The sequence below is a fragment of the Anomaloglossus baeobatrachus genome, chromosome 7, assembly GCF_048569485.1.
Source record: "Anomaloglossus baeobatrachus isolate aAnoBae1 chromosome 7, aAnoBae1.hap1, whole genome shotgun sequence".
NCBI classification, from domain to species: Eukaryota; Metazoa; Chordata; class Amphibia; order Anura; family Aromobatidae; genus Anomaloglossus; species Anomaloglossus baeobatrachus.
In genome coordinates this window covers 55,612,485-56,522,693 of record NC_134359.1, presented here as the reverse complement: position 1 = coordinate 56,522,693, position 910,209 = coordinate 55,612,485, and the positions used below count along the sequence as shown (strand labels likewise).

The 910,209-nt window shown below is 46.4% G+C and overlaps 4 protein-coding genes across 5 annotated transcripts in view; all 4 read right to left on the bottom strand.

Annotated features, from left to right (window-relative positions):
* ERICH2 (glutamate rich 2) overlaps window positions 1–10,481 on the bottom strand; it is a 27,831-nt gene extending 17,350 nt beyond the window's left edge. For both annotated transcript variants that reach the window (XM_075318860.1, XM_075318861.1), the window contains exons 1-2: window positions 10,310–10,481; window positions 245–287 (exon numbers count right to left, since the gene is read on the bottom strand). In XM_075318860.1, coding sequence (XP_075174975.1) covers window positions 245–287; window positions 10,310–10,317 — 51 coding nt within the window. In that variant the 5' untranslated portion in view covers window positions 10,318–10,481. The remainder of the gene's footprint in view (window positions 1–244; window positions 288–10,309) is intronic.
* A 45,669-nt stretch (window positions 10,482–56,150) lies between these two features.
* Window positions 56,151–60,623, bottom strand: SP5 (Sp5 transcription factor). The gene is made up of 2 exons (XM_075318859.1): window positions 60,121–60,623; window positions 56,151–58,174 (listed from the first exon to the last, which is right to left on the bottom strand). The coding sequence occupies exons 1-2, from the start codon at window positions 60,169–60,171 to the stop codon at window positions 57,101–57,103; spliced, it is 1,125 nt and encodes a 374-aa protein (XP_075174974.1). The 5' UTR covers window positions 60,172–60,623; the 3' UTR covers window positions 56,151–57,100.
* Window positions 60,624–98,605: 37,982 nt separating this feature from the next.
* MYO3B (myosin IIIB) lies at window positions 98,606–642,640 on the bottom strand. Its single transcript, XM_075319688.1, is given in 36 exon segments — window positions 98,606–99,766; window positions 172,682–172,846; window positions 179,332–179,378; window positions 186,132–186,238; window positions 205,969–206,062; window positions 213,429–213,492; window positions 225,935–226,049; window positions 243,956–244,036; window positions 261,760–261,922; window positions 271,452–271,563; window positions 287,975–288,180; window positions 291,207–291,284; window positions 292,325–292,331; window positions 298,765–298,828; window positions 316,642–316,650; window positions 322,753–322,897; window positions 323,479–323,567; window positions 324,745–324,898; window positions 327,880–328,017; window positions 328,260–328,474; window positions 339,314–339,440; window positions 342,221–342,335; window positions 342,453–342,551; window positions 352,622–352,824; window positions 358,952–359,035; window positions 363,828–363,932; window positions 366,999–367,115; window positions 376,226–376,322; window positions 424,870–425,025; window positions 454,864–454,929; window positions 563,987–564,132; window positions 585,416–585,492; window positions 594,983–595,082; window positions 600,286–600,390; window positions 635,034–635,168; window positions 642,494–642,640. Coding segments are annotated over 35 exon segments (3,897 nt in total). The 3' UTR covers window positions 98,606–99,766; window positions 172,682–172,716.
* Window positions 642,641–699,418: 56,778 nt separating this feature from the next.
* Window positions 699,419–910,209, bottom strand: part of UBR3 (ubiquitin protein ligase E3 component n-recognin 3) — a gene marked incomplete at its 5' end in the record, with an annotated part of 224,320 nt that continues 13,529 nt past the window's right edge. The window contains 31 exons of the mRNA XM_075319687.1: window positions 699,419–700,407; window positions 700,559–700,698; window positions 702,947–703,156; window positions 703,385–703,564; window positions 704,888–705,013; window positions 705,132–705,239; window positions 713,288–713,412; window positions 740,014–740,114; window positions 750,835–750,940; window positions 762,599–762,684; window positions 769,245–769,381; window positions 784,680–784,892; window positions 785,519–785,629; window positions 794,962–795,095; window positions 796,072–796,221; window positions 814,900–814,988; window positions 829,841–830,304; window positions 841,571–841,603; window positions 844,128–844,298; window positions 844,660–844,764; window positions 844,895–845,036; window positions 848,340–848,436; window positions 867,069–867,210; window positions 869,905–869,990; window positions 871,446–871,579; window positions 877,892–877,944; window positions 878,034–878,162; window positions 886,051–886,140; window positions 906,347–906,412; window positions 907,615–907,701; window positions 909,047–909,180. Of these exons, the coding sequence (XP_075175802.1) occupies window positions 700,290–700,407; window positions 700,559–700,698; window positions 702,947–703,156; window positions 703,385–703,564; window positions 704,888–705,013; window positions 705,132–705,239; window positions 713,288–713,412; window positions 740,014–740,114; window positions 750,835–750,940; window positions 762,599–762,684; window positions 769,245–769,381; window positions 784,680–784,892; window positions 785,519–785,629; window positions 794,962–795,095; window positions 796,072–796,221; window positions 814,900–814,988; window positions 829,841–830,304; window positions 841,571–841,603; window positions 844,128–844,298; window positions 844,660–844,764; window positions 844,895–845,036; window positions 848,340–848,436; window positions 867,069–867,210; window positions 869,905–869,990; window positions 871,446–871,579; window positions 877,892–877,944; window positions 878,034–878,162; window positions 886,051–886,140; window positions 906,347–906,412; window positions 907,615–907,701; window positions 909,047–909,180 (4,067 nt within the window). The remainder of the gene's footprint in view (window positions 700,408–700,558; window positions 700,699–702,946; window positions 703,157–703,384; window positions 703,565–704,887; window positions 705,014–705,131; window positions 705,240–713,287; window positions 713,413–740,013; window positions 740,115–750,834; window positions 750,941–762,598; window positions 762,685–769,244; window positions 769,382–784,679; window positions 784,893–785,518; window positions 785,630–794,961; window positions 795,096–796,071; window positions 796,222–814,899; window positions 814,989–829,840; window positions 830,305–841,570; window positions 841,604–844,127; window positions 844,299–844,659; window positions 844,765–844,894; window positions 845,037–848,339; window positions 848,437–867,068; window positions 867,211–869,904; window positions 869,991–871,445; window positions 871,580–877,891; window positions 877,945–878,033; window positions 878,163–886,050; window positions 886,141–906,346; window positions 906,413–907,614; window positions 907,702–909,046; window positions 909,181–910,209) is intronic.

Genomic DNA, 910,209 nt, shown 5'->3' with positions numbered 1-910,209 from the left:
TATATACATCGGGTGAACTAAGTATTGAACGCGTCACCAATTTCCTAAGTAAATATATTTCTAAAGCTGCTATTGACATGAATTTCTCAGCAGATGTTGGTAACAATTTATCGAATTCACACAGGCAAAGAAATCAAACTATAGAAATGTAATAAGAAATTGACACTTGTGCGTGGCGAAAAAAAACAGTTTAAGATATTAAAATAATCAGAGAATGCATTTCTACAGGAAGGAAGCTTCTCACCTTGCCCAAATTGACTTTGGAAGAGACTCCGCAGGCTTCAGTCCTAAGAAAAAAAAACCACATAAGAGTAATATTTATTTTCTCTTCTACTCCTAGTAACTGCATTTTCTTGGCTAGTTATGTTGCACTTCTGGGGGAGCTATGCTTCTGATATTCAAGGCCATCGGATGATTGATTGCAATCACTGTCTTTTGCAACATTTCTTTGAAAAAAAAAAAAAAAAAAAAAAAGAAAAAAAAGTCATATATATATCATATTTTCTACAAACATTTATTATCTTGCTGCCGTTTTTAAACAGGTGTATTTAGTGGTATATTGTGTATTTAGGTGTATTTTTCTTACCATAGAGAAATCTATAAGTAAAACACAAAAAGACACCTAAAGCATTTTGCATTTGAAGACAAGCATCAACAATTACAAAGAAAAAATAGCCTAAAGCCTAGGTCACACGTAGTGACGCAGCACCGATCACGACGACGATCTGACCTCATCAAGATTGCTGCTGCGTCGTTACATGGTCGCTGGTGAGCTGTCAAACAGGCAGATCTCACCAGCAACCCCTAGCCAGCAGCGACGCGTGGAAGCGATGCTGCACTTGGGTAACTAAGGTAAATATCGGGTAACCAAGCAAAGTGCTTCGCTTGGTTACCCGATATTTACCTTGGTTACCAGCACACACCGCTTAGCGCTGGCTCCCTGCACTCGTAGCCAGAGTACACATCGGGTTAATAAGCAAACCGGTTTGCTTATATTTTATCTTGACTACGTGTGCAGGGAGTCGGCTTCTAGAAACTGTGGACGCTGGTAACCAAGCTTGCTTGGTTACCCGATATTTACCTTGGTTACCAGCGTCCGCAGAAGCCGGCTCCCTGCACATTCAGTTCGTTGCCCTCTCTCGCTGTCACACACAGAGATGTGTGCTTCACAGCGGGAGAGCAACGACCCCAAAAAAAAAAAAAAAAAAAAAAAAAATGGTCCAGGACATTCAGCAACAACCAGCGACCTCACAGCAGGGGCCAGGTTGTTGCTGGATGTCACACACCGCGACATCGCTAGCAAGGTCGCTGCTACGTCACAGATAATGGTGACTTAGCAGCGATGTTGTTGCGGTCGTTGTGTGTGACATGACCATAAGGCCATGTGCGCACTAGAAAGTGTCTTTTTCTTAAGGAAAAACCGGACCCTCTAAAAGAATCTTGCTGTAAAGAAAAAAGGCAACGAAATCCGCATGCAGTTTTACTGTGGTTTGGTGCAGTTTTGCCGCCATTTTTACGCTGGTTGGTCCCTGCGGATTTTTACCATTATCTATAGCAAACACTGCAGGTACCTGCGGAAAAGAAGTGACATGCTCATTAATTCCGCAGCGGAAAATCCGCAGGTATAAGCCAGAAAACAAACAAACAAAAACGCAGTGTGCACACAGCATTTTTTTAAAACCCATAGGTTTTGCTGGGAATGAACACAGCAATGTTAGACACATTTTCTGCAGCAAAGCAAATTTATTTATTTTTTTTGTAGCCAGCATTCCTTTTCATGCACACATGATTGAACAAACAGCACACTTGGGCCCAACCCATCAAGCAATTTGCGCAATAAGGGCTCATGCGCACGCAACTGCTGAATATTCTGCAGCGATTTGACAGCCTATGTGCGCTTCAAATAGCTTTAGAAACACTGCATAATGGATAAAGTATTTTTGTTAAAAAAAGCCGATTTCATGCGCTCTGGCTGCTGCCCCCCACCATAGACAGAGCGGGAGCTGCATCCATAGCACACGGAATAATTGACATGCTCATTTTATGAACGCACGGATTTGGGTCAAAATTTTAGCACCCAAATCGCTGCGTTCATAAAAGCATCGTACGCACGTATCATGCACAATCTTCGAGATTGTGCAGGGACGCAGGACGCATGCAATTACGCAACGTGCGCATGAGCCCTAATTCTGGCATAAAATCCACTTTAAATGTGGCAAAATTTTGGCACTTTTCAAATTGCAAAAAATACACACAAGTAAAAAAAAAAAAAAAAAAAAATTTGCAGTTGTCCCCATACATCATTGTACAAAAATATGCATCATAAGTGCAAGCCTCTTAGGCTACTTTCACACATCCGGTTTTTGCTCTGCGGCACAATACGGCGCTCTGCAGAAAAACCACAACCGTTTTTTTTGCCGCCGGTTGCATTTTTTTTTGCATAGACTTACATTAGTGCCGTATTTGTGCCGCATGGGCGTGCGTTCGGTCCGTTTTTTGCCGCATGCGGCAGATTTAGCCGATGCCGCGGCCGGATGGAACGTTGCCTGCAACGTTTTTTGCTCCGGCAAAAAAAAAAACAAAAAGACGCATAGCGCCGCATCCGGCCGCTGCGGCGCATTTTTCAATGCATGCCTATGGACGCCGGATGCGGCGCGATGCGGAAAAAAACGCATCTGGCCGCCGCATGCCGTTTCTTCCACTGCGCATGCTCAATAGCATGCCGCAACCGGAAAAAAAAACGGACCGGCCGCATGTAAAAACTTATGCAAAGGATGCGGTGTTTTCGCCGCATCCGTTGCATAGGTTTCACAGCCGGATTGAGCCCACGGCTCAAACCGGATGTATGAAAGTAGCCTTAGGCTACGTTCCCGCAATTTTGTGTGCGTTTAAACATACGTTTTTATCCTGTTTTTGACGCTGTGGCTTTTGTCTCTATTTTTGTGTCATACTTTAAGGCTATGTTTACATGTGGCATCTTTTTGCCAGTGCATCAAAATGCAGCAAAAACACACTGCGGCAAAACGCAACAAAAAAAAAAAAAATTTGCCTTACGCGTTTTTAAGTCAAATCTATTGACTGGAAGGGCTCCAAAACGCTGGAAAAAATGCAAAAAGAATTGACATGCTGCATCTCCAAAAACACAGCCAAGATGCAGCCAACAATAAATGCCCAGTGTGGACGGCAAAATAGAAATCTCAGACTTTGATGGAGGAAGGAAATGCATGCATCTTAAGGCTATGTGCCCATGCTGCGGAAAATGCGCGGATTTTGCGGCGGATTTCTCGCGGAAAAGCCGCGGATTTTCCAGAAATCTGCAGCACAGCTACTCCCCAGCCATTTCTATGGTATTTGGGAAATGCTGTGCCCACGCTGCGGATTTTTCCGCAACGGAAATTGTGCGGATTTTCGTGCGGAAAAATCTGCAGCATGTCAATTATTGTTGCGGATTTTCGTTGCGGATTTTGCCTATTCAACTGAGGAAAAAAAAAAAAAAAAAAAATATTGCAAAATCCGCACCTAAGAAAAGGTGCGGATTCCGGGGGAAAGCTGCGGATTTTGATGCAGAAAAATCCGCAGATACAGAGTCCCGTGGGCACATAGCCTTAGGATGTCAAAAACGCACCAAGTTGCATGAAAAGATGCCCTGTGTGAGCTTAGGCTACGTTCACACTTCCGTTGTTTTGCTTCCGTCGCATTGAGGAATTACTGTATCCTGCAAAATATTTTGCAGGAATCAGTTTTTCCCCCATAGACTTCTATGAGCGACTGATGGACCTGCGTTGCATTCGCCGCGTGATGGATCAGTCGTTTACTGATTGACAGTCTGGTGGGAGCAACACTGAATGTAACGTTTTTTGGAGCGGCAAAAAAAAAACCAAAAAAAAAAAAAAAGCATGTTTGGCACACCCATCGGCTTGTCCCAAAAACAACGGATCACGACGGATCCGTCAAAAAAAATGGACGCACAGCGGATATAATGGACGCGACAGATCAGTTTCTTCACAGGATTCCTGTGAACAGAATCCTGTGAAATAAGGCTAAGTTCACACATCCTGTGTTTTGCATCAGTCACAATCCGTAGCCTTGAGGAATTACGGAATCCTGCAAAATATTTTGCAGGAATCCTGTATTTCCCCATAGACTTCTATTAGTGACGGATTGCGACTGATGACCCTGCGTTGCATCCGCTGCGTCGCGGTCCGTCGTTTTTGACTGACCGCCGAGCGGGGAGCAACGCAGAATGTAACGTTTTTTCGGGCCGTCAAAATTAACGCGCCGCGCAGGAATCCGTCGCCATCCGTCAAGCTTGTAATGCATGTCTATGGTGCTGGATTCCGTCGTAATCCGTCTTACAACGGAATCCAGCGCAGGATTCCGTCATGCTCTACTGAGCATGCCCAGCATGCTTGGCACGCCCACTGGGCTGTCCCAAACACAGACGGATCATGACTGATCCGTCAAAAAACGGACGCACAGCGGATGTAACGGACGCAACTGATCCGTTTTTTCACAGGATTCCTGTGAAAGGAATCCTGTGAAAAACACATCAGTTGCATCAGTTGACATCTTGAAAATGACTGATCCGTTGCTGACGGACCTGACGGATTGAAAACACAGGATGTGTGAACTTAGCCTTACACATCATTGCGTCAGTTGACATAAAAAAAACCCCCACAATTTTAGAAATAAAGAAAACAGAAATATTGATTAAAATTATAGCGGTAACATACTATTTATTGCTAAAATAGCAATAAATTATTATTTTTAAATTTAATATTGTCGGACTATATGTGTGTAAAGGGACATATGAAATCATTATTTTACTGTCCAAAACGCATGTTTTCTGCACATGAAAAGCAGGTAAAACGCTGGAATTTGAAGGATTCTTGTTTTTTGCCATTTCTCATTGACTTCAATGTTAGCAAAACGCAGCCAAAATGGCAAAAACAATTGACATGCTGCTTCTTTGAACGCATGGTTTTTGCCACAAAATATGCAAATTCAAAGATGCGTTTAGAAACGCAAAGTGGGGTCGGGAAAAAAAAAAACAAAAAAAAAAAAAAAAAAAAACACATTTGCGATTGATTTTGATGGGAAATGAAAACGCAAGCATTTTGGTAGGAAAAAGGTGCTTCTGAAAACAGACCCAAAAAGCACCTGAAACGCAGGTGGAAACGCAAAGTGGGGTCTTTCGCCTAAATCCCATCCAGTTTACTAAAACTGTAGAGGCGCTGCGTTTTTGACGAGATGAAAATAAACAGCATCAAACACTCACTAAAAACTCATCGGGGCACAAGCATTAGTTACACCTAACTCCAGCGCTGCCTTCCTTAAGACTCATACAAAACAAGGCTTATATGGAATGTGTCCATTTTATTTTTCAAACATGTATTAGTGTATAAATGTTTTTTTTTTTTTTTCCTTAATGCTATTTTTTTGTGTGGAGTGTAAGTGTTAGAACACTACATGGACATACCACAAATACAGCATCTCCAGGCCAAAGTAGACTATGGCCGTAACTGTGAACTGGGCACTTCCCTGTAGGTTTAGCTCGCCAACATTTTAATGAAGCGTAGTGCTTGGGCACTAGCTACAATTTCCCTTGATCAACTGGAATGATCGATCTGAACCGAGTAGCCATGTTATTGCAGCTGCTCTACCCAGAACACGGAAATAACTAGTGATGAGTGAGTACTATCATGCTTGGGTGCTCACTACTAGTTAAGAGCAGTTGGATGCTCAGATAGGCCCTGTGCGCCCTAGACGTTTTTAGCGGCGTTTTTTACCATGTTTTGTGCCGAAAACGCTGTGACATTGCTTCCCCAGCAAAGTCTATGGGTTTTCAGAAGTGCTGTCTGCACACAGCGTTTTTTTGTAGCTGCGATTTTGTGGTGAACACCAAAACGCAGCATGGTAATTATTTTTGCGTTTTTCACCGCGTTTTCCACCCATTGAGTTCAGCGAGATGTTCAAACACGCAAATTGCAGATATAGCTGCGCTTCTATGACTAAAAACGCAGCTATAAACGCATGGGGTGAGTACTAGAATGACAAGTACAGGAAGAGGATTCCTTCTGTTGGTAAACACAGAAGCATGAATCCCCCCCGGTACTGTCACCGCTGCGTCCACCTCCAGTCCTGTGCCATGTCCGCTCCCGTGCGGCGCCATGTACGGACGGGAGATGGAAGCGGCTACGAAATCAAAAGTGAACAGTAGGGAAAAAAAAAAAAAAAAAAAAAGTCATACTCACCTGTTTGCAGACTCCCGGTGCCATGTCCGCTCCCAGCTCCTCTCCCGGTGCCGCCACCCCCGCTCCAGCTGGGTGCAGACTCCTGAGCATGTCCGATAGCTGCAGGACCTGGAGCTGATCACCTGATGCGATCACCTGACGGAATCAGCTAACAGTGACAGCGGTGAGGCCGGCTTTTTACTACCCGGCCGGCTAAACTATCAGCTGATGCCCTCAGGAGACTTCATCAGACGATTACCGGCAGCTCCTGTAGCGATCAGACAGGAGTCAGCACAGACGTGTGTATTTTTTTTTTTTTTCTTCACTGATGTATCAGCTGATTGTATAAACGGCTTTTATACAATCAGCTGCTGTGTCATGTGATTCAGGTCTTTGAACCTGACACATCATCTGATCTGAGCCTTCCAGCAAACCGATCAGATGATATTGGATCCGGATTGGACGGCGTGGGACCCTTGACCCAGGATTACTGCGAAAGGGGAGGGGATCTTTATTTCAATAAAGATGGAGTCACTAATTGTGTTGTGTTTTATTTCTAATAAAAATATTTTTCTGTGTGTTGTATTTTTTTTTTTTTTATATCTTTACTAGAAATTCATGGTGGCCATGTCTAATATTGGCGTGACACCATGAATTTCGGGCTTAGGGCCAGCTGATAATATACAGTCAGCCCTAACACCATTATTACCCAGCAAGCCACCCGTCACCAGGGCAGCTGGAAGAGTTGGATACAGCGCCAGAAGATGGCGCTTCTATGAAAGTGCAATTTTCCGAGGTGGCCACAGACTGCAATTCGTATTGGGGGTGCCCAGAAAGCATGGGCATCCTGCGCTGTGGTTTCCAATCCCCAGCTGCCTAACGTACCTGGCTGGACACACGTCATTTTTTTTTTTAAATTATTTCATGAAATTAAAAAAAAAAAAAAAAAAAAAAGGGGCTTCCCTATATATTTTTTTTCCAGCTGGGTACAAATAGGCAGCTGGGGGTTGGGGGCAGCCCGTACCTGCCTGCTGTACCTGGCTATCATACAAAAATATGGCAAAGCCCACGTCATTTTTTGGAGGGCAAAAAACTCCTGCCTACAGTCCTGGATGGAGGATGCTGAGCCTTGTAGTTCTGCAGCTGTCTGCTCTCCTGCATACATTAGTGGACAATGATGAACATATTGAAGAAGGAAATGACATCAGACCTTTTTTTTTTTTTCAACAATCTTTAATAGCATTGTTCACTGAAAAAAAACGCATAAAAAAAGCAGTGAGGAAAAACGCAGCCAAAAAACGCATCGTGTTTTTACTGCGGGTGTGCTTTTTGTGCGTTTTTTTGCGGACAAACGCACAAAAAACGCAGCGTGACAAAACGCCTAGTGCGCACATAGCCATAGGCATTTTTCCGGAAGATTTCCCAGAAAAATGCTAGAGTTCCCCACTTCTATAAAGGCCGATTTACATGCAGCGACATCGCTACCGAGATATCGCTGGGGTCATAGAATTCGTGACGCACATCAGGCCTCGTTAGCGACGTCGTTGCCTGACACCTACGAGCGACCGCTAACGATCAAAAATACTCACCTAATCGTTGATACGTCGTTCCTTTCCCAAATATCGTTGCTGGACGCAGATTGTTCCTGCAACAATATCAGATTGTTCCTGAGGCAGCACACATAGTCGTTCCAGGGTGTCACACGTAGCGAACAACAGCGTTCCTGCGTCCTCCGGCGAGGTGGGCGTGTCGTTAATGCAGCTGGTCTTCGCCCCTCCGCTTCTATTGGACGCCTGCCGTGTGATGTCACTGTGATGGCGCATGAACTGCCCCCTTAAAAAAAAAAAAAAAAAAAAGGAGGTTGTTTGCCACACACAGCGACGTCGCTAGGAAGGCAAGTATGTGTGACGCATACCGGCGATATTGTTTGCCACGGGCAGCGATTTGCCCGTGACGCACAAACGACAGGGGGACGGGTGCTTTCGCTAGCGATGTCGCTGCGTGTAAAGCAGCCTTAATACTTGAGTACTTGCATCAAGCCCATCCAAGCATCAAACTGCTCTTAGGCTATGTGCGCACGTGTGCGCTCTGCACCGCACCGAAAATGTGCGCTTCAGAGCGCAGCTGAAAAGCTGCGTTCTGAAGCGCATGGTATCGGCAGATTCGTGCGCTCTGCCTGCTGCCTCTCCCTAGACAGCATGCAGAACGCACGAAAGAAGTGACATGTCACATCTTAGAACGCAGCGATTCGGCAAGCAGCCGAATCGCTGCGTTCTAACATGCCACGTGCGCACGGCTCCTGCACAATCTCCATAGATTGTGCAGGGGACGCAAGACGCATGCAGTTACGCTGCGGTGCAGAACGCAGCGTAACTGCATGTAATACGCACACGTGCGCACATACCCTTAATGAGTACCGAGCATACAAGCATGGTAGTGCTCGCTCATCACTAGTTATGAGTACCGGGCACCTATGCATGGTAGTGCACACATCACTAGTTACAAGTACAGAGCACCCAAGTATGGTAGTACTTGCTCATCAGTACCGTAGTTATGAGTTCGTAGAACCCGAGCATGATAGTGCCCGCTCATCACTAGTTACGAGTACTGAGCACCCGAGCATGGTAGTGGCTGCTCATCACTAGTGATAACCAGTGCACAGAGAACTAGGCATCAGGGCTAAATCAGTAAAATGTATTCACTGGTGTGGAGCAGCCGCAATAACATGACTACTCAGCAAAGATCACTGCAAATAATGATGGTGAGCACAGGTCTGGTCACTGAGGCAGCAGCAGTGACTTCATCCTATGGTGGCACAATGTATACAATGATTTGGGAAAATAAATGCGCCAAAGAAACAAAAAAAAAAAAAACCATACACAGCAATAACAAATCACAATCTGTATTGTGTTTCATATTTCACTAACTCAAAACATCTAGCCACTAAGTTTTTGGCTAAAAACACATTTACTATTGGAAAAAATAAAAAAAAAAAAATTAAAAGAAAAAAAAACAGTAGAGTAAAACAAAAAAACAAACAGTACAAAGCACAAAAAAAAAAAAAAGGGGGTCACAGATTCACATCCTCATTTTTTCACTGAAGATAATAAATAATAAATAAAATGTTTTTATATATATATATATATATATATATATATATATATATATATATATATATATATATATATATATATATATATATATACCATTCATTGCTGATGTACATCAGCTACAAGATACAGGTAGGCTATTCATTACAAGTGCTGTGAGATACTGCAACTTTATTTTTTGTTTTTTTTTTGTCGCTACACATGATAGTTGCTAAATAATGTGAATATGCTAAGGCTATGTGCGCACATTGCTTTTTTACCTGCTTTTCCAACTGCAGCGTTTTCATGCCAAAAATGCTTGCGTTCTGCTTTTTCAAGCAAAGTCAATGGGACATTGAGCTTTCTTGTGCGCACTTTGCTGTTCAAAACGCTGCATTTAATTTGCATAAATTTGGGCAAAAACTCAACTTTTTAAAGCCAAAAGCATTGTCCTTTCTGCCAGAGGATGCTTTTTGAACTGCAACTAGCTCGATGCAAAGTGCGCACATAGCCAAATAATGTATTCTCTGCAGGTCCTACTGAGCAAAAAAAAAAAAAAAAAAAAAAAAACCACACACACACCACACACCCCACAAAACCCTGTATACTAAATTATAAAAAAATAAAAATGCATTAGAAAAAAAAAAAAACACTATACAAAAAAAAATAACTCTCTCCATCCCAAAAATAAATACACCTGTCTCCAAAACTACTGGCACCAGTTTTGCATATATCTGGCGCTATATGCATGGTGTTTGTGTATAAATGTACATATACATACATACATACATACACATACACATAATGTGCAATTTATTTATCCCAAACCTAAAAACTTACTACAAATTGGAAGAAGCTTCATGTTTTCACAGACATTCCTGCCCTCCCTGTTTTCCAGGCCAGCAGAGCCATGTGCCTCCATACCAGCTCGTGTAATGTGACGACAGGCTGCTCTCGCTCCTATGGAGAGGTCAGTGTTGTCATTACCTGTTCATTCTTTGATTTCACAGGTGACCCCGACAGCTGGCTGCAGGTTACCGGCAGGAATCCCGGCTGTGGACGCACCGCCTGCATCAGACCTCCCGGAACGGAGCAGATTTGTGGAAATGGAGATTCGTTTCCTTGGTTACGGACGCCCAGTGGGGGTGTGGGTTGCAGAGAAATCCACCCGGTCAGGAACAGAGACTGTGGTGACACAGTTCCACCATCTCTTTGGCGCCACCTTTTGGAGAGCGCTGGTCATTGTCATTGTTTATGTGCTGTGAATATGGTGAAGGCATATTCTGTTTATTGAATATTGTTAAATATTAAAAACCTTAACTACTATGATTGCTGTATATCATTATCAAACAGCAGCTGAAGCAGCAGCAGCCCATTGGAGGCACCTGAGTCTGTCAGCTACTGTAAGGCCTCATTCACATTTATAGTTGTGTGCAGACTGTTTTTTGGCTCATGTCAGGTTTTACTATCAGTGTTTCATCATGTAAAAACAATCCTAGGTTCTCCTATCGGTCATACAGTAATAAATGGCGAGCATGTGCTTTCTGCAACTCGGTCCACAAATAAATGTACCGCCCCGTGCCAGCAGCCGAGCCGCTCGGATCCGGAACCGCGGTGGCTCGAGGGGTCTCCGGACCCGGGGGTTCACACGGACACTCAAAGTTAAGAAGGGGGGGTATATACAGGGGAGTTAGAAGTTCATGGCACCACCCATGGTGCGTGGTAATGTGGGAGACCACCGCTGCTGTTGGGGAGCCCAGTGGCGATGGTATAGCAGCAGGATGTTTAATCCCTCCGTGGGTAGGGGGTTTGTGCCCCGGGGCCTGTTGGGTGTTGGTGACAGGGTGACGTTGGGAAGAGGAGGGGGCTCTTTCAGCGTACTCACTCAGTCCAAGAATACTGACACCGACAGCTTGTAAACCAGAATTCTGAGCACCGCTGCAGCAGGGAGGGAGCACGCATGGATCCGTGCCTTTGGTGTTGCTTGTTAGCCTGGGACCATTTCCGTGGCACCTTCTCTCTATTGGACCCTATAATATGGAACTATTCGGGTCCCGCTGACCCGTATGGCTAACGAAGTGAGCTTGCTCCCAGGCTTCATGCGTGGCATTTTCTTGGACTGTTTTGTGGAAAAGCCCTATCCCTTCGTTGCGCTAGTACCCCGATTTTGAAGCGGGTTGGGGATGAATCTTGAAGTCTTCACCCCCGTCGGATAAATTACCAGGACGCGTGAAGCTACTTCCCGGCCTAGGGTCCACGTACCCCGTCATGCCCTGGCCCCTGCCCGGAGATGGCTCAAGGCCGCCGGCTGCCCTCCTCGGCAGTTCGTGCCCCTTGACACGATCCCCTGCGACCGGGGTTCAGCTCCTACCAGGCCCAGACCAACGTCTGCCACCTAGTACACAAGGAGCCCTGCTCCTGAACTGTGACCTCTCTCCTTGAGAGTCACTGCTCAACTCTTTTCCACTCTGTCACTTTCCCCTACCAACCCCCCATATGGGCGGCCCTATTCCCTTCAGGCCCCCCAATGGTGTGTCTGGTGGGTAAGGTGCAAAGTTTTCCTAGGATTTTGACTGGCTAAGCTGTTAGCAACACCAAAGGACCGGGATCCGTAACCAAGGAGGATGCGGATACTGTGCAGAAGGGCAGATTGCACAATACCCTGTGACAACCTGATAGGCCAGGGCATCTTGTAAACACCTCAGACACATGAACAGCTCCATAGACTATAGTGATCGCCAATGTATGCCAATATAGGCAGCTGTAATGTGGCCCTGTCAGTGGTCACCTAGCAGCTCTAAAAATGGCTACCGCAGACAGGCTTAATGTCACGGGCGGAGGAGGGGACGCCGCGCTCTCCCCCTGCTCGGGTCCGGCTGCCGCTGCTGCTGCGGCCTCTGCTGCTCGGTGGCTCGAGTGATGGGCCGGATCCCGGGGAACTCGAGCGGCGCTCCGCGCCCATGAGTGAAAAGGGGTTTGGTTTTGGGAATTGTTTATTGTCCGTGACGCCACCCACGGTTGTGGTGATTGTGTGGACACCACCGCTGCTCAGTATGGGGATCCAGGGAGTGGTGGTATGGAGCAGCTAGATGTTGGCCCTCCCCTCCGTGGGTAGGGGGGTTTGGTGGTCCCGGGGCCCGATGATAGAGAGTTAGGATGGTTGACAGCCGCTCTCTCCCACCCAAGTAACCTGGCCCTGATGCTGCCCCTAAGAAACAGGCAGCACCCCTTGACCCCAGTCCTGAACCAAGTTACGCGAGCGGGATCTGTCCTTCCCCTCCAGAGGGTAGCCACCGATTCCTGTGGTGGCTGGGCCCCAGCCTACTCCACTGCGGGCCCTCCCTCCAACCTGCCTCTCCGGAGGCGGTAACGGTAACAGCTACAACAAACATATTTACATTCCACTTAACGTTTGTGGTTGCCCTGCAAGTTCTCGGGCCTGTTCATAGAGAGTTCCCTATGCAACTTTTCAATTGGTCCCCACGGGGACAACGGTGCCGGCAACGGCCGGTTCAATCACGGTTGCAGACAATCAGGTTACTGTTCGGTAATCATTTTCATTTTTATCTTTCAAACTTTTTTAAACCTTAAACACACAGGTGGTCCCAACGGGGACAACTTTTAGGCGGAGGACCGCCGGCTTAACAGTCCATCCTCAATCGCAGGGCTCTAGTGCCACCTTGACATGGTGCACCGCTGTGGACCCCGATGGTAGCTCGCTGCGGGTGATCTTCCTCCATATTCATGCGGGCATGCACATCCGCTCTACACCCCTCTCGGGCATCGATCTCTCTGCGCAGCTGCCGTTGCCGCCGCTCCCAGTCTGGAGCACTTTCTGCTTGCTCCGGTTCAGCGTGTGCGGGGGACGGACCCAGCCAGAGTCCCTCCGTGTCGGCTACGACCGGCACCTTCAGCAATGAGGGACCCCGCTGTGACATGGCCTTCTCTGCCTCCTGGCAGCTGCATCCCCGCCGTGCATCTTTGCTGACGGCCTCAGCCTTCGGCTTCTTCCATGGAAGCGGATCAGGGCGGTCACGAGCTTCTGCTGCAGGTCGGTCCGCCGGGGCGGATTGGCAGGGTACCGCTACCGGTGGTGGTGGTAGCGGGCCTAGTGGCGGGGCAGCAGCAGCCAACACGGGTAGCGGGGGAGGTAGCAGGGCGAGCGGGTATGGACCGGGTCCCTCAGCCGCGATGACTGACCCACTAGGGGTACAGGGGCGTGGGTCACTTACCCTCCCTTCCAAGACTCCCTCCACCTCGCGTCTCCGTATGGCCGCCACCACTTCCGCCATGTCGGCCTCCCACTCCTCCAGGAGGAGCTGCATGCGGACCTGCAGACGGCTGCTTAGCTGGACGGTCCGGACTTCCACCCACGCTGCGGGGCCAGGCGCGGGGACAACGGTGTTGTCGGTTGGACTCAGCATCTTTAGCAGCGGCCTCTTCCAGGAACCAGTCAATGGCCGCAGGGTCCTGGCATCCCTGCTTCTATAGCCGCGCTCACATGCGACCAGTCGCCATTTCGTCCCCCTTAGCCTTTTTCCGGCTCCTCCTCTATCGGGGTGGGGTTTTGGCCTTCGCGCCTCCACTATTCGAGAAGACGCTCGAGCGGGAACTTTTCGCGCCAAAGATGGCGGTTTCTGGAATTTTCTGGCCGGACACCTCCGGCGGTAACAAGGCGCACCTCTACCAGACGGCAGAGCGGTAAGATCCTGTTCGTGACGCCAAGTTGTCGCGGGCGGAGGAGGGGACGCCGCGCTCTCCCCCTGCTCGGGTCCGGCTGCTGCTGCAGCCTCTGCTGCTCGGTGGCTTGAGCGATGGGCCGGATCCCGGGGAACTCGAGCGGCGCTCCTCGCCCGTGAGTGAATAGGGGTTTGGTTTTGGGAATTGTTTATTGTCCGTGACGCCACCCACGGTTGTGGTGATTGTGTGGACACCACCGCTGCTTGGTATGGGGATCCCGGGAGTGGTGGTATGGAGCAGCTAGATGTTGGCCCTCCCCTCCGTGGGTAGGGGGGTCTGGTGGTCCCGGGGCCCGATGATAGAGAGTTAGGATGGTTGACAGGCGGGTTATGGGGCCTGTTGGGGTGCAGGGACGCAGGGGCAGCGCTGTGCCGCACAGCACGGAGGTACTCACTCAACCCAAGGATGATGACACCGTTCACGGTAAACAAGCGGCTGGTTGGACGGGTCCCTCGGACGGCTGCGGTGTTGATGTTCCCTGCAAGTTAGTGGTGACTGTCTTTTCCCTGCACCTAAATACGGTTGTTGGTAGCGATGGATTCCCACCGGTAACCCGCTCCCCAGCTTGGATATGAGCCGGAGGAGCCCTCTCTTGTGCCCACAGGTGCTGGCCCTGAGGTACTGGTGCCTTGGCGGTGGCGGTGTCCCTCTCTCACGGTTGGACCTTTGCCTTCAATCGGGACTTTGCTGTTTAGAGACCCAGGAGGTCCCCTTCACTGACGGATTTGGCAAATTCACGGCGACTCCAAGCCTTGCCGGGATCCGAAAGGCCCCTGCCAATGGTGCTGGCTTCTCTTTGTGTACCGGTCCGGTACCGCCGGGCCACCACCCGTCCACGGTCCTTACGGTAGACTCCAATAGGCCACTCCTGCAGACGGTCACCGCCGTCTGCCAACCTTGCTGTCTCAGTCCGGGGCACACACCCGGACCAACTTCAGGCTTTCCAAACTGTCACTTTCTCTGTCACTACTCTCACTGTCCTCCTTCTCCTTCCTCTCACTTTGAACTCCCAAACTGAACTGAACTGCCTGGTTTTCCCGCCTCCAGGACTGTGAACTCCTCGGTGGGCGGAGCCAACCGCCTGGCCCACCCCCTGGTGTGGACATCAGCCCCTGGAGGAGGGCAACAAGGATTTGTGTTTTGACCTTGGTGTGCCTGCAGGGAATGTGGGGTGTGTGGTGGTGTCATGACCTGTGACCCCTGGCTTGCCCAGGGCGTCACATTCCCCCTTAGCAAAACGCAGACCGTCCTCGGGCTGCCCGTCCAACACCGGTTTTATTTTCCTTTTTTTTTTTTTTCTGAAAAGATAAAACGGTAACACATACAAGCATATTAACATCATCCCACAGCGGGAGGTACTTTGCTTAAACGTTACGGTAACATTTTTAACGGTTGCGGCTGCCGCTCTCTCCCACCCAAGTAACCTGGCCCTGATGCTGCCCCTAAGAAACAGGCAGCACCCCTTGACCCCAGTCCTGAACCAAGTTACCCGAGCGGGATCTGTCCTTCCCCTCCAGAGGGTAGCCACCGGTTCCTGTGGTGGCTGGGCCCCAGCCTACTCCACTGCGGGCCCTCCCTCCAACCTGCCTCTCCGGAGGTGGTAACGGTAACAGCTACAACAAACATATTTACATTCCACTTAACGTTTGTGGTTGCCCTGCAAGTTCTCGGGCCTGTTCATAGAGAGTTCCCTATGCAACTTTTCAATTGGTCCCCACGGAGACAACGGTGCCGGCAACGGCCGGTTCAATCACAGTTGCAGACAATCAGGTTACTGCTCGGTAATCATTTTCATTTTTATCTTTCAAACTTTTTTAAACCTTAAACACACAGGTGGTCCCAACGGGGACAACTTTTAGGCGGAGGACCGCCGGCTTAACAGTCCATCCTCAATCGCAGGGCTCTAGTGCCACCTTGACATGGTGCACCGCTGTGGACCCCGATGGTAGCTCGCTGCGGGTGATCTTCCTCCATATTCATGCGGGCATGCACATCCGCTCTACACCCCTCTCGGGCATCGATCTCTCTGCGCAGCTGCCGTTGCCGCCGCTCCCAGTCTGGAGCACTTTCTGCTTGCTCCGGTTCAGCGTGTGCGGGGGACGGACCCAGCCAGAGTCCCTCCGTGTCGGCTACGACCGGCACCTTCAGCAATGAGGGACCCCGCTGTGACATGGCCTGCTCTGCCTCCTGGCAGCTGCATCCCCGCCGTGCCTCCGGTGCATCTTTGCTGACGGCCTCAGCCTTCGGCTTCTTCCATGGAAGCGGATCAGGGCGGTCACGAGCTTCTGCTGCAGGTCGGTCCGCCGGGGCGGATTGGCAGGGTACCGCTACCGGTGGTGGTGGTAGCGGGCCTAGTGGCGGGGCAGCAGCAGCCAACACGGGTAGCGGGGGAGGTAGCAGGGCGAGCGGGTATGGACCGGGTCCCTCAGCCGCGATGACTGACCCACTAGGGGTACAGGGGCGTGGGTCACTTACCCTCCCTTCCAAGACTCCCTCCACCTCGCGTCTCCGTATGGCCGCCACCACTTCCGCCATGTCGGCCTCCCACTCCTCCAGGAGGAGCTGCATGCGGACCTGCAGACAGCTGCTTAGCTGGACGGTCCGGACTTCCACCCACGCTGCGGGGCCAGGCGCGGGGACAACGGTGTTGTCGGTTGGACTCAGCATCTTTAGCAGCGGCCTCTTCCAGGAACCAGTCAATGGCCGCAGGGTCCTGGCATCCCTGCTTATATAGCCGCGCTCACATGCGACCAGTCGCCATTTCGTCCCCCTTAGCCTTTTTCCGGCTCCTCCTCTATCGGGGTGGGGTTTTGGCCTTCGCGCCTCCACTACTCGAGAAGACGCTCGAGCGGGAACTTTTCGCGCCAAAGATGGCGATTTCTGGAATTTTCTGGCCGGACACCTCCGGCGGTAACAAGGCGCACCTCTACCAGACGGCAGAGCGGTAAGATCCTGTTCGTGACGCCAAGTTGTCGCGGGCGGAGGAGGGGACGCCGCGCTCTCCCCCTGCTCGGGTCCGGCTGCCGCTGCTGCTGCGGCCTCTGCTGCTCGGTGGCTTGAGCGATGGGCCGGATCCCGGGGAACTCGAGCCTTGCTCCTCGCCCGTGAGTGAATAGGGGTTTGGTTTTGGGAATTGTTTATTGTCCGTGACGCCACCCACGGTTGTGGTGATTGTGTGGACACCACCGCTGCTTGGTATGGGGATCCCGGGAGTGGTGGTATGGAGCAGCTAGATGTTGGCCCTCCCCTCCGTGGGTAGGGGGGTCTGGTGGTCCCGGGGCCCGATGATAGAGAGTTAGGATGGTTGACAGGCGGGTTATGGGGCCTGTTGGGGTGCAGGGACGCAGGGGCAGCGCTGTGCCGCACAGCACGGAGGTACTCACTCAACCCAAGGATGATGACACCGTTCACGGTAAACAAGCGGCTGGTTGGACGGGTCCCTCGGACGGCTGCGGTGTTGATGTTCCCTGCAAGTTAGTGGTGACTGTCTTTTCCCTGCACCTAAATACGGTTGTTGGTAGCGATGGATTCCCACCGGTAACCCGCTCCCCAGCTTGGATATGAGCCGGAGGAGCCCTCTCTTGTGCCCACAGGTGCTGGCCCTGAGGTACTGGTGCCTTGGCGGTGGCGGTGTCCCTCTCTCACGGTTGGACCTTTGCCTTCAATCGGGACTTTGCTGTTTAGAGACCCAGGAGGTCCCCTTCACTGACGGATTTGGCAAATTCACGGCGACTCCAAGCCTTGCCGGGATCCGAAAGGCCCCTGCCAATGGTGCTGGCTTCTCTTTGTGTACCGGTCCGGTACCGCCGGGCCACCACCCGTCCACGGTCCTTACGGTAGACTCCAATAGGCCACTCCTGCAGACGGTCACCGCCGTCTGCCAACCTTGCTGTCTCAGTCCGGGGCACACACCCGGACCAACTTCAGGCTTTCCAAACTGTCACTTTCTCTGTCACTACTCTCACTGTCCTCCTTCTCCTTCCTCTCACTTTGAACTCCCAAACTGAACTGAACTGCCTAGTTTTCCCGCCTCCAGGACTGTGAACTCCTCGGTGGGCGGAGCCAACCGCCTGGCCCACCCCCTGGTGTGGACATCAGCCCCTGGAGGAGGGCAACAAGGATTTGTGTTTTGACCTTGGTGTGCCTGCAGGGAATGTGGGGTGTGTGGTGGTGTCATGACCTGTGACCCCTGGCTTGCCAAGGGCGTCACATTCCCCCTTAGCAAAACGCAGACCGTCCTCGGGCTGCCCGTCCAACACCGGTTTTATTTTCCTTTTTTTTTTTTTCTGAAAAGATAAAACGGTAACACATACAAGCATATTAACATCATCCCACAGCGGGAGGCACTTTGCTTAAACGTTACGGTAACATTTTTAACGGTTGCGGCTGCCGCTCTCTCCCACCCAAGTAACCTGGCCCTGATGCTGCCCCTAAGAAACAGGCAGCACCCCTTGACCCCAGTCCTGAACCAAGTTACCCGAGCGGGATCTGTCCTTCCCCTCCAGAGGGTAGCCACCGGTTCCTGTGGTGGCTGGGCCCCAGCCTACTCCACTGCGGGCCCTCCCTCCAACCTGCCTCTCCGGAGGTGGTAACGGTAACAGCTACAACAAACATATTTACATTCCACTTAACGTTTGTGGTTGCCCTGCAAGTTCTCGGGCCTGTTCATAGAGAGTTCCCTATGCAACTTTTCAATTGGTCCCCACGGGGACAATGGTGCCGGCAACGGCCGGTTCAATCACGGTTGCAGACAATCAGGTTACTGTTCGGTAATCATTTTCATTTTTATCTTTCAAACTTTTTTAAACCTTAAACACACAGGTGGTCCCAACGGGGACAACTTTTAGGCGGAGGACCGCCGGCTTAACAGTCCATCCTCAATCGCAGGGCTCTAGTGCCACCTTCACATGGTGCACCGCTGTGGACCCCGATGGTAGCTCGCTGCGGGTGATCTTCCTCCATATTCATGCGGGCATGCACATCCGCTCTACACCCCTCTCGGGCATCGATCTCTCTGCGCAGCTGCCGTTGCCGCCGCTCCCAGTCTGGAGCACTTTCTGCTTGCTCCGGTTCAGCGTGTGCGGGGGACGGACCCAGCCAGAGTCCCTCCGTGTCGGCTACGACCGGCACCTTCAGCAATGAGGGACCCCGCTGTGACATGGCCTGCTCTGCCTCCTGGCAGCTGCATCCCTGCCGTGCCTCCGGTGCATCTTTGCTGACGGCCTCAGCCTTCGGCTTCTTCCATGGAAGCGGATCAGGGCGGTCACGAGCTTCTGCTGCAGGTCGGTCCCCCGGGGCGGATTGGCAGGGTACCGCTACCGGTGGTGGTGGTAGCGGGCCTAGTGGCGGGGCAGCAGCAGCCAACATGGGTAGCGGGGGAGGTAGCAGGGCGAGCGGGTATGGACCGGGTCCCTCAGCCGCGATGACCGACCCACTAGGGGTACAGGGGCGTGGGTCACTTACCCTCCCTTCCAAGACTCCCTCCACCTCGTGTCTCCGTATGGCCGCCACCACTTCCGCCATGTCGGCCTCCCACTCCTCCAGGAGGAGCTGCATGCGGACCTGCAGACGGCTGCTTAGCTGGACGGTCCGGACTTCCACCCACGCTGCGGGGCCAGGCGCGGGGACCACGGTGTTGTCGGTTGGACTCAGCATCTTTAGCAGCGGCCTCTTCCAGGAACCAGTCAATGGCCGCAGGGTCCTGGCATCCCTGCTTCTATAGCCGCGCTCACATGCGACCAGTCGCCATTTCGTCCCCCTTAGCCTTTTTCCGGCTCCTCCTCTATCGGGGTGGGGTTTTGGCCTTCGCGCCTCCATTACTCGAGAAGACGCTCGAGCGGGAACTTTTCGCGCCAAAGATGGCGGTTTCTGGAATTTTCTGGCCGGACACCTCCGGCGGTAACAAGGCGCACCTCTACCAGACGGCAGAGCGGTAAGATCCTGTTCGTGACGCCAAGTTGTCGCGGGCGGAGGAGGGGACGCCGCGCTCTCCCCCTGCTCGGGTTCGGCTGCCGCTGCGGCCTCTGCTGCTCGGTGGGTTGAGCGATGGGCCCGATCCCGGGGAACTCGAGCGGCGCTCCTCGCCCGTGAGTGAATAGGGGTTTGGTTTTGGGAATTGTTTATTGTCCGTGACGCCACCCACGGTTGTGGTGATTGTGTGGACACCACCGCTGCTCGGTATGGGGATCCCGGGAGTAGTGGTATGGAGCAGCTAGATGTTGGCCCTCCCCTCCGTGGGTAGGGGGGTTTGGTGGTCCCGGGGTCCGATGATAGAGAGTTAGGATGGTTGACAGGCGGGTTATGGGGCCTGTTGGGGTGCAGGGACGCAGGGGCAGCGCTGTGCCGCACAGCACGGAGGTACTCACTCAGCCCAAGGATGATGACACCGTTTACGGTAAACAAGCGGCTGGTTGGACGGGTACCTCGGACGGCTGCGGTGTTGATGTTCCCTGCAAGTTAGTGGTGACTGTCTTTTCCCTGCACCTAAATACGGTTGTTGGTAGCGATGGATTCCCACCGGTAACCCGCTCCCCAGCTTGGATATGAGCCGGAGGAGCCCTCTCTTGTGCCCACAGGTGCTGGCCCTGAGGTACTGGTGCCTTGGCGGTGGCGGTGTCCCTCTCTCACGGTTGGACCTTTGCCTTCAATCGGGACTTTGCTGTTTAGAGACCCAGGAGGTCCCCTTCACTGACGGATTTGGCAAATTCACGGCGACTCCAAGCCTTGCCGGGATCCGAAAGGCCCCTGCCAATGGTGCTGGCTTCTCTTTGTGTACCGGTCCGGTACCGCCGGGCCACCACCCGTCCACGGTCCTTACGGTAGACTCCAATAGGCCACTCCTGCAGACGGTCACCGCCGTCTGCCAACCTTGCTGTCTCAGTCCGGGGCACACACCCGGACCAACTTCAGGCTTTCCAAACTGTCACTTTCTCTGTCACTACTCTCACTGTCCTCCTTCTCCTTCCTCTCACTTTGAACTCCCAAACTGAACTGAACTGCCTGGTTTTCCCGCCTCCAGGACTGTGAACTCCTCGGTGGGCGGAGCCAACCGCCTGGCCCACCCCCTGGTGTGGACATCAGCCCCTGGAGGAGGGCAACAAGGATTTGTGTTTTGACCTTGGTGTGCCTGCAGGGAATGTGGGGTGTGTGGTGGTGTCATGACCTGTGACCCCTGGCTTGCCCAGGGCGTCACATTCCCCCTTAGCAAAACGCAGACCGTCCTCGGGCTGCCCGTCCAACACCGGTTTTATTTTCCTTTTTTTTTTTTTTTCTGAAAAGATAAAACGGTAACACATACAAGCATATTAACATCATCCCACAGCGGGAGGCACTTTGCTTAAACGTTACGGTAACATTTTTAACGGTTGCGGCTGCCGCTCTCTCCCACCCAAGTAACCTGGCCCTGATGCTGCCCCTAAGAAACAGGCAGCACTCCTTGACCCCAGTCCTGAACTAAGTTACCTGAGCGGGATCTGTCCTTCCCCTCCAGAGGGTAGCCACCGATTCCTGTGGTGGCTGGGCCCCAGCCTACTCCACTGCGGGCCCTCCCTCCAACCTGCCTCTCCGGAGGCGGTAACGGTAACAGCTACAACAAACATATTTACATTCCACTTAACGTTTGTGGTTGCCCTGCAAGTTCTCGGGCCTGTTCATAGAGAGTTCCCTATGCAACTTTTCAATTGGTCCCCACGGGGACAACGGTGCCGGCAACGGCCGGTTCAATCACGGTTGCAGACAATCAGGTTACTGTTCGGTAATCATTTTCATTTTTATCTTTCAAACTTTTTTAAACCTTAAACACACAGGTGGTCCCAACGGGGACAACTTTTAGGCGGAGGACCGCCGGCTTAACAGTCCATCCTCAATCGCAGGGCTCTAGTGCCACCTTCACATGGTGCACCGCTGTGGACCCCGATGGTAGCTCGCTGCGGGTGATCTTCCTCCATATTCATGCGAGCATGCACATCCGCTCTACACCCCTCTCGGGCATCGATCTCTCTGCGCAGCTGCCGTTGCCGCCGCTCCCAGTCTGGAGCACTTTCTGCTTGCTCCGGTTCAGCGTGTGCGGGGGACGGACCCAGCCAGAGTCCCTCCGTGTCGGCTACAACCGGCACCTTCAGCAATGAGGGACCCCGCTGTGACATGGCCTGCTCTGCCTCCTGGCAGCTGCATCCCCGCCGTGCCTCCGGTGCATCTTTGCTGACGGCCTCAGCCTTCGGCTTCTTCCATGGAAGCGGATTAGGGCGGTCACGAGCTTCTGCTGCAGGTCGGTCCGCCGGGGTGGATTGGCAGGGTACCGCTACCGGTGGTGGTGGTAGCGGGCCTAGTGGCGGGGCAGCAGCAGCCAACACGGGTAGCGGGGGAGGTAGCAGGGCGAGCGGGTATGGACCGGGTCCCTCAGCCGCGATGACCGACCCACTAGGGGTACAGGGGCGTGGGTCACTTACCCTCCCTTCCAAGACTCCCTCCACCTCGCGTCTCCGTATGGCCGCCACCAGTTCCGCCATGTCGGCCTCCCACTCCTCCAGGAGGAGCTGCATGCGGACCTGCAGACGGCTGCTTAGCTGGATGGTCCGGACTTCCACCCACGCTGCAGGGCCAGGCGCGGGGACCACGGTGTTGTCGGTTGGACTCAGCATCTTTAGCAGCGGCCTCTTCCAGGAACCAGTCAATGGCCGCAGGGTCCTGGCGTCCCTGCTTCTATAGCCGCGCTCACATGCGACCAGTCGCCATTTCGTCCCCCTTAGCCTTTTTCCGGCTCCTCCTCTATCGGGGCAGGGTTTTGGCCTTCGCGCCTCCACTACTCGAGAAGACGCTCGAGCTTTTCGCGCCAAAGATGGCGGTTTCTGGAATTTTCTGGCCGGACACCTCCGGCGGTAACAAGGCGTACCTCTACCAGACGGCAGAGCGGTAAGATCCTGTTCGTGACGCCAATTTGTCGCGGGCGGAGGAGGGGACGCCGCGCTCTCCCCCTGCTCGGGTCCGGCTGCCGCTGCTGCTGCGGCCTCTGCTGCTCGGTGGCTCAAGCGATGGGCCGGATCCCGGGGAACTCGAGCGGCGCTCCTCGCCCGTGAGTGAAAAGGGGTTTGGTTTTGGGAATTGTTTATTGTCCGTGACGCCACCCACGGTTGTGGTGATTGTGTGGACACCACCGCTGCTTGGTATGGGGATCCCGGGAGTGGTGGTATGGAGCAGCTAGATGTTGGCCCTCCCCTCCGTGGGTAGGGGGGTTTGGTGGTCCCGGGGCCCGATGATAGAGAGTTAGGATGGTTGACAGGCGGGTTATGGGGCCTGTTGGGGTGCAGGGACGCAGGGGCAGCGCTGTGCCGCACAGCACGGAGGTACTCACTCAGCCCAAGGATGATGACACCGTTCACGGTAAACAAGCGGCTGGTTGGATGGGTCCCTCGGACGGCTGCGGTGTTGATGTTCCCTGCAAGTTAGCGGTGACTGTCTTTTCCCTGCACCTAAATACGGTTGTTGGTAGCGATGGATTCCCACCGGTAACCCGCTCCCCAGCTTGGATATGAGCCGGAGGAGCCCTCTCTTGTGCCCGCAAGCGCTGGCCCTGAGGTACTGGTGCCTTGGCGGTGGCGGTGTCCCTCTCTCACGGTTGGACCTTTGCCTTCAATCGGGACTTTGCTGTTTAGAGACCCAGGAGGTCCCCTTCACTGACAGATTTGGCAAATTCACGGCGACTCCAAGCCTTGCCGGGATCCGAAAGGCCCCTGCCAATGGTGCTGGCTTCTCTTTGTGTACCGGTCCGGTACCGCCAGGCCACCACCCGTCCACGGTCCTTACGGTAGACTCCAATAGGCCACTCCTGCAGACGGTCACCGCCGTCTGCTAACCTTGCTGTCTCAGTCCGGGGCACACACCCGGACCAACTTCAGGCTTTCCAAACTGTCACTTTCTCTGTCACTACTCTCACTGTCCTCCTTCTTCTTCCTCTCACTTTGAACTCCCAAACTGAACTGAACTGCCTGGTTTTCCCGCCTCCAGGACTGTGAACTCCTCGGTGGGCGGAGCCAACCGCCTGGCCCACCCCCTGGTGTGGACATCAGCCCCTGGAGGAGGGCAACAAGGATTTGTGTTTTGACCTTGGTGTGCCTGCAGGGAATGTGGGGTGTGTGGTGGTGTCATGACCTGTGACCCCTGGCTTGCCCAGGGCGTCACATTAACACAAGCCACTCTGTTTATCAGGTCCCAGGGGTTGTCCTCACCTTCACCCTTTCACACATGTACAAGGATCTGGGCTTATATAGGGGCCCGTGGGCTGGGGCCACAACATCAGATACTGGCCAAGGTGCAGGCTGTCCGGAGTCATTAGGTACAGGGTTGTCAATTTGACTTCTTATTTTTTTGGACATCTTCTCAAAAAATCACACAGAAGATATTTTGTATGGACACATTGGAAAACCATAATGATTTTAAGTGATAAATGTCTACAGCCCATAAATCCTAAATAAAGACATTAGCTGCATTCACTGTAAAAGGAAGCTAAATACAGTCATAAAAATCTACAAGTCGCTAAAAAAAAAAATCACAGACATCAATTTATTACTATTATTATTATTATTATTATTATTATTTTTACAGATCGGATAAAAGTCTCCTATTTTTAGGGATTATCATGAAATTTCTGGATGTTTGGCAATCTTGGTCAGGTAGCCGGGTCACAACCAGGAGGACAGAGAAGGTGCAAAATCAGAAAATGCAAGAGAAGTCAGTAAACGGGCCAAGCTCAACACAAAACAAATACACAGGAGCTGAGCACGGGCCTGAGGAGAACAAGGCTATTTCTGGCAGCTTCCAGTAACATGCTTGGAGCTTCAGTAGGGTGTGGTGCTTTCCATTTGGCCAAAGTGGAGAGCTGATTACTCCAGCTGGATAGCACACACAGCCATTCTACCAGACTGGACGATATTACAGATCCCAGTCACCCTAATCTAAGTGGCTGGACAGAGTCTGATCTGCTCAGAGCCTCTGGTTTTGACATCTCCATCATCAGTGCCACCTACTGAATGGCGGCACCTGGTGACAGAAGCAGATGTCACAGGAGCAAACCCCAGAGAGGATTTGACCACCATGTTCCCACATAAAATAAAATTTAAAAAAGAATGGAAAAAAAGAAAGTAGCCATACTGCTCAATAACTGGTCACAATATTAATGCACTGCAGACCCCGTCAATAAAAGGCAGAGACAAAAATATCAGCCAAATCCTCTTGTAGTTTTTCATCTTTTGCAGGGTGTACGTTATTGGGGTACCTGTCCCTGTGGGGTGCAAGCCGTTATCAGATAGTTTATCTCCAGAACAAACAAAAAGATAGGGCATGTTGAAATACACTATGCCTGACCCCTTCCCACCACCCCTGATATCAGCCACCAAGGTGAGAGTTGAGACACCTCCAGCAGCTTTGCCCAACATTTAGCTAATATGTCTATTTATTCTATTATATTGAAATCAGTTATTCATCATGTGCAAATGGATGTGTGGCGCCCTGGACAAGCCAGGACGTCACAGGTACTGCAACAACACACCCCACACCCCGGTTAGGAACATCTAAGTCAGACACAAATCCTTGTTGCCTCCCTCCAGGGGCTGATGTCCACACCAGGTGGGGCGGAGCCAGGCGGTTGGCTCCCCCCACCGAGGAGTTCACAGTCCTGGAGGCGGGAAAAGGAAGGCAGTTGAGTGTAGAGCGAGAGTGAGGGAAGTAGTAGTGGAGGAACTGACTGGCCGTGTCCGGGTACGTGGCCCGGGCACAGAAACAGCAAGGTTGGCAGACGGTGGTGACCGTCTGCAGGAGAGGCCGATTGACGCACAACCGTAAGGACCGGGGACGGGCGGTGGCCCGCCGGTACCGGATCGGGGAGCGAAAAGAAGCCAGCACCATCCGGCAGGGCCTACGGACCCCGACCAGGCTAGGAGATAAAGCTACCGCCAGAGCTAGAGCTCCCAGGGCCAGAGCCTGCGGGCAAAAAGGAGCTCCCTTAGCCAACATACCGCGGGGGAGCGGGTTACCGGTGGGAAGCCATCGGGGCCGAGAACATAACACCGGTGCAGGGAGAGACAGTTACCGCCAGCCTACAGTGACCGTCGCAGCCGTCTGTGGGACTCGTCCATCCAGCCGTTTGTTTTACCAGAGACTCCGTGTGCGTTACTGGCTGAGTAAGTACCACCATGCCGTCTGGCACTGCGCTGCCCCGCGACCCTGCACCTGGCCAAGCCCTGCAATCCACCAAATAGACAAGAACTACGGGCCCCGGGACTGCCAAAATCCCCCTACCCACGGAGGGGAGAGAAACATCCCAGCTGCTCCCTGTCATCGCTCCCGGGATCCCCGTACAGAGCAGCGATGGTGTCCCAACCTCACCACACACCGTGGGTGGCGTCACAAACCGACATCCCAAGCACCAACAAAACTCCCCTTTCACTCACGGGCGAGGAGCGCCGCTCGAGTCCCTGGATCCGGCCCACCACTCGAGCCACCGAGCAGCAGCAGCGCCGGACCCGAGCGTGGTGAGCGCAGCGCCCTATCCGCCCGCGACAGATGTAAAGTCTGAGCCCCCTTATGTTATTTACCACTCACTGATCTTAAGGGGTTTCTCATGAAACAGAAGTGTGTCCAGCAATCAGATGGTTTCCCAGGTCCAGATTCTTTAACTTCTAGCACTGAAGTAGAGAAAGCCGCATCTCGACATCATTTTCAAATAAACGTCTGACCTTAAAATTGGACAAGCTGTGTAAGCTAAAATGGTTGTTGCTCTTACAGAACGATTCTATTTGGGATGACAGGAGGAGGACTAATTTGTGCCCCTTATGTGACATTGATATGTCCTATGAAGATATATGAACGGACTTGTGTCAGTGAGACAAACCCTTTAAGTGAGTTACAAAAAAATGTATTTTAATGCAATATTTATTGCCAAAACAATACAGACAGATGAAGAGAGACCTGTGAATCCAGAACCTCAGGCGCGGAGAAGCTGCCGGGGAGCTGCCCATCTGACTAGTGTACAAAGCGGCTCCCGTCCGACTAGTCTACAGAGCGGCTCCCGTCCGACTAGTCTACAGCACGGCTCCTGTCTGATTTAGTCTACAGCACGGCTCAGTCCCCAACGGCTATTAAAATATGTCTTCTATAAAACGCCGCAGCATTTTAGAATCAAACCTGTCTGAAATCGTTCAGAGAGCGCCTGATACATGCTGTCTGAAGATCGGCGGCATGTGTCAGCTATCAGGTTCCCTTTAATACTATATTGGTCTTCTAATAAGGGCCAAAGGGACCTTTTGGACTTCCCTAAGCATTAGTTTAGGAACAAAGTGTAACTGCAGCCCCCACTATAGTGATTGCATTAATTGGAAACGATCCTTGGTGCCACCAAGTAGCAGCATCGCTGCACAGTTTGGCTGTCAGTAATCTTCCGTGTATGACCAGATAACTTCATGGCTTGTCCTTTGCCAAGAAAAGTGGGTCCTAGTCTGCTCAGTCCGATCCCTTTTTATATGTGTATTTAAAAATGAAGAACTGGGAAATCATTGTGGGCACTTATCCTTGTATAATATGGTGTATTGTTGGATATTAAAATGAAATTACGTTTCAGGAGTCTTTGTTGCATCGCCTACGGTATTCGCCTTGGGTCATTTCATATAACAGTTTTGCTTAAAACTTATGGCAAGATCTAAAAGACAATGATGTTACAGCTGTAAACTAGAAGGGAAGATTTGGTTCCTAATTACAATACATATTGTGTACACATAAAGAACTCCCTGCAGCTTTTCTGCTCTTCGGACTATTTCATCTTATTGCATTCAGTAAAAAAAAGAAGTGATAATAGGGAATGATATAATTGAGAGGAGATTAGTGTTTTTGTATAATTTATAACTTGTCATGTGAACTCTGCATCCAGAACGCTAATAACACTGATCCTGGGAACACACCTTAAAAAGGGTTTTCCCCACAAACAAAGTTCATTTTAATCAATAGATCTTAGAGTAATAATAATTTCCACAATTGGATGTGTTTAAATAAAAGGTTCCTGTGGTGAGATAATCTTATATATGTGTCCCTGCTGTGTACTGTGTAATGGCCGTGTCTGACTGTACACAGACATGGTCTGATCATACCAAAGCTTCTGGGCCGGGGAGGATGCAAAAAAGTATTACAGCACAGGATCGTAAATTATTCTTTCTTTGAAGTAAAACATTACTTAAAAGCTGGCAGGGAAAAGCTTTACTAACAAAAATCCTTTTACGAAAAACATTCCTTTAATTATTTACATGAAAAAACAATAAACCACAAAACAAACTGAAAACAACAATGAAATCTCAAAATTGTCATGGAGAGACAGACTTAAGGTCCCTTTACACACTGCAACATTGCTAGTGATATCGCTGTAACGTCACCGGTTTTGTGACGTGATAGCCCCCTCGCCAGCGACATTGCAGTGTGTGACACGCATCAGTGACCTGCCCCCGCTGTGAGGTCGCTGATCGCTACAAGTCGTTCAGGACCATTCTTTGGTCCTTTGTTGCCCGCTGCGCAGCATGTATCGGTGTGTTTGACACCGTTACAACAACATCGTTAGCAACCCACCCCATAGGCGTGCTAGCGGTCCCTTTCCAGCGAGGTCGTTTTGCATGTCCGTATCGCTGCTGTGTCGTTGGCCAGGTCTGCCTCTTTGACAGCTCACCAGCGACTGTTAGTGACTTTCCAGCGATCCCGGCCAGGTCGAGATCGCTGGTGGGATCGCTAGAAAGTCTCAGTTTGTAAAGGGGCCTTTAACCTAGTGCACAGATAAGGGAAGAGAGATAATCATGCCCTAAAATAAATCCTCCTTCCTGTACACTACCTAGCAGATGAGGTCGGCACCCTATAGAGTCGATATGGCGCCTCCACTCCTCGTTGACTCTCTCTAACTACCCCTGACTCGCCCTACTTCAATTGAAAAAGTGCTTGTGCCTAATTTAAAGTGCAAATAGTGCCCAAACAAACAGGGCAAACAAAAGTCAGGGGGGCTACTTATCGTTTAGATATGCAGAATCAAGCCTCAAGCAGCGAAATGCTTTACCTCACAGAAAGAATCAGCTGTGATCCCGTGCTGTGCTATCTGTATACTCTTTTGTTTCCTCTCCGGCCCAGGAGCTGTGATATGATCAGACCATGTTCCTCTACAGTCAGACACGGCCATTACACAGTACATTGCAGGGGCACATATATAAGATTATCTCAGCACAGGAACATTATTTTTAACTCACATCCAATTGTAGAAATAATTATTATTCTGAGATGTACTGATTAAAATTGAATTTGTTCATGGGAAAACCCCTTTAATGAGGTCATAAATTCAAAAGGTACTTCAACAAAGTGTTAGTGTAATGCCGGCGTCACACGGTATGATATATCAGGCGATATGTCGTCGGGGTCAAGTCGGTAGTGACGCACATCCGGCATTGTCTGATATATCGTAGCGTGTGACAGCGGTGAACGAGCAGAGATACTCACCTTCTCGTTCATCGTTGACACATCGCTCACTTTTAAAAAATCGTCCGTCAGGTTGTTCATCGTTCTCGTGGCAGCACACATCGCTACTTGTGACACCACGGGAACGACGAACGGCAGCTTACCTGCGTCCCGCCGGCAATGCGGAAGGAAGGAGGTGGGCGGGATGTTTACGTCCCGCTCATCTCTTCCCCTCCGGTTCTATTGGACGGCCGCCGTGTGACGTCGCTGTGACGCCGAACGTCCCTCCCCCTTCAGGAAGAGGATGTTCGCCGCCCACAGCGAGGTCGCCCGGGAGGTAAGTACGTGTGATGGGGGGTTAACGACTTTGTGCGCCACGGGCGACTAATTGCCCGTGACGCACAAACGACGGGGGCGGGTACGATCGCTCGTGCAATCACACGATAGATCGTACCGCGTGAAGCCCGCATAAGGGTGTGCAAATTTATACAACCACATTAATTTAGTAATTTCTTTTCCATTCCCAAATTTTGAAGCTTATTTTTCTTTTGAATGGTACAGAATATGGAAGACATTAAAGGTGGAAAAACTTCCAAAATGACTCTTCTTGATTCTTATTTTTTGAAAGAACTGCAGTATCTCTGCCTCAATGGAAGAAACCGACCCAGCATTATTTATTGAAAAAACTGCACCTGGCAGGCCTGGATACAAAATTCAATTTATTTATTTATTTATTTATTTATTTTAAATGTATTATGTTCTGGGCACCCCATTTTAGCTATCTTTCTCATTTTTTTAAAATTGAATTTAATTGTATCTGCATCTGGAGTGCGTTTCTCTGGTAGCACCCCGTGCAGGATTCTCTATAGTACAGAGTTAAAAAGGAAAAAATTGTTGTAACTTGGCAAATAAAAACTCTTACTTCTAGTATTGTATTTTGCTTTAACAAAATTCTCATTGTTTGAGATTTGTTGGGCTGGGTGAAGAGTGCCGGTAGAATACTGCATAGGATTGGGTCCCTAGATGACAAGCAGGTGGATATGGAAGGGGAGAGTGAGTTGGCACACTAAAGGCTGCTTTACACCAGACAATCTATCGTGCGATAGATCGTCGGGGTCACGTTTTTTGTGACGCACATCCGGCATCGATGGCGATGCCGGCCTGTGTGACACCTCCTAGCGACGCAGTATCGCTCACAAATCGTGAGTCGTGTACTGCTCGCTCGGATCCATAATATCGTTTAATTTAGTTGTTCATCGTTTCCGGGGTAGCACACGTCGCTCCGTGTGACACCCCGGGAACGATGAACAGCAGCTCACCTGCGTCACGCGGCCGCCGCCGGCTATGTGAAGGAAGGAGGTGGGCGGGATGTTTACATCCCGCTCATCTCCGCCCCTCCGCTTCTATTGGCCGGCGGCCGTGTGACGTCGCTGTGACGCCGAACGTCCCTCCCACTCCAGGAAGTGGACGTTCGCCGCCCACAGCGAGGTCGCATGAGAGGTAAGTATGTGTGACGGGGGTTACTGACTTTGTGCGCCACGGGCAGCGATTTACCCGTGACGCAAAAAGGACGGGGGCGGGTACGATCGATTGTGAAATTGCACAATCGGTCGTACCGTGTAAAGCCCCCTTGAGGCTGACAGTAACCGTGAAAATGACGATACTGTCCATTATGAGAAACTGTCCCAGAGTGATACCGAAAGTGAACCAGTGTGTCTGAATAAGCAAGCAGCCCCAGCCGTGTTCACTGTAGTCCCTTTGTGAGACATATTATTAAGGTTGCTGTGGGTCCGATGTATGCTTTGAGTGCATGGTCACTTTTTAGTTATATCATGTAACAATGACTTTCTTTTTATCTCTGTCACTGGCGTGTCATGGGTGACAGACAGTCATATGGGTTCTGGCAATAGAAGGTCACAGCGTTTGACTGTGCAAAATGTTCGATGACTTTCCATTGTTCCTGCTGTCAGTATTCATTGGCATGAGTAGCTTTTCTGCTGGATTCATCTCTCCTCCTTTTGGACCCAGCAGGAGCTCGCCTCTCCTAGGTTTAAATACTCCTTTTTCCCCTGGACTGGTGCTGGTCATAGTATTCATTTCATTCTAGCTCTGGTTGCAAGCAGGTGGCTTGTATTCATCTGTGGTATTGTTGCTGAACTCCTGCCTGTGTTATCTGTATATAACTAGTTCATGCGTTTCCCCGTGTGTCCTCCTTGTGTCTTCCTTTAGCATTTAGTGGGGTTGACAAAGAGCTCTTCCACTCATTCCCTATTTAGGGTCCAGCAATAGGGATACCTAGGGTTGGGTATCCGGCTGGCCGCATAGGTGCAAAATCTATCTAGGGTGGTGAGGGACCCCAGGGACCAGCAGTAGGTTTGGTCAGGGGTCACCATCTCCCACTTCCCTAGACGCAGGGGTCCCTTTCCCTTTCCTTTCGCTGCTCGCTTGGTACTTCCCAATACCTAGCGTGACAATCTCATATTATATAAGATTCTTCTAAGGTTTATATCACACCTTGGCTGTTCTGGACATCACGGTTTGTACTTAGTAAAGGCCGCTTTACACGCTGCGACATTGCTAAAGTGATGTCGTTGGGGTCACGGATTTTGTGACGCACATCCGGCCGCGTTAGCAATGTCGTTGCGTGTGACACCTATGAGCGATTTTGCATCGTCGCAAAAGCGTGCAAAATCGCTCATCGGTGACATGGGGGTCCATTCTCGATTATCGTTGCTGTTGCAGGACGCAGGTTGTTCGTCGTTCCTGCGGCATCACACATCGCTATGTGTGACACCACAAGAACGAGGAATCTCTCCTTACCTGCCGCCGGCCGCAATGCGGAAGGAAGGAGGTGGGCGGGATGTTACGTCCCGCTCATCTCGGCCCCTCCGCTTCTATTGTGCGGCCGCTTAATGACGTCGCTGTGACACCGAACGAACCGTCCCCTTAGAAAAGAGGCGGTTCGCCGGTCACAGCGACGTCGCTAGGCAGGTAAGTCCGTGTGACGGGTCTGAGCGATGTTGTGTGCCACGAGCATCGATTTGCCCGTGTCGCACAACCGATGGGGGCGGGAACGCACGCTAGTGATATCGGTACCGATATCGCAGCGTGTAAAGCGGCCTTAAGTCAGATGTGGAACCACCTTACATCTGTATTTTAATGTACAGTAAATCCGACTAAGAATCCAACTTTCCGGAAACACAAGTGAATTAATAATTTACAGTGACTCTGCAGTGCGGTATGTGTAGCAATAAAATTTATTTACATTACAATTGGATTTATATTTTTGTCCAATGACACACATACCATCTGCAGAAAACAAATATAGACTATAAAGCTGATCTCATTAAAAGCAGATTTCTATCTGGTAACATTTGTCTTTGAAGAAATCGCAAAACATCACAATGTTCCAATCAGCCGCTGATTTACAAAGTAATCTTTAAAATTGAGATAGCTTCCTTATCCAGGCATACATCTGAGCGATCTGTAATCCATGTGGGCAAAAGATATCAAATAAAGTCTTCTTAATGAATTCCCTAAAACATGCAACTTTTATGGCATTTCAAATCAGTGCAGCAGTGAACCATTTCATTGCCACATGGAGATTATGCTATATGCTTTATGATGTACCACTTCAAAGAACATTCCCTCATTTATGCAATAATAGCCAGAATGACGCCTTATTCTGCGCTCCAATATCCAGATCCAGACAGGACAATGGTTGTCCTTCCAAACACTAGAATGCAGACGTATAATCTAATCTCAGTTTAGTAAATGAAGTTCTCCTATATAACAGGGCTTGGGGTGTTGGGGATAACATATTTCTGTTGGCAGAAGTATTTATAAAGAATCTATTAACTTAAATGCGAGTTTACTAAATCCAGATGCTGTGAGCTCCACATAGTGGCAGCTGGAGGAAGCCAGAATTGTATTATTTGGAGAGAATGTTTTTTGTTTTTTGAATTTTTGATGCATTCTCTGTATATGTTATGCGGTCCGTAGAAAGAAGGTCTATATATTTAGAAGGGCTCTTCTAGGGAATCTGAAACTAGATTTTTGCTACTTCATCTGAGAGCATAATGTGGGGAAAGAGATGCCGATTCCAAAGATGTATCTGTTACGATTCCTCTGTGCAGAGCATCTTGACTTGGAAATGCTCTGCTGCTATTTCCTGAATTACCTAGGTAGTAGCAGTTTGATTGAAAGCACTGGATTCCATGTTGCTGCTGATTTCTCAGGTCTTCTATCTCCCTGATTATTGCTCAGGTTTCTTTACTGAGCATGCTCACCCAGAACATCGCCAGTTGTATTTTCTGGTTCTGCAGTTGTGCTGTTGGTTTGTGTCTCTGTTCTGATCTTTGTTCTCTGACCCCAGACTGTTATTTGACTCCTCTTAACCGCTTCCCTGTTCCTGTTGTGACCTCCTGCCTGTTTGACCTCGGATCGCTATCTGACTATGTCTCTGCTTTATCCCTGAACTTATTATGTGCTCTCCTTTCTGACCCTCGGATATTGCCCTGACTATGCCTCTGCTTTTTCCTTGTGTTCATACGTGTCCTCCTGTTAACAGACCCTGGCTTTCCTGAGTACACTCCTACCCACACCTCCTGTTAGTGTGGCTAGCATCACAGTATCACTTAATTTACTGGGTACAGCAGTTGTGACTAAGGATGAGCAAACCTGAATGGTAAAATTCTGGATTTGTACTGGACACCGGGTGTCCGAGGCTCAAACTTGAACACGGACTTTTAAAAAAAAAGTCTGTGTCCGAGTTCGGGTGTGTTCGGATGCTAACAAAGTTTATTGAAAGGCTGTTGAATGGGTCTCCTGCCTATTTTTGACAATCAGAGCAGGTAAAGCAGACAGCTGGGGGCTAGAATTATTAGACTTTGAAGGCCCATGGTTATTTGGCTCTTCTCAGCCTCATAACCTGCAGTTGCCACAGAAGTTCTGCATTCATTAGATGCACCAATTCTGGCACTTTGCCAGGCTCTTCCTGAGTGTGCTGGTGCAGTGGCATTTAGGATAATACTTTTGGGGTTCAATATATTTGAGGTTCATGTCGGCTGTGAATTGACAGCTGGCATCAAGCCTAGGGGTTAATAATGGATAGATGTCTATCAGACACCCCCATTAGTAAACCAGAAAGTGTAGAGTTAAAAAACCCACACACAGAGTAAAAAACTAGTTTATTTGAATAAACATTCCCCAACATTCCCTCATTCACCAATTTAATAATTAAAAATAATTAATTGAAGTTTCAACGTAATCCAATGGTGTAACTTCTCACGACGTCCATCGATTCCTTATGAGCTTCGTTCTGAGAACAGTCTCAGAATGAGGTTTCATAGGTCCCTGCCGGTCAGTGGCAGATAAGGGATTTGTCATGAGCATGAGAAATTCCTGGCTGCTGCTGACCAGCGGTGACCTATGGAGCTTCTTTCTAAGAAAGTTCTCACAACAAAGTGCCATAAGAATCGATGAGCATTGTCGTACATTACATTGGATTACGTCAAAACTTCGAGGATTTATTTTTAATTACTAAATTGGTGTATGAGGGAGTGCGGGAGAGTCTTTATTCCCCAATTTGATTTCTACGGAATGTCTAGGATTTTTTTAAATTACTAAATTGGTCAACGAGGGAGTGTCGGGGAATTTCATTCAAATGAACCATTTTTTTTCCTGTGTGTGTTTTTTAACACTTAGTGCTGGAGAGGAAAAGCGGACTTAGTGCCGCGCTGCCGCAGAATAAAGTTATTGTTGATTATTAATAATTTTCTTTTATTTCATAGGTCTACACTTTTGGGGCTCAAGTCCCCTTCCTCAGGACCAAAAGGAGGAATTAACAGTGATTTAACTCTACACTTTCTGGGTTAGTAATGGGGGTGTCTGAGAGATGCCTACCCTTTACTAACCCCTGAGCTTGATGCCAGTTGACAATTCACAGCTGACATCAACCCCAAAAGTATTACTCCGATTACCACCACACCACAATAAGGAAGAGCCGGGAAAAGCATCAGAATTGGCGTATCTAATGGATGTGCCACTTCTGGAGCGACTGTCGACTGCTATTTTTAGTCCGGGAAGGGCCAAATAACCATGGCCCTTCCCAGCCTGATAATACCAGGTTGGTTATCACAAATAGAGTGGAACCCACAACATTTTTGTAAATTATTTAAATAATTTATAAAAAAAAAGAACAATTTGGGATACCCTCTATTTTTGATAACCAGCCAAGGTAAAAGAGAATATTGAGGGTTGCAGCTTGCAGTTGTCTGCTTTACCAGTGCTTGTTATCAAAAATAGGGGGAACTCCATATCACTTTTTTTAAATTTGTTCCAAATCCATATTTGTTTGCAGGGCAATTTCCCCCAATTTTCTTCCATCTGCAGCTCCTTAACCCTTACTACAACATTGTACAGCACAAAAGTTCAAATCTTTTTTGACTTATATGAGGTTTTAGGTCCAAAAAGTTGATCAAGACGTTCTCAGCATCATATCTAGAGTTGTCTTTTCAAAATAGATGTATGAGTGCTGCCAGCATTACTGCAGAGGTTAAAGGGATAGGGGTCAGCCTGCCAGTGTTCAGACCATACATTTCACACTGCATCAAATTGGTCTGCATGGCTGTCATCCCAGAAGGAAGCTTCCTCTAAAGATCATGCCCAAGGAAGCCTGAAAACTGTTTGCTGAAGACAAGCAGACTAAGGATATGGATTACTGGAACCAGAGCCTGTGGTCTCATGAGAGCAAGATAAAATTCTTTGGTTCAGATGATGTCAAGCATGTGTGGTGGCAACCAGGTGAGGAGGGCAAAGACAAGTGTGTCCTGCCTACAGTAAGGCATGGTGATGGGAGTCTCATATTTTAGGGCTACATGAGTGCTGCTGACTGTGAGTAGCTACAGTTCATTGAGGAAACTATGAATACTAACATATACTATGACATACTGAAGCAGAGCATGATCGCCTCCCTCAAGAAACTGGGTGGCAGGGCAGTATTTCAACATGATAATGATACCAAACACACCTTCAAGATGACCACTGCCTTGCTAAAGAAAACTGAGGGTAAAGGTGCTGGACTGGCCAAGCATCTCCAGACCTAAACCCTATTGAGCATCTGTGAGACCTCCTCAAATGGAAGGTGGAGGAGCGCAAGATCCCTAACATCCAACAGTGCCGTGATGTCGTCATGGAGTATGGAAGAGGATCCAGTGTCTCCTGTAAAGCTCTAGTGAACTGCATGCCCAGGAGAGGTAAAGCAGGGCTTGCAAATAGTGGTGGCCACACAAAATATTGACATTTTGGGCACAATTTGGCAATTTTAACTTAGGAGTGTACTCCCTTTTGTTACCAGCAGTTCAGACATTAATGGCTGTGTAAGTTAGTTAGAGGCCACACCAAATTTACACTGTTATACAAACTGTACACTGACTACTGTACATTGCATCAATGTGTCAAAACTTTAGTGTTGTCCCATGAAAAGATATAATAAAATACTTACATAAATGTGAGGGGTGTACTCACTTTTATGGTATACTACTGTACATATGTGCCGCCCCTAAGCAGGCGAACTGCTCGGATCCAGGACTGCTGTGGCTCGAGGGTCCCTGGACCCGGTGCTTAGTGGCCACTTGATGAAGGGGATATTTACAGGGGGTTAGTTCGTGACGCCACCTGCGGGTTGCAGTAAGAAGGGAGTACCGCTGCTGCCGAGGGAAGTACCGGGGCAGATGATGTGGGGGCAGTTAGGTGACAGTTCCCTACGCAGGTAGGGAGGCCCCGAGACTCTGCAGGGTTGGTGGATGGTGCTGTGCAGGCTTGCTGGGCAGGCAGGATGCAGGGAGGGGGCAGTGTACTCACTCAGGTTGTTGTGATGTTAGATACAGCCAATGAAGCAGACTTACACATTGTAGTAAACCAAAGTCTCTGGGTACCACTGCAACTGCGTGGAGCCCGTCCGTGTGTCCGCTCCCACCGGTATCACTTTAATGGTCCGGAGCCTGCCTCCTTGCACAATTTTTAGGTGTTCTTGTGACCCTTTGGCCTGAAGCTGTCAAGTTCCCGCTCCCTATGTTTAGGGGAGCTATGCTCTCGATGGCTGGCACTTGGGTTCTCAGTAGGTCGCATAAGCTGGAAAATCCTATCCCCCTCGTTGTGCTGATGCCTTCGATCTCTGAGCTCTTGGGGAAGTTCATAAAGAGACTATCCTCCACAGGTTAATTATCAAGGCGCTTGAAGCTTTTCCCTGATCTAGGGTCCTGCACCCCGCCGTGCTCGGTACTGGTCCGGTTACTGGACTTTCCGGTGCCGATCATTCTCCAAAACGAAGACAGGGCACTTCTTTCCAATACCCTGCAACCGGGTCTCCAACTCCTCTGGTCCTGGACTACTGTCTGCGACCCAACCTAGGTCACTCCAGGGAGCTACAACTCCCCAGCTCCTCCCTCTTTGAGGGCTACTACTGTTCTGACTAAGTCCCTCCCACCAGTCTGCCTGACCCCTAGGCGGATGGCCCTTTTCCAGCTAGACCAACCAACTTGTGTGGTGTGGTTGAGATTTGTGGTGCTGATAGGAGTGATACCGGTTTTCAGGAACCTGGAACCATGTGGGGTAGGTTCTGCTTCATAGAAAGAGAGGTTGCAGTCCCCTGTGATACCCTGATATAGTCAGGGGCGTTACACATACATCAGTACAATTTAAGTATTATGAGCACAAACCTATATGAAAGAGTCTTTTTCTGCTGGAAAGGCGTCAGCCCCAACACGCGTTTCATCGCTGAACCTTTGTCTGGGGGATCTTTTGGGTTTGTGCTAACAATACTTACCCTTAACTGATGTATATATATTCACTAGTTCATTATCTACTTACACTGAACAAAAATATAACCACAACACTTTTGTTTTTGCTCCCATTTTTCATGACTTGAACTCTAAGATCTAAGACATTTTTTATGTAAACAAAAAGCCTTTAGTCTATCAAATATTGTTCACAAATTTGTCTAAATCTTTGTAGTGAGCATTTCTTCTTTCATGAGCTAATCCATCCACCTCACGAGGGCGGCATATTAGGATGCTGATTAGACAGCATGATTATTGCACAGGTGTGCCTAAGGCTATGTGCCCACGCTGCGGAAAATGCGCGGATTTTGCCGCGGATTTATCGCGGAAAAGCCGCGGATTTCCCGAAAATCTGCAGCTCAGGCACTTCCCAGCCATTTCTATGGCATTTTGGAAATGCTGTGCCCACGCTGCGGATTTTTCCGCAGCGGATTTCGTGCGGATTTTGATCCGGAAAAATCTGCAACATGTCAATTATTGTTGCGGATTTTCATCCGGATTTTGGCTTTAAAATTGTGAAAAGAAAAAAAAAAAATCCGCACCAAAATCCGCATCTTTGAAAAGGTGCGGATTTTGCGGGAAAGCTGCGGAATTTGATGCAGAAAAATCTGCAGCTACATTCTCTCGTGGACACATAGCCTTAGGCTGGCCAGCATGTTTATTGCAGAGGTGTGTCTTAAGCTATCCACAATAAAAGGCCAATCTAAAATGTGCAGTTTATGACAGAGCACAATGCCACAAATATCACAAGTGTTTAGGGAGTGTGCTATAGGCATAGTGACTGCAGGAATGTCCTCCAGAGATGTTGCTTGTGAATTGAATGTTCATTTTTCTACCATAAGCCATCTCTAAAGCAGTTTAAGAGAATTTGGCAGTATAGCTAACCGGCTAAACAACCGCAGACCACTTGTAACCACAGCATCCCTGGACCTCAACATCCAGCATCTTCACCTCCAAGATCGTCTGAGACCGGCCACCCGGACATCTGCTGCAACAATCAGTTTGCATATTCAAAGAGTTTCTGCACAAACTATCAGAAACCATCTCTGGAAGCTCCTCATCTGCGGCTCGTTGTCCCCATAGTGTCGCGGGCGGGGAGGACGCCGCTGCGCTCGCTAGAGTTCGGGTCCGGCGCTGCTGCGATGGCTGCTCGGTGGCTCGAGCGGTGGGCCAGATCCGGGGACTCAAGCAGCGCTCCTCGCCCGTGAGTGAAAGGGGGTAATTTGGTTTGGGGATTTGGTCCGTGACGCCACCCACGGGTTGTGGTGAGGTTGGGCACCACCGCTGCTGGTGACGGGGATCCCAGGAGCGATGGTAGGGAGCAGCTGGGATGTTGTTTCCCCCCTCCGTGGGTAGGGGTTGGTGGTCCTGGGGCCCGGTGAGGTGACGGGGAGGCAGGGTTGGCAAGGTGCAGGGTCGCCTGGACTGCGCAGTGCGGTGCCGGATGGCACGGTTGTACTCACTCAGCCACAAATGTACACAAAGTCTCTGGTAAACCAAACGGCTGGATGGACGGATCCCGCAGCCGGCTGCTGTGACTTCTCCCGGACGGTTGGTGGTGGCTGTCTTTCCCTGCACCTTTGTGTATGTTCGGTCCCGATGGATTCCCACCGGTAACCCGCTCCCCAGCGTGTATATGTGCCGGAGGAGCCCTTTTGCCCGCCAGCTCTGGCCCTTGGAACTCTAGCTGTGGCGGTAGCTGTATTTCCTTTTGCTGATCGGACGGTTGCCTTCAATCGGGTCTTGGCTGTTAGGAAACCCCTGGGGTTCCGGTCACTGACTGATTTGACCTCTAATGGCGACTCCAAGCCTGGTCGGGGTCCGCAGGCCCTGCCTGTGTGTGCTGGCTTCACTTCGCTCCCCGGTTCGGTACCGGCGGGCCACCGCCCGTGCCTGGTCCTACGGTTCCGCGTTGATTCGCCTCTCCTGCAGATGGCCACCACCGTCTGCCAACCTTGCTCTTAGTGCCCGGGCCACACACCCGGACACCGTCAGTTTGCTCCTCACTTCTACTCTACTCCTCACTCCTTCACCTTCCTAACTGCTCTGACTTCCTTTCCCGCCTCCAGGACTGTGAACTCCTCAGTGGGTGGGGCCAACCGCCTGGCTCCACCCCACCTGGTGTGGACATCAGCCCCTGGAAGGAGGCAACAAGGATTTTGTGTCTGGCTGATGTGCCTGTCTCAGGGTGGGGGTGTGTGTTGTAGTACCTGTGACGACCTGGCTAGTCCAGGGCGCCACAATAGGAGTCTCCATCTGACTGCATTTTATTGCCGTAACCAACTTGAGTGGGCAAATGCTCACATTCAATGGCATCTGACACATTGAAGAAGTGTTCTCTTCATGAATGAATTCCAGTTTTTGTTGGCAGACTGTGGGTGAGCGGTTTGCTGATATCAACATTGTGAAACGAGTGGTCCATGGTGGCAGTGGGGTTATGGTATGGGCAGGTGTTTGTTATGGACAGTGAAGACAGGTGCAATTTATTGTTGCCATTTTAAATAGAACGAGATACCGTGACGAGATCCTGAGGCCCATTATTGTGTCTCATCCACCACCATCACCTCATGTTGCAGTATAATAATATGTACCGTCCCGGGGCTCGGCCGGCTGCCGAGCCACTCGGATCCGTGCTCGTTAGTGGGTGGCTCAAGCTCTTCACGGACCCGGGGATCACGTCGCTCTGAAAGGGGGTTGGTGCTATGCGTAGGGACTTCGATGGGGAGGTCCACGGCCGGAGCCGCGGTTGTTTGCAGGGGAGATTTGAGTTCGTGACGCCACCCATGGGTTGTGGTGAATGGATGGACACCACCGCTGCCGTTGACTAGGCTCCCGGGGACGGTGTTGCGCAGCTTGGTTTTGACCCCTCCGTGGGTAGGGGGATGATGGTCCCGGGGGCCCGAGGGAGGTAATGAGGCGGGGGAATGGATGGTACTGACGTGTCGGTGCGGTGCGGCACAGTGCACAGACCGAAGGCACTGTTGTACTCACTATTACAAACACGCTGGAGTCTCTGGTAAACCAAACAAGATGGTGAATGGTGCCCGCAGCCGGCTGCAGTTTTCCCCTTAAGGCTATGTGCGCACTAGAAATGTGAAGTTTCTCAAGAAACTTTCTTGAGAAACTTCTGGGAGTGAAAGATTTCCGGACCTCCGGAAAAAATCCGCACCAAATCCGCATGCGGATTTGACGCAGATTTGCCGCGGATTTGCCGCGGAATTGCCGCGATTTTCCCGCGGGTGGTTCCCTGCGGATTTTTGCAGGCTGTACTGCAGAAATCCGCAGGGTACCTGCGGAAATAATGGACATGTTCATTTTCTCAAGAAAGTTTCTCGAGAAATTCTTCTTGCGGAAATTTCTTGAGAAAAATCCGCACCAGTGCGCACAGCTATTTTTTTTTTTCATAGAAATTGCTGGGAAATGTCTGCACAAAGATTGCAGACATTTCTCAAGAAATTTCCGCGGCAAATCCGCGGGTAAATCCGCGGGTAAAAAGCTCTAGTGCGCACATAGCCTAACAGGTTGGTGGTTTCCGCCTTTTTCCTGCACCTTACTTATGTAGAAAACGTCGACTCCTATGCCTGAGCAAAGGTAGTCCGCTCCCTGGCTTGGTATGTGCCGGGAGAGCCCTTTTTGCCCGCAGATGCTGGCCCCTCGGGTGTCTATGCCTGGGCGGTGGCGTTACCCTAATGGTTGGGCTGTTGTCTTCAGTCGGGTCTTAGGTGGGATAGGTCCTAAAGTCCAGTCCTCAATCAGTTGATTTGACTCAGCCCAGTTGTTTCTGGGCCTCGTACTGGGTCTGAGTACCCCTCCTGGTGCTCCGGTTTCTAATCGGTTCCCCGGTTCGGTACCGGCGGGCCACCGCCCGTCCCCGGTCCCTACGGTTCCACCGGCTGTAATCCCAGCTCCTGCAGGTGGCCACCACCATCTGCCTTCTTGCCAGAGGTGACTGGGCTCCAACCCAGACACCGGGTGTAGACTATGGCAGACCTAGGCACAGGTCTGCCCTTGAACTTCACTCCACTCCACTCCACTGTCAAGCTAGTCTCGTGTTTTTCCCGCCTCGGGGCCTGTGAACTCCTCGGTGGGCGGAGCCAACCACCTGGCTCCGTTCCCCTGGTGTGAACATCAAACCCGGAGAGAGGTGACAAGGTTTTGTAGTTTGGCTGCTGTCACCTTACTAAGAAGGGGGGGGGGGGGCGTGTGTGTGTATGGAACTACCTGTGACAACCTGGCTAGTCCAGGGCGTCACTAATACATGGCCCCAGTTTGCAAGGATCTGTACACAATTCCTGGAAGCTGAAAACATCCCAGTTCCCGCATGGCAGCATACTCACTGGACATGTCACCCATTGAGCATGTTTGCGATGCTCTGGATCAGTGTATATGTGGTACCCCTGAGGCTTCCGACGCCACAGAGATATTGCACCTCAGCCAGAGGTGTGATGTCCCATCCTGGGTAAGAATGGGGTCATATGCCGGTCCACAGACTAAAACTTGCACACACCAATTGGTAGACATACACTGGGTCAGGGATAGTGGCAGCCACCCCCATAGAGGTATTCATGGGGCCGTAAGTCCCATTTTTGGTCCCAATAGTGAGGGTCCTAGTCAGTGGGTCTGTGGGAGGAGTCAGAAAGTGTGAGTAGAAAGGGAACCAGGAAGTTCAAGTTCAGACAGTCTGAGAGAGGGAGGAGGAGAGGGAGGTAGTTACCTCAGGAGAGTGAAGGAGAGAAAGTGACAGCAAGAAGTTCCTGGTGGAGATCCTGGGGTCTAGTTAGGCCCAGGTGACACCCAAAGAAGGCAAGAAAGGATTCCAGGGCATATTGGCTCGTGGCCTGTTCCACAGGAAGATCGGGTGGAGGGATCTGGCTGCATTCGGGGACGGTCCGCAGACAGAGGGAAGAAAGACATTTCCTCATAAAGTAACACCGAAGGCCCAGGCTGGTTGCAAGCGCCCAGGGCCACCACCTGCCACAGTCCCCCTGGGAAGAGGGCAAGAAACCAGTGAGGCAAGCCCCTTGTTCAGGTACTGTGGTGGAGGCCAAGACCAGTTCATCTAATAGAATCAAGGCTGAGAAGACAGTCAGGGAAAGAGACACAGTGAGGGGTGCACCGGCATTGGCTCCTGAACTACCTGGGATCAGCGGAGGTCCCTGACAGTGGATCCTGGCACGCCGTGGGCAACCGGTCCATGGCTGAATCGAACTGAACAGTGAGTAAAACATTTGACCTGCAAGCCCTGTGTCGTCTGTTCCTTTCACTGCCCTGTCGGGCATTATTACTGCCCTGTCGGCGATTATTTACTCAGCGAGGCTCCATTATTTACTTAGCGAGGCTCCATTATTTACTCAGCGAGCCGCCATTATTTACTCAGCGAGGCGCCATTATTTACTCAGCGAGGCGCCATTATTTACTTAGTAAGGCTCTATTATTTACTCAGCGAGCTCCATTATTTACTCAGCGAGCTCCATTATTTACTCAGCGAGCAAGGTTCCGGGAGGGGGGGGGGGAGGTTCACTACTGGCACTATTAATGGTGACATTATGGCTGCCGTCATAGGGACAGTCAAAATACTTCTGTTGTACTGTATAAGTGCACAAGACAATAATTAAAATAATACTGCTCCCCATATACAAATATACTGCTCCTATGTACAAGAATATATCTACCATAATACTGCCCCTATGTACAAGAATATAACTACTATAATACTGCTCCTATGTACAAGAATATAACCACTATAATACTGCCCTTATGTACAAGAATGTAACTACTATAATACTGTCCCTATGTACAAGAATATAACTACTATAATACTGCTCCTATGTACAAGCAGGTAACTGCTATAATACTGCTCCTATGTACAAGAATATAACTACTATATTACTGCCCCTATGTACAAAAATATAACTGCTATAATACTGCTCCTATGTACAAGCACGTAACTGCTATAATACTGCTCCTATGTACAAGAATATAACTACTATATTACTGCCCCTATGCACAAGAATATAACTACTATAATACTGCCCCTAGGTACAAGAATATAACTACTATAATACTGCTCCTATGTACAAGAATATAACTACTATAATACTGCCCTTATGTACAAGAATGTAACTACTATAATACTGTCCCTATGTACAAGAATATAACTACTATAATACTGCTCCTATGTACAAGCAGGTAACTGCTATAATACTGCTCCTATGTACAAGAATATAACTACTATATTACTGCCCCTATGTACAAAAATATAACTGCTATAATACTGCTCCTATGTACAAGCACGTAACTGCTATAATACTGCTCCTATGTACAAGAATATAACTACTATATTACTGCCCCTATGCACAAGAATATAACTACTATAATACTTCTCTTATGTACAAGCATATAACTGCTATAATACTGCTCCTATGTACAAAAATATAACTGCTATAATACTGCTCCTATGTACAAGAATATAACTACTATATTACTGCCCCTATGTACAAAAATATAACTACTATAATACTGCTCCTATGTACAAGCAGGTAACTGCTATAATACTGCTCCTATGTACAAGAATATAACTACTATATTACTGCCCCTATGTACAAAAATATAACTGCTATAATACTGCTCATATGTACAAGCAGGTAACTGCTATAATACTGCTCCTATGTACAAGAATATAACTACTATATTACTACCCCTATGCACAAGAATATAACTACTATAATACTTCTCCTATGTACAAGCAGGTAACTGCTATAATACTGCTCCTATGTACAAGAATATAACTGCTATAATACTGCTCCTATGTACAAGAATATAACTACTATAATACTGCTCCTATGTACAAGAATATAACTACTATAATACTGCCCCCTATGTACAAGAATATAACTACTATAATACTGCCCCTATCTATAAGAATATACAGTGGCATGTAAAAGTTTGGACACCCAGGTTAAAATTATTATTGAGAACAGTTAAACAAGTTGAAGATGAAATGATCTCTAAAAGGCATACACACTATATAAGTTATAAGCTATATAAGAATATACAGTGGCATGTAAAAGTTTGGAAAATTATTGAATGTTCTCAGTGAGAGGAACAAAATTATAATCTTGTGATACCTTTTATCACAAGATAATATCATCTTCTAAAGTTTGGAAAAAACACATCCCCAATACATCTGTTTAACGGAACCTGTCACCAGTTTTGGGCCTTCTAAACTAAAGCTATCACCTTAAAGGGAACCTGTCATCAGAAATTTAGCTATAAAGCTAAAAGTTCCCCCCTCTGCAGCTCCTGGGCTGCATTCTAGGAAGCTTCCTATAGTTTTTGTGGCCCCTTTTATTCCAAAATAAATACTTTACAAACTTGTACCTTTTCTTATGCAAATTTCTTAAACCTTCCATGGGGGCGGGCTGCCTGATGTACGTTGCTGTCCTCCTGCCGATCTACGCCGCCCCCGAACGCTGAATTTCAAACGTCAGGACGCCGCCCCTGGGTGCCCGTGGTCCCGCGCATGCGCTGTGCTACTGTAGCGGTGCCGTGCACTGTGTGCACGTGTGACCGCTAGTGACACTTTGCGCGGGCACGAGGTTATGGGCGGCGCTGTGAGTGTCATCAGCAAGTGCCGCCCATAACCTCGTGACCGCACTGTTCCCTCTTCCTCCAGCGTTCTGCGCAAACGCTTGCTGGCCAGATGACCGGACGTCACCTCCTTCCCATCCTGCTCAGCAGCAGGAAATAGATGGGAGGAGCGGACGGAGCAGTCGGTGCCCGCGCAAAAGCGTCACCAGCGGTCACACGTGCACGCAGTGCACGGCACCGCTACAGTAGCACAGCGCATGCGCGGGACCACGGGCGCCCAGGGGCGGCGTCCTGAGGTTTGAAATTCAGCGTTCGGGGGTGGCGTAAATCGTCAGGAGGACAGCAACGTACATCAGGCAGCCCGCCCCCATGGAAGATTTAAGAAATTTGCATACGAAAAGGTACAAGTTTGTAAAGTATTTATTTTGGAATAAAAGGGGCCACAAAAACTATAGGAAGCTTCCTAGAATGCAGCCCAGGAGCTGCAGAGGGGGAAACTTTTAGCTTTATAGCTAAATTTCTGATGACAGGTTCACTTTAAGCAGCGCCTGTGCTGCATTCTATAAAGGTGCACGTTACCCCCTGACCCCCTCTGTAGACCCCACAAATACCTTTATAAAATCTCCCGCCATGTATGTAAATTGTCCGGTCCGATGGGTGCCCTAATTTGTGCCTCCTGTCCCTCTTTTCGCCGTCTTCCTCTGCTGATTGACGTGGAGGACGATCCACGCAGGCGGGCAAACTCTCGTACCTGGGTAGCCATATTCCCGGCTTGCGGAGGTGCACTTCGCTCTGCACTATTGCGGGCAGAGCCAAAAACATAGGTTCGCCTGCGCAAACCGGCTAGTTCCCTGCACAGACACAAGATTTTGCACTGTGATGTGAATGAAGCAGGTGACGTCATAAACATTGCCGGGCAAAATCTCGCGCTTGCGCAGAAAACTTGCCAGTTTGTGCAGGTACACCTATTTTTTTGGCACAGGCGCTGCTTAAGGTGCTAGTTTTTGTTTAGAAGGCCAAAAATTAGGGACAGGTTCCCTTTCATGATAAAGTGGCCCACTCTATTTAAAGTACGTTACCTCTATAGAAGAGCGTAAAAACCATAGAAAAAACCTCAGTCAGTATGTAATGATTTTTGGAGGTATCTCAGAACTGGCAATATAAAGGTAAAATAGGGATCATAGTTGCAGTGATTTTTATAGACTTTGACTGTGGTGCTCTTAGAGGAGGACACCGTGTCTCCGCAGCCAAAAATGGCAGATAACAGAAAACAATGTTTAAAAGGGAACCTGTCAAGTGTAAAATGCCCCCAGAAGCACAAGCAAGTCTGGGTGCATATTTCTAATTCCTGCCTAACCGTCCCTGTATCTAGTAGCATAAACAGATTTTTAGAAAAGTATTTCTAAAGATCGTTTATTATATGCTAATGAGGCCAGGGCCTAGTCCCAAGGGCGTGCCTTCCCTTGGCTAGTCGGCCCTCTTAGCATGTTAGTACACCAACAGGGGCGTTCTAATGAATTTGCAGCTTCGCCGCACATACCTCACTCTTCATGGCGGCCGGTGGAGGATGGATGCGCACTGTGCATGATCTGGAGTCCCCGGGACTTCCAATCATGTACACTAAATTGATGCTGGGTGTAAGCTTCCCGGCTTCAGTGAGGTATAGTCCGCATGACCGGAGGTCCCGGGGACTCTGGATCATGCGCAGTGCGCATCCATCCTCTGCAAGCCGCCATCAACACTGAGTTATGTGCGGCGTCGCTGCATATTCATTAGCATATTAGTACACCCACAGGGCGGGCCAACATGCTAAGCGGGCCAACTAGCCAAGGGAACAAACACCCTTGGGACTAGTCCATGGCCTCATTAGTATATGAGAAACGATCTTTAGAAATACTTTTTCTAAAGATCTTTTTATCTATGCTAGTGTATACAGGGACAGTTAGGCAGGGATTAGCAATATGCACCCAGAACTGCTCGTGGGTCAGGGTGCATAGTGCACCTGACAGGTTCCCTTTAAGTTTTATCTATGATGATCCTGGAGATTCATTGTATGGCAGGGCCCTGATTAATAAGGTCGAAATGTAAATATAATTCACTGAAGGTGAAAGGAACAATCTCATTTACTGTATAAATTGTCAATGTTCACAAATTATTTTAGCCTAATAGTTTTACAAAAAAAAGAGTGCAAAATGCAAGACGTGAAAAGGCATGCTGCAACATCTCCATACAGGAAGGAAGGTAAGATATGTTTATAAATAGCTTACAAAGTGTAACTTATAATAACTCGCAAAAGTTCTCATTAATTTTAATAACAGAGGTCATCAAAGTCAATGAGATATTGTAACTCTACTATAACCAAAAAGTTTGTGGGATTACAGTTCACTCGGATTATCCATTAACCCCTCACATGTCAGATACACACAGTGCAGGTTTTAGGTTCTCTTCACATCTGCTTTATATTTTCTTTGTCAAGATTCCAGAAATAGCACCATTTGCTAATTGGACTTTAATTTAAATGGATTTCCCAAGCTAATTTCTGCAGTTCCTCTATCAAACTGCAGATCTCTGGATCCTGACAGTGTGCAAAATGCATTCCGAACAGATAAGCCCTCTTCACCAGTAAGAGCCTGTAAGTGCTTTTAGAAATTATCAGATTTGGGGAAACTTTGAACCTGAACAACCAGTTACAAATAAGCATTCTGTTTCCTGAGTGTCACCTCAAGTGGCCCTTTACGTGTGAGGCTTTATCACATAATTTTCCACCAGCTGGAATGTGGCAGATTTACTGTTTCTTCTTTTCAGACTTCTCTGGACCACTGAAGGATTGGAAATTTGGACATCTACATCAATATGCACACTGTTGGGATTTTGCTCAAGTGGTTATTACTTGAGCACACATATGAGAATTGTATACTTGCAATCAAATGCCACTAGCTTTTCATCCCATTTTCACAACAGAACATTGAGAAAAATTTCTAATCGGCACATGACCAACAATAGGCATATTGGAGGTCACATGGCAAGTACTCAAGGAGGTAAGAGAGTGGAATCCTAACAGTGTGCGTATTGTACACTGTCATGTGGCAGTGAACTAAAGTGTGATGAGGGCTCTGCAGAAATTTAGGTTTAGATTAGCGCTGCGCTACAGTTTGTCTCCTGTCCTGGAGAGACAATTTGAATATTCCCCAGAGGGGCGTGGCAGCTATAAGTCCCCTTACTTTACTGGCAGCCAGACTGGCTTGCAAAGTCTCCTTAAGGAGAATAGTGTTCCCCCATGGTCCCCACAAAGCTTCTCATGAGCCAGATCAGACACCCCATACTTTGCACTGACAAGGGGCAAGCACCCCGAAACACCGTGTCTGCAAATTGGGATTCTGATCTGGCATATATATCCTAGGTCATATGCAAAGGATTGTTAAAAATCCACATTTGACTTTTAGGATCGCTTCTTCCAATAGGTGGCGCTGCACTAGAGTTTCTCTCCTTTGCTGGAGAGACAATTTGGTTTAGATTAGAAAATCTTTAACCAAGAACATCTTTAGGCTGGTTTTGTGACAGTATTTTTTAACGATACAGACAAATTGACCCAAAAGAACAGTATCAGTCTCTTTATACTTTTTTCCTTTCTTTAGAGCTGCTAGTGACTGCAGCTCAAAAAGCTACACCATAAGGTGTCACAAAACTTGCAGGTGTCATTCCAGCATTATGGCTCTGGTATGAATGCATGTTCTTTGTACAGAACCTATAGGCAACACAAGGAGTGAAAACAGAAACTAGAAAATCTTTCCTCCTGTATCAAGATCTATATAAGACTAAAGGCCGCTTTACACTCTGCGACATCACTAGCATCGGCTAGCGATGTCGCGTGTGATAGTACCCGGCCCCATCGGTGGCACGATATGTGGTGATCGCTGCCGTAGTGAACATTATCGCTACGGCAGCATCACACGCACTTACCTGCTCTGCGACGTCGCTGTGACCGGCGAACCGCCTCCTTTCTGAGGGGGCGGTTCATTCAGCGTCACAGCAGCGTCACTGAACCACCGCCCAATAGAAAAGGAGGGGAGGAGATGAGCGGCCGGAACATGCCACCCACCTCCTTCCTTCCTCCTTTCCGGTGGACGCAGGTAAGGAGATGTTCCTCGTTCCTGCGGTGTCACACATAGCGGTGTGCTGCCGAAGAAATGACAAACAACATCATTACTGCAGCAGCAGCAGCAATATTCGAGAATAGGGGGGCATGTCACCGATGAGCGATTTTGAACGTTTTTGCGACGATTTCAAAATTGCTCATCGGTGTCACACACAACGACATCGCTAACGAGGCCGGATGTGCGTCACAAATTCTGTGACCCCAACGAGAGTGCTTTAGCGATGTCGCAGCGTGTAAAGCCACCTTAAGTTCACGTGTCCAGTAATCATCTGTTAGGCTATGCTTCCTTTCTGCACATAAAAAAAAAAAGTATGTTTTGGCAGGAAAAACACATTTTTTTAATGTGTTTTCACATTTTTCATGCTTCTTTTTGTGCTTTTTTTTCAGTCATGGTAATCGCGGGGGTTCAGCCGCTGCACCCGTGTCCCTGGCTGATTTTACAACCATAACCCAACTCTCACTGCCCAGAGCGGTCCTTGCACCGCTCCCGGCCGTTTAAGCCCCCCCAAATTCTGCGATCAATGCGATGGCAGTATTCAGGAGGCAGGGATAGGAATTACTTACCCAATCGGGTCCCTGGAATGCAATCACAGGGAACCAATCCTTGCTATGGTATCCTTTGGTCCATCCATGATGACCCTGGGTTACTAAGCTACAGAAAGCCTCACACACCATGCTGTAGGCACGGTGTGTGAGGCAAAGTGCTGCGATATAATCAACTGTAGTGATAAAGCATTGCAGAGGATTAGAGAAATGCAGAAACAATTCACATGCTGCTTGTTTTTTCAGCAACAAAAACTGCAAGGAAAAAAGAAGCAAAGTGTGCACAGCAAGTCATGATTCTCAGATTGTGCTTTTTCTTTTTTTTTGGGATGCTTTTTCCTCCCTTTTATTGATTAAAATAAACAAGGAAAAATGCATAAAAAAACGCCACGTTTTCACATAGCCTTAAGCGGGCTTTACACGCTGCGATATCGGTCCAGAGATCGCCAGCGTGGGTACCCGCCCCCATCTGTTGTGCGACACGGGCAAATCGCTGCCCGTGCCACACAACATCGCCCAGACCCGTCACACATACTTACCTGCCCGGCGATGTCGCTGTGACCGGCGAACCGCCTCCTTTCTAAGGGGGCGGTCCGTGCGGCGTTACAGCGACGTCACTGAGCGGCCGCCCAATAGCAGCGGAGGGGCGGAGCTGAGCGGGACGTAACATCCCGCCCATCTCCTTCCTTCCGCATAGCGGCCGTGAGGCAGGTAAGGGGAGCTTCCTCGTTCCTGCGGCGTCACACGGAGCGATGTGTGCTGCCGCAAGAACGAGGAACAACCTCGTTACCGCTGCAGTAACGATTTTTGAGAATGGAACCCCATGTCACCGATGAGCGATTTTGCACGTTTTTGCAACGATGCAAAATCGCTCATCGGTGTCACACGCAACGGCATCACTAATGCGGCCGGATGTGAGTCACCAATTCCGTGACCCCAACGAGTTCGCATTAGCGATGTCGTAGCGTGTAAAGCCCCCTTTAGGACAGATCTAGCAGCAATCAGTTGGCAGACAACTATTTTGTTCACTTTTAAATCATTGATTTCAGCTGGATCCATTTTATTTTTTACCATTGGAATCTATGAAAAACGCATTTTTCGAATGTATTTTTTGATTACTGGATCAGTTTCAAAATGAAGATAGATAGCAATCCATTAACTAAACTGTTTTTCATAGACTCCAATGTTAAACAAAAAAGATACAAGTGAAATCAACTATTTAAAAGCGGTAAAAAAAAAGATGTGTCTGTACAACTTTTTGCCAACGAATTGCTGCTGGATCCATTCTAATGGATCATTACTAGGGATTATCGAATACCTCAAATATTCGGCTTTGCGAATATTTACCGAATAGGTCGCCGCTATTCGACTATTCGAGAATATTCGATGCGCAATGTAAGTCTATGGGAAACCCGAATAACAACTATTCGCAACTATTCGAGCTTCCCATAGACTTACATTGCACATCGAATATTCACATAGTGGTGACCTATTCGTTGGATATTTGCGAAGCCGAATATTTGAGGTATTCAATCATCCCTAATCATTACTGGACCTGTGAACTTAGGAACTTAGACTAAGGCTACCGTCTCACTAAATGACGTACCAGCGATTCCGACCACGACATGACCTGGTCAGGATCGCTGGTGCATCGCTACATGGTCACTGGTGAGCTGTCAAATCAGGCAGATCTCACCAGCGACCAGCCACCAGCGACTCGTGGAAATGATGCTGCACTTGGTAACCAAGGTAAATATCAGGTAACTAAGCATAATACTTTGCTTGGTTACCCGATATTTACCCTGGTTACCAGCGCACACCGCTTAGCGCTGGCTCCCTGCACTCGTAGCCAGGGTACACATTGTGTTACTAAGCATAGGGCTTTGCTTAGTTACCCGATGTGGACTCTGGATACGTGTGCAGGGAGCCAGCACTGGCAGCCTGAGAGCGGTGTACGCTAATAACCAAGGTAAATATTGGGTAACCAAGCAAAGCGCTTTGCTTAGTTACCCGATGTGTGTCTTGGTTACCAGCGTCCGCAGCTTCCAGACACTGGCTCCCTGCACATTCAGATCGTTGCTCTCTCGCTGTCAAACACAGCGATGTGTGCTTCACAGCGGGAGAACAACGAGCAAAAAATGAAGAAGCACTATGTGTAACAAGCAGCGATTTCACAGCAGGGGCCAGATCGCTGCTCAGTGTCACACACAGCGAGATCGCTAATGAGGTCACTGGTACGTCACAAAACCTGTGACTCAGCAGCGATCTCGCTATGTGAGAAGTACCCCTAAATCTGTTCTGTGTGGACGTGATCTAATAGGATTACTGGAAGAGGAGGTATGAGACGCTCATCTAGTTTGTCTTCACACTTGACTGTTAGTGGTCAATGACTTCCGACAGGGACCATCTTGCATGTGGCAGCCTCTCACAGATCAAGAAAAGAAAGATGGAGCATGTTTAAATTTCATTGCCTAATACTTTTGCATTCAATGGAACTAAGTCACTACTACAGGAGTCTGACATTTGCACTACTCACAGCAAGATAGGGTTATTTGGCTTATGGGAGATATTTCAAGATGCTCCTAAAATGCCCTCTAACTTTTCAGGTGAATGTAATGGGACCTTATCTGGTCAATGTTTCAGTACTTTTAGCACAACTTTTATTTCTCTAACAAGGAGCTTAACACAAGAAGTCCAAGAAATTTTGAGATCCCCCCTGAAGTCCCGAAAGAGGGTCAAATGACATACAATAAACTGAATAGAACTAACTAGAAACTAAATGGCTAAACTTAATGGAAAACAACAACCTCCTGTCGTGCGACAGTAATGGCCTTAATTACAGAACAAAAGACGGTGATTATAGGAAGTTAGCTAAAATCTCTCAGGTCATTCCACCCGTCTCTGGGTTCCAAAGGTAGAAATGTTAAATGACCCCTCTCTGGGACTTTTAGTGTTAATGGCAAAATTCACAACAGGTGTTTGATCCATGAATTGCCCAATAAATTTCAGGGCTCAATTAAAATTGGTAATAAACAGTCCTCCTCATTATGCTGTTCATATTTTGACATCATGAGACCAAGACAATAACGTAACAATTGATCAGCCATTTCGAGACTTCAAGCACAGAGAGACTGGAAGAGTCACAGAAAGGCAGAGAAGTGGACGTCCTTTGGCCACATACCACACTGATGTCCACTTCATTGTGAACAATAATCTTCGGAACCAATGCCAGACAACTCCAGGCACATTTAAGGGAGGTGAGAGGCTTCCAAGTGTCACATCAGATCATACAGAACCGTTTACATCAGCATGGTCTGCATGCTAGACGTCATTGAAGGGTAACTGACCACACTACCAAGCACAGGTGTAATCGTCTTGCTGGACGAGATACCAGTGGCCTCAGTGCTGTTCACTGATGAAAGTGGATTCATGCTGAGCAGAAATGATGGCAAGGAGAGCATTATGCATCAGCCACTGTTGTCTCCAGCTGAGACTTTGGTGGTGGTGGTGGTGTGAGCTGGTACGCCTAGTCAATGCAGAATGGCCTTACACTTTGTGAATGGTACAGTGACAAGCCCCTATTACTGGAATAACATCATTAATCCAGTCATTGTGCCTCTACATGAGCAACTCAGCCCTAATTTCATCTTCATGGATGACAATGCTTCAGCTCATCATTAGGGAACGGCTGCTGGAGCACCTCAAATGCCATGGCTTGAACTTTCTCCAGACTTAAATCCCATAGAAAACCTATGAGATCAGCTGAGTTGCCATGTAGAGGCCGTAACTTTGTACCCCAGAACCTCAATGACCTGAGAGTCACCATTCAAGAAGAATGGGATGCCATGTATCAGCAGACAATAACTCCTCCTGTGAGCAGCATCAAACATTGCTGTGAAGCTGTAATTAATGTACAAGGCCACATACGTTATTGAGACATTGATATTTTTTGGAGGGTATATCCACCACTGTTGTTGGATTTTGTTTCAATATATTGTTTGAGATGAGGAAATCACCATTGCTGCTTCTACTTAAATACCCTACTATCATGACAACATACCACTGTCGCGTGAACTTTTTACGTTTTCCATAAAGTTTCACCCGAAAGCCAAATATCCCTAACTTTTTGGGAGTAGTGTATTTGTTTCCTTCTCCCTCATTAAAGGCTCATGCATGCGTAGCTGAACTAAGCGTGGATAGTTCAGAAGGAGTTGATGACTATTTGTCCTAGAGCTATTAAAGCAAAAAAAACCCTAACTAATGCTTTGAGGGAAAGAAAGTTAAATGAAATACCATGTTTTTCAGTATGAAAACCCTGCCAACCAGCCCCCTTCATATCTCAACTTCTTGGATGCCTCTCTTAGGCCCCTTTCACACGTCAGTGATTCTGGGACGTTTGTGCTTTTTTTTTTTAAACGTACCAGAATCACTGACATACGCAGACCCATTATAATGAATGGGTCTGCTCACACGTCAGTGATTTTTCACTGCACGTGTCTCCGTGCGGCGTACCAGTGTGTGCGTGATTGCCGCACGGAGACATGTCCATTTTTTTCTGGCATGACTGATGTTCCACGGACCACGCAGTGGTGTGGTCCGTGAAACACGTGCCAGAAAAAAAACGTGCTTTTAAAATAAAAATTTTAACTCACCCAGCGTCCAGCGATGTCCTCTGCAGCCCGTTCTCCCTGCTCCTTCTGTGCCGGCTGATTACTGTCGCGCATATTCATTATGCGCGACACAGCCGACCCGGAAGCAGCTGCTGCGGGGGTCACCGCCGGCCGGATGCTGCGTCGCGGGAGGATTCAGCACCACGGACAGCGGGAGCAGGTGAGTGAATCTCTAAGTGCAATCACGGGCCACGGAGAACGGAGCCCGGATTGCACTTAGACAACCCACGTATGCCATGATTTTCGGCACACGCAGGGACATGTGCGTGTTTTACACGCCAGTGAAAAACGTCTGTTTTTCACTGACGTGTGAAACGGGCCTTAGGCTGTGTGCACAAGAAGGTGCCATTTTCTTAAGAAAAAAAACGGACCCTCTGAAAGAATCCCACACCCGTGGTAAAAACCGCGATAAAACTGCGCCCGCATTTTTGCCGCGATTTACAGCAGTTTTGCCGTAACTTGGTCCCCAAAGTTTTTACCATTATCTATGGCAAAAACCACAGGTACCAGCGGAAAAGAAGTGACATGCTCATTAATTCCACAGCGGAAAATACGCAGGTATAATAAAAAAAAAACAAAAAAAAAAAAACTTTGCTGGGGAATGACTGCAGCAATGTTAGACACATTTTCTGCAGCAAATCCGTGGCAAAATCCGCAGCGTGTGCACAGGGCCTAAAGCAGTGTTCACTGAACTAGCTTACACTATAGCCGGCCAAGAAACTCACATAAATAAGGCAAGATTGTAATTATACTTAACAAAATGTGAACTGTATGTCTTTACTATAGCCCGTAAAAAAGATGCTTTTGGGGTATGTTCACACAAGGGGTTTTTTTTTTTTTTTTTTTTTAATGCCACCTGTGAACATGCCTGAAACTATTTTAGTATGAACAGTGCCTAAAAGATACCAGATATTGCCTTTTGTACTTTTTTCTTAAAAGTGCAACAAAAACTAAACTAAACAAAACAAAGATATTCTAAAGTTTCAAGCCTTAGAAGAAATAAATGCTTACACTTCAACTGTACAGGCACGCACATACCTGGGCAAAACAACAAAAGAAAAAAAAAAAAAACTACATAAATTAACATTGTACATAGCTGCAAGAAGCTAATGGCACAATTACAATAATAGAAGATATATTGCTATAGAGGAGTTGTTATCCGCTGGACCATTTTCTCGTGAACGCCATGGAAGATATATATCAATAACACAGTATATGGCATATAAAACACTTAGTAATTACGGAATAGGGTGCATCCAAAAGAATAAAAGCGGAGCTATAATTCAGAAATATAAAAAAAAAAAAAAAAAAAAGTTTCCCAGATATGTGGCACATAAATTGAAATTTAGACAGAGACAATTTGGCAACGATTCCGGAACAATACACTTCATTGTTTATTTCAAAGAAACTTTTTTTTTTTTTTTTTTTATAACTCCCATTTACAAAATCAATAATGCACGCTGCAACGGAAGAAGAGAAGTGAAGAAGTTTTACAAGCACATTAAATACTCTGCAGGGAAAAAAAAAAAAAAAAAATAATGAAGGTTTCAGAGTAAAGTTGTCATTGATTACACCAAGTTTAATTACACTTTGAAAGAAATCTACAAATCCTCAGGTCCTGAAAAATATCCATATGTTAAAATCAAAAATGGAAGATTCGGTTCAAGTTAAAATCCGACTAGTAGTGTGCATTGATACAATTCGGGTCTATCCACAATCCAGTTATCAATATTCAAGTATATTGCACTATAGAAAATCCATGAAGCCTCCTCTAGTGGTCCCTGCTTTGCTCCTGTTTGACTATCCGTTCCACCCCTTTGATCTTCTTATTTTGATGCGTTTTTACATGTTTGGCCAGATGATCGCTTCTCATGAATCTTTTTCCACATTCCGAACAGACAAACCTCTTTTCACCGGTATGAGTCCGCAAGTGCCTTTGTAGCTCATCAGATCTTGTGAAACTTTTGCCGCAGAACAACCAGTTGCAAATAAAGGGTCTCTCCCCCGAGTGCCACCTTAAGTGGGCCTTAAGATGCGAGGTTTTACCATATACTTTCCCACAACCTTGGATGTGACAGATGTGCTGTTTCTTCTTTCCAGGCTCATCTGGACCACTGGAGGATTGGCAGTTTGGACATCTGCACCTTCGGCATCTTCTGGCAGTAGCCAATGGAGATTTGGTCTGCAGAAGAGCGGCAATTTGAGTCTGGTATTGTGCAAAGTCTGAATGTCCTAGAACTAAACCTCTCTGGATGGGAAACTGGTGATGAGCATGAGGAATATGAGACGGGTGAGGGACTGCAGTAGTCTGTTGAATGCTCCACCATGGGATGTCTTCTGCTGCATTGGGGGAGAGTTGCCTTGGTTGCTGATGTATCAGATTTGCATGACCTGGTACAAATCCGTGAATTGCAGAAGCGATAGGTGCTGCAGGAGGATAAGGAATGGAAGGTACATAGGTTGATTGGCAATTGGATGTCTGAAAAGCAGCCATGGGGGAAGGTAGCATTTTCACTGGGGAAAATTCATAAGGGTAGGAGGGGTCAGCAGGGGGTGTAAGGGGCAGTTCGTGAGTAACAAATGTAGACTGTAGGTGAGATTGGAGTTGATTTTTGGAGGCAGAAAGTCCAAGGCTATTATGTGCCTGAATGGCAGCTGGAGAGTGGGAAGACATGTCACTAGTCCACGGGTGGAAAATCCTTGAGGGAGATGCAATGGTTGGATCATAAGGAACCTGAATAAAGTCCGCACCACTTCCTGGTTGACCTATTCTGCTACACGTTGCCGCCAGTAGAGCCAATGGGGAATGTTTAAGGATATCTGGAGAGGCGCTGGGTGTCCTGTCCTGTAATGGAAAACAGCGTTAATGTTACATATAAAATATTGATTACCGATAGATAAAACACATGCAGATGGATAGAAGCTAAACTGACTCATGTCTCATTCACCTGTACTGTCAAATCCTTACACCGTGACCTTTTGCTTTACAAATATGAGTCCATAGTCTCAAATTAATAATTGTATCAGCCTAAACTTCAGTAATTACTATTAAAACAATATTTGAGCAGCTCAGCATGACTTGAGACATGGGATAGGTGAGAAGTAAAGAAGGTACCAAAAAAAAAAACTTTTCAAATTAAGACCCCCCCCCCCCCCAACTTCAAACATTTTTAATGTAGAAATCATTGGAGTATTATATTTTCTATTAATACTCCTGATAAATGTCATTTTAAGACACTAAGTATTGTTTTCAGGGCTTGTAGCAGATGTAAATTCAGGCACTATCTGTATTATTAGATATTAATAATTACAGAATATATAGATTGCATTATTGAATATGACATCTTCATTGATAGACAATTCTATATATTGAAAACATTCTAATACTAGTTATCAAGAGTCAATATCAGAGCATACATCTTCACTTCTCCAGATCAACTGTTATGCAACTTTTATTCCTTAAAAATCTGTAAATAACTACAAGTAATCATGTGAAGAATACAAAATCAGTCATAACTGGGCAGAAGACAGCATTTTTGATTACCTGTAACAGTTTTGATGATAACTTTCTCCTGCCCCATCCTCTGCCCCATCCTCTGCCTGTATTTATCCACTATCCTATGATTGTTGTACGTATACCCTCTTTCACTTGTAAAGCGCCATGGAATAAATGGCGCTATAATAATAAATAATAATAATAATAATAATAATAATAATAATAATCCTGCTCTAAGTCCAATATTAAATGTCTTTTTACTTCCTACATCATCTGTAGTCCATCAGCATAAGCATTGAAGAATCACCTATTTTTTAATCTAATCATCAATTTAACGATAGAAGCTTTATTTCACATCCAATGCATAATATTGATATTTTAACTATATCTGTATCGTAAATATTTATCATTATTATGATACTAGTGAATCTACCAGAGCCCTGCTCTTCTCAAATGTCACCCATTACTTAACTGAAAGTTAAGAAAACAAAAAAAAAAAAAAAAAGTTATGAAAAACTTACCTATCACTATATATTGTTCTAAAATAGATAACAGTATACTGTGCTTTAAAACACTACATTACATTTAATAACTTTATGCAATCATTTATATATTAGATAATTGGAAATTTAGGTTTTTTTTGCATATATTAGATAATTGGAAATCTGTGGGTTTTTTTGCTTATATTAGATAATTGGGATTTTGTTTTTTTTTTGCTTATAAAAAATCTGGGTATTTTATTTTTTTTTGCATATATTAGATAATTGGAAATCTGGGTATTTTCTATTTTTTTTTGCTTATATTAGCTAATAAGTATGGGTAGTTTTTTTTCCCTCTTTTGCATATACATTAGATAATAAATGGAAATCTGGGTATTTTTTTTTGCTTATATTAGCTAATAAATCTGGGTAGTTTTTTTTCTTTTTTGCATATATTAGATAATTGGAAATCTGGGTATTTTTTATTTATGTTTGCTTATATTCGATAATAAATCTGGGTAGTTTTTTTTTCCTTTTTTGCATATATTAGATAATTAGAAATCTGGGCAGTTTTTTTTTTTGCAAACATTCACCAACCTCACTACCTGTACTCTGTGTAAACTAAACTTTGTTTGAGAAAAGTAAAAAAAAAAAGTTTATAAAGAATATTTAAATCAGATTTGGAACTATAGAAGAATTAGAAAATGTAGTCAAAGTCCTATGTAGGTTCCTATAAGTAACAGCTGATTTAGCATTTGCTACAACCTGTTGTTCACTAAGTGGCCTCACTACCTGTGAAGGTGAAATCCCACTGACCTGTAGGAATGCCTGGAGCGAGTCGTTCCTTAGTACAGCTACTGCAGCCATGGTGTTGCTCCTGCAGGTGGGCACCGTGATGGGCAGCACACTGGGGAAGATGCATGGAGGAAACCCCTTCACTCAGTGACTTGCCACCCAGTGAGTGCCAGGTTGGGTGTTTGGTACTTGGTGGTTGCAGGTTGATGCTCCTCCTGCCTCCCCTCCTTTCCAGCAGCCTCTTGACTGACTGCAGTGGGAGCACCTCCAAGAATTTGATAAGGACTTTGCTGGGCTGCCAGCCAGTCACAGCCCTGGCTCTGTCCCTTTGAAGTTCCCAGCTGCCCAATCATCAAAGCACAGCAGCTCTTTCACAAGAGAAAGCAAATCCTTTGAATGTACAAAAGCTCCCACCGAGTGTTTGTTGGTCTGGATAAAAGAACTGATTATTACAGGGGGTGGAAAGGGAGGTGATAAAGGCGGGACAATTAATGAACTAATCACTATGTGGGAAATGTATATACACAAATAATTGGATTTTCTTGATCAAAGAGACCCTCAGCTCCTGAAGACCCTGCACTGCTTGTCCACAAGCCTGGAGCCCCCTCCTCTGCTCTTTTTGTAATTAAGGATTTGTAGCAAAGAGACAATCTCCCTTTGTTATTTGAGGATGGTTTTTATACCCACTTGGGTAAATTTGGATGATAATACTAGTACTCATTACTCAAGTTTCTTATTTCTTTAAGTATTGTTACGAGGGTGCGGAGAACATCCTGGGAATGACTACAGGTTGGGATTGCAGCGCGATCAGATGAATGGATCAGATGTAGCAGTATCGGAATGTTCATCTGTAAAGACTCTCTTCGGACATTCTATTCGTCTGTTCCGTTTGCGTCAGTTATGCAAATGCAAGCAGAGATAACTAGTGTTGATCGAGTAGATGACTATTCGTACTCGCTATCCTGTTAGCGAGTACTGTCAGCTACTTCCATATTCATTACGAGTAGCGGGCGCAATGTAAGTCAATGGGAAATACTCGCTAAGTAGCGAGTAACCCGAAAGCCGTACTATTTGCTACTCGCACAAATTTGCGTCAGCTATGCACATACAAGCAAAGATAACTAATGTTGAGCAAGTAGTTCACAAGTTATACTCGCTATGCTGTTCGTGAGTACTGTCCGCTACTTGCATATTCGTTACGAGTAGCGGGCGCAATGTAAGTCAAGTTGAAATACTCGCTAAGTAGCGAGTAATCTGAAAGCCGTACTATTCACTACTCGCACGAAAAGTACGGCTTTCGGGTTACTTGCTACTTAGCGAGTATTTCCCATTGACTTACATTGCGCCCGCTACTCATAACGAATGTGTGAGGAGCGGACAGTAGTCGCTAACAGCATAGCGAGTATGAATAGTCAACTACTTGCTCAACACTAGAGATAACCCATTCGTTATAATGGGGTCTGTGCTGTGCTGGTTTTAAAAGGAAAAAAAAAATAAGAAAATGCTGCAAATGAACTTTTCCGTTGTAAAAAATGTAACCTTGGCGGATCCTATAATCAACAATGGAGAAAGTCTGCTCCTATTTGCATAACTATTATAGTGGATCAAGTTTTTTTTATATTCCTAACTTGGAACAAACAATGTTTGAACAGACAGACATGTGAACAGGGCTTTAGGCTATGTGCGCACTAGAAAGTGACTATTTCTTAAAAAAAAAATGGACCCTCTTAAAGAATCCCTCACCCAAGGTAAAAAACCGCATCAAAACCGCAGCGAAATCCTCATGCGGTTTTACCGTGGTTAGCTGCAGATTTACTGTGGATTTTCCGCAGGTTGGTCTCTGCAGATTTTTACCATTATCTATGGCAAATCCGCAGGTACCTGCAGAAAATAAGTGACATGCACATTAATTCCGCAGCAGAAAATCCGCGGGTATAAAAAAATGCATTGTGCGCACAGCATTTTTTAAAACCCATAGGATTTGCTGGGGAATGACTGCAGCAATGTTAGACACATTTTTTGCAGCAAATCCGCGGCAAATCTGCGGCAAATCTGCGGCAAAATCCACGGTAAATCTGCAGCGTGCGCACAGGGCTTTAGGAGGCTTTCCAACAAAGTTTATCTGTAGGAAAGGCTTGCCAACTATTAGTTATGAGTGAGCACTAACCACACTTTTTGCGAAAAATCTTCCAGTCAGTGGTCTGTGTGGAGATATATAGAGCTTATCAAGCAGAGAACTGGTCGAGATCTGCAGCAGATAAAACACTGATTTTATCAAGTCTGCGTCAGCTAGTAACGCAAATGACATACCGTATTTTTTGGATTGTGAAGAAAAATAAAAGAGGGAGATGGTGGAAAATTAGGGTGAGTCTTATAATCCAAATATAGCTTAATGCAGGGGGGGATGCAAGGGCGGTGGAGTGGGATCACAGGAAGCTGGCGGCGGCACAAGTGGAGTGATGTTGCAGCCCTGGGCTGGGAGTGTTACGAACCGGCGCCGCCATAGCCGCAAGCAGCCTGCTGCGGTTCCTGTTGCGCCCAGGCGCCGGCTGCCGTTCTTGGCCGTGCCTCGGGTCGTCCAGTTGGCTGTTCCTTCCACCACGTCTAAGTGTGGAGATGCGGCTAGTGCGCATGCGTGCGCCGATTTACCCCAGCCAGAGTTTAAGCCCGGTGTTTTGCCTAGTGAGCATGCTCAGCCTGATTGTGTTATGTCTGAGACTAAGTCCTCAGTTCAGGCTACTGAGCATGCTCCCACAATTAACCCTAACAGCCTCTTTGCACAGGTACTTGGACTTCGTGCTGTGTCTAAGTTCTGGGATGTGCCTACTGAGCATGCTCAAACTGATAGTCTGCTTTCTGAGCCTGTTGCTCAGGCTACTGGGCATGCTCAGCCACAGGCTAGGTCCGGTAAGGACCTCACTGAGCATGTCCGTGAGGTGGCAGGCCCTGATAGGGCAGAGGGTGTCAGGTGTCCTAATGACGTGGCAACTCCGGACTGGCTCGCAGAGGCCCGCCCCTATGATCTGGCACCTCAATATTGGTCGTCAGACGATGACTGGTGAAGTGTTTGGGGCGTGGCTGCCATGAGGTCATCAATGACGTGGCGGTTCCGGATAGGTCGTATGTGACGTCACTGATGACATGGCACTCTGCTATTGGACCTTGGTGGTTCCACCCTGGGTTTGGGGCGGACCCAGGTTATAAAAGGGGCTGGAGACAACATGGAGGTGCGCAGTCTTCACTTTTGCTCAGTCAGAGCACACCTCCATGTTAGAGCCTCATTGCGGCATAAGCCTATGTTGGGAAGCGGTAGGTAGGGTTAGGCGAACGGTGCCTGTCACGCCAAGATTCGTGGCTCGGCACATCAGGGTCAGGCGCCGTGCTTCCCTTCTGCCGTTCCAGTCTTGCTATAGCAGCCCAGTGGCGTTAACTGGGCTACGGCTGCTGTGCTTCCTGTCCGATTGTGCCCCCTACGCACACGGACAATGCACCTGCTGCGCCACCTGTCCGATTGTGCCCCCTACGCACACTGACAACGCACCTGCTGCGCCACCTGTCCGATTGTGCCTCCTATGCACACGGACAACGCACCTGCTGCGCCACCTGTCCGGTTGTGCCCCCTACGCGCACGGACAGCGTACCCCAGGACCCCTGTGGAGTTAACAGGGTGTTCCTTATCCTCCTCGGCTTCCCGGTCAACGCTACTGGTGTACCCATCTGGCCTGACGTGTTCTACACACACGTGGCCAGTCGAGAGGGTGCCAGAAACGCTAATCGGAGGACCGCTCGGCCTGACATGTCCTACACACGTGGCCGACGGGGCGCTTTCGTGGCGGTCTTCCGGTCAACGCTACCTGGTTACCACCCGGCCTGACGTGTTTCCTGCACACGTGGTTGGTGTAGCGCTAGGTGCACCAAAACGCTAATCGGGTTGTCGTCCGGTCTGACGTGTCCCAACACACGTGACCGCTTCCCAGAGTTCCTGGGTTATCTCAGAGCCATCCAGCTCTATAGTCTCCGCCTAACCCTCAGGTGCCAGCAGCTCCTTTGTCATCTGGAGCACGGTGGGCCCCGACTGGCGATTAGGATATATACCCCCTGGTCCTAATCTGCCGGTCCCCCCGTAACAGGGAGGAGGGGGTGTCGTGGCAGTGTGAGGCAGCTGCCATTGTTCTCTCAGCATTGGGCATGATAGACCTCAGGAAAATGGCGCTGGATGCAGCACACACGCAGATCGAGAGAGCCAAGATCTAGATTTGCGCATGCGCTGCCTCTAGAGCCATTTTCCTGAAGTCCAGTGAGTCCGCTGACAGGAGATCAATGGCACCTGCCTGGCACCGTCGCAATAACCCCTCCTCCCAACCCAGGACCCACAGCATCACTTCACTCATGCCGCCATCTGCTTCCTGTATACTCGCTCCACCGACTCCCCCACAACCCCCAGTAACCTACATTCAGATTATAAAACGGACCATAAGACTACAAGACGGATCCACATTTTAACTTTAAAAACTCTTTATTCCTACTTTCCTCTTCTAAAATAGAGGTGCGTCTTATATAAAAAAAAAATGCAATATCTGAACTCAGAGTCTCTGCCCCTACATCGTGGCTGTTTATACATGGGGTAGCAAAAATTGGTGACAGATTACCTTTAAGATTAACTAATTGCTATTGATACACTGTAAGGCCGAAATTCTCGCAGTGCACTCGGACCCATGTTAATCAATGAGGCAGCTCCCATCTGCTATTTTTTTCTCAGTCCAAATCGGACTGAGAAAAAAATCGCAGCATGCTGCATTTTGGTGAGTTTCTCGCACGAGTCTCTTCAATGGAAGTCTATGGGTGTGTGATAAAAAACGGATGTCACACGGACGGCACACACACCATCCTAGTGACATGCGTTTTTCTAAATACATTTATCGCATGTTTCAGAAAACACTCGAAACGAGTGAGGTCTGTCAATGTCGGTCAATCTCTATCTCTGTCAGTTGGTCTCTACCTCTCGGTCTCTCCCTCTCGGTCTCTATTCTCTCTCTGTCGGTCGGTCTCTCTCTCTGTCTCTATCTCTCTCTGTCCATGTCGGTCACACCCTCCCACGACCCTCTCTCATACTCACCGATCCACGATCACCGGCGCGGCGCTGCACGGCGTTCACACTGTGGCGGCTTCTCCTCTTTTGAAAAAGCCGGCCGCTCATTATTCCATCACGTATTCATTACTTTCCCCACCCACCGGTGCCTATGATTGGTTGCAGTCAGACACGCCCCCACGATTAGTGACAGCTGTCTCTCTGCAACCAATTACAGCAGCCGGTGGGCAGGTCTACATCGTGCAGTAAAAATAAATAAATAAATAAAAAAAAACGGCGTGCAGTCCCCCCCAATTTTGATACCAGCCAGGGTAAAGCTGTACCGCCCCGCGGGCTTGGCTGTGATCGCCGAGTAGCTCGGATCCATGCTTGTACTGCGGGTGGTGGCTCGAGCCTCTCACGGACCCGGGGGTCACGTCGCTCTGCAAGGGAGTTGGCGCTACACGCGGGGACTTGGGTGAGGAGTTCCACGGGCGGGGCCACGGTTGTTTGGTTTGGATTGTAAGTTCGTGACACCACCCACGGGTTGTGGTGAATAGATGGACACCACTGCTGCCGTTAACTAGGCCTCCCGGGGACGGTGTTGCGCAGCTTTGTGTTGACCCCTCTGTGGGTAGGGGAATGATGGTCCCGGGGGAGGTGCTGAGGCGGGGGAGCGGGTGGTGCGTGCTGGACGCTGGTACGGTTCAGCGCGGCCCGAAGGCCCTGGTGTACTCACTCTGACACAACACACTGGAGTCTCTGGTAAACCAAACGGAGTGATGAACGGGGCCCGCAGCCGGCTGCAGCTTCTCCCGGTATAGGTTGGTGGTTTCCGCCTTTCTCCTGCACCTCTATGTGTAAATGTTTGACTCCTATGCCTAGACACCGGTAGTCCGCTCCCCGACTTGTATATGCCGTAGGAGCCTGTTTGCCCGCAGACGCTGACTGTTTGGGTCTCTATGCCTTGGCGGTGGCTTTACCTTGTATGGTTGGGCTGTTGTCTTCTAACGGGGCTTGTGTGGGATAGGTCCTAAAGTCCAATCCGCAATCAGTTGATTTGACTTGGCCCTGTCGGTTCGGGGCTTTGTCTGGGTCTGAGTACCCCTCCTGGTGCTCTGGTTTCCAATCGATTTCCCTGTTTGGTACTGGCGGGCCACCGCCCGACCCCGGTCCCTACGGTTCCACTGGCTGGAATCCCAGCTCCTGCAGGTGGCCACCACCATCTGCCTCCTTGCCAATGGTGACTGGGCTCTGACCCAGCCACCAGGTAGTCTCTTGGCAGGCCTGGACACAGGACAGCCCGTGAACGTGACTGCTCTCCACCTCCTCTAGACTACTCTCCCTGTACTTGACTCTTTCTTCTCTGTGTTTTCCCGCCTCCAGGCATGTGAACTCCTTGGTGGGCGGAGCCAACTGCCTGGCTCCACCCCCCTGGTGTGGACATCAAACCCGGAGGGTGGTGACAAGGTTTTTAGTTTGACTGATGTCCCCTAATCGTGAGGGGGTGTGGTGTTGTGTGTGACTACCTGGGACGACTTGACTAGTCCAGGGCGTCACATTCCCCCTTGGTTTAATGCAGACCATCCGCGGGCTGCCCATCCATCACCGGTTTATTTTTTTGCTTCTGAAAAATAGAAAACGGGAACATGATACAAGCATACTAACATTTGTACAAACTTTCAACATTTTTAGCTTTTTGGATCTTCCCTTACGGGAGGCACATACTTGAACGTTATGAATGTCAAACACTTTTATTAACACGGGAACCGGGTCCTCCAGTCACCCACCCAAACAACCTAGCCTTGATGCTGCCCCTAAGAAGTGGGCAGCACCCCTTTTCCCCAGTCCAGGAACGGGCCCAGGTATGTTTAATGGAACGGGTGCAGGTTTCACAGTTCTTTCAGAGGCCCCACGTCCAGGGGGATGGCCACCGGTTGTAGTGGTGGCGGGCCTCAGCCAACAGCTTCCCGCAGGCCCATCCTCCAGTCTGCCTCTCCGGAGGTGGTGAAACCGGACGGCCGGTTAAGGGAAGGGTTATTTACATGCCCAATAGTTTTTGGGTGGCCTGCCAGTTCTCGGCCTTGTCTTTTGTAAAAACAGGGGCAACAAAAAGTCCCAACAGGGACGGGCAGTAGGGTCCCAACGGGGACTGTGTCACTTTGGCAGCCGGGTTCCGCTGCCTTACTTTAGATCATCCTCTTCATACTCTTCCTCCACCGTGACTTCAGAGCTGTACAGTGGGGGAGGGGACTGGGAGCACACCGGACTCTCATGGCGTGCCATTCTCTGAACACTGAGGGCAAACCAGCCCCTCTCCCCACAATGGCGGGTGTAGCTAACCAGCTCTCCGGGAATCAGGTCCCGGTCCGGGTGACCCATAGGCAGGTGCGGGTACACATCCCGACGGGATACGAATACCTCAGCCTCCAGTCCGGGCTCGTAGACAAATCCCCATCCACGGTCGGGGTCAAATCGCTGGACTTGGCCTTCGTACCTCGGGCCCCGCACCCGGTAAGTGGCACTCCTCAAGTTCTCCTTTTCTCTGATGGTACTGCTCTCCACCTCCTCTAGACTACTCTCCCTGTACTTGACTCTTTCTTCTCTGTGTTTTCCCGCCTCTAGGCCTGTGAACTCCTCGGTGGGCAGAGCCAACCGCCTGGCTCTGCCCCTCCTGGTGTGGACATCAAACCCGGAGGGTGGTGACAAGGTTTTTAGTTTGACTGATGTCACCTAATCGGGAGGGGGTGTGGTGTTGTGTGTGACTACCTGGGACGACCTGACTAGTCCAGGGCGTCACAAAGTCATACGGCTGGAGGCTGGTATTGTTAGGATGGGGAGCCCCACGTTATGGGGAGCCCCCCAGCCTAACAATATCAGCCAGCAGCCGCCCGGAATTGCCTCATCCATTAGATGCGACAGTCACGAGACTATACCCGGCTCATCCCTAATTGCCCTGGTGCGGTGGCAATCGAGGTAATAAGGAGTTAATGGCAGCAGCCCATAGTTGCCACTAAATCCTAGATTAATCATGGCAGGCGTCTCCCCGAGATACCTGCCATGATTAACCTGTAAGTTAAAGGAAATAAATACAAACACCCAAAAATCCTTTATTTGAAATAAATGACCAAAAAAACCCAACCTCATTCACCACTTTATTAAAGTCCCCAAATACCCCTCCAGGTCCGATGCAATCCACAGAGGTCCCACGATGCTTTCAGCTCTGCTACATCGGAAGCTGACAGAGAGCGGCACAGACCAGACCGCTCTATGTGAGCTCCCCGCAGCAACTGAAATGAGTCGCGCTATCAGCGATGACGTCACTCAGGTTACCCGCGGCCACAGATCTCAGGTGGAGGACTTCAGCTGTGGCTGTGGATAATCTCAGTGACGACACCGCTGATCACGTAGATCACTTCTGTCACTCAGGGGAAAATCAGGCCACAACACACAGAGAGAGCCGCAGGATGACAATGAAGTCGGGTGAAGTTCATCTTCAGTGTCTGCTGTCAGAGACCATGTAGCAGAGCTGAATGGCAGATGACATAGCTGCTGAGAATAAAAACGGATCAAACACGGATTGCACACGGACAACAATCAAGAGAAAAATCACAGAATCGCATTACAGTTGCATTGCACACTGATCAACACTCGGACAGAGCTCATGCTACTTTCTAGCATGAGACTCGGCCTGATTTTACACTTGCAAGTGTGATTCCAGCCTAACAGCTACAAAGTTATACAGGCTTGTCAGGCAATGAGTTCCTAGCTACCAGTCTTGAAATTTTAAAGCACCCCCTCCAGTGCATTTTTTTCTTTTATTTCAGCACTGGAGTCGATCTTTAAGAGTACGGTTCCATTTGCGTACAGCTTCCTATGTGAGAGCATCGGAAGCGATATACTAATGACCCTCTGCTGCGAGCGTCAGTCGAGGGTCATGCGACTGTGATGCGATCTTGCAATCGGATCACAGCTGCGGAGAAGGAGGGAGCACTTTCTCCCATCTCTTCTGCTGTCTGTCTCTGCATATATCGCACTGCAGTCGGATGACATGCGAGTGCAGTGTGATGTTTCACACGCTCCCATAGACTTGTATGGGGGTGCATGAGCCGAGTCTCGCTGTCAAACGCAGCATGCTGCGATTTATTCCGCATGCCACTGTGGCATGAGAAATCAATCGCAGATGGACACTACCCATAGTCTTGCATTGGTGTGAGTGCAATCCGATGTTTTATCGGCTTGCACTCGCACATGAAAATCGCATGTGGAACCGAACCCTAAACCCAAGCCCCCTACCCTATACTCACCTTCTGGCATCTTTATCTTTATCCAGCCACACTTCGGTTAAGGCCCCGTCACACTAAGCAACATCGCTAGCAACATCGCTGCTAACGAACAACTTTTGTGACGTTGCTAGCGATGTTGCTGTGTGTGACATCCAGCAACAACCTGGCCCCTGCTGTGAGGTCGTTGGTTGTTGCTGAATGTCCTGGGCCATTTTTTAGTTGTTGCTGTCCCGCTGTGAAGCACAGATCGCTGTGTGTGACAGCGACAGAGCAACAACTAAATGTGCAGGAGCCGGCTTCTGCAGAGGCTGGTAACCAATGTAAACATCGGGTAACCAAGAAGCCCTGTCCTTGGTTACCCGATATTTACCTTCGATACCAGCCTCCGCCGCTCTCACTGTCAGTGCCGGCTCCTGCTCTGTGCACATGTAGCTGCAGGACACATCAGGTTAATTAACCCGATGTGTGCTGTAGCTAGGAAAGCAAGGAGCCAGCGCTAAGCATTGTGCGCTGCTCCCTGCTCTGTGCACATGTAGCTGCAGCATACATCAGGTAATTAACCCCATGTGTGCTGTAAGTAGGAGAGCAAGGAGCCAGCGCTCAGTGTGCGCTGCTCCCTGCTCTGTGCACATTTAGCTGCAGCATACATCGGGTAATTAACCCGATGTGTGCTGTAGCTAGGAGAGCAAGGAGCCAGCGCTCAGTGTGCGCTGCTCCCTGCACGTGTAGCTGGTCACTGGTTGCTGGTGAGCTCACCAGCAACTCGTGTAGTGACGCTCCAGCGATCCCTGCCAGGTCAGGTTGCTGGTGGGATCGCTGGAGCGTCGCAGTGTGACATCTCACCAGCAACCTCCTAGCAACTTACCAGCGATCCCTATCGTTGTTGGGATCGCTGGTAAGTTGCTTAGTGTGACGGTACCTTTAGTCTCCTGTGATTTGTGATCTGTTGGTAGCTTCAGTGTTTCATGGAGCGCGTTGAAGGTCACAGCTCAGTACAAGTCTATGGGAGCCTCCTTCTGGCTCTCATAGAAAAGCATTGGGAGATTTTGGTGCGACTTCTGACTTTCGGACAGGCAGAAGTTACAGGCACAAGATGACACCGTGGGACCGGTAAAAAGGTCAGTAAAAGGTGAAACTGCCAGAAGATGGTTATGACAAAGCATAGGGTGGGTTTAGATTTAAAGCACCACTCCAGTGCTGGAAAGCTCAAAAAAATACTGGTGTGGTGCTTTAAAGAGGCTTGCTAGTACTCAAAATCATTAAAAGGGGTTGGCTCATGGAAAACAGCTGTAGCCATTGTTGATCACTATGTACAACCTGGTTTCCAGCCCTCAGTCAGAGACAATGAGGTGATACTATGAAGCAGTGGTCACACATTCATTCAAGCTCTGTGTGTTTGGGACGCGGTCAGTCCCATAAATATTAAATGGCGCAACATTGCAGCAGTTGTCCAGTCACATGATATTGATGACTAAAATCCATGTTGGTACCTGCTCTCCACTTTTGTCACCAGGAAACGCCATGCAGTCATTGCAGGTAACGCAAAGCAACAACTAGCCAGTCCTGTTTATTTCTCTGGGACTTGTGATACCATCCAGGAAGGGAAAGTGGGGTTTAGTTTCCATGTTTAGTATTAAATCTCTGATCTGAGCCCTGGATGAGGCTGCTCACTATATAAACTCCTGAATACCTGTCACCCACTACCAGTTATACATTCTGCTTTTCCTGGTACACACCCTTTTTTCTGCTCCTGTGTTCTAATAATTACTTATGTTTCAGACCTCAGCTCATTTTCTGACTATTCTACGTCAAGATTTTGTTCCTTATCTGTACCTCCTGGTTCTGACCATTCCTAGAAGCCTGCTCCACTAACCGGCAGCTACTCTGTGGACTCAACCCAAGGCCCCTGTTTAAATTAATTTTCCTGAACAGATCTTAAAGGTGAAGGGCAAGGTTCCCTTTGGGACCTGATAGATGGGGTAGTTCGCACAAAGCCTGTCCAAGGAATCCCTATTTCCAGCTTCATTTAGAGCTTCCAGATGACCATAAACAGAGATACTTTACAATGTCCTATTGTCATTAATGATGAGCGAGATTTCCCATGCTCGGGTGCTCAATACTTGTAACCAGCATTTGATGCTCGGATGGTCGCGACTCAAGTATCCGAGTATAATGAATGTCAATAGGGAACCTCTTCCGGAAAAATGCTAGAGTCCCCCATTGACTTCCATTATGCTCGGGGATTTGGGTCGTGCCCAACAGAGTATCCAACTGTACTTATCGAGCACCCAAGAATGGTAATGCTCACTCATCACTAATTGTCTTCAATATTGCAATTAGTGAGGGTACTACACCAAGCACATCCACCGATGATCTGTTAGGCTAGTATCACACTTGCGCTATTTTGACGCAAACGGAATCCGTCACTAATGTAGTACAGTTCATTTATTTACAGTGGAAGCGCGTTACTATGGCGCGTGAGTGTGTCATGCAGTACCGCTTGTGTCCACATGATGTCGCGCTTCCACTGTAAATAAATGAACTGTGCTACATTAGTGACGGATTCCGTTTGCGTCAAAATAGCGCAAGTGTGAGTGGGTCCTTATGAACTTGATACCCCTTTCCATTATCTATTCATAATGTCTTTAAAGGGAAGCACTCATCAGAAATTGCCCTATTTAATTCAGGTTTTTGCATTAAATGTTTCTTAATTTTACGATTTTTCATCATATCAATTAAAAAATAGAAACCTTGTAATTTACACACTGGCTAATGGGGCTGTTTTGGATTAACTTTTTGCTGTCTCAGAAAATCGACACGTACAACAAAAATAATGAACAGACTGACCATATCTTTTGTATTGAAGAATCTAATGAGTGTGTGCAAAGGTCAATGTGAAGAGAGGTGGAGCAGCGTCAGGTGCTGCCATATTGCACCCCATATTGTGATTAGTGGATCTTGTTTTATCAGCTATGTATAGAGATGTTGCCGGTTATGGAAATCCTGGCTGTGGTGATAACAAAACTGCTGAAAACTCTTCATGAAAGGGCAAGAAGTACGAGTCTAAAAATACCCTAGTGGCTCCTTTGAAATTTGCAAGATTAAGAGTTTTGTTTTAAATAAAGATTGTGAGAAAAAAAACAAAAAAAATTCCTGAAAAAATGTTTAAAACATAGTAACATAAAAACCTAATTTAAATAGTTGTGTTTATAGCAGCTGTAGGTTCATTAAAGTTGTGTGCCAGTTAGGCTGGGGCCACACGGGGATTACTGCGATCCCCTCGCATGACACTTGGTCTCATGCTGGCAGCACAGCAGAGCCGAGTGTCAAGCGAGTGTCCCTGCGACTGAGGTCCGATCGTGCGAGCGGACCTCAGCTGCGGGGGGGCGGGTCGGCGCTGAGGAGGGGTGGGACAGTGCTGAGGTGGGGCGGGCCAGCGCTGAGGAGGGGCGAGTCGGCACTGAGGAGGGGTGGGCCGGAGCTGCAGACAGGAGGGAGGGATTTATCTCCCTCTCTCCTGCGTAGCGGGCTATTGCCATTCTCGCACTGCGCTCACGGTACATCGGTGTACCGTGAGTGCAGTGCGATTTTTCTCTCGCCCCATAGACTTGAATGGGTGCGAGAGAAGCTAGGATCGCATTACAGTCGCAGCATGCTGCGATTGTTTTCTTGGTCCGATTACGGCTGAGAAAATAATCGCTCATGTGTGCTGACACATAGGCTAATATTGGTCTGAGTGGTATGCGATATTTTTTTTATCGGACCCCATCACACCGATTTTCATGCCGTGTGGCTTTACGCCTTAAAGAGAAGCTGAGTACTACCACTATAGTAGCTATAACATGGACCAAATAATGGTTGGTTGAGGCACCTGGGCTAAACATTTGGTGGGAATCCCCTTTCCAGTTACATTGTAATTTGTAACATTGGAAAATTAGATAAAATTGTTGATAGGAGCAAGTGCCAGCACCGCAGGAATGGCACTACCATGGGAGGCAAGTATAAGATTTTTTATTTTAAGAAGTGAAACATATGGAATAGGAAGGGGTTGTCCAATAGGCATGGCTGAGTTGTTGACGTGAATGGAGCGATCTCCAATGTTGATAGAGGTGGCTTTGCTTCTGGAGCATGGGTGGAGTGCAGGGACATTGTCGGGTCTGCTCCAGCGATCTTGCCCGCTTCAGTGCTGCACTTTCAATCTGTATAGCAAACAACTTGCAAGCATGTGCTGCTTGTCTGAGAGAGTTGGTCCATAACCTTGGTGTAATGGCCACACCGGCATCCCCACATTGTTCTGCCCCCCTCCCCCGGCAGGGACGTTAGGCCCCTCACCTATCTGTCCCTCCTGTAGTTGCCGCTCCGTTCCTGTCCCGTGCTGCGGTCTCCTCGAGGCTGTGTACTCATAGCAGGCTTCCTAGTTCTGCCCTAGGGATTCACGAGCGGCCAAGCCTCGTTTCTTAAAAGGGCCAGCATACCCTTAACCCAGGAGTGCATCTCAGGTCAGGTGAGAGGCTGCAGCTATTTAAGGCACTTTCTCCCTTCAGAAAGTGCCTGGGCAACCAGTCTAAGGCTATGTCCGCACTTTGCGTCGTAATGGCAGAAATTGATTTTGCCTAAAGTTGCTTTTGACCACAAAATAGCGCTAAAAACGCATGCGTATTTACCGCGTTTTAGGTGCGTTTTTAGCGCTTTTTACATGCTTTTCAATTGCGTTTTGACAGATGCGTTTTGAACATAAAGACACTGATAAATAAAGATTAAATAGTCAAACATAATGAAAAAATAGAAAAAAAAGGAGCACATATATAATTTATGAAAAAATAAAGAAAATTGTTATATTTCATATACTTATAGCGGTTTTATACTATTAAGCAGTAAAATAGCAATAACTTAATATTTTTCATAAATTTTATTGTCGGACTGTGTGTGTGTGTAAAGGGACATATCAAATCTTTATTTTGATGTCCAAAACGCATGTTTTCTGCACCAAAAAAGCATGTAAAACGCTGGAATTTGGATGTTTGTTGCTTTTTGCTACTTCTCATTGATTTCAATGTTCCCAAAACGCTGCAGAAATGGCTAAAACAATTGACATGCTGCTTCTTTGAACGCATGGTTTTTGCCACAAATTATGCAAATTAAACGCAGCGTTTTGAAACGCAAAGTGGGGACAGGAATTCTTCCTTTTCCATAGACTATTATGGAAAAGCAAAACGCATGCCTTTTGGCATGAAAACGCTGCAGTTCAAAATGCTGCGGAAATGCAGGTGAAAACACAAAGTGCGGACACAGCCTAATAAATTGCTAGTTCTCAGGTCCCCTAGCACTGTGCTGCTGTTGTATTGTGCTAGTTCCGCTGCTATCATATGTTTATATTTCAGAGTACTGCTGCTGTGCTGTTATCCCTAACCTGTCGCTGCTGCTGCAAGCCACCACACCGAATGCCAACCATGATATCCACTGCCACAAAGTATCATCACCAGCTGCTGCTGCCGTATCCATCCATCCTGGTTGGAACCTCGACAGCTGCTGCTGTTGTTGTCTATCCCAGAGACTATCGCTCCCATATCCCTGGGGCCAGTCACTGCAGCACCAGTCTTCCCGAGTGGCACCCGCTCTCCCACCTGCAGCATAACACCCTCACTATTAGGAGCTTTGGAGAAAACCAGGTGTGATTTCTCAGTCAAGCCCCTCTGGGTTTTCTGTGTGCTGTGGCCCAGTGGGTTCGCTAAAGCCACTGCTTGCCCGGTGAGCATAACACTTGGCCATGAGCTGTACGAGGAATTGATTCTTTAAGAGCGAAGTAGCAAAGTTCCTTCTTTTAACAAGTACTTTTCAATTTGACTCATTTTATAAGATAAGACCCCTTTTAGCTTGCTGTGTAGGATGAGGCTAGCACAGGACAGATACATTATGCATCAATTTAAAATTTTCCCCTTTGTTAATGTCGCGGGCGGAGGAGGGGACGCCACGCTCTCCCACTGCTGCTCGGGTCCGGCTGCCGCGGCTGCTGCGGCCTGCTGCTGCTCGGTGGCTCGAGCGATGGGCCGGATCCCGGGGACTCTAGCGGCGCTCCTCGCCCTTGAGTGAAAGGGGATTTTTGGATGTGGGGGTTGGTTATTGTCCGTGATGCCACCCACGGTTGTGGTGATTTGTTGACACCACCGCTGCTCTGTATGGGGATCCCGGGAAGGATGGTATGGAGCAGCCAGTTGTTGTGTTGCCCCTCCGTGGGTAGGGGTTGGTGATCCCAGGGCCCAGTGATTAGGTGGGTGATGCAGGGCTTGGTGGGCGCAGGGACACGGGGGCAGCGCTGTGCCTTGCGGCACTGTGGTACTCACTCAGCCTGAGACGTTGACACAGTTTTCGGTAAAACACACGGCTGGAAAGACGGTTCCAACGGACGGCTGCACTTGCTTTCCCCAGTAGGTGACAGTGACGGTCCCTCTGTCCTGCACCTAAGTTGATGATGGTTGCGATGGGTTCCCACCGGTAACCCGCTCCCCGGCTTGGATATGGGCCGGAGGAGCCCTACTTTGCCCGCAGGCGCTGGCCCTGAGAAACTGGTGCCCTGGCGGTGGCGGTGTCTCTCCGTAACGGTCGGACTGTTGCCTTCAATTGGGACTTGGTTGTTTGGAGACAGACGTCCCCTTCACTGACGGATTTGGCAAATTATGGCGACTCCTAGCCTTGCCGGGATCCGAAAGGCCCCTGCCCTGGTGCTGACTGTTCTTCGTATACTGCTCCAGACCACCGGGCCACTACCCGTCCGCGGTCCTTCCAGCAACCTCCGAGCAGTCACCCCTGCGGACTATCACCGCCGTCTGCTGACCTTGCTGTCACTGTCCGGGCACACAGCCGGACCAACTTCAGGCTTTACTACTGTCACTTCAGCTTCTCTCTTTAGCTCCACTACTACTTCCTTCTACTTTACTTCACTTCCCTCACTCGACTCTACTGTTTACTCCTTCACCTCCCTAACTGAACTGCTCCTCAGACTCTAGTCTGGCTTCAACTTCCACTCCTTCCACTTCCTCCTCCAAACTCTATCTGCCTGGTTCTTCCCGCCTCCAGGGCTGTGTACTCCTCAGTGGGCGGAGACAACTGCCTGACCCACCCCCTGGTGTGAACATCAGCCCCTGGAGGAAGGCAACAAGGATTTTGGTAGCTTGGGTGTTCCTAACTGGGGTGTAGGGTGTGGTGGTGTTATGACCTGTGACCCCTGGCTTGCCCAGGGCGTCACATTCCCCCTTAGCAAAATGCAGACCGTCCGCGGGCTGCCCGTCCAACACCGGTTTTATTTTCTGAAAAATATGTAAAAGGTAAACGGTAACATATAAATCATAACATCATCCCACAACGGGAGGCACATTTCTTAAACGTTGCAAAACAGTTTACGGTTACGGTCTCCGCTCTCTCCCACCCAAGCAACCTGGCCCTGATGCTGCCCCTAAAACCCAGGCAGCACCCCTTGACCCAAGTCCAGCACAAGTTACCCGAGCGGGATCTGTCCTTCCCCTCCAGAGGGTAGCCACCGGTTCCTGTGGTGGCTGGGCCCCAGCCTGCTCTGCTGAGGGCCCTCCCTCCAACCTGCCTCTCCGGAGGCGGCAATTGCGGAAACGGTAACGGTAAAACAACTTATTTACAAGCCACTAACGTCTGTGGTTGCCCTGCAAGTTCACGGGCTTGTCCATGGAAAGTCCTCCATGCAACTTTTTCAAATGGTCCCCACGGGGACAACGGTGCCGGCAACGGCCGGTTTCCTAATCACGGTAAATCAGGTGACTCCATCAGTTGATCACTTTCATTTGCAAACTTTTTCAAACAAACAACTCAGTGGTGGTCCCAACGGGGACTGGACAACGGTGCTCCGCTGCCCTTACTCCTGATATCCGGCTTCATCCGAGGGAGGGGGTGCAGAACTCACTCGGCTCTCCTGGCTGCCCCTCAGTTTTGCATCTAGGGCGAACCACCCCCTCTCTCCACAGTGCCGGGTATACTGTACAATGTCACCCGGCATCAGATTACGGCCGGGGTGCTCCTCGGGCAGGTGGGCATTCACATCTCGCCGGGCTACAAACACTTCGGCCTCCAGGCCCGGTTCATATATAAACCCATAGCCCCGGCGGACATCAAACCGCCTCACCTGTCCTACATACAGCGGTCCCCAGACACGGAATGTCGCCTGGCGGAGGTTCTGCTTCTCCCGGATTGCACGAGCCACCAATTCCGCTTTCTTCTTTTCTCTTTCACCGATCTCCAGGCCCAGCGGTACCGGCTCCCTGTCCCAATACGGCGCTGCTGCGAGCTCCGGCGCACGGTTCGGGAACCGCGGGACATTCTGGACGTTGCCCACTGTCAGAGATCTGGGCGACAAGTCCCGCGGCGTCTTGGCCTTAGGCGCCGCCTTGCAGCGACAACCCGGCGTTACCTCAGCCGAGGTGTGGGGGATGGGCACAGGGGCTTTCCGCAGCTGGGCCTCCGGCTCGGAACGGTCCATCTGCTCCGGCTCGGGGATTTTCTCTGGAGACGCCTCCGGTGCGGTTTTCGGAGCCTTCCAAGGCAGCACCTCGGTCGACTACGGGCTCCGGCTGCAGGTCGGCCCACCTGGGCGGGCATGCTGGGTAGTGCTACCGGTTGCGGTGGTAGCAGGCCTAGTGGCGGGGTCACAGCTTCCGAGACGGGTAGCGAGGGAGGCAGCGGGGGGAGAGGGCTTGGACCGGGTCCCGCAGCCGCGATGACCGGCCCTTCCAGGGCATCGGGGCGTGGGTCACTCACCCTCCCTTCCTCCGCCTCCTCCTCGCGTCTCCGCACGGCTGCTATAACATCCGCCATGTCGGTCTCCCACTCCTCCATGAGGAGCTGCATCCTGACCTGCAGCCGTTGGTAGAGCTGCGCGGTCTGGATCTCCACCCACGCCGCGGTTCCAGGCGCGGGGGCTATGGTGTCGCGGGACGGCATCCACATGCTGCTGGCGGCTTTTCCCAGGAACAAGATGTCTGCAGAGTCCTGGCGTCCCTGCTTTTATAGCTGCTCTCACATGCAGCCAGCCGCCATCGCGTCCCCCTTAGCTTCTTTTCGGCCCCTCCTCTATCGGGGCGGGGTTTTGGCCTTCGCGCCTCTGCTACTCGAGAAGACGCTCGAACGGGAACTTTTCGCGCCAAAGATGGCGACTTCTGAAAATTTTCAGCCGGATACCTCCGGCAGTTACAAGGCGCACCTCTACCCAACGGCAGAGCGGTAAGATCCTGTTCGTGACGCCAAGTTGTCGCGGGCGGAGGAGGGGACGCCGCGCTCTCCCACTGCTGCTCGGGTCCGGCTGCCGCGGCTGCTGCGGCCTGCTGCTGCTCGGTGGCTCGAGCGATGGGCCGGATCCCGGGGACTCTAGCGGCGCTCCTCGCCCGTGAGTGAAAGGGGATTTTTGGATGTGGGGGTTGGTTATTGTCCGTGACGCCACCCACGGTTGTGATTTGTTGACACCACCGCTGCTCTGTATGGGGATCCCGGGAAGGATGGTGTGGAGCAGCCAGTTGTTGTGTTGCCCCTCCGTGGGTAGGGGTTGGTGATCCCGGGGCCCAGTGATTAGGTGGGTGATGCAGGGCTTGGTGGGCGCAGGGACACGGGGGCAGCGCTGTGCCTTGCGGCACTGTGGTACTCACTCAGCCTGAGACGTTGACACAGTTTTCGGTAAAACACACGGCTGGAAAGACGGTTCCCACGGACGGCTGCACTTGCTTTCCCCAGTAGGTGACGGTGACGGTCCCTCTGTCCTGCACCTAAGTTGATGATGGTTGCGATGGGTTCCCACCGGTAACCCGCTCCCCGGCTTGGATATGGGCCGGAGGAGCCCTACTTTGCCCGCAGGCGCTGGCCCTGAGAAACTGGTGCCCTGGCGGTGGCGGTGTCTCTCTGTAACGGTCGGACTGTTGCCTTCAATCGGGACTTGGTTGTTTGGAGACAGACGTCCCCTTCACTGACGGATTTGGCAAATTATGGCGACTCCTAGCCTTGCCGGGATCCAAAAGGCCCCTGCCCTGGTGCTGACTGTTCTTCGTATATTGCTCCAGACCGCCGGGTCACTACTCGTCCGCGGTCCTTCCAGCAACCTCCGAGCAGTCACCTCTGCGGACTATCACCGCCGTCTGCTGACCTTGCTGTCACTGTCCGGGCACACAGCCGGACCAACTTCAGGCTTTACTACTGTCACTTCAGCTTCTCTCTTTAGCTCCACTACTACTTCCTTCTACTTTACTTCACTTCCCTCACTCGACTCTACTGTTTACTCCTTCACCTCCCTAACTGAACTGCTCCTCAGACTCTAGTCTGGCTTCAACTTCCACTCCTTCCACTTCCTCCTCCAAACTCTATCTGCCTGGTTCTTCCCGCCTCCAGGGCTGTGTACTCCTCGGTGGGCGGAGCCAACCGCCTGGCCCACCCCCTGGTGTGAACATCAGCCCCTGGAGGAAGGGAACAAGGATTTTGGTAGCTTGGGTGTTCCTAACTGGGGTGTAGGGTGTGGTGGTGTTATGACCTGTGACCCCTGGCTTGCCCAGGGCGTCACATTAACATCCTGATGTATCTTAGATCCGAATGGCAATAGTTAATATAATGTTAGATGCAGGTTTTGCACATTCATAAGTTTTTGGTTTTTTTCCCTTTTTTTTTTTTTTTGTTTTTTGAAGGTAATACAGTATAATGGTAGCTGTTCAGTGTTTAGTTTGCCAAGAGTTAGATCTTAATCTGGCTACCCCACGGTATAACAATACCGGACCACTTAAAAACTCACTGGAGACACAAACTGAGTTAGGTCGGCTTATTTGAAGGTATGAACGTGCCAAGTCACCTCCTACGGATCCATCATGAGCTCGAGGAAGGAAAATACTGCATTTCTTGTTTTCGCATTCCTAGCATTACTTGCTGGACCATAGTAATAGTTCTCTTAGGAATATATTAATATTTATTAGGGATATGTTCTATCAGTATTTTGATCGTTTCAGCCAAGTAACAGGCATATATTACCATCATTATGTTTGCTGTTTTGCACTGAGACTTCCCAACTTCTCCATAGTGAGATATAATTGATCACATTTGGGCAGTATTCATTAAAAGGGTTGTCTACTACTAGGATTTTTGGATTCCACCTGTTTCCCCCCCCAGGTAAAACAAAGCCTATTCTCACCTCCCATACAAGTGCCCTTCCTGCGGTATACGGGATCGTGGTGCCAGTGCTCATATGGAGTCTGCCTGCACAAAATAACTGCACAAACCAAGCACAGGCGCTTCGGTACTCCGTTGGTGTGGCCAAGCAGTTCTGTGCACCTTCCCACCCTATGGTGTAGTGTCGGGAGAAGGTGGCCACAAGGGTGTCAAATCAACACAAAACTTGGTCCCCTCCTCACTGGTGCTTTTATTGGAATATGACAGGGACACAAACTAGACGGTTAATGTAGCGAAAGGCTGCTTTGACATCTAGGTAGGTGTCACAGATTCCTAACACAGAGTGCAGCAGTAGAGATGAGTTCTTCATCAGCTGATGCACTATGCATAGGTAGCAACCAAGATAAAATTTTCAGTACAATAAAGTGAAGTTAAGAAGCGGCTGATCAAATATTCTTTATTGCTGTGCTCTGCATAGACAGGAATGCAGATCCATTCAAAGTATTTACATTCGGCAACTGCAGTAATAACCAAGAACTGATCCTTGGGGTGCCGGATGTCAGACCCCCGCCCCATCTATTTGATATTGAGTAATTGCTCCATAGATAGGTTAGTAATATGGTGCGACTGAACAACCCCTACATATTTTTACATAGTTGTTCTAACCCTAGCAAGGGTTAAGGTTAGGACTGGGGTTAAAGGGGTTTTCCAGTTTAAAAACCTGTCTACTTTGTAAAAAAAATAAAAATTCATAAACGACAGCCAATCTGTGCTTTACCGTATACGGGCCGCGTGTCATCCGTGTGCCTTTCGTTTATTTTGCGGACCACAAAACACGGAAGCAGCTAGATAGATAAATAGATGGATAGCTAGATATAGATAGATAGAGGGATAGATAGATAGATAAAGAGACAGAGAGAGGGATAAATAGAGGAATGAATGAATAGAGGGATAGATAGATAGATAATAGATGAGAAAGACATTTAATGTCCCACTCCCCAGCATTTTGTAATCTTGCACCCTTTAGTGCCTTTCATGTGCCACTAAAGGGTGCATAGCCTTCCTTGTATTTAGCCAATAAATAAATAATTTAAAAAACAAGACGTGGGGTCCCCCCTATTTTTTGTAGCCAGCTAGGGTAAAGCAGACGGCTACAGCCTGAAGACCACAGCTGGCAGCTTCACCTTTGGCTGGTAATCCAAAACAGAGGACACCCCATGCTATTTTAAATTAAATAAATAATTTAAAACAAAAAACGTGGGGTCCCCCCCAAAATGGATCACCAGCCAAGGTAAAGCGGACAGCTGTGGTCTGATATTCTCAGATTAGGGAGGTACGCGGTTCTTGAACCCTCCCTAGCCTAGGAATAGCAGACCACAGCAGCCCCATCCATTAGATGCGCCAATCCTGGTGCTTTTTCCCAGCTCATCCTGATGCCCTGGTGCGGTGGCAAACGGGGTAATATATGGGGTTGATGCCAGATGTGTAATGTCATCTGGCATCATGCCTTGAGGTTAGTGATGTCAAGGCATCTATCAGATACCCAACATTACAAACCAGTCAGTAACAAAAAAAAAATAGACAAATTTTTATTTGAAAAAAAAAAAAAAACTCCTCAACACATTCCCTCTTTCACCAATTTATTGAAAAGAAAAACAAATCTGGGTCCGGCGTAATCCAATAACAGGATCCCACAACGATCAATACTCACTGACCCAGTCAATGAAGAACAGAATGTTCCCCATTGACTGGGAGAGCAATGTACTAACATCATGAAGTCAGCCCAGGTCACTGCAGGGCATGACCAGCGCTGACTTCAGGAGGTTAGCGAGGTATATTACCTGCTGTGATGGAAGCCTCTGCACTCCTGACGTCAGCGCTGGTCACTGACTTCTATGCCCACCGCATTCTCAGATCACCTCTCGCGAGCGGCCCGTGACTTCACCGGTAGTCACAGTCTTGGGACGCCCGAGAGAGCTGACGTGAGAATGCGGCTGTCAGTGACGAGCACTGACGTTAGGAGTGCAGGACTTCATCACAGCAGGTAATGAACTTTACTAACCTCCTGACAGCAACGCTCATCATCCCCGCGGCTGCTCGCACTGAAGTGTGGGCATATTATGACACTGCAGTGCGGGCATATGCTGACAATGCAGTGCGCGCAGCCGTGAGGCTGGCGCGGCAGCGGGACACGGACTGCATGAGCACCCGACGGAGGTCACACGGAAGTGCTTCCGTGCGGCTTCCCGGAATTTGGCGCATCCATTGACTTGTATTAAGTCACGGTCCGTTATTATGGAACAGAATAGGACATGTTACATAATAATGGAACGGACATACGGCATCCGATGGTTTTTTTTGCAGCATCGGATGCACACGGAAGTGCTTCCATGTGCCATCCGATCCTACACAAAATACATTGAAAAGATGGTTGTCCGTGAGTCCGCAAAAAAACAGGAACTGACCAGGACAAACACAACAGTCATGTGAATGAGCCCTAAGACGAAACTTCTATACCGCACATCATGATGTTCACTACCTGTGATGATATTTTATTTGCTTTTTCCCCCCTTAGCGGCATTTGTGCCAATGCGCCAACAAGGTATTTTGTTTTGCAGAAATTACACTCATTAGATTTTTTTTGTTTTGCTCAATATTCTCCGCAACAGAACAGCCCATCATTCACCACCATTCGTTCCATGATCACAGTTATCCCCCCTTTTTTCTCTACTGCCTGGTTGTGGGAACATGCTTTTTATGCATTGCTTCTACAAACTTCTAATAATAAGCAGGTGCCTAATAAAATACCTAGAAGATGATATATGTTTCCAAAACACGCAGATGTAGGAAGTAGCTAAGAAGTTGATGATGGCTGAAGGATGATGGAAATACCATCTCCAACATCACTGGTAACTAGAGATGAGAGGAGCTGTGGAAGTTCGGTTCAGCCGAACTTTAGATAAAATTCAGTTTGAGACTCGGACTTGACCTGAACCTCAACGGAAGTCACTAATTGGGCAGTTCGGGTCTCCGGCCACATGCAGCCAGCCATAAAACAGATCACTTCTGGGGGGTGAGTGGACAGGGTCTTTCTCTCCCTCTTTCTTTCTCTCCTCCCTTCTCTTTCTTTCTCTCTCTTTCTCTGTATTTCCCTCTTTCTTTCTCTCTCCCTCTTTTTCTCTTTCTTTCTGTCTCTCTCTTTCCCTCTTTCTTTCTTTCTCTTTCTCTCTCTCTTTCCTTCTCTTTCTCTCTCTCCTTCTCTTCTCTCTCTCTCCTTCTTTCTCTCTCTCGTTCTCTCTCTCTCTCTTTCTTGTAGTCTCTCTCTCGTTCTCTCTTTCTCATTCTCTCTTTTGCTCTCTGTCTTTTGTTCTCTCTTTCTCTCTCTCTTTCTCTCTCGTTCTCATTCTCTCTCTCTCGTTCTCTCTTTCTCGTTCTCTCTTTCTCATTCTCTCTTTTGCTCTCTGTCTTTCGTTCTCTCTTTCTCTCTCTCTTTCTCTCTCGTTCTCATTCTCTCTCTCTTTCTCTCTCTCTCTCATTCTCTCTCTTTTTCTCTCTCTCTCGTTCTCTTTCTCTCTCTTTTTCTCTCTCTCTCGTTCTCTCTTTCTCTCTCTCTCTCTCTTTCTCTCTCTCTTTCTCTCTCTCTCTCTCTCGTTCTCTCTTTCTCTCTCTCTCTCTTTCTCTCTCTCTTTCTCTCTCTCTCTCTCGTTCTCTCTGGTTCTCTCTTTCTCTCTCTATTTCTCGTTACCCCTAGTGTGAGCCGATCAAACATTGCAAGCGGCATGCACTGAGCAGAGCACCGAAATGCTCAAGCCAGTGTTGCTCATACGTAAAGCACCTGAACTTTGCTTTTTTTTGGTAAAGTCTGTGTTCGGTAAGAACACCAAACACCACATTTCAGGTTCGCTCATCTCTGCTGGTAACACTTCTGCTATCCTCTAACCTTCTGTTTACAGCCAGAAAGATCTCACATTTTTCACAACAAACAAGGAAGAAATACACAGGTATATTTAATTTAATTATTTATTTATTGTAATGACAGGAAAAAAAGCAAATGATTAAAAAAGCACATTTAAAAATGAGAAAAAAATGAGATGAAATGAACGCTTTAAGTAAATATCTAGAAATTCAGTAACAAAAAATCAGTGCTAAAATGTAAATTTCATGAATTGTAAACATTTTTACAAAATACAATTAATTCTTGTTATGTTAAACTATTTTGGCCACAGAAACCAAAAGATAGAAGAAAATACCGTTAGGCCACATTCACACATTGAGTATTTGGGGAGTTTTATTTTACTTAAGGCCAGAATCACACTTGCTAGTGCCTCGCGTGTAACTCGCACGAGTCTCTCATGGCAGAACCCGGCTTGGCCGCACACTCCCCTGACAGGAGCGGGTCGGTTGCATGTATCTATATGCAGCTCAGACACTCCTGTATGCATAGTGTGCGGCCATGCCGGGTTCTGCCGTGAGAGACTCGTGCGAGTTACACGCGAGGCACTAGCAAGTGTGATTCTGGCCTAAGTATTTGTAGCCAAAACCAGGAGTGGAGCAATCAGAGGAAAAGCATAAAGGCCCCGTTACACGCAACGACATATCTAACGATATATCGCCGGGGTCACGGATTCCGTGACGCACATCCGGCATCGTTAGCGACGTCGTTGCGTGTGACACCAACGAGAGACCGTTAACGAGGGAAAATACTCACCAAATCGTCAATCGTTGACACGTCATTCATTTTAAAAAAAACGTTAATTGTTGAGGACGCAGGTTGTTCGTTGTTCCCGAGGCAGCACACATCGCTACGTGTGACACCTCGGGAACGACGAACTACAGCTTACCTGCGGCCGCCAGCAATGAGGAAGGAAGGAGGTGGGCGGGTTGTTACAGACGCTCATCTCCGCTCCTATTGGGCGGCCGCTTAGTGACGCCGCACGAACCGCCCCCTTAGAAAGGAGGCGGTTCGCCGGCCACAGCGACGTTGCTGGGCAGGTAAGTCCGTGTGATGGCTCCTAACGATATTGTGTGCCACGGGCAGCGATTTGCCCGTGATGCACAAACGACGGGGGCGGGTGCTTTCGCTAGCGATATCACTGCGTGTAAAGCCCCCTTAAGACCGAAGTCATACTTGCGAGTGACTCGGTGAGGCTCGCATCAGTATCACCCGGCACGGCCGCACACTCTCCGGACAGGAGTGTGTCCGCTGCATAGAAATACAGTATATGCAGCCGAGCCGCTCCTGTCAAGAGAGTGTGCGGCCGTGCCGGGTGATGCCGATGTGAGACTCGCGCAAATCACTTGCAAGTATGAAGTTGGCCTAATAGAAACACGGACACCACTTCTGTATTTATCACCCACTCCTGGTTTTGGTTACAAATACGGAGGTAAAGGAGTCACCAAATACTAGGTGTGTGCACGTGGCATTAAGCTAATAAAAATGTTGAAGTGAATGATGTTTTAGCACATTTATACAGTTCCCAAATTTCAACCAAAGTCAGAGCATCGCAGAGTTTAACAGCAAATAACTACTTTCAAGTGGATTATCCTGAAATCTTTACCATCAATGTCCACTCTTACCAATTTTTACTTTTAAATCTACATGGGTTTAAGGCTATGTTCGCACGTTGCGTTTTTTACCGCGTTTCTGCAGCGTTTTTAGCAGCAGCGTTTTTGCGCTAAAACGCATGCGTTTTTAGCGCTTAAAAATGGTCAAAAGCCATTTGGTCAAAAACCAAGGGAAATAAAACGTGCAGAATAAACTGCAGGTACTCAGACGCAACGTGCGCACATAGCCTAAGGCTGTGTTCAAACGTTGTGGGCGTGGCGCATCTTTCTTTGCCACAATTGTAGCAAAAATGCATATTCTTTTCCACAATTATCTAAAAACTCATTGCAAAAAAAATGCAGTTATACCAAAGACCACAGCAAAGGAAAAAAACCCACACAATGCCCAAAATGTGTGTGAACACAGCTCAAATCTTTATGCTAAATTACTACATTTTCATAGTGCTTGAAACTTTTTTTTTTTTTATAAAAAAAAAAGATCCAAATCTGCATCGATAGTTAAATAATATTTTGTCTGTCTATTTCAGTATAGGAGGGACCTTAGGAGCATAGCGCATACTATTTATACAGTAACCTTTTAAGAATTAAGCCTGGCTATACAGGACCTGTCAAAAGTAACCCATTTTTGTTTGTTTTATTCCTATATTGCCTCTGAGTATACCTTCTCCCCCCCCCCCCCATTTTGGGGCACATTTGTTCTTGATTAGCTTTATTTTTGGGGCAATGCAAAAAAAAAATAAAAAATAAATAAATAAAACAAAACCTCTGCAATTCCACAATTGTTCTTCGCATTTTTTTTTTAATTAATATGCAATAATAACTTTTGTATGAATGTATGGATATTAAACATGTAAAGTGTTTTGTTTTTTTTCCGTACGCACAATGACCACGTATTTTATGAAAACAAAATTCAAAAGTTAATTTTGTTTGGCTGCATCCTGAAAGCCATACATTTTTCATTTTTCCTCTGATGTAGTTATATGATGGCTCCCATTAGATGTGGAGAAAAGATTAGGAAAGAGTTCTTTACGGTTAAGGGCTCCGCCACACATCCGTGAAACACGTGCGTGTTTGGTCCGTTTCCGTGTATACTCGAGACACGGCCAAACGTGCACCAATGTTACTATATCTCAGCGGTTACAAATGCGTTTTTGGTTATGTCCGTTAGTCCGTCTCCGTGATGCGTTTTGTGGGCCGTGTCTCACGCCAGCATGTCCGTTTTATTCACGCAACACGCAGCACGGACCCAATGAAAGTCAATGGGTCTGTGCGCACGTCCGAGTGACACGGACGCATCTCTGTTTGTTCCCTGTATGTTTTGTGTTTTTTTCATGTGATGTCAGTCTTTTTTCTTTTTATGTTTCGTTCTCTCCCTCAGTCCGTCGGTCGGTCTCTATGTCTGTCTGTCCCTCTAGCTGTCTGTTGGTCAGTTCCCCCCCCTATCTCATACTTACCGCTCCCCGATCTCCTGCGCGGCGCTGCACTGCTATTATAAAAACTCCGGCGGCTTTTCCTCTTTTGAAAAAGCCGGCCGCCCATTAATCAATCTCGTATTCCCTGCTTTCCCCGCCCACCGGCGCCTGTGATTGGTTGCAGTCACACACGCCCACCACGCTGAGTGACAGCTGTCTAACTGTACCCAATCACAGCAGCCGGTGGGCGTGTCTATACTGTGCAGTGAAATAAATAAATAAATAAATAAAAAAAACGGCGTGCGGTCCCCCCCAATTTTAATACCAGCCAGATAAAGCCATACGGCTGAAGGCTGGTATTCTCAGGATGGGGAGCTCCACATTATGGGGAGCCCCCCACCCTAACAATATCAGTCAGCAGCCGCCCAGAATTGCCGCATACATTATATGCGACAGTTCTGGGGCTGTACCCGGCTCTTCCCGATTTACCCTGGTGCGTTGGCAAATCGGGGTAATAAGGAGTTATTGGCAGCCCATAGCTGCCAATAAGTCCTAGATTAATCATGTCAGGCGTCTATGAGACACCTTCCATGATTAATCTGTAAGTGACAGTAAAAAAAACACACACACACGAAAAATCCTTTATTAGAAATAAAAAAACAAACAAATGCCCTCATTACCAATTTATTAACCCCGACAAACCCTCCTTGTCCGGCGTAATCCACGGACTCCAGCGTCGCATCCAGCTCTGCTGCATGGAGATGACAGGAGCAGCAGAAGACACCGCCGCTCCGGTCACCTCCACGCAGCTAATGAGATGAGTAGCGCGATCAGCTGCTGTCAGTCAGGTAACTCGCGGCCACCGCTGGATCCAGCGGTGGCCGCGGGTAACCTCAGTGACAGCAGCTGATCGCGCTACTCATCTCATTAGCTGCGTGGAGGTGACCGGAGCGGCGGTGTCTTCTGCTGCTCCTGTTATCTCCATGCAGCAGAGCTGGATGCGACGCTGGAGTCCGTGGATTACGCCGGACAAGGAGGGTTTGTCGGGGTTAATAAATTGGTAATGAGGGAATTTGTTTGTTTTTTTATTTCTAATAAAGGATTTTTCGTGTGTGTGTGTTTATTTACTGTAACTTACAGATTAATCATGGAGGGTGTCTCATAGACGCCTGACATGATTAATCTAGGACTTATTGGCAGCTATGGGCTGCCAATAACTCCTTATTACCCCGATTTGCCAACGCACCAGGGTAAATCGGGAAGAGCCGGGTACAGCCCCAGAACTGTCGCATATAATGTATGCGGCAATTCTGGGCGGCTGCTGACTGATATTGTTAGGGTGGGGGGCTCCCCATAACGTGGAGCTCCCCATCCTGAGAATACCAGCCTTCAGCCGTATGGCTTTATCTGGCTGGTATTAAAATTGGGGGGGACCGCACGCCGTTTTTTTTATTTATTTATTTATTTATTTCACTGCACAGTATAGACACGCCCACCGGCTGCTGTGATTGGGTACAGTTAGACAGCTGTCACTCAGCGTGGTGGGCGTGTGTGACTGCAACCAATCACAGGCGCCGGTGGGCGGGGAAAGCAGGGAATACGAGATTGATTAATGGGCGGCCGGCTTTTTCAAATTAGAAAAAGCCGCCGAAGCAGTGTGAACGCCGTGCAGCGCCGGTGATCGGGGAACGGTGAGTATGAGAGAGGGGGGGACACTTCAGTCACTCGGGGGATTAGCGGTCACCGGTGAATCCTTCACAGGTGACCGCTAATCAGTACACGGCACACAGACAGAGCCGCAGCATGAGAATGAAGTCGGGTGAAGTTCACCAGAGTTCATTCTCATCCCGCTACTCTGTCTTCCGACATGTAGTAACCACATTTTGCATCACACACGTACATTTCACACGGACAACACATACACATGTCAGTTATTTCACTCACGCACACACGGACATTCCACACGCACATACGGCTAGCATACGGGATAAACACGCAGGCCACACATACCATAAAAACGGACATAAAAAACGGAAAACGGACCCGAAAAACGGCCCGTTTTACACGGACGTGGTTTTCACGGATGTGTGGCGGAGCCCTCAAGAAGTGAGACTGTGGAATGTCCTACTGCGAGAGGTAGTAATGGCAGATACTTTAACAGCTTTTATAAAAAAAGCTGGAAGCTTTTCTCACAACAAATTATATTATGGGTTACAAATAATCTAATGATAGAGATTATATAAATGGTGAAAGGTTGAGCTTTGATTGATCTGTCTTTTCATCCTATGTAAGGCGTGATCTCATTCATTTAAAGGGAACCTGTCACCAGATTTGTCCCCTATATTGTCAGGGCCAGGCGGTCGGGCAGACCCAGGAGGTGGATCCACTGGGCCGAACTCTAAGATGGTGGTAAGGAGTCCGGTAGCTGAAGCACTATGGGCAGTAGAACAGTCCGTGCCAGTGAGTGTAACGAAGAAGTCCCTGGGACCACGGAGTCACAGATGGTAGTCCGGGTGACGTAGCTCAGGTTCGGAAGCCGAGGTGATGTCAGGCGGGGTCCGGAACCTTTGGAGCGAGATGACGGGTCACCGCAGGGATCCGAGATGGTACGGACTGTCAGATGGCAGACGGACAGCGTGCGGGGTTCGGGATTCAGCAGGACCGGATGGCGAGGCAGGATCAGCTCTAGAAGAGAGATACGTGAGTATGGCACGAAGACACAAGGAGACCTGACTCCTAGCTTGGAAAACACGAAGATCAGGCCCCGCCCTCTTGGACAATACACCCCTTTATACCCTGTACCTGTTTAGCCTCATTTCCTGTTAATGGACGCTGGCCTTTTAAGAAAGGGTCAGTGACCGCGCGCGCGCCCTAATGCGCATGCGCGCAGCCCGGGTGCCAGAAGCCAGGGAAGGAGGCTGAGAAGAGGACGCAGGGGAGCCGGCCAGGGCCTGGGAAGCCGTCGGGCGGCGCGATCGGAGACCAGGGGGCCTGGGAAGAACGGGCAGCGGAGCCAAGGACCCGGGGAGCGTGGCAGGTGAGCCGGGGAGCGGGGCTGAGGACCCGGGGAGCGGAGGAGAGGACCCGGGGAGGGGAGCCAAGGACCCGGGGAGCGTGACAGTACCCCCCCCCCACGCCCCCCTCCCCGCAACCGGGACATGAAGGCACGGATCAGAGGAGTGCCCACGTTCTCCCTGGGCTCCCAGGACCTATCCTCAGGACCATACCCCTCCCAGTCCACCAGGAAGAACTGTCGACCTCGTACGGTCTTCATGGCCACGACATCCCTTACCGCATAGATGTCGTCATCGGCAATAGGTGGAGGAGCCGGACTGGCAGCAGCGGAGAAGGGACCAAGGACAACCGGCTTGAGCAGGGAGACGTGGAATGAGTTGGGTATCCTCATCGTGGCCGGGAGCTGTAGCTTGTAGGAGACCTCATTGATCTTGCAGAGGACCTTAAACGGCCCGATGTAGCGAGGGCCCAGCTTGTAGGAAGGTATCTTCAATCGGATGTACTGGGAAGCAAGCCAGACCAGGTCACCAGGAGAGAAACACGGAGGGTCCAGACGCCTCTTGTCAGCGTGTTTCTTCATCCGCTGGGAAGCGCGTCCAAGGGACGCCTTGACAGAGTCCCAAATGGTAGCGAAGTCACGGGCTACAGTATCAGCCGCAGGGACATCCGAAGAAGGGGATATAGGCAATGGAACGGAGGGCTGAAGTCCGTAAACGACATGGAAGGGAGATTTGGAGGACGACTCACTGATGTGGTGGTTATGTGAGAATTCAGCCCAAGGCAGAAGCGTGGACCAGTCGTCGTGATGGGCGTTGACATAGTGACGTAAGAAGGATGTCAAGATTTGATTGACCCTCTCCACTTGGCCATTAGACTGAGGATGGTATGCGGAAGAAAAGTCCAGAGTTACTCCCAGATGTTTGCAGAGCGCCCTCCAGAAGCGGGAGGTAAACTGAGTTCCTCTGTCGGACACGATGTGGGATGGAAAGCTATGCAAGCGGAAGATGTGATGTATATAGGCTTCCGCGAGTTCCTGAGCAGAGGGCAGTCCAGCCATGGGGATGAAGTGAGCCATTTTGGAGAACCGGTCCACCACGACCCATATGACTGTGTGTCCAGAGGATAATGGCAAGTCCGTAATAAAATCCATCGCTATGTGTTGCCACGGAACTGAGGGTATAGGCAGAGGCAGAAGACGGCCATAGGGCAGGTGTTTGGGCGTCTTGTTTCTGGCACAAAAGGAGCAGGCAGAGACAAAAGCAGCGACGTCCGTGCGAAGGGATGGCCACCAGTAATGGCGTACAATCGCACCCCATGTTCTCTTCTGGCCTGCATGACCGGCTGTTTTTGAGGCATGACCCCAGTGTAACACTTTTTGCCTGTCAGTCTCAGAGACATAGGTCTTTCCGGGCGGTATCTGGGCCAGGGTGACAGGGGCCACCGAAATGATCTTGCTAGGAGAGATGATGGGTTGGGTAGTCTCTTCCTCCTGCTCCATGGGCATGAAAGACCTAGACAAGGCATCAGCGCGTACATTCTTGTCCGCGGGTCGGAAATGGAGCTGGAAGTCAAACCTGGCAAAGAATAGGGACCACCTGGCTTGCCGTGGGTTCAGTCGCTGAGCGGACCGCAGGTATTCCAGGTTCTTGTGGTCCGTGTAGATAATCACGGGGTACACTGCTCCTTCCAGGAGGTAGCGCCACTCCTCCAGAGCCAGTTTGACCGCCAATAGTTCTCGGTCACCGATGGTGTAATTACGTTCAGGCGCTGAGAAGCTCTTGGAGAAGAAACCGCACGTCACCATCTTGCCGGAGGAGGACTTCTGCATGAGCACTGCTCCGGCTCCCGAGGAGGAGGCATCCACCTCCAAGGTGAACTGGCGGTTTAACTCCGGACGGTGGAGTACAGGAGCGGAGGCAAATGCTCGCTTCAGTGAGCAAAACGCGGCGTCGGCCGCAGGTGACCAGTCCTTTGAATTAGCCTCCTTTTTGGTCAAAGCGGAGAGAGGAGCAGTCAGGGCAGAGAAGTGAGGGATAAACTGGCGGTAGTAGTTGGCGAATCCCAGGAACCGTTGGATTGCCTTCAGTCCAGAAGGGGGAGGCCAGTTGAGTATGGAGGAGACCTTCTTTGGATCCATCTGCAGTCCAGTGCCCGAGATGATGTATCCCAGGAAAGGGAGAGAGGACTGCTCAAAGACACACTTCTCATATTTGGCGTAGAGACGATTCTCTCTCAGTCTTTGTAGAACCAGCTGTACGTTCTCTCTGTGGGTCTGGAGGTCCGGAGAGAAGATAAGGATGTCATCCAGATAAACTACTACACAGATGTAGAGGAGGTCCCGGAATATGTCGTTCACCAATTCTTGGAAGACTGCTGGTGCGTTACACAGGCCGAAGGGCATCACGCAGTATTCATAATGCCCATCGCGAGTATTAAACGCGGTCTTCCATTCGTCCCCAGAGCGGATACGAACTAGGTTGTAGGCACCCCGAAGATCCAGCTTGGTGAACACACGGGCTCCTCTGAGCCGGTCGAACAATTCGGGGATGAGCGGCAGAGGGTACTTGTTCTTTACGGTGATCTGATTCAGACCCCGGTAGTCGATGCATGGGCGTAGGTCACCCTCTTTCTTCTTAACGAAGAAGAAGCCTGCTCCCGCAGGCGAGGACGATCTCCGGATGAATCCCTTTGCCAGGCTTTCTGTGATGTAGGTAGACATGGCCCTGGTTTCGGCTGGAGACAACGGATATATCCGTCCTCGAGGCGGTGTTGTTCCTGGGAGCAGGTCGATGGCACAATCGTAGGGACGGTGTGGCGGAAGTACCTCAGACTCCTTCTTGTCAAAAACGTCTGCGAAGGACCAATAGGCCGAAGGCAGTTCCGGTAGGTTCTCTGGAACCGGAGGTCGTCGGATGGGTTGTATGGACTTCAGACACTTCTCATGACAAGCAGGACCCCATCGGGTGATTTCGCCAGTACCCCAGCTGACTGATGGTTCGTGTGTCCGCAACCAGGGAAGTCCCAGCAGGATTTGATGGGACATGTGTGGAAGGACGTAGAGAGCGATGTTCTCGGTGTGCAGGGCACCGATACGCAGTTCGACCGGACTGGTGACCCAGGAGATGGTATCAGAGAGGGGTCTCCCATCCACAGAGGCAATCACTAGGGGCTTCTCGAGTGGAGTAACAGGCAGCTGGTACTTGTCCACCGTGGCCTGCTGGATGAAATTGCCTGCTGCCCCGGAATCGAGGTATGCCTCAGCCGTGAAGCGCGTCTCTCCCGTTGACACTTGCACAGTCCACATAACCGGGTCTGAGAGAGTCCCAGCACCTAGGGTGGCCTCTCCTACCAACTCTAGGCTTTGGAGTTTCCCGGCCTTTCCGGACAGGAGCGTAGGAGGTGTGTGTCCTCTCCGCAGTAAAAGCAGAGACCCTTGGCGAGCCGCTCTGCTCGACGTTGTTCAGACTGTCGTACTCGGTCGATCTGCATGGGCTCGTGGACGGGAATCCCAGCTGTTGATGACTGAGATACGGAGGGCTTCTGTGGAGGAGAGGAATGCCGTACCGGACGTCTCTCACGAGACAGCTCTTTGGAGCGCTCCTGAAAACGAATGTCCACTCGAGTTGCTAGGGCAATCAGGGCATCTAGGGTGGAGGGCACGTCACGACCCGCCAACTCATCTTTGATGCGACTCGAGAGTCCTTCCCAGAAGGCGGCTGTTAGGGCCTCATTATTCCACCCGAGTTCTGAAGCCAAAGTGCGGAAACGGATGGCGTATTGGCCCACCGTCAGTGTTCCTTGACGTAAGCGGAGGAGGGATGAAGCAGACGCAGAGGCGCGTCCCGGCTCGTCAAAGGTGCTGCGAAAGGCCTGCAGGAACTCTTGAAGATCCTTGGTCATAGGGTCCTCCTTCTCCCACAACGGGTTCATCCACGCCAGTGCCTCGCCCTCCAGGTGAGACATGATGAAGGCGACCTTGGCTTGATCGGAGGCAAACAGATGTGGCAGCTGCGTGAAATGGAGGGAGCATTGGTTTATAAACCCCCTGCAGGACTTGGGATCTCCGGCGTACCGGGGTGGTGAGGCCAAACGCAGTCTGGAAGCATCCGAAGAAGCAGCCACGGGAGCGGGGGACGTGGCTTGACTAGTGGCGGCTTGGGATGTCGAAGACGTGACTGCCGCTTGTAGCGTGGTCAGGCGGGTGTCCACGGAAGTCATAAAGTTCAGCATGCGGGTCTGGACTTCACGCTGGCGTTGGAGTTCCTCTTGCAAGGCTGCTAGTGCTGCAGCGGGATCCATGGCCTGATCTTACTGTCAGGGCCAGGCGGTCGGGCAGACCCAGGAGGTGGATCCACTGGGCCGAACTCTAAGATGGTGGTAAGGAGTCCGGTAGCTGAAGCACTATGGGCAGTAGAACAGTCCGTGCCAGTGAGTGTAACGAAGAAGTCCCTGGGACCACGGAGTCACAGATGGTAGTCCGGGTGACGTAGCTCAGGTTCGGAAGCCGAGGTGATGTCAGGCGGGGTCCGGAACCTTTGGAGCGAGATGACGGGTCACCGCAGGGATCCGAGATGGTACGGACTGTCAGATGGCAGACGGACAGCGTGCGGGGTTCGGGATTCAGCAGGACCGGATGGCGAGGCAGGATCAGCTCTAGAAGAGAGATACGTGAGTATGGCACGAAGACACAAGGAGACCTGACTCCTAGCTTGGAAAACACGAAGATCAGGCCCCGCCCTCTTGGACAATACACCCCTTTATACCCTGTACCTGTTTAGCCTCATTTCCTGTTAATGGACGCTGGCCTTTTAAGAAAGGGTCAGTGACCGCGCGCGCGCCCTAATGCGCATGCGCGCAGCCCGGGTGCCAGAAGCCAGGGAAGGAGGCTGAGAAGAGGACGCAGGGGAGCCGGCCAGGGCCTGGGAAGCCGTCGGGCGGCGCGATCGGAGACCAGGGGGCCTGGGAAGAACGGGCAGCGGAGCCAAGGACCCGGGGAGCGTGGCAGGTGAGCCGGGGAGCGGGGCTGAGGACCCGGGGAGCGGAGGAGAGGACCCGGGGAGGGGAGCCAAGGACCCGGGGAGCGTGACATATATTCTGCAGCCATCGCCAGTGAGCCCTTATATACAGCATTCTAGCATGCCGTATAAAAGCCCAGGCTGCATTGTATAATGTAAAACATCTTTTATTATACTCACCTGGGGTCGGTTGGGTCCTATTGGGTGTCGCTGCTCTTGGTCCGGAGCTTCCTCTCTTCTTTCCATCGCCATCCTCCTTCATAGCTCCGTGTAGGTGACGCGTCCTATGTCATCCACACAGTGTCCTCCATTGTGCTCCTGCACACTCGCACTTCTCTCTGTCCTGCTGAGGGCAGCGTAAAGATCTGTAATGCGCAGGCAAAAGGGAAAGGTCAAAGATCACCAGCGCATGCGCACTACAATACTTTGCTCTACCCTCAGCAGGACAGAGAGAAGTGCGCGTGCGCAGGACCGCAATGGAGACATAGGACACGTCATCCACATGGAGCTGGGAAGGAGGATGGTGATGAAAGGAAGAGAGGAAGCGCCGGACTGAGACCAGGGATGACCATCAGACCCGACTGTCCCACAGGTGAGTATAATAAAAGCTGTTTTTTACATTATATAGAGCAGCCTGAGCTGCTTATATACAGTATTCTGGAAAGCTGTATATAATAGCTCATTGGTGGCGGCCGCAGCTCATAAGGGAAAAATCTGGTGACAGGTTCCCTTTAACAAACGGAACAGTTTATTAATAAATAGAAGCATAAGTAAATGTGTGAGTAAGGGCAATGTAACATTTGCATGGTGCTGAACAGTGGACCCCAGAGTCCTTGAAATCCTAGTCCGACACTGACAGCAGCCATGGATTGGTTGCAGCAATTACATGACGTCTTCTTGTAAACAAAAAAGTAGAGTACCACCAGAGCACTGGATCGCTGGAGGTAGGGAGAGAAGAATATTTTTTTTTTTTAATTATTTTATCCCATTTTCACTTGTTTTTCAATTTTTTTTAGAAGTTAGAGAATGCTTCAAGATATATTATTAAAAAACAGTATTTAGTAATGTCCTGTGCGGACCTGAGTGATGACAGCAGACAGACAGATCTTCATCAATTAAATGTCTATGCACGGGATTTACATTGGGAAAATAGAACTCCAACCAAAAAAGTTTGGACATTTACTTTAAGCATAACTTCACATTTGCATATATATCGTGAGATATTGCAAAATAAGTTATATAATCCATATACCAGATACATACAATCTTTGCATTAAGATACATAAATTAACATTTGCAGTAATAGAAATTTATTCTTTGAAAGGAAAGGGATTGACCAGAATCTGCTGGTAATTACTAACCATTAGCTATATATATTGTACTATACATAGTGTGCCTATAATATAATAAACTATAAAGCTTACGAAGGGAAAGGCAACACAGGTTTGTCCTGGGCTTTCTTCGCTGTCCACCTGTACAAGAGTCTTCTTTAAAACAGGCACCAACAGGCAACCAAAAAAAAAAGTGTGGGAACTGGTCAGTTGGCCATGGGGGTCAGAATTTGGGGGTTTTCTGCCAATTATTGAATTTTAATTCCTCTAGTCCTGCTGTTTTGGGTATGGTTCCATTTATGTATGACTCGCGCGAGACTTGCATTGCATCACCCGGCGCAGCCGCACACTCTCCTGACAAGAGCGGGTCGGCTGCATGTATTTCAATGCAGCTGAGACGCTCTTGTCCGGAGAGTGTGCGGCTGCGCCGGGTGATGCGAGTCTTACGCAAATGAAACTCCGGCCTTTCTAAATGGTAAGTGACACATGTCTACTGATACAACAAGTCTATATTGCCCATCTTAATGGACAAGTCTAAACAAGACAGAGGGTGCATTTACTGTGGCCGATTATTGTGAACGATTGTTCCTAGGGAAGTTCATTTCTTGATAATCGATCAGTGTAAAGTGGTTGCCATTCACCTGGGGAAGAGCAAAATGCTTGTTTGTTGGCGAAAATTATTTTAAGCTTTCTTAAAAAACATCATCGTTCTTGATAGCACATTGTCCTGTGTACACAAGATGTATTATGAAGAACAATGACAGCCTATGTGGACTGAACAATGTATTAGGCCATGTGCACCCTATAACAAGTGACATCGGAAGTATGGCGCACAATGTGACACACTACAACTCAAAGGGTACACCTTAACAACGGTGGGCCATAGCGCTAGTGAGGGGGAAGATGGGACACCTTCACTCACCTGCAGCTGTACCCTATACTAGCCAGTCCCTATACAGGTTCCACACCTGTCACCAAACAGGATACCTGAGATCTAGGCAGACCCTGTAATAGCCCTGGCTAGTGAGCTGTCAGGTGAGGGACGCTAGCCCCACCTCTGCACAAATAATGATGACCATGACACACAATGTGTTTTTGATGCATTGTTTGGTGCAGATTTGTCACAAATCTGCATGTCTCTTCTGATGACAAGTCAAAGAGAATTCTGAAATACTGTGCACGTGTTGCTTATTTTTTCTTTGCAGATTTGGTGCAGAAAATAATTTGGAGCATGTCAATTCTTGGTGCGTTTTTGCTTACTTTTTTAGCCTTTCCACCCATTGACTTCATTATGAAAAACGTATGTCAAAACATACCGTGCTTTTGGTGTGTTTTTCTGCCAGAAAATTTCTGCACCAAATACTCAGCTTGTGCATATAGCCTAAGTAATCGGTTTTTGCACCCAGGAAGCGCGGTCGGCCAGTCTAAACAGGCTATTAGATGACTGCTGATCTTACGACTTCTATGGATACAATCAAAGGCCATTGGGCGGCCGGTGTAAATGAGCCCTTAAAGAAGATAGCTATTGGCCTCTCATGTGTTTAAACAGTTTGTAAACAAAAATTATTAAAGAAATATTCAAGCACCAGGGTTATCTTATGAAAGGACATTTATCATCAGATATTCACACTTTTTTTATATATATATTTTTAGCAATTTTTTTTTCTATGTGACTGTTTAAAATTTTGAAATACTAGAGTTTTCTAACCATCCAATGGAGCGCACACAATCAATGCTACGTCTTATATACTGAAGCTTCTTTTTCAGGTTTGGAGAGGCACTTAAGTATTGTCCAAGAAATTCCAAAGAATGAATCTATGTGCCCTTAATATGCCATTTGCTAACTGTGATCATGAGTGTCACTACTATGGACAGAGGTGTAACTTGAAACTTCGGGCCATAATGCAAAATTTGCACCAGGGTGGCTCGCTGTCTACCAAGTACAATCTAGCAAAGGATCCTTTAGACCTCTGCACCAGGTCTCGGGCACATCTGTTACCTCTGCACACCCTATAGTTATACCACTAGTCAATTGTCATGATTCATGCATGGCTTCACCGTTCCTGAGCTGGTACATGTATCCTGGATCCGGGGTTTAGGTCTCTGGGGAGGATCCTGTTCGTTCTGGCTTAGTTCCGGCGGTCACGCTGCCATATCTTGGTGCTGCTGCCTCTGGGATGTCGCCAGTAATATTTCCAGCTCTGCTGTGTACACTGTTCCTCTGAGGAGTTCTCTGTTTCTTGTCCTGCTACCCAGTACTGTTTGTCCTGTCCTCCGTCTCTCTTGCCCGATATGGCCTGACCTCCGTTTCCCTGATCTGTCCTTACCTCCGTGTATTCTGCCCATCCTGACCTCCGTCCCCCTTGCCCGACCTGTCCTCCGAACTCCGGTCCTGTTCCGTGTCTTCCAAGTCCCTCCCTTGTGCTTACTTGCTCTACCGGTATCTGACCTCGGCTCTGTTCTTTGACTTTGTACTTTGACTTTGGCTTGTTTTCCCCTCGGTATTGACGTGACATCCTGGCATTGACCCTGACTGATCACTATCCCTTCTCTTGTTTAAGCGACCTCTAGTGGGCTTCTGTCTAACTGCACGCAGGAGTTCTTTTCCTACTTGAGTCCCTGCGCCCCCTAGTAGTAGCTTGCCACCAATGAAAAATGTAATAAACATGACCACAGTTATGTGAATATTCTTGCAAAACTCCAAATTTAACTCCACTTATTAAACTGAATACAATCAGAAGATTTTACACATAAAAATGTATTTTTCATATAAAGCGAAAATGGTATCAAAATCCTCTTGTCTTCATATTGAAGTCACCTGTAAGAAAAAAGAGAAATAAAAAATGTGCATAAAATACGTAAGTAAATTGACATTTTATTTCTATTCTAAATAGCACATAACATTTCACATAACAGATAACACAAGAGATAGGTGTTCAGTTGCCGCGCCAAAAGATCACTTCTTGCAGATGTTCAGATTAATGTCACTTTATTATCGTACAGGTCAACGCGTTTCTGGAGCATCTGCCCCCTTCATCAGGACCACCAAGCACAGGAATAACATTAAATCTGCCCCAGTGGGACGAAACAAACATTATAAGGTCTTCATGACGTCATCAGACCATCCCTCAACCGAAAAAAACCGACCTTATAATGTTTGTTTCGTCCCACTGGGGCAGATTTAATGTTATTCCTGTGCTTGGTGGTCCTGATGAAGGGGGCAGATGCTCCAGAAACGCGTTGACCTGTACGATAATAAAGTGACATTAATCTGAACATCTGCAAGAAGTGATCTTTTGGCGCGGCAACTGAACACCTATCTCTTGTGTTATCTGTTATCTGCTACTACGGGTGGCTGCAGCCTGGGATCCATTTTACATGCGTGTATAGTGGTTGTGACTATCACAACTACATTTGGTGAGTATTCTTACTCCCCCCTCCCTACCCCTGACATATTGGGGTAAAACCCTATGTGCGCTTGTTTCTCCACAGCTCTTTCTCTACGTGATAACATTTCACATGGAAGGAAGTGCTGCATTTTTCTGTAATTTTTTTGCAATGTATAGGAAAAGAAAGTAAAGAATGCAAATATGGAAATAATGGAAGGCTTCAGGCTATTGGCTGTGTGAACTGTGATGACACCACACGCGGTTTGGGAAGGACATCTGTGAATATCCGCAGAGATTAACAAAATAGTGTTATGTACTCAGATTAGGCACTCATCGCGGCTTTGATGTTCGGGGTCTGTGTTGCAGTAGAAAGAACCTATTGTTCGGAGGTCTCAATATGGAAGAGATCAAACTTTGCCCTCTTCAATTTCAAGGGATTTTGTTCCTGCTACCTGATACGTCTTCATTTGGTGCAGGCAGTTTTCATGTCGGGAGAGGTAGAGTTACAAATGTCGAAGCCTAAAGGCAGATATATGTAAAGTAGGTAACACATTATGTGCACGATTGTCTGCGTGTGGTAATCCCTCCAAAGACTGAGCCACTTAACCATTTAAAGGATCACTTTTGGCACATATGTCTCCAGAGAGAATGCAATAGATAGGAGTATTATTTATAAGGGCAAGGCACCTTGTATCATGACGCGCATAATATCTTCCACTTGCTGCCATATGAAAAAATACTGAAGTCAGTTGCATGGGAAAAAGACCGTTTTGTTGTTACTCCCGCAAAGAAAACCCACCAACATTTGGTAACAATTTCCCTGGTATCGTTTTCATGTATTTGATTCCACTTGTCCATCAGCGTTGTACTACCGCCCAATGGTGTTGCGTATTAGACAGTTGTTTCTTATAGGATCTTTACGCATTTACTTTTCTTCCAATGATGTAGAAAAGAGTGCACCTCTTCTATAAAGTTAACATAAAATTTATTACGACAACAAAAGTGGTTACAGCATCTAAATCGCACTCCATTTCAATGTATGTACCATAAGAATTTTGACTTGACCTCTCTTAGGGGTACTTCTCACATAGCAAGATCGCTGCTGAGTCACAGATTTTGTGACGTACCAGTGACCTCATCAGCGATCTCGCTGTGTGTGACACTAAGCAGCGACCTGGCCCCTGCTGTGAAATCGCTGATCATTACACACTGTTCTGGTTCGTTTTTTGCTCGTTGATCAACAAACACCGACTCTGTGTAAGCAGCATACACTGGTAACCAGGGTAAATATCGGGTAACTAAGCAAAGCGCTTTGCTTGGTTACCCGATATTTAACCTGGTTATCAGTGTACACCGCTTAGTGCCTGGTTACCAAGCGCAGAGTCGCTAGTCGCTGGTGAGATCTGCCTGATTGACAGCTCACCAGCAACTGTCGCGAGCGGTGGGGCGCTGCGCTCGCTAACGCTCGGGTCCGGCGCTGCTGCTCGGTGGCTCGAGCGGTGGTCCGGATCCGGGGACTCGAGCAGCGCTCCTGGCCCGTGAGTGAAAAGGGGGTGGTTTGTTTGGTAATTTAGTCCGTGACGCCACCCACGGGTTGTGGTGAAGATGGGCACCACCGCTGCTGGTGACGGGGATCCCGGGAGCGATGGTAGGGAGCAGCTGGGATGTTGTTTTCCCCCTCCGTGGGTAGGGGTTGGTGGTCCCGGGGCCCGGTGGTGTGATGGGGAGGCAGGGTCGGTGAGGTGCAAGGTTGCAGGGACAGCGCGGCGTGGTGCTGGATGGCACGGGTGTACTCACTCAGGAAAGGATGCACAAAGTCTCCGGTAAACCAAACTGCTGGATGGACGGGTCCCGCAGCCGGCTGCAGTGTCTCTCCCCGGACAGGTGATGGTGGCTGTCTCTCCCTGCACCTTTTTGTGTACTGTGTTGACTCCAATGGCTTCCCAACGGTAGTCTGCTCCCCAGTGTATAGATACCGGAGGAGCCCGTTTTGCCCGCAGGCGCTGGCCCTTGGATTTCTAGCCGGTGGCGGTGGCTGTGTATCCTCACGGTGTGAGCGGTTGCCTTCAATCGGGACTTGGTTGTTAGGGAACCCCGGGGGTTCCTGTCACATTCGGATTTGACTATTGACAGCGGCTCCAAGCCTGGTCGGGGTCCGATGGCCCTGCCACCGCCCAGCCCCGGTCCTTACGGCTCTGCGGAGTTCCACCAACTCCTGCAGACGGCCACCACCGTCTGCCAACCTTGCTGTCAGTGCCTGGGCTGTGACCCAGACACTCGCAGTTCGCGACCTCTCACTTTCACCTCCTGAACTGAACTACTCCTTTTCACGCCTCCAGGCCTGTGAACTCCTCGGTGGGTGGGGCCAACCGCCTGGCTCTGCCCCACCTGGTGTGGACATCAGGCCCTGGAGGGAGGCAACAAGGATTTTTGTCTGACTAATGTAACTGTCTGGGGGGTGGGGGGGGGTGTTTTGTCTGTGGCTACGTGGCTAGTCCAGGGCGCCACACAACCATGTAGCAACACACCAGCGATCCTAACCAGGTTGTATCGTGGTCGGAATCGCTGGTACGTCGTTTAGTGAGACGGTACCCTTAGGCTATGTGCGCACAGTGCGTTTTTCGCGGCGTTTTTGCGCGTTTTTCGGGTGCGTTTTTGGCCTCAAAACTGCATGACTTTGCTTCCCCAGCAAAGTCTATGAGTTTTCATTTTTGCTGTCCGCACACAACTGTTTTTTTAAGCTGCGTTTTTGAGCTTGAAAAAAAAAATGGACATGTCAATTCTTTCCTGCATTTTTCTGCGTTTTCCGCCCATGCAATGCATTGGAAAAACACAGCAAAATGCAGAGATCAAAAACGCAGCAAAACGCAGCCAAAAACGCACCAAATCGCGGTAAAAACGCATACGTTTTTTTATGCGGTTTTTCAACGCAGGTGTGTTTTTGTGCGTTTTTAGCGGCCAAAAATGCACAAAAACGCAGCGTCAAAAAAACGCAACGTGCGCACATAGCCTTAGTCTTCCATTAAAGGTCCAGTCACACTAAGCAACTTACCAGCGATCCCAACAACGATAGGGATCGCTGGTAAGTTGCTAGGAGGTTGCTGGTGAGATGTCACACTGCGACGCTCCAGCGATCCCACCAGCAACCTGACCTGGCAGGGATCGCTGGAGCGTGGCTACACGAGTTGCTGGTGAGCTCACCAGCAACCAGTGACCAGCCCCCAGCGCCGCGTGGAAGATGCTGCTGCGCTTGGTAACTAAGGTAAATATCGGGTAACCAACCCGATATTTACCTTGGTTACCAGTGCACGGAGCTACACGTGCAGAGAACAGGGAGCAGCGCACGCTGAGCGCTGGCTCCCTGCTCTCCTAGTTACAGCACACATCGGGTTAATTACCCGATGTGTCCTGCAGCTAAATGTGCACAGAGCAGGGAGCAGCCCACAATGCTTAGCGCTGGCTCCTTGCTCTCCTAGTTACAGCACACATCGGGTTAATTAACCCGATGTGTGCTGCAGCTACATGTGCACAGAGCAGGAGCCGGCACTGACAGTGAGAGCGGAGGAGGCTGGTATCAAAGGTAAATATCGGGTAACCAAGGACAAGGCTTCTTGGTTACCTGATGTTTACATTGGTTACCAGCCTCCGCAGAAGCCGGCTCCTGCTGCCTGCACATTTAGTTGTTGCTGTCTCGCTGTCACACACAGCGATCTGTGCTTCACAGCGGGACAGCAACAACTAAAAAATGGCCCAGGACATTCAGCAACAACCAACGACCTCACAGCAGGGGCCAGGTTGTTGCTGGATGTCACACACAGCAACATCGCTAGCAACGTCACAAAAGTTGTTCGTTAGCAGCGATGTTGCTTAGTGTGACGGGGCCTTAAGGAAACCAGGCACTGACCTGCTTGACTTCCACCAAGTACAATGACATAGTTTCCCCCTGAAATAAGAGATGTTAATCTGACTATGTAAATAAGATAAATGGCACACTAGGTACAGGGGGGGGGGAGTATCATGTGAATGGTGAAAGGAAAGGTAAGGGAAGCCCTGTGTCTAGGGAAAGGGAAGATGGTGAACCCTGACCAAACCTACTGCTGGTCCCTGGGGTCCCTCACCACCCTACATAGGTTCTGCACCTATGCGCTGAGCCGGATAACTGACTCTAGGCATCCCTAGTGATGGGCCCTAAATAGGGAATGGGTGGGATTAGCTCTTCGTCAACCCCAGTAAACAACTATATAAGACACAAGGGAGACACACAGGGGGAAAAGCATGAACTACTTATCATTAGATGACTCAGATAGAAGTTCAGCAGAATGTTCTGCAACGATACCACAGAGGAGTACAAGCCACCTGCTTGCAATCTAGGCTTGAGTGAACTGAAAATTTCACCAGCACCAGTCTAAAGGAAGGAAGGGGTATTTAAACACCAAGAGAATGCTGATGATCAGCAGCTGGGTGGAAGGCGAGCTCCTGCTGGGTTTAAAAGTGGGAGAGATGAATCCAGCAGGAAAGCTACCTATACCAATGAATACTGACAGCAGGAACAATGGAAAGTCAGGGAGCATTCTGCGCAGCCAAACAATGTGACCTTCTATGGCCAGAAACCACATGACTTTCTGTCATTTCCCATAGGAGAAAAGCCGTGCTGGACTAGGTCTGAAATTCGGCCCTGGCTCTGGAAAGCACAAAAGTCCACTTGCTGTGCTGTGAATGTAATACATGTTCTTGTATTTGTGGTTCATGGCTTTATGGGATGTATATCACAACTTTGTGGAATTTAATTCACAGACATCTATAACTCATCGCTTTCCAACATCATGCCCATATTTCCTCACAAGCCATGACAAAATCCGCATAGACCTATAAAAAGTGCCCCAGGGAGAGTAATGTCCCCACCTGATGCTTCATAGTACCCACTTTTGTGCCTTATACAGTAATAGTGCCTCCAACAGTAATATTGCCTCTAGTGTGCCTCCATATTGTAACAGCACCACCATTGTGCCTTCAGATAGTAATAATGTCCCCTCTGTGACTCCATATAGTACTAGTGCCTCATTGGTGATGGTATGTAATTGAATCCCTATGTGTCTTAAATATAGTAATATCCCTGCTCTGTATTGTAATAATACCCCCATTGTGCATTTATTCAGTAATAGTGCTCCTCTGTCAGCCTCCATATTTTGATCCTGCCCTTTTTGTGCTTCCACATGGTAATATTGCCTTATTGTGCCTCCATATAGTAACAGAATCCCCATTGTGTATTCATAAAGTAATATATTCCTTTTTGTGCCTCAATTTAGTAATCAGCCCATTTGGTGCTTCTATGTAGTAGTAGCACTCCGCAGTGCCTCAAATATAGTAATATTGCCTACTATGTGCCTATGTAAAGTAATAGTGGCCCCACTGTGCATCCATATAGTAATAGTGCCCTCCTCTGTGTCTCCATATAGTAACGCCCCTCCTGTGCCTTCATATAGTAATAATGCCCCCTCTGTGCCTCCATATAGTAATAATGCCCCCTTCTGTGCCTCCATATAGTAATAGTGCCTACCTCTATGCCTCCATATAGTAATAATGCCCCTTCTGTGCCTCCATATAGTAAAACTTCCCTCCTTTGAGCCTCATTATAATAATAATGCCCCTTCTGTGCCTCCATATAGTAATAATGCCCCTTCTGTGCCTCCATATAGTCATACTTCCCTCCTTTGTGCCTCTATATAGTAATAATGCCCCTTCTGTGCCTCCATATAGTAATAATGTCCCTTTTGTGCCTCCATATAGTAATAGTGCCCTCCTTTGTGCCTCCATATAGTAATAATGCCCCTTCTGTGCCTCCATATAGTAATAATGTCCCTTTTGTGCCTCTATATAGTAATAGTGCCCTCCTTTGTGCCTCCATATAGTAATAATGCCCCTTCTGTGCCTCCATATAGTAATAATGTCCCTTTTGTGCCTCCATATAGTAATAGTGCCCTCCTTTGTGCCTCCATATAGTAATAATGCCCCTTCTGTGCCTCCATACAATTATGCTGCCAGTCTGTGGCAGGGTTCACATGACCGTATTTTTTCTATCTGTGAAAAGCTGTCTGATTAAGCTAATCAGACCCTGATGAGAGTTTGATCAAAGTCTGAACAGATTGGGTTCCTTTTTTGTTGGAGGTGAAGAGAAAAAAAAAAGTTTCTCCACCTTCTCCATTCTGTCAGTCCATGAAGATTGGACCACACTCAGATGTGATCCAAGTGTGGTCTGATTTTTTTCATGGACCCATAGACTCTAAAGGCTGAGTGCACTCTGATTTTCAGAGGCAATATTGTACATACTGCAATTTTATTTCTTTGGACCACTTGGAAAAAATTGGACATGTGCACTGCCTCATTGAATAATATTGGTTTGAGTGCAATCTGATTTTGCTGACAGATCACACTTGGATTGAAAATATGATTGTCTGCACGAGCCCTAAAAGAAAGAATAATGCGGGCTTCACACGGTACGATCTATCGTGCGATTGCATGAGCGATCGTACCCGCCCCCGTCATTTGTGCGTCAGGAGCAATTAGTTGCCCGTGGTGCACAAAGTCGTTAAACCCCCGTCACACGCACTTACCTGCTGAGCGACCTCGCTGTGGGCGGCGAACATCCACTTCCTGAAGGGGGAGGGACATTCGGCGTCACAGCGACGTCACACAGCGGCTGGGCAATAGAAGCGGAGGGGTGGAGATGAGCGGAAAGTAAACATCCCGCCCACCTCCTTCCTTCTGCATTGCCGGTGGGAGCCGCGGGACGCAGGTAAGCGGTGTTCATCGTTCCCAGGGTGTCGCACGGAGCGATGTGTGCTGCCCCGGGTACGATGAACAACCGGCGCCATTAAAAATAAACATTTTTTAAAAAATAAGCGACGAGTACACGACTCACGATTTGTGAGCGATTCTGCGTCACTCGAGGTGGCACAAGAAACGACGTCGCAAGCGATGCCGGATGTGCGTCACGAAAACCGTGACCCCGACGATGCATCGCGCGATAGCTCGTCTCGTGTGACGCCCGCATAAGAGTAACTTATTCTTATAGATCGTCATGCAGAGTGTCTAGATTGAATTCCACCAAGAATTGATGGAATCTGAGGAACATGTGTAGGCAGCTAAAAGAAAGCTCCTGATATAACCCTTGACTCTACTCTCTCCTTCAAGCCACATATTTAAGCCCTTTCCACCTCCTGCAGACTCCAACTCAAAAATATTTCCTGGATCCGTACATTCCTTGACTAAGTATCTGCAAAAACACTAGTGCATGCCCTCATTATCTCCCACCTGGACTACTGTAACCTCCTGTTCTTCTAACACTCTTAAGCGGGCTTTACACGCTACGATATCGTTAATGAATTATCGTCGTGGACACGGTGTTTGTGACGCACATCCGATGTCATTAACGATATCACAGCGTGTGACACTTATGACCGACCTTAAACGATCGCAAAAGAGGCAAAAATCGTTTGCCGCGGAGAGGTCGTCCTGAAAAAAAAAATCGTTTTCTGCTTATTAGCGATGTTGTTCCTCATTCCTGCGGCAGCACACATCGCAGGAGCGACGAACATCTTCTTACCTGCCTCCTGCCGGCAATGAGGAAGGAAGAAGGTGGGCGGGATGTTACGTCCCGCTCATCTCCGCCCCTCCGCTTCTATTGGACGTCTGCCGTGTGATGTCGCTGTGATGCCGAAGGAACCGCCTCCTTAGAAAGGAGGCGGATCGCCGGCCAGAGCGACGTCGTAGGGCAGGTAAGTCTGTGTGACGGGGTAAGTGAGGTTGTGCGGCACGGGCAGCGATTTGCCCGTGTCGCACAACCACAGGGGTGGGTACGATCACTTGCGATCTTGCTAGTGAGATCGCAGCGTGTAATGCACGCTTTACTCCCCTCCAATCTATCCTATGTTCTGCTGCCCGACTAATCCACCTGTCCTCCCCCAGTCTCTCTTCTTTGGCAATCTATTCACTGGCTTCCAATTGCCCAAAGACTTTGTTTCAAAATACTAACCATGACAATACAAAGCCACCCGCAATCTATCTCCTCCATATGGCTGTGACCTAGCCTCCCGGTACTTACCTACACACAACCTCCGATCTTCACAAAATCTCCTTCTCTATTAACCTCTTATCTCTTTTCCCCCCAATCGCATACAAGATTTCTCCCACGCCTCCCCCATACTTTGGAACTCTCTACTCCAACACATCAGACTCTCACCTACTTTGGAAACCCTCAAAAGGAACCTGAAGACCCACCTCTTCTGACAAGCCTACAACCTGCAGCAACTCTCACTCCACCATAGCGTAGCATGACCTGCTCTACCCTAACCTGCTGTATCCTTACCCATCCCCTGTAGACTGTGAGCCCTTGCGGGCAGGATACTTTCTCCTCCTTGACCAGTCTGTGCCTTGTATTGTTCATGATTATTGTACTTGTCTATGTATGCCCCCCTTTTCACATGTAAAGCGCCATGGAATAAATGGCGCTATAATAATAAATAAAAATAATAATATATATAATTGCATGTGAAAATTGTCAAGTATAGCTGATGGGTCTGATCCATGATTTAATCACTGCCCCACAACAACTTTGTCCTCTATTCTACAGCATAAGGTGAATTTCATGTTCCACTTTTGGCATTACCTCTTGGACCCATCCATGACTACAGCCGGTACAGTGCACACAAATTATATGGCTTAGTTGCCACACTATACCTCGTTGAGTTGAACTGTGAAGTTTACTTGAAAAAGCCACACATTTTCAGGAAAGAATTTTCCCCAATAAAACCATAAGCTAGCCATTACACCGGGAGACGTGTGAACCAGCCACTAGCTGCAAAACACATTAAATGGCTTTGAATTCAGACTCTGCCATGTCAAACAATCCACATGTGTGGTCAGAAGCACAAAGGCCAGTAAGAGCCACCACATATGGTTAGCAGCTTTCAGTACCAGGATACTCCTGCAAGCTCTTATTAAGCTTTTGCAAATCTAATGCAAACATTCTCTGCGGCTCAATCTGTCTGTGAAATGTGAGATGCACTGTACCCATTTTATGATTTCTTCAGAAAACATATGGGCAGTGAGAGAGGTATTTGTACTTCTGTAGAACGCTACCTGCTGGACATCTATCAATATACCTGCGGAGACGGCAGTGCTGTCAGGGAATAACCAGTTGAATTCCTTGTACATTCATTGGGTTCTGTATATTTTACACATTATGAAATCTTTCTACATGTAATGAAATATGTCGGACCTCTTTCAATAAGACAGAAGAATCCAGTCCTAGTATTAAGGTGTTACCATATTCTTTTCTTATTTGGCTGCAGAACATGCAGCTTAATTGTACTCTATCAAAGTTTTCTGCATAAAATGAACAAGGTACTCACAGTTTGCAATGTACTGTATCTGTATGAATGGACTCCCTTGGAGTAGATCTCAAAAATCCATGTCTATGCAGGCAAAAATCATTTTGTGGAGTGCTATCCAGTGCCCCATCAAAGTGTCACAGTGCACCAATGAATAATATTCATAATGTTATGTGATTAGTACTAGCCAGAATTAACCCTAGGGTGGTGCTATCCACAGTACCCCCATGATTAGTCTCAGACAGTTTTAATAACTTAAAGGAGTTGTCTCAAGTGGAGTTGAGCAAGTACGTAACTATTCGTACTCGCTATACTCATAACGCTTACTGTCTAATACTCGCGTATTCATTCTGAATACTGTGTGCAATGCAAGTCAATGGGGAAAAGCTCGCAAAGTAACGAGTAACCCAAATTCTGGAATATTCCCTACTCGCACAAATAGTACAGCATTTAGATTACTCATTACATTGCGAATTTTTCCCCATTGACTTGCATTCCACATGCTATTTGGAATGAATACGTGAGTATTAGACAATATTCGTCTTGAATATAGCGAGTACGAATAGTTAGGTACTCGCTTAACTATAGTCTCAAGTTCAAACATAAGTAAAATTGCAAAATTCTTGTAAAAACAAGCAATATTGTAATGTACCCCTTAGTAAAAGGAATCCGTCATCAGGTTTTTGCTATGAAATATGACAGCTGGATGATGTAGGGGCAGACAGCCTGATTTCAGTGATGTATCACTTACTGGGTTGCTTGGTACAATGCTGCTAAAATCCCTGTTTTCTCAACTGTAGTTATAGTTGTGCTCTGAATGCTGAGGTTTGCATACCCTTGCTCACACCCGTAGCTTCCTATGTACATTGTCAACAAGCTGCCAATCAATGGTAGGGTTAGGAGTTACACAGATTATCTGGCTTGGCCTGCACGTGACATGGTCCAGGAGTGATAATCTCCTGCTATTAAAACACTGATTGTATTGAAACTATAGCATAGAGCCTAATAAGTGACACATCATTGGAATTAGGCTCTCTGCCCTTACATTATTAAATAGCAAAAAACTGCTGACAGATTAGCTTTAAAAATCCTCTCTGATTTAAAAAAAAATTAATGGATTTCTAATTTGGTGGTGTACAGCTCACTGTCTAGGACTATGGCCAATCTGCAGTCCCAATTTGCTGATACCTAGTTGAGGCACGCATGGCGCTGTACAGACTGCATGTGCCACTGTGGAGACAGCCAGATCGCATGCCTCACTCTGCCTGCAGCCTAGGAAAGGGCACATGTTGGACCAGCACCGTGGCCATGCCACTGGTCAGAACTGTCAATCTTCATGAGCACAATGCCCTCTGTAACGCAGGTGTCATGATTCATGCACAGCACTGCTGTTCCTGAGCCGGTGCATGTAGCCTGCCTCTGGGAGGGGCCTATTTGTTCTGGCCTCGTTTTGGGGGTCACACCGCCATATCTTGGTGCTGCTGCCTCCGGGACGCTGCTAGTGTGCTCCGTTCCTGTGAGACGTTCTCTGATTCTTGTCCTCCTACCTGGTACTGTTTGGCTTGACCTCCACTCCCCTTACCTGACCTGACTTCAAAACCCTTGCCTGACCTGACCTCCGTCCCCTCGACCTGACCTCCGTTTTCCCGGCCTATCCTTATCTCCTTTCCTCCTGCCCGTCCGTACCTCCGTCCCTCCTACCCGACCTTTCCTCCATACCTCCCTGTCCTCCGGTGTCCTGTGTTCCCCACTCTCTCCCTTGTGCTTACTTGCTCTCCCGGTATCCGATCTCGGCTCCGTTCTTAGACTTTGTATAGTTTTCTCCTCAGTACTGACGTGACATCCTGGCTTAGACCCTGACTGACCGACTATCCCTGCTCTTGTTAGTGACATCTAGTGGGCTTCTGTCTAACTACACTCAGGAGTTCTTTTCCTACTTGAGTCTCTGCGCCCCCTAGTGGTAGCTTGATAGCAGGAAGCTGGAGGTGGGGAGCAGTTATCTCCTGAAGATACAACTTTAGAACACCTCTTTAAAAAAGACCTTCTTGCTTCACTATTTCTACTCTGAGTAGAGTGGAGGGTTGGCAAATATGTGTAAGGCTGGATTCACATTAGGTTTCTGGGTTCATATTAGGTTTCAGACAAAACACTTAAAGGAGTCATCTCTGGAGAGAAGAAACCTAATGTGAACCAAGCCTTAAGTTACCCTTACACATCAGATTATCATGAGACAAATGTCTACTGTGTATGGATGTGACTTTCAGCAAAAATGTTGTAGGAAAGAAGGATTTATCTGTTGGATTTAATTCCCAAGGAAGATAATCCACCAATAGAGGTGCCCAGCTCCCCATTAAGAATACATGCACACTCGACTGAGCGTGCATGTCTATGTGACATGGGTAGGCCTACCTAATGATATGGCCAGCTTAAAGAACTTCTGATTTCATAAGCATGGCAGGTCAAAGCTTTAATGGGAATCTGTCACCAGGTTTTTGCTCCCCATCTAGAGCACCATAATGTAGAGACAGAGACCCTGATTCTAGCGATGTGTCACTTACTGAGCTGTTTGCTGTCATTTTGATAAAATCAATGTATTCTCTCCTGCAGATCTAGCAGTTATACAGAGCTCATGAATATGCTGGACTACCTGCAGCATGCCAAGTAGTCCTGTAATGATAATCTCCTGCTGATTAAACGGTAATTTTATCAAAACTACACTAAGCAGCAAAGTAAGTGAAACATCGCTGGAATCAGGGTCTCTGCCCCTACATTATGCTGCTCTCAGATTAGGTGACAAAAACATGATGACAGATTCCCTTTAAGCATTATACTGCCTGAATATCTAGAGATCTCATATGACATTACAGAGTATCTCTTGCAAAACAGCTTGTACTAAAATAGTTATTTCAGTACTTGACAGATTGACAAATATAATCTGGCAAGAACCAAATATCTACAATATAACAAGTGGGTGTGCTCCACATTGGTTACCTAATTAACAAGCCACAGAACATCACAACATACCATAAATAATGCTTAATTATAATATCTAATGTCAAAGACTAAAGTGCTTGGGTCTGAATATTTTCTCATGGTTGGTCTAATATTAGACTTTTCTGATAAAGTTTATCATACAGAATAGATGAGCATTGGCCAAATCCAATTAATAGTTGACAATCTACTGTAGATAATTGACAGTAGGTTTCTGTTGTCAGTGGAAAGGAGCAAGACGAATAGGATGATATTTCTCGTTTTCTGCAGGTGTCATTTCAGCTTTGCTGTGTAGACTGGGGAAGAATCAGCAGAGTCGTAGAGAATTGAATCAGAAAGTGTATCGAAAAATTACATGACCTTTCTCTCTCTGGTTCTGTATGTAAAAGTAGGCAGTGTAAGTATAATTAATTATCCTCAAAGGGGATCTAATAGGTTTCAGATTATCAGATATGCTGAATCAGCCATAGAAAAGTATAAAAGAGAATTTTCCTAATTGGTTCTCGCTATTAAATATTCTACCTTAGTTTCAAGAAACGCCACAATCCATGGTGGATGTTTTGTGCAGAGTAACAGTTTTTATGTTATGTCCTACTTTTGGTTCACAAAAAACAATAAATCTGGAATAGTCTCAAACCAATTTAACAATAATCCAATACATACAGTGCTGACCAAAAGTATTGGCACCCCTGCAATTCTGTCAGATAATACTCCGTTTCTTCCTGAGAATGATTGCAATCACAAATTCTTTGGTATTATTAACTTCATTTATTTTGCTTGCAATGAAAAAACCCAAAAGAGAATGAAACAAAAATCAAATCATTGATCATTTCACACAAAACTCCAAAAATGGGCCAGACAAAAGTATTGGCACCCTTAGCCTAAAACTTGGTTGCACAACCTTCAGCCAAAATAACTGCGAACAACCGCTTCCGGTGACCATCAATGAGTTTCTTACAATGCTCTCCTGGAATTTTAGACCCTTCTTCTTTGGCAAACTGCTCCAGGTCCCTGAGATTTGAAGGGTGTCTTCTCCAAACTGCCATTCTGAGATCTCTCCACAGGTGTTCTATGGGATTCAGGTCTGTACTCATTGCTGGCCACTTTAGTAGTCTCCAGTGCTTTCTCTCAAACCATTTTCTAGTGCTTTTTGAAGTGTGTTTTGGGTCATTGTCCTGCTGGAAGACACATGACCTCTGAGGAAGACCCAGCATTCTCACACTGGGCCCTACATTATGCTGCAAAATTTGTTGGTAGTCCTCAGACTTCATAATGCCATGCACACCGTCCAGCAGTCCAGTGCCAGAGGCAGCAAAGCAACCCCAAAACATCAGGGAACCTCCGCCATGTTTGACTATAGGGACCGTGTTCTTTTCTTTGAATGCCTCTTTTTTTTTTCCTGGAAACTCTATGTTGATGGCTTTTCCCAAAAAGCTCTACTTTTGTCTCATCTGACCAGAGAACATTCTTCCAAAACGTTTAAGGCTTTCTCAGGTAAGTTTTGGCAAACTCCAACCAGGCTTTTTTATGTCTCGGGAAAAGAAGTGGGGTCTTCCTGGGTATCCTACCATACAGTCCCTTTTCATTCAGACGCCGACGGATAGTACGGGTTGACACTGTTGTACCCTTGGACTGCAGGGCAGCTTGAACTTGTTTGGATGTTAGTCGAGGTTCTTTATCCACCATCCGCACAATCTTGTGTTGAAATCTCTCGTCAATTTTTCTTTTCCTTCCACATCTAGGGAGGTTAGCCACAGTGCCATGGGCTTAAAACTTCTTGATGACACTGCGCACCGTAGACACAGGAGCTTTCAGGTCTTTGGAGATGGACTTGTAGCCTTGAGATTGCTCATGCTTCCTCACAATTTGGATTCTCAAGTCCTCAGACAGTTCTTTGGTCATCTTTCTTTTCTCCATGCTCAATATGGTGCACACAAGGACACAGGACAGAGGTTGAGTCAACTTTAATCCATGTCAGCTGGCTGCAAGTGGGATTTAGTTATTGCCAACACCTGTTAGGTGCCACAGGTAAGTTACAGGTGCTGTTAATTACACAAATTAGAGAAGCATCACATGATTTTTCAAACAGTGCCAATACTTTTGTCCACCCCCTTTTTTATGTTTGGTGTGGAATTATATCCAATTTGGCTTTATGACAATTTTTTTTATTTTTTTTATTGAAGATAAATTAAATGAAGATAATAATACCAAAGAATTTGTGATTGAATCATTTTCAAGAAGAAACTGAGTATTATCTGACAGAATTACAGGGGTGCCAATACTTTTGGCCAACACTGTATCCCTATAAAAACATTGTTTATTGAAATACACATAAAATTGCCTGGGTAAACAGATAAGTAAGTACTTATCTGTTTACCCAGGCGATTTTATGTGTATTTCAATAAAGAATGTTTTTATAGGGATATGTATTGGATTATTGTTAAATAAGTCTTACTTTTGCTTATATTGTTCAGTTGTAACTTTATTTTAGTATCATTAGTGCTTTTATTATTCCAGTAAATGATCAAGAAACATGAGGAAACTTCCATAAAAGACGCCAGCCGAACATTTCTCCTGCAACAAAGTAAGACAGAATGGGAGTGACAAGCAAATGAGTCCTATTAAATCCCCATTCAGGTCTTGTAGTTATTATCTATTGCGTTTCCCCGGGCATTACGTCCCTGTTCACCTTAACTGACTGTTTCCTTCCTGTAACCCCTGTAACACCACCTCCAGCCCCTGGGCTTCGCTACTCATCTTTCATCTTCCTTCAATTGACTAATTGTGATTGACAGGCTTTCTAAAGACTCATGTATGTTCCTCCCAGTTTGCAAAAAAAAGAAAAAAAAAGGGTTAAAGTTGTTTGCTCTTTTCTAAAACCATGTGTTGTCACTAAGCCGCCCATAGAGGCAGGACCGGACTGTTTTCCAGAATGTTGGAGGAATCACTCATAGTGCTTGTATATAAATGAGGGTCTGAGCCCAAGGAAGGGTAGGATCCTATGTGAATGAATGCACAGTGCTGCACGTCATGTCAGTGATATAGTGGTTGTTAGTAAATATTCTAAAAAGGGTGTAAAGTTCAGCAGCAAATAGGTCGTCTGCCACTGGAGAAATTATTCTAGAAGTATTTTTCCAACATCATTTGATGATTCCCTTCATGCAGGGCACATTTTGGATAGATCCAAAATGTTCATACATGGAATGTTTGGATAAGTATTAAAGAAGTTGTCCAATATTTTTACATTGATGGCCTATCCTTAGAATAAAGCCTGCTCTACACCTTTCAATTCTGCATACGATATCATATGCGATGTGACACGCCCCCATCGTATGTGCGGCACGTTCAATTTGTTGACCGTGTCACACAAACGATTATTTGCCGTCACACGTACTTACTCGTCCATACGGCCTCAATGTGGGCGGCGAACATTCACTTCCTGGAGTGGGAGGGACGTACGGCGTCACAGCGACGTCACGCGGCAGCCGGCCAATAGAAGTGGAGGGGCGGAGTTGAGCGGGACATAAACATCCCGCCCACCTCCTTCCTTCCGCATTGGCGGCGGGAGCCGCGGGACGCAGGTAAGATCTGTTCATCGTTCCCGGGTTGTCACACACTGCGATGTGTGGTACCTCGGGAACATTCAACAACCCGACGTGCATGCTATTTTTAGGAAATTAATGACGTGTATGCGATGAACGGTTTTATGTTCAATCGCAATCGCACGTAGCTGTCACACTCTACAAAAACACTAATGATGCCGGATGTGCGTCACTTACGATGTGACCCCGCCGACACATTGTTAGATTTGTTGTAGCGTGTAAAGCCCGCTTAAGTCATCAATGTCTGATCCCCCTGGGTCCAACACCCCAAACCCTCGATGATCAGCGGCTTTTGGTTCCAGCGACGATGGCAGACAGCTGGAAATGCTCAGTTCCGGAGCTGCTCCGTCTTCTCATAGCGGCCGTGGCCAGGTACTGTACATCCATCTCCTATTCTAAGTAATAGCAGACGGATGTGCAGGTCACAATCAGAAGACGAAGCAGCTCGACAACTGAGCATGCCTGTTGCCACCGCCGGGACCGAGAGCAACTGATCGGCGGGGGTGCCGAGTGTCGGACCTTGGCCGATCAGACATTGATAACCTATCTTAAGAATAGGCCATCAATTTAAATGTAGGGGACAACTCCTTTAGTCTTTGGGCTCTCACAAACATCAATTTACTACATATCCTTCTAAAGTTCTCATATCTACAATGATCTTAATTATGGCTCTGATATTTTACAAATGCATAGTTCAATCAACAGCAACCAAGTCTTTTATTTTAAACCATGGTGGAACATATTTTAAATAGTAAAGGTCGCTTTACATGCTGCGACATCGCTAGCGATCGCACCCGCCCCCGTCGTTTGTGCGTCACGTGCAAATTGCTGCCCATGGCGAACAATATCGCTGGTACGCGTCACACGAACTTACCTTCCTAACGACGCCGCTGACGCCGGCGAACAACCTCTTTTTAAAGGGGGAGGTTCGTGCGGCGTTACAGCGACGCCACACAGCAGGCCACCAATAGAAGCGGAGGGGCGGAGAACAGCCACAAGAACGTCACTCCCATCTCGTTGCCGGAGGACGCAGGTACGCTGTTGTTCGTCGTTCCCGGGGTGTCACACGTAGCGATGTGTGCTGCCTCAGGAACGACCAACAACCTGTGTTCACAATGAGCAACGATATTTGGGAAATGAACAGATGTGTCAACGTTCAACGATTTTTCACTTTTTTGCGATCGTTAGCGGTCGCTTGTAGGTGTCACACGCAACGACGTCGCTAACGAGGCCGGATGTGCGTCACGAATTCCATGACCCCAGCGATATATCGTTAGCGATATAGTTGCGTGTAAAGCAGCCTTTAGAGTTGATTTGTCCTTTTAGCGGTAATTATATTTCTTTAAAAAAAAAAAAAATCCCTGTCAATCACTTTTTTATCATATACTTATTAAGTATTGCATTTAAAGTAACTTTTATTATGCCAGGAAAATAAAACCTTATTATACATTTTTTTATCTATGCCATATACTGATCACTGCACATGTCCAGTATATTGTACATACTGTTAAAACTACAGGGATTTTAAATATGTCAACAGCATTATTATTACCAGTATGATTCATTTTTTTTTAAATGTGTATTATAAAAACATGATTATTGTAGTTCTTGCTTGTTATATTTTACTAGCTTTCTGGGAAACAAAATCTTTAACTTTAATTTTTTTTTTAATCCATAAAGTACTGATATATACAAATGTCTATTTACACCAATACATTTTGCCTGTAAAGAAGAAGAATATATGTACATTTTGCCTGTAAAGAAGAAAAATACTCATACACAAAAGTGCATCCAGTATCTCACTATTAGAGCTTCTGACTTCCGTACTATAGGTTGTTAGCATTATACCCAGTTAAGACAAGCTCTAAATAAAAGCACAAAATTATTTAACAGGTGAAAACATCCATTCAGCACAATCAGATTCCAAAGGTCCACCCTCCCAGTGTTCTACTTCGTCTGACAATCTACTCGGAAAGAGGAGGAAACATATCATATAGGAAGATAAAAATAATTAAAACAGGTTCACTTCCCGGCTAGTCACCTGTGTGGCTGAACCGGTGGCACATTCGGCCATCATCTGATATTTTCTTTAGTGATGAGCAAGCACTGTCATGCTCAGGTGCTCGGTACTCGTAATGAGCAGATCAGACGTTCTCAGTGGACTTGACTCGAGTTCCAAGCATTATGGAAGTCAATGGGAAACTCGAGCATTTTGCTGGAAGATCTTGCCAAAAAAATGCTCGAGCTCCCCATGGACTTCCATTATACTGGTACTTGGTACTTGAGTCGATCCCGTCCGAGCGTCCAAACTGTTCGCTTCGAGTACCGAGCACTTGAGCATGGTAATGCTGTCTCATCACTATTCTTCTTATATTGTTAATTTGTCAACTTTTCTTATAACAATGGTCTCCTACACACTAGATTCCTTCAAGTGCTGTATCGCTGGGTGCATGACCCCATGTGCCATGGCATGATCCCGCTATGAGGCACTGTATTCTATTCTACAGTCATGGGTTATGTCATGCAAGGACACAGTCTGAAATTTTTCTCTTCGAAAATTTGGCACACCATGGTGCAGAGATTGAAGCCACAGAAATATATAGGCTACGTTTTATAAATCTGTTCGGTGATACAGCTAAGATCCAAACTCCGATGGGCTGTTGTAAGAATAACCTGACGGATATCATCACAGCGTTGGAGAGCCATCCATTGACAGACTTGCTAATTTAGCCGGTGTAAGAGTAGCGGGTTTCAGAACGGAAGATTTGGGAATCTTTGCGGCAGTATTATGTGTTCTTTTCACTGAGTACAGACTACATAAGCAGCAGTCTGTAGTCTGTCTGCTAAAGAAATCTTTATTTTTATAGCGCCAACATATTCCGAAGCGCTCTACAGTTTAGAGGTTCATATAAAAACAATCATATGTAACAGTTATAGAAGATACAATAATTAAAGCAAAAATAAAGACAACCCTGCTCGTAAGAGCTTACCATCTACAATGGGGTGAGGTTGGGGTGACACAAGGTGCAAGTGCTTATTTACAACGATGGTCCAGGCATCTTGAAGAAATGGGGGATAAATAAAGACTGCATGAGCCAGTCATCAGAAAATTGTAGTAAAAGTTAAGCCGATATTATTATTTATTATTATAGCGCCATTTATTTCATGGCGCTTTACATGTGAAAAGGAGTATACATAATAGGGACAAGTACAATAATCAAACAATACAAGACACAGACAGGTACAGGAGGAGAGAGGACCCTGCCCGCGAGGGGTCACAGGGGATGGTGAGGATACAGTAGGAGAGGGTGGAGATGGTTGTGTGGTGCTATGGAGGACACTGAGGGTTACTGCAGTTTGTAGGCATGGCATAAGAGGGGTTGATTTTGAAGGTTTCCATGGTGGGCAAGAGTCTGATATGTTGTGGCAGAAAGTTTCAGAGTATGGGAGAGGCACAGGAGAAATCATGTATGCGATTGTGAGAAGAGGAGATGAGAGGGGAGTAGAGAAGGAGATCTTGTGAGGATCGGAGGTTACGTGCAGGTAAGTACTGGAAGACTAGGGCACAGATGTATGAAGAAGACAGGTTGTGGATGGATGGTTAGGGTTTTGAACTGGAGTCGTTGGGCAATGGGAAGCCAGTAAAGGGATTGACAGAGAGGAGAAGTCGGGGAGTAGCGGGGGGACAGGTGGATTAGACGGGCAGCATAGTTTAGAATGGATTGAAGGGGTGCGAGACTGTTTGATGGAAGGCCACAGAGCAGGGGGTTGCAGTAGTCCAGGCAGGAGACAATAAGGGCATGCAATAGTGTTCTTGCAGCTTCATGGGAAAGGAATGTACAAATCTGGGAACTATTTTTGAGTTGGAGGTGGCAGGAGGTGAAGAGGGTTTGGATGTGTGGCTTGAAGGAGAGAGCAGAGTCGACGGTCACCCCTGATACAAACATTTACGTGATTATTAGGTTTATTTATTTGTAGTATTAACTATTTACCCAAAAATTAATTTAAGCAAGATTTTCTTATCCCCTTCGGCGTGATATGTAAAGTCCTTCAATTTTTTCATACAGCTACCACCTAAGACTTTATTAAAAGAATGAAAAAGGCAGCTGGTCCCTCCGTCTGTTTTACAATATTTTCGAAGACCCACATGATATAGGTTATACCTTTCGGCCGTGCCAAGTCTTCAGCTACCCCCTTCCTATCAGAGCCTGCGGAGGACTAATCTGAATTTCACGCTCTGATTTCGCCAGGCGGTTTTTTTTTTCTTTCTTACTCCTGCCAGAGCCTGAGCTTCTTATGTGAGTCTTTCATAGTTGCTGATTACCTTCTTTTTCTCTAGTAACAAAAGATATCCCTTCCTTTCAAGCCTAGCTCATTTGCAATCAACAGAATTCAGAGCTGGATCTGCTGCTGACTCTATAGTGTATACCTTTAGGGAGCGACGGTGCAGAGTCAATATCTTATTTTTAGCACAGAATAGAGCTGAGAAGGTAGATTTTTACATTTTTTTTCCTTGCCGTCATTTGCTGTTGATGTTAACAGAAAAGATTCAAATTTGTGAACAAAGCCTCGTAACACTTTGCAGGTGCAAGGAGGAAGGGGGGTTAAAACAAAAGGCTTGAAAAGCCTAATGGTATTTCTCGTCATTAACAACTCTTTGATGTTCATACTCTAGGCTGTCTTTTATCTTTTCTTTCAGCTTTTTTTTTTAACATTAAAGATCCATAGTCCGGGTAGCTCTCCTCTTTTAAAGGTGCAGGGAAATGGCTTGTTCTTAGGAAGAACTTTCTAATGATTTTTAAATAGGTCAATGAATTTGGATGATTAAATCATCAGCAACAAAAAGGTTCAATAACAGCTAAGTATTACTTGGTGTTTATACCTGACTTGTTACTCTTACTTTTTTAATGCACTGTTATATCAAATCAATGATGTTTATAATTGCAGTAAATTTCTTTATTCTTGTGCTGGAGCAAATGTTTGTGGAGGCACGGTGGCTCAGTGGTTAGCACTGCAGCCTTGCAGCGCTGGGGTCCGGGTTCAAATCCCACCAAGGACAACATGTGCAAGGAGTTTGTATATTCTCCCCATGATTGTGTGTGTTTTCTCCGGATTCTCCGGTTTTCTCCCACACTCCAAAGACATACTGATAGGGAATTTAGATTGTGAGCTCCAATGGAGACAGTGTTGCCAATGTATGGAAAGCGCTGTGGAATTAATAGTGCTATATAAATAAATAAATATTATTTATTTCCTATTTTGCCTGGAGAATTAATCTCACTAATTGTTTTATCACCTCCTCCCCACTTTTAATAAGATTGGTTCAAACAAGTTACAATTTTTTACATTTTTTTTTTAAATTCAATCTGATTTATTGGGTAAACAAATAATCAGGGGTCAAAGGGAATTTGTCACCAGGTTTTTCCCTTATAACCTGCGGCCACCACCAGTGAGCCCTTATATAAATCATTCCAGAATACTGTATATAAGAGCCCAGGCCGTTCTGTAGAACGTAAAAACACCTTCATAATACTCACCTAGGGGGTGGTCCAGTCCAATGGGTGTTGCTGCTCTTGGTCCGGCGCCTCCTCTCTTCTTGCAATCAACGTCCTCCTGCCCAGCACCATGTGCATGATGCATCCTGCATCATTCACATAGAGGCCTCCATTGTGCTACTGCGCATGCGCACTTTGATCTGATCAAAGTACTGCAGTGTGCATGTGTGCGTGGACTTTGACCTTTTTGTGCTCCTGCGCATTACAGTACTTTGCTCTGCCCTCAGCAGGGCAGATCAAAGTGCGTGTGCGCAGGAGCACAATGGAGCCCTGTCTATGAATGACGCAGGATGCATCATGCACACGGGGCTGGGCAGGAGGACAGTGATCGGAAGAAAAGAGGAGGCACTGGACCAAGAGCAGCGACACCCATCGGACCGGACTGCCCCCCTAGGTGAGTATTATGAAGGTGTTTTTTATGTTCTACAGAGCGGCCTGGGCTCTTACATACAATATTGTGAAATGCTGTGTATAAGAGGTCACTGGTGGTGGCCGTAGCTCAAAATGGAAAAACCTGGTAAAATGTTCCCTTTAAAGGGGTTATCCACCTTTTGGAACTTTTTTTTTTTTACCTAAATGCACATCTGTGGGTCTAAAATAATATTTACGATTGTGTTTCATTAAACATTTTGCACCATTTGGCTCTTACTGGCTTTTTGTTTTCCTGCAAGTTCAACTTTGATGTGGTCTGTGGTCGTAAATCATCTGTGAAGAGCTCAGAAAAAAAGTCACATAAGAGTTACAAACTCCCCATCAGACCATCATAGTGGGCTGACTGATGGATTCTTAGTTAACCCATTCTGCAGCCAGCACTACATGTTTTAAAAATCAAAGGGCGCATCATTTTTAATTAAACTCAATTGCAAAAATGATTTTTAGTCCTAAGTACATGTATTCAAGTAAGAAAAAATTGTTCCAAAAAGTGGACAGCTCTTTTAAAGAGTTTAGGGTTCTATAAGTGGAGCAATATTGTGCCGCCCCCGTGCCAGCAGCCAGTGCTGCTCGGATCCGGATCTGCGGTATGGCTCGAGGGACTCTACCAGACCCGGGGATCGCGCGGACACTTCGAATAAAAAGGGGACGTAATTGTACGGGATTTGCTGTAAACTGTCTGTGATGTCACCCACGGTGTATGGTGAGATGTGGCACCACCGCTGCTGTTATGGGATGCCCGGGGAAGATGTGATGGCAGCTGGATGGTAACCCCTCCGTGGGTAGGGGTGGATGCCCCGGGGCCCAGTGTTGTGCAGGTGTTACGTCACCGCCGGAGTCTGCTCCAGCGACTTCTGCTCCGATCGCCAGGTGACACCGTGTTCCTGCCGTGGATGGTGCTGGTGATGGGAGAGGAGTCAATGCCAGTGGCACCGGTGGGCGCAGGCTCCGATCATCCACTGGGCTGGGTTATCTTGGGATCTGCAGTACCGCTGGCTGACTCTGGGTGGCATGTGTCTTCCAGCTGTAGTTGCCACCGTTCAGCTACAGCCAATGGGAAGACACCACACCCTTCTTATTCCCCCTCCTGTCACATGACCACTGCCAGAGATAGTTCTGATTTCCTGGCTCCTTGTCCGCCCTATTCTGTTTTGTGATTCCTGTGTGCTGACTTCTGCGTGTTTTCTGACTACCCTTCTGCCTGCTGTTTTTGTACCTCGCTGCCCGATCCAGATTTGACCTCTGCTCCGTTTTCTGATTACGTCCTTGTCTGCCAATTCTGTCCCTGTTCCAGAATTCCTGGTTTGACCCTGCCTGACGACTACTCTCAACGGACTGCAGCCTTCCACAGGTAGTGATCTCCAGGGTCCTGTGTAATTCCAAATCCCTGTATAGGGGTTAAAGGGTTTGAGGGTTCTGGGGGTCCTGCTTGGTGAGTGGCTTCCCTCTAGTCTGTCCATTACATCCCCCCTGAGTCTGTTGATCCAGGCAGGCGTTACAGTAGGGTTGCAGTGCTCAACACACTTACAGTTCGGTTGTCCTGGTGCTGGATGAGGTTGCACTGATGTGTGGAGTCAATAAACACACAGTTCTTTTGGTAAACCAAGGTGATGGTGGCCGGCCTCCACAGACGGGTGTATCTGGTCCCACACCCGGGCTTGTGATTAATGACTCTTTCCTAAGTACTCTGTATTTTTCTGTGATGGACTTCCCGGTGTGTAACATGGGAGTCCGCTCCCGGTCCTTTGGTTGGCAGCTGTGCCTGTCTGACGCTGACCCGTGGGATCTACCGGGCCCTGGCGGATGCCCTATCCCTCTCTGTGGGTGGTTGTCTACTTTTCGGGACTTAGGTTGGGACAGGACCTATAATCCTGCCCTCAATTGGTTAATTAGCTAGGCCATTGGTGCCGATCCTGCCTTCAGGGTCCAAGTACCCCCTTGTGTGCATGGTTTGTGGGTCGGTTCTCCGGTGTCGGTACCGGCGAGCTACAACCCTGCCGCGGTACACCTTGGATCTCTGGCAGCCGTCTTCCTGTCTCCTCCTGCCACTGGTCACCGTCTGCCACCTAGACAGCACGCCGGGGCTCCAATCCCGACGCCTGTCAGCTTGAACTTCAGACCTTGACTGCCTGAGCTCCACCTTCACTCAACTTGAACTCTGCTTCAACTCACTGCTTTCCCGCCCCGGGTTCTCCAGATCCTAGGTGGGCGTTCTCCATCCGCCTGGTCCCGCCCACTGGTGTGTCTGTCCTACCCTGAGGGGGTGACTAGGATTTCAGGTCGGCTGCTTTAACCCTGTGTGGGAGAGGTGTTGTGCTGGGGCCTAAAACTGTGTGACTACCTGGTTTTGCCAGAGCGTCAGAATATTACGATTGTATGAAGCTGTGTAGGTCATAGCGGGAGACCTGATTATCTTTGGTGGCCTTAAAGGGAATGTCAAAGGTTAAGGGGGTCATTTGGTGGAAGAAAAACACCCGACACCACTACCTATCAGCTGTTCTCTTTTTCAGTGGCGTCTTGATCAAAACATTTGCTGGAGCCAATAGCAGCTGATCAGTGAAGGTGCTGAATGTTGGACTACCCCAGAACTGATACTGATGATCTATATGGTGGACTATTATTATATATTATTATAATGCCATTTATTCCATGGCACTTTACATGTGAAAAAGGGGCATACATAGACAAGTACAATAATCGTGAACATTTCAAGGCACAGGCTGGTACAGGAGGAGAGAGGACCCTGCCAATGAGGGCTCACAGTTTACAGGGGATGGGTGAGGATACAGTAGGTGAGGGTAGAGCTGGTTGTGTGACGCTGTGGACTATTAAAATCCTATGACCAGAGAACCCCTTTAAAAACAGATAATGAATCATCCCCTTCAGTAGAGAAGAGTAGCAAATATACAAAGTACAATGAAAACTTGTCCTTTCATTGCACTCAATTGGACACATGTATCAGTCATGTAAATTATCATCTGCATTATGTCACAAATGTGACTGAACCAGTGCAAACATTTATTCTTTTTCTTCCTGGATGAATCTTTGCGGAATTACAGGTAATTACTTGGGATCTGAGCAGTGGGGCACCCTTTTATAAGCTTACTTTTTAATCTTTGTAGCAAACACTAGTTGACTTGGAACAATGAAGAATCCACGCTAATGGTCCATTTATACCAGCCTTCCGGTGGCACTAAATGACCACTAATAAGCTACTTGTTTGCTGGTTTAATGGCCTGTTTAGATAGGAAGCCTCCCTGTTCAATTGCTGGTAATAGATCTCTTAGAACACACGAGCTGCAATTGTTCTTGGATGCATGAGTTCCGTTTACACAGAATGGTGTGCTGCTGAGCAGAAGCATCTTTTGTACAAACCAAAAGTTAACTTCCCCAAAAAAGATAATTTTGCTTAATTGTCAGCTGATTGGCAACATGTTGTCATGGGTCACTTTTGGGATTTGATCTGATGAGCACTTGTTTCATGGTCAGTTCCCCTGTCCTATTTCTTATTGGGCCTAATGTTGTTGGCTCCTAGTACCATTATTTTGTTTTCTGGGCTTTATCCTATTCAGGTGTTTTCAATTGTTCTGTTTTTATTTGTCCTATCAAAGTCTGGGTGGGGATATATATGTATATATATATATATATATATATATATATATATATATATATATATATATATATATATATATATATATATAAATATATATATATACAGTATAGATAGATAGATAGATAGAGATATATATATATATATAGTGAGACTGTGACCGGGGTTGTCTATGACGGCCGGTACGTCTCGCCCCGGTTGTGCTCCCTCCATGTATAGAAAGCAACTCCACTTAATGCTGTTTCCCTGCAGGCTGAAAGGAGGGTTAAAAGGAAACAGGAACATGGGCGTGGGCCCCTAGTGTGAGGGAGTGAACACAACTCCCTGAGTTTCTGCCAAAGAAACACATGTGAGCCATTTCTGGAACCTGGCTTGTTGGTCCAGGAGGAGGACATTCCGGAACACGTGTTGTGTGCTGTTTTGGACTTTGTTTGTGCAATAAACCGTGTGCTGTGACCATTGGTGCCTGGATCCCGTGTCTTCTGCCGCGCAGCCGACCACGCTACCTCACAGATGGTGGAGAACGTGGGCATGCCAGCCCGGTGAGGTGTAGCATCCATCCCTGGTGACCCAGTAGCGCATATCCTGGATTCGAGCGGCTACACTACAGCCCAAACCCGGCGACGCCATGGAGGACATACTAAAGCAGCTGGCTCAGGCTAATGCACAGCAACAACAGACCAATGCACACCTGCTCCGGTCGTTGGATCGTCAGCAGCAACAGCACCAGCACTCCTTGCAATTGCAGGAACAAAGGCACCAAGAACAGATGATCCTCCTGTCCAAGTCGATCCGTGCCGGACCGGCAGCAACAACCCCGGGACCGGGTGATGACGGCAGCGTCCGGAAGGCGGTGAGACAAGTGTTGCAAAAGATGACCCCGGGGGATGATGTGGAAGCGTTCCTGGCTGTGTTTGAGCGGGTGGCCGAGCGGGAGAAGCTGCCGACCCTCCCAGTGGGCTGAGGTATTGTCGCCCTATCTGACGGGGGAGCCCCAAAAAGCGTACCTGGACCTCTGTACCGAGGACGCCATAGAATATGAGACCCTGAAAGCCGAAATTCTTGCTCGATTGGGGGTGAATACTTATGTACGGGCTCAGCGGGTAAATCAGTGGTTCTATGAGGAAGCCAAGCCCGTACGCTCCCAGGCCTATGACTTGTTGCATCTGGTAAAGAAGTGGTTACAGCCTGACACTCTGAGCCCTGCGCAAATGGTGGAGAGGGTAGTGGTTGATCGCTTTGTGCGCACTTTACCCGTCGCCATTCAACGGTGGGTAGGACAGGGCGACCCAAGTACCCTGGACCAATTAGTGTGCCTGGTGGAGCGGCATGTGGCTATGCAGGACTTGATACGGGACACTGAGACATTGCGTGCCGCCCGTCGGTCAGGCCCCTCCAAGTCTTGGGCCAAGGACCCACCGCTGACACCGGTGCGGGAGTCCGCTACCGTCCCGTCTGAGGCCGTGCCCGCCATCCCTGAGGTCCGGAAGGCTATGTACCCTAAACGACAACTCGTCAAAGGGGTTTCCTTCCCTATTAGGTGTTGGCGGTGCCAGCGGGTGGGACATATGGAAGCCCAGTGTCCACTCACCACGGAGCCCATGGACTGTGGGGTGACCCGGCGGGGTTCAATGTATGCTCAGGCGGTGTGTACCGCGGACCTTGTCTCCCTGGAGACTGAGCCCCACTTGTGCCAAATACAGGTGAATGGATGTCCGGTTACAGGCTTGTTGGACTCCGGAAGCTTAGTGACCCTTGTGCGATCAACCCTAATGGCTGACATAAAGGCCACAGGACGTACAGTGGGGGTGGTTTGCATACATGGGGACCGCCGAGACTATCCCACGGGGGTTGTCACCATCACAGCACCCTGCGGTCAGGTGCAACACGAGGTGGGACTTATGAACACTTTTCCCTATAACATGATCATAGGAAGGGATCTGCCATATTTCTGGACTCTATGGAAGGGGCCTTCTAAGTCCCCTCAGGTAATGGACAGTCCGGGTCCTGAGCCCGACAATCCCGAATCCGGGACGCCTGCCGTAGGGGTCCCCATGATAGGGACAGAAGGTGAACCCGATAGGTCACCCCTAGAGGTATTGGCAGGAGAGGCTGAGATGGTCGAGCCAATCCCGGAGTTGGAGGCGTCCCCGGATACGTTTGGGACAGCCCAACTCCAGGATCCTACGTTAATACATGCCCGGAGTCGGGTGACAGTGGTTGATGGGGTGGCACAAGTGCCCGGTGCTCAGGTAAGGTACCCCCATTTCGCTCTTAAGCAGGACTTGCTCTACCAGGTAGTTGAAATACGGGGCGTGGTGGTAGAGCAGTTGGTGGTGCCCCAGCCGTATCGCCGGCGGGTCCTCGACTTGGCTCATAAACACCTGATGAGTGGCCACCTAGGGGCCAAGAAAACGCAGGAGCGAATATTGCAAAGGTTCTATTGGCCCGGGGTCTTTGGGGAGGTAAAACGGTTCTGCGAAACCTGCCCGGAGTGTCAGCTCACCGCACCCCTGGCCCACTTTCGCAGTCCGTTGGTACCATTACCCATTATAGAAGTCCCTTTTGAACGGATAGGGATGGATCTGGTGGGGCCCCTCGTAAAGTCCGCTCGAGGGCACCAACAGATCCTAGTGATCGTTGACTATGCCACCCGGTATCCAGAGGCGATACCTCTCAGACATACTGCAGCGAAGCTTATAGCTCGGGAGTTGTTTGCTGTGTTCTGCCGGGTGGGGTTTCCCAAGGAGATCCTTACGGATCAGGGGACCCCATTCATGTCTAAAGTGACCAAAGAGCTATGCCGGCTACTCCAGATCAAGCAGTTGCGTACGTCTGTGTATCATCCTCAAACGGATGGTTTAGTAGAGCGATTCAATAAAACCCTGAAAACTATGCTCAAAAGGGTGATTTCCAAAGACGGGAAAGACTGGGATATGATGCTTCCCTATTTGATGTTTGCCATCCGAGAGGTGCCACAGGCATCCACGGGGTTTTCGCCTTTTGAGTTGTTATACGGGCGACATCCCCGGGGATTGTTGGACCTGGCAAAGGAAACATGGGAGCAGGAGTCCACCCCCCATAAAAGTGTGATTAAACACATTTTGGGAATGCAGAACCGTATAAGCGCGGTCATGCCAATTGTGAAGGAACATTTACAGGAGGCTCAGGCCGCGCAGAGCGGCCGGTACAATAGACAAGCCACCGTGCAGACCATTAACCCCGGGGATCGGGTGTTGGTGTTGGTCCCCACGGCAGAGAGTAAATTCCTGGCTCAGTGGCAAGGCCCCTACGAGATAAAGGAAAGAATCGGGGAGGTCAACTATAAGGTATTACAGCCCGGTAGGCGGAAACCTGAATAAATATACCATGTTAACCTGTTAAAACCTTGGCGGGAACGGGAAAGCCTGATGGTTGATTTTCCCCCGTCTCTCTCCTCTTCGGGTCGTTCAAACCCGGCTCCAGCGACCTCCGGAGGACGAACCGGAAGTAAGGATTGGAGAAGCCCTCACCAAGCAACAGAGGCGAGAGGCCAGAAGGCTGGTTCAGCAGAACCCCGATGTCTTCTCCAAACTGCCTGGTAGGACCAGTCTGATACGACATGACATTGTCACCGAGCCTCACCTGAAGGTACGCCTGAGGCCATACCGGGTGCCGGAGGCTCGAAGACAAGCCATATCAGAGGAAGTGAAAACAATGCTACGCCTGGGGGTCATCGAAAAATCCCGGAGTGAATGGGCTAGTCCCATTGTCCTAATCCCAAAACCCGATGGCTCCTTAAGGTTCTGCAATGACTTTAGGAGATTGAACGAAATATCCAAGTTTGATCTCTACCCCATGCCCCGGGTGGATGAGCTGATTGATAGGCTGGGACAGGCGCGATATTTCACCACGCTCGACCTGACCAAGGGGTACTGGCAGGTGCCACTGACTGAGTCCGCCAAGGAGAAAACCGCTTTTGTTACGCCGGAGGGTCTCTTCCACTATGTAGTCTTGCCTTTCGGATTACATGGCGCTCCGGCCACGTTCCAGAGGTTGATGGACTTGGTGCTGGAACCCCACCAGGCGTATGCATCAGCGTACCTGGATGACATCATTATTTACAGCTCCGAGTGGCAGACCCACTTGGAACAGGTACAAGCGGTGGTGAACGCGCTCCGAACAGTCGGATTCACAGCCAATCCCAAGAAATGTGCGTTGGGACTCACGGAAGCCCGCTACTTGGGCTACGTAATAGGCCAAGGAGTGCTTAAGCGCCAAATTAAAAAAGTTGAGGCGATCCAGAAGTGGCCTAGACCCCTGACCACGAAGCAGGTTAGGGCCTTCCTGGGTATCGTGGGGTACTACAGGAGGTTTGTTAAAAATTTTGCGGGACTATCGGCTCCCCTGACGGACCTTCTCAAAGGCAAGAAGTCCGTCATGGTGCGCTGGACTCCGCAGGCCGAGGACTCCTTCCGGGCCCTGAAGGGGGTCCTGTGCGGACAGCCCGTTCTTGTCAACCCTGATTTCCGGAAGGAGTTCGTAGTACAGACTGACGCCTCTGAGGTGGGGGCAGTGCTGTCTCAGGTGGTTCAGGGGGAGGAACACCCCGTCACCTTCTTAAGTAGGAAGCTCACCCCTCCCAAGCGGAATTATAGCGTAGTGGAGAATGAGTGCCTGGCGATCAAGTGGGCCTTGGAGTCCCTACGCTATTACCTGCTGGGACGGCAGTTTCGCTTGGTGACTGATCACTCTCCGCTGGTCTGGATGAGGTCCGCCAAGGAACGGAATGCCCGGGTTACCCGGTGGTTCCTTTCTCTACAGAACTTCCGGTTTACGGTTGAACACCGGGCCGGTAGGTTGCAGGGCAACGCCGATGCCTTGTCCCGCGGCCCGTGTTTGATGGCGGGAGTTCAACCCCGCACGCTTGAACTGAGGGGGGGGGTGTGAGACTGTGACCGGGGTTGTTTATGACGGCCGGTACGTCTCGCCCCGGTTGTGCTCCCTCCATGTATAGAAAGCAACTCCACTCCAGGGTTAATGCTGTTTCCCTGCAGGCTGAAAGGAGGGTTAGGCTGTGTGCACACGTTGCGTTTTTTACCGCGGAATTGTTGCGTTTAGAACCGCAGCGTTTCAGTGGCAAATTGCATGCGTTCAGCTTTCCCAGCAAAGTGTATGAGAAAGCCGAAAAATCAGTGCACACGCTGCGTTTCTAAACGCAGCGTTTTGGATGCCAAAAATCGGTGCGGAAGCAGCATGTCACTTCTTTTGTGCGGTGTGGCTGCGTTCTCTCCCCCATTAAATCAATGATGCGGGTCAGAACGCAGCTACACCGCAGGGAGCTGCTTTTTTGTTGCAGTCCGCGGGCTTTGTCGGCATGCCAGAACGCAGGCATTTACCTGGAAGTGAGGTCAAGAGGTTTCCTGTTGACCTCACTTCCTGGCAAAGTCCTGGAAAGCCCCCGTTGTCGCCAAAGTGCCCGCCCCGACCCCCGACCCCCCCTCCCGAAAATCCAACATGGCCGCGCGCACAGTAGCGCACCGGCCGCCCTGCTCCTATGATTTCTGTCGCATGTGCCTTGAGACATGCGACAGAAAAATGCCCCCCAGGCCCTGCCCGGTCACCCCCTATTCCCCCAGGTATTCCCCCTTACCTGTCCGGTCGCAGCGCTGATCCCCCGCGGCCCCCTCCTCCTTCACAGTGCACGCTGGCCGGTCACATGTGCAGAGCAGCTGACAGCCAGCACTGTAGCACTGTGTTCAGAGAGCTGTGCTGGCTGCTCGGCACTCTGCAGCTGTGACCCGGGGAGAGTGGGTGCAGATTTTTGGCACCCACTCTCCTCAAATGGAGGGTCTGCCCTCCTAGAAAATGGGGGATACGGTCCCTGAACGTGCCCCCATATTCTAGAAGGTCCAGAGGCGACGTGGGACATCCAAATGGATTTCTGCGGACCCATTTTTTTCAAATTTTTTGATTAAATTGGAGAACAAGGGAATGATTTGGGGAGTGTTTTTTCTAATAAAAAGTTTTTTGTCATTTTTTTTTGCTTTTGTTTACTGTCAATTAGTTATGTCTGGTATCTGATAGACGCCATGACATCACTAATTGCTGGGCTTGATGCCAGGTGACATTACACATCTGGTATCAACCCCATTTATTACCCCATTTGCCAACGCACCAGGGCGCGGGATGAGTTGGGGCGAAGCGCCAGGATTGGCGCATCTAATGGATGCGCCACTTCTGGGGTGGCTGCGGCCTGCTATTTTTAGGCTGGGAAGAGTCCAATAACCATGGCTCTTCCCACCCTGAGAATACCAGACCGCAGCTGTCAGCTTCACCTTGGCTGGTGATCTAATTTGGGGGGACCCCACGTTATTTTTTTTTAATTCTTTATTTATCAATAAAAAAAAAAAGCCTGGGGAGCCCTCCAAATTGATCACCAGCCAAGATGAAGCTGCCAGCTGTGGTTTGCAGGCTACAGCTGTCTGCTTTACCCTGACTGGCTATCAAAAATAGGGGGGACCCCACGCCATTTTTTTCATTGTTTTTTTTTTTGGATAAATACTAAGCTAGGCACCCTTTAGTGCCACATGAAAGGTACTAAAGGTGCCAGCTTAGAATATGCAGGCGGGGGTGGGACGTTATATATATTTGACATCCATTCATCCATTGACGCTTTTTAGGCTGTGTGCCCACAATCAGGGTTTGCAGCGTTTTGGGCGCTGAGTGTTTTCCATAACGCTGCGTTGTGCAGTAGAAGCACAGTGGAAGGATTTTTGGAGATCCCATGCCCACTGTGCTTCTTTTCTCCGCAGCATAAACTGACCAGTGGCGTGGCTTCCCGAGCATCAGCATCTCAATTTATGCTGCGGAGACGAGAGTGCTCTCTGCAGGTAGAATAGAGCTAAAGTCCACAGCAGCCTGAACCCAAATCGTGGGCATGGGCAGCTGCAGGAAGGCTGACACTGTGTACTAGACGCCGTGTCGCTGGATCATGGCCACATAGCCTTAGGCCTCTTTCACACGTCAGTGATTCTGGGACGTTTGTGCTTTTTTTTAAACGTACCAGAATCACTGACATACGCAGACCCATTATAATGAACGGGTTTGCTCACACGTCAGTGATTTTTCACTGCACGTGTCTCCGTGCGGTGTACCCGCGTGTGCGTGATTGCCGCACGGAGACATGTCCATTTTTTTCTGGCATCACTGATGTTCCACGGACCACGCAGTGGTGTGGTCCGTGAAACACGTGCCAGAAAAAAACGTGCTTTTAAAATAAAAATCATTTTAACTCACCCGGCATCCAGCGATGTCCTCTGCAGCCCGTGCAGCCTGCTGCTTCTGAGCCGGCTCATTATTGTCACGCATATTCATGATGCGCGACACAGCCGACCCGGAAGCAGCTGCTGCGGGGGTCAGCGCCAGCCGGATGCTGCACCGCGGGAGCGATCAGCACCATGGAGAGCGGGAGTGGGCGCAGGTGAGTTGATTACTGAGTGCAATCACGGGCCACGGAGAACGGAGCCCGGATTGCACTTAGACAACCCATGTGTGACATGTGCGTGTTTTACACGCCAGTGAAAAACGTCAGTGTTTTTCACTGACGTGTGAAACGGGCCTAAAAGTGAGAATATTGTTGCTACAGCAACATTTTGGGTGAAGTAGCTGTGGATTCAAAATGCTTAATATACTCCTGAATAAAATCCTTGAGGGGTGCAGATTCCAAAATGGGGTCACTTGTGGGGGTTTTCTGACGTATAGGTACCCAAGGGGCCCTGCTAATGTGACATGGTGCGCGAAGTTTATTTCAACTTTTCCAAAATTCAAATGGTGCTCCTTCCATTCCAAGCCCTCCCATTTATCCAAACAGAATGTGGAGAAGGAAATGACATCATAGGTTTTTTTTTCCAAAGGTCCAAAGGTCAACCAACTTTATTAACACTGACAAGTCTTAAAAAAACGCACCTAAAAAAACGCATGAAAAACGCATGCGTTTATCTCAAAAAGCATTGTTTACAATTCTCCCCTCTGCCAGAGGGTGCGTTTTTTTCCGCGCTGAAAAAAAAAGCAACGTGTGCACATAGCCTTAAAAGGAAACAGGAACCTGGGTGTGGGCCCCTAGTGTGAGGGAGTGAACACAACTCCCTGAGTTTCTGCCAAAGAAACACATGTGAGCCATTTCTGGAACCTGGCTTGTTGGTCCAGGAGGAGGACATTCCGGAACACGTGTTGTGTGCTGTTTTGGACTTTGTTTGTGCAATAAACCGTGTGCTGTGACCATTGGTGCCTGGATCCCGTGTCTTCTGCCGCGCAGCCGACCATACTACCTCACAATATATATATATATATATATATATATATATGAAAAAACCTTTGATTTATTAGCATAGCCGCAGATATATATATATATATATATATATATATATATATATATATATACGGTGTATATATATATATATATATATATATATATCTGCGGCTATGCTAATAAATCAAAGGTTTTTTCATCATTTTCTAACAACAAAGAGTTCAGTGTTGTATCTTTCATAAATTGTAACACAGAAAATGTGATTTATTTGATTAGCTTCAGCACCTGTAGACTTCAATATATTGGTTGTACTATGAACTCCCTGAAAACCAGGATGAGAAAACATATTTCTGATGCAAAAAATCTACCATTGGTGGGAGCTTCAGTTGTCTCACGCCATTTTTCCAAAACACATAGTGGTAACTTATCAAGTTTTTCCTTCATGGGAATTGAACAAGTAAAAAAACCTCTTAGAGGGGGTAATATGCACAAAAAGGTTTTAGCTGGAGAAAGCAAGTGGATATTTGAAATGGGCACTAGAACACCTCTAGGAATCAATAGTCATACAGATATTATTCTACATTATTGAGATATCAGAGGGTTTTTGTTTTTTTTTCTTTTTTTTTTCTGCCTAGATATGCTTCTTTCATGTAAAATTCTGCCATTATATGAGACTTATTTTTCCTATGTTGTTTTAGTATTTATAACGTTTACTTAGTAGCATTGTTGTTTGTAGGTCCACACTATCAAATGGTTAACCCTTTTTCTGTATTCCTTTGCTTTTAACTCATCACATATGTTTGTAATTACTTGCGCTAATTTTATCTAGGATTGCCCTTTATATGGCTCCATACACAAGGAGCAGATTAGGTTTGGACCGTGAGGAAGGCGGACAAGGCCGTCGAAACGCGTAGTCCCATTTGCGCTGTTTTTCTGCCATGAACATTGGTTCCTGATCCTTGTGGGTCCCATTTTTAACTTTTGAAGAGAAATAAAGAAATGACAATTTTACTCCAATCCTGGTTTGCTGAGTCCTTGCTGGATTTCCTCACATATATATATATATATATATATATATATATATATATATATATATATATATATATATATATATATATATATATACGGTATTTTCATCCTCTACATATCCTTGCTGGCTATACTTCTAGGTTGATTTTTGCAAAGACGTTCCAGCCCTTCAGAGAAATGATGTTCCCTGCTAGGCAGACACCGTTTGCAATTCTCCTGTGTTTGTTTTTCTGACCTTTTAACACCTTTCCTCTTTCCTCAGTTAGGTTGGTGGGAGGATATACTGTACTTGTTTTAATTTATTATCCTCCTTTTTTCTCCCTTTGTGTATGTGTTTTAAGGTATCTCACCTTGGTCTCTTGTATATCTTTTGATGCTTCCCCTCTTCTGGTTAGCTATGCGTAGCAGTCTCTCTCTGGTAGGTACGGGAAACCCTTCAATGACCTTTTAGTGAGTCAGGTCCAAAGTAGTGTTTTTTTTAGTTTTGTGGCTAGGGGTTTTCTAGTTTGTACAAGGCCTAGTAGGGTGTGGGTGCGGCTTCTCTTTGTTGTAGACTTTTCTATTTTCGTTACCAGTGTATGAGTGAGGTAGGTGCATAACAATATAGTCATCTAATTAAAGTGTGCTAGGCGACATTATGGATTCCGTGAACACCTTGACCACACAACTTCATCTTTATACTTGGAGATCGCAGACATCAAGCGACATCAACAACTCTCAAATCCTATTAATTCCTATGGTGCAGATGAACCAAAAGGTAAAGTTACCAGAGACCTTCGACAAGGCTAGAAGTTTTCAATATTTTCTGCCTCATGCAAATTATACTTCTGCCTCCGTTCTGTCTCCTCTGGCAGTGAGAGTCTGACTGGGAGACTCAGGACATTAGGTTGTGGAGCAACTCTTTCTTCTCCGAATGTTTGTCGAGTTCATTGGTGTCCATGAGGACTAATCTTCTAGAATTTATTCAGGACTTCTGTGATGTTTTTTTTTTTTTTTCTTTTAGCCAAGAGGTCTAAATCTAATTTGTTTAATCTTTCTTTGCCAGAAGGGGATGCTTTGAATGATTCTATTCAATAGAGTCTAAGTAAGGGTCATAGCCGTCTATCCACCTCTCTAGTCACTGTAAGTTTTTTTTTTTTTTATTAAGAAAAAAGATGGAGGGTTGTGTCAATGTTTGGATTTTAGAGAGAATAATAAAACCACGGTTTGTAATCTCTACCCTTTGCCCTTTATACCTGACGTTTTCAGCCAATTATCTGGAGCTAAATGGTTTTCCAAACTTGACTTACCGGGCATATAACTTAATTCACGTTCATCAGGGTGACAAATAAAATAAAAGAAATTAATACGCGTGAAAGACATTTTGAAAATTTAGTAATGCCTTTCTGGTTAACCAATGCTTTTTCAAAATTTCATAAATGGTATTTTTTGCACTCTAGTGGGTAGACTCATGGTAATTTACCTGGATTATATTTTTATTTTCTCATGTTCTCAGGAGAAGCATCATCAGAATGTCAGACAGGTTCTCCAGATTCTATGTGCCATTTGTTTGCTAAACTAGAGAAATGTCAATTTAAGGTTCAGCAGGTCAGTTCTTAGGACATTTGGTTTTGGCATCAGGATTTTGGATGGATTTCTATAAGGTGCAGTCTGTGCTTGATTAGGTTCAACCAAGTAACTTGAAGACATTGCAGAGACTCTTAGGCAAGCTTTGCACACTACAACATCGCAGGTGCGATGTCGGTGGGGTCAAATTGAAAATGACGTACTTCCGGCATCGCATGCGACATCGTAGTGTGTAAAGCCTAGATGATACGATTAACGAGAGCAAAAGCGTCGTAATCGTATCATCGGTGCAGCGTCGGCATAATCCATGATTACGCTGACGCGACGGTCCGATGTTGTTCCTCGCTCCTGCGGCAGCACACATCGCTGTGTGTGAAGCCGCAGGAGCGAGGAACATCTCCTACCGGCGTCACCGCGGCTTACGTAGGATATGCGGAAGGAAGGAGGTGGGCTCCGCCCCTCCGCTCCTATTGGCCGCCTGCCGTGTGACGTCGCAGTGACGCTGCACGACCCGCCCCCTTAATAAGGAGGCGGGTCGCCGGCCAGAGCGACGGTCGCAGGACAGGTGAGTCCATGTGAAGCTGCCGTAGTGATAATGTTCGCTACGGCAGCTATCACAAGGGTATCGCAGTTGCGACGGGGGCGGGCACTATCGCGCTCGGCATCGCAGCATCGGCCTGCGATGTCGCAGCGTGCAAAGTGCCCCTTAGGCTTTGCAAATTATTATCGGAAGTTCATTAAGTATTTCTCAATTTGTCAAAACTTCTGATTTGTCTGTTAGTTTTCTATAGTAAAAGCCATGATAAATTCCCTTCTTTGGGCTTCACTTCTTTAAAATAAAAATCCCTGTATTTAACATTTGTAATTAGAGGCATTCTTGTGCACCAAGAAAAACTGTGAAGAACAAAACATTTAGGAATAGGGAAAGATACAAAAAGGTGCTTATTGTTCTTTTTATACCAATTTTCTGGCATCAAAAAGTTGAAGAGTTTGATGCACACTGTATTGTGATATTTGACAGCTTTTGCGCTAACCCATAATTTTTTATAAAACGTTGCTGAGTGTAAGAGATCTAGTGAAATACAGAGCAACAAACTTATTAAGCATGGTGGCCCATGGAAAAATAGCCTTCCTCTGGTGATAGTATGACAAGATGAATGAGACAGATCATTGAAAAATGTACACGTCAAGCTTTGTTCGTAACTTTCAGTTTCGGCACTCATTTTCAATATGGTTTGAGGTTCTGAGTTCAGCACTTGCTGACACGCTGTTCGCGATACAGTAGCTTGATGAGACAGTCTTCAAGTTGAATTTCGGGGGATACTTGCAGTTTGCTGCTAAATTTCATGGACAACTTCAGTCTTTGGGACTGATGGAGGCCTCGGTTTCTTCATGTGTATGACAGAGCTGTTTCAATGCCATTTCCAACCCAGACTTTGAATACAACGTTTAGCTAGTGGTTTTGTTCCTCAGCACATATTGGCTAAGGCCTCAATCAATTTGCTTCGCACATAGCCTTCAAAAATCACTATCCGCTGTTTCAGGGAGAACACCATTTTTCTGACACAAAGTGCACAGAAGGACTGAACAGGAAGGCGAAACAAAGCCGGAACACTACAGACAGAGATAAAGAGAAGGGGCTACAGCCTTCTCCAAAGAGGTGGGCTACTTTTCCATGGGTCACCCTGTATTATATGTGAATAGCAGCTGAAAGTTTTGCCAGCTATGGATTTTGTATTCTAGCACACAAACAGCCCAAAAATTAGTCAAAATGTGTGCACCATTTATAAACTTTGCCTTGTGGACTTTCATTCAAAACTTGCATATGGAAGGATGGTCTTGATAAGTTCCTTTATAGACTTTTCCTTCTTTTTCATCCTACTCTTGGGGTATGTATTGAATGCTATTTGTATACTTGGGATCGTCTACTGTTTATAATATCCGCATAGATAAATCCGCACACGTATTCATCTAACCTCAGACGAACTTGTTGCGATGATGGATTACTTCAACACCGAATTACCAGCCTGTAAAATGTTTTGAAAGATTTTATATTAGTCACACATGGTGGTTATTCATCAAAGCTTTAGTGAGGTGTTGTAATGATAACAGACCCAAGAGAGACTTCTTAAATCTTGCCTAAATTAAAGGGCAGGATACTTTTCCTAAACTTTAATCTGGCCACTTAGCTTTATATAGATATCAAGTGGGATGACAAAAGAGAGTTTATAAGAAGCTTTCCACTATATTCAAAGATTTTAATAAAGTGGTAATTGGATTTTACAATATTGGGATTCCCAGAATTGTATTCTATTTATTGCATTTAAGGAATATGTAGCTGTATTAGTGTAAGTTTCTTTGGATAAGTTGCATGTTCAGGCAATTGCTCTATTACAAGGGCTGGCTGTTGCCCCATCTCCTCAACTCCCCCAAGACAAAGGAGTATCCTAAACATCTGGACCTCTAACAGTCCCCCAACAAATTAATAGACTGGTCTACTGATATGCTGCAGAAGAGACCATTTGTGTTACCTCAGATCCCTAGATGTGACTACAATCAATGCGCTTCCTAAACTTCCAACTCTACTGATGAAAAAATGTCCAGAATTTAATGGAACATTGAAGGATTTCTGTCCCTGTCCTTGTATACCATACTTTTGACCTTATGAAATATATCAACCATTGGAAGTCTAAAAAAAATGATTAATCGCTGGAGGTCCAATCACTGTGATCCCGAGATCAGGGCTCTAAAGCCCAAAGAATGAGGCTCTGCAGCCCCGTCTTCAATGGAGTGGAGATGCACAATTCTCAACCGCTTGTATATTCATTGTTAATGGGGTTGCCCGACATAGACAATGAATGGAGTGGAGGTCAAGCATGTGCACTTCCTTTTCATTCAAGAGGGGGCTGCAGAGGATTCTAGAGGTACAATCTTGAAATTGTTAGTGGCCGTAATGGTTCATCTTATGTCCTAACAGTCCTATCATATGAAAGGGGATAATTGAGTTTTTTGGAAATAACCTGCTAAAAACGTTATTGTCATCTCAACAAGAAATTGTGATCTGTATCTGAGAAATATGCTTCTTTCTACTTTTATGAGCAACTTTTCCTCCCTCTTGCATCCCAAACTAATCAAATGTTATGTGCGCATAGTCTTTTTGCTGGGGTCTTTATATGAGCCTGAGCAGAACTTCCAAGTTTTTGAAAAATTTTTAATTTTTGGGAAGGATTTGAAGAGTTTCCTCTTAGTGTCCTCTCTAAAAAACTCCTTGAACACATACAAACCCATACTACAGCTCTCAAGTAAGATTTTTATCTCACCCCAGTGCTGTATAATTAATTACACTGCTCAGTACTGCAGTTTAATGTCCCCCAGGCTGCTGTTGCATCTAAACGTGCTTATCACGTGGTATGAAATGATTGCACAGGGACTCCTAGACTGACCCTTAGACTAGAGACCCTGCACTGTCACTTATCTCAGAGGTACACTTGATGGTAGCCAGGTCTGAGCCACCAGTGTGACCTTGACTCCTGTCTGAGCCCTGATCTTACTCCCCCTCTGTCCCACACTTGGGGTGGGCTGGAAAGCACAGAAACAAAACCCCATGAAAACGACTCAGACAAGGGAGAACCAAAACTCGTACACATGCACTCAAATATGAAGAAGAGACTATTGTATGTACAGATACAGAGGGAATAAATGAGAAAAGGAAGTAAGTGCACAATAGGGGAACTTCCACACCAGTTAAAATAGCAAACTACAGGTCAACAAGAACTGGATCACCACAAAAACTAAAATCACTGGAGCAATGCTGAAGCTATTATCGGCTCAGAGAAACAGACTCCCATCCCTTAATTAGGAAGTAGACGGCTTTGGGTGGTAATCAGAAATCTGAGTTCCCAGGAGCTGCACACCAATCTACAGGAATTAACTCCTGCAGGACTGGGGAGAAAATGGAAATGAATCAGCCAATGCCCGGCTCTGACTGAGCAACTAGGAGACATCAGGTTGCCTGTGAGACTCTACAATGTAAACAGAGTCTGATGCCATTGAAGCACCCCACGAGTGTGGAGCTGAACACCTCAACACAGTGCTATATGGACAGGGCTAACTAATGCTTCTATGTGCTGATGATAGGAGAATTCATAGCAGCCAATCACTCACTAACTCAGAAGCAACTGAAAATTACAGAAAGAGACTACAGAAGAAAAACGAGTGAAAGATGCGGCATACAAGTCATATAATGGCCAGAATTAGTGTTATTCATGTTCACACACATGACAGTTTATTCTCAAAAGTAATGTAAAATGATCGGTATGCATTAAAGAAATTAAAAAAAAATGATTCTTACCATTTGGAAAAACCAGAAGCATTAATTATTTTGGGAATTTCTTTCATAATGAAAAACTTAAAATGTACTTGGAAATTCTTTTATCGGCAATCTGCAGACTCAGTTCAACATTATGCACAGGTAAATCAAACTTTATGTCCCAGATGTTCTACACCGGAAGCAAATTGGCAAATATTGTTTGGAACTGGTGCCAGATACATCATAATTGGATGAAGATTTATGAGATTATTCAAAAAGATTTGTATTTTAATTATCTTTTCCTTAGGTAGCACATGGGTTGGGTCACTGTACAGTTTTCACTAATTCGGTGATGGAATTTAGCCACAAACCTCTATTTTTGGCTAGACTTACACTGTGTGAAGAATTATTAAGCAAATGAGTATTTTGATCACATGATACTTTTTATACATGTTGTCCTACTCCAAGCTGTATAGGCTGAGAGCCAACTACCAATTAAGTAAATCAGGTGATGTGCATCTCTGTAATGAGGAGGGGTGCGGTGTAATGACATCAACACCCTATATAAGGGGTGCTTAATTATTAGGCAACTTCCTTTTCTTTGGCATAATGGGTCAGAAGAGAGATTTGACGGGCTCTGAAAAGTCCAAAATTGTGAGATGTCTTGCAGAGGGATGCAGCAGTCTTGAACTTGCCAAACTTTTAAAGCGTGATCACCAAACAATCAAGCGTTTCATGGCAAATAGCCAACAGGGTCGCAAGAAGCGTGTTGGACAAACAAAGGCACAAAATAACTGCCCATGAATTGAGGAAAATCAAGCGTGAAGCTGCCAAGATGCCATTTTCCACCAGTTTGGCCATATTTCAGAGCTGCAACTGGAACTGGAGAACTGGAATATCAAAAGCACAAGGTGTGCCATACTCAGAGACATGGCCAAGGTAAGGAAGGCTGAAAAACGACCACCTTTGAACAAGAAACATAAGATAAAACGTCAAGACTGGGCCAAGAACTATCTTAAGACTGATTTTTCAAAGGTTTTATGGACTGATGAAATGAGAGTGACTCTTGATGGGCCAGATGGATGGGCCAGAGGCTGGATCAGTAAAGGGCAGAGAGCTCCACTCCAACTCAGACGCCTGTAAGGTGGAGGTGGGGTACTGGTATGGGCTGGTATCATTAAAGATGAACTTGTGGGACCTTTTTGGGTTGAGGAAGGAGTGAAACTCAACTCCCAGACCTACTGCCAGTTTCTGGAAGACAACTTCTTCAAGCAGTGGTACAGGAAGAAGTCGGTATCGTTCAAGAAAAACATGATATTCATGCAGGACAATGCTCTATCACATGCATACAACTACTCCACAGCGTGGCTGGCCAGTAAAGGTTTAAAAGATGAAAAAATAATGACATGGCCCCCTTGTTCACCTGATCTGAACCCCATAGAGAACCTGTGGTCCCTCATAAAATGTGAGATCTACAGGGAGGGAAAACAGTACACCTCTCGGAACAGTATCTGGGAGGCTGTGGTGGCTGCTGCACGCAATGTTGATCGAAACAGATCAAGCAACTGACAGAATCTATGGATGGTAGGCTGCTGAGTGTCATCATAAAGAATGGTGGCTATATTGGTCACTGATGTTTTAGGGTTTTGTTTTTGCATGTCAGAAATGTTTATTTCTAAATTTTGTGCAATTATATTAGTGTCGCGGGCGGAGGAGGGGACGCTGCGCTCACCACACTCGGGTCCGGCGCTGCTGCTGCTCGGTGGCTCGAGCTGTGGGCCGGATCCGGGGACTCGAGCGGCGCTCGTCGCCCGTGAGTGAAAGGGGTGGTTTGTTGGGGTTTGGGATGTCGGTTCGTGACGCCACCCACGGTGTGTGGTGAGGTTGGGGCACCACCACTGCTCTTTACGGGGATCCCGGGAGCGATGACAGGGAGCAGCTGGGATGTTTCTCTCCCCTCCGTGGGTAGAGGGATTTTGGTAGTCCCGGAGCCCGGAGTTATTGTCTGTTTGGTGAATTGCGGGGCCTGGCCAGGTGCAGGGTCGCGGGGCAGCGCAGTGCCAGACGGCACGGTGGTACTTACTCAGCCAGTAACGCACACGGAGTCTCTTGTAAAACAAATGGCTGGATGGACGAGTCCCACAGACGGCTGCGGTGGTCACTCCCGGTCGGTTGGCGATAACGGTCTCTCCCTGCACCGGTGTTATGTCCTTGGCCCCGATGGCTTCCCACCAGTAGCCCGCTCCCCAGCGGTGTGTTGGCTAAGGGAGCCCCTTTTGTTGCCCGCAGGCTCTGGCCCTGGGAGCTCTAGCTCTGGCGGTAGCTTTATTTCCCTCACGGTTCGGACGGTTGCCTTCAGTCGGGTCTTTATTGCTGGAAAACCCTGGAGGTTCCCGTTGCTGATGGATTTGACCGGTTTAACGGCGACTCCTAGCCTGGTCGGGGTCCGTAGGCCCTGCCGGATGGTGCTGCCTTCTCTTTGCTCCCCGGTCCGGTACCGGCGGGCCACCGCCTGTCCCCGGTACTTACGGTTGTGCGTCAATCTGCCTCTCCTGCAGACGGTCACCACCGTCTGCCAACCTTGCTGTATGTGCCCGGGCCACGCACCCGGACACGGTCAGTCTGCTACTCCACTACTACTTCCTTCACTCCTTGTCACTATCTGTCTGACCTTCTTTCCTGCCTCCAGGACTGTGAACTCCTCAGTGGGAGGAGCCAACCGCCTGGCTCCGCCCCACCTGGTGTGGACATCAGCCCCTGGAGGGAGGCAACAAGGATTTGTGTGTGTGTGGCTGGTGTGCCTAACCGGGGTGTGGGGTGTGTTTTTGCAGTACCTGTGACGTCCTGGCTTGTCCAGGGCGCCACATTAGTTTACCTGGTGAAAATAAACAAGTGAGATGGGAATATATTTGGTTTTTATTAAGTTGCCTAATAATTCTGCACAGTAATAGTTACCTGCAAAAACAGATATCCTCCTAAGATAGCCAAATCTAAAATCCCCACTCCAACTTCCAAAAATATTAAGCTTTGATATTTATGAGTCTTTTGGGTTGATTGAGAACATAGTTGTTGATCAATAATAAAAAAAATCCTCTAAAATACAACTTGCCTAAATATTCTGCACATAGTGTATAATGACAAGGAAGTGGCTCTCACATACAGCTTCCACATTTAGGGAGCCTCTTAATCTAATTATAAGGTCAATTCTAATTAATATTGTTTCAAACTAATAAAGAAGAATGGATAGTCTTCGTCTTGTTTTTATTTCTATGAAACTTTATAGGAACATACTGTACATTATTCACTATAGTATTGGGACTTTCCACATGACATCTACTTATATGAGCTCCATTTTGAATCCATAGGCGTTAATATGTAGTTGGTCCCTGCGAAGCTAAAGTAGCATCCACTCTTCTGGGAAGGATTTCAACAAGAATTTGGAGATTGTGAGAATTTTTGCAGCTTTATCTAGACGAGCATTTGTGAGGTCAAACAGTGATGTTGGAGGAGAACCGGGCTCACAATCTCCATTCTAGTTCATCCTAAAGGAGTTAGATGGGGGTGATATCAGGGCTCTTTATGGCTATACAAGTTTTTCTGTGCCAAAATCATCTAACCTGCCTTAATGGCCTTGCTTTGAGCACTGGGACACAGTCTGCTGGAACAGAAAAGGGTCTTGCCCAAACTGTCTCAAAAAGTTGGAAGCTCTGATTCTGCACAATGTCCTGTATGCTGAAACATTGCGGTTTCCTTTTCATGGAACCAAGGACACCTTGGCTGACCCCTGAATATCAAGCCAATAGCATTATCCCTTCTCCTGCAATCTTTACAGTTGGCACAATGCAGTCAGGCAGGTAACATTCTCCTGGTATTCACCAAATCCAGACTCGTGCATCAGATATCAGATAGAGAAGTGTGATCCATCACTCCACAATAGACGTTTCCCCTGCTCTGGAGTCCAGTGCTGGCAGCAGTGGCATAACTAGAGTTTGATGGGCCCCAGTGCAATGTTTGGACCTGGGTCCCACCCCTCCACATACACCGACACTTGGGGTACAGGATAATGACACTGACACTCGGGGTATGGGATAATGACACTGACACTTGGCTCTTTCCCTCAGCACCCTGGTTTCGCAGGTTCTGAAATCCCTATATCAGCACCCAGCTTTCCAGTGTTCTAATATCTATCTTGTCCTCAGCACCCAGCTTTCCCATGCTCTGCTATACATATTTCACTCAGCACCCAGCTTTCCCATTTCAGAGCATGGCAAAGCTGGGTGCTGAGAGATGTATAGCAGAGCATGGGAAAGCTGGGTGCTGAGAGATGTATAGCAGAGCATGGGAAAGCTGGGTGCTGAGGGAAAGTGATTTTTTTTTACTCAGCATAAAACTTTCCCATACCATGCTTGTATCTTTGTCTCCCTCATATATAGTTCTCCAAATACAATAATGGCCCCCATTATTGTGACTGAAAAACCTGAATTCGTTATATCTCATGGTCAGTATGCACCTGTTCACACTACTGTATTAAGGAGTGCAATCAGTCTTTTTCCTTACTGTATCTTTATGTTGCCTACACTTCGTGGCTGAGTTGCTGCAGTTTCTTCCCTTTCTCAATAATATCATTACTGGTGATTGTGGAATATTTAGGGAAGAAATGTCAGGAACGGACTTGTTTCACCGGCGGCTCCTATTACAGGACTGCACTGGTATCAGTGAGCTCTGCACCACCGGCTATTCTGTCACATGTGATAAAGGCAGACAATATGGCAAGGATTCGGGTGTTGTACACCAAGGGAATAGGACGGAATGAAAAAACTGAGTTTAATGATTATTTTTTGTGTTCCAATGAATTTGTCTATATTGTGAATGAATAGTATTAGTTACACTTTTACTTGTTCTTTCATATTTCTTTTTTTTTCTTTTTTTCCCTACTGTTTAGGGAAATGGTTAGGTGCTTGGGAACAAAGGGTTGCTGTTTAACCCCTTCATCCATCCCTGGGTGATTTTCTGTTTTTCATTTGTGTTTTTTCCTCATCTTTTTTTTCCAAGAGCCATAACCTTTTTATTTTTCCATCAGTATTGCCATGAGGGCTTAGTTTTTTGCGGGCTGAGTTGTACTTTTGAATGACACCATTAATTTTACACAGTGTACTGGACAACAAGAAAAAAAATTCAAATGTGGAGAAATTGTGAAAAAAGTGAAATTCCACAATGTTTATTTTTTTGTGTTTTTTTTTTTTTTTTTAATCCACCATATTCACTATATGGTAATACTGATGTGTCAGTGTGATGCTTCAAGTCAGGGTGAGTTTGTAGATACCTAATATGTATAATTTTACTTTTCTCTAAGTGGTGAAACAAACTCAGAAGTTTGTCCAAAAAAATAATTGCGCTTTTATTGCCATTTTCGGAGACCCATAGCGTTCTCATTTTTCGGGATCTGGCGCTCAGTGACTGCTTATTTTTTGAGCTTACATTTTTAATTATACCATTTTTGTGTAGATGCAACATTTTTGATCACCTGTTATTGCAGATTAACTGATTTTATATTTTGATAGATCAGGCATTTCTGAACGCAGCGATGCCAAATATTTTTTCAATTGTTTTATTTTCAATGTGGCAAAAGGGGGGTAATTTGAACTTTTAGGGTTTTTGTTCCATATTTTTTTAAACTTTTTTTTTTTTACAGTTTTAATTTATTTTACTAGTCCCTCAGGGGACTTTATCACTGCACAGTCTGATCGCTTGTTCTGATTACAGCGATATTTCAGCATAACTCTGATCAGGAGAAACGCTGATCTTCTGTGAGTGCTGGCGCTTTGCCGGCTCTTGTAGGAAGTGACTCATAACAGTTTCAGGGGTCATCATCTGACCCTGCCCTGTCATGCTAACCCATTGACGCCCCATGATCACGTCACGAGGCTGCCGCTAGCGGTGGGGAACAGTGTGATCCCCGCCGCAGCAGATTAAATCATGCTGTTAGTATTTGGCAGCATGATCTAAGCGGTTAAAAGGCGCAGGTGGATAGGAGATCCGCCCACGTCTGTTAAGGTACCGTCACACTAAGCGACGCTATAGCGATCCCACCATCAACCTGACCTGGCAGGGATCGCTGGAGCGTCACTACACGGGTTGCTGGTGAGCTGTCACACAGGCAGATCTCACCAGCAACCAGTGACCACCCCCCAGCCAGCAGCGACGTGTGGAAGCGATGCTGCGCTTGGTAACTAAGGTAAATATCGGGTAACCAACCCGATATTTACCTTGGTTACCAGCGCACACCGCTTAGCGCTGGCTCCCTGCACTCCTAGCCAGAGTACACATCGGGTTAATTACCCGATGTGTAGTCTGGCTATGTGTGCAGGGAGCAGGGAGCCGGCACTGACAGCTGAGAGCGGCGGACGCTGGTAACGAAGGTATATATCGGATAACCAAGGAAAGGGCTTCTTGGTTACCCGATATTTACATTGGTTACCAGCGTCCACAGAAGCCGGCTCCTGCTGCCTGCACATTTAGTTGTTGCTCTCTCGCTGTCACACACAGCGATGTGTGCTTCACAGAGGGAGATCAACAACTAAAAAATAGTCCAGGACATTCAGGAACAACCAGCGACCTCACAGCAGGGGCAGGTTGTTGCTGTATGTTACACACAGCGACATCGCTAGCAACATCGCTGTTGCGTCACAAAAGTCGTGCCTCAGCAACGATGTTGCTAGCGATGTTGCTTAGTGAGACGTGGCCTTTAGCCTCACGTTTGCTAATCAGATCAGCAGACATATGCGGGAATTACCACAGGCTCACCGCCGAAGCTCGCGGTACCCGGTGGGACTTATGATGAGTTACTATACATTTGAATTATGAATATTAATAGAAAACAGAAGTAGAAAAAAAATCAAATGTTGTATAAATAGGGTCATCTGCCCAGCACATTTTTTTAGGGTTTGCAGTAAAAGTAACAACTCTGTGGGCACTATTATCCTATGGGCACTGTTATACACATAATCCTATGGCGTGGACACCAAGATATGGGGTATTCTGTGTTTATATGACAACTTTGCTGAACTTTCCCTTTTGCTTACACTATAGTCTTGCTATGTGGAATATCTGCCGGACGACATCACTATGTAGGAAGTATTTGCCGCTAGTGTGGGCACAGTCTATTGTGAGGACTACAATATGGGACAATTCAGGTGTCATTAGCAAGCATCACTAGGACTGGACATGTAGATAACACTATATTAGGATTGTAATCAGCCCTTTGTCACGGTCGTCTCTCTGCTAAAGCCTGCTTTACACGCTGCAATATATCTTACAATGTGTCGACGGGGTCACGTCATAAGTGACGCACATCTGGCATCGTAAGGTACATTGCAGTGTGTGACAGGTACGTGTGATTGCGATTGAACGGTAAAACTTTCATCGCATACACATCGTACCTTTCTCTAGAATTGCACGTCAGATTGTTCATCGTACCCGGGGTAGCACACATCGCAGTGTGTGACACCCCGGGAACGATGAACAGATCTTACCTGCGTCCCGCGGCTCCCGGCCAGCAATGCGGAAGGAAGGAGGTGGGCGGGATGTTTACGTCCCGCTCAGCTCCGCCCCTCCGCTTCTATTGGCCGGCTGCCGCGTGACGTCGATGTGACGCCGAACGTCCCTCCCACTCCAGGAAGTGGACGTTCGCCGCCCACATTGAGGTCGTATGGAAGGTAAGTACGTGTGACGGGGGTTAATCGTTTGTGCGGCACATTCAACAAATTGAACGTGCCTCACATACGATGGGGGCGTTGCAAATCGCATATGAAATCGTATGCGTAATTGCAACGTGTAAAGCAGGCTTAATAGGGTTTAGTGACAGGTTCTGGTTCTGATATAGAAAAAAGACGGTTTGCAGCACCTATGGTCAAATATATGTGCACATGTGTAATACAACACGCAGTCTCAGCTCATCAGGGGCACACGTTCAGTTCAAGGGATCCACTTGAAATAAAACATACCATTCTTTATCTACAGGTTCTGGGACTTACTTTTACTTGTGAGACTCTGCTATTTAAATGTATTTCCTATCCTTTGGGGAAGAGAGGGTTAATGTCAGTCTTTCCTGCCAGCAAGCAGTCTGATTACTATCTCAGGTGTTTCCGGTTTGGACCATTCCCAGTCCCTATATACAGTCATATGAAAAAGTTTGGGCACCCCTATTAATGTTAACCTTTTTTCTTTATAACATTTTGGGTTTTTGCAACAGCTATTTCAGTTTCATATATCTAATAACTGATGGACTCAGTAATATTTCTGGATTGAAATGAGGTTTATTGTACTAACAGAAAATGTGCAATCCGCATTTAAACAAAATTTGACCGGTGCAAAAGTATAGGCACCTCAACATAAAAGTGACATTAATATTTTGTAGATCCTCCTTTTGCAAAAATCACAGCCTCTAGTCGCTTCTTGTAGCTTTTAATGAGTTCCTGGATCCTGGATGAAGGTATATTTCACCATTCCTGTTTACAAAACAATTCCAGTTCAGGTAAGTTTGATGGTCGCTGAGCATGGACAGCACGCTTCAAATCATCCCACAGATTTTCAATGATATTCAGGTCTGAGGACTGGGATGGCCATTCCAGAACATTGTAATTGTTCCTCTGCATGAATGCCTGATTAGATTTGGAGCGGTGTTTTGGATCATTGTCTTACTGAAATATCCATCCCCTGCGTAACTTCAACTTCATCACTGATTCTTGCACATTATTGTCAAGAATCTGCTGATACTGAGTTGAATCCATGCTACCCACAATTTTAACAAGATTCCCGGTGCCGGCATTGGCCACACAGCCCCAAAGCATGATGGAACCTCCACCAAATTTTACTGTGGATAGCAAGTGCTTTTCTTGGAATGCCGTGTTTTTCTGCCTACATGCATAACGCCTTTTTGTATGACCAAACAACTCAATCTTTGTTTCATCAGTCCACAGGACCTTCTTCCAAAATGTAACTGGCTTGTCCAAATGTGCTTTTGCATACCTCAGGTGACTCTGTGGCGTGCTTGCAGAAACGGCTTCTTTCGCATCACTCTCCCATACAGCTTCTCCTTGTGCAACGTGCGCTGTATTGTTGACCGGTGCACATTGACACCATCTGCAGCAAGATGAAGCTGTAGGTCTTTGGAGGTGGTCTGTGGATTGTTCTTGACTGTTCTCACCATTCTTCTTCTCTGCCTTTCTGATATTTTTCTTGGCCAGCCACTTCTGGGGTTAACAAGAACTGTACCTGTGTTCTTCCATTTCCTTACTATGTTCCTCACAGTGGAAACTGACAGTTTAAATCTCTGAGACAACTTTTTGTATCCTTCCCCTGAACAACTACATTGAATAATCTTTGTTTTCAGATCATTTGAGAGTTGTTTTGAGGAGCCCATGATGCCACTCTTCATAGGAGATTCAAATAGGAGAACAACTTGCAAGTGGCCACCTTAAATACCTTTTCTCATGATTTGATACACCTGCCTATGACGTTCAAAGCTCAATGAGGTTACAAAACCAATTTAGTGCTTTAGTAAGTCAGTAGAAAGTAGTTAGGAGTGTTCAAATCAAGAAATTGATAAGGGTGCCCATACTTTTGCACCGGTCAAATCTTGTTTAAATGCGGATTACACATTTTCTGGTAGTACAATAAACCTCATTTCAATCTAAGAATAAAGCAAGAAATCACCAGTTGGTGTTTCTGGGGGACAATACTCACATACAGTTGGATATTTAGCACCAGTGAGGATTAATTACTAAAACTTAGCTTTTATTTAAGCTCTTTAAAATTCAAAGATAAACAGACAATTATAAAATACACTTAGGATCACCCTGCAGGTAGCCAAGGTGCATGTTACCATGCTGTAATGAACAACCCTTGGAATAACACCAATAGGGGAATACAGTTATGTGTAATGCAAATATCAATTACTGTCATACGCAAAGCATTCTGAAGATGTTGGACAGAGGTTCCGTTATCTAAATGCCAAAAATTGGAGAACTATCTCCTCAAAGACAGTAAGATATAGACTATCTCCTAATACAGGGATCGCTTACACATAATAGAATATAAAACTTAGAAAGATCTCACCCATTTGGAGGATCTTCAGATGTTTGGTACGGCAGTTCGTCTTTTGGAGGGGTCACAAAGGGGCCTGTGGTCCAGGCTGGATATAGCTCGCCCTAAACCCCCTTGTCTCCCGTCCTTACAAGGACGGTCCACATCTGAACCTGTGTCCTTGCAAAAAGTAGTCCCACATGCCTCCCACCTCCCGACGCGTTTCGTCACTTTCTGTGACTCCTCAGGGGTCCAAGCATGAAAGATCATGTAGTGGGTCAAAGAGTGGTGTGTGACCTGCAGAGTCCAAACACCAAATGCTGCCAACCGCCAGCCCCCTCAATGTTCATCTATAAGTATATAGTTAAGGGCCCGCACAGCCAATCCTAGCAACCTCCAATCAGGTGCAACTCATGAATAATCTACAAACTCACCATTTGGTTCATGGTCGTCGCCATGCCAACGGGTTTCCACGTGTCCCGGGCATTATGATGTTATCCAAACTCCATTATCCCCAGGCGTGCACCGCACTTCCGGGTGGCGGTCACGAGAAGGAGGCCTGATCCGCATCACGTGGTGCACTCGGCACCACGTGGTCAGACATGTGATCCGGCGCGTCACCATGTCCTTCAGTGCGGTCCTCCGATATCAGGCACGCCCACAGAAGGAGGCCAGTTCCGCATCACGTGGTGCACTCCGCACCACGTGATCAGGCATGTGATCCGGCACGTCACAGTGTCCTTCAGTGTGGTCCTCCGACATCGGGCACGCCCACAGAGCACACAATCAATAATCACGCACAAAGTACAGAATCCCTCAAAGTGATTCATTGTGTTGTAGTGTCGTTGTTATACTCAATTATGTAAATGCAATTTTACATCAGGGAAACCCCTCAACGCATGGAGGAGACCCAGAGATGTCACGTGATGTAAACATCACCACGTGATCCACCCTACCATCGTATCAACAACGGAGGGATTGCAGGCTATAAGCAGGCCCCCTGCCCCTCTAAGAGGGGGGCCAAACATGCCACGTAGAGCGTAATGTATTGCACTGTGCATATTAATAACAATGCCATGTATCAACCAACAGTGGAAGGGGATACATATAGTAGGCAATTGTACTGCACATGTGACCAAAAAACATTACCTCTCAGAGGGGGACTGCTGCAGGTGAAAACACATATTTACGTGTTGTAGTGACTCATGATTACAAAAAGGAGTCCTACAAACACATGCAGCCTCATATTATCCCTGATATATTTCACATACATCACTAAATTATATGTCTAGATGTTGTAATATCACCTATACTTAGTAATGCAGCTCAAATTACACAACAACAGTTTTATTTCAGGGGATTACTTAAAGGTTATTTCTTTTCACCCATTCCCCTAGGGGAGTGTATATCAATCATGAGTGTAGTAGGAGTTAGTGTATTTCCCTGATGTAAAATTGCATTTACATAATTGAGTATAACAACGACACTACAACACAATGAATCACTTTGAGGGATTCTGTACTTTGTGCGTGATTATTGATTGTGTGCTCTGTGGGCGTGCCCGATGTCGGAGGACCACACTGAAGGACACTGTGACGTGCCGGATCACATGCCTGATCACGTGGTGCGGAGTGCACCACGTGATGCGGAACTGGCCTCCTTCTGTGGGCGTGCCTGATATCGGAGGACCGCACTGAAGGACATGGTGACGCGCCGGATCACATGTCTGACCACGTGGTGCCGAGTGCACCACGTGATGCGGATCAGGCCTCCTTCTCGTGACCGCCACCCGGAAGTGCGGTGCACGCCTGGGGATAATGGAGTTTGGATAACATCATAATGCCCGGGACACGTGGAAACCCGTTGGCATGGCGACGACCATGAACCAAATGGTGAGTTTGTAGATTATTCATGAGTTGCACCTGATTGGAGGTTGCTAGGATTGGCTGTGCGGGCCCTTAACTATATACTTATAGATGAACATTGAGGGGGCTGGCGGTTGGCAGCATTTGGTGTTTGGACTCTGCAGGTCACACACCACTCTTTGACCCACTACATGATCTTTCATGCTTGGACCCCTGAGGAGTCACAGAAAGTGACGAAACGCGTCGGGTGGTGGGAGGCATGTGGGACTACTTTTTGCAAGGACACAGGTTCAGATGTGGACCGTCCTTGTAAGGACGGGAGACAAGGGGGTTTAGGGCGAGCTATATCCAGCCTGGACCACAGGCCCCTTTGTGACCCCTCCAAAAGACGAACTGCCGTACCAAACATCTGAAGATCCTCCAAATGGGTGAGATCTTTCTAAGTTTTATATTCTATTATGTGTAAGCGATCCCTGTATTAGGAGATAGTCTATATCTTACTGTCTTTGAGGAGATAGTTCTCCAATTTTTGGCATTTAGATAACGGAACCTCTGTCCAACATCTTCAGAATGCTTTGCGTATGACAGTAATTGATATTTGCATTACACATAACTGTATTCCCCTATTGGTGTTATTCCAAGGGTTGTTCATTACAGCATGGTAACATGCACCTTGGCTACCTGCAGGGTGATCCTAAGTGTATTTTATAATTGTCTGTTTATCTTTGAATTTTAAAGAGCTTAAATAAAAGCTAAGTTTTAGTAATTAATCCTCACTGGTGCTAAATATCCATCTCATTTCAATCTAGAAATATTACTCAGTCCATCAGTTATTAGATATATGAAACTGAAATAGCTGTTGCAAAAACCCAAATTTTTATAAAGGAAAAAGGTTAACATTAATAGGGGTGCCCAAACTTTTTTATATGACTGTATGTATGTATGTATATATATATATATATATATATATATATATATATATATATATATATATATATATATATATATATATATATATATTTACCCTCTGCTCCCAGTAGAGGGTGCTGGTTATTCTCTTTCTCATTTGGATGCTTGGCATGGAGGTGAAAGGAGCTGGTGGAGCCATCTCTGCAAGTTGCTGTGTAGGCTGCAGTCTTGGTGCTGACATCAGCAGTCTGTTGTTGTGTCTCCCCCTGTCTGTCTTTCCTTTCCTTGGTGATTTATTAGTGCAGCAGATGGGCTAGCATCCCTCACCTCTAAGCTCACTAGCCAGGGTTATTCCAGGGTCTCAGGTATCCTGTTCGGTGACAAGTACAGAACCTGTCCCCTTATATACCCTCTGCTACCAGCAGAGGGTGTCAGTTATTCTCTTTGCCATTTGGATGCTGGTCCTGGAGGTGGAAGGAGCTGTTTAAACCCTCTATTGAAGTTGCCATGGTGGCTGCAGTCTTGGTGCTGACCGCAACAGTTTGTTGCAGTGTTTTTCCCTTGTCTGTCTTCCTTTCCTGGTATGTTGTTCTAGTGTAGCGGTGGCAGTAGTGTCCGTCACTTGCCCACTCCCTAGCCAGGGACAATTGTAGGGTCTTTTCAGGGCTTCAGGTTGCTGCTCGGTGAGAGGTGAGGAATTTGAATAGGGACTGGCTAGGAGTGAAGGTTACAGCGGCAGGTAAGTGGAAGAGGTGTCCACCTTCCCTCTCACTAGTTCTAGGGCACTTCATTGTTAAAGTGTCCCCTGTGGACCCCTTGTTTGTGGTGGTGTAACCCCTGTTATGTGTTTTAGCTTTCCCCTAGTCCGCATCGTGACACCCTAGTCCTAAGTGTAAAATCCACAAAAATTATTCAAAAAGTTGAACTTCAAAAAACAAAAATTAATTCACATTGGTACAGAGTATGGCTAGGAGCGGAAGGCAATACGACCTGTGTGGTCCTAAAAGATAGGATAAAATGACTGCTGGGGCTACCATTTATTTGGGCCTCCAGTATACATGAAAAATAAAGAATTGCAGCAAGAACAAGTATTTTTCTTACATGCTGTAAATTTTTATGCACATTTCTATACAGGCAACGGGGGACGCTTTCCACTGTAGCCGTGTTCAAATTTTGTGTAAATGACCTTGACACTATTAAATAGCAACCTCCGAGACCCCTTTCAAGTAGGTCTCCACAAGTAGCACTCCTGAGCACATCAATTCATTTTGTTTTGTGATCTTGAGACGTGCTACGCTTCAATCAGACCTCTCTTATTAGTTTGTGTGCAGTCAACTACTTAGTGATTTGATGGCTTTGGTTAGAAGCCAATTTTCTAACGTCTTTAGCTTTCATTCTTATCTCCACGTGGCAACAGTAGATCAAACGCAGTATATTAAAAATCAATCTGAAAAGAAGGCTTTACAAAAATGTTACATAAATTGCACTTAAATAGAGCCTATCAAAATGATTAACAATGCACAGCGGCTCAGACAGAAAAGACGTATGAGCCGTGGACCCCGCACCTCCCTCGCTATGGCAGATACTATTTCAACTCTAAAGCATAATGCAATAAAGGGAGACTAAATGCTTCATTATTTACAGTGATAACTTCTGAAGGCAGAGATAGAAGTAATATTAAACTTTTCAGTAAAAGTAAGAAGAAAAAAAATTAACATAATCTAATCAATAAGGCATAATAAACCAATAGTAATTTTCTAAGGGTGTATGTGAATGTCTGCTCCGAAACCTGTAAGAATAGGTGCTAACTAAACATTCAAATGGATGAACAAATGATCAGCAAGTTATTTTTATATAGAAATACATGTTTAGTCTTTCGAAGGTCTTTTAACAGCTTCAGGTTTTCAAAGATGCCAAGCGGTTAAAATAAGTGTGACGACCTTTCTTCAGGCATTTTCCGCTCTAAAGATGCACTATACCTTACAAGACAACTGGAAGATACCGGAAGACTCGAAAGATACCGGAAGATTCGAAAGATACCAGAGGACTTGAAAGATACCAGAGGACTTGAAAGATACCGGAAGACTCGAAAGATACCGGAAGACTCGAAAGATACCGGAAGGCTCGAAAGATACCAGAAGACTCGAAAGATACCGGAAGACTCGAAAGATACCGGAAGATTCGAAAGATACCAGAATACTTCATAGATACCGGAAGACTCGAAAGATACCAGAAGACTCGAAAGATACCGGAAGACTCGAAAGATACCAGAAGACTTGAAAGATAACCAGGCATCTTTTAGGGTGCTTTCACTTTGTGTTCCTTCGTCCGAACCCCCTGCAAAACGAGACTCGGACGTATGCCCTGATGGAGCCACTGTCTAAAATGGTGCAGATGGAGTCACCGTGTGCTCTGTCGAGCACCATTTTCGGAGGTATACGCTTTCTAGAGGCGGACACCCAGATGTAGTAGACTGCATCTGACTGTCCACCTCTAATAGGCATATGCTCCCAAAAATGGAGCATGACTGGCCATACAGTGACTCTGTATTATAGACAGTGAAAAATGTTTGAAGTCTCTTGGAAAAGTTTTTGTGAGTCGTGTCCTGAACCATTTTGGAAGAGTTTTTTTTTACCCTGAAACATTTTTTGCAGCTATTTGATTTTACAGTGTTTAGGCCTCTACAGCGGTCGAACCGCTTGGATCCGGGGTCTGCTGTAGCTCGAGGGTCTCCGGACCCAGGGGCTTGCGACCACTTCAAATGAAAAGGGGGGGGTTTACAGGGAATTTAGTGTTCGTGACGCCACCCGTGGTTCACGGTAAGGGGAGTACCGCTGCTGCCAATGGGAGTACCCGGGGGAGATGGAATGGGGGCAGCCAGATGACGTTCCCTCCACGGTATAGGGTAGGCCCCAGGACTCTGGATGGGTGGAGGTGTAGGGGAGCGCAGCACTGGTTGGAAACAGGGGAGGACAATGTACTCAGTCAGGCAGTGTTGGTGGTGATGCGACCGCAAAGAAGACTCTGACAACCAGGTAAACCATGTCTCTGGGTGCCACTGCCATCTTGGGGGAGCCCATCCGGAAGTCCGCTCCCTTTGATGTTGCGGGTGGTCAGTACCTTGCCTCCATGCGCTAGTGTTAGATGTTCTATGTGACCCCTCGGCTTGAAGCTTTCAGGGTCCCGTTCCCCACTATTAGGTAGGGAAGCTGTGCTCTCAATGGCTGACACTTGGGATTTCAGTTTGCTGCATGGGTTGGAAAGCCCTATCCCCCTCGTTGTGTTGATGCCTTTGATCTCTGAGCTCTTGGGGACAGTTCAGAGATACTCTTCTCTACAGGTTAGTTATCAGGTTGCGTGAAGCTACTCTCTGATCTAGGGTCCAGTACCCCGCCGTGCTCGGTACCAGTTTGGTTATTAGGTACTCTGGTGCCAACCGTTGTCCAAAACTAAGTCTGGCTCCTTTCTCTAATACCCTGCGACCGGGTCTCCGATTCCTCTAGTCCCAGACCACCGTCTGCGACCTAGCCAATGTCTCCCAGGGAGCTCCAACTCCCCTAGCTCCTCACTCTCTGAGGGCTATCACTAAACTGCTCCCCCAGCTCCACAGGAGCTGCCACTTCAGCTGCTCTCTTACTGAAAGCTGACACTGAACTGACCTAAGTCCCTCCCACCAGTCTGTCTGACCCCTGGGTGGGAGGCCCTATTCCAGCTAGACCACTCACTGGTGTGCCTAACAGGGTGTGGTGTAAGGTGACTAGGATTTGAATGCTGATGGAGCAACACCAAAGTCAGGATCGCAGAACCATGGGGGGTTGAGTCCTGCACCAGCAGATAAAAGAGGGTGCAGTACCCTGTGACACCCTGACTAGTTCAGGGGCGTCACATATCAATAACCACTTTAAAGTTGTAATATATAGGCCTCAACTCATCAAAGCAATCAGACATCAGAATTCTGGTGAAGAATTGGGGCCCAATGCCAGACATCATACTCTAGTCCCCGAATCACCGGAGAGAACATTGGCAGTCCTGATCAATTGGGGCCATACTTTCTTTTTTCCCACTACACATTTTTCAAAACCTCAAAAAAAGCTAAAAAAAAACCCCTGAAAATATGAATAATAAAATAGTTTTTGATAAGCAGACTTGCTCATAAAAAAATCCTCAAAATCCTCTGTGTAGACAAACCCTAAGGGGTACTTTGCACGTTGCGACATCGCTACTGCGATATCGTCGGGGTCAAATCGAAAGTGACGCACATCCGGCGCCAGTAACGACGTTGCAACGTTTAAAGTGTAGATGCACCGATAAACGATCGCAAAAGCATCGTAAATCGGTGATCTGTGTAGTATCGGTCATTTTCATAATTTTGCAGCAGCGACAGGTACGATGTTGTTCCTCGTTCCTGCGGCAGCACATATCGCTGTGTATGAAGCTGCAGGAGCGAGGAACATCTCCTTACCTGCCTCCACCGGCTATGCGGAAGGAAGGAGGTGGGCGGGATGTTTACGTCCCACTCATCTCCACCCCTCCTCTTCTATTGGCCGCCTGCCGTGTGACGCCGCACGACCCGCCCCCTTAGGAAGGAGGTGGGTTGCCGGCCAGAGCGACGTCGCAGGGCAGGTGAGTGTGAAGCTGCCGTAGCGATAATGTTCGCTACGGCAGCTATCACAAGATATCGCATGTGCGACGGGGGCGGGTACTATCGCGCTCGGCATCGCTACCATCGGCTAGCAATGTTGCAGCGTGCAAAGTACCCCTAAGGCTCCAATCACATAGTATTAGAAACGCATGTCAAAGGTAATGTATTAGGGATTTACCAACACATTACAGTTCTCACAAACCTTCTAGGCTACATATGGCTGAGAAAAAAACTCTTCACACTAAAGGGCACTTTACACGCTGCGATATCGGTACCGATATCGCTAGCGTGCGTTCCCGCCCCCATCGGTTGTGCGTCACGGGCAAATCGCTGCCCGTGCCGCACAACATCGCCCAGACACGTCACACTACTTACCTGCCTAGCGACGTCGCTGTGACCGGCGAACCACCTCCTTTCTAAGGGGGCGATCCATGTGGCGTCACAGTGACGTCACTGAGCGGCCGCCCAATGGAAGCGGAGGGGCGGAGATGAACGGGACATAATATCCCGCCCACCTGCTTCCTTCTGCATTGTGGCCGGTGGCAGGTAAGGAGAGGTTCCTCGTTCCTGTGGTGTCACACATAGCGATGTGTGCTGCCACAGCAACGAGGAACTACATCGCTAGCTGCAGCAGCAGCAATTTTTGAGAATAGGAGGGCATGTCACCGATGAGCGATTTTGAACGTTTTTGCAACGATTCAAAATCGCTCATAAGTGTCACACGCTGTGATAACGTTAATGCCACCGGATGTGCATCACTAACGACGTGACCCCAACGATAAAACATTAACGATATCGTAGCGTGTAAAGCCCCCTTAAGGGGTACTTTGCAGGCTGCGACATCGCTAGCGATCTCATTAGCGATGTGAAATTCTAGATCGCAAGTGCGATCTTTTGAGTTCGCACATGTGTAAAATGGCCTATGTGTGATCTCAAAAGATCGCACTTGCGCTCTAGAATAGGGAATCGATTCCACCCACCACAAACTGCCAATGACACATAGAATTACAATTTTAGTCTTAACGCCCCTCAGGTATTGTCAAACAATTTATATTAAAACAATTAACTAAACATAGTCAATTATAAAAATAATTCATATCATGTCTGATATTCATACCATTGGGTGATCTTGTATTAAGCTAATGAATCCACCATGTCTCTCAGCCCAATAATAGTCTCCTGAGGTCTCCCCCTCTCCTCGGGGGGGTTAACACTTTCTATACCCTGAATGGAACAGTAGGTAAGATCACCCTGATGTACCTCCGAAAATTGTTTCAAAGCCGCTGAACATTTAAAGTTTAATTTATTCCTAGCGTCAGACAAATGTCTGCGGATTCAAATTTTTAACGCACCTGACGTGCATCCCACATACTGAACCTGACAGCTCGTACATGAGATCAAATAAACAACATTAGTACTATTGCAATTGATGTAACGAGTAATCGGATATATTTTAGATGTACCAAATGATTCAAAATTTTTTGATGGGCTTGCCACGCTACAACATGTACAAATGTTATGACCGCACCGATAAAAGCCTTTAGTTTGTAACCAATTATCCTTTTTTGCATTACAATCAGATGAAAAATAAGAAGGTGACAGACTATTTTTTAGGGTAGGAGCCTTACGAGCTATAAATCTAATTCGATCCTGTAATACCTTTTTTAGTGGTTCTGAATCATATAGAACAGGGATATATTTGTTTATGATGTTTTTAATATCGTTAAATTGGGGACTATAAGTGGTAACAAATGAAATCGTTTTATTTTTTGTCATTATAACATTTATTCTCCTTACTTCCCCTCCCCTTCGGTTTTTCTTTTAAAAAATCCTCTTTTTTAATTTTTCTGTTCCACAACTCTATCGGCCCTAATTAATGCCCATTCTGGATATTTATAATTGACTATGTTTAGTTAATTGTTTTAATATAAATTGTTTGACAATACCTGAGGGGTGATAAGAGTAAAATTGCAATTCTATGTGTCAGTGGCAGTTTGTGGTGGGTGGAATCGATTCCCTGCCTTCATTCCTGGTGCAGGTGTAGGTGTTGCAATTAGATTATAAAATGCCTGGATTAGTTGTTTAGGCTAAGTTCACATTTCCGTTGATTTGTATCAGTCACATGCGTCGCTTGACGCATGTGACTGATGCGCTGTTCAACGCTGTACAACGGATGACAAAGAACAGAATTCTTTGTCGGATTCCGTTGTGTGCGGGGGGGCGGAGTTCGGGGGCAGAGCCGAGCGGGGGGCGGGGCCAGGCGCTGAGGATGTCAGTGGAAGTGCTGCGGTCTGCATGGCTGGGGACAGGTGAGTGTATCTGTGAGTGAGTGAGTGTGTGTATGTGCATGTATGTATGTATGTATGTATGTATGTGTGTGCACATGCAAAGTGCGGGAGGGGGCGGAGCCGAGCAGGGGGCGGGGCCAGACGAGGGTGTCAGTGCTTGTCTGCATGGCTGGGGACAGGTGTGTGTGTGTGTGTGTGTGTACATACATGTGCGGAGTGCGGGAGGGGGCGGGGCTGAGCGGGGAAGTGTCGGCCTCCCTGCACACGTAACCAGCCTAAATATCGGGTAACAGCAAAGCACCCGATGTTTACCTTGGTTACCCGATATTTACCTTGGTTACGGGCCTACACCGCTTAGCGCTGGCTCCTTGCACCGTAACCAGGGTAAATATCGGGTAACCAACCAAAGCTGGTGACGTGTGCAGGGAGCCAGAGAGCATGCGCAGCGAAATCCGACGGATCTCGCTGCTCAAAAAACGTTACATGCTGCGTTCCTCCCGCCCGGCGGTCAGTCGTTCCACGACTGATCAGTCGGGCGGAGGGTGCAACGCAGCATCATCAGTCACAATCCGCTGCTCATACAAGTCTATGGGAGCAGCGGAATCCGCTAAACGGATTCCGCTGTTTACAAGAGCAGCGGATTGTGACTGATAGATTTTAGCGGAAATGTGAACTTAGCCTTAGTTACACACATCGAGGAAGGACGCGTGTGCGAAACATGTCTGTGTGTACACAGACTTCAGGCATCCCGGGGATGATTGTGTCATGAATTTGTTTTTATCCTTCATGCACCAGTGATTGTACATCGTTTTAAAAGAATTTTTGAATAAAATTGATTTTAGAGAATTTTTCCTTATATTACTTGTGCTGGAGTCTCACTGAATCCGTGACGGCTACTCTTCTAAGGGTATGTGCGCACGTTGCTTTTTACCTGCTTTTTTGCTGCTTTTTCTTCTGCGCTGTTTAATGCCAAAATGCATGTGTTCTTCTATTCAAGCAAAGTCTATGGGAATTTGGGTTTCTTGTTCACACTATGTTGTTCAAAATGCTGCCTTTTTGAGGCAGAACTTTGGTCAAAAACTCAGCTTTTCAAAGAAGCAACATGTCAATTGTTTTTGCCATTTGGGTTTTGCACTGCAAAGCTGAGTTTTTGACCAAAGTTCTGCCACAAAAAGGCAGCATTTTGAACAACATAGTGTGAACAAGAAACCCAAATTCCCATAGACTTTGCTTGAATAGAAGAACACATCCATTTTGGCATTAAACAGCGCAGAAGAAAAAGCAGCAAAAAAGCAGGTAAAAAGCAGGTAAAAAGCAACGTGCGCACATACCCTAATAGGACTGGTGAGCTGACTTAAACCCATTTTTTTCTCCTTTCATTGCACCCATAAAGCATGATGCCAACATAAGTGCCCCACAAGCCCTGAATAATACCCCCGCAGTGAATTCCTCCACAGTACCCTCCATGTTCACAGTATGATGACCCTACTGTACCTCAACTACCCCGGGAATGTATGGTGACCCCAACACAGTTTTCCATGCAGTATAATGGGCCTACATACAGTAAAATATCCTCCACACCTCTTCACACTGTATAATAGCCCCTATTAGCCCTCCAAACAGTATAATGGCCCCCACACAGCCTTCTACACAGTATGATTTACCCCACACAAACATTCACACTCTATAATTGCTTTTATACAATATATTGGCTCTCAAATAGACTTCCATAAAGTATAAAGGCTCCTTCATCGCCCTCCAAATAGTTTAATGGCTCTCACATAGCCTTCCATATAGTATATTTGGCACCTCATAGTCTTCTATATAATATTATACACCCCCAATAGTCCACTATATAGTATATTTGGCCACACTATATAGTATTATACACTCCCATTAGTTCTACATATAGTATAATGCACCCCATAGTCCTACATATAGTATAATGCACCCCATAGTCTTACATATAGTATAATGTACCCCATAGTCCTACATATAGTATAATGTACCCCATAGTCCTACATATAGTATAATGCACCCCATAGTCCTACATATAGTATAATGTACCCCATAGTCTTACATATAGTATAATGCACCCCCATAGTTATTTATTTATTATAATGCATACCCCATAGTCTTCCATATAGTGTAAATGTGACGCCCTGGGCAAGCCAGGGGTCACAGGTCACAACACCACACGCACCCCACATTCCTTGCAGGTACACCTAAGTCAAACAAAAATCCTTGTTGCCTTCCTCCAGGAGCTGGTGTCCACACCAGGGGGTGGGCCAGGCGGTTGGCTCCACCCACCGAGGAGTTCACAGCTCTGGAGGCGGGAAAACCAGGCAGATAGAGTTGAAAGTTGAAAGTGAAAGGAAGTGAAGTGAAGTGGAAAAGGAGGAAAGTAGGAGTAGTGACAGCAAGAAGCCTGAAGTTGGTCCGGGTGTGTGCCCCGGACTGAGACAGCAAGGTTGGCAGACGGCGGTGACCGTCTGCAGGCGAGACTGATTGGAGGTTGCCGAAAGGACCGTGGACTGGTGGTGACCCGGCGGTACCGGAGCGGTATACGAAGATTAGTCAGCACCAGGGCAGGGGCCTTTCGGATCCCGGCAAGGCTAGGAGTCGCCATAATTTGCCAAATCTGTCAGTGAAGGGGACGACTGTCTCCCACAACCAAGTCCCGATTGAAGGCAACAGTCCAACCGTTAAGGGGAGACACCGCCACCACCAAGGCACCAGTTTCCCAGGGCCAGCGCCTGCGGGCAAGAGTGGAGCTCCTCCGGCTCATATCCAAGCTGGGGAGCGGGTTACCGGTGGGAACCCATCGCTACCAAACAACAACACATAGGTGCAGGGAAGAGACTGTCACCGTCAACTGCAGGGGACATCAGCAACGTAACCGTCTGAGGGACCCGTCCAACCAGCCGTTTGTTTACCGAGAACTGTGTCGTGTTTACTGGCTGAGTGAGTACCTCCGTGCCGTGCGGCACAGCACTGCCCCTGCGCCCCTGCACCTCCACAGGCCCCCTAGCCCGCCTGTCCACCATCCCAATTCCATCACTGGGCGCCGGGATCACCAACCCCTACCCACGGAGGGGCAAAACAACAACTGGCTGCTCCATACGATCACTCCCGGGATCCCCAGCCAGAGCAGCGGTGGTGTCCACATAATCACCACAACCGTGGGTGGCGTCACGGACAATAAACAATCCCCACAACCAAACCCCTTTCACTCACGGGCGAGGAGTGCCGCTAGAGTCCCCGGGATCCGGCCCATCGCTCGAGCCACCGAGCAGCAGCAGGCCGCGGCAGCAGCGGCAGCCGGACCCGAGCAGTGGAAGAGCGCGGCGGCCCCTCCTCCGCCCGCGACATAAAGTACACCCCATAATCCTTCATATAGTAAAATTGGCCACACATAGTTATCCATATAGTATGATGCCCCCCATTGTCCTCGATATAGTATTATAATGCACCCCATCATCTTTCATATAGTATAATGACTCCATAGTCCTCAATATATTATAATGCACCCCCCATAGTCCTCCTTATAGTACAATACACCCCCCCCCATAGTACTTAATATATTGGAATGCACTGCATAGTATTTTGACTTAAAAAAACAAAAAACCTCACTTCTCCTCTTTCTCCCTCTGCTCCGGTCTCTGCAGTGGCGTGTGCTCTGCAGCTCTCTTCATCTCGGCACAGTGGGCTCCCAGTAGTGATGTCATCGCGCCCGTTGCGCTGAGATGTCAGAGAGCAGGTATAGCATAATAATGATGGAGGAGGGATTGTCGGTGGATTGCTCCCTCTTTCATCATTGCTTTCAACATTATCGGCATCTGAACAAACTATCCCACGGCACACTGAGCGCCACTGCACCTAGCGCTCCTATCTTATCTGTTGTCACGCTCCCCGGGTCCCCTGCTCTGCTCCCCGGCTCACCTGCCACGCTCCCCGGCTTCCCTGCGTCGCTCCCCGGTTCCTCTGTCCGGCGTCCGCCGCTCCCCGGTCTCCAGCCTCCATTGCCTGCGGTCCCCAGGCGTCCTGGTCCCCGCTCCCGGCGCCCGTCGGCTACTCAGCCCCAGCCCGGCTCTCCTGCTTCCTGCTCACCGCTCCCTGCCCTGGCTTCTGGCACCCGGGCCTCGCGCATGCGCATTAGGGCGCGCGCGCGGTCATTGACCCTCTCTTAAAGGGCCAGCGTCCACTGACAGGAAATTGAACACACAGGTACAGGGTATAAAGGGGTTTAGTGTCCAAGTGGGCGGGGCCTGTTCTTCGTGTTTCCTAAGCTAGGAGTCAGGTCTCCTTGTGTCTCTGTGATATACTCAACTATCTCTCTTCTAGAGCCGCTCCTGCCTCGCCACCCGGTCCTGCCGACTCCCGAACCCCGAACGCTGACTATCTGCCATCCCGTCAGTCCGTTCCATCTCTGATCCCTGTGGTGACCCGTCCTCTCGCTCCATCGGTTCCGGATTCTGCCTGACAACACCTCGGCCTCCGAACCTGAGCTCCGTCACCCGGACTACCATCAGTGACTCCGTGGTCCCAGGGACTTCACCATTCTACTCTGTTGCACGGACTGTCCTGCTACCTGTAGTGCTCCGGCTACCGGACTCCTTGCCTTCAGGAAGGTGTTCGGCCCAGTGATCCACCTTCTGGGTCTGCCCGTCCATCTGGCCCTAACATCTGTCCTGTCTGGGCTCTTCACATGTGTGTTTGTTTGATAAAGGTCTAAATGACCAAACTGTCATATTTTTTGCCCACCTTGCATTTTGAGCCATGAATTAAAAAGACATTTCCTACTATTTCTTTGAGTGCCGGATTTTTCTTATAGGCTGATACGGAGTTGGATCCGATTCGACCACCATTAGTTAAATCGAAGTGCCATATTACTTCTTTACATTTTGGACATGCTCTCACCCTGGGGTTTAGCCATCACAATTTGGCCTTTATTGAAGACACTCTCTTATGCGTGCCCAATTTTTCAACTTCAAGAACTGGATATTCACTTGCCGGATATATCCCTTGGCTTGACAGGTTCCTTTGTCACAAGATAATCAATATTACTCGTTTCAGTAGTTTAAGGCTTAAGTTTACAAAAATATCTCCTTCAGCCAAAGCAATATATAGTACGTTTCCATATACTATACAGGTTTGTTTATAGGACTATCTTCAATCCAGCTGTTTTCCCAGAACATACCCTGTAATACATAGCTAACTATGCACCACGGGAAATCCATTTCGGCAACACCTGCAGTGTGAAAAGTTGTTCTGTCTTTCCCTGGAGTACTATATGCCGGTCTGACAGGTGGTGTATCATGTCAGGTTGCATTCTGTTCTGCATATCGTTAGACGTATGCCATATGTTGCTTCACTTGAACTTCTTAATCCCGCACATTTGGAACAATGGGAATTGATAGCTCCTTGTGCAACGCAACAATTTATTTTTAAACCCAGAGAACAATCCAACGAGAAACACAAACCTTTATGTTCTTTTGAAGTCATAAAAGGCCGCGCAGAATAACGCTGCCTCAGTAGTTTTGATGTCAGCCTAAATGTGTCTTCAATAAAAATTGTTCAGCGCTATCATGGAGGAGTAAATGGAGATGTTTTGTTTATCCCACACTAAAGCTGTCTGGATGTGATTACTTTTTAATAAAACTAAGGCCAGGGCTTCATCACAGCAAAGCTGAAAACAAAGACTTAAACTGGTACAACATACAGCTGTGTCACAAAAGGGGCCGGAAGCAGAGGCTGAAATCTCAAGATTTTCCCCGTTGTTGAAGTGTTTATTGGAAGATCATGAATGGGACATAGGAAACTCGGATGAAAGAGCACGGAGAAAGGAAAAAAAACATTTGACATGGAAGATACTTTGATCTCTTGATCCAGCCACTGCTGCAGGGCAGATTTTTAAGGATTGCTAGAAATACTGAAAAGACCTCAAGACTTCAATTATTTGAGTACAGCATGATAATATGGTGTAAGAACCGATATACGGCACCAGCCCAAAAGTCACATCGGCAGCTGTAGAGCTGTAGACGGGGAGGATCAGTTTTTCCTGCAATTTTGGAACACATGGTCCCGTACTTATCGTCCTTTATTTATGATATGCATCAGTATATTTTATATATATATATATATATATATATATATATATATATATATATATATATATACAGTATGTGTATGTGTATATATATATATATATATATATATATATATATATGTGTATATATATATATATATATATATATGTATATATATACATTTTATATATATATATATATATATATAAAATAAATATATATATATATATATATAAAATAAATATATATATATATATTTATTTATATATTAATATATATATATATATATATATATATATATATATATATATATATATATATATATATATATATATATATATTGCTCCTTATATAGTTACATAGGTTTAGAAAAGACCTCGGTCCATCTAGTTCAACCTTTCTCCCCTATTATGTATTTTGTCACTAAATCATTTATAACCAACAATGTTGTGTGTACTAAGGAAATCATCGAGCCCTATAGTTACATAGGTTGAAAAAAAAGACCATGGTCCAACTAGTTCAACCTCAATTTTTTTGTCTTTACTAGGGATGATCGAATATCACAAATATTCGTCAATATTCGGCTTCACGAATATTCGACGAATAGGTCGCCGCTATGTGAATATTCGATGCGCAATGTAAGTCTATGGGAAGCCCGAATAGTTGCTACTCGGCAACTATTCAGGTTTCCCATAGACTTGCATTGCGCATTGAATATTCGCAAATAGTCGAATAGCGGTGACCTATTTGTCGAATATGGGCGTAGCCGAATATTTGAGGTATTCGATCATCCCTAGTCTTTACGCCCTCCCTAGATTGGGAGCGATCCAACAACTCTGAAACATGACAGCAGCAGTCCTACCTGTTGAGGCACAGGCTCTGCTGAATGACCAGACACTTTTTTTTTTGCAATTTTGCTTGGTGGTTTAACGTTTTTTTAACACAATTTTTGCATTTTTCCAAAATGACCAGGCACTTTTTAGTTTCTTATTTTATGCAATTTTGTTTCGTGATTTAACAGATCACTTACAAAATGTTTGGCTTCTTGGCTTCTTTTGTGACATGGGCATTGTTTCATATTTTTTTAACATAATATTTTTTTATCGTTTTTTTTTCAAAAAGAGGTAGTTATAAAAATATAATAAAACCATAATGATCGAATGTTCATTACTGCTTCTAGAATGTATTTGTATGACCCCAGTTTTGCATGGAAGTTTTACTTTTCAGTAAACATTTCATCTACTAGCTACGCAGGTCAAATATATTTGTAAAAGTTGGCAAAATCTGCCAATTTGTGCCAAAGTTTTTTTTTTTTTAAAAAAATCTAATACACGGCATATAAGGAATGGTGTGGATTAATCTCTGTATTTAAAAGTTCTCTGACTTCTTCATCGTGTAACACAAATATGATTCAGCGATAGATCATACTGTGCGTTTTTTGATGAATATGCACCAAAATCTGTACTCCTGTCCTGAAGCCAGCAAAGTCTATGAGATTTTTGAAGTGCTGTGCATACTTTTTTCCTTGCAGATTTTGGTGCAGAAAAAATTTGCAGCATGTCATTTGTTAGTGCATTTTTTATGAGTTTTTTAGCCTTTCCAGCCACTGACTTCATTAAGGCCTCTTTCACACTGTGTTTTCAGTATGTAGGATGTCCATACGTACTGGAGACAGAGACACAGATTGACCCATTAAAATCAATGGCTCTGAGTTTTCACACCGACCGTGTGTCCGTTGGAAGCATATGCGTGTCTCCACACGTAGACATGTCAGTTTTTCTCCGGCAGCACGGATGTCACATGAACCGCACTGATGTGCTCCGTGTGACATCAGTGTGACACATATCAGAGAAAACACGGGTCTTTGAAATAAAATGCTTTTCTATACTCACCTGTCTCCAGCGCTGCTGTCTCTGCCTCTGCTGTCAGTTGCTTCCAACCTCCGCTCATTATGCTCATTGCATATTCACTGCACTGAGGACCGGAAGCAACAGCAACACCAGAGACAGCAGCACCATGGACAGGTAAGTAAAGAAGTTCATGCTGTCCATGTGCTGTCTGGATGTCATATGGATAGCACATTGATAGCACATGCTGAACACACATGCTGGACACACGCACACACATACGCACCTACACCACAGACTGTGCAAAGCGTTTCAGTTTTGCACGGATGAGTGAAAGAGGCCTAGAAAAAAAAAACGCACCAAAAAACGCATGCTTTTTTTTTTGCATTTTTTGGCAGATATCATGAAGAAAATTTCTGCTCCAAATCTGCAGCATGCGCCCTTACCCTAAAAGTAAACCTTGTTTTAAACTATGGAAGAATATCAGCAGAGGAAGGTATAGAAAGTGATACTGGTCCCCTGAGAAAAATCAATGATTGAGTAAATGTATGAACGATTATCATAAAGCAACTGCATTACAGACACATTGCAAATACACTGAAAAACCTGACAAATGCAAACATCAGACATAAAAAGACATTCCATTATTTTTCTATGGCTTTCTCGGTGTGCCTGATAGACTATATGGGATTTTAGTGGCTTTGAGTCTTTCTTTGTCCATGGTCACACTTGTATGGTGTATGTTTGTAACGGAAACCTCAAAACAATGCAAAATACCAAACACTTAAGCGGGCTTTACACGCTGAAATCTCGCTAGCGAGATCGCAAGCGATCGTACCAGCCCCCGTCGGTTGTGCGACACGGGCAAATCGCTGCTCGTGCCGCACAACCTCGCTTACCCCCGTCACACGGACTTACCTTCCCTGCGACGTCACTGTGGCCGGCGAACCGCCTCCTTTCTAAGGGGGTGGTTCGTGCGGCGTCACAGCGACGTCACACGGCAGGCGTCCAATAGAAGCGGAGGGGTGGAGATGAGCGGGACGTAACATCCCGCCCACCTCCTTCCTTCCGCATTGCCGGTGGAAGAAGGTAAGGAGATGTTCGTCGCTCCTGCGGTGTCACACACAGCGATGTGTGCTGCCGCAGGAACGATGAACAACATCGCTAATAAGCAGAAAACGATTTTTTTGTTTCAGGACGACCTCTCCGCGGCAAACGATTTTGACCACTTTTGCGATCGTTTAAGGTCGGTCATAAGTGTCACACACTGCGATATCGTTAATGACGCCGGATGTGCGTCACAAACACCGGGACCCCGACGATAATTCTTTAACGATATCGTAGCGTGTAAAGCCCGCTTTAGTATCGTTGCGTGGCGGATCCCACTGAATTATAATGGAGTCTTATAGTTGCTGTTGCTTTCACATTCAGTTGTGCTCAAAAAATTACATACCCCGGCAGATTTTTTACTGTCTTGAAAAATGGGCTGCATGGTCGAGTTGTGAAGCCCCACAGGTGTTGTGTCGGTGCATTACCTTCAGGGACTCCATGTGGATGGAACAGTCTGGACACAGGTAAGATGTCTTCTTAGGATTGTCGTGACGCCACTCTCGGTATTGCGGTCAGTGGGGACCGCCACTGCAGATTGAGGGGTGCCTGGGGCTGATGGTGGGTGCAGTCAGTTGTAGTGGCCTCCCGAGAGTGAGGCAAGCCCCAGGACCCTGTGTAGGTGTGTGGAACCACAAGGCACAGAATGAGTCAGGCACAGTCCAAACAGTCTTTCAGGGATTTTACTCACTGATGGTGGCAGGGTGAGTAACCCGGGCGTAGCTGGGATGAACCAGGCTGGAACCAGGCGTCCTTCAGGCTGACTTGTGAGGGTGGCTACTGACTCGCCTTCTCTAGCCCTTCTGTTGTTTGTGATGACTCTGACTTGCAGTCCCTACAGGGGTTACCCAGGGAAGTTGCTGCTGTGCTCCCCTCGTTTTGGCCCGTTTGCTTGTAGCCTGGACCAGGTCACTCCGGCTGCTTGCATCCTGTGAACTATGGGCCCTCTCTCTGCTATGTGGCTGCGGACTCTGTGGTGTTGTCTTGAGGGTCTAAAATGCCCCCTCAGGCAGGTTTGGCAGAAGAAAGATGAATCTATCTCTGCACCGGGACCTGTTACCCTTTGCGGGCCTGGTACCTTCCCAGCAGTCCCATTACTCTGCCACCTGTTTGCTCTCTCTTTAGCCTTGGGTGGATTTCGGGTGGCACTGCTAGGTGACCGATCTCCCCCGTCAGTAGTCACTGCGCGGACGCTGTTAGATTGCAACAGCTCCAGGGTCTGCTCCTCACGTCTGCTCTCCCTGAGCTGCACACTAAACCGGCTCACTCATGGGTTCTGCACGTCTGCTCTCTCTGAGCTCCACTTCCCAACTCCTCACTCCTCAACTCCCCACTGTGCCTGCCTACACCACCTAGCAACCAGGCTCTCCACCACACCCCTTGAGTGGACATGGAGGCCACGCCCCCTCCTGGAAGCTCTCAGGAGTCCCCCCAAAGGTACATGTGTGAGACCTGATTACTATGTGCCTGTGTAGTCACACCTCGGTCAGCCTTCTGGATTACCTGTACTGTACTGCTCCCAGCATGGGTGCAGTACTCAGTGGTGCCTGACCAGATCAGGGGCGCCACAGAGTCATCAGAAGAAAGCCATTACTGGGCAAATGCCATAAAGTATCTCACCTACAAAACGCCAAACAGCATAGAGACAAGCCTTCAAACTTCTGGAACAAGGTAATTTGGAGTGATGAGACCAAAATCGAACTTTTTGGCCACAACCATAAAAGTTACATTTGCAGAAGTGTCAATAAGGCCTATGATGAAAGGAACACCATTCCTACTGGAAAGCACGGAGGTGGATCGCTGATGATGTGGGAATGTGTGAGCTTCAAAGGCACAGGAAACTTGGTCAAAGTTGAAGGAAAGATGAATGCAGTACGTTATCAGCAAATACTCGAGGCAAATTTGCACTCATCAGTCCAGAAGCTGCGCATGGGACGTACTTGGATGTTCTAGCATGACAGCGATCCAAAACGATCCAAAACACAAGGCCAAGTCGACCTGTCATTGGCTACAGAAGAGCAAAGTGATGGTTGTGGAGTGGCCATCATACTCTCCTGACCTCAATATCATTGAGTCACTCTGCAGAGAACTCAAGTTCACAGTTCATGCAATACAGCCCATGAGTTTACAGGAACTGGAGGCTTTTTGCCAAGAAGAATGGGCAGCTTTACCATCTGAGAAAATAAAGAGCCTCATCCACAACTACCACAAAAGACTTCAATCTGTCATTGATGTTAGAGGGGGCAATACACAGTATTAAGAACTGGGGTATGTGAACTTTTGATCAGGGTCATTTGGATGTTTTTGGTTGTCATAATGATTTAAAAAGAGGAAACACAGTAGTTTGACAATAAATGGCTTCACCCAACCACTAACCATGAGTGAAAAAACAGATTTTGTGTTATCATTCATATTCTATGAAAAAAGGTCAAGAAAGCAAAAAATCTGCCGGGGTGTGTAAACTTTTGAGCACAACTGTAATAGCGCTGAATGGTGCACTTTGCCGCTATCAAATCTTCTAGAATCTGTGTAACTTTCATGAAAATGTGACGAAAACCTTCTTAATGAAATATCTGCCAATAGTTTCTATTAGCTTTCACCATTTATGTCGATAACCTGCAGCTCTTTGCAAAGCCTATTGCTATGGATGTAAAAGGGGGATGGAGGGCGGTTATATTTGCCCAAATGTAACCACTTTAAGAAATCCTGTTATCCCCGCAGTAAAGAGATAATATTCTTACCTTCTTCAAGTTAGTCTGGATTAACATACAAAACTTTAGCTAGAAGCAAAAAACGCTCCTTGCTCAGCCAAAGGGGAGCAGACCGATAGATCCTCCTCTGGAATGGAGTCCACCGTTGATAACAGTTTGTAATATTCATCCTCTCCATCCAAAAGTTTGATTTGACTAAATGAGACAATGGAGGTAATACAAATAACAAAAAGTTACCAATTAAATTACCGGGCAGAGACTGAGAATTTTCAGGAACAATGAACTGTACAATTTCTTAAAACAACCTATTTTTTTTATATTTCTTTTCATTCTATATTATGGGATGGAAAAAAAAAGCTTGTTTTTTCAGGAGCAATGTCACTCTGGTCCACAGGCATCGCACACAGGCGATTGCTAGCGATGTCGAAAGCGATAGCACTCGTCCCCGTCGTTCGTGCGACATGTGGTGATCGCTGCCGTAGCGAACAATATCGCTACGGCAGTGTCACACGCACATAGCTGTTCAGCAGCGTTGATCTTGCTGCCGAACAATTCCTCCTTCAAGGGGGAGGTGCGGTCGGCGTCACAGCGGCGTCACAAAACGGCCTCCCAATAGAAGAGGAAGGGAGGAGATGAGCGGCCGGAACATGCCGCCCACCTCCTTCCTTCCTCCTTTCCGATGGACGCAGGTAGGATGATGTTAGTTGTTCCTGCAGTGTCACACACAGCGATGTGTGGTGCCGCAGGAACGACGAACAACCTGTGGAATGAAACACCAACGACATTATGATTTGGAGCAACGTGTCAACGATCAATGATTTTTGCCGTTTTTAGGATCGTTGATCGTCGCTCCTTGGTGTCACACGCTGCAATGTCGCTAACGACGCCGGATGTACGTCACAAACACTGTGACCCCAACGATATATCATTAGCGATGTCGCAGCGTGTAAAGCACCCTAAAGCCTGAGCTGCAATACCACTCACAGCCTAAGAATCGGAGTGGCGCTGCTACAAAAAAAGAGGCTATTAAGTTGTATGGTGCACAATATTAAAACAGATAGGCATTCTATCACAAGTGCAAAGTGATTAACCATATATACACTATCCCAACTGACCCAGATGTATAGGATATAGCTAGTATTTGCAGCTATTTATGTTCATAGAATTCTTTTGCTTTCTTTTTCACTCTCATTTTCACTGAACTTTCCACTAAAATGCTTAGATACAGCACTCTGTGAACAGCCAGCTTCTTTAGTAATGACCTTTTGTGGCTTACCCTCCTTGTGGAGTGTGTCAATAACTGCCTTCTGATAATATAATTGAGCCAGGCACTCCAGTTTGATGAAATTTTTTTTCATCAAATTGGAATGACTGGTTCAATTATATTATTACTTCCAGAGTGACCCTACCAGAGCACCCACTTTATATCAGAAGTGCTGTATTTTTTATCATTAATAACTGCCTTCTGGACATCTGTCAATTCAGCAGTCTTCCCCACGATTGTGTAGTCTACTGACCCAGACTAAAGGACCATTTTAAAGGGGACCAATCACCAGGATTTTCATATATAACGTAAAGTCAGTGCTATACTGGCACTATCAGGCTGATTGTCTACATACTTTTAGTGATCAGTTCGGATGTTTAGGTTTTGAAACCCAGGAAAGTAAAGTTTATAAAATTGACAGCTTCTTGAGTGACAGCAGCTGAGGATCAAATAATATCTGGGAGGGCTGTGCAGAGTTATCCCCTCCCACTGTTAGAATTCGCATAAATATTATAGAAACGATTCACTTTTTCCCTTGCAGGACTTGTGCGAGGTCATACCCATGTGACCAGAAAGGGCGGGGCTTCAGCCAACAGAAAAATGTTGCTTGTGGTATCAACTTTGTTGGCTGAGGCCCAGCCACATCCGAGCTGACCACTAACGGTATGTATAGAGTCAGCCTGATAGTGCCAGTATAGCACTGGCTTTAGGTTATATACGAAAATCCTGATGATTGGTTCCCTTTAAACGCTTATCATGCCTTTTTCAGGTGTTTTGTGGTAATTATTCTAATTTTCAAGATAATGACGTTTGGGTTTTCATTGGCTGTAAGCCATAATCATTAACTTTAACAGAAATAAACACTCTGTGTGTAATGACTCTATATAATATGTGTTTCTCTTTTTGTATTGAATTACTGAAATAAATTAACTTTTTGATGATATTCTAATTTATTGAGATGCACTTGTAAATTAAATAATGCTGTAAAATGTCCACAGTCTTATGTCTAGAGTGAATGTTAGATGGAGAACTCCCAATCTGGCAATACGTAGGGCTCCCGGAAGTCAGATCCCCTCCAATTTAATGGACCACATACACAATAGGTAGTTGTCCATTTGTTCTGTCAATCATTCGGCCAGCAAATTTTCTGGCCTGAGTCTCCCATATTCAGGAGCGCTTATTTTGTGGAGTGCATCTATGTTTTCTACCAGACAGATGCTGCCAGACTACTATGGTGACGGCTTGTCGAGCAGTATAGGTTCATGTAACACTGGCCGTGACACTCCTGTGGAGGTGGTGCTCAAGTCGGATCCTATCCCGTAGTCAACTAAATCAAACCTTGGCACTGAGTCTCAGTGAAACAGAAAAATGTTTAATAAAGTGCTTGCAATCCAAAAAATAGATGTTTTGGTCCACCTCGGACCTTAATCAGTACAGATTGCAGAGAGAAAGCTGTGGCAGAGAGGCGCAACTGTGCAGCATCCACCACTGACATAGAGACACGCTGTGTGAAGTACAGGTTTAGCAGTTCGAAATTAGTCTTGCTGGATTCTTATCTTCCACGGCATCATCTGTCAGGGTGAATCAGGAGGTCCACATACACATAGACTGACAGCTAAGCCCCTTGAGATCAGCAGGTTGGCTTACATTATTGATTATGAGGGCCTTAAAGGGCTTGCCCGGGATAGTTTTTAAATTCATAGATAAAAAATAAAATTAACGGTAGGTAGTTGCTAACTACCTAGCACCAGCTCTGAGGGTTCGCGGACCACTCTTGACGTCGATTAGGTTGATCAAGCAAATCAACAGAGCTGCTCTTCCTCTTCCAAGCTGCTCTGTGGATGGGGTGACTACCGCCGTCATGCTGATTTGTAGCTGGCTGTCAATCAGCATGACATCAGCAGTATGTCCCTGTCAACAGAGCAGAGCTGAAGACAAGTTGCTGCTCTATCAACCTTACGTCAGCAGAAACTACAGAATCTCTGTCATGAGCCGTCTGTGACCGCTCTGTGTCAGCAGAGATATGCACCAGGCAGAGCAGATTGGTAGTTAGTTACCTACTTGTTAGTTCTTAGTCCCAAAGTGAGAAAAATAATACCATAATCTCCGAGAACCTCCTTAAGAAAACACTCTAGTGCTTTCGGGGGGTTTTTTTGCACCGCTGGAGAGGTGCTTTAAATTTAAGCCCTCTGACCCATTTTATGCTCAGTGCTCACCTTCATCTTCTATCGCCGCCACTCCTGAAAGTCTCTGTGATTTGTGAAATATCGGCAGCTCCAGTGTGTCATAGAGCCGGAGGTCACAACTCAATACAAGCCTATGAGAGCCTCGTTCAAGCTCTCATAGTTGCATTCGGAGCTTGTGATATAACTTCTGACTTCCGTGGGACCGGAACGGCGTTGGTAAAATGTGAAGCCACCGGAAGGTGAACATATGACAGGGGACTTAAGGGTGCTTTACACGCTGTGACATCGCTACCGATATATCGTCGGGGTCACGTCATTAGTCACGCACATTCGGCGCCGGTAGCGACATCGCAGCGTGTGACAGCAAGGACTGACGATCAACGATCGAAAAATCGTTCAAAATCGGTGATCGTTGACACGTCGCTCCTTTCCTTAATATCGTTGCTGCCACAGGTACGCTGTTGTTCGTCGTTCCTGCGGCACCACACATCGCTATGTGTGACACCGCAGGAACGACAAACATCTCCTTACCTGCGTCCACCAGCAATGCGGAAGGAAGGAGGTGGGCGGGATGTTACGTCCCGCTCATCTCCGCCCCACCGCTTCTATTGGTCGGCCGCTTAGTGACGCCACAGTGAAGTCGCTATGACGCCGAACGCACCTTCCCCTTGAGGGAGGGATTGTTCGGAGGTCACAGCGATATCGCTGACAAGGTATGTGCGTGTGACGCTGCCGTAGCAATAATGTCTGCTACGGCAGCGAGCACCAAATGTCGCACGAACGACGGGGGCGGGTGCTATCGCGCTCGATATCATAGCGTGTAAAGCTCCCTTTAGATTTAAAGTTTATCAACTATCTGTAAGTAAGGGACAGTTTGTTATTGCTGGAAAACTAATGAAATTCAACAGAAATACATTTCATCCGGATTTTCCACCAGCAACACAAACTTTCTTGGGAGCAAATCTTATCTTTCAGTTGTGCATTGTGCTGGACAGCTCCTCTTAATTTTGAATGTTATTTGTGCCTTTTTTTAGAGGGGTTGTCCAGGATATGACTTTAGTAATGAATTGCTAATATAAGCTGGTTAATAAATTATATTGCAATTAAGAACATCCCTTTAGTATAAAGTTTTAGTAATGAAACTTGAGTCTTGCCAATACCTGTTAAAATTTAATTTCCAGCAGCCATTAGCACTCTCTCTATATCAGCCATATAAAGAAAAGGAGCTCTCTTTGGAAGTATTGGTCTAGTAAAGTTTTCCCTGAGGTAGCAGTATTTGTGCGGATTTATTAAAGGGAACCTGTCAGGTCCAATATGCACCCAGATCCATGAGCAGTTCTGGGTGTATATTGCTAATCCCTGCCTAGCAGTCCCTGTATCTGGTAGCATAGATAAAGAGATCTTTTGAAAAAGTATTTCTAAAGATCCTTTATAATATGCTAATGAGTGCAGTGACTAGTCACAAGGGCGTGATTTCCCCTGACTAGTCCGCCCCAATATGCATCCAGAACTGCTTGTGGTTGTGGGTGCATATTGCACGTGACAGGTTCCCTTTAAGAGCACAATCAACACTTGGCAAAAAAAAAAAATACAATACAAAAGAAATACATTACTATATTTTAGGCTGAGTTTACGTGTCCTGTAATCATCAGTTAAAATGGATCCTCTAGAGATCTGTTTTCAAAAAAGTTCTGCAAACACAATTTTGTTTTGTCTTTTTTTAAATAACTGATTTCTACAGGATGTGTTTTTTTAACATTGGAATCTATGGAGAACGGATCTGTTAACGGTTTGCTATTTAGTCATCCGGTTTTCTTTAATTTGTAAAGGATCCATTTCTTTGCTTACAAGATTCATTTCAAATAGAAGATAAATAGTAATCCGTTAACAGATCTGTTCCCCATAGACTCCAATGTTAAAAAAACGGATCCTGTAAAAATCAGTCATTTAACAACGGACAAAAAACTTGTGATTGCAGAACTTTTTTGCCAACAGATCTCTGCAGGATCCGTTCTAACGGATGATTACTGGACAAGTGACCTCAGCCTAATAGGTTATTTGTGGGGGGAGGGGTTGTGGGTATAGACAGCGCCACTCCTCTCCATAGGCTTTGTGCAGCATTGCAAGTCATCTGAATGCAGATGAAAGAAATAAAACTGCTGTCCCAGATAGCAGCAGGGGATTGAATTTTGGGACGAAAAAGGTAGGCCATTTTTTCTTAATCCTGGAGATGTTCCTTTTAACATGAGTCCTTGCTTTGTCTTCTTCCATCAAGTAGTTAAAATTCTATTCTGTCTTTTCCGAATCTGTCTTCTAAGAAATGGTATTTTACCGCCGTCAAATAAAATTACTGGACTTTAGAATGCCAAACTCTTGCATACCAACAGAGCTTGTCTTACCCTTCAGAGTCCTTAGGCTACTTTCACACTTGCGTTGGACGGCTTCCGTACCATTGCGTTGTGTGACGCATGCAACGGATGCATTGCATATAGTGGCACAATGGATGCTACGGAACGTACAAAATAACGCAATCCGTTAGGTTTTTTTTCTTGACTTTACACATCTGGGCATGCGCAGTTGTGTAAAGACGGATGCGTTAACGGAATCCGTCAAATGACGGATTCTAATGGAATCTGCCAGCATAGGCGTCCAATATAAAAACAACGGACGCCAACGGATTCCTGCAGGTTGCGTTTTTTTGACACTCCGCCAAGCGCAGAAAAATGCTACATGCAGCGTTCCTTCTGCCCGATGTAGCGTCAAAATAACGACGCTGCGTCGTCCAGCGGATGCAACACAGACACTTGCGTTACAGTGCGTCGTTCATACAAGTCTATGGAGACTAGCGCAGTGCGTTAACGGACTGCACTATTCTCCATAGTGACGGAATGCGCTGAACGCAAGTGTGAAAGTAGCCTTAGATATGAAAGATTTGGGGGACTCTAGACCACCCCCTCCCTACTCAGTTTCTCTTTAGTCTGGATGCATTTTGTTGCGTTACTAACTGTAGAGATTCGGCGTTCACCTTATCCTTCCTGGATCGGTGCTTCCTCCCTTTTGATGCCTCTTCCACATACGTAGCACATTCTTAGCTCACTTTTGTAAGTGGCATGTGTTAGTAATAGATACACATCTAGGGGCCAATATTGTACAATTTCAATGTTTAAAAATTTTCCTATTTTACAAACAGACGACTGTTTACAGTTGTTAAAATGAGCATAGATATTTACCCAAGTTTTCTCGGCTTCCGCTTGCTCCCTTGATATTCTAGAGTTCCCTGCGGGAAGGACCAAGAACACGCTTTCAGAAGCTAAGCAGGGAGTCGTTAATTTTTAATTCAAAGTGATTTTGTGTTGAATGCAAGCAGATGCTGATAATATCACAAGTCAAAGCATAATTTTTTTGATCAAAGGGTTCAAGTGAGCCTGATGAAGCATGCATGTTGGTTTTCTTTGATAAACCACATCAATTATTCACCGTGAAAGGAGACATCCTGATATGAAAGCACCAGATAAAGGGCATAGGCACATGTTCAGCCAGCACAGTGCTAAGAGAGGGGATAGAGAGATGGGCTGCTACAATGGAGGAAGGAGGGAAAGGTTGAAGACGTATTAAAAAGGAGCGATCCTTAACACCATCAAGTTATCGAGTGAGCTCCATATTTATTCTTTTTAAATGAAAGGTCTTCCTGAGCTTCCCAGGATATCCGATGATTTGGAACATTAGGACTTTTTACAGTAACATTGCAGTACAATGATTAAAACTAAACAACTGCTAATATATCAGGGAATTTCAAATTCTAAAATATCTAAATCTTGACATTTTGTAATTGGATTTCATTTTTTGAGGGGTGATGACATTTAATTTCCTCTATAGGTACTTTTACAATAATTTTAAGACATATCACTACCTTCTATTTAAAAGTATATCTCATTTTCCTTGTATGTAAATGTTTATTTATACTAGTGACTACTGTGCACAAATTATTTTGGAAAATCTAAAATTCAGTTCAAAATATGCAATCCTTGTTCCTTGAGGAGGTAAACTGCTGCCAAAGAAAAAAAAAAAAAAAAGAAAAAAGAAACCTGTCATTTGCTAAAAAAAAAAAAAAAAAGAAGTGTCAAGTACCATGTAAAAATCCATGATTTTGCTGCTTTTTTCTTTTTGCGCTGCGTCGTTTCATTCCAGACATTCACATTTGCTGTTTTTGAAGAGCAATAGGTGAAATCTCTGCTTGTAGTGCAACTAGGTGACTCTTCATAGTCTTCTCTGGGGAACTGTGCTTTCTGCCCATCACCCTGGCACTGCCAATCACAGCTCAGCAGCTCATCTAGCAGTCTAAAGGCGGGAGTTACACGCTACGATATATCTAACGATATGTCGTCGGGGTCACGTCGATAGTGACACACATCCGGCATCATTTGACATATCGTAGCGTGTGACAGCTACAAGCGACTGTGAAAGAGCAAAAATACTCACCTTATCGTTGCTCGTTGACACGTCGTTCATTTTCAAAATATCGATCAATTTCCTGGATGCAGGTTGTTTGTCATCCCTGAGGCAGCACACATCGCTCCGTGTGACACCCCGGGAACGACGAACACAACTTACCTCCATCCCGCCGGCAACGAGGAAGGAAGGAGGTGGGCAAGATGTTTACGTCCCGCTCATCTCCACCCCTCCGCTTCTATTGGGCGGCCGCTGTGTGATGTTGCTGTGACGCCGAACGTCCCTCCTTCTTCAGGAAGTGGATGTTCGCCAACCACAGCGAGGTTGTTTGGAAGGTAAGTACATGTGACAGGGGTTACCGACTTTGTGCGACACAGGCAACTAATTGCCCGTGATGCACAAACCATGGGGGTGGGTGCGATTGCACGATAAATCGTAGAGTGTAAAGCGGCCTTAACTGTCAGTGGTGTAACTAGAGTTTGATTGGGCTTGGTGCAAGATTTGAACCCCCACCTGCATGTCGGTCAGACGTATGGGCCCTTGCAGCGTTCTGAATCTTATAAAGACATACGTGTTGCTCCCCTGCCACTTTATTATGTAGTAACGTGCCCCATCCTGTACCAATATCCTGGGCCCCTTCCAGGTATATATGTCCCCCATCCCGGTTTACATGTCCTCCGTCGTGGTATATATGTCTCCCATCCTGCGTCCCATCCTGGTATATTTGTCCCCATCCTGGTATATATGTCCCCCATCCTGGTATATATGTCAACCATTCTAGTATATCTCACTGAATCTGGGCCCATCCTGGTATATAAAATGGATGACATAAGTATTGAATACATCAATGATTTTCTAAGTAATATTTCTAAAGGTGCTACTGACATGAATTTCTCACCAGATGTTGGTAACGACCCATCCAATAGACGAAGGCAAAGACGGCGAACCATAGATGTTCACAAATTAAGTTATCTGTAATCATGAGAAAGAGACTAAAGCTGCTTGAATGGTGGATTCAATCACCAGAGCTGAACCCAATAGAAAATTTGTAGAAAGAACTAAAGATCAGAGTTCATAGAAGGAGCTCATGGGACCTTCAGGATTTGAAGTGTGTTTATGTGGAAGAATATGCCAAAATCACACCTAGTTTCTCCATACAGGAGGTGTTTTGAAGCTCTTATCACCAACAAAGCTTTAGTAAGAAGGATTAAATATATTTCAGTAAGCGTGTTCAATACTTTTCTCTGTGTCATTTCTCATTGTTACAAATCACTAAATTTATGGACATCTATGATTTGATTTATTTGCCTGTATTGATTGGATGGGTTGTTACCAACATTTTTTTGAGAAATTCACATCAGTAGAATCTTCAAAAATAAATTTAGTTAGAAAATTGGTAACAATGTGTTGAATACTTACTTCACCCACTATATGTCTTCCATCCTGGTATATATGTCCCCCATCCTGTAATTTATGTAATGGGCCTATCCTGGTATATATGTTCCCCATCCTTGGCCTCATCCTGATATATATGTACCCCATACTGGGTCCCTTCCTGGCATATATTGTCCCCCATCTCTTGCCCATTTCTGGTATATACAGTATGTCCCCACTCTGGTATATATGTCTCCCATTCTGGGCCCCTTTCTGGTATATATTTCTCCATCCTGGTATATATATCCCCCATCATGGTATAAATGTTCCCCATCCTTGGCCTCATCCTGATATATATGTACCTCATCCTCGGCCCCTTCCTAGCATATATTGTCCCCCCTCCCTTGCCCCTTTCTGGTATACAGTATATTTCCCCCATCCTGGTATATATATCACCCATCTTGGTATAAATATCCCTAATTCTGGGCCCATCCTAGTATACATGTCCCCCATCCTGGTATATATGTCCCCTATCTTATATTATATGTCCCGCATCCTGGGCCCATCCTGGTATATATGTTCCCCACTCTTGGCCCCATCTTAATATATATGTACTCCATCCTGGGCCCCTTCCTGGCATATATTGTACCCATCCCTTGTCAGTTTCTGGTAGATATGTCCCCCACCCTGGTATATATGTGCCCCATCCTGATCCCCTTTCTAGTGTATATTTCCCCCATACTGTTATATATGTCCCCCATTCTGGGCCCATCCTAGTAGATATGACCCCCATCCTGGTAAATATGTCCCCCATCCTTGGCATATCCTTGTATATACAGTTATGCTCAAAAGTTTACATCCCAGGCAGATTTTTTGCTCTCTAGGCCTTTTTTCCAGAGACTATGAATGATAACACAAAAACTTTTTTCCACTCATGGTTAGTGGTTGGGAGAAGCCATTTATTGTCAAACTACTGTGTTTTCTCTTTTTAAATCATAATGACAACCAAATATATCCAAACGACCCTGATGAAAGTTCACATACCCTGGTGATTTTGGCCTGATAACATGCACACAAGTTGACACAAATGGTTTTGAATGGCTAATAAAGGTAAAATCCTCACCAATGACCTGTTTGCTTGTAAGCAGTGTGTGTGCATAAAAGCTTTGTACGTTTCTGGGATCGAGACAGACTCTTGCATCTTTCATCCAGCCACTGATGTTTCTGGATTATGAGTCATGGGGAAAGCAAAAGAATTGTTAACGGATCTACAGGAAAAGATATTTGAACTGTATAGAACAGGAAAGGGATACAAAAAGATATCCAAGGAATTGATAATGCCAGTCAGCAGTATTCAAATTGTAATTAACAAGTGGAAAATCAGAGGCTCTGTAAAAACCAAATCACGATCAGGTAGACCAACAAAAATTTCGGTCACAACTGCCAGGAAAATTGTTTGGGATGCAGAGAAAAACCCACAAATAACATCAGCTGAAATACAGGACACACTGAAAACTAGCGGTGTGGCTGTTTGAAGATGCACAATGAGGAGGCACTTGAACAAAAATGGGCTGCATTGTCGAGTCGCCAGAAGAAAGCCATTACTGAGAAAATGCCACAAAGTATCTCGCCTACAATAAGCCAAACAGCACAGAGACAAGCCTCCAAACTACTGGAACAAGGTAATTTGGAGTGATGAGACCAAAATCGAACGTTTTGGCCACAACCATAAACATTAAATGTTGAGAGGTGTTAACAAGGCCTATGATGACAGGAACACCATTCCTACTGTAAAGCACGGAGGTGGATCGCTGATGATGTGGGGATGTGTGAGTTACAAAGGAACAGGAAACTTGGTCAGAGTTAAAGGAAAGATGAATGCAGCCCGTTATCAGCAAATACAGGAGGCAAATTTGCACTCATCAGCCTGGAAGCTGCGCATGAGACGTACTTGGACGTTCCAACATGACAACAATCCAAAACACAAGGCCAAGCTGACCTGTCATTGGTTACAGCAGAACAAAGTGAAGGTTCTGGAGTCGCCATCTCAGTCTCCTGACCTCAATATCATTGAGCAACTCTGGGGAGAACTCAAGCGCGCAGTTCATGCAAGAAAGCCCAGGAATTTACAGGAACTGAAGGCTTTTTGCCAAGAAGACTGGGCAGCTTTACTATCTGAGAAAACAAAGAGCCTCATCCAAAACTACCACAAAAGATTTCAAACTGTCATTGATATTAGAGGGGGTAATACACGCTATTAAAAACTGGGGTATGTGAACTTTTGATCAGGGTCATTTGGATGTTTTTGGTTGTCATTATGATTTAAAAAGAGAAAACACAGTAGTTTGACAAATTGCTTCACCCAAACACTAACCATGAGCGGAAAAATAGATTTTGTGTTATCAATTCATGTTCTCTGAAAAAAAGGCCAAAAAAGCAAAAAATATGCTGGGTATGTAAACTGTTGAGCACAACTGGATCCCGTTTTGCCAAAATTCTCTAATGTATAAACAAAACCCCCTGCACATTAAGTGGACACACATCTAGCTAAAGTAGGCGCAGGGGTCAGCGAGCCACACTCCAGCACTGGTGGCTGAGGCGCGCTCTGCGACTACGATTGTCACTCCCATACTAAAGGCTCATTTACACACAATGTTATCGCTAACGAGATATCGTCGGGGTTACGGTGTTGGTGACGCACATCCGGCCTCGTTAGCGATGTCATTGTATGTGACACCTTTTTGCGATCAGTAACGATCGCAAAAAGGTGTCAAATCATTCGTCGTGTACACGTCGTTCATTTCATTCGTTCAAAAAATCGTTCCTCGTTTGGAACGCAGGTTGTTCGTCGTTCCTGCGGCAGCACACATCGCTACGTGTGACACCGCAGGAACGAGGAACCTCATCTTACCTGTGGCTGCCGGCAATGAGGAAGGAAGGAGGTGGGCGGGATGTTCCGACCGCTCATCTCCGCCCCTCTGCTTCTATTGGGCGGCCGCTTAGTGACGCCGCTGTGACACCGATCGAACCTCCCCCTTAAAGGAGAGCTTGTTCGGCGGCCACAGCGACGTCGGTGAACAGGTAATTGTGTGTGATGCTGCCGTAGCGATATTGTTCGCTACAACAGCGATCACCCTGTGACGCGCCACCGACGTGGGCGGGTGCTATCGATGTCACAGCGTATAAAGCCCGCTTAACAGTCTTAGATGCTGACGAGTTGTTATTGGCAGCATCTGGGAGTTAGAGGATATAATCACACGTTTCCCAGAGAAGAACCACACAGTTGCTCTTCAAGCAGAGATTTGATATATTAAGCTCTAGAAGAAACCATCTTCGCAAAGTGAATATTTCTGCAATGGTCTGACACAGCACAAAATGGAATAGAACATCATTATCAGGGGAGCTCAGGGAATTTTACAAGATACAGTGGAACCTCGGATTACAAGTAACCCGATGTGCGAGTAATTTGCAAGTTGAGCAAAGCTTCTTGCAAATTTGCAACTTTATTTCCGAGAAAGTTTTGCTGTACGAGCAAATACCGCACACACTTCCAGTTCCGTACTTTCACCGCGCTCTGACCCACTCTGGCTGCTTCTTGTGGTCCGCAGGCATGTGGATCCGGTAACAATTGCAGCTGGTGCAGGGGCTGCTGCTGTCTTTGCTTCATGTCAGCCGGCACTGAGCTTCACAAAGGCAGCGCGCTAACCAATCAGAGGCAAGCGGCTCATGTGTATGACGTCAGCTGCTGAAGCACTGACAGCGGCAGCCCCTGCATCGGCCGTGATAGTTACCGGGTCCACATGCCTGCGGACTGCAAGAACCGGGGAAGAGGATGCCGAGGGAATGGAGGATAGGTGAACATAATATGTGTGTGTGTGTTTGTTTGTGTTTGTGTGTGTTTGCACAATAAGGGACCAGGATGGGACATTGCTACAAGTTGTGGAAATAATTGTCTAAGTTTCAATTATTTCCTATGGGAAAATTCGCTTTGATATAAGAGTAACTTGGTTTACAAGCACACTCACAGAACGAATTATGCTCGTAATTTAAGCTTCCACTGTATATAACTACATTTTTAGAGCCAGTGACCCAGGACCTCTTTAAAAGAGCGGAGATTTTGTACTAGGCAAAGGATTAAAACGTTATTTTTTTCTGCTTATTCCAAGCTAAAGTGGGCTAATATCAGTGTTACCCCTTTTACACTCACATTTATCTGGTTGTAATACAGGCTATCCTCAGGACTGTTCAGTGTTTTGGGCTGCTGACAGCGTCTTTTAGTTGTCCTCAGCTTTTTATCATAGTAACTTTCTGAGCCTGTAATGAGATAAAACTATATATATTATACAGTGATAAGAGGGTAACTATGCTATATAATGATTGCATGCCCAATCATATATCTCCATCTATAAATGACAACAATCTTAAGAAATTAGCTACAAAAGGTGGTTGTATATTCCGTTTCTTATAGATGCACTATCTGTAAAGATGTCAATCTGCCTTTATAGGAGCAGTCAGAGCCATCATATTATCTATTATTTTGACCTCTGACTTGGGCAGCTTTGACATGTGAAGTTTGCACTCCCAACCCCACACTTGGTGGCAAAAATTTTGGAAATGCAGCATCACAAAATGTGGCTTAAAGGAAACCTGTCAGGTGCAATATGCACCCTGACCCATGATCAGTTCTGGGTGTATTTTGCTAATCCCTGCCTAACTGTCTCTGTATACACTAGTATAGATAAAGAGATCTTTAGAAAAAATATTTCTAAAGATCCTTTATGATATGCTAATGAGGGAGGGACTAGTCACAAGGGCGTTAGTTCCTGTGCTCATTCCGCCCTCTTACCATGTTAGCACGCCCACAGGGGTGTGCTATTCAGTGCCCATCGCCCAGAGTCATCGGCGGTGATGAGCATACCTGTGTGCAACGACGTCCAGGAGATCATTGGAGTTCCCAATGAACTCTGATCACATTCTGATGACACCCCCGCAACATCCGCGCTACAGCTGGTGTCACCACGGTGACTTCACGGGTTCATCAGAGTTCATTGGGAACTCTGATGAGTCCCCGATGCTGTCCCCACGATGCTCCGGCTTCCAGGTCCTCACTGCACACACACACACACACACACACAGCTGGATACTCACATGTTCCCAGCGATACGGTCCCCAGAACTAAAGTCCCAGAGCTGCTCTGGCTTCTAGCTCCTCAGTGGAGTGAATATTCAGTGAGTATAATGAGCGGCGGTCAGGAGCGGGAGGCAGCAGAGCCGAAAACAGCAGCGCAGAATACAGGTAAATATAGAAAATCTGTTTATTTAAAAGACCTGTGCTTCTCCGGTACGTGTCACACTGATGTCACACGGATCACATCAGTGTGCGATCCATGTAACTCCCATGCTGCCAGAGAAAAAACGGACATGTCTCCATGTGTGTGTGCGGGGAATAGCGGGGCCACACGGTCCGTGTGAAAACATGGCTGTGTGTGTACACAATAACATGGGTACGTGTGGCATCCATGTCAAAAATGGATGTCACACGTACCTGAAACCGGCCTAAGGGACTGTTTTAAACGCTTAGGAAACTTTGCAGGTGTTTTGTGGTAATTGTTCTAATTTTCTGAGATATTGACTTTTGGGTTTCATTTGCTGTAAGCCATAATCATCAACATTAACAGAAATAGACAGTTGAAATAGATCCCTCTGTGTGTAATGACTCTATATAATATATAGGAATAGATCCCTCTGTGTGTAATGACTCTATATAATATATAGGAATAGATCCCTCTGTGTGTAATGACTCTATAGAATATATAGGAATAGATCCCTCTGTGTGTAATGACTCTATATAATATATAGGAATAGATCCCTCTGTGTGTAATGACTATATAATATATAGGAATACATCACTCTGTAATGACTCTATATAATATATAAGAATAGATCACTCTGTGTGTAATAACCCTATATAATATATAGGAATAGATTCCTCTGTGTGTAATGACTCTATATAATATATAGGAATAGATCTCTCTGTGTGTAATGACTCTATATAATATATAGGAATAGATCTCTCTGTGTGTAATGACTCTATATAATATATAGGAATAGATCCCTCTGTGTGTAATGACTGTATATAATATATAGGAATAGATTCCTCTGTCTGTAATGACATGACTCTATATAATATATAGGAATAGGTCCCTCTGTGTGTAATGACTCTATATAATATATAGGAATAGCTCCCTCAGTGTGTAATGACTATATAATATATAGGAATAGATCCCTCTGTGTGTAATGACTCTATATAATATATAGGAATAGATCCCTCTGTTTGTAATGACTCTATATAATATATAAGAATAGATCACTCTGTGTGTAATAACCCTATATAATATATAGGAATAGATTCCTCTGTGTGTAATGACTCTATATAATATATAGGAATAGATCCCTCTGTGTGTAATGACTCTATATAATATATAGGAATAGATTCCTCTGTGTGTAATGACTCTATATAATATATAGGAATAGATCCCTCTGTGTGTAATGACTATATAATATATAGGAATAGATTCCTCTGTGTGTAATGACTCTATATAATATATAGGAATAGATCCCTCTGTTTGTAATGACTCTATATAATATATAGGAATAGATCCCTCTGTGTGTAATGACTCTATATAATATATAGGAATAGATTCCTCTGTGTGTAATGACTCTATATAATATATAGGAATAGATCCCTCTGTGTGTAATGACTATATAATATATAGGAATAGATCCCTCTGTGTGTAATGACTCTATATAATATATAGGAATAGATTCCTCTGTGTGTAATGACTCTATATAATATATAGGAATAGATCCCTCTGTGTGTAATGACTCTATATAATATATAGGAATAGATTCCTCTGTGTGTAATGACTCTATATAATATATGTGTTTCCCTTTTTGTGTTCAATTACTGAAATAAATTAACCTTTTGCGGATATTCTAATTTATTGAGATGTACTTGTATATAAGAAAGCGGAGATTTCTAGGACTCTCCAGGAATAAGGCTCTACTGATGGCTTAACCTATGTTTCAGTACTTTTAATGGATTTTCTAACCATCCACATAAAGAACAGCATTCATGGCTGGAGGATTAGACACTTAGGCGTTACTAAAGCATTTAGCTTTCTGATAACAAGGTACAAACAGTAATTTTAAGATGAAAGAGACTATGGAAAAAGCATCTATAATATCATTAGCATCCAATTACTGTGATAAGACTTTTCATTCAGCACCGATATGATAATGTGACTCAGGAGTTATAGGGGGACATTACAATGTGACCTGCGTGAGTTAAAATAGTTACAACTTTTAGCTCTCTGGTGTCTTGTGCCAAAATTCATACCATTTATTCCTTTCTGTGCAAAATTATCCAATTATTTTTCTATAAGTATGTTCCGAGTATTTCCTACCTTATTGCAACTATTCTTCTATCTGAGCACTTGACACCAGTAAGACCCGATTCAGACAATAGTTTGACACAGATGTTCGATCTGTGCCTTTTCCAGGACAGAACATATATTTTAACTGACCCACTGATTAGAATGGAGGAACCTGATGCATGACCCTGTTCAAAAACAGATATCTCTCCGGATTTATCTTTTTGTTGATGTGGGGGGGGGAGGGGGGGTTTGCAGACTTTTGATCATGTGAACATCCCAACAAAAAAAGAAAAGCAAAAACAAAAATAGACACTCAGATGTCTGTGTTTGATCGGAGCCATGAATCAAATTCATCAATTCAAATCAATGGTTCCGTGAAAAGAAGGGGCAGAACATGGATGCCATCTGTGTGTCATCCCAGGGCATTCTGTTTTTCACTTTTAATGGGTAGGAGACACTTTCCCCCAATATTGTTTTTGCAAACGAGAAAAAAGGATGGTAACAAGTGGACCAAAAATGGATGGAAATCAGATCTAGCACAAAGATGAAAATTGGCTATTTTTCATGTATGAGAAAAGCGACGTAAAATAATCTGTCAGCAGTTTTTTTGCTATGTAATCTGAAAGCAGCATAATGTAGGGGCAGAGAGCCTGATTCAAGCTATGTGTCACTTGCTCAGCAGCTTGCTGTAAGGGTACCGTCACACTTTAGCGACGCAGCAGCGATCCCACCAGCGATCTGACCTGGTCAGGATCGCTGCTGCGTCGCTACATGGTCGCTGGTGAGCTGTCAATCAGGCAGATCTCACCAACGACCAGTGACCAGCCCCCAGCCAGCAGCGACGTGCAAGCGACGCTGCGCTTGCACGGAGCCGGCGCTGGAAGCTGCGGACACTGGTAACTAAGGTTATGGTTACCCGATGTTTACCTTAGTTACCAGCGCACACCACTTAGCTTAGCGTGTGCAGGGAGCAGGAGCCGGCACTGGCAGCGTGAGAGCTGCAGAGGCTGGTAACAACGGTAAATATCAGGTAACTAACTTGGTTACCCGATATTTACCGTGGTTACAGCTTACCCGCTGGCTGTCAGACGCCGGCTCCTGCTCCCTGCACATTCAGGATTGTTGCTCTCTCGCTGTCACACACAGCGATGTGTGCTTATCAGCGGGAGAGCAACAATAAAAAAACGAACCAGGGCTGTGTGTAACGAGCAGCGATCTCACAGCAGGGGCCAGATCACTGCTCAGTGTCACACACAGTGAGATCGCTAATGAGGTCACAAAAAACGTGACTCAGCAGCGATCTCAGTAGCGATCTCGCTGTGTGTGAAGTACCCCTAATGCCAATACACTAAGTGTTTTATCAGCAGAAGGTTATCACTAGATGACTAGGTGTCACATGACAGGCAGTAAAGTTAATGTCATGCCAGGTGTGAGAGGACTCCCGGCGAGCAGAGCAACACGACCAGAGAAGAAGTACAATGGAAAGCCCTGACGACAGAAGGAGACCCCTCTTCCCTTTCCCTAACACTCACCTGAGTCTGATGCCTGTACTCCTGAACATCTCTAGATGGGTCATTCCCCTGTGCACTGTCATGTGCCTAGGCCGTTGCTGGCCCTGAACCCCGAAATTACCCTGACTACTGTGAAGGCCAGTGACACACAATTCTCAGTGCTACAATAAAACAACACAAGGTAGGTAAAACAGACAGGTGGGAAAAGACACAACAAATAGCACTCTTCAGCAAGAAACTTGTCAGCTGCAACAGAAATAAACATCTCAGCTTCTCCAGAGACAGGCTCCTTCAAAGTGGTCAGTATAAAATTACTATAACCAGCATGGAATGAAACCAGGAGTGCATAAATATAGCAGAAGGGATTGATGATAATACAGTCATATGAAAAAGTTTGGGCACCCCTATTAATGTTAATCTTTTTTCTTTATAACAATTTGGGTTTTTGCAACAGCTATTTCAGTTTCATATATCTAATAACTGATGGACTGAGTAATATTTCTGGATTGAAATGAGGTTTATTGTACTAACAGAAAATGTGTAATCCGCATTTAAACAAAATTTGACCGGTGTAAAAGTATGGGCACCTCAACATAAAAGTGACATTAATATTTTGTAGATCCTCCTTTTGCAAAAATAACAGCCTCTAGTCGCTTCTTGTAGCTTTTAATGAGTTCCTGGATCCTGGATGAAGGTATTTTTGACCATTCCTGTTTACAAAACAATTCCAGTTCAGTTAAGTTTAATAATCGCTGAACATGGAGAGCATGCTTCAAATCATCCCACAGATGTTCAATGATATTCAGGTCTGGGGACTGGGATGGCCATTCCAGAACATTGTAATTGTTCCTTTGCATGAATGCCTGAGTAGATTTGGAGCGGTGTTTTGGATCATTGTCTTGCTGAAATATCCATCCCCTGCGTAACTTCAACTTCGTCACTGATTCTTGCACATTATTGTCAAGAATCTTCTGATACTGAGTTGAATCCATGCGACCATCAACTTTAACAAGATTCCTGGTGCCGGAATTGGCCACACAGCCCCAAAGCATGATGGAACCTCCAAATTTTACTGTGGATAGCAAGTGCTTTTCTTGGAATGCTGTGTTTTTTTGCCTCCATGCATAACGCCTTTTTGTATGACCAAACAACTCAATCTTTGTTTCATCAGTCCACAGGACCTTCTTCCAAAATGTAACTGGCTTGTCCAAATGTGCTTTTGCATACCTCAGGCGACTGTTTGTGGCGTGCTTGCAGAAACGGCTTCTTTCGCATCACTCTCCCATACAGCTTCTCCTTGTGCATCGTGCGCTGTATTGTTGACCGATGCACATTGACACCATCTGCAGCAAGATGAAGCTGCAGGTCTTTGGAGGTGGTCTGTGCATTGTCCTTGACTGTTCTCACTATTCTTCTTCTCTGCCTTTCTGATATTTTTCTTGGCCTGCCACTTCTGGGCTTAACAAGAACTGTACCTGTGTTCTTCCATTTCTTTACTATGTTCCTCACAGTGGAAACTGACAGTTTAAATCTGTGAGACAACTTTTTGTATCCTTCCACTGAACAACTATGTTGAATAATCTTTGTTTTCAGATCATTTGAGAGTTGATTTGAGGAGCCCATGATGCCACTCTTCATAGGAGATTCAAATAGGAGAACAACTTGCAAGTGGCCACCTTAAATACCTTTTCTCATGATTGGATACACAGGCCTATGAAGTTCAAAGCTCAATGAGGTTACAAAACCAATTTAGTGCTTTAGTAAGTCCGTAAAAAGTAGTTAGGAGTGTTCAAATCAAGAAATTGATAAGGGTGCCCATACTTTTGCACCGGTCAAATTTTGTTTAAATGCGGATTGCACATTTTCTGTTAGTACAATAAACCTCATTTCAATCCAGAAATATTACTCAGTCCATCAGTTATTAGCTATATGAAACTGAAATAGCTGTTGCAAAAACCCAAATTGTTATAAAGAAAAAAGGTTAACATTAATAGGGGTCCCAAACTTTTTCATATGACTGTATGTTGCAGCCCTGATTAGGGCTATGAGTAATCTTAGCCAGAAAAGAAATGGCCCTTAACCCCTTCACCATCAAGTCAAAGTAAATGCAGTTCAAGACAAGACAACAGTCAAGTGGACACCAGAGAGAACTTCCGATCAAATAAGCAGTGAGATGTACTGATCCCAGATTCCCCAGAGGTAGCATGCGGACGTGACACACTTGTGACAGTTAATATGTATTACCCCTACCGCTGATTTTCAGCTTGCTGATAATGTACAATGCATGTGGGAAGTGGCCAATCAGGGGTGTGGTTGGGGTTATACACAGCTCAGGAGTCATAGCACTGCTATATTTACAACAAAGAAAACAGGGATTGTATCAAATCTGCACCAAGCAGTCCAGTAAGTGACACATTGCTGGAATCAAGCTCTCTGTCCCTACATCATGCTGCACTTAGATTTCATAACAAAAACCTGCTGATATATTCCATTTTAGTTTGAAGTTTAAAAAAAAAAAAAAAATAGCTGAGGACTGTAAAAGTAATATTAAAGGAGAATAGCAAGGATTTCTACAGATTTTCCAAGTTTTTTATTGTATCCATATTCTTCTTATATTTGATGGATTCTCAAAGCTATTAGTGATCGCCTCCACCTTTACACTTTCCCAAAACGCCTTCTATGTTTTCCTAATAAATTAGATGATGGCCCAGGTTAATTATAATTTGATATCGTATTAATATTCTTATTTATCCATAGCATGCAATTTGGATTATGTTCTCATTACTTTTGATCTTCATTCCCTAAATTACATTAAGCAGCAGAGCCGTCCTATTCAAAGCCTCATATTACGTATGATTATTGCTGGAGGCTAAAACATATCGGAAGCAGCACTAAATTCCATCATAACATTAAAACAAGTTCATTAGCAATATTTTGATACAGCCAAACAGCCAAAGGCTATTACAGCTCATCTTCTGACCACATTTTCATCAAGCCTGTAAAAATCAACTTTTGATAAAGATCACTTTGGATAACATCATTACTTGGCCTAATAGTAACATCTGGGCCAACAAATTAGATTTGTGGCAAGTTGACATATGATCTGTGATATTGTCATATGTGTGGCCTTGACACCAGCAAAAATGATCATCAAAATTGATTTTCCCAGATGTGAATGCTTCTTATTTGTAGGTAATGTCACGGGTGAATTGAAAATGAAGGCCCTTATCCTGGATGTCAGGCACAAAATATATGCTTGATATCAGCAGCCCAAATTGTGCAAACGTGGCCACAAGAAGATACTTTTTAAAGGGAAGCTACAGAGAGGAAAATAAGTATTCGATACACTAACGATTTTGCAAGTTTTCCCACCTACAAATGATGGAGAGGTCTGTAATTTTTCTCGTAGGTAACTTCAACTGTGACAGACAGAATCCCCCCCAAAAATCCCAAAAAATCACACTGTTTCATTTTTATATAATTAATTTGCATTTTATTGCATGAAATAAGTATTTGATCACCTACCAACCAGCAAGAATTCTGGCTCTCAGACCTGTTATTTTTTCTTTAAGAAGCCGTTCTTCTCTGAACTTATTACCTGTATTAATTGCAGCTGTTTGAACCTGTTACCTGTAATAAAATACACCTGTCCACACGCTCAATCAATCAATCACACTCCAACCTCTCTACCATGACCAATACCAAAGAGCTGTTTAAAGACACTAAGGACAAAATTGCAGACCTGCACAAGCTGGGATGAGCTACAGGACAAATGGCAAGCAGCTTGGTGAGAAGGCAACAACTGTTGGCACAATTATTAGAAACTGGAAGAAACACAAGATGACTGTCAATCTTAGTCAGTCTGGGGTTCCATTCTAGATCTCACCTTGTGGGGTAAGATTCTGAGAAATGACAGGAATCAGCCCAGAACTACACAGGAGCACCTGGTCAATGACCTGAAGAGAGCTAGGACCACAGTCTGAAAGATTACAATTAGGAACAGTCACACTATGCCGTCATGGATTAAATCCAGCAGGGCACACAATGTCCTCGTACTCATTACAGCACATGTCTAAGCCAATATATATAAAAAACAACAACAAAAAGAGGAATAAAATCTTCCAAAAGCTAAACAAAAACTCACAGACTAATGGCAGAAGATGTAAACTGCCCAGGCCAAAAAGATTAATGCACTGCCAGGATGCAGCAAGACCTCCATTAAATGGAGACATCACAGGTGCAATCCTGGCAGTGTGAAATTTTACCATCTCCCTTTGCACCTGTGATGTCTCCATTTAATGGAGGTCTTGCTGCATCCTGGCAGTGCATTAGTCTTTTTGGCCTTGGGCAGTTTACATCTTCTGACATTAGTCTGTGAGTTTTTGCTTAGCTTTTGGAGGCGTTTATTCTTTTTGTTGTTGTTTATTGTTTGGTTTTTATATATATATATATATATATATATATATATATATATATATATATATATATATATATATATATATATATATATATATATATATATATATATATATATATATGATATATTAGTGTAGGGACCCACAAAAATGAGGATCCGTGACGTGGATTTTGGGCTTCTATACTATGGCCATATTACCTACCAATACCTCATAAATTTATTCTTTTGCACAGAATATTTTATACAGGATGCAGCCGGGCCTCTTTATGTTAGGCCTTGCATACGATACTCACTGTCCCTGCATGGAGCACATATTTAGTACTGATTCAGCCCGCTTGCATCTATTGCGATGGGCATAACTAATAGGCTGCTTACCAGATACTGTGAACCTGCATGTGTGAACAGTGACTTATGCAAGCCAGAAGTGTGCAATTTTACCATCTCCCTTTGCACCTGTGATGTCTCCATTTAATGGAGGTCTTGCTGCATCCTGGCAGTGCATTAGTCTTTTTGGCCTGGGCAGTTTACATCTTCTGCCATTAGTCTGTGAGTTTTTACATGTCCAAGCCCATTTGAAGTTTGCCAATAACCATCTGTCATGAGGGTACCACGATGGAGAGTGGTCCCTCCAATTTTTGTTATCAGGAGATCACAGTACAGGCTTCATACACACTTACTCAGGTTAATACTGCTGTCTGTGCAAATTTTATTTATCCAGCGCTGATGGGGTTAAGTAGATCCTCTGGTCTCCTGAACTCTAAATGAACGCTATAGCCAGCTGTTCTCTATTGCTAATTACCTCTGCTGTAAAGACTTCCCACCTAGCCCAGGTAATTGCTGGTGATATTTTCTGCTTTGCTTGCCACTAGAGGGAACCTCTCAGCTGGGGACCAGGAAGACATTCAGAGAACATTTGCTATGTTAAAGCTGTGTTGAGGTTTTCTCTTCCTTATTCCTTTGGTTTTTCCCCGCTGGTCCATTCCTCATTATTACCTCTTGTTGTTTGGAGCACTTTGTATGATTGCTGTTTCGTCTTTACTCTAGAGCAGGACTGGAATTTCCACTGCCCTGCGCACTATATAAGGCTGAGTCCAGGGAAAGACAGGGATAGGCATGTGATTGGCGACGGGGTGAAAGAACCCATATAGGGATGTTAAGGAGTGCAGGGATCAGTCTCATGTGAGTTTAGGAGCTGACCCTGCTTCCCTTTCCCTAGCGCCAGGGCCCACCATTCTATCGTGTACCCTGTGTGTTGCGGGGCTTGCTAGGGTTCCCATGTACCTGATGAAACCTCAGTAGTCACTGCATGACACCATTTGAATGATCCAGAAGAGACATGTGCGCAGATGAAACTAAAATATAACTTTTTGGTATCAACTCCACTCACCGTGTTTGGATCAAAAAATAGGATGCGTACAACCTCAATAACACTGTCCCAACCATGAAGCATGGGGGTGGAAACATCATACTTTGGGGGTTCTTTTCTCCAAAGGGGACAGGACAACTGCAACATATTAAAGGGAGGATGGATGTGGACATGTATTGCGAAACTTTGGCCAAGAACCTCCTTAAGAGCATTGAAGATGGGTCGTGGCTGGGTATTACCGGCATGACAATGACTCAGAACACACAGCCAGGGCAACTAAGGAGTGGCTCCGTAAGAAGCATTTCAAGGTCCTGGAGTGGCCTAGCCAGTCTCCAGACCTGAACCCAATAGAAAATCTTTGGAGTGAGCTGAAGCTCAATGTTATCCACTCACAGCCCTGAAATCTGAAAAATCTGGAGAAAATCTGCATGGAGGAGTGGGCCAAAATCCCTGCTGAAGTGCATGTGAGCAAATGTGGTCATGAGCTATAAGAATCGTCCGTTTTTTTATTGTATCTAATACTTATTTTATGCAATAAAATGCAAATTAATTATTTAAAAACCATACAATGTGATTTTCTGGATTTTTTTTTTATTCTCTATCACAGTTGAAGTATACTGTATCTACAATAAAAATTACAGACCTCTCAATTCTTTGTAGGTGGGAAAACTTACAAAATTGGCAGAGAATCAAATACTTATTTTCCTCATTGTAACTATTCTTTATATGAGGCTTTTGTGTTACACATAATTTTAAAAAATGTTACCTTTTTTTCTTATCACAATCTTTATTAAAAAACAAAATGAGTAATTTAGCAAATTTCACACTAGCCACTGAGGTTATATTTTTAGCCTTTTTTGTCCTTTTCAGGTACATTTTCCAGCAGGCTCATTATCATCAGAGGCAGGATTAGAATGACAAGTAACACCTCCATATACAAAGGATCCAATCACAATAGATGATGTCCCTGTTGACCCTTTTTTTACAATCATCGTTTGTATTGGATCATCTAATGAGCATGTACAAAGATAGCAAACAATTTATTAATTTGCTGCTAAGGTATATGTGTTGTTTACTGAAATAACAGGAAGTTAGTTTTTTAAAAGTATCAGTGGGCATGTTAAAGATAGCAAAAGTTTTGCTTTTTATTTTTAATAAGGATTGTGATAAGAAAAAAATGACCAAAAGATAAAAAAATAGATAAAAAAATGCTTTTATACATTTAACATAAAAAGCTGATTTAAATAGTTGGTCATTTTTCTGATGATAGCTTTGCTTTGCACCTTTTGGAGTGGAATTCTGCCATTCTCTGAATCGGTTGTCAAGCTGACTGCTGGCAAGGAGAACATGTTAAATGCCAACTGTGGTTGTTAGCAAAGTAAGTTCTCCAATCGAGCCGAATATACAGGAGTTTTAATGGCAGGGGAAATCTTGTAAGGATACAGTATGAGGTGGGGGAATATGTGATGACACAATATGGGGAAGGATGGGAGGGAACACAGGCGTAAGGAGACAGTATAACAAGGGTGGGGGGGATGTGTGAGGAGACAGTCTGGAGGGTAGTGTGTGATGAGATAGGAGGGAAGAAATGTGTGAGGACACAGAATGGGGGATTCTGAGAGGGCAGACAATGGGTAGGGAAGAATGTGTGAGATGTATGAATATGGGGAACAATGTGTGAGTAGACAGTATGGGTAAGGGTGAATGTGTGAGGAGACAATATTGAGGGGGGAAATGTGTGAGGAGATTGCATGAGGAGAGGGAAATGTGTGAAGAGACTGTATGGGGGACAGTTTATAGAGACTGTAGGGAGGAGAAATGTGTGAGAGGTTAATTAGGAGTAGTGTGAGGGGATAGCATTTCGGGAGAAAAGTGTAAGGGAGCACAGGATAGAGGCTGGATAGTGTGGGGGCAGTATCTTGCGATAGTGTAACGTCACAGTATGGAGGAGCTAGTATGCAGAAGGGAGAGTGTGAGGAGGGGCACAGTATGGAAAAAAAAGGGTAGTGAGGAGGAAGCACAGTGAGTGGCAATTCTTTATAGACAGAGCGTATGGTAGATATTTTTATACAGAAGAATTATAATGACACTTAGTTTTAAGGGCACTGTGTAGGGATGTATTGCAGAAAACGGGAGATGACAGAAGTCTACAGAGACAAATTGTGGGTATGAAAAGTCATTATTGAATTTGTACAACATAGAGAATAAAAGAAGGCAGAGAACTTCAATAAGAGAAGAGGTCACCTATAGGGTAACTGACTTTCTATATTTATTTGTGATACTGACTGTATCTAAATAGTACTGTGGTTCCTGTTTGATGACGGCTAAGAACAACTCACAGTATGTTCTTACCATTGTTAAAGACATACTGAGAGTTGTAGGTTCATACATTACAATTGTAAGCTTGGGAATGTGCTGTATTATTGTACTGATGCTGGTTCTGATGATGTATTCAGGTACTGATAGTGGGTATGGTTCTGTATTCAAATATTGATGGCGGTTTTGGTGATATATTCCTTTACTGATGGTGATTCTGGTGAGGTATTCATGTATTGATAATGGTTCTGGCAATGTATTCTTGTTCTGATGGTGGTTTTAGTGATCTATTTCTGTACTGATGTGGGTTCTTGCCCTGTATTCATGTACTTTTGTGTTTCTGATTATATATTTTTGAACTGATGGTTGTTCTGGTGATGAATTTCTACAGTGGTTTGTTTTGATGCTGTATTTATAGGTCTAGAGATACATTTCTGCACTGAAAATTGTAATGGTTCTGTATTATTATTATTATTATTATTATTATTTATTATTATAGCGCCATTTATTCCATGGCGCTTTACAAGTGAAAGAGGGTATACGTACAACAATCATTAACAGTACAAGACAGACTGGTATAGGAGGAGAGAGGACCCTGCCCGCGAGGGCTCACAGTCTACAGGGAATGGGTGATGGTACAATAGGTGAGGACAGAGCTGGTTGCGCAGTGGTCTACTGGGCTGAGGGCTATTGTAGGTTGTAGGCTTGTTGGAAGAGGTGGGTCTTGAGGTTCCTCTTGAAGCTTTCCACGGTAGTGGAGAGTCTGATGTGCTGAGGTAGAGCGTTCCAGAGTATGGGGGATGCACGGGAGAAATCTTGTACACGATTGTGGGAAGAGGAAATAAGAGAGGAGCAGAGAAGGAGATCTTGTGAGGATCTAAGGTTGCGTGCAGGTAGGTACTGGGAGACTAGGTCACAGATGTAGGGAGGAGACAGGTTGTGCATGGCTTTGTATGTCATGGTTAATGTTTTGAACTGGAGTCGTTGGGCGATGGGAAGCCAGTGAAGGGATTGGCAGAGTGGCGAGGCTGGGGAGTAGCGAGGGGAGAGGTGGATTAAGCGGGCTGCAGAGTTTAGGATAGATTGGAGGGGTGCAAGAGTGTTGGAAGGGAGGCCAGAGAGCAGGAGGTTGCAGTAGTCGAGGCGGGAGATGATGAGGGCATGCACTAATGTTTTTGAAGATTCTTGGTTAAGGAAAGCACGGATCCGGGAGATATTTTTGAGTTGTAATCGGCATGAGTTGAAGAGGGCTTGGATGTGTGGCTTGAAGGATAGAGCAGAGTCGAGGGTTACTCCAAGGCAACGAGCTTGTGAGACTGGGGTGAGTGAGCAACCATCAAGTTTGATGGAAAGGCTTGTTGGAGGAGGTGAGTGAGGAGGAGGAAAGACAATAAACTCTGTTTTGTCCATGTTAAGTTTTAGGAATCGTGCAGAGAAGAAGGATGAAATAGCAGACAGACATTGTGGTATTTTGGTTAGTAGAGAGGTAATGTCAGGTCCAGAGAGGTAGATCTGTGTGTCATCGGCATAGAGATGATACTGGAAGCCGTGGGACTCTATGAGCTGTCCCAAGCCGAAGGTATAGATGGAGAACAGCAGGGGTCCAAGAACTGAGCCTTGAGGGACACCGACAGATAGGGGGCGAGCTGAGGAAGTGGTGTGAGAATGGGAGACGCTGAAAGTTCGGTCGGTTAGGTATGAGGAGATCCAAGATAGGGCCAAGTCTGTGATGCCCAGAGATGAGAGAATCTGTAGTAGGAGGGAATGGTCTACTGTGTCGAAGGCAGAGGACAGGTCCAGGAGGAGGAGGATAGAGTAGTGTCGCTTGGCTTTGGCGGTTAGTAGATCATTGGTGACTTTGGTTAGGGCAGTTTCGGTAGAATGATGTGGTCGGAAGCCAGATTGAAGCCGGTCAAAGAGGGAGCAGGAGGAGAGGTATGAGGACAATTCAAGATGGACATGCTGTTCCAGTAGTTTTGAGGCATAGGGGAGAAGGGATATGGGGCGATAGTTTGACACAGAGGATGGGTCAAGGGAGGGCTTTTTGAGGATGGGTGTAATAGAGGCATGTTTAAAGCATGAAGGGAATACACCACTTGCTAGTGATAGGTTGAAGAGATGGGTTAGGGCTGGGATGAGGACTGCGGTGATGTTGGGGATGAGGTGCGATGGGAGCGGGTCCAGTGCACAGGTGGTTAGATGTGATCTTGAGAGTAGAGTGGAGAGATTGTTTTCTGTCATGGTGTAGAAGCTGGATTTGGAGGAAGAGGGATGAGTAGCTATGATGAGGGGCTGTGGTGATTGTGGGCCAAAGCTTGCTCTGATGTTGTCAATCTTCCGCTTGAAGAAAGAGGCAAAGTCTTCAGCTGAGATGAGAGGAGAGGGAGGTGGTGCCGGAGGACGGAGGAGAGAATTGAAAGTGTTGAATAGCTGTTTAGGGTTGTGAGAGAAAGAAGATATGAGGGATGAGAAGTAGGTTTGTTTTGCAGCAGTGAGTGTGGACTTGAAAGTGGTGAGGGACTCTTTATATGCAATGAAGTGCTCAGTGGAATGAGACCTCTTCCATCTGCGCTCAGCAATTCTGGAAGCCCGTCTAAGTTCTTTAGTCTGCCTTGTGTGCCAGGGTTGCCTGTTGATTGTGCGGGTTTTGGTGTGTGTGAGGGGGGCAGCTGATTCGAGAGCTGCAGAGATTGTAGTGTTGTATAAAGTTGCAGCGGCATCTGCATCATGTAGAAATGCAATGTCTGTGAGGGGGAGAAGGGACTGAGAAAGGGCGTGTAAATCAATGTGTTTGATATTTCTGCGAGGGTATGAAAATTTGTGGAGGGGGGGTTGCATACTTGGAGAAGAGAGGGAAGAGAATGTGAGTAGGTTGTGGTCAGACAGGGGGAGAGGCGAGTTAGAGAGGTTAGATAGGGAACAGAGGCGAGTGAAGATGAGGTCCAGCGTGTGGCCATCTTTGTGAGTAGCTGCAGAAGACCATTGGGTGAGGCTGAAGGAGGAAGCGAGTGTTAGAAGTTTGGAGACAGATGAGTGGGAAGTGTCAATGGGGATATTGAAATCACCCATAATGATGGTGGGGATGTCGGTGGAAAGGAAGTGTAGTAGCCAGGTGGTGAAATGGTCAAAAAAGGCAGTGGCTGGCCCTGGAGGGCGGTAAATGACAGCCAGCTGAAGGTTGGAGGGGGCGTAGATGCGTACGGAGTGCACCTCAAAAGAGGGGAGTGTGACAGAGGGTGGTAGAGGAATTGGTGTAAAGGAGCATTGGTCGGACAGGAGCAGTAGTATTAATGTACTGTTATTGGTTCTGATCCTGTACACATGTAGCAACTTATAATTTTTCAGATAACATGATAGATGGCTGCTTACTGGAACCTTAAGTAGTTTAAAAAAAATTCTGTGACAATGCCATTAGTATGTTTTGCAACAAAAAGGTTGCAAAGGTCTTGAGACAGCTCACTGGCTTTACCCATCATGACATGTTTCTTGGTAATTGAGCCACCAGTTGAACCAGCTGATATTATTTTTCATTAAGTGGCAGGATTGTTTTCTAATTACCAATAGATTTCAGCTGGTGTCATGACTTTCCATGGCTATTTGCACCTCTTTCTTCATGTGTTCAATACTTTTTTTTTTCTGTGTCATTTCTCATTATTACATACAACTTAATTTATGGACATCTATGGTTGGATTTCTTTGCTTGTGTGTAATGGTTGACTCAGTGCTTTTTTTGTAAAAAAATATTTGCTGGTATGCATCTCTGAGACGAGGGGGGGGTGCTGTTAGGCGCCGGAGGCCAAAATTGAGGAGGGGGGGGTGGGGAGGATCTGTCAGCCGGCGGACGAGTTTGAGGAGTGGGAGGGAGTGCTGTCGTTGCTGTCGTGCTGCTGGGAGATCCTGTGCACGGTTTACTACATACTACATATGGTACTGTATGCTGAAAAGAGAGGCAGGGGGTGCAGAACTACAAGGCTCAGCATACTCCATCCACTAGTGTATGCAGGAGAGGCAGGGGGAGCAGAACTACAAGGCTCAGCATACTCCATCCATTCCATCCACTAGTGTATGCAGGAGAGAGAGGCTGGGGGAGCAGAACTACAAGGCTCAGCATACTCCATCCACTAGTGTATGCAGGAGAGCAGACAGCAGCTGCCGAACTACAAGGCTCAGAATCCTTCAGCCAAGACTGTATGCAGGAGTTTTTTGCCCAAAAACGTAAAATGTAAAAAAAAAAATTACGTTGGCTTAGCCATAATTTTGTATGCTAGCCAGGTACAGCAGGCAGGTACGGGCTGCCCCCAACTCCCAGCTGCCTATTTGTACCCAGCTGACAACCAAAAATATAGGGAAGCCCTTTTTTTAATTATTTCATGAAATAATTTAAGAAAAAAAATGACATGGGCTTCGCACAAATTTTGTGTCCAGCCAGGTACAACTAGGCAGCTGGGGATTGGAATCCGCAGCGCAGAGTGCCCAAGCTTTCTGGGCACCACTGCTGCGAATTGCAGTCCGCAGCCTCCCAAGAAAATGGCGCTTTCATAGAAGCGCCATATTCTGGCGCTGTATCCAACTCTTCCAGCGGCCCTGGAGCTGGGTGGCTCACTGGGTAATAAGGGGTTAGGGCCAGCTGTATATTATCAACTGGCCCTAAGCCCGAAATTCATGGTGTCACGCCAATATTAGACATGGCCACCATGAATTTCTTTTAAAGATAAAAAAAAAAACACAAGACAGAGAAAATATTTTTATTAGAAATAAAACACAACACAATTAGTGACTCCATCTTTATTGAAATAAAGACCCCCCTCCACAGTATTCCTGGGTCAAGGGTCCTGCGCCGTCCAATCCGGATCCAATATCATCTGATCGGTTTGCTGGAAGGCAAAGCGATCAGATGATGTCAAGTTAAAGGACATGAATCACATGACACATCAGCTGATTGTATAAAAGCCGGTTATACAATCAGCTGATGCATCAGTGCAAAAAAAAAACTACTCACCTGTCTGCAAAATCCCGGGACACGACTGATCGCTCCAGGAGCCGCCGGTAATCAGCTGCTGCAGTCACCTCAGAGCATCACCTGATCGCTTAAACCAGCTGGGCGGTAAAAAGCCGGCCCCACCGCTGGACTCAGACTGTCAGCTGATGTCGTAGCGTGACTGCATGAGCTGATTACCGGCAGGTCCTGAAGCCGATCACACATGTCCCGGGAGGCTGCAGACCGGTAAGTGTGAGATTTTTTTTTCTAGTGTTCCCGCTTAGCAGCTGGGAGCGGACATGGCGCCGGTAGCAGGGGGAAGCGGGGGGGGTGAACACTGGGGGACTCGATCGCCGGCGGCAGCAGCAGCACAGTGATTACAGGGCAGGTGGGAGGGAGACGGAGGTCGGGGGGGGGACTGGAAGACAGCAGAGGGGAGCAAATAACTTACCAGATGGCGGCAGATCGGGGTGACCGGCCGTGACCTCGATCTTCAGCGTCCATAAACATCTTGAAGAGGGCGGGCACCCACCGCCCCTCCACATCTGATTGGAGGGGTAGCGTCACATGGATGCTAGCTCCAATCATATCGGAGGAAAGGCGGAGACACAGAGGTCACTCTGCTCCAGCCAATGGCTGATGATATAGCAAGTTTACAAATTAGCCATGTGGACAGAGCCAGAGGTGCTTAACCTCAGCGCTCTTCAGATTTTCCGGTACGCCGTACCACCGCAAAAAAAAGCACTGGGTTGACTTGTCTGTTGAGGCATCTGGTGAGAAATTCATGTTAATGACACATTTAGATATATATTTACTTAAAAAATTGGTAACGTGTTAAATACTTATTTCACCAGCTGTATTCATGCAATCAGCTTTCAAGCCTGATCACTTGTTTTCTAAAAAGGGAAAGGAGTATCTTTGGACTACTGGCCAAATTTTATAGATATCAGATTGTCAGAGATTCTCATTATTCAAATTGTCTCTTCAGGGAGGAAGGAGACGAACTTCAGTGCCACCTATTGGAAGTAGCAATCCTATAAGTCAAAAGTGGCCCTTTTCATAAGACTAAGGGGTACTTTGCACACTGCGACATCGCAAGCCGATTGTAGCGATGTCGAGCGTGATAGTCCCCGCCCTTATTGCAGATGCGACATCTTGTGATAGCTGCAGTAGCGAACATTATCGCTACGGCAGCTTCACACACACTTACCTGTCCTGCGACATTGCTCTGGCCGGCGACCCGCCTCCTTCCTAAGGGGGCGGGTCGTCCGGCGTCACAGCGACGTCACACGGCAGGCGGCCAATAGAAGCGGAAGGGCGGAGATGAGCGGGACGTAAACATCCCGCCCACCTCCTTCCTTCCTCATTACAGGCGGGACGCAGGTAAGGAGATGTTCCTCGTTCCTGCGGCTTCATACACAGCGATGTGTGCTGCTCAGGAACAAGGAACAACATTGTACCTGTCGCTGCAGTGAAATTATGGAAATGACCGACACTACACAGATCACCGATTTTCGACGCTTTTGGGATCGTTTATCGGTGCCTCTAGGCTTTACACGTTGTGACGTCGTTACCGGCGCCGGATGTGCGTCACTTTCGAGTTGACCCAGACGAGATCGCAGTAGCAATGTCGCAACGTGCAAAGTACCCCTTAGGATTTATGTCAGATCAGAACCTCAATTTGCAGACATGGTGTTTTGGGGTGATTGCCCCTCATAAGTACAAAGTATGAGATGTGATCTGGCAGTATGAGAAGCTATAGTGGGGTTTCCCCCTTAGATTCTCACTAAAATTGGTACTCAGGACTGCATGGGAAATGTACACCCAAATTTACAACATCTTATAAACTCAAAAATTCAGTAGCTGCTATTTACAGGATTATAGCATAATAATAGTGACTTCTACTGGAAAAAAAAAATCTAAAAAAAAAAAAGACGACTAGCCAAGAAATATTTTCTTTATCTAGTTGCTGTAAGTTTTGGGCCTTAGAATTAACTTGAAGGTTTGACCGTATAATTTACCTGTACTTGTGCGGGGTTCAAGGATACTAAAGTGCTGTCTTCCTCTGTCCATACGTGTACAGTCCATATTATGCAGGTTTAAGACATCAAAATCCTGAAAATGAAACAAGAATATTTACATTTATTAAAATTTGTATAGAATTCCTAACTGAATTTGAAACAATACATCGCAGGACAGGATCTTTTCTTTCTTTATACTCTACATTGTTTTAAAGTGAGTCTGTCAGCCCCAAATTACTTTTCAAGCAGGGGCACTCAGTGTAGATCACTACACCTTCCTACCTGCTTTTTGTCAACTATCTCTGCTCTCTTTTTTTTTCCCCCAGACCTAGCGATCATGTGATTGCCAACTGCCTTAACGGAACAGGGGCTACACACACAAATTAGCTTTGCCGTTGATGCGCGAGGCTAGATTTGCCCTCTAACTGGGTTTAAAGGAAACCTACAGGTGCACTATGCACCCAGAATTACGAGCAATTCTGGGTACATATTGCTAATCCCTACCTAACCGTCCCTGTATCTAGATACAGATAGATAAATAATAATAGATAAAGAGATAAAATAAATAATAGATAAAGAGATCTTTAGAAAACATATTTCTAAAGATCCGTTATCATATGCTAATGTAGCACCCAGGGATATGGGGTACTCGATTCCGGGCTCTGTATCTATTGGGTATGTCACGATGGTGGCCGTTACCCGGTTCCGTGCCCTGAGCCCTTTTTGTAATGGGGATATTTACAGGGGATTTGTGAATAAGTTATTTGTGACGCCACTTGCGGTGATGTGGCTAAAGGTAGGGAGCCGCCACTGCAGTGTCTCTACTGGGACTGATGGTATTGCAGCAAGTATGATAGTCCCTCCGCAAGTAGGATATTGCCCCAGTGGGTGTATGGTGCAGTGGGCGTCGGAAGAAGGAGTCCAGACAGGTATTCAGTGCAACTGGTTTACTCATTTTTTGGGTGTTAACTGGTTGCCCGAGGCCGGCTGTTTTCGCCTCCAGGTCCCCTTCGTCCCAGTGCCAGTTTGGTTCTCGGGTACCTTCTTCCCCTGAACCTGTCTCTGGTAAATGGGTCCCCGTGGTAAAGAACACTGGGGGTCCCCGGTTTGTGGTTTGTCCACCTCTGTCTGCCTGATGGTAGCGTGAACCCTGTGGGGTTGGAGTCTCTGGTCCTGTCCCCGGCTCTATCTTTACTACTGAGTCTTTGGATTCTTTAGGGCCAGCAAGGTACTTGATGGTCCCCTTTTGCTGTGCAGGTGTTAAAAGGTCGGCTTGAAGCTCTTTCCTGTCCTAGGGTCCTGCACCCCATCGGTGCATAGTTCCGGGAGTACTCCACCGTACTCCACCAGCAACTACCTCTCTTGGGTACCAGGTCACCGTTAACCCGAGTCAGGGAGTCACTTCTCTCTCACCTTCACACTTCCACAGTCAACTCTGAACTAACTACTCTCCACAGTCTGCCCCTCCTACCTGGTCAACTAGTGGACTGGAGTGGCTCCACCTCTAGGCGGTCATCCATGGTCCCACCCTAAATAAGCACCATTATATGGGGGATTGTCGGGGAAAACTGGGATTACATGGGTTTTTGGTGATATTGGCACTGGAGTTCTGGCTACCTAAGGGGGTAGGCCCTGTATCTGGTGGGGATGCAGAACCTTGTAGCACCCTGATGGTCTCAGGGGCGCTACACTAATGAGCACAGGGACTACTAACAAGAGTGTTATTTCCTCCAACTAGTCTGCCCTCTTAGCATGTTAGCACATCCACAGAGGTGTACTAACATACTATTCAAAGCAGCATCACCAGCGGGGCCATGTGTACCTGTGTCCGCTTATCAGAAGTCCCGACACTTCCGGTCATGCACACTAGACCTCTCTGAAGCTGGGCCGTATACACCTGGCTTCATAGTGCGAATGACCAGAAGTTCAGGGCATTCAGATCAGTGGTCACAGCAGACACAGGTACCCGTGGCCCCCTGGTGATGCTGCATTGGATAGCATGTTAGTATACCCCTGTAGGTGTGCTACTATGCTAAGAGGGCGGAATGAGAGCAGGAACTAACGCCCTTGTGACTAGTCCCTGCGCTCATTAGCATATCATAAAGGATTTTTATAAATACTTTTTTTTTAAAGATCTTTTTATCTATGCTACCATATACAGGAACAGTTAGGCAGAGATTAGCAATATATACCCAGAACTGCTCGTGGTTCTGGGTGTATATTGCACCTGACAGGTTCCCTTTAATGTGAGTTCCAGTTACAGGCGAAATCAGCAATTAAAAAAAGTTTTTAAATGTGAACGGTGTTTAAAAGGGGGCACAAGGTTTCAAATCAATAAAAATAAATAAAAAACAAACAAAAAAAAAGGGCACTGCCAATTCATATTTTTGTTTCTATCCCATTCTCAAAAAAACCCAAAACATATTTTCAATATAAAAAATTAAGTGCTAATTAAAGGATAACACATTTTTAAATTTATTTTCATGGTCTTTTGTGGCCTTAAAAAACTGTTTTCATTTACATTTTCTCCTAGTATTGGGAAAAAAAACAAACAAACAAAAAACAAAAACAAAAATTACATAACATTTAGATGAGTTTATCTTGAAAAAAGCAAAAAAAAAAATAAAAAAAAATGAATAATTAGGTGAGAAAAAAACTATATAGTTATTAAAACCACATGTACAAAAATATGTGGTCAGGAATGGAAACATGGTCTTACCTTGACCTGATTAAAAATAATTCACATGCATAATACATACTGCTTAAGATGTTAAACTGATAATGACCAAGTGCCATAATTTTACTGAGCTTGGTTATGGACTTTAACCCCAGCACATTTTTACATTTAAAGAGTAGGGTTAAAGCTCCTGCAGGGTAGCATGAGCAGGTTCGGTTCCAGACACATCCATGAACTCTGGGGTGAAGATAGGTCAGCTACATAGCACTCAGTGAGGGCTATGCTTTGAATAACAGCATTGGGACTGCTGATGCGTCCGAAAGACCTGACAATCACAGGATCACTAGGTTTTTGCAGACAGCGACTTGGGACACAACAATAGATTGTCTTACGCTACTTGTGGCATCCATAGGAGCCCCAGCTAAAAAGTGGAAAAAGTGTAAAATAAATGGAAAAAATATGTTCCTGAGATGTTTTATAATCTCTTGGAGCTCAAACTGTGTGAAAAAAAAATGTGTGTATATATATATATATATAATATATATATATATATATATATATATATATATATATATATATATATATATATATATATATATATATATATATATATATATATATATATATGGACCCGTGGAAGCAAATTTGCTTGCGAAAACGGCCCGCCATCGTCCGGCGCTGCATGTCTTCACCCTCCCCAACCACCTGTACCCTTGATAAGAACATGGATTAAAGAGAGCCTTTTATCCTGATCTTTGGAGTGCGACCCTTTCTGTCTGTTCTTGGATATATATATATATATATATATATATATATATATATATATATATATATATATATATACATATATATATATATATATACATATATATATATATATATATATATATACAAAACAGTGGGTGAAATCAAAATTGAGCATGTCACCAATTTCCTAAGTAAATACACTGCAAAAGGTGCTATTGACATCAATTTCTCTCAGACAAGAAAATTAAACCAGAGATATCCATAAATTAATTTATGTGTAATAATGGCAAATGCTACAGAGAAAAACCTGTACACATAAAGAAAGAGGTGCAAAATCTAGCAGTAATTCGAAATCAATCCTGGCACTTATTGAAAAATAGTATCAGTTGGTTCAACTGATGGTCTATACAAAGGTGTCTCGTTATCAAGATGCCACTCAAGAAACATCTCTTGATGGGTAAAACAAGTGAGCTGTCACAAGACCTTTTCAACCTTAGTGTTGCAAAATATACTGATGGCATTGGTTACAGAGAAATGTCTAAGCTATTGAAGGTTCCAGTGAGCACTGTTGGGGTCCAGGAAACTCTCAATTGGTTTCAGAGAAAGAAAGTTGTTAGAATGACCTAGTCAATCTCTTGATGTGAATCCAATAGAACATTTATGGAAGGAATTAAAGCTCACAGTTTATAGAAGGAACCCACAGAACCTGCAGGAGTTGAAGAGTTTTTGTTTGGAAGAATTAGACAAAATCCCACCTGAGCAATGCATGGCGCTAGCTTCTCCATACAGGAGGGATCTTGATGCTTCATCACCAACAAAGACTTTTGTGCGAAGTTTTAAATGCATTTCAGTAAGCATATTCAATACTGTTTCCCCATGTAATTTCTCATTATTATTACTACACATCGGTAAATTTATGGACATCTATGGTTTGATTTCTTTGCAGATCGCAGATGCCGATACAACTGAAAGCAATGATGATAGAGAGAGCAGCGTGCTGCCTTTCTCCTCATTCTCCCGCTGTTTTTGTCTGCACTCTGCCTCTGACAGTTCAGTACAGCAGAGCGCGATGACGTCATTACTGTGCACACTTGTGTCCTGAGCTGTCAGATGCAAAACAGAGGACACGTTGAGGAGACCGGAGCAGCGAGTAACGAGAAGTGAGTATGTATTAATCATGGTGGCCAGACGACTGTGGGGCTGCATTAAACGATATGGTGGATGCATAATGCTGCTACATGGGGGCTCCATAATGCATAGAAAGATTAAATATTAGGTGTCAGTCGAGTGACAGGAATGGGGGGTGACTGGAAGGGAGCCACTGCGCAAGCCCTCAGACTAAGCTTACTCTAGGCTATCCCTCAACCCAGAGGTATGCTTAAAGGTAGCAAGGTCTGAGCCCCAGGCATCTCCCTATCTCCTGTCCTTGACCCTGATGGTAAGACCCCTTCCTCGACCCACCACCCAGGGGGAGGGCAAGGACACAGGAGGGCTTATATCCAGGCTGGAAGTGATCAACCGCAGACAGCTGAGCAGAACTGAGAAGTCTGCTGCTACAACAGAAGAGGGATTTATCCCCTCATTTGCCCAAAGGAAAAAACAGATTTAATGTGCATGGTCTAAGATGGTAAAGAAAAGCTGTCCCTGAGCCTGTCCCTAGTCATCATCGTGATATTATCAGAGCTGATTTTAAAACTTTCTTTTGGTAAATATTCAAGAGAAAGTTGTTATAAGGGATTAGAAATTAAAAACTGTAAGGTCTGCTAATTTCTCTAATTTCACAGATAAAAAAGCATAATAAAAGATAATCTAAACTGCGAGTACTGATTTACCATTAGAAAGTGGTAGAATGAACTGTGCTGTGGGAAGAAGAAGATCATTATCATCAGGGAATGTACAGAACTGTAGGCTTAGACTGAGATCACTAGGGCTATGTATACTGAAGCCTCATTTCAATCAGTTTAAGCCCTTTTTTGGCCCATTTTGCAAGAGCAAAACAAGCTGCCTAAAAATTCTGCACACTTTGATAAAGGGTGTTGTTATCACACATGTGTCAAGGAGGTGTCATGGCCAGCTGACAATCCAGTGGCAGCTAGTGTTAGAAAATTCCAGAGATTGGCAGCACATGTTGTTATCTGACAGTTCCCTGTTTCTGCACTGCAGACTCTAGGACCCTGGGAAACTCTCAGTTTTTCCTCTTACTTGCCAGCCTCTGACTTCCTTTATAAACCTCACCCTGGGGTTGTTTGGGTGCGGTTTATAGTTGTTCCTGGCTGTGGTCTGCAGCAGTTGTCTCCTCTTCATGTTCCAGAGACTTCTGTGGTAGCTGCTCCTAAGATAAGTGTTGACATTTGCTATCTATCTGGGCTCAGGTGGTAGTATTTGTGCTTCTCCTGTATTGTTTTCTTTTGGTGTTGACAAGCGCTCATACCCGCCATGCTTACTTAGGGCCCAGATCAGGGTTTGCTGATGGTGAGGTATTCCTGCTCAGTGACAGGTGCGGAACCTGTATAGAATTAGTGAAGGCAGTGAGGGTGAGTTGCTGTCAGGGGTCACCACTTCCCCCTTTCCCTAGCGATAGGGCATTCCTTTCCCCTTCCCTTTGTAATTTACTTTATGGCCGATATATCTTCTATCCCCGGCTGTGACAGTTGTATGCTTAGGCCGCATCCTCCCCATTACACAAATACACATCACCTGATCTGTCTCATCCAATAAGCACTCACGTTTATACATTTTGGAGTTGGAAAATCTACATAAGGCTATGTGCACATGCTGCATTTTTTTGACGCTGCGTTTTTGTGCGTTTTTGGCCGCTAAAAACGTACAAAAACGCACCTGCGGCAAAAAAAAGGCGGCAAGAAAACGCATGCGTTTTTACAGCGATTTGGTGCGTTTTTGGCTGCGTTTTGCTACGTTTTTGATCTCTGCGTTTTTTAGCGTTTTTCCAATGCATTGCATGGGGAAAAACGCAGAAAAACACAGGAAAGAATTGACATGTCCATTTTTTTTTAAGCTCAAAAACGCAGCTTAAAAAAAAAGTTGTGTGTGGACAGCAAAAATGAAAACTCATAGACTTTGCTGGGGACGCAAAGTCATGCAGTTTTGAGGCCAAAAACGCGCAAAAACGCCGCGAAAAACGCACTGTATAAACTTACCCTAAAAATGATGATCTGGTTACTTGCCTAATAATTCTGCACACAGTGCAAAGTGTAACCATTAGAAAATCTCAGAGCTTGGAGTAGGGAATCCACAATGGTAGCAGCTTGGAGGCTTTTTAACTCCATTTATGTCCCAAAGAACAACCTAGTACATGCAGAAAACAGCAAATAGCTGATATGACTGAGTATGTTTGAGAACGTGCTCCTTTAAAACCATTTTAATAGACTGAGAATCTCAGTGCACATTATGCGCTGTCGTCTCCCTCCCTCGTGTTTCATTTGTATCAGCAAAAAGCTATAGGAAGGTATTAATCTGCTTAACATTTCTAAGTACATCATCCAGCGGATTTTGATTTTTTTTTTTATCTTACATATGCTCTACAGAGTTACTGGCAAAAAACTGTACATTTTCTTCATTTCATCCTTTCAACATCAAATGGTAAGCAGCAAAAATTGGATCAAACTTCAAAGCTTGTACTGTGCTCCAAGTCACAGAAAGACTCCTCCATTTCACATATTGAATTCGAGCAGGATATCAAAGTGCTACCAAAGAACCTGAGGTCTTTACTAAAATAGAGGCTGTAACATCTGTAGCTAAGCGGAGTGCACAGACACACCACCTCGGGGAGCAGCTCGCGTTTTATTCTCCGCAGCAAATTTTCAGCCTTTTGATACTCTCTTTTCACTGTACCTCCCTGTCTTTCTACAGAACTCAAGTTCTTAGCAAGCGGGGCTTTTGTCTCACAGACTTCAAAACATAACTAACGGTTTCATGTTCACATGGTTCAGCCAAATAGCCGTGAACACAACTATGAACAGTAGACACAGGAATGTGGAGTAACAATGCGGTGTTCAGAGCCTCCACGTAAGACTACCTTCTCCAACTGCGGGTCCAGGCTGCTTGACTCTGTGAAATGAGTGGTGTCACAATTCTCTTGCCTGGGAGAAGAGAAATGAGATTAAGTGATTTATGAGCAAAGAAATACAATTACTCAGAACATTCACTTTGTATCAAAGTTCAGAAAATAGAACACTTTATGGACCAAACATTCTGAACCATAATTTTTAATATTATGTATCTTGGACAGTTAATGTTTGGTGTATTATACAAATATTCAGTATTGATTTTGAAAAGTTATAGAGAGTATCCTCTTAGATCATTGATGGTCACAATGACTTATTATAGGGGCATCACATCATGTTCATCCCCATAAAGGACAGATATGCATATGGGACTTTTTCTTGGCTGTTTCCTTCATTTATATATATACAAACATAACACAACTTTTGAGAATAAAAAAGCTATCACAGTGCCCCCACAGCAGAGGAGGATACTATTTTTTTATGTTTTGGCAGAGCAGGCAGCATATCGAAGCACTCATGCCTGGTCACTGCTAAGGAAAGTCTCCTCCATATGAACTTGCCTCCGCGAAAGGCAGAACTTAAAGAGGAAGTTCACTACTCCCATTAGTGGCCACATCTATGTAAATCTCATAGCGAAGATTTTTCTCAAATACCTTGTGTAGTACATTCTGCCTTTGAGCAGTGCCATTGCGTTCCGCTCATCCCCATCATGTGACCCCCCCGGGCTACTTGACAACTGATATCTGGTAATGTCACATCAACTTCCAGTTGACCTGACATCACCGAGGCGGCCCCAGTCTTCGTGAGTGACTGAGCTGTGGGTGGAGTTTCACAGCTCGTCACAGCCCAGCGTCACAGCCCAGCATCGCTCCTGCTTGCGGCGCTCTGCAACGAAGAAAAGTGCACATGAAATGCTGGGCTGTGACAAGCGGTGAAACTCCACCCACAGCCCAGTCACTGAGGGAGACTGGGGCCGGCCTCGGTGATGTCGGGTCACCTGGAAATTAACATGACATCACCGGATCTCAGACGTTACGGAGCCAGGGGGTCATGCGATGGGGATGAGCGGACCGCAGTAGCACCACTCTACTCTACAGGTATTTGAGAAAAGCCTTCCCTATGAGTTTTACATCAAAGTGGCCACTCCTTTAAGGCACATGGGCTTACATATGGCACTTGAGCTACCAATTGGATGCTAATGCTCTAAATTTTACCTGTCTTTACAGTACATTTGTCAAAAGTTTCAAACTATACCCGCATAACTTATTGTATGGCTTGAGATCTACTTAGTTGGAAGTATCTGGTAGTTACTCATTCTCCTTGTATTTCATAGACATATGGAGAGACCATGTGGTGGAGCTGGCTGCACTCAGGGGAGACTCCATTCACCACATTGTGGTCAATGGCTGCCCAATTTTGAGAAAAAAAAATATGTGACCATTAGCAAACAATGGTGGGTGCAATTTCAGCCATATGGCTAACTATACCATGTGGTCTCACTTTAAAGGTAGGATCACATGAACGTATTTTCTCCATCCGAGAAAAACGTTCTGCTTATGCTAATCTTAACTGATCAGAGTGTGATCATTTTCTCTCGGATGTGGAGAATAGTGAAAAAAAAAATTCTTTACCAAAAATATGATTGTCTGCACGAGCCCTTAGGATAAGTTCACATGGGCGTGTTTTCAGTATGTTGTTCGTGATGGCACCACACTGATGAGTGATGGCCTGTGCACTAGTTCACATGAACTAGTTTTACATATTTAGCTCAGGTGGACATTAGAAAAATCTCAGCATGCACTAGTCTGGTCCAATTTAATGCAACAAAAATAACCTTTTTTGGTTTAAAGGGACTCTGTCAGCAGATTTCTGCAACATAACCTGAAGACAACATGCTGCAACTGTTAAAACAGAGATTACAGCCCTGCGACTGTTATTTCACAGTCTTTCTATCTGCAATGTTAGCTTAAGCCTGTTATCGTTATCATTAGTGGGTCTCAGCAGTGTGTGAGTTGTAGTTAAATTCCGCCCCTTCTGTGATTAGTAGCTTCTATCTATGGAAATGTACACTGAAAGCCTGGTGTGGGCGGGGGCAATTCTCAGAGCTCTGCTACATACAAAATCTCAAATCTTTCACTGTGTCAGAATAGCGGCAGCCACTAATCTAAGTGATACATCATTGAACTCAGAGTCTCTTTGCCTACATCATTCTGCTCTTAGATGAGGTAGCAAAAACCTGCTGACAGATTTCAGTGGTAGCTAAATATTATTATATTACAACAATTATTTATGTATATTGCAGGGATTAAATTTCCAGAGTTCAGGTGAATCTTTAGTTTTATATTATAGATTAGAGTTATACAGTATACCGCCTACTGCAAGTAAGAAGCACTTTGGAAGTGCTCTCCTATTATATAATTTAAAGGCAATGAGCCATCAGAAAATATGTTGTTTAAATAAGGTATTTATGTTTAAATGTCTGTTTTTTTAGTTGATCATTTCTTTACATCACCAGCTATTGGAAATTTAGCAATTATCACATTAGCGACCAGACCTTATATTAGACTCACATTTTCTGTTCATTACAGACCTATCAGAAGTTTCAATATCTTCACAGACAGTATTACAATGAAAAGTAACACCTCTAATATATACAGTCGATTGCACAGGATACATTGTTCATAATGGGTGATGACCTTAATACAAATGTAGAATGCTCAATAAAAGCTGCTATATGATTCTGTAGGATGTGAGTCAATCTATTGCTGCTAATGTGCATGTGAAGAATAGGAAGAAGGAGTTTAATATTAGGCTTAGTGGCTTCTATGAAAATTGCAAAAATATTTTTTTTAATATAGTGATATAAAAAAAAAATCCAAATTAGATTAAAAAATATAATAAAAAATACATTTAACAAAAATACTTATTTTAAACAATGGATCATCATTTTCTGATGACACATTCTCTTTAAAATGGATCCATCCAAACCAATGAATGCTTTGCAACCAACTATCACCCAAAAAACGGCTAACTGGGAACCTTAATTACACTTGCTCTTAAATTTATTGGAAAGCTATACTGTATACTGCTTTATATGTATACTGCTTTCAAGCATTACAAATAGAATAAATAGTAATGTGATACTGACCATACATACAGCGGGTGAAATAAGTATTGAACACGTCACCAACTTTTTAAGTAAATATATTTTTAAAGGTGCTACTGAAATGTATTTCTCACCAGATGTCAGTTAACAACCCATCCACAATACACACAGGCAAAGAAATCAAACTATAGATGTCCATAAATTTAGTGATGAGTAATAATAAGAAATGAAACGGGGGAAAAAGTATTAAAGACGCTTACTGAAATTTATTTAATATTTCATATAAAATACTTTGTTGGTGATGACAGCTTCAAGACGCCTCCTGTATGGAGAAACTAGTTGCACACAGGGCCGGATTATAGGCGGGGCAGGTGGGGCTCCAGCCCAGGGGCCCCCACCAAAAGAGCTTCTAAGGGGGCCCCCACCACCAGGGCCATACTTGTCCGCATTTTTTTTTTCTTCACACCCTCTCCCCCTCCGTAAAGACAGTCTAATAAATCAGCTGTGTTTTCAGAGGGGGGGGGGTGGGGGGGAGGGCGGTGCACCAGCATTTATTTGTATCTGCGTCTTTAAGACGCAAAAACAAACTGCGGGCACAGGACGCTGAATGACCCCGGAAGTACCAGCGCTTGCACTTCCGGGGTCAGAGGTGTGCCAATGAGCTCCCTGCTATGTGCTGCGGCCGTCATGGGCGTACCCAGTGAGGGGCGGGGGGGCACCGCCCCCCCCCTAGAAGCAGGGGCACGGTGTAATGGGCCGCTGTATGTGCAGCCACGCTCCTCCGCAGTGTGTGCATGCAGACCCGACACACTAGCTGCAGCAGGAGGCAGCGCTGCGCTGTGCCGGCTCTGCTGTGTGCCCGGCATGCACACAATGCAGAGGAGCGCAGCGGAGCCGGTGCTCGCAGCTTCCTCCTTCTTCCTATTCAAATGTATTTGCGTCTTTCAGACGTAAATACATTTGAACAGCGCGCCGGGACTGGGCCCCGCCCCCGACGTGCAGCAACGTGATGAGATCAGCACCTTGCTGACGTCATCACAGTGCTGCGGGCGCCGGCACACGGGACATCAGATGGTAAGCGCTCCATGAAGGAGCCGAAGAGACAGATTTAATTAATGATGATGAGTGGGGAGGGGCTGAGGACACATAACGGGGAACATCTGTGAAGGAAGTGGAACACAGCTTTGTGGCAGGCAGAGGAGGAGTACTGTATTCCGAGGGAGGGGGGGAGGCAGGAGTGTGTAGGGATGGGGCAGTGTGATTTGTGTGTGTAGGGGGTGATGAGGGTTGCATTGTATTGTGTGTGGGGGGAGGGGTAATGGGGGGGTGCATTGTGTGTGTAGAGGTGATGGGGGGTGCATTGTGTGTGTGTGTGGGGGGTGATGGGGGGATGCATTGTGTGTGTAGGGGGTGATGGGTGGGTGCATTGTATTTGTGTGTGTGTAGGGAGGAATGGTGGGTGCATTGTATTTGAGTGTGTGTGTGTGTGTGTGTGTGTAGGGGTGATGGGGGGTGCATTGTGTGTGTGTTTGTAGGGGGTGATGGGTGCATTGTGTGTGTAGGGGGTGATGGGGGGTGCATTGTGTGTGTGTGTGTAGGGGGTGATGGGGGGTGCATTGTGTGTGTGTGTATAGAGGTAAAGGGGGGTGCATTGTGTGTGTGTAGGGGGTGATGGGGGGTGCATTGTGTGTGTGTAGAGGTAAATGGGGGTGCATTGTGTGTGTGTAGGGGGTGATGGGGGGTGCATTGTGTGTTTGTGTAGGGGTAAAGGGGGGTGCATTGTGTGTGTGTGTAGGGGGTGATGGGGGGTGCATTGTGTGTGTGTGTGTGTGTGTAGGCGGTAAAGGGGGGTGCATTGTGTGTGTGTGTGTGTGTGTAGGGGGTGATGGGTGGGTGCATTGTGTGTGTCAGAGCTGTGTGTGTGTGTGTCAGAGCTGTGTGTGTGTCAGAGCTGTGTGTGTCAGAGCTGTGTATGTGTGTCAGAGCTGTGTGTGTATGTGTGTCAGAGCTGTGTGTGTGTGTCAGAGCTGTGTGTGTGTGTGTCAGAGATGTGTGTGTGTCAGAGCTGTGTGTGTGTCAGAGCTGTGTGTGTGTGTCAGAGCTGTGTGTGTGTGTCAGAGCTGTGTGTGTGTCAGAGCTGTGTGTGTGTGTGTCAGAGATGTGTGTGTGTCAGAGCTGTGTGTGTCAGAGCTGTGTGTGTGTGTCAGAGCTGTGTATGTGTGTCAGAGCTGTGTGTGTATGTGTGTCAGAGATGTGTGTGTGTGTCAGAGCTGTGTGTGTGTGTCAGAGCTGTGTGTGTGTGTCAGAGCTGTGTGTGTGTGTGTCAGAGATGTGTGTGTGTCAGAGCTGTGTGTGTCAGAGCTGTGTGTGTGTGTCAGAGCTGTGTGTGTGTGTGTCAGAGCTGTGTGTGTGTCAGAGCTGTGTGTGTGTCAGAGCTGTGTGTGTGTGTGTGTCAGAGCTGTGTGTGTGTGTGTCAGAGCTGTGTGTGTGTGTGTCAGAGCTGTGTGTGTGTGTCAGAGCTGTGTGTGTCAGAGATGTGTGTATGTCAGAGCTGTGTGTGTGTGTCAGAGCTGTGTGTGTCAGAGCTGTGTGTGTGTGTCAGAGCTGTGTGTGTGTGTCAGAGCTGTGTGTGTGTCAGAGCTGTGTGTGTCAGAGCTGTGTGTGTGTCAGAGCTGTGTGTGTGTCAGAGCTGTGTGTGTGTGTGTCAGAGCTGTGTGTGTGTCAGAGCTGTGTGTGTCAGATTTGTGTATGTGTGTCAGAGCTGTGTGTGTGTATGTGTGTCAGAGATGTGTGTGTCAGAGCTGTGTGTGTGTGTCAGAGCTGTGTGTGTGTGTGTGTCAGAGCTGTGTCTAAGAAGCAGTCTGTGCAGCCCCCCAGAACTATATGGGTCCCCCAGAGCGCTATGTCACCCATCCCAGTAATGAGCACACCACCAGAGCTGTTTGCCACTCCAGTAACGTCTATGCCCCCTGCCCCTCCTGTAATGTATATATTGTAGCCCCCAGCCCCTCCTGTGATGTATATACAGCAGTGTCAGTGTGCAGTCATGTCTGTTAGTGACAGCCATCGTGAAACACAGCCACATGTCCTAAAGGAGCTGGACGGAAACAAGCGGGAGAGGTGAGTGAGGCTGCTGGCGATTTCCCCATATTAATACCTGTAAAGGCTCATGCACACGTAACTGCTGAATATTCTGCAGCGATTTGACAGCAAATGTGCGCGTCAAATCGCTGCAGAAACACTGCATAATGGATGCAGTTTTTCTTTACAAAAAATGCCGATTCCATGCGCTCTGGCTGCTGCCCCCACCATAGACAGAGCGGGAGCTGCATCCATAGCGCACGGAATAATTGACATGCTCATTTTATGAACTCACAGATTTGGGTCAACATTTTAGCACCCAAATCGCTGCGTTCATAAAAGCAACGTGCGCACGTGTCATGCACAATCTACATAGATTGTGCTGGGGATGCAGGACGCATGCATTTACACTGCAGTGCTATACGCAGCGTAAATGCATGGAATTACGCAACGTGCGCACGAGCCCTAATGCGTCTGTGTCTGCATATATGTCAGTGTATATGACTGTGCATATATTTGTCTGTTTATATGTATTTTTCTGAATTTGTCTTCAAATATGTATATATACGTATGCCTGTCTGTGTATGTGCGTGTCTGTGTGTGGATGGGGCCCACTGAGACTTTCACCCGGAGGCCACAAAGACCTGGAGCTGGCCCGGGCTGCCTTAACATTGGGATCAATAAAAAATATGTGAGTAAGGTTCTGTATGCACGTTGCGTATTTGCATGCAGTTACGCTGCGCTTTGTAGCGCAGCGTAACTGCATGCGTCCTGCGTCCCCAGCACAATCTATGAAGATTATGCAGGAGCCGTGCGCACGTGGCGTTTTAGAGCGCAGCGATTCGGCTGCTGCCTGAAGTGCTGCGTTCTAAGAAGTGACATGTCACTTCTTTCATGTGCTTTGGATGCAGCCCCTGCTCTGTCTATGGGAGGGGCTGCACTCAGAGCGCATGAAATTGGCTTTTCATTACGGACTCTTTCTGTAGCGATTTGAAGCGCACGTGTGCTGTTCAAATTGCTGCAGAAATTTCTGCAGAGACAAACGCAACGTGCACATGTGGCGCCCCTGAGGCTTCCGTTGCCACAGGTCATTGCACCCCATTCAGCGGTGTGATGCCCCATTCTGGGTGAGGAAGGGAGTGAACACCGGTCCCCTGGTAAATCCACACTACACCCATTGCTAGGAACATACTGGGACCAGGGAAAGTGGCAGTTACCCTCCCATGCTGCATGCTGGGAGGGGTCGTAAGACCCATCCCTGCTCCCATAGGGTGGTAGCTTAGCAACCGGGGGGTGGGAAGAGCCAGCCGAGTGTAGAGCAGAGAGGAAGGTCAGAGTTTCAGTCTACCTCAGGGAGTGAGAGAGTGAGGAGCGAGCATGTAGTTGAAGAAGGAGAACGAGAGAAAGTGGGGAAGGAGGAGGAGGCCTGCTGGAGGCAGGCAAGGAGGAGAAGAGAAAGGAAAGAAAGCTCCAAGTCAGACAGGAGCAGAGAAACAGAAAGAGACGCTTCCTGGTGAAGATCCTGGGACTCGGAGGGTCCAGGTGACACCACGCAGAGAACAGAAGGAGTCGCAGGGCCACGGGTAGTCTGTAGAGCTGTCCAGGGCAGTTTAAAGCTGCGGTGGCCTGTTCCACAAGAACATCGGTGGAGGGAACAAGCTGCAACAGGGGACGGTCCCTAGAGACTGGAGGAGTGCAAAGATCATCTCCAAACAGTAAAAACCGAGGCCCAGGGAACGTTGTAAACTCCCCGGGCCAGAACCCATAGCAGACCTTCCAGAAAAGGGGTAATCAGCCGACAGGTGACCACCCAGCCTGGAGGCTGTAGTGGAGGCCAAGCCAGGTTTATCCTATCAAAGGCAAAGCTAAGGAAGACAGCAGAAGATAGAGACACTAAAGAGAAGGGTACCGGCTTTTGGCGTCACGAACAGGATTTCGTGCCCGGTCACATCGGGTACTGTGCGCCTGAAGAATCGTGAAATAGCCTGTGTTTACTGTGAGAAACTGCCGCCATTGAAGCCACTGAGCACGGGAAGAAGGGGGGCGTGAAAGAAGAAAGGGCGTGAAGAGAAGCCCCGCCCCCTTGTCCAAGAAAAGAGCGCGAAGCGGTGCCCGCCATGGAAGGCGGAAGAAGAAGATATGGCGACTAGAAAAGCTGGCCGGCTGGCAGAAAGAGTCTAAATGCCAGACCAGCAGAGAGAGAAAATGGCTCCTGCAAGCGGAGGCCAGGAGGAGCTTACCTGGATCAGGCCTGTGACCGCCGCTGAGCTGGAGGCTGAGGTCAGAAGGATGGCTGACAGAATGAAGAAGCAGAGCGGACGGGAGACAGCCGTGTGGGGGAAGGAGATGGTGCTGGCCATGAGGAGTCTGCAGAAGTCTGTGCAGCGAGGCCTGCGTGGGGGTGATGCCCACATCCATCCAGAGTCCACACCAGCGATGCCGATCCTGCTGCAGAGCATCTCCGGCCTAGATCTGGGTGAGTCCCATGCTGCCCCTGCCGGCGTGAGTGCCCCAACCCCCGCTGCCATTCCCGCGGACCCTGGAGAGATGCCCGGCACGGCGACGCCGATCCGGGCCGCAGCCACGCCAGGTGCGGCCCGTCAAGAATCAGTCACAGCAGCGACTCCAATACAGGCCGCCGCCATGCCAGGCGCGGCCCGCCAAGACCAGCAGACGCAGACTGTGCTGACCGCTGTCTACCTGCTGCCAGGTGGGGAGCCGGAGAAGCATCCCTACATGTAAAGAAGTAAAAGTGAAAGTGAAGAAAAGAAGCTGAACTGTAAATAGCCCCTGTCTGCCCCTCATTCTTTGTGAAGATGTCCCTTTTGTGCTGCCCTAATGTTCTTTTTGAAGATGACACCCTTTCCTGCCTTACTGCCCCTTGTACTTTTTGAAGAAGTCACCCCCCATGTGTATGTGTACCGGGCCACTAGACTGGAATGTGGTCCCTGGTAAATGTGATGTGTAAAGTGTCCTGTGTAACCAGGCCACTGGACTTAGTGGCTGGTTTTGTTTTCCACTTTGTTGATTGAAAGAAACGAACTGCCAGGCTACTGAACTTGTTGTAGCCAACAATGTAATTAGTTGCACCCGTTGTGCCCCCTACCAGAATTATGGGGGATGTGCCCGAACCGTGCAATGGACTGGAAGTGCACACTTAGAGTTTTCTTTATAAGAAGTTCGCAACGTTTAAGTACTTGTGCCTCCCATAAAGGGAAGAAATGTTTTATTGTTTTATGTTATGCATAACAAAAATGTTTCTGCAGTTTCTCCCACATGTTTTGTTGTTTTTTCAGCCCGAGGACGTGCTGGGATTCGCTGTGGGGGAGTGTGGCGCCCCTGAGGCTTCCGTTGCCACAGGTCATTGCACCCCATTCAGCGGTGTGATGCCCCATTCTGGGTGAGGAAGGGAGTGAACACCGGTCCCCTGGTAAATCCACACTACACCCATTGCTAGGAACATACTGGGACCAGGGAAAGTGGCAGTTACCCTCCCATGCTGCATGCTGGGAGGGGTCGTAAGACCCATCCCTGCTCCCATAGGGTGGTAGCTTAGCAACCGGGGGGTGGGAAGAGCCAGCCGAGTGTAGAGCAGAGAGGAAGGTCAGAGTTTCAGTCTACCTCAGGGAGTGAGAGAGTGAGGAGCGAGCATGTAGTTGAAGAAGGAGAACGAGAGAAAGTGGGGAAGGAGGAGGAGGCCTGCTGGAGGCAGGCAAGGAGGAGAAGAGAAAGGAAAGAAAGCTCCAAGTCAGACAGGAGCAGAGAAACAGAAAGAGACGCTTCCTGGTGAAGATCCTGGGACTCGGAGGGTCCAGGTGACACCACGCAGAGAACAGAAGGAGTCGCAGGGCCACGGGTAGTCTGTAGAGCTGTCCAGGGCAGTTTAGAGCTGCGGTGGCCTGTTCCACAAGAACATCGGTGGAGGGAACAAGCTGCAACAGGGGACGGTCCCTAGAGACTGGAGGAGTGCAAAGATCATCTCCAAACAGTAAAAACCGAGGCCCAGGGAACGTTGTAAACTCCCCGGGCCAGAACCCATAGCAGACCTTCCAGAAAAGGGGTAATCAGCCGACAGGTGACCCCCCAGCCTGGAGGCTGTAGTGGAGGCCAAGCCAGGTTTATCCTATCAAAGGCAAAGCTAAGGAAGACAGCAGAAGATAGAGACACTAAAGAGAAGGGTACCGGCTTTTACTCTCAGAATCACCCCGAAACGGCGGAGGTCCCTGACAGTGGTCCCAGCAGTCCAAAGGCCCCTGGGCCCCGACAAGAATTGTGAGTAAAGAACTTGAACTGCACCCTTGGAGTGGTCTCTGTTATTTCAGCTGCATAGACATTCACAAGCACCAACTGTGCCCCGGGGCATTGCTCCACCTGTGGGGAGTAGTACCACCTTTGCTGCCATATCATCCCCCGGAGGCCTCATACAGCAGCGGCGGCTTAGTAGCCGCATACCACACGTGGCGTCACGAACACAAACTTTAGTCACCTAGTCACATATTTTACTGACACCCACCAGGGCCACGGAGCCGGGCCCAGCCACCACTGACTACCACCGGACTAGTCCGGCCCGGCACCGGGTGTCCCATAGCCCTGGGGTGGGCGAGTCACGCACATAGCCTAACTCTACTTTGTGTGTATAAGTGACGGATGTGAGTTATCCTGGACTGTATCTGTATTGTAGTGCTGTAAATCTGAATGTGGCAGAACAGGATAAGATAAATGTTCATTGGATTTATATCTAAATGCTACGGTTCGCGCTCTACTGTTATGGCTAAAAATGTTAACGTTATGGGGCCCCCACCAGATTTTCTGCCCAGGGGCCCCCACCAACCTTAATCCGGCCCTGGTTGCACACATTGCTCAGGTGTGATTCTGGTCCATTCTTCCACACACTTTTCAATTCTGAAGGTCCCATGGGCTTCTTCTATGAACTCTGGGCTTTAGTTCCTTCCATAAATCTTCTATTGGAGTCAGCTCTGGGGATTGGCTCGGCCATTCTAGCAGCTTTACTATCTTTCTTTGAAACCAATTGAGAGTTTCCTTGCCTGTGAGTTTGAGATCATTGCTGAAATGTCCACCCTCGCTTCATCTTCATCCTCCTGGTAGATGGCAGCAGATTTTTCTCAAAAATGTCTGAGCATATTTATCCATTCATCCTTCTTTCAATTACATGACATTTGCCAGTGCCATATGCTGAAAATGATGTTCCCACCTCCAAATCTCACTGTTGATAGGATTTTGGGGGTAATTTGCCTTTTGGCCTCCACACTTGGTATATATTATGGTATCAAAAGAGTTCAATTTTGAAGGTTTCATCTGAGCGGACTATATTCTCCCAGTATTTCACAGACTTGTCTAAATATTGTTGAGCAAATTTTAAACTCACTTGTGAATATGCTTTTTGTTTAGCAATGGAATTTTTCATGGTGAGTGCATACAGGCCATTGGGGTCAAACACATTACTTATTGTTTTCTTTGAAATAATTGTACCGCTGAATCCAGGTATTTCTGCAGCTCTCCACAAGTGGTTCTTAACTCTTGGACAACTCTTCCAATAATTCTTTTCACTCCTCTGTCTGAAATTTTGCAGGAAGCACCTGGTCATGACCGATTTATGGTGAAATTCTGTTCTTTCAACTTTCGGATTATGGCCCTAACAGTGCTTAGTGGAACTTTCAGTAGTTTGGCAATTCTTCTGTAACCAATGCCATGAGTATATTTTGCAACAATAAGTTTGAGAATGTCTTGAGACAGCTCATTGGCTTTACCCATGATGAGATGTTTCTTGTGTGGCACCTTGGTAATGAGACACCTTTTGGTAGGTCATCAGTTGAACCAGATGCTATTATTTTTCACTAAGTGGCAGGATTGCTTTCTAATTACTGATAGATTTCAGCTGGTGTCATGACTTTCCATGGCTTTTTGTCCCTCTTTCTTCATGTTTTCAATACTTTTTCCTTGTGCCATTTGTCATTATTACACATAAGTTAATTTATGTACATATATCGTTTGATTTCTTTGCCTGTGTGGATTGCATGAGTTGTTACCAACATCTGGCAAGAACTTCATGTCACTATCACGTTTAAAAATATATTTACTTTGAACATTTCTGAAGTGACCAATACTTATTTCACCCGCTGTATCATATAATTGAAAGCACCTTTACTTCTGAGCAGGTATTCCAGACAAAAAGAATGGTAACACTGAATTTAAATAACATGAGCTAGACATAGAAAATGGTAGATGAACTCCAAGAAGAATATTTATTGTAAAATATTTTGGATTTTTTTTTTTCATAAATTCTGAACTTTTTTTCAAATGCTGACTTACCATTTTCTGTTGTTATAAATTGCATACGTCCGGCCTGGAGATCCATCTGTGAATGTAATTGGTTTGCTCTCCTTTAGTACAATATAATTCTTTCTGGCTACATACCCCTTAAATGCTATAAAAAGACAAAAAGTAAATATTGGCAAGAATACTTAAAACTAAAAGCACAAAATTTGTACAAAAATATCGATATGAGAAAGAGACTTAAAAGGTTTTTCCCCTTTTAGAATACTTTATGACATATTTTTGCTTAGCAACGTCTAAAAATTCCGTTTTTTTCTTTTGCCGTAGGACATTCGGTTAAACATGTTGCACAGTTGTGTAAATCTCCCCAACAACTTTTGCTATATTTGTTGCAAAGTAACTTTAAAATCATAGAGAAGAAGCATAATGCCGTTGGTGAAGAAAAGTTATTTCTTGTATTTTCAGTGCAAAATTGGAGATCATGACAAACTTTGGCCCCCCCATATTTTCTGCTCATCTTGTGTTACCCTTCTCACAGGTTGGATCAATGGTAAATCACAGCACATGGCATTTGCTGTTCCAATGGTATGGAGGGAGCCAAGAGACCATTCTACAGATTGCCATCTCTACATGACGAAGAATGCCAGAGTAGAGTAAAGGCCCATTTACACACAACGATATCGCTAACGAGATATCGTCGGGGTCAGGGTGTTGGTGACGCACATCCGGCCTCGTTAGCGATGTCGTTGTGTGTGACACCTTTTTGCGATCAGTAACGATCACAAAAAGGTGTCAAAATTGTTCGTCATGTACACATCGTTCATTTTTAAAAAATCGTTCCTCGTTTGGAACGCTGGTTGTTTGTCGTTCCTGCGGCAGCACACATCGCTGTGTGTGACACTGCAGGAATGAGGAACAATATCGTACCTGCGGCCACCGGCAATGAGGAATGTAGGAGGTGGGCGGGATGTGCCAGCTGCTCATCTCCGCCCCTCCGCTTCTATTGGGCGGCCGCTGTGACGCCGAACGAACCTCCCCCTTGAAGGAGAGATTGTTTGGTGGCCACAGCGACGTCGGTGAACAGGTAATTGCGTGTGACGCTGCCATAGCAATATTGTTCGCTACGGCAGCGATCACCCCGTGACGCGCCACCGACGTGGGCGGGTGCAGCGTGTAAAGCCCACTTAACACTTAAAACAAGAAATTCAAGGAAATATCAAAAAATTCCTTCAGTAATTAGGTCGGTCTCACATAGATCAGAGTTGACATTCCCACTCCACCAACATCAGGATCTAGAAGAAGATTCAGATGCTGGTTTGGATGAAGAAAAAGCTGATCCTGATTTTCTAGGCTATGAGTCTGGTGATCCTCACAAACCCAGGTTGAAGTAAATTATCTACTTCATAATTTGAACCTATCAAAAAGTCAGGTGGAGCTTTTGGCTTGAGGCTCAAAGGCTGGTACTAGGTAGAGCAGGGGACCATAACATGTTCTTTCCGCCATAGGCAGCAGGAGCTTGGACACTTATTTTCAATGGCAGGGGACCAAGTTTACTACAATGATGCAATCTTTCTGCTAGATGTGATGAGACAAGAGCACGGACATCAAGAATGGAGGCTTTTTATAGAATTTTTAGAAACCAGTTTAAAAGGAGTACTTCTGCATAAGGGCAAGGAAAATCCACGTGTTCCTCTTGCTTATCCAGCAAGTCTGAAATAAACATATGAAAATATGAGCCTTCTGCTGTTAAAAATCCATTACGAAAACTATGAGTGGAATATTTGTGGTGATCTGAAGGTAATGGCCTTGGTGCTAGGGTTGCAGCTCGGCTATATAAAGTTTTATTGTTTTGCCTACAAATGAGACAGTAGAGCCGCAAAATCCATTTTACAAAAAAAAACAATGGCCACTGAGAAACAGTTTGACTCCTGGAAGAAAGAATGTCCTATATCAGCCTCTGGTAGTGCCAGAAAAAAGTTTTCCTACCGCCACTCCACAAAAAAACTTGAAGATCTTTGTCAAGGCGATGGATCGTGATGGCAAGAGTTTTGCCTATCTCAGAAACAGCTTTTCATAAATCCGCAAACCCAAGATCAAGGAAGAAATTTTCATGGGGTCTCAAATAAGGGAAATTATGAAAGGCACTGATTTTGACAGAAAACTAAGTGAGACTGAGGTCCTGGCATGGGACCCATTAAGAAATGTAGTGGTGAACTTTCTTGGCCACCATAAAGCCCAAAACTTTAGAGATCTTGTGACTTCAGTTATTACAACGTTACAAAGAGTTGGGATGCAATATGTCTCCTAAGATACATTTCCTTGACTCCCATTTACATTTTCTTTATCGTTCCTTATGGGAGACCCAAACCATGGGTGTATAGCTTCTGCCTCCGGAGGACACACAAAGTACTACACTCAAATGTGTAGCTCCTCCCTCCGGGCTATATACACCCCCTGGATGACAATCTACCCAGTTCAATGCTTTGTGTTTCAGGAGGTACACACACTTGCATTCTCTGATATTTTTTTATTTTAATTTTAAAGATTTGGAAGAAAAGCGGGTCCAGTCTGGACTCCCGGCATGTCCCTTCACACCCCACTCTGTCGGGTGCTGTTAAGGTTGACTTTATAAGGCTGGAGCCTTCACATGCCGCGCTCCTTCACACCCTCTGTCGAGGCTCTGTTTGAAGTGGGAGCCTCCACGGTCCTCTCTGCTTGCAGAAGACCGGTCTCCATCCGCAGCCCTGTTTGGTTCCTGCTGGAAGGAGCATTTCCCCCCTCTCCAGGGACATGGCCCTGCGTCTCAAAAAGCTAAGTATTGAGACGTTTTTCAGGGGTCCCGGGTACTTTTATTAGGGGGACAGTATGTGTTTTAGCGTTACTGTAAATTCCGGCCGGTTCTGGGGGTTTCCCCTGAGAACCGCGCCGAAGGTGCCTGCTCGTCGGCCGCATTTTAAAATCTAGGCCCCGGCTTCAGTTTGGGCCTAGTTTCGGTTTTGGCTTCTCTGCATGTTTTGCATACAGCGCCGCCCACCGCCCGACCAGCAGAGGGGAGGGCACTCCTCTCTGGGGAGATGTTCCCTCCCCTGTATCTCTCCCTGTATCTCTCTGCCCTCCGTTTTTCCCGCTCTTTGGCTTATACACGCCCCCCCTCCTTCTCCCAGCGCCATTTTCTCAGCGTTCTTACACTGGAGGGCGCTGGATGCTGCAGCTGCATACTGTTAGGAAGGCTGACGCTTCATAGGAGAGCGGTGGAATCCGGAGGGCACACAGAGAGCACGGGCTGGTAAGCCACAACCTCTGGTTGTGCACTTTTATTACACTCTCAGGCATTCTACAGGAGTGTATTCTGGCTGCAGAGCTTCCACCTCAGCAGCATGTCTGTCACTAGGAGCAAGGCTGCAAACATGTACGCTATATGCACTGCGTGTAAGCTCATTCTGCCAGAGCCAAGCACATACCCACATTGTGATGCCTGTGCTAACATGTTTGTGTCTCAGCCTGGAGCCGCCTCAGGGGTCCCTCTGGCTGCTCCGGCCCAGGTGGCTGAACCCCCGACTTGGGTAGCTTCCTTTTCACAAGCTATTTCCCAGTCTTTTGCCGACTCCATGGGGCAGCTGTCCCGGACACTGCTGTCCATGCATCAGCCCCCCTCTCAGGGTGTCTCTGCGGCTCCTAGCTCTGCAGAGCCCTCAGAGCATGTCCTCTTTTGCTGGGTCCCGGCTGTTTGGGGAACAGCTGGATGACATAATTAAGGAAGCTACTGGCGGGAAGAGTACTTCCCTGCCACAAGCTAAACCCAAGAAACCTGTCCAGGGCAGGAACCAATCGAGGTTTCGTTCCTTTCGTTCCTCTAACTGGTCGTCCTCTAAGCCCTCGGCCTCGTCCACTACCGCAGCCAAGGATCGTAAATCCAACTGGCGCGCAAAGCCGCGTCCTCAAAAGACCGGAGGAGCCGCTGCCACTAAGGCAGCTTCCTCGTGACTATCTAGCCGCGCCAGCAACGTCCTTGGTCGGTGGCAGGCTCTCCCACTTTGGCGACGTGTGGTTGCAACACGTCTCCGATCAGTGGGTGCGGGATATCATCTCCCACGGCTACAGGATAGAATTTTCTTCCAGCCCGCCAAACAGATTTTTTCTGTCCACCCCCCCCTGCTCCAAAGCCGCCGCCTTCTCTCAGGCCGTGGCATCCCTGCAGGCCAACGGTGTAATTGTTCCGGTTCCCGCCCGGGAACGGTTCAGCGGTTTCTACTCAAACCTCTTTCTAGTCCCCAAAAAGGACGGTTCCTTCCGACCCATCCTGGATCTCAAGCTTCTCAACAAGCATGTTCAGGTGCGGCACTTTCGCATGGAATCTCTGAGATCGGTCATTGCCTCAATGAGCCATGGAGATTTTCTGGCATCCATCGACATCAGAGATGCCTATCTGCATGTGCCTATTGCGGTTTCACACCAGCGTTGGCTACGTTTTGCGATCGGAGAGGAACATTTCCAATTCGTGGCTCTCCCCTTCGGCTTAGCCACGGCCCCTCGAGTATTCACCAAGGTCATGGCAGCAGTGGTTGCGGTCCTGCACCTCCAGGGGTTGGCAGTGATTCCTTACCTGGACGACCTTCTAGTCAAGGCCTCATCCAGTGCAGACTGCCAGCGGAGTGTCTCTCTCACTCTCGCCACGCTAGTTCAGTTCGGGTGGCTTGTCAACCTGCCCAAGTCCACTCTGATCCCGACCCAGGTGCTTTTGTACCTAGGGATGCAATTCGAGACTCTGCCGGCACTTGTCAAGTTGCCCTTAGTCAAACAGCAGTCCCTTCGTCTGGCGGTGCGCTCTCTGCTGAGGCACCGCCGTCATTCCATCAGACACCTCATGCAGGTGCTGGGTCAGATGGTGGCGTCCATGGAAGCGGTTCCCTTTGCTCAGTTCCATCTGCGTCCCCTGCAGCTGGACATTCTCCGCTGTTGGGACAAGCGGATCTCTTCCTTGCACAGGCAGGTGGCTCTGTCGTCACAGACCAGGAGCTCCCTTCAGTGGTGGCTTCGGCCCCTCTCTCTGTCTCAGGGACGCTCCTTCCTGACTCCGTCCTGGGTGATCCTCACCACGGATGCCAGCCTCTCCGGTTGGGGAGCAGTATTTCTCCATCACCGAGCACAGGGCACTTGGACTCCGTCCGAATCAGCCCTCTCGATCAATGTGCTGGAGATCAGAGCTGTGTTTCTAGCTCTCCTAGCCTTTCACCACCTGTTGGCGGGCAAGCACATTCGAGTTCAGTCGGACAACGCGACAGCGGTTGCCTACATCAATCACCAGGGCGGGACTCACAGCCGTCTGGCAATGTTGGAGGTTCAACGAATCCTCCAGTGGACGGAGGACTCCAAGTCCACCATGTCTGCAGTCCACATCCCAGGCGTGGAAAACTGGGAGGCCGATTACCTCAGCCGTCAAACCGTGGACAGCGGCGAGTGGGCCCTGCACCCGTCAGTGTTCAGATCAATCTGCCGCAAGTGGGGCACTCCGGAAGTGGACCTAATGGCATCACGGCACAACAACAAGGTTCCGGTTTACGTGGCTCGCTCCCACGATCCTCAAGCCTTCGCAGCAGACGCACTGGTTCAAGATTGGTCTCAGTTCCGTCTGGCCTATGTGTTTCCCCCTCTAGCGCTCTTGCCCAGGGTTCTGCGCAAGATCAGAATGGAGGGCCGTCGAGTGATACTCATTGCTCCGGACTGGCCCAGGCGAGCTTGGTACCCAGACCTGCTCCGTCTGTCCGTAGAGGTGCCGTGGCATCTCCCGGACCACCCAGACCTTCTCTCTCAAGGTCCGTTCTTCCGCCAGAATTCTGCGGCTCTCAGATTGACGGCGTGGCTCTTGAGTCCTGGATCCTAACGGCTTCAGGCATTCCCTCTGAGGTCATCTCCACCATGACTCAGGCCCGGAAGTCTTCCTCGGCCAAGATTTACCACAGGACTTGGAGGATTTTCCTGTCCTGGTGTCGCTCTTCCGACCATGCTCCTTGGCCGTTCTCCTTGCCGACCATCCTGTCTTTTCTACAGTCCGGTCTACAGCTAGGACTGTCCCTCAATTCCCTCAAGGGACAGGTGTCGGCTCTGTCGGTATTGTTCCAGCGGCGTATCGCCCGACTGGCTCAGGTGCGCACTTTCATGCAGGGTGCATCTCACATCATTCCTCCTTACCGGCGGCCCTTGGATCCCTGGGACCTTAATCTGGTCCTCACGGCCTTACAGAAACCCCCCTTTGAGCCCCTCAGGGAGGTTCCCTTGTTTCGACTTTCTCAGAAAGTTGTTTTTCTAGTAGCCATAACTTCTCTCAGGAGAGTCTCTGATTTGGCTACGCTCTCTTCGGAATCCCCCTTTTTGGTGTTTCACCAAGACAAGGTGGTTCTTCGTCCGTCTCCGGACTTTCTCCCTAAGGTGGTGTCTCCTTTCCACCTTAACCAGGACATTTCATTGCCTTCTCTTTGTTCGGCCCCTGTGCATCGCTTTGAAAAGGCGTTGCATACCTTGGATTTGGTGCGGGCGCTCCGAATCTATGTGTCACGCACCGCCGTTTTTAGGCGGTGCACCTCACTTTTTGTGCTAACCACTGGTCAGCGCAAGGGTCTCGCTGCTTCTAAACCGACCCTAGCTCGTTGGATCAGGTCGGCTATCACCGATGCCTACCAGTGTTCTCAGGTGCCTCCCCCGCCAGGGATTAAGGCGCACTCGACCAGAGCTGTCGGTGCCTCCTGGGCTTTCAGGCACCAGGCTACGGCTCAGCAGGTTTGTCAGGCTGCCACGTGGTCCAGTCTGCACACTTTTTCGAAGCACTACCAAGTGCATGCTCATGCTTCGGCAGATGCGAGCTTGGGCAGACGCATTCTTCAGGCGGCTGTCGCCCATTTGTGAAGTTAGGTTTTGCCTACTTCTCAGTTGGTTTATTCCCACCCATGGACTGCTTTGGAACGTCCCATGGTTTGGGTCTCCCATAAGGAACGATAAAGAAAAAGAGAATTTTGTTTACTTACCGTAAATTCTTTTTCTTATAGTTCCGACATGGGAGACCCAGCACCCTCCCTGTTGCCTGTTGGCAGTTTTTTTGTTCCGTGTGTTTCACCGGCTGTTGTTAGTAGTCAGAGTTACGGTTATTCTGAGTTTACTCTATCTCTACTTATGGGTGGATGTCCTCCTTCAGCTTTTGCACTGAACTGGGTAGATTGTCATCCAGGGGGTGTATATAGCCCGGAGGGAGGAGCTACACATTTGAGTGTAGTACTTTGTGTGTCCTCCGGAGGCAGGCAGAAGCTATACACCCATGGTTTGGGTCTCCCATGTCGGAACTATAAGAAAAAGAATTTACGGTAAGTAAACAAAATTCTCTTTTTTTCCTCCATAACCTTGGAGATGTCAGTGACGAGAACGGGGAGCGGTTATATCAAGTCACCGCGCTACATGAAGGCTGTTATAAAAGGTAATGGAGCCAAAAATGCTCGCAGACTAGTGTTGGGGACTATAAAGAGACGCACCTACAGCTAGATATTCAAGAAAATTGAGCAATTTTTTAAAAATAATAATAACATAAAAATGTTATATTTAGTCATTTCTGTTAAAAATAAACATTTAAAACATTTTAAATGTGCTATATCAAAAGCCCTGCCTGATTCTGAAAGCAGATTTGGAATCAGGTTTAGAGATGAGCGGACCTGTGAAAGTTCAGCTTGATTCGGTGGCATCATCCAGACTTTTGAAAAAGTTCGGTTTGGGACCCGGACTTGACCTGAACCCGAATGGAAGTCAGTAATTGGTCAGTTCTGGTCTGAGCTCACATACAGCCAGCCATAAATAGAACATTTCCGGTGGCAGGTGGGCTTTGTTTTTCCATTTTTTTTTGTTCTTGCACACTACATTTGATCACACTGTTGTTACCCCCAGTGTGAGCCGATCAAACACTGTATGCGGCTCACACTGGGCCGGGCACCGAGCATACCCGAGCACAGCAATGCTCGTGTGTATAGTTTGCATACGTAAAACATCCGAACTCTATTTTTTTGTAAAGTCTGTGTTAGGTATGAACAACGAACCTTGAGTTCAGTCATCTCTAATCAGGGGAAAAAGTAGCACAAGAAACAGCCTATTTTATGCATTTACCGTAATACAAAAAGTAAAATTTTATAGGCCAATGTAATTTGCAAGGTACACATTTAGCTATGAGTGTAACACGTTACATTGTCAGAATCATAGGAATGAGCAGATATAACAATTATTAATTGCAAGCACCCATCATATCAGAACTTAAAGTTACTTAAAGTTAAAATTAAACTTAAAGTTAAACTTAAGTTACTTAAAGTTAAAGTTATTAAAGAAATTCGTAAAATACTCATTTGTCGCGCATTGGATACATCATTTTGGACTTGCTCAGGATTATTTTCTGAATAGCTCCGCATACAGTACACTACACACAATATTTCCTACAGTGTGAAGTCTGGGTACGATAAATCTAATCTCCGTAGTTTGAAATTAATTATAATGTTCTCTAAAATGGAAGTGCGCAGGCTTTAAATATTACACAATGAACTGGTTACACATTTTGCTTCTTCTTATTGTATACGATGTTGTAGATTATCGAGCTATAAAAAGCTAGTGGTTTGGAACTTATTGATGGTCTTAATAGGAAATTAGAATCAGAGGGAGGAAAGTCTTCTGCAATTTATTTGTAAATTAAATGCTGTACAATGTGAACTGTGGATTTACTGCTTAGAAGACTGAGAAGGTGATGACTATACTTCTAAACCATACATTTCTGATTGTCACTTCACTACCCCATAAGGCATTAAAAATAAATTCCTTTTTTTAGCAATACTGGATAATTAAGGCGGCGTCACACGGTACGATATATTGTGCGATCGCACGAGCGATCGCACCCGCCCCCGTCGTTTGTGCATCACGGGCAATTCATTGCCCATGGCCCACAATGTCGTTAACCCCCATCACACGTACTTACCTCCCTAACGACGTTGCTGTGGGCGGCGAACATCCTCTTCCTGAAGGGGGAGGGACGTTCGGCGTCACAGCGATGTCACACACCGGTCGCCCAATAGAAGCGGAGGGGCGGAGATGAGCGGGACGTAACATCCCGCCCACCTCCTTCCTTCTGCATTGCCGGCGGGACGCAGGTAAGCTGTGTTCGTCGTTCCCAAGGTGTCACACGTAGCGATGTGTGCTGCCTCAGGAACAACGAACAACCTGCGCGCAGAAGGAGGAACGACATTATGAAAATGAACGACGTGTCAACGAGCAACGATAAGATGAGTATTTTTGCTCGTTAACAGTCGTTCGGTGGTGTCACACGCTACGACATCTCTAACGATGCCGTATGTGTGTCACAAATTCCGTGACCCCGACGACATATTGTTAGATATATCGTAGCGTGTGATGGGGCCTTTACATTTTACATAAAAAGTTTCAAAGTTTTTAAGGTTTAAAGGGCAGAAGTCCATAGAGTTCAATCTACAGTATATTCTTAAATGTTGATCCAGAGAAAGGAAAAACACTCATGAAGCAGATGCCAACAGCCACATATTAGCTGAAAAATTCCTTTCAGTCAGATCAGTTACATGGTTCACCACCCAACCATATCTGCAATATTATTTTTTTTCAAGAAAGGCACACAGGCCCATCTTGTGCTTTTGTAGTGAATCAACCATTACAACATTATGTTTCAGAGAGTTCCACAGTCTCACTGTTCTGTACCCTCATACAAGTGTACCAGCCATATACTGTAGGTGAAAAAAATTGGTCATATAATTATTGCCTTATGAAAATGCCCTCCTAAACCCCTCCAGCCAGTGAATGCCCCTAGGCACAAGACTAGCCACAGTGCTCTTATACAACTTGCCAGAGAGGGTCCAATACATACTGCCAGCTGGCTAAAGCTCCAATACAATGCCTGCAGGAAAGCTGCCTAGTACAAAAAACTAAAATAAAATAAAAAGTTTTCCTAACAATTTTGCTAATTATACTATAGAAAAACCATAAGTGACACTTACTTGTGAAACAGTTCTATTATTAGAAGACACAACCTCACCTCCGGGTCTCCCAATCTGAGAGAACTGTCCCATTGGCATATCCAAAGCAGTTAGCTCAGATCGGGGCACCTGGCAGTATGGCCTGATCTTCCGATACAAGATTGGTCCATGTACATGGACAATGTGGAACTGGTCTTACTGGTTATTGAATATATTGTAAAAAATAGTAATTACACCCATGAGAATTTTATAGGTAAGGGTCAATAACAATTGTAAATATCGAACATATAACTTAACATCAGTAAAAAAAATTGATTGAATATTCTTAGTCCCTGATTCCTTTATTTGTCTTGGATTCATATAACTGACAAATGTTTGATAAATTTGGCACAAATGCAAATACACTTTTTATTGCTGCATTGTTTTATTTGTGTCATAGCCCATTCAAACAAAAAGGAGACAGTTGCACTCTGCAGTGCTAAGTTATGTGTAACAATGAATATTGGAATATAGACATGCGTTACTGCTATAAAAAAATTGAAAAAATTGAAATACTTAGCACACAAAAATGGCCAGTTTTATGTGAGCCCAACAACCAACGGCAAGGCGACCTCTTTTTGTTGGGTCCCTGCTTACTCTAATGCCTCTCTTTGGGTTAAAAAATCCCTCCAATTTATGGGTGGACAGGAACCTGCAAATGAAGAATTAAAATTGTCTAAGGCTGAAGAGCAGGTTCCTGTCTGCCCATAAATTGGAGGGTTTTTTTTACCCAATGAGAGGCATTAGAGTAGGCAGGGACCCAACAAAAAGAGGTTACCTTGCAAATGGCTGTTGGGCTCACATAAAACTGGCCATTTTTGTGTGCTAAGTATCTCAATTTTTACATGTTTTTCATAGCAGTAATGCTTGTCTATATTCCCATATTCATTGTTCCACATATCTTAGCACTACAGAGTGCAACTGTCTCCTTTTTGTTACTATGTTTCATGTTCAGTTTGCACCTGTTCACATTAGGAAGGTAGGATGTGCCATCAGTCTTTTTCTTAGATTACAAGGTCGTGCCTTCTGATTAAACACTCCTGCTCTTCAGCCTCAGGCAATTTTATTTCTCCATTTGCAGGTTTCTGTCCACCCATAAATTGTAGGGGTTTTTTTTAACTCAAAGAGAGGCATTAGTTTCATAGGTACCCAACAAAAATGAGGTTGCATTGCCATTGGCTGTTGGGCTCACATAAAATCTGGCCATTTTTGTGTGCTAAGTATCTAAATTTTTCATAGCACTAATGCATGTTTATAGTCCCATATTCATTGTAACACATATCTTAGAGTGCAACTATCTACTTTTTGTTACTAGGTTTCATGTTCAGTTTGCACCTATCCACATTAGAAAGGTGGGATGTGCCATCAGTCTTTTTCTTATATCCATTTCAACAGCTTGAAAATGTTGCACTTTAGTCTTCAACCGCACAAACATAAATTGTACTGTTGTACAATTGCACAAAAACTTTTTTGAGAAGTCTCAAATGATTAATTATCCGAAAACATCTGGGTAATGAAACCCTTGCCCACATTGTCGCGCAAACCTAGGAGGACTGAAAAAACTGGCGTAAAACGGTGCAAAAGTGATAAACTATTTGGTACAAACATAAAAAAGCCTAAAAAACCCCCAAACTTTTCATCCAAAAAATAGCACAAAAAGAATGATGAATCAAGGGCCTTGATTCAAGGCTCATTTTTTTTATCTTTTTCCCCAGCACATGTTACTGTCTGTAGGTGATGCTCCAGCAGGTGTGTAGGTGGGCTTTCTCTATGGAAATGCTATTGCTCCCGAGCAGCATCCGCTGTCAACTCCTATTCAGTGAAATTCCATCTGACAGCCCCGCACATCAGATATCACTATTTGTATGTATATTTCCATACCCATAGGGAATGTAACTTCAACTAGATTATTTTTTTCAAGCCTTTCTTGTCTCCTTCACTTGATCAATGGGTTGTGCAGTACATAAGCCCACTGAGATCTCTCGACCACCAGCTCATGTATTTGAAAGGCGTCTGTTTATTTTTAAAATGCAAATTCTCATACCCCCAAAGACTCCGCCGAAAAAATATATAAAAAAAAAAAAAAAGAACAATCTCTTAAGTTAAGAGATTTCCATCAGGGGGCTGCTTTCCTGTTTAATACCAGACGAAGATCAATCGCTGTCAAAACCACTTACAGAATATTGTACAATCAGGCTGAGACTTTCTTAAATAAATCCGGGTAGACTTTTTTTTTTTTTTCTTTTACATCTCAGTTTGCTAAAATGATAACAGCCCTATAAAATAATAAAAAAAAGCTTCTAGTTGGACCACTGCTTGGAGAAATGCCACAGATAACAATTAAGATTGACCCCCCCCCACCCTTATACTAACCTCCCCGCCTCAGCAGCATATTCCGGTGGAGGGGAGGCCCAATAAGGTTAATACCCCCACTTTGATCTCTGTCAAGGCGTACTAGCAAGAATTAATTTACATTTCAGATGAAAAAAAAAAAAAAAAGTTGACAGCATGAAAAGGCATCTTGTTCCCGGTATGTGAATGTGCAGCAATAGATTGGGAATTCTAAAAAGGAAGTTCTAAGGAAGCTAACAGGATAAGCCCCCACTGCTGATTTTACTGGGAAGGAGATGAAAGGGAAACAAATTTCAATATGAGCGGGACTGCAGAAACATGTAAGCCAAATGTTTTCTAAATTCTCCGAATGGTCCGGGATGTGCACGGTGTTCAGCTCGCTCTTTGTCGTTCGTATTGAGATCAAAAATTTATATTTTTGGAGTTAAAATGTAAAATTTAAATTTTATGTCTATTTTAGACCTGGCACATTCTTGCACTTACGAGACTTTTTTTTAGATGACTAAGGGGTACTTTACACGCTGCAACATTGCTACCGATATATCGTCGGGGTCACGTAGTTAGTGACGCACATCCGGCGCCGGTAGCGACATCGCAGCTTGTGACACAAATGAGCGACGATCAACGAGCACAAAAACATGAAAAATCGTTGCTCGTTGACACGTCGTTCATTTCCTTAATATCGCTGCTGCCACCGGTACGATGTTGTTTGTCGTTCCTGCGGCAGCACACATCGCTGTGTGTGACACCGCAGGAGTGACAAACATCTCCTTTACCTGCGTCCGCTGGCAATGCGGAAGGAAGGAGGTGGGCAGGATGTTACGTCCCGCTCATCTCCGCCCCTACGCTTCTATTGGCCGGCCGGTTAGTGACGTCGCTGTGACGTCGCGGTGACGCCGAACGCCCCTCCCCCTTGAGGGAGGGATTGTTCGGCGGTCACAGCGACGTCGCTGAACAGGTGTGTGCGTGTGACGCTGCCGTAGCGATAATGTTCGCTACGGCAGCGATCACCACATATCATTACAACGACGGGGGCGGGTGCTATCGCTTGCGACATCGCTAGCAATTGCTAGCGATGTCGCAGCGTGTAAGGTACCCCTAAGAGTAAGGTGTCATGCATTTAAATGGGTATGTGTCATGTATTTCCTTCCACTTTCAAAAAAGGTATTTTACATTAATGGCATTTTCTTAAGATATGTCATCAATATCAGATCAGAAGGGGGTGCGACACCCGGCACCGGATTAGCTGTTCTCGGTGCCGGTGGCAGCTGGAAATTCTCTGCCAACTGCATAATGGCCAGAGGCGGCTGGAAGTGCTCAATTGTTTGGCTGCACAGCTCTGTCAACTGTATAGTGGCCGCAACCAGGTAATGCACAGACACCCCTAATTGAATCACTAAGGGGTGGATATGCAGTACACTATACAATTGATGAAACTGTGCTGTTCATCTCCACAATTGAGCACTTCCGGGCAACACCAGAAACAGCTGATTGGCATGGCTGCCAGGTATTGTACCCCCACCGATCAGATTTTGATGCCCTATTCTAAGGATAGGCCATCAATGTAAAGTCCCCAGACAACCTCCTTAATTACATTTAAAGGGAACCTGTCACCTACTCACCTGCGGGGCAGTCCGGTACGGTCCAATGTGCGTCCCTGGCTGGTCTTGACCCAGCACCTACTTTATTCTTGCGATCACTATCCTCCTTCTTGCTTTGTGTGGATGATATGTCCTTCGTCATCCACACAGTGTTCTCCATTGCGCTCCTGCGTACGTGCACTTCTCTCTGTCCTCCAGCGAACAGAGCAAATTAATGTAATGCGCAGGCACAGAGAAAGGTCAAAGAGTGCTCGCGCATGCGCACTACAATACTTTGCTCTGCTCTCAACAGGGCAGCGAGAATCGCACAGGAGTGCAATGGAGAACACTGTGTGGATGATGTAGGATGTGAGAACATTGTAATTTGTATTATACAGGAAGAAAAAAATGAAAACTCCAGAAGCAAAACAGTAACAATGCAGTAACATGAAAAGAATCTGCATAACTAATCATATGATAAATAGTTGCAAGTCATATTTATGTTTGAGATAGCCAAGACGGTTGTTTATGAAGTGATGGCAGTCTCATGCTCAAATATGTAGTGGATGGTGAGATATGAAGCCTGAAAGTCAAAAGTTCAGAACATTGTTATCCTTTTGCTTGTCACTCTATGCAGCTGATGTATTTGGTTTCGTCTTTACTAGAGGTTATTTATCCATATTAGACTCTAGTGTTAGTATACATCTATCCCTGCTGTGTGCATCATGCACTGTTTTTACATGAGCGTCCCTCCACAGCCACCTAACGATAGCATTTCATTGCCTTTTAAGATACTGTCATCTACACTACTTTGCTGTTGGCTAAACTGAAGCGCTCTTTCCGATATACACAAATCCATTTCCTTAACAAGAAAAACTCATCGTAACATTCTGGTTCTGGGGCAATAAATGATAATATGTAAATGAAGCCTTCTGTTCAGTGACTCATCCACTTTGTTAAATATTTCTCTGAATTTTCTTCCTGGGGCAGGAAACTGTGCAACTGAAATACCCTGCGCTGAGCACGTGATAAGCCAGATCTATTCATTCAAGCCATTACAATAGGTGTTGGTCTGCCTAAATTTACTGTGAAAATGTTAAAAATTTCACTTTGTAAAATAATGCAATCTGGGTCTTATTCCAACCCCAGAACTAAAGCCTGCTTTACACATTACAATTAAGCATACGATATCGTATGCGATCGGAACCGCCCCCATCGTATGTGCGACACGTTCAATTTGTTGACCGTGTCGCACAAACGATTATTTGCCGTCACACGTACTTACCCTTCCATACGACCTCGATGTGGGTGGCGAACATCCACTTCCTGGAGTGGGAGGGACGTTCGGCGTCACATCGACGTCAAGCGGCAGCCAATAGAAGCGGAGGGGCGGAGATGAGCGGGACGTAAACATCCCGTCCACCTCCTTCCTTCCGCATTGCCGGCGGGAGCCGCAGGACGCAGGTAAGATCTGTTCATCGTTCCCGGGGTGTCACACACTGCGATGTGTGCTATCATGGGAACATTGAACAACCTCACATTAAATTTTTAGCAATTGAAGGAAGTGTATGCGATCAACGTTTTAACGTTCAATCGCAATCACACGTAGCTGTTACACGCTACAATATAACTTATGATGCCGGATGTGCGTGACCCCGCCGACACATCGTAAGATATATTGTAGCATGTAAAGCCCGCTTACGACAATCCAACATTCCGTTTTTCACTTCTTCATTACTTCGCATAATTGGGAAATACCATCTGCCATACATTTCTAATGCTGATGAATGGCCGATCATGTAATATAAAGATGAGATTGTGCGTTGAATCCACCAGAGCAGTAGCAATTGCAGGGGAAGTGGGTCGTGAATTGGTAAATGCCAACCCTCTACCTGGACAACCCCTGCTAAAATACTATATTTCCTATGGCAGGGCCGCCACCAGGGGGGGACAAACAGGACTCTAGTCCAGGGCCCCAACAGAAGGGGGGCCCTTCACACTTCATTTATTGGCTTGTGTGTGAGGTGTGGAGGCGGACCAGGGATGGAGGCGGAGCTGGGGTGGAGTTTCAAGGGGGCCCCAAAATTATGCCAGTCAGGGTTCCTGAAATTCCTAGTGGCAGCCCTGCCTATGGAAAAATAAAAAGACCCTATACTCACCTCAACTAATGTGCCACATGAGCCCTGCAGCCAGTCAACAAGTGCTAAAAGGCTGCTGCGCTCTCATATCCTAGATTTATCTGAAGGAATTAAGTGCACAGCAGCTGAAGAGTGGCCCCTAATTGGCTTGCATGGCATAATGGAAGGTGAGTATAGTGTATTTGTATTTTACATGGGGAATATAGTATTTAAGAAGGAGTTTTCTGAGTAGTACACAATACTTATACCTTCCAAGGGAGTGTGACCTTCCTTGCTCCAACAATGCTACAAACCGTCTTGTCTTTGTTTCAGAAGCACCTTTTGCTGTAACGTGTTAAATGTCCGGCCATTCCAGCTTTACCATTGATATCACACTTTAGATGTGGAAAAAATGGAAATGTGTGATGGGTGTGTCACAGGTGACAGACAGCCAAGTGGTTTCTGGCAATAGAAGATCACAATGTTTGGCTGTGCAAAATGCTCCCTGATTTTCAATTGTTCCTGCTGTCAGTATTCATTGTACTGGGTGGATTTGCGCATGGGTTTTCATCTCTTCCCCTTTTGGACTCAGCAGAGCCCTCTTTCCACTCAGCTGCTGATCATCAGTATTACCCTTATGCTTAAATACTCCCTTCTTCCCTGGACTTATGCTGGTGATATTATTCAGTTAATTCTAGCTCTGGTTGGAAGCAGGTGGCTTGTACTCTTCTGTGGTATTGTTGCTGAAACTTTGCTGAACTTCTACCTGAAGTATACCACACAAAGTAGTAAATCTAAGGAATCCAATTATCGACAAACCATGAAAAAATTCCTGTTAAAAATATATATTTTTATTTAGTCAACTAGCTAATAAACTGTCAGTACAGTCACATCAAAAATAGCCACTAAGTGGCTATTTTTGATGTGACTGTACTGACAGTTTTTTAGCTAGTTGATTAAATAAAGATATATTTTTAACAGGAATTTTTTCATGGTTTGTTGAACGTCTACCTCAGTCATCTGTAGATAAGTAGTTCATGCATTTTCCCCCATGTGTCCTCCTTGTGTCTTCTATAGAGTTTAGTAGAGTTGACGAAGAGCTCATCCCATCTGTTCCCTATTTAGGGTTCAGCACTAGGGATACTTAGGGTCATGTATCCGTCTCAGCGCACAGGTGAGGAACCTATCTAGGGTGGTGAGGGACCCCATGAACCAGTGGTAGGTTTCGTCAGGGGTCACCATCTCCCCCTTCCCTTGACACAGGGTTTCCCTTCCCTTTCGTTGTTCGCTTGGTATTTCCCCGTACCTAGCGTGACAAAATGGACATGTAATGGAGTTATCGGGGAGTCAATGTTTCATTGTACATGCCTTGGTCATGGAAATTGAAAAAGCTTCCTCTACTGAGAAGTGTATGCAAACAATCATCCTAACCAGCCAACTTTCAATAAGATATGCTGAAAAAAAAAAATATTTTTTTTTTTTACTTTTTTACTTTTTCACTTTTTTTCTGCTTATGTTTGGCAGGTGGGAGCTAATACAACAACAAAATCACATTCACCTTTATCCAATCATCAAATGAACATCCAAGTTGCCAATCTCCATTCAAAAACCAATAAATAATACCGGGAATAAGATGTACAATGAGATGCAAAATCTTTTTGTGATTGTTATGGAATGATCAGCACAATCAGCGGATTGGGGCAAGCTTCACTTTAAGTATATATATATATATATATATATATATATATATATATATATATAATCCTTACAAAGATTTATCACATTTTATGCACAATATAAATGTAACTTGATCAAACCGAATGTGTAAAAAAAAATCTTATTTTAAATTGTTATTGATAAGTATATATATTTATTGTATTGACAGGAAAACGAAACTCTTAACACTCCATATAAGCTGCATATATATGATACAGTCTGCAATGTATTTATTACCTGCTTGAATAACAACAGCAGCCTTATTTCTTCTACTTCTTAGCTCCTGGAATTTCTTGCGACCATCATATCCTCTCCATGCTGGAATGAAAAATGCTTACGTGATTTTTAAGTTGCTTATATTCTCCAAACCCATTCAAATTGTATGGGGCTGTTTAGCAGGCACGTTCATGTTCACAGGTGTACTGGTAGTTATCTACTGTGGATCCCAAAAGTTAGTTCACTGTCGCTTCCCAGGTACAGTTACACAATTTGTGAGTTTACATTGTAAGAAGTTTGATGTTGTAAATAGAGTTGAGCGCGGTTCTAGGTTCGTGGTTCTCCAGTTCGCGGCTCGAGTGATTTTGGGGCCTGTTCTAGATCGAACTAGAACTCGAGCTTTTTGCAAAAGCTCGATAGTTCTAGAAACGTTCGAGAACGGTTCTAGCAGCAAAAAAACAGCTAATTCCTAGCTGGCTTTCCGCTGTAATAGTGTAAGTCACTCTGTGACTCACACTATTATGAAATTTTAGTGTATAGTGTGCGTGAACAGCGCCTTCAGATCACTGCTGTTTGTATAATGGCGATCGCCATTTTTTTTTTTTTTCCTTTTCTTCCTTCCCTAAGCGCGCGCGTGTAGTGGGGAGGGCCAGCATGTCAGCCAATCCCAGACACACACACAGCTAAGTGGACTTTTAGCCAGAGAAGCAACGGCATGTGTGATAGGATGTCCATGTCACATGTCCCTGCATTATAAAACCGGACATTTTCCTCCAGCACGCCATTATCTGCCTTCTGCGTCCTTGGTGTCAGACATCAGTGTCGCAGTTCCGTCCTTTGTCCTATCGCCGATACAGCTGTATGCGCTCCATACACAGCGCTGGACAGCTTAGGGAGAGCACTCTCTATCAGTCCTTTTAAGGGCTCGTACCGGCAGGGTCAGAGAGCCATAGGTGACAGGTCCTGAAAACAGAGACAGCATCTGTGTAGCTAAGGTCAGGGATTTCCTCGCTGCATTTCCCCATTAGGAGGGAATAGAAAGGCAGGCTTCCATTCCTCTACCCAGAGCACCACAACCCTGGCACTGTACCCTCCTGTCCTCTGCACACTCCAACTCATTATAACTAAGCCATTATACTAGCAAACACTCAGTGAACCTAGTGGCATCCTAAACGTGGCTATTGGACTTCTGTATCGTCCCACTAGTGCAAAGATATTTGCAGCATGTCTGCCTGCATTGCACACTCAAACTCATTATAACTAAGCCATTATACTAGCAAACACTGAGTGTACCTAGTGGCATCCTAAACGTGGCTATTGGACTTCTGTATAGTCCCACTAGTGCACAGATATTTGCAGCACGTCTGACTGCATTGCACACTCAAACTCATTGTTACTAATACATTATACTAGCAAACACTCAGTGAACTTAGTGGCATCCTAAACGTGGCTATTGGACTTCTGTATAGTCCCAGTAGTGCACAGATATTTGAAGCATGTCTGCCTGCATTGCACACTCAAACTCATTGTTACTAAGCCATTATACTAGCAAACACTCAGTGAACTTAGTGGCATCCTAAACGTGGCTATTGGACTTCTGTATCGTCCCACTAGTGCAAAGATATTTGCAGCACGTCTGCCTGCATTGCACACTCAAACTCATTGTTACTAAGCCATTATACTAGCAAACACTCAGTGAACCTAGTGGCATCCTAAACGTGGCTATTGGACTTCTGTATAGTCCCAGTAGTGCACAGATATTTGCAGCACGTCTGCCTGCATTGCACACTCAAACTGATAGTTACTAAGCCATTATACTAGCAAACACTGAGTGTACCTAGTGGCATCCTAAACGTGGCTATTGGACTTCTGTATAGTCCCAGTAGTGCACAGATATTTGCAGCACGTCTGCCTGCATTGCACACTCAAACTCATTATAACTAAGCCATTATACTAGCAAACACTGAGTGTACCTAGTGGCATCCTAAACGTGGCTATTGGACTTCTGTATAGTCCCAGTAGTGCACAGATATTTGCAGCACGTCTGCCTGCATTGCACACTCAAACTCCTTGTTACTTAGCCATTATACTAGCAAACACTCAGTGAACTTAGTGGCATCCTAAACGTGGCTATTGGACTTCTGTATCGTCCCACTAGTGCAAAGATATTTGCAGCACGTCTGCCTGCATTGCACACTCAAACTCATTGTTACTAAGCCATTATACTAGCAAACACTCAGTGAACTTAGTGGCATCCTAAACGTGGCTATTGGACTTCTGTATAGTCCCACTAGTGCAAAGATATTTGCAGCACGTCTGCCTGCATTGCACACTCAAACTCATTGTTACTAAGCCATTATACTAGCAAACACTCAGTGAAGTTAGTGGCATCCTAAACGTGGCTATTGGACTTCTGTATAGTCCCACTAGTGCAAAGATATTTGCAGCACCTCTGCCTGCATTGCACACTCAAACTCATTATAACTAAGCCATTATACTAGCAAACACTGAGTGTACCTAGTGGCATCCTAAACGTGGCTATTGGACTTCTGTATAGTCCCAGTAGTGCACAGATATTTGCAGCACGTCTGCCTGCATTGCACACTCAAACTCCTTGTTACTTAGCCATTATACTAGCAAACACTCAGTGAACTTAGTGGCATCCTAAACGTGGCTATTGGACTTCTGTATCGTCCCACTAGTGCAAAGATATTTGCAGCACGTCTGCCTGCATTGCACACTCAAACTCCTTGTTACTTAGCCATTATACTAGCAAACACTCAGTGAACTTAGTGGCATCCTAAACGTGGCTATTGGACTTCTGTATAGTCACACTAGTGCAAAGATATTTGCAGCACGTCTGCCTGCATTGCACACTCAAACTCATTATAACTAAGCCATTATACTAGCAAACACTGAGTGTACATAGTGGCATCCTAAACGTGGCTATTGGACTTCTGTATAGTCCCAGTAGTGCACAGATATTTGCAGCACGTCTGCCTGCATTGCACACTCAAACTCATTGTTACTAATACATTATAATACCAAAAATTGAGTAAACTTAGTGGCATACAAGAAGTGGCTGTTGTACTCCATTAGTGCCCCACTGGTGCCAAGCTATGTGCAGCACCTCTGCATGACACCCTCCTGCTCTGTTTTTAATAAGCTATAATAATAGCAAAAAAATGCTGCCATTTAGTGGCATACAAGAACTGGCTGTTGTATTCCATTAGTGCCCCACTGGTGCCAAGCTATTTCTATCAGCTGTGCAGGACGCCCTCCTGCTCTGTTTTTAATAAGCTATAATGATAGCAAAAAATACTGCAACTTAGTGGCATACAAAAAATGGCTGTTGGACTCCTTTATTGTGCCACTTGTGCCAAGCAATCTCAAGCACCTTTGCATTCTACCCTCATGCACATTTTGCTATGCTAATTTTATAGCAAACTCAGGGAATTCCTTGCTACATTTGATCATTAGGAGGGATAGAAAGTGAGGCTTCTTTTACTGTCCTGGTACCCACAGAACACGGCCACTGTACCCATCTGTCCACTTTTGCCATGCTATTTAATTTGCCCAAAGAGCTGACTCTTTTTCTGCCATCCTAAAATTGTCTGGAATACTAAGTTAGTGTTCCTTTGCTGCCAAGCAAGGTACAACACATGTGCACTCTACACTCCTTTCCATTTCTGGAATGCAATTATTAACTGCAGGTAGTCCAGCCAATCTGTGACGAAGGTGCAGGCGTGGATATAATGTAGCCTGCATCCAATGATGGTTCTCTCGATGTCTGACAGCTCAACAATACCTTCTGTTTCCACTTCCAAAACAAGTGATGACCTGCCAATCACACTCCCTGTTGCGGGTAAAGGAGTGGAAGTTCAGTGTGAAAAACCATGTGTGACTGCTGTCCCCACAGTCACAGAGGATGAAGAGCACGCAGATGCACTTGATGGGGCAGGCGGTGGTTGCACAGGCACTCTAGGACGCATTGTAGCACAGTGAAATTCACATTGCGACTTATGCTTCATTTTAAGTTGTGTACAGGGTGGGCTACCCAGTATTCAGCAAAACCAGGCAACAGGAAAAAAACTCTAGGCAGTTGGGTTGATAAATGATTGTTTAACTTTACCAAAACAAACAATAAGAACCATGCATACAATTTAAATAATTGAACAATCTATTCTGTTGCCTACTACCTGCTAATCCCTCTGTGTAGCAGTAATTGTGTGTTTGTGCGTGTGTGTGTGTGTGTGTGTGTTTGAACACGACTTACTAGTGGCGTATCACAAGAGCTTCCAAGTTATCTACCTAAACATAGTCAAAACACATTACCCCCCCCTGAATACCCTTGTTAGCTGAAGCCTCACAGATAATGCAGATGATAACAGTGTGAATGCAAACCACACAGCTCTGCAACACAGTCATGGAAATCTTGAAAAGCAACAGTCAATGCAAACATGTGTTGCTGTCCCTCTATGATTTAAACTGTACGTGACAATTTGACAGTGCAGAGGCAGCAAGTCTTATTGTCTATATAGTCGGCCTACCCAGAACAGATATGTGTTTTGCTAATAAAACAAAGTGTTGCGTGCCCGCATTATTGTCTGGGCACAGCCTACCGTACCCGGGTACTGTGATGTCCAGTTGCCAGAAATACAGACTTTACGCTCCTCTCACGGTAAACAGTATAGACAGCACCGTAAGAATGTTGGTCTGTGGCACAGGATGCTGCTCACTGGCATTACGGGGCTCATCATCAAAGTACAACACAACTCCCCTCACAATTGAACGAACTGTTTCCGCGGTGGCTTCTTGCTGTAACACACACCTTTAGCTTTTCCTTCTGTTCATAGACAGCATCTCCAAGTCCACACCCGAAGAGCAATTTTATATTGCTATAGTGACCAAAGGCAGATCCAAAAAAACAGCAGCCCCTTGTGTGTAGTCTGCAACAATGCATGCAATGAACGGCAAATAAGCATATTGCGTTGACAGTTGCTAAAGCTGAGCAATACACCTTCACGCTGTCAATTCATATCCATGTGATACTTCTTGGAGGAAGTACTCAAAAGTGTGAGTTTTTGCCTTCTACTTACAGATTGTTGACAAATCTTACAGATTCCATGACTTGGGTGATCCTTTGCGATGTCCAAAAATTCACAGGCTAGGAAAGGCTTACAGCCCATGCGACCTGCATAGCCAACACGACTTCTGCTCAGAGTCAAAGTTGTGGTCCAGGATTCAGTTGTTGACGTGCTTCCAGTACTTTGTCTCTGGCCAGGAAGACGCAACGTAACCTCGTCGTCAGTAGCATCCTCCTCCACCTCCTCTGCTGACCTCATCGACTGGCTGACTTTGGTTTGACAGTAAGTGTGGTCTCCAACCTCATCAATAACCCTGTGTGTTTTCATTCCCCTCGTCCTGAGTCCTCCGAGACAACCTCTTCCTGCCCTGACCGAATAGTAAAGTTGTCATTCCAATCAGGTATCTGTGCTCCTCATCATGTTCCCCATTGTCTCCACCAGGAGGATTTACTTTTTGGAAATGAGGGTGTAGATTAGGCTCAGCACCTTCTTCATCGGGGCCTGGATCCCACTCACAAAGCTTCTGGCCATCTGCGCAGATCATTTCCCCTGTCTCATGGAACTCGCTACCTCAACACGTCAGATTATCTGCTACACCCGCAAGCTTCAAACTGAATCTGAAAACTCATCTGTTCAGAAATGACTATAACCTTCAATGACACCACCACCATACATACTTGACGCTCAACCTAAACCACTCCTACTATCTCCTCCCAAAAATCCTTTAGAATGTAATCCCGCAAGGGCAGGGCCCTCTTCCCTCTGTACCAGTCTGTCTATAGTTACTTGTATATGTATTCTGTATGTAACCCCCTTCTCATGTACAGCACCATGGAATCAATGGTACTCTATAAATCAATAATAATAAAAATAATAATAACTTCCTTGTCTGTACTCATTGCAGCTTTGGAGCAGACCTCTGATTCCCAGGCTATAGTGCGACTGAACAGCTATGCAAACTCAACCATCTCTGTTACCCCATACTCAGCAGGGCTGGTGGAAACTTGAGAGCTGTTAGGAAGCAAGTGCGATTGGATTGACACCACAGAGGAATGGAGTATTTGGGATCTTGAAATTGGGGTGGAGGAGAGGCCACTTTATGGAGCACTTCAGATCCATTGAAGCAGCTGCTGTTTTGGCCTCATCTACATTTGTTAGCGATGGTCGTGTCCATGAAAAAAGGGATCATATCAGATTATCCATGGGAAGAAGTACACCTGTTCCTTTGGATGGTATTTGTTGTTACAAAACGGTGACACCTTAAACGCAAGCAGCCTGCTGCGGTTTCAGTTGCGCCCAGGCATCAGCTGCCATTTAGGCCTGTGCCTCGGGTTGTCCAGCTGGCTGCTTTCTCCTCCACGTCTAAGTGTGGAGAGGCAGCTAGTGCGCATGCGTGTGCCGATATACCCCAGCCGCAGCCTAACTCCAGTGTTTCGCCTAGTGAGTATGCTCAGCCTGACTGTGCCATTCCTGAGGATAAGTCTTCATTTCGGGCTACAGCGCATGCTCCCACACTTAGTGCGAAAAGCCTCTTTGCACAGGTACTTGCACTCCGTGCCGGGTCTAAGTCCTGTGTTGTGCTTAGACACCATGCTAAAGCTGATAGTCTTTTTTCAGAGACTGTATTTCATGCAACAGGACCATGGTCAGGCACTTACTGCATCATAAACTAGGTCCGGTAATGATCTCTTTGGCCCTGCCCCTGATGTGGGGGGCCCATTTAGACCACAGGGCATCAGGTGTCCTGACGATGTGGCCAGGCCACTCCCAAATGGCTTGCAGAGGCCCGCCCCTATGACTTGTCACCTCATTATTGATGGTCAGACGATGACTGGTGAGGTGTTTGGGTCATGACAGCCATGAGGTCATCATTGAAGTTGCGGTTCCAAATAGGACGCTAGTTATGCCACTCATGACGTGTCACTCTGCTTTTGTCTCCAGGAGGTGCATTGTGGTCCACCCTGGTTTGGGGCGGACCCAGGTTATAAAAGGGGCTGGAGACAACAAGGAGGTGCGCAATCTTCTATTATGCTCCGAAAGAGCACACCTCCATGTGTTGAACCCATTGCGGCTTTAGGCCAGAGGTAGGCAGGGATAGGGCGTCGATGCAGGCCACCACCACAGTTGGTAACGCAGAACGGTTAAGACCAGGTCCTGTCCTACAAGTCCTGCTTGTGCAGCCCAGTGGCATTAACAGGCCTGCTGCTGCTGATGCGCCTGCTGTCCACAGGTGTGGCCCCAATGCACACGGTCAGCGTACTGAATGGCCCCTGTGATGTTAACAGGGAGTTCCTGGGCTGGGTGGGCGTGTGGACCCTGTGACGCTAACAGGGCTCCCAGTCTCAAGATCCGAGTGGCGTCTAACTTGGTTCAGGCTACTATTAGTTTCATAGCCACACAGCTCTGTATCCTCCACCTAACCTTCCAGTTGCCAACCTCTCCTTTTCCATCTGGGAGCACGGTGGACACTGACTGCTGATGGGGATATATACCTTTCTCTTTTCTTTTCTTATTAATTTTCGTTATATAGCGGTCACAGATTATATACCACCTTATCCAAATCTGCCAGTCCCACCGTAACAGATGGTGTTTCCTCATCAAATGTTACTTTTGCTTAACCACCAAATCCACGGACCAAAACTTTTTTCCCCTTTCCAACACACCTGTTCCCCTTTCCACCAGCATCTGTCCTTTTTCAACTCATTTTGTATATGACCAAAAGTGCAACTCTGCAGGGACACCGTACTCAATGCCATCTCAGCACAGCAGCCAGCCCTCGGTCCCTCAGATGTGGACAAGTAAAAGACCATTTCCTCCTATCCATGACAAAGCGTTGAGATTCACTCTGTGCAGCACTGGTGTTTAGTGGAAAAGCAGATCTAAGATTGCGTACCACCTTCTGAAGATACTCCTGTATACGTGCGTCCCTTTCTATGGCAGGAATTATTTCGCCAAATTTTGTCTTGTACCGGGGATCTAACAGTGTGGCAACCCAGTAGTTAGCATTACTTCGAATTCGTACAATCCGAGGGTCATATTGTAGGTAGTGCAGCAAGAAGACGCTCATGTGTCTTGTGCATCCAGGAGGACCAAGTCCTTGGTGTGTTGGTGGCAGAGAGGTGAGAATCGTGCCTCCTTCCTCTGCCCTCTCCCCACAACCTCGCACAACCGAAATGTGAGCAAGCTCTCACTCATCTGCTGAGTCTTCCATGCCCATCGCAAGTTCGTCCTCCATTTCTTCATGGCTCCTGCACCTTCCTCAACAATTTTTGCTAATACTATGCGCCCTTGTTAATCCCTATCCCCCACCATAACTGCTGCCTAGGTGCCGCTTACCGTATGGACCTTGTAGATCTTATTATCCCTTCTGCATATGACTCCTCCTGTACTTCCTCACCTTCCTCTTGGACCAATACCTGACTCCGAATAATGCTTACAGTGTGCTCCATCATGTAGATGACCAGAATTGTCACGCTGAGAATGACATTGCCAGTGCTAAACATCTTCGTCGACATTTGTAAACTGTGTAGAAGGGTGCATAGGTCCTTGATCTGACACCACTCCAGCAGCGTGATCTGCACCACCTCTGGATCAAGTTAGCCCAGGGTATACGTCATACCGTATTTCAGCAGGGCTCTGCGGTGCTGCCACACACGCTGCAACATGTGCAGATTCCAATTCCTGCGTGTCGGAACATCGCATTTCCGGCGTTTAACTGCCAGACCCTAAGACTTCCGGAGCGATGAAAGTTGTTGAGCTGCTGGGTGCGAAGGATGAAAGTGAGCACATAGCAGCGTGCCCGCTGCACAAGGCCATGTAGGCCGGGATGGTATTTTAAAAATTGCTGGAGAATCAGATTCAACACGTGAGTCATACAAGGCCCGTGTGTCACATTGCCCTGACGAAGGGCCGCAGACAGGTTTGCATCATTGCCGCACACGGCTGTTAAGTCACCAACGTAGTCCACTCAATCAATTTGTACTCTGGTCCCAATGGGAAGACACCACACCCTTTTTTAGGCCCCTCCTGTCTGCAGACCACTGCCAGACAAAGCTATGAACCTCTTGTTACTGTTACCCCCAGTTCAGTTTTATGAGTTTGTGTGCTTGTTACCTGACTACGTTTCCTGCTTGCTGTTTATGTACCTCGTTGGCCGATCCGCATTTCACCTCTGCTTGTTTTCTGATTAAGTCCTGGCCATCCCATTCTGTTCCTCTTCCTCAATTAATGTTTTTGACCCTGCATGACTACTATTCTTTGGAACTGCAGGTATTGATCAACTTGGGCCCTGTGTAATTCCAAATCACTGTATAGGGGTTAAAGGGTTTCAGGGTTCTGGGTGTCCAGCTTGGTGAGTGGCTTGCCTCTAGCCTATCCTTTACAGCCCATCTGAGTTTGTCGATCCAGGCAGGTATTACACCGTGCCCTCTGCAGAAGGCCATGTAGGCCGGGATAGTGTTTTAAAAATTGCTGGACAACCAGGTTCAACACGTGAGCCATACAAGGCACGTGTGTCACATTGCCCTGAAGAAGGGTCGCAGACTGGTTTGCATCATTGTCGCACCCGACCTTCCCTGACTGCTGGTTGAGTGGAGACAACCATTGATGAAACTCGGTCTCACTCTCCAGAGCTAACCGTCCACAATTCCACAGCGGTGTCTCACATTTCCCCTACATTTCAAAGTAAACATTTGACCGCCTGATGGCCTTGAGCTCTGCTGCCAGCATAGTAAGGAGGTGTGTGGGATTCCTTGGGCGCAGTTACAAGGAAGGGTGGCCTGACCACACAGGGTTTGGGCCGAGGTGGAGGACCCACACGAGGTTGAGGAGGCAGAAGCAGTGGAGGAACTTGTACATACAGAGGAAGGATTGACACACAAGTCGTGGGGACGGCAAGACTTGTACAGCAAACCCTTCTCCATCTCTCACCATAGTTACCCAGTGCCCAGTCAGCAACATGTAACTCCCCTGTCCATGCTTACTGGTCCAAGTATCTGTGTTGAAATGCACCCTGTCACACACAGAGTTTCTCAAGAAATCGGTGAGGTTATGTGCGACCTACTGTGGTAGCGCGGGCACGCCTTTCTTGGAGAAGGAGTGACGACTGGCCATCGGCTCTTGGGGCACTGCAATGGGCATAAGGTCTCGAAAATCCTCAGTCTCAAAAGGGTGTAAAGGCAGCCTTTCTGTTGCCAACAAGTTGCAGATGATGAAACTCAACCTCTTAGGCATGTCATGCCCTTCGAAAATCATGTAAAACACAGCGAGGGGACTCCAACCACAGTCTCCCTCATTGCCACTAATTGGGCCACACACACCCCACTTGACTGGCATCACTTGATCCCCCTTTTCAAAATGAAACAGATGCTTTGCATGAAGCACTCTCAAAAATACGCATGCCTTTCCCGTCCCCTGGCTGACCCAGGGGAAGAAAAGTCCTCTGAGAGCCATGACTTGTTCATCTTGGTTCTTTTAGAAACACAGCGAGGGGACTCCAACCACAGTCTCCCTCGTTGCCACTAATTGGGCCACACACACCCCACTTGACTGGCATCACTTGATCCCCCTTTTCAAAATGAAACAGATGCTTTGCATGAAGCACTCTCAAAAATACGCGTGCCTTTCCCGTCCCCTGGCTGACCCAGGGGAAGAAAAGTCCTCTGAGAGCCATGACTTGTTCATCTTGGTTCTTTTAGAAACACAGCGAGGGGACTCCAACCACAGTCTCCCTCGTTTCCACTAATTGGGCCACACACACCCCACGTGACTGGCATCACTTGATCCCCCTTTTCAAAATGAAACAGATGCTTTGCATGAAGCACTCTCAAAAATACGCGTGCCTTTCCCGTCCCCTGGCTGACCCAGGGGAAGAAAAGTCCTCTGAGAGCCATGTCCACATTGTCAGTGGACAGACGCGTGTGCTTATCTGCCAGCAGACCCCCAGCAGCACTGAAGACAGGTTCCGATAGAACGCTGGCTGCAGGACACGACAAGATCCCCAAGGCGTACGTGGCAATCTCAGGCAATTTATCCAGATTGGAAGCCTAAAATGAGCAGGGCTCAAGTTGCACAGTAATGGCATCGATGTTTCCTTGCATATACTCATATATCTGTGTGTCCTCCTCTTTTTCCTTGTCCAGCTCTTTTGTTTTCGCATGAGTATATGTCCTTGTCACTTTCCCATGTGTTTGTGTTGTGTTGTGAGTTGTTTATCACCTTTTGGACACCTTTGAGGGTGTTTTCTAGGTGTTTTTATGTGTTTGTGATTGCCTGCCATTGTTTCCTATGCAGTTCGAGTTCGGTTAGTCGAACGTTCGACGAACCGAACTCGAACGGGACCTCCGTTCGGCGAACCGACCTCGAGCCGAACCGCGACCAGTTCGCTCATCTCTAGTTGTAAAGAATATGAAGAAACACTTAAAGGGAACTTGTCAGCTTCCTCTGGGCCCTTGAAACGACCCCTTTGTCGCGACTTGATTACCTAAGAATAATGGCGGTTAATGTGGAATTAGAGCATTTTTCTGGAAGATTTCCCAGAAAAATGCTCGAGTTCCCCATTGACTTCCATTATATTTGGGTACTTGACTCGCGCCCATGAGACCATCAACTGCTCTTTACGAATACAAATCACCTGAGCATGGTAGTGTTTGCTTATCACTAGTTACGAGTACAGAGAACCCCAGCATAGTAGTGTTTGCTCATCACTAGTTACCAGTACCGGGCACCCGAGCATGGTAGTGCTCACTCATCACTAGTTATGAGTACTGAGCACCCGAGCATGGTAGTGCTCACTCATCATTAGTTACAAGTTCCAAGCACCCCAGCATGGTAGTGCCTGCTCAACACTAGTTGTGAGTATCGAACACCCGAGCATGGTAGTGCTCGCTCATCACTAGTTACGAATACAGAGCACCTGAGCATGGTAGTGCTCGCTCATCACTAGTTACGAATACAGAGCACCTGAGCATGGTAGTGCCCGCTCATCACTAGTTACGAATACAGAGCACCTGAGCATGGTAGTGCTCGCTCATCACTAGTTACGAATACAGAGCACCTGAGCATGGTAGTGGTCGCTCATCACTAGTTACGAATACAGAGCACCTGAGCATGGTAGTGCTCGCTCATCACTAGTTACGAATACAGAGCACCTGAGCATGGTAGTGCTCGTGTCGCGGGCGGAGGAGGGGACGCTGCGCTCTCCCACTGCTCGGGTCCGGCTGCTGCTGCTCGGTGGTGGCTCGAGCGGTGGGCCGGATCCCGGGGACTCGAGCGGCATTCCTCGCCCGTGAGTGAAAAGGGGGGGAATTGATTGTGGGGATTTGATATTGTCCGTGACGCCACCCACGGTTGTGGTGAGATTGGTGACACCACCGCTGCTCTGGACGGGGATCCCGGGAGCGATGACAGGGAGCAGCCTGGATGTTAGTTCTCCCCTCCGTGGGTAGGGGGTTGGTTGTCCCGGGGCCTGGTGAGGGGGTAGGAATGGATGGCAGGCGGGTTACGGGGCCGGCACGGTGGTACTCACTCAGCCAATGATGAACACAGAGTCTCCGGTAAAACAAACAGCTGGATGGACGGGTCCCACAGACGGCTGCGGTGTTTCTCCTCCCGGCAGGTTGATGGTGACTGCCTTTCCCTGCACCTGTGTAGTGTGTACGGTTCCAATGGGTTCCCACCGGTAACCCGCTCCCCAGCTTGGATGTGTGCTGAAGGAGCCCCTTTTGCCCGCAGGCTCTGGCCCTGGGAACTTTAGCCTTGGCGGTGACTGTGTTTCCATCTAACGGTTGGACTGTTGCCTTCTATCGGGACTTGGCTGCTGGGAAACCCAGGAGGTTCCCTTCGCTAACGGATTTGACAAATTGCACGGCGACTCCTAGCCTTGTCGGGGTCCGTAAGCCCTGCCGGATGGTGCTGGCTTCTCTTTGCGTACCGGTCCGGTACCGCCGGGCCACCGTCCGTCCACGGTCCTTAAGGCTAGCTCCAATAGGCCTCTCCTGCAGACGGCCACCACCGTCTGCCAAACCTTGCTGTACCGTCCGGGCCACACACCCGGATGCCGTCAGACAGTTGCTCCACTACCACACTTTCCTTCCTCCAACTTCAAACTCCACAACTAAACTGCCTTCTTTTCCCGCCTCCAGGACTGTGAACTCCTCGGTGGGCGGAACCAACCGCCTGGCCCACCCCCTGGTGTGTACATCAGCCCCTGGAGGAAGGCAACAAGGATTTTTGTTTGACTGAGGTTTGCCTGACCGGGGTGTGGGGTGTGTTGGTGTAGTACCTGTGACATCCTGGCTTGTCCAGGGCGCCACATTCCCCCTTAGTAAAATGCAGACTGTCCGCGGGCTGCCCGTCCATCACCGGTTTTATTTTCACAACTGAAAAGAGATAAAACAGTAAAACACATATACAAGTATATTAACTCTTCCCACATCGGGAGGCACATTTCTTAAACGTTGCTAACGGTAACGGCTTCCGCTCTCTCCCACCCAAGCAACCTGGATCTGATGCTGCCCCTAAGCAAATGGGCAGCACCCCTTGACCCCAGTCCAGCACAAGTTACCCGAGCGGGTTCTGTCCTTTTCAGGGGACCCACGTCCATGGGGAACCCCTGAAACCCCCGGAGGATCGCCACCGGTTGCGGTAGTGGCGGGCCTGGGCCATCCCTTTCCTCCAGGCCCATCCTCCAAATCAGCCTCTCCGGAGGCGGTAACGGTTTCAAGCCAACATTTTTATTTACATACAACAAGTTCGTGGTTGCCCTGCTAGTTCTCGGGCTTGTCCGTAGTAGTTTCTACGCATAATTGCAAAGGGGGTCCCAATGGGGACCAGTTGCCGGCAACGACCGGTTCTAATCAGGGTTGGTCAATCAGGTAACATCTTCGGTTGATTCTTATCATTTATTAAAACTTTCAAAACGGTACTTTCGTGGTCCCAACGGGGACAACTTGCAACAGGACTCCGCTGCCATTACTCGGACTCTTCGGTGTCGGCCAGGGGAGGGGGCGCGGTAGACACTCGGGCCTCTTGGCTGCCCCTCAGCTTTGCATCCAACGCGAACAACCCCCTCTCCCCGCAGTGCCGGGTGTACTGCACTAGGTCTCCCGGCATTAGGTTGCGGCCCGGGTGTTCCTCCGGCAGGTGGGCGTTGACATCCCGCCGGGCTACAAAGACTTCGGCCTCCAAGCCCGGCTCGTAGATAAAGCCATAGCCCCGGCGGACATCAAACCGCCTCACCTGCCCGTCGTAGAGTGGGCCCCGGACACGGAAGGTCGCTTGACGGAGGCTTTCCTTTTCCGGGATCGTGCGGGCCACCAACTCCGCCTTCTTTCTCTCCCTCTCGGCGATCTCCGGGCCCAGCGGCGTCGGCTCCCTGTCCCAATACGGGGCTGCTGCGAGCTCCGGCGCACGGGTCGGGCCCCGCGAGACCTTCTGGACACTGCCCACCACTGGCAATCTGGGTGGAAGGTCCCGCGGTGACTTGGCCTGGGGTGCTGCCCTGCAGCGGCAACCCGGCGCAACCTCAGCCGAGGTGTGGGGGATAGGCGCAGGGGTCCTCTTCCACTGGGCCTCCTGCACGGAGTGGCCTGTCGGCTCCGGCTCGGGAGAAGTCTCCGCAGATGCCTCCGGTTCAGGCTTCGGCACCTTCCACGGAAGCAGTTCCGATCGGTCACGGGCTTCGGCTGCAGGCCGATCCGCCTGGGCGGACGTGCGGGGTACCTCTACCGGTGGCGGTGGTAGCGGGCCTAGTGGTGGGGTCGCGGCAGCCAACACGGGTAGCGGGGGAGGTAGCAGGGCGAGCGGGTATGGACCAGGTCCCTCGGCCGCGATGACCGACCCACTAGGGGTACAGGGGCGTGGGTCACTCACCCTCCCTTCCAAAACTCCCTCCTCCTCGCGTCTCCGTACGGTCGCCACAACCTCCGCCATGTCGGCCTCCCAGTCCTCCAAGAGGAGTTGCATTTTGACCTGCAGCCGTTGTTGAAGCTGAGCGGTCCGGACCACCACCCACGCCACAGTTCCAGGCGCGGGGGCTACGGTGCTGCGGGACGGCATATACATGGCTCTGGCGGCCTCTTCCAGGAAACAGCAACAAGATGGCCGCAGGGTCCTGGCGTCCCTGCTTTTATAGCCGCGGGCTACATGCGGCCAGACGCCATCAGTCCCCCTTAGTCTCTTTCCGGCCCCTCCTCTACAGGGGCGGGGTTTAGGCCTTCGCGCCTCCACTGCTCGAGGAGACGCTCGAGCGGGAATTTTTCGCGCCCAAGATGGCGGCTTCTCAAATTTTTCGGCCGGACACCTCCAGCGGTCACAAGGCGCACCTCTACCAGATGGCAGAGCGGTAAGATCCTGTTCGTGACGCCAAGTTGTCGCGGGCGGAGGAGGGGACGCTGCGCTCTCCCACTGCTCGGGTCCGGCTGCTGCTGCTGCTCGGTGGTGGCTCGAGCGGTGGGCCGGATCCCGGGGACTCGAGCGGCATTCCTCGCCCGTGAGTGAAAAGGGGGGGAATTGATTGTGGGGATTTGATATTGTCCGTGACGCCACCCACGGTTGTGGTGAGATTGGTGACACCACCGCTGCTCTGGATGGGGATCCCGGGAGCGATGACAGGGAGCAGCCTGGATGTTAGTTCTCCCCTCCATGGGTAGGGGGTTGGTTGTCCCGGGGCTCGGTGAGGGGGTAGGAATGTATGGCAGGCGGGTTACGGGGCCTGGTGAGGTGCAGGGTCGCAGGGGCAGCGCTGTGCCGCACGGCACGGTGGTACTCACTCAGCCAATGATGAACACAGAGTCTCCGGTAAAACAAACGGCTGGATGGACAGGCACCACAGACGGCTGCGGTGTTTCTCCTCCCGGCAGGTTGATGGTGACTGCCTTTCCCTGCACCTGTGTAGTGTGTACGGTTCCAATGGGTTCCCACCGGTAACCCGCTCCCCAGCTTGGATGGGTGCTGAAGGAGCCCCTTTTGCCCGCAGGCTCTGGCCCTGGGAACTTTAGCCTTGGCGGTGACTGTGTTTCCCTCTAACGCTTGGACTGTTGCCTTCTATCGGGACTTGGCTGCTGAGAAACCCAGGAGGTTCCCTTCGCTAATGGATTTGACAAATTGCACGGCGACTCCTAGCCTTGTCGGGGTCCGTAAGCCCTGCCGGATGGTGCTGGCTTCTCTTTGCGTACCGGTCCGGTACCGCCGAGCCACTGCCCGTCCACGGTCCTTACGGCTAGCTCCAATAGGCCTCTCCTGCAGACGGCCACCACCGTCTGCCAACCTTGCTGTACCACCGGGCCACACACCCGGACGCCATCAGACAGTTGCTCCACTACCACACTTTCCTTCCTCCAACTTCAAACTCCACAACTAAACTGCCTGCTTTTCCCGCTTCCGGGACTGTGAACTCCTCGGTGGGCGGGACCAACCGCCTGGCCCACCCCCTGGTGTGGACATCAGCCCCTGGAGGAATGCAACAAGGATTTTTGTTTGACTTAGGTGTGCCTGACCGGGGTGTGGGGTGTGTTGGTGTAGTACCTGTGACGTCCTGGCTTGTCCAGGGCGCCACACTCGCTCATCACTAGTTACGAATACAGAGCACCTGAGCATGGTAGTGCTCACTCATCACTAGAACACACATAAAATTGTTCAATAAAGACATAGCAGCAGATGGAGGATCCTAAGGAAGCTGACAAGTTCCCCTTAATTGCACTGATTGTCAAACAACCCATGTACACTACTCGAAAGCATGAAGGGAACACTTGTACAGCACAGTATAACCATAGTTCATTAACCCTAGAAGGTGCAACCATAGAAATCTATAATAGAAAACAAGTAACCTAGCAGGCCTGCGAGGCCCCGGGTATGCGTTCTAGGGTTAAACTTCTGGGATATTATTGTATCCAGATAGGAAGTAGAAACGGTTGTGGATCAATGTGACTACATGAACAATTTATTAAATAGTAAAGGTCAAATACAGTTTCCTATCTTAATATTTGAAACAGATCCATGAAAAACGCATCATATATGGATGATAACAAGTGTGGTGCAGTGGGCATGAATTATGTGGGCTCTTGGGTTGCAGTCCTAGTGAGCCCGTGGCTCCTCGCTTTCAAATTTGCGTCTTCGTCTTTCAAGAGCTGTAAGTTTTAGTTTTTGATTGACAGAGTTGTATTATGACTTGTTTTATGTGCTATGTGCTGTAGTTTTTAACATTACTACTTTGTAGTAAATGTGACTTTCTGATCTGTTTAGTCTCTAGGAGAAAAGTGAAGAATAAACAGCAATTCTGCCATATAATTTTTTTTTCGGGGATGCTTTGGAATCTAGCCTCCAGTTGGTTGATGATTTTGGTTTCCATTGACCATTGATACATTATTTTGCTTACATATTGTTTTCAATGAATTACACAATTTGTATCAGACAACATTTTCAACTTGAATCTTTCCTTCGTAGGCATCCAATGTGAGTTATGTGATCCCTTCATCTCTTTGAGCGGTGTAGGATGCTTAGTTTTACAGATAATGAAGTGGGATTTATATTATTTGACCCTGGAAGATATAAAGTAGGATGGAGCACTAAACATTTTTTAAAGTGTAAATCTTCATATGCCACACGAGGTGCTTGTGCGTAGTTTGCTTATATTGTATGTTGCTCTATAGAGTCGGAAGCTACATCACTGATTAGATGACCTTAGGTGGCCATATAGGTAAAAAAATAAAGAAGATATATATACACTATATTAATATTTACCTGCCTGGATACAGGTAGCACTTTTTTCCCTTTTTTCTTTAACTTTCCTATATCTTCTTGCACCAAGCCATCCTTTTGTATAAGCCTGCATCACCACTACCCGGCCAATGACTTCTCTCAGTAGGAGGTTCAGCTGTTCCACATGGTAGTATTTCAGGAAAACCTTAAACAGAAAAGACTATTATAAAATACACAGTTTTCCAATTTCTCTGTCACATATAGGACTATTTGCTATCTATACTGCATGCAAAATACATTACATTTTGAGATAAGCTTGGCCCAATAGCAGCCGGTAGGCCTGATACCCCAGTGGTTACAGGTGTTCACACTTATTCCAGACCATGGAAAGTTTGAGCAGCATGTCACTCACTCAAGAGGTGCATAAAGTGAGGTATTAATTGACCAACGTTTGTATATATACCGTATACTGGATATATTATTGTGATGCCTTGAAAGGTTTGATTTAAAGAGATCCTGAGCTTGCAGATACCTTGCAATCTGTTGGTAAAGCAGGAGAAGCTGAGCAAAATTGTTATGTCACCGTCGGAGTCTGCTCCAGTGACTTCTGCTCCGATCGCCAGGCGACGCCATGTTCCTGCCGTGGATGGTGCTGGTGATGGGAGAGGAGTCGATGCCAGCAGCACCGGTGGGCGCAGGCTCCGATCATCCACTGGGCTGGGTTATCTTGGGATCTGCAGTACCGCTGACTGATTGTGGGTGGCATGTGTCTTCCAGCTGAAGTTGCCAGCGTTCAGCTACAGCCAATGGGAAGACACCACACCCTTCTTATTCCCCCTCCTGTCACATGACCACTGCCAGAGATAGTTCTGATTTTCCTGGCTCCTGGTCCACCCTATTCTGTTTTGTGATTCCTGTGTGCTGACTACTGCGTGTTTTCTGACTACCCAGCTGCCTACTGTTTCTGTACCTCGCTGCCCGATCCGGATTTGACCTCTGCTACGTTTGCTGACTACGTCATTGCCTGCCGATTCTGTCCCTGTTCTGCAATTCCTGGTTTGACGCTGCCTGACTACTACTCTCATCGGACTGCTGCCTTCCACAGGTAGTGATCACCAGAGCCCTGTGTAAATCCAAATCCCTGTATAGGGGTTAAAGGGTTCCAGGGTTCTGGGGGTCCTGCTTGGTGAGTGGCTTCCCTCTAGCCTCCCCATTACAGCCCATCTGAGTCTGTAGATCCAGGCAGGCGTTACAAAAATGACATACAGCAGATGAAATCAGTAACGAACATGGCACCTATTTTCTAAGTAAATATATTTCTAATGGTGCTATTGACATGAATTTCTCATCAGATGTTGGTGTCAATCCATCCAATCCACACAGGCAAAGAAATCAATCCACAGAAGTCCATAAATGTAGTGATGTTTAATAATGAAATATTGAACATGCTTAGTGAAATGTATTTAATGCTTTGTACAAAAGCCTTTGTTGGAGATGACAGCTTCGAGTCTCCTCCTGTATGGAGAAACTAGTTACCTGAATTGCTCAGGTGTAACTTTGGCCCATTCTTCCACACAACCACTTTTCAAATCCTGAACGAGCCGTGGACTTCTTCTATGAACTCTGAGCTTTTGTTTCTTCCATAAATTTTCTATTGGATTCAGGTCTGGTGATCGGCTCAGTCAGTCTAGCAGATTTATTTTATTTCTCTGAAATCAATTGAGAGTTTCTATGCTGTGTGATTGCGTTCATTAACTTGCTGAACTATCCATTCTCATCATCCTGGTAGATGGCAGCAGAACGTTATCAAGAATGTCTAATTACATTTGTGCATTCATCCTTCCTTCAATTATTTGAAGTTTGCCAATGCCAAATGCTGAAAAACAGCCCCACATCATGATGTTCCCCACCTTCACACTTCACTGTTGGTATGCTGTTTTTGGGTGATATGCAGTGAATTTTGGTCTCCAAATCATGGTGTGTATTATTCCATCATAAGAGTTCAAGTTTGGTCTCATCTGACAAGACTATATTCTCCCAGTATTTCACAGTCTTGTCTAAATGTTGCTGAGCACACTTAAGATGCACTTGGGACGCTTTTTGTTCAGCAATTGAGTCTTGCATGGTGAGCATGCATACAGGCCATGGAGTGTTAGTGCATTACTTATAGGTTTTTTTTTTGTTTTGTACCTGTTGAGTCAACGTCTTTCTGTAGCTCTCCACAGGTAGGTTGTGGCTCTTGGACAACTCTTCTTATACCTCGTTTCGCTCCTCTGTCTGAAATGTTGTGGCCAGTTTATGCTGAAATGATGTTCTTTCCACTTCCGGATTATGACCCCAACATTGCTCATTGGAGCCTTCAGTAGTTTAGAAATCTTCCTGTAAGTAAAGCCATCCGTATGCTTTCCAACAATAAGGTTTGGGAGGTTTTGCAATAGCTCACTTGTTTTACCCATCATGAGATGTTTTTTGTGTGGCACCTTGGTAATGAGACACCTGCTGAACCAGCTGATATAATTTTTCTTAAGTGGCAGGATTGCTTTTTAATTACTGATAGATTTCAGCTGATATAATGACTTTACATGGCTTTTTGCACCTCTCTTTTTTATGTGTTCAATACTTTTTCCCTGTGTCATTTGTCAATATTATGTATAACTTAATTTATGGACATCTATGGTTTGATTTCTCTGCCTGTGTGGATTGGATGGGTTATCACCAACATCTGTAGATGCTATTCATGTCAATAGCATCTTTAGAAATATATTTTCTTAAATAATTGGTGATGTGTATACTTATTACTTATAATACTTATTTCACCTGCTGTATGGGTTTGTGGGAAAATGTTTACTTTTATTAATTGAAATCCCTTTTTTTCTATGCTTGCGAGTCCAGTGAGCTGTCTTAGTCAATGATTGACAGTCTCTCTGTATGCATCTAAGGGGTACTTTGCACACTACGATATTGCAGGTGCGATGTCGGAGGGGTCAAATTGAAAGTGACGCACATCCGGCGTCGCAGGCGATATCGTAGTGTGTAAAGCCTTTTTGATACGATTAACGAGCGCAAAAACATTGTAATCGTATCATCGGTGTAGCGTCGGTCATTTCCATAATTTGGAAATGACCGATGTTACGATGTTGTTCCTCGTTCCAGCGGCATCACACATCGCTGTGTGTGAAGCCGCAGGAGCGAGGAACATCTCCTACCTGCGTCCTGCGGCTCACGCCAGCTATGCGGAAGGAAGGAGGTGGGCGGGATGTTTACGTCCCGCTCATCTCCGCCCCTCCGCTCCTATTGGCCGCCTGCCGTGTGACGTCGCTATGATGCCGCATGACCCGCCCCCTTAATAAGGAGGCAGGTCGCCGGCCAGAACGCCGTCGCAGGACAGGTGAGTGCATGTGAAGCTGCCGTAGCGACAATGTTCGCTATGGCAGCTATCACTAGATATCGCACATGCGACGGGGGCGGGGACTATCGCTGCAGCGTCAGTAACACATTGTTACCAATGTCGCAGCGTGCAAAGTGCCCCTACGAGTATTGTAAATCACTGATTAGGATGGCCCATTGGATCTTTTCTCACAAATCGATGTATTAATCAGTTTCGCTCCTCCTGCTTAATACCATTCTGTTGTCAGATTGGCTACATGCTCCACGTGTCAGGTGCCCTTTAAATATCTTTATGTTTGCATGCTTTTTGCAACTTTTTCTAGTAGTCACCAACTTTTCTGAAAATAATTAAGTGGGTAATGCATAATGAGATATAGGTATAGTTAATCAGGTTTGGTAAATTGTGTTATAATCAAAAACAGCATTAAGGATTAATTAAAGGAGTTGTCCGACATTAGCTTAACAAAAATGTTTGAGTTTATCTGTGCTGTATTGTCATATAAATCACACCTACATTGTTATTTTTTGTTTTCTAACTTTTGTTCCTCTTGAATTATACCTTTATTCTCTGCAGCTTCTTGTTTACATTCAGATCCAGCAAACATGACCACTTCCTGTGCCAAACCTCAGTCAGAGCTGTCACCGCCCGGCCTCAGTGTCCAGCCCCACCCCAGTGTCCAGCCTCGCCCTCTGCCCGCCCCCTGCACACACAGTCCCTGTCAGTATTCTTCCCCAGCACCTGACCTGGTGTCACTACAGCATTGCAAACAGCCCCACATCGGGCTCTGCACCGCACACGCACACATATGGCTCTGTACCGCACACGCACACATATGGCTCTGTACCGCACACGCACACATATGGCTCTGTACCGCACACGCACACATATGGCTCTGCACCGCACACATATGGCTCTGTACCGCACACATATGGCTCTGTACCGCACACGCACACATATGGCTCTGTACCGCACACGCACACATATGGCTCTGCACCGCACACGCACACATATGGCTCTGTACCGCACACATATGGCTCTGTACCGCACACGCACACATATGGCTCTGCACCGCACACGCACACATATGGTTCTGTACCGCACACGCACACATATGGCTCTGTACCGCACACATATGGCTCTGTACCGCACACGCACACATATGGCTCTGTAACGCACACGCACACATATGGCTCTGCACCGTACACGCACACATATGGCTCTGCACCGCACACATATGGCTCTGTACCGCACACGCACACATATGGCTCTGCACCGCACACGCACACATATGGCTCCTGCACTGCACACGCACACATATGGCTCTGCACACGCACACATATGGCTCTGCACCGCACACGCACACATATGGCTCTGCACCGCACACGCACACATATGGCTCTGCACCGCACACATATGGCTCTGTACCGCACACGCACACATATGGCTCTGCACCACATACGCACACATATGGCTCTGCACCGCACACGCACACATATGGCTCTGCACCGCACACGCACACATATGGCTCTGTACCTCACACGCACACACATGGCTCTGCACCGTACACGCACACATATGGCTCTGCACCGCACACATATGGCTCTGTACCGCACACGCACACATATGGCTCTGCACCGCACACGCACACATATGGCTCTGCACTGCACACGCACACATATGGCTCTGCACACGCACACATATGGCTCTGCACCGCACACGCACACATATGGCTCTGCACCGCACACGCACACATATGGCTCTGCACCGCACACATATGGCTCTGTACCGCACACGCACATATATGGCTCTGCACCGCACACGCACACATATGGCTCTGTACCGCACACGCACACATATGGCTCTGCACCACATACGCACACATATGGCTCTGCACCGCACACGCACACATATGGCTCTGCACCGCACACGCACACATATGGCTCTGTACCTCACACGCACACACATGGCTCTGCACCGTACATGCACACACATGGCTCTGCACATGCACACATATGGCTCTGCACCTCACACGCACACATATGGCTCTGCACACGCACACACATGGCTCTGCACCGTACACGCACACACATGGCTCTGCACACGCACACATATGGCTCTGCACCTCACACGCACACATATGGCTCTGCACACGCACACACATGACTCTGCACACGCACACATATGGCTCTGCACACGCACACATATGGCTCTGCACCGCACACGCACACATATGGCTCTGCACCGCACACATATGGCTCTGTACCGCACACGCACACATATGGCTCTGTACCGCACACGCACATATATGGCTCTGTACCGCACACGCACACATATGGCTCTGTACCGCACACGCACACATATGGCTCTGCACCGCACACGCACACATATGGCTCTGCACCGCACACGCACACATATGGCTCTGCACCGCACACGCACACATATGGCTCTGTACCTCACACGCACACACATGGCTCTGCACCGTACACGCACACACATGGCTCTGCACATGCACACATATGGCTCTGCACCTCACACGCACACATATGGCTCTGCACACGCACACACATGGCTCTGCACCGTACACGCACACACATGGCTGTGCACACGCACACATATGGCTCTGCACCTCACACGCACACATATGGCTCTGCACACGCACACACATGGCTTTGCACCGTACACGCACACACATGGCTCTGTACACGCACACATATGGCTCTGCACCTCACACGCACACATATGACTCTGCACACGCACACACATGGCTCTGTACCGTACACGCACACACATGGCTCTGCACACGCACACATATGGCTCTGCACACGCACACATATGGCTCTGCACCGCACACGCACACATATGGCTCTGCACCGCACACATATGGCTCTTTACCGCACACGCACACATATGGCTCTGTACCGCACACGCACACATATGGCTCTGTACCGCACACGCACACATATGGCTCTGCATCGCACACGCACACATATGGCTCTGCACCGCACACGCACACATATGGCTCTGCACCGCACACGCACACATATGGCTCTGTATCTCACACGCACACACATGGCTCTGCACCGTACACGCACACACATGGCTCTGCACACGCACACATATGGCTCTGCACCTCACACGCACACATATGGCTCTGCACACGCACACACATGGCTCTGCACCGTACACGCACACACATGGCTCTGCACACGCACACATATGGCTCTGCACCTCACACGCACACATATGGCTCTGCACACGCACACACATGGCTCTGCACCGTACACGCACACACATGGCTCTGCATACGCACACATATGGCTCTGCACCTCACACGCACACATATGGCTCTGCACACGCACACATATGGCTCTGCAACCCCCCCATCCCCATCCCCATCGGGAACACATGTGGAGTACATACTCACCTGTCCTCGGTCCCCACCGCTCCTGCACATTCGTGCGCTGTCTGTGCTCTCTTCAGCACAGTAGTGACGTCACCGCTGTGCTGAAGAGAGCACAGACAGCCGGGCAGTGATGAGAAGCGCTGCGCTGCTTCTCATCAGCACTTTCAAATGTACCGGCATCGGTGATCTGTGATGCCGGTACATTTGAATGTGCGATCCTGGGCAGGCGGCCCGGTGCTGGCGCTGACACCACAGCAGCTGCCGCCAGGCCCCGCCACCAGATCACGGACCCCACAGCAGTGCAATGGGAGGTTACTGGAGGTGCGGGGGAATGTGTGGGAGGGTGCAGGGAAGGGGGGCGGGGCTCATCACACTGTAGACACCCAGCAGGGAGGCGACAAGCTGTTCCACATTTGCATGTCAACATGGCCCTGCCCATGTAGACATGAAATGACCGGAAGCAGCAAAATCGCGGCAGGAGCGGTCACATGACCGCTCTGAGCCGGGGGAGAGGGGCTGACAGCAGGGCAGGTAAGTGGTCTCTATCTACTTACCTGCCCCAATGTAGCCCAATAGGGAAATAAAAAAAAAATGTCAAAGAAGCCGGATAACCCCTTTAACTGTAACTGAGACCTAAGTGAAAGTGGTGTGTACTACAGCAAGCAGTAATGTACTGGACTCTACAGTCAGTCAAGTGTGCGTGCTGGCTCTTTAAGGGTATGTGCACATGATGCAGTTTTGCTCCATAACCCACCTGAAAGAGCACTAAATGAAGGCTAAAAAGAATGAACATGTGCACTGTAATGTAACAATGACTTGCTGATCACATGTTCAGTATTATCAGCTGCTTGTAACTGCTTTACGTTTCCAAGGACGCTAAGCGACTGAAAAAAAAAGTGATCTGACCATTCTTCAGGATTCTTCCGTTGGGAAGCCGACCGCTGCTGTCTCCCCTCTGCAGTTACTTCCATGTCGGCGGTGCAGTGAATATTCATTAGCATAATTACCCGGCCGGGAAGCAGGAGAGAGCAGTGGCCGGAGACAGCAGCACTGAAGACAGGTGAGTATAAAAACCAGTTTAGTTCAAGGCTAGGTGTTTTTTCTGGTACGTGTTACACTGATCTCACCACTGTGTGGTCCATGTGACATCAGTGATGCCAGAGAAAAATGGACTTGTCTCCGTGTGGAACACAGGTACACGCGTGTGCACCGCACGGAAACACGGTCAGTGAGAAATCACTGATGTCTGTTGAGACCCATTGATTTTAATGGGTCTGCGTATGTCCATGATTCTGGTACGTATAAAAACTACAACATACGTACCAGAATTAATTAATGCTTAATTGACAGGCCATGAAATGTTATCTGCATGCAAACAAGTACACTTGAAACTAAAGGCGGCACTAAAATTTTCATATTCCTATCACTTTTTTTTTTTTCATTTTTCTGCTGCGTCGCTCCATAGCAGAGATAAATTTGTTTCTTCTGGAGCGCAGTATGTGAAATCTCTGCTTGTAGACTAACTAGGCGTTTCTCCAGAGTCTTCTCTGGGGGCGTGCGCCTTCACTCTTCCCTTCTACATTCTGCCAATCAGAGCTAGAGTACTGCAGAGATGTGATTGAGAGTGTTTAGGAGGGATGGGTGAAAGTGCACGAATCTGAAGAAACACCCAGTTGGTTTGAAAGAAGAGTTTTCCCATGCTGTGATCCAAAACGACAAATGTGAATATCTCTGCAATGGAGCAACGCAGCATAAAACAGAGAAGAGCTGCAGAATCAGGGGAGCGCAGGAATTTTTACAAGGAATTTAAGTCAATGTTTTTAAGTTACAGGTCCTCTTGAGGGATGTTGAGGGAAAGAAGAATACGGTCTACTGAATTACAGCAGCTGATCATTTTGTCCTCTAGGAGAAACTGCTGTCATAGGATTCTGGCAGCAGTTCTCTCAAACAACACAAGAGTCCGAGCCAAACATTCCTGTTTATGTGGGAGTCTTTAATGATTGATAATGATTGTAGGACAACAGCTTTCACCTATCTAATGTGTATAAGGAACCTTAAAGGCCTCCATACCCATTAGACCAGGGGTCCCCAACCTGTGACTTGGGAGCCAAATGTGGATCGCAGGCCCATGATGTGTGGTTCGCGGCTGTCTTCCAGCTTGGTGCATAAGCACCAGGTCTAGCAAACAGCTATGAGGTCTCCAGATGGTGACTTTTTGTGAGTAGACCAACATAGAAGAACAGATCGGAAAGGGAGGATAGTAGGAACCCCTGGCACTTGGTATACTGCTTCAGTGTTGAAAGTTTTGGCTGTCATATACCAGTAATGGGGGCTTTGGGTATCACCACTGTGAGGGGGGCGGGAGCTGGATGTGGCTTGTGGCAATCTCTCAGAGCTGAATGTGGCTCCTGACCCTCTTTCAGACCAGACAGGTTGGGAACTTCTGCATTAGACTAATGGAGGCAATACCAGCCAATAGCGACAGTTTTGGCCAACGATCTATTGTGTATGTGGGCACCGGCTTACCAGCTCATTGGTATCCTGGAGATTAACTGCTGTCAAAAATATCAGTTGTCGGCTTTCTCATAGAGAACACACCAGTTCTCGACCAAATGAGCGCTCATGTGCATGGTAGAGTCGCCTGAGATGGCTGTGGGCCAAACGATTAGCCGAAGCTTGTTCATCCAACTGACATCGAATGTGCGTAGCCAGCTTTAGATTTGATGGTGTTAAAATGTGACCATTTTAACACAGTGATTCATTCCTCTGTCAACATCGCTCACATTTCTCAAAAAAATTGTCTAACTTTACACCATCTACTTGGCACGTTTTAAACTACAGCGGTGTCTTCAAAAACCACCCCTGTTTTTATGCTGTGTAATATGTGGAAAGAAAGAAAGAAAGAAAAAATGTTCAAAACTCTTTAAAGCCGGGTGCACTTACCTTAGATTTTCCAAGAACCCACTTTTCCAGTTTAGCTCTCTCTAGAATTGCAGAACAACTTTCTTTTGTTGCTGGAGGATTCTGATGAGCTCTGAATGCGAGGTAGTAATATCTAGAAGAAGATAGGAATAACATAGACATAACTTGTTCCAATATAATATTTGAAGAGATTCAGACATAACCCCTAGATAGATGTATTGCAGAAATGTAGTGTGAATAGAGCCTTAGATGAGGCTGGATTGCAATACCATATGCATAATAAAAATTTGTACATCTCAAAAAAAATGAACATTAAGGATACAAAATGATCTGAGCAAATGCACTGCCATTCCATTTCATTTATTTTTACAAAAAAGCTATGCAAAGGGGAATGAATCTTTAGCATAGATATCTAGAATAATATGGGCAAAGGCGATATACGTCATTACTGTTACCTGCAGACTCTGATGATCATGTCATGTAACTCATTCAACTTGAATACAGTAGAATAGATATATTTAATTATCTAATCCCAATGACATTAAAGTTCTATGACGATATTGCCCATGTAAAGCTGATTATGCACATTAGACGGCTGCCCGCTGGATGATGGATAGGCCGATCATTCAGCCGGCAGTCATTTCGGCCTTCTCTACCATATGTGGCACCCCTGAGGGTTCAGTCGCCACAGGGTACTGCACATCACCAGAGGTACAGTATTCATCTCGGATACGGAGGAGGTCATCACCGGTAAAACCACCACAATCCACCAAAACACACAGTAAAGGTGGCTTTACACTCTACGACATCGCTAATGCGAACTCGTTGGGGTCACGGAATTGGTGACGCACATCCGGCCGCATTAGCGATGCTGTTGCGTGTGACACCTATGAGCGATTTTGCATTGTTGCAAAAACATGCAAAATCGCTCATCGGTGACATGGGGGTCCATTCTCAAAAATCGTTAATGCAGCAGTAACGAAGTTGTTCCTCGTTCCTGCGGCAGCACACATCGCTCTGTGTGACACCGCAGGAACGAGGAAGCTCTCCTTACCTGCCTCCCGGCCGCTATGTGGAAGGAAGGAGGTGGGCGGGATGTTCGTCCCGCTCATTTCCGCCCCTCCGCTTCTATTGGGCGGCGGTTCAGTGACGCAGCTGTGATGTCGCTGTGACGCTGAACGAACCGCCCCCTTAGAAAGGAGGCGGTTCGCCGGTCACAGTGACGTCACCGGGCAGGTAAGTATGTGTGACATGTCTGGGCGATGTTGTGCGGCACGGGCAGCGATTTGCCAGTGTCGCACAACAGATGGGGGCGGGTACCCACGCTAGCGATATCGGTACCGATATCGCAGAGTGTAAAGTAGCCTTTAGATGCCCACTCACTGGGACTAGGCTAGGGTAGAGACATTGGAGGGTGGCCATCACTAATGTAGTGGACCCTCTGCTCACTAGTTCAGGATCTCGGGGGGAGGAGCTAGACACCAGGGAGCAAGGCCACACACACACACACACACACACAATCAGTTAGTTAGCAAAGCAACTAAGAAACAAGTGAGACGCAAGAGGACATGGTCGCTGAGGGGAGAGCTGATAGCTCCCTTAGGATCGGCGCCCGCCCCTAGGCTGGTGGGCTCTGCAAGTCCCGCCAGCAGAATCCGCCGGGCAGAGGATTTCAAGTCTTCTGACCCACATACAGTGCCCAGGGCACAGCAGCATATAGAGCCAGGAGTCGTGACCATAGGGCGGCTCCAACCCCCAGGACTCGGGTCCCAGCGAAGCTTCAAGCCACAGGGACTCACACAATAGGGCGCAGGGAGGAAGGACTCACTGAAAGAAACACGGGTTCTGACCTCCAAACTATCCGGGATCGGCTGGAGCCCATAACGGCGGAGTCCAGCAGTCCAGAGGCGGTGACAGCTCAGTGAGTAAAGAACTTTAACGGCAACCGCTGTGTCGTCTGATCCTTCCCGCGCCCTGCACTCCTTCATTTGAGTGGACTACTACTCCCCACATCCTCCCTGTGGCCTAGCTCTACCTGTGGAGAGCTGCAACACCCAAGCTGCATCACCATCAGCCCCAGAAGAGAGTCTTCCCGCAGCGGCGGCTAATACCTGGCCGCAGACCACAGGTGGCGTCACGAATAACTAGTACTCTAATCATCATCCCCATCTGCCCTTTTAAGTGACACTGACAGGGTCACGGAACCGGGCCTGGCCGCTGTGACATCCCCAAACCGGTCCAGTGATGGGTAGCCCTCCCCACAGACCCCATGGGCGCATCAAATGCACAGGAGCCCTCGTTTGTCTAGACTCTAGAGCCACTGCCAGATATTGCTGGCGAAAGCTTTTCTCTGGAAGACAACACAATCGGCAGTAAAATTGGAAATAAAAAATTGATATTTCAACAGAAAATAAATTGTCTGGGAGTCCCATACACATTACACTGTCAGACATTGATATCAGTGGGGGTCGGAAAACATTAGTCTAATGTATATGCGGGCACAACCCTAGGGTTATTCCAATTAGGAAAAGAGCTTCAGAGCAAAAAAATAGTCTCTATGTATGAATCAACCACCATTCCTGGCCAATTCTTGCAATGTGGCCAGGGGGTATTTGTGATGCCCCTGGACTATTCAGGTTGTCACAGGGTACTGCACACTCTTTCTCTTTAGTGCGGTATTCAAATCCCTTATGGTTCTGGGTCCCCATCTTACAGTGCTGCCTCCAACAGCAAATCAAATCCTAGATACACCCTGCACCACACCCACCAGACACACCAGTGGGCGGCTTAAGCAGAATAGGGTGGCCCACCTAGGGGTCAGGAAGGGGATGTGAGGAGTGAAGAGTGTAGTACAGTGAAGAAGGTTGGGAGTAGTGGCTCCCAGGAGAAGCTGACTAGGCTACAGACGGTGGTCTGGACCTAGAGGAGTTGGACCCCCGGTCGTAGGGGATTGAGGCTAGGTGCCTGGACCTGTCAAAGAGGACGGTCAGCAGCCTGGTCCTATCACCGGTCCGGGACCAAAGGCACGGCGGGGTACACGGACCCTAGGTCGGTAAAAAGCTTCAGGCAACCCGACAATTAACCTGCGGAGAGCGGAGCCTTTATGAACTGTTTCCACTAGCTCCAGAATCGGGACACCAGCGCAACAAGGGGGATAGGGTCTTCCATACAAGCAGCCCACTTGTATGCCAAAGCATGAGCTCTGAGAGCAGGCTCCCAAACTTAGCCACAGTGGGGAGCGGGGCCCAGCAAGTTCCAGACTACTGGGCCACTACGGTGAATTTAAACTTTGTGCCAGGATGCAGGTCATGGATCACCAGGCAGCACTTCAGGGGACGGGAACCGGACGAGCTCCCCTTTGAGAGGCAGCGGCACCCAGAGACTTGGTTTACCCGGTTGTTAGCGTCTGCTTATTGGCTGAGTACCTAAGTGATTTCCCCTTCACGGTACCCAGTAGCACCATCCAGAGTCTCGGGGCCTACCCCTACCCGTGGAGGGCAACGACACCTTGCTGCCCCACTCCATCACCCCGGGTCCTCCCAACGGCAGCGGCGGTACTCCCAATTACCGCACATCACGGGTGGCGTCATGAACTACAACTCCCCTGTAAATATCCCTCTTTTACTTTAGAGTGTGGCCCCTAAGCCCCCGGGTCCGGAGACCCTCGAGCCACGAACTGACACCATCCCGGATCCGAGCGGTTCGACCCGCTGCTGGGGCGGCACATATTATCCTCCTGATAGAGGCTGCTGCCATTATTGAATACTGTGGTCATGAAAGCATGTGTTAGGGCAGTAACAATGTTTAGATAGGTGATATGTGGCAATGTGACATCTACATTAATGTCAATACCGCAGTATCACATCACCGGTCTATCAGCTCTTGCCAGTTGCTCATATTCTTGTGTTCACTTATTTTTCTTCCATCCAATACACTTTAAGAACTGACGATTTAGTGTCTGCCAATATTTCCCCTTAACATGCGGCATTTCTACTATATAATCAATTTTATTGACTTCACCGCTAAGTGGTTTAATATTACGTCTGATCAGAGTAACGCTGCAGAGCACGTCTTTAAGACGCTCGATGATCACTCAGATAAAAGAGCTGCTGCTGAACGCTCCTCACCCTCTTCGGCTATGTCCACATCTGGGAATTAATATTCCGTTTTGTCTCTTGTATTTTAATAAAGAGCAAATAAACAGGTCGCATACCTGAAATACAGCCGTTAGTTAACTGATGCAAATGGAAGCACAGGGGCCCCATTATGGGGTCTGTCTGTTTTTTTGTTTGGTGTCAGTTTTTAGAAACGAATCAAAAAGTTCACCATGAAGCACTTTTTCTTCATTAAATCAAACACAAAACATAATCCAGATGGACCCTATAATAATTAATAGACTATAATTAATTAATTGACTATACTTATAAAACTGAGTTATTTAGTCCAAAAAATTGCCTAATTTATGTGCACCCACCAGCTACGACAAGGTGTACCTTCCATTAATGCAATGCATTCACTTTGACATTAAAGGGAACCTGTCACTTGCAAATACACTATAAACCTGAAGAAGATACAGAGTTAATCAGAAGATTAACAGGATTCCAAACCTGCCTGACACCAGACAGGAGGAAATAAACTTTTTTCCTACTGGCAGCATTCGGGCTTCAGTCACAGGGGCGTCGACGGATCATATTCAGTCACTGCTCTGTGTATGGAGGGCAGTGGCTTTAACTGCGCCAACCGCACTGACTGACAGCCACTCAGCATTAGAACCAGCTGTCAGTTAGTGAGGGGGCAATTAGAGCCGCTGCTCTCCATACACATAGTGGTGACTGAGCCTGCGCCGGCACTGAAACCCGAATGCTGCTGGGAGGAATAAAGTTCATTTCCTCCCGGCAGCAGGGTTTAATGTGCAGGCCCCGGGCAGGTTCTAAACACTATTAACCTGCAGATTAACCCAAAATGTGCTGATTAATAGCATTTTTTCATGTGACAGGTTCCCTTTAATGTTAAAATGAATCAGTTGCATCAATGGAAGGTACGCCTTGTCATAGCTGGTGGGCGCACACAAATTACGCAATTTGTGCACTAAGTACCCCAGTATTAAAGTATAGTAGATTAACCCCACATCTGCAGGTTAATAGCATTTTCCATGTGACAGGTTCCCTTTAATTCCTTTTATATTTTTCTTAAAATCAGATCAGACTCACGGGAAGTCAAGATGGAAGTGTGAACAGATCCTAAAAAGTGAGACTCTCCACAGGGCGATTAACTAAGAACCCTGAGAATGAATCACGCAGGCATATTTAAGCACTGAATAGCTGTCTTTTGTAGGCAACGTATTTCCAGGTCATATGACCAGTGGGTATTACAGGGTAGTAATATTTGTATAATTTACTTAGCTTCTGTAAAGATATATAATTCAGGCATCCTGGGTGCTATTACTATTTTATATATAGAATTTTAGAAAATACAGCGTGTGAGAAACTAAAAAATGGCAAATAAATACCCTCTTTTGGGACTATACAGGGGCTCATTTTCTGTAAAACGAGTCAGTATCTAGTGTTCAGTAGCATATATATATATATATATATATATATATATATATATATATATATACATACATACACACAGTACGGACCAAAGGTTTGGACACACCTTCTCATTCAAAGAGTTTTCTTTATTTTCATGACTCTGAAAATTGTAGATTCACATTAAAGGCATCAAAACTATGAATTAACACTTGTAGAATTAAATACTTAACAAAAAAGTGTGAAACAACTGAAAATATGTCTTATATTCTAGGTTCTTCAAAGTAGCCACCTTTTGCTCTGATTACTGCTTTGCACACTCTTGGCATTCTCTTAATGAGCTTCAAGAGGTAGTCACCGGAAATGGTTTTCTAACAGTCTTGAAGGAGTTCCCAGAGATGCTTAGCAGTTGTTGGCCCTTTTGCCTTCACTCTGCGGTCCAGCTCACCCCAAAACATCTCGATTGGGTTCAGGTCTGGTGACTTTGGAGGCCAGGTCATCTGGCTTAGCACCCCATCACTCTCCTTCTTAGTCAAATCGCCCTTACACAGCCTGGAGGTGTGTTTGGGGTCATTGTCCTGTTAAAAAATAAATGATGGTCCAACTAAACGCAAACCGGATGGAATAGCACGCCGCTGCAATATGCTGTGGTAGCCATGCTGGTTCAGTATACTTTCAATTTTGAATAAATCCCCAACAGTGTCACCAGCAAAGCACCCCCATACCATCACATCTCCTCCTCCATGCTTCACGGTGGGAACCAGGCATGTAGAGTCCATCCGTTCACCTTTTCTGCATCGCACAAAGCCACGGTCATTGGATCCAAAGATCTCATATTTGGACTCATCAGACCAAAGCACAGATTTCCACTGGTCTAATGTCCATTCATTGTGTTCTTTAGCCCAAACAAGTCTCTTCTGCTTGTTGCCTGTCCTTAGCAGTGGTTTCCTAGCAGCTATTTTACCACGCAGGCCTGCTGCACAAAGTCTCCTCTTAACAGTTGTTCTAGAGATGTGTCTGCTGCTAGAACTCTGTGTGGCATTGACCTGGTCTCTAATCTGAGCTGCTGTTAACCTGCGATTTCTGAAGCTGGTGACTTGGATAAACTTATCCTCCGCAGCAGAGGTGACTCTTGGTCTTCTTTTCCTGGGGCGGTCCTCATGTGAGCCAGTTTCTTTGTAGCGTTTGATGGTTTTTGCCACTGCACTTGGGGACACTTTCAAAGTTTTCCCAATTTTTAGGACTGACTGACCTTCATTTCCTAAAGTAATGATGGCCACTCGTTTTTCTTTACTTAGCTGCTTTTTTCTTGCCATAATACAAATTCTAACAGTCTATTCAGTAGGACTATCAGCTGTGTATCCACCAGACTTCTGCACAACACAACTGATGGTCCCAACCCCATTTATAAGGGAAGAAATCCCACTTATTAAACCTGACAGGGCACACCTGTGAGGTGAAAACCATTTCCGGTGACTACCTCTTGAAGCTCATCAAGAGAATGCCAAGAGTGGGCAAAGCAGTAATGAAAGCAAACGGTGGCTACTGAAGAACCTAGAATATAAGACATATTTTCAGTTGTTTCACAATTTTTTGAGAAGTATTTCATTCCACATGTGTTAATTCATAGTTTTGATGCCTTCAATGCGAATCTACAATTTTCAGAGTCATAAAAATAAAGTAAACTCTTTGAATGAGAAGGTGTGTCCAAACACTTGGTCTGTGCTGCATATATATATATATATATATATATATATATATATATATATATATATATATATATATATATATATATATATATACATATACACACACACACACACACACACACACACACACACACACACATGGGGTGTATATATATATATATATATATATATAGGTATATATATATACAGTATATATATTATACATAGATATACATGTATACATATATAAATGCATTATACGCACACGGTATACATACATATATATATATATATATATATATATATATATATATATATATATATATATATATATATATATATACACAGTATATCAGAACAGAAATAGGATTTCACTTTATATCTCTTTGAATATGCATGATAACTATAAAATCTTACAATTATCACTGTTTTTCCTGACTTCAGTTCCTATGTCTGGAGATGTGAGACACTGACAAGCCCTTGCTGAATTTGCACCCATTATTTTTTCTGCTCAGAGACATAATTAAAGCTTTGAGCTATGTTTCTTTAAGTGAAATATTGGGAATAGATAAATACATTAGCCGGTGATCCATGAAATTCCTCAAATATTCAGAAGAGCAGATCAAATGCTAAACAGATTGACACTTCTTTGTTCATATTCAAAAACCCATTAGGCAAGAATGAACAAGAGTCACATCCGTACGGTAAATCTGAGGATATGAAAGATCCTTAAGCCCCAAACTTAATTGCTGCTTTGATCCTTTTTTATTTCTGTACAAACAAAATGGATGAGTTTGCAGGTTTCCCCCTGGTATCCATGGACAATGTTTATGTGACATTTGAATTTTATAAACTATTAGCGGAGACAGCGGCGGAAAAAAAAGGAAAATCAGTGTTTATCAGATAGGGATAAAATTCACTCTGGATTTATTTCAAGATGCTGGAAGTCAGTGTATAGCCTGTGTTTCTTTTATCCCTTTAAGGTGGTTTTATGTGTTATTCACCTTCTGACACCTAAATATCTATCTATATATTATATAATTCAGTACCTGCATAAAATGCAAAATCATAAAGGGAACCTGTCAAGTGTCACGATGTCAAGGTGGCGGGGAACCGGGTCTTCTAAGCTGTCCCTCAAGCTAGGGGGGGCCCTATGATATCCCTAATCTCAGGGATACGTATGATGGTGGAGATGTCTGAGTCTCCTTCCTGGCCCTGCTCTTGAACAGTTCTGCTCTGATTCCCCCTCCCCTACGGAGGGACAGGACAGAAGTCTCACACATAAAGACAGACAAGGGGAAACCTAAACTCTTGTCAAACACAATGCACACACACAGGATAAGACGATAAGAGATTTAGGGGGAAAACAAGAGCAGGAATAAGCTACAAAACAACAGGGGTAAACTTCACAACCGCACCAAACAATAAGCACAACTTTCACTGGTAAGTCTGGGACACCATACCTCACAGATCAACATAGAACAAACTATAGCTGACATGGGTGGAAAGATTCATCCAGCATATATAGGAGGGAGGAGATGTGATAGGCCTCCCCACAACATATGATCAAAGGAGAAAGCAGACACGCAGAGATTAACTCTTGCTAGCCTGCATATGAATCAGCAAACAGCAGGTCAACACCTGAGTCTGCCTGTGTTGATCTCAGACCCCAGCAAAACCAATGGGCGGAGTGTCAGAATCTGTAGTCTGACCAAAGGTCACCATGACAATCGGCAAAATTTGTGCAAAACTCCGTCTGACATCAGGATGATTTTAAGAGTTAAGTATAATTGTATAGGCCCTCATACAACAATAATAAAGATACCTGTCTTGCAGTAATCCAAAGTGCCATGGCTGAGAAATCAAGCATTGATGCCACGTGCAAATTAGCTTGGAAGTGCATTAAAGTATTCTGGACTCACCCAAATTCACTTTCAGGTTAATTTGCTTGTGGCTCCAAAGCTAGATTTTACTGCTCTGACCCATCAGATGATTAGAAAACAAATATAATTTTACTAAAATTTAAATATCTGTAGCATTTGTTTTTGTAATACAACCATCCTGACAAGTTCCATTTAGAGTAATTTTCTCATCATGACAACCCCTTTTTTATTGAAGGTAGCAAGCAGGCGGTTCGCTGGGGTCCAGCCTCTGAGATTACAGCCATGCATTAATCCTGCAGTGGCCACTGGTGGACAAATGTGGTATTACATGCTGACCGTTCAAATAAACATTAATAGACTGGATCTGCCAGTAGAGTTGAGCAAGTAGCTAACTATTCGTACTCGCTATACTCAGTAGAGTACTGTCTAATACTCATGTATGCGTTTCGAATAGCGTGTGCAATGCAAGTCAATGGGGAAACACTTGCAAAGTAACTAGTAACTCGAATGCCGCGCTATTCGCTACTTGCACGAATAGTATGGCATTCAGGTTACTCGTTACTTTGCGAGTTGTTCTCCAGTGACTTGCATTGCACATGCTATTCGGAACGCATACACAATTAGTAGACAGTACTCGTTCATGAGTATAGCGAGTACGAATAGTTAGCTACTCACTCAACTCTATCTGCCAGTTCCAGAGACCACAGTCCTGATTAATGCAGCACTAAAGGTTCTGCCATCCCCTCTGTGATGTCCATATTTGATTTCAATGGGGTGAAGGGAGATGCGATGGGAAAAAAAAGCATCAACAAGTTGAAAAAAATCAGATCCATCTTTTCCCTGACATCTACTGTTGGGGTACAGTCGTGAAGGTCTATACACATTCGTTTGTCAGGAAATCCCATCAAAAGTGCAAGTGCATCTATATTGGTCATCATATAAGCCACAAAAGTTTGCAATGACTCACCATAAACCAAAATCAGAGCTCCCTGCTCGGTCTTCACAACTTGAAACTTTGAAACATCCATTGTGAGTTCGGCATCGAGAGATAAAACTTGTTCAATTAATTATCAGCTTATTTAAATGGATAATAAGAGTGGGCATAACGCCCGAAACATGTAAGATGCGTCATCTCGTCTCTTTGTAAAATTTTTAACCAGGTGGATAATAAATCCAAACAGTTTTATCTCCGGATGCTGAACTCACAGTGAATGTACTAAAGCTTCAAATTGTCATCTTTGAATTTATCAGACACGGACAATAATCATTTTTAATCAATAAATACATAACAATTTTTGGTTTTTTGGAGAAGCTTATTTATGGAAGTCAACAAATCTAACTGCACCTCCTGCCATCATTTGTGTAAAAATGACTGCCAAAGCCATAAGAAAACACCAATGCCTATGTAATTGGATAACACTTTTACTATTTGGTTTACATGCTTTATATATCAGGCTCCTTGTATATGAGTGTGTGCTCAGATGTGTCAGCGACGTGGCATTTATATGCCCTTTGCACACAATGTCTACCAATGCCAGATGGCTATATATAAAGCAAAAAAAATTACTTTGCTGGATCATCATAGCTCCATTTGCTTTCTGCAAAAAATGGGGCATATTTATCAATACAGGCTGCGTGCCCACGATCAGGGTTCACAGCGTTTTGGACGCAGCATGCACAGTAGATGGGATTTAAAGAAATCTCCTGCCCACTGTGCATGTATGCCCCGCAGCGATAACTTACCTGCAGTGCAGCTTCCCGAGCCACAGCATGTCAATGCTTTGCTGCGGAGTCACAAGCGTCCTCCACAGGGAGAACACCGAGAGAGACCGCAGCGGCCTGAACCTGGATCATAGGCATGAGCAGCTGCGGTCTCCTGTGGAGGAGACTCAGGGCCCCGCAGGTTAGGACCCGCTGCGTCCAGGATACAGCAGATCCTTATTGTGTTTACATACCCTAATTGTTAGCAGAATTGGAGACTAGGAAGTCTTAAAATAAGCCAGATTTACCACAATTGATCATGCTGTTTACACCACCTATTATTGGCTTTAGTTTTGCCAGAAGTTTGCACCAAAATTTTGGTGCAGTGTCATGTGACGCCCTGGCCTATCAGGTCGTCACAGGGTATTATGCAATCTGCCCTTCTGTACAGTATCCACCTCCTCCTTGGTTACGGGTCCCTGACCTTTGGTGTTGCCAAGAGCAAGCTAATCAAAATCCTAGGAACACTCTGCACCACACCCACCAGACACACCAGTGGACGGCCTGAGTGGAATAGGGTCGTCCACTTGAGGGGTTGGTTCAGGGGAGGTCAGGAGTGTCAGGAGCAAGGCAGTGTAATGTTGGAGGTGAAAGTGAGAGGAGGTCAGGAGCTGGGCTCCTTGTAACTACTAGGTGGCAGACGTTGGTCTGGGCCTGGTAGGAGCTGGACCCTGGTCGCAGGGGGTGGTGACAAGGGGCACGGACTGTCAAGGAGGACAGCCGGCGGCCTTGTGCCATCATTGGGCAGGGGCCAGGGCACGACGGGGTACGTGGACCCTAGGTCAGGAAAAAGCTTCAGGCGTCCTGACAATTTACCCAATGAGGACGGAATCTTCAAGATCCATTCTCCACCTGCTCCAAAATTGGGGTACTAGCGCAACGAGGGGGATATGACTTTCCCACTATATGCTCCAGAAAATCCCAAGCGTGAATCCTGAGAGCAAGCTCACCCAGTTAGCCATACTGGTGAGCAGGACCCGACCAGTTTTATACTCAAGGGACCAGCCAGAGAAACTAGGTGCCAAGGTAAAGGTCACAGACTAACAGGCAACACCAACGGGCACGAGATCCAGGCATGCTCCCTCCCAGCGGCAGCGGTGTCAAAAACTTTGGTTTACCACAGTTGTCAGTGTCAGCGTTATTGGACTGATTGAGTACACAAGCGACCCATACCGTCCCAACAGAACCTTCCCGTCAGTCTCATTGAGTCCCGGGGCATCCCCCCTACCCGTGGAGGGGTTAAACACCTGGCTGCCCACTCCATCGCCACCGGATACTCCCAACTTCAGCGATGGTACTCCACCTTAACCACACACCACGGGTGGCGTCACGAACTTCAAGCATAACACCCTGTGTAAATATTCCCCCTATATTCTGAGTGGCCGCGCGACCCCGACCCCTGGATCTGGAGATCCCTTGAGCCAACGCGGATCCGGATCTGAGCAGCCCGGCTGCTGACGCGGGGGCGGCATACCTTGGAAACTTTGGCAGCACGAACAGGATCCGAGCAGGACCCACTTACCTGGGTGACATGCGCCTTAGAGCCGAAAACTGCGAGTCAAAATTCCTTTTCCCGCCAATTCCACCATTTTCCGCCATCTTTTCGCACCAAAACGCCATCTTCCCCGTCAAAGTGCGCAAAGCGGAAGCACCGCTCTTCGTCCTGAGTGTAAGGCCAGAACCGGAAGTTCCCAGAGGGCCACAGCGTGCGAAGGAGTGTTGAGTGAAAACCGAGGGGGCGTGCGGAATGTAACTACAGCGGAAGAGAAGCAGGAATGCCAGGACTCTGCCATAACATTCCTGGACGACGCAGAGGCAAGATGGCGGAGTGGGACTGGTCACCAAAATATGCTGTTCCTGGGACCGTGACTTGAATTGAGGAGGAGACAGAGCAGCTGTGCAGGAGAATGCAGACGCAGTTCCTGTTTATCTTGAACCACTGGAGGGAAGAGATGAGGAGCCTGGCGATGGCGGTGCGAGCCCGTGAGATCGAAATCCCACGTGAAGAGAGGGTAAGCGGTTACCCAGTCCCTACTGATTGCCCAAATCCGGCCACAGCGGCTGAGGGATCTGGACCGCCCCCGCTCGCAGTGAGCACTCCACTGTCACCTACCCCGTCCTCGGCGGACGCCGAGCTGCCCACTACCATCCCGGCAGCGGAACCTTCGGTGCCTCTAAGTAAAGCTCCAGCTGCAGAAACCACGGTGCTGCCCCTCATCCCCGTCATGACAGCGGTCATCCGGTCCCCGTCCAGACCAGACTCAGCCACATCACCGGGCCTGTCCTCAGAGGCGGAGCACCCGGATCCTGCAACCCCGGCTGCGGAGCAGTCGGTTCTTCAATCTGCAGATGCGGAAGTGGAACCTAAAGATCGCCCAGTTCCACTGCCGCACGGCATCCTGACGGCTGTTGGAGCCGCAAGAGACCACATAAAACCAGAGCCAGCTAGGGAGCTGAGACCGGACGCTGACGCCCCCTACTGGGAACGACACCACCAGCGAAAGCTGACACCAGCGATGACAACTCCAAGATCAGCGGCAGTGGGAGATCGTTGCCCGTACACGGAGGGAGAAAGAAAATTTGAGGAAAGCCACCTTTCGTGTTCGAGGGCCGCAACGAAGGGGCCTCGTGCGGCCGTAATCTGGAGCCAGGGAAGGAGATCACTTACACGTGGCACTGGAGCAAGCGGGGCTGGTATGCCCAGGATGTGAAGCGGCTCGCTATGGTAAATGAGCAAGTTGTGCCAGCTGCCGCTGTTGACTACCAGCCTCCCAGTGGAGTGTACAGAGAAGAGTGTTGAAAAATGTTGAAAATACCAGTAGTTTAACGATGCCATAGAATTGTTAGGTATCGGTGCTTTCGTTTGTTATTTTTCATAGTTTGCTATTTTTCATATAGAAAATGTTACCAAAAATAAGTGCCTAATTAACCAGTTTTAATGAACAGAGTGAAAGTTACCAGATTTGCGAGGAGATTGCTAAAGGATGTACACCCGGTACATGGACTCTGTAAAGGGTGCTTTACACGCTGCGACATCGCTAGCGATCTCGTTAGCGATGTGACACGCCAGATCTTAGATGCGATCTGCCGAGATCACACATAGGTCGTTTTTATAGCGCCGGTCACATGTGCGATCTTGGCAGATTGCATCTGCGATCTGGCATGTCACATCGCTAACGAGATCGCTAGCGATGTCGCAGCGTGTAAAGCACCCTTTAGGTTTATATTTAGTAAAAATGGACCACGGTCACAGGTCTAGCGTGACCAACACGAACTTGTGTATTGTATATAGTTGCACCTCCTGTGTCCACCAGAGTTGTCTAACACAATGCCCGGGACCTTAACCTGGTCACTGACCCACCATAGGTGTGCAGCAGGTCAGGTTGTTTGGGTGGCAGGTTAATGGGATCTGGGACATTGGGACTGGACTGTCATGGGTAGAGGCTGCAACGGAGCAGGTTGAGCCTCCGCTACCATTGAAACCGGTAGCGTCCCATCGTTGAGGAGATGAACTCTTTAAAAATGTTAGTAACGTTTAAGTGACAGGCCTCCCTGATGAGGGATGTATGTGTAAATAAAAAAATGTTAATCTTATCTTACCTTTTCTACAGTTGAAAAAAAAAGAACTTTGGTTTACCACAGTTGTTGGTGTCAGCGTTATTGGACTGAGTGAGTATTCAAGCGACCTTTACCGTCCCAATGGCACCTCCCCGTCACCCTCATCGAGTCCCGAGGCATCCCCCCTACCTGTGGAGGGGTTAAACACCTGGCTGCCCGCACCATCGCCACCGTGTACTCCCAACTGCAGCGGTGGTACTCCACCTTACCACACACCACGGGTCGCATCACGAACTTCAAACATAACACCCCTTGTAAATATTCCCCCTTTATTCCGAGTGGGCACGCGACCCCGAACCCCCGGGTCTGGAGATCCCTCGAGCCACCGCGGACCCGGATCTGAGCAGCCTGGCTGCTGACACAGGGGCAGCACAGTCACACTACACCCTCTTTCCAGCATGCCACATTCTTGGTTAGGCAAGCCACAGAAAGTGTCTAAATCACATAATAAATATGGTATAAGTCATAAAAGACAGTTTTTTGGCACATTGAGCTTGATATATCGTTTTAATTATGTTTTCTTAAAAATCAGATTTTTTTTAATTTAAAATTACACAGTGGCATGTCATCAAAAAGTAATACAATGATTTAATACTTTAATGTAAGGTGCTCACTTTAGCACTTTGTGGCAGGAAATTTAAGGGGTTGTCCACTGCTCAGTCAACCCCTTCTCATTTCCCATTTTTGGCCACATTAAAATAAAAAAGCTTATACTCACCTCCCTCTTGTGCTGGCATGGTTCCAACATTGCTGACGCTTGTGTTACTGGGGCTTATGTGAGATTATGACATCATGCAATAACTACAGCTTCTCTCACCCCATTTTCGGACATATGAATAATTAACAGGAAGTAAACCCTGCTGCTGCTCACTACCTGATGATCACTCATACGTCCAAAGGTGAGTCGACGGAAGCCAATGTTTATTGGGCTTGGGGCTCACGTGATGTAATAACCTCACATCAGTCCAAGGAACATGAGCGCCGATACAGGAGGTGAATATAATCTTTGTTAATTTAATGGGGCCAAACATGGGAAATGAGAAGGGGTGATACAACCCTTTTAAACATGAAAAACAAACAAACTGCTCTGTAAAATGTAAAAAACACCTTTATAATAGTCACTTATGGTGTGGTCGAGTCTGACGTGTTTCACTGCTCTCCGGTCCGGCGCCTCCTCTCTCCGGTCCGGCGCCTCCTCTCTACAGCGATCGGTGTCCTCCTTCATTTCAGGCCCGTATGTGCATGACGCATCCTACATCATCCACACTGGCACTGAGGTCCTGGGCAGGTGCACTTTGATCTGCTTTGCTCAGGGCAGATCAAAGTATTGTAGTGCACATGCGTGGGCGGTCTTTAACCTTTCCTTGCACCTGCGCTTTACAGTACTTTGATCTGCCCTAAGCAGAGCAGATCAATGTGCGCCTGCACAGACTACAGTGTTGGTCTGTGTTGATGACGTACATGCGTCATCCACACTGGGCTGGGCAGAAGGAGGACAAAGATCACCGCAGAGAGGAGGCGCCGAATCTGATCACCCACTAGGTGAGTATTCTAAAAGTGTTTTTTACATTATACAATGCAACCTGGGCTCTTATATACAGTATTCTAGAATGCCCTATATAACTATCAAGCTAGTGTGCATGATGTAGGACGTGTCATGCACACGGGCCTCAGAAGAAGGAGGATGGCAATCGCCGCAATGAGGAGGCGCCGGACCGGAGAGAGGAGGTGCCAGACTGGAGAGAGGAGGAGCCGGACTGGAAAGCAGTGACACCCACTGGACCAGACCGCCCCTTAGGTGAGTATTATCAAAGTGTTTTTTACGTTATACACAGCAGCCTGGACTCTTATATACAGTATTCTAGAATGCTCTATATAACAGCTCACTGGTGGTGGCCGCCAAATCTGATAATAGGTTCCCTTTAATAAAGTTACAGTGCTGCTACGCCTTTGCCTGGCTCCCATTTTGGACAGAACAATCAGAGAAGTGAGTGGATGCAAAATATTACTACATTGCTGCATTAAACCATAAAGGTTTTATATTTTTCATTGCCTTTTTTTACCTTTTCAGGAATTCATCAAACAAAATACGATGTGAATATCCTTGTCTTCGAATATTGACGGTTTCCAGAATCCCCGTGTAGCGCAATTGCATGAGCACTCTTTCCCGACAGAACTTCATTGCCTCTCGGTCATCATTTGGTTTAATGCAACGAACAAAATGAGGCTGTCCAACCACCATTTTCGATAACAAGTCCATGAGAGAGTACTATGCAAGAAAGAAGAGACAGAATGAAGAGACAGATAAACTAAAAGAAAGTCTCTTTCAGAATGCACTCACACTCCCCAACCTTGCAAACAATTGGCCTCCCCAGTCCTTCACTCTGGCGCCCCTGGCAAACACCTCCTTTTGTCGAATCATTACCGTATATATAAAAAAAACCTGTTTTTTCCAACAAAATATAGTGCTGTTGCCCTGCAGGACAGGAATCACTCAGAGTGGCTGTCAATTCTGGCTCATAGGAGGGGGTCCCAATGAGGGGACGGGGACCTATGTGCTCAAATTAGGAAAATGTCCAGAAATTGTCTTCATCATTACACCCCTTTAATATGTCCTTTCAGAATTACTTGCATGTGATCAGAACTTCCAAATAACTGAACAATAGTTTTTAACATTTGTTTTAGAAGTCAAATTTTGCAGATGCTGTTTTATTTTCGTTTTTTTATTTTATTTTATTTTCATGTACTCATCTAGCATATCTTATTATGTCATTTTAGGGAGGGGGTCACATTTTGTTTAATAATAAAAAGAAGAAAAATATGTTTTAGAAATGTAGACATTTTACTGGGCATGTCGGTTTTGCACACTTGCTTTATTAGTCCACTTTGACAACCGAACACAAGACTATCTATATCTAATCTATATTACAGCTTGCTCTCACATTTTATTTTTTGCACTTAAACCTACCTAGCATTTCTTGTTGCGGCCTTTTTTTTTTGCTAAGGTTTGAATAATTTGGACTGAAAAGATTGTCAAAAGTTAAAACACCAGTCCAGTGTTTTTTATGTTTTTGTTATTGTAGTGCTGGAGTGGTGATACTATTCTAAGGTCTCTGGCCTGAGTCTTATACTTCTCCTCCGCTGTCATCATCTTCTATTGGGTCCGCTCTGTTTGGTCTCCAGCAGTTTGTGACCTGTAGGAGCTCTCCAGTGTTTGCTGGACCAATCTAGAAGTCACAACTCAATGTAAGTCTATGAGAGCCTGGTTCTGGCCTCATTCAGGCTCTCATAGACTTATATAGAGCACTTGTAACCATTGATTCTGACATTCGGTTAGTCAGAAGTTGCGGTCATAAGATGGTGCTGCAGGATTGAAGTGGTGCCAAAAATAAAATGTGAAAATGGTGGCAGGTAAGTATAATTCAAGGGTCAGGGACTTTAAATTAAAAGCAAAACTGTAGCGCTGAAAAATGAACCCGTTGGAGTGGTACTTTAATCATAGTGTTGTACAAAAAAAGTAATGTCCCCATTGTTTAGTAATGTTCCCTGCAGTAATGTCCCCATTGTTTAGTAATGTCCACATTGTTTAGTAATGTCCCCTGCAGTAATGTCCCCAATGTTTAGTAATGCCCCCTGCAGTAATGTCCCCATTGTTTAGTAATGTCCCCTGCAGTAATGTCCACATTGTTTAGTAATGTCCTATGCAGTAATGTGCCCATTGTTTAGTAATGTCCTATGCAGTAATGTGCCCATTGTTTAGTAATGTCCCCTGCAGTAATGTCCCCATTGTTTAGTAATGTCCTATGCAGTAATGTGCCCATTGTTTAGTAATGTCCCCTGCAGTAATGTCCCCATTGTTTAGTAATGTCCTATGCAGTAATGTGCCCATTGTTTAGTAATGTCCCCTGCAGTAATGTCCCCATTGTTTAGTAATGTCCTATGCAGTAATGTGCCCATTGTTTAGTAATGTCCCCTGTAGTAATGTCCCCATTGTTTAGTAATGTCCTATGCAGTAATGTGCCCATTGTTTAGTAATGTCCCCTAAAGTAATGTCCCCATTGTTTAGTAATGTCCCCTGCAGTAATGTGCCCATTGTTTAGTAATGTCCCCTGCAGTAATGTCCACATTGTTTAGTAATGTCCTATGCAGTAATGTGCCCATTGTTTAGTAATGTCCTATGCAGTAATGTGCCCATTGTTTAGTAATGTCCCCTGAAGTAATGTCCCCATTGTTTAGTAATGTCCCCTGCAGTAATGTCCACATTGTTTAGTAATGTCCCCTGCAGTAATGTCCACATTGTTTAGTAATGTCCTATGCAGTAATGTGCCCATTGTTTAGTAATGTCCTATGCAGTAATGTGCCCATTTTTTAGTAATGTCCCCTGCAGTAATGTCCCCATTGTTTAGTAATGTCCTATGCAGTAATGTCCCCAATGTTTAGTAATGCCCCCTGAAGTAATGTCCCCAATGTTTAGTAATGCCCCCTGCAGTAATGTCCCCTGCTGTAATATGCCCATTGTTTAATAATGCCCTCCTGCTGGTTCCCCCCTTGATCCCTATTATGCCATAGTTTACACACAATAAAAGAGGATCTCACTTGTCCTCCGTTCCCATGGGGGCCTCTTTGCAGTTGCTTCTGGAGCCGCCGCTGCAGGATGTCATCATGGCTTTACTGCAGTTGAATGCTTTACAGCGCCACAAAGCATTCAGCTGCAGTTAAGCGCTGACAGCAGCGGTGGCCCTGTGTATTGGACACGATCATGGAGGAGTGCTTCTTGTAGACCGCAGGCACATAGACCACTCCATGATTGTGTCCAATACAAAGGGCTACCGCTGCTGCTGTCACGGCTTTACTTCAGCTGAATGCTTTGTGGCGCCCTAAAGCATTCAACTGCAGTAAAACCATGACGACATCCTGCAGCTGCTGCTCCGTGCATCGGTCGCTATCACGGAGGGGACTTGCCTGCGGACTGCAAGAAGCAGCTGGAGGCACCGTGGGAACGGAGGACAGGTGAGAATATTTTTTATTGTGTGTAAAGCCATGATGGCACCGTGCACTGCCGTATAATATGACACCCAGCGTATAAGATGACCTCCGACTTTTGAGAAGATTTTTAGGGGTTAAAAAGTCATCTTATATGCTGGTAAATACGGTAATTTATATAGCTCCATAATTACTGAATGAATCTTAGTTATTTTCTAAAAATGTGATCTTTTATGCAATATCAGCGTTTGTACATAAATTCTTGGAATCTTTAGTTAGAATTATTTCAGCATACAAGAAAAGTCTACCAACCCTAAAATAAGAAGCCACAGTCTGTCTTTTCATATTTGTCGTTTCTTCCGGATGTCGCATCATTTCCATTGTGTCAACCTAATTGAAAAATGAGAAAATGTTTGGGTATGAGGCAGTCATTACACAGAAGGGTGAAAAGCCTTCAATTATTCCAGCCTCAGTAATCCCACTGTAGTAGCACATGGGTCACAGGAGCACAGCAAGTACCATGAGGTTTGTTACCATTAGTAAGTCACCGGTGTTAAATTAAGTGAGACCACCTAAACACAGCACTGTGAATGGCCAGCTCATCCAAATAACCTCATCTATAAGGATATATATATATATGTGTATCCAACTCCCGACATCATGGCCAGGGAAGCATGCCCCCCTGAGGAAATGATGACGAAACGCACGTCGGGGCCAGGGACCTACCAGCAGACACCTAGGTATGTGCACCATACACTGCTGTAACACTTTTTTTTTGCCCTACAATGTCTCTAGACACACATATGTCTCGGGATACATACATTTTGGTCACCAAGCCTTCTTGTAGAATTTTCTTGTGGTTGTACTTACACAGTTTGTAGGTACTACATCAAAACATTTAACCTGCTATACATTATTTAGCAAGCAATAACCCTGTATCCAAATCATGTTTCCCCATACATTAATTTTTTTATACATTGTTGGTAATTTATTTACTAAACATTGTTTTTATACTGTACTTGCCACTTTATTCTTTATTCTTGAGGGCAGCCCCCAGTGTATTTTGAGAATATTGAGATTTCTATGCATTTATTAGTGGCATAGTGAACTTTTGAGATTTTTGTTGATAATCCCATTTGAGAGGAGCCTCAAAAAGAGACAGAGACCCTGATTCCAGCGATGTCACTTACTTTACTCATTTGCTGCAATTTTGGTAAAATCCCTGTACAGATCTACCAGTTCTCTGAATGCTGAGCCCTGTATAACCCCGCCCACACCACTGATTGGTAGCTTTATGCGAACACTGGGCATAGGCAGAAAGCAGCCAATCAGTGGACTACATGGCAGCAGTTTTACTAGTCCATTCATATACTGACCTTAATGCGTCCAGCATTGAGCTGAGGTGGTAGAGATCTAGATGCTGCTGTCACCCGTGCCCTTGACTGAGCCAGATTACCTGTGCGATACAGACAGAACTTTTCATTAGTCTCCAGAATTTCTTTAATTCTCACAATTTGTGCTGTAAGACCAGACCTATTGTAAGGATGACGCAATACACAACCATAAATACTACCGTATGTCGCCATCATATGTTTTAGGGGCTTTTTTTTTTTTTTTTAGAAAGAGAAATATTTGGCAGATTCATTTAAAATAGGCTGAGATCCATGCTGTGTTTAGTGAGAAAAAGGGTCTCTTAATTTTAATGGGGTCTTTTGAGTCCAGTTCTCCAGACCAGTGATGGGGTCTTAACAGTTGAACACCCACCAATCAGCAGGAGAATAAAAGACTTACGCCTCCCACTTAGAACAGATAAAACATAGGTACAATCTTTTTCACATCTGTGACTTTAATAGCTGTAATAAGCAAGACAGAAGGTTTTTTGGGGTGGGTGGAGGTGGATTGGGGGGGGGGGGGGGGTAGAAAGATGTCTTTTCCGAAGGCAAGATTCTATAGTATTGCTAGGCTCTGATCACACATCCACTAGGTATTTTCACTTTTCAGTCCATTTTGGGATGACAAATACAAAAATAATATCATCCACTAAAGGATCCGTTCATTTGAATATGGATGGAATTGTCCTAAAATGTAATGCACTTCACTGTAAGGCTATGTGCGCACGTTGCGTACAAGCCCTGCAGAAATTTCTGCAGCGATCTGAAGAGCACATGTGCGCTTTAGATCGCTGCAGAAATGTCCGTAGTGAGCGCCGATTCCATGCGCTCTGCCTGCAGCTCCTGCCATAGACAGAGCAGGAGCTGCCGGCAAAGCGCAGGAAAGAAGTGACATGTCACTTCTTTTTGCGCAGCGCTTCGGCAGTAGCCGAAGCGCTGCGCTCTTAAACGCCACGTGCGCACGGCCCCTGCACAGTCTCCATAGACTGTGCAGGGGACGCAGGACGCATGCAGTTACGCTGCGCTACAAAGCGCAGCGTAACTGCATGTTTTTACGCGACGTGCGCACATAGCCTTATACAAGAAAACAAAAAAATGGATTGCAACTGTATACATTATTTTTTTAAAAAAAATAAAGTCTCTGGAACGGATCATAATGAATGATCATCTGTAATGTCATTCATTAAAAGCAATCTGCCAGCAGATTTTGTTCTAACGCATCAGAGAGCAGCATGTTGTAGGGACTTAGATTAGTGGCTGCCGCCGTTCTAACACAGTGAAGGATGTGAGATTTTGCATGTAGCAGTGCTGGGAAAGCTGTCCTCGCCCACACCAGGCTTTCAGTGTGCATTTCAATAGATAGAAACTGCTAATCACAGAGGGGGCAGAGTTGGACTATAGTGCTGCTGAGACAAACTAATGATAAAGATAAGAGGCTTAAGTTAACATTACAGATAAACAAAAACTGTGAGATAACAGAGGCAGTGCTGAAATTTCTGTTTTTAACACTTGTAGCATGCTGTCTTCAAGTTAGATTGCAGAATCTGCTGACAGAGTCCCTTTAATGGTTTTATTTTTTTAAATGGAATCTGTCAGCAGGTTTTTGCTACCTAATCAGAGTATAATGTAGGAAAAGATTCGATGATTCCAGCGATGTATCACTTAGTTTACATTGTGCAGCAGCTGTAGTTTTCTCTGATGTAGATGTAGCAGGGCTCAGAAAGTGAACCCTGCCCACACCACTGATTTAGCTGCTTTCTATCTGCACTGTATATTGACAGTAAGCTGCTGCTGGGGGTGTGGATGGACCAGGAGGCAAGCGGGCAGCTAGTCCTGCAGTGATTTTCTCCTATTGATAAAATACTTAATATATTGAAACAACAATGACAAAATGTATAATTGGTGCACGCCTATAGGAAATGGATCTGTTACAAACTGTATAAAACGGATGCAAAGTGGTAACTAAAGTGCGCATTTGTTTTTAACGGATCCAGTATTTTTAAAATACTGGTTCTGTTACAAACAAATGACAACTGGACAACGGAAAGAACCGTCAGTTCAAGCATTTATAATAGAGGAAGACAAGTCATTGCTAGAGATCTTAAAGGGAACCTGTCAGCAGAAATTTCGCCCAAAACCTAAAAGATTCCCCCTCTGCAGCTCCTGGGCTGCATTCTAGCAATGTTCCTGTTATTGTGCCCCATGTGAGACTAAAATAAAGAGTTTATAAAGTGGTACCTTTTTGTATTCAGATAGTGTAAATGTGACACGGGGGCGGGCTTTCTGGCGTCCGTTATTCTGCCTCCTGGTCCTGTATGCCGCCCCTCACACTGTGCTCAGCGTAGATGCTAGACTGTATGTGCTGCTTCCAGGGATGACGTCCCTTTGTCATGTGATAGTATTTTGAACACGTCCCTATCAAGTGACAAAAGGGACGTCATCCCTGCAAGCAGCCCATACAGTCTAGCATGTACCCTGAGCACGGTGTGACGGCTGGTGAGGTTTGCGCGCTCACGAGATTATGGACGGGTACTTGCTGATAACAATCACAACCCCGCCCATAATCACTTGCGTGCGCACACGTCACCAGCGGTCACACTGCTCAGTCCCGTGAGACTGGCACTGGGCATGCGCGGGGATGGCTGGAGCAGTGGGCGGTGCATCAGATATGGAAAGGAGCGATGGGGGCGGCATACAGGACCAGGAGGCAGAATAACGGACGCCAGAAAGCCCGCCCCCGTGTCACATTTACAGTATCTGAATACAAAAAGGTACCACTTTATAAAGTCTTTATTTTGGTTTCACATGGGGCACAATAATAACAGGGACCTTTCTAGAATGCAGCCCAGGAGCTGAGAGGGGGAATCTTTAAGGTTTTGGGCGAAATTTCTGCTGACAGGTTCCCTTTAAAGTACCATCTCCTGCTTCAAAATCTAATGGAATAAATTAGGGTATGTGCACATGGCATCTTATAACAACTGCCACACATCTGCATCGCTTTTTAAGCAGAGATGCTTAAGTAAAACACTGGTAGGGTTTATCTAGGCAAATTTTCGGACACCTCATACACAGCTTTCTTTTTATTCATGTTTACACTTCACATATAAGATGGTGGCAGTGGAAGCCATCTGATTAATCGTAAGGTTAATTCTTTTAACTGCTTCACAGCTTTTGAAGCCCGAAGCTGTTAAAGGGAACCTGTCACCAGATTTGGGCCCTATAAGCTGCGGCCACCAGCCGTGGGCTCTTATATACAGCATTGTAACATGCTGTATATAAGAGCCCAGGTCGCTGTGTAGAACGTAAAAAAACACTTTATAACACTCACCTAAACGGTCGCTGCGCTGGATTCTAGTGAGATGGGTGTCCCCAATCTCCGGTACCAGCGCCTCCTCTTTTGGTCATCTTCGTGCTCCTTGTGAAGCCGGGGTGCATGACGCGTCCTACATCATGCACACTCGCCGGTCCCACGCAGGCGCACTTTGATCTACCCTGCACAGGCTTGATCAAAGTTTTGTAGTGCGTCTGCACAGGACCTCAATGCCGGCTAGTGTGGATGATGTAGGACCCGTCATGCACTCCAGCTTCATAAGAAGGACGACAAAGATGGCCGAAAGAGGAGGCGCCGGAGAATGGAAACGCCCATATGACCCAACTCTACCGCAGCGACCGGATAGGTGAGTATTATAAAGGGATTTTTACATTCTACACAGCGGCCTGGGCTCTTATATACAGTATGTTAGAATGTTGTATATAAGAGCTCACTGGTGGTGGCCGCAGCTTATAGGCCCCAAAACTGGTGACAGGTTCCCTTTAAAAGACATTACAAAGGATGAACATGAGCACAGCAAGTTGTTATGACAGGATCCAACAATCATAATAGGTGATGTCACAGCTCACCTCCTCCCCCTCCCTTTACAATGGACCTTTGCACATGTTCATTAGATGCATCAATACAAAACATAGGAACTAAGTCTGTGCATTGTGGTTAATGTACATGTGTTGTTTCCTAAAACAAAATTAAAGTCTAAAAAAAAAGCTCTGGTGGTCAGTATGAGAATTGCAATTTTAATACAGATTGAGCTAGTTATAGAAAAAAAATAGCCAGTAGTTAAGAAAAACATTACACAAAAGAACCTGATTTAAAGAATAGGTAATTTTCTAGTTATAGCTTGCTTTTAACCCTTTATTATTGCATAGCTTGATCATTGTGATGAGAATGTAGTAGGTTCTATGTAAAACACGTTCCGATCAGTCGTGCCAAACAGAGAACTGAGCGCTGCTGCAGCCGACACACTCAGCTCCTCTACATCTATCTGTACCTCACACTTGTAATAGTCTTTTATGTGAACAAATTTCCACAATTTTCTAAAATAGCTGGTAAAAAAGGACCATATTGTACGGCGGTGATGTACAGAATTCATCTGCAAGACATCCAAGTATATTTTAAAGTTTATGCAAAGTTTAACACAAGATGTCCAAATGTTTTCTCTGGCTATATCTTCAGAGGCTGCACTGATTAATAGCATTGTAAGAAGCCTTTGAAGCAGGATTGGTGACATCAAAGTCCTAATTCTTGGGTGGCAGGATTTTTATAATGAGTAGGAGGCATTTTAGCACATTTCTAAAGGATTTAATACATGAATAAACAATAGACCTATGCAGATGTAATGTACACCTTGCCCAAACAGACCTTACCCCATCCTGATTTCTATGAAGCGGGCTAATACTGATACATTTTTATTGGGAAGGAAAATAATCTCCAAAGTTCCAAACTCTAACGACCCCCAAGCTAAAGGGGAACACTGGCTGGATTTGGCCTAAGCCACACGGCATGAAAATCGGAGCGAGTGGAATGCGATGTTTTATCGCATTCCACTTGGACCAATATTAGCCTGTGTGTCAGCGCACATGAGCGATTATTTTCTCAGCCCTAATCGGACCGAGAAAACAATCGCAACATGCTGTGACTGTAATGTGAGTCTTGTTTCTCTCGCACCCATTCAAGTCTATGGGGCGAGATAAAAATCGCACTGCACTCGCAGTACACCGGTGTACCGCGAGTGCAGGGCGAGAATGGCAATAGCCGGCAACGGAGGAGAGAGGGAGAGAAATCTCTCCCTCCCCTCCTCAGTGCCGCCCTGCCCCTCCTCAGTGCCGGCCCACTCCCCGCAGCTGAGGTCCTATCGCGTGATCGGACCTCAGTCGCAGTGACAATCGGCTCCTGCTGTGCTGCTAGCGTGAACCGAGTGTCATGCGAGGATCGCAGTAGATCCCCATGTGCCCCCGGCTTTACTTTTGTGATTTTGGTTACAGGGGCTGCTGTGTCTTTTGTTTTGTCATCAAGGAGAAGGCTACATTGTACACACGTTGTGCAGCCATGTTTTTTTAATCCTGAACAACCCCTTTTTAGCTTCCTAATAAATGATATGAAACAGTTTAGCTAAAGATGGGACTATACGGTCAAAGATGGCTGTATGACATTGCTACATTGCACCATAGTGGAAGAAAGTTCAGGTACAGCTGCAATTTTGCAGCGACCGTGACTAAAAATGAGCGCATCTTTTGAAATTCAAGCTTGATGACTTTGCAGAATTTCCCCCCCAATTTTGATAAGTATCGAATAAATTTGCATACATCTTGATACGAGAAAGGTTGTAAATGCTCGGAAAATACACTTGGGGGAGAGAGGAAGCGAAGACTCCACTAATCATAAGGCTGGAAACACACTTATGCGTGTAAAATCGGTCCGAGTTGCATGATAAAAAGTCGGATGATTTCAGTTCACTTTATGATCAGTGTGCAATGCAACTGCACTGCGATCCTGGAATTTTTCTCATGATTGCAGTGCGTGTGTAATGCGTGTTTGATGCATATGGGATCCGTTTTTACTATGTCATCTGCCATTCAGCTCTGCTACATGGCCGCTGACAGCAGACACAGACAGAGCCATGTAGCAGAGCTGAATGGCCGCTGACAGCAGATACAGACAGAGCCGCACAATCAGAATGAAGTCGGATGAACTTCACCCGACTTCATTGTCATCCTGCGGCTGTCTGTGTGGCATGGCCCCTGATTTTCGGTCACCGGTGAAGGTCTCGCCGGTGACTGCAAATTCCCTGAGTGACCGCAGTGAGCCGCGCTATCAGCGGTGCCATCACGGAGGTTACCCGCGGCCACAGCAGAAGTCCTCCCGCTGAGATCTGTGGCCGCGGGTAACCTGAGTGACGTAATCGCTGATAGCGCGACTCACTTCAGTCGCTGCGGGGAGCTCACAGAGAGCGGTCGTGGTCTGTGACTGCTCTCTGTCAGCTTCTGATGTAGCAGAGCTGACAGCGTCGAGGGACCTCTGTGGATTACGTCGGACATGGAAGGGTATTTGTGGACTTGAATAAAGTGGTGAAAGAGGGTTGGTTTTTTTTGTTATTTATTTCAAATAAAGGATTTTTGGGTGTATGTTTTCATTTTCTTAAACTTACAGGTTAATCATGGATGGTATCTCGGGGAGACGCCTGCCATGATTAATCTAGGACTTAGTGGCAGCTATGGGCTGCTGCCATTAACTCCTTATTACCTCGATTGCCACCGCACCAGGGCAATTCGGGATGGCCGGGTACAGTCCCAGGACTGTCGCATCTAATGGATGCGGCTATTCCGGGCGGCTGCTGGCTGATATTGTTAGGGTGGTTGGCTCCCCATAAGGTGGGGCTCCCCATCCTGACAATACTAGCCTTCAGCCGTGTAGCTTTACCCTGGCTGGTATTAAAATTGGGGGGAACCGCACGCTGTTTTTTTTTTATCATTTATTTATTTATTTTACTGCATGATATATACCTGCCCACCGGCAGCTGTGATTGGTTGCAGTGAGACAGCTGTCACTCATCATAGGGGCGTGTCTGACTGCAACCAATCATAGGCGCCGGTGGGCGGGTAAAGCAGGGAATATGAGATTGAACAATGAGCGGCCGGCTTTTTCAAAAGAGGAGAAGCCGCCGGAGCAGTGTGAACGCCATGCTTTGCCGAGCTCGTGATCGGTGAGTATTAGAGAGAGGGAAGGGGAATAGACCAACATGGACAGAGAGAGAAAGAGACTGACAGAGAGACAGACCGACCGACAGACTGACCGACAGAGAGAGAATAGAGACTGAGAGGGAGAGACCGACTGACAGAGATAGAGATTGACCGACATTGTGAGACCTCACTCATTTCCAGTGTTTTGTGAAACATGCGATAAATGTATTTGGAAAAACGAATGTCACTAGGATGGTGTGAGTGCTGGTCCGTGTGACATCCGTTTATTTCCCCGATCCCATAGAGTTGCATTGGAGAGACTTGCGCGAGAAACTCTCCAAAACGCAGCATGCTCATTGATTAACATGTGTCCGAGTGCAATGCGAGAATTTCTCGCATTGCACTACTGTGCTAGTGTGACGTCCTGGACTAGCCAGATAGTCACAGGTAGACCCCCGCACAACACCTGTCACCTAATAAGGTGTCACCAGCCAACCATAAAAACCCTAGTCACCCCCCTCAGGGCTTGATGGGCACACCAGGGGGCGGAACTAGGTGGTTGGCCACGCCCACCGAGGAGTTCAGAGAGCCTGAGGCGGGAAAAACGTGAGATGATGAGTTCAGGAGTGAAGGAGAGTGGAAGCAGGCCTGTGTCCCATGTCTGCAGCTATCTGACAGGTGCCAGGGTTGGAGACCGGGCACCTTTGGCTAGGAGGCATACGGAGGTCTCTGCCTGCAAGAGCCGGGAAGACGGCTCAGTGGAACCGTGGTGGACCGGGACAGGGTAGTCGACCGCCGGTATCGACCCGGGGAACCGACTGGAAACCGGAGCACAGAGGAGGGTACTCAGACCCTGAAGCTAGGTCCAGAAGCTACTGGAGGCTAGCTAATTAACTGATTGCAGCCAGGACTATAGGTCCTTTCCCACCCAAAGTCCCGACTGAAGACAACAGCCCAAAGGGCTCCTCCGACATATACAAGCCGGGGAGCGGACTCCTGTATTGCAAGTTCAGGTAGTCCAACATCACACAAAACAGGTGCAGGAGAAAGGCAGAGACCACCAACTGGGTGGGGGACCAGACTGTGGCCGGCTGCGGGCACCGACCACCATCACCTTGGTTTACCAGAGACTTGTGTGTTTCTAATCATGAGTACACCAGTGCCCTCCGGCCGCCCATCTCCCTGCACTGCCAAACACCCCCAATGGGTCCTGGGGCCACCATCCCTGCCCACGGAGGGGTTAACAACTTGCTGCATAACACCTTCCCCGGGTGCCCCGTAACTGCAGCGGTGGTGTCCACCTTCACCACAACCCGTGGGTGGCGTCACGAACTTAACCACGGCTTCGGCCGTACACCTACGTCCCCTAAACCGCCAGCCCCTTTCAGATCGGAGTGACCACGGGACCCCCGGGTCCGGAGACGCTCGAGCCACCCACCAGCGAGCCCGGATCCGAGCGGCTCGGTTGCAGCCGAGCCCGGGGAGGTACACTTACACTCTACAAATGAAAGAGAGAGGACTCCACTGATCATAAGAGCTTACACTCTACAGGAGAGATGGACAGAAAGAACCCCACTGATCATAAGAGCTTACACTCTACAGAAGAGATAGAGAGACAGGACCCTGCTGACCATAAGACCTTACACTCTACAGATGAAATAGAGATGGCGCTGTTGACAATAAGAGCTTACACTCTACAGGAGAGTGACAGGATCCCACTGACCATAAGAACTTACACTCTACAGAAGAGATAGAGGATACCACAGACCATAAGGGCTTACACTCTAAAGGAGAGAGAGGACTCTGCTGACCATAAGAGCTTACTCTCTACAGAAGAGATAGAGAGAGGACACCACTGACCATAAGAACTTAGGCTGTGTGTACACGTTGCATTTTATCTCATTTTTTAATACATTTTTGAGTGCAGCTTTGTCACAAACCTTGAAGGGAATCCTGATTCCATCAAAGTCAATGAGAATCCTAACCTACTAACTGCAAAAGCCAAGCGACACTACTCTGTCCTCCTCCTCCTGTATCTGTCCTCTGCCTTTGACACAGTAGACCACTCCCTTCTACTACAAATTCTCTCGTCTCTGGGCATCACAGACTTGGCGCTATATTGGATCTCCTTATACTTAACCAACCGAACTTTCAGCGTCTCCCATTCTCACACCACTTCCTCATCTCGCCCCCTATCTGTCGGTGTCCCACAAGGCTCAATTCTTGGACCCCTGCTGTTCTCCATCTACAACTTCAGCCTGGGACAGCTCATAGAATCCCACAGCTTTCAGTATCATCTCTACGCTGATGATACACAGATCTACCTCTCTGGACCTGACATTACTTCTCTACTAACCAGAATCCCACAATGTCTGTCTGCTATTTCATCCTTTTTCTCTGCTCGATTTCTAAAACTGAACATGCACAAAACAGAATTCATTGTCTTTCCTCCTCCTCACTTAACCCCCCCACCTGACATATCCATCAATGTCAATAGCTGCTCACTTTCCCCAGTCCCACGTGTTCTCTGCCTGGGAGTAATCCTAGACTCTGATCTCTCTTTCAAGCCACACATTCAAGCCCTCTTCACCTCCTGCCGCCTCCAACTCAAAAATATTTCCCGGATCCGTAGATTACTTTCCCAAGAAGCTGCAAAAACCCTAGTACATGCCCTTATTATCTCCCGCCTGGATTATTGCAACCTCCTGCTCTGTGGCCTAACTTCTAACAGTCTCGCCCCCTACAATTTATTCTAAACTATGCTGCCCGGTTAATCCACCTGTCCCCCCTCTAGGCCCCGACCTCTCCTCTCTGCCAATCCCTTCACTGGCTTCCCATTGCCCAATGACTCCAGTTCAAAACCCTAACCATGACATACAAAGCCATCCACAACCTGTCTCCTCCCTACATCTGTGACCTACTCTCCCGGTACTTACCTGCACGTAACCTTAGATCCTCACAAGATCTCCTTCTCTACTCCCCTCTCATCTCCTCTTCCCACCATCGCATCCAAGACTTCTCCCGTGCCTCCCCCATACTCTGGAATGCTCTGCCACAACATATCAGACTCTCGCTTACCTTGACAAGCTTCAAAAGGAACCTGAAGATCCACCTCTTCCAATAAGCCTACAACCTGTAGTAACCCTCAGTCTGATATAGCACTGCACGACCAGCTCTACCCTCACCTACTGTATCCTCATCTATCCCTTGTAGACTGTGAGCCCTCGAGGGCAGGGACCTCTCTCCTCCTGTACCAGTCTGTGCCTTGTATTGTTTATGATTATTGTACTTGTCCCTATTATGTATACCCCTTTCACATGTAAAGCGCCATGGAATTGATGGCGCTATAATAATAAATAATAATAATCCTGGACTGTTATGTACATGTTGCTTATTTGTGACTTGCAGATTTCATACAGAAAATAATCTGCAGCGTCAATTCTTTTAGCATTTTGAATCAATTTTTCACTCATTAACTTCAATGAAGACCGTCAACAATGCTATAAAAACATTGGTATACAAATGATTATGTATTTGCTGCATTTTTGTAGTGTTTTTACATACATTAGTGAATGCTATAGAGATTGATAATAAAAACCTATTTGGCCTCAGTGTCAATATGAGTGTCAAATGACCCTGGGCGTCCCAGGGGTACATTAATATGGTAACTATTATCCTGCATTATTTACAGGTGTATTAAACATATCATAAGAGTTGTGTGAGATTGTTATTTTATTTTGCATTTCAGTTTGCTCATTAGTTTTCACTGACATAGTTCTCCCTTTGTGAGACTCCCATACGTTCACACCTTGGAGCCATACTTTCTTTTGTCTTTATAAACACAGTGGTGAGAAAAAGTGATTGCCTCTTTCCTGATTTCTTATTCTTTTGCATTTTTATCACAGTTAAATGTTTCAGATCACCAAACAAATTTAAATATTAGACAAAGATAACACTTGTAAACACAGAATGGACTTTTTAAATGTTTTTTTATTTTTTATTATTATTATTATTATTATTATTAAGAGAAAAATAAATCCAAACCTACAAAGCACTGTGTGAAAAAGTGATTGCCCCTAAACCTAATAACTGGTTGGGCCACCTTGAGTAGCAACAACTGCAATCAAGCGTTTGCAATAACTGGCAATGAGTCTTTTCCAACGCTCTTTGAGGAATTTTGGCCACTCATCTTTGCAGAATTGTTGTAATTCAGCCACATTAGAGGGTTTCCAAGCATGAACCAACTTTTTAAGGTCATGCCACAGCATCTCAATTGGATTAAGATCAGGACTTTGACTAGGCCACTCCAAAGTTTTAATTTTGTTTTTCCTAAGCCATTCAGAGGTGGACTTGCTGGTGTGTTTTGGAGCATTGTCCTGCTGCATAACTCAAGTGCACGTCAGCTTCAGGACACGAACAGATGACCGGACGTTCTCCTTCAGGATTTTTTGGTAGACAGACGAATAACCACAGCAAGTCTTCCAGGTCCTAAAGCAGCAAAACATCGCCAGACCCTCTCACTACAACCACCATATTTTACTGTTGGTATGATGTTCCTTTTCTGGAATGCTGTGTTACTTCCACACCAGATGCAATGCAACATACCACTTCCAAAAAGTTCAACTTTTTTCTCGTCAGTCCACAGAGTATTCTCCCAAAAGTTTTATGGATCATCAAAATGTTTTCTGGCAAAACTGAGATGAGTCTTTATGTTCTTTTTGCTCAGCAGTTGTTTTCATCTTGGAACTGAAGATATTTTTTGCCAGTCTCTTTCTTATGGTGGTGTCACGGGTGTGTCACACACGACAGACAGTTCTGTCGTTTCCGGCCATAGAAGGTTGCAGCATTTGGCTTCACAAGCTTCTATCTGACTTTTGCTTTTTCCCTGCTTGGGGTTTATCTCTTTCTCTTTAGGACCTTGCATATTTCCTCCTCAGCTTTTCAGCTGTTAATCTGCAGCACTTCCCTTTATGTCTTTAAATACCCTCATTCCCCCTTACTCTGTGCTGGTTATATGTCTATATCCTTAACAAGTCTTCAGTGCAAGCAGTCAGCTTGTATTCATCTGGAGAAACTTTGTTATTGTTGCAGTTCTTCTCCCTAAGTCATCTGGACATGTTATTTCTTTACTTTCCCCCTGTGTGTCCTTCCCTGTGTATTCTTTAGAGCTTAGTTGGGTCAGGTATCCGGCTTAGTGCAAAAGTGTGGAAGCTATCTAGGGTGGTGAGGAAAGAGGGGCCAGCGGCAGGTTTGGTCAGGGGTCACCACCTGCCACTTCCCTAGACACAGGATTCCCCTTCACTTCCCTTTTGCCGTTCGCTTGGTATTTCCTTGTAGCTATAGTGAGAGTTGGAGTCATGAACACTCTTAACAAGTGAGGCCTGCTGATCTGTAGATGTTGTTGTTGGGTCTTTTGTGACCTCTTAGATGAGTCAGCGCTGCACTTTTGGGCTAATTTTGCTCGGCTGGCCAATCCTGAGAAGGTTCACCACTGTTTCATGTTTTCACCATTTATGGATAATGACTATCACTGTGGTTCACAAAGCTTTAGAAATGGCTTTATAACATTTTCCAGACTGATAGATCTCAATTACTTTGTTTCTCATTTGTTCCTGTTCTTTCTTTGGATTGGGGCATGATGTCTATATTTTGAGGATCATTTGGTCTACTTCACTTTGTCAGGCAGGTCCTATTTAAGTAATTTCTTGATTGAAAACAGGTGTGGCAGTAATCAGGCTTGGGTGTGGCTAGTGAAATTGAACTCAGCATCCCAAAGCTGTGAAAAACCACAGATAATTTATGTTTTAAGGGGGGGAGATCATCTTTTCACACAGGGCACTGTAAGTTTGGTATTTCAACTCTGTGCTATTCACTTCAATGGAGCTGCAATATCTTAAATAACCTGCTGATAGGGGTGGCACTGTTTTCGTAAGAAGGAAGAAATGTTTTTCTGATCCTTAATAACATATTTAATAGGGATATCCAGCTACCCCCCACTTTTACACTGCAGCTCTGTTTGACTGGCTCTTGTGTATAAGTACAGATGAAATACAATTCGAAGGTCTGTGCATGGAGAGATGATTTACATTTTAAGTAGAAGATTATCAAGTAATTATCACAATAAACTGACCAAGCTGAGCACCAGTAATGAGAGATCCTGAATATTCATATGAAAGTGGTTCTCTGGGTGCATGACATTGATGAGCTATCCTTGAATAGTAGCTGATCTCGGCCACTACACATTGCACAAAGCTTAAGTTACACTTATATCAAAGCAAATTTTTCCTTAGGAAATAATTGAAATACAGACAATTCGTTTCATGACCAAAAATATTTTCTGTTTATACTCCATCCTTGTCTTTATCCTGTAGTAATGTGCCCTTCCTTGTCCCGTTTTACTAATGTGCCCATGCAGGTCCCCTTCGTGTAGTAATGTCACATCCTGGTTGCCTATTGAGTCATTCTTTCCACACACATACACACACACACACACCTAGCAATGTTCTGGCATTCTGTTCCCCTATTGTGCTATTCTTCACATACACACAAACAAAAAAACTGAAAGATTATTCTCACCTCTCCTCCGTTCCCTCGGCGTGTTCTTCCCTGCTTTTTGCAGTCCGCAGGCATGTGGACCCGGTAACGATCTTGGCCGATGCAAGGGCTGCCGCTGTCAGCGCTTCAGCTGCTGACGTCATACGCATTAGCTACTTGCCTCTCATTGGCCAGCGGATGCATTTTGGAATACAGTAGTTGTGCAGAGAGAGCTTGACTATGTGCAGCACCGGCAAGACATTTATCTGAAATAAAGCAAAGAAGGCAGCAGCCCCTGCACCACCTGAGATCGTTACCGAGTCCACATGTCTGAAGGCCGCAAGAAGCAGCTAGAGCTTGTCAGAGCACGGTGAAGCTACGAAGCAGGAAGTGTGTGCGGTGAGTATTTGCTCATATTGCAAATTATTGCTCATAAACCAAGTTACAAATTTGTAAAAAGCTTTGCTCGTTTTGCAAAATTCTTGCAAACTGGGGTACTTATAATCCAAAGTTCCACTGTACTGTTTATGGCTGAGTGGTGGGGGGTTCCAGGTGTCAGACCCCTACTGATCACCTATTGATAACTGTGGCGCCTCTGGGCTTCAGGCGCCAAAGGGTATTGCACCACTTTTCAGGGGTAATATCTATCCCGGGTCAGGAGGGGATTAGCCTTCACAAAACACACAAACAACAGCAGGTGCTTACTCACAGGGGGTTGGACTAGGGCAGACAGGGGAGCCAGCCATCATGAACCATGGGACTTCCCCAGTCGCTAGGACAACCACTTGGGGCAGGCACCACATGGGGTAGAAGTAGGTGCAACCATCACACTTTAGACAGAACCTTCCTGGGCACAGCTTGGGATAACACCTCACACAGAAAACTGGAGTTAATGTTTCTCTCTCTTCGTGGGCCTGTGGCTTGGAGCAGAAGGCTCGACCCAGGTTCTGGATAGCAACTGAGGGACACTTCACTAACAGACTTTCACAGGCACCGGCGGTGACCGCCAACGGATCCGGGATCGGCTGGAGCCCATTGTGGCAGAGAACGGTACTCTGGGGCAGCGCCTGAACAACCTGTGAGTAAAAAGACTTGGAACCGCAGCCCCAGCACCTGCCTCTCCTTCAACTGGCGTTGACACCCAGCGCTCTGGCGCCAATGGGGACTACCACCCCTGTCCTCCGTCATCCTCCCCGGGGTAATCCCGCTCCTCCTGTGGGGAGCGACACCATCCTGGCTGCACCCGACATCTGCCCCGGTGAGAGACCTTGCAGCGGCGGCCCCCATCCCTGGCCGCGTACCACAGGTGGTGTCACGATCATTAAAAAGACTTTCCTAACCTCCAACTACTACCTCCATCCTCCCTACCACCCTCCAACCCTCCTTCCTGTACACCTCGGGGTAACAGAACCGGGCCATGCTACCCCGTGACGACGCAGAGGATCTGCACCCCCATCCCGGCAACGAGTAGGTTAAAACCTCTTCCCCGTGGGGCGCTACATAACCAATTGTAATACCTAATCAATATGATATGCCTGGAGAACCCCTTTAATAGCTCCAGATGTTTCCAAAATCAGTTGGCCAAATTGTCAGGGGTCGAGAGAAGCAGTAATACAAGATACACATGTATATCAGCTTTTGGATATAAATCCCTGGAAGGTGGAAGCACAATATTCACTGTACAGCCAACATTTCTCCTAGATGGAGGTGATTACTGTCAGACCAGCCAAAAAATGTAATAGTCTGCCACCTACTTGGTACAACTGCCTCACTGCATGCTTAGACATTTGGCAAGCCGAGAGTTAAACACGAAATATGTAGGGTCTTTAGGAAAGCATACTGTGTGACTGGATCCCTGAATATATATGTGGCTTTTCTGTCTAAGAGGCAATTTTTACAGCTCACTGTGTCTGATACCCAACTGCAAACAGCTAATGATTTTGTGCATTTCCAGGGAGTTTGTGGATGACAATGAGCGGCTGAGTGAAGAAGTGCAAGAGAAGCGCTTTCTGGAGTTCTGAGAAAAGAAAGCACTGGAAATGTTCAGCGTCTGCGCCGCCAGCGTCTACCACCCGTAAAACTGCAGGGCGAGAAGCAAAACCACTTCTGTTCCTACACTGTAGAAATATCCAAAGAGATTGGCAGATAACAGATAGTACATCCGGTCAGATCTGGGGCTTATTTTTGGCGCCCTGAGCTGACGTTTTTGCTGAAACCATTTTGGGGTAGATACAATGTTTTGATCACCTCTTATTGCATTTTATTAAAATGTTAAAGTAACTAAAAATCTTGGAGTTTTTATTTTTTTTCCAGTTACGCCCTTTATTGATCGGATTAGTTTATTTTATATTTTGATAGATCATACATTTCTGAATGCAGTGATACCAAATATGTGTTGTATGCTTTTTTTTAATTGTTTTATTTTTATTGGGCCAAAAGGAGGGTGATGTGAACTTGTGCATTTATTTTTTTCATATATTAACCCCTTCACAACCTAGGACGTATATATACACGTCCTAGGTCGCCTCCCTCCCATTATTGCGGGCTTGCGCGGTGAGCCTGCATTCATCCCCGCATATGTCTGCTGATCTGATCAGCAGACATGTTGTAACACTCGCAACGAGTGTAGAGGCAGCTAGTGGGATTAGTGGACCCACTGGACCACAGGGGGATCCGTGCTTACCCTTTAATGGGAGGGGCTTAACTAAGCACCTACCATGAGGTGGACGGCAGGTACCACTCCCAGGGCAGTGACCGGGACTGTGGCAGCTGACTCCCAGGACAGGTGATGAACACAGGAATAGATGAGTACAGGCAAAGTGACTGAGACAGGCTGGACAGTCGTGTACAAACAGGTATGGAGGGCAAGGCAGGGACAGATCGATATGCAAAGGCAGACTCAGGTACAGGAGACGGAAACAGGGATAAAAGGACTTGACAACTGTCTAAACAGACAGGACACTGACTAACTGAAGGTGTTGTGCAGACACCTCCCCTAAAGGGAGGGTGCCTTAAATACACAGTGCCATAGGCTGAGAGGCATTTCCGAGAAATGGTGCGCCGACCCTTTCAGAGAAGGGTTGGTGTGCACGTGTGCATCTTAGATGCACCCCCAGGAACCCTGTGCAGCATGTACAGGGCCCAGGAGGGGAAGGAAGCAGAACACATGGATGCCTGCCTGGGCAAGTGCGGGGGAGGACGCGACCTAGCCAGGACAGTGAGAAAGTCAGCGTCTTTGCAGATACGCCGGTGCTACATATGTGCGGTTAAAAGGTGCGGGTGGATCGGTGATCCACCCACTCCTGTTAACCCCTTGAATTGCGCTGTCAAACTCTGAGAGCACGATCTAACATGCCGCAGTGGGGATAGTGCTGTTACCTGCAGCGGCACAGAATTTAAAAATATTGGGCTGTGAAAATGAAATAAATATTACGGTTTTTTTTCAATGAAAATGATGCTGAAGACCCACATTTTTAATTTTCACAAGTATAACAAGAGAAAATGGAGCACAAAATGTTTTACGCAATTTCTCCTGACTACAACACTACCATATATGTGGCCGGAAACTACTTTTCAGGCACAGGGCAAAGCTCAGAAGGGAAGGAGAGCCATAACAGAGTGCAGATTTGGCTGGAATGGTTTGCGGGTGCCGTGTCACAGTACCAGAGCCTGTGGGGTGTCAGGACAACACTACACCCCATAAGTGACCCCATTTTACAAACTACACCTCTTAATGAAATCATGTAGCGGTACAGTGAGCATAGTGACACCACATATGTTTCACAAAATATACCATTAAGCAGTGGAAGAATAATTATTATTAAATTTTTACCACAAAAATTTTGTTTTAGCCCCAAAATAGTGACTCCACTCCGATCTACTAGTAAGCGACACGCGTCGGGTGGTGATATTTTTACTTGACACTTATTTATATGGCTGATTAACCCTCTGGTGGATGGATGGGTGCATGGGGAACCTCCATTTGGAGGAAATTTCTACATATTTGTTTCTATGACAATTTTTTTTTTAGGTATGTCTAATCCTTTGTGTATTACCTGCATTGACATTGTATATTATTGTCACTGATTTCTTGGTTTCCCAGTGTAACAGGTGTCTTTAATATATATTGAGGCAACCTTTTGGATATTATAGCCCTTGATGGTATATATCTGGTTACTAATCTCCACCTTGAGGTGCATTTACTGTCTCTATGTCTCAGTTGTTTTTTAAAAGTTTTTAACCTGTGTGCATATTTCAATAAAAGGTTGTTATGTTTACTTATTGTTAATGGAGTGCCTCTATGATCTGCTTCTTTGTTCTTTCGTGGCCTTGCTGAAAACTCAGAATCATGTCTGCTCTAGCTGCAAAACTAATCCATGTCTGAAGTTCTAGAAGGAAACCTATTTCTTTCCCTGCATGCAAACCCCTCCCAAATGGGCTTGTCCGAACATTAACACTGTCTGCCCCTACAGCCTGTTGCTGGGCAGACTTGACCTTTTACCTACAGTTTTTTTACACACACATTAAAATGCTCTGTATTATAACATTCTACATAACACTGCTATACCTTACATTATACAGGTTCATTTCACATTAAATTATCAACTCTGCTACGTCTTACACATTATGCCTTCCTCCTCGCCACTGAAATTGTATTGACCATAGCTATTGAATAGTTTATAAGATTTATGTTTGTTGGTAAATACTGTACATGGATAATTCCTATTAGGCTTTTTTCATACCACTTAATGTATCAGTTTTATCTGTAAAAAAAACATTTTTAAAGGGATCCTGTCACCACTTTTCTGGCCTATAAGCTGCGGCCACCACCACTGGGCTCTTATATACAGCATTCTAACATGCTGTATATAAGAGCCCAGGCAGCTGTGAGAACATAAAAAACAAAATAATACTTACCTAAGGGTCGCGCGGTTGGCCATATGGGTGTCTCCGTTGTCCTATGCCGGCACCGCCTTTTTTGGCCATCTTTGTTCTCCTTCTTCTCTAGCCGCGGTGCATGACGCGTCCGACGTCATCTACACTCGCCGCCATTCAGGTCCTGAGCAGGGCAGATCAAAGTATTGTAGTGCGCCTGTGCAGGACCAGCGAGTGTATATGATGTAGCTGCGTCATGCACACAGGCTTCAGAAAGAGGATGAAGATGGCCGAAAGAGGAGGCACCGGCACCGGAGAACGGAGACGCCCATCTGGCCAACCGAGCGACCGTTAGGTAAGTATTATAAAGTGTTTTTTTATGTTCTCACAGCGGCCTGGGCTCTTATATACAGCATGTTAGAATGCTGTATATAAGAGCCCGGAGGTGGTGGCTGCAGCTTATAGGACAAAAATGTGGTGACAGGTTCCCTTTAACAATATACATTTGTATTTACATAGAGAACAAACATATAACAAATGACATATTATTGTCCACATATCGGATTCAATCTGCTTTTTTATAGGATGCAAAGATACACAGTCTGATCTTCAGACACTCATCATGTTATGTCTATAAAAATAATCCTTTTTTTTTCAAACATATACAACATGTATGTTAAATGCATCCATTTGCAGAAGTTTTACGCCCAATCGGTGTTTTTTTGTTTACTTATAATAAAAAGCGGTTAAAAATGTCAAAAAATGTGACGTGAAGCAGGCCTGAGTTAGCTTATCCATTTGGAGTCACATAAATCTGTGTAGTGAGTAATAAAGTCTTGTGTATCTCACTGGTTTATCTTCATGCTGCCGCTTGGTTAAATTCCCACACAATAAAATAGCTGCAGATGGTCAGACGGCGGGGTGTTGTTTTATGGCCGACAGTATAAGAAAAGCGGGGAATTTGAGTATGAAACGCAATGTTCCATAGCTCTACAAGATCATCACCAGTGGTTGGCAAAAAACAAACTGGCACCGTAGCTTCACATATTGTGCCCACTCTCACCATACTGCAAAGCGATGAAATAAACCCAGACATAAATATTTGCAAACAGTTTTTGCTGGCCTGAGCTGTGAGATTATAGGTTTCTTCATTAAATCTGGGCACAAACTGGAAAGATGCTGGCTCATAAATGTAACAGACGTTAGAATGTGGGAAAACACTTGATAAAAACAGTAAAATCTAGGTCAGCCATATATATATATATATATATATATATATATATATATATATATATATGGCTGACCCAGACCAAAAGTTTGGACACACCTTCTCATTCAAAGAGTTTTCTTTATTTTCATGACTCTGAAAATTGTAGATTCACGTGGAAGGCATCAAAATTATGAATTAACACATGTGGAATGAAATACTTAACAAAAAAGTGTGAAACAACTGAAAATATGTCTTATATTCTAGGTTCTTCAAAGTAGCCACCTTTTGCTTTGATTACTGCTTTGCACACTCTTGGCATTATCTTGATTAGTTTCAAGAGGTAGTCACCGGAAATGGTTCTCACTTCACAGGTGTGCACTGTCAGGTTTAATAAGTGGGATTTCTTGCCTTATAAATGGGGTTGGGACCATCAGTTGTGTTGTGCAGAAGTCTGGTGGATACACAGCTGATAGTCCTACTGAATAGAATGTTAGAATTTGTATTATGGCAAGAAAAAAGCAGCTAAGTAAACAAAAACGAGTGGCCATCATTACGTTAAGAAATGAAGGTCAGTCAGTCCGAAAAATTGGGAAAACTTTGAAAGTGTCCCCAAGTGCAGTGGCAAAAACCATCAAACGCTACAAAGAAACTGGCTCACATGAGGACCGCCCAGGAAAGGAAGACCAAGAGTTACCTCTGCTGTGGAGGATAAGTTTATCTGAGTCCCCAGCCTCAGAAATTACAGGTTACCAGCAGCTCAGATTAGAGACCAGGTCAATGCCACACAGAGTTCTAGCAGCAGACACATCTCTAGAACAACTGTTAAGAGGAGACTTTGTGCAGCAGGCCTTCATGGTAAAATAGCTGCTAGGAAACCACTGCTAAGGACAGATTACAAGCAGAAGATACTTTTTTGGGCTAAAGAACACAAGGAATGGACATTAGACCAGTGGAAATCTGTGCTTTGGTCTGATGAGTCCAAATTTGAGATCTTTGGATCCAACCACCGTGTCTCTGTGCGACGCAGAAAAGATGAACGGATGGACTCTACGTGCCTGGTTCCCACCGTGAACCATGGAGGAGGAGGTTTGCATTTACTTGGACCATCATTTATTTTTAAACAGGACAATGACCCCAAACAAACCTCCAGGCTGTGTAAGGGCTATTTGACTAAGAAGGAGAGTGGTGGGGTGCTAGGCCAGATGACCTGGCCTCCACAGTCACCAGACATGAACCCAATCGAGATGGTTTGGGGTGAGCTGGACCGCAGAGTGAAGGCAAAAGGGCCAACAAGTGCTAAGAGTGTGTAAAGCAGTAATCAAAGCAAAAGGTGGCTACTTTGAAGAACCTAGAATATAAGAAATATTTTCAGTTGTTTCACACTTTTTTGTTAAGTATTTCATTCCACATGTGTTAATTCATAGGTTTGATAAATTCAGTGTGAATCTATAATTTTCAGAGTCATGAAAATAAAGAAAACTCTTTGAATGAAAAGGAGTGTCCAAACTTTTGGTCTGTACTGTACACTGTATATATAAATCAATAGACTCAAATGTCTTTAACACAACAGTCTAAAATTGTATTACTGTATGGTCTCATTCACGGGGTGATTTTCATAAAGAAGTGGTCTTATGGTAACATTTCTCAACATATCACACTTTGTTGTTTCATAGACAATGAATTAATGGTGCGGTGGTGAATGAGTGTGGACAGCGTTCCATTCCAATGGGGCATTTCAGAGTCTGACCCAAGATCAATTCTTGTCCTAGAGATCAGATTTCGCAATGATCGGCTACTGTCTAATGTGTATGTGAGGGCACAAACAACTGATTTTCCGGAGGATTAAAGGGAACCTGTCACCAGATTTGGCGACTATAAGCTACAGTCACCATCAGTGAGCCCCTATATACACCATTTCAGAACACTGTATATAAGAGCCCAGGCTGCTGTGTAGAACGTAAAAAAACACTTTATAATACTCCCCTAAGGGGCAGTCTGGTCCAGTGGGTGTCACTGCTCTCCGGTCCGGAGCCTCTTCTCTCCAGTCCGGCGCCTCCTCATCGCGGCGATTGCCGTCCTCCTTCTGCTGAGGTCCGTGTGCATGACACGTCCTACATCATGCACACTAGCTGGCATCGAGGTCCTGCGCAGGTGCACTTTGGTCTGCCTTGCTCAGGGCAGATCAAAGTATTGTAGTGCACATGCGCGGGCGGTCTTTAACCTTTCCCCGTACCTGCACATTACGGTACTTTGATCTGCCCTCAGCAGATTGATTGATTATTCTGTCATTCAAAATTGTCCTGAGGAAGGGGGCTGAGACCCTTGAAATGGGTAGACCCGTTTATACTTTTTGAATAAATGACATGAATTAAAAGCATCTGCCTCTTGAATAGTGATAAGCGCGGCATGAGACCCGTCCTTCCACACTAATATTGAATATTATGTTAATCGGCAGATTCTCAATTATTTTGTCAGATCGATGCGCTCCTGATAACAAATATTTTTAAGCAAGCTTAAAAGTCACTGCACCCAATTAACTCAAACTAAACGAGGTAATCAACAGGAAGGGAGAACAGCATCAGCACTCACTTCCTGTTGATTGCTTGTTTGGTCTGAAGGTGGGGAGACAGAAGCCGGCGCTGATTGGAACCGGGGCTTACGTGATGTCACAACCCCACGAGCCCGGACACCTCGAGCCTAGACACCGCTACAAGGGCGCCGGTATGGGAGGTGAGTATAGGCTTTATTATATTACATGGGGGAAACATGTGGAATAGGAATGGTGTTGGCCTAGTAGCAGACAACCCATTTAGTAGAGAATGCTGGTCCACTCTTTATTACTATTGGGTATTAAATAAATGAAAAATACTCCCTTTATCAGAAGCAATGCAATATTAGCCAAAATACTAGCATCCTCCCCCGTACTCCCACGGCCATTCACTTGTGCTCATGCTTTCTCTTCCTCCCGGGCCTTGTGCATGCCACACAGGACCTCCGGGAGTGTGCTTAGGACACTTGAGTGCACACCTGTCCTCCTCTTAAAGGGCTGGCACATTAATTCCCAGAAGTGTCTGTCAGCCTATGTCTGAGACGCATAAGGTACTTAAGGCTTCCTCCCACTAGGGAAGGTGCCTGCACAACGTCCTTAGTTAGTCAGTCTTCTGTATGCTATCTAGTTGTCAGGTCCCGTGTTTCTGTCCCGTCACCTGTACCTGTGTCCATCTTCCCATACCTATCTGTCCCTGCTGTGCCTGCCATTCTTATCCGTACCCGCATGCCTGTCTGCTTTGTTCATCCTGCCTGTACCTGCCTGCACCTATCTCCGTACCTAAGTCAATCTCCTGTCCTGGGGTCAGCTGCTATAGTCCCGGTAACTGCCCTGGGAGTGCCACATGATGTCTGCCCTGCAGCAGGAGCTTAGTTAGGCCCCTGCCATTAAAGGGTAAGCCCAGGTTCCCCCTGTGGTAAGGTGGGTCCAATCTTGTTTGCCAACCCAACAACACTAGCAGTGAGCATTACAATAGGTTACAATAGGATAGGACAAGGGGGATTGGAAAACAAGGATCAGACCATTCTGTCCAGGGTCTTAATTGCTTAATGTGAATAGCGATTTATATCTAAAGTGGCTGAGGTTGGACTTATTTTTTTATTAGACATATGTGACTACATCGTAAAATCATCCATTGAACCCGTGATGAACCTAGTCTATTGTCGAAGGAAAACGCATTGGGTTATTCTCATTTGTGGGTTTAATCATTAGAGTTGGAGTGTGGATTTAGTTATCTCAATGCAGGAAGGATATTTAAACATATTTCTGAGATATGAATGAACCATAGTCGGGTATCAATGTCCTATGCTAGTAAGTAACCCTGGAGGGTGCTATAGTTAATCATTATTTGGATACTTGATTAACTTTATCTAACTATTTGTACTATTGCATTTAATTAAGTTTTTGACTTGAGATCAATTTTGGTGTACCCAGAAAAGGATGGATCTAATTGATGCATCTAAAGCCTGCTTTACACGTTGCAATTTCGCATACGATATCGTATGCGATTTGCAACGCCCCCATCATATGTGTGGCACGTTCAATTTGTTGAACGTGCTGCACAAACGATTAACGCCCGTCACACGTACTTACCCGTCCATACGACCTCGATGTGGGCGGCGAATGTCCACTTCCTGGAGTGGGAGGGACGTTCGGCGTCACATCGACTTCACGCGGCAGCCGGCCAATAGAAGCAGAGGGGCGGAGCTGAGCGGGACGTAAACATCCCGCCCACCTCCTTCCTTCCGCACTGTGGGCCGGGAGCCGCAGGACGTAGGTAAGATCTGTTCATCGTTCCCGGGGTGTCACACACTGCAATGTGTGCTACCCCGGGTATGATGAACAATCTGACGTTCAATTCTAGAGAAAGGTACGATGTGTATGCGATGATCGTTTTACCGTTCAATCGCAATCGCACGTACCTGTCACACACTGCAATGTACCTTACAATGCCGGATGTGCGTCACTTATGACGTGACCCCGCCGACACATCGTAAGATACATTGCAGCGTGTAAAGCGGGCTTAAGATCATTTTCTAAGTATTAATACGTGGATTATTTTCACTTGGTTACTTGGAATCCTTTACTATTATCTATATCTGGTCTGTTTAAGCAAGAGTGTGAACCAGGTCTATATGAGACCTACAGTAGACAGGACATTGATAGTGATACATCGACAGTGAGGTCCTAAGAACAGAGAGGTCCTCTCTGAGATCTATTACCTCGAGAACAGAGGAAGAAAATCTCCCCTGCTGTCTGAGGTAGTATTTCCCATAAATTGGTTATAACACTGTGTGGAGGTTTGTTTTGTGTTACATGGGGATAGTAGATGTATATTTAATCAGGGATTTTCCCGTTTTAACAATGTTTATAAATAAAGGTGTTTTTTAACAATTGGTCTATGATACTATGGCTCAGTTACACCAGTTCTGTCGGGAGGAATGGGCCCAAATTCCTACCAGCTATTATGAGAAGCTTGTGGAAGGAGATCCAAAAAGTTTCACCCAAGTCATAGAGTGTAAGGGCAATGGTACCAAATACTAATGAAATGTATGTACATTATTGACTTTGCAGAAAGTATTAAAAATGCCTTAAAACATTCTCTTTCCTCATTATTCCGGCATTTGGCAAATATAAATAATTTTGGTTCCTAATTGAAATAAAATGGGAAAGATTTATTCAGATTTCACGTCAAACAAAGAGAAAATAATGCAGATGTGTCTTTTTAGAGAGCAGAGGGAAACTTCTGGTTTCAACTGTACATATAGCATAGACTTTAAAAGGAGAAATTTAAAAGAAGAATAACCGTAAAAATAACACCTAAAAACTAGGCAAAAAAGGCTCTAATGCAATAATGAATCAGGTCCAAGGAGTCTAAAGCGGGCTTTACACGCTACAATATATCTTACGATGTGTCGGCGGGGTCACGTCGTAAGTGACGCACATCCAGCATCGTAAGTTATATTGTAGCGTGTGACAGCTACGTGCGATTGCGATTGAACGTTAAAATGTTCATCGCACGCACGTCGTTCAATTCCTAAAAATTGAACGTCCGGTTGTTCAATGTTCCCGAGGCAGCACACATCGCAGTGTGTGACACCCCGGGAACGATGAACAGATCTTACCTGCGTCCCGCGGCTCCTGTCGGCAATGTTTAAGGAAGAAGGTGGGCGGGATGTTTACGTCCCGCTCATCTCCGCCCCTCGGCTTCTATTGGCCGGCTGCCGTGTGACGTCGATGTGACGCCGAACGTCCCTCCCACTCCAGGAAGTGGACGTTCGCCGCCCACATCGAGGTCGTATGGAAGGGTAAGTACGTGTGACAGCAAATAATCGTTTGTGCAACACGTTCAACAAATTGAACGTGCCGCACATACGATGGGGGCGGTTACGATCGCATACGATATCGTATGCTTAATTGTAACCTGTAAAGCAGGCTTTACCTGCTCCTTCTGGTTTAAGCTCTAGGTGTACTATTTGCATTGGCCACTGAAACGCCTTTACCAAATTCTTTTTCACCTATTTCACTGAAAACCCTGATTCTGCAGCTTCATCTCCCTCCTCCCCTTTTACTTAAGTTGTATTTAGTATTTAGCACTACACACATTTTGCAGATTAAGGTTCCTTTACATTTACAGAGAACAGTAAGATGTTAATGATTTATGCTAAAAAAAATTATATTAATAATAGGTAACTACATTACAAAAAAAGTTAGAAGAAATTATACAGTCGATTTAATTGAAATATCCATGTGCCGCTTCTTTCAAACCTCTTGCGGTGCAGCACAATGAACTTAGCGTAATTAATTTGCCAATTTTCTTTGATTTACACCTGATCTATTATAGATCTCCCTGAGCAAGAAACCCATCATTTTCCTCGAATGGCACAGCATGTGAACCATGTGTTCTTCTACTGTGAAATTTCAGAAGCTATTAATGGATTTATAAAAAAAAAAAAAAAGAAATATGGTCGCAAAAGCTGAATTCCATAAATCATATTGGCAGTCAAACAAAGACGGTAGAAAGAGAATTGATTTCACTCCCGTACAATATATTGAGTTGCTAACACTGGAAAGTGTACAATATAATAAAGCAAATTTTCTTTTATTTCCAATCTAAATCTCAGGGATTTTAAGGACTTCTGGAACTCTAACCAAAGGATTAGGAATAGTGATGAATCTTGGTTCATGGTAATTTTTAGGCTCCAAAGTTTTAACCATGACCCCTTTATGGCGTGTCACACCCTGTGGCTCCATATTACAGAGCTGTTAGATCTAAAGCGCACAAACTTCCATAGAGCTTTTACAGACTTTTCACTTTTATTCCTTCTCTGGAAAAGCATTTTGCTCCTATACCATGGCCCTAGTTACTGCAATGTCTGTAACTGTCATGCAATGGTCAGCTCTTCACACACCTGCTGGCACGGCGTCGTCAGACTGTGTTCACACCACAGAGTCTTAAAAGCAGCCTGAGGCTTCTGGACTATTCAGCCTGAGCCGGGTGTTGGCTGATTCAGGCTCACTGGTCTTCAGTTCTGCTGGAGTTAATTCCTGCAGACTTGTGAGCAGGACCTAAGAGGTCAGGTGGCTAATTTTCACGTGGTGCTGTCTCCTCCCTATTTAAAGCGAGTCTCTCTTCCAGTATGTGCTGATGATAGCTTCAGCGATTCCCGGTCTTGGTGTTTCTACTGTTTGTGGTGATCCGTGTTGCTTTTTTGAGTGGTATGAGTAGTCCCTGTTGTGCGTTATTTTCTCCCCATTTTCGTTGCTCTCCGGTGCACATATTGTCTCTCCTGTGTGCGTTGAGTGCTGTGTGTATGAGTTTCTGTTCTCCCTTGTCTGTGTCGTTTTGTGGGGTTTTATCTTTGTGTTCTCCAACCTGCCCCAAGGGTATGGGAGAGGGGGAGTAAGATCAAGCTCCTGACTGGAGTTAGGGTCACGCTAGGGGCTCGGGCTGGGCTACCATCAAGCCTACCTCCGAGATAAGGGACAGCGCAGGGTCTCAAGTCTAACAGCCAGCCTAGAAGAATCTGCCTTGTCGTGGTTGGTGGTCAATTTGTAAGCTAAGTACCTAAATTTTATAAGCAGTTTATTTGGCATTACTGCCATTTAAGTATTAATATATTCAATGTTTACAAATATCTTGGTGCACACAGAAAGCTGTTGAATTCTTTGGTTTATATATGGATTTTGTACAGTATGTGTGCAAACATAGACACACGTCCCCATAAATTTTTATTGTTAATTCTAATGTGCTGTGAAATATGTGGGTTATTATTATTAATATTATTATTTCTACCCACCTACCTATATAAGCACATTGATTTTTTCGGTGATTGATTATTTAAGAATGTTTCAAATGTAATCTGTGAAACTCATATTTTTGTTTTCCTAACACCTAACAATTAGTTGAGGATAATATCGCCATCTACAGGAAGCAGCTCACAGAAGCGAGTTTGGTTGATATTTTACTCGTCGTATGTAATACAGTGTTTGCTCAGACTGAAGCTATAACACAAATTCAAGATACCTAATGAGAAAAAAGGAGGGAAACAAAAAATTGGATCTGACTTTATATCTTCCAGGGCTTGTTTATTGTGGGATGAGTGGTACTTTTGAATGACAGCATTCATTCTGCCCCATATTATACTGGACAATGGAAAAAAAATCCCAAGTGCAGTTCCAGAATTATTTTTTGGTATTTTTATGTACCATGTTCACTATATGGTATATCTGACTTGGTATTATGATTCCCCAGGTTAGTACAATTTTGTAGATACCAAACATGTATAGTTTGACTTTCATCTAAGAAGTGAAAAAAATTCAGAAGTTTGTAAAAAAAAAAAAATAAGAACTGCATTTTGTCGCCATTTTCAAAGACCTGTAGCGTTCTAATTTTTGGGATTTGGGGCTCAGTAATGGCTTCTATTTTGCATCTTGAGCTGGTGCTTTTAATTATACATTTTTGGGTAGATGTGATGTTTTGATCTCCTGTTATTGCATTTTATTGCAATGTTGCAGCGACCAACAAAATGTAATTCTGGCATTTTGATTGTTTTTCTCGCTATGCCATGTACCAATAAGATTAATTGATTTTACATTTTGATAGATCGGGCATTAGTGAACTCGATACCAAATGTGTATTTTTTTATTATTGTTTTATTTTCAATGGGACAAAAGGGGGTGATTTGAACTGTTAGGGTTTTTTTCATATTTTTAAAAACTTTTTTTTACATTTTTTTATTGATTTTATTAGTCACTTTTGCTGACTTTATGCCTGCACTGTCCGATTGCTTCTGCTGTTCAGAGCAATGATTTAGCATTTTCTGGAACAATTTCAATGGTGTCAACACTTTCAGCCATGGCTGTATATGAAATATAACAGTGCAAAAGCATTTTACCCCCACACTGCTCTTTTGCCCAAGACAGAGACCTACACGTATTGTGTCCAGTCAGAGACTGGGAAAATTAGTTAGTTCAACCTCTGTAATATAAATAAGATAACGGAAGAAAAGTAATTTGTGAGACCAAAATAACCAAGGTCACAATACACCAGGGGGTTACACTGCCCTTATAGTATCAATATACTGTTTAAGACTGGACCAACATAATACTATATGGGGTCTGCATAATCCTATGTGGGGCTTCATAATACTACATGGGAAAGCCTAATGCTATGTGGGGGCTGCATAATGCTATGTGAGGGCTGCATAATGCTATGTGGGGGCTGTATAATGCTACGTGGGGGCTGCATAAAACTATGTGGGGCAGCATAATACTATGTGGATCTGCATAATGCTGTGCGGGGCAGCACCATGCTATATGGGGCTGCATAATACTATGTGGGGAAGCAGAATGCTATGTGGGGCAGCATACGAAATATGGGGCAGTATAATGGTATCTGGGGCAGCAGACGATATGGACGACTATGCTGGGCCGATTCTGTATGGATGACTATGGCGGAGCGATATACTATATGGAAGGCTGTGAGGCCATTATAATATTTGGAGGGCTATGAGGGAGCTTTTATACTTTATCTAGAGCTATATGAGGGCCATTATACTGTGTGAAAGCAATTATACAGTATGAAGGTTTGTGTGAAGACCGTCATACTGTGGAGAGGGCTGTGTGGGGGCCATTATACAATTTGGAAGGATGGTAAGGGCCATTATACTGTATGTAGGCCTATTATACTACATGGAGGGCTGTGTGGGGGTCACAGCTGGGGATCTTACAATGTTAGGGTCACCATTCATTGCTGGGGTAGTTGAATGGGGGTACAGTAGGGTCATCATACTGTGTAGGTTATTTATTGTGTGGTATCATACAGTATTTGTGGGGCACTTTTGTTGCCATCACACTTTATGGCTGCAATGAAAGGGGAGTCTAGGTCCTTCAATAGGAGGAAAATTACTTGGTAAAGGGCTGTAAAGTGGTGAAATAAGCTCTTCTGTGACCCAGCTGAATATTCTTTTTTTGGGGGGGTTAATTAGAAATTCAACTATGATTTCTATGCACGCCCTTCTACTCAATACTGAGGTGGAAAGCTGGCCACAAATACGCTGAAATAAGTGTTACATACAGACAACCAGGAGAGCTCCATTACCTTCTCCCATATCTCATTGTTTCAAAGCGCTACCTTTTTGATGAGAGCAAAGATCTCTGATCAATATGGGCACTGAACCTCTTCTATGATGGGTCGTAGAACTTAAGGGCCATTTACACGCTGCGACATCGCTAACAATTTATCGTCGGGGTCACGGTGTTTGTGACGCACATCCAGCGTTGTTAGCGACATCGCAGTGTGTGACACGTACGAGCGACCTTCAACGATCGCAAAAGAGGTAAAAATCATTGCTTTTTTGAGAGGTCGTTCATTTACCAAAAATCGTTGTATGTGCAGGTACGATGTTGTTCGTCGTTCCTGCGGCAGCACACATCGCAATGTGTGACACCGCAGGAACTGGGAACATCTCCTTACCTGCGACCGCCAGCAATGAGGGAGGAAGGAGGTGGGCGGGATGTTACGTCCCGCTCATCTCCGCGCCTCTGCTTGTATTGGGCAACCGCTTAGTGACATCGCTATGACGCCGAACAAACCACCCCCTTAGAAAGGAGGTGGTTGGCCGGTCACAGCGACGTCGCTATGCAGGTAAGTATGTGTGACTGTTCCTAGCGATGTTGTGCGCCACGGGCAGTGATGTGCCCGTGACGCACAACCGACGTGGGCGGGTACGCTCGCTAGCGATATCGGTACCGATATCGCAGCGTGTAAAGTACCCTTTACTCAACGATTGTCATTAATACCTGTTTTGGTTAGAGGACTGGAGAAGAGCTGCTGAAGAAGTTTATTTTCTGATGTTCTCAATAGGACGACAATGTCAGCGGGCAGGGTATCTCTATTCTTCTCCAGAAAACCACAAGCGTCGTAGAGGACCTGCAAACGAATTACACAAGAATGGTAAGAAAAATTATACAAGATCAATTCAAGGAATATGGAATTTTATTATCAAATTTTTCATTCATTTTTAAAGCTTTTTCTGCATGACGTACACTCTGAACAATTCACAAATATATATATACAACCCCAGGCCCTTAATTTTGGCAACCTCATAATGTTTCTGATATTGTTTTACATGTCAGTAGTAAGAACGACTTTATGGGTCCACTACACACTTTTTCTCTTATATGTGTGTAGACAATGGTGTACTTTATAGAAACAGCCGATATACAGCTCTTACGGGTCCCATAAAAGGTGGGTACATAGCCCTAGATGCGCCCAGAAATTTGCCATCAGGTGACTTGTTCCAGTTGGGACTTCCTTACAGCACTGGTAGCAACTAAAGAGATAGGAAATTATCCCAAGGGATATGGAAAGGATATGGACGGTAAAAACATTAGAAAACACTAGACTATCTTCCTTATCATTATTTGAGAATCCCCCTAGAGGCTCAATCTCTTCTATGCACACTAGTGCCCCCAGGATTTTAATCAATTAAGGTAAATTAATTGGCACACCTTTCCAGCGTAATGTTGAATACCGAAACAAAGCTCCACGCATTTTGGCCTCCAAAAGTATTTGCTTCTTAGATTATCTTCAAATTTATCTGGAAAGAGAAAATTTGACTTCATCAATATTTATGAGGAGTTTCTTATATCTTTAGTATAAAAATATAGAATATATTTTAGCATATTATCCAGTTTAGAATAATCCAATATTGCTGTGCCTCAATGGGATTACCATATGATATTGGGATAATCATAAAGAAAAGCCAATGATGCCACAGAGGAGAATCTACACCCTTACAGGACATTATAGCTGTGCAACATTGGCCCTGGTGCAATGTCATCAGTACAGAAGAGCAGAAAGATTTCAATGGCTGGGCACCCACTATGGTCTATCAGCCAGACTATGACAGTCTCCACTTGTAACACTCGAGGCCGGTATAGGGTCAGCGAGCGGGATTAGTGGATCCACTGGACTACAAGGGGGACCCGGGCTTACCCTTTAGTAGGAAGGGCTAACTAAGCGCCCACTGCGAGGCGAATTATCAAGGCAGTGACCGAGACTGTGCCAGCTGACCCCCAGGAGAGGTGACGGACTCAGGTACAGGCAGGATGACTGAGGCAGGCTAGACAGGCGGGTAAAGACATGTATGGTGGGCACGGTAGGGACAGGTAGACATACTCAGATATAAGTAATGGACACAGTGATAATGGGACCTGACAACTAGCTAGACAGACAGGACACTGACTAACACAAGGTGTTGCGCTGGCACCTCCCCTAATGGGAGGGTGCCTTAAATACAAAATGCCTCTCAGCCATAGGCTGAGAGGCATGTTTGGGGAATGGCACGCTGGCCCTTAGGTGCACTCATGGGAACCCTGTGTGGCATGTACAGGGCACAAGAGGAGAGGAAGGCAGGAGAGCATATGGAAGACCGCGTGGCAGCAGGGGAGAACTGGACCCGGCCGGGGCAGCGAGTAAGTCGGCGTGCTAGCACTATTCCACTCTTGTGGCTGGTGTCCTCAGTCTTGTATTGTGCACTTACTACACCCTGCAACATCATGATGGGCCCTGAAGCTAAGACTGTTTGTTTCTGGCTTCAACAGAGGCCAAATTGGATGCAGAACGAGGGCTGTGCGAAATATTTTTACTCAACTCTAATCATCACTTAAATTTCATCATTTTTCTTAAGTTGTAAATGATTAATGCTGTTTCACATGTTTGAGGTCATAGAATAAAGCACGACAATACACATGTAAGCATTTTGTTTTGTATACCAACTAAAGTCTGGTCCGTTGCTTGTGGGAACCGACTCTCTTCATCTAGCAGAGACAAAAGCCCCATGGGTTTCTGAAGAAAAGTATCTAATAGAGGCCGATTGTCCTCGTAGTTCACCAGCGCGGCATCTATTCCTTCACTCTGATATTCCATCTGTTGATGAAAAATGTAACTCATTTAGCTGATCATTTTTAATCAATTATAAATTAGATTTTTTTTTATAGTCTCCAATGTTTCCGGTTACAGTTATTCGCTGTATTCACTGCAATATGGAGATATTAGTTTTCTCTAGTGGGTTCCATGTTATGATGCATGGCAATGTCACGGTGAGTATGGAGATAGCTGACTAGGGCTCCTAGACTGTTCCTCGTGCTATGGGGCCTTAGCTATCCCGGATCTCAGAGATACATTTGCATTTGAAGGTGAGGATGTCTGAGTCTCCTTCCTGGCCCTGCTCCTGACCAGTCCTGATCTAGTACCACTTCCCCCTATCCCAGGGGAGGGCCGGGACAGGAGTGATTAAACCCACAGAAATAGACAAACAGGGAAATCCAAAACGCTATCACACAACATGCTCACACAGAGGTATTAGACAATATGTGATAAGAAGGAAAATAAGAGCAGGGAGGAAGCAACAAGACAATGGGTGAACTCCATAACTACTCCAAGCGCAAAACAAAACAAAGTGCATACAGACATATTCCATCCATAGAAGGATAAATAAGTACTAATACCCCCACAAAGGTACAAATAGCAGCTGCGCTGGGTGCATAAGTACCAATACTCCCACAAAGGTACGAATAGCCCCTGCCTTGAAACCCATGGCTGCATAAGTACCAATACCACCCCAAAGGTACAAATACTTGGCTCCCAGGCATACATAAGTACTAAAAAATTTTGGGCCATGCCCCTAGCCACACCCACTTGGCAGTGAGGGGCGTTGAGCATATTTATAGTCATAGTAGCCAGAAATTTTACATATTTATACAAGTTTCACTGTATGACATGTTGCTTTTTTATGCCTGTAAGACCGTGGTCACATGTTGCATAAATCCTGTGGATTTTTTTGTTTGTTTTTCTGCCATGTTCTCGGCAGCACATTGCCCACTGTAAACAGGAGATGTGCTGCCAATAACATGATCTGTACGGAGACAGAATTATTTATTAGTGATCGTTCTACGCCATTGTTCTTTGTCAGTATACACTGTGTGCAGAATTATTAGGCAAGTTGTATTTTAGAGGATTCTTTTATTATTGATCAACAACTATGTTCTCAATCAACCCAAAAGACTCATAAATATCAAAGCTTAATTTTTTTGGAAGTTGGAGTGGGGTTTTTTAGATTTGGCTATCTTAGGAGGATATCTGTCTGTGCAGGTAACTATTACCGTGCAGAATTATTAGGCAACTTAATATAAACCAAATATATTCTCATCTCACTTGTTTATTTTCACCAGGTAAACCAATATAACTGCACAAAATTTAGAAATAAACATTTCTGACATGCAAAAACAAAACCCCCAAAACATTAGTGACCAAAATAGCCACCTTTCTTTATGGTGATGACACTCAACAGCCGACCATCCATAGATTCTGTCAGTTGCTTGATCTGTTTACGATCAACATTGCGTGCAGCAGCCACCACAGCCTCCAGACACTGTTCCGAGAGGTGTACTGTTCTCCCTTCCTGTAGATCTTACATTTTATGAGGGACCACAGGTTCTCTATGGGGTTCAGATCAGGCGAACAATGGGGCCATGTCATTATTTTTTCATCTTTTAGACCTTTACTGGACAGCCACGCTGTTGAGTAGTTGGATGCATGTGATGGAGCATTGTCCTGCATGAAAATCATGTTTTCCTTGAATGATACCGACTTCTTCCTGCACCACTGCTTGAAGAAGTTGTCTTCCAGAAACTGGCAGTAGGTCTGGGAGTTGAGTTTCACTCCATCCTCAAGCCGAAAAGATCCCACAAGTTTATCTTTGATGATACCAGCCCATACCAGTCCCCACCTCCATCTTGCTGGCGAATGAGTCAGAGTGGAGCTCTCTGCCCTTTACTGATCCAGCCTCTGGCCATCCATCTGGTCCATCAAGAGTCATTCTCATTTCATCAGTCCATAAAACCTTTGAAAAATCAGTCTTAAGATATTTCTTGGCCCAGTCTTGACATTTTATCTTATGTTTGTTGTTCAAAGGTGGTGGTTTTTCAGCCTTCCTTACCTTGGCCCTGAGTATGGCACACCTTGTGCTTTTTGATACTCCAGTAACATTGCAGCTCTGAAATATGGACAAACTGGTGGCAAATGGCATCTTGGCAGCTTCACACTTGATTTTCCTCAATTCATGGGCAGTTATTTGCGCCTTTTTTACCCAACACGCTTCTTGCGACCATGTTGGCTATTTGCCATGAAACCCTTAATTGTTCGGTGATCACGCTTCAAAAGTTTGGCAATTTCAAGACTCCTGCATCCCCCTGCAAGACATCTCACAATTTTGGACTTTTCAGAGCCCATCAAATCTCTCTTCTGACCCATTTTACCAAAGGAAAGGAAGTTGCCTAATAATTAAGCACCCCTTATATAGGGTGTTGATGTCATTACACCGCACCCCTCCTCATTACAGAGAGGCACATCACCTGATTCACTTAATTGGTAGTTGGCTCTCAGCCCATACAGCTTTGAGCAGGACAACCTGTACAAAAATGATCATGTGATCAAAATACTCATTTGCCTAATAATTCTGCACACGGTGTAGATGGGGAGTTTGGTACATAAGCGCTGCTCTGCATGATAGTACTATAGTCGAACGCGCTCATTTAAATGGCTTCTGTAAATACAACTTAAATGTTTGTGTGTGATGTTTTACCTTTCATTGGAGGTTAGCCTGTAATGATAAATGAGACTTCCGAAAAGTCATCTATACAGAACTAGAAGTGTGAGTCTTCAAAAATTATTGTGATATTGAAAATATTATAAGAAAATAGAAAAAAATAAATAAGTTTAACACAAAACCGGATTTAAACTGTAGGTCATTTTCTGATGACTCAAAGATCTGAAATCCACCTTGAAGGAATCGGATACTTTTTTACGGCAGTGTATATGCATTGTGTCGACAAAAGTTGACAACTTACCTGCTCCAATGCAAATATATGCTGATTAAAATAAAACTGAATCTGCTCGTTGGCAATATTAATGCAAAGCTGTTCGAAAGAATTCCGTTTGAAGTTTTCAAATCCAAAAATATCCAGAATGCCCACGTTCATGCCACTCTCCGCATTGCTAGGGAGAAACAAAAGGGAGCGTCCGTTTATAATTACAGATGATTTGCTATAATGTAAATCTTAGGATTAAAATAATAACTTCCACTTCCCTGGGATTTGCATATTCTATAAAATTAATGCATTTTTTTCTTAATCACAATTAGATTTGCATGTTTGAATATCGTTAGCAAGAATGTAAAAAAAAAAATAAAAAGGGTTCAATAAACTGTTCATTGAGATTCTGTATTGACTTGCCATATATTTTTGTCAGGCTGAAGGAGGGTGTTAATCCGGTTCACAATCCAGCTAAAAAGCCTTCCATACAGAGCTTTGGACATGGCGTCTCGGACATCGGCTGCTTTATCCACGGTGTTGGTGCGGATAATTGTCTCCCCTCTTGTCACTACACAGTGTGAGGTGAGGGCTTCCTGCAACTCTTCAGCACCAATACTAAGAAGGGCAGCAGCTGTAAGAATGGAGGAAACGTAGCACAAATTTATAGCAAAAAATAGATGACATGTACAGTAAAATAACAAAAAAAAATATAATTCTCTGTGCGATTCCTAAAGCTTAACATGGACAAAACAGAATTTATTCCCTTTCCTTCTCCTCACTCAACTCCTCCAACAAGCCTTGCCATCAAACTTGGTGGTTGCTCACTCTCCCCAGTCTCACAAGCTCGTTGCCTTGGAGTAACCCTTGACTCTACTCTATCCTTCAAGCCACACATCCAAGTCCTCTTCAACTCATGCCGATTACAACTCAAAAACATCTCCTGGATCCATTCTTTCCTTATCCAAGAATCAGCAAAAACATTAGTACATGCCCTCATCATCTCCCGCCTTGACTACTGCAACCTCCTGCTCTCTGACCTCCCTTCCAACACTCTTGCACCCCTCCAATCTATCCTAAACTCTGCGGCCCACTTAATTCACCTCTCCACTCTCTCTTCCCCAGCCTCGCCACTCTGCCAATCCCTTCACTGGCTTCCCATCACCCAATGACTCCAGTTCAAAAAATTAATAATGACATACAAAGCCATGCACAACCTGTCTCCTCCTTACATCCGTGACCTAGTCTCCCGGTTCTTGCACACAACCTCAGATCCTCACAATATCTCCTTCTGTACTCCTCTCTTATCTCCTCTTCCCACAATCACATACAAGATTTCTCCCGTATCTCCCCCATACTCTGTAACACTCTACCTCAGCACATCAGACTCTCCCCTACCGTGGTAAGCTTCAACCTCAAGACCCATCTCTTCCAACAAGCCTACAACCTACAATAGCCCTCAGTCCAGTACACCATCGCGCAACCAGCTCTGTCCTCACCTACTGTATCCTCACCCATTCCCTGTAGACTGTGAGCCCTCGCGGGCAGGGTCCTCTCTCCTCCTATACCAGTCTGTTTTGTATTGTAAATGATTGTTGTACGTATACCCTCTTTCACTTGTAAAGCGCCATGAAATAATTGGCGCTATAATAATAAATAATAATAATAATAATAATGAAGAGCACATATCTATTCACATTACAGAAATTAAGAGGTTTATTCCACAGACAAAACTAACACATACAATGACAATTACAGCAAACTAGATTTTAGCAAAATGTTAGATCACCAAATTGTGATGTTTGCGACTGTTCACCAAAATTGCAGACCAGGAGGACAAAAAAAAGGATTGGGGATCATTAGTGTTAAAGAGAATCTGTCAGCAGATTATTGCTATGTAATCTGAGAGAACCATTATGCAGGGGCAGTGAGCCGAATCCTACTAGGCTGGGTGTTCGTGCTTCAAAAAAATCAGTGTTTTATAAGCAGGAGATTATCACTACAGAACAAGGTGTCTTGTGCCATATAGTCATTCTGCTCTGTGTAAACCCGCCCCCACAACAGATAGCTGCCAATCAGTGGTGTGGGTGGGGTTATCCAGAATTCAGGGTTCTGTTAGCTCTGCAGCAGAGAAAACTGTGACTTCCTCATAACTGCTGCACCCAGTAAACTAAGTGACTCATCGTTGGTATCGCGGTCTCTGCCACTACACCGTGCTGCTTTCAGATTACATAGCAAAAAACTTCTGACAGGTTACATTTAAGATGCCCAATACTTTGATCATTTCATAGAAGAGCTGCTGATACATATTGTTAGATGGGTTTTCCACTTTAAGGAAATAAGACAAGTGGACCACAAATGCTTTTTAGACACAGTTAGGTCCAGAAATATTTGGACAGTGACAGAATTTTCGCGAGTTGGGCTCTGCATGCCACCACATTGGATTTGAAATGAAACCTCTACAACAGAATTCAAGTGCAGATTGTAACGTTTAATTTGAAGGTTTGAACAAAAATATGTGATAGAAATTGTAGGAATTGTACACATTTCTTTACAAACACTCCACATTTTAGGAGGTCAAAAGTAATTGGACAAATAAACCAAACCCAAACAAAATATTTTTATTTTCAATATTTTGTTGCGAATCCTTTGGAGGCAATCACTGCCTTAAGTCTGGAACCCATGGACATCACCAAACGCTGGGTTTCCTCCTTCTTAATGCTTTGCCAGGCCTTTACAGCCGCAGCCTTCAGGTCTTGCTTGTTTGTGGGTCTTTCCATCTTAAGTCTGGATTTGAGCAAGTGAAATGCATGCTCAATTGGGTTAAGATCTGGTGATTGACTTGGCCATTGCAGAATGTTCCACTTTTTTGCACTCATGAACTCCTGGGTAGCTTTGGCTGTATGCTTGGGGTCATTGTCCATCTGTACTATGAAGCGCCGTCCGATCAACTTTGCGGCATTTGGCTGAATCTGGACTGAAAGTATATCCCGGTACACTTCAGAATTCATCCAGCTACTCTTGTCTGCTGTTATGTCATCAATAAACACAAGTGACCCAGTGCCATTGAAAGCCATGCATGCCCATGCCATCACGTTGCCTCCACCATGTTTTACAGAGGATGTGGTGTGCCTTGGATCATGTGCCGTTCCCTTTCTTCTCCAAACTTTTTTCTTCCCATCATTCTGGTACAGGTTGATCTTTGTCTCATCTGTCCATAGAATACTTTTCCAGAACTGAGCTGGCTTCATGAGGTGTTTTTCAGCAAATTTAACTCTGGCCTGTCTATTTTTGGAATTGATGAATGGTTTGCATCTAGATGTGAACCCTCTGTATTTACTTTCATGGAGTCTTCTCTTTACTGTTGACTTAGAGACAGATACACCTACTTCACTGAGAGTGTTCTGGACTTCAGTTGATGTTGTGAACGGGTTCTTCTTCACCAAAGAAACTATGCGGCGATCATCCACCACTGTTGTCATCCGTGGACGCCCAGGCCTTTTTGAGTTCCCAAGCTCACCAGTCAATTCCTTTTTTCTCAGAATGTAACCGACTGTTGATTTTGCTACTCCAAGCATGTCTGCTATCTCTCTGATGGATTTTTTCTTTTTTTTCAGCCTCAGGATGTTCTGCTTCACCTCAATTGAGAGTTCCTTAGACCGCATGTTATCTGGTCACAGCAACAGCTTCCAAATGCAAAACCACACACCTGTAATCAACCCCAGACCTTTTAACTACTTCATTGATTACAGGTTAACGAGGGAGACGCCTTCAGAGTTAATTGCAGCCCTTAGAGTCCCTTGTCCAATTACTTTTGGTCCCTTGAAAAAGAGGAGGCTATGCATTACAGAACTATGATTCCTAAACCCTTTCTCCGATTTGGATGTGAAAACTCTCATATTGCAGCTGGGAGTGTGCACTTTCAGCCCATATTATATATATAATTGTATTTATGAACATGTTTTTGTAAACAGCTAAAATAACAAAACTTGTGTCACTGTCCAAATATTTCTGGACCTAACTGTGTATATATATATATATATATATATATATATATAACGCAAACAGATAAAACTACCCCTCCCCGGGTCCAGTGCCACCTCTCCACTGCTGCTCCAAGCTCAGTATTTTTGCTGTAGGTGTGACATCATGTAAACAACTCTCTTCACTGCTACAGTCAATCACTGAGCTCAGTGGCTCTGCCAAAGTAGACTTGATGACCCTACGAGCTGAATGATTGGCTGCAGTGTTGACATTATGTTGATAGCTTACATCACAGATGCAGAGAATTACTGAAATGTAGTGGTTCTTCCAAAGTATACCCCATGAGCCACCAAGCTCAATGACTGGTTGCAGCGTTAATGTTAGATGTTGACAGGTGCAGCGGCGAAATGGCACTGGATCTGGGAAGATTGATGGGTACCTCCTCCGTTTGTTCTGCAATGTATATACAGACAGGGAAAGAGACAGACAGACAGGGAAAGAGATAGAGAGACAGACAAAGAGACAGACACAGGGAAAGAGACAGAAAGGGAAAGAGACAGAAAGGGAAGGAGACAGACAGGGAAAGAGACAGACAGTGAAAGAGACAGACAGGGAAAGAGACAGAGAGACAGACAGGGAAAGAGATAGAGAGACAGACAGAGACAGAAAGGAAAAGAGACAGACAGACAAGAAAAGAGACAGACAGAGACAGACAGGGAAAGAGATAGAGAGACAGACAGGGAAAGAGATAGAGAGACAGACAGGGAAAGAGATAGAGAGACAGACAGAGACAGACAAGGAAAGAGACAGACAGACAAGAAAAGAGACAGACAGACAAAGAGATTGAGAGAGACAGAGAGAGGGAGAGAAACTGAGAGACAGTTACTATCCCGGGCAACGCCGGGTGCTACAGCTAGTATGTATATAAAAGTGTTTGAAGTTCAGTTTTCTTAAAGTGGAAAACCCCTTTAAGATATAAAAAACAATACTTGAGTAAAAGTTAAAACAATCTCAAAAGTAGCAATAAAGCATGTAAAATGGCACTCTATGGGATCTATTCAACGTAAATGATATACAGTGCCTACAAGTACTATTCAAGCCCCTGCAGATGTAGCAGGTTTACACATTCGGAATTAACTTGGCATTGTGACATTTGGACTGTAGATCAGCCTGGAAGTGTGAAATGCACTGCAGCAAAAAAGAATGTTATTTCTTTTTTTTTTTTTTAAATTGTGAAAAGTTTATTCAGAGGGTCATTTATTATTCAACCCCTCAAACCACCAGAATTCTGTTTTGTTCCCCTAAAGTATTAAGAAGTATTTCAGGCACAAAGAACAATGAGCTTCACATGTTTGGATTAATTATCTCTTTTTCCAGCCTTTTCTGACTAATTAAGACCCTCCCCAAACTTGTGAACAGCACTCATACTTGGTCAACATGGGAAAGACAAAGGAGCATTTCAAGGCCATCAGAGACAAGATCGTGGAGGGTCACAAGGCTGGCAAGGGGTACAAAACCCTTTCCAAGGAGTTGGGCCTACCTGTCTCCACTGTTGGGAGCATCATCCGGAAGTGGAAGGCTTATGGAACTACTGTTAGCCTTCCACGGCCTGGACAGCCTTTGAAAGTTTCCACCCGTGCCGAGGCCAGGCTTGTCCGAAGAGTCAAGGCTAACCCAAGGACAACAAGGAAGGAGCTCCGGGAAGATCTCATGGCAGTGGGGACATTGGTTTCAGTCAAAACCATAAGTAACGTACTCCACCGCAATGGTCTCCGCTCTAGACGAGCCCGTAAGGTACCTTTACTTTCAAATCGTCATGTCAAGGCTCGTCTACAGTTTGCTCATGATCACTTGGAGGACTCTGAGACAGACTGGTTCAAGGTTCTCTGGTCTGATGAGACCAAGATCGAGATCTTTGGTGCCAACCACACACGTGACGTTTGGAGACTGGATGGCACTGCATATGACCCCAAGAATACCATCCCTACAGTCAAGCATGGTGGTGGCAGCATCATGCTGTGGGGCTGTTTCTCAGCCAAGGGGCCTGGCCATCTGGTTCGCATCCATGGGAAGATGGATAGCACGGCCTACCTGGAGATTTTGGCCAAGAACCTCCGCTCCTCCATCAAGGATCTTAAGATGGGTCATCATTTCATCTTCCAACAAGACAACGACCCAAAGCACACAGCCAAGAAAACCAAGGCCTGGTTCAAGAGGGAAAAAATCAAGGTGTTGCAGTGGCCTAGTCAGTCTCCTGACCTTAATCCAATTGAAAACTTGTGGAAGGAGCTCAAGATTAAAGTCCACATGAGACACCCAAAGAACCTAGATAACTTGGAGAAGATCTGCATGGAGGAGTGGGCCAAGATAACTCCAGAGACCTGTGCCGGCCTGATCAGGTCTTATAAAAGACGATTATTAGCTGTAATTGCAAACAAGGGTTATTCCACAAAATATTAAATCTAAGGGTTGAATACTAATTGACCCACACTTTTATGTTGAAAAATTATTAAAATTTAACTGAGCAACATAACTTGTTGGTTTGTAAGATTTATGCATCTGTTAATAAATCCTGAAAAAATTGAAAAAAATCCAGCACTCAAAGCATTCAACTGAAATTGTTTTATATTTTATTCATTGATCTGTGTAATTATTAAAGACGTTTCGGTCATCCGACCTTCATCAGTTTACACTACAATAAAAAGATACATAAAAGATTTTTAAGTATACAGAAATAATGGCATTATACAATCATGGTAACAAAAAAAAGGCAGAAATATTCACCACATTGTAATGCATGAATCATGAACTATGATATACAAAAAATGTCAACAAAAAGACAAAAGTGAAGAATCTGTCAGTTGAGCCGCTTCACTAGCAGATATAATGTCCACCTAAAGATATAATTGAAATACAGATAAAATGTAGCATAATAGAACCATTATACAACAAAAGGGGAACCAAACAGGAAACCCAAAAATTTATCCAAAAATGTGTATCTTGCTAATATAGAAGGACAAAGAGCCTAAGCACCAGCACTGAGACACTATTCTACTCTAATAAAACAGACAATACACAGAAATACCAAGCAATGGACACTCACCAGAAAGGGTTCTGTAGAAATGTATGAAAAAGCTGGACCAGAGGAAAAAGCTGCCCGTCCGGGTCTGCAGTCAATGTAATCTGACAGTCCAATGTCCAGATTTAAATAGACCGCTCAATTAGCTCATTAACAAGTTACAGAGCGTCACTTCCGGTCCGGAGACCGGAAGTGACGTCACGGAGTGTCACTTCCGGTCCAAAAACCGGAAGTGACGTCACCGGCTGGCAATGTGTAAATCCTGATGGTTGGCAACTGTAGACATACACAGACAGCCACTCCTCACCGTGGAACGTCACTTCCGGTCCGCAAACCGGAAGTGACGATCCTGGTTGGCAATATGTAAACCAGATGATTGGCAAGCGCTAAAATTTCACTGACTGGCAATGTCCCCTTATGCAATAACCATGAAATGAGGGTAATTAAGCCCAAAATAGTGTAATGAATATGAGACGCTATGGGTAACATTATTTGAAGACAAATTACCTAAAAGGTCAAATAAAAGAAGAAATAGAAGAAATAAAATGAGAGGACTAAGGGAATGGTGTATTTATTCGAAATCAATTTAATAATTTTTTAATTATTTTTTAATTTTTTATCAACTATAATCAACCCTAGTAAAAAAACAGGAAAAAAGAAAAAAAGAAAAGAGAAAAGCTAAGGGGAATGTACATAAGAAAATGGAGAGAGGGGGAGGGGGGTGGGGGGGGAAGGGAAAGGAAAGGGGGTGGGGATTGGCAGGGGGGGGGGAGGGGGGGAGGAGGGGAAAAGGGGGGGGGAAGGGGGAAGGGGAAGGGGGAGGGAAGGGGAAGGAAAGACTATGGAAGAAAGGGATCAAGGGAAAATTAGTAATGTGTAAAGAAAACTAAAACTAGGGAAAAAGCAGGAAAGAGGATTATGTTAAGAAAGAAACAGAAAGAAAATTATAGGAAAATACCTAAAGGGACTGGCCATCATCAAGTCAGTGATCAACTCCTCTGAAAAAGATAATAATAAGTAGGCATAAATGAATGTAAAGCTATAAAAAACTAGAAGTATCGAAATCACGATTAAGGCCTTTGGGCTCCAAAGTCTGAAGAGTAAAAATCCAATACGCCTCCCTTTGTTTCAATTTTTTAACCCTATCACCTCCTCTTCTATTTGGCAAGACCTGCTCCAACACCTGGAACCGTAATTGACTAACACTATGTCCCTGTTTATGGAAATGAGATGGAAGAGGTAAAGTCAATCTCTCGCACCTGATGGTGGATTTATGTTGTGATATACGTTCCTTAACAGTCTGGGTGGTTTCGCCTACATAGAGTAGGCCACAAGGACACTTCACTACATATACAACATAAGATGTCTCACAGGTGAAAAAACCTCTAATTGGATAACCCCGACCACTGTAGGGATGCAAAACTCTATCACCTTTCAACACATTACTGCATTGGGCACAATTTAAACATGGGAAAGTACCACGTCTCTGGGTATAAAGATGAGTTTGAACGGGTCCAGTCACACCGGCGCCCACATCAGCTCTCACCAATTTATTACTGAGATTGGACGGTCGTCTAAAACAAGGAAGAAAAGGTGATTTAAATTCTTCCACCTCAGGGTACCCTTTACGCAAGATGTTCCAATGACTTCTGATGAATTTATGAATTTTGTAAGAGAAGGGATGGTAAGTATGAACGAAAGCCAAACGTTTATCTCTAGCCTTACCAATAGAAGATTCGGTATTCACACTAGCACTATTCAAAACCTCCTGTGGATAACCCCTCGCCAGAAATTTAGTCCTCATCTCCTGTAATCTGGTATCTTTAATTTCTTGTTGGTTAACAATCCTATGTACCCTAAGAAACTGGGACTTAGGTATAGAATTCTTCATGGCCTTGGGATGACAACTATCATATGCGAGTAAGTTATTCCTGTCCGTCGACTTTATGTACAAATCAGTTTGTAAATGTCCATTCTCTAATTTCGTAACAGTGACATCTAAAAAATTGATATGATGTAAATCATATTGTATAACAAATTGAAGTTCAGACCAAATGCTTTTCTTCCTTGTTTTAGACGACCGTCCAATCTCAGTAATAAATTGGTGAGAGCTGATGTGGGCGCCGGTGTGACTGGACCCGTTCAAACTCATCTTTATACCCAGAGACGTGGTACTTTCCCATGTTTAAATTGTGCCCAATGCAGTAATGTGTTGAAAGGTGATAGAGTTTTGCATCCCTACAGTGGTCGGGGTTATCCAATTAGAGGTTTTTTCACCTGTGAGACATCTTATGTTGTATATGTAGTGAAGTGTCCTTGTGGCCTACTCTATGTAGGCGAAACCACCCAGACTGTTAAGGAACGTATATCACAACATAAATCCACCATCAGGTGCGAGAGATTGACTTTACCTCTTCCATCTCATTTCCATAAACAGGGACATAGTGTTAGTCAATTACGGTTCCAGGTGTTGGAGCAGGTCTTGCCAAATAGAAGAGGAGGTGATAGGGTTAAAAAATTGAAACAAAGGGAGGCGTATTGGATTTTTACTCTTCAGACTTTGGAGCCCAAAGGCCTTAATCGTGATTTCGATACTTCTAGTTTTTTATAGCTTTACATTCATTTATGCCTACTTATTATTATCTTTTTCAGAGGAGTTGATCACTGACTTGATGATGGCCGGTCCCTTTAGGTATTTTCCTATAATTTTCTTTCTGTTTCTTTCTTAACATAATCCTCTTTCCTGCTTTTTCCCTAGTTTTAGTTTTCTTTACACATTACTAATTTTCCCTTGATCCCTTTCTTCCATAGTCTTTCCTTCCCCTTCCCTCCCCCCTTCCCCTTCCCCCTTCCCCCCCCTTTTCCCCTCCTCCCCCCTCCCACCCCCCCTGCCAATCCCCACCCCCTTTCCTTTCCCTTCCCCCCCCACCCCCCTCCCCCTCTCTCCATTTTCTTATGTACATTCCCCTTAGCTTTTCTCTTTTCTTTTTTTCTTTTTTCCTGTTTTTTTACTAGGGTTGATTATAGTTAATAAAAAATTAAAAAATAATTAAAAATTATTAAATTGATTTCGAATAAATACACCATTCCCTTAGTCCTCTCATTTTATTTCTTCTATTTCTTCTTTTATTTGACCTTTTAGGTAATTTGTCTTCAAATAATGTTACCCATAGCGTCTCTTATTCATTACACTATTTTGGGCTTAATTACCCTCATTTCATGGTTATTGCATAAGGGGACATTGCCAGTCAGCGCAATTTTAGCGCTTGCCAATCATCTGGTTTACATATTGCCAACCAGGATCGTCACTTCCGGTTTGCGGACCGGAAGTGACGTTCCACGGTGAGGAGTGGCTGTCTGTGTATGTCTACAGTTGCCAACCATCAGGATTTACACATTGCCAGCCGGTGACGTCACTTCCGGTTTTCGGACCGGAAGTGACACTCCGTGACGTCACTTCCGGTCTCCGGACCGGAAGTGACGCTCTGTAACTTGTTAATGAGCTAATTGAGCGGTCTATTTAAATCTGGACATTGGACTGTCAGATTACATTGACTGCAGACCCGGACGGGCAGCTTTTTCCTCTGGTCCAGCTTTTTCATACATTTCTACAGAACCCTTTCTGGTGAGTGTCCATTGCTTGGTATTTCTGTGTATTGTCTGTTTTATTAGAGTAGAATAGTGTCTCAGTGCTGGTGCTTAGGCTCTTTGTCCTTCTATATTAGCAAGATACACATTTTTGGATAAATTTTTGGGTTTCCTGTTTGGTTCCCCTTTTGTTGTATAATGGTTCTATTATGCTACATTTTATCTGTATTTCAATTATATCTTTAGGTGGACATTATATCTGCTAGTGAAGCGGCTCAACTGACAGATTCTTCACTTTTGTCTTTTTGTTGACATTTTTTGTATATCATAGTTCATGATTCATGCATTACAATGTGGTGAATATTTCTGCCTTTTTTTTTTTTTGTTACCATGATTGTATAATGCCATTATTTCTGTATACTTAAAAATCTTTTATGTATCTTTTTATTGTAGTGTAAACTGATGAAGGTCGGATGACCGAAACGTCTTTAATAATTACACAGATCAATGAATAAAATATAAAACAATTTCAGTTGAATGCTTTGAGTGCTGGATTTTTTTCAATTTTTTGATCTGGGGTGGGACCCTATCCAAGCACCAGCGACTATAGAAGGAGTGCCACATTTCTATATTTTATATGTTAATAAATCCTGCTCTTGTTTGAAGTTTGCAGGCTCTAACTTATTTGCATCTTATCAAACCAGCTAAATCTGCAGGGGGTTGAATACTACTTGTAGGCACTGTAAATATCTCACTAGTCATGTTGGTAAAGAATACTTTCATGTCTGTTGTATATGCGTCCTATTAGCTATTTGATTATACCATTTTCTAGGGCTTCTCCATTAGGAACTTCGCTTTTGTCAGTTTGGTGTTTAGAAGATATGGCAGTGAACTCGATGTTCCCGGTGTTCAGTATTCCGGCCAGAATCCTGTACACTGAATGGACTTCCTGTTAATTAAAGGTGAATGGAACACAATAGACATTAATTCTACAAATGAACAGTAAAAAGACAAATATCGTAAACCCGATAAACTACGTCTCAGTGGTAATTGCTAAGTGTCAGGAAGACATATGTTTTCTTTATGCAGAGAATGCCTAATTGGAACCTCCCAGTAGCTCCCAATGTTATGTAGTATAGAATTTATACAAATAGGTATAAAACGTACGCCAGTGGCTATATACAAAATATCTCATGATATGTACAGATTAGCCATGCTATTGAGATTCAAGCTGGATTCTCGCAGCAGAAGGAATGTTGCCTAATTGGCAAAATTATATGCCAGTGATACTTGCATCTGGAGACATTTGTGATTTTTGCAGCCAATAAACGATATAAATTCAGCATCCTTCATTCTTACACTTTCAAGTAACCTCAACCCATGACCAACACTCGGACGAGTGAAGTGCGAGAAAATCTCTCATTGCACTCGGACCAATGTTATTCAATGAGGGAGAGCAGATGGTCAGCTTTTTACTCATCAAGATTCTAGATGAGCGAAAAGTCGCAGCATGCTCTGATTGTCAGCGAGAGAAGTGTCACACGCACCCATACAAGTCTATGGGTACGAGAGAAACATCGGACTCCACTCGGATGACATCCCAGTGCAGTGTGATAATCGCATCGGCTGACAATGGAGGAGATGGGGAGTAGGAAAAATAAGCTGCAAAATTTGTTGGCATTTTCTCAATATAAGACTTTTCAGTAGTCTCATAATCATCACAGACAGGATTAGAATAAAATAATGCCTCCATATACAGCAGATAACACAGGATCCACCATTCACAATAGGTGATGTCACAGCTCACCTCCTCCTGTACAATGACTGATAACACCTCTATATACAGTAGATAACACAAGATCCACCATTCACAATAGGTGATGTCCCAGCTCACCTCCTCCTTCTCCTGTACAATGACTGATAACACCTCTATTTAAAGTAAACACAGGATCCATCATTCTATGTGATGTCACAGCTCACCTCCTTCTCCTGTACAACGACTGATAACATCTCTATTTACAGTAGATAACAACGTATCCACCATTCATAATGTGATGTTACAGCTCACCTCCTCCTCCTGTACAATGGCTGATAACATCTCTATTTACAATAGTTAACACAGGACCCAACATTCATAATGTTTGATGTCACAGCTCACCTCCTCCTCCAGTACAATGACGGATAACACCTCTATTTACAGTAGATAACACAGGAACCACCATTCACAATAGGTGATGTAAAAGCTCACCTCCTCCTCCTGTACAATGACTGATATCTCTATTTAAAGTAGTTAACACAGGAGCCATCATTCATAATGTGTGAATTCACAACTCACCTCCTCCTCCTGTACAATGACTGATAACACCTCTATTTACAGTAGTTAACACAGGAGCCACCATTCATGTGTGATGTCACAGCTCACCTCCTCCTCCTGTACAATGACTGATAACATCTCTATTTACAGTAGTTAACACAGGAGCCACCATTCATAATATGTGATGTCACAGCTCACCTCCTCCCCCTCCCATCATAATGACCTTACCCAATAGCAAGTATCAGGTTAATATAATTTTTTTTTCTTACTAGATAGTTTGTGATAAGAAAATAAAAACAACTAAAAAAATAAGTTAAAAACATATAAAATCCTGAATCAGTGGATTTCCTGATGACACATTTCTTTTAATGAAAGCTTGCAATTACACTCTCCTCTCCGTTCTCTCTAGCCTCTATTTACTATTTTGTTTTGGAGGGTTTTTTTTAAATGTCCACTTGTTGATTTTTCACCATAACTTTAAAACTATTAGCCCAAGAGCTCATGTGCACGTTGCGTAATTCCATGCATTTACGCTGCGTATAGCACTGCAGTGTAAATACATGCGTCCTGCGTCCCCTGCACATTCTATGTAGATTGTGCATGATACGTGCGCACGATGCTTTTTTGATCGCAGCGATTTGGGTGCTAAAATTTTGACCCAAATCCGTGCATTCATAAAAGCAGCATGTCAATTATTCCGTGCGCTATGGATGCAGCTCCCACTCTGCCTATGGTGGGGGCAGCATCCCGAGCGCATGAAATCAGGTTTTTTCTACAAAAAAACTGCATCCATTATGCAGTGTTTCTGCAGCGATTTGAAGCGCACATGTGCTGTCAAATCGCTGCAGATTATTCAGCAGTTACGTGCGCATGAGCCCTTAGATCTGAACACTGAGCACCACGAGAGCCAACAGCACAACTGTAAACAGGAAGTACAACTGTAAACAGGAAGTACAACTGTAAACAGGAAGTACAACTGTAAACAGGAAGTACAACTGGCAGTGTCCTGAGCTAACACACTCCCTAATGAGGCAGAGCAATCACCGGGAATGAGAATCATCTGCGAGAGTACCTCCCAGGACCAGCGTGAAACCCAGTGCAAAACACTCTGCACCATAGGCAACATATACCGGCTCTGCAGGAGAGCATGGCAGAACAATATAGAATGTTCGGCACAAAGGAATCGTGACAGATAGGATCCCTTTTAAGTACAACATGCAACAAACATATCAGTTTAATATATAATAAGTTCCAAGTAACTTTGTATTGCAAAGTTCCTATAGTTTTAAAGAAGAAATCACGACTAAAAAAAAGGTAAAATAAAATTCTATATATTGTAACATTTTATAGAATTCCAAATAAGTAAAAGGTAAATGTGTATAAAACGTCTTCTTCAAGCCCCCGTTTTTACTCACGTCATTACTAAATCCTATAATCCTAAAACAATGTTGAATTGCAGCGAATTGTCTTCTGTAAGATTCCTTGGAGATAATATCTTGCATGACTGAACCTGTTTCATTGTCAATGTATCTATTAGTAATAAAAGGAAAATAAAAAGATTAGTAATAAAAAAAATTGGCAAATAAACAGAGATTAACTGTAAGAAAATCAGAAGATGTAGCAAATAGATTTTTATTTTTTTTTTACCTCGGAGGCTTTCTCTCCGGGAGACTGTATTCTGAAAGCTTTTTATGATGATAAAGACCAGCATATATGTAATAAAATATATGGAAATTCTTCTCACCCCTGAAGGAAATGGAAAACATAAACTGTAAATGGAAAATGGACCAAACCTAGAACCCAGGAGTTATCACACTGATTAAGTTACTTGTACTGAGAATAATAAAATTACCTTTTTTTTTTTACTAATTAAAACAAGAGCCTAAAACAATTTATTTCTAATCGGATATAATTTTATGACTGCATATTTCATTTATTACAAGTTCTTTGGAATAGCCAACTTTTGTAGCTGTAAACAGCACTTCGAGATATTTGCTTTACAGCAGGATACTGGGCAAAACCTCAGGAAGAGACTGACCTAATGACTTCTATGGGAGCGTTTCGCAGGCATGCTTGGTCAGAGGCCACTCTGCAGAGTAGTGGAAGCGGTGAGCTATCTCCATAATCTACTGTCACTATTCTGTGTTAACGGTCTCCAGCTTTATAATGTGTGACTTTTCATTGCAAGCGCTCATTCACACACCAGTTTTTCACATGTGAGTGTGATCCATCTTTTTTTTAGTACTTTTGCCTATAATCCATGGGACAGTTTACTTGTTTGTGATATTTTTTGAGGACTGAGTGGTCCATGCAAAATTGCGGAGACATCTTCAATCTTGATCTGAGTGGTATCATAGTAGATCGGAATTTTTCTATATACTGTACTTCAGTTCTGTAATATTACATTATTTAGTGTAAGTAATCTCAAGTCCCCTAGGGAGACTAAAACATGAAAGGGAACCTGTTACCAGGATTTTCCCTTATAAGCTGCGGCCACTATAACTGAGCTCTTATATACAGCATTCTAGAATATGGTATATAAGAGCCCAGGCCAATCTATATAACATAAAAAAGACCTTTATTATACTCACCTAGGGGACGGTCGGGTCAATTGGGCGGCAATCGGGCAGCACGGTGGCTCAGTGGTTAGCACTGCAGCCTTGCAGCGCTGGGGTTCTGGGTTCAATTCCCACCAAGGACACCATCTGCAAGGAGTTTGTATGTTCTCCCCGTGTCTGCGTGGGTTTCCTCCGGGTTCTCCGGTTTCCTCCCACACTCCAAAGACATACAGATAGGGACTCTAGATTGTGAGCTCTAATGGGGACAGTGTTGCCAATGTATGTAAAGCGCTGTGGAATTAATAGCGCTATGTAAATGAATAAAATTTATTATTATTATTAATTATTATTATTGGGCGTCACTTGCCTTGGTTCGGCCCATCCTCTATTTTGTGCAGTCGCCATCCTCGTTCCCAGCCACATCTGGACGATGGGTCCTATGCCATCCACAGAGAGGCTACCATTGCGCTCCTGCACACTCACACTTTGATCTGTACAGCTGAGGGCAGATCAAAGTATTGTAGTGCGCATGCGCGGCAGTCTTTGACCTTTCCTCGCGCCTGTGCATTACAGTACTTTGTTCTTCCCGCAGCTGAGCAGATTAAAGTGCGTGTGCGCAGGAGCGCAATAGAGGACTCTGTTTGGATGACATAGGACGCATTATCCACACAGGGCTGGGAAGGAGGGAGGTGACTGGACTGCACAGGATAGAGGAGGCGCCGGAGCGACACCCATTGGATCTGATCGCCCCCCTAGGTGAGTATAATAAAGGTCTTTTTTTACATTCTACAGAGCGGCCTAGGCTCTTATATACTGTATTCTGGAACGCTGTATATAAGAGCTCACTGGTGGTGGCCGCAGTTTATAGGGTAAAAACATGGTGACAGGTTCCTTTTAAGTACAACACGTAACAAACAAACCCTTATACAGCTCCACTGATGCAAAAAATAAAAAATGTACAGGTCGAAAATACTGGCAACAAAAAAAGAAAGTTTAGATATTTTTTTTTATCATGTTACCAGATACATTTTACCATACTATGAACAGCGCAAAACCATTGTAAGCAATGTGACCACAACATGTTAACGCAGCCTGACACTTCATTTACTATCGCACCATGGACAGACATCTTCCTTGCCTCAAGGCGCCGTCACACGCGCCGATATGTCGTGCGATCGCACCCGCCCCCGTCATTTGTGCGTCACGGGCAATTTGTTGCCCATGGCGCACAAAGTCGTTAACCCCAGTCACACGTACATACCTCCCTCACGACCTCGCTGTGGGCGGCGAACATCCTCTTCCTGAAGGGGGAGGGACATTTGGCGTCACAGCGACGTCACACAGCGGCCGGCCAATAGAAGCGAAGGGGCGGAGATGAGCGGGACGTAACACCCCGCCCACCTCCTTCCTTCCGTATTGCCGGTGGGACGCAGGTAAGCTGTGTTCGTTGTTCCCAAGGTGTCACACGGAGCGATGTGTGCTGCCTCGGGAACGACGAACCACCGGCGCGCAGAAGGAGGACCGACTTTATGAAAATGAACGACGTGTCAACGAGCAACGATAAGATTAGTATTTTTGCTCGTTCACAGTCGTTCGGACGTGTCACACGCTACGACATCTCTAACGATGCCGGATGTGCGTCACTAACGACGTGACCCCGCCGACATATCGTTAGATATATCGTAGCGTGTGACGGGGCCTTCATCCTTGTCCTGTCCCTGGGACCCATTGCACATTGTTATTTTCTAATTGATCCCAGTCGACCATTCTTTTCTCCCTGCTACAATCAGACCTCTTATTTCCATAAAATGACCATATTTTGATCACCCAATGTATTCTCCCGAGCATTGCGAATCTCCTTTAACAACAATTAGAGCCAGCGCAATAACTTGTACTTTATGTTGCTGCAGTAAAACTTTAAAATATGCAAAATTAACTCAGATACTGTTTTATTTCGGGCTCATTATTTCATTAGCTGCGGTTCATTAACCTTTTCTATTACAACATTATTATTCTGCTGCGAGGAAAAAAATCATTTACACGACTCCATACAGTGCTCGAAGAATACTAAAAATAACAGATTTCCATTTTGTAAACGTTACATTACAGAAGACAAGCAACGACTGGATCAATGCATTATGATAATTACGTTGCCAAATGTTCGCTACATAAAGGGGCTTCCAGGTGAATGCCATAAAGGTGGAGGTAACGGTGTAAAAAGGGGCTTGCCCAGACCGACATGACAACTTCTTCTAGCCCAGACTCGTCTACAGGGAATACAACAAAGGCACATTTGACTTTCCATGTTACCAGCATCGTCCCCATCTATTCCCAACCTGCACAAACTCCTCATTCGACTGATACCCCCAATACTGAACCACTGCTGCTGTATATGTCCCTATTACTGCACCCCTTTTGTGGTACAAAAATAGCACTCCTCTTACCGCCCCACATAATAATGCCACCACTGTGCCCCTTACATAGTAATAATGCATCCTTTGTGCAATCTAGTCTAGATAGTAATGTGACGCCCTGGGCAAGCCAGGGGTCGCAGGTCACTGCACCACCACACCCTACATCCCAGTTAGGAACACCAAAGCTACCAAAATCCTTGTTGCCTTCCTCCAGGGGCTGATGTTCACACCAGGGGGTGGGCCAGGCGGTTGGCTCCGCCCACCGAGGAGTACACAGCCCTGGAGGCGGGAAGAACCAGGCAGTCCAGCTAGGGACAGAGAGGAGTAAACAAGCAGTTAGAGTTTGGAGGGAGGAGTTGAAGGAAGTGGTAAAGGAGCTAAATGAAAGTGAAGTAGTAGTGGAGCAAGGAAGAAAAGGAACAAAAGTGTACGTAGAAAGGCCTGAAGTGAGTCCAGCTAAGTGCAGGACAGGTCAGCAAGGTCAGCAACAGCGGTGATCGTCTGGAGGGGGACTGCTCGGAGGTTGTTGGAAGGACCGCGGTCGAGTAGTGGCCGGCGGTCTGGAGCAGTATACGAAGGATAGTCAGCACCAGGGTAGGGGCCTCTCGGACCCCGGCAAGGCTAGGAGTCGCCATAATTTGCCGAATCCGTCAGTGAAGGGGACGTCGATCCCCCAACAACCAAGTCCCGATTGAAGACAACCGTCCAACCATTAGTGAGGAACACCGCCACCGCCAGGGCACCAGTTCCTCGGGGCCAGCGTCTGCGGGCAAAGTAGGGCTCCTCCGGCCCATATCCAAGCCGGGGAGCGGGTTACCGGTGGGAACCCATCGCTACCAACTTAGAAACATCAGGTGCAGGTCAGAGGGACATCACCATTACCTGCTGGGAGAGCAAGTGCAGCCGTCCGTGGGAACCGTCTTTCCAGCCGTGTGGTTTACCGTAAAACTGTGTCAACGTCTCAGGCTGAGTGAGTACCACAGTGCCGCAAGGCACAGCGCTGCCCCTGCGTCCCTGTGCCCACCAGGCCCTGCACCCTTCCACACACCATCACCGGGCCCCGGGATCACCAACCCCTACCCACGGAGGGGCAACACAACACCTGGCTGCTCCGCATCACCACTCCCGGGATCCCCATATTGAGCAGCGGTGGTGCTACAAATCACCACAACCGTGGGTGGCGTCACGGACAATCTTCCCCAACAAAATCCCCTTTTCACTCACGGACGAGGAGTGCCGCTCGAGAACCCCCGGGATCCGGCCCACCGCTCGAGCCACCACTGAGCAACAGCAGCAGCCGGACCCGAGCAGAGGGGTGAGCGCGGTGCCGGCACCCTCCTCCCCGCCCGCGACAGTAAAAGAAACAAACCTCTACAATATAGCAATGCCATATGCAAGTGTCATAGGAAACAGGTCCCACATTTTGCTCCTAGAAAGTAATAATGCCCCCTGTGTGCCCATTTGACCCTCACAATACCCTGAGTTCCCCTATAATAAGTGCCCACGTAACATTTAATAATATCCCCTGAGGCTTCCCCTGTACAGCTCCCCCATACACAATATGATGTTCCCACAACTCCCCTACACAAAGTATGGTGGGCTTGTAGCTTCCCTACCTACAGTATGTTGGGTTCACAGATACCTCTAGAGAGTATGATGTATCCACAGTTCCCCTCTACACAGAATAACGTCTCCAAACTGTACGATACCCCCAGAGTAGTCCACACACTGTATGATAGCCAATTTAGTAGCCCCCATGCTGTATCATGGCCCACTTAGTAGCCCCCACATTGTATAATTGACACCTTTAGTAGCTCCCACTCTGTATAACGGCCCCTTCTGTAGCCCGTGCACTGTATAATGGCCCCCTTATTAGCCTCCATGTTGTATAATTGACTCCTTTAGTAGCTCCCACTCTGTATAATGGCCCCTTTAGTAGCTCCCACTCTGTATAATGGTGCCTTCAGTAGCCCCTGCACTGTATAATGGCCCCCTTATTAGCCTCCATGTTGTATAATTGACTCCTTTAGTAGCTCCCACTCTGTATAATAGCCCCTTTAGTAGCTCCCACTCTGTATAATAGCCCCTTTAGTAGCTCCCACTCTGTATAATGGCCCCTTCAGTAGCCCCTGCACTGTATAATGGCCCCCTTATTAGCCAACATGCTGTATAATTGACCCCTTTAGTTGCTCCCACTATGTATAATGGCCCCTTTAGTGGTTCCCACTCTGTATAATTTCCCCTTTAGTAGCCCATGCACTGTATCATGGTCCCCTTAGTAGCCCCCATGCTGTATCATGGCCTCCTTGCCAGCCCCCTCTATGTTTGAGGGGCCCCTTAGTATCCCCATACTATGTATGAGGTGGTGCCCCCTATTAGTTCCCACTATCTATAAGCTCCCCCCTTAGTAGCCCCCACTATTTATGAGGGCCCCTTTACCAGTCCCCCCTCCCCCCACACAATTGCCCTCACACATTATTACCATAAAAATCATACACTCACCTAACTCTGGCGAGTCCAGCTGACAGCGGCACATCCAAGTCAGTCCGACAGGGTGACGTCATCATGCCGGGGCTCTGATATCTTAATTGTGTCGTGTCACTTATCTCCCGGGACCTGTCGCTCTGTAGGCCGCAGTGACCTGCAACCTATAGAGCAGAGAGTGGCGGAGCAGAGACCATTTCTCCCTACTCTGCCGTAGAGTTTAACTACCGTACATCGGCAGGCACAATGATGGGTAGCAGAAGTTACGGGTCGCCCCCTTCAGGTCAAGAACGGTAGCTATGCTACTGTCTGGAGGGGGTCCCTGACCAAGATGTTTTTTTTCCTAACCAATGCGAAGAACTTCTGCCAAACTCGCTCTGGCGTTCCTCCGACACAAGAGAGGACATCATTTTGAAGTTACAGCCCACAACCATACAGATTATATGAATCTTGTATGTGCCTCGTTGGCTTTGTTGTTACCTTTGCACACACAGAACTTATCATCAATAACGTTTAACTGGTTATTCAGTATGTGGACTAATTATAAAAAGGCACGATTGGCAAGTTGGCTTCAATAGTGGCTTCGAAACAGGGCCTCTATACACATTAGATAAAAGTCGGCCAAACTGTTGATTTCTGCAGCAACATCCCACCTTTTGATGTGTATGGAGGTCTCTCGATTTTCCAGACAGATCATATCGGTAAAAAGAAGAATAGGGCAATTGTAACTTCAATGGCCGATTCTTTTGTTTTCAGGGGAGATAAGTCACTGCCAGAGGTGTCTGGCAACAACTTTCTATTCGTTACCCTTTGAAAATACATGAAAGGTAGTCCAAGGCAAGCATTCAATGGTAAGGGCAGCCAATAGAGATAGCTACTACCGAATAAATATTTGTGTGACAACTATCTCATATAGATGGCAGCTTTAATTTTTTGACCCCTTACATTTCCTACTTTCCTCTAAAACTGGTGGATCAGTATGACCCTGGCTACGGTATGTATTACCATGAAGGTTTTTGCTATCTAATCTGGGAAAAGCATGATGTAGGGGCATAGACCCCTATGCCAGTGATACATCACTTATTAGGCTGTGTATTGCTGTTTCAATAAAATTAGTGTTGTATCAACAGCAGATTATCATTACAGGACTAGGTGTCTTGTGCCTCTTAGTCCTCCTGCTCTGTGTATCCCTGCCCCCACCACTGATTAGCAGCTTTCTGTCAACAAAGCCTAAAGAGAAAACTACTGATCATTGGTGTGTGTGGGGGTTATACAGGGCTCAGTATTCTGAAGTCACACCGCGTTTTTCTCTCAACTCGCTGAGTGTCATGGCAGCAGCAGATGCTGTTCAGACCACAGATTCTGACACGTCTCACTATACTTTCTCTGGTGCTTCTCAGTTGCACAAGCAGGCTTGGGTGTCGACCAGCTGTGGGCTCATTAGTGATAGGGCTATCTGGAGTTAATTTCTGCTAGCCTGCTGTTTACCTCTTGGACCACATGTTTCGGGAGACCTATCACAGGTACTCCCCACCATTTTAAGATGGAGGACTTTGTCTCCCTTTGCCGACTATAGCTTTCTGCTACACCAGTCTGTGTGCTGTTGTTTTCCAGTCTGGTGATTTACTTCGTGTTGCTTGGTGTGCAGTGGAATTCCTCCTGTTGTCTGGTTATTTCCTCCCTGCTTTAGTTTTCCTATTTATCACTCATTGTCTGATTACTCTGTGTGAGCGTGCTGTGTGATATTGGTTTCCCCTGTTTGCCTATCGCTGTTGGTCCTTACATGCTACTGTTCCGGCCCGGCTCCCTCCACCCTCTGGGGAAGGGGGTACTAGATCAGGACTGGTCAGGGGTAGGCAGGTGGCACAGACATCATCACAATCAGACGTATCTCTGGGATCAGAGACAGCTAGGGCCCCCATAGCTTGAGGACCAGTTTAGGAGCCCTGATCCCCTGTTAGCCCTTGCCACCCCATGACATCTGAACACGTCTAAATCTAGCAGCAAAAACAGTGATTGTACCAAAATGACAGTATGCAGAACAGCAGGTTATACATCACTGTAATCAAGGGTCTCAGCCCCTACATTATTGTGTTCTGAGATTACATAGCAAAAACCTGCTGACATATTCCTTTTAATGGAATTCAGTCACCACAAAATAATGCTCCAAGGAGAAGATACTGGGGAAGAGAGAGCGCAATAGGGTCTTACCCGATAGGGATGTCAGACAAAGAAGGATTCTGGTACACTCACCTTTTCAGGTTGTGAAAGTCACAACCCCTATGTAGCACATCTAGTGGTGGCATCAGCCGCAGCCCCGAGATGCAGAGTATCTAATATGACGTAGAAGGAAATTGGGTATATATCATGCTGATACTCAATATTGTATTAATATGATTCCTTTATTGTTCGTACAGGTTTACGCGTTTCAGAGACATCCGTCTCCTTCCTCAGGACCTCAAAGCAACAATATATCATCAGTTCAGGAGGAGCCTCTATATATACATGAGTGATGCTGTCGCGAGCGGAGGAGGGGACGCTGCGCTCTCCCACTGCTCGGGTCCGGCTGCTGCTGCTACTGCTGCTCGGTGGTGGCTCGAGCGGTAGGCCGGATCCCGGGGACTCGAGCGGCGTTCCTCGCCCGTGAGTGAAAAGGGGAATGGTTTTGGGGATTTATTGTCCGTGACGCCACCCACGGTTGTGGTGAGGTTGCGACACCACCGCTGCTCTGGACGGGGATCCCGGGAGCGATGACTGGGAGCAGCTTGGATGTTGGTTCTCCCCTCCGTGGGCAGGGGGTTGGTGGTCCCGGGGCCCGGTGAAGGAGGTAGGGATGGATGGCAGGCGGGTTACGGGGCCTGGAGAGGTGCAGGGTCGCGGGGGCAGCGCTGTGCCGCACAGCACGGTAGTACTCACTCAGCCAATCACGAAGACACAGTCCTTGGTAAAACACACGGCTGGATGGACGGGGCCCACTGACGGCTGCGGTGGTTCCTGCTCCCGGTAGGTTGATGGTGACTGCCTTTCCCTGCACCTGTGTAGTGTGTCCGGTTCCGATGGGTTCCCACCGGTAACCCGCTCCCCAGCTTGGATGGGTGCTGAAGGAGCCCCTGGGAACTTTAGCCTTGGCGGTGACTGTGTTTCCCTTCACGGTTTGAGCTGTCGCCTTCTATCGGGACTTGACTGCTGGGAAACCCAGGAGGTTCCCTTCGCTAACGGATTTGACAAATTGGACGGCGACTCCTAGCCTTGTCAGGGTCCGTAAGCCCTGCCGGATGGTGCTGGCTTTTCTTTGCTCGCCGGTCCGGTACCGCCAGGCCACCGCCCGTCCACGGTCCTTTCAGTTCGCTCCAATCGGCCTCTCCTGCAGACGGTCACCAACGTCTGCCAAACTTGCTGTAGCGTCCGGGCCACACACCCGGACGCCGTCAGACAGTTGCTCTCTTGCCACTTCACGCCTCTCACTTCCACTTCCAACTCTAATCTTCTCTCTCTACCCTTCCTTTTCCCACCTCCAGGACTGTGAACTCCTCGGTGGGCGGGACCAACCGCCTGGCCCACCCCCCTGGTGTGGACATCAGCCCCTGGAGGAAGGCAACAAGGATTTTGTGTTTAGCTTTGGTGTGCCTAACCGGGGTGTGGGGTGTGTTGGTGTTGTTCTGTGACGACCTGGCTTGTCTAGGGCGCCACAATGCCACATCAGTAGATGTGCCCGCCACAAATCAAATCATGGTGGGACGTTCGACTGTTACATTACAGGATAAAAACATTCAAATTATACATAAAAATAAATGCAAAGTTTCGCAGAAATACATTGATTAAAAATTGTGCATTTATTTTTCTGTATAATTTGAATGTTCTTATGACCGATAATGTAACAGTCGAACGTCCCGCCATGATTTGAATTGTGCGGGCGGATCTACTGACGTGGCATCACCCATGTATATATAGAGGCTCCTCCTGAACTGAAGATATATTGTTCCTTTGATGTCCTGAGGAAGGAGACGGATGTCTCTGAAACACGTAGACCTGTACAAACAATAAAGGAATCATATTAATACAATATTGAGTATCAGCGTGGTATATACCCGATTACCTTCTACGTCATATTACACACAATATAATGCTGTAAGCTGCAGAATAAGAGAGCTGTCCTCATGGGGTAAAACCGTAACAAAAACTTAATTTTAATTCAGACCAAATCAGCTAATATAAAAACAAATACCTAAATGTAATTATTATGGGCTTATCATAGACGTAGAATCAAGTTTTATACGTAATTTTTTATTGACACACATTTTAGCAATGCCTGGGCGATGATATGGATAAATGCCGCCATATTTGAAGATATCTTACTTACACAGCTTGTTTTATAACGCGGGATTTTTCCAGCAGATATTCAGAGATTTTTGCGCCCATGACTGCGCCTGTAGGTGTGAACATCATCTCAAGATATTTCCCAAAGCGACTTGAGTTGTCGTTGATTACAGTGCAGGCATTTCCAAAAGCTTCAACCAAAGGATTAACTTGTAGGATCTTTTCCCGCAGTGCTCTATTATTGGCCTGAAAAATAATCGCGCAACAATGGATTTAACTAGTTAAGATCCTACGCGCAAAAAACTCTTGTGACCGTAAAGTCTAACCAAAGAAAACCAATGATGATTAAACAACGGCATATTTTATACTGGTTTGTGTTGCCGCCTTCCACATTAGATGAGCAGCAAACCCTGCAAAATCATTAGAGAACAAATATGGATGACTAGTATGCGATAGTGACAAGACAAGTGGTTGGGGACTGCTATGTTTCCTCAAGATGTCTTCTGAGTGAGGTATAAGCAATCCAGGAGGACTGGGAATCTATGGTAGAGTGCAGTTTGCTAAGCGCTTTGGTAATTCCTGTTTTCGGGTCTGGATTTTTCTGAGATGATAGGCAGGTTTGGATAATGGTCCTTTCCAAGGGCGTATCTATAATAGGTGCAGGGGTTGCAATTGCACCCAGGCCCAGGATCCAAGGGGGTCCAAAAGGTTCCTTTGCTCCATATAAAAAGACTATTAGGCCACATGCACACGTTCAGTATTTTGTGAGGTTTTGTGGAACAATCAGAGGAAAAGTATAATAGAAACACGGCACCACTTCTATATTTTTCGCCCACTTCTGGGTTTAGCTACAAATACTGAGGTAAAAAACTCACCCAAAACTGAACATGTGCACGTGGCCTTACTATTAAAGATCTGTGATAGTTGGGAACCTGGTTGAGATTTTGCATTGAGGCCAACAAGCTTCAAGTTACGCCACTAGGCCTGTCCATCCCTTTCTGACCTGGTTTTCTTTGTAGTCCCACTGTTGCACTGAGTCATTGCTCAGGTTAGATATGTATGCATTTTAGTTAGTGGAAAATTGTCTGAAGAAGAGGACATTGTTTGTTCATGTGACTGCAGGTCTCCAGTTAGTGATTTTAGTGAGAGGTAACACAAAGCCCAAGGTGCTTGTGGAGCACCCCACGGGGCCTGGGGAATACTTGTCACCGAGCCGGCAAGGGTCAGGGATGTCACGAGTGGCTCTGCCCGGTTTCGTGACTCCGAGGTATCCACGAAGGGATGGAGGATGGGATGATGGTGGGGAGGTGAGGATGAGGGGGTTGAGGATGTTGGGAGTTGTTGTCTCGTGACACCACCTGTGGTGTGCAGCCAGGGATTAGCTGCAGGTGCTGCCCTCTGGGGCAGATGGGGTCGCAGCCGGGATGGTTCAACTCCCCACAGGCAGAACAAGGCCCCAGGGAGGATGATGGGGTTGGTGGTGGTCATTGGCGCTGGAGCGTGGGGCACCAGCGCCGGCAATGAAGGGCTGACTTAGTGGTTGCAGTTCAAGGTCCTTTACTCACGATCCGGTTGTCACATTTGGAGTGCCGGTCTCTGCCGTGATGGGCCCAGCCGATCCCGGATAATTTGGAGGTCACCGCCAGTGTTGTGGATTGTGGGCCGTTCCTTCCTGCGCTTTCTGTGTGGTTCCCCATGACCTGAAGTGCTTGGGGACCCCTGTTCGATGTTAAAGTTCCCGTCCCGTCTGCAGGCAGTGCGAGTCCATTTGGGGCCTGACCGTGATCACGACTCCGGGCTCTATGTTGCTACTGTGCTCCGAGATCTTGTGGTGGCCAGAGGGACCTGAAATCCCCCTGTGCGGCGGATCCTGGTGGCGCAACTTGAAATATATGCCACCTTAGGGCTCCGTACCCTGAACTGCGCCGGCCCCGAGGGAGCAACTAAGTTCACCCATCAGTGACCATATTTACTCCTGTGTCCCACAGCTTCCACCGGTAAGCTCTCTTGCTTCCTTCCCTAACCTGTGTCAGGGCATGACTCTCGTGTAAATCTGCTCCTCAATCTCAGCCAGTCGCTGCTCCTCCCATCCCCGAGTTCCTGTCACTAGTGGGTGGAAGCCCCAGTGTTTGGTGGCAACCTTAAGACCCAACCCTAACCCGGTCCCCAGTGGGGAGGGCAACTTGCTGTGTATTTATGGAATGTTTGGATGTGGAACTGGCACCGACCTCCTCAATACCCGGGATGAGTACCGCACCTTAAGTGAAGTATCCTGTGTTGACTGAAGACTCAGGGGTGCCACACTTGTTCTCAGTATTTTTCACTGGTGTAGGGGTGTCCCTTCTAAGAATGGTTAGCACACTATGAATTTAAGAGAAAGTGCCCCGCACCCCTATATTCTGTGTTTTATGGACTAGCTCGGCACTCCTCTTTGATCTGTGCAATTGGACTAACCCTGTCCAAAAAGTGTGGGAAGCTGAGAAATAGCAGGAGAAGAGCTTAGGGTGGGAACAGGAGAAGTCAGATCGCCCAAGGGAGTGAGACAGGGGAGACTAGTTAAGACTACTTGTGAACAGCAGTTGGGAGACAGTCACGGTGCCAGGCTGCGAGAGAGACTGCAAGTCAGACCGTGACAGAGCCCTAGTGTCCGCCGACCCAATACTGGATTGGGAAACTCAAGAGGTCGGAGATCCCGAAGACAAGAAGAGACGCCATCTAGCGTAGACAAGTACCCCAGTTTTGTGGACGAGGAGAAATCCCCCCCTTCTCTAGAAGGAGAGTGCGCACCGATAAGCCACCCGGATGCTGCAGTATCAAGCTCCTGGGAGCGGATTTGGTCTTCCTTAGTGGTAACATGAGTCTTTTACCGGTGTACACCTCCAGAGCGTGGTAGCCGTATGGCCTGAATAGCAGAGGCCAGTTAGTTGTGATCGTAGAATAGTTTGTAACTTATCCTGTATTTCAAAGTTTTCTGTTGCATTTGTGTTTGTAAGAGTTGGGACGACGCAGTGTTTGTGTGGCCTAGCTAGAACCTGCAAGAGTTTGTTACTTTTACTGTTACCATACCAGACTTTACCATTGAATTGCATCTTTATCTCCTGTCCGATTAAGATGTTACCTTTTTTATGCAACCTCATCTTTTACATCGTAATTGAACTCTGCCCCGGAAAGGTACCTTTCACATCTGATACACTTGCACTAGTTACAATGGATAGATTACAGTTTTAATATTAACGGAGATTAACTACATTGGCTGCAGACTCACTTTGTTTGGTGGAGGAAAGGGGGGCAACATGGACACGGTAGGGCATTAATGATCGTGGAGAATGGAGTGATGATGCATGTTGGGGCAGGAATTGTGGAGGAAAGTGGACTAGCTGTTGCATGGCGGGGCAAGCATGGATGAGGAGGGTAGAGCAGCAATGGTGGAGCAAGGCATGCTTGGTAAGGGAAAGTAGAGTAGAAGTGGCATGTCAGGAAAAACTTGGTGAAGGGAAGAGGTGCAGCAGTGGCATGTCAAGAGAAGCTTGGTGAAGGGAAGAGGTGCAGCAATGGCATGGCAGGAGAAGCTTGGTGAAGGGAAAAGGTGCATCAGTGGCATGGCAGGAGAAGCTTGGTGAAGGGAAGAGGTGCCGCAGTGGCATGGCAGGAGAAGCTTGGTGAAGGGAAGAGGTGCAGCAGTGGCATGGCAGGAGAAGCTTGGTGAAGGGAAGAGGTCCAGCAGTGGCATGGCAGGAGAAACTTGGTGAAGGGAAAAGGTGCATCAGTGGAATTGTCAGGAGAAGCTTAGTGAAGGAAAGAGGTGCCGCAGTGGCACGGCAGGAGAAGCTTGGTGAAGGGAAGAGGTCCAGCAGTGGCATGGCAGGAGAAGCTTGGTGAAGGGAAGAGGTGTAGCAGTGGCATGGCAGGAGAAGCTTGGTGAAGGGAAGACGTGCAGCAGAGGCATGGCAGGAGAAGCTTGGTGAAGGGAAGAGGTGCCGCAGTGGTATGGCAGGAGAAGCTTGGTGAAGGGAAGAGGTGCAGCAGTGGCATGGCAGGAGAAGCTTGGTGAAGGGGAGAAGTGCAGCAGTGGCATGGCAGGAGAAGCTTGGTGAAGGAAAGAGTTGCAGCAGTGGCATGGCAGGAGAAGCTTGGTGAAGGGAAGAGGTGCAGCAGTGGCATGGCAGGAGAAGCTTGGTAAAGGGAAGAGGTGCAGCAGTGGCATGGCAGGAGAAGCTTGGTAAAGGGAAGAGGTGCAGCAGTGGCATGGCAGGAGAAGCTTGGTGAAGGGAAGAGGTGCAGCAGTGGCACAGCATACATGGTGGAGTAATGTAAAAAAGACACTGAGAAAGGGGCACCAAACTGAATGTGCGCCTCTAGTGATAGAAAGTCCCACATTGTGTCCATTAATTTGCCACTAACGTATGTGCTTGTGGACCTTTTGTGATGTCACTTTCGTCTCACTACCTCCATTTTATGCTGCACTGCTAATATAGAGTTAGTGGCTTACAGCCTCGTGCCTCATCACTGTCATTTTGTCAGAAGGAACATTTAGCCTTCATTAATCTTAATATGATAAATAGCTTGTCTATCTCAGACATACTGCATTTAGTACTTTACATCCATCCTTCTGGACAAATTGTGCTTTGATATAGCCAATAGCAAAGTGTATATAATGACACACTGTCCTAAGTCCCTTCCCGATCATCAATCTTGTCAACGTATTAGTTCATCAAACCAGTCCTGCTACAAAACAACAACAACAACAACAACAAACTAAAAAAAAATCAGTTATGAGCATTACATGTTAATAAATGCTATTCAGGTAAGGTAATAAGTGTATTTAAGGAATTGTTAGAAATGCAAAGCCTAATTAAGGTGAACCTTACATTAAATGCCTATCAGCACCATTTCACATCACAAATAAGAGATCTGGCCAATGTGGGGAAAACTGTAGCATTGCATGATGGCCATGAATGAATGCCTAACCTTAGGTGAAGTCATTTAACTCAATGTCAGATTACCAGATTAGGCAATGTGTACACAATGAGTAATTTGTTGCGAACATTTCTGCACCAAATCTGCATCTCTTGACAAAAAAACGCACCAAAACCGCATTAAAACACAGTTTTGGTACAGAAATGTTTGCAACCAAATACTTAATTGCCTAATCTGGTAATTTGACATTGAGTTAAATGACTTTACCTTAAGTGAGGTCACTGAGTTCAGTGAGTTCACCTTAGGTCAGTTCACCTGTGGTCACAACTGGGGTAACGTGGGAACCTCTAGCAGTGACCTCAGCTGAACTCAGTGACGTCACCACTCACAGCTGTGGCTCCGTCAGTGTGACTCTGAAGCTGCAGTGAGTGGTCATTTTTCTAATATGACCGCACACTGTGACCTTAGGATGTAGCAGAGCCAGGATCGTCGTGAGTATCCGTATGATTACATTGGATCTGCAGGGATATTTTAGGAATTAATAAATTGGAGAGAGGTTTTTTGTTTTAAATAAAATATTTTTCTGTGTGTTTTGTGTTTATTTGTTTGGACTTACAGGGTTAGTAATGGGAGGGGTTGTCACAGAACCCTCCAACCCTCCCTATTACTAACCTTGGGCTTGATGACAGCTGTCATTTTTTGCTAAATCATACTTGTCAATAACCCCTTATATTACCCCGATTGCCACTCCGCCAGAGCAATCGGGAGGAGCAAGGCACCATAACATGTAACGTTTAATGGATGAGACAATTCTGGGGCAGCTGTGGGCTGCTAATTTAAGCTGGGGGGAAATAACCATGGGTCTCCCAGCCTGACAATACCATCCCCCAGCTGTCATCTTTATCTTGGTTGGGTAGCAAAATTTGGGGGACTGCATGCCATTTTTTTTATTTTTGTTTAAATAATTTTGAAAAGCGCCAAGGGGTCCTTGTTTTTTGATACACAGCCAAGATAACGCGCCCAGCTTGGGACTGCAGCCTGTAGCCATCTGCTTTATCTGTGCTGGGTATCAATATAAGGGGGACCCTATATCTTTTTCCAATTATTTATTTTTTCACTCCACAAATAATCACAGATGCCGGTAGTCTGACTGTAACCAAACACAGGCACTTCCAAGAGGGTAGGCGGGGGAAGCAGCGAATATGCATGAGACTTAATGAGCGGACGCGGAAGCAAGGTGACAACCACGCGGGAGACTCGGTAAGTATAATTCGCCTGCCTTAATCTTTATTTTGCTTTCTTTTCTTTTTATATCTATTTCTTTTTATATAGACTATTCCTTTTTCTTACAATATAACAACGTCTCATTCTTTAAGATGCTACTGTATCTTTATGACAGACATGTTGTGTACTAGTGTTTGAGAATGATGTAGTGACATTATTTGAAAGTCCATACCTTTCCCAGGAAGGTTAAATGTTGCACAATCAAATGAGCGCTTTCTGTCTTCCCGGCTCCGCTCTCTCCGCTGATAATAATACACTGATGGATCAGAAATAATGGGGTGTAAGAAATTGCCATCATTCGACTAACTGAAGAGATTTGCAGAAAACAGATAGAGATGACTCTGGCTATAATGTGTTTTCTTCACTTTCACTCATTCACTGTTTCATAGCAAGTGCAGTGCATTCAATTGAGAAATAATTGCATATATCAGGGTAATGTCCATGGATCTTATAGAATGGAAAATGTACACAAAATTCATTAAAAGACTTGAAAGTACAAAACTAAATAGTGCTAGAATAGGGGATACGTAATTATTTATTTACTTATTTATTTATTTATTTATTTTGTTTGGTATATTGACCATATCTTGGAAAACCCCATTCAATAAGGGTTTATAAAAGCAGTTACACCATACTCTGCAAAGAAAAAAAAAATCTTATTTATCCGAATGTTGCATAGATATAAAAGGGATGGCAAATCGGGGTGAAACTTCACGTTTTGTCAGCTTCTTGGAGGTAACTGTGATATCTGCTCTCAATTTCCAACATAGGTGATAACTTTTAGAAAGTTAGTAGGGATGATCGAATACCTCAAATATTCGGCTTCGCGAATAATTTCCGAATACCTCGCCGCTATTCAACTATTCGATGCGCAATGTAAGTCTATGGGAAGCCCGAATAGTACCGAATAGTTATTCGCGTTTCCCATAGACTTACATTGTGCATTGAATATTCGCAAATAGTGGCGAGGTATTCGGAAAATATTCGCGAAGCCGAATAATCGAAGTATTCGATCATCCCTAAAAGTTAGTAATCAAAGTATTAAAGGATTTATTTGCACAAATGCACAGCTTTGCTGCTAAAAAAGAAGTGGAATCCTACCCATTTTTTTACTTAGAAGCCGCCATAAGCATTGATGTGTCCCTGGGCGGTATAGAAAACATTATGATCCCTAGTGGTATAGACCTTGTCAGAGGAGAAAATGCAAGCGTCACATGATACCTTCATATGGTAAAGTAGAACATCTCTCCCAGGCTCAGGCTACAGTTTCATCCTAAAACAGGCTGAAAACAAGCTCCCCAAAAACGCAGATGTTGTCAGAGGTTTTCCGAGAAAAAAATATCTTTGATTATTAATATTATTAATATATAATACTACAGTTAGGCTGTATGTATCGTATGCCAGCCATCCCCTATAATATGGCACAAAATGTGAATGTATCGCCCCATGGGACCTGCAGGGCTTACTTGTCACCAGGCTAGTGGTATTTGGGGTTGCTGTGAATGGCCTGACCCCCGGCTCCATGGCCCCGTCAGCTACATAAAAGAGGGTGCAAGGTGACGGGTAGTAGGGGATTTGGGTTTGCTTTGCAGCACCACCCAAGGTGCGAGGCCGACTTCAGCCACTGCTACGAGATGTTGTTCTCCTCCGGGGCTGATGTTACTGCAGCTCAGATAGTCCAGCTCCCCACAGGTGGAGCGAGCCCCAGGGAGAACGGTCGCAATGGGGGAAGGGCCATTGGTGCCGAAGCGCGGGGCGTCGGCGCCAGCAAATCAGAGTCTCACACAGGGGCTGCAGTTCCAGGTGTTTTACTCACAGTTCGTGTGCTGCGCCCTCAGAGTACGGGTCATCGCCGTGATAGGCCCCAGCCGATCCCGGATGAATCAGAGGTCACCACCGGTGTTGTGAAGCGTGTGAGACCTTCCTCCTTGCGCCTTGTAGTGTGGATCCCCGTGGTGTGAAGCTACTTGGGGACCCCAGTGTCCTTGGCTTTAGTTGCCGTCCCGTACGCAGGCAGCGCAAAACTTTTTATGGACCTGACCGTGGCTCCTGTCTCTATATGCTGCTGGTGCCCCGGGACTTTTGGTGGTGGGCAATGGGACGTGAAATTGCCCTTCCCTGCAGATTTTGGTAGTCCAACGTGAAGTATGTTCTACCCCAGGGCTCTACACTCTGTGTGGCGCCGGTCCCAAAGGGGCTGTTGGGGCTCACCCTCCAGCTACCGAGTTGCTCCTGTGTCTCATAGCTCCACCTGGTTGTTTCCTGCTTCTCTATCAGTCTGCCCGATACTCGGTTGGCCCCTCTGGGGGGAGCCATTCAGCATCCCCCCAGACGCCTTGCTTTTCTCTGCCTCAAGCTGTTCTCTCTCCTGCTCCAAACTGTTCTGAGGTAAAACTGCGCAGCTCTGAAGTGAAACTGTTCCTGCTCGCTCACTTCTCAGGCAGCCCCCACCTTCCTGATGATTCACTAGTGTTTGTCACAGCAACCGGGAATTTCCCAGGCTGGCTGTGTTGTGTAAGCCATGAGCACAGGATGTTGTGTAACTGCTAACTCATTGTGTTGTGTAAGTGTCGCGGGCGGAGGAGGGGACGCCGCGCTCTCCCACTGCTTGGGTCCGGCTGCCGCTGCGGCTGCTGCGGCCTGCTGCTGCTGCTCGGTGGCTCGAGCGATGGGCCGGATCCCGGGGACTCGAGCGGCGCTCCTCGCCCGTGAGTGAAAGGGGATTGGGTTTTGGGATAGTTTATTGTCCGTGACGCCACCCACGGTTGTGGTGATTAAGTGGACACCACCGCTGCTCTGTCTGGGGAGCCCGGGAGTGATGGTATGGAGCAGCCAGTTGTTGATTTGCCCCTCCGTGGGTAGGGGGGGTTTGGTGCTCCCGGGGCCCAGTGATGGGGTTGGTATGGTGGACAGGCGGGTATGGGGCCTGTGGAGGTGCAGGGGCAGCGCTGTGCCGCACGGCACGGAGGTACTCACTCAGCCAGTAAACACGACACAGTTCTCGGTAAACAAACGGCTGGTTGGACGGGTTCCTCGGACGGTTACAGTGCTGATGTTCCCTGCAGTTAGCAGTGACAGTCTCTTCCCTGCACCTATGTAAAGTCTTTTTGGTAGCGATGGGTTCCCACCGGTTACCCGCTCCCCGACCTGGACATGAGCCGGAGGAGCCCCTCTCTTGCCCGCAGGCGCTGGCCCTGGGAAACTGGTGCCTTGGCGGTGGTGGTGTCTCCCTTTAACGGTCGGACTGTTGCCTTCAATCGGGACTTGGTTGTTAGGAGACAGAGGTCCCCTTCACTGACGGATTTGGCAAATTATGGCGACTCCTAGCCTTGCCGGGATCCGAAAGGCCCCTGCCCTGGTGCTGACTGTTCTTCGTATACTGCTCCGGTACCGCCGGGTCACCACCCGTCCGCGGTCCTTCCAGCAACCTCCAAGCAGTCCCCCTGCAGACTATCACCGCCGTCTGCTGACCTTGCTGTCTTAGTCCGGGGCACACACCCGGACCAACTTCAGGCTTTCTTAACTGTTCCTTTTCTGTCGCCACTCTTACTGTCCTCCTTTACCACTTCCTTCTACTTCACTCCCTCAAACTGATCTGCTTCTCAGACCCTAGTCTGACTTCAACTTCAACTCTCTCTGATCTGCCTGGTTTTCCCGCCTCCAGGGCTGTGAACTCCTCAGTAGGCGGAGCCAACCACCTGGCCCACCCCCTGGTGTGGACATCAGCCCCTGGAGGAAGGCAACAAGGAATTTAGGTTAGCCTAGATGTACCTGCTGGGAATGTGGGGTGCATGTGATGTTGTGACCTGTGACCCCTGGCTTGCCCAGGGCGTCACATTAGCTAGAAAACACCAGTGGTTCACCTCTTCTTACCCGGATGAGTATTGCACCTTAAGTCAGATGCAATAGCCTGTGGCGACTGAGCCTTAGGGGAGCCACATAAACATAATGATTGGCCATATCAGATGATGTAAACCGCAGAGGCCAATTAGGTACCAGAACGTTGCCTTTTTTGAGGATAAGCTGTTGTCAGGTAGCGGCGTTGTAACGCTAAGTACGGGGAAGTATCAAGCAAGTGGCAGAAGGGAAGGGGGAGATGGTGACCCGTGACCAAACCTACTGCTGGTCACTGGGGACCTTCACCACCTTAGATAGGTGCCGCACCTATGCGTCGTGCCAGATACCGGACCCTAGATATCCCTAGTGCTGGGCCCTAAATAGGGAACAGGTGGGATGAGCTCTTCGTCATCCCCACTAAATGCTAAAGGAAGACACAAGGAAGAGACACAGGGGGGAAGTGCATGAACTCCTTATCATTAGATGACTGGCAGGAGTTCAGATAAGCTTTAGCAAAGGATACCACAGATGAGAGCAAGCCACCTGCTTGCAACCAGAGCTGAATGAACTGAATAATATCACCAGCATCAGTCCAGGGAAGAAGGGAGTATTTAAGCACAAGGGGAATACTGATAATCAGCAGCCAGATGGAAGTTTATCTCCCCTGGGTCCTAATGAGGAATAGCTGAAAATCCAGTAGGAAAGCTACGTAGTACACTGAATATTAACAGCAGGAACAACAGAAAGTCAGGGAGCGTTCTGCACAACCAAACGCTGTGACCTTCTATTGCCAGAAACCACATGACTGTCTGTCACCCGTGACACACCCGTGACAGCCACGGATGTGAATATTTCCCTGTATGTTGGTCTTCTATTTATTTATTTTATTCACTTATATAGCGCCATCATTTCAGCAACACATTAAAGACATCATCATCATCATCACTGTCCCCATTGGGGCTCACAACCTACTTTCCCTATCAGTATGACTTTGGAGTGTGGGAAGAAACTGAAAAACCCGGAGGAAACCCACGCAAACAAAGGGAGAACATACAAACTTATGACACTACTGTCCAAGCCTTGATGGAGACTCTGTTAGCAATAATAATTATTCCTTGGTACAGAGAGAAGAAAATAACAATGTAGATTTAGCAGATCGCTGACACTGTCCTCCAGAGTACGGTAGAGAAAATCCTCATTTTTTTACATACCTGATCTTTGCTAAAAGTCACCATTCCCTGGTATGCAGCATCTGCAGTGGCAAATATATGTGGGGGGTTCGAGGCACGTTTTACTCCATGATAAAGCTTGGAGAACTACATAAATGAAACAATATTGTTAGATACAGATAACTATAACCAATAAACACAATAAAATCTGAATTAGAGAACACATTTAATATATGTATTTCACATACATATGTCCTACAGATCAAAGTGATCAAAAATTTGAATAAATATGATAATGAATAACAGGTTGATCCTCACAAACAGAAGAAATTGTCCATCAGAAACATAGGATGGTCTCGTTGACTTAGTATTTTAAAGAGAATCTATCAGCAAACTTTTGCTATGTAATCTGACAGTAGCATGATGTAAGGACAGAAATCCTGTTTCCAAGGATGTATCACTTAGTTTACTCGGTACAGCAGTTGTGATAGAATCACAGTTTTCTCTGCAGCAGATCTAGCAGAGCTTGGAAAGCTGAGCTCTGTATAACCCCTCCCATACCACTGATTGGCAGCTATATGTGTACACTAAACATTGACAGAGAGCTGCTAATCAGTGGTGGGGGCAGGGTTGGACTAGGAGGCACAATACACCTAGTCCTGTAGTGATAATCTGCTGATAAAATACTGATTTTACTGAAACAACAAACAACAGCCCCCCAGTAAGTGATACCTCACTGTAAACAGGGTCTCTGCCCCGACATCATGCTGCTCTCAGATTACATAACAAAAAACTACTGACAGATTCCCTTTAAGCATCAGCTTTCTAACATGGTCTTACAGTATTTATATTCACAGTTACTTCTGTAAACCTGCATAGAAAGTTGAAAAAAATCTATGAATGCTTTATCATAGTTGGCATATACTTTATATAGTTATTAGTGATGAGCGAGCACTAAAATGCACTAGAGTGCTCGGTACTGAAATCAAGTAGGTCGGATGCTCAGACGGACTTAATGCAAGTAACGAGTATATTTTGTAGTCAATGGGAAACTCTTAGCATCTTTCCAGAAGACCCTAACAAGAGGGTGGGGGTGAGGGGCAGGAAAATCACTGAAATGTATGAAAACAGAATGGGAAAGATGCATGGACTCCCAGGTCGCTACTGGGAACTAAATAAATTAATAATTGGTTTTAAAAAAATGATGTTGGGTCCTTCTCCATTTTTGGTAACCAACCAAGATACACCAGACAGCTGGGGGCTGGTATTAACAGGGTGGGAAGGTGCATAGATATTGGCCCATCCCAGCCTAAAAGTACAAGCCCCCAGCCGCCCAAGAGTGGGTGCAATATATTAGATGTGCCAATTTTAGCGTTTCACCTGGCTCTTCATGATTGCTTTGGTGCGGTGGCAATCGGGGTAACATACTGGCAAGATGGCTCAGTGGGGTTCAGTGTTCAAATCCCACTAAAGACAACATCTGCAAGGAGTTTGTCTGTTCTCCCCGTGTTTGCGTGGGTTTCCTCTGGGTACTCTGGTTTCCTCCCACACTCCAAAAATATACTGATAGGAACTTTAGATTGTGAGCCCCAAAGGGGACAGAGTTGCCAATGTAAATAAAGTGATGTTAAATTAATAGTGCTGATTAAATATTATTATTATATTTGGGGTTGATGTCAGCTGTGTAATTTCAGCTGGCATCAAGCCCAAGTAAAAATAAAAAAGACATATCGCGGGCGGCGTGCTGCGCTCGCTAACGCTCGGGTCCGGCGCTGCTGCTGCTGCTCGGTGGCTCGAGCGGTGGGCCGGAGCCGGGGACTCGAGTGGCGCTCCTCGCCCGTGAGTGAAAAGGGGGTGGTTTGTTTGGGGATTTAGTCCGTGATGCCACCCACAAGTTGTGGTGAAGATGGGCACCACTGCTGCTGGTGACAGGGATCCCGGGAGCGATGGTAGGGAGCAGCTGGGATGTTGTTTTGCCCCTCCGTGGGTAGGGGTTGGTGGTACCGGGGCCCGGTGGTGTGATGGGGAGGCAGGGTCGGTGAGGTGCAGGGTTGCAGGGACAGCGCGGTGCGGTGCCGGATGGCACTGGTGTACTCACTCAGCAACAAATGCACAAAGTCTCCGGTAAACCAAACGGCTGGATGGACGGGTCCCGCAGCTGGCTGCAGTGACTCTCTCCCCGGACAGGTGATGGCGGCTGTCTTTCCCTGCACCTTTGTGTACTGTCTTGACTACGATGGGTCCCCAACGGTAGTCCTCTCCCCGGTGTATGGATGCCGGAGGAGCCCGTTTGCCCGCAGGCGCTGGCCCTTGGGTCTCTAGCCTTTGACGGTAGCTGTATACCCTCACGGTGCGGACGGTTGCCTTCTAACGGGTCCTTTGGTTGTTAGGAAACCCCTGGGGTTCCTGTCACACTCGGATTTGACTGTTGACGGTGACTCCAAGCCTAGTCGGGGTCCAATGGCCCTGCCTGTGTGTGCTGGCTTCACTTCGCTCCCCGGTCGGTACCGGCGGGCCACCGCCCGACCCCGGTCCTACGGTTCCGCGTCGATCCACCACTCCTGTAGATGGCCACCACCGTCTGCCAACCTTGTTGTCAGTGCCTGGGCCACAAACCCAGACACTCTCCACTTTACTCCTCTCACTTCAACCTCCTGAACGGTTCTCCTCCAAACTCTAACTAACTGCTTTTCCCCGCCTCCAGGCCTGTGAACTCCTCGGTGGGTGGGGCCAACCGCTTGGCTCCGCCCCACCTGGTGTGGACATCAGACCCTGGAGGGAGGCAACAAGGGTTTTGTGTTTGGCTAATGTTACTGTCTAATGGGGGTGGGAGTGGTGTGTGTTACCTGTGACGACCTGGCTAGTCCAGGGCGCCATAGACACACACAAAAATAAATTATTTGAATAAAGCCAACATGGATATGGCATTACCGTGTATGGCAGAGAATCCCCGTATGTTGATTAGCTGAGAAACATGTGGGACAGGGACTCGTCAATGGCGCATCAGCACCCATGATAATCGATCGAGGATCGAGCAGTGGCGCGCACGCTAGCCCATCACTAATAATTATTTCATAAAATTCAGACGTTGGATGGCTTTGTGCATAAATCCAGTGAATGGATGGTTATAATGTTATTTTCATTCTAGTTCGTTATGCTAAAAAACATTACATTTTTTATTTATTTATTTATTTATTTATTTAATTGTTTTACCTGTGGAGAATAAATACTGAGGTTCTGAAATGGATTTAAAGCTATCAAAATATCCCCCACATAGGTGTATATCTGCAGATCCACAAATCGAGCCTGCAACTGATGTATTATGGTTTCCTGAGAAAGAAAATATGAAAATTATCACATATGAAAGCTAAAAAAACTGAAAAGAAAAAAACAAATAATAATCATTATTGTGATAATGACAAATTGCAAGACTAAATGTCTCCATAGAAGATTGTCTGTTCTTTTACATGGTCAAAGAAATTTCAAGCGATGAAAAATATTTATTTGCCAATAAATACAAGTGCATCTCAATAAATTAGAATATCATAAAAAAGCTAATTTATTTCAGTAATTCAATAGAAAAGGGAAAACACATATATTATGTATTACACACAGAGGGATCTATTCCTATGTATTATATAGAGTCATTACACACAGAGGGATCTATTCCTATGTATTATATAGAGTCATTACACACAGAGGGATCTATTCCTATATATTATATAGAGTCATTACACACAGAGGGATCTATTCCTATATATTATATAGAGTCATTACACACAGAGGGATCTATTCCTATATATTATATAGAGTCATTACACACAGAGGAATCTATTCCTATATATTATATAGAGTCATTACACACAGAGGGATCTATTCCTATATATTATATAGAGTCATTACACACAGAGGGATCTATTCCTATATATTATATAGAGTCATTACACACAGAGGGATCTATTCCTATATATTATATAGAGTCATTACACACAGAGGGATCTATTCCTATGTATTATATAGAGTCAATACACACAGAGGGATCTATTCCTATGTATTATATACAGTCATTACACACAGAGGGATCTATTCCTATATATTATATACAGTCATTACACACAGAGGGATCTATTGCTATATATTATATAGAGTCATTACACACAGAGGGATCTATTCCTATGTATTATATAGAGTCATTACACACAGAGGGATCTATTCCTATATATTATATACAGTCATTACACACAGAGGGATCTATTTCAAGTGTTTATTTCTGTTAAGGGTGCTTTACACGCTGCGACATCGCTATTGATATATCGTCGGGGTCACGTCGTTGGTGACGCACACCCGGCGTCATTAGCGACATCGCAGCGTGTGACACCACGGAGCGACGATCAACGATCGCAAAAACGTCAAAATCGTTGATCGTTGACACGTCGCTCCTTTTCATAATATCGCTGATGGTGCATGCCGCAGGAACGACGAACATCTTCTTACCTGCGTCCACTGGCAATGAGGAAGGAAGAAGGTGGGCGGGATGTTCCGGCCGCTCATCTCCGCCCCTCCTCTGCTACCCTTTAGAGGTACTTTGCACACTACGACATCGCAGCTGCGATGTTGGTGGGGTCAAATCGAAAGTAACGCACATCCGGCGTCGTTGTCGACATCGGAGTATGTGAATCCTTTTAATACGATTAACGTGCGCAAAAGTGTCGAAATTGTATGATTGGTGTAGTGTTGGGCATTTCCATAATGTCGCTGCAGCGACAGGTACGATGTTGTTCCTCGTTCCTGCGGCAGCACACATCGCTGTGTATGAAGCCGCAGGAGCGAGGAACATCGCCTTACCTGCGTCCCGGCTGCAATGAGGAAGGAAGGAGGTGAGCGGGATGTTTACGTCCCGCTCATCTCCGCCCCTCTGCTTCTATTGGCCGCCTGCCGTGTGACGTCGCTGTGACGCCGCACAACCTGCCCCCTTAGGACGTCGCACGGCAGGTAAGTCCGTGTGAAGCTGCCGTAGAGATAATGTTCGCTACGGCAGCTATCACAAGAGATCGCAGCTGCGACGGGGGCGGGGACTATCGAGCTCGACATTGCTATCATGCGATGTCGTAGTGTGCAAAGTACCCCTTAATGTTGATGATTATGGCTTACAGCCAATGAAAACCCAAAAGTCATCATCTCAGAAAATTAGAATATTACATAAGACCAACTGAAAAAAATAATTTTAAATGTTGGCCTACTGAAAAGTATATACAGTCTATACATTCAATACTTTGGGCTCCTTTTGCATGAATTTCTGCATCAATGCGGCGTGGCATGGAGGCGATCAGCCTGTGGCACTGCTGAGGTGTTATGGAGGCCCAGGTTGCTTTGATAGCAGCCTTCAGCTTGTCTGCATTGTTGGGTCTGGTGTCTCATCTTCCTCTTGACAATACCCATAAGATTCTCTATGGGGTTTAGATTGTGATGCCCTGGGCAAGCCAGGGGTCACAGGTCACAACACCACACGCACCCCACATTCCCTGCAGGTACACCAGCTAACCTACAAATCCTTGTTGCCTTCCTCCAGGGGCTGGTGTCCACACCAGGGGGTGGAGCCAGGCGGTTGGTGTCCCGCCCACCAAGGAGTTCACAGCTCTGCAGGCAGGAAGTACCAGGCAGAGAAGGAGAGATGAATTAAGGAGTAGGAGGTGAACAGAGTGTAGCTCAGGAGGGAGCTACAGTGAAGTGAAACATCAGTGGAAGTGACAGAAAGCCTGAAGTTGGTCTGTGGCTGTGTGCCCAGACGGAGTCAGCAAGGTCAGCAGACGGCGGTGAAGGTCTGCAGTGGGACTGTCTGGAGGTGGCTGGAAGGACCACGGAGGCTGTGTGCCCGGTGGTCTGGAGCAGTATACAAAGGGCAGTCAGCACCAGGGCAGGGGCTTTTCGGATCCCGGCAAGGCTTGGAGTCGCCGTAAATTGCCAAATCCGTTAGTGAAGGGGACGTCTGTCTCCCAACAAGCAAGTCCTGATTGACGGCAAAGGTCCAACCACAACGGGGAAACACCGCCACCGCCAAGGCACCAGTTTCCCAGGGCCGGCGCCTGCGGGCAAGAGAGAGTGGCTCCTCCGGTCCAGATTGTAGCCGGGGAGCGGGTAACCGGTGGGGATCCATCGCTACCAAACAGACATTTCAAAGGTGCAGGGAAGAGACCGTCACCGCTAACTGCAGGGAACCGCAGCACCGTGAACCGTCCGAGGGACCCGTCCAACCAGCCGTTTGTTTACCGAGAACTGTCGTGTTTACTGGCTGAGTGAGTACCTCAGTGCCGCAAGGCACAGCGCTGCCCCTGCGCCCCTGCACCTCACTGGGCCCCGGGATCACCAACCCCTACCCACGGAGGGACAACACAACAACTGGCTGCTCCGCCTCACCATCCCCGGGATCCCCATATAGAGCAGCGGTGGTGTACACTCAATCACCACAACCGTGGGTGAAGTCACGGACAATAGACTTTATTTCCCCAAAACACCAACCCCTTTTCACTCACGGGCGAGGAGTGCCGCTCGAGAACCCCCGGGATCCGGCCCACCGCTCGAGCCACCACTGAGCAGCAGCAGCCGGACCCGAGCAGTGGGGGTGAGCGCACTGCTGACACCCTCCTCCCCGCCCACGACAACTTGGTGTCACGAACAGGATCCTACTGCTCTGCCGTTGGGTAGAGGTGCGCCTTGTGACCGCCGGAGGTATCCGGCTGAAAATTTCCAGAAGTCGCCATCTTTGGCGCGAAAAGTTCCCGCTCGAGCGTCTTCTCGAGCAGCAGAGGCGCGAAGGCCAGAACTCCGCCCCAATAGGGGAGTGGCCGGAAAGAAGCTAAGGGGGACGCGATGGCGGCTAGCTGCATGTAGCCGCGGCTATAAAAGCAGGGACGCCAGGACCCTGCAGTCACTCCGTTCCTGGAAGAAGAAGTCACCATGTGGATGCCGTCCCGAAACACCATGGCCCCCGCGCCAGGAACCGCAGCGTGGGTGGAAATCCGGACCGCACAGCTCCATTTAAGGCTGCAGGTCAAAATGCAGCTCCTCTTGGAGGAGTGGGAGACCGACATGGCGGACGTTATAGCCACCGTGCGGAGACGCGAGGAGGAAGCGGAGGAAGGGAGGGTGAGTGACCCACGCCCCTATGTCCCCGAGGGACCGGTCGCTGCGGCTGAGGGACCCGGTCCAAGCCCTCTCCCCCCGTTGCCTCCCTCGCCACCCGTCTCGGAGGCCGTGACCCCGCCACTAGGCCCGCTACCATCGCAACCGGTAGCGATACCCAGCCCGTCCGCCCCAGCGGACCGACCTGTAGCCGGAGCCCGTAGCAAACCGGAGGTGTTGCCATGGAAGGCTCCGAAGGTTGTACCAGAGACAGTCCCCGAGAAGTTTCCCGAGCCGGAGCCGATGACCCGCTCCGAGCCGAAGGCCCAGCAGCGGAAAGCCCCTATGCCCATCCCCCACACCTCGGCTGAGGTAGCGCCGGATTGTTGCTGCAAGGCAGCGCCCAAGGCCAAGACACCGCGGGACACGCCGCCCAGATTCCTGACAGTGGGCAACGTCCAGAATGTCCCGCGGGGCCCGACCCGTGCGCCGGAGCTCGCTGCAGCGCCGTATTGGGATAGGGAGCCGGTACCGCTGGGCCTGGAGATCGCTGAGAGGGAACGGAAGAAGGCTGAGCTGGTGGCCCGAGCTATCCGGGAGAAGGAGAATCTCCGCCAGGCCACGTTCCGTGTCCGGGGCCCGCTGTACGAGGGGCAGGTGAGGCGGTTTGATGTCCGCCGGGGCTACGGGTTTATCTATGAACCGGGCCTGGAGGCCGAAGTGTTTGTGGCCCGGCGGGATGTGAATGCCCACCTGCCTGAGGAGCATCCCGGCCGCAACCTAATGCCGGGGGACATTGTGCAGTACACCCGACACTGTGGGGAAAGGGGGTGGTTCGCCCTGGATGTGAAACTACGGGGCAGCCAGGAGAGCAGAGTGTGTCCTGCGCCCCCTCCCTCGGATGAAGCTGAAGGCCTGGAGTAGGGCAGCGGAGCACCGTTGTCCAGTCCCCGTTGGGACCACCACTGAAGTTTGTGTGAAGTGTTGTTTGTTTGAGAGTTTACAGAAAATGATAAGGAAATGATTACCGAACAGTAACCAGATTGTCTTTGTGATTTGCAACCGGCCGGAGCCGTCACCGTTGTCCCCGTGGGCACCGTTTAAAAAGTTTTTGCATGGGAACTATCCATGGACAAGCCCGTGAACTTGCAGGGCAACCACAAACGTTAAGTGGCTTGTAAATAAGTTGTTTGCCGTTACCGTTTCCGCAATGCCGCCTCCGGAGAGGCAGGTTGGAGGGAGGGCCCTCAGCGGAGCAGGCTGGGGCCCAGCCACCAAAGGAACCGGTGGCTTCCCTCTGGAGGGGAAGGACAGATCCCGCTCGGGTACCGTGTGCTGGACTGTGGGTCAAGGGGTGCTGCCTGGGTTTTAGGGGCAGCATCAGGGCCAGGTTGCTTGGGTGGGAGAGAGCGGAAACCGTAACCGTAAACCGTTATGCAACGTTAAAGAAATGTGCCTCCCGTTTTGGGAAGAGTTATTATTAAAAATGTACATATGTTACCGTTTACCATGTTATACCCTTTTACATTTACAGAAAACAAAAAGGAAAATAAAACCGGTGTTGGACGGGCAGCCCGAGGACGGTCTGCGTTTTGCTAAGGGGGAATGTGATGCCCTGGGCAAGCCAGGGGTCACAGGTCACAACACCACACGCACCCCACATTCCCTGCAGGTACACCAGCTAACCTACAAATCCTTGTTGCCTTCCTCCAGGGGCTGGTGTCCACACCAGGGGGTGGAGCCAGGTGGTTGGTGTCCGCCCACCAAGGAGTTCACAGCTCTGGAGGCAGGAAGTACCAGGCAGAGAAGGAGAGATGAGTTAAGGAGTAGAAGGTGAACAGAGTGTAGCTCAGGAGGGAGCTAGAGTGAAGTGAAACATCAGTGGAAGTGACAGAAAGCCTGAAGTTGGTCTGTGGCTGTGTGCCCAGACGGAGTCAGCAAGGTCAGCAGACGGCGGTGAAGGTCTGCAGTGGGACTGTCTAGAGGTTGCTGGAAGGACCACGGAGGCTGTGTGCCCGGTGGTCTGGAGCAGTATACAAAGGGCAGTCAGCACCAGGGCAGGGGCTTTTCGGATCCCGGCAAGGCTTGGAGTCGCCGTAAATTGCCAAATCCGTTAGTGAAGGGGACGTCTGTCTCCCAACAAGCAAGTCCTGATTGACGGCAAAGGTCCAACCACAACGGGGAAACACCGCCACCGCCAAGGCACCAGTTTCCCAGGGTCGGCGCCTGCGGGCAAGAGAGAGTGGCTCCTCCGGTCCAGATTGTAGCCGGGGAGCGGGTAACCGGTGGGGATCCATCGCTACCAAACAGACATTTCAAAGGTGCAGGGAAGAGACCGTCACCGCTAACTGCAGGGAACCGCAGCACCGTGAACCGTCCGAGGGACCCGTCCAACCAGCCGTTTGTTTACCGAGAACTGTGTCGTGTTTACTGGCTGAGTGAGTACCTCAGTGCCACAAGGCACAGCGCTGCCCCTGCGCCCCTGCACCTCACTGGGCCCCGGGATCACCAACCCCTACCCACGGAGAGACAACACAACAACTGGCTGCTCCGCCTCACCATCCCCGGGATCCCCATATAGAGCAGCGGTGGTGTACACTCAATCACCACAACCGTGGGTGGCGTCACGGACAATAGACTTTATTTCCCCAAAACACCAACCCCTTTTCACTCACGGGCGAGGAGTGCCGCTCGAGAACCCCCGGGATCCGGCCCACCGCTCGAGCCACCACTGAGCAGCAGCAGCCGGACCCGAGCAGTGGGGGTGAGCGCAGTGCTGACACCCTCCTCCCCGCCCGCGACAAGATCAGACACGTTTTCTGGCCAATGAAGCACAGTGATACTGTGGTTATTAAACCAGGTATTGGTACTTTTGGCAGTGTGGACAGGTGCCAAGACCTGCTGGAAAATAACATTTCCATCTCCAAAAAGCTTGTCGGCAGAGGGAAGCATGAAGTGCTGTAAAATTTCCTGGTAGACGGCTGCGCTGACTTTGGTCTTGATAAATACACAGTGGAGCTACACCAGCAGATGACAGGGCTCCCCAAACCATCACTGATTGTGGAGACTTCTCACTAGACCTCAAGCAGCTTGGATTGTGGCCTCTCCACTCTTCCTCCAGACTCTGGGACCACGATTTCCAAATGAAATATAAGGTTTACTTTCATCTGAAAACAACACCTTGGACTACTGAGACCAGTCCAGTTCTTTTTCTCCTTGGCCCAGGTAAGACGCTTCTGGCTTTGTCTATTGGTCATTAGTGGCTTGACACAAGCAATACGACACTTGTAGCCCATGTCCTGGATACGTCTGTGTGTGGTGGCTCTTGAAGCACTGACTCCAGCAGTAGTCCACTCCTTGTGAATTTCCCCCAAATTTTTGAATGGCCATTTCTTAACAATCCTATCAAGGCTGCGGTTATCCCGGTTGCTTGTGCACCTTTTTCGACCACACTTTTTCCTTCCACTCAACTTTCCATTAATATGCTTGGATACAGAACTCTGTGAGCACCCAGCTTCTTTAGCAATGATCTTTTGTGGCTTACCCTCTTTGTGGAGTGTGTCAATGACTGCCTTCTGAACATCTGTCAAGTCAGTAATCTTCCCCATGATTGTGTAGCCTACTGAACCAGACTAAGGGACAATTTTAAATGCTTAGAAAGTCTTTGCAGGTGTTTTGCGGTAATTATTCTAATTTTATGAGATAATGACTTTTGTGTTTTCATTGGCTGTAAATTAGCAATTAACTATTGTATAAAAAAAAGCAGCCTGGCACCATTTACAACACTTGTTAAGCATCAGTGAGCGAGCTAATGTTGGTTTGGATGGCAAAGCCGGCTTCCCCATAATACTCAACAGCAATAACATCACATCCCAGTTTGTAAATGAGATTTTTATACCTTGTGCAGAGGTGGTCAGTATGCTACTGGTTTATCAACGGTTCCCAGTGGAGTACATAGATGGGCAACAGAGTTGGGTTCCATCTCTGTGAGAGTTGGGTTCCATCTCTGTGAGAGTTGGGTTCCATCTCTGTGAGAGTTGGGTTCCATCTCCGTCAGAGTTGGGTTCCATCTCCGTCATAGTTGGGTTCCATCTCCGTCAGAGTTGGGTTCATCTCCGTCAGAGTTGGGTTCCATCTCCGACAGAGTTGGGTTCCATCTCCGTCAGAGTTGGGTTCCATCTCCGTCAGAGTTGGGTTCCATCTCCGTCAGAGTTGGGTCCCATCACCGTCAGAGTTGGGTCCCGTCACCGTCAGAGTTGGGTTCCATCTCTGACAGAGTTGGGTTCCATCTCTGACAGAGTTGGGTTCCATCTCTGACAGAGTTGGGTTCCATCTCTGACAGAGTTGGGTTCCATCTCCATCAGAGTTGGGTTCCATCTCCGTCAGAGTTGGGTTCCATCTCCGTCAGAGTTGGGTTCCATCTCCGTCAGAGTTGGGTTCCATCTCCGTCAGAGTTGGGTTCCATCTCTGACAGAGTTGGGTGCCATCTCCAATTGGGTGCCATCTCCATCAGAGTTGGGTGCCCTTTCCGTCAGAGTTGGGTTCTATTTCTAACAGAGTTGAGTATCATCTCCATCAGAGTTGGGTTCCAACTCCATCAGAGTTGGGTTCCATCTCCATCAGAGTTGGGTTCCATCTCCATCAGAGTTGGGTTCCATCTCCATCAGAGTTGGGTTCCATCTCCATCAGAGCTGGGTTCCGTCTCCGTCAGAGTTGGGTTCCATCTCCGTCAGAGTTGGGTTCCATCTCCGTCAGAGTTGGGTTCCATCTCTGTCATAGTTGGGTTCCATCTCCGTCATAGTTGGGTTCCATCTCCTTCATAGTTGGGTCCCATCTCTGACAGAGTTGGGTCCCATCTCTGACAGAGTTGGGTCCCATCTCTGACAGAGTTGGGTCCCATCTCTGACAGAGTTGGGTGCCATCTCTGACAGAGTTGGGTCCCATCTCTGACAGAGTTGGGTGCCATCTCTGACAGAGTTGGATGCCATCTCAAATTGGGTGCCCTTTCTGTCAGAGTTGGGTTCCATTTCTAACAGAGTTGAGTATCATCTCCATCAGAGTTGGGTTCCAACTCCATCAGAGCTGGGTTCCATCTCCAACAGAGCTGGGTTCCATTTCCAGATTCACCAAATAGGCGGAGCAAACAGATCATAATAAAACAAAATATCTCATCGTCCTCTTTCCAGTCCCCACTCCACCCTTCAATGAATGCAAATTTATCAAAATTTTGGGTAATATTTTGCAAAACCATGAATTTTGAATTTCAAAAGATCTGCTTATCTCAACACAAATAACAAGGTAACTTTCAAGATATCCTTTACCTCATCCAGGACCTCTAGGTTGACCAAGTCATCATCCAGACAGGCGTTCTCCTTGGTGTGCAGCACATAAGGCCTCCTGGTGTGCATCCTTTCATACCTGTGCCATGTAAAATTATTAATAACGTCAAATCCAGGTCTCAAACTGCATCTTTAGATGGAAACTTCAAGTCATCAACCCACAAATTAGCTGAATCTCCAGTTATTCCCAATAGAACAAGTTTCTTCTGCACCTTCATTGTGATAATCCAATATCAGAGATATAGGATAATGAAGTTATCGCATAATGATTAATCAAGTAGGTCTCCAATTAAGATGGATTAACACCCTACAATTTTGAATGAAAGTTTACTGGATCTGGAAGAATATTGACCTCATCCTTTCCTGTATACAGAAGACTTTGCAGTCCCCAGCATGGGAGTGGCTGGCCTCGGTCATGCTGTTACACTTGCTATAAAGACCACAGAAAATTGGCTATATGTAAACACTCTTTGCACAATTGTCCTCAATCATCCTAATAATGGGATTAAGGGTCGGATCCTGACAAAGCCCAGTCTTACCTGTCTACCTTACAACAGGGTCCTTCAGAAACATGGTTCCCTTTAACCACACAAATGTTCGCGCTCCTGGTCTGAGATGTAATCTTTTGTCCTTACGTTACGGAATTAGAAGCAAAGACATTTTTATCTGCTAACTCTAAGTAATCTGATTATATCTAAAATCTGGAAACTAGTCAACTATTAAATTAAAATGGACTAATAATGAAACGCCACTCCGGGATTATTAAGGCGGCTGTGCCGAGGACGGGGGGAGAAGAGTTTATTTTGTATTATCCACGTTACGTTGTCTTGAATTATAAACCTTAGGCAAGAAGAATATCTGGTTTACAGCAAAGGAGCCTCCTGCTGGGGAGCACTTAGCCCTGATCCTCAGTGAGCGCTTCTGACAGTCCCTTCCTTCATAGACTGTGCTCACGTGATCCCACAAATCCCCCGGCTCCGGGAACTAACGTCACAAGCGAAACTCCGTCTGCGAGGTGGGAGTCACATAATGCCGCAACATATCAGCAATGCTATTTATCAAAGTCATAGTATGGTAAGGAATATAATAATAATAATATTTATTCATTTATATAGCGCTATTAATTCCATAGGGCTTTATATGCTTTGACAACTCTGTCCCCATTGGGGCTCACAATCTAGAGTCCCTATCTGTATGTCTTTGGAGTGTGGGAGGAAACCGGAGAACCAGGAGAAAACCCACGCAAACACGGGGAGAACGTACAAACTCCTTGCAGATGGTGTCTTTGGTGGGATTTGAAGACAGGACCCCAGCGCTGCAACACAGGAATCAGACAGTGAAGGAAGCAGGGCTCCCAAAGATTCCTGAACTGTCCGTAAAAATAAGGCACTTTTTTTTATCTTTTCCGTAAAAAATTACATCTTTCATTATTTTCTTTTTGAGCTGAAGAAACGTGTACAGATTATTGTGACTGATTACACTTAAAGGAAATCTGTCAGCAGGTTTTTGCTATGTAAGCTGTAGCCAGCATGCTGCATGGGTTAAAGGGAATCAGGAGTTTGCTCCCCCATCTGTGAGCAGCATAATGTAGAGACAGAGACCCTGATTCCAGGGATGTGTCACTTACTGAGCTGTTTGCTGTCCTTTTGATAAAATCAATGTTTTCTCTGCTGCATATCTAGCAGTTATACAGAGCTCATGAATATACTGGACTACCTGCAGCATGCCAAGTAGTCCTGTAATGATAATCTACTGCTGATTAACAGTGATTTCATCAAAACTACACTAAGCAGACCAGTAAGTGACACATCACTGGAATCAGGGTCTCTGCCCCTACATTATGCTGCTCTCAGACTAGGTGGCAAAAACCTGGTAACAGATTCCCTTTAACATAGAGAATTCAAGGATGTCTGTCTTGTCAAGGTCTGATCTGTTGTTTATTTGCTATGCTTGTTTAAGCAGCAGGACCCTGATCATTGCTACATAGTCACACACCCGCCTCCTCCTCTGACTGACACCTCACTGTCAATGCACAATCTCTGAGAGCCTAGTGTGGGCGGGGACAGCTTTCTCAGCTCTACTGCATTGCTAAATCTAAAAATTCTGATTGTATCAGAACGGCTGCAGCCAGTAATCTAAGTGACACATCATTGGATTCAGGGTCTCTTTGACTAGATCATGCTGCTCTCTGGTGAGGTAGCAAAAATCTGCTGACAAATTTCCTTTAATGTCTTTGCATGAGGTTTGTATACATATAGCACTTAAAATCTTAAAAGGGTTACATAGATTGAAAAAAGATCTAGGTCCATCTAGATCAACCTTAAAGGGAATCTGTCACCATTTTGACTTTTGTACACTGTTAACCCCTTCACGACCGCGGGCCGTAAAATTACGTCCTATTTTAACGTGACTTAACGACCAGGGACGTAATTTTACGGCCTAAACTTCATTTGATTGCCGTGGCCATAGCAACGGCTTTCAAATGATGTCCCCTGCTGTTTCTTACAGCAGGGGACCTTTGCTTGACCCCAGGGGGGGCGGCATCGCCACCCCCTATCGACGATCGATGTGATTGGCTGTTCAAATCTGAACCGCCAACCACATCGATCGCACTAATTTCGGCAAAAATAATGCCCGAATTAGTGCGATCCTGTGAGATCCAGCTATGAGATGCCGCAGCTGCAGCAGCATATCATAGGTGGACCTCAAACATGCCGCCCCCAGCCCCTGTAGCACTGATTGGAGCGATCGTGCTATGACGCGCAATCGCTCCAATCAGTGTGCAGTGGGGCGGTCTGATCTGCCGGTGGCCGCCCTCCCCAGGCCTGTGCTGGCCTGCGAGCCCTCCCCCAACATGTCTGCAGCGTGGAGTGGCTGGTACTTTTGGTACCACGCCACCGCTGCTGCTGCCGCCGCCGCCTCTGATGTCTCCGCCGCTGCAGCTCTAATGGTAAGTATTCTGCTCCCTGCGCGCTCCCGTGAAGGCCCCTGCGCGCTCCCGTGAAGGCCCCTGCCCGTGCCCCCCCCCGATCTGCCCCCCTACGCCCCGATCTGCCCCCCTACGCCCCGATCTGCCACCCCCGGCATCCCGATCTGCTACCACCGCTGCTGCTGAGGTCACCGCTGCTGCTGCAAAGTGAGTACTGTGCTCACTTTGCAGCCCGTGCGCGCTCCCGCGGTGCCCCTGCGCGCTGCCGTGATAGCCCCTGCCGTGCCCCCCCCCCCGCGATCTGCTCCCCCCAACCCCCCCCCCCCCGACATCCCGATCCGCTCCCCCCGCGATCTGACTGCCTCCCCCATTATTTCTATTCTGCTTCTGCAGCTCCCTCTCCGGTCTCCCCCTCTGCTCTCCCCCCCCCCTCTGCTCTCACCCACCCCTCTGCTCTCACCCCCCCCTCTGCTCTCACCCCCCCTCTCCCCCTCTGCTCTCACTCCCCCCTCTCCTCTCACCCCCCCCTCTCCCCCTCTGCTCTCACCCCCCCCTCTCCCCCTCTGCTCTCACCCCCCCCCCTCTCCCTCTCTGCTCTCACCCCCCCCCCTCTCCCCCTCTCCCCCTCTGCTCTCCCCCGACGTCCTCTTACCTGTCTTCACCGGCCTGATCACATCTGCGTCCATCGCTGGGTCCTTCCTGGGCATTCTGCTGATCTGCCTGCTGCTCCTGTAAAGCTGTCCATCTCTCTGCCATCTGTTCCTCTGCAGCTCTTCTGGTCAGTGATCCTCCTGCTAGTCCTCTGGGTACTGTGAGTATAACTTTTTTTTTTTTTTTCCGTATCCCCTGTCCATTTTTACACCTCATCCGTCCGTGCGTCCCGCCAAGCGCTGATCAGGGATGCAGATAACGGATCGGCATCCCTGCTCAATTTTTGGCGTGACTTTTTTTTCCGTATCCCCGACGCTTTTTGTATCGCATCCGTCCGTGCGTCCCGCCGAGCGCTGATCAGGGATGCAGATAACGGATCGGCATCCATGGTCAATTTTTGGCGTGACTTTTTTCCGTATTCACGACGCTTTTTGTATCGCATCCGTCCGTGCGTCCCGCCAAGCGCTGATCAGGGATGCAGATAACGGATCGGCATCCCTGCTCAATTTTTGGCGTGACTTTTTTCCGTATTCACGACGCTTTTTGTATCGCATCCGTCCGTGCGTCCCGCCGAGCGCTGATCAGGGATGCAGATAACGGATCGGCATCCATGGTCAATTTTTGGCGTGACTTTTTTCCGTATTCACGACGCTTTTTGTATCGCATCCGTCCGTGCGTCCCGACGAGCGCTGATTAGGGATGCAGATAACGGATCGGCATCCCTGCTCAATTTTTGGCGTGACTTTTTTCCGTATTTGCGACGCTTTTTGTATCGCATCCGTCCGTGCGTCCCGCCAAGCGCTGATCAGGGATGCACATAACGTATCTGCATCCATGGTCAATTTTTGGCGTGACTTTTTTTTTTACGTATCCCCGACGCTTTTTTTTATCGCATCCGACCGTGCGTCCTGCAGCGGCCGATCAGTGCACTGCGTCTGTGCGTTTGAAAAGTCAAATGGCGCTCCTTCTCTTCTGAGCCCCGCCATGCGCTCAAACAATTACTTTCCACCACATATGAGGTATCTGCGTACTCAGGAGAAATTGCACAATACGTTTTATGGTGCATTTTTTCCTGTTACCCTTGTGAAAAAAAAAAGCTACCTAGTTGAAGCAACCGTTTTGTGGTAAAAAAAAAAATTTTTCTTTTCACGGCTCAACGCTATAAACTTCTGTGAAGCCCCCAGGTGTTCAAAGTGCTCACCAAACATCTAGAAAAATTATTTGAGGGCTCTAGTTTCCAAAATGGTGTCACTTGTGGGGGAGCTCCACTGTTTAGGCACCATAGGGGGTCTCCAAACGTGACATGGCGTCCGCTAATGATTCCAACCAATTTTGCTGTCAAATGGCGCTCCTTCTCTTCTGAGCCCCGCCATGCGCCCAAACAATTACTTTCCACCACATATGAGGTATCTGCGTACTCAGGAGAAAATGCACAATACATTTTATGGTGCATTTTTTCCTGATAGCCTTGTGAAAAAAAAGCTACCTAGTTGAAGCAACCGTTTTGTGGTAAAAAAATTATTTTTTCTTTTCACGGCTCAACGCTATAAACTTCTGTGAAGCCCCCAGGTGTTCAAAGTGCTCACCAAACATCTAGAAAAATTATTTGAGGGCTCTAGTTTCCAAAATGGTGTCACTTGTGGGGGAGCTCCACTGTTTAGGCACCATAGGGGGTCTCCAAACGTGACATGGCGTCCGCTAATGATTCCAACCAATTTTGCTGTCAAATGGCGCTCCTTCTCTTCTGAGCCCCGCCATGCGCCCAAACAATTACTTTCCACCACATATGAGGTATCTGCGTACTCAGGAGAAAATGCACAATACATTTTATGGTGCATTTTTTCCTGATAGCCTTGTGAAAAAAAAAGCTACCTAGTTGAAGCAACCGTTTTGTGGTAAAAAAATTTTTTTTTCTTTTCACGGCTCAACGCTATAAACTTCTGTGAAGCCCCCAGGTGTTCAAAGTGCTCACCAAACATCTAGAAAAATTATTTGAGGCCTCTAGTTTCCAAAATGGGGTCACTTGTGGGGGAGCTCCATTGTTTAGGCACCTCAGGGGGTCTTCAAACCCGACATGGCGTCCGCTAACAGGTGCAGCTAATTTTGCACTCAAAAATTCAAATGGCGCTCCTTGCCTTCCGAGCACTGCTATGTGTCCAAACATTTGATTTCCACCACATATGAGGTATCTGCGTACTCAGGAGAAAATGCACAATACATTTTATGGTGCATTTTTTCCTGTTACTGTGGCGCCCCAGGACCTGGTCGCCACAACAGCATTGCCCTCCCAAAGGGTTAATGCTGAGCCTGGAGGTAATTGGGAGATCTATTGGCCAGTAAGTGTAACACCAACCGCAGTTCTCCCTCCGGCCAGCAGGGGGAGCTCTGAACCTGGAACTTCAGGGAGCATTCCTTAAGTCTGGCTGGAAGGAGGAAGTGGTAGTTAGTCTGGAGACAGGAGTGAAAGAGTGCAGACGCAGAGTAGTGCTGCCTTGTAAACTGGGGCCTAGAGCTGGGATAGCTTGGCCCAGTGAAGCAAGGGGAGCAGAGAGGCACAGCAGGGACTCGGACATCGGAGTCTGTAGTTGCCAGGGCATAAAATCCATCCCTGGTAGCTGAATCCGGAGGGCAGGAGAGCTGTAAGCCCCCTGTCCCAGAAGCAATCTGAAGGTACAACTGCATCCCAAGGGCCTGGTGTGGGCTCCAGCAGAGAAGCACCAGAGAGGGCCTGCGCAGTCTACCACACAGAAAAGGGGACGAACAACAAGTCCCAGCAGCAAGAGGGCAATTGCAAACCCAAAGTGCAGTGTCCTAACACAGCAGAGAAAGATTAAGGAGTAGGCCTCATACTCAACTGGCCAAAGATCACCCCAGGCACTTCCAGGCCGGCCGGATCATCTTTACCATCTGTGACGGTCTCCCTGGACTAAGTTTCTGCCGAGTAAAAGAGGAGAAGGTAAAGAGACTACTGTTTGTGCCTGGTTCTTTCATTGCTGGTCGGCCCTGCACCGTGTTAGTCACGCAGCACCATAGACTTCCACAAACACCAACTGTGCCCCGGGCATTGCTCCACCTGTGGGGAGCAGTACCACCATTGCTGCCATAACACTATCCCGGAGGCCTCATACCGCAGCGGCGGCTTAATAGCTGCATACCACAGGTGGCGTCACGAACACAAACATTAAAGTCATCAGCCACATATTCAACTGACACCCACCAGGGCCACGGAGCCGGGCCCAGCCACCACTGACTACCACCGGACTAGTCCGGCCCGGCACCGGGTGTCCCACAGCCCTGGGGTGGGCGAGTCAACTTTTGGCGTCACGAACAGGATTTCGTGCCCGGTCACACCGGGTACTGTGCGCCTGAAGAACTGTGTAAAAGACTGTGTACTGGTTGTAAATTGCCGCCGCCATTAGCCGCGCCGAGCGCAGGAAGAAGGGGGGCGTGCCTGACAAAGAGCGCGAAGGGAGCGCGCCATCAGAGCAGAGCGCTGTTAACCCCGCGCGACCCAGAAGAAAATTTGAAAAGTGAACGGAGCCTGGTAAGGTTCACTAAGAGGGAGGAAGATGTCCGACTCCGAGGGAGAGCAGGTGGCTGCCATCGCCCAGGACGCCGCAGCACCGGCCGAAGTAGTCCCAGTCGCCGTCGCCCCATCCCCCACTGTAGCGCCGGTAATGCCGATCACCATGCCGTACATACCGGGAGCAGAATGGCTGCCGCAGTACTCCGGGGAGTCCCATACCTTGAGTGACTTCAGAGAAAGCCTGCACAGCTTGTTCCGGGTGTATCCTCTGACTGAGAGCCAGAAGGTGGGCATAGTAATGGGACAGCTAGCCGGCGCAGCCCAGCGTGAAGCGAAGTCCTGGCCTGATACAGATAAAGGGACAGCAGCCCAGATACTGGCCAAGCTAAAGAGTACTTTTGACACCCGCACCGCAGCAGAGATAAAGATGAGATTCTTTGGGTGCAAGCAGCGGGCCACAGACAGCATAAGGGACTATGCCTTAAACTTGCAGGAGGCCCTGAAAGCAGTTAAACAGGTGGACCCAGAGAGTGTACGTGAAGAAGACAAACTCCTAACTGAGCAGTTCATAGAGGGGCTCCTGTCAGATGCCCACAGGACCCAGCTGCGTATCCTGGTCCTGCAGAACCCTGCTCTGGACTTTGCCAAGTTTAAGGACCAGGCCATCAGGGTACTGAGAGAATCTACACCGAATGACCCAGTACCCCTCCGGCCTCTTGCTATCACGTACCCCGGGGTGGTGCCTGCAACACGAGCCACTGCAGGGGCTGAGGCGCAGTCCCTGGATAAGGATCCCACTGCAGAGCTCAGACAGCAGTTCCAGGAGCTGACCAAGACTGTGGCTGCCCTTGCCAAGACCGTGCAGTCTCTACAAATGACCCCCTCGCCTGCAAAAATCGAGTTGGCCTCCAGCCCAGAAGACGTCCCATGGATGCGACAGAGGAGGATTCCGCCGACCCGAGGCAGAGACACAGACCGGTATGATTCAACAGGGCAACCGATCTGCCGCCACTGCAACCAGGCGGGCCACATTGCACGACGCTGTCCTTTAAACGGGCCGAGCCTGGGGCCAGGAGCCAACCCCCAGGTGTGAGGAAGCCCGGCTCAAACCCCAGCCGCAGCAAGTATGTGGGAGGACGACCGGTCCTTCCCATTGTGCTGGATGGGATCCCTTTGAATGCCCTCCTGGATACGGGGTCCCAGGTAACAACCATCCCCCACAAACTGTACAAAAGATATTGGGCTGATTCAGACATTGACCATGGCCCAGATGATGATTTAACGATTGTGGCCAGTAATGGTCAGCCCTTACCTCAAATTGGGTACAAAGAAGTAACCATTAAAGTGGGGCGGGTGGAATTGCCATGTCAGGGGATGATAATTGTAGATATAGATCGCAAAGAATCTGACCCACTGCTAACCCTTGGTACAAATGTGATAGAAAATTGTATTGCCGAAGTGATAATTTTGTTGCAACAGGCGTCTGAAACTGCCAGCTCCGGGCAGCAGCGTGCCCTACAGAGGGAGATCAGAGCCCTGATGAGGAGGCAGCAGGTAGAGCTGGCCGGAGGAGAAATTGGCAGTGTGAGGGTAAGTGACCCCCTCCCCATTGTAATACCCCCAAGAAGTGAAATGTTGATATGGTGTCGGGCAGCAATAGGCCTCAAGGGTCAGGATTACCATGCCTTGGTAGAACCAGTGTATTCAGACAGTAGGCCTGGAGTCCTGATAGCCAGAGGGGTAGCGGACGTCCGCAAGGGGAGAGTGCCCGTCCGTGTCCTGAATTGTGGGGAGGAGGAGGCCAAATTGCCCCGGTACGCCACTGTAGCAAAACTGTACACTGTCAGTAACAATACCATTAAAGCAGTGGAACCCTTGATCCCGGCTGACCAGGCGGAAGACAATGGCTCCAAGGGGCAGCCGGAAGACTGGTGCCAAAAATTACATGTAGGCACCGACTCCACCCCCTCGCACCAAAAGCATGGGGTTTACCGGGTGGTACAGGAGTACGAGCGGGTCTTCAGCAAACACCCCCTAGATTTTGGGCAGGTGAAAGGGGTTAAACATCAAATCCCCACGGGTGATCATCATCCCATTAAAGAGAGATACCGCCCTGTACCCCCCGCACAGTATCAGTGTGCCAAGGAAATGTTACGGGAAATGAAGGAGGCTGGGGTTATCAGAGATAGTTGTAGCCCCTGGGCAGCTCCACTAGTGCTCGTAAAGAAAAAAGATGGTACAATGAGAATGTGTGTAGATTACAGGCAAATTAACCGCATTACACATAAAGATGCTTATCCACTGCCCAGAATAGAGGAGTCACTAACAGCCTTAAAGTCAGCTAACTATTTCTCCACCTTGGATCTCACCAGTGGGTATTGGCAGGTTCCCGTGGCAGAGGCGGACAAGGAGAAGACTGCATTCACGACACCAATGGGCCTCTGTGAGTTCAATTGTATGCCATTCGGGCTCTGCAACGCCCCAGGGACATTCCAAAGGTTGATGGAGTGCTGCTTGGGCCACCACAACTTTGAAACCGTGCTGTTGTACCTGGATGACGTAATAGTCTACTCCAAGACTTATGAGGACCACCTGAAGCACTTAGCAGAAGTGTTTGAATCCTTGTCGAAATATGGCCTGAAGATCAAGCCGTCCAAATGTCACCTCTTGAAGCCAAAGGTACAGTACCTGGGTCATGTGGTCAGCGCAGAAGGTGTGGCACCTGATCCGGAGAAAGTCACTGTAATCAAGGACTGGCCAAGACCCACCACAGTGAAGGAGGTGCGGCAGTTCCTTGGACTGGTGGGCTACTACCGAAGGTTCATTGATGGTTTCACCAAGATAGCAGCGCCCCTTCAAGACCTCCTGGTGGGCCAGCCAAAGCAGGCTAAGAAGCAGAGCCCTCCATTTGAATGGAGCAGCCAACTGGAAACATCCTTTGTCCGGCTGAAAGGGGCTCTCACGGGAGAAGAAATTCTGGCCTACCCTGACTACAGCCAACCGTTTGTACTGTATACAGACGCCAGCAACGTGGGACTGGGAGCAGTTCTGTCCCAGGTACAGGGAGGCAGAGAGAGGGTGATAGCGTACGCCAGTAGGAAGCTTCGGCCCACAGAAAGGAATCCAGAAAACTACAGTTCCTTCAAGCTGGAGTTCCTCGCTATTGTTTGGGCAGTGACTGAACGCTTCAAGCACTATCTGGCATCGGCCAAGTTCACCATCTTCACGGACAACAATCCGTTGACACACCTGGCAACAGCCAAGTTAGGTGCGATGGAACAGCGATGGATGGCCCGGCTGTCTAACTTTGACTTTACCATCAAGTATCGGGCTGGCAAGAAGAATAACAATGCTGATGCGCTGTCCAGAATGCCTCACTTGCCCGAGTCTGGAGAAGACATGGATGAACTCGAAGAGATAGAGTTACCGGCTTTCCATCACCAAGGTGTGTCCCAGTGTGAGCATGCTGTGGGAGTGAAGCGCTCAAGCCAGCACGGGGTCTCGGTCAACCCCTTACTCCACCATAATTGGGAAGAAACACAGAACGGTGACCCGGCCGTGCGATTGGTCAAAGAGAAGCTAGCGCAAGCTGAGACCCATCTTGGCCCAGACGCTCCAGAGGAAGCCCAGCAGCTGTGGAAGGAGAGGGGACGACTGTTCACCTACCAAGGCAAGCTCTGCAAGAGATATGTCAACTATCGAACAAATGAACTTGTCTGGCAGATAGTGGTTCCGCAGAGAGATGCTCCAATGGTCCTAGCAGCGTATCATGATAACGCAGGACACTTCGGGTGGAAGAAGTTGGAGGCCCTACTCCGTGATCGGTTCTATTGGGTGCACATGAGAAAGATGATCGAGAAGTGGTGCCGAGACTGTGGCCCGTGTAACCTGAGGCGGAAAGACGATGCCAGCCAAAGGTCTCCCTTGCAGCCAATTGTCACAAAGCAGCCCCTGGAGTTGGTGGCCCTGGACCACGTGAAGTTAACACCAAGCCGGTCGGGCTATGTGTACGCCCTCACCATTGTGGACCATTACTCCCGTTTCCTGGTAGTAGTGCCTGTGAAGGACCAGACAGCCAGGACAGCAGCTCGAGCGTTCCAGGCATCCTTTTGCCGACCTCACGGCTATCCGGAAAGGGTACTGACGGATCAGGGTCCTGCATTCGAGGCTGAAGTGTTCCAAGAGTTCTGTAACATGTACGGTTGTAAGAAAATCCGAACCACACCGTACCACCCACAAACCAATGGACTGTGCGAGAAAATGAACCATGTGGTTATTGATATGCTGAAGACCCTACCGCTGGAGGAAAGGAACCAATGGCCAGAAAAGTTGCCAGATCTGGTAGACCTGTACAACCACATCCCAGTGAATTCGACCAACTGTAGCCCCGCTTACCTGATGCGAGCCAGACCAGGCAAGTTGCCTGTAGACTTTGAGATGGGGACTGTGTCGCCTGAGGCGGTGCAAGAAATAGAGGATTGGGATACAGAACGGCAGCAGCGGTACCGTAAGGTCCAGGAGTGCGTAGAGAGGAGCCTGTCTCAAGCAAGAACGAGACAAGAACAGCATTACAATCAAACAGCCCCAGCAACTCCCTTAGCACCTGGAGAACAAGTCCTCAAGAAGAAGCGGAAGGCGCATAAATTGGATGATCAGTGGGAAAACGAGCCCTACACCATTATCCCCTCCAACTTTGACAATAGTAAGGTATGCCTCATAAGCAAAGATGAAGGCAAGACCTATCAAGCAATTTCCCGAGACCGCCTGAAAGCGTGCCCTGAACGGTGCAGAATCCAAAGAGAAATGGAAGGAGTACAAGGAAGTCCCCAAAGTCAAGAGAAAGAAGGGGAGATGATTCAAACCATCCTTGGAAAGTTCCCCAAAACTTGGACCCGAATAAACAATGCCATAGTGGTACCAGTTTTGACGTTTCCGCAGTTGGTCGAGCCAGAAACGGAAAAGGTTCCGGATCCACCTAAAGAATCGTCCGCTCCAGCACGAGAGGACACGCCAGCAGTGGAACAGGAGGATCAACCCCCTGTCAGTGGTGAACCTGTCATACCCTTGGCGACTCTTAGATCACAAAGGCAACCATCACGCTTACCTATGGGGGTTAGGCCCACCTGTAGTGCTGAGATAGAAGACGCACCACGTAGTCAGGGGCAAACACCAGAGCTACGTAGGTCCCAGCGCAGCACTCGGGGACAACCCCCTCTAAGGTATAGGGAGTCAACTGTATAAGGGAAAGAGTACTTATTAGAATGTAAATAGTTATGCAAAATGTCTGTCATGTTGTGTACAAAATGTTTTCTTTTTCTGTGATTGCGAAAATGGACAATTGGGCCACTGGACTATGGGTGGCCAACACCTAAATTGTTCATAGTTAGCACCAGTGTGCTCAACACCCCTGAAGAAAAACCCGTCCGGCGTGCATAGAGTGGGGTCATCAATGCTCTGACGCACGCCCAGAGCCTACGTTGGGGGTTTGAACGCGGCGGGTCCCCCATGGAGCAGTGTAATGGACACCCGGCAGGGAGCCACACCGGACTCTTATAGTAATGTTTAAGGTTGTAACGTTAAAGTATTTGCGCCTCCCATAATGGGATGAAATGTTCTAACATGTCATGTTTGTTTCTACAGTCCGGGAGTACTGAATTTAACTAAGGGGGAGTGTGGCGCCCCAGGACCTGGTCGCCACAACAGCATTGCCCTCCCAAAGGGTTAATGCTGAGCCTGGAGGTAATTGGGAGATCTATTGGCCAGTAAGTGTAACACCAACCGCAGTTCTCCCTCCGGCCAGCAGGGGGAGCTCTGAACCTGGAACTTCAGGGAGCATTCCTTAAGTCTGGCTGGAAGGAGGAAGTGGTAGTTAGTCTGGAGACAGGAGTGAAAGAGTGCAGACGCAGAGTAGTGCTGCCTTGTAAACTGGGGCCTAGAGCTGGGATAGCTTGGCCCAGTGAAGCAAGGGGAGCAGAGAGGCACAGCAGGGACTCGGACATCGGAGTCTGTAGTTGCCAGGGCATAAAATCCATCCCTGGTAGCTGAATCCGGAGGGCAGGAGAGCTGTAAGCCCCCTGTCCCAGAAGCAATCTGAAGGTACAACTGCATCCCAAGGGCCTGGTGTGGGCTCCAGCAGAGAAGCACCAGAGAGGGCCTGCGCAGTCTACCACACAGAAAAGGGGACGAACAACAAGTCCCAGCAGCAAGAGGGCAATTGCAAACCCAAAGTGCAGTGTCCTAACACAGCAGAGAAAGATTAAGGAGTAGGCCTCATACTCAACTGGCCAAAGATCACCCCAGGCACTTCCAGGCCGGCCGGATCATCTTTACCATCTGTGACGGTCTCCCTGGACTAAGTTTCTGCCGAGTAAAAGAGGAGAAGGTAAAGAGACTACTGTTTGTGCCTGGTTCTTTCATTGCTGGTCGGCCCTGCACCGTGTTAGTCACGCAGCACCATAGACTTCCACAAACACCAACTGTGCCCCGGGCATTGCTCCACCTGTGGGGAGCAGTACCACCATTGCTGCCATAACACTATCCCGGAGGCCTCATACCGCAGCGGCGGCTTAATAGCTGCATACCACAGGTGGCGTCACGAACACAAACATTAAAGTCATCAGCCACATATTCAACTGACACCCACCAGGGCCACGGAGCCGGGCCCAGCCACCACTGACTACCACCGGACTAGTCCGGCCCGGCACCGGGTGTCCCACAGCCCTGGGGTGGGCGAGTCATTACCCTTGTGAAAAAAAAAGCTACCTAGTTGAAGCAACCGTTTTGTGGTAAAAAAAATTTTTTTTCTTTTCACGGCTCAACGCTATAAACTTTTGTGAAGCCCCCAGGGGTTCAAAGTGCTCACCAAACATCTAGAAAAATTATTTGAGGCCTCTAGTTTCCAAAATGGGGTCACTTGTGGGGGAGCTCCATTGTTTAGGCACCTCAGGGGGTCTTCAAACCCGACATGGCGTCCGCTAACAGGTGCAGCTAATTTTGCACTCAAAAATTCAAATGGCGCTCCTTGCCTTCCGAGCACTGCTGTGTGTCCAAACATTTGATTTCCACCACATATGAGGTATCTGCGTACTCAGGAGAAAATGCACAATACATTTTATGGTGCATTTTTTCCTGTTACCCTTGTGAAAAAAAAAGCTACCTAGTTGAAGCAACCGTTTTGTGGTAAAAAAAATTTTTTTTCTTTTCACGGCTCGACGCTATAAACTTTTGTGAAGCCCCCAGGGGTTCAAAGTGCTCACCAAACATCTAGAAAAATTATTTGAGGCCTCTAGTTTCCAAAATGGGGTCACTTGTGGGGGAGCTCCATTGTTTAGGCACCTCAGGGGGTCTTCAAACCCGACATGGCGTCCGCTAACAGGTGCAGCTAATTTTGCACTCAAAAATTCAAATGGCGCTCCTTGCCTTCCGAGCACTGCTGTGTGTCCAAACATTTGATTTCCACCACATATGAGGTATCTGCGTACTCAGGAGAAAATGCACAATACATTTTATGGTGCATTTTTTCCTGTTACCCTTGTGAAAAAAAAAGCTACCTAGTTGAAGCAACCGTTTTGTGGTAAAAAAATTTTTTTTTCTTTTCACGGCTCAACGCTATAAACTTTTGTGAAGCCCCCAGGGGTTCAAAGTGCTCACCAAACATCTAGAAAAATTATTTGAGGCCTCTAGTTTCCAAAATGGGGTCACTTGTGGGGGAGCTCCATTGTTTAGGCACCTCAGGGGGTCTTCAAACCCGACATGGCGTCCGCTAATGAGTGCAGCTAATTTTGCGTTCAAAAATTCAAATGGCGCTCCTTCCCTTCCGAGCTCTGCCGTGCACCCAAACAATTGATTTTTACCACATATGGGGTATCAGCGTACTCAGGAGAACATGCACAATAAATTGTATTGTGTACTTTCTCTTTTCTCCCTTGTAAAAATGAAAATTTTATGGCTAAAGTAACATTTTTGTGTTAAAAAGTAAAATTTTCATTTTTTCCTTCCACATTGCTTTGGTTCCTGTGAAGCACCTAAAGGGTTAATAATCTTATTGGATGTGGTTTTGAGCAGTGTGAGGGGTGTAGTTTTTAGAATGGGGTCACTTTTGGGTATTTTCTGTCACCTAGGCCTCTCAAAGTCACTTCAAATGTGATGTGGTCCCTAAAAAAATTATTTTGTAAATTTTGTTGGAAAAATGAGAATTTGCTGATGACCTTTGACCCCTTCTAACTTCCTAACGGAAAAAAAATTTGTTTCGAAAATTGCGCTGATGTAAAGTAGACAAGTGGGAAATGTTATTTAGTAACTATTTTGTGTGACATATCTCTCAGATTTATGGGCATACATTTTCAAAGTTTGAAATTTGCGAAATTTTCAAAATTTTCGCCAAATTTCCTAAATTTTCACAAATAAACGCAAAACATATCGGCCTAAATTTACCACTGACATGAAGTACAATATGTCACGAAAAAACAATCTCAGAATCGCCAGGATCCGTTGAAGCATTCCAGAGTTATAACCTGTCAAAGTGACACTGGTCAAAATTGCAAAAAATGGCCCGGTCATTAGGGTGTTTTAGTGGCCGGGGGTGAAGGGGTTAATATGGGCATACAGGTTATATAATGCTGATAAAAAGCCATACATGTCTGACTCATATAAGATAACTTATATGAGCTCACTAATGGACCCTCAGTAAACTCATTCTGCAGCCACTGAACCATCAGACTGAGCTCACCGATGGACACTCAGTAAACTCATTCTGCAATTATTAGACCATCAAACTGAGCTCACTGATGGAATCTCAGTAAACTCATTCTGCAGCCATTGGACCATCAGACTGAGCTCACAATGGACTCTCAGTAATCTCATTCTGCAGCCATTGGATCATTAAATTGAGCTCACTGATGGAATCTCAGTAAACTCATTCTGCAGCCATTGGCCCATCAGACTGAGCTCACAATAAACTCTCAGTAATCTCATTCTGCAGCCATTGGACCATTAAATTGAGCTCACTGATGGACTCTCAGTAAACTCATTCTCTAGCCATTGGACCATCAGATTGAGCTCACCGATGGACTCTCAGGAAACTCATTCTGCAGCCATTGTGTCAGGTTTCCGGGTTTTCCAGTTCTCTTTTGAAAGAGCTTGCCCTCAGTTAACATGGAGTTTAATGTTCTGTTGCCCTACTTCCTGTCCAGCTGCTTAAAAGGCCGCCTCTAAGCCTAGTCCAGTGCCTGAGTATACTGCTTGCTGTGTGCGCCTGCTTTGCTGCTTCTACTTCCTGATTGCCTTTTGGATCCTTCTGAAAGATTACCGACAGACTCTGGACCATACCCGGTTTCTTCAAGCTGTGCCCGGACTCCGTCTGCCGTCTTTGGTCAGCACTTCTGCCCGGTTCCTTCTGGTTCGTAACCACTCCGGACTATCATCCCGTACGGACACTCCTGGACTTTTACCACTTGCCCCTTGTGTCCCGGCTGCTGCGCATTTAGGCCTTCCGGGGTGATTGCCGGACAGTCCCTGTATAGGGGTTCGCTCTGGTGGTCTCCCTGGGGGAGTCCGGTGCGTGGTCCCGGGAATTCCCTTCGCTCCGTTTCGGGAAGGTATTTCGTGTGTGTGTTCTACTGTGTTTGTTCCGTTGTGTATCTACCGTGGTTACATGTTATAAACATCTTGTACCAAGAACTCGTCTTTGGTGGTCATTGCCCTAACGCTATCGAAATCCTCCGAACATACAATAGTATTACATTATACTCAGGCCTTAAGAGGATTTCGCTGGGGCAATGACTGAGACACGAGTAGATCAGCTCTTTTCCATGATTAACTCCTTACAGCAGGAGATGGAGGCTGTACAAACTAAACTTAGAGATATGGAGGCACAGCTGGGCCATGATCACCAGGTACTGGGTCCGGCTATTCAGGATTTGCAAGTCAGAGTGGAGGCTCAGGAAGCCGGCCCCACTACGTCCGTATCAGCTGCCGGTATGCCTAGGTTACCCCCATTCCGTTTCAATGGTGATCGTAGTCAGTTTCGTGGATTTGTGAACCAATGTATACTATTTTTTGATGTACATGCTGATTATTACCGTTCTGACCGGTCCAAAGTGTTATGTATAATCATGTTATTAACCTCCCGAGCACTGGCTTGGGCTAATCCTATGATAGAGAATCGGGACATCCGTTTAAATCACCTGGATGACTTTCTGACCGCAATGGCGCAAATGTTTGATGATCCGAATCGCCGTACTACCGCTGAATCTGCTCTCCTTTCCTTACGTCAGGGAAAGCGTTCTGTCGTTGAATACGCCACTGAGTTCAAGAGGTTAGTGGTAGACACCGACTGGGGAAACAATGCATTATTGTCTGTTTTCAGAAAAGGTTTGTCTGGTACCATCAAGGACGAGTTAGCTCGTTCCGAGTCTCCAGGGGATTTTGAAATGTTTTTCCAGCACTGTGTGCGTATTGATACCCGCTTGACGGAACGTAGACAGGAAAAATGGGCAGCTGTAAACCGTGTAAACAACTTTGCGTTTCCTTCCAGAGAACCCGCTCTCAGGACGCCACGGGAGGCCGAGGACGTTCCTATGCAAGTGGACTCTCTGCAAAAGCGAGAGACCAACGAACGTCGTGAACACCGGCTCCGTGAGCGTTTGTGTTTCTATTGCGGTCAATCGGACCATTTCTTGATCGACTGCCCGAAACGTCCGAATTGCCCAAATAAGGTATTGGCAGCCATGGCAGAGTGTGACAACACGGACGCAGAGTCCGATATCTCTGAGGCAAGTGGACACCTGGATGCGGTATTTCCCTTGACTGTAATGTCCACCTCACCGAAGGACTCAGAAGGGAAATATACCCATTGCTCGCTCCCCGTTCAGATCCGGTGGGAGGGACAGCTAATACCTACCTCTGCAATGATAGATTCTGGGGCAGGGGGAAATTTCATGGACTCCTCTTTTGCCAGGAAACACTGTATCCGGACTCAGCAAAGATCCTCACCGGTTACCATGGAGACGGTAGACGGATCTCCGTTAATCTCTGGACCAGTTGATCGGGAAACAGTACCGCTAGAATGCGTGATGAAGCCAGGTCAGCAGGAGACCCTTGTGTTCATGATAATTTCTTCTCCTCATTTTCCGATTATTTTAGGTATTCCGTGGCTACGGTCTACAAATCCAGTCATCGATTGGGAGACTAAGGAAATATCCTTCCCACCGCAGAGTGGTCCGACCATTAGTCCAACTGTTCCGGTTCCAGTAACACCGACTGCGGAGGGCACTGTACAGGTACCTGTTCTACCCCCGATCGGCTTCCCCCGCATAGACCGTATGATTGCCCCATAGACTTACTCCCAGGGGCGGAGATTCCGTTTGGTCATGTCTACCCGTTGGCGGCACCTGAGCTAGAAGCATTAAAAGAGTACATTGATGAAAGTCTAGCCAAGGGATTTATTCGCCCGTCTACCTCACCAGCAGGGGCACCCATCTTTTTCGTGAAAAAGAAAGAGGGGACTCTGAGACCCTGTATTGACTACCGGGAACTGAATAAAATAACCATCCGGAACCGGTATCCGTTACCGTTGATTCCTGAGCTATTGGAGAGGGTCCAACAGGCAAAAATATTCACCAAATTGGATCTCCGTGGGGCATATAATCTACTTCGCATACGTCCCGGAGACGAGTGGAAGACCGCGTTCCGATGTCGGTATGGACATTATGAGTACCTAGTGATGCCTTTTGGACTTTGTAACGCTCCCGCGGCTTTCCAACATCTAGTTAATGATATTTTTAGGGACATCATGGACCAATTCATGGTGATTTATCTGGACGATATCCTAATCTTTTCTGATTCCCTACAGGAACACCAGGAGCACGTCAAAACCGTACTTACCCGGCTGAGGGAAAACCACCTGTACATTAAACTGGAGAAATGCGAATTCCATTCCTCACAAATACAATTCTTAGGTTATGTCATCTCTCCTCAGGGACTGAACATGGAGTCTGGCAAGATACAAGCAATTCTAGACTGGCCGGAACCGGGAAACATTGAAGAGGTACAACGCTTTGTCGGTTTTGCCAACTTTTACCGACGCTTTATCCGTAATTTTTCAGAGATCGTTCGTCCCATCACTCTGTTGACCAAGAAAGGACAGAAGTTTGTGTGGTCCGCCCAGGCCCAGGAAGCATTCCATCGTCTCAAGGTTTGTTTTACCTCAGCGCCAATATTGGTACATCCGAATCCCGCACTTCCCTTTATCGTGGAAGTCGACGCTTCCGACTACGCATTAGGGGCCATCCTTTCTCAAAGGACTGGGGACAAGAGTCTCTTGCATCCGTGTGCTTTCTTTTCCCGCCGGTTGTCCCCTGCAGAAAGGAACTATGACATTGCGGACAAGGAATTGTTAGCGATTATTTCAGCTTTCAAGGAATGGAGACACCACTTACAGGGAGCCGCGCAGCAAGTGATAGTACTCACAGATCATCGTAATCTGGAATTTCTTAAGTCTGCCAGGTGTCTGTCTCCACGGCAAACCCGTTGGAGTTTGTTCCTTAACCAGTTCAATTTTATCGTTACATACCGTCCAGGTTCACGTAATGGGAAAGCCGATGCCTTGTCCCGAATCCATGCCGTGGACTCCGTGCCTGGAACCCCGTCTCAGACCGTGTTATCAGATGCCAATTTCGTTGGAGTAATCCAGGACCAGGACTTGTGGAAGGACATCAAGCTGGCCTATGATGGTGACGTATTTCTTGCTGCCCCCCCGAATGATGTAACTCTTGTTCTTCGGAATGGTGTGTGGTTGAGAGAACGACGCATTTATGTCCCGGAGGCCGTAAGACTTCGGGTTCTCAAGTTGGTCCATGACTCCGTGTTGGCTGGTCATAGGAGGGTACAGAAGACGCAGGAATTTCTAAGCCGTTTTTTCTGGTGGCCTACCTGTTTAAAGGATGTAAAGGACTATGTCCACTCATGTGTGGTTTGTGCCCGGTGCAAGGTCCCTCGTGTGGCTCCTACGGGACTCCTCCAACCGTTACCCGTGCCATCTCGCCCTTGGGGGTCTATCTCAATGGATTTTATTGTGGAGTTGCCAGTCTCAGGCGGTCACAATACCATTTTGGTGGTGGTGGATCGGTTGACTAAAGCTGCTCACTTTATTCCGTGTACCGGTCTTCCCTCAGCCGCAGAGACAGTGGATTTGGTTATCCAGAACGTATTCCGATTGCATGGGGTACCAGACGAGATCATCTCTGACCGGGGCGTGCAGTTCACGTCTAGGTTCTGGAAGGGGTTTTGTACGGCACTCCAGATTGATGTCTGTTTGTCTTCTGCATACCATCCTCAGACGAATGGGCAAACCGAACGGACTAATCAAACCCTGGAACAATATCTTCAATGTTATGTCAGCCATCTGCAGGACGATTGGTTGAAGATGCTTCCGTTGGCGGAGTTCTCGTATAACAACACTCAGAGCAGCTCCACTAAGGTAACGCCCTTTTTTGCTAACTTGGGTTACCATCCGACTATTTTGCCTAGGTCACCGGTTGCGGTTTCGGTGCCTGCGGTGGAGGACAGATTGACAGAGCTGCGACAAAATCTGGAGGTTCTAAAGGACACTGTGGCTACGGCTCAGGAGCGTTACAAGAGGTCGGCAGACACTCACCGGAAACCGGCCCCCATGTATAAGGTAGGGGACTCAGTATGGTTATCCACCAAAAACCTGAGATTGGGTGTCCCTTCGCAGAAGCTGGGACAAAAATTCATCGGTCCATTTAAGATCACCGGGATCGTGAGCCCTGTGGCCTGTCGGCTGCGGTTACCGCACCATCTGAAGGTACACCCGGTCTTTCATGTTTCTCTCCTCAAACCCATTTCTCCTAATACGTTTCATGGTCGTGTCGTGCCTCCTCCTCCGCCTGTGATGGTCGACGGCGAGGAGCAGTTCGTGGTTGAGGACATTATTGACTCCCGGCTCCATCGTCGTCGGCTTCAGTATCTGGTACGTTGGCATCGGTACGCCCCCGAGGACGATTCCTGGGAACCGGTGGGTAACATTCGGGCACCCCGGAAGATTGCTCAGTTTCATCGACGGTACCCGGACAAACCAGGCCCTGATCCGTCCTGAGGCCGTTTCTGGGGGGGAGTAATGTCAGGTTTCCGGGTTTTCCAGTTCTCTTTTGAAAGAGCTTGCCCTCAGTTAACATGGAGTTTAATGTTCTGTTGCCCTACTTCCTGTCCAGCTGCTTAAAAGGCCGCCTCTAAGCCTAGTCCAGTGCCTGAGTATACTGCTTGCTGTGTGCTCCTGCTTTGCTGCTTCTACTTCCTGATTGCCTTTTGGATCCTTCTGAAAGACTACCGACAGACTCTGGACCATACCCGGTTTCTTCAAGCTGTGCCCGGACTCCGTCTGCCGTCTTTGGTCAGCACTTCTGCCCGGTTCCTTCTGGTTCGTAACCACTCCGGACTATCATCCCGTACGGACACTCCTGGACTTTTACCACTTGCCCCTTGTGTCCCGGCTGCTGCGCATTTAGGCCTTCCGGGGTGATTGCCGGACAGTCCCTGTATAGGGGTTCGCTCTGGTGGTCTCCCTGGGGGAGTCCGGTGCGTGGCCCCGGGAATCCCCTTAGCTCCGTTTCGGGAAGGTATTTCGTGTGTGTTCTACTGTGTTTGTTCCGTTGTGTATCTACCGTGGTTACATGTTATAAACATCTTGTACCAAGAACTCGTCTCTGGTGGTCATTGCCCTAACGCTATCGAAATCCTCAGAACATACAATAGTATTACACATTGCACCATTAGACTGAGCTCACCGATGGATTCTCAGTAAACTCATTCTGCAGCCATTGGCCCATCAGACTGAGCTCACAATAAACTCTCAGTAAACTCATTCTCTAGCCATTGGACCATCAGATTGAGCTCACCGATGGACTCTCAGGAAACTCATTCTGCAGCCATTGCACCATTAGACTGAGCTCACCGATGGACTCTCAGGAAACTCATTCTGCAGCCCACATTTGACAGCACAATAAATGTTCATGAAACTTAACAGCAAAAATGATTTTTAGGCAAAAACACATGCATTTAAGTAAGAAAAAAAAAACAAATGGCCATAAAGATGGACAATCTTACTTCTATGTGGTTTACCATCATGTCCTTAAATATTTTTGGTGATTATTTTAATAAGAAGTCTAGAAAAAGATAAAGATGGGAATACTGTATACAACATTCCTGAGGCTGCAAATAAAAGTATTTTAAAGGGATTTTCTGGTAATTTAAGAAATTTGCCTACAAGGAAGAAATGGAATAAAGTAGATTATCTCACATATTTAATGTTAATACGTGACCGCTGCAGCCAAACACTACCCTCTGAGGTCAAATTGTCCAGTAGATCCTGCAGTGTTTGGCTGCAGCGGTCACAGCGCTCCATGCATGTGTAATGTCATTGTTCAAGAGCAGCAATCAAACAGCAAATGCTAATTGGCTTCCATCACTTTGCTGACGTTGGAATTGGCCCCGTCCCTCCTGGGACACAATGGCAGCCGCATTGGGTACATTTTTGTGGAAAGGTTACTGTAACCTTCACAAGCAAAAGTCTTATGTTCTTCCCTTCATCCGTCCCACGCTGATGCACACGAGGATTTTTACAGGAGGCCATTATGTTACAGAAATTAATGAGAATTTAGGATTTTGTATGACAAGAAATGTTTCATGTTATTTTTTACAGACATCTTCAAAGAAGACACAGGGAAAAGCTGCGTCTGCTCTAAAGGCACGGAGGCGGATTGTGAGAAATAACCGTAAGCGTTTACGTCAGTTTAGCGAATATTTAGGCTTCCTATAGAGAAATAATAGCGGTCCATGAGTGCATGAGTAACAAGCAAAGACGTAATGCAAACGAGAGCCATTCCACCTGATCGGACAAAGTATGGCTCCGGGAGAACAGACTTCCTTTCTTTCCATTTTCAAAGCACAAAGGAGAGAATAATAGGTTATATCTATAGGACAGGCAGATTTACATGGGATGGGAAACTCCTAGCAATGTATTACTGTATAATCCGCCCGCCGTATACAAGCACAACTAAAAGGAACGTCTCCAAAAAGGTCCATAAAGAATCTGAAACCTATTCTTTATTAAATTCATATACAGTGTGTCCACCCATATCCTGTCCACCGCCATTAACATGAGAACGTAAATTCAAAACACTGCACTCTCTTCAGCATGAGGTAATAGTAAAAGAAAGTCAACAGATTCGTTTTTATCGTGCAAACCAAGTGTCTTTATTTATGAACAAAGTTAGTGGGAGGGACTAAGGGACGTTTCGGCCCAAGCTGGGCCTTCTTCATACCAAGTCACACTCCAATCATAGATGAACTAATATCACAGAGGGAATTTTTTTCTCTCTCCTTTTTAGGGGGTTTTTTGGTATAGAAATGGTGAGGCACTCCACCCAGGATAGAAGGATTGTGGTAGTAGCAAAACGCAAGCCCTTGCTCGTGCTAGCAAATGAATAACTATTGGAATTTGTCCTTTTAAGTTGGGAGAGTTCAATAACTCGTGGTCCCTTAGGTTTACAGTAAGTGGATAAGGTCACGTATAATGCACTTTTGTCTAGAAGCATAGGGGGCTTACTTGCATCTGCAGGCTTTAGGATAGGAATGTAGCAGTGGGTAATGGAGTCCTCTTTGCAGCCGTCTTCCCAGACTGTGGCTTAGAGCTCTTCTAGACAAAAGTGCATTATACGTGACCTTATCCACTTACTGTAAACCTAAGGGACCACGAGTTATTGAACTCTCCCAACTTAAAAGGACAAATTCCAATAGTTATTCATTTGCTAGCACGAGCAAGGGCTTGCGTTTTGCTACTACCACAATCCTTCTATCCTGGGTGGAGTGCCTCACCATTTCTATACCAAAAAACCCCCTAAAAAGGAGAGAGAAAAAAATTCCCTCTGTGATATTAGTTCATCTATGATTGGAGTGTGACTTGGTATGAAGAAGGCCCAGCTTGGGCCGAAACGTCCCTTAGTCCCTCCCACTAACTTTGTTCATAAATAAAGACACTTGGTTTGCACGATAAAAACGAATCTGTTGACTTTCTTTTACTATTACCTCATGCTGAAGAGAGTGCAGTGTTTTGAATTTACATTCTATAGTCCGGACCTTGGTCCTCTCACTAGCACCTCTATACCACCCTTAATAGAGCAGTGTTCACACCATATATACCTTTACTATTAACATGAGAACGGCGGCAGCTATAGGCATAGAAGTGGTGTCTAGGTATAGTAAAGTAGCCATGCGCTACGCAATGAAACCACCTATAGTGCCACCTGGTGGAAAACAACGGAGTTAGCATTTTTATCTCAAAAACAGAACGAGATAGAGAAAAAAAGTGAATTACAAAGTTGTAGGGCATCATCAATTCAATACGAATCGACACCTTGCATACAGAAATGCTATGATTAGAACGTGTAAAACTCACAAGGCTGCGGACGTGAAGCGATACCTCATGGAGGCCTTCCTACAAGTCATTGGGTATGACCTCCTGCAGCAAAACAACCCCTTAACATGATGCTGCCACCCCAGTGTTTCACAGCTGGGATGGTGTTCTTAGGCTTCAAAGCTTCTCTCTTTTTCCTCCAAAAGCAACGATGATCAATATAGCCAACGAGTTGAATTTTAGTTTCGTCAGACCACAGGACATGTCTCCAAAAATTAAGGTCTTTGCTCCTGTGTGCATATGCAAACATTAATCTGGCTTTTTTTTATGTTTCTTTTGTAGTAATGGCTTCTTCCTGGCAGAGTGGCCTTTCATCCCATGTTGATACATTACTCGTTTCACTGTGGATAATGACACAATCTTACCAGCTTCCGCCAGCATCTTCACATCTCCAGGTCTTTTGCTTTTGTTCTTGGGTTGATATGCATATGTCTGACAAAAGCACGTTCATCTCTGGTACACAGAACCCGTCTCCTTCCTGAGCGGTATGATGGCTGAAGTTTCCCATCTTGTTTGTACTTGCACCTAATTGATTGTACAGATGAATAAGGCACCTTCAGGTATCTGGAAATTACACCCAAGGACAAACCAGACTTGTGCAAGTCCACAATTCTCTTCCTGAGATCTTGGCTGGTTTCTTTTGACTTTCCCATGATGCTACACAAAGAAGCAGTGTGTTTCAGATGTGCATTAAATACATCCACACATGTGTCTCTAATTAACTCAGATGTTGCCAATAAACCTATCAGAAGTCCCCAAAGACATGACATCATCATATGGGCTGTCCCATATTGTTTAAAGGCATAGTGCTCTTAGTGTATGTAAACTTTTGACTTTGCAGAAAGTAATGAAAATGCCTTTAAAATTCTTTCTCTCATTATTCTGGCATTTGGCAAATATAAATAATTTTGGGCTCCTAATTGACCTAAAACGGGAAAGGTTTATTCTGATTTCATGTCAGATAGTGAGGAAAAACCTGCAGAATGTCTTTATAGATAGTGTATGTAAACTTATGGTTTTACCTGTAGATCTAGTTAAAATATCTCAGATTTTTTTTAATATAGACTTAAAAATTAATTAAAAATGTACCGTACTTAAAAATACATAAAAACCTGATTGCAGGAATGTTATTGTCATTTTCTTAAACATTAATTTATTTCTTTTATTACAAAATAGAAAAATTACTAAAAACAAAATGATCTATACCAACCTCCTGCCTTGCCAAGTGAAAAGGCAAATTTCCTTGTTGATTAGAATTGTAATAAAAAGCTATAAATTGCAGTTATGTAACATTTATGTAAGAGTCTGCGTTATAAAGAAATCTAATTCCCTTATTTATTTTGTCTGTGAGCTTTTTAACGATACTTTTATCCACCCTAGAATGTAGTCAATAATACCTCCTATGCAGAAAAAAGCTCTAGGCAAAAATTTAGTTTATTTTTTAATTTATTCATTTCCCTATAAGCCTTGTTAATTAGACTATTAAACAAAATGGAAACATAACCGGCACATAAAATCTGTGTGTTTATTTTCCTGTGAGGTTTTTCCTAATGGGTTCACTGAACACGATTTTAAGAAGCCAGTGACATCATGAGATAACAAGTGGCAGAACTGTATGGGGTATATAGGATGTCATACCTGGAGCGGGATCAAAGATCGGGTGGAACGAGGTTTCTTAGTGCCCACTAGAGAAATATATATATATATATATATATGTATATATATATATATGTATATATATATATATATATATATATTATATATATATATATATATATATATATATTAGTACAGACCAAAAGTTTGGACACACCTTCTCATCTCTAGAACAACTATTAAGTTGAGACTTTGTGCAGCAAGCCTTCATGGTAAAATAGCTGCTAGGAAACCACTGCTAAGGACAGGCAACAACCAGAAGAGACTTGTTTGGGCTAAAGAACACAAGGAATGGACATTAGACCAGTGGACATCTGTGCTTTGGTCTGATGAGTCCAAATGTGAGATCTTTGGATCCAACCACCGTGTCTTTGTAGAAAAGGTGAACGGATGGATTCTACATGGCTGGTTCCCACCGTGAAGCATGGAGGAGGAGGTGTGATGGTGTGGGGGTGCTTTGCTGGTGACACTGTTGGGGATTTATTCAAAATTGAAGGCATACAGAACCAGCATGGCTGCCACAGTATCTTACAGCGGCGTGCTATTCCATCCCGTTTGCATTTAGTTGGACCATGATTTATTTTTCAACAGGACAATGACCCCAAATACACCTCCAGGCTGTGTAAGGACTATTTAACTAAGAAGGCGAGTGATGGGGTGCTACGCCAGATGACCTGGTCTCCACAGTCACCAGACCTGAACCCAATTGAGATGGTTTGGGGTGAGCTGGACCGCAGAGTGAAGGCAAAAGGGCCAACAAGTGCTAAGCATCTCTGGGAACTCCTTCAAGACTGTTGGAAAACCATTTCCGGTGACTACCTTTTGAAGCTCATCAAGAGAATGTCAAGAGTGTGCAAAGCAGTAATCAAAGCAAAAGGTGGCTACTTTGAAGAACCTAGAATATAAAACATATTTGCAGTTGTTTCACACTTTAAGTATTTCATTCCACATGTTTTAATTCATAGTTTTGATGCCTTCAATGTGAATCTACAATTTTTAGAGTCCTGAAAATAAAGAAAACTCTTTGAATGAGAACGTGTGTCCAAACGTTTGGTCTGTACTGTGTGTGTGTGTGTGAGTGTGTGTGTGTGTGTGTGTGTGTGTGTGTGTGTATATATATATATATATATATATATATATATATACAGTGCCTACAAGTAGTATTCAACCCCCTGCAGATTTAGCAGGTTTACACATTTGGAATTAACTTGGCATTGTGACATTTGGACTGTAGATCAGCCTGGAAGTGTGAAATGCACTGCAGCAAAAAAGAATGTTATTTCTTTTTTTATTTTTTTTTTAAATTGTGAAAAGTTTATTCAGAGGGTCATTTATTATTCAACCCCTCAAACCACCAGAATTCTGTTTGGTTCCCCTTGTCCGAAGAGTCAAGGCTAACCTAAGGACAACAAGGAAGGAGCTCCGGGAAGATCTCATGGCAGTGGGGACATTGGTTTCAGTCAATACCATAAGTAACGTACTCCACCGCAATGGTCTCCGTTCCAGACGAGCCCGTAAGGTACCTTTACTTTCAAAGAGTCATGTCAAGGCCCGTCTACAGTTTGCTCATGATCACTTGGAGGACTCTGAGACAGACTGGTTCAAGGTTCTCTGGTCTGATGAGACCAAGATCGAGATCTTTGGTGCCAACCACACATGTAACGTTTGGAGACTGGATGGCACTGCATACGACCCCAAGAATACCATCCCTACAGTCAAGCATGGTGGTGGCAGCATCATGCTGTGGGGCTGTTTCTCATCCAAGGGGCCTGGCCATCTGGTCCGCATCCATGGGAAGATGGATAGAACGGCCTACCTGGAGATTTTGGCCAAGAACCTCCGCTCCTCCATCAAGGATCTTAAGATGGGTCGTCATTTCATCTTCCAACAAGACAACGACCCAAAGCACACAGCCAAGAAAACCAAGGCCTGGTTCAAGAGGGAAAAAATCAAGGTGTTGCAGTGGCCTAGTCAGTCTCCTGACCTTAACCCAATTGAAAACTTGTGGAAGGAGCTCAAGATTAAAGTCCACATGAGACACCCAAAGAACCTAGATAACTTGGAGAAGATCTGCATGGAGGAGTGGGCCAAGATAACTCCAGAGACCTGTGCCGGCCTGATCAGGTCTTATAAAAGACGATTATTAGCTGTAATTGCAAACAAGGGTTATTCCACAAAATATTAAACCTAGGGGTTGAATAATAATTGACCCACACTTTTATGTTGAAAATTTATTAAAATTTAACTGAGCAACATAACTTGTTGGTTTGTAAGATTTATGCATCTGTTAATAAATCTTGCTCTTGTTTGAAGTTTGCAGGCTCTAACTTATTTGCATCTTATCAAACCTGCTAAATTTGCAGGGGGTTGAGTACTGCTTGTAGGCACTGTATATATATATATATATATATATATATATACACATACATGTATATATATATATATATATATATATATATATATACATACACACATACACAGTGGGTACGGAAAGTATTCAGATTCCCTCCATTTCCTTGTGATCATCCTTGGGATGGTTCTAGTCCCTCATTGGAGTCCAGCTGTGTTTAATTAAACTGATAGGACTTGATTTGGAAAGGCTCACACCTGTCTATATAAAACCTCACAGCTCACAGTGCATGTCAGACCAAATGAGAATCATGAGGTCAAAGGAACTGACCAAGGAGCTCAGAGACAGAATTGGTGCAAGGCACAGATCTGGCTAAAGTTACAAAAGAATTTCTGCAGTATTCAAGGTTCCTAACTGCACAGTGGCCTCCATAATCCTTAAATATATATAGGAAGCTATGTGGAGGCTCATACAGTATATAGGAAGCTATGTGGGGGCTGATATTGTATACTGGAGGCTATATCAGTGCTTATATTATACATGGGGGTATTAGCATACTTATTTTTGCTCAATATTATGTGATACAAGTAATATTACTATAAAATAATGATATAATGAATATGTTAATATTAATATTGAGCAAAATTATTGGTAATTAAATCTTTTGGTTCAGCCCTCCCCTACAGTCATGGTCTCTCATGTTTTTTCCATCTCCTATATAAGAAAGTCCTTAGTTACCCCTCTCCACCCATAGCAGTTTTTAATTGCAATGAGATGACACAGAGTTAGGGTCACAGAGCTAGGGACCCCAATATAGAGATATACCTTGACGAGGTCTTGGGGCTCAGTTACATTGATCAATGCGATTGCTAAATATCTCCTTTTTCCTAATATTCATGGCAGGTATGCAATTCATTATTCACATGTTCAAATTAGCAAGTAGCATTTTTCATTGTATATTCCAATATTTTTCCATATGCTTGAGGCATTATACCATTATCTATGTTTGATGTGCAGCCTTATCCTTTGTATAGTATGTATTTTTTGGCTTGCACTCATAATATATATATTAGTGCTCACTTCAGTTATCCTATTCAGTTATATGGTCTCTCATGTGGCCCCCCACTAAAATTATTTTTCCACCCTTGCTCTATTTAACCCCTTCACGACCGCGGGCAGTAAAATTACGTCCTATTTTAACGTGACTTAACGACCAGGGACGTAATTTTACTGCCTAAACTTCATTTGATTGCCGTGGCCATAGCAACGGCTTTCAAATGATGTCCCCTGCTGTTTCTTACAGCAGGGGACCTTTGCTTGACCCTAGGGGGGGCGGCATCGCCACCCCCTATCGACGATCGATGTGATTGGCTGTTCAAATCTGAACCGCCAACCACATCGATCGCACTAATTTCGGCAAAAATAATGCCCGAATTAGTGCGATCCTGTGAGATCCAGCTATGAGATGCCGCAGCTGCTGCAGCATATCATAGGTGGACCTCAAACATGTCTCCCCCAGCCCCTGCAGCACTGATTGGAGCGATCGTGCTATGACGCGCAATCGCTCCAATCAGTGTGCAGTGGGGCGGTGTGATTTGCCGGTGGCCGCCCTCCCCAGGCCTGTGCTGGCCTGTGAGCCCTCCCCCAACATGTCTGCAGCGTGCAGTGGCTGGTACTTGTGGTACCACGCCACCGCCGCTGCTGCCGCCGCCGCCGCCCTAGCTGTCACCGCTGCTGCACGTGAGTACTGTGCTCACTTTGCAGCCAGCCCGTGCGCGCTCCCGTGGTGCCCCTGCGCGCTCCCGTGGTGCCCCTGCGCGCTGCCATGGTAGCCCCTGCCGTGCCCCCCCCCGCGATCTGCTCCCCCCAACCCCCCCCCCCCCGACATCCCGATCTGCTCCCCCCGCGATCTGACTGCCTCCCCCATTATCTCTGTTCTGCAGCTCCCTCTCCGGTCTCCCCCTCTGCTCTACCCCCTCCCCCTCTGCTTCCCCCCCCCCTCTCTGCTCTCACTCCCCCCCCCTCTCCCCCTCTGCTCTCCCCCGACGTCCTCTTACCTGTCTTCACCGGCCTGATCACATCTGCGTCCATCGCTGGGTCCTTCCTGGGCATTCTGCTGATCTGCCTGCTGCTCCTGTAAAGCTGTCCATCTCTCTGCCATCTATTCCTCTGCAGCTCTTCTGGTCAGTGTTCCTCCTGCTAGTCCTCTGGGTACTGTGAGTATAACTTTTTTTTTTTTTCCGTATCCCCTGTCCATTTTTACACCTCATCTGTCCGTGCGTCCCGCCAAGCGCTGATCAGGGATGCAGATAACGGATCGGCATCCCTGCTCAATTTTTGGCGTGACTTTTTTTTTTTTTTCCGTATCCCCGACGCTTTTTGTATCGCATCCGTCCGTGCGTCCCGCCAAGCGCTGAACAGGGATGCAGATAACGGATCGGCATCCCTGCTCAATTTTTGGCGTGACTTTTTTTTCCGTATCCCCGACGCTTTTTGTATCGCATCCGTCTGTGCGTCCCGCCAAGCGCTGATCAGGGATGCAGATAACGGATCGGCATCCCTGCTCAATTTTTGGCGTGACTTTTTTTTTTCCGTATCCCCGACGCTTTTTGTATCACATCCATCCGTGCGTCCCGCCAAGCGCTGATCAGGGATGCACATAACGGATCGGCATCCATGGTCAATTTTTGGCGTGACTTTTTTCCATATTTGCGACGCTTTTTGTATCGCATCCGTCCGTGCGTCCCACCAAGCGCTGATCAGGGATGCACATAACGGATCTGCATCCATGGTCAATTTTTGGCGTGACTTTTTTTTTTTTTACGTATCCCCGACGCTTTTTTTTATCGCATCCGACCGTGCGTCCTGCAGCGGCCGATCAGTGCACTGCGTCTGTGCGTTTGAAAAGTCAAATGGCGCTCCTTCTCTTCTGAGCCCCGCCATGCGCTCAAACAATTTATTTCCACCACATATGAGGTATCTGCGTACTCAGGAGAAAATGCACAATACATTTTATGGTGCATTTTTTCCTGTTACCCTTGTGAAAAAAAAAGCTACCTAGTTGAAGCAACCGTTTTGTGGTAAAAAAAAAAAAATTTTCTTTTCACGGCTCAACGCTATAAACTTCTGTGAAGCCCCCAGGTGTTCAAAGTGCACATCAAACATCTAGAAAAATTATTTGAGGGCTCTAGTTTCCAAAATGGGGTCACTTGTGGGGGAGCTCCACTGTTTAGGCACCATAGGGGGTCTCCAAACGTGACATGGCGTCCGCTAATGATTCAAACCAATTTTGCTGTCAAATGGCGCTCCTTCTCTTCTGAGCCCCGCCATGCGCCCAAACAATTACTTTCCACCACATATGAGGGCTCTAGTTTCCAAAATGGTGTCACTTGTGGGGGAGCTCCACTGTTTAGGCACCATAGGGGGTCTCCAAACGTGACATGGCGTCCGCTAATGATTCCAACCAATTTTGCTGTCAAATGGCGCTCCTTCTCTTCTGAGCCCCGCCATGCGCCCAAACAATTACTTTCCACCACATATGAGGTATCTGCGTACTCAGGAGAAAATGCACAATACATTTTATGGTGCATTTTTTCCTGATAGCCTTTTCCGTAAAAAATTTGTTTCGAAAATTGCGCTGATGTAAAGTACACAAGTGGGAAATGTTATTTAGTAACTATTTTGTGTGACATATCTCACAGATTTATGGGCATAAATTTTCAAAGTTTGAAAATTGCGAAATTTTCAAAATTTTCGCCAAATTTCCTAAATTTTCACAAATAAACGCAAAAAATATCGGCCTAAATTTACCACTGACATGAAGTACAATATGTCACGAAAAAACAATCTCAGAATCGCCAGGATCCGTTGAAGCGTTCCAGAGTTATAACCTGTCAAAGTGACACTGGTCAGAATTGCAAAAAATGGCCCGGTCATTAGGGTGTTTTAGTGGCCGGGGGTGAAGGGGTTAAAGCACTTTACATAAGGGGAAAAAACGTTCATGGTACGCTCCACGTGACACCGTCTTTCTCGCTTTATACCTGCAGATGTGCACCTGTGCGTTAATCCCGTGACCTATGGCACGTGATACATTGGGGCTGGGGGGCCCTATCCTTCTAAACTGCCCGGGGGCCCTGGCCATTCCTAATCCGCCCCTGTGCTAAAGTGAACAGTAATTGTTTCACCGAGGATACAGGAGGAACTGAACACTCGGCGGGTCGTGCGTCGACTGGAGAAACCTGTTAATAATTACCGTACAACCCTTCCATTATAAGGATTTTCTGTATCCAAAAATATAAAAATGGAGTAGACAAAGGAGAGCCAAAAATAAGAGCAAATGCCGCGTTCCCTGCTAGCGGAGCGTGTCGTGTGGGCTTTTGCAGAGATGACATGTAACACGATAAACGTGCGTGACACATAGAACTGGATACAATGGAAATTCTATATAAAAACCTGGAACAATTGCTCACCACAGCCAATCAGATTGCAGCTTTTCTTGCTTATTCGCCTGCACTATTTCCTGTCCACTTTAAGGGGATGAGCCTGTGTCTGTGATGGTTAGAAAAGCTGACTATGGCTCTATACCCTAAACCATCCTATGCAAAATGTCTCATATAGAAAGTATAATTAGGGGCATTTTGGGAACCAAATCATTTGGAACCTTCTTTGAAAAGACTTGATTTGTCCTTGACCTTATGTATCACTCATTACCAAAAGCCCCTTGAGATAGCGCTGACAAGCAAATATACTTTACGTAATCATAGCCCAAAGGCTGAGAAGCCTTAAACTATGCATTGCCCTGTATATTCATGACTCACATCATATAAATATATGTAGAAATGTAGACAAGCAAATTATGGGATATGCTAATGTACTGAATGACTAACCCCTGCCGCATGCAGTTATGAGTCACTGGACACGAAGCTAATTGCACCCGCGTCATCTATGGGTTTTCTTACAGTATCCGAAATTCTGCCAAAATTCCCAATCAACTGCATAACCATATTTCTGTTTAGAAGTAAAGCTCTGCCACCTTCTGGACACAAGCAGAACTGCAGCTTTGATTTCTTTTTATAACATTGTATAAAAGACATTCTAGATAATAATAGTGATACAATTATAATACACATTCTATCATATTTAAATTAAAGATTTTATTGTACGAAATGTATGCAATTAGATATGTATCAAATGTATTCTTGTCAGTTATAATCAACATGTCTTTGTGATTTACAGTAGGTAGTTATTTTTAAGGCTGGGGCTACATACATAGAAACTTTGGCCTCAACACAGATCAGGATACCAAGGATCATTGTATGCCCCTTTTAATATGACGTAATGCAAGTGAATATGGGGTCACACTGCCACCCGCAAGAGACCACAATTGAAGCACGCAAGTCACAAAAAGTTGCAATCGGCTGAATTTTTTTGTCTGATCGAATCAAAAATGCCATGTAGACCCAGCGGCCGGAATCACACTTGCGAGTGACTCGCATGGCATCACCCGGCACGGCCACACGCTCTCCTGACAGAAGCGGGTCGGCTGCATGTATTTCTATGCAGCTGAGATGCTCCTGTCCGGAGAGCGATGTGATGCAATGCAAGACTCACGTGAGTCACTCGCAAGTGTGACTCCAGCCTTAGTGCAAGTAGGAAAAACTGGCATAAAGTAGATAGAAAGTCGTTGTTTTTTTGTTTTTTTTTTTAATCTCACCTGAACAGTCTGGATTTTAAATCAGGACTTTCGAGTGAAATTCTGACATTCTAAAACTTTCTTAGCTTTTAACTTTTGGAGAAAAAAATAAGGGAGGAATGTGGATTCAGCACACAAAAGATATTCTCTGTATAATGAAATGTTGCAGTTTTCCAATATACTTTTATAAATTGGTGTTTAAAGTTTTCAATAATACTGATTGCTATAAGTGATGAGCGAGCACTACCATACTCAGTCTTGGTAACTAGTGATGAGCGAGCACTACTATACTCAGTACTGGTAACTAGTGATGAGCGAGCACTACTATACTCAGTACTGGTAACTAGTGATGAGCGAGCACTACTATACTCAGTACTGGTAACTAGTGGTGAGCGAGCATTACTATACTCAGTACTGGTAACTAGTGTTGAGTGAGCACTACCATGCTCGGGTGCTCGGTACTCGTAACTAGTGATGAGTGAGCACTACCATGCTCGGGTGCTCGGTACTCGTAACTAGTGATGAGTGAGCACTACCATGCTCGGGTGCTCAGTACTCGTAACTAGTGATGAGTGAGCACTACCATGCTCGGGTGCTCGGTACTCGTAACTAGTGATGAGTGAGCACTACCATGCTCGGGTGCTCAGTACTCATAACTAGTGATGAGCGGGCACTACCATGCTCGGGTGCTCAGTACTCATAACTAGTGATGAGCGGGCACTACCATGCTCGGGTGCTCAGTACTCATAACTAATGATGAGCGGGCACTACCATGCTCGGGTGCTCAGTACTCGTAACTAGTGATGAGCGGGTACTACCATGCTCGGGTGCTCAGTACTGGTAACTAGTGATGAGTGAGCACTACCATGCTCGGGTGCTCAGTACTCGTAACTAGTGATGAGTGGGCACTACCATACTCGTGTGCTCTGTACTCGTAACTAGTGATGAGCGGGCACTACCATGCTCGGGTTCTCAGTACTCGTAACTAGTGATGAGTGAGCACTACCATGCTCGGGTGCTCAGTACTCGTAACTAGTGATGAGTGGGCACTACCATGCTCGGGTGCTCGGTACTCGTAACTAGTGATGAGTGAGCACTACCATGCTCGGGTGCTCAGTAATCGTAACTAGTGATGAGCGAGCACTACCATGTTCAGGTGCTCGGTACTCGTAACTAGTGATGAGTGAGCACTACCATGCTCAGGTGCTCAGTAATCGTAACTAGTGATGAGCGAGCACTACCATGTTCAGGTGCTCGGTACTCGTAACTAGTGATGAGTGGGCACTACCATGCTCGGGTGCTCAGTAATCGTAACTAGTGATGAGTGGGCACTACCATGTTCAGGTGCTCGGTACTCGTAACTAGTGATGAGTGAGCACTACCATGTTCGGGTGCTCAGTACTCGTAACTAGTGATGAGTGGGCACTACCATGCTTGGGTGCTCAGTACTCGTAACTAGTGATGAGCGGGCACTACCATGCTCGGGTGCTCAGTACTGGTAACTAGTGATGAGCGAGCACTACCATGCTCGGGTGCTCGATACTTGTAACTAGTGATGAGCGGGCACTACCATGTTTAGGTGCTCGGTACTCGTAACTAGTGATGAGTGAGCACTACCATGCTCGGGTGCTCAGTACTCGTAACTAGTGATGAGTGAGCACTACCATGCTTGGGTGCTCAGTACTCGTAACTAGTGATGAGCGGGCACTACCATGCTCGGGTGCTCAGTACTGGTAACTAGTGATGAGCGAGCACTACCATGCTCGGGTGCTCAGTACTCGTAACTAGTGATGAGCGAGCACTACCATGCTCGTGTGCTCTGTACTCGTAACTAGTGATGAGCGGGCACTACCATGCTCGGGTGCTCAGTACTCGTAACTAGTGATGAGCGGGCACTACCATGCTCGGGTGCTCAGTACTGGTAACTAGTGATGAGCGAGCACTACCATGCTCGGGTGTTCAGTACTCGTAACTAGTGATGAGTGGGCACTACCATGCTCGGGTGCTCAGTACTCGTAACTAGTGATGAGTGGGCACTACCATACTCGTGTGCTCTGTACTCGTAACTAGTGATGAGCGGGCACTACCATGCTCGGGTGCTCAGTACTCGTAACTAGTGATGAGTGAGCACTACCATGCTCGGGTGCTCAGTACTCGTAACTAGTGATGAGTGGGCACTACCATGCTCGGGTGCTCGGTACTCGTAACTAGTGATGAGTGAGCACTACCATGCTCGGGTGCTCAGTAATCGTAACTAGTGATGAGCGAGCACTACCATGTTCAGGTGCTCGGTACTCGTAACTAGTGATGAGTGAGCACTACCATGCTCGGGTGCTCAGTAATCGTAACTAGTGATGAGCGAGCACTACCATGTTCAGGTGCTCGGTACTCGTAACTAGTGATGAGTGGGCACTACCATGCTCGGGTGCTCAGTAATCGTAACTAGTGATGAGTGGGCACTACCATGTTCAGGTGCTCTGTACTCGTAACTAGTGATGAGCGAGCACTACCATGTTCGGGTGCTCAGTACTCGTAACTAGTGATGAGTAAGCACTACCATGCTCGGGTGCTCAGTACTCGTAACTAGTGATGAGCGAGCACTACCATGTTCGGGTGCTCAGTACTCGTAACTAGTGATGAGTAAGCACTTCCATGCTCGGGTGCTCTGTACTCGTAACTAGTGATGAGTGGGCACTACCATGCTCGGGTGCTGAGTACTCGTAACTAGTAATGAGTGAGCACTACCATGCTCGGGTGCTCTGTACTCGTAACTAGTGATGAGTGGGCACTACCATGCTCGGGTGCTGAGTACTCGTAACTAGTAATGAGTGAGCACTACCATGCTCAGGTGCTCAGTACTCGTAACTAGTGATGAGTGAGCACTACCATGCTCGTGTGCTCAGTACTCGTAACTAGTGATGAGTGAGCACTACCATGTTCGGGTGCTCAGTACTCGTAACTAGTGATGAGTGAGCACTACCATGCTCAGGTGCTCAGTACTCGTAACTAGTGATGAGTGAGCACTACCATGCTCGTGTGCTCAGTACTCGTAACTAGTGATGAGCGAGCACTACCATGTTCGGGTGCTCAGTACTCGTAACTAGTGATGAGCAAGCACTACCATGCTCGGGTGCTCTGTACTCGTAACTAGTGATGAGCAAGCACTACCATGTTTGGGTGCTCTGTACTCGTAACTAGTGATGAGCAAGCACTACCATGCTCGGGTGCTCTGTACTCGTAACTAGTGATGAGCAAGCACTACCATGCTCGGGTGCTCTGTACTCGTAACTAGTGATGAGTGAGCACTACCATGTTCGGGTGCGCGGTACTCGTAACTAGTGATGAGCGAGCACTACCATGTTCGGGTGCTCAGTACTCGTAACTAGTGATGAGTGAGCACTACCATGCTCAGGTGCTCTGTACTCGTAACTAGTGATGAGTGAGCACTACCATGTTCGGGTGCTCAGTACTGGTAACTAGTGATGAGTGAGCACTACCATGCTCGGGTGCTCAGTACTTGTAACTAGTGATGAGTGGGCACTACCATGCTCAGGTGCTCCGTACTCATAATACATAAAGTATATTGGAAAATGGTCTAACCTTTTATTATTCTCTTTATCTGGAGATATCCTAATCTCTTTATAAAAAGAGCCCTGGTGAAATTGTTAAAGGGGTTATACTACTTTTACACCCCGCACCCCGCACCCCTGCTGATCAGCTGTTCTTATTGGTGGCCGTGGCAGCAGGCAGATGGAAATGCTCAGTTCTGGAGCTGCTCCGTCTCCTGGTTGACACTTTTCTACTATTATTACTATGTCTTGTATTATTCTATTGACAGTATTATATGTGAGGCTTTACTATGTGGATATTACTAGGATTACTGCATGGGCTCGATCCCCCCCATTGAAATCTATAAAGTATGGTATATTATAAGGTTTTACATCTAGACACTGTGATATAAAATTAGAGTTATATGAACAACCTCTAGATCCCATGCTGCAGGAAAAATGCATAAAATACAGAAATCTGTCTAAAAGTGACAGGTATGTGTCCAAGTCCAAGTCTCCAGCCAGACAGGTTCACATATCCTTACTGAATGGACCGTGACCTTATTTATGAAAGTAGCATTAATGTAAGGCCCCACGGTTTCTGGTAAAGCCATCCATGTGGCACTGCCTTGTGCTACTCTGACCTGAGGGTGAGCAATCCTCCGAGCAATGATCAAGTGAGTAATGACGATGAGATCCTACAGCAGCACGCGGCGACCACAGATGGCTGCAGGGCGCACGCAATTAAAGCCTTCTACACATGGCTGCACGGTTCACACATTTGCTCCGTAGGTGAAACCGATATAGATAAAGTCCTGCAAACAGTTATTAAGCAGGTTGTGTTGCAATTTTAGGTACGCAAAATCACACGAAGGGCTTGTGCAGACAACGTTTTTTCGGTCAGAGTGTTATCCATTAAAAAATTGGACCAATGTTATTCAATGAGGAAGGCACATGTCCGATTTTCTCCTTGGTCCAAGGAAAACAATCTTAAATGATATTGTAGCACCCCTGAAGCCATCAGGAGCTACAAGGTACTGCATCCTGTCAAAGATGCACGGCCTATCCCCAGGAACCTGGAAGAACAGCAAAACACATTTTAATCCCAGTTTTTCCCTTCCCCAAAGACTGATGACAGACTAGACTTGGACCCAACGGATGGCTACCCAGGGTTGGAGCCAATCCAGTCCACTAGACAATAACCAGAGAAGGAGGGGTCAGACAGTCAGACAGAGAGTTGGCGAGAGTAAGTGAAAGTGAGAGGAGACGGACGCACCGTACTGACGGGAGTGTGTGACGGTGACCTGATGGCCCAGGCGTGTGGTTGCCAGTGTAGTACGGTGGAATGCTTCCGGAACCATAGCACCGACGGGGTACAGAGCCATAGGTCAAGCAAACGCTCCAGGCAGACCTGATCAAATCTGCACAGTGAGGGGACCATCCAGGACCTCACTGACCATAAAGTCCGGGGGCATCAGCAGTGACGGGAGAACCAGGGACCGGAACAGAACACCGACCCTACAGGGTTCAAACTGCCCGCCGTACGGACTAAAGACTGAGAGACTACAAGGAGGGGACCCCAAGACGCTCCAAGCCAAGAGGGCCCACCAACTAGAGACAGGTGCAGGGGAAAGAAGCCACCAGGTCACCAAACCGGCACTGGGACTAAGGGGAGCAGTGGTAAAGACCAGCTTTTTTCCAGGTACCAGCCACCAAACCGCTGTGAGTAAAGGCCACGTTACACGCAACGACGTATCTAACGATATATTGTCGGGGTCACGGATTCCGTGACGCACATCCGTCATCGTTAGCGGCATCGTTGCGTGTGACAGCAACAAGCGAGTGTTAATGACTCGCCCACCCCAGGGCTATGGGACACCCGGTGCCGGGCCGGACTAGTCCGGTGGTAGTCAGTGGTGGCTGGGCCCGGCTCCGTGGCCCTGGTGGGTGTCAGTGGAATAAGTGGCTAGGTAAATAAAGTTTGTGTTCGTGACGCCACCTGTGGTATGCGGCTAATAAGCCGCCGCTGCTGTGTGAGGCCACCGGGATGATGTGATGGCAGCTATGGTGGTACTGCTCCCCACAGGTGGAGCAATGCCCGGGGCACTGTTGGTGCTTGTGAATGTCTATGCAGCGGAAATAACAGAGACCACTTCAAGGGTGCAGTTCAAGTTCTTTACTCACAGTTCTTGTCACAGCTGTAGGGACCCTCAGACTGCTGGGACCACTGTCAGGGACCTCCGCCGTTTCTGGGTGATTCAGAGAGTAAAAGCCGGTGCCCTCCTCTTAGTGTCTCTTTCTTCTGCTGTCTCCCTTAGCCTTGCCTTTGTTAGGGTGGACCTGGCTTGGCCTCCACTACAGCCTCCAGGCTGGGGGGTCACCTGTCGGCTGATTACCCCTTTTCTGAAGGTCTGCTATGGGTTCTGGCCCTGGGAGTTTACAACGTCCCTGGGCCTCGGTTTTTACCGTTTGGAGATGTTTTTGCACTCCTCCAGTCTCTAGGGACCGTCCCCTGTCGCAGCTTGGTCCCTCCACCGGTGTTACTGTGGAACAGGCCACCGCAGCCTGCAACTACCCGTGGCGCCTCTAGGCCCTCTCTTCGGTACCTATCAAGGACTGCTCGTGGTACCTCCAGGACTACCCGCGGCCCTGCGACTCCTTCTGTTCCTACGTGGTGTCACCTGGACCTCTGGGTCCCAGGGTCTTCACCAGGAAGCGTCTCCTTCAGATCCTCTGCTCCTGTCTGACTTGGAGCTTTCTTTCCTTCTTTCTTTCTTTCTCTTCTTTCTCCTCCTTGCCTGCCTCCAGCAGGCCTCCTCCTCCCTCCTTTCTCTCGTTCTTCTCCTCCATCTACATGCTGCTTCTCTCACTCCCTGAGGTAAACTGAAACTAACTTGACCTTCCTTTCTCTATCTGCTCTCTGGTCGCTCCTCCCACCTCCCCAGTTGCTAAGCTGCCACCCTATGGGAGCAGGGATGGGTCTTACAGCCCCTCTCAGCATGCAGCATGGGAGGGTTGCCTGCCACTTTCCCTGGTCCCAGTATGTACCTAACAATGGGTGTAGTGTGGATTTAACAGGGGACCGGAGTTCACTCTCTTCCTCTCCCAGAATGGGGCATCACACCGCTGGTGGGGTGCAATGACCTGTGGCGACGTAAGCCTCAGGGGCGCCACACTCCCCCACAGCAAATCCCAGCACGTCCTCGGGCTGAAAAACAACAAAAACATGTGGAAGAACTGCAAAACATTTTTGGTATGCAAAACATAAAACAATAAAACATTTCTTCCCTTTATGGGAGGCACATATCAGTGAACGTTGCGAACTTCTTATAAAGAAACTATGTGTGCACTTTCAGTTCATTGCACAGTTTGGGCACTTCCCCCATAATTCTGGTAGGGGGCACAACGGGTGCAACTATCTACATTTTCGGCTACAACAAGTCCAGTAGCCCGGCAGTTCGTTTCTTTCAATCAAACACTAATGGGACAAATCAACCAGCCATTAAGTCCAATGGCCTGGTTACATAGGACACATAAACAACATACCAGCCACTAAGTCCAGTGGCCTGGTAGGACATAACACATACACTTCCACCGGGGCCCACATTCCAGTTCAGTGGCCCGGTAGCACATAACATGGGGGGGTGACGTCTTCAAAAAGTATCAGGGGCAGTACAGCAGGAAAGGGTGTCATCTTCGAAAAGAATAAGGGGCAAAACACGAGGGACTTCTTCAAAAAGAATGAGGGGCTATGTACAGTTCAGCAACTCCTTACTTCTTTACTTCTTTACATGTAGGGATTCTTCTCCGGCTCCCCACCTGGCAGCAGGTAAACAGCGGTCAGCACAGTCTGCGTCTGCTGGTCTTGGCGGGCCGTGCCTGGCATGGCGGCGGCCTGTATTGGAGTCACTGCTGTGACTGATTCTTGACGGGCCGCACCTGGCGTGGCTGCGGCCTGGGCTTGGCGGGCCGCGTCTGCGGCGTGGATTAACGTCGCCGCTGCGGCGGGATCTTGCTTGTCCGAGCGGGGTATCGCTGCTGGGGCCTGAGCTGGCCGGGCTTGGCGTCGCTGCTGCGGTGTGGATGGGCGTCGCTCCGGCGGCGAAATCTTGGCGGGCCGCACCTGGCGTGGCTGCGGCCCGGATCGGCGTCGCCATGCCGGGCATCTCTCCAGGGACCGCGGGCATGGTAGCGGGGGTTGGGGCACTCGCGCCGGCAGGGGCATTAAATGACTCACCCCTCAGTAGCATCTCCGGTGTTCTGGCGGTCGCTGCTCCGCGCGTCGCTTGCTGGATCTGCTGCATCACCTCTGCCTGCAGCCTTTCACACCACTGGTCCATCTCCCAGCCCCACCAGTCAGCGGAGTCTAGCTCTGGATCGCTGCGTGTGGACGCCATTCTCTCTGCGTCTCCTTCTGCACGATCTCCCAGCAGCAGGCTCGTCGCTTCTTCTAGTAGCAGACTTTTGATGTTGCTCCGCAGCAGGCTGGTAACTTCCCGCTCCTTCATCCTGTCAGCCATCCTCCCGACCTCAGCCTTCAGCTCAGCGGGGGTCACAGGCCTGATCCAGGTAAGCTCTTCCTGGCCTCCGCTTACAGGAGGCATTTTCTCTCTCTGCTGGTCTGGCATTTTGACTTGTTCTGCCAGCCGGCCAGCTTTTCTAGGCGCCATTTCTTCTTCTTCCGCCTTCCATGGCGGGCACCGCTTCGCGCTCTTTTCTTGGACAAGGGGGCGGGGCTTCTCTTCGCACCCTTTCTTCTTAGACGCCCCCCTTCTTCCCGCTCTCAGCAGCGCTAATGGCGGCGGTTTCTCAGTAAAGTACACAGTCTGTCACACGGTTCTCCAGGCGCACAGTACCCGGTCAGACCAGGCACGAAATCCTGTTTGTGACGCCAAAAGTTGACTCGCCCACCCCAGGGCTATGGGACACCCGGTGCCGGGCCGGACTAGTCCGGTGGTAGTCAGTGGTGGCTGGGCCCGGCTCCGTGGCCCTGGTGGGTGTCAGTGGAATAAGTGGCTAGGTAAATAAAGTTTGTGTTCGTGACGCCACCTGTGGTATGCGGCTAATAAGCCGTCGCTGCTGTGTGAGGCCACCGGGATGATGTGATGGCAGCTATGGTGGTACTGCTCCCCACAGGTGGAGCAATGCCCGGGGCACTGTTGGTGCTTGTGAATGTCTATGCAGCGGAAATAACAGAGACCACTTCAAGGGTGCAGTTCAAGTTCTTTACTCACAGTTCTTGTCACAGCTGTAGGGACCCTCAGACTGCTGGGACCACTGTCAGGGACCTCCGCCGTTTCTGGGTGATTCAGAGAGTAAAAGCCGGTGCCCTCCTCTTAGTGTCTCTTTCTTCTGCTGTCTCCCTTAGCCTTGCCTTTGTTAGGGTGGACCTGGCTTGGCCTCCACTACAGCCTCCAGGCTGGGGGGTCACCTGTCGGCTGATTACCCCTTTTCTGAAGGTCTGCTATGGGTTCTGGCCCTGGGAGTTTACAACGTCCCTGGGCCTCGGTTTTTACCGTTTGGAGATGTTTTTGCACTCCTCCAGTCTCTAGGGACCGTCCCCTGTCGCAGCTTGGTCCCTCCACCGGTGTTACTGTGGAACAGGCCACCGCAGCCTGCAACTACCCGTGGCGCCTCTAGGCCCTCTCTTCGGTACCTATCAAGGACTGCTCGTGGTACCTCCAGGACTACCCGCGGCCCTGCGACTCCTTCTGTTCCTACGTGGTGTCACCTGGACCTCTGGGTCCCAGGGTCTTCACCAGGAAGCGTCTCCTTCAGTTCCTCTGCTCCTGTCTGACTTGGAGCTTTCTTTCCTTCTTTCTTTCTTTCTTTTCTTTCTCCTCCTTGCCTGCCTCCAGCAGGCCTCCTCCTCCCTCCTTTCTCTCGTTCTTCTCCTCCAACTACATGCTGCTTCTCTCACTCCCTGAGGTAAACTGAAACTAACTTGACCTTCCTTTCTCTATCTGCTCTCTGGTCGCTCCTCCCACCTCCCCAGTTGCTAAGCTACCACCCTATGGGAGCAGGGATGGGTCTTACAGCCCCTCTCAGCATGCAGCATGGGAGGGTTGCCTGCCACTTTCCCTGGTCCCAGTATGTACCTAACAATGGGTGTAGTGTGGATTTACCAGGGGACCGGAGTTCACTCTCTTCCTCTCCCAGAATGGGGCATCACACCGCTGGTGGGGTGCAATGACCTGTGGCGACGGAAGCCTCAGGGGCGCCACATTAACGATGGAAAATACTCATCAAATCTTCCATCGTTGACATGTCGTTCATTTTCAAAATATTGTTGATTGTAGAGGTCGCAGGTTGTTCGTCGTTCCCGAGGCAGCACACATCGCTACGTGTGACAACTCGGGAACGACAAACTACAGCTTACCTGGGCCGCCGGCATTGCGGAAGGAAGGAGGTGGGCGGGATGTTACAGCCGCTCATCTCCCCCCCCCGCTTCTATTGGGCAGCCGCTTAGTGACGCCGCACAAACCGCCCCCTTAGAAAGGAGGCGGTTCGCCGGACACAGCGACGTCGCTAGCCAGATAAGTCCGTGTGATGGGGCCTAGCGATCTTGTGCACCACGGGCAGCTATTTGCCCGTGACTCATAACCGACGGGGGCGGTTATGCTCGCTAGCGATTTCGCTGCATGTAACACCCCCTTAAAGAACCCAGTTACACTGTAATCCCTTGTGTGGCCTACCTTCTTTCCGCGCCTAACTCCATCACCTACCCCCTGGGGCCCTGGCCCTACTTGCAGAGGGCCCAACATCCAGGCTGCCACTAACACCAGCCCCAGCGGTGAGAAATTGTGCAGCGGCGGTTCCATCACTATAACCACAACGTGCAAGTGGTGTCACTATATAAACTCTATAAATATTCCCCTGTACATAATCCCCCTTTTAAAGCGACCCCCAGGGTCAGAGAACCGGGCAACGGCCACCCAGTGAACTGTTCCCCGTATATATATGGCCCGGGACTGAGTACCCCAAAACCCTGGGGTGGAACAATATCCAATTGCAGCCCAATTTTCATGGATTGACAGAATGGAAAAGGTGAGGAACCTCTCTTTTTTTCTCTCTCTCTTTTCTCGGCGAAAGGGAAGGGGACCCCTGTGTATAGGAAAGGGGGACATGGTGATCTCTGACCAAACCTACTGCTGCTCCCTGGGCTCCCTCACCATCCTAGATAGATTCCACACTTATGCGTCGAGCCGGATACCTGACCCTAGGCATCCCTAGTGCTGCACCCTAAACAAGTGGGATGAACTCTTCATCAACCCCAATAAATGTTAAAAGAAAACACAAGGAGGACACACATGGGGGAAAGCAGGAACTACTTATTCACAGATGACACAGGCAGGAGTTCAGCAACAATACCACATATGAGAGCAAGCCACCTGCTTGCAACCAGAGCTAGAATTAACTGAATATCACCAACAGCAGTACAAGGAAGAAGGGTGTATTTAAGCACCAAGATAATGCTGATGATCAGCAGCTGGGTGGAAGGCGAGCTTCTGCTTGGTCCTAAACTGGGGAGATGAAAATCCAGCAGGAAAGCTACCTATAACAATGTATACTAACAGTAGGAACAATAGAAAATCAGGGAAACGCTGTGACCTTCTATTGCCAGAAACCACATGACTATCTGTCACCCGAAACACAGCCGTGACACTCCATGTCTGCATTAGTACAGTAGAGTTTATTATCAGCATGGAGAAGGGGGTCATTATTAACTTGTGTATGGGGTCCTAGGAATTCTAGTTGTACCCCCAGATTCATATACTATTGATAGATTCATATGATTTCTCCACACCTTAGATTGGAAGCATGGCTGTTCCCTGCAATTTCCTGTTAGTTGAGTAGAAACGCGCAGAACCAAAAAAAGAGACACGTATGTCTTATAGGAAAAATATGGCTTATGGCTTACACACGTTGGAGGATTATGGGGTTTACATGTTCCCCTATTACCAAAGACACACAAGCAAAGAAAGAAGAATGCACAGCTGTTATGGTGTCTGTGAGTTGGGGGAATTGGGGATGAAACGGCTGTGTCCGGCCACTTCTCCTAACATTCATCATGTATGAACGAGCTCACTCATGGAAAACTGTTTTTGCAGCCAGCAACAGAAACTGTGACCCAGAAGCTATAGAGAGGAAATAGTGCAAAATCGTTAATAAAACCCAAATTTGGAAAATTATTCTTTCCCCCTAAATACAGTATATGCATTTAAGGAAATCGACGGACATACTTAGCCAGGCTAGCAAGAGTTAATCTCTGCTAGTTTTGTTAGTCTCTTTGATCATAGGTTGTAGGGAAGCTAATCACGTTCACTCCCCTCCTATATATGCTGCCTGGACTATTTCATTAATGCCAGCTATAGCTTACCTATACTGGTCTGGTGAGATGTTGTGATCCAGACTTTCTGGTGGTTGTTGTGCATTACTGCTGTGAGCGAATGTTGTCTTTTTATTGCTGCCTTACTGCTCTTGCTTTTCTCCTTAGTCTTTTACTATTTGTTCCTGTGACTTTGCAGTATGTCTGAGTTTTGCTTTTCCCCTGTCTGTCTTAATTAGTATTTTCATCACACTTCTGCTCCTTACTTTCCTGGGTGAGTGGGAGGTAACAGATTAGATCTGGTGAGGAGAACAGTAAAGCATGGGCCTCCAGTGTCTCCACCTTCAGGGGTAATCCTGAGGTCAGGGTTAGCCTTGGGTTCCCTAGCGTGAGGGACAATATTGGAGCCCCCTGTCCCTCACTAACCTGCAGTGACATCGTGACACTTATCCAAAAAAGAAAAGTCCACAGCACCTTGGTTAAAAAACGTATGTGCCTGTGCAACAGCACAATCAGCACCTCAGGAGCGCAGGTCCATGATCATGGGATCACTTGAAATAACATGCCAATAACAAGGATGACAGCGTTCCTCTGGGTGAAAAAACATGCAATTCTTTATTCCATCAGTTGTGTAACAGCAACATTTCGACCTGGTGGTCTTTATCAAGCATTATCAAGCTTGATAAAGACCACCAGGTCGAAACATCGTGACACTAGGGGTACTTTACACGTTGCGACATCGCTAGCATCGGCTAGCGATGCCGAGCGCAATAGTACTCGCCCCCGTCGCACATGCGATATGTGATGATTGCTGCCGTAGCGAACATTATCGCTACGGCAGCGTTACACGCACATACCTGCTCGACGACATCGCTGTGACTGCCGAACAATCCCTCCCTCAAGGGGGAGGTGTGTTAGGCGTCACTGCAACGTCACTAATCGGCCGGCCAATAGAAGCGGAGGGGCGGAGATGAGCGGGACATAACATCCCGCCCACCTTCTCCCTTCCGCATTGCCGTCGGGACGCAGGTAAGGAGATGTTTGTCGCTCCTGCAGGTTTACACACAGCGATATGTGGTGCTGCAGGAGCGACAAACAACGGCGTACCTGCGGTCGACCTGACATTATGAAAATGTACGACGCTACACAGATCACCGATTTTCGACGCTTTTGCGATCGTTTATCAGCGCATCTAGGATTTACACGTTGCGATGTCGTTACCGGCGCTGGATGTGCGTCACTAAAGACGTGACTCCGACGATATTTCGGAAGCGATGTCGCAACGTGTAAAGCACCCCTAAGTCCATCAAGTTCAACCTATAACCTAACATGTTAATCCAGAAAACAAAAGGCACAAACCTTATGGGGCAGACACTAATAACTCCATATTAAGGGAAAAATTCCCTCCAGACTCCACTTACGGCAATCAGACTAGTTCCCTGGATCAACATCCCATAATAAAATCTAGCATCAATAACCCATAATGTTATATTTTTCATGAAAGGCATCCAGGCTTTTCATGAATTTTAGTAGTGAATCAACCATTACAATATCATGTGACAGAGACTTCCATAGGCTCACTGCTCTTACAGTAAAGAATCTGCATCTGTGATTATGATTAAACCTTCTTTCCTCCAGATGTAGAGGATGGAATCTTTTCCTTGTCGCAGGGCTAGGTGTAAAAGCATCACAATACTATTCCATGACAAGACTATGCAGCTCTTTGCACACTACGACATCGCAGCTGCGATGTCGGTGGGGTCAAATTGAAAGTGACGCACATCCGGCGTCGCTTTCGACATCGTAGTGTGTAAATCGTTATAACTACGATTACCGAGCGCAAAAGCGTCGGTATCGTATGATCGGTGTAGCATCGGTCATTTTCATTGTTTTGGCTGCAGCGACGGTACGATGTTGTTCCTCGATCCTGCGGCAGCGCACATCGCTGTGTATGAAGCCGCAGGAGCGAGGAACATCATCTTACCTGCGTCCCGTCTGCAATGCGGAAGGAAGGAGGTGGGTGGGATGTTTATGCCCCGCTCATCTCCGTCCCTCCGCTTCTATTGTTGGCCGCCTGCCGTGTGACGTCGCTGTGACGCCGCATGACCCGCCCCCTTAGTAAGGAGGCAGTTTGCCAGCCAGAGCGACGTCGCAGGGCAGGTAAGTGCGTGTGAAGCTGCCGTAGCGATAATGTTCGCTATGGCAGGTATTACCATGATATCGCAGCTGCGACGGGGGAGGGGACTATCGCGCTCGGCATCGCTACTATCGGCTTGCGATGTCGTAGTGTGCAAAGGGCCCCTATGAACAAGCATTTTCTATAAAGACACTGAACCGGGAAGTAATTTTGCAAGCTATGAGCTTGGAAAACCTGCAGAATTGTTCATGCAGTACTGGATGTAGCTTACATTGTGGATGTCGGAAGCTACCTGTGTGCAGGGTAATAGAAGGTACCTTGTTTTAGCAATCACACCGGACTGCTGCTGAGTGTGGATGATTTTGGCCAGCTGTCTCTGTAAGGCCATGTCTTTACCATGCGCCTGTCTGATGAACGGATGCTCCAGCAGATGGATGACTGATGGCCTCTTTTCAAAATCCTTAATAAGACACCTAGAAGGAGATATGAGAACAATTATACAGCCATATGTTTCTGGATATTAATGTTCATGGCAACCTCACCTGCCTTACTGCAAGGTTAATCCAAGTGACGGTCTAAAGAGAAGAGCAATTATTCACTCAAATATCAAATAGTATATTAAAAGTTAATCTCTGGCTGTATAGTGTTATAAAGAAGCAAACCGTGCTGTATACACCTTCAACCGGTCCACCGCTGTATTTTGGTGTCTGGCATTGGCTGCATGGCCAAATTTCCTGCCTGCCTAACCAGCCCTGTATAACGCCATTAAAAACACTTATAAACCTCGCTGTTCCTATGTTAATTAGAGCCTTTGACTAGTCAATGGGGCGTTAGTTCCCTAGACAAGTCGGCCCTTTTTCCATGTTATTACACCCCTGTGATAACATGACTTCCACAGGCTGACGTCAGTGCCAGCTTGGTTGAGCCTAGTATGTACGGGCTCCTGCCCGGTTAGTGGGCCTGACCGGCTTGACTGGTGGGCATGGCCGGCTTGGTTGGGGGCGTAGCGATGTTTCTTCCTGTCCACTATAATCATGCAAGGGCTTGGCCCCCCCAACCCTACACTCCCACCCATCTGGGAGTCTTAACCCCAGACCCCAACTTCTATTATAATCAACTTTATGCCCACGTGGACTTAGAGAAAGAATATTTATAGGCTCTGGAAATGTCGGGCTGGAAACATCAGGCTGCATTTTGAACATGCCCCATCACATAACAATTTACATCATACTGGGCAGGAGCCTGTACACTCTAGTATCTACCCTGCCAGCTCCTGGAAATCTCGCGCATGTACATGGCTCAATTCGGTGCTTCAGAAGCAGTGTGGACACTTCCTGGCTTCATTAGGCGCACTGCGCATGACCGGAGGTTGAGAAGACGGCTCACATACACAACTTCTGAACTTCCGGTCATGCGCAGTGCGCGTCTGTGAACCCAGAAAGCGTACACTTGGCTTCTGAGGCGCACTGTCGCTGCTGCAATGAGCCGCGAGCATGCACAAAATTTCCAGGAGCTGGCGGTGACAGCTATATGAGAGTGAGAAACACTTCTAGTAAAGTCAAGGTGTAGCCATACAAATTGGATGAAAATCGATTCACCATATATTATACATAGGGCCTGTTAGGTTGCCGGGGTTAATGTCTGGGACCGTTACCATTACCAGGACCTATGAACTCTCTGCTCTGGACTGGAGTGCTGACTACATTTGTGCAATGAGTCTAGCTACAAATTGATGTGAGAACACTTGCATTCAGCACTGGACAGCTCCGACATGTTATAAGGAAATTGCACTGATTGATAAATGCAATGTACAATGATTGATAAATGGGACAGGGGTATCATATTCTTTATTTATTTATTTAGACAGCGCTCTTTAGAGCCCATTTCTTTGGATTAGAGGAGGATTCTAGTATTTGGCCCCTTATCAATCAATACATTTTCACCTCTCCCATTGACAGGGGATAACTTTTATGTCTGCAGCAACCCTTTTAATATGAAATAAGTTTGTATTATTTAAGAAGAATGTTACAAAAGCTTTACACACAAGTATACCCCAATGCAGGGTTGGACTGGCCCACAGGACAGCAGGAGAATCCTCCGGTGGGCCCTTTTGCAGTAGTACATCACTTACCTCCCCCTTTCCCCAACATAATCACTAGTTGGCACAATATCCTTGTTTCACTTTGTAGAAATAAAGGAAGCATCTCATTTATTTACAAACTACCCAGTATATTAGTTTATAGAAGCATAGGTAAATTTATGAATGTAATATTTCTAACTGATCAGTGGACCCTCAGAGTCAATGTTACTGGTAGGCCTCTGCTGCCCCAGTCTTACACTGCCCCAATGCGCCAATATAACCTGTATTTCAAAACGTTCTGTGTTAAGTATTCAACTAAAGGCCCCTTTACACGCAACGACATCGCCAACGAGATGTCATTGGGGTCATGGAATTCGTCACGCACATCCGGCCTCGTTAGCGACGTCGTTGCGTGTGACACGTACGAACAACCGCTAACGATCACAAATACGCACCTAATCGTTGATCGTTGACACGTCGTTCATTTTCATAATATCGTTGCTCGTTCTGGACGCAGATTGTTCGTCGCTCCTGAGGCAGCACACATCGCTATGTGTGACACCCCAGGAACGACGAACAACACCGTACCTGCATCCTCCAGCAACGAGGTGGGCGTGACTTTCCTTCGGCTGCTCTCCGCCCCTCCGCTTCTATTGGCCACCTGCCGTGTGACGTCGCTGTGACGCCGCACGAACCGCCCCCTTAGAAAGGAGGCTGTTCACCGCTCACAGCGATGTCGCTAGGCAGGTAAGTATAGTGTGACGGGTACTAGCGATATTGTGCGCCACGGGCAACGATTTGCCCGTGACGCACAAACGACGGGGGCGGGTGCTTTCACAAGCGACATCGCTAGCGTTGTCGCTGCGTGTAAAGCCCCCTTTACAGTTTTCTTCATCATGATATAGTATGTGTTAAAGGGGTTGTCCACTGCTAGGACATCCCCTTCTGATGACACATGTTTCCCCTAGGTAAAATAATAAAGCTTATACTAATCCTTCCATCGGTGTCTAGGTTCATGGTGCTGGGGCTCATGTGGGGTCGTGACATCACGCGAGCCGCTCGTCCAATCAGCGCTAGCTTCTATCTCCTCACCCTCAGACCAAACGAGTTACTCAACAGGAAGTGAGCACTGCAGCATCGCTAACTTCCTGTTGATTGCTCGTTTGGTACGAAGGCGCTGAATGGACGTGGGGCTTGCATGACTTCACAACCCCACGTGGGCCCGGAAGCACAAGCCTGTACTCATCCGTAAGGGAGCTGATACGAGAGGTTAGTATAGGCTTTATTGTTTTACCTGGGGGAAACATGTGGAATCAGAAGGGGTTGTCTTAGTAGTGGCTAACCCCTTTAATTACAAAATTGCTACATCTGTATATTAAAAGCTTTAATTAATGGACCATAATTTTTTATTTAGGAAAGGCTTTCTTGGATAACATTGGAAATATGTGTGTTCTATATTAGAAGATATGTGGTGGCACCCCTGAAACTGTACAGGAGCAGGAAAACTTGCCGTTTTTACACAGACACTTGAGAATGATCACAATTTTTGAATCAATTATTTCAAAGACTTATTTGTTTACTGGATATTTCTTATTTTTAGTACATTCACAATTAATTATCATAATTATGGGTCCAAAAACAAAAATGGTGTAATATATTTATTATGTATTTCACATAAATATACTCTACATTAATCAATTCACCTTTCAACAATATACATCATTATTGCACTTAGGGGTATTTTCAATAGCATTTATTACATCTTCACACATTTCTTCACTATTTCCTATAACGCACCTTTTTAACACACTCTCACTTACCACACTAAAATTTATCTTACAATATCACGACCCATTTAATTTTCAGTTTAATATGGATAAACATTTAGAATGCGAACCACTAATACACCTTATTTCTAAATACGGAGGAGCGCATTATCTACATGCTCCATTCACTGACCTCCGCTTGCCGCCGGCAAATAGACACGCTGGCATTCCTTGGCGTCTGTTACTATGACGACGCGGTTTGTTATGCGTCTCGTGACCGACGGGAGTGGGTCACATGTAGTGAAGGCTGTCATGTGATAGATGCGCCGAGAACTCTGGGACCGGAAATAACATATGTTGGTATCACGAGCGGTAATTTTAAACCAGAAAGGGGATTAAAGGGCCATCAACTTCACTCCCCTTCAGCACCCCTTGAGGAAAATAACGCTTGAAACGCGCGTCGGGGCATAGCGGCACACATGACACCATTGACCAATTCAAAGGTATATTAAAGGGCCATCAACTTCACTCCCCTTCAGCACCCCCTGAGGAAAATAATGCTTGAAACGCGCGTCGGGGCATAGCGGCACGCATGACACCATTGACCAATTCAAAGGTATATTAAAGGGCCATCAACTTCACTCCCCTTCAGCACCCCTTGAGGAAAATAACGCTTGAAACGCGCGTCGGGGCATAGCGGCACACATGACACCATTGACCAATTCAAAGGTATATTAAAGGGCCATCAACTTCACTCCCCTTCAGCACCCCCTGAGGAAAATAATGCTTGAAACGCGCGTCGGGGCATAGCGGCACGCATGACACCATTGACCAATTCAAAGGTATATTAAAGGGCCATCAACTTCACTCCCCTTCAGCACCCCCTGAGGAAAATAATGCTTGAAACGCGCGTCGGGGCATAGCGGCACGCATGACACCATTGACCAATTCAAAGGTATATTAAATTTCTAACCTATATTGCACAGCACAAGCACTTTACAGCAATAAGGCACATCATTTACATATCATTTATACCTTTTATCTAATACAGAGGTCCCCAACTCCAGTCCTCAAGGCCCACCAACAGTGCAGGTTTTTGGGATTTCCTTAGTATTGCACAGGTGTTAATGTAATTACCTGCCCAGGTGCTGGTTCCAACAGCAGTGCAATGCTAAGGAAATCCTGAAAACATGCACTGTTGGTGGGCCTTGAGGACTGGAGTTGGGGAACCCTGATTTAATATAAATATATATATATATATATATATATATATATATATATATACATATATATATATACATATATACATATATATATATATATATATATATATATATATATATATATATATACATATATATATATATATATATATATATATATAAAACTACATATGGTATTGCACTTGGCACTTCATTATTTTTTTGTTATATAGAATCAATTGATAATCATATATAATTGGTCATTGCACTGAGCAGTTTTATGACCTGACAAACCGCTATATTGGGAATTTGATCCAGTCCTATAGTATTATTTATAAATATGTAATGTTATTTTAAACAAATTTAAATAAAATTAATATTTTATCATGAAATGATTGCATTGGTTTACATTTTAAAGGTTTTTTGATATTCATGACTTGTTAATGGTGATTTTATACAGAATATTTTGGTCTCCAAAATTAGCAATGAGATTTAAACTTTTTTACATTTTTTTAAATGTTTCTTCAACGTCCCAAATGATATGCCTGAGCTTCTATGACTTGACACGAGACAGTATATGCAGAATACAAATATTACTATGTATTGAGAAGCCATATTTGGCAGAAATATAAAAGGTGATATTAAAATATCAATGAGCAGAAATAGAACGGTACGTGCTAGTATAAACATGAATGTTGCACATAGAGGTGGTTCATCATTTGATACAACTCATTGTATAATTACAGTATAGTATATGTGGGTTTTCGGTTGGAGGGCAGGTAAACTGAGAACTGTTAATCTACAGCAGCAGACACAGACGAAGACAACATTTCAGCTTTGTTACATTTGTATCAAGAAAAACAATATAGTTATTATATCACAGAGGTGGATACATTGAATTCAGTTCTTTCATTGGTTAAGAGTACATATCGTCATGTATAGAAGCGATGATTCAGCCTCACCTTGATTTGAATGGTTTAATTCTAGCTCAGCTTCCTAAAGTCATCTTATGTCTGGTCCACCGCTGATGCAGGATAGACCATACGAGCTGAAATCCAGGAATCTGATCCTTAATAAGATGTCCCCACCAAACTGCTTATCACCGTGCACAGGTGGTTCAGAGCCTCACTGCCGGATCCTTCTTTGTGCCTTCATCAAATTGAACCATTGTTCACTAAATCATGTCCGTGCTTTGTGTACAGAGGGCTTACCCTCCTATTAGGTCACATTCATCACTCTTCTGGGATTGTCGTGGGACTTTGTATAAATTATGTTAAATCTTCAAGGGTGTTTTGAGGGTTAATGAAGTGGTGAAAAGGGTGTGTGTATTTTAGTTCAAACAAAGGATTTTTTTCGGTGTTTGTGTTTTATTTTTTTTTGTTTTGACTAAGGTTGTAGCCACGTCAGCGGTATTTTGCCGCAAAACCGGATTCGTTACAAATTCGTTTCAGTTCAATTCATTTCCAATGGAATCGCGGCAAGATGCTTTCACATGCAGTGGCGTGCGTCATACACCACTGCATGTGACCGCATGTTGCCGCGATTCCATTGGAAATGAATTGAACTGAAACGAATTTGTAACGGATCCGGTTTTGCGGGAATATACCACTGATGTGAGGTGAGCCTTACAGAGTTAGTAATAGGGGTATCTCATACACACCTCCCCATTACTAATCTAGAAGTTGATGACAGCTCTGATTTTTGATAAATCCCAGCTGTCATTAATCCCTTATTTTACCCCAACCTCCACCACAGCAGGGCAATCAGGAGGAACTGGGTAAAGCCCAGAATTGTCGCATCTAATGGATATGACAATTCTGGGCAGCTGCGGGCTGGTATTTTAGGCTGTAACAAAGCTGTAACAAAACTGACTTGTAATTTATATTAGTCTGTATGTGTATAATACTGTCACAAGGATACCATGAAAGAGTGTGGTCCCCCTTATTTCAAGTGTCAGGAGAGCGCAGGGCTACACATACACTTGCAGAGGTTAACACTGCTGGCTGTGTAGATTCTCCTTAATATGGTGCTGCAAGGGTTAAGCAGTTTGTTTTGTCTCCTAATTCAGAATAAAAAGCTCTGTTTCAGCTGTTCTGAGTTTTCCATTCACCTCTGCTATAAATTTTCTCCTCTCAGCTCAGGGAGTTGCCAGTGATAGCTTTGCTGTTCCTAGGCCTCAGGAGTGGACTTGTGAGCTGAGGACAAACAAGTTGTTTTTGGAGCTATGACCGGAGAGTGCGAAAGTTGTGTGTTGTTTTCCCATCCTTTAATCCCATTTCAGTTTGCCACACTAATCCACTCCCTTTATTGCATCCTGTAGTTTGGTGTGCCCCATTCCATTGCTGTTTCTTTTACCCCTGTCTGTCTTCTATTCTCTGTGTCTTTAACCTAGAGAGCGAGACTAGCATTCCTGCTGCCCTGCACATTAGTCAGGGCCATGCTAAGGAAAAGACAGGGATAGGAACATGACTGCCACACAGGGTGAAAGAAACCATCTAGGGATGTCAGGGTTGATTAGGGTAAGTGTCAGGGGTTGTCCTTCCCTTTCTTTCACTAGTGACAGTGTATCCCTTCTCCCGTCTTGCCTTTTGCCGACCAGGCCCCTTGGTGGAGTGTGACAAACAGGAGCTGCCCTGGAGTCGTACCTGGTGTATCATCAGACAAGTCCATCCTCACCATCAGAGCTCTGGTGAAGACTGAGTAAGCACTTAGGGGTACTTCTCACATAGCGAGATCGCTGCTGAGACACAGGTTTTGTGACGTACAAGTGACCTCATTAGCGATCTCGCTGTGTGTGACACTAAGCAGCGACCTGGCCCCTGCTGTGAAATTGCTGATCGTTACACACTGCTCTGGCTCATTTTTTGCTCATTGCTCTCCCGCTGTGAAGCACACATTGCTGTGTTTGACAGCGCGAGAGCAACGATCTGAATGTGCAGGGAGCAGGGAGCCGGCGTCTAGAAGCTGCGGACGCTGTTAACCAAGGTACACATCAGGTAACTAAGCGAAGCGCTTTGCTTGGTTACCCAATATTTACCTTGGTTACTAGTGTACGCCGCTCTCAGGCTGCCAGTACTGGCTCCCTGCGCACGTAGCCAGAGTACACATTGGGTAACTAAGCGAAGCACTTTGCTTAGTAACCCGATGTGTACCGTGGCTACGAGTGCAGGGAGCCAGCGCTAAGCGGTGTGCGCTGGTAACCAGGGTAAATATTAGGTAACCAAGCAAAGCATTTTGCTTAGTTACCCGATATTTACCTTGGTTACCAAGCGCAGCATCGTTTCCACGAGTTGCTGCTGACTCACCAGCGACCATGTAGCGACGCACCAATGATCCTGACCAGGTCATATCGTGGTCAGAATCGCTGGTACGTCGTTTAGTGAGACGGTACCCTTAGTCTTTCTCCTCTCAGGGTAAGCCTGGTTCTGGAAACAGTGGGCCTACGTCCCTCTCTTCCCTCCTTCACTGTACCAAGACAAACACTATCTCTTCCTATGTGACAGAGGACCTTTTTTCGTCCCCTCTAAGCACCAGGGCCTGGGTGTGACTGCAAACTTGGCATATCTTAATAATATGACCCTGCATTAAACTTTTCTGCCAGGGAGTATTGTACCAAGGCCAGAAACCAGCACACTAGGGGCCGACTTGACAAATTTAGATGCCGTGTGCTCCGCGATGATAACATTGTGGAGAAGGCTCCTCTTGTTTCCTTGAAAATAGCTGTTATATAAGTAGTAAATCAAGCGGAATCCAATTGGCCGCTATTTATTTACAAAGAGCCGGGCATATATTCTCGGCAAACAGAATTTTTTACAAGCCGATAATAAGCCATATGGCTGAAGTCATAAATGTAGACAGAGGTACAAAAGCGTTATCACGGGCAAACTCAAGCAGCTTGTATTCATTTATTTACGCTCATTGTAAATCTATCCACACCGGCTCCTCTCCTCTTACATTGCTCAGATCCATCTTTTTAAAAACTTGAGGAGGAGCAAGGTTTCAGTCTTCTTAATAGTATTTGTAAAGTGTGCTAACAATAAATTAGGTTCCAGAAGGGAGAGACTGTGATTAAAAATAGAGATGAAGGAGGCTGGTTATTAAAGTGTAATATATAGTGGCAAAATACTAGCATCGCCGTCCGCTCTGTGTTTACCCATGGATCTTTTTTGAGACTTAAGATTTTTGCCTACACTACGATTATTCTAAGGGAATTTGTCGCTAAGTTTTTGCCACCTAATATGAAAGCAGATTGATGCACGGGCAGAGATAATGATTCCAGCGATCTGTCACTTACTGTGCTGCTTTACACGGTACGACCGATTGTGCGATTTCACAATCGATCGTACCCGCCCCCGTCCTTTTTGCGTCACGGGCAAATCGCTGCCCGTGTCGCACAAAGTTAGTAACCCCCGTCACACATACTTACCTCTCGTGCGACCTCGCTGTGGGCGGCGAACGTCCACTTCCTGGAGTGGGAGGGACGTTCGGCGTCACAGCGATGTCACACGGCCGCCGGCCAATAGAAGCGGAGGGGCGGAGATGAGCGGGACGTAAACATCCCGCCCACCTCCTTCCTTCCACATAGAGCCGGCGGCGGCCGCGGGAGGCAGGTGAGCTGCTGCTCATCGTTCCCGTGGTGTCACCCGGAGCGGCGTGTGCTACCATTGAAACGATGGTCAACTAAATTAAACGATATTATGGAACCTAGCGAGCAGTACCCGACTCACGATTTGTGAGCGATACTGCGTCGCTAGGAGGTGTCACACAGGCCGGCATCGCCAGCGATGCCGGATGTGCGTCACAAAAACCGTGACCCCAACGATCTATCGCACGATAGATTGTCTGGTGTAAAGCATCCTTTACTGTGCTGCTTGCTGTTAGATTGATAAAATCATTGTTTTACTACCAGAAGATTATCAATAGTGGACTAATACACCTGCTGTCATGTAGTAAAAACACACCCCAACACTAAGGGGTACTTTGCACACTACGACATCGCAAGCCGATGCTGCGATGCCGAGTGCGATAGTCCCCGCCCCCGTCGCAGCTGCGATATGTGATGATAGCTGGTGTAGCGAAAATTATCGCTACGCCAGCTTCACATGCACTCACCTTGCCCTGCAACGTCGCTCTGGCCGGCGACCCGCCTCCTTATCAAGGGGCGGGCCGTGCGGCATCATAGCGACGTCACACGGCAGGCGGCCAATAGAAGCGGAGGGGCGGAGATGAGCGGGACGTAAACATCCCGCCCACCTCCTTCCTTCCTTCCGCATAGCCGACAGGAGCCGCGGTGAAGGAGGTAAGAGATGTTCCTCGCTCCTGCGACTTCACACACAGCGATGTGTGCTGCCGCAGGAACGAGGAACAACATCGGACCGTTGCAGCAAGGTAATTATGGTTTTCGCCGACGCTACACTGATGATATGATTACGACGCTTTTGCGCTCGTTAATCGTATCATCTAGGCTTTACAGACTACGATGTCGAGAGCGACGCCGGAAGTGCGTCACTTTCGACATGACCCCACCGACATCGCACCTGCGATGTCGTAGTGTGCAAAGTACCCCTAATTGTCAACTTTCTGCCTATGCACAGTGTACACAGACTTCTGCCAATCAGTGGTTACTGAGCTTGGCAGTCAGAGAAAAGCTAGATCTGCGGCAGATAAAACAGTGATTTTATCAAAACTCTAGCAACCAGTAAAGTAAGTGTGTTGCGCCCCTGAATACATCAGGGTGCCACAGGGAACTGCATCCTTACCCAGGGTGTAGGGCCTACCCCCATGGTTCCAGGTACCCAAGAAACCAATGTCTCGCTCCCATCTGCACCACAACCCAATCACCTCACAGCAGTCACTGCCAGACACACCAGGGGGTTGGGATAACTGGAAATGGGTCGGCCACTGGGGAACTGGGTAGACTGTGAGAGGGAGACTGAGGGGGTGGAGAAGTAGGCTCCAAAGAGAGAGGAGCTGAGAGAGTGAGCTCCTGGGGAGCTAGGGACACTGGTTGGGTCGCAAGCGGTGATCCGGGTCCAGAGGAGTCGGGGACCGGTAGCAGGGACATTGGACAAGGGTGTGACGAACGTAGTCTTGGAGGACTGTCGGCACCAGAAGGCCCAAAAGAACTGACCGGTACCGAGCACGACGGGGTACAGGACCCTAGGTCATGAGCCGATTCAACGTCCTGACAATTTATCTGAAAGGGAGAGGATCTTCAAGGACTTCCCTTCGAGCTCAGAAGTTGAGGGCTTCAGCACAACGAGGGGGACATGGGTGTATCCAGACACAGTAACCCACTAAAGTACCACGTGCCAGCCCTCCAGAGCACGGCTACACAACACATAGTGAGCAGGGCCCCCAACAGCTTCAAGCCACGGGGACCACCAACGGACCATAACTTGTGCACGGAGATGGGCTCCGGATCCCTAAGTGACATCAGTGGCACCGGGTACTTGGACGGACTCGCGGCAGCTGTACACAGAGACTTTGGTTTACCTACAGCGTATGTGACTCCTTTCTAAACCTCATCCAGCACCACAACTACCCACAGTGAGTACCCTGGTCCCCTGCACCCTGTCCTCCCAAATAACTACCAACCCTGTGAGTCCAGGGCCTTCCCTACCTGCGGAGGGACTGACACCTTGCTGCTTCTTACCATCTGCCCCGGTACTCCTTCAGCAGCGGCGGTACTCCCATTACCGCAACCCACAGGTGGCATCACGAACTTATCCCCTGTAAATATCCCCTTTTTACGGATCAAAGTGTCCGCCAAGCCGGCTACGGACCCCCTCAAGCCACGATCCTGGATCCGGACAGCCCGACTAACACCGGGGCGGTACAAGTGACATATCAATGGATTCAGTGGCTCTGCCCCTACAACATGCTCCTCTCAGATGGGGTAGCAAAACCCTGGTGACAGATTCCCTTTAAGCAGAATCCTAGATTGCAGTTTTTAAAGGGGTTGTCCACTACTTTATTTTATTGTATTAATGAACCCATGCTTCTCGTTAAAGAAAAAAAACAGATACTCACTAGTGATGGGCGAGCACTAAAATTCTCGGGTGCTCGTTTCTCAATTCGAGCTAATCCGAAACTCGTACAAGCTCGATGCAAGTAACAAAGCATTATGGGAAGTCAGTGATGATTGGTCAGTTTTTGTCTCAGCCCACATACAGACAGTTATAAACAGAGCATTTTTAGCGGGAGGGCGGTTTTTTTTTTCGAGGGGCGGGGGTCTCACACTACGTCTGGGAACGTTGTTTTATCCCCCAGGAGACCCAGAAACTGTGAATCTCTTCCCATGGGGTGCCTGCACAAGCAAACCTGTGCGTTGTGGTTGTTGTTTCTTGGACAAAATCTCTGAGCACCCTTGATACTCGACTGAGCACCGTAAGTACCCGAGCACGCTTGATCATAACTAATATTCACCAATCAGACCCCCAGACATCCTCCACATCCGCTGATCATATCCCCCTGATCTGCTTTTTTCATCTTCCAGCAGGTGACATCACATAACCACTGCAGCCAATCAGTGGTCAATCAGTGCACATGACCCTACAGCATACCCTAAAACTAAAAATTCAATAAACATAAATGCAGAGTAACCTAGACTCCTAAAGGGCGCTTTACACGCTACAATATATCTTACGATGTGTCGGCGGGGTCACGTCGTAAGTGACGCACATCCGGCATCGTAAGTTACTTTGTAGCATGTAACAGCTACGTGCGATTGCGATTGAACGGTAAAACGTTCATCGCACGCACGTCGTTCAATTATTCCTAAAATTGAACGTCAGGTTGTTCCTCGTACCCGGGGTAGCACACATCGCTGTGTGTGACACCCCGGGAACGATGAACAGATCTTACCTGCGTCCCGCCGGCTATACGGAAGGAAGGAGGTGGGCGGGATGTTTACGTCCCGCTCATCTCCGCCCCTCCGCTTCTATTGGGCGGCTGCCGCGTGACGTCGATGTGACGCCAAACGTCCCTCCCACTCCAGGAAGTGGATGTTCGCCGCCCACATCAAGGTCGTATAGAAGGTAAGTACGTGTGACGGGTGGGTTACTCGTTTGTGTGACACGTTCAACAAATTGAACGCGCCGCACATACGATGGGGGCGGGTACATATGCTGGATCGTATGGTGTAAAGCAGGCTTTAAATTAACAGAGAGCCCAGACCAAACAAAACCTATGAAGAAATACAGATCGCAAACCCCATAAAAATATACAAACCCCTATCCAGGCTCTGTACTGATCCAATCAAGGACCCCCCTATCCTTCCCCCCCACCCCAAATAAATATGGTCTTCAGATTAGATAACTAAATGTTACAGATTACAAGACAAACTCCCCAAAAAATGCAGACCCCCTAAAATCTACAGAATTCAGAACAGATCTCCTTCCGAAAAAAAACAATCCCAGAACAGACCTCCTGAATAAATATGCACCCTAGACAAGACCCTCTATAAAATACGGACCAGACCATACCACCTTGCCTAAAGATGATATTCTTCCTGGTTTATAGACCTTACATCAGACTTTTGTTTACAGACCCGACATCAGACCCATCTTTAGTTATAAATCACTGGCCAGAGGCTAAAGGGTGCTTTACACGCTGCGACATCGCTAACGATTTATCGTCGGGGTCACGGTGTTTGTGACGCACATCCAGCATCATTAGCGGCATTGCAGCATGTGACACATACAAGTGACATACAACGATCGCAAAAGTGGTACAAAGCGTTGGTTTTGGAGAGGTTGTCCAAAAACCAACGATCGTTGTCTGGTGAGTAACGAGGTTGTTTGTCGTTCCTGCGGCACCACACATCGCTATGTGTGACATCGCAGAAGCGACAAACATCACCTTACCTGCATCCACCGGCAATGCGGAAGGAAGGAGGTGGGCGGGATGTTACATCCCGCTCATCTCCGCCCCTCCGCTTCTATTGGACGGCTGCCGTGTGATGTCGCTGTGACGCTGCACGAACCGCCCCCTTAGAACGGAGGCGGTTCGCCGGCCAGAGCGACGTAACAGGGAAGGTAAATCCGTGTGACGGGTGCAGCGATTTGCCCGTGACACACAACCGGCGGGGGCGGGTACGCTTGCTAGCGATATCGGTACCGATATTGCAGCGTGTAAAGCCCCCTTAAGCCACTTAAGACCTTTTCCTTAGTGCTAGATAGACACTGACTGTGGCCACGTACAGGAACGAAGGGAAGCAAAGGAATAGTTAAAGGTTGAGATATGGCGCATTCCGGAGAAAGGGGGGGACATATTATTGGTGCAAACTGTGCAGCCGCACAGGCGCCCAAGAGGTGAGGGGGCCCATTTCTACCTCCAAATCAGGTGAGATTGTGCATTATGATGAGCTATTGGGCTTCAAAGTCCCCATATATTGTTTTCCACAGGCGCACTTTTCTGTCTTTGTCCGCCAGTGCCTGGAGATCTATGTATTTTCTGGAGAGCTCTACTTTCTTGGTGATTCCCAGATTCTTCTGGATAATTGTATGATTGTGACACTAAACAAAAAGTCACCAAAGTGAATGTTTATCTACAGTGAAATGAAGCCCGGTTAGTGCCTCCGGCTGTCCAAGCAACTTTAATTATTTTTAACCTACAGTTTATAGCTCATTGCCAAGACTACTAGCCTCCTCCGAGCTGGTCGGTCTCCTAAGTAAGGAACATGCGCTTGAAAGCTGTTTGCTCTACAGTAAGCACTGCTCTGAAGCTGGCTGGATCACCGGATACTACAAGCTTCAGTGCTCTTATATTTCTCCGATTCTGCCTCCTCTAGAAGCATCGTGAGCATGGAGTGGATCAGCCATGCTGCCAGACCAACTTTTCAATCGTCAAGAGTGCACCGCTCCCTCGTCAAACAGGATACCAAGACCCGGTGGAGCGCTACAATTCTGATGAAAGAGAGACAATCCCTTTAAGTATTTTTCATACTAGATAATCCTGTCTGTGTCTGACCTGCATGATCAGACATATCTACTGTGTAGACCCAGTGCACAGTGATAAACACTATACATCGTGGCCTTTCCATTGGTCCTCAGAGATAATAAGATGATTGATTTATTATACGATGCTGAGGTCAATTCTCATCTGTGTCCTGGATATTCTACAATAGGTAAAGCTACTACATTTGCATTGATTTGGATTCTAGATCATTCCAAGGTTACTTATGGGAATGTCCGCCTGTAATATACACTGTGTGCAGAATTATTAGGCAAATGAGTATTTTGATCACATGATACTTTTTATACATGTTGTCCTACTCCAGGCTGTATAGGCTGAGAGCCAACTACCAATTAAGTAAATCAGGTGATGTGCATCTCTGTAATGAGGAGGGGTGCGATGTAATGACATCAACACCCTATATAAGGGGTGCATACTTATTAGGCAACTTCCTTTCCTTTGGCAAAATGGGTCAGAAGAGAGATTTGACGGGCTCTGAAAAGTCCAAAATTGTGAGATGTCTTGCAGAGGGATGCAGCAGTCTTGAAATTGCCAAACATTTGAAGCGTGATCACCGAACAATCAAGCGTTTCATGGCAAATAGCCAACAGGGTCGCAAGAAGCATGTTGGGTAAAAAAGGCGCAAATAACTGCCCATGAATTGAGGAAAATCAAGCGTGAAGCTGCCAAGATGCCATTTGCCACCAGTTTGGCCATATTTAAGAGCTGCAACGTTACTGGAGTATCAAAAAGCACAAGGTGTGCCATACTCAGGGACATGGCCAAGGTAAGGAAGGCTGAAAAACGACCACCTTTGAACAAGAAACATAAGATAAAACGTCAAGACTGGGCCAAGAAATATCTTAAGACTGATTTTTCAAAGGTTTTATGGACTGATGAAATGAGAGTGACTCTTGATGGGCCAGATGGATGAGCCAGAGGCTGGATCAGTAAAGGGCAGAGAGCTCCACTCTGACTCAGATGCCAGCAAGGTGGAGGTGGGATACTGGTAATGGGCTGGTATCATCAAAGATGAACTTGTGGGACCTTTTCGGGTTGAGGATGGAGTGAAGCTCAACTCCCAGACCTACTGCCAGTTTCTGGAAGACAGCTTCTTCAAGCAGTGGTACAGGAAGAAGTCGGTATCGTTCAAGAAAAACATGATTTTCATGTAGGACAATGCTCCATCACATGCATCCAACTACTGCACAGCGTGGCTGGCCAGTAAAGGTCTAAAAGATGAAAAAATAATGACATGGCCCTCTTGTTCATCTGATCTGAACCCAATAGAGAACATGTGGTCCCTCATAAAATGTAAGATCTACACAGAGGGAAAACAGTGCACCTCTCGGAACAGTGTCTGTGAGGCTGTGGTGGCTGCTGCATGCAATGTTGATCAGATCAAGCAAATGACAGAATCTATGGATGGTCGGCTGTTGTGTCATCAGAAAGAAGGTGGCTATATTGGTCACTAATTTTTTGGGGTTTTGTTTTTGTATGTCAGAAATGTTTATTTCTAAATTTTGTGCAGTTATATTGGTTTACCTGGTGAAAATAAACAAGTGAGATGGGAATATATTTGGTTTTTATTAAGTTGCCTAATAATTCTGCACATTAATAGTTACCTGCGCAAACAGATATCCCCCTAAGATAGCCAAATCGAAAAAAAACCACTCCAACTTCCAAAAATATTAAGCTTTGATATTTATGAGTCTTTTGGGTTGATTGAGAACATAGTTGTTGATCAATAATAAAAAAATTCCGCTAAAATACAACTTGCCTAATAACTCTGCACCCAGTGTATTGCATTATTTTTTTAGTACAGATCTTGAGTTAAAACAAAGCAGAGTGAAAATTAAAGTAGCAATTGGGCTCTGTACTAATTTCAAAGATCCATAACTCTTCACATAGAAACTGGCTTACACATTGCTTAATGACAGTGAAGTAATTACATTTTGTCGGTCTACAGTCTGTCTAATCATCATCAGTATATGTGATAGTAATTTCTATTTCTACCCACATCTTTTACTGTAGAGGACTTCAGTGATACAGTAGATGTTATTTCATTAATTTCATCATTCTAAGATCAGGTAACTGGGATGTTGGCTTCTGAGAACATAAAGATCACCAGGATGTCACCATGAGATCTCATCATCTACCTGGAAAGAAGTATACAACTAGAGTTGAGCGAGTACCTAACTATTCGTACTCGCTATACTCATAACGAGTACTGTCTAATACTCGGATATTCATTCCGAATAGCATGTGCAGTGCAAGTCAATGGGGAATACTCGCAATGTAACGAGTAACTCGAATTCCGCACTATTCACTACTCGCATGAATAGTGCGGCATTTGGGTTACTCGTTACTTTCCGAGTATTCCCCATTGACTTGCATTACACACGCTATTCGGAATGAATATGCGAGTATTAGACAGTACTCGTTATGAGTATAGCAAGTACGAATAGTTAGGTACTTGCTCAACTCTATATACAACTAAATAAGATAATATTGGCTGAGTTGTATATACTAGGGGTCTAGGTACAGAATGCTACTATGCTATATTTTTCAAATAATAGTTCTGCTCCATCTTTTCTTAAAAATGTGCATTGTAGTTTTTTAATTCTATTCCTTCTGTAAATGTAGGGAAAATGGATAACTTGAAGTTACCTCGTGCTATGGGTTGGCTCACTGCACACTCCAATTAGTGCCAAAATTGTCGGAGAATAGAGGGGGGAGAAAGCAGCAGCTTTGCCTCAACAGCATGGGAGAAACGCAGGGACAATAAAGCAATCCATGATCTTTAGATGGCTGTCGGCAGAGCGAAGCTTCAGCCGAAAGTCATCTCAACCGGCTTTGCCATACACAGGAGCACTCACTCGGGCAAGCGCTCCTATGTTCTCTATGAGAAACTTGCCGACTGACACATCGGACAGCAGCTTACTTCAGAGAGGGTAATGCAATCAGCAGTACGAAATCAGTCATTTGTGATTGACATATCTCCGGATCATCAGTTGGCCTCAACCCCATACACATTTACCATTCAACGAACCTGTCACTATCGGTGGGTTCAGATAATATTAGTATAATGCGCAGGGAGGCCTTGACTAGTCAGATCCAGTGATCTGATCACCTTCAGAGCTGTGCAAAAAACTGTAAAACAGATAAATGGTGGAAAAAAGGCACAACATTGTAAATGGAGATAACACATAGGTTTTACTGCTGTAAACGACCTTCACTATTTGAAGAATGGAATTGATGAGTCCTGCTGCTAATCTGCCAATACTTGTCTGGATATAATCTCACATGAACAGGATTGTGGTCTGACACTTGGGTTTGTGGCCTTCCATTATCAATAGACATCAATAAAAATGCAAATTGTGTATTCCCATGTGTGTTATACATAGATGTAGAGTTTGTCATTTGCACTCAATATAATGTCATAACAAAGTACATTGTCCATCTTTACTTGTACACATCAGAGAAAAATAACACAAATGCCTATAATATAACCTTTAATATCACTGTAAGAAATCTACATATATTTAATGCGTGTGTGACCCACCCGGTTCTTGTACAGACTAGGGGTCCCAGCTGTGAAGCCCTAAAAGCCCCTCTGCAGACTGAAACAAGCATGACTGGATGACTAAGATGGCCATTGGGGCCTTGCTTCCTAAGCGGCCATCAAGGGTATCAACTACCTTCTTAAGAATCCCAGGGAAGGTGCAGAGTAAGAAATATTTAAAACCAAAAGTAACAATCTGCCAGAAAAAGCACTTGCCAGAAAAGCTGTAATTCAAAGCAGTGTCCCCTTCCAAAATTTTACCAGCATGGCATGCAATCCCAGGGAAACTTTACATAGTTACACCCACCGGGTGACAGGGCAGACTGAATTACAGTGTGAAAACACCTGTTGGCAGAAAGGCAATAAACACAAACAAAGTGTTCAGAACCAGGACAACGACCAAACCTGACTGTGGCTCAGTGGAGAGGGAAACGGACTACAGCACAGGAGACTGCCAGATAAAATACGAGGCTTGACAATATGCAAACCATAAGTCACTTAAATTTAATTTATATTGGTACAAATACTTTTTTCTGAGGTTTTCTGAACTGTAGACAAATATATGCAGTCACTCTCAATCTTCTATTGAGAGACACACAGGAGAATCCAGTTGGCCTGAAAACAAAACTATGAATATAGTTGTACTATATAGGTATGTACTATACACTGAAGAGCAAAAGGGTACCAATGTTTTGAACTTTTGACTTTCATACTCCATATGTCACCATCCACTACAGCCTCGAACGTCAGATCTCCTTCATTTGTGTTCATTGTTCTTCTGCCAAAAGGTGTTTCCATGCTAAAAGTCAAAAGTTCAAAACATTGTTACCCTTTTGCTCGTCGGTGTATGAACAGATAATTTTAATACACAGTACACTATTATTCCAAGCTGCCTTCAAAGGAGAGCAGAATAAATAAATATCCAAAGTGGCATTTCAGTGTGGTTTTGTGGCTGATCCTGTGTAGATCGTGGAAGAGCTCATAGTGTCCCACAAAATGTGGATATAAACCTTGGGAGTTACGGCAGAAAGTTAGTAGAACATCACCTAGGCACATACAACTTTGTATTACAGAACTGCAGAGATTTTGTATGCTACCTGCGCAATCTTCCTACAGTAGCTGTATGTACAGACCTATTCTGTAAAAGGAATGATTTTGGGAAACTTCCCCAAAGAGCGTATGCAAATGCAGCATAGTACACTAAACACCCACTGATCCCTATGGATATCCTATTATAACTGTTTCAAACAGAATCATGTGCATAAGGCATTAGGCTCAGCTTACTTCTGTGACATAAACATAGGCTGTGTCCAAATATACTGTAAATCAGGGGTGTCCAACCTTCCAGTCCACATTGGAAGAAGAAGAGTTGTCTTGGGCCACACATTAAATACACAAACACTAATAAAAGCTGGTGAGCAAAAAAGGTCCATGCATAATTTTTATGATATCTGACACCAAAGATAAACAAAAAAAATCCTCGAATAATAATCCTAATTATGCAGCAGCCTATTTGGAGAGTCTTTCAAAATTGTCTTCTTTAAACATGCTGTCTACAATTAATATTTATTTGCCCATAGGCAACACACCAATACTAGGGTATTAGTAGGATCCAATGTGACTGCTGTATATACCTCACATACAACACTGCTGTATGTACATCATGTGGAAGACCTGGGACTGCTGTAGATAACGTACATCACATATAAGACTGCTACTGCTGTGCTGTATATACATTATATAGGAAACAATGGGACTGTGGAATATACATCATATAGGAGACACTGAGACTGCTGTATAAATATCACATAAGACATTGCAGTTTATACATCACAAAGGAAAAACAGACTGCTGTATATCCATCACATAGGATAAACAGACTTCTGTATATATGTCATATAAGAGACACTGAGACTGCTGTAAATACATCATATAAGTGACATTAAGACTGCTCTGTACACATCACGTAACAGGCAGTGGGACTGCTGTTTACACATCAAATAGGACACACTAATATTACTGTATATACATATAACCTATAGCACAACCCATACATAATGGCAGCAAGCAACAATAGGAAAAACACCAAAAAGAAAAGCGAGCCAATGCCAATCACCATAAAACTAATTAATTGTATTCAAAAAGTGATAAAAAGGTACAAGAGCATGTAAAAAAAATACAACAAGCAGAAGGAAAAAACATGAGGAAGACACCTGGCAAACTCAACTGGTATGGCACAAAAAGTATGCTGTAACATATATCAAGGGAATAAAAAATGGATATGACTATGGATAAACAATTACATAAATTCATCAGTATATGCTAATAAATATCACCATGTCAATCCATAAATAAATAATGATGAGTACATACAATAGAAGTAACAGACACCAGTGTGTCAAAAATAGCAGCAAGTTATAAGTACCACAACATAAGTGTCACAGTACACATATAATTACCAGTCCAGAGAGCCACACATAAAAGCCAGGTCCCACTGCACTCGACGCGCTTTTCGCAAGAAATGCTTCATTTGGGAGTGGGGGGTGTAGAGGTTTGTCAGTCTTTTAAAGCGCTGGAATCCAATCACCGTGGAAATTGGTAATTGCTTCCGGTCTAAGCATAAAAGATTAACAGAAATGACGCTATCGGTTGTTATGGAGCTGTGTGGCGTAACATCCTGTGCGGCACCAAAAATGTGGATATCAACCAGCATTCACATAAAATGGAATGAAGCGACGTCACTTCCAGGGTCAGCCGGCGCATGGTGGGACCAATGAGTCATAGGAAAACAGTGTATTCCTGATCCAATGAGTCACAAGACATCATCTGGTAACCATAGGGATACAAAGACACCTCCGGAATAGTTAGACGCTGGCAGGTAGTCATAACGACGAAAATGACTCATTCAAAGAAATCAAATGACCCACACATAGAGTGTTATACATAGAGAAAACAAAATCCCGGAAAATGATCATATTATGAATATATACTGTATACATTGGGGAAAAAAGTGTTTAGTCAGCCACCAATTGTGCAAGTCCTCCCACTTAAAAAAATGAGAGAGGCCTGAAATTGACATCATAGGTAGACCACAACAAAATGAGAAAACAAATCCAGAAAATCACCTTGTCTGATTTAGCAAACATTTTTTTTAACAAATTATGGTGGAAAATAAGTATTTAGTCACCTCAAAACATGCAAGATTTGTGGCTCTCACAGACCTGTAACTTCTTCTTTAAGAGGCTCTTCTGTCCTCCACTCATTCCCTGTAGTAATGACTCCTGTTTGAACTTGTTATCAGTATAAAAGACACCTATCAACAACCTCAAACAGTCACACTCCAAACTTCACTATGGTAAAGACCTCAGAGCTGTCAAAGGACAACAGAAACAAAATTTTAGCCCTACACCAGGCTGGGAAGACTGAATTTGCAATAGGCAAGCAGCTTGGTGTGATGACATCAACTGTGGGAGCAATAATAAGAAAATCTATACTTGTCACTACTCCCTAACTACCTGAAACAGAAAGCTATCTTTTCCTATAACTCTTCCTGTGCTGGGGACTGTCCTCCCCCTTTTAACCCATGCCAGCCTGTCCCTCCCTCACATTCTCTTACACTGTGGGACCAGGGACCCAGTGATACCTAGTGGTGGCCGGCCAAGTTATACAGGACAAATGCACTTAAAAAACAAATTTCTCTACAACATTTGTATAAGACGATAACATCTTCAGGGGCGGCAGGGCACTGGACAACCTCTTACATTTACATTGCAATTACTAATTTAGGAGACTGTATTTAATCCTGTACAATTTAAATTGTTGATGTATCAAATCGGACATCACACGGATGTAAAAAAAAAAATAGACACGCTGATAGCACACGGCTATAAATCGTCTCAGTTTTTTGGATGATTTTTCATAGGCTCGTCAGACCCTGGCCTTATTCTGAGCGGTTTGATCCAGGCATGTTATGAAATTGGAACAAATTGATGTAAAAGGAAAGCGAGGATTTGTGCAAGATAAGTATGTAACTCCTGTAACTACGGTTCAGATTCTCTCCCAATAATTAGAGTACTATATTGCAAACCGCTCATCAAGAAAATTACAAAAATATTGCTGCCAAATTTTCATCCCATACAGAAAAGTAATATGGGATTGTGAAAATTGTTATTTTTAATTCATCATAACTAAACCGTAGGAAGTTTAGCACTGACAAATGCATAACTAATGCAAATAAATGAGCCAATTATCCCGAATGGCCAAAGGCTCTCCACTCTGTGCCCTGATGTTTTAATTTAAATGAATGGAATACTGATTATTAATGTTGATCGCTCTCGTCATTTCACAGGAATAAACAATGGTTTCAGCTCGGAACGTTATTACAAGGAATTACATTCCAAAACGTAGTCGCAGTCTCGCAATATCTGCAGCGCCGAGTGAATTTACAGCTCTCTTTGAATTGTTTATCCTTAATACATCTCTTTTGTTCTATGCTTCATTACCTCATGATCTATTGCAAAGAAAACACGTTTAAAAATTGCTTGCATAGATGATTAAATTACAAAAAAAATGCAAATTGCATAATCTGAGGTCAGGAAATGCACAGCGAACAATTTAGCAAGAAGAGATAAATAAGAGGATAGTTTTCAGATATTATGGTAAGAAAAGAACATTCCCATTATACTGCAGGTATACAGGGCTGCTCGGATGGCATTATACCCCAGGCTGACTGCAGAAGAAGAGCCATATTCAGCTGCCACTCACTTCTCAAGAACTAGCAGGACTTGTGTGGCGCCCCTGAGGCTTCCATCGCCACAGAGACATTGCACCTCAGCCAGAGGTGTGATGTCCCATCCTAGGTAAGGACAAGGGTACATGCCGGTTCACAGGCAAATTCACACTACACCTATTGTCAGGCATATTTTGGGACCGGAGATAGTGGCAGCTACCCCCATGCTGCATGCTGGGGGGCCGTAAGACCCATCTCTTCTCCCATAGGGTGGGGCCTAGCAATAGGGAAAGTGGGAGGAGCCAACAGAAAGAGAGAGTAGGAACAGGAAGTTCAAGTTCAGTTGGAGAGGAGTTAGTGAAGGGAGAAGGAGAGGGAGGTAGTTACCTCACCAGAGTGGAGAGAAAGTGACTGAGAGAGAAGTTTCCTGGTGGAGATCCTGGGGCCCAGCTAGGCCCAGGTGACACCACAGACTGAGAAGAAAGGATTCCAGGGCCACGGAAGGCTTTTAAGCTCATGGCCTGTTCCACTAAATCATCGGGTGGAGGGATCAGGCTGCAATCGGGGACAGTCCCCAGACAGAGGGAAGACAGACATTTCCTCAGAAAGTGACACCGAGGCCCAGGCTGGTTGCAAGCGCCCCGGGCCACAACCTGCCGTAGATCCCCTGGGAAGAGGGTAAGATTCCAGCCAGGCAAGGCCTCTTGACCAGACGCTATGGTGGAGGCCGAGACAAGTTTATCTATAAAGGTCAAGGCTCCGAAGTCAGTCGAGGAAGAAGACACAAACAAAGGGTGCACCGGCATTTACCTTAAGAACTACCCGGGATAGGCGGAGGTCCCTGACAGTGAATTTAATCACTCCAAAGGCAACCAGTCTGCTGCAGCCTTGGCAACAGTGAGTAAACACCTTGAAACTGCATCCCCTGGTGTTGCTTCCTTTATTTCACCCTGCACCGCATCATTCACCAAAACACCATAGACTTTAACAAGCACCAACGGCTGCCCCGGGGTACCGCTCCACCTGTGGGGAGCAGAACCATCCCAGCTGCTAATCCATCAGCCCCGGAGGTCTCATCCAGCAGCGGCGGCTCTATAGCCGCAATCCGCAGGTGGCGTCACGAATATTTCCACAAACTTTAATTAAAGTTACCACCCCCACAACTGCCATACTAGTTGACCCCGCCAGGGTCACGGAGTCAGGCCCCGCCACCACTGACTACCCCCGGACTAGTCCGGCCCGACACCGGGTGTCCCAGAGCCCTGGGGTGGGCGAGTCACTTGCCCAATTACACTTGTACTTAAGGATTAGAATCCATTAAGTAGGAATATTCAAACATTGGGCCCCATAAAGGGAACCTATGACCAGATTTATCCCCTATAACCTGTGGCCACAACCAGTGAGCTCTTATATACAGCATTCTAGAATACTGTATATAAGAGCCAGGCCACTCTGTATAACATAAAAAACATCTTTTATTACACTTACATGGGGCGGTCAAGTCCGATGGGCGTTGCTGCACTCGGGTCCGGCGCCTCCTCTCTTCCTTTCATCGCCGTCCTCCTTCCCTGCTCCATGTGGATGACGCGACCTATGTCATCCACACAGAGGCCTCCGTTGTGTTCCTGCACATGCGAACTTTGATCTGCCCTGCTGAGGGCAGAACAAAGTACTGTTATGCGCAAGTGCAGGGAAAGGTCAAAGACCGACCGCGCATGTGCACTACAATACTCTACTCTGCGCTCAGCAGGGCAGAGAGAAGTGCGCGTGCGCAAGAAGGCAACTAAGGCCTCTGTGTGGATGGTATAGGACTTGTCATCCACATGGAGCTGGGAAGGAGGACAGCGATGGAAGGAAGAGAGGAGGCGCAGGACCGAGACCAGCGATTCCCATCGGACCGGACCACCCCACAGGTGAGTATAATAAATGCTGGGTTTTATGTTATACAGAGTGGCCTGGATATTTATATACAGTATTCTAGAAAACTGTATATAAGGGCTTACAGAGGAGAAGGAGGGAACACTTTCTCCCTCTTCTCCGCAGCCTGTCTCTGCATACATCTCACTGCGGTCGGATGACATGCGAGTGCAGTACGATGTTTTACACGCATCCATAGGTTTGTATGGGTGCATGTGAAGCGAGACTCGCTGCCAAACACAGCATGCTGCAATTCATTTCTCATGCCGATATGGCATGAGAAATCAATCGCAGATGGACACTGCCCCATAGTTTTGCACTGGTGTGAAGGGTTGCACTTGTCTGTGGAAAACGCAAGTGGAACCGAAGCCTAAATGAAAAGGGCATTACCAGTGTGAGACATGTATATCACAAGAGCAGACTGTCAGTCATTACATGTCTCACACTGGTAATGCCACCTTTCATTAAAAATAAGCTGGAGGTAGATTGTCAGCGAGATCTGTGGACAACTCCTCTAAGGATTTTATGCAGTGAAGTGTTTTTTATTCCATAGAATCTTCACCTTACACTAGTTTGAATCTGTTTTCCTTTATCTTTTGCGGATCCCTAATTCCAAGAAAAATAATAGAACTTTTCTTCTGTCTTATCGTAAATCTGTGAAAGAGCCATTCATCACTCCACATACACCAGGGAAAACATAAGCAAAGTAACTAACAGCAAAAGGGGAAAGGACAGATGTGGAGCTGACTGCACCTGCTTTTATATCAAGCACTATTACGTATCAGCGCTGTCTCAGATCTTGGAGTGGTAAATAGTGGCAGGTAGATTAAAACATTTGCTCTATCTGTGACTTCCAGGCTGGAGGTAAAATGTGTTCTATGATGATAAAATGGTCATTTTTAAAGTCATTACAGCCCCACTGCAGATAACATGAAGCCAGATTTGTCTACAAGCCAAAGGAATAAACAAAAGTATGCAGAACATAAAAACAATAAAAAATAACTGCGCCTCTTAGCTGGATTTTGTCTAGTCGCTTATTTTTTAGGTTCTGAATTGAAATGAAACGATAGCACATAAAGAGGTTTTATAATTATTTATTTATTTTTTTCTAAAAAAAAAAAAAAAAGCTCCGTTCACACAAGAAAAATAAAATTATTTTTGAGGGGTTTACTGTGGTTTGTGACATGTCCTTTTAAAGAGTCTGTCAGCAGATTCCTGAGAATTAGATAGGTAAGGTTTATAGCAGTTTACAGAAACCTAGGTTGATGCATATGCATCAATTTTTTTTTATGGCTGAAAAAAATTATTGTCTTAAAGGGGTTGTCCATTTCTGAGCACCTGTCACCATTCCTCTGTGCAGAGCATCTTCCAGACTAGAAGATGCTCTGCTGTGTTTTCCTGAATTACATTCCTGACAGTTACACGATTCCTCTGTGCAGAGCATCTTGCCTTTGGAGATACTCTGCTGCGCCTTCCTGAGTCAGTGAGCTAGCAGCTTGTTTGGCTGCACAGGATTCCATGTTGGTGCTGATTACGCAGGTGTCCACCTCCTGGTAATTGTTCACTTTTTTTACAGAGGATGCTCGCCCAGAACTTTGCCAGTTGTATTCTCTGGTTCTCCAGTTGTGCTGTTGGCTTGTGTCTCTGTTGGTGTTCTGATCTTTGTTCTCTGACCTCGGATTGTTATTTGACTTCTCTCTGCCCAATCCGTGTCCCAGTCATGACCTCCTGCCTGTTCACCTTGGACCGTTACCTGACCTCGTCTCTGTTTTCTCCCTCAACCTATTACGTGCTTTCCTGGATTTCTGACTCTCGGATATTGACCTGGCTATGCCTCCGTTTACTCCTTGTGCTCATACATGTCCTCCCGTAAGTCTATGGGAAACCCGAATAGTTGCTGAATAGCAACTATTCAGGCTTCCCATAGACTTACATTGCGCATCGAATATTCGCATAGCGGTGACCTATTCGTCGAATATTCGCGAAGCCGAATATTGTCGAATATTTGTGATATTCGATCATCCCTAATCACAAACCTCCCCATTCTGCTGAGTGATGGCCAACAAGGAGCCCACTAGAGCTGTCACTTAAAGCAAAGCAATGAGTTCGGAAACATGCATTTACAAGGGGGTAATCATGCAGAACAGTCGAAAGACACGCCCCAGAGATTCTTGTGAGTAACGTCTTTTTGGAAAGGACCACAAATATTATTTTGGGCGTATTAAATAAAAATGCTTGCATCTCTAGCATCATATAGGAAAAGGAAAAAAAAAGAATATTCAGTGGAGGAGCAGGAATGAAAATAGAAGCAAAATCTGCCTCTTCAATACCTGAAAACTCAAATATCATTGCAGTTATCCCCATAGATCACATTGTCTATAAAATATAGGGATCATCTCTAAAGACCCGTCATAGTGGAGAGGCAAAAACGTTCCCTTATGAAAAAAATAGTAAAAAAAAACCTTATAAAATGTATGCACATTCTGCAGTTTGACCAACTTTTGAATTTTAAAATATTACCAACCAAATTTACACAGTGTATAGTAGATGTAGACACATAGTGGACTGTGATCTACTGGTTAGTACTCCACTGGATTTCCATGTGACGCGACCAGACAGACGTCTACACAAAAATGGGAACATTTTTTTGTCGCTGTTTTTCCATTGAAATAGCATAATCTTACAGAGACTCTGGAGTTTTGACTCTTGACCAATGCTATTAACTTTTATGAGTCTCCATGTCCCTGAGTAGGATAAAAAGATGGAACGGCACAGCCATGTAAGAAGGAATGGCTGTGGGGACCATAAAATAAGTAAATTGTATAGGTTATGTGTACACAGAATTTTTTCGAGGGTGTCATAATCAGGAGGTTTTCCAGTTTAGGAAACGCTCCATCTTTGGGGAGCTTTTGGAGACGTCTTTTTGTTTCCTGGAGTGGTTTTGTAAGAGTTTATTTTCCTGAAACATTATTTTAGGAGACTTTAGATTGGACGGTGACTACCGTAGTTTGGAGTGAATTCCATCACAAGACACATGTGCCTTATTTTTTTTCCCACCGGGCGTTTTTGAAAAGCTGAAGTGGAAGAAAAAAACGCTCATAAGATTGAGCATGTGAACAGCAAAGTGTTTTTTCACGGACTGATAGGAGAAGCTGGAAAAAAGATGTTCTCATCAGAGAAAACTGATGAAACTCTGACCAAACGCTGATGAAAATATGATCAAAAACTCTTATGAAAACCGGTCAAGAAAATGTGTACATGAGCCCTCAGAAAATCTCCATGTCTGGATTCCTTTTAGGCCCTTTGAACACGTCAGTGATTCCGGTACTTATGACGTCCGTTTTCATATGCACCAGAGACACAGATATACATCAATGGGTCTGCACACACATCCCTGTTTTCTCATGTACGTGTGTCCACACGTTGACCTGTCCATTTTTCTCGGCAGCACGGGTGTCACACGGCCTGCACACTGATGTGATCTGTGTGACATCAGTGTGACACGTACCAGAGAAAACACGGGTCTTTGAAATAAAATAATTTTCTATACTCACCTGTCTCCAGCGCTGCTGTCTTTGGCACTGCTGTCACTTCCTTCTTTGTTATGCTCATGAATATTCACTGCACCACGGACCCAGAAGCAGCAGCGCTATAGACAGCAGCGTCGGGGACAGGTGAGTATAGAAGTTCTTGCTGTCCATATACTATCACAAATAGCACACGTTGAACACACACGAAACACACAAATACGCACCCACACCACGGACCGTGAAAAAGGTGCATTTTTATCACAGATGTGTGAAGGGAGCCTTAAACTGTGAGTGAATGAAGTGTGTATGTGCCGCCCCGGTGTTAATCAGGCTGCTCGGATCCGGGATCGTTGTGGCTCGAGGGGTCCGGCCTGGCTTGGCGGACACTCTGATCCGTAAAATGAGTTATTTACAGGGGAAAAGTTTGTTACGCCACCTGCGGATTGCGGTAATGGGAGTACCGCCGCTGCTGGAGAGAGGACCGGGGCAGATGGTATGAAGCAGCAAGGTGTCAGTCCCTCCGCAGGTAGGGAAGGCCCCAGGCTCAGGGGGTTGGTAGCTTTGGGAGGACAGGGTGCAGGGACCAGGGTACTCACAGTGGGTAGTTGTGGTGTTGGATGAGGTGGAGAAAGGAGACACACACACTGCAGGTAAACCAAAGTCTCTGAGTACAGCTACCACTGCCGGGAGCCCGTCCAAGTACCCGGTCCCACTGATGTCACTTAGTGATTCGGAGCCTGCCTCCGTGCACAATTTGTTGTCCGTTGATGGTCCTAGTGGCTTGAAGCTGTTGGGGGCCCTGCTCACTATATGTAGTGTAGCCGTGCTCCTAAGGGCTTGCACTTGGGACCTCAGTGGGTTGCTGTGTCTAGAAAAACCATGTCCCCCCCATTGTGCTGATGCCCTCAGTCTCTGAGCATTTAGGGAAGTCCTTGAAGATCCTCTCCCGCTCAGGTGAATTGTCAGGACGTTCAATCGGCTCTTGATCTAGGGTCCTGTACCCCGTCGTGCTCGGTACCGGTCAGTTCTGTTGGGCCCTTCTGGTGCTGACAGTCCCTCCAAGACTACGTCCGTCACACCCCTGTCCAACGTCCCTGCAACCGGTCCCTGACTTCTCCGTACCTCGATCACTGCTTGCGACCCAATCAGTTTTTCTTAGCTCCCCAGGAGCTAACTCTCCCAGCTCCTCATTCTGTGGAGCTCACTTCTCCACTCTCTCTTTCAGTCTGCCCAGTTCCCAAGTGGCTGGCTTATTTTCCAGCTAATCCAACCCCCCTTTTGTGTCTGGCAGTGACTGATGTGAGGTGATTTGGTTTTGTGGTGCAGATGGGAGTGACACCGGTTTCTTGGGTACCTGGAACCATGGGGGGTAGGTCCTGCACCCTAGGTAAGGATGCAGTTCCCTGTAGCACCCTGATGTATTCAGGGGCGCTACATGTAAAACTGTTCATTGTTTCAGTGCAGAGTCTAAAACAAATATGCAATGTTTAACCCACCATTGTAGATTAGAGGAAAATGAAGGATGGTTTAAAGGAGCATCATTATAAATGTGTATAAAGACTTACTGAGCAATAAAGTGGCTGAAGGCTCTGGACCATTGATCGACTTGAAGTAATGTAGGTGGAGGGTTTCTAGAACAAAAAAAACCCAGATGGTTATCAATGCAAATGAAGATATCAAAACAAGTCATAAACAATGTTAAAGGGTCTATGTAGGTTTAGAAAAACATGGCTCCTTTTCGCAATAGGTATACGAAGGCTGTGTGTGTAATTGCATCTCTGTTGTAATGAACTGAATGGGGATAAGCTCCAATACCGCACACAACCTATGAGCTGTTGAGAAGCTAAGCTTAAGTGATCACTTGTTTTAATAAACTAAAAGATCTTAAAAGGGATCTGTCAACAGTTTTTGCTACCTCATCGGAGAGCGGCCTAATATAGGCAAAGAGTCTCTGAATCCAATGATGTATCACTTAGATTACTGGCTGCAGCAGTTCTGACACAATCAGAATTTTTAGATTTAGCCATGCAGCAGAGGTGAGAGCTGTCCTCACCCACACTAGGCTCTCCATAGAAATTGTACAATGACAGTGAGGTGTCAGAGAAGGGGGCGTGCCGGACTGCATTGTTCGTGACATTGTAGTCCGAGCAATGATTAGGACCTTCTGCTTAAATGAACATAGCAAATAAACATTAGATTGGACCTTGCAAGACAGGCATCCCTGAATTCCCTGTGTTAGGCCCCCTTCACATGTCCGTGAAAATCATGCACGTGTTTCACGGACGTGTCAAAGGTGCGTGTTCCCCTCCGTGTGCCGTGTTTATGGCACTACGTGTGTTCTCCGTACACAATAACACACAGAGAATGGAAAGCCCCGCCTTACCTGATTCTTCTGGAGCTGTCTGTGGTGCTGAATGACAGTGTCCGGCACAGACCACGCCCCGCTGACGCTGCTTCCGGCCCCCAGTGAAGATGATGCGGTGTTCAATTTCACTGGGGGACTGATGTAGGTGACAGCCGCAGCAGAGACTGCAGGACTCGTGGAGGTGAGTGTGTGTTTTTTTTAATTTTAAAATGACACGTGTGTTTCTCCGGCGCGTGTCACGTGGGCCCGCATGCACACAACTTCCGTGTGGTACGTGTGCGGGCCGTGTGACACCCGTGCTGCCGGAGAAACATGCATCCAGTCAGTGTGAGCATTGTTAGGGTATGTTGAAGCATCTTTTTAAGTGGACTTTAAAGTGACGTATACGGCTACATTAAATTATATTGTAAAGTTTGTTTTATGATTGAACACAGCAAATATCATCAATACTAATAGTCTGTTTTGTCACCTTCAAACTGTGGTTGCCTTTTGATGAACCTTTAGGTAGCAGTATCGTCAGCCACTGGGCTAATTTAAGGATCCACTGGCTCTGTGGCAATCCAGTCTGTCCCTGCAGTTATCTCAAGTGTGTGCCAAGAGGATAAAAGAATGAAAAAACCTGTTCCATAGCTTTAAAGGGGTTGTCCCTTGTCAGAAAATCTTCATACCCAACTGCAGTTGTTTATAAAATAACAATCTGTTCATTACTCACTGCCTTCAGTTCCAGCGCTGAGTCTCTGGCCGTGACCCTGGTGTCCAGTATTGGTTCCGGTGTTGACGTCACTTCCACAGCGCTGCAGCTAATCATTGAGCTCAATAGTTCTAGACACATTTTAGAGCAGCTGAGCTCATCGATTGGCTATCGTGATGTGAACGTGATGTCGGTGGCAGAGTCCGCACTGGACACCAGGAGCAGGAGCAAAGGCTCAGCACTGGACCTGGGGATGGTGAGTAAAAATCAGTTTGTTATTTTATAATAAAGTGCAGCTGAAGACAAACATTTTTTGAAATGGGACAACCCCTTCAAAGGAAATCTGTTGCTAGGTTTTTGCTGTGTAATCTGAGGACAGAATGAGGTACTGCCTGAGACAGATTTCAGGGATGTATACCTTTTTAGGGTGTGTGCTGTTTCCATACAATAAGTATTTTATCACCAGAAAATTATCAACGCCTGGACTACAGAGCATGTGAGCCCTTGTCTAACCATGCCCCCTTCTCTAATAAGCAGCTCACTGTCAATAGACAATGTACACAGAAAGCTGTGGGTATCTTTCTGAGCTCTGCAATACCTAAGAACTCTTATTGTGTCACAGCTGCTGCACCCAGTAAACTATGTGCTACATCACTGGAATCAGGGTCTCTTTACCTACACCATGCTGCTCTCAGATGATGTAGTCATCTATGTGTGTGCATATATATATATATATATATATATATATATATATATACAGTATATATATATATATATATATATATATATATATATATATACACTACACATATAGTCATGACCAAAAGTGTTAGCACCCTTGAAGTTGTTCCAGAAAATGAAGAATTTCCCTCAGAAAATGAATACACACCCTTCAGTGCCGCTCACCACAATACTCCCTTTGCAGTGCCCCTCTCCATAATATATCCTGTACAATGCCTCTCTCCATAATATACCCTCTACACCACCATCCTCCATAATATCTCTCTACCATACTACCCCTATGTATATCCCTCACACACACAGCCCCTCTGTATAATATCCTCCCACACACACTGCCCCTCTATATAATATCCCCCCACACACTGCCCATCTGTATAATATCTCTCACACACTCACTGCCTCTCTGTATAATATCCCCCCCACACTTCCACTCTGTTAATATATCCGTCCACCCACACTGCCCCTCTGTATAATATCTCCCCATACACACACTGACCCTCTGTATAATATCCTCCACACACACAATGCGCCTCACAAAACTTTGTTAAGAAAGTAGTAGTGGACACCACAGGGTAATACATATAAATAAAGGGAGGGGTGCTAACAAAAATTATGCAAAAAAAAAAGCTGCATAGTAAAAAATGTGGACACCCAGCTATTTACAGTCAGGGCCAGAAATATTTGGACAGTGACACAAGTTTTGTTATTTTAGCTGTTTACAAAAACATGTTCAGAAATACAATTATATATATAATATGGGCTGAAAGTGCACACTCCCAGCTGCAATATGAGAGTTTTCACATCCAAATCGGAGAAAGGGTTTAGGAATCATAGCTCTGTAATGCATAGCCTCCTCTTTTTCAAGGGACCAAAAGTAATTGGACAAGGGACTCTAAGGGCTGCAATTAACTCTGAAGGCGTCTCCCTCGTTAACCTGTAATCAATGAAGTAGTTAAAAGGTCTGGGGTTGATTACAGGTGTGTGGTTTTCCATTTGGAAGTTGTTGCTATGACCAGACAACATGCGGTCTAAGGAACTCTCAATTGAGGTGAAGCAGAACATCCTGAGGCTGAAAAAAAAGAAAAAATCCATCAGAGAGATAGCAGACATGCTTGGAGTAGCAAAATCAACAGTCGGGTACATTCTGAGAAAAAAGGAATTGACTGGTGAGCTTGGGAACTGAAAAAGGCCTGGGCGTCCACGGATGACAACAGTGGTGGATGATCGCCGCATACTTTCTTTGGTGAAGAAGAACCCGTTCACAACATCAACTGAAGTCCAGAACACTCTCAGTGAAGTAGGTGTATCTGTCTCTAAGTCAACAGTAAAGAGAAGACTCCATGAAAGTAAATACAAAGGGTTCACATCTAGATGCAAACCATTCAACAATTCCAAAAATAGACAGGCCAGAGTTAAATTTGCTGAAAAACACCTCATGAAGCCAGCTCAGTTCTGGAAAAGTATTCTATGGACAGATGAGACAAAGATCAACCTGTACCAGAATGATGGGAAGAAAAAAGTTTGGAGAAGAAAGGGAACGGCACATGATCCAAGGCACACCACATCCTCTGTAAAACATGGTGGAGGCAACGTGATGGCATGGGCATGCATGGCTTTCAATGGCACTGGGTCACTTGTGTTTATTGATGACATAACAGCAGACAAGAGTAGCCGGATGAATTCTGAAGTGTACCGGGATATACTTTCACCCCAGATTCAGCCAAATGCCGCAAAGTTGATCGGACGGCGCTTCATAGTACAGATGGACAATGACCCCAAGCATACAGCCAAAGCTACCTAGGAGTTCATGAGTGCAAAAAAGTGGAACATTCTGCAATGGCCAAGTCAATCACCAGATCTTAACCCAATTGAGCATGCATTTCACTTGCTCAAATCCAGACTTAAGACGGAAAGACCCACAAACAAGCAAGACCTGAAGGCTGCGGCTGTAAAGGCCTGGAAAAGCATTAAGAAGGAGGAAACCCAGCGTTTGGTGATGTCCATGGGTTCCAGACTTAAGGCAGTGATTGCCTCCAAAGGATTCGCAACAAAATATTGAAAATAAAAATATTTTGTTTGGGTTTGGTTTATTTGTCCAATTACTTTTGACCTCCTAAAATGTGGAGTGTTTGTAAAGAAATGTGACAATTCCTACAATTTCTATCAGATATTTTTGTTCAAACCTTCAAATTAAACGTTACAATCTGCACTTGAATTCTGTTGTAGAGGTTTCATTTCAAATCCAATGTGGTGGCATGCAGAGCCCAACTCGCGAAAATTGTGTCACTGTCCAAATATTTCTGGACCTAACTGTATATATAAATATTGCTTCTATTGATATAAAACATATAGGCTGACAAAAACAAAGGTTAAAAACATGACAGACGAGAAAAAAAATGTATGAAATAGGGAGATGGATATAATAATCCTGTGCTTATCCGCAATGAAATATCAGGGCACTGATGCACAATAAGTATATAAACAAGGCAGTGTCCGCAGATTAATATAATCTCAAAACACACAAAACCTGGCTGTAGAGCCTCATCTTAAAGGTAATGTAGCAGTAAGTCAATAGGTCTATGAAGCCAGAACTCTATATCAAAGAAGAGGGGAGGTTGGATGGTGATATAAGGAAAATAAGCAGGTGGGTAGGTGCACCTAAACGTTTGGCCCGGCCATGATGCACCCAGCGCCTGTTCTTGGTTTGAACAGTCATTCTGTGAGGACAGAGTTCCTTTAATAGCACTTGGAGACATGACAGGTCCCCTTTAAGCTTTTAGACCACAGATCACATATGGATATTTAAGGCTATGTTCACATGGAGTTTTTCCACAATGGATTTAAAAAGCTAAAAAAAAAAAAGAATAAAAAATGTAAAGTGAGCCATGTGGTTTATCAAAGACTATAAAGAAGATGCATTTTATATTCTCATATGAGAGGCTCTGATGCACAACCGGCTGTGATTAATAATGTACGATACACTGACATATGCAGTAAGTGATACGCTATCAAAAACATATTTAAACTATAAATTGACTGCGAGATACAAATCTTGTAGTAAATGTGCAATTTCTTTGCTTGAATTGCACTTGAATTTGCCAATTTTTAGCAGATTTGGCCATCTGCCCACTCCCTGAACTAACATCTGTGAAACAGATGAAATAACCATGGTTCAATAGAGCCAGCAGTTGGTTAGGCAGTCAGGGATTTTTTTTTTCATATTCTTAAATCACGTTGGACCTTTAATACAGGAAGCAATAATTATTCCTCCTACAGATTATCAGCAGCACCATTTGGAGACAAGGGATAAATCATCATTACTGGGTCTGCACAAGGCGATAAATAGGGTCTTGTCAGGTGGAGGTGGTCCATAATGGTGTAAGGGCTGCCAACTTAAAGGGTATATCCATAATGAATAAAAAAGAGGCTCATGGGAGAGAATGCAAGAAAATAATGAAAGAAGGATAACTAACCCGTTATTCACATCTTCTAAAGGCCCCGTCACACACAGAGATAAATCTTTGGCAGATCTGTGGTTGCAGTGAAATCATGGACATATTGTTCCATTTGTACACAGCCACAAACCTGGCACTGATTGTCCACAATTTCACTGCAACCACAGATCTACCACAGATCTACCACAGATCTACCACAGATCTACCACAGATCTACCACAGATCTACCACAGATCTGCCACAGATCTGCCACAGATCTGCCACAGATCTACCACAGATCTGCCACAGATCTGCCACAGATCTGCCACAGATCTGCCACAGATCTGCCACAGATCTGCCACAGATCTGCCACAGATTTATCTCTGTGTATGACAGGGCCTTTAGATGGATAAATTGGCAAATTACTTGTAAAACCAAGCAACTTTGTTTGTGTTTTCCACAGATCTTTACTTTTTATTGTTTATTGTTCTTGCCAAGGTGACCGGCCACTGCTTATGTCTTGGAATGGTGATTGAACATGCAAAGTGTTTACAAGCTCTTTGTAAAGCTTGCAACCACTGCACAAATAATTGAAGTGCATTGTTAGCTCGTGATCAAGGCTTCCGATGCCACAAAGGTAAGGGTGCCTCATGTAGCAGCATCAGAGGGCCACAGATTTGAGGGCAGCAGTGTGACAATGATCCTGGCCTAAAATGTCAATCAAGCAGGACTACCCTTTCCCCAGCAAACATGAAGTCAGGAGGTGGAGCGCTTCTGGGAAGGAGACAGACCCTGTAAATCCGCCGCTGCTCCAGTTCTCACTCATTTTTATTTACTTGAACTGATGATGTCATTGGAACACAAATGACCGCTGCAGCCAATCTCTAGTCTAAGCCAATCTTCCAGAAATCACAGGGATATCCCCATTGACAAGTCTGCACAAAATTGTGCAGATTTTGGCGTTATTATGTCTGAAGATTTACATCTGTATATACTGTAAAAGGTGGTCATGTCCCTACACTATTTTATGCTATATGTCGTCTACTTGTACTGCAAAAGGTGTCTTTTATTGTTTATACTAAACATATTGTATTTGGTTGGTGCTGATTGATATATGTTTGTGTTAATATGTAAATGCTGCTAGCAGAGTGAAGGTTCCCGATGTAGCAGAGTTGGGGGCCGTTCACCAGCAGATGCCACCTAGCGGGTGGGTTGGAGCAGCTGTAGATTATATATCGATAGGACAGGGTTAAGTCAAGGTCGAAGAGGACTGAGAGGTGTTAAGAGGGTTAGCGGGACATCCTTTGAGGGGTGCTAGTTCTGGAAAGGGTTTGAGTAAGAAAAGATGTGACCACAGTGTCAGGGCCAGTCAGGGAACCCAGACGTAAGCTAGAGAGCTTCGGAGGCTACAGCTCACCCCAGACGGGCTCAGAGAGTAATGCGACTAGAGAGCCGTTGGGGCCTAGAAGAGAAGAGGGGAAACAGAGACACAGACCCGGCAGCCTAAGGACGAGTTCCAAGGTAGCGCGGTACATGTCGAGACAGAGTACCCCAGAAATAGTAGAAATGTAGCACCCCTGACTATATCAGGGTGCTACAGGGAACTGCATCCTGTTCCCCAGGGTGCAGGACCCAACCCCCATGGTTCCAGTTTCCCAATAACTGGTGTCACAACATCAGGACTACAAATCCTAACTTCACATCAGACCTGTCAGACACACCAGCGGGATCAGGCAGACTAGTGGGAGGGAGGAAGTCAGTTTAGTGAGAGCCCTCAAAGAGTGAGGAGCTGGGAGTAGTAGCTCCCGGGGAGCGAGTCCAAGGTTGGGTCGCAGACAGTAGTCCGGGACCACAGGAGTCAGGGACCGGTAACAGTGACATTGGAAAAGTGTGTGATGGACATAGTCATGGAGGACTGTCGGCATCAGCAAGCCCAATAGGCGGACCGGTACCGAGCACGACGGGGTACAGGACCCTAGGTCAGGAATTGATTCAACGTCCTGATAATTAACCTGGGAGGGAGAGTATCTTCATGAACTTCCCTAAGAGCTCAGAGATTGAAAGCATCAGCACAACGCGGGGGATAGGGTTCTCCATATAAAGCAACCCACTGAAATCCCAAGTGCCAGCCATCAAGAGCACAGCTACACTACACATAGGTAGCGGGGCCCTAACAGCTTCAAGCCAAGGGGCCACAACAGACAACAAAAATTGTGCATGGAGGCAGGGTCCGGATTACCAAGTGACACCGGTGGGAGTGGATACCTGGATGGGCTCCCCGCAGTGGCAGCAGTACACAGAGACTTTGATTTACCACAGTGCATGCCTCACTCTATAATCCTCATCCAGCACCACGATTACCGCAGTGAATACCCTGACCCCTGCACCGTCCTCCCAAGCAATCCACCAAAACCCTAGAGTCTGGGGCTTTTCCTAGCTGCGGAGGGACTGACACCTTGCTGCCCCACACTATCTGCCTTGGTACTCCCTCCAGCAGCGGCGGTACTCTCATTACCGCAACCCGCAAGTGGCGTCACGAACTTCTCCCCTGTAAATACCCCTTTCCAAGGATCGGAGTGTTAGCCGAGCCCAGGTCCGGACCCCTCGAGCCACGACCACCCCAGATCCGAGCACCCGGTCTACGCCGGGGCGGCACAGAGACAGAACCAGGCAAAGAGAAGTTTGGTTGCCAAGTGAACTCTGGTGTTGTGTGGGTTACTATTTTGTCTACAACGAGGACGAGCAGCGGGTTGATGAACATCAGCCTGAAGAAACCAATAAGTGTCATGCACCCCAACCGAAGTCACACCTGTACATGGAGTCTTCTTGGCGAAGAAGCATGGAGCCCGTATGGCTGGCAGATCGAAGTGCGCCTGCACAGGACCCCAGTGTTGGCTTGTGTGGATGACGTAGGACGCGTCATGCACACAGACTTCAGAAGAAGGAGGACAAAGATAGCCGAAAGAGGAGTCGCTGGACCAGAGAACGGAGACACCCATCTGAACAGTCTGCACTGCACCGCCCCTTAGGTGAGAATTCTAAAGTGATTTTTACGTTCTACACAACGGCCGGGGCACTTATATACAGTATTCTAGAATGCTGTATATAAGAGCCTACTGGGGGTGGCCAAAGCTTATAGTCGTCAAATCTGGTGACAGGTTACCTTTAAATCCCTTAGGCCACATTTTTGTGTGATTTTTCTGTGTGTTTCCAGACTTTTTTATGAGACGGCACACAGATTCTTAGAGTTTCATAGATCCATTCACATATCTGTGAAAACCACAGATCCGAGAATGAGATCTGCGAGACTCGAAGCATGTGCTGTTCTGATCCGATTATGAGGACTAGGACATACTCCATGGGTCTGCGCCTATGCGTTGTCTGAGAAAAAAAGTCAGGCAGCACACCAGCACTGCACATGGATGTGTGACGCCCTGGCCTATCAGGTCGTCACAGAGTATTGTGCAATCTGCCCTTCTGCATGATATCCACCTCCTCTTTGGTTACGGTTCTCTGACCTTTGGTGTTGCTAAATACAAGCTAATCAAAACCCTAGGAACACTCTGCACCACACCCACAAGACACACCAGTGGACAGCCTGAAGGGAATAGGCTTGGCCACTTGGAGGGTTGGTTAAGGGGAGGTTAGGAGTGTCAGGAGACAGTGAGTTAAGCAGTGACTCTCAAGAGGACAGGTCAGGAGCTGGGCTCCTTCAAACTACTAGGTGGCAGACGTTGGTCTGGGCCTGGTAGGAGCTGGACCCCGGTCGCAGGGGATCTTGACAAGGGACACGGACTGTCAAGGAGGACAGCCAGCGGCCTTGTGCCATCACCGGGCAGTGGCCAGGGCACTACGGGGTACGTGGACCCTAGGCCAGGATGTAGCTTCAGGCATCCTGGTAATTTACCCGACGAGGACAGAGCCTTCAAGATCCGTTCTGCACCTGCTCCAAAATCGGGGTACTAACACAACGAGGGGGATAGGACTTTCCCACTCCATAGTCCAGAAAATCCCAAGCGTGACCCCTGAGAGCAAGCTCACCCAGTTAGCCATACTGGTGAGCGGGACCCGTTTAGTTCCATGCTAAAAGGGACCAACTACAGATAAGAGGTGCCAAGGTTAAGGTCACAGGCTAACAAGCAACACCAATGGGCACGGGATCCAGGCGTGCTCCCTCCCTGCTACAGTGACATCAAGAACTTTGGTTTACCACGGTTGTCAGCGTCAGCATTATTGGACTGAGTACGCAATTAACCCTTACCGGCCCGACGGCACCTCCCCGACACCATCACCGAGTCCCGGGGCATCCCCCCTACCCATGGAGGGGTTAAATACCTGGCTGCCCACTCCATCGCCACCGGGTACTCCCAGCTGCAGCGGTGATACTTCACCCTTACCACACACCACGGGTGGCGTCACGAACTTTAATCAAATATCCCCCCTTTTATTTGAGTGGCCGCGCGACCCCCACCCCCAGGTCCGGAGACCCCTCGAGCCATCGCGATCTGGATCCGAGCAGCCCCGGCTGCTGACGCGGGGGCGGCACAGATGCAGGAATGTAGCTTTATTATGTATTATCTTTTGTGTCCATTAGTATCTATTGTACTCACTATGTAAAGCGCAGTCCTTAATTATATGGTTTTCCCTTTTATTATGTATTACACTGTCCCTTATTAGCATCCTCTCTAGATATAAAGAAAAAGAGGACATGGAGTAATAGCACCAAAACCTCCAAAATAGAATACATAAACAAGTATGCATTTTTATTGAACAATTATATATACATAAAAGAACAATATAACAGGAATGAGGGAAGAAATAGACTTGTGGAGGCCAGCAGAAAATGATATACAAGTGTCCATATATGTGGACGTCATCACCCATAAAACGGTGGTGGTAGCTGTTTGAAAACAGAGGCAGGAGGCTGTAAACTACAAATATGTGCAGAACAGCGGAGACACAGATAACTGGTCACATATAAATATCCCAGCTGGGCTTAAGTAGACCCATATTTGGCAGAGGTGTCTGACCACAGCGCATCCCCCCCTCTCTGTGCTGTGGTCAGGTGGTTAGACACCTCTGCCAAATATCCAGGTACATATCTGTTCACTAACTATGGGTTTACTTTCCATCTAATGCAATAGGGTGTCTGTGTTACCTTTGGCTCTGGCTGTATATTTTTCACACAGATTTGGAGACACAGGGTCTACTTAACCCCAGCTGTGATATTTATATGTGACCACTTATCTGTGTCTCCTTTGTTCTGCACATATTTGTAGTTTACAGCCTCCTGCCTCTGTTTTCCCACAGCTACCACCTTTTCAGTGTGGATGTTGTCCACATATACAGACACTTGTATATCATTTTCTGCTGGCCTCCACAAGTCTATTTCTTCCCTCAATCATGTTACATTGTGGGACGGCTAGGGGAGACAGTGGTAGTTGTGTGTGCATGGTTTGCCACGCCGCAGCGCAGCCGCTCAGTAACCCCTTGCCTCCTGGTCGCCGCTCCACTGCAGGGATGCTTTCGCCACAGTCCATATGTAGCGCCCTGGAAAACCAGGGATAAGCACATTTAAGCCCCCACACCAACACCAGTCCCCAAAGGGTTACATCAGCCAACCTGAAACCCTAGTCACCCCCCCTCAGGGCAAGACAGGCACACCAGTGGGCGGGACCAGGCGGTTAGGAAACGCCCACCTAGGGGTCTAGACAGCCGGGGGCGCGAAATGCAGTTCAGTTCAGTCTGTTGGTAGAGTTCAGGTTGGAGAGGAGTGTGGGCTGGAGCTAGGTGTAGCTCCAGCAGAGAAAGTCCAAGTTGTACGGTGCCAGGGTCGGAGCCCTGGTACCTTGGCTAGGAGGCAGACGGTAGCCATAGTCTGCAGGAGACGGGAAGATGGCTGCGGCGATCCAGAGTTGACCGGGACAGGGTTGGAGCCCACCGGTGCAGTCACGGGAGAACCGACCGGAAACCGTACGCACAGGGGGTACTCGGACCCTGAAGCCGGGACCGAAACCAGCGGCCCAGCTAACTCACCGATTGAGGGAAAGATTATAGGTCCTGTCCCAACATAAGTCCCGAAAAGTAGACAAACACCCACAGAGAGGAAAGGACCACCGCCAGGGCCTGTAGATCCCACGGGTCAGAGTCAGACGGGCACGGCTCCCAAAAAAAAGAACCGGAAGCGGGCTCCTGCGTTACACACCAGGCAGTCCAATCTACACAAACAGTGCAGAGGAGAAAGACTTGACTACCAAACGCGGGTGTGGGACCAGATACACCTGTCTGCGACAGTCGGCCACCATCACTTTGGTTTACCACAGGACTTGTGTGCTTTCTTCCACCGTGAGTAACACCCTCGGCCTGGCCGGGTGCGCCGGCCCCTGCATTCCCAATCCTCAGCACAAAGACACTGGGCCCCGGGGCATCCATCCCTACCCACAGAGGGGTTAACATCCAGCTGCCATCACATCTCCCCGGGTCTCCCATAACTGCAGCGGTGGTGCCATACCTCACCACACACCGTGGGTGGCGTCACAGACAACCTACAACCAACCCTGTACAAAAACGTCCCCCTTTTTATTCGGAGGGACCGTGCGACCACCGGGTCCGGAGGACCACTCGAGACGTACCGTAAGTCCGGATCCGAGCAGCGGTGGCTACTGACGTGGGGGCAGCACACATACGTTCTCTGAGTCAATAAAGCGGACACCATTATGTTCCCTTCAAAAAAACGATCTTTATTGAACTTCAATACAGAAATGATTTCCATTCGCATAACATGAGCACTGCTTCTGGTCCCGACATGGTTCCCTCCAGACTCCTCTTCAACATTTAACTTATTGGCCGACCGCTTTCCTGGCACCTGGGCTCTATTGGACACCACTAGGCTCCTCATTCTCCCGTCTGACGTCACTCTGCACGAACCAATTCAAATAGTCATTAAGCCTATACGTCTCACCCACAGGGATTAGCTTGCGCTTTGGAAGGGCTACATGCGACAGCACTCTTCCATTCATGCTTTTGGCCAGGACCTACCCTTCTCTGTTCAGGGCCCACTGACCTTCAATCTCGCAGGGGATTTCTTTGGGTTTTGTTATCCAGGAAAGAACGGATGCCACCCCGATTGACAAAACTAAACCTCGCTTCTGGGGACGCAGTTCTGACAGTCCTCTAAAGAACAGGACATTGCATGTCCGGGATCAAAGGGCTGACACTTAAGAGCTTGAATTAATCGAATATTATGGCCTCTTGTCTCTATCTCCTCCTGGGGACTCTCCTACCCTCCTTCTATATCCAGTCCTATACAAACCCTATCCTCCTCCTTTCTCTTACTTAAACCTTAATCTACCTACCCAGGTGTCAGGGCAGCCGTCACAGACCCACATTGCCACCTGGTGGTCATTTACAACATAAAAATTATATTTATTACAGCAGATAAACCTTCTGTGTGCTGTCTACTTCTGAAGGGGGGATGGCATAGCCTTAACCCCCCTACATATTGTTCTTTTATGTACGTATAGTTGTTCAGTAAAAATGTATACTTTTTTTTTATCTATTCTATTTTCTCCTTTTCTTTATGTCATCTATGAGTAGTTTTTCACCTTAATTAAGGGTCACCATGTTGTGAACCCTTTGAGTCCTCCTAATTAGTATGGCTTTATAGATTACATTAACTCCTCTATAGTTATGTATGGCACTGTCCCTTATTATATAGTGTCCTCTCTTGTTATGTATAGCACCGTCTCTTATATAGCGTATTCTTGATATTCTTGATATTTCTGTTATTCACAGCTCCCACTCTGTTACTTAATCCTCTCTTGTTAGATATAAAATGACTGCGGATAGAGCAGCATCTGACCAGATGACCAGTCCATCAGCTTCTCTGTTAGAAAATAAGCCTTACCATGTTCAATGAGCAGTCATGTCATTTTATAAAAACAGGGCACTATAAATAGCAAAAATAACAAGAGAATCAAATATTTCAGGCCTCTTTCACGTGTCAGTAAAAAACACACACATTTACGATGTTAACGATGCATATGTCCCACTGTGCGCCGTGATTTTGGCACACGTGTGATCTCCGTGTGCTATCCATGATACTACATGGAGATCAGGGATTCTTATACTCACCTGTCCCCGGGGCTGCTATCCGTGGTGCTCAAGTATCCTGCAGTGCTGTGTCCGGCCTCTTCTGTTACTTCCGGGTCAACTGTGCAGTGAATATGCATGAACATAATTAGCCGGCCTGGAAGCAGGAGACAGCAGCGGCTGAAGACAGCGTTGCTGGAGAAGTGAGTTTAAAAAGCTTTTAATTTTAAATATATGTGTTTTCTCCAGTACGTATCACAGACATCAAACTACTGTGTGGTCTGTGTGACGTCATTGATGCCAGAGAAAAATGGACCTTTCTCCTTACGGAACACACGGACAAATGTGTCTGCCCCACGGAAACACTGACCGTGAGTGAGAAATAACTGATGTGTGCGCAGACTTATTGATTTTAATCAGTCTGCGTATGTCCGTGATTCTGGTACTTATAAAAACTGCACCATACGTACCAGAATCACTGATGTGTGAAGGAGGCCTAAGGCACGGTGCTGAACATAACAAAAGAGAGTATTATGTAATATACATGTATATTCATATATATCTGCAGCTTTGTCGCCATAAAAGAAAGTGGGCCCAGGCACAATTTCTTGTACAGGACCCCAAGCTGTCAGTGTCTGCCTCTGCTCCAGCTTTGATGTCCCGTTCCATTTAACTGCTGCAGCCTGTCATTGTCAGCAGCTGTTACATGAGACATCATTGCATAAGGCCAGGTTGAGCAAAAACCAGAAGAGTAACAGGCAAGAGAAACATGAAAACACGACGGAAGCCAAGTACAGTGATTTTTTTTTTTCATTTTTTTTCATTTTCAATTTTGAAAAGTGTTCTTATTTTTTAAAAAAAAAAAAACAACAAATTTTATTGAATTTTCTTACTTTAGTTGGGTTACAGAAAGAAGAAAAAGGGGGATCCGGGAATCCAGAAAGCACATATTAAAACATTGATGGTGTAATACAAATATAGTTATTTCGTCATTAAGATTTACTTCTTCCTCCTCATCATTCTCAAACTCTTCAAGTTATCAACTCCCACCGGCCTCCTCATTTCCCCAGCTCCTCCTCACTACGGTAACAACCGGAACAACTAAAGCATCTTAAACAGAACCCCTCCTCCCTCCCGTGCGACACGGCCTATACCCAACTATCTTATTATATTAATTTGCCTAGGAACCCTAACAAATCCTGCTTTAAATACCATTCTGTGAACATTAATGGGGATACTAATTGTTTTATCTCTTTTTTGCCGAGCACACTGTTATTATAAACACTCTCCATTTTCCAAAAAAGTTTGCCGTCATCTTGTTTTTACTTCTCTCAATCACCAATTTCTCCAAATTGAGGGTCTTTTTCATTTGACTTATTAGTCCTCGTTTCGAGGTGTTTCCCTTACCAGCCACTTCTTAAGTATTGCCCTTTTGCTCAGCATTGCTATGTAATGAAACAGAGACGGCAACCTCCCCCCCCCCTCCTCCTCCTCCTCCTGGTATTGATAATGAAATAGCCAAGTTAATTGTTCCAACTCCACTCTCATCTTCCAAAATGCTCTTACCACTCCCTGGACTTGCTTCCAAAATCTCTGGACCACCACACATTGCTAAAGCCCATGAAAAAGATCTGATTTTTGTGCGTTCCATTTCGGACAGGTCAGTAATTTATCTGGTTGTCTTGCATTTGGGACATTAAAACCATAAATTGCTCTGTGTATGAGCCTAAACTGGGTATCTCCAACTCTCGTTGACTATATTTTTCCTCAGCATCATCCAGCCTTTCAATATTTTCTCCTCCCCCTCATGCTTGTCTCCCCCACCCTTCTAGAATTGGTCCTGGTATATTAGGAACTAACATCCCTCTTAGATCCCCATGAAGACTCAGTATGTTTATTTCATTTATATCTCTCATTACAATCGCATCCATCTGGTTGGCCCAGTATTCTTTGTTAATGTTTTGTAGTTTCTGCATAATCCCTCGCTTGATCTGTTGATACTGGATAGTTTGGAATGGGCGCAATCTATACTTCTCCTTCAGCTCTACACATGTCAACCATCTCCTCTCTGTACTGTGCATCAGGTTCTTAAGAGTTCTTATCCCTTTCTCTCTCCACTCCCTAAAAAGTTTCTGTTCCCTTCCCTGCAGAAAGTCCCGATAAGCCCAAATGTTAAGAAATTATGAAACATTCCAAGACAACCCGAATTTTTTCCTTACAGCCTTCCACGTCATCACCGTATCGTGTCCCTGCAAATCAGTGAGTGTTTTATGTTCGACGGTAAATTCGGAATCGACATGTGTAAAATTGAGCTCAAGGCGCAGGGTTTGCAGAAGTCTGCCTCCAAAGCACAGTCGGAATATCAATTTGTCTGTCTTATCCAGTCAACCACATGTCTCAAAATACAGGCCAGATTACAGCCTCTAATGTTTGGTAGTCTAATCCCTCCCTTATGTAGACCCAGGGATATGGGGTACTCGGTTCCGGGTAGTGTACGTCCTGGGGATGTCACGATGGTGGCCATTACCCGGTTCCGTGCCCTGAGCCCTTTTTGTAATGGGGATATTTACAGGGGATTTGGGAATAAAGTTATTCACGATGCCACTTGCGGTGTTGCGGCTAAGTATAGGGAGCCGCCGCTGCAGAATGTCTCTACTGGGGCTGATGGTATGAGCAGCTAGTATGGTAGTCCCTCCGCAAGTAGGGTATTGCCCCAGCGGGTCTGTGGAGCAGTGGACGTCGGAAGAAGGAGTCCAGACAGGTATTCAGTGCAACAGGTTTACTCACTTTTCGGGTGTTAACTGGTTGCCTGAGGACGGCTGGTTTCGCCTCTTGGTCCCCTTCATTCCAGTGCCAGTCTGGTTCTCTGGTACCTTCTTCCCCTGCACCTGTCTCTGGTAAGTGGGTCCCCGTGGTATGGAACACTGGGGATCCCGGTCTGTGGTTTGTCCACCTCTGTCCGCCTGACGGTAGCGTGAACCCTGTGGGGTTGGAGTCTCTGGTCCTGTCCCCGGTTCTCCCTTTGCTACTGAGTCTTTGGATTCTTTAGGGTCAGCAAGGTCCTTGATGGTCCCCTTTGCTGTGCAGGTGTTAACAGGTCGGCTTGAAGCTCTTTCCTGTCCTAGGGTCCTGTACCCCGTCGGTGCGTAGTTCCGGGAGTACTCCACCATTCTCCACCGGCAACGACCTCTCCTGGGTACCAGGTCACCGTCAACCTGAGTCAGGACGTTGCTCAGTCATATCTTCCACCTTCACTGTCTGACACTTTCTGACTACTCTCCACAGTCTGCCCCTCCCACCTGGTCAACTAGTGGACTGGATTGGCTCCGCCTCTAGGTGGCCATCCATTGGTCCCACTTTAGCTAAGTACCATTGTATGGGGGATTGTTGGGGAAAACTGGGATTACCTGGGTTTTTGTTGTTAACGGCACTGGGGTTCTGGGTCCCTAAGGGGATAGGCCCTGTATCCTGCATCAACTTTTTAGCACTTATCCTCGGTCTATTCCCCTTCCACAGAAAGCGAGAGAATGCTCTTGTCAATCTCTTAACATCTGTATGTCTAAACAGCAGTGTTATAGTCTATAGTGGGCAAAGAAGTTTAGAAACGCTTATCATATTTATTAAATGGTTCCTTCCCAGAAGTGTCAGCGGTAGGTTAGCCCATCCCCGAAGTTCACATTCTATTTTCTCAATTAGTGGGGAGTAATTTAGTGAGTAAATGGTCTTAGTGTCCCTCCCAACCTACACCCCTAGATATTTGATTGTTGTTCTCACTATTGGGATGTCACATAATTTGTCCCTGTCCCCCCTCAGGAGCTCTACTCTCCCCAACCCTAGAAAAATAATTTTGCATTTAGTTTTATTTAACCTAAACCCCACCAGCCTCCCAAAAGTCTCAATTTGCTGAAGAACTCTCCTCGGTTGCATTTGGGGTTTGTTCATGAACAGGATACTGTCATCGGCGAACAACGCGGAGCTCAGCATCCTCCCCCAACCTTGAAAGTGTTCTTTTTTAAGAAGAAATTATAAATTCTACATCAGAGGTCAATTTCCTTGTGGATTCTGCTTATTGTTTTTTTTTCCAACATTTGAGTGAGATTTGGTCACTTCCAATCCAGTTTGCTGCTAAAGAAACAAAATGTACAGTTTATATACCCAGTATGAACATCCCCTCAAGGATCTCTGTTCTACTAGTGATGTCATATTTTGTTCTTGAGACTGTAAGTAACACCTAATTCCATAGGGGGAAAAAAAATGAACTTTGTGATTGATGACTATGATCACCACATAGAAAAAATGAAATAACTGGTTCCTGGTGAACCATCACCAAAACCAAAAAAGCAATTATCTCTGTGTTCCCCATGACCAATGAACTCAATACCGTGAATGTCACTACTACCACAACCATTCTCATATTGGGCATTTACATTTTGGTGCAAATTCTATGAATCGTACAGAATTGATATTATAACTCAATATAGTCCAAGCTATAACTCCACTCTTGTACATCAGATAGAAAATAACCTTCCTGTCCGTGTCGTAAGGCATGTTAGCAGGTGTGAGGCTACTGAATACAATTCTTTCTAGATGGGAAATGGAATAGCACAGCTGTCAGCTCCAGAGACTGTGACACTGAATTTGAGCAAAGAAGTCTGGATCGATTCCTTAGTTAGCTTCTAGTGACCTTGGTTGAGTCACTTAATTTTTCAACACAGGGAATATAAGACTGGAAACACTAAAAGAATGAGGCTCTTGTTTTCATGGCTACAAACTATGGCAGTTTATAAAATAATGACTAGTACTTTATTTGTTAATTAAAGTGCGACTGTCCCAATGGTAGATCCCTTTAAAAGAATTTTGCATATAAACATGGGCCCATGCAGTATAATTTTAGGTGCATGTATAAGGAGGTGGTCGAATCCCCATACTGTTACGCCATTTTCCAGACTGTAAAAGATGTGTTTTATACTAAATATATTGTAAGTGTTGTTCAGTATTAAAATGTATATAATAACATGTATGGCTGTTAGCAAACTGTGGGCCCTGATGTTACAAAACTAGGACCGTGTAGTGGCTGGCGGCATCAAGCGGTTGGTTAGATGTTAGATAAGATAGAGTTGAGCTAAACCGGGGAGGAGTGAAATGTGGCATGTGGGTTGGCTAGTGTTGCAGTCGTCTTGAGGTGGCAGTTCTAAATGGGGTTACAGTAAAGGGTGCTTTACACGCTGCGGCATCGCTAACGATGTATCGTCGGGGTCACGGTGTTTGTGACGCACATCTGGCGTCGTTAGCGACATCGCAACATGTGACAGATAGGAGCAACGATCGCAAAAATTTCAAAAATCTTTGATCGTTGACACGTCGCTCCTTTTCATAATATCGTTGGTGGTGCTTGCTGCTGCTGGTTGTTCGTCGTTCCTGCGGCATCACACATCACTGTGTGTGACACCACAGGAGCAACGAACATCTCCTTACCTGCGTCCACCGGCAATGAGGAAGGAAGGAGGTGGGCGGCATGTTTCCGCCACTCATCTCCTCCCCTCCTGTGCTATTGTTCGGCAGCAATAGCGACATCGCTGAACAGGTATGTGCGTGTGACGGTGCCGTAGCGATATTGTTCGCTACGGCAGCGAACACCACATGTCGCACAAATGACGGGGTCGGGTGCTATCGCTCGCGACATCACTAGCAATCTGGAGCCTATGGCTCACCCCACAAGGCTCAGGGAAATCATACAACTAGACAGCCATTGGGACCCAGAAGTGGACAACGGTGAAAGGAAGAGGGAGAATGGAGACATAGGCCTGGCAGCTTGATGATGAGATCCAAGTTAGGGGGATAGGTCGAGAGAGAGTACCCTACAATAATGAAAACAGCAGAACTATGAGAAGTGAGGCCATATCTGTCATAGCGGTGTGAAGAATAAACTGTACAAGTTTGGTTTGCCCAAGAGAACTCTGGTGTTGCTCGCTTTACTACTTTGTTTACGACAGTGGACACCGGCCTGAAGAAACAATAAGTGTCACACACCCAGCCCGAAGTAATACTTTCACACAGGGGTTCCTTGGCAAAGAAGCGCGCAGCTCGTGTGGCCTGGTGTCCATGCATTCCTTCACATGCACTAAACAGTGGATTAAATATGTTACTGATGGTCCAATCAGCTGTGATTTGAGTGCAGTCCACTGATTTCCAAATATCACTGTGACGCAACAAGCGTGGCGAGCGCATTTCGACCAACCAAGGTCTGACGCACAATGAAAAACACATCTAAAAACACCACAGACAAGGGGGGAACACCGGGGACACAATAACAATGGTGGGCCTTGGGACTAGTGAGAGGGTAGTTGGGCACCACCTAACCTGACCTGTAGATGTCCCTACTCTCCTAGCCAGTCCCTATACAGTCTCCACAAATGTTGCCGAGCAGCTACAAAAACCCTATAGATGCCCTCACAAGTGAGAGTTGGGTGAGGTACACTATATCCACTGCTGCACTAAAAAGACAAGAGGGTAGGAGAAACAAACGGGATAAATAACGAAAATGAAGAGGATACAACTTCAGGAGAATCCCCAGCAGCTCCTTCCACCACGGGGGCTTTCATACAAATGGCTTGGTATAGCCAGCAAAGTAGAGTCCCAGAGAGAGATAAGGGGTTCAAGCTGCCACTAGTCTCCAGAAAACAGGGAGATGACCCACATACTTGAAAAAGTGCGGGCCATTCATTTCGCTCTGCAAATTGCAGCCTGCTTTGCTTTTTTCTCATGCTGAATCAGCAAGAGAAAAACATGCTAATCTGCACTGCCCCATGGAATAACATTTGCCCCTGGTTATCCAATAAAACCTGCGATAGCACTCATCCGAGTTATATGGTGGTGGTTGCAAGCCCCTAATTGTATACTCAGGATACAATGAAATACTAAGGGCTCATTCCGAGTCTATTTTTCTAGTTTTACCCGTGTTTTTCATAGATAAAACCCGTGCCTAGTAAAGTCTTTGAGCTGTTTACATGTCTGACTTTTTTTGTGGACCATGTGAAAAGTTGTGGATAAAGGTGTCTGATCAAACTCAGCAATGTGAGTCTATGGACCTGTGAAAAAAATCAAACAGCACCTGGATGCTAGATAGGAATAGGTAGAGAAACTTGTCTTATTCTCATCAAAGAAAAACTGATGAAACTGGGACCAAACTCTGATGATACAAATGAAAATGTGATAAAACTGCACAAAATCACCAATAAAACTAGGACCGTCTGAAGGAACCTTTGCTAACAGTGAATATTTATTTTCCTATTCTATGTTGGAACCTCGGAACCAATCCTGCCCCATTTTTCCAATGCACAAAGGTGCTCAGATTCTAGCAGCACCCCTACTGGATGCAGTTGGTCACCCTAGTTTAGTCTTGGTAGGCCCCTATTTTGTCTTCCATTTCTCCAGCTTAATGTATAATGATTTGCTGCTTGTTCATACTAATAACAGTTTTATAGATAGGGATGAGCGGACCCATGGAAGTTTTGGTTTGCCAAATATGAAATATGTGAAATATGTCTTTGTTGTTATCTCTGCAAAACAATTTGTGGCTGGAAGAAGTTGTAATGACGATCTGGGCAACATGGAAAAGATAGTAAAAGTGGGCGACTCCATAAGAAAGCACGTCAGCTGTAAGTCACTATTTATAACTGTACTGTAATTTCTTGTATGTTCTGCAGGACTGGCATCCAAGACAATATGGTAATCATATGGCAGTAATATCAGTGTTGTTATTTGTGCAGATATTTTATTTTCAGTAACAGCATGGTCATCTGCTGACATTCCCCTGTACCCATATTAGGGTCCGCTACTGTACATGTAATCAAGGTTACCTGGTTAGGGGCCCACTCCAATGTATTTCACCCCCTGAGGAGCTGAACCCCTAGCTATGCCTCTGATATCACCCCAAAAACTCCACATCAGCAGTGAAGTTTGGAGGTGGGAACATCATGGTGTGGGGCTGTTTTTCAGCATACGGCACTGGCAAACTTCATATAACTGAAGAAAGGATGAATAAAGAAATGTACCGAGATGCTCTGGATAGAAATCTGCTGCTATCTACTACTAGGATGATGATGATGAAATGAGGGTGGACATTTCAGCAAGACAATGATCCCAACCACACAGCCAAGGAAACTCTCAATTGATTTCAGAGAAAGAAAATAAAGCTTCTAGAATGGCAGAGCCCTGTTGGCTCAAAATTCAGAGAAGGAGCCCACGGGACCTTCAGGATTTGAAGAGTGTTTGTGTGAAAGAATGGTCCAAAATCACACCTCAGCAATGCATGAGACAAATTTCTCCATAGAGGAGGCATCTTGAAGCTGTCATCATCAATGAAGGATTTTGTACGAAGTCTGAAATAAATTTCAGTTAAGCGGGCTTTACACGCTACAATATATCTAACGAGATGTCAGCAGGGTCACGTCGTAAGTGCCGCACATCCGTCCTCGTTAGTGATATCGTAGCGTGTGACAGCGGTGAACAAGCAGAAATATTCACCTTCTCATTCATCGTTGACACGTCGCTCATTTTCTAAAAATGTTGTTCATTGTTCCCGAGGCAGCACACATCGCTCCGTGTGACACCCCGGGAACGATGAACTGCAGCTTACCTGCGGCCGCCGGCAATGCTGAAGGAAGGAGGTGGGCGGGATGGTTATGTCCCACTCATCTCCGCCCCTCCGCTTCTATTGGCTGGCCGCTGTGTGACGTCGCTGTGACGCCGAACGTTCCTCCCCCTTCAGGAAGTGAATGTTCGCCGCCCACAGCGAGGTCGTTTGGAAGGTAAGTATGTGTGACGGGGGTTACAACATTGTGCGACACGGGCAAGAAATTGCCCATGCCGCACAAACAATGGGGGCGGGTGCGATCGAAAATGCGATCGCACGAGAAATCAACACATGTAAAGCAGCCTTAAGGCTATGTGCCCACGGGGACAGTGTCCTGCGGTTATATCCGCAGGACATTCCGCAGGTGCTCCCAGAAATCCGCAGCACAACTTCTGTCTGTTTCCATGCTGCGGATGTATTGCAGAATGTCCTGCGGATATGGTGCGGGCATTCTGCATTGAGGATACAGTACCATGGCTTCGGCACTGCATCCTCAATGCAGAACAAGTGCTGAGTGATTGGGGCGTTCATATTACTTACCTCCATCATGCAGCACCTCGCTTTCCGGCGGCCGGGTCACTCTGTCAGCGTCTGGTGCACTGTGCTGGAGAAGGCGGGCGGGCCTGCACTAGCTCCGGCTGTCACATGACCGGAGCTCGTGCAGGCCCCGCCCACCTCTTCCTTCCTGTACCTGGATTGACCGCGCTCCTGTGCACAGGACGGAGAAAGTGACATCGTTGTCTTCTATCAAGGCAGGTAAGTATATGGGACCCTGCGGAGAAGTCCGCAGGAATAATTCCCATGCTGCTGATTTTTCCGCAGGGAAATCCGCATTATTTCCGCTGCGGAAAAAAACGCAGCGTGGGCACAGCAGTTCCCAAATGCCATAGAAATGGCTGGGGAGTAGCTGTGCTGCAGATTGTTGAAAAATCCGCGGAATTTCCGCGAAAAATCTGCGGCAAATTCCGCGCATTTTCCGCAGTGTGGGCACATAGCCTTAGTGTAGTCAATACTTTTTACCCATGTCATTTCTCATTATTAGACATCTCTAAATTTATGGACACCTATGGTTTGATTTCTTTACCTGTGTGGTTTGGATGGGTTGTTACCGAAATCTGGTGAGAAATTCATTTCAATAGCACCTTTAGAAATATATTTACTTAAAAAATTGGTGACGTGTTCAATACTTATTACACACGCTATATGCTGCTGTCATTCTGTGCTAGATAGAAGAGAAGAATATATACACCTGCTACATAGCTTTGTGTTAATTCTCCTATTATGTGATGTGAGGCGCATAACACCCACAAATATTACCTCTCCTGGCCATATCTGACAGCCGAGTCTGTAGAATAAATTTATAATCCTAAACCTTCAATAGTACAAACCCATGAATTATATAGTAATAATAGGCAATGAAACGTCCATATACACTGCTGCATACATAAGGACACATGGCAGGTGTTCACGTCTGGAAGTGATTTCATGCTAATAATTGATGGGCTACTTCTAGAGGATTGCTGCATAATTTTTCAATCAATATGTAGATCATAGCCATTCAAACATCAGCATCCAGAAGCAAATATTAGTGTATAACTGACTTGATAGATACATTAAACTGGTATAAAACTTGAATTTTCACTGAAACAATGTTTTTATTGTTTTAAAGCAGAACTGTCACCAGATTTAATCATACAAACTGTACACGTTATAAAATACAGTGGGTGCGGAAAGTATTCAGAACCCTTTACATTTTTCACTCTTTGTTTCATTCCAGCCATTTGGTAAATTCAAAATAATTCATTTTTTCTCATTAATGTACACTCTGCACCCCATCTTAACAGAAAAAAACAGAAATGTAGTAAATTTTGCAAGTTTATTAAACAAAAAGAAAAAACTGAAATATCACATGGTCAGGAGTATTCAGCCCCTTTGCTCAGTATTGAGTAGAAGCACCCTTTTGAGTTAGTGCAGCCATGAGTCTTCTTGGTAAAGATGCAACAAGTTTTTCACACCTGGATTTTGGGATCCTCTGCCATTCTTCCTTGTAGATCCTCTCCAGTTCCGTCAGGTTGGATGGTGAACGTTGGTGGACGCCATTTTCAGGTCTCTCCAGAGATGTTCAATTGGGTTTAGGTCAGGGCTGTGGCTGGGCCAGTCAAGAATGGTCACAGATTTGTTCTGAAGCCACTTCTTTGTTATTTTAGCTGTGTGCTTAGGGTCATTGTCTTGTTGGAAGGTGAACCTTCAGCCAAGTCTGAGGTCCAGATTACTCTGGAAGAGGTTTTCTTTTAGGATATCTCTACTTGGCCGCGTTCATCTTTTCTTCAAATGCAACCAGTTGTCCTGTCCCTGCAGCTGAAAAACACCCCCATAGCATGATGCTGCCACCACCATGTTTCACTGTTGGGATTGTATTGGGCAGGTGATGAGCAGTGCCTGGTTTTCTCCACACATACCGCTTCGAATTATCACCAAAAAGTTCCATCTTCATCTCATCAGACCAGAGAATCTTATTTCTCATAGTCTGGGAGTCCTTCATGTGTTTTTTTTGCAAACTCTATGCGGGCTTTCATATGTCTTATACTAAGGAGAGGTTTCCATCGGGCCACTCTGCCATAAAAGCCCAACTGGTGGAGGCTGTAGTGATAGTTGACTTTGTGTACCTTTCTCCCCTCTCCCCACTGCATCTCTGGAGCTCAGCCACAGTGATCTTGGGGTTTTGCTTTCCCTTTCTCAACAAGGCTCTTCTCCCACGATTGCTCAGTTTGGCTGGACGACCAGGTCTAGGAAGAATTCTGGTGTTCCCAAACTTCTTCCACTTAAGGATTATGGAGACCATTGTGCTCTTACGAACCTTGAGTACTGCAGAAATTCTTTTGCAACCTTGGCCAGATCTGTGTCTTGCCACAATTCTGTCTCTGAGCTCCTTGGGCAGTTCCTTTGACCTCATGATTCTCATTTGGTCTGACATGCACTGTGAGTAGTGAGGTCTTATATAGACAGGTGTACGCCTTTCCAAATCAAGTCCTATCAGTTTAATTAAACACAGCAGGACTCCAATGAAGGAGTAGAACCATCTCAAGGAGGATCACAAGGAAATGGAAAGCATGTGACTTAAATATGAGTGTCTGAGCAAAGGGTCTGAATACTTATGACCATGTGACCATGTGATATTTCCGTTTTTGTTGTTTAATAAATTTGCAAAAAGTTCTACATTTCTGTTTTTTTCTGACAAGATGGGAGATGGGGGACGGAGGATGGGGTGCGGAGTGTCCATTAATAAGAAAAAAGATGAACTTTTTTGAATTTACCAAATTTCTGCAATGAAACAAAGAGTGAAAAATTTAAAGGGATCTGAATACTTTCCGTACTCACTGTAGATATCTTAGATCTGATGGGGTAGGTGTAGTTACTGTAGTTACTCTGAGAATTCATGTTAGAATAGCTGTATAACACTGATACAGTACTAGAATAAGCCGGAGCTGGACTCATAAAATGCTTATTTTAAAATCAGGCAGGAAAACCTAAAAGATAATAAAGACACTCTGACAAGAATTTTCCAAATAAGTAGACCAGCCTCATCAGGTCAAAGAGATCTATGTAATAATGTATGAAATTTGCATTTTATCATTCAAGACCTGCTCTTGTAAAACTGTGTCGTACTAATGCTGGTTTCTCACATCTGTGTTTTTTTAACTCGATAGGTTCATAGGTGCCTTTTAGGCTATTGAATTCGGGTCAGAAGACTCATGGCCGTACTTGGACCACAAACTATGCATATGTGAATCTGTCATGGCTCAACTCTGGAGCTCGATCTAGTGACCTCTGGGTGTGTGGTGAGTTTCTCTTTCTGTTGAACCACAGTCTGTTTCGTCTCTGTCCATGTGTCCATGTATATAAGAGCCAGGCCGCTGTGAGAACATAAAAAACATTTTATAATACTTACCTAACGGTCGCGCTGTGAACCTTATGGGCATCTCCGTTCTCCGGACCCGGGGCCGCCTCTTTTGGCCATCTTCGTCCTCCTAGCCGCACTTCATGACGGGTCCGACGTCATCCACACTCGCCAGCATTCAGGTCCTGAGCAGGGCAGATCAAAGTATTGTAGTGCGCCTGCGCAGGATCGGCGAGTGTGTATGACGTAGACGCGCCATGCACCCAGGCTTCAGAAAGAGGACGAAGATGGCTGAAAGAGGAGGCGCCGGCAGCGGAGAACGGAGACACCCATATGGCCCACCGCACGACCGTTAGATAAGTATTATAAAGGGTTTTTTATGTTCTCACAGCGGCCTGGGCTCTTATATACAGCATGTTAGAATGTTCTCTATAAGAGCCCGGTGGTGGTGGCTGTGGCGCCCCAGGACCTGGTCGCCACAACAGCATTGCCCCTCCAAAGGGTTAATGCTGAGCCTGGAGGTAATTGGGAGGTCTATTGGCCAGTAAGTTTAACATCCAGCGCAGTTTCTCCCTCAGGCCAGCAGGGGGAGCTCTGAACCTGGAGTTCCAGGGAGCATTCCTTAAGTCTGACCTGAGGGAGGAGTTAGTGTTCAGTCTGGAGAGAGAAAGGTGAGAGAGCAGACGCAGAGTAGTGCTGTCCTGTGGACTGGGGCCTGGAGCTGGAGTAGCTTGGCCCAGTGAAGCAGGAGGAGCAGAGAGGCACAGAAGAGACTCGGACATCGGAGTCTGTGGTTGCCAGGGTGTAAAATCCTTCCCTGGTAGCCGAATCCGGAGGGCAGGAGAGCTGCAAGCCCCCTGGCCCAGAAGCAATCTGAAGGTACAGCTGCATCCCAAGGGCCCGGTGTGGACTCCAGCAGAGAAGCACCAGAGAGGGCCTGCGCAGCCTACCACACAGAAAAAGGGACGAACCACCGGTCCCAGCAGCAAGAGGGCCATTCCCAATCCAGAGAGCAGGGTCCTATAACAGTAAGGAAAGAACAGGAGTAGGCCTCATACTCATCTGGCCAAAAAGATACCTCAGTTACTTCCAGGCCGGCCAGAGCCCTCTACCACCTGTAACGGTCTCCCAGGACTAACCGTTTGCAAAGTAAAAGAGGAGAAGGTAAAGAGATTGTTGTTTGTGTCCGGTCCTTTCACCGCCTGTCGGCCCTGCACTACACCTTACACCATAGACTCTCACGAGCACCAACAGTGTCCCCGGGGCACCGCTCCACCTGTGGGGAGCAGTACCACTATTGCTGCCATTCCATCACCCCGGAGGCCCCATACAGCAGCGGCGGCTTAATAGCCGCAAACCACAGGTGGCGTCACGACAACTATAAACTTTATTCACCAGCCATATTAATTGACACCCACCAGGGTCACGGAGTCGGGCACAGCCACCACTGACGACCCCCGGACTAGTCCGGCCCGGCACCGGGTTTCCCATAGCCCTGGGGTGGGCGAGTCAAATTTTGGCGTCACGAACAGGATTTCGTGCCCGGTCCCACCGGGTACTGTGCGCCTGCAGAAACTGTGCTTAAAAGACTGTGTTACTGTTTGCAAACTGCCGCCGCCATTAGCCTCGCTGAGCGCAGGAAGAAGGGGGGTGTGCCTGAAAAAGAGCGCGAAGGGAGCGCGCCATCAGAGCGGAGGGTCGTTAACCCCACGCTACCCGGAAGAGATTTTGAAAAGTGAACGGAGCCTGGTAAGGTTCGCTAAGGGGGAGGAAGATGTCCAACTCAGAGGAGAGCAGGTGGCTGCCATAGCCCGAGACGCCGCAGCACCAGCCGAAGCAATCCCAGTCGCCGTCGCCCCAGCCCCCGCTGTAGCGCCGGTAATGCCGATCACAATGCCGTACATCCTGGGAGCAGAATGGCTGCCGCAGTACTCCGGGGAGTCACATACCCTGAGCGACTTCAGAGAAAGGCTGCACAGCTTGTTTAGGGTGTATCCTCTGACTGAGAGCCAGAAGGTGGGCATATTAATGGGGCAGCTAGCCGGCGCGGCCCAGCGTGAAGTGAAGTCCTGGCCTGATACAGATAAAGGGACAGCGACCCAGATACTGGCCAAGTTAAAGAGTACTTTTGACACCCGCACCGCAGCAGAAATAAAGATGAGATTCTTTGGGTGCAAACAACGGGCCACAGACAGCATACGGGACTATGCCTTAAACCTGCAAGAGGCCCTGAAAGCAATTAAACAGGTGGACCCAGAGAGTGTACGTGAAGAAGTCAAACTCCTAACTGACCAGTTCATAGAAGGGCTCCTGTCAGATGCCCACAGGACACAGCTGCGTATCATGGTCCTGCAGAACCCTGCTCTGGACTTTGCAAAGTTTAAGGACCAGGCCATCCGGGTACTGAGAGAATCTACACCGAATGACCCAGTACCCCTCCGGCCTCTTGTTATCACGTACCCAGGGGTGGTGCCTGCAACACGAGCCGCTGCGGGGGCTGAGGCGCAGTCCCTGGATAAGGATCCCGCTGCAGAGCTCAGACAGCAGGTCCAGGAGCTGACCAAGACTGTAGCTGCCCTTGCCAAGACCGTGCAGTCTCTACAAGTGACCCCATCGCCTGCAAGAATCGAGTTGGCCTCCAGCCCAGATGACGTCCCATGGATGCGACAGAGGAGGATTCCGCCGACCCGAGGAAAAGACACAGACCGGTATGATTCAACTGGACAACCGATCTGCCGCCGCTGCAGCCAGGCGGGCCACATTGCAAGACACTGTCCTTTAAATGGGCCGAGCCTGGGGCCAGGAGCCAACCCCCAGGTGTAAGGAAGCCCGGCTCAACCCCCAGCCGCAGCAAGTATGTGGGAGGACGACCGGTCCTTCCTATTGTGCTGGATGGGATCCCTTTGAATGCCCTCCTGGATACGGGGTCCTAGGTAACAACCATCCCTTATAAATTGTACAAAAGATATTGGACTGATTCAGACATTGACCATGGCCCAGATGATGATTTAACAATTGTGGCCAGTAATGGTCAGCCCTTGCCTCAAATTGGGTATAAGGAAGTAACCATTAAAGTGGGGTGGGTAGAATTGCCATGTCAGGGGATGATAATTGTAGATATTGATCGCAAAGAATCTAACCCACTGCTAACCATTAGTACAAATGTGATGGAAAATTGTCTTGCCAAAGTGATAATTTTGTTGCAGCAGGCGTCTGAAGGTGCCAGCTCCGGGCAGCAGCGTGCCCTACAGAGGGAGATCCGAACGCTGATGAGGAGGCAGCAGGTAGAGCTGGCCGGAGGAGAAATTGGCAGTGTGAGGGTAAGTGACCCCCTCCCCATTGCAATACCCCCAAGAAGTGAAATGTTGATATGGTGTCAGGCAGCAATAGGCCTCAAGGGTCAAGATTACCAGGCCTTGGTAGAACCGGTGTATTCAGACAGCAGGCCTGGAGTCCTGATAGCCAGAGGGGTAGCAGACGTCCGCAAGGGAAGAGTGCCCGTCCGTGTCCTGAATTGTGGGAAGGAGGAAGCCAAATTGCCCCGGTACGCCACTGTAGAAAAACTGTACACTGTCAGCAACAATACCATCAAAGCAGTGGAACCCTTGATCCCGTCCGACCAGGCGGAAGACAATGGCTCCAAGGGGCAGCTGGAGGACTGGTGCCAAAAATTGCATGTGGGCACCGACTCCATCCCCTCACACCAAAAGCATGGGGTTTACCGGGTGGTACAGGAGTACGAGCGGGTCTTCAGCAAACACCCCCTAGATTTTGGGCAGGTAAAAGGGGTTAAACATCAAATCCCCACGGGTGATCATCATCCCATTAAAGAGAGATACCGCCCTGTACCCCCAGCACAGTATCAGCGTGCCAAAGAAATGTTACGGGAAATGAAGGAAGCTGGGGTTATCAGAGATAGTTGTAGCCCTTGGGCAGCTCCACTAGTGCTCGTAAAGAAAAAAGATGGTACAATGAGAATGTGCGTAGATTACAGACAAATTAACCGCATTACACATAAAGATGCTTATCCACTACCCAGAATAGAAGAGTCACTAACAGCCTTAAAATCAGCTAATTATTTCTCCACCCTGGATCTCACCAGTGGGTATTGGCAGGTTCCCGTGGCAGAGGCGGACAAGGAAAAGACTGCGTTCACGACACCAATGGGTCTATACGAGTTCAATTGTATGCCGTTCAGGCTCTGCAACGCCGCAGGGACATTTCAGAGATTGATCAAGTGCTGCTTGGACCATCACAACTTTGAAACCGTGCTATTGTACCTGGATGACGTCATAGTCTACTCCAAGACCTACGAAGATCACTTGAGGCACTTAGCAGAAGTGTTTGAGTCCTTGTCAGAGTATGGCCTGAAGATAAAGCCGTCCAAATGTCACCTCTTGAAGCCAAAGGTACAGTACCAGGGTCATGTGGTCAGCGCAGAAGGTGTGGCACCTGATCCGGAGAAAGTCACCGTAATCAAGGACTGGCCAAGACCCACCACGGTAAAGGAGGTGCGGCAGTTCCTTGGGCTGGTGGGCTACTACCGAAGGTTCATTGACGGTTTCACCAAGATAGCAGCGCCTCTTCAAGATCTCCTGGTGGGCCAGCCAAAGCAGGCTAAGAAGCAGAGCCCTCCATTTGAATGGAACAGCCAAATAGAAACATCCTATGTCCGGCTGAAAGGGGCTCTCACGGGAGAAGAAATTCTGGCCTACCCTGACTACAGCCAGCCGTTTGTACTGTACACAGATGCCAGCAATGTGGGACTGGGAGCAGTTCTGTCCCAGGTGCAGGAAGGCAGAGAGAAGGTGATAGCTTACGCCAGTAGGAAGCTTCGTCCCACAGAAAGGAATCCACAAAACTACAGTTCCTTCAAGCTGGAGTTCCTCGCTATTGTTTGGGCAGTGACTGAATGCTTCAAGCACTATCTGGCGTCGGCCAAGTTCACCATCTTCACGGACAACAATCCGTTGACACATCTGGCAACAGCCAAGCTAGGTGCGTTGGAGCAGCGATGGATGGCCTGGCTGTCTAACTTTGACTTTACCATCAAGTACCGGGCTGGCAAGAAGAATAACAATGCTGATGCGCTGTCCAGAATACCTCACTTACCCGAGTCTGGAGAAGACCTGGATGAACTCGAAGAGATAGAGTTACCGGCTTTCCATCACCAAGGTGTTTCCCAGTGTGAGCATGCTGTAGGAGAGAAGCGCTCGAGCCAGCACGAGGTCTCGGTCAACCTATTACTCCACCATAATTGGGAAGAGACCCAGAACGGTGACCCGGCCGTGCGATTGGTCAAAGAAAAGCTAGCACAAGCTGAGACCCATCTCGGTCCAGATGCTCCACAAGAAGCCCAGCAGCTGTGGAAGGAGAGGGGACGACTGTTCACCTACCAAGGCAAGCTATGCAAGAGATATGTCAACTGGCGAACGAATGAACTCGTCTGGCAGATAGTGGTCCCACAGAGGGATGCTCCAATGGTCCTAGCAGCTTACCATGATAAAGCAGGACACTTCGGGTGGAAGAAGTTGGAGACCCTACTCCGCGATCGGTTCTACTGGGTGCACATGAGAAAGACAGTCGAGAAGTGGTGCCGAGACTGTGGTCCGTGTAACCTGAGGCGGAAGGATGATGCCAGCCAGAGGTCTCCCCTACAGCCAATTGTCACGAAGCAGCCCCTGGAGTCGGTGGCCCTGTACCACGTGAAGTTAACACCAAGCCGGTCAGGCTATGTGTACGCCCTCACCATTGTGGACCATTACTCTCGTTTCCTGGTAGTAGTGCCTGTGAAACATCAGACAGCCAGAACAGCAGCTAGAGCATTTCAGGCATACTTTTGTCGACCTCACGGTTATCCGGAAAGGGTACTGACTGATCAAGGTCCTGCATTTGAGGCAGAAGTGTTTCAAGAGTTCTGTAACATGTACGGCTGTAAGAAAATCAGAACAACACCGTACCACCCCCAAACCAATGGATTGTGCGAGAAGATGAACCATGTGGTTATTGATATGCTCAAGACTCTACCTCTGGAAGAGAGGAACCAATGGCCAGAGAAGTTACCAGATCTGGTAGACCTGTATAACCATATCCCAGTAAATTCGACCAACTGCAGCCCTGCTTACCTGATGCGAGCAAGACCTGGCAAGTTACCTGTAGACTTTGAGATGGGAACTGTGTCACCTGAAGCGGTTCAAGAGATAGAAGACTGGGATACAGAGCGACAACAGCAGTACCGCAAAGTCCAGGAATGCATAGAAAAGAGCCTGTCCCAAGCAAGAACGAGACAAGAACAGAAGTACAATCAAACAGCCCCAGCAACTCCCTTAGCACCTGGAGAACAGGTTCTCAAGAAAAAGCGGAGGACGCATAAATGAGATGATCAGTGGGAGAATGAACCCTACACCATTATTCCCTCCAACTTTGACAATAGTAAGGTATGCCTCATAAGCAAAGATGAAGGCAAGACCTATCAAACAGTTTCTAGAGACCGCCTGAAAGCGTGCCCTGAGTGGTGCAAAATCCAAAAAGAAGTGGAAGAAGTACAAGAAAGTCCCCAAATTCCAGAAAGAGAGGAAGAGATGATACAAACAATCCTTGGAAAATTCCCCAAAACTTGGACCCGAATAAATAATGCCATAGTGGTACCAGTCTTGACGTTCCCGCAGTTGGTCGAGCCAGAGACAGAAGAGGTTCCAGATCCACCTAAGGAACTGTCCGCCCCAACGCAAGATGACATGCCAGCAGTGGAACAGGAGAATCAACCCCCTGTCAGTGGTGAACCTGTCGTACCCTTGGTGACTCTCAGACCACATAGGCAATCATCACGCATACCTATCAGGGTTTGGCCTACCCGTAGTGCTGAGGTAGCAGACGCTCCAAGTAGTCAGAGACAAACACCAGAGCTACGCAGGTCCCAACGCAGCACTCGGGGACAGCCCCCTCCAAGGTATAGAGAGTAAAAAGAAAAAGTACCTATTAGAATGTATATAGTTATTTAAAATGTCTTGTATAAAATGTTTTTTTATCTAAATGATTGAGTAAATGGACAATTGGGCCACTGGACTATGGGTGGCCAACACTCTATTGTACATAGTTAGCACCAGTGTGCTCAACACCCCTGAAGAAAAACCCGTCCGGCGTGCATAAAGTGGGGTCATCAATGCTCTGACGCACGGCCAGAGCCTACGTTGGGGGTTTTATCGCGGCGGGTCCCCCATGGAGCAGTGTAATGGACACCCGGCAGGGAGCCACACTGGACTCTTATAGTTGTTTAAGGTTGTAACATGTTATGTCTTGTTTTGTTTTCTTCAGTCCAGGAGAACTGAGTTTAACTAAGGGGGAGTGTGGTGCCACAGGACCTGGTCGCCACAACAGCATTGCCCCTCCAAAGGGTTAATGCTGAGCCTGGAGGTAATTGGGAGGTCTATTGGCCAGTAAGTTTAACATCCAGCGCAGTTTCTCCCTCAGGCCAGCAGGGGGAGCTCTGAACCTGAAGTTCCAGGGAGCATTCCTTAAGTCTGACCTGAGGGAGGAGTTAGTGTTCAGTCTGGAGAGAGAAAGGAGAGAGAGCAGACGCAGAGTAGTGCTGTCCTGTGGACTGGGGCCTGGAGCTGGAGTAGCTTGGCCCAGTGAAGCAGGAGGAGCAGAGAGGCACAGAAGAGACTCGGACATCGGAGTCTGTGGTTGCCAGGGTGTAAAATCCTTCCCTGGTAGCCGAATCCGGAGGGCAGGAGAGCTGCAAGCCCCCTGGCCCAGAAGCAATCTGAAGGTACAGCTGCATCCCAAGGGCCCGGTGTGGACTCCAGCAGAGAAGCACCAGAGAGGGCCTGCGCAGCCTACCACACAGAAAAAGGGACGAACCACCGGTCCCAGCAGCAAGAGGGCCATTGCCAATCCAGAGAGCAGGGTCCTATAACAGTAAGGAAAGAACAGGAGTAGGCCTCATACTCATCTGGCCAAAAAGATACCTCAGTTACTTCCAGGCCGGCCAGAGCCCTCTACCACCTGTAACGGTCTCCCAGGACTAACCGTTTGCAAAGTAAAAGAGGAGAAGGTAAAGAGACTGTTGTTTGTGTCCGGTCCTTTCACCGCCTGTCGGCCCTGCACTACACCTTACACCATAGACTCTCACGAGCACCAACAGTGTCCCCGGGGCACCGCTCCACCTGTGGGGAGCAGTACCACTATTGCTGCCATTCCATCACCCCGGAGGCCCCATACAGCAGCGGCGGCTTAATAGCCGCAAACCACAGGTGGCGTCACGACAACTATAAATTTTATTCACCAGCCATATTGATTGACACCCACCAGGGTCACGGAGTCGGGCACAGCCACCACAGACGACCCCCGGACTAGTCCGGCCCGCCACCGGGTGTCCCATAGCCTGGGGTGGGCGAGTCATGGCCACAGCTTATACGCCAAAAAAGTGGTATCAGGTTCCCTTTAAAGATGCGGTTGAACTGTGCATTTTTGGTGCTTTTTTTAACCTGTAGGCCTCTATAGGGAGTATGAAAAAATATATGTAAAATACAAGTGCAGAATGCCATTTTCTAATTTTGCTGTTAACATAAAATGCTGCATTTTTTTTCTCCATACAAAAAAAATAATTACATATCCTATGTGAAAACAAACCCCAAATTTCAAACTTAAATATTCTTAGTGCACAGACTTATTTTGTCTGCAATTATGAAAATCAGCCTTAAAGGGGTTGTGCAATACTCAGATAACCTTTTCTCAATCCTTGTATTTATCCCCAGTAAAATATCAACACTTATACTCACCTGTGGCGCCAGCAGCGTTCCAGCAGTGTCGGCACTGGCTCTTCTTGGGATTGTGCGATTTTGTTGTGTCACGCTATCCTTTCGTTAAGACAATCAGCAGCCATTTCACTCACCCCTTCTTTGGACAAATCGGACATCCAGAGGCAGTGAGAACTACGGTACATTTAAATAAAGAAAAGAGTGTACTGACAGAACAGCACGGGATTGCAGATGATTTTGTCTGTGAGGTAAAACATTTTCCTGCCTATTTTTAAACATGTTTTACCTCACAGAAATCAGCAGCTGCGATCCTGTGCTGTAATGACTTTATTCTCTTTTACTTTCTCTCTGGACCAGGAGCTGTGGTATGATCAGACCATGTCCCTGTACGGTCAGACACGGCCATTACACAGTACATAGCAGTGACACATATATAAGTTTATCTCAGCATAGGAACATTTTGTTAACACATCCAATAATGGAACTTGTCTTTATTCCAAGATCTATTGATTAAATTGTACTTTACTTGTGAGAAAACCCCTTTATGATTTTCTTATTTTGAGATGGAGCAAGCCTGTGCACTTAAAAAAGGAAATCTGTAAAACTTTAAAAATAAAATTATTGCAAACTTTTGCATGTTCTCTGAGTATATCTAGTTGTAGTACTATTTAGGTTTGTGGCTATAGGTAATATTTTATTTTTATGGATACACCAATATACTGAATCTGGTAAAAAAAAAAAAAAAAAGGAAAGCACTAACTAGTAGGCGTTGACATTTTTGAATACTAATGATTTTTATATTCTATCTCTCCATCAAAAAGTCTGACTAATTGTTAATTAAAACTGCATGGATTATAAAACCTATATCTAAAACATTGTTGGTTTCTGGCAAACTTTCTTCCTATCCTCTGCAAATTTCAACCTCCTTGACATCAAATTGCCCTTGAATTAACAGATGTTCAATTAACCAGTCAAATAAGCAGTCACATTCCATTTCTTTTTTTACTTCTTACAAAATGCTAACATGGAGTTTAGGAACTTTTATGCATATTCTAGATTAATGTTTCATAGACAATGTATAGGTGATAAAAAGAATGCAGGAGTAGAGAGGTCTGAGTATAAAGTAATACTGTATATCTGACTTACGAAGGGATGGCATATCAGTATATAACATGGCTAAATGATTAGTGGGGGTACCATACCCTCACTGCTACAGAACACAGGTTGCTGTGGTCTTTGTTGCATTTGTTACCCTGTAGGTGAATAAGAGCAGAGCTGTGTAAAGAACATCTAAATTCTTACAACATACCAGGCAAAATTGTTCCTATCCCACCTCCATCCCCCTGTTCCCACCTAATGAGCACTGTGGACTCTTCTACATGACTAAAGCCCCATTTACACGCAACGACATCGCTAACGAGATGTCGTTTGGGTCACAGAATTCGTGCCGCACATCCGGCGTCGCTAACAACGTCATTGCGTGTACAGTCATGGCCAAAAATTTTGAGAATGACACCAAAATTATATTTTCACATGATCTGTTGCCCTCTGGTTTTTAATTGTGTTTGTCTGATGTTTACATCACATACAGAAATATAATTGCAATCATATTATGAGTACCAAAAGGTTATATTGACAGTTAGAATGAGTTACTGCAGCAAGTCAATATTTGCAGTGTTGACCCTTCTTCTTCAGGACCTCTGCAATTCTCCCTGGCATGCTCTCAATCAACTTCTGGACCAAATCCTGACTGATAACTGTCCATTCTTGCATAAGCAATGCTTGCATTTTGCCAGAATTTGTTGGTTTTTGTTTGTCCACCCATCTCTTGATGATTGCCCACAAGTTCTCAATGGGATTAAGATCTGGGGAGTTTCCAGGCCATGGACCCAAAATTTCTATGTTTTGTTCCATGAGCCATTTGGTGATCAGCTTTGCTTTATGGCAAGGTGCTCCATCATGCTGGAAAAGGCATTGTTGGGCGCCAAACTGCTCTTGGACAGTTGGGAGAAGTTGCTCTTGGAGGACATTCTGGTACCATTCTTTATTCATGGCTGTGTTTTTAGGCAAGACTGTGAGTGGTGCGATTCCCTTGGCTGAGAAGCAACCCCACACATGAATGGTTTCAGGATGCTTAACAGTTGGCATGAGACAAGACTGGTGGTAGCGCTCACCTCTTCTTCTCCTAATAAGCTGTTTTCCAGATGTCCCAAACAATCGAAAAGGGGATTCATCTGAGAAAATGACTTTACCCCAGTCCTCAGCAGTTCACTCCCTGTACCTTTTGCAGAATATCAGTCGGTCCCTGATGTTTTTTCTGGAGAGAAGTGGCTTCTTTGCTGCCCACCTTGAAACCAGGCCTTGCTCAAAGAGTCTCCGCCTCACAGTGCGTGCAGAAGCACTCACACCAGCCTGCTGCCATTGCTGAGCTAGCTCGCCACTGCTGGTAGTCCGATCCCGCAGCTGAAACAGTTTTAAGATACGGTGCTGGCGTTTGCTGGTCCTTCTTGGGCGCCCTGGAGCCTTTTTGGCAACAATGGAAGCTCTCTCCTTGAAGTTCTTGATAATGCGATAGATTGTTGACTGAGGTGCAATCTTTGTAGCTGCGATACTCTTCCCTGTTAGGCCATTTTTGTGCAGAGCAATGATGGCTGCACGTGTTTCTTTAGAGATAACCATGGTTAACTGAAGAGAAACAATGATACCAAGCACCAGCCTCCTTTTAAAGTGTCCAGTGGTGTCATTCTTACTTAATCATGACTGATTGATCGCCAGCCCTGTCCTCATCAACACCCACACCTGTGTTAATGGAACAATCCCTAAAACAATGTTAGCTGCTCCTTTTAAGGCAGGAATGCAATGATGTTGAAATGTGTTTTGGGGGTTGAAGTTCATTTTCTTAGCCAATATTGACTTTGCAAGTAATTGCTGTTAAGCTGATCACTCTTTATGACATTCTGGAGTATATGCAAATTGCCATTAGAAAAACTTAAGCAGTAGACTTTGTAAAAATTAATATTTGTGGCATTCTCAAAACTTTTGGCCATGACTGTAACTGCTCCGAGCGAGTGTTAATGATCAAAAATACTCACCTAATCGTTGACATGTTGTTCATTTTCAAGATCTCGTTGGTTGTTGTGGACGTACGTTGTTGGTCGTTCTTGAGGCAGCACACATCGCTACGTGTGACACCCCGGGAACGACGAACAACAGCGTACCTGCGTCCTCCGGCAACAAGGTGGGCATGTCGTTAATGCGGCTGCTCTCCGCCCCTCCGCTTCTATTGGTTGGTCGCTGTGACGGCGCACGAACCTCCCCCTTAACGAAGAGGTTGTTCGCCGCCCACTGCGACGTCGCTAGGAAGGTAAGTACATGTAATGGGTGTTAGCGATATTGTGCGCCACGGGCAACGATTTGCCAGTGACGCACAAACGACGGGGGCAGGTGCTTTCACGAGCGACATCGCTAGCGATGTCGCTGCGTGTAAACCAGCCTTAAAGCTAAAAATTCAGATTCTAAGTGATACATCATTGGATTCAGAATCTCTTTGCCTACAATATGCTGCTCTCAGATGAGGTGGCAAAACCCTGCTGACAGATTCCCTTTAATGGGATTGTACAGCACTATTTTATTGAGCTGTCCATAGTATAGGTCACCAATATGAAATCAGTCCAACCCCCCAGCCAGCACCCTACCAATCATCTGATATCTGCTCTGGAAGTGGATGGACGTAAACCATATATGTAGTGGAGTGGAACATGTGCAGCACCATACACGGTTTAGTGTCCGGCGCTGAGTACTGTAGTTTATCTCCCATTTACTTGGGTGGGTTAAGTTCCTGACAACCCCTTTAATAAACTAATATAACACCACAAGCTTTAGTAAGGTGGGTAGCTTTGATATGCCATCAGGTAAGCTGCTGTGACATTATGTGGATTTCTGGTCAGCAGCTGTGACATCACAAGTGGATTTCTTTTAAATTAGTAGGTGTGACTTTATGCAACAGTTTTTGTGACGTAAACTACTGTGACATCTTAGGTATCTGTTAGGTAAGCTGCTGTGACATCACCAGTGGGTTTTCTGTTAGGTTAGCTGCTGTGACATCACCAGTGGGTTTTCTGTTAGGTTAGCTGCTGTGACATCACCAGTGGGTTTTCTGTTAGGTTAGCTGCTGCAACATCACCAGTGGGTTTTCTGTTAGGTAAGCTACTGTGACATCACCAGTGGGTTTTCTGTTGGGTTAGCTGCTGTGACATCACCAGTGGGTTTTCTGTTAGGTAAGCTGCTGTGACATTACCAGTGGGTTTTCTGTTAGGTAAGCTGCTGTGACATCACCAGTGGGTTTTCTGTTAGGTAAGCTGCTGTGACATCACCAGTGGGTTTTCTGTTAGGTAAGCTGCTGTGACATCACCAGTGGGTTTTCTGTTAGGTAAGCTGCTGTGACATCACCAGTGGGTTTTCTGTTAGGTTAGCTGCTGTGACATCACCAGTGGGTTTTCTGTTAGGTTAGCTGCTGTGACATCACCAGTGGGTTTTCTGTTAGGTTAGCTGCTGCAACATCACCAGTGGGTTTTCTGTTAGGTAAGCTACTGTGACATCACCAGTGGGTTTTCTGTTGGGTTAGCTGCTGTGACATCACCAGTGGGTTTTCTGTTAGGTAAGCTGCTGTGACATTACCAGTGGGTTTTCTGTTAGGTAAGCTGCTGTGACATCACCAGTGGGTTTTCTGTTAGGTAAGCTGCTGTGACATCACCAGTGGGTTTTCTGTTAGGTTAGCTGCTGTGACATCATCAGTGGGTTTTCTGTTAGGTAAGCTGCTGTGACATCACCAGTGGGTTTTCTGTTAGGTTAGCTGCTGTGACATCACCAGTGGGTTTTCTGTTAGGTTAGCTGCTGTGACATCATCAGCGGGTTTTTCTGTTAGGTTAGCTGCTGTGACATCATCAGCGGGTGTTTCTGTTAGGTTAGCTGCTGTGACATCACCAGCGGGTTTTCTGTTAGGTTAGCTGCTGTGACATCACCAGTGGGTTTTCTGTTGGGTTAGCTGCTGTGACATCACCAGTGGGTTTTCTGTTAGGTAAGCTGCTGTGACATCACCAGTGGGTTTTCTGTTAGGTTAGCTGCTGTGACATCATCAGTGGGTTTTCAGTTAGGTAAGCTGCTGTGACATCACCAGTGGGTTTTCTGTTAGGTAAGCTGCTGTGACATCACCAGTGGGTTTTCTGTTAGGTAAGCTGCTGTGACATCACCAGTGGGTTTTCTGTTAGGTTAGCTGCTGTGACATCATCAGTGGGTTTTCTGTTAGGTAAGCTGCTGTGACATCACCAGTGGGTTTTCTGTTAGGTTAGCTGCTGTGACATCACCAGTGGGTTTTCTGTTAGGTTAGCTGCTGTGACATCATCAGCGGGTTTTTCTGTTAGGTTAGCTGCTGTGACATCATCAGCGGGTGTTTCTGTTAGGTTAGCTGCTGTGACATCATCAGCGGGTGTTTCTGTTAGGTTAGCTGCTGTGACATCACCAGTGGGTTTTCTGTTGGGTTAGCAGCTGTGACATCACCAGTGGGTTTTCTGTTGGGTTAGCTGCTGTGACATCACCAGTGGGTTTTTTGTTAGGTAAGCTGCTGTGACATCACCAGTGGGTTTTATGTTAGGTAAGCTGCTGTGACATCACCAGTGGGTTTTCTGTTAGGTTAGCTGCTGTGACATCATCAGCGGGTTTTTCTATTAGGTTAGCTGCTGTGACATCATCAGCGGGTGTTTCTGTTAGGTAAGCTGCTGCAACATCACCAGTGGGTTTTCTGTTAGGTAAGCTGCTGCAACATCACCAGTGGGTTTTCTGTTAGGTTAGCTGCTGTGACATCACCTGCTGTGACATCACAAGTAGTTTTTAATAAAGTAATCTACTATGACTTCACAAGTGTGTTTCCGATAGGTAACGGCTTTAACAGTAAATCAGTCTAATAAGCTATTGTTACACAACAAGTGAGTTTTACTTATGTGACATATTGCAACATCTCAAATGTCTATCTCTTAGGTTGATCTATTAAAGAGGTGGTCCACTTCTCAGCATCAGTCGCCACATTGATATAAAGCTCATAGAGAAGGTATTTTTCAAATACCTTGTATAGTCAATTCTGACTATAAGCGGCACTATTGCTCATCCCCATCATCATTGAAATCCGGTGATGTCACGTCAACTTCCAGTTGACCTGACATCACCGAGGTGGCGCCAGTCTCCCTGAGTGACTGGATTGTGGGCGGCGTTACACCGCTTGTCACAGCCCAGCCTTGCTCCTGCTTGCGGCGCTCTTCAGCAAAGGTAAGAGAACACTAGATGCTGGGCTGTGACAAATGATGACTGGCTCCTGCCTCAGTGATGTCGGGTCAACTGGAGGTTGACGTGACCTCACCAGATCTCAGAGGTCATGGAGCACGGCGGTTATGTGATAGAGATGAGCAGACCGCAATAACGCCGCTCAGGGGCACAATTGACTACACAAGGTATTTGAGAAAAGCCTTCTCTATGAGCTTTACATCGCTGTGGCCACTAATGCTGAGTAGTGAACCATCCCTTTAAGAATGCTGTTCACTTTTGCAATGAATAGTCAATGAAAGGAGAAGAGAGTAGTGTTAGTTTTGCAATTTTTTAAGACATCGGACTGTTTTTATTTATTTTTTTTACAAAAAAAAGTTGTATAATTCCTTTTCTGAAATTCCATATATACAGATGAAGTTACTTTCCCGGTTTACCACCAGCAGACAGATGTATAACATGGAGCATTGTTCACCGGGGCTCTCTGCGCTCCATATATCACAGCTTCAGTTAATAGTGCACACACGTAACCGTTTGCTGGAGAGATTCGCCCCGTAACAGATGGCTCACTGATTATATTTCCTGTTTCTGGAATAGTTTATCATATAGTTTACAAAAGTTTATGCATTCTTGATGAAATCCATCACCACCCCGGCCCGGTGTAGGCCGCGCACCCGTTGTGCCTGGAGTGCTGCCGTACGCCGACATGGACAGGTGTTCCTGAACTGCGGCTAATTTTGCCTATTAGAAATCATTTTGTACGGTCTGATTACACAATCTGTTCATCACAGATTATTCTGAAATACCTAGAAGGATTAAATTAGCAGGCATAGCTAAGTCAATACTGCTAAACAAATGTGCTCCGCAGCAATGTTATATTTCATGTCCCTGTTTCCTACTACAGTGCTTTTAGAGGTCGAAAGCGGTATAATTCTGTCTGTTGTAAACTATTAGCTTCCGAATGGATGTAATTAGGCAGACTGCTTAATGTAACAGCAAATGGCAGTCAGTGAACCATGCCATTGGTCTTATTGTGGCAGGATGACACATTTTTTCCTGCCAGCTGTGACATTGAAACGTGGCAAATGACAAACACCTTTGTTTGGACACTTTTCAAGTCAATATTGCAATACATAGTTTTTATCGTTATATATCACTGTTTTCCATTTGGTATACAAGATGTGACTTATGTGTGCCTCTGAGCATGAAAGAAAATACATTTACAATACAATTTATTAGGAGATTATTCACATTACTTAAAGGGAATCTGTCACCAGATTTTTCCCTTATGAGCCGTGGCCAGCACCAGTGATCCCTTATATACAGCATTCCAGAATACTGTATATAACAACCGAGACCGCTCTGTATAACATAAAAACACCTTTATTATACTCACGTAGGGGGTGGTCTGGTCCAATGGGTGTTGCTGTTCTTGGGCCAGTGCCTCCTCCTTCTTTTGGGATCGCCATCCTTTGCCCAGCCCCGCGTGCATGACGCGTCCTGCATCATTCACACAGAGGCTGCCATTGCGCTCCTGCATAGGTGCACTCTGATCTGCTGGCTGAGGGTAGATCAAAGCATTGTAGTGCGCATGCGCAGGCGGTCTTTGACCTTTCCTCGCGTCTGCACATTACAGTACTTTGCTCTGCCTTCAGCAGGGCAAATTAAAGTGCGCCTGCGCAGGAGCGCAATGGAGGTATGTTTGAATGATGCAGGGCACGTCATGTACACGGGGCTGGGCAAGAGGACAGAAATCCAACAAGATGGAGGAGACACCAGACCAAGAGCAGTGACACCCATCGGACCAGACCACCCCCTAAGTGAGTATAATAAAGGTGTTTTTTATGCTATACAGAGCGGCTTGGGCTGTTATATACAGTATTCTGGAATGCTGTATGTAAGAGCTCACTGGTGGTGGCCGCAGCTCATAAGGGAAAAACCTGGTGACAAGTTCCCTTTATGTGATGTCATGATTTGACACTATGCCATTATTAGGTGAACTGATTAATTTCCTGATGTATACTTATAGTGGAAAGAGCTTCATTTTATTAATGTAAAACTCTAAATCCCCCAACTTAGACAGATGTTATAGGGAGTCTGTCACCCTCAAAATGCAACCCATGACAGCTCTTTCACACATTCATGTAATTAGGTCCGATGTCAGATCGCAATGCACGGCATTCTCATTGCGCCCTTTACAGGTCGGATTACGGTAATTCATTTTATATTTTGATAGATTCAGTATTTCTGAACGTGGCTATGCAAAATATGTGTGTTTTTTTACTTTAATTGTTTTATTTTCAATGGGGTGATTTCAACTTTTAGGTTTTTTACATTTTTTCAGATTTTTATATGCTGTCTTCCTATGAGTGCCGGTGCTCAGCCGGCATTCACAGGACCTATGTCATGACAGACACAGGGGTCATCAGCTGAATCCTGGCTGTCATGACAACCCACTGGCACCCTATGATCACGTCACTCAACCATCGATACTCGTGTTCCCAGCAAATATGCGTTAAATCCCACTGTCAGATATTGACAGTGGGATTTAACTAGATAACAGATCAGCCAACATATGCAGGGAAACATTCAGGCTCACTGCGTGAGTCTGCAGAAAAGGGAGGAACATGACCTTGGACATTTCAGTACATCCAAATTCGTGAAGGGGTTACATTCAACCTACATTGTGGGTTTCTGAGGAACTAAGTCTTCGGAGTCTTTGTCCCCTTCTCGAGCAGCACTAAGCCCCATGGTGTGCTCCTCAACCGCGGGACGCCTTTGTTATTAGTTTCCCTGGATTTGAAAATTCCTGAGTATGTGCACTGTGTCTCCACAGGTCTAAGATTCGACCCTCTGCTCTTTGGGTGCATGGACGGTACTGCTGGCCCCTTGGTGGGGGATACCCTAGTTCCGACCTTTTTGCAGATCAGGGTGCACCATCTACCCAGGCAGTAATTGCAGTAATTCTTCTAATACTGAATAATTCCCTGATTCTTATAGTCCTTGCTGCAATATTCAGGCCCATTCCAATTTAGCATTTGGTAACGGTTACTTCACACCTCTGAAGAACACCTGTCATAGCTGGTGCCTTTTGCTCCCAAACTTAAGCCTCTCCTCCAACCTCTAGAAAGGTCACATTGGGTTTATAACGTAAACATTCTTTTAGAGCCTGTCTCAGGTGGAGATCCCTTAATCCTGCAGCTGGTCCCATAACACTTCATCCAGCAGTCCCAGTCTCCGGCACCCTTCATCAACCTTCTTCGTGATGTGGGCAGTTACCTCTTGCAGAGCGTTTACATACTGAACCACCGTCTCTACTTCCCTCTGAACCTGATGGAATAAGAGGATTCACAAATTACCGAAATCAGTCGTATCACCATTGTATGTCTGCTAAGATTCTAATTACCTTATCTACCATATCACGGTCTTGTGGTTGGCGGAACATACAAACTCCATGCAAATGTTGGGATTTGAACCCAGGACCCCAGCGCTACAAAGCAAAAATGATAACCACTGAGCCACAGTGCTAGTACTTCTACTATGGTGATGGTGGTGGCCACAAGCTTGCTCCGCTGTCCACACGTTTGCTCCCCTTCAAGTCTTGCCATTAACTCCGCCCCTTCTTTGTTGTCCCGGCCTTCTGGAATTTGTAACTGCATCACAGCTGTCACTTGACCCGGCGTCCTCTTCAAACTCTTTACCAGAGGAAACAGACTCTCCATTCTTCAGTTCCCACCTGTTCTATCCAACCAGCAGATGGCGATGTTTACTTGCAAATACTGTGGGATGTTGAATGCATGTGTGGCGCCCTTGAGGCTTCAGTCGCCACAGAGGTACTGCACCTCAGCCAGAGGTGTGGTATCCTATCCTGAGTATGGAAGAGGTCATCCACTAGTATGCACATAAAGCACACAAATCTCTTAATTAGCAGCTCACCACCGAGTCAGGGTTAGAGTTTGGTGCCATTAATGCTGTGTATAGCCACCACTGGTGATGGTACCTCCCTCCCCCTAATCCACCACCTGGGGGGTGGAGTCTAGTTAGTGGGAGCAGTCTGTGACAGAAAGTTAGAGAGTCATGAAGGAGCAGTGGAGGAGCAAAGACCTGTGGTCTGGAGCTGATACAGCTCAACCCAGGCACAAGACAGAAAAGGTCCTAAAGCCCACGGTAAGTGCGCCATACTCCCTTGGCCTCGTTCCACATTGGAGTGGAAGAACTTGGCTGCAGAATGGGGACTGGTCCCTAGACTAGAGGAGAAGAACCAACATGCTCCACTAGTAAAACCAGAGGCTGAGGACACATCTAGTACCGAAGCCAACTCCGCACACAAATCCGCTGGAAGGTGACCACATAGGGCCAAGGGATAGAGCTTCAGGCCACCCGACAGGGCCTGCAGACACTGGCTCAGGGCACTGTGTGCATAGGCGCCGGATAGGTGGGAGAGAAGTTAGCGCAGGAAGACGACCAGGGAAGGAACATAAAAAAGGTGCACCGGACTTGACCTCTGAACTACCCGGGATCGACTGGAGCCCATCACAATGGAACCCAGCACTCCGGATGCGGTCACTGACTAATCGTGTTACCTTGGAACCTGCTACAGTGAGTAAAAACCTTGAGACTGGATCCCTGTGTCATTCCGTTATTCACCTGCGCCTCCGGCCCTACACCCCCGCCATCACATACTACTGCCCCCCATCTGCCCTGGGGCCTAGCTCGGCCTGTGGAGATACTCTGCCTATACCAACCAAGCTGCGTTACCATCTGCCCCAGAGGTCCCCATCCCGCAGTGGCGGCACCTAATTTGACGAATACCACAAGTGGCATCACAAACTACTATCCCCATCATTATCCCCTTTCTATTAAACGACACCGTCAGGGTCACTGAGCCGGGCCTTGTCACCGCAGAATCCCAGAAACGGAACCGCTGCCCGATAGCGAGTGCAGACGGCCATGGTACGGGCGTGTCACATGCATCCTCTGTGTACCACCCCCTTATATACAGTGTACACATTGGATGTCAGCAGATGCAAATATATTCTAGTAAATCCATAGAGTTGAGTGGGTCTCACTAATTGATAAAGCACAGACACCTCCAGGGCTCTTTGGTAATAAAATTGTACTAAGAGTGAGAAAAATAATTATTATTATGAGCTGGATCACACACTCCATTAGTCTGCGTTCCTCTCTCAGGACAGACGGTAACATGTTGGGTATTCCAAATAGCAAAATAATCTAAACAGGTGTCCTGATCAGACTGCGGCACGTAACAGGATCTGCTTAATTGGAAGCTACAACAGAGCATTATGCAGAAAATAAAATGTACAAATATATATTTTCAGCTTAAAATAACAGAACTTGGGAGGTAAGTACAACTAGAATTCACTACTAAGGAACAAATAATAAAATACACAAATATTTAAAGAAACATTGCACTCCATAATGAAAGAAACTTTTACAATTGACCACATTATGAGCCAACTGCATAGACCTTATGTAAAACAATGCAAGAACCCGCAGCTTACACAGTTTTCTGCAGTTGCCTCTTTTTCAAAGAATGGCGGGGCGGACGTATCATTGGTGCAATCCGTGCAGCCGTACAGGGGCCCAAGAGATAAAGGGATGAATTTCCACCTCCAAAGTAGGTGGAATTGTGTATTATGAGGAGCTATTGGACTGGAAAGGGCCCATATACCATTCTAGCACAGGGGCCCTATCTGTCTGTCCACCAGTGAAGAAAGGGGTCATGATTCGGTCTGATGCTGTCCTGATTGTCTGTCATGACATGGATGGGGGAAAGTCCGCTGTGATGCCAAATAAACAACTAAACAGGGGTAACACCACAACAAATAAGGGATACACTGTGGACACTTTAACAATGGAGGGCCCTAGGACTAGTGAGAGGACGATAGACACCTCCTTCACTTACCTGGCGCTGTACCCTGCACTCTTAGCCAGGTTCCTCACCTGTCACCAAGCTGGAACCTGAAGCTCTGAGACACCGTACAGTAGTCCTGGCTAGGGAGTGGGCAGGTAAGGGATGCTAGTCTCACCACTGCACTAGAACAACACACCAGGGAAGGAAGACAGAGAGGGAAAACACTACAACAGACTGCTGCAGTCAGCACCAACACTGCAGCCAAAACAATAGCTTCAACAGAGGGTTTCAGCAGTTGCATCCATCTCCAGGCCAAGAATCCAAATGAATGAGATCAGACAATAACTGGCACCCCATGCTGGTAGCAGAGGGTATATAAAGGGACTGGGAGTGGTACCAAACTGGAATCACCTGAGCTGGTAATTAGCCTGCTTACTGGCCAGGAATACTGACATTTAACCCTATAACTGCCAAAGGAAAGGAAAACACTTTTAATATTGAGAGTCAAGAATGGAAATGACTCTCAAGTCCTTAATCTGTCACTAGTCTCATAATACAGAGACACATCTGTGACATTGTTCAACTACTTTAAAGTTGTGTTCTCATGAATACAGTTCCCAATCCATTTGCTCTATTTAGACATATTGACATCGTAGAGGGGATCCCAAACATCTCAGTCCACAGAAAAAGCTTTAGCTGCAGTTCTCGGCAATGGCCATTGGCCACTACATAAAGAATGGGGCTGTGCTATTTGGGCTTCATTCACTGTTTACATCTACACATCTGGAGCTGATCAGTTAAAGGGAACCTTTCACCAAATTTAGCAACTATAAGCTGCAGCAACCACCACTATGCTCTTATATACAGCATTCTAACATGCTGTATATAAGAGCCCAGGCTGCTGTGTAGAACATAAAAATCACTTTATAATACTCACCTAAAGGGCGGTGCAGTGCAGACTGGTCAGATGGGTGTCTCCGTTCTCCGGTATCTGCGCCTCCTCTTTCGGTCATCTTTGTCCTCCTCCTTCTGAAGCATAAGTGCATGACGCATCCTAAGTCATCCACAATAGCCGGCATTGAGGTTCTGAGCAGACATACTACAATACTTTGATCTGCCCTGCTCAGGGCAGATCAAAGTGCGCCTGCGCAGGACCTCAATGCCGGCTAGTGTGGATGACGTAGGACGCGTTATGCACTCAGGCTTCAGAAGAAGGAGGACAAAGGTGAAAGAAAGAGGAGGAGTAGCTACCGGAGAACGGAGACACCCATCCGACCAGTCTGCACTGCACCGCCCTTTAGGTGAGTATTATAAAGTGATTTTTATGTTCTACAAAGCAGCCTGGGCTCTTATATACATCTTATACCATCAAATCTGCAACTATTTACGTAGTTCTGGGCTTCAAAGTAAAATTCCCGTGGATGTTTGACTAATCCTTTCATAAGTATGTGAAAAGTAATTCCTTTTTCCCTTACTTTTCCATTACTGCCAGCTGGAGATTATTTCAACTAACTATAAGAATGAAATTTAGGTAAGGTACAAAAAAAAAGAATAGTGGATTATTTAGAACAACGCACAATTACATATTACTTCTAGTCACTTAAAGAGAACCTGTCATGTCCCCAAACGCTATTAAACTGCAGTTATAGGGTTAATCTACAGTTTAATAGAGTTGTAATGCTACCCAACACCTGAAAATGCAGATACTGGGAGAAAATTAGCTACATCCTGCAAAAAGCTGCCAGCTTTCAGTTATAGAGGCGTGCCTGGAGATTGCAGTTGCTCAGGGCATGCCTCTATGACTGAAAACCAGCGGCTGCCAGGAGGATTTAAAGTAATTTTTTCCAGGTATCAACATTTTTAGTAAGGCAACCAGGCAACATTGTGATGCTATTAACCTGGAGATTAACCCTATATCTGCAGTTTATTAGCATTTGGGGACATGACAGGTTCTCTCTAAATGCAGATTGTTTTTTTACAGTTTTTTAGAAGAGATAGGCAGCAGTGCAGATTGGTTTGGAGATTTGTGATACATAAGTATAGGATAGCGTTATATCTTTCCATCAATTGACAGGAAAGGTATAGGATTTCATTAAAAGTGTTGACCCACTAAATGGACTACCGGGTCATTCAATTTGGGTAGTCCATTTAGTGGGTCAACACTTTTGTAAAAATTCCAGGTAGAGAACAGTGGGAAAAACAGGCAGGGAGAGTCGCCACAGAGTGGGGGCACCAAGCTCTCTAGCGATCTATTAGAGTGCCGATCCCCATATCGCAGCGTGTGACACTTACCAGCGACCTTAAGCGACCTCAAAAATGGTGAAAATCGTTCACCATGGAGAGATCGTCCCAAAACCAAAAATCGGTAATGGTTGATTATCAATGTGGTTCGTCGCTCCTGCGGCAGCACACATCGCTATGTGTGAGACCGCAGGAGCGAGGAACGTCTCCTTACCTGCCGCCGGCCGCAATGCGGAAGGAGAAGGTGGGCGGGATGTTACGTCCCGCTCATCTCCGCCCCTCCGCTTTGATTGGCTGGTCGCTTAGTGATGTCGCGGTGACGTCGCTGTGATGCCAAACGTCCCTCCCCCTTGAGTGAGGGATTGTTCGGCAGTCACAGCGACGCCGCCGACCAGGTAAGTGCGTGTGACGCTGCCGTAGCGATAATGTTCGCTGTGGCAGCGATCACACGAAATCGCATGCACGATGGAGGCGGGTGCTTTTGCATACAATATCGCTAGCAATTGCTAGCGATATCGTAGCGTGTAAAGCCCGCTTTATGCCCGTTATAAGAGGAAACAAGAAGACCAGCAGGAAACCCATGCACGAGTGCGGAGGAGTGCCCGCGAATCAGTAGATGCGTATTTATTGACCACACTGGACATAGATACAAAAAAGAGGGGCATGACAACCCCTTCATTATATCAGCAGCTGCAGAAATCTCTCCGGTAATTTGCTACATTGAGTGGAATAGATTTTTAATTCTATTATGCTGAAGTATTAAAAAACAATCACTGAATCCTTTCTCACAGGAGACTTTTTCCTATTCTAGGCTTCATATTCTCATCTTCTGTAGTAGAAATCCACATAGCTGCAGTAAATGAGGTCAGAGACTCCGCACTTTGCCGAAAAGTAGAAGTGAAATGGAAGAAATAACATTCCCTTTGAAAAAAGAGAACTTTGTGTGAGGAAGGTTCTGCTCTGCAGCATTTGGATTATCTGTGACTTTTTGCTTGAATATTGCAATTTACAGGCCAGTGGTCTTGGCTTTGTTTGGCAGCTGCAAAGTTTCATTAGCCCTTTTCAGAGTTTGACAAGGCATCATTTTCTGCTGTCATAGGCTGAGCGCTCATCTCCGCGCTGACAGATACAAGCAGCCTGCACATCAGCAATAGCTCCGGAATTGGGAGAGAAAACAGCTGGGAAGTTTCCTCTGCACGGGATAAGTCAGAAGAACTCTAGTAGTAAAAAGGTTTTTGTTTTTTTTTATATGGCTGCTCTATAGTTATTCCTATTTTAAAGTTGATGTCTACTTTTAACAATCCCATCCGGTCTAAGGACTCTTCAGTCGATTAGGTGAATACAAGCAATGCCACTGCAGGTAGGGTCGGTTTTATAGAAAATAGTGTTTTAAAGGGACTCTGTCAGCAGATTTCTGCAATGTAACCTAAAGATAGCATGTTGCAAGTGTTAAAACAGAGATTTCAGCCCTGTGTCTGTTATGTCAGTCTTTTTTTTGTTTAACTGCAATGTTAGCTTAAGCCTTTTATCTTTATCATTAGTGGGTCTCAGCAGTGTGTGAGCTCTAGTCCAACTCAGCCCTCCTCTGTGATTAGCAGCTGCTGTCTATGGAAATGTACACTGAAAACCTGGTGTGGGCGGGGGCAGCTCTCAGAGCTACATGCAAAATCTCAAATCTTTCACTGTGTCAGAACTGCAATGTTAGCTTAAGCCTGTTATCTTTATCATTAGTGGGTCTCAGAAGTGTGTGAGCTCTAGTCCGACTCAGCCCTCCTCTGTGATTAGCAGCTTCTGTCTATGGAAATATGCACTGAAAGCCTGGTGTGGGCGGGGGCAGTTCTCAGAGCTCTGCTACATGCAAAATCTCAAATCTTGCACTGTGTCAGAATGGCTGTAGCCACTAATCTAAGTGATACATCATCGAACTCAGAGACTCTTTGCCTACATCATGTTGCTCTCAGATGAGGTAGCAAAAACCTGCTGACAGATTCCCTTTAAACAACAAAAAAGAGGATTCCTCTACAGAATTTCAAATTTCAATAAGATTATTCCTTTACTCTTGTAGACATAAATATCATATTTTATCATATAACAGAGAAGAGTAGAGAGGGGTGATTCAATGCCGCGCCAATGATCACTGTTCAGATGTCAGATTAATGTGTCTTTATTATTCACATAGGTCTACGCGTTTCAGGAGCTCAGCTCCCTTCCTCAGGACCGTCAAGCACAAAGAGAAACATCAAATCCCAGAGATTTGATGTTTCTCTTTGTGCTTGACGGTCCTGAGGAAGGGAGCTGAGCTCCTGAAACGCGTAGGCCTATGCTAATAATAAAGACACGTTAATCTGACATCTGAACAGTGATCATTGGCGCAGCATTGAATCACCCCTCTCTACTCTTCTCTGTTATCTGCCGCTTGGGTGGCTGCAGCCGGGATCAAGTTGTATACGCGAGTAAAGTAGTTGTGACTTTCACAACTACATCTGGTGAGTAAGATTACTCCCCCCCTCCCCACCCCGTATATATTGGGGTAATACCCTATCTGCGCTTTTCTTTCCACAGTTTTTTTTCCCTATCATATCATATAAAACTTACAAAATATGTCATATATATTTATAATATGGAAGTCATCAAGAAGCTTACAAGCATGTGTTTATTACCTGTAAGAAAGCAGGAGGTAAGGTCCTGGATGGCACATATATGTGACGCCCTGGCCTATCAGGTCATCACAGGGGATTGTGCAATCTGCCCATCTGCATGATATCCAGCTCCTCCTTGGTTACGGGTCCCTGACCTTTGGTGTTGCTAAGAACAAGCTAATCAAAACCCTAGGAACACTCTGCACCACACCCACCAGACAAACTAGTGGACAGCCTGAAGGGAATAGGGCTGGCCACTTGGGGGGTTGGTTAAGGGGAGGTCAGGAGTGTCAGGAGACAGTCAGTTGTGAAGTGACTCTCAAGAGGAGAGGTCACAAGACAATTGAGGAGTGACTCTCGAGAGGAGAGGTCAGGAGCTGGGCTCCTTGAGACTACCAGGTGGCAGACGTTGGTCTGGGCCAGGTAGGAGCTGGACCCTGGTCACAGGGGATTGTGACAAGGGGCACGGACTGTCAAGGAGGACAGCCGGTGGCCTTGTGCCATCACCGGGCAGGGGCCAGGGCACGACGGGGTACGTGGACCCTAGACCGGGAAGTAGCTTCAGGCGTCCTGGTAATTTACTCGACGAGGACGAAGCCTTCAAGATCCGTTCTCCAGCCGCTCCAAAATTGGGGTACTAGCGCAACAAGGGGGATAGGACTTTCCCACTGCATAGTCCAGAAAATCCCAAGCGTGAACCCTGAGAGCAAGCTCACTCCGTTAGCTATACGGGTGAGCAGGACCCATTTAGTTTTAAGCTAAAAGGGACCAACTACAGAAAAGAGGTGCTAAGGTTAGGGTCACAGACTAACAAACAACACCAACGGGCATGGGATCCAGGCGTGCTCCCTTCCTGCTGCAGTGGCATCAAGAACTTTGGTGTCCCACGGTTGTCAGCGTTATTGGACTGCGTGAGTACGCAATTATCCCTTACCGGCCTGACGGCACCTCCCGACACCATCACCAAGTCCCGGGGCATTCCCCCTACCCGTGGAGGGGTTAAACACCTGGCTGCCCACACCATCGCCACTGGGTACTCCCAGGCGCAGCGGTGGTTCTTTACCCTTACCACACACCACGGGTGGCGTCACAAACTTTCCACACCATCCCCTGTACATAGCCCCCTTTATTTGAGTGGCCGCACGACCCCCAGGTCTGGATGTCCCTCGAGCCACCGCGGATCCAGATCCGAGCAGCCTGGCTGCTGACACGGGGGCGGCACATATATATCACGGAGATGGCTGGCCTCAGTGAGGCAAGTCCCAGGAGAAAGTGCACTACTAATAATAGGTTACTGAGATGGTTGTATTTTCACTGGTATTGGGTCTAATATTTAGGAGTACTAAAAGAGCCTTGGTGGGAAAAGTCAATCCCAGACTCTAGATCGGTGTCTTACTGGCCTAATAAAATGCATCTGCTCTAGCTCAGGGAGTCGTAATCTGCTGAGGCTGGAGAAAGACAGAGTTAGTGGTCAGTCTATATTGCAGCCTAAGAAATTTTTAGACCATTTGATTTACTTTGCCTTATACAGAAAAAAAAACGTTTGGGTTATTTATATGTCCAGAGACATGACATTTTCTTTTTATTCATTTGTGCTGAATAAAGTTGTTTAATTGTGGAGCTGGAAAGTTTATGAGGGACAATAAACTTTACTCTTGTTTCGACATTAAAATCCTCTTCCTCTGCTTATCCAAGTGGCTACCTGCGAGCAAAAACCCCTACATACCCTACAATATTTTGAATAGACCAATATCACAACCCACTAGTGGGGGTTCAAAGCATATAAATTAATCATACCAACACCAAGAGGAAAATATGCAAGCCAAAACAAAGATAAAAATACAAATATCCTTTATTAAACAAAATTAAAATATAATAAAAATGGAACAACCCAAGGGATGGATGGTATAAATTGGGGAAATCCGGCAACACCCTAATACAAATTAATGGAACCTAGCATCACACAAGTGTATGGATATCCAAACCAACTTCAAAAACGTTACAGAGATACATGATATCCCTATACCGCATGCAAAGCTATATATATGGGTGATTAAATAAATACTCACAAGTGAGAGATTAAGTATAGAAGACATTGGAGCGTCATGTATCAGAAGTAAAACGGTAAAGTGACAAAGAAAAGGTAAAATACCAATAAGCTGGGTCCAAAAAAGGGTAAGAAGTAGTTTCCCTGTGCACTCGACGCGCATTTCGCAACCTCAGTGCTTTGTTCTGGGTTCCAGTGGATCTGTAGACTAGCATGATCCAACAACAAATTCTCTTCTTTTGAAACTGCAGCTAGCCTGTCATTAGTTGATCTCCATGGATCCGGCTACTCTCAAAAAGCTAATTTTGCCACGAGAAGTGTTTTGGCCATTGTTAGGGGAAATATAATATGAGTAGTTGCTTAAAGAATACTTGTTTTAAACTAAGCAGTCGTGTGTACATGTGGACTAACTTTATATCTGGCTATTATATACCATAGAACCTTCATATTTCATGTTTCCCCTCTTCAGGTTCTATCTCTAATTTTCAGTTGCCTCTGAGCTGGTGGATGGAGACTACCTACTATGATGTCTCCCATATAAAGTACACACAAACATAAGGGATTTTTTTTGTCTCTATGCAGCATGTGTTTTAGAAGTAGCAGCAGCACAGACGATGTTATGCAGCAGTTCTAAACATTGAAGCTGTAAATACAGCACAAGGGATAAATTAAGCACAACAAAGCAGCAGCACAATGTTTGTGTGTGTGTCTCTTTTTCTCTGCCTGTTCTCTCATTGTGTTCCGCTCTTCCCCTCCCTTCTTTTCAAAGACTTCAATAGGCAGCTGTAATCTGACCTCTCAGTGAGCTTGTGATCTTAACCATATTTTAGCATTTTTGTTTTCAGGGAAAATAATGAGTTACTAAAGCAGGGAAGAAGGAGAAGTGGCTCACAAATGGAGAAATAAACTGTCATGATCCGCGGTGCTCTGCTCTTTAGCAGAGCGAATGTTCTGTATTATGCTCCAGATGACAGGTTGCTTTTCAGCCTTCAGGGCCTGTGAGGGTGCTGGGAGGGGTCTGTGTTCAGGCGCCTCGTTCCGGGTGAGTGCTTGGCTTCATTAGAGAGCAACTTCACCTGGAATGCTGCCAGTCGTAGTTCCTGCTCTGCAGTGAGTTCTTTGGTTCCCGTGAGTTTTGTTGTTACGATCTTGCCTCCCTACCCTGGACCTTTGTTATCCTTCTCTGCCCGTGCCCCTGACTTCCTGGCTTCTGACCTCCAGCTTGTACCCTGACCTTGGCTCTGCTCACACCCTGTGTACCTTATCTGACTTCCAGGCTTCTGACCTCCTGGTTGTACCCTGACCTCGGCTCTGCTCGCTCCCTGTGTACCTTATCTGACTTCCTGGCTTCTGAGGTTTGGCTTGTACCCTGACCCCGGCTCTGCTCGCTTCATGTGTACCTTATCTGACTTCCTGGCATCTGACCTCTGGCTTGTACCCTGACCCAGCTCTGCTCGCTCCCTGTGTACCTTATCTGACTTCCTGGCTTCTGACCTCTGGCTTGTACCCTGACCCCGGCTCTGCTCGTTTCATGTGTACCTTATCTAACTTCCTGGCTTCTGACCACCAGCATGTTTGACTTCCCTGTCTCTAGTAGCTACTAGTGATACTTAGTGGCGTATATTCACATAAACCAATTTCTCTGATAAAGATACAGTATGTTATAAAGCTTCTTAGATTTACTTGTACTATTGATTTATGCAAAGTTTATAGCAATGACAATGACTATTTAACACTCCTATGCATTTCTCCAGCATACAGTTGTAACATTGATTTGTCTCTTTATGCAAATATATTTGACGTGTGTTATTGACATATGTGTCGTTGGTAGACAGCCAAATATTTAAAAGGGTCCTGAGTCCAATGGCAGAAATTTCCTTTTAAGCGGCTCAATAAGTGTTTCTGAAAATCTATAGATTTTCTTTCCTTTTGTCAGTTGCTCAATAAATCCTTATGCAAGTTTACAAATAAACTCACTTGTCTTGTCAGAGCGTAGAAACGACAGCGCCAAAACGAGCAGAATTGACTCTTCTCGAAAAATAATAGCCTTGTATATGTGCATAATGTAGGATGTTCCATGATGGATATATCAATGCAGCCCAAAGCGTAAAAAAAAAATATTGCATTTTTATATTTACTGTCGAGTGTTTGCATATTTGTGAATTTAAGGCTTAATATGGGATCAGAAATGAAGCAGAAAAAGCAGTCATTATTATATTAGTCAGAAAAGATGGTTTCCATTTGAGTTTTATGTTTGATATTTTATTCCGGGCCAGGTCTTTCCATAAATGTTGAGATGAGAAAACCAATTATGGTTTCCTAGGTGATAAACCAGCGATGAAAATGATACATAATTGCGGCTGTTCTATAGTTGCCAAGGTTACAGAGTACCTAAAATGACGGTGATTTGCGGTGTCCCTACTTGTCGTAGACCTCGATTCTTTTTTAGCAAAAAGGTCTGCATGCAAATTATGAGCAAATGTCTCAATGGCTCTCCTTGTGAGGTAAATCCGGAGATATGACGATAAATCATGACATTCAAGTCATGTCAGGAAGCCCTCTCCTGGTGTCACTACCCCCTTCCCTTCACACAACTGGTTTAGCAACAAATCCATGGCCATGTCCTGTGATATGGAAATTAGGTGGCTTTAGGACAATGGACACAGGATGACTCCCTGCCGTGACTCTGTAGTGGGGGCTGCTAGCTAGTTAGCAAGGCTATGGAAATAGCCAGACAGAACGACTCCAGTAAAAAATGGTTCATATCTCGCAAGCCATATTTCCGATAAATATGGCAACCATAAAAATGGTGTCTCCGCATGTGGACGATGCCGGCACACCCTTTTTATGGGAGCAGGACATTGGGAAATGCCCCAGGCGTGATATCAGCCAATGGGGAACTGGCAGACAGGTCATGAGTCCCCTCGTTCTGTAGCTAAATTCATAACTGTCACAATGAGAGCATTGGCGTCTGCCTACGACGCTCCCAGGCAAAGTTATAGCCAAAATCCCCTTTGCTGGATAATTCTGATCCATGCAGGGGGAGTGGCAGTGCTTCCCTGTGAGGTCACTAAGGTAGGAGGGGACCTGGATCTGCCCAGGTTGATAACCCTACTTCGGCCATTTTCCAGCGTTCTTCTGCTCGGGGGCCTGGTTGGGACAGACCTGTGAGAGAGTTCCTGGAAACCTGGTCTACAGCGCCCCCCTGTGGCCAGACGCACAAGGTAACTGATTGAATTGCATACCTGTTGTAAACCATGCTTTATCTGTAACTGTACTCTGACATAACTGTATATTCTGTAGATTCCCTATTGTATATATTGTAGTTTCTAGTGTGCTTTAGGCGATTAAATTATATAATTAATCCTGGGCTGTTCTGTTATCTCGATCTTGAATCCCACGTCTGTGTGTTCGGCTAATAGTTACCGTGAAGCGGTTGGTGGCAGCGAGTTGTGCCAAGGATTATTGTGGGGAGGCCAGTGAGATTCGGGAAGATATTATATATTCCGCCCGCGGAGGTCGGGGGAATATATACCCTACTCTCACCGGGGACCCTTCAATAATCGGCATAAGTAGTATAGCGGCCTCCTTGCTTATTGTCGGGCAATTCCATAATTGGCCTGACTATAAGAGGGGCGCTAGAGAGCGTGTCACGTGCTCTGTCTGTCGGTCGGGAGGTATAAAGGAGGGGTGACCCCCCACTTGTTACCCCCCGATTGTGACGTACTGGTAGCCAGCGCGGGGGATTTCTGAGTGACCCCCCCGGTGGTTTGTGACATATTGGTGGCAGCAGTGGGATTCAAGATAATAGTGTGTGTGAGTGTGAGACCCATACTCCCAGACACTAAAGACTGCCTGCAGCAGCTGTGGCTGCTGGGGTCTTCAGACCAGCTCAACACTAGAGTGTCAGAGTGCAGATACTGTAAGGTGTGTGGAGGCATCAGGTGTCAGTTCTGTGTCAGTGACCAAAAGTCTGCAAGAATGGCTGAGAGCACCAGGAGCAAAGCCAAAGGAATGGCCGATGCTAAGGCCAGAGACGATGAGGAGGTTGTCCACGAGTCCTCCAGGAGCTCGACGCCAGAAAACAGCTCTGCAGAGGACATTGCACAACTGGGCACTGCTGGACAAGATGAGGAGCAGCTCGCCCAAGGGTCCTCAACGAGCCAGATGCCAGCCCTCCGCTCTGCAATGGACAGTGAAGCACCAGGCTCCGCAGCGGGCCGCAGATCACCACGTGCCATTCCACCGAGCCTGGGAGGCTCGGATAGCCTTCTTCAAATGGCTATGGCCCTTCTCCAGGCTGGAGACCGGGATACCTACGAGATACTCATGGCAGAGCGCAGGGCAGAGCGGCAGGCAGCGCGTGAAGAGCGCCAGGCAGAGCGTGACTACCAGCTGCAGCTAGCTCAGCTCCGGCCCTCATCAGCCACACGTGACCTTCAAGACACCAAACTTCCAAAGGTCCGTGTTGAGGACTTCCCAGTGCTGGAGAAGGATGGAGACTTGGACTCTTTCTTGACTGCTTTTGAGCGGACTTGCTTGCAGCACCATCTGAACAAGGACCAGTGGGCCAAATACCTGACCCCCCGTTTAAGGGGTAAGGCCCTGGATATCCTTGGGGACTTGCCTGCTGAGGCAGATCAGGGCTACGACACCATCAAGCGGGCCCTGATCCAACAGTACAACCTCACCCCGGAGTCCTACCGCAAGAAGTTCCGGAGCCTACAGAAGGGACCAAAGGACTCCTGGGCTGACCACCGGCGGGCACTTGCCCGAGCTGCCGACCACTGGACCCAAGGCCTGCAGCTTTCCACCGGACCGGAGATCCTGGACTTGTTCATCACGGAGCAACTCTTGTGGAACTGCCCTGAGGATCTCCGCCAGTTCATCCGAGACCAGAAGCCAAAGGGATCCACGGCTACAGCTGCCCTGGCAGATGACTACACCAACAATCGGGCTCCTGAAGCCAGGAGAGCAGCCACCAGCAGCACCTGGAGAGGGGGTAAGATGAATTCTGCGACTGCCCCACCTGCCCCTAGACTGCAGGGGGTGTCCCCCTCAACTCCCCTCTCCAGGCCCGTGGCGGAACCAAGACGGTGCCACCAGTGCAACCTACCTGGACACTTCAAGGCCATGTGCCCTCAGCGTCCCAAGGCCCCGGCTCCGTCCCCGTCCCAAGGGCCGCCCAAGGTGTATTGTGTGGGTGGGGGTGGTGGTAGGTCCCTGGACAGCTTCCAACCTGTCACCGTCGGCCGGTCTGTGACCATAGGACTGCGAGACAGCGCCTCGGAGGTGACTCTGGTGCGGCCTGAGATGGTGTCCCCCCAAGACTTGATCCCTGGAAAAACCCTCGCTGTCTCCGGGATTGGAGGCATTGACCCGGCGCTGCCTGTTGCTGACATTTATGTGGACTGGGGCGCAGGGCGAGGGGTGAGGGAGGTGGGGGTAACTGATCGGATCCCTGCAAACGTGCTACTTGGGACAGATTTGGGGCAAATAACCTCCCAGTTTGGCCCCGCCCCAAAGGCTGAACCTTCAGCCAGTGCTGACGTGCCTCCGGACAATGTTAATGTGTTATCTATGAATGATGTAAGGGAGGAGGGAGTGAACTCTGATATTTCTGCTTGCACAGACACCATAGACACACACGCAGCTGCAGCTGTGACAGGGGAGGGGGTCAGAGAAAGGTGTGACAATGCCTCTACAAGTAACCAGCCTGTGAGCTGGGATCTGCTGCCCTCTGCAGGGATAAGCAGAGAGCAGGGTGCTGCAGGGGGAGGACCAGTGTGTGGGGTGGGGGCTACCACAGCAAATGTGGGGTCCCCAGAGATTTCACAGCGGGGTTCTGTTGCTGCAGGGGGGGAACAGGCAGGTGAGATTGGGGCCGGTCCAGGAGCGGAAGTGCTCCCAGGTAAGATCTCGGTGCAGGGTTCCCCCACAACCGGGGTGTCAGGAAGCCAGGTAGGTCTGCCTGAACCGGCGACTTGGTCAGGAACGGAGGAGGAGCAGGCACGACCCACGGTCGCAGCGGCTGTGGCCGCTGTCACCCGCAGTGGGAGTGCTGGAAGCCAAGGGGCCTCCTGGAGGTCCGATAGCTCTTCCCCTTCTGACCAAGTGGCAGCCGAGTCAGGTGGAGGCCAGGACACAGGTCCCGGGGTACTGACCGAAGATGTGACAGTCTCGTCGATTCTGGCCACATCTGGTCAGGGGTTTCAGGCAGCGTTAGAAGCTGACGACAGCCTGAAAGCTCTAAAGGAGCAGGCGGCACAGCCTCCCTCGGACTCGGACCCGGAGCGAGTGGTCTGGGACCAAGGACGGCTGTACCGGGCCACGGTCCAGCAGGGTTCACCGGAGGCGTGGCCCAGGGACCGACAGTTGGTGGTACCCTATCCGTTCCGGACGGAGTTGTTGCGGATCGCACATGAGATTCCGATGGCCGGACACCTAGGGATCGCTAAGACCAAGGCCAGGTTAAACCAGCATTTCTACTGGCCAAAAATGGGGGCCGATGTGGCTGCCTACTGCCGTTCGTGTGAAACCTGTCAGAGAGTGGGGAAGGCGGGGCCACACCCCAAAGCCCCACTAGTATCTCTGCCAATCATCGATGAGCCTTTCAGGAGGGTGGCTGTGGATCTGGTCGGCCCGCTGGCCATCCCCAGCAGCTCCGGGAAACGCTTCATACTGACGGTAGTGGACTATGCCACCCGGTACCCAGAAGCAGTGGCCTTGTCGTCCATTCGGGCTGACAAGGTGGCCACCGCATTGCTGGAGATTTTCTCCCGAGTGGGTTTTCCCCAGGAAATGCTCACCGACCGGGGGACCCAATTCATGTCCCAGCTGATGGAGACCCTCTGTAAGCAAGTCCAGGTGCGACATCTGGTGGCCAGCCCGTACCATCCACAGACTAATGGCCTGTGCGAGCGGTTCAATGGCACCTTAAAGCAGATGCTTAAGATGTTGGTCGACTCCCATGGGCGTGACTGGGAGCGGTATCTCCCACACCTGTTATTTGCTTACCGGGAGGTTCCACAGGCCTCAACGGGATTCTCACCGTTTGAGCTCCTGTACGGGCGACGTGTGCGGGGCCCCCTGGCTCTGGTGAAAGAGGCTTGGGAAGGGGATTTGGCCACCCCTGGAGTGTCGGTTATCGAGTATGTCATGCGCTTCCGGGACAAAATGCAGGCCTTGACGCAACTGGTACACGACAATATGGCTCAAGCCCAGGCCGATCAGAAGCGTTGGTACGACCAGAACGCTTGTGAGAGGACCTACCAAGTGGGTCAAGAGGTGTGGGTACTGGTCCCCGTACCACAGGACAAGCTTCAGGCAGCCTGGGAAGGCCCATACCTCGTGTACCAGCAGCTCAACCCTGTGACGTACCTGGTCACCCTGGACCCTGCCCGTGGAAGGCGGAAGCCCTTCCATGTGAACATGATGAAGGCACATCATGAGCGGGAGGCATGTGCGCTCCCCGTGTGCAACCTGCCCGAGGAGGGAGAAGCGGAAACCCTCTTGGATATGCTAGCCCAGGTTAGGGCAGGCGGATCCATTGAGGATGTGGAGGTTGGCCACCAGCTCTTGGAGGACCAACGGTCCCAGCTGTGGGCCACCCTACACCCCTTCCGGGGGTTGTTTACCAACCAGCCCGGAAGGACTGACTTGGCTGTCCATCACGTGGACACTGGGGATCATCCCCCGATCCGGCGTTCAGCATATCGGGTCTCCCTGGAGGTGCAGCAACACATGCGCCAGGAGATTGACGAGATGCTGGAGCTGGGGGTGATCCAGGCATCCAACAGCGCTTGGGCCTCGCCTGTAGTCCTCGTCCCTAAGAAGGACCGAACCACTCGGTTCTGCGTGGACTACAGGGGGCTCAATGCTGTCACGGTCGCCGATGCGTACCCAATGCCACGCATCGACGACCTGCTCGATCAGTTGGCCGGGGCTCAGTACCTGACCATCATGGATCTGAGCCGGGGATATTGGCAGATCCCCCTGACTCGCAAGGCCAGGGAACGCTCTGCCTTTATTACCCCATTTGGACTATACGAGTCCACGGTGATGCCATTCGGGATGAGGAATGCCCCTGCCACTTTCCAGCGGATGGTCAACACCCTGCTCAAGGGACTTGAAGGGTACGCGGCCGCGTACCTGGATGACATTGCCGTCTTCAGTCCCACCTGGGAGGACCACCTAGAGCATCTAGCACAGGTGCTCAGGCGGATCCACCGGGCAGGTTTGACCATCAAGCCGGGAAAGTGTCAGCTGGCCATGAGCGAGGTCCAGTACCTCGGTCACCGGGTAGGTGGGAGAACACTGAAGCCCGAGCCTGAGAAAGTGGAAGCCATCGCATCCTGGCCCACCCCCAGGACCAAGAAGCAGGTGATGTCCTTCTTGGGGACCGCTGGGTACTATAGGAGGTTTGTTCCATGCTATAGTAGCCTGGCAAAGCCCTTGACGGACCTCACCAAGAAGAAGCTGCCCTCTGCAGTCGATTGGACAGTGGACTGCGAGACAGCCTTCCGGGCCCTAAAGGACGCCCTGTCCAGCCCGCCCGTGCTACGGGCAGCCGACTTCACGCGGCCGTTTGTAGTACAGACCGACGCCAGTGACTTCGGCCTCGGTGCGGTGCTCAGCCAGGTGGACTCTGCGAGCCAAGAGCACCCAGTCTTGTACCTGAGCAGGAAGCTGTTACCAAGGGAAGTGGCCTATTCTACAATGGAGAAGGAGTGCCTGGCCATAGTGTGGGCCCTGCAGCGTCTGCAACCCTATCTATACGGGCGCCACTTCATCGTGGAGACGGACCACAATCCCCTCAGCTGGTTGCACACCGTCTCTGGGACGAATGGGCGATTGTTGCGATGGAGCCTTGCGCTCCAGCAATACAACTTCACCATTCGCCACAAAAGGGGCCGTGACCACGGTAACGCAGACGGGCTGTCCCGACAAGGAGAGGTCGCGGACGGGCGCACGGGGGAACACCGGAGTGTGCTGCCCCCTAGCGCCCTCAAAAGGGGGGAGGTGTGAGGTAAATCCGGAGATATGACGATAAATCATGACATTCAAGTCATGTCAGGAAGCCCTCTCCTGGTGTCACTACCCCCTTCCCTTCACACAACTGGTTTAGCAACAAATCCATGGCCATGTCCTGTGATATGGAAATTAGGTGGCTTTAGGACAATGGACACAGGATGACTCCCTGCCGTGACTCTGTAGTGGGGGCTGCTAGCTAGTTAGCAAGGCTATGGAAATAGCCAGACAGAACGACTCCAGTAAAAAATGGTTCATATCTCGCAAGCCATATTTCCGATAAATATGGCAACCATAAAAATGGTGTCTCCGCATGTGGACGATGCCGGCACACCCTTTTTATGGGAGCAGGACATTGGGAAATGCCCCAGGCGTGATATCAGCCAATGGGGAACTGGCAGACAGGTCATGAGTCCCCTCGTTCTGTAGCTAAATTCATAACTGTCACAATGAGAGCATTGGCGTCTGCCTACGACGCTCCCAGGCAAAGTTATAGCCAAAATCCCCTTTGCTGGATAATTCTGATCCATGCAGGGGGAGTGGCAGTGCTTCCCTGTGAGGTCACTAAGGTAGGAGGGGACCTGGATCTGCCCAGGTTGATAACCCTACTTCGGCCATTTTCCAGCGTTCTTCTGCTCGGGGGCCTGGTTGGGACAGACCTGTGAGAGAGTTCCTGGAAACCTGGTCTACAGCGCCCCCCTGTGGCCAGACGCACAAGGTAACTGATTGAATTGCATACCTGTTGTAAACCATGCTTTATCTGTAACTGTACTCTGACATAACTGTATATTCTGTAGATTCCCTATTGTATATATTGTAGTTTCTAGTGTGCTTTAGGCGATTAAATTATATAATTAATCCTGGGCTGTTCTGTTATCTCGATCTTGAATCCCACGTCTGTGTGTTCGGCTAATAGTTACCGTGAAGCGGTTGGTGGCAGCGAGTTGTGCCAAGGATTATTGTGGGGAGGCCAGTGAGATTCGGGAAGATATTATATATTCCGCCCGCGGAGGTCGGGGGAATATATACCCTACTCTCACCGGGGACCCTTCAATAATCGGCATAAGTAGTATAGCGGCCTCCTTGCTTATTGTCGGGCAATTCCATAATTGGCCTGACTATAAGAGGGGCGCTAGAGAGCGTGTCACGTGCTCTGTCTGTCGGTCGGGAGGTATAAAGGAGGGGTGACCCCCCACTTGTTACCCCCCGATTGTGACGTACTGGTAGCCAGCGCGGGGGATTTCTGAGTGACCCCCCCGGTGGTTTGTGACGTGATTTGCGGTGTCCCTACTTGTCGTAGACCTCGATTCTTTTTTAGCAAAAAGGTCTGCATGCAAATTATGAGCAAATGTCTCAATGGCTCTCCTGTAAGAGGTTCCCGAAATATACGGTTTCATTGTGATATGAACGATTACATTGTATTAATCAAGAAAACAATGATTTAACTCCAGATGTGCCATTTCCAAAGCCAAATTAAAGTAGTTGCAAAATATTTCAGCTTATGATTTTGGGGATGACTCGTTTCAGCAATTGAAGGGCAGACTAAATAATTTGACATTATTCTTTTTATTGCTGTAGGGGTACTGGTTCTCATGAAAGCGATCCAACTAAGCCATGATCAAATCTCCATGGAAAAAAAGAATGCAAATTAGCTTGCCTCCAAAAGAAGACTTATGGGGAGGCTACCTACTGGAGGTAGCCTCCCCATAAGTCAATGTCTGACCTTTTTAAAACATTTGGTGTGTATAGACATGGGGCATATACCCCAAAACATCTATGTACAGATAGGCTTCTGATTTTGCTATTATTTTTCACGCTTTCAGTACATTATAAAGGAAAGTACTTTTAGATATACAACTCATTTTGCAAAAAACACAAGTCCTCATATGGCTTTGTCAATGGAAAAAAATAGCTATGGCTCATACAAGGAAAAAAACAAAATGTTTGTGAACCTCATTGTTCCATTCCCTTTTAGAAACAGAGGAGCAGAATCCATACCGGGGATGGATCGGTTACATGATGGAACATGTCAGCACCAGGCGGACAAAAATTTAGAATTTATATAGGAAGGGAAGTTTAGAAACTATAGCCACAAAAAAGCAAGTCTTGCACTTGTCATTGACTTTTCCTGCAAAATGATGACACTTTCTCTAATGTGTTGGACCTATTAACTTTATTTTTTATAGATATTATTTTTCTGACTGCCTGCAGCTTCAATACTTCTACCACCTGCTTCCTGATCTTCTATCTACCTGCAGTCTCCATTGCTTCTACTACCTGCTTCCCTGTCTACTGTCTGCCTGTGGCCTCCAGTTCTTCCACTACCTGCTTCTCGGCCTCCTGTCTGCCTGTTGTCTCCAATGCTTCCACTACCTGCTTCTCGACCTCCTGTCTGCCTGTGGCCTCCAGTGCTTGCACTACCTGCTTCTCGGACTCCTGTCTGCCTGCAGCCTCAAGTGCTTCCTCTTCCCGCTTCCTGATCTTATGTCTGCCTGCAGCCTCACTACTTCTACCATCTGCTTCCTGATCTTCTGCCTGCAGCCTCCAGTGCTTCTACTACATGCTTCCTTGTCTACTGTCTGCCTGTGGCCTCCTGAGCTTCCACTACCTGCTTCTCATCCTCCTGTCTGCCGGTGGTCTCCAATGCTTCCACTACCTGCTTCTCGGCCTCCTGTCTGCCTGTGGCCTCCAGTGCTTCCACTACCTGCTTCTCGGACTCCTGTCTGCCTGCAGCCTCAAGTGCTTCCTCTTCCCACTCCATGATCTTATGTCTGCCTGCAGCCTCAATACTTCTACCACCTGCTTCCTGATCTTCTGTCTGCCTGCAACCTCCAGTGCTTCTACTACCTGCTTCCCTGTCTACTGTCTGCCTGTGGCCTCCAGTGCTTGCACTACCTGCTTCTCGGCCTCCTGTCTGCCTGCGGCCTCAAGTGCTTCCTCTTCCCGCTTCCTGATCTTATGTCTGCCTGCAGCCTCAATACTTCTACCACCTGCTTCCTGATCTTCTGTCTGCCTGCAACCTCCAGTGCTTCTACTACATGCTTCCCTGTCTACTGTCTGCCTGTGGCCTCCAGTGCTTCCACTACCTGCTTTATGGTCTCCTGTCTGCAGCCTCTAGTGCTTCCATTACCTGTTTCCCGGTTTTCTGTCTGCCTGCAGTATCCAGTGCTTCCACTACCTGCTTCTCGGTCCCCTGTCTGTCTGCGACCTCCAGTGCTTCAACTACCTGCTTCTCGGTCTTCTGTCTGCCTGCGGCCTCCAAAGCTTCTACCACCCATTTCTCGTGTGCCTCACCTGCCTGCTGTACCAATGCCCATTGCCTATGTGCCCACTTGGACCTTGGGCTTTGAGGATGCCCACCACCAGTTGAACTGAAACACTGTCTAAATTTCCAGAAGACTTCATGTAGCAGAACTTTCACAATAGAGGCACAGGTATAGTTAATTACATTATAAGTGTGATCAAGGTCAAGATTAGTTTTTTCTCAACATATAATTTTTTGCAATAACTCTAGTTTACTCACATGCTCCAATGAGGGCATAGATAATTGGCCTTAGAGCTATAGAACCCCATATACCTTAAATAACTTAGCTGAATGCTCGTTTCATCTACAGCTAATATTTTGACCTCTGACAACCCTTTCTACTATTCTTGCTGAATAGGGTATGTTTATGTTTGAAAAAAAGGAATGAGGAATACATTTCTACTAGACCTTCCCAAGGTTCAAGCATGTTGGATTCTTGTCCCCTCAACATCCGCCAATGGGAGAAAAGATGGGACATCCTCATACAGAAAAGATAATTAGTTTGTCCCACATAAATCGTTAGGGGTACTTTACACGCTGCGACATCGCTAGCCGATGCTAGCGATGCTGAGCGCGATAGTACCCGCCCCCGTCGCACATGCGATATCTTGTGATAGCTGCCGTATCGAACATTATCGCTATGGCAGCTTCACATGGACTTACCTGCCCTGCGACGTCGCTCTGGCCGGCGACCCGCCTCCTTCCTAAGTCACAGCGACGTCACACGGCAGGCGGCCAATAGAAGCAGAGGGGCGGAGATGAGCGGGACGTAAACATCGCGCCCACCTCCTTCCTTCCGCAAGTGTCTAATCATATCTAAATGTTGCTAGCAGAGTGTAGGTTCTTAATGTAGCAGAGGCAGGGCCATTTACAAATGGAAGCCACCTAGCATGCGGGCTGGAGCAGAGGTAGAGTATATATCAGATAGAACAGGGTTATGTCTAGATAGAGGAGGAGTGACAGGTGGCAAGAGGGTCAGCTGGCCAGGCTGCAAGGGGTGTCAGGTCTGGATAGGGTTCGAGTAAGACAAGACGTGGCCATGATGTCAGAGCCAGTCAGGGGACTGCGAAGTAACCTGGAGAGGTCTGGAGCTTACGGCTTACCCTGGTGGGCTTAGAGAGTTGTGCGACTAGAGAGCCGCCAGGGCCCAGAAGCGGACAAGGTGTAAGGAAGAGGGTAAACGGCGACACATATCTCGCAGCTTGAGGTCGAGGTCCAAGATAGTGGGGGACAAAACGAGAAAGAGTACCCAAGAAACAATAGAATCAGAACTGTGAGGAGTGAGGCCATATCTGTCATAACGGTGTGAAGAATAAACTGAACAAGTTTTGTTGCCAAGTGAACTCTGGTGTTGTGTGGAATGCTATTTTGTCTATGATGAGGACTGGCAGTGGGGTGATGGACATCAGCCTGAAGAAGCCAGTGAGTGTTGCGCACCCTACACAAAGGCACACCTGTACATAGAGTTTCCTTGGCGAAGGAGCGCGGCGCCTGTATGGCCCGGTGTTCGTGCCTTCCTTCACACCTGCAAATCCAGAGCTAAAATCTATAGCATATCCATTATCCATTCTGCATGAATATACCATTAGTGCTCCCAAAAATGAGCATATTATACATCCATCTCTTGTCACTATGCAACGAAGAGCATACGGACAGTGCACAGACCTGAGCAAGTCAATGTGGTCTAGTTCCCATGAACTGAACAAGAAATATATCTGGGTTTTTTTTAACAGAATGTCTGAATGAGGTCTTAATGAACATAGTCATCTTTGGAATATGTGGTCTCCGGAGATTGGTAAATGTGATAATGTGATCATGAGACTTTGTTACGCAGGAAAATAATTTTGGGGTAGGGAACTTTAAAAGTGACAATATAAAGTAGAATAAATAATATTCATATCAGGTTAAGTCAAGCTACAATTGGAAACTATGGTATCACTATATAAAACCAAGTCATGATGAAAGATCTCCATTCATCCAATGGTAATACCAATTCTATGCAGTAATGAAAGAATATATGCCTTACCGGGGAACTATTTAAGCCACTAAGCACAATGTATGTCTTAACTGGTCCCGCAGGTCTACTTAATTTAGTGGCTCGTTGACATTTCTACAACAGTAAGGGAATATAGTTTATATAATGATGATGGAAAGTGCCAATTCTGCCCAGTATGAAGTAAATGGGTACAGTGTTAGTAAAAAAATGTTAAAAAATCAGACTTACTTAAAGATTTATCTACAGTCGTGGCCATAAGCTTTGAGACTGGCACACAGTTTGGTCTTCACAAAATTTGCTGCCTCCGTTTTTATTGCGGCAACTTGCATTAACTGTAGATTGTTATGAAGAGTGAACAAATGAATTGCAAAAAAATTGTAAAATCATTCCTTGTCAAGAACAGTAACTTAATCCCAAAAACTCCATTTCACTTATTTTCATCCCTGCGGCAAAATGACCGATTAAGATCATTTCTGTGATCTCCTTAGCCCGGAAGAAAATGTTAATGAGGATAAGGTATTTGATATTACTCTGTGATACTGATTGAATTATAAGATCACATTTGTTGCCTTAGGCCTCTGCCACACTTACGTAACAAAACGTAACGTTTTTGTCACGTACGTGTTAAAGGGGTGGTTTTGTCCCCGTGTGCCGTGTTTATGGCACGTACGTGTTCTCCGTGTGTTATACGTAATAGAAAGCCTCGCCTTACCTGCATCATCCAGCGCTGTCTGTGGTGCTGAATGCCATCGTCCCGCTGACGCCCAAAGCCACGCCCCGCTGACGCTGCTTAGGGTCCCCAGTGAAGAAGAAGCGTTGTTCAAATTCACTGGGGGACGGAGGCAGGGGACAGGCGCGGCAGAGATTGCAGGTATGGTGGAGGTGAGTATGTGTTTTTATCATTTTTACACTGACACGTGTCTTTCTCCAGCGCGTGTCACACGGGCCCGCATCCACACAACATCCGTGTGGTACGGGTGCGGGCTGTGTGACACCCGTGCTGCCGGAGCAACACGGACATGTCAGCGTTTTTAAAAAACGGACACACGTAAGTACGGAACGGACACACGTTCCGTTCCTGAATACTTACGTGTGTCCAAAACAATAACAATACATAGGACTACGTGGGCCCGTGACTCCGGTACGTGAAAAAAAAAGCACACACGTACCGGAGGCACGTGAGTGTGGCAGAGGCCTTAAACAGGGTTGGTGCTTGAACTAATTGTCTTCTGATAACAATGGTCATCTGCAAAGAAACAAGTGCAGTTATCATTGCTTTGCATCAAAAGGGCTTTACAGGCAAAAACATTGCTGCTTGTAAGATTATTCCCTAAATGAACCATTTGTCAGACTCGAACCATCAAGAACTTCAAAGATTCACTGGCAGTTTCACTGGCTGTTGTAGCGCCGGTGTCCATGAAGGGATGCCAACTTACCACCCCAACCGGTTCACATTCTCCCCCACACTCCCACGGCCATCCACGGGGGCTGCTGACTCCTTCCGCTCCTGGGACCTGTGCACACAGCCCAGGTCTCCCGGGAGTGTGCTTAGGGTGTGCGCGCATGCACACCAGCTTTCGTATTAAAGGGCCAACGCGATATTTCCAGGAAATGCCTCTCAACCCATGGCTGAGAGGCACAATGTATTTAAGGCACCCTCCCATTAGGGAAGGTGCCTTCGCAACGTCCTTAGTTAGTTTGGCTACCCGTCTGCTAGCTAGTTTTCAAGTCCTGAGCTCCTGTCCTGTTATCCTTGTGTCCGTCACCTGTACTTGTCTTCCCATACCTATCTGTCCCTGCCATGCCCATCATACCTGTCTGTATCTGCCTGTCTGACTTCCTCAGGAATCCTGCCTCTACTTGAATCTATATCTATACCTGAGTATGTCTCCTGTCCTGGGGGTCAGCTGCCACAGTCCCAGCCATTGCCTTAGAAGTGGTACCTGGTGTTTGCCTCACGGTCGGTGCTTAGATAAGCCCCTTCCATTAAAGGGTAAGCCCAGATCCCCCTATGGTCCAGTGGCTCCACTAACCCCACTTGCTGCCCCAACACCAGCTGCGAACATTACAGCTGTCAAGAAAGTCCAGCAAGTTCCAGGACTATCTCCTAAAGAGGATTAAGTTACATGATCACTTTAACACCAGTGCAGAACTTGCTCATGAATGGCAGCAGGCAGTTGTCAGTGCATTTAGGTGAAGGTTTTTGAAGGCTGGCGTGGTAACAAGTAGGGCATCAAAGCAGCCACTTCCCTCCAAGAAAAATGTTAAGGATAGACTGACACACTGCAAAAAATATTAGTATTGGCCTGCAGAGGAGTGGGGTAAATGTATTTTCTCTGATGAAGGTCCCTTCACACTGGTTGCTACATCAGAAAGAATGATTGTCCAGAGACGAAAAGCTGAAGTATTTGGTAATGGACAATGCTTTTTCCAGCATGGTGGAGATCACGTCACAAGGCAAAAGTAATAACGAAGTGGCTCAGTGAACAAAACACTGAAATTTTGGCTCAATAAAGAAATTCCCCAAATAAAAATCCCATTAAAATCCTGTGGTCAATCCTCAAAAAGTCGGTGGACAAACAAAACATTGAACGTGTGGTAAACTCCAAGTACTGATTAAGCAAGAATGGGTTGTCATCCGGATTTGGCCCAGAAGCTGATATTCAGCATGCCAGAGTGAAGGGCGGAAGTCCTAAAACATAGGGGGTCAACACTGTAAATCTTGACTCTTTGCATAAACTTGATGTATTTGTCAATAAAAGCGTAAACAATTCTGAAATGCTGATAATTGTATTTTAGTAATCATAGAAACATTAGACTAAAAGATCTAAAGACACTGAAATAGTGAAATGTCAAACACAAAAATTTAGTTGTAACTATAGATGTGTGCTGAGGGGAGCATTTCATCCTATACATTGCAAAGGTTGAACTTGTTATTAAAAATCAACTCTATTCTTAAGAACATACAAATCAATTTTATTTTTTGATGCTCGTATAGATTTGAAATGCCAGCAGCATGCACAGTGCTTACAAGATCTATGTAATAGAGCTTGGCTTGGAAAGGCCGCTTTACACGCTGCGACATCGCTCAAGCGATCTCGTTGGGGTCACGGAATTTGTGACACACATCCGGTCACTTTAGCGATGTCTTTGTGTGTGACACCTATGAGAGATTTTGAATAGTCGCAAAAACGGTCAAAATCGCTCATCGGTGACATCCCCCCTATTCTCGATTATCGCTGCTGCTCCGTGTACGAGGTAGTTTGTCGCTCCTGCGGCAGCACACATCGCTACGTGTGACACCGCAGGAACAAGGAACCTCATCTTACCTGCTGCCGCCCACAATGCGGAAGGAAGGAGGTGGGCGGGATTTAAAATCCCGCTCATCTCCGCCCCTCCGCTTCTATTGGGCGGCGGTTCAGTGATGCTGCTGTCACGTCGCTGTGACGCTTAATGAACCGCCCCCTTAGAAAGAAGGCCGGTTCACCGGTCACAGCGACATCGCTGAACAGGTATGTGCGTGTGACGCTGCTGTAGCGATATTGTTCGCTACGGCAGCAATCACCACATGTCGCAGGAATGACGGGGGCGGGTGCTATCCCTCGCGACATTGCTAGAAATCGCTAGCGATGTCGCAGCGTGTAAATCACCCTTTAGGGTGTTGTTTGCGCCTGAAACGCATTGATGGAAGTGCTAATATAGAAATCCTATTTTATGGACAATCATGTCATCTACGCGAGAATGGTTACCTTTGTAATGCTGTTTCACTGGAATTGATTAATAAAAACAAAACCGCATGTTGAGCTGGACCCTTCATGTTCTTTCTTATGGATTACTAAGAGAGTATAGCTGGCTGCCAGAGTTGGACTGTTGATGTAGTGAATTGTAACACAACTGCACCACGTTTAGTGTACCTTTAACATAGATAGACTTATATAGAACTTAAGTTTTCTTGCTTTATTGTATACCATGACTACAAGTAGGACAATACTGACGCTGCCATGACAGAAGGACCAGGATTGGGTTATTATTAAGGGAATTTGTTCACCATAATCTACAATGATTTTGTGCAACTGACTAGTCACTTGGAACTGTGAATAGTGCCAACTGTGATTTGATTTGTTCGCTTTGAATTTCTGTACTGCCTTTCGCTCATCTATTCCTTCCCATCTCCGTTTCCCGTACAATAAAAACCAGTTGGAGTCACCACTGAGTTGCATTTATTTCATGTTACATTTCTTTAGACCTGTTTTCAAGAAGAACAAGGAGACCTGGACTTGATGATATGACCCCAACCGAGCCCTGATCTCAATGTCATCAAGCTTATGTGGGATTCCATAAAGAGATAGAAGTCTACAAGAGATACCGTCTACTGTGGATAGTTCTCTAAGATGCTACGGCGTTCCTGCTGAGCTTCTTCAAAAACTGTGTGCAAGTGTACCAGGAAGAATTCATGTTGTTGAAGGCAAAGGGCGGTTACACCTAATATTTAATTGCATTAGATTTAAATTTTTCATTTATTTAATCACTTTGCGTTTTAAAAACATTTCTATTTTTGAAAGCATTCTTCTTCCCAGCATTTTTCCACATCTGCCTAAAACTTTTGCACAGCACTGTGTGTTAAACCAGTACTGTATATTACAATACTGTAATATCTAAAGATTTGTTTTCAAACAGACAATCCATTTAAAATTACAGGTGATTGGGATATACTGTGTTTTTCCAAAATAAGACCTCCCCCAAAAATAAGCCCTTACAGGCATTTTCATCATTTTCAGAGCAAGGCTTAAATATAAGCCCTACCCCGAAAATAAGCCCTAGTCGCGGTTCAATAACAAAGTGTCCATGCAGCTAAGAAAGCTAAAGATACTGCAGGACACTTCATTATAGACAGCGGACACCCTGCAATCATACTCACCAGACGCCGAGCGGGAGGACCTGCAGTGATTGCACCCCCGCACACATCAGATCACACACATACATCAGATCACACACACACACTCACCCATCAGATCACACATAGACAGACACACACACACACACACACATCAGATCATACACACACTCCCCCATCAGATTGCACACACACTCACCAGATCCAGCGATACCGATTTCTTCTGGACCGTCAGAATCCTGAGACACAGTGCCCTGGAACGCAAGGACCTGCGGCTGTGGTTGGAATGCTTACAGGACCTGCGATGCGCAACTTCTTCTCATCCCTCCCTGCAACCAGAGGCATTCTGTACCGCCGGATGTGGTGAGTAAGTAGTGAGTGTGTGTGTGCAATCTGATCGGTGATTGTGTGTGTGTGTGTGTGTGTGTGTGTGTGTGTGTGTATGTGTAACGCCTGCCTGGATCCACAGACTCAGACGGGCTGTAATGGACAGGCTAGAGGGAAGCCACTCACCCAGCTGGACCCCTAGAATCCTGAAACCCTTTAACCCCTATACAGGGATTTGGAATTACACAGGGCCCTGGAGATCACTAGCTGAGGAAGGCAGCAGTTCGGAGAGTAGTCTTCAGCCAGGGTCAAACCAGGAATTGCAGAACAGGGACAGAATCGGCAGGCAAGGACGTAATCAGCAAACGAAGCAGAGGTCAAATCTGGATCGTGCAGCGAGGTACATAAATGACAGGCAGAAGGGTAGTCAGAACACAAGCAAGGTCAGAGCACAGGAATCAAAATACCAACAGCACAGGAATACAAACTATCTCTGGCAGTGGTCACATGACAGGAGGGGGAATAAGAAGGGTGTGGTGTCTTCCCATTGGTTGCAGGTGAATGATGACAACTTCAGCTGGAAAACACACGCCATCTACAGTCAGCCAGTGGTACTGCAGGTTCCATGGAAACCCAGCTGAGTGGAAGAGCGGAGCCTGTGCTCAGCAGAGCCAAGGGCACTGACTCCTCTCCCATCACCAGCACTATCCATGGCGGGAACACGGCGTCGCCTGGCGATCGGAGCAGAAGTCGCAGGAGTGGACTCCGGTGGAGACATGACAGTATGTGTATGAGTGTGTGTGCGTGATCTGATGTATGTGAGTGTGTCAGCCAGAAGTGTGACGCCCTGGGCAAGCCAGGGGTCACAGGTCATTGCACCACCACACCCTACATCCCAGTTAGGAACACCAAAGCTAAACCAAAATCCTTGTTGCCTTCCTCCAGAGGCTGATGTTCACACCAGGGGGTGGGCCAGGCGGTTGGCTCCGCCCACCGAGGAGTTCACAGCCCTGGAGGCAGGAAGTACCTGAGAGTTGAGCCCAGGCAGGGCTAGAGTGAAGTTCAGTTTAGGAGGAGGAAGTGGAAAGAGAAAACAAGAAGTTAAGCTAGAGAAGTGAAGTGGTAAAGGAGGAGTTAAGGAAGGTGAAAGGTGACAGAAAGAAAGCCTGAAGTGAGTCCAGCTGTGTGCAGGACAGGGTCAGCAAGGTCAGCAACGACGGTGACTGTCCAGAGGGGTGACTGTTTGGGAGTTCCAGGAAGGACCGCGGACGGGTGGTGACCCGGCGGTCTGGAGCAGCGTGCAAAGGACAGTCAGCACCAGGGCAGGGGCCTCTCGGACCCCGGCAAGGCTAGGAGTCGCCATAATTTGCCGAATCCGTCAGTGAAGGGGACGTAGATTCCCCAACAACCAAGTCCCGATTGAAGGCAACAGTCCAACCATTAAGGAGGAACACCGCCACCGCCAGGGCACCAGTTCCTCAGGGCCAGCGTCTGCGGGCAAAGTAGAGCTCCTCCGGTCCAGCTTGAAGCCGGGGAGCGGGTTACCGGTGGGGACCCATCGCTACCAACACAGAAACACTAGGTGCAGGTCAAAGGGACATCACCGTTACCTACTGGGAGAGCAAGTGCAGCCATCCGTGGGAATCGTCTTTCCAGCCGTGTGGTTTACCGTAAAACTGTGTCAACGTCTCAGGCTGAGTGAGTACCACAGTGCCGCAAGGCACAGCACTGCCCCCGCGTCCCTGCGCCCACCAGGCCAAGCATCTAACCCCATCACCGGGCCCCGGGATCACCAACCCCTACCCACGGAGGGGAAACCCAACATCTCGCTGCTACACACCATCATCCCCGGGCCTATAGAGCAGCGGTGGTGAAACCACCACAACCGTGGGTGGCGTCACGGACAATAAACAATCCCCACACCCAACAACCCCCTTTCACTCACGGGCGAGGAGTGTCGCTCGAGAACCCCCGGGATCCGGCCCACCGCTCGAGCCACCACTGAGCAGCAGCCGCCGGACCGGAGCAGAGAGGGGTGAGCGTAGTGTGCTGACACCCTCCTCCCCGCCCGCGACAACTTGGCGTCACGAACAGGATCTTACCGCTCTGCCGTCTGGTAGAGGTGCGCCTTGTTACCGCCGGAGGTATCCGGCAGAAAAATTTCAGAAGCCGCCATCTTTGGCGCGAAAAGTTCCCGCTCGAGCGTCTTCTCGAGTAGCAGAAGCGCGAAGGCCAAAACCCCGCCCCGAGAGAGGAGGGGCCGGAAAGAGCTAAGGGGGACGCGATGGCGGCTGGCTGCATGTGAGCGCAGCTATAAAAGCAGCGACGCCAGGACTCTGCAGGCATACTGTTCCTGGAAGGAGTCACCATGTGGATGCTGTCCTGCGACACCGTAGCCCCCGCGCCTGTAACCGCGGCGTGGGTGGAAATCCGGACCGCGCAGCTCTACCAACGGCTGCAGGTTAGGATGCAGCTCCTCATGGAGGAGTGGGAGACCGACATGGCGGACGTTATAGCCACCGTGCAGAGACGCGAGGAGGAAGTGGAGAAAGGGAGGGTGAGTGACCCACGCCCCGATGCCCTGGAAGGGCCGGTCATCGCGGCTGCGGAACCCGGTCCAAGCCCTCTCCCCCCGCTGCCTTCCTCGCCACCTGTCCCGGAGGCCGTGACCCCGCCATTAGGCCTGCTACCACCGCAACCGGTAGCAATACCCAGCGTCCCCGCCCAGGCGGGCCAACCTGTAGCCGGAGCCCGTAGTAGACCGGAGGTGTTGCCGTGGAAGATTCCGAAGGCTGAACCGGAAGCATCCCCTGAGAAGTCCCCCGAGCCGGAGCTGATGACCCGCTCCGAGCCGACGGCCCAGCAGTGGAAAGCCCCTATGCCCATCCCCCACACCTCGGCTGAGGTAGCGCCGGGTTGTTGCTGTAAGGCAGCGCCCAAGGCCAAGACACCGCGGGACACGCCGCCCAGATTCCTGACAGTGGGCAACGTCCGGAATGTCCCGCGGGGCCCGACCCGTGCGCCGGAGCTCGCAGCAGAGCCGTATTGGGATAGGGAGCCGGTACCGTTGGGCCTGGAGATCGCTGAAAGGGAACGGAAGAAGGCAGAGCTGGTGGCCCGAGCTATCCGAGAAAAGGAGAATCTCCGTCAGGCCACATTCCGTGTCCGGGGTCCGCTGTACGAGGGGCAGGTGAGGCGGTTTGATGTCCGCCGGGGCTACGGGTTTATCTATGAGCCGGGCCTGGAGGCTGAAGTGTTTGTAGCCCGGCGGGATGTGAATGCCCACCTGCCTGAAGAGCATCCCGGCCGCAACCTAATGCCGGGAGACATTGTTCAGTACACCCGACACTGCGGAGAGAGGGGGTGGTTTGCCCTAGATGTCAAACTGCGGGGCACCCAGGAGAGCAGAGTGAGTCCTGCACTCCCTCCCTCGGATGAAGCTGAAGGCCTGGAGTAGGGCAGCGGAGCACCGTTGTCCAGTTCCCGTTGGGACCACCACTGAGTTGTTTGTTTGTTTGAAAGTTCTGCTGATGATAAGATGATTACCGAACAGTAACCTGATTGTCTGCTTGATTTGCAACCGGCCGGAGCCGGCACCGTTGTCCCTGTGGGGACCGTTTAAAAAGTTTGCATGGGAACTATCCATGGACAAGCCCGTGAACTTCCAGGGCAACCACAAACGTTAAGTGGCTTGTAAATAAGTTGTTTGCCGTTACCGCAATGCCGCCTCCGGAGAGGCAGGTTGGAGGGGGGGCCCGCAGCAGAGCCGGCTGGGGCCCAGCCACCAAAGGAACCGGTGGCTACCCTCTGGAGGGGAAGGACAGATCCCGCTCGGGTGACTTGTGCTGGACTGTGGGTCAAGGGGTGCTGCCTGGGCTTTAGGGGCAGCATCAGGGCCAGGTTGCTTGGGTGGGAGAGAGCGGAAACCGTAACCGTAAACTGTTTGCAACGTTAAAGTAATGTGCCTCCCGTTATGGGAAGAATTATTAAAAAATGTATATATGTTACCGTTTACAATGTTATATTTTGCAGAAAAATAAAACCAGTGTTGGACGGGCAGCCCGCGGACGGTCTGCATTTTGCTAAGGGGGAATGTGACGCCCTGGGCAAGCCAGGGGTCACAGGTCATTGCACCACCACACCCTACATCCCAGTTAGGAACACCAAAGCTAAACCAAAATCCTTGTTGCCTTCCTCCAGAGGCTGATGTTCACACCAGGGGGTGGGCCAGGCGGTTGGCTCCGCCCACCGAGGAATTCACAGCCCTGGAGGCAGGAAGTACCTGAGAGTTGAGCCCAGGCAGGGCTAGAGTGAAGTTCAGTTTAGGAGGAGGAAGTGGAAAGAGAAAACAAGAAGTTAAGCTAGAGAAGTGAAGTGGTAAAGGAGGAGTAAAGGAAGGTGAAAGGTGACAGAAAGAAAGCCTGAAGTGAGTCCAGCTGTGTGCAGGACAGGGTCAGCAAGGTCAGCAACGACGGTGACTGTCCAGAGGGGTGACGGTTCGGGAGTTCCTGGAAGGACCGCGGACGGGTGGTGACCCGGCGGTCTGGAGCAGCGTGCAAAGGACAGTCAGCACCAGGGCAGGGGCCTCTCGGACCCCGGCAAGGCTAGGAGTCGCCATAATTTTCCGAATCCGTCAGTGAAGGGGACGTAGATCCCCTAACAACCAAGTCCCGATTGAAGGCAACAGTCCAACCATTAAGGAGGAACACCGCCACCGCCAGGGCACCAGTTCCTCAGGGCCAGCGTCTGCGGGCAAAGTAGAGCTCCTCCGGTCCAGCTTGAAGCCGGGGAGCGGGTTACCGGTGGGGACCCATCGCTACCAACACAGAAACACTAGGTGCAGGTCAAAGGGACATCACCGTTACCTACTGGGAGAGCAAGTGCAGCCGTCCGTGGGAACCGTCTTTCCAGCCGTGTGGTTTACCGTAAAACTGTGTCAACGTCTCAGGCTGAGTGAGTACCACAGTGCCGCAAGGCACAGCGCTGCCCCCGCGTCCCTGCGCCCACCAGGCCAAGCATCTAACCCCATCACCGGGCCCCGGGATCACCAACCCCTACCCACGGAGGGGAAACCCAACATCTCGCTGCTACACACCATCGTCCCCGGGCCTATAGAGCAGCGGTGGTGAAACCACCACAACCGTGGGTGGCGTCACGGACAATAAACAATCCCCACACCCAACAACCCCCTTTCACTCAAGGGCGAGGAGTGTCGCTCGAGAACCCCCGGGATCGGGCCCACCGCTCGAGCCACCACTGAGCAGCAGCCGCCGGACCCGAGCAGAGAGGGGTGAGCGTAGTGTGCTGACACCCTCCTTCCCGCCCGCGACAGAAGCAGAGGACGGCATGCAGCATACCTGCTGGGAGCACCCGCCGGAGATCACAGGGAGGACCTGGGAGCCACGCAGACGTCCAGGGTCTGGTAGGTATGAGTCTCCTGGGAAGGGAGGGGGTCTGCTGTTTTGGGGACTAAACTTAATCGCAACCGTCTTTCTCCAAGAATAAGACCTACTCCAAAAATAAGCCTTAACGCTTTTTTGAGGGCCAATAAAAGTATAATACAGTGTCTTATTTTTGGAAAAACTTGGTACAAACAGAAGTCTATGTCAGCTCAATTACATAGTTACAGTGATATTATTAGTTTTACATAACATCTCTATCATCTGCATACATCCTTAAAAGGGAAAAAAAACAAGTTTAAAAATATAAAAACATTTTTCCGTAATGACATTCAATTTCTTCCCCCTTGTAGTTAAACGATGCAGGTATTTCTGTATCGTGAAGTACTTCTAGTCAGAAATAGCACAGAAATATTCCCCGAGGGTCTGCTATAATAGTTTCCACAAAATTATGAGCCTGAGGGTATGCAAAGATCTCACATCAACCACTCAGCTTCCAGCCGAGAAGACAGAAATGAGAAAACTTAGAGTTTACTCCGATGACGGAAATACACACTAACGCTGTTTTATAGTCTACGGGGTTAAGCTAAATGCTATCAAAATAAGAGGAATATAACCATTAGATTATATCAGACCTATATTTCATATAAACTTGTAGCCTGTGCTTTTGCCATATTCTCATCTCAAGCCATTTATCGTCTTTTCAAAATGTCACTGTGGCGTTAGCTGACAAGATTATATCTATATGATATAATACTTTTCATTTGATAGTGTAGCAGGAAGAATTTATGAGTTCATTTCTCTTTCAAGTGGTTAGTTCAGTTTGTAATCAAGATATTGTTGTTATTGAGTTGTTTTGCTTTTATTGTTTTCTTCCTTTTTTATTTGTTTTATTTATTTTGATCTTTTTGTGTTATTTTATTGCTGTTTTAGTTTTTTTATGTGTCAAATAGATATTCTCTTACCCTCTAAAGGGGTTTAAAATATCAATTCCCGCTCCCCCAACTTTGTTTAGCTACCTTTCTTGCATCATTTAGAACCTTCTCCCAGAGATCTTAAAATACATCCTGGGCAGATGACATGTTAACTGAATCATTTCATGGTTCAGGGTCCTCACTGGATGATTTATCTCTATCTTGAGGCGTTGAAGGCCGTTATTCATGAGATGCATGTGCAGGATTTAATAATCTATTTTGATGGAGGGGAAATAGGTCCATTACTGAAAAATAAAACATTAATATTCACCTTAGATTTGTCAGATTTCTCCTAATTATACTTTTTAGCAAATGAATTAACCGCTATCACTTAGGAACGAAGTATGCTGGAAGCCAACAACATGCCGTACGGCAATTAGGAAATTTATGCCTTGCGTGATTGTGTGATTTATAACTACACTCCTCTCTAGCCTATAATAGTTAATCTTGTGAAACTATTTTCACATAGAAGGGGTTCGGCCTGTAAGATGTTCCTTGTGTTTCGTATAAAACTTTGATATTGTTTTAATTGTTTTAGTCTTTTTATCCATAAAACATGTTCTGCTCTGAATTTGTCGCTGTGACTTTTATTTTAATTAGAAAAAGGAATATAAATAATGTTAACATAAACAGCATTCTGCCTCCTCCAAAAATCAGGACAATATGCAATTGAGTGCTGATTAATGAACGAGGAATATATATAGTATATATACAACCGATTAAAATGCCTCAGTACAGTTACTGCCAAGCTCCACAATAGCCCAGGAAAAACTACTAGTGGCACCACCAATCGCATTATTGGCCGATTCAACACCCATTAATGGTAGCGTATGGCTTTGAGGATGTGATTTATAGAGCAAGAGGAACAAAGCTGTTACATTCTATATATTTAATCCAGAAAAATAGGCAGTGTTTATTAAAACATACAAGAGATGTTACAAAGGGGAACAAAACAATACAATACATACAGTTACATAAGATAAAAAGTATAAAAAGAAAAGTAGTAAACCTGATATCGCTGCAATGGTGACAAAGCTGAGAGGAGGGAGTTGCCCCTTAAGAAAAAGGATAGACTCCACAGTATCACTGCAAGTTGCACCTTTCAAGGACTGAACAAGTACCAAACCAAATTTCTGCTTTATTTTGGATCAAAGTTACGCTCACATACCTTACCTTGATGAGCTCATGTGGGGGCTGTTTATGGGATGTGCTCGGCCCTCTATCATTTTAGAAGATACCACCTTATAGGATATCTTTGCCCCTGGAGGCCCCAGGCGGACGTTTTCCCACAATATTTCCTATCACAATTTTACATTTCCATAGACAGAAAAATTTCAGATATGTATTGTCATCTATATGCTCAATATAAATTTAGAGCTCATAGCTAGACCTCACAAATATGAAAAAATATGCATGTTTTTCCTCTCCCGATCACGATGCTGAAAATATAACTCTTTATCCAAAAATACCCCAAATTATTGTTAATATAACCTTTATTAATTTTGCTAAATTTCACCTATAGACATACAACACCAAATGGTATCACAATTAGGTAGTAATATAGATATCAAGTGATATAAACATGCAAACATATATTTAAATCCATTAGCAATGATAGCACTCCTTCCACCAACCCCCAACTCATATCCAACTCTCAATTTGACCCATCACATAATATAGAATTCATCAACCAGAGGAAATTGGATGGAAAGAAGGAAGGAAGGAAGTATAGGTCAAAAGGTAGTTAATTAAGCAATTACACCTGATATATAGTACATAGCCTTATTGCACACATATATATTTGCTGCAAAACCATCTATAAAGGCAGAGGAGCCCTTTAGCTGCCTCCATAAATGGCTCCAATGTACAACCCAATTAGTGATACCTTAGATAAAAATTAAATATAAATAACAAAGGGGCCACTTTTGCAAAACTATATTGATACTCATCAATATCCACAGATCATTAATCACATTGATGTTACGATATTAGTGGAAATTAATCTCAAGGTGCTAGAAATAGCCCCTCCATTAGATGTGTGTAGTGGAATTCCTTCTAAGCCATTCCCAACAGATCAGAGATATAATATCGGTATCTGCCCATCATCTGACCTGTTAATTTAGATTTTATGGCAACCAAAAACAACAGTATAATAAAGTCCAGTAACATAGATATTCTATGATACGGATAAATAATGTCCAGACTCTTGATAGATGAATCATATATGCATTACATATCCACTGAGAGTTCCTATAATAAAAGGAGACACTTCACGGATCTTCATGCAATCAGTCGGTTTAAGATATTAGTATATCCAACTTCCATTTGCTTTATTCAGACCAGACATACTGTGCTTGATTGATCGCTTTGAATATCAATAAAACCTTCACCTCGACGCATTTCCCCTTTGTTATTTATATTTAATTTTTATCTAAGGTATCACTAATTGGGTTGTACATTGGAGCCATTTATGGAGGCAGCTAAAGGGCTCCTCTGCCTTTATAGATGGTTTTGCAGCAAATATATATGTGTGCAATAAGGCTATGTACTATATATCAGGTGTAATTGCTTAATTAACTACCTTTTGACCTATACTTCCTTCCTTCCTTCTTTCCATCCAATTTCCTCTGGTTGATGAATTCTATATTATGTGATGGGTCAAATTGAGAGTTGGGTATGAGTTGAGGGTTGGTGGAAGGAGTGCTATCATTGCTAATGGATTTAAATATATGTTTGCATGTTTATATCACTGTTGATATCTATATGACAACTTAATTGTGATACCATTTGGTGTTGTATGTCTATGGTTGAATTTTAGCAAAATTAATAAAGGTTATTTTAACAATAATTTGGGGTATTTTTGGATTGTATGTGGACCCGTAAACAATATCTAAGAAAAAGTTAAAATTGAAAATATAGCTCCCATAAATCTCAGATTGATACAAACCCCAATATTCGACACTGACCACTAGTACCTAAGTGTCTAAGAAAGATGCTTTAATGAGAAAAAGTGTATGCATTTCGGAAGGCAGTTCTCCTCCTCTGCGTAATCAAATGTCAGACTTGCTGGCTTTTCCCAAGCATTCCTCTGCTGTAATTACCTGTCCACACCGGGAGGTCCTAGCTGAACAGGGGGCTAGATGTTAAATTGCAAGTTCTCTTTCCTCCTCAGTTATAATTAATTTATTTTTCTATACTTACCATATACTTATTTCCTTATATTCAATGCAGAAGTGGATATGTCTTCTCTAGAGACCAGAGAGATCTCTTATGTATTTTACAATTTCTGTATGACAAATGTAAAGGACAAAAGAAATCTGAAATGTAGATGGATAAAGATTTTTATGACAGGCAGGGTTGAAATGAATGTTTTTTTATGGTTCATGTATGGACTACAGTGCCCAGTCTGTATGTATGTATGTTGATTAGGCTGTAAGTTCGGGTTGTGAGACTCATGGTTAGTCCACGCATTGCAGTCTGTATAGGGATTTTCATATATGCTTGTGTGAATCTGGTCTTAGGGGCACTTTGCACACTACGACATCGCAAGCCGATGCTGCGATGCCGAGCTCGATAGTCCCTGCCCCCGTCGCAACTGCGATATCCTTGTGATAGCTGCCGTAGCGAACATTATCGCTACGGCAGCTTCACATGGACTTACCTGTCCTGCGACCGTCGCTCTGGCCGGCGACCCGCCTCCTTATTAAGGGGGCGGGTCGTGCGGCGTCACTGCGACGTCACACGGCAGGCGGCAAATAGGAGCGGAGGGGCGGAGATGAGCGGGATGTAAACATCCCGCCCACCTCCTTCCTTCCGCATATCCTACGGAAGCCGCAGTGACGCCGGTAGGAGATGTTCCTCGCTCCTGCGGCTTCACACACAGCGATGTGTGCTGCCGCAGGAGCGAGGAACAACATCGGACTGTCGCGTCAGCGTAATCATGGATTACGCCGACGCTGCACCGATGATACGATTACGACGCTTTTGTGCTCGTTAATCGTATCATCGAGCCTTTACACACTACGATGTCGCATGCGATGCCGGAAGTCCGTCGTTTTCAATTTGACCCCACCGACATCGCACCTGCGATGTCGTAGTGTGCAAAGTACCCCTTAGGCTACATTCACATGAATATATTGTCCTATTTTTATCTGGAAAAACAGGCCATTTTCATCTGTATGCCATCCATATGTCAGTTTCTTACATCTGTATTCAAATTGTCTCTCCAGGGTGGAAGGAGACGAACTCTAGTGCCACCTATTGGAAGTAGCAATCCTAAAAGTCAAAAGTGACCCTTTCACGAGCCTTTTCATATGACTAAAGATTTATGCCAGATCAGAACCTCAATTTGTAGACGGTGTTTTGGGAGGATTGTCTCTCGTCAGTGCAAAGTATGGGATCTGATCTGGCAGTATGAGAAGCTTTAGTGGGGTCTAAGGGGAAAACTTTTCTCCTTATGGAGACATGACAAACCAGTGTGGCTGCCAGTGAGGGGTCTTATAGCTACAATGCCCAAGCTTCTCATACTGCCAGATCAGATCCGAGAATATTTCCCAGAGGGGCATTGCGCGCTATTACTATATTATGTGGACCCACAGACAGACTTGAATAGACACGTACCATCTGAATTATGGAAAAGAATAGTTCATGCTGCAATCTTTTTCACAGGGACAATCAGCCCGTGTGAAACATCTGTCATCAGAATAGCCCAATCGAAAAACATCATGTTGTCAGTATGATTTCATTTTTGACATGGATAGCCCTCTTACCAAAAATACAGTTGCGTGAATGTACTCTATGGCCTAGCAAAATCAAGTATATTTTACGCACATGTGGTGCCCGTGTTAAAATCAGATATCACACAGACAGCAAACAGACCAATGTTATTGAATAGGGCCCACATGAAAAAAAAAATTGCGGTATGAACTAGTCTCTTTCGTTTCTCAGATGAGACTCCATGTAGGGCACACAGCTACCATGTTTTTCCAAAAATAAGACACTGTCTTATACATTTTTTGCCCCGATAACAGCACTCTAGGGCTTATTTTCGGGGTAGGTCTTATTCTTGGAAAAAAGCAGACACCCCCCCCTCCCCTTCCCAGGAGACTCATACTTACCAGACCCCGGACGTCTGCGTGGCTCCCAGGTCCTCCTGCGATCTTTGGTGGGCGCTCCCATCAGGTATGCTCCATGCTGTCTCCCCTGCTTCTGGCTGACACACATACATCAGATTGCACACACATATCAGATCGCTCACACAATCACACATCAGATCGCACACACACAAACTCACCACATCCGGCAATACCGATTACTCCCGGCCAGCAGGGGAAGGTGGGACACAGTACAGTGAAACGCATGGAGGAACCGGCACAGGAATGCATCGATGCGTTCCAGCACAGGTCCTATGCAGTCTACTGCTCTGCGTCCCAGGATTCTCTGCTGGCCAGAAGAGATCGGTATTGCTGGATGTGTGCGATCTGATGTGTGATTGTGTGATTGATCTGATGTGTGTGGGCGTGCGAACACTGCAGGGCCTCCCGATCAGTGTCTGGGGAGTACGATTGTGAGGTGTCCACTTTCTAAAATGAAGTGTTCTGCAGTATTCTTTAACTTTTTTAGCTGCATGGACACTTCATTTTTGAACTGCGACTAGGGCTTATTTTCGGGCTAGGGCTTATATTTAAGCCTTGCTCTGAAAAGGCCGAAAATTCCTGCTAAGGCTTATTTTTGCGGGAGAGCTTATTTTTGGAAAAACACAGTAGCATCTGAAAGAAGATGCTCTGGACAGATGAGACCAAAGCAGAATGTTTTGGGCTAAATAGAAAATGTGCTATGTGTGCGAGAAAACTAACACTGCACATCACGCTAGAAATACCATCCCCACTGTCACACATGGTGGTGGCAGCATCATGCTATGAGGAGGCTTTTCTTCAGCAGAGACAGGGAAGCTGGTCAGAGTTGATAGGAAGATAGATGCAGCTAAATATAGGGCAATTATGGAGGAAAACCTGTTAGAGAGTGTAAGTTCACCTTCCATCAGGCCAACGACCCTAAACATACTGCCAAATCCACAATGGATGGTTTAAATCAAAGCACATTCATGTGTGTGAATGGCCCAGGTACAGTCCAGACCTAAATCCCATTAAGAATCTGTGACAAGACTTAAAAATTGCTGTTCACAGACGTTTCCATCCAATCTCACTGAGCTAGAGTTCTATGTCGAACCACAGTGGAATTCACATATTCATGAATTGCAGAATATTCTTGCCTCGCAATTATATAAATGTTACAGAGGTCAATGTCTTATCCCTGAGGGTCCGGTAATAAATACACAATGGCAGAGAGGGGGTTGACTGGATGGGTGGGCTTTGTGGCTTTGCAAGCATGTATTTGCATTTCCTAAATTTTAATATTCAGACACCTAACGTTATTGACGCCTGCACAGTGAGTACTATATCAGGGTTTTCAGAATGTTATATACAATAAAGTAAAGAAACTTTTACATGTTTATTTGCAGCTCATAACAACGGTCTCTTGCACACATCTCATTTCGGGTTAGTGGCCCCTTAAATACATAAAATTGAATTTCATGGATCTCTGCTGTGCTAAGTTGAGCTATTAAAATATTTTCCACAGACTCTCATATTTCTTTCCTGATATTTCTAAATTTCAGACACATTTAGGAATAACTAATTCTATTCATCTATCATCTGAAGGTTGGTAATAGAAGTGTTTCATAATGTAAACTGGTCCTCGGAGGCGCATGGTCATTGCACATTACAGTATATAGTTCTCACTTTCCTCTAGAGCTGAGGTGCGGATAATTTCACTTGTCTCAATAAAAAATACATTTTATTAGAAAACACGCAAGTATGTTGATGTCTCAAGTGCCAAGTGTTACCTTCACTTTTTTGCTTATCATGACTGCATATGGATTATTGATTTCTGAAAGAGGTTGTGCCAAGAAGTCAACTACTTACCCTGTTCAGCTCAACTCAACAGCTTCTCTAACTCTTGTAATCAGTTTTTGTGATCACCAAGTGTACAAGATTAAAGAGAACCTGTCACCAGGATTTCCCTTATGAGCTGCGGCCACCACCAGTGGGCTCTTATATACAGCATTCTAGAATACTGTATATAAGAGCCTAGGCCACTCTGTATAACACAAAAAAACACCTTTATTGTACTCACCTGCAGGGTTGTTAGGTCCAATGGGCGTCTCGGGTCCGGTGCCTCCCCTATCCTGTGCAGTCACCGTCCTCCTTCCCAGCTCCGTGCGGATGACGCGTCCAACGTCATCTACAGATCCATTGCATTCCTGCGCATCCTACTAGGGCAGATCAAAGTATTGTAGTGCACATGTGCGAGCGGTCTTTGACCTTTCCTCGCACCTGCACATAATAGTACTTTGCACTGCCCTCAGCAGGGAAGATCAAAGTGCGCATGCGCAGGAGCACAATGGAGGCTTCTGTTGGATGACATAGAACGCATGATCCACATGGAGCAGGGAAAGAGGACGACAATGGAAGAAAGAGAGGAGGCACCGTCCTCCTTCCAAGCTCCGTGTGGATGACACATCCCACATCATCTACACATCCATTGCATTCCTGCGCATTTACACTTTGATCTGCCCTACTGGGGCAGATCAAGGTATTGTAGTGCGCATGTGCGGGCGGTCTTTGACCTTTCCCTGCACCTGCGCATAATAGTACTTTGCGCTGCCCTCAGCAGGGCAGATCAAAGTGCGTATGTGCAGGAGCGCAATGGAGGATTCTGTTGGATAACGTAGAACGCGTCATCCACATGGAGCAGGGAAAGAGGACAACAATGGAAGAAAGAGAGGAGGCATCAGACCGAGACCAGCGATGCACATCAGACCCGACCTCCCCCAGGTGAGTATAATAAAAGCTCTTTTTTACATTATACAGAGTGTCCTGGACATTTAGCTTGCTATGCAGTTGCCATTGCTGTTTTTGAGTCTTTTTGTCACCATTTTTTACAAACATTGCCGATTGTCATGGTGGTGTCAGGATCTGTGGAAACTATAGATTCTGGCACTCTGCCTGCTAACTTCTCTGATGTCTGTAATCAGCACAGGCAGACACTGGCATCAACCCACAGACTGGTAGTTCATAGGCAGGCTAGCAAAAGTTAATCTCTGCTGAGCTGCTTGTTAGTCTTTGATTACATGGTGTGGGGGAGCCAGTCACATTTGCTCCCCTGATATGCTGGCTGGACGCTTCCTTTAATGCCAGCTATAGCTTCTCTATATTGGTCTGGTGAGGTGTTGTGATCTGGACTTAATGGTGCTTTACACGCTGCGACATCGCTAGCCATCTCGTTAGCGATGTGACACGCCAGATCGTAGATACGATTTGCCAAGATCGCACATGGGTCGATTTAATAGCGCCGGTAACATGTGCGATCTCGGCAAATTGTATCTGCAATCTGGCGTGTCACATGGCTAACGAGATTGCTAGCGGTGTCACAGCGTGTAAAGCACCCTTTACTGGTTGTTGTAGTACTTCATTGCTGTGAGCGGTTATGGTGTTAACTCTTGTTGTCTTTTTGTTACTGTCTTATATCTCTTCCTTTTTCTCCTTAGTTTCTTACTATTTGTTCCTGTGAGTTTGCAGTGTGTCTGAGTTTTGGTATTTCCCTTTCTGTTTTTTATTTGTGTTGCCATCACACTCCTGCCCCTTACTTCACTTGAGGGAACAGATTAGTTCTGGTCAGGAGAATGCTAAGGCATGGGTCTCTGGGATCTCCACCATCAGGGTAATCCGGAGGTTAGTGATAGCCTAGGATCCCCTAGTATGAAAAATAGTATAAAGGAACCCTTATCCCTCTCTATCCTTACAGTCACATTGTGGCACTTTTTTGCATAAAGATGGTGGGAAATTGGGGATCCTAGAAGAGATGATGGATGGTGACAAGCCAAAAGCCTTTACTAATTCATCTCAAGCAGGTGCAATTTTGGAGTTTTCAAGAAAGAGAGTCTTTGGCTAGTCTAAGGCATATAGTATACACTCTAGATGGACGCTATCCATCCATTATTATTACTATTATTATTATTATTATTATTATTATTATTATTATTATTATTATTATATAGTCAGTGATGTAATAATAATAATTTATCGAGTTTGCAAGTTTACTGGTGTTTTGTGATTTCCTTCATATACAGTTATGGCTGAAATTTGAAAGTATTAGCATACTTGAAATTGTTTTAAAAAAATCAAGTATTTTTCTCAGAAAAATTATTGCAATTACACATGTTTTGTTATACACATTAATTTCCTTTCTGTGTATTGGATCAACACACAAATAAACATAGAAAAAGGCAAATTAAACAAATTTTCACATAAAAACTAGAGAATGGGCCAGACAAAGTTTTTGGTACCTTTCCAAAATTGTGGGTAAACAACTTTGTTTCAAGCATGTGAAGCTCGTTCAAACTCACCTGTGGCAAGCAACAGGTGTGTGCAATATGAAAATCACACCTGAAATTAGATAAAAAGGGAAGAAGTTGGCTCCTCAATTTTTGCAGTGTGTTTCCGTGGGTGTCACACTAAGCATGGAGACACAAAGAGGAGAAGAGACATGTCTGAGGATTTGAGAACCAAAACTGTTGAAAAATATCAACAATCTTAGGGGCACTTTGCACACTATGACATCGCAGGTGCGATGTCGGTGGGGTCAAATTGAAAGTGACGCACATCCGGCGTCGCACGCGATATCGTAGTGTGTAAAGCCTTTTTGATACGATTAACGAGCGCAAAATCGTTGTAATCGTATCATCGGTGTAGCGTCGGTCATTTCCATAATTTGTTTATAAAGTGTTTATTTTGGTATAAAGGGGCCACAAGAAATATAGGAAGCTTCCTAGAATGCAGCCCAGGAGCTGCAGAGGGGGAAACTTTTAGCTTTATAGCTAAATTTCTGATGACAGGTTCCCTTTAAGGTTACAAGTCAATCTTCAGAGATCTTGATGATCCATTGTGTACGGTGTGCAACATAATAAAGACGATTACAATCTATGGCACTGTAGATAATTTCCCTGGATGTTGATGGCAGAGAATTATTGCTGAAAGCTTGCAACACAGGATAGACTGGATGATTGATAAACCACTCTAATCAAGCTCCAATGAAATTCAAACTGTCCTGCAGGCTCAGGGTGCATCAGTGTCAAGGCAAACTATCTATCGACATTTGAATTAAATTAACTGCTATGGCAGGAGACCCAGGAGGACCCGACTGCTGACACACAGACATAAAAAGCTAGACTGCAACTTGCCAAAATGTATCTGAGTAAGTCAAAAAGTGTGGAAAGTGTCTTGTGGACAGATGAGACCAAGATATAGTTTTTTGGTAAAGCACCTCATTCTACTGTTTAACGAAAATGGAATGAGGCCAATGAAGAAAAGAACATAGTACCTACAGTCACATGTGGTGGAGGATCAAAGAGGTTTTGGGGTTACCTTGCTGCCTTTGGCAATAGATGCCTTGATTGTCTGCAAAGGATTCGGTTTGCATTGTAGTACCTAGAAACTGGGTTTGCATCCTAGGTCATGTGTCTTCCAGCAGGACAATGTCCCCAAACATACTTCAAGAAGCATCCAGAAATTAATAGAAACAAAGCGCAAGAAAGTTCTGAAATTGCTAGCAATAAGTCCGGATCAAAATCCCATTAAACACCTGTGTAGAGATTTTAGAATTGCTGTAGAGAAAAGGCGCCTTCAAATATGAGAGACCTGGAGCAGTTTGCAAAAGAATAGTGGTCCAAAATTCCAGTTGTGAGGTGTGAGAAGCTTGAGGATGGTTGTAGGAAGCGAGTGATTGTGTCGCGGGCGGGGAGGAGGGTGTCGGCACACTACGCTCACCCCTTCTGCTCGGGTCCGGCAGCTGCTCAGTGGTGGCTCGAGCTGTGGGCCGGATCCCGGGGTTCCTCGAGCGACACTCCTCGCCCGTGAGTGAAAGGGGGGTTTGTGGTTGGGTGTGGGGGATTGTTATAGTTCGTGACGCCACCCACGGTTGTGGTGATTTCACCACCGCTGCTCAATTCGAGGGTCCCGGGGATGGTGATGGGGAGCAGCCAGGTGTTGTGTTGCCCCTCCGTGGGTAGGGGTTGGTGATCCCGGGGCCCGGTGATGGGTGGTGAGGTGCGGGGCCTGGTGGGCGCAGGGACGCGGGGGCAGCGCTGTGCCTTGCGGCACTGTGGTACTCACTCAGCCTGAGACATGGACACAGTTTGTACGGTAAACCAAACGGCTGGTAGGACGGTCCCACAGACGGCTGCACCTGCACTCCCGGTAGGTGACGGTGATGTCCCTCTTCCTTGCACCTAAGTTTGACTGATGGTAGCGGTGGATTCCCTCCGGTTACCCGCTCCCCGACTGCAATCTGGGCCGGAGGAGCTCTACACTTTGCCCGCAGGCGCTGGCCCTGAGAAACTGGTGCCTTGGCGGTGGCGGTGTCTCTCTGCTTCAGGTTGGGCTGTTGCCGTCAATCGGTACTTGGTTGCTGGGGGATCTACGTCCCCTTCACTGACGGATTCGGCAAATTTGGCGACTCCTAGCCTTGCCGGGGTCCGAGAGGCCCCTGCCCTGGTGCTGACTGTCCTTCGGAACACTGCTCCAGACCACCGGGCACACAGCCAACGGGGTCCTTCCAGGAACTTCCAAACGGTCCCACTCCGGACAGTCACCGCCGTCGCTGACCTTGCTGTTCTGGCCCTACACAAAGCTGGACCTTCAGGCTTTCCTCTCACTGTCACCACTCTTGCTTTCCTCCTTTACTCCTTTTTCTTTCTTTGCTTTCACTTAGTTGTTTACTCTCGCCCCCTCCGGGCTACTCCTCCACTCCTTCTACTTCCTCCTCCCTGACTAGAGTACCTGGTACTTCCCGCCTCCAGAGCTGTGATCTCCTTGGTGGGCGGAGCCAACCGCCTGGCCCACCCCCTGGTGTGAATCATCAGCCTCTGGAGGAAGGCAACAAGGTTTTCTGGTTAGCTGTGATGTGCCTACCTGGAGTGTGGGGTGTGGTGGTGTTGTGACCTGTGACCCCTGGCTTGCCCAGGGCGACACATTCCCCCTTAGCAAAATGCAGACCGTCCGCGGGCTGCCGTCCTACACCAGTTTTATTTTTCTGAAAAAGGGGTAACAAGGTTAAGCAAACATTAATAACATTTTTAATAACTTCTTCCCAAGACGGGAGGCACATTTACTTTTAACGTTGCAACGGTTTACGGTTACGGTTTCCGCTCTCTCCCACCCAAGTAACCTGGCCCTGATGCTGCCCCTAAAACCCAGGCAGCACCCCTTGACCCACAGTCCAGCACACGGTACCCGAGCGGGATCTGTCCTTCCCTCCAGAGGGTAGCCACCGGTTCCTTTGGCGGCTGGGCCCTGGCCTGCTCTGCTCAGGGCCCTCCCTCCAACCTGCCTCTCCGGAGGCGGCCTGCGGAAAACGGTAACGGTAACCAACATATTTACAAGCCACTAACGTTTGTGGTTGCCCTGCAAGTTCACGGGCTTGTCCATGGATAGTTCCCATGCACTTTTAAACGGTCCCCACGGGGACAACGGTGCCGGCTCCAGCCGGTTGCAAATCAACAAACAAATCAGGTTACTGTTCGGTAATCATTTTCTTCATTGGCAGGACTTTCAAACTTTCAACTTTTCAAACAAACAACCACTCCTTCACATTTGCGGACCCCTTTTACTCATAGAACGGTTTCCCTGTACCTAAGTGGGGGTCTACCTAGGTTGGAACGGGTGGACCTTCGGGGCCCGGTGTCAGTGTTGCTAGACAGTGGGGTAGAGGGAACAATCGGTTCCTCCTCCCTGCTATAGTGTGGAGCAGGCGGAGGTGTAGGGGGGCTGGGTACAGGTTCATCCCTGGGCACTGGCACTGGTTCTGGCTCACGGTTAACCGCTTCCACTACTTCTTCATCCACGGGTTGTGGGAACAGTATCACTGGAAGTATCACCGCGCCGTTTTGTGTAGGCCAGTTTGCTGGGAAGTCACCCATCACAGTGTGGATTACCTCTGCCGCCTTTTCCACTGGTGGAGGAACCGGTACTTCAGCCTCTGCCTTCAACGCTGGGGGGCATTTTTTTAGGTGGTCCCGAGAAACGGTGGCCAGGGTACCCTCTTGGTCACGACTGATCTGGTAGGTCTTCCCATCGTCCCACTCTGTGGGTTGTATGACGTAAGGGACTTGCTCCCACTGATCATCCAGTTTGTGGGCTTTCCTCTTCCGTTTCAGCACCACATCTCCTGGCTGGAAAGGACCTGCGGGTGCCTTCTGATTGAACCGGTGCTCTTGCTGTTCTCGACTCCGACTGAGGTTTTTCTCCACATACTCCTGGATTTGCCGGTATTGGGCCCTCCTCCGACTTTCCCACTCTGCCGTTGAAGGGAGTGCTTCCGGGGCCTCCAACCCCATCTCCAGATCCACCGGCAGGCGGCCAGGACGAGCCCTCATCAGATACGCTGGGGTGCACTTCGTCGAGCTGGACGGGATATTATTGTACATATCGACCAAGTCGGGTAACTTTTCTGGCCACATGTTCCGTTCTTCCAGCGGTAGCGTCTTGAGGAGCCCCAGGACCAAATGGTTCATTTTCTCGCACATGCCGTTGGTCTGGGCGTGGTACGGAGTGGTCCAAATCTTCTTGCAGCCGTACAACTGGCAGAATTCGTGAAACACTTCTGCTTCAAAAGCCGGGCCTTGGTCAGTCAGCACCTTCTCGGGGTACCCATGGGGTCGGCAAAAATAGGCCTGGAACGCTCGAGCAGCGGTTCGACCAGTCAGGTCCTTAACGGGGACTACCACCATAAATCTTGAGTAGTGGTCTACCATGGTCAAGGCGTAGGTGTATCCACTTCGGCTAGGGGTGAGTTTGACATGGTCTAGGGCGACCAGCTCCAGCGGCTGATGGGTGACTATGGGATGTAACGGTGCCCTCTTGCTAGTCTCGTCCTTTCTTCTCAGCGTACAAGGACCGCACTCTCGGCACCAGGCTTCCACCGATTCACGCATCCCACTCCAATAGAACCGCTCCCTCAACAGCATCTCCAGCTTCTTCCACCCGAAGTGGCCAGCACCATCATGGTATGCCTGTAGGACAGTAGCGACATCAGCTTGAGGAACGATTAACTGGCATATTTTCTCATGGGTCTTCGGGTTGATCAGCTCACGGTACAGCCTCCCTTGGTGTAGGTAAAGCCGTTTCCGTTCTTTCCACAAGCGTTGGGCTTCGGCTGGAGCGGCAGGGTCTATTCCCATAGCACCTTGTTCCACCAGGGTCTTGAGAAGGCGGACAGCCGGCGCTTGGTCCTGGGCGTCCTGCCACTCTTGACTGGGCCGCGGGTCCAGATCCACCCTTTGCTGACATACTTGTACCCTCTCAGTAGGCGGCTGGTGAAACGCAGGCAACTCAATCTCCTCGAGGTCGTCATCCTCGCACCCCTCTTCTGACAAATGGGGCATCCGGGAGAGTGCATCTGCATTGATGTTGACACGACCAGCTCGGTACTTTATGGTGAAATCATAGTTGGCTAACCGGGCTACCCACCGCTGCTCCAGCGCGCCCAACTTGGCCGTGTTCAGGTGAGTCAGCGGATTGTTGTCCGTGAATGCGGTGAATTTTGCTGCCGCCAAATAGTGACGGAACCGCTCCGTGATAGCCCACACCAACGCCAGTAGCTCGAGCTTGAAGGAGCTATAGTTCTCAGGGTTCCTTTCGGTCGGCCGGAGTTTTCGGCTGGCGTAGGCAATCACCTTCTCCTTTCCATCCTGGACCTGGGATAGGACCGCTTCTAGCCCCACGTTACTGGCGTCCGTGTGGAGGATGAATGGGCGCCCATAGTCAGGGTACGCCAGGACCTCTTCTCCGGTCAGGGCCGCCTTCAACTGGCAAAAGGACTCCTCATGCTTGTCCTCCCACGACAGTGGGGCTCCGATGGGTCTACCACCTTTGGTCTGTCCCACGAGGAGATCTTGCATGGGGGCAGCCATCTTCGTGTACCCCTTTATAAAGCGCCGATAGTACCCCACCAGACCCAGAAACTGCCTTACCTCCCTCACTGTAGTTGGTCTCGGCCAGCTTTGGATGGCAGTGATCTTCTCAGGGTCGGGGGCGACACCATCCGCACTCACCACATGCCCTAGATACTGCACCCTGGGTTTCAGCAGGTGGCATTTTGAGGGCTTCAACTTCATCCCGTACTTGGCAAGGGACGCGAACACCTCGGCCAGGTGCTCCAGATGGGCTTCATACGTCTGGGAATAAACAATCACATCATCCAAATACAGCAGGACGGTCTCGAAGTTTAAATGTCCCAGACAGCACTCCATCAACCGTTGGAAGGTCCCAGGGGCATTGCACAGCCCAAACGGCATGCTATTGAATTCGCAGAGCCCCATCGGGGTGGTGAAGGCGGTCTTCTCCCGGTCCTCTGGAGCCACGGCCACTTGCCAGTACCCGCTGGTGAGGTCAAGGGTCGAGAAGTAGTTTGCAGTCCTCAGTGCGGCCAAAGACTCTTCAATACGCGGTAATGGATAGGCATCTTTATGGGTTATCTGGTTGATCTTCCGGTAGTCCACACACATCCGCATGGTACCGTCCTTCTTCTTAACCAGTACCAACGGAGCGGCCCAGGGACTACAGCTATCCCGAATAACCCCCGCCTCCTTCATATTCCTCAACATATCCTTGGCACACTGGTAATGTGCAGGGGGAATAGGTCTGTACCTCTCTTTGACAGGGGGATGTTCACCTGTGGGAATGTGGTGTTGGACCCCCTTGATCTGCCCGAAGTCTAGGGGGTGCTTACTGAAAACCTGTTCGTACTCCTGCACCACCCTGTGTACCCCTGCCCTGTGATGTGTAGGGGTATCATCAGTGCCTACATGTAGCTGTTGGTGCCACTCTTTTATGTCCCCCTGGGGTGGGGGAGTGTTGGTGGCAGGTTGGGGTGTGGATGGGCTGGCTTCATGGATAGTGTGAGGGTCCAGGGTAAGCAGCTTGGCAATGGTGGCATACCGGGGAAGCCTGACTTCTTCCTCCCCACAGTTCAACACTCTCACAGGCACTCTCCCTTTCTTCACATCCACCACCCCTCGGGCGGCCATTACAGTGGGCCAGTGCTCGGAAGGCATGGGCTCCATCATTGCGGGGTAGTCACGCCCCTGAGGCCCTACTGCTGCCCTACACCAGATCATCATCTCACTCCTAGGGGGCACAGTCAATGGAGCAACATCCATCACTCTCACTCCACCAATCTCCCCTCCTGTTGAGCTTACATGCTGGCGGTACATCAGGGCACGGATTTCACGCTGCACAGCCCTCTGCCGGCTCCCCGCCGCTGTGGCGGCCAGCTGTTGCAATAGGGTCAACACATCAGCCATGCAGTGTTCCATCACATTGGTTCCCAGCACTATCTTCGGGTTATGATCACTGGGTTCATTCATGATCACAATCATACCCTGGTGTTGTAGTTCAGCTTGCCCCACTGTCATAGCCACTTGTTTATACCCCACCTGGGTCAATGGAAGTCCATTAGCGGCTATCAACGTTATGCTATTGTCTGGGGGCGCCAGCTCGTCTACGGCCCAATACCGCTGGTACAACTTGTACGGTATAGTAGTTACCTGTGATCCAGTGTCCAAGAGAGCCATCACTGGTATGCCGTCCACAGCCACGGGGATGATAGGGCGGGCCCCGATATATCGGTCTCGCCAGCCCGGGGGGCCACGATGTTCTACTCCTGAGGATTGGCCCGGGGCCCCAGGGGTTGCTCGTTTAACGGGCACTGTCGGTAGTAATGGCCCGGCTTACGGCACTTGTAGCAGATTGGAGGTCTGCTCCGCGGGTTGTTAGCACTTCTCTGCTGCATCCAGGGAACATCCTCGGGACTGTCAGCAAGCTGTATCTGCGCTGGAGGCTGAGATCTGGTCAAAGGTTGCAGTGCAGCAAGGATTTTGGCAAGGTCTCCGTCCATGCGACGGACCTGGGCTGCCAACTCTTCGACTGTGCTGCTTGGGGCTGCAGGCATTACAGAGGTTGGTTTGGCTGAGGCCGCCACAACAGGAGCTGTCTCGACGGGCCACGGGACGGGTTCCAGAACTTCAGCAGCCGGGGGCTGGAGTGCTTTGATAGCCCGCTCTTTTAACACAACAAAGTCCACATCAGGGTGTTCCAGGGCCCACAGCCGGAGTTGTTTACGATCCTCAGGGGACCTCATCCCCTGCGCAAATTGCTCCACCAGCATCTTGTTGCTATCCGCCTCATTAATAGAGTTCACCCGCTTCAGCGTGCGGAGGGCGGTCTGCAGACGTAGAGCATAGTCCCGAATGCTATCCCCGGCTCGTTGCCGGCACTGGTAAAACTGCATCCTCGGCTCAGCTTCAGTCCGGGTCTCGAAGGCAGTCTGTAGCTTCTCAAAGATGGTGGCTACAGAGAGCCGGTCCCCCTCGGCCCAGGTCTCCGCTTCCTGCTCCGCCGCACCGGTTAGCTGGCCTAGCACTATCGCCGCTCGTTGCTTATCAGTCAGGGGGTACAGCTCCAGCAACGGGTTAAGCTTTTTCCGGAAGGCCTGTAGGGCATCCGGTTTCCCATCATACTGCGGTAGCCAGGCAGCTCCGGGTGCATAGGGCAAGGAAAACGGCATGACCTGAGCGAGCGCGGGGGTCGCGGTACCTCCCGCCGGTACAACCGGGGCTTGGGCAGGCCCATTCCCATCCGCGGGTGCCGCTGCGGCTGCGACCACCGCTCCTCCAGCGGCTCCGTCGGGCGCAGACATCTTGTTTTCGTCCCCCTTAGCTCTTTCCGGCCCCTCCTCTCTCGGGGCGGGGTTTTGGCCTTAGCGCCTCTACTGCTCGAGAAGACGCTCGAGCGGGAACTCTTCGCGCCAAAGATGGCGGCTTCTGAAATTTTTCTGCCGGATACCTCCGGCGGTAACAAGGCGCACTTCTACCAGACGGCAGAGCGGTAAGATCCTGTTCGTGACGCCAAGTTGTCGCGGGCGGGGAGGAGGGTGTCGGCACACTACGCTCACCCCTTCTGCTCGGGTCCGACAGCTGCTCAGTGGTGGCTCGAGCTGTGGGCCGGATCCCGGGGTTCCTCGAGCGACACTCCTCGCCCGTGAGTGAAAGGGGGGTTTGTGGTTGGGTGTGGGGGATTGTTATAGTTCGTGACGCCACCCACGGTTGTGGTGATTTCACCACCGCTGCTCAATTCGAGGGTCCCGGGGATGGTGATGGGGAGCAGCCAGGTGTTGTGTTGCCCCTCCGTGGGTAGGGGTTGGTGATCCCGGGGCCCGGTGATGGGTGGTGAGGTGCGGGGCCTGGTGGGCGCAGGGACGTGGGGGCAGCGCTGTGCCTTGCGGCACTGTGGTACTCACTCAGCCTGAGACATGGACACAGTTTGTACGGTAAACCAAACGGCTGGTAGGACGGTCCCACAGACGGCTGCACCTGCACTCCCGGTAGGTGACGGTGATGTCCCTCTTCCTTGCACCTAAGTTTGACTGATGGTAGCGGTGGATTCCCTCCGGTTACCCGCTCCCCGACTGCAATCTGGGCCGGAGGAGCTCTACACTTTGCCCGCAGGCGCTGGCCCTGAGAAACTGGTGCCTTGGCGGTGGCGGTGTCTCTCTGCTTCAGGTTGGGCTGTTGCCGTCAATCGGGACTTGGTTGCTGGGGGATCTACGTCCCCTTCACTGACGGATTCGGCAAATTTGGCGACTCCTAGCCTTGCCGGGGTCCGAGAGGCCCCTGCCCTGGTGCTGACTGTCCTTCGGAACACTGCTCCAGACCACCGGGCACACAGCCAACGGGGTCCTTCCAGGAACTTCCAAACGGTCCCACTCCGGACAGTCACCGCCGTCGCTGACCTTGCTGTTCTGGCCCTACACAAAGCTGGACCTTCAGGCTTTCCTCTCACTGTCACCACTCTTGCTTTCCTCCTTTACTCCTTTTTCTTTCTTTGCTTTCACTTAGTTGTTTACTCTCGCCCCCTCCGGGCTACTCCTCCACTCCTTCTACTTCCTCCTCCCTGACTAGAGTACCTGGTACTTCCCGCCTCCAGAGCTGTGATCTCCTTGGTGGGCGGAGCCAACCGCCTGGCCCACCCCCTGGTGTGAATCATCAGCCTCTGGAGGAAGGCAACAAGGTTTTCTGGTTAGCTGTGATGTGCCTACCTGGAGTGTGGGGTGTGGTGGTGTTGTGACCTGTGACCCCTGGCTTGCCCAGGGCGACACAATTGCAGTTATATATTCCAAAGGGTAAGAAACCAAATATAAAGTCGAGAGTGCCAACAATTTTATCCTGACTATAACGCTAACAAAAAAACTCAATTTTTTTGTACAGGATACAGCCAGGCCCCTTTTTGTTAGCCCTTGCTATTATAGTTCCTGTCCCTATGTAGTGCGCAGTGGGGTACGGCTTGGCAGCCCGCCTGATCTAATAGTATGGGCGAAACCTAGTAGGCTGCGGGTTTGTGATTGTGCGTTTGCTAGTGTGAACAGTGCTCTATGCAAGCCATCAGTGTGCAGTTTTCCCATCCAGCAATCGCCTCCTCCATGTTTGGAAGTGTGGGTGTGATTTGCTCCTCCTGCACCTGTGATGCCTCCACTTAGTGGGGGTTTAGCTGTATCCTGCTGGAGTAGTAGTCTTAGTGAATACTCGGTGGGTCTTGGTGCTCCTATACAGGCTTGGTCTTGTTCACAGGTCCACAGATGAATACTCGGTGGGTCACGGTGCTCCTATACAGGCTTGGGCTTGTTCATAAGGGCACAGGTGAACACTTGGTGGCTTCTGGTGCTCCTATACAGGCTTGGGCTTGTTCATAAGGGCACAGGTGAACACTCGGTGGCTTCTGGTGCTCCTATACAGGCTTGGTCTTGTTCACAAGGGCACAGGTGAACACTCGGTGGGTTCTGGTGCTCCTATACAGGCTTGTTCTTGTTCACAAGGGCACAGGTGAACACTCGGTGGGTTCTGGTACTTCTATACAGGCTCAGTCTTGTTCACAAGGGCACAGGTGAACATTTGGAGGGTTTTCTTGGCACAATACACTTGATTCACTATGTACAAAGCATCTTATCATTCCACAAACTACCCAGTTTATTATTATATAGAAGAATAGGAAAATTTGTGGATGAAGGCAATATAATATTTTCATGTAGCTCAACAATGTGCCCCCAAAGACAATGCTAGTAGTGGGCCTTTGGCACCCCAGTCTGGCACTACACCTGCACAGCAATGAAACATTCTGAAAATGAATTAATGTCCTATGAAACGCGTGATAATCTATGTGTGTCTATGAAAGTAGATTGTGAGATTCTTTGGGGACAGAGACTGTAGCATATGTTGCTACCTACAATATAAAAAATAGGCAAAAAATACTACTGCACCATATTTATAGGTTTACTTATTGGATACAGCGGTATTCCACACCGATGAAAGTATGTAGATCCAATTGCAGATTGACTTCAGGGATCAGCTTGATCACTAATAATTTTGATTTCTGAATAAACAATAGATCACTATGGGCTATCATGTGTAATGGGTCTAGAATTGAGTAGAAAACCCATAAAAGCAATGCATTCCTAATCTGTAGCGACCTCTTAAAGAAGCTTATTTTATGATTTAGCCTAGATTCTTTTTGACGTCATATGGCAAATGATGTCCTTTAGAAATAGAGATTAAAGGCTACATTGTGTGAGCCAGCCAAGCGTAGCTTGTAATTTTCTTGCTGCAATCCTGTAACTGAAAACCATAATATGATATTAGCATAGCTTTTGTTACAGCAATCAATTCTAATATGAAGTGTGTGTTACTATTGATTATATTAATGAGTTGCTCTTTTGAAGTCATTTAGAAGAAAAAAATTGGGCAATTCTTAAAGCTGCACTGTTATTCAGCAGCTCGTGACTCACATCCCCCTTACCTTTTTATAAAGCACTGACTAATACATATAGTAATGAGGGGCTTCATTCTAGTTTTTGCATTGGGGTCCCCGATTATTGCTAAGGGACACTATAATTATAGAGCCCGGATACATATTCATGGTTTCTAATTATCATTGGTCTCTTCATATAGTATGGGCCAAATGGATCCTTTGGGTCCCCTAAGGGTGCTTTACACGCTGCGGCATCGCTAGCGATCTCGTTAGCGATGTGAAATGCTAGATCGCAAGAGCGATCTTTCGAGATCGCACATAGAGCATTTTACGAAAGATTGCACTTGCTATCTAGCATTTCACATCGCTAACAAGATCGCTAGCGATGTCACAGCGTGCAAAGTACCCTTAGACTCCAGAGCTTGTGTTCAATTGAAAACCCCAACAGCTTTTATGACAAGGGGGGACACTCCATGTGTCCTTATGAGGTGCCTTCAATGTACCATACTTAATTATTATTGCATGAGGGGTATTTAATAATCTTTGAGCATGGGGTACTTGGCTTAGAAACATTAGTGTTGTAGACCAACTGTTCAATTTTATATCCCAAAAAAAAAAAACCATGGAACCGCTCACTGTTGAAGGATTTGCCCGGATAAACCTCCTTCTGTGGTTCCAGGATCTAAGCAGGGACTCACGGCAGCCACCGCACGTAGGAATGCAGAATCCAAGGAAAAATAGTCCAGGTCAAGATCCTCCGGATAAGGTAAAAAAATAACTTTTATTAAACCATTAAAAATTGGCAATGTACACGGGCAATAAGGCACTGACTCTATAGGTGGTAGATTTTGGCGCTCAGTCACCTTCCTCAGGTCGAGTCCTGAGGAAGACAACTGAACGCCGAAACACGCTGTCTTTGTTGATCTACCACTTATAGAGTCAGTGACTTATTGCCTGTGTACATTGCCAATTTTTAATGGTTTAATACCGTAAGTTATTTATTACCTTTTCTGGAGGATCTTGAGCTGGACTTTTTTCTTTGGATTTTGTGTTCAATTTGATAGATTTATAAAATTATTGCTGGTGAATGGGTAGGGGGTTCACAGCCTAGACTTTCTCTACTGAGAAAAAATACAAAAAAACATAAAATGTTGTGGCCAAATTACTTTAGTGTAAAAAATAACTGCACATATTTTGCCTAAAGGGAACCTGTCAGATGAAAAACACTATTAGCCTGCAGATATGGGATTAATCTGCATGTTAATAGCGCTTGAAACCTGCCCGGCACCTGCACATTGAACCCTGGTGCCAGGAGGAAATTACCTCATCCCTGCAGCGTTTCAGTTTCAGTCATGGGGGTGATGTCAGCGTATGTAGAGCGGTGGCTGTAACTACACCCCCCACACTGGCTGACGGCTCACTGAGCATTAGAGGAGGCTGTCAGTCAATTCGGGGGGCTCAGTTACAGCCGCCACTCTCCCTAGACAGAGCAGTGACTCAACCCGCACTGGCGCCTCCCACGTGACTGAAACAGAACGCTGCCAGGAGGATTAAAGTTCATTTCCTCCCGGCAGCGGGGTAAAAGGTGCAGCCGCCGGGCAGGTTTCAAACACTATTAACCTGCAAATTGACCCCTTATCTGAAGATTGATAACCTTTTTCCACATGACAGGTTCCCTTTAAACAGGATCATTTTCCTCACTCGCCATAACTATATTTTTTTGCCCGGTGTAAATACTGCTGTTCTGAGTCTCGTGTTTTTCTTTTGTTCCTGCGTCTCTTCATTCTTGAGATATGGCCCGCTCTCACCTATTGTCAATCTAGTCTGTTTATCTAAGGGTACCGTCACACTTTAGCGACGCAGCAGCGATCCCACCAGCGATCTGACCTGGTCAGGATCGCTGCTGCGTCGCTACATGGTCGCTGGTGAGCTGTCAAACAGGCAGATCTCACCAGCGACCAGTGACCAGCCCCCAGCCAGCAGCGACGTGCAAGCGACGCTGCGCTTGCACGGAGCCGGCGTCTGGAAGCTGCGGACACTGGTAACTAAGGTAAACATCGGGTATGGTTACCTGATGTTTACCTTAGTTACCAGTGCACACCGCTTAGCTTAGCGTGTGCAGGGAGCAGGAGCCGGCACAGGCAGCGTGAGAGCTGCGGAGGCTGGTAACGAAGGTAAATATCGGGTAACCACCTTGGTTACCCGATGTTTACCCTGGTTACAGCTTACCGCTGGCTGTCAGACACCGGCTCCTGCTCCCTGCACATTCAGGATTGTTGCTCTCTCGCTGTCACACACAGCGATGTGTGCTTAACAGCGGGAGAGCAACAATAAAAAAACGAACCAGAGCTGTGTGTAACGAGCAGCGATCTGACAGCAGGGGCCAGATCGCTGCTCAGTGTCACACACAGCGAGATCGCTAATGAGGTCACAAAAAACGTGACTCAGCAGCGATCTCGCTGTGTGTGAAGTACCCCTAAGTGAACGTGGTCCTTGACTTTTCCTTATAAATGTCTCCTTGAGGACCACACACTTTTGGTTAAAAAAAAACTAGATTTATATAGAGTGAAAAGAGGGCCATATCTCAGGAATGGAGGGGTGCAGGAACAGAAGATAAACAATGTCAGATTCAGGCGAATAGTGGTACTTCTGTCTGACAACTGATGTGAGTGAAGGGAAGGATCAGTCAGTTGGGTCTCACTAGGGACAATCATTCTGTTCTCAAGAAAGACAAGCCCCCTAATATCACCCTCCCAATGTCTTTTGACACTATTTATAGTATATATACTGCTGAAAAAAATAAAGGGAACACTTAAACAACAAAATGGTATTTTAGTGTTCCCTTTATTTTTTTGAGCAGTATATTTACCTGTAATACCTTTTAGAGAGTCTTTCATCAACCTCTTGGACCACCTTATAGTTAGAATCACACTAGGCCTCATTTATACTGTGTAACTTAAAAACTAACTTTGTTGCCCATAGCAACCAATCAGTGCTCAGCTTCTATTTCTTGAACAGCTCTGGTAAAATGAAAGCTGTGCTGTGATTGGTTGCTATAAGCAACAGAGACAATTTTCCTTTCAGAAGGTTTCGATAAATCTGCCCCAATGTCATTGTAATGTATTGTTGCGGGAGCTCTCTGTTAACAGTCTGAGATTTGCTTAGCCTTCTTCCAATCACAATTAATTAACCCACATAATTATATTAAATTCATTAGTATAACATAATTACTGGATGTATTTGTTGTCACTGATGCAATGTTATATATACTTCTATGTTGCAATTCCTGTCTAAACCTATAAATATAGGATTTAGAGGGAACCTGTTACCAGATTTGACCCCTATAAGTTGCGGCCAGCACCACTGAGGTCTTATATACAGTATTCTACGTAAAATAATGTATATAAGGCTATGTGCGCAAGTTGCGTAATTGCATGGAGTTACGCTGCGATCTGCACCGCAGCGTAACTGCAAGCGTCCTGCGTCCCCTGCACAATCTATGGAGATTGTACAGGAGACGTGCGCACGTGGTGTATTAGAGCACAGCGCTTCGGCTGCTGCCCGAAGCGCGCGTTCTAAGAAGTGACATGTCACTTCTTTCGTGCGCTCTGCATGAAGTCCCTGCTCTGTCTATGGGAGGGGCTGGGAGGGGCTACATGCAGAGCGCATGAAATCGGCTTTTGTTTCTGCAGTGATTTGAAGCGCACGTATGCTGTTCAAATCGCTGCAGAAATTTCTGCACTGACAGTACGCAACGTGCGCACATAGCCTAAGGCGGGCTTTGCACGTTGCGACATCGCAAGCCGATGCTGCGATGTCGCACACGATAGTCCCCGCCCCCGTCGCAGCAGCGATATCTTGTGATTCCTGGCGTAGCGAACATTATTGCTACGCCAGATTCACATGCACTCACCTGCCCTGCGACGTCGCTCTGGCTGGCGTCCCGCCTCCTTCCTAAGGGGGCGGGTCGTACAACGTCAGAGCGACGTCACACGGCATGCGGCCAATCAAAGCGGAGGGGTTGGAGATGAGCAGGATGTAAATATCCCGCCCACCTTCTTCCTTCCGTATAGCCGCCGGCGGCAGGTAAGGTGATGTTCCTCGCTCCTGCGGCTTCATACACAGCGATGTGTGCTGCCGCAGGAACAAGGAACAACATCGTACCTGTCGCGTAATTTTGGAAAAGTCGGAGCCTACACCGATGATACGATAACGACGCTTTTGCGCTCGTTAATCGTATCATCTAGGATTCAAACACTACGATGTCGAAAGTGACGCCGGATGTGCGTCACTTTCGATTTGACCCCACCGACATCGCACGTATGATGTTGCAACGTGCAAAGCCGCCCTAAGAGCCCAGGCCGCTCTGTATAATGTAAAAAAACACCTTTTATTATACTCACCTCCGTAGCGGTTGAGTGCAGCATTGCAAAGTATTATAATGCACAGGCACAGGGAAAGATCAAAGACGGCCCGTTCATGTGCACTACAGTACTTTGATCTGCCCTCAGCAAGGCAGAGAGAAGTGTGCATGCGCAGGAGCGCAATGGTGGACACTGTGTGAAGGACGTAGAACGCGTCATTTACACAAAGCAGGGAAGGAGGACGGCGATGGAAAGAAGATAGGAGGCGCCTGACTGAGACCAGCGATACCCATTGGACCCGAACTTCCCACAGTACTGTAGTGCGCATGTGCAGGTGGTCTTTGATCTTTCCCTGTGCCTGCGCATTACAATACTTTGCTCTGCCCGCAGCAGGGTAGAGAGAAGTGCGCAGGAGCGCAATGGTGGCTTCTGTGTGGATAACATAGCATGCGTCATCCACACAAAGCAAGAAAGAAGACGGCGAGCACGAGCAGAGAGTAGGTGCCTTACTGAGACCAGCAACGCCCATAAGACTGGACCGCCCCGCAGGTAAGCATAATAACATCTACTTTAAGCTTTATACAGATCGGCCCGGGGAATTATATACAATATTCTGGAATTCTGTATATAAGGGCTTACTGGTGGTGTCCGCAGCTTATAGGGGTCAAATCTGGTGACAGGTTCCCTTTAATGTCACAAATACAAAAAAACTACAATAATTAAGCCAGAGCTCTTGGGACAAGCGGATCCTGCTGATTATTGAATAATATTAATTGAATTAAACCAATAATACCTTTTAGTGTCACACTGTATTGTTGCACAATCCAAGATTTTAGAAAAAAAAAAAAGGAATCTGATATTTGTAATAGATGAATAATTACGATGATTTTATTATGAAATAATATCTCACAGATTATGCACAACTTTTGGTCACATTGACATTTTTTAGATGCATGAGATACTGTGCGAAAAATGGTGACAGAATAAGAAAATGTTATGGTGGATCATAACTCAATGTATTACGCCAGCAATGTGCAGCTTATTACTGACACAATACATTGAGCGGTGATCAGTCACAGTGCTAAGCATTGAGTTAGAACTTCCAAATATCAGAAAACTGAACTTTTTCTTTTCAATTACCCATATGTCATTATTTTTGTGCATGAACACCATGCTATTAGTGATGGGCGGACTCACAGATACCCATGATCGGCGAGTCTAACCCAGTTTAAAAAAAAAAAAAAAACGGTTCCGGCCTGGAATTGGTCCTGGATATTTGGCCCGAAGCCGGTCACCATATAAGTCTATGGGAACCAGAATCTGGTGATTAAAACTAGTGGTAGAAGGGATAGTGGGATTGGAGTAGGCACGTTATATTTACCAGTCTCCGTGCGGTTCTAACGCTACTTCCGGGGCCACTCATTGTCATTTATACATATTCACTGCTTCGCCCACCCACTTGTAAGCTTGGCATCAGTGATTGGTTGCAGTCAGATGCGCCACCACCATGTATGACACCGTGTATGACTGCTTGCAATCATAGACCCTGACTGCGGTTCTAGATTGGTGTAAAAATAAATAAATAAATTGGCGTCGGATCCCCCATATTATCATACCCAGCACAGATAAAGCATACGGCTACAGGCTGCAGCCCCCAGCCATGTGGCTATCTTGGCTGGGTATCAAAATAAGAGAAACCGTATGCAGCTTTTTTATAAATTATTTAAATAAATAATTTTTAAAAATACGGCGTGCAGTCCCCCCAAATTTTGATACCCAGCCATGATAAAGCTCGGCAGCTGGAAGCTGATATTCTCAGGCTAGGGAGGCCCTTGCTTCTTGGGCCCACTCAGCCTAAAAATAGCAGCCTGCAGCCACCCAGGATTCTCGCATGCATTAGATGCGACAATCCTAGAATGTTACCTGGCTCATCCTGATTGCACTGGTGTGGTGGCAATCGAGGTAATATTTTTTTTATTACTTATTTATTTTTACACCAATCTATGATGACCCACAGACAGGGTCTATAATTGCAAGCAATCAGACACACTGCCACTCAGGGTGAGGGTGCTGTCTCACTGCAACCAATCACAGATACCAGGACTGGAGCTGGGCGGAGAAAGCAGTGCATATGCATGACATTAATGAGCGGTCCCAGGAGTAGAATGAGCGACCCGGAAGCAGTTACAGCCACGCCGGAGACTCGGTAAGATTAGCGGGCTTGCTTTCTTCTTTTTTTTCATTACCCATTTTGCCAGACCCGGATATTTTACTGGAGTTCCCTGAGAACTCCGGGCCCAGGCCTGGCACTCGGGTACTGTGAACCAGCACGGATCCACACTTTTACAGTCTGGGTCCGCGCATTACTACATATTATCCATTACTGGGGGATGTAGGAGCGTGACGAATGCTAGAAAGCAGTGGTCCATGGCTGGTATCCTAACAACCATTTGCTGTTACTAGGATTAAATCCTTTATATTTCACAAGAAGCGAACCATCAGATTACAAATTTACCTACAGTCTCTACAATGTAGCACCAAGGAAATTACTGCAGATGATTTTCCTGATAAGAAAGGCCAATTATCATTGTAAATGTTCTAAAGCTTTGTACCCATCAATACGCAGCCATTTAAAAGGCAGAGCATAAAGAAATCCCACAATTATGTATTTATTCATATCTCCTAATCTTCCTATTAATCTTTTTATTCCCCATTGCCGCGATCGCTGTCTGTGAACACCTTCATCCATTCATCTGATAGAACATATGGGTTTTAGCTTTGATATTTGGACCCTCCTCTTGCTACAGTAATTGCTGTGACCTGTTCTTCGTTCATCCAAAGGCAACAAGATACGCCGCTGCTTGTGCCTGATTCATTATTTCATGCTGGCGAGTTATTGAAGCCCGGGCTGGGTAAAAGTAGATAACATTATGACGCATGAGCTCATCTGCATATAAATTGAGCTAATCAGAAATGCAAATTGCAATCATGGAAAGATGTGAAAAGCGACCATAATTGTATGACTGTGACAAGAGCTCAGTTCAAATATTGTCATTGTTCTTCTTTACAGCAACTAAAATTATTTGCATTACTGATTTAGATAAGAAAGAATACAGATTTATTTTTTCGTATTTTAAAGTAGACTTCATAAAAAAAATCTAAGAAATTAATAATACTATTTGTTAACTAATTCACTTTGGAAATCTATGTTTAAACTAGGGGACTCTCCAAAGTAAAATGCTGATTGAAAAGGGGGTCAAAGACCTCCCGTAATCAGGCGGAATTGTTGTAAAAGGTCCATTTTCACTGCAGGAACCCCCATTGAAGTCAGTAGGAGTGCATTGATTTCAGTGGATAAGAACCAAAACGAAAAGTCACCATTTGTACACCTAATTTGATAGGTGGTGGGGTGATCTGCAAGCCAAAATTGACCCCCAAAAGAGCACATGAAAAAGCATAGTGTATTACAGACAACCCCTAGTGTCATTTAAAAGAAATGAACAATCCTTTTTCATTGTAAAGACCAAAAAGAGATATAATACGCTCGGCTGCTCCGCGCCATTGTCAGGCATAGATAAACTGCAGCAGAGGCTTATGGGTAATGGTATACAAATGCGCACAACCAACATGTCAATTTATTACTCCCTATCTGTTTTGTTTTGGTATTTTTTTTTCCCCCCGGTGCATAAATTTGTATTTTCTCGGAATGTTACTGAAACATCCAGTGAATCAAGACAGCCATCTAGTGTCCTACCTCGGGATCTTGAAGAGAGCTTTCACTGGATGCATTGAAGACAAAGGCGGATCTCCGTCTGCCAGCTCGATGGCTGTAATCCCGAGAGACCAAACATCACAGCGGACATCATAGGAGTAATCATACTGCTGCTCACAAGCTATGACCTATCGATAAAAATCAATGGATGGGGTTAACGTTAAATAATATACACTACAGTTCAAAAGTTTGGGGTCACTTAGATATTTTCTTATTTTGGAAAGAAAAGCACATTTTTTTTAATGAAGCTAACATTAAATTAAACAGAAATAAACTCTATACATTGTCAATGTGGTAAATGACTTTTCTAGCTGCAAACGTCTGTTTTTTAATGCAATATCTACATAGGTATACAGAGGCCCATTTCCAACAACCACCACTCCAGTGTTCTAATGGTACATTGTGTTTGCTAACTGTGCTGGAAGGTTAATGGATGTATAGAAATCCCTTGTAAACCCTTGTGTTAGTATGTTAGCACAGCTGAAAACAGTTTTGCTGATTAGAGAAGCTATAAAACTGACCTTCCTTTGAGCTAGTTGAGAGTCTGGAGCATTACAATTGTTGGTTCCATTAAATTCTCAAAATGGCCAGAAAAAGAGAACTTTCATGTGAAACTCGACAGTCTATTCTTGTTCTTAGAAATGAAGGATATTCCATGTGAGAAATTGCCAAGAAACTGAAGATTTTCTACAACCGTGTGTACTACTCCCTTCAGAGGAGAGCACAAACAGGCTTTAACCAGAGTATAAACAGAAGTGGGGGCCCCCGCTGCACAACTGAGCAACAAGACAAGTATATTAGAGTCTCTAGTGTGAGAAATCGACGCCTCACAGGTCCTCAACTGGCAGCTTCACTAAATAGTACCTGCAAAACGCCAGTGTCAACGTCTACAGTGAAGAGGCGACTCCGGGATGCTGGCCTTCAGGGCAGAGTGGCAAAGAAAAAGTCATATCTCAGACTGGCTAATAAAAGGAAAAGATTAATATGGGCAAAACAACACATACATTGGACAGAGGAAGATTGGAAAAAAGTGTTATGGACAGACAAATCGAAGTTTGAGGTGTTTGGATCACACAGAAGAACATTTGTGAGATGCTGAACAACTGAAAAGATGCTGGAAGAGTGCCTGACGCCATCTGTCAAGCATGGTGGAGGTAATGTGGTGGTCTGGGGTTGCTTTGGTGTTGGTAAAATGGGAAATTTGTACAAGGTAAAAGGGATTTTAAATAAGGAAGGTTATCACTCCATTTTGCAACGCCATGCCATACCCTTTGGACTGCGCTTGATTGGAGCCAATTTCATCCTACAACAGGACAATGACCCAAAGCACACCTCCAAATTATGCATGAAATATTTAGGGAAGAAGCCGACAGCTGGTATTCTCTCTGTAATAGAGTGGCCAGCCCGGTCACCAGATCTCAACCCTATTGAGCTGTTGTGGGAGCAGCTTGACCGTATGGTGCGCAAAAACTGCTCATAAAGCCAATCCAACTTGTGGAAGAGTCTTCTGGAAGCATGGGGGGAAATATCTCCAGATTACCTCCGCAAATTAACAGCTAGAATGCCAAAGGTCTGCAAAGCTGGAATTGCTGCAAAGGACCGTTCTGGGACGAAAGCAAAGTCTGAAGGAGAAAATTATTATTTAAAGTAAAAATCATTATTTCTAACCTCATCAATGTCTGGTCTATATTTTCTATTCATTATGCAACTCATTTGATAAATAAAAGTAAGATTTTTCATGGAAAAGACAAAATTGTCCGGGTGACCCCAAACGTTTGAACAGTAGTGTAAGATCCTAGGCAACAATATTGCCACCTAATAGATAATTAATAGTGATGGGCAAGTAGCAACTATTCGTCTTTGGATAATCCGAATACCAAATAATCAAAAACTTTGTATAGTCACTTAGAAGCTCATCAAATCAAAAGTCCTCAAGATCACTGTAGGCAACATCACCATGATGAGAAAGTAGTGATAAGAAGAATTGTGTATGATAAAATATTAAATTTATTAGAATAATTATTAAAAATGATAAATACAGTGCTAGATAAAAGACAGATGTACCCTATGAGCAGCAAAACAGGTATACATAGCAGTGCTAAAAGGACCATATAATAATATTACAAAGCAATACAAAATTATAACTTAATACCTAAAATGCATTTAATGGCCTAGGATGCCAAATGTGCCCAGATTATTGTTACCTTTATCTGACATTAGTAATTAATATAACCAAGTGGTATATAGAAAATATGTTTAAATATAAAGTATGCTACTGCAAAGGGTTTAAACAAAATATCAAATAGGGTATAACAAGGCAAACATACTAACAAACAGGGAATGTCCTAAAAATAAACAAGATTAGATAGTTGGAAAATACGGATCCATGTTATTTTTACCTTGGTAAATGGTCAGTGGAACCTGTGAGCTGCTGACCCCGACGTGCGTTTCGTCCTACTAGTGACTTGTAACTATTCAAGTATTCATCACTACAAGAAAAATGCTCTTTTCCCCCCATTGACTTGCATTAGATTTATTATTCGTGACATATCGGAATAGTACTTTGTGATTCGTTACGCATAATCCGAACACGAATAGTTACTATTCGCCCATCACTTATAGTTAACTCATCACATATTTTTATGCCCAATTATATTTTTCCCAAAATGAATATTTTTTTCTATGTGTGAGACTAATGCGTAGATGGATTAGCTTCCCATTTTTACTAGTTATATTGATTATATTTTTTTCTTTTATCCTACAATGATTGGAGACATAGCCATTGAAGGTGCAGAGGTTGTAATTGCACTCAGCCCTAGATCATAAGAGATCAGTCAAATTTTGGTAGGGACTCATAGCTTGGAAGTGGACGTTCCTCCAAACAGTAGTACAAAATACCCCGCCACTCACGTAGATATACGATTAAGATTTACATTTTATCCATAAGTTAGAATGTGGAAATAGAGAGGACGGACACATTTCTATTTACACATGCTGACTTATCAATGACTGATGTTAGGCCATGTGCCCACGCGGTGAGTTGGTTTTTTTTGCGTTTTTTTCATGCCTTTTTTCTTGCTTTTCTAATCAATAAAAGCAAGAAAGAAGCATCCCAGCAAAGTCTATGAGACTCGTGACTTGCTGTGCACATGCTGCTTCTTTTTTCCTTGCAGATTTTGTTGCTGAAAAAAGAAGCAGCGTGTCAAGTGTTTCTGCGTTTATTTCCTGCGTTTCTATAATCCCCTGCAATGCTTTATCGCTACAGGGGATTATAGTGCAGCACTTCGCCTCACACACAGCGTGGTATGCGAGGTTCTACATAGCTCAGTAACCCGAGGTCATCATGACAACCCCGGGTTACTACAGCAGAGATTGGTTCCTTGTGATCGCATTCCAGGGACACGATCACCAGGGAGAGGTAAGCGATTCTTCTCCGTGCCTTCTGAATGCTGTGATCCCACAGATCTAAAAAAAAAAAAACACTCCAACTTCCAAAAATATTAATCTTTGATATTTATGAGTCTTTTGGATTCATAGAACATAGTTGATGATCAATAATAAAAAAAAATCCTCTAAAATACAACTTGCCTAATAATTCTGCACACGGTGTAATTGGGCACTGAAATTTCAGTGGCAGGATCCTTCTCTTCTTTGATGGATGGAGATGACTATGTTTTTTGGTTTTGCATTTATGATATAATACTGGTATCTTTTTATTGGCAGAGGCAACTTTTGAGCAATAGGGCACTTATCCCTGTAAACACTATATTTGTTTCCCTGGAAGTGAACTTTGGGACACCTGACAATAAAAATGTGGTCCATGACAAAACAAGATTATAGTCACAAACACTTAGGGGCCCTTTGCACACTACGGCATCGCAAGCTGATGCTGCGATGCCGAGCGCGATAGTCCCCGCCCCCGTCGCAGTTGCGATATCATGGTGATAGGTGCCGTAGCAAACATTATCGCTATGCCAGCTTCACATGCACTCAACTGCCCTGCGACGTCGCTCTGGCCGGTGAACCGCCTCCTTCCTAAGGGGGCGGATCGTGCGGCGTCATAGCGACATCACACGGCAGGCGGCCAATACAAGCGGAGGGGCGGAGATGAGCGGGACGTAAACATCCCGCCCACCCCCTTCCTTCCGCATAGCCAGCCGGGACGCAGGTAGGAGATGTTCCTCGCTCCTGCGGCTTCACACACAGCGATGTGTGCTGCTGCAGGAACGAGGAACAACATCATAACATCGGTCTTTCCCAAATCATGGAAATGACCGAGGCTACACCGATGATACAATTACGACGCTTTTGTGCTTGTTAATCATATCAAAAATGCTTTACACACTACGATGTCGAGAGCGACGCCGGAAGTGCGTCACTTTCGATTTGACCCCACCGACATCGCACCTGCGATGTCGTAGTGTGCAAAGGGCCCCTTAGGAGTAGCTGAGATACAATCAGAACTACAGTAACTGATATAGTCACAGCAGCAAATCCTAAATCCGCTTTCACACTGCATTCCTCTCCCAATTCAGTGGTCCCGTTGGGGCTTCCATCTGAACCCCCCACAAAACGGGTTTCGAACGCATGCGCTGACAGGGCCACTGACTATAATGGTGCAGACTGAGTCACTGTGTGGTCTGTCGTGCACTATTTTTGAAAGTATACACCTATTGGAGGCAAATACCCAGACATAGTACGAGTAGACTGCGTCTGGGTGTCTGCCTCCAGTAAGCGGGGAGAGGAGCACAGTGTGAAAGCGGCCTAAAGGGGGCTTTACATGCAACGACATCGCTAACGAGATGTCGTTGGGGTCACGGAATTCGTGACGCACATTTGGCCTTGTTAGCGACGTCGACAGGTCGTTCCTGCGTGTGAAACGCAGGAACGACCGTTAACGATCAAAATTACTTACCTAACGTTGATCGTTGACACATCGCTCCTTTCCCGAATATCGTTGCTGTTGCAGGACGCAGGTTGTTCGTTGTTCCTGTGGCAGCACACATCGCTATGTGTGACACCGCAGGAACGAGGAACTGCATCATACCTGTGGCTGCCGGCAATGAGGAAGGAAGGAGGTGGGCGGGATATTCCGGCCGCTCATCTCCGCTCCTCCGCTTCTATTGGGCAGCCGCTTAGTGATGCCGCTGTGACGCCGCACGAACCGCCCCCTTAGAAAGTAGGCGGTTCCCCGGCCACAGCGACGTCGCTAGGCAGGTATGTCCGTGTGACGGGTGTAAGCGATGTTGTGCGCCACTGGCAGCGACTTTCAAGTGACGCACAACCAACGGGGGGCGAGTGCTTTCACCAGCGACATCGCTAGCGATGTCGCTGTGTGTAAGGGTATGTGCACACGTTGCTTTTTTTTCCGCGCGGAAAAAAACGCACCCTCTGGCAGAGGGGAGAATTGTAAACAATGCTTTTTGAGAAACAACGCATCGAAAACGCATGCGTTTTTCATGCGTTTTTCATGCGTTTTTCATGCGTTTTTCATGCGTTTTTCATGCGTTTTTTTAGGTGCGTTTTTTAAGACTTGTCAGTGATAATAAAGTTGGTTGAACACAGACCTTTGGAAAAAAAAAACCTGTGATGTCATTTCCTTCTCCACATTCTGTTTGGATAAATGGGAGGGCTTGGAATGGAAGGAGCACCATTTGAATTTTGGAAAAGTTGAAATAAACTTCGCGCACCAAGCCCCTTAGGTACCTATACGTCAGAAAACCCCCACAAGTGACCCCATTTTGGAATCTGCACCCATCAAGGATTTTATTCAGGAGTATATTAAGCATTTTGAATCCACAGCTACTTCACCCAAAATGTTGCTGTAGCAACAATATTCTCACTTTTAGGCCCGCTTCACATGTCAGTGAAAAACACTGACGTTTTTCACTGGCGTGTAAAACACGCACATGTCCCTCCGTGTGCCGTGAATCACGGCACACGTGGGTTGTCTAAGTGCAATCCGGGCTCCGTTCTCCGTGGCCCGTGATTGCACTTAGAGATTAACTCACCTGCACCCGCTCCCGCTCTCCATGGTGCTGATCGCTCCCGCGGTGCAGCATCCGGCCGGCGCTGACCCCCGCAGCAGCTGCTTCCGGGTTGGCTGTGTCGTGCATCATGAATATGCGCGACAATAATGAGCCGGCACAGAAGGAACAGGGAGAACGGGCTGCAGAGGATATCGCTGGAGCCGGGTGAGTTAAAATGTTTTTTATTTTAAAAGCACGTTTTTTTCTGGCACGTGTTTCACGGATCACACCACTGCGTGGTCCGTGGGACATCAGTGATGCCAGAAAAAAATGGACATGTCTCCGTGCGGCAATCACGCACACGCGGGTACGCCGCATGGAGACACGTGCAGTGAAAAATCACTGACGTGTGAGCAGACCCATTCATTATAATGGGTCTGCGTATGTCAGTGATCCTGGTACGTTTAAAAAAAAGCACAAACGTCCCAGAATCACTGACGTGTGAAAGGGGCCTAAGGCTATGTGGCCATGATCCAGCGACACGGCGTCTAGTACACAGTGCCAGCCTTCCTGCAGCTGCCCATGCCCACGATTTGGGTTCAGGCTGCTGTGGAGCTCTATACTACCTGCAGAGAACACTCGTCTCCGCAGCATAAATTGACATGCTGAGGCTCGGGAAGCCACGCTACCGGTCAGTTTATGCTGCGGAGAAAAGAAGCACAGTGGGCATGGGATCTCCAAAAATCCTTCCACTGTGCTTCTACTGCACAACGCAGCGTTATGGACGCAGGGAAAACACTCAGCGCCCATAACGCTGCAAACCCTGATTGTGGACACACAGCCTAAAAAGCGTCAATGGATGAAGGGATGTCAAATATATAGAACGTCCTACCCCCGCCTGCATATTCTAAGCTGGCACCTTTAGTACCTTTCATGTGGCACTAAAGGGTGCCTAGCTTAGTATTTATCCAATAAAAAAAAAATAAAAAAATGAAAAAAATGGCGTGGGGTCCCCCCTATTTTTGATAGCCAGTCAGGGTAAAGCAGACAGCTGTAGCCTGCAAACCACAGCTGGCAGCTTCATCTTGTCTGGTGATCAATTTGGAGAGCTCCCCAGGTTTTTTTTTTTTATATATATAAATAAAGAATAAAAAAAAAAATAACGTGGGGTCCCCCCAAATTAGATCACCAGCCAAGGTGAAGCTGACAGCTGGGGTCTGGTATTCTCAGGGTGGGAAGAGCCATGGTTATTGGACTCTTCCCAGCCTAAAAATAGCAGGCCGCAGCCGCCCCAGAAGTGGCGCATCCATTAGATGCGCCAATCCTGGCGCTTCGCCCCAACTCATCCCGCGCCCTGGTGCGTTGGCTAACGGGGTAATAAATGGGGTTGATACCAGATGTGTAATGTCACCTGGCATCAAGCCCAGCAATTAGTGATGTCACGGCGTCTATCAGACACCCGACATAACTAATTGACAGTAAACAAAAGCAAAAAAAGACAACAAAAAATGTTTTATTAGAAAAAACACTCCCCAAATCATTCCCTTGTTCTCCAATTTAATAAAAAAAAATGGGTCCGCAGAAATCCATTTGGACGTCCCACGTCGCCTCTGGACCTTCTAGAATATGGGGGCACGTTCAGGAAACGTATCCCCCATTTTCTAGGAGGGCAGACCCTCCATTTGAGGAGAGTGGGTGCAAAAATCTGCACCCACTCTCCCCGGGTCACAGCTGCAGAGTGCGAGCAGCCAGCACAGCTCACACTGAACACTGTGCTGGCTGTCAGCTGCTCTGCTCAAGTGACCGGCCAGCGTGCACTGAGAAGGAGGAGGGGGCCGCGGGGGATCAGCGCTGCGACCGGACAGGTATGTATGACACCGGGGGGAATAGGGGGTGACCGGGCAGGGCCTGGGGAACAGTTTTCTGTCGCATGTGTTATTGCACATGCGACAGAAATCATAGGAGCAGGGCGGCCGGTGCGCTACTGTGCGCGCGGCCATGTTGGATTTTCGGGAGGGGGGTCGGGGGTCGGGGCGGGCACTTTGGCGACACCGGGGGCTTTGCCAGGAAGTGAGGTCAACAGGAAGCCTCTTGACCTCACTTCCAGGTAAATGCCTGCGTTCTGGCGTGCCGACAAAGGCCGCGGACCGCAACAAAAAAGCAGGTCCATGCGTTGTGGCTGCGTTCTGACCCCACATCATTGATTTCAATGGGGGAGAGAACGCAGCCACAACGCACAAAAGAAGTGACATGCTGCTTTTCTTTCCGCACCGATTTTTGGCATCCAAAACGCTGCGGAAAGAAACGCAGCGTGTGCACTGATTTTTCAGCTTTCCCATACACTTTGCTGGGAAAGCTGAACGCATGCAATTTGCCACTGAAACGCTGCGGTTCAAAACGCAGCGTTTCCGCGGTAAAAAACGCATCGTGTGCACACAGCCTAAAGCCCGCTTTAGGCAAATCCTTAGGCCATAACGGGCTTCCTGTCTCTTTTGCTTGATTTTTCTGTACACCTTAGGTAAAATTTTCTAAATTTGCAAAACACAAATTAGAAAACCCAAAATAAATATAAAAAAAAGTAATATACACTGGAGATTAAAATTAGAGAACAACGCACAATTTTCTAAATGTTGCGGTCATCGTGTCGTCCTATGTGATTATATCCTAACATGAGTAAGCTAGCAGTATTTTAAGCTTATTTCAAAAACTGATTTTATTCTTAAGCACATAATAAAAATCTGAATGAGAGAAATGAAAAAGAACATTGATCAAAATTAGAGAACACTTTCAGATACCTGCACGTTATTTGGTGTTAATCTGGCAGCTGGTGCTAATTTTCTTAATTTCCTTATCTGACAAACCCTATGTAACTGGCTGCCCAACTTTCCAGTTTGCACTGACTTTGCAAAAATGGTGTGCCGTCCCAAGTGACTGAAAGCCTCCAGCAGCAGGTTATCCAGATGAAGGCCAAAGGGGTGACCCTATCAGCCATAGCAAAAGATGGTCGTTCCATGTCTGTGGTTTCGAGAATATTGCATCTTTACAACATCACAAATTCTTTCAAGTCCCCCAAGATGACTGGTCACCCTCGAAAGACAAATGCAAGAGAGGACAGGATAATGCGGACAATCTCCATGGGTAATCATTTCAACACTGCAGCTGGAATTGCTCTCCAGTTCAGCCCTGAACAGGGTAAGGATTTGTCTCATCATAAAGTGTCACGACATTTAAGAGCATTTGGATTGAAAGCCCACTCTGCAGTGACCAAACCTCTCATTAGCAGAAAGAATCACAAGGCTAGACTAACCTTTGGTGAGGAGCACGTTGTTTGGACAGAGGAGAAGCATTCCACAGTTCATTTTAGTGCTGAAAGCAAGTTTAATTTATTTGGGTCTGATGGGAAACATTATATTCGTCAACAAAATGGAGAAAGACTGAACCCAAAGTGTGTTAAGAAGTCAGTGAAAGGTGGTGGAAAAAGTGTCATGGTTTGGGGAATGTTTTCTGCAGCAGGAGTTGTGCACTCTCATACAGGCAGAGTGATTGCAAGTGTGGATCAAAACCTTCTTCAACAACACGTGGTTCCTTACTTGTGTTCATCTCTTAATCAGACAGCAATTTTCATGCAGGACAATGCCCCTGTCACACAGCAAAACGGGAAAAGCAGTTCCTTGAAACAGCAAAACATTGAAACAGTGAAATGGCCACATCCCAGAGTCCTGATCTAAACCCAACAGAAAACCTCTGGAATATTCTTGGTGACACAGTTATGGCCAAGAAACCCACAAAAGTCAAATAACTGTGGAAGAGACTGGAAGAAGAGTGGGCCAAAATCACACCAGAGCAGTGTGAGAGACTAGTGAAGTCCTGTGGCCGCAGATGTGCTGAAGTCATTCAAAGCAAAGGCCTGTACACGTCCTACTGATTGGTGACTGTTGTTACTTGCAGATAATTTACTTATAATCTTTCTTTGTGCCACAGTCATTGCTGTTCTCTAATTATCATCATCACGTTTTCGGCAAAATAAAGGTTTTATGTTGATAAACTTTGGATCTTTTGTAAAACCCTGTTGTAGTGGCATGGTGCACCCCTTACAATAAACCGGAGCATGGTCATCAATGTAGATTACATTATTTCGGAATAAAGCAAGTGATCATACATTGTTCTCTAATTTTGATCTCCAGTGATATGCTGATGATAACAATCATAATAATTGTCACGCTGTACTCTAAGATGTACAATAGCAGTACAGCGCAGTAATGTGGGACTGAGAGGATTCCTGAAACTATCTGAGAAGGTAGTTAGCTGGTAAACCACTAGGGGGCGTAAAAGTGGAGGAAACGTATGAGCAGGGAATTCCCTAGCAGAGGTAATACTAGTCAAGCCCACCAGATGGCAGTAGAATCGTCAGAAAGCCGTGTCACAACATGAGGTCTTGTAAGTACACAAGGGCAAAGTCTAAACGTAGTCAGAAGGAAGCAAATAGTCAGTAGCCAGGAAATCAGAGCCTAGAAGCGAGGGGGAGTGGGAAGACAAGACAGAATAAAGGTAAACAGATAAGGAACAAACAGGGAGACAGCGGGAGATGGAAACAGACAACAGAGGAGGTTAACAGGTCAGGTGAACACGGAGGTCAGGAGGGGGCAGGGCAGACAACAGGTCACTCAAGAGCAGAACACAGCAGAGCCAGAAGCATCACTGGCGAAGTCCAAGAGAAACAGTGCCCTAATAAAGCAGCCTGACCTCCAGAACGAGGCAGAAAGGATTAACCCCTAACGTGACCTGCATCAGAAGTGAAACTAAAAAAAAAAGGCTCAGCTCCAGTTGAGCCAGGAGTCAATCATGACAGTAATCATTACAAGCTCCTCCGACTCCTAAATAATAAAGGAAGCATATAATCCTTATTATTGACAATGAACAAAAGTCCCATATTATATACAGTTAGGTCCAGAAATATTTGGACAGTGACACAATTTTCGCGAGTTGGGCTCTGCATGCCACCACATTGGATTTGAAATGAAACCTCTACAACAGAATTCAAGTGCAGATTGTAACGTTTAATTTGAAGGTTTGAACAAAAATATCTGATAGAAATTATAGGAATTGTACACATTTCTTTACAAACACTCCACATTTTAGGAGGTCAAAAGTAATTGGACAAATAAACCAAACCCAAACAAAATATTTTTATTTTCAATATTTTGTTGCGAATCCTTTGGAGGCAATCACTGCCTTAAGTCTGGAACCCATGGACATCACCAAACACTGGGTTTCCTCCTTCTTAATGCTTTGCCAGGCCTTTACAGCCGCATCCTTCAGGTCTTGCTTGTTTGTGGGTCTTTCCGTCTTAAGTCTGAATTTGAGCAAGTGAAATGCATGCTCAATTGGGTTAAGATCTGGTGATTGACTTGGCCATTGCAGAATGTTCCACTTTTTTGCACTCATGAACTCCTGGGTAGCTTTGGCTGTATGCTTGGGGTCATTGTCCATCTGTACTATGAAGCGCCATCCGATCAACTTTGCGGCATTTGGCTGAATCTGGGCTGAAAGTATATCCCGGTACACTTCAGAATTCATCCGGCTACTCTTGTCTGCTGTTATGTCATCAATAAACACAAGTGACCCAGTGCCATTGAAAGCCATGCATGCCCATGCCATCACGTTGCCTCCACCATGTTTTACAGAGGATGTGGTGTGCCTTGGATCATGTGCCGTTCCCTTTCTTCTCCAAACTTTTTTCTTCCCATCATTCTGGTACAGGTTGATCTTTGTCTCATCTGTCCATAGAATACTTTTCCAGAACTGAGCTGGCTTCATGAGGTGTTTTTCAGCAAATTTAACTCTGGCCTGTCTATTTTTGGAATTGATGAATGGTTTACATCTAGATGTGAACCCTTTGTATTTACTTTCATGGAGTCTTCTCTTTACTGTTGACTTAGAGACAGATACCCCTACTTCACTGAGAGTGTTCTGGACTTCAGTTGATGTTGTGAACGGGTTCTTCTTCACCAAAGAAAGTATGCGGCGATCATCCACCACTGTTGTCATCCGTGGACGCCCAGGCCTTTTTGAGTTTCCAAGCTCACCAGTCAATTCCTTTTTTCTCAGAATGTACCCGACTGTTGATTTTGCTACTCCAAGCATGTCTGCTATCTCTCTGATGGATTTTTTCTTTTTTTTCAGCCTCAGGATGTTCTGCTTCACCTCAATTGAGAGTTCCTTAGACCGCATGTTGTCTGGTCACAGCAACAGCTTCCAAATGCAAAACCACACACCTGTAATCAACCCCAGACCTTTTAACTACTTCATTGATTACAGGTTAATGAGGGAGACGCCTTCAGAGTTAATTGCAGCCCTTAGAGTCCCTTGTCCAATTACTTTTGGTCCCTTGAAAAAGAGGAGGCTATGCATTACAGAGCTATGATTCCTAAACCCTTTCTCCGATTTGGATGTGAAAACTCTCATATTGCAGCTGGGAGTGTGCACTTTCAGCCCATATTATATATATAATTGTATTTCTGAACATGTTTTTGTAAACAGCTAAAATAACAAAACTTGTGTCACTGTCCAAATATTTCTGGACCTGACTGTAGTTACATAATTATATAGGTTGAAAGAAAATTCCATCAAGTTCAACCTTTTTCCATCAATTGTACTTTATCGCTAAACTATTTATAACCAAAAATGCTATTTGTTGTGAGAAAAGCATCCAGTCCTCTTATTTAAATTCTGATATTGCATATACCATTACTACCTCTTGTGGTCAGGGATTCCACAGTCTGACTGCTCTAACTGTAAAGAACCCTTTCCTATTTAGCTGCCGGAATCACTTTTCCTCAACACATAACTAATGTCCCATGGTCCTTTGTAAGGTCTTTGGAAGCAAAAAATAATGTGCCAGTCTTTTGTCCACATATGTATTTAAATATAAATGTATTTATTGATTGTTCTTCAATTTACAGACACTTTGTAGAAAAACAGAATCAGGACTGGAACTGTACAGAAGGAAACAGAGTGAAGTCAAGAAATAAGATCAGGATTCAGATCAGACTCAGAGTCAGAGCAATACACAACTGATACATGATAACTTAGGAGAGAACTTAAATAGGACCAATATGACCACTGACCACAAGAAAGTCAGACTAGGTAGAACAGCATACATGCCTTCAAGTAAGACGTATATGAGGAATGGAAAAAAAAGGATCGCAATGTGAAAGTACCACCTGATGAAGATAGTTTATTGAAACGCGTTGAGGACTAATTAAAGGTTTGTTAATACAATTAATCTTTTCAGTCTATTCAACCCCAGAGCCCCACATGACCGTTCCGTTCCGCTTCTATTCAAGTAAGGAGTAGACAGAAGCAAAGACAGAGGGATTCAATAATGAAAGGGATATGACATTGGTCATGGATCCAAGAGTAAACCTTTAAAGGAAACCTGTCAGGTGCAATATGCATACGGGACCACGAGCAGTTTTGGGTACATATTGCTAATCCCTGCCTAATCGTCCCTGTATCTAGTACCATACATAAAGAGATCTTTAGAAGGAGTATTTCTAAAGATCTTTTCTCTTATGCTAATGAGCGTGGGGCCTAGTCTCAAGGGCGCTACTTCCTGCTCTCATTCCGTCCTCTTAATATGGTAGCATGCCCAAAAGGACGTGCTAACAGGTTATTCAATCCCCATTGCCCAGAGTCATCATCAGCAGTAACGCGTGAACCTGTGTCCGTTGCACCGCCTCAGAATGTCGAGCATACGATCAATGCACATGATCAGAAGTCTCCAGCATTTCCGGTCATGCGCACTACACCAGCTTGAAGCCGGAACGCATACACCTGGCTTCATAGTGCGCATGACCGAAAGTCCGGGGCTCATGCGCATTGAGCCAAAATCCATGGTCTGACGTGGTGGCAGCAGAGAGCGACCATCCTCTGACTCTGCACATTCATTAGCATTTTAGTACGCCTACAGGGGTGTGCTTACATGCTAAGGGGGCCGACTAGCCAAGGGAACTAACGCCCTTGTGACTAGTCCCTGGCCTCATTAGCATATAATGAAGGATCTAAGTATCTTTAGAAATAATTTTTGTAAAGATCTCTTTATCTATGTGGTGTACACAGGGACGGCTAGGCAGGGATTTGCAATATACACCCAGAACTGCTCGTGGTGCTGGGTGCATATTGCACCTGACAGGTTCCTTTTAAAACTTGAACTATTTCCTTCCAGAAGCCATTAACCACTGTGGTACCCTATGATGGCAGCCATTAGACTTACTTCCAATAGAAATACAATTGTCAATAGTCATTCATATGTTCTACTTGGGGCAGGATTAGGTGGCAAACTATTTGCTTAATGTCCCTGTTTTTTAAGTGACCCCAAAATATCAACAGAACAGTGCAGCCCTTAGACCACCGATGGTTTCTCCATTTTCTCCTTCACTATTCAGACATTGGATGGCAGAATTATTTGGACACTGAATGGCACCTTTGTGTAAAAAATATATGATAGTGTTATGGGTGCAGTTTGTTGTTTCAAAAGTTTACACTGCACTGAAAACCGCAACCTGGAGAATTTTCTGATCCAGCTCTTTGAAGGCTCCAACAAACAACTGATGTTCTGGATGAATATTAACAATCCCACTGTGAAGAATAGAATCCTTTCTTGCATTAGTTTCTTTCCAGTATTTCACTTCCACACTAGAGGGAAATAAAGCTGGAGGGTGAAAAGAAGGCCTTTTTGGCACTGTATAGTGCTTTTATTTGGACACTGAATGTCAACATTGTGTTTGCATTGTATGCAAGTGTTATTTGGAAGTGTATGATAGTATGAACATTGGTTACAATACAGTAACATATATCTGTTTGTGCATATATACTGAGCAGGGGCAGACACAGACAGAGGAGGGCCCCTGTGCAAGAATATTATATGGGCCCTTTGTAGTTCAATAATGGGTCGGTGTCAAGTTTGCTGCTTTTTAGGTGGAAGTGGGCCCCCTTACCTTTCGGACGCCTATGCAACTATACTTATAGTATGTCCGCCTCTAATACTCGTTGTCTAAGAAAAAGACTGATGGCACATCCTACCTTTCTAATGTGAACAGCTGCAAACTGAACATGAAACATAGTAACAAAGTGGAGACAGTTGCACTCTGTAGTGCTAGATATGTGGAACAATTAATATGGGAATATAGACGTATTACTGCTATAAAAAACATGTAAAAAATGAGATACTTAGCACACAAAAATGGCCAGTTTTATTTGAGCCCAACAGCCAATGGCAAGGCGACCTCTTTTTGCTGGATCCCTATTAAACTAATGCCTCTCTTTGGGTTAAAAAAAAAACAAAAATTGTAGGTTTTTTAACCCAAACAGAGGCATTAGTTTGATAGGAACTCAACAAAAAGAGGTCGCCTTGCTGTTGGCTGTTGGGCTCACATAAAACTGGCCATATTTGTGTGCCAAATATCTCAGTTTTTACATGTTTTTCATAGCAGTAATGCATGTCTATCTTCCCATATTCATTGTTCCACATATTTTAGCACTACAGAGTGCAACTGTCTACTTTTTGTTTCTAATACTATGGTAGTTGCTGGTTGCTCTTGCTTATAAATATATCACTTTGCTTTCTAAGTAGTCAGAATTCATGTTACCGCCTGGCACCACAGTTATTTTATTCCCTCTTTATTTGATACATTAAAAAAGCAGTGATTAAATTCAAGTCAGATGAAAACGGGAGGGACGTAGAGGACATTCCTAAGGGTAGAGTAAAATTCACTGGTATTTTGAAGCCTCTGTTCATGGGTGCAATGACAAGGAAACACAAGTGTAATAATTTATTTTGCATGGACATTGTTATGGGTGACACACATCCGATTTACATTTTAATGACAATCTCCGTGATGGAATGAATATTTGTAAAACTATAGAAATGATAAGAACCGCCACCGGAGAGGACGGTATGTGTGGAGTACACAAATGAGAAAGAGAGATTAAAACTGGGACTCCAGCATGGAACCATATCTTTTTATATTACACTAAAAGCTTTTCATGATTGGAATAAACTTCTGAGCACGGGTGTATACAAAGATTATAGGCACCCAGAGCAGAACTCAGAATGGATCCATTTCTCAATGTACTTTGTCTTGATTAAAGTTGAAGGGAACTTGACATTAGATTCATGTTGCAAGAACTTCAAGCAGCATTAGTCCAACCCTGAAGTCATGTATGTTTTTCTCTTAGACGCTGTGTATTTCAGAGGTAACACAGACAACCTTCAAGGACTGTAGGGATAAAACTCACTTGTTTGATGAAATCCCTGGCCGGAACCTCCTCAACCCGCTATAGTTGATTGACAGGACTCTCTGTCATGATCCACAGTGCTCTGCTCTCCAGCAAAGCCAATGTTCTGTATTATGCTCAAGGTTACGGGTGGCTTCTCAGCCTTCGGGTCCTATGCTGGTGTGGGGAGGGGCCTGTGTTCAGGCGCCTTGTTCCGGGTGAGTGTTCAGCTTCATTAGAGAGCAACTTCACCCAGAACGCTGCCAGTCATAGTTCCTGCTCTGCAGTAAGTTCTCTGGTTCCCGTGAGTTTTCTTGTTCTGATCTTGTCTCCCTACTCTGGACCTTTGTTACCTTTCTCTGTCTGTGCCCCTGACCCTGACGTTATCCCTCTGGCTTCTGACCTCTGGCTTGTACCCTGGCCTTGGCTCCGCTCACTCCCTGTGTTCCTTATCTGACTTCCTGCCTTCTGTCTCCGGCTTGTTCCCTGACCTTAGTTCTGCTTGCTCCCTGTGTACCGTATCTGACTTCCTGCCTTCTCATCTCCGGCTTGTACCGTGACCTCTGTTCTGCTCACTCCCTGTGTACCTTATCTGACTTCCTGGCTTCTGACCTCCGGCATGTTTGACTTCACTGTCTCTAGTAGCTTCTAGTGACACCTAGTGGCATATCGTCACACTTTCCCTATGTATGCTCATGGTAGAGACCTGTCAATGAACTGGAGTGTGGCAGGAAGAAGCTGGACAGGGGCTGCATTGGACTAGTCACATCTCTCCCTACTATCCCTGATCAGCATCTCAAATTATTTTTTCTCCTAAATGCAGCAGCAATGATGAGTAAAGCATACCTGACTGCAATTTAGAAGCCAGGCTCTGATTCATGCTGTTGATAGTTCGGGCACCATAAATCTATTGATCAGTTTTCTTTAAAGAGTCAATGGTGATTTTAGTATTTGACATTTATTAAAAAGTGCTGTCAAATTTCCCTAATGGCCCTCTAAAGCAGTGTTCCCAACTCCAGTCCTCAAGAGTCACCAATACTGCATATTTCAGGATTTCCTTAGTAATGCACAGGTGATAATTTAATCACTTGCACATGCAATGCTAAGGAAATCCTGAAATATGCATGACGTTGGCATAGTGGAGTCCGGGTGCCCCTCTATACTGCTACCCAACTTCCATCCCCAATAGTTTAACCCCTTATTAAAATAACCACAGACACATAAATGGATGAAATGGCCACAGCAGCCTTTATTTAAACATAACTTACAATAACATTATAGAAAAGAAAAGGGGGTTGTGGTCCTCGAAGCTCAAAACAGTCTGGTGATCACCCAATACTCCAATCTTACCTTCCCCCTAAACCCCCATTACTCCCAGCCGCAACCACCAACTCGGGAGCACCAAAACAAATATGAGGGGGAAGGGTTAAACCACCAAACATGGGAACCAGCACCACCAAGCCGACGTTCCCCCATGATCACCAGACCACTCCCCAAACCAGTAAATTAAAGGGGGTTCCACCTCCATTGGGACCCCCAATCCAATTTTCACCAACTTCGAGGACCCCACCCCAACCGCCACAGCCACTATGACCCGAAACAGAACATAAGGGAGGGTGGGCGGGACAATTTCTTCAGCCTAATTGCCACTTCACTTGGGGATACTTTTAAAGTTTTCCCAATTTTTTTGGACTGACTGACCTTCATTTCTTAAAGTAATGATGGCCACTCGTTTTTCTTTACTTAGCTGCATTTTTCTTGCCATAATACAAATTCTAATAGTCTATTCAGTAAAACTATCAGCTGTGTATCCACCAGACTTCTGCACAACACAACTGATGGTCCCAACTCCATTTATAAGGCAAGAAATCCCACTTATTAAACCTGACAGGGCACACCTGTGAAGTGAAAACTATTTCCGGTGACTACTTCTTGAAGCTCATCAAGAGAATGCTAAGAGAGTGCAAAGCAGTAATCAAAGCAAAAAGTGGCTACTTTGAAGAACCTAGAATATAAGACATATTTTCAGTTGTTTCACAATTTTTTGGTAAGTATTTCATTCCACATTTGTTAATTCATAGTTTTGATGCCTTCAATGTGAATCTACAATTTTCAGAGTCATGAAAATAAAGAAAATTCATTGAATGATAAGGTGTGTCCAAACTTTTGGTCTGTACTGTGCGTGTGTTTGTGTATATATATATATATATATATATATATATATATACACACACACATACGCGCACACACATACGTGCACACACACACACACACACACACACACACACACACACACACACACACACACACATATATACAGGGTTATGAAAAATGTTTTGCCCCCTCCTGATTTCTTATTCTTTTGCATGTTTGTTACACCTAAATGTTTCAGATCACCAAGAAAATTTAAATATAAGACAAAGCTAACACAAGAAAATACAAAATGCAGTTTATAAATAAAGCTCTTTATTGTTAAGTGAAAAATAAATCAAAACCTACAGGGCCCTGTGTGGAAAACATAAACTAACTGTGGCTTAATACATTCTCTGCTGATTTTTTTTTCTTTACAATATATACAGACACACACACACATTAAGCCTACTATTAGGCCGAGGCCACACGGGGATTACTGCGAGTCCTCGCATGACACTCGGCACACGCTCGCAGCACAGCAGAAGACGAGTGTCATGCGAGGGTCATGCGACTGTGGTCAGATCATGCAATCAGAACCAATGTCCAGGAAGCAGAAATCTACGGCAGACACCATCCAAATTTCCAAAGTGCTTTATTCCATGATCATGTGCAGTTAAAAGTAGAGGGGAGAGAGACGAGTGCAGGCCCCCTAATGGACGACGGCCGTTTCGCACATTTTTGTGCTTCTACGGGTCGTGTGATCAGACCACAGCTGCGGAGGGGAGGGCTGGTGCTGTGGAGGAGAGGGAGGGATTTATCTCCTCCATTACCGGCTGTTGCAATAATCACATTGCTCTCACATTACACCAGTGTAACGCGAGTGCAGTACAATGTTTCCTCGCCCCATAGACTTGAATAGGTGCGAGTGGAACAGGATCGCATTGCACCCATAGTATGCTGCGATTGTTTTCTCGGTCCGATTAGGGAGTGGCCCCATAGACTAATAATGGTCCGAGTGGAATGCGATTTTTTTTATTGCATTCCACTCGCACCGTTTTTTTCGCCATGTGTCCTAGACCTTAGGGGTACTTTGCACACTACGACATCGCAAGCTAATGGTAGCCATGCCGAGCGCTATAGTCCCCATAGCAGCTGCGATATCTTGTGATAGCTGCCGTAGCGAACATTATCGCTATGGCAGCTTCACACGCACTTACCTGCCCTGCGACGTCACTCTGGCCGGCGAACCGCCTACTTCCTAAGGGGGCGGGTCGTGCGGCGTCATAGAGATGTCACACGGCAGGCGGCCAATAGAAGCAGGGGGGCGGAGATGAGCGGGACGTAAACATCACGCCCATCTCCTTCCTTCTTCATTGCAGCCGGGATGCAGGTAAGGAGATGTTCCTCGCTCCTGCGGCTTCACACACAGCGATGAGTGCTGCCGCAGGAACGGGGAACAACATCGTAACATCGGTCCTTCTGAAATTATTGAAATGACCGACGCTACACTGATCATATGATTTTGACACTTTTGCGCTCGTTAATCGTAGTAAAAAGGATTCACATACTTCGATGTCGAAAGCGACGCCGGATGTGCGTCACTTTCGATTTGATTTGACCCCACCGACATCGCACCTGCGATGTCGTAGTGTGCAAAGTACCCCTTAGGCTATGTGTGCACGTTGCGTAATTACATGCAGTAACGCTTTGTAGCGCAGCGTAACTGCATGCGTCCTGCGTCCCCTGCATAATCTATGAAGATTATGCAAGAGATGTCTGCACGTGGCGTCTTAGAGCGCAGTGATTCGGCTGCTGCCCAAAGCGCGCGTTCTAAGAAGTGACATGTCACTTCTTCCGTGCGCTTTGCCTGCAGCCCCTGCTCTGTCTATGGCAGGAGCTGCAGGCAGAGCGCATGGAATCGGCTTTTTTTTTTTTTCACTACGGACATTTTCTGCAGCGATTTGAAGCGCACGTGTGCTCTTCAGATCGCTGCAGAAATTTCTGCAGTGACTGTACGCAACGTGCGCACATAGCCTAGACTTCTACTTCCTAATTTGCACATAGACGTCGTTAGCAAAGAGCACCAAAAGAGAGTGGACCCCTTTATTACAAACTTCAGTGATTGCCCCATTGTATGCACTTAAATGGCAACTTGCTGCGCAAACAATCAACCCAAATCATTGGAGTTCATTTTAGATAAATAGTGAGTAAAAGTAAACAGCCCGCGAGCTATTAACCTGGATGTGACCTTGAATCCCCTGGTGCCATCCACAGACTTCAGTATTAGGCCTGATGAGTGGCAGGAGAAAACTCCAGCAATGTGCTACAATTATCCACTTGCAGCATAATCTGATGCACTAACCACACACCGTGTTAGAGAATACTCTAAAGGGAATTTAACGGTAAATAGGGCAGCATTGAACCCAAAAGGCTTCACTATAAAGAACATCAGGAACACTGTCCTGCAAATAGGAAGGAAAACATTTAATTTAGTTTTTTATTGAACCTCATTAATGTTTCCCAACAACAGGAGATTTTATGCATTAAAGAATAAACAAATAAAGAATAAAAATTGGGTAAATGTCCTATAACTCTGCATCATATGGCCCTTAATGGTGTGTTCCAATGTACAAAAAGTCTAATCTGTCCACTGCATAGGTGCTAATTGTCAGATCGGTGTGGGTCATAGTTGGATTTATGTTCCCCGTTCTCCCCTGATTCTCTCCCCGTTCAGGAAACGCTGAATGCACCAGTCAATCACATATAATTCATTGTCTATGGAGGTTTTGATGACAACTGAGAATGGATAGATGATATACTTTGTACACTTTAATATCCCTTTAACACTTCTGCTTTGCTTCAGAAGATGTGCACTCTGATATAGCACACTTGTGCTGGATAGGTGTAGTTTTTGGAAGAAAAAAAACAATTATGATTTTCTAATCCAGGGCAAATCTTTCCATATAAAGTCCACGTCAATGTGAAGCGCAGAACTTTTGGCAAAAGAGATCATTAACGCAGATCGTCCTACCTCCGGTGCCATCCAGAATGGAGTACCCACAGACGTGTTCCTGCGCAGGCGAGCGCTGGTGAGCTGTGCAGACACTCCTGCAATGAGCAGAAATAGACATTACTGAGAATCCCAGATTATAAGTATGTTATCTGCCATCAGTCATCACACCTAACAGATTTATGCACTTTTTAGACCTTTGTCAATTTACAACAAAATTCTCTCTCTAAGGCGGGCTTTGCACGTTGCGACATCGCAGCCGATGCTGCGATGTCGCACGCGATAGTCCCCGCCCCTGTCGCAGGTACGATATCGTGTGATAGCTGGCGTAGCGAACATTATCGCTACACCAGCTTCACATGCACTCACCTGCCCTGCGACCGTCGCTCTGGCCAGCGACCCACCTCCTTCCTAAGGGGGCGGGTCGTGCGGCATCATAGCGACGTCACACGGCAGGCGGCCAATAGCGGCGGAGGGGCGGAGATGAGCAGGATGTAAACATCCCGCCCACCTCCTTCCTTCCGCATATCCTACGGAAGCCGCGGTGACGCCGGTAGGAGATGTTCCTCGCTCCTGCGACTTCACACACAGCGATGTGTGCTGCCGCAGGAGCGAGGAACAACATCAGACCGTCGCGTCAGCATAATTATGGATTACGCCGACGCTGCACCGATGATACGATTATGACGATTTTGCGCTCGTTAATCGTATCATCTAAGCTTTACACACTACGATGTCGCAGGCGATGCCGGATGTGCGTCACTTTCAATTTGACCCTACCGACATCGCACCTGCGATGTCGTAGTGTGCAAAGCCCGCCTAAGGGTACGGTTCCACGGATGAGTGCAATCCGATAAAACATCAGATTGTATTTGCACCAGTGCAAAACTATGGGGCACTGTCCATCTGCGATTGATTTGTCATGCCATAACAGCATGCAAAATGAATTGCAGCATGCTGCGTTTGGCAGCGAGTCTCAGCTCACGCACCCCCATACAAGTCTATGGGAGAGTGTGAAACATCGCACTGCGCTCGCATGTCATCCAACTGCAGTGCGATATACGCAGAGACCGGCAGCGGAGGAGATGGGAAGAAAGTGCTCCCTCCCTCTTCTCCACAGCTGTAATACAATCGCAAGATTGCATCACAGTCGCATGACTCTCAGCTGACACTCGCAGCAGAGGGTCATTAGCATATCATTTCCCATGCTCTTGCATCGGAAGCTGTACGCAAGTGGAACTGTACCCTAAGGCTGAGTGTCCACAATCAGGATCAGCAGCGTGTTGGATGCAGAGTGTTTTCAGCTTCATCCAAAACATTGCGTTGTACAGTACAAGCACAGTGGATGGGATTTATAGCAATCTCCTGCCCACTGTGCATCCTTTCTACGCAGTGTAAACTGTGATGTGGTGCAGCTTCCCGAAACGCAACATGTCAGTTTATTCTTGCGGAGTCGCGAGTGTTCTTGGCGGGAGAGCACAGAAAAAATCCGCTGCACCCAGAATCCTGATCGTGGGCACGAGCACTGCATTCTCCCACGGAAAACACTACAGTCTCAGCAAGAGGAATGATGCTGCGTCTAGAAAGCAGCATCTCCTGATCGTGTGCACATACCCTATATCTCCTTTTGCCTTGGCACAAATTATATAAATTTGTTTTTGTACAGTTAGGTCCAGAAATATTTGGACAGTGACACAAGTTTTGTTATTTTAGCTGTTTACAAAAACATGTTCAGAAATACAATTATATATATAATATGGGCTGAAAGTGCACACTCCCAGCTGCAATATGAGAGTTTTCACATCCAAATCGGAGAAAGGGTTTAGGAATCATAGCTCTGTAATGCATAGCCTCCTCTTTTTCAAGGGACCAAAAGTAATTGGACAAGGGACTCTAAGGGCTGCAATTAACTCTGAAGGCGTCTCCCTCGTTAACCTGTAATCAATGAAGTAGTTAAAAGGTCTGGGGTTGATTACAGGTGTGTGGTTTTGCATTTGGAAGCTCTTGCTGTGACCAGACAACATGCGGTCTAAGGAACTCTCAATTGAGGTGAAGCAGAACATCCTGAGGCTGAAAAAAAAGAAAAAATCCATCAGAGAGATAGCAGACATGCTTGGAGTAGCAAAATCAACAGTCGGGTACATTCTGAGAAAAAAGGAATTGACTGGTGAGCTTGGGAACTCAAAAAGGCCTGGGCGTCCACGGATGACAACAGTGGTGGATGATCGCCGCATACTTTCTTTGGTGAAGAAGAACCCGTTCACAACATCAACTGAAGTCCAGAACACTCTCAGTGAAGTAGGTGTATCTGTCTCTAAGTCAACAGTAAAGAGAAGACTCCATGAAAGTAAATACAAAGGGTTCACATCTAGATGCAAACCATTCATCAATTCCAAAAATAGACAGGCCAGAGTTAAATTTGATGAAAAACACCTCATGAAGCCAGCTCAGTTCTGGAAAAGTATTCTATGGACAGATGAGACCAAGATCAACCTGTACCAGAATGATGGGAAGAAAAAAGTTTGGAGAAGAAAGGGAACGGCACACGATCCAAGGCACACCACATCCTCTGTAAAACATGGTGGAGGCAACGTGATGGCATGGGCATGCATGGCTTTCAATGGCACTGGGTCACTTGTGTTTATTGATGACATAACAGCAGACAAGAGTAGCCGGATGAATTCTGAAGTGTACCGGGATATACTTTCAGCCCAGATTCAGCCAAATGCCGCAAAGTTGATCGGACGGCGCTTCATAGTACAGATGGACAATGACCCCAAGCATACAGCCAAAGCTACCCAGGAGTTCATGAGTGCAAAAAAGTGGAACATTCTGCAATGGCCAAGTCAATCACCAGATCTTAACCCAATTGAGCATGCATTTCACTTGCTCAAATCCAGACTTAAGACGGAAAGACCCACAAACAAGCAAGACCTGAAGGCTGCGGCTGTAAAGGCCTGGCAAAGCATTAAGAAGGAGGAAACCCAGCGTTTGGTGATGTCCATGGGTTCCAGACTTAAGGCAGTGATTGCCTCCAAAGGATTCGCAACAAAATATTGAAAAGTAAAATATTTTGTTTGGGTTTGGTTTATTTGTCCAATTACTTTTGACCTCCTAAAATGTGGAGTGTTTGTAAAGAAATATGTACAATTCCTACAATTTCTATCAGATATTTTTGTTCAAACCTTCAAATTAAACGTTACAATCTGCACTTGAATTCTGTTGTAGAGGTTTCATTTCAAATCCAATGTGGTGGCATGCAGAGCCCAACTCGCGAAAATTGTGTCACTGTCCAAATATTTCTGGACCTAACTGTATATCCAGCCGTCCATTCGTTCTCCTCTACTGCTTAGTAGAAAAACTCTTAAGGAAAATTGATACTGGAACTGATCCCATAGTTTTCTGTTGGATCATTCCCATTCTTCCTGTGAATCAGTTGTTGCACCGGAATGGATTTAGTTCCCTACATGTAGCGTTTTCTGATGTGGCTGTGGGTGTTGAACCACTCGGTGCACAAAGTGCAGGATCCAGCTATACGGTTCTCAGGAGCAATTCTGTTAAAGGTGAATAGAATTTGCCTCAAATTTCACAAAAATATTAATATTCTGCTGAATCCGTTGCAGAGGGTCGGAAAGAAAAATGGCCACCTTCTTGTTGACCTGTATTGCCGGCCGGTGCTCCGTGCATCCTCTTTGGCTCTTTTCTCATCTTCACTAAGCACTAGAGCATCCAGATTTCAGCAGATTTCCTTATTACTAGTTTTCAATAGACATTTTCTGCCGATAGATTTACAACAATTGATGTCAAGTCAAGTAGAGAAAGTCGGCACAAGACCGCTGAGCCCAGTGATTGGCAGCAGGGTGTAATAGTCATGTTGTTACTACAGCAGTCTATCACGAAAGCCTGGGGGCAACAGCAAAGAGGAAGCACTGGACTGGCGGAGGTTGAGTAAGGATTTTTTTTGCTATTTACACGTTGAGCATAATAAGGAAAAAAATAATTTATTGTGGAAAACCCCTTTAAAAGTTATGTGTGTTTAAATCGTGTTTCTCTGTTGTGTCTTTTTTTTAACAATATGTGATCATGTTTTTTTATATTTCCTATCACTATGTATAGTAAAATAAAATTGGTGCAATTTTCACACTGGCCACTAGGCCTAATATTAGAGTCCTACGACCTATTCTTCATATTAGAAGCAATAGACTAACTCAGACCTGTACATAAGTGTTATCTGAGCATGCTCAGGAGCGTTGACATCATATATATTGAATGGTGGATACTATGTTATCTATTTTTTCTAGAAATGTTACCTGCCATTGTAACCATGACCCTGATGATAAGCAAACTGCTGAAAAGAGCTGGAAGTACGAAAAAAACAGATATTACTGCATTCAGGAAGCTCTTCATAAAACATCCAACTTCATTGAAAACCATAATAAAATTAACATGGATCCTGCATGTATGGTCTAACGGATATGTTTTGGACAACATCAGCCTTTGCTCATGGATTACTCATGTCTTAAAACCATGGGTAACAACTGACCTAGTCCGAAACATGTTGGCTAGATCATACACACAGGTGAATGTTAATATGGTTTCAGTAAAGTTGGATGTTTTATGAAGAGCTCCTTGATTATTGGATTACCTGCTTTATAGTTTGGTGTCTCTGAGCTTCCATTGTCACGGGTGCATCACGGGTGACGGACAGTCATTTGGTTTCTGGCTATAGAAGGTCACGGTGTTTCACTTCGCAAAATGCTCCCTGACTTTCCATTGTTCCTACTGTCAGTATTCATTGGTATAGGTAGCTTTCCTGCTGGATTCATCTCTCCACCTTTTGGACCACCCAGCTGCTGATCATCAGCATTCTCTTGGTGTTTAAATCCCCTTCCTGCCTTGGACTGGTGCTGGTGATATTATTCAGTTCATTTAAGCCTTGGGTGCAAGCAGGTGGCTTGGACTCCTCTGTGGTATCGTTGCTGAAAACCTTGCTGAACTTCTACTGGTGTCATCTGTGCATTTCTCCCTCCTTGTGTCTTCTATAGTGTTTAGTAGGGTTGACAAAGAGCTCATGCATTCCGTTACCTATTTAGGGCCCAGCACTAGAGATACCTAGGGTCAGGTATCCTGCTCGGCACATAGGTGCAAAACCTATCTAGGGTGGTGAGGGACCAGCAGTAGGTTTGGTCAGGGGGTCACCATCTTCCCTTTCCCTAGACACAGGGTTTCCTTTCCCTTCCCTGCTTGCTTGGTTCTTCCCCGTACCTAGCGTGACAATCGTGCATGGAAGGAACTCTGCCATCTAGAGTAAAAAGCTGACCATATTTATTTTGTTTTGTTTGAGCTGAAAGTATTAGATTGGTTTCCAGTGTAAAATTGCAAAATTTATCTTTTTATTATATATAATCGTATGGAAAATATAAAACAAATTAAAAATACATTTAACCTGATCTAATCATTAGGACATTTTCTCATGTCACGTTCCCTTTAAGGGACTTCTATATCTATATAGAAAGTAATTGGGCTGAGCTGTGGCTTTGTATAGGACATTCCACATTAACAGTGCTAGAAATATTACTGTAAGTACCATTATTTTCACGGTAAGCAAGATATTCAGGACTATTCTCTATTTATAGGTCTCCACCGCTGTCTGCAATGCAATCTGATCATAGGGAGAAACACAGGTTTAATGTATTTATAGACACAAAGCCATTCACTTCACAGCAAGAAGCAACCACCGCAGGTGACAGGTGTTAGACGACTCGGGACATCCTATATTTAGTTAGTCATTTTTCTCTTGGGAAAGTGATTTCTATAGGTATTGGGGCTACATTAACTGGTCACACATTTTTAGGCACAGAAAACCGTAATTGAGCCATGACTTTACCAGCAAATTGTGCACCAGTGCCCAATGCCAGGCAGCAGCTGCAAAAGCACACAGAACTTTAGGGTATTTAAAGGAACTTGGCAGATCCTTTCACCCCCCCAAGAAACACCTCCTCTACCATATTGTTCTTTTCATATATTTTCTAAACTTGTTTTTAGCCCAAACTGATGCTTAATTATTGATTAAACACTTTAGGATACCCCCATGTGACGCCCTGGCCTATCAGGTCGTCACAGGGTATTGTGCAATCTGCCTTTCTGCAGAGTGTCCGCATCCTCCTTGGTTACGGATACCTGTCTGTTGGTGTTGCTAAGAGACAAGCCAGTCAAAATCCAAGGAACACTTTGCACCACCCCCACCGGACATGCCATTGAGGGGCCTGAAGGGAATAGGGCCTCCCACTTGGGGGGTTGGTAAGGGGAGGTGAGAAGTGTCAAAAAGAGGAGAGTTGTGAGGTGACTCTTGAGAAGAGAGGTCACAGGTTGGGAGCTGGGCTCCTCAGTACTTGGTGGCAGACGTTGGTCTGGACCTGGCAGGAGCTGGAACCCCGGTCGCAGGGGATCGTGTCAAGGGGCACGGATCTGCCGAGGAGGGCAGCCAGCGGCCTTGAGCCATCTCCGGGCAGGAGCCAGGGCACGCCGGGGTACGTGGACCCTAGGCCGGGAAATAGCTTCCCGCAGCCCGGTAATTTACCCGACGGGGTGAAGTCTTCAGGATTCATCCCTCACCCACTCCAAAATCGGGGTACTAGCGCACCGGTGGGATAGGGCTTTCCCAAATACAGACCAGAAAATCCCGAGCGTGAATCCTGAGAGCAAGCTCACTCCGTTAGCCATACGGGTGTGCGAGACCAGACTGGTTCCACACTATAGGGTCCAACTAGTGAAGAAGGTGCCACGGAAAAGGTCACAGGCTAACAAGCAACACCGAGGGGCACGGATCCATGCGTACTCCCTCCCTGCTGCAGATGTGCTCAGAATTGTGGTTTACAAGTTGTTGGTGTCAGTATTCCTGGACTGAGTGAGTACGCAGTAACCCTCTACTTCCCAATGGCACCACTTCACCACCATCAACGGGCTCCCGGGGCAAAAAACCCCTACCCATGAAGGGGTTAAAGATCTTGTTGCCTTACCACCGTCACTGGGTGTCCCTAACAGCAGCGGTGGTACCCTATCTTACCACGCACTGTGGGTGGCGTCACGAACTTCTAATCCCCCTGTACATAGCCCCCCTTCATCGAGTGGCCGCGTGACCCCCGGGTCCGGAGACCCCTAAAGCCACCGAGGATCCGGATTCGAGCAGCAGCCCGGCTGCTGGCACGGGGGCGGTACACCCACACAATATGTGAATTATCTGCTTACAAGGAGGTGGAGACAATACAGACAAAGTCAATCTGATAGTGCCCAATTTTTGCCCAAAATTACTTTTTAAGTAACAGAAACAGCGTCTGAGGGCAGGATACTATAGAGATATGGATGGACAACTGATGGGACAGACTCAGGAGGTTAATTTTAAGTATAAAGGAAAATAGCAAATTACTTCTCATTTGACATGTCACATAACAAAGCAGCTTCACCTACGGAAGTTCACCAGCTTCACACCATAGTAATGTACAGCAGTGACCCCAAGCATAAGACAATGGTGGTACCACAGATTCTCACATTTTCGGTGTTTTCAGCTTCCCTGCTCACTAGGTTATTGGGACAGCAACCATCAAGTCTCAGCTAGAGATGAGTGGACCCGTGGAAGTTCGGGTTCGGCTGGTCCAGCTAAACTTTTTTAAAGTTCTGTTCTAGACCCGGACTTGACCTGAACTTCATTTGAAGTCACTTATTGGCAGCTCAAGGGTTTTTCCATTTTTTTTTTCTTTGGGGCACACTACATTTCATCACACTGTTATTATCATCAGTGTGAGCTGTTCAAACACTGCAAGCGGCTCGCACTGGGCTGAGTACCGATGCTTTCTCCCATAAATCACAAATATTAACCCTGACTTTACTGAGAGCTAAATAACAATGTCCCTAATTTAGGGCCATTTAATAACACAAGATAAAATTACAGACTGTCATGTGGTGTTCTGCCCCTCACTCACTAGGTCTCATGGCGACTCCAGACTCTGTTCACATTGCAAAGTCTGGCAGGCAACCTGATGCTCCTTAGTTGCTCAGCCAGAGCCGGGCATCTACTGTTTAGTGCTCTCTGGTCCTTGGTTTAGCAGGAGTTAATTCCTGCTGGCTGGGGAATTGCTGCTGGGGTCACAGGTTGCTGATGTCCTGTTACAGCTGCCTGGCATGCCGAAGATAACTCTAGCTTTGCTCCAGCGTTATCAGTCTTTGTACGTTGTGATCCAGTTGTTGGTGAACTGTTGTATGCAATTTGGTTTGCAGTGTAAATATCCTTGTTGTTTGTTTATATCCTCTCTGTACTTTATTTCTCCCTGAGCACGTATTGCTTTTTCCCCTGTGTGTGCTTGCATTGAGTTTGAGCCTTGGTTTTCCCTTGTCTGTAGGTATTTGTAGGATTCTTTACTACTGTCCCAGGCCTTCCCGGGAGTGTTAGACCAGGGCTGCTCAGGAGTTAGGACTATATTGGCGGTCCAGACCTGGCTACCATCAAATCTACCTCTGGAGTAAGGAACAGTTAGGGCCCTAACCTAACCTAGTCTGAAGGCCAGTCTAAGGGCCTTAACTCCTGGTTACCGTGTCATACCCATGACACAGACCCAAGCAAATCAACGAGATTCACTCCAGACCTTATAGTTCATCCACATTTCTAAGAGCAATGAACAACATCTGTCCTGTCAATCGTTATAATGGGCAGGATCAATCTGCAAATGGCATTATTTGACTGTCCAATAACTCCACCTCCTAGGGGCACAAAAGTTGTTTTGGTACAAATTGTTGCTTTTAGATTTAGACCTTTTAATTATGGGTTTTAAATATTTTTTTTGTTGATTATTTGGCAAGAAAAGGGCATGGTATAAATGTGACCATGTACTCTAAATTGGATAAAAATAAAGGCACAAAAAAGTGACACAACGAAAGCCAATCAAGAGGTGTTGCAAAGTCTGATAAATAAATGATATATTTGGTGCATCTTCTGTATTGTCTGATCTTACACTGTCTAAATATTGCACAAGATAAATAAATCTGCCCCAATTTGTTCTCTTCTGACATTCGATTCTGCATTAAATAATATATGTAAATCTGCCTCTTCTTCTCGGCTCTTGTCTGCCGCTTTGCTCTCTTTTTCGTTCCTTTGTTTGCGTTTTCATTTCAATCAGGCTTACATCAACTGCAATAATCACAAATTATATAGATCTGCTGGTTTTCACACCCATAGGACCACTTTACCTTCTGCTCAAAGGGAATAGATGAGCTTCAGGCTATTAACACCATTTGTGAGGAATGAGCAATTTCTTTTCATATGCAAAAGATGGAATATTGAATATAAATGAGAGCGAGGCAGCGCAGGAATAGACGCCAGCAGATTGCCACTGAGTTGGTAAATAAAATGCCTGAGCTAAAATCTAGGCTGTTTCCCGCCACCCAAAACAGATTATGTGACAGCGACTCAGAGGGAGATCCATCTGTTAAACCCAAAGTATCCAAGGGTTCCTGCTGAACACTATCACTTAAACCTGTGGAGTGTCTCCAAGCTCCGAGCCGACAGGACGTCAGTACATAGCAAGCAATGATTACCAAAGTCAACCAGCTTGACTCCCCCTTCTGTTGTCAGAAGAATATTGTTCCCTTTCACGTCACGATGGATGATTCTATTATTGTGCAAATGCTGGAGACCCTGAACAAGAAAACAGAAAAGAATTACTCCCCTGTTAAAAATAATTACCCTGCTATTAGGATCCTAATGATATCTCTACGATGGTGCAAAGGAACAGCTGTCCGGCACAACAGCTGTTCTACCCTCCCTCGCTGAGATCACAGCAGGCGTCTTATAAGTGACTACCACCAGCAAGGGATGAGTAATATGATGGAATAGCAGTCAGCTCGCTGGTGATAGATGCAGTTTGCCTAACGAGTGGCTCCCAAGCTGTTACGCAACTACAAATTCCAGCATATCATATGCATCGGTAGAATTACCATTTTTATCTGCAAAATCTTAAGGAATATGTAAAATGGCAAGGAATTTGGCGCTCTACAGTAGTTGAGATAGTGGAGAATACAGATATTGTAGAGTCAAGATTGTAATTTTAAAGACAATCTATCAGCACAGCCCAGATATGTATTTGTGCATGTAGCTCTTTCAAAGAAAAGTCCAACAATACCATTCCATGACCAGTTCGTTTCTCCATTACTGAGAAATCAGTGTTGGAATTGAGGCTGAAGAGCTACAGTATGGTAGGTCTGAAGCTTCTGTCACTCCAGCTCTTTTCTTATACTGACGGAGCCTTTGCCTAAAGTCACACATCATAGAGACTGTCAGGCAAGCAAGGCAAGAGATAGAACTGGACTGACAGAGGCTTCACATCTATAAATAGCTCTTCAGCCTAATTTGTATATCAAGAAGCACTGTTGAAGTAATAGCACTATTGTAAGATGGTGACTCTGGTACCTGTAGTATTATGAGACTCATTAGGGCATGTCTGGCTATCCAGATACCTTTACCGATGGGTGTGTGTCATATGTTATAATGGTGTCTGTTTGATTGACAAATGGTCAGTGTGTGGAGGTTGTTATGCCTCTGAAAGGAACCTCTAAGAGAGATGATTTGCTTGTCCTCAGTGGGTTCAGTGTGTGGAGGTTGCTATATTTCCAGAAGAAACCTCTGAGAGATAGAGAGAGAGGGTTTGCTTGACCTGACCAGGCTAGGTCAGTGTGTGGAGGTTGCTATACCTCCGGAAGAAACCTCTGAGAAATAGAGAGAGAGAGAGCGAGAGGGCTCGCTTGACCTGACCGGGATAGGTCAGTATGTGGAGGTTGCTATACCTCCAGAAGAAACCTTTGAGAGATAGAAAGAGAGAGCGTTCGCTTGACCTGACCGGGCTAGGTCAGTGTATGGAGGTTGCTATACCTCCAGAAGAAACCTCAGAGAGAGAGAGGGTTCACTTGACTTGACCGGACTAGGTCAGTGTGTGAAGGTTGCTATACCTCCAGAAGAAACCTCTGAGAGAGAGACAGAGAGGGTTTGCTTGACCTGACCGGGCTAGGTCAGTGTATGGAGGTTGCTATACCTCCAGAAGAAACCTCAGAGAGAGAGAGGGTTCACTTGACTTGACCGGACTAGGTCAGTGTGTGAAGGTTGCTATACCTCCAGAAGAAACCTCTGAGAGAGAGACAGAGAGGGTTTGCTTGACCTGACCGGGCTAGGTCAGTGTGTGGAGACTGCTACATCTCCACTAGGATGCTTCTGGGGTGAAGTTGTGTCCGAATCTATGAGGGTGTACCGCAAGTGAAAAGCACTTTAAAATTGTGTATATGTTTCTTGAAGCCAGAAAAGGGCTTGTGTTATGTTCCTGAAGAGCGGTTTATGTATGGTTGAAATAAACCTGTTGGACTTTTTAAATTAAAGTGTTCCTGTCGTTACCTTGAGAAGCAAGCTGAGTGAGTAACCCCATCATACTATATAAGTGACTAAATAACATAAGTTCAAACACTGATTTCTCATTAACAGAGGAACAGACTGACCACGTAAAGGTATTACTATACTTGTCTTTTACATACACGTATAAGTAGTTTGGGGAGGTAAAAAAACAGATAACACACAGAATGCAAAAATGGACACACTGACCAAACACTAATAAAAATCTGATCCACCACACTGATGAAAATTCATCTTCTTTTATATAGGAGGAAAAAAATATGTCTAAATGTGGCCTTACATGTAGACAAGGCAGGTCACCCAGAGTGATAGATGCTACTTGTCACTGGTCTGGGAGTTCCCTACAATTATCTCTGTGAATAATCATTTGAAAATAGGATTAAAGGGAACCTGTCACCAGTTGTGGGGCTTAAAAGCTGCGGCCACCACCAGGGGGCTCTTATATACAGCATTCTAAAGCTGGTGTCACACATAACGACGACGACAACGACGTCGCTGCTACGTCACCATTTTCTGTGACGTTGCAGCGACGTCCCGTCGCTGTCGCTGTGTGTGACATCCAGCAACGACCTGGCCCCTGCTGTGAGGTCGCCGGTCGTTGCTGAATGTCCAGCTTCATTTTTTGGTCGTCACTCTCCCGCTGTGACACACACATCGCTGTGTGTGACAGCGAGAGAGCAACGAAATGAAGCGATCAGGAGCCGGCACTGGCAGCTGCGGTAAGCTGTAACCAGCGTAAACATCGGGTAACCAAGGGAAGACCTTTCCCTGGTTACCCGATGTTTACGCTGGTAACCAGCCTCCGCTCTTGCTGCCAGTGCCGGCTCCTGCACTGTGACATGTGGCTGCAGTACACATCGGGTAATTAACCCGATGTATACTGTAGCAAGGAGAGCAAGGAGCCAGCGCTAAGCAGTGCGCGCGGCTCCCTGCTCTCTGCACTGACATGTAGCTGCAGCACACATTGGGTTAATTAACCCGATGTGTGCTGCAGGAGAGCAAGGAGCCAGCGCTAAGCGCGGTTCCCTGCTCTCTGAACTGTGACATGTAGCTGCAGCACACATCGGGTTAATTAACCCGATGTGTGCTGCAGGAGAGCAAGGAGCCAGCGCTAAGCGCGGCTCCCTGCTCTCTGAACATGTAGCACAGCGACCTTATGATCGCTGCTTCTGCTGTGTTTGACAGCTAAGCAGCGATCATAACAGCGACTTACAAGGTCGCTGTTACGTCACCGAAAATGGTGACGTAACAGCGACGTCGTTGTCGCTGTCGTTTAGTGTGACACCAGCTTAACATGCTGCTTATAAGAGTCTAGGCCACTGCGTAGAGCGTCAAAATCACTTTATAATACTCACCTAAGGGGCGGTGCAGTGCAGACTGGTTGTTTGGGTGTCTCCGCTCTTCAGTACCGGCGGTTTTGGCCATCTTTGTCCTCCTTCTTCTGAAGCCTGGGTGTACGACGCGTCCTACATCGTCAGCATTAGTCGGCACTGGGGTCCTGCACAGGCGCAGTTTGATCTGCCCTGAGCTCAGGGCAGATCAAAGTATTGTAGTGCCTGCGCAGGACCTCAATGCTGGCTAGTGTGGATGACGTAGAACGCGTCACGCACCCAGGCTTCAGAAGAAGGTCAAAGATGGCCGAAAGAGGGGGCGGCGATACCAGAGAACGGAGACTCCCATTTGACCAGTCTGCATGGCACCGCCCCTTAGGTAAGTATTATTAAGTCATTTTTATGTTCTACACAGCGGCCTGGGCTCTGATATACGACATGTTAGAATGTTGTATATAAGAGCACAGTGGTGGTTGCCGCAGCTAATAGTCACCAAATCTGGTGACAGGTTCCCTTTAATAATCCAGACAAAACTTTAACCCCCACTTTTTCAAATCTGTCATGTGTCACTTTATGTGGCAATCACTCAGCATTGATTTTGAGACTGTTATTTTTTACGTATATTTTATGACAATTGTAAAATTAGGTCAATATGTTTTGCAATTATTTATAAAAAATATCAGAAATTTGACAAATAATTCTTAAAATTGGCCATTGTTTTTAACAATTATGCCCTTGAATCCAGATAGTCAGACCACACAAAATAGCTAATATATAACATTTACCCCATATCTGCTTTACATCAGTACCATCTGTAAAATGTCCTTTAATTTGGGATGTTAAAAGCTTTAAAATTGTAGTAGTAATTTTTCAAGGAAATTTACAAAACTTATTTTTTTAGGAACCTCTTCAATTTTGAAATTAATTTGGGGGACCTAGATACACACAAAAAATGATACCAATTTAAAAACAACCCCCTCAACATATTCAAAACTGCTGTCGGGTAGTTTGTTAACCCTTCAGCTGCTTTTAAGGAATTAATGGAAAGTGGCATGACCGGAGAGAAAAATGTTATTTTTATTACTTAAATTTTGCTACCTTCTGAATAGGTCACCGTAGCCGGCAGACGCTAGGATCATTATTTGGATGTGACTTGCAATGGTGACCATCAGGACCCTACAATCATGACCTCAGGGAGCCAAAGGGGTTAAAGAAAAAAAAAAACAAAAAACCTCCTAACTCCTTAAGCAGCCATAATCAAATGAAGACATTGTTACCTTGAGACATTGTATGCAGCAGGCAAACAGCCAAGTCAGGTGGCAGGGAAAGAGCCCTTGACGCGCGTTTCACCGAGTGTGGCTTCATCAGGAGGCGTATGGCTGCTTAAGGCGTTAGCATGTGTGGGGGCTGATTTCTAGTTATCTGTCTAATATTACTTTGCTTCACCCTCTCCTCCTCAGCCTAGGCTTTATTATTTGACCCTGTACTTTGGGACCAGCAGTGCTTACTGTCATCTGGTGGCTCTTTGTGGCGCAGTTTTGTGTCTGGCAATTTTTTCCATCATGTTGCTATCACTGTCTGTCATTTTGCTCACTATGGTTATTATCAATAAAAACTTTTGTATTTGATCATTCTGGTCCCTTTTGTTCAGTGGTTCCTCATCTTGATTTATTTAGTGTGTATCTGAGATAGTCACTGAGGTTTTTAGGTTTTTCATTTGGTTTTGGGACTTTCCCTTTCCTTTGGGAATTTTTGTAGGTTTACTTACGGGGTTAAAGAGCAGCCTGCTCACTCTGTTAACCATATAGATGCCATAGCCATTATTGACAGCAGCATCTAAGAGGTTAAACAGCCATGGTCGGTGCAAACACCGATCAGGACTAATGCAGCTATAGTGTACAGCCGACAGCTGCTGAATTTCCTCCCGGCAAATGATAATATTCTTTTATATCTCCCTTTTCTGTTAAGTCGTATTGGTGGTCACTAAGGAATATTTGGGAATATATTGTAAACTTATTGCAATTTCTTTGGGATAGGATAATGCAGTTCGTTTACATGCAGCCCTATGAAAAATCATTATGAAATCATGATTTTTTTTACCGTTAATTTCTTACCAGTAATGCTCCATATAGGATATATGAAATAATGGCTTCATCCAAGCGTTGCCCACATTTCAGTATGCTTTTCACGAGATCGGTGACAGATCCTCCATTGCACAGCTGTGGAATGAGGAGAAAACACATTATCATTTATCTACAATATGTTACAACTCATTTACACTGATACAATTCAATTCATAACTTAGAGAGAAATTAGACCCAGAAAATGACTGTATTACCCCGAGGATTAATAGACTGCCTACTGACAATACTCAGAAGTTCACTATTCAAAAGGATAAAAAGAGGGATGCTGCATGTGTTTAGGTTATTCTACCATTATGAAATTTCACAAGGATTCCTAAACCTTTATGAATCATTGGATAAAACTGCAAAATATCTGTTCATTTTGTGTCGCCCAGGGAAGGGGGTACTCGGACCCGGGCGGTTGCAAATGGGAATGTCACTCTGGTGGCCGTTGCCCGATCCCGTGCCCTGGGGCTTCTCTTGTAAAAAGGGGAATTATTTTAAGTAGGGATGAAAGTTAGTGTACGTGACGCCACCTGAGGGTTGCGGTCAAGGATGTGGAACCGCCGCTGCTGAATGTGGGTACTCCCAGGGCTGGTGGTGGTTGCAGCAATGATGTTGGGCCCTCCGCAGGTAGGGCCGTGCCTGGGAGTTGTGAAGGGCAATAACGGAGACCACACAAGGTTGTAACCAACAGTCTTTACTAACTTACTCTGACCCGTGGATGACTGGTTCAGGTCCCATGGAGTATCAGTGCCAATTTAGTGACCAAGGTTGTTCTGTCCCTGGCACTCTCTGTTGATTGGGTCCCCGTAGCATAGGGCGTTTGGGGCCCGACTGTCCCTTTTGGGGTATCAGTCTCCTTCTCCGTATGGCGGGCAGTGCTGACCCTGTGGGGAGGTAATTGTCCGAACCCCGATCCTAGTTTACTGCTGATGCCCCCTGATTATTTGGTTCGGTGAAGTCCATGAATGTGTCCACACCGTGATTATCAAGCCTTGTAGAACTGGCGCCAGATCTAGGGCCCTGTGCGTGCTCTGGTCCCAGCGGTAATTGTCCATACCCGCCCTGGCGACCTCTCTCCTGTGCCCCCGGATCACCGTTGCACAGACCCAGCTCGAGCATGTCCGCGCACCTCTCTGTGTGCCACAGTTCTCTCTGAATGTGTGTGTGTGTGTCACCTCCCACCAGGCTGGCTAATCCCAGGACTCCTTCTTAACTCTAGACGACCATCCCCTTACTTGATTAACCCTTTAGCCTCGGTGTAGAGTGTAGAACTAGGATTTTGGTTGTGCTTTGGTGGTATCGGCACTGGTACTCCAGGTCCCAGGGGGTAGGTCCTCCATCCCCAAGAGGATGCAGTTCCTTGTAGTGCCTTTAGTGGCTCAGGGGTGCTACAATTTTAACATACAGCACCTCACATTATGGTTTTCTTCTGACCGTGTCTCTGAAAAGAGGAGAGAAAACAGGGACCAATTGCTCTAAATTATTACGAAACCATCTTATTTATATTGGAACATTCCAAACGTAAGATGATGGTGGAATAAGAAGGATCGGGGGTGATAAATTTCAGCCCCAAATCCTTTGCTCTATTAATTGATAAGCCGGCTCCAGAAGGGTCTGGCTGAAACTCACTGCCCTCTTCCCATGATGGGCACCAAGAGCAATCAATAGCTGGCTAATGAGTGGTCATCCAAGTATAGCCAGCTTTATCAAGGAAATGTTTATAGAGAATTTAGGCAACGTCAAAAGGACTCCAGTCTTGCATTGCAGCACACAGTTATTTCTGGGTCAGATAATCCTTCTGCCATTATAAAATAAATTATAGCTTAAAGGGATTCTGAGAGCTACCGTAGTTCATGCTGCTTGAACCAGAACCCTTAGTGCAGCCATGTATGTTTTACTCCAAAACTCTACAAAAATACTTTAGAAAGCCGTCTGACAATGATGGGACTAGACTAACCCAAGAGTCAGGTCCTTGGCAGCTTCTGCCTGCTCCACTCCCCTAGTCTGTGTGTATGGAGTGAGACCTGTCAGTCAAATGGAGCAGCGATAGAAACAAGCTAGTGGGGACCTGCCTATTAGACTAGTCACCTCATTCCTGGTTGGCTCTAAATCATCACAGCATTAAGTCTGTGTGCACACAGTGCGTTTTTATCGCACTTTTTGAGACATTTTTTTAGTGCAGTTTTGTCACAAAACTGCAGGCAAATCCGATGCCAACAAAGTCAATGAGAAGCCTGAAGTGTAGTGCACAAGTTGAGTTTTTTCTCCTTGCAAATTTGGTGCAGAAAATAATCTGCAGAATGTCAATTCTTTCAGCATTGTTGTCTGCATTTTTCACCATTGAAAGCAATGAAGAATATGCATGCAAAAAAGCAGCAAAAGCACAAAAAACGAGGCAAAAACGCCTCGTTTTTACACTGCGCTTTTCCCTCCAAGAGATGCAGAAATGGTGCAGAAATTTCTTTAACAAAATATTCAACATGTGCATATAGCCTTAAGGTAATCTATCACCAGGTTTTTGTTCCCCCATCTGAGAGCAGCATAATGTAGAGAATCAGAGACCCTGATTCCAGCAATGTGTCACTTACTAGGCTGATAAAATCAGTTTTATCTGATGCAGATCTAGCAATTCCTTGACTACTGACCTCTGCATAATCCATACCACACAAATGATTGGCCGCTTCCTGTGTACACTGTGCATAGGCACAAAGTTGCCAATTAGTGGTTGGTGTGGGCGGAGTTATACAGAGCTGAGGAATGTGGAGGTCTACATGGTAAAAGGTTTACTATTTCTCTAGCGATAGTCTTTGATTTTATCAAAACTGCAGCAAGTAGCCCACTTAAGGCCCAGTCACACACAACGACTTACCAGCGATCCCGAAAACGATGCGACCTGATAGGGATCGCAGGTATGTCGCTGGGAGGTCGCAGGTGAGATGTCACACAGCCAGATCTTACCAGCGATGCAGGAACAATACAGGTCGCAGTAGCGACCTGTATAACGATCTCAGCAGTCACTGGGACCCTGTCACACAGTGTCAAACACAGCGATGTGTCCTGCCCAGCAGGACATCGCCTTTGAAGAAAAAATGGCCTGGACCATTCTGCAACGACTAGAGATCTCACAGCAGGGGCCTGATCGCTGGTAGGTGTCACACATAACAAGATCGCTAACGGGATCGCTACTGCATCACAGAAACCGTGAGTCAGCTGCGATCTCGCTAGCGATTTCGTTATGTGTGACGGTACTTTAAGTGACACATTGCTGGAATCAGGATCTCTGCCCCTACATTATGCTGCTCTCAGATTAGGTCACAAAAACCTGGTGACAGATTCCCTTTAAGAATAGAACACACCTGACTGCAATGATAGAGCTGAGCGCTAATTTTGCTTGTTCATTGGTCGGCATGAATCAGCTGTCAGGTTACTTTTAACAATTGACAAGACTTGATTGATCTTATATTGGCTAACAAAACCATCAATATCATCATTAATCCAGACATTAAATCATCATACAGAGGCCATAAAGCAACCCCTGTAAACAGTATACAGTGCAGTATCTTCTCCTGTTATTTCTAGGTTACATATAGTTCTACGTTACATGTAGTTTCTGAAACCTACATCATGTGCTGTCAGTATACAACTCATATAACCTTGCAGTAATGGATTTTGGGAATTTCTGCAAAAAAACAATCAAAAATAAAAATATATGTCCTGTAAGTACCACCTCTTCTGGTCAAGGTGTTAACAATTATATACCTTTTTTGGATATCAAATAGTTGGGTGTCTCTTGTGTCTCCACAGTCTCTAGTTTTCATAGAGTTCTAAATGGTGTAACTTATGGCTAATTCACGTTATTGATTTTTTTTTTACCATTAGTATAAAAAGTTCCAAGTTTTCTCAAGCTTCTCTTATCAAACATGAAAATCACATTGTACACAGTGCTGTTTGATTTTTTTTTCACGGACCTTGCATTGGCGAGACTGATCCATGACCTGGATTAAAATTGGTAAAGTCTCCATGTCTTGGTGAGGAGCAGTTGATCCACAAAAAGCATGGACATGCTAGACTATAATGGGAAAGAGTTCTATCTGTGAAAAACTGCCGTCTGGATGAACTCTTACTAGTTTTGGCGTGATGCATTGCCAATACCATAGTTCTAAAAAGTCAGTTTTACCACTCAAGACCTTCGGAAGTAAGGGTGATAATCAGTATAATGAAGTCCACCAACTTTTTCCAAAAAGAGACTGTTGAATATAAAGGCATTAATTTCACATGTAACTTGCTCACGTATCGCATCTCCTGCGCCCCAAATATATAAAAAAAGACTGACCTGCACATTTAACAGGTGTGAACAGGTGCTAGTTGAAAACACAATATAACAACAAAACACATACAGCTGCACTCTCTAAATGCGAACAATGAATAAGGGAACTCTGGTATTGCATTACTGCCATACGAATACTTAAAAAAAAGAGATATTTAGCTTACGTATTGGCCAATGCATGTGAGCCCAGTAATCAGCGGCAAGGTATATCTTAATATTCCGGGACTCTAAGGCTATGTCCGCACTTTGCTTTTTTAGGCTGCTTTCACACCTCCGGTTTCTGCAATGCGGCACACTCCGGCACTATGCAGGAAAATCGCAACCGTTTTTTTTTGCTGCCGGTTGCAATTTTCCTGCATAGACTTTAATTAGTGCCGCATTGTGCCGCATGGCCTTGCGTTCCATCCGGTTTTTACCGCATGCGGCAGATTTAGCCGATGCGGCGGCCGGATGGAACGTTGCCTGGCACGTTTTTTCGTGCGGCAAAAAAACCCGCATCGCGCCGCATTCGGCCAATGCGGCGCATTTTTCAATGCATGCCTATGGCGGCCTGATGCGGCGCGATGCGGCAATAACCGCATCCGGCCGCCGCATGCGGTTTTTGCCACTGCGCATGCTCTGTAGCATGCCGCAAGCGGCAAAAACCGGACTGGCCGCAAAGGAAAAACTTATGCAAAGGATGCGGTGTTTTCACCGCATCCGTTGCATAGCTTGCACAGCCGGATTGAGCCGCAGAGCTCAAGCCGGATGTGTGAAAGCAGCCTTACCTGCTTTTTCGCTGCTTTTTCAACTGCAGCGTTTTAATGCCAAAATGCATGCGTTCTGCTTTTCAAGCAAAGTCTATGGGAATTTGGGATTTCTTGTGCGCACTATGCTGTTCAAAACGCTGCGTTTTTGTGGCAGAAATTTGGTCAAAAACTCTGCTTTTAGGCTATGTGCGCACTTTGCATCGAGGTACTTGCAGTTCAAAACGCAAATGGCAAAAACAATTGACATGTTGCTTCTTTAAAAAGCAGAGTTTTTGCCCAAATTTCTGCAGCAAAAACGCAGCGTTTTGAACAGCATAGTGCGCACAAGAAATCCCAAATTCCCATAGACTATGCTTTAAGATCAGAACGCAAGCATTTTGGCATTAAAATGCTGCAGTTGAAAAAGCTGCGAAAAAGCAGGTAAAAATGCAAAGTGCGGACATAGCCTTAAACGCTACAGTTGAAAAATCAGTGGAAAAGCAGGTAAAAAAGCAAAGTGCGGACATACCCTAACTCAAATGCCTCTATCTGGGTTAAAAACCTACATGTCTGGCAGGTAGGATCCTGCTATAAATGAGAATGAACACAGCCTGGTTACAGGCCGGAGTGCTCAATCAGAAAGAAATGCACTGCAAATAAATCAAAAAGATTGACCCGCACATCCAACAGATGTGAAGAGGTGCTAGCTGAAAACACAATATAATGACAAAACACATACAGCTGCACTCTAAAATGCCAACAATGAATAAGGGAACTCTGGTATTGCATTACTGCCATAGGAATACTTGAAAAAAAGAGATATTTAGCTTATGTATTGGCCAATGTATGTGCGCCCGGTAACCAGCAGCAAGGTGATCTCAATATTCCGAGACCTAACGCAAATGCCTCTATCTGGGTTAAAAACTTATTTGTCTGGGCAGTTAGGAACCAGCTATAATGGGGAATGAACACAGCCTGGTTACAGGGCTGAGTGCTCAATCAAAAAGAAATGCACTACAAATATGTCAAAAAGACTGACCAGCACATCCAACAGATGTGAACAAGTGCCAGCTGAAAACAATATAACGACAAAACACATACAGCTGCACTCTAAAATGCTAACAATAAATAAGGGAACTCTGGTATTGCATTGCTGCCATAGGAATACTTGAAAGAAAGAGATATTTAGCCTATGTATTGGCCAATGCATGTGAGTCCAGCAACCAGCGACAAGGTATATCTCAATATTCCGGGATCCTAACTCAAATGCCTCTATCTGGATTACAAACCTACATGTCTGGACAGCTATAAAGTGGAATAAACACAGCCTGGTACTGTCAAACACAGCAGTAGGAATGCACATCAATCAAGCAACAGATTTGTTGGCCAATGGAGCCTTATTTAACGTCTGTGTTCCTTAATCCGTGCCAGCCACTGTACCCTTTTTTATCCTAATCTGGTGTAGGGGTCTTTTTTAGATTGTTAATCTGCATTCTAGACTATTCTCCTTGTTACCCTCGCTGCTTTCATATTTGGACTTCTTCTCTTTACATATTTGGATCCAATTTTTTAAACTACTCCATGGATGCAACTTTGAGGACTCTTGTATACTAAAGGCTAAAAAGAAGGAAACCCCTGGACCCACCCTACTAAGAAAAGTGACTAGGACCTAATCTGACTATGGAAGCCCAAATTTGAGTTAAAAGACACATTTATTTACCCTTCAATCATTACATCAGGACAGAGGGGACTCTTGATTCATGTACTGGTCACACAATTGTATTTGTATCAAGGTTAAAAAAGAAAAACAAAAAAAACAAAGGAGGAGATATTTTAAGAACACAACTTCAACACGTGCATTAGAAAGCACACACAAGGCTGCGCCGTTTATAGAAGCCTTCGCTCTCTATGACGAAAGTGCCAGGCAGGAGAAGATTGATGTACTTGATAACAATGAGGCAACAAATTACAGTCATTTGAGGCGTTTACTGCATGGCTGCATTCACTGGCAGGCAATATAAAATAGACAGTAGCCATATCTCTATACTTATTCTTGATGGTATGCTCTGCCAGCAGCTGAGATGAAACATCCTGATCCAAAATAGCACTGCTTCTTGCAAGCAGTTTCCATTAGTGCACTGCCATACATCAAAGGAGGTGATAAAAAGCAGGAATTAGGGCCCTTGTGAATGTGTTTTTACTCACAACATTAGCTTGCAAACCATCCCTTTCCTGTCTCCGAGGCTCTCGCGTTGATGTCTTGGCATGTTTTCTAATTCTGTGGTGAAATTATGCGTTGAGATGAAAGTATTTAATTTGTAAATGACATTTTATTAGTCTTCTAATATTTTTTTTTTTATGCTTGCGCATTTAGTGCCACCGCTTTTTAGACAGGCCATCTATGACCTTGACCTTGACTAATGGCTAGGGATGAGTGGAACCATGGATTTTCAAGTTCACCAGGTTCTGCTGGACTTTAGTTAAAAATTCGGTTTAGTACGAGGACTTCAACCAAACTTGACTCCGAACCCCATATAAGTCAATGAGACCTGAACTTTGGTGCTGTAAAATGGTTGTAGTAAAGACAAGGAGGCTGCAAAAAGGAAGCAAAATAGGGGTAAGAGCAGAAAAAAAATGTGGATAGGGAATGAATTTTAAAAAAATGACGTGGGGTCCCCCCCTATTTCTGATAAGCCAAGGTAAAACAGTCATGAGCTGGTATTATTATGCTTGTAAGACCTATGGTTATTTGGCCCTTCCCAGCCTACAAATAGCAGCCCGCAGCCATGCCATAAGTGGCGCGTCCATTAGATGCACCAATTCTGACAGTTTGCCTGGCTCTTCCTGATTGACCTGGTGCGGTGGCAATCAGGGTAATGCTTTTGGGGTTAATGTCAGCAGTAAATTGACAACAGGCATCAAGTCCAGGGGTTAGTAATGGAGAGGCATCTATCAGCCACCTGTACCGCCCCGTGCTCGGCAGCCGAGCCGCTCGGATCCGGACCTTCAGTGGGTTGCTCGAGGGTCTCCGGACCCGGGGATCTCGCGGTCACTTCAACTGAAAGGGGGGTTGTGGTTTGGGGACGTAGATGTACGGCTGGAGCCGTGTTAAGTTCGTGTCACCACCCATGGGATGTGGTGAAGGTGGACACCACCGCTGCAGTTGCGGGGCACCCGGGGGAGATGTTTGTTAGCAAGTTGTTAACCCCTCCGTGGGCAGGGATGGTGGCCCCGGGACCCGTTGGGGGTGTTTGGCGGTGCAGGGAGATGGGCGACCGGAGGGTTCTGATGTACTCACTATTAGTAAACACACGAGTCTCTGGTAAACCAAGGTGATGGTGGTCGGTGCCCGCAGCCGGCTGCTGTCTGGTCCCCCACCCGGCTGGTGGTCTCTGTCTTTCTCCCGCACCTGTGTTGGATGGTGGTATGCCTGTGCTTGCAACTTCAGGAGTCCTTGTGGTTGCCTAAGGAGCCCTTTGCCTGCAGACGCTGGCCCGTGGGGATCTCTGAGCTGTGGCGGTGGCTGCTTATCCCCCTCGTTGGACTGTTGCCTTCAGTTGGGACTTTGGGTAGGACAGGACCTCTAGCCCTGGCCGCAATCAGTTAATTAGCTAGCCCCCAGTAGCTTCTGGACCTAGCTTCAGGGTCTGAGTACCCCCCCTTTGTGCTCCAGTTTCCGAGTCGGTTCCCCGGGTCGGTACCGGCGGGCTACAACCTTGTCCCGGTCCACCTCGGTTCCACCGAGCAGTCTTCCCGGCTCCTGCAGATGGAGACCACCGTCTGCCTCCTAGCCAAAGGTACCAGGGCTCCTACCTTGGCACCTGCTTAAATTGGTTTCTCTCCTCTGCTGGAGCTGCACACAGCTCCAGCCCACACACCTCTCCAACTTGAACTCTCCACCTTATCTGGCAACTTTCCTGCCCCAGGCTGTCTGAACTCCTCGGTGGGTGTTTTCCAACCGCCTGGTTCCACCCCCTGGTATGTCCATCAAGCCCTGAGGGGGGTGACTAGGGTTTAAATGTTTGGCTGTATGTTACCTATGAGGGACAGGTGTAATGCGGGGCCCTATTTGTGACTACCTGGCCCAGCCAGGGCGTCACACACCCCCATTACTAAACCGGTAAGTAGTAACTTTGAGGATTTTTTTAAATTAATAAATTGGTAAATGAGGTAGTATGTGGAAGTCTTAATTAAAATAAACTATTTTTTTCCTGTGTGTGTGTGTTTGTGTGTGTGTGTGTGTGTGTTTGTGCGTGTGTGTGTGTGTATGTGTGTGTTTTTTAACTGTACCCTTACTGGGTTATTAATGGGGGTGTCTGATAAATGCATATCTATTACTGACCCCTGGGCATGATGCCAGCTGTTAATTCAGAGCTGACATCAACCCAAAAAGTATTACCTGATTGCACCAGGGTAATTGGCAAAGTCCCAGAATTGGTGCATCCAATGGCTGCGCCAATTGTGGGGCAGCTGTGGACTGCTATTTTTAAGCTTGGAAGAGCCAAATAACCATGGGCCTTTCGAACCTAATAATATCAGCCTCCAGCTGTATACTCTACCTTGGCTAGTTATCAAAAATAGGGGCGACCCCATGCCATTTTTTAAAGCTATTTAAATAAATTTTAAAAAATGGCTTGGGGTCCCTTCTATTTTTGATAACCAGCCAAGATAAAGCAGACAGCTGAGGGCTGCAGTCTGTAGCTGTCTGATTTACCTGCACCTAATATCGAAAATAGGGGGGACCCTATGTCTTTTTTATTTAATTTATTTATTTTGCTCAAAGGAGCATACAGGTATCTCCCCATGCTGAAAAGCTTGTTCATTGACTGCTTTGCAGCCTTTCAATAAACTTTATTCAGCATCCGTACAGAACCCGAACTCCGAACTCAGACATGGATTTCTGTGAAAAGTTTGAATTCGAGAGCTGGACACTGGGAGTCTGGTACGAACCCCAAACTTTATAGTTCGGGTTCACTCATCCCTACAGATGATCGAAATGGACAGATTAATGTGAAATGCTATAAATCAAAATGTGTTAAGTGTTTACGCTATGCCTTTTTGTACATAATCTATTATTCATTCTGAAAAATGCATGCAAAATGTTGATAATAAACAATTACAGGAAGAAAAATTAAATCTTAAACTTTGCATATGCATTGTACCTTTTATTGAACTTGGAAAATGCATAAAAATTTTAAACAAAAGCATCCCAGCAATTCCTTACTTAACTTCCTATTTTCATTCGCCTTCTATGTTGTCTCATATCACAATTAAAATTAAAAAAAAACAACAACTTGTGAGACAATCCTGCAACAGGAGCCTCCCCCTTCTGCCTGTCGATAGTAGGACAAGATATCACCCCTTGTTCTCTGCAGTTCTTCTACAAGGCTGAAAACTTTGCAGCCCAATTACAGCCATTAAACAACCTACATCGAGCAACATGCAAGCCGATCAGCTGTCCTTTAATAACCTGTTTGGCAGAATTCATCAGCATATGTCCTATTTACACAGGATGATATGCTGCTAAAAACAATGACTTTAAAAAAAAAAGTTGACCGATACCACAAACTTTTTTAAACTAGGCTTTTCTCACTTGCTGTTTCTATGATTCATATTTTAATTAACATAACCTCTTAATAATGTATAAATGACAAGCTGTATTAGGTAATATACAGTATAGTGATGGGCGAGCGTGATCAGCACTGCTCGATACATGATAGAGTCTTGTCTTCTGAAAACTGTTTTCTTGTGCATTTTCTTTAGAAGAGGCTTCCTTCTGGGACGACAGCCATGCAGACCAATGTGATGCAGTATGTGGCGTATGGTCTGAGCATTGACAGGATGATCCCCACCCCTGTAACCTCTACGGCAATGCTGGCACCACTCGTACGTCTATTTTGAAAAGACAACCTCTGGATATGACGTTGATCTCATGCATTCTGCTTCTTTCGTTGAGCATAATGAAGCCTGTTCTGAGTGGAACCTGTCTTGTTAAACCGCTGTATGGTCTTGGCCACCGTGCTGCAGCTCAGTTTCAGGATGGTGATAATCGTCTTATAACCTAGACCATCTTTACGTAGAGCAACAATTTTTTTTTAGATAATTCTTTGCCATGAGGAGTTATGATGAACTTCCAGTGACGAGTATGAGAGAGTGTGTGAGCGATAACACCAAATGTAACACCCCTGCTCTCCAATCACATCTGAGATCTTGTAACACTAATGAGTCACATGATTCACAAGAGGTAGTAATGGCAGATACTATAACAGCTTTTAAAAAAGGGCTGGATGATTTCCTCAGTACACAAAACATTGTTGGTTATAAATGACTTAGTGACTAAATGTAGAACTGGTGGAGGAAGGTTGAACTAGATGGACCTAGGTCTTTTTTCAACCTAAGTAACTATGTAACTATGTAACTATGTAATTCCTGGGAGCGAAAATGGCTCATTGGACACAGTTTGTCCACTTTCACTTAAGTGTGTACTCACTTTTGTGGCCAGCAGTTTATACATTAATGGTTGCATGTTGAGTTATTTAGAGGGCACCAAATATACACCGTTATACAAGCTGCACACTGACTGCTTTACATTGTTTAAATGTGTCAGATTTTCAGTGCTGTCTCATGAAAAGATATAATAAAATATTTACAAAAATGGGGGGTGTACTCACTTTTGTGATATACTATATGTATACCTCCCAGGGGTAAATATTTTCAGCCCTTGCACTTAGTGATTAGGCTTTAGTTGTGTAGGAGTCCCACTCCTTCCAAATGGTAAAAAAAAAATGTTTTCTGAGGCCTTCCTCTACGTGTCTTGCTGGCTGTATTGCAATGCCTCCTTATAATTTTAGCTAGGTCTCTCACTGCGTGCATAGGCTTTCACAATTTCAGAGCCAGAATCTTTTTTAAGTTGTACCATAATTGAACCATAGTGCCTCTTGTACGTCTCTTGCTGGTTGTATTACAATGCCTCCTTTTTATTCTTTGATAGGCTTTGCACTTAGTGCATAGGCTTTATTAGTCAAGGAATCCCAATCTTTCAAAATGATAAAAACATTTTGTCTGGGGGCCTCCTCTACGGGTCTTACAGGGGTTATTGAAATACCTCCTTCTAATTTTTGGCAAAACTTGCACATTGTGCATAGCCTTTATGAGTGTAACAGTTCCACTACATAACAATTTTAACAGAATCAGGACATCCTTTATGTCTAAACTGAGCACACACGGCGAGAACAACGGAGTGAGTGGAACGCAATAAAAAAATTTGCATTCCATCCGTACCAATGTTTCTCTATGTGGTAGCTCTCATAAGTGATTTATATTTTGCTCAGCCCTAATCGGACCGAGAAAACAATTGCAGCATGCTGCGAATCTAATCCGATTTGTTTTCACTCGCACCCATACAAGTCTATCACCTCTTGCATACACCTGAGGCTGCTCCCTTTACTCCCTAACGTCCCTATATGAGTTTTTTCACCCATCACCGATCACGTGCCTAGGCCCTTGCTTGCCCTAAACTCACCCTGGCTAATGAGAAGACCAGTAAGAGCACTAGTCTCACCACTGCAATAATTTAGCACAAGGGTACAAAGATACACAGGGAAATAGACACAAAAGGAAAATACTCCAAGCAACACCAATACAGCTAACACCACAGCTGCAATTGTCACAAAATTTCAGGTTCTACCAGAGACCGGCTCCTTCCAAAGTGGACAGTTTAGATATGTGAATCTATAACCGACATCAGATGGTAAGACACGTGAGTATTTATAGCAAAGGAGAGTGGTCACAAAGTGCTGCACCTGAGATAAAGGCTAACCAGATAGGAAGAAGTCTTTAACCCCTACAGCACCAAAATAAAGCAAATACATTGAAACATAAGATGCAGACCTGTACACAATAAGGTGCTGTGACCGTGTGGTCCCAGAGTCACCAGTGATCCCCCCCCAGAGCGGGGCACACCCATGACACTTATCTCTTTGGCCCCTGTGCGGTTGCACAATGGAATGTCCACCCCTAAATCAAGGATTCTCATACTTTGCAGCACGAAGTTGTATTCAAAATGTCTATGCTGTACAGCAGGTAAGGGAAAGGAAATCTACTCTATAATGTCCTTGCATCAGCATCTTGTCATTATCAGAGTGAAAAGTTGAGGTACATATTGTGAAAATGTTATCTGTGGGGGCAGAAGGAAACCGTAATGTCAAATAAAAAGACAGCCATTGAAGTGAATACAGAAAATGATCAGTAAGTGTATCCAGCAGTGTTACGATCCTCTTACAGGGGTCCCACCAATCAATCTGTTGTCACTTCTATTGTGTGAAGGTATTGATTAGATCTGCATCAGCTTCACCCTTGCAGAATAAAGTGAGAGATTTGGGAAGGATTGGAGCTCCGGTTCTGAGATCAGCTGCTTTTTTTCATTGTTCAGACTTAATGGAGCAGCTCTGATGTACAGTAAGTGCCTATGAGATTAGCATCAGCTGAAACAAATGAGCAATTTAAAGATGTTTAATGTCAACTCGGATTGATGATTCATAGGGTGCACTGTCAATGAGCAGGAAACTGGAGCCATGCCATTAGAAAGAGTAATATACAGACAGTCCATTTTCCAGACTTTATCTGACTCAACGACATACAGCGAGATATATGGCTATAATAATCCGTGTAGAGTTTAACACTCACATATCATATAAAACGTACGTTTTACGGTTTGCGAGAGCACAATATTCTGTACATTTCACCTCCCTTAATGCATATATGAAGGAAGATACCAGCCACGGGCCATTTGGGCGCCAAACACCTTCGTTAAGGAGCCACTGTATGAAGAGGGGAACTCGGGTGGGGGGAACGACACTTACTGGTTTCTTCAGGTCGATGTACGTCACCACACTGGCGATCATCGACGTAGACAGTCAGTAACACACGTGTCACCAGTGCTCACTTAGCCAACCAGAAAGTTCACTTTATTCTTCACAGATATGTCCTTACTTTGCTTCCTTCCTCTCAATGTAGGGTACCACCTTTTCACCTGCCCCCCTCCACTATCTTGGATCTTGTCCTTAAAGGGAGCCTGTCAGCAGATTTGGGGCCTATAAGCTGCGGCCACCACCAGTGGGCTCTTATATACAGCACTCTAACATGCTGTATATAAGAGCCCAGGCTGCTTTGTAGAACGTAAAAATGACTTTATAATACTCACCTAAACGGTCGCGGTGGAGTTGGGTCAGATGGATGTCTCCGTTCTCCGGTGCTGGTGCCTCCTCTTTCGGCCATCTTTGTCGTCCTTCTTCTGAAGCTGGGGTGCATGACGCGTCCTACATCATCCACACTCGCCGGCATTGAGGTCCTGTGCAGGCGCACTTTGATCTGCCCTGAGCAGGGCAGATCAAAGTATTGTAGTGCGCCTGCGCAGGACCAGCGAGTGTGTATAACGTAGACGCATCATGCACACAGGCTTCAGAAGGAGGACGAAGATGGCCGAAAGAGGAGGCGCCGGCACCGGAGAACGGAAACGCCCATATGACCCAACTCTACCGCAGTGATCATTTAGGTAAGTATTATAAAGTGATTTTTACATTCTACACAGGAGCCTGGGCTCTTATATACAGCATGTTAGAAGACTGTAAATAAGAGCCCACTGGTGGTGGCCGCAACTTATAAGCCCCAAATCTGGTGACAGGTTCCCTTTAAGCTCCAAGGTCTGTGTCTCCTTGCCCCTGACTCCACTCACATTCGTCCGATATTGGGCTCTGGCAGCTCTCTAGCCAGACAGCTCTCTGAGCCCTCTAGGGTGAGCCATAGGCTCCGGACCTCTCGAGGTTACCTTAGGGTTCCCTAACTGGCCTTAGCATCGAGACCACATCTTCCTACACTCGAACCCTATTCTAGATTGGCTTCTCTAGAGACCTCCCAACTCTCCTCTTTCCCCTTCTGTCACTTCCCCTTTAACACTAGAACTACTGGACTCGTGACACCTATATTAGAAATACAAAGTGCAAAGAATTCAAAATGACTACCTCAGTACTTCTAGTGTTAAACCCAATTTTTTTTATCCTGCAGCTATCTCAGCCCAACCACTAGATGGCGCTTTTGGTAACAGTACCGCTCTACTGTATCTGGAACCTGCACCTAGCTAGCAGCATAACATATCAACATACACATTTAGCAATAAGTGTAACACATTGTACTCTACATAACCATATACTTTACTTTGCACGGCTCGATCACCTCCTACACATGTGTATGTAAAAGAAAAATATATTTTAATATGTAGATAATACATCTCTAAGTTTCATGTTGGATCATTTTTTAATTAAATTTATTGTTTGTAGGTTCATGGACTGAAATTGCTGATGCACATTAGACAGATGGTGGGTAACCACTACCTTTCCCAGTTCTTCCATAAACATTCACACTTAGTATGGCTATTTCAAAGTACAGTGGAACCTTGGTTAACGAAAACAATCCGTTCTGGGAGTGTTCTTGTTAACCAAGTTACTCGTTCAGCAAAGCAAGATTTCCCATAGGAAATCATTACAATGCAGACAATTTGTTCCACAACTTGTTAAATATCCCATCCTGGTCCCCTATTGTACCATTCCACACACATACAAACACACACAAACACACACAAGCACGCACAAACACACACAAACACGCGCACGCACACATATTATGCTCACCTTACCTTCCATTCCATAGAAGACGAGGAAGGAACTTCTGCTGCCAGCGCGCTGACATCAAAGGCAGGAGCCGCTTTCCTCTGATTGTCCAGCGCGCTGCCTTTGAGTAGCGGCTGGCAGTGGAAGTTCCTCCCTCATCGCGATGGTTACCCGATTCACATCCTATAGCGGCGAACTACAAGAACCATGAGGCCGGCGATGGAACGGAAGGTAAGGTGAGCATAATATGTGTGTGCGTGCGTGTTTGTGTGTGCTTGTGTGTGTTTCTGCTTGTTTGTGCGGACTGCACGAGCGGGTTAGAGCACGGTGGATGTACGGAACCGGAAGTGTGTGCGGTGAGTATTTTCCTCGTACAGCAAAGCTTTCTCGTAAATCGAGTTACAAATTTACAGAAAGCTTTGCTTGTTAAGCGAAATACTTGCTAACTGGGTTACTCGTTAAGCGAGGTTCCACTGTAAAGGCCATTGGAAGAAATGGTTTATTACTTGTGGCAACAAAGTATTGAAAATCAATATGCCTGAATCTTCTTTTTCACCAAATCAGCTATCAGTGAAAGTTGATACCAAAGGTTTGACCAGAAATATAGAAGCAAGAAAAAAAGAAAGTCAGCTCACACTTCCATCCTCATATGAGGTCTCCTGGAATTCGCACGGAAAGGCTTGGGTCCGAGCCGATAAGCAAATATATAAAAAGCAGAAGACATCCCGCGATTGAGAACCAGTATTGAAGATGTAAAATTGGTCATCTTTAATACAGTGGTACCTCGCTTAACGAGTAACCCTCTTAATGAGAATTTCGCTATACAACCAAAGCTTTCTGTAAATTTGTAACCTGCTTTATGAGAAAGCTTTGCTGGACGAGCGAAATTCTCACCGCACTCACTTCCGGTTTCGTCCATCCACCACACTCTGACCCGCACTTGCAGTCCACACAAACACACACATGCACGCACAAACACACACACACACACACATGTACTCACAAACACACACACACACGCACGCACACACAGTATTATGCTCACCTTACCTTCCGTTCCACCGCTGGTCTGATTGTTCTTGTAGTTCCCAGGTACATCGCGACGTCCTCGCGGCGAACTACAAGACCCAGGAGGCCTGCGATGGAACGGAGGGTAAGGTGAGCATATAATATAACATAACATGTTTACCTTTCGTTTCATCGCCGGCCTCCTGGGTGCTGTAGTGCGCCGCTCCAGTCCACGCTGTGTATCTGCATCCATAGCGATGAGGGAGGAACTTCCTGTCACCGCTAATGAAAGGCAGAGCGCTGGCCAATCAGAGGCAAGCGGCTCTGCCTTTGACGTCAGCGCTCTGGCCGGGAACTTCCTGCCTCGTCGTTATGGTAACGCGTTACACAGCCCGGCCCCGACCCAGAGAACAGCAAGTCCCAGCAGACCGGCGATGGAACGGAAGGTAAGGTGAGCATATCATATTTGTGTGTGCATGCGTGTTTGTGTGTGTTTGTGTGAGTTTATGTGTGTTTGTGCATGTGTGGAATGATAGAATAGGGGACCAGGATGGGACATTTTAGAAGTTGTGGAATGGATCGTCAGCATTGCAATGATTTCCTATGATAAACCTTGCTCTGCTGAACGAGTACCTTGATTACCAAGCACAGTCCCAGAACGGATTGTTCTCGTTAAGCAAGGTACCACTGCATATCCAAAATTAAACCATCCAACACACGGTTATTAACCATGGTTAAGACATAGCCATTGCCACTTTAGAAATGCTTTGGTTTTTAGGGGTGCACCATGCACCTATTTTTGTTGCCACTGTCTATTTGAATGGTTTAGTATTGGATAAACTAAAGCTGACCACTTCAGTCTTTATAAGAGGTTCTCCTTCATTGCCGGATCTCTTCTGTTTTCTCTACAAATGTTTCACCAGTTACATACAAGCTATTTAACCAGCTAAGGGGGTCCCACTAACCCATTTAAGGAGATGAGTACTATTAAAACATATGATAGTGGCACCGACTGTTACGGGAAGACCGGCAGATTAGGACCAGGGGGTATATATCCTAATCGCCAGTCGGGGCCCACCGTGCTCCAGATGACAAAGGAGCTGCTGGCACCTGAGGGTTAGGCGGAGACTATAGAGCTGGATGGCTCTGAGATAACCCAGGAACTCTGGGAACCGGTCACGTGTGTTGGGACACGTCAGACCGGACAACAACCCGATTAGCGTTTTGGTGCACCTAGCGCTACACCAACCACGTGTGCAGGAAACACGTCAGGCCGGGTGGTAACCAGGTAGCGTTGACCGGAAGACCGACACGAAAGCGCCCTGTCGGCCACGTGTGTAGGACACGTCAGGCCGAGCGGTCCTCCGATTAGCGTTTCTGGCCACCTCTCGACTGGCCACGTGTGTGTAGGACACGTCAGGCCAGATGGGTACACCAGTAGCGTTGACCGGAAAGCCGAGGAGGATAAGGAACACCCTGTTAACTCCACAGGGGTCCTGGGGTACGCTGTCCGTGCGCGTAGGGGGCACAACCGGACAGGTGGCGCAGCAGGTGCGTTGTCCGTGTGCGTAGGGGGCACATTCGGACGGGTGGCGCATCAGGTGCGTTGTCCGTGTGCGTAGGAGGCACAATCGGACAGGTGGCGCAGCAGGTGCGTTGTCCGTGTGCGTAGGGGGCACAATCGGACAGGAAGCACAGCAGCCGCAGCCCAGTTAACGCCACTGGGCTGCTATAGCAAGACTGGAATGGCAGGAGGGAAGCACGGCGCCTGACCCTGATGTGCCGAGCCACGAATCTTGGCGTGACAGGCACCGTTCACCTAACCCTACCTACCGCTTCCCAACATAGGCTTATGCCGCAATGAGGCTCTAACATGGAGGTGTGCTCTGACTGAGCAAAAGTGAAGACTGCGCCCCTCCATGTCTCCAGCCCCTTTTATAACCTGGGTCCGCCCCAAACCCAGGGTGGAACCACCAAGGTCCAATAGCAGAGTGCCATGTCATCAGTGACGTCACATGCGACCTATCCGGAACCGCCACGTCATTGATGACCTCATGGCAGCCACGCCCCAAACACTTCACCAGTCATCGTCTGACGACCAATACTGAGGTGCCAGATCATAGGGGCGGGCCTCTGCGAGCCAGTCCGGAGTTGCCACGTCATCAGGACACCTGACACCCTCTGCCCTATCAGGGCCTGCCACCTCACGGACATGCTCAGTGAGGTCCTTACCGGACCTAGCCTCTGATGCACTAAGTGCCTGAGCATGGTCAGTAGCCTGAGCCACAGGCTTAGAAAGCAGACTATCAATTTGAGCATGCTCAGTAGGCACATCCCAGAACTTAGACACAGCACGAAGTCCAAGTACCTGTGCAAAGAGGCTGTTAGGGTTAATTGTGGGAGCATGCTCAGTAGCCTTAAACGAGGACTTAGTCTCAGACATAACACAAACAGGCTGAGCATGCTCACTAGGCAAAACACCGGGCTTAAACTCTGGCTGGGGTAAATCGGCGCACGCATGCGCACTAGCCGCCTCTCCACACTTAGACGTGGTGGAAGGAACAGCCAACTGGACGACCCGAGGCACGGCCAAGAGCGGCAGCCTGCGCCTGGGCGCAACAGGAACCGCAGCAGGCTGCTTGCGGCTATGGCGGCGCCGGTTCGTAACAGTACCCCCCCCTCTAGCGGCCCTCCCACTCGAATGGTCTATAGTCGCCACAGATACCACTGAGCGACGGGCGGAAGATGGAGACATGCAGTGAGAGCTACAAGACTCGCTCCACCGCGTAATCACCCCAGACGACCAGTCGATCTGTGGGGAATGCCGCTTCAACCAAGGAATACCCAGCAGAATATCATCTGCACCCTTAGGGAGAACCAGAAATGAAATTGTCTCCCTATGCCCAGATGACATGGCAAGGGTAATGGGCACTGTCCGCTGGTGAATTACCTTGGGCAACAAGGACCCATCCACCACACGGACTCTCACTGGCCTTGGCATTTGCACCAGCGGGATGGCATGCCGCCGGGCATAAGAGGAGGAGATGAAACTATCCCCAGCACCTGTGTCCACACTTGCCGTTGTGGACCATGTTGACCCCTTAAAGGAAATGGACGCGGGAAATGTCACCAGAATGGATGACGCAGAGTCCAGTCTACCTCCAGCTATGGTCACCAATCGTGGTCGCTTATCCTGACGCTTTGGGAAACGGTTGGCATAATGACCATACTGCCCACAAGCGAAACAGGAAATGCCCTTGCGACTCGAAGACCTAGCAACACCAACCCTAGAGATGTCCATAGGGACAGAGATGTCCTCTAAGGGAGGTGCAGTAGGAGAGACCACTACAGTGGCTGAACGACCCTCTGACCTGCGCTCCAGCTGACGTTCGGAGGTCCGCAGGTCAATGCGGGTAGCCAGAGTCATGAGGCCCTCAAGGGTAGTTGGTACCTCACGCGACGCTAATGCGTCCTTCACGTGCGAGGCTAATCCCCTACAGAACAGTGGAATGAGAGTCCTCTCTGACCACCCCAGTTCTGCAGCAAGTGTCCGGAAACTCACAGCATATTGACTTGAGGAGGTACGCCCCTGCTCCAAAGTCAGTAGCTGTAGGGCCGAGTCGTGAGTGACCTGAGGCCCCAGGAACACTTGTCGTAAGGACTCCAAAAACTCCTTAGAGTCCTGTACTACAGGGTCATTCCTCTCCCACAATGGTGTAGCCCACTCCAGTGCTCTATCGGAGAGCAAGGAGATGATAAACCCCACCTTCGACCTCTCTGTAGGAAACCGTGCAGCCAACAGCTCTAGATGGACTGAGCACTGGTTCACGAATCCCCTACATGCCTTGCTGTTCCCCGTAAACTTGTTGGGCAGCGAGAGGTGAAGGAGGGTTGGAGTAGGCTTGGTGACGGACACCATTGCAGCCGCTTGAGCCACCACATCATCCATATCAGCAGCAAGAGCAGACTTCTCCAGAGACCTCACTCTGGCATCAAGCTGCAGCATGAACTGATGTAGCTGCTCCATCTCCGCCATGCCAGCCAGACCCTGGCGCAGACTTACTGTTACGGGGGGACCGGCTGATTAGGACCAGGGGGTATATATCCTAATCGCCAGTCGGGGCCCACCGTGCTCCAGATGACAAAGGAGCTGCTGGCACCTGAGGGTTAGGCGGAGACTATAGAGCTGGATGGCTCTGAGATAACCCAGGAACTCTGGGAACCGGTCACGTGTGTTGGGACACGTCAGACCGGACAACAACCCGATTAGCGTTTTGGTGCACCTAGCGCTACACCAACCACGTGTGCAGGAAACACGTCAGGCCGGGTGGTAACCAGGTAGCGTTGACCGGAAGACCGCCACGAAAGCGCCCTGTCGGCCACGTGTGTAGGACACGTCAGGCCGAGCGGTCCTCCGATTAGCGTTTCTGGCCACCTCTCGACTGGCCACGTGTGTGTAGGACACGTCAGGCCAGATGGGTACACCAGTAGCGTTGACCGGAAAGCCGAGGAGGATAAGGAACACCCTGTTAACTCCACAGGGGTCCTGGGGTACGCTGTCCGTGCGCGTAGGGGGCACAACCGGACAGGTGGCGCAGCAGGTGCGTTGTCCGTGTGCGTAGGGGGCACATTCGGACGGGTGGCGCATCAGGTGCGTTGTCCGTGTGCGTAGGAGGCACAATCGGACAGGTGGCGCAGCAGGTGCGTTGTCCGTGTGCGTAGGGGGCACAATCGGACAGGAAGCACAGCAGCTGAAGCCCAGTTAACAGCACTGGGCTGCTATAGCAAGACTGGAATGGCAGGAGGGAAGCACGGCGCCTGATCCTGATGTGCCGAGCCACGAATCTTGGCGTGACAGGCACCGTTCGCCTAACCCTACCTACCGCTTCCCAACATAGGCTTATGCCGCAATGAGGCTCTAACATGGAGGTGTGCTCTGACTGAGCAAAAGTGAAGACTGCGCCCCTCCATGTTGTCTCCAGCCCCTTTTATAACCTGGGTCCGCCCCAAACCCAGGGTGGAACCACCAAGGTCCAATAGCAGAGTGCCATGTCATCAGTGACGTCACATGCGACCTATCCGGAACCGCCACGTCATTGATGACCTCATGGCAGCCACGCCCCAAACACTTCACCAGTCATCGTCTGACGACCAATACTGAGGTGCCAGATCATAGGGGCGGGCCTCTGCGAGCCAGTCCGGAGTTGCCACGTCATCAGGACACCTGACACCCTCTGCCCTATCAGGGCCTGCCACCTCACGGACATGCTCAGTGAGGTCCTTACCGGACCTAGCCTCTGATGCACTAAGTGCCTGAGCATGGTCAGTAGCCTGAGCCACAGGCTTAGAAAGCAGACTATCAATTTGAGCATGCTCAGTAGGCACATCCCAGAACTTAGACACAGCACGAAGTCCAAGTACCTGTGTAAAGAGGCTGTTAGGGTTAATTGTGGGAGCATGCTCAGTAGCCTTAAACGAGGACTTAGTCTCAGACATAACACAAACAGGCTGAGCATGCTCACTAGGCAAAACACCGGGCTTAAACTCTGGCTGGGGTAAATCAGCGCACGCATGCGCACTAGCCGCCTCTCCACACTTAGACGTGGTGGAAGGAACAGCCAACTGGACGACCCGAGGCACGGCCAAGAGCGGCAGCCTGCGCCTGGGCGCAACAGGAACCGCAGCAGGCTGCTTGCGGCTATGGCGGCGCCGATTCGTAACACCGACACTGTTACATATTTTGCATCCCTGGAACGTCAAGCAGAGAAGAACACTAGTGCACCATCACACACAAACTTTTGTTTAATGAAGTTTTTGTACCCATGAAGACGTTTAAAAGAACAATAGCTCAGCAATACTAATACAATACTATCAAACGCCATAACACACAAGAATTAGAGCTTGTTCACACGTTGCGTGTTTTACGCATTTTCAAGTTTGTTTTATGAAATTTCACGCACATTCTGCTTATTTTTTATTTACTGATGTACCCATCAAAGCATTTTGGGTGTTTTTTTTCAAAATGTTACTGACATCATCACCGCTCATCACAGTCACCGGGTATTGAGGAGCGCAGCCTTACTCGTTGTGAGGCTCTATGGGATCTATGTATTTGAGGATCATCACAGGGACCGCTGGACTATGTTGAAACTTTGCTTTCTAATAAAATGTGGAACAGTTTTTTTTTTTTTCTTTTTCCTTTTTATGTCTTTCAGGTTTCTCTTTCTGGACTACATTGGATTGCTTGGACTATTTCGGACTTGTAGGTTTTTTTTTTTAATAAATTGGGGAAAAGTTGGGGAGTATTTTTACAATCAAATCTTTTTGTGTGTGTTTTCTTCTTTTGACTTACTGGGTTAGTAGTGGGGGTATCTAATAGACTCCTCTCCATTACTAACACCAACCATTGCTTGATGCCAGCTGATACTACACACCTGACATCAACCCTAAAAACCATTTCCTCAATTGCCACAGCACCAGAGCAATCAGGAAGAGCTGAGGCAAAGAGCCAGAATTAGTGCATCCGATGTAATGCGCCACTTCTGGGGCAGCTGCAGGCTGGTACCTTTAGGCTGGGAAGGGCCCAATAACCATGCACCTTCCCAGTCTGAGAATGTCAGCCCCCAACTGTCTTCTTTACCTTTGCTGGTATCAAAAATAGGGGAGACCCCACATTGTTTTTTATTAATTATTTATTAGGTTAAACCAGACTAAACAACCTCTAGTCCCATATGAAAGGCACTAAACGGTGCAAGCTTATAATGGATGGCATACGCATGTCATATGGATGATACGCGAGAAAATATTTACACACTTGCATTGCACTCGCATGACAAAAGATCACCCAAAGGGAATCCACTTGCCCAACTTTTCAGGATTGGAATGGGACCGATTTTTTTTTACGTGAATGTAAGCAAGCCCTACAGAATGGTAAAAACTCGCAAGTAAAAACACATAAAAATGCACATACTGAATGGCATTACTTGGCAGCCAGACTGGCTTGCAAAGTCTCCTTAAGGAGAATAGTGTTCCCCCGTGGTCCCCACATAGCTTTCTCATGAGCCAGATCAGACACCCCCATACTTTGCACTGACGAGGGGCAAGCACCCCGAAACACCGTGTCTGCAAATTGGGATTCTGATCTGGCTTATATATCCTGAGTCATATTGCAAAGGATTGTTGAAAATCCACTTGTGACTTTTAGGATCGCTACTTCCAATAGGTGGCACTGTGCTAGAGTTTGTCTCCTTTACTGGAGAGACAATTTGAATATTTCTTAGAGGGGCGTGGGAGCTATAAGTCCCCTCACTTGGCAGCCAGACTGGCTTGCAAAGTCTCCTTAAGGAGAATAGTGTTCCCCCGTGGTCCCCACATAGCTTTCTCATGAGCCAGATCAGACACCCCCATACTTTGCACTGACGAGGGGCAAGCACCCCGAAACACCGTGTCTGCAAATTGGGATTCTGATCTGGCTTATATATCCTGAGTCATATTGCAAAGGATTGTTGAAAATCCACTTGTGACTTTTAGGATCGCTACTTCCAATAGGTGGCGCTGTGCCAGAGTTTGTCTCCTTTACTGGAGAGACAATTTGCATACTGAATGCAGCATTTTTCCCGCTAACACTCTGAGTTTTGGTGCAGAAAATTCACCTGCATATACTCAATGTGTGCACATAGCCTTGGAAAACCACTGCTTTAGATGGTCAATGATGGTCTAATCAACTATTGTACAAATTCTCAATGATCTAGAGGCAAAACGTTTATCGTCACTAGATCACGAAGGACTAAACAATATATCATCAATGACAGAACAGTAACCCATCATCAGGGAAGGTGGGGGAGACATTACATGGTCTATTAGGAGCAGTAGGTACTGTAACATGCTGAATGGATGCATCTTTAGACGTATATATTGTCAAGCCTTCAGGCTGATATATTATCTGGCTTGTCTTCCTGGCATATGTTAGCTCTCCTGTTACTAGCTATTTCAATTCTGAATACTGGACTACCTGCGCAATCTTGTCAGCTAGTTCAAGTCCATATTGTCCTGAAATTATGCATGTATAACATCTTTTGACACCTGAAGATTCTTCACCAAACTCTGCCCATAGCGTAGGTGCCAGTTCATGCTAAATTGGACCAAAAATGTGCTAGCAGTCAGGGTTTCCAACTGTGCGTAAATCTCTTAATGGGATGTCCTGGGATTTGTGACTTTTTTTTCCAGTGTCCATGAACACCCTTGATTTTTTTGGAGGCTGGTAGTATTGAGCAGGTCTCTGTGATTGTAATTATCAATATTTTCTAGTTCCAAGTAGATGTTGGTTATGTTTTGATATCAGTAAATTTAGCAATAGACATATCTTACTCATAACCTTTTTAATTCATTAAGGTTTTTAAATTTGTACTTAAAAAATATTGGTTCAAAACAAATTGCAGCTGTTCTGCAGCATTCATCAGAGGACACTACATATTGGATACAGCTCCGCTCAATGTGTTTACATCCGGCCAACTGCTTAGAATGGAAGAGCTGATCACTGGGGTCCAGGTGGCAGACCCACACCAACTTGATATTGATCCCCTATGCAAAAGATAGGACATCAATACATCCTACTCGGACAACCCCTTTAAAGGGGTGGTCCTTTACACAGCACAGTGGCCACACATCGATGTAAAGCTCATAAAGAAGGCTTTTCTCAAATACGTTGTGTAGTCAATTGTGCCTCTGAGTGGCACTGTTGTGGTCCACTCATCCACATCACGTGAACCCTGGGCTCCGTGACCTCTGAGATCCGGAGATGTCACATCAACTTCCAGTTAACCCGACATCATCGAGGTGGGCACCAGACTCCGTGCGTGACTGGGCTGTGTGCGGAGTTTCACGCTTGTCACAGCCCAGCATCTCGCACGCTCTCTCTTTTGTTGCAAAGCACCGCAAGCAGGAGCAATGCTGGGCTGTGGCGAGTGGGGGAACTTAGTGATGATGAGGAGATTAGTCGACTTAACCAATATTTAGCTAATGTGTACAGGGCCTTTGGCTATGATGCTCCACTTTCCATGGTACATCTTGGTATACAACCCTCTTAACAATAGATGATGTGTTGAGGTTCATCAACTATACGCAAACAGCTTTTTCAAACCTATGTAATGGGTTTTCATTTTGCCAGCCAAATTGCTTCTTACCATTTGGATTTAGCCTTTTTGTATCTTGTAGAATTCAGTTAATATAATAACACTGCACTGATGTCCATAATCTGACCCCTCCATACATCTCCAACCTATACCCCCTAAAATGAAATCTCTGGTCTTCACAAGCCTCCTTATTTTCTCCATACCATTGTATGTTCATCACACAACCATCTCCAAGATTTCTTCCAAGCATCCCCCATACCCTGGAACTTGCTACCTCAACACATCAGATGGTCCTTACAACCTGAAAACCCGCCTCTACAGGAAAGCTTACAACCTTCAATACCTTGATCATTTAATAAACACAGAAAGGTCAGATTTTGGCAAGACAAAAGTTTTGTCGCCTTGTCATATAATGCACCCGATCCTAGTTTACATCCTCACCCCGTGCTCACTAAATGATCGGTTAATTAGTGGGTGTGTATAAAAGGAAAGCCAGCACCCCAGACCTTCAGTTGCCCTGCAACTTGACCTCTGACAACATGCCAAAAATCCACCCTGCAACCAAAGCCTTGATTATCAAGAGGCTGAAAAACAGATACATTGCAGAGGTGCCTGGCACCTTTAATGTGTCTCAGCGTCAAGTACAAAGAATCAAAAAAAGATTTGAAGAGACTGGAGATGTTTTTGATAAGCCCAGGTCTGGCAGACCCTGCAAGACAACTGCTCAGGAGGAACGTTTTGTTGGTTAGAAAATTTAAAGCCAGCCCCTCTTCCACTGCAGCAGAGCTCCAAAAGGCCTGGTCACCTCAAGTCCCCGTGTCAACTAAAACAGTTTGTAGGATTCTGTTTCGAAATGGCCTCCTTGGTCGCATCAGTGCATAGAAGCCAGCACTAAACAAAAGGCAATTAAAAACCGTGTTGCATTTGCCAAGTCCCACAGCCTGCTAAACAGATGGAGGCTGGAAAAGTGGCAGAAGGTGGCTTTCTCTGATGAATCTTCAGTTGAATTACACCACAGCCGCCCCAAATACTGCAGGAGACCTACTGGAGCCCGTATGGATCCAGAAAAGAGTTACGTTTGGTGGTGGAAAGATCATGGTCTGGGGTTACATTCCGTATGGGGGTGTGCGAAACATTTGCAAGGTGGAAGGCAATATCAATAGCCTAAAATATCAAGAAGTATTAGCTACCTCTTACATTGCCAATCATAAAAGGGGTCAAATTCTGCAGCAGGATGGTGCTCCATCTCATACATCCATCTCAACAACAAAGTTCCTCCTGGCAAAGAAGATCAAGGTGCTCAAGGACTGGCCAGCCCAGTCACCAGACATGTACATCATTGATCATGTTTGTGGTAGGATGAAAGAGGAAGCTTGGAAGACAAAACCAAAGAATCTAGATGAACTCTGGGAGGCATGTAAAGGGGGCTTTACACGGTACGACCGATTGTGCAATTTCACAATCGATCGTACCCGCCCCCGTCCTTTTTGCGTCACAGGCAAATCGCTGCCCGTGTCGCTCAAAGTCAGTAACCCCCGTCACACATACTTACCTCTCATGTGACCACGCTGTGTGCGGCGAACGTCCACTACCTGGAGTGGGAGGGACGTTCGGTGTCACAGCGACGTCACACGGCCGCCGGCCAATGGAAGCGGAGGGGCGGAGATGAGCGGGACGTAAACATCCCGCCCACCTCCTTCCTTCACATAGCCGGCGGCGGCCGCATGACGCAGGTGAGCTGCTGTTCATCGTTCCCGGGGTGTCACACGGAGTGACGTGTGCTACCCCGGAAACGATGAACAACTAAATTAAACGATATTATAGAACCTAACGAGCAGTACACGACTCACGATTTGTGAGCGATACTGCGTCGCTAGGAGGTGTCACACAGGCCAGCATCGCCAGCGATGCCGGATGTGCGTCACAAAAACCGTGACCCCGACGATCTATCGCACGATAGATTGTCTGGTATAAAGCAGCCTTTAGACTGCATTCTTTGCTATTCCTGCTGACTTCATCAATAAATTGTCTGAATCATTGTTGAACCGCATGGATGCAGTCCTTCAAGCTCATGGAAGTCACACAAAATACTAAATATGGCTCTAATAGCACTACAACTTCATTCACCAATGTTATGCAACATATCTTTGTATTAGAAGTTAATTAATTGTTTGAATTTCACATTACTTTCTGTGGGCGACAAAACATTTGTCTTACCAATATCTGACCTTTCTGTGTTCATTAAATAATCAATATTTCAGCTTTGCAGCAACTTTATTTTCATAACCTAAACCAAATTTGTGAGGGTTTTAGCTTTCAAAAGAGTAATTTATGAAACCAATGGATGAATTTAAAGTCAGGTTATAAGCTTTTATTTACATAACATGGATAGGCGACAGAACGTCTATCAGGGACTGTATTTGAAGCAGTTTTTGATGTGGATTTTGGAGCAGAATCTAATCCTGAAATATTTGAAGAAACAATGTTTATTGTCTTCCTGGCCATAAAGAAATCAGCACCATAAAAAGTAAAGCAAGTGACAGCTATTACTTCTCGGGAATGTCTAGCATCTCAGTCTTAACGAGAATCCCGATAGCTCTTAAGGTTGTGCTTCTTCATAGCTCATTAGGGAATGGGATATGTAATCAATTATGTACTGAAGCAGAGAAAAGAAAACTGTTATGTAGACAAGACATTGCTGCTTACAGATATGCAGGGGCATCTACAAGAAGGCAATTTATTGTATTGTTAGCATATACAGAGAGCGAACTTCAACAAGTTTTGGGCATCAAAGAAACAGGACCAGATTAAAGGGAACCAAACATCAGGATTTTCGTGTATAAGCTGCAGCCAGTGCAGTCCTGGCACTATCAGGCACAGTGTGTACATACCATCAGGGGGCAGCTTGGGTGATTAGTCAGTGAAATCCAACTTTATAAAGTTTGAAATTTCGTGCACTTTTTGATTGACGTGTGCACCTCTGCAGATAATGTCCGGGCGGGTTATGCAGGAGTTCCCCGCCCCCCCACCAGCCTGTTCCTCCCTCTCTCCTGATGTCCGGGCGGGTTATGCACGTGTTCCCCGCCCCCCCGCGCCGCCTGTTCCTCCCTCCCTCCCTCTGGCTGTATGTAAATATCTAATCTTCAGAAACATGGCGCCGGAGTGGGCCTCTGCGCATAGCGCTTATCTCCGGCGCCATGTTTCTGAAGCCCCCGCATTACACAACTTGGTGTCTGAGAGGGCGGCGCATGCGCCCTCGTTTCTTCACAGCCCGTTGTGACCGCGGGAGCGCGCGTGATTAGAACAGGACAGAACAGCTGACCGGAGGCCGCGATTACCAGCTGCTCCTGTATCGTGCCGCCCCAGGACACCGGGCCAACACACCAGCCGGTGTGACAATGCGGGGGCTTCAGAAACATGGCGCCGGAGATAAGCGCTATGCGCAGAGGCCCACTCCGGCGCCATGCTTCTGAAGATTAGATATTTACATACAGCCAGAGGGAGGGAGGGAGGAACAGGCGGCGCGGGGGGGTGGGGAACACGTGCATAACCCGCCCGGACATCAGGAGAGAGGAAGGAACAGGCTGGTGGGGGGGCGGGGAACTCCTGCATAACCTGCCCGGACATTATCTGCAGAGGTGCACACGTCAATCAAAAAGTGCACGAAATTTCTAACTTTAAAAAGTTGTATTTCACTGCCTAAACACCCGAACTGCCCCCTGATGGTATGTACACACTGTGCATGATAGTGCCAGTACTGCACTGGCTGCAGCTTATACACGAAAATCCTGATGTTTGGTTCCCTTTAAGCAATAGATCAACTAATCCTACACAGAGATTATTATTATTATTTATTATTATAGCGCCATCAATTCCATGGTGCTTTACATGTGAAAGGGGTATATATAATAGGGACAAGTACAATAATCATAAACAATACAAGGCACAGACAGGTACAGGAGGAGAGAGGACGAATACTAACTATACATCCACTAATGGATCAAATGTGCATCTCAAACTAAAACTAATAAAAAAAACAACCTGCATTGCGCCCCTTGGGTCTATGTTCCCTGTAGAAGCTTATTCCTGGCCATTCTGGCATTTATTAGTCGCCATGCTGCACGCAGACACTAGACCAGGCCTGTTAGTTTATGGTGTTGAAATATACAGACTCCAACCCTATCTTCCAAATATAATAATATGTAAATAATTTATTGAACTCATAGCTTATATAATACTTTCACAGGAATTTGGAAAAGTTTAGATATTTTAATTAGTGATGAGCGAGTACCAAAAAGCTCGGGTGCTCGAGGCTCGGGCCGAGCATCCCAAGATACTCGTTTACTCGGCCCGAGCACCGAGCCCAATGTTATCCTATGGGAGACCCGAGTATCTTTATGAAATGACCCCCCGGCAGCATGTAGAAACCCTAAAAATGTCACAAAAGTCTCAGAAGAGTGCTCAAATGACATGGCAACAGCATGGGGAAGACCCCTTGAAGCATTTATCACTCAAAAGTCACAGCTGTGAACAATTTTGTCCGAGTTTTACGCCATTTTTACGGACTCACCAGAAAACCTTCCAAAATGACACCAAAATGAATTTTCATGGTGGAAATGTTAAGGGCACATACCCAATAGTGAGATAGAGCTGGAGTATGTTACTTTTTGAGATTATTACATGAAAGATTTTACGTGAAAACCTTGTGTGGCACTCCGATGTCCAAAACGCACGTTTTGTGCTTTTTACTAGCGATGTCGGTCATTTTTTTTTTCATTCTATCTCCCGTCGGTCGGTCTCGCTCTGTCTGTCTCTCTCTGTCTTGTCTGTCCCTCTCTAAGTCTGTCGGTCAGTCTCCCCCTTCTCTCATACTTACCGTTCCCCGATCACTGCCGTGGCGCTGCACAGCTGTTCACTAAACTCCGGCGGCTTTTCCTCTTTTGAAAAAGCCGGCCGCTCAATAATCAATCTCGTATTCCCTCCTTTCCTGCTTTTCGGCGCCTATGATTGGTTGCAGTGAGACACGCCTCCACGCTGAGTGACAGGTGTCTCACTGCACTCAAACACAGCAGCCAGTGGGTGTGTGTATACTGTGCAGTGAAATAAATAATTAAATAATTAAAAAAAACGGCGTGCGGTCCCCCCAATTTTAATACCAGCCAGATAAAGCCATACGGCTGAAGGCTGGTATTCTCAGGATGGGGAGCTCCTCGTTATGGGGAGCCCCCCAGCCTAACAATATCAGTCAGCAGCCGCCCAGAATTGCCGCATACATTATATGCGACAGTTCTGGGACTGTACCCGGCTCTTCCCGATTTACCCTAGTGCGTTGGCAAATCGGGGTAATAAGGAGTTAATGGCAGCAGCCCATAGCTGCCACTAAATCCTAGATTAATCATGTCAGGCGTCTCCCCGAGATTCCTTCCATGATTAATCTGTAAATTACAGTTAAAAAACACACACACACACGAAAAATCCTTTATTAGAAATAAAAAACACTAACAAAGTCCCTCATCACCAATTTATTAACCCCGACAAACCCTCCATGTCCGGCGTAATCCACAGTCCTCCAGCGTCGCATCCAGCTGTGCTGCATGAAGGTGACAGGAGCTGCAGAATACACAGCCACTCCTGTCAGCTTCACACAGCAACTGAAGACAGCCGCGCGATCAGCTGAGCTGTCACTGAGGTTACCTGGATCCAGCGGTGGATGCAGCGGTGGCCGTGGGTAACCTCAGTGACAGCTCAGCTGATCGCGCTACTCACCGCCGCACTGGTCAGCTCCACGCAGCAACTGAGGTGAGTATCGCGATCAGCTGAGCTGTCACTGAGGTAAATCGCGGCCACCGCTGGATCCAGCGGTGGCCGTGAGTTACCTGACTGACAGCAGCTGATCGCGCTACTCACCTCAGTTGCTGTGTGAAGCTGACAGGAGCGGCGGTGTATTCTGCAGCTCCTGTCACCTGCATGCAGCAGAGCTGGACGCGACGCTGGAGGTCCGTGGATTACGCCGGACATGGAGGGCTTTGTCGGGGTTAATAAATTGGTGATGAGGGACTTTGTTATTCTTTTTTATTTCTAATAAAGGATTTTTCGGGTGTGTGTGTTTTTTAACTGTAATTTACAGATTAATCATGGAAGGTATCTCGGGGAGACGCCTGACATGATTAATCTAGGATTTAGTGGCAGCTATGGGCTGCCATTAACTCCTTATTACCCTGATTTGCCAACGCACTAGGGTAAATCGGGAAGAGCCGGGTACAGTCCCAGAACTGTCGCATCTAATGTATGCGGCAATTCTGGGCGGCTGCTGACTGATATTGTTAGGCTGGGGGGCTCCCCATAACGTGGGGCTCCCCATCCTGAGAATACCAGCCTTCAGCTGTATGGCTTTATCTGGCTGGTATTAAAATTGGGGGGACCGCACGCCGGTTTTTTTAATTATTTATTTTACTGCACAGTATAGACACGCCCACCGGCTGCTGTGATTGGGTGCAGTGAGACACCTGTCACTCAGCGTGGGGGCGTGTCTCACTGCAACCAATCATAGGCGCCTGTGGGCGGGGAAAGCAGGGAATATGAGATGGCTGTGTGCAGAGCACAGCGCGCCCGCCGGTATAAAGGCTCGGTCCCGCTGTGCGGGCCGGCCAATCACTGCAATTCCACAACTAACAGGGCTGTGGCATTGCAGTGGTCTGCCAGCCAATCCCTGCATGAGGGCTGGCTCTCAAAAGAGCGCCAACATGCAGGGATGAAGACCACGAGTACAGCACGAGTATCGCGAAATTACTCGGTACCCGCCGAGTAGCCCGAGTACAGTGATAGTCGTGCGAGTACCGAGTAGTGACAAGCATACTCGCTCATCACTAATTTTAATCATATGAATAAATATATGCTATGTTCTATCAATCTAAAATATCTGTTTCCAATTGGAGAATATGGTAAAATGGAAAAGATGGTGTCGGATGTTTGACTCACTGACGTCATAGTGCAGGATTAAACCCATCCAATACATACACTACACACAAGATCCACACCATACATTATACACACCCTATACTCTACACACCTACTACACATACAGCAAACAATAACTACACACATAAGACCCATAGCATTTAATATACACCACATACAGGTCTGCCAAAAATTAAGAGACCACTGCAAAATTGTCACTTTATTTTATTCTATAAGCTACTGACAACGTCTCCGAATTGCCAAGCAATACATTTTGTATTTATTTTCTGAAAATGAGAAATGGTCAAAATAACAAAACCATGCACAGTGCCTTCACACCTCAAATAATGCAAAGAAAACAAGTTCATAATCATTTAGAAACAACAATAATAATAATGTTTTACCTCAGAAAGAGTTCAGAAATCAATATTTTGTGGAATAACCATGATTTCTAATCCCAGCTTTCATGCGTCTTGGCTGCTTTCCACCAGTCTGTCACACTGCTTTTGGGTGACCTTATGCCACTCCTGGCGCAAAAGTGTAAGCAGTTCTTCTTTATTTGATGGATTATGACTATCCATCTTCCTCTTGATTACATTACAGAGGTTTTCAATGGGGTTCAGGTCTGGAGATTAGGCTGGCCATGACAGGGTTTTGATGTGGTGGTCCTTCATCCACACATTGATTGATCTAGCTGTGTGGCATGGTACATTGTCCTGCTGGAAAAACCAGTCCTCAGAGTTGGGGAAGATTGCCTGAGCAGAAGAAAGCAACTGTTTTTCCAGGATAACCTTGTATGCGGCTTGATTCATATGTCCTTCGCAAAGTTTAATCTGCCCAATTCCAGTCTTGCTGAAGCATCCCCAGATCATCACCGATCTTCCACTAAATTTCACAGTGGGTGCAAGACACTGTGGCTTGTACGCCTCTCCAGGTCTCTGTCTAACCACTAGACGACCAGGTGCTGGGCAGAGCTGAAAATTAGACTCATCAGAGAAGATTACCTTACTCTAGAAATAGGGCAGGTTAAACTTTGCACTACTTCAATTTGAAGCCAGGACGCGTACACCCGGCTTCATAGTGTGCATGACCGAAGGTCCGGGATCATGTGAACTGAGCCGAAATCCAGCGTCAGGCGGCAATGACAGCGGAGTGGTGAGTGAGATCATCCTCTGATGCTGTCCATTTATTAGCATGTTAGTACACCCACAGGGATGTGCTAACATGCTAATGGGGCTGACTGGCAAGGGAAGCAACGCCCTTGGAACTAGTCCCCTCCCTCATTAGCATACTATAAAAGATCTTTAGAACTACTTTTTCTAAAGATCTCTTTATCTATGCTACTAGATACAGGGTCGGTTAGGCAGGGATTAGCAATATGCACCCAGAACTGCTCGTGGGTCTCGGTGCATATTGCACCGGACAGGTTCCCTTTAACTGAGAATCCATAGGTAAGCTCAGTTCTGTAAAACAGGTGCGAGTTGCAACAGCGCAATAAAGTCAACTCAGTGATGGCTTAACAACAAAAGAAGCTACAGAAGGCAAATGATGCAAAATTTTAATAAAACACAATTACAAATGTTGGGTTCCAAGCAGCCCCAAATATAAGAATTTAAGGTAAAAATATGTTCCCTGAGGTGGACAAACCCTTTAATCTAACAGTACATTCTTAGATTGTGGAAGGAATCTGAAGTACACCTAGGATACCCATTGAAACACACAAACTTTATGTTGAGCTTTCTTTTACGAACTTGAAACCAGGGCCCCAGGGCTTTGAAAATAACTTAGGTTTAATAGTAAATTGTCCATTAAAGTCTAATGAAAAGCCTATTTTAATTTTTTTTTTAAAATATAACTAGTATCTACATATCTATGTAATGTCGCTATGACAGTACCATTGTTAGATACATCCACTTACCTCTAGAACAAGCCACAGTTGTCCACCAATATACTGATCGGCTTTGTAATACATTCCGTAAAACATTACAACATTTGGATGATTTGGAAGTGATTTCAGAATATTATATTCTGCCTCAATCTCCTCATCAACATCCTAGGAGAAAGGAGCAGGGCGTCATCTCAAGCGATATTTCACAACACAAACATTTCATTCACGGTTAATTCAGTTTAATTATCAAAAATAACACCCAGTCACAATTTTTTTTTATGAATTTCCGCTAGCACTAAGACAGATTTCCCACCACTTTTTTTGTAATATGTAACAGCCTCACAATTTTATATATATATATATACAGTGCTGGCCAAAAGTATTGGCACCCCTGCAATTCTGTCAGAGAATACTCAGTTTCTTCTTGAAAATGATTGCAATCACAAATTCTTTGGTATTATTATCTTCATTTAATTTGTCTTCAATGAAAAAAAAAAAAATTGTCATAAAGCCAAATTGGATATAATTCCACACCAAACATAAAAAAGGGGTGGACAAAAGTATTGGCACTGTTTGAAAAATCATGTGATGCTTCTCTAATTTGAGTAATTAACAGCACCTGTAACTTACCTGTGGCACCTAACAGGTGTTGGCAATAACTAAATCACACTTGCAGCCAGTTGACATGGATTAAAGTTGACTCAACCTCTGTCCTGTGTCCTTGTGTGTACCACATTGAGCATGGAGAAAAGAAAGAAGACCAAAGAACTGTCCGAGGACTTGAGAATCCAAATTGTGAGGAAGCATGAGCAATCTCAAGGCTACAAGTCCATTTCCAAAGACCTGAAAGTTCTTGTTTTTACGGTGCGCAGTGTCGTGAAGAAGTTTAAAGCCCATGGCACGGTGGCTAACCTCCCTTGATGTGAAAGGAAAATAAAAATTGACGAGAGATTTCAACGCAAGATTGTGCGGATGGTGGATAAAGAACTTCGACTAACATACAAACAAGTTCAAGCTGCTCTGCAGTCCGAGGGTACAACAGTGTCAGCCCGTACTATCAGTCGGCGTCTGAATGAAAAGGGACTGTATGGTAGGATACCCAGGAAGACCCCACTTCTTACCCCGAGACATAAAAAAGCCAGGCTGCAGTTTGCCAATACTTACCTGAGAAAGCCTAAAATGTTTTGGAAGAATGTTTTCTGGTCAGATGAGAGAAAAGCAGAGCTTTTTGGGAAAAGCCATCAACATAGAGTTTACAGGAAAAAAAAAGAGGCATTCAAAGAAAAGAACACGGTCCCTACAGTCAAACATGGCGGAGGTTCCCTGATGTTTTGGGGTTGCTTTGCTGCCTCTGGCACTGGACTGCTTGACCGTGTGCATGGCATTATGAAGTCTGAAGACTACCAACAAAATTTTTCAGCATAATGTAGGGCCCAGTGTGAGAAAGCTGGGTCTCCCTCAGAGGTCATGGGTCTTCCAGCAGGACAATGACCCAAAACACACTTCAAAAAGCACTAGAAAATGGTTTGATAGAAAGCAGTGGAGACTACTAAAGTGGCCAGCAATGAGTCCAGACCTGAATCCCATAGAATACCTGTGGAGAGATCTCAAAATGGCAGTTTGGAGAAGGCCCCCTCCAAATCTCAGGGACCTGGAGCAGTTTGCCAAAGAAGAATGGCCTGTTTTCACCTTCTTGACCAGGCCAAATTTATCATTTCTGACCAGCGTCACTTTACGTGCTAATCACTTTGGAAATCGGACTAAACCAGACAATTTACATGCACGGCGGGAGATTTTATAAAGGTATTTTTAGGGTTTACAGGGGGGGTCTGGGGGTAATGTGCAACTTAATGGAATGCAGCACAGGCGCTGTTTAAGGTGCTAGTTTTAGTTTAGAAGGCGAAAATCTGGTGACAGGTTTCCTTTAAGACTAGAGGACTAGTAACCCTGCTGTCATATAGTCTTCCATATTCATGAGCTCTGTTGCCACCACTGATTGGCAACTTTCTGCCTATGCACAGTGTACTTAGGCTTCCACAATTAAAGGGGACATAGGACTCAGCATTAATTACAAAGAACCTTAGGCTTTTGGGAGAGTTGTCAGCTTAATATGGAGGCAGTCACAATCGTCCAACTGTATGCCTCACAAAAAAAATGTTTTGTGCTATCTAGTTTAAATTTCATATATTCAATATCTGCATACATCTAGCGCTTATAGAGGCTGCTGTATTCTTTTCTTTTTATAACTATAATTTTTATTATATTATATAAATTATAACAATCACTTTGTAAAAAATGCAATCATAAAAGATTTGGAAACAGATTATTGCAAAAATAAAAAAACAAGGCATAATCTTTATCAAATCAAAACATATTATCAGATCAGTTCACCCGCAGATTCCATATAAACCAAATCAATTGCGCTAATCTATACAAAGTCAGAAGCCAGGAGGTAACATGAATACAAAGGGAGCTAGAGAAGCCGAGGTTGTGTGAGAGCCAGAGGTCAGTATCCAGGAAGGAGCGTCAATAACCAAAGGGAAACAGAGACAAGGTCTGGGTATGAGCCGGAGTCAAAGGCCAAGAAGACACTTCAGAGACCAGGGAGTGCACGGAGCCGGAGTGAAAGAAAGCCTAAGGTCAGGGAAGCAGGGAGTTCAGTCAGAGCAGGGGAAGAGAGAGAATGAGGGAACGGAACTAAGGTAGTAGGACAAGATCTGAAGCACTCGCGGGAACCAGGAACATATACTGCGAGGCAGGAAGTATTACTGGCAGAGTTCTGAGTGAAAATGATCTAAGATAAGGCAGTGCGTTTACCCGGAATGAGGCACCACTGAATAGGTTCCTCCCACCGGGCCTAGAACCGGAAAATACAACCCACACAAAACATACTGGCTCTGCATGAAAGCAGAAAGAATCATGACATCCTGACAGGAAGGAGGGTTAGTCCGTTTCCATTGGAGCGCTATCAAACACCTAGCTGCTGTTAAGAGTAGTTTAGATAAATTCTTCGCCAACCCTTTAGGGGTAATGTTAAGTAGGTAAACCGCAGGGTCCAGTTGAACTACGCAAATATAACTTCCTAAATTAAAGTTTTGACTGAATCCCAGAATTTTGTCAATTTCAGGCAGCAACAAAAAATATGAGGTAGGGTCCCAACTGCTGAACCGAAACTATCCGGAGGCTGAGGATTGAATTTATGAAGAAGATCCGGTGTGTGGTACCAAAACATAAATATTTTGTATTGATTTTCTATATACAGTGTACATATAGAGGATTTAACCGCTATATTCCAAATCGACTACCAGTTCTGAGGAGATAGCTATCTACTCAAAAAAGTCTCCCATTTGATGTAAGAGTGTATTTTTGAGAATTCTACCTGAGAGTTCTTTATGCTGGAAGCCGCACCGCAGGTCAGTTTATGCTGCGGAGAAAAGCACAGTGGGCATGAGATTTCTATGAATCCATCCACTGTGCTTATACTGTACAAGGCAGCATTTTAGACATAGTAATAACACTCTGCGTCCAAAACGCTGTGAACCCTGATAGTGGGCACATATCCCTAGAGGGAAAATAGGAGAGAAACTTCTTCCATTCTGAGACGGATGGAGGAGACTCTTGTGCCCACCATCCATCATTAGATGGGTCCTGAGAGGAGTGCAGGGTTCTGTATTACTGGTGCAGGGATTTGAGAACTTCAGGGCTGTTGAAATCTGCAGCATGTTAATTCTTTCAGCATCTTTGCAGTTTTTCTGTCATAGAAAGGAATGCGTAAGTGCAAACATGCTGCAAAAAAACTTAGCTAACAGGTTTTGCAACAGTTTTTGCTGTAATTTTGATGAAAAAATTAACTTTATTAAACATGTATAGTGAATAAAACACACATGTAATCCTCACAACAAAAAATGCAGCTAAAAAAAACACAAAAACACAGCAAAACCCGCATTTTAAATGCAGCATTTTTACTCCCAAGAAAGCAGGTTTTGGCTGCAGAAAAAAAACACAGCAAAAACACTGCATGAGAACGTAACCTAAGGAATAATCTAGAGAGAAAAAAAGTGTCCAGCACTACTGAGACACAGCCACGGCCACTGAGACAGCATAAATGGAAGGCTGGGATGGGGATACAAGAGTCATGGGGTGCTCTAACCAGGTAAGGATTAACATTATTAACTGCAACACACCGAAAAAGGGTAAGTCAGCTCTCACCCGACTACTTAAAAAATCAATTCTTTATTTCATCGGGTAAAAACGGAACAGTAGGGAAGGGGAGAATGTGGGGAGCAGAAGGACGACGGCTACGTTTGTGGTGGATCCTACCTGCCTTTTTATTGACTTTTAGTGCAGGTAAAACATGTTTGATAAATATTAGGTTTAGGGTCTTACTAGAGAAAGATACGCCTTGTTGTGGATGGTGGGCTCATATGTCAATTTGTGCACTAAATACCTTAATTTTATAAGTGTATTTTATTTAACAATATTGTTTGTGTATCTATATCTACATCTATCTATCTATCATCTATCCATCCATTATCTATCTATCTATCTATCCATCTATCTATCTATCTATCTATCTATCATCTATCCATCCATTATCTATCTATCCATCTATCTATCTATCTATCTATCTATCATCTATCCATCCATTATCTATCTATCCATCTATCTATCTATCTATCTATCTATCTATCTATCTATCTATCTATCTATCATCTATCCATCCATTATCTATCTATCCATCTATCTATCTATCTATCTATCTATCTATCATCTATCCATCCATTATCTATCTATCCATCTATCTATCTATCTATCTATCTATCTATCTATCTATCTATCTATCTATCTATCATCTATCCATCCATTATCTATCTATCTATCTATCTATCTATCATCTATCCATCCATTATCTATCTATCTATCTATCTATCTACATCTATCTATCTATCTATCATCTATCCATCCATTATCTATCTATCTATCTATCTATCAGTTAACTAGAAGCTTTCTGAAAAATGCCCACAGATCGAATGTTTCTTTAGGAAGAAGAGATTGCATTTAATTAAACGATGTTAAATGAAACAGATTACTCTCCTGATGATGTTAAGTTGCTCTGGCATCAGCTCGGCCTAATGATGTATAACAATGATAAAATTTCAAATTAATTTGTTGACATCTCCATCTGAAAAATATATGAAAATTACTTTTTAAATATACGGCTTTTTTTTAGGGCTGGAAATTAAAATCGGACAAAACATTGAATCCAGTTTAATCTCCCTGATACGTTACATTAAAATCATTGCTGTGACATTTCTGAAATGAAAATTGCAAATAGTGGGGGGAAAAAAGATTAACCCTTTGTGTAGTGTTGTATGTGAATGTGAGTATACTCTGTGAATGTTATTCTCTGGAATTTTGGGGGTTCTTGGAACCTGATAAGGATTATTTCATACCACAGCATCAGTACATCTTGAATTTATCCCAGCGCTTTTGAGGGGTGCATGTTATAAGCCAAATGTAGGTTACCGGGGAGTGGTGGGGAATGGTCACAGGAGGCAGAGGCAATGCTGCAGGCTGTGTGCTGTGCTGCGGGCGCTGTGCTACTGCTCGTTGCTGGCGGTGAGGCAGGGGCCATCCTGAAAATGTCAGGGGGTGCAGGTTTCAAATAATGGCACACGGTGAGGGTGTGTGCGAAGATGGAGCTCTTGGCTTAAGATCTTATTTGTGCACGCACCACCTAAAGCTCATTGATCTCCCAGCAGCGGACTTAAGGAAAATGGCACCCGCTGGTGGCGTGTGCGCAGATGAGATCTTGGCTCGTTATTGGGCCGATAGTTCCATCTGCACATGCGCCGACTCCAAGTGCCATTTCTTTGAAGCCTGCACTGCCGACAGTTTCTGGATATTCCTACATCACAGCGCTCGTAGCATCCGGGACACCAACTGCACCACTTGCAGCATCCCCTCTACTACACGACTGCCCCTGCCTCCTGTGACCCAGCTCCACCACCGCTCCCGCCCCCCAACCCCCTGGTAAGACACCACTAGATTATAAGACGAACCCCATATTTTTTTTCTACCTTTTTTTTTCTTTAAATTTGGGGTGAGTCTTATAATCTGGTGCATCTTATAAAACAAAACTTATGGTAATTTTTTATGATGACGCTTTGTTTCAGAATCCCATAGCATGCTCTGGAAATCAAAAAAAGTTATCATTAAGGGGCAGAGGCTCTGGTTACTGTCGCCCACCTGTCCCCACCCTGAAATGAACCATCATCAGTGACCTCCGTTTCAGGCCCTGGGCTTATCCCAACTATACTATGTGCCAGTTGTCAATTCCAGTGCATGCTTAGTAGCATCTTGTCACTGTGCACAGTGACAGTGACAGTGCACTCCCTTCTTATTGCGAACATTCAACTCACAGTATAAACTCAAGATCAGACTACATAGGGTTTGTTTTCAGCCAATTACCATAAAGATACATAGATTGGCATGGAGGTGGTAGAAAGAGAATTATAGATTAGTCATCAAAACTATTTCCAAATTGGCTCCTTTTTTACAGCCCATGGTTTATAGGATAGTATCATTGACTAATAATGACTGAGTGAATGATATTAAAAGTGCAAGGTGACCTAAGTAACAACTAAATTAAAGTACCCTTTGATGTTATTATTGTTTGATATACAATAAAAAAAAAATATTCAAAATGGTGATATAAGGCAGTATTCATCATTTGCTAGGATTCTTTTTGTTTTTCTCTTTTTTGTCTTGTGGTATTGGTTAATATTTTTTTGCCCCAAATTCTTCAAATGGTGCATGGGGGAAAAAAATGTTCTTTATTTTTGCCTTTAGCCTTTTTTTGTGACTTGTTAATGCAAAAAATTTTATGTCCCGCTAAAATGTCACTATTCAGACGTACAAAGAAACATTCCGGGGAGAAGGCTGGAGTACATTTGTTCAAAAAAACAATAAGGTAATATGATTTGTCCAGAAGAAGAAGCCGTTGGGCTTTGAAACGTTTAGACAATAAAATCATTTTTCATCTCTATGCGGACTCTTTCATCATCTTTACGGCAGCGCAGGAGAAGTTAATCTTTTCTCTTTTAGGTACATTTGCAGACGTACATAGAAACATTCCAAGGAGAAGACTGGAGTACATTTGTGCAAAAATGTTGAGAATCAGCCAGATACATCTGGAAACCACAAATATCTCCTAAAATAAGGATTATTTATAAAACAAATAGGCCAATACATATAAAATAGACTTTAAAAAAAGTCTACGTTTGAAGAACAAGGAGCAAATGAAAATCAGGCATTCCGATTCCAAAAAGTAGACAAAAAAACGCAATAATGCATTGTGTCAATGCTTAACACTAGAACTACTGGACTCGTGACACCTATATAGAAATACATAGTGCAAAGTAGTCAAAATGACTACCTCAGTAGTTCTAGTGTTAAAAAGCAGAGACTAAAGAAATATATAAACTTACACTGATTGGGTCCAAAATCTTCACCGCAGCTAGACTTCCATCTTTCTTGTTGTTGACTTTGTAAACTTTCCCATACGTCCCTTTCCCTATTGTATCAGTAATTTCCCAGGTATCGGATGGATCAGCCAGTGACTCAAGTCCAATCATATTCGGATAAGGAAATAGACCAAACAATGACTTCCTAGAAAGCAAATCATATTGGTTCATAGTTAGAGCCATCAGACCGTGGAATACCCGACCACAAGAGGTTGTATGAATGGTACTACATCAGATTTTCAAAATTGCAGAACTTTTATCTCTTAACAAGCCATATTTATGGTTTATAAATAATCAAAAGATAACTAATATTTGATTGATAATGAAAGCTGTGAAATTGATCTTTAATATTGCCGTTGTTTATGAAGATACAAGGTAGCACCGCTATTGTGTGGGAAAGAAACATAGTGTCATGATTCTGATTAGTGGTGCTCTGCTCTCCTGCAGAGCCTGTACTGGACCTCATATTTTCCTCCGGTAAACTCATTGTTCTCAGGGTAGACCTGTGTGGTGTGGGAGGGGCCTGTTCTTTGGTTATGGTTTTGCTTTATCTGAGAGGCATTTTGCCATAAGTGATAGTTCCTGTTTTGCAGTGCACGTCTCTAGTTCCCGTGATTGACCTGATCTTATCCAGCTACCTAGTCTCTCGTTCCCCATCCCGTCTCCTCCCCTGCTCTGACTTGACTCCCTGCCTCCCTGACCTTAGGCTTGTTTCTGACCCCGACTCCACTCTGTCCCATGTACCTGACTTGTCCTTCTGGCTACTGACCTTGGCTTGTACCCTGACCCTGACTCTTTTCTCTTCCTGGTTCTTTTTACTACTTCCTGGTTTACAGACACTTGGCTCGCACATTGACTTCGGCTTCTGTCTATCCCTCAGTTAAAGATGTGATCTCCCAGCTCCTGACCCCTGGCTTGTTCAACTACCCTAAAGTTCTCCTCCACTAGTAAGGCCGGGGCCACACGGGGCACTAGTGCGATGCTCGCATGACCCTCGGCTCGCGCTGGCAGCACAGCAGGAGCCGAGTGTCATGCTAGTATCCATGCGACTGAGGTCCGACCGTGCGAGCGGACCTCAGCTGCAGGGGGTCGGCCAGCACTGAGGAGGGGGGGGGGCGGCTCTGCAGAAGGGCGGGCCGGCACGGAGGAGTGGAGGGAGGGATTTCTCCCCCTCTCTCCTCTGTAGCCGGCTATTGCGATTCTCGCCCTGCACGCATGGTACACCGGAGTGCCGCGAATGCAGTGTAATTTTTCTCTCGCCCAATTCACTTGAATGGGTGCGAGAGAAAAGAGTCTCGCATTACAGTCGCAGCATGCTGCGATTGTTTTCTCGGTCCGATTAGGGCTGAGAAAATAATCGTTCATGTGTGCTGACACACAGGCTAGAATTAGTCCGAGTGGAATGCGATGTTTTATCGCACTCCACTCGCACCGATTTTCTCGCCGTGGTGGCTTAGGCCTAATCTAGTGACCCCTAGTGGTTAAGCGTCCCATTGCAGCTGGTGTTCGGTATCAGACATAGTGTGACATTATTACTAGTTTAAATGCTTCACAATTCTGGAATAATTTGTGCCAAAAAAAAACCTGTTTCCCATAACTTGTACTATATTTATGATATTTTTAAACTCCTTAAAAGATGAGGGAACCTGAAAGTCAAGAATTCCCCGACATTATATATAGTGTATCAGTGTAATGAGAACATCATTGTTTCACAGGTTACATGTGCTATTCTGCTCAACTGAATAATCAATATCAACAGATCTGTCATGATTCCCCTTCTGCCTCTACAAGAACCTTTTGTGATTTTCGCATATAAATAAGCACCAAGTGACCCCTAGGGAAAGACGGCCGCAGGTCACAGTATTTCTGAACATTTCGTTTAGACAGGCAATCTGAGAACAATCACCTGTGATCACACCATATAATGAAGTCTTGTGTTGTGATGTGCATTGTCTGGCGGGGAAGACATGACCTTAAGGGCTCATATACACCGGCGTAAAGCCTGTATGGCAGTGCATGGTGACCATACGGCTCCTTTAGTGCAGAGATATACTATCTTCTTGCACTGCTGTACAGGGTTCCCCAAATTCTGTATATAAAGAGATATTTTCCTAAAACGCATTTATTTCTTTTTGAATTTCAAAATTTGAGGTATAAGTAGGTACATTCTAGGATTCAATTATCCCTATTAACACCATAGTTCAAAACAAAGCCAGTGATGATCATTTTGTGATAAAGGAAGGATCACATAGTTGGCCGCAGACACAGGGTGTGAACGGTGTTATAAATAAAGACTGTTCCTTTAACGGAGTGGCCTCAGGTGATCGAAGCCGGAGGGCGAAACCCTAGCAGCTAGGCCCCTGAAACCATTAAGGTACTAGATAACTTCTACTGATGAAGGACTCTAGTGGCCGGGTCACTTAACTGTCAAGGTACCAGTAGCTACACCAAAAGCAACAGCAAAGCCAAATTCAGATATTAAATAATTCTTTATTAGTAAAAATTAATTAATGACCACATAAAACTCAAATGGACCATCCCAGATGACGGATGGTATTGATATGGAGAGCCAGCACCCAAAAATACAGTTTTACCAAAATAATAATAGTTAAATAGTTACATCCAAAGTAATATGAATACATATGGCAGAGGAGGACACTTGCCTGTAATACAATTGTAGGTAGCATATGTGTAGAAAGTAGAAAAAATGAATAAATAGTCATTCAGATTATATTACCAACAGGCAGTCAATCCAATGCCAAACGAGGTGCGGCAACCGCTCACACTGACGTGCGTTTCGCAACAAGCGAAACTCCTGGATGAAGCACGCTTGTTGCGAAACGCGCGTCAGTGTGAGGGGTTGCCGCACCTTGTTTGGCATTGGATTGACTGCCTGTTGGTAACTTAATCTGAATGACTATTTATTCATTTTTTCTACTTTCTACACATATGGAGTCTTGATATATGCTACCTACAATTGTATTACAGGCAAGTGTCCTCCTCTGCCATATATAGTCATATTACTTTGGATGTAACCATTTAACTATTATTATTTTGGTAAAACTGTATTTTTGGGTGCTGGCTCCCCATATCAATACCATCCGTCATCTGGGGTGGTTCATTTTAGTTTTATGTGGTCATTATTTAATTTTTACTAATAAAGAATTATTTAATATCTGAATTTGGCTTTGCTGTTGCTTATTGGTGAAGCTGCTGTTTTGCATATACCCTTCCATACTAGAAGTGGTATCGGTGTTTATGTCAAGGTACCGGGTTAACTTCAACTGGTGTGTGAACATAGTCAACCAACTGAGCAGTGTCATGCTAGAAGCACGGGTGTGCAAAGTTTTGCTCTGGTCATTATGGGACCCCTAAGGAGACTGGACCTGGGACTGGAGGGAAGGAAGGTGACTACCATGGTGTGTGCGACTGGTTTGCACCAGGACAAATCGGCCCAAGGACGCAACCCACCGGGAAGTTGAAGTGTCTGGTAATGCTCTGCTGTAACGTCCCAGAAGATATGTGCCGCTATCTGAAATGTGACGTTATGACAGAGAATGAACCGTACAGTAAATAGTTGTAGTTTAAAGTGAATCATCATCCGGTCCTGGCCAGCCGACCTCAGTGGCATTATGCGACATACACAGGTTCCCAGCCCACACAACAAAAGTCTACACACCCAGCCAGAAGCTAGTATTTCATGTAGCGTGCGGGGCGTCCAAAGTCAATCCCTTGCCCACTCTACTTCTTCGATGGGGTGTTGTATGAAACCCGTTTTTCCAGACTTTGGACAGAAGCCCCTGACAACTACGGAGGCCCAAACATTGAGTGAAACTAGATTAGAGTAAACCGTATTTATTTATAAAGTACATATAGTATGTTTTTATATCACTACATAATTCTAAATACCATCGTATTATCAGACACAAGAGTCAATGTTACTAGTAAGATGCACACATGAAATTGCGTTCACCGTAACTAATAATGGCATTCACCCGGTAGGAGGTTAATCTGTTCCTCTTGTTACATCAGACTATAAGCGAACTACACACAATACACCTATTTATATTAAATCAAGTCACTTACATTAGTGGTTAGTAACAGGGTTTCTCTTTTACTCCAGAAAGATTTGTTTCTCTTTTTTTTCACTAAAAAGGCTTGAAATTCTAAGTGTGTTGTATCAACCGGCATCTACCTAGACAGCAGACATCGCTCTTCCGAATACTCAGCCATAGTCTAGTGGTGACCGGGAACACATGTGTTGCTTAGATATGAATGTCTTTACCGAGTCTAGTCCTGGTAATCTGCTCAATCCCTGACAGCCCCACCTCCTTACTACTAGAAAAGATTAATGTGACACTAATTGGTCCTGAATCTGATCTGTTTATTGAGTCATTTTAATGACAGAGCCGTTTAAGAACAGACTTCAGTCTTTCAGCCTTTGGTCTGGCTGCTCTGCCACAGAAGTGCATTCATTAACAAGACGTCTCACTGCAGAATAGGAGTATGGTTGTGTGATTTTCTCTTATATTGCATCCATGTTACAAACCAGATGGGTTCAGTGGAAATGCTGACATGGTGCCCCATTTCACCCCTGTGGTGGTGCTGTGGTGCCCCTGAGGCTTCAGTCGCCACAGGGTGCTGCATCTCCCTTAAGATGTAATAAGACCTTGTAAAACTGTAAAGGGGAAAAAAGCGCAATAGGGTCTTACCCGGTATGAGGGTGGACAAACAAGACAAAGAAGCACTCACCTGGTGAGGTTGTGCCAGTCACAACCCCTTATGATAGCCTGTGAGTGCCTGGTGGTTTAGCTGCAGCCCCGGGAGAGGAATTTTGTATCACACAGGTAGAAGAAAAGACCGGGTTTATGCCGCGCTGAAAACCACTGATGCGTGTAAATTAAAAGATTTCCTTTTTATTGGATAGTTCCTACGCGTTTCAGAGACATCCGTCTCCTTCCTCAGGAAAAGATGATTTCTTTTCCTGAGGAAGGAGACGGATGTCTCTGAAACGCATAGGAACTATCCAATAAAAAGGAAATCTTTTAATTTACACGCATCAGTGGTTAAGATGTAATACTCATCCTGGGTAAGGCGAGGTTAATCGCTGGTGTTTCTCACATTAATAAACCACACAGTTAGGTGCATTTCCACTGGGGGGATGGCCTGGGGTAGATAGTGGGGTGGTCATCACGAAGCATGGGACTTTCCCAGTCACTAGGACAACCATCTGGGGGGCAGGCACCACTTGGGGAAAATGGAAGGAGCATCTCTACACATAGTTAGTTAGCTTCGGGACTTCGGTTCAGGCATATTCTCTCTCTACCTTCACACTTCTGGGCGTGCCATAGGGCCTGCGGCTTGGAGCAAGTAGCTCAGCCCGGGTTCTCTACAGCTACACGGGATTCCAGGGTCTGCAGAGAGTGCAGAAAACACCTGCAGCCTGTTCCACATTCCACATACACCGGGATTGGAGGGACCCCGACCAGGAAGGACTCACAGTGGGAACACCGGCGGTGGACCTCGAGTTGCTCGGGATCGGCTGGAGCCCATCACGGCGGTGACCGGTATCTCCGGGCGAACTAGAACTGTGAGTAAAGAAACCTTGAACCTACAGAGACTGTGTCTCTTCTTCATTGCCGGTACCATTGCCCCGCGCTTCAGTGCCAGCAATCACTACAAACCTCATCATCCTCCCTGGGGCTCGCTTCACCTGTGGGGAGCAGAAACATTTTAGCTGCTACAACAATCAGCCCCAAAGGACAGCGACAGCAGCGGTGACTAATGCCTGGCCACATACTGCAGGTGGCGTTACGAGACAAATCACCATCCCCATCATCCTATTCCCTTTTATTGTACGCATCGGGGCCACGAAGCCTAGCAGGGCCACCCGTGACATCCCAAGACCCAACATCACCAGGCCCGGTGATGAGTAAAGTTAACCCCTTGCCCCATGGGTGTTACAGCGCTGCATTGAAATTGAACACTTTCTCTGCAGATCACAGCTGATCCACACAGAAGATCCTGCAATCAACTTATCGGTGGACAGAAATTATAACAAAAATCCCTTTAAAGCCCTCTTCAAACGTCATTGATTCTGGTACGTATGTTACTGATTTTATATGTACCAGAATCACAGACATATGCAGACCCATTAAAATCAATGGGTCTACGCAGACATCAGTGATTTTTCAGTGACCGTGTTTCCGTGCAGTGTACACTCGTGTATGTGTGTTCAGCACAGCGACAATTACGTTTTACTCCAGCATCACTGATGTCACACTGATCACACAGTGGTGTGATCCGTGTAACACGTATAAGAAAAACACATACATTTAAAATAAAAAGCTTTTGAAACTCACTTGTTTTCAGCGCTGCTATCTACGGCCGCTGCTGTCTCCTGCTTCCACGCCGGCTAATTATGCTCATGAATATTCACTGACCCGGAAGTAGTAGCAGCGTGGAGACAGCAGCGGCCGGACACAGCATCGAGAGACACTTTAGCACCATGGACAGCAGCGCTGGGGACAGGTGAGTATATCTCTGTGTACTATCAAGAGAACACACGTGTGCCAAAATCATGGCACATGGAGTGACATACGTACCTTTATCACATCAGTGAAAAACGTGTGTTTTTCACTGACGTGTGAAGGGGGCCTAATGTTGCATTGTAACCACAATTGCCAACTTGATCTTTTATTTTTTTTCTGGACAGCTTATCAAAAAATCACGGACAGACAATAATTTAAAGTGATCCATGTCTACAGCCCATAATTCTGATCAGAAAACATCAGCTGCATTCATTGTTAGCCTTAAAATTATGATAATTACAGTCAAGTAATTCAGAACAAATTTCTTCAGCTTCAAAAAAGTCACAGACACCTTAAAACATTTTTATAGACAGGGCAAAAAAGTACCTTATTTTTATGGACAGTTCTGGCAACTGTGCTAGTAACCATAAAAACGTAAGACGTACTTCATTGCAATAAATGGAATCCCTTTTGACATTGCCTATCAACCTTAAGGGTATGTGCACATGCTGAATTTTTGGTGCAGACATTTTTTGCACCAAAATCTGCACCTTGTGGCTGAAAGATGCACCAAAAAAACTCATCAATAAAATTCGCCAAAAAATGCACCGTGTGCACACAGCCTAAGGCTATGTGCGCACGTGTGCGCTCTGCACCGCACCGAAAAGGTGCGCTTCAGAGCGCAGCTGAAAAGCTGCGTTCTGAAGCGCATGGTGCCGGCGAGAACGTGCGCTCTGCCTGCAGCTCCTGCCATAGACAGAGCAGGGGCTGCCGGCAAAGCGCATGGAAGAAGTGACATGTCACTTCTTAGAACGCAGCGATTCGGGCAGCAGCCGAAGCGCTGCGTTCTAATATGCCACGTGCGCACGGCCCCTGCCAATCTCCATAGATTGTGCAGGGGACGCAGGATGCATGCAGTTACGCTGCGCTTCAAAGCGCAGCGTAACTGCATGAATTACGCACACGTGCGCACATAGCCTAAAGGTGAATTTACACTGAAAGAGCATGATGATCAAACATTCTTAAGAACATTTGCAGTGTTAACTGACTGCCAATCACCCGATAAGCAAAACTACAGTCGAGATCAATAGAAGTGCAGATTGTTCTCTGTGCAACCGGAGTGGGGTCTACCTGTCTACATAGGATGTTAAATGACCGCCGATCAGTAAATATTTACCAATCAGCAGTCGTTTAGTCCAAGTAAATAGACCTAAAAACTCTAAGGGGTACTTCTCACATTGTGAGATCGCTAGCGAGATCGCTGCTGAGTCACAGATTTTTTGACGTACCAGTGACCTCATCGGGAGACAGCGGGAGATAACGATCTGAATGTGGAGGGAGCAGGGAGCTGGCTTCTGGCAGCCTGCGGTAAGCTGGTAACCATAATACATATCGGGTAACCAAGCAAGGCGCTTTGCTTAGTAACCCGATGTGTACCATGGTTACGTGTGCAGGGAGCCGGCTTCTGGCAGCTGCAGACGCTGGTAACAAAGGTACATATCAGGTATCCAAGCAAAGTGCTTGCTTAGTAACTCGATATGTACCATAGTTACGAAGCACAGCGTCGTTACACAGGTCGCTGGTGGCTGATCTCTGTGGAGATCTTCCTGATTGACAGCTCCGCAGCGACCATGTAGCGATGCTCCAGGGATCCCTGCCAGGTCAGATCGCTGGTGGGATCGCTGGAGCATCGCTTAAGTGTGACGGTACCCTAAGGCTCTGTTCACATTTGTGTTAGCAGTATCTTTTGTTTTGCTCTGTCATAGGAGCATAACAACAAAAACAAACGTGCGTTGTGATATTGAAGGGTTATTTTCTAAGTTCTACTGTATATTTTATATAGTATTAACCCATCTCATAGTCTTATAAGCTAATATTACAGTGTCATGTAAAAGTCTGGCCACCCTTGGTCAAAGATGGTTGAGACCTCCTGCTGCTGACCTGATTTACTGACTACTCTACTGCCCTTTGGTGGTTTGCCTGCTAGCTACACTGATTATAGCTTCAGCATCTTCCTTAATAGAGTGTGACATTGGCCAGTGATAATGTCACACTGCTCGTACTAAGGGAGACACTGAAGCTACAAACAGTGTAGTTTTCGAGTGTAGTTAGCAGAAAAACCACCAGAGGGCTTTAGAGTAGTCAGTAAACCAGGTCAGCAGCAGGAGTTCTCGTCAATAGCACAGGGATAATTAAATCGTGGTCAGGTGATAGCCGAGGGTTGGAAGCCGGGAAGTCACACGAGGATACAGATCAGATGCCAGGAAGTCCAAGTACAAACAAGGGAGGAGGACAAACAGGTCAGGACCAGAATAAGGCTGACAGGGAAGGGTACACAGTAGACAGGAGCGGGTAGTCAGGGACCAGGGACAGACGGACGAATGTGGAGGGTATGGGTCAAAACAAGGTAGCTGGGAGGCAGGACAGATCAGGTAACTCACCAGAGCCAGTAACACATGCTGCAGAGCATAAACTATCACTAGCACTGAACCGTAGGTGCAGTACCAGGATATAGCGTCCTGGAAACCGGAGCAAGGCAGGGAGGAGTTAACCCCTGACATTACCAGGCCGGAGCTGGGTGAACTAATCAAACCACAGCGGCCAATACAGACCTAGATCATGACAGTTAGGCTTCGAAAGGAGTAGGTGTCACAAACCACCGGGGGGGTCACTCAGAAATCCCCCGCGCTGGCTACCAGTACGTCACAATCGGGGGGTAACAAGTGGGGGTCACCCCTCCTTTATACCTCCCGACCGACAGACAGAGCACGTGATGCGCTCTCTAGCGCCCCTCTTATAGTCAGGCCAATTATGGAATTGCCCGACAATAAGCAAGAAGGCCGCTATACTACTTATGCCGATTATTGAAGGGTCCCCGGTGAGAGTAGGGTATATATTCCCCCGACCTCCGCGGGCGGAATATATAAAATCTCCCCGAATCTCACTGGCCTCCCCACAATAATCCTTGGCACAAACTCGCTGCCACCAACCGCTTCACGGTAACTATTAGCCGAACACACAGACGTGGGATTCAAGATCGAGATAACAGAACAGCCCAAGATTAATTATATAATTTAATCAGCCTAAAGCACACTAGAAACTACAATATATACAATAGGGGATCTACAGAATATACATATGTCAGAGTACAGTTACAGATAAAGCATGGTTTACAAACACGCATACACAGTTCCAGCAGTTACCTTGTGCGTCTGGCCACAGGGGGGCGCTGTAGACCAGGTTTCTAGGATCCTTCCCACAGATGTTTCCTACACGTGACCCCCAGCGAAAGAACACTGGAAAATGGCCGAAGTAGGGTTATCAACCTGGGCAAATCCAGGTCCCCTCCTACCTTAGTGACCTCAGAGGGAGCACTGCTCCACCCCTGGCTGGAGTTATGGACAATATCCACAACAGGGAATATGGGCCATAACTTGGCCTGGGAGCGTCGTAGGCGGACGCCAACACTCTCATTGTGACAGTTATGAATTTAGCTACAGAACGAGAGGACTCATGACTTGTCTACTAGTTCCCCATTGGCTGATATCACGCCTGGGGTACTTCCCAAGCTCCCGCTCCCATAAAAAAGGTGTGCCAGCATCGTCCACATGCGCAAACACCATTTTTATGGTTGCCACATTTATCGGAAATATGGCTTGTGAGATATGAACCATATTTTCCTGGAGTCGTTCTGTCTGGATACTTCCAAGCTTGCTAATTAGATAGCAGCCCCTACCACAGGGTCACGGCAGGGAGTCATCCTGTGTCCATTGTTCCCACATCATCTAATCTCCATATCACAGGAGATGGCCATGGAGGTGTAAGTGGAACACAGACCAGTTCCTTTGACACCTATCTGCTAAACAAACCGTTTATCCCTGTGGTAAATTTTCTGATTGAAGGAGTTGTGTGAAGGAAAGGGGGGGTGACACCAGGAGAGGGCTTCCTGACATAACTTGAATATCATGATTTATCGTCATATCTCTGGATTTACCTCACACCTCCCCCCTTTTGAGGGCGCTAGGGGGCAGCACACTCCGGTGTTCCCCCGTGCGCCCGTCCGCGACCTCTCCTTGTCGGGACAGCCCGTCTGCGTTACCGTGGTCACGGCCCCTTTTGTGTCGAATGGTGAAGTTGTATTGCTGGAGCGCCAGGCTCCATCGCAACAACCTGCCATTCGTCCCGGAGACAGTGTGTAACCAGCTGAGGGGATTGTGGTCCGTCTCCACGATGAAGTGGCGCCCGTATAGATAGGGTTGCAGACGCTGCAGGGCCCACACTATGGCCAGGCACTCCTTTTCCATCGTGGAATAGGCCACTTCCCTTGGTAACAGCTTCCTGCTCAGATACAAGACTGGGTGCTCTTGGCTCGCAGAGTCCACCTGGCTGAGCACCGCACCGAGGCCGAAGTCACTGGCGTCGGTCTGTACTACAAACGGCCGCGTGAAGTCGGCTGCCTGTAGCACGGGCGGGCTGGACAGGGCGTCCTTTAGGGCCCGGAAGGCTGTCTCGCAGTCCACTGTCCAATCGACTGCAGAGGGCAGCTTCTTCTTGGTGAGGTCCGTCAAGGGCTTTGCCAGGCTACTATAGCATGGAACAAACCTCCTATAGTACCCAGCGGTCCCCAAGAAGGACATCACCTGCTTCTTGGTCCTGGGGGTGGGCCAGGACGCGATGGCCTCCACTTTCTCAGGCTCGGGCTTCAGTGTTCTCCCGCCTACCCGGTGACCGAGGTACTGGACCTCGCTCATGGCCAGCTGACACTTTCCCGGCTTGATGGTCAAACCTGCCTGGTGGATCCGCCTGAGCACCTGTGCTAGATGCTCTAGGTGATCTTCCCAGGTGGGACTGAAGACGGCAATGTCATCCAGGTACGCGGCCGTGTACCCTTCAAGTCCCTTGAGCAGGGTGTTGACCATCCGCTGGAAGGTGGCAGGGGCATTCCTCATCCCGAATGGCATCACCGTGGACTCGTACAGTCCAAATGGGGTAATAAAGGCAGAGCGTTCCCTGGCCTTGCGAGTCAGGGGGATCTGCCAATATCCCCGGCTCAGATCCATGATGGTCAGGTACTGAGCCCCGGCCAACTGATCGAGCAGGTCATCGATGCGTGGCATTGGGTACGCATCGGCGACCGTGACAGCATTGAGCCCCCTGTAGTCCACGCAGAACCGAGTGGTTCGGTCCTTCTTAGGGACGAGGACTACAGGCGAGGCCCAAGCGCTGTTGGATGCCTGGATCACCCCCAGCTTCAGCATCTCGTCAATCTCCTGGCGCATGTGTTGCTGCACCTCCAGGGAGACCCGATATGCTGAACGCCGGATCGGGGGATGATCCCCAGTGTCCACGTGATGGACAGCCAAGTCAGTCCTTCCGGGCTGGTTGGTAAACAACCCCCGGAAGGGGTGTAGGGTGGCCCACAGCTGGGACCGCTGGTCCTCCAAGAGCTGGTGGCCAACCTCCACATCCTCAATGGATCCGCCTGCCCTAACCTGGGCTAGCATATCCAAGAGGGTTTCCGCTTCTCCCTCCTCGGGCAGGTTGCACACCGGGAGTGCACATGCCTCCCGCTCATGATGTGCCTTCATCATGTTCACATGGAAGGGCTTCCGCCTTCCACGGGCAGGGTCCAGGGTGACCAGGTACGTCACAGGGTTGAGCTGCTGGTACACGAGGTATGGGCCTTCCCAGGCTGCCTGAAGCTTGTCCTGTGGTACGGGGACCAGTACCCACACCTTTTGACCCACTTGGTAGGTCCTCTCACAAGCGTTCTGGTCGTACCAACGCTTCTGATCGGCCTGGGCTTGAGCCATATTGTCGTGTACCAGTTGCGTCACGGCCTGCATTTTGTCCCGGAAGCGCATGACATACTCGATAACCGACACTCCAGGGGTGGCCAAATCCCCTTCCCAAGCCTCTTTCACCAGAGCCAGGGGGCCCCGCACACGTCGCCCGTACAGGAGCTCAAACGGTGAGAATCCTGTTGAGGCCTGTGGAACCTCCCGGTAAGCAAATAACAGGTGTGGGAGATACCGCTCCCAGTCACGCCCATAGGAGTCGACCAACATCTTAAGCATCTGCTTTAAGGTGCCATTAAACCGCTCGCACAGGCCATTAGTCTGTGGATGGTACGGGCTGGCCACCAGATGTCGCACCTGGACTTGCTTACAGAGGGCCTCCATCAGCTGGGACATGAATTGGGTCCCCCGGTCAGTGAGCATTTCCTGGGGAAAACCCACTCGGGAGAAAATCTCCAGCAATGCGGTGGCCACCTTGTCAGCCCGAATGGACGACAAGGCCACTGCTTCTGGGTACCGGGTGGCATAGTCCACTACCGTCAGTATGAAGCGTTTCCCGGAGCTGCTGGGGATGGCCAGCGGGCCGACCAGATCCACAGCCACCCTCCTGAAAGGCTCATCGATGATTGGCAGAGATACCAGTGGGGCTTTGGGGTGTGGCCCCGCCTTCCCCACTCTCTGACAGGTTTCACACGAACGGCAGTAGGCAGCCACATCGGCCCCCATTTTTGGCCAGTAGAAATGCTGGTTTAACCTGGCCTTGGTCTTAGCGATCCCTAGGTGTCCGGCCATCGGAATCTCATGTGCGATCCGCAACAACTCCGTCCGGAACGGATAGGGTACCACTAACTGTCGGTCCCTGGGCCACGCCTCCGGTGAACCCTGCTGGACCGTGACCCGGTACAGCCGTCCTTGGTCCCAGACCACTCGCTCCGGGTCCGAGTCCGAGGGAGGCTGTGCCGCCTGCTCCTTTAGAGCTTTCAGGCTGTCGTCAGCTTCTAACGCTGCCTGAAACCCCTGACTAGATGTGGCCAGAATCGACGAGACTGTCACATCTTCGGTCAGTACCCCGGGACCTGTGTCCTGGCCTCCACCTGACTCGGCTGCCACTTGGTCAGAAGGGGAAGAGCTATCGGACCTCCGGGAGGCCCCTTGGCTTCCAGCACTCCCACTGCGGGTGACAGCGGCCACAGCCGCTGCGACTGTGGGTCGTGCCTGCTCCTCCTCCGTTCCTGACCAAGTCGCCGGTTCAGGCAGACCTACCTGGCTTCCTGACACCCCGGTTGTGGGGGAACCCTGCACCGAGATCTTACCTGGGAGCACTTCCGCTCCGGGACCGGCCCCAATCTCACCTGCCTGTTCCCCCCCTGCAGCAACAGAACCCCGCTGTGAAATCTCTGGGGACCCCACATTTGCTGTGGTAGCCCCCACCCCACACACTGGTCCTCCCCCTGCAGCACCCTGCTCTCTGCTTATCCCTGCAGAGGGCAACAGATCCCAGCTCACTGGCTGATCACTTGTAGAGGCATTGTCACACCTTTCTCTGACCCCCTCCCCTGTCACAGCTGCAGCTGAGTGTGTGTCTATGGTGTCTATGCAAGCAGAAAAATCAGAGTTCACTCCCTCCTCCCTTACATCATTCATAGATAACACATTAACATTGTCCGGAGGCACGTCAGTACTGGCTGAAGGTTCAGCCCTTGGGGGGGGCCCAAACTGGGAGGTTATCTGCCCCAAATCTGTCCCAAGTAGCACGTTTGCAGGGATCCGATCAGTTACCCCCACCTCTCTCACCCCTCGCCCTGCGCCCCAGTCCACATAAATGCCAGCAACAGGCAGCGCCGGGTCAATGCCTCCAATCCCGGAGACAGCGAGGGTTTTTCCAGGTATCAAGTCTTGGGGGGACACCATCTCAGGCCGCACCAGAGTCACCTCCGAGGCGCTGTCTCGCAGTCCTATGGTCACAGACCGGCCGACGGTGACAGGTTGGAAGCTGTCCAGGGACCTACCACCACCCCCACCCACACAATACACCTTGGGCGGCCCTTGGGACGGGGACGGAGCCGGGGCCTTGGGACGCTGAGGGCACATGGCCTTGAAGTGTCCAGGTAGGTTGCACTGGTGGCACCGTCTTGGCTCTGCCACGGGCCTGGAGAGGGGAGTTGAGGGGGACACCCCCTGCAGTCTAGGGGCAGGTGGGGCAGTCGCAGAATTCATCTTACCCCCTCTCCAGGTGCTGCTGGTGGCTGCTCTCCTGGCCTCAGGAGCCCGATTGTTGGTGTAGTCATCGGCCAGGGCAGCTGTAGCCGTGGACCCCTTTGGCTTCTGGTCTCGGATGAACTGGCGGAGATCCTCAGGGCAGTTCCACAAGAGTTGCTCCGTGATGAACAAGTCCAGGATCTCCGGTCCGGTGGAAAGCTGCAGGCCTTGGGTCCAGTGGTCGGCAGCTCGGGCAAGTGCCCGCCGGTGGTCAGCCCAGGAGTCCTTTGGTCCCTTTTGCAGGGTCCGGAACTTCTTGCGGTAGGACTCCGGAGTGAGGTTGTACTGTTGGATCAGGGCCCGCTTGATGGTGTCGTAGCCCTGATCTGCCTCAGCAGGCAAGTCCCCAAGGATATCCAGGGCCTTACCCCTTAGACGGGGGGTCAGGTATTTGGCCCACTGATCCTTGTCCAGATGGTGCTGCAGGCAAGTCCGTTCAAAAGCAGTCAGGAAAGAGTCCAAGTCTCCATCCTTCTCCAGCACTGGGAAGTCCTCAACACGGACCTTTGGAAGTTTGGTGTCTTGAAGGTCACGTGTGGCTGATGAGGGCTGGAGCTTGGCTAGCTGCAGCTGGTAGTCACGCTCTGCCTGGCGCTCTCGCTCTTTACGCGCTGCCTGCCGCTCCGCAGCCTCAGCCTCACACGCTGCCCTGCGCTCCGCAGCTTCACGTTCTGCCCTGCGCTCTGCCATGAGTTCCTTGTAGCCCTCCCGGTCTCCAGCCTGGAGTAGGGCCATAGCCATTTGAAGAAGGCTATCCGAGCCTCCCGGGCTCGGTGAAATGGCATGTGGTGATCTGCGGCCCGCTGCAGAGCCAGGTGATTCACTGTCCATTTCAGAGCGGAGGACTGGCATCTGGCTCGTTGAGGACCCTTGGGCGAGCTCCTCCTCATCTTGTCCAGCAGTGCCAGGTTGTGCAATGTCCTCTGCAGAGCTGTTCTCTGGCGTCGGGCTCTTGGAGGGCTCGTGGACAACCTCCTCATCGTCTCTGGCCTGAGCATCGGCCATTCCTTTGGCTTTGCTCCTGGTGCTCTCAGCCATTCTTGCAGACTTTTGGTCACTGACACAGAACTGACACCTGATGCACCCACACACCGCACAGTATCTGCACTCTGACACTCTAGTGTTGGTCTGGTCTGAAGACCCCAGCAGCCACAGCTGCTGCAGGCAGTCTTTAGTGTCTGGGAGTATGGGTCTCACACTCACACACACTATTATCTCGATCCCACCGCTATGCCACCAATATGTCACAAACCACCGGGGGGGTCACTCAGAAATCCCCCGCGCTGGCTACCAGTACGTCACAATCGGGGGGTAACAAGTGGGGGTCACCCCTCCTTTATACCTCCCGACCGACAGACAGAGCACGTGATGCGCTCTCTAGCGCCCCTCTTATAGTCAGGCCAATTATGGAATTGCCCGACAATAAGCAAGGAGGCCGCTATACTACTTATGCCGATTATTGAAGGGTCCCCGGTGAGAGTAGGGTATATATTCCCCCGACCTCCGCGGGCGGAATATATAAAATCTCCCCGAATCTCACTGGCCTCCCCACAATAATCCTTGGCACAAACTCGCTGCCACCAACCGCTTCACGGTAACTATTAGCCGAACACACAGACGTGGGATTCAAGATCGAGATAACAGAACAGCCCAAGATTAATTATATAATTTAATCAGCCTAAAGCACACTAGAAACTACAATATATACAATAGGGGATCTACAGAATATACATAGGTCAGAGTACAGTTACAGATAAAGCATGGTTTACAAACAGGCATACACAGTTCCAGCAGTTACCTTGTGCGTCTGGCCACAGGGGGGCGCTGTAGACCAGGTTTCTAGGATCCTTCCCACAGATGTTTCCTACACGTGACCCCCAGCGAAAGAACACTGGAAAATGGCCGAAGTAGGGTTATCAACCTGGGCAAATCCAGGTCCCCTCCTACCTTAGTGACCTCAGAGGGAGCACTGCTCCACCCCTGGCTGGAGTTATGGACAATATCCACAACAGGGAATATGGGCCATAACTTGGCCTGGGAGCGTCGTAGGCGGACGCCAACACTCTCATTGTGACAGTTATGAATTTAGCTACAGAACGAGAGGACTCATGACTTGTCTACTAGTTCCCCATTGGCTGATATCACGCCTGGGGTACTTCCCAAGCTCCCACTCCCATAAAAAAGGTGTGCCAGCATCGTCCGCATGCGCAAACACCATTTTTATGGTTGCCACATTTATCGGAAATATGGCTTGTGAGATATGAACCATATTTTCCTGGAGTCGTTCTGTCTGGATACTTCCAAGCTTGCTAATTAGATAGCAGCCCCTACCACAGGGTCACGGCAGGGAGTCATCCTGTGTCCATTGTTCCCACATCATCTAATCTCCATATCACAGGAGATGGCCATGGAGGTGTAAAGCTGGTGTCACACATAACGACGACGACAACGACGTCGCTGCTACGTCACCATTTTCTGTGACGTTGCAGCGACGTCCCGTCGCTGTCGCTGTGTGTGACATCCAGCAACGACCTGGCCCCTGCTGTGAGGTCGCCGGTCGTTGCTGAATGTCCAGCTTCATTTTTTGGTCGTCACTCTCCCGCTGTGACACACACATCGCTGTGTGTGACAGCGAGAGAGCGACGAAATGAAGCGATCAGGAGCCGGCACTGGCAGCTGCGGTAAGCTGTAACCAGCGTAAACATCGGGTAACCAAGGGAAGACCTTTCCCTGGTTACCCGATGTTTACGCTGGTTACCAGCCTCCGCTCTTGCTGCCAGTGCCGGCTCCTGCACTGTGACATGTGGCTGCAGTACACATCAGGTAATTAACCCGATGTATACTGTAGCAAGGAGAGCAAGGAGCCAGCGCTAAGCAGTGCGCGCGGCTCCCTGCTCTCTGCACTGTGACATGTAGCTGCAGCACACATCGGGTTAATTAACCCGATGTGTGCTGCAGGAGAGCAAGGAGCCAGCGCTAAGCGCGGCTCCCTGCTCTCTGAACATGTAGCACAGCGACCTTATGATCGCTGCTTCTGCTGTGTTTGACAGCTAAGCAGCGATCATAACAGCGACTTACAAGGTCGCTGTTACGTCACCGAAAATGGTGACGTAACAGCGACGTCGTTGTCGCTGTCGTTTAGTGTGACACCAGCTTTAGTGGAACACAGACCAGTTCCTTTAACACCTATCTGCTAAACAAACCGTTTATCCCTGTGGTAAATTTTCTGATTGAAGGAGTTGTGTGAAGGAAAGGGGGGGTGACACCAGGAGAGGGCTTCCTGACATAACTTGAATATCATGATTTATCGTCATATCTCTGGAGTTACCTCACAGTAGGAAATAAACCATTTTTCCATTTTGCCTTCCTTGACTCCTGAATTAACAGCAGCGCAGACTACTACTCCCATTCCTCCATTATATTGGCAGGTTGAATTCAGGAAACTGTCAATTAAGTCTTGACAAAGGGCTCCGTATGCAAACTGAGGGGGTGTATGAGCCTTTGGTCACACTAAGGGTGCACCGATACCCCGCTTTTTTCTCTGGCAACTAAACCACTACCCTAAACTATCTCTACTACAGGTATAATTTATATTGTGGCTATATCCTCTACATACCCAAGTAAGAGGTTTAATTTGTATTTTACGGCTGACACAATTTCTTTAAATACCGCTGTGTGGGAGCAGATGGGGACATGCACAGAAAACCCTACTATACAGGCTATCTGTCTGAAATAAGCATATTTTCAGGATAAAAACAGACCTGAATCGATTCAGTAGTTTAAAATAAATAAATGAATAAATAAAAAAGATAAATATAAGACAAGCGATACGCCCTTGTTAGACCTGCCGGCTTGATCTATCTCGTGCATGGCATTGGGTGTACCGGACTGATTTTCTGTGATGAATTATACATATTCTGTTGTGCCCAGAAACCAAATCTATTTTTAATTATTTATGGTGTCAGTTCGGTAAACTACGGGTGGTGATGCTGCGTCCTAATGCTAAACTCTGTTATCCTCTTCGAAGAGGTCGCAGAGAAGAGCATTAACAGCAATCAATGAGAGAGAAAGGGAGTCTGACTTTTAATTAGCATCTGACATATTTTCAATGGAAGAAAGACACAATAAACCTTAAGCTATTCCATTTATAATAGAAAACTAGGATCAGACTCCTTATGACATTGCAGCAAAAAACAGGGGACTAAGTACATGCCAGGAATTTAATTATCTCTATAACACGTCCTTCTTATATAGACGAGGAGACTGCTAGGGATGTCTATTGTCCAAAAGAGACTAAATCATCGAGTACCATTAACAGGACCATGCTTATATTTACTATGGGGTACTAAGTGCTACCTCTAGGTGTCCGTGGGTCCTTGGGTGATCCTGAATGGGCCTCCTTTCTGCAGAGCTACTTCCAGGTGAATGTGGGCCCTTGGGTGATCCTCAGCAGGTCTCCTTTCAACAGAGTTACTTCCAGTTGTAGGTGGACCATTGTGTGATACTCAGCAAGCCTCTTTTCTATAAGGTTACTTCCAGGTGTATGTGGACCCTTGAGTAATCCTCAGCAGGACTCCTTTCAGCAGAGTTACTTCAAGTTGTAGGTGGGCCATTGTGTGATACTCAGCAAGCCTCTTTTCTATAAGGTTACTTCCAGGTGTATGTGGACCCTTGGGTGATCCTCAGCAGAGCTCCTTTCTACAGAGCTACTTCTAGGTGTATCTGGGCCCTTGGGTGATCCTCAACAGGCATCCTTTCGACAGAACTACCTCCAGGTATATGAGGGTCATTTGGTTAAACTCAGCATGTCTCTTTTCTATAGAGCTATTTCTAAGTGTATGTGGGTCCTTGAGTGATCCTCAGCAGGCCTCTTTTCTACAGAGCTACAGTTAAGTCCAAAAATATTTGGACAGTGACACAATTTTCGTGAGTTGGGCTCTGCATGCCACCACATTGGATTTGAAATGAAACCTCTACAACAGAATTCAAGTGCAGATTGTAACGTTTAATTTGAAGGTTTGAACAAAAATATCTGATAGAAATTGTAGGAATTGTACACATTTCTTTACAAACACTCCACATTTTAGGAGGTCAAAAGTAATTGGACAAATAAACCAAACCCAAACAAAATATTTTTATTTTCAATATTTTGTTGCGAATCCTTTGGAGGCAATCACTGCCTTAAGTCTGGAACCCATGGACATCACCAAACGCTGGGTTTCCTACTTCTTTTTTTTTTTTTTTTAAATTCTTTATTTAACAATAAACATGGAATCGTACCAATCTGAATCAATTGCGATACATTTCACAACCATTGCATGGCAGTGTAAAACAGAATAGCTGTGACACATGAAAATTTTCAACAATAAGACCTCTCCATGTTTACCAAAGGTTTTATATAATGGGAATACCAGGTTAAATTAAGAAAGAGAGAAAAAAGAAGCGGGTAAGACAAGAAAGGTTTAGCGAGAAACGGGAGGGAGGGGGGGTACATAGGGGGATAGAGGGAGGGAAGGGAAAAACACTGGGACACGAACAAACACATAGCAGGGATCCACCCTCTCAGAGCAACTCCTTCCCATGGCATCCACGGGCCCCCCCTTCAATCTGGGGGAATCTATGTGCCGTATTCGTTAGAGTATTTAAACTCGATCCAGGGGAACCAAGTCTTGTAAAAAGCCTCATGTCTATCGTGGATAGACGCTGTCAGGTCCTCCATGTACAGCAGTTCGTTCACCCTATTTGCCCACAACGATAATGTCGGCGGGGAAGGGGATCTCCACCTCAGAGGAATGCACGTCCTAGCGGCCATCACCAGGAAGCTTAACAGAGACCCTTTGTACGCACGGACAGAGGACTCTGATAGTTGGAGCAGGAAAAGTTCCGGGCCTAGGGTCTGGTTTCCTCCTTCTTAATGCTTTGCCAGGCCTTTACAGCCGCAGCCTTCAGGTCTTGCTTGTTTGTGGGTCTTTCCGTCTTAAGTCTGGATTTGAGCAAGTGAAATGCATGCTCAATTGGGTTAAGATCTGGTGATTGACTTGGCCATTGCAGAATGTTCCACTTTTTTGCACTCATGAACTCCTGGGTAGCTTTGGCTGTATGCTTGGGGTCATTGTCCATCTGTACTATGAAGCGCCGTCCGATCAACTTTGCGGCATTTGGCTGAATCTGGGCTGAAAGTATATCCCGGTACACTTCAGAATTCATCCGGCTACTCTTGTCTGCTGTTATGTCATCAAAAAACACAAGTGACCCAGTGCCATTGAAAGCCATGCATGCCCATGCCATCACGTTGCCTCCACCATGTTTTACAGAGGATGTGGTGTGCCTTGGATCATGTGCCGTTCCCTTTCTTCTCCAAACTTTTTTCTTCCCATCATTCTGGTACAGGTTGATCTTGGTCTCATCTGTCCATAGAATACTTTTCCAGAACTGAGCTGGCTTCATGAGGTGTTTTTCAGCAAATTTAACTCTGGCCTGTCTATTTTTGGAATTGATGAATGGTTTGCATCTAGATGTGAACCCTTTGTATTTAATTTCATGGAGTCTTCTCTTTACTGTTGACTTAGAGACAGATACACCTACTTCACTGAGAGTGTTCTGGACTTCAGTTGATGTTGTGAACGGGTTCTTCTTCACCAAAGAAAGTATGCGGCGATCATCCACCACTGTTGTCATCCGTGGATGCCCAGGCCTTTTTGAGTTCCCAAGCTCACCAGTCAATTCCTTTTTTCTCAGAATGTACCCGACTGTTGATTTTGCTACTCCAAGCATGTCTGCTATCTCTCTGATGGATTTTTTCTTTTTTTTCAGCCTCAGGATGTTCTGCTTCACCTCAATTGAGAGTTCCTTAGACCGCATGTTGTCTGGTCACAGCAACAGCTTCCAAATGCAAAACCACACACCTGTAATCAACCCCAGACCTTTTAACTACTTCATTGATTACAGGTTAACGAGGGAGACGCCTTGAGAGTTAATTGCAGCCCTTAGAGTCCCTTGTCCAATTACTTTTGGTCCCTTTAAAAAGAGGAGGCTATGCATTACAGAGCTATGATTCCTAAACCCTTTCTCCGATTTGGATGTGAAAACTCTCATATTGCAGCTGGGAGTGTGCACTTTCAGCCCATATTATATATAATTGTATTTCTGAACATGTTTTTGTAAACAGCTAAAATAACAAAACTTGTGTCACTGTCCAAATATTTCTGGACCTAACTGTACTTCTAGTGTATGTGGGCCTTTGGGCTATCCTCAGCAGGTCTCATTTCTAAAGAGTTAATTCCAGGTGTATGTGGACCCTTGGGTGATCCTTAGCAGGTCTCTTTTCTACAGAGCTATTTCTAAGTATTTGTGGGCGCTTGGGTAATCCTTAGAAGGCCTCCATTCTACAGAGCTATTTCTAAGTGTATGTGGGCCCTCGAGTTATCCTCAGCAGGCCTATTTTCTACAGAGCTACTTACAGGTGTATGAGGGTCCTTGGGTGATCTTCAACAGTGCTCCTTTCTACAGAGTTACTTACAGCTGTATGTGGCAGAGCTTGTTCCCTATGTTTATAGACCTCTGGGGGATCCTTAGCAGACCTTCTTTTTGCAGAGTTATGCTTAAGTGTACTTGTAAACTTGGGTGGACCTTAGAAGGCCTTCTTTCTACAGCGTAAATTACAGCTGTATGTGGGACCCTGGGAGATTGTTGGAAAGCCTTCTTTCTACAGGGCTACTTTTAGGTATATAAAGACCCTTGGTGATCCACAGCCGGTTTCTTTCTCTCCCTCACCTAGCTTGACAGGCAGAGAACATGTTGATATTGATCATTGTGGCTTGAAGCTCAATATGCCTTAAGATGGCCATACACAATAAGATAGCTGTCAGGTGAACGCTACCTTTCCCAACTCTCCCACAAAAAATGCACACTTGACTAAGTGTTCACATGTTCTATATTGGGAGAGGAGAGTAAAGGGGGCTTTACACGCAACGACATCACTAACGAGATGTCGTTGGGGTCACTGAGTTCGTGACGCACATCCAGCCTCGTTAGCGACGTTGTTGCGTGTGACACGTACGAGCGACCGCTAACGATGCAAAATACTTACCAAATCGATGATTGTTGACACGTCGTCCATTTCCAAAATATCATTGCTGCTTTTGGACGCAGGTTGTTCGTCGTTCCTGAGGCAGCACGCATTGCTACATGTGACACCTCAGAAACGACGAACAACAGCGTACCTGCGTCCTCCGGCGACGAGGTGGGCATGACTTTCATGCGGCTGCTTTCCGCCCCTCCGCTTCTATTGGACGCCTGCCGTGTGACGTCGCTGTGACGCCGCACGAACCGCCCCCTTAGAAAAGAGGCTGTTCGCCGGCCACAGCGACGCCGTTAGGAAAGTATGTGTGACGGGTCCTAGCGATATTGTGCGCCACGCGTAGCGATTTGCCCGTGACGCACAAACGACGGGGGCGGGTGCTTTCACGAGCGACATCGATAGCGATGTCGCTGCGTGTAAAGCAGCCTTAAACTGCTGCCAGACATCTCGGACAGGTCTTCGTGGAGAACAAAAGGATCAGGAGGATCCTGCGAGTAGCGAGGATTTGTGCGAGTAGCGAATAGTGCCGCATTCAGGTTACTCATTTCATTGCAAGTTTTCCCCATTGACTTGCATTGCACTCGCTATTCGGAACAAATACGCGAATATTAGACAGTACTCGTTATGAGTATATCAAGTACAAATAGTTAGGTACTCGCTCAACTCTAGTTAAAGGGATTTTCCCACAAAGTTAATTTTAAAGTTGATTTATATCTTATATATGTGTCCCTGTTGTGTACTGTGTAATGGCCGTGTCTGACCGTACAGGGACATGGTCTGATCATATCATATTTTCTGGGCCGGGGAGTATGGAAAAGAGAGTGTACACACATTACAGCACGGTATCACAGCTGATTCTTTTTGTGAGGTAAAACATTTCCCAGCCTCTTTTTAAAATATGCTTTTTCTCAAAGAAAGAATAATTTGCAATCCCGTACTGTAATGTCTTTATACTTTTTTACTTCCTCCTCGGCCCAGGAGCTGTGATATGATCAGACCATGTCCCTGTTTGGTCAGATACGGCCATTACACAGTACACAGCAGGGACACATATATAAGATTATTTCACCACAGGAACATTTTTTTAAACACATCCAATTGTGGAAATTCTTATTATTCCAAGATTTATTGATTAAAATGAACTTTGTTCGTGGGGAAAATCCTTTAAATCTGCTTGTGGATTGGCGCAACACTGTCCAAAACATTCTTCCTACTACTGTCGGTTCATATTGGGAGGCTTTTCTCAATAAAATTATTTACAACAAGTAATCCGAGTAGGTGTTGAAAGATGTTAGAAACGTGAGCCTTCTTACAGGGAACTGCTGCCATTCACCCTCCTCATGGTTTTTATAACCGGCTTCGGCAACGATGTTTACTTAAAATTGGTGTTTTCACCGTAAAAAGAAAAATGGCAGAAGTAAGATTAGTAATCAAAGACCTCGGCTATAAATGGTCTTATTAGTGGATGGCAGAAGCCTCGGGCAGACTGGTGATACGCCAATGACCTTCCTTTGAACTCATACTATCTAAGGTCCTTGGCAATGTCATCTAATTACGGTACTTACTAAAGCCAAAAGGAGACTCTCGGAGGTTACCTAGAAATGATCTGTCACGTATAAGACAAGGTTTCATTTGCAAGAACACCAGGGTATCCTAGGAATGTGTAAAATCACAAGTACAGAGAAAGTTCTACAAATGATCAACTCCTGGAGAAGATCAGGGGCTTAGAGCATCAGGGGGTCAAAACGTCCTTTTGACACATATGGAAAAACAAATACTAATAAAGACAGTGATATTTAGGGGCCCACGACTTTACATCGGTGTCCATGAGTTAAAGTTACACAACAGGAGTAGATCACCTCCTTGATTTTATTTTGCCATGTTTTATGCATATTCAACATCTTATCATGAAAATAATCCATCTAATAAGATACCTTTCATTGCAAAGATGGGCGGTCATCTAAAAGATGTTTCACTGTATAAATTTCTATACATGTTCTTCATCCTAACCTTTACTCTTGGTAACCAAACACTGTATAAACTAAAGGTTTATATACAGTACAGACCAAACGTTTGGACACACCTTCTCATTCAAAGAGTTTTCTTTATTTTCATGACTCTGAAAATTGTAGATTCACATTGAAGGCATCAAAACTATGAATTAACACATGTGGAAGGAAATACTTAACAAAAAAGTGTGAATCACCGGAGAATATGTCTTATATTCTAGGTTCTTCAAAGTAGCCCCCTTTTGCTTTGATTACTGCTTTGCCCACTCTTAGCATTTCTTGATGAGCTTCAAGAGGTAGTCACCGGAAATGGTTTTCACCTCACAGGTGTGCCCTGTCAGGTTTAATAAGTGGGATTTCTTGCCTTATAAATGGGGTTGGGACCATCAGTTGTGTTGTGCAGAAGTCTGGTGGATACACAGCTGATAGTCCTTCTGAATAGATTATTAGAATTTGTATTATGGCAAGAAAAAAGCAGCTAAGTAAAGAAAAACGAGTGGCCATCATTACTTTAAGAAATGAAGGTCAGTCAGTCCGAAAAATTGGAAAACTTTGAAAGTGTCACCAAGTGCAGTGGCAAAAACCATCAAACGCTACAAAGAAACTGGCTCACATGAGGACTGCCCCAGGAAAGGAAGACCAAGAGTCACCTCTGCTGCGGAGGATAAGTTTATCCGAGTCACCAGCCTCAGAAATTGCGATTTAACAGCAGCTCAGATTAGAGACAAGGTCAATGCCACACAGAGTTCTAGCAACAGACACATCTCTAGAACAACTGTTAAGAGGAGACTTTGTGCAGCAGGCCTTCATGGTAAAATAGCTGCTAGGAAACCACTGCTAAGGACAGGCAACAAGCAGAAGAGACTTGTTTGGGCGGGCTAAAGAACACAAGGAATGGACATTAGACCAGTGTAAATCTGTGCTTTGGACTGATGAGTCCAAATTTGAGTTCTTTGGATCCAACCACCGTGTCTTTGTGCGATGCAGAAAAGGATGGACTCTACATGCCTGGTTCCCACCGTGAAGCATGGAGGAGGAGGTGTGATGGTGTGGGGGTGCTTTGCTGGTGACACTGTTGGGGATTTATTCAAAATTGAAGGCATACTGAACCAGCATGGCTACCACAGCATCTTGCAGTGGCATACTATTCAATCCGGTTTGCGTTTAGTTGGTCCATCATTTATTTTTCAACAGGACAATAACCCCAAACACACCTTCAGGCTGTGTAAGGGCTATTTGACTAAGAAGGAGAGTGATGGGGTGCTACGCCAGATGACCTGGCCTCCACAGTCCCCAGACCTGAACCCAATCGAGATGGTTTTGGGTGAGTTGAACCGCAGAATGAAGGCAAAAGGGCCAACAAGTGCTAAGCATCTCTGGGAACTCCTTCAAGACTGTTGGAAGACCATTTTCGGAGACTAACTCTTGAAGCTCATCAAGAGAATGCCAAGAGTGTGCAAAGCAGTAATCAAAGCAAAAGGTGGCTACTTTGAAGAACCTAGAATATAAGACATATTTTCAGTTGTTTCACACTTTTTTGTTAAGTATTTCATTCCACATGTGATAATTCATAGTTTTGATGCTTTCAATGTGAATCTACAATTTTCAGAGTCATGAAAATAAAGATAACTCTTTGAATGAGGTGTGCCCAAACTTTTGTTCTGTACTGTACCTAGCCGCAACCTGCAAGTGGAGTCACAAAATTAACTTTAACAATACTCCTTTGTACATAACCGCCTTAACAAGCGACTCCAGGGTCACGAAACCGGGTATCAGCCATTATACACTCGTGACACAGCATCCCTGTACATATATGGCCCGGGACCGAGTACCCCATAGCCCTGGGGTGACACATAAGCTTTATATATACACACATACTTACACATCAATAAACTATTATATATATGTGAACAAACATACAGTACATACACATAAACTATATATATATATATATACACACATACGCACACACACATACATATACATAAATTAGCTTTATACACACACATACATACACATAAATAAGCTTTATATATACGCACACACACATACATACACATAAATAAACTTTATATATATATATATATATATATATATATATTATATATATATATACGCACACACAAACATACACACACAAGTTTTTTTTAAATATATATATATATACGCACACATACATACATACACATAAATGAACTTTATACGGTATATACACACATACACATACATGTACATAAACTTTATATATACACATACACACACATATACGTGCACAGAAACTTTATATATACGCACACACACACGCACCCATACACCCATACATACACAAATATAAAGTTATATATTTACTTGTACCTATATATCTCTAGCTATATATTAAGCCCAAACAATAAACCATCAGCTTCATTGTCATGTATAGACGATGCCTCAAGTCATAATGTCATTATGTCAGGGGTCTAGATCCATCTGCGCTCCGAAGCTTTCACTTGCCATTATTCTATTTGTATATGATACTTAACATATAGAGTAACTACTAAACTTAGCACAGAATGTCTCGTACCTGTGTTAATGGCCGGCTCCCTGTAAATGCAAAGATAACCTCTCCTTCCGGTCCCGATAATATACAACTGCATAAAGTCTAAGGCGATTGACAAAAGACAAAACCACAGCCTACAATGTAACACAATATTGGGTGGCTAATGAAATATTCAGACCTTTTTGTCAACCAGCATCAACATTATTCCTGGCCAAACTTAATTAGTATATTAAAATGACCTCAGATGTTAAAGACACAATCACCACAGAGGTGGTGGCAAGTATAGAAGCACTGACAAAATAATCTATGTGTTATTGCCATCAAAGGCTTGAATGTTACAACTAGAGTAAAAAACAAAAACATTTATTATGCTTTAAGGTTTCTCCAGTCCAGAAAGTATTATTAACCATGAGCTGCTCACTTGTCCTATTGTCATAGCTCCCGTCCAGGTGCTCTTTTCGCTTTGGATGGGTCTTCAGTCTTGAGGTCCAGACATGTGTCCATGCGTATCAAACCATGTGATCTCAGCACCAAAAGGTCCAAACCAAAAGCTGAAGACCTATCCAAATTCGGAGGTTCACGAGGCCAAGAGATGTGCATTCTATAGGACAGATGAGTATAGCATTTCATTATTATGTTAACCACTTCCCAGCTCTATAAGGAATCCAGTAAAACAGTGGCCAGAATTTATGAGCATTGAATCCTGAAAACATTTGATTCATTACAAATTGATTTGCTCATCTCTAGCTCAGGTTCCACCAAAATGAATATACTAGGATTATTTTGGTGCCACTTCACCCAGTGGGAACTTCTGCCGAGTTGAAATCCCGAGAAGAGATGAGCGAACCCGAGGTTTGGTGTTCGTATTAAACACTGACTTTACAAAAAAACTGAGTTTGGGTTCGGAGATTGGGTGCTTTACGTATGAACACCACTCGCGCAAGGATCGCTGTGCTCGGGTACGCTCGGTGCTCAGCCCAGTGCGAGCCGCTTGCAGTGTCTGATCGGCTCGCACCAAGGGTAACAACAGTGTGATCGGATGTAGCGTGCACTGAAAAAAAAATGAAAAAACCTGGCTCGCCCAACTCGGGAAGTGATCTGTTTATGGCTGGGGCGGAGACCCGAACTGCCCAATTAGTGACTTCCATTGGGATTCAGTTCAATTCCGGGTGCCAAACCGAACCTTATCTAAAGTCCGGCCAAACCGAACTTCCACGGGTCTGCTCATCTCTAATCCCAAGTCTCTTTCAAGGGTTGCATTTTAAGCTGTACCCTGTACTCAGGCTGTGGCAGACACTGTCAATCCATGTTAGACTGTGAATCCTACATGCATTCTACCCTTCTATGCTACCTTGGTTTTCCAAGAGATTCACTTCTCTGCCCCAGCCTGCCCCACTTAGGGGCTTTTCCTGGAACCTCTCTGAGCCTCCTTGTGTCTACTATATTTCACAGAGCTGATCTTCCCACAGTCCCAGACAACAATCCCATACCCACCAGGACAAGATATGGCTCCCTCTTTCTCCGCGTGTTCTGCACACCATGGTTTTTCTTCCATTCTCACTGTATGTGAACATTACGTCTTTGAAACTCAGGTGAACCCATCGAGTTTCTCAAACAGGAGACGTCTCAGGAAACACTGGCATTTTTATTTCCTCAAGCATCTTTTTGTCCTTTTTTCAGTTGTTACCAGAGTGTTTTTAGATATTTTTGAGATGTTTTCCCATGGTTTACAGTGCTGGCCAAAAGTATTGGCACCCCTGCTATTCTGTCAGATAATACTCAGTTTCTTCTTGAAAATGATTGCAATCACAAATTCTTTGTTATTATTATCTTCATTTAATTTGTCTTCAATGAAAAACAAAATAAAAATTTATCTTAATACCAAATTGGATATAATTCCACACCAAACATAAAAAAAGGGGGTGGACAAAAGTATTGGCACTGTTTGAAAAATCATGTGATGCTTCTCTAATTTGTGTAATTAACAGCACCTGTAACTTACCTGTGGCACCTAACAGGTGTTGGCAATAACTAAACACACTTGCAGCCAGACATGGTTTAAAGTTGACTCAACCTCTCTCCTGTGTCCTTGTGTGTACCACATTGAGCATGGAGAAAAGAAAGAAGACCAAAGAACTGTCTGAGGACTTGAGAATCCAAATTGTGAGGAAGCATGAGCAATCTCAAGGCTACAAGTCCATCTCCAAAGACCTAAAAGTTCCTGTGTCTACGGTGCGCAGTGTCATCGAGAAGTTTTAAGCCCATGGCACTGTGGCTGACCTCCCTAGATGTGGAAGGAAAAGAAAAATTGACGAGAGATTTCAAGGCAAGATTGTGCGGATGGTGGATAAAGAACCTCGATTAACATCCAAACAAGTTCAAGCTGCCCTGCAGTCCGAGGGTACAACAGTGTCAACCCGTACTATCCGTCGACGTCTGAATGAAAAGGGACTGTATGGTAGGATACCCAGGAAGACCCCACTTCTTACCCTGAGACATAAAAAAGCCAGGCTGGAGTTTGCCAAAACTTACCTGAGAAAGCCTAAAATGTTTTGGAAGAATGTTCTCTGGTCAGATGAGAGAAAAGTAGAGCTTTTTGGGAAAAGCCATCAACATAGAGTTTACAGGAAAAAAAGGAGGCATTCAAAGAAAAGAACACGGTCCCTACAGTCAAACATGGCAGAGGTTCCCTGATGTTTTGGGGTTGCTTTGCTGCCTCTGACACTGGACTGCTTGACCGTGTGCATGCCATTATGAAGTCTGAAGACTACCAACAAATTTTGCAGCATAATGTAGGGCCCAGTGTGAGAAAGCTGGGTCTCCCTCAGAGGTCATGGGTCTTCCAGCAGGACAATGACCCAAAACACACTTCAAAAAGCACTAGAAAATGGTTTGATAGAAAGCACTGGAGACTACTAAAGTGGCCAGCAACGAGTCCAGACCTGAATCCCATAGAACACCTGTGGAGAGATCTCAAGATGGCAGTTTGGAGAAGGCCCCCTTCAAATCTCAGGGACCTGGAGCAGTTTGCCAAAGAAGAATGGTCTAAAATTCCTGCAGAGCATTGTAAGAAACTCATTGATGGTTACCGGAAGCGGTTGTTCGCAGTTATTTTGGCTAAAGGTTGTGCAACCAAGTATTAGGCTAAGGGTGCCAATACTTTTGTCTGGCCCATTTTTTGGAGTTTTGTGTGAAATGATCAATGATTTGATTTTTGTTTCATTCTCTTTTGTGTTTTTTCATTGCAAGCAAAATAAATGAAGATAATACCAAAGAATTTGTGATTGCAATCATTTTCAAGAAGAAACTGAGTATTATCTGACAGAATTGCAGGGGTGCCATACTTTTGGCCAGCACTCTATGTGATGTCCTATTACTGTTATTTTCTGGTCATACACTTCACTAAATAGAATCCACTAGTGTTTTATGGCAAAACGTTCCAAGAGTCATCAGTTGTCTTCCGAGCATCTTTTGAGCTTTCTCGTTGACTTGTCAGTAAAGTATAAAGTGAATTCCAAGCGGAAAACACCAGGAGAATGGAAAAGTCACTTCTTTTAACAACTTTAAGAAATCTGAAGCAGTTAAAAAGATCCTCAAAACCCTGAACATATGAGCAGCAATTTGTCTTTACATGTAAATGCTGATGATTATTCTTTTGAGTGGTTTTTTTTTTATAAGTTGTATCGGGCAGTTTTCGCAGTGGAATATGTCTTTTTTAGACAGTGGAATATGTCTTTATGTGCACATACACTAAAAACTAATAAACACAGACAGATAAAAAGAAATGGGGCCCCTCTGCTTGTGTTTATGTTTGACATTAATTTGGTTCCATTTAAAAAATTGAGTGACTGAATAGAGGTGGAAAAATCTGGCTGCCACTGAAGAATCTTATATAAGACTCCTCACTGGCAGCCAGATTGGTTTGTTAGTCTCCGCAAGGAGAAAAGTTTTTCCCTTAGACCCTACTATAGCTTCTCATACAGCCAGATCAGATCTCATACTTTGCACTCACGAGGGGCAATCACCCTGAAACACCGTGTCTGCAAATTGAGGTTCTGATCTGGCATAATTCCTAAGTCATATGAAAAGTCTCGTTAAAGGGCCACTATTGACTTTTAGGATTTCTACATCCAATAGGTGGCGCTAGAGTTTGTCTCCTTCCTTCCTTTGAATAGAAGTGTAAACTTAGCCTTATAAAATAACACAATCTAAACAGAAATATGTAATTTTACCCCTTTTTTTTAATCAAACTGGGAAAAATAATTTATCTATGATTTCTTTATCGCTATCACTGAGTCGTATGGGCAAAACTGAATTCAATAGCTGTATCAAGACTTTTGGGAATTTCGCAGAGATGAGTTTGTCATGTTATCATAGTTTTTTCTAGTTCGTTTTCTTGTCAGTTGTATACGACTGCAAGAAAACCTATCATCCAGCCTTGTATCATTAGAGTATGCAATACAGGATGAGTACAAATCCTATGACCGCTCTAGTATTAGATTACAGAAGATCCACCTTACCTCATTGCGAGTCACGGACTAGTAGAGAAAGTCGAAAACTGTTCTTCAGCAAACATAGAAGTAGCTTAATGACGACACTGCCATGATACAAGACAATTAGGTCTCAGAGTGGAATTTTACTGCTCATTATGCTGGAAAGACAAAGTTTTGGAGCCTGAAAGGCCAAATTAAACTGCAAGCGCAGAACAGCTGTCGGTTTGAGTTTTCACTGCTTGGCTGCACGACGGCTCGCAGAGCAGGCGATACACATGTTGCTTGCTGTGTGCCTGTGTGCTTGTCGGTATAGATGACAAGTTACCAGCTGTGCTGTGAGATGTTCACCATCAGATAACTGAGCCCATCACAGAAAGCAGCTGGAAGAATAGATAGGAAGGTGACCAATAAGCCTGGAGTCAGCAGTTGGATACAACCTCATCATCTATTTGCAGCATGGTGGACTCCGGGTCTCTGATGAGATTAAATATTTTAACTGTTTCCATATTTGTGGAAAATGAAAAGTACATCCCAGCTTCATTCAAGTATTAGGCTGATATACTATATATGATGTATATATATATATATATATATATATATATATATAAAAGTTTGTTTCACATGTGCTTCTTAAATTATATTGTAAAAAAAAGCTTTAGTCTTTATTTCTCATTATTTATTTATTTATGTACAGCACTATGCAGTTAATAGTTATAGGAGGATTTGTCATTTTTATTACCATCAATTTGGGATAAAAGTAATGTATTTACTGATTTTCACATGTACAGTGCCATGCAATGTATGATCTATAATAAATAATAATAATTTTTACTTATATTTTTGGGGGCAAGGGTTTGAGTTTTGTATTTCATGTATTGCACCTAGGACAAAGATATGGTAACAAAACATGGCTCAGTACATAGATACAGCAGTAGAACAAAGCTCAATTATTTAGAACGATTGTAGCAAAACTAAGCTCTGTACACTCACTGGTCTTTGCACTAAGATGCGCTAACAGAGCCAAGTTTAGAACCAAGTTCGGAACTACTGTGCTAACAGAACGCTTAGAACTAACATGAGCTCACAGGACTAAGCTCAGTACTAATATGTGCTAACAAAATGAAGCTCAGAACTAATATGTTCTAACGGAACCAGGTTCAGAACTAATCTGTGCTAACAGAACCAAGTTTACAAATAATATGTGCTAACAAAACCTAGAAATTGAACAATGGAGGGCACCAGAGAGATTCCTGGGATCACCCCAGGCACTTAAAACAATGTAAGAGGACCAAAGAAGAAAAGAAGTGTCAAAAAACAGGGAATCACAAGACAATAGTTAAATAAACCAGAAGAAATTTTCTTAGTGCAAACGAAAAAAAAATACTCATGATTACAAAATTCTGTTTGAACTATTCAAAAACCACCACTGAGACATATAAAAACATTTAAAAAACATATACACACCAATGGACGCTGATAACAGTCAAATCCCACAACAAATAACATAGAATGTCAAAATACAGCAAGGGGAAAGACAAGGGGGAGAGAATTCACACAGCAAAAATAAAGAGTAAGCTGGTTTATAGGTGAATTTTCTGTACACAGAAAGCAGCAATAGCATAAATAGCACCAAAGTATTAACAACCGTATTTTTCGAACTATAAGACGCACCCTGGTTTTAGAGGAGGGAAATAGGAAAATAAAATTTTAAGCAAAAGATGTGGTCATCGCACACTTATGGGTCGAGGATCTGCTGCTGACACTGTTATGGGGGTAATGTCCCCAAATTCTCTACTAAGGTACCCCATTCTGGTAATGATCCTCCTGCCTTATATATGATCCCCATCCTTGTATATATGTACCCCTTCCTGGTATACAGTCCCATCCTGCTATATACCGCCATCATGGTATATATTCCCATCCTGCTATATACTGCCATCATGGTACAGCCCCCATCCTGCTACATTGCGCCATCCTGGTATATGCCCTTATCCTGCTATATACCACCATCCTGCTATATACCCTCATCCATCTTGCTATATACCCCCATCCATCCTGCTATATACCCCCATCCATCCTGCTATATACCCCATCCATCCTGCTATATACCCTCATCCATCCTGCTATATACCCCCATCCATCCTGCTGTATACCCCGATCCATCCTGATATATACCCCCATCCATCCTGCTATATACCCCCATCCATCCTGCTATATACCCCCATCCATCGTGCTATATACCCTCATCCGTCCTGCTATATACCCCCATCCGTCCTGCTGTATACCCCCATCCATCCTGATATATACCCCCATCCATCCTGCTACAGTTAGGGCCAGAAATATTTGGACAGTGACACAATTTTCGCGAGTTGGGCTCTGCATGCCACCACATTGGATTTGAAATTAAACCTCTACAACAGAATTCAAGTGCAGATTGTAACATTTAATTTGAAGGTTTGAACAAAAATATCTGATAGAAATTGTAGGAATTGTACACATTTCTTTACAAACACTCCACATTTTAGGAGGTCAAAAGTAATTGGACAAATAAACCAAACCCAAACAAAATATTTTTATTTTCAATATTTTGTTGCGAATCCTTTGGAGGCAATCACTGCCTTAAGTCTGGAACCCATGGACATCACCAAACGCTGGGTTTCCTCCTTCTTAATGCTTTGCCAGGCCTTTACAGCCGCAGCCTTCAGGTCTTGCTTGTTTGTGGGTCTTTCCGTCTTAAGTCTGGATTTGAGCAAGTGATATGCATGCTCAATTGGGTTAAGATCTGGTGATTGACTTGGCCATTGCAGAATGTTCCACTTTTTTGCACTCATGAACTCCTGGGTAGCTTTGGCTGTATACTTGGGGTCATTGTCCATCTGTACTATGAAGCGCCGTCCGATCAACTTTGCGGCATTTGGCTGAATCTGGGCTGAAAGTATATCCCAGTACACTTCAGAATTCATCCGGCTACTCTTGTCTGCTGTTATGTCATCAATAAACACAAGTGACCCAGTGCCATTGAAAGCCATGTATGCCCATGCCATCACGTTGCCTCCACCATGTTTTACAGAGGATGTGGTGTGCCTTGGATCATGTGCCATTCCCTTTCTTCTCCAACCTTTTTTCTTCCCATCATTCTGGTACAGGTTGATCTTTGTCTCATCTGTCCATAGAATACTTTTCCAGAACTGAGCTGGCTTCATGAGGTGTTTTTCAGCAAATTTAACTCTGGCCTGTCTATTTTTGGAATTGATGAATGGTTTTCATCTAGATGTGAACCCTTTGTATTTAATTGCATGGAGTCTTCTCTTTACTGTTGACTTAGAGACAGATACACCTACTTCACTGAGAGTGTTCTGGACTTCAGTTGATGTTGTGAACGGGTTCTTCTTCACCAAAGAAAGTATGCGGCGATCATCCACCACTGTTGTCATCCGTGGACGCCCAGGCCTTTTTGAGTTCCCAAGCTCACCAGTCAATTCCTTTTTTCTCAGAATGTACCCGACTGTTCATTTTGCTACTCCAAGCATGTCTGCTATCTCTCTGATGGATTTTTTCAGCCTCAGGATGTTCTGCTTCACCTCAATTGAGAGTTCCTTAGACCGCATGTTGTCTGGTCACAGCAACAGCTTCCAAATGCAAAACCACACACCTGTAATCAACCCCAGACCTTTTAACTACTTCATTGATTACAGGTTAACGAGGGAGATGCCTTCAGAGTTAATTGCAGCCCTTAGAGACCCTTGTCCAATTACTTTTGGTCCCTTGAAAAAGAGGAGGCTATGCATTACAGAGCTATGATTCCTAAACCCTTTCTCCAATTTGGATGTGAAAACTCTCATATTGCAGCTGGGAGTGTGCACTTTCAGCCCATATTATATATATAATTGTATTTCTGAACATGTTTTTGTAAACAGCTAAAATAACAAAACTTGTGTCACTGTCCAAATATTTCTGGCCCTGACTGTATATACCCCATCCATCCTGATATATACCCTCATCCATCCTGATATATACCCCCATCCATCCTGGTATATGGCCGCATCCTGCTATATATCCCCATCCTGCTATATGGCCTGTATACTGTGGCACACAAAAAAAATAAACGTTTATACTCACCTTTCCGCGCTCCATGCAGAATCGCTCCTCCTCCTGTCAGTGCCGGCAGCAGCGCCGCTGGAGTGTGGAGCCGTCCCCGTTCCCCTGCAGCATCGCTCATCCTCCTGTCTGCCTGTCAGCTGACCTGTGAGGAGCCGGGCGCACAGGGATGACTTCATCTCTGTGCTCACCGTTCTCTACACAGAGATCAGCTGGCCGGCAGACTGGAGGAGATCACAATGCTGCAGGGGAACGGGGACGGGTGGATATACTTATTCACTGCACCCCGCGCTGATGATGATGCATGGGGAACAGTGAATATAGCCGCACATGATCACTCCAGGCTGTAGTTGCCATGGGTGATCACTCTTGCCGGCTTTTAATTATGCACGCACCCCCCACACATCATCCCGGCCAGCTGTCAGCGTAAGCTTCAGCCCTGGATGACGTGCATATGATGGACGTGCATATGAAATGAGCGGGCCCACGTGGTCATGGCAGGCTGCTACAGCCTGCTCATGCCACCAATGACCCGCTCCACCGCAGCACCCACATTCCCCGCAGCCACATTCAGACTATAAGACGCATCCTCCACTTTCCCCCAACATTTTGGGGGGGAAAAGTGCGTCTTATAGACCGAAAAATACGGTAGTCCATACGCAAAGAGTTAATAAATGAGTGGCCCAGATGATTTTGTATGTTCTCCCCGTGTTTGCGTGGGTTTCCTCCGGGTACTCCGGTTTCCTCCCACACTCCAAAAAGACATACAGATAGGGACTCTAGATTGTGAGCCCCAATGGGGACAGTGTTGCCAATGTATGTAAAGTGCTGTGGAATTAATAGCGCTATATAAATGAATAAAATTATTATTATTAATTATAATTATTAATGATAAAAGAACATTTGTATAGACCAGTGTGGGCTGAAACCAGAGAGACATGCTTGCAATAGCTCTAAATGTGGAAAAAAAAAGGTTAAGAAATGGGCAACGGCCACCTGTGATACGTCCCCGTGAAACAAGGCCCGGGACCGAGTACCCCAAAGTCCTGGGGTGCGTCACTTCCATTACCCAAGGGCTTCAGCTCTACTTGATTCCAGGGCGCACATGCCCGTGCCGGAGCTTTGGACCCTGGGCAGTAGCCCAGATTGCCATCATTATAATTTGTCTATGCTTACTGTACTTTATACATTACACAGTAACACATTACAATACATCACATTTCACAATATTTACAAAAAACGCATGACGCAATTCACGTTACTTTGCACGACAATACCACAACGTGATTGGTGCCTTCAAGGGATGGAACATGACAGCACTCAATCCACTTCCTTACAATACTATACTACAAAATACCCTCACAGATGTGGGCCATTCATTTTAAACCAGATGTTATTTTGCACATCAAAAAAAAAATATTTTACCTAACAAATTCATTCAAGACAATATTGCAAAAATCAGCACACCCCAATGAAAATCTTAGGAGCAAAGCTAAAGCTTGGACTACAAAATTCGAATCAACAAGCATTCAAACACAGGTAAGTCTAATTATTTGTTGTTATTATTGTTATTCATTATTATTATGTCAAGCAGGCAGTTGACTATAAAAGAGCAAAACCACTTCCTGTTTCATGCTGTCATCAATGGTACCAAATAGAAGAGAAATGTCACAAGACCTGATAAAGAAATTATTTTTTTGAGCCCTACAAGAAAATCAGAAAAGCTTTACTAACCAGCAGTGATGGGCAAACCTGCAGATATCCGAAATTGGCGGGTCCAACCGGATTTATTAAAAAAAAAAAAAAAACGGATTTGGGACCAGAATTAATTTTGGTTATCTGGAGACACGCTGATCCCAATATAAGTCTATGTCAACCTGAATATTGTGCACGGTGGCTCAGTGGTTAGCACTGCAGTTTTGCAGCGCTGGGGTCCTGGGTTCAAAGCCCTCCAAAGACAACATCTCCAAGGAGTTTGTGGGTCCTTAGTGATTGTGAGCTCCAATTAGAACAGTGTTACTGATGTATGTAAAGTGCTATGGAATTAGTGGCACTATATATGTGAATAAATATTATTTTTAAAAGTGGTAGAAAGGGCTAAGGGGATTAGAACAGGCCCGTTATACTTATCGAGTCTCACGCATGGTTGTAACACTAAGTCTGGGGCTGCTCATTACCCTCATGCATATTCACTGCTTCCCCCGCCCACCGACAGTCCCAGCATCTCTGATTGGTTGCAGTCAGACCGTACCCCCAACCTGTGTGACTGCTTGGAGTCACACATGCATCTCTATAGTGGTGTGAAAATAAATTAAAAAAAACTGGCATAGGATTCCCCCATATTAGGATATCCAGCAAGATAAAGCATAAGGGTACAGGCTAAAGTGCCCATGCGCTGTTACTTTAGTATGTATTTCAGTATTGTCATGGGACCTCATATGGCTGTTTCTTTTTGTATTTTATTTCAAATAAAGGATTTTTTTTGGTGTTTGTGTATATTTATTTACACTTACAGTATTAGTAATGAGGGGGGTATCATAGACACCTCCCATTACTAATCTAGGGCTTAATAGCAGCTCACCCCTTACATTACCCTGTTTGCTACCACACCAGGGCAATCGAGATGAGCCAGGTAAAGTCTCATGATTGTCACACCTAATGGATACAACAATTCTGGGTGACTGCAGGTTGCTATTTTTAGGCTTGGTGGGCCAATAACCATGGATCTCCCCAGTCTGAGAATACCAGCCCCCAGCTGTTAGTTTTATCAGGCTGGGTATCAAAATTGGAGGGGATTGCATGCTGGTGTTTTGTTTTGTTTTTTTTTAATTATTTATTTAAATAATTTCAAAAAAGTAAAATAGGGTCCCTCTGATTTTGATACACAACCAAGATAAGGACAAAGCTGAGGCTGCAGCTTGTAGCCATATGCTTTATCTGTGCTGGGTATCATAACATGGGATACCCTAAGCCAATTTTTTTATTTATTTTTAAACCACTATTGGAACACAGACAGCTTGTGAGATTCCAAGTAGCATGTATGACATCCAAGGGCGCGGTCTGACTACAACCAATCAAAGATGGTGGGACTGCCGGTGGGGGAGGAGCAGTGAATATTTATGAGACTAATGAGCGGCCTCGGAAGTAGTGTTACCTCCAAGCGGGAAACTTGGTAACAACACTTCTGCTTTATTCCTATTTTCTTAATGTTTCCTTTATTCTTTTTTAAATTACCTGGGTGGCCAGATCTGGATAGTTACCTGGAGTTCCCTGAGACGTCCGGGCCCGAGCTAGGTGCATGGATCCTAGGTATCCCGCGTGGATCCGAACTTTTATAGTCCGGGTTTGCCCATCACTACTTACGTCAGAATATGATGCAAAAATGTAATAAAGATGGAATTGCAACCATTTTAGAGAGACATCTAGGCCAAACTGAATGACGATCTGGATGTCTCTGAGTAACAGCTGCCTGTATTGTCTGCAGAGAGGTATTGAACGTGTCTGTGACCCTTTAATCGACTGAATAATTAAAAAAGTAGAGTACCTGCCACCTGCACTGCCTACTACAAGATACCAAGCCCACTCCATCTGTCTCCAGAGCAGACAGGTGCAGTATAGAGAGGTGTGCGTACGGCATCCACAATGCCAGTAATCTATAAGATTACAGGAGACAGTCACATTCTGTTTTACGTATATGACGCAATCACTTGATCTACTTTCAATCAGTTTTCATTGGTTGCAACTGACTGATAAATACATATGGCATAGTATATACATGATTGTACTGATACGTTGCTATCAGGTTTTTTCTGGATTTCAAAAAGACTACAATTATGTGTGCAAAGTTTTGTAAGTAAGGCGGCTTTCACACTACGTTTTTTTAACATGCGTCCTGAACGTTTTTTTTTAACGCAAAAACGGATCCAGTGCAAATGCATTTTCATTTCAATGCATTTGCAATGGACTCGCGTCAACATGCGTTCTCATGCATTTGCGTGCGTTATAGTGAAGATCCAGCGACTTGCAGTTTTTTAACTTTTTTCAAAAACGCTACTTGTAGCGTTTTTGAGCTGCATCCAAATACTGTTTTTCACTGGATCCTGACTATACTGCATGCAAACACATGTGAACGCTGGCATGCTGATAGACATCCTGCTTGCTAGGATAGGATCCTGCTTGCTCTACTGAGCATGCCCAGAAACCAGCCTCGCGTGATCAGTCTCTCTCTCCCCCTCCCTCTCTCTCCTCTCTCTCTCTCCCCCGCCTGAGAGCAGTGGACGCTGGTAACCAAGGTAAATATCAGGTAACCAAGCAAAGCGCTTCGCTTAGTTACCCGATGTTTACCTTGGTTACGTGTGCAGGACACGACACAGGCAGCCCGGCTCCTAGCAGCTACGGACGCTCGTAACCAAGGTAAATATCGGGTATCCAAGCAAAGCACTTCGCTTAGTTACCCGATGTTTACCTTGGTTACCAGCGTCTGCAGCTGTCAGATGCCGGCTCCCAGTCTATCACGTTCAGTTCCCCTCACTCCCGATCACATGACTTCAATGCCCGCCCATAAACTTCAAGTGGCAGGATCCTGCAAAATAACACATGCGTTTGCATGCGTTTTACTTTGTAAAAACAGGATCCACTTTTACAGCAAAAAAACGTTCATGACGCATGTTAAAAAAAACGTAGTGTGAAAGCAGCCTAATAAGGAGTGGTAAGCAAACAAAGCCACAAAATGACACACGTCAGTATTGATAACACACGGGTATTCTCATGGTTTCCCTACCCCGTATGCTGCTCGCCGGGACTCGCCATGGGCTCAGATTCTGTAATGAGAACAACCTTTCTTTAAGAAGTGTCACAATATGGGAAATTCAAAGTAATGCGATGCCATAACAGTATAATGAACGCGAGCACAAGAGAAGATAGTGTTCAACAATAGATTGTAGATAAGATGCGCAGAATAGTGACTTACCTGACATAACGATGCCGCGCTGCCAGCTCCTGCTCCTTGGCAGAGGAAAGCTAATAAACTGGCAGCAAGTAAAGATTGAATTATTAAGCAGAATTTGAGGAGCACCAGCGTTGTGATGAATGAAGGGAATGGAGAAGCAGGTAAGTGGTTAAGTGGTTTTTGCTCTGTTGCACTTCTTATGGTAAGTCTGGATTTTTCCATTGCCCCGGTACAGCTACGCGATTCATTGACCGAAAAGTCTCTTAAAGGGAACCTGTCAGGTGCAATATGCACCCAGCACCACGAGCAGTTCTGGGTGCATATTGCTAATCCCTGCCTAACCGTCCCTGTATCTATGAGAAACTTCAGTTCCATTAAAAGACAGAAAAATAGACCAAAGTGGGAGAAGTCCACAATTGGTCAACAGCAGCTCATATTGAACATATAAGACGAACAGAAACCATGAGCATAGATTGCTGAAAATATACCAAATTTTTATTTACAATAAATATTTTTAAATAATTATTTGCAAAGTGCATAAAGATAATGTCAAAAATATATTGTTACATACAAAACATGAATGGAGGGGATGGAGAAGGGAAGATAAATATTAATATAAAGGCAAAAAACACACAATGGTGTTGCTAAACCCAGACAGTATAACGATATATATATATATATATATATATATATATATATATATATACAGTTAGGTCCAGAAATATTTGGACAGTGACACAAGTTTTGTTATTTTAGCTGTTTACAAAAACATGTTCAGAAATACAATTATATATATATAATATGGGCTGAAAGTGCACACTCCCAGCTGCAATATGAGAGTTTTCACATCCAAATCGGAGAAAGGGTTAGGAATCATAGCTCTGTAATGCATAGCCTCCTCTTTTTCAAGGGACCAAAAGTAATTGGACAAGGGACTCTAAGGGCTGCAATTAACTCTGAAGGCGTCTCCCTCGTTAACCTGTAATCAATGAAGTAGTTAAAAGGTCTGGGGTTGATTACAGGTGTGTGGTTTTGCATTTGGAAGCTGTTGCTGTGACCAGACAACATGCGGTCTAAGGAACTCTCAATTGAGGTGAAGCAGAACATCCTGAGGCTGAAAAAAAAGAAAAAATCCATCAGAGAGATAGCAGACATGCTTGGAGTAGCAAAATCAACAGTCGGGTACATTCTGAGAAAAAAGGAATTGACTGGTGAGCTTGGGAACTCAAAAAGGCCTGGGCGTCCACGGATGACAACAGTGGTGGATGATCGCCGCATACTTTCTTTGGTGAAGAAGAACCCGTTCACAACATCAACTGAAGTCCAGAACACTCTCAGTGAAGTAGGTGTATCTGTCTCTAAGTCAACAGTAAAGAGAAGACTCCATGAAAGTAAATACAAAGGGTTCACATCTAGATGCAAACCATTCATCAATTCCAAAAATAGACAGGCCAGAGTTAAATTTGCTGAAAAACACCTCATGAAGCCAGCTCAGTTCTGGAAAAGTATTCTATGGACAGATGAGACAAAGATCAACCTGTACCAGAATGATGGGAAGAAAAAAGTTTGGAGAAGAAAGGGAACGGCACATGATCCAAGGCACACCACATCCTCTGTAAAACATGGTGGAGGCAACGTGATGGCATGGGCATAGCATACATGGCTTTCAATGGCACTGGGTCACTTGTGTTTATTGATGACATAACAGCACACAAGAGTAGCCGGATGAATTCTGAAGTGTACCGGGATATACTTTCAGCCCAGATTCAGCCAAATGCCGCAAAGTTGATCGGACGGTGCTTCATAGTACAGATGGACAATGACCCCAAGCATACAGCCAAAGCTACCCAGGAGTTCATGAGTGCAAAAAAGTGGAACATTCTGCAATGGCCAAGTCAATCACCAGATCTTAACCCAATTGAGCATGCATTTCACTTGCTCAAATCCAGACTTAAGACGGAAAGACCCACAAACAAGCAAGACCTGAAGGCTGCGGCTGTAAAGGCCTGGCAAAGCATTAAGAAGGAGGAAACCCAGCGTTTGGTGATGTCCATGGGTTCCAGACCTAAGGCAGTGATTGCCTCCAAAGGACTCGCAACAAAATATTGAAAATAAAAATATTTTGTTTGGGTTTGGTTTATTTGTCCAATTACTTTTGACCTCCTAAAATGTGGAGTGTTTGTAAAGAAATGTGTACAATTCCTACAATTTCTATCAGATATTTTTGTTCAAACCTTCAAATTAAACGTTACAATCTGCACTTGAATTCTGTTGTAGAGGTTTCATTTCAAATCCAATGTGGTGGCATGCAGAGCCCAACTCGCGAAAATTGTGTCACTGTCCAAATATTTCTGGACCTAACTGTATATATATATACGTATATACATACACACACGTGTGAGATCCGGATTGGTGTTTTTCTTGGTGGCGTGCTATATAAAGATCCTGTATATGGAGAGTTGATATATTGCACCCCAGCGTATCTGATAATCTTCTGGATTAAATCTGATTCTTGAATAGAAGGCCTCCTGAGGAACCCCGGCCATGGAAGGGGAGAAACACGTCGAGGCAGAGGCGAAAAATGAATTTTGATAGGACTCCTTTATGGGAAGGACTGTTATCCGATAGGTGACTCCAGATCTGTAAGATCTTCCTATTTTGGAAAGACAAGAGCACCAATGATTTGGCTATATGAATCCCTGAGGAGTATACATCAACAGAAATAATAGGAGAATCTTGTGTAATTTCATGTCATATGATATCTTTGTTTTTGTACTCTGAGACTATACCTGATTGAAAAGCATTGACTCTCAAAGAAAGGAGGGGTATTGATGACCTGGGCTGCTACTGGTATATGTGTTTCATAGATGGGATTCCATCAGCTCCATATATAACCAACTGCAAGGCATGGAGAACCCAGGTCATAGATTTACCTTAAAATAAGTGATTTAAGGATTTCCCCTTTACTTTCTAAAAAATTGGGGACCTGTTTACCTCCTCTCATCGGTTTAAGTTTATATATCTATTGTATGGTCTGAGTTTGCCTCGAATGAATGGGGCAATTGTGTACCCGGATTTTCTCTATTACTACCTTTTCTATTTCCTTCCTATCGCTGTATGGTATGGTCATGCTAGGATTAGGGAGTTTTAGGTACAACTAGAGGGATAACCTCCGTGGAGCGGGGACCCCATCTAACCTTAGGGAGGTCTCCGCGGTTAGGTAGTGGTGCATCATAGGGAGACATCAGGGCTAGTCTAGGTGTTGTGAGACATTAACCGTACTAGGCATCTTTATTATCATGCATAAATTGTGCTGATTGTATATTTTTTGGTGTTTTTAAGTATTTTTGTAGAAACCAATAAAAGAAATATTTTTATAATTCGGGCCTTGGATTCATGGTAGTTTGATGAGTAGGCTTGGATTGAATATCTCGTGTTTACAATACATACAAAACATGAATGGAGAGGATGGAGAATGGAAGATAAATATTAATATAAAGGCAAAAAACACACAATGGTGCTGCTAAACCTAGACAGTATGACGATATATATATATATATACACAATGCCTAGCTTCATTATATCGTGACCAAGTGGCCGAGTCCACTCTGAATCTTTTTCCTTTGATGAAGCGGCTGGCTTTCTGCCGGTGGCCGCGAAACATGCGTCGGGCGTCTTGCCACCCTTAGTACCCGGTAACGTTGTCTTAATACTACTGGCTATTACCCAAATTGTGCTCCTCTACCCATGATCACTCTGCATATGTTGTTAATTATGCCTGTGTCTCTTTTATAATCCCTTAAGAGGTTTGTTCCTTCCTTTAGGGTATATACACCTGTTTGAAACCTTTTTTTATTTTAAATATGTGGCATTTTTGTTGCATAAGTATTTTTGCACTGGAATATGAGCCCCCCCCCTTGTTTCATTGCTTCTTGTGTTTAACACTGCAATTTTAAAGGACATTGAATTGATACCTACATTTTGTGCTCTTTAGATTTTCACTTATTCTCCATATTATTTCATGCTATTTGTGGTACTACTCTTTACCCATCCTTTAAGGAACTCTCCCACGGCCACTTGGTCATGATATGAGGCTAGGCATTGTGTGTATGTATGTGTATGTATGTGTATGTTTATATATATATATATATATATATATATATATGTTATACTGTCTGGGCTTAGCAGCACCATTGTGTGTTTTTTGCCTTTATATTAATATTTATCTTCCAATCTCCATCCTCTCCATTCATGTTTTGTTTGTAACAATATATTTTTGACATTATCTTTATGCACTTTGCAAAAAATTATTTAAAAATGTTTATAAATAAAAATTTGGAATATTTTCAGCAATCTATGCTCAGGTTTCTGTTCGTCTTATACGTCCCTGTATCTAGTAGCATAGATAAAGAGAACTTTAGAAAAAGTATTTTTTAAAGGGAACCTGTCATCAGAGTTTTCGCTATTAGACTAAAAGAATCCCCTTCTGCAGCTCCTGGGCTACATTCTAGAAAGGTTCATCTTGCTACTGGCCCCCCTTTCAGACCTACATAACAATTTTATAAAATATTATTATTATTATTCATAGAATGCAGCCCAGGAGCTGCAGAAGGGGATTCTTTTAGTTTAATAGTGAAAGTTCTGGTGACAGGTTCCCTTTAAAGATCCTTTATGATATGCTATGAGCGCAGGGACTAGTCGCAAGGGTGTTAGTTTCCCCCGACTAGTCCGCCCTCTTAGCATGTTAGCACACCCACAGGGGCGTGCTAACATGCTATTCATTGCCCTTGCCCAGCATCATGAGCGGTGATGCGCGTAGCTGTGTCCGTTGTCATTGCTTCAGACGCATGGGTTTAGGGTCAGTACGCATGATCTGAAGTCCCGACACTTTCGGTCATATGCATCAGACCTCTCTGAAGCCGGGACGCGTACACCTGGCTACATAGTGCGCATGGAGCAGAATAAACACAATGCACATCAAAAACACTGGTTCATTGGGCGAAATTATTTTAAAGTTTGAATAAAGATCATTATTCTTGGCTGCACATTGTCCTGAGTTAACAGGTCATGTGCTGCCGAGAACAATGACAGATTGGTGGGGGATGAAACAGCCAGCTCCCCCAATAATCAGCTGCTTGCAGTAACATTGAAGTGTTATCCAACCCCGATTGAGGGTTCCTTAGTTAAAATATACAAAATATCTGGGTAAATTTGTAGTCTTCTTGCTTTTCTTGTCTCAAACCTGGGTCCCAAGACATTTTTAAAATGTATCTGTTAGTGACATTGAGAACTAAGGCCTTGTTCAGACACTGGTCAGTGTGGAAAGGAATTGCAACAGCCACAATATTGCACCCTTTATCCATAGTTTTTTTTTTATATGTGAGACATATTTTTGTATTGTATATTTTTTTTTGTTTGTCATGGACCTTCCATTTTTTAATCATGTTTAAATAAATTTAGATTTTTTTATTGGATTTCTGGATACCTTCTCTTTTCCATTGCCATCTTCTCCGGTGGCCAGTTGGAGATCATTTCCGTGCAATCCCTTGTCATCAGAGCCTAGGAATCTGGAATCTACACGTGGATGAGCTGATAAGTCCTTTTTTCTTTTTATCTTGCACCCAAAAAACCTGATGGGTGAGTATACGGGGAAATTACCCACAATTTGGAAACAGACTATTTTTACAGCAGTCATCTAGACGTGGCCATGGGCGACACATTGATTTCCAGCGTCATGAAGAGAGTGCATGTCTTGTTGATGGATCTGTTTAAACAACTGGAGTAAATACATAGATACATTTTCCAGAAAGACAAAATGTTATAGTTTAACCCTAAGGCCGGTATTGCACGTCTATGATTTGTTGACCTGAACTAACTGCCTCCTATATGCCCGAAGCCTTTGTGAAAAGACTTGAATCTCTGGAACGATCTGTAATGCAATAATAATTAAAGTAGAGAATCCAATGCTCAAAAAAATTATGTGAATGCATAAATCGAATCACACATCAGATGTTAAAGAATAAAAGATTCAAGTTGAAAATTTTACTGATAAACATTGTGTATTTCACAGAGAAAAAAACAATGTGTGATCCACTCAGTCCTAAAAAACAAGTTTATCCCTCCTGATTCTGAGCGACTGGATCAACATTCACAACAACAATTTTACACGTTTACCGTATTTTTCGGTATTTATGACACACTGGATTTTAAGATGCACCCCAAATTTAGAGGAAAAAAAATATGGGGTCCGTCTTATAATCCGGTGGTGTCTTACCATAGGGGGTGCGGCAGTGATGGTGGAATGGAGTATAAGGAGGCAGGGGCGGTGCTAGAGTAGGGTGATGCTGCTGTTGGTGCAGCGGATGTTCCAGATGCTCACTGTGGATGACAGCGCTGAGAGACTCTGCTGTGCTGTGGGCGGCCGGTGAGGCAGGGGTCATCATCCCGAATGTCGGCGGTGCGGGCTTGAAAGAAATGGCGCCCGGATTCAGCACGTGAGCAGCTAGAGCTATCGGCTCAATAAAAAGCTTAGATCTCATCTGCGCGTGCGCCATTTTCCTTAAGTCCACTGCTTGGAGATCAATGGGCCGGAGGCAGTGCATGCACAGATGAGATTTTGAGCAGAGAGCGCCATCTACGCACGAGCCGACTCCAGGCACCATTGTTTGAAGCCCGCAGCCCCAGCCCAGGCCAGCCACTGCCGCAGACCCTGCACAGCCTCAACTGCAGACCCTGCACAACTGCCGCAGCCCATACACAGCCGCCGCAGTCCATGCACAGCCGCCGCAGCCCATGCACAGCCGCCGCAATGCCCCTGCCTCCTGCTACTCCTCCTCCACTCTCCCCAGGTAGCTACATGCGGATTACAAGACGCACCCCTCACTTTCATCCCAAATTTTTGGGAGGAAAAGTGCGTCTTATAATCAGAAAAATACAATGCATAAATATTTATTGTCGTTCCTTAAAAAAAAAAAAAGCATTTAAGCCGATTTGTGAAACAATAATCGGTTCCCGTGTGGCCAGATCCTGAGGTTGGGTTTTGGACAAATTAATAGCTCTCATTGTAAGGAAGCTGTCTCCTCTGGAGATTGAACCATTTTTTTCTCCAAAGGGAGTGTTTTTGGAGAGGTTTTCAATTAAATAACGTTCGACTGTGTTTTTTGTTTCAGCTATTTACGTACCTGTACAAGGTAATCATGTCATCCTTAGACGTCTCTTCTCAAGACTAAATAAATGTAATTCTTTTAATCTATCCTCATAACTATGATCCTTTATGTCCCTTTTCAGTTTTGTGACTCTTCTCGGTACCTTTTCTAGCTCTAGCACCTCCTTTTTATGACCTGGTGCCCAGAACAGAGCTGTGGTGTGCATATGTGGTCGACCTAATGCTTTGTAAAATAATAGTATTACTACCCTGTCCTATGAGTCCAGGCCTCTTTTAATATGTGACAATATCTGGCTGGCCTTAAAAGTTGCTGATTGACATTACACGCTATTATTATATCTGTTATCTAGATATACACTCAGATCCTTCTCTACAAGTGACTCTCCTAGTTTTGTTCCCGCTAGAACAAATTGTGCTCTCATGTTATTCCTGTCCATGTACATAACTTTAAATCTCATCTGCCAAGTGGATGCCCTAAACACTTAGTTTATCTAAGAGTTTGTAACTTATGAACATCTTCCATAGACTCTACTATACGGGATAGCTCGGTGTCAGCTACAAAAATAAAAACACTATTACTCCCAACGTCTAGATCATGGGTCCCCAATTCCAGTCCTCAAGGGCCGCCAACAGTGCATGTTTTTAGGATTTCCTTAGTATTGCACATGTGATGCAATGCAATGCTAAGGAAATCCTGAAAACATGCACTGTTGGCGGCCCTCGAGGACTGGAGTTCGGGAACCCTGGTCTAGATCATTAATGAATGTTCAATAATAGCGGATCCAGCACTGAATCTCAGGGGTGCACCATTTACATCCAAAGTGCAGTCGTTCACCACAACTCTTTGGTGCAATATTTGAGCCAGTTTTTGATCCAATTACAAACCTTATTTTCTAATCATATAGACCTTAATTTATGTGTGGAACACTCTCAAAAATCTATACCAAAGTCCAAAAACACTAAGGCCAAAGCTACCCCTCTCTAAAGGCTTCTGCTTCCATAATCAGGTTGGTTTGACAACTTCTCTCCTTCAAAAATAATATTATAAGTCATGGCCAGCATGGCTTTACTACCACATACCACATGTATATAACCCTTCACAGGCCCTTCAAGACATTTTTCCTGCAATGGATGTTGAGCTTATGGGTATGCAATTACCATAGAAAGATCTGGAGCCTTTTTTGAAAGTGGGTACCATGTTGGCTTTTTGCCACTCACTCGGTACAGTACCAGCCGCTAGCCAGTTTCAACAAATTATGTACAGGAACCATCAATAACTGAGCCAAATGTCTTAAGAACCCATGGATGAAGCGTGTCCAGGGCGGAGGACTTGTTCACACTGATTTTATGTAACTTGGCTTAGACCAGATCTACACTTGGCCAACTAAGTATACTAGCGGACGCATTGAGCACTGGCATCGGGGACATCCGCCAATCTGTCTTCTTTTGTATATACGGAGTTAAATAACCAATTTACTAATTCTGCCTTCTCTTGATTTCTCAATGACCAACTCCCCATTGCCATTATTTAGCCACTTCTGTGGACCTTTTGTTTTTATATATTTAAAGGGACTCCATCAGCACAGCATGACTGTTCAAACCAAGTACATGCTCTTGGTGCTCGTTGGACATTGCCAAACAGTTCAGTAAGCCATCCCATTTTTGTTATTAGATCATATGACTAATCCTATTTTTGTAATCCGGACTAGTTAGCTAGTTTGATACACCTTTCATTCCACTTATTTTCTATCTCTGCCTTTATAAAGTCAAAGTTGTCACTCAAAGAAGAAGGGAACGATGGAGGTGAAAAGTCAAGTGCACTTAAACGGCCACACCAAGGGTGTACCCAGTACCTGTGCTTGGTTTGAATAGTCATTTCATGCTGACAGAAATCCTTTAAAGAACTTCTTGGGATCGGTCTGGCTTTCCTTTGCTTCCTGACATTCCTTTTCTTTTTTATAGATTCTATTGAGCTCTTTATAGTTAGAAATATTACACCTGACCCCTCAGATTTTTATATACTGAATGCTCTTTCTTTTTTTTGCCATAAATAGCCTTCATAACTGTAGGTATAAGCCATTTTCTTGTCAATAGTTATTTATAAAAATATATTTTGCAATCTGATTGACCACTATAGATGTGAAATGCTCCCATATACAGTGTGTCCACTGCCATTAACTTGAGAGCGCCGGCAGATATAGGCATAGAAGTGGTGTCTAGGTATAGTAAAGTAGCCATGCGCTACGAAATGAAACCACCTATAGCGCCACCTGGTGGAAAACAACAGAGTTAGCATTTTAATCTTGAAAAGGGAACGAGATACAGAAAAAAAGTGAATTACAAAATTATAGGGCATCATCAATTCAATACAAATCGACACCTTGCATACAGAAATGCAATGATTAGAACATGTAAAATGGGGAATTACCCTATTATGCAAATAAGTGTGAAACGTCATAACTGACGAAATACTGTAGACTGCTAATAGTACATACTGTACAGTAAATGGGATTGTTCAAAGGGTTGCCCAACAGACCTCTGTCACGCTGTTTTCTCCAGCACGACTCATGCGTGTTTAAACTGATGTTTTATTCCTTTTAGCACCTGATGGGTTAATTCTTTTTTGGCTTTCCACTCCATCCCCCTTGGTCACGATTCCCATTAGTGAGCTTAGTGACGGTTAAGGGCTCCATTAGTCCGCGTCTCGCAACGTCTCCATTTTGAAGATCGCGACCATACGTACGCCTGTTTTACACATTCTAATCATATCTTTTTTGTATGCAAAGTGTCGATTCGCATTGAATTGATGATGCCCTACAACTTTGTAATTCATTTTTTTTCTGTATCTCGTTCAGTTTTCGAGATAAAAATGCTAACTCTGCTGTTTTCCACCAGGTGGCGCTATAGGTGGTTTCATTGCGTAGCGCATGGCTATTTTACTATACCTAGACACCACTTCTATGCCTATAGCTGCCGCCGTTCTCAAGTTAATGGTGGTGGACAGGATATGGGTGGACACACTGTATAATTTATATCACTATCTGACAGTAGCTGCTCACAGTCAGGGCTCAATCACACTGGTGTATAACTCGGACGAGTGCAAGGCGAGAATAAAAGGGATTGCATTTGGACCTGTTACTCAATGAGGCAGTGCAGATCTGCGATTTTTTATCTCAGCGGTATTTGGCCTCAGGAAGAAATTGCAGCATGCTCAGTATAGCTGGCTAAATCAGATGAGACACCTACTCGTCTTTGGGTGCTAAAAAAAAATGGATTCCACACGGACCATCATAGTGGCATCTGTTTTCTTATGGATACATTACCATTCTGTAGCACAGGACATTGTAAATGCATGTTAATGAATAATAGTTGCTGAGTAGAGTTGAGTGAATACCTATTTGTACTCGCTATACTCATAACGAATAATGTGTACTATTCGAGTATTCATTCCAAATAGTGTGTGTAATGCAAGTCAATGGGGAAAAACTTGCAAAGTAACGAGTAACCTGAATGCCGTACTATTCGCGCGAGTAGCGAATAGTGCGGAATTTGGGTTACTCGTTACATTGCAAGTTTTTCCCTATTGACTTGCATTGTATATGCTATTTGGAACAAATACGCGAGTATTAGACAGTATAGCAGGTATGAATAGTTAGGTACTCGCTCAACTCAGTTGCGGAGAAAAAAAAAAAAAAAAGATTGTACAGTATACTGACAGCACACGGATGACCAGTGAGAAAAAAAAATTGTCCTACTTTTCTGGATGAAAATCGGACTGATATTCTATACGCTAGTGACAGCGTATCCTCAGGCTGCGTGCCCACGATCAGGGTTTACAGCGTTTTGGACACAGCATATTTTCAATGCTTCCAAAATGCTGCGTTGTAAAGTGCAAGCACAGTAGCTGGGATTAATAGAAATCTCCTTCCCACTGTGTTTTATCTACAGTGTAAACGGACCTGCAGCGCTGCTTTCCAAGCCGCAGCATGTCACTTAATGCTTGTGGACATACGATTATTCTCAGCGGGAGAACACAGTGAAAGCTCGCAGCGCCCAGAACTCAGATTGTGGGCACAGAAGTTGCGTTCTCCTCCGGAGAAGACTCGCGGCTCTTCAAGGGAAAGCAAGTTGCTTCCAGAACGCGACCTATGCGGATTAATGTCCTGAAGTGCAGCCTGCAAACTTTGGCCTTTTTAATTGTTATTGGCTCTCCATCAGAGTATGTGGTCACTGGTACCAAGGTTTTTGCGAACAGTGACATTTCCAACAAGCCCTGCAAGGTTAGAAATTACCAGATGCATTGTTGTATTGCTTCGGATCTACTACAGTTCATTCGCCCCTTATGTAGTCAGTATCTGGTAGCTCGACCAGAAATGTCAAACCATTTGGTCAGTGGAGGTCAATTTGTAAGGTTTTGGCAGATAACGATTCACAGCTCCATGGTCTTTACACTGTGCTGGGAGACACAGCAAACCTTCTTACGACTGTACATAGGGATATGCCATCTTGGAGCTGTGCAAGCGGAAGGGCAGTAGGGACCACAATATGCTAAAAGCTATAACAAGAACACAAAAAAAAAAGAAGCAAAACTAGCAAAGAATCAGACAGAAAGGAATGGTTTGTGACCTCCACCTGCAAAACCATATCCTTTTGGGTATCCTCTTGCTGATGCCTTTGTAAGTGCACGTTGGCGCTTTCATTTGCCCCAAGACAGGTGACATGGATTCACAAGCATATTTCCTAACAGCACAATTCGATATTCCTGGTTACGTGACTAGGCGATACGCTGAGATGTGCACGTTTTCCTTTATTTTTCGCCAGTATTCTACTCTTAGATACTTACGGCATCATGCGTTTTTAAAATCAGAGTACCCCTTTGAACATTCATTTTGATGCCATTTCCCTTTAAAGCAATACAGTGTGTCCACCCATATCCTGTCCACTTGAGAACGGCAGCAGCTATAGGCATAGAAGTCATGTCTAGGTATAGTAAAGTTGCCATGCGCTATGCAATCAAACCACCTATAGCCCCACCTGGTGGAAAACAAGAGTTAGCATTTTTATCTCGAAAACGGAATGAGATAGAGAAAAAAGGTGATGGTTTGAGGTGAGCTGGACCGCAGAGTGAAGGCAAAAGGGCCAACAAGTGCTAAGCATCTCTGGGAACTCCTTCAAGACTGTTGGAAAACCATTTCTGGTGAATACCTCTTGAAGCTCATCAAGAGAATGCCAAGAGTGTGCAAAGCAGTAATCAAAGCAAAAGGTGGCTACTTTGAAGAACCTAGAATATAAGACATATTTTCAGTTGTTTCACACTTTTTTGTTAGGTATTTCATTCCACATGTGTTAATTCATAGTTTTGATGCCTTCAGTGTGAATCTACAATTTTCAGAGTCCTGAAAATAAAGAAAACTCTTTGAATGAGAACGTGTGTCCAAACTTTTGGTCTGTACGGTATGTAAAGCGCTATTGAATTAATGGTGCTATATAAGTGAATACATATTATTATTAGTAGAATTTTATTTATTTTTGTTTTTATAAACTCAGTCCTCAAATAGCATCAACAAAGTATCTGAATTTATTTACATGCATTATTACTATTTATTTACTTACTGCAGGGTATTTCAATGTTTTTATTATGGGTTTTGTCTCTTAATGGCCACAATGTAAGTGTGTACATACACACTGCACTTATAACAAACAGGTGTGCCGGCCATTTCTTCGGTTTTGTTTTAGTTTCTTGGCACATTGGCTCAGTGGTTAGCACTCCACTCTTGCAGCACTGGGGTCCTGGGTTCAAATCCCACCAAGGACAACAACTACAAGGAGTCTGTATGTTCTCCCCGTGTTTGCGTGGGTTTCCTCCCACACTCCAAAACATACTGATAGGAAACTTAGATTGTGAGCCCCAATGGGGAAAGTGTTGCCAATGTATGTAAAGCGCTGCGGAATTAATAAATATTATCATTATTATACTTCATATATCTAGGAATGCATTTCCCCCTTTTTGGATCGTGTATTGTCTAGCTAGCTTTCCACAGCCAGATTTGGTCAGAGTCCTGCTTTGCCCCCATTTATTGAGGCTTGATAGCATATAGACGTAGTGGGGTGAACGAAAAGAGTTAGAGACTATCCTGATTGGGTACACCTTGTCATGGTCTGATGGCTTTTACAATTTTGTCATCCAAATAGTATCAATGAAGTATCCAAATTTATTTACCGTATTTTTCACATTATAAGACGCACTTTTGTTCCCCCAAATTTTGGGGGAAAGTATGGGGTGCGTCTTATAATCTGAATATACGTATTATATACTGCATGGCCCTTGGGAGGTGGGGGCAGCTCTGGAGCGGTGCTGGGGGCTGAGGCAGGCTGGTGGAGGCTGCAGGAGGCAGCGGGAGATCTCCTGCTCCCGCTCATATAATATGCACAGCCGCTGTCCATCACCGTGGTGCTGAAACCACACTGCAGTGATGGGCTGGGGGAGCAGCGCATATTACATGTGCCTGCGCCCCCCTTTGATGGCACATTCCTGCCCCCCCCCTTCTCCCCGTGTTAGATATGGCCCCCTTGCTGCTGCCCATCCTAAAATTAAAAGGCTTTACTTACCTCCTCCAGCGCTGATCTCCCGGTGTCTTCCCGGTCTCCCTGCTGCCGCTGTGATCAGGCAAGCAGAGATTATGTCACTCTTCTGTGCCAATCATATGACCAGCACCGAGAAGCAGGAAGTGAAGAAGCTCAGCAGCACGGAGGGAGACACGAGGGAGGACAGCGCTGAAGAAGATAAAGAGTTTTTTATTTTACTATGGGCAGCAGCATGGGGGCCATATCAAACACAGGGGGACATGTGCCATCCATAGGGGGTCATGGGCAGCACAAGGGGGACATGTGCCATCCGTAGGAGACGTGTGCCAGCTATAGTGGACGTGTGCCAGCTATAGGGGGCTATATTCAATATAAGAAGGCCATATCCAGATTAAGGGGGCTAATTTTTTGATGGGGGGGGCTAGAAGGACATATACCCTATATGATTTGTTAGACGGACACTGGCATTATAAGACGGACCCCATTTAACATTAAAAAAAAAAAATTCTCTTTTCCTTCACCAAATTTGGGGGTGCATCTTATAATCAGTTGCATCTTATAAGTGAAAAATACGTTACATATTACTATTTACTTATTGGAGGATATTTGCTTATTGTTTTTATTCTAGCTTCTGTCTGATAATGGCCATATTAACATGTGCCGGCCCATTTTTTTTTTTTTACAATTTTGCAAACTAAGTGTAGCGTCCCAAAAACTAGAAAAGTCGGTCACATTTTTTAGATTCGGTATAAAGGTTTGTATGGAGCCGGGGAGCGAACAAAGGCACATTTACTAAAAATCCAGTCTTCTCCTAAGCCCTCATTCAGACATCTGTGTTACATGCACGTGTTGTATCAGTTTTTTTCACAGCTAGACTATGTACACACTTTATGTTGCTGATCATATGTCCATGTTCTTACATGGAGTATGCGTTCATGCAAACACACAGAGACATGACTTTTTTTCTGGCAGCATGGATGACCAAAGCAAACACAAGAAAAAAACAAACTTGTTTGCAGCACCTCAGGTGGATCCTTCATAGGAGATGGGACGCAAGTGAAATCAAAGGGATCCTCTTGGTAATCAGAACGTAAATAAATAGCATGGAGAGCGTCCCAGGGGTATATTCAGTTTTTCTTTTATTCCATCAGGCAACGTTTCGCCCTACATATGGGCTTTGGCAAGGAATATGTAGGGCGAAACATTGCCTGATGGAATAAAAAAAATTGATTATATCCCTGGGATGCTGTCCATACAATTTATCTACAAGTCTAAGGGGTGCTTTGCACACTATGACATCGCAAGCCGATGGTAGTGATGCCGAGCGCAATAGTCCCCGCCCCCGTCGCAGCAGCGATGTCTTGTGATAGCTGCCGTAGCGAACATTATCGCTACAGCAGCTTCACATGCACATACCTGCCTTGCGACGTCACTCTGGCTGGCGAACCGCCTCCTTCCTAAGGGGGCGGGTCGTGCGGCGTCACAGCGATGTCACACAGCAGGCGTCCAATAGAAGCGGAGGGGCGGAGATGAGCGGGACGTTAACATCCTGCCCACCTCCGTCCCTCCGCATAGCCAGTGTGAGCCGCGGTGATGCAGGTAAGCTGATGTTCCTCGCTCCTGCGGCTTCTCACACAGCGATGTGTGCTGCCGCAGGGGAACGAGGAACAACATCTTACCATCGCTGCCGCGAAATTATGAAAATGTCGGACACTACACCGATGATACGATTACGACGCTTTTGCGCTCGTTAATCGTATTAAAAAGGATTCACATTCTCTGATGTCGACACTTTCGATTTGACCCCACCGACATCGCAGCTGCGATGTCGTAGTGTGCAAAGTACCCCTATGGGTCAGTGAAGAACACGTAAAGCACATGGACGGCATCAGTGTGCCTTATTTTTTAAAACTGCAAATTATAGGAGACGCTTTGCCATTTATTTATGTATTGCTCCATCTGTGAAAAACAAATAAAACACTGATAGTAAAAAAAAATAAATAAAAAAAATGGACACAGTTTCTAAACACGGACACCATTACCATTTTTTCATGTACGTGTTTAAACACAGATGTGTGAACGAGGCCTCAGATCTACATTACTCAGTCAGCGTGAAAAACATCCAGGTTTCAGATTAGATGATCTGTTTTATTGTTTTCTACATTTTTACAAGACCTCGATGACCAGTGTCTTGTTCAGATGTCATTTAAGCTTTGTTCACTGCATAAAAAAATTTACTTACCCCTTGCAGAAGGAAAAAAAAAAAAAAAAAAAAAAAGAAATCACAGAAATCGAATATCACATCTCAATTTCTTATCGATCAAGTCTAAAATTCCTGAGAATTCCGTTTTAACAAATCCTAAAAAAGAAAAACAAACTTCTCGGACCCTCTGGACAAATAACGCACTTATTTATATGTCCCTGAATGCATGTATTTTTGTTCTATACACACAGACAGTAATATTTATATTGGATTACATTTCATTTCCATTTAAAATCGTCATTAATAACATCTGTAACTATACAATATTTCACAGGAAACAAAAATGTGTTTTACAATGGATTCCTAATTACATATGAACACAGAGAAGGACACACAGATTAGTTTACAGTGAGCTTATCAAACATTTAAAAGTGCAGTCCCACTTAGCAAATATATCCAATGCACCCGGGCCATACTGAGCTAGCGCTTTAGTATGGTGGAGTAGTTTGAAAGTTAAGGCTAAAAAGCCCCCACCCCAAAAAAAAAAAACAAAAAAACAACTTAAATATCACAAATCATCACAGCACATAATATTCACATCAATCGCGCCCCCCCCCCCCTTCCCCGCTGGCGGCTTGCACTGGAGATGGATGACCCTAAGCAGCGCTAACAAACCCCAATATTGGGATGTAATACCGACGGGTGTCGGTAAAGTCTCCAGTGACTATACAAATCCACAAATAGAAGCAAGAACTTAAAAAATAAAAAGTACAGAAACGTAGAGAAATATTCTACAGAGAACGAGCGGAAATGCGCCTTGAACATTCAGCATTCATTGTGCTTTCGGGACGCCGCCGGCCGGAGCGTTCGTTTGCAGGTTTCTTTCTTCGGCCGCGGCTCTTCCAGTGCTTGCAGGGATGTGTCGGTATTAGTACAATAGCACCTAATCACTAAAAAGCTTTATGCTGGCAGGGATCGCACCCGCCCTCGTCTCCTTCTTTCTGAAGGGAGCCCTTTGCTTCTTGCTAGCAATTTCATTTGCGATTGCATTGATCTTCACAGGCCATTGTAATGCGGGCCCCATCTCTTATTGATGTGATCAAACGTGTGCGTCACCCACTGTTGCTCCAGCACATTGTAACGCTCCTTGCAAATGTAAAGAGGTTTTCCACGTCTGTGAAAAAGGCAGTAAAAGGACGTTAATGAGGCTTATTTTTTTTCTGAGGCATATTAATGACAATGTAGGTCTAAAACATAAGGACGGGGGAACTGACAATTATCTCCTAAAAGCGCATATCATAAGATTGTTCATTATTAATTATTACCTGAGTTCTCGATCTTCCTCGCCGTGGGCATCAAGATACACTGAACCCCAGAGGCAGAATCGGAGCCCCCGAATTATAATTATTACCGAGGCGTTGATCAGCAGGAAGATCCCTGTACCGGCTCCACAGTTCTGCGAGTGCTGAAGAGAAGAAATAAGAATGAGAATACAACCCTTCCAGTATCATCAACCCTTTACACTGGGCATTGATCTCACAGTCCAATTTTACGTCAAATATATAGACACTTTCTTTTAATGGCAATGCCTCTCTCCCTCACCTTCGGGGTTCCTCAAGGTTCAGTCTTGGGCCCTCTTCCTTTTCTCTCTATACACATTACTGCAACTCTTTATTGATTGGTCTCCCTCGCACCAAACTCTCCCCTCTCCAATGCATCTTGAATGCAGCAGCCAGGGTCATATTCCTGTCCAGACGCTTCACCGATGCCTCTACCTTGTGCCAGTCACTACACTGGCTACCTATCAGCTACAGAATACAGTACAAACTTATATCCCTCACCCACAAAGCTCTCCACAGCTCTGCACCACCATATATCTCATCCCTCATCTCTGTTTATCATCCCACCCGCCCCCTTCATTCCGCAAATGATCTTAGACTAACATCCGCCATAATACGAACCTCACACCTCCGTCTCAAAGACTTTTCTCGTGCCGCGCCAGTTTTCTGGAATGCACTACCCCAAAGAATGCGACGAACATCCAGCCCGCAATTTTTTAAGCGTACATTAAAAACACATCTCTTCAGACAAGCTTATCATCATAACTTACTAACATAACTCTCCCCCGTCCCACCTTCTAAATGCTACTCGTACCCTTCTCTCTCCTATGTCTGTCATCACATCCTACATACAACCAATAGCACGTAAGGTCACCCAAAAGGTTACTGTCTAAAGACCAGATCATCATCTTTATATGTAACCAATTAACTAGCATAATAATGGCCGGCCAGATCTACAAGTGTGCTTCACCTCTTGTGTCCCCCTTCTTCCCAATAGATTGTAAGCTTTCGAGCAGGGCCCTCATCCCTACTGTAGCTGTTGAATTATGTACTATTTTGTTTTGTATTTGTCTATATAACCCCCCACCGGATTGTAAAGTGCTGCGGAATATGTTGGCGCTATATAAATAAACTTTATTATTATTTATTAATGCATGTGTTTTTAACTAAAAATTACGTTTGAAATTGAGTTTTAATAAAAACGTTGCCCCGTTTTTTTTTCCCATAATGTGTGTTGGACGCTGAATTGCTGGCTGCAGATCAGTTAACTGCCAAAAATACATCCATTTAAGAAAAAGGGTCCCAAAGGCGTCCTTATCTTTTAAAGGGGGTTCTCCAGAGTCTCACCTACTACAAACTGTTCAGTACCCCCTTCCTACCTACCTGTTTCCCATCCTTAAAATACATGGATAAAATAAAGGATGCCTGGAACAGTCACCATGAGAGTGAATTTCTTCCAAGACACATTTAAAATCTGTATTTATTTTACTTCGGACACTCAACAAAATCCTTACATTTATATTGTACTTCTACTTGTCGCATGCTCCTCAGTGAAAGAAGACTGGTCTATCAAATCCTGACTAGAAATGGGCGAACCCGCAGATCTAATGATGCGCTAATTCTGGGGCGGCTGCAGGCTTCTATTTTTAGGCTGGGGAGGACCCAATAACTATGGGCCTCCCCAGCCTAAGAATATCAGTTCCCAGCTGTCTGCTTTATCTTGGCTGGGTATCAAAATTGGGGGAAACACCACACCGTTCTTTTTTTTTATTTAAATAATTTTAAAAAAGTTGCGTGATGTCCCTCATATCTAAATACACAGACAAGATAACGTACACAGCTGGGAGCTGCAGCCTCCAGGTATTAAAAAATGGGGGACCCAACACCATTTTTTACAATTATTTATTTTTTTACACTCTACTTCAAGACCCAGGCAGCTAGTGTGAGGGCAACAAAATCACAGACACCAGCAGTCTGACTGCAACCAATCACAGATGCTGTCACAGAGGGTAGGCGGGGGAAGAAGTGAATATTCATGAAATCTCATGAGCGTACCCTGAAGCAGTGAGACAGCTGTGTGGAGACTCGGTAATTATAATTGTGATATGTTATCCCCATTTTGCTTTTTTTTTTTTACATCCAGGTACAGTAACATGAACCTCTCTGAAGAAGTCCATGTTTGGGTCTGTGCATGGAAACTAGGTGTCAGGTATGGACCCAGAACTTTACAGTTCGGGTTTGCTCATCACTAATCATGACTGAGAAACATAAAAGATTAAAAAAAACAACAAAAACAGCAAATCAGCTTCCGGGGACGTTATGCATTTCTTAAAGCAGAATCCAAATGAAAAAAATAAAATCCAAAAGTCTTACCAGGACACATTCACAGAAATTCTGCTGCTTGCAGCACAGACCCTTCAAGCAAACAAATGTGCCACAGACAAGGCAAAGTGCTGGATCCTTGGGGACCTTGGTGCACACGCTGCAGGCCTTCCTATGATAGTACTGGAAAATGGTGTTGTAGATTTCTGGCAACTGAAGAAGCCGTGGTAAATCCCATTTAGTCTCCTGGATGAGTAGAGCCTGAAAGGAGAGAGGTGCAGAATGTAAAAGAACAGATAATGGCGGAAAATACAGTAATTATAAGCCAAAAGCACCACATAGGAAAGAATACAGTACTGCCATATAAAGAGAGGGGCATGCTTAGCAAGTCTAATGCATTAAACCCATGCAACAATAAGACGTCCGGTGCTATTCTGAATCCAATGCAAAATTGTAATAAAGTAAAAATAAAATGAAAAAATTGCTTACATTGACTTGGTCGGGCTGCTTCTCTGTAAACTGAATCACTTCTGAGCACCACTGAGACATCAGATCAAAAGCAGAGACCGGCCAGTCTAGGCAAGCAGAGCTGGTGAACTCTCGCGATGTTTGGAGGACGGATGGTAAAATTCCTAAGCAGTTGCAAAGGACGACAAATTCATCTTCTTCCTATAAGCCACAAAGAAACCTTCACAATGGATGTAGACGACGTAAAAAAAACTCATTCTTTACTTCCTGGTGAAAAAAAAAGAACTAACACAAAGAGGTTTCCTACTGCAGAGAGGACGGCACTGTGTGTCTGATGGGTGCAGGTCTCACCTCTGAGACTCCCATCTGAAATGAGATTGTGCTCGACTGCTTCTGTAACTTTCATGAATTGTGACCACTAGTGGTGAGCGAAAACAAAATATTCAAGTTTGGGTTATTCGTACCGAATCCCTAGTATTCCAGTATTCATCACAAATAACGAACCTAATGCCTGTCAATGGGAACCCAAACAGTTTTCTTGAAGATTTCCCAGAAAAGTGCTCGAATTCCCCCATTGACTGACATTAGGTTCATCATTCTTGACAAATAATGAAATTGAACTAGGTATACAGTACGAACAATCCGAACCTGAATATTTAGTATTCACTCATCACTAGTAATCTTTTCCTTTTATTGGCCAGTCTCAGATATGGCTTTTTCTTTGCAACTCTGCCCTGAAGGCCAGCATCCCAGAGTCGCCTCTTCATTGTAGACTGGTGGTTTGCGGGTACTATTTAATGAAGCTGCCAGTTGAGGACCTGTGAGGCGTTGAGTTCTCAAACTAGAGACTCTAAGGAACATGTCTTGTTGCTCAGTTGTGCAGCGCGGCCTCCAACTTTTCTTTCTACTCTGGTTAGAGCCTGTTTGTGCTCTCCTCTGAAGGGAGTAGTACACACGGTTGTAGGAAATCTTCAGTTTCTTGGCAATTTCTCGCATGGAATATCCTTCATTTCTAAGAACAAGAATAGACTGTCGAGTTTCACATGAAAGTTCTCTTTCTCTGGCCATTTTGAAAGTTTAATGGAACCAACAAATGAAATGCTCCAAATTCTCAAGTAGCTCAAAGGAAGGTCAGTTTTATAGCTTCTCTAATCAGCAAAACTGTATCCAGCTGTGCTAACATATTTGCACAAGGATTTTCAAGGGATTTCTAAACATCCATTAGCCTTCTAACACAGTTAGCAAACACAATGTACCATTAGAACACTGGAGTGGTGGTTGTTGGAAATGGGTATGGGTATAGAGTGTATTTCTGTTTAATTTAATGTTAGCTTCATTGAAAAAAAATGTGCTTTTCTTTAAAAAATAAAAGAAATATCTAAGTGACCCTAAACTTTTGAACTGTAGTGTATGTTGAGGATCAGTTATCAATACACTTCCTATGCTGGGAGTAGGTCATCAAGATTTCGTGACCGGACAAAATTGGGGTTACCCCTAATATAATATATGCAACAAATTCTTTACCTGGCAGCTTGGAATATCGGCTCCAAAGAGATGGTGCTGAAGAAGGGTTGTGATCCTCAGGAAGGGCAAACAAAACTGCTGCACATGATGTTCAATAGACTGTGAAGTCCATGTGATAGGACTGGTCTGAAAAAGACAAAAACCACCCCATAAAAACAATAAGTTGCCCTTATTTCTGTTATGCATTGGAATATATTTTAAAATATACATCGCACTACATTAGTGGTTCACACTTGTCAGGTACCTTTGTAGCGTCCTCAGACTCCTCTTCTTGGTAGAACTTTCCTGCCGATAATTCGCTGATCGCAAAACCAAGCAAGGCTTCCCATGACTTCCCGGGAGAATATGAACTCTATGGAAAAAAAGGCGATTTTAGTAAAAAATACAAGACCGAAATTCAGATGATAAAGGTAATAATATAAAAGCAAAAAAAAATTCTCCCTAAATCTGGGTCCCTAATATCTTCTACAAGAAAAGTTCTGGTCAGTAATGTCTACCGAAAAGGGTGATGAAGAGGGGGATCTGTCGTCTCTCTTGGCCTCCACTGATGATCTCTAGAGAGTGAGCGAAGAGAGGAGGGACTGGGACAAAACAATAGAAAATCATTAGTAATGGGCTTTTTCATAGAAAACAAATGGTTTTTCTGCCCTCCATGAATCTGGAGTAAAGAAACCTAATTGCAAATGTGGACAAAGTATGATGTAAACACTCCTGCGATTGTGCATTGCTCTTATTCAATTTCAACAGGTGACCAAAAAAAAAAATAAAAAAGAAAACTGATGTTTTTCCATACGGTGCAGTTATAAAAACTTCCATGGGAAGCAGCTTTATGTATTACCTAGTTCATTTGCCTACTACATGCAAAGTTAAGCCACTTTCTAAATACTCTTCATTAAAAATGTTCTACTGTGGAGGTGGCACTGAGCTATAGCTTGTTTGTTCAAACGTAATAAGAATATCTGTGTATATAACTAAATCAAAATGTAGATGTAGATGCAAAATTATCTGTCTGTCTGTGTAGCAATTGAACAGACCTATAGTATAATTCAAAGTTGTATAATCATGAAGGAGTTAACTAAAGATGATGAAACCAGAATGTGAAGCTATAAACTCTTATCAGTAATGTTCACACAAAAGGAATGTACGGGAGGGCAGGAGGGATGAGAGAAATTGGGGAGTGAACACACTCCTTCGTTAGTTTCAAGGTTATTTACGCTTACTTACTGTATAATTGGATCTATCGTAATATACGAGCCAGTTGGTGATGCTGGCTGAAAAGAGAGCATGTCTGTGTTCTTTGTCTTATATACATGGATATATATATTGGCACTGATATACGGCAATACGGCGCCGTCTCTGGATATCCCAAATGAGGACTCCATTAGCAGTCTTCAATGCAAATTCCTCCCTTGACAGTTTGGCGCCCAACGTGGGGCTCCTTCAAGGACGCATACCGACCTGGAGATACCGATGGTTTGGACGTCGCGGACTGAGATCTCCCTCTCCTCCAAACAGGCTGATCACCTCCGACCCCACGGGTAAGTGTTACATACTGTGTATTCACTACCGTTGTGGTTGGTTTTGGAGAGGAGGGAGTGACGGGCTGTGTGTCCATATCGGTGTTAAAAGGTACCTGATTGTGACTCAGGGGTGTTGCCCGCTGGAGCTCAGAGCACGATCCCAGCCCTGAGGTGTGGATCGAGTGTCACAAGGGATCCAGAGGACGGTTGTTAGGGCAGGAAAGATGGTGGTGGCTGGATATAGCTAGTTAGACTGACCCGGTCTGTAATTAAAGACGCGGGGGGGTTCCCGTGGCTGAAGATAGGGATTAGGATATTAATTTTGATACAGTTGACCAAGTCCGGAGGGAATACCTTTTGTACCCCTCCTCCATATCACGAGATACCCTTATTAGGGGGTTCCCGTGGCTGAAGATAGGGATTAGGACATTAATTTTGGTGCAGCTGATCAAGTCCGGAGGGAATACATTTTGTACCCCTCCTCCATATCACGGGATACCCTTATTACTATATAGCTGAGGAGTTGCCAGCTAGTATAGAGGTGTAGCCTTAGGTGCCGGCCGGACTCTAACGCTCACCGCATGGTTATATTAGTGTAATCCAGACACCACCAACATAGCAAAAATGTTCAGACAGAGGAGACAGAAAGCTGAGAGGCCTGAAGGTTCACAGAATGTGTTAGAGCTAGTTGCAGAGAGAGAAGGGAAGAAAGCTGTATGTCGTGCCTTGGAGATGTTTAAAATGTTAGAATTACCAAAAGGAGGTCGGCTACAACCGTCACTATGGGCAACAGCATTGAAAGCAAAAAAGGGCAAGTTAAAAGATAGGAGATTGTTGAATGATGCAGAATTGTTTGGCAGAATATCGCAGGCATTGCTATCAGAAAGATATATTGAGGTTGAAGATGAAGATGAGCAAGGAGATGTTGTGTTTTACTATATGTTACCCGAGTCTGAGGACAGATCTGAGGGTCCTCCGATAGGTTGTTTTGTTGCTGCCCCACAACCTGATCCCCATTCTATTCCCCGTCCTGGAGATATTCACAGATGCTGCAGTCACTAGACAGCATCCCTTAACCCTTTCCACACCCATACCCCTTTTCCCTCCCATACCTGCAATGCCGTCTCTCCCCTCACCGGCCAGTCTGCCGTCACACTCCCCAATTACCAATCCCCTCCCCTTGGATCCCCCTTTTTCCCTTAGGACACATAGTGAGCCTTACCCCGAATCTGACGAGGAACAGCCCTCATTTAAATATGTCCCTTTCAACCCCACCCAGTCAGCGGCATTAATCCCCTGCCTGCCAGATCCCAGCATTAACCCTATGCGATTTTATAGGAAGATGCTACAGGTCCATCAGTTATACTCAGCTGCCCGGAAGGACCTGGATAATCTCACCAAAGTAAAAGCAGGAGACAGTTTTTGGCCCTTAATGGAGCCCCATCTCCCAATGCACCCAGGCACTGATGACACTATTTTTTAAAGTGGACAACAGTATTGTGCCGCTTTAAAAAGATGGGCTCAAGATCAATTTGTGTATACAACTGCGCCGGTGCAGCCCCCACCACAGCCCATGCCCCGATAGGGCCCAAACCCTATATACGTAGCTCCCAATCAACAAAACTAGCAGAGCCAGCAACAGAATTGTTGGCGTTGGGGTCAGCCCGGTCACTATCAAAGAAAGTGTCACACCCACAAATCTCAGTGTTTGGCCAGGTACCCTCAAAACCGTAACCAAAACTTGCAACACATAAATTTACAATACAGGTGTTCCCTGTAGATTCAGTAATGATCTACCTGAAGCCTGGTGTGCCTTTTCCCAGAGTATCATAGTATCCCTTTAAATCAGTCCCAGGAGATTTCCCAACATAATGCCCACAGTCCGGCTGCACCCAGGAGTCTGCCCCAACCTTCCCTAATGACACAGGGGGAGCCCCGGACTGCTTGTTTTTGTTGCAGTGATTTCCAATCCCAAGCTACCCGCTTTAATGATGTTCTCCATTCCACTCCATCAATCTTAAGGTTTCTATAATATATGTTTCTGTAGTACTTTTGTTTCTGCTGGCTGATACGGTACAGAAATATATTTTATATATTTCTATAGTGAAAGTTCTGCCCATGTTTTTTTTTTTTTTTTCTTGTATCTGTTTTGTCCACCAGCTGTTCTAACATCGCGCAACCTGAAGGAGACAGGGGGGCATAAGTTAGCGCAGGGATGTGTGGGAGTGTTTCCAGTAAGCTGCTGCTAATCACAAGTTGTAGAGAGCAGAGGGAAAAAAAAAATAAGGAAGTAGAACAAGTTGTAAGAAAAAAAAAAAAAAGTAGTTTTAGCAGATTTACAAAGCAGTTTCTGTCTTATGTACTAACAAGTGCTTTTTCCGGCTGGTGGAGTGGATTTTGTTTAATCCTTAAAGTTCAAAATTTCATAGGAGATTATCAATAGTATTCTGCTGCTATTTAAATAATTGAATTAATTTTGCAGGGAAAAGTATATTTTTTAAAATATACAAATTAGTTTTTTTTTGTTTTTATGGTTATGTTTTTGTTTTCTATTATTTTTGCATACAAAATGCCAATATTGATTACTTTCCTTTTCTTTTGTAGATACAGAATATCTATGAACCCTGTTGTAAGGTTTCAAAATTTCCCAGTAGAGTATAAGTTATATTTATTTATTAGTTAATCATATTGTTTACTGTTATAGACCTATATATTTTGCCACAGTATTATATAAAAAGGGAGGAAGTAGATATCTATTGCATTTTTCCAGCAGCAGATATATTGGATAGGCTTTAAAGCAGGCTTTAAAGTTGGCCTTTCTTTTGCAACAGTTATGTCATGTTTATTGGATTATTATGAATATAAGAATATATGTCTGTTATAGGAATGATCTAATCTAGATTTCTTTTAGTTTTTGTGTTTATAGATGAAACCAGATGGTGGTCGATTCTGCACTGGATATGCTACGGTTTACACACCATGAGGTAGTCTAAATTTAGGCCACTCCCTCCCCTCCTATCGGTACGGAAGGAAGTGACGTAAGTGCCTCTCTAGATGGGTGGAGCAGAGGCAGGTAAGATAGTCAAAATGTGTATGTAGGATGTAGATCTTTCCTGTTGTCAAATAAGCTAGGTACGCCGAAAAGAAAGTCTAGATCTGAGCTGATGGAATCGGATGGAGATCCCCGCACAGGTGAAGCTGACCAAGAAGCAGTGAACGGGCCTAGAGTTGAGGAGTCCTTTACCATGCATAAAGACCATGCCTCGGTGACACCGGTCACGTCAGTGACTTCTGTCACTCCTTGTGTTCTTAAATCCCTACAGGAAAAAGTGAACCAATAAGAAGTGGAGTGCGAGACGCAGGGAGCCGGCTGACTGAGGAAGGTCTGTGGATGAAGGGCGGTAAGCTTTCTCTGCCATGAGATCTCTTCTTAATGATGGCCCAAGTAACATGGACTAACATCTGTGAAAGTTAGATATCAGTGTGTGCTTTGGTGACGCCAGGGTTCAGTACCCAGGTAGATAAACTCACCCGGTCTTGTGGAGCACGTTTTTAAAACAATGAGGAAAAACTGTAAAGAATCCGTAGAAACACCCTGCACCTGCTCTACCCATTCTTAGAGACTGCAAACTAATTATAGATGTTTATCATGAGCACGTTGTATGCAAGTCTGTGCGTGTTGTGTAGATTTCTTTCCAGGTCTGGTCAGAAGCTTTCCAGTGCAGAAAACGACGTTATTGCTGAAAATCCACATAATGCAAGTGGTATGTAAAAAAAAAAAAAAAAAACCAAACTGATAAGTTGTAAATCAATGCGTGTTTTGTTTCTCTTTAGTGTGTGTTGTGTTTCTCTTTAGTAATAAACAGGTTCCAATGTAAAATGTTTTTCTTTGGTCTAGTGCAAACCACGTATAATTTTCATATGATTGACTAATTAGAGAAATAAACAAGTCTATTTTCTAATTCCAGATCCTAAATCAGAGTTAGTAGTATATGGTTTTCGGTCAGGAGACTGATTAATCCTAAAAAGGACACAGAAATTTCGATAAAGCTCAACGGCAGGACAACATAGATTCACGCCCCGCATTGCAGAAGGGTCGATCCACCGAAGCTGCACTGAACGTCCTGCTTATATTTATCCTTTACAAAAAAACCTGTACAGTCCCAAACCATCATTGCCGAAACAGTTAGAAGAGAGGACTTAGAGAACCTTGAGACATGGGAAAGTCCAACTACAAAGGGTGAGGACTCGCCTAGGGGTCCTTGGTCTCAAACCGGTGAAGAAATCCCATTCCCCTCTCCACCCATGCCTCAAAGTTCAGTCAGGCAGGATTTCCCAACAGATCTTTCTTCCTCTTTTCCTAAGGGAACACAGTACCCTTAGTATTTGGAAATGGCAGAAGTAAGTAAAGGGGGGACTGTTGAAGGTACGAATTGAGTAGTCGAAAATACTTAATTCAGCCATTTCATAGACCCAAAAATGTGGTTTGGTTAATGTAATCTAACCATTTACAAATGTTTTTGTTTCCTACTAATTTCAGTGATTTTCCTTAATACAAAATGCTAGATATGGATTTTCTCATTTCAGGAAAAGTTTTAGAGGAGCCTATCCCATCAGGCTGATGTCTCTCCGGCCTAGTCTGCTGAGCACTGGCAGTGACACGCGAGTTGATATCACATCTCAAAAACCAATGGACGCGACACAATCGAAGCAGAAAGCGGCCGCTATTCAACCCATTATCCCAGAAGGTTTTTCCAAGTCTGCACCACAAACTGTATACATGAAGCCTCATCATGTTTTGTTATTTTTGTATTATCAAGAGCAGATTATCCAGGTTCACAAAGTGGCCCTAAGTGGACTAGCACTGACTAAGCATCCTTTTTTTGTTTCATATCCGGAAAGAAGAACCATGGACAATTTCCAAATTTCCTTTTGTGTTTTTTTTAATTATGTGCTAATTTTTAAATAAGGTTTAGATTCAATTTTTCTTCATCAGGATAATGTGCCCTAATGAGAGTAATAATGCCAATTCTAATAGCCCCTATAAATCATAGAGTTATGTTTAATAAATAAAAATAAGTATTAAAGGGGGGAGCTAAAGCCTGTAGTGTTAAATTAAACAACCGATTTCATGAAAAGCCCGCATATATAGATATAGATATAATTAAAGTCCCAAGGGCGGTAGGTCACAAATAAGTCCCAAATAATACAATATATCTAAATGGGGAACATTTTTAAATTTAAGGTTAATAATATTCACAGATATTTTATTAAAGGGGGGACTGTGGAGGTGGCACTGAGCTATAGCTTGTTTGTTCAAACGTAATAAGAATATCTGTGTATATAACTAAATCAAAATGTAGATGTAGATGCAAAATTATCTGTCTGTCTGTGTAGCAATTGAACAGACCTATAGTATAATTCAAAGTTGTATAATCATGAAGGAGTTAACTAAAGATGATGAAACCAGAATGTGAAGCTATAAACTCTTATCAGTAATGTTCACACAAAAGGAATGTACGGGAGGGCAGGAGGGATGAGAGAAATTGGGGAGTGAACACACTCCTTCGTTAGTTTCAAGGTTATTTACGCTTACTTACTGTATAATTGGATCTATCGTAATATACGAGCCAGTTGGTGATGCTGGCTGAAAAGAGAGCATGTCTGTGTTCTTTGTCTTATATACATGGATATATATATTGGCACTGATATACGGCAATACGGCGCCGTCTCTGGATATCCCAAATGAGGACTCCATTAGCAGTCTTCAATGCAAATTCCTCCCTTGACACTACCATTTTACTCCTGTAAGTTGTTTACCTAGGAGTATTTGCAAAATTAGAGCAAACTGTCAGTGATCCTAATTTGCTTTTCTCTGCTCTGTGCTCCCTTCAATCAGTGTTAATGATAGGAGAGTAAGAGCGTTTGTGCACTAATGTCAGGTGTGAAGAGGGAGAAAAGCATGTAAGGTCTCAGGGAGGGTGGAGAAAATCTGTTACAAATAAGGAGGAAAACACATGAAGAGAAAGTACAGGATAGAAGCGGTGTTGATACATTTAGGCCAGTGCACAGACAGAGGAGCGATAAGTATAGAAGTGAGTTTTCTTGCAATGCTTAAAAAAAGAACCTCAAAGAAAAATCACAGGAAACCCAAGTTACGTCTTTCACTGCTGTTGTTGCCAAAGCTAGGTCACTATGCCTATAATCACCAAAACCGCCTCCAAGGAATAAAGCTACCCAGATGGGGATGATCCCAAATGAGGACCGACTTATTTAAGCTTTAGAAGATAAGCAATGGATAGGTCCATTTGAAAAATGAAGGAAAAGCAGATGGACAGTGATGATTTTGCAGGGAAATGTCATTACAGGCCCTTCGTTCCAGGCCACAATGTCTCCAAGGTGCAGACACATATAAGCATTTTTTGCTTAGGTAAAAGAAAAATTTGCTAAAATGTTTATTTTCGGATAGACAGAGGTCAGGACGTAAGCGGCATCGCACACTGATGGAGCTGAAATGTCGTTCTTCGGTGCCAGTGAAGAATTTTGTGCGGCTGTCCGCTTGTCAGGAGATCAGTTATACAATGAATGATTCTGCCACCTCTGCACCTTTGGAGCTGAAACTTTTCATAGTGGCTGATGGCTGAAAAATGTCACCTTTCCGTCTAATAGCTTCTATCCTCGCAGAGCATCACATAAAAGCCTCTCACAAAATAGGAGCCATTGATTTTCCTCTTGTAATCATTATTTAAAAAAGAAGAAAAAAAAAAAAAGCAGAATAAAAGTAAAAGTGGCAATGACAGCAGGGACAGCGGCAGATATAATTCTCACCTAAACTTTTCACTGGGCTGCCCTAAATTATAGATATAACAGAATTACGTACTTTTTTGTGAGTTCCGGACTCTCTCCAACGTTCTCGCTCCTCGGCACCGAGTCTCCCGGTGACTGCGATGAGGGCTTGGGTATACAGGAGCGAGTAGAGGACTTTTACAATGCAGGTGAAATGTTCTGGAAAAAGAATTGTGAAATTGGTCAATGAAAGGTGAACGGGGCACAAAATCACTCTTTTTACATTGAACAAAAGTATAAAACTTAACACTTATTTTTGCTCCCATTTTTCATGAGCAGATCTCAAAGATCTAAAACTTTTTCTATGTGAACAAAAGGCCTTTTTCTTAAAAAATAAAAAAAAATAAATAAATAAACCCCCCACCCCCAAAAAATGCTATTCCCTATCTACGACTTACTGATCGCTGTTAAAGGGGTATTACCCAGAATCAAAAGGTATTCTCTATCCATAACCTACTGATTGCTGGGGGGGACGACTGCCGAGACCCTGGCAATCTTAAGCATTGTGCTCTCGAGTACCCAGTCCTGAATGGCCCTGAAGTGCATATGACTGACCGGCAGAAATAGAGCGCTGTATTCTGCTTTCTGCAGCAGTCCCATAGACAATGAATGGAGCGGAGGTTGAGCGCTCGCATCTCTTCACCATTCAGCGATCAGTAATTTATGGATAGGGAATAGCGGTCAATGTCAAGGTCTTTCCTGTAGAAACTGTTAGTTGGTTATTTCTTGTATATCATTGTAAAGGGATTGTCAAGTTGAGAAATCTCACTTTCAAAATACTCAATTAGGAAACTCAAAGTGGTTATCCAGAACCTTAAAAATCAATCAATGGACAGGCCATCAATATTGGATCGGTGAGGATGTATCGGAATACCAAGTCTGATGGGCATGAATCTGTTTAGTTTGGGTAGGTAGACCTGAGGCCGTCGACACATAAGGGTCCACACCTAGTGAGATCGCTAGCGAGATCGCTGCTGAGTCACAGATTCTGTGACGCAACAACGACCTCGCCAACTATCGCGCTATGTTTGACACATAGCAGCGACCAGGCCCCTGCTGTGAGATCACTGAACTTGTCGGAATAGCCTGGACCATTTTTGATCGTCGAGGTCCTACTGGGCAGGATACATTGGTGTTGGACACCTTACCAACGACCTCGTTGACGACTCAGAGCTCAGACACGTACAGCCACGTAGGCGTGCAACGACCACCGAGATAGTTATACAGGTCGCTATGGTCACTATCGTTGCTGCATCATTGGGAAGATCTGACTGTTTGACATCTCACCAGCGACCACACAGTGACTTGCCAGCAATCCTCATCAGCTCGTATCATTTTTTGGATCGCTGGAAAGTCGTCAAATGTGACGGGGGCTTTAGACTGATATGTGGACATGTGAAACAAGTCTGACCAGATGTGTGAAGGTGGCGAGTGCAGTGTCCGCCTCACTATATACAAAGCACCGTTCTGTACTTTTAGCAGCTGTTATCACAACATGGTCACATTCGTTTGAACCAGTAAAAAATGGGTCTTCTGCTTTTCAGCTAAATAATCCAAGGAGGAATCCAGATACGGGATTTGTAGAATACCGGAATAGTACTTTGGGATTCGTTACTAATAATCCGAACACAAATAGTTACTATTCACTCATCACTAGTCTTAGGTGATGTAATTAAAAACCACACTACAGATCAACTTTTCACTGATCCATGTGATGAGTTGGTATCTGAAGTAGATCCTCTGCGCTGCCCGCGTGACCAAAAACGATGACTTGGAAGAAAAATTTACAGGTTTATTAAATACACGTTCGAGCGATCTGGCCCCTTCCTCAGGTTAAAACCATATGTGGCACGTGCTCTAAGATTGCAAAGGGGGGAAAAATGCCAATGGTTGGCAAATAGGTGTCAAAATTGCCTTTTCGTCTGTCCTAAATCTCCATAGAATATGGCCATCTTTGCAAATAGGAAATGACTGTAAATTCTCGCTCTTTCACAATGGTCAGAAATGCATAATGAAAAGAATCAATTCTGATGTCAACAAGTATAATTATGAGGCAGGGAGCTAGGGTGAAACTTTAGCCCTTGTGTATTACAACTCTATATCACCAATATAAAGTGGTACGGAAAGTGTTCAGACCCCTTTAAATTTCTCACTCTTTTTTGAATTTACCAGATTGCTGCAATGAAACAAAGTTCTTTTTTTTTTTCATTAGTGTACACTTTGCACCCCATCATGACCCAAAAAAAAAAAAAAATTAAATTTTTGCAAATTTATTAAACGAGAAAAACTGAAATATCACATGGTCATAAGTATTCAGACCCTTTTCTCAGACACTCATATGTAAGTCACGTGCTATCCATTTCCTTATGATCCTCCTTGAGATGGTTCTACTCCTTCATTGGAGTCCAGCTGTGTTTAATTAAACTAATAGGACTTAATTAGGAAAGGCGTACACCTGTCTATATAAGACCTCACAGCGCATGTCAGACCAAATGACAATCATGAGGTCAAAGGAACTGCCCAAGAAGCTCAGAGACAGAATTGTGACAAGTCACAGATCTGGCCAAGGTTACAAAAGAATTTCTGCAGTAATCAAGGTTCCTAAGACCACAGTGGCCTCCATAATCCTTAAATCGAAGAAGTTTGGGACCACCTGAATTCTTCTAGACCTGGCTGTCCAGCCAAACTGAGCAATTGTGGGAGAAGAGCCTTGGTGAGGTAAAGAAGAACCCCAATATCACTGTGGCTGAGCTTTAGAGATGAAGTAGGGAGAGGGGAGAAAGTTACACAAAGTCAACTATCGCTGCAGCCCTCCACCAGTCGGGCCTTTAAGGCAGAGTGGCCCGACGGAAGCACCTCCTGAGTGCAAGACATATAAAAGCCCGCAGAGAGTTTCGAAAAAAGCACATGAAGGACTCCCGGACTATGAGAAATAAGATTCTCTAGTCTGATGAGACGAAGATAGAACGTTTTGGTGATAATTCTAAGCTGTATGTGTGGAGAAAACCAGGCACTGCTCATCACCTGCCCAATACAATCCCAACAGTGAGACATGTTGGTGGCAGCATCATGCTATGGGGGTGTTTTTCAGCTGCAGGGACAGGACGACTGGTAGCAATTGAAAGAAAGATAAATGTGGCCAAGTACAGAGATATCCTGGAAGAAAACCTCGTCCAGAGTGCTCTGGACCTCGGACTTGGCCGAAGGTTCACCTTCCAACAAGACAATGACCCTAAGCACACAGCTAAAATAACAAAGGAGTGGCTTCAGAACAACGCTGTGACCATTCTTGACCGACCCAGCCAGAGCCTGACCTAAACCTAATTGAGCATCTCTGGAGAGACCTGAAAATGGTGTCCACCAACGTTCACCATCCAACCTGACGGAACTGGAGAGGATCTGCAAAGAAGAATGGCAGAGGATGGGGTCTGAATACTTTCTGTACCCACTGTATTTGGCATATCTCCAGAATGTGCAGAAATGGAGTCTTGTTTAGAGTTGAGCGGCTTGCAAATAATCGGTCCGGCGGATCCGTCGCGGGTTGCCCCAGAAGTCCGGATCGAGAGAGAGATCGAGAGAGAGATCGAGAGAGAGAGATCGAGATCGAGAGAGATCGAGATCGAGAGAGATCGAGATCGAGAGAGAGAGGAAAAAAAAACAACCCCGAAAACGGATCGTGCAGCCGTATTACCGGGTCCAAGTCGGACCCTGAAACCACGCGGATCCGGACTTTTACAGTTCGGATCCACTTAACACTAGTCTTGTTCTATATAGAGAAGAACTATCAGCGCTGCCCAGAGCAGCGGACACAGCACGCCTACAGGTATGTACTAGGGAACCACAGGGACTAAAGGCCACTTTACACGCTGCGATATCGGTACCGATATGGCTAGTGTGGGTACCCGCCCCCATCGGTTGTGCGTCACGGGCAAATCGCTGCCCGTGGCACACAACAACGCCCGGACCAGTCACACTACTTACCTGCTCTGCGACGTCGCTGTGACCGGTGAACCGCCTCCTTTCTAAGGGGGCTGTCCGTGCGGCGTCCCAGCGACGTCACTAAGCGGCCGTCCAAAGCGGAGGGGCGGAGATGAGCGGGACGTAACATCCCGCCCACCTCCTTCCTTCCGCATTGCGGGCGGGAGGCAGGTAAGGAGAGGTTCCTCGTTCCTGCGGTGTCACACGTAGAGATGTGTGCTGCCGCAGGAGCGACGAACGACATCGTACACGCTGCAGCAGCGATATTTGGGAATGGACCCCCATGTCACCGATGAGCGATTTTGAACGTTTTTGCGACGATTCAAAATTGCTCATAGGTGTCACACACAACGACATCGCTAATGCGGCCGGATGTGCGTCACAAATTCCGTGACCCCAACGACATCGCATTAGCGATGTCGTAGCGTGTAAAGCGGCCTTAAATCAGCGCACTTATCCCGTCAGACTAAACGTGACCCCCTCACAATCGTGAGGGAAAAATCCAGTTTAGTTGGGATGCTCATTTAGAAAGTGTAATTCTTCCTAAGAGCACTTTCAATGCCTGGCGTTCCTTCAGCCGGTATTTGGCCGCCTCTCCAGAACAGTTTTATTATAGCCTTCAGCCGGCCGATCAATCAGGAGACTTATACAACAGCTTTAAAGTAGACTTTATTGAAAGCCGCAGTTCTGCCAAGTGGACTTGGCATTTTATTTACTGGAAAAAGACACGAACAAGCAGGAATGGCCGACGCTACGGGCTGCAAACGATGGAAGGATTCTTAAGGCAGATTGACAGCAAAACACGGAAAATAAAAAAAGGAACTGAGTCTTATTTACCAGGATATCTGAGGCAGATGTGAATGTTAATGCAGCATAATGCAAACATGCACGTCTGACAGTGAAGGAAATGTGGCGCCTTGTATCAGACCTGAGGATCAGAGGCCGCTCATCTGCCTGCAGGACACACCATCAATCACACATGAAGCCGACGGCGTCTATTTCCACAATCAATTTCACTTTACACGTTATGCCTGACGTAAAGTATATCTGAACGAAAGCGGTATTTATGGGGTGAGAAGCAAAAAAAACCAAAAAAAAAAATAAAAAAAAATCTCAAATACACCATCAGCGAGAAGGTCCATGGGACATTTTATAAACAGCATTGCTAAAATTGTAAAAAAAAAAAAAAAAAAAAAAAAAAAAAATGTCCTTAATTATCTTTTCAAAATCCCTTTTTGTTAAGCGTATCGGGATCAAAGTTAATATTGGATTTTAGCAGAAAGTGTCCCAATTTCTCTACAGCGCCACTGAAGGTAATGGGAAGTATTACACATAATGGTTACACTCACCAGGTGTTGCAAGCGTAGCAGGCTGCATTCAGACGTGCATCTGAAGCACAACAAGAAAAAGGGGGCACTGGGGATACAAAAACAACGGGAGACCCTGGAACTAGTGAGAGGGATGGGTGGGCACCTCCTAACCTCACCTGCAATTGTCCCTTCTCTCCTCACCAGTCCCTATACAGTCTCTGCAACTGTCGCTGATCAGGAACCAGGTACCTAGGAAGGCCCTAAAGTAACCATGACTAGTGAGGGGCAGGTGGGGTTCACAAGACCTCACCGCTGCACTAAAAACACATCAGGGAAGAAAAGATAAACAGGAGGAAAAATTACAAACAAAAAGGATATAGCCTGAGCACAGGAATTAGACTTGCAGAACCTTCCTCAAAGGCGGCCAGGACACAAATGACTTTGCATCTTCAGCAGGGATTGCTGGGATACAGCACTATTTATACCTGAAGGGTGTACTGACTTAGTGATTGCAGCTGATCAGGTAGCAAGGAACTGCTCTGGAAAAGCTTCAGGAGCAAACACTGGCACTTAACCACTTCAATGACAAGAGAAAAGAAACCCATTTAAATGAAGAGAGTAAGATGAAAGGCTCCAGTCCAGCGGCTGTAACTGGTCACAATATGCAGGGAGATGATCATGAGAGAAATGCATAAATCAATGGACTGTATAATGCATGGACATGCCTGCTCCCCCAGACCAGGAGACACTCATTGTAGTCGCTCTATGCGATGGCTAAAAGGGTTCCTCAAGGGAGGACTACTCAAAGTACCCTAAAATGGGAACAAAAAATGGGTTTTCAAGATCAGAGAAGCCCCTGTACCCAACCGAATAAATGCTATGTATTACTTTAGAGCATTAATGTCTTGTGTTTTTACCTATCGGGCTCTCCGGTACTCCATCTTTTTCTTAGAAGAGAACAGTTGACTTGACTGGTATCTTCAATGTTTAGATATCATATAAAGTGTCTTTTAACCCAATACAGCTTTCTATGAAAGGCTTACGATGGTAAAAATAACTAAAGGATTAATATTAATCGCTACAACCCCCTGCCTACTCATGTGCCGACTCTTCCATGGTCCCCTGCTGGTCTCGGTACATCAGTCTCCACCAACCTATGTCATATGGACTTTAGGCACAGGGGCGGCAATGACTTCCCCAAATCCTGACCCGCACAAATCAAGGGCTAATAAATAGCACTGTAGGGGCCGATACACAAAGCCACTGAGTCTAAAGGGTTTTTTTTTCCCTTCACAATGTTTTATAACCTACAGACAAAATTCTAGTTAGAGACCGGCACGCCAAAATTGGAGTGTTCCTGAATAAAATAATGGCAGCTGATGAAATAGCAATGAAATCATCAGTGCTGCAAAAAATCATGAGCTGCTAAAAATGGAACAGAGTTGCAATGTCAGACCAAGTTATTTCTGCGAAATAACAAAAAATAAAAAAAAACTAACATTTTTGCATTTTTGTAACGCCCTTTAAATGGGCAGATGGCAGCCTGATGGGTTATAAGGTGAAGGACCTGACAACATATGGGGCCTGGGTTAGAAGTTCTCATTTTGCTGCACAGGTTTCTATAGGTAGCTCAGTTTCACAATGTGGGGCAGCCTTTAATTTATACAGACGTCTGTTATCCTCCATTAGCGGCGCACGTCCTAGCAAGGCAAGATCACAGTGACCTGTCCTGTGTCCGGGTCGCTTCAGCATTTTCATGATGAAACTTAATGGCAAGTAAGAAGCGGTAAAACTGTCAGCTTGGATTTCTGCTGATGTCTAATGTTCCTCCATTATAAAGGGCTAATTTGCTCTTCCATGTGAAAAATGTAACAGTACAGGAAAAGAGCCAAAAGGCTGACTTTATAGAGCCAAGCGCGGCGTCCAAGCTCCCACTGCAACTGTGCCGAACAATAACAGGCAGGAATTGGAGTTTCTTGCAAAGCAATGGAAGCTGTAAACCAGTAAAAAGAGTTTTTCATTTTTATCTTTTTTAATTTTTTTAAGCTGAAATATTTTAATGTTGAGTCATCTGTTTTTGACTTAAACATAACTTCTCTACAATTTATTATATATATATATATATATATATATATATATATATATATATATATATATATATATATATCTATATATACATATACACACACACACACACACACACACACATACGTACGTACATACATACATACAGTTCTACAGTATCTATGAAAAAGCGCTAGTATAACCCGCCACAACAGTTCTACAGTATCTATGAAAAGAAGGGAATTTTGTTACTTACCGTAAATTCCTTTTCTTCTAGCTCCTATTGGGAGACCCAGACGATTGGGTGTATAGCTACTGCCTCCGGAGGCCACACAAAGCATTACACTAAAAAGTGTAAGGCCCCTCCCCTTCTGGCTATACACCCCCAGTGGGATCACTGGCTCACCAGTTTTAGTGCAAAAGCAAGAAGGAGGAAAGCCAATAACTGGTTAAACAAATTCACTCCGAGTAACATCGGAGAACTGAAAAACCGTTCAACATGAACAACATGTGTACCCGAAAAAACCCAAAAATCCCGAAGGACAACAGGGCGGGTGCTGGGTCTCCCAATAGGAGCTAGAAGAAAAGGAATTTACGGTAAGTAACAAAATTCCCTTCTTCTTCGTCGCTCCATTGGGAGACCCAGAAGATTGGGACGTCCAAAAGCTGTCCCTGGGTGGGTAAATTAATACCTCAAGTTAGAGCTGCAAAACAGCTCTCCCCTACGAGGAGGCAACCGCCGCCTGCAGGACTCCTCTACCTAGGCTGGCGTCTGCCGAAGCATAGGTATGCACCTGATAATGTTTGGTGAAAGTGTGCAGACTCGACCAGGTAGCTGCCTGGCACACCTGTTGAGCCGTAGCCTGGTGTCGTAATGCCCAGGACGCACCCACGGCTCTGGTAGAATGGGCCTTCAGCCCTGATGGAACCGGAAGCCCAGCAGAACGGTAGGCTTCAAGAATTGGTTCTTTGATCCATCGAGCCAGGGTGGCTTTGGAAGCCTGCGACCCTTTGCGCTTACCAGCGACAAGGACAAAGAGTGCATCGGAACGGCGCAGGGGCGCCGTGCGGGAAATGTAGATTCTGAGTGCTCTCACCAGATCTAACAAATGTAAATTCATCTCATACCGATGAACTGCATGAGGACAAAAAGAAGGCAAAGAGATATCCTGATTAAGATGAAAAGAGGATACCACCTTCGGGAGAAACTCCTGAATGGGGCGCAGCACTACCTTGTCCTGGTGGAAGACCAGGAAAGGAGCCTTGGATGACAGCGCTGCTAGCTCAGACACTCTCCGAAGAGATGTGATCGCTACCAGTAAAGCCACTTTCTGTGATAGTCTAGAAAGTGAGACCTCCCTCAGAGGCTCGAAGGGCGGCTTCTGGAGGGCAACTAGTACCCTGTTCAGATCCCATGGATCTAACGGCCGCTTGTACGGGGGTACAATATGACAAACCCCCTGCAGGAACGTGCGCACCTTAGGAAGCCGTGCTAGACGCTTTTGAAAAAAAGACGGATAGCGCCGAGACTTGCCCTTTAAGGGAGCCGAGCGACAAACCTTTTTCTAACCCAGATTGTAGGAAAGAAAGAAAGGTAGGCAATGCCAAAGGCCAGGGAGACACTCCCTGAGCAGAGCACCAGGATAAGAATATCTTCCACGTTCTGTGGTAGATCTTAGCGGACGTGGGCTTCCTAGCCTGTCTCATGGTGGCAACGACCCCTTGGGATAATCCTGAAGACCCTAGGATCCAGGACTCAATGGCCACACAGTCAGGTTCAGGGCCGCAGAATTCCGATGGAAAAACGGCCCTTGGGACAGTAAGTCCGGTCGGTCTGGTAGTGCCGACGGTTGGCCGACCGTGAGATGCCACAGATCCGGATACCACGCCCTCCTTGGCCAGTCTGGGGCGACGAGTATGACGCGGCTGTAGTCGGATCTGATCTTGCGTAGCACTCTGGGCAAGAGTGCGAGAGGTGGAAACACATAAGGGAGCCGGAACTGCGACCAATCTTGCACTAAGGCGTCTGCCGCCAGAGTTCTGTGATCGCGAGACCGTGCTATGAAGGTTGGGACCTTGTTATTGTGCCTGGACGCCATTAGGACGACGTCCGGCCTTCCCCAGCGGCTACAGATTTCCTGAAACACGTCCGGGTGAAGGGACCATTCCCCTGCGTCCATGCCCTGGCGGCTGAGGAAGTCTGCTTCCCAGTTTTCTACGCCGGGGATGTGAACTGCGGATACGGTGGAGGCCGTGGCTTCCACCCACGTCAGAATCCGCCGGACTTCCTGGAAGGCTTGCCGACTGCGTGTCCCTCCTTGGTGATTGATGTATGTCACCGCTGTGGAGTTGTCCGACTGAATTCGGATCTGCTTTCCTTCCAGCCACTGCTGGAAGGCTAATAGGGCAAGATACACTGCTCTGATTTCCAGAACATGGATCTGAAGGGTGGACTCCTGCTGAGTCCACGTACCCTGAGCCCTGTGGTGGAGAAAAACTGCTCCCCACCCTGACAGACTCGCGTCTGTCGTGACTACCGCCCAAGACGGTGGTAGGAAGGATCTTCCCTGTGATAATGAGGTGGGAAGAAGCCACCATTGCAGAGAGTCCTTCCGAAAAGGATACTTTCCTGTTCAGGGATGTTGACTTCCCGTCCCATTGGCGGAGAATGTCCCAATTAGAGGACGCAGATGAAACTGCGCAAACGGAACCGCCTCCATTGCCGCCACCATCTTCCCGAGGAAGTGCATGAGGCGTCTTAAGGAGTGCGACTGACCTAGACGGAGAGTCTGCACCCCAGTCTGTAGTGACCGCTGCTTGTCCAGCGGAAGCTTCACTAGCGCTGACAGGGTATGAAAACTCCATGCCAAGCTACGTTAGTGATTGGGTCGGTGACAGGTTTGACTTTGAAAAGTCGATGATCCACCCGAACGTCTGGAGAGTCTCCAGCGCAACATTCAGGCTGAGTTGGCATGCCTCTTGAGAGAGTGCCTTGACAAGTAGATCGTCCAAGTAAGGGATCACAGAGTGTCCCTGTGAGTGCAAGACTGCTACCACTGCCGTCATGACCTTGGCGAACACCCGTGGGGCTGTCGCCAGCCCGAATGGCAGAGCTACGAACTGAAGATGGTCGTTTCCTATCACGAAATGTAGAAAAACATTGGTGCTCTGTAGCAATCGGCACGTGGAGATAAGCATCTTTGATGTCTATGGATGCTAGGAAATTTCCTTGAGACATTGAGGCAATGACGGAGCGGAGGGTATCATCCGGAACCGCCTGGCCTCCACGTGCTTGTTGAGCAGTTTTAGGTCCAGAACGGAACGGAAAGAGCCATCCTTGTTTGGCACCACAACCAGATTGGAGGAAAACCGTGTCTTGTTCCTGAAGAGGAACCGGGATAATCACTCCTTATGCCTGCAGAAGAGCATCGGCTCGGTGGGGAGGTGGGGACGTTCTGAAGAATCGAGTCGGAGGACGAGAACAGAACTCTGTCCTGTGCACGTGGGCACACTGTCCCTCACCCACCGGTCTGTGACCTGTGGCAGCTAAATGTCGCCAAAGGCGAGCGAGTCTGCCATCAACCGCGGATGCGGAAAGATGAGAGAGCTGAGAGTCATGAGGAGACCGCCTTGGTAGCGGTTCCTCCGGCTGCCTTCCTTGGGCGTGATTGAGCCCGGCCGGCAGCTGAGCCCCTCTGAGGCTTTTCAGCCCTTTTGGACGAGGACAATTGGGACCTGCCCGAGCCTGGGAAGGACCGAAACCTCGACTGTCCTTCCAGGACAGCATTAATAGAGTAAGTCGCAATGCAGACATTGCGAGGTTACGGACGCCCCTGCGGCACAGATGTACCTGTGCTCAAGACCAGCTGCGCAAGAACAGCTGAAAAGCTTAGGGTGCCCATACGGCTGTGAATGCCGGAGCAACCGACACGCCGATAGCCTCATAGACAGATTTCAACCAGAGTCCATCTGTCTGTCAATGGCATCTGTAAGTGAAGTCCCATCTCCACTGCAACTATGGCTCTAGCCGCAAGCCTGGAGATTGGAGAATCCACCTTTGGACCCTGGGTCCAACGCCTGACCACGTCAGGGGGAAAGTGAAAACGTGTATCCGTAATACGTTTGGAGAAAACGCTTATCTGGGAAGCGTGGTGTTCCTGGACTGCTTCTCTGAAGTCAGCGTGGCCAGAACAATACTCAATATACGTTTGAGCTACTGAAATGGGACTTCTCCTGCTGTGAAGCTGACTCCTCCGCTGGGGGAGCTGAGGGAGAAAGATCCAACATTCCATTGATGGACGCTATAGGATCATGCCTTATGGCGTCACCATCCGGTGTATCCGGAGTGAGAGCGGTGTCAGGATCAAAGTCCTGATGAGCTACGTCTGCCTCATCATACAGAGAGCCTCCTGGGACCCCCCCCGGAGCACCGATTTTATTCCAAGTGAGGGTGGCCAGGGAGCAATGATCCAGATTGCCCATGGCCTGTCCGGACTGCAAGTCTCTATCCCCTTGCAACTCCGTCCCTGTCCTTGGACAGGGTTGAGAGGTGGTTCTTTTGGCCACGTCAAGTAGAGACCCCGGCTGACCAAGTGCTACAGGGGAGCATTGCACCCAATGGGGAGCAGTGCCGTGGAACAGTATCACATGCAGCAAAAACAGCATCGAAAGCCTGTGTTGCTTATATGCTGCTGCCGACTTATAGAGCCAAGAATGGCGACCGTACAGTGCAATGTATATCATACAAGCATAAAGTACAAATGAACACTGCAGCACATGCAATACAAGCAGCATAGAAAGCCTGCTTTTCTGCTGCTGTAGACTAGCCATCTAGGGGAATATAGCCCAGAATAGCGACCATACAGTGCAATGTATAGCATACAGGCATAAGTACAAATGAACACTGCAACACCTGCAATACAAGCAGCATAGAAAAAAACCTGTGCCTCAGCACCCCTGCTTTTCTGCTGCTGTAGTCTAGCCATTCTATGGCGAATATAGCCAAGACTAGCGACCGTACAGTGCAGTGTATAGCATACAAGCATAAATACACATGAACACTTCAGTACGTGCAATACAAGCAGCATAGAAAGCCTGTGCCTTAGCACCCATGCTTTCCTGCTGCTGATGTGTCGCCATCTAAGAGGGCATATAGCCCAAAATAGCGACCTATGCAGTGTACTTAAAATACAAATAGACAAACTGCGGTATTTAGTGTCAGCACCCCAGGTGCCGCTTACCGCCCGCCTATAAGCGGGTGTGTGGTCGCCCTAGTCCTGTTGTTTGCCCAGAGTCCGTTCTCTCAGCTCGGGCTGCAGGAATGGCTGCCGGCGTCCTTCTCCAGCTCGTATGAGTAGGGGCGGGCCGTGGGCGTGCCCCAAGTCAGAGCGGGAAACCGGCGTCCCACAGTGTCTAGTGAGAGGGCTGGAGCATGTAAATAAGGCTCCAGCCCTCGGCGCTGCTGATTGTACAGCGTCTCTCCCCTACCCTGATTGACAGGGTGGGGGCGGGAACGAAGCTGAGCTAGGCCGCAAAAGCCGGGGACTGGATTTATAAGCGCCGCCGCCGTAAAAGCGCGGTCGGCGCTAAGTCCCCGGCGCACTACAAGTCCCAGCCGCGCCGCCGCTCCCGGAGCGTCCGGCGCGGTAGTTCCCAATAAATAAAGTCACTCAGCTAGGCTGCAGTGACTGTAACCCTTTACTGTCCCCGGCGCACTAGCACACCCAGCAAGTCTGGAGTGTGCTGTGCCTGTGTGTACGGGGACACAGAGTACCTGAATGGTGCAGGGCCATGTCCCTGAACGGCACTCCCGCTCCACATCCAGCAGGTTCAATGGGTCTGTGGATGGAGCCCGGCCTCAGGGCTTTGGGGCCGGTAAGATCCCACTTCCTCAGAGCCCCTCAGGGGGATGGGGAAGGAAAACAGCATGTGGGCTCCAGCCGCCGTACCAGCAATAGGTACCTCAACCTTACAAACCACCAGTGGGGTGAGAAGGGAGCATGCTGGGGGCCCTATATGGGCCCTCTTTTCTTCCATCCGATATAGTCAGCAGCTACTGCTGACTAAACAGTGGAGCTATGCGTGGATGTCTGACCTCCTTCGCACAAAGCCGAAAACTGGTGAGCCAGTGATCCCACTGGGGGTGTATAGCCAGAAGGGGAGGGGCCTTACACTTTTTAGTGTAATGCTTTGTGTGGCCTCCGGAGGCAGTAGCTATACACCCAATCGTCTGGGTCTCCCAATGGAGCGACGAAGAAAGCGCTAGTATAACCCGCCACACACCGACTGCTAGATCTAGGAACAGATTCCTGCTTCCACCCAGTCACCAGGATTTTAATCCCCCAACCTAATACCATATATACAAAGATGCTGTCATGCGAAGTACAGTGGAACCTCGGTTTGCGAGTAACTTGGTGTGCGAGTATTTCGCTATACGAGCAAAGCTTGCTATAAATTTGTAACTCGGTTGACGAGCAAGCTTTCCTGTACAAGCAAATATTCACCGCACACACTTACGGTTCCATACTTTCACCGCGCTCTGATCCGCTCTTGCAGTACAAACACACACACACACACACACACAAACACACACAAACACACACAAACACACACAAACACACACATTATGCTCACCTTACCTTTCGTTCCATCGCTGGCCTCCTGGTTCTTGTAGTTCGCCGGTACAGGATGTGTATCGAGTAACCATCGCGACAATAGAGGAACTTCCGCTGTCAGCCGCTTCTCAAAGGCAGTTCGCTGACCAATCAGAGGCAAGCGGCTCCTGCCTTTGACGTCAGCGCTCTGGCAGCGGAAGCTTCGGCATCGGTCGCATTGGTTACCAGATACACATCCTGTACCAGCGAACTACAAGAACCAGGAGGCCGGTGATGGAACGGAAGGTAAGGTGAGCATAATATGTGTGTGCGTGTGTGGAATGGCACAATAGGGGACCAGGATGGGACATTGAACAAGTTGTGGAACCAATTGTCTGAGCTTGCATTATTTCCTATGGGAAATTTTGCTTTGCCAGACAAGTAACTTGGTTTACAAGCACACTCCCAGAACGGATTGTTCTCGTAAACCAAGGTAGATCCCTACTTTTCTTGAAGAAATTCGTTTTGCTGTTTTGGAGAAATCCATAGTTGAAATTGTATCTTCTGTCAGTTGGAGTCAAGAGGTGGGCAATTAAAAAGCAGAGAGGTGGGAAAGTGCAAGTGCAGGGTCCACACTCTGCACTTGCAAGATATAAGCATACAATTTCACAGATGGGAGCTTGCTCCTACGGTATTGCATTATATTGTGCAATCCCTTCTCTCCTATGGATGTACAGTGGCATGTAAAAGTTTGGGCACACTTGATCAAAATTACTGCTATTTTTAACAGTTAATCAAGTTGAAGATTAAATACATTTCTAAAAGGCATAAAGTTAAATATGATATTTCCTTTCTATTTTAGACAGACACAAAAAAAATCATCTTTTACATTCAAAAAATGACAAAAAAGAAATTGGACTGATGCAAGTTTGGGCACCCTTGGAGATTTGTGTGCTAAGATAACTTTGATCTAGGTTTCACACCTTAATTAGCCTGTTAGGGTTATGGTTTGTTAATCATCATCGTTCGGAAAGGATGACGCAAATTTCAAACCTTATAAAAACCCAGCCTCTTCTAACCTTGTGCCAAACAGCAGTCATGGGTTCTTCTAAGCAGCTGCCTAGCACTCTGAAAATGAAAATGGTGCAGGCCCACAAAGCAGGAGAAGGCTATAAGAAGATAAAGCGTTTTCAAGTTGCCTCAGTTTGAAATGTAATTAAGAAATGACAGTTACCAGGAACAATGCAGGTCAAAATAAGGTCAGGAATAACAAGCAATATTTCTGTAAGGGCTGCTTGTAGGATTGCTAGAGAGGCAAATCAGAACCCCTGCCTGGCTGCAAAAGACCTTCAGGAAGATTTAACAGACTCTTGAATTGTGGTAAATTGTTCTACTGTTCAGAGACACCTGCACAAATATGGCCTTCATGGAAGAATAATCAGAAGAAAACCCCAGTGTCCTCACCATAAAATTCAGTGTCAGAAGTATGCAAGAACATCTAAGCAAGCCTGATGCATTTTGGAAACAAGTCCTGTGGACCAATGAGTAAGATAGAACACTTTTGCCACAATGATCAAAAGGTATACGTGGAGAAAAAAGGGCACAGAATTTCAGGAAAAGAATGTATCACCAACCATTAAGCATGGGGGTGGATCAATCATGTTTTTGGGTTGTGTTACAGGCAATGTAAAGGGATTTCACAGGTAGAGGGAAGAATGGATTCAATGAATTTTCAACAAATTCTTGATGCAAACAGAACACAGTCTGTATATAAAACTGAAGTTGAAAAGAGGAGAAAAAGAGGATGGCTTCTAAAAATGGATAATGATCTAAATTACAAGTCAAAATCCACAATAGACTACCTCAAAAGGTGCAATCTGAAGGTTTACAATGGTCCGCACAGTCTCCTGACCTGTACATAATTGAAAATCTGTGGCTAGAGGCTAGACCTTAAAAGAGCAGTGCTTGCAAGACGACCCAAGGATCTTACAGAACTGGAAGTCGTCTCCAAGGAAAAGAAGTATATGTAGGGCGAGCCAAGAATCTCACACAACTGAAGACTTTTCCGAGAAAAAAAATGGATGAAAATCTCTCAAACAAGAATTCAAAGACTCTTGGCTGCTATATAAGCATTTACAAGCTATGATACTTCTCCAAGGGGGTACTACTAGGTACTAAACAAAGGGTGCCCAAACTTTTGCTTTTCTTTTTTGTTAATTTTAAAATTTAAAAGCTGGAAAAAAAAAATTATATATATATTTAATCTCTGTCTCTCTCCCAGTCTGTGTGTGTCTTTTTTCCCCGTCCGTCTCACCACCGACATCTTATTACCTCACACATAAGCTTCTTATACTACCAGTTTATTTTGTTTCTATAGCAACCACTGACAGTTTCTATTAATAGCCTGTAGCTTGCACCTCCATTGAGTTTAATGGAGGCAGGATTTTGGAGAGTAACTGTAAAGCGCGGGGTTACATTTTCCCATCAAAAAATAGTCTGTTACGTTCCCTAGGTAACATGGGGCGTTTGTGAAAAATTTCGTGATTGTAAATGCGACGGTGCGGATTCCTTTAGCGGACATACATACATACATATATACACACACACACACAGCTTTATATATTCGATATATTAGATTATATATGCCACATATACATATATATGATTTTGTAAAATACAAAGGAAATTGTCATTGTTAGGGCTTCTAGAGATCATTTCTTCTTCAACTTGCTCAACCGTTCACAGCAAAGAGTAATTCTGACCAGGGGTGCCTAAATTTTACAGGAGATTTCACATGGCGAGAATGAAGGTCTTTAGAAAGCCCCCCCTCTGACTACCATGGCAGTTGATTGGCAATCCACGATCTTGTTGTGCAGGGTACTAGTGGCTGTCAGAAATGATGGCCGCCATGTTTAAGCCTCTTTAATGCTGCTGTAATACTTGTCAGCTGCACTTGAGAGGTATGTCTAATGCGATCGGAGCTAGCTCTGTAACTATGTTCTTTCTTTAGCTGTGTTCTGCACTCTGTCGTGGCCCGGAGGCGACGGCGTGCTCCCAATAGATGGTATTACACCCATAAACACTCTGACCTCCATCATAAAAAGCTCTACTATAATAAAAGACTTAATTTGTGGTGCTCTTTCATGGTGATGGGTTCAGATCAGTTTTCCCTCGGATTGAACAGCCGGAGTAGTATAATGACATTTACTTTAGCTTAATCAATGTTGGATTGAAAGAGATACCAAGTATATCTAACAGCTAATAAGGCAGTTAATACTATTCCCAGAGCAGCATTTCAAGGGCAGGAGGTAACACCGGGGTTGTGCTATGAAACTAAAATGACTTCTAGAGACGGCACCTTTAGTTTTACTTATTTGTACACATTTTGCTCCTGTAGAGAAATCAGACTTTATTTAAAGCTCCCGAAACACAGACTAATGTTGGCTGAACGTGCTGATATCCAAAGAGTCAACTAAAGGCTGCCTGACACACAATGATCTCGTTAGCGAAGTGACACGCCCAGATCGTTGTTACGATTTGCCGAGATGGCACATAGGTCGTTTTGTAGCGGTCACACGTACCCATCTCACAAACGAAAAAAGGAGGGGAGCCAGCACTACTTATGAGTGGCATGCAACAATGAGAAAGTATTTGTCATGACGGGGCAGGGGGGGCTCAAATCATTGATCAATTATTTGCCAAAAATCTCATTGAATTGTTACAGTAGGAATGAATTTGTGAATATTACACTTTTTACTTTCTCATTGTTGCATGCCACTCATAAGCAGTGCTGGCTCCCCTCCTTTTTGCATCTCACAAACGACGCTACGTCGTTCAGCGATATATTGTTTGACCAAGGCGGTCGTGTGGACACCGTCACACAGCATTCCTCCCTACGATTCCGGCAACGACAGAGGCGTATAATTGTCCATAGCATACACCCTGGCGTGACACCAATCAGAGTGGAGGTGGTGTGGAGCATTGCTCGTAAAGACACGCCCGCGTCGCTGATGACGGACGCACTAACAATGTTGTTAGTCGTTGGCAGGGTGTCAAACGTAGCAATATATCTGCTGCGTTCCAAACGACGAACAATATTTTGAAAATGAACGACATGTCAACGATCATCGCTAGTTTTACGATCGTTCGGAGTCGCCCGTAGGTGTCACACACGACGTCGCTAACGACGACGGAAGTGCGTCACGAAAACCGCGACCCCGACGATATATCGTCAGATAAATAGCAGCGTGTAAAGCAGCCTTTACAGTCAAATATATGTGGCGCACCGGACAACTAACTGTCGGAGAGTCAAGGCCCGATTTAAGGCTGTCTATTCGTATAGCGGCGGTTCTCTCATGCCCTTGTGTGTTGGAGAACCGGCTGAATGATTGCCCAAAGCATTGTTTGGCCGACAGTCATGTCATATGTACAGTCATATGAAAAAGTTTGGGCACCCCTATTAATGTTAACCTTTTTTCTTTATAACAATTTTGGTTTTTGCAACAGCTATTTCAGTTTCATATATCTAATAACTGATGGACTGAGTAATATTTCTGGATTGAAATGAGGTTTATTGTACTAATAGAAAATGTGCAATCCGCATTTAAACAAAATTTGATCGGTGCAAAAGTATGGGCACCTCAACATAAAAGGGACATATTTTGTAGATTCCCCTTTTGCAAAAATAACAGCCTCTAGTCACTTCCTGTAGCTTTTAACGAGTTCCTGGATCCTGGATGAAGGTATATTTGACCATTCCTGTTTACAAAACAATTCCAGTTCAGTTAAGTTTGATGGTCGCCGAGCATGGACAGCACGCTTCAAATCATCCCACAGATTTTCAATGATATTCAGGTCTGGGGACTGGGATGGCCAGAACATTGTATTTGTTCCTCTGCATGAATGCCTGAGCAGATTTAGAGCGGTGTTTTGGATCATTGTCTTGCTGAAATATCCATCCCCTGCGTAACTTCAACTTCGTCACTGATTCTTGCACATTATTGTCAAGAATCTGCTGATACTGAGTTGAATCCATGCGACCCTCAACTTTAACAAGATTCCCGGTGCCGGCATTGGCCACACAGCCCCAAAGCATGATGGAACCTCCACCAAATTTTACTGTGGGTAGCAAGTGCTTTTCTTGGAATTCCGTGTTTCTTTGCCTCCATGCATAACGCCTTTTTGTATGACCATACAACTCATTCTTTGTTTCATCAGTCCACAGGACCTTCGTCCAAAACTTAACTGGCTTGTCCAAATGTGCTTTTGCATACCTCAGGCGACTGTTTGTGGCGTGCTTGCAGAAACGGCTTCTTTCGCATCACTCTCCCATACAGCTTCTCCTTGTGCAACGTGCGCTGTATTGTTGACCGATGCACATTGACACCATCTGCAGCAAGATGATGCTGCAGGTCTTTGGAGGTGGTCTGTGGATTGTCCTTGACTGTTCTCACCATTCTTCTTCTCTGCCTTTCTGATATTTTTCTTGACCTGCCACTTTTGGGCTTAACAAGAATTGTACCTGTGTTCTTCCATTTCCTTACTATGTTCCTCACAGTGGAAACTGACAGTTTAAATCTCTGAGACAACTTTTTGTACCTTCCCCTGAATAACTATGTTGAATAATCTTTGTTTTCAGATCATTTGAGAGTTGTTTTGAGGAGCCCATGATGCCACTCTTCATAGGAGATTCAAATAGGAGAACTACTTGCAAGTGGACAGCTTAAATAACTTTTCTCATAAGTGGATACACCTGCCTATGAAGTTCAAAGCTCAATCAGGTTACAAAACCAATTTAGTGCTTTAGTAAGTCAGTAAAAAGTAGTTAGGAGTGTTCAAATCAAGAAATTGATAAGGGTGCCCATACTTTTGCACTGGTCAAATTTTGTTTAAATGTGGATTGCACATTTTCTGTTAGTACAATAAACCTCATTTCAATCCAGAAATATTACTCAGTCCATCAGTTATTAGATATATGAAACTGAAAATAGCTGTTGCAAAAACCCAAATTGTTATAAAGAAAAAAAAAGGTTAACATTAATAGGGGTGCCCAAACTTTTTCATATGACTGTATGGTGGACTTACAGGGAATCTGTCACCAGATATAAGTTGAGAACAGCATGCTGCGAGGGTTAAAAATTAAGGACATCTGTGCTTCTCTTAGCTGTGTAACTATTGTTTACTCATACTAAATGCTCTGTGATAAACATTGGTATGACTCCTCTGTGTGCAAAACAGTCCGCCACGCCCCCTGCTGTGATTGTGTATTGACTGTGAGGTGTCAATCTCTACTGAGCATTTGGTGTGGGCAGGGACAGCTCCCAGCTCTGCTACACTCAATTATGAGATAAAGTCAGAATGGCTGCACAGTGATCTAAAATAAAAGTGGTTACTTTCAGAATTTCTTGCCAACATGCCGCTCTCAGATGAAGTAACAAAAACCTGGTGACAGATCCCCTTTAAGACACAGAATATTTGTATTCAAGGTCACCTAAAGGGTCAGGCCAAAAATTTTATCTTCTCACCTAACCACAGGCTATAGGGCAAGTGTCTGATTGCTGGGGAATCCCAGTTCACATAATTTGTTGTGGTACCAGCATTGGGATCCCAGTGGTAATCTTAAAACAACCCATTTGTGTATCTGTGATTTACAATTTATTTCATAGTATCATAGTTCATAGTATCATAGTTTTTAAGGTTGAAGGGAGACTCTAAGTCCATCTAGTTCAACCCGTAGCCTAACATGTTGATCCAGAGGAAGGCAAAAAAAAACCCAATGTGGCAAACAAGTTCCAATGGGGAAAAAATTTCCTTCCTGACTCCACATCCGTCAATCAGACTAGTTCCCTGGATCAATACCCGGTCATAAAATCTAATATACATAACTGGTAATATTAAATTTTTCAAGAAAGGCGTCCAGGCTCTGCTTAAATTATAGTAGTGAATCACTCATTACAACATCATGCGGCAGAGAGTTCCATAGTCTCACTGCTCGTACAGTAAAGAATCCTCGTCTGTGATTATGATGTGATTCTTGTGATTCTATGTGATTCTTTCCTCAAGACGTAGCGGATGCCCCCGTGTTCCAGTCGCAGGCCTAGGTGTAAAAAGATCTTTGGAAAGGTCTCTGTACTGTCCCCTCATATATTTATACATTGTGATTAGATCCCCCCTAAGCCTTCGTTTTCCAAACTAAATAATCCCAAGTTTAATAACCTGTCTTGGTATTGCAGCCCACCCATTCCTCTAATAATCTTGGTCGCTCTTCTCTGCACCCTCTCCAGTTCAGCTATGTCCTTCTTATATATCGGTGACCAGAATTGTACACAGTATTCTAAGTGCGGTCGCACTAGTGACTTGTACAGAGGTAGAACTATATTTTTTTCATGAACACTTATACCTCTTTTAATACATCCCATTATTTTATTAGCCCTGGCAGCAGTTGCCTGACACTGTCCACTAAAGTGAAGTTTACCATCCACCCACACACCCAAGTCTTTTTCTGTGTCTGTTTTACCCAGTGTTCTACAATTAAGTTCTACATAATTATAAATTCTATTTCCTCTACCCAAGTGCATGACCTTACATTTATCTACATTAAACTTCAATTGCCACTTCTCAGCCCAATCCTCCAATTTACATAAATCTCCCTGTAATATAAAATTATCCTCCTCTGTATTGATTACCCTGCAGAGTTTAGTATCATCTGCAAATATTGAAATTCTACTCCGCATGCCCCCAACAAGGTCATTTATAAATATGTTGAAAAGAAGCGGGCCCAATACTGACCCCTGTGGTACCCCACTATGAACTGAGACCCAGTCCGAGTACGTACCATTAATAACCACCCTTTGTTTCCTATCACTGAGCCAGTTTTTAACCCAGTTACACATATTTTCCCCTATCCCCATTATTCTCATTTTATGTACCAACCTTTTGTGTGGCACCGTATCAAAAGCTTTTGAAAAGTCCATATACACAACATCCACTGCATTTCCCTGGTCCAGACTTGAACTTACCTCTTCATAGAAGCTGATCAAATTAGTTTGACAGGATCGATCCCTCATAAACCCATGTTGATACTCTGTCATATGGTTATTTTTCTTGAGATACTCCAGTATAGCATCTCTCAAGAAACCCTCAAGGATTTTACCAACCGTAGAGGTTAAACTTACCGGCCTATAATTTCCCGGCTCAGTTTTTGTCCCCTTTTTGAATATTGGCACCACATTTGCTATGCGCCAGTCCTGCGGTACCGACCCTGTTATTAAGGAATCTGTGAAGATTAAAAATAATGGTCTATCTATCACAGAACTCAATTCCTGTAGTACTCTGGGGTGTATGCCATCCGGGCCCGGAGATTTGTCAACCTTAGTGATTTCGAGGCGGCGGCGTACTTCCTGCTGGGTTAAGCAGGTAATATTCAAGGGTGAATTTATGGTATCACTGGTCATGTCATCTGCCATGGCATATTCTTGTATAAAAACCGTAGAAAAAAAGTCATTCAGCAGGTTGGCTTTACCCTCATCCCCTTCCACCATTTCACCAAGACTATTTTTAAGGGGGCCAACACTATCGCTTTTCAGTTTTTTACGGTTTATGTAGTTATTTATTTTTTTTTTACACAAATCTATTGCAATAATCTTAAGGAGGTCTTTCAACTTTGGAGATTTATTACAACTATACACAGGACAGAACATCAACGTATGGGAGATTCAGACGATGACACCAAAATCATTTCTTTTTTACTATCTTTGTAGGACAAGCATCATTTTTTTTAATTATTTTTTATTTCCATATGTGAGTTTGTCTTTTTTTTTTTTAAAAAACATTCGCTTGTACCATTTTGGAAAACATGGAGGGCTTCACCAGAAAAAATAACTCTTCCGGACATGCACGGACTTACCGTATTTTTCGGACCATAAGGCGCACCGGATTATAAGGCGCATTATCAATGAGCTCCTGCTATGGCGCCTAGGTTCATATATAAGGCGCACCGGATTATAAGGCACAGCGCATTAAAGGGAGCTTGTCACAAGTTTTATGGCCTATAAGCTGCGGCCACCAGCAGTGGGCTCTTATAGAGCGTCGGACTGGCTAACGGAGGAATCTCCAGTAATGCCAGGCCTGGATTCAGTTACGGGCTGATCTCTGGAGTTCAGGTGAGAGAACCGGAGATCAGCCCGGCCTGTCTGCAGCTGTCATGAACTGAACCGCAATCGCTGGGGAATCAATCACTCGGTGCTCGCGGTTCAGTATAGGCTGCACTCCGGAGCTCAGGTGAGAGCTCCGGAGTGCAATGCAGGTAACTGAATCCTGGCATTACTGGAGATTCCTCCGGTAGCCCGTGCGACTAACTATCTAACCATCCTCCAAGAACAACGTCACCATCATCCAGGAAAAATTTGGTGATTAACAATGGTTTTCTCAGCATTATGGAGACCATGTTAGAAGGCAAAAGTGACAACTAAGTGGTTTGGTGAAAAGCACTGATATTTTGGGTTCCTGGCCATGAAACTCCCAAGACTTCTATCCCAGGGAGAACTTGAAGTCATTCCTCCAAAGCATGTGAACAAACAAAAACACAGAAATTGTGACAAACTGAGCACTGAATCATCAGACAAAAATGAGTCTTTAGTCTGGACTTGACCTAGAAGTTGATACCCAGCTGCCAGGGCAAAAGTCTCCAAAATTAAGGGGCAATGCTGTAATTTTTTGAGTCTTTGCATAAACTTGTTGTATTTGTCAATAAAAGTGTAAAAACTTATGAAATGCTGATAACTAAAGTAACTAAAGGGTCTAATAACAATGAAGAAGCAAATTTAACAAAAAAAGTGTCAGTCTCAAAAATGTTGGCCAAAAAAAACAAAAAACTGACGGCACGCCCAACATGCAGTCTGAACAAGTGCAAAGGTGAACATGGCATTATAATAACAAAGACAATTGCACTCTGAAATGCTAAAGCATGCAATCAATCAATGCAAGAATATAGCTATGCATTACTGCTTAAGGAAGTCTAGAAAAAACTGAGATAATTAGCATAAAAAATGACCATTCCTACATCTGTCCAGCAGCCACATCATGGCATATCTCATATACTGGGTACCTATTCTAACACCTCTCTCTGGGTTAAAAACCTCCATGTGTATGGGTAAGTAGGAACCTGCTATAGAGAATAAAATTACCTGTGGCTAATAGGGGAGGGGTGCACAGTCAGAGGGTAGGTACCCAGTATACGCGCTACTGAAAGCTGAAGGGAAAAGAGCGCCAATAGGATCTTACCAGATATTATAGGGAGATGTACATAAAGAGGCCCCCACCTTAAGAGGTTGTGTAAGTCACAACCCCTATGCAAGTCTGAGGTAATGGTGGTTGCCGCAACCCCACATGGATTAAACATTAATGCTAGAGAGGAGAAACTGGGTTAATGCCGCGCTGCTGCCGAAGTAATAAACTGTTACTTTAATAAATTCTTCTTTATTTTACAGGTCCACGCGTTTCAGAGGTCAGAGCCTCCATCAGGACAAAGGAAAATCAACAATGTCAGACATTGTTGATTTTTCCTTTGCCCTGATGAAGGAGGCTTTGACCTCTGAAACGCATAAACCTGTAAAATGAAGAAGAATTGATTCAATCTACAGTATTACTTCAGCAGCAGCGCGGCATTAACCCAGTTTCCCCTCTCCAGCATTGAAATTTTGATGTGCTACTGGACAGATATAAAAATGTCCATTTTTTTAATGCATGTCTATATTCTTATATACATGGTTTGTATGCTTTAGCATTACGGAGTGCAAGTCTTTTTGTCCTTGTATGTCATGTTCACTTATACACCTGGTCATACTAAATGTTCGGGACTGCTTCAGTCTTTTTTGTGAAGATTATGGGGTCATTTCCTCTAACTGTGCACCCCTCCCTCATTAGCCACAGGTGATTTTATTCTCTAGTAGCAGGTTCCCACATGCCCATACACATGGAGGTTTTTAACCTAGAGAGAGGCGTTCGAGTAGGTACCCAGTATATGACATGCCTTGACGCAGCTACTGGGACGATATAGAAATGGCTATTTTTGTATGCTAAATTTCTCAATTTTTCCTAGATTTACTTAAGCAGTAATAATGCATGTCTATATTCTTATGTTCATGGCTTCATGCTTTAACATTTCAGAGTGCAGATGTCTTTTTTTTTTTTGTTAGGATAGGTCCACATTTCCGTTGTTTTGCATCAGTCACAATCCGCCGCTCTGATAAACAACGGAATCCGTTTGGCGGATTACGTTGTTCCTATAGACTTGTATCAGCGGCGGATTGTGACTGATGCCTTGTGTTGCATCCACCGACAGATCAGTCGTGGAACTACTGACCGTTGGGTGGCAGGAACGCACCATGTAGAGTTTTTTGAGCAGTGGAATCCTTCTGATTCCGCTGCACATGCGCTCTCTCGGCGGCCGAACGATCAGCTGATTGCCCGGCAGCCGCCTTCTGTGAGCGATCAGCTAATCACCCGACGGTTGGCTAATGAGAGCGATCAGCTGATTGTTCACAATAGCCGGCCGCCGGGAGATCAGCTGATCGCTCTCATTAGCCGGCCGCCGGGTGATCAGCTGATCGCTCTCATTAGCCGGCCGCCGGGTGATCAGCTGATCGCTCATTAGCCGGCCGCCGGGTGATCAGCTGATCGCTCTCATTAGCCGGCCGCCGGGTGATCAGCTGATCGTTCTCATTAGCCGGCCGCCGGGTGATCAGCTGATCGCTCTCATTAGCCGGCCGCCGGGTGATCAGCTGATCGCTCTCATTAGCCGGCCGCCGGGTGATCAGCTGATCGCTCTCATTAGCCGGCCGCCGGGTGATCAGCTGATCGCTCTCATTAGCCGGCCAACGAAAACATGAACCTAGCCTTAGTCTTAAAAATGTTGACAATCACTATTTTCAAAAAGTAAAACTAAAAAGAGATTTTATATACATATATATATATATATATATATATATATATATATATATGTATATATATATATATATATACATATATACATACATATATATACACACACACACACACACACACACACACACACTCACACATTTATTTATTTTTATAAATTACATATAGTAGCTATATTATAACTATGTAATAGGAAAACTTAACTTTTTGGATATCTTAAGTAGCAGGTTGCATTGGCCCAAGTTTTAATAACTTACCCAGATTATTACATATGGATTGTGAGCCGGTATTCACAAAAAAAATAAATAAATAAATAAAATCAAAGAACAAGTCGAATAGATCATCTAAATCCATGAAGTTAATGCCAAGAATACAAAGAAAAGATCGTCTGCCCAAATAGCTGAGCCGAGCTGACTTTTCTTAAAGTAACGGCAATTATGTTTGGAAGTCACCTCCAGTTTCATGTGATTTCACCTGTCTAATCCTTGAATTTCAGAATCATTTGGTCGCTTTCACCTTTAAGCAGCTGTAAGCTCGTGAAAAATGAATCCAACACTTCGCCATTGAAACACAGAAAGGTCAAACAAAGGACTTGATTTCTCCGCTCGGAGATTTGGGCAGTTTATTGTCGCTCTTTCCTCTGGAAGACCTTGTGCCTTCACTCCGCTGAATGACTGATAAAAGACTGACAGGGGACGCAGATAAGACAGGCAAAGCCCAAGTGAATTTCCAGCCCAATGTCACTTTATGCTGATAAGCAGCAATCATTATTTCTGGAGACCGATCAGACACAACGGATTCTGCAGACATTACACTATGTTATCCCCCCCTCGTCCCCAGACACAATATCATGGGGATTGTATCCACAGACGTACCTCTGTGCAGCGGCTGGGGCATTGTCAGGACCTGAATGAGCAATATGGAGGTGACATCTCTAAAGAGTAAAGGAACCTCGACTCGCTCGTCATCGCCTTCCCTGAGAAAGGAAACAACAAACAACAAAAGCATTTACAGAAAGAAAGGACAAAACATTGTATACAAAATATTACATCACCAATATCCTTTTTTTTTCTTCTATACAGAGGATAATAAAGCCGGCATCAAAAAATGACTTCCTGCTTAAATCAAGCTTGTGTTTTTCTTTTTTTTATTTTCCATATAAAAGATCTTCATTGAAAAAAATTTTAGTATTTTGCAATTTTTACACTGGCCACTAGGACTTGTTTAGACTCATACTTCCTGTCCTTTCATGAAGAGTTTTCAGCAGACTCATTATCATCAGAGGCAGACTCATTATTTTAGGGATTACAATAGTAGGCAACACTTTAAAGGGAACCTGTCAGGTTCCCTATGTTCTCTAACCCAGCAGCATTTCTGGCTGTATGCTCAAATTCTCTACGTAACCAGCCTTGTATAAGGTTATTCACTTAAGGCTAGGTTCACATTTCCATCAATTTCTATCAGTCACAATCCGCAGCTCTGGTAAACAACGGAATCCGTTTGGCGGATTCCGTTGTTCCCATAGACTTGTATGAGCGGCGGATTGTGACTGATGATGCTGCGTTGCATCCTCCGCCCGACTGATCAGTCGTGGAACGACTGACCGCCGGGCGGGAGGACCGCAGCTTGTAACGTTTTTTGAGCAGCGCAATCCGTAGGATTTCGCTGCGCATGCTCTCTCTGGCTCCCTGCACGGGTGACCAAGCAAAGTGCTTTGCTTAGTTACCCGATATTTACCCTGGCTACGTGTGCAGGGAGCCTGACACTTTCCCGCTCAGCCTCACCCCCTCCCTCACTCCGCATGTACACACACATACTAATATATATAATATTATATACACACATACACATAACACATAACTATAATTATATATATATATATATATATATATATATATATATATATATATATATATATATATATATTATGTGTGTGTGTATGTATTATATATAACCCAGACAGTATAATGATATATATATGTGTGTGTATGTATTATATATATAATACATACACATCATAATAATAATAATATAAATAAATATATATATATATTATTATGTATGTGTGTGTGCATGTATTATATATATAATACATACACACACACATATATATATATATATCATTATACTGTCTGGGTTATATATAATACACACACACACACACACACACACACACACACACATATATATATATATACACACAGTCATATGAAAAAGTTTGGGCCCTATTAATGTTAACCTTTTTTCTTTATAACAATTTGGGGTTTTGCAACAGCTATTTCAGTTTCATATATCTAATAACTGATGGACTGAGTAATATTTCTGGATTGAAATGAGGTTTATTGTACTAACAGAAAATGTGCAATCCGCATTTAAACTAAATTTGACCGGTGCAAAAGTATGGGCACCCTTATCAATTTCTTGATTTGAACACGCCTAACTACTTTTTACTGACTTACAAAAGCACTAAATTGGTTTTGTAACCTCATTGAGCTTTGAACTTCATAGGCCGGTGTATCCAATCATGAGAAAAGGTATTTAAGGTGGCCACTTGCAAGTTGTTCTCCTATTTGAATCTCCTATGAAGAGTGGCATCATGGGCTCCTCAAAACAACTCTCAAATGATCTGAAAACAAAGATTATTCAACATAGTTCAGGGGAAGGATACAAAAAGTTGTCTCAGAGATTTAAACTGTCAGTTTCCACTGTGAGGAACATAGTAAGGAAATGAAAAAACACAGGTACAGTCCTTGTTAAGCCCAGAAGTGGCAGGCCAAGAAAAATATCAGAAAGGCAGAGAAGAAGAATGGTGAGAACAGTCAAGGACAATGCACAGACCACCTCCAAAGACCTGCAGCTTCATCTTGCTGCAGATGGTGTCAATGTGCATCGGTCAACAATACAGCGCACGATGCACAAGGAGAATCTGTATGGGAGAGTGATGCGAAAGAAGCCGTTTCTGCAAGCACGCCACAAACAGAGTCGCCTGAGGTATGCAAAAGCACATTTGGACAAGCCAGTTACATTTTGGAAGAAGGTCCTGTGGACTGATGAAACAAAGATTGAGTTGTTTGGTCATACAAAAAGGCGTTATGCATGGAGGCAAAAAAACACGGCATTCCAAGAAAAGCACTTGCTACCCACAGTAAAATTTGGTGGAGGTTCAATTGTTCCTCTGCATTCATGCAGAGGAACAATTACAATGTTCTGGATTGGCCATCCCAGTCCCCAGACCTGAATATCATTGAAAATCTGTGGGATGATTTGAAGCGTGCTGTCCATGCTCGGCGACCATCAAACTTAACTGAACTGGAATTGTTTTGTAAACAGGAATGGTCAAATATACCTTCATCCAGGATCCAGGAACTCATTAAAAGCTACAGGAAGCGACTAGAGGCTGTTATTTTTTCAAAAGGAGGATCTACAAAATATTAATGTCACTTTTATGTTGAGGTGCCCATACTTTTGCACCGGTCAAATTTTGTTTAAATGCGGATTGCACATTTTCTGTTAGTACAATAAATCTCATTTCAATCCAGAAATATTACTCAGTCCATCAGTTATTAGATATATGAAAACTGAAATAGCTGTTGCAAAAACCCAAATTGTTATAAAGAAAAAAGGTTAACATTAATAGGGGTGCCCAAACTTTTTCATATGACTGTATATATATATAATATATATATATATATAATATATATATATATATATATATATATATATATAAATATATATATATATAAATATATATATATATATGTATATATATATATATATACATACACATATATACACATATATACACACACATATATACATACATACATACATACACACACACTAATCTGTCCCCAGCCATGCAGTCACCGACACTGACTACTTCAGCGCCATGGGGCCGCTCGGCTCCACCCACCCCGCACTCCGCCCCCTGCACACATTCTCAGCGGCTGAACGATCAGCTGACCACCCGGCGGCCGGCTCCTGCGAGCGATTGGCTGACCACCCGGCGGCCGGCTTCTGCGAGCGATCGTCTGACCACCCGGCGGCCGGCTCCTGCGAGCGATCATCTGTTTGCTCTCAAAAGCTGGCCGGCTATTGTGAACGATCACCTCTTTTACAACGGAGTCCGACAATGAATTCTAATTCTTGTCATCTGTTGTACAATGCATCAGTCCCAAGCATCAAGTAACGCATGTGACTGATGGAAAACAACAGAAATGTGAACCTAGCCTAACTGAATGCTTAAAAAAGCTCCGCTTTCCCTATGATAAATCGGGCCTGTGACTTGTCAATGGGGCGTTAGTTTCCCCAAACTAGTCGGCCCTATTTCCGTGTTTCCACGCCAGTACATCGCCATTGCCAGCTGCTATAAATCTGAGCATGCGTGCAGCTCATTTCGGCCATGTCGCTGCACCTCTGAAGCTTGGTGTACGCGTCCTGGCTTCAGAGAGGAGCACTGCGCCTGATCAGAAGTGCAGAAGCTGTTTAATGTTTGTACTAAAGGTTGCCTTTAATACAAAGCAGATAACACAGGAGCCACCAATCACAACAGGCAATGTCAGATTGGACTATGCACATCCCCATCCATTGCCAAAGACACTAGCACACGCTCATTAGACGCATCAACACACCAGATTAGGTTAGAGTCTGTGCATTGTGGTTAATGCACATGTGTTATTTCCTTAAACAAGAAGTTGGAGTGCAAACCACAAAAATCTAATTGAAACAATGGGTAATTTTCTGACAATTGCATTCATGTAAGTGTGCATTTAGGACATATTAGGGAGACAGCATTATGAGGATTTCCAATGATTTCACAAAAAGGTCCCTTTATACAAGGATGCAATTTCTGCAATGATATCAAATCCCTTCTCCTGCTTTATGATCCTGCAGATCCCCCTAGTGAGCTTTAATCATGCTTAAATTGCAGCAGGCGTTCATAGATTTGGAGGGAAAAAGGTGTGTGTGCTATGACTTTAAAGGGAGTCTGCCAGCAAATGACTGTTCAAACCAAACATAGGTGCATGGTACACCCTTGTCAAGACCAAAATTTAAATGCACCTTTCTACCTATTTTTACCACTTACTATTGAGCCATTTTAGACTGGGGAATGTTGACAGTAGTGTTCCTTGTTAAGACAGTGGATAGAAAAACTAGACTCACTACCCCCCCTGAAATGGAAGACCAGATAAGTCACTGCCCCCCTGAGATGGAAGACCAGATAACTCACTGCCCCCCTGAGATGGAAGACCAGATAAGTCACTGCCCCCCTGAGATGGAAGACCAGATAACTCACTGCCCCCCTGAGATGGAAGACCAGATAAGTCACTGCCCCCCTGAGATGGAAGACCAGATAAATCACTGCCCCCCTGAGATGGAAGACCAGATAAGTCACTGCCCCCCTGAGATGGAAGACCAGATAAATCACTGCCCCCCTGAAATGGAAGACCAGATAAGTAACTGCCCCCCTGAGATGGAAGACCAGATAAATCACTGCCCCCCTGAAATGGAAGACCAGATAAGTAACTGCCCCCCTGAGATGGAAGACCAGATAAATCACTGCCCCCCTGAGATGGAAGACCAGATAAATCACTGCCCCCCCCCGAGATGGAAGACCAGATAACTCACTGCCCCCCCTGAGATGGAAGACCAGATAAATCACTGCCCCCCCCTGAGATGGAAGACCAGATAACTCACTGCCCCCCTGAGATGGAAGACCAGATAACTCACTGACCCCCTGAGATGGAAGACCAGATAAGTCACTGCCCCCCTGAGATGGAAGACCAGATAACTCACTGCCCCCCTGAGATGGAAGACCAGATAACTCACTGCCCCCCCCGTGATGGAAGACCAGAACTCACCGCCCCCCCCCCCGCCCCCCCAGAGCAGGAAGACCAGATAAGTCACTGCCTCTCCCCGAAATGGAAGACTAGATAAATCACTGCCCCCATAACCCCACCCCACCCAAGAGATGGAGGACCAGATAACTCACTACGCACCCTCCCTTGATGGAAGATCAGATAAATCACTGCCATCCGAGAGGTCTACTTTCTCTTGTGTATCTCCGATTCTGAACTGCAATTTCATTCGGATTATGTGCGGCATGGTGGCTCAGGCTCAGTGGTCATTTGGGGTCGTGGGTTTAAATACCACCAAGTAAAACATTTGCAAGGCGTTTGTATATTTTTGCCGTGTTTGCATGGGTTTTCCCTGGATTCCTCCAACACTCCAAAGACATACTGATAGGGGAAATTAGATTGCGAGCCCCAATGGGGACAGTGATGACGATATTCTTAGAATATAACGGTGCTACATAAGGGGGAAAAATAAAATCTAAGATCTGCCAAATTTTAGCAGAAATGCACCTGTGTATCTCAGGCTTTTCTTTGCAAAACAAAAAGGGCATTGTACTTAAATTAAGAATGCAAATAAGATATTGGCAAATAAGCTAAAGTAACAAAGAGTGTTAATTGAAACATCAAGCCCACGGTACTCCGGAGAGCACGATTCCTGGCACCGCCAACTGGGGCACAAATTGCTATCACAGTAGTAAGCTCAATGCTTTTAGACAAAAATGGCTCTTTGGGGACTTACAAATTCATGAGCAAGCATTTAAAGACTCTCAGATGGCGTCCTGTGTTAGCTGAACAGTTCACACTGATTAAATGTCTTTAAAACACGCTGGAAAAATAGAAAAGTACATACATCGGAAGTACTCACATATACACAAGTGCCTGGCTACTATATGCTACAGGCAGAATAAAATACCTAGACCGGAAGAAGTGCCTATGTAAGTCAATATTTATATCAGTCACAATAATAAATGATACTCTGCCCTCACATTTATGGAAAAAAGTAGTGGTCTAAACAGTGATTGATAATGACTAAAGACCATCAACTCACAACATAGAACATAAGGGTCGATGACATGAGCTTGTCTTCAAATTGTATCACCATTTTAAGAGTTTGGCATCCGAAATTTCTAATATTTAATCTTTATAGGGGGCAAAGCTTTTTCTTTACCCTCTTAAAGGGGATCTTTCACTGGATTTTTAAATGTAAACTAAGCACCGCCCCCAATCTCCACTGATTCTGGAACAGTTTTTCTTTTCATTCTGTGCCCCTCTGTTCCAAAGTTATGACCCCCGGTAATAAAGGTGATCATTTTCCCTTTGATCTCCTGGGTGTGAACCACAGAACTTCTCTGTAGGAGTTTGCTTTTCCTCCTCTAATGCTGGCCAATCAAAACATGGCCACACCCACAGATGAGTTCTGCTGTACACGCCCAGTTGATTGAAAGGAAAACATGCGCTTTTATTTCTGGGGGCATAACTTTGGAACAGAGGGGCACAGGAGAAAAAGAAAAACTGTTCCAGAATCAGTGGAGAAGTGGCAATCAGAGCAGTTTTAATTAAAAAAAAAAAAAAAAAAAAAATTAAGTGAAAGGTCGTCTTTAAAGACCTCTGAATCTGCAGCTTTCTTTTACAGAGCAATGAAATAAAAATCTGGCTGCCAGTAGACACCACTAAGGAGAGACCATGGAATAAAAATCTGGCTGCCAGTAGACACCACTAAGGAGAGACCATGGAATAAAAATCTGGCTGCCAGTAGACACCACTAAGGAGAGACCATGGAATAAAAATCTGGCTGCCAGTAGACACCACTAAGGAGAGACCATGGAATAAAAATCTGGCTGCCAGTAGACACCACTTTTTATTCCATGGTCTCTCCTTAGTGGTGTCTACTGGCAGCCAGATTTTTATTCCATGGTCTCTCCTTAGTGGTGTCTACTGGCAGCCAGATTTTTATTCCATGGTCTCTCCTTAGTGGTGTCTACTGGCAGCCAGATTTTTATTCCATGGTCTCTCCTTAGTGGTGTCTACTGGCAGCCAGATAAGGAGAGACCATGGAATAAAAATCTGGCTGCCAGTAGACACCACTAAGGAGAGACCATGGAATAAAAATCTGGCTGCCAGTAGACACCACTTTTTATTCCATGGTCTCTCCTTAGTGGTGTCTACTGGCAGCCAGATTTTTATTCCATGGTCTCTCCTTAGTGGTGTCTACTGGCAGCCAGATAAGGAGAGACCATGGAATAAAAATCTGGCTGCCAGTAGACACCACTAAGGAGAGACCATGGAATAAAAATCTGGCTGCCAGTAGACAGCACTAGGGAGGGCAATGGGATAAAAATCTGGCTGACAGTAGACAGCACTAGGGAGAGCAATGGAATAAAAATCTGGCTGACAGTAGACCGCACTAGGGGCAGTATACACAGCTCACTGAAATCAAAAGAGTACGCCATTATAATATTGATGACCTATCAGATCGAGGAGGGTCAAACTCCCATCAACCCCCACTGACCAGCATTTTTATGGGGCTCCTGCACACTGGAAGTGGCACAGCTCTGTATATTGTGTATTGACAGTGAACGGAATTACAAGTTCTCTTCCATAGAAGTGAACAAGAGTGTGCATTATCATCTATTAGGCTACTTTCACACATCCGGTTTGAGCACTGCGGCTCAATCCGGCTGTGAAACCTATGCAACGGATGCGGCGAAAACACCGCATCCTTTGCATAAGTTTTTACATGCGGCCGGTCCGTTTTTTTCCGGTTGCGGCACGCTACTGAGCATGCGCAGTGGAAGAAACCGCATGCGGCGGCCGGATGCGTTTTTTTACGCATTGCGCCGCATCTGGCATCCATAGGCATGCATTGAAAATGCGCCGCAGCGGCCGGATGCGGCGCAATGCGTTTTTTTTTTGCCGGAGCAAAAAACGTTGCAGGCAACGTTCCATCCGGCCGCGGCATCGGCTAAATCTGCCGCATGCGGCAAAAACCAGACCGAACGCAAGCCCATGCGGCACAATACGGCACTAATTTAAGTCTAAGCAAAAAAAACGCAACCGGCGGCAAAAAAAAACGGTTGCGGTTTTTCTGCAGAGTGCCGTATTGTGCCGCATTGCAGAAACCGGTGGTGTGAAAGTAGCCTTATGCAATGCATAGAGCGGTGCCACCTCCAGTGCGACAGTCTTTTTCGTCAGCTGATTGATGGGGGTTATGGCAGTCTGATATTAGTTTTAACACTAATAAAATATCCTAAGGATAGGTCATCGACACTTCCCGAAAAACCCTTGTCAAAAAATTGTACATGTGGTCCTTTTATATTAACCCCTTCAGCCCCGGGGCACTTTCCGTTTTTGCATTTTTGTTTTTTGCTCCCCTTCTTCCGAGAGCCGTAACTTTTTTATTTTCCGGCAATCTTGCCATATGAGGGCTTGTTTTTTGCGGGACAAATTGTACTTTTAAATGAAACCATAAGTTTTACCATATGGTGTACTGGAAAACAGCAAAAAAATTCCAAATGCAGAAAAATTGCAAAAAAAGTGTGATGGCACAATAGTTTTTGGGATGTTTTATTCACGGTGTTCACTATATGGTAAAACTGATGTGTGGGTATGATGCCTGAGGTCGGTGCAAGTTTGTAGACACCAAACATGTATAGGTTTACTTGTATCTAAGGGGTTAAAACAAATTCACAAGTTTGTCCAATAAAAGAGGCGCACGTTTTGCGCCATTTTCCGAAACACGTAGCGCTTATTTTTTGGGATCTATGGCTCAGTGACGGCTTATTTTTTGCGTCTCGAGCTGACGTTTCTAATGGTACCATTTTTGCGCAGATGCTATGTTTTGATCGCCTGTTATTGCATTTTGCGTAAAACTTGCGGCGACCAAAAAACGTAATTTTGGCGTTTGGATTTTTTTTCCCACTACGCCGTTTACCAATCAGATTAATTGATTTTATATTTTGATAGATCGGGCATTTCTGAACGTGGCGATACCAAATATGTGTATATTTATTTATTTTTTAACCCTTTAATTTTCAATGGGGGGGAAAAGGGGGTGATTTGAACTTTTAGGTTTTTTTTTTTGTTTTTTTTTTAAAACTTTTGCTGTAAACAGCAGATACAGTCACTTTCTTTTTCCCTCTGCTCTCGGCCGAGGAAAAACGAAAGTGAAACATCATAGCTGCAGGCATCATCACATGACCCTATGCTACGATGGCAACCACCGATAGTCACGTGATCACGCCCGTGACTTCCGGTGGGGGCGGCGGTAAGTAAAAAAACATGGCCGCGCGCATTTAGATCTTGCTGCCAGACTTTGGCAGCAAGATTTAAGGGGTTAATGCCGCGGGTGGAAGCGATTCCACCCGCGGCTAGCAGGCACACATGTCAGCTGTTGAAAACAGCTGATATGTGTGCCGACCGCCGCCGACTGCCCGCGGCAGGGGGCGGGGCTTAACGGGACACGCTCCATGACGGATATATCCGTCCGTGGTCGTGAAGGGGTTAAGGACTTAAAGTCACCACTGTGGAATAGTATCACTAATGTGATACCACCTAGTAATAAACTTACCAGCCACCATCATTTTCTCGGCACAGATAGGATAGTCTTCCGCTAGTTGTGACCCTACTGGATTCCTTCCATATTGGCTGGGCGGAACAGAAATCACTTTTCTATATAGGTCTATGAGAGTCAGAACAAGTCTCTGGGACTTACACTGCCCGGAAGTCACAGCTATGGGTGAGCAGTTCTCAGTTACAATTTGCCCAAAGGGTAACTAGAGGTACCCTAACTAAAGATTAATAAAACTTAACTTTTATTTTCAAATTACATAGAGCAGATCAATCTATAAAAAAAAAATGTATGAGGCGACATTTGATTGGATGTTGGTGATTGGATGCCTTTGGCTGACATCATCAACAGAACCTTTAAGAGGGGTTACACTTTCTTTGCTAGCTCATTATAGCCTCAGCCCCCTGATGAAGCCAGACATGGTGAAACATGTTAGGAAGGCTATTAGCTTTTTATAGGAAGAGTAGGGCAATACCAATCTGATAACATTGTAGGACGTCTGTCCACTTGTCTACAGTATCTGGTACGTGGCCGGATACATGACTTAGTATTAGGTTGCTCTTTTTGCCGTTCTTTTAGATTGATCTGCTCTATGTACATTTGAAAATAAAAGTTTTATTAATCTTTAGTTAGGGTACCTCTAGTTGCCCTTTGGGCAAATTGTATTTGCATTAATAACCCTATGCTGATTAAGGGTATAGATTGAGGTTTCAGTGTTTGTAGTTCTCAGTTAGGAGCTGAGACGAAAAGATGGCGGAGAGGGACTTGAGCAGCCCCGAGAACGGCAGAAGATGGCGTTTGGTAATTTACTATGGGCAGAGAACAGACATTAGTGTGGCGGTAAAAAATATGATCAAAAAAATAAAATAAATGAAAAAAAGCACTGAATGATAAGTAATAGATCATACAGTGCACATAGGCTGCCATTGTTCTCGGACAAGATGACCATCTTTGATTCAAGTTTTCCAATGGGAAGGTAGTTGTGCAGCAACAAACTGGTCAAGAACACCCCTAGAAAAACAATGATGCTCATCTTTTAACATAAAAATGAATAAAGTTATTTAACTCTGATTTTCCTTCTGTACAGATGATGTGATGGATGGCGGCTATGAACATCGAAACACTTTTCTTTAATCACTTGGACAAGCTGGACACATATGGGGCTATTACCTATGCCTGGCAATTTATACAGGTATCAACTATTCAACTGTATCCTTTAAATGAGTAGTTTGTAATAAAAAAAAAACAAAACAAAAAAAAAAACAAAAACTTACTGTGAATCTTTTTTTGGCAAAAGTTGCGTTAATTTCCTCCACGGATTATACTCCGAGTCAATGCTGTAAAGCCTCATGTGCATGGCTAAAACATGGAAGAGCTGATCTGCAAAAGAGGGAAATGCTGCGTTACGTACCGCCAGAGCAACGTGACAAGATGTAAGCAGACTATCGAAGAGGTAAAAAACAAAACATGTTATTAGGAGACTCGAGTGCCAATCCGCGCCATCTTTATATCCAGTTCCTTTGGAAAATATCTTGGAGAAACAACATTAGAAGAGGTTAATAATAATCCTCTGTTGGACTGTCTATTCCTGCTGAGTTACCTGAGAGTCAGTGAGCTGACTTTTTCTGAAACCCTGTAAAAGTTTACAAATTATATTATATTAGAATTATATATATATATATATATATATATATATATATATATATATATATATATATATATATATATATACACACACACACACACACACATACATATACATATTATATATATATATATATACATACATACATATACACACACACACACACACACACACACACATATATATACGCACACATATATATCTACATGCATACATATATATACATATATATCGCATATACACACCCACAAATTACACACATAAATATACACACACACCCCCGGTTTCAGGGAGAATTTTCTGCTGTCTCATTGCCATCAGAGACAGCTCTAGTTTCAAGAAGTTATGAGATTTTGCTGCCTCTTCTCTGTATATAAATCTAGCCTTGCTAGTTAAGTGGGTGTGGTCCTCAACTCTCATCTATGGTCTTCTTCAGGAGGACCACGCCCAATTGGCTAAAAAAAAAAAAAAGACAAGATTTATAAGCCGGGAAAAGGAGGCCATATTCCAGGGATGTAGAGGCATAAAACAAAATAAAAATGCCAAATTAAAAAAAAAAGTGGCATTTACACCAAGTAAAAAACAAACAAAAAAAAAACTTTATGGAAAATGACAGGTCCGGTTTAAAATAAAGAAATGTAATATTCTTCAATGTCAAGTCACTTCTCTTACCTGTACTTGATTGAGAACACATCCCCCTAACTGAAGGAAAACTCCATTACAAAAAAAAAAAAAAATCACAAATAAGGGGCAACTTAAGCCAGAATTCCCTGTCCAGCAAGTATTCCCAAGAAAGGAAAGATCAGTATTTGATCAAGTCCAGGAATTCCACACGTCAGGCAGTAATTAAAGTATTTGCATGCATGGATTACATTTTCTAATTATAAAACTTAGTCCAATTACTTTTGAGCCTGTGAAAATGGAGGCTCTTAATAAAGCAAAACATTTCTAATTCCTAAACAATTAATACAAAAGTATAGCAAACTCCATATAGTAAAGTGGCTGTCTCATCTAGAAGCTGATCGCTTCCCTGCTGCCTGGGAGGAGGAAACAGTTTGCTCCCGATTAGGCTATGTGCGCACGTTGCGTAAAAACATGCAGTTACGCTGCGCTTTGTAGCGCAGCGTAACTGCATGCGTCCTGCGGCCCCTGCACAGTCTATGGAGATTGTGCAGGGGCCGTGCGCACGTGGCGTCTAAGAGCGCAGCGCTTCGGCTACTGCCGAAGCGCTGCGCAAAAAGAAGTGACATGTCACTTCTTTCCTGCGCTTTGCCGGCAGCTCCTGCTCTGTCTATGGCAGGAGCTGCAGGCAGAGCGCATGGAATCGGCGCTCACTACGGACATTTCTGCAGCGATCTAAAGCGCACATGTGCTCTTCAGATCGCTGCAGAAATTTCTGCAGGGCTTGTACGCAACGTGCGCACATAGCCTTACTGACTGTTCGGACTCTACCATGTTACAAGCAGGGGCAGGGGCAGCTTTGTCTGCAGCATTGTTGGAGCGCGGTAGCCCTGCAGTTGGATGCATCCTAGGATGAAAGCATTAGCAAGCTCCATACTATAGACCTTGCAGTCTTTTCCTACAGATCGGCTTCCTCTGATGGCAGTGGCCGGTTGAACAGATACCAGGAGTGAGGGTCTCGCTCGCCAGGTTACAGTTGCCTGAAGACAATCCCTTTGACCTGTATGAATATTCTGACTGATGCATCATAAATGCCAAAGCTTGAAAACCCTTTTAATTTTTAAATGAATGAAGAATAAACTAAGCGTCAGTCGCCAAACTCATCCGACGTTATACATGTAATTATACCGGAGCGCAGCAACAGAAGCTTCATTATGGCCAATGTGACCTTTAAAGCAAAAATGTCTAAAGTTCAGCGTGTCTCCTGTTCTGTATGCAGACGCTCAGGCCAGGAGCGCTCTATAAATATTATCAGTCCTCGGAGGCGCTCACGTCTCTTATAGCGGAGATCTGTCACCGACCGGAGGGGAAACACTGCCATCTAGTGGCAACTTCAACTTTGGAAACTGCAACTAATTCACTTTCTTCAAAGTATACTGAATGTGGCTAATCAATGACAAAAAATAACGAAGAACAATAAAGTAACATAGTAAGTAGAGATGAGGAAAATGATTTGCAGGAGCCTGACCCTGCGGCCACTTGGATAGTACCAAAGCCCTGCATACCTGCCCTTACCTGCCGGCATCCCCGGTGCCACCTCATGGTTACAGACACGTGACATCACGTCTACTAATCAGCCGGCGTTTGCAAGGCTCTTGTCTGGCGGCCACTGACTACTGACATGGATCAGGGTCCTACAGTTTCTATTGCTAGTGTGTATGATGTCTCACTAACGTGACTTCTGTTTAATGCTTATGGTACAAACCCTCTATTCCCCCAGTCCATTCATTAACCATTGGGCTGCTGGACAAAGCCAAGAGCAACACTCGCCATCCCGTAGGGAATGGATGGCTCATGGGTCGGCCATGTGCACTGATGCTCCTTTCTTATGGGGACAAAAGTTCCCTGTTCTGCGGATCGGTGCAGGTCCCAGCCATCGGACCCCCACCAATCAACAAGTTATCATTGGACAAGCCCTTTAATGCAGACAGATTTATTATCACATAGCTCCATCTAGTGACAACAGGATTTTAAGAAATTAAAAGGAGTTATCCAGGACTTAGACATCGATGATCTAATATCAGATCCTTATTAGATTAGATTAGATTAGCTGTGGTGTCCCTGTCCAGACACTGAACTTTAGGACCTGCAAACAGCTGATCCATGGAAGGGGCAGGGGGGCGCTCCCCACAGATCTGATAATGATGACCTATCCTATGGATATGACATCAATACCCTAGGGTCCTGGACAAACCCTTTAATTCTGTGTAATCAAGTAGATGATTTGGAGCTTTATATCAGAAAGTAGCGCTCCGCTCCTGTACATAGAAAGGTCCACATTTCTTTTTACCTAAAACGTTAAATGATTCTTTAGATATAACAGTTTTTGAAAGTCAAACAATATATTATACTCTTATCCTTCCAATCGTCTTCACTGTATGCTGACCGCATACTGCGCAATAGTGTAATAGCGAGAGGCGATTTGTCCATAAAAAAGGAGATAGAAGATTAGTGATTCCAAAAACAATCACTGAATACTCTCATTTTCCTATAGAAAAAAAAAATAAAACATACAAACACATACTTCTGAAGAAGGGACTAACTTGCCCTTTCAGTGAAAGGGTTAAGGGGGTGACTTTTGGGCTGGTCTGATATGCAATAGGTCTCAATTTTTTGTGTGGATAGTCAGGGTGCAATAAGACATGGACACAGCCCCATAAAACGTGTACCCGCTATCAGCGAAAAACAGACCTAAGAGTACAAAAGATGTAAGGAAGAGGGAGGATAGAAGGATAACGGAGGGAGGATAGAAGGATAACGGAGGGAGGATACAAGGATAACGTGTGCGATCGTGAAATATACATGACCATCGAATGCTTAACTACTACAGACACCAATTTACTACTTAAAAGTAAAAGCCGTACGGTCAGAGGACTAATCAGATCCCCGATACCATGGATTAAACTATTAACGCACATTAGCTAAACCTGGCCTGATCGACAATAGCAATTATACAAGAAAGAGCCGGTAAAGTTATCCGCCAGATGATATCAATCCTGGTAAAACCTACAAGGCTGCTTTCACACATCCGGTATTTGCTGAGCGGCACAATCCGGCGCTTTGCAGAAAAAACGCAACAGGTTTTTTTGCAGCCGGTTGCTTATTTCCCGCATAGACTTTCATTAGTGCCGGATTGTGCCGCATGGCCTTGCGTTCGGTCCGTTTTTGCTGTATGCGGCATATTTAGCCGATGCGGCGGCCGGATGGAACGTTGCCTGGCACGTTTTTTTTGTCCGGCAAAAAAAAACAAAAACGCATTGCGCCGCATCCGGCCGATGCGGCGCTTTTTCCAATGCATGCCTATGGATGCCGGATGCGGCAAAAACGCATCCGGCCGCCGCATGCTGTTTTTTTTCACTGCGCATGCTCAGTAGCGTGCCGCAACCGGCAAAAAACGGACGGGCCGCATGTAAAAACTTATGCAAAAGGATGCGTTTTTTTTTCGCCGCATCCGTTGCATAGGTTTTAGAGCCGGATTTAGCCGCACTGCTAAAACCGGATGTGTGAAAGCAGCTTAAGACGACTCCTGGCCCAATATACCGGCGTAAATCCAGACTTACAAAAGTAGAAGAACGGTAATAACAAGTGCTTGGATTTGGTTTCCTTTAGTATTTTCTTATTACGGCCGCAATTGCAAGTCCGGCCCATGCGGCTCATCCAGAGGTCTGTCCAAAATGGTCTGTAATGCATGGTCCATAAGGCACGGACTGGCCACGGGTCTCCTGAGCTGAATTACAGCCTCGTATATTCCTATGAGGCTATCCAGACCCTCGGCCAGCCTGTGCACTATGGTCCGTACAGCGGCTTCTGGATGCGGCTTACCAGTCTCTTATTATAGGTCTCAATGCTGTGACTTGGGTACTATCAGGCGGACGGACAGACCAAGAACCGCAGCCATAACATGGGCGTGAAAATACAGCCACAGTACAGTTGTACAAACCCTCTCTTATACGGAGCTTCCCCTTGTAAGTTTTTGTAATATTTTAATTGCCTGTTATTGCATTTTAATGCAATGTTGTGGCGAGTAAAAAAACAATTCTGGCATTTCGCTTTTTTTTTCCCCCCACTACGACCTTTACTGATCAGTTTCATTGATTTTATATTTTGATAGATCCGGCATTTCTGAACGCGGCAATACCAAAGATGTGTATTTTTATTATTACTATTATTATTATTATTGTTGTTTTATTTTCAATGGGTCAAAAGTGCGGTGATTTGATATTTTATTTTTTTTTGTATTTTTTCATATATTGAAAACTTTTTTTTTTTTTTCACTTTTTTTTATTGATTTTTCTAGACCCCTTAAGGGGCTTTATGCCTGCACTATCCAATTTCTTCTGCTGATTAGAGTGATGCCGAGGCATCACTCTGATCAGCAGAAATGCTGTTCTGTGAGTGCCAGCGCTGACCTCTACTGACCTAGACTGGCAATGATAATCTCCCAAAGCTTAAACAAACATTGCAGGTAAACAACAGCACTTATCTTGATAAGAGATGAATCTCTGAATTCTTTGTGTTAACCACTACAGCATGATGCCTTCAAATTACATAGCAAAAATCTACTGACAGATTCCCTTTAATCCCAGGGTGACCTTCCTGATAAAGTCTAATAATATTTGTCTCCTTGGTACCCCATGATTTTACTTTAGTTGCTTCCAACTTTTCCCGTTCCTCCTACAAATCTCTTACATTAGTTTAACGTTTAAAGAGTATAGTTCTAGATATTCTATTTACTAAGGCTCAGTGGAGACTCAGGAAAAAGAAAAGTTGTTGGTTTTACAAGTTATAACATTTTGTGCATTATTTTATACAGATTTCCACGATTACTGGTGGCAGTCCTTCACTTGTAACATTTATTGTTTGCATCCAATGAATAGTAATATGGTAAGTATATTTAGTACTTATTCAAGCCCCTCTGGCTGTTATGACCTGCTGCAGATGTGATGCATAGCCAGACCCTAGCATCTGGCAGCGTCTCTGGAGAATTTTGACCAATCTTCGTGGGCAATGGCTTTGAAGTCACTAATACTCTCAGGTTTGGCGATGCACCTACTTCACATCCCTTCAAAGATTTTTGATGGTGATCAAGTAAAGCAACTCCAGAATCTCCAGGAGCATTGACATGTTGGAAGGTTAAATGATGCCCGAGCTCCAGCTTCCTCACAGAAGGCATGATGTTTTCTCCTGGGTTTCCGAATACTTCAATAAATCCATCTTGCACTTCCCATACTCCAAATCTCCAGCCAGAGAACTCAAAGATGCTTCCAAGCATTACTGAGCCACCGCTTCACTGTAGGCATCACGGAGCAACTGCCAAGTTTCATTGTAGGCATCACAGAGGCCCTGCCATGTTGCACTATAGATATCACCTATCCTCCGCCATGATCAACTGTAGGCATCATCTAGCCTCTGCTATACTGCAATGAAGACATCATAGCCTCCATCATTCCATTGTAGGCATCACCTAGCCCTCACCATACTGTATTGAAGGTATCACCTAGCTTCCACCAAGCCTCCACTATGATCCACTGTATGCATTATATAGCCACCACCATGCTTCACTGTAGGCATCACCAAGCCCCTTCCATGATCTATTGTAGGCATCACCTAGCCCCATCATGCTCCACTGTATGCATTACCTAGCCCCCACCTTGCTGCACTGTAGGCATCACCTAGCCCCCCGCCATGTTCCACTGTAAGGATCACCTAGCCCCCACCATGCTCCACTGTAGGTATCACCTAGCCTCCGCCATGCTCCATTGTAGTTCATATGAAGCAAGAAGGAAACCTGACTGCATACAGCTGCTGTGCCGGAAAAGTTTATTCAGGGAATTTTTCCATCAGTGCAGGTAAAATCAGCGGGAGATGACCTGGATGCGAGCCCCTCCAGGAGGACATATTTTTTGTCCCGCCCACAGCCATGACTCAGTCATGGGTACGGGATTGAAATAGACCAGGTGAGTGCTGCTAAGAGCAGTTCTACTATTCATATGTGAGGCCGTATGGCACATTTTATAAAAATATTTTAGTGTAGGACTGCTTCAAATGAGATTTGCCGTGACGTGGCGAAGCAGCTCAAGAAATTGCAATTTTTTGCCAAAAATCTCAAAAATTTTTTAAAATAAGTACAGTTTGGAATGTTTAGTGCTGTAGTGCACATTTGGTGCTGCTTTTTGTTTTTTCTTCATTGAATTGGTCGGTGGTTGACCTCCACCTTGCTTTGCACCCCAATTTGGGATGTATTCCATCTGTCTAGATTTTGGCGGTTGGTGACTGTTCACATTAAGTCATCAGGCTTTGTCCACAGGCTATTCACTTCATGCAGCATTTGCTTGGACCTGTCCCGCCCACAGCCATGACTCAGTCATGGGTACGGGATTGAAATAGACCAGGTGAGTGCTGCTAAGAGCAGTTCTACTATTCATATGTGAGGCCGTATGGCACATTTTATAAAAATATTTTAGTGTAGGACTGCTTCAAATGAGATTTGCCGTGACGTGGCGAAGCAGCTCAAGAAATTGCAATTTTTTGCCAAAAATCTCAAAAATTTTTTAAAATAAGTACAGTTTGGAATGTTTAGTGCTGTAGTGCACATTTGGTGCTGCTTTTTGTTTTTTCTTTTCCTTCACTTGTAGTATACATGCTCCATTGTAGGCATCAACTAGCCTCTGCCATCCTTCTCTGTAGGCATCACTTAGCCTCGACCATTCTTCTATGTAGGCATCACCTAGATTCCACCATGTTCTACTGTAGGCATCATCTAACCTCCACCATGCTTCTCTGTAGGCATCATCTAGCTTCCGTCATGCTTCACTGTAGGCTACAACCGAGCAATAACCATGCTCCACTGTAAGCATCATTGAGCCGCAGTCATGCCACACTGCAGGCAGGGTGCTCTTTTCAGCATATGCATCAATCTATCTTCCAGACCTACCGCTGATCAATAGGCCTGAAAAATTCTAGTTTTGCTACATCTTTCCTCAGAACCAAATCTCAAAATTTATGTTGCTTATTTATACAGTTTTTAGCGCTTTTGGGTCAGTAGTTTCTGCATGGAAAAATTCAGTGTTCGTATGCAAACTGCATCCACAGTGCCTGCTACCACCAAAACTTGCAGCAGGTCTATGCCTGTCACGTGAGGGTATTTGACCACTTGCCTCAGGAATCTGGTGACAGCCTGTGGCAGTTTCCTTTTCTAGGTAGCATACACTGTTTCTTTAACTTTGACAGGTAAACTCACTTTAACTGCACCTCTACAACACTGTTTGGTTCCTAAAGGACTGACTGTATATTAAATGATTTACCAAGGCAACCAAGACAAACTATTCTAGGACAAACCAAGCTCTGCTACATCTGTACGGCGAAAACATGGATTGGTGGAATTTTGCTTTACAGCCACAAAGTTCCTAATATAAAAAGGTTTTAAAAAAGTTAGAAAATGGCAATGAATCTGCAGAAATGGTGCCGGTCGTCATTCCTGGAGGAGGGAGCTGTTAAATTCAGCGGGCAGAACCATTGTTCACCTTGTCACATTGTTTCTGAAGCTGACATAGGCAGCTCTATCAATCATTCCTCATTTACATTTCCCGAGTGGAACCGTCCTCATAGCTCAATCTACTAAAACAGTACTTGACCTATTTGTTCCGACCGTTTTCCCTGATGCTTTTTGCTGTAAAGGCTCACCTGGGACACTGCTTTCCATTTAATGCAATATCTAATCGACAAAGTTAACACTTCTTACAAGACTATTATGGAGTGCTGTGCTTAATCACAGTAAAGACACCTCATTACTGCTGCTGTGCAATGTACGGAGGAGGAGGGTCTTGTTCTAAAGTCTTTTAATTGACTGAAAATAGACTCGGCGAGCGACAGCGAGACGTGCGGGTCACCGGTGCGTTTTATTTCAAGGGCGTCATTGGCAGCAACTGTAGAACAATTTTAACTCTCGAATGAAGGTGATGGATGATCGGGAATCTACAAAATACAACCGTAATAACTGGAGACGAGCGTATAACTTCAGGTCAAGTCAGTAGTCCATGGCTGCCAGACAAGCCATGTGAACTGCCTCCTATTCGCCGACGTCTCTTCTAATTCGCAGGCCTGATTTGTCATTGGTGGGGGGGAGACCTCCAGGGGGTCTCTCAGGGTCTCTAAGGAGGATTCCAGATCAGAACTGTTCAGATGTATATGAATCAGGAAAATGACCACACAGAGACGTATCTCTATTTGGGAGAAGCACAGTAGAGGTCTTCTAAACCTTGTATTCAAAGCAATAGCATTCTTATACAGCTTTTCTACATTGTCTCTTAACCAACCAATTAGCTTGGGTCTGGCTCATTTCCTTATTTCGACAGTCTTTCCTGTACAGCAACATTACTTAGTTAAAACATTCAGGTGTGTCTGGGCATAGACGAGAGTCTATGGATAGAACAATGTCAGTTACTTATTCATGAAACTACAGATGAGTATCTGTTCTAGTCAAGCATGTCAGTAACTTATTCTACTTAACCCTAAGCATAATTTGTTGGTATTTCAATTAGGTATATATGTGGAGAAGCAATACATAAAGCATTCAAAAGGACAGATCATCTTATATTACACTGGACAAACGATTCATAGCCTAGGCCTTCACATCGTCATCTTGTGGCGTTGTACCAAGTCTACTAATTAAAGGGAACCTGTCCGGTCCCATATGTCTTCTAACTTACAAGCAGGGATATGTGTCGGCTAAAAATCCCTGCCTATCCATCCCTGTGTGATAATAGTGTGTAAAATCAAAGTATAAAAAAAGTTTTATAACTCACGTTTTGCCTATGCAAACGAGGGACTAGTTGCAAGGATGTTTCACCCCGACTAGTCTGCCCTCGTTCCATGGTATCACACCCATGTGGCTGTGATACCATGATGTCCATGAGCTGACATCACCGCCGACTCATGGATGGAGATCTCACACATGCCAGTCTCACTTCCGCAGCCTTTTTAGCCAGGTGTACACTTGTCAGCTTGAAAAGCGCACTGATCCTGCGCTTCCAACCATGCACAGCACGCGTCTCGTCTAAAGCTAGAAAGCGGACACCTGGCTAAGGAGGCTGCGGGAATCAGAGGCGGGCATGAGATTTTCATGAGCCGGCAGTGACGTCAGCTCATGGAAATCACGGTAAGCGCGATAAGACGAAAAAAAAAGGCAGACTAGTGGGAGCGAAACAATGCCCTTGCGACTAGTCCCCCTGCTCATTTGCACAGGGAAAACGTGAGTTATAAAACCTTTTTTCACACTTTGATTTTACACACTATTATCACACAAAGTATAAAAAAAGGTTTTAGAACTCATGTTTTCCCTATGCAAGAGTAAAGGGACTAGTCGCAAGGGTGTTGTTTCGTCCCGACTAGTCTGCCCTCTTTCGTGGCATCACACCCCTGTGGCTGTGATACCATGATTTCCATGAGCGGACGTCCCCACCGGCTCATGGAAATCTCGTGCATGTGCACCTCTCACTTCTGCAGTCTCCTTGGCCAGGTGTACACTTGTCGGCTTGACAAGCACACTGCGCATGATCTGAAGACTCCTGCGCTTCCGCCCATGCCCAGAGCGCGTCTGAAGAAGTCAAGCGTACACCTGGCTAAGAAAGCTGCGGTAATCAGAGGCGTGCATGCGTGAAATTTCCATGAGCCGGCGGTGATGTCAACTCATGGAAATCATGGTATCACACCCGCAGGGGCACGATAAGACAAAAAAAGGGCAGACTAGTCGGGGCGAAACAACGCCCTTGTGACTAATCCCTCTGCTCATTTGCATAGGGAAAACGTGCGTTATAAAACCTTTTTTTAAACTTTGGTTTTACACACTTATCACACAGGGATGGTTAGGCAAGGATTTTTAGCCCACACATGTCCCTGCTTGTAGGTTATAAGGCATATGGGACCTGAAAGGTTCCCTTTAAGAAATGCCGGCAGATGGGAAACGGATTGCAAGGCTCTCATCCAGACTACCGTCACAGCCACTGGATCAGCATCTTGCGTAGACTCGCTTATTTCTGGTAACAGAGTTGGAAGATGACCAAATTCTCAAGAATAAAGATGGACAAATCCGGTGACAAGGCAGCATAACCACGACAGATATCTTAGATCGCCAACAGAAGAACACTTGCACAAACAATAGCTATTCCTTTAGACTTCTTGGTACACAGGCTCAGGGTCGGCCGAGGACACATCCTCTATAGGAAAAGGGAATAAGTTGCAGCCAGCTATCTCTGACCTTCACCAAATCTCCTATGAAAAAAAGGATTGAGCATGTTCAAATATGCCCAATCCTTCATTTCACTGAAATGTGCCGTCTGAGAAAGGTTGGGACACCCTTACGCATACTAGATTTTTGGCTGAAATCAGAAGGGTTAAGCTACTATGCAAAAATTAGTGGGTCTTGTGTGCCGTATACAGGATTACAACAACAGGAAAAAAGTCACAAGGTCCCACCATTCACAACAGGTGACGGTCACAGCTCACCTCCTCCCCCTCTCTGCATAGTAACCTCTTCAGAGACTATACACACATCACTCTTTCAGTCAAGTCAGGCCACTTTCACTGCACATCTGCAGTTTACCTACAACTCAGCATGTAGGAAAACCAACCGAAATATATGGAATCAGTAAAAGTTAAAGTTTTACTCTCCCCCCGCTGGAAATAATTGCTATAATTGTAAAACTCAAGCATACTTAAGCATGATCTTTTGCCAGCAGCGCTCGCTCCTCCTGAGCACAGATTGTCTCCGCGGTGGACAAGTTCCAGTTCCAGATTTGTTCTGCAATTAGAAAAAGAAAAAAAAAAAAAGAAGTTAAGATTAATGTAATAAAATGTTCAAGAATAAGTTTACAAATCGCATTCATACAGTCAAAATGGCAATGGTTTGTCACCTGAACAGAGCCCTGCAGCTCAACTCCAGGTACCACCTATACTTATGAATGATCCGCAGTATTATGGCTGCTGGTGCAGCTTTGCATCGTGCCGTATAAGAATCTAGTATAGGATATGGGCAAATTAATGCAAGTATGGCTGCCGAAATATTTCAGGACAGTGTTCTAATAAACGGTAACAAAGTCACGTGATACTAAAGGGTGCTTTACACGCTGCGACATCGCTAGCGATAGCACCCGCCCCCGTCGTTGCTGCGATATGTGTTGATCGCTGCCGTAGTGAACATTATCGCTACGGCAGCATCACATGCACATACCTGTTCAACAACGTCGCTGTGACTGGCGAACAATCCCTCCTTCAAGGGGGAGGTGCGTTCGGCGTCACAAAACGGCCGTCCAATAGCAGAGGAGGGGCAGAGATGAGCGGCCGGAACATCCCGCCCACCTCCTTCCTTCCGCATTGCCGGTGGACGCAGGTAAGGAGATGGTCGTCGTTCCTGCGGTGTCACACATAGCGATGTGTGCTGCCGCAGGAACGCGGAACAACCAGCGGCATGCACCACCAACGATATTATGAAGAGGAGCGACGTCTCAACGATCAAGGATTCTTGCCGTTTTTGCGCTCGTTGATCGTCGCTCCTAGCTGTTACAAGCTGCGATGTCGCTAACGGCGCCGGATGTGCGTCACAAACACCGTGACCCCAACGATATATCGTTAGCGATGTCGCAGCGTGTAAAGCACCCTTAAAAGTCCACCAACCCCGAAAATCAATGCAGAACAATGGCAGCGGCGGGGAAGTAAATGCAGATATAACACGAAGTATACAGCGGACACTTCTACCTATATACAGAAATTAGTGATTTAAAGATGACCTGTCATCAGAATTTCACCTCTTAAAACTATTTATATGCACATTTATACCTTCTCATTCAAAGAGATTTCTTTATTTTCAGGACTCTGAAAATTGTAGATTCACATTGAAGGCATCAAAACTATGAGTCAAAACATGTGGAATGAAATACTTAAAGTGTGAAACAACTGAAAATATGTCTTATATTCTAGATTCTTCAAAGTAGCCACCTTTTGCTTTGATTACTGCTTTGCACACTCTTGGCATTCTCTTGATGAGCTTCAAGAGGTAGTCACCGGAAATGGTTTTCCAACAGTCTTGAAGGAGTTCCCAGAGATGCTTAGCACTTGTTGGCCCTTTTGCCTTCACTCTGCGGTCCAGATCACCCCAAACCATCTCGATTGGGTTCAGGTCTGGTGATTGTGGAGGCCAGGTCATCAGGCGTAGCACCCCATCACTCTCCTTCTTAGTCAAATAGCCCTTACACAGCCTGAAGGTGTGTTTGGGGTCATTGTCCTGTTGAAAAATAAATGATGGTCCAACTAAAATGCAAACCGGATGGAATAGCACGCCGCTGCAAGATGCTGTGGTAGCCATGCTGGTTCTGTATACCTTCAGTTTTGAATAAATCCCCAACAGTGTCACCAGCAAAGCACCCCCACACCATCACACCTCCTCCTCCATGCTTCACGGTGGGAACCAGGCATGTAGAGTCCATCCGTTCACCTTTTCTACAAAGACACGGTGGTTGGATCCAATGATCTCAAATTTGGACTCATCAGACCAAAGCACAGATTTCCACTGGTCTAATGTCCATTCCTTGTGTTCTTTAGCCCAAACAAGTCTCTTCTGCTTGTTGCCTGTCCTTAGCAGTGGTTTCCTAGCAGCTATTTTACCATGAAGGCCTGCTGCACAAAGTCTCCTCTTAACAGTTGTTCTAGAGATGTGTCTGCTGCAAGAACTCTGTGTGACATTGACCTGGTCTCTAATCTGAGCTGCTGTTAACCTGCGATTTCTGAGGCTGGTGACTCGGATAAACTTATCCTCTGCAGCAGAGGTGACTCTTGATCTTCCTTTGCTGGGGCGGTCCTCATGTGAGCCAGTTTCTTTGTAGTGTTTGACGGTGTTTGCCACTGCACTTGGGGACACTTTCAAAGTTTTCCCAATTTTTCGGACTGACTGACCTTCATTTCTTAAAGTAATGATGGCCACTCATTTTTCTTTACTTAGAATTTGTATTATGGCAAGAAAAAAAGCTGCTAAAAGCCTATTCAGTAGGACTATCAGCTGTGCATCCACCAGACTTCTGCACAACACAACTGATGGTCCCAACCCCATTTATAAGGCAAGAAATCCCACTTATTAAACCTGACAGGGCACACCTGTGAAGTGAGAACCATTTCCGGTGACTATCTCATAGCTAATCAAGAGAATGCCAAGAGTGTGCAACGCAGTAATCAAAGCAAAAGGTGGCTACTTTGAAGAACCTAGAATAGAAGACATCAGTTTGACTAAGAAGGAGAGTGATGGGGTGCTACGCCAGATGACCTGGCCTCCACAGTCACCAGACCTGAACCCAATCGAGATGATTTGGGGTGATCTGGACCGCAGAGTGAAGGCAAAAGGGCCAACAAGTGCTAAGCATCTCTGGGAACTCCTTCAAGACTGTTGGAAGACAATTTCCGGTGACTACCTCTTGAAGCTCATCAAGAGAATGCCAAGAGTGTGCAAAGCAGTAATCAAAGCAAAAGGTGACTACTTTGAAGAACCTAGAATATAAGACATATTTTCAGTTGTTTCACACTTTTTTGTTAAGCATTTCATTCCACATGTGTTAATTCATAGTTTTGATGCCCTCAATGTGAATCTACAATTTTCAGAGTCATGAAAATAAAGAAAACTCTTTGAATGAGGTGCATCCAAACTTTTGGTCTGAACTGTATTTTTTTTTTATTTTTTTTACACACATATACATACACACACAATATTATATATATATATATACACACACACACACACACACACACACACACACGCAAATGTAATATTATAAATATATATATTCATTCAGAATTTTTTTTATATAAATATATATATATATATATATATATATATATATATATATATATATATTATATATATGTATATATATATATATATATATATATATATATATATTATATACACAAATATTTTTTCCCTGATTTACCCTATCCTAGTAAACTCCATAGCTGCTGGTGATTTTGATTTGAGGAGGGAGTGTGCGCCGCCCTCAAAAAATGCATTTATTTTTGCCTCCCCCTCCACCTTGGGATCATCTTCCGCCAATAACTTTTTGGAGCCGACCGTCGTCCCTGACAGTACGAAAATGCAGAATGAGAACCGTAAATATCTAACGCGATTCATCCGGCGAATTCCATGACATCATTTAACTATTTAAGCCTCTTAAAAAGAGATCTCAGAAGGCGAGATTTAATGCCGGCCGTGGGTTTGAAACTCTATGTCAGCAACAATTTTTCGCAAGCTGCTCAGCGATATTTTTTTCCCCCTACGTCTATCAAATAAGATGGCGTCCGTGTATTAACATCACTAAGTTTCCGCTGCTAATGCCACCTATTTTCCAAGGAATGTTTTAATCCTCTCTACTCCTCTGAAAAAAAAAAAAAAAGAAAAAAAGAAAAAAAAAAGCAATTTAAAATTGATAATGCTCTTGCTCAGAGCTGCATCTGGTTTCTGCTGATAAGGGCATCTGTCTGGTAGGAATTTTCCGCTCCTCAGGCGGTTCGCACTGTACGTCTACCACTGGAAGAACGAAGGCTGGGACTTTTTTTTTTTTTTTTGCACATTTGGCAGAAAACTATTTTATATATTTATTTTTTTTGCTATTTAGCAACATTTACAAAATCCCAAAAAACTAAGTTCACTTGAGTAATTAAATCTATATTTACATGTGCAAGGAAAACCAAAAATATTACCATAATGTCCTTCATAGAGGTGCCTAGATCACAGAGGAACAGTATAAACCAGGGTGTGAGCACTGACATTTCCGAAATGTCAGCGACACGTTTACGCGGAAAATGAAAGGGACATTGAAATTCAGCTCAAGTGTTCTGACGTGTCATCAAGACCTGTAGAAAGCTACAAGATGGCATCACTCCATTCAGGAGCAGAGTACTGATCCAGAGTGGTGTCCACAGGCTGCTTTATGAGCCTTGGTCCAACTACAGGACCCTTAGAGAACATGAGGACAAAGGGTCCCCGAATGGCGCAGGACTGTGCATGTGTGACCACCGCTCCATTTAGGTCTATATGAGTGGTCACGCGCATGCCTAACCACTGTTCCCATGGGAAGTGAATGGAGCGGAGCTCACGCATGCGCATTCCTACTCCACTCACACAAGGGACTGTGGCAGATTGTATCTGACGCAATGAATCAGTAACATTTTACCCTATACTTGTCCTTTCACACAAAAATTCAGAGCAGCAAAGTCTTTGTTAACACTAGAAGTCCCAGAGAGGGGTCATTTAACATTTCTACCATTGGAACCCTATGGAGCTTGAAATTCCTGGGACTTCTAGTGTTAATCATCCCCCACAACAAGGGCAAACAAACCAGTCTCACCAGTATAGTCTCAATTCTAATGCTCTGCAATTTGATATACTATTTTTATATGTTGATTCTTCGCAATCAGCATTTTGCCAGCACAATAGGTGCAGGAACTTTCCATCCTTCACTTCCCAGCACGTGATGTGCCTACCAAATACTTTGCCTGCCCTGACTTGAAAGTCTGTCTCTCTTATGTTTGTTTGACAGACAGGAGAGCAAGAGCAGAGAAAGACAAAGACCAGTCTCATGTCCTGTAATCCTTCTTAAAAGGGAACCAACCACAAGGATTTTCCTATATAAACTAAAGCCAGTGCTATACTGGTGCTATCATGCTGATTCTATACATACCTTTAGTTGTGAGATCGGATGTATACTTTCTGAAATACAGACAAGTAAAGCTTGTGAAATGCACCGTTACTTGATGAGAGGTTCAACGGAATATCTAATAGGTGGTAAGGGTTTGCTAGTTATTCCCGTACCTGTCTGCCTGCCTCTTCTTCCTTCCCCCTGTCCTTCCTCCCCCTATAATAACAGACAGGGGGGAGGAAGGAAAGGCAGGCAAAAAAGGGGTAGGAATAACTAGCGAAACTCAACCCATCTATTAGATATTCTGCAGCACCTATCATCAAATATCAGTGCATTTCACAAACTTTACTTGCTTATATTTCAGAAACTATACATCCGATCTCACAACTAAAGGTATGTATAGAATCAGCATGATAGCACCAGTATAGCACTGGCTTTAGGGTACCGTCACACTTTAGCGACGCTCCAGCAATCCCACCAGCGATCTGAGCTGGTCAGGATCGCTGGTGCGTCGCTACATGGTCGCTGGTGAGCAGTCAAGTCAGGCAGATCTCACCAGTGACCAGCCCCCAGCGACGCGTGGAAGCGATACTGCGCTTGGTAACTAAGGTAAATATCGGGTAACCAAGCGCTTGGTTACCCGATATTTACCTTGGTTACCAGCGCACACCTCTTAGCGCTGGCTCCCTGCACTCCTAGCCAGAGTACACATCGGGTTAATAAGCACCCTTTTCTCCAGGAGACAATACAATGGGTAGTCCAAAATCCGAAATGCTGGGGGCGATATTTCTCCGGGGATCCCATATAGATTAGACTTTCAGCCAGACCCATCGATATTGTTGGGTTCAGCCAACATTAGTCTAGTGTGTATATGTGGAGGTGTGTGTGGAGAAGGTGTGTGTAGGTGTGAGTGTGTGTGGAGGCGTGTGTGTGGAGGCGTGTGTGTGGAGGCGTGTGTGTGGAGGAGTGTGTGTGGAGGAGTGTGTGTGGAGGAGTGTGTGTGGAGGAGTGTGTGTGGAGGAGTGTGTGTGGAGGCGTGTGTGTGGAGGCGTGTGTGTGGAGGCGTGTGTGTGGAGGCGTGTGTGTGGAGGCGTGTGTGTGGAGGCGTGTGTGTGGAGGCGTGTGTGTGGAGGTGTGTGTGTGGAGGCGTGTGTGTGGAGGCGTGTGTGTGGAGGCGTGTGTGTGGAGGCGTGTGTGTGGAGGCGTGTGTGTGTGTGTAGGCGTGTGTGTGTAGGCGTGTGTGTATGTAGGGGGCTTTAGTAGCAGACTACAGGCAGTAGAAAGCAAGTGAGACACAAAATTCACCATCTGGTCGTCAATTTCAGCTGATTTTTCATGGGTAAAACCATATTTTGCAATTTTTCAGATTAAACTTACCAGGTCATTCAACAGTCAATGATTGCTCAGATGGAAGATGTATGCAAGGCAAGAGTACGTCTGAAAACCCTACAGGTCTTAAAAATTATTCCAAAATATGCAACAAAAGGACCAAAACCCAGTATATAGGTGTTGAATGCAGAAATAAATGTTGGCAATCCCAAGTCCACACTATGGACAGAAAGCAGTGCACTCTTTGGAAGTTTTTTACACTGTAGGCCGTGCATTTAAGAACATTGAATACTTTTCTGAAGTGCTACATAATAGCAGTACCGGACTGTTAGGAGCAAAGCGAACGCAGACTCACCGAGCAACAGAGTACATGAATAGAAAGTCATTGTCGGGGGAGCCGTGCGTCCTGCTGTAGTCTGTGTACTTCTTTTGTGTGGCGCTCTTGATGTCCTTCATCACCGCCTCCATTTCTTTGCTTAAATTGGTTTCGGACTAAAAGCAAAGAAGTTAGTGTGAGAGTGAAAGTCGTGAATGTGGCAAACACTACAACAGAGGACAGCAGTCATTTATCAGCCGCGCCAACAACTCAACTAAATAAATAAAGGGGAGGAATAAAAAAAGAAAAAGGACGTTACCGTGAATTTATATGTTTAATAGGAGCTAAGAGTCCATTGTAGTACTAGTGACGTACGCCCATCACTGTCCGTAAAGGTGAATTCCCAAGCAGAACATTTTCTGCACGCGTTTCGCTTTTTACGGTCGCCATTTAGAAAAATGGGCTTACAGAAATCCAAGTGCTTTGCTGCCGAAAAAGCCAAAATGGAATGAAAGGAATTGGATTTCATTACGAGACTTATCCGGAGTTGGAGCTGAACTGCAGTTTTTGGCAACGGCCACTACCCAGTGTGTATAGAGCCGAGCTGTTTCAGCTTCGTTTACATCTGATCGCCATCAGAGCGGAAAACGGATGATCGGTGGCAGTGGTCGGCCATTTATCGGACAGATCACAGAGAGGGATAAGCAAATTGGCTTCAGTAGAATTGAATGCTCCTCCAATTTTACAAAAATTTAGATTTTGCAAAATCTAAATTTTGCGCCAAAATTCAGCTATCTGCCCTCCATTTTTCTTAGGAATAGGGGGCCTAGCAAAAAGTTAAATACAAACAACCCCCCCCCCAAAACCTTGAATACTCACCTCACCGCTTTCCTATCCCGCAGCCCTCACAGCTTGCCATCTGTTCGTCTGCACCTCTACTTTTTGCCCTATGCACTGATGCTGATTAAGCACGACATGCATCCTGCTGGGCGTCAGGCGAAAAGCCGTAATGTAGTCCCATCAGGACCGAAGCAAAACCACCTACAGGATGTCAGAGGCCTAGCCAGAGCGAAGCAGGACAAAGAGGATGGGGCAAGGTAGACTGAAGAGGGAGTGGCGGGGACCAGACCCAGGGTTGAGAGAGTATTTATTATTTTTCAACCTGGATAGAGAATATATATATTATATATATATATATATATATATATATATATATATATATATATATATATATATATATATATACATACACACCCACTGATTTGTAAAGATGTAGGTTTGTTTGTTTTTTTCTCAAAATACCTTTTTTTCTTCAATGTAAAAGGGTTTTCCAAGTCAGTCATTTGCATCTTGCACTATGTATACTGTCAGGATTCTGCCGTGTGTGGCTGCTGGAGCAGTTGACATAAGACTCTATACGAGTATGTGAGTTTCACACTTACAGACAAGCAGCTTCTCTTCATGGAACATCAGAACAATGAGTGGCAGGAAGACACGATGTTAATCACACTTGAACAGTCATGTAACGACCACACCAGCAGTCAAAACACAGTGGAATCCCGACAGTGTACATAGTGCACATAGTTAGAATTTGGCAAGATACAGGTATAAAGAGCGACTGCAAAAATTCGGTCCTGGGCAGAAAAATCCCTTTAAACATAAAACCTATTTTAGCCTAACAATAGTTGTATGTACGGTCACTATTTGGTATTGCTAAGCTACTTGTATGCATCTATAAGGAAATGGGCTCAAATTTGCAATGTTGCCCAATGGCTAGAAAGAATGGAGCTAAGCTCCCAGTAACTCACAATTAGTTACAGGAATTCTGCACTTTGTAATATGTCAATATTAAAAATGTGGTGCTAAATTGTTAATAAATAATGATTACAAGCAGAGCGAGTTTCCAATCCAACCATATGGAGAACAGGGAGGTATAGAAGACGGTCAGTCAGGGTCTAGGCAGAGATGACTATGAAGAGGATTTCTATCCTTTGGTCATAGTACACAAGGGAAGTTACAGAAACCCCAATTTCATGAGATGCGCATATACACTACTGACAAAAAGTTTGGGATATTTGCCTTTTTGGTGAAATTTCAGGATGTTCCTAAAGAAGGGAATTTTGTTTACTTACCGTAAATTCCTTTTCTTCTAGCTCCTATTGGGAGACCCAGACAATTGGGTGTATAGCTTCTGCTTCCGGAGGCCACACAAAGTATTACACTTTAAAAAGTGTAACCCCTCCCCTCTGCCTATACACCCTCCCGTGCATCACGGGCCCATCAGTTTTGGTGCCAAAGCAGGAAGGAGGAAACTTATAAATTGGTCTAAGGTAAATTCAATCCGAAGGATGTTCGGAGAACTGAAACCATGAACCAAAAGAACAATTGAACATGAACAACATGTGTACACAAAAGAACAACAGCCCGAAGGGAACAGGGGCGGGTGCTGGGTCTCCCAATAGGAGCTAGAAGAAAAGGAATTTACGGTAAGTAAACAAAATTCCCTTCTTCTTTGTCGCTCCATTGGGAGACCCAGACAATTGGGATGTCCAAAAGCAATCCCTGGGTGGGTAAAAGAATACCTCGATAAAAAGAGCCGAAAAAACGGCCCCTTCTTACAGGTGGGCAACTGCCGCCTGAAGGACTCGCCTACCTAGGCTGGCCTCTGCCGAAGCATAGGCATGCACCTGATAGTGTTTTGTGAAAGTGTGCAGACTCGACCAGGTAGCCGCCTGACACACCTGCTGAGCCGTAGCCTGGTGCCGCAATGCCCAAGACGCACCTACGGCTCTGGTAGAATGGGCTTTCAGCCCTGAAGGAATCGGAAGCCCAGACGAACGGTAGGCTTCAAGAATCGGTTCCTTGATCCACCTAGCCAAGGTTCACTTGGAAGCCTGCGACCCCTTACGCTGGCCAGCGACAAGGACAAAGAGCGCATCAGAACGGCGCAGGGGTGCCGTGTGAGAAATGTAGAGCCTGAGTGCTCTCACGAGATCCAACAACTGCAAATCCTTTTCACATTGGTGAACTGGATGAGGGCAAAAAGAAGGTAAGGAGATATCCTGATTGAGATGAAAAGGGGATACCACCTTAGGGAGAAATTCCGGGACCGGACGCAGAACCACCTTATCCTGGTGAAACACCAGGAAGGGGGCTTTGCATGACAGCGCTGCTAGCTCAGACACTCTCCTAAGTGATGTGACTGCCACTAGGAAGGCCACCTTCTGCAAAAGGCGAGATAGAGAGACATCCCGCATCGGCTCGAAAGGTGGCTTCTGGAGAGCCGTCAGCACTCTGTTAAGATCCCAGGGTTCTAGCGGACGCTTGTAAGGTGGGACTATGTGGCAAACCCCCTGCAGGAACGTGCGGACCTGCGGAAGCCTGGCTAGACGCTTTTGAAAAAACACGGAAAGCGCCGATACTTGTCCCTTGAGAGAGCCGAGAGACAATCCCTTGTCCATTCCGGCTTGAAGGAAAGAAAGAAAAGTGGGCAAGGCAAACGGCCAGGGAGTAAAACCCTGATCAGAGCACCAGGATAAGAAGATCCTCCAAGTCCTGTGGTAGATCTTGGCGGACGTTGGTTTCCTGGCCTGTCTCATGGTGGCAATGAGATCTTGAGATAACCCTGAGGACGCTAGGAGCCAGGACTCAATGGCCACAGTCAGGTTGAGGGCCGCAGAATTCAGATGGAAAAAATGGCCCTTGAGACAGCAAGTCTGGTCGGTCTGGGAGTGCCCACGGTTGACCCACCGTGAGGTGCCACAGATCCGTGATCCTGAGACCGTGCCATGAATGCCGGGACTTTGTTATTGTGCCGAGACGCCATTAGATCGACGTCCGGCGTTCCCCAGCGGCAACAGATCTCCTGAAACACTTCCGGGTGAAGCGACCATTCCCCTGCGTCCATGCCCTGGCGACTGAGAAAATCTGCTTCCCAGTTTTCTACGCCCGGGATGTGAACTGCGGAGATGGTGGAGGCTGTGGCTTCCGCCCACAGCAGAATCCGCCGAACTTCTTGAAAGGCTTGACGACTGCGTGTGCCGCCCTGGTGGTTGATGTACGCAACCGCCGTGGCGTTGTCAGACTGTATTCGGATCTGCCTGCCCTCCAGCCACTGCTGGAACGCCTTTAGGGCTAGATACACTGCCCTTATCTCCAGAACATTGATCTGAAGGGAGGACTCTGTCGGGGTCCAGGTTCCCTGAGCCCTGTGGTGGAGGAAGACCGCTCCCCACCCTGACAGACTTGCGTCCGTCGTGACCACAGCCCAAGATGGGGGCAGGAAAGATTTTCCTTTCGACAAAGAAGTGGGAAGAAGCCACCACTGAAGAGAGGTTTTGGCTGCCCGTGAAAGGGAAACGTTCCTGTCTAGGGACGTCGACCTCCTGTCCCATTTGCAGAGAATGTCCCATTGAAGTGGACGCAGGTGAAACTGCGCAAAGGGAACTGCCTCCATTGCTGCCACCATCTTCCCTAGGAAGTGCATAAGGCGCCTCAAGGAGTGTGACTGACTCCGAAGAAGAGATTGCACCCCTGTCTGTAGCGAACACTGTTTGTCCAGCGGGAGCTTCACTATCGCTGAAAGAGTATGAAACTCCATCCCGAGGTAAGTCAGCGATTGGGTCGGTGTCAATTTTGACTTTGGGAAATTGATGATCCACCCGAACCTCTGGAGAGTCTCTAGAGCAATGGTCAGGCTGTGTTGGCATGCCACCCAGGAGGGTGCCTTGACTAGAAGATCGTCTAAGTAAGGGATCACCGAGTGGCCCTGAGAGTGTAGGACCGCCACCACTGCTGCCATGACCTTGGTGAAGACCCGTGGGGCTGTCGCCAGGCCGAATGGCAGTGCCACGAACTGAAGGTGTTCGTCCCCGATGGCGAAACGCAGGAAGCGTTGATGCTCGGGTGCGATCGGCACATGGAGATAAGCATCCTTGATGTCGATTGATGCTAGGAAGTCTCCTTGTGACATCGAGGCGATGACCGAGCGGAGAGATTCCATCCGAAACCTTCTGGTGCTCACATGCTTGTTGAGCAGTTTGAGGTCTAGAACGGGACGGAATGATCCGTCCTTTTTTGGCACCACGAACAAGTTGGAGTAGAAGCCGTGACCATGTTCCTGAGGGGGAACGGGAATCACCACTCCTTCTGCCTTCAGAGTGTTCACCGCCTGAAAGAGTGCATCGGCTCGCTCGGGGGGCGGAGATGTTCTGAAGAAACGAGTCGGAGGACGAGAACAGAGCTCTATCCTGTAACCGTGAGACAGAATGTCTCTCACCCATCGGTCTTGGACATGTGGCCACCAGGCGTCACAAAAGCGGGAGAGCCTGCCACCGACCGAGGATGCGGTTTGGGGAGGCCGAAAGTCATGAAGAGGCCGCCTTGGGGGCGGTTCCTCCGGCGGTCTTTTTAGGACGTGACTTAGACCGCCATGCAGAAGAGTTCCTCTGGCCCTTCTCTGACCTGTTGGACGTGGAGGAATGGGACCTGGCTGAGGGCCGAAAGGACTGAAACCTCGGTTGAATCTTTCGCTGCTGAGGTCTGTTTGGTTTAGACTGGGGTAAGGACGAGTCCTTTCCCTTGGATTGTTTAATAATTTCGTCCAATTGCTCGCCAAACAAACGGTCGCCAGAAAATGGCAAACCGGTTAAGAACTTCTTGGAAGCAGAGTCTGCCTTCCATTCGCGTAGCCACATGGCCCTGCGGACTGCCACTGAATTGGCGGATGCTACCGCTGTACGGCTCACCGAGTCGAGGACGGCGTTCATGGCGTAGGACGAAAAAGCCGACGCCTGAGAAGTCAAAGACACAACCTGCGGAGTAGAGGTACGTGTGACCGCATTAATCTCAGACAGACAAGCTGAGATAGCTTGGAGCGCCCACACGGCTGCGAATGCCGGAGCAAAAGACGCGCCTATGGCTTCATAGATGGATTTCGTCATGAGCTCTATTTGCCTGTCAGTGGCATCCTTGAGCGATGAGCCATCTGCCACTGATACTACGGATCTAGCCGCCAGCTTAGAGACTGGAGGATCCACTTTGGGACACTGAGCCCAACCCTTAACTACGTCAGGGGGGGGAAGGGGTAACGTGTGTCATTAAGGCGCTTAGTAAAGCGCTTGTCCGGACATGCTCTGTGCTTCTGGACAGCATCCCTGAAGTTAGAGTGATCGAAAAAAGCACTCAGTGTACGTTTGGGAAACCTAAACTGGTGTTTCTCCTGCTGTGAGGGAGACTCCTCTATAGGTGGAGTAGGAGGAGAAAGTTCTAGCACCTGGTTGATGGACGCTATAAGGTCATTTACTATGGCGTCCCCTTCAGGTGTATCAAGATTGAGAGCACCGTCAGGATCAGAGCCCTGAGCTGCGACCTCCGCTTCATCCTCCAGAGAGTCCTCATGCTGAGACCCTGAGCAGCGTGATGAAGTCGAGGAAGGTCCCCAGCGAGCCCGTTTAGCCGGTCTGGGACTGCGGTCCGAGTCGGAGTCCTCACCGTGGGACCTAGGTGTCACCTCAGGAGCAGTTTGCTGCGCCGACCGAGGGGGGCCTGGGGGCGATGAACGCACAGTGCCCTGTGTCTGTGTTACCGGTCTGGACTGCAAGGCTTCTAGTATCTTAGCAGACCATTTGTCCATAGACTGAGCCATGGATTGTGAAAGCGACTCAGAGAGTTTCTCAGCCAAAACTGCAAACTCTGTCCCTGCCACCTGGACAGTGGAAGCCGGCGGTTCTACCTGAGCCGAGGGTCCCACCAGTGCCTGAGGCTCCGGCTGAGTGAGTGCCACAGGGGCCGAGCATTGCACACAATGAGGGTAGGTGGAACCTGCAGGTAACAGCCGCACAAGAGGTACAGGTTGCAAAATAAGCCTGTGCCTTGGCACCCTTGCTCTTTGCGGACGACATGCTGTTGTCTCCTCTTAGAGTAATCAGTGAGGGTATATAGCCAAAGGCCAATAATGCGGCCGAACAGAGAAATGTATACAAATATATATATATATATATATATATATATATATATATATATATATATATATATATATATATATATATATATATATATATATATATATATATATATATATATATACATATACACACACTTCGGCACCCAGGGGGGCCAGCACCTGGAAACCGGTGCGGCTTACCGACCGCCCAAAGCGGTTGTGTGTCCACCAGATTCCCTGCCTGGGCCTCCCAGCCCTACAGAGCTCGTTCTGTATTCCTCCACCTGCAGAAGTGATATAACAATGGCTGCCAGCGTTCTCAGAGGAGGAGGGGGCCGTGGGCGTGACTCAAAGTGCGGGAATCTGGTGCCCCACAGTGCTCAGTGAGGGGGGAGGAGGATACCTAAGTATGCTCCAGCCCTCACAGCCGACGTGCAGTCGAGCGTCCCGCCCTTACCCCTGACTGGCAGGCCCGGGGGCGGGAGTATATTGTACTAGGCCGCAGAAGCCGGGGACTAAATTTAATAACGCGGCCGGCAAACAAGCGCGGTCGGCGCGGTAGTCCCGGCGTCACCACAAACACAGCAGCCGCTGCAGTGTCTGTTACACAGGCGCTCCATGCGCCGTCCCCAAGGGGACACAGAGTACCTCTTAGAAGCAGGGCCTGTCCCTGATGATGCCCAGTCTCCTGTCCGTCAGATTCCCCCAGGGGCTGCGGAGGGAGCCCGGTCCCAGTGCATGGTGACCGGTTAGGATCCCACTTCTCCCAGAGCCTCTAAGGGATGGGGAAGGAAAACGGCATGTGGCTCCAGCCTTTGTACCCGCAATGGGTACCTCAACCTTAACAGCACCGCCGACCTCAGTGGGGTGAGAAGGGAGCATGCCGGGGGCCCTGTGAGGGGCCCTCTTTTCTTCCATCCGATAAAGTCAGCAGCTGCTGCTGACTAAATGTGGAGCTTGCGTGAATGTGTGCCTCCTTCAACACAAAGCATAAAACTGATGGGCCCGTGATGCACGGGAGGGTGTATAGGCAGAGGGGAGGGGTTACACTTTTTAAAGTGTAATACTTTGTGTGGCCTCCGGAGGCAGAAGCTATACACCCAATTGTCTGGGTCTCCCAATGGAGCGACAAAGAAATACCCTCTAACCTTTTCAGGTGACCTTCTGTGATCTTCTGAATGCACATGTCCAACGTTTCACTACGTTTTGTACAACTTGCTGTTCTCTAACAAGGAGCTTAATGGCAAAATTCACAACACGTGTTTGCTCCATAAATTACCAAATACATTTTGGGGTTCAATTAGAATTGGTATTAAAGAGTCCTCCTCATCCTGCTGTTCACACTTTGACGTCATGAGACCAAGAAGAAACCTAACCATTGATCAACAGTATCTCGCCATTTTGAGGCTTCAAGCAGGATGTTCTCAGACGGAAGTGGCCATTGAGCTTACAGTGTCATAACCAGGTTGTAACAGAGATACAGAGAGACTGGAGGAGTCAGAGAAAGGCAGAGAAGTGGACATCCTTTGGCCACATCGTACACTGAGGTCCGCTTCAATGATGAATGCAAGACAACGCCAGGCATATTTTAGAAAGGTGAGAGGCAACAAAGTGTCACGCCAGCCCATTCTAAACCATTTACATCCGTGTGGTCTGCGTGCTGGACGACCTGCAAGGAACCTGACCACACCACCGAGAACAGGCATCATCGTCCTGCTGGTAGAGGGACCAGTGCCCTCAGTGCTGTTCACTGATGAAACTTGATTCACGCTGAGCAAAAATGATGGCCACCAACGAGTTTGTACACAACAACGAGAGCGCTATGTTGTCAGCCACTGTTGTCACCAGACGAGGCTTTGGTGGTGGTGATCTTACAATGTGGGCAAATGTGTCTAGATAATATAGAACTGCCCTACACTTTGTAAATGGTACAGTGACAGCCCCTACTACAGGAATAATAATTATTGCAGTCATTGTGCCTATGCATGAACAACACAGGCCTAATATCTTCATGGACGACAACGTTCCAGCTCGTCGAGGTCACATCATTAGAGTACGGCTGCTGGAGACTGGGGGACCTCAAATGGAGCGGCTGCATTTTCTCCAGACCTGAATCCCATAGAAAACCTATGGAATCAGCTTAGTCATGTAGGGGTCATAACTCTGTACCCCAGAACCTCCATGAAAGGAGGGCTGCCCTTCAAGAGTGGGATACCATGCCTCTGCAGACAATAACTCCACTTGTGACTAGCAGGAGACGTCATTGTCAGCTGTAACTGATGCTCAAGGCCACATGACAACTTATTGAGACGTTGACATTTTGGGGGGTATACCCACCATTGTTGTTGACTTTTGTTTCCATATATTGTTTGAGATGAGGAAATCACCATTACATGTTTCTACTTAAAGGGAACCTGAAACCACTTTTTTCGGCCTATAAGCTGCGGCCACCACCACCGGGCTCTTATATACAGCATTCTAACGTGCTGTATATAAGAGCCAAGGCCGGGGGTATAACATAAAAAAACACTTTATAATACTTACCTAACAGTCGCATGTGGGCCTTATGGGCGTCTCCGTTGTCCGGTGCTGGCGCCGCCTCTTTTGGCCATCTTTGTTCTCCTTCTTCTCTAGCCGTGGTGCATGACGGGTCCGACGTCATCCACACTCGCCGGCATTCAGGTCCTGAGCAGGCGCACTTTGATCTGCCCTGAGCAGGGCAGATCAAAGTATTGTAGTGCGCCTGCGCAGGACCGGCGAGTGTGTATGACGTAGACGCATCATGCACCCAGGCTTCAGAAAGAGGACGAAGAAAGACGAAAGAGGAGGCGCCGACACCGGACAACGGAGACGCCCATAAGGCCCAGCGCGCGACCGTTAGGTAAGTATTATAAAGTGTTTTTCTTTGTCGCTCCTTATTGGGAGACCCAGACAATTGGGTGTATAGCTATGCCTCCGGAGGCCACACAAAGTATTACACTAAAAGTGTAAAGCCCCTCCCCTTCAGCCTATACACCCCCCGTACTGCTACGGGCTCATCAGTTTTTATGCTTTGTGCGAAGGAGGTCAGACATCCACGCATAGCTCCACAGCTTAGTCAGCAGCAGCTGCTGACTATGTCGGATGGAAGAAAAGAGGGCCCATAACAGGGCCCCCAGCATGCTCCCTTCTCACCCCACTCTTGTCGGCGGTGTGGTTAAGGTTGAGGTATCCATTGCGGGTACGGAGGCTGGAGCCCACATGCTGCTTTCCTTCCCCATCCCTCAATTAGGGCTCTGGGTGAAGTGGGATCCCATCGGTCTCCAGGCACAGGAGACCGTGCTCCATCCACAGCTCCTGAGGACCCTGCTGGATAGGAGCCGAGTATCGTTCAGGGACATGGCCCTGCTACTTGGAGGTACTCTGTGTCCCCGTGGGGACCGCGCACAGCAACACTCCAGCATTGCTGGGTGTGCTAGTGCACCGGGGACAGCAGCGCTGGCTGCATTTGTGCCACTATACACTTCAGCGTCGCTGAGTGTGTTTGTGTCTTTCTTCCCGCCCCCAGCCCTGCCAGTCAGGGGAAGGGCGGGACGCTGTACAGGTCGGCAGCACTGAGGGCTGGAGCATGCTTTGCATACTCCACCCCCCTCACTCTGCACAGTGGGGCACCAGTTCCCGCACTTTTCTGGGTCACGCCCACGGCTCCCTCCTCTCTTCAGGACGCTGGCAGCCATTCCTCTCAGCTCTGCTAACGCTGGAGAGGAGAGACAAGCTCAAAGAGACCCAGGCAGGAATTCTGGTGCCCACACAAACGCTTTGCGCAGGCGGTAAGCAGCACCTGTGGTGCTGGCCCCACTAGTGCAGAAGTGTATTTATAGTTTATATGATTATAGTCTATACTTTACACTGTATGGTGCACTGTTGATTTGTGGCTATATACCCTCCTGTATTGCTCAGAGGAGACAACAGCATGTCGTCCACAAATAGCAAGGGTGCCAAGGCACTGACTTACTATGCTGCCTGTGCAGCATGTACGGCTATACTGCCGGCAGGTTCCACTGACCCTCATTGTGTGCAATGCTCGGCCCCTGTGGCACTTTCTCAGCCGGAGCCTCTGCTAGGGGTGGCCCAGGGAGAACCACCTGTTAACAGTGTCACAGGTGAATGGGACGGAGTTTGCAGTTTTTACTGAAAGACTTTCTGAGACTATGGCTAAGATATTAGAAGCCTTGCAGTCCAGGCCGGCATCTCAAGCCATGGGCACTGTGCAATCATTGCACCCTGGTCCCCCTCAGTTGGAACAGCAATGTCTTCCTGGGGTGTCTCAATCCTGAAGCCGCTCTCAACCTTGATACTCCTGATGGGGACGCCATAGTGAATGATCTTATTGCGTCCATCAATGAAATGTTGAATATTTCTCCCTCAGCTCCTCCTGTGGAGGAGTCAGCTTCTCAGCAGGAGAAATTCCGTTTCAGGTTTCCCAAGCGTACAAAGAGTATGTTTCTGGACCACTCTGACTTCAGAGAGGCAGTCCAGAAACACCGAACTTATCCAGATAAGCGTTTTTCCAAGCGCCTTAAGGATACACGTTCCCCTTTTCCCCCCTGACGTGGTCAAGGGCTGGACTCAGTGTCCCAAGGTGGATCCTCCAATCTCCAGACTGGCGGCTAGATCCATAGTTGCAGTGGAAGATGGAGCTTCACTCAAGGATGCCACTGACAGACAGATGGAGCTCTGGTTGAAATCCATCTATGAAGCTATCGGCGCGTCTTTTGCTCCAGCATTCGCAGCCGTATGGGCACTCCAAGCTATCTCAGCTGGTCAGGCGCAAATTGACGCACTCACACGTACGTCTGCGCCGCAGGTGGCGTCCATAACCTCTCAAACGTCGGCATTTGCGTCCTACGCTATTAATGCTGTCCTGGACTCTGCGACCCGTACGGCGGTTGCAGCCGTCAATTCGGTGGCAATACGCAGGGCCTTGTGGCTGCGGGAATGGAAGGCAGATTCGGCTTCCAAAAAGTGCTTAACTGGATTGCCATTTTCTGGCGACCGTTTGTTTGGTGAGAGATTGGATGAAATCATCAAACAATCCAAGGGAAAGGAAACATCCTTACCCCAGGCCAAACCAAAAACACCCCACAGAGGAGGGGACAGTCGAGGTTTCGGTCCTTTCGGGGTACGGGCAGGTCCCAATTCTCCTCGTCCAAAAGGCCTCAGAAGGATCAGAGGAACTCCGACGCATGGCGGTCTAAATCACGCCCTAAAAAGACCGCCGGAGGTGCCGCTACCAAGGCGGCTTCCTCATGACTTACGGCCTCCTCACACCGCATCCTCGGTCGGTGGCAGGCTCTCCCGCTTTTGCGACACCTGGCTGCCACAAGTAAAAGACCGTTGGGTGAGAGACATTTTGTCTCACGGTTACAGGATAGAGTTCAGCTCTCGTCCTCCGACTCGATTCTTCAGAACATCTCCGCCTCCCGAGCGAGCCGAGGCTCTTCTGCAGGCGGTGGGCATTCTGAAGGCAGAAGGAGTGGTGGTCCCGGTCCCTCTTCAGCAACAGGGTCACGGTTTCTACTCCAACCTGTTTGTGGTTCCAAAGAAGGACGGGTCCTTCCGTCCTGTTTTGGACCTAAAACTGCTCAACAAACACGTAAGGACCAGGCGGTTCCGGATGGAATCCCTCCGCTCCGTCATCGCCTCAATGTCCCAAGGAGATTTCCTAGCATCGATCGATATCAAGGATGCTTATCTCCACGTACCAATTGCTCCAGAGCATCAGCGCTTCTTGCGCTTCGCCATAGGAGACGAACACCTTCAGTTCGCGGCACTGCCGTTCGGCCTGGCGACAGCCCCAAGGGTTTTCACCAAGGTCATGGCTACAGTAGTTGCGGTCCTCCACTCTCAGGGTCACTCAGTGATACCTTACTTAGACGATCTGCTGGTCAAGGCACCCTCTCAAGAGGCATGCCAACACAGCCTCAACGTTACTCTGGAGATTCTCCAGAGTTTCGGGTGGATCATCAATTTTCCAAAGTCAAATCTGACACCGGCCCAATCGCTGACATATCTTGGCATGGAGTTTCATACTCTTCCAGCGATAGTGAAGCTTCCGCTGGACAAACAGCGTTCACTACAGACAGGGGTACAATCTCTCCTTCAAGGTCGGTCACACCCCTTGAGGCGCCTCATGCACTTCCTGGGGAAGATGGTGGCAGCAATGGAAGCAGTCCCTTTCGCGCAGTTTCACCTGCGTCCTCTTCAATGGGACATCCTACGCAAGTGGGACAGGAGGCCGACGTCCCTAGACAGGAACGTCTCCCTCTCTCAAGCAACCAAAGCTTCCCTTCGGTGGTGGCTTCTTCCCACCTCATTATTGAAAGGAAAATCCTTCCTACCCCCATCCTGGGCGGTGGTCACGACGGACGCGAGCCTGTCAGGGTGGGGAGCAGTTTTTCTCCACCACAGGGCTCAGGGTACGTGGACTCAGCAAGAGTCCTCACTTCAGATCAATGTTCTGGAGATCAGGGCAGTGTATCTTGCCCTAAAAGCGTTCCAGCAGTGGCTGGAAGGCAAGCAGATCCGAATTCAGTCGGACAACTCCACAGCGGTGGCTTACATCAACCACCAAGGTGGGACACGCAGTCGGCAAGCCTTCCAGGAAGTCCGGCGGATTCTGCTGTGGGTGGAAGCCACAGCATCCACCATATCCGCAGTTCACATCCCGGGCGTAGAAAACTGGGAAGCAGACTTTCTCAGTCGCCAGGGCATGGACGCAGGGGAATGGTCCCTTCACCCGGACGTGTTTCAGGAGATCTATTGCCGCTGGGGGATGCCGGACGTCGACCTAATGGCGTCACGGCACAACAACAAGGTCCCAACATTCATGGCTCGATCTCAAGATCACAGAGCTCTGGCGGCAGACGCCTTAGTTCAGGATTGGTCGCAGTTTCAGCTTCCTTATGTGTTTCCTCCTCTGGCTATGTTGCCCAGAGTGTTACGCAAGATAAGGGCCGACTGCCGCCGCGCCATCCTCGTCGCTCCAGACTGGCCGAGGAGGTCGTGGTACCCGGATCTGTGGCATCTCACGGTCGGCCAACCGTGGGCACTGCCAGACCGACCAGATTTGCTATCTCAAGGGCCGTTTTTCCATCTGAATTCTGCGGCCCTCAACCTGACTGTGTGGCCATTGAGTCCTGGATCCTAGCGTCTTCAGGATTATCTCAAGAGGTCATTGCCACTATGAGACAGGCTAGGAAACCAACGTCCGCCAAGATTTCCTCCCTAAGGTGGTATCCCCTTTTCATCTCAATCAGGACATCTCCTTACCCTCGTTTTGTCCTCATCCAGTTCACCAATGTGAAAAGGATTTGCACTTGTTAGATCTGGTGAGAGCACTCAGACTCTACATTTCTCGTACAGCGCCCCTGCGCCGCTCCGATGCACTCTTTGTCCTTGTCGCTGGCCAGCGTAAAGGGACACAAGCTTCCAAATCAACCCTGGCTCGGTGGATCAAGGAACCAATTCTCGAAGCTTACCGTTCCTCGGGGCTTCCGGTTCCCTCAGGACTGAAGGCCCATTCTACCAGGGCCGTGGGAGCGTCCTGGGCCTTGCGACACCAGGCTACGGCTCAGCAGGTGTGTCAGGCAGCTACCTGGTCGAGCCTGCACACTTTCACAAAACACTATCAGGTGCATACCTATGCTTCGGCAGATGCCAGCCTAGGTAGGCGAGTCCTTCAGGCGGCAGTTGCCCACCTGTAGGACGGAGCCGTTACGGCTCTATTATGAGGTATTATTTACCCACCCAGGGACTGCTTTTGGACGTCCCAATTGTCTGGGTCTCCCAATAAGGAGCGACAAAGAAGAAGGGAATTTTGTTTACTTACCGTAAATTCCTTTTCTTCTAGCTCCAATTGGGAGACCCAGCACCCGCCCCTGTTTTTGTATACACATGTTGTTCATGTTAAATGGTTTCAGTTCTCCGATATTCCTTCGGATTGAATTTACTTTAAACCAGTTTATAATTTTTTCCTCCTTCTGGCTTTTGCACCAAAACTGATGAGCCCGTAGCAGTACAGGGGGTGTATAGGCTGAAGGGGAGGGGCTTTACACTTTTAGTGTAATACTTTGTGTGGCCTCCGGAGGCATAGCTATACACCCAATTGTCTGGGTCTCCCAATTGGAGCTAGAAGAAAAGGAATTTACGGTAAGTAAACAAAATTCCCTTCTTTATGTTCTATCCCCGGCCTGGGTTCTTATATGCAGCATGCTAGAATGCTGTATATAAGAGCACGATGGTGGTGGCCGCAGCTTATAGGCCAAAAAAGTTGTGACCGGTTCCCTTTAAATGTCCGACTGTCATGATAAAATATCTCTGTAGCGTGAACTTTTTTGGTTTTCCATAAATTTCACCCGAAAGGCAAATATCCCAAACTTTATGTGAGTAGTGTACATGAATTTTGCCTCTACACTAATAGCAATGATGGCGAGTGACGTATGGGGTGATGAGGTGACGGAGTGGAAGTAACAAGGATATTTCGGCCTTACACTGATGCTTACTGGGAAAGTTCCCAGCTGCTCTTGAAGCTCCTCCACCTCTTTGATGAGCTCTCTCATGCTCTTGTTTCCGTGACTCTGCCAGGGGCTCCTCTCTACATTGTTTCCAGGAAAGCAAGGAAGGACGCTATTAGCAAATTGCCTGCAGAGAGGACATGTAAATTCGCCTTTGTCAACAGAAAAGCCCGGGAGGACCTGGTCATTCTGCAAAAAAACAGACATGAAAGCGACGGGTCAGCAATTTAGGAATGAACGGATGTAAAAAGCTGCACATAAAACACAAATCCTGCCCTTACATAATCTATTAATAGGAAAATATTACAGATGATGTTCTTATCTTAGCATGTGCGATTAAAAGGAAAATCATCCATGGCTTAAATATAGTTCTTATGTTTAAAAAAAATTCTTAAAAATATTGTTTATGTCACTATTTTTGAAAATCTGAAATCTTGGGAATTTTCATATATAAAATATATAAAATATATATATATATATAAATATATATATATATTATATAAAATATATATATATATATAAAATATATATATATATATATATATATATATATATATATATAAAATATATATATATATATATATAAATATATATAATATATATATAATTATATATTTTTTTTTTATATATATATATATATATATATATATATATATATATATATATATACACACATACATATACACATACATACATACACATATATACACACGTATATATATATATATATATATATATATATATATATATATATATACACATACACACACACATATATATTTATTACAGGCATGTAAGAAAGCTGTGCAACTTACTCGTAAGGACTCCATGTAGGATTTATGGCAGTCTATATGGAGCGTGTGGCCACATGTTTGTACATACACTCCTCCTTCCCATCCTATCGATACAGACTGGAGACAGGAACTCTGGATACAGGAAAAAATAAGAAGGGAGGAAAGAGCGTTAGTAAGTCACAATACAACCGAAATAAAATATACAAATAAAAAAAAAATTTTAGGGAAATTTTTTTTAATAAAATTATATATTATATATATATATATATACACACACACACATATAAAAAATGTGTATGTATATATATATATATATATATATGTGTATAAACATATATATATGTATATAAATATGTATATATATGTATATATTATATACATATACATATATATTATACACATTTATGTGCATATATATATATATATATATATATATATACATATACACACATTTATATACATATATACACATTTATATATATATATATATATATATACATATTTATATACATATTTATATGCATATATATTTATATACATACATTATATATATACACATATTTATATGCATATATATTTATATACATACATTATATATATATACATACATACATACACACACATATACATACACACACATTTTTTATATATATATATATATATATATATATATATATATATATATATATATATATATATACACATACATACATGTACATACATGCGCGCTCTCACACACACACCCCTACCTGCATACATATACATATACACACACATGCGTGCATACAAGTACAAATTAAATACAAAATACAATGTTATTACTTGGTAACTTAAGTTTCTTTTTTGTGTAACGTAACTTACCAAGTTATAACATTGTATTTTGTATTTAATTTCTATTGCTGAAAAATCAAACTGTGTTGAAATCGATTGAGAATAGTTCAATGTACAATATACACTCATTTTTTTGCCTGCCTTCAGAGAACAGTCTGGAGCCATTAATAACTCAGTTTTTGGCTTCTGAATGTAACATAAGTTACCATGGAATGACCCAGTAAGGAAAAGGAAATTCATACATTCATACTGAAATGGAAAGCATTTCTGCTGCGTTATCATACAGACACTGATATAATGAAACTATATAATAACTAGAAGGTGGCCCGATTCTACGCATCGGGTATTCTAGAATTTACGTATTGTGTAGTTCATGTATGATTTTTATATATATATCTATCTATCTATATATATATAGATATATATATAGATGTTGTTGTGTGTAGTTACCAAGTGTTTGTGTAGGGGTTGTACATGTTCTGGGTGTTGTCTGGGTGTGGCGGGGGGTGAGAGCGGTGTTGTTTGTGTGTTGCGTTGTTTGTGGAGCGCTGTGTGTCTGTAGCGTTGTGTGTGTGTGTTGCGCGGTTTGTGTGTGTGTGGTGTGTTTTGGGGGGAGGTATGTTTTGTGCAATGTGTGTGTTGTGTGGTATGTGCGTATATTTGTGTGTGCAGCGTTGTCTGTGTGTGGGTGTCTGTGTAGGGCAGTTGTTTGTGGTTCCCAGTGTGTGTGTGTGTGTGTGTGTGTGTGGTGTGTTGTGCAGTGCGCGCGCGCGCGTGTGTGTGTGTGTGTGTGTGTGTGTGTGTGTGTGTGTGTGTGTGTGTGTGTGTGTGTTGGGGGGAGGTGTGCACTCCCCATCGTGCTCCATCCCCTATGCTGCGCACCCCCCATCGTGCTACATCTCCCATCCTGCGCACTCCCAAACGTGCTCCATCCGCCATGCTGCGCACTCCCAAACGTGCTCCATCCGCCATGCTGCGCACTCCCAAACGTGCTCCATCCCCCATGCTGCGCACTCCCAAACGTGCTCCATCCCCCATGCTGCGCACTCCCAAACGTGCTCCATCCGCCACGCTGCGCACTCCCCATCGTGCTCCATCTCCCACGCTGCGCACTCCCAAACGTGCTCCATCCGCCATGCTGCGCACTCCCAAACGTGCTCCATCCGCCATGCTGCGCACTCCCAAACGTGCTCCATCCGCCATGCTGCGCACTCCCAAACGTGCTCCATCCCCCATGCTGCGCACTCCCAAACGTGCTCCATCCGCCACGCTGCGCACTCCCCATCGTGCTCCATCTCCCATGCTGCGCACTCCCAAACGTGCTCCATCCGCCATGCTGCGCACTCCCAAACGTGCTCCATCCGCCATGCTGCGCCAGCATCAGCCTCTCTACCCGCAGCATCAGCCTCTCTGCCCGCAGCATCAGCCTCTCTCCTCCCAGCATCAGCCTCTCTGTCCCCAGCATCAGCCTCTCTCCTCCCAGCATCAGCCTCTCTGTCCCCAGCATCAGCCTCTCTGCCCGCAGCATCAGCCTCTCTCCTCCCAGCATCAGCCTCTGTCCCCAGCATCAGCCTCTCTCCTCCCAGCATCAGCCTCTCTGTCCCCAGCATCAGCCTCTCTGTCCCCAGCATCAGCCTCTCTGTCCCCAGCATCAGCCTCTCTGTCCCCAGCATCAGCCTCTCTGTCCCCAGCATCAGCCTCTCTGTCCCCAGCATCAGCCTCTCTGTCCCCAGCATCAGCCTCTCTGTCCCCAGCATCAGCCTCTCTGTCCCCAGCATCAGCCTCTCCATCCCAGCCTTCCCCAGGATCAGCCTCCTCCAGCACGCCATGCTCCTCTGCCGACACTCACACACCCGATCGCATACACTCACGCACACACACATTGACGATATTGCACATACGCGCTCATACTCACACCATCCGGAGATACCACATGCTTCTGGCCATGTGATCCTCCGACAGGTCCTGGAAGGTCACAACAGCACAGTATCGAGGCCGAGAAGCAAGCGATATCGCCGGATGCTGTGAGTGTGTGGATGCGATGTGATGTATGTGTGATGTATGTGTGATGTATGTGTGAGGTGTGTGTGAGGTGTGTGTGAGGTGTGTGTGAGGTGTGTGTGAGGTGTGTGTGAGGTGTGTGTGAGAGTGAGTGTGAGCCGATGTACACTGGTAACTATGATACACATCGGGTAACCAAGGGACCTTAGTTACCCGATGTGTATAATGGTTAACAGCGTTCACGGGCTCCGTGAAGATCCCAGCATCGCAAGGTTATGTCTGGCGCTGCTGGGATCGTGACGGAGCCGGTGTAGAAGCAAGCGATATCCCAGGATGTTGTGAGTGTGTGGATGTGATGTGTGAGGTGTGTGTGAGAGTGAGTGTGATCTGATGTGTGTGTGTGTACTCACCTGGGAGTCGGGGTCCGTGTCAGTTGGGGATTGCGTGCGGGGGGCGTGGCCAGAGCGAGCGTGCATTGCGTGAGGGGGCGGGGCCTGCAGAGAGCCGGGGCGAGAGGCCAATCCGTGGGGGGGGGGCGGGGCCATGGCGAGCCCAGCGGCCAATCAGCTTTGTGTCACCGTAAGGACACAATTTTGGAGCATGACAGACAGACAGACAGACAGACAGAATAAGGCAATTATATATATAGATAATAATCTTTATTTCTATAGTGCTGACATATTCCGCAGCACGTTACAATTCAGAGGTTCATATACAAGCAACGAAGACAACCCTGCTCGTGAGAGCTTACAATCTACAATGAGTTGGGAGGACGACAGGGTACAGGTGCATATTTACAATGACGGTCCAGCCATCTCAAAGAAAGAAATGGTAGATAAAGGCTGCCTGAACCAGTCAGTCAATCTTTGAGTTGCTTTTGGGTGCGGTGTGGCTTGACAGAGTTATGTTGGGAGAAGTCGTGGAGAGGGGCTATTTGGACTTAATTCGATTAGGGACTGTGATAGGCCACCCTAAAAAGATGTTTTTAGAGACCGTCTGAAGCTGAGTAAGTTGTGATTTGTCCTAACTTCTTGGGGTAGAGCGTTCCAGAGGATTGGTACAGCTCGGGAGAAGTCTTGGATCCGGGAGTGGGAGGTTCAGACTAGTGGGGATGTTAGCCGAACGTTGTTTGCGGAGCATAGAGAATGGGTGGGGTGATAGACAGAGAGGAGGGTGGAGATGTAGGGGGTGCCGCACTGTGGAGAGCTTTGTGGGTGAGAACAAGCAGTTTGAATTGGATCCTGTGATATATGGGCAGCCAGTGCAATGACTGGCACAGAGCAGAGGCATCCGAGGAGCGGTTAGCCAGATAGGTGACCCTGGCTGCAGCATTAAGGATGGACTGTAGAGGAGAGAGTCTAGTCTATATGAAACCTTTCACGTTATCGGAATGGTACCTACTAGAGGGCATAAGTGGCATATTGGGGAAGTTGAAAGTTCCTGCAGACAATCAGGGGACAGGGGGCCCCAAGTAATAGCAGAATCAGGCTATGTGCGCACGTGTGCGCTCTGCACTGCACCTAAAAGGTGCGCTTCAGAGCGCAGCTGAAAAGCTCCGTTCTGAAGCGCATGGTGCTGGCAGAGAACGTGTGCTCTGCCTGCAGCTCCTGCCGTAGACAGCAGGGGCTGCCGGCAAAGCGCACGGAAGAAGTGACATGTCACTTCTTAGAATGCGCGCTTCGGGCAGCAGCCGAAGCGCTGCGCTCCAAGACGCCACGTGCGCACGGCCCCTGCACAATCTCCATAGACTGTGCAGGGGACGCAGGACGCATGCAGTTACGCTGCGCTACAAAGCGCAGCGTAACTGCATGAATTACGCAACGTGCGCACATAGCCTAAGGATGTAAGAGTTTGAGACTGTGCTCTTGAAGAAAAGGATGGGCGTTAATGTGCTATTGAAACAGAAAAAGGATCTCCCTACGTGTATTGGGGGAGGGCTGGGGTAGTTTAACAATTTGTAATTCAGTTGAGGTTGGAAATTACGAAGGATTGCGTATCTGAAAGGTGATATTGTCATGAGTATTGCTTTTATCAAACCCATGTTTTGCTTTAATATAAAAATAAAAATTATTGCTAAAAAAAAAAACAAAAAAAAACACCCCATCCAGGGTTGACAGTTTTAGGGTTCATGGCAGTGATAGGGGCCTAATGAAGGCCAACAGAGGAAACAATAAAAATCAATAAATGACATCCCACTTATTTCTTGTCTGTAGGAGACACAGAGTGACAGGTACGGTGCAGAAATGGAAACCGCTCCGACACTCCCATATGATTTAGAAAGCAGCAAGAACAAATCAACTAGGAACAGCATGGGAGTAATGGCCGCGGTTTGCACATCAGCCAAGCTGTGGGAGGTTTGCCGCTTTCCGCACTTATTTCCGAATGAAGGCTGTTTTTTTTTTCCCTTATTTTTATCCAATCAGTAGTTCAATATTAAAGGCAGAAACTAAACGGGAAGAGATGTAATCATTAATAAATGTGCATAAATGATACAATGTAACCTTCTCTGCAATAAACCGGCAGGGGCACAACACTGAGGTATGCAAAATTTGCATTAAAAAAACCAAAAAAACAAAACAACAATACCGATGATGAAAATTAGACTAACGTCCCGATTGGAGGGTCTGCAACACCGTCTCTGACTCCATACGCTTCATAGTGGCTGTGCCTGGTATTACAGCTCAGTACTTTTCACGCAGCCACGCTGGAATGTAATGGGAATAGAAAAGGGTGCCGCGTGTCGGACCCCCACAGATCTGATACTGAAGGCCTATCCTAAAGACAGGTTGTCAATATCAAAGTGCTTGAAGACCCCTTTAAACAGGAAGAGTCCTCTCTTATCCCGGCCATATATGACACGGTCTCTATAAGATATGCAAAGGCAGATAAATGCATCTTCAAGTGCCCCAGTTTCTGGGGTCTGCATCTTGCAGCTTGTCTCAGTCTCCCTGTATATATTAATACCATAAGGCCATGCTCACAAGCTGTGGATCTGGTCACAAATCTTCATGTGTGAATTGCAGGTTTTTTGTTGCAGTTTTTACTCTAACAATTTATTAAACAGTGTGAAATCCGCCAAGAACAAGATTGCTGCAGATTTGAAATACACACGAGGTTTTCTTTTTCAGGTGCACGATTGTCGAATTGTAAGGTCAACTGCAAAATGCCTTTTTTTTTTTTTTAAAATAAAAAAATTGCAATATTTAAAATAAAAATGGAATTCAGTAAAAGTGACTAGTAGCTCCCAGCATCCACTCTAGAGGATGGAGCAACCCTAACCCTAAACCCACTAAATTAATTACCATATTTTTCAGTTTATAAGACGCACTTTTCCTTCCCAAAATTTGGGAGGAAAACGAGGGTTGCATCTTATGATGCAAATGTAGCTTACCGGGAAGCGGAGAATGGGTAATGTGCTGGCGGCGGTTGCGGTCGGGGGCTGTGCTGACGGTGGCAGTGTGGAGCTATGCTGGCGGCAGTGTGGAGCTGTGCTGGCGGAGGCAGTGTGGGGCTGTTCTGGCGGAGGCAGTGTGGGGCTGTTCTGGCGGAGGCAGTGTGGGGCTGTGCTGGCGGAGGCAGTGTGGGGCTGTGCTGGCGGAGGCAGTGTGGGGCTGTGCTGGCGGAGGCAGTGTGGGGCTGTGCTGGCGGAGGCAGTGTGGGGCTGTGCTGGCGGAGGCAGTGTGGGGCTGTGCTGGCGGAGGCAGTGTGGGGCTGTGCTGGCGGAGGCAGTGTGGGGCTGTGCTGGCGGAGGCAGTGTGGGGCTGTGCTGGCGGAGGCAGTGTGGGGCTGTGCTGGCGGCGGCTGCAGCGGGGGCTGTGCTGGCGGCGGCTGCAGCGGGGGCTGTGCTGGCGGCGGCAGTGTGGAGCTGTGCTGGCGGCAGTGTGGAGCTGTGCTGGCGGCAGTGTGGAGCTGTGCTGGCGGCAGTGTGGAGCTGTGCTGGCGGCGGCTGCAGCGGGGGCTGCGCTGGCGGCGGCTGCAGCGGGGGCTGTGCTGGTGGGGGCTGCAGGGGGGGGCTGTGCTGGCGGGGGCTGCAGCGGGGGACTGTGCTGGCGGCGGCTGCAGCAGCGGGGGCTGTGATGGCGGCGGCTGCAGCAGCGGGGGCTGTGTGGAGCAGGGCTGTGGGGCGGGTGAGATGCTCTGTCGGTGGTGCGCGCTTCAAATAATGGTGCCTGGAATCGGTGTGTGTGCAGATGGAGATCTCAGCTCAAGATCTCATCTGCGCACGCGCCACCTATGGCCCATTGATCTCCCAGCATCAGACATATGGAAAATGCGCCCAGAGGTGGCGCGTGTGCAGATGAGATCTCAGCTAGTCATTGAGCCGAAAACTCAATATGCGTATACGTAGACTCCGAGAGACATTTCTTCGAAGTCAGAGCATCTGTGACCTGCCGCACAGCCAGCATGGCCCCCCGCAGCCAACACAGCCTGCACCGCAGCATCGCCCTACTCCAGCACCGCTCTGTCTCCAGTGACCCCGCTCCACCACCTCCGCCCTCCGAAAAGACGCCACCGGAGATTTATTTTATACCTTTTCTCTCTCTAAATTTGGGGTGCGTCTTATAAAACGAAAAATACAGTATATAGAACAGCTATTAGGATGCACAACAAAATGTAAACAGACAAGTCGGCTTTTACTAAAGCATAAACAAAATATGTAACGTCCATGAACACTGGAAACCATCATGAAAACCCCATAAAGCTTGACCTGTGGCCGCTCAGGTTCTAGCACACTTCAAAGCCCTGAATTGCATTCTAGCGATCAATATACGGCCAGACCGCTTTCACAGAAGATTTTTGGCCACGATAATCGCACCCTGGCGATTCCATTTGTCACACACAGAAGAATACATCTGAAGAACAAACAATCCATATTCCTTTGACAGTAAATGATAAGCTGGACTTTTAAAGTCTCCGTGATCTACTGGAGGGCAGACGGAACAAGGCGAGCACAGAAGCCCGAGCCGCTGCAGACCGCCCGAGCCGCTGCAGACCACCCGAGCCGCTGAACCAAGTGACAGACTGCAGCAGTGCTGTAGACAATGGTGATCGGCTGCAGCAGTGCTGTAGACAATACATCACAGCTGCAGCCGATCACCAAAGGCAAGAGAAGCAATGGAGAAGCATCACTGGACAATAGGACAGTGAGTATCTGCTTATTTTTATTACTATTTTTATTTGAGATCTATGCATCTCCATGGTACAATACCTTTTTTTAACTTATAATATATATATATTTATTTATTTTTTTAACAGTTTATATATATATATATATATATATATATATATTTATTTATTATGTATGTAACTTTTGTCTGTTGTGGAAAAGTTCACAACATTAAAGGTATTTAAGAATCCCCCTCCATATCTTTACCAATGTGAATATATATGGACGGCAAACATAAGGTTACAGCTAAGTAAATGCTATTTCCCATCTGACCTTGATCGATCTGTGAGTCCATCCTATGTCCGGGCGTGTATAGGATCGATATTGGGCATTAGTAAACATATATGGTCTTCTACCAATTAAAACTCATTTTCCGGCGGTGTTAACAGTCATCGCACAAGGAGTCATACCGAAATCTCCTCTTGACCACGTCTAGCGAATGAGAGACTAATTGTTCCGAGTATCATACTCATAAATCTCAGCGCACCTCTACGTATGTTCGGCCGGTGATGGATGGCAGTACAGAGCCTAAAGCGACAGATCTCTTGAAATGAAACAGATGGGGAAAAACTAGCAAAGTGCCTCTCATTGAGCATGTCAGAGGTGTTCGAATAACACGGTGGTGGTGAAAAAGAAGGAGCGGGACTAAGAAAGCATGAGAACGATAAGCAAAAATTAGATATTTAAAAAGGGGCTGACTATGGGTCAGAGTTAATTTGATTTTGCTGCAGTTTTTTTTTTTTACCTTAAATGAAATCTGTCAGCAGGTTTTTGCTATGTAATCTTGCTGCAGCATGATGTAGGGAAGGAGACCCGGATTCCAGCGATGTATCACTTAATTTACTAGAATCCCAGTTTTCTCTGCTGCAGAGCTCGGAATGCCGAGCTGTGCATCACCCCGCCCACACTAATGAATGGCAGCTGTGTACATTGCATATTGATAGAAAGCTGTTAATCAGTGGTAGGGGCAGGGTTGGACAATTATGTACAAGGCAGCTTGTCGTGTATTGATAATCTCCTACTGATAAAACACAGATTTTATTGAAAAAACAAAAACATAGCCCAGTAAGTGACACGTCACTTGAATGAGTGTCTCAGCTCTTATCTCATGCTGTTCACAGATTACATAGCAAAAATCTGCTGACCGATTCCTTTTAAGAACAGCATGCTGACGACTGATCGTAACGGATCATAGTGGGACTCTTCCACCATAATTAGGAGTCTGTGTCTTAACAAAAAATTTGTTCTACAATCAGCAAAAAAGGCTTAATGGCCAAGCATCCAAGGAATAGTATGCCGAGCCAATGAATCATTCCAGTCTAGCACTTATTTCAGCAGTTGCACTTACAACAGCAGCATTTAACTACTAATCGCTTTCTTAAGTTGCCACTTTTATGTGTCGGAGCACTCCTTTTTCATAGACTAGAATACAAGCCAATATCTGAGACATAGTAGCCGCACTCACGTCATTGAAATGGCGCTGTAATATAGTGAGCCTGACGTCATGCGCTGCGGCACACGTTCCCTCCAGATAGATCTGCTCCTCTTCGCTGGTTGGAAGCTTCTTCGGTTCAGACAGTTTACGACGGTGTCCCAAAACTAAAAGGAGTTCAGAAACATGAAATCATTAAAGCAAAAAAAAATAATATATTATTAATAATAGTAATATAGCATTAATAAATATTTTAATAAATATTTTAATGTATTATTAATAGTAATAATATTATGTATTAAATAATAATACTTTATTAATAATACTAATTATTAGTATTAATAAAGTAGCTTAATTAATTAATACATAATGTATATTATTATTATTATTATTAACAATAGTAATAAATAATTATGTAATATTATACTATTAATAATATTAATAATAATAATATATTACCATTAATAATAATAATTAACAAAAACAACTAAATTATATATTTTTAATATTTTGTTTAATGTACTTAGGTGACCTCAAGGCCTTCTCGAGTCTATATAACTATTCATGTACATTGCCTAAACCCAGATCAAAATATAACCTGCTCCAATAGTTCCTATTGCTCTACTGTTCCCTCTGTAGGACTGAGCAAGAGACAGGATTGCCAAATGTAATTTCCATCAGACATGATCAACTATTGATATCTGCTCCAGCTGTGGATACTAAATGTACAAGGATGTGATGTTTTTGCTCCATAGATTCTTCATGTACATCAGGAACCAGAAAAATGTCAAAGAAGACTTTGTAGAAGTCTCATTATCATCACAGGCAGGGTTATAATGGACAGGGAACACCTCTATACAGCAGATAACACAGGATCCTCCAAATCACAATCGGTGACGTCACCGTTCACACTCCCTTCACAATGACATCTGCACACGCTCTTTAGATGCTTTATATAAAAGATAGTGTCTGTCATTCTATTGCTGCTAATGTTAATGTGCAATTCTAGAGTATGAGTATAGAACAGCCCCAGTGGGCAGTTATAAAGTTGCAAGATTACTTTTTTTTTTCCAAAACATTAAGAACTGGTCCTTTAGGACCTATAATGCAGACGTCATTTGAGAAAAAAAAACAAAACCTTACCGGATGTTGCTTGCAACAAAACTACGAGCCCGATGGGACGGTCCTCTGTTGAAGGGCCACTCTGTCCGCATATTACACAGTCGTATGTTGGTTCAGACACTTGGTGTTCGGAAGATGCTATCTCCATGGCAACATCAGATTCGGGCGATTCTGTTAAAAAAAAAAAATATTACTTACAATGAAAGAATTACTGGACAGCTTTATAAGACGCACAGAAAATATGAAAAAATAAAAAGGCTACAAAAAGAAATAAAAATCCGTGGCCCTGCGATCACTCAAAGAAATGCTCGGATAAGTTCACCCCGACTGTCGGAACAGAAAATATTTATAAAAAAAATATATCATATGATGGAAACAAATGTCGTACAATTGAGCAGCAGAATGGAGAACCTTTATACCGGTTACAAGGTAGCAGCAGGTTGGACGCACAAACACTGTTCAATTCATTCCCTACGAGGCCGACAAGCGCCACACTCGGCTATTTGCACCAGGCCCGTAGAGAATGAATGGAGCAGCAGTCCAGTGTCCACATTGCAGCTCTCCATTTTGGAACAGGAATAAAGGTTCCTCGTGCCAATTTTAAAGAGTACGTCTTTGCGATGACACCGTTCATATTGGAGCCGCTAATGAAAACCATAAGGTCACTTTGTATCCAAACCATTATGTTGGGGAAAGGCTTTTCTAACCAGACATCTTACGTAACCGCTGTTTACGATAGAGACATAGGTACGACGATAAGATAAAAGGATAGATAGAAAGACAAGAAAAGAAAACACCTGCAGAGATGGTTTATCTAACATGAGAAATAAGGATCAGGCATGTTGATATTAGATATGCCCAATCCAAGAACCGCAGCTCAGCTCAAAACTTCAGGAACCTGCATGGTCTTCTCACACCGTGGTACAATGGTGATGTAACTTGTTACCCATTATTTGTCCCGAGCACTGACCGAATGCGTCTCCCTAGTGTCTCATGCACATGCCTGACCATCACAGATGTACCACCAGTTCCACAATGGGTGGCAAATCTACCACCATACACACAAGAAGCAACAGTTGCATTTGACTCATCCAAGAAAACTGATCCTTGAGTGTGCAGGTATGCCGACTTCATACGTCCAAGGGTGACCACCTGTGTATGGACACTAAGGCTGTGTGCGCACATTGCGTTTTTACATGTGTTTACGCAGCGTCTTAAACTGCAGCGTAAACACATGAGTTCTCAGCAAAGTCTATGAGAATTTAGTAAATTCCATGCGCACATTGCGTTTTAAAATGGAGCGTTTTGCATGCCAACCACACATGACCTGGCTAGTTACCTGCCAGCGTTGAGAAACATGTGATGGTGTCTCTGCGGCTTCCTTGTTTTGCATATTTCCCAGGGGGCATTGCTCTAGAATCACTGCATTGAGAAAACACGTGATGGTGCTCCGCGGTGCTGAATGTTGATCTCCCTAAGGTCAACCATCCTTACCTATATAGTCTTCTACTAGGCATTGCTCCCACTAGCCAGTTTCCTACTCCACACTGATGAGGGGCAAATACCCCGAAACAGCTGTCTGCGGATGGATACCATGTTTTGGCATAGGTGGTCTCCTTGACTGGAGACTGCCCTTCCCGTGGTTGTTCCTTCCCAGTGAAAGACCTGGCTAGTTTCCTGCCAGCATTGAGAAACATGTGATGGTGTCTTCGCGGCTTCCTTGTTTTCCAAACGCACATGCAGTAACAAAACGCTGCAGAATATTTGCCACGGCAGAATGCAATGTGCGCACATAGCCTTATATCAGGACACACCACAATTCTCCGAGTCCTAACTAAAATGTTCAGGTCAGAAAACACAGTCTTACTGGAAATCTTTAATGGTTGTTCCCCAGTTGTTAAAGGGAACCAATCACCAGGATTTTCGCATACAACCTGCAGCCAGTGCTATACTGGCACTATCAGGCTGATTCTATACATACCTGTAGTGGTCGGATCGGATGTTTAGGTTTGGAAATCCAAGAAAGTGAAGTTTCTAAAATGAGCAGCTTCTTGAGTGACAGTTGCACTGGAGCAGATAATATATTCATAGTTATCCCCTCCCCCTGTTAGAATTAGCATAAGCATTATATAAACGACTCACTTTGTCTAGCAGGACCTGTGGTGAGGTCATACCCATGTGACCAGAAGGGGCGGAGCCTCAGCCACCAAAGCTGGATACCAGGTCACATGGGTATGACCTCACCACAGGTCCTGCTAGGCAAAGTGAGTCGTTTGTATAATACTAATGCTAATTCTAACAGGGGGAGGGGATAACTATGAATATATGATCTGCTCCATTGCATCTGTCACTCAAGAAGCTGCTCATTTTACAAACTTCACTTTCTTGTATTTCAAAACCTAAACATCCGAGCTGCCCACTACAGGTATGTACAGAGTCAGCCTGATAGTGCCAGTAGCACTGGCTTTAGGTTATATACGAAAATCCTGGTGATTGGTTCCCTTTAATGGATTACTTTAAAAAAAAAAAAATCGATAAAATTTGCAGGTAATGCATTTGGATTTTGATGCAAATTTGCCAACATAACTGCAAAGGACTGTGTGAACATAAGTGAAAAGTTATTATCTGAAAAATCCGATAAGGACTGCCCGGTCAATGCTCAACGAGCAAAACGCTGAATTTGTTGGGCAAAATTATTTTTAAGTTTGTTTACAAATAAGAGAGGGTATTAATGACTGCTCTGTGTGCATTGATGTGCCTTCCACGTACCCATTAACCCCTTGAACAGCTGGCGATTTTTCGTTTTTAGTTTTTTCCTTTTTTTCGTCAAAAAACCATAACTTTTTATTTTTCCGTCAGTACAGCCATATGAGGGCTTGTTTTTTGAGGGACGAGTTGTACTTTTGAATGACTCGATTCATTCTACCTCATATTGTACTGGAAAAAGGGGGAAAAATTCCAAGTGCGGTGAAATTGCAAATAAAATGTGCAATTACACAATGTATTTTTGGGGTTTTATTTACCATGTTTATTATATATGATTCCCCAGGTTGGTAGGAGTTAATAGACACTAAACATATATGGTTTTACTTTTATCTAAGTTTTATAAAAAAAAAAAAAAAAATATGAAATTTGTCAAAAAAAAAAATTGCACTTTTGTCTCCATGTTCCGAGACCCGTAGCGTTCTCATTTTTCAGGATCTGGAGCTCAGTGATTTTTCACGTCTTGAGCTGACATTTTTAATTATACAATTTTGGGTAGATGTGATGTTTTGATCGCCTGTTTTTGCATTTTAATGCAATGTTACTAAAGCTCCAGAATCAAGGACTAGGGGAAACTATATGCAACTGGGTAAGGAATTGGCTAAAAGATAGTAAACAAAGAGTAGTCATAAATGGAACATTCTCTAAATGGGCTATAGTCAGCAGTGGGGTGCCGCAGGGATCTGTGCTAGGACCAATTCTTTTTAATCTCTTTATTAATGACCTTGTGGATGGGATTGGTAGTAAAGTGTCAGTCTTTGCTGATGACACCAAACTATGTAGGATATTAAAAACTGACCTTGATAGTACAATATTACAAAAAGATCTGGATAAGATGTCAGAATGGTTGTCTTAGCCTAACTTTTGGTATACATGATGTTAACCGGGACGAGAATGTTGATGATCCTGATCCTCTAATATACCCTTGGTCATTGTACTTTCTAAGGAGAACTAAGACATCTATTCATCACAAGTGGTGAACATTCAAATACGTGATTTTTTGGGGTTATTTTTTTTTCCACTTGGGGGGAGGGAGAGATGGGGATTTTGGGGTTATGTTGACCCAGATTTTGTCTGATTTATGTATTGTATAAAATCTTTAATAAAAACATTTTGGTTTAAAAAAAAAAAATAGATGTCAGAATGGGCAGATACTTGGCAAATGAGATTTAATGTTGATAAATGTAAAGTAATGCACCTAGGACGGAGTAATCCTATAACTGCGTATACATTAAATGGAAGTAAACTCGGGACTACAGAACAGGAGAAGGACTTGGGTATTCTCATTACAAATAAGCTGAGCAGCAGCACTCAATGTCAGGCAGCAGCTGCTAAAGCAAACAAGATTTTAGGGTGCATAAAAAGAGATTAGATCCCGTGATCCCAACGTATTGGTACCCCTCTATAAGTCACTTGTAAGGCCACATCTAGAATATGGGATCCAGTTTTGGGCTCCACATTTTAAAAAGGACATTCAGAAGTTAGAATCAGTTCAAAGGCGGGTAACTAGACTACTACAAGGAATGGAGGCCGCCCAAATGATGACAGGTTGGGAAAGTTAGATATGTTTAGCTTAGAAAAAAGACGTCTCAGAGGAGATCTCATTTATATGTATAAATACATGTGTGGTCAATATAAAGGACTGGCACATGACTTATTCCTTCCAAAGACAATACTAAGGACCAGGGGACACTCACTGCGAGTGGAAGAAAAGCGATTCCAACAGCTAAATAGGAAAGGGTTCTTTACAGTTAGAGCAGTCAGACTGTGGAATGCCGACCACAAGAGGTAGTAATGGCAAATACTATAACAGCTTTTAAAAAAGGGCTGGATGATTTCCTCAGTACACACAACATTGTTGGTTATAAATTACTTGGTGACAAAATGTATAATTGGTGGAGGAAGGATGAACTAGATGGACCTAGGTCTTTTTTCAACCTAAGTAACTATGTAACTATATTACAGAGACCAAAACAACAATTCTGGCACTTGATTTATTTTCTCATTACGCCCTTTATCAATCAGATTAACTGATTTTATATTTTAATAGAATGGGTATTTCTAAATGCAAAGATACCAAATATCTATTTTTTTATTGTTTTATTTTCAATGGGGCAAAAAGGGGGTGATTTGAATTTTGGGGGTTTCATATTTTTAAAAACTTATTTTCTTATTTTAATTAGTCCCTTTAGGGGGCATGAAGCAAATACTGTCTGATTGCTTCTGCTGTTTAGAGCGGTGCTTCAGCATGGGTCTGATCAGCAGAAATGCTGATCACCTATGCATGTCAGTGCTCTGCCAGCATTCACAGGAAGCACATGACGACAACCCATTGGCACCCCGTGGTAGCGTCACAAGGCCGCAGATGTTGGCGGGGAATGGTGCGATCCCCACCGGAGCGCCTCAGATCACGCAGTCAGCGCAATCTAACTAGCAGCCACCTGCGTCTGTTAGCTGCACATGTCGGCAGATCAGATCAGCAGACATGCATGTGGAACAATGCGGGCTCGTCGCATGAGCCCGCATTAAAGGGACAGGCACTACTAATGACGTACAGGAATGTCATTGGTCATAGAGGGGTAAATTGATCGACTTACACATCGGCAACTGGCGGTCATGTAATGGCTGCAGTCGGCCGGTCTAAATGGGCTCTTAAACGCTCTATGGATTTCAATGTTTTGTTTTTTTAATTTATAATTATTATTTAAAATAATTTATTATTATTTAAAATATATTTTTTTTGCTTTATAAAAGGGTAGTGCCACATTTACCAATTCCCCGGCTCCTTCAGTAGCGACGTCTGCTAATAACATCCAATAGACCATTTATTTCTGATCTATACGAAGCTGGCGGCTGACAACAGGCCACCTATGTCCACTCCGCACCACGCATTATTGACCCTCAGCGGTTATAACGTGAAGCGCGTGGTTACACTGTCACAATGAAGGGGGGAGAAAAAAAAAAAAAAGATTCTGTGATTGTAACAAGTGAGAGAGAAATAATGTGTTGTCAGGCCGGGGTGACTGCTCTGTGACGCAGATTCCTGTGAACTACATTATCTCCGATAACAACTCTAACCCTCCATAGAAAAGATCAGAGCTTCTCCGCGTTTCCATGAATCTTGGGTTACTTCCAGCCTCATTCAGCAATATCTCATGTGGCCAGCAATTTTTCACCCACTTCTACTTATAATATAAATATAACTTTCCAGCTTGGCAGAGATTCCTCGGAAAACCAATGAATACAGAACAGCAAGCGGAAGAAATCACACCGGGGCCGGCAATAAACAATGCAGGAGCCCAGACGTCGTCTATGTGAAGGATCTGCATAGCCTGGAAAAAGGGCGAATGGAAGCTTTTTATTTTATTTTTAGCATTTTTTTTTCACACTTATCTTTCCTAAGCAAAAAAAAAAAAAATTCCATGGGTCGTTTTCAAGAACCTATGGTTAAGAAAAACAAAAAGAGCATTGCTCCACTTATTACTGCATCTTCATAGATGGATATTATCAGATAGTGCTTGTCGCTAGCAGCATTTTTCCAATTGAGGCTATGTTCACACAGGGCTTTTTTGGTAATTTTTTTTTCCTGACCAAAACCTGATCCTTTGAGCCATCTGCGTTTTTAATGCATTTTTGCTGCAGATTTGGTGCGGATTTGCTGCTTTTTTTTTTTCTCTACAACTGGGTTATATCAATGAAAAAACACAGCAAATCTGCAGCAAAGAATTGACATGTTTATTCTTTAAAAACCTAACCAAAAACGCAGGTATTTGACAAAGCAGGAAAAAAACCTGGTGTGTGTGTGTGTGTGTGTGTGTGTGTGTGTGTGTGTGTGTGTGTGTGTGTGTGCGCGCGTGCGTATGAGATTTCAGAAATGTCAGACTTTGCTGGGACTGTAAAAAGCAGTGTTTCATTAGCATGGATTTGCATAAAACCAAAGCAAATCTATAGCTAAAAAATGCAGCAAAAACTTAGCAAAAAAACCCTGTGTGAACAGAGCCTTACTGTTTGTAGAAATTTGCACTTTTCTTTTGTCTACAGCTCGTTACCTAGGAGACCAACCACCAATGCCATTTAGAGTGTAAGCACAGTGCGCAAACTGGCCAAGATTAGGAGATAACAGCGCACTTTGGTCATTCTGGTCAAAGCAGTGTGTACAAAGCTCAATAGAAGGTAAAAAAGTCAAGCTTTTGCTGCGCTCTGCATTTTCTGCTGTCTAGCAGCGGTAGTCGGTCTCCATGGAAACGTGTTGTATAATTAAATGTATCCTAGTACTGGTGAGATTTTTAAGAAGCCGTAAATTGCTAAATAATTAAGGGTTTTCCCCACAAAGTTAATATTAAATAATAGAATAAATAGATAATAATAATAATAATAATAATAATAATAATAATAGATAATAGAATAAATAGAATAATAATAGATTCTACAACTGGATGTGTTTAAATAATATGTTCCTGTGCTGAGATAAACATACGGTATATACAGTACAGACCAAAAGTTTGGACACACCTTCTCATTCAAAGAGTTTTCTTTATTTTCAGGACTCTGAAAATTGTAGATTTCCATTGAAGGCATCAAAACTATGAATTAACACATGTGGAATGAAATGCTTAACAAAAAAGTGTGAAACAACTGAAAATATGTCTTATATTTTAGGTTCTTCAAAGTAGCCACCTTTTGCTTTGATTACTGCTTTGCACACTCTTGGCATTCTCTTGATGAGCTTCAAGAGGTAGTCACCGGAAATGGTTTTCCAACAGTCTTGAAGGAGTTCCCAGAGATGCTTAGCACTTGTTGGCCCTTTTGCCTTCACTCTGTGGTTCGGCTCACCCCAAGCCATCTCGATTGGGTTCAGGTCTGGTGACTGGAGACCAGGTCATCTGGCGTAGCACCCTATCACTCTCCTTCTTAGTCAGATAGCCCTTACACAGCCTGGAGGTCTGTTTGGGGTCATTGTCCTGTTGAAAAATAAATGATGGTCCAACTAAACGCAAACGGGATGGAATAGCATGCCGCTGCAAGATTCTGTGGTAGCCATGCTGGTTCTGTATGCCTTCAATTTTGAATAAATCCCCAACAGTGTCACCAGCAAAGCACCCCCACACCATCACACCTCCTCCTCCATGCTTCACGGTGGGAACCAGCCATGTAGAGTCCATCCGTTCACCTTTTCTACAAAGACACGGTGGTTGGATCCAAAGATCTCAAATTTGGATTCATCAGACCAAAGCACAGATTTCCACTGGTCTAATGTCCATTCCTTGTGTTCTTTAGCCCAAACAAGTCTCTTCTGCTTGTTGCCTGTCCTTAGCAGTGGTTTCCTAGCAGCTATTTTACCATGAAGGCCTGCTGCACAAAGTCTGATCCTAACAGTTGTTCTAGAGAGAAGGTGTGTCCAAACTTTTGGTCTGTACTGTATGTGTCCCTGCTGTGTACTGTGTAACGGCAGTGTCTGACCGTACAGGGACATGGTCTGATCATATCACATCTCCTGGGTCGGGGAGGACACAAAAGAGTATACAGACATTACAGCATGGGATCACAGCTGATTCTTTCTGTGAGGTAAAATCATTTCCCTGACTATTTTTTTAAAAAAAAAATGTTTACCTCAAAGAAAGAATCCTTTGTGATCCCGTGCTGTAAGGTCTGCATACTCTTTTGCGTCCTTTCCTGCTCAAGAGCTGTGGTATTATCTGACAGGGTTTCCCAACTCCAGTCCTCAAGGCCCACCAACAGTGCATGTTTTCAGGATTTCCTTAGCATTGCACTGCTGTTGGAACCAGCACCTGGGCAGGTAATTACATTAACACCTGTGCAATAACTAAGGAAATCCCAAAAACCTGCACTGTTGGTGTGCCTTGAGGACTGGAGTTGGGAAACCCTGTATTATCAGACCATGTCCCTATACAGTCAGACACGGCCATTACACAGTTGTTGTTTTAATGTGCCTGGATTTTGTTGGGTTTTTTTTGTTTTGTTTTTTTTTTTCCAACCAGAAAACCACTAAGTTTAGCAAATGTCCATCGATTTATTTATTTCTTTTGCACACAGAGACTATAGTAAGATTAAAAGCAAAATATGTTCCAATCAAAAGCCTTACAATACAATTTACAATAAGCTGGTGTGAGGCAAATCCCGGGATATGAAGATGAATTATGACTCCAGTCATAATCCCTCATCACTCCCTGGCAGTGCCCCCTCCCTTCTTGTTCTCAGTGTTCCACTTACACCTCCATGGCCATGTCCTGTGATATGGAAATTAGGTGGCTTGGGGACAATGGACACAGGATGACTCCCTGCCGTGACCCTGTAGTGGGGGCTGCTAGCTAGTTAGCAAGGCTATGGAAATAGCCAGACAGAACGACTCCAGTAAAAAATGGTTCATATCTCGCAAGCCATATTTCCGATAAATATGGCAACCATAAAAATGGTGTCTCCGCATGCGGACGATGCTGGCACACCCTTTTTATGGGAGCAGGACATTGGGAAATGCCCCAGGCGTGATATCAGCCAATGGGGAACTGGCAGACAGGTCATGAGTCCCCTCGTTCTGTAGCTAAATTCATAACTGTCACAATGAGAGCATTGGCGTCCGCCTACGACGCTCCCAGGCAAAGTTATGGCCCATATTCCATGTTGTGGATTGTCCATAACTCAAGCCAGGGGTGGAGCAGTGCTCTCTCTGAGGTCACTAAGGTAGGAGGGGACCTGGATTTGCCCAGGTTGATAACCCTACTTCGGCCATTTTCCAGTGTTCTTTTCGCTGGGGGCACGTGTAGGAAACATCTGTGGGAAGGATCCTAGAAACCTGGTCTACAGCGCCCCCCTGTGGCCAGACGCACAAGGTAACTGATTGAATTGCATACCTGTTGTAAACCATGCTTTGTCTGTAACTGTACTCTGACATATGTATATTCTGTAGATTCCCTATTGTATATATTGTAGTTTCTAGTGTGCTTTAGGCTGATTAAATTATATAATTAATCTTGGGCTGTTCTGTTATCTCGATCTTGAATCCCACGTCTGTGTGTTCGGCTAATAGTTACCGTGAAGCGGTTGGTGGCAGCGAGTTGTGCCAAGGATTATTGTGGGGAGGCCAGTGAGATTCGGGGAGATTTTATATATTCCGCCCGCGGAGGTCGGGGGAATATATACCCTACTCTCACCGGGGACCCTTCAATAATCGGCATAAGTAGTATAGCGGCCTCCTTGCTTATTGTCGGGCAATTCCATAATTGGCCTGACTATAAGAGGGGCGCTAGAGAGCGCGTCACGTGCTCTGTCTGTCGGTCGGGAGGTATAAAGGAGGGGTGACCCCCACTTGTTACCCCCCGATTGTGACGTACTGGTAGCCAGCGCGGGGGATTTCTGAGTGACCCCCCCGGTGGTTTGTGACATATTGGTGGCATAGCGGTGGGATCGAGATAATAGTGTGTGTGAGTGTGAGACCCATACTCCCAGACACTAAAGACTGCCTGCAGCAGCTGTGGCTGCTGGGGTCTTCAGACTAGCTCAACACTAGAGTGTCAGAGTGCAGATACTGTAAGGTGTGTGGAGGCATCAGGTGTCAGTTCTGTGTCAGTGACCAAAAGTCTGCAAGAATGGCTGATGGCACCAGGAGCAGAGCTATGCAACTGGCCAATGCTAAGGCAGGAGCCGAAGAGAGGGAGGACGGTGCTGTGGACAGCAATGAGGAGGTTGCCCACGAGTCCTCCAGGAGCTCGACGCCAGAAAACCGTTCTGCCGAGGACATTGCGCAACCTGGCACTGCTGGACAAGATGAGGAGGAGCTCACCCAAGGTTCCTCAACGAGCCAGATGCCAGCCCTCCGCTCGGAAAGGGACAGTGAATCGCCTAGCTCTGCAGCGTGCCGCAGATCACCACGTGCCATTCCACCGAGCCTGGGAGGCTCGGATAGCCTTCTTCAAATGGCTATGGCCCTTCTCCAGGCTGGAGACCAGAAGGGCTACAAGGAACTCCTGGCAGAGCGCAGGGCAGAGCGGCAGGCAGCGCGTGACGCTGAGGCTGCGGAGCGGCACGCAGAGCGTGAGGCTGCGGAGCGAGAGCGGCAGGCAGCGCGTGAAGAGCGAGAGCGACAGGCAGACCGTGACTACCAGCTGCATCTAGCCAAGCTCCAGCCCTCATCAGCCACACGTGACCTTCAAGACACCAAACTTCCAAAGGTCCGTGTTGAGGACTTCCCAGTGCTGGAGAAGGATGGAGACTTGGACTCTTTCTTGACTGCTTTTGAACGGACTTGCTTGCAGCACCATCTGGACAAGGACCAGTGGGCCAAATACCTGACCCCCCGTTTAAGGGGTAAGGCCCTGGAAATCCTTGGGGACTTGCCTGCTGAGGCAGATCAGGGCTACGACACCATCAAGCGGGCCCTGATCCAACAGTTCAACCTCACTCCGGAGTCCTACCGCAAGAAGTTCCGGACCCTGCAGAAGGGACCAAAGGACTCCTGGGCTGACCACCGGCGGGCACTTGCCCGAGCTGCCGACCACTGGACCCAACTCCTGCAACTTTCCACCGGACCGGAGATCCTGGACTTGTTCATCACGGAGCAACTCTTGTGGAACTGCCCTGAGGATCTCCGCCAGTTCATCCGAGACCAGAAGCCAAAGGGGTCCACGGCTACAGCTGCCCTGGCCGATGACTACACCAACAATCGGGCTCCTGAAGCCAGGAGAGCAGCCACCAGCAGCACCTGGAGAGGGGGTAAGATGAATTCTGCGACTGCCCCACCTGCCCCTAGACTGCAGGGGGTGTCCCCCTCAACTCCCCTCTCCAGGCCCGTGGCAGAACCAAGACGGTGCCACCAGTGCAACCTACCTGGACACTTCAAGGCCATGTGCCCTCAGCGTCCCAAGGCCCCGGCTCCGTCCCCGTCCCAAGGGCCGCCCAAGGTGTATTGTGTGGGTGGGGGTGGTGGTAGGTCCCTGGACAGCTTCCAACCTGTCACCGTCGGCCGGTCTGTGACCATAGGACTGCGAGACAGCGCCTCGGAGGCGACTCTGGTGCGGCCTGAGATGGTGTCCCCCCAAGACTTGATCCCTGGAAAAACCCTCGCTGTCTCCGGGATTGGAGGCATTGACCCGGCGCTGCCTGTTGCTGACATTTATGTGGACTGGGGCGCAGGGCGAGGGGTGAGGGAGGTGGGGGTAACTGATCGGATCCCCGCAAACGTGCTACTTGGGACAGATTTGGGGCAGATAACCTCCCAGTTTGGGCCCCAACCAAGGGCTGAACCTTCAGCCAGTACTGACATGCCTCCGGACAATGTTAATGTGTTATCTATGAATGATGTAAGGGAGGAGGGAGTGAACTCTGATATTTCTGCTTGCATAGACACCATAGACACACACACAGCTGCAGCTGTGACAGGGGAGGGGGTCAGAGAAAGGTGTGACAATGCCTCTACAAGTAACCAGCCTGTGAGCTGGGATCTGTTGCCCTCTGCAGGGATAAGCAGAGAGCAGGGTGCTGCAGGGGGAGGACCAGTGTGTGGGGTGGGGGCTACCACAGCAAATGTGGGGTCCCCAGAGATTTCACAGCGGGGTTCTGTTGCTGCAGGAGGGGAACAGGCAGGTGAGATTGGGGCCGGTCCAGGAGCGGAAGTGCTCCCAGGTAAGATCTCGGTGCATGGTTCCCCCACAACCGGGGTGTCAGGAAGCCAGGTAGGTCTGCCTGAACCGGCGACTTGGTCAGGAACGGAGGAGGAGCAGGCACGACCCACGGTCGCAGCGGCTGTGGCCGCTGTCACCCGCAGTGGGAGTGCTGGAAGCCAAGGGGCCTCCCGGAGGTCCGATAGCTCTTCCCCTTCTGACCAAGTGGCAGCCGAGTCAGGTGGAGGCCAGGACACAGGTCCCGGGGTACTGACTGAAGATGTGACAGTCTCGTCGATTCTGGCCACATCTAGTCAGGGGTTTCAGGCAGCGTTAGAAGCTGACGACAGCCTGAAAGCTCTTAAGGAGCAGGCGGCACAGCCTCCCTCGGACTCGGACCCGGAGCGAGTGGTCTGGGACCAAGGACGGCTGTACCGGGCCACGGTCCAGCAGGGTTCACCGGAGGCGTGGCCCAGGGACCGACAGTTGGTGGTACCCTATCCGTTCCGGACGGAGTTGTTGCGGATCGCACATGAGATTCCGATGGCCGGACACCTAGGGATCGCTAAGACCAAGGCCAGGTTAAACCAGCATTTCTACTGGCCAAAAATGGGGGCCGATGTGGCTGCCTACTGCCGTTCGTGTGAAACCTGTCAGAGAGTGGGGAAGGCGGGGCCACACCCCAAAGCCCCACTGGTATCTCTGCCAATCATCGATGAGCCTTTCAGGAGGGTGGCTGTGGATCTGGTCGGCCCGCTGGCCATCCCCAGCAGCTCCGGGAAACGCTTCATACTGACGGTAGTGGACTATGCCACCCGGTACCCAGAAGCAGTGGCCTTGTCGTCCATTCGGGCTGACAAGGTGGCCACCGCATTGCTGGAGATTTTCTCCCGAGTGGGTTTTCCCCAGGAAATGCTCACTGACCGGGGGACCCAATTCATGTCCCAGCTGATGGAGGCCCTCTGTAAGCAAGTCCAGGTGCGACATCTGGTGGCCAGCCCGTACCATCCACAGACTAATGGCCTGTGCGAGCGGTTTAATGGCACCTTAAAGCAGATGCTTAAGATGTTGGTCGACTCCCATGGGCGTGACTGGGAGCGGTATCTCCCACACCTGTTATTTGCTTACCGGGAGGTTCCACAGGCCTCAACAGGATTCTCACCGTTTGAGCTCCTGTACGGGCGACGTGTGCGGGGCCCCCTGGCTCTGGTGAAAGAGGCTTGGGAAGGGGATTTGGCCACCCCTGGAGTGTCGGTTATCGAGTATGTCATGCGCTTCCGGGACAAAATGCAGGCCTTGACGCAACTGGTACACGACAATATGGCTCAAGCCCAGGCCGATCAGAAGCGTTGGTACGACCAGAACGCTTGTGAGAGGACCTACCAAGTGGGTCAAAAGGTGTGGGTACTGGTCCCCGTACCACAGGACAAGCTTCAGGCAGCCTGGGAAGGCCCATACCTCGTGTACCAGCAGCTCAACCCTGTGACGTACCTGGTCACCCTGGACCCTGCCCGTGGAAGGCGGAAGCCCTTCCATGTGAACATGATGAAGGCACATCATGAGCGGGAGGCATGTGCGCTCCCCGTGTGCAACCTGCCCGAGGAGGGAGAAGCGGAAACCCTCTTGGATATGCTAGCCCAGGTTAGGGCAGGCGGATCCATTGAGGATGTGGAGGTTGGCCACCAGCTCTTGGAAGACCAACGGTCCCAGCTGTGGGCCACCCTCCTCCCCTTCCGGGGGTTGTTTACCAACCAGCCCGGAAGGACTGACTTGGCTGTCCATCACGTGGACACTGGGGATCATCCCCCGATCCGGCGTTCAGCATATCGGGTCTCCCTGGAGGTGCAGCAACACATGCGCCAGGAGATTGACGAGATGCTGAAGCTGGGGGTGATCCAGGCATCCAACAGCGCTTGGGCCTCGCCTGTAGTCCTCGTCCCTAAGAAGGACCGAACCACTCGGTTCTGCGTGGACTACAGGGGGCTCAATGCGGTCACGGTCGCCGATGCGTACCCAATGCCACGCATCGATGACCTGCTCGATCAGTTGGCCGGGGCTCAGTACCTGACCATCATGGATCTGAGCCGGGGATATTGGCAGATCCCCCTGACTCGCAAGGCCAGGGAACGCTCTGCCTTTATTACCCCATTTGGACTGTACGAGTCCACGGTGATGCCATTCGGGATGAGGAATGCCCCTGCCACTTTCCAGCGGATGGTCAACACCCTGCTCAAGGGACTTGAAGGGTACGCGGCCGCGTACCTGGATGACATTGCCGTCTTCAGTCCCACCTGGGAAGATCACCTAGAGCATCTAGCACAGGTGCTCAGGCGGATCCACCGGGCAGGTTTGACCATCAAGCCGGGAAAGTGTCAGCTGGCCATGAGCGAGGTCCAGTACCTCGGTCACCGGGTAGGTGGGAGAACACTGAAGCCCGAGCCTGAGAAAGTGGAAGCCATCGCATCCTGGCCCACCCCCAGGACCAAGAAGCAGGTGATGTCCTTCTTGGGGACCGCTGGGTACTATAGGAGGTTTGTTCCATGCTATAGTAGCCTGGCAAAGCCCTTGACGGACCTCACCAAGAAGAAGCTGCCCTCTGCAGTCGATTGGACAATGGACTGCGAGACAGCCTTCCGGGCCCTAAAGGACGCCCTGTCCAGCCCGCCCGTGCTACAGGCAGCCGACTTCACGCGGCCGTTTGTAGTACAGACCGACGCCAGTGACTTCGGCCTCGGTGCGGTGCTCAGCCAGGTGGACTCTGCGAGCCAAGAGCACCCAGTCTTGTACCTGAGCAGGAAGCTGTTACCAAGGGAAGTTGCCTATTCCACGATGGAGAAGGAGTGCCTGGCCATAGTGTGGGCCCTGCAGCGTCTGCAACCCTATCTATACGGGCGCCACTTCATCGTGGAGACGGACCACAATCCCCTCAGCTGGTTGCACACCGTCTCTGGGACGAATGGGCGATGGTTGCGATGGAGCCTTGCGCTCCAGCAATACAACTTCACCATTCGCCACAAAAGGGGCCGTGACCACGGTAACGCAGACGGGCTGTCCCGACAAGGAGAGGTCGCGGACGGGCGCACGGGGGAACACCGGAGTGTGCTGCCCCCTAGCGCCCTCAAAAGGGGGGAGGTGTGAGGCAAATCCCGGGATATGAAGATGAATTATGACTCCAGTCATAATCCTTCATCACTCCCTGGCAGTGCCCCCTTTCCCTTCTTGTTCTCAGTGTTCCACTTACACCTCCATGGCCATGTCCTGTGATATGGAAATTAGGTGGCTTGGGGACAATGGACACAGGTTGACTCCCTGCCGTGACCCTGTAGTGGGGGCTGCTAGCTAGTTAGCAAGGCTATGGAAATAGCCAGACAGAACGACTCCAGTAAAAAATGGTTCATATCTCGCAAGCCATATTTCCGATAAATATGGCAACCATAAAAATGGTGTCTCCGCATGCGGACGATGCTGGCACACCCTTTTTATGGGAGCAGGACATTGGGAAATGCCCCAGGCGTGATATCAGCCAATGGGGAACTGGCAGACAGGTCATGAGTCCCCTCGTTCTGTAGCTAAATTCATAACTGTCACAATGAGAGCATTGGCGTCCGCCTACGACGCTCCCAGGCAAAGTTATGGCCCATATTCCATGTTGTGGATTGTCCATAACTCAAGCCAGGGGTGGAGCAGTGCTCTCTCTGAGGTCACTAAGGTAGGAGGGGACCTGGATTTGCCCAGGTTGATAACCCTACTTCGGCCATTTTCCAGTGTTCTTTTCGCTGGGGGCACGTGTAGGAAACATCTGTGGGAAGGATCCTAGAAACCTGGTCTACAGCGCCCCCCTGTGGCCAGACGCACAAGGTAACTGATTGAATTGCATACCTGTTGTAAACCATGCTTTGTCTGTAACTGTACTCTGACATATGTATATTCTGTAGATTCCCTATTGTATATATTGTAGTTTCTAGTGTGCTTTAGGCTGATTAAATTATATAATTAATCTTGGGCTGTTCTGTTATCTCGATCTTGAATCCCACGTCTGTGTGTTCGGCTAATAGTTACCGTGAAGCGGTTGGTGGCAGCGAGTTGTGCCAAGGATTATTGTGGGGAGGCCAGTGAGATTCGGGGAGATTTTATATATTCCGCCCGCGGAGGTCGGGGGAATATATACCCTACTCTCACCGGGGACCCTTCAATAATCGGCATAAGTAGTATAGCGGCCTCCTTGCTTATTGTCGGGCAATTCCATAATTGGCCTGACTATAAGAGGGGCGCTAGAGAGCGCGTCACGTGCTCTGTCTGTCGGTCGGGAGGTATAAAGGAGGGGTGACCCCCACTTGTTACCCCCCGATTGTGACGTACTGGTAGCCAGCGCGGGGGATTTCTGAGTGACCCCCCCGGTGGTTTGTGACAGCTGGTCTTTATTAAAAGCAAAGGTGCTCCCCGCTGCATAGAAAATCATTTTTTCCCCTCTTAGTGGCTGATGTTTTCAGTTCTCCATAGCGTGTCTATGTAGCGGAGGTCGCACAGCTTGTTTGATGGGGTTTCGCCGTGCTAAGTAACTGTTACCCAATATGCCCCGAGGCTTCGTTTTCCTTTGCAAAACATTTTATGTCAAGGAATTCCCTTAGCATCCAAGGAGCTATTAGCACACTAATATATCTTTGCCCGGGCCCAGCAAGACGATCCTCAGAAGGCCGGTAAAATCTAATTTATTTTTCTAACTGGTTTCAATAAATGACAAGTGTTCGGAATTTTGTGTTACCTACGTTAAAAAAAAAAATGGAGCTCGGAGCTTGTACTCTGCAGCGAGATTGCTGAAGAACGGAGCGAGCTCTGGTTTAGGAGGGATCTGAAACGAGGACATCCACGTGCAGAGGTTTCGGATTTCTTTAGTCATATTTACCAGGGAGGGCAGGTGCAAAGTGGCGAGATTTGTAATGTAAGCAGCTTTTATTTGTGTTATTATATTACATTTATGGAACAAGGATCTTGCAATTTTCTGCAGCCGATGATAATAATGCACCAATGTAACGCGGCCCCGTTATAATGCACATTTCTATTCCGTCGGCACAGTGTGATGCGCTGCCATAGTGTGATGAATCGGCTCGGCCGGGAGCCCCAGAAGCCGCTACAGCAATTAAAATCGGACAAGTACCAGATGAATCTCAACATTGACTAGTATAGACTACAAGATATACCGTATTTTCCCCCCCTTTTTTTTAAAAAAAGATGCACCAGATTATAAAACGCACCCCAAATTTAGAGGAAAAAAAAAAACATGGAGTCTATCTTATACTCCTGTGGTGTCTTAACGGAGGGTGGGCTGCAGTGTTGGTGAAGCGGGGTCACAGGAAGCAAGGGCGGTGCTGGAGTAGGGCGCTGCTGCGGGGGCTGTGCTGGCTGTGTGGAGGAAGGCGGTGCAGCAGGTGTCCCAGATGCTGTGTCGGCGGTGTGGGCTTCAAAGAAATGGCGCCCGGAGTCGGCGCGTGTGCAGATTTAGCTCTCGGCTCAATGACAAGCTGAGATCTCATCTACGCACGCACCAGCTCTGGGCACCATTTTCCTTAAGCCTGCTGCTGGGAGATCAATGGGCCGGAGGCAGCACGCGCACAGATGAGATCGTGAGCCGAGAGCTCCATGTGCACATGCGCCAACACCAGGCGCCATTATTTGAATCCCGCACCACCGACAGAGGATCTGGGACAGCCGCCGCACCACGCAGCCAGCATAGTGCCCACTGCCAGCATGGCCCCCATTCTCCACCTCCCGGTAAGGGTACTTTCACACTTGCGTTGGACGGCTTCCGTTGCTATCCGCAGCCTTGAGGAATTACGGTAACCGTTGCAGGAAACCGTTATATTCCTCATAGACTTCTATTAGCTACGGATAGCAACGGATGGTCTTGCATTGCATCCGCCCCCTGGCGAATCAGTTGTTTTGACGCTGACCGTCAGTGACCGTCGGGCGGATGGAACGCTGCATGTAGCGTTTTTCTGCACTTGGCGGAGTGTCAAAAAAACGCAACCTGCAGGATTCCGTCGGCGTCCGTTGTTTTTATAATGGACGCCTATGGGGGCGGATTCCGTTAGAATCCGTCATTTTGACGGATTCCGTTAACGCATCCGTCTTTACACAACTGCGCATGCCCAGATGTGTAAAGTCAAGGAAAAAAAAAAAACCTATAACGGATTGCGTTATTTTGTACGATCCGTAGCATCCGTTGTGCCACTATATGCAACGCATACGTTGCATGCGTCACACAATGCAATGCTACGGATCCCGTCCAACGCAAGTGTGAAACTAGCCTAAGCTACATTTGGATTATAAGATGCACCCCTCATTTTCTTCCCAAATTTTTGGGAGGAAAAGTGCGTCTCATAATCCAAAAAATACGGTATATGGTTTAAAGGTGAAAAATAACGACGAGCTGAGGGGAAGACGTCACATACAAAGACCAATTAATAAGTCTTACCAACATCCATTGCAGTTTCCATAAAGCTTTTCTGCCTTGAAGCAAATTCAGCCAGTAACTTCTGCTGCCTCTCCCTCGCCTTCTGACGTCTGCGGTACAAAAGCAAAGGTTTATGGTATAAATATATGCAACAGGTTTTTAGTGTCAATTTGCAAGCTTAAGGAACTTTCTAACTATTTTGTACTATTTTGCTGCCGCAGAGTCTCCTTTATTGAGCTCAGAGCTCTGCAAAAATGTTACAGATTCATCAGAGCTCCTACTCTGCTCTGACAAGTCTCTTTTCAAATCCTCCTTTCTCATAGTTTTAGAAACAGCAGCAGGGAAGGGGTTGTAAAATTATCTGCAGCGGAGAGGGGAGAAAGCATTTAATGCTTTATGGAGCGCAGAGAAACAGGCTGTAGAAGAGAGAATAGGATAGTATTGGAGCTGTACTAATACATAAAAAAAGTGAAGACAGCAGGGCCCTGGGTGCACACAACGCTCGAGACATTCCCACAAAAGAGTAATCAAACTGCACTAGTTAAACTGCAACAGCATGTAAAAATAATTTTCCCTATGTCACGTGTGTCCACTGCCTATAAAAAGGGATGTTTTGCCACTTATGAACTGACTTGTATTCCCTATAATAGAACTTTGCACCATTCCTCTGTTGCTACTCCTAGAATTTTTTTTGTATAAATTGACAAATGGGCGTTACCAGTTGGGGGTGTCTCCAGCTGGGGTGGGATTGTGTCAGACCATGTAAGGACAACCGCCTGTTGTCAATTTACTCATACAAGAGGAAACCAAAAAGCACAAATCTTGCACATCAAGAACAAACAAACCAAAGCCACTGGAGGAGGCTGTACACATGGGGCGCTCTCCCTCTTGTTGCTGTACGCATGGGGCGCTCTCCCTCTTGTTGCTGTACACATGGGGCGCTCTCCCTCTTGTTGTTGCTATACGCATGGGGCGCTCTCCCTCTTGTTGTTGCTATACGCATGGGGCGCTCACCCTCTTCTTGCTGTACACATGGGGCGCTCTCCCTCTTGTTGTTGCTATACGCATGGGGCGCTCTCCCTCTTGTTGCTGTACACATGGGGCGCTCTCCCTCTTGTTGTTGCTATACACATGGGGCGCTCTCCCTCTTGTTGCTGTACGCATGGGGCGCTCTCCCTCTTGTTGCTGTACGCATGGGGCGCTCTCCCTCTTGTTGTTGCTATACACATGGGGCGCTCTCCCTCTTGTTGCTGTACGCATGGGGCGCTCTCCCTCTTGTTGCTGTACGCATGGGGCGCTCTCCCTCTTGTTGTTGCTATACACATGGGGTGCTCTCCCTCTTGTTGTTGCTATACACATGGGGCGCTCTCCCTCTTGTTGTTACTGTACACATGGGGCGCTCTCCCTCTTGTTGCTATACACATGGGGCGCTCTCCCTCTTGTTGCTGTACGCATGGGGCGCTCTCCCTCTTGTTACTGTACACATGGGGAGCTCTCCCTCTTGTTGTTACTGTACACATGGGGCGCTCTCCCTCTTGTTGCTGTACACATGGGGCGCTCTCCCTCTTGTTGCTGTACACATGGGGCGCTCTCCCTCTTGTTGTTGCTGTACACATGGGGCGCTCTCCCTCTTGTTGCTGTACACATGGGGCGCTCTCCCTCTTGTTGTTGCTGTACACATGGGGCGCTCTCCCTCTTGTTGTTACTGTACACATGGGGCGCTCTCCCTCTTGTTGTTACTGTACACATGGGGCGCTCTCTCTCTTGTTGCTATACACATGGGGCGCTCTCCCTCTTGTTGCTATACACATGGGGCGCTCTCCCTCTTGTTGCTATAGACATGGGGCGCTCTCCCTCTTGTTGCTATACACATGGGGCTCTCTCCCTCTTGTTGCTATACGCATGGGGCGCTCTCCCTCTTGTTGCTGTACGCATGGGGCGCTCTCCCTCTTGTTGCTGTACGCATGGGGCGCTCTCCCTCTTGTTGCTGTACGCATGGGGCGCTCTCCCTCTTGTTGCTGTACGCATGGGGCGCTCTCCCTCTTGCTGCTGTACACATAGGGTGCTCTCCCTCTTGTTGTTACTGTACACATGGGGCGCTCTCCCTCTTGTTGTTACTGTACGCATGGGGCGCTCTCCCTCTTGTTGCTATACACATGGGGCGCTCTCCCTCTTGTTGTTGCTATACACATGGGGCGCTCTCCCTCTTGTTGCTGTACGCATGGGGCGCTCTCCCTCTTGTTGTTGCTATACGCATGGGGCGCTCTCCGTCTTGTTGTTGCTATACGCATGGGGCACTCTCCCTCTTGTTGCTGTACACATGGGGCGCTCTCCCTCTTGTTGTTGCTATACACATGGGGCGCTCTCCCTCTTGCTGCTGTACACATGGGGCGCTCTCCCTCTTGTTACTGTACGCATGGGGCGCTCTCCCTCTTGTTACTGTACGCATGGGGCGCTCTCCCTCTTGTTGTTGCTATACACATGGGGCGCTCTCCCTCTTGTTACTGTACGCATGGGGCGCTCTCCCTCTTGTTACTGTACGCATGGGGCGCTCTCCCTCTTGTTACTGTACGCATGGGGCGCTCTCCCTCTTGTTACTGTACACATGGGGCGCTCTCCCTCTTGTTTTTGCTATACACATGGGGCGCTCTCCCTCTTGTTGCTATACACATGGGGCGCTCTCCCTCTTGTTGCTATACACATGGGGCGCTCTCCCTCTTGTTGCTATACACATGGGGCGCTCTCCCTCTTGTTGCTGTATGCATGGGGCGCTCTCCCTCTTGTTGCTGTACGCATGGGGCGCTCTCCCTCTTGTTACTGTACGCATGGGGCGCTCTCCCTCTTGTTGCTATACACATGGGGCGCTCTCCCTCTTGTTACTGTACACATGGGGCGCTCTCCCTCTTGTTACTGTACGCATGGGGCGCTCTCCCTCTTGTTACTGTACACATGGGGCGCTCTCCCTCTTGTTACTGTACGCATGGGGCGCTCTCCCTCTTGTTACTGTACGCATGGGGCGCTCTCCCTCTTGTTGTTGCTATACACATGGGGCGCTCTCCCTCTTGTTGCTGTACGCATGGGGCGCTCTCCCTCTTGTTGTTGCTATACGCATGGGGTGCTCTCCCTCTTGATGTTGCTGTACGCATGGGGCGCTCTCCCTCTTGTTGTTACTGTACGCATGGGGCGCTCTCCCTCTTGTTGTTGCTATACACATGGGGCGCTCTCCCTCTTGTTGTTGCTATACACATGGGGCGCTCTCCCTCTTGTTGTTGCTATATACATGGGGCGCTCTCCCTCTCGTTGTTACTGTACACATGGGGCGCTCTCCCTCTTGTTGTTGCTATACACATGGGGCGCTCTCGCTCTTGTTGTTGCTATACACATGGGGCGCTCTCCCTCTTGTTGTTGCTGTAACGCATCGGGAGCTTTCCTTCTTGTTGCTCCCACGCTACCTGGTCCAAGTTAAGCGCACAACACTATCCTTTCTTACGTTGGTCCCTTTATTTTACTCACTTATATAGCACCATTTACTACACAGCACTTTACAGACATTATCATCACTGATCCATTGGGGCTCACAATCTACATTCCCTATCAGTATGTCTTTAAAGTGTGGGAGGAAACCCACACAAACACAGGGAGAACATACAAACTCCCTGCAGATGTTGTCCTTGGTGGGATTTGAACCCAGGACCCCAGCGCTGGAAGACTGCAGTGCTAACCACTGAGCCACCGTGGTTTATCTGGCATTACTATTTGCATTATATATTATATTATATACACACTATTCTTTTGTTTTGTTTTATATATCAGTGCTGCACTAGCCCTTTAAATGTAAGTCCCCTGTCCCAAGTCTTATACTCACCTGCCACCATCTTCATCTTTTTCCAGCGTCGCTCTGGTCAGTCTCCGGCGATTTGTGACTTGCCGGCAGCTCCAGTGTTTCATGGAGCGCCCAAGGTCAGAACTCAATACAAGTGTATGAGAGCCTTGTTCTGGCTCTCATAGACTTGTATTGAGAGACAAGACATAACTTCTGATTTCCGTAGAGTCAGACGCTACAGGCGCAGTAGAAGCAGTGGCGAAAAAGGATGAAGCTACTAGAAAGTAAGTATAAGACCAGAGACAGGGGACTTACATTAAGGCCAGGGCCACACGGGGCACTACTGCAATCCTCGCATGACACTCAGCTCACGCTGGCAGCACAGCAGGAGCCGAGTGTCATGCGAGTGTCCCTGCGACTGAGGTCCGACTGTACGAGTGGACCTCAGCTGAGGAGGTGCGGAGGGGAGGGCTGGTGCTGCAGAGGGGAGGGCCGGCACTAAGGAGGAGAGGGAGGGGATTTCTCTCCCTCTCTCCTCCGTTGCCGGCTATTGCCATTCTCGCCGTGCACTCGTGGTACACTGGTGTACTGCGAGTGCAGTGTAATTTTTCTCTCGCCCCATAGACTTGAATAGGTGCGAGAGAAAGTCTCGCATTACAGTCGTAGCATGCTGTGATTGTCCGATTAGGGCTGAGAAAATAATCGCTCATGTGCGCTGACACACAGGCTAGAGTTGGTCTGAGTGGAATGCGATCCTTTATCGCACTCCACTCGCACAGTTTTTCTTGCCTTGTGGCTTAGGCTTTAAAGCGACACTCCAGAGCTTTGAAAAAAAAAAAAAAAAAAAAAAACTGGACTGGTGCGTTAAAGAAAAAAAACAACAAAAAAAAAAAAAAAAACAACAACAAAAAACCCAACAACTGTCCTTTACCCTCTCCTCTGGGGTCTAGTAGTCTCAATTGCTACTTCCAATGTTTGTGATTGTCTGCAGCGCCGATATCACGTCGACCTCCATACATCAGCCAACAAACAGGGGTTTTCTAACTCCAAAAACCCCCTAGTCTAAATTGCTGTATGAACCCAAAGCTCACAGATCCCCCTGCTCCACTCTAATAACGCGCCTGAAGCTGCTAGAGAGCAATGATACATTTGCAATCATAAAAAAGGAAGGATCGATGCAGCATAATGTACATTTATTCCCCAATATAACAGTATATTAATTACATGCACATTGTGTTATCGGCTGTAAATTACACAGTAATCAAAAGGGATATTGCAAATATAAAGACTTTATGTTGACTGAGATTGCTTGCAAACAAACCGCAACCAAAATCCTAGTAATATAGACATATGCAATAATGGCGCCGTATAAATTAACACCATAATAAACCAACGCATTTCTAGGCAGAAAATTAATCAGATGCAGTAAAAATGATTAAAGGGTAACAAAGCCGTAAGGAGAGGACCAGTCTGCTCTCCTGACCTGGTATAATGACTATCCGAAACTGTGCAAAAAACTCTGCATCGTCTTGTTTTTAGGACTGTGTTGTGCAGTTCCTCTATTGCTCCTCCTGGAAATTTAGCAATAGATTGATAAATGGGTGTTACTAGTAAGAAGGGGTGTCCCCGTACATTTTAATTATTTATTACTTAATTATTATTTAATTAATTAATATTATTTTATTTTTTATTATTTATTATTAATTATTTAATTATTATCCAATCAGTGCTGACAGGCATTTTATTTTTTGCCATAAATTTCTAGGAGGGATAAGAGGAACAGAACATCACTGCAAGGGGGGGGGGGGGGGGAAAGGAAATGTTGCTATGGCAAAATATCTTACCAAAGAAAAAAAAAAAAAAAAACACAGCCGTCAGGGGTCTCGGAGGCTGGGACCCTCAGGAATCAGCTGATCATCATTGCTGGTTCCTACATCAAAAAAATATTGCCTGTTAATCAAATTATTCAATTTGACTACCGTATTTTTCGGACCATAAGACGCACTTTTCCTCCCCCCCAAATGTTGGGGGAAAGTTGGGGGTGCGTCTTATGGTCTGACTATAGGGCTGCGGCCGGGAATCAGGGTGCTGCGGTGGAGCGGGTCATCGGGGGCACGAGCAGGCAGCAGCAGCGCCTGCCGTGACCACGTGGGCCCGCTCATTACATATGCACGCCCATCCCCCGCCCATTTCTCAGCGCAGAAGCCGGCGCTGCCAGGTGGGCGGGATGACGAGCGCGGACGCGCGCATAGCAAAGAGCCGGCCCGCATGATCACCCGTGGCAACTACAGCCTAGAGTGATCATGTGCGGCTGTATTCACTGCCCCCCGCGCGTCATCATCAGCGCGGGGTGCAGTGAATCAGTGCACTCACCCGTCCCAGTGTGTGGAGCCGTCCCCCTGCAGCATGCGATGTCTTCCTGTCTGTGCCGGTCAGCTGATCTGTGCTGGTCAGCTGATCGGCACAGACAGGAAGACATCGTGTGCTGCAGGGGAACGGCTCCACACAAACAGGTCAGCGTGCCAGAGAGGAAGATATGATCGGTGCTGGAGGGAGTGAGGAAAAGGTGAGTATAAACGTTTATTTTTTTTATCTGTGCTATAGGATACAGGCCATATACCAGGATGGGCACGATGGGGGCATATAGCAGGATGGGAGTATATGAGCAGGATCGGGGTATATGAACAGGATGGATGGGGGTTATATGAACAGGATGGGTGGTATATGAGCAAGATGGATGGGGGTTATATGAACAGGATGGGGGGTATATGAGCAAGATGGATGGGGGTTATATGAACAGGATGGGGTTATATGAACAGGATGGGAGTATATGAGTAGGATGGATGGGGGGTATATCAATAGGATGGGGGTATATGAACAGGATGGGGTATATGAACAGGATGGGAGTATATGAGCAGGATGGGGGAATATGAGCAGGATGCTGGTATATGAGCAGCATGGGGGTTTATAGCAGGATCATATACAAGGCAGGAGGATCATTACCAGGATGGGGTACCTTAGTAGAGAATTTGGGGCCATTACCCCCATAACAGTGTCAGCAGTAGATCCTTGCCCCATAACAGTGTGTCATGACCACATTTTTTTTGCTTAAAGTTTTATTTTCCTCCTCTAAAACCAGGGTGCGTCTTATAGTCCGGTGCGTCTTATAGTCCGAAAAATACAGTAGTTGAAACACAGTGTCTTGACTAATCTGGAGGATGTATCCCAAGAGGTGATCTGCAACTTATTTGATTGCCTGGTGAAAAATCCAGTTACGTCATCCTCTATATCTTCGTTGGAAAAGGAAATGCCCGATCGGCTCTTTGGGCAGCAACCGGAGGTTGCAAAGGACGTATGAATCAAGCCGCATACAAGGTTATCCTGGAAAAACAGTTGCTTCCTTCTGCTGAGGCAATGTTCCCAAACTCTGAGGACTGTTTCCAGCAGGACAATGCACCATGCCACACAGCTAGGTCAATCAATGTGTGGATGACGGACCACCACATCAAAACTCTGTCATGGCCAGCCCAATCTCCAGACCTGAACCCCATTGAAAACCTCTGGAATGTAATCAAAAGGAAGATGGATAGTCACAAGCCATCAAACAAGGAAGAACTGCTTACATTTTTGCACCAGGAGTTGCATAATGTCACCCAAAAGCAGTGTGAAAGACTGGTGGAAAGCGGCCAAGACGCATGAAAGCTGGGATTAAAAATCATGGTTATTCCACAAAATATTAATTTCTGAATCTTCCTGAGTTAAACATTATTAGTATTGTTGTCTCTAAATGATTATGAACTTGTTTTCTTTGCATTATTTGAGGTGTGAAAGCACTGTGCATTGTTTTGTTATTTTGACCATTTCTCATTTTCAGAAAATAAATACAAAATTTATTGCTTGGAAATTCGGAGACGTTGTCAGTAGTTTATAGAATAAAAGAACAATTTACATTTTACTCCAAAATAATATACCTACAAAGAGAAAAATCAGGAAAACTGAAAATGTGGACGTGGTCTCTTAATTTTTGCCAGAGCTGTATATTACCTGTTATGAGACTATTTTCGTAATAGACTGGTGGCTCCAAAACAAAGAAAGGTACAACAACAGAATTCTGAAGGTGGACTTCTCTTGTCTGATAACGCAGTATAAATAAGGCTAGGTTCACATTTCCGTTGTTTTGCATCAGTCACATGTGTTGCTTGACGCATGTGACTGATGCGTTGTACAACGGATGACAAAGAACAGAAATCATTGTCGGAGTCCGTTGTGTGCAGGGGGCGGAGCGCGAGGGGGGCGGAGCCAAGCGGGGCCGTGGCGCTGAGGACATCAGTGCCGCGGGGACTGCAGGGCTGGGGATGTGTGTGTGTGTGTGTGTGTGTGTGTGTGTGTGTGTGTGTGTACACATGCGGAGTGCGGGAGGGGGCGGAGCCGAGTGGGGAAGTGCCTCCTTGCACACGTATCCAGGGTAAATATCGGGTAACTAAAAGCAAACCCCTTTTTGCTTGGTTACCCGATATTTTCTTGGATACCAGCGTACACCGCTTAGCGCGGGCTCCCTGCACCTGTAACCAGTGTAAATATCGGGTAACTAACCAAAGCGCATTGCTGGTTACCCGATGTGTATCCTGGTTACGGGTGCAGGGAGCCAGAGAGAGCATGCGCAGCAAAATCCTACGGATTGCGCTGCTCAAAAAAACGTTACAGGCTGCGTTGCTCCCGCCCTGCGGTCAGTTAAAAAACGACTGACCGCGACGCAGCGGATGCAACGCAGCATCATCAGTCGCAATCCATCACTAATAGAAGTCTATGGGGAAAAACTGGATTTCTGCAAAATATTTTGCAGGATACCGTAATTCCTCAAGGCGACAGATTGTGACTGATGCAAAACAACGGAAATGTGAACCTAGCCTAACAGCTCCCAATGATCAGCTGTTATTAGTTCCTGCAGTGGCGGATGAACAGAGCTGGAACAGCAACATGTAGCGACCTCGGTCAGGGATTGCTGATCAGCTCTTATTCTCTTAAAAGGGAATCATTCCGCAGGTTTTTTGCTACCTAATCTGAGAACTGCATAAACCAAAAGACAGGGACCACAATTTCCGCAATGTCACTTAGGCTACTTTCACACAACAGTTTTTTGGCATCAGGCACAATCCGGCGTGTGCCTGATGCAACGGATCCGGCGCAGGATATGCAAAAACGGATGCACCTGATCCTTTTTGGTTTTTTTATGGATCCGGTATACCTGATCCGTCAAAAAATGGATCCGGCGCATCCGGTTTTGCATCCGTTTCGTCCGTTTTGGTTTTTTTGCTGGATCCGTTTTTTTCAATACATCGGAGCATGCTCAGTTTACAAAAAGGGATCCGGCGGCCGCATCCGTTTTTTTTGCCGCATTACGCCAGATTCGGTGTCCATAGGCTTCCATTGTAAATCACACCGTATCGCGTCGGATCCGGCACAATGCGTTTTTTGTCAGAGACAAAAAACATTACAAGTGACGTTCCATCCGGCCGCTGCATTAGCCAATTATGACGGATCCGGCAAAAGCCGGATGCAACGCAAGGCCTTCAGGCACAATCCGGCGCTAATACGAATCAATGGGGATCCGGCACCAGAACAGTTTTTTACCGGGTTGTGCCTGATAGAAAAAAAGACATGTGTGAAATTAGCCTTAATGGGCTGCTTGCTGTAATTTTGAGGAAAAAAGAAAAAAGAAAAAAAAAAAAAAAATCAGGTGATCTGCAGGTGATCACTAGGGGATTAGTAAACCTGCTACCAGGTAGTCCTACATATTCATTTGCGCTGTATAACCCCACCCCAACACTGATTAGCAACTTTCTGCCTAAGCGCTATACACAGAAAGCTGCCAATCAGTGGTGTGGGCGTGGTTATAAAGAGGTCAGCATTCAGAGCACTGCCAGATCTGCTGCAGATAAAGCTGTAATTTTATCAAAACTGCAGCAAGTAGCCCACTGTGTGATACATCGCTGGAATCAGGAATTCGGTCCCTATATGCTCTCAATTGGTATAGAAAACAAACAGATTCCCTTGAAATAGCATATATTCTGCAGCACCTGGCAGCGGAGTCTACACATTGCTGTGCTGTTTTAGCCCCTTTAAATGTTTACATTAACCCAACGATGGAACCAGTGAGGGTCCCGCACCCCCCCACCGATCTGTAAAGACCCGACTGTGGTTCTTCTGGCCCGTAAATCAACAGCCTCGTAGGCTGTTCACAGAATATTCATGGTCGATCCGTGCATAGTGTCGGTGGTTGGACGTGTGTGTGTGTGTGTGTGGGGGGGGGGGGGGGTTGGGGCACACGGCCTTAGGGCGGATTCACACAGTATCTCCTTACGACTGTAATGCAACCTTAAGAATAATTTTAGTGTAGGGATTCTGGAGTAAATGAAGTCCGCCATGCCCAGCGTTTCCCTTTGGAAAGCCTATAATCTTCATGAGTAAATGCGCCAATGTGCTGTGCTTTGCCGCCGTCATGTCCTTGTGTGGCATCGGCGCTTTATATTCTTGCATTTCGCCATCCAAGTTCCGCTTCAAGTTAACCGGGTCTGACTGTAAATAGAGATCCCTAATAAGAGGACATAAACTAACTGTGACAGATTCAGTGCAGCTCAGTAATTTTCCGTGATGGCTCACGGGGATGAGACGCTGAAGAAAAAAAAAAAAAAAAAGAAAAGAAAAAATTGCGAGGCTTTGCAGCCTTTCCTCGAGTGCCGGATCTTTGTTTCTATGGCGACAGCGCGTCATTTGGGTAATGCCACCTTTTGTCTTCTTCTGCAGGTTGGAGTGGCCACAAATGGCTCATCATGAGGCGTATATCGGCCGCTCCATCTTCATTACCAGAAAACTAGACTTGAAATCGAGGGGGGAAACGAATGAAGGTGGCGTCGTGTGAGGCGCCCGACGGAGGCAAATTAGATTCATCTTCATTCAGAGCTGTCAACAACGACGGCCATTTGTGAATGTGTCACCGACCCGGCAAACAACAGGTCTGCAAAGGAGAGGAAGGAGCAGAACCTACAGCCGAGGGGTAAAGGGAAACCGCACTACAAAAAACACCATGCAAAAGCCCTATACAAATCCATCATCCAAAAAATGTTACATGCAACCTCCACTAACAACCAATGCTGGAAGATTCATTTATAGAAGAATTTTATGGTCCTTTGCATTTTTTTTCATATTTTTTTTAGCATTATTAGAAGACTACAAAGGATAGAATCATAGCATGGTAGAATTGGAAGGGACCTCAAGGGCCATCGGGTCCAACCCCCTGCGAGTGCAGGTTTTCCCTAAATCATCCCAGCTATATGTTTATCCAGCTTTCACTTGAAGATTTCCATTGATTGAGAGCTCACTACTTCCCGCTGTCGCCTGTGCCACTCTCTGACTGCCCTCACTACCTCCCGTGGTATCCTGTTCTACTCCCTGACTGCCCTCACTACCTCCCGTTGTTGCCTGTTTCACTTTCTGACTGCCCTCACTACCTCCTGCGGTCGCCTGTTCTACTCCCTGGCTGCCCTCACTACCTCCCGTGGTATTCTGTTCCACTCCCTGACTGCCCTCACTACCTCCCGTGGTATCCTGTTCCACTCCCTGACTGCCCTCACTACCTCCCGTGGTATCCTGTTCCACTCCCTGGCTGCCCTCACTACCTCCCGTGGTATTCTGTTCCACTCCCTGACTGCCCTCACTACCTCCCGTGGTATCCTGTTCCACTCCCTGACTGCCCTCACTACCTCCCGTGGTATCCTGTTCCACTCTCTGGCTGCCCTCACTACCTCCCGTGGTATCCTGTTCCACTCCCTGACTGCCCTCACTACCTCCCGTGGTATCCTGTTCCACTCCCTGACTGCCCTCACTACCTCCCGTGGTATCCTGTTCCACTCTCTGGCTGCCCTCACTGTCAAAGTTTTCCTAATGTCTAATCTGAATCTCCTTCCTTTTACTTTCCTCCCATTACTTTTTGTACTTCCTTGTACTAATGAGAATAGGGTGGTTCCCTCTCCACTGTGACCACCTTTCAGATATTTGTAGACCGCTATTAAGTCTCCTCTCAGCCTTCACTTTTTTCAAACTAAACATTCCTAGCTCTTTTAGCCGTTCTTCATATCACATGGTTTGCAGACCTTCTACCATCTTGGTTGCTTTCTCTGGACTTCCTCCAATATATTGATGTCTTTCTTGAATTGGGGCGCCCAAAACTGTACACAGTATTGCAGGTGGGGTGTGACAGGGGCAGAGTATAGGGGAATAATTACCTCTCCTGATCTAGAATCAATGCTTGTCTTGATTCATCCCAGAATTTTGTTGGCCTTTTTGGCTGCAGCTCCGCATTGTTGGCTCATATTGAAACCCAGATCTACTATTATGCCCAAGTCCTTTTCCCGATGCTATCACTTAGTTCTATTCCTCCCATAGTATATATGCTTTTTACATTTCTTTTACCCAGATGTAGGACTACTCTTTCCTTTCCAGTGTTGGCTTCTTCTATCTTAGTATCATCTGCGAATTTTATAAGTTTCCCAGTAATTCCGTTGTCCAGATCATTTATAAAATAAGATCTAAAATAAAGTAGTTATGACATAAAAGTTAAAAGCTTATAGACACCTTAGCACTGTTTTTCATTTTTGTCTCCTTACTTCCTAAATGCAAAATTAAGCTTCTATTCACATGATCTTCATTAATAATTTCCTACCATTGTGTTTGCGGCATAGTCTATGTAGCTCCTCTAAATAACAGGCTGTGCTGCTGCAGAGACTGCACAGCTCCACTAAATGACAGGCTATGCTACCGTAGAGTCTGTGCAGCTCCTCTAAATAACAGGTTGTGCTGCCGTAGAGTCTGGCAACTCCTCTAAATGACAGGCTGTGCTGCTGAAGAGTCTGGCAACTCCTCTAAATGACAGGCTGTGCTGCTGTAGAGTAGGTGCAGCTCCTCTAAATGACAGGCTGTGCTGCTGCAAAGTTTGGCAACTTCTCTAAATGACAGGCTGTGCTGCTGTAGAGTCTGTGCAGCTCCTCTAAATGACAGGCTGTGCGACTGCAGAGTCTGTGCAGCTCCTCTAAATGACAGGCTGTGCTGCTGTAGAGTCTGTGCAGCTCCTCTAAATGACAGGCTGTGCTGCTGTAGAGTCTGTGCAGCTCCTCTAAATGACAGGCTGTGCTGCTGCAAAGTTTGGCAACTTCTCTAAATGACAGGCTGTGCTACTGCAGAGTCTGTGCAGCTCCTCTAAATGACAGGCTGTGCTGCTGTAGAGTCTGTGCAGCTCCTCTAAATGACAGGCTGTGCTGCTGTACAGTCTGTACAGCTCCTCTAAATGACAGGCTGTGCTGCTGTAGAGTCTGTGCAGCTCTTTTAAAATAACAGACTGTGCTGCTACCTACAACAGTTGTTGACAATGGCTCCTGGCTACTGTTTCCTTGTGTCACCGGAGTACACTACCATAAGGTATTGGTGAGGAGGGAGAGAGGTTATATACAACTGTGCAGATAACAGCGGTAGGGTGGGAGAAACACCATGAGATTTTTTGTTTTGTATTCTGAGAAAAATAAAGAAAGTACAAATCAGCAGCAATTTTATACCTATTGAGGATAAAATCAATTCTACAAGCAAATGTATGTAAAAAAATAAATAAAATCAAAATAGATATATTCATAAAGAGAGAGAGAGAGAGAGAGACAGACAAAGACAGAGACAGCTACCTATAGCTATCTATGTATGTATATACATAAATACACACATACATACACACATACATGCATAAGCACATATATTTTATCAAATAAATACATTTCTATCTCCGATTATGAGCCACTTCCTTTTCTCTCTCTGCCTTCTTTCTCCACTTATGACTCACTTTTTCTGCCTCCTGAACTCATCGACTACTTTTAAAAGAACATGTAAAATACATTTTATTCACACACAAGACACACGGCTAGGACTCAAACTATAGGAGCTTGATGAGAGGGGACAAAAAGGCAGGATGAGTGGCACAGATTCATTCAGCTGCTCATGTTAATGAATTTTCCCACCACAGTGCTGGATTCACAGCTACATTGCTTAGTACAAGTATGATGTCCTCCATGTTGCTGCCGAATATGTGCTACATAGAGACAGAAGCGCAGAAATCTCTCAAAAACTGTGTTTATGGAAGACATCATAGCAGCTCACCTACAACTACTAGCTCAGAGACGGAGCCTGAAGAAGGGCTGCAGGGTACAAGTCAAGTCAAGCTCGGTGGCTCAGTGGTTAGCACTGCAGTCTTGCAGCTCTGGGGTCCTGGGTTCGAATCCCACCAAGGACCCCATCTGCAAGGAGTTTGTATGTTCTCTCCATGTTTGCGTGGGTTTCCTCCGGATACTCCGGTTTCCTCCCACACTCCAAGGACATACAGATAGGGACTCTAGATTGTGAGCCCCAATGGGGACAGTGTTGCTGATGTATGTTAAGCGCTGCGGAATATGTTAGCGCTATATAAAAATAAAGATTATTATTATTATATGATTAAGTCACGGCCAGAAATGTTATTCCTCATGTACACACACTTGACAACATAAACTGAAACGTCATCATAAAATCCAGGAGAGCACTCACATAGCGAACTCTTATTTGGATGCAGATTTTCTGCAGATGAGGTAGCTGAAATTTTAGAGTAACATTTGGATGTAGTCTCCAGGAAAAAGCTAATAATAATAATAATAATAATAATAATAATAATAATAATAATAATAATAAATATAATAATATATATATATATATATATATATATATATATATATATATATATATATATATATACATATATAATAATAAATATATATACATACATACATTATATATATATATATATATATATATATATATATATATATATATATATAAACACAACTATCCTTACTCAAACTACCTGGGTCCAGCTGCAGACAATAGACAACGGGAGCAGCCGAGTCTCAATACTGGACCCTGGCAGGGTGAGAGTAAAGCACATTGTTTTTGTTTTTTTACTTCGGGAACTTATAGGAAACACTATTCTGAAAGGATTTGAACCCCTTAAAGCACCACTAAAGAAAAAAAAGTTTCCATCACATAACATGTATTGAAATAGAGAGCCTTTACCTTTCCTCTTTGTCCAGTGTTTTCTTCTCCGCAGGACTAGACTTTTTGGGTGGAACGGGTGGAGCAGCTTTCCTACAAATTTCATCAATACTAAGTTTGTTTGCGCAGCTTCTCTTCGCAGCCTTCAATAAAATCCTTTCCACAGCCGTTACGCCGTCCCCGTGAGCATATTTCGATAAATCTGCTTGGGCGAGACAATCCGGATCACCCAACCAGGGTGGACAATAGGAGTCCGACTTCCCAGACAGTTTCTGGTGAAGCTTAATCAGTAAGGATAGCATGCTTTCTTTCACCTCTAAAATCACCGTGGTTAGCTGAGGCGTTGAGCCCGGCGCTGTCCACTTCAGTGCCGAGGATTTAGGACGCACAACTTGATTGGCTTCGCTATTGCTTCGGTTAATTATTTCCTGAAACTTCTTCCTCCGTTCAGCGACCAAACTGAAAACTTGAGCAGTGCCAGAGTTCTGGGGGTGGGGGGAAATACAGGAAATCAATGAATATCGCACTGGCGTGTACTCACATTTATACTACGCACTCATGTAAAAGTTATCAGAACATTTAAACCCTTTGCAGCGACCCCCTATGGTGGCCTTGTGCCTTCATTATACAGTATCGTGCGGGCTCAGCAGTTGAGCCTGTTCCATACAGCATAGATGCCAATGTTTTACGCGAAAAGTAACTTATGAAACCACAAGAGTACAACTGTTAAATCCTCTTGTCAAGCAGGACAGAGGCATTAAAAAAGCTATAATATGGAAGCCGTCCCGCCCAGACAGTGGCCGGGCTTCATAGGAGATGATCAATTTTAAGATACACTGCAAAAATAAAGTATCGAAGCATATTGTATAAAAACTCAATAAAAGTATAAGAATAACAGTGAAAAATAATAAAGAAGGGAATTTTGTTTACTTACCGTAAATTCCTTTTCTTCTAGCTCCAATTGGGAGACCCAGACAATTGGGTGTATAGCTATTGCCTCTGGAGGCCACACAAAGTATTACACTTAAAAGTGTAAGGCCCCTCCCCTTCTGGCTATACACCCCCAGTGGGATCACTGGCTCACCAGTTTTAGTGCCAAAGCAAGAAGGAGGAAAGCCAATAACTGGTTTAAAGACCAATTCAATCCGAGGAAACATCGGAGAACTGAACCATACCACATGAACAACATGTGTACCCGAAAAAACAGAAAAACCCAGAGAAAACAGGGCGGGTGCTGGGTCTCCCAATTGGAGCTAGAAGAAAAGGAATTTACGGTAAGTAAACAAAATTCCCTTCTTCTTTGTCGCTCCATTGGGAGACCCAGACAATTGGGATGTCCAAAAGCAATCCCTGGGTGGGTAAAAGAATACCTCATGATAGGGCCGTCAAACGGCCCTCTCCTACAGGTGGCCAACCGCCGCCTGAATGACTTATCTACCTAGGCTGGCGTCTGCCGAAGCGTAGGTATGCATCTGATAATGCTTGGTAAAAGTAAGTAGACTCGACCAGGTGGGTGCCTGACACACCTGCTGAGCCGTAGCCTGGTGCCGTAATGCCCAGGATGCACCCACGGCTCTGGTAGAATGGGCCTTCGGCCTTGAGAGAACCAGAAGCCCAGTAGAACTGTAGGTTTCAAGAATTGGTTCCTCGATCCCCCGAGCAAGGGTGGATTTGGAAGCTTGCGACTGTTTACGCCGACCAGCGACAAGGACAAAGAGTGCATCCGGGTGGCGCAGGAGCGCCATGCGGGAAGTAGAACCTGAGTGCTCTCACCAGAACCAACAGATGCAAATCTTTCTGAAATTGATGGACTGGACGAGGACACAAAGAAGGTGAGGTGATATCCTGATTGATATGAAAATGGGATACCACCTTAGGGAGAAATTCCGGAACCGGACGCAGAACTACCCTGTCCTGGTGAAGGACCAGGAAGGGAGTTTGTATGAGAGCGTTGCTAGCTCGGAAACTCTCCTAAGAGACGAGACCGTTACTAGAAGGCCACTTCCCGTGAAAAACGGGAAGGGAGACATCCTTCAAAGGCTCGAAAGGCGGCATCTGGAGAGCAATTAGAACCTTGTTCAGATCTCAGGGCTCTAACGGCCGCTTGTACGGAGTGCTGAGAAGACAAACTCCCCGTAGGAACGTGCGTACCTGAGGAAGTCGTCGTTTCTGAAAAAATACAGATAGCGCTGAGACTTGTCCCTAAAGGGAACTGAGCGACAACCCATTTTCCTACCTAGATTGCAGGAAGGAAGGAAACATAGACGATGCAACCGGCCAGGGAGAAACACCCTGCGCCGAGCACCGAGATAAGAACATCTTCCACGTCCTGTGGTCAATCTTGGCGGACGTTGGTATGCTAGCCTGTCTCATGGTGGCAACCACGTCCTGAGGTAATCCTGACGACCCTAGGTTCCAGGACTCAATGCCACACCATCCGGTTGAGGGCCGTAGAATTCAAATGGAAGAATGGCCCTTGAGACAGCTAGTCTGATTGGTCTGGTAGTGCCCCCGGTTAGCCTACCGTGAGGCACCACAGAACCGAGTACCACAACATCCTCGGCCAATTTGTAGCGACGAGGATGGCGCGGCCGCAGTCGGTCTTGATCTAGCGCAGTACTCTGGGCAACAATGCCAGAGGTGGCACCTAAGGTAGCTGGAACTGCGACCAATGCTGAACTAAGGCGTTTGCCGCCAGAGCTCGATGATTGTGAAACCGTGCCATGAAGCTGGCACATTGTTGTTGTGCCGTGACGCCATTAGATCGACGTCCGGCCTCTGTCAGCGGCGCCAGATTTCCTGAAACCCGTCCGGGTGAGGAGACCATACTCTTTCGGCCACACCTCAGCGACTTAGGAAGTCAGCTTCCTAGTTTCCACACTTGGGATGTGAATTGTGGATATGGTGGATGCCGTGTCTTCCACCCACATCAGAACCTGCCGGACTTCCTGGAAGGCTTGCCGGTTGCGCGTTCTTCCTTGGTGGTTGATGTATGCCACCGCTGTGGAGCTGTCCGACTGAAGTCGGATATGCTTGCTTTCCAGCCGCTGTTGGAAGGTTTGTAGGGCAAGATACACTGCTCTGTGTTCAAGAACATTGATCTGAAGGGTGGACTCTTGCTGAGGCCACGTACCCTGAGCGCTGTAGTGGAGAAAAACTGCTCCCCACCCTGATAGACTCGCGTCTGTCGTAACTATCGCCCAGGATGGGGATAGGAAGGACCTTCTTTTTGACCAAGAGGTGGGAAGAAGCCACCACCGTAGAGATTCCTTGGCCGCCTGAGAAAGAACGACGACTCTGTTGAGGGACGTCGACTCCTCGTCCCATTGGCGGAGAATGTCCCATTGTAGTGGACGCAGTAAAACTGCGCGAAAGGAACTGCCTCCATTGCTACCATCTTACGTAGGAAGTGCATGAGGCGTCTCAATGTGTGCGACTGGTTCTTAAAGAAGAGCTTGCAGCCCGTAGTGAATGCTGTTTGTCTAGCGGAAGCTTCACTATCGCTGAGAGAGTAAGAAACTCTATGCCTAGATATGTTATCGATAGGGTCGGGGTCGGATCTGACTTTAAAAAGTTGATGATCCACCCAAAACTTTAGAGAGTCTCCAGCGCAACGTTCGGGCAGTGTTGGCATGTTTCCTAAGAGAGTGCCTTGACAAGTAGATCGTCTAAATACGGGACCACAGAGTGACCCTGAGAGTGCAGGACTGTGACTACTGCTGCCCTGACCTTGGCGAAGACCAGTTGGACTGTCGCTAGCCGGAAGGTAGAGCTACGAACAGAAGGTGTTCGTCTCCTATAACGAAGCGTAGAAACGCTAGTGCTCTGGATCAATCGGCACGTGTGGATAAGCATCCTTGATGCCTAATGATGCTAGGAAATATCCTTGGGACCTTGAGGCGATGACATGGCGGAGGGATTCCATCCGGAACCGCCTGGTGTCCACGAGCTTGCTGAGCATTTTTAGATCCAGAACGGGACGGAACGGCCCGTTGTTATAGGTACCGCAAAGAATTTGGGGTAAAAACCGTGACCTTGTTCCTGAAGAGGAACGGGGGTCATCACTCTTTCTGCCTATAGAGTGCACCCTGTTTGCAGAAGAGCAGCGGCCCGGCCGGGAGGTGGAGAAATTCTGAAGAATCGAGTTGGAGGACGAGAAGTGAGCTCTATCCTGTACCCGTGAGACAGAATGTCTCACACTCAATGGTCATTGACCTATGGCAGCTAAATATCGCCAAGGCGGGAGAGCCTGCTACCGACCGAGGCCGCAAGTCATGAGGAAGCCGCCTTGGAAGCGGGTTTTCAGACTGTCGCTTTTTTGGGCGAGACTGAGCCCGCTAAGAATCTTAGCTCCTCTGATCCTTTTGAGTCCACATTGGACGAGGAAAAATGGGACCTGCCCGAGCCTCGAAAAGGCCGAAAACCCCGACTGCCTCTTGCTCTGTTGGGGTTTGTTGTGTCCGGGCTGAGGAAAGGATGAATCCTTACCCCTGGACTGTTTAATGGTTACATTCAACGCTCACCAAACAGTCGGTCAGCAGAAAAAGGCAACTGGTTAGGCAACCTTTTTTGGAAGCAGAATCTGCCTTCCATTCACTTAACGAGCAGACCAGGCTCTGCTTAAAAACACGGAGTAGCGGAGGCTGCCGCCGCACGGTTCGCAGAGTCCAGGACAACCTGAACCGCGTAAGAAACAAATGTAGACATTTGAGAGGTTAAGGATGCCACCTGCGGCACAGATGTACGTGTAACCGTGTCAATCTGTGTAAGACAAGCTGAAATAGCTTGGAGTGCCCCAAGGGAGAGAATGCCGGAGCCAACGGTGCGCCGACAGCCTCATAGATGGCTTTCGACCAGAGATCCATCTGTCTGTCAGTGGCATCTTTGAGTTTGCAGTTCCATCTCCCACTGCAACTATGGATCTAGCTACAAGCCTGGAGATTGGAGGATGCCGCTCGGGACATTGGGTCCAGTCCTTGACCAAGTCAGGGGACAGGGATAACGTGTATCCTAAGCCGTTTGGAGAAGCGCATATCTGGATAAGCGTGGTGTTCCTGGACTGCCTCTCTGAAGGCAGAGTGGTCCAGAAAAATACGTGAAGCTGACTCCTCCACTGGAGGAGCTGTGAGAAATAACCCACATTCTATAGATGGACGCTATAAGATTATTTACTATGGCGTCACGATCAGGTGTATCCAGATTGAGAGCGGTCTCAGGATCAGAATCCTGAGCCGCTACTTCCGCCTCATTACACAGCGAGTCCTTCTGTTAGGACCCTGATGAAACCGAGGCCGCTCATAGTGAGCCCGCTTAGGCTGTCTGGGACTGACGTCCGTGCAGAGCCGTGACTCTGGGATGCGTGTGACATTCCCGGAGCTGTTAGTTATTCACACTGAGGGGGGCCATGGATCAATGATTCAACAGTGCCCATGTTGTGAGAGACATGTCCGGACTGCTAGGCTTCTAGTATCATAGCCATAGTCTCAGAAAAACTGTCAGTAAATACTGCAGACACCGTCCTCATCCCCTGGCCATTAGTGCATACAATGGGAGTCTATGTAACCTGCCGGCCGTATAGCCGTACATGCTGTACCAGCTGTATAGAAAAACATGTGGTTCTGCACCTTTGTTTTACACAGAGAATATGCTGATAACTCCTCCGCATAATCCAGGAGGGTATATACAACGTGCGACCAAACAGTGCAATGTATATAGTACAAGCATATCTATAAGTGCACTTCTGCACTAGTGGGGTTAGCACCACAGGTGCTGCTTAACGCCTGTTGCAGCGATTGTGTGACTATCAGAATGCCAGGGTCTTCCACACTTGTCTCTGTATCGTACAGAAACTGACACTAATGGCTGCCGGCGTCCTTGTAGAGAAGGAAGCCGTGGGCGTGCCTGAGAAAGTGCGGGAATCCGGATTCACAGTGCACACAGTGAGAGGGGTGGAGTATGCAAAACATACTCCAGCTCTCAGCGCTGCTCTATGCAGCGTCACGCCCCTACCCTGACTGTCAGGGCTGTGGGCGGTAACGAAGGGAGACTAGGCCCAGAAGCCGGGGACTCGAGTTAACAGCGCGGCCGCCGTAAAAGCGCGGGCCGCGCTGAAGTCCCCGGCGCACCACAAGCGGCCGGCGCGACCGATTCATAGAGGTGGCCAGCGTCCCGCCCCTCTCCTGACTGGCAGGTCTGGGGGCGGGAACGAACGGAAGCAGGCCGCAAAAGCCGGGGACTCTAGTTATCAGCGCGGCCGCCGTAAAAGCGCAGGCCGCGCTGAAGTCCCCGGCGCACTACAAGTGCCAGCCGCGCCGCAGTCCCAGCGGCCGGCGCGACCAATTCCCATAAGTGAGCCTGCTTCAGCGAAGCTGAATGAGGCCATGGCACAGGCGCCGCAGCGCTGATGTCCCCCGGCGCACTACAACACCCAGCATGCTGCGGTGTGAGCGCCAAATGCACGGGGACACAGAGTACCTTGAGGAAGCAGGGCCATGTCCCTGATGTACTCCGCTCCATCCAGCATCTTCTCCAGGGGCTGTAGATGGAGCACGGTCTCAGTGCCTGGAGACCGGTAAATCCCACTTCACCCAGAGCCCTGTAAAAAGGGATGGGGAAGGAATCAGCATGTGGGCTCCTGCCGCCGTACCCGCAATGGGTACCTCAACCTTACAAACACCTCCGACATACAGTGGGGTGAGAAGGGAGCATGCTGGGAGCCCTTAGTATGGGCCCTCTTTTCTTCCATCCGACATAGTCAGCAGCTGCTGCTGACTAAAAAGTGGAGCTATGCGTGGATGTGTTGCCTCCTTCGCACAAAGCACAAAACTGGTGAGCCAGTGATCCCACTGGGGGTGTATAGCCAGAAGGGGAGGGGCCTTACACTTTTTAGTGTAATACTTTGTGTGGCCTCCAGAGGCAATAGCTATACACCCAATTGTCTGGGTCTCCCAATGGAGCGACAAAGAAATAATAATATATTGTTAATAAAATAATGATCAAATAATTAATATAATTTTATCAACATTATATTACTGTATTAGTTGTTATTTAGTTAATTGGTATGACTAATTATTTGTTATGATTTTATATTATAAAATTATAACAATTAAATAACTAATTATAACAAATAATTATTATTAATTAATAGTTATGATTTAATAAAAAAAAAAATAAGGTTTTGGGGAAAAGAAAAAGGAAGAGGACTAAAACCTAAAAAAAAAAAAAAAACCCACCCACAACATTCTTTGTAATTACTATAAAAATTACCCAAATTACTAAAATATCACAATATTTATACCATGAAATGAGAAAAAAAGAAAAAGTTAGAATTGCTCATTTTTGGTCAAAAATTAATTTAAAGAATAAAAAAAAAATTAAAAAAAAAATATCGACAAAAACATCATACATCTCTAAACCAACAAAATCAATCCTTCACAAAAAAAAAAATTTGGTATCAACATACCGTAATCTTGTGGACCTGAAGAATCACAATTAACACCGAAAAAACAAACACCTTCCCCCCCCAAAAAAAAAAATTGTACAATTGTTTTTTGTTTTTTTTTTCTTTTTCTTCTAAATATTTCACCAAATGGTTCCCTACAATTTTTTCCTGTTGGGCCATTAAATAGTAAAATAAATGGTGTCATTCAAAACTACAATTTCCACATAATAATGGGTTCGGTCCTACCAGTCTCTGTGTCCCCTTCAGCCTGGGCTCCTGCAGCCTCCAGCACTCCAGCAATAACAGAAGCAGTCACATTAAACAGCCTGGTCCTTCGGCAGTTTCTACTCAATTTCTAGCAGACTCGGACCCCCAAGGTGAACCCCCAGCCAGGCTCTAGACATTGCTAGATAGGTGCACCTAATTAAGACCTGCAGTGCTAGGAATTAAACCATTCCTACCTGGCTGTGCTACAGGCCCCATGGTTTGGATGAAGCTGTGCTGCGTACTCATGAGCGCAGGGGAGGACTATAACAAATCCACAGCCCCTTCATTTTTAGAATTGGTGGGATTCCTTAGGTCAGACACCCGCCGATCATGTCGCTCACTGATGGCATATTCTAACCCCCAACCTACAGCATCACTTTACAAGGGAAGACTCATTTAATAAACTTCACCAGAGACTCTTTGAACATCAGATTTTTTTTTTTGCGCATTTACAAAACTGTTACGGGCACGCGCAGGTGCCGGCCATTACTATGCAGTTTAGGTGAAATTGTCTTCATGGTCAAAACCATTATCGTTAATGTTACAAGTCTTTACTTTGAGGTCGTTTTCGTCGTCTTGCGCTTCAAGAACCAAGTTCTTGCCACTTAGTTACAAGGGTACGAGAAAGGGCACAAACAACGGTTCAGAATATATTGCAAAAAAAGATTAGCAATTAGGCTTAACTGATGCAGAATGAAATAAAGGTGGCACGCAATGAGCAGACTTCATTTGCATAGAAAGCCATGCACAGCGCTGGACTACGGGTGATTTATAACCCGCACACATGCAGCCCCATCCCAGCCCATTCATCAAAATTAATTTGCTGTTTTTAAAAGAAAAGTAAAAAAAGAAAAATAGATCAAACAATGCGGCAGCTAGCGTTAGATGGGGTGAACAGGAAATATATTTATGAAAAACTTTTTCCACCACTAAATAATAAGAATCCAAGGTTAGTTTGACCGGATCGTGTGCGGAGAGGATTACTGAGCAGGGGGCATTGCTATACGATTTGCTTATAGGGTGCGAAACCAAGACATCGGCAGTCCCTATAGAAACATATGGGCCGCGGCAATTAAATTCTAGTTGTTGGTGACCGTAGGATATCATGCACATCTGACAGTGGTAAGCGGCACTTAAAAATCTTCAATGATTTACAGTAAAGGAAAGAATAGTCAAGACGCTTTGGGTTCTTTGACGGAATTTAACAAATTGCTCATGCAATATAGGGCTAGATGACAAAAGTAACAATGAAAGATCGGACAAAATAAGAAAAATAATAAATAAAAAAAATATATATCTATCCATCTATCTACAGTGCCTACAAGTAGTATTCAACCCCCTGCAGATTTAGCAGGTTTACACATTCGGAATTAACTTGGCATTGTGACATTTGGACTGTAGATCAGCCTGGAAGTGTGAAATGCACTGCAGCAAAAAAGAATGTTATTTCTTTTTATTTATTTATTTTTTAAATTGTGAAAAGTTTATTCAGAGGGTCATTTATTATTCAACCCCTCAAACCACCAGAATTCTGTTTGGTTCCCCTAAAGTATTAAGAAGTATTTCAGGCACAAAGAACAATGAGCTTCACATGTTTGGATTAATTATCTCTTTTTCCAGCCTTTTCTGACTAAATAAGACCCTCCTCAAACTTATGAACAGCACTCATACTTGGTTAACATGGGAAAGACAAAGGAGCATTCCAAGGCCATCAGAGACAAGATCGTGGAGGGTCACAAGGCTGGCAAGGGGTACAAAACCCTTTCCAAGGAGTTGGGCCTACCTGTCTCCACTGTTGGGAGCATCATCCGGAAGTGGAAGGCTTATGGAACTACTGTTAGCCTTCCACGGCCTGGACAGCCTTTGAAAGTTTCCACCGGTGCCGAGGCCAGGCTTGTCCGAAGAGTCAAGGCTAACCCAAGGACAACAAGGAAGGAGCTCCGGGAAGATCTCATGGCAGTGGGGACATTGGTTTCAGTCAATACCATAAGTAACGTACTCCACCGCAATGATCTCCGTTCCAGACGAGCCCGTAAGGTACCTTTACTTTCAAAGCGTGATGTCAAGGCTCGTCTACAGTTTGCGCATGATCACTTGGAGGACTCTGAGACAGACTGGTTCAAGGTTCTCTGGTCTGATGAGACCAAGATCGAGATCTTTGGTGCCAACCACACACGTGACGTTTGGAAACTGGATGGCACTGCATACGACCCCAGGAATACCATGACCTACAGTCAAGCATGGTGGTGGCAGCATCATGCCGTGGGGCTGTTTCTCAGCCAAGGGGCCTGGCCATCTGGTCCGCATCCATGGGAAGATGGATAGCACGGCCTACCTGGAGATTTTGGCCAAGAACCTCCGCTCCTCCATCAAGGATCTTAAGATGGGTCGTCATTTCATCTTCCAACAAGACAACGACCCAAAGCACACAGCCAAGAAAACCAAGGCCTGGTTCAAAAGGGAAAAAATCAAGGTGTTGCAGTGGCCTAGTCAGTCTCCTGACCTTAACCCAATTGAAAACTTGTGGAAGGAGCTCAAGATTAAAGTCCACATGAGACACCCAAAGAACCTAGATAACTTGGAGAAGATCTGCATGGAGGAGTGGGCCAAGATAACTCCAGAGACCTGTGCCGGCCTGATCAGGTCTTATAAAAGACGATTATTAGCTGTAATTGCAAACAAGGGTTATTCCACAAAATATTAAACCTAGGGGTTGAATAATAATTGACCCACACTTTTATGTTGAAAATTTATTAAAATTTAACTGAGCAACATAACTTGTTGGTTTGTAAGATTTTTGCATCTGTTAATAAATCCTGCTCTTGTTTGAAGTTTGCAGGCTCTAACTTATTTGCATCTTATCAAACCTGCTAAATCTGCAGGGGGTTGAATACTACTTGAAGGCACTGTATCAATCAATGTATCAAATGTATATATTTAAAAAAGAGGAAATTTGTTAACAGATTTCTGAGCGGCAGCATGGTGTTGAGACCCTGATTCCAGCAATGTGTCACTTAATAGGCTGTTTGCTGTAGTTTCAATATAAATCAGTATTTTATCAGTAGGTGATTATCAGAGCAGGACTAGGTCTCACATGCCGGGCGGTCCAGGTACTCTGTGTAACCCGGCCCCCAACGCTTATTGGCAGTTTACTCACAATGCACAGAGTATAGAAGCTGCCAATCAGTGGTGTGGGCGGGGTTATACACAGCTCAGCCATGTGAGCACTGCTACATCTACAACAGAGATTCAAGAAAAAGTGCACCAAGCTGTCCAGTAAGTGATACATCTCGGGAATTGGGGTCTCTGTCCCTACATGCTGCTCACAGATTCCATAGCAAAAACCTGCTAACATGTTTCCTTTTTTAAGGGAGTCTGTCAGGTCCTTGAAGTTTTAGAAACTGTCCCCTATACAAATCAGAATGTGAATCCACCGTCCCAACAATGTGTTTTATACGTTTGTTACCCAAAAAAATAAACTTTTGAGATGCTGGGCTGTGATGAGCGGTGGAACGACACACACAGCCCAGTCACTCAGGAAGATTGGGGCCGCCTTGGTGATGTCGGGTCAACTGGAAGTCCTTAGTCATGAGAGTTACAGGAGTCATCACATGACCCTGTGCTACCATCACAACCACCAGATCCACGTGATCACATCACATGACTTCTGGTATCGGGCGGTGAGTAAACTTCTACCGCCATTGCCGTTAATATGGCGCTGTCACATCTTGACAGCGCCATTTAAAAGGTTAATAGGTATGGATGGATAACGATTCCACTCGTACCTGTCAGGCACACGTCAGTTGTATAAATCAGCTGACGTGTGCGGATCCCCGCCTGCAGCCCGCGGCTGCAGGTGGGGATTAACACTATGACCACAGGGACGTAATATTACTGCCCGCGGTTGTAAAGGGGTTAATATCATAATGAATATATGTAAATATATACACACATATGTTAAATTAATTGGTTATTAAGAACCATGCAAGTCCAAGTCTGAAACGCAAAAGTATTTCACACCACCCATAGCATCACACATCTACCTCTCTCTGCAAGGACGGCCGCCTGGAACTCTGCTGATGGATAATGACAAGCATTACTTTCTATGTAGATATAATGAGTAAGTGCAATAGGTGTGTGCACCTGACTGGCCTCCAGAGCCACCATCCATGGTTGTTATTAGAAAGAAAAAAAAAAAAACGATTGCAAAAGTACATTAAAGGGAACCTGTCGCCACTTGTTTGGCTATAATCTGTGGCCACCACCACCGGGCTCTTATATACAGCATTCTAACATGCTGTTCTGTATGGTGGGTGGGCGGCGCTGCGCTGATAGGCTCTGTTCTGTATGGTGGGTGGGCAGTGCTGCACTGATAGGCTCTGTGCAGCAGGTGGTGCTGTTCTGTATGGCGGGTGGGCAGTGCTGCGCTGATAGGCTCTGTGCAGCAGGTGGTGCTGTTCTGTATGGCGGGTGGGCGGCGCTGCGCTGATAGGCTCTGTGCAGCAGGTGGCGCTGTTCTGTATGGTGGGTGGGCGGCGCTGCGCTGATAGGCTCTGTGCAGCAGGTGGCGCTGTTCTGTATGGCGGGTGGGCAGTGCTGCGCTGATAGGCTCTGTGCAGCAGGTGGCGCTGTTCTGTATGGTGGGTGGGCGGCGCTGCGCTGATAGGCTCTGTGCAGCAGGTGGCGCTGTTCTGTATGGCGGGTGGGCGGCGCTGCGCTGATAGGTTCTGTGCAGCAGGTGGTGCTGTTCTGTATGGCGGGTGAGCAGTGCTGCGCTGATAGGCTCTGTGCAGCAGGTGGTGCTGTTCTGTATGGCGGGTGGGCGGCGCTGCGCTGATAGGCTCTGTGCAGCAGGTGGCGCTGTTCTGTATGGTGGGTGGGCAGTGCTGCACTGATAGGCTCTGTGCAGCAGGTGGTGCTGTTCTGTATGGCGGGTGGGCAGTGCTGCGCTGATAGGCTCTGTGCAGCAGGTGGTGCTGTTCTGTATGGCGGGTGGGCGGCGTTGCGCTGATAGGCTCTGTGCAGCAGGTGGTGCTGTTCTGTATGGTGGGTGGGCGGCGCTGCGCTGAGGCTCTGTGCGGCAGGCAGGCAGCGAGGCTCTGTGCAGCGGGCCATTCTGAAGATTTCGGCAGTGCGGGCTTCAAATAATGAAGATGGAGCGCTCGGCCTAAGCCGGCCGCCATTTCGTTGAAGCCAGCACCGCCGACATTTTCAAATTGGCCAGTGCCTCACCGGTCGCAGTGAGCAACAGCACACAGCAGCGCTCGCTGCCCCACCACAACAGCGACTGCTGTCCCAGCACAGCGCTGCAGCCCACAGTGAGCATCTGGGCCTCCTTCTGCACCACCCGCAGCATTGCCGTACTCCAGTACTGCGCCTGCCTCCTGTAAGCCCCACTCCACCACCGCTGCCGCCCCACCTCCACGATAAGACACCATCAGATTTTAAAACGGACCCCATATATTTTTTTTTACCCTTTTTATCTCTAAATTTGTGGTGCGTCTTATAAAACAAAAAAATACGGTAACCTTTAAAAGGGAACCTGTCAGCACAAATTTTGCTTTAAACCTAAAAGTTTCCCCCTCTGCAGCTCCTGGGCTGCATTCTAGCAAGGTTCCTATAGTTTTTGTTCCCCCTTTTAGACCAAAGTAAATACTGTATAAAGTTGTACCTTTTGGTATGCAAATCTTTTAAATTATCCATGGGGGCGGGCTGTCTGGTACTGTCCCTCCTGCCGATTTGCGCCGTCCCCCAACGCTCCATTTCATACCTCAAGACGCCGCCCAGTGCGCCCGTGGTCCCGCACATTCGCCGTGCAACTGTACCGGGACTGTGCACAGTGTGACCGCTGGTGACGTGTTGCGCAGGCACGAGATTATGGGCGGCGCTGTGCTTGTCATCAGCAAGTGCCCACCCATAATCTCGTGCCCGTGCTTTTCCCTCTGCCTCCAGCGCTCTGCGTAAGCACTGGCCAGATGACCCGATGTCACCTCTTTCCCATCTTGCCCTGGAGTAGGAAATAGATGGGAGGAGCAGAGCAGGACACCACCGGTTACGAGAGGTGACGTCGGGTCATCTGGCCTGCGCTTGCGCAGAACGCTGGAGGCAGAGGGGAAAGGGCGGGCACGAGATTATGGTCGGGCACTTGCTGATGACAATCTCAGCGCCGCCCATAATCTCGTGTCTGCGCAACACTTCACCAGCGGTCACACTGTGCACACAGTGCACAGTCCCGGTACAGTCGCACGGGCGAACTGGGCGGCGTTTTGAGGTATGAAATGGAGCGTTGGGGGACGGCGTAAATTGGCAGGAGGGACAGTAACGGACACCAGACAGCCCGCCCCCATGGATAATTTAGAAGATTTGCATACCAAAAGGTACAACTTTATACAGTATTTAATTTGGTCTAAAAGGGGGCACAAAAACGATAGGAACCTTGCTAGAATGCAGCCCAGGAGCTGCAGAGGGGGAATCTTTTAGGTTTAGAGCAAAATTTCTGCTGACAGGTTCCCTTTAAAGAATTACACGTAAATGTGTAATATTAGGAAGCACTACATCTGCTTAGGATTGAGCAAAAAATGCGGTAACCTAAGAACTTACATGCGTGGATGAAGGACTCTCCGAGCTGGTGCCGGCTGGGGGCTCTCTTCGCACCTCCGGAGCAGTGTCAGGTACTCGTACGCGCACATAGTTTATGACATGGCGCATATTATACAGCAGACTGCTACCGGGAAACCAGCTATCATGGCAGCGATCTGGTCCGGCCGTGTCCTGAAAGGATATAGGGACAAGTTATAGTGCTCATCCAGGAGAGGTTTAAAGAGCAAGAGGTACATGTAGTTAGTATGGGTGAAGAAAAAAAACAAAAGTTGTAATTCAACCGAATGATGACCGCTGCAGGCAATCACAAGGTGTATGTATTTCTAGCACTTCTGCTCAACAATAACAGCCCCAGTAGTGTATGACCGCAGAGGTCGCTGATCGACTGCAGCAGTCACATGCCAGATGAAGAAACATTGGGTGTGGGGGGTGCACTGGAGGGTCAGCCCTGAAATATTGGAAAGGGAAGAGGCGAATGTGAGGCTGGAAAACAAAAAATGGGGCGGGATCGTTCGTAATAATTGGGGCATACCTCATCGCAAGGCTCGTCCTCTGGATAATTTTCCAATCCCAGCTCTATCAGGTACAGGACCATACACAGGACGTGTTCTGACATATTCTGATGATCCATCAATATCTAGAAGTAAGGAACATAGATAAGATTTCAGGGGTGCACCGGCATCAATGGACACATTTTGGGTCTATGATGGCTTGCACATGTAGCATTTGGGGGTGTCCTGGGTATGAGCAGGGGGGGTCACACGCACCTTGTAGAGAAGGGTGAAGAGCACAATGTGTAAGGTTTTGCAGTGCAGGAGCCTCATGAGCCCTTTATAGCTGTGATGCAGAGGGGTTCTCTTCTTGTAAGGTGGCCACGGGTTTCCAGGACATCGGCCAATCTGCTTTAAACTATAAATACATGAAACCCCCATATAAGCATTAATAGAAATCGGAAAATAAATCCCTCCAAATCACTAGCTGTTGGGAAGATTCATAGAGGGCATTATGCAGCATTTTTTTGTGACCCACACGTGAAAAATGCAAAATATTGTTGGGATATTTATGCATTTATGTGAATGGGTGTGGGGGGGGGAAGCAAACATGTTGAAAGAACTGACATTCTGGGGTTTTAATAATGTACTGCAGTGCAAAAAAAAACCACATGGAAAATGCAGCAAAAATGCAAAATATTGTTGGGATTTTTATGCATTTATTTGAATGGATGGGGGGGGGGGGGAGAGGAGCAAAAATGTTGAAAGAACTGACATTCTGGGGTTTTAATAATGCACTGCAGTGCAAAAAAAAACACATGGAAAATGCAGCAAAAATGCTAAATATTGTTGGGATTTTTATGCATTTATTTGAATGGATGGGGGGGGGGGAGAGGAGCAAAAATGTTGAAAGAACTGACATTCTGGGGTTTTAATAATGCACTGCAGTGCAAAAAAAAACACATGGAAAATGCAGCAAAAATGCTAAATATTGTTGGGATTTTTATGCATTTATTTGAATGGGTGGGGGGGAAAAAAAAAAAGAGCAAAAATGTTAAAAGAACTGACATTCTGGGGTTTTAAAAACGCACTGCAGCTCAAAAAAACACATGGAAAATGCAGCAAAAAAATAAATAAAAAAATAAATAAATTAAAAAAAAAACGTGAACTTTTCAAAGAAACTGCTCAAACTATAAACCAAGCTGTCAATGCATTTTCCTAAGACAGTGGCGTCTCCACCACCCGGGGACATAAAGTCTGTGGATGCATCGATGACCTTTACAGCCTTGGGGTAAGAGTGAATGAAGAAATGTACATAGATAAATGCCCCTATTGGGGAGATTTTGGAGGTCTTCAGATTTCTGCACTAATTATATGCCTCGCTGCACCAGAGAAATCATCAGGACTCTAGAAAGCTGATAAGATGTATCTATGGGGAAACCCCTTTAAGGTGCCCAAACGCCTCAATATCTGGATCAATACCAATTCTGCCCAACCCTCATGCACATGCACGCTCGGTTCAGCTGAGTGTACATCCCCATTCTTAATAGGGAGAAGAAAAAGAATCAGACCTGAAAAAATTCAGCATGTCCAATCCATTATACCTAGCATTATATACCCAGGGGGGAGGAAGGAAGCGTGGAGGGGGAACAGGGAGGGGGGGGATGGGGGAGCCTGGAGGCCCCTTACCCATTACTTAGTAAGTCGCCCCAGCCAAATACACTACATGGTATGAGTACCTAGAAAGCCTAGTCTCTATACTTCAGCCCCCATCCCCAGCAAATTAAATGCCCTGGATTCTCATACTATGTAACTTAACATCCATGCTTTTTGAGTGGGTGATTTGTCTTTTTCAACATTCTGCCAGTACTATAAGTGCTGGAACTTGTACCCTGGATTCTCATACTATGTAACTTGCCATCCACGCTTTTTGAGTGGGTGATTGGTCTTCTTCAAGATTCTGCCAGTACTATAAGTGCTGGAACTTTCCCTTCCCAGTATGCCCTAGATTCTCATACTATATAACTTACCATCCACTCTGAGTGGGTCATTTATCTTATAGTACTGGCAGAATGTTGAGTAAGACAAATGACCCACTCAGAGTTGATGGTAAGTTATATAGTATGAGAATCTAGGAAATGCTGGGAAGGGAAAGTTCCAGCACTTCTAGTACTGGCAGAATGTTGAGTAAGTGCTGGGACTTTCTCTTCCCAGTATGCCCTGGATTCTCATACTATTTAACTATGTAACTTGCCATCCACGCTTTTTGAGTGGGAGATTTGACTTCATCAACATTCTGCCAGTACTATAAGTGCTGGAACTTGTACCCTGGATCCTCATACTATGTAACCTGCCATCCACTCTTTGAGTGGGTGATTGGTCTTCTTCAAGATTCTGCCAGCACTGTAAGTGCTGGAACTTTCCCTTCACAGTATGCCCTGGATTCTCATACTATGTAACTTGCCATCCACGCTTTTTGAGTGGGTGATTTCTCTTCATCAACATTCTGCCAGTACTGTAAGTGCTGGAACTTTCCCTTCCCAGTATGCCCTGGATTCTCATACTATTTAACTATGTAACTTGCCATCCACGCTTTTTGAGTGGGAGATTTGTCTTCATCAACATTCTGCCAGTACTATAAGTGCTGGAACTTGTACCCTGGATTCTCATACTATGTAACTTGCCATCCACGCTTTTTGAGTGGGTGATTGGTCTTCTTCAAGATTCTGCCAGTACTATAAGTGCTAGAACTTTCCGTTACCAGAATGCATTTTCCCTTCCCTTGTCCAATTGTTTCCCTTTCCTAAATGTTAAAGCCACCTCTCAGTTCTGCCTGTATGTAAAATATTACAGAAAATAGAAGGGAGCAGACAGACAAGGATCTGCGACCACTACTCTGCATCTGTACTGGTACAGATTACACTTGACAGCAGGCAGCATACAGAAAATTAAACCAAAAAGTGTGAGTGATTTTATGGGAGCACAATGATATAATTTTTACAAAAATAATATCAAATATACAATTCACACTAAGAAATGAGAACAAATTGTCTGTAAGTTGAGGAGGCATTTATTTCTATGGGGGGTTTGTAGCTCTGAATTGGGAAAGATTGTGACCACCGATCACTATAATATTAATAATAGAAGCATTTGCACAGAATTTTGGATCGTTTTAGTAAAACAAAAATAGTATTCTATTGTATCATCTAAATGCAGATCTGCTTCAATGCTGGACACTCCCTTTAAAGTCCTTGAGCAGAGAGCAGCTGAAAGTCACACGCCGGCTTGAGGCTGATAGGAAAACTCCTTTCCATGGGAAAAAAAATAAATAAAAGGACAAGGTTACTTTAAGTCTCTTTTTAGCGGGACTTCAGGGAAATGCAGCATCCAATTAGCAAATAAATTGCTGTGGAATAAAGGTTAAGCAATATTTGCTCACGCTGGAAGGCAATGCATCATTCATTCTGACGGCTCATTCCAAAAACACTACGAGACGAATGGAAATGAAACCCCGAATGTCAGCTAAATTGCAGGAGAGCAGTTTATGCTACAACTAATGCCCTTTTCTGATATTTAGTAAAAAAAATAAGTCATTTGCGTGTAAGATGTAATCATTAATCCCGTTGGTTACAAAGAGTTTTATTATAATTCTGGATTTATACAGATGTGTACGTCACAAAGAAATTAATCTATGGATCGGATGCAAAAATTCAGCACTTACAATGCGGTGTATCGGTCCATGGCGGACTGCACGTCTCTGCGGTACACAGTGCGGAGGATAACCATCACCGGGTCAAATTCGTGGTCCCAGACCTCACCTTCACAGGGGCAGAAAGAAAGGAGGACTCGAGTTGGTCATATAGTATACATGTGCATAAGCTCAAGGGAATCTGTCACCAGGTTTTTCCTCCCTCATTTGAGAGCAACATAACGAAGGGGCAGAGACCCTGATTCCAGCAATGTGTCACTTACTGAGCTGCTTGCAGTCATTTTGATAACACCACTAAAATATTAGTAGGAGTTCCCTAGAGGACTAGTTGTTCTGTGCCATGTAGTCTTCCAGCACTGTATAACCTCGCTCCATCACTGATGTGCCTAGAGAGAGCTGTCAATCAGTGGTGTGGGTGGGGTTTTACACACCTACACATTTAAAGAACTGTTAGTGTAGCTGCACACGCTGCAGATTTTATGCAGAATTTTTCTGCACTTTCTAACAGTAAAAGAACCAAAAATGCATGTGTTTTTTGCTGGGTTTCTTTTCCCGTGCATTTTTTTTATCCATGTGTTTTGTTTTTTTTTAAAGCAGTCAATGGCTGGAAGGGATAAAAAAAAAAAACCCTCAGTTCAAAAATACCCTAACAATTGACATGCTGAAGAGTTTTTCTGCACCAAGATCTGAACCAAATCTGCAAGGAAAAAAAATAAAAATAAAAAAATAAAAAAAGCAACGTGTAAACAAATGCAGATTTTGGTGCAGATTTCGCAAAAAAACTCATCAAAAACTGTAAAACAAAACACACCGTGTACACAGGCCCTTAGATCTGTAGTAGAGAAAACAGGGATTTTATCAAAACTGCAGCACGCAGCTGAGTTAGGCACCGTTCAGACATCAGTTTTTTTCAATCTGTCACAATCTGTTTTGTGACTGATGCGACGGATCCGATGCAGATTGTGGTACATCTGATGCGACGGATCGCTGTAATAAAGCGGATCCGTCGTACGAGCCTACAGTGGTTTTTACCAGTTCTGGACATGCTCACTTACAAAAAAAACAGTCGCCGTAATCCGTCTTGACAGATTGCGACGGATCCTGTGCCCATAGGCTTCCATTCTAAAAAAAAAAAAAAAAGACGGATGACGACAGATCCGTCGCCGTCCGTTTTTTCGCCGAGCACAAAAAAAAAACGTTGCTTTGGACGTTGCTTCCGTCGACAATTTTTGACGGATCCGTCGTACAACAGATGAAACGGGAGGTCATCCGTCGCTAATACAAGTAAATGAAAAAAGAAGGGAATTTTGTTTACTTACCGTAAATTCCTTTTCTTCTAGCTCCAATTGGGAGACCCAGACAATTGGGTGTATAGCTACTGCCTCCGGAGGCCACACAAAGTACTACACTTAAAAGTGTAAGGCCCCTCCCCTTCTGGCTATACACCCCCCCGTGGGATCACGGGCTCCTCAGTTTTAGTGCAAAAGCAAGAAGGAGGAAAGCCAATAACTGTTTTAAATACAAATTCAACCCGAGAAACAACCTCGGAGAACTGAACTGTTCAACATGAACAACATGTGCACCCGAAAAAAAACAAACTTCCTAAGAAAAACAGGGCGGGTGCTGGGTCTCCCAATTGGAGCTAGAAGAAAAGGAATTTACGGTAAGTAAACAAAATTCCCTTCTTCTTTGTCGCTCCATTGGGAGACCCAGACAATTGGGACGTCCAAAAGCAGTCCCTGGGTGGGTAAAATAATACCTCGCGATCGGGCTGTCAGGCAGCCCTTTCTTACAGGTGGGCCACCGCCGCCTGAAGGACTTGTCTACCTAGGCCGGCATCCGCCGAAGCGTAGGTATGCACCTGATAATGCTTGGTAAAAGTGTGCAGACTCGACCAGGTAGCCGCCTGGCACACCTGCTGAGCCTTAGCCTGGTGCCGTAATGCCCAGGACGCACCCACGGCTCTGGTAGAATGGGCCTTCAGTCCTGATGGAATCGGAAGCCCAGCAGAACGGTAGGTGTGAAGAATTGGTTCCTTGATCCAACGCGCAAGGGTGGATTTGGAAGCTTGCGACCCTTTACGCTGACCAGCGACAAGGACAAAGAGTGCATCCGAGCGGCGCAGAGGCGCCGTGCGGGAAATGTAGATCCTGAGTGCTCTCACCAGATCCAATAAATGCAAACCTTTTTCAAATTGGTGAACTGGATGCGGACACAAAGACGGTAAAGTGATATCTTGATTGAGATGAAAGGAAGATACCACCTTGGGAAGAAATTCAGGAATTGGACGCAGAACTACCTTGTCCTGGTGAAACACCAGGAATGGAGATCTGCATGATAACGCCGCCAGCTCGGACACTCTCCGAAGAGACGTGACCGCCACTAGAAAGGCCACTTTCTGTGAAAGACGAGAAAGGGAAACCTCCTTCATAGGCTCGAAAGGCGGCTTCTGGAGAGCAATTAGAACCTTGTTCAGGTCCCAGGGCTCCAACGGCCGCTTGTAAGGGGGGACGATATGACAAACCCCTTGCAGGAACGTGCGTACCTGAGGAAGTCGCGCCAGGCGTTTCTGAAAAAAATACGGATAGCGCGGAGACTTGACCCTTAAGGGAGCCAAGCGACAAATCTTTTTCCCAACCCAGACTGCAGGAAGGAAAGAAAAGTAGGCAATGCAAAAGGCCAGGGAGAAACTCCCTGAGCAGAGCACCAAGATAGGAATATCCTCCACGTCCTGTGGTAGATCTTGGCGGAGGATGGCTTCCTAGCCTGTCTCATGGTGGCAACCACTTCATGAGATAAACCTGAGGCCGCTAGGATCCAGGACTCAATGGCCACACAGTCAGGTTCAGGGCCGCAGAATTCAGATGGAAAAACGGCCCTTGAGACAGCAAGTCTGGACGGTCTGGTAGTGCCCACGGATGGCCTACCGTGAGGTGCCACAGATCCGGGTACCACGACCTCCTTGGCCAGTCTGGAGCGACAAGAATGGCGCGGCGGCAGTCGGACCTGATTTTGCGGAGCACTCTGGGCAACAATGCCAGAGGTGGGAACACATACGGTAGCCGGAACTGCGACCAATCTTGAACTAAGGCGTCTGCCGCCAGAGCTCGGTGATCGTGAGACCGTGCCATGAAAACCGGGACCTTGTTGTTGTGCCGTGACGCCATCAGGTCGACGTCCGGCATCCCCCAGCGGCGACAGATCTCCTGAAACACGTCCGGGTGAAGAGACCATTCCCCTGCGTCCATGCCCTGGCGACTGAGAAAGTCTGCTTCCCAGTCTTCTACGCCTGGGATGTGAACTGCGGATATGGTGGATGCCGTGTCTTCCACCCACGACAGAATCCGCCGGACTTCCTGGAAGGCTTGCCGACTGCGTGTTCCCCCTTGGCGGTTGATGTATGCCACCGCTGTGGAGTTGTCCGACTGAATTCGGATCCGCTTGCCTTCCAGCCACTGTTGGAAGGCTTGTAGGGCAAGATAGACTGCTCTGATCTCCAGAACATTGATCTGAAGGGTGGACTCTTTCCGAGTCCACGTACCTTGAGCCCTGTGGTGGAGAAACACTGCTCCCCACCCTGATAGACTCGCATCTGTCGTGACCACCGCCCAGGATGGGGGTAGGAACGACTTTCCTTTTGACAATGAGGTGGGAAGAAGCCACCACCGGAGAGATTCCTTGGCTGCCTGAGAGAGGGAGACCTCCCTGTCGAGGGACGTCGACTTCCCGTCCCATTGGCGGAGAATGTCCCATTGTAGTGGACGCAGATGAAACTGCGCAAAAGGAACCGCTTCCATTGCTGCTACCATCTTCCCTAGGAAGTGCATGAGGCGCCTCAAGGGGTGCGACTGGCCCTGAAGGAGAGATTGCACCCCTATCTGTAGCGAGCACTGTTTGTCCAGTGGAAGTTTCACTATCGCTGAGAGAGTATGAAACTCCATGCCAAGATATGTTAGTGATTGGGTCGGGGTTAGATTTGACTTTGAAAAGTTGATAATCCACCCGAAACTCTGGAGAGTCTTCAGTGCCACGTTCAGGCTGTGTTGGCATGCCTCTTGAGAGGGTGCCTTGATAAGTAGATCGTCCAAGTACGGGATCACGGAGTGACCTTGCGAGTGCAGGACTGCTACTACTGCTGCCATGACCTTGGTGAAGACCCGAGGGGCTGTTGCCAGCCCGAAAGGTAGAGCTACGAACTGCAGGTGTTCGCTTCCTATAACGAAGCGTAGAAAACGCTGATGCTCTGGCGCAATTGGCACGTGGAGATAAGCATCCTTGATGTCTATTGATGCTAGGAAATCTCCTTGAGACATTGAGGCGATAACGGAGCGGAGAGATTCCATCCGGAACCTCCTGGTTTTTACGTGTTTGTTGAGCAGCTTTAGATCCAGGACGGGACGGAACGACCCGTCTTTCTTTGGCACCACAAACAAATTGGAGTAAAAACCGTGACCTTGTTCCTGAAGAGGAACAGAAGTCACCACTCCTTCCGCCTTTAGAGCGGACACCGCTTGTAGCAGAGCATCGGCTCGGTCGGGCGGTGGAGAAGTTCTGAAGAAGCGAGTTGGAGGACGAGAGCTGAACTCTATCCTGTACCCGTGAGACAGAATGTCTCTCACCCAACGGTCTTTGACCTGTGACAGCCAAATGTCGCCAAAGCGGGAGAGCCTGCCACCGACCAAGGATGCGGAGAGAGGAGGCTGAGAGTCATGAGGAAGCCGTCTTGGTAACGGTTCTTCCGGCTGGCTTTTTTGGGCGTGATTGAGTCCGCCAAGAATCTGAGCCCCTCTGATCCTTTTGAGTCCTTTTGGACGAGTAGAATTGGGACCTGCCTGAGCCTCGAAAGGACCGAAAACCAGACTGTCCCCTCCTCTGTTGGGGTTTGTTTTGTCTGGGCTGAGGTAAGGATGAATCCTTACCCTTGGAGTGTTTAATGATTTCATCCAAACGCTCACCAAACAATCGGTCACGAGAAAAAGGCAAACTGGTTAAGCACTTCTTGGAAGAAGAATCTGCCTTCCATTCTCTCAACCACAGGGCTCTGCGTAAAACCACAGAGTTGGCTGACGCCACCGCCGTACGGCTCGTAGAGTCTAGGACAGCATTAATCGCGTAAGACGCGAAAGCAGACATTTGAGAGGTCAAGGGTGCCACCTGCGGAGCAGATGTACGTGTGACCGTGTCGACCTGTGTAAGCCCAGCTGAAATAGCTTGGAGTGCCCATACGGCTGCGAATGCTGGCGCCAACGACGCTCCAATCGCTTCATAGATGGATTTTAACCAGAGCTCCATCTGTCTGTCAGTGGCATCTTTAAGTGCCGCCCCATCTTCCACTGCAACTAGAGATCTGGCTGCAAGCCTGGAGATTGGAGGATCCACCTTGGGACACTGTGTCCAGCCCTTGACCACGTCAGGGGGAAAAGGATAGCGTGTATCTTTAAGCCGTTTGGAAAAACGCTTATCTGGATAAGCGTGGTGTTTCTGGATTGCGTCTCTAAAGTCAGAGTGGTCCAGAAAAGTGCTTAATTTACGCTTGGGATACCTGAAATGGAATTTCTCCTGCTGTGAAGCTGCCTCCTCCGCAGGAGGAGCTGGTGGAGAAATATCTAACATCTTATTGATGGACGCTATAAGATCATTCACTATGGCGTCACCATCCGGGGTATCTAGATTGAGAGCGGCCCCAGCATCAGACTCCTGATCAGTTACATCCGCCTCATCACACAGAGAGTCGTCCCGCTGGGACCCTGACCAGTGTGATGAAGTTGAGGGTCGCTCATAGCGAGCCCGCTTAGGTTGTCTGGGACTGTCGTCCGAGTCAGAGCCGTCACCCTGGGGTGCATGTGACACCCCCGGAGCTAGGAAGTGGTCCAGCTGAGGGGGACAAGGTGGCAATGAATCAACAGTGCCCATGGTCTGAGTTACTGGTCTAGACTGCAATGTTTCAAGAATTTTAGACATAGTCATAGACAATCTGTCAGCAAAAGCTGCAAACTCCGTCCCTGTCACCTGGACAGCATTCACAGGTGGTTCTCCCTGGGTCACCTCTAGCAGCGGCCCCGGCTGAGCAATTGCCACAGGGGCCGAGCACTGCACACAATGGGGGTCAGTGGAACCTGCCGGTAGAGTAGCCCCACATGCGGTACAAGCAGCATATAAAGTCCGTGCCTTGGCACTTTTGCTTTTTGCGGACGACATGCTGTTGTCTCCTTGAGAAATCTAAGGAGGGTATATAGCAGAAAATCACCAGCGACTGTACAGTGCAAAGTATTGCCAGCACAAATACAAAGTACACTATGGCACAAGTGGGGGAGAGCCCTTGAGGGCTGCTTACCGCCCGCTGAAAGCGGGTGTGAGGTCGTAGAATCCCTTGTCTGAGTCTCCCCGTCTCCCCTCTGCAGCTCAGCGTGCAGGCAGGAATGGCTGCCGGCGTCCTGTGAAGAGGGGCGGACCGTGGGCGTCACAAACAAAAGTGCGGGAAACTGCGTCCCACTGTGCCTAGTGTGAGGGCTGGAGTATTTAAAACAGACTCCAGCTCTTAGCGCTGCTGGTCTGTACAGCGTCCCGCCCTCCTCCTGACTGGCAGGTCTGGGGGCGGGAACGATACGAACTAGGCCGCAAAAGCCGGGGACTGTAGTAATCTAGCGCGGCCGTCATATATGCACGGCCAGCACGGAAGTCCCCGGCGCACCACAAATCCCAGCCGCGACGCAGTAAAAACTGACCCCCGCGGCCGGATCGGCCGATCGTACTAAGTCACCTCACTCAGCAGAGCTGTAGTGAGTAACGGCACAAGCGCAGCAGCGCTGTTTACCCCGGCGCACTAACACACCCAGCAATGCTGCAGTGTGCGTGCAATAAGCACGGGGACACGGAGTACCTTGATGGAGCAGGGTCCTGTCCCTGAGGAAACTCCGCTCCGTATCCAGCAGATCCTCCAGGGGCTGTGGATGGAGCACGGCCTCAGTGCCCGGAGACCGGTAAAGTCCCACTTCACCCAGAGCCCTAATGGGGATGGGGAAGGAATCAGCATGTGGGCTCCAGCCTCCGTACCCGCAATGGGTACCTCAACCTTAACAAACACCGCCGACAGAAAGTGGGGTGAGAAGGGAGCATGCTGGGGGCCCTCGTATGGGCCCTCTTTTCTTCCATCCGACATAGTCAGCAGCTGCTGCTGACTAAACAGTGGAGCTATGCGTGGATGTCTGGCCTCCTTCGCACAAAGCATAAAACTGAGGAGCCCGTGATCCCACGGGGGGGGTGTATAGCCAGAAGGGGAGGGGCCTTACACTTTTAAGTGTAATACTTTGTGTGGCCTCCGGAGGCAGTAGCTATACACCCAATTGTCTGGGTCTCCCAATTAGGAGCGACAAAGAAAACTGATTCAGCGCTGGATCCGTTTTTTTCGACGGCTTGCGACTGATGCAAAAAAACTGATGTGTGAAAGGGGCCTAAGCGATACATTGTTGGAATCAGGGTTTCTACCCCTAAGCCATACTGTTCACTGATAAGGTAGCAAAAAGCAGGTGACACATTTCCTATAATGCAATTGCATGGAAACATTTTTTTTTTTTGCCCATCAAACCCTAAATTTGCAGCTGAATTAGGGTACAGAAAAATAATCAGTCTGGAAACTGACTGCTACAGGTAGAGAGTATAGACTTATCTGAAACATTGCACCAAACTGCAGCAACGCAAGATGAGATAATAGGCAGGAGATCAATTAATAAAAGTGCTTGGTGCATGTTATTTGAGCATCTGTAATGGACACCCTGTTATGGGGGCATCAGAGAACCCTGGTAGCATGCTCCTAAAAACCATGGGGCCAAAAATTAGCCCCTGCAGATCACATCACTGCAGTGAGCCCAAGACGTCTTCTCTCTTCTTGTTAATATTTGGTGGATAACTTGGCTCAGATGCCACAAAATGCATTTTCTGTCGAATCTAACAAGGAGCTAGATACATAATCTTTGGTGGTGGTGCAGAGTGGCGGACACCCACCAGCCTGATATACGCAAAGAATAGGTCATCAATATTTGATTACTAGGAAACCCCTTTTAGAGTGCACCCACGCATTAATTTACTTGGGCGACTTGTGTTCTTGTACACATGAGTAAATGGCCGATATCTGAATTTCATCATATATATTTAGATTAAAAAAAAAAAATATATATATGGTTGATTTTCACCAAAAACAGAATTTACTACTATAATTTTTAGATTTACGCTGCTTTGATACGTTTAACATGAGTCATAAACGTTTTTTAACGCAAAAACGGATCCAGTGCAAATGCGTTTTCATTTCAATGCATTTGCAATGGACTCGCGTCAACATACGTTTGCGTGCGTTATAGTGAGGATCCAGCGACTTGCAGTTTTTTTACTTTTTCAAAAATGCTACTTGTAGCGTTTTTGAGCTGCGTCCAAATACTGCATGTCACCGGATCCTGACTAAACAGCACGCAAACGCATGTGAACGCTGACATGCTGATAGACAGGATCCTGCTTCCTCTACTGAGCATGCCCAGAAACCAGCCTGGTGTGATCAGTCTCCCTTTCGCCCCCTCCCTCTCTCTCTCGCCCCCTCCCACTCTCTCCTCTCACTCCCCCGCCTGAGAGCGGCGGACGCTCGTAACCAAGGTAAATATCGGGTAACCAAGCAAAGCGCTTCACTTAGTTACCCGATGTTTACCTTGGTTACATGTGCAGGGAACAGGCAGCCTGGCTTCTAGCAGCTGCAGACGCTCGGAACTAAGGTAAATATCGGGTATCCAAGCAAAGCACTTCGCTTAGTTACCCGATGTTTACCTTTGTTACCAGCGTCCGTAGCTTCCAGATGCCGGCTCCCAGTCTATCACGTTCAGTTCCCCTCACTCCCGATCACATGACTCCAATGCCCGCCCAAAAAACTACAAGTGACAGGATGCTGCCAAATAACATGCGTTTTTCTTTGTAACAAGATCCACTTTTACAGCAAAAAGACGTTCATGACGCATGTTAAAAAACCGTTGTGTGAAAGCAGCCTTATTGGGGGTTGAGCTTTGTTTGGGTCAGTCTTTTACGCAGATCAGTTACCACATTTTCTAGAAGTAGACTGCATACATTATTAAATAGACCTGATCAGGCTGATGTACTTACTCTGAAAACCTACCTTATGCATTATAAGCCTTAAACTCATTTTCCACCCTCCTAGTCTGACTGACTGCTCCTCACTGTGCCTCCTGTCTGCTGAAATCTCACACTACTCAGCACAAGCTGCAGCTTTCCCTCAGGCTGGGTGGGTGGTGACTGAATACACATGGACGAGTTTCCTCACTATACAGCCACATTAATCTAAACTATACAACCAATCTGACATGGATTTTCAAAGTAAGTAAAGCAATATCATCAAGTGTAAGATCAGTTAACGTAACCAGGTAATAATACACAATACAGACCAAAAGTTTGGACACACCTCATTCAAAGAGTTTTCTTTATTTTCATGACTCTAAAAATTGTAAATTCACATTGAAGGCATCAAAACTATGAATTACCACATGTGGAATGAAATACTTAACAAAAAAATTGTGAAACAACGTAAATAAGTCTTATATTCTAGGTTCTTCAAAGTAGCCACCTTTTGCTTTGATTACTGCTTTGCACACTCTTGGTATTCTCATGATGAGCTTCAAGAGGTAGTCACCGGAAATGGTTTTCGAACAGACTTGAAGGAGTTCCCAGAGATGCTGAGCACTTGTTGGCCCTTTTGCCTTCACTCTGCGGTCCAGCTCACCCCAAACCATCTCGATTGGGTTCATGTCTGGTTACTGTGGAGGCCAGGTCATCTGGCATAGCACCCCATCACTCTCCTTCTTAGTCAAATAGCCCTTAGGCCATGTGCCCACGGGACACTCGTACCTGCGGATATATTCGCAGGTACGGCCGCATGTTTCCCGCAGCTGCCCGCCGGCATCCGCAGCTATTTTTAGCTGCGAGTTTCCAGCGGAATAGCTGCGGGAAACATGAGGAGTTTCACGCGATTTGCCTGCGGACGTCCTGGCCTCTATCTCCATAGCGTAGGGCCGGGAACTCCGCAAGTAAATCCACATGAATAATTGACATGCAGTTCGGTGCGGCTGAGGGATCTCTGCAGGAGATTCCGCAGCCGCACTTTCCGCAGCGTGGACACAGACACTCCCCATGTCCCATAGGGTAACATGGGGAGTGCCTGTACATGCTAGAACCTGCGGATTTATCTGGAAAATCCAGAAAAATCCGCAGGTTTTTCGCGGCAAACTCCGCAGCAAAAATCACCCGTGGGCACATGGCCTTACACAGCCTGGAGGTGTTTGGGGTCATTGTCCTGTTGAAAAATAAATGATGGTCCAACTAAACGCAAACCGGATGGAATAGCACGCCGCTGCAAGATGCTGTGGTAGCCATGCTGGTTCTGTATGACTTCAATTTTGAATAAATCCCCAACAGTGTCACCAGCAAAGCACCATCACACCTCCTCCTCCATGCTTCACGGTGGGAACCAGCCATGTAGAGCCCATCCGTTCACCTTTTCTACAAAGACACGGTGGTTGGATCCAAAGATCTCAAATTTGGAGTCATCAGACCAAAGCACAGATTTCCACTGGTCTAATGTCCATTCCTTGTGTTCTTTAGCCCAAACAAGTCTCTTCTGCTTGTTGCCTGTCCTTAGCAGTGGTTTCCTAGCAGCTATTTTACCATGAAGGCCTGCTGCACATAGTTTCCTTTTAACAGTTGTTCTAGAGATGTCTGCTGCTAGAACTCTGTGTGGCATTGACGTGGTCTCTAATCTGAGCTGCTGTTAACCTGCGATTTCTGAGGCTGGTGACTCGGATAAACTTATACTCCGCAGCAGAGGTGACTCTTGGTCTTCCTTTGCTGGGGCGGTCCTCATGTGAGCCATTTTCTTTGTAGCCTTTGATGGTTTTTGCCACTGCACTTGGGGACATTTTCAAAGTTTTCCCAATTTTTTGGACTGACCTGCATTTCTTAAAGTAATGATGGCCACTCGTTTTTCTTTACTTAGCTGCTTTTTCTTGCCATAATACAAATTCTAACAGTCTATTCAGTAGGACTATCAGCTGTGTATCCACCAGACTTCTGCACAACACAACTGATGGTCCCAACCCCATTTATAAGGCAAGAAATCCCACTTATTAAACCTGACAGGGCACACCTGTGAAGTGAAAACCATTAACGGTGACTACCTCTTGAAGCTCATCAAGAGAATGCCAAGAGTGTGCAAAGCAGTAATCAAAACAAAAGGTGGCTGCTTTGAAGAACCTAGATTATAAGACATATTTTCACCTGTTTCACACTTTTTTGTTAAGTATTTCATTCCACGTGTTAATTCATAGTTTTGATTTTTTCCACCGCGATCCGGTTTCTGGCTGATGTTACATGCAGGACCCGTCTCAGTGCCTAGAGCAGTGTTGCGCGCCGCTCCCGGCAGTTTACCCCCTGAATGCTGCGATCAGAGTATTTAGAGGACAGGGAGAGGGATCACTTACTTATCCCTGTTGATCGGGTCCCTGTAATGCGATCACAGGGACCCGATCACTGCCATGGTAACCCTGGGTCATCACCATCCTGGCATGCACCGCATCCTGGCAGTCTCCCCATTTTGGCATGTTTTCCCTCATGCTGGCACTCCCCCCTGGCATGTTTTCCCCATGCTCGCATTCCGGGTTACTGAGCTACGGAGAGCCTCACACACCATGCTGTATGCACGGTGTCTGAGGTGAAGTGCTGCGATATAATCCCCAGTAGTGATAAAGCATTGCAGGGAATTATAGAAACGCAGAAACAATTGACACGCTGCTACTTTTTTCAGCGACAAAATCTGCAAGGAAAAAAGCAGCAGCGTGTGCACAGCAAGTCACGATTCTCATAGACTTTGCTGGGATGCTCTTTCCTTCCTTTTATTAATTAAAATAAGCAAAGAAAAACGCATGAAAAAAAAACCTGCAAAAAAAAAAAAACAAAACGCCACATGGGCACATAACCTAAGAATGCAAAAAAGTGATACTATAGGAGAGAACATGTTGCAAATTATCTTATTGGTATACATAATAAAAAAACAGACACAGAACATGTCTAGGCAACCATTGCTGCTCTTATATAATCTAATATATAAAGCTGAATGTGTGTGTGTATGTGTGTGTGTGTGTGTGTGTGTGTGTGTGTGTATGTGTGTGTATGTGTGTGTATGTGTGTGTATGTGTGTGTATGTGTGTGTATGTGTGTGTGTGTGTATGTGTGTATGTGTGTATGTGTGTATGTGTGTATGTGTGTATGTGTGTATGTGTGTATGTGTGTGTATGTCCGGGATTGGCATTTGCACAGTCGCAGCTACAGCCACAAAATTTTGCACACTCACATGTCTGGACCCCGAGAGCATCATAGGCTATGTTTTGAGGGGAAATTTTAATCCCGCGCTTTAGTTATTCGCCAAAAAACCTGCCTCCATTAAAGCGAATGGAGCTGGGAGCCACAGTGCAGCCAGAACTTCAGAAGAATGTGCAGCCACGCCCTTATATGGAATGTTGGCGTGTCACAATGCAGCCAGGGTAAGAGACAGACACAGGGTAAGAGACAGACACAGGGTAAGAGACCGACACAGGGTAAGAGACCGACACAGGGTAAGAGACAGACACAGGGTAAGAGACAGACACAGGGTAAGAGACAGACACAGGGTAAGAGACAGACACAGGGTAAGAGACAGACAAAGACAGGTAAAGAGACAGGGTAAGAGACAGACAAAGAGAGACACAGGGAAAGAGACAGAGGGAAAGAGACAGACAGGTAAAGAGAGGGAAAGAGACAGGTAAAGAGGGGGAAAGAGACAGACAGGGAAAGTGACAGAGAGAGATAGACAGGGAAAGAGACCGACAGACAAAGAGATAGAGACAGAGAGAGACATACAGAGGGGGAGACAGACAGAGAATGGGAGAGAAACAGAGAGACAGTTACTATTCCCGGCGTTAATACATTCTATTTATACATTCTATCCCGGGAATGTTAATACATTCTATTTTGTTAACAACAGTTATTAACCCGGGCGAAGCCGGGCAGTACAGCTAGTATATATATAATAAGACAACGCACGGATTCCAGCCCTGGAATTGGAGACGTTATGTAGGAATCACGCGAGATCCGGGCGATGCAAAAAGGTCAAGTACATGCAAATTAAAGAAAAAAAAAACATTTTGTGCTACAATTCCCTGGAAGAGCCGCTGCTTGGAGAACGGAGGTTGTGTCCTGGAGGCAAATGTTTCTAAGTAATGTACTTGTGAGAACGCGCTTAACCCCTGAGCAGCTGGTTAGGTTTAGCTCATCTGCTTGTTCACAGAAACTGTGACAGTAAATTAGTTTATAGATTTAATTACAGCCAGCGGTAAAACAAGTTATATGCAAGAATATAGTACAAATAAATACATCTAATGTTCCTGAAATAACTCATCCATGATTGGGCCGACATGGGATGACACGTACGATAAAGTATGACACCGGGAAAAGATACTGGAAACATTGGTTTATGATGGAAACCAACAGAGTTTAATAGCATCTGCGCAAAAAGGGTACCGTTAAAAACGTCAGGTCGAGACGCAAACAATAAGCCGTCATTGAGCCAAAGATCCCGAAAAATGAGAACGCTACGGGTTTTGGAAAATGGTGCAAAACGTGCGCCACTTTTTTTTGGACAAGCTTGTGAATGTTTTTAACCCCTTAAATACAAGTAAACCTATTCATGTTTGGTGTCTACAAACTCACACTGACCTGAGGCATCACATAGATACATCAGTTTTACCATATAGTGAACACAGTGAATAAAATATCCCAAAAACTATTGTGCGATCACACTTATTTTTGCAATTTTTCAGCACTTGGAATTTTTTTGCCGTTTTCCAGTACACTTTATGGTAAAACTTATGGTTTCATTTAAAAGTACAACTCGTCCCGCAAAAAACAAGCCCTCATATGGCAAGATTGACAGAAAAAAAAAAAAAAGTTACGGCTCTCGGAAGAAGGGGAGCAAAAAACAAAAACGCAAAAAAGGAAAGTGCCCGGGGGCTGAAGGGGTTAAAGGGAGTTTCTCATTAGTCATAAGCTCATCCAACTGGTTAGCATTCCCAGATCTTCAGCAGAGAGGACTATGATTCTATCACAACTGCGGCACCCAGTAAAATAAGTGACATCGCTGGAATCAGGGTCTCTGTCCCTACATCATGCTGCTGTCAGATTACACAGCAAGAACCAGCTGAAAGCGGGAAAACCGATGCCCCTACTTATCACTTGATATCAGCCCAATGACATAATATTAATGAGGTATTTCTATGATTATGATCATCAATGTTAAATTAGCAGACAACCCCTTTAATTGATGGAAAAGTAAATGGAGCTTATATAAGTGTGGAAAAACACAGCTGCAATCAGAAAAGGCATAAAAAGGGCCGCAGGACTGCAGCTTTAATTCGTAAAGGTGGTTTCATCAGTGGATCTCCAGCAGCTCACTACCCCTCTGTAGGAGTCAGAATGGCTATCCACTCGGCACGTATCTAAATAGCCACCATGCAATACTATATGACCCCTGCAGTGGTGGATTTCATATGGAAGTAATGGTTTGGGATGAAGAAACCCCTTTTTAAAGGGGTTTTCCCCATGAACAAAGTTTACTATTATTTCTATATCTATTGATAAAAATAATTATTTCCACAATTGGATGCATTTAAATAAAATGTTCCTGTGCTGAGATAATCTTATATTTGGGCCCCTGCTATGTACTGTGTAATGGCCGTGTCTGACCGTACAGGGACATGGTCTGATCATATCACATCTCCTGGGCCAGGGAGGAAGTAAAACAGTATAAAGACATTACAGTACGGGATCACAGCTGATTCTTATTGTGAGGTAAAACGTTATCTGCCCGTGTTGGGTTTTTTTTGTTTTGTTTTTTAAAAAATGTTTTACCTCATAGAAAGAATGCGGTAAAACATTAAAAAAATGTAAAATATCAAACAGGGAAGGTTTTACCTACCATAAGAATCAGCTGCTGTAATGTCTGTATACTTTTTTTGCATCCTCTCCTGCCTAGGAGCTGTGGTATGATCAGACCATGTTCCTGTACAGTCAGACACAGCCATTACACAGTACATGTCTAGGATGCGCACAATGCGCAAATGTAACCAAAGGCAGTACCTTCACGCATGCCAGAACGGGCAAGACTTTTCGGATTAAGGGCTTTTATACATGCGACAGTTCGTACGTTGTATATTATATCAAGTGCCCGTGCGGTCTCGGATATGTTGGGGAGACTACCCAGCATATTCGGGACCGGATCAGCCGGCACTAATCGGACATTAGATGCGGCAATACACTGTTGCCTATTCCCCATCACTTTTCGACAGCGGGACATCAGATCTCACAGCTTAAATTTCAAATAATTGATCATGTCGATATAGCACGCAGAGGGGGTAATAGGACTAGACGCCTATTGGAGAAAGAGGCTAGATGGATACATACTCTGGGCACGTTAGAACCGTATGGTCTTAATAGAAAATATGAGACGGCCGTTTCATAATTCTGGTGTCACTTTGAGTCTTTTGGCTGACCCTTATCTGCTTGGGGCTGACTAATTTGTCCAAAAACATAATACCGGACATAATCATGCCATGATATGTATATAATCACATTGTATGAGATAACAATGTGTATCTCCTAATGTTTAATCATGATGCGGTACATTTTTTGTCAACAGTATAATTATACCTGAAAACATATGTTGTCTTCACTTATGCTTGTAATTTTACCCATATGTTGATATTGTTCTCTCTTTCTTACAGAAACGCTAATTATTTGACCAGAGGGCACTTATCTATATTCACAAGGACCCTGTGCACCGTTCCTGTTACTAACTAGGCACCTAGGATGAGCCAGTCCGGCTTCCACCCAATAGCATACACGGTTTGTGTGTTTGCCCAGCCATTTCCCCTCCCAATCACATGATCTAGCCACTATGACACTTGCCAGTGAAGTCGGGCCGGGAACGCGCACTGCACATGCGCGGTGTGCGTTCCACAGTCCCGACTTCCTGAGTTCCAAATACAGGAAGTTACACTCATAAACCCGCCCCCACTTCCTTTTAAACCGCTTCCACGCTGGACATAGCTCACTGTGCAGGTGACTTGTCACAGAACACACGTCCAGCAGCGGTTTGGTAAGTAGTGGCAGCCGACCTCTCGCCTCCTCCTTTTCTGTGCACTTAAACATCTTCTAAATATGATGATTATATGACTTATCACTTCTGTCTTTGCAAGGTCCGGGCAATTGCACTTCCGGTTCTACCGGCTTCAGTTTTCCCCTACTGCCTGATGACATAGGTATTGGAACATTGTAAATGCACTCTGTATACGGTATTCCCTTTTAGACTTTAGTATTTATGATTGTTCACTTCTACCATAGAACGATCATACTGACACAGCACATGCAGACCTGTTCACCAGCTATTACAAGTTTCTCACTTCACTGCTTCTCAGCAGGTAACTGGCTTTACCCACGCAGTCATATTGTACACTATCATGGTTATAGCTTGCTGCTTAAACGCATACTATTGATGTGTCTATAGTTTTCTCCAGGTGGAGATAGGATTCAATTCAAGCACCAGTTTATGGTTATTCCCTTGTGTTATGTGACCAGATACATGCTGCTCCTTCTTGGCACCATACATATAGGTAAATTCTTCTATGATACTATATAAGTATTTTTTCACTATGGTCCCTAACATGAGATATGATTTCTTCTATTAAGGTCTAATTCTGTAGCACCATTTACTGTTACATACAGTATAAGATCGATGTACTAGCATTGAATACCCTTCACGTGTATACCGTTCCAATTATGGGTATGCAAATTGACACAGGTACCTCATTTTTTGTACATATAATCAATATGCAGCAGACAGTATTGTTCTTATGTGTAACGCATATTTGCATTATGTTTCACTAATACATGTTTTTCATTATAGTGATAAACATATGAGGCTCCACTCATTCCCATAAATCCTAACCCCTCTACTGAATGTTTGCATACATCTAATTTTGCACGGTGAGTGCTATGACAGAGGCCCTGCATTTTTCTCCTCCATTTTGCATGTATTTCCTTCTATCTTGCTCCTTTCTTGTCCTTACTTTCCTGCTCTTTATTTCCTCCTTCCTTCTATCATGCTCCTTTTTATCTCCATTTTTTCTACCTTTGGTCGGACTTCCATAGACGTTGATGGGCACACACTTCCATCACCGGCATTAATATAGTCATCCAGGTCCTAGAGTATGCACCAATTATTCACCTATACCTACTAGTTCATGAACATATGGGATCAATTTCACTATGTGTCACAATATGTTTCTACCCTAAGAACATGTCCTTATCTGTTATTAAAAATGATGTTGGATGGCATAAAATTACTCCTTCTTTCTGTTTATGAATGTAATTTTGACTGTAATATTTGTATATTTATCAGATAATAGTCCATGTTGACGAAGGCCTGTGGCCGAAACGTCCAGTTTGTTGGACCACATTCATTTTTTCTGAGAAAAAACATTCAAGGAACTATTGTGTTAATAAAAATATTGCATACAACTTTATTGCATTCTGCCTTTTTCTGGGAGTTGTAGTGTGCCAGGGTTACTCTTTTTCTATTACACAGTACACAGCAGGGACACATATATAAGATTATCTCAGCTCAGGAACATTTTATTTAAACACATCCAATTGTGGAAATTATCATTATTCCAAGATCTATTAAAATCAACTTTAAAAAGAACTTTGTGGGGAAACCTCTTTAAGTCTGAAGACGAGCACAAGATAAAGAGCATTTCTTTAATTTTTTTTTCAAAAAAATTGTATTCTCCGTGTAATTAACATCTCAGAATTACACACATAAAATCTATTTTGCTCACAAATCCTAGTGCGATACATAGAAATGATCCCATCTGATGTAGTCAGTCAATGACGGAGGCAATGACAATCTCAAGAAGAGACAAAAAAATATCAGCTCATCAGTTCTGCTCCACTAAACTGGTATTTACGTGGATCCCGGGCAGCGCGCAATGAGTCGTTTCATGAATCATCAGCCTAAACCCAGAATCTTCGGGTTATTTTACCGGAATAACTGGGGGTTTAGAGACTGAAGGCGCAGACTATCAGCGCCACCAAGTGGTGACCATGCAGAAGACATGGAAGCGGCAATACTACAGGATTTTACATAACTCTGCGCTCCATGCTAATATTGGGCCGGTCTTACATATCTACAAATCCCAAACCGTGATGTAAGGACTGTCCGCAGGTCTCCTGGCCCCAATGCAACAGCTTCCCAGGCAAGAAACTGTGGAGTTTGGGCAAGGAGACAAGCGGCCGGTCCGTACATCGCAGCTTTGTAAAGTACGTTCATGAATACTTGTTCTGAGAGGATCTCGAGGGGTTATTCTGATCACTCTCAGACCAATACTACACAAAGCCTAGCATGGGACTGTTCTCTTAATTGTTGGTAAGATTCAGGACTCCACGTCTCGCCCATACAATAACGCCCCTCCGCTGCGGTCAATCAAGAGGAAGCGTTTTACTCCCAGTTCAATCAGAGTCCGCAATATTCTGTATGATACATACATGACCGCTGGGATAAGGACGAGGCGAGGCAGAAAGTACGCCATCATCAAAGACAACACTTACCCTTTGGTGTGTACATTCCTTGTTGCATGGATCCCCCGGGCTCAAATACAGGCGCTTTAAAGTCAGCGACTGCCGACAACACAGACTCAAAGCTGCAGCTTCCCGGCATTATTCCACTCTTGGGATTAGGGCTTTCTGGAATGTAAACTACAAGTTCAGGAAAACTGAGGTAAACAATCACGGTAAGAAAAGAACCCGTCAATGGGGGACATGCCGCACAATCTGTGGGGAGCAGGTTATAGGAGCTGAGCAGATATATAGATTTGTGGGAAAAGATTCAGTAAAATTTGTAATCCATTAAAGTCCCTCTTCTTTGTATACCTAGGAGTCCAGTGGGCGGTCCTAATCCTTGAAATGTATTAAAGTCCCTCTTCTTTGTATACCTAGGAGTCCAGTGGGCGGTCCTAATCATTGGAATTTATTAAAATCCCTCCTCTTTGTATACCTAGGACCCCCCCCCACTGGACTCTTAATCATTGGACTTTATTAAATGCCCTCTTTGTATACCTAGGAGTCCAGTGGGCGGTCCTAATCCTTGAAATGTATTAAAGTTCCTTTTCTTTGTATAAATAGGAGTCCAGTGGATGATCTTAATGATTGGAATTTCTTGAAATCCCTCCTATTAGTGGACTCATAGGCAATGAATCCCATTGGACTCATTGCCTATGAGTCCAGTGGGCAATCTTAATCAGTGGCTGAATAAATATACACAGAATTAGCTGTCTGAAATCCTCAGAATTAGCAAGGAATCACAAAAACAATAATACTAAACATTTTCTTACAATGACCTTTCTTATCAGAAATTGAAAATACAAAATAGAGAGTATATGGAGATAAACCAAGGTGATTATACAATACTAATCCATGAGAAAAAAGTAACAGTAAATCTATGGTGAGGACACAGTGTGACCATAAGGATTCATGAATGGCGTGACTAATAGGGTATAATAATAATAATAATAATAATAATAATAATAATAATAAAAAATATATTTGATAAGATGAGTGGCTGACAGTATAATCCAGACAAAAAAAACACTGAAAGATCTCCAAATAGTAATGTGGTGTGGCCAGTAGATGGCACCCTAATACAGTCATACGCTAGTAACACACCTTTAGAAAAGGGCGAATAATATGGTAACAAGAGATCAAGGAAGTGGATATAGGAAAAATATCAATGCTACAGAGAATCTGTGGATGACTACTGCACAAACATCATATATAAAGTCACAAGTACTCAGTGTCTGCATGTGTGAAGACTCCTGATGAGAGTTTCGCATGAGCTTCCTCAAGGGGGTCTGTAAATATGTGTTCTGTGTGTCCTCAAAATTGACCTACTACTTTTTTTTTTTTTTTCTTTTTTCTTTTTCATGGATATATATTGGGAGTTCCCCTACTTAATTTTTGGGACTATGGTCCTGGATTCTGTCAGATATATATAGATCTGCTCTGTCTATAGAAATAGGTTAGATTGCCTTGAAATGCGTAGACAAACCATTTTCAACTTAATCCATTTGGAGTCCCTCTCGTTCATCAAGGCAGCGCAGAGGAGCCACATTTGATCCTGATCATCTCCTATCTCGGGGTGCATCAGCCGCGGATCTGCAGCAGCCGGTCACACATGCATTAGAACTTGTATCACACACAACTATCCCAGGTGAGGAGCTAATAATCTCATTGTAACCAGTTAAAACCCTATTGCGCTTGTTTCTCCAAATCACTGGTAGAGGCAGCCAGGTATGCTCTGTTGGTGTTGCACTGTGAAGTGGCGTTCAAATTAAAGGGATTTTCCATTACTTTTACACTGATTACCTAGCCTTAGGTCATTGGTATCACATTGGTGGTGGAGACACCCAGCACTTCGACAATTAGCCAATCCTGATGTGGCTAGAAGTGATCAGTTTCAGACCTGCTTAGCACAGCTTCACCAACTGTATAGTGGCAGCGGCCAGGTACTGCACAATGGCCCCCATTTTATTAAATAGGGGTGACTCTACAGTACCCAGCTTCAGTCACTTGGTAGTGGACAGAACAGTGTAGCTCCGAAAGTATTCACATCTGGCTGCCAACACAAACTTCAACAGCTGATGGTTAGGGGTGATGGATGTTGGACAGCACGGTGGCTCAGTGGTTAGCAATGCAGTCTTCCAGCGTTTGGGTCCTGAGTTCAATTCCCACCAAGGACACCATCTGCAAGGAGTTTGTATGTTCTCCCTGTGTCTGCGTGGGTTTCCTCCGGGTAATCAGTTTTCCTCCCACACTCCAAAAACATACAGGTAGGGACCTTAGATTGTGAGCCCCAATGGGGACAGTGTTACCAATGTATGTAAAGCGCTGTGGAATTAATAGCGCTATATAAATGAATAAATTATTATTATTATTATTGTCGCACCCCCACAGATGTGATATTGCTGACCAATTCTAAGGATAAATCATTTATATAAAAGCACTGAACAACGCTTTAACACACTGAGCTTACATACCTCCCTGATAGAGGATTTCTTATAGGTAGCTCCCAAAAATGTATCACAATATGGTTAAAGGGAATTCTGTAAGAATTATACCGTACCATTCATATCAGAATATATAAATAGGCATTTTAATTAAAAAAAAAAAAAAAGTAGTGGTTTTATAATGATTTTATCATATTTTAACATTTATTTATTTTTTTTATTTTATTTTTTTTTTTAAATCGGATGAATAAAAAGGTTTCTTTTTAAAAGGAAAGGGAGGAATAAGATTAACCAAAGGATATTGCAACCTATGGCCCATAAATGATCTCCCAAGAGAGAAACTGTATATTCGGAGAAATCCAGTAACGTGTGAGAAAGGATATAAGATCGAGCAGCGAGCTGTGCGTCCGGTCGTTCATACATAACTGAGCGATCATCTCTGCTCGGAGGATCTCGTCATCAGTCATTCCTAAAATCAGAAACACAAAAGGTTAAGGTGGTCGACACATTCATGTCAGAACCTAATAATGAAGTCTAAAATAAAGGTATCATAATATATTAAAAAATAAGGTATAGTCCCATTTTACTTTATCATAACGTATGAGGAATTACCTTTTGCCCCAAAATACTCTAATTGGGTTTCCCCACAATTGATATTTAGCCATGATCCACAGGATGGGTGATATGTGATTGATCACTGAGGAACCCAACACTGGGACCCCACTGATCACGAACATAGTGGTGACAATACGGTTGCTGAAACCTTACACAAACACAAGTTTTCAGGATCAAAACTACTGACAGGCCCCCTTTAAAAGCTTCTGTCTAGTATTACCAAAACATGGCAGTTTTCTTTTTCTTAAAGGAAGCAGCTCCCCATTTATCCCAGAGTTTAATCCCAGACTATAGTTCATCTCCAATGAAGTACGTAAATGTAGTCCAGAAAGACCACTATACACAAACTGTGGGCAACTGTGGCAATGTTTCTGGGCGGCACAGTGGCTCAGTGGTTAGCACTCCAGTCTTGCAGCGCTGGGGTCCTGGGTTCGAATCCCACCAAGGACACCATCTGCAAGGAGTTTGTATGTTCTCCCTGTGTTTGTGTGGGTTTCCTCAGGGTTCTCCGGTTTCCTCCCACACTCCAAAAAAAACCATACAGATAGTGAATTTAGATTGTGAGCCCCAATGGGGACAGTGTTCCTGATGTATGTAAAGCGCTGCGGAATATGTTAGGCTAGTTTCACACTTGCGTTGGACGGGATCCGTAGCATTGCGTTGTGTGACGCATGCAACGGATGCGTTGCATATAGTGGCACAACACATGCTACAGATCGTACAAAATAACGCAATCCATTGTAGTTTTTTTTCCTTGACTTTACACATCTGAGCATGCACAGTTGTGTAAAGACAGCTGCGTTAAACGGAATCCGTCAAATGACGCATTTTAACGGAATCCGCCACCATAGGCGTCCATTATAAAAACAACGGACGCCTAACGGATTCCTGCAGGTTGCGTTTTTTGACACTCCGCCAAGCGCAGAAAAACGTTACATGCAGCGTTCCATCCGCCCGACGCAGCGTCAAAATAACGACGCTGCGTCGTCCAGCGGATGCAACGCAGACACTTGCGTTACAGTGCGTCGTCCATATAAGTCTATGGAGAATAGCTCAGTGCGTTAACGGACTGCGCTATTTTCCATAGTGACGGAAAGCGCTGAACGCAAGTGTGAAACTAGCCTTAGCGCTATATAAAAATAAAGATTTATTTATTTATTTTAAGAAATCAGCCATGTTTTTTTCTAATGCTGGATAATACTTTTATGAAATGAAGTATGTTTAAGTATTAAGGGGATTCTGAATAGAGATGAAACTGCAAAGTTTAATATTTTCACATATAGAGAAGTTAAATATCGGCACAACTTACCCAAATGTAAGCGGAGGCTTAGCAGGATAACCAGAAACGTCAGCGCTCCTTCCAGCATTGATCGTTCGTGATCGGAGTCAAGGACTAAGTTCTGGTGTTGGGAGGCCATTGTTAATAGATCCACAACCTTAAACCTTTAGAAAGAAAGGGAAACATTTCAAATGTACGGCTATAAACTGAACATAGAATTATGCAAAATTACAAGCCAGGTTAAAAATCGGGCTTAAAAAAAAAAAAAGTTTTGCACCTTGTTCACACTACTGGTGTTCCAGACATACATTCTTTAGTTAGTATGCATTTTCTGTCTGAGAACCCTGCCCCACCCACAGCCTTATTTCACATATATAGCTTGGTCCTTTGCTTCTCATACAGAGCAAGTTTTTTAACTGCAGGTGAGGTTACACATAGTGTAGGGATGTTATGAGAACCATTCCCAAAAAAACGAGCCATAAGGTGGACACGCTATCAGTATAAAATATACAGACCACGTGTCAGCACTACTCAAGGTTAATAATCATAACAAAAGGAGAAATGCGAGTAAACGTGCAAAACACGAAAACCTTTATTAATGAAGATCACACACAACAAGGGAAGTACAAGATGTGTGAACAGATAGATAGTAATAGATATAAAGTTTCCTATTTGTCTCCAATCATCCAGGAAAAGGGTTGATGGAGATTGAACTATACCTCAAAATTGAGGACTATAGCAAATGGATGAGGAGGGAAATAGGAAACAAATGGAGATTTATAAATGATTGGGGTCTTCCTCCTTGCGAAAGCAACAGTACCTCCGCGAAACGCGCGTTGGTGGTGATCCTGTCCCTTATGGGTTATTCGTACTGATGTTGTGACTGCGCCTTGGTTTCCCCTGAGACTGCACTTGCACTTTTGGCAAATTTAGGGAACGTTCTGACTTTTTGTCTTAGCATGTTTACTTTGGGGTCCCTGCCCAGTTGTGTGCACTTTCACTTTATTGAATCATGTGATAGATCTTTATAAATCTCCATTTGTTTCCTGTTTCCCTCCTCATCCATTTGCTATAGTCCTCAATTTTGAGGTCTAGTTCAATCTCCATCCACCCTTTTCCTGGATGATTAGAGACAAATAGGAAACTTTATATCCATTACTATCTATCTGCTTACTATATTTGTGATATTGTGCTATGTTGTTGTGTGTGATCTTCATTAATAAAAGTTTTTGTATTTTGCACATTTCTACTTTGTTCTAAATAGTGTAGGGACCCTAAAAATAGAGATTACCTTGGCATGGTTTTGGGGCTCTTTTGCATTGATCAATACAATGGCTAACCATCTCTTATTTTCCTATTATTCATAGCAGTTATGCATGTTCCATTTTCATGTTTTTTACTTTTTCAAATAGTCATTGTATATTTCATTCTAGTATTCCCATAGCAGTTCTTCTTTTCATCATTCCCATATACATTGTGACTAGTGTGCGACTCTTTATCCTATTGTGCAGTTATATGTGTTTTGTTTTACACCTTGTTCACACTACTGGTGTTCCAGACATACATTCTTTAGCTCACTCATCACTAGTTACGAGTACTGAGCACCTGAGCATGGTAGTGCTCACTCATTACTAGTTATGAGTACTGAGCACCCGAGCATGGTAGTGCCTGCTCATCACTAGTTACGAGTACTGAGCACCCGAGCATGGTAGTGCTCACTCATCACTAGTTACGAGTACAGAGCAACCGAGCATGGTAGTGCTCGCTCATCACTAGTTACGAGTACTGAGCACCCGAGCACGGTAGTGCTCACTCATTACTAGTTACGAGTACTGAGCACCTGAGCATGGTAGTGCTCAGTCATCACTAGTTACGAGTACTGAGCACCTGAGCATGGTAGTGCTCACTCATTACTAGTTACGAGTACTGAGCACCTGAGCATGGTAGTGCTCACTCATCACTAGTTACGAGTACTGAGCACCTGAGCATGGTAGTGCTCACTCATTACTAGTTACGAGTACTGAGCACCCGAGCACGGTAGTGCTCACTCATTACTAGTTACGAGTACTGAGCACCCGAGCATGGTAGTGCTCACTCATTACTAGTTACGAGTACTGAGCACCCGAGCATGGTAGTGCTCACTCATTACTAGTTACGAGTACTGAGCACCCGAGCATGGTAGTGCCCGCTCATCACTAGTTACGAGTACTGAGCACCCGAGCATGGTAGTGCTCACTCATCACTAGTTACGAGTACTGAGCACCCGAGCATGGTAGTGCTCACTCATCACTAGTTACGAGTACTGAGCACCTGAGCATGGTAGTGCTCGCTCATCACTAGTTACGAGTACTGAGCACCCGAGCATGGTAGTGCTCACTCATCACTGGTTACGAGTACTGAGCACCCGAGCATGGTAGTGCTCACTCATCACTAGTGATGATCCTCATTTTCATACATAGATTGAAACATAATCATTGACTGAAACAAACAGCTGTGTAGGAGGCTTGAGCCTGGGTTAGGAACAGCCAAAGGCTATGTGCGCACGCTGCGTTTTTTTGACGCTGCGTTTAGCGGCCAAAAACGCACAAAAACACACCTGCGTCGAAAAAACGCATCAAAAAACGCATGCGTTTTTACCGCGATTTGGTGCGTTTTTGGCTGCGTTTTGCTGCGTTTTTGATCTCTGCGTTTTGCTGCGTTTTTCCAATGCATTGCATGGGCGGAAAACGCAGAAAAACGCAGGAAAGAATTGACATGTCCATTTTTTTTTTCAAGCTCAAAAACGCAGCTTAAAAAAACAGTTGTGTGCGGACAGCAAAAGTGAAAACTCAGACTTTGCTGGGGAAGCAAAGTCATGCAGTTTTGAGGCCAAAAACGCACCCGAAAAACGCACAAAAACGCCGCGAAAAACGCACTGTGCGCACATAGCCAAACTCTGCTACAAAGGTGAGGTTATGGATGTCGTTTTCATGGTATCACAGCAAGACTGAGAGCAGCAACAAGACATAAGGTAGTTGTATTTCATCAGCAAAGTACCTCCCGGGCAAAGATTTTAAAGCGGACTTGGATTTCATGATGTGCTGTTCAAACATCAAGATATTGGCAACGATGAATATATTAGATGCAGTGATTGAGCAAAGAAACTTTGCGCAGCAGATGAAAGACACATTATACTTCCTCAATTTTGAAAAGGAAGATGTCCAGCAGTGCCATCACAGTAATCAGTTGCCAGGTTGTGTACGGTATAGTAGCTGGGTCTCTCTCCAAAGAGGTCTTTACAAATTTTTTTTAATTTTTTTTCTATACTTGACAATTCCTGCACCTTTCTGAGGGACATCCACACCAACAATCTATGTTTAGTTACATCTGTCATTTTTAATCACTATTCTAGTCTTCATGTATTATTTTTCCACAAGGTATTGTGTTTTATAGGCATTCAGTAACTTCAAAGTTCATGGAGAATTTTTTACGTGAGTTTTTAAATTGTCGATTGACATTCTGTGTATGGTTGTTTTTTCTGCTTCTATTAAAGGGAACCGGTCATGTAGAATATGCGTTCTGATTAGAGTTGAGCGGACTGGCAATAATCGGGGTCCGGCGGATCCTCGGCGTGCTGATAAAGAATTCCGGATCCGATCTGGAATTCGGCACCATATATGTTAATGGGAAGTGGAATCCGGGGGGGGGAGGGAAGAGCGCGCGAGAGAGAGAGAGACAGAGAGAGCGCGCGAAAGGGAGAGAGAGCGCGCGAAAGGGAGAGAGAGCGCGCGAAAGGGAGAGAGAGCGCGCGAAAGGGAGAGAGAGCGCGCGAAAGGGAGAGAGAGCGCGCGAAAGGGAGAGAGAGCGCGCGAAAGGGAGAGAGAGCGCGCGAAAGGGAGAGAGAGCGCGCGAAAGGGAGAGAGAGCGCGCGAAAGGGAGAGAGAGCGCGCGAAAGGGAGAGAGAGCGCGCGAAAGGGAGAGAGAGCGCGCGAAAGGGAGAGAGAGCGCGCGAAAGGGAGAGAGAGCGCGCGAAAGGGAGAGAGAGCGCGCGAAAGGGGGAGAGCGCGCGAAAGGGTGGGAGAGCGCGCGAAAGGGTGGGAGAGCGCGCGAAAGGGTGGGAGAGCGCGCGAAAGGGAGAGCGCGCGAAAGGGAGGGAGAGCGCGCGAAAGGGAGAGAGAGCGCGCGAAAGGGAGAGAGAGCGCGCGAAAGGGGGAGAGCGCGCGAAAGGGTGGGAGAGCGCGCGAAAGGGTGGGAGAGCGCGCGAAAGGGTGGGAGAGCGCGCGAAAGGGAGAGCGCGCGAAAGGGAGGGAGAGCGCGCGAAAGGGAGAGCGCGCGAAAGGGAGAGCGCGCGAAAGAGCGCGCGAGAGAGAGAGCGAGAGAGAGAGAGCGAGAGAGAGAGAGAGAGCGCGCGCGAGAGAGAGCGCGAGATAGAGAGCGCGCGAGATAGAGAGAGAGCGCGAGAGAGAGCGCGAGAGAGAGAGGGCGAGAGAGAGAGCGAGAGGGCGAGAGAGAGAGCGAGAGGGCGAGAGAGAGAGCGAGAGCGCGAGAGAGAGCGCGAGAGAGAGAGAGAGAGCGCGAGAGAGAGCGCGAGAGAGAGAGAGCGCGAGAGAGAGAGAGCGCGAGAGAGAGAGAGCGCAAGAGAGAGAGAGCGCGAGAGAGAGAGAGCGCGAGAGAGAGAGAGCGCGAGAGAGAGAGCGCGAGAGAGAGCGCGAGAGAGGGCGAGAGAGAGCGCGAGAGAGAGAGCGCGAGAGAGAGAGCGCGAGAGAGAGCGCGAGAGAGGGCGAGAGAGAGCACGCGAGAGAGAGAGGGCGAGAGAGCACGCGAGAGAGAGCGCGCGCGAGAGAGCGCGCGAGAGAGAGCGCGAGAGAGAGAGCGCGAGAGAGAGAGCGCGAGAGAGAGAGCGCGAGAGAGAGAGCGCGAGAGAGAGAGCGCGAGAGAGAGAGCGCGAGAGAGAGAGCGCGAGAGAGAGAGCGCGAGAGAGAGAGCGCGAGAGAGAGAGCGCGAGAGAGAGAGCGCGAGAGAGAGAGCGCGAGAGAGAGAGCGCGAGAGAGAGAGCGCGAGAGAGAGAGCGCGAGAGAGAGAGCGCGAGAGAGAGAGCGCGAGAGAGAGAGCGCGAGAGAGAGAGCGCGAGAGAGAGAGCGCGAGAGAGAGAGCGCGAGAGAGAGAGCGCGAGAGAGAGAGCGCGAGAGAGAGAGCGCGAGAGAGAGAGCGCGAGAGAGAGAGCGCGAGAGAGAGAGCGCGAGAGAGAGAGCGCGAGAGAGAGAGCGCGAGAGAGAGAGCGCGCGAGAGAGAGCGCGCGAGAGAGAGCGCGAGAGAGAGAGCGCGAGAGAGAGAGCGCGAGAGAGAGAGCGCGAGAGAGAGAGCGCGAGAGAGAGAGCGCGAGAGAGAGAGCGCGAGAGAGAGAGCGCGAGAGAAAGAGCGCGAGAGAAAGAGCGCGAGAGAAAGAGCGCGAGAGAAAGAGCGCGAGAGAAAGAGCGCGAGAGAAAGAGCGCGAGAGAAAGAGCCCATAGGGGCGTGATATCATGGAAAGTATGCAAACGCCCACAGGGCAATGTTATGCCCATGGTGCCACGAGCTCTGCTATTCACATTGGAAATATGTAAGTAATAAAACATTTTTTATTACTTTCATATTACACAATATTAAAACACAGGGATGGGTAGGGAGGTGTAATTAGGGCACACATGTGTCTGCTGATAGGTCAGCATGCATATTCTACATGACAGGTTCCCTTTAATTCAATGCTCAAATTTGAAGCATTATCTCAATTGACACATTGCATTTTTGAAGGGGGGGGGGGGGGGGAGACACCATTCATATGTATTCCCATTGAATTCAATAGGAATCCTCTTCAAAGAGCATCCTGAAGACGTTTTGGAGGTCTTTTGTTTTCCCCTTTTTTTCCAACAAAGTGTCTTATGGTCTAAGAAGCAGATCTTAGATTGAAGCCATGTGGAGGTTGTTAATTTAATTTTGATTTTGGTGCAAAATTTATATTTTTTTACACTAAATTTGACATGAAAAAGTTTAGTGGGCGCATACTTAATACTCATACTTTAAGAGTATGTGCACATGATCAAAGCCCGTGGCGGACCCTGTCCTGCGGGGCCGTGAGTCTCCTCCGCGGGAGACCGCAGCTATTCAAGCCTACGATCCGGGCTCGGATAGTTGTAGTCTCTCGCTGTGTCCTCCCTGCGGAGAATCCTTTGTGTTTGCAGCAAAGAATTGACATGCTGCGGCTCAGGAAGCCGCAATTCAGGTCAGTTTTTGCTGCTGAAAAAACATGGGAGGATGGGAGCATGGTAGGCATGGGATTTCTAGAAATCCATGCACTGTGCTTGTACTGTACAACGCAGCGAAAACACGCTGTGTCCAAAACAATGTGAACCCTCATGGTGGGCACGTAGCCTAATGGTGTCTAATGGGCACAGTCTCTGTAGAAAGCATCCATGTTTTTTATTTTCAGTAGTGGTAGTTTGGATTTCACTTAATCTTACCTTTCAAAAACTGATGAAATAAAGTAGTCTGGATCTAGTTTGGACGCACATACCTGAATCAGAAAAAAAAGGATTGTAACAGATTACAGTAGTAATAGAAATAAGAACAGCGGGACAGGAAAGTCTGCGATTGAGAACTTACCTGTAACAGGTAGATGTCTGGGTCAATCATGGAATTACAGAAATGTGACTGTACGTAGGTCATCGCTTGCCCTTTAATCTGCAGGCCATTTCGTACCCACATATTGCTGTGAATTTCAGACAGGCTTGCCTAGAACAAAAGCAGGACAAATTAGAATGACTCAAAAATTTAAGGATGTCTCTATGCTACATGAAGTGATAGAACAAACTGAGCAAGATTTTATGACCCCTTGCACTTCATCTTAGGCGGGCTTTACACGTTGCGACATCGCAAGCCGATGCTGCGATGTAGCACGCCATAGTCCCCGCCCCCGTCACAGGTACGATATCTTGTGATAGCTGGCATAGCGAAAATTATCGCTACGCCAGCTTCACATGCACTCACCTGCCCTTCGACCGTCACTCTGGCCGGCGACCTGCCTCCTTCCTAAGGGGGCGGGTCATGCGGCGTCATAGCGACGTCACACGGCAGGCGGCCAATAGCGGCGGAGATGAGCAGGATGTAAACATCCCGCCCACCTCCTTCCTTCCGCATTATGGCCGGCGGCAGGTAGATGTTCCTCGCTCCTGCGGCTTCACACACAGCGATGTGTGCTGCCGCAGGAACGAGGAACAACATCGTACCTGTCGCGGCACCGGCATTATGGAAATGTCGGAGCCTGCACCGATGATACGATAACGACGCTTTTGCGCTCGTTCATCGTATCATTTAGGATTTACACACTACGACATCGCAAGTGACGCCGGATGTGCGTCACTTTCGATTTGACCCCACCGACATCGCACGTGCGATGTCGTAGTGTGCAAAGCCGCCCTTAGGCCTCCTTCACATGTCCGTTGTTCTGGTATGGGTGGAATCTGTTTTCTTCACAGATATTACACATACCCATTATAACCTATGGTGATCTTCACTTGTCCGTGTTTTTACATAGACCATGTGTCCACACAAAACACACGGAGACGTCCATATTTTTTCCAAGGGCACAGATGACAAGGACAATACAAGTCTATGAGTCCCTGAAAAATACGTATAGCACACAGAAGCCATCCGAGTGCTGTACATGTATATTTCTCTGTGAAACATCCCAACGCTTCAAAAGAAAATATAAGGCAAAGAAGAAGGGAATTTTGTTACTTACCGTAAATTCCTTTTCTTCTAGCTCCTATTGGGAGACCCAGACGATTGGGTGTATAGCACTGCCTCCGGAGGCCACACAAAGCATTACACTAAAAAGTGTAAGGCCCCTCCCCTTCTGGCTATACACCCCCCGTGGGATCACGGGCTGCTCAGTTTTAGTGCTAAAGCAAGAAGGAGGAAAGCCAATAACTGGTTTAAACAAATTCACTCCGAAGTAACATCGGAGAACTGAAAACCGTTCAACATGAACAACATGTGTACCCGAAAAAAACCAACAATCCCGAAGGACAAACAGGGCGGGTGCTGGGTCTCCCAATAGGAGCTAGAAGAAAAGGAATTTACGGTAAGTAACAAAATTCCCTTCTTCTTCGGCGCTCCATTGGGAGACCCAGACGATTGGGACGTCCAAAAGCAGTCCCTGGGTGGGTAAAGAAATACCTCATGTTAGAGCTGCAAGACAGCCTTCCCCTACGGGGAGGTAACTGCCGCCTGCAGGACTCTTCTACCTAGGCTGGCGTCCGCCGAAGCATAGGTATGCACCTGATAATGTTTGGTGAAAGTGTGCAGACTCGACCAGGTAGCTGCCTGGCACACCTGTTGAGCCGTAGCCTGGTGTCGTAATGCCCAGGACGCACCCACGGCTCTGGTAGAGTGAGCCTTCAGCCCTGATGGAACCGGAAGCCCAGCAGAACGGTAGGCTTCAAGAATTGGTTCTTTGATCCATCGAGCCAGGGTGGCTTTGGAAGCCTGCGACCCTTTGCGCTTACCAGCGACAAGGACAAAGAGTGCATCCGAGCGGCGCAGGGGCGCCGTGCGGGAAATGTAGATTCTGAGTGCTCTCACCAGATCTAGCAAATGCAAATCCTATTCATACCGATGAACTGGATGAGGATAAAAGGAAGGTAAGGAAATATCCTGATTAAGATGAAAAGAGGATACCCCCTTAGGGAGAAACTCCTGAATGGGACGCAGCACTACCTTGTCCTGGTGGAACACCAGGAAGGGAGCCTTGGATGACAGCGCTGCTAGCTCAGACACTCTCCGAAGAGACGTGACCGCTACCAGAAAGGCCACTTTCTGTGAGAGTCGTGAAAGTGAAACATCCTTCAGAGGCTCGAAAGGCGTCTTCTGGAGAGCAACTAGTACCCTGTTTAGATCCCATGGATCTAACGGCCGTCTGTACGGAGAGACGATATGACAAACCCCCTGCAGGAACGTGCGCACCTGAGAAAGTTGTGCTAGACGCTTCTGAAAAAACACGGATAGTGCCGAGACTTGCCCTTTAAGGGAGCCGAGCGACAAGCCCTTTTCCAACCCAGATTGCAGGAAGGAAAGAAAAGTAGGTAACGCGAATGGCCAGGGGGATACTCCTTGTGCAGAGCACCAGGATAAGAAAATCCTCCACGTTCTGTGGTAGATCTTAGCAGAAGTGGACTTCCTAGCCTGTCTCATGGTGGCAACGACTCCTTGGGATAATCCTGAAGACGCTAGGATCCAGGACTCAATGGCCACACAGTCAGGTTCAGGGCCGCAGAATTCCGATGGAAAAACGGCCCTTGGGACAGTAAGTCTGGTCGGTCTGGTAGTGCCCACGGTTGGCCGACCGTGAGATGCCACAGATCCGGGTACCACGACCTCCTCGGCCAGTCTGGGGCGACGAGTATGACGCGGCTGCAATCGGATCTGATCTTGCGTAGCACTCTGGGCAAGAGTGCCAGAGGTGGGAACACATAAGGGAGCCAGAACTGCGACCAATCTTGCACTAAGGCGTCTGCCGCCAGAGCTCTTTGATCGCGAGACCGTGCCATGAACGTCGGGACCTTGTTGTTGTGCCGCGACGCCATTAGGTCGACGTCCGGCACCCCCCAGCGGCGACAGATTTCCTGAAACACGTCCGGGTGAAGGGACCATTCCCCTGCGTCCATACCCTGGCGACTGAGGAAGATTGCTTCCCAGTTTTCTACGCCCGGGATGTGAACTGCGGATATGGTGGATGCCGTGTCTTCCACCCACGTTAGAATCCGCCGGACTTCCTGGAAGGCTTGCCGACTGCGTGTCCCTCCCTGGTGGTTGATGTATGCCACCGCTGTGGAGTTGTCCGACTGAATTCGGATCTGCTTTCCTTCCAGCCACTGCTGGAAGGCTAGTAGGGCTAGATACACTGCCCTGATTTCCAGAACATTGATCTGAAGGGTGGACTCCTGCGGAGTCCACGTCCCTTGAGCCCTGTGGTGGAGAAAAACTGCTCCCCACCCTGACAGACTCGCGTCTGTCGTGACCACTGCCCAGGATGGGGGCAGGAATGATCTTCCCTGTGATAATGAGGTGGGAAGAAGCCACCATTGCAGAGAGTCCTTGGCCGTCTGGGAAAGGGAGACTTTCCTGTCCAGGGAAGTTGACTTCCCGTCCCATTGGCGGAGAATGTCCCATTGAAGTGGGCGCAGATGAAACTGTGCAAACGGGACTGCCTCCATTGCTGCCACCATCTTCCCTAGGAAGTGCATGAGGCGCCTTAAGGAGTGCGACTGACCATGAAGGAGAGACTGTACCCCTGTCTGTAGTGACCGCTGCTTGTCCAGCGGAAGCTTCACTATCGCTGAGAGAGTATGAAACTCCATGCCAAGATACGTTAGTGATTGGGTCGGTGGCAGATTTGACTTTGAAAAGTTGATGATCCACCCGAAAGTCTGGAGAGTCTCCAGCGCAACATTCAGGCTGTGTTGGCATGCCTCTTGAGAGGGTGCTTTGACAAGTAGATCGTCCAAGTAAGGGATCACCGAGTGTCCCTGGGAGTGCAAGACTGCTACCACTGCCGCCATGACCTTGGTGAAAACCCGTGGGGCTGTCGCCAGACCAAATGGCAGAGCTACGAACTGGAGATGTTCGTGTCCTATCACAAAACGTAGAAAACGTTGGTGCTCTGTAGCAATCGGCACGTGGAGATAAGCATCTTTGATGTCTATTGATGCAAGGAAATCTCCTTGAGACATTGAGGCAATGACGGAGCGGAGGGATTCCATCCGGAACCGCCTGGCGTTCACATGCTTGTTGAGCAGCTTTAGGTCCAGAACAGGACGGAACGAGCCGTCCTTTTTTGGAACCACGAAGAGATTGGAGTAAAAACCTTGCCCTTGTTCCTGAAGAGGAACAGGGATCACCACTCCTTCTGCTCTTAGTGAGCCCACCGCCTGCAGAAGAGCATCTGCTCGGTCGGGATGTGGGGAAGTTCTGAAGAACCGAGGCGGAGGACGAGAACTGAACTCTATCCTGTACCCGTGAGACAAAATGTCTGTTACCCACCGGTCTTTGACCTGTGGCAGCCAAATGTCGCAAAAGCGGGAGAGCCTGCCACCGACCGAGGATGCGGAGGGAGGAGGCCGAAAGTCATGAGGCAGCCGCCTTGGAAGCGGTTCCTCCGGTTGCTTTCTTGGGGCGTGAGTGAGCCCGCCAGGAATCTGAGCCCCTTTGCTCCTTCTGAGTCCCTTTGGACGAGGAGGATTGGGCCTTGCCGGAGCCTCGAAAGGACCGAAACTTCGACTGCCACCTCATTTGTTGAGGTTTGCTTGATCTGGGCTGGGGTAAGGAGGAGTCTTTACCCTTGGACTGTTTAATGATTTCAGCCAATTGCTCACCAAACAGTCTGTCTACAGATAGTGGCAAGCTGGTTAAACATTTTTTGGAAGCAGAATCCGCTTTCCATTCTTTTAACCACAAGGCTCTGCGCAAAACCACCGAGTTGGCAGACGCCATTGAGGTACGGCTCGTAGAGTCTAGGATAGCGTTGATAGCATAGGTCGCAAACGCAGACATTTGCGAAGTTAAGGACTCCACTTTCGGCACTGCTGGACGTATAATAGAGTCCACCTGTGCCAGACCAGCTGAAATAGCTTGGAGTGCCCACACGGCTGCGAATGCTGGAGCAAACGACGCGCCGATAGCTTCATAGACAGATTTCAACCAAAGGTCCATCTGTCTGTCATTGGCATCTTTAAGTGAAGCCCCATCCTCCACTGCAACTATGGATCTAGCCGCAAGCCTGGAGATTGGGGGATCCACCTTTGGACACTGGGTCCAGCGTTTGACCACGTCAGGGGGAAAGGGATAACGTGTATCCTTAAGACGTTTGGAGAAACGCTTGTCTGGATAAGCATGGTGTTTCTGGACTGATTCTCTGAAGTCAGCGTGGTCCAGAAAAGTACTCAGTTTACGCTTGGGATACCTGAAATGGAACTTCTCCTGCTGTGCAGCTGCCTCTTCTGCTGAAGGGGCTGGGGGAGAAATATCCAACAGTCTATTGATGGCCGCTATAAGGTCATTTACCATGGCGTCACCATCAGGAGTATCCAGATTGAGAGCGGTCTCAGGATTAGACTCCTGACCACCCTCCTCTGTCTCATCATACAGAGACTCGTCTCGCTGAGACCCTGACCAGCGTGATGACGTGGAGGGTCTCTCCCAGCGAGCTCGCTTAGGCTGCCTGGGACTGTCATCTGAGTCAGAGCCTTCAGCCTGAGATGCCTGGGACCCCCTTGAAGCACGGATTAACTCCAACTGAGGGGGACCGGGGAACATTGACGCAGCAGTGTCCATGGTCTGAGTAACTGGCCTGGCCTGCAAGGTCTCTAGGATTTTTGTCATAGTGACAGACATCTTGTCAGCAAAAACTGCAAACTCTGTCCCCGTCACCGGGACAGGGTTCACCGGTGACTCTGCCTGGGCCACTACCACCATAGACTCCGGCTGACGAAGTGGCACAGGGACCGAACATTGCACACAATGGGGGTCTTTGGAACCTGCCGGTAGATCAGCCCCACAAGCGGCACAAGCAGCGTATACAGCCTGTGTCTTGGCACCCTTGCGTTTTGCGGATGACATGTTGTCGTCTCCTCAGAGCAATATAGGGTATACAGCCAAGAAGCGACCTTACAGTGCAATATATATATATATATGGTATAGAGAAAAAAATACACCAATATAACACTGTGGCACTAGTGGGGCCAGCACTAATGTGCTGCTTACCGCCCGCTTAACGCGGGTGTGTGGTCGCCAGAAATCCCTTGTCTGGGTCTCCCAGAGCCTGTGTCCGTTCTCCAGCCAGACTGCCTGTAGGAATGGCTGCCGGCGTCCTGTGGAGAGGGGCGGGCCCTGGGCGTGCTGCAGACAAAGAGCGGGAACTGGCGTCCCACTGTGCCCAGTGAGAGGGCTGGAGTATGTAAATAAGACTCCAGCCCTCGGCGCTGACCATCGTACAGCGTCTCTCCCTTGCCCTGATTGACAGGGTGGGGGCGGGAACGAAGCGGAGCTAGGCCGCAAAAGCCGGGGACTAGATTTATAAGCGCCGCCGTCGTAAAAGCACGGTCGGCGCTAAGTCCCCGGCGCACCACAAGTCTCAGCCGCGCCGCCGCTCCAGGGGCGGCCGGCGCGGCAGTCCCCAACACAAAGTCCCTCAGAGAAACTGTAGTGACTGTAACCCCAGCGCGCAGCGCTACTGTCCCCGGCGCACTAGCACACCCAGCAAGTCTGGAGTGTGCGCGGCCTGTCCATACGGGGACACAGAGTACCTGAATGTTGCAGGGCCTTGTCCCTGAATGGTACCCCGCTCCGTATCCAGCAGGTTCTACGGGTCTGTGGATGGAGCCCGGCCTCAGGGCTTGGGGGCCGGTAAGATCCCACTTCCTCAGAGCCCCTCAGGGGGATGGGGAAGGAAAGCAGCATGTGGGCTCCAGCCTCCGTACCCGCAATGGGTACCTCAACCTTAACAAACACCGCCAATAGGAATGGGGTGAGAAGGGAGCATGCTGGGGGCCCTAGTATGGGCCCTCTTTTCTTCCATCCGATATAGTCAGCAGCTACTGCTGACTAAACAGTGGAGCTATGCGTGGATGTCTGACCTCCTTCGCACAAAGCTTGAAAACTGAGCAGCCCGTGAACCCACGGGGGGTGTATAGCCAGAAGGGGAGGGGCCTTACACTTTTTAGTGTAATGCTTTGTGTGGCCTCCGGAGGCAGTGCTATACACCCAATCGTCTGGGTCTCCCAATGGAGCGCCGAAGAAAAATAGAAAATGGAAAAGCACTCACTGATTTTTGCTGTGCAGTAAAAAAAAGTGTTTATTCACACGTGAAGGTTACATGCTGTGGCAAGCGGGGAGGGGGTAGGACGGGACAGCACGTCAGACGACGGCTGTTTCGCACTCTATAGTAGACCCATCGAAGCACTACTATAGAGTACGAAACGGCCGTCGTCTGACGTGCTGTCCCGTCCTACCGCCTCCCCACTTGCCAGAACATGTAACCTCCACGTGTGATTAAACACTTTTCTACTGTACAGCAAAAATCGGTGAGTGCGTTTCTATTTTCTATTTGCCTTGGATTATTCTGCTCCTTTTTGGAATAAGCACCACATAGCTGTAGTCAGTCCCTGTTTTTTACTGCCTAGTCTGTCTCTGCTAAACTTCTCGGAAGATAGCGGTAAAATGCTTAGTGTGAACTATGGCTTGTGCCAGAAAATTACCTATAAATTAAGTAGTGCCCAGAGTATTTCCTTCTCACTATCAAAAGAAAATATAGTTTGCAGATTTGGCCCTGGATCTTAAGAATAGACCAGACTAGTCACTGCACCGCTTCAGGTGATAGATGGTTTCTTGCTATGGAATTACCTAGAGCAGTGCTGGGATAAGCCTACCAGGGATGCTTTTCAGTCTAGTCTAGTCTCTGGCTATGGTTCACCGGCCAGATCTAACTAGATTTTGCATTTTTAAATAATATGAGAATGCAATAAAACCTCTGAGATCTACTAGCAAAAGTCTATGATCACCATGATGAATATCAGCTACATGACAACAGTATAACACACGCAGGACACAGAAAGAGGCTCTGTACCTGGATTAAAAGCGGGTGAACCATCAGCTTCATCAGCATTTCCTGGTCTGGCAAAATAGAATCCAAATCTATGTCCTGACACTTCACAGCCTGCGGAGAAAAGTGAGAAAGTCACATCAAGATAAAATGACTAATAAGAAGTGAGAAGACTGCAAGCATATTATTAGTAAGATTATCAGTCCTATCTACCAGGGCTCAGGTTCTCCAAATATTTAACATTGATATTTAGTGATGAGTGAGCACTACCATGCTCGGGTGCTCTGTACTCGTAACTAGTGATGAGTGAGCACTACCATGCTCAGGTGCTCTGTACTCGTAACTAGTGATGAGTGAGCACTACCATGCTCGGGTGCTCTGTACTCGTAACGAGCAGTTGGATGCTCGGACGGGTGAGACTCGAGTATAATGGAAGTCAATGGGGAACGCCAGAAAATTCCAGGAAAAATTCCAGATAAATGCTCGCATTCGCCATTGAACTTCCATTATACTTGGGCTCTCGAGTACTTGAATGCCAGGGGGATGTTCCCTCCTTGACTGTATTGTGCCCACTGTCAAGCTTGCTGGAGGAGGGATAATGCTATAGGAATGTTTTTGAGAAGGTGGTCTCAGCCTCTTGGTAACAGTGAAGGGAGATCTTAATAGTTCATTATACCATACATTGTGGATGATTGTAGCTTCCAACTTTTTGGGAACAGTTTGAGGAAGACCCTTTCTGTTCCCATGACTGTGCGCATTGCACAAAACAAGGTCCATAAAAACATGGCTGGTGGAGTTTGGTGTTGAAGAACATGACCGGCCGCACACAGGCCAGACCTCAGTCCTATCCGAAACCTTAAGCATGAACTAAATCAGAGATTGTGAGCCCGGCCTCTCCCCAACATTAGTGACTGACCAACATCTTCACGTTCTACAGACACCACTCCAGTCTCGCGGCGCCATCTTGTGCCAGTAACTTCTGACGGTCGGGAAGTCACAGCTACGTCATAAGCGATCAATGCATCTCTATGAGTTCTCAGACTTGTATTGAATTGTGACCTCCGGCGCTCTGGAGCTGCCGTCAGGTCACAAATCATCGGAGACCGACTGGAGTGACGCTGGAAAGAGGATGATGGCGGCAGGTGACTATAAGACGGGGCAGGGGACTTGTAATTCAAACAACACTCCAGCGGGCAACAAAAAAGAAGGGAATTTTGTTACTTACCGTAAATTCCTTTTCTTCTAGCTCCTATTGGGAGACCCAGACGATTGGGTGTATAGCACTGCCTCCGGAGGCCACACAAAGCATTACACTAAAAAGTGTAAGGCCCCTCCCCTTCTGGCTATACACCCCCCGTGGGATCACGGGCTGCTCAGTTTTAGTGCTAAAGCAAGAAGGAGGAAAGCCAATAACTGGTTTAAACAAATTCACTCCGAAGTAACATCGGAGAACTGAAAACCGTTCAACATGAACAACATGTGTACCCGAAAAAAACCAACAATCCCGAAGGACAACAGGGCGGGTGCTGGGTCTCCCAATAGGAGCTAGAAGAAAAGGAATTTACGGTAAGTAACAAAATTCCCTTCTTCTTCGGCGCTCCATTGGGAGACCCAGACGATTGGGACGTCCAAAAGCAGTCCCTGGGTGGGTAAAGAAATACCTCATGTTAGAGCTGCAAGACAGCCTTCCCCTACGGGGAGGTAACTGCCGCCTGCAGGACTCTTCTACCTAGGCTGGCGTCCGCCGAAGCATAGGTATGCACCTGATAATGCTTGGTGAAAGTGTGCAGACTCGACCAGGTAGCTGCCTGGCACACCTGTTGAGCCGTAGCCTGGTGTCGTAATGCCCAGGACGCACCCACGGCTCTGGTAGAGTGGGCCTTCAGCCCTGATGGAACCGGAAGCCCAGCAGAACGGTAGGCTTCAAGAATTGGTTCTTTGATCCATCGAGCCAGGGTGGCTTTGGAAGCCTGCGACCCTTTGCGCTTACCAGCGACAAGGACAAAGAGTGCATCCGAGCGGCGCAGGGGCGCCGTGCGGGAAATGTAGATTCTGAGTGCTCTCACCAGATCTAGCAAATGCAAATCCTTTTCATACCGATGAACTGGATGAGGATAAAAGGAAGGTAAGGAAATATCCTGATTAAGATGAAAAGAGGATACCACCTTAGGGAGAAACTCCTGAATGGGACGCAGCACTACCTTGTCCTGGTGGAACACCAGGAAGGGAGCCTTGGATGACAGCGCTGCTAGCTCAGACACTCTCCGAAGAGACGTGACCGCTACCAGAAAGGCCACTTGGGACAGTAAGTCTGGTCGGTCTGGTAGTGCCCACGGTTGGCCGACCGTGAGATGCCACAGATCCGGGTACCACGACCTCCTCGGCCAGTCTGGGGCGACGAGTATGACGCGGCTGCAATCGGATCTGATCTTGCGTAGCACTCTGGGCAAGAGTGCCAGAGGTGGAAACACATAAGGGAGCCGGAACTGCGACCAATCTTGCACTAAGGCGTCTGCCGCCAGAGCTCTTTGATCGCGAGACCGTGCCATGAACGTCGGGACCTTGTTGTTGTGCCGCGACGCCATTAGGTCGACGTCCGGCACCCCCCAGCGGCGACAGATTTCCTGAAACACGTCCGGGTGAAGGGACCATTCCCCTGCGTCCATACCCTGGCGACTGAGGAAGTCTGCTTCCCAGTTTTCTACGCCCGGGATGTGAACTGCGGATATGGTGGATGCCGTGTCTTCCACCCACGTTAGAATCCGCCGGACTTCCTGGAAGGCTTGCCGACTGCGTGTCCCTCCCTGGTGGTTGATGTATGCCACCGCTGTGGAGTTGTCCGACTGAATTCGGATCTGCTTTCCTTCCAGCCACTGCTGGAAGGCTAGTAGGGCTAGATACACTGCCCTGATTTCCAGAACATTGATCTGAAGGGTGGACTCCTGCTGAGTCCACGTCCCTTGAGCCCTGTGGTGGAGAAAAACTGCTCCCCACCCTGACAGACTCGCGTCTGTCGTGACCACTGCCCAGGATGGGGGCAGGAATGATCTTCCCTGTGATAATGAGGTGGGAAGAAGCCACCATTGCAGAGAGTCCTTGGCCGTCTGGGAAAGGGAGACTTTCCTGTCCAGGGAAGTTGACTTCCCGTCCCATTGGCGGAGAATGTCCCATTGAAGTGGGCGCAGATGAAACTGTGCAAACGGGACTGCCTCCATTGCTGCCACCATCTTGCCTAGGAAGTGCATGAGGCGCCTTAAGGAGTGCGACTGACCATGAAGGAGAGACTGTACCCCTGTCTGTAGTGACCGCTGCTTGTCCAGCGGAAGCTTCACTATCGCTGAGAGAGTATGAAACTCCATGCCAAGATACGTTAGTGATTGGGTCGGTGACAGATTTGACTTTGAAAAGTTGATGATCCACCCGAAAGTCTGGAGAGTCTCCAGCGCAACATTCAGGCTGTGTTGGCATGCCTCTTGAGAGGGTGCTTTGACAAGTAGATCGTCCAAGTAAGGGATCACCGAGTGTCCCTGGGAGTGCAAGACTGCTACCACTGCCGCCATGACCTTGGTGAAAACCCGTGGGGCTGTCGCCAGACCAAATGGCAGACCTACGAACTGGAGATGTTCGTGTCCTATCACAAAACGTAGAAAACGTTGGTGCTCTGTAGCAATCGGCACGTGGAGATAAGCATCTTTGATGTCTATTGATGCAAGGAAATCTCCTTGAGACATTGAGGCAATGACGGAGCGGAGGGATTCCATCCGGAACCGCCTGGCGTTCACATGCTTGTTGAGCAGCTTTAGGTCCAGAACAGGACGGAACGAGCCGTCCTTTTTTGGAACCACGAAGAGATTGGAGTAAAAACCTTGCCCTGGTTCCTGAAGAGGAACAGGGATCACCACTCCTTCTGCTCTTAGTGAGCCCACCGCCTGCAGAAGAGCATCTGCTCGGTCGGGATGTGGGGAAGTTCTGAAGAACCGAGGCGGAGGACGAGAACTGAACTCTATCCTGTACCCGTGAGACAAAATGTCTGTTACCCACCGGTCCTTGACCTGTGGCAGCCAAATGTCGCAAAAGCGGGAGAGCCTGCCACCGACCGAGGATGCGGAGGGAGGAGGCCGAAAGTCATGAGGCAGCCGCCTTGGAAGCGGTTCCTCCGGTTGCTTTCTTGGGGCGTGAGTGAGCCCGCCAGGAATCTGAGCCCCTTTGCTCCTTCTGAGTCCCTTTGGACGAGGAGGATTGGGCCTTGCCGGAGCCTCGAAAGGACCGAAACCTCGACTGCCACCTCCTTTGTTGAGGTTTGCTTGATCTGGGCTGGGGTAAGGAGGAGTCTTTACCCTTGGACTGTTTAATGATTTCAGCCAATTGCTCACCAAACAGTCTGTCTACAGATAGTGGCAAGCTGGTTAAACATTTTTTGGAAGCAGAATCCGCTTTCCATTCTTTTAACCACAAGGCTCTGCGCAAAACCACCGAGTTGGCAGACGCCATTGAGGTACGGCTCGTAGAGTCCAGGATAGCGTTGATAGCATAGGTCGCAAACGCAGACATTTGCGAAGTTAAGGACTCCACTTTCGGCACTGCTGGACGTATGATAGAGTCCACCTGTGCCAGACCAGTTGAAATAGCTTGGAGTGCCCACACGGCTGCGAATGCTGGAGCAAACGACGCGCCGATAGCTTCATAGACAGATTTCAACCAAAGGTCCATCTGTCTGTCATTGGCATCTTTAAGTGAAGCCCCATCCTCCACTGCAACTATGGATCTAGCCGCAAGCCTGGAGATTGGGGGATCCACCTTTGGACACTGGGTCCAGCGTTTGACCACGTCAGGGGGAAAGGGATAACGTGTATCCTTAAGACGTTTGGAGAAACGCTTGTCTGGATAAGCATGGTGTTTCTGGACTGATTCTCTGAAGTCAGCGTGGTCCAGAAAAGTACTCAGTTTACGCTTGGGATACCTGAAATGGAACTTCTCCTGCTGTGCAGCTGCCTCTTCTGCTGAAGGGGCTGGGGGAGAAATATCCAACAGTCTATTGATGGCCGCTATAAGGTCATTTACCATGGCGTCACCATCAGGAGTATCCAGATTGAGAGCGGTCTCAGGATTAGACTCCTGACCACCCTCCTCTGTCTCATCATACAGAGACTCGTCTCGCTGAGACTCTGACCAGCGTGATGACGTGGAGGGTCTCTCCCAGCGAGCTCGCTTAGGCTGCCTGGGACTGTCATCTGAGTCAGAGCCTTCAGCCTGAGATGCCTGGGACCCCCTTGAAGCACGGATTAACTCCAACTGAGGGGGACCGGGGAACATTGACGCAGCAGTGTCCATGGTCTGAGTAACTGGCCTGGCCTGCAAGGTCTCTAGGATTTTTGTCATAGTGACAGACATCTTGTCAGCAAAAACTGCAAACTCTGTCCCCGTCACCGGGACAGGGTTCACCGGTGACTCTGCCTGGGCCACTACCACCATAGACTCCGGCTGACGAAGTGGCACAGGGACCGAACATTGCACACAATGGGGGTCTTTGGAACCTGCCGGTAGATCAGCCCCACAAGCGGCACAAGCAGCGTATACAGCCTGTGTCTTGGCACCCTTGCGTTTTGCGGATGACATGTTGTCGTCTCCTCAGAGCAATATAGGGTTTACAGCCAAGAAGCGACCTTACAGTGCAATATATATATATATATATATATATATATATATGGTATAGAGAAAAAAATACACCAATATAACACTGTGGCACTAGTGGGGCCAGCACTAATGTGCTGCTTACCGCCCGCTTAACGCGGGTGTGTGGTCGCCAGAAATCCCTTGTCTGGGTCTCCCAGAGCCTGTGTCCGTTCTCCAGCCAGACTGCCTGTAGGAATGGCTGCCGGCGTCCTGTGGAGAGGGGCGGGCCCTGGGCGTGCTACAGACAAAGAGCGGGAACTGGCGTCCCACTGTGCCCAGTGAGAGGGCTGGAGTATGTAAATAAGACTCCAGCCCTCGGCGCTGACCATCGTACAGCGTCTCTCCCTTGCCCTGATTGACAGGGTGGGGGCGGGAACGAAGCGGAGCTAGGCCGCAAAAGCCGGGGACTAGATTTATAAGCGCCGCCGTCGTAAAAGCACGGTCGGCGCTAAGTCCCCGGCGCACCACAAGTCTCAGCCGCGCCGCCGCTCCAGGGGCGGCCGGCGCGGCAGTCCCCAACACATAAAGTCCCTCAGAGAAACTGTAGTGACTGTAACCCCAGCGCGCAGCGCTACTGTCCCCGGCGCACTAGCACACCCAGCAAGTCTGGAGTGTGCGCGGCCTGTCCATACGGGGACACAGAGTACCTGAATGTTGCAGGGCCTTGTCCCTGAATGGTACCCCGCTCCGTATCCAGCAGGTTCTACGGGTCTGTGGATGGAGCCCGGCCTCAGGGCTTGGGGGCCGGTAAGATCCCACTTCCTCAGAGCCCCTCAGGGGGATGGGGAAGGAAAGCAGCATGTGGGCTCCAGCCTCCGTACCCACAATGGGTACCTCAACCTTAACAAACACCGCCAATAGGAATGGGGTGAGAAGGGAGCATGCTGGGGGCCCTAGTATGGGCCCTCTTTTCTTCCATCCGATATAGTCAGCAGCTACTGCTGACTAAACAGTGGAGCGATGCGTGGATGTCTGACCTCCTTCGCACAAAGCTTGAAAACTGAGCAGCCCGTGATCCCACGGGGGGTGTATAGCCAGAAGGGGAGGGGCCTTACACTTTTTAGTGTAATGCTTTGTGTGGCCTCCGGAGGCAGTGCTATACACCCAATCGTCTGGGTCTCCCAATGGAGCGCCGAAGAAAAATAAATAATGCTGGACTGGTGCTTTAAAGAGGTTGTCCACTACTTTTACATTGATGGCCTGTCCTTAGGATAGGTCATCAATTTGTGATCGGCCAGGGTCTGACACCCCGCACCCCCGCCGATCAGCTGTTCTTAGTCCCGTCAGTGGCAGCTGGAAAAAGAGAATTTTGTTTACTTACCGTAAATTCTTTTTCTTATAGTTCCGTATTGGGAGACCCAGACCATGGGTGTATAGCTTCTGCCTCCGGAGGACACAAAAAGTACTACACTTAAAAGTGTAGCTCCTCCCCCTGAGCTTATACACCCCCTGGTAGCCAGTCCCAGCCGGTTTAGTGTAAAAGCTAAAAGAAGAATAGCAACCCACAAGTAGAACAGAGCAAGAGCCGGAACAACCGGAGACTCTGTCCACGACAACAGCCGGTGATAACACGCAGAACAAGAATTTGCCAACAGGCAACAGGGAGGGTGCTGGGTCTCCCAATACGGAACTATAAGAAAAAGAATTTACGGTAAGTAAACAAAATTCTCTTTTTCTTTATCGTTCCTTTGGGAGACCCAGACCTTGGGACGTTCCAAAGCAGTCCCTGGGTGGGAATAAACAGAAAAACTAAGAAGTAGGCAGAACCTAACTTCACAAATGGGCGACAGCCGCCTGAAGGATGCGTCTGCCCAAGCTCGCACCTGCCGAAACATGAGCATGCACTTGGTAGTGCTTCGAGAAGGTATGCAGGCTAGCCCAAGTGGCAGCCTGACAGACTTATTGAGCCGTAGCCTGGTGCCTAAAAGCCCAAGAGGCACCGACAGCTCTGGTCGAGTGTGCCTTGATCCCCGGCGGGGGAGGCACCTGAGTACTCTGGTAGGCGTCCGAAATAGCCGATCTAATCCAACGGGCTAAGGTCGGCTTAGAAGCAGGGAGGCCCTTGCGCCGACCTGTGGTTAGCACAAAAAGAGAGGTGCACCGCCTGAGCGCAGCGGTGCGAGACACATAGATCCGGAGAGCACGCACCAGATCTAGAGTATGCAGCGCTTTTTCAAAGCGATGAACGGGGGCCGGACAGAAGGAAGGTAAGGTAATGTCCTGGTTAAGGAGGAAGGGAGAGACCACCTTAGGAAGAAAGTCCGAAGTCGGACGGAGAACCACCTTGTCTTGATGAAAAACTAAAAAAGGTGACTCCGAGGAGAGCGCAGCCAAATCAGAGACTCTCCTGAGAGAAGTTATGGCAACCAGAAAGGCCACTTTCTGAGAAAGACGATACAAAGAAACCTCCCTAAGAGGCTCAAAGGGGGGTTTCTGCAATACCGTGAGGACCAAGTTAAGGTCCCAGGGATCCAAGGGCCGCCGATAAGGCGGAATGATGTGAGACGCGCCTTGCATGAAGGTGCGGACCTGAGCCAGCCGAGCGAGACGCCGCGGGAACAGAACTGACAGAGCTGAGACTTGTCCCTTGAGAGAGTTGAGGGACAGTCCTAGCTGCAGACCGGACTGTAGAAAAGACAGAAGGGTCGGCAAAGAGAATGGCCAAGGAGGATGGCCGGTAGAGCGACACCAGGACAGGAACATTTTCAAAGTCCTGTGATAGATCTTAGCGGAGGAAGACTTATGGGCCCGAGTCATAGTGGAGATGACTTCAGGAGGAATACCAGAAGCCGTCAAAATCCAGGACTCAAGAGCCACGCCGTCAATTTGAGCGCCTCAGAATTCGGGCGGAAAAACGGACCTTGCGAGAGAATGTCTGGACGGTCCGGAAGATGCCACGGCATCTCTACGGACAGTTGGAGCAGGTCCGGATACCAAGCTCGCCTGGGCCAGTCCGGTGCAATGAGGATGACTCGACGGCCCTCCATTCTGATCTTGCACAGGACTCTGGGCAAGAGAGCTAGAGGGGGAAACACGTAGGACAGACGAAACTGGGACCAGTTTTTGAACCAGAGCGTCCGCGGCGAAGGCCTGAGGATCGTGGGAGCAAGCCACGTAAACAGGAACTTTGTTGTTGTGACGGGATGCCATTAGGTCCACGTCCGGAGTGCCCCAATTGCGGCAGATTGACTGAAACACTGCCAGGTGCAGGGACCACTCGCCCCCGTCCACACTTTGACGGCTGAGATAATCTGCTTCCCAGTTTTCCACGCCTGGGATGTGGACTGCGGATATGGTGGACTTGGAGTCCTCCGCCCATTGAAGGATGCGTTGTACCTCCATCATTGCCAGGCGGCTGCGTGTCACGCCTTGGTGATTGATGTAGGCAACCGCTGTCGCGTTGTCTGACTGGACTCGGATGTGCCTGCCCGCCAACAGGTGGTGAAATGCTTGGAGCGCTAGAAGCACAGCTCTGGTTTCCAGCACATTGATTGAAAGGGCTGACTCGGACGGAGTCCAAGTGCCCTGCGCTCTGTGGTGGAGACATACTGCTCCCCAGCCGGATAGACTGGCATCCGTGGTGAGAATCACCCAGGACGGGGCCAGGAAGGAGCGCCCTTGGGACAGGGAGAGGGGCCGAAGCCACCACTGAAGAGAGCTCCTGGTCCGTGGCGACAGAGCCACTAACCTGTATAAGGAGGAAGGCCGCTTGTCCCAACAGCGGAGAATGTCAAGCTGCAGGGGGCGCAGATGGAACTGGGCAAAGGGAACAGCCTCCATGGACGCCACCATTTGACCCAGCACCTGCATCAGACGCCTGAGGGTATAACGGCGGGGCCTCAGCAGAGAGCGCACCGCTAGCTGGAGTGACTGCTGTTTGATTAAGGGCAACTTCACAAGTGCCGGCAAAGTCTCGAACTGCATCCCTAGGTACGTGAGACTCTGGGTCGGAGTCAGAGTGGATTTGGGAAGATTGACAAGCCACCCGAATTGGGCTAGAGTGGCGAGAGTGAGCGAGACACTCCGCTGACAGTCTGCGCTGGATGGAGCCTTGACTAGAAGGTCGTCCAGGTAAGGGAGCACTGCCAACCCCTGGAGGTGCAGAACCGCAATCACTGCTGCCATGACCTTGGTGAATACCCGAGGGGCCGTGGCTAACCCGAAGGGGAGAGCCACGAATTGGAAATGATCCTCTCCTATTGCAAAACGTAACCAACGCTGGTGTGAAACTGCAATTGGCACATGTAGATAGGCATCTCTGATGTCGATGGACGCCAGGAAATCCCCTTGGGTCATTGAGGCAATGACTGATCGCAGAGACTCCATGCGAAAACGCCGCACCCGAACATGCTTGATGAGAAGCTTGAGATCCAGGATGGGCCGGAAGGTACCGTCCTTTTTGGGAACTAGGAAGAGGTTTGAGTAAAAACCTCTGAACCGTTCCCGAGCGGGAACTGGTACAATTACTCCGTTTGCCTGCAAGGATGCCACGGCCTGTGAGAAGGCGGCGGCCTTGGAACAGGGGGGAGTTGACAGAAAAGAAGGGAATTTTGTTACTTACCGTAAATTCCTTTTCTTCTAGCTCCTATTGGGAGACCCAGACGATTGGGTGTATAGCTACTGCCTCCGGAGGCCACACAAAGCATTACACTAAAAAGTGTAAGGCCCCTCCCCTTCTGGCTATACACCCCCAGTGGGATCACTGGCTCACCAGTTTTAGTGCAAAAGCAAGAAGGAGGAAAGCCAATAACTGGTTTAAACAAATTCACTCCGAGTAACATCGGAGAACTGAAAAACCGTTCAACATGAACAACATGTGTACCCGAAAAAACCCAAAAATCCCGAAGGACAACAGGGCGGGTGCTGGGTCTCCCAATAGGAGCTAGAAGAAAAGGAATTTACGGTAAGTAACAAAATTCCCTTCTTCTTCGGCGCTCCATTGGGAGACCCAGACGATTGGGACGTCCAAAAGCTGTCCCTGGGTGGGTAAATTAATACCTTATGTTAGAGCTGCGAAGACAGCCCTCCCCTACGGGGAGGCAACTGCCGCCTGCAGGACTCTTCTACCTAGGCTGGCGTCCGCCAAAGCATAGGTATGCACCTGATAATGTTTGGTGAAAGTGTGCAGACTCGACCAGGAAGCTGCCTGGCACACCTGTTGAGCCGTAGCCTGGTGTCGCAATGCCCAGGACGCACCCACGGCTCTGGTAGAATGGGCCTTCAGCCCTGATGGAACCGGAAGCCCAGCAGAACGGTAGGCTTCAAGAATTGTTTCCTTGATCCATCGAGCCAGGGTGGCCTTAGAAGCCTGCGACCCTTGGCGCTTACCAGCGACAAGGACAAAGAGTGCATCCGAACGGCGCAAGGGCGCCGTGCGGGAAATGTAGATTCTGAGTGCTCTCACCAGATCTAACAAATGTAAATTCTTCCCATACCGATGAACTGCATGAAGACAAAACGAAGGCAAAGAGATATCCTGATTAAGATGAAAAGAGGATACCACCTTCGGGAGAAACTCCTGAATGGGGCGCAGCACTACCTTGTCCTGGTGGAAGACCAGGAAGGGAGTCTTGGATGACAGCGCTGCCAGCTCAGACACTCTCCGAAGAGATGTGATCGCTACCAGAAAAGCCACTTTCTGTGATAGTCTAGAAAGTGAAACCTCCCTCAGAGGCTCGAAGGGCGGCTTCTGGAGGGCAACTAGTACCCTGTTCAGATCCCATGGATCTAACGGCCGCTTGTACGGGGGTACGATATGGCAAACCCCCTGTAGGAACGTGCGCACCTTAGGAAGGCGTGCCAAACGCCTCTGAAAAAAGACGGATAGCGCCGATACCTGACCTTTAAGGGAGCCGAGCGACAAACCTTTTTCTAACCCAGATTGCAGGAAAGAAAGAAAGGTAGGCAATGCAAATGGCCAGGGAGACACTCCCTGAGCAGAGCACCAGGATAAGAATATCCTCCACGTTCTGTGGTAGATCTTAGCGGACGTGGGCTTCCCAGCCTGTCTCATGGTGGCAACGACCTCTTGGGATAATCCTGAAGACGCTAGGATCCAGGACTCCATGGCCACCCAGTCAGGTTCAGGGCCGCAGAATTCCGATGGAAAAACGGCCCTTGGGACAGTAAGTCTGGTCGGTCTGGTAGTGCCCACGGTTGGCCGACCGTGAGCTGCCACAGATCCGGATACCACGCCCTCCTCGGCCAGTCTGGGGCGACGAGTATGACGCGGCTGCAATCGGATCTGATCTTGCGTAGCACTCTGGGCAAGAGTGCCAGAGGTGGAAACACATAAGGGAGCCGGAACTGCGACCAATCTTGCACTAGGGCGTCTGCCGCCAGCGCTCTTTGATCGCGAGACCGTGCCATGAAGGTTGGGACCTTGTTGTTGTGCCGGGACGCCATTAGGTCGACGTCCGGCCTTCCCCATCGGCGACAGATTTCCTGAAACACGTCCGGGTGAAGGGACCATTCCCCTGCGTCCATGCCCTGGCGACTGAGGAAGTCTGCTTCCCAGTTTTCTACGCCGGGGATGTGAACTGCGGATATGGTGGAGGCCGTGGCTTCCACCCACATCAGAATCCGCCGGACTTCCTGGAAGGCTTGCCGACTGCGTGTCCCTCCTTGGTGATTGATGTATGCCACCGCTGTGGAGTTGTCCGACTGAATTCGGATCTGCTTTCCTTCCAGCCACTGCTGGAAGGCTAGTAGGGCAAGATACACTGCTCTGATTACCAGAACATCGATCTGAAGGGTGGACTCCTGCTGAGTCCACGTACCCTGAGCCCTGTGGTGGAGAAAAACTGCTCCCCACCCTGACAGACTCGCGTCTGTCGTGACCACCGCCCAAGACGGTGGTAGGAAGGATCTTCCCTGTGATAATGAGGTGGGAAGAAGCCACCATTGCAGAGAGTCCTTGCCGTCTGTGAAAGGGATACTTTCCTGTTCAGGGATGTTGACTTCCCGTCCCATTGGCGGAGAATGTCCCATTGAAGTGGACGCAGATGAAACTGCGCAAACGGAACCGCCTCCATTGCCGCCACCATCTTCCCGAGGAAGTGCATGAGGCGTCTTAAGGAGTGCGACTGACCTTGAAGGAGAGTCTGCACCCCAGTCTGTAGTGACCGCTGCTTGTCCAGCGGAAGCTTCACTATCGCTGAGAGGGTATGAAACTCCATGCCAAGATACGTTAGTGATTGGGTCGTGACAGGTTTGACTTTGAGAAGTTGATGATCCACCCGAACGTCTGGAGAGTCTCCAGCGCAACATTCAGGCTGAGTTGGCATGCCTCTTGAGAGGGTGCCTTGACAAGTAGATCGTCCAAGTAAGGGATCACAGAGTGTCCCTGAGAGTGCAAGACTGCTACCACTGCCGCCATGACCTTGGTGAACACCCGTGGGGCTGTCGCCAGACCGAATGGCAGAGCTACGAACTGAAGATGGTCGTCTCCTATCACGACACGTAGAAAAACATTGGTGCTCTGTAGCAATCGGCACGTGGAGATAAGCATCTTTGATGTCTATTGATGCTAGGAAATTTCCTTGAGACATTGAGGCAATGACGGAGCGGAGGGTATCATCCGGAACCGCCTGGCCTCCACGTGCTTGTTGAGCAGTTTTAGGTCCAGAACGGAACGGAAAGAGCCATCCTTTTTTGGCACCACAACCAGGTTGGAGGAAAACCGTGTCTTGTTCCTGAAGAGGAACAGGGATTACCACTCCTTCTGCCTGCAGAAGAGCATCTGCTCGGTGGGGAGGTGGGGACGTTCTGAAGAATCGAGTCGGAGGACGAGAACAGAACTCTGTCCTGTGCACGTGGGCACACTGTCCCCCACCCACCGGTCTGTGACCTGTGGCAGCTAAATGTCGCCAAAGGCGAGCGAGTCTGCCATCAACCGCGGATGCGGAGAGATGAGAGAGCTGAGAGTCATGAGGAGACCGCCTTGGTAGCGGTTCCTCCGGCTGCCTTCCTTGGGCGTGATTGAGCCCGGCCGGAAGCTGAGCCCCTCTGAGGCTTTTCAGCCCTTTTGGACGAGGACAATTGGGACCTGCCCGAGCCTGGGAAGGACCGAAACCTCGACTGTCCTTCCAGGACAGCATTAATAGGGTAAGTCGCAATGCAGACATTGCGAGGTTACGGACGCCCCTGCGGCACAGATGTACATGTGCTCAAGACCAGCTGCGCAAGAACAGCTGAAAAGCTTAGGGTGCCCATACGGCCGTGAATGCCGGAGCAACCGACACGCCGATAGCCTCATAGACAAATTTCAACCAGAGTCCATCTGTCTGTCAATGGCATCTTTAAGTGAAGTCCCATCTCCACTGCAACTATGGCTCTAGCCGCAAGCCTGGAGATTGGAGAATCCACCTTTGGACCCTGGGTCCAGCGCTTGACCACGTCAGGGGGAAAGGGATAACGTGTATCCTTAATACGTTTGGAGAAAACGCTTATCTGGGAAGCGTGGTGTTCCTGGACTGCTTCTCTAAAGTCAGCGTGGCCAGAAACAATACTCAATATACGTTTGAGCTACTGAAATGGGACTTCTCCTGCTGTGAAGCTGACTCCTCCGCTGGGGGAGCTGAGGGAGAAAAGATCCAACATTCCATTGATAGACGCTATAGGATCAGTCCTTCTGGCGTCACCATCCGGTGTATCCGGAGTGAGAGCGGTGTCAGGATCAAAGTCCTGATGAGCTACGTCTGCCTCATCATACAGAGAGTCTTCCTGGGATCCCCCCGGAGCACCGATTTTATTCCAAATGAGGGTGGCCAGGGAGCAATGATCCGGATTGCCCATGGCCTGTCCGGACTGAAAGTCTCTATCCCATTGCAACTCCGTCCCTGTCCTTGGACAGGGTTGAGAGGTGGTTCCTTTGGCCACGTCAAGTAGAGACCCCGGCTGACCAAGTGCTACAGGGGAGCATTGCACACAATGGGGTTCAGTGCCATGGAACAGTATCACATGCAGTAAAAACAGCATCGAAAGCCTGTGTTGCTTATATGCTGCTGCCGACTAGCCATCTAGGAGTATAGAGCCAAGAATGGCGACCGTACAGTGCAATGTATAGCATACAAGCATAAGTACAAATGAACACTGCAGCACATGCAATACAAGCAGCATAGAAAGCCTGTGCCTTGGCACCCCTGCTTTTCTGCTGCTGTAGACTAGCCATCTAGGGGAATTAGCCCAGAATGGCGACCATACAGTGCAATGTATAGCATACAAGCACAAGTACAAATGAACACTGCAACACCTGCAATACAAGCAGCATAGAAAAAAACCTGTGCCTCAGCACCCTTGCTTTTCTGCTGCCGTAGTCTAGCCATTCTAGGCGAATATAGCCAAGACTAGCGACCGTACAGTGCAGTGTATAGCATACAAGCATAAATACACATGAACACCTCAGTACATGCAATACAAGCAGCATAGAAAGCCTGTGCCTTAGCACCCCTGCTTCCCTGCTGCTGATGTGTCGCCATCTAAGAGGGCATATGGCCACAAATAGCGACCTATGCAGTGTAACATAAAATACAAAATGGACAACTGCGGTATTTAGTGGGGTCAGCACTTCAGGTGCCGCTTACCGCCCGCCTATAAGCGGGTGTGGGGTCGCCCTAGTCCTGTGCCTGGTTGCCCAGAGTCCGTTCTCTCAGCTCGGCCTGCAGGAATGGCTGCCGGCGTCCTTCCCCAGCTCGTGTGAGTAGGGGCGGGCCGTGGGCGTGCCCCAAGTCAGAGCGGGAAACCGGCGTCCCACAGTGTCCAGTGAGAGGGCTGGAGCATGTAAATAAGGCTCCAGCCCTCGGCGCTGCTGATTGTACAGCGTCTCTCCCCTACCCCGATTGACAGGGTGGGGGCGGGAACGAAGCGTAGCTAGGCCGCAAAAGCCGGGGACTGGATTTATAAGCGCCGCCGCCGTAAAAGCGCGGTCGGCGCTAAGTCCCCGGCGCACTACAAGTCCCAGCCGCGCCGCCGCTCCCGGAGCGTCCGGCGCGGTAGTTCCCAATACATAAAGTCACTCAGCTAGGCTGCAGTGACTGTAACCCTTTACTGTCCCCGGCGCACTAGCACACCCAGCAAGTCTGGAGTGTGCTGTGCCTGTGTGTACGGGGACACAGAGTACCTGAATGGTGCAGGGCCATGTCCCTGAACGGCACTCCCGCTCCACATCCAGCAGGTTCAATGGGTCTGTGGATGGAGCCCGGCCTCAGGGCTTTGGGGCCGGTAAGATCCCACTTCCTCAGAGCCCCTCAGGGGGATGGGGAAGGAAAACAGCATGTGGGCTCCAGCCTCCGTACCAGCAATAGGTACCTCAACCTTACAAACCACAAGCGGGGTGAGAAGGGAGCATGCTGGGGGCCCTATATGGGCCCTCTTTTCTTCCATCCGATATAGTCAGCAGCTACTGCTGACTAAACAGTGGAGCTATGCGTGGATGTCTGACCTCCTTCGCACAAAGCAGAAAACTGGTGAGCCAGTGATCCCACTGGGGGTGTATAGCCAGAAGGGGAGGGGCCTTACACTTTTTAGTGTAATGCTTTGTGTGGCCTCCGGAGGCAGTAGCTATACACCCAATCGTCTGGGTCTCCCAATGGAGCGCCGAAGAAAATCTGTTTGGCGGGCTGGAAGAGAATTCTATCCTGTAGCCGTGAGATATGCTATCTCTCACCCACTGATCGGAGACTTGTTTTAACCAAGCGTCGCCAAAGTGGGAGAGCCTGCCACCGACTAAGGAGGTTGCTGGAGCGGGCAGAGAGTCACGAGGAGGCTGCCTTAGTGGCAGAACCTCCTGCGGTCTTCTGCGGACGCGCTTTTGGGCGCCTTAGCTGAGTTAGCGGACGAGGCAGAGGGCTTAGAGGACGACCAGTTGGAGGAACGAAAGGAACGAAACCTCGACTGGTTCCTACCCTGGGCGGGTTTCCTGGTCTTGGTTTGTGGCATGGAAGTACTCTTCCCGCCAGTAGCTTCCTTAATAATTTCATCCAGCTGTTCACCGAACAGCCGGGAACCAGCAAAAGGGAGCCCAGCAAGGTACTTCTTTGAAGAAGCATCTGCCTTCCACTCTCGAAGCCACAAGATCCTGCGGATAACGAGGGAATTAGCCGAAGCCACCGCAGTGCGGTGAGAAGCCTCTAGCATGGCAGACATGGCATAAGATGAAAAAGCTGAAGCTTGAGAAGTTAAGGCAACCATCTCAGGCATAGATTCCTTGGTGAGGGAATGCATCTCCTCTAGAGAAGCAGAGATGGCTTTGAGAGCCCACACTGCTGCAAAAGTCGGGGAAAACGCGGCCTCCGCCGCTTCATACACAGATTTGGCCAGAAGGTCAATCTGACGGTCAGTGGAATCCTTAAGTGAGGTGCAGTCAGCCACCGACACAACGGTCCGGGCTGAGAGCCTAGACACCGGGGGGTCTACCTTTGGGGAGTGAGACCACTCCTTGACCACCTCAGGTGGAAAGGGAAAACGGTCATCAGAACCACGCTTTGGGAAGCGTTTGTCAGGACAGGCCCTGGGTTTGGTCACAGGGGTCTGAAAACTGGAGTGGTTAAAGAACACACTCTTTACTCTCTTAGGCGAGGTAAACTGGTGCTTTTCTGTCAGAGAGGGTTGCTCCTCTGATACTGGCGGATTGAGATCCAGCACAGAATTAATAGAAGCAATCAAGTCACTAAGATCTGAGTCACCCTCGGAAAGATCGATGGGGTACATGGAGTTAGCCTCCGAGCCCCCCGTATAGGCATCCTCCTCATCTTGCGAGTCCGCTCTTGAATCAGAGCCGCGGGATGAGGAGGGAGAGGAAACCCTGCGCCTTCTCTTAGGAGGACGGGGTCTGGGACCTGATGATGAATCCTCTGTGAGCTCCGATGGACGGAGGTCAGAGGATAGGGATCCTAAAGGACCCTTAGCAAGAGCATTAGAGGCACCCTGTGAGGAGGGCTGATGCATATTCATCAAAGTCCTGGACAAAAGTCCCATGGACTCAGCAAATGACTGGGATATAGACCTAGAGAAGGACTCTACCCAGGCCGGGGGTTCAGCCACAGGTGCAGAGGCAGCCGGATAGACCACTGGGGGTGAGACTCCAGGCTGTGGCACCGCCAAGTTAGAGCAGACATCACAATGTGGATAGGTGCTCGGCGCAGGCAGCAGGAGCTTACATGCAGCGCATACAGTATAAAGCTTTGGAGCCTTGCTCCTCGTGTGAGACATGCTGCTGGAGTGGGGGCTCTGCAAGAGAATGAACCCCAGGGAGAATATACAGAGGTCCACAACCAGAGACCGGCTGTGGCTTACCAGACCGCTGGAAGCGGTGTTGTGTGCCCTCCAGATCCCGAAGCCCAGACCCCCAATGCACAGCACCTCAGCAGGGATGCAGAGTGCAGAAAGGCCCAGCGCAGAGTGAACTCTGCCTAAGAAAATGGCCGCCGGAGCGAAGAGAGGGGGCGGGACTTGGGGCGTTCCTGTAGGAGAGCGGGAACTGGAGGGCCATAGAGACCTGCAGGGGAGGAGACACGCCCCAGCAGTGGGGAGTGTCCCTCCCCTGTGCAGGACGGCCGCCGGGAGGAGCCGTGCCTGTCCCTCTGCATGAGTGACATGCGAGGGTAGTTAACAGAAACTAGGCCTCCGGCAAAGCCGGGGCCTAAATTTAAGCGGCGAGGCCGATGCGCAGGCACCATCGGCGCGGTTCTCGGGCGAAAGCTAGAGAACCCGCCGGAAATGCCAAAATAAATACATTCAGCATACTCTCCCCATACAATAAAGAACAGGGACCCCCAACATATAAACGTCTCAGGTTCTTATCTGCTGAGACGCAGGGCCAGGTCCCTGGGGATGAGTGCTCCGGTCCAGCAGAATCCTCAAGGGGCTGTGGATGGAGACCGGTCTCCTGCCAGGCATGGAGACCATGCTGGCTCCCACTTCAAGCCAGAGCCCAGGAGGGATGGTGAAGGAGCACGGCATGTAAGGCTCCAGCTTTGGAAATCAACCTTACAACACCGCCGACACAGTGGGGTAAGAAGGGACATGCCGGGGGTCCAGACGTGGACCCGCACTTCTTCAATCTCTTCCAAAAAAAGAAAAAAATCATGAGAATGCATGTGTGGATGTATGCCTCCTGAACACAATGCGATAAACTGGCTGGGACTGGAACACCAGGGGGTGTATAAGCTCAGAGGGAGGAGCTACACTTTTAAGTGTAGTACTTTGTGTGTCCTCCGGAGGCAGAAGCTAAACACCCAAGGTCTGGGTCTCCCAAAGGAACGATAAAGAAATGCTCAGTTCTGGCGCTGTCACATCTTCTAAGAGTGGCCGTGGCTGGGTACTGCACATCCACTCTTCACATTGATTAGCATGGGAGGCGGATGTGCAGTACCCGGCCGCGGCCACTCTTAGAAGATGTGACAGTGCCGGAACTGAGCATTTCCAGCTGCTTGCCGCCGTTGGGACCGAGAATAACTGATCGGCGGAGGTGCGGGATGTCGGACTCCGGCCGACCACACATTGATGACCTATCCTAAGGATAGCCCATCAATGTAAAAGTAGTGGACAACCCCTTTAAGTATGATAATGGCCTTGGTTGTAGCGTTGCATTATTACCTGTATATGTTATCTGTAGTAGGTATGGGCTTCAGGGCAGATAACAGAATTATTGTAGTGTAAATTTGCAGCCTTATGGTATGAAAGAGCAGGAAATCCCTTTTTTTGTATAATTGGGGGCTTTACAGTCTCAGACTTCATTATACACCTAAACCCCACTGTGGGGCTATGTATCACTGTCTCACAACCACACACTTCTAGATCCTCGATAACGTCTCTCAAACAACTACAACATGAGAACCCAACTGCAGATTAACAACTATGGATTTAGAATTGGACGTCATAAAAGCTCCTGTAGGTGTAATGTGGAGGTGCTTTGTATATACTATATATCTTCCCCCTGATGAAATGGTCCAAACTTCCTAAGATCGTGAAACGTACGTCGGGGTCCTCGTTCCAGGGAGACCGCTCTGCTGCTCATCACCTGGCTGTGTTATGACTATGGGTATGCTTACTTAAATGTTATGGCTTACGCTGCCCACAGTCTTGGACTTTCCTTGCTGCTAGGGCTACGAGCATTCTGGGTCTACCATACCAATACTATTTGATGTGTATACTGGTTACTCTGGTATGTGTAGTACTACGTCTTTGAATGTAGGACACTGTACTAATTATTTAATCTTTACGGTTTACTTGTTTGTAGTACTTTTATGCTCTGGCTGTGCTAAGACCTGCAGCTATTACTGTTTATATCGCAATTTTAACTTTTTCCTTTATAATTTTACAATTGTTGTTATACACATGCCTAGTGATTTGTGTTGCTGACTATATTGTGCCAGTCTTTTTGTATTAAAATTATATATATTTTGCACCATACTCGTCTTGTTCTCCTGTTTTCTATATATATATATTGGGTATAGAGGGACATGGCTCACATTCTATTTCACACAAATGTATCATGTAAGATTTATCAAAAATAAAGATACTCCTCAACAGCAAGTGTTCTTATATAATATTTAAGGAAAGGAAAACAGACATTGCAGCAAGAGGTTTATCACAGCTCCATCCAAACAGAACAAATGTAGAATAACACAGCAGATAATGGATGTACCTTGCTTAAAAACATGGCGTAGTAGCGATGCAGAGGCAAATGGAAGGTGACCTGATTGGGAGCAGGCTGGAAAAGAATACAAAAGGTTATTGGTTTACAAATACAGAAACCTAGAATCACGCATAGTGTATGACAGTACCAGTGAAACTGTGATGATTAAAACGGACACACTGACCAAACAGGGATTAAAATCGCATCTCACACCTGATGGAAGAATTTTTTTTTTAACTATATTTTTATTCAAAATTTTTAAGACCATATAACACTGGCATAAACTAATTCAGCATTGAAAATTCAATTCAAAAACATTACAATGTCCTGTTTGATCATCACAAACTCCATACCAATTTTTAGAATCAATAACCGTAACATGGTAAGGTAAAGCAAAGGAAGGCAGCGACCCCTTAACCCAACATTCTTATCGTTCCCCCCCTATTTAACCCTTGTGAACATGGTAATGACATAGAATAAAGAAGTCCCACTCAAAATCGGTTATTTCCTCCTCGCCCAACTTGGTTCCTTTTAGTCACCTTTCGGCCTTTCCTCCCCCACTTCCAAGCCATCCAATGTATCCTTCAATTTTTCGGTGTAATACCAGACTGTGTCCTTGAAAGGTGACATAATCCTGACTCTCTCCTCCCGAGTACAGTAGGCCAATATGAATTTCTTCCATTTGTTAAAGTGCTGTTGTATTCTATCCGCCCTCCTTTCTGCATCCAATCCTTCTATTCCAAGAAGATGCATGAGCTGACCCAAGATCTCTTCAATCGCGGGGACCCTAGACTCCAACTATTTATTAAGTATCGCTCTCTTGGCTGCCAGAAGAATCTCATGTATAAGTCTAGGTGGGTTAGTCATATTCCCTTTAGTATCGTTCCCCTCCTCCCAATGGTGAAAAAGAGCGAACCCAGGTGAGAGCCGAACTTCAAGACCCCACACCTTGTGTATAAAACTTTTGATCTGTGACCATAATGGACTCAAATGGGCGAAGGACCACAACCCGTGAAGGAGATCCGTTCCACTACTCTTACATTTAGGGCAAAACGTAAGCCTGTCTGGTTTTGTTGCTGATGGAGGGAGATTGAAACCATAAATTGCCTTGTGCATAATTCTAAATGGAGTTTCTCGCCAATGCACATTTTTTTTTTATGTACAAGAAAATTCACTGATGTGTGAATGAGGCCTTATCAACATGAAAGACTGACGACAGTCCACAAACTCTCACAAGATAGCGGTAAATAGAATATTTTCCTACACGCCGGACATACCTCATCCACAAAGTTTATGGCATCAAACCAATCCTGAAGTGCTTCAAGGCAATACCGGACAACATTCCTCGTGTATTCCTGAGTCTCCTACAAAGAGAACGGGATCAACTCACCATGCAAAAAAGTAAGACATGGAAGCAACAGTCATACAATATATACATACACATGTATTGCCGTATATAGCTAAAATGATGGTCTTCCATAAAGTCCAGCCTGTAGCTAGTCTCCACAGATGTACCAACATGGCAGCCATTAGGGCTTTCAGTATACCCCCAGCTGTCATTTCAGTCCATCAGCACCCCATTATCAAGTCAAGGGAGGAGTTGATGGGTGCCTAGAATGGCTCAGAACTCAGAAAAGGAACCACATACCATAAATAACTGTCTGGGATTGACAACAGCAGATAACAAAACTTGGCACCAATCTTTGATTTTACAGACAGATGATGGCTGTGCAGGACAGCTGGGATTTGCCTGCTATTGTGGAGGCTCAGCTCCTGAGCCTGCTCAAAACACCTCTACCCAGATATGCATCATATGTGTACAACAGATGTCAGTAACGGGTTAAAGAATAAAATAGGGGTTCCTGTGTATAAGAGTGCCTGTTTTAGAAAATAAAAGGAAAAGATTAATCAACATTCAGGATTAATCCAGTGAGACTTTGTGCAGAGCAATACGTGGCTTTCTAATAGACGCCATTTTTATGATATGATATATTTGATGCTTCTGTTTTAGCAGATGTACCATGTTACCGTTAACTGCCATGTGGATTCCTTATTCCCTTCTAATTAATATGCTTTCCTTGAGTCTACATTTTCCTTAATTACTTTGCAGAGAGGGGGGTAAAGTCTAAACTTGCACTAATATGCTCTGCGACGTAAGGGTAGCAAATGATAGGTCAGTGGCAAAGATCTGCTGTCTCGTGACTCGCATTGCAGCTTATGTTAGTCTCTCCTGTCTCCTGCTTGCAATAGGTTTCCCCAGGCTGTAGCTGCTTCTTAGACATACACTGGAGAATCTACACAGCACGCACAGATATTATGGACAGTATGAGACAGTGGAGTTTTATCACTGCTTAGAAGAAGCAAAATGAAATCTTCAAGTGCATGGAAACAAAGAGGAAGAAGAAGGGTCAAATAGGTAGAGAAGTAAAATGTCTGAACGGTCAATAAGGATTTAATAGGTGATTAGGTCAACCTATAGATCAAAAGGCAGTCAGAGACCGATATCATGTCTACAGATGAGACCATGTACAGGACTGGTGGTCAGAGTGAGGAAGGTGCCCACAAAGAAAGGGTTCAAAATATAAGACAAATTACAAAGCTAGAATATTGCCAAGTATTAGCGTTACCATCATATGCAAAGAATAGCCGAAGAGCTACTTTAAAACAGCTGTATATAACTGTGTGCAGACAACACCATATTATACTCACCCTCACTTTGCAGTGTGACAGAAGACCCCACATTGGCTGGGCACAGGCTTCAAGTTCAGCAGCGAATGCAGCATAATACGTCTGGGACTCAAACTCTACGTGTTCATTGAGTTCCCGCTTATTTAAATTCATACCTGGAAATAGGAGAAAACCAATCAGCTCAATTCTTGAAAATGTAATCAGCAAATGATTTATAGAACTAAAGATGTGTATACAATTCAGATTTTACACTTAGGGATTGAGGAAATCTCCCAATATACCGTATTTTTCGATTTATAAGACGCACCTGATTATAAGACGCACCCCCAAATTTGGTGAAGGAAAAGAGAATTTTTTTTTTTTAATGTTAAATTGGGTCCATCTTATAATGCCAGTGTCCGTCTAACAAATCATATAGGGTATAGGTCCCTCATAGCCCCCCCATCCTAAAATTAGCCCCCCTTAATCTGGATATGGCCCCCTTATATTGAATATAGCCCCCTTGTGCTGGGACACATCCCCCTGTGCTGCCCATGGCCCCTATATATGGCACACCTCCCCTGTGTTTGATATGGCCCCCATGTGTGCTGCCCATGGCCCCTATAGATGGCACACCTCCCCTGTGTTAGATATGGTCCCCATGTGTGCTGCCCATGGCCCCTATAGATGGTACATCTCCCCTGTTAGATATGGCCCCCATACAGCTGCCCATGACCCCTATAGATGGCACATCTCCCCTGTGTTAGATATGCCCCCATGCTGCTGCCATTAATAAAATAAAACACTCTTTCCTTACCTTCTCGGCGCTGTCCCTCCTCGTGTCTCCCTCCGTGGGGTTGAGCTCCTCCTCCACTTCCTGGTTCTTGCTGTCGGTCATGTGATCAGCAGAGTGATATCATCTCTGCATGCCTGATCACAGACAACAGCAGCAGGAGACCGGGAGATCAGAGCTGGAGGTAAGTAAAGCTTTTTTTATTTTACTATGGGCAGCAGTATGGGGGCCATATCTAACACAGGGGGGGGGATCATGTGCGATCAAAGGAGGGCGCAGGCAGACATAATATGCCCCGCTGCCCCAGCGTGATGCAGTTTCAGCACCACACTGCTGGACAGCGGCTGTGTATATTATATGAGCGGGAGCAGGAGATCAAACGCTGCCGATCGCAGCTGTCACCTGCCCCCAG

Bases quoted from the DNA above. Each gene is read 5' to 3' on its own strand.
- SP5 (XM_075318859.1), bottom strand. From the start codon at position 60,171: ATGGCTGCAGTAGCTGTACTAAGGAACGACTCGCTCCAGGCATTCCTA. The intron at 58,175-60,120 runs GTCAGTGGGATT...TTTCCATTACAG, and splicing joins CGCTCCAGGCATTCCTACAG to GACAGGACACCCAGCGCCTC.